A 1,084,436-nucleotide genomic window follows, 5' to 3' on the forward strand; every position below is an offset into this window, starting at 1 on the left:
CGGACACCAGTCCAATGCGTACGAGTAGTTCTATGTCATTTGATCACATATGTAGATTAGTGTGACCCCAACAGCACTCATGATACAGAACCATTTCAGCTCCGCGGGCCTCCTTCCTGCTACCCTTCACAGCCACACCTAGCTGCTGCCCCTCGCTAACCAACCCTGGGAATCACTTATATGTTCTTCACCTAACTGTGTCTTTCTGAGAATGTTATATAAATGGAATCATACAGTATGTAACCTTCTGAGATGGGCTGTTTACTTGACATAATGCCTTTGAGTGGGAGCCATTCGAGAGGCGGCATGTATCAATAGTGTGTTCCTTTTTCCTGCTGAGCACTGTTGCATTGCATGGCTGTGACACGGTTTACCCACTCACTTCTTGATTATTTTCCATTTTTGATGATCACAAACAAGGCTTCTATAAACATTCATGTACAGGGTTTTGGAGGATATACGTTTTTATTTCTTTGGGATACATTTTTGTGAAACTTCAGGTCATTCCAGTGGGAAGCTGGGCTAAGAGCTCTTGGACCAAGGAAAACTGAAGAAGTAGCTACCACATGTCTCAAATATTTGCAAGATACTCTGTGTGACGTTGCGCTGTGCGGTATGGGGTGTAGAGGAGAAATGAGAGCGCAGGTGCTGCAGTCAGACTGCCTGGGCTCAAATCCTGGCTTCACCACTTTATGCCTCAGTAGCTCACCTATAAAATGGGACAGTAAAACCAACTTCGTAGTTTTCAGGTGAGCATGCAGTGAATATTGTTCTGGACTGCATGTTGTGTAACCCCAAGTTCATACTTTGAAGCCCTAACTTTCCATGTGATGCTACCTGGAAGTGGACCTTTAGGAGACAATTAGGTTTAGATGAGGTTGTGAGGGTGGAGCCCCATGATGGTCTCTGCTATAGGAAGAGACCAGGGAACTTGCCCCGCACCCTCCCACCCAGCCTCATGAGGATGCAGCAGGACAGGGTCCCTCTGTAAACCAGGAAGAGTGCTCTTACCAGGAACAGAATTGGTCAGTGCCATGATCTTTGACTTGCCCAGACTTCCTACAGAGCTGTGAAAAATGAATTTCTGTTGTTTAACCTTCTCAGCCTATAGTATTCTGTTAAAACAGCCCAAGTTGAAGATAAATATAATTCATGTAGAGGACACATTAATAACTCAGTGCATGCTAGCACACAATTATTCTGCTGGGAACTGAATTTAGGTCATGTCAGTTCCTGGCTTAAAACTCCTCAAGGGCCTTTTGAACACCTCCCCTCAGGTCCTATGCACAAGCCTTAGTGAACTTTGCAGTGATATCTTGCTGTGGACTGCTGAGAGCTAACATGAGAGAGGGTGCTTCCTCCTGAGAGCCTTCCAAGGTCTGCCCCTTGCTGGGCTCTGCAACGCATTCGCTTTTTTATGACACTTCCTGTCAGACGCTGGAATTGCCTCCACTGTATGTACACCATGGGCTCCTTGGTGGCTCCCTGGCACATGTCCTGCCTACCAATGAATCTCCAGTGCCTGACATGGTGCTTGTCAGTAGGTTGCCATTCAATGTATGTGGAATGAAAGAACAAATAAATGAACCAAGGGTCCTGTTACGGCATGTGGCAGGAAAGGACTGAGCCCCCAGTTTACTCTCTGAGAACGTCCTGCTCCCCTGCTTATTCTGGGTGGTCGAGGTAAAGGCAGCCTGGGCAGAGCCTCTAGTCAGCCACTGACACTTGTGCTGGGAGTGTCAAGGCTGTGACGGTAACTGAGTGAGCCCTGGGAATGAACATGCCAGGCTGGGAGGACGCAGACAGGGGTCCAACACCAGTATCATGATCATGAAGCTGTCAGAGCAGAAAGAGAAGGACAAACTGGGACTTAACGTTACAAGAGGTAAGTTCAAGCTGCATGACTCGGAGTAAATCAAGTAACCTCTAGTGCCTGAGCTTATCTGGAAAATGAGGAAAATAATTGATGTTATACCTTAGGCCTGGAGCCAGACTGCCTGGGTGTGAATCCAGCTCTACCACTTACTGCTGTGTGACCACGGACACTTTACTTAACCTCTCTGTGCCTCATTTTTCTCATCTGTACCAGGGGGATAATAATAGCATCTACCTTATAGGGTTATAGTGACTAAAACAGTTCATAAATGTGAAGGGCTCAGAAAAATGCACAACTTACTGTTAATTAAAAATTTAAATATATATAAATAAATACAATGAGAATAAAGGATTATTGTGAGAATCCAATGAAAGGAAACTGAAGCCATGTTGCCTGTGATTCTGGCCAGGCTTTATGAAAAAGACTTTTGCTATTTTAGTCGACATTCAAAATTCCACATTCTGATAAGTATCCGGAAAATGGCCAAGCTGTAGCAGGGAGCCATTGGACACCGTGGACCCGATCTGCTCAGGAGGGGCCAGAAGTTGCTGCCATCTGATGTCCGTCTTGTGGCTGCATGGAAGGAGTTGGAGCTGTAAGTCCAGTTCCTAGTGGACAGGTGTTTGAAACCCAGAACTGTCCTTACAATCAGCACCTTGTTGAGTTCTCCACAGACAGGCGAGGATTAAGTCGAGAGGAGACCAAATTACCCTTCCACCCAGAGCTGGTGGACCCAGCAGGCAGGGCTGAGGCTCACTGACCCAGAATGGGCAGTCAGAGCTGAATCCTTCGCTGTTGTCTACACTCTGCTTTGCAGAGAAACCTGAAGTTCTGGTCCCCAGAGCAGTCAATCCAACAACGTTCATAGATACTGTCATATTGACATTATACTTCCATCTGGCCATGGAGTTTCAAAGAACTAGATGCATCTCTTATTATCAAAAGAATAGTATAATTAATGCAAAGTTTTAGGCTCTGAATTCTGCTGTCAGAAATGAAGTCAAAAGAGCAGTGCCCTGGACATTAACTTTTCTTTATAAGTTTTTATTTCAGTCAAAATAGATTGCCAGGAAGGAAAGGAGTGTTGAAGTATCTTGTTTTTGTTTTCCTTTAGGAGTTCAATTTTAGTATTGATTTTTATTAATATACCGAGATTTTTCAGAACCTAACTGGAGTGTCGGAGAAGGCAATGGCACCCCACTCCAGTACTCTTGCCTGGAAAATCCCATGGATGGTGGAGCCTGGTGGGCTGCAGTCCATGGGGTCGCTGAGGGTCGGACATGACTCAGCGACTTCACTTTCACTTTTCAGTTTCATGCATTGGAGAAGGAATGGCAACCCACTCCAGTGTTCTTGCCTGGAGAATCCCAGGGACGGGGGAGCCTGGGGGGCTGCTGCCTCTGGCGTCACACAGAGTCGGACACGACTGAAGCGACTTAGCAGCAGCAGCAACAGCAACTGGAGTGTATAGCCAAAATTAGCAATGTAATAAGAAAAGATCTCTCTCTGAAATTTAAATAACCTAAGCATGTATGAGATTATTATACCTTTGGAAATCTCTCAAACGATCAAGAAATTACTTGTGATGAAACCGATGGTTCTTCTTGAACCAGCATTTGAACATGTGACTAACACAGGCTGCTGCTGCTGCTGCTAAGTCATGTCAGTCGTGTCTAACTGTGCGACCCCATAGACGGCAGCCCACCAGGCTCCCCCGTCCCTGGGATTCTCCAGGCAAGAACACTGGAGTGGGTTGCCATTTCCTTCTCCAATGCATGAAAGTGAAAAGTGAAAGTGAAGTCGCTCAGTCGTGTCTGACTCTTCGAGATCCTATGGACTGCAGCCCACCAGGCTCCTCTGTCCATGGGATTTTCCAGGCAAGGGTACTAAAGTGAACACAGGATGAGCAGTATAATTACCGGTGTTTTGCCTGCCCTGAGACAATGTTGTAAGGTCAGAGGTTTATGGTGACATGAATATTGAAGACAATCTTGAAGAATGAAGCATTTGTCTGTCATGAGAAGGTGGTGCTCAGCCAGCCTGAAACAAGCATTCCTGCCTTCCAGGAAAACATATCCAGTGGGGAGAGGATAGCTGATGCCGCTAGTGCACCAGGCCATCTTAACTCCATGCCCTCTCCCTCACGGGGGCCGTGTTTGGAGAGAGTACCTCGGCTCAGTCTCCTGGGTCCCGCTCTCAGAGACTGTGATTGGTGAGCTTGGACTGGAGCTTGGGGCTATGCAAACACTGAGCTTGGCCTGCCATGGTTGTAATGAGGTAGGTCTCGCCAGCACCTTGAGAAACCTGACTACCTTTCCTCTAACCCCTTGACTTCATCCTCCCCGGTCATCTTAAGTTGACCTTCTCAGAATTTGCATAGTAGGTTTTCCTATGGACAATAAACTGGGGGACTTCCCTGGCAGTCCTGTGGTTAAGACCCCAGACTTCCAATGCAGGGGGCACAGGTTTGATTCCTGATCAGGAAACTAAGATCCCACATGTTGTATGGTGTGGCCAAAAAAAAAAAAAAATGGTATCCTGTTTCATAAGTTTGTCTTCTGCAAGATTAGGTAGACAGAGGTTTCAATTTATCTAAAAGCTTAGGAGTTCAGCAGAGGTGCACAAAGGTGTATCGGGTTGGGGAGCTGGAAAAGGAGGAGCTGAGGCCTTCCCTCTGTGTTTCACGGACTTTTGTGGCTTCACAAGAAGGAACAGCTCTTGACCTAAAATATTCTGCAAACTATTGGGTTATATTTTATCAGTCCTTCAGAGCCAGACCCTCCACACATAGACTGATTAAACTGAGCTGAGTTTCCAAGGATATTTTACCCGCTGATAAGTGGTGACCCCACGTATCTCAGACCATTCTCGCAGGTTGCATCCCTATCAGGGGGTAATGGGTAAGAACTGTCTTAAGGTTCTTAAGGTTCCAGTAAGTCCATGCTAATGTTTACTTCCATCAGCAGAGCTTGAGAGTACACATTTCCTATAGTATTCTGACACTGAGAACTTGAAGAAAAAAACTGCCATTCTGAAAGTAAAAATGGTACTTTTTTTGTAATCTCTGTTTTATTCCTAGAGCTTACCCACTTTCCTATAGGTATCAGTTTGTACCTATAGGTGCCAATTTCCTATAGGTATCTTCTTTGTAAACTCCCTGTGCATGGTTTTCTTCATTTCTTTTTTTGGGTGGTGTTTTTTGTTTTCTTAGTAGTTTATGGGAGCTTGCTGTGGATATTGAAAGCAAGACTACAACGTCTTAGTGCATCATAGTAGTAAAGACATATTTGTTGAATGAAAAATGTAAGAATATTAGCCTTTATCATATATGCAACAGATGTTATTTCTAGCTTGCACTGGAATTTTAATATTTAAAAATATTTTTGTTGACAATGATGCACAATATAAAATATTTACCATTTTAACCATTTTAAGAGTTTAATGGCATTAAAAATATTCATATTGTTGTGCAACCATTACTACTATCCACCTCCAGAACTTTGTCATCTTCCCAACTGAAATTCTGCACCCATGAAACAATAACTCCCCATTCTACCAGTGCAGTGGAACTTACTGAATGGTGTCTTTATATGAAGAGGCTTTAACTTTTTATGTAGTCAAACGCATTATTCTTTTTCCTTTAAGTTGCCTTAGATAATACATTTAGAAAGGTCCCCCCTTCCTAAAAACTATGGAAGCATTCATATGTATTTTCTCTTAGATTTTATAGTTTCTTTCTTTCCTTGCATTGAACTCTTTCTTTAATCTACCTAGAATTCTCCTTCAATAAAACACTAATGACTGCTGGGAGATAATTCTGCATGTGTCTCTTGTGTGGCTGCACGTCTTATGAGCTGAGGCACTGACTGCCTTTGTTCTGAATTATCTTTTCAAGGATGTTTGCATAGTGATCAGCCTGAGAAAACATGGACAGTGTTCCCTTAGGAGCAGAGGGTAGGTTAATAGGTTGTCCAATATGGTAAAGATAATGCCTCATTCAAGGCAGAGGTGAAGCAGGCTTATAACCCATTACAAAAAAATAAGAGTTCCTTAAGTTTGGGGTTCCTCTCTGAATATACCCCACAATATGTACAAGTATCATCTGGTCCTCTTTGCTTGGCCCTGTGGGAACTGGGGGTCAGGGAAGCAGTGTAAGTGCTGATCTCTGGCTACTGCTGTTGTACTTTGTCTCTGCCCCAGCACTCTGGGGGTCAGGGAAGCAGTGTAAGTGCTGACCTTCTGGCTACTGCTGTTGTACTTTGTCTCTGCCCCAGCACTCTGGGGGTCAGGGAAGCAGTGTAAGTGCTGACCTTCTGGCTCCTGCTGTTGTACTTTGTCTCTGCCCCAGCACTCTGGGGGTCAGGGAAGCAGTGTAAGTGCTGACCTTCTGGCTCCTGCTGTTGTACTTTGTCTCTGCCCCAGCACTCTGGGGGTCAGGGAAGCAGTGTAAGTGCTGATCTCTGGCTCCTGCTGTTGTACTTTGTCTCTGCCCCAGCACTCTGGGGGTCAGGGAAGCAGTGTAAGTGCTGACCTTCTGGCTCCTGCTGTTGTACTTTGTCTCTGCCCCAGCACTCTGGGGGTCAGGGAAGCAGTGTAAGTGCTGACCTTCTGGCTCCTGCTGTTGTACTTTGTCTCTGCCCCAGCACTCTGGGGGTCAGGGAAGCAGTGTAAGTGCTGATCTCTGGCTCCTGCTGTTGTACTTTGTCTCTGCCCCAGCACTCTGGGGGTCAGGGAAGCAGTGTAAGTGCTGACCTTCTGGCTCCTGCTGTTGTACTTTGTCTCTGCCCCAGCACTCTGGGGGTCAGGGAAGCAGTGTAAGTGCTGACCTTCTGGCTCCTGCTGTTGTACTTTGTCTCTGCCCCAGCACTCTGGGGGTCAGGGAAGCAGTGTAAGTGCTGATCTCTGGCTCCTGCTGTTGTACTTTGTCTCTGCCCCAGCACTCTGGGGGTCAGGGAAGCAGTGTAAGTGCTGACCTTCTGGCTCCTGCTGTTGTACTTTGTCTCTGCCCCAGCACTCTGGGGGTCAGGGAAGCAGTGTAAGTGCTGATCTCTGGCTCCTGCTGTTGTACTTTGTCTCTGCCCCAGCACTCTGGGGGTCAGGGAAGCAGTGTAAGTGCTGACTTCTGGCTCCTGCTGTTGTACTTTGTCTCTGCCCCAGCACTCTGGGGGTCAGGGAAGCAGTGTAAGTGCTGACTTCTGGCTCCTGCTGTTGTACTTTGTCTCTGCCCCAGCACTCTGGGGGTCAGGGAAGCAGTGTAAGTGCTGATCTCTGGCTCCTGCTGTTGTACTTTGTCTCTGCCCCAGCACTCTGGGGGTCAGGGAAGCAGTGTAAGTGCTGATCTCTGGCTCCTGCTGTTGTACTTTGTCTCTGCCCCAGCACTCTGGTGTCTTTGGACAACATCCATGGAGCTATGTGAGGCTAACTTGTTAGTCTGCAAGTGAATACAAATGTGAGACTGTCCCAGTTCTCGACAAAGAACGTTCTTTTCAATTTTTTCCAAAAGTTTAATTTTTCCAGCACTATTAATTGAATCATTTACCTAGTAATTTGAAATTTCAGCTTTATCCTTAAGAAATACATAATATTGGCTCAAATGGTAAAGAATCTGCCTGCAATGCAGGAGACCTGGGTTTGATCCCTGGGTCGGAAATATCCCTTGGAGAAGGAAATGGCACCCCACTCCAGTATTCTTGCCTAGATAACTGCACGGACAGAGGAGCCTGTCAGGCTATGGTCCATGGGGTCGCAGAGTCAGACATGACTGAGTGATTAACACTTTCACACTTTATATACACCTGTGTTTATTTCATGTTTTACTTGCCTATTTCATTTTTAAAAATTTTGTGTAATCGGGTACCAGTAAAATTCTATTATTTTTTGGAAATTTGATAGCATACTTTAATATCTTTTTTCTTCTGTATTTTCCTTTTCCTTGTTTTCTTCTTTTTTCCCTCCCTGTCACCTTCAGTATATTTTTTTTTTTTTAGCTTTTGTATGAAATGAATAGTATCTATTTTGTGTACTGTTCTGTCTGGCACAGAGCAAATATTTAATACATATCTTTTGAATGCTACTAATGAAACAGAACTATTTTGTCAAGTATTCCATCCCTTTTGAGTGTTTGTAATTATATTAATATAGCGATTAAACTAGAAATAATTTAATTTTGCATGAACTTCTAATTTGTTAACTAATTTGATACACTAGTGCTTTATTAAAATTAAAAAAAATTTTTTTTTAATTTTGTATTGGAGTATAACGAGTTAAAACAATGTTGTAAACTAGTCCTTTAAATGTTTAGAGTTTAACTGTTACTGATTATACAATTTAGGAAAAAAAAAATTACCTTCTTAGAAAATGCTTAATATAAACAGAATTCTTGCACTATTTTTTAAAAATTTCACAGTTTCCTGGATATTTGCAGGATTCTGAAATTAATGATGTTTCCTGACAACTCTAAGGAAGTTTATAAGTAAATATTTATTTATTACCTTTAAATGGACTTTATTATTTCATCATGTCTAGCTTTTCATTAGAATAAAATTTTGCTTTTGTTTTTGCTAGGAATGTTACAGTTACCTATCTCAGGAGATTGCTTAGAAAGAAAAATGATGTCATAGAGAGCATTTATTTATGGGAGAGCATTAAAGAAGCAGCATAAATATATGGACTTTGTCTATGACAAGAACTGCTACTTGGGTGTCATGGAGATTATTCCTAGGGTTGCTCCCTTTGCCATGGGTTTCTCTGCTGGTCACTGCTTGGGCCATAGCCACTGCCAGTGACCTCCCTGGCAACTGTGGCAGTGAGCTGGGCTGCCACGGCAGTGAGAGGCAGAGACCACGGCCAAGGCAGCATCCTCTGGATGCTTCCCTTGATGACAGACAGGGATCCTAACTCTGTTAACCGGAAGACATTTAAAATGGTAACTAGTCCCAGATTCTGCATTGTTCACTAATCCTATATCCCCTGTTGATTTGATATTATTCAAAGAAAAATACGGAGAAGGCAATGGCATCCCACTCTAGTACTCTTGCTTGGAAAATCCCATGGATGGAGGAGCCTGGTAGGCTGCAGTCCATGGGGTCGCTGAGTCGGACATGACTGAGCGACTTCACTTTCACCTTTCACTTTCATGCATTGGAGAAGGAAGTGGCAGCCCACTCCGGTGTTCTTGCCTGGAGAATCCCAGGGACGGGGGAGCCTGGTGGGCTGCCGTCTATGGGGTCGCACAGAGTCGGACACGACTGAAGCGACTTAGCAGCAGCAGCAGCAGCAAAGAAAAATAGAAGTATAATACTCTCTAGAGAAACAGAGGAATTCTCCAGCACATTCACGAGGAACATTTCTACATTCTGGAATATCTAGTGAATTGGTATCAGTATTTAAATTGATTTTGATACTTATAAGTGGCTTATAAGACAGAAATAAAGGTATTGAAATTTTTGAAGTAGGGACTGTAATTAAATAATAGAATCTACCCTCCAGTTATGAGATCAACCTGATTTTCAGATGCAGTGTTAATGCTTCTGTTTCTGTAAAGTAAAGCTCCATTTGGGTGTCTCAGCAGTAAGGAACCCACCTGCAATGCAGAAGACATGTGTTTGGTCCCTGGGTTGGGAAGGTCCCTGGAGGAGGGCATGGCGACCCACTCCGGTATTTTCGCCTGGAGAATCCCATGGACAGAGGAGCCTGGAGAGCTACAGTCCATGGGGTCACAAAGAGTTGGCCACCACTGAAGTAACTGAGCATGCATGCACAAAGTTCCATTTAAAATTGTTTTGCCTACTTGTTTACTCTCAATAATTTAGAAAAACACTCTGTGATATATAAGGACAATGCATATAATTTCTGTATGATCATAGTTTAGTGAGGACCTTATGATGTCCATGTGAAACCAGTGATTAGAAAACGAAATAACAGAATGAAAAGCCAGAGGCTTTGCTAAGGCTTGCTAGGAAAAACATGTAATTGCTTCTCCCTCTCTTCCTTAGTGGTTTCTCATTGAAAGTTGAAGCCAAGTTTGTTCTCCCCCACATTTAATTGTCAAACTCATCTGCATCATTTAGATATGTATATATTTTTTTTAGTTGGTGGAGGTCTTTATGTTTATAGCATTTCTCTCCCTCTTTATACAGTGAAGAAGTTATGGGGTTATACCAACTCTAAAAGTGCAGGAATCTTTTCTGCCTTGTTTACCTCAGGGTCTCCAGCTCATAGTAGGTGCTCATTAAAAATGTATTGCTTGAATGGTGATCTGGTGTTACAGACTAGAGACAGTACCTCTAAGGAAGAACTGTAATTTACCTAGGGCATTTCACAAAGCATGATAATTGGGGAATTAGAAATGGTATTCTGTTAATTTGGGTGACTAGCTGGATAAGTGAACTTATCCAAGATGACGGAACTAACTTATTCCAGGTAGAATTATTCATTGTACCTTTCTCCATCACTTACCCCTTGCTAACTGTTTAGAAGCCACACATGATTATTAGTCACGAAAAGAGGCAAATAGGAAACTAAGTAAAAGAGATTTACTAAAATACAATGAATGTTGCATACGGTTTTAGACATCTAAAAATGTGTATCTCATTTCTGCCAATTTAATAAGAATTTATATTTTATTGTTGCAATTTATTTGACATAAACACTCTAGGATTCTGATAAGCCAGTGGACAAAATAAAGCTTTGTCAAATGAAAGTGACTGTTGCTCATCCAGGAATCAGGGAAATTTGCAAAAAGAGTGTGTTTACGGCCAATCAGGGGAGACGCTTTGTAAATAAACTCTCCCATAATCGAGAGTTGCCATTTAGTGGGGAAGACTGCCAATTTTACAAAATATTTTAGGCACAAAAGAAAATCTCTTAGGTCCTGTCCTGAAAATGACATGAACATTGTTCCCGTTCCTAAGGTCTGGAGCTGGGCTCTCTTATTTACAAGACGTGATTAGGAGGAGTCCATGCCGTTTTAGACTAATGACGTAAGTTGGAGGATATTCATTATGACAAAGTATTTACTGCTTATGAGCACTAATTTCTAATAAATGTTTAGTTTGCTTCTTTTTGTAATGCTGTGGATAGTTGCCTTAAGTGTTATTTGTGAATGAGCATTAAACACAATAACCAGGCAGCTCTTTTTTAAAGACCCAAATTAAAATCCCAGATAAAGACACAATCCTAGATAGATACTGATATAAAATACATTTTGCTGGTAGGTAGTCATCTAATTTGGCAGAGAGGAATTTGTTTCTGAACAAATTCCTTAAAAGATACAATGACAATAAGCTAGTTGATTAGATTTTTCCCCTTTAACTTTTCATTTACTACTTGGCAAAGACAATTTGGGACAGATTTCTTTATTTTCTCCTCTGGCCTAAAACAAAAAACCCCCACTTTCCAAACTGTTACCACCAAAGAGTTTATTAAATGGCTGAAAAAGACAGCTGGTCCCACCATCTGTTAAAATTTTTCAGGGGCCAAATAAAACAGGTTACACCTTTAGCCATGCCAAGTCTTGCAATACCCCCTTCCTCTCACAGCCTGGGGAGGGCTAATCTGAATTTCACGCTCTGATTTTGCTATTGCTAATGCTTGAGCTGCTTATGTGAGCTTCTCCTTGTTGCTTCTGTTACCTCTCTTTCTTACTTACAAAGCTATTCTCACATTTCAACGAAGCTTATTTGCCACCATTACCTTACACCTAGAGCTTCTATAGTTATACCCAACAACTAGAAGAGAATGCATAGACACCTAATTTCTGACTTTTCAAGCAAAAGGGGAGAGCCAAAAGTATGTTTCTGTTGTTTTGCAACCATTTTTCTATAAATGCTAATGGAGGTAATTCAGATTTTGGAACAAAGGCTTAGCTCACCACACATTGCAGGTGTGAGAGGGTTGAAACAAAAGAGATGCTAACCCTAATGGTATTTCTTGTCATTAACAATTCTTTGATGTTCACACTGGAGCCTCCCTTTTATCTTTTAGTTTTTCAGCCATCTTTGTTAACACGCAGCTCAATTGAATCTTTTTTTTTCCACCTCCCCCGGCCTTTAAAGACATCTGCAAAATGTTTATGCTAAGTTAGTTTCCACTGCATCTTTTAGTACCAAGGCAAAGTACGATGAGATAAAGCTTGTGAGGTTATTATTAAAACATCAGTAAGTTTCTATCATTAAGCTGAAGGGGAAGATCAATAAAAAGGGAGCACTTAATGTTACTTTAATAAGGATGAGTTTCCTGTAACAGGACTTGGGATTAACTTTAGTATTATAGAAGTTGGCTTTACAATAAGGACATTGCTGTGATGAGAAGAGTTTAATTTGCCTTTACCCAATTAAGCACTTTGCAAATACTCTGGATGTACTTGATCTATTATTTCCTGTTTTATCGAAAGCGTTCCTGATAGAGCATATTTTAAGATTATTTGACTATAGCTTTTCCTTCCTTCAAGATCAGTCCCTGGCAGACTGCCAGACTGTCTAAGGCCGGTTTCCCTCCGTCTGTCCTTCTGTCCATTTAGGATTGGAGGAGGGAGGAGGTGCGATGATAGAGAGTAGAAATGCAGCTCTAAGAAAAGTTTAACTTGCTTTGATGACAGCAAAAAAGTAGGGAACAGTCAACATTACATAATATACCCGTAATATATCATCCTAAGCTATTCAGAGGCGGGATCTGCAGCTACCCAGTGGGTGCAAAGTAGAATCATATGTTTCACACCAAAATTGTTTGGCTGACCTTACTATTCGTTAGTACATTTTGCATTGTTTTGAATAAAGCAGTAATGTTTATTAATTGTGTCTTAATTAACTAAAATAGCTTTTCTTTTAATTGCTGGACGAGACAAAACGTTTAACTAGTTAACTGTTCAACCAGTATAAGTGCTGATCTCTCTGGACAGTTTATTTGTTTTCACCCGAGGACTCATTTTTGGCAGATATTAATTTGGAGCTAGGTTAATACTACTGTTCACAACTATAATAAATGTGGCAGCTCCCTCAGCCTTTTATATATAGTTCAGCCCCAAATGTCAAATGCTAGGGAGCAGATAATAAGAAAAGATAAAATACAAATTAATGTTAACAATGTATCTATTTTATGATTTTCCTCTCATATTATTTAATAATTCTTAGCATTTATATGATGCTTTTCATCTTCAAAGCACTTTACAAATGTTAGCTAATTAACCACGAGGTAATGAGGCCTGGATAATAATGCTGCAGTACATTTTCTCTAGCTCAGACTATAAAGTAGAAATGGAGACGTATGTATTCATACATTAAAAAAACTAACAATAGGTGGTCTTAGAGATTTTTCTGAGTTCGAGACTCAGCCAGTTTATCTTCTATGTACAACTTATGTCTCTCTTTAAAATATCTTGGGCAACTCAGATGCTCATGAATTGTATTTCCCATCTGGCAGATGGTTGGCAAACTTGCTTTCATCTTAGCCTTGTCTGTTCTTATTCCTTGTTATTTTCACCTGGAGCTCTCTCCTCTTATCCAATAACAGAGAAAAGTCCAAAGGGAAGGACATTCACTATTAAGAATTAGGGACAAACAATCATCTGTTCTTCCCCCAATTTTCTATGTTCTTTTCCATGTGTTTCCCATGTAGTTTTCAGCTTGTGGACTACACACTGAAACATTTGTGTTATTTTATACTTTAGTATAAGGCGCTAGTACAGGTATATTTCATTACTTTAGAATGGATGTATATTTGTGCTATGGACAGTCTGACTTTGTATAAGGCCTAAATTATATAGCTTTTCAAATGGTAAGCATACTTTATTCAATATAAAGTACTACTCTCTAATATAAAATGGACTCCAGTAAGGAAAACTGTTCCCAATAAAAGCACTGTAGTTCATAGCTGACTTCCATTAAAAACTAATAAACACAGTTTTATGAGAATGGAGAATGAATGAATTACTGCACTCAGGCTCTGAGGACAGGTCTTATTTTCCTGAATCTTTAATATGGAAAAGCCACTAAAGCAAATAAGACTCTTCTTATTCATGAATAAGATCTTGAGATTTCAGAGGGAATTTTATTTGAACCACATAAAGTCTTATATATTCTAAGTCAGGGAAATTTAATTTAGCAAGCAGTTATCCTATTTGTTAAAGGTTTTCCACTCTTTTTCCTATGAATTACAGTATGGAGCTATGTCTACAGAGCCCAAACCCAAGACTGATAAATTGAGGTTTCAATCTGGGAACTCTGTCCTCCTGAGACTTGGGGAACATGCTGATGCTACTGGAAAAAGCCAAATAATGATGGGTGTGTCACAGACCACAATCGTCCGAAGGACAACTGAATTTTTTCACTTTTCAGTCTATTTCTGAAGTCCTGAAATCCAGTATCAGCCTGTCTGCCTTCACAGTAATAATAGATCACCAAAGAGAAGAATCAATTGCTAAGATTCATTGAATCTGGTTCTATAAATGTCTTAGTGATATGGCCTCTTGACCAAACTAGCACTAGCTGACACAGTACACATAAAATGTACCATTATTGTAGGATTGGTTTCCCCAAAAACAAATGAATTATACATTTAACTTGCCATCACATAATGTGATCAACTGGAGCTTTCAATATGATGGTCATGGGGAAGTGTTTCTATTATGAATCATGACCTTGTCCCCAGCCTTTTATTCCTAAGGATACCCGTAGTGTGGTGTGTTATTTTGATGACTCCAGTCTTCAGATAGGGGTGGGGGAGAGGTCAGGTAGGACAAGAAGTGAAATCAAGACTAGTTTTTCACATCAGTGACAAAACCTACCCCCTTGTCTACTTGCTAGGGGAAAGGAGTGAACCCCAGTGAAAACAAGAACTGAACCAAGTTTTTTTATACTATTTCAATTAAATCTATCAAACATTTCCTTGCTGACTGATTTTGCTTCTGTTGAGAGGATCATCACCACATATAACAAGAAACTAACCTGATCCAAAATGCATAGGCTTGTCTGCAGTAGTTATTAAGTGTATACTGACAGAAATACCCTGTGGAGGCCTTGTAGAACTTCAAACTCTTACAGTATTTAATAAGAATTATTTCTTGTTATATCTAGCTTGTAAGTATAAATAATGGGGAAAGGATGTGAATTTGCTAATAATTTTTTAAAGGTGCTAAGTCACCCAAACATATTAAATACAAACAGAATAAAGATGTTAGAATAGTAGTCAGTAACTGGAGAGACCCAGTGTACTGAATAGGTGCTTCAGTGGTTTGATGGTTGTTGATTGGCAGGATCCAAATCTGGAAGTGAATGTAGGATGCTGGATTTCAGGACATAAAGTCTTGGGATTTCATGCTGGTTCAGGAAAAGCCAAGGAAGCTACTGATTGAGGGTCCTTGGAAACCCAGGCATAGGCCCCATGGAGGAGCCCAATGCCCTCACTGGACAGATGAAAAAACTACAGTTTTAAAGAGATTCTGTCCCAGCTCCTACCCTCTTTGTCCTCTTTGACCATGTTTTCTCCCCTCTTTTCTGAAGTGTGCTTGGTGAGCTGCTAAGCACCCCATAGTGCCTTCCTCCTTCCACAGTCAATGATCAGTTAGTTATCTATTTTATCAACAGTGTTTTTTAGCTTAGGTTCTAGCAGTCAGAACTACTGCCTATGGCTGCCTTTGCATAACACACCCCAGACTTTTTACTGCCTGTCAGTCTCCAAAAAGTTTGTTTTTCTTGGTTCCTTGCTTTAGTACCAGCTCTCAGAAGTTAGCACATCTGAGAAACTAATCACAACAGAAATGTAGATTGTGACAAGAGAGTTTAATGCACCCTTCTTTTGGATAAAAGATGACTTAGGTGGTCTTCAAACAGAAGGCTCACCATCATCTTTCCCATTGTTTTGTTAATTTTCACCAAGAAATCCAGGATATCTCTGCAAATTCCTGCTGAGGCTATTCCACACTGCCTCCAGACATTCAGTAATTTCATATTTCATAAGTTAATAGCTGTCTGAAGCTTCAAGTTTTTTTCAAATACTGCCCCATTGGACTGTGCTGAACATTTCCACACCTCAGTTTCCTGTAAAAATGCTACTAATGATGATGATAACATCTCTCTAACAGATTACTGTGAAGATTAAATGGAGCATTAGGGGGTAAAGCCCAAGATTTGGCATATAACGGGTACTCAATACATGCCAGTTCAATTATTCTCAGATAAAGATTAAATGAAAGCATCGGGATATTATATATTAAACTGCATTTTGGCTATCTGTCCCAGGTGGATCGTCATTTAACTACCAATGTACCTTAAAGGACAGTGAAATGCAGGCTGCATGGCTCCTGGAAAGAACTTGCTTATAGGACTCTGATACATCTGGATTGCCTATTGCTCCTTCCTCCTAGCTCTCTGACCAGGGTCAGGTAACCTTTCTGAGCTTTCGGTTTATACTTTTCACCTACTTAACATAGCTGGTGTGAAGATTTGATAGGAGAACGCCAGTGAAATTGTGTTAAATAAATGCACTAAATATTTAAATTTCAAAAATGGCTTTAGATGTCCTCGATTATATCTGTAAATATCTGTGAAGTTGTTGCCAGGCACTAGGTCTGGTATCAACATCTTATACATTTGGAGAGTTAGAGAAATATTTTTGGAAAGAAGAACATCTCTTTTCTAAGAGGTATCTGTTCCGTGTACAAGTGAGGCAGATCTTAGACAGTATGACATAACCAGGAAGCCTGACAGTTTGGTACAAAGAGCCTAGAACACAGAATAAATTGACTTAGATTCTTTCCTCTACTCTGTCACTGCCTCCCTGTGTGACCCCAGGGTAAGTCCCTGGACCTCTGCTCTGTCATCTGTGAAAAGAGTAGATTGGCCTAGAGATTTTCTAAGTCTTAATAACTATCCCAAAATAGAACCTTTGTGCGTACAGGGCAGTGACATGTCATTTTTATGTCCCGAAGTCTAGCAAGTGACATTCAACTATCCGGTGATGTCAAGGAAGGTTAATTTGTAGAAATATTTTCTTGGCAAATCAAACCTCTTGTTGTTTTATTTTGTTCCCTTCCTTTTGTTTTGAACTGTATGTGGCTCAGTAAATCTACAAGAGTGTGTGAATGAAGAAAACATTCTGTGTGACTCAAAAGACTAGCATTCTTTGCTGGCTGGTTTGGAGAACAGTAAACAGTAGAGGTTTACGTAAGTGGGAAACATTATGCAACTAAATAAATAAACACAGGCTCTCCCCAGGTTGTCACTGGTTCATGTAATGTCGTGTGTAAATGCACAAAATCCTTCTCTACCTTAACATAAGTTTATTACAATGAAAGCCTGATTTGACTGGGCACTTCAATAAAAATAGCCAAACTGGTGTTTACGCATAGCTGGGTCAGTCTTTCAACCAATTAGCCTGATCAATAACTAGTCTGACTTTATTGAGAGGTCCTCAATGGATCAAATGATTTAAACCACTGGGTCTTATTAGACACAGTACTGTGAGCAAGTCATGGATACAAATAAGAAAATATTTAAGAGGAAATATCTCAACATCCCTTTAAAATTTCTACTTCACACAAGGAAACCCTCCTGCGCTGTTGGTGGGAATGTAAACTGATACAACCACTATGGAGAACAGTCAGGAGGTTCCTTATAAAACTAAAAACATAGCTACTATATGACCCTGCAGTCCCACTCCTGGGCATATATCCAGAGAAAAACATGATCTGAAAGGATATATGCACCCCAGTATTCATTGCAGCACTATTTACAATAGCCAAGACACGGAAGCAACCTAAATGTCCACCGACAGAGGAATGGATAAGGAAAATGTGGCACATATATACAATGGAATATTTCTGCTAAGTGACTTCAGTCGTGTCCGACTCTATGCGACCCCATAGACGGCAGCCCATCAGGCTCTGCCGTCCCTGGGATTCTCCAGGCAAGAACACTGGAGTGGGTTGCCATTTCCTTCTCCAATGCATGAAAGTGAAAAGTGAAAGGGAAGTCGCTCAGTCGTGTCCGACTCTTAGCGACCCCATGGACTGCAGCCTACCAGGCTCCTCCGTCCATGGGGTTTTCCAGGCAAGAGTACTGGAGTGGGGTGCCATTGCCTTCTCCGAATGGAATATTACTCATCCATTGAAAATAATGAAATAATGCTATTTGCAGCAACATGGATGGACGTAGAGAGTGTCATACTGAGTGAAGTAAGTCAGACAGGGAAGGAAAAATATGATATGACATCACTTATATGGAATCTAAAAAGAAATGATACAAGTGAACTTACTTACAAAACAGAAAGAGACTCCCAGACTTAGAAAACCAACTTATTGTTGCTGGGGGAAAGGAATAGTTAGGGAGTCTGGAAACGTCATGTACATATTGCTATATTAAAAATGGATAACCAACAAGGACGTATTGTATAGCACATGAAACTCTACTCAATGTTATGTGCCAGGCTGGATGGAAGGGAGTTTTGTGGGGAAATGGATACATTTATATGCACGGCTGAGTCCCTTTGCTGTTCACCTGAAACTACCACAACATTGTCAATCAGCTATACCTCAATACAAAATAAAACATTTAAAGTCTGAAAAAAAAGCTTCTACTTCACACAAATTTGACTTAGGATGAAGACTATCGTAATTCAATAATAGCTACATAGAAAAGGGGTCCCGTATGTAAATAAAAAAGAAATCCCCCAAAATTTATTTTAGGAAATTGTCTCTGAACTTTGAAAAAGATTTTATATATATATATATATATATATATACATATATATATATATACACACACATATACATATATATATACACACGCACACATATATATACATATATATATACACACACACATATATATGTGATACATGATATAATATGATATATATGATATAATATATATGATATAATAATCTCTTCCTCTTGAAGGTTATGTTACTTGTTATCAGGGAACTGGCATTAAATAACTTATGAAATCCCACAAAGCAACATTAACAGTATGAAAAACCAACACTCACAGCCCTGAACAAACCACTTTTCAATGACTGCTTTGATGTCTAGGGCAGTCTAGTTATTACAATGATTTTTCACTTTTGAACCTCACCTATTTCATTAATAAAAAACTAAATCTCTCCCATTTTCACTCTAAATCTCAATTCTACTCCTTCTCTGCAGTCTCTGACTGCTTCCATCCTAAAAATCTGGATAATCCTACAACCTTCCTGAATTAACTTTCTATCCTTTTCCTTCTTTTTCCTACTAAGCTTCTGGAGAAGTGGTCAGCTGCCACAGGAAACTAAAGTGACTGTCCCAGACATCCAGTAATAAATTACAGAGCAGATCCAGACCTTAGCCTGTTTCTTCTGCATGGGGTCATCTTTAATTTATCCCTCCCTATCCGTTCCTTCCCTATCCCCTACCACTCAACACATAAATGACGTTTTTGCAGGAGGTATTGGTTTCATACCCTTTCTACTCTCCTTCCATACTCTCACTCAGGTGCATGCTCGTGTGCTAAGTCGCTTCAGTTGTGTCTGACTTTGTGCAACCCTATAGACTGTAGCCCTCCAGGCTCCTCTGTCCATGGGATTCTCCAGGCAAGAATACTAGAGTGGGGTGCTATGCCTCTAATATTACTACTCTGGCATTTCCTAATAAATATTTATCCATGTGTCACATTTTCCTTTCTATATTGTAAGCTCCTAGATCAGCTCAATAATAGTGTCTTGAAACAGTAATATCTGGAGGTTAGTCATGAGGTATAGAACAATCATTTATTTTTAATAATAGTTCAACTTTATTGAACTGTACACTTTAAAAGGGTGAATTATATGGTATGTGAAACTTATCTCAATAAAGCTGTCATAAAAATGGAAGTTCAAATACTAATATTTGTAAATAATTTAAAATCATTTACATAATTTTAAGCAGAGCACTGGGTTTCCCTATTGCTCAGATAGTAAAGAATCTGCCTGCAATGCAGGAAACCTGGATTCAATCCCTGGGTCAGGAAGATCCCCTGGAGAAGGCAATGGCAACCCAGTCCAGTATTCCAGCCTGGAGAATTCCATGGACAGAGAAGCCTGGTGGGTTATGGTCCATGGGGTTGCAAAGTGTCAGACACTCTTGAGTGACTAACACTTAAGTAGGAAAAGTTACAACAAAGCAAATAAAGCATTCACACATTTGTTCTATTTCTTGAGATCTCATTTGAAGTGAAGTGAAGTGAAGTGAAGTGAAAGTCTCTCAGTTGTGTCCGACTGTCTTCGACCCCATGGACTCATCCACAGAATTCTCCAGGCCAGAATACTGGAGTGGGTAGCCTTTTCCTTCTCCAGGGGATCTTCCCAACCCAGGGATCGAACCCAGGTCTCCTGCATTGCAGGTGGATTCTTTACCAGCTGAGCCACAAGGGAAGCCCGAGATCTCATTTAAATGGCAGTAAAGAAGAACTGAAAAGAATAAATGCAAATTTGTCATGGGAATAAACTCAAAGATGGAATTGTCAAGGGAAATGATTTTAACATATTTCTGGAAGATGAACAGTGGAAAAAGAAAGTATCTGCTTCCAGTCATTAAGAAATAGGTAATTCAAACTGCCTTTCTTTGAGGTCAAATAGTAAATTAAGAAAAAAATTTAAAAATACCTAACTAAAGGCACTGGAAAGCTAGCAAGAGAGTAAAGAAATACTGAACCAAGGTCTACGAGAAGACAGCAGTTCTAAGAGGATAGCTCAGCACTGGGGGAACTTTTCTTCTGGGAGACATTTGCCAATTCCAGAACAGACAACTAAGAAGAAGAAGCTGTTAGGTTGAGCAGTGTGGGGCCAATGGGACAAAAGTTGGACTCTTAAACATCTAACCTCCAACACATGCACACATACTCTGACTTGGATTGCAAAGAGCTCCCCTCTAGCAGATAGGGAACCAGATGCAGCTGCTCTCACAGGGACTGCAGGTCCATTTCCAACCGTCCCAGACTCTGAAGTTGGATTAAAGTTGTCCTGATTTATTCATGCCCCAGCAAATATTACTGCCTTATGGACGAAGAGAATACTATTCTGAGCCTCCAATTACCTTTACAAACAACTTTGTACATATAATTTCCATCATGAAATAAATAATAACTAAGACAGGAAGAAAATATGAATGAGAACCATATCTAGTAAAACTGTTGGAAACCAAAGAGAGGGGAAACCGTAAAAGCAGCCATGGAAAAAGACCGATTACCTTCAAAAGAACAATTTGGCTAAAGCTGACCTTTCAACAGATACAATGAGAACCAGAAGATAAAGTGTTGTCTTTAAAGTTCTAAGAGAGAAAAAAAAAATAAAGTTCTAAGAGAAAATAACTACCAATATAGCATTATACACTAATCAAAAATATCCTTCAAGAACTAAGGTCAAATAACGATATTTTCAGTTGAACAAAACCTTATAGCAGCAGACTCACACTAAAGGAAACTCTAGGCAGAAGGAATCAGATTCTAGAACAGAAGGTCAGAGATGTGGGAAAAAATGAACAGACATGAAAACAATAATAATGTCTTGTGGGATATAAAATACGTGTTAAATTAAGATACCTCATAACAGTGGGAATATAGTCAAGGAATATGATCAAAAGATAGATAGATACTGTGAATAGTGTTTTAAGGTCCTTGGATTCTTGCATTATCTAAGAAGAGGGTATAAGTAGCATAAGTAATATTAGATTTTGATAAGTCAAGGGTACACACTGTAATTTCTTGGGTAACTATAAGAGAATGATAAAAGTGTGTGTGTATATGCCTAATAACATAGCCTCAGAATGTAAAAAGAAAAAAATTGACAAAAATAAAAAGGAATAGGCAAATTCACAATCACAGAGGGAGATTGTAACATATTTCTCTTAACAACTAACAACTAACAGAAGCAGTCAAAAAATCAGTAAGAGTGGGAAGATGACAACTGTCAAACTTGAACTGCTACTGCTGCTGCTGCTAAGTCACTTCAGTCACGTCCGACTCTGTGACCCCATAGACGGCAGCCACCAGGCTCCCCCATCCCTGGGATTCTCCAGGCAAGAACACTGGAGTGGGTTGCCATTTTCTTCTCCAATGCAGGAAAGTGAAAAGTGAAAGTGAAGTCGCTCAGTCGTGTCCGACTCTTAGGGACCCCATGGACTACAGCCCACCAGACTCCTCCTTCCATGGGATTTTCCAGGCAAGAGTACTGGAGTGGGGTGCCATTGCCTTCTCCGAAATTTGAACTACTGTGTATAAATTAGAGGCTGTAGAACACACCTAATTTTAAAGTATATATGGACTATTTATAAAAGTTTTATTCCAAAAATCATATGCTAAGCCATGGGCAGGAGGAGAAGGGGATGACAGAGGATGATGGTTGGATGGCATCACCGACTCAATGGACATGGGTTTGGGTAGACTCTGGGAGTTGGTGATAGATAGGGAGGCCTGGCGTGCTGTGGTTCGTGGGGTCACAAAGAGTTGGACACGACTGAGTGACTGAACTGAAAGTCTCAACAAATCATAGTAAATTAATTCTTTGGCCATAACACAATTAAGCTAGGTTCAAAAACAAAAAGAAGAGAAAATGCCTGTATGTTTAGAAATTAATAAATAAAATTCCAAAAATCTTATTTAAAAAAGATTATAAAAGGAATGAAAATGTTTTGAGCCCAACAGAAAAAAATGGGCTTCCTTGGTAGTTCAGCTGGTAAAGAATCTGCCTGCAATGCAGGAGACCCCAGTTCAATTCCTGGGACGGTAAAGAATCCAGTGCAATGTGGGAGACCTGGGTTTGATTCCTGGGTTGAATCCCTGGGTTGGGAAGATCCCAGAAGGGAATGGCTATCCACTCCAGTATTCTTGTCTGGACAATTCCATGGAAAGAGGAGCCTGGGAGGCTATAGTCCATGAGGTCGTAAAGAGCTGGACATGACTGAACAACTTTCACTTTCAATAATAAAAAATACTTGTATGTTGCTGCTAATTTTATACTTAGAGGGAAGTGATAGCTTAAATGAATATATTAGAAAGGAAGTCATAAAATTCTAAAAAGTTAGGAAAAATAACAGCAAATTATATCAAAGAAAAGATATAATAACTATAGCAGGAAAAGTTTGTAAAATAGAAATCAAATAGATACTAAAAAGGATGAACAAAATCAAAAGTTGTGTTCCTTAAAAGACTAATAAAATTGACAAACCTGAAAAGACTAGTCAAGGAAAAAGAGAGAGAACACAAGTTATCACAAATGAAAAAGTAGACCTTTACTGTAGATTCTACAATATAAAAAATATCTTAAGATAGTTTTTGAACAATTCTAAACAAATCTGAAAAATGTAGAAGAAATGGACAAATTCCTTGAAAAAGGAAACCTACCAAAACTGACAGAGAAAGAAATAGAAAATATGAATAGTCATTTAATAAAGAAATTTATTCTATAATTAATATTTTCCCTTATAAAAAATTGTAGGCACAAACAGCTCCCTTAGTAAATTAAAAAAAATTTTAAGAAGGGATTATTGTCATGCTTATACGAACTATTCCAAAGAAAGACAGATTGGATATTATGAGAATTAAAATTTTACATGCCAATTTTATCATGAGCAGAGCTATAAAAATTTTTTTAAAAAATGAACAAATCAAATGCAGCAATATGTAAAAGGATAATACAACCTGATAGAGTTGTATATAAGAATGCAGATTTATTCACATTAGAAAATCAGCATAACTCACTATTTATCAAAATAGAGAAAATTCATAGGTAATTTAAATACACACAAAAACCAAGTATTTGATAAAATCAAACATCTCCTTATAAAGAAAAAACTCTCCTACATATAGAAGAGATAGCAATCATTTGGTAAAATACTGAAAGTTTTCCCTTTGAGATTGGGGAAAAAATAAGAGTCTTACTGTTAACCCTCCTAATTACTATTGTATTGGAAATCTTAGCCAGGTCAGTATGGCAGATTGATTATAAACATGATTCCATTTTCTGTCTCTCCGTGTACATGCCTTTTGTGACATATCTGACTTTGAAGCATATCTCCCATCAAGAGATAGATTCTATTTATCCACCTCAAATCTGGGCTAGCCTTGTATTTTGCTTTGGTTTAAAGAATGTGGTGGAATTGACAATGTGCCAGTCCTTAAGAGGCATCTCTCTCTTTTGGAGACAGACACTGCCACTGGGGATAACAGCAAACTGAAGGATGAGACCACAGTGAATAGAACTAAGTTAGCCCACCTGTCCCTGCTGTGGCTCTAGATATGTAAGGAACCCAGCCAACATCAGTAAAGCTGCTTAGCTGACCTGCAGCTAATTTCAGATGCACAAGTGGGCCCTGGCAAGAACAGCTCAAATAACAGAAACATTCAGCTAACCCATAGACTTGTGAGAAATATGTGGTTGATTTGGGGGTTTACGGTGCAGCAATAACTAATTGAAACAGGCAGTGAGTCAAGAAAAAACAAAGTATAAATATTGAAAAGGAAGAAAAAGTCTATAATTATTTGCAGAGGGTCTAACTGTATATGCAGAAAATCCAAAAATATCCATAGACTTGTGAGAAATATATGGTTGATTTGGGTGGTTTACAGTGCAGCAATAACTAATTGAAACAGGCAGTGAGTCAAGAAAAAACAAAGTACAAATATTGAAAAGGAAGAAAAAATCTATAGTATTTGCAGAGTGTCTAACTTTATATGTAGAAAATCCAAAAATATCTACAGATACATTATTGGAATTAATGAGTAAATTTAGCCATGTTGATAGATCTCAAGTGCAAAATATCAACTGCATTTCCATATAAGGACAATGTCTTAGTCTGTTCAGTCTGCTATGGCAGAATACCATAGACTGGGTAGCTTAAACAACAGAAATTTCTCTCTCACAGTTCTGGAGGCTAGGAAGTCCAAGATTAGGGTGCTGACAGATTTGGTGTCTGGTGAGAGCCTGCTTCCTGATTCATAGGCAGCTACCTTTTCACTGTATCCTTACATGCAGAAGAGGCAAGCAAGCTCTCTGGGATATGTTTTATAAGGGCATTAATTCCATTTATGAGGGCTCTGTTCTCATGAAAGTGAAAGTGAAGGTCGCTCAGCCATGTCCAACTCTTTGACCCCATGGACTATACAGTCCAGGGAATTCTCCAGGTCAGAATACTGGAGTGGATAGCCTATCCCTTCTCCAGAGGATTTTCCTGACCCAGGAATCAAACTGGGGTCTCCTGCTTTGCAGGCGGATTCTTTACCAGCTGAGCTACCAGGGAAGCCATGACCTAATCACTTCTTAAAGGTCATGCCATCAAATAAATTGGGGATTAAGGTTTCAGCATACAAATTTTGTGGGGACATAAACATTTAGTCCATAGCAATCAACTAGTAGAAATTTTTAAATAAAAATTACATATGGTACAAATTACATATGGTACATAGGAATACAACTGACAAAATATGTATAAGATTTCTCACATAAAACTCTAAACCATTATTGAGAGAAGAAATAAATAAGTAGAAGGATATATCATGTTCATGGATTAAAAAATCCAATATTGTATACATGATAATTCCTTCTAAACTGACTTATAGACTCAAGATAATTCCAAAGAAATCCCAACAGGTTTTATTTCCTCTAGAAGTTGACTAATTCTACAATATACAAAGGGACCAAACTAATCACAGGTGTTTTGGAGAAGAAAAACAATGTTGGAAGATTTGCTCTGCTATATACTAAGACCTATTATCAAAGTATGGCATTTAAGGTAAGGATAACAGATAGATCAATGGAACAGAATAGAGTATCTAGAAACAGGCTCATGAACACTTGGTTTATGTAAATAGTAGTAATTTAGAACAGCAGGAAAAGGATAGCCTTTTCCTTAAATGGGGCTGAGACAACTATCTATTACAGAAAACCTGAAAATTGACCCTTACTTTCCACCATCCACAAAGTCAATTCTGTGTGGGTTGAAGATCTAAATGTGAGAGGCAAAGCAATTAATGCTTCCTGAAGATACTAAAGATATCTTTATGACCTTGTTAAGTAAAAGATTCTTAACAGGCTATAAAAGAGCACTAATCAAAAAGGAAAAGATTGATATGTTGTACTATGTTAAAGTGACAAACTTTTTTTCAATCAAAAGGCTTTTTAAGAAGAAGAAAGGGCAAGCCACCTAGTTGAGGAATTATTTGCAACACGTATAACTAACAATGTGTAATACATTCTTCAAATTAAAGGAAAAATAGTCAATGAATAAAAAACAGACACGTAGCAAAAGGAGATATCTAAAGTGGCCATTAAACACATATAAATATTCTCCATATCATTATTAGTCAGCAATGTGTGAGCTATAATCACAGTAAGACCCTACTATATACTTGTCAGAGTGCTCATATGAAGAAGACTGATCACAGCAAGAGCTGGTGAGAATGCAGAACAATGGGAGTTTTCTTATACTACCAGCATGGCTAAATTGGTACATCACTTAGGAAAAAAGTTAGGCATCATCTCCTGAAGTGAGGGTATGTGTACCTTAGGATCCTGTAATTCTAATCCTAGGTATATAGCCAGTAGAAAGGCATGCAAATATAAATAAGAGACATATACAATAATGCTGTGGTAGCAATTTGCAAAACAGACCCAGATTGGAAACAATTCATATTTGTCTATCAAAAGTAGAATGGCTAAATAAATTATGGCATAATTATATCCTGGAATACTATACAGTCATAAAAACGAATGAACTACATTTACATCCCATAACACAGATGAACTTCACAAATATAACATTGAATAAAAAGAACAAGGCCCTCTCAAATTACATACTACATGATTCCATTTATATACAGTTTCTCAAATCTATCTATAAAAGATAAAACCTAACTGTAGTGTTTAGGGATACATGTAAATGGTAAAACTATGACGAAGATCAAGAAGTATTTACCATAATGTCATGAGAGTGCTTCTCTTTGGGGAGGTAGGTGGGGGTGGTAGTGATTAGGAAGGAGGCTTCTAGGGTGCTGACAGTGCTCTGTTCCTGACTGTAGGAGTGGTTACATAGATACTCGCTTTCTGATAACTTATTGAGCTAAGCCTTCTGATTTGTGCCTATTTCTGTATATGTACTATATTTAAAAATTAAGTTTAGAAAGGAGATGGAGGCATATCTGCAGATGAACCAAAATGGAGGAAGAAACAGTAGCTCAGAACATGAACACCAATGGTTTCCATGAAGTTTTAAAACTACTGTTCTACTATTCTTGGAATTATTTCTATTTTGCCCAAGGATCATTATTCTATCTGTTTTGATATTATCCTTCAGTCTTCTGGTTTTCTTCATGCCAGGCATTCTCACAGAGCTACTATCTGAAGTCAATGGCACAAAAAATAGGTATTTAATTATATAATTTAAAGTTTAAAAGGTAATCAACAACAATTTAAACACAAAATTGTAAGCACTGGAAGAAGAGAGGGGTGAAGAAATTGACATAAATGCACATCTTTCATAGAGGGGAGAGTAGATATTGTCTAAAATGACAAATCAACATCAAAGCAAATTATTCAGAGACATGATGGAAACCATTAAAAGAATTAGAAATAATTTTTAAAAACGACTGCTTCTGGGAGAGGGACTAAGTTTGGGGCATCGAGAAGAAGAATGCTCTGGACTGTTTGACTTTTGCTTTGGTTTTGCTATATGCACATTACCTTCATAAATCTAGTAAGACATCTATGAGATTCCAGTTTGCATCATTCTCATCTAAAGATTTAAGAATGCTCTTTGAGTTTGTGGCATTATAACTAGTCAAAGAGTAACATCTGTAGTCTGTCTTCTCTATGCAGTGACTGATAATGAGCAGCATTTCTAAAGTACTGTCAGGAGCTATGATATTACCGAAGCAGTTATTCTGTGTGACCAGATATTTTAGAGCTTCTGAATTATGATTTTATAATTACTTCTATTTCCTTTTAAACTTTATTTATGGATATATTTTAATTAGAAACAAGCCTGTGTATACAATTGTACACAGACAAGTGGGAGATTACGATCATTTATATTCAACAGTTTGAACAGCTAACATTATCAAACCAAAAGTAGATGAATCAATGATGAAAGTGAAATTGCCAAAACTACTCATATTAATAATAATGTTAAAATCTATATATTCTATATACTATATTTTAAACAATAAAATAAAATGCATTTGTGTTTCTGCTCTATTTGCATACCTTATGAACATACATTTAGGGAGAAGATCTGGAAAAAAGATCAAGACTCATTTTTTAAACAGTAAAGTTTAACTATTGAATAATTGGCTCTATTTCTTTTTCTTGTAACATTATAATTTCTGAGATCTTTAAATACCTCATTTCATCATTTGTGTTTGTAAAATGCTTATTAGAACTCTCCCCTTTAAAACTTTGGTAACAATTATTTTTTCTATTTCCTTAAGTATATTTTTGTCAAAATTTAGGTACTCCCATGTGTACTATCTGCCAAATATGTTTAAAGTAGAAAGAATATAAAGAACATCTTTTCTAGAGAAAGGGTCTTATTGGATTTTCATATCACACAGCAGTCTCACATATTGTTTTGCACAGAGTAGTTACTCAAAAGAGTTTGTTGCATTGGATCACACTGAGTCATATATGGTATAATATGATTAAATAGGACTAGTCCAAGCTTCAGTGAAAAATCAGAGCTTATGGTATAAGAAAAGTGATCAATCCTATATCACATATAATTGAAAGTAACTTCAGATATGTTTGTGTAACTAAGTCTCTCCACTCACTCAAGGTGGGCATGTCCTCCCTGTGCTGGGCACTGTGCTAGACTCTGTGGCCACAAAGATGGACGAGACAAGATACTTCCTCTGCAGCTACTCATGGCCCCATGGAGACAGTCAACCAGGGAATGGACAGCTACAAAATGATGTGACACGAATTCTGATGAGTCCAAATTTTCTTTCCAGTTCATTCCTTTCTTTTTACCGTCAAGGTGATGAAGGTGTCTTAGTAAGGTGGAATAAAGAAGCAAAGCTTTATCAGAATAACAACTAGCAGCAGAGGGGTTCATTTGCCTTAAAGGAAGAACCTGAAAGGTTCAGGCTTCTTCCCCTAAGCATGAAACATTATCCTGGCCTCAGAGACCTTGACTGTATCCTTCTGGGATGGGGGCACTCAGCAATGGAGCCCCAACACGGTGGTGAGGCGGGAAGGACAGAAAAGACCAGCAAAAGGAAAGAGGATGCAGTGCAGAGGTGAGGAGGAAAGGGACTCCTGGCTTTTCACAGGGGCAGATTCTGCATGGAACGATGTGGTAGGAAAAATAAAGAAATATCATCAGTGTTCTCAGGTGAGACTGTTACTCTCGTAGATGTTGGGGCATGAATTATGGGTATTGCTGTAGTGGAGGTGTGCTCATGTCCTACAGGGACTCAAGAGATAAGAAAAGGAGGGGTTGCCCAGCTCAGGCTACAGAGCAGATGTTACAGGGGGAGGGGAGAAGGTGATGGAGGTAGGAGAAAATGGTTTGGAATCTGAAAATTGTTCAGTAAGGCTCCAGCACAGACCACATCAAGATCAACCAAAGAAGTTGGTCCCATTGCACCTTTCTTATTAAATGACAGTCAGTGAATTACCATGATTGTTCTTACCCTCAACAGACTTGGGAGGCAGAAAGTATAGCTCAGTGCTGAGCAAAAGATGCCCCTTTTGAAGATGAAGAAAAAAAGAAAGGGTGGACTGAGTTGTCTTCCTCAGGGATAGAGTCCACAGGCGACAGAGATTTGTAATATTCATCTTCTCCATCAAGCACTTTGATTTGGCTGCAACAAAGGAAAGAGTTTCAGCAGAAAAAGAAAACAAGTGCAGCAGTCATCAATGGGGCAGCTAAAATTGTGTGAGTACCTGGAACAGGGCTGGGCCCTCACACTGGGTGGTGGGGCAGAGCTTAGTGTAGCTCAGGGCCTCCCAGCATGGAAACTGGGGTCTGATTCACAAAGCCTTTCACATCTAGGTCACACACTAATAACGGGCCCGATTTAGTGGTGTCTGGAAGTTGTGATCATATTGCAGTTTGATTTTTGTGAATTAACTTGTCTGGCTCCCTCTAGATGAGAAAGTTCCCCTCCTGACCATCTTTAGCTCTCAAACTACTACCAATTACCTATCTCATTGCTATTCTCAATAGAGACGCTAACAGTCACATCAGCCACAAACTCTGTAGTGGCTAATCATTGGGAGAAAATTTCCTCTGTGTACCTTTAAGGCTCAGGAGTAGAGGAATGTGGAGGAAGGAGTATTTGCACAACTGGGGTGCTCTGATTGTGGGAGAGTTTTATATAGCCCAATACATGTCTTGAATTATAAAGACAGTATAATTCCCTGGGATAATTATGAGAAATAACATTTACCTTTTGGTGGCAATTTCAGTCTTTTCAGACAGAATAGATTCAAGTTTTGTATACTTGCTACTGTGAAAAGTAGTTTCCAATGTCAATAATTGTGATGATATCCCCACTGTATATTTTTAGAAGCCTCTCTAGAAAGTTTTGCATTTTCTGAATATCACAAAGGACCCCGTCTGTTTACAGTTGCTTAGAACTAAGAAGACAGATATTTACCCAAGTTTTCTTGGCTTCCTCTTGCTCCCTTGATATTCTAGAGTTCCCTGTGGAGAGGGCCAAGAACACACAGTCAAAGCAAAGCAGCAAGTCGTTAATTTTTAATTCAAAGTGATTTTGTGTTGAATGCAAGCAGATGCTGATAATATCAGAAGTCACAGCATAATTTTTTTGATCAAAGGGCTCAAGTGAGCCTGATGAAGCATGCATCTTGCTCGTCTTTGATAAACCACATCAATTATTCACCGTGAAGGCAGACATCCTGACATGAAAGCAACAGATAAAGAGCCTAAGCACATGTTCAAGACGAGAGTATAAGAGAGTGGGGGTGGGGCTGGAGGGGCTGGAACAGGTATTAATAACAGAATTATTAACTGGAAACAAAGCCAGTGAAACCGCTTTATGGCCACTTTGAACTCACATTTAACTGGTTATAGTACATGGTGTCCTCAGGGCTACTCAACATTTTGGGCTCCTGACATCTTCGGCGAGGTGTTCGCTGCTTCTGTGCAAGACCATTTTCTGAATCTGCAACAGGATAGCAGAACTTTTCTGTCAACTATCTGAGGTATTGGGAAAATTAAGTGTAAAATTGCTCATCACATAAATGCATTTAGCAGAAACCCTGTCCTATTTTAACAGGCAAGTTAGAGCTTTGCTAATATCAGGAGAAATACGCCACACACACACACACACACACACACACACGGACTGCTAAGTGTAAACAAGGGCAGCTATCAGGGACTTTGCCTTCATCTTTCTTATCTGAGTCAGCAGTCAACAGTGACAGAAGGCAAATTGGTTTGTCCATGCTGGTGAAGTAGAGGTTGGTGGTCAGCCTTTGTAGAGTAGAGAATGCCCTCTTGGTGAGATAGTTAAGGCAACGAAGGCAATCTGGGGCAGTTTGTACCACGTCCTACAGTGAGAGTTCAAAGACATCTGGAGAACACACATTGCTGGGTAGATGAGAAACAAACCTTTTGGTGGGATACATTTTGGAGGCAAAGTGGCTTCAGCTAGTATTTTCTGAAATGCTTTGAACAATGCCACTGATCCATGCAGTCCCTGGAGGTAGTGTAAAGGAGAAGGGGAAAGGATGATTGCTTGATTTCACAGAGCAGCCTCTCTGTCTTAGTCCTGATTTCAGAACCCTGGACCAAGGGTGCACTGGAGATTAAGAAGCCACGTGTACAACGAAGTCATGACTTATTTCTCTTCCAAGCAGGTGCTTTCTGTGAAACCTGCTATCCTTTTGCACTATATCTGAATCAGAATTCAGCAGTTCTAACTTCTTGCCAACACACACACAGACACAAACACACACACACACACACACACACACAGCTGCCATAAAATACTGCTCATGAGTGTCATGGTCTGGAGAAGAGATATCACTTTCCTCAACCAAGGATATGTATACCATAAACTAATTATGAGAATGATTTGCACTTGGAATCACAGTTTGATTTTATTAGAGATTCTTACTCTACAGGGAAATTCTAGGGGAATTTTCTAAGTGAAGAATGACTCAGCAAAGACCATTATGAAGAGCAAATTATCAGTTTCCTAAATATGAAGTTTTGCATTTTTTTTAACTGGAACACATCTATGTTTGAACATGACTATTAGAACCATACAGGGCTTTAGGAACTGTCTGTTCTAAATACCCATTTTTTCACAAAAGGAAACCGAGGCCCATAAATGCGGAATGACTCACTCCAGTTTAAGTGGCAGAGTAGAGACCCAACCCTAGATCTCCTACCTCCTATTCTAGCAGTTAAAAAACTATATCATATTGTCTTAATACAAAATTCTTTTAAAAAGTCAAAGGTCTGCATAAAAGTAAGCTCCATGAAAAAATATTAATTAGCACAGCAGAATGATGGTGCTTGCAGAGGATTCCAGTAGCCTGGACAGACATCCCCATCCACTTCTTCAGGAGCTGTGCAGAGAACAGGACTCCAGCCTCTTGTACTAGCAGCAACCTCAGACTATAAGGAATCCAGAACTGAAATGGGTACTTTCTGATAGTTCCAACACACCTACCTCCATATGCTTTGCAAAGTCCATATTTTGTAATATGGTAGAACCTGAGGTTGTGAGGCTTTTACATTATACCTTCAGATTTATAGATTAATGAACAGAAGTGTTTAGAGTTAAGGTTGCTTGTTTTAAGCATGTACTGAAGATCTGACATCTATTCTCTTTTAGACTTTCTACTATTACAGAAATTCCAACCCTAGCACCTCAAAAGACTGATCTTAAATAGTTTTGAGATTCAGCTGAAGTTCAGCCCAGTTCAGGTGTTCTTTATGTAAAGATTACAATTGATCAGAAGCCTTTATTTATATTCTCCACTAGAAATGCTTAATACAAGATGTGGTTCTCAACTTTTGCTCCTGATGAACTTGCTGTACCATGGGTGGGTGTTCTTTTCCCGATCCTTATAAAGAATCAGTTATTGCACTGAATTTTCTCTTTTTAAAATTTCCCATAAATTAAAACAAAATATTAATATCTGATACCATACTAGAATCTAGCATAAGTTGGTGTCTGATTTAGCATCAAATTTTAATTTTTATTATTTTAACTTTAATACCTCCATATTTTATGATGTTTTTCAAAACACTGGAACAGGTATTTTGCTATTGGAACAAAATTGAGTATTAGTGATATATGGTCAATCACAAGCAGCCAACTAAATTGAGAAACAGATTCAATTACTGCTGTTACAACAACTGGACAGCAGTGTGCAAAAATATCACTTAAATACAGAGCTTACAAATCATATTCAATATGTGAGGTAGTTTGCTTGATAACGTGGGGAAGACAAAGAGAAATAAGACAAGGTCCTTGCCTTCAGTCTAGTAGAGGACACCGTGCCTTAAGAGGTTAGTGACCTGCCTAAGGCCATAGCTATTGCTGCTGATCTCAAATTAGTTCTTTTTAAATTCTATATCTTTTACTTTTCTCAATACAGTTCTTGATTCTCACAGGCCACAATAAATTCCAGATGTTATATAGTTAAACATTTTAAATAGCCCCATGAAAACTGTGGAAGGAAATGAAATAGACTACCTATCTTAACTGTGGAAGAAGATAATAGGGACAAGGATGGGTTCAATTATATTAAAGTAAAATATTCTATATGATGAACATTAACAAAACCTTAAGATGAAAGAAAGCGCAACAGAAAGATTAAAAACAAATTAAAATATAGAGACACGATATTATACATAATGCGGAAAGGCTGAGGAAGGACAAAGATGGTGGTGGTGGTTTAGGCACTCAGTCATGTCTGACGCTTGTGACCCCATAGACTGTAGTCCGCCAGGATCCTCTGTCCATGGAATTCTCCAGGCAAGAATACTGGAGTGGGTTGCCATTTCTTTCTCCAGGGTATCTTCCTGACCCAGGAGTTGAACCTGGGTTCCTGCATTGCAGGCAGATTCTGTACCAACTGAGCTAACATATATTTATATATGTTGAAATACAATTATGAAATGAGATACTGAAAAAATATTCAGCCACCTTGACAAAGAGCTTCAGTTAAAACAATTACTACTGACTTTCTATTAGAATAAATTGAAAGGTCAAAAGACAATGTGGCAGTGGCCCTGGATACACAGATGAGTCTATAGGCTTCCCCTCTCCTGAAGTGACTTGACAATAGATAACAAAAGCTAAGCAACTTGTTTCAAGGACCATGTTCCAACAAAGTAAACTGAAAGAGAACAAAAAGACCACTTGTATGAAGATGGATGTAACACTTGCTTCAACAGAAAAAAGCTAGAATCATAATAAATATTTAATAATTGGGGAGAAATTACCGCTGAGATATAAATATGATGTCATGTCATGAAAACACCAATGAGGATAAAAATGGCTATGATACTGATACATGAAAATTCAAAATTAAGAAAAAGACACAAAACACAAAATAGCATATGGTACACTGATTAAATCTATGTATGTATGCACTTTGAGAAGTTTGTCAAGATTTTTTTCCTTAAAAATTAAAAAAAAAATAATGGGGCATGTAGAACAAAAATTATTGTTTCTTTCAGTATATAAAGAAATTACAAGTGAGAAAGACTAAGTCTGTAAGTGGCAGAGTGGATGCACGAATCCCTGTCTTTTAGCCTTTGAGCCAATCAATTTGCCCATAAGAGATACAAAGCAACAGGATTATCTGGCAATTTCCTAGTTCATTTGACTAGTTTATGTAGATAAACTTGGCAATTTGAGTTTGAAGACATATATTAGAATAGGAGTTATTTACTTTGGAGACAATGAAGTTCATATTCTGTAAGTAGCCAACTTCTGCCTCACATAAATACTTGTAAGCCAAGCCAAACTTCAGTTTGTAATACTTTGGTTTTGTTTGTGTGTACATGCTCAGTCATGTCCTGTGCTTTGTGGCCCCATGGACTTTAGCCAGCCCGGCTACTCTGTATAGAATTTTCCAGGCAAGAATACGGGAGTGGGTTGCCATGCCCTCCTCCAGGGGACACCTCCCTGACCCAGAGATTGAACCCGTGTCTCTTGCAGCTCCTACACTGGCATGTGGGTTCTTTACCACTAGCACCACCCGGGAAGCCCGTACTCTGGGTGCCACCTATCTACTGTGCTTTTTAAAAGTATATTATATCATGAATACCGGTTTGCATTTAACATAGGTCTCTTTCCTTTTCAAGAATCTCTGTACATTTTTTCCCCCTGCACCTTTTCGATTTCATTTTTGAGATCTTGAACACACCCTTCTCTTCTGAGTTGTCACAGAACTCTATAATAAACTGGATATAAATCTGTCAGAAAATGCAAGAAATATGGAGGGAGTTTCAATAGCACCAGGAAATGCTAAGTCATGTCTGATTTAGGGAATACTCCTTATTGTACGTGAACCATGGACTTCCAGATGTTCAAGCTGGTTTTAGAAAGGGCAGAGGAACCAGAGATCAAATTGCCAACATCCTTTGGATCATTGAAAAAGCAAGAGAGTTCCAGAAAAACATCTACTTCTGCGTTATTGACTATGCCAAAGCCTTTGACTGTGTGAATCACCACAAACTGGAAAATTCTGAAAGAGATGGGAACACCAGACCACCTGACCTGACTCTTGAGAAATGTGTATGCAGGTCAAGAAGCAACAGTTAGAACTGGACATGGAACAACAGATTGGTTCCAAATAGGGAAAGAAGTACATCAAGGCTGTATATTGTCACCTTGCTTATTTAACTTATATGCAGAGTACATCATGAGAAATGCTGGGCTGGATGAAGCACAAGCTGGAATCAAGATTGCCGGGAGAAATATCAATAACCTCAGATATGCAGATGACACCACCCTTATGGCAGAAAGTGAAGAGGAACTGAAAAGCCTCTTGATGAAAGTGAAAGAGGAGAGTGAAAAAGTTGGCTTCAAACTCAACATTCAGAAAAGTAAGATCATGGCATCTGGTCCCATCTCTTCATGGCAAACAGATGGGGAAACAGTGGCAAACTATTTTTTGGGTCTCCAAAATCACGGCAGATGTTGACTGCAGCCATGAAACTAAAAGATGCTTGCTCCTTGGAGGAAAAGTTATGACCAACCTAGACAGCATATTAAAAAGCAGAGACATTACTTTGCCGACAAAGGTCCATCTAGTCAAAGCTATGGTTTTCCAGTAGTCATGTATGGATGCAGAGAAGGTAGCAACCCACTCCAGTACTCTTGCCTGGAAAATCCCATGGATGGAGGAACCTGTTAGGCTGAAGTCCATGGGGTCGTGAAGAGTCGGACATGACTGAGCAACTTCACTTTCACTTTTCACTTTCATGCACTGGAGAAGGAAATGGCAACCTACTCCAGTGTTCTTGCCTGGAGAATCCCAGGGACAGCAGAGCCTGGTGGGCTGCAGTCTACGGGTCACACAGAGTTGGACATGACTGAATCAATTTGGCAGCAGCGGCAGCAGCATATATAGATGTGAGAGTTGGACTATAAAGAAAGCTGAGTGCAGAAGAACTGATGCTTTTGAACTGTGGTGCTGGAGAAGACTCTTGAGAGTCCCTTGGACTGCAAGATCTAACCAGTCCATCCTAAGGGAAATCAGTCCTGACTATTCACTGGAAGGACTGATGTTGAAGCTGAAACTCCAATACTTTGGCCACCTGATGCAAAGAACTGACTCATTTGAAAAGACCCTGATGCTGGGAAAGATCGAAGGCAGGAGGGGAAGGGGGCAACTGGGGATGAGATGGTTGAATGGCATCACCGACTCAATGGACATGAGTTTGAGTAAACTCCAGGAGTTGGTGATGGAGAGGGAGGCCTGGAGTCCATGGGGTCATAGTCCATGCTGCAGTTCATGGGGTCACAAAGAGTTAGACACGACTGAGTGGCTGAACTGAACTGAACTCCTTATTCCTTAATTCCAAGTCATTACATGGCATGACTGCACAATTGTTCAAGCCTGTGGTGAGAAACAAATGGCTGAATTCAGTTGATGGCTTTGTTCTGTAACTTTAAATGACTTGCTTGGGAATTTAATATTTCAATTTTCTTTACTGAACATGCAGGTATATTCTAACTAGAGTGGCTAGATCAAATACAGGGTACCTGCTTACATTTGAATTTCAGATAAGCAACTGATACCTTTTGAGTGTAAGTACAGTTCAGTCACTCAGTCGTGTCCGACTCTGTGCGACCCCATAGACGGCAGCCCACCAGGCTCCTCCGTCCCTGGGATTCTCCAGGCAAGAACACTGGAGTGGGTTACCATTTCCTTCTCCAGTGCATGAAAGTGAAAAGTGAAAGTGAAGTCGCTCAGTCGTAAACTCTTAGCGACCCCGTGGACTGCAGCCTACCAGGCTCCTCCGTCCATGGGATTTTCCAGGCAAGAGTACTGGAGTGGGGTGCCATTGTGAGTGTAAGTATATCCTGTGCAATATTCAGGACATATACTAAAAAGTGATTGATTATTTATCTGAAATTCAAATCTAGCCAGGTGTCCTATTTTCTCCTCTAAATCTGGCAACCCTAATTCAAACACAATTTTAAGTCACAAATGAGGCTTTTTGTTTTTCTCCTAGCATCTCAGAGATAAACAAGGACTTCCTCTGTTCTATTTGACTTGCTGAGCTAGAGCTGTTTTGGCTACAAATGCTCTTCCCAAACATTGACCCTAAGACTGTCTCCCTTTTTATCACCTAATCTGGATGTCCCAGTTCTGGTAAATTTCCTAGCATGGTTACAGCAAGGGAAAGACAACCACAGGGATGGCAGGATGGGTCATGCAGCCTGAATATTCTCTGGCTTGGTGGGACAGTATGGATTCCAAGTCTTGAGGAGTGGGCAGGCAGGGAGCAGGGTTCCAGGGAAAGCCAGACTTTTGCACCCTCCTTGAGGGCCTCAGCAGACATGGATACTTTCAGAGCAGTAGGACTGCTGGTTTGATTGCCATTTTGTGGATGAGGCATTTCCAGGCTTGCTTGCCAAGTAAAACATCCTCTTGAAGCAAACAGAATTTGGATTTACAGATGGCAAATCCTATATGAGGTTATGAGATACATTCTATTTAGGGTCATTTTCTTCACACTAAAGCAGATGTTCAGCTTTTAAAAGTACCAGTGTCCATATATAATGCAGAGAGCCCAGCTTGGTGTTCTGTGGTGACCTAGAGGGGTGGGATGGAAGGAGGGGAGGGAGGCTCAAGAGGAAGGGGATATATGTATAATGACGGCTGATTTGAGTTGTTGTACAGCAGAAACAAACACAACATTGTAAAGCAATTTTCCTCCAATTAAAAAATAAATTAAAAAATTACCAATGCCCAGATCAGGACCTACTACACATTCATGGACTATAGCCCACCAGGCTCCTCTGTCCATGAATTCTCCAGGCAAGAATACTGGAGTGGGTTGCCATGCCCTCCTCCAAGGGATGTTCACAACCCAGGCATCAAACCTGGGTCTCCTGCGTTGCAGGCAGATTGTTCACCGAGCCACCAGTCAAGCCCCATATCTGTATATAGATACGTATAGATACAGGTAGATAGACAGACAGACAGACAGACAGACAGATAGATGGTGCTGGTGGTAGTTTAGTCACTAAGTTGAGTTTGACTCTTGGGACCCCATGGACTGTAGCCTACCAGGCTCCTCTGTCCATGAGATTTCCCAGGTGAAAATACTGAAGTGAAGTGAAGTGAAGTCGCTCAGTTGTGTCAGACTCTTTGTGAACCCATGGACTGTAGCCTCCCAGGCTCCTCTGTCCATGGGATTTTCCAGGCAAGAATACTGGAGTGGGTTGCCATTTCCCTCTCCAGGAGCTCTTCCCAACCTGGGGATTGAACCCGGGTCTCCAGTTTTGTAGGCAGATGCTTTACTGTCTGAGCCAATACTGAAGTGGGTTGCCATTTTCTTCTCTAGGGGAAATCTTCCTGACCCAGGGATAGAACCTGTCTCTCCTGCATTGCAGATGGATTCTTTGCTGCTGAGTCACCAGGGAAGACCAGATGGATAGATAGACAGATTTAATTTCCTTAGATGGTTCTAATGTGCAGCATGGTTGACAGCCATGGTACTAGACCAATAGGAACCACATTGGCATAACGTGTTCAATGATTTGTACTACTTTAAAAACACAGTCTGTGGGGACTTCTCTGGTGGTGATTCAGTGGTTAAGATTCCTCACTCCCACTGCAGGGGGCATGGGTTCGATCCCTGCTTGGGGAACTAGGATTTCTCGTGCTGCTCGGGCACAGCCAAAAAAAAAAAAAAGAATGCAGTCTATAGAGAATTGTATAGTTATGAAGTCTGTGGAATTAGGGTTGCCAGACTTAGGAAAAGAAAAAAAAATATTTGTCTAGATTTGAATTTCAGGTAAACAACCAGTGTGTTGTAAACCACTGGCTCCTGATATGCTGTTGGACATGGGCTATGTCAGAGAAGCTCAGAGTCTTATAAGGAGTTGTTGTTCAGTTGCTCAGTCATGTCTGACTCTTTGCAACCCCATAGACTGCAGCATGCCAGGCTTCCCTGTCCTTCACCATCTCCTGGAGCTTGCTCAAACTCATCACTGAGTCGCTGATGCCATACAACCATCTCGTCCTCTGTCACTCCCTTCTCCTCCGGCCTTCAATCTTTCCCAGCATCAAGGTCTCTTCCAATGAGTTGGCTCTTCACATCAGGTGGCCAGAGTATTGGAGTTTCAGCTTCAGCATCAGTCCTTCCAATGAATATTCAGGACTGATTTCCTTTAGGATTGACAGGTTGGATCTCCGTGCAGCCCAAGGGACTCTCAAGAGTCTTCTCCACGTGGGAGAAGGCGAGGGTGGAATGATTTGAGAGAACAGCATTGAAATATGTATATTATCATATGTGAAATAGATCATCGGTCCAAGTTCGATGCATGAGACAGGGTGCTCAGGGCCGGTGCACTAGGATGACCCTGAGGGATGGGATGGGGAGGGAGGTGGGAGGGGGTTTCAGGATGGGGGACATGTACACCATGGCTGATTCATGTCAATGTATGGCAAAAACCACTACAATATTGTAAAGTAATTAGCCTCCAATTAAAATAAATACATGAATAAATAAATAAAAAAGAGAGTCTTCTCCAACACCACAGGTCAAAAGCTTCAATTCTTTGGGACTCAGCCTTCTTTATGGTCCAACTCTCACATCCATACATACTGAATACAGTAAGTATGTATGTACAGTAAGTATCCAGTATGTATGTACTGGCTACATACGTACTGGATACTTCTTTATGGGTCAACTCTCATATCCATACATACTGGATAGGGAGTCAAAGGGGAGAAATCATGCCTTGGAAGTTCAAATGTTCCATTTTAAGTCATGATATGGAGGATGATAATCTCTGTGGTTCAGCTCCCTGCTCTTATGTCTAGGGGTTCTGAAGGTCAGGGAGCTTGGGCCCCTCTGCTGGCCTCTGCTCAGAACCTGGGCTTGGACTCAGGTCTTTTGATTCGAACCCCATGGCCTAGGTCATGGCCTGTATTTTGATGCTTGTTCTTTAACTGAGACATTCTGACAAGTTTTCAGCTTACTACATCTAACTTCAGGGAAGACTAAGGAATTCAGTAGGTTTTTGTAAAACACACACACACACAACCAGAAAGAGAGATTTTCTCCTGGGGTGCATGTAATTCAGATCTTCCTTTCTAAGATGAAAGGAAAGCTACAAATTTTCCCAGTTGCCATGTTATGTCATGAACAATCTTCTTCAAAATTGCAAAATTGCTACAAAGAAAACACCCCTGAGTTACATTAGTGCCTGTGGAAGATGGTGCAGTTTTAAATTGTCTGTGTGGAATTTTCTCCTTATTAGTTAGGGAAGTGGTAATAACTTCTCCTGAAACTATTTCATAGCTCAGGGCTTGGCATACACTCACCAAATAATGAATGAATGGTGACTATTCATTATTCTTGTTAAGGCCTGTTCCATTTCTGTGGTCCACTCTTTGTTTCTGTCAATTGGGATATTGCCAAGGACTTTCTTATCCTAGGATACCTCTAGGGAACCTTAGTCTGCCAACAAGGAAGATGAAAATGGCCTTTAACAAACAAGATTCATGTGTAATTTTTTCTTAAAATCATTTCAATATTTTTTCTAGGAATATATATTCACTTTTTAAAAAAAAAATTAGTCATTCATATACTTTGTTACTACTTTTCCTCATACTTAACAGTAAAGTCATAAATATTTTTCCATTATTTAGCCTAATTTAAAAATAGTATCATACTTTGAGTTACATTTTTAAAGTAATGAATGAACATGATGTTCAAAGAAGTTAAGCAATGAAAACAAAACAAAACAACAAAAAACCCTGATCCCGTTGCCATAATAGCAGTAAATGTTGGAACATATTTCTTATCTGTCTTCCAGATTTATCTAAATGGCATCAATTCTAAAGTTGCATGCTATTTCTTTTTATGAATGAACTATAATTAACTTATACAATTTCTTGTTTTGGGCACAGAAGTTGCTTGCAATGTTTTTCAATAATAAGCAATGCTGCGGGGAACATACTCATAGTTTGAGCTTTGACAATTCACATTATTTTCTTAGGATAAGTCCCTAGAAGTGGAATTATTGGCCACAGATTATATATATTTTTAAAATTTACAAATTTTATTTCCAATTGCCTTCTAGGAAGTACGTAGCAAAATACACTTCTGTCACCTGTACCTGAGATGACTTGTTTCTGAAGGCTTTCAGTATCATGGACCAGCATCTTGAAGAAAAAGCCTGACAATTCAATAGGTGAAAAAAATGGCGTATCATTTGTTTTGATCTGCATTTCATTAACTACTTGAGAGGGTGAATGCCTGCCCTTTCCTGCTGTCCATGGTTATCAGTCACCTGTGTTTCAGGATTCCTCTTGAGCTGGTAGCAGCAACAAAGTTCAAAGGTCCTGGCTGGACCTTTGAGGAACCAGTTGGACTTTGGAACCATGGACCCTGAGAAACCAGTTGCCTGTCTGGTGTAATCAAATGGTAGATGAAAGTTCCCATTGGCTAACAGGTGCGGAGATGCCTATTTTTAAAATTGCCATGTTGCAGGAAAGTATTTTTCAAACTTCCGTCATTGAGCTGCCACATAAACTTTTTTTTTTGCTATATTCAAGACACCTGTACTGTTCTTCAATATTTTAAAAATCAACTTAATTTCTTTTTTTAACTTAAATACACTTCTTTTAAAACGAAGCTTTACTCACTATTGTAAGTGGAAACTCACTATTGTAAGTGTTATTTGCCATAAATAGAAGAAAATCACAAAGTAAATTCAGTGAGAATAAAACAACATTATTACACCTGAGCTAGATTCTATTTCCCACAGAATGTTCTGGGCTTCTTAAAGTTTTGTTAAAAAGACAGGTGAGAAGAATTTAAGACATACTAATACCACTAAGACTTTCTCCTTAATCTGAAGAACTTAAAGTGAGAATTGTAAAAGGAATAACTTTCTTTTACACAATTCAATGTTATTTAAGGTCATAGCCACACACCATCTAAAATCAACGTGCAAACTATCAGAGATCTACATCCCACGCTTTAAGAAACATGAATGTTGCAGAAGAAAAAAGGCAGGGGAGTCAGAAAAACCTAAGTACGAATCCCAGCTCTAGGACTTGTTACAGGTCTGAACTTGCTGATGATGATCATGCAGGTAAGGCTGCAGTGAGGATGGCATATAACACGGAAAGAGAAAGCATGGCAGCGGAGGCGGAGCGGGTACGCTTAAGGGGCTGCCATAATTTTTGGTACATGAAAGTGGTTCTCTGCCTTGTTTATACATTAGTATCACCTAAAGACCTTTTGAAAAGCACTAATGCCTCAGCCTCACCCCTGGAAATCCTAATTCAGTTGGTTAGGATTAGGTCTCTGGAATTGTTACTATTTTTAAAATGCCCCTCCCCCTTTCAGATGATTTTAATTTGTAGCCAGGATTGGAAAAGACCAGAGATTTAACTCTTTCCTAAGAGCTTAGGTTGATTTTGTGGACTTGTTAGCTGCCATCTTGAAAGTCAGCCCAGGATGAGAGGTTTTGCAAGGATAGAAGAAATTCTGGGAAGGGGAAGCATCTCCAATAGGGCCCTCAACATGACCAAGCATTTTCTTTGCCCTGGAAGCTGCATCAAATGGCTTGAGCCCAAAGCAGACATTGATTTCCCTGGACACTGGGAAAATCACTTCTCTTATTCCAAAAGAAAAGTTTTGCTGATCATGGAAACATTATATCTGGTTTCCAGAAGTACAATGCTGCTCAGTACTCTTCTGGAAGTTTCTATATGAATGTGTGACAAAGCTGAAAAGCCATTTGAACCTAGTAAGACTTCCTTTAAAGCAAAACAAATGCAAGGCAAAAATCTCTGAGGTGTTAGGAGGCTTGAAACTGGTCAAAAATGTTTAAAAGGTACAAGCTTAGAATCAATTATACAGATTCCAGTGGGTTGTGTTACTTTTCCTTCTTTTTCTTTTACTTTGCATAGTGGTCAGAATGCTTATAACATGTCCCATCTCTCTGCTTTTAGGAGTTTTTAAACTGCTTATTTTGAGGTCTCACAGCATTCCTTTCCAGCCAGGTGTCTTCATGTGGGGATGACCCACTTCTTCTGTTCTATAACTTTGGTCCTGTAGGGGGACAGGAATTAAGGCGAAAATGGCCACCCAAACTGTGTCCAGTGGGTAAACAGCATTAATTCAGCTTTTTCAAAAATGTCAACATGAAAAAAATCCACAACCTGGATCTGCTGCTTAGCAGACCCACAGTGCCAGGCAGCAGGCTGGGAGATGTCATTTCTGGAGCTCCTAATGAGATGCAAATCACCTAGTGAACTACTCGGGTGCTGGGAAACAATGTCCTGGGTAAAAGCAGATAAAAATGGAACGAAGAATGTCTTTGAAGATTGGAACGACATTTTAAATGCTTGAGGATATGGGACACCAGATAGTGCTGGTTGTACTAAACTAATTGTGACGGGGTCTTTGATTCCTCATGGCAGGGGATTCTGGGCTGTTCCTCCCCAGCTCTGCCTGGCTCTCTAAATTGGGCACCTGGTTCCGGTTTCTGTTGTGAGTGTGCAAAGGGCCAGTCAGCTGTACTGACACCAGCACTGGACTTGGGGTCAGAAGGCCTGGGCATAGTTCAAGTTCTGGGTGAATTGTCTACCTCCTCGGGCCGCCACGTTTTATCTGTAAAATGGAGTTGGACTAATACAGTGATTTTTTTTTTTTTCAACAGAGGATGGTGATGTGGGCTTGCCTGGAGATTCTGAGCTGTTCTCCCTGGGGTCACGCTCCTTCCCAGTGTGTGAGCATCTGTGTACAGTGAAAGATGCACCTGATGGAGGTTTGTTGCATGAAACCAGTGTGAGAGCAGGTAAAGGCTGAGAACCATTAGCTGAGATGCTCTGTAAGGTCCTTGCCAACTTTAAGATGCTGTAACTACAGACTTCCTGCCATTTGGCCTCTTAGTACCTCATCTGAAAAATGGACATAAATGCTGTTGACCCTACTGGCTTGATGGAATTTAAAGATGATCAATCAAAATACATTCGGGGGGTTAAATTCTCCATAACTACACCAGAACTTCATTCTAACACAATTCAGTCATTTAAAATGCAATGCTGCACAAGGTGGCCTCATCTGAACACCTTTCTGGGTCATTTGGTTACTGATGGACTAAAAGACCACATTTTAAGCTCACTTAGTCTTTCCCCAGACATGAGCAAAACCTGCAATTTACAGATTAATGTCATACAGCTGTACAAACACTCACCCAGGTTCATAAATTCTACATTATTTTTACAAATAGAGAGAGCAGTCATTAGTATGACTGAGTTGGTCTGAGGGAGATTATACACACAAATGACTGACAGGTATGTGTGTACCTGTGGGAAACAGAGAGAATGTGAATAACAGAGGAAAAGAAATCACAGGTATGATTTTTGTTTGCATTAAACTAATGAGATGCAAAAGTGAAATCAATGTAGTATTAGTGGTGAAAAAATAGATTCCTCTCGTTCTCTCAGTTTTAATCTCCAAAAACCCAATAAAATAGGACGTATCTGGGGGAGACAAGGTTAAATAGAAAATAATTACATTTGGGTTATTTTCCTATTTTGTGCTTCATGTTGGAAAAAAAATTCTTTGGTACACTGTAAATGAAATCTGATTCAACTATCCAGTAAACATATAAAGATTTATAAAAATAGTGAGACTCAAAGCTCTCAGTTCTCTGCTCAGATTAAGAGTTCAGACTTCAGTTCTGTAGGGTCATACAGAATTACTTAATTTCTTTTGCTTGTTTTCTTACAGTTTGATATGAGGTTAACAAAAACCTCATATGGTTCCTAGTGGTATGAATTCATAAACAAAATACTGATCTCTCATGCTCTCTACTTCCCTTTATTTTTATAGAAGGTTATTTTGTCATAAGCAGGTCATACAAGACCTGAGTTTGAGTTTCTCCACTGGACTCAAGATCTCTCAACAAATGAATATCATCAACTTTCTTCCCCTTTAAACCCCCCTTTTCTGAATCACCTGACCAGTATAGCTACAAGCATGTTCCAACATGTTGCAGAAAAAAACAAGCCAAGTTTAACCAAAGTAAATACTTACAGCTATTATCAGCATACCTGAAATGGGTATCTCCTGGGTTATACAGTGATTTAGGCCTTAAGAAGGAAATTATCACCTTCCCTCAGGCTTCTTTTGGAGTGATTTTGTATACTGACACATATGAGTAGTTGTGATTACTAAATTTGACCAAAAGACACGTTCTGGTGTAATTTTAAGTTTCCAAACTAACATATTTCAGGGGATTCATATCAGGAGTCTTCAACTCTTGAACCTACAGGAAACACTCTTTCAGTGTTTCCTGGCTTATTCAAATGAAATTTTAGCAATCAGAAGCCTGGTAGCATTGATGTGACAATGTAGGGAGAACCATGTTAACAGGAGCTCTCCACTGGAGCGATCTTGGACGTGTGTGATGGTGAGAGGAAACGCGCCACTAGCTCTGGAAGGGCCGGAGCTCCTGGATGACTTGGCACCTTCCCACCTCCAGCTCTCACTGCCTCTCACCCTGCATGAGCCGGGGACCCAGCAGGGAGGGGTTAAATGGGTTGAGGAGCCAGTCCAGCTGGGGGTCATTAGCAATCAAGGACCAGCATTAAAAGGCAGCAGGAGACTAAGGGTCTCTGACAGGCTTGGCTCCGTGCACCATCTGGAAGAAAAGAGGCTGTCGAAGCTGGATTTAAAAAAAAAAAAAGACTGTGTGGCGATCCCCTTCTTGAAGATACATGAACAGTGATATTATTTTCCAAGTGGGTCCTTCCTTTTTGAGAGCGAGGCCAAACAGCCACATTTCCAGGTCAATCCCTGGCCATAATGGACCAGTGGCTGGCACCTGGGGCTGGGCCAGCCCAGGACTATCTAATGGCTTGATAGTGGGTAGTGATCAGAACATCCGTGCTGGATAATGAGGTACTGGCATTGCGAAGCCTGAGTGAGGGGCAGACTTCATAGCAAATAACACATTTAACTGTATGTCTGTGCATTATAAACCAATCTGTGACAAAAAAGAGAAAACCTGACAGCTTTACTTAGGATATTCCAAGTTGATCATTCAAGTTATAATTTTTGACACTATGAAAATTTAAAAACAAGCCAAGCTCACTTCTTAAGGTCATTCTTAGGCAATCTGTACAAAGAGGTAGCAAATACAGGCAGTCATAGATGTCATAATTGCATCTACCTGGTCACTGACAGTCACATTATTCATTAAGTTGCTTTTCTCTCTTTTTTTCACTTTGGGTCCCTCCTCCCACTTCACCTTATCTATAAATAAGAAAGAATCAAATGTTTACAATACAGAATTGTATTTCTTTTGGTCACAGATTGTTGTAGGTTTACAGATAGATAAGCCTTATAACGTGATCCCTAAGATATATTACAAGACTAATTTAGAACAAGCTGCTAATCTCTTTGTAAGAATCATTAATATTATAGTTGAATTTCAAGAGGAATTTGCATCCCAAGTTCATTATTGTGTGATTCTAACACTGGTCTTCAGTATACCTTTAACCCTGATAACAAAGAAGCCAGTGCAATCAAGCAGACTCAGGGTTGTATTTGTTTTTACACGGTTGGATGTACTCTTCTGGAATTGTTAAGAATGAATAGTAGGTAAAATCATCCTCAAGAAGTTTTTGGCAAGTTTATAGATGCCTGGGAAAGGGAAAAGAAACAAGGAAGATCTAGGACACAGTAGTCTCTCAGATTTAGGGTCACCAGAGTGGAGTGGAGGGTCAGAGGGCACTGGCTGCTGATCCAGGCAATATACATAATTTGGAGAAGAAATCAAGGTGGTTGGCAGGCCAATAGAAACACAAGATTCTGAGAGTTGGGATTTGGATAATTTTTAGTCATCCTATCCTAAACTTTGGACAAATTTATATCCATTATTGGCTATCCTGTCAGAAGTACAAAGGTCCAGTCACACAGGACAGAGCTTATTTAAAAGGAGATATACAAATCTGCAGAGACAGAACATTGTAGATTCAAGGCATGGAGGAATTCTACGCTTAAAGTTCTATAGCTGGGCTCATGCTGATTTGGACAGTTCCCATGGGAAGTTTTCTTAGGTATATAAGTGTGACTACGTGAACGTGACTTCTAAACAATGGAAACTGAGCACTGATTAGGGTTATGGGTTCCTGGGAATGGATATGAGAAAGTTCTTTCAAATAAATTGTTTGGTAAAAACATCCAAACTTGATACAAACTTACTGCCAATCTCATACTAAAACTCCACAAAAGATCTGTCTACAGATTACTATTGTCTCTTTAGCGTGACATCTTTTATTTTATTGAAGGCAATAGAAGAAGACTTCTGCGCTCTTCGGCCTTGTCCTCTCCCATCCCTAGGAAGGAAGTCCTCAGAGAGGAAATACTGAACAACTGATTCCATTTCCAATCTGCAGAGTTCCCTTAGGCTCCCCTGTGCTTAATGCTCCCATTTTGTGCAACTGGTGAAGTTTTGCCACAATAGGTATTATTCCAAGAGCTAGTTGTTGGATATTCCATTTTGCCAAGTGACTCTGGCCCTTGCTCTTTAAAAGGATAAAACAAACAAAGAAACAAAAACATAATTGTTTAACACATACGACTTGTTGATAGAATCTTTATTTAGACAAGTTTTCCCAATCTTGGGTTAAATGTCCTGCTTCTGTGTGATGTTACATAGGTTACTTTGAAACACAGCAGCCAAATTTCTGCTCCATAAAGATTAGGTGATATATCATCTAACTGCCAACAGAGCTAAGCTTCTAATTCTATTCATTCCAGAACATAGTTGGTTTGCAGTGCTGATGAATTTACTGTGCTATTAACTGTGGTTGATCTGTAAATCCTCATGAAGGTTAGTAAAATCACAAACAATAAAATAGACTCTGAATTTTTCTGACCTCCAAGGTCTATAACTACTTGCTCCAGAGACTTTAGTCCCTATTCTGTGATAACAAAGCTTTAAAGAGTATATTTCCAGCTTTGTCTCTACATACTGAGAATTACATGTTTGAGGCTCACAATATATAAATTGCTTAATAATTGGAACAAGCATCTCACATCAAAATATGCAATTCAGATTCTATCTACTACCTAAATACAAAATCCTTGAGAGGGCTGAGTTACGAAATTATTCAAACAAATATTTCTAAAAAGTTTTCAACTGATAAAAAATACTATACCCTGTTTCTTTTTCCTGGGTATGATTTAGTAATAATTAAGTATCAGGATATTTAGTGTAAATATCAATATGTTCTATGAAATAGAATAATATTTACACATGTATAGGCAAAGCAATTTTAATTTATTTGTGAGAACTACCATAGCTGGAAAAGGAATATCCAAAGGTACTTCACTTCTGCTCTTCAAGACCCACTGGGAGTTTTGTTTAAAACTTATAGAACAGTACTGACCACCTGATAGAGGACAGTCAATTTCATCAACAGAACCTAGACATGTGTAATCAGAGATCTCTGCGTCAGCCTCCCCTTTTGAAAATTTGCTACATTCAGCCACAGAGCATGATGAATATATTGGAAATAAAAATTTCTAAGTGGATACTGGTTGTTCGCCTTAATATCTCCTCCCCTCTGCTCTGGTAAAAGAGCTTTATCTTTCCTGTGGGCAACATATTCCAGGAATGTGGATGTGGCTGCCTGCCCGTCCTCTGCCTCTTCCCCAGACCAGGCTGAACACACGGTCCAGGTCTGGTTCCAGGCCTGGGAGCCTGGAAGAGTGTCTCCTACAGAAACGAGTTCATGGGTGGGCACACAGGCCACAGGGCTGGAGCTCCTCTAGGAGATCTGAGATAGGGCACTGGAGGAGAAAGAGCCCTTTGCTCTTTGAGATCTCAAGTTCTACCTAGTAGATATTGGCTCAGGGCTGGCAGTGGCCATTTTACTAACGTTGAAAGTGACATCCCGAAAGGCTGAGCAGCACCGAGAGAGGGAAACATAGACAGAGGCCTAATGACATTGTTTAAACCCTAATAAAGTGCTTTGTGGCGTAAGCTAGTTTGAGATGGGTTTCTGGTTCTTGGATCTATATGAGTCCTTGCATAGTTCTTACAAACAAGTAACCTAAATAGTTATTGTCCTTCCTGCTAATTACCAGCATTGACACTCCAAACTGCACCCAATATGGAGCTCACTGGGTCCCTTTTTCAGGAACGCCTAAGTTTCTCAGATGGGTGTAGTCCATCACAGATTAGGTCATTAGGTCCTTCTGAGCCTCTAAAAAGTTAATACATGGAGGTTCCCAAAGAAATATCATGTATGGTGTGTGTGTGTGTATAGCATTTCATAATTTTAATATTAGCTAGGGGTGGAACAAGCTAAATGTGCCAGTGTAATTTGTGAGGCATCCATTTCTTATTAATGAAGTAAACAGAGGCATTTATGAGGAAACATGAGCAAGGAACTCAGCAAGCACGTGGGCAATTTCCCACCTACATCAGACAAAACATGAAAGAGTAACTCTTAATTACAACCAAATATTAGCTGGCCCCAGGGAACTCATCATCCCATCTCAAGGTCTATATTTATGAAAATTTAAGCAATGTCTTAAAACATGTTAATTTGTTCTTTGTTTATTTCTTTCCCTGACAGATTAATTTATTCCAAGGGACTTTGGTTCTCAAGCGCTAATGTATCGATCGGGCCCATGTACGACATAACTAACAGCCTGGGGAGGAGATTTTGGTGGAAAACAAAAGTCTTTCTTGTAGTTTTCCTTAGGTAATTAACTTTGTATTTGTGGGCCCTGGAATGCTTCCAGTTTTCTTGGGATTTGCATCTCTGACTTTCAGATCAATGGTTAATTTCACAAGAGAGGCTAGGAGCATGGGGAGGGGAGGATGATAGAGAAAGGACTTCAGGCTCGAATAAGATGCTCAGAGTACATGGAGGCTATAAGAAAAGTTATGGTTTTTTTTTCTTCCCTTTACTGGGTGATGTCTTTCCAAGAGCTTCTATGTAAAGGGCATTTAGACATTAATAAGAACCTGCAGTACTGGCTCTGGAGAAGAGAAGGTGAGGAGCCTGTGAGGAATGCTATTTATCACTTATGGAAACATTTGTGAATTTTGGATCTTTCCATCTTATTTAATCTCACTGGGAAGTCTGAGCAATGCTTACCAAGTGCCATCGTTTTACCTTCTGTTAGTTGCTTACCAGTTACTTTGAGGCCCGTGAACTGTACTGAGAAGTCTGTGGAACTTACACACTATAAATATTTATATCTTGTATAAAGAGAAAGTACATAGCAAGTAAGACAAAAGATTAACCCTACACTCTGTTCCCTCACCAACATCATGCTTATAACTATATCACAAGACTAACTTAGCAGAATAGAAAGCCTCCAAAAATGAACCAGTCCCCAAATTTCAGGCAACTTCTTAAACATCCCTGGATTTTGTCTATAGGTTGTTTTAATGGTATACAAGTTTTTAAAAGTACATAAAAATCAGTGACCCCTAATCATTATTTCCCTTTCACTAATCTTTCAAATCAGCAAGCAGAGAGATTTCTGTCACTCTCTGAAATTCCTGATTTCTACGAGCTTTGTGCCTTTACCTAGAGCTTGCCATATACAACAAGCCTACATTATTACTTATAAAATGCTAAATACAAGTCAGAACTCTAAGGTACATATTCTGAGTAATATTGCTTTCACAAATGGGTTAAATGGCATAAACCTAGTCCTATGTACTACTAGGACACAGACCTGAAATTCAGGTACCTACTACTTAAAGCAGCTTCCTGGTGGCTCAGCAGTAAAGAACCCGCCTGCCAATGCAGAAGACTCAGGAGATCCAGGTTTCGATCCCTGAGTTGGGAAGATCCCCTGGGAAAGGAAATGGCAACTCGCTCCAGTGTTCTTGCCTGGAAAATCCCAAGGACAGAGGAACCTGGCGGGTTGCAGTACACGGAGTCGCAGAGTCAGACACGACTGAGCACACGTGCGTGCACATCAAGTGAAAGCAGTAGCTGCTCAGGATTACTGTCATAGGGTGTTACTTTTATCCCAAATATTCCTATTGCTACCCCTCAAGTGCTTCTCCCAGCAGAAAGATTCACATCCCTGCCCTGTTGAACTCAGGAATGGTTATGTGAGTTTTTTAGGCCCATGAAACACAAAAGGATGTGTGTATTTCTAGGTACAAGCTAGAAAGTGGTTCATTCAATTTCTGCCACCATCTCTACCAGCAATGATCTGGATGAAAACTGTTACAGTAGCCTGGGCCCCGGAGTGAAGATGACACAAAGCAAAGCCACAGCCAAGCCACAGTGGTACAGCATGAGTGAGAAATGAGCCTTTGTGGTTGTAAACCACTAAGATGTGCAGGGTGTTTGTTTCTGCAGCATAATCGAATCTATCCTGACACAACATCTTAAACTAGAGATAGACACTTCATTTAACTATTTGTTAGCTGGCATCTTATGAAATTGCCATTGGTTGTAATAAATGATCTAATAGAGCAATCTCATGTGATTCAGCTTATTATAATTGAGAAAAATTGTAATATAAATTTGTATTCATGACTGCTTTCCTTCTAAGCTGTAATTGCTTATTAAGAGCACAATTATTACTTTTATTTTCTTTTTATGAGGAATATCATAGCAAAGTCAGAAAATGGTGGGAATTTAAATATGCATTCCTAAATCCACAGCAATATCACTGATCAACTGAGCGTCTTCCATGTGTCAGGTCCTAGGGATGCATTGGTGAGCAAGACAGACATGATCCCCGTCTTCACGGACAGTCCATTCATTCTAGTGGTGGAGTTCAACTCTAAACAGGTAGATTATTGCAAATGATCTCAAATGAAACAAATCATCCAAGGCTTTGATGTCCGTGGAGGGAATCTGAATTTGAAGCCAATGGGAAGCTACTGAAGGAGAATGGGAAGAAAAAAGATATGCAACAGTTTACTTCTTTAATGAAAATCATTTTCTCTGGCTGGAGTAAGTGTGGAAGTAAGAAGACCAGTGAGGAGGTCAGAGGTGATGGCTATTTGGACGAGGCTGTGGTGGTGAAGAAGAGGTTGAGACAAAATCAAGAAACGTTGAAGTCAAAACAAAAACAGAACTTGCTAAAGGACTGGATGTAGAAGGTGAGGGAAAGGGCACAATCAAGAGAGGCTTCCCGATTGCTGGCTTGGGTCCTTGAATGGACGGTATGCCATGTACTGAAATAGGGAACACCCAGGGAAGACAGAGGCTTCCGAGGCTATGAGGAAATCAGGGGTTCGGTTTTGGATACGTGAAGCATGGGATGTCTACGAAACATCTGAGTGGACATGCTGAATGGGAAGCATGTGTGGAACGCAGAGAAACAATCTGGGCTGGACATAGGAACTGAAGAGTCATCAACACCTCAGCGGGATTTTAGGTTTGGGGAATAAATATAGATGAAGAAGAAAGATGATTATTGGATGCCTGAGGAACCCCAGCATTTAGAGGTTTTAGTAGGAAATCAAAGAGTAATCATGAGGCTGGGGGAAAGCCAGGAGAGTAACCTTCACAGACACTAAGAAAGGGGCTGGTTTATGAAGGCCGAGAGAAGAGAAATAGGAAAAGGACAGAGAAGCTCCCCTGGACCTAGCAAATCGGAGGTGTTCCAATGACTTGGGAGTGTGTTTCAGGGGAGTGATGAACCCAAGAAGTTCTGTAAGGGAGGAGATAAAGGCAATAGGTACCAAAGATGTTTTAATATTTGGGATTGACATATACACACTGCTGCTGCTGCTGCTAAGTTGCTTCAGTCGTGTCCGACTCTGTGCAACCCCACAGACGGCAGCCCATCAGGCTCCTCCGTCCCTGGGATTCTCCAGGCAAGAACACTGAAGTGGGTTGCCATTTCCTTCTCCAATGCATGAAAGTGGAAAGTGAAAGGGAAGTCGCTCAGTCGTGTCCGACTCTTTGCAACCCCATGGACTGCAGCCTACCAGGCTCCTCTGTCCATGGGAGTTTCCAGGCAAGAGTACTGGAGTGGGTTGCCAGTGCATATACACGCTGGTATATATAAAATAGATAAACAACGAGGACCTACTGTATAGCACAGGGAACTCTACTCAGTACTCTGTATGACCTACATGGGAAAATAAAAAGGAGTGGATCTATGTATGCATATAACCGATTCAGTTTGCTATATAGCAAAAACTAACACAACACTGTAAATCAACTATACTCCAGTAAAAAGGTTAAAAAAAAAAAAGTACATTTGCAAAATCTGAAACAGCAAAAACAATTGGCTAAGAAGTGGAACAGAGAAGAAGGGTGAGGGAAGAGAGTTCAGAATTAACTGTATTTGTTTTAAAAAGACTGTGGAAAACCCTGGAAATGATTGAGCTTATACCTAGAAGCTACCAGATTGTTTTCTACCATTAGCAGAAATGTAGGCTTGAGAACTAGCTAGCCAGTTATAACCCTGCACATCTGCAATACACGGCCACTCTCTGAAATACCATGTTCCTCAAGCACAGTCTCCTCCTCCACTTTCTTTTCCTATATTTATGGAAAATGCTGACCTAGCTGGATTCTGTATCTCTTGGTACAGTTCAGTTTCCTCTTAGCTTAAGGGTTATTAGATGAGAGTAGAATTTCATTATACATTTTAGTCAAAACAATGTTTAATTAATATTTTTAATTGAAAAATTTACACACTTTAGGTATAGGACCAGACAAGCACAAAAGAGGACAGAATGACTAATTCCTCTCCAGACCCCTACCCCTTGCTCCAGAGGAATCACTGGCATTACAGTATTGTGTGAAATAGCCTATGTAGATACAATTAGAAAGCAGTCACTTCTGCTGTTAGAGCAAAACCCAAACCCCCAAGCCCCTCAAATGTAGCATATTTCTACACTCTGTGCCTTGACTTTTCTCATATTTCAATATAATATGGAGACTGTTCTATAAGAATACATATGGATACAACTCACTTTTTGTGGCTTCCTAATATTACATTTTTTATGGTTGCACCATCATTTGTTAAGTTTCTATTGATGAAGATATAGGTTATTAGCATTTTAAAACCAGAAAAAAAAAAGTCAAGTGATTACAGAAAACTTTGCCCCAGATTAATTAAATAGCTGTTATCCCTAATCCCAAAGAAGATTAGACTGGGAATAACTGATATTTCATATTTTGTGATAAGAAAGATAGTTGGTGTCCTCGTGACTTTTTCATTTATGATGTTTGGAGATGTCAGCAGCTTTAGCCTTTAAAAATAATAAGCATAAGTCATAGGAATACTAAGGAAAGAATGAATATGGAAGTTTTAAATCATTTAGGAAAAACACTCCTTTAGAGTAAAGAAACAGTATATGGGCTATCAAATGGCTTATGTAACAAGTACATGGTGTTTTATTTTCTTGAATAATAAACATGCTACTAGATTTTTTCAACTTGGCAAGGTTTTCTAAAGATACTTTCTTTCACACTTTATGTTACATGAACAATTAGTATTTTCAACTTCAAACAATAATGCTGCTTTTGGTTGAGGGGGAGGAGCAGTCTGAGAGTTCGGGATTGACACGTATACACTTCTATATTTCTAATAGATAACCAACAAGGACCTACTGTATAGCACAGGGAACTCTGCTCAATATTCTATAATAATCTAAATGGAAAAGAATTTGAAAAAGAATATATGCATGTATATGTATAACTGAATCACTTTGCTGTACACCTAAAACTAACACAACATTGTTAATCGACTATGAACTGAAGTGAAGTCGCTCAGTCATGTCCGACTCTGTGCGACCCCATGAACTTAGCCCACCAGGCTCCTCCGTCCATGGGATTCTCCAGGCAAGAATACTGGAGTGGGTTGCCATTTCCTTCTCCAGGGGAATCTTCCCGACCCAGGGATCGAACCCAGGTCTCCTGCATTGCAGGCAGACACTTTAACCTCTGAGCCAGTGACCCCATGGACTGTAGCCTACCAGTCTCCTCCATCCATGGGATTTTCCAGGCAAGAGTACTGGAGTGGATTGCCATTTCCTTCTCCAGGGGAATCTTCCCAACCCAGGGATCGAACCCAGGTCTCCTGCATTGCAGGCAGACGCTTTACCATCTGAGCCACCAGGGAAACCCTAATCAACTATGGTCTGATGCAAAATAAAAATTTTAAAAAATAAAAAAATTTAGACTCCGTCTGCCAGTGTAGGAGATGAGGGGTCAATCCCTGGGTCAGGGAGATCCTCTGGAGAAGGAAATGGCAACCCACTCCAGTATTCTTGCTCCTCCAGTAACCCCATGGACAGAAGAGCCTGGCAGGCTATTGTCCATGGGGTTGCAAAAGAGTGGGAAACAGACATAGCACCTAAACAACAAAATTAATGTATTATGGAAGTAAAGGGCTCAAATGCCCTCTCCTAGTATCATCACTGATTAGGAAGGTGTGTTTCAGGGGTTAGGGAGCTGGACATTTGTTTGAAAACACATAAAATAAGGTTTAGTTGTGAAGGTTTGGAAGTCATCTTAAAGATTTTGTCTTTTATCCTGTGAGCCTTGGAGAGGCACTGAGGTTTCTGATCAGGAACACGACACAGTACAGCTGTCCCTCAGCATCTGAGGGTGATCGGTTCTGGGATACCCCAAGAACACCAAAATCCATGCATGCTCAAGTCCCTTATATAAAATGGCCCCTTGTATCTGTGGGTCCAACCAGTCCTCAGATACAGAGGGGAGGGCTGACTGTAATTGGTAGTAGTGTAATAGAATGAATTAGAGGAGAGGGAAAAGGGAAAATGGAAAAGGACACAGCAGGAGTCCAAGCTGAGGTGATGAAAACCTTGGCTAGAGTGAGAACAGACGAAACAAAATGTGAAAAGGACCTAAGAGTGAATCTTAACCTTTTTCTCTGTCCCAGCACCCCTGAGAAGTGAGACAAATCCCATTAATTAACATTGACTCACTCTACATTCAAAATTTTGCTATAAATGCAGCAGAAAACTCAATTAAAAGGCTAAACCATTAAAGCATGTCACAACAAATCATTAAAATATATAAACAAGGAAGTGAGTGTCTTTAGAGTTTTCTGTTGCTTACATTGAATGGGCTGCTTTTGCTTTTTTTTTCTGGTGCCTTTCATGAGCCATTGCTGTTATAAGGCAGGAAGGCAAGACCTCCAGGAAGAGAAGATAGCAATGATGGTTGATTCATGAACCTAATCATTTGTGCTAGGTAAATTCCAGATGGTTTAAGAATAAACACTTTAAGGATATTTATATTAAATCTAAATGTTAATGAAGTCTTTAAAATGATAAAAGATATGGGTGAATATATAATTGGGGTGGGAAAGAACTCTATAAGTATTATACCAAAGGCAGATACTCTAAGGAAAATATAGAGTTGACTACATTAAAATGAGAAAAAAAATCATAAAAAACTTTTAACAGTGAAAGAGCAAACAAAAAAGAGAAAATATATAAAACACAAACAATAAAGTGGAAAATATTCACAACTTTTATATTTAACAACAGATCACTATGCATAACGTATAAACGTCTATCATAAATGTTTGCAAGGAAGGTATTTCCTACTCAGAGCTCTCTTCAGGGAATACAGCCCACTGGATAAACCTGAAATGCCTCTCCTTTGATGGAAAGGCAGTCATAGTTACCCAGAGTATGGCCAAAGGATGCTCCCAGTGTTAACAGAATTATATACCTTAGCTTGATATAGTCCATTCTGCTGATTGGTGAGGAGACAGGATAAATAAGGACACGATGGAGACGGGGTAGGTCTTATAAAAATGAAGAAAGGATGTGTGCAAACATCCTTTCTGGGTCATGTTCCTGATCAGAAAAAAATAGCAGAGAAATAGTAAATCTATTTTTCAAGCAACACAACACACTAAGAATGTGAAAGCATCTAAAACACAGAACCCAGCCTGCAGTAAGACACTTTACTAAAAGTGTACTGAATTTAAGCAAAGGCTTGACAAACTAGAGGCAGAGAGGAAGCTGCTGCTGCTGCTGCTTCTAAGTCGCTTCAGTCGTGTCCAACTCTGTGCGACTCCATAGATGGCAGCCCACCAGGCTCCCCCATCCCTGGGATTCTCCAGGCAAGAACACTGGAGTGGGTTGCCATTTCCTTCTCCAATGCAAAAAAGTAAAAGTGAAGTCGCTCAGTCGTGTCCGACTCTTAGCGACCCCATGGACTGCAGCCCACCAGGCTTCTCCGTCCATGGATTTTCCAGGCAAGAGTACTGGAGTTGGTTGCCATTTCCTTCATCAATGTATGAAAGTGAAAAGTGAAAGGAAGCAGGCCCTCCCTTTAATAATAATTACAATAATAGCTAATTATATGATTATGACTTACTAGGTACCAGAGGCTTAGCTTAGGTCTGACATAGGTAATTTCATTTAATTCTCATAGCAACTCCTGAAAATTGGTACTATTACCCCCATTTTACAGATTGGGAAACCGAGACTCGGGAAACTGAAATGCCTTGCGTGGGTTCACGTAACTAGAAAATGGCCAGGGGATTAAAATTTGACACCAGAGCCCATGTTCTTACTACTACACTCTGGTCATTTCCTCACTGGCCATCTCTTATTACCAGGGATACCACATGTGGTCTGAATGGATCCAGGTTCTCAGCCTGCAGCCACAAACACGACTCTTGGTAGAAGGGCTGTAGTTCTGAATTTCCACATAGGATGGCTGAACTCCCCAAGTGCCATGAAGTATCAGGCTAGGCTAGGAGGCTGAGAGACTAAAAAAGGAAAAGCCACCACAAAAGAAATGGTCTCTCTAGGCCTTCTAGTTTTCAGTGACCAAGCTGCACCCTGTTTATTCAGATGGAGGCAGGCCCTGGTGCCAAGTGCTGGACGTTGCCGGGGAAGTTGTCCGTGTGGTCCTTTGATGTCCCATGCACCCCAGGAACATCCAGCGAAAACAGGGAGAGCTGCTTCGTGTTTATGCCTCTAAATAGAACCATTTGAGTATACAGACCAAAGACCTGGTCCAGGAGCACTGCGTTTTCTCCAATAGGGTGATTCATTACTAATGTCTTCGTTTTGGACACTGCACTTGAATGTGAAGCCATATGCTTTAAATTAAAAGCACACTAAGCAAATCACAAGTTTCTCAAGATGGTGCTTAAAGTCTGTTTTGGCATCTGTTGGTTGCCAAAAGACCCATATGATCCTGTAATTAAACAACAAATATTTTCTGCAAAATCAATCACTTTAGCTGTCCCCAAATGCTATGATTACGTTTAGATGCTATGTTGAGAAATAAGTTGCACAACTAGACCTTTTTAGAATTGTTTGTTCTCTACTCCAGTACTGTGCTGATCTTTCTCTTAGCCATTTTATTCCAATTCATTATACCAAAATACAAAGCTTTTTAGTTCCAATAAACATCAGAGCCACAGAGCCAGAAATATTGGCAGCAGAACCACCACTAATAGATACTGCTGTATCTACTTGGTCGGAAGAGTCCTTCACAATGCGGTTGGTACCAGAATGAGCTATGCATCTTGGCTGCAGTCATCAGAAACCAATTGAGATCATCTTAAGTAAAAAGGGGAATTCACTGGAAGGAAGTCAGGGACTCACAGAATGGATGGGCAGGTAGTGAACCCAGCCTGGTAGGATCTAGAGGCACTCTGGAGAGCCCGGGAGTGGAAAGAAGCATGACCACTGCTGTGTTGATGCCTCCGCCTCCTCTTTCCCATGTCCTTGCCTGGTTGGCTGGTATCCTGGGGGGCACCACCTTGGCAGGACCTCTTTTAAGGGTTGCTCCATGGCTGTTCTATAATAGAAGGCAGGATTGCTCATACTTTCCACCTAGATGGTAAGGAAATTACCCCCAAAAGATGGGGTTGCTGAGAGTCAACAATAGGCAGCCAAAAATTCTGGTACCACACTTCTAAAATGGAGGCCATTTTTAGGCCATGTTTTCCTACCTAAGCAGGAAAATGTGTGGATAGAAAACCAACTCTATGAGGTTCACAGACAATATAAAGGTAGGGTGAAACTTGAAAGTTATATCTCTCTGTCGTGTACAACTCTTTGCGACCCCATGGACTGTAGCCTACCAGGATCCTCCGTCCATGGGATCTTCCAGGCAAGAGTACTGGAGTGGGTTGCCATCTCCTTCTCCACGGGATCCTCCCCATTCAGGAATCAAACCCGGGTTTCCCGCATTGTAGGCAGATGCTTTACTGTCTGAGCCACCAAGGAAGACACAACACCTAATCAGCAGACACTGGCAAGCGAAAAAGATTCCTTCCGGAAAGAATTGAAGCTTTTTTCACAGGCTTATGACTGGTATCCTAGGGGGCATTTAGAGCCATTTAGAGCAATGGCTTCCTAGGCCTACTTCAGCTGGGAGGTTGCCTTCTACCACATGCTTCGTTTCTTATCCTCTTACAGGGCCTTCTCCATTCCAGAAGCAGTGAGGCAGGCGGGTAGCGGTAGTTGAAGGCAGAAGTGGAAAAAAGAACAGAGGAACGGATGCTTATTTAAAATGGCTTCTTCCCCCCTTGAATGTTATGGGTAGGAAGAAAACACATAATCAGAATTAAGGAATTTCATGGCCAAATTAAGGCCAATTAGGAATGTGCAGTAATGCTTAGGTATGTGGAACAGCTAGAAGCAGCGTTCTGCACGATTTACATTGTACTCTGAGGCCCAGCTAAACTTAGGTAAGATCTAGCTCAGATGAGGAGGGGCAGATGGAGAGCCCCAGGCTGGAACCAGTCAACAGAAGGCCCACCTAGGAGGTGAGACATGAGGGGCTGACGGGCCCACTCTCTCTCGGGGCTGGTACCAGAAGCAACAGCTTCTTGGGTGGGGGGCAGGGGTTAAGGGAGGGATACCTCTCAGAATGGTTGTGATGAAGCTTCTTAGACTATTTTCAGTATTTGAGAAAACCCAGCCGCATCAAAGACGGGCTAATTACAAACTCAAATTTCTTTCCTTTTGGCCTGAAATGAACTTCCTCAATGCAGTGCCATTGACTGTATCATGGTGGGTTAAGCCCGAATGGCAACCATTCCCATAATTAATAAAGTGGTGAAATTAATTTTACTAAATAAACTATATGCTTGGGAGAAGATAAAATTTCAAAATATATTATCCACAAGAGAAATAATAGTAGGTATTGTAAGTGACCAGACATGTTGGGAACACCTGCACTTGTGCATTTTGACTGCAAGGGTTTAGTTGCTCTGTTGTATCCAACTCTTTGCAGCCCCAAGGACTCCAGCCTGCCAGGCTCCTCTGTCCAGGGGGATTCTCCAGGCACAAAAACTGGAGTGGTTTGCCATGCCCTCCTCCAGGTGTGACTGGAAAGGTCTCCACTAAAATGCAGCCAGGTTCAGGAAGCGTGATTTCATTAGGTATAGGGACCACAGGAGCCTCATTCATTCATTAGACTAGCTGAGAAAGGGGCAAGAATTGGTTGGGGTTACTAGTGAGAAGGGAGGCCTATGAAGGCCCAGATGGTATGTCCTTTGGAGCTGGGAGACCCTGGAACACCCTTGAGGCACTTAGAAAGCAACAGAAAACAAGGAGAAGTGGGCTGTGTTGGGTGGGGGCAGAGGTATAGGACTAATAACAGCTTCTACCTCATCATCTAGTCTTGCCTGTCTCAAGCTGTACTGGACAGCTCACCTCTCCAGCGGCTATAAGCTTTCCACCTACCATCTGCCCATCTTTAGTTAAGGCAGCAGTGCAAGAACTACTGCCATTTTTTGAACACCTCCTATCCCCATGAGGGCTGGGCTGCCTGATTAGAATATATTATCTTTTGTCCTCCCCACAACTCTGTAAAATGGTGGTCATGGTTCCTACTTTACAGATGAAACTTGGGAGGGTAAGTGACTTGCCCAAGATCCCAAGGGCTGGTGAATATGGGAGCAGACAGCTCCAGAGCCCATGTCATTCTCTTGCACAGGTGTTCTGTAGATGGGGAATGGGGGGGGGGGTTGGCGGGGTACTTCCCTGACCTTGGGCTCCACACAACCCTCACAGCTGAGTCCACTGGGGCCAGTGAGGCTTTAATGATCATCTTCTGTGCCTGGTACTGGGCTGCCTTTGGCAAAATAGATAGAAAAGTAACAGATGAAGATGTGTAAGTGCAGTTTGGCCCTAAGGGTGTGTGTGCTGGGAGAGGGTGCATGGCCACGGGGTGGCCAAGAGCAACAGGGAAAAGCAAGGGGAAAGCTGCAAGAAGGAGGGGGTTGGAACATGGGTGGGGTTGGGTTTGCATATGAGGGGCTGGTCTTGGGGCACAGTTTACCTCAACACATCTGCCACTGGCTGGGGCATCAGGAGATGCTCGGGACCTGCCACCCACAGGGAAATAATCTTGTAGCACAAGTTAGCCATTTTGTTGTTTACTTCTGTGGTAAAGTCCCATTTGCTGTTAGATAATGTGTTCAATGTTTGTTAGCTGAGGTGATAGGAGCCACTTCAAGTCTGTTTACCCAGCACAGAAAACATTGGTTTACTTGACAGAATAGTCTGTGAGGAAGGGTTGGCTTTAGATGTTCTGGGGGGCTCGCATCATCTAACCTGGATTTTCTCTCTCCTACTGTCTCCTGTATACCCAGTGACCCCGCTTTTCTCTGTCTCTAAACTCTGCTCCTCCCTAGGCGTTGACCACACTCTTTTGTACAGCCTTTCTCTCCCTGGCAGGGATGGGGGAGTGACAATGCCAGAGGATGTGATCTGGGGGAGGGAGGCAGCCATATGTAAAAAATTACAAGTGGGCCTAACTTAGGGCATTTCTCCCACCCTGCGCCAGTCACAGTGGCTGAGGGGATACCTGAGATACCAGGCCTGGGTCACACAGTCCAAGTTTAGACCAGGAATTGGCATAATTTGCCTGAGAGCCTCATCAGAACCACATGAAGTGTATGTGTTGGGGAGCAATTTCCCAAAGGAAGGAAAGTGACAAGATCAGAAGAAGTGGAGGAGAAGGAATGCTGACACTAACCATTGCTGGTTACAGTGTCATGAATATCACAGTGTACAAATTCAGAGAGCTCCATGAAATAATATGGATTCTCTAGGAAAAATGGGCTAACATCTCATGACACAGGAAAACCTCACAGATGCTCCTGACTAATGACTACCAGGGTGCACATCAGAGAGAACTGGGAAAAAAAATAACAGTGGAAAGCCAAGGCTGCATCGTGTTCAAGTATATGGAGCTCATTATTTTAAGATGTGCAGTTCTCTTTTAATTATTTATGATACCTCACAGCATACTGTAAGTGGATCTCAGTATGTTTTGTGAGACTAATGACGTCGTCGAAGTCACAGACCTCACTTGGGTCTGTGTTCTCAGCTCTTGCTAAGAATTGGGAGAGAAGCAGGAAAGTTGATATTCAGATCTATTTATCTGCTTGGAGATGTACATTTTCTATGCTGGTGTGTGCAAGAGGCCATGGGCTTTGGAGTCAGTGGACTTAGAGAAACTCTCTGAACCTGGCTGAGGTACGTCAGGTCACCGAACCTCAGTTTTCTTCTTTGTAAAACAGAAATGTTAAGACTCTCATTAAAATTGGTGAGAGAGTCATTCATTACTATGTTCAAACAGTGATGAGCATCTAGCATGGCTGTGTGAAGGGCTCCAAGGATACAGCACTAAACAGCATGGACAGGATCCCTGACATCAGCGAAGGAGACCAATGAAAGGAAATAATATTCAAAAGACACCTGGCCCAGAGCCTGGTACACAGTAAGTGCTTAATAACTATGAATTATTTTCCCGCCAACCAACTCACGCATCTTGTCTTAATCCCCAAATGGTTGCAAATCTCTTAATTTCTCTGAGCCTCAGTTTTCTCATGGGTTTTTTGAGGGGTTTAGAGATATTCTAATATTTCATCTTGCTTTAAAATTCTGCAGATCTTTGGTTCTCTTTCCTTTTCACCCAGGGCACAGAAAATGGGCTTATTTAAGGGAACCTCCCTGGGGACTGTCACTTAAATCCTGCTTTAAAGGGCAGCTTTATTATTGTTGCCAAGCTGGCACCCACGCTATCAACCTGACCCCAATGCGAAGCTTGCAGAGGTTTACACCCACCCATCTGAATCAGCCTCAATAAGCACCTCTATCAACATAAAGGCACATATGAGAGTGATTTTATAAGACATGTAAGAGAGTGTGGTTATGACGGGGGCTTTCATTCAGATAGATTTGGCTGAAATCTCAGCACTAATAAGGAATTTTTGGACAAATGATTTAACCTCTTCATGCCTCATTTTCCATACGTGTAAATGAGAGGAGAAAAAAATCCACTTCAACAGGGTTATTGTGAGGATTGAATAAGATAATGTATGGGGGTGGTGCCTGGTGTGGAGTGTATTAGTAAATGGCATATACTACTTTGAGTTGAGAAGTGACTGGCTGTTAACTGCAAAATGGTAAATGTAAGGAACTTCTGCTGGAAAGTAAAGCACCTGCAGCTGGTTCTAAATTTGAACTATTAATCTTATTATGTTTTAAATGAGTGTAGTACATAATATTTGTGCATTCTGTTAATACATTTTTCTTTTAGCAGAAGGTTGGGGGAAGAGATATCATGAAAGTTAATTAGGAAGTGCAATGCTCACCTATGAAACAAGAGGGCTGGATTAGGTGACCTTGAAGATTCTTTTAAACTCTAAAGTTCTCGAATTCCAGGCTTTGCTAAAAAAAGTCTGTGGGGGAATTTGCCAAAAGGGGAAAAAAAATTCTTTGGTCCTGCTCTGCTTCACCCTCTCTTTCCATACTGGACTTGTCAAATAATGGCCACCAACCTGTCTTGTCATAACCTTATGTTTTCATAGAAAATCTGTTTTGTTCAGTGAAATGTGAAAGTATGGTTTACAACCATACTTTGATTTTTAATTTTTTATCTTAGAGAAAGTGGTTGGAACTCACTTAGCATAATCATGAGAAACAACAGAGGCCCTGTGTGCCTTTCACACAGAGATGAGAGTTCCCCTCCTGGGAATGAGGGTGAAGGTCTCAAATTGCAGGTGCATATTGACATTGAACAAGCCCCTAAATCCCCAGGAATCCTCTGGTGCTCAAAGGACAGCAATCAAAACCTAAACTAGTTATTGTGTCAATAAATTTTGCTAAGGCAAGGAAAAAATTATCGTGCCTGAGGCTATTGGAAAAAAAAGTTCCAAGTAAGGAGGAGAGGTAGTAAAATATCCAAAGGTTCAGCTTGGTGATGTTCACTTTTAAATGTTGAGAGCAAATGTGGTATTATGACAGTTTTCTTCTCTCGGCCCATTGTGACAGGACTCTGTGGCCTCTGAATATCGGGACATACTCTTTCAAGTTAATTTACTCAAAGATTCCACTACAAAATCGAAAGCCTGAGGGATGGCGAGCGTGAAGAGAGTGGTTCAGCCGAGTGTTTTCCCCAGCAGCACCCTAGAGGTCCTAATGGAGAGAAGCCAGGTGAATACTCCAGCCCACATCCCAGGAAATTCTAAATTTGGCATCAAAGTGCAGCACCTCCTCCCACTCTTCCGTTGTACATTTAAAAGAGAGCAGTGGATCATTTTTGTTCCCTCCAAATTCAGACAGATTTTCTTGGCTCGGTTCTATGTCTGTCCTTCACAGAGGTAAATATGCAGATGAAGAAAGATCTCTCAGGAAACGATTTTGTAGATTCAGAGAGATTTGAGGCAAACAAAACAAAAAGAAAGAAAGAAACAAACAACCATATGGTGCATGACTTCTGATAATGGAAATGAAAATGTTTGAAAAAAAAGTTTGAAGACAGTAGTCTTAGCTGGTGCAAGGAGTGGAGCATTTGGGTCCTGGCCTTCTTGGACCTGGCTCCCTCATTACAGATGTATTAAAAATAAAATAAGTTAAAGTGGGGGTGGGCCAACTCTTATTCTCAAAGTAGATAAGTTAGGATAGAACTTTACAGGGAGAAAAAAAAAACCACCTTTTAATTTTTGAATCTTTGTCCTTTTATTCATAGGAAACATTCACTCTCCTATGGCTTTTGGTTGTTTTCAGAGAAAGTAACTGTACCAAGTATTCTGTTCTTGAAAGTAATTTCTTATCATGTATACACATATTTGGGCTTCCCTGGTGGCTCAGATGGTAAAGAATCTGCCTACAATGTAGGAGACCCAGGTTTGACCCCTGGCTTGGAAAGATCCCCTGCAGAAGGGAACGGCTACCCATTCTTGCCTGGAGAATTCCATGGACGGGGGCCTGGTGGGGTATGGTCCATGGGGTTGCAAAGAGTCAGACATGACTGAGCGACTTTGAGACAGAGAGAGATACATATAATTATATATATTTGTATATATGTATACTTCTATATTTATGTGTATGTTGTTTATATATGTATATATGTCTATGATGTAAAAATATATAATATATACATATGTGTATATATAGTATGTCTCTGTATATATATACACAGAGATGTGTGCATGTATGTGTGTGCATATGTATGTGTGTATATCTATCTATCTATCTATATATATAAAATACTTTTCCAATGGATACTGGCAATTTGATCTCTGCCAAAAGTGTTACATATATATAACCAGGAACCAGAGATCAAATTGCCAACATCTGTTGGATCATAGAAAAACCAACAGAGTTCCAGAAAAACATCTACTTCTGCTTTATTGATTATGCCAAAGACTTTGACTGTGTGGATCACAACAAACTGTGGAAAATTCTTTAAAAGATCAAATACCAGACCATTTTACCTGCCTCCTGAGAAATCTGTATGCAGGTCAAGAAGCAACAGTTAGAACCAGACATGGAATAACAGGCTGGTTCCAAATTGGGAAAGGAGTACGTCAAGGCTGTATATTGTCACCCTGCTTATTTAACTTATATGCAGAGTGTATCATGTGAAATGCCGAGTGGAATAAAGCACAAGCTGGAATCAAGATTGCTGGGAGAAATATCAATAACCTCAGATATGCAGATGACACCACCCTTATGGCAGAAAGCAAAGAAGAACTAAAGAGCCTCTTGATGAAAGTGAAAGAGAGTGAAAAAGCTGACTTAAAACTCAACATTCAAAAAACTAAGATCATGGCATCTGGCCCCATCACTTCACGGCAAATAGGTGGGGAAACAATGAAAACAGTGACAGACTATATTTTTTTGAGCTCCAAAATCAACTGCAGATGGTGACTGCAACCATGAAATTAAAAGATGCTTGCTCCTTGGAAGAAAAGCTATGACCAACCTAGAAAGCATATTAAAAAGCAGAGACGTTACTTTGCCAACAAAGGTCCATCTAGTTGAAGCTATGGTTTTTCCAGTAGTCACGTATGGATATGAGAGTTGAAGTATAAAGAAAGCTGAGCGCCAAAGAATTGATGCTTTTGAACTGTGGTGTTGGAGAAGACTCTTGAGAGTCCCTTGGACTGCAAGGAGATCCAACCAGTCCATCCTAAAGGAGACCAGTCCTGAATATTCATTGGAAGGACTGATGCTGAAGCTGAACTCCAATACTTTGGCCACCTGATGCGAAGAACTGACTCATTGTAAAAGACCCTGATGCTGGGAAAGATTGAAGGCAGGAGGAGAAGTGGACAACAGAGGTTGAGATGGTTGGATGGCATCACTGACTCAATGGACATGAGTTTGAGCAAGCTCTGGGAGTTGGTGATGGACAGGAAAGCCTGGCATGCTGCAGTCTGTGGGTTGCAAAGAGTCAGACACGACTGAGCGACTGAACTGATAATAATTTTGCCTCTGAGATCACATAATTTAGACAGTGCTTGTGATAAGAATATTAACTATAGGAAGCAATAAGTTTGAGGCATATTTTGACCAAGATAATACAGACATAAGTCCTCTATGGTTTTGTGTTTGGGAACAGTCGTTTTCTTTCCTTTACCTGTCTTGTGATTTCAACAAAAAAACAAAAACCCATACCATGCACTGTTGCAAAAGCAGGTGTGAAAAGTTATCCAAGTGTTCTCTGCTACAGTGGTTGATTTTTCTTTATCACAAAGTGTCCCTTCAGTAAAGGTGCTGCATTTCTTACTTTGCTGGCACTGGGAAGAGTTGGCAAGACAGAAAACTAACATATCCATTTATTAAAAATGAATTGAGTTCCAGAGATTTTACTTAAGTGTTGTTTACCCAAACTGTTAAATATTTGGATAATCAAGTGTCAAAGTAGCGGTTCCTGAAAGAATCATTTTTCATGAAGCTGCCAAAATATCTGATTTCAACATCAAAATTAATTTCTCAAAATTTTAGATTTAGTTTAAATCAAATTTAGGTTTGATTTGGAGCCATTGATAATTAAACTTTACGAGCACACAGCAGAGTCTCTGGTGCCTGGCAAAGTCTTCCTGGCCACTGAAACCAAAGCTTCCACCATGTGACCTTTATTTAGGGGCAGGTCTACTTTTCAATTAAGAACTTTTCATCTCACAGAAAATGAAAAATAATGAGCAATTTCTTTGAGTCACATATCTCTGTTGCCAGAAAAATAAAAGGCATCGAATTTTTCAGTTACACACATAACCAGGCACCATTTTTGCTTTTATGTAAAGTATCAATTCCACATGTAATTGCTGAATATTTTCTAAATTAAGAGCCCATGTGGTGAGCGGGTGCACACAAAAAAAGATAATCAGAAAAATCTCGGCATTAAAATATAGCCTGCAAGTAAAAACACATAAATCACTTTGGTGAGGCCCAGCCTGCTGTGAAAATGACAGCTCTCAGCCTCATATTTCTGTTGAGTCTAGTGCGGAGGAACCAAAAATCCACTGGGCCTGTGAACTTTAGGTCATAAGGTAAAGGCAACTGAAACAAATAGTACAGAGCACCAAGTCAAAGACCAAACCTGAGCTTATGATACAGTCTTATGATAGAGTCTGTGCCAGAAGGAGACCTGCATTCTAGTTTCTACTATTCATTCCACTGCTCACTAAATTCACTTCGCCAAAGGTGCCACTTTCCCAACTGAGGATAATAAAACCTCTTCTCCCTGCACCTACACCGTGTGATTTCTTAAAGTGATTTCCAACTCCAAGAGTTGTGACTTTACTTATTTCTTTGTTCAGCTGCTTGTTCAGAGGCTGTTGCTAATGAAGTCACAGCTGTAGGTTATCTGGGTCTGTTCCGTTGGTCACAAATGGTACCGCACCGGGTTATTGTTACCATCACAATAACCCAGTGTACGAGACAGCAAAAGAGACACTGATGTATAGAACAGTCTTATGGACTCTGTGGGAGAGGGAGAGGGTGGGAAGATTTGGGAGAATGACATTGAAACATGTAAAATATCATGTGAGAAACGAGTTGCCAGTCCAGGTTCGATACACGATACTGGATGCTTGGGGCTAGTGCACTGGGACGACCCAGAGGGATGGTATGGGGAGGGAGGAGGGAGGAGGGTTCAGGATGGGGAACACATGTATACCTGTGGCGGATTCATTTTGACATTTGGCAAAACTAATACAATTATGTAAAGTTTAAAAATAAAATAAAATAAAAAAAAACAAAAAACAAATGGTACCGCAGTGCTGGCTGGTCATCTCACAAATGTCACCAGAGGCAAGTCTGAGATCACAGCTGTGCCTGATGTGCCCCTGTGTCTACTCCTGGAAAATCATGAAAGCGTTTGCAAAAGTGGAGGCGGCTTTACAAGAGCTCAAGGCCCTACAGTGTGGGGTGGGAGGGATGGGGGAAGAAGAGGGTAGTGGGGTTGAGAAGGTGAGCAGACTGCACAACCGCACTACTTCTTTCCACCCTGAGACGCCTTCAAAGGTGACTGAGGTATAAGAACAGATACTCTTTTGGTCCCTCTTAGAAGAAAGATATGCTCAAGTGACTCCTGAAACTCTTTTTGACTCAGGACACAAAGAATCACTAGGAGTAACACATTATTCACCTGGGATGCATTATTCAGGCTAGTAGAAACATTTGTAACTTGAGGACATGCTGGAATTTATGTGCAAGACTTAGTTGTCAGGTTTCCTCTCTCTGCATGTCCCCAGAGCTATAGTCTTCAGCCTTGGCTGCACGTTAGAGTCACCTGGGGAACTTTCAAACAATCTTGATGGCCAGGCCACACCCCAGAACAATCATATCAGAATCTCTGCAGGTGAGATCCAGGCAGGTCAATATTTTTTTAAGTTCCCCTGGTGATTCCAACATGCAGCCAAGGTTGAGAAGTGCTGTATCAGAGGAATGACAGTCTGAAGCACAGACCCCGACTCAGGAGCTGAGAAGGACGGAAATGCTGTCAGTTACGCTGACTAGTACTACCTAGCGTCTATTGGAAAGTTATTTCAGTTTTCCTATTAAAGGCCAGAATCAAAGGCACACAACCGAAAAATAACTCATCAACAACTTGTTTGGTTGATGAAAATTTTGGAAGTTCTAAGTTGTTTTTTAACTTAAGCTTATTGTCTTCTCCCTTCGAAATATTTTAAGTATTAAGAATCACCTTACAGATCAATAAAAAGTCTTGTTCACTGTGTTAACAAATATGAAAGCTCCAAAACAAACCCTGAGTATACCCCAGTGCCGACATAACCTTCTACCTAAAATTCAAGAGACACTTAAAGGAGAAAAAACCAGCAAAGATATTTGAAGAGAACTGTATTTCCTTAAAGGAATGGCAAGTGATACATTTTCCACATTAATTTATATCTGCCCTTCATCTCCACAGGCTCAATTAATAAAAGCTATGCATAAGTCATAGGAGAGATCATTAAATCAACCAGTTCACAGTGCTGACTAATTGGTAAATAAATACTTCATGAAAATGGTGATGGGTCTACAGATTCTGTTTTTCTTTTAAAAAGAAAAAATAACCATAAAAACCTTTTAACTATGGCTTCGGTAGAGATAACCACACCTCATACACTTTGATTTTATAATACTGCTGAGTTTGTTGGAGGGAGTTATACCACAAAGATAAAGCCCCACAGGGTGGGCCACAATTCTGGGTGAAAAGTTTATAATTAAGTGACAAATTCAGATTTGTTTAATTAGCCAGATGCCCGGTAGCATGTACACGAGACACCCTAAATCTGGGTGTTACCACACTTTTGTTTTGGTCCAGTTGTTTGTCACTGCATGAACGTAACTAGAGACAGAGGAAGAGGAAACAAGGCAGGCACAGGAGAGGATGAAAACACATCTTTGCCAGGATCCCCTGAACACGAAGAGACACTTTGTAAATTAGCTTGCTATCTGAGGTTTTATTTATTTTTAAATCTTATAAGGTTCTGCTATATATGAAAATTCCTGGGTTGGGAAGATCCCCTGGAGGGGATCATGGCAACCCACTCCAGTATTCTTGCCTGGAGAATCCCTATGGACAGAGGAGCCTTGGTGGGCTGCAGAGAGTTGCAAAGAGTCAGAAACGACTGAGCAACTCAGCACAGCATAGCACATATGTGAAAATAACATCTTCAGAGAGAAACATTTTTCCCCTCACCATGAGACCTGGGCTTCCCTGATAGCTCAGTTGGTAAAGAATCTGCCTGTGATGCAGGAGACCCCGGTTTGATTCCTGGGTCGGGAAGATCCGCTGGAGAAGGGATGGGCTGCCCACCCCAGTATTCTTGGGCTTCCCTTGTGACTCAACTGGTAAGGAATCCGCCTGCAATGTGGGACATCTAGGTTCGATCCCTGGATTGGGAAGATCCCCTGGAGAAGGGAAAGGCTGCCCACTCCAGTATTCTTGCCTGGAGAATTCCATGGACTATATAATCCATGGGGTTGCAAAGAGTCAGATACGACTGAGCAACTTTCACTTATGAGACTTCAGTCTGAGGCCAGGCTGTACTACTTGATCACTGTGTGATTTTGGGCAAGATGCTAAACATCTTTCCCCATCTGGGGAGAATAATGGTACCTACTTATAGAGACATTATCTTATTTAAGATACTGTGTGAAAAACATTTTAACCAGGTATGGGCAGAGAAGAAAATGCTCATGAAACACTTATTATTGCTTTTATTTACTACCGGCTTACTACCTGTCTTGATTTTTCCTAGAGAAATTCAATTCTTACAGAAATAGATCCAACAGAGCAAAGACCCAGATTCAGATGTAAATACAGATCAATGATCCTTCATAAAATAAATGAAAATTCAGGAAATTGATGCCTTGAGCTCTGACCTGTCATCCTCATCTCTCATGGAGATCTTGGATGTGGCCAAGGGAATGGTGAAAGCAAGCTTAGAAGGGATGCAGTGTTGCCACGGCCTGTGGAAAAATGCTCAGGGAGAATGAACCTGACTGTTCACTGGGGGCCTCTGACTCAGGGGGACAGCAAGGCTGAGCTTCCCTCCATTGAGTCAGGATGCAGCGGGGCCCAGAGGTGGACCAGCGGGGACCTGTTCTCAAGAATCTATCAAGCTATTAGTGGAGACCAGAGTTAGCGAAACACAAATATGCTTAAACACCAAAATCAGAGCCCCTTGAGTTCCATCAGGACCTGGGGGTGGACTCTGCAGTGTGGCAGCAGTCCAGGGGCAGTGGGGTGACAGGAGTGGCCAGAGGGCCCGAGGCAAGGTTGGGCTCCTGGTGCTCTGGCCAAGGCTACTTTTGCATTTGTGCAGAGGGGTTATGTCTCCTTGCAAGCTGTGACTTTCACAGCCTTTGAAGTGAGCGTTTGCAGAAAAGGACCTGTCAACCTCTAGAGAGTAAGCTCAGGAGGGCATTCTGTGGGAGAGCGAAAGAAATAGTCCCATTTCCTCTTCCCTGGACCCCAAGAGAGAAAAGCCACAACTATGAAAGGTTTAAATATTGAATGTTTGAACATTGCTGAGCACTTATTTCAGTCTTCTGGGGGACCTCAAAGTCACAACTCTAGGTGGGATTTGTATTTTCTTAAAGAAAAAGATGAGAGAGAAAGAAATAAGTAGAGGAAGGAAAGAGAGGCAAAGAAGAAGGAGGAGAACTGGGAGTAAAAGCAAGAGGGTGAGGAAAACTGGAGAGTTCTCACCAGGCGCCGGTTAGAGACTAGACAGTGATGTGTGTTGGAGACTAGCCAGGGATGTGTATTTAAAGGCAGCAATCCCAAGCGGGAGGGGAGGAGGGAGAAGTAGAAGAGGGATGGACTAGGAATTTGGGGTTGGTAAACTATTGCATTTAGAATGGATAGACAAGGTCCTACTGTATAGCACAGGGAACGATATTCAATATCCTGTGGTAAACCATAAAGCAAAGACTATAAAAAAGAATGTATATAAGTGTATATCACTTTGTTGTATAGCAGAGGTTGGCACAACATTGAAAATCAACTATATTTCAATAATAAGTAAATAAGTAAATAAACGCAGTGACCCCAGCAATGGGCCCAGAATTAAAGAAAAGAGTGGTGAAGTCATCCTTCCCCCAAAACAGTGCTTTTCCCCCAAGACTTCATTCTGTCCTGCACACATTTGTCTCCAAGCCTATATTGTTTTGTTTTCTTCCAAAGTCTAAGACAAAAAGTAGCAGTTGTCCACCAAACTTCCTATCTCCACCTGCAACCCTTCCCAAACTGTTTTCTCTGAGTAACATCAAACCCAGGAGCTCAGGTTCCTTGCTTCCTGGGAATTTTCCAGACCTACTTACTAGTAGTGTGTCTCTCCAGATATCACCAACTTCAATCTGCTTACAGTCCTAGAACCTCTTCCTCACAAAGTTATGTAACATGAAAGAGCCTTTCCTTTGCCCCTGCAAAAGTTAAGTGGTTAGAAGGTAGTTTACAAATCAACTGGGTGTCTTACAACTGTACCCTATCCAACTTGAGGTTATCTTACATTGTGTGTGTGCCTGACTCTTTGTGACCCTGTGCACTGCAGCCCTCCAGGCTCCTCTGTCCACAGGATTCTCCAGGCAAGAATACTGCAGTGGGTTGCCATGCCCTCCTCTCGGGGATCTTCCCAACCCAGAGATTAAATTCATGTCTCTTATGTCTCCTGAACTGGCAGCTTCTTTACCAACAGTGTCACCTGGGAAGCCCGTATCTTAACGTTAGATTAAGATAAGTCTTGGCTTTCTGGGTTGTTTTCACTTGTTAATAATGACACATACCTTTCAGCTGCTTTCCAACACATATTTTTTAAGTTTTATTAAAATTGCCACAAAAGATTCTTACCTGAAAAGATAGCTTATTAACATATACCATCATCAAGAGCATAATGGTATTGTTGTATCTAAAGTAAACATTAGCTTTTGTAATAAATTAGATAGAAATTAAATTGCTTAGCCAAAATTGTGAGGGTTCAGCAAGACCCAAGCTTGCAGAGGAGGCTGTAGCCATCAGAAGGCCAAATGAGAGTTGGGCACAGCTGGGGATTCCTCCTTATAATCTGACCAGCAGCCCTTCCACAGCAGCCTCAATAAGCACACAGTATCGGTAGAAGCTGGGGGACTACAGTGTAAACACAGCTTCAAGGCCAGTCTCCTAGCTGTTCTCCAAACAGCTTACAGTCCCTAATATCTGCCCATGTGGGGATTCCAGAGCCAGCACTGGCTATAGGTATCTGAGAAGCAGTGTTTGGAGTTTCCCATTTACTGAGGAGATGCAAAGAAGGAAGGAAATCCAACTGATTTTGTATTAAATCATTTAACAAACATTAATTAATATCTACCAGTGAGCAAGGAGCCCTACTAAGATGTCACAGAAAATGTCCAGAGTATAACATCCCAAATCCTTAGCCTGTTGACACAACCAGCCCTTTGCAGGTGGACTGAACTTCTTCCAGTCCTTCAAGTTTTGTGAATGTTCCCTGCTTTCCTTTTTCTCCCAGTTTTTTCATCACTTTTTTGCCTGAAACATACTTTCTGCTATATTGTATGAAACTAATTTCTTCTCATCCTTTAAATATAAGCTTAATTATAAGTTTTCTAGGGTAGTCTTCTCTGATCCTTGGGACAAGGCTATGTTAATTTTCTATTTGCTCCCATAGCCTCCTGAACTTCCCTTTTCACATAATCCCTTTCATGTTTTTCGCTGCTTAAATGTCTTTCTTCCTGTCTGTAAATTTCATGAGGTGGGAGCTCTCTGTCTTCTTTATAACTATGTGCCAATATCTTAAAACTTCATGCCTAGTACATAATTTGCTTCATGTTTATTATAAGAATTATTTAATTGAATATAATGTCCCCTGCCTAGAAGAAGTCCTCTCACAAGAGAGGGGGGAAAAGTACAGATAAATGCCAAAGTATATGTGTGCGTGTATATATTTAAAGTATACAAAATTAAAACCGGACAATAGCACAAAGAAAAAATTCCGAACCAAGGGTTGCCAGTTTCTGATTCTCCTAATATTGAGTAATATCACATGGATTTCAATTCCTCCCTATGGTCATTGTTACTGTTGTAGATATTTAGCCACTGCTCATGAGAATGAGTAAAAGGAACTCAGTCTCAATTTTGTTCCTCTATAGATTAAGTTTTAAAAAGTGTGTGTGTGTGTGTATTTCAGGGGCACAGTGTTCAGTCTTAGCTTTCTCTAAATAGGCAAGTTGTCTGCAGTATTACGACTATCAGTGAAGTGACATCACAGGAGCTTTGGCTGACCAAAAGCTCAACAGTAAGAAAGCACCCAAGAGCACTGTCAGGATTCTGCATATAAACCTCTGCAAGACATTTACATAAGTCACTGACTCCACAGAACTATGCTAAGCTCTGAGGAAAAACTACAAAACTATACTTAATGCTATAAAGCATTAGCAAGCAGAGGTCAGTGTATAAAAAATACATTATGATCAAATAGAATACCAAGATTTCAAGGATGGTTCAGTGTTTTTATAGTCTTAGAAATGTGTAATGCTAATATACCACACTACCTAGAAAGTTAAAGAAAAGCTTTAGTTCTGTGATTCATCTAAATTGATGAAGAAATAGATTTTGACAAAATATGGTACTCTTACATGTTATCAAACTAGGAATAGAAGATAATTTCATAAAATTAATTTATTAAAAATTTACAGTAAATATCAAACTTAGCGGTGAAACTTTAGAGGCATTTTCATTAAGGTCAGGAAATACATAGTCATACTCATTAGTTCTGCTAATATCCAATCCTGTATTGAAGCTTCCAGAGAACATGATGGGGCAAGAAAAAAAAAAGAAAGCTATCAATGGAAACGAAGAGATAATTTTCCTCTTATATGTAGCATTGTTATAGGCTATATAGGAAGCCTGAGACAATCCATAAACTATTGAAACTAATAAGTGTCTGCTACTGCTAAGTCACTTCAGTCGTGTCCGACTCTGTGCACCCCATAGACGGAAGCCCACCAGGCTTTGGGATTCTCCAGGCAAGAACACTGGAGTGGGTAATAAGTATCTAGCAAGTTGATATTCAAAATCAACATACAAAAATCAACAGTGTTTCAGTTCCACTTATAATAATAACAACAGAAAATATAAGTGTGGCGGGCCATCTCCAAGATGATCCCAATGAACCCCCGCCCACAAACCCTGCCTTCCTGGTATTCCTGTGTAAGCAATAGGAGAACACATAAATAACAATGTATGACTTCCAAGGTTGGGCCATTTAAGATACTGTGGGTTCATCTTTTCCCTCTTGGATCACTTGTGGGTGGAAGCCAGTCACCGTGTCATGAGGACACTAGAACAGCCCTCAAAAGAGACCTATGTGATGAAGAAGTAAAGCCTCTTGACAACAGCCAGGAACTGAGGCTTCCTTCCAACAGCTGTCTTGGAAGCAGACCCTCTAGCCGTAATTAAGCCTTCATATGACTGCAGCCCTGGCTGATATCTTGACTTAAATCTCATAAATAAAAAATGCTAAGCTAGAATCACAGTTAAACTTCTGAACTCCTGGCCCTCAGAAACTGTTAGATAGTAAATGTTTGCTGTTCTAAGTAACTAAGTTTTAGGCTAATTAGGCAACAATAGATAAAGAAGTTTCAGAAAAATTTCAAAAATTAATATAAGAAAAGATATGAAGACATAGAAAATTATTTTTTTTTAATTATTAAATGACATAAAAGACATTAAATAACTACAATATTCTTTACTAAAGGGGAGAAATTCTTTCCAATTTAAGCTACATATTCAGGGCAATGGAGAAGGCAATGGCACCCAACTCCAGTACTCTTGCCTGGAAAATCCCATGGACAGAGGAGCCTGGTAGGCTGCAGTCCATGGGGTCGCTAAGAGTCAGACATGACTAAGCGACTTCACTTTCACTTTTCACTTTCATGCATTGGAGAAGGAAATGGCAACCCACTCCAGTGTTCTTGCCTGGAGAATCCCAGGGACGGGGCAGCCTGGTGGGCTGTCATCTCTGGGGTCGCACAGAATCAGATATGACTGAAGCGACTTAGCAGCAGCATTCAGGGCAAAATCCCAAATCTATGTCCTTTGCAACTTGCTGCTGCTGCTGCTGCTGCTAAGTCGCTTCAGTCGTGTCCGACTCTGTGCGACCCCAGAGACGGCAGGGCAGCAGGCTCCCCCGTCCCTGGGATTCTCAAGGCAAGAACACTGGAGTGGGGTTGCCATTTCCTTCTCCAATGCATGAAAGTGAAAAGTGAAAGTGAAGTCGTTCAGTCGTGTCCAACTCCTAGCGACCCCATGGACTGCAGCCTACCAGGCTCTTCCATCCATGGGATTTTCCAGGCAAGAGTACTGGAGTGGGGTGCCATTGCCTTCTCCCCTGCAACTTGCTAAGCTAATCCTAAAATTTACATGGAAGATCAGAAGAGCAAGAATAAGAAAAATTTGAAGAATAACTCCAGGTGTGTGGAGCGGGATAGATAAGGCTTGTATCCCAGATATCAAAATTTATTACAAAGCTGTTCTAGCTTAACTAGAACATGGCATGGTATTGGCATAAGAATAGACAAACAAATCAATGGAACAGAATAGAAAGCCCAGAAAGAGAGCTGGAATCTTGATTGATGTGATAGGCAGAATAATGCCCAATCCCCACCTCCAAAAGATACCTATATTCTAGTTTTTAGAATTTGTGAATATGCGGATTACATAGTAAAGGCGAATTAAGGGTACAGATGGAATTAAGATTGCTAATCAACTGACTTGACTTTAAAATAGGGAAAGTATCTTACATTAACTGAGTGAGCACAGTATAATCACAAGAGTCTTTAAAAATGGAAGTGAGAAGCAGAAGAGTCAGTGTCAGACAGATGGCATTGTGAGAAGGGCTTGGTCTGGCATTGCTGGTTTTTAAGATGGAGGAAAGAGGTAATGAGCCAGGGAATGCAGAAGGCATGCTTAAAATGGAAAAGCGAGGAAATGAATCTTCCCCCAGGACCTTCAGAAGGAATGAAGCTCTGCCTAGACTTTGATCTTAGCCTCCTAGGACCCATTTTGGACTTCTGACCTCAAGAATTTTAAGATAATAAATTTGTGTTGTTTTACACTACCAAATAGTGGTAATTTGTTACAGGAGTCATAGGAAATGAATATAATCTATGTTACAAGCCAGCAGGTAAAGAACGTACTAGTCTACCAGTGGAGTGAGACCAACTGGTTACCTATGTAAAAAAAAGAAAATCAGTTCCCTCTCTCATGTTATATACAAAAACAAATTTGAGGTAGAGTGAGTACCTACATGTGAAAAGCAAAATAGTAAAACTTTTAAGAGACATAAAGTTTAATATTTTTATGAGCTTGGAGAGGAAACATTTCTTAAACAAGGCACAAAAAGCATGAGCCATAAAGAAAAGAAATTGGCAGAACTATATTTAAATTAAAATCATCTGTTCAGGAAAAGATACTATACATAAATACCGAAAACAAGACACAGACTAGGAGAATATATGTGCAATGCATCTAAGACACAAGAAATTAATATTCACAATATAGAAAAAAATTTTCCAAATCAATGAAAAAAAGGCAACCCATTGGAAAAACAAATGAAGGATATGAATAATTAGTTCATAAGAAAGAAATTCTAATGCCCATTAACATATGAGAAAGTGCTGATCTTTATTATCAGTCAGAGATGAGCAAAGAAAGCCATGCATTGTTGTATATCTGACTGGAGAGTTTTTTTAAAAAATCTGAAAATTCTAAGGATTGGTGAGGATATGGGAAAAAGGAAGAGTCATAGTCTTCTGGAATGAATACAAATCTGTAATTTGTTTTTGGAGAGAAATTTGGCAGTATTCTGAACATTATATGTGCATCCTGTGTGACCCAGATTCCTATTTAGGCAGGGATGCGCCCTTGTATATAAGGTGACGTGCACAAGAACATCTGTCATAGCATCCTTTGGAACAGTGAAAACTCATGAACAATCTAAATGCCAATGAAAAATAAAATAGATGCTGTATTGCTTCCATGAATTAATAAAAGAGTGCCACATGTGTCAACATGGATAAACACTGGAAACATTTTAAGGAAAAAACTAAACTTGCAGCGTGATGAATACATTCTGCACTTGTAAGGCTTCAAAGACACACTATTTATAGCCAAGACATGGAAGCAACCTAAATGTCATCGACAGATGAATGGATAAAGAAGATGTGGTACATTTATACAATGGAATATTGTTCAGCCATTAGAAAGAATAAAAGAATGCCATTTGCAGCAACATGGATGAACCTAGACACTGTCATGCAGAGTGAAGGAAGTCAGAGCAGGAGAAATATTGTATGATACCCCTTACATGTGGAATCTAAAAAGAAATGACATACATGAACTTACAAAACAGAAAGAGACTCACAGACTTAGAGAACGAACTTTTGGTTGCCTGCACACACTGCTGTATTTAAAATCACATGGAATACATGGAATACTTGTAATGCCTTTCACACATGGAATACTTTTCAACATTATGTGGCAACCTAGATGGGAGGGGAGCTTGGGGGAGAATGTATATGTACTGCTGGGTCTCTTTGCTGTTCACCTGATACTATCAAAACATTGTTAATCAGCTATACCCCGATACAGAATAAAAAGCTTAAAAAATATATACACTTTTTATGCTTTTGTATAGAGAAGCTTGTATAGGATCTGAAGCTTATACAATTGCAGGCGGTATCCTCACTAAGAAAAAGATTATAAATAAAAATTTTAAATATAAAATAGAATATAAAATTAGGTACAGAATTGAATATTAATTTTGAATAAGGAAAACACAACAAATCACACATTTTAAAAAGCTGACAAATATCTGGAATAATAAAATCCAGAAAAAACAACATAGTATGATTACTAGCTATTCAACACATCTTTATATAATACAACGTTTTCTTATATTTGTTAGCTTCATTCTCCTTGACTGCAATTAAAAATTTTTTTTAACTTTTAATTTTATGTTGGAGTTTAATAAACAAACAATGTTGTGGCAGTTTCAGGTGGACAGCAAAGGGACTCAGCCATACAAACACATGAATTGATTCTCCCCCAAGCTCCCCTCCCATTCAGGCTGCCAGAGAACACTGAGCAGAGTTGCCTGTGCTATACAATGGAATCTTGCTGGTTACCCACTTTAAATACAGCAGGGTAGACATATCAATCCTACACTCCCTATCTCTTCTCCACAGTCTTCACCACTTCCCACAACCTTAAGTTCATTCTCTAAATCTGTGAGTTTCTGTTTTACAAATAAGTTATTTGGATCACTTCTTTTTAGATTCTGCATATAAGGGATGTTATATGATATTTCTCGTCTGTGTGACTTATTTCACTCAGTATGACAACTTCTAGGTCCATCCAAGTTGATTGCAATTTTGTAACAGGTTTTTTTTTTTATAGTGAGCGTTCAAAGACAATTCCATTTTTTTCTGGCATGGCTGATCAACGAATAAAAGACAAAAAAGGATCCTTTAGAGAAGATTCTTTAAGCATCACAACTCTAACTTCTGTCCTTGCACAGCAGAATGGCAATTTGACCTTTCTGGGCAGGGCTCCCAGGGCGGCCTGGAGCCTGGCCTCTGAGCAAGGAGCAGATTCTTCTCTGAGGTTGAGGGAAATCAACCGGGGGCAATCTATCAGGGGCAGAACATTTCTGGCTTCTGGGAGCTGGAAGGCTACAGAGGTAGTCTTGGCAGCCCCAGGGGTTTGAAAATTAGACTGACAAAGACAAATAGATAGGATGAAAACAAATTTATTTAATATAAATTGTATATGATACAGGAGCCTTCATTAGGAAATGAAGACCCAAAGAAATGATTAAGACTCAAAGAAATGGTTGACCCAAAGAAATGGTTATGCTAGGTGTGTTGAAGAGTAGAAAGATGTTCTAGGACAAAGGGACAAAGGTGAACTAAGTGTAGTAAACTAGGGGAAACTTAGCAAGGTGTGTTTAATCAGGTTGTTCTATGCATCCCTTCTCTTGGGATATAAGGATGCTCCTTTCCTCTGGGCATAGGTAGGAGGAAAATCTCATATGAGCGCTTTATGATGTGCTCTCATCACAAAAGGCAGGAAGTCCTTGCTGCACATGACGTTTCTGAAATTCCTTCAGCTTGAAATAGTCAGTTTGCCAGCATGTCATAGTTTGGAGTAGTGTGTCCTGAACCGAGTCACTACACGTTCAACAGAAGATTAATAACTTGTTAGGGTATGAAATGAAAATTCAGGATAGTGATGACTGTGGGGATAAGAGACAAACAGTAGGATTGGGATAGGGTGAGGGAGGTTTCAACAGTATTTCAAATTAAAAAAAAAAAACTTGAAGCAAATAGGGTGAGATATTAAGACCACTTATGGGGCTATTTTCATGCTATTTTTCTTCTTTTCTGGATGTTTGAAAATATTTTATTACTTTATACATCTATAAAAATCAAAGCACCGACTGCTGGGGTTGTAACTGGCAGTGCCCCCTCCATGCTCAAATGACTTGAAAAGGTCTTGTCCAAAGAAAGGATATCGTTTAAAAAATGACAGATCTTTAAATTTGGTGATGCTTATTCTCCAGTCCTTTGCTGGTCATAGTTTCTCCGTTGTATTATACAACCAAGAAGCACATTTCATAGCCTTAATATGAATAGTTACTTCTATAGTGACATGCTGAGTAATTACATTCAATCCACAAACTTTTTGTTGCCTAGGATTTATGGACTAATTAGAATATGAATTTCTTAAAAAGAATAACTTGTTCCCCATAACATATAGAATTTCTGTAATAAAGTCATTTCTCTAAGAAAGCGATAAGCTCTTTGGAGCTACTGCTAAAGACCCAAGGCTTCAGTAAGCTTTCCAGGCCCTCCCTGTAATGCTGCCAGCAGTCGGGGGAAAACACAATCCTGGGGGCTCTGTTCGCTGAGACCATAGTATCTACTCTTTAAAGCAAGTTTCACAGGTGAACAATGTAAATATTTTAACAGTTAGTTCAGAGAATATGTGCAGATTGTGGATAATACAGCAAATATATTAATAGCCTAAGATATTTAATACATTTCAAACAAAGTATAAATTATGTAAAATGCAAATTTTAAGAGTAATTAAGAGTGTTCACTGTATTTACCTTAGGATGCTTTTGAGATCCTTTAACAGGAAATGTTTATTAAGTTTCCAATACTCTCTCACAGGGAATTACTTTTGATATTATTTGTTTAAAACAAAGTACTTCATAGCAACTCAGGAGAGGGTGAAACTTCAAATACAGAACAGCTGTTCTGTATTTAAAGTCCAGGCCAGCCTTTAATATTGTGTTTTTATAAAACAGATCTAATTAACATTAAGTTGCTTGGTCACCTTTTTGCCCATTCCTGCCTCTTCCCCTGAAACAAACCATGTTGAGTCACTAGAGGTTATAGCCCTAAGAGGGCACAGCAACCTTGTGTGTGGGAACCCACTTTCTCGCAGGCTGACAGCGTGGTTGTATTTGGGGGAGGGCACATGTACCTCCTGCTTCTTCATAACGAACCCTGGAGACTACCCCAAACAAGTATTGTTTATGCAACCTTGTTTACAGAGGATTTGGGCATAACATTAAATTTATCTCAAGTATTAAATGAGAAACACATATGGCATGCATGCACGTGCACACGCACAGAGACATTCTCACATACCCTGCAGTTGTGGAACACTTTGCAGTTAGAGCAAAATCTTTCCTCTTCACATTCAATATCTGGAAATGCTTGAGGTTTGAGGAAAACATTTTCATTAAGTGTTTGATGTTGTGAAGGAGCTCCAGGCAGTGGAAGACTGCTTTGCTTCACATTTCAGAAGCTCCTCAGAATTTGGGAAGAGGAGCTAATGAAATATTTCCCTGTTTAAAGTCACAGGAAAATGAATCTTCTAAAAATTTAAGATATTCCATTTTAAAGTGCATAGTAATATAAACCACTACCTGAAAGCCATGATACTCCAAAGGGAAATAGGGACCCATCATCTCCTTGAAGAAATTCACATCCTAGTAATCTTCAACCCAATACTGATAAATGGGGTGCTGAGTCACAGATTACTAGAATTTATTCTTAAATCCAGAGACTGAAGAAACCTAGTTTTTATGTGTGAGCTAGCAATATTAAAGTGAAAACAAAAAAAAAATATTTACTCTTCTGATACAAACCAATTAGCCCATATCTAGCTATCTATTTACCAATACATTCAACCAGCATTTATTGACTGCCTCTCAGGTTACAGATGTTATAAAAAAGGCCCCATTAGGCATCCAAACAAGAATGAGCTGTAAACTTTGCCCTCCAGGAGATTAAAGTCTAAAGGCAAAAACATTTTTCCCAGTGGATAATAAATCAGATAACAGGCCCATTCTATAATTTTTTATTACTTCCTAAATAAAATAGTTAGATATGAAATTTTTGCTTCTTATCCCCACAACTTCTACCTCTCCTAATCTGAAGGCCTTGGTCCCCAAGAGAGGAGTGTTTCCACCTGGAGATATAACAGTGGTTCCACTGAATTGGAAGATGAGGCTGCCACTTGGCCCTTGCAGCTCTATATTTCACTGAACCAACGGGTTACCGAAAGGGATTACTGGATGGATTGATCTTGATTGTCAGCGAGGACTCGGGATGTTCTCCAGATACTTCTCAGTATTTCCATGTCCAACAGTAAAAGTTAATGGAAAACTACAGCAAGCAGAAATATGTAGAACTAGTGAAGATTCAGACCCTTTAAGAATGCGGTAAGCAAGCTGAAATCTTGTCTGAGAGATCACAGGGTAAGTAATAAGGATATTATAAGCATCAACTAAGGCATTATGAGGGCTTCCCCACCTGGTAAAGAATCCACCTGCCTTTTGGGAGACCTGGGTTCCACCCCTGGGTTGGGAAGATCCCCTGGATGAGGGCATGGCAACCCCACTCCAGTATTCTTTCCTGGAGAATCTCCATGGACAGAGGAGCCTCGCGGGCTATAGTCCACAGGGTCCCAAAGAGTCAGACATGACTGAGCACAGCACAGCACAACACGTAGCTTTATGGTTTTCTCAGTTATAATACAAGGACTATAGCAGTTCTATGTATTTTCTTTTAGCCTTTCTTATGCACAAGTGTGTATACACAAGTACACTAATTTCTTTTTCCTTTTCTTCTTGTTCTCATACTATTAACCAATACCCTCAGTTTCACACAGTTTGTGATGGTGGGATGGGACCTGACAAAAATCACATTTCCTTTGCTATATGACTTCCTATTAGGCTCTGCCAACAGGAGGTGCTAGAGGGAGGCTGTGAGGCTGGAGGGGGGAAGGTGAGGTTTGATTCCTCCTGTTTGCTCCTGTTCCAAACAACATGACCACAGCCAGGAATCTTCATCCTGGCAGCAATGCTTAATTCCAGCAGTCACAGTTGGTCCCAGCATGCAGTGTCCACACACTGCCAGAGCCAGCCTCACTGCCTCCCCTCAGATACCAGCACTGGCTGGACAGTGACCCTTCCCAGAGGTCTGGACTGCAGCTCTGGGAGGCTCCTCATCCAAGTCTAAATTCTAACAATATCAACATCTTTTGCTCCTCAAGCTTTAAGAGTGATAGCTGCTTCCTAAAGCTATTATCTCCAGGAAACTACAGGGTCTCTTTTGCCTTTTCAGTTCTCTATTACTGGTTACCAACCAAAGAGCTAAATTTTCCCAGTTAAAGTAACTGGTGTGGTTTCTGTCTCCTGACTGATACACACTGTTATTTCTCCAATATCCTTTCCACCCCTTCAACTATACAGAGCAGTCCTGTCTGGGAAAGATTGACCCTGCTCCTGACCCAGGGATAGGCCCTAATTGGTCTAAATCAGAGCAGCTTCATTCCCTTCTTTAGATGATTGGTGTATACAACCCAGGCCTCAGCCAATTAGCTCACAGCCATGGGGACTGGTTAGGCTAGTCCACTAAAATTGTGGGAGGTGGAGGGTCTATCTCCATGGGAACAGGGCCTTGTTTAAATGTAAAATCTACAACTGCTGAAGCCATTTTGCCATCTTAAAAGAAACCAAAGAGAGAATGAAGCTAAACCAGGCAGGATGACAGAGTCAAGGGAATTTCAAAGAACAGAGCCTGAAGTCCTGAGCATGTCATGCCTCATGTACTCAGGACATTTCAATTAAGTGAGCCAATAAATCCTCTTTACTGTTTCAGCTATTTTGAGTTAGGTGTGCAATTACTTGACAGCAAAAGCCTTACAATGAAGTCATCTTATAATTAAACATATGTGTGACTATAAAGTAATGCTCAAAATTCTCCAAGCCAGGCTTCAGCAATACTTGAACCATGAACTTCCAGATGTTCAAGCTGGTTTTGGAAAAGGCAGAGGAACCAGAGATCAAATTGCCAACATCCTCTGGATCATTGAAAAAGCAAGAGAGTTCCAGAAAAACATCTACTTCTGCTTTATTGACTATGCCAAAGCCTTTGACGGTGTGGATCACAATAAACTGTGGGAAATTCTTCAAGAGGTGGGAATACCAGACCACCTGACCTGCCTCTTGAGAAACCTATATGCAGGTCAGGAAGCAACAGTTAGAACTGGACATGGAACAACAGACTGGTTCCAAATAGGAAAAGGAGTATGTCAAGGCTGTATATTGTGACCCTGATTATTTAACTTCTATGCTGAGTACATCATGAGAAATGCTGGGCTGGAAGAAGCACAAGCTGGAATCAAGATTGCCGGGAGAATATCAATAACCTCAGATATGCAGATGACACCACCCTTATGGCAGAAAGTGAAGAGGAACTGAAAAGCCTCTTGATGAAAATGAAAGAGGAGAGTGAAAAAGTTGGCTTAAAGCTCAACATTCAGAAAATGAAGATCATGGTATCTGGTCCCATCGCTTCATGGAAAATAGATGGGAAAACAGTAGAAATAGTGTCAGACTTTATTTTTTTGGGCTCCAAAATCACTGCAGATGGTGATTGCAGCCATTAAATTAAAAGACGCTTACTCCTTGGAAGGAAAGTTATGACCAACCTGGATAGCATATTAAAAAGCAGAGATATTACTTTGCCAACAAAGGTCCGTCTAGTCAAGGCTATGGTTTTTCCTGTGGTCATGTATGGATGTGAGAGTTGGACTGTGAAGAAAGCTGAGCGCCGAAGAATTGATGCTTTTGAACTGTGGTGTTGGAGAAGTCTTTTGAGAGTCCCTTGGACTGCAAGGAGATCCAGTCAGTCCATTCTAAAGGAGATCAGTCCTGGGTGTTCATTGGAAGGACTGATGCTAAAGCTGAAACCAATACTTTGGCCACCTCATGCGAAGAGTTGACTCATTGGAAAAGACTCTGATTCTGGGAGGGATTGGGAGCAGGAGGAGAAGGGGACGACAGAGGATGAGATGGCTAGATGGCATCACCGACTTGCTGGACATGAGTTTGAGTGAACTCCGGGAGTTGGTGATGGACAGGGTGGCCTGGCGTGCTGCGATTCATGGGGTCGCAAAGAGTCGGACACGACTGAGCGACTGAACTGAAATGAACTGAACTGAAATGAAAGGACCATACGGACTTACATTATGATACCGTTTTATATACATGCTTTGCATTAAGCACTCACAGAGCACGTAACCCAAATGGGAAGAATACAGTAAATACTGAAGAATGGCAAGTCCTTCACCTTTGTTTGGGTCCTGCAACTAGAGTTATCTTTTATAACCTGTCTTCTTCCCTCTGTACCTTAAACATTTTTTAAAAAAAATCTTTTTTTATCTGAGTAGGAAAAGTTTTTCTGAGTCTGTTTTTCATATTCATCAGGACATGGAAATGTGTTTATTTTTAAATTTTTTTGGTTGGTATTTCTAATATTCTGGGGATAGGAATTCAGATCAATTAGAATACATACAAGTTCAAATGAATCAAAACCTGGAAACTAATTTCCATCAGCTTCGCCTTCAGCTTCTTATGGTAGCATGTTGACAGGCCAATCGGGAGGAAACGACCAGTGGCAGCCTGCTCTTATTTCTAGAAACCTGAGATCTTGAGGCTCCTTCAGGGCCCGCCTCTGCCTCCGACCTCCTATTTTTTTGGCCATTGAACCCATGCCCTCTGCAGTTCAAAATCAGAGTCCTAACCACTGAACTGCCAGGGAATTCCCTGTTCTCCTTCTTATACATTCTTAAACACTGTCAAAGCCTCAACCCTGGGCCTTTGACACTTTCGTGAGGAGAAAAGGCACCAGTAATAAAAATCACCCCTCATATTTGCATAGTGCTCTAATTTTCAAAATACTTTAGACAGATAATTTAAATTGGATACCAAACTTCCCAGAAGGTGAACGGGGGAGGTATTGCCACTTTACTGACATGGAAGACCAGGGCCATGACTGACTTATCCTGATTGACTTCTTTCCCCAGGCCAACCTAGCACGGTGACCTTGATGTAACTAGAGGTGATCAGGAAATACAGGCTAGTGAATGAAAATGAAAGACAAAGGAGCTTTGGCACAGTGACTCTCCCTACAACATTCTTAGGACTGCAGAGTTCAGTGGTGGAACTGGGACAGGAACAGAGAAGCTCGTCTGGAGGGGGCCGGCTTGGACATATTTGCATAGGGTAGGGCTGACGGTTAACCACCAAACCGAGCCTTCATCAACTGACTCATTTTCTGACAAAGCTGACTCCACAAACCTCCTTCCACATGTGGGACTCTCTCACGGAGAATTAGTAGGCCACCAGGCCTCTGGTGTTTTTGCACAATGGCCTACAGAATTGGCTATGGGATTAAAAACAAAAAGAAAGGAACCTCAAAGAAAAGGGAACTATACAAAATAAAAGTGACTTGGAGATTCGCTCCCCCCGCCTCAAAAGAACAGATGTTCCCCCACCCACCCATGCCTCTATCTAATGGTGCCTAGGGAGGAAGTAGAAAGAGCACTGCTCCTGGGCTGGGGCCTGGAGCTGCTGACTGCCATGTATCTTGAGTGAGCTGTTACGTTTTGGGAGTCTTCACTTCCTTTTGTAAAATAAAAGGCTGGACTCTTCACACATCTCTAAGGACTCTTCCAGTCATGTGATTCTAGAGGGCACTGGGTATGGCAGAAAGGGTTTCTCTGTTTAAAACCTGCCCTTGCCACTTACCATTTGTCAAACTTGGACAAAGTCTCTCTTTAAAAAGAAATAATGCTTATTTTTTTCTTCCTATTGTTAAAGTATAATATATGTACTATAGAAAATGTAAAACATACAAGCAAGTATGTTAAGGAAGAAAATAAGGATCTCTCATAGTTCTGTTACCCAGAGGTAATCAGCTGTTTTAGGGTGTTTCTTTCAGTGACGTAAATTAGGGGTTGGCAAACTCTGACCCTCAGGCCAAATCTTGTCCACTGCTATTTTTTTAATGGTTGTGACCAAAGAGTGGTTTTTACATTTTCAAATGGTTGAAAAATTATCAAAAGAGTAATAAAATTTTGTGGCTAGTGAAAATTATATGAAATTCAAATATAGGTGTCTATAAAAAAATTTTATTGGAATATAATAATGCTGGTTAGCTTATGTACTGTCTTTTACTCAACAACAGCAGATCTTGTGCCCTGCCAAACCTAAAATATCTGGTTCATCACAGAAAATAGTTGCTAACCTTTGATGTAGATAAAATAAATATAAATATGTGGGTTTATGTATTACATTATGTATCTTATATCCTACTTTTTTCTCTTAACACTTAAATACAGACACTTACTGGTCACTGTAAATATTCATTGTAAACATGACTTGCTGCTGCTGCTACTGCTGCTAAGTCACGTCAGTCGTGTCCGACTCTGTGCGACCACATAGGTGGCAGCCCACCAGGCTCCCCCGTCCCTGGGATTCTCCAGGCAAGAACACTGGAGTGGGTTGCCATTTCCTTCTCCAATGCATGACTTAATAGCTTCCTAGTATTACATCATCATTTAAGATGTTGTTGGATATTTGGTTTATTAAAAATGTTCACTTATAATTTTCAGAAACATCCTTAGGCATAAATATTTGACCATATCTCTTATTATTTCCTAAAATTAGATTCCTAGAAGGGAGATGACTAGCATAAATTATATGGATAGTTATAGATACTCTAAAGAAATGCGGTATCAATTTGTACATCCATTATTCTCAGTGAGTGGGAGTGATCGTCTCTTAGTACCCTCCGAGTACCCATCATTAAAGGAGAGAGAGGGGAGATAAAAGGAGAGGAGGAAGGGGAGACAAAGAGAAAGGGGGAAGTTAACATTGAGATTAGGTGCAGGTCTACAAGCATAGCTCCTCTTCAGTGATATGCTGGTGAGAGCTCTGGAACTACAAGGTTTGCTTTAAGGGTCAAAAAAGATGTGAAAGCATTTTGTAAATTGTTAAAGAAGGACCACTGTCTCATAATTACTATCATGAAAGCTACCTATCTGAAACAGCCAGCAGTTCACCGCAAGGGTGGAAAAGCCACTCACCATAACTGTCCTTGTTATGAGAGAATTGGGTCTTCACTTTACAAACAGTATTTCATCCCTGTGTTACATTCTTAAAATTAGATCCATGTGTTTCTTTTAATTAGTATTTGATACAGTATTAATATTCTTATTTATCTTCTGCATGCCATATGGATTAAATTCTCATTACCTTTGATCTTAATACTTTTAAAATATGTAAATCAGCAGACACTCTCTTTAAAGCAGTGTTTGCATCCCTGTCTATTATTGCCTTGGGCAAAAGGAAAATATCTGCATTGCAAAAAATCCCCAAATTGTGTTGAAATCTTGAAAACTATATATTACACGGGTCAATCTCAATAGATTAAATAATGGCCAACTGAAAATGAAGCCAATTAGAATTAAATATCTTAAACCTGATGAAGGTTAATGAGAGCCCCCCCATGCATGCACATCATCAAGATGGTCACGTTTCAGGGTGAAACTGGTTAAGGCTTTGTGATTTACTTAACTTCAATAAACAGAACACAATAAAGATTTTCTGATTAACAAAGATCAGCATGCTATATTAAGTGCTTCAGTGTTCTGGGTGAAAGTCTTTTCATTTGTTTTGAGCTATGGCAACTCACTTTACTTTCTTGGTCCTTAGTTTCTTTCACCATAAAATGGGGGTGATTAGGCTGTTGAATTCTAAGGCATATTCCAGCTCTAAGCACTAATTGGAAGTAATAACAGGGCTGTTATGTAACATATGTTAAAGGAACTTTAAACTTAACGGGGACTGTAGTTACTAATTAATTTAAGAACTGGAGAAGAAAAAGTGCACCTATGGTTGATTGATGGAAATTATCCTAAACAAGACCATTTATATATCCTTTTTAAGGCCATCCAGTCTTTTAGGAAGCTTTTTATTTAAAAATGTATTGTGAAATATATATTGGCACTATCTTTTCACCTCTTAACTTGAAGTATTCTCCTAGCTATTGCTGGGATAGTTTTTCCTTCCCCTTCGAGCTTATTCAATTAATAGTATAAAATATTTTTAGGGAAACTTTGTGTCAATCAAAGGTCCATAATCTGCATGCCACAATTTATTCTTCTTATTTTATAAGGTTAATTTCCTTTTGTCAGCTGTTCATTTTACTTTGGAAAATAAAGTCTCCCAGGCTCATAATGGAGGTAAGAACCCTCTTTGGTCTGTAGGAGGACTAGAGTTCTTAGGTCCAGATGCAGTTCCTTCTGGAAGAGTGTAATCATGTGTACATTGTGAATTAATTACCAAAATAGCCACTCCCTAATTTCTTGGACTTTGATCAACAAACATCCTATATCCTACTAGTTATTATATAACTCAGTTTGATTCTCAGTTCAGTAAAACTTTGCTGATACAACAGTCTACATACATATCTCCTAGAAGAAGTCGAATCTCTAGAATAACAAATATCTTCTATAGAGAGGGGGTTTTGCTTTAGAATTTACAATCCTTTAGAATTTACAATTTACAATATACAATCCAAACACACACACACCTTTTGTTTGAGCCCTATTCCTGACTAGTAGCACACTGAGACCAACTTCAAGGTATAGCTGAATATCAAGTATGGAAGATTGGAGTTTATATGACAAATTACTGAAGGGATGAGGAATACCTAGAAGAAAATCAGTCATGACACAGATTAATTCTCATAACAGACTGACCTGGAAAAATGAGAACAGGCAGAGCTTCACAATTTTGTGAATTTGTTTCCCCACTTTACACTGTGAATTACACTGCGAATTTGTTTCCCAAATTTAGCCAAACATGCTTATGGATATTTATGCTTATCAAAATCTGCCATGTTGCACCAGGGGGTGTCTTACATAAGTGGGTGCCAACCTTGGCCATGAGGCAGGGCCTGTTCCATTGCCAGGTGGAGAAAATGCCTTTGACAGCCTCCTCTACTTTTCCACCACCTGACCACCAAGTTTCATTTGTGCATTAAAGACAAACCATTGTTTCAGACTTATTTCTCTAGCTTCAACTTATCATAACCTTAACAGCTGCCATTGAGACTCATTGCCTTAAAAAGTTATTGGAAAGGCATCACTTTTCTACAATGTGTTGAGGAAGAGCACAAGCCAGAATCTCTCTCCAGTAGTTTCTACCATGAATCAATCACCAGGCCCTTTTAGCTTCTCTATGGGAATCATTCTGTCTGTCATCACTTCAGAAGATGGCACTCTACAGCTCAGCACACAAGGCCCTTTCTGATCTGACAACTACTTCCCTCTATAGCTCATTTCCTACTGCTCCTCAGAGCTTGGCCTAGGCTCCAGCACAACACTCCATCTGTTAGCCCTGAAGAATCATCTCTAGGTTGCTCTTCTCCTGGAACCTTTCCTGAGTCCTAAATGCAAGTTGAATGCCCTAACTCTGGGTTCCCATTTCAACCTGTACAGAACAACATAATAACAGTTATCCCACCTGACAAGTATAAAACCATATTCATCCTTCTCTTTCTGCGGCTTATATCAAAGTAAATAATAAATGAGTGTTTATTTAAGAACTGAATAAATCTTTTAGTTGCTCTTGCTTAAAAATATCCACCAACATCTCCAATTCCTTTAGAAATTCGGTTTGGTTCGGTTCGGTTCAGTTCAGTCGCTCAGTAGTGTCCGACTGTTTGCAACACCAGGCCTCCCTGTCCATCACCAACTCCCAGAGCTCACCCAAACTCATGTGCATCGAGTCGGTGATGCCGTCCAGCCATCTCATCCTCTGTCGTCCCCTTCTCCTCCTGCCCCCAATCCCTCCCAGCATCAGGGTCTTTTCCAATGAGTCAACTCTTCATACGAGGTGGCCAAAGTATTGGAGTTTCAGCCTCAGCATCAGCCCTTTCAATGAACACCCAGGACTAGTCTCCTTTAGGATGGACTCGTTGGACCTCCTTGCAGTCCAAGGGACTCGCAAGAGTCTTCTCCAGCACCACACTCACTGCTAATGAAAGCCAGTTAGCCTGATAAATATAAGTGTTAACTATCTTGATAAATACAAGGTTATGTGAACAGCAGGCTTTTAGAAGGTAATCCTAAATTAGCAAGGGAGATGTTATTGGTGAGTCTTCCAGGATGATCAGATAGACTCATTTATTTCACAAAGATGAAGTCCCAACTGTGTTCCAAGTACCACGTTAGGGAACAACAATAGCAAAAGGCTGAAGGAGAAGGCTGTGAGAACTTCAGATTCCTGCCTATCATTCACAGATGGGTTGCTGGGGTGCTGATAATTTGTGAAATAAATGTTTATACAGATATCTGTGTGATAACTGAGAAACTGTCTGGGGCGCTGCAAAACTACAAAGAAAAAATTGCAAATAATCTAAAAACTAGCCCAGAATAAAACACAAATGGTTATTTCTTCAAGGACCAATAATCAGAATGGCCATTTGCTAAATAGAATCAGCCCTGCCAGTCATACAAGAATGATTAAGGAAAACCACCAAAAAGCAGGGTTAGGTATCCGCTACATTAGAAGTTTGTGTCCCCCCACCCTGATTCAACTGTTCATACACTGAAATCCTAATCCCTAGTGTGGTAGTATTTGGAGGTGGGGCCTTTGGGAGGTGATTAGGAGCCTTCAATGGGCCTTGTGCCCTTATCAGACCCAGGAGAGGTCCCTTACCACTTCTGCCACGCGAGGACACTCAAAAGACCCCTGTCTATGAACCAGGAAGCAGGCCCTCACCAGACACTGAATCTGCTGGCACCTTGATCGTGGACTTCTCAGCCTCCAAAACTGTAAGAAAGAGATGTCTTCTGTTTAAGCCACCCAGCCTGTGGTATTTTTGTTATAGCAGCTGGAAGAGATGGAGGCAATGTGTAATGACACCAAGTGGAGAAATGTATTTGCTGTGGAAGATGATAGAGCGGTCCAGAGCCCAGGTTTTTCAGTGAGAAAAACCCATGTGGAATCTTGGCTCCTGGCTGTAGAGTGTGGGCAAGGCACCTAACCTTTTGGAACAGCAGTTTCCTTATCTGTGAAATGGAGATATTTTGCTATTTTGTTCACAAAGATCCAATTTAAAAAAGATTAATTTTAATTCAGAGTAACCCAAGGCTACCAAGCATAAAGGAAAGAGCTAAATAAAAAGGAAGACAGAAAATTAACTCAACTCCAATCCTTTAAACCAATTTTTTACATGCAATTTCTTTCCTTCAAACACCATTTTCATGCTCCTGTTACAGCAGCTGGGAGAAGTTGGTTTTCACTCCAAACTGGAAAACTCTTTTTCTTCAGCCAAGAACTTGTGTATGAGATCTAAATTTGATTTCACAATGTTTGAAACAATAGTTCTGGCAGCTCAGTACGTTAATCTTGGCTCTTCTCCCTGGATCATACCCGTGTCTGAGTCTCCTTAATCCTCTTCCAAATTAGTTAAATTAGGTTTAGGTGGATGAAGTATTTACCAAATACTCTCATCTTCAAATAATCCACATTACCTTATAATGAAAACATTGTTAAAAGAGCCAGATCCTGCAGGAAAAAAAAATTAGCAAAATAGCCTGAATTCTAGAATTTAGGGATTAAAAGAGCAAAATATTTTCCATGACTTTCAGTTTTCTATCATTCACAATTCAAAACTTGAAGTTTGAGAAGATAACCCGGTTTGGTTTTATAGAGTCTCTCTCTTTCAAGGTCCTAGGAAGGAAATGACTCCTCTGCTTATAAGTTAATACACAATTCAAGTGCAGCTTCATAACTTCCAGTGAAATATCCTTCAGAGGCTATTGGTGATGAAATGTGTATCTTCTTATACAACCATTTTTACCTAAGACATCAACCACATTAGTAAAGAGAAGAACATATTACTTGAACATTACTGGAAGTTGCATTTTTTTGTGGGGAATGTAAAAGAAAGACACTGACTTTAGCTAACTTTTGGAAAGATGGGTGAACAGCCATCAGAGAAAGCTAAATACAGACAAAAGGAAACAAAACTGGCATGCCAATATTCCTTGCAATAATATTCAGGTCCCAGCTAATGGGAAAATACAGGTATGATGATTAACAAACAAAACAGTGACATTCACAATTTTATGAATCACTAGTATTTTAAGCTTTTTTTTTTTCCCCCTCTCCTCCAACCTCCCTTACCACCAAGGTTGAAAGAGAAAATGACAGACTGGATGTCTAAAAATATCTATGGATATTACACACCAACTTATCTAACAGGACACACATGCCACTGACTTCATTTTTTAGGCCTTGTCCCTGGCAATCCAACTTTTCAAAGAAACAGTTGGCTTCGTCGGCTCTAGTATCATGACCATATTCCTACTATAGTAACTGCATTCTGGAATCAAAATATCAAAGTTTTTTGGTCCGTGGAATTTTCACAGCCTCCATTTATTGCCTTAACCTTAATACTCCAAGATCCAACTGAAACCCACTGTTGAGAGTCACTGAAATCTCACTGACAAGTAAAGGTATCTTAGGGAGAAAAGCCTATACCTTTGCAAATGTGGGGAGGCAGATCACACAATCAAACCTGGGAGCTGGATGTTTCAAAGAGCTATGGTTCTCATCTCTTTATTGAGCACAAAAAGATCCAAACAAAGTCACACAACCGCTAAACCAATGCCATCTGTGTGGAAATCATATTTCAAACACAAACAAAATCAAACACTCCATATGCCACCACTCCTGAACATTTGCTAGAATGTTTCTGAGTATTTATTGTTAGAGTGTCAGTGTGGTCAAGTGAAGCAAGCAAAAAAAAAAAACAAAACAAACCCAACAGGAAGTCCCCTGAACTCCTCCAGGGCCTTCTTCCACACTCTGCCCTTATATACCAAGGATGCTGTCTTGTTTAACTATCACCATAAGCTGAAGATAACTTAGAATTAGGTGAGATGGTGGAGAAGGCAATGGCACCCCACTCCAGTACTCTTGCCTGGAAAATCCCATGGATGGAGGAGCCTGGTGGGCTGCAGTCCATGGGGTCGCTACGAGTCTGACACGACTGAGCGACTTCACTTTCACTTTTCACTTTCATGCATTGGAGAAGGAAATGGCAACCCAGTCCAGTGTTCTTGCGTGGAGAATCCCAGGGATGGTGGAGCCTTGTGTGCTGCCGTCTATGGGGTCGCACAGAGTCGGACACAACTGAAGCAATTTAGCACCAAAAATGTGCATGACTCTTCATCATTCCATTCCTAAATCTCATTCAGCTTTTCACAGTTTAGATCTGTGTAAGGACAGAAATGGTATGGACCTAACAGAAGCAGAAGATATTAAGAAGAGGTGGCAAGAATACATAGAAGAACTGTATAAAAAGATCTACATGACCAAGATAATCACGATGGTGTGATCACTCTCTTAGAGCCAGACATCCTGGAATGTGAAGTCCAGTGGGCCTTAGAAAGCATCACTATGAACAAAGCTAGTGGAGGTAATGGAATTCCAGTTGAGCTATTTCAAATCCTGAAAGATGATGCTGTGAAAGTGCTGCACTCAATATGCCAGCAAATTTGGAAAACTCAGCAGTGGCCACAGGACTGGAAAAGGTCAGTTTTCATTCCAATCCCAAAGAAAGGCAATGCCAAAGAATGCTCAGACTACTGCACAATTGCACTCATCTCACATGCTAGCAAAGTGATGCTCAAAATTCTCCAAGCCAGGCTTCAGCAATACGTGAACCGTGAACTTCCAGATGTTCAAGCTGGTTTTAGAAAAGGCAGAGGAACCAGAGATCAAATTGCCAACATCTGCTGGATCATGGAAAAAGCAAGAGAGTTCCAGAAAAACATCTATTTCTGCTTTATTGACTATGCCAAAGCCTTTGACGGTGTGGATCACAATAAACTGTAGAAAATTCTTCAAGAGATGGGAATACCAGACCACCTGACCTGCTTCTTGAGAAATTTGTATGCAGGTCAGGAAGCAACAGTTAGAACTGGACATGGAACAACAGACTGGTTCCAAATAGGAAAAGGAGTACATCAAAGCTATATATTGCTACTCTGCTTATTTAACTTCTATGCAAAGTACATCATGAGAAATGCTGGGCTGGAAGAAGCACAAGCTGGAATCAAGATTGCTGGGAGAAATATCAATAGCCTCAGATATGCAGATGACACCACCCTCATGGCAGAAAGTGAAGAGGAACTCAAAAGCCTCTTGATGAAAGTGAAAGAGGAGAGTGAAAAAGTTGGCTTAAAGCTCAACATTCAGAAAACGAAGATCATGGCATCTGGTCCCATCACTTCATGGGAAATAGATGGGGAAACAGTGTCAGATTTTATTTTGGGGGGCTCCAAAATCACTGCAGATGGTGATTGCAGCCATTAAATTAAAAGACGCTTACTCCTTGGAAGGAAAGTTATGACCAACCTAGATAGCATATTCAAAAGCAGAGACATTACTTTGCCAACAAAGGTCTGTCTAGTCAAGGCTATGGTTTTTCCAGTTGTCATGTATGGATGTGAGAGTTTGACTGTGAAGAAAGCTGAGCGCCAAAGAATTGATGCTTTTGAACTGTGGTGTTGGAGAAGACTCCTGAGAGTCCCTTGGACTGCAAGCAGATCCAACCAGTCCCTCCTAAAGGAGATCAGTCCTGGGTGTTCATTGGAAGGGGTGATGGTGAAGGTGAAACTCCAGTACTTTGGCCACCTCATGCGAAGAGTTGACTCATTGGAAAAGACTCTAATGCTGGGAGGGATTGGGGGCAGGAGGAGAAGGGGATGACAGAGGATGAGATGGCTGGATGGCATCACCAACACAATGCATATGAGTTTGAGTGAATTCCGGGAGTTGGTGATGGACAGGGAGGCCTGGCGTGCTGGGATTCATGGGGTCACAAAGAGTCGGACACGACAGAGCGACTGAACTGAACTGAAGACTACTTAAGACCCTAATTTCCAAACACTTGTAATTATTTCTGTTCCACATAAGAAGCAGTAAAAGGTATGGCTTTCTTCACAGTGGCATTCACTTTGTGACTCTGGCTCTGTGTTGTTCTTTTCCATTGGACTTTCTGCCTGGAGGCATCTCAGCATCCACTCAGCAAGTCAAATCATTCCTTTCCAACTTCAGCCAAAGGCCCCAAACAAAACATCTTATGCTGATCAGAAGTGAAGCTCAGTGGTTTAAAACTTCTTCAGTCTCTGATTGGATCTGTATCCTGTTAACTTTCTTAAACCTTTCATTACATGACTTTATATGAACAAAGCAATGTCACACTTTCAGGTCCAAAGAGTTTCAAATATTTCTATAAGTCCCATTCTTTGAATCTCCCACAATCTTCACTAGCATCACCTAAAATTCATTGGTAGGGGAGAAATTTAATATTTTCAGTTGCGAAACTTAGAGAAATTTACAAAGATCTTATTGAAATTCTTATTAAATTCATTAACACTCATCTAGTTTTGATTTTGGCATCAGAATGACAGTTTCAGTAGAAATATATTATAATTATTATTGTTGTTGTTCAGTTGTTAAGTCATGTCCAACTCTTTGTGACCCCATGAACTGTGGCCCACCGTCCTCTATCCTCCACTACCTCCGGGTATTTGCTCCCATTCATGTCCATTGAGTTGGTGATGCTCTCTAACCATCTTGTATGCTATCTAACCATATAAATATATAATCGTATTATAATAATAAGCTTATAACTAAACATTAGGTTAATAACTGAAATCATTCCCTCTTCATCCTGCATTGCATCATTTTATTTTTGCTCTTAGAGTCTCTGGAAAGACAACATTCTCTTCATGACAATGAATGCAGTTCAAATTTTTGTTTTAACTAAAGGTTGCTTGCAAAAATTCTATAATCTGTTTCCTACAGGCCACTGGGTTGAGTTCTCATTTAAAAATATGACAATATTAAAGGTTAGATGGCTGACGAATATCTGTGCTAAAGTTCTAGGGCTCTAAGTGTGTGACTCAGGCAGAGAAGGCTGTATTTCTTCATCAGGTCACTGCCCTCCTCTCAAACCTGGACTCAATCATGCTGAGATGTGAGGACTGCATGCACTCTACTAATCTTCCTGACTTCTAGGAGGTACCAGTGAGACAGCAGGACACTAATCAGAAACATCTGAGCTTCAGAATGATACAGAGAGGATTTACGTACTGAGAATGAGACCCTTTTCAAAATGCCAAACCCATTCACACTTGGTGTATAATTTTTTAAAAATTGAGCTTTCTTTTGCTGGCATGATCTGATAATACCATAGATTCCCATACTTTGAATAAGTTTGGTGCAGATAATGTTAATGCTGTGGAAAAAATTAAGATTTTTCTCACCAGCCACTCATAGCTTTCCCCATAAAATGGGTAATGATATTTAGTTTCTGGGGTAAGCAGAACTTAGAAAAATTCAAATGATGGAATTCTAGCCATAATGCATATTCAAAATGAACCTAAAATGTAAGCTTTATTTTCTTTAGTTGTCTATACAATTTATATGGTAAAAATTCTCAAGTATTACAATCAGTAAAATAATAATGCCATAGCCATTTTCTAAAGCTCATTTTTTCTTAGATACCATGTTATGCACATAAACTGAATTTTCTAGTCAAAGTCCTTCTAACTCAGCAGCATTACTTCATCCTTCCCTTTGTAGCTTAAACAGTGAAGAACAAGTCTCTTAACCTATTTTAGATACTTTCTTACATTAAGTGATTTAAGCATATTCTTTTGGGAATTTCTGAGAAAATAATGCAACCTGCAGAAGTTTCTATTTCAACATATTTTCATCATTAAAATCCAAGAGTATTTTAATGTGCTATAACCTGCTGATATGAAGTCCAATATTTCAAACTGTCTTCACTGATTACTCTAGTCAAATTCTTTTGCAACAAAGGTTAGGGGATTTTTCAGGTGTGTTATGGGAAAAGTGTTTGAGGAAAGGAGGAGAAAAGACTTTAAAGTAAGCTACACCCTCCTTTCAGCAGGGCCTGAGATCATCTCTCCAGACTATGCAAATTTTTCTAAAATGATTATGCTTGTCAATCAGATGACCCAGTTTAGTTTTTCTCTCAGTCAAAGCACTGCATAAGCTAAATAAACCACCGAGCAACCTGATTTGGTCTACCTTGCTCCCTACAGATTTTTCCAAGGCTCACTACTAATCTCTTTCTCCAGCCTTGTTTGGAGACCACATTCATTTTCATAGCTGATTTGTACAAGAAAGAAAAGAAAGGAAAGACAGACAAACAGAAAGAAATCTCATCCCTAAAGTCTCCCACTGTTCTTGACAGATGGCTGTGTCCTGTTTCCTAAGCTCTAGTCCACGGTTACCAATGTTGACCAGAAATATTTACAACATGAGACTAAAATGCAAGATGCTCTTTTAGACAAAATTCATTTTCCCCTAAAGTGTCTACCCATCTGAATCAATTTATCATTTAATAAACACTTATTCAGCACCTACTGTGTGCTAGGTACCATGTCAAGCACTTTCTTATTTCTCATCTATCAAAATTCTCAGAGTGACCAAGAATTAACATCATTGGGTTCTTTTTTATACTTCAATACAACTAGCCACAGAATAGTATAAATTGCTTCCAATGCGCTTGTCCAATTACATACAGAGAATAAGTTTATGGTGCAGGTGTTTCTGAGTCAACTGATATATTGGCAGATTTGTCCTCAAAGAGGGTGTTGCCCTGACACAAACAATTCTATGAGTGCCCTTGTTTCCTTGCTTTCCTGACAGCCCAGGTATTATCTTTTTTTTTAAAAAAATCATAGCTTGGGGCTCCCCTGCTGGCTCAGATGTTAAAGAATCTGCCTGCAATGTGGGGGCCTGGGTTCAATCCCTGGGTCAAGAAGATCTGATGGAGAAGGGAAGGGCAACCCACTCCAGTATTCTTGCCTGGAGAATTGCATGGACAGAGGAGCCTGGCAGGCTACAGTCCATGGGATTGTAGAGTCAGATACAGATGAGTGACTAACACTTTCATTTTCATTTGTAAAGCAAAAAAGAAATTTTCATTTTTTTGTGTTAAATTTGAAGCTGAACATTTGCATAGAGTCCTAGGTCATTTGTATTTTTTTTTCCTTTTATGAACTTCCCTTTAAAGCTCTTGATCAATTCTTTCTAAAGAGGTGTTTGTTTTTTCCTTCAGTTTGAGGTGCTGATGGGCAGTTTGAGGGTATAAATCCTATTATTAATACTAGAATACTAATAATCCTACTATTAATACTAGGCTCTGGTCATTTCAGTGGATATTAAAGCAAAAGGAGACCTAGAGAATTAAAATACTCAAGAAAAACTGCAGCAGAATCTTGGCTAATGTGATAATGAAATCAATTCTCTCATGCTATCATAAATGCTTTGTAATATAATTTTAATAGTTATATATTATTCCATAATATATGGGTTTCACTAGTGCCTGTAATGCAGGAGACCTGGGTTTGATCCCTGGGTCGGGAAGATCCCTTGGAGAAGGGAATGGCTACCCACTCCAGTATTCTTGTCTGGAGAATTCTATGGACAGAGGAGCCTGGTGGGCTATAGTCCATAGGGTACAGTAGTATCAAATTTAATTGTTCTCATAACTTTTTCTAGACTTTAAAAAGGCAGATTATGAGTAAATTATTGGGATAAAGGATCTGACCATTTTTAGAAGTCCCTCAATATACACTGAAAAATATTTCTGTGTAAAAATTGTTCCTTTATACTTCTACCAGCATTCTAAAAGTGTGTCTTTTCCATTGCTCTCATTTCTCGACTCTACCATAAGAAGTAGCTTCACTTTGTTTGAACAAACTGTTTCCACAAAACATACTTGAATATCTGTCTTAGAATTTTATTTGTTGTTATTGTTCAGTCTCTAAGTTGTGTCCAGCTCTTTGCAACCCCATGGACTGCAGCATGCCAGGCTCCCCTGTCCTTCACTATCTCCCAGAGCTTGCTCAGATTCATGTCCATTGAGTTGGTTGTGCTATCAAACCATCTTGTCCTCTTCCACCCTCTTCTCCATTTGCCTTCAATCTTTCCCAGCATCAGAGTCTTTTTCAATGAGTTGGCTCTTTGCATCAAGTGGCCAAAGTATTGGAGCTTCAGCTTTAGCATCAGCCCTTCCGATGAATAATCAGGGTTGATTTCTTTAAGGATTGACTGGTTTGATCTTCTTGCAGTTCAAGGAACTCTCAAGAGTCTTCTCCTATACCACAGTTAATTCTTCGGCACTCAGCCTTCTAAAGGTCCAACTCTCACATCCATACATGACTAATGGAAAAACTATAGCTTTGACTAGATGGACCTTTGTTAGCAAAGTGATATCTCTGCTTTTTAATATGCTGTCTAGGTTTGTTATAGCTTTCCTTCCAAGGAGCAAGCTGGATTTTATAACCATCTCTTATAAGTGGCCTCTTTCCTGCAGGCCTTGGTATTCCATGAAGAGAGCTCCAAGGCTAAATCTGATCATTAAGGAGGGACTATTTTATTCATATGACTTGAAAATTCCCCAGTTCAGAAACCAGCAAGAAACTCTGTCCTTAGCATATGTGCCTGAGATGATTAAAGTCTATATTGGGTAGGCACTACTGGTTGTCTACTCAACATTCATTCTTGCTTGCTTCTTTCCCAACAGAATGCTTTCTCATAGGGGCAACAAACTGATTAACTCAAATTTCTTTTATGTTCTCCTGCAGATAAAGGAGGGCCCTGAGAAGTAAACAAAAGGCATTTCATAGGGCCTCCAGGAAAATCCTTTTTGTCCTTTCACAAAGAATGCAGCTGTGATGGCTGTAGCTCCAGCAGCCATCTTGAGATCATAAAAAGCCAAGAGAATTGCAGAGGCATGGCCTTGCCTGACATTCTTGATCTCTTCAGTCAATATAAAAAACTGCATACCCCCAGAGTTCTGGTGGCATGAAGAAAATGAACATTTATCTGTTGAAGTCACTGTATTGCAGTCTGTTTATTTAAATACAGAACAATTCCTAACTAAGGCACTGTTTTAAAAAATATATTTCAGAGAAGTGTTTTCATCTTTCATCTGTCAAAGGGAGTGAACTTATTAGGAATGTGAATTTATTAGTAACTGAAGTTATATTGGGTACTTTTAAGTGGTGCAGCATTTCTTCCCAGCATATCCATTCTCCATCTATGTCTACCACAGTTTCTGACCCAGAAACTGACCTGTATGGAGTACTTTGTCTTCCCAGTGGCTTGGCCAATAAGGGGTCCTAACAGGACATAAAGGAAGGAAGAAAGTGAGCAAAGAGAGATAAAATACTTTCTCTTATTCCACAGCTCCCTTCCTGTCAGGTTGTTGTGTGTTGACAACATTCTTTTTTTTTTATTTTTAATTGAAGGATAATTATAATATTGTGTTGGTTTCTGCCATAAATGAACACAGAGCAGTCATAGGTATATATATATATATATATATATATATATATGTCCCCTCCCTCTTGAGCCTTCCTCCCACCTCCCATCCCATCCTACCCCTCTAGGTGGTCACAGAGCCCTGGTTTGAGTTCTCTGAGTCATATAGCAAATTCCAACTGGCTATGGGCTTCCCAGGTGGCGCAAGTGGTAAAGAACCACCTGCCAATGCAAGAGACTTAAGAGATGTGGGTTCAATCTCTAGGTCGGGAAGATCTCCTGGAGAAGGGAATAGCAACCCATTCCAGTATTCTTGCCTGGAGAATCCCATGGACAGAGGAGCCTGGTGAGCTATAGTCCATGGAGTCACAAAGAGTTGGACTCAGGTGACTTAGCATGCATCTGTTTTACATGTTAGTGTATGTTTCCATGCTACTCTCCATTAGTCCTACCCTATTCTTCCTACCTGCCGCCCCCACCCCCGTGTCCATAAGTCTACTCTCTATGTCTGCATCTCCATTGCTGTCCTGCAAACAGTACCTTCAGTACCATCTTTCTAGATTCCATATATATGTATTAATATACGATATTTGTTTTCCTCTTTCTGTCTTACTTCACTCTGTATAATAGGCTCTAGGTTTATCCACCTCATTAGCACTGACTCAAATGCATTCCTTTTTATGGCTGAATTAGTATTCTATTGTATATATACGCCACAGCTTCTTTATCCTTTCATCTGTCAATGGACATCTAGGTTGCTTCCATGTCCTAGCTATTGTATATAGTGCTGTAATGAACCTTGGCATACACGTGACTTTTTCAGTCTTGGTCTTCTTGGGGTATATGCCCAGTAGTAGGAATGTTGGGTCATATGGTAGTTTTATTCCTAGTTTTTAAAGAAATTTCGATGCTGTCTTCCATAGCGGCTGTATCAATTTACATTCCCACCAAAAGTGCAAGAGGGTTCCCTTTTCTCCACACCATCTCCAGCATTTATTGTTTGTAAAATTTTTTGATGATGGCCATTCTGACTGGTGTGAGGTGATATCTCATTGCAGTTTTGATTTGCATTTCTCTAATAATGAGTGATGTCCTTTCATGTGTTTATTAGCCAACTGTATGTCTTCTTTGGAGAAATGTCTGTTTAAGTCTTTTGCCCACTTTTTAATTGGGTTGTTTGTTTTTCTGGTATTGAGTTGCATAAGCTGCTTGTATATTTTGGAAATTAATCCTTTGTCAGTTGTTTCATTTGCTATTATTTTCTCCCATTCTGAGGGTTGTCTTTTCACCTTGTTTATAGTTTCCTTTGCTGTATGAAAGCTTTTAAGTTTAATTAGGTCCCACTTGTTTATTTTTGTTTTTATTTCCATTACTCAAGGAGGTGGGTCATAGAGGACCTTGTTGTGATTTATGTCATAGAGTGTTCTGCCTATATTCTCCTCTAAGAGTTTTATGGTTTCCAGTCTTACATTTTGGTCTTTAACCCATTTTGAGTTTACTTTTGTATATGGTAATTAGGAAGTGTTCTAATTTCATTCTTTTACATGTAGCTGACCAGTTTCCCTAGCACCACTTATTAAAGAGACTATCTTTGCCCTATTGTATATTTTGCCTCATTTGTCAAAGATACGGTGCCCATAGGTGTGTGAGTTAATCTCTGGGCTTTCTATCTTATTCCATTGGTCTATATTTCTGTTTTGGTGCCAGTACCATACTGTGCTGACTGTGTTCTTGACTGAAGGTCATCTGTCTTCTCAAGACCCCTCTACTCACATGGTTCTTTCCTTCTGGGTTCCAGATGCCATGTCCTTTCCTTACCTTTTAGGTATATATGCTAACAGCGCCACTCGCACTAGCCCCCAGGGTACGATAGTATCCTATATAGTTTCCTTACATTCTATCCATAACCTTTTACTATAAAATAATCCCTTAACAATTCTCAATCTATCCTAATTTGACTGTACAATCTATTTCCTGCAGGGATGCTGTCTGATATGTTTCTTATTATACACATACATGCATGTATCTATCTATCTATACACACACACACACACACACACACACTCATATATACACACACATGTATAGACTCACACCTTCAGGCCTCCATGTCAAGGTAAAGAGCACTAACTGTAATAGGATAGGCAAGAAAACACTGTTAGGTGGTGAGTAGACTCAAAGGAAGTATGTAAAATGTTACAATAGTGAATCACAATCATTTTCTGAAAAATATTTTCTAAAATGCAGACATTGCAATCATTTTACTACCTGGGGGGAAGATGTCAAGACTCTGTCAACACACATACCTCGTTACCAACTCAGATATCTTCTCTTTACAGAATTATATAACTTTTAGGGAATTCTGGCATGACTTGATCAAACCTATTCACTTTTTAGTGAGGGCTAACCGACTGCCTAAAATCAAGTCAAACACCTCGTCTCTAGACATTTGATCAGGTTTGTTGTTATAATTGGGGGATTTTATGAGGTTTTGTTTTGTTTTATCTGTATCTTGATTTTTTTCTAAATTCTATCTAGTTATAATTCAGCCTTCGATGAAAGAGAAAAACCAACAGCAGTTTTAAAACTCTAAAATACAACATATGAGATTCCTGGGACCATTAATATTTTTACAAAATTAGTGGCCTAAGAAGTCAAAGCAGGGTAGCATCTAAGTTCAGACTGATATTAATGAGAACCAAGAAGAAACTGCTTTCAAGGAGAGCATAAATACTAATATATGTTGTGTATAAATTATCTGAGCATTTACAAGTGGCTCAGAAAATATTAATCCCATTTTGTAGGGAGTTCAAAGTAAAAAGCAAAATAATTTTTTCTCAATCTTTAAGTTCCAACTTCCAGTCTAAAATTCTAAGAATTTTCCTTCTCTATGAAGCATGGAAAATTGAACAATAGCTAAGTAATATTTTTTAATTAAAAAAAGAGTTAAGGTGATGGAGAAATAAATGAGGTTCAATATTTTAGTCTTTTCAAGAATTCTGAGGTTTAAAAAAAATTTTTTTAAAGGGATCAATGTTTTTTTATTTTAATGAAGAAGGAAAATACTATAGCAACCTGCCTTGGCATTTTTGAGAACTAGGTAGCTCTATCTTTTTTGGATTGCATGTGTGTCTTCTAGTCCCAAGACCTTAGATCTTGGCATTAATAATGTCTTGGATGTGGTCATAGCTTTTAAAGGTTATTTGATGAATTACAGAATGAACGGCCCCAAAGAGAAAGCTATAACAATCTACAAATAGTTGAAGAACTAAACCCGGAAAAAGAAGTACCTTTTTTTTTTTTCTTGTTCAGTTATTGGGAAACAGGAAGAGAAGTCCTTCTATCAAGCTTTCTAACTATAAAATTGATAGTCTTCAAAGTTTGTCAGCTACTTTCACCAGTACAGATTCTTAACCTGGGATGAAGACCCCGATGGGACTATGAAGATGTCTGGGGAGAGCCTGGCATTATGCACAAAATAGTATAGCTGTGCATTTGCCCATTTTTCTGGAATTAGGGGATGTGGATTACATTAGTTTCTCAGAGGGGCTCTGGATATAAAAAGGTCTGCAAAAGAATGTGTGAAATCAGCCTGCATGACCATGTGTCAGGAGTGCTACAGAGAAGATAATCACTCTAAGCTCAATGTTTATAATTCAATGGTTACAGATAATGTAAGCAGAACTTTAATGCAGTGTGTGTTCAATCCTCTAATCACTCAGTCATTATTTATAGGTTGTCCTTCAGATGGGTTAATTTGCTCAGAGTGGTGGGTTGGAGGGAACATCTATTTTAACTTCCCCTTTATGGGGCAAGATAATGTGATGTACTTTTTCCCAACGCTTTCCCACAGAATTTGTTTGGTAGAAGCTGCAACATGAAGTGGGTTCACCATTAATAAACTGAATGAGAGGATGCAGTCTAGAACAAAGAATGGCAGCCCACAGCAGATGAGAAGAACCTGGTCCCCAGATGGCAACCGAAGTTGAAAATCAGAGCGCAGAGTGCAAGTGTGAGGCTGGGAGCTGAACTGCTCTGGGCATGGATAAATATAGCAGTGAAGGACAAACAGAATGGACACTTTGTAATTTGACCCTTGGAGATCTGGAGAGGATCCTAGGATGCTCTGTCCCCGGCTCATACCCCAAACATTCAGACCCTGGGTAATGAACTAGCATGCGAACTGTCCTTTTGGAGGACAAATCAGTTAAGAGCTGAAACAAGCCTCGAGCTCTTTGCACTTATCTGATTTCTACACAAAGGCAGAATTTGGCATTTAAAGCCCACTGGGAGAGCCCAGCCATTGTATCCTGGCATCAAAACTTCTCCTTTGAAATTAGGATAGTGTGTAACTCATCCCTCAAGAGCTTTGCAGATCTCTTGCATTTGTTTCTGGGGCCTGTTTGAATTTGTTCTTTTAAAGAGGCTGCTTAGAGAAATTCCCGGCACCAATGTAATGAAAAGGGATATCATTAATTTCTTCCTTTAAAAAGGAAGGGTCCCTTTGGGACCACTGATCGCCATGTATATTAGGTTAGACAAATCCAGCCTAATATCTGGGTAGACTGGCTGTTCTAATTGCTGACTGCCAAGCAGCCTAACGGACCTTCTGCATAGTGGAGAACGAAAACGGGGTTTTGAGACAGAGGGAGCTCTCAGAATCCCTTATACCATTTAGGTGGATTAATGAAACATAACTCTTTCCCAATACACAAATTGCCAGACAAAGAAAATATCAACAAATTAGTCCAACTCGTTTTAAATGTGGTAAAGTTTCAAGGTGATAAACTCTTCAGACTTGTGGTGGCAATGGGAAAAAACCAAGTGCAGTTTTAGAAACCAGCACACTCTGTAAGACTTGGCAATTTGAGCAGAAGAAAGGAAGGAAGGAGTTGTTAACTTGAAATTAAGTACTCAGAAGGATTATCTGAGGAGTGGGGAAAACGCAGTGGCAACAGCTAAACATTTATTAGGTGCTTTACACATGTCAGGCTCTGTCTTCATGCATTAAGCCCATAATCTGGAGTCAAACTATGGTATTTAGGATGCACACTTAGGGGGTGACCTCTAGGGAGGAGGAGAATCATAATCAGGAAAGGGTATCAGAAGGCTTCTGAGATGCTGGCAAGTTCTGTTTTCTGACCTCAGGTGTAATTGTATAGAGACTTCATAATAATTCATTACACTGTCCATCTCTTTTATAAACCTTTTTTCTTTTTTTTCTGTCAGCATGTTACATTTCAGAATTTTAAAAGGTATCTGATGTCTCAGTGGGTAAAGAATCTGTCTGCATTGCAGGAGACACAGGTTTGATCCCTGGTTCAGGAAGATGCCCTGGAAGAAGAAATGGCAACCCATTCCAGTATTCCTGCCTGAAAAACCCCATGGACAGAGGAGCCTGGCAGGCTCCAGTCCAAGGGGTTGCAAAGAGTCAGACATGACTGAGCAACTAAGCATTCACGCACATTAAAACAACCTCAATGTTACATCTCTCATGTGAGAGCCTTTCCTGGTGTGAAAAGGGAACAGGCAGAGAGGCGGTCCTAAGATGGCAGAGGAATAGGACGGGGAGACCACTTTCTCCCCCACATATTCATCAAAAGAACATTTAAACGCCAAGTAAATTCCACAAAACAACTTCTGAATGCTGGCAGAGGACATCAGGCACCCAGAAAAGCAGCCCATTGTCTTCGAAAGGAGGTAGGAAAAATATAAAAGACAAAAAAAGGAACAGGCAGAGGGCCAGAGATATCCTTCTCCATTCTATCTGGTCAGTTCCTGATCCCCTTCAGTTCTCAGCTTTGGTGTCAGCCCACTGACCCTTCTCTGCTCCCACAAGATCACAAGGGTACCCCTGTCAGAGCATAGCTCCAGGGGCCACTCTTATTAATATCCTGTCCAGAGATCTGCTTTCAGGTTTACTTGTCTATTTCTCCCTTAGAATGTAAACCCACGAGACAATCTTGGCTGTTGCTCCATTATATACCACTGGCACCCAACACAGCACCCACCACCACCACTTAATAACTGCTCAGTAAACACCAGCTGACTGAATACTTGAATCAATGAGTAGTAAAGGTGCACTTCATGCTCCCCCACCCCTCTTTGAACTTAAACCAACAATTTCTCCCTTGCTAAATTCAGTTTTTACTGAAAGAAGACAGCCCCAGAGTCTTCCTCCGGCAAGTTTAAGTAACTAGGAGTTCTAGTTACTTTAAAGAGTCAGATAAAAATGAAAAGAGAGAAAAACCTTACCATGGTTCTGCACACAGTCATATAACCACAGATTCCACCCCCCACCCCCCGCCCCACTTACGTAATTTTGGACTATGTCTTTCTTGCCTCCCTGTAACACTTAGAATTGATTACATTTAATTTAAGGAACACATTTGTGTCATGGTCCTTACACGCTCAACTACTGAACAACCAATCACCTTGTTCCTCTTAGGCTGTTTCATTTTGAACAACCAATCACCTTGTTCCTCTTAGGCTGTTTCATTTTCTTAGGGAGTAGGTACTATGCCGAGAGTCAGGTTTATTTAAAAAATTTTTTCTCCTTGATTACGTGCATAAAAAAATTCATTACTGCTCCACAAAACACACTGCTGAGAGAATGAAAAGACAAGCTCCAGACCGGGAGGAATATTTGCAGAACACATTATCTCACAAAGGACTGGTACTGAAATATACAAAGAACTGGTACACCCTCAAATAAGAAAGCAAACAGCACAATTTAAAAACGGGCAAAAGATCTGAACGGACACTTCACCAAAGAAGTTATACAGATAGCAAATGAGCATATGAAAAGATGTTCCACATCAGGGAAACAAAAATTAAAACAACAATGAGATACCACTACATACCTATTTAAACAGCAAAAAGCCAGAACACTGACAACACCGAATGCTGGTAAGGATGAAGAACAACAGGAACTCTCATTCACTGCTGGTAGGAATGCAAAACGGTGCAGCACTTTGGAAGAGAGTTTGGCAGTTTCTTATAAAAGTAAACATACACACTTACCATATAATCTAGCAACCACACATTTTGGTATTAACACAAAGGACTTGAAAAACTTATGTCTACACAAAAACCTGTACAAAAATGTTTATAACAGCTTTCTTCATAATTGCCAAAACCTGGAAGCAACCAAGACATCCATCAGTAGGTGAATGGATGAACAAACTGTGATACATCCATATAACAGATTATTTTCAGCAATAAAAAGAAATACACTGTCAAGCCACATAAAGACATGGAGGAACCTTAAATACATATTGCTAATGGAAAGAAGTCAATACGGAAAGGCTAAATACTGTCTGATTCCAACTATACGACATTCTGGAAATGGTAAAACTATGTGAAAGTGAAAGTCGCTTCCAGTTCTTTGGACTGGAAAATACAGTCCTTGGACTTCTCTAGGCCAGAATACTGGAGTGGGTAGCCTTTCCCTTCTCCAGGGGATCTTCCTGACCCAGGAATTGAACTGGGGTCTCCTGCATTGCAGGCAGATTCTTTACCAACTGAGCTATCAGGGAAGCCAAAATTAACAGTTGCCAGGAGCTTAAGGTAAGAGAGAGAGGGATGAATAGATGGAGCGCAGGGGATTATTAGGCAAATAAAACTATTCTGTTTGATATTGCAATGGTGGATACATGTCATTATATATTTTTCAAAACTCACAGACTGTACAATGCAAAGACTGAACTGTCATGTAAATTATGGACTTTGTTAATAATAATATATCAATACTGGCTCATCACTGTAGCAAGCAAGTCACTCTAATGCAAGATGTTAATAATAGGGGAAAATGGGGAGAGAGGGAAAGGTGAGGAGAGTAAATGGGAACTTGCTACTTCGTACTCAATTTTTCTAAAAACCCAAAACTACTAGAGAAAGCTATTAATTTAAAAAAACTAATAAAATTTATTACTCCCAATCTTGGAAAACAAACAAAAGTAAATAGAAGAAAAATCATTCCATTCCTACTACACAACTGTGTGTTTCACTTTAAAGTTGAAAAGAATCCTTTAAAATGAAACAAAGGAGCCAGCCAAGGTTAACAATGAGTTTATGCAGTTTCAAATACATAAAGTAAGAAAAGAATGTAAAAATTAAATTCCTCTTGGCACATTTTACAGCCACGCCATCAACATCAAATTCTGGAAGCCAAGCACCCTAACTTGACTCACTCCCTCCACCCCTCCCCACCCTGCTTGTTTGGCAGCTGTGCTCCTGATGTCCTGGGTCAATGCCAGAATCTAACTTGGCATTGGCAAAGAGTGCATCCTGACCTAATGCACTCAGGAAAGCACCAGAAAAGTTCCTACTGATCTTCCTCAGATACATTTACATTAACAATCTAAGCAGAAATAATGTCCCAAAACTATGCAACTTTGTAACATGCTTTAATGAGCTGCAGGAATGAGAACATGCTGTCACAGGGCTTTCCCTGAGGTACATGACCATAAGAACTGTGGCTGACAAATGACCTCCATATCTTCTACCCACCAGCCCTCAAAGGGCAGCCACTTTTCCCTCTAGCCTCAACTCCTGCAATGGAGACAGGATCTCACCAATTCAGCTGGCTGAGGGGTGGATGGTGCCAACCTATGTGGACTGCATCCTTTCTTCCTTATCATCATCACCTCCAAATTTCCGGGAAAATGGTCTGTCAAGGAATCTTTGCCTCTTGCTAGGTATTCTGCACAGTTCCTATAGAAAGCCACAATTTTGCACAGAGGCCTCAGTCGGCGTAAACTGCCATGAACAGCAACTGATGACCCAAGCACTCTGCATTCTCCAAAATTATGAAATTAAGCAAGACAAAACCAAACAACAGCCAGACAAGATCTAGTAAGAATGAGGAAAGTCTTTTAAAGGAAAGGTGTGTGATTAACATAAATGGCACTAGGTTAGAAATCAAATTTGGGATTAAGAGAACTATAATTTCTCCCCTTTTTACTTCTATTTATCTGCCCATTTATCTGTCCTCATGCTTTCAATTCTTTTGCAAAAAGCCAGGTAACAAACTTTATGGCAATGACATATGTATTAGAGATACATGCACATATTCAGATCTGGTAGAGTTTGGAGCAGTTTTGCCTTGTGGGAGGCTGGCAGAGGTAGTAGAGTTTATAAAAGACAAAAATCTTTTAAAGGCAGTAATTCCTAATAATTTTATAAATTGAGACACTTTTAAAAGTCTGGGACACTCCCTTCATCCTCCTCTACAGCAAAGTGACAAGTAACTGTAACTTTGTTCCGGACAATTTCCTGACAATTCAATGAGACCACTTGAGATAAATATGGACACTCAATATGTTACCAAACTTGCTTTGGAAAATGACAGCTGCAAAGACCAAGCTGTTATAATTGCATTTGTCTCTTAAGTGTCTTATTTCACTGCCTGGCCTGTGTTTGGTATACAGTAAGTGTTCAATAAGTGTTTGTTAAGTGAAAGAATAAAAAAGCATCTATATAAAGTTTACTTTTTCTGATTCAATGTAATATCATAGAGATAGGGGATGTGGTTCTCAAAAGGTAGCATTGTATAACCCGGGAATGTGATAAAAATGCAAATCCCTCCTCTCCTGTACCCCACACAAAACTGGAAACTATGGAATGGACCAGTAATTTGTATTTTAACAATCACTCGGGTGATACTAACACTTACTGAAGTCTGAGAATCACCAATTTAAAAAGGATCCTTTAAGAAAGATTACCTCCCACACTGCTGCTACTGCTGCTGCTAAGTCACTTCAGCGTGTCTGACTCTGTGCGACCCCACAGACGGCAGCCCACCAGGCTCCGCCTTCCCTGGGATTCTCCAGGCAAGAACACTGGAGTGGGTTGCCATTTCCTTCTCCAATGCATGAAAGTGAAAAGTGAAAGGGAAATTGCTCAGTCGTGTCCGACTCTTCACGGACTCATGGACTGCAGCCCACCAGCCTCCCCCATCCATGGGATTTTCCAGGCAAGAGTACTGGAGTGGGGTGCCATCGCCTTCTCTGAACCTCCCACACTAAAGGTTAAGAATTCCACACCAATAGTACCTTCACTATTGCACTGAGAAAAGTCCTGAGACCGAGGCATCATGATGAGAGTTTATGGTGAATTCTGTGACACCCAGGCAAGAAGAAAAGATGGCTCAGCATTATGGGAGTCAAAAAGAGCAGGGATTCGAGGCTTGAGAGATTATTAGTGGTCTCCAAGTCTTGTATGTGGCTTTCTGTCGTGGCCCTGGGTGTGGGAACGGGGAGGCCCAGTAGCCTTGCCTCCATAGGGTCTGGCTCCCACGTGCTTTCCCAACAGGGATTATGTTGCCTTTGAGTCTCTGTTGTAGGAACATGCTCTCCCTGTCAAATGGGTGACATCTGAGCCCTTTACGATCACAGTGGTTGTGGTTTGGCAAGCTGCTTGCATCCCCTTCCAAACACAGGCAGCAGTGTGAGCTGTAGCAGAGTGTAGCATAAATCTAAGGCTCAGTTTTGCCCGATACAATGATCTAATTAAAAGTTAGTTTTCACCAGTCAAGTTCAACTTCCAATATTATTATAGGGTGACCAACTTGTCCTAGTTTGCTTGGGAAAATTCCAAAAAATCCACATCTTGGAAAACCTTCAGTCCCAAGAAAATTGAGATGTTTGGTCACCCTAATGATTTGGGGTTCCAAGGATAAAAACACAGCCCAAGTTTGCTTTCTGATAGCTGAACTTCTGCCAAGACCAATAAAATTTAGTAATAAGTAGTGAGAAAGGCAGGAAAATAAGAGTAGATGGCATTAGAGAAGTAGTGGGTGAAAGAAAATGTGTATGACTTGCTCAGCAAATCTGAAGACAATATGGAACCAGATCACTGAATTCTAAAGCCACTTTGATGGGGACTCTACCATACCCCGACACTGCAAGCTACCAGAGGCACCCCCCTGGGGAGGCTAGTATAATACCACCTCTCCCTGGCTCCCTGAAAATGTACTAGACTCCATTTTAAAAAGCCATATAGCTAAAGTTACTCTTAGCAAATGCAATGACTTTTTTTACCTTCCAAAAGAAGTATGAATAATTTATACCACTCGTAGACAAGAAGATAACCAAGGGCAGGACTACCTAATGTCAGTGAGGTATCACAGGCCCTGACAATGAAGGCCCTTGAATAAGTAGGTCACAAACTTAGTAGCGTACACTTTACACTAAGAAAATACGGGTAAAATACTTAGTATGTGCCCAAAGTCGATAGTACATCTGTGGCAGTTCCCTTTCTTTCTTTCACTGGGATTTCCTCACACCCTCAACTCAGATTCCCTTTGTTAAAATATAGAAAAAACAATTAAAGTTTGGTTTTTATACCATCACAAGGAGAAAAAGAGAGAAGGCAAAAGGAAGGTATGTTATAAAAAATGAGCACATTAGCAATAGCAGGAAATAACAGCTTTGTGTTGAGAGAGAAGAAAGTTAAAATAAACAGGTGCATTAACTAAAAATCATAACAGTTGAGAGTCATCTATTTTAAGGGTAGATGACTCGGTGGTAAAGAATCTATCCACCAATGCAGGAGACATAGGAGACTAAGATTTGATCTCTAGGTCAGGAAGATCCCCTGGAGAAGGAAATGGCAACCCACTCCAGTATGCTTGCCTGAAATTCCATGGACAGAGGAGCCTGGTGGGCTATAGTCCATGGGGTCGCAGAGAGTTGGACATGACTGAGTGACTGAGCACACGAGGTGGTCCCATTTCACAATGATCTCCAAGGAGCTCTGCATTAGCACCAGTGTGAACTGTTACTAATAATCATGTCCCAAGACATTGTGAGTAAGGAGAACTGTGTCCAATACACTCAATATGAAAGGGGAGTCATAGTTTTAGAAAGTTCCAGCTGTCTGGAATATGTAACTTAATAGAATATCTCATTTCATTGATGATGTCTATCGTCTCTCCTCAAACCAGTGGTTTCCATTTCACCCTTGCTACTCAAAATGTGGACCCTGGGTCAACACCATGGCACCACCTAGAAGCTCTTTAACACTGCAGAATCTCAGGAGCCACCCCGACCTGCTGAATCAGAACACTCTTTTTAACCAGATTCTCAGGGTTTGGTAGGACATGCATCACCTGGCTCCTTACCTTCTATGGTTCTCTTTCTTGCTCTCTCAGGTCCAGTCACCCAGGTTTCCTTCTACTCCTCCTGTACTCCACACTGTCTCCTCAGGGCATTTGCCTCAGCGGTTCCCTCTGCTTGTAATGTTCTCCTCACGCCCTCTCTGTGCAGTGCTCTCTGACCACCCCGTTTAAAAGTTAACCATCCTCCATCCTCGTCCTCCATGCTTACCACCCCCGATCTCCCTTGCTGTACTTTTTCCCCTATAATACTTCACCTTTCTAACATCCCACACAACTGATTTAGGATTACGCTTATTGCTTATTGTCCCTTTGATGAATGGAGAAGGCGATGGCATCCCACTCCAGTACTCTTGCCTGGAAAATCCCATGGATGGAGGAGCCTGGTGGGCTGCAGTCCATGGGGTCTCGAAGAGTCGGACACGACTGAGCAACTTCCTTTCACTTTTCACTTTCATGCATTGGAGAAGGAAATGGCAACCCACTCCAGTGTTCTTGCCTGGAGAATCCCAGGGATGGGGGAGCCTGGTGGGCTGCCGTCTCTGGGGTCACACAGAGTCGGACACGACTGAAGTGACTTAGCAGCAGCAGCAGCATGAAACTGGGACTTTTTGACTGTGTTGTTCCTTGATGTCACACGTGACCAGAACAGTGCCCATGAAGTGTAGTCTACAGGCTGACTCTCGCCTCTGGTCTCAACTGGATCACTGAAGAAACTTAGAGTAGTTTAAGTTAGAGTAAGAAATTTAGAAAATTATAAATCAATTTGATATTGACACAACACCTAAATGGGTGATTATTTACCTAGTAATTCATTTCACTGTATTTTACAAAAATATCAGACTGTGCAGTTTGAAAATGAAAACATCCAATTCCAATTTGTTTTTTTTTTTTTTTTTTTTCCCAATTTGGTCTTTTTAAAAATAGTTTGAGAAGCACTGGCCCAGGAAAGTTCCTGGCACTTAGTGTTAATAATTGTTTGCTGAAGAAATAAAGAGAAGAACAAATGCCTGAAGAATAAACTTTTACATAGTAAAGGACTGCTGCAGTCCACGGTGTCGCAAAGAGTTGGATACAACTGAGCAACTGAACTGAGTAAAGGCAAATCAGGTTTGTATCTATGCCTGGCAGTCCAATTAAATAATTTCTGCCTGGATTAGTGGCAACGTGATTCATGTTTTGCACTTCCTCGATATACTGTGCTTTCTTGTCCCATGTGAAAAATATAAGGCTCAAATGATCAATGAAGGAAATTTCTGAGACTCCCTGAATAACTGACTGAAGATAGCCTTTGTCCAAGCCCCACATCTGGACACTTTTTTGCCTGGCTGTTCTGAGCAAAGCTGGCCTGATTAAGTAACTTTAGATTTATTCCCTGCTTTCCCCTACCCTCACCTCCCTCACATCTCTTTATAAAACAATGCAGTTAGCACTCACTGAAAGTTAGAAGGCAAGCTTGTTGGATGTTAGTGTTTTCTTAAAACTGAAAAGGTCATAATATTCTCAGGCTTCTATAGAATCATGGATTGCAATAATGGATCATTTAAGGCAATGAATTGAACACAAAGGTATAACCGGCTAAAATGTCTCTTACAGAGTAAATACACTCATTTCTGCAGCTTATCACTGTGAACATATAAATAAAACTGGAAATCTTTTGTTCTTCAGCCATCTTTGTTGGCTTCTAAGGTCAAGAGGAATCTGGTTTATAAAATGCTTTTTCCTGCCCAAACCTTCCTTCCCTCTCCCCCTGTTCAAAACAATAACAACAAAATGAAATGGCTTGGATTTTTTAAACTTGTCCCACTGGTATGCTATACCTCTTTGGGGGTGTTAAGAGACCATGGACAGAGGAGTCTGGCGGGGCACTGTCCATGGGGTCACAAAGAGTCAGACATGACTGAGCGACCAAGCACAGCACAAGAGACCTTTATTTTGTTCCGGGATTGTTAGAAGTACAGTTTAAAACTTCTCTGACTCATTTACTTGAGCTTTATTTCATTCTTGCTTCCACTATATCCTATCACAGTTGTGAATGCTTAAGAATTCAGTTTGGGGACCCAGGCTAGTTTGCAAGGACAGAATTCGGAAATGAAAAGACATGGTTCTAGAGGGTTTAAAATCTAGTAGATGCATGTAAATAACTGTAATACAAGGAAGGACGTGATAAGTACTAAAGGAAAGTCAAAGCACTCAGAGGGAGCCATGGTGGACTCTGAAGAATGGAGGGGACCTTGAGAATGAACAGTGAGGCAGAGGCAACAGCATGAACAAAATCACAGAGGAGAGAAAGGACACACTTGGCATGCATGGAGGACAGAGAGTAGTTTGGTATGCCAAAGCACAAAATGAGGAAGAGACACCAGTGAAGACAGAGCTAGAAAGGAAGACAGGAAGAGTTAGAACAGAGACAGCCTTGTATGTTGTGCCAAGAAGCTTAAAGTTGATGCTAGAACAACAGGGAGCCACTGGAGATTATGGTGGAAGAGAAAGTTATGATTAGGGAATGCTTTAGAAGAGCTCCTCAGATACCCATGCATGAGGCAAGTTGAGAGAAGAAAAGAAGCAGGAAGACCACTTAGGATACAGTTTACAAGAGTTTAAGGAGAACTCATAGTGATGGTGGCAAACCAAACAGAGAAACCTCTAGATGGGAAGGAAGGAGCAATAGTGACAGGAAATACATATGAACATTTGCAGCAACTTATTAATAAGTTTGACTTTTGCGGACACTTATCTAAAGGCAGGGAAAGATGATTATAATCCAACATGTCTCTTCGGTAGTTAATTCAAAATGCAATATATTTTTACTCCTCCTAAACGATACCACCAAAACTTGATGCCTCAAAATAAGAACTTTATTTCTCGACCCGTTTTTCATATTTAACTTTGCATTTGTATAATGTCAATAGCATAAGTACCATTGCAACACCCGACATAATAGTGTACCGTTATGATGAGCCAGACACCACACTGTGCCCTTTACTTCTACTAGCTTATTTAATCCTCAATACAACCTTTTGGCTATGAATTACCATTTCCCTCATCTTACATGTGTAAGTCCTGAGGTAAGGAATTGTTACATAAAGCTATGTAACAGGAAAGCAGAGATTTGCATCCAGGCAGATCTGACTCCATAGGCAGAATCTGTGCCTTTGGCTATTCAATCATGCTTTAAAATTTTCTTTTTACACGTATTTTAAAGTAGAATGCTAGAAGAGAACAAAGACCAGATGGAACAAAGAAAACAAATAACAAGATGACTGCTATAAACCAAAGTATGTCAACAGTCACATTAGATGTAAATGGTCTAAACATCCAAATTAAAAGGTAGAGATTATCTGTTTGGATAGTGAAAAATGCCAACCAAATTCTTGCATAATAGATTCTATTCCACCATGTGATCTTTTTCCTCAATTTCCATTTTTGCACCACTCTTCCCCTTACCTCAGTGTGGCCTTATTCCTGAATATTACCTGGCTGTGAGGAAATTAGTCCATTGGACATATTTATCATTTTCTGCATGTTCATTTAAAAGGTTCTGCCATAATACACGAATCCTCTCTCATCTCTCTTGAAGAGTTAAATTTCATATGGACTGAAGGTCCTAACACATATATCACACATTCTCTACTTCATATTTTACCACTTTATCACTGAAACAGACTAAGAAGAAACTTTGAGAAGTCTAAGAAACTACTATATATTGCAGAAAAATAAATGAGGTCAACAGTAAAGGCACAGTAGTTTCTTAGTATTCGTATTTTAAGTTGAAAAGATTTCTTCCTTGGGAATGATCCAAAATGTGTTTAGTATTTTCTGGTTCATAAATATTTCTTATGATCTTGCTTCTAGTTTATCTTCCAGAAGTATTGATTATAGCTACTCATAACACCCCAAACTGACTTTTACCATATTCTGTAGCAAGAATTTAGAAAGGGGGCAAAAAATATCATTTTCCATGAGTGTGGCAAGATGTCTGTATTCTTGCTAAAAGAATAGCCATGTTGCCAAAAGGGCAGAACTACTCTCTAAATCCATATTCTTTACCAAGCCCTAGATTTTGACTCTGAACTATTTGCTTCGGTCAGTTGTCTATCTTCCCTGTTGTTGTTGTTTTTAATATGGAATGCTTTGCAAATTTGCATGCCGTCCTTGTGCAGGGGCCGTGCTAATCTTTGTACCTTTCCAAACTTAGTATACATGCTGTTGAAGTGAGCACAAGAAAGTTTTAAAGGAGTTTCTTAATTTAGGCTTCTTACAAGTAAAGGGAAAAGTATGATCTTTGATATTCATTTTTTTTTTCCTTCAGAAAAAGTAAACTTAAGTGGCACAGATAGGTAGTAAACTGCTACTTTTAATGAAAGTTTTGTTTCCAGTCTTTAAGGCTTTCTATATCTGAATGTTCTGCTAACATTAGCCCATACTAGCATCAGAGTACTGCCTTCTACACAGCCTGTCTAAACAACTCATTAAAAAGTACACAAGCATGCAAATACTAGAAATAGCTTACAATTCAAAATGTTCTTCTTACCAGATTTTGCAGGGGCTCCCCTCGAAGGACTCAGTCCTGGGCAATCTGGAGCAGCATGGCATGTCTGAAAAGACAGAATCAGTCCCAGAAACTGAGTGCTTCAGAAAGACCCAGTAAAATAATTATTACTTTTATCCTCTGATGAGTCAGCCTTTAGAACTTGGCTTCCATTTAACTAAGGGACCCTGAACTTCAATCATACTAGGGAAAAATTTAAGTATATTGGGGTCATGTGGTGAGTTGCTCATGCCTTACAGTAGAATTGAGTGGAGGTCCTCTCCTTGGGGGCAATTAGCTGCAAAGTCTCAACACCTTTGCCTCATCCATTTATTTATTCCTCTGAACAAGCCAACCTAGCCCCCTTGTAAATTAATTATAGTCCGTATAAAAAACAGCTTGTGCCGATTTTCTCTTATACTTAATTTTTATCCCTGAGAAAGAAAAAAGAAAACCTATAGGAAGGTATTAATCTACTTAACATTTCTAAGTACATCATCCAAAGGATTTTGTTTTTTTAATCTTACATATGCTCAGCAGAGTTACTGGCAAAAACTGTACATTTTCTTCATTTCATCCTTTCAACATCAAATAGTAGGCAGCAAAAATTGGATCAGACTTCAAAGCCTGCTGTGGGCTCCAAGTCACAGAGAGACGCCTCCATTTCACATATTGAATTCGAGCAGGATATCAAAGTGCTACCAAAGAACCTCAGGTCCTTACTCAAAAAGAGGCTCTAACATCTGTAGAGAGTGGAGTGTACAGACAAACCACCTCAGGGATCAGCTAGCATTTATTCTCAGCAGCAAATTTCCAGGCTTTTGATTCTCTCTTCGCTGTACCTCCCTGCCTCTCTGCTGAACCAAAATTCTTAAGCAAGCTGGGCTTTTGTCTCAAAGCCTTCAAAATATCACTAACAGTTCATGTCTGGATGGCTTGACCAAGCAGCCACAGACAGGCACCATGACCACAGACTAGGACGAGTGTGTAATAAGGATAGACAGTTACTTCAGAGTCAAGGATGTCCAGCTACCTTATTTGAGTGTCCTGCGAAGACATCACACCCTTTGGAAGAACTCTGGGCTTGTGAATGCCTAAAAATAAAAATATAATAATAATTATTATAATAATATTTTTAGAAGGCTTGAAAAAAAAAAACTTACAGAGGATTGCTTTCCTCCAAAGATGGATCAGAACAAACTCTCATTCAGCATCTGTTGCTTTCCATTCCAATCCTTGGTTAGGAGGACATGGTCAGCTTAAGGAAATGTATCCTATCAGGTGCTGCTCAAGTCAGCCTGAGATCCTAAGACCCAAGACCCTGCCCGTTTAAAGTTGTGTGATCTAATCTACTTTACTGCTGGGTGTTCACAAACATTACCAAGTAGCCAACCATGATGCTAAGGCTGAACCTCCAATCCAGCACCTTAATCACATTGTTAAATAATTCAAAATAGATCCTGTAGTCAAATAAGTCTGGGGAATGCTAAGCTGTGTGTAGTTTAAGAGGTTTCCTTATTGCAGAATGATCTTTGACAATATGCATTTAAGGATTTCTAAAATGGGGTGTGTGAGGGAGGGGGAGAATTCAGTTCCCTAAACTACTTTGAGCAAGAAATTTAAAAAGTGATAAATAACATCTGTTTAAATACTATTGTTTCATGGAGCAAAGTTTGGAAAAATCAACTTATATAAAAAATCCAGAAATTGGAACACATGGTATAAAAGTGTGATGAGGGACTTCCTTGGCAGTCCAGTGATTGAGACTGCACTTCCACTGCAGGGGGCATGGGTTAGATTCCTAATTGGGGAATGAAGATCTCGTATGCTGCACATTATAGCCAAAAAATGGTAGAAATTATTTTTTTAAAAATGTTTTAAGAGTGTGATGATTATAACTCACTCACTGCTAAAACCGGCTCTTACAATTCCTTTCAGATGGAAGCCAGGAGTATGGAAAGCACTGACTAGGCGAAGGGAAGTCTGGGTATCTAAGTCCTGCTTCAAAATCCATCCTCTCTCTCTGGGTGTCTCTGTCTCTCTTACACATACACACAGGCATGCACATTTACACACATTCAATTGGGTAAATTTCTATGGTATTCTGGGTTCTAGTTTTCCTCATCTATAAAATGAGGGGATTGAAATAAACTATTCCTAAAAGTTGACTCATTGGAAAAGACTCTGACGCTCAGAGGGATTGGGGGCAGGAGGAGAAGTGGACGACAGAGGATGAGATGGCTGGATGGCATCACTGACTCGAAGGACGTGAGTCTGAGTGAACTCCGGGAGTTGGTGATGGACAGGGAGGCCTGGCGTGCTGCGATTCACGGGGTCGCAAAGAACGAATGAACTGAACTGAACTGAAGAACTCTCCTAGTTCTACATTAAAAAACTGTTTATTTAAGCTGAGCATTTCATTTTCTGAATTTCTGTGAATGGTTCATTAGTATTACCTTCAAAATGCATCTATATATAGATTATAAGCAATGTATGTAAGAGCTCAGTCATATCCAACTCTTTGCCACCATATGGGCTGTAGCCTGCCAGGCTTTTCTGTTCATGGAATTTTTCAGGTAAGAATACAGGAGTAGGTGGCGATTTCCTACTCCAGGTTATAAGCAATATACCCATCTAAAAATATCACATCAATATCTGTGGAGAGGAGACTCTGCTGATATATTTATTTGTATATATACTTGTTTGTCATATGTCTCCCACTATGGAATGTTAGCTTCCAAGCAGGTAGGGACACAGTCTGCTTTATTATATACTCTGTATCAACACTTAACCCTGTACCTAGTACACTATAAGTGCTCAATAAATATTTCACAAGTTGAATGAATAAAATGATGACTAGTGGACTCCCAAAATATGGACCATGAAGAATACCCTTTACATTAAAATTGAATTAACTAGCAATTATATAGTTTTCATATTTTAAAAATGTGTTTATATATCTAATAAGGATTTCACAATCATTTGAGCTAAGTGCTTTAATTGCCTATATTATACAGATGAAGAAACTATAGATCAGAGAGGTTAAGAGGTCTGCCCAGGGATTATGGCACATACCTGGCAGAGCTAAGACACTGAGCCCTGTTAGTCTGATCCCAAATACTCTGCTCTCCCTCTGAAGAATGACCCCCATGCCCTTGGGCCCATGGAACGCATTCCTGTCAGCTTAGGCAGGTCCTAGTGGCAGTGGGACACCTACAGAGAGGTGGATTCAGGTCTTCCAGGAGTCCTGGTGGGCTCTGGAGAAAATCTAAGGAAGATAATTTGGCTGTTGAATTACCAAGGGGTCTCTAATTTCTGCCTTTCCTGCCCCAACAAAAGAATGAAACCTTTTAACTCCTCTAGTTTGCAAGGATTTTCAGGACCCAAAGGTCAGTGCACATACCTTCCAACAATACACTGAGGGTTGGCTCATCAGTTTGACTACTTTGTCATTCAAATCTTTGGGAGGATCTAACGCATCTCAATATAATTTTTACATGTGTTACTTGGTTTTAAAAGGCAAAGGTAGAATGAGTAATGTCCAAAGGCAAACAGATTAGAAAATACTTGATTAAACAAAGTTAAGCAGGTTTCTTTCCTAAGAAGATTTCCAGAATCTTTAACTTAATAATATGCACAATGAAACCTCAACAGTAGGAGAGAACAGGCAGCATTTCCCAGACATTATCTTGACAGTGGAAGCCTCCCTTCACTGGGGCATGTTGAGGCCCTGGTTCTTACAACACATCTTAGAAAACACTAATCTGAGCAGCCCTTATGTGAAACAACTTTTGCCTTAAAAGAAAAAAAAAGGGGTATAAGTCACTTTTCTTCAAAAGTCTATAACTGCTTCAACTCTTTTGTAGCAATTTTATCAGATATCTTGTCATTTGCCTCAGAGACTTGAGCCTGGCAGCAAATGGATAACACTTTGCAAGTTGTCATCACCAAAACAAAGTCAATACTTATTACCTGCGTATGTGCCACCAGACCATGGTCAAACATGGATACATGGTTATCCCACCTAATACTTCCAACAACCATGTGGATTAGTTCTATTTTTATACCCATTTTACAGATGAGGGAATTAAGGATCCAGAAGCTAGTGACTCCCTGGTGGCTCAGCTGGTAAAGAATCCACCTGCAATTCGAGAAACCTGGCCTAAATCCCTGGGTTGGGAAGATCCCCTGGAGAAGGGAAAGGCTACCCACTCCAGCATTCTGGCCTGGAGTATAGTCCATGGGGTTGCAAAGGGTCGGACACAACTGAGCAATTTTCACTTTCAAGCTAATGACTTGTTTAAATGTCATAACTAGTAAACAGTGCAGCATTAAACCTGCCTACATAAAAAGGAGACTCCAAAGGGAAATCACTGATTCAGATACAAACGATCAATTGCTGATAAAATGTTAGACAAATGGTTGATGGTGAATAGGACGTGCAATATGGTGCCAAAGCACCACCATACAGATTCCTTCTTTAGGTCACAAGGAGAGTAAGGGAACTGCGTACTGGATATTTATACCACCTCAATTCAGTGCCAATCTTAGCACCACTGATGCCCACACAACACTGTCTTGTGACGTGAGACAATATGAAATATTCAACATCACCCAGGATACTTATATTTTTTCATTTAGTTAAAAACTTAACTTTAATCAAAGCTTTTAGATCTAATGTATAGTTTATCTAAAACACATAGTATAGAGGGGGAAAACTAGGACTGCAAAAAATCAAGCAGGCAAATATAGAAGATGAGTTATTTTATGGGATGACTGGTTCATTCTTCTAACAAATCAGTGTCATGAAAAAGGGGAGTCTTGTATGTGAATAGAGATTTAGGGGACATAACAACTTGATATAATGTAATGTCCTACATTAGATCCTGACTTGGACAAACAGGTATAAAGGACCATTCTTCAAACATCTAGGAAATTTTTATTGGTATTAGATGATAATAACAAATTATTTATTTTAAAGCATGGTATTATTTTGAACCTGTAGGAGAAATTTTTTGAAATAACATATTGTTCTCAGCCTCTGTTAGAAATCTGATGCTAAATGACAGAAGCAGTCCATTTGGTTATCAAAGGGCGGTGAATAGGAGGTAGTTGTCTCTCTGGAAATGATCCACTGCATATTTCCAGGGCTCCTGTAGCCTCTCAGAAGCCATGACTGAGGTCTCAAGCAGATTGCCTCAAGGGCTTGGCCACTCCGCTGCTTTATTGCAGTCAATTCATTGAATTGTGGGTTCTCGGGGAGATGAAAACTCTGTCACCATTGAAAACCCTTCTGCTCGGTCTCTCCCTTGAATAAGCCCCCAAATAAACTCAAATCTAATTCTCTTTTCTTAAACCAATCCCAGTGCAACAGGATGAGGGGCAGGGTGAAGGCTGGCTCTCGAGCACATGGCTACTGAGAATGCCATAGCATCTCTGCTGTGCAGCAAAGATCCATGAGGCCAGCTGGCTTTGTCATGCTGGGCTGGCAGCACTAGGGGAAGTCACCTTGGTCCAAAACTGGGTCTCAGCTTTGCAGCCTCCAAAAATTAGTCTGCCAGTTCTTTGAGGGGTAATGTATTTTCAGGAGCTGAGTTGTACTAACCAAACTCAAAACAGTCATATTTGAAAAGTAGAATGCTATTGTGTGACTTTACAGTGAGTACAATAATCTGGACCAAACTTTCCCCCTAACTAATTCGTTGTTATACTCTGCAGACCAAATTACACATTAGAAGGAAAACAGAGGAAGCAGGGTGCTCTTTGAGGATCTGACCAATCAGGCTGGTCTTATAACTGGACTTTTTTAACTTTAGGGTTAGAATCAGTCACTTTTTTTCTTAGACAGGAATAGAGACATGCTGGCTATCCTTTGATTTGCCATTTTCTAGATTTCATTTAAATTTCTTTGTGCAGTTTTTATTAATTTTGATAAAACTTGCAAGATTGTATCTTATCTTTTATCAATTATAATGTAGAATGGTTTCTAGAACTGAGAAACCCACTAGTTGTTCACTAATGAGACAATTAGTCATTCACTTACATGCACATTCTATTTTAAAGCAGCTTATTTTGAAATTAAGGTTACTCAACCTTAATTTCTGCAATCTCTAAATAAGATGGCAGTTATTCATTGTGGGTAGATTTTTCTTAGCTTCCTACTGTCTTCAGATTTGGGAATAGTTCCTGGAAACTCTTGTCTTACTTGGTAGCCCTGGGAGAAAGGCTAATCAGAATAACCAAGCAAATTTGTTCCTGCCTCTTTGACAACTCTGAAAAAAAACCTTTTGTACATGGAGTTTTTAATATGAAGAGGTCAATTTCTTTTTTCTAAGAAGCAGCAATCAATCCACCCTGCCAAAGTTATGCTCAGACTAAGATATTTTAACTAAGATATTTTAACATGGAGACCCATGAATCTTGAGGGAGGCACGCTTCAGGCAAATAAGTCAAACAATTTTCCTTCTGGAAGTTATTACTATGAAAGATAATAGAAAACATAAACACCTTGAGAAATGGTTTCAGTAAGTTCAAGTTCTAAAGATAAATTAAGACGTTTAAGGGATAGTATCAGAGAAGAGGACACTGCCCTTTGTAAAAGATCCCATGCTAACCTGAGTGCTAACAAGGCTTCTTTGTGAGCTGGCCATAGGCTGAACCCAAATGGCAACTCAAGAATTATTGTTTAGTTCTTATATGGAATGTGAACATTCAAAGGGCTGAGGGTATAAATGTGAAACAATATCCAGATCTGAATCTACCAGCATTGTATCAACTATGCATTAACTCTTTCCTGAATTATATCAGCTCGGTGTCATTGCATATTCTTACTACTTGCTGTTGCTAAGTCGCTTCAGTCGTGTCCAACTCTGTGCGACCCCATAGACGGCAGCCCACCAGGCTCCCCCGTCCCTGGGATTCTCCAGGCAAGAACACTGGAGTGGGTTGACATTTCCTTCTCCAATGCATGAAAGTGAAAAGTGAAAGTGAAGTCGCTCAGTCGTGTCCGACTCTCAGCGACCCGATGGACTGCAGCCTTCCGGCCTCCTCCATCCATGGGATTTTCCAGGCAAGAGTATTGGAGTGGGGTGCCACTGCCTTCTCCGATTCTTACTGCTTACATTTATTTAAATAGCTTTGAAAGCACAGAAGATTGGAGGATAATGTTTTAAGAACACAAATTATTAAGTTGGAAGACACCCAGAGTGTATAAGTTAATGCATGTTTATTACAAAAACTGGGAAGTTAATATTTCTAGAATGCTATGTTGTTTTCTATTCACCACCACCACCACAATAAATATTTGCCAAGCACATGCTAAATCTCCCCAGGGTTGTATTCATATTTCTGTGCTTTTATCTGCAATGTCATCTTCTCCCTTGACCACCTGGCCATTGCATCCTTACCCTTTAGCTCTGGCGTTGGCTCCTCTGAAGAGTCTTTCCTGCCCCATCCCCACCCCGGCTACCTCTCCCACTTGGGGCAGAGTTGGAGGTCCTTGGTGTATTTCCACAGTCTACTGAGCATAACCATACTGAAAACTTGGTTCTGCAACTGACTTATCTGGTACTACATCCTGACCAATTAAAAATGTCTGAAAATCATCTACTGAAGGTGAGCTTTATCAAATTTTGATCAAGGGAGAGAAAGCAAAGAGCAAGCACCATAATATTCTTGGCTTTTGAGATATCAGAGCTGTTCCTATTGCTGTGCTCATCAGTTTTATCTTTTCTTCTCTAGTTTTTATTTGATGAAAATGCTCTCAACTCCCAAGTGGTCTGAATATTCACCAATCACTAATCAATGAAAATGAAGCAATATCTGACTTTCTCCCCAAAGTAAATGACTAAACGAACTGGTGGCAAAATGTTTCCTTTTTTCCCTCTTTCTGATTAAAAATATATATTCACTGTTGTACTGTATAAAATATAGATATTCAAGGAGAAGAAAATAAAGAAATGGAAGAATATCCACACCCAGATATAATATCTTGCTTCACATATTTTCAGATGCTTTTCTATGTATATAATATACATTAAAAAATAATGGCTCATGATATATTTGCCATTATAACTTACTTTTTGTATTATGAGCATCTTCCCACATATGTACGTGGAATACAATATAACATTTATGTAATATACACCTATGTCATATTTATGGCTGTACAATACTACATAATTGGTTGGTATCACAAGTGATGTAAGTAATCTCTTATTTTTGGATATTTGTTTCCAGTTTTATGACATTATAAATGTGCTCAGTTAGTCATGTCTGACTTTTTGTGATCTCATGGACTGTAGCCTACCAGGCTCCTCTGTCCATGGGTCCTCCCAGGCAAGAATACTGGAGTGGGTTGCCATTTCCTACTCCAGGGAATCTTCCCAATCTAGTTATTGACCCTGCATCTCTTTTGTCTCTGGCATTGGCAGATGGATTCTTTACCACTAGAACCACCTGGTAAATAATGGGTCATTAAGGATATGTGCATATAGTTATGAGTATATCCAATTTAATTTCCAAAATTTTTCCAATTTTTCATTAGGATAAATTTAATTTAAAGCTATTAGCTTAAATGATGAACAAATTTTCTATTTTAAAGCTTTTGAATTGTATCATCAAATTCTCCTTTAAAAAGTAACAAAAATTAACATTCATAACTATAAAAGTATGAAAGGCCCCACTTGTCATATCATCAACACTGGGTATTATCAGTATTTTTCATCTTTGCTTACCTCTTAAGTAAAAAAAAAAATTTAACCCATTTTTATTTTAATTGACATTTCTTGATTCTGAAAAGGGAAAACATTATTCCTGGGGTTTAATATATGATATGAAGGAAATATAAAAAGCATAGGAGAAATGAAAAGAGTAATCATACAAAATAAGATCACCACTATAGTAGGAAAAAAGGAAACATAAAGGAATGATCACAGCTTTTGTATTTTTTTTTTCCATTGGGTTTGCTACTTGGTAACTTTTCTGTTTTGAATGCATGCACTGTATCTTACCCCAAGTAAGTATCATTACTCAATAAGTTGAATATGCAAATTATGCTTAAGTATATGGATATTTGTTTGCTCTTGGACACATTCTAAATTTTAGAACATGGCTCAAGGAGAAATTCATAAAAGGGCTCAAAAAGGCTGACAAATGTTTCATGATGCCGTTGCTTCAAGTTAGCACTACTAGTTTATGTACTTATGCTAATTTCCCAAATCCCACTGAGCCCTTTAAATTTGATCATATTTGTCTGCCTCATTGCTTTTCCCCAACCATGAGTCCATACAACCTTAATTTGCCACTTCTGTAACCTCATTTCTTTAATTTTTTTCTCCTTTACTATTTTATTACAGGCAGCTATCACTGTGTAAAGTCAAATGTAAGAGCAGAAGATTTTCTTCATTCTGCTGAGAATTCTTGTCTTATTGGGGGAAAAAAAAAGGACACTCAACACTCAACATAAAACTGACTTCAGTTCTTTGTTAGCAACCACGGGAGCCATGAGAAAATCTGACCTCAGGCTTGGGGATGGAGTTAAGACAGAGTAGTGAGGAAGAACACATGACCCAGAGGGCTGTACTGCCACGGGCTGAGGGCCCCAGCACAGCCAGAAGAGCTGACCATTCAGTCACCACATCTACATGAGCAATATAGAGCCTACCAGGGTCTCTACTTCACAGCTCAAGCTTAGGTTTTTTGAGGAGCCCGCTCTGGAGGCACCTAGATCTGCATATACAAACCCAGATCCCATGGACACAGAGTCTGTGCTCTCAGCCTGCAGTGCCATTTTGTTACTGGACTATTCCAGATATTCACTCAATCATATCTGGGATCTTAATAAATGACACCTGGGGTGACAAACATCTAACTATAAAAAACATGCTGCTGCTGCTAAGTTGCTTCAGTCATGTCTGACTCCTAGCGACCCCATGGACTGCAGCCCACCAGACTCCTCCATCCATGAGATTTTCCAGGCAAGAGTACTGGAGTGGGGTGCCATTGCCTTCTCCAAAACAAAACATGCTGGGGGCAGATTAAATTAAACTAGGTCTGGAGATAACTCTTAAACCCTGACCTGCTGACATTTTACTCACCTTACGTCTGTGGGCTAATATTAAGATTATAAACATTTATGCCACACTCAAGGCTCCAATTTGGTGGCAAGCTTTGAGATTCTGTATGATTGCAAGAACAATAGATACTACATTGACAATATAAGGTCCTGAATAGCCTCTCAGGCGTCACTCATTTGTTCCACAAATATTTATTGAGCCCCTTTATCTCCTACTGTTTTGGGGGATACAAAAGTGAACAGGAAATCTAAGATGCCTCTGCTCCTAAGAACCTATATTTCTAGCAGGGAAAGTATACAATAAATGAAAAAATAAGTAAATATGTTAGTATGTTAAACAGAAGAGCCAAAGAAGAAAATTAAAGCAAAGAAGGGGTAAAAGAAGTGTTGGAGGCAGGGTCTGCAATTTTAGATTAAGTGGGTACAGAAGGTGATATATAAGTAAAAGATTTTAGTAAATAAATATATTTCCCTTGTAGTTCAAACAGTAAAGAGTCTGCCTGCAGTGTGGAAGACCTGGGTTCGATCCCTGGGTCAGGAAGATCTCCTAAAGAAGGGAATGGCAACCCACTCCAGTATTCTTGCCTGGAGAATTTCATGGATAGAGGAGTCTGGCGGGCTACAGTCCATGGGGTCACAAATAATCAGACATGACTGAGTGCCTAACACTAGTAAATAAAAGAGAATTCACATCTTTGAAAGTGTTATCAATAAAAAAACTCCTAATGGGTAAAAAAACTATATGTTATGGTACCTTGGGGCTGGAGGACTGATGTAAACACTTGGTAAAAGTTTAGCAACACACTTTATGATGTGTGTGTGTGTATATATATATATATATATTCATGATATATATACACATATTCATGACACATTAGTTCCAAAACACTTAGGCTAGTGTTGTTATATAAAATATAGGACACCCAGTTAAATTTGAATTCCAGGTACAAGATGAATAGTTCTTTTACTATAAAAATTTTCAAATACTTCATGGGACATACTTATGTTAAAAAGCAATCTGTTTTTTACATAAAATTAAAATATCAGTGGGTATCCTATATCTTTATCTGCCAAATATGGCAAGTCTAACTTGGGCAAATCAGCCACTCAGCTTCTTCATCAGCAAAACATAAATAAAAAGTCTTGCCAAACTGGGGCAAAAGGATTAACTTGTCCTTTCTGGCAGAATAAAATAAAAATATAACAGGGTTTAAAAAGGGTTAAACTGAGACGTGTATATGGTTAGAATTTAGAAATAAAACACACACTCAGTAACGTGTTATACTTATTGCAGTTCTGCAAGACAAGTCCCTGAACATGGACACTTCAGGCTGCACAGGATAGAGAATGACAGTGACGAGTATCTGGCATGGCTTTCATCCTGTCACCTTCCTCTCTCCTTTGGGTGGGGTCATAGGTAACTTGTGGGTTAAGTTACAGGCTTAGCACTTTAAAGACTTGTAGAGGCAAAGCAAACTTCAGAGACCATTCACTACACTTTTTTTCACATTGCAAGTGGGGAAACTGAGGCCCAGGGGCTGATATAACATGTTCAAGTGAGTTAAAGGGAGAACGGGTCTAACAGCCACATTCGTTGGATGATGACTCTTGTCAGCAGTGCAGCCCTCAAAGATAATATTCAGTCCCGTTTTCCTCCCTTAGTTCTGAAAGCAGTGCTCCGTTTGCGGAAAGAAAAGCAAGAAGCACTGAAACGCAGAGCAGGATGAGCATGGCTTGAAGGGATGGGACCCACAGACAGATGAGGAGGGGGCATAAGAAACGCTATTTAGGAAGTGTTGAAAAATGAGGTGAAAAAGTCCAAGATTGTGTGTGGTGGGTGCTGACTGGTCAGTGAGGTCACAGCGGAGCTCAAGGACAGATACCTGGCGGTGCCATGCTGATGTGGTCAGAGATGCAGGTGTGGATGGAGAGGGATCAGTTTCTAAAGAGAAAGTGGCTGATAGACTGCCCTGTCTAGAAGAGGGATGTAGTACTGCCTTTTTTTTTTTTCATTTTAGCATTTTAATTTAACTCAACTTCATATTTATAAAGAAGACACAAGAATAGTGTATGGAGTTCTGTATATTCCTCAGCAGATTCTCCAGATATTAGAACGTGCACATTTGCTTTATCCTCTCTTTGTGTCTCTGACTTTCTTTTGGTACATGTATACTGATAATACACACATACAAATACATAAACTTTTTTCTGAATCATCTAAGAGTCAGTTGTACCTGATACTCCTTTACCCCTAAATACTTAAGTGTGTATTTCTTAAAAGCAAGGGTATTCTCCTATATGACTATAGCACAACGCTCAAAGTCAGGAAATTAATATTACTACAATGCTATTACCCAATGTATAGATTACGTTCAGATTTTGCCAATTGTCTCAATGTCTTCCATAGAAAAAGAAAATTTTGGATGGGACATTGTATTCATTTGTCATGTTCCTTAATCTCCTTTCACCTGGAACACTTCCTCAGCCACACTTGGCATTTGATTTTGAAGCCCACGGGTCAGTCATTTTGGAAGAAGGCCTTTTGTTTGGTTTGTCTGCTGTTTCTTCATGATTAAATTCAAGTTATGCACATTTTGCTGGAAATCCACTGAAGTGATGCTGTTTTTGGTGCATCCTATCAGGAGGCACGTGCTGTCAATTGTCTGATTATTGGTGATACTAACTTGCATCACTTGGTTAAGGTGGTGTCCACCAGGTTTCTCCCACTGTTCTTTTGAAACTAATAAACATCTTATGAAGATTTTTTCTAAAACACTGTTACCCCTTAAGCTTTCACCTATTTGTTTTAGCATCTGTGGAAGATTCCTGCCTGAAACAATGATTATTTTGATAGCTGCCAATGGTGATTTTCTGTCTTCATCATTCTTTTTACATGTGTTTCACATTTGACTGTTTCTTTCTTCCTTCCCCACCTCCCTCACTTCCTCCCCTACCTCCCTTCCTTCCTCTGCCTCCTTTGTTCCTTCATTTCCTCCTTCCTTCTATCAATGTGGATTCATGAATTCTTACTTTATCCAATGTATTATATTCTTTTACCATTATTTACTTTGATAGTGAAGTTGTCCTCCATTTGGCTTAATTTTAATGGGTTGGGAGTAACAGACTTCAAAACAAGGACTTCAGAAAGGAATGTATAATACTAAGGAGTACATAAAGAAAGGTGAATTCCTCCAAAAAAACAATAACTCTCCTTATTACTACTATTTATGAGTGCTTTTGTGCATCAGATGAGATGCCGCGTGATTTGTGTAAGTTGTCTCATTTAACTTTCATGACCCTGTAAGGTTGTCATTATGTCAATTTTACATTCCATTTAAAGATAAGGAGACAGACTCTGAGAAAATAAGTAAGTTCATCAAGATCTTACCCTTAGTAGTAGCAAGTCTAGTGGACTCCAGGGTCCCTGCTCTCAACCACTAGGCAACCCTACAAATAGGGGTGGAAACCTTCAGGAAAGGAAAAGGTCTTAGAAGCAAGGCTGCACTGTTCCTGTGGGCAGCTGGACATTAGTACCAGGATTTGCAGAGTCATCTAAGCTTTTTGTATTTTTACAAATGGGGCAATAATTGCCTACAATTCTGTCATTAGTGTAGAAACTTCCCTAACCTGCATTGTGAAAAGCATCTAACCCTGCCTAAAATCCAGGGAGGAAAGCATAAAGGACTCATTTGTGCCAATGTCAGCTGACACAGATCCAGAAAGACATGAGTTGGCCAAGTCACCAAAGGAAGCATTCCCATGGGTCGAGACAAGTGAAACCCGAATTTAGGCAGAGAAGAGACAACTGAGGGAACAGTAGGGTAGGGATTCTGAAGAAATTCAGTATCTATTCATCTCTTGAGATCCCAAGTGAAGACAGGGCTGTGTAGCTCTCCCACCAAGGCTAACATACAAGATCCTTCTTCCTGCAACAGTATTAGCATCTCTATCACCATCACACCACTTTTATTATTATATTTCAGATCCTATGAAAATAAGTTTGGGTGAAATAAACATATTACCTGCTAGTGAAACTAATTCAAACAACCATTTTGCCCTAGAGGGAAAAGCACAATTGAATCTGAGAATAGCATCCTTACCCTCCCAGGAGGAAGAAACTAAAAATAAAAGACAACAAGGTGCTTCCTGCCAGTTGGTAAATCCAATAAGCAAAGAAGATGCCTCAACCTGGCACTGGGCAGTTAACAGTCAGCCTGACTCCCTCCATTGGAGAATGGCCATGTGGTTCTCAGAGCTAACAGCTGCCAAGCAGAACCTCTCAGATTAACCCATAGGTGGTGTTGAACCACTTCCCATTAAGATATTTGCAAAGCAAACAAAAATGATAGCCCCATTCTGAGTGCTGGGAGCCGGCCAGGAGCTCTAGCTGTTCTTGTTGACACAAAGAGCTCTCCAGGGAGGGTCTGGGCCAGAGTGTGGAAGGCCACTCCTGCCTGCCTCTCCAGACTGTGTTGATCTTAAGCCATTAGAATCTCGGTATCAGGGGCTGTTTATTATCTAATTTCCCAATCACAGCAGTTGCTGGAGCTTTGTTTCACCAGAACTCTCTACTTCTCTATCTCCCTGACCTACACCATTCATGAGGGAAAGAAAAAATTCAACTCTCCTCCTGTTATGTCTACTCATTAAGGAGACAAGTCTGAGAAGTTACTAAGATGCATACGGAGAGTGTGGCATCGCCACTGTCAACAGCTTCTGTGGCAAACACTTGTTAGGGTTCCTTCTGAATTTAAAGTAACCATAGCAATGCTAATGGGAAATATGCTTGCATATTTGTGTCCTACAGGTAGGAGCAAGCTGCTGTTTAATTCACAAAATACACTTACAGCTGAAACACTAATATTTTTTCCTTCTAATCCAGAGGGTAAAATGAAATAAGGTTTAAAAGGCTGTGGACACATGCAAAATTAATCTTCTTTCAACCTGGAGGATTATAGTCTCAGTTTTTTTAACTGTTCATAAAGAATTGCTTTCACATAGAATTCATTTTTACACAAATATTGTTTCCTACAATATTTTCAACTTTAGCAAGTTTTCTTTTCTCAAGTTTCTTTTCCTTCAAAATAGCCTCCATATGCAAAGGTGAAAGTGAAACGAAAGTTGCTCAGTTGTGTCTGACTCTTTGCGACCCCAATTCTCCAGGCCAGAACACTGGAGTGGGTAGCCTATCCCTTCTCCAGCAGATCTTCCCAACCATGGAATTGAACTGGGGTCTCCTGCATTGCAAGTGAATTCTTTACCAACCGAGCTATCAGGGAAGCCCCATATGCAAACGTATTTTTTTTTGTCAAAAACTCATTCTGAGCTTGAATTGAACAAAGGTCTTGATGAGGACACAAGCAAAAGTTGACACCAGAAATGTGCTGAATTTCTAGAATTTCCTAAACTCATGGAATGAGTAATGCAGGAAGGGAACAAGGGATGGCAAAATGGTCAGAAGAATTTGTCAGATTTTGTCATTACTGGAAATTGTCCTGAAGTTGTCCTTTAGGTTAGAAATCAGAATGTTAGAGGTATTAATTCTATAGCGAGAGAGACAAAGAAAGAGAGATTGAGAGAGAAAGAAGGAAAGGGAGACAGATAGAGGTTGAGATTTCTTTAGAAAAAGTACAGGCATTATCATACTAAAAAAAAAAAAAAAAAGGCTTTTTTAAAAAAAAGAAGAGAACTGCTTGACATTTACAGTATACAGTTAGAAAGCAGCTTTTTAGACTTTTGAAAATATCTTTTAGTTTTAGATGATGTTTCTCCAACTGTTGCTGGACCCAAGCTCTCTGTAAATGTGCAAGTTTTCCAGACAGAGAGTGAATCTAACACTACAGGCCAACTTTGCTGAACTCAAGACATTGTTTGCTAATGTTCTTATCATTTGCTGATGGCAAATATGTTTAGGGACAGATTAAGTCTGTCCACGGGTGATCACGTTAAAGATGTTGCTGGGGTGGTAGAGTAACGTCGTCTATCTGTAAGATGTGTTGGACATATCGGAAACTAGCTCTCATGCCAAACTGTCTAAATTGTTTCTGGACACGCTTTTGTCTTTGTCTGAGGTACCAGACACAAAAACATTGCCTTGAAGTGTGGGTCTCACACAGGGGTAGAGGTGGCCAGAGAACCCAAGTCAGACATGCATTCTAACATCATTTCTGCTTAACTTTATTACATGCTGGTTCCTGGCAACTGATATCTTTAAGATATCAACCATAGATGGCTACCTGCCAATAACAAAGCTTCTAAAGAAAACACACAATTAAGCATCTTTCCAAACTCAGGGCTTATTTTTGAGCTAGGGAAGTATATCCACTACAGAATAATTACATAGTGTTAACAGCATCTCCCTTTATTTATATCGTTAGCACTGTTGACTTTTGAGAAAGTCAGCTTCCTACCTTATCAAAAATTAGTTATTGTGTTCAAGCTAAACTCAAGATAAATAGGAAACATTTCTTAAGTAAAAGTAATGAAAGTTAGCTTTAGATCTAACAGAAATAAAAATTCAAGGAGCGTATATTCATTCGTCCATTCATCCATTCATTTTATTTTATGCGTATAATAGCTGAAGATTTTAGATTCTAGATTCAGTGAGTCGTACAGAAATAAATGACAGTTTCAGTGCTGGAGTTTATTATCTCATGTAGAATATAGTAATAATGGCTAACATTTCTGTGTACTTACTACATTCTAGGTAGTCTTTTAAAAATTTCCTATGGCTCATTCTCACAATAGCCATATGAGATAGGTACCATTATCAGAAATTTGTTTAACTTGCCCAAGTGACAAGTGTGTAACTTGTCACTGAACTACTTGGACACAGACCCAGGTGAGAAGAGAAAACAATCTGTCTCCAGAATCTGTAGCCTAAGTTGTTTCCTCTACCTTCACAGAGCCCCTAATACACATGGGCAGGAATCAGACTCAGATGCTGGTGGGGCCAGGCCATGAACTAAGCAGGACTGTGAGTTACTCTCAATGGAACATAGCCTCTACTCAGTTCTAAGTGGTTGCTGCTAGATACTCCAGCTTTCAGGAGCTATCAGAATTCTGAGTTGTGATATGAAATATTTCTATTTTTATATATTAGAAACATTGAGAATTTCAAAGATATTGTTCAGGTTAAAGAAAATATGTCTGCAGACCATATTCTATCCAATGACTGTGGGTGTGCATCTTTTAGCTTATAGAATAATGTCCATAATATCATGCAGCTTTTAAGGTCTCCCATATCCAGTTCCCATCTGCCTGATTCCGTATCATAGTTCTCCCTGCATCACAGCACTTCTACCCACACTCAGTCCTTATCCCACTGGACATCTCTCCCCAGAGCCATACCCGCCCCAACACCCCCCGTACATCCTGCCTCTGGGCCAGGGCCCACTCTATTCTGCCACCTAGGCTACTTTTCTCCTGGCTCTAGTCTGCTTCAAAGCACTGCACCATGAGACGCCTCATGGGTGAGACCTTGAAGGATGGTTAAATACCAATAGGTAAAGAAAGAACTGGCAAGGGAATTCTATTCAGAAGGAACAGCATGAAAAACTACACAGAAATAGGAAAACAAAAGATTTTGAAAACCATCAAACAATTCCAAATATTTTAAAAGGTTTTTGGCCCTGAGAATCTGATCCTATAAACAGAACTCTGATTACTGACATCCTGGACATCCACAGTCCTTCTAAAAGAGTTCTTTGCATAAGGATCACTGATGATTTAAGGTTTGCTGAAACAGTTCCGATAAATATTTATGTACAGCCATAAGCAAATCCACAAGGAAAAATATAATTCAAAACAGACTTTTTGTTGAAGATCCTTGCAGCTGGTGATAAGGTTTCTGGCTTCAAAAAGGTTTTGAAAATACACGTGATCAATTACTATTTTAAACATCTAGAAACTCTAAGAAGGCGCTAACAATCACGGAAACTCTGAAAGTTATCATTTGAGGGTGTTGCCAATGAAACCTAGCTATATTGACAAGGGTGAGTCTTGGGCCCAAAATCAACCTCAGATTTATTCCTGAGGTAAGAACCAGGAACACAGAAAAGAAAATTTGGCTCTCAGTGTCAAGCTGAGAGTGAGCATTGTTCTAAAGTACTGGAATCCTCAGTGCTTATTTTAGATCACAGCGCTAGAGCTAAACCAGAGGTCTTAACTTTTCATATAATGGTAGCTTTGCAGGAAACTTTTACACACTACTATTACTACTATTATTGCTACTACGTCTATCACCACGATCAACAACAGCTTGCCATCATCTTTTATCAGGCATTTATTATGTCTACAACTGTGCTAATGCCTTTGTATAGATTACATCTAATCTTGTATAGATCTAATCTCAGATAACTGATTTTTAATTTTTTATTAATTGATATTGGAGTATAGTTGCTTTACAATGTTGTGTTAGTTTCTGCTGTACAGCAAAGTGATTTAGTTATACATACACATATATCCACTTTTTCTTAGATTCCCTTCCCATCTAGGTCACGAAAGAGCATTGAGTAGAGTTCCCTGTGATATATAGTAGGTTCTCATCAGTTGCTGCTGCTGCTGCTGCTAAGTCACTTCAGTCGTGTCCAACTCTGTGTGACCCCATAGACGGCAGCCCACCAGGCTCCCCCGTCCCTGGGACTCTCCAGGCAAGAACACTGGAGTGGGTTGCCATTTCCTTCTCCAATGCATGAAAGTGAAAAGTGAAAGTGAAGTCGCTCAGTCATGTCCGACTCCTAGAGACCCCATGGACTGCAGCCTACCAGGCTCCTCTGTCCATGGGATTTTCCAGGCAGGAGTACTGGAGTGGGGTGCCATTGCCTTCTCCGTCTCATCAGTTACCTATTTTATATACAGTAGTGTATGTATGTCAATCCCAATTTATCCCACTCTCTTCCCCCTTGCTAATGATGTTTGTTTTCTACATCTGTGACTCTGTTTATGCTTTACAAATAAGGTCATCTATACCATTTTTCTAGATTCCATATATAAGTGATGTTATACAATTATTTGTCTTTCTCTTTTTGACTTACTTCTGTATGACAATCTCTAGGTCCATCCATGTCTTATTTCATTCCTTTTTGGCTGAGTAATATTTCATTGTATATATGTACCACATTTTCTTTATCCATTTCTGTGTTGATGGACATTTAGGTTGCTTCCATGGCCTGGCTATTATAAATAGTGCTGCAGTGAATATCAGTCTGAATGCATCCTTTTGAATTATGGTTTTCTCCAGATACATGTCCAGGAGTAGAGTTGCTGGATCATATGGTAGCTCTTTTTAGTTTTTAAAGGAACCTCTATACTGTTCTCCATAGTGGCTGTACCAATTTATATGTCCACCAACAGTGTAGGCAGGTTTCCTTTTTGCCACACCCTCTCCAGAACTTACTGCTTGTAGATTTTTTTGATTATGGCCATTCTGACTGGTGTGAGGTCATATCTTGTAGTTTTGATTTTAATTTCTCTAATACTTAGTGATGTTGAGCATCTTTTTCTGTGTTTTTGGCCATTTGTCTATCTTCTTTGGAGAAATGTCTATTGAGATCTTTGGCCCATTTTTTGATCGGATTGTTTGTTTTTTTGATATTGAGCTGCATGAGCCATTTGTATATTTTGGAGATTAATCCCTTGTCAGTTGCTTTGTTTGCAAATATTCTCTCCCATTCCAAGGGTTGTCTTGTTTTATTATGGTTTCTTTAGCTGTACAAAAGCTTTTAAGTTTAATTAGGTCCCATTTGTTTATTTTTGTTTTTATTTTCATTACTCTAGGCAGTGGATTGAAAAGTATCTTGCTTCAATTTATGTCCACAAGAGTTCTGTTTAGATTTTCCTGTAAGAGTTTTGTCATAGTATCCAGCCTTAGATTTAGGACTTTAATCCATTTTGAGTTTATTTTTGTGTATGATGTTGGGGAGTATTCTAATTCCATTCTTTTACATGTAGCTGTTCAGTTTTCCCAGCATCACTTCTTGAAAAGATTGTGTTTTCTTTTGTTTTGTCCCCTCTGTTGTGCACTAGGTGGCCATAGCTATGTGGGTTTATCTCTGGGCTTTCTATCCTGTTCTGTTGATCTATATTTCTGTTTTTGTGCCAGTACCATACTGTCTCGATTACTGTAGCTTTGTAGTAATCAAGATTGCTTTGATTATTTGGAGTCTTTCGTTTTTCCATACAAGTTGTAAAAGTTTTTGTTCTAGTTCTATGAAAAATGCCATTGGTAATTTGATAGGTATTACACTGAATTGTAGATTGTTTTAGATGGTATAGTCATTTTGACAATGTTGATTCCTTCTGTCCAAGAACATGGCAAGTCTCTCCATCTGCTTGTTTTATCTTTGATTTCTGTCATCAGTATCATAGTTTTCTGAGTACAGGTCCTTTGCCTCCTTGCTGCTACTGCTGCTGCTAAGTCGCTTCAGTCGTGTCCGACTCTGTGCGACCCCAGAGACGGCAGCCCACCAGGCTCCCCCGTCCCTGGGATTCTCCAGGCAAGAACACTGGAGTGGCTTGCCATTTCCTTAGGTAAGTTTATTCACAGGTATTTTATTCTTTTTAATGTGATGTTAAATGGGATTGTTTCCTTAACTTCTCTTTCTGATCTTTCATTGTTAATGTATAGAAATACAAGAGATTTCTGTGTATCAATTTTGTATCCTACATTTTTTACCAAATATATAGAAGAGCTCTAGTAGTTTTCTGGTAGCATCATTATATGTATAGTATCATGTCCTCTGCAAACAATAACAGTTTTACTTGTTTTCCAATTTGGATTCTTTTATTTCTTTTTCTACTCTAATAGCTGTGACTAAGATTTCTAAAACTATGTTGAGTCTGCTGCTGCTGCTAAGTCACTTCAGTCGTGTCCGACTCTATGTGACCCCATAGACGGCAGCCCACCAGGCTCCCCCATCCCTAGGATTCTCCAGGCAAGAACACTGGAGTGGGTTGCCATTTCCTTCTCCAATGCATGAGAGTAAAAAGTAAAAGTGAAGTCGTTCAGTCATGTCCGACCCTCAGTGACCCCATGGATTGCAGCCTACCAGGCTCCTCTGTCCATGGGATTTTCCAGGCAGGAGTACTGGAGTGGGGTGCCATTGCCTTCTCTTGAGTCTAACATGTCTAAAACTATGTTGAATAAAAGTGGCAAGAGTGGACATCCTTGTCTAGTTCCTGATCTTCGAGAAAATGCTTTCAGCTTTTCACCATTGAGTATGATGTTAGCTATAGGTTTGCCATATACGATCCCTATTATGTTGAGGTAGTCAGTCAGTCAGTTCAGTTGCTCAGTCATGTCTGACCTTTGCAACCCCATGAACCGCAGCACGCCAGGCCTCCCTGTCCATCACCAACTCCCGAAGTTCACTCAAACTCATGTCCATTGAGTCGGTGATGCCATCCAACCATCTCATCCTCTGTCGTCCCCTTCTCCTCCTGCCCTCAATCTTTTCCAGCATCAGGGTTTTTTCAAATGAGTCAGCTCTCTGCATCAGGGTTTTTTCAAATGAGTCAACTCCTGCCCAAAGTATTGGAGTTTCAGCTTCAACATCAGTCCTTCCAGTGAACACCCAGGACTGGTCTCCCTCTAAGCCCAGTTTCTGGAGCGGTTTTTTTTTTTTGTCGTTGTTGTTCATAAATGGGTGTTGGATTTTGTCAAAAGCTTTTTCTGAATCTGTTGAGATAATCATGTGGTTTTTACTTTTCAATTTGTTAATGTGGTATAGGGGAAGGGGACAACAGAGGATGAGATAGTTGGATGGTATCACCAACTCAATGGACATGAGTTTGAGTAAACTATGGGAGTTGGTGATGGACAGGGAGGCCTGGTGTGCTGCAGTCCATGGGGTCACAGAGAGTCGGACACAACTGAACAACTGAACTGAACTGAACTGAACTGAATGTGGTTTATCATATTGATTGACTGTGTATACTGAAGAATCCTTGCATCCCTGGGATAAGTCCCACTTGATCAGAGTGCATGAAAAGTATTATAAACTTATTACAGGACAGACCTATCTACTCGATTGTGTCAGTGGGGCATGTGTGTGTATGCTCAGTTGTGTCCAATTCTTTGTGACCCCATGGATTGCAGCTCGCCAGGCTCCTCTGTCCTTGGAATTTTCCTGGTAAGAATACTGAAGTGGGTTGCCATTTCCTACTCCAGGGGATCTTTCCATCCCAGGGATCAAACCTGTATCCCCTGCTCTGGTACGCAGATTCTTTATCGCTGACCCACCAGGGAAGCCCTCCCTGTCAAACCGTGTTTGACTTAATGAACAAATTTGACTTATGAATGTGCTCTCAGAATGGAACTCGTTTGTATGCAGGGGACCTACTGTAGCTAAACTAAGATTCAATCCCAGGTCTGTTACTTGATTTTCTACTGGAAGAAGGTAACCCATAGCATCATAAGCATGTCATAAAAGAAGGCCACCACCCCTAGCTCCTCTCACACCTGCTGATATTTCTCCCCTGGTGTCATGGGGAGGTGGGGGTGTCTCTTAATATGTTAGTGCAATAACTTGGCCACAGGGGCAGGAAATGTGCACTAGCCCCCTGCGTGAGTGAAATGAAAGTGGAAGGAAAATTAGCATGGGAATTGAAGGGTGGGAGAGGAAAGGTGGGAAAGGGGACCTCCTCCAGATACTGACATGGAAAGAAAAGTTTTGTTTTGTTGAATCTTCTTAGCACTGCCACATATTTCTACAAGGACCCCCCACACAGTCTGTCAAGATATGTGGCAATCTGTACTTCACAGCCCACAGGAAAATCTGGCCCACAGTCAGCCCTGATGGGAAGGCTGTTGCTCTGGCTCATCAATTCTGAGGTCAGCCCAATTGGCTTCAAGCCCCGGGCCGTAAGGATGACAAACGGGAGAAATATGAGTCCATTTTCCCCTCTTGCAAAGTGCCAGCTCCCCTCGGGCTGTCTGAGTCATGAAGTTTCAGTCTCTCTTGAGCCTGAAGTGGCCAACAACGAAGCAGCTTCTCTGGGGGTGTGTTACAAGCTGCTGGGTAAAAACATCTGCACCAGCATGGTCAATCTGCTGCCTCCCTCATAGGGGCTTCTTTTTACACAACAACAGGCTAGCTGTGCTAAAGAATGTCAAATAAAAGCCTTGTGAGAGCTTTGCCATACGCAGGCCAAATTAAATTAAGGGGCATAATCCTCGCTATTGTACTTATCAGCATTAAAATGGAGGATTACCATCATGGGAACAAAGCCCCATGGCATAAAAGACTACTTCCATTCTGTCATTCACTGTACACAGTTACAGGCTTACACAGGAAGTGGAACAGAGGAGCACCGGGCCAACCACTGACTTGGACTTGCAACATGAGGTTTCTTTCTCCCCAGCCAAGTGAGCCCCGCCCCACCACATACCCATGGGAACACCTTTCCCATGAGGCCAGAAGCTTTCTCCCAAGGTTGAGACCTGGAATTTTCTCCACCAATCACAGGCTGAGAGTTTGTTGCCCATCAGAATTTACTCCTTAGCTGGTTGTGATTCAAGATTTGTTGCAATGACAAATAGAGAATATAGAATTAAAAAAAAAAATACAAAAAACCCTGGGCTAGGCATTTGGAGCTGGGAGAGGCAGCAGAATGTACTGGCTAAAAACATGGGCTCTGGAGTTAGAGCTGAGTTCAAATCTTGACTCTGTCACTTTGCTGACAAGGTAACATCAACAGCAAGTCCCTTGTACTCTCTAAATGTCAGAATTTCTATAATATGCGCCTCTCCCACAGGATTAATATGAGGATTAAAAAGAATCATTCATGCGAAATCCTTAACACAGTGCCTAGGAAGTTGTTGCTGCTAAATCACTTCAGTCGTGTCCGACTCTGTGTGACCCCATAGACGGCAACCCACCAGGCTCCCCCATCCCCGGGATTCTCCAGGCAAGAACACTGGAGGGGTTGCCATTTCTTTCTCCAATGCATGAAAGTGAAAAGTGAAAGTGAAGTCGCTTAGTCGTGTCCAACTCCTAGAGACCCCATGGACTGCAGCCTACCAGGCTCCTCTGTCCATGGGATTTTCCAGGCAAGAGTACTGGAGTGGGGTGCCATTGCCTTCTCTGAGGAAGTTGTTAATGAATATCAAATATTAGTTGTTACTATTATTGTTAGAGACAGAAAATCCAGACTCAAACCCTAGACCTGCCATTTATTCTCTGTGACAGTGAGGGAACCCCATGCTAGCCGACTGGGGCAGGAGCAGGTAAATCTGATGCCTCCAACCCAGTAGTGGCCTCCAGTCCAGCATTTGAGAGCTGATTGAGTAGCCATCCCTGTATTCATCTGACTCATAGAGAACATCATGCAAAAGACTGGTGTGTGCATTCTGTGAGATAACTGTGAGGAAGACTCGCCACTGCCATAAATGTTGGGTGAATCAGGACAATGTCCTCAACATGTCCTTGTCATTCTAGTCTCACAGTGTTTCTTGTTATGTCTGGGTCTTCCTTATAAACTCTTCCTTCTGATTTTGCCTTCCCTCCATCATTCCCTGTACGTATCTGTTCTGTCGCTACCTCTTTAGGATTCTTCTAGAACACTTTATGGGTTGCTTCTCTAACCCCTTTATTCTTTGCTTACTTTCTTCTGCAGAAGCTGAAAATGCTCACCTTTGCTTACTTTCTTCTGCAGAAGCTGAAAATGCTCACCTTTCCAGCTTCCCTCACTGGACTCCTCTCCCCTGCAGAGCCACCTCTGCAAATTTCATCTGATAAGATGTGAGAGGAGTGTCCTGGGGACTTCTAGGAAAGGTCTCCCTCATGACCAACAGGGAGAGACTCCTGACGATAGGCCTTCTCCATCCATCTCTTCCTTCCTTCTTTGGACAATGCCATGTGAACAAGGGATCCTTAGCATGCTGCTTCAGCTAACTTGTGCTTCTAAGTTCTGATGTGCTGGGATAGAGCGGCAAAGTAATGGAAGGAGTCTGTGTCAACATATCTGAGTGGCCAGCCAAGCACTGGAACTTCTGATTTCAGACCTGTTACCCTGAGGGGTCCTTGAATCTGCTGAGTTTTGTTACTTGCTGCTGGGAGAGTCACCACTGGCATGACCCAGCTCTCTCCTCATTATGCCCCACCTGACTGCCTCAAGACTTCCTTCCTTTCAATCCCTGGGTTGATCCACAGGGCATTGAGGTAAACATCAAATACAGAGAGAAAGATGGGCTCCCACCTTCCCTAGGGCACGGATGACCTGAAACACTATCTGACGAATTATTCTGAATCCTGTTGTTGCCACCACCACTTAAAGATTGAGGGAGAACATTCCTTTCATAAAAATATGAGTTCTGAGGAGTGGTCTTGGAAGTCAGCCTGACAAATTTATTGAGACCCATTGCATGTACTAGAAATAAGAAGGAAAATTTGGCCCTTGCCCTTGAGAAGCTGAACTGCTGGCACATGGTCAACCACAACACCAGACAAAACATGGGGAGCCACAGAGAGTAATATACCAAAGTGGTCCGAGGACCCAGTCTGTCAATGTTACCACTCACAATGTCATAAAGAGTTTGTGTCAGAATACAAATCAGTTCAATTAGTTACCAAGTATCTTGTTTCGTTTGGCTGAGACTATACATGGGGGAGGGGGAGCAAGACTTCCTTGAAGAAACAGTAGCTTGATGTACATTAGGACACAACCTCATTTTCTTATGAACCAGCCCTTTGAGTAGTACAGTCATAAATGGACCATGATGGTTCAAGGAGTGTTAAAGAGAATTAAGGACTCTGTAGAGAAGAGAGATATGATGTTGTATCTTGATGAAATAGGTAAGAGCTGAATTGAAAGGAGAGGGCAGACAGAACAGAAGGAGATGCACTTGTAGGAACAATATGAAGTCTGACTCCAGGAAGCCAGAGGGTGCATAAAGGGTCATGCAGGAGCTGAGTCTAGAGGACAAACTGGAGTGAGATAGAGAGAGGCTTGCAAAAGCAGACTGAGGAGTCTGAACCTCTTTTGGTCTGAAATAGGAAGCCACTAAAGTTCTTTGAGAAGTCAGAATATGCTTTAAGACAATTGATAAGGTGTTAGAAATGAAAGCTGATATATACAGAGGAGAGAGTGGAGAGAAACAGATAATGGTAGGTCTGGGCTAGGGAAGGATGCTAAACAAGTGATTGGAGGTGGGGTTAAGTGAGATGTAGGGATCAAAAATGAGCACCAGGTTTGAAGACCAGGTCACAGGAGAATGTGTGTAGCACTCATGGAAGTGGCGAGGTCTGGTGAGCTGGTGGAGGTCCTTTAGTGGGCTTTTCTGTTGAGGCTCTGGTGTATAGATCAGGAAATCTACGGGCAGCAGGAGGTGGGTGTAGTAGGGTGGAGCTCAGAACAGAGACCTGAGAATCATGCTGTCTCAGCTGAGAGTTGGTACCAGAATACACTAGTGAGAGAGGCTATCACCCAGGGAGAAGTGAAGAAAGAAGAGAGTCAAGGACTTGGAGAACTGTCTGTATTTCAAGGTGTGTGGAAGAGGAGCAGGATAAAGACGGAGGACATCTGGGAGAAAGAAGCTGAAGACCATGGTGCTGCCGAAACCATGGACGAGCACAATTCATAGAAACCATGGTCCATGGCACCAAGTGTTGCACAAACTGATGAATACAAGGCTCTCTTAGCTGGGAGCTAAGCTTCCCAAGACTGTTTGAGGGATGTGGTGAGGGCACAGATGATTTCGGGTTTAGAGAGGCAGGGGTTGGTGAGGGAACGAGGCAACCAAGCTGGAAGTCAGTCTGAGGAAGTCTGAGGTATAAAAGTAAGAAGAGGGAGGGACAGGGCCCAGGGAAGACTTTTGTTAGATGGAAGAGGAATCAGAAAATGGGGAAGAGGCAGCAGAGGGAGAAAGATGTGAAAGCCAAGCCTTGTCTGCCTGATGGTGGCAGGACCTGGAGAGCAGGAACATCACAGAGGTGAGCCGGGGAGAGCTCACCTGGGTGAGCAAAGGAAGAATGGACAGCTGAATAGAAGGAGCAGTTCTAAGGTAGAGGGAAGGGAAGTGGGCATTGCTCACAGCACAGCCCTGATATTCTGAGTAAAGCTGGTCATCAGTGGAGGTTGATGGGAGTCAGGCTGGGGCTGGAGCCATTTCCCAAACTATATTCATTGACTTGCCCAAGATCACAGGGCTGGAAAATGCTAGCTTTAGGATCAGAACCCAAGTCTTCCACCTGCCAAGTTCACTGGTCTTTCTGCTGAAAGAAATTTTGAACTTTGTTCAAAATATGAGAGCATCTCTAATATGAGATACTAGGCCTACAATATTTCATCAAGTACCCTTATATGAGCTATTCTGACTATTAAGTACAATCTGCCCTCCATTTCTATGGGTTTTGTGCAAATCCAAGGTTGGTTGAATTTGTGGTTGTGAAACCCATGGATGTGGAGGGCAAACTGTACCACAACATTCTGTATGTAAAGGACTTGAGCAACAGCAAAGTTTGGTATCTGTGGGGGCTCCTGGAACCATTCCCTGTGGTTACTGAGAGACAACCACAAATTACTTTAAAAGCAGCTCAAGCAATTTGAGACTGCTAGAGAAGTACTGAGGATTTAATTTGTCAAGTTTCAAATAAGATGTCTCAAAAAATTAAGAATTATTTTTAGAAGTTACAAATTAAGACCACCTCTTTTTCCAAAAAGATGCAATGAATTTTCTAATGGCCTGCTTACTTCCTCAAAATCCTGGAGTAAACTTTTAATGAAAATGATATACCCTTTTTGCATTAGCTTAAGCCCACAGTTTTTTGTCCTTTTAGGCTAGTCAGTTCTTTGGTGGGCGGGAGCTGTCTTGCGCACTGTAGACTGGGCAACAGCATCCCTGGCCTCGATCCACTAGACATCCTTCACACAAACCCCCTGTGAAGAGTTGTGACAACCACACATGTCCTCAGAAGGAGAGCGGGAGGGGGCAAAAGTGCCCCCAGTTGAGAATCACTGTTTTAACCTACTGAGGCCAAATACAGGTTTCACTACGAGGAGAACCCACAAGAAGGTTGTAACCAGATTGCCCTGTAGATCAAAGACTTTTGCCCACAGACTAATGAACTTCTGACATGGGGGAATCTGGTGGGCAACACTTTTTGGCTCCACTCTCTCCAACTCACCAAAATAACACAGAGTAAGAAATACTTTTGCTTCATTGTCTGTTGGAATAAAATCTTACAGATAAGACTCACCAATTTTTCTCAGTGACAGGAGAGGTGCTTGAAGCCTCTGCATGGCCATTGCTGGATTCTGCTTGTGGGCTGCTTTTATGATTGCCAGAGCCCCTCAGAACTAAGAGAAAACAAACAAGTGCTTAGAGACTGAGGATAAATTCAGAGGTAGGCAGGGTTTGATTTCAGTAGCCATCTATTCTCTCTGCAGCACCTTGCTGCCTGTCATGCTACTCCCTGACTTTCTGTAACCTTTGTCTAGGACACATCATCAAAAGTGACTTCTTCCATGATGACAGGCTTGCTTTGTCCTCAGTCCCAGCTGACAAACTGGATAAAATAACTCATCTTGTAGGAAAACAAGCCACCTGTCTATGACAATAGATATAAAGAGTAGACAGGTTGGAGGCCCCAAGGTGAGGAAGTTGGTGAGCAGAACACATGAGCTGGAGTGGTGTGGTGCTGGACAGTCTTAGGAGTCCAGCTTCCAGTCCTGGCTGGGCTGGGCAGAGCTGCCTGTGGGTGAGGATGGTGGTCAAGAAATACCTTCACAATGTGTGTAAGCAAGTGAAAGTGTTAGTCACTCAGCCATGTCTGATCCTTTGCAACGCTATGGACTGTAGCCTGCCAGGCTCCTCTGTCCATGGGATTCTCCAGGCAAGAATACTGGAGTGGGTATCCATTCCCTTCTCCAGGGGATCTTCCCAACCCAGGGACTAAACCCAAGTCTCCTGCACTGCAGGCAGATTCTCTACCGTCTGAGACAATGTGGGTAGGATTACTACAACTAGTGATTCATTTCAGGAGGAACTCAGTTCTGTACTGTGATTGAAGACAGCTCACTGAAGAGTTTCTCAAGAGTGAGAGTGACAAGTACAATTCCTCCTTTTATGACCAGGGCAGCTGTGACTAACTAACCATTGCCTTCTTCTCTTGAACTTTCATTCAGCTTCAAGTTCCTTTCTAACACAATGTTTCATGTCAGTGGTTCTCAAGGTGTTGGCCCCACATTATCACAGCTAATCAAAAACACATCACAGAAAATGTCAACATCACCTAAAAACTTGTTAGAAAATAAAATTCTTGGGCCTCACCCTGACCTAAATGAATCAGAAAGTCTGGGGGTGGAGGCTGGCAATCTGTGTTTTTAACAAGCTCTTGAGGTAATCAGGATTGATGTTGAGGTCTGGAAGACACTGCTCCAGATCAACAATTCTTAATCTTGACTGTACATTAGAATCACCCAGTAAGATTTTAAATATGCCTGAACCCAACTCCCAGAGATTCTGATACTGGTCTGTTGTGGGGTTGGCATCATTTTTAAAAAGCTCCCTAGATAATTTTAAGGTGTGGCCAGGGTTGAGAACCATAGTTACACATCATTACCACCAATCCATTAGGGTCAGAAGGAGACTCTGTACCTATTTACTCTCCTTATTTTAGATCATCTAGAAAGAGCCAAACCAAAATACAACCAATGAAGATAATCTACACATTTTTCAATTGTGACATAGTGTGGAAGGTGCATACAATAGTGAAGGTTTCTGTTATAATGATGGAAAATATAACATGATAAAAATGGAGTGCATTAAAAGAAATATGGGGGAGGCGGTCCTAAGATGGCAGAGGAATAGGATGGGGAGACCACTTTCTCCCCCACAAATTCATCAAAAGAACATTTAAACGCTGAGTAAATTCCACAAAACAACTTCTGAATGCCAGCAGAGGACATCAGGCACCCAGAAAAGCAGCCCATTGTCTTCGAAAAGAGATGTTTTATCAATGGTGCTGTATAGAAGGAGAAGTCTTGAGACTACTGTAAAAATAAGACTGAATACCAGAAGCAGGAGGCTTAAGTCCAAATCCTGAGAACATCAGAGAACTCCTGACTCCATGGAACATTAATCGATAGGAGGTCATCAAATGCCTCCATACCTACACTGAAACCAAGCACCACCCAAGGGCCAACAAGTTCCAGAGCAAGACATACCACGCAAATTCTCCAGCAACACAGGAACACAGCCCTGAGCTTCAATATACAGGCTGCCCAAAGTTACTCCAAAACCATTGACATCTCATAACTCATTACTGGACACATCATTGCACTCCAGAGAGAAGAAATCCAGCTCCACCCACCAGAACACCGACACAAGCTTCCCTAACCAAGAAACCTTAACAAGCCACCGATACAACCCCACCCACAGCAAGGAAACTCCACAATAAAGAGAACTCCACAAACCGCCAGAATATAGAAAGGCCACCCCAAACACAGCAATATAAACAAGATGAAGAGACAGAGGAATACCCAGCAGGTAAAGGAACAGGATAAATGCCCAGCAAACCAAACAAAAGAGGAAGAGATAGGGAATCTACCTGATAAAGAATTCCAAATAATGATAGTGAAAATGATCCAAAATCTTGAAATAAAAATGGAATCACAGATAAATAGCCTGGAGACAAGGATTGAGAAGATGCAAGAAAGGTTTAACATTGACCTAGAAGAAATAAAAAAGAGTCAATATATAATGAATAATGCAATAAATGAGATCAAAAACACTCTGGAGGCAACTAATAGTAGAATAACAGAGGCAGAAGATAGGATTAGTGAAGTAGAAGATAGAATGATAGAAATAAATGATTCAGAGGGGAAAAAAGAAAAATGAATTAAAAGAAATGAGGACAATCTCAGAGACCTCCAGGACAATGTTAAACGCCTGAACATTTGAATCATAGGAGTCCCAGAAGAAGAAGACAAAAAGAAAGACCATGAGAAAATATTTGAGGAGATAATAGTTGAAAACTTCCCTAAAATGGGGAAGGAAATAATCACCCAAGTCCAAGAAACCCAGAGTCCCAAACAGGATAAATCCAAGGCAAAACACCCCAAGACACATATTAATCAAATTAACAAAGATCAAACACAAAGAACAAATATTAAAAGCAGCAAGGGAAAAACAACAAATAACACACAAGGGGACTCCCATAAGGACAGCAGCTGATCTTTCAATAGAAACTCTTCAGACCAGGAGGGAATGGCAAGACATACTTAAAGTGATGAAAGAAAATAACCTACAGCCCAGATTACTGTACCAAGCAAGGATCTCATTCAAATATGAAGGAGAAATCAAAAGCTTTTCAGACAAGCAAAAGCTGAGAGAATTCAGCACCACCAAACCAGCTCTCCAACAAATGCTAAAGGATATTCTCTAGACAGGAAACACAAAAAGTGTATAAACCTGGACCCGAAACAATAAAGTAAATGGCAACGGGATCATACTTATCAATAATTACCTTAAATGTAAATGGGTCGAATGCCCCAACCAAAAGACAAAGACTGGCTGAATGGATACAAAAACAAGACCCCTATATATGTTGTCTACAAGAGACCCACCTTAAAACAAGGGACACATACACACTGAAAGTGAAGAGGTGGAAAAAGATATTGCATGCAAATAGAGACCAAAAGAAAGCAGGAGTAGCAATACTCATATCAGATAAAATAGACTATAAAACAAAGACTGTGAAAAGAGACAAAGAAGGACACTACATAATGATCAAAGGATCAATCCAAGAAGATATAACAATTATAAATATATATGTACCCAACATAGGATCACTGCAATATGTAAGACCAATGCTAACAAGTATGAAAGGGGAAATTAACAATAACACAATAATAGTGGGAGACTTTAATACCCCACTCACACCTATGGATAGATCAACTAAACAGAAAATTAACAAATAAACACAAACTTTAAATGATACAATAGACCAGTTAGACCTAATTGATATCTATAGGACATTTCACCCCAAAACAATGAATTTCACCTTTTTCTCAAGCACACATGGAACCTTCTCCAGGATAGATCACATCCTGGGCCATAAATCTAGCCTTGGTAAATTCAAAAAAATTGAAATCATTCCAAGCATCTTTTCTGACCATAATGCAGTAAGATTAGATCTCAATTACAGGAGAAAAACTATTAAAAATTCCAACATATGGAGGCTGAACAACACGCTGCTGAATAACCAACAAATCACAGAAGAAATCAAAAAAGAAATAAACATATGCATAGAAACGAATGAAAATGAAAACACAACAACCCAAAATCTGTGGGACACTGTAAAAGCAGTGCTAAGGGGAAAGTTCATAGCAATTCAGGCATACCTCAAGAAACAAGAAAGAAGTCAAATAAGTAACCTAATTCTACACCTAAAGCAACTAGAAAAGGAAGAAATGAAGAACCCCAGGGTTAGTAGCAGGAAAGAAATCTTAAAAATTAGAGCAGAAATAAATGCAAAAGAAACAAAAGAGACCATAGCAAAAATCAACAAAGCCAAAAGCTGGTTCTTTGAAAGGATAAATAAAATTGACAAACCATTAGCCAGACTCATCAAGAAACAAAGGAAGAAAAATCAAATCAATAAAATTAGAAATGAAAATGGAGAGATCACAACAGAAAACACAGAAATACAAAGGATCATAAGAGACTACTATCAGCAATTATATGCCAATAAAATGGACAACGTGGAAGAAATGGACAAATTCTTGGAAAAGAACAACTTTCCAAAACTGAACGAGGAAGAAATAGAAAATCTTAACAGACCCACCACAAGCACGGAAATTGAAACTGTAATCAAAAATCTTCCAGCAAACAAAAGGCCAGGTAGACGGCTTCACAGCTGATTTCTACCAAAAATTTAGAGAAGAGCTAACACCTATCCTACTTAAACTCTTCCAGAAAATTGCAGAGGAAGGTAAACTTCCAAACTCATTCTATGAGGCCACCATCACCTTAATACCAAAACCTGACAAAGATGCCACAAAAAAAGAAAACTACAGGCCAATATCACTGATGAACATAGATGCAAAAATCCTTAACAAGATTCTAGCAATCAGAATCCAACAACACATTAAAAAGATCATACACCGTGACCAAGTGGGCTTTATCCCAGGGATGCAAGGATTCTTCAGTATCCGCAAATCAATCAATGTAATTCACCACATTAACAAATTGAAAAATAAAAGCCATATGATTATCTCAATAGATGCAGAGAAAGCCTTTGACAAAATTCAACATCCATTTATGATAAAAACTCTCCAGAAAGCAGGAATAGAAAGAACATACCTCAACATAATAAAAGCTATATATGACAAACCCACAGCAAACATTATCCTCAATGGTGAAAAATTGAAAGCATTTCCTCTAAAGTCAGGAACAAGACAAGGGTGCCCAATTTCACCACTACTATTCAACATAGTTCTGGAAGTTTTGGCCACAGCAATCAGAGCAGAAAAAGAAATAAAAGGAATCCAAATTGGAAAAGAAGAAGTAAAAACTGTTTGCAGATGACATGATCCTCTATATAGAAAACCCTAAAGACTTCACCAGAAAATAACTAGAGCTAATCAATGAATATAGTAAAGTTTCAGGATATAAAATCAACACACAGAAATCCCTTGCATTCCTATACACTAATAATGAGAAAATAGAGAAATTAAGGAAACAATTCCATTCACCATTGCAATAAAAAGAATAAAATACTTAGGAATACATCTACCTGAAGAAACAAAAGACCTGTCTATAGAAAACTATAGAACACTGATGAAAGAAATCAAAGAGGACACTAATAGATGGAGAAATATACCATGTTCATGGATCGGAAGAATCAATATAGTGAAAATGAGTATACTACCCAAAGCAATCTATAGATTCAATGCAATCCCTATCAAGCTACCAATGGTATTTCTCACAGAACTAGAACAAATGATTTCACAATTTGTATGGAAATACAAAAAACCTCGAATAGCCAAAGTAATCTTGAGGAAGAAGAATGGAACTGGAGAAATCAACCTGCCTGACTTCAGGCTCTACTACAAAGCCACAATCATCAAGACAGTATGGTACTGGCACAAAGACAGAAATATAGATCAATGGAACAAATAGAAAGCCCAGAGATAAACCCACGCACCTATGGACACCTTATCTTTGACAAAGGAGGCAAGAATATACAATGGAGAAAAGACAAACTCTTTAACAAGTGGTACTGGGAAAATTGGTCGATCACTTGTAAAAGAATGAAAGTAGAACACTTTCTAACACCATACACAAAAATAAACTCAAAATGGACTAAAGATCTAAACCTAAGACCAGAAACTATAAAACTCCCTTAGAGGAGAACATAGGCAAAACACTTTCCAACATAAATCACAGCAGGATCCTCTATGACCCACCTCCCAGAATATTGGAAATAAAAGCAAAAATAAACAAATGGGACCTAATTAAAATTAAAAGCTTCTGCACAACAAAAGAAACTACAAGCAAGGTGAAAAGACAGCCTTCAGAATGGGAGAAAATAATAGCAAATGAAGCAACTGACAAACAACTAATCTCAAAAATATATAAGCAACTCCTGCAGCTCAATTCCAGAAAAATAAATGACCCAATCAAAAAAAGGGCCAAAGAACTAAATAGACATTTCTCCAAAGAAGACATACAGATGGATAACAAACACATGAAAAGATGTTCAACATCACTCATTATCAGAGAAATGCAAATTAAAACCACAAAGGTTCATTTCACGCCATTTCACACCAGTCAGAATGGCTGAGATCCAAAAGTCTATAAGCAATAAATGCTGGAGAGGGTGTGGAGAAAAGGGAACCCTCTTACACTGTTGATGGTAATGCAAACTAGTACAGCCACTATGGAGAACAGTGTGGAGATTCCTTAAAAAACTGGAAATAGAACTGCCTTATGACCCAGCAATCCCACTGCTGGGCATACACACTGAGGAAACTAGAATTGAAAGAGACACGTGTACCCCAATGTTCATCGCAGCACTGTTTATAATAGCCAGAACATGGAAGCAACCTAGATGTCCATCAGCAGATGAATGGATAAGAAAGCTGTGGTATATATTACACAATGGAGTATTACTCAGCCATTAAAAAGAATACATTTGAATCAGTTCTAATGAAGTGGATGAAACTGGAGCCTATTATACAGAGTGAAGTAAGCCAGAAAGAAAAACACCAATACAGTATACTAACACATATATATGGAATTTAGAAAGATGGTAACGATAACCCTGTACGTGAGAGAGAAAAACAGACACAGATGTATAGAATACTCTTTTAGACTCTGTGGGAGAGGGAGAGGGTGGGATGATTTGGGAGAATGGCATTGAAACATGTATAATATCATATGAGAAATGAATCACCAGTCCAGGTTCGATGCAGGACACACGATGCTTGGGGCTGGTGCACTGGGATGATCCAGAGCGATGGTATGGGGAGGAAGGTGGGAGGGGGGTTCAGGATTGGGAACACGTGTACACCCGTGGAGGATTCATGTTGATGTATGGCAAAACCAATACAATATTGTAAAGTAATTAGCCTCCAATTAAAATAAATAAATTTAAATTAAAAAAAATAAATAAAAGACATATGGAAATCAATTGTTTTTGTTTTGTCTATTCTGTGAAGAGAATGCTCTAATTTTATATTATTTGTTTGGTTCCTTAGGCATATTTATCTCTTGTGTAGCAGTAATGTGATTTTTTTTCACTATCAGTGGTAGATAAGACCATCTGTTGTTATTATTATTGCTATAAACACCAAAAGGATAAAAAGAAAATTTTATATGGAACATTATTACATTTTTATTATTATATACATACACTCACATGCAAACACACATTATGACCAAACCATGAAACAACAATATTAAAAGAAGTGGGAAGCAGAAATCAAGAAAAATAGCTGCAGCCTTTTAGAATTTCACGAACTGATCCCCTCTCCTCCCTTCCCTGCCTTCTCTTGATTGATCAACTCCTCAGGTTAGAGGACCAGGCAGGCTTCCCCCTCCTGGAGATATTAAACATTGTTTGACCCAAGCTCACTTGTAATACCATGAGAAGCAATATAAAAGTGAGAAATGATATGAAAAGAAAAAAAGAGAAGCCCACTTTAGGGACAAAAATATCTATTTCCTTGTTAAGAAGGAAAATCAACAGAAATCATTTTTAATCTTGTTCTCTGGCCCAATTCAGCAGCACCAAGGGCTACCACTCCCTGACCAAAGCACAGATGGTCTTGTCCACATAGGAGGTTGACGTTGTTGCTGTCTGCATCTATTTTGAGATCCTCAGTATGAAAATGAGAGATAGCAGTTTAATAGCAATTCAGAGAGAAAGAAGCACAAGCAAAGCGAGGACGACCATTAACCCCATTTGGTTTGGGCTCTCCTTATGAAGGTGCTGTGTCCACGGCCAGGGAGAGGGGAGGCAGTGACGCCTTTGTCTGACACTTAGCAAACGCCCCCAGTTACTCTGCCCAGGCTTCCAGTAAAAACCCATAGAATTTCTGATCATGTAATTAAAGGGAAAACTCATTCCTGCTTCTTATTCACTTGCACTTCAGTCATCAAAATATTGATTTCTGAGAGTTATTTGAAGTTTAAAAGCCAAATAGAAAGGTACAGAATATTCTTATTAAAGATTAGACGAAGTCTGCTCCTCTGTCCTGCAGCTTTGTCAGAAGAGCAGCGACAAGGATTTGAGTCGAAGAGATGAACTTAAATCAGAAATGTTGTACACCTGACACAAATATAATGTTGTAGGTCAATTATACCTCAACTTTTAAAGTTTTTGAAAAAGTTGGCTTAAAGCTCAACATTCAGAAAACTAGGATCATGGTATCTGGTCCTATCACTTCATGGGAAATAGATGGGGAAACAGTGGAAACAGTGTCAGACTTTGTTTTTTGGGGCTCCAAAATCACTGAAGATGGTGATTGCAGCCATGAAATTAAAAGACGCTTATACTTCTTGGAAGGAAAGTTATGACCAACCTAGATAGCATATTAAAAAGCAGAGATATTACTTTGCCAACAAGGGTCTGTCTAGTCAAGGCTATGGTTTTTCCAGTGGTCATGTATGGATGTGAGAGTTGGACTGTGAAAAAAGCTGAGCGCCGAAGAATTGATGCTTTTGAACTGTGGTGTTGGAGAAGACTCTTGAGAGTCCCTTGGACTGCAAGGAGAGCCAACCAGTCCATCCTAAAGGAGATTAGTCCTGAGTATTCACTGGAAGGACTGATGTTGAAGCTGAAACTCCAATACTTTGGCCACCTGATGTGAAGAACTGACTCATTTGAAAAGACCCTGATGCTGGGAAAGATTGAAGGTGGGAGGAGAAGGGGATGACAGAGGATGAGATGGTTGGATGGCATTACCGACTCAATGGACATGAGTTTGAGTAAACTCCGGGAGTTGGTGATGGACAGGGAGGCCTGGCGTGCTGCAGTCCATGGGACGCAAAGAGTTGGACATGACTAAGCAACTGAACTGAACTGAATGTTCATAGCAGCACTACTCACAAAGCCATAACATAAAAACACTGAAATAAAATGAAAGAGCATTTGATCATCAGGAGAAAAAAAAAAAAGAAAACAACATAGCAGGTGTTGTAAAAATGCCTTTGGGGTCACTCAGGCAACAAATGAGGTTTGTGGAGAACCAGAAGATGCACACCCAATTTGAAAACATTTGGGTTCAATGTTTTCTGTTAAAAAAAAAAAAAAGTTGGTCTGGCCAAACAAACCATACCTGTGTGTTGATTACAACAGGAAGACCTCCTGTTTCTGACATCTGCTAGGGAGAACGGATCTAGACTGTAGGTCTGTAACATCTAGACAGCCTTCTTTTGAAACTGAAGTGTCTCCCTGTCTCACCTCCAAGCCTCCTCAAGTTCAAGAAATACTGCTGCTCCAGGGGCTCCCGCTCTTCTCTTTTTTCCCTCTCCCTAACCTCCTTGCCCCGAGGTGAGGCTTCACTGTGCATTTTCTTGAAACTTAGGCTGCGTTGCAGATTCCAAAGAAGCAGGAAGCACCTGGACCTCACTGCTGGGCCTGGAGTTACACTGTACCTCCAAGCTCTATGGTGAGATTCAGGGCAACTCAGCCTCACATTTCATACATGTGAGCATCAGCATTAAAGGTCGTATTTTTAAAATCATAGCTGCTTCTTCAAGCAGAAGTTCAGGGACCTTCAAACTGAAAAAAAAATGGAAGATTCTAATATCTTTTAAATGTTTGAAAACCATTGATCTAGTCCAATTCTCTCATTATACAATGATGGTAATTAATGGAAAGCTTAGACTAGATACTCAAGTCTTAACTTCTTGTCCACAGTGTTCCTTCCCCATATGGATGTGCTCAATGTATCAGTGTCAGGATCATAGAAAGATAGTCCTGAGAAGCTAAACTTTCAAAAGGTCTTAAGGTAAATAAGATAGAAACATGTCAGTGTCTGCTCCAAGATGAACTGAAGGGAGGCAGTTGGCAAGAGCTGCCACTGGCCCATCTTCCCCAGTGAACAGGTAACTGGGCACCCAGACAGCTGCAGAGGTGTTGAGCACCAGAGATAAGGGGCTCCCCTGCAAGACTGCCCCTGAACCTAATCAGCTGTCACCTGTAGGAAAAAAAAAAAAAAAAAAGCGTGCCAGACAGAGGGATCACATCAGGTGATCATTTCCAGCTCTGGAATCTTCTCTGGAGAGTCCATAAATAAAGGACACCCATCCCAAACTTCTAATGACCTCACCTTTGTGGTCGCCAGGCTCGCTGGAGAACTGACCCTGTGCAGTTCCACTGCGACCCCCTGTGATGGTGGGCTGTGGATCACTGCTTTGGTCTGAAGGGCACCCTGTGGAATGAAACAAAACAGCATCTTTTCAAGGTTATGCCCTCCACCTGGATGAATTACCAAAGTGGAGGATACAGCATGGCTAGGGACATCCACATTTTTCTTATGGTTTGAGGCTCTGAGGTGATGAATCTCAGCCATGGATTTGGAGCTTATTTTGAAGAGTTAACACAGGGTGGTTGTGAAAGGGCACCAGTATAGGGAACAGGAGACTTAGTAACTCTCCTGGCCGGACTCTCTACCAGCTTGGTGACATGGGGGAGGTTGGGTAACCTGTCTCATTGATTGCATTGGTCAAATAGGGAGTTGGGTGACCGAGGTCATGAGTGCAGCAGGTGGGGGTTCCAGATGTGACAGCTGGACAGCATTCCCATTACCTTTCAGCAGTGCCACCTGAAGAGAAAAAGAGGGATGAGGCCTCCTCTGTCTCTCCACATGTCTACCCTGGGGCAGGCCTCTCTCTATTCCTTTTGTCTTTCAGTCCTGTTCACTGACCTTTGTGGGTCCATGGTCAATTATGCTGTCATGGAAAAGACAGACTACACACTATCTTTAGTGGCGGAACATCACCAGTGCAGTTTTTCATAGTCCAGTTAGCATACTTCAGTAACTACAGTTAACTTACAGCAAGGAGATCCAACCAGTCCATCCTAAAGGAGATGAGTCCTAAAAGAGATCAGTCCTGGGTGTTCATTAGAAGGACTGATGTTGAAGCTGAAACTCCAATACTGTGGCCACCTGATGCGAAGAGCTGGCTCATTTGAAAAGACCCTGATGCTGGGAAAGATGGAGGGTTAGGGTAGGAGGAGAAGGGGATGACAGAGGATGAGATGGTTGGATGGCATCACTGACTCAATGGACATGAGTTTGGGTGAACTCTGGGAGTTGGTGATGGACAGGGAGGCCTGGTATGCTGTAGTTCATGCGGTCGCAAAGAGTCGGACACAACTGAGCAACTGAACTGAACTGAACTAGCTTACTTCACAGTGATAAACATCTAAAGACTTCTCTACCAAGACCACTAATGGCTTGGGTGAGAAAGTGCTGCAGGGATGTTCCTGGATGTCCCAGGTCTTCTTCCATGCTCCATGACCCACAAGGTCACAATGGGTTGAAAATGTTCCTACATCTCAGACCACCTCAGGTATCTAGAGAAGCCAGGTTCTTTCCAAATAGACCCCTTGGCTTTAGAAGCAACTGTCCTGCCAGCGGGGCCCTCCTCTCCACAGCAGGCTCCTCCCTGAGGTTTCAACCCTAACTCTGTCCTGTCTCCTTCCTCCCTGGCCTGTGATCCACAGGCTGTTTGCTTTCATCTTGCACTGCTTCCTAACTCAGGCTGTTTCTAATTCTGCCAAAACTGCTTCTAGACATATCATACTAGAATATTTGGGACTTTCTCCTTTTTTATTTCCTCAGATGTGTTTCTTTCTATCCTGTCTCTCTCCCTCCTCCTGGATGGCTCCCCTCCCTCAAGCATGGCCCTCCTGGTGGCACCATGTCTCTCCATTCCTTGCAGGCAGCCCATAAGTATTCTGTGATAAGTAATGCAGGCTGCCTTGGACCACATTTAAACAGGCACACAGAGTCCCTGTCCTCATGGAGCTTGCGTTCTGACACAGAGACTGAGCATACAAAGAGATGTTTACCCTGCACCTCAGAATGTAACCTTCTTTGGAAATAGGGTGTATACATATATAATTGGTTTAAAATAAGGTCCTGTTGGATTAAGGCGGGTCTTAAACCCAATCATCAGTATTCTTATAAGATGGCCATGTTACGACACAGGACATGTTAAGGCCATGTTAGGATACACTCTCGGGGGAGACCTGGGTTCAGTCCCTGGGTCTGGAAGATCCCCTGGAGAAGGGATAGGCTACCCACTCCAGTATTCTTGGGCTTCCCTGGTGGTTCAGATGGTAAAGAATCCTCCTGCAATGTGGGAGACCTGGGTTCAGTCCCTGGGTTGGGAAGATCCCCTGGAGAAGGGAACGGCTGCCTATTGTCCTAAGCTCTTTACAAAAATTAATTCATTTACTCCTACAGGAACTCTCAAAGATAGAGACCACTATCATTCCCATTTTACAACTAAGGAGAGGCACAGGGAGCTTAAACGGTTTTCCCAAGAAAATCACACACAGCTGGAGGCTGGCAGAGTCAGAATTCAAACTCATGCAGTTTTGCCCTGAAGTCTGAATTCCTAAATATTACAGGGTGTAGCCCATTTATTTAAACATTTAAAAATCATTAACCCTCACTGTCTTAGTAATGGAAATAAAAATTCAGACTTTATTTCATTCACGTGCCTGGGCCTTTTAGAGTCCCACAGCTCAGCTGCTGCAGGAGGTGGCTCTGGCGTTGCCTGGTGTTTGATGACCCACCTAGAGGACAGACCCAGGCACTGCTTCCAGCAGGGACACTGTCTGGGTAGGTCTCCTGGCTGGTGATCTTCACCTGCTGAGCCTTCCTCACCATGGACCTGGCACAGAGGGTGCTCACAGACGAGGTGCAGAGACCCAGGCTTCCCCTCCTCACTGCTGCTGGCCAGTGGAACGAGAAGCCCGTGTGGTTTCTGGCTGGAGTTACAGCTGGTCAGTAGCCGTTTTACTGGAATTTAAAGAGGCCAACTTGTGGGAGGTCCAACAAGCAAATGCCACCAAAAGCAGCCCAAAGTCGAATTCTTTTCTTAAAGGGCAGAATCTCATTGACACAATTTTTCCCCCCCTACAGCTGTATCACAAAGCCTGGCCTCCGCCTCTACCACACAAAACAAATCTAGTAATTTTAGGCCTATGAGCATTTTCCACTCTGATTCTTCACTACTTAATTTCAAATTAATCAAACTTTGACAGAGTTCAAAGAAAGTCTCGTCTGGTAACCACTTTCTCTAACTTGGAGGCTAAGGAGGGAGGCCTTCCTCTCCCCTGGAGATGAGCTTCCTGCCTGTCCTGGAGCATCACTGAGGAATTCCTCTTCCCTTCAGGCATCTAGGGACAGTAGCTCTCCTGTCTCCTGACTCCCAGCAGCCTTAGGTTGGATTCACTTCTTATAATTTATGCCCTGCTTGCTTCCAAAAAGGATTGAGGCAGGGACGCGTCACAGATCATTCTCTCCTTGTGACTGTGTTAGTTGGACCTGGCTTAGTCCTCTTTTCAAGCCTGTAGTAGGCCAGGTTTCATCTGAGACTGTCCCCCTCCCTTGTTAAAATCTATATTTTTAGAGCAATTTTAGGTTCACAGCAAAATGAGGGGAAGGTACAGAGATGTCCCATATACCCTTTGCCCCCACACATACTCAGACTCCCCAGTTATCAACATCCCTCATCAACTGTACATTTGTTATAACTGATGAACCCACACTGACACATCATCCTTACCCCAGATCCATAGTTTACATTACAGTTCGCTCTTGATGCTATAAATTTTATGAGTTTGGACTTTATAATGACACATATCCATCATTATGGCGCCACACAGAGTGTTGTCAATGGCCCTAAAAATCCTCTGTGTTCTACCTATTTGTCCTTCCTCACAGCCCCTTACCCCTTGACAACTATTGATCTTTTTACTGTCTCCATAATTTTGCCTTCTCCAGAATGTCATATAGTTGGGATCACATAGTGTGTATTCTTTTCAGATTGGCTTCATTCACTTAGTAAAATGCATTTGAGATTCCTTCATGTCCTTGTGTGTTAGTCACTCGGTCGTGTCTGGCTCTTCGTGACCCCACGGGGTGTAGCCCACCAGGCTCCTCTGTCCATGGAATTCTCCAGGCAAGAGTACTGGAGTGGGTTTGCATTTCCTTCTCCAGCTTCATGTCTTTCGTGGCTTGATAGCTCACTTCTTTTTAGCACTGAAGACTATTCCATTGTGTGGACATGTCATGGCTTACCCATTTACCTACAGAAGGACATCTTTTTTGCTTCCAAGACTGGTAATTATAAATAAAGTTGTCTTAAACAAACATTCCTGTACAGGTTTTTGTGTGGACATACATTTTCAGCTCCTTTGGGTAAATACTAAGGAGAATGACTACTGGAGTACATAGTATGTTTAGTTTTATAAAAAATTGCCACATTCTCTTCCAAAGTAACCGCATCATTTTGCATTCTCACCAGCAGTGAGAGTTCGTATTGCTCCACATTCTCACCAGCATTTGGTGCTGTTTGTGTTCCAGATTTTGGCTATTCTAATATGTGAACAGTGGTATCTTGTTGATGTCTTAATTTTATTTCCCTGATGATATATGATGTAGAGCATCCAACTGTCTTTCCATCTTTTGAAGGAAAAAAATCAGTATTTTTATGTAGTTTATATGAGCACTCAAAAAGCATCCAGCAGAGTGTTCTGAATGACAGGATGTTCAAAATACATTTTGAGGGAAGGGCAGGAGATCAGGAGTTATGCAGTCTGAATTGCAGGGAGGTTTCTTAGCCACAATCTGTAAAATGAGGTAAAATCTCTAACCTCCTTCTCAGCGTTACTATGATATTATAGAAATAAGGAGATTGGAAGTCCTTTGTGTGAATGTATGAATTTTAAAACTGCTGTGCAAAAAGTATAAGATGTTGTAAAAATAAGTATTTCTATTGGTTAGTCAAGAAAGAAGCAACTCCTACCTCCAGTATCATTCTGTCTTCTTATAAAACAAAGTTATTTACTTTGCTCTAAATTTTTCTTAAAATGACAAAGCTCTGAATGTTTATAGTAGCTTTATTCATCATCACAGGAACTGGAAACAAATGTCCTTCAGCTGGTAAATGGACATAATTGTGGCACATCCGCAGACCAGGATTCTGCTCAGCAATGAAAAAGAACAAACTGCTGATAATGGAGCAACACTGACGACTCTCCAAAGCGTGAGGCTAAGTGAAAGAAGTCAGAGCCAAATATCTACATACTATATGCTTTACTTACATGGTGTTTTAGAAAACATAAAATGACAGGGACAGGAAAACCAGTATGGTCACCAGAAGCTGGGGGTGCGGAAGGGATGGACAACAGTAAGGGCATGAATGAACTCTTTGGAAATGTCTTTTTCTTGATTGTGTTGGGGGTTACCTGACTATCTGTGATCATCCAATTTTATCAAACTGAGTTTCACTATATGTAAATTATACCTCAATAAATCTGACTTTAAAAAATTTACCAAATTAAAAAACAAAAAGGGTAAAGCCTCCTTCTCCCCAAACTGGATTGTTTCTGGACAGGAGGATGCAATTGCTTCTAACCCACTAGGAGGAGAGTCTGGGGGAAGAGCCTTGCTGTCAACGAGGGACACTTCACAAAACGTTTGCATCACTGACCATAGCTGGTTTTGACACTAAGCAGTTGGCTCAAAGTCTATGAAATTAGCAGGCTGTGGTTGCTTATACATCTCACCCATCACAACTTTATTGACGAGAATGGCTACCAGCTGTCACCTCTGCCTCCGCCTCTGTGCTTGGTGATTCAGACTGCGTGGCCACAGCAAATCAAGCCATGATCCTGCTATGGCTCTTCGTGTTGGGGTTTGAACTCCTGGCCAAATGGCTGTTGCTCAGCTGTTATGCTGCCAATCACCTGTCACTGAGGGTTAAATGTGATAGGCTTACCCATATCTTCCAACTCTTCAGACATCTCAAAGGCAACTTGCCTTCCACAGCAGGAGGCAGCAGTCTTAGTGATATTCAACTCCTGGATTTTAGAATTCCTGACTTCTGGGGGGCAGGGTACAGAGGAAACTTGCTATTTTACAGAACAAGCTGCAGAAGGGCCTCAAACCCATGAGTGGGAAAAATGATGTCAGGAGCATATCACCTAAGTCATAACAATTTTGAGATCACTGGAAAATGTATCCACACAAATGAACCATACTCTTGGCATAATGGATCATAGCTCATTACAAAAAGAAAGCTGCCTGAAATCTTTCACATACTATTGCTGTGTTTTAATTTTTCCCTGTCAGATAGGCAAAGACATAAGATTCAGAAAATTCTCTCTTTTATAAAGGTTTTATTATAACTGTATTTGAGATCTGACATGCACTATCTTTTTTTACTTCCGTATAAATTTTATTTATTTTTTTTATTTTTTTAAATTTTATTTTATTTTTAAACTTTACATAATTGTATTAGTTTTGCCAAATATCAAAATGAATCCGCCACAGGTATACATGTGTTCCCCATCCTGAACCCTCCTCCCTCCTCCCTCCCCATACCATCCCTCTGGGTCGTCCCAGTGCACTAGCCCCAAGCATCCAGTATCGTGCGTGCATCGAACCTGGACTGGCATCTTGCTTCATACATGATATTTTACATGTTTCAATGCCATTTTCCCAAATCTTCCCACCCTCTCCCTCTCCCATAGAGTCCATAAGACTGTTCTATACATCAGTGTCTCTTTTGCTGTCTTTCCTCCAAAAGTGAGAGAAATAGTTTCATCTTTCTGAAGTTACAAAATTATTATTCTAATCATAGAAGAGTATTTCACAGACTCATTTTTTTTCCCCCTCAAGTAACTTCATACTTAGGAAGTGGGGACAGAGAGGAAATTGACACTTACTGAATAGCTGCCATGTGCCAGGTCCCATGCGGGATACTTTGTGTAAATTACCTGCTATGATCTTCACAACAGTCCTGAGAATTAGACCTTAATGAGTCCCATTTTGTAGCTAAGGAAACCAAGGTTCAGAAGTTAAGCAATTTCCCCTAAACCATATGACAAACCTGGTGGTACAGCCAGGATTTAAAGTAATTTTGACTCCCAAGTCCACGTGCTCAGGATGGTATATAAAACTCTCCCCAAAGCTTTGACTGGTGCCATATCCAAGATGGAAATCAATGTTAGAGCTGGTCTACTAAAAAGAGCATTGGGTGAAGACTCAGAACAGGGCTCTGATATTTGTCATTAAGCTTATGTAACACATAAGGGGAGACAACTTATGTAGACTCTCTGTGCTTCTGTTTGATCTGTTTGGGGAGAAAACAAAATCTGCTTTTCTACACACAGAAGTCTTTTGAGGGAAAAAGTTCAATAATTCTTGTCACAGCACAGTTAATTTTCCTATAAGGTTTCTTTACTATTACTTGGACAGAGTCCCCAAACTAATAAGGGTTTCATAAAATGTGACATCACATTTTATGATTCTATGTGAAAACAATGAAATACATAAATGCAATTCAAGAGTGTTGTTGACATCATTATTAATCAATTATTGACTACAATGCTGCTTCACTCAATGGTGAGGTGGTAAAGATACCATCTGAAGAACTGCCTTTTTGCAGCCAGATTCTGGAGCTCCACATGAAGTCCGTAAGGGAGGAAATGATTCCCACCCAAAGAGGTTCTATCCATGGGTTTACTCTGAAATTTAATCTTGAGTCCTGTGATGCCAACCACTGCACCAAAGTTTCATCTTCAGCATTTCCATGCCGTGTCAGTATATCAGGAAAAAGCAGACCTCAGTTCCACACTGGCTTTGCAGCTTCTTCTCTAACTGTTAATTAGGTTAACAGTACTTTACCTGCTGGGTGTTTAATTCTAACATGGGCAATAATTTGATTTCAGAACAAAGGACATTCCTTTGCATCACAAGTTACTTTATGGTAAGAATTTTACTGCTTGTGCCCAGTGAGGTTTGGCAGAGCCCATTTCTTGACAGAAATCTCGAGGCTAAGGCCAGACTCTGTCTCTGCTATACACCACTTCCCTGAAGCCATGTTTCTGGAGCTCTCTGTATGTCCTGACCCAGCTCACAGACAAGGCACATTTTCCCAAAGTAAATCACAATCCTTAACAATCACCCCCCAAAACATTCTCCTTCTCTAAGAAGTTATACCTGTGGTTATCAGAAACCAGTTGCAGACCTTTACCTAAGAGAGTCAGAGAAGGTCAGACAGTGCAAGTAGACTCTGCAGGACCCTCACATTGCCTGAAAGGCACCTTCCTTCAGTTAATCAGAGCTTGGAAGACAGTGGAGCTAGCGTGAGCTCTCCATTCACCTCAAGCTCAGGTGCACCAGTTAATTCCTTCCCCTAGATGTTGTTTTACTCTTGTGTGGAAATGGCCTGAAATACCAGGAATGGAGAGGCAGCTGGCTCCTGCCAAGAAGAGTTTGGAACTTTTCTTCCCTCACATTTTGAGAAATCACATGTTTTGTGCAAAACAACCAGGAATATTTCCAAAAGACAGAAACAGAACGAGTGAAGAAACAATGGAATAGGGTGGAATGATAGAGATGCATAGAGGAGCATGCTTGTTTTCCTCCTATCTGTCCAAAGTGGATATTTTCCCTCACTGGGTACATTCATTTGACTTTCCTCTACTGTTTGACTCGTGATCAACAATGTGCTTATGCACAGATTCATCAAACTGAAAAACATCTGCCTAATCATTTTTACCTTCAAGAAGCTTGGGCCATTTCAATGTATTATGGTTGGTTGTTTAGTCACTAAGTCATGTCTGACTCTTTTGCAATCCCATGGACTGTAGCCCACCAGGATCCTCTGTCCATGGGATTTCCCAGGCAAGAATACTGGAGTGGGTTGGCATTTCCTTCTCTGGGGGATTTTCCTGACCCAGGGATTGAACCCATATATCCTGCATTGGCAGGCAGATTCTTTACTACTGAGGCACCAGGGGAAGCCATTTCAAAGTATATCCTCAGCTATATATTACAATGATTTTGACTCTTTGGTGTTTAATAGAATTCCCTTCCAAGGAGTGCTGACATAATATAGAGTACTTGATTATACAAACAGCATCCATTTGAGGGAAGCATGTTTTTTAATCCTCTGTGTTGAAGATGAAAAATCTGAAGCCCCAAACTAAATCCCATTGTTCACCTTGAGAGTAGCTCCAGCATAAAGCAGTTACTTAAACAGTAGTTGAATAAGTGAATGAAATAAAGACATTTCCTAATTTGAAATATAGTTGTTCTGTGCACCTAGGGATATTTCTGGGAATCTAGTTCTAGGAAATTATTGCAACAACCCAGTCATTGCCAACCCACCAACAATGCTAAAGGAATCAACCTTTCAAAATTAGAAAAGACTAGGAGGAAGGCTTACCCTGAGAGAGGTTTAAAAGTTCAGGCGTTTTAAGTATTAAAACTTGGTTCTGCCATGATGTGGGGTCAGACTTTTAAAAGAAGTTAACCTGGAGAAGGGGGAGAGCCTGTCTGGATTCTATGCTTGCTTTCCTCTTTGGAAACTACATTTAAAGCAATTCCCATTGGCTGGCATCACATGATGTGCCCAGGGGTTCCAGCTGCAGCTGGTTTAAAATGCCTGCTCACAGGCTCAAGCAAGAGGGCCTCTCAGCCTTGGCAGGACTGAGGATGCCGTTCCAAAAACCACTCCCCTCAGAAGGCATTAGAAGGAGAAATGGCAATAGATTTTAGCGCTGTTATCCCCTGTAGGACCAAGGAGGGGAGTAAGTAGGAAGCTAATCAGATAACAGAGAGAAAGAGAAAACAATTTCCAAAGCACTGAAGCAATTAGATGAGAAAGTGCTATAAACCAATGGGCTCTTCCTGCTCCTGGAGGGCTAGGGGAAGAGAGGCTGCAAGAGCCAGCTCCTCCTGGAGACACCCTTTGAAGTTCCTTCCCAGTCCCTCAGGCTCCGCTGTCACTGAGGGCTTCTCCCCTGTGAGATGAGGAGCCTGGCACTTTGCTCTTGCTTAAAAAACAGATCTTGAGTTAGAGGGGTAATTTTTAAAAATTGTGCTTTCAAAAACTTAGAGAATGAGACATTGTAGACCTTTAAAAAAAACTCCCTGCAGGTTGTTTGTTTTGATAGTATTTACTGAGGAACGTATGCAATTTTAGTTGACAAAATCTAGTTATATCCATTCTCTGAAAGTTAAGAATTCATTAAGAAAAAACAACAATAATACATTAGTGATGGGTGACAACTATTGGTTTTTACTTCTACTATCCCATCTATCCAAACAGGAATATGTTTGCAATTATTTTTCTGATTAAAAAAGTACATATTTTTAATTGTTTTGTTATGTTTTCCCATAGCAAGAGCCTATTATCAGCATTAATCAAAAATAAAAACACACACACACAAAAATAATAATAAAAACACAATAAAGCATGCCACTTCTCACCAAGGTGACACTTGAAGTCGTTTCCCTCTCCTTGAAAAAAGAAACTGAGGAAGGCCATTTTTGCCCAGATCCTCAGCAGGCTCTCTGCCTGTGAACCCACATCTCACAAAGGCCCTTTCTTGCCGGCACAATGTTCCGCACACAGGAAATGTGTGTGCATGTGCCTAGCATGTTCCCCCGTTTGTTTTCTTTTCCAGCATTGCTCACTGGCTGGTGAACAGTTCAGGCCCACAGAGAGCTTGAGACCACCAGCTCATGTATTTGAAAGGCATCTGTTTATTTTGAAAATGCAAATGTGGCCTACCTCAAAGACTGACAGGCAGGAAAATACCAGGGAGCAAAGGGAGAGGTATCCAGTCTGGAGCCCTGTCCCTCCCTCGATCACGCCCGCTGAGATCACTCGCCATCAGAACCACTTGAACAGCTCCGGGAGTCTGAGCGAACGGCCCACATTTCAAACGAGCAGGCTCATCTCTCCCAAGTCTAGGCCGGCGGATCATAGCTCACCTGATTTAAAGTACTGATTGAGTCATTTCCAAAAGTACCCTGGGACTTGGAGATGGTGGTGCCCAGGCCAAGAACTGCCTGGAGGAGGGCCCCTAACACTGACACCAGTCTCCTAACAGCCAAAGCCCTGTCCTGGGGACAGATTCCTGGAGAAAGCCCGGGAAGGTTAATACCCTGACTTTGATCTCTGTCAAGGCATACCAGCAAGAATTAATTTACATTTCAGATGAAAAAGGTTGACAGCATGAAAAGGCATCTTGTTTCTGGTATGTGAATGTGCCGTAATAGATCGGGAATTCTGAAAGGAAGTTCTGAGGAAGCTAAAGGGATAAGCCGAGCGGCTGCTTTTATTGGGAAGAAGATGAAAGGAAAACAAATTTCAATATGCGCCGCTCTGTAGCAACATGTAGGCCAAATGCTTCCTAAATTTCAAGGGCTATTCTTTCAAAAACTATGTAACATAGCGTTGCAGCATGATTTAAACAAGCAAAAAAAAAAAAAACAAAAAAAAGACAATAGGCCAGAACTTGAAATATAAACTAAACACATTGAAGAGTCTACATTTCAAATGAAATGATCTGTTGAAAAAATAATACATTAGAGAATAACCGTAGAAAATACCCAGAAAAGGTTATGTTGTGATAGCATCCCTAAGCCACTTCTGCAGGCTTCAAAAGTAAGAGTACCCCTATATTTGGAGTTTGTTCTACTTGAAATGTCCCCGGGACATGAAGAGCTTGTAAGGAGAGGATTATACTTTAGGAAGAACACACCCCAAAACAGAGACATTGGAATGAGCTGTCTTGCTTTTAGATCAACACTGCCTTTGAATCGAAAGATAAGGAGAACATTTTCAAGTAAAAGTAATCTGCCCATAAAATTGCAAATGTCATTACCCTATCTGAGTATCTTTACCACTTACACAAAACCAGCCCCTCAACTCCTGTCCATGATGTTGGCTGAAGGGCAATGAGACATTGCCCGCCCTTGCTCTGGCTGTCACACTCTCCTGCCAAGAGGGTGAGGTGGTGTCAGTACCACCCTCAATAACTACATGCCCACCCAAGCCCATGGGGACTCAGAAGCTCCCAATACCACTTGATATGCAGGACACTGGCTGCCAGGCTAAGAAGGAGGGTGTTTCCAAGGTTTAAAAAAAAAGAAGCTACTTAAAGAAATGTGTTCTCTCCAGTCCCATGAAACAAAAGGACCCTTTCATAGTGTACCCACCCCACAGGTGCTGCGCTGAAAAGATGCAGCCGAGCGTCCTGATATAATGAAGCCACTCACCTGTCTGTTCTTATGCATTTTCTTATGTCTGTTCTTATGCATGTGGCAATAACAGAGTCCAAAAGGGAGCCATCTAAAGATGATTTTCAGAGAGGGAAAATTTGATTTATGATCCTACACACTTTATGATAAGGGAATCAACAATAGATAAGCTCAAAGTTTATATCTGAAAATACATGTTAGGTTTTGAGCCAAACAGTGTGATCAGTCCAGTATCTTCTCTTGGTGTGGGTGAGGGTAAGGGGAACTGTGTGTGTGTGTGTGTGTGTGTGTGTGTGTGTGTGTGTGTGTGTGTGTGTGTGTGTGTGTGTGTGTGTGTTGGACAGTGGGGAGGAAGAGAGAAAATGCATTTTGAGTTGTTTTACTTGTTGCAACTAGGGCTGGATCCTTCTTCCTGATGCTTTGACGCTGTGGAGCTTAGAATTCCTAGGGGATGGTGTTAAAAGTTGCACTCTGGGGTTGAAATGACACTCTTTCCTCCCAAACATTTTGTTTTTGAATAAAGTTGTCTGGCCTTACAGGGCCAGAGAGTTCTGAGAAGTGCCTCAAGAAGCCAGGCTCTGAGTAGAGATCTCCTCGAAAGGGGTGCAGTTGTTTCCCTTAAAAGTTTGTTCCAAGTGTGGCAGTATCTGAAATCCTCTCTCTCTGCTGCAAGTCCGCTGGCCTGGTCACGTCTCTCTCGTTCTGTCTCTGATATCTTGTGCTCTCAGACCCCGGGTGTGTCTGCTCTGGGGCCTGTCTCTTCCAAAGCCTCAATTAGGCACATGCAGCTTCAAAAGACAGAGGGAGCTGAGCCCCACAGCCCCTGGGGATACTGCCCTTTGCAGAAGAACAGAGTGACCTGGGAGCCAGAGCTTGAGGTGCTCAGGCAGCTACAAGCTGAGCCACAGCATGCTAACCCCAGGGGGCCCAGAGGACCACTGCAGTCACACACAGGCCTGGGTGTGGGAAACACAGTTTGCCAGGCAAGTACCTGAGTTAGTCCTATCTCTGTGCTATGAAGAGATAGGCTGAGCATATAGTTAGAGAATTCCAAGGTTGGAAGACCTTTCAGACCTTTCTAGCCAATGTTCTTGTTTGCAGACAAGGGACGGGTGACTCCAGGAGAGGAAGGGAATTGCTCAGTTGGCAGTATGTAAAATGGACTCTATCCAAACTGGCTGTGAATAAATGCTGACTCGACTTCTGACTGGCTGTGTGACTATGGACAAGTTATTTCACTTCTCTGTGCCTTGTTTCCCCCTGTATAAAATTGGGAATACAAGAGAACCGACTTGGAGCATCCTTAGCCAAGGTCTGGCATGCAGCCAGTGCTCTCAATCATCACATGGACGGGGGTGAATCAGAACAAGCGCTAGACCCACTAGAACTCTTGACTCCTCTTCCAGTGCTCCTGAATTATTAACCTTTCAGCTTTTTGAAACTCATATGAACTTAATCACAGAAGATTTCCAAGTGGATGCTATGAAAATGATGTTTTAATTACCTGCGTGAATATGAACAGCAGACTCACTCCTTCTGTTGCTTATTTTCTTAAATTTCCTCCGAGCATCATATCCTCTCCAGGCTAAAAATATAAAACCATGTGCTAGGAATGAGATTAATTTAAGAATGTGCCAGAGAATTGATATAAGCTGTTTCCCTCCGATCCTCTACCCCTCTCCTCCTCCCCACTGCTTTCTCACTGAACAAAATAAGCAGAGCTACGTGAGTGATGGTGGGGAAGAGGGGCCTCTCTGTACTCTCAGCTCGGCCTCCAAGATGCTTTTGAGAAGGAGTCATTTTGGTTCAGGCAGTGAATTTCTGCAACCTCTGGATTCCACTTAGGAATCACTTGGAGCCCTGTGCAGGTGAGGTGGGTCCCTGTCATTCCAACCCATGGAGGAAGCTCTGCCTTCAGGACTTGAGGGGTAGGAGAGGACTGGAATGGCCTGACTCACTCTGTATTTTTTATTGGGAGAAAGGTATAAAACATGAAAGTTGAAGGAGAGAAAAATAAATAATAATGATTAGTAGCATCACATTTGCGTTTGGTGAGGGGAGACTATGTAAAGAACTGTGTTCAGGGAGGGAATGCGTGACGGAAAGGGAAAATGCGTGGGAAATGAATGAAGAGAAGAGAAAGGGAGCCTGGGGCAAGGGGCAGGGTGTTGAGTCCTTCAGAGCGCTAGGCACTGAGCTGCCACCAGCAGCATGACCAGCTCTCCTTTTCACTTCCTCCCTGAGCGCTACAGCTCTCCATGGGACTGAATGAGGTCATGGAGTCCATGTGGACGTTATGATTCTGGGTTATGAGAACACAAAGGAAATCATCTGCTGTGCTCAAGACCTGGGACAACTGCCTGCAGTAGCACAGGAGCTCAGACGCTGTTTGTGACACAAATGACACATGTGTGTGCAAAGAGGCACTGACAGGGCTGGGTGTAGGACAGAGCCTAGTGATAAGCTGCCTTGGTTTACAAGCTCTGTCTGAGCCAGAAAAGCCTCCTAGATGTGACAGTAGCAGTTCTGAGGCTGAAACCTGGTAATGGACATGAAGTGTGCATGAGGTGGGTCATCTGGGAGCTGGGGCACATGTCTGTGTGATTGGGGTTTTACATCCACCCACTGCTACTGCCTCTATCTTGCCGTGGGTAAGGATGGCTCGTTTGCTTATCTGGAGGTCAGAGACTGTGGCAGTCTTGCTCACAGCTATACCCCCAGCACCAAGCACAAGGCCTGGCCTGCAGTAGATACTTGATAAATATTTGCTGAAGGCAAGAGGGAGGTAAGAAAAGGCACCACTGAGAAGAACAAAAGGTGAGTGGCCTCAAGCACTTAATGAAATGCCAAGATTCAGGGATGTTTACCTGACTGGATGGCAACAGCCCCCTTCTCTCTCTTCTCTCTGACTCTTCTGTATCTCCTGGCTCCCAGCCACCCCTTGGCATAGGCCTGCAGCACAACCACTCTGCCTATGACTTCCCGCAGCAGCAAATTTAACTGCTCAACATGATAATACTTGAGAAAAACCTGAAATAAGACATCAGTTTTAGCATTACATATAGGCTCCCAAGGGCTCCTCTGGTGCTCAGGGGTAAAGAAGTGTGTTAGTCTCTTAGCTGTGTCTGACTCTTTGCTACCCCATGGACTGTAGCCCACCAGACTCCTCTGTCCGTGGGATTCTCCAGTCAAGAACACTGGAGTGGGTAGCCATTCCTTTCTCCAGGAGATCTTCCTGACTCAAGGATCAAAACTGGGTTTCCTACATTGCAGGTGGATTCTTTACTGTCTGAGCCACCAGGTTCAGATAAACCCTGCCAGTGATTCTTCAGTGGTAAAGAAACCACCTCCCCATACAGGAGATGTGGGTTCTCCCCTGGAGAAGGAAACAGCAACCCACTCCAGTATTCTTGCCTGGGAAGTCCCATGGACAGAGGAGTGTGGCGGACTACAGTTCATGGGGTTGCAAAAGAGTCAGACACGACTGAGCGACTAAAAAACAAGAATAATGGACTCCCACAAAGAAATTCACTCTGCTCCAACAAATTAACATAAATATTAAAACATCATCTAAATAAAGTTTACAGTGACTTGATTTATGCTAACATTACTGATTTCTTAGAAGCAAATACGATTAATTCCCCTTGTAGGGTCGAGCCAATATGGGACTATTAATATACACAGATGATGAAGTTAACAGCGTTTTAGGAGATCCTAAATGTTCTCTAGGCCTCAGTTCTGCCATGAGTTCCATTTTCTCAGCTTCATCTTTTCCCCCTCAGCTCTGATGGAGGTGTTAAACCAGAAAAACTGACCAGGGCCGACAGAAGTTCTGAGGGAGGGGGGCTTGAATGGGCCACAGTGATCTGATTTCTGCTGAAGAGCAGCAGCATTGCCATCCACACTCAGGCTGAGGCTGGCATTGTAGGGCAATTCAGAAGGGACCACAAAAACCTGAAATCTTGTAGGAATATGATGTTCCCCCAAATGAAAAGCTAGACATGATGAGACTACTAATCAGAGTGGGCAGTAAACAACATGAATCTAAGGAAAAAAGGACAAAAGTATAAAAGATACTCATTTTTGTCATTAACATGATTTGTGTATTTGCCTGCAGTGCTGGAATAAGCAGCACTGAAAAAAAGGACATTTAAAAATGAGCTCAAAGATCTCATTCTAGAAATGTTAAATGGTTCTCAAACTACACGCAGAACAGGAAAGAAACTCTCCTCTTTTGGCCTCTGAGATCCTGGGACTCCGGACCCAAGACCAGCAAAGATCACTGTTAGGATGGGGTCTTGTCTGGTAAGTTGCAAAACTTACAGAGCTATTCAAATCACTGATAAGAGACCGAGGTACACAGCAGAGCATCTCAAGTGACAATCTAAACAACAAAGAAAGAACTACCTTTGTTTTTCCCAGCAGCCAGTGATCTAATCTGGACTTCTCCAAGATAGCGATGCAACTCTCTTTGCTAGCAAGAGGTGTTTGATGTGCTCTGAATGCCAAGTAATAATACCTACAAAACAGAACAGTGAAATAAAGCATTTTTAGTCACCATTTGATTCAGCATCATAGAGTTGCTCTGGGCCCATTGACATGCCTTGTTTTTCAATATCAAATATTTGTTGAGCATCAATAATAGTGTACTAGGTAGTGGAAGACACACAATTCATGCTTATTAGCACTTATCTACTTTCATATTTTCTGCTACATGTATTTTCCTTTTAGTATTGCTTGTAATTCACATTCAAAGCATACTTGGCATCTTTTACATGCAAAATCAAAGTATGTAATCCTTTAAAAAACTGAAGTTTAGACAGCTCTCCCAGCAAAAGTTACCATTTTAAATGTATTACTCTTTTAAAAATAATTTGTCATCTCACTGTATGAATTTGGCTCTACTTTGAAAATTCCATCTGAAGCAATGTGTAGAGAGCAAAAATGATCACAGCCTGACACTACTGATTTTGTCTGTTAAGCTCTGTGTCTCTTTCAAGGTAAAAAGTGGGTATGTTTTCTTGAGACAATTACCAAAACCACATTTGTCTTCCTAAATTACTCATTTTAATAAACTTCTGTACTTTCAGATGAAAGAGTTTCTGGGTAGATTCAAAGAACATGACCAGATTATATATATATATGTAAGTTTGTATATGTATATGTGTGTATGTCCATATGTATGTCTATATACATGTATATGCATATGTATGTACATGATGTTGAATATATTATCTTTTTAGAAAACTTTATCTTAGCTTTTCTTTTAAAAACTTTCAAGCATCTTTCCTCTGCTCCTTGTTGCCATCTGTAATTAAATTCAACCACTTGGAAGTATTTCCTTGTCAGAGGATTTTCCTGTCATTGCTCAGACAAGGGTGATCTGTTATTTTAGAATTGCTTTAAAATGTAGAGCCATTTATACTTTTTAGGAAAATCACCAAAATATAAAATATGTCCTTTCCTCTCACCAAATATTCCCATGCTTTCTGTTTATGGAAAGATAAACACACTTGATTAGCACTTGAGCCATTTAACTTTATCTTTGTGCTACAAGATTGTTTTACAAGTTAGGATCGAATGCTGATTTTGCCGAAAACATTTGCATTCAGAGATTCTGAGAATGTTTCTAAGACTCTGAGTCTCTGTTTCCACCTGTGAGGAAGAGAAGCAGTTTTCTCTCAGAACCCCTGAATGGTGGCCAGGACCATGCTAGGTCATCTGGCCAAGCCCAGGAACCTGTTCAGAGTAAATGTTCCTGGAGCTAGGTGGGAGGAGGGACAGCCAGGAGTCAGGCTGAGGTCTGGGCAGTTCATGGCATCAGCACAGATTCTTTAGCCCTAGTTTCTCAAGGACTGTAATTCCAATCATAGGCTCTTGGATTTGGCTTGGGCTAAAGCAAGAAGATTGTGTACTAGAGTGCATGGGGGTGGTAGAAATAGATGGCAAATCTCTGTGGAGTGAACATCTTGGGAAAGGTAAAGTACAGATAGCGTAAGATGTAAAAGTCATTGATAAAAGCAGGACTTCCCTACTCTCTTTTCCTTTAGTCCCGGCCATTTATAAAATGGGCTATATATTATAAATAACATATGGCATGATTATATGTTTATAATATGATTAAGGGCTTACTTCCCTGGTGGCTCAGATGGTAAAGCATCTGCCTACAATGCGGGAGACCCGGGTTCAATCCCTGGGTCGGGAAGATCTCCTGGAGAAGGAAATGGCAACCCACTCCAGTATTCTTGCCTGGAAAATACCATGGATGGAGAAGCCTAGTAGGCTACAGTCCATAGGGTCGCAAAGAGTCGAACATGACTGAGCGACTTCACTTTCACTTTGGCCTTAATCAGACAGGCTTGCTCAGGCTGATTGCTCAATACTGTTAGTGATGAAATATTTAAAGATAATCTAATGAATGACCAGAACTATGCAGTATATGAGATTACAAGATATGTTCTAACTATCCGTTCAAGGATTTATCCTTGTTTTGGGGGCATCCATGGATGCTTCTTAGCCATTTCTAAATAGACAGAATATATCTTGAATTAATATAAATATTATAAATTAACTTTGATTTTTAGCCCTTCAATTCAAATCTCTTATTATGATAATAACATTCATATATAGCTTTTAGTTCAGAAAGAGATGGATAACAGTATGGTCAAGATGTGAAGATTTCAAAAAACATTAAGGGAGCATTCAAGTGATATGTCTGCAGTAGTCAGGTCAGAGAGGTATCAGTGCAGTGTGTTTTCTCCACAGAGTATTCTAATAGATAATACGGTTAAAAACAAAACAAGACAAATAAGCACTTTGGCTGAGTTTCTGTATGCTTAAACGCTTCAATATAAGGGCAAAAATGAAATGAAAGGCACGAAGATAAAAGGCCTGCCACCAAGGGGACATCTTTTTGAGAAGATCCATTCCACCCCCTTCTTGAAGCAGCTTGATGAGATAAATAAGCAGGAGACAATGCAATAGCAAAATAATACATGTAAAGATTTGTCTTGAGGGTCTGAGTACTTGAGAACATTGTAAAGACCAGTTCTATCTCTCTATTCAAGAGTTCTGCCCTGAGCTGTTCACCAGTTCTGCCCTGAGCTGTCTCTGATAGGTAGAATTCATCTCTCAGATTGGAGTTTGAGCCCTGAGTTAAGAGTGAGAAGGTCTTTCATCTCTAACCATAGGTAAGTCACTTGTATCTGAATTTTCAAAGGGAGCAATGGGAACCAGATAAGTGGTTCTTAGCTCTTAGGTGAGGGGGAGCGTGGTGGAAGACTCTATGAAAATCTGGTAAAAGCTATAAACATTTTTTCTTAGGAAAATGCTCTTGATATAACATATTGCACATAGTATCAAGGGTTCCACATAGTTCGTGTTGGCCCTCCAACGACCTAAGAGCCCTTCCCTATTTCAGAGCTCTACGGAAAGTGATAAATTTTATAATACTTTATCTTATTAAAACATATAAGTTATTAAAAGAGTAAATATCCAGTTGAAAAATCTCTATCCAAAAATGTTCTTTAGTTTTCTGCCTAAAATGTTTTATTGTATGAAATACAAATTTTTCAAGGAAGAGTTTGTAAACTAGTTAAACTAGAGGTACCAGTTACTACATAACAAAAAACTTCAAAACTTAATGGGTTAAAGAGTAGACATTTATTGTCTAACAGTTTGTGAGGGTCAGGAATTTAGGAGCAGCTTATCTGGGGATTTCTGGCTCAGGGTCTTACATGAGATTACAGTCAAGATGTTGGCCAGGGCTTCAGTCATCTAAAGGCTTGAGGATCTATTTTCAAGATGGTGCCACCACAAGGCTAATGGTAAAAAGCCTTAGTTTCTTTCTGGCTATTGACAGGATGCTTCTCAGTTCCATGCTACATGGGCCTCTTCAGAGGACTATTTCAGTATCTTCATAACAGAAGATGGTCTCTACCAGAACAACGGATCCCAGAGAAAAAGCAAGAAGGAATCTGTAATGCCTTTTATGACTGAGGCTTAGAAGTGATACACCATCACTTCTTCCATATTCTTCTATTCATTAGAAGCAAGTCTCAAAGTCCAGACTACATTTAATGAGAGAATTTAAGTTTTACCTCTTAAAGGGATTTAAGTATCAAGTAATTTGTGGCCATATCTTTAAACCACTGCAAAGAATCTCTCTGAATCATCAACTCTTATCAAAAAATGCACAAATACAATAAAATAAGTTAAAAGTAAAAGTAAAAGACATACCATATTAATACTAGTCAAATTAAAACTGGACTGGTTATATTAATATAAACAAAGTAGATTTCAGAGCAAATAAATATTATGAGGGATAAAGAAGTTTATTTCATAGTGATAAAGAGGTCAATCCATTAAAAAAATTAAACATTCTAAGCATTTTTTCACTTAATAACACAGCTTGAAAATACATGAGCCTAAAAGTATTAATGCTGCAGGTGCTAATACTGTTAATTGTGTCTTGTTAATAATACACAATTATAGTCAGAGAATTCAGTACCCTCTTCCAATAATTGATAGGACAAGTAGACCAAAGAAAAAGAATCATCAAGGATATGCAAGGTTTGAATAACCAACCTAACCTAACTGACATTTATAGAAAATTCCAGCTAAAAATAATAGAACACATTTTCTTTTCAATTACATATGAAACATCTACCACAATAGGCTATATTCTGGGCAAAAAACCCCATGACTTAGTCATACAAGGTACATTCTCTGACCATAGCAGAATTAAATTAGAAGTCAACAAGATACCTGGAAAATTCCCAAATATTTATGAACAGACTTCCATGGAAAAATAACCCATGTATCAAAGAAGAAATCAAAAGAGAAATCAGATTGATCAAATGAACATGAAAACACAACCTGTCAAAAATTTGTCGGATACTGCAAAAGTAGTAGTATTTAGACATGTACACCATTAAACACCTATAACAAAAAAGAATGGTCTCAAATACATGAGTTCAACCTCTAACATACATTAGGAAAAGAACAAATAAAACCCAAGATCAGCAGAAGAAAGGAAATAAAGATCATGGTGAAAAATTATTGAAATAAAGAAGAGACACTGAATGAAATTGAAAAGTGTTATTTGAGAAGGTTAATGAAACTGGTAAACCTTTAGCCATATAGGTTAGGAAAAGGAAAGCAAACAAAGGTATGAGATTAGTGATATTCTATAGATTCTACAAATATTAAAAATACAATAAGGGAATATTAGAAACAACTTTGGGGGCCTCCCAGGTGGGCCTAGTGGTAAAGAATCTGCTGCCAATGCAGTAGATATAAGAGACGTGGGTTTGATCCTTGGGTCAGGAAGATCCCCTGGAGGAGAGCACAGCAACCCACTCCAGTATTCTTGCCTGGACAATCCCATGGAAGGAGGTGTCTGGTGGACTATAGTCCATAGGGTCACAAAGAGTCAGGGTCACGACTGGAGTGACTTAGCATACACGCACAAACTTTATGTCATGCTAACGAGATAAAAGTGAAAAAACATATGATCTTACTAAATGAGGAAAAGGATTTGACAAAATCCAATATCCAACACTAATTTAAAAAAAAAAAAAAGAAACTTTTCAACAAGCTCAATTCAAGGGAATTTCCTCAATCTGAAAAAATAAAGTATCTATGAAGACCCTACAGCTAACACCACATTTAATGGTGGAAGACTGAATACTATTCCCCTAAGCTTAGGAAAAAATAAAGGATATCCATCATTACCACTTCAATTCAGCATTGTAAAAGTTCCAGCCATTGCAAACAAGAGAAAGAAATAAAAGGTATCTCTATAAGAATGGAATAAGTAGAACTGTCTTAATTTGAAGATGACACATTATCTATGTAGAAAATCCAATGGAATGTATGAAACAAACAAACAAAAATCCTACCAGAGCTAATAAGTGAATTTAGTAAAGTTGTAGGCTACAGATCAAAACCAAGATCATGGCATCCGGCCCCATCACTTCATGGCAAATAGATGGGGGAAAAATGGTAACAGTGACAGACTTTATTTTCTTGGGCTCCAAAATCACTGCAGATGGTGACTGCAGCCATGAAATTAAAAGACACATGCTCTTTAGAAGAAAAGTTATGACAAATCCAGACAGCATATTAAAAAGCAGACACATCACTTTGCCAACAATTGTCCGTATGGTCAAAGCTATGGTTTTCCAGTAGTCATGTACAGATGTGAGAGTTGGACCATAAAGAAGGCTGAGTGCTGAAGAATTGATGCTTTACAACGGAGGTGCTGGAGAAGACTCTTGAGAGTCTCTTGGACAGCAAGGAGATCAAACCAGTCAATCCTAAAGGAAATCAACCCTGAATACTCATTGGAAGGACTAGTGTTGAAGCTGAAGCTCCACTACTTTGGCCACCTGATGAGCCAACTCATTGGAAAAGATCCTCATGCTGGGAAAGATTGAAAGCAGGAAGAAAAGTGGGGAGCAGAAGAAGAGATGGTTCAATAGCATCACTGACTCAGTCAACATGAGTTTGTGCAAACTGGGAGATAGTGAGGGACAGGGAAGCCCGTCATGCTGCAATCCATGACGTAGCAAAGAGTCAGATGAGACTGAGCAAGAGAACAACAACAACAAAAGGCCACAGATCAATATACAAAAATTATTGTACTTCTATATACTAAAAACAAAAAATAAAACTGAAAAACGATATCATTTATAACATTTACAAATGTGAAATACAATAGTGATAAATCTGACAATAAGTGCCATTTCTTCAGTCTTTGAAGACAACAGCCAGAGTTCTACACAGTAGAGGGCCAGGGTAGATCTGAAAGGAACAGTGTATAGCATCTTTGTGTTTCTGTTGTATACAGGTGATTTGGAGATTCAGCTTTTTTTTTTTTAACTTTGGTCTTTTTTTCAAATATTGTTTAATAAAGTTTAATTAGCTTCAGAAAAAAAAAATAAAAAGACCTGTTCACGGAAAATCATAAAACATCAGCTAAGAAAAATTAAAGAAGACCTAAATAGATGGAGAGAGATATTATATTTCTGAGTCAGAAGATTTAATATTGTTAATATTCAAGTAAAGCACATTGGAGAAGGAAATGGCAACCCACTCCAGTGTTCTTGCCTGGAGAATCCCAGGGATGGGGGAGCCTGGTGGGCTGCCGTCTATGGGATCGCACAGAGTCGGACATGACTGAAGCGACTTAGCAGCAGCAGCAGCGGCAGCAAAGCACATTACCCTTCATAATGCAGTGAGCTTCATCCAATCAGTTGAAAGCCTTAAAAGTCTGTGGTCCCCTGAGAAGGAATTTTATCACCATGCTGCCTTTGGACACAAGACTACATCAACTCCCGCTGGAATTTCTAGCCTGCAGATTTCTAACTTGCCAGCCCCCACAACTACCTGAGCTGATTACGTAAATCAATTTCTCCTTGAGAGAGAGACAAATCTGTATCTGTATGTATAAATACACACACATCCTATTGGTCGGGTTCTCTAGTGAAATCTAATATAGTCCCAGTTCCTTTTTGCTGTTATTTAAACATGGAGTGGAGATGGAGCCAACTGTGGTGGTAAACTTCCTACTAATGGTAGAGGCAAGTAATGAGTTTGGTAGGTTGTTTTTTAGTAACTTCCTTTCCTCTCTCTCATTTCTTCCCCCTTTGTCACTGAACTCCCCAAGTTTCCCACAGATGTTGGGTTTGTGTACCACACACTGGGGGTCCAGGACATTCAAATCCAGCTGTTCCTCCACATGTTCACATACAGATCTTCCCTGTCCTGTGTCAAAACTCTCCGTGCCTGGGCATTGTTGCAGGGCCATCTGTGCAGGGGATTAGCTGGCTCATCTAATAAACATTTAGATCCTGAAGGGAATTTAGACTCGTCAATAAAAATTCTTACTTTGTTTAGAGGAGAAAGCCTGGGAGAAAGCCAGAGAGCCAGAGCAACTGGCTTCAAGGCCACAAACCTAGAATAAGAGCTGAGGCTTTGCCTGGTCTTCTAATCCCAAGTTCAGGCTTCTTTATACTCATCTAACCTGTGTTTACTCTTAGCTATTATAATATACACAGGTAGTATCATTGTCTCTCTAACAGGGACCTTTGATCCTTCAGCACTTTCCAGCTAACTGGAGTGTCTACAGTGATCTGGAATATTGGGACTTGACTTAGAAGTGTTTATTACCTACATCTGAACATCAGCTGTCAGGCACTCCTTGATACATGATCCAAATAATACTCTATTTGCACTAGTGTATCAGTAAGGTGTTGCTGTTTCAATGGAAAACTACATTGTCTTTAGCGTATTCTCCAGGGTTATCAGATTCTAGCCCTGGTTCATCTTCTTTGAGCTATTTTGCAACTCTTTCTAAATTGTAGGTAACTGATAGATACATAAATTCGGTCCATTCTGGTGATAATTTTAATTGACTTCTTCTCTGCTGTGGAAAAACCACTGGTGTTTCTATTCATGATTCATCTTAACATTCCTTTACTTTATATAAGCCTGTGCTGGTTTGACTTTTCCTTTGAACTGATTATAGCATCTGTCTGGTTCCCTCATATCATATAAATAAAATAAATTCTTTAAACACATTCACTTTTATATCTGTATGTAAGTCATGATTTTATTTTATGAAAATTATCTTTAAACAAGAGGAAGAAAGAAGTCGAGAAATTCAGGCTATGGAGTTTTGACCCAAAGGAGCACAAACACATGAGCAAGTGGAGGCAGGAAGTCCTCATACCTTGGCAGACCCAGTGCTACCAAGCAGTCCTAAAAGGTCTCGTGTGCTCAGAAATACTGCCACTCTTCCACCTCTGAAATGCAAATACTGGTTAGTGCAATAGGTTCATTTGGGGACTTACTGAAAAAAATAGTTATTTTCCAAAGTGATCACAGCAATTTATAGCCTCACCAGTGGAGTACAAGAGTCCAGCTGCCGTCTATCCATGGCAACCCTGGAGATTGTCAGACTTACTGATTACTGCCAAAATAGGTATGAAGTGGTATTTCATTGTGGTTTTAATTTGTATTTCCTTAATTACTCATGTGGTTGAAATTTTCCTCTTGTTTTCAACAGTCTTCTGACAATGACATCTTCTAACAATATATATAATGAATTTAATTCTTCTAGTTTTTCCTAATGATTATCCATATGGCTAGAATGGGAAAGGAAAAGAGGAGGAAAAAACCCCCCAAAACACTAAGAGTATCTAATTTAGGTAAAAATTATATTAGCATTGGCGATCACTTACTTTTTGTTATGCCTGACATTTTTAATCTGTACCTCTTACCTTAATCATTCTCCTCCTGCATCTTTATGTTGTTTGGGAAGGATGTGCCTCCTTTAAAGATGCTTTTGAAATCCCAACCTATACTGAATGAGCTCTGCTTTTCATCCCTCTGGTTTGAATTTTGCTCTCAAAGGCAAGCAAAACATCTATATTCTAAATGAAGATGTGCACTAAGTCAATAGTGAGTCATTTTAAAAACGGTTAATTATACAAACAATTTTATTTTCCTTTTTAAAGAAAAAAAAAAAACTTTAAACAAGTAACTTCCTTTACGAAGAGTCATTCATTCTGTATAGTGTCAGAGCTCTGATACAACCGTGTTATTACTGTTCATCACTTTCTAAATTTCACTGACTCTTCATCCCCTCTCTACTCATTTGTTTGGGCTTCCCAGGTGGCTCTAGTGGTAAAGAACCCCCCTGCAATGCAGGAGTTGTAAGAGATGCAGGTTTGATCCCTGGGTTGGGAAGATCCCCTGGAGGAGGGCATGGCAACCCACTCTAGTATTCTTGCCTGGAGAATCCCCATGGACAGAGGAGCCTGGCGGGTTACAGTCCATAGGGTCGCAAAGAGTCGGACATGACTGAAGTGACTGAGCACGCACTACTCATTTGTTCATTAAATAAAACTTCATTTAGGACCTATTAATGTACCAGATACTGATGGAAGAGCTGGAATGACATGAGCGAGCAAAGCAGACAATTTCCCCACCCTCACAAAGCTTCCATTCTAGTGGGGGAGACAAACATTAACAAGTACACAAAGGACATCATTTTGAGTAGGGACAAGGACTGTGAAGAATAGCAAAACAGGGCAGAGGGGTTCATTAGTATATTGGGGGATATTTTGGGCAGGCAGCCTTTAGCAACCAGGATGGGGAGGGAACTCAAACCATGTTATCTGAGGAAATGGTGAAGACTTTGGGGGCTTCAAACTTAGAAACAAAAAATTTAACAGGGTCTTACATGGGAGGAAAAAGTTTTCTTTGACTCTCTTAGGGTCCCTCCCTGTTGGGGTCTGAGAATTAGACTTTCACAGACAGATTCACAGAAGAAAAGCATTCAAATCTATTCACACAAGTTTTATGTAACACAGGAGCCTTCATAAGGAAGACATGAAGAAATGATTAGATGTGAGTGTTTTTATGCTGGGTGTGATGAAAGAGTGGAGAGGTGTGGAAATGTGTAATAAGACAGGGGATGAGCTAAGTATAGTAAACTGGGAGAAACTTAGCAAGGCCTGTCCAGATTCTGCTCTGTGTCCCTTTGTCTTCATTGATAAGGATGTTTATTTCCTCTGGGTCTAACAAGGGCACCTTTCACAAGACAGTTTTTTTGGTAAGGTACTCAAATATGTTTCAAATTTTAATAAGATTCTCTATCAGTGTGTTAGTTGCTCAGTGGTGACCAGCTCTTTCTCTATAAATTTATTTACTATAAATATCCATTTACATATAATAATATACATTTATTTACTAATGAAAATTGAAATAGCACATCAAAATTTTTATTACAGTTCAAATTTTTGAAAACCAGATAATTTAGTTAATATACCTTTCTCTAATTATGCTCTGGCCACACTACCCAATGTTTTCTTTACATTCCTTCCATATAAGTTAATCTGTTTCAGATTCTTGATATTGGGTTTCATCTTACCGACTTCAGACTTTTAAAACAATGTGCATGCTTAGTCATTCAGTCATGCTCAACTTTTGCCATCCCATGGTCTATAGCCCCCCAGGCTCCTCTGTCCATGGGTTTCTCCAGGCAAAAATACTGGAGTGGATTGCCATTTCTTTCTCCAGGGGATCTTCCTGACTCAGGGACTGAACCTGCATTTACTGCATCTTTTGCACTGGCAAGCAAATTCTTTACCACTAAGCCATCCGGGAAGCCCCAAAACAGGTGATCAGTTCAGCTCAATTCAGTCGCTCAGTGATACTTGAGACCTATTAGTGCTTCTTTGTGTCAAATCAAGAAGTGGAACTAAAATATATTCAAGTCACCCAAATGCAAGTTTCTGTATCAATGTAGAAAAGAGATGTAAGAAGAAAAGACATCACAGACCTTCTATCACAGGTATTACAATATTGGTACCCAGTCTGTCCTAGTGTAGAGCAGCTTTCCCAGGCTGCTTAATAATGATCCTAAAATTACTAGCAAGAAAAAAACAGTACAAGAACAAAGTTTCTGGCTCAACTGACTCTATGTCATAATTATTCTCTGTGAGCATATGCTCAGAAGGATCTCTATGTACAGGCAAAAATGACAGCTACATTTAAATCTTTCCAGAGATTCAGTCTCAACTACCTTCTGCCAAAGTTCTCTCTGAGTTAGAGGAGATTGGTTCCCATAGTACTATTTCATGATCTGAATCATCCTTTCTATCCTTTCTTTCTGAGCAGTTAACAATGTCCTCATTCTTCTCCTCCTATAGAGTATGCCTTTACTAAGTCTCTGTCCATCCTACTGAGGTGGATATTTTGGTAGAAGAGAAGAGAATTTGGTACTAGAGTTGAGAGGCGAGTTACTAAGTTTCTTTATAAACATTTCAGAGACAGGTTAAGAGGCAGCTGAAACTTCTTGGAAATTTTCTTTGACGGACATGTGAGGAGGCTCCAGGGTCCAGGTGGGGTTGAGCACCGATGAGTCCATTGGAAGTCTAGTCACAGCTTGAAGATTCTCCTAGATTTTTGAGGTCCAGTAGAAGGTGATGCTTCAGTTTAGTTCAGTTGAGCCACTCAGTCACATCTAACTCTTTGCAACCCCATGGACCACAGCATGCCAGGCTTCCCTGTCCATCACCAACTCCCAGAGTTTGCTCAAACTCATGTCCATTGAGTCGGTGATGCCATCCAACTATCTCATCCTCTGTCATCCTATTCTCCTCCTGCCTTCAATCTTTCCCAGCATCAGGTTCTTTTACAATAAGTAAGTTCTTCACATCAAGTGATCAATGTATTGGAGCTTCAGCTTCAGCATCAGTTCTTGCAATGAATATTCAAGACTGATTTCCTTTATGATTGACTAGTTTGATCTCCTTACAGTCTAAGGGATCTCAAGAGTCTTCTCCAACACCACCATTCAAAAGCATAAATTCTTATGTGTTCAGCCTTCTTTATGGTCCAACTCTCACATCCATACATGACTACTGGAAAAACCATAGCTTTGACTAGATAGATGGACCTTTGTGAGCAAAGTAATGTCTCTGCTCTTTAGTATGCTGTCTAGGTTGTTCATAGCTTTTCTTTAAAGGAGCACATGTCTTTTAATTTCATGGCTGTAGTCACGATCTGCAGTGATTTTGGAGCCCCCCCCCCCCAAAAAAAAAAGAAAATCTGTCATCATTTCCACTGTTTCTCCATCTATTTGCCATGAAGTGATGGGACCGGATACCATGATCTTAGTTTTCTGAATGCTGAGTTTTAAGCCAACTTTTTCACTCTCCTCTTTCACTTTCATCAAGAGACTCTTTAGTTCTTCTTCGCTTTCTTCCAGAAGGGTCATGTCATCTGCATATCTGAGGTTATTGATATTTCTCCTGGCAATCTTGATTCCAGTTTGTGCTTCATCCAGCCCAGCATTTCTCATGATATACTTTGCATAGAAGTTAAATAAGCAGGGTGACAATATACAGCCTTGTTGTATATTCCCGATTTGGAACCAGTCTGTTTTTCCATGTCTGGTTCTAACTATTGCTTCTTGACCTGCATACAGATTTCTCAGGAGGCAGGTAAGGTGGTCTGGTATTCCCATCTCTTTAAAAGCTTTCCACAGTTTGTTGTGATCCACACAGTCAAAGGCTTTGGCATAGTCAATAAAGCAGAAGTAAATATTTTTCTGGAACTCTCTTGCTTTTTTGATGATCCAACAGATGTTGGCAATTTGATCTCTGGTTCCTCTGCCTTTTCTAAATCCAGCTTGAACATCTGGAAGTTCTTGGTTTACATACTGTTGAAGCCTCGCATAGAGAATTTTGAGCATTACTTTGCTAGTGTGTGAGATGAGTGCAAAACATTCTTTGGCATTGCCTTTCTTAGGGATTGGAATGAAAACTAACCTTTTTCAGTCCTGTGGCCACTGCTGAGTCTTTCCTTTCCTGGCATATTGAGTGCAACTGTTTCATAGCATCGTCTTTTAAGATTTGAAATAGCTCAGCTGGAATTCCATCATCTCCACTAGCGATGTTTGTCGTGATGCTTCCTAAGGCCCACTTGACTTCACACTCCAAGATGTCTGGCTCTAGGTGAGAGATCACACCATTGTGGTTATGCGGGTCATTAAGATCTTTTCTGCATTGTTCTTCTGCGTATTTTGCCACCTTTTCTTAATATCTTCTGCTTCAGTTAGGTGATGCTTGCTGCTGCTGCTGCTACTAAGTCTCTTCAGTCATGTCCAACTCTGTGCAACCCCATGGATGGCAGCCCACCAGGCTCTGCCGTCCCTGGGATTCTCCAGGCAAGAACACTGGAGTGAGTTGCCATTTCCTTCTCCAGTGCATGAAAGTGAAAAGTGAAAGTGAATTCGCTCAGTTGTGTCCGACTCTTCGCAACCCCATGTACTGCAGCCCACCAGGCTCCTCCATCCATGGGATTTTCCAGGCCAGAGTACTGGAGTGGGTTGCATTGCCTTCTCTGAGGCGATACTTAGGACTCTCAAATTGCTACAAACTAGCAAGGAAGAACTATAGACCTGGAAAGAGCAAGAAAAATCTAAACTCTTAATTGTGGTAAGAGAAAAATCTCACACAAGACAGTTCTGTGGCTTACTTCATGGAAGGTCAGGAAGTCCTTTCTACAGACACCATTTCTCAAATTCTTTCAGTTGAAAATATTCAGTATGCCATGTGTCATAGTTTGGGGTAGTATGGCCTGAACTCAGGCCCTTAAATTGTCAGACCACCTTCACCAGATCCATGTGGAGATTTCATAAAAGATGTGGATTCCTGGGCCAGACTCCAGATACAAAATCAGAATCTCTGGGTCAGGGCTCAAGATCTCTATTTTAACAAGCTAGACGCTTACTCCTTGGAAGGAAAGTTATGACCAACCTAGATAGCATATTCAAAAGCAGAGACATTACTTTGCCAACAAAGGTTCGTCTAGTCAAGGCTATGGTTTTTCCTGTGGTCAAGTATGGATGTGAGAGTTGGACTGTGAAGAAGGCTGAGCACCGAAGAATTGATGCTTTTGAACTGTGGTGTTGGAGAAGATTCTTGAGAGTCCCTTGGACTGCAAGGAGATCCAACCAGTCCATTCTGTAGGAGATCAGCCCTGGAATTTCTTTGGAAGGAATGATGCTAAAGCTGAAACTCCAGTACTTTGGCCACATTATGCGAAGAGTTGACTCACTGGAAAAGACTGTGTGCTGGGAGGGACTAGGGGCAAGAGGAGAAGGGGACGATAGAGGATGAGATGGCTGGATGGCATCACTGACTCGATGGTGTGAGTCTGAGTGAACTCTGGGAGTTGGTGATGGACAGGGAGGCCTGGAGTGCTGCAATTCATGGGGTCGCAAAGAGTCAGACATGACTGAGCGACTGATCTGATCTGATCTGATCTGATGGAGATTTTGATACATGGTAGAGTTTGAGAGGAGAAGGCAATGGCACCCCACTCCAGTACTCTTGCCTGGAAAATCCCATGGACGGAGAAGCCTGGTAGGCTGCAGTCCATGGGGTCGCTAAGAATCGGACACGACTGAGCGACTTCACTTTCACTTTTCACTCTCATGCATTGGAGAAGGAAATGGCAGCCCACTCCAGTGTTCTTGCCTGGAGAATCCCAGGGACGGGGGAGCCTGGTGGGCTGCCATCTATGGGGTCGCACAGAGTCGGACACAGCTGAAGCGACTTAGCAGCAGCAGCAGAGTTTGAGAATTCAGGGGACCATAATAGCTGACTTAAGTTTAAGTGGAGAACACAGCTGATTTGTTGTCTTACATCCAGAGAGAAGAACTTGGATGGCTGCATAGGAGTCTCCTGAAGGCTAATTGTGGTCAAGGTTAGGAAGGACATGGTTGTGATCAAACATCTGAAAACATTTACCCTCAGGAGCTAGAGAGTAAATTCTCAGACCCAGAGTTATTCAGGAGGAAGCAGAATGACAAGGCCAAGCACATTGCCAAAGAAATTCTAGTTTTAAGGTATGTACTTGAATTGAATGACCCTTTAAGAATCCTTCCAATAGAGTCTATGTTGAATTGTCACCTAGCCTATAGAGCTACTTCTGGGATTTTAGAACTGATGTCTACCCTTAACCCAGTACTGCTACTGTCACAAATCCTGGGTTATTGTTATTACCTTTGGTAAGTTGGAAGTCTCCTACAGTAGCAGCATCACCTGGAAACTTGCACATACACCTCCCCACTGAAGCAGAGACTCTAGGGCTCAGCAATCTGTGTTTGAACAGATTAGCCCTCCAGGGTAGTCTCATGTGGGAGAAAGTTGAAATATCACTGATTTGGAGAAACAGAATCCTATGGAAGTCAGGTGGCTTGCCTAAGGTGATCCAGTCTAGCTGAGGAAAGAAACCTGGCTCCTATAACTGTCATCTTTTTTCTTTTTTAGGCTCAAATGACCTTCTGGAGCACATTGTTTTTTCCTGGAAAGGGCAACCGTTTAAAATCTACCCTAAAGACATACTCACACATGTTTAACATTTAGGATTATTTATGGAGCCTTGCTGGCAAACACGGAGAAGGCAATGGCACCCCACTCCAGTACTTTTGCCTGGAAAATCCCATGGATGGAGGAACCTGGTAGGCTGTAGTCCATGGGGTCGCTAGAGTCGGACACGACTGAGCGACTTCACTTTCACTTTTCACTTTCATGCATTGGAGAAGGAAATGGCAACCCACTCCAGTGTTCTTGCTTGGAGAATCCCAGGGACAGGGAAGCCTGGTGGGCTGCCGTCTATGGGGTCGCACAGAGTCGGACATGACTGATGCAACTTAGCAGCAGCAGCAGCAGTTGTCAAACAATTGGACACAATGTCAATATCCACAAGGAGAGGAATGGCTAAATAAATGTCATAGATTTCAATGATAAAGTTAAAAGGAATCTGTCCGAGCTATAGAACACCATGGATTTATCTCTAATACCTATTGTTAAATAGGAAAGCAAGTTGCCAAATGGTATAAAGTGTGATTCAAGTTAAGCTGAAAATTTAGGGGTTTTTCTTTTCTCAGTTCGTTTTTCTCCTGGTATTTGTGTGTGGGAGGGGGGTGGGTGTATTCTGAAAGGATAAAACTACCCTGAAAATAGTAATGGCTACTCTAGAGAGGGGACATAATGTGGATACTGGGAAATGGAATTAGAGATGCAGGAAGAAAGACTTTATCCTAACATACAATATTTTAAACTTTTAAAGAAAAAGGTATTCATATACTATTTTTACAATTTGAAAATTAAATTTCAAATATTAAGTAAAAATTGTTATGATTTCATTACAATGGGCCCAAATCCTGGTCAAATATTGATTTGACCAGGTTTGATTAATATCTCCTCTATCTAAGTAGAAACATTCTTAATCATATGGCAAAAGAGTATCAATTCTTTTCATATTTTAAAATATCCCCTGAGGAACCCTAAATTTCTATCAGTGACCACCCAGATCGTCTACTCAGACACCCAAAATACAGGACAATTATCTAAACAATTCAATCCATAAAAATAATTTTCTATATTGTCTAATAATATAGATAATAGAGGAAACTGAGCTATTTTGGCCTGGATAATTTGGTAATTATCCCCAATTGCCCATTTCCCTTTAGTGTGTATAAAAATCCAGATTTAGTTTATTAACTTCTTTCCCATATTTACCATAAGTCCCTTTTATTTTAATTTTTTTCCCTTCATGTTTTGCCTTTAATAAAGAGAGAACAGCTGGCCACCATCTGCTACCAAAAAAAAAGTCATTATACCCATTATATCCTTAGGAAGACTCTTCAAATTTGGCCTTGCGATAAAAGTCACATTGATCTGTGTTACTAGACTGTGGAAGTCCTGAGATTGTAAATTCTAATTCAGTATTACTATAGCACTTGGTGCACACAATAGGTGCTTAATAAATGTTTCTGATGCTGTTGCTGTCTCCTAATCCAGCTCTAAATGGGAGGCTTTCTAAAGAAAAAAGAACAGAATTAGAGATTGTGTCCGAGTTTATTCACAAATTAATTTGTAATAGAAAGTTAAAATTTAAACTGATCATTCTATTTCACCACTAGTAAAATTATTAATTTTTTTTTCTGCCTGAATTCTACTGACTTTGCAATGATTATTTGGATGTGTTCAACTGTGTCATTTATGTATTTTAAGGATGGGCTTTGAAACCAGACTGATTCTCATTTCACGTCCTGACTGTACCATACACTATCTGTGTGATGACTTTAACCAGTTTCCTCATCTGTAAAACTGGAATAATTTCATCTATTTGGGGGCTAGTGGTAAATGTAGGATGCATATGTAAAGCACTGACAGGAAGCCTGGCTTAAGCAAGTGGTCAATAAATGCCCCTCTCTCCTTTCTTCTCTTCCTTTCTTTGACAAAAATGCATTTTTCTCCTCTTCAACTCAAATGTCTATGACAAAGCAGCTAGCAATCTTTCCTCTGAGTCATCCCTAAAACAAGGTTTTTAGGGTTGGGCTGATACGTACCATAAAGTGAACAGAACACACTAGAACAAGAATGACTGAGAGGTCAGTTGACGGACTGGGCAGTGGTTTGCAAGAGCACCGTATGAAAGGGAACTACAAAGCCCCATCTGGGCTCTGGAGGAAATGTGCCTTGACTGAGAAGCCAGGTCTGCAGCTGGGGCTGGAGAGTCAGTGGCGCTCATTTGCCGTCTCTGTGCCAGGAGGTTTCCTTTCATACTCCTCCTCTTCTTCCCTTTGTTCATTATTTTCTTCATTATTTTTTCTTTCTGCTACTTCATCATTATCATCCAACAGAAGCCAGTTCACTGGAAATTTGTTTTAAGGAATCTCCAAGCAGGAACATAGAGTTTTAATTTAGCCTCTGATTTTCATAGAATAAGCTGGGCAGCCAATCTAGAAGTCTAGGGTGGCAGTCTTTTCAACTGCAGTGATACTGTCTAACATCTTTATAGCATCTTTCTTCTGGTTTTCCTTTATTATTTCTTTATATACTGTTTACATAGCTGTTCCCAGTGTTTCTTTTTCTACTTGGGTTCCTCCCTATCACTGAAATAGCTCATGAGGCTGCACACAGAGCAGACACTAAGGGAAGCAAGAAAGATAGCCTGGGCTTATTACTGCTGCTACTCAGTATCTTTGGAGACCAGTGAGACTGATATTACTTCTTGTATCCACTTTTTAAATCACTACTATAGATTTTAGGCTGAATTTTGCAGCGCTTTCAGCTATAGAGATGATTTTTCTGACTAGATAAGAGACAGCTGTCAGCAGTGTGGGCTTTATGAGAAAGGCAGGACCTTACAGGAATGAATTTTGGGATTCTAAATCATCTACAGGCAAGTTGGGAAGGATCGTCAGGCCAAGCAAGGCAAATTTGAATCCATACTGCATGCTAAGAATGCAGAGGTGGTCACAGAAATCCTCTTCGGTCTAGAGTAACCTGGAGAGTTATTGATATTGCCACTTTCTTGAGATGGGACCTTGGGAAAGCTACTTCATCTTTCTGGCCTCAACCTTCTCATCTGTGAAATGGAAGAGTTGGACCAGGCCATCACTTAGAGTCTTTTAATGATATTATAAAAGGGACTTTTAGAATGCTTTTTGTTGATTGTATTAATCAAAGTTGTAACAATGGTAATATAAGAGTTAAGAGAGAAAAAAAGTCATCCAAAGTCTCACCTACATAAAACACATCAACACACCCAGTTAGGGACCAGTAAGCAACTCACTCTCTCAAACAAAAAACAAGGGTGGGAATGACAGGACACAAGAACAGCAGTATTCTAGATCCTGCCCAGAGAATGCTACCATGCAGCTGCTGCCCCAGAAGGTGTTATAAATGCAGAGACTGTTCACGTAAGCATGTAGTATGTTTTACTCACAATGCTGAAGCAGTCCATTATCCTCCTTAAGCATTATCTCTTAACATGTCCCTCACAACTATGTAAATCATTTGCATTGACTGATGCACTGAGAATTCTGTTCACTGAGTTGTAGATATATTAGCTCACCTAAATGGCACATTTCAATCTATTTCATGTCAGGTTCTCACCTGTGTGATTGCAAGTGAAAAGAAAAAATTAAAAACCCAGTGAATCACCATCCTAGCTCCTGGAGGATTTGTGTTTTCTTATTCACTGCCAACTACCCAGAGAAGAAAGTAGCAGCTTTATTCTTTGAAAACTGAAAATTTGGATTTCAGTCTTTCTTGAGATGTCTGGATTCTTCTGTGATCCTGATTTCTCTCTCAACTCCTGTCCTGTGAGCTAGAACTAACCCTGGGGCTCTATAAGGAAATGTCAAGGACCTTGTCCTCATAGGTGAAGTTTTCACAGGGTAACTGATAATAGTTCAGTTCAAGAGCTAAAAGAATTTGCTGCAGGCTTAAAACTGCAAACATCCCTCTCCATGACAATGGAATTAAACGGTCCTCAATATCTTGCCACTTTCTACTCAGGCACTTCTGAATTTTTAATTCTAAAACTACAATCCTGAGGAAGAACCTAGGTAGCAAGAAGTAAGAAATGAGTGGGTTGTGAAGACCTGAAATTATTTATTCAAATTCATCCAGCCACTTAGTCATTCATCCACTCCTTTATTTAATTAATAAACATTAGATTTCTTTTCTGTGACAAGCATTATTAGTGGCTCACCCATTTCCATTCCCACTTCTTCCTAGCTCACAGAGAACCAATTTTTCTTTGGGTCATGATGCGCCCAGCCCCAGTCCTGGTCCTCACTTTCTAAGCCCATCTTTGTAGCTAGAAAGGGTCATTTGACTCAGTTCAGGCCAATGAGAGGTTATGTGAAGTGGTTTCTGGGGAAATGTTTTCTTTCCCAATAAAAGCTGGACAAATGTGACTGACTTAGCCATTCATCCTGCCCCTTCCCTTTCTTCCAGCCTTGAATGCAGACGTAATGCCTGGAGAGGAAGTAGCCACACTGTGGCCATGAGACACTAAGCCAATCCATGCACTAAAGATGGTAAAAAGGAATTAAAGGAGGTCAGAAGATATTCAGGGCCCTGATGACATCACTGAACAGCTAATCTAACATTAAAAATACCTTACCTATCAATTTCTTTTTGTGAGAAACCAATAAACAAACAAATCTCTTTGGCAATAGTTCTCAATATGGGCAATTTTGCTCCCCAGGGGACATTTGCCAATATTTGGAGACAAGTTTTATTGTCACTACTTGGAATGCAAGCTATTGGTATCTTAATAGGTAGAAGCCAGGGATGCTGCTATACATCTTATAAGGCACAGGGATACCTTCTGCAACAAAGAATTACCTGGTCCAAAATGTCAGCAGTGCTGAGACTGAGAAACTCTGGGTTAAGCCACCAAAAATAGTTGCTTGCTTGTTATTCATAGTCAAATGCATTGCTGACTGATAAGAGTCCTTTAACTGGGAAATATTAAATATACACCATGGGCCAGTCATCATATAATACAAGACACTAGAGATTTAAGAAATGAGTACAGTCAAGGATCAAAGTTCAAATATGAAAGACTTGAAAACCAAGGTTAATTCCAAATATGTATGGATGCCTAGAGTTGCTCCAGACCATCCACTGGAAAAAATATCTGGATCTCAAAGGATTGCTCTAGAATCTGAGAAAGTCAATTGGTCAACTCTGGAGATGTCCACAGTGTAGACTTTTATGGCTCTTCTCTCTCAGAGTAAAAACTGAAATAGAACGAAGGCTTTGTTAAGGAAATATTAAATCATAGCAATAATTTTGCAGTATAAAAGGGAAGAAGCAGCTTTCTTGAGCAAACTAATTACTAAAGACTATTCTTAGAGCACAAAGAGAGGCCAGGAGAGAGACTCTGACAAAGAAAAGTGACATCCAACATAGTCCCACATGGGACAAGACTATCATGACCTATACTGATGAGGATCAGAGAAAAGTGTCCAAAATGCTAGAAGATGAACTCAAACTAGGCCAGAACAGATTGAGTTTTTTTTAATCCCTTGGTTAAGTAGAGCTGGAAACTGTTATCAGAAACCTGCTGTATGGTAGAGCTGTGGTTCAAAAAACAAATACCTTCCCAAACAAAAAGCAGACTATACTTAGCTTAACTTAGTAAACTGTATATAGTTCTCATTCCAGTGTTAACATTGTTATTATCAACAAAAGTTATATTCGTCTTAGAAAATTTCTAAACTAAAGACATCCTCCAGGGACTTCCCTGATGGATCTAGTGGCTAAGACTCCATGCTTCCAATGAAGGGGGCCTGAGTCTGAACTCTGGTCAGGGAGCTAGATCCCACATGCCACAACATGCTCCAACTAAGACCAGGTGCAGTTAAATACATAAATAATAAGTAAAACAAACAAACAAACGAACAAAAACTCCTCTAGCTATCCATGTTGGGGTGAGCTTTTCTGTACTGTTACAGTTGATTCCAAGATATGGCATGGTCAAACAAGGGGTAATGAATGCTTATTCTTTTAGCCTATCCATCTTTCTCCTCTCCTTCCTTTAACAGAGCCCCTCAGACCATGGTTCACATAGGGCAGACCTCCATCCCCTGGCACTTGGCTGAAGACTCTACCAATTAAACACCAGCAGGTGACCCAAGGTGGGACAACAAGAGTGTTCCTTGAATGGGAAGTCTCAGGAACTTGCTTGCGGCTGACGTTGCTAAACCTTTAGGATGCTTCCTACAGAAGCTTCCAGGGACCATCTTTGTGAACACATGGCAAAGAACTGCCTACCTGACAAAAAACTCAAAAGAGGGACAGCAAAGTTGGTGAAAAGAAAAGACAATGGCTTGGTAAAATTGCTGGATGACCTGGATCCAGACATATCTTTGAACTTTCTAGTTATGTAGCCACTATATCATCCCCTTTTAAATTTTGCTTCAACTCATTTGCGCTTCAGTCACTTGTTATTAAAAGATTCCTGACGAATACACCGGGTAAGCAGCCTTCTTTAACAGGCTATTGCCTTAATAGGGCATATGCTGTGCTGGTTAGGGAGCTCTAACTGATTCTTTCTTTTCTGGAATGTGAGCCAAGAGGTGAGAAGATGAGAAAAGAGGCTAGAAATCCAGGCAGAAGCCAGACAGAGAATCTTCCTTGTCCTGTGAAGTTTGTCTTTTCTTTGGGGGTGGTGCAGGGAGGGTGGGAGGCGGGGAAGATCAGTGTTTATTGTAGAGAGAAGTAAGACAAATTAGTTTAAATGCTACTTTTTTTAGTGTATTAAACTCTAATAATTCAAGCTGGGTTAGAGACTTTTTATTAACTTATTACAGTTTCTTATCTTTTCTTGACAAAGAGCTACTTAGCACTTACCTAAACTCTTATGCTCTAACAATCTAGATGCTACTTTTTACAATGCAAGCCAAACTTAACCTCAACAAAGCCAGCTCCTGTCATGCATTTTAAAACTGCGAGGGCCAGAGTCAACCAAGAGGTGATAAAAGAAGGTAGTAATGAAGAGGAAGGAATAAGAGTTTGCTTCAATTCAGTAAATATTTATTAAACACCTAATGTGTATCAGGCACAGTGCTGGCCAGTACAGATACGAAGTGAGCTGGAAAACACCCCTGGCTCCCAGGTGGTGAATGTCAAGGCAAGATCCCAGCAGCCAGTTTCCACCTCACTGTAGTAAGCGCTACTAGTGAAGCTCATCACAGTCTCCAAACCTAGCCTGGTGGGAGCAAGGAGGCGATAGTGCCTGTTCAAAGTCTGAAGGAGTAAGCAGAGGTTAGACGGGTTAACCTTTCAGGTTAACCTGAAAACAGCAATCACAGAAAACCAACCAGGCTGATCACGTGGACCACAGTCTTGTCTAACTCAAGGAAACTATGAGCCAGGCCACGTACAGCCACCCAAGACGGACGGGTCACAGTGGAGAGTTATGACAAAATGTGGTCCGCTGGAGAAGGGAATGGTAAACCACTTCAGTATTCTTGCCTTGAGAACCCCATGAACAGTATGCAAAGGCAAAATGATAGGATACTGAAAGAGAAACTCCCCAAGTCAGTAGGTGCCCAATATGCTACTGGATATTAGTGGAGAAATAACTCCAGAAAGAGTGAAGGGATGGACCAAAGCAAAACCAAAACCCAGTTGTGGATGTGACTGGTGATGAAAGTAAAGTCCAATGCTGTAAAGAGCAATATTTCATAGGAACCTGGAATGTTAGGTCCATGAGATAAGGCAAATTGGAAATGGTCAAATGAGTGATAGCAAGAGTGAACATCGACATTTTAGGAATCAGCGAACTAAAATGGACTGGAATGGGTGAATTTAATGGTCAGATGACCATTATATCTACTACTGTGGGCAAGAATCCCTTAGAAGAAATGGAGTAGCCATCATAGTAAAAAAAAAAGAGTCTGAAATGCAGTACTTGGATGCAATCTCAAAAATGACAGAATGATCTCTGTTCGTTTCCAAGGCAAACCATTCAATGTCACAGTAATCCAAGTCTATGCCTCAACCAGTAATGCTGAAGAAGCTGAGGTTCAATGGCTCTATGAAGATCTACAAGACCTTTTAGAACTAACACCCAAAAAGATGTCCTTTTCATTATAGGGGACTGGAATGCAAAAGTAGGAAGTCAAAAGACAGCTGGAGTAACAGGCAAATTTGGTCTTGGAATACAGAATGAAGCAGGGCAAAGGCTAATAGAGTTTTGCCAAGAAAATGCACTGGTCATAGCAAACACCATCTTCCAACAACACAAGAGAAGATTCTACACATGGACATCACCAGATGGTCAATACCAAAATCAGACTGATTATATTCTTTGCAGCCAAAGATGGAGAAGTTATATACAGGCAGCAAAAACAAGACTGGGAGCTGACTGTGGCACAGACCATGAACTCCTTTTTCCAAATTCAGACTTAAGTTGAAGAAAGTAGGGAAAACCAATAAACTATTCAGGTATGACTTAAATCAAATCTCTTACAATTATACAGTGGAAGTGAGAAATATAGATTCAAGGGATTAGATCTAATAGAGTGCCTGAAGAACTACACATGGAGATTCCTGACATTGTACAGGAGGCAGGGATCAAGACCATCCCCAAGGAAAAGAAATGCAAAAAGGCAAAATGGGTCTGAGGAGGCCTTACAAATAGCTGTGAAAAGAAGAGAAGCAAAATGCGAAGGAGGAAAAGAAAGATATTCCCATTTGAATGCAGAGTTCCAAAGATTAGCAAGGAGAGATAAGAAAGGCTTCCGGTGATCAATGCAAAGAAATACAAGAAAACGATAAAATGGGAAGGACTAGAGATCTCTTCAAGAAAAATAAGATACCAAGGGAATATTTCATGCAAAGATGAGCACAATAAAGGACAGAAATGGTATGGACCTAACAGAAGCAGAGGAGAAGGCAATGGCACCCCACTCCAGTACTCTTGCCTGGAAAATCCCATGGATGGAGGAGCCTGATGGGCTGCAGTCCATGGGATTGCTAAAGAATCAGACACGACTGAGCAACTTCACTTTCACTTTTCACTTTCATGCGTTGGAGAAGGAAATGGCAACCCACTCCAGTGTTCTTGCCTGGAGAATCCCAGGGACAGCAGAGCCTGGTGGGCTGCCATCTATGGGGTCACACAGAGTCGGACACGACTGAAGCGACTTAGCAGCAGCAGCAACAGAAGCAGAAGATATTAAGAAGAGGTGGCAAGAATATACAGAACTATACAAAAAAGATCTTAATGACCCAGATAATCATGATGGTGTGATCACTCACCTAGAGCCAGACATCTTGGAGGATGAAATCAAGTGGGCCTTAGGAAGCATCACTATGAACTCAGCTAGTGGAGGTGATGGAATTCCAGTTGAGCTATTTCAAATCCTAAAAGATGATGCTGTGAAAGTGCTGCACTCAATATGCTAGCAAATACGGAGAACTCAGCAGCAGCCACAGGACTGGAAAATGTCAGTTTTCATTCCAATCCCAAAGAAACGCAATGCCAAAGAATGCTCAAACTATTGCACAATTGCATTCATCTCACACGCTAGTAAAGTAATGCTCAAAATTCTCCAAGCCAGGCTTCAACAGTACGTGAACCGTGAACTTCCAGATAGTCAAGCTGGATTTAGAAAAGGCCAAAGGAAGCAGAGATCAAATTTCCAACATCTGTTGGATCATCGAAAAAGCAAGAGAGTTCCAGAAAAACATCTACTTCTGCTTTATTGACTACGCCAAACCTTTGAGTGTGTGGATCACAACAAACTTTGGAAAACTCCTAAAGAGATGGGAATACCAGACCACCTTATGTGCCTCCTGCCTCCTGAGAAATCTGTATGCAGGTCAAGAAGCAATAGTTAGAACCGGACATGGAAAAACAGATTGGTTCCAAATCAGGAAAGGAGTATGTCAAGGCTATATATTGTCACCCTGCTTATTTAAATTATATGCAGAGTACATCATGCGAAAAATACATCATGAAAATAGTATATCTGATTCTAGTATCCAGAATATATAAAAATCAACAATTAAATGGGTAAAGGATCTGAATAAACATTTCTTTGGACGAAATATTATAAATGATCAGTAAGCATATGAAAAGATGCTCAGATTAGATAGCAGTGAGTTGCACAACTCATGAATATACTAAAACCATAGAATTGTGCACTTTAAAAGGTGATTTTATCATATATGAATTATATCTCAAGCTGTTGCTATTATTATTAAAAGACCTTGGGAGAAAGGATGGGAGATTAATAAAGCCTTGGGAGAAGGGATCAGGAAATTCCCAAAGGAATCTTTTTGATAAACCTTAGCTGGTAAAGTTGACAGGACTTTTGATGGACTGTTTGAAGAGAATGAGAAGATAGAGGTTACACCTAGCTTTCTGAAGGACAGGAAGTAGAGGAATAGAAGGAAGAAGGAGAAGATACCAGGGCACCATGGGTTTCTCATGCAATCATGAGAAAATTGGAAGTTGCTAATGAAAGAGAATGCTCAAACTACCGCACAATTGCACTCATTTCACATGCCAGTAAAGTAATGCTCAAAATTCTCCAAGCCAGGCTTCAGCAATATGTGAACCATGAACTTCCAGATGTTCAAGCTGGTTTTAGAAAAGGTAGAGGAGCCAGAGATCAAATTGCCAACATCCGCTGGATCATGGAAAAAGCAAGAGAGTTCCAGAAAAACATCTATTTCTGCTTTATTGACCATACCAAAGCCTTTGACAGTGTGGATCACAATAAACTGTGGAAAATTCTGAAAGAGATGGGAATACAAGACCACCTGACCTGCCTCTTGAGAAACCTGTATGTAGGTCAGGAAGCAACAGTTAGAACTGGACATGGAACAACAGACTGGTTCCAAATAGGAAAAGGAGTACGTCAAGGCTGTATATTGTCACCCTGCTTATTTAACTTCTATGCAGAGTACATCATGAGAAACGCTGGGCTGGAAGAAGCACAAGCTGGAATCAAGACTGCCAGGAGAAATATCAATAACCTCAGGTATGCAGATGACACCACCCTTATGGCAGAAAGTAAAGAGGAACTAAAAAGCCTCTTGGTGAAAGTGAAAGAGGAGAGTGAAAAAGTTGGCTTAAAACTGAACATTCAGAAAACGAAGATCATGGCATCTGGTCCCATCACTTCATGGGAAATATATGGGGAAACAGTGGAAACAGTGTCAGACTTTATTTTTGGGGGCTCCAGAATCACTGCAGATGGTGACTGCAGCCATGAAATTAAAAGACACTTACTCCTTGGAAGGAAAGTTATGACCAAACTAGATAGCATATTCAAAAGCAGAGACATTACTTTGCCAACAAAGGTCCATCTAGTCATGGCTATGGTTTTTCCATTAGTCATGTATGGATGTGAGAGTTGGACTGTGAAGAAAGCTGAGCGCTGAAGAATTGATGCTTTTGAACTGGGGTGTTGGAGAAGACTCTTGAGAGTCCCTTGGACTGCAAGGAGGCCCAACCTGTCCATTCTGAAGGAGATCAGCTCTGGGATTTCTTTGGAAGGAATGATGCTAAAGCTGAAACTCCAGTACTTTGGCCACCTCATGCGAAGAGTTGACTCATCGGAAAAGACTCTGATGCTGGGAGGGATTGGGGGCAGGAGGAGACAGGTACGACAGAGGATGAAATGGCTGAATGGCATCACCGACTTGATGGACGTGAGTTTGAGTGAACTCCGGGAGTTGGTGTTGGACAGGGAGGCCTGGCGTGCTGCAATTCATGGGGTCGCAAAGAGTCGGACATGACTGAGCGACTAAACTGAACTGAACTGAATGACCAAGAAGATGGCAAAAGTTTCACTTTGTTCAACAGACACTGATTTAACAATTATTATGAACTGAGTCCTGGGAGATGCAGTTCTCCGTCCTGTGAGCTAAACCAGGAGAGGTGGGCCTTTCTGGAAAACTTAGAGGCTAAGGCCCAGGAATCCACATGTAATCTCTGAAAATCTTTAGGATGTGGACTCTGTGTATTCCTGATTTCTTATCATGCAGATGATGAAACATCCTCTATGGAAATATTAGGTTACTTGCCAAATACTCTATCTAAGAGGAGACTAGAACTTCAATCTTATCACTAAATTATACTATTTTCTACAATAGTTTAGTAAACAAACTATAAGACTTTGAACTGAATATGCTGTACTATCCTTTAGACATTTGCCAGAACACATCCAAGTATGTGCATCATACACGTGTGTCTCAGAGCAGACCTTCTGCTGGACCATGCTTCAGAGTCCACTGACCATGAAGCCAACAAGCATTCACAGATCTTTCCTGTGATAGCTCAACAGTAGGACTTCCAGGAGGTCTCAGCTGCCTGCCCAGTACTGTCAGGCAGCCTTCTTCAAGCCTGCCTGAGAATAGATGAATGCTTCCGACCCACCTGGCCCCACTCTTGAGAGGGTGTTGAAAATAGCCCTTTTCTTGAAGGTGCCACGAGTAGAAAACTGGAAGGGCATTTCTAAGTCATTTTGCCAGGAAATTCAAGGATGAGGAGGCAAGGAAACATTTTAGCTTTGGCCAAGTCTGCAGACATGGGTGACTTGGGAAAGTCCTTCCTCATTTTCGAACCAGACAACATAATCCTCAAAACACTGCCTTTCAGGTGTGTGCAAGTCAGGATTTCAGTCCCGAGTGCCAGAAAACACAAAAGGTAAAGAGTAACACTAAACAAGTCTTTATCTTTTATTTACTGCCACCTGATAAGCCCTGCCTTTGATTGTTTTGTCTGCATATTTCCTGCTAAGAGTTTACAAAACAGCACTCCTGAACAGGAAGATAAGAGGCGCCCCTATTTGTTGAATAACATCAAGGGGGGAAACTGCTAACTCATCCATTTTGTTGTTAAGTTGCTCAAAAGGATCAAAATACCAATTAACTTGCTGGCTCAGAAATCTCTGATACCCTCAGATTTACTGACATTTTGAAACTCCTGTTCATACTTGCCTACTGGCTTTCTGATTATGAACAAAGAAGTGCCAATCTGTTTAGCATTTGACCTGTTTTCTTAAATATTTTTTATGTATTCAACTCTTGGTAGCTAAAAATACTTGACTAGTCACATTCATGAGCTAAAATCATCTTTTTTTTTGTTTGTTCCACCTCCAAATTTAAGATGAAAAAAGAGGCTCAAAGATACTTCCTTTTAAAAAGCCATTTCATTCTTATTTTTAATTTAACAGCTCTCATTGCCAAAAGCTCTTTTTGCTCTTTCATCTGCATGGAATTTAGTGGCATTGGGAAGATCCAATGAAGTGACCTGCCGTATTAGGATCCATTCTTCCCTGAGGAAAAGTTGGAAAAATGACCTTGGACAGAAGTTTCAGCATGGTGGTGAAAAGAAACTAAAGATGGTTGGTGGGGTACAGCAGATTTTATAATAATTTTAATTTTCCTCTCTGGATATTCTCAGATAATAATGCTTCTCAAAGATTCTCTGTTGTTATTCTTATTTCTTCACAGAAAGTTTTGTGAAAATTCTACCTATAATCACATGTATATGTAAGACATACCTATGGCAGCTGTTCAGAAAAGAGCAACATTTCACTCTTAGGTAAAGGCAGTTTCTGGGTTTAGGAAGCTCTACAGCAATTTCTGCAGCAAACTTTTATTGAATGGAGTAGACTGAAGAGATTAAAACTGTGGCTGATGTAGCCAGACTCCTTGGGTTCAAATTTTGGTCCTATCATTTATTAGCATTGGACTTTGGTAAAATCACTTACTTTCCTTCTGTGCTTCAATTTCCTCATCTGTAAAATGGGGATAATAATAAAGCCTAGCTTATGGGGCTGCTGTATGGATCAAAAGGAGATTACACATTTGGGACATTTTCAGTGCTATGTAGATGTTAGCTATCCTATTAAATCGTGCCAGATCCTGACAAAGGAGTGGGTGTTGTGTGCATTTACATTTGCCAGAATCTTGAGCCATTCATGGAAGAATACTTCCATTACAGCAAAAAAAAAAAAAAAAAATCTGGAGATTTTGAAACCTAAGGTTTATATATATGTTTATATATAACACATATTATATATATGTTTATCTATAACACAAAAATACCTAAAGACATTTGTATTTTTCAGATGTGATAAGAAGAGGGGCTTCCCTAGTGGCTCAGACAGTAAAGAATTTGCCTGGAATGCACGTGAACCAGATTCGATCCCTGGGTCAGGAAGATCCTGTGGAAGAGGGCATGGCACCCAACTAAAGTATTCTTGCCTGGAAAATCCAATGGACAGAAGAGCCTGGCAGACTACAGTCCACCAGCTCGCAACGAGCCAGGCAGACCACTTTACCAGCATCCTGAGAAATCTGTATGCAGGTCAAGAAGCAACAGTTAGAGCCGGACATGGAACAACAGACTGGTTCCAAATTGGGACAGGAGTACATCAAAGCTGTGTATTGTCACCCTGCTTATTTAACTTATATGCAGAGTACATCATGGAAAATGTCAGGCTGGATAAAGCACAAGATGGAATCAAGATTGCCAGGAGAAATATCAATAACCTCAGATATATAGATGACATCACTCTTATGGCAGAAAGTGAAGAGGAACTGAAGGTCCTCTTGATGAAAGTGAAAGAGGAAAGTGAAAGAACTGGCGTAAAGCTCAACATTCAGACTAAGATCATGGCATCTGGTCCCATCAGTTCATGGCAAATAAATGGGGAAACAATGGAAACAATGACAGACTTTAAATCAAAATTGTGGGCTCCAAAATCACTGCAGATGGTGACTGCAGCCATGAAATCAAAAGGCGCTTGCTCCTTGGGAGAAAAGCTATGACAAACCTAGACAGCATATTAAAAAGCAGAGACATTACTTTGTCCACAAAGGTCCATCTAGTCAAAGCTATGGTTTTTCCAGGAGTCATGTATGGATGTGAGAGTTGGACCATAAAGAAATCTGAGTGCCAAAAAAAAAAGAAAGCTGAGTGCCAAAGAATTGATGCTTTTGAACTGTGGCATTGGAGAAGACTCTTGGGAGTCCCTTGGACTGCAAGGAGATCAAACCAGTCAGTCCTAAAGGAAATCAGTCCTGAATATTCATTGGAAAGACTGATGATGAAGTAGAAGCTCCCATACTTTGGCCATTTGATGCAAAGAACTGACCATTGTAAAAGACCCTGATGCTGGGAAAGATGGAAGGCAGGAGGAGAAGGGGATGACAGAAGATGAGATGGTTGGATGGCATCACTGACTTCATGGACATAAGTTTGAGCAAGCTCCAGGAGTTGGTGTTGGACAAGGAAGCCTGGCGTGCTGCAGTCCATGGGGTGGCAAAGAGTTGGACACAACTGAGTGACTGAATTGAACTGATCAGAAGGGAGCTTAATTTGTCTTCCAGACGACTGTAATTCAGTTGGAGTACAACAGAAACAACATTTAAGCAAGTAAATGGCAGCTGGAAAGTCTTCCCTGGTGGTTCAGTGGTAAAGAATCCACCTGCCAATGCAGGAGACGATGGCTCCACCACTGGGTTGGGAAAATCTCCTGGACTAGGAAATGGCAACCCACTCTAGTATTCTCGCATGGGAAATCCCATGGACAGAGGAGCCTGGCAGAGTCCACGGGGTTCCAAAAGAGTCGAACACAACTTAACGACTAAAGAACAAACTAGCCAATCACGTGTTTGGAGGCAAGAGGGCTGGGGATGATCCCAGGGGACAGAATAGCTTTGGCACAGTTATGTTTAATATAATGTATTTCCCAAAATACCAGCCTGACCTTTTCACAAACTCCTCGAAGAGGATGCGGTGAGAATACCCCTGCTGGCGGATGCTGACTGTCTCTAGGATGCCCGTGGAGCGGAGCTGGGCCCGCACTTTGTCTGTGGAGAACTTCAGGGCCTCTCGGTCATCATTGGGCTTGATGCAGCGTACAAAGTGGGGCTGTCCCACCACCATTTTAGAGAGCAGATCCATCAGAGAATACTACCAGGGGAAAAAATGCACAAGAAGTGAGGTTACCAAAATCATAATGGATAATTACAACAGTGGCTGGCCCAGGCTTCCAGGGCAGTTTGTCACCTTGTAAACAACTCATGGAACCTTTGAGGCTAAACAAGAATTCAGCAAAAAGAAATAACAATATAAGTTCTGACTTATATTGTTCTGTACTTATAGCTGCCTGTGGATTTTCTTTAAACATTACCTAGGGCCAAGCAATATCCCACTTGGCAGAAACTCAGCCATCTAAGAATTTGCTTAGATTATCCCATAACTCTGTTGCCAGAACTAGCTTGTCTCTGATATTTCACGGTGATGCTCCATCAACTGTATCTGTAATTTCACAGGTCCAGCTTTCAGGGAAGGGGTCAGTTGCCTCCTTAACCTAACAATCACCAGAAAGTCTAAAGCAAAATGAGAAGAATAAAGAGGGCAAAGAAAACAAGAAAACTGGACGGTAAAAGGAGATTCTAATGAAGATAAATTAACATACACCAAATGGCTGTGCAGAGAGCAGAAAGAGCACATGGAAAACTAGGCGTGCTCTCTGTTTCTCACAGACATTCACAGCAGCAGTTCTTTTGGACATGTCTTTGGGGCAATTACAAGCCACACATAAAATCAGTCCCATTATTTCATAATTTTACCTGCTACTGATCCAAAATGGTGTTAACCTAGCTTGGCAATGCGCCATTTTTTTTAGCATTTGGGGACTAGTATTTTGAGGACACCCAATTGTTTGTTATGGATATACTTCTGAAAAGTGCATGCCAATGGCTTCTTCTGCTGAAAGAGGGACTCTAGGATCTTGAGGATAACCTTATAGTTAGAGCCTTCAAATCCCATACATGCAGAAACTAGGAGAGTATAATCAAACCACTAAGGGGATCAGGATAAGAAATAAATGGCAATTAGAAATGTCCAACCATAAGTGATGAAACAGGGGCTGAAAACCTACCTGTTGGAGAAGCTGTAGCAGGCATCACTACATCGATGGAACGCTGGACCCAAAGACCTCTAGGTCCCTACAATCCATACACTGAGGCCCATTCTAGTCTACCTCTAAAGCACAGGTCAGACTTCTTGGCTCTAGGTCCTTCTTGAACCCACTAGCTTTGGGTGGAACCTTCTTTCCATGATGCTGGCTCCCAGGCCCACCCTCCAGCCTGCCTGGCAACTCCAGCTCATGATCCACTTGACTTACTATCCCTGCCAAGTCCCTTACTTTGGCAACCCCACCTTACAACCTTATGTTGTTGTCCCTGGTTTCAGTACTTCTGTCTTTGGACTAACAGCATCTCCATCGTGAAGTTGCCTGGACCTCAGTTCCCCATGGTGAGTGATCTCTAATGGGTTCCCAATCCCAGTGCTTCATAATTTGAAAATAAACAAATCTGTGCAAATCAGTACAAAGTGACAGTCTCTTATCTTTCCTCTCTAATGCGCATTTGACAGAGTCCTTATGGAGACAACATTTTCACTCAAAAGAGTCATTCACCAGGTAAAAATATCAGGAATTGGGGTAACAGAGATGGGAAATAATTGTGCTCAGGCAAATGGCTCTTGCAATGGGTCAATTCAGTCTAGGAAAATAAAGTTGAAGCTAAGACATATTTTCTCATGAACTTGATAAGCCTCCTTCTGGAATTTTATTAACTACTTTACTTCTCAGTAAATATACTGGGAAAGTGGCTGACTCCAGTAGCTTTAAGGCCAAGAAGCAGCTGAAACACTAACAGAATCAGCACATTCAGTGGACTATGTGCCAGTGGCAGAGGGCCCTCTGTAGACACTTGTGGTCTCACGCTGTACTCAAGGGTGGGTTCCCTGTTATAATTCTCCTTTCCCTACACCTCCATCTTTCCTAACTGACTCTGAGCTTTGCTCTTGTTTCAGTGACTCTGTGGTATCTAGGCCTCTTGTGCGAAGGGCTGACTCATCTTTTCTGAAAACAGGCAGAGAAGAGATCAAGAAGACTCCTTACCCGAAAGTAAGAAGCCATGGTTTGCCCCTTCATGTTGGTGGTTTCTTCCGGATGCCGTATCACCTCCAGAGTGTCCACCTGGAACATAAGCAGAGACAGTGGTTTGGGTATAGAGACAGCTTATTTTCTGACATTTCCCAAAATGTGAAAGGCTATTTGATCAAATACCTGAGGGGCCTTGATGTTTATGATGTAATAGTACACACTATAGTACATACTCATTTAAAGACATCTTAAAGAAAAACAGAATTTACACCGTTCTACTTATTTGACAACGACCACACTCTGTGATATACTATATGGTCTCAGTACAAACCCCAACCATGTTCTTTCTGTATTTCTCCACATTCTGCTGGGCCCTTATTTAGTTCTCCAAAAATGTCATATGAGACCATGCTATTTTTAAAAAGAAAACTGGGTAATAACATATGAAGCTGGGCAATTTCAAAGTGAAAGTGAAGCCACTCAGTCGTGTCCGACTCTTTGTGACCCCATGGACTGTAGCCTACCAGGCTCCTCAGTCCATGGAATTTTCCAGACATGAATACTGGAGTGGGTTGCCATTTCCTTCTCCAGTGGATCTTCCCGACCCAGGGATCAAACCCGGGTCTCCCACATTGCAGGCAGACACTTTACTGTCTGAGCTGTGAAAGTCTCTCAGGCATGTCTGACTCTTTGCGACCCCCATGGACAATACAGTCCATGGAATTCTCTAGGCCAGAATACTAGAGTGGGTAGCCTTTCCCTTCTGCAGGGGATCTTCCCAACCTGGAGAATTTTGGCCTGGAGGATTCAATGGACTGCATCATCCATGGGGTCGCAAAGAGTTGGACAAGACTGAGTGGCTTTCACTTGCACTGTAATTACAAAAACACAGACCCAAAGCCCAGGTTGCACCACAAGAGAATTAGTGAAATCCTAACTGCCTTCCTGCTATCAGACTCTGACCCTGCAACATCCCTCCTGCTGCCCACAGTTCCCACGTGTTCACTGTGGACCAGAGCTTAGAGTACACCTGTTCCCAAGCATCTGCCCCAAATACCTGGGCTGACTGGAAGAATTTATGAATGAAAACCACGGTAGCAAACAATTGCAGGCACCCTGTATTCCATCATTTTATCTCAATGATAAAATGCCTGCTTCTGTACACACAGAGCTGTTTGGTTTGCAGAGCATATGAGCAGCGTCTCAGTACCAGCCTCCGTGGTAGCCTCCCATCTGCTTGGAACAGGTGGCAGGGGTATGAAGCAGGAACATTTGAACTGGAAGACGCTGCTGTCAGCACGCATGTTCCACTCAGTGGACTGCTGCCCGGGCAGCTACCTCCCCGCAGGGTGAGGATGTCTGCAGCCTTGTTCAACAACAGTGAGAAGAGGCTACTTAGAAGGGACAGGGCCATGGGAGGTGGCTGAATAACGAGACTTATTCGAGGGGCATTTAGGAAACTGTTTGCAAAACTGAAGAAAACGCTTCAACTGGCTTGTATAAAGAAAACAGGTATGTTTAAGAAGGGGAATAAACAAGGAACTAAGTTTTCAAACTAGAAAAACAACCTAAATAGTGAGCAGGAATCTGAGGGTGTCTCTGAGCAAAGTGCCATGAGCGGGGGGCAGTGCAGCTTTCTTTTTCTAGGCTGCAGACTGGATCTGTTCCCAGAGCCATCGTTTCATCTGGATGTAGCTGAGCAACAGTATAACTGCCTGTAGCTGTTTTTGTTTTTTTAATGAGAAAGGAGGAAATGACAGCTCTGTGTTGAAAAGGAAGGTTGCTCTCACATAGAAAAGAAAAAACACAACATACCCACCCCACCTGCATAGGTCCGATGGCGCTACCTGCAGGGACCACACGGAAGCTTCCTTCCCTATCTCACCCTCACTAGGAGGACACAGCTCAGCATTGGTGAGATTTGGGGAAAGCTAATTTGGACTGAAGCAAGGAGGATCTTGGCTACGGTCTGCCTTTGGCCAAACTGTAAATTCTGACAGTTTTCCTAAACATTCTTTCTCCTTATTTTCTTTCTCCCCACCTGACTTTCATACACACACACAACTTTTGAGAATTTTTCCACTATTTCTTTTTATTCAGAGATCCTCCCTGAAGAACCACAGCTTGCTTTGAACTCTGCTTTTCCTCCTTCATTTCCCTCCCTTTTTATTCAAATTAGCCGGCTAGTGCCAGCCCCCCAGGCTCTAATCCACTGTGAAAGGGCATCTGGGAAACTCATCCATATTTCTCTTATTAGTAGAATTTACCTGTTACCCTTCTTCAGAACATACAGCAGACCCTTGGCATTTGAGAATTTTAACTGTTTAGTGATTAGGAAAATCTTTGATGTATATTAATTCTGCTAAGATATAACTTTAAAAGTGTGATATATACTGTTTTCAAGATCAGTACCCATTCCCTGTAGCAAGTTGGAAAAATATAGAATGAAGCACCAGTTTGCAATCCAAGATACAGGGCTGGAAGTATTATTAACTTCCCAAAGCCTGTTATTTAAAAACCACTGCTGTGCGAACACACACACATGAGGTCAGTCAGTTCCCTTTCCTTTATTGCCATGTTTGATTCAGTTTTAGTAATCACCCAGCATGACTTCAAGTTCTGCTCTTTTACTCACATACAGAGTAACTCTTGGTTAGTAAAAACCTATTCTCCTACATATAACTTGGAAATGTTAATGCATGTCTATAGTTCACCATCTACATATCTAGTACTATATTTTAAAGAACAAATAACATACGATTGCGTTCCTTCTGATTTTAGAATTTGGAAAGGTCTTGGGTTGGTCAAGGGTCTCTTGGATTGGCAAAGGGTATTTGCATAGTTATGAAGTTCCCCTGTACATGGAATGGATCTAAAAGAGGGACTTGCACTTCGGACAAGGGACATACCAGAAGTTGCCTCTCTTGAACTTTTAAAGTAGGAGGACTTTGTCTGCATTGGGCCTGCCATGAACTCTGTGCTGTGCTGTGCTAAGTTGCGTCCAACTTTGTGACCCTATGGACTGGCTCCTCTGTCCATGGGATTTTCCAGGCAAGAATACTGGAGTGTGTTCCATGCCTTCCCTCCAGGGGATCTTCCTGAGGGATAGAACCTGCATCTCCAGCGGCTCCTGCATTGCAGGCAGTTTCTTTACTGCCGAGTCACCAGGGAAGCCCACCATGAACTCTGCTGCTGCTGCTAAGTCACTTCAGTCGTGTCCGACTATGTGCAACCCCCTAGACGGCAGCCTACCAGGCTCCCCCGTCCCTTGGATTCTCCAGGCAAGAACACCGGAGTGGGTTGCCATTTCCTTCTCCAATGCATGACAGTGAAAAGTGAAAATGAAGTCGCTCAGTCGTGTCTGACTCCTAGCAACCCCATGGACTGCAGCCTACCAGGCTCCTCCGTCCATGGGATTTTCCAAGCAAGAGTACTGGAGTGGGGTGCCATTGCCTTCTCCGACCATGAACTCTAGAGAACAGCAAAAAACTCAAAGCCAAAAGAAATGCAAAGGTTATTGTCTAAATTAAGAGCTTGTCTTTCTGAACTGATTTCATTAATAGTTAAAGCTAAGTGTTAGTCGTTCAGTCATGTCAACTCTTTCGGACCTCATGGACTGTAGCCCACCAGGCTCCTCTGTCCATAGGATTCTCCAGGCAAGAATACTGGAATGGGTTGCCATTCCCTTCTCCAGGGGATCTCATCCACCCAGAAATAGAAACTAAGTATCCTGCATTGCAGGTTGATTCTTTACCATCTGAGCTACCCAGGAAGCCCCCAAGCAATGGTTTTAATTTAAAAAATAAAGTTTCTTAGAAATGATCCAGAAAGTAGATTCTATTGAAGCCATCATCTAGCAAACTGTTCTTTCCAAAAGCAGGGATTTCACAACAACAACAGTCTTTTCTGTAGATTCTTATAAATTTTTACCTCAGATAGGAGGAAAAAAGGTTGGGAGAGCTTCCAAGCCTCAGGGGGTTTGTGCTATAGGGCCCAGGGCTTGGAATTGGACACACTTGGTTCAAATTCTGGCTCCTGTGCTTAATAGCTATGTGGACTTTGACTTATTACCTTTCCAAAGTCTGTGTTACTTAAAAACCACTGTCTTGCACATGCGCACACACAGAAAAGGTCAGTCAGTTCCCCTTCCTTTATTACCATGTTTGATTCGGTTTTAGTTTAGTAATGCATGGGGTTGCAAAGAGTCAGACATGACTTAGCAACTGAACAACAATAATCAATATTAAGGATGCTGGGTTTTTATTTCACGGAATAAGGTGAGTACTGAGCAACTTCACTTTCACTTTTCACTTTTATGCACTGGAGAAGGAAATGGCAACCCACTCCAGTGTTCTTGCCTGGAGAATCCCAGGGACAGGGGAGCCTGGTAGGCTGCTGTCTATGGGGTTGCACAGAGTCGGACACGACTGAGCGACTTCACTTTCACTTTTCACTCTCATGCATTGGAGAAGGAAATGGCAACCCACTCCAGTGTTCTTGCCTGGAGAATCCCAGGGACAAGGGAGCCTGGTGGACTGCCGTCTATGGGGTCGCACAGAGTCAGACACGACTAAAGTGACTTAGCAGCAAGGTGAGTACTAGCTCCCATGCAACATAGCAAGGAAATCTTTTTATTTATTGGCAGAGAAAATACTTCCAATGAAACCAATTTCAAAATGATCAGTATAACCAATATTCTGGATAAAAACATCGTCTGTCTAACCCAGTATACCCTTCTTCTACACCACCAATTGATATAACCATATAAGCCAACTGGAGCTAATCAAGCTTGCTTTGTCAAGAAAGCCCACATGACAAATGTCCTGCCTGATTCCTTGTGAGTAGTGCTAGTTAGCCTTCAAAATAGTCATGAATAAGCTTTACAGTTTGTGGTACAGACTCCAGGCCCATAGGAAATGAGCAAGCTTCCGTATACATATGCACTACACACATGGAATTTTAGATGGTTATCTAAACATGAGTAATAAAACATTTATTGTTTCCAATGTGAAATCACTATACTAAACACTTTGCCTACATTATGTCAATGAATTCTCAAAAGGCCACTATGAGGTAAACATCATTGTTACTACTATTCTACATATAAGGAAGTTAACGCTCAAAGATTTTAGGTAAATTTTCCAGAGTCTTGCAGCCAGTAACTGGCCACGCCTAAGTCTGAACCCAGTTCTGATTCCAAAACCTACTCCTTAAACATAATATAATGCCTTTATATGTGATTTGTTATAAGTTATAAAAATCAGTCTGAAAGCATGGTATTATTAAAAAGATCTGCCTCATCTGTCAACTAAATTTACTCTAGGATAAAGACACAGCTTCCAAAAAGCCTTGAAAACCATCTACATCTCAGTAATAAATGAAAAACTGGAGGAATTTTTTCCTTTGGTCTCAGCAAGTACCTACGATTTGCATCTCCAAACCTCAGAAGTGTTTATACTTAGCCTCCTGACAAAGCCTTTGGTCAAGAATTTTTACTGCTATCAAGTGACGCATCCATCTCTTAAGGAAAAAGCCCCTGCAGCATCACTCCCCTCAAAAGTCTCCATGGCGCTGAATGAGGAAGCAAGACTGGTGCGGACACCAGCCCAGGGTTGGGGTGCTGAATGTGGTGGAGGCTAGCTTCCGGCAGGGCCACCTCTTCTACTTTTTCTTGGATAAGGCAGAGAGGAATTGGTGGAGCTTTTTATTGCTGTTGTTACCCTCATATTTTCTGATGCCTTAATTAGAATTTTCAACTCATCTTCTCTCCAAGGGAAAATAAATCTCTAGTCATTTTCATCTCACCTATATATATATATTGTAGTGATGTAAATACACGCCACACACTGGAGGGCACACTTCTCACACAGGCAGTTCAGGGAAGGAGATAACAACGTGTGGATAGGGAGTGTGGAAGGCAGAGGAATAGGTCCTAGCAGAATCCAGAGGTCAAAACATCAAACTGAGCAAAGGAGGGCAATATGGGCTGACATCGAATAGTACACAGGAGACTCTCTCTCATTTTTTTTTTGGTCATGATCCTTTTTAGAAGGAGTCTCAGTTAATCAGTTCAGTGGCTCAGTCATGTCCGACTCTTTGCGACCCCAATGACTGCAGCTCGCCAGGCCTCCCTGTCCATCACCAACTCCTGGAGCTTATTCAAACTCATGTCCATTGAGTCAGTGATGCCATCCAACCATCTCATCCTCTGTCATCCCCTTCTCTCGCCTTCCATCTTTCCCAGCATCAGGGTCTTTTACAATGAGTCAGTTCTTCACATCAGGTGGCCAAAGTATTGGAGAAGGAGTCTGGTGGAAGCCAATGACTCAAAAAAAAAAAACAAAAAACCACACATATGGTTGATCCTCATCATTTGTGGATCTACATTGGTGAATTTGCCTACTTGCTGAAATGTACTTTTTTTTTTTTTTGAAATGTACTTTTAATCTCCAAATCAATCAATGCTCACATGCTTTCATGGTCACTTACAGACATGCAGAGTGGTAGAAACTGATACCCGGATGTGCATGCTCCCAGCTGAGGTTGAACAAAGTGACACTCTCTGTCTTCCTGTTCCAGCTCTCACACCATAAACAAGTATCTTTTTCAAGGTGTACTTAAGTGCCAGAATTTTTCCTTTTTTTGTGCTTTAGACTGGTGATTATACTGTTCAAAATAGCACCTAATCACAGGACTGAAGTCCTATTGAGAGTTCCTAAGAGTAAGAAGGCTCTGATGTGCCTGTTGGAACATATTTGTGTGTTAGTTTAGCTTCACTCAGGCATGAGTCACAGTGCTGCTGGCCTTGAGTTCAATGACACAAATACTGTATTTGAAATAATGTTTATACAAAGAAATACGGCATATAGTTAATTATTTGTAAGAAGTATCTACAGTGGACCCTTCAGCCACAGAGGTTTGAACTACATGGATCCACTTACATGCAGATTTTTTTCAATAGTAAATACATCACTACTACACAATCTATGGCCTATTGAATCTGCATCTGTAAGACTGTGGATACAGAGAGCCCACTGTAAAGTTATTAGTGGATTTTTGACTGTATGGAGGGTTGGTGTCCCTAACCTCCGTGTTCTTCAAGGGTCACCTGCATTAAATATAATGTTTTTAAAGAGAAACACACACAATACAGGTTATATATTAATCAGTTGACAACAGTATTGTGACCAGAGGCTTGCAGGAGCCTAACCGTGTATTTCTAGGAGCACTGCTTCAAGATTTGCTGATTCAGCATTCACAGAAGCCGCATAGAACATAACTTTTGTGAATAATGAGGATCAAGTGCACTGAACACAAACAACATTTACATATAATGTCTCATTATATGTACATACATTTACTCTCAGAACCACTGAAACCCCTCTGTAAACCTGACCTAGGGTCCCACATAACTCATGTTAAATAGCCCTAATATCCTGCCACAAATGCACATGGTTGAAAAGTGGAATATTCTATAGGATTGTGCTAACAATGTGGATGTAAGAATTACTGCTAACAAAGATGATCTGAATCCTTACTATGTGCAGGTCTTTTATTCTCAGAGGAAGTGAGTATAGATATGTATGTCTGTATCAATTTGGGGGTAATATTCATGAATTATATGTGGTTGTATTGATTATTCTTTATCAAATGAATCATTTAATATTCAGTATAAACAAAGGGTAAGAAAATTGAGAGACATGACCCCTGTTTATTATCCCCTCAACTTTCAGATCATTATTTCTTGCTGCTAGTGTACACAATGAATATTAAGCAGCCATTCCTTGAGATTTGGGCTAAACATTAGCAGGAAGAATGCAACAGTTAAAAATATTTTACAACCGGACATTTAGCAACTTGTCTAACACCCTCTTTGCATGGATAAGTGCATCACTCGTTTTTCAGAGAGCAAAGCGGAGTAATAGGAGGGGGCTTGGTTTCTTTCTTCCCTGCTGACTCCTTTCATTATCCTACTCTACATTGGTGATAGCTTCAAGAAAAAGTGGAATGTGTGCACTTCTTCCTGTGGCTGTGGATGTGCACGTGTGCTAAGTTGCTTTAGTCGTGTTCGACTCTGCAACGCCATGGATCAAAGCCCACCAGGCTTCTCTATCCATGGGATTCTCAAGGCAAGAATCCTGGAGTGGGTTGCCATGCCCTCCTGCAGGGGATCTTCCTAACCCAGGGATTGAACCTGCTTTTCTTACATCTCCTGCACTGGGAGGTGGGTTCTTTCCCACTCGCATCACCTGGGAAGCCCTTATATCTTCCCAGATGGACTTTGTTTTCAAGTGTCATTGTTCTATAAACTTAAGTAGTATTTCTGAGAATCAGGTAAAGGGGTCTGCATATGCCATGTGGCATGAGGATTATTTTGAACTGAAGACATATAAGTAACAACAGTTGCAAGAAGAAGCTTTTATGAACTCCCCTTATCTGCCTAAAAGCAAAGCCTCCAAAAATAATTCAACTGTCATAAATCCCCTCCCTGGGAGCTTTGCAATCAAAGAAGACTGATTCCTATCACCAGAGATGAGAGGTCAGCACTGGGATAAGAAATTACCGAAATAGATAGTGTCATATAAAACTGTTATACTTTCCATTTATTTTCCTAAGGACCATTTATTTTTCCCAAAAGTCACTGATTGTCCCAGAAGTGTCCTTCTTCCTCTCTTCATCTCCTATTAAGATGGTATAGAAACCTCAAAATCTAACGGGCCCTTAGAGTCACTATTTTGGTGAACCTCTGTATGTATATCATTAAAATATGTTTTTTTTTCTCTTGCTAATCTGTCCGTTCAAGTTGAATTCAGTCATCAAACACTGAACTTAAGAGGGTAGAGGAAAAAAATTTTTCCCCTGACACAGGATTGTAAAGGATTCCATGATGATGTTTCAAATCTCTTAACCCCAAATTCCTAAATGCCTCAGTCTCTATTCTAGACTTCCTGGGTAGTGGGTCAGATAAAGGAAACTAATCCTGCCCACCTAGGATGATCCCTAGGGTGAGAACGTCTTGTGGTCCACAGTACTTTGGGTATAAACCTACAACTCACCTTGAGTCTCCCAGAACTGAAATGCGGAGGCAAAGATCTTGAGGCTGCTGTTATCCTGGCTCTTGTCTGGGCCAAGTTACCTGTGCAAAGAAGACAAAAAATTAAGGCAAAGGAAAAGTTAAAGAATAGTATGATAAGTAATTTTTCCCTTTGTGTCCCTGTATTTTTCAGAATGTTCTAAATGATCTGCCCTGAACTTGAAACATTTGGAAAAATTTTGAAATTCAATTATATAAATTATAAGTAAAATATAATATTTATAAGCTATAATTTGTAATATAAATTAAATTTATGTTAGTTTAATAAGCAAATAAGAAAGCACAAAGTCTCCCATTCACTTAACAAGCTAGTGCTTAGTCGCTCAGTCGTGTCTGCTTCTTTGCGACCCATGGACTGTAGACTGCCTGGTTCCTCTGCCCGTGGGATTCTCCAGGCTGGAATATCAGAGTGGGTTGCCATGTCCCCCTCCAGGGGATCTTCCCAACCCAGGGATCAAACTAGAGATTGAAGGAAATTACTATAACATAAGAGAACCATATATGAAAATCCCATAACTCATGCACTCAACAGTGAAAAATTGGAAGTTTTTCCTCTAAGATTAGGAACAAGACAAGAATGTCCACTCTCACCACTTCTATTCAACATAATACTGGCAGCCCTAGCTAGGTCAGTTAGGCAAGAAATAGAAATTAAAGGCATCCAAATTGTAAAGTAAGAAGTAAAATTATCTCCATTCACAGATGACATCATCTTACATATAGAAAACCCTAAAGATCATACACATGCACTAGCAAATGAATTCAAAGTTGTAGGATATAAAATCAATATATAAAAAGTTAGTGGCATTTATATACACTAACAATGAAAATCTGAAAAGGTAGTTAAGAAAACAGTTCCATTTACAATGGCATCAATAGGAATAAAATACTTAGGAGTAAACTTAACCAAGGAGGTGAAAATTTATACACTGAAAACTATACAACACTCCTCAAAGAAACCAACAAAGGCACAAATAAATGGAAAGCTATTCCATTGTGAGGGAGAAAAAAATATACTTTTTCCTCTACCTGTTAGGGGAAGCACACTGATTGAAACCGCCCACCCTGGCCAGGCACCATAGTAACCATTTGCAAGAGTTGTTTTATCACAGGAGGTCCTGGTAAGGAACAGGAAACTAATAAGCCTCCACCAACCAGAAAAGTTTGAGAAAGGTCAAAAAGAGACACCACCTGTCCGCCCACCTCCCAGAATCCTTCTCTCTGGCATCCATCTTGGCTGAACAAGGCGTGTACCACCAGGAAGAACTCTGAGTCAGAACAATTGGCTAAGGACAACCCAGAAACTAAACCCATTACCATAAAACCCGAGACTGCAAGCCATGTGGCAGAGCTGTTCTCCTGGGTTCCCTTACCCTACTCCTCTCCACCCAGGTGCCCTTTCCCAATAAAATCTCTTGCTTTGTCAGCAGATGTGTCTCCTCGGACAATTCATTTCCGAGTGTTAACAAGAGCCCAGTTTCGGGCCCTGGAAGGGGTCCCCTTTCCTACAAAATACCCAGCTTAGGTTCATTGGCTGGGGCCCTACAAATTAGACTGACAGAGGATAGAGTAGCAAGAGAAAAACAATCAGAAGTTTACTAATGCATGCATTGCACATATATATAGGATTACTCAGTGATGAGTAATTCTAAGGGGTGGTTAGAACTTGGATTTATATAGATATTAACAAAAGAACAATAAATTGATAAAGAAGTGAAAGACAAAGAAAAAGAACTTTGAGTTTCCAGGGGTGGGAAATTATGGTAAGGGTAGATATATAAGGAAGGGCTTCCCTGGTGGCTCAGTGGTAAAGAACCCACCTGCCAATGCAGGAGATGTGGGTTCTATCTTTGGGTCGAGAAGATACTCTGGAGAAGGAAATGGCAACCCACTCCATTCTTGCCTGGAAAATCCCATGGATTTTCCATGGACTGTGGTGGGTTACAGTCCATGAAGTCGCAAAACAGCTGGACACAATTTAGCCATTAAACAACAAAAAATACATAGGGAAGCTATTATAAGATAAAGGCTAATTTATTATATAGATTCCTCTAATGGTGCTGTCTCTGAGTTGATAGGGTCTAGAGTTGTCTCTGGTGATTAACTTCTGCCTTTTTTGGTAGAGAGGAAAGGGGGCACATTTTTACAAATTTATGCCCTGCTTTTGGACAAATGCAGGGAAAGCAGAGAACTTTTCTTATATCTGCTCCTTTTCAATTGCTTTCAGCTTAAAATAATCCTTATGGCAAACTGGCATATTTTGGGGTGGCATATTCTGTTACCCTGGATTGTGTTCATGGATTAGAAGGCTTAATATTGTTACAATGTCCACACCACCCAAAGAGAGCTACAAATTCAGTGCAATCCCCATCAAAATCTCAATGACATTTGGACAAATAGAAAAAATCCTAAAATTCATATGGAACCCCAAAGGACTCCAAAACAATCTTCAGAAGGAAAAGAAAAAACTGAAGGCCTTCTATGTCCTAATTTCAAAATACATTACAAAGCTATAGTAGTTGAAATAGTCTGGCAAAACAATACTGACATGAAGATAAACATATAGACCAATGGAACAGAACAGAGAGCCCAGAAATAGACCCATGCACATATAGTCAAATAATCTTTGATATGGGTATTAAGACTACACAGTGGGGAAAGGATTATCTCTTCAACAAATGGTGCTGTGAATACTGGGCATTTACATGCAAAAGAATGAAACTGAAACCCTATCTTATACTATACTCGAAGATCAACTCATAATAAAGACTTAAACGTAAGACCAGAAACTATATAAGCATAGGGGAAAGCCAATAATTGGTCTGGACAATTATTTCTCAGGTACGACACCAAAAGCACAGGCAAAAAAAGCAAAAATAGACAATTGGGACTGTATATCAACAGGGGAAAAAAGATGGGAGAAAACCATCTATCTCATAAGAGGTTACTTTCCAAAATGTATAAAGAACTCCTACAACTCAACTCTTTGCGACCCCATGGACTATATAGTCCATGGAATTCTCTAGGCCAGAATACTAGAGTGGGCAGCCTTTCCCTTCTCCAGGGGATCTTCCCAGCCCAGGGATCGAACCCAGGTGTCCCACATTGCAGGTAGATTCTTTACCAGCTGAGCGACAAGGGAAGCCCTATAACTCAGCAGCAAAAAATAAAATAAGCTGATTTAAAAATGGGCAAAGAACTTGAATATACATGCCTGCAAAGATGACATACAAATGGCCTGAAGGTATATGAAAAGATTCTTAGTATCACTAACAAGGTAATGTAAATCAAAGCCACAATGAGATATCACCTCATACTTATTCGAGTGGAGATTATAAATGAAGAGGAATAAAATATCTCCCTTTGGCATACTGATTATTTTAAGTTGTTATTTTTGAGAAACGTAGACACACATGAGGCTCTGAAAACTGAGCCGAAATTACCCTTTTGTAAGAAAACTTTACAAGAGGAATGAATCTCCATATGTAAAGGCGTCTCCCTCTCCCTACTGGAAAGAGAAGGATGACTACATGATTTTCAGGGCTGTTATGGGCACTGGATGAAATAATTCATGAAAAGCATTATAAACACAGCTCTGGTACAAGGAAAGTGCTCACTTCGTGTTACTAGCATTGATGATGATGATTTGCTGTGAACAGTTCACACGGTCTCAGTAGAGGGCAAGAGAACAGGGACTTGTACTAATTTGCTACTGTGAACCCTGGTTTGTAAAAAAAAAATTAATGAAAGACGAGAAAAAATGATAAGGCAACTCCACTTTGAACGTCCATCTCTTAGCCTCTCTGATTTCTGCTGCTTTTTGCCTTTGAAGGGTCTGAGTGGCCTGCTGGAATTCTCTTCTCCCTTCCTCTCCACCCACCCTTCATCTCCTCTCTCATACTTAGCCCCCCAAACCAAGAGATCTGTTTTACCTAAAATGTCATTTGATTGTGTAGCAAAATAAAAAGTTGTCAGTGGAAGGAGAAGCTGCAATTTGTGCATTTGCAAGACACTAAAGATTTCAAAGTTTTTAGCAAGTCTAGCACAAAGATGTCCAAATGTTTTCTCTGGCGATATCTTCAGAGGCTAAACTGTGATTAATAGCCCAGAAAGAATCCTTTGAAGCAGGATTGGTGACATCAAAGTCGTAATCCAGGGGTGGCAGGAGCTTTATAATGAGTGGGAAGCATTTTAACACATTTCAAAGGATTTACAGCATGAATAAACAATAGACCTCAGCAGATGTGCCACACACACCTTTCAGAAACATAACCTATAAGAAGTTTCCATTTTAATTTAAATGTAAATACAGTGTTCACACTTCTTTCAAATGTTAAGCATCCTCAGTGCTTCACCCCCCAGTCTCTTTGGCTAAGGATGCCTCACTGCTCCAGAGCACCCTCCTGTGACTCACTGACATATCGGAGAGGGAAAAAATGGAAGTCAGAGGCATTGGATGGAATTTGTATCCTATGTGGGAACTGGGTTAGGAAAGAATCTAAAATGGAGCTTGCAATGATCCCAGATAATTTCTCTGCTTCCAACTTAAAGCAAAAGAGACAAGTGATCTGAAGACAGGGCTGAAACTTTTAAAAGATGGCAATTTCCTGCCTGCTTCAGAGGATTTTCAGCTCTTGGAAAGCAACCAGCACCCAGGATTTCAGCTGCCTCTTAAGAGTTGCCCGAGATGATGGGTTGCGGTTTTAAATAATCAGGCTTGAAATTTGACTTCCCTCTGCTGCCCCCTCTGGGTTTAAAGGATTGGTTGCAGGGTTCAGGTGGTGACTGCTGGTGGGCATTTGTTTAGGAAATTTTCCTGTTTCAATTTTGCATAACACAAGAAATAGGCTAATAAGCTAATAAATGATTGCAAAGAAATGCTGAAAAGTAAAAGGCTGGTGTCAATTGCTGCCCGAAAAGGAGTTGCAAAGAAAACATCAGCTCTTTTTTTTGCCAGATTAAGTTATGTGAGTATACCTGAGAACTACTATGTGTACCCCGCAGTCAGTGTGGGTGAAAAGTGAAAGTTGCTCAGTCGTGTCCAACTCTTTGCGACCTCAAGGACTGCAAGCCTGCCAGGTTTCTCTGTCCATGGAATTCTCCAGGCAAGAATACTGGAGTGGGTGGCCGTTTCCTTCTCCAGAGGATCTTCCTAACCCAGGGATTGAACCCAGGTCTACTACATTGCAGGTGGATTCTTTACTGTCAAGCTACCAGGGAAGCCAAGTTTGAATACTGAAAACCAAAATCACACCTTTCTGTCTAAATGAGAATGACCTTGTGCTATTCCTGTCCCCATTAACATGAATTTCTTTTCCAGGAGTCTCCTGTCCAGACAAATGGTTTGATTGTTCATTACAAGAATTTCCCCAAAGACCCAAGACCCATCAACTCTTTATGAAAAATGTCCATTGTTTAAACTCCATGGTTCTGTGAATTCCTTGTTTCAAATTCACACATTGCTGTTTCCATCAATCATGGGCTGGTTACATTGTATGTGATCCTTGTTATTGCTGTTCAATACCTTAGTCGTGTCCAACTGTTTGTGACTCCATGGACTGCAGCACACTAAGCCTCCCTGTCCCTCACCATCTCCCAAAGTTTGCCTAAGTTCCTGTTCATTGCATCAGTGATGCCATCCAGCCCTTTCATCCTCTGACACCCTCTTCTTCTGCCCTCAATCTGTCCCAGCATCAGGGACTTTTCCAATGAGTCAGCTGTTCATATCAGATGACCAAAATACTGGAGCTTCAGCATCAGTCTTTCCAATGAATATTCAGGGTTGATTTCCCTTAAGATTGATTAGTTTGATCTCCTCGCTTTCCAAGAGACCTTCAGGAGTCTTCTCCAGCACCACAGTTTGAAGGTGCTCTGCCTTCTTTATGGTCTGGCTCTCACAACTGTACATGATTACATGGAAAGACCATAGCCTTGACTGTACAGACCTTTGTCAGCAGAGTAATGTCTCTGCTTTTCAACATACTGTCTAGGTTTATCATAGCGTTCCTGCCTAGAAGCAATCACCTTCTGATTTCATGACTGCAGTCACCATCTGCAGTGATTTTAGAGCCCAAGAAGAAGAAATTTGTCACTACTTTCACTTTTTCCCCTTCTATTTGCCATGAAGTAATGGGGCCAGATGCCATGATCTTAGTTTTTTTAATATTTAGTTTTAAGCCAGCTCTTTCACTCTCCCCCTTCACTCCTCATCAAGAATTTCTTTCATTCCTCTCCACTTACTCGTGTGATCCTTATGCAGTTCTAATTAAGCCCTCTCACTCCGACTCATCTTAAATCAAACTTGACCTCTCAACAAATTCTGACCCAGCCTTTCCTTCTCCAAGACACTGTCAAAGCTTTGAGAGATGGTGGTCTCCCTTCCTGTGGGGAGCAACGAACTCTACTTTGTCTAATTATAACAGGCAGGGTGAGTAATGTTTAGGGGGTCAGCTTGGGACAGACTTATGCAGGGGTGATGCTTGGAGTAAATGAAATGTTCTCATTTTAGTTAATAACACTGTAATCAATAAAAATGCAAGGGGTTAAATTCAGTAGTTGTATAAAACATACTAGAGTATTTTGTATGTTTTTTAAAAAACCACTTAGATAATGATCTATCCTATAAGTCTATATAACAAGAACTTGTTTCAGATTTGATACACTGAGATAACTTAAAATAGTGACAAGAAAATGACACAGTTGTAGGAGGAGGAGAGAGAAAGGGTAATGTTAGATTTTGTTCTGCAGATTTCACTCTCTCCTGGCCTTTATCTATGGCTTTGAGTGTTAATATCAATAAATGGACAAGGGGGAGGTGGAAGAGTTCCCAGTCTACTTAATCTCTCAAGAAAAGAACACAGGTAATTTATGTATATATGGAAGTGGCTGTAGTTTTGTGGAGGGAAGAAATAAAGAGATCAGCCTGTACTCTAAGCTGTTCTAATGAAGAAAGATACGCACATACAGCAAATGTTCTCTTCTGAATGCACAACCTAGACTTTATCATGTATGTGGGAAATTTCATGCCCAAAGGGAACCTTTCCCCGTTTCTGCATTCACTGGCATTTGTCTGGAAATTTAAGGAATTTCTGCACAATGAACACCTTTACACTATCTGCTTGAAGGAAGCCAAACCAAGGTTTCCACTGATTTTTTTTTTTTCCATTTAAAATGAGAACTACAGCTTTAAAGATTTGTGGCCCAGAGATTCTAAAACTGTATAGCTGAGGAAAAACTAATAACTCCTTTCCTCTTTAAGTTTGAAAACTCATAAACAGGATGTCATCTCAGCAAACAACTGCATCAAATCATCAGAACGTGTCGAGGAGGCAACCAGACTTCCCTTCAACTCAGTCTATAGTGGAGCTGAGGCTTCCTGCTTCCTGCAGTTTACTGCCACATGGGTGGAAACTGCCAGTTCAGCCTATCTTAATAAAGACAGAGCTAGTTAAGAAAAGCCCTGGGTATTGTCTGCCTTCCCCACATGTTTCACTTGGAGTTTGCTTGGAAATACCATGACTGCCAAGTGGCATGACATGTGTTCACAGAAGTGCTGGAACCTAGACAGTTGATACCTATCCATGAAGACTTAAGCCACTGAGAAAAGCATGACATTCACAGACGCATACCTGCCAGTACTCACACACATAAGCATCATTTATTTCCGTCTCAGAGCAACATCCATATGCAGCAGAGTGGTTTTGAGTCCAATGAAGCCTAGTCTTGGACAAAACTGTAATTTAGCCAAAGGGTATATTCGAAGTCCCATACACGGCTTTTCACATCCCTATTCCCACTTCTGAAGGTCAAAATGGCTTTAATGCTGTGTCTCTTCCCTATCCCAACAACCAGTTTTCCTATTTCCTTGCCCCACCCTGGAAATCTCCCTAGCAGACCTTCTCCATACTCCCATTGAAGCTCCCCTGTCTATGTTCTAAACCTTCATGTTACTATTCTTCCCTGACAACTAATCCAGGTCCACTTTCCTCATGGTTGGATAAATGTGTTATTTCACATAGGTGAGATGTTTGCATATGAAGGGGAGCAGAATTTGTCATCCCAAAATATGCCTCTCTAGCATAAGTATTATTTCAGGCTAATTATTTTTAAGAAATAGTCATCATAGGAGAGGCTCTGAAAACTGAGTAGAAATGACCCTTTTGTAAAGAATTTTGGAGGGAGAAAACATGGAAAAGGAAGACTTTATTAAGACATCATAAGTTACTGGTGGGACCACAGACAAAAGCTTAGCTAATTTTGCTCTTCCAGTGGCCTTATGTAGCTACTCATCCAACCATGTGGCCAAAGGTGAATGGTTTGGATACAAGCCACTATGGGACTTACATTTGTTAGGTACTACAGGGGGCAGAGTCTTGAGTAAAATCCCTTGTGGGTCAGGTTGTTGCAATACAGGGAACCCACATTTCACAGTCTAAGGCTAAATGACAAGGCAAGAGAGAATAAACTGGTTACTAAATAATAAAAAATATTTTACATAATATAAAATAGGGATATAATTATATTTTTATATAATATAAAATAGGATAAAAAATCCCTCCCTAGAAGCTCTGCTCAACACAACTTATCTATTGATGGTGGGTCAGTTCTAGATTTCTCTATGTAAAGTATAACATTATGTTTTCAATTAAGTCTGAAAAAGCCACCCAGTGTTTCAGAAAACAAGAGGCTGGTAACTTCACATGTTGCAGGATGATGACTGAGTGCTTGAAATTATAAGTGCTTATTTAGTTCTCCCTCTTTAGCCTGGAAGCAATGAAAAGAATGCTAGACTCATAACTGAGAAACCTGAATTCTTATCCCAAGCCTATCTCTGACTTTAGATGACTTCTAGTCTCTATGACTCAACAGTATGACACCTCAAATGAGAAGTCTGAGTAGATGAGCAGTCCTCCACTTGTGTGTGCTGCAGCATTTTGCCATGGCACTCATGGAACAAATCCTCTGTGCTATGCAGCTGAATCTAGATCACTGTCTGCTAATGTGCTATAAGAGGGGTAGACTCTTGAGAGATGGGACTACAAGGGATAGTGTAATGTTTACCTGGTACCAAAAAAAGATTGCATGACATCTGGGGCCAGGGCATGTGAAAACTTTACCTAGGCTGTAAATCAGAGAGCTGGTCGGTCAGGGCAGTAAACAATATTGATCAAAGGCAACATCAAGGGGAAAATTCACAAATGATACATCTGATAATGGACTATTATCCAAAATATACAAAGAACTCTTGAAATTCTACAATGAGAAAACAAACAACCTGATTTTAAAATGGGCCAAATACTTTAACAGAAACCTCACTAAAGAAGATACACAGATGGCAAATAAGCATATGAAAAGATGCTCCACATTATAGATCATCAGGGAAATGCAAATTAAAATGAGATACCATTATACACCTACTAAAATAGCCAAAATCCAGAACACTGACATCATTAAATGCTGCCAAGGATGTAGAGCAACAGAAACTCTCATTCATTCCTTATGGGAATACAAAATGGGGCAGCTACTTTGGAAGACAGATTGGTGGCTTCTTATAAAAATAAACATACTCTTACATATGATCAGCAATTATGTTCCTTAGTATTTACCCAAAGGAGTTGAAAACATGTTCACACAGAAATTTGTTGCCAAAAATTGGAAGTAACCAAGATGTCAGTAGGTGAATGGAAAAACAAACTGAGTTATATCTAAGACAATGGATTATTTCGTTCTTAAAAAAGAGCTATGAAATCATGAAACGACTTGGAAGAACTTTAAATCTGTATTACTAAGTGAAAAAAGTCATCTGAAAAGGCTAGATATTATATTATTCCAAATGGAAAATGTATTATGCCAAATAAGAAAGGCAAAACTATGCAGACAATAAAAAGATCATGGGTTCAGGGAAGAAATTAATATAGTAAATGAACTGGAGTAAAAAAGGTTAAGGAGTGTTGGGTTTGCATTCAGGTCTGAAAGTCTACTGATGGTTGTGAAATAAATTTTAAGAGACTGCTGAGTTAGGGAAAACAAGAGAGAACAAAATAAAGGGGATAAAGCTAAAGTCTACGTGATGTATTATTTCCTAGCAATCTGGCAAGCAACAGGAGAGGGGAGGATGGCGATGATAGTGCACGTGTCTGTGCTCAGCAGACTCTCTGTGACCCCACGGACTGTAGCCTGCCAGGCTTCTCTGTCCATCGGATTTTCCAGGCAAGAACACTGGAGTGGGTTGTCATTTCCTTCTCCAGGGGATCTTCCCAACCCAGGGATCAAAACTGTGTCTCTGCATTGGCAGGCAGATTCTTTACTGAGCTCCTGGGAAGCCCAGCTTAGATAAACTGAGGAAGCTTAAGTAATGATTTGACAGAGGCGAGGATATTTAATTTGCTAACTCTCTCTTCACAGCTGATCACCATGAGAAACAAACCCTGGCTCTGTTTCTGGGGTCTCTTTCCAGTTACTCCTCCACTTCCTTTGCTTTTTTGGCGAAAGTGAGCTTATTCAGATCTCTAACTTGCATATCACTCTTCTACATAATACATGAGAGAGGGGATAGAGGTATAATATTTTGCTCCCCCCAACGATGTTTTAAAGATTAAGTAATTCAAGGTGATAGGGACAGAGTAAAGGAAGAAAGTAGGTGATTAAACTGAAAAAGTACAGGAGACCCCTGTAAATTAAAGATCATCCCAGAAAGCAGGTTTGCTTAGCAATAAAACCATGTGACAGAAACATGAGACACACCCCCAAAACAGTGAAACAATGGTGGAATGAGATGTGCATCCTGCCCAGTGAGCTCAGCAAGTGAATGATTCCTCGCACATGCTTCTCCTCATTCACTAAAAACAAAAATACAGGAAAAGGTAGTATTATATTAAAACCTGAAATGATTTATCATAGTTTAGTATGTTACTGCCTTTTGGTCTATTTCTGTAGCAGCATGACAGTTTCCGTTTGACCATATAGGGACAAAAAAACTCCCTTTCCCAATGTGGAGGAGTGGTTTATGACAGAAACTTGATGTCTACTCAAGAAAGATACAGAATACGGTCTTTCCAACCCTCCCCATTTTTCCTTTGATTATAAAAATGTAGCCACTAAGTTCTCAGGGAAGCACTGCCTTGCCTGCCTGCTTGCATCTCTTACAAGTGTCCTACACTAATATACTCCTTCCTTGCCTGTCACTCTAACTCTCACTGAATTATTTCTACACCAAGACAGAAAATCCTTTGTTTCACTAAGCCCTGAAACACATTCTGTGATTTCAAAGGTGCTTATCTTCAGCATCGTCATAATATGTATTCTCCAAATGAAAAATTATGCTTCTTTCAGTTTGGATATTAGCAAATACCAGTCATTTTGAAAAGCTGATTGCTAATATGAATGCAACCATCATTTATATAAGTCATTTTTTTTTTTTTTTTTGATTGAGACTCTGAAAGCATTCAAGGTTAACTTTTGGTCTATAGGTATTCAAGTCCAGTTTTCTCACTTACCAATTATTTTGCTTTCTTTCAAGGATTGACTATTATCACCTAACACCTTTTCAAAGACCTACTCTAAACATTCAGGTGCAGAACTTGGAGAAAAACTGTAGCTGCTTAAAATTCCAGAAAATAAGGAGAGGCAAACTGAGAAAGACACACTCTATAGGCAACAAAGCTTATAACAGGCCTACCTGGCCAGTGTGACTTGTGTCTAAGCTACAGTGCCACAGGTTTTCTAGACACCAACACATACATATTTCTCACTCTCTTCTTTTGCTCTCCTTCCTCTCTCTTTCAATTTTTTGTTCGTTTTTACGATTCATAAAATGGCACTGACCAAAAAGATTCTTCTACTGAATCTGATATGTGTCATAGTGCTGAAGGATGAAGTTTATGTAAGTTTTATTTTTTAAGTACAGGCATTGTTTGTTTGTTTGTTTGTTTGTTTTATTGACTATGCCAAAGCCTTTGACTGTGTGGACCACAACAAACTCTGGTAAATTCTTAATGAGATGGGAATACCAGACCACCTGACCTGCCTCTTGAGAAATCTGTATGCAGGTCAGGAAGCAACAGTTAGAACTGGACATGGAACAACAGACTGGTTCCAAATAGGAAAAGGAGTACATCAAGGCTGTATATTGTCACCCTGCTTATTTAACTTCTATGCAGAGTACATCATGAGAAATGCTGGGCTGGATGAAGCACAAACTGGAATCAAGATTGCTAGGAGAAATATCAATAACCTCAGATATGCAGATGACACCACCCTTATGGCAGAAAGTGAAGAGGAACTAATTAAGCCTCTTGATGAAAGTGAAAGTGGAGAGTGAAAAAGTTGGCTTAAAGCTCAACATTCAGAAAACGAAGATCATGGCATCTGGTCTCATCACTTCATGGGAAATAGATGGAGAAACAGTGGAAACAGTGTCAGACTTTATTTTTTGGGGCTCCAAAATCACTGCAGATGGTGATTGCAGCCATGAAATTAAAAGACACTTACTCCTTGGAAGGAAAGTTATGACCAACCTAGATAGCATATTCAAAAGCAGAGACATTACTTTGCCAACAAAGGTCCATCTAGTCAAGGCTATGGTTTTTCCTGTGGTCATGTATGGATGTGAGAGTTGGATTGTGAAGAAGGCTGAGCACCGAAGAATTGATGCTTTTGAACTGTGGTGTTGGAGAAGACTCTTGAGAGTCCCTTGGACTGCAAGAAGGCCCAACCTGTCCATTCTGAAGGAGATCAGCTCTGGGATTTCTTTGGAAGGAATGATGCTAAAGCTTAAACTCCAGTACTTTGGCCACCTCATGCGAAGAGTTGACTCATTGGAAAAGACTCTGATGCTGGGAGGGACTGGGGGCAGGAGGAGAAGGGGACGACAGAGGATGAGATGGCTGGATGGCATCACTGACTCGATGGACATGAGTCTGAGTGAACTCCAGGAGTTGGTGATGGACAGGGAGGCCTGGTGTGCTGCGATTCATGGGGCCGCAAAGAGTCAGACACAACTGAGCGACTGAACTGAACTGAACTGAAAATCACTGCAGATGGTGACTGAAGCCATGAAATTAAAAGACGCTTGCTCCTTGGAAGAAAAGTTATGATCAACCTAGACAGCATATTAAAAAGCAGAGACATTACTTTGCCAACAAAGGTCCGTCTAGTCAAAGCTACAGTTTTTCCAGTAGTCGTGTATGGATGTGAGACTATAAAGAAAGCTGAGCACCAAAGAAGTGATGCTTTTGAACTGTGGTGTTGGAGAAAACTCTTGAGAGTCCCCTGGACTGCAAGGAGATCCAATGAGTCCATTCTAAAGGAAATCAGTCCTGAATATTCTTTGGAGGTACTGATGCTGAAGCTGAGACTCCAATACTCTGGCCACCTGATGCAAAGAGCTGACTCATTTGAAAAGACCCTGATGCTGGGAAAGATTGAAGGCAGGAGGAGAAGGGGATGACAGAGGATGAGATGGTTGCATTGCATCACCGACCCAATGGACATAAGTTTGAGTAAACTCCAGGAGTTGGTGATGGACAGGGAGGCTTGGCATGCTGCAATCCATGGGGTCGCAAAGAGTTGGACACAACTGAGGGACTGAACTGAACTGAACTGATTGCTGTTTCTGAGAACTTGGCTTTATGAAACTGTGACACAGCATTCAGAATAACTGTTGATGTCCAAATCTCCCTTAATTAAAATCTTATCCTATTCTCTGATAAAGGAACTCTACAAGCATCACAATTCTGTACTAATTCTAAAGGCTTCAGGTAGTCAGTGGATATGTGTCTGAGTCCTTTTAAGTCAATGCAAATATTTTACCTTATATTGGTATTTGTCTTTAGAAATGGCTTTTTTCCTTATACCAGTTACAAGATCTCTGAAGCCAGGCACTAAATATTTCTATTCTCATTCATTAATTCAAAAATTATTTCTTCAGCACCTTCTACAAGACTTGTGAAGAGCTCTACAAATGTGTGTGTGTGGTTAGTTGCTCAGTTGTATCCTCTGCAACCCTATGGACTGTAGCTCGCCAGGTTCCTCTGTCCATGGAATTCTCCAGGCAAGAATACTGGAATGGGTTGCCATTCTCTTCTCCAGGGGAGCTTCCCGACCAGGGATCAAACTGAGGTCTCCCACATTGTGGGCAGATTCTTTACTGTCTGAGCCACCAGGGAAGCCCACTCTACAAATAGTAGGTGCTAAAAAAAAAAAGTTTATTGAACATGGTATAATTCACTGGAACTACATTTCAAATGATTCCTACCCTTGCCTTATAGGTGGATCATATCTACTACCTCTTGGCAAACTTCAGTATCACAGATTCTTCTTTCAGTCATCCAAAAAGAAACACTCATTATTCCAAAGAAATAGCAATTGACTGTGAACCATTTTACACAGTTAGTAGAGCACCATAGATGAGCAGAAAATGTCTCATCAAAGCCAAAAATGTTCCTTGATGTGACACTGAAAGCTACCCATGAATCTAATTATAACACTGTCTGTGACTCCTCACTGGAGTCTAAGCTCCCTTAGGGCAGGCACTAAGTCCATTCTATTTACTACTCTAGACCTGGTACTTAGCACAATTTACCTAGCATGTAGTAGACACTCAGTTAATATATGTGAATGAATGAGTGAATATGTGTGGCCTTACATTTATTTAACATGACATCCAATGCCCTTTTAGGAGTAGGCCGCAGCTCACCTCACTTCCCTCCACCGTACCCTGAATTTTATGCTGCTCTCTGGCCATGGCACACTCCCTTCATATTTCAGAATCTTTGCTCAAGCTATTGGAGCCCCAGATTGCAGAGGTGAAGTGGTTAAGACCGTGAGTGCTAGGGTCGGACCACCTGGGATTTTTCTCAGCTCTGTCACTTACTTGGTAGGAAGGCTTGAATGAGTTACTTACCTTCTTAATATTTGGATTTCATCATCCAGAAGGCTGGATGAACATTTATTGAGTTTTGGGAATAAAGCGTTTCTGTTAAATTTACAGTGAATAGAGTTTCAGTGGTGAGTGGAGATGCAGATGTTGCTGGTATAGGGGATTTGATTAGAGCCACATGGAACCCCTAGAAGCCCTACTCGGCCAAGAGTTTTAGTTTAAGCTAAATCACTTGACTCAGTGGTCATCTCTTCAGCATATATTTTGAGATTTACAAAATGTTATTAACTAGAGGTTTTGGCTAATCAGAGTTTTATAGACTATACAATTTTCTATTGCCTAGAACCTTATTAAATGTTGGATTGGATGACTAGAAAAGAAAATAAACTGAGGATGTAAGATTTGAGGGTTTATTTTATTCTTTCCTGTTTATATTCTTAAGATACTATTTTCAAAACAGAGAAATCACAAACACTCAACAGAAAGAAAGAGAAAAAGGAAGGAAGGAGGAAAGGAAGGAAAGAAGGAAGGAGGACTCATAGTACTATATAATTTTATTTACTGTCTTTTTAAAAAACCGATCAGAGATAAGGAAATATATGTAGAAATCCACCTATTTTGCTCTATATTCGCCTCTCTACTCTGGATCAGAAAAGAGTTAATAATATTTAAATACTAACATTTATTGCATGCTAAATCGCTTCAGTCATGTCCAGCTCTTTGTGATCCTATAGACTGTAACCTGCTAGGCTCTTCTGTTCCTGGGATGCTCCAGGCAAGAACACTGGAGTGGGTTGCTGTGCCCTCCTCCAGGGGATCTTTCCAACCCAGGGATAGAAACTGCATCTCTTACATCTCCTGTATTGGCAGGTGGGTTCTATACTACAAGCTTCACCTGGGAAAATACTACTAACATTTATTAAATGCTTACAATGTAGTGGGCACTATGGTAAATGTGTAGAATGAAGTATTTAATACAACATTGTGAGCCATGTCCCCAGTTCACTAAGAAAGAAAATGGTGGCAGAGTATACAGGCCTATGGCCAAAGGTCAGATGCCCACCGTGCAAAGCATCGAGCAGTGATGCTGAGAGCCCATCAACTAGGATGGCCTAATTATAGATTTTGTGGTTATTTCAGGGTTTCTGGTCATATTCAAGGAAGACCACTGAGTAACTGAGGGGCCTGCTCCCTGGCCAAACTGATTGAACCCAATTGATTTTAGATGATGTCTGAATTTTTTAGTCATTTACACACCAAACCAGGTCAACTGCACACAGTTTCCATTGATTACCCAGCAATCATTATCCTTGTGACTAAGCCAAATCTATTCATCTGGAAAACAGTTGATCTGGGTTTTATGTAACTTGAACTGTCCTTATGAAATGTAAAGAATGGAACCACTCTACTAAATGCTCCTTCCCCACTTCCAACTCTCCAGTAAAGTTAAGTGACATTTTATTTAGTTTACTGACATCTCACATGTGCAAGCCAGTAAAGTTCACAATTGTTTCTCCACACAGCTGTGGTTTACAGCTTCTCTTCGCACACAACATGCTGGCACCAGAGCAAAATGATTAACTTTTATATGCTTCTAACATATGGACCAGACTGTTAGAAGCTGGTATTGTGTTCTAAAGAGAAAAATACAGTTTTTATTAACATGACCCAAATTCCTGGGAAAAAAGCATTAAGTTGTGATCCATTTCTAAGCAGGGAGATTATAATTATGATGGCTTTGTTTTCTAACTCACTTGATTTCGAGTGCCTCGAGTTATCTTCCAGTAAGTTGAGGGGTGAGGGAAGATGACCTGAAAGCCCCATTATAAAGAGATTTTGAATTAATAAACTATAAATGGCCTTGAGACTTTTCCTCAATATGAGCTATGAAATAAATGCAAAGAACCTTTCATCTTAAATGGGAACATATTTCTTCTCTATGAATGAGAAGGAATGCTGGTGAGAGAAGCAGAATTCGTTTTTCTTGCATTTTTGACCATTTGAAAAATCAAAGCTGCCATATTTGCTGTACTTCCCAAGATCATTAAAGAAATAAAATGGCCCTAAATTGTACTTCCACTTAAAACTAAAATGTGCATTCACTGTCACAAGTGAGAGCTATGAGAGAAGTAGTATATTAAAATAGACTGAGGAAAGATAGTGGATCTGATTCACAACAGATACTTTCCCAATATTAGAGCCATTATATTATAACTCATCAGAGAAGGTTATTTTAGTTTTTGTTTTTCAAGGACATAGTAGGAACAGGGTCCCTAGAGCTAGGAAAGTATGAGAAACTTTTGGAAATGGATTTAAGAGCCACACTGGAAGATTGCCCTGGAAAAGAAAGACTCAGGGAGAAAATTTTCCGAACAGCATTGCCTCATTGAGTGCCACTTGACTCTTGATCCTCAAGATGCTTTTTGAAGCATCTTACTGGTTTCAGAAGATCTATACATGCGAGCCATCTCTCGGTATTTCTGCAATAAAGACACTTATTGGAATTTCATACTTAGTATTCCCCACACTTTCTACCATGGAAATTTCTTCACATCACACCTCATCACATCTCACAAACCTAAGTTTTATGAAACACATGTTGGAAAACATCGCTCTTGATGCTGATAATATGGGACCTTTCTATCTCGGCAAAGAGAGCCACGGGAACTTTTAACAGGCTTGTGCTGGAGCTCTGCAAATCCAGAACAATGACTTTTCTCACACACTGGGAAATAGGCTGAAGTATGAATGTAATAAAATATTACTTTATGAAGAAAGAAGTATTTATTTTCTTTGGAAGGACGAGCAAGAAGAAGGGCTCTTTGGCATTTCTTCAGTTCTCTTTGAGGGCAGAAATGAGGCGCATCTGTGGCCAGGGCAGCAGCTCTCTGAAGCCATGTTATTCAATGTAGTGGCTGCACTACATGTGAACTGTGTGGCTTGTCCGAAATGAGATGCACCATGAGCAAAAAATACACACCAGACTTCAAAGACTTAGTAAAACAGAAAAAGTAAGGCATCTCAATAATTTTATATTGATTACAATGTTGAATGATAATATTTTGATATCATGAGTAAAGATATATTAGTAAAATTAATGTTTTCTGTGCTGTAGACTAAATGTTTGTGTCCCCCGTCCCCTACACACACAGATTCATACACTAAGTCCGGGCCTCTAATGTGATGATATTTGGCGGTAGGGCCTTTGGGAGTTAATTAGGTGATTCGCAGAAGCAGAGCCCGCATCAATAAGATCTGTTTTCTCATAAAAGAGGCCCTAGAGAGTTCCTTCACCTCTTCGGCCATCTGAAGACACAGTGAGAAGACAGCCAACTATGAACCAGGACATGGTCCCTCGTCAATCATAAACTCTGTTGGTGGCTTGATCTTAGACTTTTCACCCTCTGGAACTGTGAGAACTAAATTTCTGCTGTTTATTAGCCACCCAGTCTCTAATATTTTGTTATAGCAGCCCAAATGGACTAAGGCATGTTTCTTTTTACTTTTTAAAATGTGGCTCCTGTAACATTTTCTTTCCCACTGGACAGCATGGTGCAATAGACCAAAGAACAGAAGAGAGCCCAGTGAGAGCTTTCAAACCACAGTGAAAAAAAGGGAAGTTGCTCAGTCGTGTCCAACTCTTTGCAACCCCATGGACTATAGCCCACCAGGCTCCTCCGTCCATGGGATTTTCCAGGCAAGAATACTGGAGTGGGTTGCCATTTCCTTCTCCAGGAGATCTACCTGACCCAGGACTGAACCCAGGTCTCCCTCCTTGTAGGCAGACTCTTTACCGCCTGAGCCACCAGGGAAGTCAAACCACAGTAACTGCAGACAAAATCTGGCCACGGAGTCACTAGAGGTTGGTCTGTTTGATCTTAAGCTTCCTTCTAATAGAGAGGTTCTTGTTCATGCAAAGCTTTCACTTTGCAGATGGGAAGCTTGTTCAGAGAACTGAATTAAACCCAGTGGATGCAAAGTACCAACTCAGGTGGAGCTCAGCTTGTCTACTGACTTACAATCCATGGCTTGTTACTCCATCACAGCTGCCGCTGCTGCAGCTGCTGCTGCTAAGTCGCTTCAGTTGTGTTTGACTCTGTGTGACCCCAGAGATGGCACCCCACCAGGCTCCGCCGTCCCTGGGATTCTCCAGGCAAGAACACTGGAGTGGGTTGCCATTTCCTTCTCCAAAGCATGAAAGTGAAAAGTGAAAGTGAAGTCGCTCAGTCGTGTCCAACTCTTCGTGACCCATGGACTGCAGCCTACCAGGCTCCTCCATCCATGGGATTTTTCCAGGCAACATTACTGGAGTGGGGTGCCATTGCCTTCTCCACACAGCTGATAGGGTAGAACAAACTGCAGGTAGACTTTTTAAAAGGAAAGAAAATTTTAAGCTGCTTACATGTGAACAAAGAGACAAATGAATAAACAAGCAAAAAGAAAAACAGTACTTGGAGAATACAACTCAAAACCTGAAGGCATTCAGGGAAAAGGAAAACAAAAGAATTTCAAGAGATGCTCTCTTCCTCCCACAACCATACCACACACCCATTTTGTCCTCAACAAGTCTAACAAAGACAACCAGTGATTCTTCTAGACGAGGGCTGAAAACCATTAACAAAGGGAGACGTAGGAAGGTGTCAGGTCTCTCCTGGGATGGTTCAGCTGCTGCCAGGACCCTCTGTAAAGGGTAGAAGGGGACACTGTTCCTCATGGAAACTGACAGCAGAAGCCTTCTGTCCTCCAGCCGGCTGCGGCAGCAATAGAAGGGAGTGTGACTTCACACGCACCCAGAGTCCCCAGGGCAGCGAGGTTTCTAAGAGAAAACATGGATCTCGTGCTTCCCAGCAAAGTACACTCTGTGCTTTAAGCATGAGTGTGCTGCTTGCTTCTGAGAAAGCCCTACCCTGCCCACTCCACATAAGGAAAGGGGCTGGCAATCAATCTCAGCTGGATGTAACTACAAGTCTATCTGCACTTCTCTAGAACCTGAGTCCTAACAGGGCATCACATTTGTCTCTCCAGATTCCAAATCCAGAGCTCTAGATGGAGCTCTGAATTTCACAACTTGTTAAAACAAATCTCTCACGTTGGTGGGCTCCCTGTCAGCACCATAAATCAGGACGACTCACACACATTTCTGATGTGTTTCAAGTGCTCTCAAGACCATGAGGGAAATCCGTTCTCAAAGTACACTCCCTGCCTGAACAGACAGACTCTCCTGAGCATCTCCCATGTGCCCAGCACCTCTCTAGGAGCTAGAAAGAGGAGTCTACTAAATGGACAAAATCCTATCCTCATGAAACTTACACCCAGGGATTTCAGTGTATTGGGGATAAACAAGAAACAGCTCCACTTTTCCCTGTTACGTCCCCATCCATGCTGTTACCTCTCCTTTCTTTGAGGATGGCAGCTCCCTTAACTATATTTTAGCTCCACGTCACAGATTTTCTGTTATTAGAGATTACTTTTGGACTTGAAGATTCCTTCTTATTTGTTTTTGACCTTTAAAATCACCTCAAGTCAAAGCTTTTTTTCCCACTGCCCCTTTCCCTCCAGGCTGGATACCTCCAGGACTTGAAGGAGGCCTGTCTCCCTTAAGTCTGCTCTGAACTGGCTGCTCTGGTGTGGGAGGAGGGATGAAGGAAAGGAGAACGGGCAGAGATCTCTTTGACTGGGTGAGGCTGTAAACTCTCTCTGGGTAAACAGAATAGTCCCTGGGCTTTGTAGGAAAAAGTGGTGGCCTCACATGCCCCCTGGTAAGGGGGCTAATATGAAACAGCTCCTGCAACAATTAGTGATTCTACTGCTGCTGCTGCTGCTAAGTCGCTTCAGTCGTGTCTGACTCTGTGCGACCCCATAGACGGCAGCCCACCAGGTTCCCCTGTCCATGCGATTTTCCAGGCAAGAGTACTGGAGTGGGTTGCCATTGCCTTCTCCAATTAGTGATCTGCTATGGGCTAAATTGCTGGCACCCCACTCCAGTACTCTTGCCTGGAAAACCCCATGGATGGAGGAGCCTGATGGGCTGCAGTCCATGGCGTCGCTAAGAGTCAAAACATCACTGAGTGACTTCACTTTCACTTTTCACTTTCATGCATTGGAGAAGGACATGGCAACCCACTCCAGTGTTCTTGCCTGGAGAATCCCAGGGACGGGGGAGCCTGGTGGGCTGCCGTCTATGGGTCGCACAGGGTCGGACACGACTGAAGCAACTTAGCAGCAGCGGCATGGGCTAAATTGTAGCCCCCCTCCTGCACACTGAGTTCATATGTTCAAGTCCTAACGCTCAGTCCCTCGGAAGGTGACCACCTTTGGACATAGAACCTTTAAAAGGTGATTCAGGGCAAATGAAGTCATACAGGTGGGTCTCAATCCAAGATGACCGGCATCCTTATAAGAGGACACAGACAGTGTACACACAGACCAAGGCGTGACCATGTGAGAGCCCTGAGAAGGCAGAAAACTACAAGCCAAAGAGAGAGGTCTCAGAAGAAACCAAACCTGCACACATCTTGATCGTGAACATCTACCCTCCATAATTGTGAGACAGTACCTTTAAGTTATGTTTTGTCTGTGGTGCCCCGTTATGTCAGCCCTAGGAAACTAACACAGATTAGAAGTCAAGAATTGGATTTTACCTTTAGATTTTCTACCGTGCAGGAGTTAGTGAGTTATTTGACAAATATTTACTAGGACTCACTATGCATTAGGAAAGGAGGGTAGGGGGCAGGTCATAGAAGAGAGACAGACAAGATTATGTCAGCTCCTGATGGAGACAATTAAACAGGGTGTCATGACAGAGTGGGTGGGGAAGCAGGGGGCTCTCATCCATTGGGTAGACAGAGGAGGCCTCTCTTTGGTAGTGACGTTTAAGCTAAATTCTGGATCACAAGGATAGATCTGTAAAGATCTGGGCAAAGAATGTCCCAGGCAGAGTGAGCAGCGGGTGCTGAGTCAGGAAAAGGCTTGGACTGTCTGAGGAACAGAATGAAGGCAGAGAGGGAGGGAAAGAGTTCAAGAAGATGGGGACTTTACGTTAAGAGTTTCAGGTAAGCAAAGGAGTCTGGATTTTATTTTAGGTGTGATGAGGAGCCATGGGAGGCTTTAAGCAGGGCGGTGACATCATCACATTTCTATTCCTAGGAAGACGACTGTTTAGCTGTCAGGCTGGGTGAGGAGAGAGCAGAAGCAGAGTTTGGTTAGGAGATGCAGGAGAGAGGGGCTGTAGAGGCACCGCCTTGCTCTCTGACTTCATCTTCACCTGACATTCTCTGTGTGACTCTGTCCAAATTTTCCTTTTTAATAAGGACACCAGTCATACTGGCATAGGGCCCATCTTGGTGACTCCATTTTACCTCAATTGCTTCTGCAAGGGCCCTATTTCCAAACAGAGTCACATCCTGATGAACTAGGAGTTTGGATTTCAACATACATATTTTTGGGGAGGGAGACACAATTCAACCCATAACAAGCAGTCAAAAAGACAGAAGATACTATGTTGATGAGGATGACCACATTAAGAGGAATAAATAGCTGATGCAGAAGAGAGGAGAAATAATTGCGGGATGAAAGCCCTTGTGAAGGTGAGGAAGGGAATGAAGAGGCAAACAGAGAGTCGCTTGTAATGACAGTAAGGATGGTTCAGTCATTTAGATTAGCAGGAAAACAAAATGGGAACAGACGCAGGAAGATGGGTAGATTTGGTTCAACCATCCATTCATTTACTCAGCAAATACATAGAGAGTGGCTACCATATACTAGGTATTGCTAAAACTTTGAAGAGACAGTAATGGACAAACCAGACAAAATTCCTGCTATCTAGATACTTACTTTATACTGGAGGAAGACAGACAATAAACAAGTAAATTATATCTAGTAAGTTAGGTCGTGATAAGTGCTAAGGAAAAAGATAAAACAGGAAATGGATTTATAAGTATTCAGTAGGTTGAAATTTTTTACCAAGGTAGCCAGGGAAAGTAGATTTTGAGAAAAGACCTGAAGAAAGTGCAATGGGTATGGGTATGTCTTGGGGGAAATATCCACACAGAGGGGATAGCAAGTGAAAGGGCACCTACATAATAACCACAGCCAGCACCATACTTAACAGTGAAAGAGTGGATGCTCTACCCCAAGATCCAGAACAAAGCAAGACGTTTCCTCTCACCCCTTCCATCCAGCTATATACTGAAAGTCATAGCCAAACAAGGCAAGAAAAAGAAATGAATGGTGTAAGATTGGAAAGAAAAATAAAGAAGGGTTCTCATTAACAGATAACATGACTGTCTATGTAGAAACCCCAAGAAATCTGCAAAAACAAAATCAAACAGAACTCCTAGAACTAACAAGTGAGTTTAGCAAGGTCCTTTAAGACAAGGTCAATCCACAAAATCCTATGGTAGAATAGAACAATGCTGCTGCTGCTGCTGCTAAGTCGCTTCAGTCGTGTCCGACTCTGTGCGACCCCATAGATGACAGCCCACCAGGCTCCCCCGTCCCTGGGATTCTCCAGGCAAGAACACTGGAGTGGGTTGCCATTTCCTTCTCCAATGCATGAAAGTGAAAAGTGAAAGTAAAGTCTCTCAGTCGTGTCTGACTCTTAGTGACCCCATGGACTGCAGCCTACCAGGCTCCTCCATCCATGGGATTTTCCAGGCAAGAGTACTGGAGTGGGGTGCCGTTGCCTTCTCCGAATAGAACAATACTAGTTCCCAAAACTGAAATACTGAGATATAAATCTAACAAAACATGTACAAGATCTGCATGTGAAAACAAAATACTAATTAAAGAAATCAAAGAGAATCCAAATAAACAGACATGGTGTGTTCATAGACTGAAAGACTCATTGTAGTAAACATAAAAATTCTTCCTGAATTGACCCATAGATTTCATGCAACAGCAATCAGAATCCCAGTAGGCCTTTCTATAGATATAGATAAGCTGTTTTTAAAGTTTACATGTAAAGACAAACAAACTGGAATAGCCAAAAAGTTTTTGAAAAAGAAGAATAAATCCGAGGCAATCACACTATGTGCTCCTAAGATTTACTGTAAAGCTATGAGTGAAGACATTGTGGCATCCATGAGTTAGACACATACCAATGAAACAGACCCACACACATAACCAATTGGTTTTCGACAAATGTAAAAGCAAGCAGTGGAGAAGACAGTCATTTCAATAAAAATGGTTTTGGAATAACTAGACATATTTATGAAAAAAAAAAAAACAAGTCTCTATCTCACACCTTATATAAAAAATAACTCATGCTAGATCTAAACGTAGAATGTGAAAGTATTTATTGAGCATCTCTTCACACAGAGCTCCACATAGACTCCTTGGGGCACCCTGGTTCTCTCTAATTAGTCTTTAACACCCTATTTAAGTTTTCCTTTCTCACCCTAAAGCTGTCCCTGCAGAAGTCCACCTTGCCCCCCACCCTGAGCATTTCGGATCAGCATCAGGAGACCACTATTGTTCTTCCATTTGCTTCCCCTTCCCTGTTGGCTCAGCTGGTAAAGAATCCACCTGCAATGCGGGAGACCTGGGTTCAATCCCAGGGTTGGGAAGATCCCCCGGAGAAGGGAACAGCTACCCACTCCGGTATTCTGGCCTGGACACAACTGAGCAACTTTCGCTTCATTTCACTTCTCTCTCTGCCCCGAGTCCTTTCCTCTTTGTCCTGTTCACTTATTCACCCCCCGCCACCTCCCCTCACTTCTAGGGCTGTACACCCTGGTGCAGAATGCCTCATTACACCAGACTGTTCAATTTTCTCTAGTCTATTAGGGGGGGCGGGAAATCTCTTCCAAGAAGCCTTTCTTAGTTAAGAGAACCCTTTCCCTACTCTGACTCATGATATTTCCATGACTTTTCCTTCTATTTTTACCTGTATAGATAAGTGCCTATATGCACCCCCCATATATTGCTGCACACAGGATGTTGTGCATCCTTTATACATTTTAGGACTTAGCACTCTTTCTCTGTCAGCCTATTCTGGCTGGGATTTTCTTTTATTCCTTCTAAAAAGCACCTATGCATAGCACCATATCTATTAATAGAAAGATGGTAAATATATATTATCGGTTGACTGAGATGCACTCCCAAATTAGAAGAAAAAGGCAGGTCTCTGTTCGAGGAGGAAATGAGTCAGCAGGGCTCCCGAACAGGGTTGGCTTATTCGGGCCTTCCTCCATTTCAGGAAGGGCCAAGCACTGTCCACGTCTGTGACTTGGAACTTTGTCACCTAGAGTCAGTTCATCTTGCCAGACTCATACGCTGAACTGCCAGAATGGAAAAAGAGCCAGAAGTGGAAAATGAGAACTCTGAGAGATGGTTACAAAAAGGCGTCCCCTTACGACCTTAATGCTGTTAATTTGGGGAGTTACAGAATCAGGATCAGGCAATTCACAGCAAGGATTTCAGCAGGGTATTACAAAGCTCTGCAGATACAATGGGGGGGCTCGTCTTGTCCCCTCTCCAAATTATAAGGGGAGCCAATGAAGTCAAGATAGAATTTACCATTGATTTTTACTTGCATATTCCAAGAGAGGAAACCTCAGAACCCTCAGAGAGAAGGCAACAGTATAAAAAAACTCAGTTCCAGATTTTGAAGCAAAACCAGACTCTGAGGCTCAGAGAATAACTCTCTAGTTTTACTCTTGTTTTTTTTTTTTCCCCTAGCTTCTCCAAAGTTCCTAATTCTTTTAAAACCCCAAACTCCCATTTGAAAATCAAAATTCATGATTCAAAGACAGAAATGGATTTTTCAAGTTCTTTTTGAAACCTCCTCTTCTCTTTCCTCCCCTGAGCCTTTTGAACTTTTCTCTAGTTTATTTGTAGCAAGTGGAATATTCCCCAAACAGGAAAATAGGCCATGAAACCATGTTATAACATCTTTCCTTTTAATGTTTTTCTACCTGGATCATTAGTTTGAAAAGTCCCAGCTGAAGGGTTGGAAAGCAGTGTTGCTGCCACAACAAATTTTCACATATAAAGTCTTCAGAGAATTTCTTATCAAAAGGAAGGATTACAAAGAAAATTTTATCACGTCTGAAGTGGCCAAAGAGTGGTTGCAAAAGCAAAGAGGGGAAGAGAGAGGATCCTTACTGACTATAGCTGCCTGTTTATCTGATGGTCACTGGGCATCTCAGAACAAGAAGGCACCCATCAGGCAGAGGTGATTCCACACCAGGCACAGCTGGGTGCCCACAGAAACAGCTGCTGGGAAGGGCACTGCAGCAACCTGGGAGGAGCTGAGGACCCTGAACCTCATGATCTCATGCTCCATGTTTTATAACCTTTTCAGTGAACAGGAAGGTGGGTGCAGGAGAAAGGAAAATGCCAACTGGAGTACTCTCTCTGATTTTATATTATAGTTTTACACAAACACACCCAGAGGTTAATCCTCTTAACCTTGATAAGAGATTAAACCAAGTGCTGATACTTCTGTTTGAAATACACTAATGAAGGGATTGTCACCCGCCCAGCAGTCCTGGGAGAGGAGGCATTTTAAGATACCATCTCTTGGCTCAGAGGTTAAAGCATCTGCCTACAATGCGGGAAACCCAGGTTGGATCTCTGGGTCGGGAAGATCCCCTGGAGAAGGAAATGGTAACCCACTCCAGTATTCTTGCCTGGAGAATCCCATGGACGGAGAAGCCTGGTAGGCTATAGTCCACGGGGTCCCAAAGAGTTGGACACGACTGAGCGACTTCACTTTCACTTTCTCTATCCTTTGGGGGAAACAAGTATTATTATGAAATTGATTGCATGTGTAAAAAAGTATCTAAAATATAAACGTACAGCATAATGAATATTATAAAGCCAATATCCATGTAGTCACCACCAAGACCAGGAACCAGAGTATTGCCAAACTCCCCTTGGCAGTCTCTCTTCTTGAAACTGAGGAGCCAAACGCTGGACCTCTTTTTAAAGTGTGGGGTTAATAGCCTCCAAGGCTTCCAATCTTTGACCTTTCTCCTTCCTCTCTGTAGTTCATCCCCTAAAAGAAATTCGTAAAGTAATTGCCCATAATATCTATGCTCATTGAACTAATGCCCCCTTTAAGTGTTTCAAGAAGGATAAATAAAAATTTAAATGACCAAGAAAATAGTTTCTCACGCACTGAAAATACTAGCATATTTTCTTGCAAGGGAAGCTCCCTGGTAGCTCCATCAGTAAAGAATCTGCCTACAATGTAAGGGACCCAGGTTTGATTCCTGGGTCAGGAAGATCCTCTGGAGAAGGGAATAGCAAACCACTCTAGTATTCTTGCCTGGAAAATTCCATGAATAGAGGAGCCTGGTGAGCTACAGTCCATGGGGTTCAAAGAGTCGGACACGACTGAACGACTAACACATATATATTCTCTTGCAAAATGCTAGGATGTGTGGGATCTCGCTTCCAGCCCCAATGCTGAGATGGACAGCCACACTGCCCTTCCTAAAGGGTATGTGCTGGAAATAAGCGTTTGTATTTTTAGCAAACACAATACAACCTTTTCTGTCCAGTTGGGTTTTTCTACTTTCAAGGGATGTAATATAGTAAAACCAAAAAGTATAGAATGTGACACTTTTAAACTTTAGAAGCTTAATTAACGTTCAGACTTTCAACAGAGAATATACAATCTCTTTAAAACTGAGATTTGAAGGCAAATATTGTCATAATGAGATAAATTAGTGCTCAATTCTAGGTAGAAAGTGAAGGTAAAAGAAAGTTCCAGTTGCCTTTAGGACAAAGCCACATTATATTCCAATTTACTGCCTATACAGTGCCTTATTTATTAGCAACTCTTCAATGAATGTTTGTTGATTGAAGGTATTTTTTCCATGAATAATTTCAGAAAAAGAAAACAGAATCGTGCTTACTAAAGTTTTCATAATTATACTCAAAATGTGGAGAAAAGCAAAGCTAAGGATTTCAAAAGAAATTATTATGCATAATATACAACTCAAGAATACAAGGAAGCTTGTCAGGAAAACATGTTTGTTCTCGTCTCAGTTCTCTCTTTTGTTTCCTCCAGGTGGTGTAGGGTGCAGTTTCAAGGCAAGATTCAGAAGGTTATAAGACAGGAGGAAAGTTGTTTCAGAGAAAAGCAAAAAGAAGCAGAGGATATCTCTTTGTTTTTGTTCCTCCCCAGCTTTTAGGAGATCACGGGCAGCAGTGGCTGCTGCAGAGCATGACTTCTGGCACAGCGCCACCCAGTGGCCAAGACTTGAACTTGTTTTTATTTTGCCAAAGATTGAAAAATTTGAAATTCCAAAATTGTCAATGGATTTGACAAGTCATTACTCTTATATACAGGAGGGTATAAATGCTAGCTAACAAGTCACTTGATATATTTTATTTCAAAGAGGATGTCTCCTATTAAAAAATGGCTGCCTCTTTGACTCTGCAGAGTCACCTAGTGAGCATACCCCTCAGTCTCTGGTGAGGGAGCCCCAGCTCAGCCCACAGCTGCCCACTCTCCCAGGAGTTGATAATAAAACCAAATCCTGGCTGTTTCCAAGGGAGGTCTGGAGAAGAAGCTGGAGGGCAGCCTTCGGGGGGGCACTCTACTATTCTTAAGGGAGCATGTTTAAAAAAAGTTAAAAGCTGGTTTCAAAGTAAAGATGAAGCAAAGGTTGTAGACTGTGACTTTTTTCTTAAGTAAGCTTTTCTTTCTTGCGCACGTTGCTAAAATTCAGACCTGGCAACCACTCTCTTTTAGCTTGCATAGGCTCCGAGCTAGACACAATGCCAATGATCAGACAAGGGACACGAAAAGAAAAAGAAATTATGAACAATGATAAAGAGGTTCTCTGCCTCCTTTTTTAAAAGTAGCTGTTTCCAGACATAGCCTCAAAAACATAAGGCCCTTGAGAGGAGAGCTATGGGAAGCTCAAGTCTGTTGCCCAGCCAACAGCAGCAGAATCCCAGATAAATCAAAGGCGCGTGACCCAGTTAGAACCTATTGGGTAAAACAGTAAAGACTAGGATGGTCCATCTTTTGGCCTCCTAATCCTGAATGAGGCCCGACTTAACAACTACACAGAAGCTGACTCTAAGGAGACAAAGGCTGTGAATATAGGCCAGTGACACATCTGTTCCAAGTTGGTTAGAAACAGTGGTGGGCTTAGTCGATGACTAAGTGGGAAGTTGGACCAGGTAACTTTTCAGGACTGCCTGACTGGATGACTCTGATTGACCCCAGTCCCATTACTTGAAATCATACATAAATAGAAATAATCTTCTCAATAATTCTAGGTAAACCAAGACCATCCTAAAGCATTTAGCATGAACCAATGGCACCCCACTCCAGTACTCTTGCCTGGAAAATCCCATGGACAGAGGAGCCTGGTAGGCTGCAGTCCGTGGGGTTGCTAGGAATCAGATACGACTGAACGACTTCACTTTCACTTTTCACTTCCATGCATTGGAGAAGGAAATGGCAACCTACTCCAGTATTCTTGCCTGGAGGATCCCAGGGATAGGGGAGCCTGGTGGGCTGCCATTTGTGGGGTCACACATAGTCGGACACGACTGAAGTGACTTAGCAGCAGCATGGGCTTCCCTTGTAGCTCAGTCGGTTAAGAATCTGCCTGCAGTGCAGGAGACCTGGGTTCGATCCCTGGGTTGGGAAGATCCCCTGGAGAAGTAAATGGCAACCCACTCCAATATCCTTGCCTGGAAAATCTCATGGACAGAGGAGCCTGGTGGGCTGCAGTCCATGGGGTCACAAAGAGTCGGGCATGACTGAGCGACTAACACTTACTTACTTATGATAATATAAACTATGGGCTTCCCTGGTGGCGCTAGTGGTAAAGAATCCACCTGCCAATGCAGGAGACATAAGAGACATAGGTTCAAATCCTGTGTCAGGAAGATCCCTTGGAGGAGGGCATGGCAACCCACTCCAGTATTCTTGCCTGGAGAAGTCCATGGATAAGGGAGCCTAGAGGGCTATGGTCCATGGGGTCGCAAAGAGTTGGACATGACTGAGTGACTGAGTGCATAATAATACATGTTTTTATTTTTATTTTTTTTATTGGCCACACAATGTGGCTTGCAGGATTATAGTTCCCTACCCAGGGATCAAACCCGTGCCCACTGCAGGAGAAGCATGGAGCCCTGACCACTGCACCGCCAGGAAAGTCCCAACAAGCACTTCTATAAATGGAAGAATGAAAGGAATCATGCAGAGAAAATGAGAAGTCTAAAAACTGATGCTATGGAAAGTGCGTGTGTACACACATGTATATATAGGCTGATGCTGTGCAGTTAAATGCAAAAGAAATAATCACTTTCTTTTTCTTGAACTCAGGTGAATAGACTTTTACCCCTGCTCAAATTTCAAAATGTTAGTAGCACTGCCATGGTGGTATTTAGACATGAGCGAGAAAACCCCAGCAAGGCTTGTAGAAGCATGAGGCAGGCCTAGGGCTGTCAGAGACGTTACAAGTACCCAGTTTTTTGTTGTTGTTGTTGATTGTTGTCTTTTTAAAATTTTTAATTTATTCTTTGTGGTCATGCCACATTGCATGAAGGATCTTAGTTCCCTGACCAGTGGCATCATGGTGTCCCAACCACTGGACCACCAGGGAAGTCCCTCCAGTACCTGTTTTAGTCAAAGGGATTGAGAAGAGTTGCTGGAGAAGCTGGTTTTCTGATGCCCTCAGTATGACCACCACATCAGCAGGGAGAGTGTCTCTGTTTTTCTCAAGAACCCCAGAAGCATCATATAATACCTGCAACATAAAGAGCAAATCACAAGTGAGCCAATACTGTCCCCATCACAGTGTTGCCAGGCAACACTGGCATTGCCTGAGGTCAGTCATTAATCGATCTCTGTATAGAATTCATCTTTACATAGCCATGCTTTTAAACCTAGGCCACCAGATAAGGGGGACAATTGAAATTTTTGAGAGGCCAGTTTATCTTAACTCCTTGTTCAACTATTCTTTGATGAAGAGAGTCCTATCAAAGATAAATCACTTCAGAATAATTATATTGGCCACTCACAATATGAGAAGCATCCATCTGATGAGGTTAACACTGCTATTGCCTCCATTTCACTGTGGGCAAACAGAAGCTTAGAGAGAGGCTGAATCATGTGGCCACGGCCACACATGTCACCAGGGTGGGCAGGCATCCCAGCCCGGGCAGATTGGCTCCATGCCTATACACATTTCACCCTCGCTGCTTCCCAAGGTGCTTGTGGCACCTGAGTGGTGGCTCAGGGGCTCTGAGCATTCTTGGTTCTCAGGGCAAAGGACATTTAGATCAGAGACTTTTTAAGGGATGCTCCAAAGAAATGAATTCAAGAAAGGACACAGAGCCCAGAAGGAAAAAGATCTTTTCTTTTTCCTTTTAAAATTAAGAAAGAACAAGAGGGAAGAAGAGTGGTAGTTAGAAAATAGGTGTAAAAGGACAGAGATGGGAAGAGAGGTGCAAAGAAGGGGACGAGAATGGAAGGCAGGAGAGAGGAGAAGAATGGGGACCGGGGATCAGGGTGGATGTCTTGTGCAGTCAGCCTCCAACACTAGGGTAAATGAAGTTTTTAGGAGGGAAAACTGGATTGCAATTTCTAGCCAAGATCCAAGATAGATGCTGTCATGTATTATGTGAAGACAAAAACAATCTCTTCACTTATATTAAATTGCCTTTCAAACAACATTCAGGCAAAATTAATTTCCATGCCATAATATGAATGTGAAAAATAATTTCAACAAATCTTAAATCAACAATATAACCCAGAATGCCTTTTATTGAACTCCTACCCATTTTCTGGGCCCAGGGCCTCAGCAGACCCTGCCGGAACCAATTAGCCATAATTCACATGGCTCCTTAGAGAGTAACATGAGCAATGAATTGTTGGCTACAGGAGGAGGGGATTTCCTGAATCACTCACTAACCTCGTTCAGGAACTTGAAACTGAGACTGAAGAATAATGGATGAAAAGTGAAAATTTCAGTTAATGTTGTAAAACCTTAACATCTGGATGATGAAGTGAATTTCCCCCCCTTTTTATCTAGACACTTTTGGTGCCCTGTAGACATATGCTTGTGCTACAAAGTGCTAAAAATTGAGCCCCACTGTGATATTAACCCTCCTTCGTTGCCTACACATCTCCAAATTACTTTTGAATGTGAGCATTCACCACTAAACGCTGCAAAAGCCATCATGTTTTCTCCCTGGAGAGCTGTCACTTCTAGGCCAAACCTCAGGTGAGAAGCAGATGGCAGCTCTGTGGGCCACCCCAGTGAGAAATTGCTTTTTTGCCAGGGGCTACTTTCCATGAGCAATACCACTGAGAAGATTTAAGAATTATGATTAGGTATTCAAGAAGAATTAAAAGGAGAAAGAAATCTGCAAGCAATTTCATGAATGCCACAGAGTACTGTGGACCCTTGTTCCTTGTCAAAATTCAGATTTAATAACTCACCTTTCCAGCATAGTGCTGAATGCCAAAGCACAGCTCCATTCCTTTGGGCCTCCAGAAGTATTTGCATCGAAGATTATCTTCAAATTTATCTGTGTGGATTTTCATGTTTAAAAGTTACAATGGGAACTCTTTGGTCCTTTAGACAAAAATACGCTCCTCAAATCATGACGACTCAGAATAAGGAACTTCAGAGTAGCCTGAAATTATTCTTATTTGTACAGTGATGGAGAAAGGTCCCCTCCCCACCCCCCTACATGATGGGCATTTACATTCAAGTTCTCATCTAGCTGTTTCATGTTGTCTTTTGTGTCAAGCTGATCTCGATGATACCATGTTCTTCTCTGAGAACTCCAAGAATAAACACTGATGACACCAGAAAACCAACCAATTAGCTTTAGAACCATGAAGATACTCCATGGAAGGCAAATAATCCTGGTTTATATTCCTCTTGACAACTTGCGACAATTTTATAGCTAAAAGGAAGTCAAAGGTGGCACTCTCAACTCCTAGAAGCGAATCTCTTCCACAAATCAATTTTCCATCTGGGAAAAAGGCTCGAAACTTCCTCTCCATCCCTCTCCAGATAATGTTGCTGCTGTGGTCAAGGATGGCCTACTCTGTGTGAGGAACCGTGCTAAGCAGTAAAGGGATGCAGCGGTCGGACTTTGTTGCCCAAGGATCTCACAGAGTGAGAGATGGGTCACACGCAACGCTGAAGACTGATGAGCAGGAGGAGATGGAGAGGTATGGGGGTAAGTACAGAGGACTCCAAATGCTAGAAGGAGATGTTTTACCATCACTCCACAGACAGTGGTAATTTAATGAAAAGGTAGCTTTACAAAAACTGTATTAGGTGGGATGTCCAGCATAAAATATGAGCCAGGAAGCCAGAACATCAGCAGGGCTTCTATACAAGGTTGTACTAAAAATGGCTGGAGGTCCAGATAGAGATATGAGAGAAGGGCATGAAAAAGGAGGGGTATCAAGTGTTGGTCATGGAAAATAAGGGGAACAGAATGTGTAAAATGATACTGACATAGGGTAAAGGTAATTTGCTTTACAGGAACAGGAAAGTGAGGAGAGTTTGAGAAATGGTGACGGGTTTGCTTTAACACACAAATCCTACCAGGATGTGTTCTGAATATTTCAATTTATTAAAAGCAGAGTCTCTATTTTCACAATCGCCAGGTAGCCAAAATACACAGGAAGGATTCCATAAACCATTTGATGATATGAGCCAAATAGCCAAGTTCTCTTCTGCACATAAGTATGCCTTTTCTAAAAGGTACCTACCAACCAGGGTCTGGTCCGTTGCCTGAGGAAACCGGCTTTCCTCATCCAGAAGTGCAAGCAGTCCCAGGGGTTTCTGGAGGAACATATCCAGGAGGGGGCGATTGTCCTCGTACTCCACGGGGGTAGCGTCAATGCCCTCGTTCTGATACTCCATCTGGAAGGAAATGGATCGTGAATCACTCCAGCCCAGTACTGGCCTAGGTACCACCAGGCTGCATGCACTTTCTCTGTCTGGCAACACTGAACAGGGTCTGTTTTATGTGAGTAGGACAAGGCTTTTCTGCATCCAGCACTGTTGAAGCTCAGGATTTAAGACTGACCTATAGGGAGCCTATGGCAGGTGGTAAGGTTGGCAACAGAACCTTGGCTCTCTGTCTCTCTCTGTCTCTCAGACATGTACTTGGTAACTTAAATTGAGAAGCTGATGTAGAAAGGAAGGGAAGCTGAAAATTTTTTATTCTGGTGACAAGTTTGGTTGAAACCAGGAGGAAAGCAGATTTCTGTCTTCTGCAAAGGAATCATCTTGAACTAAAAAAAAACTAAAAAGAACTCCAGATTTCCTGGGAAAATAAATGGAAGTAAACTGGATTGAAACAAGGTCTGTTTTGTACAAGATGGGTGGGGGAGGAGTGCATTGTGGATTTGTCCAGTTTCCATGATAAAACCAATATCGGTGTTTTTAGTCCATGACTTTGTCTTTATCTAACCTAGCAGTTTAATGGGTTCCTTGCTCTTGCATTAAAACAAGGAGTTTAGTCAGAATGTTTAGTTTTTACAACTATATACTCTCTCCTCATACAGGAGAGTCTTGGGGTTGGGTTCAGGTCGAGGTGGAGGATAAGGGCCCCAGACCTTGGGTCCGCTAGCTTTACATCCTGTTTTATTTGCCATTAGACTCATGGGGGGGAAGATTTCCATGTTGAGAAAACCAAGAACGTATCTTACTCCTTGCTGAAGATACCAATCCACTTCTGGTGGGGTCTAATATGCAGGAGACAGGGGATTCATATGGTCAGTGAGAGAGTTGGAAACCAAGAACCTTATCCTGAGTTCCAGATCATCCGGTATCATTTGGGACGTGATCACAAATATTTTTAGTTAAATAAAGCAGAAGAGAATGCAGCATTTTGGGCAATGCATATGAATCAGTTTGGAAACAGCATTTAAATAATTGGCTTGTCATCAGCTTCACTCAAGGGAGGAAATGTACCTTTCCACAGAAATCAAGACCTCTTTTTATCAAACTACATTTAGATTGTCGAGTTATTTTGACAGGACTGCCTCATCAGTGGTTTTTCTTTGGAGTCTTTGACCTGTTAACCTCACTAACAAGGTTTCTGCTTCAAACTCTGGGCAGCCTGCAGGCACGTTCCCCACCAGGTCCAGGGCCTTCAGAGTTCACTGTTACCTGCTCGAGAGCAAAAACATGCTGATTGAAATAGTACTGAATTTGCTCATTGGCGATGTTTATGCAGAGCTGCTCAAATGAATTTCTCTGAAAGTTTTCGAATCCAAAAATGTCCAAGATCCCCACATTCATACCATCGTCTGCAGTACTGCATGAGAGAGAAGAATAAAACCTTTTAGAGAAGGAAACAGCAGTCTCAGGGCAGTGAGACTGACTACATTTTTATCTACACATGTAGCTACTCAGGGCAAGCGGCATCCTGCCGCCTTTCAGAAAGGAACAGTCTCTGTGTTAAACAGTTGGTTTCCTAAGCCTTTCAACAGTACCTCCAACTTCTCTTATTTTAAGCAGCAAAATTTCAAATTTTCCTCAGAAACTCCATCTATAGAGAGATTAAAGAGGAGCCACCCTATTTGAAGGGGTTGGAACTGCTGCTCATTTATTCTTCTACTTTCTCACCCACAAGGCTTAGTTAGAAGAAGACTCTAGAATTTGATACTGTCAGTTCCTCCACAGTCTAGAAAACACTAATGCTTAGCACAGATAAAGCTGTAGAAGTAGCAATACTGTGAGATTTCTGTGCTTTAACACTTCTCATGAAATGTCTCAGTTGATTCTAAAAACAGCAGCAGCAGGAGGATATTATTCTCATTTTACAGATGAGGAAACTATGACTTAGGATGTGCACAGATGAAGCTATGGAGTCCGGATGCAAACCCAGTTTGCCCAGCTCCCAGCTAAGCTTGTTCTTTTAAACACCATAATGCAGTGGCTCTGTAATCATGAGCCTCTCCAGTGTAAATACACCATCTTTTAAAGGAGATGCCCTGAGATCTTCATTAAAGAAAACCCAAGAGAAGACCAAATGCTTCCTCTTGGAAATTCTAGGAGACACTGGGGTCAATGACAGCCCTCCTCAAGGTCTCTGCCCGTCGGGGAACTTGCCATATGTTTTTGTCTGGCTGCAGGAGCGTGTTGATGCGATTTACAATCCAGCTGAAAAGCCTCCCGTACAGGCCTTTCGACATGGCGTCTCTGACGTCCGAGGCCCTGTCCACAGTGTTGGCGCGGATGATGGTCTCACCCCGAGTGACCACACAGTGTGAGGTGAGAGCCTCCTGGAGCTCTTCAGGGCTGATGCAGAGAACCGAGGCAGCTAGAAGAGAGGGTGAGGATAATGCTGGAGGAGGTAGACATCCACTGTCCAGCCAGCCAGCCAGCCAGCCAGTTAGCCAGCATTCATTCAACATCAGCCATGTGCCAGGCTGTATCTGCAGAACTTCAGAGCCAAGGATAAACATGTGGGGCCCTGAACCCCAAGAAGAACCTAGACTAACGCAGTGCCTCCCAAACAGTTTTGAAAGCTCTTTACATGTGTTAGATGAAAAAAATGTGGAAGGAGATGGTCTTTGACCAAATTAGTTGGAGCAACTGTTGAAGACTATAGTCTGCTCTCAGAAAATCACAAAGCACATTAGCATAGTTAAGTGCTACAGTTTAACACAAGAGCTGTTATTTAAATAAATTTTTTTTTCTAACTCAGGAATCTTATTCTTTGTGCCGCTATTATTACTTGTGGAAATTTTAAAATAAATAGGTGCATGTGTTATCCCCTCCAGATAATGATTCAGTGAATTCAGAGTGAGGTCCAACCTCTCATATCTTTTCCAAAAATTTGTAGATGATTTTTAAAAGCAGCCACTGGTGAGAATCACTGCCCAAAGTTACCTGCCATGGACTTTTCAGAAGAGTGTCTACGTACTTGCCACTTATGAGATGAACGCTGATGTTCTACAAGATATTCTCTGGGAAATACTGGTTAGTGAAAACACCCAGAGACAGTTAAGGACCAGCACATTATATCTTCGAGTCTTGAAAAACTACCCAAGTAAAAGTATTTGGCAACACAATGCACACGAATCAAATAATTACCATTTTCCAAGGCTTCTGCATTGGGCACCTCACTTTTGTCAGTTTGATGCTGAGAGGAAATAGCTGCAAACTCAATGTTTCCAATATTCAAAATCCCAGATAATATACTGTACACTGAGTGCACCTCCTGAAAAGGACATCAAGAATCATGTTTGGTCATTGCCAATCAAACCAATAAACTTACCAGCACTGTGGTAGAAACCACTAGTCCACCCACATCCATCTCCACCCCACTGTCCTGGGCATACAAACAATGTCCAAGCCTTTCTTGCACTTAGGCCATGTAACTAAATTCTTAACAAAGGAACAGGCAGAATGAGGTGGGCCATTTCTGGGCTTTCCTTATAGAAGGGAGCATGCCTCCTTCAAGACTTTTTTTCCCTTACTGCTGGATGGAACTCCCAACAACCCACCTTAAATCATGCCATTGATTAGAATGCTGAGACCAACGACTCGATGGAACAGAGATGTTCTACAGTCTGAACCTCTTGCCTTGGAATGCTTACATTAGAGGGAACTGTTCTTTGTTCTTTAAGACACTTTTAGCCTTTCAGTTCAGTTCAGTTCAGTCGCTCAGTCGTGTCGGACTCTTTGTGACCCCATGAATCGCAGCACACCAGGCCTCCCTGTCCATCACCAACTCCCGGAGTTCACTCAGACTCATGTCCATCGAGTCAGTGATGCCATCCAGCTATCTCATCCTCTGTCATCCCCTTCTCCTCCTGATCCCAATCCCTCCCAGCATCAGAGTCTTTTCCAATGAGTCAACTCTTCCCATGAGGTGGCCAAAGTACTGGAGTTTCAGCTTTAGCATCATTCCTTCCAAAGAACACCCAGGGCTGATCTCCTTCAGAATGGACTGGTTGGATCTCCTTGCAGTCCAAGGGACTCTCAAGAGTCTTCTCCAACACCACAGTTCAAAAACATCAATTCTTCGGTGCTCAGCCTTCTTCACAGTCCAACTCTCACATCCATACATGACCACAGGAAAAACCATAGCCACCCTAGCTAATACCAGCTCCCAAATTCAAGTATGGGTCTTTCTTCAAGACAAGAGTAGAGATGTTTCCTTATCATCTTGAATATAGCTTATATGAAATAGTTGGAGGGCATTCACTGATGTTTCATTAGAACATCGGAAGTTAAATTATAGAGTATATAGTTATGAATGAGGTCAAAGCATTTTGAAAGACTCACTAGAAATTACCTGTCATGTTTTACTACAATAAGAAATAAACGTCTGGTCTTCATACCCATTTCTGACACAAGAGTTTCTACAACTCTAGGACTTTTTGAGTGATAGATAGAGCCAAGAAGGGTGTCCTTTGTTCATCACAATAAGCCCCTTTCATCCACATCTGAGTTTGTGCTAAGGAGGAGACTCTTGGGGGATGGGTGTGCTGGTTGTCAGAGGAACCAACAATGTGATTAAAGGGTTGGAAATCTTAGCTGGACTCCAGACTTCAAGGAGGGCACAGGGCTTGAGATCGAATCAATCATCAATAGGCAATGACTTGATCAGGCATGCCTAGGTAACAGAGCCTCCACTAAACCCCCTAACAGACCAGGTTTGGAGAACTTCTGGGTTGGCAAACGCATGAAGGTGAAAAGAGGAGGTGGTGCCTCCTCTTCTAAGACCTTGCCCTATAAATCTCTTCCACTTGTCTGTTCCTCGGTTGCATCCTTTATAATAAACCAGGAATATTAAGTGAACTGCTTTCCTGAGTTCTATGAATCCTTCTAGCAAATTATTGAACTTGAAGAGGAGGGTCTTGGGAACTCTCTATTTACAGGCTGTTCATTAGAAATAGGAAAACTTGGGAGTTGTAACTGGTATCTGAGGTTGGGGCAGTCCTGTGGGAGTAGGCCCCTAACTTGTATAATTTGAAGCTAACTTGAGGTAGACAAGTGTCAGAATTGAACTGAACTGTAGGAGAACTGGTTAGTATGGGGAAGAAAACTCTACACATTTGGTAAGAATAGAAATGATGTGTGATGATCTAAGTCCTATTTTTATATTGAAGGTGGAATACATAAGAATAATTAATGGTTAAAAAAAAAAGTACAATTATTTGTTTAAATATTTGCATTTCCTATAGGTGAGAAATGAAATATATAGCCAGGAAATCCCTGTATCTTATGCTTATAGATAAAGTACTTTGACTAAAAATACTCAGGCTGGGCACTTGATTGAGTACTATACATAGCAGCAAACCAATAACAACTGTCATTAGGCCATTGATAAAGCATTGCCTCTGAATTGCGCCTTTTCTGCAAACACTGCTCAGTAAAGCCAAAAAACTGAACATGGACCATAATAGTGACATCTGCTGGATACCTGATAATGCTACAAAGACAAATGAGGATTTTAAACTAGGCTTCCACGATAGAAAAATACTGTTCTTCAAACTCCTAAATCAAAGGCAAGATGTCATGTTTCTGACTTCAAGAATCACTGTTTTAATCACACAACTTAAGAGTGGCTAAGGAGAACACCTACGAAATGGGTTTTCTGGGACTAGCGTGGATTTAACATGACAGAACCTCATTACTTTGATCAATACAGCGTTAGGCTTGTAGAATGCATCCAGAGACTCCCCACAGAAGCAGATCCCAGAGAGTAAAACAGAGACTCCACAGCAGTGAGTTCTATATCTATTATTTCTATACATAGTTATCTCAAGAGCTTATGTAAAACTCTCAATATTTCCTCTAATTATAACACACATACACACACCATGTATAAGCATACAAGCTATGAAACCTCCCAAAATAAGGCATCCAGACATTTCACCACTAGGATGACCATCCACAAAGGAAATGACAAGGACCACACCCTCGAGACCAGCATCTAACCCTGTGTGTCTTTGACAATATTCTTTCCAGCATGCCGCTCAGAGATTTCCTCTTTCAAAGAGAAAAACTATCTATATATTTCAGCTTTGAACTTTGGGTTCAAGCACTGAGCAAAAGACTGAAGTTAAAAGCAGATTGGGTCTCCTTCCTTGGTTCAGAGAAGGGGACTTGAGAAAGGGTGCCCAATGCTCCCCTCGTTATGGAGGTATTAGCCTTACAGTGCTGCCTGTGCAGTTTCCAGCCTATTCCCTTTGACTCTTCAGTCCCACTGTTGGGCCAATTAGTTCTTCCTTTCTGGCCTAGGAACCTACATCCATTCCTGTATTTAGGTCAAAACATTATTCATCTAATGGTAGAATTCAATCAGTGATATGTCCACCTGTGTGATTACTCCTCTCCCCCCAATATGCAATCCAATGCCTCTTCTGTTCTCTTCATAGCCAGCCTAGGAAGGACTTTTCACCTTCCTCACCTTGCTCATTTCCTCTTGCCTGGTATTCCTGCCTTTCCTGAAGAATCTTGCTATCTGCTTGCCATTGATGGTTGTTCAGTTGCTAAGTCGTGTCCAACTGTTTGTGACTCCGTGGACTGCAGCATGCCAGGCTTCCTTCCGGTCCTGCACTACCTCCCGGAGTTTGAGCTAACTCATGTCCATTGAGTCAGTGATGCAATCTAACCATCTCATCCTCTGCTGCCCCCTTCTCCTTTTGCCTTCAATCTTTCCCGGCATCAGGGTCTTTTCCAATAAGTCAGCTCTTCACATCAGGTGGCCAAAGTATTGGAGATTTAGCTTCAGCATCAGTCCTTCCAATGAGTACTCAGGGTTGATTTCCTTTAGGATTGATTAGCTACCTACTCTATCTTTTTATTTCTTACCAATTTCCAACGTTCTATATCATAAAATGGAGTCAGCTCACTCAGGATAGGAACAGTTAGCAAGAAGATGAACAATTCCTACAACTGGGTTTCCCAGTTCACTGCTGATGAGTATGAATTTGGTTTCACCACCAATCAGCACAAGTGGGAAAGTATTTATCTACCAAAGCCCCATGCAGGATGTATGACCTTGGCTTCTTTTTCTCTTTTTCTCAAAAGACACTTCTTCCACTGAGGCAGATATTCTGTCTGTAAAGAAGAGGCTACGTGGAAAGTTGAGAAGAATCCTGGTTTCCCCGTTCAGTTCAGTTCAGTTGCTCAGTCATGTCTGACTCTTTGCAGCTCCATGGATAGCAGCACTCCAGTCATCCCAGTCCATCACCAACTCCTGGAGCCCGCTCAAACTCACGTCCATCGTGCCGGTGCTGCCTTCCAAATAGCTCATCCTCTGTCATGCCCTTCTCATCCCACCTTCAATCTTTCCCAGCATCAGGGTCTTTCCCAAAAAGTTGGTTCTTTGCATCAGGTGGCCAAAAGATTGGAGTTTCAGCTTCAGCATTGCATCAGTCCTTCCAATGAATATTCAGGACTGATTTCCTTTAGGATGGACCCCTTGGATCTCCTTGCTGTCCAGGGGACTCTCAAAAGTCTACTCCAACACTGCAGTTCAAAAGCATCAATTCTTCAGTGCTCAGCTTTCTTCACAGTCCAACTCTCACATCCATACATGACCACTGGAAAAACCATATCCTTGACGAGATGGATCTTTGTTGGCAAAGTAATGTCTCTGCTTTTTACTATGCTGTCTAGGTTGGTCATAGCTTTTCTTCCAAGGAGCAAGCATCTTTTAATTTAAGACAGCAGTCACCATCTGCAGTGATTTTGGAGCCCCCAAAAATAAATTCTGACACTGTTTGCACTGTTTCCCCATCTATTTGCCATGAAGTGATGGGACTGGATGCCATGATTTTAGTTTTCTGAATGCTGAGTTTTAAGCCAACTTTTTCACTCTTGTCTTTCACTTTCATCAAGAGACTCTTTAGTTCTTCTTTGCTTTCTGCAAGAAGGGTCGTATCATCTGCATATCTGAGGTTATTGATATTTCTCCCAGCAATCTTGATTCCAGCTTGTGCTTCATCCAGCCCAGCATTTCTCATGATGTACTCTGCATAGAAGTTAAATAAGCAGGGTGACAATATACAGCCTTGTCATACTCCTTTCCATATTTGGAACCAGTCTGTTGTTCCATGTCCAGTTCTAACAATTGCTTCTTAACTTGCATACAGATTTCTCAAGAGGCAGGTCAGGTGGTCTGGTATTCCCATCTCTTTCAGAATTTTCCACAGTTTGTTGTGATCCACATAGTCAAAGGCTTTGGCATAGTCAATAAAGCAGAAATAGATATTTCTCTGTAACTCTCTTGCTTTTTTGATGATCCAGAGGATGTTGGCAACTGATCTCTGGTTCCTCTCTGCCTTTTCTAAATGCAGCTTGAACATCTAGAAGTTCACGGTTCATGTACTGTTGAAGTCTGGCTTGGAGAATTATGAGCATTACTTTGCTAGAGTGTGAGATGAATGCAATTGTGTGGTAGTTTGGGCATTCTTTGGCATTGCCTTTCTTTGGGATTGGAATGAAAACTGACCTTTCCCAGTCCTGTGGCCACTGCTGAATTTTCCAGATTTGCTGGCCTATTGAGTGCAGCACTTTCACAGCATCATCTTTTAGGATTTGAAATAGCTCATGTCTTTAGTTTTTCACCAGTTGTGAGTTTTTTTGCCCAAAGCTCTGCATTAGGCCCAGCTGACAAGCATTCTTCCTTACAGGCTCTTTATTCAGTTTCCTTTTCAGAGGCTCCCAACATTCATAACTTTAAAGTCAATGGTTGGTTTAAAAAAAAATTTTGTTTTGCATGTCAATCATACATGAAAAAAGAATTTTTTTTTAAGTCAATGATAAGTCCTATTGTCTGTCATTAAGGCACTGGAAATCTCAACACCCTCAATTAACACTTTAATATGTACCCCTCCAGTCTATCCTCAGCAGTATTCTCCCAATTTATGATCTGTTTTGAAGAAAGGGAAAAAAATATTCCCTAATCTCAAAGGCTTCTCCATAACCTCTTCATCAAGGGATCTGCAATAAATGTCCAATTTTGACCTTCACAAATAACCTGCCAGAAAAGCCTTCATGTACTTTTAAATATAAACATACCTAAAACTCAATTTATTTAATATGTTACGGTAGTTCATATACCATTGAAGCCAGGCTTCAGGAATATGTGAACAGTGAACTTTCAGATGTTCAAGCTGGTTTTAGAAAAGGCAGAGGAACCAGAGATCAAATTGCCAACATTCGCTAGATCATCAAAAAAGCAAGAGAGTTCCAGAAAAACATCTATTTCTGCTTTATTGACTATGCCAAAGCCTTTGACTGTGTGGATCACAATAAACTGTGGAAAATTCTGAAAGAGATGGGAATACTAGACCACCTGACCTGCCTCTTGAGAAATTTGTATGCAGGTCAGGAAGCAACAGTTAGAACTGGACATGGAACAACAGACTGGTTCCAAATAGGAAAAGGAGTATGTCAAGGCTGTATATTGTGACCCTGCTTATTTAACTTATATGCAGAGTACATCATGAGAAACGCTGGGCTGGAGGAAGCACAAGCTGGAATCAAGATTGCTGGAAAAAATATCAATAACCTCAGATATGCAGATACCACCATTACCACCATTATGGCAGAAAGTGAAGAAAAACTAAAGAGCCTCTTGATGAAAGTGAAAGAGGAGAGTGAAAAAGTTGGGTTAAAGCTCAAGATTAAGAAAACGAAGATCATGGCATCTGGTCCCATCACTTCATGGGAAATAGGTGGGGAAGCAGTGGAAACAGTGTTCAGACTTTATTTTTTGGGGCTCCAAAATCACTGCAGATGGTGATTGCAGCCATGAAATTAAAAGACGCTTAACTCCTTGGAAGGAAAGTTATGACCAACCTAGACAGCATATTAAAAAGCAGGGATATTACTTTGCCAACAAAGGTCCGTCTCGTCAAGGCTATGGTTTTTCCAGTGGTCATGTATGGATGTGAGAGTTTGACTGTGAAGAAAGCTGAGAGCTGAAGAATTGATGCTCTTGAACTGTAGTGTTGGAGAAGACTCTTGAGAGTCCCTTGGACTGCAAGAAGATCCAACCTGTCCATCCTAAAGCAGACCAGTCCTGGGTGTTCATTGGAAGGAATGATGCTGAGTCTGAAACTCCAATACTTTGGCCACCTCATGCGAAGAGTTGACTCATTGGGAAGAGACCCTGATGCTGGGAGGGATTAGGGGCAGGAGGAGAAGGGGATGACAGAGGATGAGATGGTTGGATGGCAACACCGACTCAATGGACGTGAGTTTGGGTGAACTCCGAGTGTTGGTGATGGACAGGGAGGCCTGGTGTGCTGCGATTCATGGAGTCGCAAAGAGTCGGACACGACTGAGCAACTGAACTGAACTGAACTGGATTCATATACCAGTAAGACAAGCATAATATTAAACAAAAATAGTATGGTTTAATCCAAAAATAAGACTAGAAAAGCACAGTTCATTACAGGGTTTTAGGTATAACCCCGCCCCAGCTGCCCGCAGGGATTTCATTGTTACTGGAAGACTCTCTACCAGTGAAGTTTCTTTACAATAAACCTAGGTTCAAGGGTTCTTTCAGATATTTTTGGCTCTAAGGGTTTGGGAAAAATTGAAGGGCTTCCTGCAGGGAATTAGTGACACTGTAAGAAAGGACAGCGACCATAATTTTTATTTAATTGACCAGTTCATTCAAGCTCTGTCTAGAAATATCCCTAAGAAAAACTTAAGAGAAAGTTTTGTTACATCAGTTGTTTAGCATCTGCTTCCTGACTACAGTCAATTAAGTCTTTCTGAATTTAGTCAAACTACTTTTGGAAAACTCAGCAGTGGCCACAGGACTGGAAAAGTCAGTTTTCATTCCAATCACAAAGAAAGACGATGCCAAAGAATGCTCAACTACCACGCAAATGCATTCATCTCACATGCTAGTAAAGTAATGCTCAAAATTCTCCAAGCCAGGCTTCAGCAATACGTGAACCATGAACTTCCAGATGTTCAAGCTGGTTTTAGAAAAGGCAGAGGAACCAGAGACCAAATTGCCAACATCCACTGGATCATCGAAAAAGCAAGAGAGTTCCACAAAAACATCTATTTCTGCTTTATTGATTATGCCAAAGCCTTTGACTGTGTGGATCACAATAAACTGTGGAAAATTCTTCAAGAGAGGGGAATACCAGACCACCTGACCTGCCTCTTGACAAACCTATATGCAGGTCAGGAAACAACAGTTAGAACTGGACATGGAACAACAGACTGGTTCCAATAGGAAAAGGAGTACGGCAGGGCTGTATATTGTCACCCTGCTTATTTAACTTCTATGCAGAGTACATCATGAGAAACGCTGGGCTGGAGGAAGCACAAGCTGGAATCAAGATTGCTGGGAGAAATATCAATAACCTCTGATATGCAGATGACACCACCCTTATGGCAGAAAATGAAGAGGAACTGAAAAGCCTCTTGATGAAAGTGAAAGAGGAGAGTGAAAAAGTTGGCTTAAAGCTCAACATTTCAGAAAACTAATATCATGGCATCTGGTCCCTCTACTTCATGGGAAATACATGGGGAAACAGTGGAAACAGTGTCAGACTTTATTTTTTGGGGCTCCAAAATCACTGCAGATGGTGATTGCAGCCATGAAATTAAAAGACGCTTACTCCTTGGAAGGAAAGTTATGAGCAACCTAGATAGCATATTCAAAAGCAGAGACATTATTTTGCCAACAAAGGTCTGTCTAGTCAAGGCTATGGTTTTTCCAGTGGTCATGCATGGATGTGAGAGTTGGACTGTGAAGAAGGCTGAGCACCGAAGAATTGATGCTTTTGAACTGTGGTGTTGGAGAAGACTCTTGAGAGTCCCTTGGACTGCAAGGAGATCCAACCAGTCCATTCTGAAGGAGATCAGCCCTGGGAGTTCTTTGGAAGGAATGATGCTAAAGCTGAAACTCCAGTACTTTGGCCACCTCATGCGAAGAGCTGACTCATTGGAAAAGACTCTGATGCTGGGAGGGATTGGGGGCAGGAGGAGAAGGGGATGACAGAGGATGAGATGGCTGGATGGCATCACTGACTCGATGGACATGAGTTTGAGTGAACTCTGGGAGTTGGTGATGGACAGGGAGGCCTGGTGTGTTGTAATTCATGGGGTCACAAAGGGTCGGACATGACTGAGTGACTGAACTGAACTGAACTGAACTGAACTTTGAGTTTACAAACATAAAGCAAACTAAGTTAATTCAGCAAAATAGGTTGTCTATAGAGATACAGACAAAGATACAACAAAAGAAATCAGGATAAGAAAGATCCAGCCTCTTCCTCCCATTTCCAAGACTGCTGACATAAACTGTGTTTATTTCCAGCATGAATTAACATAGAACATAATGAATATACACACATATACATATAATCACAGTCTGATTATTCATTTAACAGTCCAGACCAGACATAAACTAAAAATATTTACTACCTTTTGTGTTTATTTTCATAGCTGTTCATGCAATCATTCATTCATTTCTACTAAACTTTATTCCCATAGGAGTTAGGGATGGCTTACTTCAAGGATATATACTTAGCATATTTAGTTTCTTTTGTTTTTAATATTCTTATCTTAAAACATCATCTGTTTTATTATTATGTCTACCATTAAGACAGGGCTGATATAATAGCCTTTCCTTTAGAATTGGCATCAATCTTTCCACAGTATTCTACAACCATTGTTGTACTTATTAGAAGCAAAATATTATGAACCCTATGAATGACTTTTCTGTTGTTCCTGTGCCCTTTTAAGAAAGTATGCCCTTAACACTTCAGCATGAGCCAGGTGACCTTAAATGGCTCTACTGTCAAGCTTTGACTCTTCTGGTGATGCATCTTTGATAACAACCAGCTCTATAAATTAACAACCATAAAGGTCCTTTAATAATACTGGAACCTGTTTAATTGCTCTCCTCTACGAAGCCAAGGGAAATATATTTCTATTTGTATCTGACCTTTGGGATTTTCTGCTGTCAGTTTAAAGTCTGTGGGAGGCTGACAGAAAAATTTAACAGCTAGCTAGAAAGAAGAAATGTATTATTATAACTAAAATCAACCAAGCTGGGGAGGAAAGGGCTGGCCAAACTCCTAGGATTACAAAAGCAATATTTTATCCAGAGTGGCTGTCCCAAGCTAACTCAAGTGTCTTGTAATCTAATCCCTGAAGATTTAAACATTTTCACTTATCTCCTAATCATTCACCTCCTTTGTTGGAAAGGCAAAAGAATCTGTATATTTTACAAATTTGATGGCAAAAAGCCCAGAAACTATGACACAAATGTATCACAGAGTATTATTTGAGCCTAGGGTAATAAATATTTTCTGTCACCCCTGGTATATATTTAATAGAGACAGCCTGTATCTAGTATGATAAAGGCAATATAATACTTAGAACTATAGCTAATAATTGCAATTCTGCACCATGAAGAAGAAAGTGACTGCAAGAAAATTGAAAAGGTTTAATTTGTCTGAGGTACAAGCAACTACTTACACAAATATATTCCTGTGGCTTGGGGGTAACCTCCACATTCTTATTCTCCTACTAGACAATTCACTCTAATGTTTGGAACAACCCCAGCTCAGAAAAGGGCAGTGTTGTTTTGGTGTTTGTTATCAAGGCTGGAGTGAATTGATGACAGAGGTAACAGTTCACAGGTATTTGGCATTTATAAAAGTACTTCTACATCATTTTTTTGTTTTTATTTTTAATACTTCTACTTCAATGTTCCCCTTGGGTTTTACTAAAATGCAGATTTTGATTTATCTGTTCTTGGTTAGACCTGAGGATCTGCATTTCTAACAAGCTCTTAGGTGATGACAATGTTTCTGGTCCTTGGGTCACACTTTTAAGTAGCAAGACCTTATAACATGACCAGCATGGCATTTGAAAAGCATGGGTACTGCCCCAAGTTGGAACTTTCAGGTCTTCATTCTCATTGACCCAAGAATATGAACACTTGAGTTTCTTTTTGTCCTGGCAATCACTTACCTTGTCAGTGAATCCTATAATCCTGAAGCAATGCTGAATTGCTTCAAACTGTCTTCTGTAAGACTCCTTGGAAGTTATGTCATGCATCACCCTTCCAGTTTCATCAGCTAGGTACCTACATGGAGTACGACCACACAGAATGAGTACTGACTTGGCAAATGGCATCCCAAATACCAGAGTATCATTGGGCTCCCTCTTTGCAAGATTATTTCCTTACAGTCTAATACTGTGATGAAATAATGGTGTGCATGGCTAAGTGAAATGGCTGCAATTGAGTTTTTACGCTTTCTAGAAAATGCAAAGGGAAATAAAGTTCCTGCCATCTCATGTGGGCATTTTGGCTAAAGAGACTGTGTGTCCAGTTAGGAGAACAGCTCCATTTCCAAGTTTTGTCAATTGCTAATTGTATATTCATTACAAATTAATAACTAAAACCCCTGACACTTACCTAGGAGGCTTTTCCTCAGGAAGTCGGAACTCAGAAAGTTTCTTCTGGTGATAAAGACCAGCATAAATATAGTAAAATATGTGAAAATTTTTCTCTCCTCTGGAAAAAAGTAGGGACAGGACACGGTTAATAATGTATTCTGGGCTTCTCTACTCGATGGCTTTTCCCTTCCATGCAAAATATTATACTGTAGCCAATTTGCGTTCATAGGCAATTAATATGCTACATTTCTGGAGAAGAAAATGGCAGAATACTCCAGTATTCTTGCCTGGAAAATCCCATAGACGGAGGAGCTTTGCAGGCTACAGTCCATAGGGTTGCAAAGAGTCAGACACCACTGAGCACACAGTACAATATGATACATCCCAAATACAGAATAGCAATAGGGATAGGATTAGGATAGCAATTTCCACAGTGTCACACTATAAAGCACATTTATGTTTATACAGAAGACTTTAGAGAATGGAATATTTATAGGAGGTAACAGCTCAGGTTACTTACGTTTAGAGATCTTTCTATTCCAGACCACATAACTGTGCATCTGGGTCACACATCTTGTTTGAAGCCCATGTTGCATCAGAGACAGTGATATCCAACTTACAAAGATCACCCAAACTCCCTACTTCACTGAAGCCCAAGACAAGAAGCAGCTCACCAGTAGTACAGCAAGTTAGGGAAGGGAACTGGTCCTAGAACTAAGGTCTCCACTGTCTCAAACTTGTATTCTTTCAAATACAATCCAAAAATGGCATGCACCGGTCTACCTAGTCTTGTGGAAGGTACCTGTTTTTAGGCCACTCTGGCCAGGGTGGGTGCTGCTGGACTGTGGTCTGTGTGGTCTGTGGAGTGCAGTCAGCTTATGATGAGACAAGAAACTGGAAAGTCTGTGTCCAGACATTTCATAGTAAGTGGTATTTCTATGATATCTGAGAGTATGATAATTTTTCTGGTAATACACTTCAATTACATTTTACAAAAATAAAATCACAATTTATCATGAACTATTAAAAAAAACAAACTAGTCTTTGAATAAAGGTAGTTTGAAAAGTCCTTCTCTCTATCCTTACTTTCCTTTGGAGGTCAGAATCTTCTGTTGATGCCCTAGGATTTTCACAAATCCTCACCTTGGCCAATGTAGCTCTGTGGAAAGAAATCTTATCTTCCTTTTACTCCTTGTCCCTGTCTGTGACATGGGCCCCACTCTTTTCTTCAGTTTCTCCTGGATATTATCCTGGATATTCTGGCCTTCCTCTACTTGATTATTCTATCCAAGCTCACCTGGTACATTCTTATCTCTACCCGCCATTCCTCAGCTATTTGTTCACTCAACTAATAAACTTTCTGAGTGCCAAGTATGGCAGGCACTGCACCAGATGCCAGGGATACAGGACAGAGGATTCCTGCTCTCTGGAGCTTCCTTCTAGTGATGGACAGAGATGAATCAGTATGAAAACTGGTGATAAGGACTTTGAAAGAAACAATCAAAGGGCTGAAACAAACAACATTCGCGGATGAGGGTCACTTGTGCCCAGTGAAGGGAAGGACTCTCAAAGGAAATACCATGAAAATCAAACTTTAAAGTGTGAGAAAGGAGTGGAAGGAGCTACAGGGAGAAGAGGGAAAGCATTTCAAGGAGGCGGAGCAGCACGTACATGAAGCCTCTGAGCATGATATCCATGTAGGGACCAAAAGTCTGCTGGTTGAGAAGCCGGTAGACAGGTGGGCAGGGCCAGCCCACACAGGCCTTATCAGGCTATAATGAAGATTTTGTTGATTATGCAAATAGAATTCTTTGAAGTGTTTGAAACTGTAAATGTGAGACTAGATTGTAAGAAGTTAACATGGATGCAAGGAGACCAATTAGGAGGACTTGGTGAGAGAACCCTACTACGTGCCAGAGAAGAGCAGAACCAGAAAGATCAGATGACCAGGACTTACACAAGTCCCACCTTCTTCTCATCCAATGTCTTCGGTTTGTTTTACCCACCAGTGGGCTGCGGTTCATGGGGTCGCCAAGAGTCGGACACGACTGAGCGACTTTACTTTCACTTTTCACTTTCACGCATTGGAGAAGGAAATGGCAGCCCACTCCAGTGTTCTTGCCTGGAGAATCCCAGGGATGGGGGAGCCTGGTGGGCTGCCATCTATGGGGTTGCATAGAGTCGGACACCACTGAAGTGACTTAGCAGCAGCAGCAGCTATCATATTGACTAAAATTAACAGCAATAATAAGTTATGGGTTGCTGCTGCTGTTGCTAAGTCGCTTCAGTCGTGTCCGACTCTATGCAACCCCATAGATGGCAGCCCACCAGGCTCCCCCATCCCTGGGATTCTCCAGGCAAGAACACTGGAGTGGGCTGCCATTTCCTTCTCCAATGCGTGAAAGTGAAAAGTGAAAGTGAAGTCGCTCAGTCTTGTCCGACTCTGAGCGACCCCATGGACTGCAGCCTACCGGGCTCCTCCGTCCATGGGATTTTCCAGACAAGAGTACTGGAGTGGGGTGCCATCGCCTTCTCCGAGTTATGGGTTATTAGGTGCCAATTATTCTATATTTGGCAAAAATCACATACAATCGAATTCTCATAACAGCCCTGTGAGGTTGGCTTTGAAAGTGAAAGTATTAGCCGCTCAGTCACGTCTGACTCTTTGCAACCCAATGGACTATAGCCCACCAGGTTCCTCTGTCTATGGAATTTTCCAGACAAGAATACTGGGGTGGGTAGCCATTCCCTTCTCCAGGGGATCTTCCAGACCCAGAGACTGAACCTGGGTCTCCTATATTGAAGGTGGATTCTTAACCATCTGAACCACAAGGAAAGTAAGGTATAAGGGTAGTTCTATTAATAAGTGACAGAGCTGTGTTTCAGAACTCTCCTTACATTTTCCTTGTAAAAGACCACTTTACATGTGAACACAGAAAACTACAATTTCCATTCTGTCAGAGGTAGTTTCCTGAACTTTAAAATAACCCTAATTTAGAAAGAAAGAAGCAGGGCACCTCATAAAAATTAATCAAGACACCACAGGGAAGCTAAAAATGACTGATTCTATCCTTTCATGCATTTGTTTAATTTTCAAGTCATTCCCTATTTTGTGAGGGAACTGCAGGTATCTGATAAAAGAAGATGCTGGGGTTCTGAACCTAAAACAAGTCCTGTGGGTTCTACTTGCACAACCTCTCTCAGATTCATCAGCTCCCCTGCTTCCCCATCTCCACTGCTACCCCCTCAGTTCAGGCTAACAGTCTCTCTCAGGTTGATTTGAAAACAGCCTCCTAGTGGTCTCAGTGTAACAGTACTTCTTGTATCGTCTCCAATCCATTTGCTCCACTGAAGCCAGAGCCATCATCTCATCATAACAAAATGCAAGTTGGGTTTTGTGACTCCCCTTCTTCAAAACATTAAATGGCTTCTTTTTACCTTTAGAATAAGGTTCAGAAGAACTGTCTTTAGAATAAGGTTCCTCAACCTGGCTCCAAAGCCCTGCATGATCCGGCCTCAGTCTTGTCTTTGCTCCTCTCTTCCCCCACCCCTCCACTCCTGTCCCCATCTCATCTCCTTGGCTGACCTCTAGTGATCCTCAGGGCTCAGATTAAATGTCTCTCACACAGGAAACCCTCTCCTCCTAGGCTAGGCTATTGCCCTTTCACCTGTTCTACTTTCAGAGTGCCTTACATTGCTTGCTGGTACCTACCACAATTGTTATGCATTAAGCTTATTTTTTTTTTTGCTTAATGCCTGTGACCCTTCCCACACCTATCCCTCTCTCATCCCCGATCTACTCCAAGCTCCAAGAATACTAGGACCTTGTCTATTTTGTTTACTCTTGCAAACCCAACAGAGAATATAACACTGGCATGCAGCAGGAATTCAATAGATAGTAAATGCATAAATGGAGCCATGCTCCTGAGGAAGTCTGATGTCCTCTAATAGTAATAATAATAGGAAGAGAGGCTAACTCTCTGATAACATGTACCAACCCAGGCACTTTTAAAAGTTCTTTTACATAAACAAACTCACTAATTTTCATGGCAAACTCATGAGGTAGGCTCTAGGAGCATTTTCATTTCACAGATGAGGCTCAGAGAGGTTAGGTGATGAGAGCGTTAATTCTTAGGTAGCTTGATAAGGAGTCAGGGGCCCTTGAGGTGGAGAAAGGGATAAACCTTTTTTCTGTATTGTTTTGTCTTAATCACATAAGACGTTTTTTCTTAAACTCTGAGTTATTATAACAACAATCTTTAAGACTTTCTTTAAGCCCAGAGCTAATGATTACACATTAAAACAACTCATCTTGCTCAAAGTTATGTTTTTCCTTAAGCTCTGTACTAATGATTATATTGGAGAAGGCAATGGCACCCCACTCCAGTACTCTTGCCTGGAAAATCCCATGGATGGAGGAGCCTGGTAGGCAGCAGTCCATGGGGTCGCACAGAGTCGGACAAGACTGAGCGACTTCACTTTCACTTTTCCCTTTCATGCATTGCAGAAGGAAATGGCAACCCACTCCAGTGTTCTTGTCTGGAGAATCCCAGGGACGGGGAAGCCTGGTGGGCTGCTGTCTATGGGGTCGCACAGAGTCGGACACGACTGAAGTGACTTAGCAGCGATGATTATATAAGAACAATGTATCTTGCTCAAGGACATGTTTCTCCTTCTTAACAAGAATCTTCTGACTAATCTTGTTATCTTAAGATGTATGTTGTGGGAGTAGGTCTGGTAAAAGTATATAAGGACTTGATAAGACTAGTGGGTCACTCTCTGTCCCCCTTCTGATGTCTATGTCAGAAGCTTTCTTTGTCCTTTTTCACTGTAATAAAACTTCTGCCACACAAAAGCTCTGCGTGATCAAGACTGGTCCCTGAAAGTGAAAATGAAAGTGGCTTAGTCATGTCTGACTCTTTGCGACCCCATAGACTGTATAGTCCCTGGAATTGTCCAGGCCAGAATACTGGAGTGGGTAGCCTTTCCCTTCTCCAGGGGATCTTCCCAACCCAGGGATCAAACCCAGGTCTCCCACATTGTGGGCAGATTCTTTACCAGCTGAGCCACAAGGGAAGCCTGAGAATACTGGAGTGGGTAGCCTATCCCTTCTCCAGCAGATCTTCCCGACCCAGGAATCGAAGTGGGGTCTCCTGCATTGCAGGCAGATTCTTTACCAACTGAGCTGCTGCTGCTGCTAAGTCGCTTCAGTGGTGTCCAAGTCTGTGCAACCCCATAGACAGCAGCCCACCAGGCTCCCCTGTCCCTGGGATTCCCCAGGCAAGAACACTGGAGTGGGTTGCCATTTCCTTCTCCAATGCATGAAAGGGAAAAGTGAAAGTGAAGTCACTCAGTCGTGCCCGACTCTTTGCGACCGCATGGACTGCAGCCCACCAGGCTCCTCCGTCCATGGGATATTCCAGGCAACAGTACTGGAGTGGGTTGCCATTGCCTTCTCCGACCAACTGAGCTATGAGGGCTAAATCTTCTTTGGAGATCATGAATCTGACATCGTTCTCCATAAGCTATCAGTGACATACCCAAGGTCACACAGTAAATGTCAGAGACAGCCTTGAACCAAGAACAGTCCATGCTATTGACCACTACTGCTATGCTGCTATTTTTTTTTTTTTCTTTTTTGCCACACCATGCAGCTTGTGGGATCTCAGTTCCCCAACCAGGGATTGAACCCTCAGCAGTGAGAGCCAGAATCCTAACCACCAGACTGCCAGGCAAGTTCCTATACTGCTCTTCTTAAAACAAAATAACTTTTTCCTCTCTCAAACTAGGGGAAACTTAATATATGGAATATTCTCAGTGCTTTTTTTTTTTTAATAGACAAGCTCAATTTTAAGGGAACTAGTAATTTATAAAAGTAACTGCATATTGTTAAATTCTACCTGGTATAACCAACTCCAGGGAATGGGCATATCTATCCCAAAGTAATCCCAATCCAGCCCTTTCTATTGTGCTTGTAAATATCTTTTAGGTTAGAAATCACCATGTATCCTTTCCTTAAATAGTTTCTTGCCTTAGGGGAGGCTGAGGGTAGGAATGGGGCAGGGATACTAAGAACAAAGAATGGAATGTAGCCATAAAAATTCCCAGAGCCTCCTGTCTATGCTGCAGCATAAAACCAGAGTGAGAAAATAGGGCACGTACACTGCCTGTTTTATAACTCTGGATTTTTCAAGGAGATATTCAGAGATTCTTGCTCCCATCACAGCTCCAGTTGGTGTAAACATCATTTCCAGATATTTTCCAAAACGGCTGGAATTGTCATTGATGGCAGTGCATGCATTTCCAAAGGCTTCCACCAGAGAGTTGACTTGCAGAATTTTTTCTCTCAAGGTCTGATTATCTGCCTGTGCCAAACAGAGAACAGTCCAGTGGAGTCTCCAGAAACATTACTCCAGTAGAGTTGCCACACACCCCTTCCCGTCCATAAAAATCACATTTATCTTTTTGGGAAAAAACTCCATTAGGGAAATTAGCATCAACCACCAGCACTGTTTTCTCAGATAAGCATCTCCCCAGGTGCATGTGTCAGATGAGGCTAGATTAGGTCAGTTTTTATGACCAGCCACACTTCTCTAAGTCCTTGACAGATAAAATGCCTAGAGTTTAGAAAGAATTTTAGAGAGATTCCATCACTTTTCTCAGTTATTCATTATAATATTCAATAAACCTCCTCTGTAAAAAAAATACTTAAATTTGTTCTTAGTCTCATAATACACTGCTTATAAGTAATTGCTAGGCTATTTTTACAGCCATATCTTCAATGTCCATTTCACCAAGCTAAAAATTTCTATTTCCCTCAACTTTTGCTCAAAGATTTCTACTTTCCAATCCTTTAATCATCTTAGTGACTCCCCTGCTCCTGCTTCTGGTGTTTAACCACTTTTACTACTTAATGGCTAACTGTTTGTATTATACTGAGAACAAGAAAAACTAATTGCCAAATCTAGTAAATTCGTGCTGGCATTATTTTCTTCACTACATGAAAGGAGGAGGACATGCTGACATCTTACAAGGCCTAGCAATCAGGAGGCGAGCATAATAAAGATGGAATGTTTCTATGTACCCCTAATAAAATCCAGTATTTCCATCATTTTAGAAATATGCAGTAACTCTGAAGGGACTTCAAGCCACAATACAGAAAGCAGGTCATCATTACCTTTCCCAAGAAAGTCAAATGCTGAACGATCAGGTGGGCACTTTCCGTCTTCCCAGAGCCACTTTCTCCGCTGATGACAATGCACTGATACAGAAAATGAAGTGTCGGTGAAGAATTCATAGCACAGTAACCATCCTGTGTGTTCAGCTATGGTTTTCATATAACATCCACCACTGTTCACCTTAACTCTTCACTGAGCAATACATCTTAGGGATCTTTCCATTTCAGTACACTGAGAGCTTCTTTAACCTTTTTAGTCATTTGTGGCTCCTTTGTACAGATGTACCATAGTCTACTTAACCAGTCAGAATGGATACTTGAGTTTTTCCCTATGTCACTACAAACAATACTGCAATGAACAGCCCTATGGATAGGTCATTATATTTATGCAGGTTCATTTGTAGAATAAATTCCCAGAAATGGGATTATTGGACCGAAAGGTAAACACATTCATAAGTTTGACAGATTATACCAAATGGCTTTCCTAAGGACTGTATGACAGTGCCTATTCTCCTGCAGCATCACCACCTGGGTATGTTGGATTTCTGCTATTCTGATAGGCAAAACACTGTATCTCGGTAGAGTTTTAATTTGCACTTTTATTATGAGTGAGATTGGCCATCTTTTCATAAGTTTAATGTCATTCATATTTTCCTTTTTTGTGCCCAGTCTATATATCCTTTGCCTTCTTTTAAAAATATTATTGGTCTTTCTATCAGTTTTTTCTAGGAGCTCTTTATGTATAAAGGAGATTAGTGGGTGTGGTATAATAAAAAACGTATATTGGGTCTTTGCCTCTGGTTCCTGACTCTGAGCTCCTAAACTTTTGGAATGTCCCGAATGATAGAACTGGTGGAGCATCCTTTGTTATTCACAAACAAGTCCCTTTCAAGCAAATATAACTGCTAACCAAGTGGTTCAAGGTGGAGCCCAAGATAGCTTCAAGATGGGGGCTGATCACCAAAAAAGACCAAAAAAGATTTAGGGGGAGGGAACTTTCAGCTTTACCATTCCAGCTTCTGGAGAGGAGAAAAGGGCTAGAGACTGACTGAGTCATAAAATCTCTTGAACAACGAGATTCAGAGAGCTTCCAGTATGAATATGTTGCAGGCCTGGGAGGGGCCTGTGCCTAGAGAATGCATAGAACCTTTGCACCATTTTCTCTCCTATATCTTGCCCTAAGCATCTCTTCCATTTGGCTGTTTCTGAGTTGTGTCCTTTATAAAAACCCAGTAAACACAAGTATTTTTCTGAGTTCTGTGAGTCATTCTAGTGAATTATCAAACCTCAGGGGGATTCTGGGAATCCCTAAATTTGTAGTCAGCCAGGCAGAAGAGTGGGTAGCCTAGGCACCCCATTCACAACTGGCGTTGAAGTACAGGTGGTCTTGTGGACTGAGCCCCGAACCTGTGAGGTCTGTGCTAAATCTGGATAGCTAGTATCAGAATTGAATGGAACTGAATTGTTAGACATCCGGTTGGCATTAGGGAATTGCAGAATTGGCTAGTGTTGGTAGAGACACAACATTTGGTGTCAGAAGTGGTGTCAGAAAAAAGATAACACAGTGGGATAACTTTGTAACTTGAAAAACATATATATCTCCCTTCATTTACTCCTGTCTATGAATTCTGTGGACATTTCACAAATCTCTGGGAAAGGTAATAATTTGGAGAAGCCAAGTTTCTAACCCATAGTTAATCCATGTATTCCATTTTATAATTTGCACTATTTCAAGTGTTCCTCAACAAATCCAAAACTGGATTTCACAGGTCTCAGGGAATTTATACATTGTGCTTCTCTCATAAAAATTTCTCATGAAATTAGACTGTTTCTATTTCAAATAGAATAAACACACCAGGGAAAAAATACATATTACAAGTAAAGGAAGGGCCAAAGGTTGGATATGCCACCACTGTGAACTGGAGGTCCAGACAGTTACAATTTATGGGTGAGCTTTGTGTTAATAGCATTGAGTTTAAGATTTGTGCAGTTTTTACCCAATTCATCACAATTTCTTAGCAGCTAAACAGTGCGGTACGTGACCATTATCAGCCTGTGTGCAGTATTTCATACAAAAAGGACTGGACCATGAACTTTCTGAAACCTTCCTAGGAAAGAACTTAATTTCTGTCATTCTCCATCTTGTTTTTATTATAGTCATTACCATGTCATCAGTTTTGTGTTAGCTCTATGTTCTCATATTAGAATTATCTTATTATATTTTAGGGATTCCCTGATAGCTCAGTTGGAAAAGAACATGCCTGCAATGCAGGAGACCCCAGTTCAATACCTGGGTCAGGAGGATCTGCTGGAGAAGGGATAGGCTACCCACACCAGTATTCTTGGGCTTCCCTTGTGGCTCAGCTGGTAAAGAAACTGCCTGCAATGTGGGAGACCTGAGTTCGATCCTTGGGTTGGGAAAATCCCCTGGAAAATGGAAAGGCTACCTACTCCAGTATTCTGGCCTAGATAATTCCATGGACTCTACAGTCCATGGGGTGGCAAAGAGTTGGACATGACTGAGCGAATTTCACCTTCTATTATATTTTACCAGGGAAAATGAGTGTATTTGAGGAGGATGTCTCACATTTCTTGAAAAGGGTTTCTACATTCACTTGTTCCTCTAGTTTATCACTACTCCTGTCCCACTGAGCTACTATTTCATTGCCTATTTCCTTGAGTCAGTATCAGCAACCAGAATGGCAAGTTTTTAGGAAAACTCAAGAGCTGCAAAGGAGGACAGAAAACATCCTACTGTGGGACTTGGTGGGAAAGGACAGTTAAGTTCTTACCTGATCTTTGCTGAAAGTAACCATGCATTGATAAGCAGCATCTGCTGATGCAAATATGTGGGGGGGATTTGAGGCACGTTTCACTCCATGATACAGTCTGGAAAACTGAAAAACATTAATTTAAAGAACTCTTCTAATGTCCCAATACCCTTTGCCCATAAAACCAAAGCTGTGTCACTTTTCAGGGGAACTGTGGCATCAGAGAGGCTGTAGAGCAGAGTCTCCGGAGTCTACAGGCCTGACTTCAAATCCCAGTTCTTCACTTACTGGCTCCATAGCTTGTTCAAGGACACTAACTTCACTATGTGAAGTCTCCTCATCTGTCAAATAGGCTTACTAACAGTACCCATCATGCAGGGTCATGAGAAATATCCAAGGCAACTCAAAGCCCGGTATACAGTAAACGCTAATTTAATGTTAGCTGTTATCGTTACATCTTAACTTAAAAGTCACCCCCAAAGTGTACGAATTTTGTTGCACTATTATTTTCAGTTTGGGGTATGTCCACCCATGGTATTTTATTCTCACTTTTTCTCCCTTTTCATTTTTCCTTGAGATTTCAAATTTCCTGTTAAGGAGCCACATGCTCAAAAACATTCCTTACCTGTGGAGAGTATATGCTTAGATTCTGGAAGGGGTTTAAGGCAATTAAGATATCTCCAACATATGTGTAAATAAGTAAGTCCACATAACGCTTCTGCAGCTGATGAATAATTGTATCCTAAGAAGAGGATAAATAGTACCGAGAGTAAGCATTATTTCTAGTCAAGGGAGAGATATTAAAAATAACAACAAGTGTATTCTTACAAGAATAATTTTCTCCAAAAGATTAAAATAGTCCATTTAAATTATACCCTATTGATTAGGACCCTAATGATCCTAAATGCAGATATTTGCCTTGAAAGAAGAAAAAAATTAGGAATATATACTATTTAAAAGAATTCAGCCCATTTAGGACTTGCTAAAAAACACTGACATATCTGACAAGAGTTTTGTTATTATTAAAAAACTGTTTGACCCCATCCAAATGTTCTATTCAGAATGCGATTTAATAGGCCATTCCTATTAATAAAGTACAGATAAATTGTAACTTCATTTTTCAAAGCATTACACTTAAAATTTATGTGGTGGGAATGTAGAATTGAACACTTTTATATCACACTTTAGTGATTCATACATTGCATTTAAGGGTCCCCAGAGTTAGAAACAGCAGAAGCAGGCCCAATGCAATTAACAGCTCTATTAAACATGCATATTTTAAATGGGGATTATCACAATTTTCAAATTTGGAATTCAAGCTATATTAGCTTCACTATTTCCCTAAATGAAGCTCTTCTTTATGAAGAACAAACAACTGTCTTAATTTAAGGGTTAAATTGCACTGTTCTATAAACAGAAAATAATTTCAGCTGATATAAAAACATCTTTTAAGCCTGGAATATAAAAGCCTTCAAGGGAAAACTCCAAATCCTTTTCTCTTCACCATTTAGGGGACTATAAATGAACACAGAACAACAAGGGATCATAGTCACAGCAGCCAAACATCCTTGAGTTTCATCCCAGGGCTACACAAACCAAGTCTCAAGTGACCTTAGGAGAACATGGTCTACGACAGAAAGATCAGACCAGTCGTGTGAAACAAATGTCCTTGGTGAAAATTGCCTATTAAATATTTAGTACCTCATCCAGGACCTCCATATTGACCAAGTCATCCTCAAGGCAGTATTTTTCAGCATCTTCCACATGATAGGGTCTTTTGGTGTGCATCCTTTCATGCCTAGAGTTTATCCAGAGAATATTAGTACTAAGGCAGTAAAAAATATATCAGAAACTAGGCCACAAGAACAATTCAGCCACTGTCTTATCACACAACACGTTCAGAGACTTCAGAGAAGGGATAGGAAGAGCAAGCCTAGTCCAAGCCCTCAGCCCTCTCTCATCACTGCAGAAATTCCAGAGGAAAGGGGTGCTCCAGCATTCAAGCCTTCTGCTGCGGTGAGGAGCACTGCCAAATGGGCCCATATAATACTCATATCTGCTTTTCTTAAATGCCAACCACAGTACTTCCTCACATTATTTTCTGTTCAGCATCAGACACATAATTCTCATTAAGGTACTTCCCTTGAGGTCCCCTCTTGCTTCCACCAGCACCACTCCCCATTTTCTGGGGAATTTTTAAAGCTACAGAAAACTTTAGAGAATAATATAGCAAATACCAATGAATCAAGAAACGCTCATATTTTATCTTGTTTGTTTTAAATCCCTTTGTGACCCACTCCACTTTATTCAGTTCAGTTCAGTCACTCAGTCGTGTTTGACTCTTTGCGACCCCATGAATCGTACCATGCCAGGCCTCCCTGTCCATCACCATCTCCTGGAGTTCACTCAAACTCATGTCCATCGAGTCAATGATGCCATCCAGCCATCTCATCCTCTGTCACCCCATTCTCCTCCTGCCCCCAATCCCTCTCAGCATCAGAGTCTTTTTCAATGAGTCAACTCTTCGCATGATGTGGCCAAAGTATTGGAGTTTCAGCTTTAGCATCATTCCTTCCAAAGAACACCCAAGGCTGATATCCTTTAGAATGGATTGGTTGGATCTCCTAGCAGACCAAGGGACTCTCAAGAGTCTTCTCCAACACCACAGTTCAAAAGCATCAATTCTTCAGCACTCAGCTTTCTTCACAGTCCAACTCTCACATCCATACATGACCACTGGAGAAACCATAGCCTTGACTAAACAGACTTTTGTTGGCAAAGTAATCTCTCTGCTCTTGAATATGCTATCTAGGTTGGTCATAACTTTCCTTCCAAGGAGTAAGTGTCTTTTAATTTCATGGCTGCAATCACCATCTGCAGTGATTTTGGAACCGAAAAAGATAAAGTCTGACACTGTTTCCACTGTTTCCCCATCCATTTCCCATGAAGTGATGGGACCAGATGCCATGATCTTTGTTTTCTGACTGTTGAGCTTTAAGCCAACTTTTTCACTCTCCTCTTTCACTTTCATCAAGAGGCTTTTTAGTTCCTCTTCACTTTCTGCCATAAGGGTGGTGTCATCTGCATATCTGAGGTTATTGATGTTTCTCCCGGCAATCTTGATTCCAGTTTGTCCTTCTTCCACCCAGCGTTTCTCATGATGTACTCTGCATAGAAGTTAAATAAGCAGGGTGACAATACACAGCCTTGACGTACTCCCTTTCCTATTTGGAAAATAGGAAATTTGGAACCAGTCTGTTGTTCCATGTCCAGTTCTAACTGTTGCTTCCTGACCTGCATACACGTTTCTCAAGAGGCAGGTCAGGTGGTCTGGTATTCCCATCTCTTTCAGAATTTTCCAGAGTTTGTTGTGCTCTTCACAATCAAAGGCTTTGGCATAGTCAATAAAGCAGAAGTAGATGTTTTTGTGGAACTCTCTTGCTTTTTCCATGATCCAGCGGATGTTGGTAATTTGATCTCTGGTTCCTCTGCCTTTTCTAAATCCAGCTTGAACATCTGGAAGTTCATAATTCACATACTGTTGAAGCCTGACTTAAGAGAATTTTGAGCATTACTTTACTAGTGTGTGAGATGAATGCAATTGTGTGGTAGTTTGGGCATTCTTTGGCATTGCCTTTCTTTGGGATTGGAATGAAAACTGACCTTGTCCAGTCCTGTGGCCACTGCCGAGTTTTCCAAATTGTTGGCATATTGAGTACAGCACTTTCACAGCATCATCTTTTAGGATTTGAAATAGCTCAACTGGAATTCCATCACCTCCACTAACTTTGTTTGTGGTGATGCTTCCTAAGACCCACTTGACTTCACATTCCAGGATGTCTGACTCTAGGTTGGTGATCACACCATTGTGATTATCTTGGTCATGAAGATCTTTTTTGTACAGTTCTTCTGTGTATTCTTGCCACCTCTTCTTAATATCTTCTGCTACTGTTAGGTCCATACCTTTCTGTCCTTTATTGAGCCCATCTTTGCATGAAATGTTCCCTTGGTATCTCTAATTTTCTTGAAGAGATCTCTAGTCTTTCCCATTCTATTGTTTTCCTCTATTTCTTTGCATTGACCGCTGAGGAAGGCTTTCTTATCTCTTCTTGCTAGTCTTTGGAACTCTACATTCAGATGCTTATATCTTTCCTTTTGTCCTTGCTTTTCGCGTCTCTTCTTTTCACAGCTATTTGTAAGGCCTCCCCAGACAGCCATTTTGCTTTTTTTGCATTTCTTTTCCATGGGGATGGTCTTGATCCCTGTCTCCTGTACAATGTCACGAACCTCCGTCCATAGTTCATCAGGCATTCTATCAGATCTAGTCCCTTAAATCTATTTCTCACTTCCACTGTATAAACATAAGGGATTTAATTTAGGTCCTACCTGAATGGTCTAGTGGTTTTCCCTACTTTCTTCAATTTAAGTCTGAATTTGGCAATAAGGAGCTCCTGATCTGAGCCACAGTCAGCTCCCAGTCTTTTTTTGCTGACTGTATAGAGCTTCTCCATCTTGGCTGCAAAGAATATAATCAATCTGATTTTGATGTTGACCATCTGGTGATGTCCATGTGTAGAGTCTTCTCTTGTGTTGTTGGAAGAGGGTGTTTGCTATGACCAGTGTGTTCTCTTAGCAAAGCTCTATTAGCCTTTGCCCTGCTTCATTCCGCATTCCAAGGCCAAATTTGCCTGTTACTCCAGGTGTTTCTTGACTTCCTACTTTCGCATTCCAGTCCCCTATAATGAAAAGGACATCTTTTTGGGTGTTAGTTCTAAAAGGTCTTGTAGGTCTTCATAGAACTGTTCAACTTCAGCTTCTTCAGTGTTACTGGTTGGGGCATAGACTTGGATTACTGTGATATTGAATGGTTTGCCTTGGAAACGAACAGAGATCATTCTGTCATTTTTGAGATTGCATCCAAGTACTGCATTTTGGACTCTCTTGTTGACCATGATGGCTATTCCATTTCTTCTGAGGGATTCCTGTCCACAGTAGTAGATATAATGGTCATCTGAGTTAATTCACCCATTCCAGTCCATTTTAGTTCGCTGATTCCTAGAATGTCGACATTCATTCTTGCCATCTCCTGTTTGACCACTTCCAATTTGCCTTGATTCATGGACCTAACATTCCAGGTTCCTATGCAATATTGCTCTTTACAGCGTCGGACCTTGCTTCTATCACCAGTCACATCCACAACTGGGTATTGTTTTTGCTTTGGCTCCACCCTTCATTCTTTCTGGAGTTATTTCTCCACTGATCTCCAGTAGCATATTGGGCACCTACTGACCTGGGGAGTTCCTCTTTCAGTATCCTATCATTTTGCCTTTTCATGCTGTTCATGGGGTTCTCAAGGCAAGAATACTGAAGTGGTTTGCCATTCCCTTCTCCAGTGGACCACATTCTGTCAGACCTCTCCACCATGCCTGCCCATCTTGGGTGGCCCCACAGGGCATGGCTTAGTTTCATTGAGTTAGACAAGGCTGTGGTCCTAGTGTGATTAGATTGACTAGTTTTCTGTGAGTATGGTTTCAGTGTGTCTGCCCTCTGATGCCCTCTGTACCAATTTCTTTACCCAGTCTTATATTGATCCTCATTTAGGCTGATTCCAGCTTTTTACTATTATAAACAAAACAGCACTCAGTATCTTTATCTGCATCCCCTTGCATATATTTGTGAGATTTTCTCTAGGGGCTGTTGCTCCCCAGGAATTTAAAAACTTCCTGCCTATTAAATTAGAAGTTACTTCCTGATCCCTATTAGTGATAGATTTGAAGAAGGAATATTTTAAGCAGGTATTAGTCATCTCTAGTACTAGAATCAACTTTTCTGCTAATTCATATAAAGCTCCAAAGTGGATGAAACTTAATTTTACTTAGTAAAATCAAATTTATAACCTAAGCATTTAAAAATTGTTATTAAACAGAACAGTTTATTCATCTCTATTCTATCATATTAGTGATATGAAAGAAAATAGGTTTGGAAAACAGCTTTTTATAAAAACTCAGAGCTGTTTCTATCTAGCCACTTTGCTAAATAAAAAAGCAAGAAGGTCCATATTTCTGGCCAAATCCTCTTCACATAAAACCCAACCAGTTTATTCCCTTAAAGTTCATCATAAAACCAAATACTGTAACATATTTTTAGTAAACTAATTAAATTCTCATCATTTGAAATTCAGCTAGTTTATATCCTTCCTAAACTTATAGCTTGCAATCATATGAAATAGGTTATGTTAGAGTTTATTTCAAGCATCTTTTAACAAAGAAAGTCAGGAATTTAATAACAAAGAAAGTCAGCCCTGGTTCCAGAATAAGGACTCTCCATTCTCTCCCAGTACTGAATGCAAGTAAATATGTTGGACACAATGCATGATATTCTCAAAGGTACGTGGTAACAGGCTGACTGAGGGAATCAGAATTCAAAATATCATTGAATAAAATGGCAAGTTTCCTAGGAATTATTTTTCTTCCAGTAACTCCTGACCTGAACTTGAAGTCAGCCTGATCTGCATACAGGGATGTCAATCTTCACACTGTGTGGCATTTTTATAACCAACTAAAAATGGAAGCACTGACAAACCTCAGTTGCAGTATCACAAATAAATAAACTCTACTACAAAGTCCTGACTTTAACTATGAACATGTACAACGCAATATTGAAGGACTGAAACTATTATCTTCTGAACTCGTAGAGTTAATCTATATACCAATCTATCTGTCTCACAGATTTAACCTCCAGGAATTATGCAGATGTTGTCTGCAAATATGAGCTTGATTCTCATAAAATCTCCAGTAATATTTTATAAACAAGAAAAACCTTTTAAAAGATTTAACCTGCTGTCCTTAGCAATGTATGACCTTTTCTCATGTGTATAAGCAATTAACTTTGGGAGCAATTATTTGCTCCCAAAATTGAAACTAGCAATCTAGAAGTTGATGTAGATGTAAGGTATTTCCACTCTGATAAAGGCCACTTCATTTTCTCAACCAGGGGAAAAAAAATATGCCAGCCATATCTCTATCTTCCTCAACTAGTGTTCCTCTGAAACTGCTACCTGCTTCATTTTCCTGCTTTGGATACTGGAAAGGTTTGGAGAGAATAAAGAGAAAAAATTATTTACTCCAATTTTTATATTTTAAAATTGACATTACCCTAGATTACATGTTTATTCAAAGTGTTACACGGTTTTATATTTATGCATTTTTAGTTGAAATTATTCAAAATAAATTTGGTTTAATTTTTTTACAGTTTTCTAGAGTTAAATAATTTGTTGTCACTGGTTAACAGATGACACCACCCTTATGGCAGAAAACAAAGAAAACTAAAGAGCCTCTTGATGAAAGTGAAAGATGAGAGTGAAAAAGTTGGCTTAAAACTCAACATTCAGAAAACTAAGATCATGGCATCCGGTCCCATAACTTCACGGCAAACAGATGGGAAAACGGTGGAAACAGAGACAGACTATTTTTGGGGGCTCCAAAATGACTGCAGATGGTGACCACAGCCATGAAATTAAAAGATGCTTGCTCCTTGGAAGAAAAGCTATGACCAACCTAGACAGCATACTAAAAAGCAGAAACATTACTTGGCCAACAAAGGTCTGTCTAGTCAAAGTCATGGTTTTTCCAGTAGTCATGTATGGATGTGAGATTTGGACTATAAAGAAAGCTCAGTGCTGAAGAATTGATGCTTTTGAACTGTGGTGTTGGAGAAGACTCTTGAGAGTCCCTTACACTGCAAGGAGACCCAACCAGTCCATCCTAAAGGAAATCAATCCTGGATATTCATTGGAAGGACTAATGCTGAAGCTGAAACTCCAATACTTTGGCTACTTGACGCATAGAACTGACTCATTTGAAAAGACCCTGATGCTGGGAAAGATTGAAGGTGGGAGGAGGAGACTACAGAGGATGAGATGGCTGGATGGCATCACTGACTCAATGGACATGAGTTTGAATAAACTCCAGGAGTTGGCAATGGACAGGGAAGCCTGGCGTGCTGCAGTCCATGGGGTCACAAAGGGTCGGACACAACTGAGCAACTGAACTGAACTGTCAACTTAAAATTTCCTTTAAATTCACATGCTCCACCTAGTGCCTTATTTGAGAATAGCATCTATTATCAGTTGTTGAACACTTCCTTATTTAATGTGAACATTACAGATTTCCAACTGTATCCAACTCTGGATCTAGTATTCCAAAGCTTAGAGGGATGGAGAGATAGATAAATGGTGGATAAAGTAAACAAAGGGCTTCCCTGGTGGCTCAGACAGTAAAGCATCTGCCTGCAATGCAGGAGGCCTGGGTTCAATCCCTGGGTCGGGAAGATCCCCTGGAGAAGGAAATGGCAACCCACTCCAGTACTTTTGCCTGGAAAATTCCACAGATGGAGGAGCCTGGTAGGCCACAGTCCATGGGATTGCAAAGAGTCAAACACGACTGAGCAACTTCACTAAAGTAAGCAAAAAGTATTCTATTAAACTAAGGGTTATGGTAAGGAATTACAGTTTTGATGATTTAGAAGACATTTTCAAAATTCAGTTTTTTGCCAGATTTTCTATTAGTTTTTATGAAGCCCTAAGCACATTGTCTGCCACGCCTGGATTTCCAGATAAATGGAGTTTGGGGGTTAAAGCTTACAGAAGATGAGACTCAAAGCTCTGGTTTAGGCTGGTTCTCAGAGTTTGGGTTTTGTGTGGTAGTGGGGGAGGTAGTGGTGAGTAGGGTTGACCTAAGGATTCAGGGTTCAAGAAAAGAGGAAACTGGTATCTGAGTCCCCAACTCAAGTAAGGTGGGAATGAGTGAAAGTCTGAAACATCAAGTCTAAGGAAATAATCACTGGATCTGAAGAGTGGGTGAGACAGAGCCAGAGGTGGAGCCTAGGAGCTCCTCTAAAACAAGAGTGGGCACAGATGGGACACAGGATAGAGGGATTTTTTGGAATGCCTTGCTGCTGCTGGTGCTAAGTCACTTCAGCCGTGTCCGACTCTGTGTGACCCCATAGACGGCAGCCCACCAGGCTCCCCCGTCCCTGGGATTCTCCAGGCAAGAACACTGGAGTGGGTTGCCATTTCCTTCTCCAGTGCATGAAAGTGATAAGTGAAAGTGAAGTCGCTCAGTCGTGTCCGACTCCTCGCGACCCCATGGACTGCAGCCCACCAGGCTCCTCCGTTCATGGGATTTTCCAGGCAAGGGTACTGGAGTGGGGTGCCATTGGAATGCCTTAGGTCCAGTTTATGAGGAGGAAAGGAGCTGTAGAGGGTATGAAGCTGACTCAGACACTGAGAGAATAAACCCTGGAGTGCTGTTGCCATCACTATAGCTTAATCTCTATATCTGTATTAGGTTAAAACCATTTCTGTGAGTTCTTTTTAATGTCTCATCACTGACCTGTGGACTTCTTTATTTGAGCTGTTGGCCCTATGAATAATATTGATCATATAAGATATATTATGTCCCAAAGTGACTATTTAAACCCTTAGCCTGTTCCTGTCCATCAGCTCTGCCTGTGGAAGCAGTAACTTCAATGTAGGTAGGTCTAACAGGGCAGCAAGAGCTTCACATAGGTGTGGCAGGATACATTCTTCCCTCCACCCCGACTATGTAAAAGAACAAAGAGATAGAAGGAAGGCCTCTAAACTATAACTGAAGAGTAGGAAGGAAACAAAATCTTTTAGCCTAATAATGACAAGGGAATGTGCTAATTAGAGGCTAAACTCTGCATTGAAAAATGCCTGATTGTCTTTTAGACAGCTGCCCTGTGACAGGAGGACCACTGGGAAGGCCACCTCTACCTCCACCCCTCCACACTTAGGATCAGAGCCCTACCCTCCACCTGAGAGAGGAGCCAGTAGAAGCGAAAAATGACTAACCCGCTTATCAGATTCCAGATAAGTAAGTAAAATCTGTTGGGCATGGAGAAGAAAATGAGTAAGGGAGAGGCTTGGAATCACAGGTGGTGGTCCTCAAGAGTCTAAGACAAAGATTCTGTGGCTATATACAAAGCTTAGAGACATGCTGACAATTTGGATACATTTAGAGAAACCTTTCCTTTATCATCACATTCAGTGGCTCTCATATAGTAAGGAAAATGTTACTCAAAGTGGGGATAGAGTACTATTACTCCAACAAAGACAGTGATGTTGAATATTTCTTCCAAGTCATTATTTCCATTTCAGTATATCTCCTGATAACAGGACAGATGAAAGAAACTTTTGACTATAATTATTTAATCATGGACCTAGCATGAGAAAAATAATGGCAGACCATCTAGGTGTACCATTATTTTTTGGTACACCTGGAGGGCATGGTAACCCACTCCAGTACTCTTGCCTGGAGAATCCCCACAGAGAGAGGAACCTGGCGGGCTACAGTCCATGGGGTCACAAAGAGTCGAAAACGACTGAGTGACTAAGCACATCTAGGTGTAACTTCATCCTGTTGTTTAGTTGCTAAGTTGTGTCTGACTCTTTCGTGACTCAACAGGAAACAGGAGATGGCAAGAGTGAGCATCGACATTTTAGAAATCGGTGAACTAAAATGGACTGGAATGGGTGAATTTAACTCAGATGACCATTATATCTACTACTGTGGGCAAGAATCCCTTAGACGAAATGGAGTAGCTATCATAGTAAAAAAAAAAAAAAAAAAGAGTCTGATGCAGTACTTGGATGCAATCTCAAAAACAACAGAATGATCTCTGTTTGTTTCCAAGGCAAATCATTCAATATCACAGTAATCCAAGTCTATGCTCCGACCAGTAATGATGAAGAAGCTGAAGTTGAACAGTTCTATGAAGGCTGACAATCTAAAACTAACCCAAAAGAGATGTCTTTATCATTATAGGGGACTGGAATGCAAAAGTAGGAAGTCAAGAGACAAGCTGGAGTAACGGGCAAATTTGGCCTTGGAGTACAGAATGAAGCAGGGCAAAGGCTAATAGAGTTTTGCCAAGAGAAAGCACTCGTCATAGCAAACACCCTCTTCCAAAAACACAAGAGAAGACTCTACACATGGACATCACCAAATGGTCAATACCAAAATCAGATTGACTGTATTCTTTACAGCCAAAGATGGAGAAGTTCTATACAGGCAGCAAAAACAAGACCAGGAGCTGACTATAGCACAGACCATGAGTTCCGTATTGCCAAATTCAGACTTAAATGGAAGAAAGTAGGGAAAACCACTAGATCATTCAGGTATGACCTAAATCAAATCCCTTACGATTATACAGTGGAAGTGACAAATAGATTCAAGGGATTAGATTTGATAGACAGAGTGCCTGAAGAAATATGAACAGAGGTTCATGACATTGTACAGGAGGCAGGGATCAAGACCATCCCCAAGAAAAAGAAATGCAAAATGGTAAAATGGTTGTCTGAGGAGGCCTTACAAATAGCTGTGAATAGAAGTAAAAGGCAAAGGAGAAAAGGAAAGATATACCCACTTGAAAGCAGAGTTCCAAAGAATAGCAAGGAGAGATAAGAAAACCTTCCTCAGCAATCAATGCAAAGAAATAGAGGAAAACAATAGAATGGGAAAGTCTAGAGATCTCTTCAAGAAAATTAGAGATACCAAGGGAACATTTCATGTAAAGAGGGCACAATAAAGGACAGAAATGGTATGAACCTAACAGAAGCAGAAGATATTAAGAAGAGATGGCAAGAATACACAGAAGAACTGTACAAAAAAGATCTTCACGACCCAGATAATCACAATGGTGTGATCACCAACCTTGAGTCAGACATCCTGGAATGTAAAGTCAAGTGGGTCTTAGGAAGCATCACCACAAACAAAGTTAGTGGAGGTGATGGAATTCCAGTTGAGCTATTTCAAATCCTAAAAGATGATGCTGTGAAAGTGCTGTACTCAATATGCCAGCAAATTTGGAAAACTCGGCAGTGGCCACAGGACTGGACAAGGTCAGTTTTCATTCCAATCCCAAAGAAAGGCAATGCCAAAGAATGCCCAAACTACCACACAATTGCATTCATCTCACACACTAGTAAAGTAATGCTCAAAATTCTCTAAGTCAGGCTTCAACAGTATGTGAACTGTGAACTTCCAGATGTTCAAGCTGGATTTAGAAAAGGCAGAGGAACCAGAGATCAAATTGCCAACATCCGCTGGATCATGGAAAAAGCAAGAGAGTTCCAGAAAAACATCTACTTCTGCTTTATTGACTATGCCAAAGCCTTTGATTGTGAAGAGCATAACAAACTCTGGAAAATTCTGAAAGAGATGGAAATACCAGACCACCTGACCTGCCTCTTGAGAAACGTGTATGCAGGTCAGGAAGCAACAGTTAGAACTGGACATGGAACAACAGATTGGTTCCAAATAGGAAAAGGAGTACGTCAAGGCTGTATATTGTCACCCTGCTTATTTAACTTATATGCAGAGTACATCATGAGAAACACTGGGCTGGAGGAAGCACAAGCTGGAATCAAGATTGCCAGGAGAAATATCAATAACCTCAGATATGCAGATGACACCACCCTTATGGCAGAAAGTGCAGAAGAACTAAGAGTCTCTTAATGAAAGTGAAAGACGAGAGTGAAAAAGTTGGCTTAAAACTGAACATTCAGAAAACTAAGATAATGGTATCCAATCCCAACACTTCATGGCAAATAGATGGGGAAACAGTGGAAGCAGTGAGAGAATTTATTTTGGCTGAAGGAGATCAGCCCTGGGATTTCTTTGGAAGGAATGATGCTAAAGCTGAAACTCCAATCCTTTGGCCACCTGATGGGAAGAACTGACTCATTTGAAAAGACCCTGATGCTAGAAAAGATTAAAGGCAGGAGGAGAATGGGATGACAGAGAATGCGATGGCTGAATGGCATCACCAACTCAATGGACATGAGTCTGAATAAACTCCAGGAGTTGGTGATGGACAGGGAGGCCTGGCGTGCTGCAGTCCATGGGATAGCAAAGAGTTGGACATGACTGAGCAAGTGAACTGAGCTGAACTGGACTACAGCCCACCATGATCCTCTGTCCACCTGATTTCCCAGGCAACAGTACTGGAGTGGGTTGTCATTTCCTTCTCCAGGGGATATTCCTGGCCCAGGGATGGAAGCCGAGTCTCCTGCCTGGCAGGCGGATTCTTTATCACTGAGTCATCTGGGAAGCCTAATACCATCCTACTGAGAGCCAAATATGAATGAAGTTACCACCTAGATAACTTTAAGTACATTAGTCTATCTTGATCTGAAATTTAAGCTTATATGTATCAAATAAACATTATAATACAAAGATTAAAAAATACAAGAATTAGTTGGGGGGAAATCTCTAAAGTATCACCCTATTTTTTCATTTAAACATAGTTTTGACCATAATTCCAATAAATCAGCATCTTATCAATTATATTAAATTAATTTGACATAGCTACCTTCTCCAGGCAGTAAGAATCAGTGACAGCAGCAGAAAATTAAACATCAATTCACTTAGTTATAGACAGACAGAGACAGATACGCTGTTCAGTCATGTCCGACTCTTTGCGACCCCATGGACTGCAGCCTGGCAGGCTTCTCTGTCCTTCACCATCTCCCAAAGCTTGCTCAAACTCATGTCCATTGAGTTGGTGATGCCATCCAACCATCTCATCCTCCTTCCCCTCCTGCCTTCAATCTTTTCCACCATTAGGGTCTTTTCTAATAAGTTGGCTTTTCAAGTCAGGTGGAAAAGTATTGGAGCTTCAGCATCAGTCCTTCCAATGAATATTCAGGACTGATTTCCTTTAGGATTGACTTGTTTGATCTCCTTGCAGTCCAAGGGAGTCTCAAGAGTCACAGTTCAAAAGCATCAATTCTTTGGCGCTCAGCCTTCTTTATGGTATGGATTTGTTTCTTGTCTGTTAGGAAAATCCTTAACCTTCTATATGTCAATCATCTTCAGCACTTGATGAAGTAATCATTCAAAATTCGTCATTTACACAGGAGTTCAAGAAACCAACAGTGTGTGTGTGTGTGTGTGTGTGTGTGTGTGTGTGTGTGTGTATTGGGGCGTTACATGTTTACAGGTAATAAAGGAAGCAAGTGAGCAAGACTTACTGGAAAAAGCTCAGCAGTTAAGCAGTGAAGTAAATATCTGTTTTTAAAGGTCATTGCTGCTGTTTGAAAAGAAATCAGAAAAGCTGAGGTCATTGTTTTAATCATTGTTTTAAAGCCTTAGGCAAATTGCAAGAGTATAATCAAAATCCATTAAACAGAGCAGGAAACAACCAGCAACTTAATTGCTCTACCAAGTAATACTTGGTAGTAGACCCTTGGCATTTGAGGGTTTAACATTTGTGGTTTCAGCTAATCCCAAACCACCCACTGGGGAAGGAACAACAGGCTGGATTTTGCAATTTTCCTGAGGCCAGAAGCTGAATCCACAATGGGAGGCTGAGAGGTGGGAGAGGGTCAGGTCACAGCACAGCCAACCATTGGTTTCCCTGCCTCCACGGCCACTGTAGACAGTGGTTTTTACTCTTCTCCCACTAACCCTTGTGAAGTGCTTTTTTAAAAATTCATATCTTCTCTAACTTTGATAGTGATAGGACACACCAGATGATATTGATGAATTCAGGGATTTCCAAAAGTGATTTGGGGAAAAAGTCCTTTTGAAAGTCAAAGAAATGGGAGCTGATGTAAGGGAAATGGCCAAATTGTTTCACAGTATCCCTGACAGGTTAAGTAAAAATGTAACTCTAAACTGTTGTTCATGGAATATCAAGGTTATTTAACCTCCTTCAAGAGAGAGTCAGCTTTGGGTACATAACCTCTCTACTGTTCCTGAATTCAACATATGCTACAGCAAAATTATAAATTACTGGAAAAACTTAAATTCCAACAGTTTCACTCATTTAATCAGCATCAAAAATTGGTATCAAATCTCAGATAGTACAACATAATGTGAAAAGGGAATGGATCAGTCTAGCTGTCCCCCCAAACTGTACCATTCAGAAGAGAATGCTTAGACCAGGAGACAGCACCTGGGACCTCACCATTTAAGCCCTTTTTTTATTCTGTGAATGAAAAATACTGCCTGCCTTATCCATGAACAAAGGATGTTGCAGCCATCAGGCCATCACATTACAACCTCACTGATGGTGAGCTCTGAGGGAATTCAGGATGGAAACTGGATGCCTGATGCCCACCATTGAGCAGTCAACTGCTCCACCCACCCTGAATGGTGCACCCCGAGGAGACAGGAGACGCAGGATGGGAAAGCACAGGATGCTGGCCCCAGATAGCTAAGGTGCATATCAAAGGAATGATTCCAGGGAGCCCACAATCTTGTATCTTCCCATACAAAGAGAGGCACTAAATTCCTTAACTTGAGATATCTGGTTTTCTTTAATTAACTGTAATCTTTGGATGTTCTGACCATTTGGTCTTCATTGCAAAAAAAAAAAAAAGAAAAAAAAACTTCTACGTATCCTGGATCCCCACCTTGCCTCTTTGGAGCAGTTCTCCAGAGTTATCTGAGATGTTGTATCCCAGGCTTAAGTTCTCAGTTGTGTCCACCAAGTAAAGCATAACTCTCAATTTTTAGGTTGTACATTTTTTTTCAGTTGACAATATATAGTACAGCTTCTGCTCTATTGTGAATAAGCCCCCCATGATTCCTAACCTCACTCCTGAATACTCATCTATTTCCTCATCACAGCTGAAATGGACCATTTCCCTATAACATTCCTGTTCGCCCCTACCCCACCTTCCATCCACTTACAGTGAGGGAATAGGGGAAAGGAGCTTCCTCCTTGCTCCCCTCTGCCTTTTCCCATCCATTGTTCTCCCTGACCAGTCTCTCTCCTTGAAAAAGTTCACATCACACTCTTAAGTCATCTTCTCCAGCACCTGGCCCCCATTTGCCTTTCTCTCTCACTCCTTCTCCTGATACCAGGCTTTGGTTTTCCCATACCCTACCAATCACTCCTTGTTCTACTCTTTCCCTTCTTCTCACTACTGCACTTGACTAGTCTTTTGCAGACCTGCCCCCCTTCTAGGTATTAAACACATTGTTCTTGCCTTGATTTGAATTTTAAAAATTCGGAAGTCAACACTTTCTTATCACTGAGACAAGAGCTGGGACTTTATTTGGTGGGGGGGCTCCAAAATCACTGCAGATGGTGACTGCAGCCTTGAAATTAAAAGATGCTTGCTCTTTGGAAGAAAAGTTATGACCAACCTAGACCGCTTATTAAAAAGCAGAGACATTACTTTGCCAACAAAGGTCTGTTTAGTCAAAGCTATGGTTTTTCCAGTGGTCATGTATGGATATGAGAGTTGGACTATAAAGAAAGCTGAGTGCTGAAGAACTGATGCTTTTGAACTGCTTTTTGAACTGTTGGAGAAGACTCTTGAGAGTCCCTTGGACAGCAAAGAAATCCAACCAGTCTGTCCTAAGGAAATCAGTCCTGAATATTAATTGGAAGGACCAATGCTGAAGCTAAAACTCCAATACTTTGGCCACTTGACGCATAGAACTGACTCATTTGAAAAGACTCTGATGCTGGGAAAGATTGAAGGCAGGAGGAGAAGGGGATGACAGAGGATGAGATGGTTGGATGGCATCACCGACTCAATGGACACGAGTTTGAGTGAACTCCGGGAGTTGGTGATGGTCAGGGAGGCCTGGCGTGCTGCAGTCCATGGGGTTGCAAAGAGTCAGACACGACTGAGTGGCCAAACTGAACCAATCACTTTGTTAATTCTTTTCACATTGTGATTTCAAGAGTCTTCTTTGTTGATTCTTTAAAAATTTTTATTTCTCCTCTACTGAAGCTGTCCACAATTGTGCTGTGACTAGTTCCCAGTAATCTCTCAAAGGTTCCTGAGAACTCAGTTCTACAATCTCTTTTCTCACCATCCTTTCACTGCATCTGCTCTTTGTCTTCATTGTAACCGCCAGTCCCCTGACCCAGACGCATGTTCAAAGTCAATAAACCGCTCTGGCTTCACTTTTCTTCCACACTCCCAAAAGACCTCGGGGATACACTCCTACTCAGATTCTTTTGCCCCCATGTCCACCCATAATGTCCATCCAACCCAGTCTCCAACCTGAAGACCACAGTATCTTCTTTGTCTCCTCCGGCTCCTGTGGCTAAGAATTGCGAGAGATGATAGATGGAAAAGGTGACAGTGTTAATGGTACAATTTTACGGAGGTTCTAATGCCAAATGGTCTCCTGAATGCTCTGCATGCATTATCTTAGACACTGATTAATTCCACTAAAATACATTGCTATTTGATGAAGTTCCACCTGGGTTTTCTGTGCTATTGAGTAATAGTTACATCCATCTTTAATAAACTCTTTATCATATTTGTCATATTGGCTATTTCAAAGATTTAACACTTCCCTGGAGTCCACAGCCCATTCCCAACTTTGAGACCACTTTGCTTACTTTTTTGGAAAGCTAAAGGCCATACAACATCAATGTCCTCATAGCATCTCCTCTTCCCCCTGCCCTTCATATTTTCTGGGTATCACAACCTTTCTGTGTCTTTCCCAACCTAGATGTGTTTTCTAAGGTCAGTCTTTCTCTTAGATGCTTAATTCTCCTCCCTTGTGCTTCCTCTGTTACCTTCTCTGTTTTCAGTGCCTCCTTCCTTAGACGATCCTTCCCTCACCTATCCAAGTTCTTCCCCATTCTGCCTTCTGCCTTCTCTGCCTTCTGCTCCACAGCCCCCTGAAAATACCAACTTTTCTCTCCTCTCGGGAAAGTACTAAAGTGGATAGAACATTCCCTGCCTTTGCAGGAACAGTAAAACATGTCCACCCTATAGGCTATAGTTCTCATTTCTCTACATTAACTCTCAAAACTAAACAAGTCTGTGCCGCTGAGGGGCCCAGTACTGTCTGGACTATTGAAGAACACTTCTTTGGGCAGAAAGCTAGAACCTTTGTGTGAATCTGTAAGTACACAGCATAGCATGGGCTGTGTAGGGCATCTGATAGGATATGAAGAGGAAGCAAAGCCTTTTCACTGGTCTTTGTTTCTCAGTGTCTTGCAGTTTCTATTTGATTGAAGTCTGAAGCAGGGTAAGGAGCCCAATTCAGGCAGACACTGTAACACTTCTCTCTTCCCTAATCTCTCTCCAATTCACCACTAAGTCCTGATGATACTATCATCATACTATAAGGTTGGGGCAAAATTAATTGCGGCTTTGCATTGCTGAAGTTTGCCATTTTATGTTCAAATACATTCTTAAAGAAATGTGGTTAGGTTATACATCATTTAAACGCATATTTCTTACTTTTTTTTTCTTTGCTAATGACATTACTTGCTATCTATATTTATTTTAGACTGGGGAAATGATGTTAGACAAAAAGAAAATTCAAGTGATTTTCTTATTCAAGTTCAAAATGGGTCGTAAAGCAGCAAAGACAACTTGCAACATCAACAATGCATTTAGCCCAGGAACTGTTGATGAACATATACTGCAGTGGTGGGTTAAGAAGTTTTGCAAAGGAGACGAGAGCCTTGAAGATGAGGAGCGCAGTGGTCAGCCACAGGAAGTTCGCAATGACCAACTGAGAGCAATCATCAAAGCTAATCCTCTTACAACTACGTGAGAAGTTGCTGAAGAACTTCAACATCGACCACTGTATGGTCATTGTGCATTTGAAGCAAATTGGAAAGGTGAGAAAGCTTGACAAGTGGGTGCCTCATGAGCTGACCAGGAATCAAAAAAATCATCATTTTGAAGTGTCGTCTTCACTTATTCTACACAACATCAACAAACCATTTCTCTATTGGATTGTGATATGTGACAGAAAGAGGATTTCATGATGACCAGCTTAGTGACAGGACTGAGAAGCTCCAAAGTACTTCCCAAAGCTAAACTTGTACCCCCCAAAAAAGGTCATGGTCACTGTTTGGTGGTCTGCTGCTGGTCTGATCCCCTACAGCTTCCTGAATCCTGACAAAACCATTACATCTGAGAAGTATACTCAGCAAATCAAGGAGATGCACTGAAAACTGCAATGCCTGCAGCCGGCACTGGTCACCAGAACGAGGCCAATTCTGCACAACATCTGACCACACATCGCACAACCAACGCTTCGCAAGTTGAATAAATTGGGCTACGAAGTTTTTCATCATCCACCATTTCACCTGACCTCTCACCAACCCACTACCACTTCTTTAAGCATCTGGACAACTTTTTTTGCAGGGAAAATGCTTCTACAACCATCAGGACTCAGAAAATAGCTTTCTAAGAGTTCATCAAATCCCAAAGCAGATTTTTATGCTCCAGGAATATAAAACTTATTTTTCATTGGTAAAAGTGTGTTGACTATAATGGTTCCTGTTTTGATTAATAAAGATGTGTTTGAGCCTAGTTATAATGATTTAAAATTCATGGTCCAAAATTTCAATTATGTTTGCACCAAACTAATATCTTCTGTTATTTACAATTGCCACAATCTGCTCTCATTTGCCCTCCTAGTTCCAACTCTGTCCAACTCCATTCCATCACTGCCATCAGAATGGTCTTCCTCAAGCACATCCCTTCTTGAAATCCTTCTGCTGCTCCCCAGTGCCTAAGAACACATCCAGGCTCCTTAGCCCATCTTGCCCTGGCCCCTGTCTCCTTGCACCCCCTTCCCCCAAGTTCCAGCGATACCAACCAACTGTTCACCAAATCCCGTAAGCTCTCTTCAGCCTCTGTGTCTTTGCCCTCTGCTCATCCTTCTCCTCCATGTGGAATAACGGTGTTCTGTTTGTTCTTCAGGATGGTTCAAGGATCACCTTCCCAACAGTTTCTAGGTTGTTCCTTTCCCAAGTACTCTGGGAAGTACCCCAGGAAACCTTCTATCCAGGTACTTTTCATGCTGAGCTGTTCTCATCTGATTCTTGTCTATTTCACACACTGGACTATTAGCTCTTTATCAGGAACTGTATCTGATTTCCCTTGTAGTTCCTCTGTTTGGCAGAGGGCTTGACACATATACACACATAAATGTCTCTGGAATGAATAAATTAGATTTTAAATAAGAGACAGAAATTTGTATTTGTAACATTTAATATCTCTGTACTGTTTATTCTCATGATGTGGTTTGGTAAGTACATAGAGATGAATTTCCACAGATTAAGGCCAAAAGAAATGGAGGACTCTGAATTAAACAAATCTCAAATGTATTCAACTACAACTACTGCTAACAATGACTGAGTTATCAACTATCATCGTTATCAGAGTTATTTAACTCCGTTATCAACATTAACTATTTTTTAATGTATTGACTCAACTCTCAAAATAATCTCCATTTCACAGATAAAGAAATTTTGGAACAGAAAGATTTAATAACTTGTCTGTAAGTGGTTGAGCTGGGATTCAAACCTGGCAGAGTCAGGTTTTTTTTTAAACCACTGCATTGTACCACCTGCTGTGTGACCAAAACTGTGCAGAAAAAAAAGTAAATTGGGTATTTGCCTCACTCATCTATGCACTTACCCCACTTATTCTTTGCTTTTTCCACCTTAACTTGGAAACTCACAACTTTAAATATATTGAATTAACAGCATCAAACATTATCTAAGAATTTTTCTGGACTTAACAAACACCTATGTAGCCAGCTCCCTGCCGATTGCTAAGAGGAAGTAATAATATAGGCTAGGTCGTAAGATGTGTCAATTACATGCATTATGTTTCCTTTAGAATTAGTTTTACTTTCTCCTAAAGAAGTGCCTGCTTAAAGTTTTGACACCTATTTGTGAGGTTGTATTTTTTTAGTGACTTTTTCAAAGAAACATACACTTCTGAGTGAAACTTTAGATTACAAAGACCCTGAGAGAAGGGTCTTTGACCCTATGAGGCCTTTGACATCAAAAGAATTAACACACATAAAGAGAAATTAGAGGGGGAGGGGAGAGAGCCTGGAGCCCTGGCTTTCTATGGCAAATGGAGGAAAATTTTAAAAAAGAGGACACACATCTGGACATGCAAAATCAGACAAAAGTACAAAGCTGAATCATTTTGCAACTAAGTTTCAGAAACTGTTCTGGAGCAAATCAGAAGAAACAAGAAGACACCTGACTCAATGTAAAGTATTTAAATGCGGGGTTTGTTTCTCCCTTGGTTTGTACTTTATTTTCATCTTCATTTCTCATGGCGGTTTTGTGTGTGTGTGTGTGTGTGTGTGTGTGTAAAGGTGAGTGGTAGAGGAGTGGTGGCTGGCATAGGAACAAAAGCAGAAGAAGAAAAGAAGATTTCAGTTCCCTGAGGCTTAAACACAAATTCTACTGCTTCAAAAGGTACCAAGTGACAAGAATTTCTCTACACTGTAGGCAAGCCATAGAAACAGAAATTGCAGTGGAAAAAGGAAAAGAGTAGGAAAAAATTTGTTTTGAGCTATCAAAAAGGGAACCTGGTGGTGGTGGGGAAAAAATCAGCAAGATATAGTCACCTTGAAACTATGCCTCTAGCTTCCAGAGTTCTGATGCTTTTTGATTTGTAAACAGTTTTCTGCAGAATACATGAATATTTCCAGAACTTGTGACTTGTGATATTTTAGTTTCTTCACCTCCAGTCCTGTGAATGTTCTTTTAATAATAATGGATTAGAGCTTATCTGCATCCTGGCTAGTTTTATAAAACCAAGTAATTGCTGAGCTGGGGAAGTAGCTTTATTCGCATTTAATATTTTAAAAGAGAAATTCTGCCACCCTCTGGACAGAAACCAAACATCTATTTCTTAGAGACTACCACAGAATACTGTCTTAAGGAACTGCCTTTAAAAATAAACATTTTTTTAAAAAATCTACGCTACAAAAGTAGAGGAGGGAGGAATCACAGGCACTTTAGATAGCATAGACAATATCTGGATGAAAAACTCATATAAAAATACTAAATTGCTCCTAAGGAATTTTTAACAAAAGGAAATGGGCTCAAAGCACTTTAGAGAAAAAATCTTCAGTGTTGAACTCATAATCTTTCCAAAACCACTTTATAGCCTACACTTCTGCTTTCCAGCCTGCAACAGCCAAGTACAGATTTCTCACACAATCTCAGCCATGGCTGGTTTCACCCAGTTTCCATTATTGGTGGAATTTTTAAAAATCTACATTTATATTAAATATATATGTGTGTTGGGTTTTAACTAGAATACTAGGACAGAGTGAGATTTCAGCCACTCTGAGACAAATTAGCCATAACAGCACAAATGGGCAGCTAGTTTCTGAAGCTTTGCTGTTGTCATCTACTGCACATGGAGTACTTAATGTCATGTAAATGAACTCAGAAATGCAGGGGTGTGATAATTACCAGTAATAATGCTGGGTAAATCAAAACACATGACATGCCATTTTTTATAAACAACCAGAGAGAGAGAAAGCAGAAAAATGCTGAGGACCATACCTGGTTTTAACAACAGGATTTAGATGCTTCTGGTCTTGGAGGACCTTAGCCAGCTGCTTCTGCAGAAACAAAAGCTTTCCGTGGACTCCTTTAATAAATGGGTGGTCGAGGAGATGCGTGACCGAAGGTCGCTTTTCAAAATCTTTAATGAGACACCTGTTCACAAAAATCAACAAATAGTCCAAGTATTATCTTAGACACCTGGCTTCTCTGTAAATATGGGAGAGAGGAGAAAAAGCTCATTTATAAAACCTGATCACTAACCTTACATAGCTGTTTATTCATAGGTAGCAGAACATAGAGAAAAATATTCTCTACTAGTCAAATTAATCAAAATATCAGAAATATATTTTGTATGCTTTAAATATGTATTGAAAACACAACCAATTTAATTTGAAATATTCAAAATACTGAAAAGATAGATTGGTCAGACTACAATTTCATTACAAAAAAATGTTTACAATGGAGTCAAGTTGATTAGTCTACCTACTTTATTTTAGAAGCATATAAAATTATACATTATCATTTAAATGAAATCCTAGTATATGAAATGTCCAGTATTTGGTGGTTGGGGAAATGCATTTCGGAGTTTGCAAGGACAGAAATGAATCATAAAGAAATCTTCACAGAGAAGATTCAATCCCTTGATTTCTAATATCTTCTGAAGAAGCAGAAAAACCTCAGAACAGGAAGTGACTACAATATAATTCAGATGAATTGGAATGGAATTATTCAAACAGGGAACAAAAAGTCCATTCAAAATGGTAAAAACTGGGTTGCATTTAAACTCCTCTGCGGTTAATTGGTTAAAACTGCATGGTTGTAACCACTTTCTGCTTCAGATTCAATGCCCTTTTCAAAGAAAACAATGATTCAGTACATTTTGCTGTGTGCTTTATGTTATTAAAGATGATTCTGACACAGGAAATTTCTAGTGAAATTGAATCTGATGAATACCCCTCCAATTACCATCGTATTTCCATTCTGAGTAGCTGCCCTTGACAGGAGAAAGAAATTTCAACATCCACACTTTTAAGTTATCAGTCCTTAGCTCACACTGGAGACTTAGGGTAAACAGTGGATGTCTTTCTGCCCACTCCATAAAATAAACGTTTTCAGTTTCCCCAACAGTGACATGCTAGCAACATGTGAAACACAACATACTTAAAATAATGAAATGCACTGACAAATGGTAAAATGTTCAGCCTCACCTTGAGCATCTTTTCAAAACATTTAAGAAGACACACTCCTCAACTGTTGGTTTTATTAAAAGGCCTTAATCTTTGTACTTCAAACCACTTTTGTATCCCTTGACTTCAGGTCCTGAAAGATACTTGGTAAATTTCCCAGTTATTTGGTTTTAGACTTGATTCAGGGGATTTCCTATCTATTGGTACTGGAGCTTTCAACTAGAAAAGCCAAAAGAACCCAGACTATCTCCATTCTGCTGCCTGCACAACTATAAATACCACCTCTGTCTTGCTATGGGAAGAAATCAATCATTTGACTTTTATAGGTCCAGGAGCCTTTTGTATTTATTATTTTTCTTATAAAATAAAAAATCAGTGCCCAAGCCTGAAAAATACTCTGTTCATATTTTTAAATCAACAGTCTTCCTGGGATTCCACGTATATTCATTTATATATAATTATGTGACTACCAAAGGAAAATAAATGCTAATAATTCCCTAAGCACCTGGGAAGAAGGAATTTCTGGATAGTTTATTTGGTCAGTAATACAGGTGTATGGCTTCATCATCTTGGCTTGAGGGATGGTGTATGAAAACTCCCAAAATAAGAACAGTCTGTGTTCTCTGAGAGTTCCTAATGAAGACGGACATGGTGGCTTCATACCACCACCCCTACCCAACCTGGATGGGAAACCAGACACTGCTGGGACCCCTAGCTAAGCCGGCCCAAGGATATTGTGAGGGTGCATTACATCTGTCTCCCATCACCGAACAGCCATACCTCCTGTACTCAAGTATATGCCCAAACACGGGGAATGCAATTCCTTAATAGATTTTCCCACCATATTAATTCATTTTGCTTTCTGAGCAACTCTCAACTGCTTGTTGACTAGCCAGTACTTAAATAGAAAACTCAAGGAGGCAAAAAGTGAGAGGCACACAATTAGTAGAAAATTTACAGCAGGCGAATGGAAAAATGAGCAGGAGCTGCTTCTGTCTCCTCCTTCGGATAGGTGCCTTGGAACAGTGTTCCAGGTACTCAAAGCTTCTTGGACAGGGCTTGAGACAGACCAGGAAATCCATACTCCACCCTTATGAAAATAGGTATCTACTGGATTCTGGAGATGCAATTAAAGGTGCTATAATATCTTTCAGAATTTTAGCATCCACTGGAAGAGCAAGGTTGCAAACAAGGTTACAAGATCCTTTGGCATTTTGGAGAGGATTTCTCTCTAGATCACAGGGGGAGTAAGAGGAATGAGGATAAATAATTTAGTGAGATAATCAGACAAGGGAGAAATTAACAAGTGGATCTGTGGTCTCTTGGGAGATTCAAAAAATATAAAGATGGTAGGCATTCTACACTTTGAGGGAAAGACCAAGAGGATCTATTTGTTAGTTCTCTCAGGAAGGCCCAAGTGGGCTGAATGTCATACCACTGGGTCAGCAAAACTGAAACTGAGTGTGTATGGGAAGAATGCTAAGCAGAGGTGCGACATTCCAACTGCATCGGAGGGTTTTTAGGAGAAGGACAGTAAGACCTTGAGGGTAGGGCCTTATTCTAAAACACTCTTGCATACTCTTTTCTCATGGGGAGCAAATAGCCAGGATGAAATGGACTTATTATTTTACTGATAAATAAAAGAAAGTTCTGTCTTAGGAACAGATATGGCTGGAAGTCAAACATTACTAGATATCAATCAGGTCGTTGAAATCATATCATTTCATTTGTTCAGCAAACATTTATTACACAACCAGAATTAGTCAAAATAGATTAATTCATAAAAAAATGATGACCCTTTTCCTCGAAGATCTACAATGTGATTTTAAAGATGGAAGGACAAGAGGAACATAGAAAACAGGAGAAACCAGCGTTTGATTATTTAGAATGAAAAGGTCACAAAAAAGCATAGGGTTTTGGAGCTAAAGGACCAAGATTTTCTATTCTAACCCCTCTTTTACAAGGTAAGGAAGTTGAGGTCAAGTCCTGATAGTGATGAGACCAATTCCCTGGCTCCCACAAGAGAACCCCTCCTACTTTGCAGTGTGTTGTTAAAACGGCACAGGCACAATGTGCAGACCAATGCTAAGTTATGGCAGGTGGGGGGAGCAGTCAGGTAAGCCTAGTGGAGAGAATGAGAATTGAGCTGAATTTGGGGAGAAGTTTTGGAACTAAATTGAACTCAATTCAGGGAGAAGATATAGAAGACATTTCCAGTTTGGGAAACTGGATCAGCAATGCAAGAAGCCAGATTAGGCAAGCTGTGTAGCTAGGAACTCAGGAGGCCACCAGAATGTTGACATTCACCTCCTAAGCTGCCTTTTTCAAATATCTAAGAACAATTCTTTGCTTTAGTCCTTTTTCCAACTTTAACTTGGGAATATTCTTTATTGTTTAAGACGTTGCAATTTTGTGCCCCAAACCCATAACACTATGCTTGTCAGCTTATCATTCTGTCTTATTCTCCTTTCAGGCAGGGATTTAGTGGATTGATATAGAGTTGACAGTCAAGACCCATAAGAACTCCTGACAGCTTCCATGACCTTTTTTACAGCATGATTAAATCCTCTAACGATGTGGAGAACAAACATGGAAAACTAAGGAAGTTATAATATGTTTATTCATTTCAGGATTTCTTATTAAATCAGGAATTGCAAATTCCAGATGCAGAATATTTTCTCCCAGCCTGGGATTCAACAGTTTTTATAAGAACATGCATAAAACATTGACATCTGTGTGGGAATATAGGGGCTGACCAATGTGAGGTAAGTTGAGTGAAACACTAGATTCATGAGACATTCCACTGAAAAATGAAACTAGTCTTCTGGTCAAAAGGTTGGGAAACACTGGTGATTCCCTAAATCAAGTAAATCTGGAGTTTCATAGTGCATATGAGCATATTAAATGTTCTTAGAAGTATGGAGGTAAAGAAAATTCAATTTTGTTTAGGTTCATGTTTCCAAACTTACTCGACCACAGATCCTTTTTTGTATCATGGAACTAGGGCCCTGTAAATGACATCCTTGAAAGCTCCATTGTGAGAAATCAGTACCAAACTTTTGCAAATAACAGCTGAGTCTTCATCTCAGCTGACTGAGGGGAGACACTCAGAGCCCCTAATTTTCACCAGCATGTTTGAGATACATGTAGGCTGCATTTCTGCAGAAGACAGGGTCTTCTGGGGACCTGGGGAAATACATTCTCTAAAATAACTTCTTCCCAGAATCTTTGACTCTGGAAAAAAGAAATTGAACAAGGACTAGATTTAGAAAATATTGCTTTTTTCCCCCAAAATCGTAAGTAATTTTTTCTTTCAGTTCCAGATGTTTTAAAACTCTTTTTTAAAAATCTGGACTTATGTGTGGTTATCTCTGTGCTAAGATACAAAACAAAAGAATAAAAAATTAAAACTACCACGAGATGTATTAGCTGGATTTACAAAGCCATGGAAGGTGGTTTAGAATATGATAGAAAAGTCTACCAGAAGAAAAAGGAAGCAAACTTCAGCCCTGAAAGAAATTAATCCATTACCTAATTTGAAATTCTAGTACCTTCCATCATGCATTCTTGGCTGAAGATTAATTCTCAGAATTCATTAGTGTCACCACATTAAACACAGGTTGTTGCAGCCATTTGCTGCAATCTCCCAGCCTGGCTTCTGCCAGAATCAGGGGGAAAATAAAGAGCCATTTCTTAACAAGAAACAAGGTCAGACTTGTGTGTCGGGCTCTGGAGCTGGCAGTGCTTGTGTTCCTTTTGCTCCCAAACGATCACACTGTTGAGATGCACCTGCCTGGCCACTGTAAACTGGCATTTCATAACCAAAGAATCAGACGCCTTCAAGAGGGAGCTATTTATTAAGAGTTACTAATGGATGTTTACTGATAACTAAACTATGCTTGATAAAAGCAGCTGAAAAGTCAAAAACTAAAAATACTGGTGAACTTGGAGAGAAAAGCAGGAGAGGGAGCAACTGTATTCTACATGTTGGGACAACAGTAGACGAAAACTTGAGATTCATGTCTCTTTTCATTTCTTTTTAGTATGCTGTCTTTTATACTTTCTGCTGTTTTCTTGTGGGTTTGCTACTTAGGTTGTTAAGTGTTTCCGTTGTTACCGAGTAGCTGAACCTTCTTGATCTGAGCAAGCATTTCCCTGCCCCGTGATGCACTGCATCTGCAGTTTGTATCATTGGCAGACAGAAGCCTGAGTGAAAAAGAGGCCTCTGCATGAAAAGAAGAAATCCTCCAGAGGGTATACTAATTATAGGTTAAATATCAGAGCCCATGGTGCTGTCCTGGAAGGAAATTTCCATTTTGGAAGACAAGATTATGACAATCACAGGCATTTCCCCAATATGACTAATGCCTCAAAAGAAGGCAGGCTGAGAAACTTGACATTGTATATGTAGCAAAACCAAATCTCATTTGGTGAAAGACTTAGCTCCATTTCAGTTTTCATGTTCAGTCTGCAAATATTGCACATGGTAGTGAATTGAAATCATACACTAAGTTCACACATTGGGTAGGGAAGTAGGGTCCTAACCTGAAACAGAGAAGAGAGGACCAGAAGTCTGTTTCTCAGCGAGGCTGATCTAGGGTTATCAATCAGAGAAATCAGTCAGTATTTGCCAAAAAAAAAAAAAAAAAAAAAGCCCTCAGATGGTAGGTTGGAGGGTTTTAAAACAGGAAGCTCAGTCCTTATTATGAGATGGGTAATGGGGTAATTTTGTTTAGGTTCATGTTTCCAAACTTACTCGGCCACAGATCCTTTTTTGTATCAATGGAACCAGGACCCTGTAAATGACATCCTTGAAAGCTCCATTGTGAGAAATCAGTACCAAACTTTTGCAAATAACAGCTGAGTCTTCATCTCAGCTGACTGAGGGGAGACACTCAAAGCCCCTAATTTTGGCAAAGTAAGAGAGAAGTTGCAGAGTGGCAGGACCACAGGGCAGCTGGCATCTTGCCTGAGGTCACTAGGGTGAGAAGGCAGGAACAGAGTTAGAAAGATGAGTAAGTCAGCGCCACCTTTAGACAAAGTCATCAGCACCAAAGGTCCAGAGTAAGTTCAAGGGAACACAGGAAGGAAAGAGAAATGGAAGAACATGACATGTGCATCATGGCAGCTGGAGAGAGTCCTAAAGCAAAAGGAGGGTCCAGGATAGGAGGGTGGCCTGAGGGCAGAGAGCCACCATGTGTAACCTGGAATGACCCAGGATTGTGCCCTGCATGACACCTGTGAACACAACTACCTCTTCATGTTACCTTTATGTTTCTGATCCCAGAATCAATAGTAAATAGTTAGAAAAGTCCAGACGGACTCATTGTATTCTTAGGGAAGGTAATTAGTAACAGAAATTCTAGATCCTCAAGCATAGCTTGTCTGGCAGACAAGTTGAGGGCCACAGCCAGGAAGGACTGAGGGAAGAAGAATTTACTACACCACAAAAGAATGAGTAAAAGTGCAAGAGGCAAAGTGAGGAGAAGAACCAAAAGGAACCAGGCCAGAGCAGAGGAACAAGACAAGATGGGGCTCAGGGGACACCGAAGCTGAGGAGAAGCCAAAGGAGAGGATGGCAGAGGTGCAGTCTTATTACCATTGTTATCGCCACTCTTTCTTCTGTCTCAGTTGTGCTTTCCACATTGCAAAGACTGGGGATGAGCACACCCTCTAATGCTGTCACCAAAAAGGACCCCCGTGTCCATGTCTTAGAACTAAGGCTGTCTTAAGGACTGAAACCAGAGGGCCCAAGTCACCACCTTCTCACTCCTCTTTTTCTTTCTTTCTTTCTTCCTTGATTGGGAAAAGTACTGATACTTTGCAATTAAACAGCTATTTCTCCAGGTAACTCTGGCCATGTGGTTTAGTCAGGGTGCTGGAAAAAAATGAACCATTACTCCATCGCACAGCTCCAGCAAGTTTATTGGACAATTAATCCATATTCAGATCCCACCATCTGGTTCAAAGGGTTGGGGAAGGGGTAGTCCCTGGAGATGGGAGTCCTCTGATGGCTCCATCTCTCAGGCCGTGGCTTCCCAAGGATCTGGGAGTTGGCTGTTGCTGCAAGTGCTGCTGAACTTCCCCTGCAGCAGCCAAGCCACTGCCTTTGGGACCTCTGTGAGGGGCTGAGGTTGGCCACAGGTCAGTCCTAGACTCAGCCAGGAAACCAGATGTGGGCCTTGGCTTCTGTGAAGAGGTCTTTGCTTCAGGTGGAAATTAAGGTAATGCTTAAGGCAGGTCAGGAAGATGAGGAACAAAGAGGGAAGTGATGGCTGAGCCCAGAAGGAAGTGTGGTTATGTAATTGTGGGTGAGTCAGAGCAAAAAGTTCATTTTAAAATGATATTAACCTTTAATTATTAATATAACTAGATTCATATAACACATTTATTATTATATCGAAACTATTATTAATCTTAAAATATTTAAAATAGTCTGTTGATTTATTTAAATGACAGTATACTTAATCATTCTTACTCAAGCATGACACATGTACTCACTCATTTAAAAAAATTGGGGTGCCAATCATTGGAGCAGTAATATATAAAGGTTAAAAGTCAGGGGTTAGGATCAAACCTAACTACTTCATATAAGTACATGATGATACACAAGTTAATTCAACTCTCTGGGCCACAATTTCTTCATCTGTAAAATTGCAATAAAGTCATTGTAGGGAGTGAATGAGATGATCAATGTTCAGTGCCTAGTACATAGTAAGCACTCAATAAATGCCAGCTCTGTGGGCCAGCCACTGTACTAGGTGGTGGGGATACAGTCAGTCGGTTCATTGGAGGAAGATAGCATGGCATATGCATGGATAAAAAGGCATATCCAGTTCCAAGTAGGATGAGTGCTATAAAAAAGAAAGGTTAAAGTGCAACGGCTCCTTGAGTCAGATTTGAATAACACGTGCCCATTAATTACCTACTTTTTCTCAATGTGATTCCCACCACTCAGGATAAAATTACTATTTGATAGATGTCCTGATCAGAACTTTCAAAGTTCTGGGAGAACAAAGAATTTTAGGCCCTGACAATTCAGCAAAAGCAAAGAACTTTGGCATTTTCAAGTTCAAGCCTTTGGGCACTCCTATTTTTGAATGTCTGGCTAATTTCTTTGATTCAAAAATCAATTTCCATTTTGACAAACCGTTATGGTCTGCTTCTTAGTCCAGGTTTAAGTGCCAGGGCATATATGAATTCTAATCTTTCCCTTGATCCTACTTGCCATGTTGACTGGAATTAAATCCATAATTCTTATTTGTATGCATTTTTTCCTAGGAAGGGGAGGCAATGGACAGTACCCAGCCATTCCCTATGAGAAAAGGATAACCAGTTTCACAGTACATGACCATTACAGGTAGGACTACTCCAGGACTGGAGTGGGGAGGCTAGGAGAGTGCAGAATAAATAGAAGATATATGCCTCCCCCCAAAATTTATTTTCTGGGATAACTCCAAACTTACACATATGAAACATTTAGAGATCCAAGTGGGATTAAATTCATTGATTAATTCAAACACTTACTAGGTATTTAGTGTGAATGGCACTACACCAAGTATTTCGAAGAAAAGATCCCTGGAGTGAGATGTCAACTTTTACGGAACTTAAAAACAAGCAATAGGATATAGACATCAATAACAAGAATTCAAGGCTAAAAAGTGTAACCACTAGAGTGGTTCAGATGAAGTAAACAATTCTAGTTAGGTAAACAGTGTTTCACTGGAGAGGTGGTATTTAGGTCTTAAATTAGGAAAGCAATATTGACCAGAAATACAAGAGAGGAGCATTCTAGTGCAGAACACAGTAGGAATGGAAGCCCATCCGCTCATATGGGGAACAGAGTAGAATAGGACAATACAATTGTAATATAGATGGGGTGAGACCAGGAACATCTTATGCAGATCCTAGAAGATCATACCATTGAGCTTGAGTTTTCTTTCTTAGTCACATTGAAGTGGCTTTTTTGAACAGCAAGATAACACAATTACTTTAAAAAACAAACTGGAACTATACTAGAAAGTAAATTAGAGGGAGGGAAGTAGGCAGGGAAGGGATCCATTTAGGAAACATACAGTCTGAATTAAAGAAATGAGAAGGGAAAAATGATGACTGTAGCTGTGGAACTTGAAGGCAAGTCAAGAGTATGGAAAGAAAAAACAAAGAACCATCAATGGAATCTTAGACCAAGTTAAATCTAAGGACAAACCTGTAGCTAAATCTTTGTGAACATAACAATCTACTTTTTACCTTCACTATCCAATTACAATCTCTCTTGATGAAAACCAAAGATCTAAATTACCAATTCAATGGTCTCTCCCCATTCTATTCTCTATTCACTGATGATCACCACTGACTTGCTCCTCCTTCTTGAAATATTCTCTTTCCTTGCCTGCAATGATGCCACATTTTTTAGTTATTCTCTTGCTTCTCCCTGACCACTTTTGCTCATTTATTTTCACTACCAGGTGGAATAAAATGACAAGGTAGAGGAGAGAGGGTCTACAAAGACAAGCCCAAAATGAGGAAGAATGGAAGTAGAATATCAGCCTTTATGCCCACAGGCTTGGAACTTGCTGCTAAACAAACTCTGGCTTTACCTGGTGGATAAAATGACCCAAATAGAGTATTTATTTGCATCCTATGGAGAAGGCCATTTCTACTCTCACAATCCCAAATAAGTCTACAGATTCCACTGCAAATAAGTGAATTTAACTACAGTGCACCTGTCTGGCACAAAGTGAAAATTAAAAGTGTAAGAAAAGCAGCAAATACTACTCCATAAAATTTACAGTTAATTGCTGCAAATGACTTTTATAATAGCCATAATGAGACATAATTTACATACCATAGAGTTCACTCATTTAAAGTATACAATTCAAATAGTTTTAGCATATTCACAGTTTTGTAACCACTAATAATCAATTTTTAGAACATTTTCATTGTCCCCAAAAGAAGCTCTATATCCTTTAGCAGTCACTCCCAATTTCCCTTCAACCTCCTTAGTCCCAGGTGACTACTAACCTACTTCCTGTTTATATGGATTGCCTAGTCTGGACATTTCATATAATATGTGTGGTCTTTTGTAACTGGCTTCATTCATTCAGCAAAATATTTTCAAAGTTCATCCATGTTGTAGCATGTATCAACACAATATTCCTTTTTATTGATAAATAATGCTCCATATAAGGATATATCATAACTTGTCTATCCATTCATCATCTGAAGGACATTTGGGTTGCTTCTACTTTTTTACTACTATGAATAATGCTTCTATGAACATTTGGGTACAAGTTTTTATGTGGACATATGTTTTCATTCCTCCTAGGTGTGTATACCTAGGAGTGGAATTGCTGGGTCATATGATAACTTACTTTGCCAACAAAGGTCCATCTAGTCAAGGCTATGGTTTTTCCAGTGGTCATGTATGGATGTGAGAGTTGGACTATAAAGAAAGCTGAGCCCTGAAGATTGATGCTTTTGAACTGTGGTGTTGGAGAAGACTCTTGAGAGTCCCTTGGACTGCAAAGAGATCCAACCAGTCCATTTTAAAGGAGATCAGTCCTGAGTGTTCACTGGAAGGACTGATGCTAAAGCTGAAACTCCAATACTTTGGCCACCTCATATAAAGATTTGACTCATTGGAAAAGACTCTGATGCTGGGAGGGATTGGGGGCAGGAGGAGAAGGGGACGACAGAGGATGAGATGGCATCACTGCCTCAATGGACATGAGTTTGAGTGAACTCTGGGAGTTGGTGATGGACAGGGAGGCCTGGTGTGCTGCAATTCATGGGGTCGCAAAGAGTCGGACACGACTGAGCGACTGAACTGAACTGAAATGATGATAACTTTATGTTTAAGCTTCTGAGGAACACAAGACTATTTTCCAAAGGGACTGCATCATTTTAAATTCCCACAATCAGATACAATTTATTTTGAATATTTCATCTTGCTCTAGAAATAATTTAAGGCATCTCACAACAGCATGTGTTTAAATAAATAAAGGTACTTGCAATAAGGCAAGATAAAAATAATTAAAAGCAGAAGAGAAAAACAAAACAAAGGGGAAATTAGGGAATGAAAATAGGAATTAGAATACCAAATAAACTACTTTGTTAGAGGTGGCCACAGATTTGGTTCCAGGCTCTCAAGCAGTCAATGTGAAAGGGAAATGCAGTCTGTTCTCTATTCTTAAAATCCATTATATAAAAACAGACCAGCTGCTTGAAGAAGGATGATGAAGATGATGTTGCTGTTGACTGGTAAGGAGACTATAGAGATTTACAACTTTACTGGGTTTTCACAGAAATGACTTCATATAACATAATGAATATTATTTCCCTTTAGTAAACATGGCCATGGGTTTCATAGGGCTGTTTCATATATCAATAACATGTTTAATCCCAACTGATACCTTGTATCAAAGAACCATCAAGTAAAAACATTCTCCCTGGGTGGCCAAGGAAACACAGAGTTCTCTGATCTTAATCTAGGCTTTATATCTACTAGCAACTAGGTGAATTTTTGTACAGTTAAGTCCCTTGATTCAGCACATGCTGAACGCAGCATCCAGATGCTGACATCCATCAAGGAAAAGAAAGGCAAGGTGCCAAGCTACCATGTGCTGTTCATTGCAAAGAATGGAAAGAAGATGGCTTAAAAAGTTTAGCCTATGAATCAAAAGCAACTCAAAAGTCAGGAGGGGAGATTGGGAGAGGTGGGAAAAGGACTGGAACATCACATCAGTTCAGTTCAATTGCTCAGTCGTGTTTGACTCTTCGCGAGCCCAGGAACTGCAGCACGCCAGGCTTCCCTGTCCATCACCAACTCCCAGAGCTTGCTCAAACTCATGTCCATTGAGTCAGTGACGCCATCCAACCATCTCATCCTCTGTGATCCTTTTCTCTTCCTGCCTTCAATCTTTGGCAGCATCAGGGTCTTTTCCAATGAATCAGCTCTTTGCATCAAGTGGCCAAAGGATTGGAGTTTCAGCTTCAGCATCAGTCCTTCCAAAGAATATTCAGGACTGTTTTCCTTTAGTATTGATTGGTTTGATCTCCTTGCAATCCAAGAGACTCTCAAGAGTCTTTTCCAACACCACAGTTCAAAATCATCAATTCTTCGGCACTCAGCTTTCTTTTAGTCCAACTCTCACATCCATACATGACTACTGGAAAAACCATAGCTTTGACTATAAGGACCTTTGTAGGCAAAGTAATGTCTCTGCTTTTTAGTATACTGTCTAGGTAAGTCATAGCTTTTCTTCCAAGGAACAAGCGTCTTTTAATTTCAAGACTGCAGTCACCATCTGCAATCATTTTGGAGCTCAAGAAAATAGTCTCTCACTGTTTCCATTGTTTCCCCATCTATTTGTCATGAAGAGATGGGACCAGATGCCATGATCTTAGTTTTCTGAATGTTGAGCTTTAAGCCAGCTTTTTCACTCTCCTCTTTCACTTTCATCAAGAGGCTCTTTCATTTCTCTTTGCTTTCTGCCATAAGGGTGGTGTCATCTGCATATCTGAGGTTTTGATATTTCTCCTGGCAATCTTGATTCCAGCTTGTGCTTCATCCAGGCTAGCATTTCGCATGAGGTACTCTGCATAAGTTAAATCAGCAGGGTGACAATATACAGCCTTGACGTACTCCTTTCCCACTTTGGAGCCAGTTTGTTGTTCCATGTCCGGTTCTAACTGTTGCTTCTTTACCTGCATACAGATTTCTCAGGAAGCAGGTAAGGTATTCCCATCTCTTTAAGAATTTTCCACAGTTTGCTGTGATCCACACAGTCAAAGGCTTTATTTCATAAAGCAGGTAAGGTATTCCCATCTCTTTAAGAATTTTCCACAGTTTGCTGTGATCCACACAGTCAAAGACTTTATTTCATAAGTGACATGAAAACAATAGGAAAGTCACATTTGCCTCTTAAATGATGGCAATAATGATTCCAACTAAAATTTCAGGCCATAGTATATAGTGGAAGTGGGAGGAGGATTAGATTAAGAAGAAAGATAATGGCCTAGTTCAGTCATCTCGCTGGCATTGTGTCTACCCATATTTAGTGCCCTTTCTTTTACATGGTAAAATTTTGGTAATTTGGTTCTTTTGGTAAATATTTAAACTGACTAAATACTTCTCTGGCTGATTGCCAATTGTATGAATATTATTGATGATATTCAGTCAATTTGGGGGAAAAAAGCTAAATCAGGTTTTCATTAACAACCTAAAGTGAAAGTGAAAGTTGCGCAGTCGTGTCCGACTTTTTGCAACCCCCATGGAATTCTCCAAGCCAGAATACTGGAGTGGGTAGCTTTTCACTTCTCCAGGGGATGTTCCCAACCCAGGGATTGAACCCAGGTCTCCCTCATTGCAGGCGGATTCTTTACCAGCTGAGCCACAAGGGAAAGCCCAACCTAATTGCTACTGAAAAATCTGGAGAAAATACTGTCAGATAAAAAGTAGTTGTATGAGATTTCCCTGGCAGTCCAATGGTTAAGACCTCTGTGCTGGCACTGCAGGGGGCAGGGCTGATCCCTGGCTGGGGAACCACAATCCCGCATGCCTTGCAGCAAGGCCAAAAAAAAAAAAGTAGTTGTAAATGTCACGCAAATGAGGATTTTGCACAGCTACTGGCTGCCTGGGTTCCTGTTTGTGAGGATACAAACAACTAGCAACCCTGTCTTCTGCCATCCCTCTGCCCAGCTTCTGACAAAAAAGAACCTTCCAAGGCGATGAACTACAAAGCCAAAGAGATGGCTCCTTTTGCTTTTGGGAGAGACAGTTCTTCCTGAGGAAGTGGTCACCCAAGGAAGCCAGTTAGTGTTGTGCCTCTGTGTTTAGACCAAAAAATGAACACCAGGGAGGCCAGTACAGAGTCTTGTTCAAGCACTAAATTTTTGTATGATAAAATAGTTTTATTTTTTAGGCAAGTGAAATCAACTGTCAAGGAGAGCCTGGGGAGTCCTTAAGGCCCCTGCGTTAACATGAAGGAGCAGAACAGCTCCATCTATTACATCAAAGCCTCATCAGAGACCCTAATCCTTTCTGAAAGGAACTCTCAGGCAGCCAAGCCTTTAATTTGATGCATAATGGGCCCTCTAATTAACCCTTGCAAAGCAAAGCATAGACACACAGACACTGCAGGGAACAAATGTTCTTGGGGGTTGATAAAGAAAGTGGGGGTGGGTAGTGTGGATAGCTTCTGCTCCCACTGTTAGTGATCTAAGTCCATGCATATGTTTCTAAATGGTTAGCTTTCTGTTTTCCTTTTTAATTTTCCTTCTTCTCTCTACAGGGAATGTGTCACTTGCCTGCTCTGTACTGGTGTGTCCTGAGCTTCAAGCCACTCTAACTCAGTGACAGGCATAGACAGGTGATGCAGAATGACTGTGTCGCTAAATATATTCATAGCAGCAAATCAGTGACATGATAGGCTATTTCAGGCCATTTACTCACCCACCCTGCTCTAGGACAAACTACTTGTGCTCAAAAAAGAAAAAAAAAAAAGTAAAAAGAGTAGGAACATATGCCTGAGGGGAAGAGAGAAGGAAGAGAGAGTAACAGCTCTAGTATTTCTCTGATGTGTTCTAATTCAACAGAAGATGTCTAGATTTAAAACGCCGTTGATCCTCCTCGTGGAATCCTATTACTGGATGGAGACAACTGTATACTATGTTGCCAAGGACAGGTAACAGGTTAGATGGGTCATGGGTTTCACACTAGTGTGCATTAATAAATCACATACATATTAGACTTCCGGCTCATTTTATCAGATAATGAAATGAATGATTGAATGTATGACACAGTGGTCAATTATCATGTGGATAATATAAATTCTATTGTGCTGAAGACATTTATCTGTGAATCGATCTGGCTTTTCCAGCAAGGATCATAAATTACTAGCCTTCCATAACCATATGATAAATACTCTAATAACAGAATGCCACCAACTCCTGGTTTCCCAATAAATTTCTACGTGGTTTCGGTTAGAGAAGTAATGCAGAGAATCTGGGTTTTCTAAATCTTTATTCTGTTGTCAAAATTATATATAGTATGAAGACCATGGAGAAAAGCCTGTCTTTCCCAAACAAACAGCAGTATGCTAAAGTCAGCAAGCGGAAGCTCCCTACGTATTACTGTTGTATTTTCAAGGATTTTGTGAACTGACTGATGTTATATTGGTATCTTGAAATTGGTCATGGTAGGAGTCCTTTTTACCATGGAAATCAGTAAAATCAATGAATACAAATCAACCCCCTACCCCCACTCACTCAGTTGTTAAGTATCACTGCTTGTGGACTAGAGATCCTGGGGAAAGCTATCTGATACTTCAACAGCACAATTCAATAATTTACATAGGTAGAAATCTCTTTTTAGCACCTTTTCCCTCTAATTCTTTTTTTCTCATTTCCTGTCCTGTTGAATTAATAAAATTTTCTATAAACCTCTTTTTTCCTTCTGTTGATTTAGAAACTAGACAACTTTATTAACATTATCGTGCATGTTTAACATATTTGCTTAACTATAAATTTTCCAGTAGTTTTATCCTCACTTTGAGCACAAGAACATATGCATGCCATAACCATGCTTTAAACACTGCCTGCCAGTTTTGTGACTGTTTAGTTTTTACATGTTTTAGCCCAAATAGTTCTCCTTCTTAGAGTTAATAGTTACTTATATCACTCCTTCAGATTGTTCCATGAAGTCAATTTCATTTCAACTGAATTTGTTTCATTTGTTGTTTTGGTGGGTTGTCTTCTTAGCCTTAGGTTTCTTTACATGTTTTGAAATATCAGTTGGCAGGCTCACTTTGAGGAGGAGAAGGGTTTTGTTTTCCTTCTCATTTCCTCTGTGTCCACCCCCATAGGCTAATAACTGTAGGGCTGTGTCTTTTCTGGGTTTCTAGCCCCAGTCTACATTGTAGAATGGCATTTTGTGCTCCTGTTCCGTGATTGCATTAGGTATACAGAAGAGCCCATCCCTGTGGCAGCAGAAGATATAGATCCAGCTGCCTACATATCCTTCTACCTCCTTGAGTCAGAAGCTGGCTAACAGCCAGCATCCCAGGGAACAGTCAGCACCACCTCAGGTGATGGAGAACAACAAGGAAGAAACTGCCACAAAATACAGAATCATATGGCCCCTCCCCTGCCCCATTCTTTTCCCAGACTCTTTTTATCAGTCCTGGAGAACCATCCAAACACTGCTTCAAGCAGAAGTCCAAATGAATTGCTTGAAGCCCTCTTAGTCCCTTTATTCACAGGAACCAAACTCCCAGACACCACTACTTGCTTTTGATCCTAGGAGACTGTGACTTCAGCCCAGCAGAGCACTTCTTGGTTTTATCCATTCCAATCTGTCACAATATTTAGAGTCCTTCCTTTCCTCCCTACTACTATGTTTTTGGCCTTTTCTTTTTTCATGTGGCCTGTCATTGTTACCTGTTTGGAAAAGCACAAACTTGAAAAGCCCCCTTGACAGAAAATCTCTTGCATCTTAAGGCAAAAAATCCTTAAATATCAAAATTGAATAATTTCTTAACACTATCCTAAATTATCTTCTTAGTTACACCTATAGATAAGAAGAATGTATTAAGCTATTAACATATGTGGCCAAGATTAACATCTATCTGTGAGATGTGCCCCTGGTTTTATTTTATGTGGAGGAAGCAAAGCTTAGGTCATAGGCCACAAACTCCCCCACTTCCATTTTCATCCATCACACGTTTGTATTCCCCTAAGCAGCCTTAGTGAGGCAATGTTTATATTAAAAGGAAAATTTCTGAATCTGTGGGACACAGTGAAAGCTATTCTAGTGGGAAGAGGGAAGTTTATAGCAAGACAGGCCTATTTCAATAAACAAGAAAAATCTTGAATAAAAAACCAAACCTACCATCTAATGGAATTAGAAAAAGAACAAGCAAAGACCAAAGTCAGCAGAAGGAAAGAATAATAAAGATCAGAGAGGAAATAAAGGGGGATTCTACCAAAAGGGCAAAGTTTCAAAGGGGAATTCTACCAAAAAAAAAAGAAGAGCTAATCCTATATGCAGATGACACCACCCTTATGGCAGAAAGTGAAGAGGAACTAAAAAGCCTCTTGATGAAAGTGAAAGTGGAGAGTGAAAAAGTTGGCTTAAAGCTCAACATTCAGAAAACGAAGATCATGGCATCTGGTCCCATCACTTCATGGGAAATAGATGGGGAAACAGTGGAAACAGTGTCAGACTTTATTTTTTTGGGCTCCAAAATCACTACAGATGGTGACTGCAGCCATGAAATTAAAAGACGCTTACTCCTTGGAAGGAAAGTTATGGCCAAACTAGATAGCATATTCAAAAGCAGAGACATTACTTTGCCAACAAAGGTTCGTCCAATCAAGGCTATGGTTTTTCCTGTGGTCATGTATGGATGTGAGAGTTGGACTGTGAAGAAGGCTGAGCGCCAAAGAATTGATGCTTTTGAACTGTGGTGTTGGAGAAGACTCTTGAGAGTCCCTTGGACTGCAAGGAGATCCAACCAGTCCATTCTGAAGGAGATCAGCCCTGGGATTTCTTTGGAAGGAATGATGCTAAAGCTGAAACTCTAGTACTTTGGCCACCTCATGTGAAGAGTTGACTCATTGGAAAAGACTCTGATGCTGGGAGGGATTGGGGGCAGGAGGAGAAGGGGATGACAGAGGATGAGATGGCTGGATGGCATCACTGACTCGATGGACGTGAGTCTGGGTGAACTCCAGGAGTTTGTGATGGACAAGGAGGCCTGGCGTGCTGCGATTCATGGGGTCACAAAGAGTCGGACACGACTGAGTAACTGAACTGAACTGAGCTGAATCCTGTATTTCTCAAACAATTCCAGAAAACTGAAGAAGATGGAACAAAAACTCCGAATTTATTCTATGAGGCCACCATTACCCTGATACCGAAACCAGACAAAGATACTACAAAAAAGAGAAAATTGCAGTTCAATATCTCTAATTAGAAATCTTCAACAAAATCTTATGAATCAAATTCAACAGTATATAAAAAGAACCCTGCATCATGATTAAGTGATTTATTCCAGGGATTCAATGTTCACAAATTAATGTGATACACCACATTAACAAAAGAAAGTATAAAAATCACATGGTTATCTCAATAGACACAGAAAAAGCATTTGACAAAACCCAACATTCATTCATGATAAAAAAAAAAAAAAACACAAAAAGCCCTCAGCAAAGCTGGTATAGTAGGAAAACATACGTCAACACAAGAAAGGTCATTTAAAACAAACCCACAGGTAACATCATACCTAATGTGAAAAGCTGAAAGCCATTCCTTTCAGGAACAAGACAAGGATACCCGTTCTCACCACCACTATTTGACACAGTATTGGAAGTCCTAGCCACAACAATCAGACAAAAATAAATAAATAAAAGACATCCAAACTGGAAGGGAAAAAGTAGAAATGTCACTACTTGCAGATGACATGATATTATATATAGAAAATTCCCAAAATAAAATTAGTTCTCTTGTAGCTCAGTTGGTAAAGAACCTGCTGCAATGCAGGAAACCTGGGTTTGATCCCTGGGTCAGGAAGATTCCCTGGAGAAGGAAAAGACAACCCAATCCAGTATTCTTGCTTGGAGAATCCCATGGACAGAGGGGCCTGGCAGGCTACAGTTCATGGGGTTGTGAGAGCTGGACCTGACTTAGCAACTAAACCACCACCACACAAATAATAAAGAACCAGAAAGAGAAAGCAAGGAAACAGATTTAAAAATCACATCAAAGAGAATAAAATGCCCTGGAATAAAATTAATTGAGGAGGTGAAAGACCTGTACTCTGAAAACTACAAAGCGGTGATGAGGTAAACTGAAGGTGACACAAAGATATCCCATGTTCTTGGGCTGAAGAATTACTATTGTTAAAATATCCATACTACCCAAAGAAACCTACAGATTTAATGCAATCCCTATCAAAAAACCCAAGGCATTTTTCACTAGAACTAGAATAAACAATCCTAAAATTAATAGAGTACCCAAAGACCCTGTATTGAGAAAGCAATCTTGAGAAAAAAAGGACAAAGCTGAAGCCATCAGATTCCTTGACATAAGAAAAGGTATGGTAATCAAAACAGCATGGTACTGGCACAAAAACAGACACATCGATCAATAGAGCAAAATAGAGAGGCCAGGAATAAACTCATGCATATATGGTCAACTAATCTAAGGCAAAGAATATACAATGGTGGAGACAGTCTTTCCAATTAGTGGTGCTGGGAAGACTGGCCAGTTAAAAATGAAGAAATAGATACTAGAACATTTTCTCATATCATATATAAAAATAAATTAAAATTTACTTTAATTTATTTAAAATAAATAAAACTAAAATTAAAGAGCTAAATGTAAGACCAGAAATCATAAGACTCCTAGAAGAGAATATAGGCAGAACACTCTTTGATGTAAATTGTAGCAATATTTTTTTTGGATCTGTCTCTTAAGGCAAAAATAAAGAAAAGAGACCTAATTAAACTTAAAACATTTTGCACAGCAAAGGAAATATTCAACAAAATGAAAGAACAATCTATGGAATGGTAGAAAGTGTTTGCAAATGATATGACCAACAAGGGGTTAATATTTGAAACATATAAACAGCTCATACAACTCAGTTTTTTAAAAAGGCCTCAATAAAAATGGGCAGAAGATCTGAATAGATATTTGGCCAAAGATACATACAGATGGCCAATAGGCACAGAAAATGATGCTCTACATTGCCAATCACCAGAGAAATGCAAATAAGTACAATGAGATATCACTTCACACCTGTCAAAATGTCTATCATCAAAAAGTCTACAAACAACAAATGGTGAAGATGGAAAGGGAACTCCAGTACACTACTGATGGGAAAGGAAGTTGGTGCAGCCATGGTGGAGAACAATATGGTCGTTCTTCGAACACCAAAAAATAGAACTACCGTTTGATAGGATCCAGCAATTCCGCTCCTGGATACACATCTGAAGAAAATGAAAACATTAATTCAAAAAGGTCTATGCACTCCAAAGTTCAGAGCAGTATAATTTACAATAGCTAATATAAGAAATCAACCTACATGTCCATCAACTGATGTGTGGATAAAGAAGATGTGGTATATAGAGATATACAATGAAATATTACTAAGCCGTAAAAAATAATTAATTTCTGCCTTTCACAACAATGTGGATGGATCTAGTGGGAATTATGCTTAGTGAAATAAGTCAGACTGGGAAAGACAAATACTCTATGTTATCACTTACATGTGGAATCTAATTAAAAAAAATGTCTGCATATTAAAAAGAAACAGACTCACAGATACAGAGAACAAAGTAGAGGTTACCAGTGGGAAGAGGAAAGGGGGAAGGTGGCAAGATAGGGGTGTGGAATTAAGAAATACAAACTCTCATATATAAAATAAATAACCAACAAGGACATATTGTACAGCACAGGGAAATAGAGCCATTATTTTGTAATAACTTTAAATGAAGTGCAGTCTATAAAAAACTGAATCACTGTTATATATCTGAAACCTATATAATACTGTAAATCAACGACATGGTGGCAGAGGCGGTGGTGGTCGCGCTCTGTCATGTCTGACTCTTTGTGACCCTATGGACTGTAGCCTGCCGGGCTCCTCTGTCCATGGCACTTTCCAGGCAATACTGGAGAGGGTTGCCATTTCCTACTTCAGGGGGTCCTCCCAAACCAGGAATTGAACCCAAGTGTCTTGCATCTCCAACACTAGCAAGCAGATTCTTTACCACTGTACCACCTAGGGAGCCCATACATCAATTTAAAATAACAGAAAAGAAAGGAAATTGCCAGCTCTGTAGAATGTCATGTCACTGATCATGGTCCTGAAACATCACGTGCTATGAGAACATAGCTTTTTCTCTTAATCCTGGGTTCAGAAATGGCTCCTCTTCAACGTCTCCTGGACTTCTGAACCAAGTGATGAAGGATGTATGGTGGGAATAGCAGCAGTGGATTGGGGTCAGGGGAAAGAGAATAGGCGAAATGGAGAGGAGTGGGCAGAAGTTGTTGGAGGGTAATAACCACTAAGAGTGCTGGGGAAGGGATTTGTTTTGATGTTATTTCCATATATTCAAAGCAACCAAAACAAACAAAAAATAATCCACAGGCAACTATGTAGTTGTCATCATTCACTTTTACCAATCCTATCATGTTTCTGACTGTTGCAATTTTATTTTTGCTCTGGGAAAGTATATGTATGTTGTTTGTTGCTGTTAGTCATTCAGTTGTGTCCAACTCTTTGCGACCCCATGGACTGTAGCCTACCAGGCTCCTCTGTCCATGGGATTTTCCAGGGAGAATACTGGAGTGGGCTGTCATTTCCTTCTCCAGGGAATCTTTCTGACTCAGGGATCCAGACCATGTTTCCTGCATTGCAGGTGGATTCTTTACCACCGAGCCACCAGGGAAGCCCATATGTATGTTAGGAGAGTGAATCTGACTACCTTTTACACCTCTCATAATCTTCCTAATGTTATATTTTTGGCTAGAAGAGACTGTTCAAAGATTATGAGTCATAACATCCAACTTCTAACTAGGTCCATCATATGCTGTGCATAATTTTGAAGATAGCACCTCCTCTCTAGGGTTCTTGTTTCTTCAGAAGGAACTGATGTTTATGAGTTCCTGCCATGTGCTAGAAACTGAGCCAGATATTGAGGATAAAAAACAGAAAGACATTCTCTGCTCCCAAGGTACTCAAAATGTGAGTGGGGAGATAGACACACAAACCAATAATTTCCGAATGGCTTGACCTGCTGCTCTCCCTTCCTTATTATGAAGATCTGTCAAAGGTACCATGCTGACATGAAAGCATGAAGGAAAGGGGACCTAATTCAAGTTAAGGAGGCAGGGGATGGCCCACTTATTCAACTTTGCTAGAAAATGCAAAGAGTATGGAAGAGAAGATGCTATTGCATAGACAGTCTATTCTGAATGGCTCAGTGTACTGAAGAGCCTTGGTGTATTCTTTCAGTAATGCAAAGCCACAGTATGATTGTGAGGAGGGCATGACTTGAGCAGTTTAGGGGTTTGGAAAGATGCTGACTTATGAGGGATGGTTTCCAATGACTGCAGTTGTAGAACCAAGGAGAGTAGCATGGAGGCTCTTGCCCTATTATAGCACAAAGCTGAGTCATCACCTAGGAACACCAGAGACCTGTATGATGGAATATTCTGGGCACCCATAAGAAGCCAGATAGCAAAACTACCAGCCTAAGTTGGGAGGAGATAGGGGAAACCACATATCCTATACTATAGTTAGTGCTCTCACCTCCAGAGGCTCTGGGTGCTTTGGCCATGGATATGAGGTGGACAAAAGACCATGTCCAAACACTCCTAACTTATATGGGTACAGGGGAAGAAGAAGCATGATTTTGACAGGTATTCAACAGTCTGGTCACCCTTGGTACCATGTATGGAATGACAAGGGAAAGTACAGGAGAAATCTGAGCAGCCAGACATGGGTCCTCTTCATATCTCCACATGGAAAAAGGTGTGTGTTGGGGCGGTGGAGTGGCTGTTGACATTCTGCCTCAAAAACATACATACAGTATCATTCAGCCATAAAAAAGTAATGAAATACTGATATATGCTACAACATGAACGAATCTCAAAAACACACAGAAGGTCACCTGTAGTATGATTTCATTTATATGAAATATCCAGACTAGGTAAATTCATCAAGAAAGCAGAAGTAGAAAGTAGATTAGTATCAGCCAGGGGCTAGAGGGGAGGAGGAAATAGAGAGTAACTTCTTGGTGGGTACAGGGCTTCCTTTGTAATAATTAAAATGTTTTGGAACTAGGTGTAAGTGGTGGTTGCACAACATTGTGTATGTACCAAATGCCACTGAATTATTCACTCTAAAGTGGTTAATATTATGTTATGTGAATTTCACATCCATTAAACACACACACACGCTGCAGCATCATGAGACTCAGAAGAGATATTGTACTATGATGCAGACCTGGGTTTGAATTTTAGTTCTGCCAGTTTCTAGTAGATCCAGCTGCGAGAGCACAGGCTGGTCACTGAATCCCTAAGGTGCTCAGCCCTGGGTCTGAGTAGTGACCTGCCTCATATGGCAGCAGTGAGGAGTCACAGAAACAGCGCATGTAAAATCCACTTCACTGTGACACATGACAAGCTTTAAATAATTCCTCATGATTAATGTCTGTACTTCTCACATACACAATTCCAAATTTATTCAACTAATTTTATTTTAACTCTCAAGTATCTTTTATGCTATATCTTATTTAGTTGAGTGTAAACTTTCTTTGCTTTGGAATGAGTTTTGCCAAGAACAAAGATTTTCACATAGCAGAGACCCTGGTCATAATTAAAAAGATCTACAGTGGTACAAGTTACCCAGTTCAGGTTCACAGCAAATATCACTAAGCGATCATGATCCTCTATCCTGGATGTAGCCTCTGAATCCTTCTAACACAGCATTCTAAAAAGGTGATCTGGTGGTTAGTGCTGGGATGCAGGATGACACCAACTGGTCATCTCTTTCTATTGTAAGTTGTTCCTCTCAGAGAAGCACATGTGACTATGAAATCTTAGAGCAAAAAGTATATTTGGTTCTTGAAGTTCTTAATAAAGGCCAGCAAATCATTGACAAGTACAAAAACATCCCTCTTTTACTATTGGTCAATAGGCTTGGGAAGAGGAATTTAACACAAACCCTTAACATTTGAGACATTTTTTTAAAAAAAGGAAAGGGAAAAAAGGGAGGAAGGAAAGTAAAGGAAGAAAATACACTATGACTCTGTGGTGTAATACTAATACTTGAGGTTGTGCTGAGGTTGTGGGTACTAAAGGATTTTACACTATCCTCACTGGTAGATGGGTAGACATTGCTATCCTCATCCACAACTTAGGAAGCAGAGGCCTGGAGAGAACAAATGACTTGAAGACATTGAACCACAAAGCCAAGCTTCCCTGGTGGCTCAGATGGTAAAGAATCTGCCTGCAATGCAGGAGACCCGGGTTCCATCCCTGGGTCAGGAAGACACCCTGGAGAAGGGCATAGCAACCCACTCCAGTATTCTTGCCTGGAGAATTCCATGGACAGAGGAGCCTGGTGGGCTACAGTCCGTGGGGTCACAAAGAGTTGGACACGACTGAGTGACTAACACTTTCACTTGACTTTCAACCACCAAGTCATGGGCTATATTGGTTTCCTAGGGCTGCCGTAACAAAGTACCACAAACTGATATTTATTCTCTCACAGTTCTGGAGCCTAGAAGTCTGAGATCAAGATTTAAGATAGGTAGAGCCATGCTGCCTCTGAAGGTGCTAGAGAAGGATCTACTCAAGCCTCATTTGTAGCTGACGGTGGTTCCTTGCTTTGTGGCAACATAGCTCCAATCTTCACACGGCATTTTCTCTGGCTGTGTCTGAATTCAAATTCCCCCTTTTAAAGGTCACTCTTTGTGACCCATGGACTGTAGCCTGCCAGGCTCTTCTGTCCATGGAATTCTCCAGGCAAGAATACTGGAGTGGGTTGCCATGCCCTCCTCCAGGGGATCTTCCCGACCCTGGGATGGAACCCAGGTCTCCCACATTTCAGGCAGATTCTTTACCATCTGAGCCACCAGGGAATTTTACTAGTTACACCAAATTAGGCATCCACCCTACTCTAATATGATTTCATCTCAACTAATTACAGGTACAATGTCCCTATTTCCAAATAAGGTCACATTCTGAAATATGGAGAGTTGGGACTTCAACATATGAAATTTTAGGGGCACAATTCAACCCATATCACGGGATGATCAAGGCCACGTTTACTGCACCTGTGTGAGGAAGACTGCCTGAGTCTAAGAGTTTAAGTTTTGGGCCTCCACTGAAAGCAAGAATTCTCACTATTCACTAAAATATCAGTTCAGTTCAGTTTAGTCGCTCAGTTGTGTCTGACTCTTTGTGACTCCATGAATTGCAGCATGCCAGGGGTCCCTGGTCCATCACCAACTCCCAGAGTTCACTCAAACTCATGTCCATCGAGTCGGTGATGCCATCCAGCCATCTCATCCTCTGTCGTCCCCTTTTCCTCCTGCCCCCAAGCCCTCCCAGCATCAGAGTCTTTTTCAATGAGTCAACTCTTCGCGTGAGGTGGCCAAAGTACTGGAGTTTCAGCTTTAGCATCAGTCCTTCCAAAGAACACCCAAGACTGATCTCCTTTAGAATGGACTGGTTGGATCTCCTTGCAGTCCAAGGGACTCTCAAGAGTCTTCTCCAACACCATAGTTCAAAAGCATCAATTCTTTAGCACTCAGCTTTCTTCACAGTCCAACTCTCACATCCATACATAACCACTGGAAAAACCATAGCCTTGATTAGACAGACCTTTGTTAGCAAAGTAATGTCTCTGCTTTTGAATATGCTATCTAGGTTGGTCATAACTTTCCTTCCAAGGAGTAAGCATCTTTTAATTTCATGACTGCAATCACCATCTGCAGTGATTTTCGAGCCCCCAAAAATAAAGTCTGACACTGTTTCCCCTGTTTCCCCATCTATTTCCCATGAAGTGATGGGACCAGATGCCATGATCTTAGTTTTCTGAATGTTGAGTTTTAAGCCAACTTTTTCATTCTCCACTTTCACTTTCATCAAGAGGCTTTTTAGTTCCTCTTCACTTTCTGCCACAAGGGTGGTATCATCTGTATATCTGAGGTTATTGATATTTCTCCCGGCAATCTTGATTCCACCTTGTGCTTCTTCCAGCCCAGTGTTTCTCATGATGTACTCAGCATAGAAGTTAAATAAGCAGGGTGACAATATACAGCCTTGACATACTCCTTTTCCTATTTGGAACCAGTCTGTTGTTCCATGTCCAGTTCTAACTGTTGCTTCCTAACCTGCATATAGGTTTCTCAAGAGGCAGGTCAGGTGGTCTGGTATTCCCATCTCTTTATGAATTTTCCACAGTTTATTGGGATCCACACAGCCAAAGGCTTTGGCATAGTCAATAAAGCAGAAATAGATGTTTTTCTGGAACTCTCTGGCTTTTTCCATGATCCAGCGGATGTTGGCAATTTGATCTCTGGTTCCTCTGCCTTTTCTAAAACCAGCTTGAACATCTGGAAGTTCAGGTATTGCTGGAGCCTGGCTTGGAGAATTTTGAGCATTACTTTACTAGCGTGTGAGATGAGTGTAATTGTGCAGTAGTTTGAGCATTCTTTGGCATTGCTTTCTTTAGGATTGGAATGAAAACTGACCTTTTCCAGTCCTGTGGCCACTGCTGAGTTTTCCAAATTTGCTGGCATATTGAGTGTAGCACTTTCACAGCATCATCTTTCAGGATTTGAAATAGCTCAACTGGAATTCCATCACTAAAATATAGAACACTTTAAATAAAATTCTTCTTTCAAAAAGCCAATCAATAGTCCTTCACATAAAAAATCAATTATGGGATATTTCCCCCCACTCATTAACCTAGTATGATAGCTATATCACACACTTGATCAAGTTTCAAATAAAAATACTGAGGGGTCACCAGAAGTCACACACATACCTAGAAGGAGATGAAAGATCAAAAGTATCTATGATGACTTACCGTATTTAAAATCACTGTTATAAATTTTGAATCCACTTAAAAACAAACAACAACAAAAACCAGCCCTTTCTTCATCACCCTCAAAGGGTGATATCTGCTATTTTTAACCCTGCCAGAAATTATCAGTAGGCTGGAAGAATGTAGTACTACGACATGAGCCTTCATTTCCATTTCTAATTAAAACACTTACTGATCCCAACCCAGATGTGTTTTTTTCACCATAGCCAGTGGAAACTTCACAATGGAAACTATAGTGTCCTCAGAATGGAGGAGCAAGCAGGCAAGAATCTGGGGCTTAGCATCAAACTGTAAGACCTTCACAGCCCTTGGGAGAAGACCCAGGAAGGGTATCAACCAGGCCACTCCATTTTCCCATCTTATCCTTACAATCTCATCTCTCCTAGCCCACAGGTCAGCCTTGGTGGGGGTCACGATTGGCTTTCCTCAACATCCACCACCTGGATCTACTTCCTGACTCTCTCATCTGTTGGCATCATTGTTGTTGTGAGTTACAAAATTCATTGTGACCACTTACATTTGCTGAACTTTCAGTCTGTACCTCACTTCTTTCAACACTCCATAAAGAACCTAATTGTGGATTACTACCTGTCTACATGCTCTTCACGAGCCATAAGGATAGCACCTTGGTACCAACCTGAGCCTGTGGCTGCCCTGTTCAAGGACTGCATTTCTTATCTTCCTTTGTAGCTATATGTGGCTACATGATAAATTGCAGTTAACAATATATCGTATGGATTTGCCAGAAAGTCTTCTTCAAGAAAGGAAGCTTTCATTTTTATCTCCTTCCATCTGCCCATAAATGTTGGAGCTACAGCAGCTATCTTGGTCCATGAGGGAATGGAAACAACACTTACTGGGCAGCACGGGGGCAGGAGTCTGGGTGGGTGCCACGTGCCCTGCCAGACCAGCAGTACATGCAAGTTTTAACACCCAGCTTACTTTATGTGAAAAGAAATAAAAATCTACCTTATTTAAGCCACTGTTATTTGGGATTTTCTTTCACAGCAGTCTTAATCTCAAGTGGTTAAGTGCTAACTAGAACTCCCATTTTACAGATAAAGAAACTGAGGCTCAGAGAGGTTAAGTAACCTGTTCAAGGTGAAAATTCTCAGTGGCAATGCTAGACTACAACCTGATTTCAGACGCTAAACTGTTAATCTCTCCAACATATATTCTCTAAAAAGACCCTTCCCCATGCTAAAAATAGTGGCATCCTGTTTAACTCTTCCCTGTCTGTAGCGTTTGTCTCCTCCCATGGCTTCCCTGATAGCTCAGTTGGTAAAGAATCTGCCTGCGATGCAGGAGACCCTGGTTTGATTCCTGGGTTGGGAAGATCTGCTGGAGATGGGATAGGCTACCCACTCCAGTATTCTTGGGCTTCCCTTGTGGCTCAGCTGGTAAAGGATCTGCCTGCAATGCAGGAGACCTGGCTTCGATCCCTGGGTTGGGAAGATCCCCTGAAGAAGGGAAAGTCTACCCATTCCAGTATTCAGTCCTGGAGAATTCCAAGGACTGTATAGTTCATGGGGTGGCAAAGAGTCAGCCATGACTGAGCAACTTTCACTTCACTTCACAGACAGGTGCCATGCACTGTGGGTTCTGCCTTCCAGGGTCCTGGCAACAGTTTCCTGTCCCACTGCTCCCTACTTATGTAGAAACACATGGCCGGCTGCAGCAGAGACAGAAGTGCTCAGCCTGTACGAGGTATGCCCTGGGATGTGGGGGGAGCTAAGATTGTCTGCACTTCAAGCACTGTGACTCCTGCTAGGGCTGGTTCCCCCAGGCTGAGCTTGAAGGGCCTGCACCCTTGAGAAGGGAGCTGAGGAGTGTGTGTGTGTGTGTCCTGAGCTGTGGAAGTCGGCAAGCTGAAGTCTAAATAAACAGAAATTGGACAACAGATTCCAGAGGTGTCAAAAATGAGGTCATTGACACTCTCTTTTTTCCTAAACTAGAGGTTTCACACATATATTACTGAACCTACTAGTACAGAGGCAAAGAAACAAAAAGAAAAATAATATCCCTCCCCGCTTCTCACAAATGCCCAACTCTCCAGAGAGTGGTGATGTCTTCATCTTGATGTGGTAAGAAGTATATGCAAGTGCATACAGACCCAGCTTGGTTCTTCTCCACTGTCTCCTCTTAGAGTTGTACCTGATTTTAAGACTAGTTTTCCTATTAGAATCCACTGGGGGATTGGACAGTTCTGCTTTTGTTTCTTGGCCAGGAATTACTTGATCCTGAAAGTCTTGTGAGAAGAACAGAATCAACCACACATCCCACGATGGCAGGGAAAAGGAAGGAGCCAGTGACACTTTCAAAAGTCAGTTTCAGAACGGTGATATGGCCAATTACGAAACATAAAAATAATAGCCACTGTTGGCTGGGCACAAATGCACATGAAGCAAGTCTTCTTGGGGTTGAAATTCCAGCTCTACTCCTTAACAGCTGTGGTCTTGGGACATGGCCTCTTTTGACCTCACTTTCTATTAAATAGGGATAATATTAGAACTACTTTATAGAACTGTGAGGATTAAGCAAAGTATATGACATGTAGGTCATATCTGAATGGTCTAGTGGTTTTCCCTACTTTCTTCAATTTAAGTCTGAATCAAATCCCTTATGATTATATAGTGGAAGTGACAAATAGATTCAAGGAATTAGATATGATAGAGTGCCTGAAGAACTATGGACGGAAGTTCATGACATTGTACAGAAGGCAGTGATCAAGACCATCCCCATGGAAAAGAAATGCAAAAAAGCAAAATGGTTGTCTGAGGAGGCCTTACACATAGCTGTGAATAGGAGAGAAGCAAAAGGCAAAGGAGAAAAGGAAAGATATACCCATTTGAATGCAGAGTTCCAAAGAATAGCAAGGAGAGATAAGAAGGTTTCCTCAGCGATCAATGTAAAGAAATAGAGGAAAACAATAGAATGGGAAAGTCTAGAGATCTCTTCAAGGAACTTAGAGATACCAAGGGAACATTTCATGCAAAGATGGGCACAATAAAGGACAGAAAGGTATGGACCTAACAGAAGCAGAAGATATTAAGAAGAGGTGGCAAGAATACACAGAAGAACTATACAAAAAAGATCTTCATGACCCAGATAAGCACGATAGTGTGATCACAACCTAGAGCCAGACATCCTGGAATGTGAAATCAAGTGGGCCTTGGAAAGCATCAGTACGAACAAAGCTAGTGGAGGTGATGGAATTCCAGTTGACCTATTTCAAATCCTAAAAGATGATGCTGTGAAAGTGTTGCACTCAATATGCCAGCAAATTTGGAAAAGTCAGTAGTGGCCATAGACTGGAAAAGGTCAGTTTTCATTCCAATCCCAAAGAAAGGTAATGCCAAAGAATACTCAAACTACTGCACAATTGCACTCATCTTACACATTAGCAAAGTAATGCTCAAAATTCTCCAAGCCAGGCTTCAACAGTACATGAACCGTGAACTTCCAGATGTTCAAGCTGGATTTAGGAACCAGAGATCAAATTACCACCATCCGTTAGATCATCGAAAAAGCAAGAGAGTTCCAGAAAAATATCTACTTCTGTTTTATTGACTATGCCAAAGCCTTTGATTGTGTGGGCCACAACAAATTCTGGAAAATTCTGAAAGAGATGGGAATACCAGACCACCTGACCTGCCTCTTGAGAAATCTGTATACAGGTCAGGAAGCAACAGTTAGAACTGGACATAGAACAACAGACTGGTTCCAAATAGAGAAAGAAGTATGTCAAGGCTGTATATTGTCATCCTGCTTATTTAACGAATATACAGAGTACGTCATGAGAAACGCCGGGCTGGATGAAGCACAAGCTGGAATCAAGACTGCTGGGAGAAATATCAATAACCTCAGATATGCAGATGACATCACCCTTATGGCAGAAAATGAAGAACTAAAAATTCTCTTGATGAAAGTGAAAGAGGAGAATGAAAAAGTTGGCTTAAAGCTCAAAGTTCAGAAAACTAAGATCTAGCATCTGGTCCCATCACTTCTTGGCAAATAGATGGGGAAACAGTGGAAATAGTGAGAGACTTTATTTTTGGGGGCTCCAGAATCACTGCAGATGGTGATTGCAGCCATGAAATTAAAAGATGCTTGCTCCTTGGAAGAAAAGTTATGACCAACCCAGACAGCATATTAAAAAGCAGAGACATTATTTTACCAACAAAGGTCTGCCTAGTCAAAGCTATTGTTTTTCCAGTAGTTATGTATGGATGTGAGAGTTGGACTATAAAGAAAGCTGAGCACCGTGAACAAATGATGCTTTTCAACTGTGGTGTTGGAGAAGACTCTTGAGAGTCCCTTGCACTGCAAGGAGATCTAACCAGTCCATTCTAAAGGAAATCAGTCCTGAATATTCAGTGGAAGAACTGATGCTGAAGCTGAAACTCCAATACTTTGGCCACCTGAAGCATAGAACTGACTCATTGGAAAAGACCCTGATGGTGGGAAAGACTGAAGACAGGAGAGAAGGGGACGAGAGAGGATGCAATGGCTAGATGGCGTCACCAACTCAATGGACATGAGTTTGAATAAACTCTGGGAGTTGGCAATGGGAGGCCTGGTGTGCTGCAGTCCATGGGGTTGCAAAGAGTCAGACACGACTGATTGACTGCACTGAGTGAACTGATGATGTGTAGGGAACAGAGCCTGGCATGAGTAAGAGCTATATATGTTAGTTATTATTATAATTATCTTCCAGGTTCTACATATACATTATATAATGTCACCCTTACAGTAACCTTCTGAGACAGGTATTCTCAGCCCCAATTTGACAACTGAATACCAAGGATCAGAGAGGTTAAATACTTTCCCCAGGGTTACAGAGCTATTAAGTGACACTGCTGGATAGCACACACTGCTCTCCCATGGCTGCCTCGTCTTGATGATGAGCCCAGCTGCACTTGGGGAAGGGCTGAGAATGAAAGGACATGGACAGATGTGTGAGCCATGCCACCATCTCTCCACCCCTAGCCCATGCACACAGCTCACTGCCGACTATCACTTGTCTATTTCAACTGCAGATTCTTTTTGATGTACGTTATGAAACTCAAGCATGTGTTTTCTTTTTTTGAATAAATGGTATAGATGGTAAATTCAGACTAACCTTATCTAAAAGTCATCTAACAAAAAAAAATCTACAAACAATAAATGCTGGAGACAGCGTGGACAAAAGGGAATCCTCTTACACTGTTGGTGGGAATGTAAATTAGCATAATCACTATGGAGAACAGTATGGAGTTTCCTTAAGAAACTAAAAATATTGCTGGATCAATCCCACACCTGGACATATATCTGAAGAAAGCCATAATTTGAAAGGATGCATGTACCTGGATGTTCACTGTGGCACTATTTACAATAGCCAGGACATGGAAACAACCTAAATATCCATCAGCAGGGGAACGGATAAAAGAGATGTAGTGTGTGTGTGTGTGTGTGTGTGTGTGTGTGTGTGTGTGTGTGTCTATACACACACACACACACACATACTCAGCCACAAAAAGGAATGAAATAATGCCATTTGCAGCAACACGTATGGACCTAGAGATTGTCATATAGAGTGAAGTAAGTCAGAAAGAGAAAGACAAATATTGCATAGTATCGCTTACATGTGGATCTAGAAAAATAGTGCAGATGAACTTATTCGCAAAGCAGAAATAGAGTCACAGATGTAGAAAACAAACTTATGGTTACCAAGAGAGAAGGTAAGGGGTGGGATGGATTCGGAGACTGAAATTGATACATATACACTACCTTACATAAAATGGACAATGGATGAGAACATACTGCCTAGCACGGGGACCTCTCCTCAGTGCTCTGTGGGGACATAAATGGGAAGGGAATCTGAGAAAGAGTATATGCACTCTTTCATATATATATATATATATATATAAAAACTGAATCACTGGCATGAGTAAGAGCTATATATGATATATATATAAAACTGAATCACTTTGGTGTACAGCAGAAACTAACACAACATTACAAAGAAACTATACTCCAAAAAAATTAATAAAAAAATTAAAATAAAAGTCACTTAACATAATATGGTACAAGCACTAATATGAAATCTATGACATATGCTACAGACTTGGTCTCTTACAAGTTCCAAGTGCATTTGTTGGGAAATAAACAGAATATTCTGACAAGAGTCTGGGGCACCTACTTTACCATGCCATTTGCTTATTTTGGATTAGGCTGAACTCCTCGTTGCCACAGTTCTCAGGACAACAGTATATTTCAGGTATGTGCAGATATTACACTGTGTTTCAAACTTCAAGTCACACTAAGGTTTGTACCATGAGAAAAGCAGATTTTATCAGCTGAGTTTACAGGTGGAGTATAAGTGAGATTGAATCGGGCCCTTGGTGTTTTTAGATGATCTATTAGGTAATCAAAATTAGATGCTCTTCAGGGAGATATAACCTTGAAACACACAGCTTTATTCTTCTCATGAAGGGGAAAAAAAAATCTCAGTTTTTCAAAATGAGAAAGAAGTTGGGTTGCATTTATAAATATATTGATCAATATGTTTAGAGAGGACAGGAGAATTGGGAGTTTTTTAAATTAGAATTTTTTTAACTTCTCCATCAGTTTTTATTAATTCACTAATTCCCTATAGCTCAAGAGATGCTAATTAATTCAAGAAACCATAATGCTAATCATTGGCTAAATAAATCTAAAATGGAAAGAGTCTGTCACCAGAGATACCACTGCTCATTTTAATTAGAATTACCAATTCGTGAAGTAATATAAATAAAGGTTATTGTATCCTTCTACTCAGGCGATATTAACCCTGTGCATAGCCACCTGAGAATCCATCAGGACTTAAAAAGCCAAGAATATTTGTGGAACCTTATCAGTCTCTGAGTTAGGATATTTATCATTCCAAGAGTGCTGTTCACTGATACTATAAAGCCATGTGGAATTAAGCTGCCTTGAAATGCAAAATGGAGAATGGCGAAGGGCTGAGAATTGTTGCCTTGGAGGGAGTACAATCGATGTCAAGAAATTAACCATTCCAAAATGATTACCTTTACAAACATTCAGGCCTAGAGAAAAGCAGATGTTCCAGGTCTGAGTTTCAATTTTTAAGGAATAAATTTATGTAAATGCCCATTTGTTTTAGTAGTTTTGTAGCTCAGAGTGATCTCACCTTGTTAACATTCAGTGCAACTGTTTATAGCCATCTGAATGTCATTTGCAGGGATAGGAAAGGTTGCCTCAGCATTTCATAACTACATGGCAGGCATGACCACGATGCTCACTCCGGGAAACCACCTGCACGCTTAGCTACTTAAGCCAGCCAGCCCTGGAAAGAGGTGTGTGCATGGGCAATCATGTGGTTCAAGTCATCAATGAGTCTGATGCTGAATAGTCATAGTATTCTTGGCGGATTTGCCCTTGACTAAGAGAAATCCATCTTTATTGTCTCACTAATCGGCTCAAAAGACATTGATGATGAAGTCCTAAATCTAATTTCTAATAAAACCCCAAAAGTTTCAGAGGCAAATGAAAAAGCACAGCTCACAGATACCTTTTGACCAAAGGTTGGTAAAGAATTTTTGTAGATTAGTCCAAAGACCTGATATTGGTTTGAACTAAAAAGAGAAGTGACGTCCTTCAGAACCAAAGAGAACTTGGTAAAGGAAAATTATTGTCATCTTATCAAAAGGCTACTTCTGAATGGAGCTTCCAGACAAAATAGAAATCTGTCTGGGACTTCAACCAGATAACCTTGTTATGCAAATAGCTTTAGCCAAAGGGTAAAGGGCTGATAATGAAATCGCTACAAAGCCAGCTGCACATTACAAAGGTGACAAAAAACATCAGGCAGGGTCCTAGCATCTGGATAAAAAGCAGTGCAGAATTCATGTGAGCATCATGTTTAATTTATCATAACTAAGCTGTCAGGAGTCATGCTTTGGCAAATGCTTAGCTAACACACGTAAATGAGTCAATTATCACTAACGACCAAAGGTTCAAAACCAAACAGGCTGATGTTTCTTTTTTTTTAACCCTCAAAATAGGTTTACTAATAGGATTTCAGAATTTAAAATCTCTTCTGCTGTCTCCAAATTAAGAAGAATGCTGGAAACATATCTAAAAACATTAAGCTACTTCCTGACACTTATAGCCTGCCTCTGCTCCCACCCCAGCACTTATTGCACTTGCTCTTGCTCTTTCTCTCTCTCTCTCTCTCTCTCTCTCTCACACACACACACACACACACACACACACACACACACACACAGAGTCCCCTGTCTACATAGCTGTGATCACTGGGCTGCAGCCTGACCAATTCCTTCAGATCCCTGCAGCAACAATGAGAAGCCATGAGGTCCTTTGATGAATGGTGACCATCATGGACCAAGAAAGACTTAAATTATTGAATTGACGCTGATATGGCTCAGCAGTTACATGAGAACCAGGTATTAAAGATTTTAAAACTTAAATTTTTCTAGTCCTATTTATTCTTTAGAAAGAACTAGTTTAGTTTACTTTAAATCAAGGCACCGTGGCTCCATCCACAATGGAAGTTGAAGAAATTATCTAGATAATTCAGGCTAAAAAAATTTACCAGATAACCCTCTTCCCACCTCAGTTTCAGCAATAACGAAAAGTTTATGATCTGAAGATCTTAATCCTTCATAGTTTTCCCTTTTCCTTCCCAAGATGAGTAAGGTAAGGCTCTCTCTTTAAATAGACATTTCTAACCCAGTGAGTATATTTGTTTACATTTAATTAGAGATTTGAATAAATAGAACGAAATAGAAAATTAAAATCGCATTTGGTAGGCTGGTTCCTAATAACCAAAGGGTAATACTTTGGAATAGTAAATAGTTTTCTACCTAAAGATATAAAATACAATAATTGTTCCTAATCTTGACAGTAATATTCCTAAAAATTTTGTAAAAGGAAAATTCATGGTTAAAAAAATCTCAGATGTTATGGGGAAAATAGAATTGAGGGACTGAGGTCAGGAAAGAATCTATGAACACCTATAACATATAATATTTTCACTAATAAAACCAGTAAGGACAAGTCATTAAATAAAGATAATACTGGTGACATTTTTCTATATCTTAAATTAGTAATAAAGCACACTATCACTTAATTTCTCTTTACCTTCACTGGTTCTTTAGAACCTTTTCAGACTCTCTCTCCTCTGCCATTTCAATAAGATGCTTTTGCTATGTAGCTGACGTATGCATACTAAAGGCATTGTTTTCTGTGTTGAGTCCTCCCTTCTAGTACCAACATTTTTCTAAGTCTAAAGCAACTCAGAATGAGCACATATAGAATTCTCAGAGTTGGGGAAAACTTAACCAGATTTAAATGGGAATATAATGGGATCTGCCATAAAGAAAAATCAATAGTAGAGGGGGACTTCTATACTATATTTAATCCTGAAAGCCACAACCCTATCATCAATTACGTACCTTTATTCCCACATCTATCCATTAAATACTGTGCTTACTTTAAGAACACAAACATACTCTTGAAGCCAAAACTTTGGTGAGTAAGTCAAGTCACATTTTAGAGGCATGCTGCCGTCTATGGGGTCGCACAAAGTTGGACACTACTGCAGTGACTTAGCAGTAGCAGTGTTTGGTATAGGAAAGCGTATTTGTGAGTATGTGATGTGGTTTTCTAGGTCAACAGCTTTGAGAAGGTCAGTCAAGGGCATCTGTGTGAAGCAATGGAATGAAAAGAAAAACTCTGGAGTCAGCTTTGCCAGCAAAATCATGAGAACCCTAACCCCTGGGTTTCTTTCTCTGGGGTCATCTGAAATGTGTTTCCAGCCACCAGGATGTCTGTAGCTCTCCAGTGCCTTCCACCTCTTCGATTGGCTTCCAAATATCAGGAAGTGGCTCTTCCTCTGCTCCTCTGAGAGCATCATCCCTCCTGCTATATCTGTTGTTCCTCTCAACACTGCCCACTATCACCACCCTTGACTTGCGGCTGCTTTTGCATTCTACAGTCACTGCAGAAACATCAGAGTGGGGACCAGAGGGACAAGAAAATGTCCTCCATCCCTGGCCCTGAATTTCATGGTCACATTCCAACACAGCCATCCTTAGAGTTGTGGACCTCTTTACCCCTCCTTCCTTCTGAGGATGATAGCAAAAAGCTAGCAGGGATTGACTGGACAAACAATTTCAGGGGCCTTGAATTACTCTGTATTTGAAATGAAAATGAAATACAGGTTCACAGCTCTTTATACAAAACCCTTGGGGCCAAATATGTTTCAGAATTCAGAATTTTATCAAATTGTAGAAAAGTAAATCAGTGCATTTACTGTATGTTATATAACATCCCAGCAGGATCTGGGGCAGCACACTATAATCAAACACATTAATATATCTGCAGCAATTCACATGAATATTCACACTGAGTAGGACAAATAATGGCTATAAATAGCCTCACTTCAGTTTAGATCATGTGTTGCCACCAAATCAGTTCACATAAGGTCAGGGCTTGCAGCTAAATGACTCAAATACAAAAAAAAACTATTTTTCCGAGTTCTTTGGGTTTTGGAATTGTGAACAAGGGATTGTACTGTGCTTAAGTAAGGCGATCAAGAGACCCAGCTTGCTTCCTTGCACTGTCTTTGTGGAAGCTAAGTCTGCACATAGGCATAAGTTAGAGAAATTTGTATTGACCCTTTCCTTCTTCCTGTTTATCAGCTATTTTGGTCACATCTTTTCTCCCTCCATTACCCTTGAGCCCCTTGTTTGATACACTAGATGCTGAGGGCACCGCTATAGCTTATAATCACCTTGTCTAGATTCCTGCCCCCCACAGTTCACCAGGCCCCTTTACATAGACCGCTCCAACACTGAGCACCTTCCCCAGATTCAGGACTAGTGTGGTTTCTCCGTCAGGCGACAGCACTCAGTCCCCATCCTATTGGTGCTACTGTTGGTTCTGCTCCTGTCTTCAGTCAGTTCAGTTCAGTTCAGTTGCTCAGTCGTGTCCGACTCTTCGCAACCCCATGAATCGCAGCACGCCAGGCCTCCCTGTCCATCACCAACTCCCAGAGTTCACTCAAACTCATGTCCATCAAGTCAGTGATGCCATCCAGCCATCTCATCCTCTGTCGTCCCCTTCTCCTCCTGCCCCCAATTCCTCCCAGCATCAGAGTCTTTTTCAATGAGTCAATTCTTCTCATGAGGTAGCAAAAGTACTGCAGTTTCAGCTTTAGCATCATTCCTTCCAAAGAAATCCCAGGGCTGATCTCCTTTAGAATGGACTGGTTGGATCTCCTTGCGGTCCAAGGGACTCTCAAGAGTCTTCTCCAACACCACAGTTCAAAAGCATCAATTCTTTGGCACTCAGCTTTCTTCACAGTCCAACTCTCACATCCATACATGACCACTGGAAAAACCATAGCCTTAACTAGATGGACCTTTGTTGGTAAAGTAATGTCTCTGCTTTTGAATATGCTATCTAGGTTGGTCATAACCTTTCTTCCAAGGAGTAAGCGTCTTTTAATTTCATGGCTGCAGTCACCATCTGCAGTGATTTTCGAGCCCAAAAAAATAAAGTCTGACACTGTTTCCACTGTTTCTCCATCTATTTCCCATGAAGCGATGGGACCAGATGCCATGATCTTCGTTTTCTGAATGTTGAGCTTTAAGCCAGCTTTTTCACTCTCCTCTTTCACTCTCATCAAGAGGCTTTATAGTTCCTCTTCACTTTCTGCCATAAGGGTGGTGTCATCTGCATATCTGAGGTTATTGATATTTCTCCTGGCAATCTTGATTCCAGCTTGTGCTTCTTCCAGCCCAGTGTTTCTCATGATGTACTCTGCGTATAAGTTAAATAAGCAGGGTGACAATATACAGCCTTGACGTACTCCTTCTCCTATTTGGAACCAGTCTGTTGTTCCTTGTCCAGTTCTAACTGTTGCTTCCTGACCTGCATACAGGTTTCTCAAGAGGCAGGTCAGGTGGTCTGGTATTCCCATCCCATGCAATACTGCCTAGTTCCTGGTAACACAGTTCCCACCAGGCACATTATCCATCAATTGGGTTTTCATCTTGTGCTCCACACTCTGAGCCCTGGCTGGGGCTTCTCACCTTGGTGCCTCAGGCCCCAGATCTCACTTTGCCTCTCAATCATCTTGGAAGCTGGAGCCCTGCTCCTAGACCACAGATCCTAAAGCAAAGCCTAAATTCCAAGCTGCAAAACCTCTGCTGAAGGCTGCCATCTTCTGTCTCCCCTCTGGCTCAAGTGTGAGTGTCAGATGTTTATATGGAGTCCCCTCTCTTATTAAACAAGACACTTTGGCAATATTTTCCCCAGGACAGAGTAGTCAGAAAATGTGACACATATGATCAGGAGGTCTGATTATAACCAAGAGTCAAATGGAATTCCGTATTTTTCAAATCTGCAGAAGCACTGTCTATCATTTACCAGAACAAATTCTGTGCCATGATGCGCTAGAGGCATAACAACATCTAGCGCCAAATCAATCCCACAGCTTGGATTCCTCCAATCACTGCCCAAGGCCTTGCTGGATGAACACTTTTTCGTGGAAGAAATACTCACTGTGAAATGAAGTGGTTGAATTCTTCACACCATTTTTCCGGATGAAGTAAAGTAGGTGGAGGATTTCTGAAAAACAAAAACATTTTTCTTACAAAAAAATTGTTTTGTTAAAAGCAAAATATCAACTTATCTTTACTGATATTGTTCTAAATAGCTCTGATAAAATCTAGGCTTATTTATTTCTGGGTAGGAGTCATTTATCAGTGGTAAATTATAAAGTACCAATCCCTATTTGTTTAGTGGCTCATTTCCATTGACTGAAGGCCTACTATGTCACAGCTTTCTGCAGGACCTCTGAAGGTTACACAGATCAGGAATATCCCTCAGGGAGTGGACACTATTGAACGGTGAGGCAAGCACATAGCCACTATAACTGAGAGCTGAGTATTATTGGTGCCATAAGAAAGTTATAAGCCAAGTGCTATGAGCTTGAGAGAAGACTTTTAATTTTACAGGATTTTCAGATTATTATGATCCACTTGAATTAATTACATGATACATTTAAAGTATACTTATAAATTCACTGGTCACATTTTTAAAAATTTTTCCTATATGTCAACCTTGACAATAGGCACCGGAGAAAGCAAAACAGCTAAGACAAGGTTCCAGACCCTGAGAAGTTCCCGGGTAGTGAAGAGGACAGACACCTAATGCAACTGGAGTTAGGTGTACACCTAAGTACTGGAGGTCCCAAGAGAACTAGAGAACTGCAGAAAGACTCCGGGAACCAGACCACTTCCTGGTGAGAAGGCAGGAAAAGGAAAATGTCAAAACCCTGCATTTGGCTGAATATTTACCCAAAGAGGATCAATTTTAAAACAGAAGTGACATTACCTTTAACTGATAAGAATGTTTTTTTTCTAGCAATAAATGCTGGAGAGTGTGTGGAGAAAAGGGAACCCTCTTACATTCTTGGTGGGAATGCAAACTAATACAGCCACTATGGAGAACAGTGTGGAGATTCCTTAAAAAACTGGAAATAGAACTGCCATATGACCCAGCAATCCCACTGTTGGGCATACACACCGAGGAAACCAGAATGGAAAGAGACACGTGTACCCCAATGTTCATCGCAGCACTGTTTACAATAGCCAGGACATGGAGGCAACCTAGATGTCCATCAGCAGACGAATGGATAAGAAAGCTGTGGTACATATACACAATGGAGTATTACTCAGCCATTAAAAAGAATACATGTGAATCAGTTCTAATGAGGTAGATGAAACTGGAGCCTATTATACAGAGTGAAGTAAGCCAGAAAGAAAAGCACCAATACAGTATACTAACGCATATATATGGAATTTAGAAAGATGGTAACGATAACCCTGTATGCAAGATAGCAAAAGAGACACAGATGTATAAAACAGTCTTTTGGACTCTGGGAGAGGGCAAGGGTGGGATGATTTGGGAGAATGGCATTGAAACATGTATAATATCACATGTGAAATGAATCACCAGTCCAGGTTTGATGCATGATACAGGATGCTCGGGGCTGGTGCACTGGGATGACCCAGAGGGATGATATGGGGAGGGAGGTGGGAGGGGGGTTCAGGATGGAGAACACGTATACACCCGTGGCGGATTCATGTTGATGTATGGAGAAACCAATACAATATTGTAAAGTAATTAGCCTCCAGTTAAAATAAATAAATTTATATATTTTTTAAAAAGAATGTTTTTTCTAGTGGTAAATGGAAATAGGGGCTTATGGGCAAGTCAAGTTCAGAAAATGAAGAAAGTTACAGTTCTGCACACCTGCACTATGACTATAAATCTTAAACCCATTATACACCTTTGTTTTCACATGGGTTCTAATTGCTCCCTAAAGCCATAGTTTGCTCAGCTTCCATCGGCAAAGAAGGGGGAGCAGCATGAATGATCAGAAATAAAAAATGTATCTGATAATGTGATAGTAAGCTGCCTCTCAATACCCTTCCTTTTCTCACCTCTTCTAATACAATTTTTATTCTGATACAATGTTGCCATATATATTTTTCCTGAGTTTTGTGCAGCTAGATATGGCCACGTGGCTGAGTTCTGGCCAAATTATATACTACTGAAATTGTTCTATGATATTTCTAGAAAGTCCTCTTTAAAAAGGATAGACATGCTATCTATTTTCTTCCTCCTTTCTGCTTCTTGGAACATGGATGTTATGACTGCACCATGAGCAGCCATTTTGTATGTGAAATGAAAATGTGAGCTATGAGCTGAGTATGGCAAAGAAGAGGGATTCCCTGGTGGCTCAGATGGTAAAGAGTCTGCTTGCAATGCAGGAGACCCTAGTTCAACCCCTGGGTTAGGAAGATCCCCTGGAGAAGGAAATGGCAACCCACTCCAGTATTCTTGCCTGGAAAGTCCCATGGATGGAGGAGACTGGGGGGCTATAGTCCATGGGGTCACAAAGAGTCAGACATGACTGAGCGACTTCACTTCCATGGCAAAGAAGACAGACAGGACGTTGGATTCGTGATGACATTTTAAAGCTGCCATACAAGCTCTAGATTGCTTCTGCCTAGTCTTCCTTAACAGGACAGAGAAATAAACTTCCATGTTCTTTAAGCCACTATTTTATGTAATTAATTCTAATTGAGCTGATCATATTTCAGAGGATTGCTCCATTATATGATTATAACAATTTTATAAGTATATCACAAGCACAAAAATATGTGGAAGCATAATAAAGCAGCAGCTTATCCAATCTGGGGAGTTCCAGAAGACTTTAAAGTGAAAATGAACTTCAGCTAACCCTTGAAAATTGGTTGGAGTTTTTTAAGATAGAGGACAGGAAAGCTATCTCAGTTTTAGGAAATAAGATGTACCAAGTTCCAGAACTGTAAAAAGTCTGGTAAGTTCAAAGAACATGAGTAATCTTTTGAGGCTAGACCATATGATTCTTTCAGATCTGGAGAGAGAGTAGGCGGGAAGGATAAGGTGGGAAAGGAAGAATGATGAAAGAAACTATACGATTTCCCTGTTCTGCATAAGAATTTAATTATTCTTCAGATCTTCTGATTCAGAAACCCAAAGGAAAATTACCTGTGTACCCAGCTAGAAAGAGTAGCCGTTGAAAAGCTGCCCTTCAGTTATTTTGGAGACTGCCTCTATCTCATTCATTTAACAATATTTGCCTTCAACTTTCCCTGGGCTTCTTTACATAACAAACATACCATCATATAACTTCTGCTTTAATACCAGCTTGGCTGAACTATTCTTACTGACTCTAGCTATTTGAGATTATATGTCCACATGTCCTTCCAGTTCACCTCAGGGTAGCAGCTCTTGGTGAGCAGTTTACTCTAGATCATCTCTACAGCCCTTTCCACAGCTCAGACTTCCCTAATTCTGCTCAGGTTTCCTGCTTATTCTGCTCTCAGGGAGGTCAGTTCCACAGAGAAGAGCTGCTCAAGCAATTTACTGTCTAACAGACTTCATCCACCTCCAAAACCATTAACTGTGACCAGTAAGTCACTTGTAGGCACACTTGATTAAACCCTAGCAGGTTTGACCTTGGCCAGTCAAGCGTGGAGGGACAAACCTCTGTCACAATTAGAGAGTGACCTCGCAAGAGACAACTGGATAAATGGATGGAAGTGTCCGTGCTCGTGTGAGGAACACTGTCCCTTCCTGTTTCCAGTCTGTCCCTCAGCAGGAACTATAAGCAGGGGTTACTGTTTATGTGTCGGCCTGAACCTCTGCAGCAGGACACAGAGGAAAACAGCAGATCACCATTCACCCAGGCTACCACCAACCCCTCATAGCTCAGTTGGTAAAGAATCTGTCTGCAATACAGGAGACCCGGGTTCAATTCCTGGGTCAGAAAGATCCCCTGGAGAAGGAAATAGCAACTCACTCCAGTATTCTTGCCTGGAGAATCCCATGGTCAGAAAAGCCTGGCAGGCTACAGTCCATGAGGTCACAAGAGTTGGACACGACTTAGTAACTAAACCACCACTACCACCACCAACAACCTATGACGGCCTCACATGAACCCTACACAAGGAAACGCTTTCTCTGAGCTTGACATCATAGGAATTTAGTTTTAGAAAAGCTCATTTGACCTTGTAGATGCCCCACCTTTCCTGGAGTCCATCCATCATACTTAGGTTCAGTAAATTGAGGTTTTGTGAAAGATTACTCTCTGAGCATAATGAAAACTAAAAGGAATTTGAAGGCTTTACAGTACTTTGTTTGCATTGGCAATATAAATTTTCTTTCTCCTGATACGCAGGAAGAGCACAAATAATAATAGTTGTGCCTTTTTGGCTCCTCTAAACACTACAGATGAAAGCTGCAACCCTGCCCAAAAAGGTCTCTCAACACAAGGAGAAATGCTTCATGTTCCTTGTGATAAAGAGTGTCAGAGCATAGCTGAGATCAGCAGGCATCACTCACATATGTGTATGGATGCTGAGAGCCTGTAGGATGTTTGAATGCTGAGTGGTTGAAAGGCCCATGAATCTGAATAACAAGTTCTCATTTGGATAATATTTATAAATATACCAAGGCAATGTAGAAAAGAGATTAGTCAGTAAAGGAAAATGACTATATTTGATTTGAGGTTTCCCTGCCTGGATTTTATTCCTGTGATTTGGACTCCAAATTCAATTTCTACAAAATGATCCCTGCATATAGACAGCATTAGAGCTACGTGAGGCTAGCAGCAAGGGGTGATGCCCATTTTTGACATCATAATCTTAGATCTAGCAAATACGATGGAGATAGAGTTAACCTTCTTCCCTGAAAGCCTCTGTGGAACAAAATGATTTGCTGAACAGTCAGACTGAATTCATTTTAGTTCCTGAAATAGAGAAGCAGCTGATTGGATGAAGGGGGGCACCCAATCTCAGGATAACCAATCCAAATTTCATCTAGTGACCTGTGCCAAAGCATGACTCAAAATTATAAGCTGGGTCAGTTTGATTTTCTTTAGAAGGTTTCCTCCCCCCCCTCCTTTTTTTCCCACCTTGAACAGAAACAGAACAAAAACAAACAACAGGCAGTTTAGTAATGGGATCTGAAGCGGAAAGATCCATGATGACAGGAGAGTACAATATACAAACTGGTTTTGGGAAGCAGATACTAGGAATAGGCAGGAAACTAGGGAATGAGGAGCAAGCAGCCCAGGTAAGGAGAAAAAAAGAAATAAGCTACAAACATCCCAGACCCCATGATGGGACGTAGGTTTTCCTTCAGTTCCTTTTGTGAGTCCTTCTCCCTTTGGTGCAACTACAATATATTGGTCCCAGCATTCTGTTCTGAGCTCTCTTCTCCTCCTATTCTAAACATTCACTGAGGGCTCACTATACATTAGCAGCTTTCTCATCTTTATCTCTTGCCTTGGTTTTTCCTCCACCTTTTCACTGGTGCATCCAACTATTTATTAGATTTTCCATTTTGATTTCATAGGGTCACCTTAGAGTCAGCATGTTCAAAATTAAACCCATCATCTTCTCCTAAATCTGCATTCTACCTGGTAGTTGAAGTCAGAAACTTGAGTTCAGTGCTCCCCACTGGCCCCACGTCCAATCTAAAAAAACAGAATAAGGGCTCCCCTTATTAAAGAAGTCCACATTCTAGCACCTGGTGCCTATGAACATGTCACCTTCTATGGCAAAAGGGACTTTGCTGATGATTACAGTTAAGGACCTGGAGATGGAAGATTACCTTGGATTATCTGGATGAACTTAATTTAATCTCAGCTCCCTTAAAGCATAAAAGAGAGGTAGAAAGAAAGAAGAGGTAGGAAAGAATCGAAATGTGAAAGGTACTCTACTTGCCACTGTTGGCTTTGAAGATTAGGAAAGAGAGCCACAAGCCAAGGACTGCACGTGGCCTCTGGAAGATGGGAATGGGACTCAGCTGCTACCCAGCAAATAAATGGGGATCTCAATTCTGCAAATACAAGAAGCTGAATTCTGCTAATGACCTGAACGAACAAGGAAATCAATTCTCCCCTGGGGCCTCCAGAAAGGGATGCAGCCCTGCTGACACCCTGATTTTAGCGCAGTGAGATCCATGTTAGATTTCTAACAAATTTGTTATGACAGTAGTAGAAAACTAATACATCAATCAAACACCAACATCTATCAATTCTGCTTCCTAAATTCCTTTCTCATCACCCCATTCCCTCTTTCATGGCCTAGTTCAGTCCACTTATCTCCATCAGCCTACTCCATAGTCTCCTTATTTTCCTCTCTCCCTCTGTATTAATCTCCCTCTAATCCATCTTGTACTTGGAAGCTAGAACTTCTTTATAATATACAAATATGACCTTGTTATTTTCTTCTTCAAAATTCTGTGGTAGGCCTACATTGCCAGCATGATAAAACGTCAACTCTTTGCCATGATATACAGATGGCCACACCTGCCTATCTACTCAATCCCATCTCAAACCACCTACCTCTCTCACCCAGAGCTGCAGTACTATACTGTGCAGAACTTGAACTCCTAAAGTAAGTCCTGTTCTTTCATGCCCTGGGGCCTTTGCACATGCTATACCTTCAGTTTAGAATGCTCTCCCCAATTTGTCGACCTAGTAGGCTCCTACTCAAGTTTCATGTGTATCTTTAGTACCTAGCACAGCAGCACTCAGTAAATTTTTAATAAATGAACGACTACATGAATGAATGCACATAAACACAGATATGTTGTAAGTAACCCAAGAAATGATGCCAGGACAAAGTATGACCGTGATCCCCAAGGTAGCAAAAACAAAACAAAAAAATCAAAGTAGCAGGAAAAAAAAAAACTAGACAAATATGGAACAGTTCCTTTGGATGTGAGCAAATTCACAGTAAGCAGAGTTTGAGGAACAAAGGAGTCCCCTTAGGTAGTAACTTGAGTATTGGGCTATCTTTGTAGTACCCAGGACCCTGAACATATTTGACTAAAGCTAGCAAATAAATCATCTGACATCAGATAATGTCATTGGTTTAAATCATGATTTATTCCAGTTTTACATGTGGGGAAAAAGTAGCTTAAAAGAAGGAATTTTCTTTAAAATGTCCAACTAAAAAGTAGAAAGCTGCAGCAGCTGCTGCTGCTAAGTCGCATCAGTCGTGTCCGACTCTGTGCGACCCCATAGACGGCAGCCCACAAGGCTCCCCCATCCCTGGGATTCTCCAGGCAAGAACACTGGAGTGGGTTGACATTTCCTTCTCCAAAAGTGGAAGGATCAGGTTTCAAATAGGTGTTTCTGTCTCCAATGTCCATATCCCTCACTGTTCCCTGTATTTCATCTCATAAAGAGTCCATTACTTTAAAAGATGAATTAAGAGAACATATATGCAAAAAATGACAGAAAAACAATTAGCAAACAATACCTCTAGAAGGTGTAAAAGGAAGTTGTCAAATATTAAAGCACATTCATCAAGAACATACTGAGTAAAGGATTTATCAATAAGACTAAGTTAATTAAGAAAGACTACCTGGAATTTGTCAATTTTGTGGCAGATCCTATACAGGATATATCAACCAGATGGTAAGAGGGGAAAGATATAAGCTAAGGAGAGAGAGAATAAGCGGAAGAAGATACAAAGATTGAAGTATAATAGTTAAGAATCCTTAATATACAGTTAAATAAACACAGGAGTGTGCTAAAAAGCTATTCTATTTCCTTACTGATAAAAGCAATAAAGCGAGACATTCGAGAACAATGAACTATTCTGAGAGTATTAACCACAGGGACAGAGCTGCCACTCTGACGCCTACTGCTAGATTCTCTAATGAGGGGGAATGGTTGGGTCTGTGTCCATGTCTCCCCTCAGGATCACCACCTAGCTCCAACCAAAGTGGTTGCTTTTTGTCCTAAGTCATATCTTCCCTGTTCAGAATTATGTTAAAGTTTTTATATTTAATTGTAATACATGATTCCATCTCAATATTAAAAAATTCCCCAGGGATAGAGAAAGCAAAGAGTATAATACCTCTTCACTGATGCTGCTGCTAAGTTGCTTCAGTCGTGTCCGACTCTGTGTGACCCCAAAGATGGTAGCCCACCAGGCTCCCCCATCCATGGGATTCTCCAGGCAAGAACACTGGAGTGGGTTGCCATTTCCTTCTCCAATGCATGAAAGTGAAAAGTGAAAGTGAAGTCGCTCAGTCGTATCTGACTCTCAGCAACCCCATGGACTGCAGCCCACCAGTCTCCTCCATCCATGGGATTTTCCAGGCAGGAGTACTGGAGTGGGGTGCCATTGCCTTCTCTGACTACCACCCCTAATCCCAGTCTCCTCCTTGTGTCAGTATGGCTTGTATTCTCTCAGTTTTTTTTTCACTTTTAAATATTTGCTAAAATATATAATATATATAGTTTTGCTGTACTATAAATTATAATAAATATAAATTTATATTATTATTTACAATATATTTATAGTTGAGGACTACAGAAATGGAATCATATGCTACACGTTAAGTGTCCTGGTCCCTACATTCCCATTCAGTAACACAACTTAAATCCCAGACCAACTTTATACTCAAATAGTATTCCCCAACATGTGCATACAATAGTTTAGCCATTCATTCACTGATGGATATTCAGGCTGTTTTTATTTTTTCCACTGATAGAAGAAGGCTGAAATGGTTTACATATGCCATCATGTGATTTCTAACTTTTAGAAAGTTTCTTAGGTGGTGGACACCTCTTGTCAGTGGACATTTAGGATCCTGCCATATATTTCAAATGCAGAGAGAACAGGTGCTGGCTGCCTCATTTTCTCAAAGTGACCAGTGAGCAATTGTAGAGCAGAGGAGAAAGTGACAACCCAAAGGCCTATAGGGTTGTGAAGAATTGTGAAGGTTGTGAAGCACCCCTGGGTTATCGCCTCCTAGAATATGCTGTCAATGGGAACTTTGAGTTATTCAACTCCATCAATGTCAGACCAAGAACGCTACTCCTGAGGTCCCCTCTGCCACTTGCAGGCATCTGCACCCTGGTTTGGACAGTGGATATCTCTGGGTAATTATCTTGACACACAGGACATAGACCAAGATATATCAAAAATATACATGCAATTCTGCTAAAGAGGAATCATTTGAAAAAATTAATAGCTATAGCTATATCTTTAAAACCAGAAAAGAGATACATGAAAATGACATAGAAATCAGAAATACAATGCTGTGTGCTACACCCTCAGTAAATGTGAAAGCCTGGTTCAGGCTGGAATGGACTCCACTCATGCAGAATGCTAACTCCACAGTGAGGGCAGCTCCATTAGGGTCAGTCCTTTGAAGGAGGGAGGAGGAGGAGGGAAGAGGTTTTCAAGGACAACACTAGATGGATGGGAAGGTATCTGGAAAGAAGTAAATGTACAAAAGGAAAAGTACCAGTACTCCACCCTTTAAGTTCTCAACTGGGGCCCCCGTAGCAAAGGACAGACAACAAGAGAAAAACAGATAAATATGTTTTAATATAAGTTTTACATGCATGGGAGCCTTCATAAGGAAATGAAGATCCAAAGAAACAGTTAAATCTGAGCATGTGGAAGAGTAGAGAATCTTGGAAAGACACGATGGGACAAAGAGTTTGAGTAAGTGTGGTGAACTGGGGAAATTTAGCAAGGCCTGTTCACTCAGGTCCTCTCTGTGTCCACTGTCTTGGTCTTTTGCAGTAAGGATGCTTTTTTCTTTTGGGTATAGGAAGGGCATCTCTCACAAGAGGATTTTATAAACTGCTTCTAAGGATGGTCAGAAAGTCCTTCCTGCACATGCCATTTCTCAAATTCCTTCAACTTGAAATATTCAATATGCCAAGGTCCCGTATTCAAGGGTAGCGTGTCTTGAATTATGTCATAAAAACTAAATGAGTCTAAGTCACATCTCAGCCTTGTATCACCATTGTCTAAGAAAGTAGAGATTTTATGATTAACACCTATGATAATTTTTTCTACACTAATTGACAAAGTTACTAAAAGCAGTGAGGAGAAAAGCGAAAATTTGTAACTAAACCTCAAGCTTGTTTATTCCTTTTTTTTTCTGCTTCTTAATAACCTAATTTGATTTTGTCCCTTAAATAACACTGCTGGCAATGTTAAGCTAAAATATTTAAAATGTAAAGTTACCACATCAAATCACATGGCCCATAATAAACCCATTTTCAACCATTTACCATCAGTAAGTGACAAGATGGTCATTTCCTCTGGCTTTAAGCTCAGCAAGAATCTGTTTCAAAGATCATCTCAGAATCTCAAAATTGCATTATGTTTCTCATGTCAAGCCTAAGCCTGAGATGGAAAGTTTTATTGAACTTTATTAATCTTTAACTGCTACACTACACTTCAAATGTTCACAGAATGTATTTTCTCATTCTCTCTAAAGCACACTGGGGTACCTTTCCCTCATTTGTACTTTCACTATGTAAACACACAGGATACACAGGCAACTCAGTCACGCATGCAGAGTGCCAGAGAAAGTCAAGGACAAGAGAAAGTGCTATGTCAAGCGCTGTGTGGCTCACTGTCTGAACCACTATGGTCACTTGCTGACATCCTTTCTTCAGTTTGCTCCTTCAACAATAACTCAGCAACCCCATCACATTCAACTGTTAAAGTCCAATGTGTAGAGAATTTGACCTTGCCCAACAGCTGGCTAATGACCCATTTCCTCTGTGATCCTTTATGCAGAGAGTGAGCCACAAGTCTTTTTTTTTTTAAGTACAGTTTTAAGTACATGATACATTAATTCATGATTTTAAAGAGATGTGTTTCAAACAGATGACACTGTCTTCTAAATGTTTTCCTTATCCTCAAATTCTGGACTGTTTATATGGGTTCTGTGGGATTGTACTCATTGAAGGGGATCACTAATGATGTGTCAAAGCATTTTGGAGATACAGAATCACTCTCCAATTAGGTTAGTATTTTAAGGAAAAACAACGTGTGGTCAGATGAAAGTCATAGTGATGAGCTAGTAGGTCAGGGGACAGGCAAAGCTAAACGTGTGCTACACATGCTATGCTTTCCTGCTGCATCCATTTTTCTGGCAGTAAGTTATTTTAAATTGTTTTATGCAACAACAAAAAAAATCATTGGTGCAGACAATAAAAAGTAGGACTTCTCCCTGCCTGCATTCTGAACTAATTGAGAAACAAGAAAAAGTCAGCAGATTGAGTCCAAAATGATACCTGTAGTACTGATAAAGCTGATCTCAGAGAACGTGGCTTTTACCTGCAGAAACTAGTTTCTAAGACTGAAAGACAGAGTTAGACAGACTTAACCAGCTGGTCTTGGGCCCAGGGCTGGGCCACCACAGGCCTCTCACTCAGAGGCAGAGCTTTGGCTGAGTGCAGGCTGGAGAACAATCCTCTAGTGCAGGCTGACTCACAAAAGGAAGAGGAGGGACAGAGCTGGGGTCTGTACGTCCAGTGCCTCCGCACACTCCTCATCTGCATACAGCACTTCTGACCCTCTAGGCTCTATCAATTTGGGTCCAATCAGAAGACAAGCAAAACACTAGTAATTTGAATGGGGAAAATTTAATATAAAGAATTAATATGTGAATCAAGAATTTCCAGATGTTCAAGCTGGATTTAGAAAAGTCAGAGGAACCAGAGATCAAATTGCCAACATCCACTGGATCATAGAAAAAGCAAGAGAATTCTATTAAAAACACCTACTTCTGCTTCATTAATGCCTTTGACTGTGTGGATCACAACAAACTGTGGAAAATTCTTAAAGATATGGGAACACCACACCACCTCACCTGCCTCCTGATTAGTGTAGAGATCAAGAAGCAACAGTTAGAACCAGACATGTAATAACGGATTGGTTTCAAATTAGAAAAGAAGTATGTCAAGGCTGTATATTGTCATCCTGCTTATTTAACTTACATGCAGAGTACATCATGTGAAATGCTGGGCTGGATGAAACACAAGCTGGAATCAAGATTGCCAGGAGAAACATCAATAACCTCAGATATGCATATGACACCACCTTTATGGCAGAAAGCAAAGAAGAACCAAAGAGCCTCTTGATAAAAGTGAAAAGAAGAGAGTTTAAAATTCAACATTCAGAAAACTAAGATCATGGCATCCAGTCCCATTACTTCATTGCAAACAGATGGGGAAACAGTGGAAACAGTGGGAGACTTTATTTTTGGGGGCTCCAAAATGACTGCAGATGGTCACTGCAGCCATGAAATTAAAAGACACTTGTTCCTTGGAAGAAAAGCTATTACCAACCTAGACAGCATATTAAAAAGCAGAGACATTACTTTGCCAACAAAGGTCCATATAGTCAAAGCTATGGTTTTTCCAGTAGTCATGCAGGATGTGAGAGCTGGACCATAAAGAAAAACTGAAAGCAGAAGAATTGATGCTTTTGAACTGTGGTGTTGGAGAAGACTCTTGGAGTCCATTGGACTGCAAGGAGATCGAACCAATCAATCCGAAAGGAGATCAGTCCCAAATATTCATTGGAAAGACTGATGCTGAAGCTGAAACTCCAATCCTTTGGCCACCTGATGCGAAGAACTGACTTATTTGAAAAGACTCTGATGCTGGGAAAGATGGAAGGCTGGAGAAGGGGACGACACAGGATGAGATCATTGGTTGGCATCACCAACTCAATGGACATTGGTTTGCTCAAGCTCTGGGTGTTGGTGATGGACAGGAAAGCCTGGTGTGCTGCAGTCCATGGGGTTGCAAAGAGTCGGACACGACTGAGTGACTAAACTGTACTGAATAGTGGATTAGATACTATGGGGTGAAGAGAACTCTAGCAGAGCAGATATGGGAGCAGCTACTATGTCTAGATGAAACAGAACCTCCAAAGAAGAAACTAGTTTTTAAGAGCCCTTGCCCCCAAGGCTGAGATTCTGATCTCATTGGAAAAGATGTGATTGCGGTCCATGGTGGGTGAAGTTCTCAGAGGTGAGACAAGCCAGGGCTGGCAAACAGGAAACCACCTGCCTGGTGCCTGAGACTCATCAGGAAGCTGCCTAGTGAGTTCTGGTAAAAACATACTGGAGGGTGAACACCACTGGGTGTCCCAAACGCCACTGAGAGTCAAGGGCCACAGAAGCAAGAAGGAAAAGCTACCCTGAAACCAAGAAGAGGGCCCTTTCCTCTGGCAGTGGCCTTCTGGTGCCCTCTACTGACAAAGCTTTACTTCTGCTGCTGCTGCTGCTGCTAAGTCACTTCAGTCGTGTTCGACTCTGTGTGACCCCACAGACGGCAGCCCACCAGGCTCCCCCATCCCTGGGATTCTCCAAGCAAGAACACTGGAGTGGGTTGCCATTTCCTTCTCCAATGCAGGAAAGTGAAAGGGAAGTCGCTCAGTCATGTCCGACTCTTAGCGACCCCATGGACTGCAGCCTACCAGGCTCCTCTGTCCATGGGATTTTCCAGGCAAGAGTACTGGAGTGGGGTGCCATTGCCTTCTTCTACCATACGGCAAAGGAAAAATGCTTGAGTCCACTCCAGTATCACAAAGCAGGGGAAAGAAGGGGAAATTTGGAGCTGAAAGGCACTAAATTAATAACTGGCATAGGAAAGAAGTGAATGAGAGAAACAGAGAGAGGCTAGGAGTTTTACAGTGTTTTTGGTTTTTTTTAAGATGAAACACCAGATTTTAAGAAATTTCTATTTCACGGTGGGGAGAGAAGGATTAGGAGTTTGGGGTTAGCAGATGCAAACTGGTATATATAGAATGGATAAACAACAAAGCCCTACTGTATAGCACAGGAAACTATATTCAAAATTCTGTTATAAACCATAATGGAAAAGAATATGAAAAAATATATCTATCTACAGAGCTATATACCTGAGTCACTTTGCTATATAGCAGAAATTAACACAATATTGTAAATCAACTATACTTCAATAAAATACTTTTTTAAAAAGAAATTTCTATTTCAGGCTTGGCATAGGTAACTTCCAACCATGAACAACTGAATGAGTCCAGCCTTCTCTGCCTTAAGAGCACTTGCTGAATATATTTAAGAGGTAATGAAGAGATAATGGAAAACTTCTTCATCGCCCACTTAAAAATTTTGTTTTGTCACGGTGCATCAAATTTCCTCATTAAGACTCATTGCTCTCTATCCCAGAAGTTCCTTATTGAAACAGGAATATTCTGGGGAGCATCCTATTGTAAACATTTATTGGCCAAAACTTTTCTTGGGATAAAAGGCAGACAAGAATAAAAACTTAGAAAAAGGGACTCAGCAACGATCAGTGAGGGGACAGAACCACAGACACAGATTTAATCTCTTTTGTGATTTTTCCATTTCTATGATTCCAACTTCGTGTGAGCTGAAAAGTGAAGAGTCAGGTGGCATGACACCTCTTGCTACTCCTTCCTGTCTCTCTGCCTCTAAAATGCCTCCCAGCACAGAAAAGAAAAGGCATCAGTGAAAGTCAGGGTGGTTCACAATGCACAGGATCATGGTCATAGAGATGAACTCCTTTTCCTTCTGGGACTTCTTTCCAGCTTAACAGTCACCAGCACTCTGTATGGAATGGGCGGAGGGGAGCTGATACTTGTTCTTTCCTCACCCCCTTCCCATTCTCTCAAGCCCATTCAGGAGCCCAGGACTTTGCCTTGAGCTGGATCACTTTTTCTGCACTGTTTAATATTATTTCTGGGGAATCCTTAATTTCTTGAGAGCTTATTATGTATTATAAGCACTGTGCTAAGAATTCACTAATTTAATCCTCACATAAACTCTCTGAAGCAGGTTATACAATGCTCTGTTTTAGAGAGGGAAAAACCAAGCGTGAGAGCAGCTTAGAAGCTGGTAATGGTGTGGCCGGGCTTCCTGTGCAGGCAGCCTGATCCTGAAGAACACAATTACAACCACTGCTTCCCCACTTGGGAATTCCTTTTGGTTAATCAGGCACCACAGTATCTTTAGATTTTGCCAGAGCAAATTATGTCCTATTAATACAGGAATATGGGTCTGATTTAAGAAGCCAGTTGTCTTTCTGACATCCCATCAACTTAAACACAGTACTCTTCAGATAACCAAGACATTAAGAAGCAAACCCAAAGAACATTTTGTTTAGGATACAAAATAATCAGTAACAGAGAGCATGAGCAAAGAATGTCTTCATCTGTTGAGTTTTATGCGTCCTCTGTCATTCAGCTCCCTCCAAAGTCACAGCTGGTAAAACCAAATGGGTCATTTTACCACAATCAGACTAACGTCACAGTTCAAGAAGCACCATTTGTCCTCCAAGGCAAAGCCATGCACCTAATTACAACACACTGTTAATAAATTTATAATAGACAAAAAGAAATTGACTGCTATGGATTTTTTCCCCCTAGTAAAGCAAAACCATTTAAAGGGCATTTTGTGCAGCTATTTCTTCTTTTATTGTTTCAATAAAGTTAGTAATATATTCCAGACAGGAAAAAGCAGGGCAGGCCTCAGATGAACAGATTGTATCATCTGATCCTACCACATTGTCTCTAATGGGGGAAATTAGCAGCTGAACGTCAACACCTGTCACCATGAGCAGACCCTGGCACACACACCAGGTAGGAAGACTGTGCTGTTCCTTAGAGCAAGCAGAGCCTGGGCCACCAGACCCCGTGCACATGCCAGAGCCGACAGAAGCAGGCTCCATTTAAAATCAACTGGATATACTAAATGCCAGGGGTGATGCAGCTGCAGTTCCTAAGGAAGACTGGGTGTTTACAACCGTGAGCTCTAAAAAGGTTTTATGAAGATTGTGCTAACTGCAAGTGGAACCACACAGACTTAAGCAGAGAGACTGGTCCCAGAAGCAACCACTGAACATTCATCCCCTTGCAAGGGCAAATGTACCACCAGAACAGCAACCCCCTCTCACACCTAGATGGCTCGAGTCATGTCTCCACTGGCAGATTACAGCCAAGTGTTTTACTAACCTCAAGATCAACTGCAGTTATTGAAACTGAATGAATTATGTTGCAAGTCCAGGCAGTCTGTGAGCATGCCCAAGTGAACAAGCCCACATTTATTTTTCTGACTTTATAAGCATGTCTTCTCTTTATAAGGGCTTTGGCCATTTTTCTATCTGGTTGCCTAGCAACATTTTGAAAGGACAGAAATAAGGGAGAGGGATGCTGGAGTCATACCAGTGAGTGAATTTGTACTTATTTCACAGATTCCTTTTCAAAATTCCTTGGGTGGTGGTGGGTTGGGGGAGAAGGGCTGTGTTATGTTATCAATAGCGCTGCTACTCTTATGGCAGGAACATACAATGCCAGCAAGTATATTTATACAAGGATACTCAGCAAACAAAGGGTGGAAGGAGGTATCACTGGTTACTGCATGTTAATAAAGATGAATAAATATATTAACATCAAATCAAAAGAAACATATTGAGTAAACATAATGCTTATTTCATTGTTCTCTCTCAGGAAGGTCTCAGACCATTCCTGAGGAAAATCTGTAATCTCTATCATTTTATCCAAATGGTGAATGGCTAATGAACAATACAGTGTTCTTGTCTGCCTTTTTGTATCCTTTCTTTTGCTAAATGATATTTCCCGACAGAAAGTACCAATTCCAATCAGATGCTCAATTTTATTTTAAAGGAATTGAATAAAGTAGGCTCCCATGATTCTTCTAATTTCCTCTGCATCTGTGGTAATTAGCCTCTAATTAAAATAAATAAATTAAAAAAAATTTCATGTGCTAAAACTTCCTTTTTTCATGCTTAGGTAATAATTCATCTATTTTATTATTTTTATCCAAAAAAGCTTATGATTTATTTATTGGTTCTATTGTTTCATATGTTTTTGCTTCATTACTTATCACTTCTATTTTATTAAATTCCTTTTTCTTCTACCTGGATTTAAACATTTTTAAAAATTTCTGTTAGAAGTTTAATTCATTTACTTTAATTCTTTCTTGATTATTAATATAAGTATTTGGGGCTATGAATTTGCCTCTAATCCCTGCTTTAACTATTTTCCTGTTAATTCTGATATGTACTATTTTGATAATAATTACTTTCTACATATTCTTCAGCTTTCATTTAGATTTTCTTTTAAACTTGAATTGTTAAAGATGATTTTGCTTTTTTCTCACCTAGGTGGCAGGAGATTTATGTTTTCTGTGTTTATTTCTAATTATATTGTGGACAATTAATGTTGTCTGTACTGTTTATATTTTTGGAATCTGAGAATGTCTTTGTAGTCTTTGTAACAAGCACAACAGTAGTATTGATGTTGTTGTTCAGTCACTCAGTCACGTTTGACTCTTTGCAACCTGTTGGACTGCAGCAAGCCAGACCTCTCTGTCCCTCACCATCTCCCAAAGTTTGCCCAAGTTCATGTTCATTGCATCAGTGATGCTGTCCAGCCATCTCATCCTTTAATGCCCTCTTCTCCTTCTGCCCTCAATCTTTCCCAGCATCAATCTTTCCAATGAGTCAGCTGTTTGCATTAGATGACCAAAATACTGGAGTTTCAGCTTTGGCATCAGTCCTTCCAATGAGTATTCAGGGTTGATTTCCCTTAAGATTGACTGGTTTGTTCTCTCTGCTGTCCAAGGGAATCTCAGGAGTCTTCTACAGCACCGTATTTATATTTATAAAACATATGCAATATAATATCATATACATGTATATTAATATATAAAACCTTGTCCCTCAAGAATAGAGAATGCTCCTCTTTTCAAGCACTCCTGAAACATTCACAAAAATTTATACTATTGCTTATTATTTTTTAATGTACTACAACTGCCATGGGATGAAAGAGGTTCAATAATAACTTCTGCAACTAATGTGTATCTCCTTGCACTTTCTGTAGTTTCTGCTTTATGAATGTGATGCTATAAATGGATATATTTCTTGTATCTTCATTTTAAAAATAGCACCTGTTTAAAAGTACGCTTTTTGAACTAATTAAATATTTTCGGTCCTGAATTCAATATTATCTAATATTAAGAACACGGTGTTAGACCCTGCTGATCTAGTGGCCTGTGTGCCATACTACTGAGCCTGTGCTTAAGAGCCCGGGAGCTACACATACTGACCTGGAATGCCACAACTACTGAAGCCCGTGCACCCTACAGCCTGTGCTCTGCAACAAGAGAAGCCACCACATGGAGAAGACTTGTGCCTCAGCTAGACAGCAGAGCCTGCTCACTGCAGCGAGAGAAAGCCCACACCCAGCACCCACCCTGCAAAAACTAAAGAAAGCCCACACACAGCAATGAAGACTCAGCACCGCCAAAAGAAAAATGGTGTGCTTATAACTATTGCTTTACAAAACCATGTATCCTTTAAAGAAATTAGGAACAAAACTGAAAAATTATATTTAAAGAATTTTTCGCACTAACCCACATATTTACCATTCCCTGTGCTCTTTATTTATTCCTGTGGACTTCAGTTACAATCTGTTATCATTTCCTTTCTGTATGAAAGACATCCTTGGGGCTTCCCTGTAGCTCAGTGGTAAGGAATCCACCTGTCGGTACAGGAGACAGTTTTGATCCCTGGTCTGGGAAGATCCCACACACTCTGGAGCAACTAAGCCCATGCACCACAACTACTGAGCCCATGCTCTAGAGCTCAGAAACTGCAACTACTAACTCCTTGCCCTGCAACTACTAAAGCCCGCGCACCCGACAGCCCATCTATGCTCAGCAACGAGAAGCCGTTGAAATGAGAAGCCTGTACACTGCAGCTAGAGAGTAGCCTCTGCTCACCACAACTAGAGATAAGCCCATGCAGCAACAAAGACCCAGCATAGCCAATAAATAAATAAGTAAATAAAGTTATATTAAAAAGACATCCTTTAGTATTTCTTACAAGGCAATCAGCTAACAACAAATTCTGTTAGTTTTTGTTCATCTGAGACTGCCTTTATTTTCATTTCTGAAGGATAGTTTTGTTACATATAAAACCTTTGACAGTATTCCCCAGCACTTTGAATATGTCATCCCGCTGCCTCTGACTACCATTTTTCACGTGATAAATCAGCCACTAATCACACTGCCACTCTTCTACACATTATCAGTTGTTTTTCCCCTGATGATTTCAAGATTTTCTCCTTGCCTTGCAACAAACTGACCATGATGTGGACAGATGTTTAACTTTGGATTTGTTGAGATTTTTGTTTGTGTAGACCAATGTTTTTCAACAAATTTGGGATGTTTTTACCTTTTACCTCTCCAAATACTTTTTCTGGACCTTTATCTCTCTTACTTCCTTTCTGCACTCCCTTTACATGCATGTTGAAATTTATGATGGTGTCCCACAAGTCTCTGTGTCTTTATTTATTTTCTTTTTTCAATTGTCATACTTTAAAATGCCATTATAGCAGAACAGAAGCAGCCTAGCATAGAGGGAAAGAGCTTGACTGGGATCAAACTTTGTGAATTCAAGTCTACATACCACCATTTACTGACTGTGTGACCTTAGGCAATTTACTTGGTTTCTCTTTACCTCAAATTCCTCATCTATAAATTGGAAATACAAATAGTACTTACTCTATAGCATAGTTTGAGAATTAATTGAGATCATATGTATGAAGTGACTAGAACATAATCCGTCATAAAGGAAGCACTCAGTAACTCTTCGCTATTATTATCTCTGCTGAAGTAGGATTTTGTTTATCACCAACAGGTATAGTCAGGAATTAGTTTTGTGTCTGAAGCCTGAAATCTGGTGTAAAAGGGATAAGCCCCTTGTACATGACCCTTTCAGCAATCCTTTCTAATTTTTCCTCTGCTCCCTCAGTACCTCTGGGTTTCTCTATTGTTTTTTCCAATTTACATTATAGTCACATTATATTATACATTATACATTAATGCTCAGCTCACTTGGTAAAAACTTTAACATATGACACAGATTTTCCCGGCCCCCTGCTCTCTGGAAGGCCTGGACCTTGATTCTCATGCCTACAGGTGCTAGTTGTCATTGGGCTCCAACCCACACTAACAACTCATAATCATATCACTCTATGTATTAAATAACAAGCATTGTTTCTGTAGTAAAGGACCCACTCCTCTACCTTTCCAGCCCACTATACTGGACTGCTTGTATACGACTCTTAACATATTTGAACTCAAGTTTGTTCAAACTCCTTGAGACAGTGGATTTGGTCTGGGGTCACCCATCTCATGGAGTACAGACCAATAAACACACCAGCAGTCCAGGCTCCAGTTCTTCCTAGTCCTGGCCCTCTTCATCCTATTGGCTCATAGTCTTGAACATCTCCTTTACCATGAGTCACCACTTCCCAGTCGTGTTTCTGCGCTGACTGCGAAGTAGTTATGGCTATAATATTTGGTCAAATCAGAGTGTCAGTGGAATGATCTAGAAAGAAGTATTCTGAGAATTTCTAGTTAACTACTAACGTGGCATTGAGACAAACTCAGGTGAACTAAACAAATCGAATTTTCTAGTCCATTTGGTCAGTCTAGGCTAAGTCTGGGCAAAGATGAAGACAAAATTTTCCAGTGCTCTCTCTCCACTCTCCAAACCTGTATGCAACTCATATGTTTCCCAAAGAATGTGACTCTCAGAAGTTTTCCAATGACAACTAACGGCTCTTTGCACTTTACAAAGCACTTACACAAATATATTTCATCCAATCATCATAATAACCTTGTGATCTAGGTGAAGTCACATGATTATTCCCATTATACAGATAACGAAACAAATTTGGAGTGCATAAAATTATTGAACTATTTTGGGTGCAGAACTGAGGTTACGAACTAATTTCTCTTGCTTTCAACTCAGTGAGCTTTTCAGAGTGTGTTTCATGAATCGGTAGTCCCATACGAATGCCGTAATTAATAAGTTTAGGAAATGGTGAAGATTTTGTCACAATAAAAATCTCCAGGAAACCCTAAAGTAAATAAATCTTGTTAAGTTTATTTTCCATAGTATTTCTCACACTTATCTAACCACAGAACCCTCTTCTTTTCTAATAACTATTTACATGCCATAGAATTTTAGGAAATGCTGCTCTACACCAAGCTGCCTTACCAGAAAGTCACAGAAGGCCAAATTGAGTGAGCCTAGGGGATTCTTGGAGGGGCATACTGCTCTGAGCAACCTCCAGCCTTTTACCAAACACTTCCTCTATCAAACATGATCCCTGTCTGCAAGTGAAAAGGGACTCTGGTGACAGGAAAAGTGGACTTTTAAGATGAGGACAAGGAGCAAAAATCTAAATGCATACATGTATTTACTACAAGATCAGGATACTTCCTAAAGTGGCCCTAACTCAGTGTTTTTCAGAATGGAGTTTAAGGTAGCACATATGCATCAGAATAATCTAGGAAATCTTGTGACCATAAAGATTCCCAGACAACACTCAGAGCTGTTGAAACAGAATATCTGGGACTAGGGCCCAGGAATCTGCATTTTAATAAGCCTACAAGGTGATTTTGCCATGATTAGAATCTGAGAAGCACAGCCTAAGGTAGTCAACAACAGATGTGAGATACTTTTCCAATTAAATCAAAGTCACGAACCAAAGTGAAAATGACCTGAGATGTATCCAGTAGGGGACTATTTGGTTCCATGGTAAATAACCACATCTCAGTAAGACCAGCCTTCCTGGGGAAGACTATTCCATGGTCTATCAGATCTCTTCATTAGGGAACTTCCCTGGTATTCCATCTAAGTAGCTTTTCTTAATTTGATCCTATTACTCCCATGTTTTATACAAACCAAGTGCAGCAGTTATACTCAATAAACAAAAATGCAATATAAAGGCCATTTCAGGCTCATTTTTCCATCCAATTACTCTCAAGTGGCCATGTCTCTCAACAAAGTGAGGGTCAACCTAACTGCCCAAGGCAAGCTGAAGTCTCAAATCTTGATTTGGATGAGTAGTGCCATATTCAGAGTCAAGTGTGCAGCCATCAATGGCCCCATTCTTACAAACAGATGGCATTCTCACAGCTTCTCGGCCACATTAAAAAAATTGGGACTCAGAGGGCTGTTCAAGATGGAAGCGCTTAAGGAAATTGGAATGTGACCATAACTACTGACTCAGTTATAAATGCTGTGATTTCTTGGCTTTGGGAAAGGAACCACAAACAGGATAACATCAGTACCATGACAATCAAATGGAATAAGCCAAAGCAGCAGGAGAGATTTGGATAGCACATCAGGAAATACCTGCTGACTATCTAGATTATTAGGAATGGCAACAAGCTGCCAAGATAGGCTGTATGGTATCTTTGAGGTCATTAAAAATAGAAATACAATCTTCCAAGATTTCCTGCCCAGGCACAATGGGGTAAACAAGATGGCTTTTTCAGATTAGAATAAAGATTTTAATGAGTATTCAGAAGATGTATTTAGAGAAGCGTTTTCTGTAGAACAGAAAAAGAGCTCTTTGGAAGAATAAATAATGCATTTAGAGATCATCTGAAAAATTTCATCAGATTTTCCTGGGAATACCTTGGTTTCAGAGTAACTGGGAAAGACTTCAGCAGATTGGTACACCTAAAATAATTAAAATAACTGTCTAAATCCGATACACTCCATCATCTCTACATGCACATACACATATTATATACATATGTATATACATGTGTGTGTATGGTTGGAGTTTGAAGGCTGCAACACTAGGAAGTTTCAGTCTGGAATACTTGGCAAGTTATTTGACCTAAAATTGCAATAATAATCAATAGTAATCCTGCCTAAATAATAATTCTTCGGAATCATCTCTGAAATAGCCCAGACGTCTGTTATTTTGAGGTCACATTTGTGTTGACCTGCTTAGATCCTGGGTGATAAAGAATGTGATCATTTCATATACCGTCAGGCTCACAGTTTCAGTCACAGAGAGAAGCTATGACTGGGAGAACCTGCAAAACATAGGCTCTCGATTTGGACTGCCTGCGTTCAAATTCCAGTTCCACTGCTTATTATCTGCATAAGCCTGAACAATTTCTCAACCCTCCGAAGTCTCAGTTTTATCATATATGAAGTGAGAGAAATGCAATGATAAATACAACACTGGGATCAAATGAAGCCAGTAAAAATATTCATGTGAAACATTAAATGCACCAAATAAACATTCAATAGGTGATGTTAAAGTTGATCTTATTGTTAAGAACTATAAGTAAATCATGAGTCTCTTCACTCTAATTCTCCAGATAATCCCTGACATTGTATGATAAATTTGTGAGGAATCAGTCTGCAAAATAAAGCAGACCTTCAGGAATCATAAGAGAAATGCTTCTTTCATTTTCTGAAACTTCAGGCTTTCAAGAAACAAAAGAGATGAGGAATTATGTGCTGCTTATAGATTGTGGGAACCAAAAAACAGCAAAATAAAAGAGTAAGAACAGTAAGATGTTTGTGATCTGAAACAAAATTTGTCCAGTCAGGGCTTTAACCATCCAATACAAACTCCATACAGTTAATAAACCCTTATAAGGGAAGGCTGATGTTTTGTGAAATACATGGCTATTGGTGGCCCAGCCTCGAGGAACATAAGGGAGGACAAAGTGAATAACATTGAGTAATATAGCGTAGTGTGTTCAATTTATATATTCTAATACCAGAGATTCACCCCCAGCACAAGGTGCTTTTCTTTCAACACCTCCCATTCCAGGACTTCTTAACTCTATCAACTAACCCAAATCTGACACTTCCATTAGGGTTTACCTCTCCCCATAGCCATCCCAAGACATTTAGCTTAAAATACATTGGTCCTTACATGAACATTCACACATTCATTCATTCAATACTGCTTGAGTGCCTACAAGCAAAATATAAAGCTATACTTAGAGCTGAGGTTGATGTATGTATGTATATGTGTGTGTGTGTGTGTGTGTGTGTGTGTGTGTGTGTTATATTCCCCCTTTCTTAGCTATATTTTCTGTTCCTAACAAGATAAAGATCCAGTGAAAGCTTTTAAGACAGAGCAACACAACCAAGTTAATTTAGGGGAAGGAAAGAATGCAATGACTGGGTTGAGCGAGTACATGGCACACTAGCCTGTCTGCAAGAGATGTCTGTCTCTAGACAGGGTTAAAGTAGGGAGGAAAGCACACTTCATAGGGAGGAATGCAACTTCAACTTTCTCCTCAGAATCTCTTTGTGATGAGATCATGATAAATTCAGTTGGATGAACACATGAATTAATTAAATAGAGCCTATTTAACCCTCATTCAGGAAAATGGGCATACCAGGTCCTGGCTCAAGGTTACTGAGGCCTTCCAGGATGAAGTACTTGACAGAATCCAGTCACAGTACCAATTCTAAACTGCACGTTAAATAAGCATAATAAAGATGTGAGTTTGGAGGCAAATGGCCAGCAGGAGGTTACTTTTCTGGAATGGCATGTGAGGTGGGGAGGAGGGGAAAGGAGGAGAAGCAGTAGGGAGGGAAAACAGCCCCCTCCTTCCCCTCTTACCCATCAGGCTTCTGGTTTACTAAAACTCAAACAGACCCTTGTTTTCTTTCCTGGGCCAGTATGAATGGCAGTAATTATCCACTCGAGTCACGAGGCAGTGCTGGCTCCCATCTCCTTTGCAATTTTGAGCAGCGTGTGTGCATGTGTTTACCCACTACTACTGAGGGGTAGAAAATAGATTACAATTACATTCTGGCTGGCTTTTGAAGACTTGATAGACAGCTGGAAAGAAACCTTTCCTGCAGCTGGCAGGATGAGAGGGTGGCCAAGAGGCGGGCATGGAGAGAGGAAGAGAGGCCTTGTCAGGAGAGGAGGAAACAATGGACTCAGTACATTCTCAGAGGAGTATTTTTTAAAAGATTAGGGTTGCTAATATTAAAAATGAGTCTGGGGTCCAGGTGGCTAGTTGCACGTATGTGGGAAGTAGGTCCCTTTCAGGAACATTCTGAGTGTTCATTTCCAAAGATGCTGTCACTGGATCACACAGCAGGAAGACCAGACTTGGACAAGGCTGGTCCTGAGGGTGGGTGCAGCCCACACTCTGAGCCAAAGGGCTCAGCTGGACATTTCTCCCTCTGCATCCAGAATCACTTTTCTAGGTTACAACTGATACGATTCTCCAAGAGGTTAGGTGAGATGATTTTTATTCCCTTCCACTCCAAACCAAGTTGTTTGTTTGTTTGTTTGTTTGTTTGTTTTTAGTATTGGGGTGGGAGGAAGAGAGTGGGGAAGCCTCAGTTACTTCCTGAGCACTAAATGCCCAGATACTGGAGAACAGGGAAGCCTGGCATGCTGTATGCAGTCCATGGAGTAGAAAAGAGTCAGACATGGCTTAGTGACTGAACAACAACAAAGGCTATATGTGTTATCTACCCAGCCCATGTAATCCCAACCACTCCACTGAGAGTGAAAGGTCAGAACTCTTATTCTATAGGGGAGGAAAGTGAAGTTCAGAGAGGTGAAGCACAAGGATGTTCAGGGACAGAGTGGGCAGCCCCATCAGGGTCATTTCAAAGTTAGTCTCCCAGCTCAGGGCAATACTGAGCCTTTATCTGGTTGGTCACAGGGCCCACAGTGCTCTGTGGTTTTTCTGAAACATTATCTCCCAGGCTATAGAACCTATTAAAGGTTGATAGGGTGAACTTCCAGAGACAACAATGGCACCCCATTCCAGTACTCTTGCCTGGAAAATCTCATGGACGGAGGAGCCTGGTAGGGTGCAGTCCATGGGGTCGCTAAGGGTCGGGCACGACTGAGCGACTTCACTTTCACTTTTCACTTTCATGCATTGGAGAAGGAAATGGCAGCCCACTCCAGTGTTCTTGCCTGGAGAATCCCAGGGACGGGGGAGCCTGGTGGGCTGCCATCTATGGGGTCGCACAGAGTCGGACACGACTGAAGCGACTTAGCAGCAGGGTGAACTTCTCACACTGTTATTGAGGAATTGTTGGTCAGAGTGTGGGACACAGGAACAGGCAGGTACAGACCAGAAGAGAATAAGGTTCCATACCCCAGGTCTGGTTCTGAGAAAAGAGCTTATGGCTGGGGCGTGGAAAGACAAGGATGGGAACTGCAGGAGGAAGAGTACAGGGGACAGTCCTGAGTAGGGCAGGTCTCTGGAAAGAATGGCAAGGCTGAACTGCAAAGACAAACTCAGCCCACTTTCTAGCCTGCCTTGGCCAGGGTCTTGTCTGTGGTCCCACACACATCCACCCTAGACCACACGAGCAATCCTGTCCCTACAACTTGGAGAACTTTCATGTAAGTGGCCACTATGACCTCACTCTCAAAAGGTCATCACAAGGGAGGTCTTTTAAATATATGAAGACCACAGATATATCTTAGTTGGAGCTGGTTCAATGAGTCAGAGAGCCTCAAACAAACCCGAGTCTCCAGAAATAAAGGTATAAGAATTGTCATACATTCCTTAGATTACAGGAGACCTTGTTAGTCTTCCTTAATCTGCCTGGAGTATCTCCTAATAGAATTGCACCTTAAGCCTCCTACTTATAAAAATAAGTGATTAAAATGAAAATTTAAAATATCCTGCTTTGGCACAGCTGGCCCATGCCTGACCTTTCTCCTGACACACTGTAGGGTGTGCTGGATGCACTTTATAGATCAAATGAGCAAGATGTGAGGTTTCATTTAGGGCCTGAATGAGAACTATTTATTCTTGTTTCCAGCTTCCTTTGGATAAGAACAGATAGATTTGAATCACTGAAGAGTGTGGCTAAGGGGAATGAAGGGGAAGGACACATACCTCTTCACTTACTAGTGGTTATCCTCTAGGCTAAATGCAATGTATCTATGGTATTTTATCTAATCATTTCTATGACTGAAATGCATGTCAAAGCAAGAGAGGCAGATCAAATTAGGCATCAAGGATGCAGCAGAAGTATAGTAGAGGTTTCATTTTTAATTTATAAAAATTAAAATATTATGCAATATTTTGTTTTTATTATAACTTAAAAACTACCTATGTGGGAAATAAGAATGTCAATTAGTGGGAACAGTGGAGGGGGCAATGCTAATATATTTGTTACTCTTTTTAATTGTGCTTTTAGATACTCAGTAGTCTAGGTTCTGCAATTCCATAGTTGGTTAAGAAAATAAATACAATGGTTACATCAAAAATGAAATATGGATAGCACTTCAATGTATAGTTTACATACATTTGCCGATATGTGGGTATAAAATCCCCACTCCACGTAAGGTACTGGGGAACTCACCAGCTTTAAGGGTAACTAGAATTCAGACAATAATTGTAGGTGAAAATGGACCCCAAATTTCAGGTAGACATGATTTCCCTGGCTGACAGATGGAAGTGATTTTGGCAGGCCTCTAATCTCCAGGGAAGGTGGTTAGCACAGTGGTCTGCATAGACCACCTGGAGCTGCCAAGTAAATATTCAGAAAACCTGCTTTATCCTTAGCTAATGGCAAAAATAAACATTTCCACATTTTCCCATCAGCCTTCTATGCAGCGTTTGCCTTGATAGCATTTTGCTTATTGGTTTAGATCAAAATTAGATCACACTTTAAAAACTGGTTTACTAACCACCTCCTTTGTCAATGGGATTGGAACTCTTCCCTAAATGTGAGACAACACTTATCCACATTTGGTCAGGGATTTCTTTGTTCAGTAACACACTTACCAGGCATGGTAAGCTCCTACTGAAGGCAAAGTGAAAGAAGAAAGTGAAGTCGCTCAGTCGTGTCTGACTCTTTGCAACCCCATGGACTACAGCCTGCACCAAGTTCCTCCGTCCATGGGATTTTCAAGGCAAGAGTGCTGGAGTGGATTGCCATTTCCTTCTCCAGGGGATCTTCCCGACCCCGGAATTGAACCCAGGTCTCCCGCATTGCAGGTAGACGCTTTACCATCTGAGCCACCAGGGGCAAGTGGTCATTAAATAATAGAGGTGCCACCCTTGCACTCCAACTGCCTACAGATTAACCACAGGTAAGTAAATAAGCCATTACAAAATGCTGTCCAGGGGTCCCAGCTGGATGAGTCAGAGAAGGATGCTGTGTCAAATTTTGACTCCCTGCTATCACTTCATCCTATCTCAGACTGGTTTCAAAGGTAATTAGCATCATGAAATCACAGCAAACCCTAACTACTCCCAGAAACACTTGTGACTGTGAAAAAAAAATGAAAACATTAAAAAAAAATGTGCATCTTAAGACACTTGTTATGTGAGTGATAGAAAGGATAGAGAAGAAGGTATGCAAAGGAATGAAACACCCTTAGCTGAAAGAAAAAGATAATTATGTGCCAGAAGAATATTGAAAAATAAGAACAAAGTTAGGAGACTCATACTTTCAGGTTTCAAAACTTACTACAAAGCAATGATAAAACAGTGTGGTACTGGCATAAGTACAGATACACAGGCAAAAGAAATAGAATAATAAACCCATAGATCTATGGCTGATTGATTTTCAACAAGGGTGCCAAGACCATTCAATGGGGAAAGAACAGTCTCTTCCTCAAATAAGGCTGGGACAAATATCCACATGCAAAAATAATGAAGTTAGACCCATACGTCACAACATATACAAAAATTAACAAATGAATGCACAGTCTAAATTTAAGAACTAAAACCATAAAGCTCTTAGAAGGAAACAAAGAAGTAAATATTCATGACCTTGGAATTGGCAATGGATTCTTAGATATGACACTACAAGCACAATCAACAAAAGGCAAGAATAGATGAATTGTGCTTTGAAGGACATCATCAACAAAGTAAAAACACAACCTACAGAATGGGAAGAAATATTTCCAACTTATATATCACATAAGGACCTAGTATCCAGAATATATATAATTTTAAAATCTCTTACAACTCAACAATAAAAAGATAAACAGGTAAAAGATGGGAAAAGGTTTTTTTTTTAATTTTATTTTATTTTTAAATTTTACATAATTGTATTAGTTTTGCCAAATATCAAAATGAATCCGTCACAGGTATATTGAATAGACATTTTCCCAAAGAAAATATACAAACGGCCAGCAACCACATGAAAATAAGTTCATCATTCAGTTCAGTTCAGTCGCTCAGTCGTGTCCAACTCTTTGTGACCGCATGAATTGCAGCACGCCAGGCCTCCATGTCCATCACCAACTCCCGGAGTTCACTCAAACTTATATCCATCGAGTTGGTGATGCCATCCAGCCATCTCATCCTCTGTCGTCCCCTTCTCCTCCTGCCCCCAATCCCTCCCAGCATCAGAGTCTTTTCCAATGAGTCAACTCTTCATATGAGGTGGCCAAAGTACTGGAGTTTCAGCTTCAGCATCATTCCTTCCAAAGAACACCCAGGGCTGATCTCCTTCAGAATGGACTGGTTGGATCTCCTTGCAGTCCAAGGGACTCTCAAGAGTCTTCTCCAACACCACAGTTCAAAAGCATCGATTCTTCAGCACTCAGCTTTCTTCACAGTCCAATTCTCACATCCATACATGACCGCTGGAAAAACCACAGCCTTGACTAGACGAACCTTTGTTGGCAAAGTAATGTCTCTGCTTTTGAATATGCTATCTAGGTTGCTCATAACTTTCCTTCCAAGGAGTAAGCATCTTTTAATTTCATGGCTGCAGTCACCATCTGCAGTGATTTTGGAGCCCCCAAAAATAAAGTCTGACACTGTTTCCACTGTTTCCCCATGTATTTCCCATGAAGTGATGGGACTGGATGTCATGATCTTCGTTTTCTGAATGTTGAGCTTTAAGCCAACTTTTTTACTCTCCACTTTCACTTTCATCAAGAGGCTTTTGAGTTCCTCTTCACTTTCTGCCATAAGGGTGGTGTCATCTGCATATCTGAGGTGATTGATATTTCTCCTGGCAATCTTGATTCCAGCTTGTGCTTCTTCCAGTCCAGCATTTCTCATGATGTACTCTGCATATAAGTTAAATAAGCAGGGTGACACTATACAGCCTTGACGTACTCCTTTTCCTATTTGGAACCAGTCTGTTGTTTCATGTCCAGTTCTAACTGTTGCTTCCTGACCTGCATACAAATTTCTCAAGAGGCAGATCAGGTGATCTGGTATTCCCATCTCTTTCAGAATTTTCCACAGTTTATGAAAATGCAAGTCATAACCCCATTAGGTACCACTTCAGACCCACTGCTGCTACTGCTGCTAAGTCGCTTCAGTCGTGTCCGACTCTGTGCGACCCCATAGACGGCAGCCCACCAGGCTCCCCCGTCCCTGGGATTCTCCAGGCAAGAACACTGGAGTGGGTTGCCATTTCCTTCTCCAATGCACGAAAGTGAAAAGTGAAAGCGAAGTCGCTCAGTCATGTCCGACTCTTCGCGACCCCATGGACTGCAGCCTACCAGGCTCCTCTGTCCATGGGATTTTATAAGCAAGAGTGCTGGAGTGGGGTGCCAGATGGTTATAATACTTTTAAAATACTAAGTAACAAGTATTAGAGGGGATGTTGGGAAACTACAGGCATGTTGTTGTGTTGTGCTAAGTCGCTTCACTTGTATCCAACTCTTCATGACCTCATGGATTACAGCCTGCCTGGCTCCTCTGTCCATGGGATTCTCCAGGCAAGAACACTGGAGTGAGTTGCCATTTTCTCCTCGAGGGCATCTTCCCGACCCAGGGATCAAACCTGTGTCTTTTATGTCTCCTGCTTTGGCAGGTGGGTTCTTTACCACTAGCGCCACCTGGGAAGCCTTATTTTTTTTTCACTTTGCAGATTTTTTTTTTAAACAAATTGAAAGTTTGTGGCAACCCTGCACTTTTCCAATGATATTTGCTCAATTTGCGTCTCTGTGTCACATTTTGGTAATTTTCACAATATTTCAAAGTTTCTCATTATTACTGTTATGGTGAACTGCCATCCGTGGTCTTTGATGCTATTATACAACTGCAATTGTTTTAAGGCATGATAAAGCACGTCCACATAAAATGATGAACTTAATCCATAACTGGTGTGTGTGTTCTGACTACTCTATCAACTAGCCATTCTCTCCCTCTCCTTGGCCCCCTCTATTCCCTGAAACACAACAATATTGAGATTAGGTCAATTAATAACCCTACAATGGCCTCTGAGTGTTCAAGTGAAAGGAACTGTTGTATGTCTCTCATTTGAAATCAAAAGCTAGAAATGTTTAAGCCTAGTGAGGAAGGTACGTGGAAAGCTGAGCTAGGCCAAAGGCTAGGCCTCATATGCCAAATGGTTACCCAGGTTATGAATGCAAAGGAAAAGTTCTTGAAGAAAGTTAAACGTGCTACTCCAGTGAGCATTTGAACGATAAGAAAGTGAAATAGCCTTATTGCTGATATGGAGAGTTTGACTGGTCTGGTTAAAAGATCAAACCAACTACAACATTTCCTTAAGCCCAAGCCTGATTCAGAGCAAGGACAAATCTCTTCAATTCTATGAAGGCTGAGAGAGGTAAGGAAACTGCAGAAGAAAAGCTTGAAGCTAGCAGATGTTGGTTCATAAGGTTTAAGGAAGAGCCATCTCCATAACCACACGTGCAGGGTAAAGCAGCAAGTGCAAATAGACGTAGAAGCTGCAGCGAGTTATCCACAGGATCTCGCTGAGATAATCACTGAAGGTGGCTACACTAAACAATAGATTTTCAATGTAGATGAATCAGCCTTCTAGTGGAAGAAGATGCCCTCCAGGACTTTCATAGCTAGAGAAGGCTTTCATGGCTGGATGTTGCCTCTAACACATTTGAATTTGTGTTCCCGTCTAAAAGAACTAGTTTATTTGGTTGGCTTTTGGTGTTGTCTTTCTTGGAGGTTGTGGAAAAGAGGAGTGTGATAACCTAATCGAGAAAGGTCTAAAGGAAAGTGAGAAGGGATCATTAACCATAATACAGAATTAAGCTGGTATTTTTAATGCCTCAAAGAATAAAAGGATTCTCGAGAGAAAGGTGAGAACTGAAATCAAGTTGAGTGTCTAAACCCAGACTCTTGGATTCTAAAGCCCAGAGACTCATACCCACAACTAGAGGATGTCCTGCACTAAAGACCCTATTTGAGATCAAGAAGAAGGAAGCATGATCTTACACAAGTCAACATTGTTGTGGGAGCAGTGATTTTTACACTTCCACTGATGCAAGTCTTGGCATGGAGAGTGTGCTCTATTCCCACCAGGCCCAGGGAGACGCCTTTGTGCCGATACAGAGAAGAGAGGTAGTCATGTCTCACCCTCAGCAACACGGCTACAAAAATAATTACAGGAGGCAATGGCTTCTTTGATTTCTGCTTTCAGGTTTCTGAATGCCAGAAAGGCCTCCAAAGGGCACTGCCTACAGCAATTACAGCATCCCCTTGCAATGTTGCTGGAATAGAACATTCACGCTTTCTCAGAAACGGAGAATAGTCTATTATTACTGAGTGTTCTGAGACAATGGGGTTCAACAGGGCAAACAAAAGACTGGAAATAGGAAGCCAGTACATTCAAAGCATTGCCTTAGCCATTTGCTCAATAAATATCTATTGAGTACTTACTATGAGCCAGAACAAGCACATAAGAGAATGACTTCCCACATTTAGCTGAGACAAACCATTCCCTCCACCTGTGACGCAAAGTGTCTTGCCCTAACACTTAAAGGCTGTATGGGGGGATGGGAAGCCTAAATTCAAAGACTTGAATCTGACAGCTTTAGAGAGTCATACATACCACTGATATGCAATGAATTCTCTATCATATTGATAATAGGAAGAAAGGTACCTTGGGAAGAACAACAACCCACTGAACAGATCATTTTCATTTTCTCACATTAAAGGCATAATTCACCATCTGTTTCTGAGCAGCCTATTCTATAGTGAAAGTATATATGCCTTTTCAAGTCAGTGGTCAAGAAGAAAGCAATGTCATGATCAACCTAAAGTAAAAGACCTGGTAAATCACAGGGACTTTGAAATGGAAAAAAAATTCTGTGAATGAATGAGTATAAAATAAATGTTTTCCCATTTCCTTTTGCCTGAGAACACACAGAGCTACTTGCAAAAAATAAAATACGTAATAATTAAAAAAAAACAGTATTTTAAAATAGGTTATTCAAATGTACAAAATGTACGTGGGTACCTAATGACTCTTCATGTAGTAAGACGACATCACAGACCCAACCTGAGAAAAACCTGGATTATTCGTTTTCCCCCAAATGATCACCACACTGTCACTTGGTATCCAGACATGCAACGGCAGGTGGGCTAATGTGGGGTCAGAACTACAGAAGTCCTCTCTTCTCAAATGAGGACCAAATCCCTGGCCCTGGGGTCATGAATGTAATGCTCCAGCCAACTTGATAAGGATATTTGGAAAATAACAAGCCAAACTAATGGCCAGTAACTAGTCACTGTGTGATAACCTGTATTTCCAAGGTTAGACTGTTTGAATTTAAACTTCTCCACAACACTACACCCACACACACACACTTAAACCATGAATGTATATCCATGGAGTTCATAAAATAATGAAGAAAACCTTCACATAGCTCTGACTTGAAGTTCTAACTACTGTGGAAGCATGCCCAAAACAGTCATGTGAAACCACAAAATAAAAACATTCTGTGATACTTTTCCTATTGAGGGTGAGATCTATGCTCCTATTAAGCAGTGGGATCAGTACCCTAACCCCTTGAATCTGGGCCAGTTCTATGACTGCTCTGATCAACAAACTCTCGCAAAAGTGATGTAGTACCAGTTTCGGAAACCAGACCTTAAAAGAATGGCAGCCTTCACTTCCTGTAGAGACTTGAACAGCCATGCAATCTAACAACCCTGATGGAGAGATCATGTTCCTAAGGAGAGGGGTTCAGTTGAGCCCAGGCTTCCAGACATTTCCACCAAGGCACAAGCCATGCAAGTGAAGCCATCTTGGACCTACAGACGGGACCAAAAACCAGCAGAATACCACTGGGTGACCTCAGGTTGTGTCAGAGTGAAATGAAAGAATCACTCATCTGAACTCTGCCCACAATTCTAACCCCAAATCTTGAAAAGTAATAAAATGTTTGGGTTTTTTAACCCATGAAGGTTTGGGGTAATTTGTCACACAGCAACAAATATGTAAAACAAAAGCTTACAGGATCTTGGAGCTGTGACTACTTGAGTGAAGGGCATAGGGAAAAGTTTCCTAGGAAGGTATTAATTAGTAGACAGAGGGTAGCCTGTATCTCTTTCCCTCCATTATTACTGAAGACTTGATATAACGCTTGGTGACAAGGTTAGGAAACTAGAAGTACAAGGGTTGGATAAGGACTAAATAAAGGAAACCACTTCTTACAGTAACACTGCTGCAGCCTAACGTGAATAGTTTCTGGAAGAGTATAAGTGGAAAAATAGCAAGAAATATTTTGGGGGAAAAAGTGAGGATTCATACTGCCAGCTAAAAAAAATATACCTTCAAGTAATGAAAACAGTATGGTACTGTTTTAAACACAGAATAGAAAGGGCAGAAACAGACCCATGTATATGTGCTTTTGAGTGTGGGATAAATAGGATGAACCATCCTTCATAGTGGTAAAGAATGGAGGCTGTGTCCTACAGTATTAAGACCACAGGTTATTTGTATTTAATAAATCTAATTACATTCCTACTTGAATTAATCATAAGTTCCAGATGGACTAAAAATCTAAATAGTTCTATTATTTAAAGTATTGTTGCTTTGTTGTTGTTCAGTCGCTAAGTCATGTCCAATTCTTTGGGACTCCCTGGACTGTAGCATGCCATGCTCCTCTGTCCTCCACTATCTCCTGGAGTTTGCTCAAATTCATGTCCATCAAGTCAGTGATGCTATCTAACCATCTCATCCTCCGGGGTCCTCTTCTCTTGTCTTCAATCTTTCCCAGCATCAGGGTCTTTCCCAATAAGTCAGCTCTTTGCATCAGGTGGCCAAAGTATTAGAGCTTCAGCTTCAGCATCCCTCCTTCCAATGAATATTTCTTTAGGATTGATTAGTTTGATCTTCTTGCTGTTCAAGAGACTCTCAAGAGTCTTCTCCAGCATCACAATTCGAAAGCATCAATTCTTCAGCCCTCTGTCTTCTTTATAGTTCAACTCTCACATCTATACATGACTACTGGAAAAACCATAGCTTTGACTAGACGGACTTCTGTTGGTAAAGTAATGTCTCTGCTTTTTAATATGCTGTCTAAAAGTTTGGCATACCTTTCCTTCCAAGGAGCAGGCATCTTTTAATTTCATGGCTGCAGTCACCATCTGCAGTGATTTTGAAGCCCAAGAAAATAAAATGTCACTGTTTCCACTTTTCCCCCTTTTATCTGCCATGAATTAGTGGGTGGGATCAGATGCCATGATCTTAGTTTTTCAAATGTTGAGCTTCAAGCCAGTTTTTTCACTCTCCTCTTTCACCCTCATCAAGAGGCTCTCAGTTCCTCTTCACTTTCTGCCATTAGACTGGTATCATCTGTATGAAGATCATGGCATCCGGTCCCACCACTTCATGGGAAATAGATGGGGAAACAGTGGAAACAGTGTCAGACTTTATTTTTCTGGGCTCCAAAATCACTACAGATGGTGACTGCAGCCATGAAATTAAAAGACGCTTACTCCTTGGAAGGAAAGTTATGAGCAACCTAGATAGCATATTCAAAAGCAGAGACATTACTTTGCCAACAAAGGTTTGTCTAGTCAAGGCTATGGTTTTTCCTGTGGTCATGTATGGATGTGAGAGTTGGACTGTGAAGAAGGCTGAGCACCGAAGAATTGATGCTTTTGAACTGTGGTGTTGGAGAAGACTCTTGAGAGTCCCTTGGACTGCAAGGAGATCCAACCAGTCCATTCTGAAGGAGATCAGCCCTGGGTGTTCTTTGGAAGGAATGATGCTGAAGCTGAAACTCCAGTACTTTGGCCACCTCATGCGAAGAGTTGACTCATTGGAAAAGACTCTGATGCTGGGAGGGATTGGGGGCAGGAGGAGAAGGGGACGACAGAGGATGAGATGGTTGGATGGTATCACTGACTCGATGGACGTGAGTCTCAGTGAACTCCGGGAGTTGGTGATGGACAGGGAGGCCTGGTGTGCTGCGATTCATGGGGTCGCAAAGAGTTGGACACGACTGAGCAACTGATCTGATCTGATCTGATCTGACCTGTACACCTGAGGTTGCCGATATTTCTCCTGTAAATCTTGATTCCAACTTGTGATCCATCTAGCCTGGCATTTCCATGACGTACTCTGCATATAAGTTAAAAGGCAAGGTGACAATATACAGCCTCGTCACACTCCTTTCCTCGTTTTGAACCAGTCCATTGCTCCACGTCCCGTTCTAACTGTTGCTTCTTGACTTGCATACAGGTTTTTCAGGAGACAGGTAAGGTGGTCTGGTATTTCCATCTCTTTAAGAAGTGTCCACAGTTTATTGTGATCCACACAGACAAAGGGTTTATTGTAGCCAATGAAGCAGAAGTAGGTGTTTTTCTGGAACCCCCTTGCTTTCTCCATGATTCAGTGAGTGCTGGCAATTTCATCTCTGGTTCCTCTGCCTCTTTGAAACCCAACTTATACAACTGGAAGTTCTTGGTTCACATATTACTGAAGCCTAACTTCAAGGATTTTGAACATAACCTTACTAGCATGTAAATGAATGTAATTGTACAGTAGTCTGAACATTCTTTGAAATTGTCCTTCTTTAGACTTGGAATGAAAACATTCTTTGAAATTGCCCTTCTTTAGGCTTGGAATGAAAACTCTCTTCCAGTCCTATGGCTATTGGTGAGTTTTCCAAATTTTCTAACATATTGATTGTAGCACTTTAATCCTAAATCTTTTAGGATTTGAAATAGTTCAGCTGGAATACCATCACTTCCACTAGGTTTGTTTGCAGTAATGCTTCCTAAAGCCACTTGACTTCACACTCTAAGATGTCTGGCTCTAGGTGAGTGACCACACCATCATGGTTATCTGGGTCATTAAGACCTTTCTTGTATGGTTCTTCTCTGTATTCTTGCCACCTCTTCTTAATCTCTTCTGTGTCTGTTAGTTCCTTGACAATTCTGTCCTTTTTCATGCCCATCCTTGCATGAAATGTTCCCTTGATATTTCCAATTTTCTTGAAGAGATCTCTAGTCTTTCCCATTCTACTGTTTTCTTCTATTTCTTTGCATTGTTCATTTAAGAAAGCCTTCTAATCTCTCCTTGCTATTCTCTGGAATTCTGCATTCAGTTGAGTATATCTTTCCCTTTCTCTTTTGCCTTTCACTTCTCTTTTTTTCCTCAGATTTTTGTAAAGCCTCCTCAGACAACAACTTTGTCTTCTTGCACTTCTTTTTTGGGGGGGATGGTTTTGGTAACTGCCTCCTGTACAATGTCATGAACCTTCATCCATAGTTCTTAAGACACTCTGTCTACCAGATCTAATCTCCTGAATCTATTCATCACTTCCACTGTATAATCATAAGGTATTTGATTTACATCATACCTGAATGGCCAGGGCTTCCCAGGTGGCTCAGTAGTAAAGAATCCATCTGCCAATGAAGGAGACACAGGTCCAATCCCTGGGTTGGGAAGATCTCCTGGAGAAGGAAATGGCAACCCACTCCAGTATTATTGTCTGAGGAATCCCATAGATAGAGAAGCCTGGCAGGCTCTAGTCCATGGGGTTGCAAGAGTCAGAAATGACTTAGCAACTAAACCACCATGGCCATACTTGAATGGTCTGATGGTTTTCCCTACTTTCTCCATTTTAAGCCTGAATTTTGCAATTAAGGAGATCACAATCCGAGCTACACAGTAAGCTCCAGGTCTTGTTCTTGCTGACTGTATAGAGCTTCCCCATCTTTGGCTGCAAAGAACATAATCAATCTGATTTCAGTATTAACCATCTGGTGATGTCCATGTGTAGAGTCATCTCTTGGATTGTTGAAAAGGGTGTATGCTATGACCAGTGTGTTCTCTTGACAAAACTCCACCCTCTACCTGCTTCATTTTGTATTTCAAGGCCAAACTTGCCTGGTATGCTGCGTATCTCCTTATTTCCTACTCTTGCATTCCAATCTCCTATGATGAAAAGAACATCTTTTTTTGATGTTAGTTCTAGGTGTTGTAGGTCTTCAAAGAACCGGTCAGCCTCAGCTTCTTCAGTACCAGTGGTTGGGGCATAGACTTGGATTACTGTGATGTTGAAAGGTTTGCCTTGGAAATGAACCAGGATCATTCTGTTGTTTTTGAGGTTGCACCCAAGTACTGCATTTCAAACTCTTCTGTTGACTATAAGGCTACTCCATTTCTTCTAAAGGATTGTTTCCAACAGTAGTAGATATAATGGTCATCTGAATTAAATTCGCCCACACCCATCCATTTTAGTTCACTGATTCCTAACAAGATGTCGATGTTCAATCTTGCCATCTCCCACTTGACCACATCCAATTTACCTTGATTCATGGACCTAACATTCCAGGTTCCTACGCAACATTGTTCTTTACAGCATCGGACTTTACTTTCGCCACCAGACACATCTAACTGAGTGTTGTTTCCACTTGGGCCCAGCTGCTTCATTCTTTCTGAGTTATTAGTAATTGCCCTCCACTCTTTCCCAGTAGGATATTGGATACCTTCTAACCTGGGGGGATTCATCTCCCAGCATCATATCCTTTTGCCTTTTCATACTGTTTACGAGGTGCTCACCACAAGAACACTGGAGCGGGTTGCCACTTCCTCCTTCAAGGGACTACATTTTGTCAGAATTCTTCACTATGACCCGTCATCTTGGGTGGCTCTGAACAGCATGGCTCATAGCTTCATTTAGTTACACAAGCCCCTTTACCACAACAAGGCTGTAACCCATGAAGAAGATTATCTAAATACAAGACCCTACATTTTAAAAGTAAAGAATACTTTTAAAATCTTGAGATAGGAAAGAGCTTCAGGAGCATGATATAAAATTTAAAGCCATCAATGAAAAACTTGACAGATTAAACTAAAAGTAAAACTAAAGTAAAACTAAAAGTAAAATTTCAAATTCTATACAGAAAAAGATACATTAAGCAAAATTAGAAATACAAAAGAAACCTTGGGGAAAAAATACCTGTGATATATGAGTCAAAGGGTTAAGACCCATAATATATTATAAATATATACAAATTTCTAAGAAAATATAAAAATCCCAGTACAAAACTGGATGAAAAACATCAACAAGCAATTCACTTCAATGGAGTGCAAGTGGCCAAAATCATCCAGAAATATGTTCAAACCTACCAATAATCAGAGTAGTGAAAATGAAGAAATAATTTTACCCACCATGTCGATAAGAATTTTGATGATTAACAATATCCAGTATTAATAAAATGTAGGGAGACGGGTATACTCACACTGTCAGAGGAAAATATAAATGGACATAGCCATCTTTTAAAACAACGTGACAATATGTGTTAATATTAAAAATAAATATATCTTTTGAGTCACAGGCTCCACTTTCTATTATCTATCTCACAGAAATACAGTTACACAAATATACACATGATGATATTCACAGAGACCTGGTCTATAAGAGCAACAAAAAAGAGAAACATCCAAAATGCTCATCTATAAAGGAAGTGTTAAATACTTCTATACTACAGAATACAACATAGTCATTTTAAAAGAATAGGTCGATCTATGCAAGACCTAACAAGGAAAGTTATCCCTGAGGAAATTGCTAAGTGAAAAAAACAGTAAAATACAAATGGTATGATCACATTTTGATAAAAAAGCAAATTGACAAGAGTGTGTTTGTGTATAAATATATGTTAGTATGTGCACAATAAAAATCTAGTGGTGCACAAACACACACATATATACATATATACACCAGAAAAGATAATGTCTGAGATTATATAAAACAAGCTACCTCTAATAGATTTAAATATTTTGTATATCACAATCTTTTTTAAAAAAAAGGACCTAAATCACAGCCCTTTTATGATAGAAAAACCAAATAATACAGTGACCAAAAAAGGTTTAGTATTGGGTCAAACCATCTTCTCTTTGTAATTGCATTGTGACACCAAAACTACCTTCATCCTTGTCTCATAGTCAATACCTCCACATTTCAGCTCTTTCTCAGAAAATATGTTCAACATCTGAGAGATTAGCATTTAACTGTTGTGTTTGTAGGACCCATTCTCTAAAGCAGTGATCTCAATGAGGAAAAGTGAAAAATTTAACATGACACATGCCTCATGCACTCCTGATAATTCCCTTCCCCCACCATGGGCTTTTACTAGTATGAACTTCACTACTACAGACAGTACCTTCTTTTAATAGTAGTGTATGTTATGCCTCTCAGGAGTTTGGAGGCAGGAAGAAGTTTGGGATCAACTGCTCAAAGAACTAGTTATTTAGTCTCCTTGAAATCACATGCTGAAATTGGGGCTGATAGATGGACTTCCCTGATAGCTCAATTGGTAAAGAATCCACCTGTAATGCAGGAGACCCCAGTTCAATTCCTGGATTGGGAAGATCCACTGGAGAAGGGATAGGCTACTCACTCCAATATTGCTGGGCTTCCCTTGTGGCTCAGTCAGTAAAGAATCTGTCTGCAACATGGGAGAAGTGGGTTTGATTCTTGGGTTGGGAAGATCCCCTGGAGAAGCGAAAGGCTATCCACTCCAGTATTCTTGCCTGGAGCCATTGACAAAGGAGCCTGGCAGGCTTCAGTTGATGGGGTCGCAAGAGTCAGACACGACTTAGCAACTAAACCACCACCACCACCCATACTATAGGAAGTACTCTTTATTTAGATTATACAGTCCCAAATACAGTTAACATTTAAATTGTGGAAAACAGATAACTAATTCCACCTTTATTTAAGATAAGTACCTTCCTTTCCATATAATGGTTATTTTTCCTCTTAAAACTCTTCCTAACATTAACTAACATTCATATATTAACTCTAAGAGAAAATACCATGTGAATTAAGAGCAAAAGAAATACAAAACCACATACAAAACAAGAACACTATTCACACAATTTCAACTTCAACTGTTATTACTCATTGTGCCTATTCCTTTTTTAAAGTCAGAAGTCTCACTGATCTCATGGTCTGTGGCAGCATTGTCGGTTAGAAGGACTCCAAGAGCTGCTGAAGGATACATCCAGCTTGGTGGGAAGGCTTGCCAATGCTTCCTCCCACACTGCAGTCTTGCTTCAGGGCTTCAGAGAAGTATCCAAAGCTCACAAACACCTATCTACTTAGAAGTTCCCAGTAAGGCTTTAATTTGCCTCCTGCTGCTGGCTCTAATTATCTAGCCAGTGCCTGAGAGGGAAAATCCAGGCTCCTGCTTCTACTCAGCCCAAGTGGTGGCTCTCTTGCTTGTTTCCCATAGACTTTCTCCTCTCACACAGACCCTGACACATAAAAAGACCCTAAAATACTGTGGTGGTGTGTCCCCACCGTCACCTGCCGCATGACTGTGTCCCACACAGGAAACATTTGCTCATGATAACTATCATTAGTTACTGCGAGTAGACTACTGAAGATGAGCCATTAAACCACTCCAGCAACTCCCAACTATTGTTTTGTTTCCTGATGGAAGCCAGGATTCTGATGAAGAGCATTTTCCTTAAAGGATTCTGCCTCTTCTCTCTTCCGATCATTTTAAGCATAAATTGAATTTAGCAGAAGAGTTTGAAGGCAGAAAGATTTCTTAGTAACGTTACACCTTAACTGGACTGTGCTTTGTACCCATAAGTATACAAAATTAGGATAACCTATGCCCATTATTGGGGTCTCCCTGGTGGCTCAGACAGTAAAGAATCTGCCTGCAATGCAGGAGACCTGGGTTCGATCCCTGGGTCAGGAGGATCCCCTGGAGAAGGGCATCTCAATTCACTCCAGTATTCCTGCCTGCAGAATTCCATTGACAGAGGAGCCTGCCTGGCTACAGTCCCTGGTGTTGCAAAGAATCGGACACAACTGAGCAACTAACACACACACATGTACATACCCATTATCAATTCAGTTGGAGGGACTATAATTCCCTCAAGCTTCAGATAAATCATCTGATGTATAAAGTTACCCTACAATATCAACATCCCCAAATTTTACACCCTAATATGTTTTTAGGACTAAATTATTTATTCAAGTCTAGGATATCTTCATTAGTCAGCTAGGATGCTTTTTCCTAGGACTTCAGTCCCTAAAATAAAACCTGGTTGAGCAGTTGGTACAGATAATTAAGGGTCCTGTAGTCTTTCCCATTCAGCTGAGGAAGGGATGATCACACTGACAAGAAGATTGGTTTAACATTCGGGGAAATTACTCTCGTTGTCATCCAGTTGACTCCCACTCCCCCAACTGAGGGAGCCTCTTTCCTAAACTGAGATGTCTTCTCCACAGGTTGCCAGCACAGATGTGGCCTGAAAAAGTCTAATGAGCCTGCATGCCGGCACCCACCATGGTATGTCAACTAACTGAAGAAACCCTCTCTTTGAAATTCAGCACCTCTTCTCCAGGTTTTTTTTGAATCTCCGAAAGATCTCATGTGTGGAAACCTGGTTCATCTTCACTCTTTGCTAGTTTTGAAACGGAAGACTATAAAAACAAAAACAAACCCTCACTCTCAAGTCTTACTGAGTAAGTCATTTAAGATATAAGGTGGTAAATTTCAAAAGGTAGAAGAGCACTCTGGTGTCTACCTAATTTTTATTTTGTGAGCACTAGCTTCTGGAAGTTTGTTGCAGACTAGATGTGCCAGGATAAAAACAGCAAGGATGGTTTCAGTCTTGTCACTCTTACTGTTTCCTATGATGCCTGATCCTCTACTTTTTAAACCACAAAGGTGACTAGAAGAGAAGAAACAGGTATTCTCACATCTGCAGCACTAAGTCCCTTATACTGCACTCTGGCCCAGCCACCAAGTACCCTTATTACCAGCAGGGCTTTCTGTATTACTATTCCCCAGAGGGACATAGTTGGGGGCAGGGGTTAGCATAAGCTATGCCATGTGGTAAAGATTTAGAAAATGGTATATCCTTAGATTGAGGGTTGGAAATGAGTCTTCTTTTGTGGTCCTAAGCCCTGGTATAGCAGAAAGTAAGGGAAGAGCTTACATGCTGATTAGGACTTCATTCTTTTAATATACAGTGTACTCACACTGGTCCTCTAGCAGACAAGGCACTTTATCAAGCACGTTGTCCATCGGAGTGGCAAGAGAAAGAGAACATGAAACTCGCTTTTCAAAGGCTTCCACCAGAAATGTCACATGTTAGCTCTGCTCACATTTCCTTGGCCAAAGAAACTCATGTGATCAGACCCAATTTCAAAGAGGCATGTGAATGCAATCTAACCTTGTTCCCAAACAAAGGAAACTGGAATAATGACCTCTATGCACTGCATACTTCAGAGGTGATTGAGGATCAAATGCAACAAGATACGAAATTGTTTTTAAAAACTGCAAACCCAATACTACAGCGAGTCCCCTTATTAGTGAGTGCCATACCATTGAGAGTATTCAAGACCTTTGCCACACTGAGACTGTATAATCTCACCCTAACAATGCAAGCACAAATGTTTTTGATATTCAGGAGACGCTTCCTAGGCTTTTATTAATAGATCTCATCAAAGACCCAAGATAATTCTTCCTGTGATCTAGGGATGGACCTTTTTCCTCACTATCCTCTCCCACACTAAAAAGCTTTTTATCCTTATTTTTGGGATCCCAGAATTGAGTTCATTTCCATATGTATTCAGTGTCCAGGAACAAAGGAAAGGGAATGGAAGTTAAGCAACTTGGTTGCAAATTCTGGCCCTAATACTTGTTAGTTACAAAATCTCAGCTAATCTTTCTAAGCCTCAGTTTCCTTCTCTAAAAAAATGGGCATATTAATAGCATTTATCTTCCAAAGGTTTTGAAGATTAAATATACACATTAATATGTAAAGTGTTCAGCCCAATGGCTGGCTCATCATAAGCATTCAGAGAATATTTTCCCTTTTTCTTTCAAGAAAAAGAAACTTACTAGAAAATTATTTTAAATGTCATGGTAGCAGTGAAGGTAATTTGTCCGCCAAGCCATTGGCAATGTCCAGGGAGCAAGGATGGTCCTAGAAAATGGGAGATGAGTCTGCTTCAGTTGATTCATTCATTTAGTAAGTTAATCATTCAGGCATTTATTTCCTGTTCTCTCTATTCCAGGCACTGTGTTAGGCCTATGACTTCAAAGATAATTAAGACACTATCTTTCTTTCCATGAGCTCATAATCAAGTAGGGAAAGATACATAGATGTACTGTTCCAGAACATAAGAAACATGTTCAGTTCAGTTCAGTTCAGTTGCTCAGTCGTGTCGGACTCTTTATGACCTCATGAATCTCAGCACCAGGCCTCCCTGTCCATCACAAACTCCCAGAGTTCACTCAGACTCATGTCCATCAAGTCAGGGATGCCATCCAGCCATCTCATCCTCTGTCTTCCCCTTCTCCTCCTGCCCTCAATCCCTTCCAGCATCAGACTCTTTTCCAATGAGTCAACTCTTCACATGAGGTGGCCAAAGTACTGGAGTTTCAGCTTCAGCATCATTCCCTCCAAAGAAAGATAGAAATCCTAAGTAGAGCTAGAGGAAGCTCCTGGTCACCACCCGTCCTGAATGTTACCTTGCTTGAGATTCTTTCCTAGAGTACTACTAGTCCTTTGGTGAAAGAATTTCTCTCTCTTGTTAAGAAGAAAATAGCACCAAGGAAAGATCCACATTATTCTCACTTCCTCCCATCCAAGACCAAGCATATCAGGAATGTCATCTGGCTGGTCTTTGGGGAGGGCTGTAGCCTCAAACTCCCCTTCCCATTCCCATCATAGGGACCCATATTTCACTGTCTGAGATTCATTCATTTAGATCACTTTTCAGCCACCTGCAATTTGATTTGGAAATAAAACAAATTATCTTTGGAATAAAATTCCCAGAGAACAAGCCCTGAAATATATATGGCATATATTTATATCAACACATATACAAATATATTTATAAGCCTTTATCAATATTCTATCAAATCTCCAAACAGTATTTCTAGACCATTATTGTCGTAATGATTATTTGCTCGCCTAATCATTTTCCTTTATATATTTGTGTCTTTGGTCTCATGACAGCACCTGTGAAAGGCTAGAGTTCCTTGTTAAAAGTACACTCACAAGCTATTCCTATAGGATAGCTGCAGTGCTAATCAAGAAGAGCGATTAAATATCTCAAGCAATTTTAACATTCATCAAACTGATAATGGCAAGAAACAAATTGGAGCCTTTCAGTGTTTTACCAAATGTGCTCTCTAATTCCTTATTACGCTATATATTTCTGGAAACTATTTCTATACACAAACCAAGCTGAAAAGAAATGTGCTATTTGCTGCAAAAATAAAAGAACGAGTGTAAGCTGCTTGCCACCCTGGGGATAATCACAATCACATTAAAATGCAGCTCCATGGCTCATCTTTCATCTTTCCCCTCTATCAGTCAGTAAATTAATTCCTCTATAGATATGAACATCAATATTCTATTTCTGTAAAAAGTGCCCTTTTTCAATTACTTCCTGAGAAAAGCAGAGTTACTATGGCAATCTCTGAATTTTGCACTCTGCAGCTTTAGACTACCACTGTTTTATAAATGGAAAGCTATAATTTAGCTCAATTCCTTTTGCAAGGTGTAAGGAGAACACCCACATGTTCTTAACTGTCTGTGGCAACAACACGGGAGGGGGAGAAGAGAATGCATCTTTTCTTAAGGGGGAATTTTATATCCCAGCACCCAGTGAGGGCCTCGGTAATGATGGGTGCCAGATAAGTTTGTGGAAGATAAAAATGAAGAAGTAGTTTTGTATTCCCCTGGGACTCCCTCCTATTAATAATCAAATGTTCAACATGTGAAGGAGACCAATTTGTGCAAAGGTTTTGCATTCCTCTGGGCTATGAAAAGTAGTCTCATGGCCCGCAAAGACCCCTATACCTCCCCATTACAGGGCTCTGCTCAGTTCTGTAGCCTTTTTTTAATCCTACTCAATGCTATGCTGCAGCTTCCCAATATCTGGATCACAAGAATCTTCTATAATAGGTCTGCTTTGATGTGGAGACATCTAAGTAATTCATTGGAAAGCCCGTTCAAACACCCTTCTTACTGTATACCATGTGGGTGTAGATGTACCGTTAGCCACCAGTAGTTACACAGATGGATTAGTAACATCTTAGGCAACTTATATTTCCACTTCAGTTTCTACATGGATTGTCTTTCAGACCAAGTTCTTTTAGGCACTCCTTTCAATTTCAGTCAGGCCTTTGACTGGAAGGACAAAAGAAGCACTCAACCCACACACAGGTCAGCACTCTGCTTATCAGAGTAGGAGCTTAGAAATGGAATGGAAGTAAGGCTGAAGTCCTTCATAGAAAGATTAGGGTCTACCTCTCACATGGAAAGACCTCCCATCTTTGGAGAGCCTATAACAAATCTTCTTAACCTGGGGCCATGGATGTGCTTCTGAGCATCCATAAATCCTCTAATAGGCAACATTTTATACATTTTCTAGGAAGAAGGCTGTATGATTTTCAGCAGTGCCGTATGAGCTCAGGACCCACAAAATGGGTGAAGCCCATAGGCTTAGCAGAGTTGGGCTTCAGATAGAGACTTGGAGCAGATAGCCAGTATTCTTTGGAATAACATCTTCAACAAATGGAAAAAAAAGAGCTATCAACATGGAATTCTATTCCCAGCTATTTTTCAAAAGTGAAGATGTCCTGTAATAAAGAAAGAAAAATACAAGCCACAGACTTAGAAGATATTTATAACACATAAAACATATTATGGATTAGTATCCATAATCTATAAGATGTTCCCACAAACTAATAAAGACCAAAAAACCCTTGATATACAAGCTGCTAATATCTGATTAAACTGAAGATATTCATATCCAGTATTACAGCTGTTCTATTTCTAGGCATGTCCTCCAGAGAAAGCCTCGTTATACATGTCCACAAGAAGACAACTACACTATTATTCATATAACAATTTAGACACCCATCAAGAAGAATATGGATAAAGTATGATATAGTCTAATAATGGAATACTATGCAGCAGATAAAATTAACAGATTAGATCTACTGCATCAACATGAATAAACCACAAAAACATGGTGTTTAGCAAGCTACAAGTGAATACTTATAGTATGAGACAATTTATGTAACATTTTAAAAGAATCAAACAGTGTCTTATATTACTAATAAATACATATGCAATAAAAGTTTTCAAAAACTCATGGCAAAGAAACACACCAATTTTAGTGGGATGGTTACCTACCTCTAGGAAAGGAGACTGAGGAATGAGATGGATAAAGTCTCTTTACCCCTATTTATTACATTTTATTCATCAAGGAAAAGGAATTCAAATGGATGTGGGAGGTTCATAGGTGTCATATTTTCTAAACTTTTTTGTATGTTTTAACCATTTAACACAAAAATGAAATCAAAATTTAAAAACCTAGACCACACTTTTCGGGCATAAATCTTTTTATCATAAACATCTTTCCCAAAGCTTCCTTTCTCTTTTTTCTCCCCATCATTCACCAAAATTCTATACAGGCCTCAGAAAAAATTCCCTGCTCTGCCTGCCTCTCCCACTTCCTGCTCTGCACTCCCTCTAGACACCGCATTAGACTCAAATGCTCCCTGTTATCAAAACTACTACACTGACATATATTGGGCTGATCCACAAGAGACTGCTGCTGTTTGCAGGTCAAAGATATTTAAGTATTGGGAATGTCATACAGTTCCACCAATCATTATATTTACATAACTGCCTTTCCTAACTAGACTCTGGATCCCTTGGATGTTCACGAGAGATTCACCGCTTTAAGCGTGACACGCAGAGGGTGCTTAGTGAACTGATCCCATAATGACAGGCATTTGCTCTCAGCCTCTCCTTCAGTCTTTTGCCCCTGGATTTAAGAGGATAGATGAGTGGTACATTTTTTCACTGTATATCAGCAAGGAGTTATGGAGTGGTCATTGATGTGTGGTCTTTGTTTCACGGAGTTCTCTGCTTATGGAAAGAACTAAAAACAGAATATGTGAGTGAAGAATTCACAAGAACTGCTCAGCTGCCAGACAGAAGGGATTCTTGGGAAACTGAAGGGCAAGTACACTGTAGCAATAATGCATAAAGATGCACATCCGTGCATTTTTCATTCACTCTTTCAGTTATTCATTTGTTCAGTATCAGTATGCAATTTATCCAAACTTATTAGGAACAACCCAATAATCCAAACATGCTGGGCCTCTTCAACTGCCATTTCCAGCTAGAGGCACCATTGCCCACCGACAGCCTTCTGACAGCTGCTCAGAGAACTGACTAGAACCTTTTACCCAAGAATAGACAATTACAATTGCTGTTACTAGTAACAGTACTGTTAGTTTCAGGAATGAGCCAGTTTATGCCTGCTTTATGACCGATGGATGGTCCGTGTCTCCTTTCTTCTGCTTCTGTGAAAAGGGTGTGTCCCATAATTGCTGTTCAAAGCTGGAGAAAATACTCTAACAGGGAAGAACATCATAAAATTTACACATTATAACGAATTCATTTTAGTATTAAGGATATTTGGGCTCTTATTTAATAGCTTCAAAAGCATTCTGCTGTTGCTAAAAATAGATGTGTGCTATTTGAATTCCAAAGAGCTGTTTTATAAGGGAAATAGAATGAATTGTAGAAGAGATTCTGTGTATAATCCTTTCCTATGCGCTTGCTGTATATAGGACTATGACATTCTTAAAATTTCAAGCAGGGAAACCTGCTCTGGTTACCTTGGTGATAAACTGGGGATAAAAATTACACATAATTGCTGCTGATGTCACTACTGCCTTATTGTTTCCAAGGCTACAGATTGTCTCCAAATAATTGTAATGCTTTGTGCATTGGAAGGCCACCATGTAGGAAAAAGCTTAGTACTGCAGTTATTCTTTCTAAATCTAATAAACCATCCATGGCCTCTCAGGGACTTTGGATAATTACAGAGATAAATAGGCATTGAAAAGGCTTCTATCTTAACCTATCCCAGGAACACAAACATCATTGAAATATCTAATATATAGAAAAGTTAGTTTCTATTATGATACATCAGGAAATTTCCTTCTAAAATATATTTTCTCTAAATGCTAGTCAGGAAAGCAAACTGCAGAAGGGTGTGTGTGTGTGTATTCTGCATGAAATATACTGACAAATGTGCAGCAAACTGTTGACAGTGCTACTTTCTGAGGGGTAGGATTAAGGCAGGCTTTCATTTTCCATAAGACATATATTTGGGTAACATCTGAATTTTTGTGGTTAACATATATTATTTTTTTAATCCGATAAAATAGTTAAAATTCGAAGTCCTTAGCAGAGCTATTTTTAAACTACCAGTCAAAATGAAATGGCCTCCTAAGTTGCATGAATAAATGAAGCCATTTATAAAGGACACATTTCCCTCTATCCAGCTTTCATTTGTAAAAGCAGTTGCCAGTGAGTTCCTCATAGAGTCACACTCAGCCACAATACAGTTATGTTACACTAGTCACAAATCAAGAATCTCTTTGAAAACCAGCAACTGATGCGTGCTGATTTAATAACTTTCTTTTTCTTTTTTTGCATCAGCCATAGATGTTGACTGCCCAAGAAATCACCATAAAGCAGTAATGGTCAGTGAAAAACACCATTAAATTTACCTTCTTGGGAAATCCTATTTAAAGCATAAGATGCTTGAAAAACAGTGTGGTAATGATGTGATTAACCCTAACAATCATTAGAATAGCATGTGCTTTCCAAAGTCACCAAACCTACTGCTAAACTTGGGCTTCTAGGTGCAACCAAAGCCCCGCATTTCAAATGCTTACTTGACCAACAGCAAACAGGGCAAGAGCCTTCCGTCCAGCCCTCTCCCAGGGCTACAAGGGCCTCATGCTGCTTGGTGACATTGGGCTTCAGCAGTGACCTTGTCAGCAGGACATTTTCCACCAAACCAAACTAAAGCGGCTGTATCTTAGCTGCCTTGCCTTGCTGAGGGGCAGGTTTTACATGGTAACAATTTACCTTTGGAGCCCGTTTACCACATGACACATGACATGGCTCACATCTGGGGTTGGGAGGGGGCTCCCAGAACAAGCTTCATCTTTTAGACTAAAATATATAGAAACATGAGACAGAATTATGATCCAGATAAATAAATTATAAAGCAAAAGCACAGCCCTTTTGTATCAGAGTCCTGATTCTTTTTCTGCTGGTGAAATTTACATCAGAAATTGCTACTATAAAAGAAATTAGAGATCAAAGAATGATGTTTACAAGAAAGGCAATTGGTTATTCTGGCCAGGTATTATATATCTACCTGTGAAGAACTGAATACTAACTACTCCTCTTTCTTTTTTTATGGTCATCATTTTAGGCTCTAATAATGCTTTAATGATTTATCTCTGTGCCTCCTGTAATTGGCTAGGTATGTACCTACCCACACATTTACAACCTAATGACAGCTGCAAACTGTACTATTAAGATGGCAGGACTGTTTAAGCTACAGGGTTTATATATTACATAATATGTTTCCTCATTTTACCAAAGTGGATTTTGTAAGCTCTTAGATAACCATAAGCATATGAGTTCTACTCTAGAAAGCTCTTTAGGGCATCATGAGACCAGAATTAATAGAGCTTGGAATTTATGAATAAGTAGTCTATAAATAACAGGGGACCCATTCATATCACTCCCAGTTTCTCTACATGACCCATTTATTTGCCATTTCAAAGGACCATACTAGGAATAGTTCATTTACAACTTGAACTAACATCAGTTTCCACATCACTCACTCCTGACCTCATCAAAAGTCTCTTTCTAAGGCAGTGGGTATAGATGGGAAATCTAACTCTTTGTATCACTTCATTTGTGTAGAGTGACAATCACCATTTCAGGAATAAAATTTACAAGTGATCTATGAATAATCCCTCCTAGGAGATGAGACTGGCTAGCATGGAAAAGTACAGAACTGTACCTCTAAGTCCTCACTCATTGCAGAGAGGAAAGCAGCCTGGATTTAGTAAAGGTTACAAAATTCTGCTGTTAAAAAAATGTAACTGAAAAAACCTCGAATAGCCAAAGCAATCTTGAGAAAGAAGAATGGACCTGGAGGAATCAACCTGTCTGACTTCAGGCTATACTACAAAGCCACAGTCATCAAGACAGTATGGTACTGGCACAAAGACAGAAATATAGATCAGTGGAACAAAATAGAAAGCCCAGAGATAAATCCACACACTTGGATTTATGGACAACTTATCTTTGACAAAGGAGGCAAGAATATACAATGGATTAAAGACAATCTCTTTAACAAGTGGTGCTGGGAAAACTGACCAAGAACTTGTGAAAGAATGAAACTAGAACACTTTCTAACACCATACACAAAAATAAACTCAAAATGGATTAAAGATCTAAACGTAAGACCAGAAACTATACAACTCCTAGAGGAGAACATAAGCAAAACACTCTCTGACATAAATCACAGCAGGATCCTCTATGACCCACCTCCCAGAATAATGGAAATAAAAGCAAAAATAAACAAATGGGACCTATTTAAAATTAAAGGCTTTTGCACAATGAAGGAAACTATAAGAAAGGTGAAAAGACAGCCTTCAGAATGGGAGAAAGTAATAGCAAACGAAGCAACTGACAAAGAATTAATCTCAAAAATATACAAGCAGCTCCTGCAGCTCAATTCCAGAAAAATCAGCGACCCAATCAAAAAATGGGCCAAAGAACTAAATAGACATTTCTCCAAAGAAGACATACAGATGGCTAACAAACACATGAAAAGATGCTCAACATCACTCATTATCAGAGAAATGCAAACCAAAACCACAATGAGGTATCATCTCACACCAGTCAGAATGGCTGCTATCCAAAAGTCTACAAGCAATAAATGCTGGAGAGGGTGTGGAGAAAAGGGAACCCTCTTACACTGTTGGTGGGAATGTAAACTAGTACAGCCACCATGGAGAACAGTGTGGAGATTCCTTAAAAAACTGGAAATAGAACTGCCATACGACTCAGCAATCCCACTGTTGGGCATACACACTGAGGAAACCAGAATTGAAAGAGACACATGTACCTCAATGTTCATTGCAGCACTGTTTATAATAGCCAGGACATGGAAGTAACCTAGATGTCCATCAGCAGTCGAATGGATAAGAAAGCTGTGGTACATATACATAATGGAGTATTACTCAGCCATTAAAAAGAATACATTTGAATCAGTTCTAATGAGGTGGATGAAACTGGAGCCTATTATACAGAGTGAAGTAAGTCAGAAAGAAAAACACCAATATAGTATACTAATGCATATATATGGAATTTAGAAAGATGGCAATGATGACCCTATATGTGAGACAGCAAAAGAGATACAGATGTATAGAACAGTCTTTTGGACTCTCTGGGAGAAGGCAAGGGTGGGATGATTTGAGAGAATAGCATTGAAACATGTATATTATCATATGTGAAACAGATAGCCAGTCCAGGTTCGATGCATGAGACAGGATGCTCAGGGCTGGTACACTGGGATGACCCTGAGGGATGGGATGGGGAAGGAGGTGGGAGGGGGGTTCAGGATGGGGAACACATGTACACCCATGGCTGATTCATGTCAATGTATGGCAAAAAACCACTACAATATTGTAAAGTAACTAGCCTCCAATTAAAATAAATAAATTTTAAAAAATAAAAAATAAAATAAAAGCCATGACCACCATAACTATATGCAGAATCACTCAGAGGTGCTGATTTTTACTTTTCCCTGCATGAACAAAATATAAGCATTGTTATTTAAGATAAAAATTTCTACCGTTTCTTCCTTTACCCCTCTAGAATGCTAGATAACTGGTTTAACCCATGCATTGTGTGTTTTTGTTTTCTGCACAGATTTTACTGGTTTTATACTGTTTTCTGAAAAGTATGAAACAATTCCTTAATTAAGACTACATGCCTCAGAAGTCAAAAAAAGTGCAGGAAAACTATTCATGCCCTGACAATGAGCTTTTCTTACAAGCACCAGAGACTTATTTTTAAAATAAGCTAGTACTGAGCTAATGTATGTGTTATGTGGTATAAACATGAAAAGTTCAAGAAACCCTTACTCTATGCCTTTCTAAAGCAAAACAAAATAAAATTAAGACACCAACACAGTATTTAAAGACATAGCATATATGAAATACTCTGGAGGAGGGAATGACAACCCACTCCAGTATTCTTGCCTGGAGAATCCCCAAGGACAGAGGAGCCTGGTGGGCTACAGTCCATAGGCTCACACAGAGTAGGACATGACGGAGCAACTAAGCACAGCATATATGAAATAAGTCATAGTAACAGTAATGATTCAATCACATCAAGTTCCAAAGCAAAACTGTGGAAGGGGATGGCAATGTCTGGTAATTTTGGATGAAAGAGGTTGACAGTAATCAAACATGTGCAAATCTCAGTATCTCTCTTCACAGACTCTATTCTAAGACATTAGGAAGTCCTGAAACAAGAAAACCTCTTTACTACATCTGATAAGGGGTTAATACCCAAAATACAAAAAGAACTCAAGTCAATAGAAAAACATCTTTTTTGCTGCCAATTAAAAAGTGGGCAGACAATCTGAATAGACATTTTTCTAAAGAAGATGCAGAAACAGCCAACAGGTACATGAAAAGATGCTCAATATCACTAATCATCAAAGAAATACAAATCAAAACCACCTGTCATAATGGCTATTATCAAAAAAGACAATGAACAACAAGCATTAGAGAGGATATGGAGAAAAGGGAACCGTTATGCACTGGTAGTGAAAGTGTAAACTGGAGCAGCCACGATGGAAAACAGTATGGAGGTCGTTCAAAAACTTAAAAATCGAACTATCATATGATCCAGAAATCCTACTTCTGGGAATTTATCCAAAGACAATGAAAACACTAACTTGAAAAGATATCTGACCCCATGTTCATTGCAGCATCATCTACAATCTACAGCCAAGATATGGAAACAAGCTCACAGATACAGAAAACAGATTGGTAGTGGCCAGAGGCAGGTATCAGAAGGGGGTTTTTGCCAAAGTGCATAAAGGGCATCAAAAGGCGCTAACTGCCAATTGTAAAATATATAAGGCATGAGGCTGTAATGTGAGCGCTGTAACTATAGTTAACAATACTGTATTTCATACTTGAAAAATATGAGTAAGTAAATCTTAAAAGTTCTCATAAGAAAAAAATCTGTAACTACGTATACAGGGAGATGGATGTCAAGCAGACTCAAGGGAGTGATCACTTCCCAATATGTTAAATTATCAAACTATGTTGAACACCTGAAACTAATATAATGTTATATGTCAGTAGTTGCTGCTGCTGCTGCTGCTGTTAAGTCACTTCAGTCGTGTCCGATTCTGTGCGACTCCATAGACGGCAGCCCACCAGGCTCCCCTGTCCCTGGGATTCTCCAGGCAAGAACACTGGAGTGGGTTGCCATTTCCTTCTCCAATGCAGGAAAGTAAAAAGTGAAAGTGAAGTCGCTCAGTCATGTCCGACTCTCAGCGACCCCATGGACTGCACCCTACCAGGCTCCTCCGTCCATGGGATTTTCCAGGCAAGAGTACTGGAGTGGGGTGCCATTGCGTTCTCCGATGTCAGTAGTACCTCAGTTGAAAAACAGAAAAAGATCTGTTTACTTTGTTTAAGCCAGGATTTCCCAAATGCATTTGACCCTAGCAACCCTCATAAGCTGTAATTGTTGTTGTTTTCAATTACCCTGTTTAAACATCCTATGAACCAGTGTTTAAGTCTGGGAAGTGCTGACTTAGGTCATCTAATCAATATTGTTTCAAGATCTTAAATCAAATGGTTAACAGGCAAAATGTTAGATGAGGGTCCAGTAGCAGCTAGAGCTCTGATAAGTGGACGTATTTCTCTTTAAACACAATCTTCTAACACTACTCAGAACTATAAAGTGGAAAAACAGTAACCTTCCATTTTGACACATTTTGAATAATGTCAAATCTGCCAAAAAAGCCAAATCACGTTCCAAATCCCTATTATCTAAAGCCTAAGGTCACAGGAAAAAAGGAAAAAGAGGACTGGATGAGCTAAATGTTTAAAAGTTTTGAGATTCTTTATTAGGAAATTAATATGTTGTGCAGAAAATCTTATTTTTGCTTTCTTTTTTCTTTCTAATTAATTCATTTTTTAAGGTCAAGTTTATTGAGTTATAATTTACTTTCAACAAAACTCTTCCTCTCGAGCTACACAAGTCCGGGCATTTGAACAAACATACACTGACATGTCATCACCAGCGGAACTAAGCTATAAAACATTTCCATCACTCTAAAGAGCTGCCTGGTGCTTCTTTGCAGTCCACCTCTCCCAGCTTCCCCTATGCCTTTCAGTTTTGATTCTACAGAATAATTTCCTGAATGCTGTGCAGCATCCTTAGTGCCTAATGCTAGTTCATTCGTTATTTACTAATACCAGGATACAAAGAATACAAAAGGGAGAACCCTTAGCTTCCCTCAGAAACCCCCCAGAGATGCACTCGTTAAAGCTCTTCTGTTTGCACTGAAAAAAATGTTTCAAATAGCTCGAGGAGTTTTATGTAAGGCCATGCTGCTGCTGCTAAGTCGCTTCAGACGTGTCCGACTCTGTGCGACCCCATAGATGGCAGCCCACCAGGCTCCCCTGTCTCTGGGATTCTCCAGGCAAGAACTCTGGAGTGGGTTGCCATTTCCTTCTCCAATGCATGGAAGTGAAAACTGAAAGTGAAGTCGCTCAGTTGTGTCCGACTCTTGGCGACCCCATGGATTGTGCAGTCCGTGGGATTTTCCAGGCAAGAGTACTGGAGTGGGGTGCCATTGCCTTCTCCAATGTAAGGCCATAGTACTCCAATAAACCTGAGAACACAAAATTACATTCAGACAGGCCAGGCTCTCCCATCCTGTGCCATTGCCTTCTCTACATGTTGCCTCACCAGCTCCTAAAGTCAGCCCAGTTCTCTTCTCTATCTCACGCATGCACCCTCCACCCGCACCCCACCTTTCCTCCAGCTGGTTCTACTAATTCATCTTGAAATACGACCATTCTGGTCATCCCAGTCATCCCAGTCCCAACTCTTTCCCACTTCTCAGCTCATATACTGCTATAGTCTGAATGAGTACTTCCCCTCAAAATTCGTATGTTGAAACCTAGTCCCTAATGTGTTGCTATTTAGATGTGGGGCCTGTGGAAGATGATTAAGTCATGAGAGCAGAATTCTGACGAACGGGACTAGTGCCCTTTTGAAAAGGATCCCAGAGAGCTCTCTCACCCCTTCTTCCATGTAGGGACACAATTCCTTGTTCCTATCTATGAACAAGGAAATGGATTCTCACCAGACACCATTGTCATTCATAAGCCAACCAGCCTATATGGATTATACCACCAAATGGAATGTCTCCATGTCTCAGTTAAACTTTCTAAGAGAGGAAATCTGATTGGCCCAGCACCACACTATGCCTTCCACAGCCACTTTCCTCATTCAATCAAAGTGGAGTCTACAGGCCTCTTATTATCAACTATGGTTCATGAAATTGGGGTCATTTCAAGCTTGCGAATGCCTTACTCTGGGAATAGGCAATTGTCACAAAAAGTATTTCTAGCATTATGTGATAAAAATACATGAGTCCAATCTTTTATATGTTGAAGAAGTTTTCACAAAGGAGGTGATATATGAGCTGGGTTTTAAAGCCCACGTAGTTGGGCTTCCCTGGTAGCTCAGATGGTATAGAATCTGCCTGCAATGCAGGAGACCCAAGTTTAATTGAGTAGCTCCCCTAGAGGAGGGGATGGCAACCCGCTCCAGTACTCTTTTCTGGAGAATTCCATGGACAGAGGAGCCTAGTGGGCTACAGTCTATGGGATGGCAGAGTCAGACACAAGTGAGCAACTAACACTTTCACCATGTAATTAGGGGTAGAGCCCAAGGGGAATGTGGAGTATGTGAGAACAAATGGGCAATGAGCATTCTAGGCTAAGGATACAGTATGTGAAAAACATAAAGAACTAGGAAAGCACATGTCTTCCATAGGAAGCTTAATTTGATATTATTGGAGAGCAAGGTGCATTTGGGCAGTGTCAGGAAAAAAGTTGGAACCAGAATATGAAGGGCCTTACAGGCTATAGCAAGAGATCTGGATTTCATCCTATGGGCAATCATGGGTCATTCAGAGATTTGAGGCAAAATGAAGATCCTAAGTTTGTTAGGATATCATACAGCAAGGACCCAGAGTTTCAGAATTTTCAGATCCCTGTATCTGCCTCTAGTTCTCAAGAAAGAAATGCAGGAGGACTGCTCTGGGCTTCTCTGTTAATTATCAGGCTTTCACCCCAAGGCCCTGGATGATCAGTACATCAGACAGGTGAGACTTCAGAGAGCTGAGTAGATCCCTTTTGCTTTGGGTCCAGACAGCCCTCAGGCTTACACCAAAAGCAGACTGAATACCCTCTCTGGATCTTTCTTAGAGACCAACTTTTGAATCTTGACCCTCCTGATTCTAAGTTTTATGTGGCCAATAAAGTTGATCCTGGGGAAAACACATATACCACCCCCCCCCCAAAAAAAAAAAAAAATTCACCATCTAAAAGAAAAGGAAGAAAGATCAGTTAATCAGGATTCCTTCCCATAATGGCTAACACACACACACACATACACACACACCCACTACCAAAGTCTTACTGCATCCACAGCCTGGGGCTGTTCTTCATAGGTGAGTGGAGTAAAGGGAGGAAACCTGGGGTCCCTCTAGTGTTAAGCCCTCCACTGGTGACAAGATGAAATCGGCTTTTCATTAAGAAGGCAGTAATGTGGAGAAAGGATTGGAGAGGTTGACTTGAAGGTAGGAAGACCAGTTGGGAGGGGCTGCTCCAGCTCAAGTCAGGGTCCATGAGGGCCTGTCCCAGGGCAGTAGAGGGCTTGGAAAGCAGTCAAGGAGCAATGGCCCATCCAGGTGTTTTCAAACCTTTGGGAGCATCAGAATAGGCCACAGTATTTGTAAAAACACACATTGGGGGTCTACTTTCAGTTTCTGATTCAGTAGGTCTGGGGTAGGGCCTGTGAATTTGTATTTCAGACAGGCTCCCAAGTGATGCTGATGCTATTGGTTCAGGGGCCAAGTTTTAAGAACCATTGGAAAAGAACCATTCTGTGTGCTAAATCAAAAATGCACTGTTCTCTCATTTTAGAAAAATAAGTCACTTGTGCTAGTGGCATTAAGATAAAATGCAGAAAAATAACAGTCCCTTACCAGTTATCCAGCATCTGCAAGATGCCTAGACACAAAGAGCTATTTTCATTGTTATGTACAGAAACCCAGGTGCACACAACCACCCAAATCTACCAGTTCTCACTCCAGACTCAGAGGCTACATTCAAAACAACTTGAAAATGCAAAAGCCATTTTTAAGCAAGGTTTCCAAATCACATTGTAGGTAGTAATAGAATAAGTACTGGTTTTAAAGTAAGAACTCCTTAAATTTGGTTTCTTTGTGGTAGAAATTCTCATCAGTGTAGTTCAGTTGCTCAGTTGTGTCCGACTCTTTGCGATATCATGGACTGTAGCACGCCAGACTTCCCTGTCCATCACCAACTCCCGGAGCTTGCTCAAAGTCAAGTTCATCAAGTCTGCGATGTCATTCAACCATCTCATCCTCTGTCATCCCCTCCTCCTCCTGCCTTCAAACTTTCCCAGCATCAGGGTCTTTTCAAATGAGTCAGTTCTTCGCATCAGGTGGCCAAAGGATTGGAGTTTCAGCTTCAGCATCACTCCTTCCAATCAACATTCAGGACTGATTTCCTTTGGATGGACTGGTTGGATCTCCTTGCAGTCCAAGGGACTCTTAAGAGTCTTCTCCAACACCACACTTCAAAAGCATCAATTCTTTGGTGGTCAGCCTTCTTTATGGTCCAACTCTCACATCCATACATGACTATCGGAAAAACCATAGTTTTGACTAGATGGACCTCTGTTGTTAAATTTGTTGGTTGTTGTTAAATTTGGTTTCTTTGTAGTAAAAATTCTCATTATGACTGTTAGCAATTTTTGAGACCAGACTAGTAGCATTATTACATCACTTTTCATAACATTGCTTAAGGAATTTCTGGGTTCACTGAAAGTTAAAATGGTTATTACTTTCAGTGATTCTCAGCATTAGGACATGTTGTACTCCATCTACTGGGCCACACCTCACACAAGCAGAAGCTGCAGATGGAGGAGGTTAAAAGAATCAAATAACAAAGCATCAACTTTGCTAGGCCACCTCCCTTCATAATTTAGACCCTTCTGTTGGAGATTTGAAAATATATTCTAGACAGATGACATGTTAAGAGAATCATTTCATGGTTCAGTGTCCTCTCAGTGTGATTTATCTCTATCTGCAGACACCAGAGGCCCCCATTTAAGAGATTTATGAGCTACCTGTACAATTCTATTTCGTTGAAAGGAAATGTATGCATTATTGAAAAACAAAATGAAACTATTTAAGATTATGCCACTTTCCAATTAGAGGGTTTAGAAACAAAACCTTTATATTCCCTGTTGCCTACTCATTTCTTTATCCCATTAACAAATCCTAAAATAATACCTTGAGGAAAACGGCAAAGTCCTCATTTCTGAATTCTTGGACCTGGACTTGAAGTTTCGAAACCTGGATGTGAATTACAAATCACTACTTAGTAGCAATCTTTATGGGCTTCAGTTTCCATATTTAGAAAATAAGTATAACACTTCCTTCCAGGGTCTGAGAATTAAGGAGAGAATACATGCCGGGGTCCTGCCCCGGCTGATCCAGGGTATTCGAAGAGGGGACGGCGTCGGCGACCTATTTATTTAAATATTTTATCAAAGATATAAAGAGTAATAGGATGAGGATAGCTCAGTAGGAAAATTCAGTGGAGAAAAGAGGCTGAGTAGCTTGGTTTACGCAGGAGACCAATAAAACTTCAAGACAAGAAGTTTGCACCACTTACGTAGGCCGCAGGCGTCCTTCCGTTCTCCCGAAGGAGAGGAGACACTGAGGCCTCCCCGGTCGGATCTTAGAAGCCCAGGCATAATTAGTAAGCATGGTGGGTTCCGCGCTCCAGATGGAGACTCAGCCAGAGTGAGAGAGAGAGCGACATGGGGAGACCAGTATTTCGAGAAACTGATCCCAATTCTTTATTTTCCAGAGTCTGTTTTTATACACTGAGATGTTATACAAAAGTCATGCGGGGTCAGCAGTCCTGACTTTTATCAAAGTCAGGTGCTTCATACAAATGTATACAGAGGTCTTAGGGGTGTTACATCATCTTCTGGCCAGGGGGGCCTGCTGACAATTTACGACCCTCTCCTTGTGACAGCGGTCAGTCAATCAGGACACTTATTTCTCCAGGGCTGATTATTCTCAAAACAGACGCCACCCAAATAAAGTTACATTCCTACAGGGTGAGGGTGTAGTGGGTTTTAGTTAAGGAAAGAATTTACTTAGCCTAAGGTCTAACGTGATTAATATCAAAGGTTAATTCTATATATTCATTAATGTGTATAAGGGCAGGGGATATGGAGACTTAGCAACAAACATTGGCTCAACAAATGAAAAACCCTTCACCAACACAATTTCTAATTAGCCCATTATACTTATAGTTTTCTAACTTCTCTAAAGAACCTGTTTTTAGAGGGTTTAAAGCATCTTGTGCCTCTCACGGTTGGGAGGCTGTGAGCAATCACATGTGGCCGGACGAGCCTGTCAGGCAGGCTAGAGAACCTTCAGAGGAGTTTGTAGGTTAAAACACTTATCACGCCCAGGAATTATTATAAACTGGAGCTCTAAGTTAACTCCTTCTCCAAAAGAGGTGGTGGGGGACAGCCCCCCGTAAAGTCAGAGGTGTAGGTGAGAGCACAAAGTAGTAAAGTAGGCAGGCTCTGGTTATGGGGGCAGATGCTCGAGGAGTTCCAGGGGGACTCCTGAGGCTCGATCCCGCCTTTGCGTATGTCGAGCCTCCTTCCTCATGACCTTTGTCACGGGCGGAGTACCTCACTCTGGCCCCCAACAAATACATATGGATACAGTGTGTATAGGGAGAAGTGTTAAACAACTCCATGGTTGTAGAACTAGTCTTAGCCCCTGCCTTGGAAAGATCCCCTGGAAAGGGAATGGCTACCCAACTCCAGTATTCTTGCCTGGAGACCCCCATGGACAAAGAGCCTGGCAGGCTACAATCCATGGGGTCACAAAGAGTCAGACTCGACTAAGCAACAACACTTTCACTTTTCAAAGCAGGACCAATAGCTGTGAAGGTCCTAATCTTCAGTACTTTAGACCCCAAACCTGCAGCAGCATCACTATCACATGAGATTTGCTAAGAAATGCAAATTCTTCCTGCTCAGACCTCCTGAATCAGAAATCTGGCAACGGAGCTCAGCAATGTTTTAACAAGTGCTGCAGGTGATTCTAAAGCTGTGAGAATTCAAGTGCCAAAGTGTATTTTTATTCTGATCTTGATAGATATTAATAAACTGCCCTCCAAAAGGTTTTACCAATATTCCCATCAAAAACGGTGATGACTGTTTCCCCACATTCTCACCAAGGTTTGTTATTGCCTGTCTTTCCCAGTTTTACAAACCTGATGAGTGAAAAAAAAAGTTATAGTATAATCACACATTACATGTAAGGGGCAAGGGGTGGTGAAACACAAGTTCTAAAGTGGTGAGAAGAAAACCATGGATAGACAAAATTACCTTCAAAGATCTTTTAGGAAAAATGCTAGTTTGATGACCTACACACCCACTCCAACTACAGACAACTCAGCCAGCTTTTTCCCTAGGTTATCTCTGGGGCTCTGGATGAAATCTGGGGGAACTTGTCATATGAAAAGTACACATAATACCAGACTCACACTGTATAAAGGAATCTCTCACATTAAGAAGCATTAATGAGATATGTGACTACCTGAGCAAACGCAGGTTTTTCTCCCCCTACCCCCAGTCCCCCACAGCTCGCATCTTACTTTCAGAGCAGAGCCGGATGCAGGTAACTTTCATGCCCTATGAAGCAGTTCAAGTGTGTGCTGCTGCTGCTGCTGCTAAGTCGCTTCAGCCGTGTCCGACTCTGTGCGACCCCATAGACGGCAGCCCACCAGGTTCTGCCGTCCCTGGGATTCTCCAGGCAAGAACACTGGAGTGGGTTGCCATATTTTCTTGATTTTGCTACCAAAATGCAAGTCCGTGTCCCCAGTACACAGCGAGGCCAAACAATGTCAAAACATCAGAGTTTGGAACAGAGAAAGGTTTGTTGCAGGGTCATGCCAGGAGATGGGTGGTTCGTGCCCTAAAAAAAACCCCAAACTCCTTGAAAGCTGTTAGCAAAGATGTTTTCTAGGAAAGGTGAGGGAGGGCATGGTTAGTTGTTGCAACTTCCTGATGTCAGATGTTTGGGCTTGAAGGTCAGGTCATGGTCATGACCATAAATCTCCAAACAAATACTATTCTCTGTTCTGACAAGAAAGGGTGAGGTCCCAGGGCACAACTTTCTCCTTCAAGGTCCAGGTCCTGGCTAAGAGCAAGCTGATCTCAGTTGGTGGCTCCCTGAGGGCCAGGTCCCCAGATCCTGCCCAGCTGTCATTGCTGAGGAAGCCAGGAGCCCAGAATCTAGCTGGCTCTCAGGTTCTTCGGGCTGCCTGATGGGCCCCACAGACTGCGTCCCTTGCAAACGGCCACTGCCATTAGGTCTCAGTGGCAGGGATGGGGAGAGGTTCACCTCTGCCTCAATGCCCCAGTGATGGCTCCAGAGCCCTACAGGACACAGCCCCCAGACTGTTCCCTGGGACCCCCAGGCTCACCCAAGGCTGGGTGAGCTGGAGGGTGGTGGGAGAAGTCCTGTATGTTCCTCTTATCTCATTCTCTGACGACCACCAGTCCACTGACTGTTGGCTGAATAGGCCACTAACGGTCACTTACTGACCGTTGCTCGCTTAGGGGAGGGACCTATTGCAGCACTGACCAATGGCTGAGCAGGACCACTAACGGTTGCTAATTGACAGTTGCCCACTTGGGGGTGGGGCCCCCTGAGGGGCCTAGCTGAGTGTGGCGGTGCTGTATTACAATTTGGACAGTTTGAGCACATTTCCATGTTTCAGTGGCCATTTGTATTTCTTCTGTGGAATGCCAATGTCTATTCTTCAACGTTTCTTCAATTGAACTGTCTCTTATTTGAAGGGGTTCTTTATATATTTTGCTATGTGTAATCAGTCACTAACTTGTGTCTGACACTTTTCCAACCTCATGGACTGTAGCCTGCCAAGGTCCTCTGTCCATGAGGATTTTCCTGTCAATAATACTAGAGTGGTTTGCCATGTCCTTCTCCAGGGGATCTTCCTGACCCAGGAACTGAACGCCCGTCTCTTGCATCTCCTGCATTGGCAGGCAGATTCTTCACCATTGTGCCACCTGGGAAGCCCCTTTATAGATTATAGATATTAATTTTTTATGTTATATATGTTACAAAAATTTTCCTTCCACCTCAGTATTGCTCATTGGTACTCCTTTATACACTATATTATTTACCTGTTTCATATGTCTTCCTAACTAGATGATTGTATGAGTGAAGAACAGTGAATATGTCTTACATTTTAAAATGTATCTCATCCCCTCCAGCCATCAATTTTATAATAGAGTTACCAACAGCAAAATATTCAATAAAGGGACTCTCCTGGTGGTCCAGTGGCTAAGACTCCAAACACCCAATGCAGGGGGCGTGGATTCAATCCCTGGTCAGGGAACTAGATCCCACATGCCACAAAGATCCTGTGAGCAACTTAGACCTGGTGTAGCAAATAAATATTTTAAAATATTCAATATATTGAATGAATTACTATAGAGAAAAGCCAAGTTTTAAGCATAAACCCCGGATTACTCAAAATTCAATTTAATATTTAAATTAACTATTCACTTAAATATTTCAATTAACAGTTCCTGTTATGATTCCTTCTTTTAAACACCTTGTCAACCATTTAACACTATTACCATCAGAAGAAACCTGTTAAGAACAATATACAGCTATTCAAAGTTCTTATCGACCTTCCTTGAATTTCTGACTCTGTGGATGAGAATCTGTTATGAACTAAGAAGTATGAATTCACTATAGATTCCTAGTTATTATGACCTTTACATAGAATTTAGAACTTTCTTCTCTCACTTGTGTCAGTTCTTCTACTCTCCCGTATGACAGAGAAAAAGATGATGAACATGTTACTACATACAGAAAACTGACTTTTTCTTGAAACAAAATTGTTAAGAAATAGATGAGACATATGCAAGCCATAGAAAGGATTACTTTAAAACATTCTAAAACAAGTCATAATTTCTGGTAAGTCATCCTACAAAAATATAATTAGCTTATAACAATAAACCAACTTGATTGGTTATCTGGAAATCCATTTGTTTAACTCAGGGAGTATACCAAGAAATAACATGAATTAAAGTTAGCTTAAAAAATTAAAATGAGATGCCTTATTGACTTCAGTTGTGCTCCTGTTTTATAGCCAGGTGGGGGTTTAATCTATCAGTCTAGAAAATCCAAAAATTAATCTCCTATTAGGCTAAACCACTAGAGAGCTATACATGTGAACTGTACTGTTTTATTAATTTTGACCTAATTTTCCTTTATAGTCATAATGTCAATTTACATTGAAAAATTGTTGTTGGATTTACCATGAATATGATAGTGAAAACATTGTTTACTATGCTACCTGTCTTGAGCACACTGCATTTGTTTTTAATTTTTTAAACATTGCAAATCATGTAGCTGATTGTATTTTGCTGTTTGCCTTGAGAGTTAGGAAACTCAGAAACAAATGTACGGGCCAAAGGTAAATAAGAAAGCATGGTACACAGTTTGTTTATCAGCCTCCCCTTGGCTTAATCTTTTTCCTAGCTTTGTTTTCCATCCATACTAAATTCCTTCCCTCATGTGTTTTCATCTTGTTACAAAGTCTGCGTTTTCTTAAATACTTTTTGGAATAGCCACGTGATGAAGAGATGGGTATCTAACTAGAGAGAAGAGAGAGATCAAGGTACAAGGGTGGACGCTAAAAGTAAGCCCTCAGCAGAGTCACAGATTTTCTTCAAGCCGAAATCTGGCATTACCTGGGCCATAATTCAGAAGACTAAAGTACTTTAACTCCCTGGTTATCTCTTTACCCTGAAACCCCTTGTTGGGAGATCTCTGACCTTGCAGCTCCTTCACTTTGTGTCCTGGCTCCTGCTTGGCCTGCCCTTGCCTGCCTCCTGCTTGTGACTACCCCACACCTTGGCCTGGGGACCTGGGGGCTCTGGCTCTGTTCCTAATGACTCTAATTTGCTGATTTTGGCTCAACTACACTATAATTACTCCAAATTCACCTATGATGTAGGGCTTTTTTTTTTTTTTTTAATCACATTTACCTTCCAAATTATGCAGGAAAGTGCTTTCTTTTAGAATCTTTTTGGAATGCATGAATCTTTTCAGAGCTTTGGAAACTCCAGTGGTGTGATTTATAGGCAAAATTTCATAGTACTCTGAAATTAAGGCCAAGCCTTAAAAATCTAGAAGAGCTTCAAATTCTTTAAGTGTTTGTCTCCAACCAGAGAGACACTTTGAAAGGTGAGAGGACAAGAGACCTCTGTATCAGGAGGCAAGAAAAGTTAAAGAGATGGAGTCCTGTTATGAAAGCCAACCTCAACAGCTTTCTGGTTCATAATCACAGCATTCTAAATATGAATCTGTAAAATGTTAAGAAGCCTTTTAAAAGCCCTGCCCTCATCAATTATCTCCTCTCACATGGCATCATCCACCTCTCTTCCTGCCCTTCTGTTTAACCTGATTTTCCCACATGACAGTCCCTTTCACTTTATTTCCCCCTTCACTGCCAAGCTGTGCTCACTGCCCTCAAATTCACTTACAGCTTAACTTCTGCCACTGGCTTTTGCTAATCACCTTGCTTCTGCTCTCTCCCAAAGTCAGGCAGTCATCAAAAGTTTCTTAAATGTCAAATTCAACAGACATCCTCTTCTCTATTTTCATTGTATTTATCCTCTAAGTGCATGTGACAGTAGTAATAATAATAGCTATTATTTATTGAGCACTTACCACAACCCACTCCAGTATTCTTGCCTGGAGAATCCCATGGACGGAGGAACCTGGTGGGCTACAGTCCACGGGGTCGCAAAGATTCGGACATGACTAAGCGACTTCACTTTCACTTACCACATGCCAGGGCACTTTGCCATATCATCTCTCCCTTAGCTCTTCCAATGTTAGCATCCAATAACACTGATATTATCTCAGCTAAGGGAATTCACATAACTTACCCCAAAGCACACTACCATCAGTGGAGGATCCAGGATTCAAATTCAGGAATGTCTGTGTGGTGGATTAGAGATGGCTGCAAACTCTCTGCCAGTCCTCTCTCAGGTAGAGTCTATTTTCCTCCCCTTGAATCTGGGTTGGTGCTGTGATTTGTTCTGACCCATAGAATGTGGCAGAAGGGATGTGTGCAACTTCCATGGCAGGGCCTTATAAGATCTGCAGGTATCCTTTCATGCACTGGGAACTTGGTCACCACTCGGGAAGTCTGACAACCCCAAGACGAGACTGCCACACTGTGAGGCAGCTGGTGGATAGAGGAGGCCATGTAGGAGCCCAGGGCATGTAAGTGAAGAAAGACTCCTCTGATCCTTCTGGCCTAGTCAACTGCTAGCTGAATGCAGCAGTTGAGCCAATGCTCCAGCTGACTCTCACTATGTGGAGCAAAAAACCTACCTACCCAAGTCCCACCTGAATTCCTGACCCACAGAATCATGATACATCATCAACTGTTATTCAAGCCACTAGGCATTCAGCCAACTAAGTATTAGAGTTGATTGTTACATAGCAATAAATAACCAAAGAAGTCTGATATAAAAGCCTCTGCCACTTGGCCTCTCTAATATTCACTTTCTCCTACTTTCCTTGAACAAATTTCTATTTTCAGACTTATTTGATGATACATCTACACACTCAGTTACCTCAAAGTTATGTTATTTAAAAAAAAGCCTGAACACATAGCATATAATTTGGTCCCAGGTGCTATGACAGATATAAAGATTTAGAAAGTTGTAGTCCTATCCCTCAAATAGCCAATCAGAGAGAGAATCAAATACACAACTTGACGCTAATACACAAAGGAGTAAGTAAAGATGGATGCAACTGCGAGAACTTGACATGGGAAAAGCCTGGGTTCAGGCTTCTGACAGGAACCCTCAGATTAATAGGGAGGCGTCAGCGCATGACTGAGGGAAGCATGCCTGGGGAAGGATCAGCCTTGATTTCTACCTGCCGACAATGCGCCACAAGCATCAGCAAGTTCTGACACCTGCCCTTGCCCCCTCGCCTCTCTCCTTGTCTTGTGCTGACTTGCTTGGCCCTGGCACAGCCTCTGCATGCCCTCCTTACCCCTATTTTCTCCAGTTCATCCTTACTCTGTCTCTAGAGGTATCTTTCTAAAACAGGGGACATACTTGTCACTGTTCTCCTAAAGGCAATGGCTTCCCAGTTCTCTGCAGTCCCAAGAAACCACTCAAAATAGCCATCAAGACCCTGAGCACAGGGTTCTCCAGTCACTTTCGAGTCCCATCTTTCATGCTCACAACGCTCGACCTGGACCCACTTTTGCACTGTGTTTCCTCTGCTCATGCTCTCACTTCACTTCTGAAGTAGCACTTCATCCATCCATCACAGATGTACAAATCCAGCCCTCCCTAGGTCTCCTCAGTCAAAATCATCTCCATACCCTTTACACCCTCCCTCCATCTGCCTTAGGTGTACTCTTCCTTACATGTGTGTGTGTGTGCATGCACTCAGTTGTGGCTGACTCTCGGCGACCCCATAGACTGTAGCCCACCAGGTTCCTCTGTCTATGGAATTTCCCACACAAGAAAACTAGATGGGTTGCAATTTCCTTCTCCAGGGGACCTTCCCTACCAGTCTCTTGTGTTTCCTGCATTGGCAGGCAGGTTCTTTACCAGCTGAGCCACCAAGGAAGTCTTTCCTAACATGAAAGTGAAGTCACTCAGTCGTGTCCAACTCTTAGCGACCTCATGGACTGAAGCCTACCAGGCTTCTCTGTCCATGGGATTTTCCAGGCAATAGTACTGGAGTGGGTTGCCATTGCCTTCTCCAATTCCTAACATGAGGGAGTTTTAAATAGATTGTGAGCTCCCGAGGGCCATGTCAAGGCTGTATATTGTCACCCTGCTTATTAAACTTATATGCAGAGAATATCATGAGAAATGCTGGGCTGGATGTAGCACAAACTGGAATCAAGGTTGCTGGGAGAAATATCAATAACGTCAGATATTCAGATGACACCACCCTTATGGCAGAAAGTGAAGAAGAACTAAAGAGCCTCTTGATGAAAGTGTAAGAGGAGACTGAAAAAGTTGGCTTGAAACTCAACATTCAGAAAACTAAGATCATGGCATCTGGTCCCATCACTTTATGGCAAATAGATGGGGAAACAATGGAAACAGTGACAGACTTTATTTTTTTGGGCTCCAAAATGACTGCAGATGGTGACTGCAGCCATGAAATTAAAAGATGCTTGCTCCTTGGAAGAAAAGTTATGACCAACCTAGACAGCATATTAAAAAGCAGAGACATTACTTTGCCAACAAAGGTCTGTCTAGTTAAAGCTATGGTTTTTCTAGTAGTCATGTATGCATGTGAGAGTTGGACTATAAATAAAGCTGAGCACCAAAGAATTGATACTTTTGAACTGTGGTATTGGAGAAGACTCTTGAGAGTCCCTTGGACTGCAAGGAGATCAAACCAATCAATCCTAAAGGAAATCGGTCCTGAATGTTGATTGGAAGGACTGATGCTGAAGCTGAAACTCCAATCCTTTGGCCACCTGATGTGAAGAACTGACTCATTTGAAAAGACCCTGATGCTGGGAAAGATTGAAGGCAGGTGGAGAAGGGGACAACAGAGGATGAGATGGTTGGATGGCATCACCAACTTGATGGACATGAGTTTGAGTAAACTCCAGGAGTTGGTGATAAACAGGGAAGCCTGGCATGCTGCAGTTCATGGGGTTGCAAAGAGTTGGACATGACTGAACTACTGAACTGAACTGAACTGAAGGCAAATGCTCTTCCTGGCTGATCAATTCATTTCCACAGGTTTGAGCAATCCTTCACACATTGTAGGTGCTTATATACTTATAGTTAATTGATGGTATCCCAAACACTTTTGTCTTTAATTTCAAGCTTTGATTAAACCTGCCAAATCTATTTTATTCTTACATTTTTATTCTCAACCCCAAAGATACAGATTAACAACCAAGATTATCAAATCATCCCAGGTGGGATGCAACAATGCTATATGTAATAGCACCAGCCGCCACCAGGCATGCTTCTCTAGAAAGTATTTTTCATACTGCATACACTTTGTAATGAAAGACCACATTGTGCACATACTGCACACCACAGTCTCATGTGTGCATACTGGAATGCCCTATTTATAACACTCACAGATACAAACGACTACTGAAATTTAGAAAACGTATCCTTTATCTCCTTCTTCAGTTACCAGCTCATTTTTCCTGCTCCATTTAGAGCTAACTTATCAAAAGAGTTGTCTATAATCACTATCTCAACTTCCCTTCCGTTTATGAAACGTTTTATTATGTAATATATCATGTATAATCTAACACTAGTATAACCACTACCCAGCTCAAGAAACAGAATATTGATATCATCTGAGACTCTACTCCACTTTGGTTTTTATCCCCATAACTCCATCGAAACAGGTCTTGACCGGGTCACAGTTTCCTCCAGGTCATCAGATTCAATAGGCAGTTCTCAACCAGTATCTTACTTGACTCATGAGCACTTTATACATCTTGATCATCCTCTCCCCTAACCCTTCCTTCTCTGGTTTCTGGAAATCACCCTCTTTTAGTCCCCCTCTTGTCTCAGTGCCATTCCTTGTCAAACTCCTTTCCTGGTTTCTCTGCGTCTTTCCCATCTCTAAGTGTTGGAATCACCTTCAGGACCTCATACCTTCTTTATCTACACCCACTGGTAAAGAATCCACCTGCAATGCAGAAAACACAGGAGACATGGGTTTGATTCCTGGGTCAGGAAGATCCCCTGGAAGAGGAAATGGCAACCCACCTCAATATTCTTGTCTGGAAAATCCCATGGAGTGAGGAGCCTGGCAGGCTATAATTCAAAGGGTCACAAAGAGTTGGACATCAACACAAGCATGGAGGGACTGCCCAGGTAATGTCTACAAGACCTGTGATATTAAAAATCAAATGACTCCCATCTGATGACATCAGACCAGATGTCTCCACGGAGCTCCAGAGTCCTGCTTCTCACTGCTTGCTCAATAGCTCTACTTGGATGACAAATCTGCGTTTCAAACAGTGTCTGAAACAGAACTCTTAATTCTTGACTCCTCACCCCTGCTCACCAAATCAGCTCTTCCCACAACCATCTGCACCTCAGGAAATAACCTGTTTTCCAGTTTCTCCAGCCAGCTACTTTGAGGTTTTCACTATCTCCTCATTTTTTCTCATGTCTTACATCTAATCCATCAGCAATCCTTACAACTCCACCTTCCAATTACATCCATAATCCACCTACTTCTCACCACCTGCACTTTGGTCCCAGGTACCATTCTCCCTTACCTGAGTTATTACAGGTAAGACACCCTTACCTTCCTTGTTTCTCTACCTGAACTCCTACCTCCTTCCTTCCCTAACATTCCATTCTCCATATACTATCCAGAAGATTTCTTTAAACAAAAGTCATTTCATGTATCTTCTCTACCTCAAACTCTAATGGCTTTCCATCTCATTCATAAAAGAATTCAAAACCACTGCAGTAGCCTACAAGGCTCCGCATGATCTGTCCCCAACTCTCTCCCTCTCTACATCATCTCCTCCCTTCCCGCCTCCCTCTCACTCTCATTGTGCTCAGTTGGCTTCCTTCCTACGCAAAATGCATCTCCGGCTTCCCACCTCAGGAACTTCGCCTTTACTTTTTCCCTAGGCATGACTTGCGCCCTCACTCCTTTTAAACTCTTCCCTCTACCTTATCAGAGAGGCCATTTTTCAGCACTTTATCAGTACAGTTCAGTTTAGTAGCTCAGTCGTGTCTGACTCTGCAACCCCATGGACTGCAGCACACTAGGCCTTCCTGTGCATAGCCAACTCCTAGAATTACTCAAACTCATGTCCATTGAGTCGGAGATGCCATCCAACTATCTCATCCTCTGTTGTCTCCTATTTCTCCTGCCTTCAATCTTTCCCAGCATCAGGGTCTTTTCAAATGAGTCAGTTCTTCACATCAGGTGGCCAAAGGATTGGAGTTTCAGCTTCAGCATCAGTCCTTCCAATCAACATTCAGGACTGATTTCCTTTAAGAAGGATGGTTGGATTGCCTTGCAGTCCAAAGGACTCTCAAGTCTTCTCCAACACCACAGTTCAAAAGCATCAATTCTTTGGTGGTCAGCTTTCTTTATATCCAACTCTCACATGCATACATGACTACTAGAAAAACCATAGCTTTAACTGGACAGATTTTGTTGGCAAAGTAATGTCTCTGCTTTTTAATATGCTGTCTAGGTTGGTCATAACTTTTCTTCCAAGGAGCAAGCATCTTTTAATTTCATGGCTGCAGTCACCATCTGCAGTCATTTTGGAGCCCCAAAAAATAAAGTCTGTCACTGTTTCCACTGTTTCCTTATCTATTTGCCATGAAGTGATGGGACCAGATGCCATGATCTTAGTTTTCTGAATGTTGAGTTTCAAGCCAACTTTTTCAGTCTCCTCTTTCACTTTCATCAAGAGGCTTTTGAGTTCCTCTTCACTTTCTGCCATAAGGGTGGTGTCATCTGCATTTCTGAGGTTATTGATATTTCTTCCAGCAATCTTGATTCCAGCTTGTGCTTCTTCCAGCCCAGCGTTTCTCATGATATACTCTGCATATAAGTTAAATAAGCAGGGTGACAATATACAGCCTTGACATACTCCTTTCCTGATTTGGAACCAATCTGTTATTCTATGTCCAGTTCTAATTGTTGCTTCTTGACCTGCATACAGATTTCTCAGGAGGCAGGTCGAGTGGTCTGGTATTCCCATCTCTTTCAGAATTTTCCACAGTTTATTGTGATCCACACAGTCAAAGGCTTTGGCATAGTCAATAAAGCAGAAATAGATGTTTTTCTGGAACTCTCTGGCTTTTTCGATGATCCAGCAGATGTTGGCAATTTGATCTCTGGTTTCTCTGCCTTTTCTAAATCCAGCTTGAACATCTGGAAGTTCACAGTTCATGTATTGCTGAAGCCTGGCTTGGAGAATTTTGAGCATTACTTTATTAGCGTGTGAGATGAGTGCAATTGTGCGGTAGTTTGAGCATTCTTTGGCATTGCCTTTCTTTGGGATTGGAATGAAAACTGACCTTTTCCAGTCCTGTGGCCATTGCTGAGTTTTCCAAATTTGCTGGCATATTGAGTGCAGCACTTTCACAGCATCATCTTCCAGGATTTGAAATAGCTCAACTGGAATTCCATCACCTCCACTAGCTTTGTTCGTAGTGATGCTTTCTGAGGCCCACTTGACTTCACATTCCAGGATGTCTGGCTCTAGGTGAGTGATCACACCATCGTGATTATTTTGGGCATGAAGATCTTTTTTGTACAGCTCTTCTGTATATTCTTGCCACCTCTTCTTAATATCTTCTGCTTCTGTTAGTTCCATACCATTTCTGTCCTTTATTGAGCCCATCTTTGCATGAAATGTTCCCTTGGTATCTCTAAGTTCCTTGAGGAGATCTCTAGACTTTCCCATTCTATTGTTTTCCTCCATTTCTTTGCATTGATCAGCACCTTATGTATAATAGCAAATCCCACCCCAGCTGTCGCTCTCTCCTCCCCTTGTCCCAGTTTGTTTTCTTCAGTCAGGCCCCTGTCACCACCCAGTATATTATATATTTCTTTACTGTTTCTCCCCCCGCCTAAAATAAAAACTCCATGAGGACAGGAAATTAGTTTTGTTCACTGCTGTGCCTGACACAGTGCCTGATTACAGTGTATGCCTGATGAATATTGATCAGATGATTCAAGAAATTAATTGCAAGCATCAATTTACAGTCCATTTGTAAGTAGGTCACTATTGACATACAGGCTCCTAGTTTTAACTGGGAAACTCTTAAATTTTGCTAAGTTCATTTGGCAAACATTTTTTTACCCAGGTGTCATTCTTTTCTTACTTGTAAATTTGTTCCAGATGCACTGATTTTTTTTCCCACCCCTTTCCAGTTAGAGAGCTAAGCCAATGAACCATGTCCCTGATGATATACAAATTTAGTTATAGTTGGGGTTATTTTCTTTCTGATAGACTTGGAAGCACCAAATGTGAAGTGTTGGAAGGAAGTAAAGGCAGGGGCTTCTCTGATAGCTCAGTTGGTAAAGAACCTGCCTGCAATGCGGGAGACCTGGGTTTGATCCCTGGGTTGGGAAGATCCCCTGGAGAAGGGAAAGGCTACCCACTCCAGTATTCTGGCCTGGAGAATTCCATGGACTGTGTAGTCCATGGGTTTTCAAAGAGTCAGACACAACTGAGCAACTTTCACAAAGTGGGGTAGTAGAAGGAAGACTATGAGCTCCAGAAAAGAAGATCATCATCAAGGCAAAAACAAAACACACTTTCGACCTGTTGCTTTAAAGTCACTGACAGAATAGTGAGCCGTGGCAGGTAGAGGCAGACCACCAAGGCAGGACCAACAGCAATTCTAGTGATGAAGGAGACAGGCCAATTTCTCTACATTCACCCCTCGTGACCTTGACCTTGAACTGAAGAGTCCGAATGTGTGAGACTCAGCCATATCACCTAGGAAAAGTCACTCTCAGCCTCTGGGCTGCTCATGGTTGCACTGAATTATATCAGTGATTGTAAATATTTTAGGGTCCTGTACCATTTTCAGAGCTATGGACCATTGTATTAGTTTTCTAGGGTTGCCATAACACAGTACTACCAACTGGATTGCTTATATTTTAACTCAGATACCTCTGTTAAGACCATATTTCCAAATAAGGTCACATTCTGAGGCATGGAAGGTTAGGACCTCAATATAAGTTTTGAGGAACACAATTCCACTCATGACAACCATTTTTCTAAAACTGGCCCATTTTGCATTCAATCTTGGCTCATTTACAGACCCCTTGAAGCTCATCCCCTGCTACATATTAGCTTCTATTAACTGTGTGTCTTGAAGCAAACCATAACTCTTTTGAGCTGTGAATCCTCAACTCTAAAATGGCAAAAACCCTACCTATCAGAATTACAGTGGCAATTCAAAGAAATTACATATAAGACAGTAGATGTAAACTGTGAATGACAAACAATTGCAGAAGCACTATTTACAATGGTTGAACTACAGCCCAAAGCTACTGGTTTAAGAGTGGTCTCTAAGTATTTTTGAATGTATATTTTATCAGTAAGAAATTTTTGAGTGCACCCTCTAATAAAAACTTTCCTTTCTTATAAACTTTATGCAAGTGTTACTAAATTTTAAAAATGAAGATGATGAAATAATGCTTTTTAACAGTATCCCCAGAACATTCAGCAATTAAACTAGAAAGATTTGATTGTGTCATATTAATAACTTCTTGCTCAATATACACTGAGGAGATTTATCCTAACAGTAGTGGATATAAATCGATAGTTCAAATACTCTTCATAGTAATATTGAATTTCAAAAAATGATTTCTTGGCACAGCTGATTAGCTTATCATTGCTCTTAACTTCACGTGGCTGATGAAGACTGTCATCATCTTGATGAAGAAGGTCATCATCTCAGCAATTTTTCTGATGCTCAGATGTGCTTGCACTAGTAGAATCAGACACAATCCACAGTTCCTTTGCAGAACCCTTTTAAAACCACTTGTCCATTTTGTGAAGAATTCATTAGTTGACATTTGATGGTATTTGCCATATTACCACTTAATGAGGCACCCTTTAACTTCAGTGCTTCCTGCTGCTGCTGCTGCTAAGTTGCTTCAGTCGTGTCCAATTCTGTGAGACCCCATAGATGGAAGCCCACCAGGCTCCGCCATCCCTGGGCTTCTCTAGGCAATAACACTGGAGTGGGTTGCCATTTCTTTCTCCAATGCATGAAAGTGAAAAGTCAAAGTGAAGTCACTTAGTCGTGTCCGACTCTTCGAGACCCAATGGACTGCACCCTACCAGGCTCCTCCATCCATGGGATTTTCCAGGCAAGAGTACTAGAGTGGATTGCCATTGCCTTCTCCATCAGTGCTTCCTAGGACTCTACAACTGAACCTCCAAGTAGGCCCTTCTCACCCTCTTGGCTATGGAGCTCCCTTATGATTCATCTGCAGATCAAACCAGAAATGACTATCCAGCATTTGGACTGAGTGAAGGCATTAGTGTCAATCTTCAGAGTCAGTAATAGGAAAGCATAATTCGTCTCTTGGTTTCTAGATTTAAAATGCATAGGTATAGAAGTTTTACTATTTCTTCTCTGCACCCAAATAGGTTGTTCTGTATACTTCCCACACTAGAGACCACTGGACAGTCAGTACATTCCTGTATTCCTCTTCTCCCTTAAGTGTATGTTTACATAAATGAGAGTGTCTATTGAGTAACTGATGCAGCCAGAAGGATTAAATTTGGGGCAGGAGAATAGTGCAGGAAATCGGAGCAGGTGGGAAGGAGGATTTGTTTCATTTCTGTCTCCTTGGATTTTTTAAAAGAATGATGATCAAAACAGAAGAATCTGTTACTCTTGGGATTTGATGCTACTCTGTCAAGAGAGGAGGGCCAGAAACTGACCAAAATAATGAGGCCAAGGCATTGACCTTGATCAGGCTTTTCTGGCTTTGAAGATGGAGAAGGAAGGGACCAAAGAGTACAGGTAGTCTCTAGAAGCTGGAAAAGGCAAATAAATAATGAATTTTCCCCTACAGCCTCCAGAATGGAACTCAACTCTGATGACTCCTTGATTTTAGTCCAATGAGACCCATTTCAGACACCTGACTTTCAGAACTGTAAGATAAGACATTTGCATTGTTTTAAGCTACTTACATCAGTGTCAATTTGTTATAGCAGGAAAAGGAAATTAACACAGGGGGTGTGCACCCCAGATCTTGTTATTATGGGGTTGAGCCTGAAGACATTAGAAACAAATATAAATTAGTATTATCCTACACATGCTGAATGACTTCCAGAAACTTCCAAATCAGGCAGAATCCCTGTAATTTGGTAGCCTAGAGATGACTAATTTCAAACCCCTTCTCAGTCCTTCAAACACCGGTTTCCCATCCCCTCATTTTTCCAGAAGGAAGGCATCTATTAATAGAAAGTGATATTTTCATCAGAGCTAGAGGTGGACTGCAGGGTAAAGGTAGAGGAGAGGCCACACCCATCAAGACTGACAAATAATACATCATGGTGGAGCTTCCAACCCAAGGGACAGATGGCACAGAAAGAGGGGTAGGAGGGGACCAAGACTCGAGAGAACAGAGCCAGGGTTCACACAAAGAATACGAGGCCAAAATAAGCAGCTGAGAGTTTGTATGCAGAGGGAGCAATAAGGCCATTGGTCCAGGAGGAGACCCTCGCCTCCTCACCATTCTCTGAATTGGCCACAAGCTACAGGTGGAGTTAAGAACCAAACGTGGGTGAAGCCTGGAAGTCAATGTCCATATCCCCCAGCCAGGACCTGCCATCATGCTTGGGATGCCCATCTGCCCTCTGTGCAGCGGGGAGGCCCTTTGGGAAATGGGAAGCAGACGATGCTGCTCATTGGATCATGCTCCACTGTGCTTGGCCCAGCCAAGGTAGACATGTGGGTCTTCTGGGACGTGTTCACCAACCTCACAATACCTGTCCCAGATAGGTGATGGGCCTGCCGCAGCTACTTCACAGTGCCTCTAGTTTGAATTGTACCATGCAGTTCCCTTTATGCAAAGATGGAAATATCAAAGGTCAAGAGCCATCCCCTTCTATTCTGCACTCCATCCAGAAATCCTGAGTCTGGAAGGAACTCAGAGAAAAAATGCAGAGGTCTGTTCTCCATGCTGAGCATTATGGAAGAGAGCAGCTCTTCCCTGCCCAGGTAGGGCTGGATGGGGAAGGAAGTCTCGGCTCACTGGTCCAGAACAAGGGAGAGGAGGAACTCTCATGCACCCACTTCCTATCTAAGTCCTGTTAGGCATGATTTGTACAGAAATCCCACCTGGGGGTTGATGGAATGGAAGCCTGGCCAATCTAATCCCTGGGACCCCCAACCCCAGGACTTTTCTATGCTACCATTTCCCTCCTACCCCAATCCCCTCATCCATAATCATGCCGTACACAGCCTTCCAGGAGCAACAGGCTCCAAAGGAGATAAAATCACTGGATTATTTCCCAGGGCTGCCATAACAGAGTACCACAGACTACATGGATTAAAACAACAGAAATTCATTCCCTCACAGTTCTGGAGACCAGGAGTCCAAAATCAAAGTGTCATCTGGGGCAGGCTCCCTGGAAAGGCTCCTTTCCTTCCTGTGGAAAGATTCTCCCTGGGCTCTCCAGCTTCTAGTGGCCTAGGTGCCCCATGACCTATGGCAGTGCAGCAGTCTTCCCGTCTTCACGTGCCTGTGTGTGTCTAGGTCCAAAACTCTTTTCTCTTCTAAGGACACCAGTCATAGTGGATTAAGGACCCACTCCGCTCCACTACGACCTCATCTTAATCCAGCTAACTACCCCTGCAGTGACCTGATGTCCAAATAGTGTCAGTTCTGCGGTATAGTGGGGTTAGGTCTTCAACATACCTTTTTAACAGGAGACATACCACAATTCAACCCAGACAGGCATTCCTGACTATTCTGCTGAAATCCTTTTTATTGTTCCTGATTTTACATTCTTCATAATGTACAACACCACACTCCCATCTGTATCATCTCTAATTTCTCAATTCTCAACCATGAGGTGGGGATGGGGAAGGTAGGAACCAGAATTACCAGGAGAGACACTGTAGTTTCGAAATATAAATAGACAACTGTCTGATTGCTGTTTCAGGGCCAGGTTTTTCTCAACTGTGGGTGCATTTTAGAGTCATCTGGGGGAACTTTAAACTGCAAACAGTATGCATGTTATTACAAATGTATAGACTTGTAAAATTCATTATATATTAATATAAATGCTGAGCTTGACTCCAGACTGATTACATTGGCATCTCTGGTGGTGGTGCCCAGGCACTGGTGTTTTTCAAAGCTCCCAGGGGATTCTAAGCTGTATTTAGGACCAAGGATCTCTGTGCTGGGTGAGACTTGCTGCTTAGGGAATGGCTCCAGCCCTGCAGTTGTTGACGACGTACATTCCTCTCTACTGGTACCCAAGGAGCGTAGGGAGGGTGCTGAAGGAAACAGTTTACACGGGCCTTGTTATCTGAGTGCAAAACATTCTGCTTAAGTTTGGTGCCATTGGTGTGCCCCACCCCCAGAGGTGAAAGGATGGACTGGTGACAGAGCCGGAGCAGAACCAAGTGTCTGAATCCCACTTTGAAACGCCAGCTTCAGCTCTGCTAGAGTTCTGCCAGGGTAGGAAATGCCAGACTCTCTTGTGGCAATTTGAGTGTGGTACCCATCCTTCCAAAGGAGTTCTGATTGGGATGGAGCCAGTGTGGGGGTGGTGTTTGTTCTGACTTTCAAGCCTCATGTTAATCATGAAAGACTGTCCTACTGTTTGACCTACTGAACTTATGCCCCAACTAAGGTCATTTTCCACCCGCGCATTCTCAAGCCATGGCTCTCTCAGTCTATATAGCTCATCAGAGTTTCCAAGTTTACTTATTTGTTAGAGAATCCCATTGTTCTTGGTGACAGAGGTCTTTGGGGAATTTCAAGTCTGGCATTCGGCATACCAGCTACCCTTCCGTGAATGTGATCAATAGGCTAATGACCTCCAACTCGTTACACACTTTAAAACATTCAGCAGACAGGAAGGTCAGCAGAGAACCCTACCCAAGGCCTCCAGGACTTCCCACCATGGTGACACAGACAGCATCACCCCATGCTCCTCGATATATACATCCTTCCTTGGCTGTGATCCATCACCACTACCATCCTCCAGCCTGTGTTTCTCCATCTTGGCCACAAAAACATCACAATAGATTTTAACCTAAGGGCAATATTCCAAATATATTCTGTCTGAAATAGTCCCTATTTGCATTTGTCTTGCAGTAATACCAAACCACAACATTAGCTGGACATGGCTCATTTTTAGTGAACCCAGCCAATTCATAATGATCACAGATTTCTCTTCTAAGAATTCATATTTAAAATTTTAAAATTAAAATTCATATTTAAAAGAAAAAAGAAGAACCTTAGTAATTAGCCCAGCATAAAATCAAGCTCACGAGGTAGTAGTCTGCAGGTCCTGCTTTCTTTACTTTTTTGAAGAAGTGAAGTACATTCTCCCTTTCCACTCTTCGAACACTGTTCCGGTTCTCCAGAATTCTTCCAAGATCACTGTGAGTAGGTGGGCAGTCTCATTTGCTCAGTCCCTGGGGTATCACTCCTCTGAGCTGAGAAATCTGAACTCGTCTGGAGCAACGAAGTGCTCTCCTTACAATCCCTTCACATGGCTTGGGTTTCAGTCTCCCATTGCCAATGTTTTTAGGCTTTCCAGTCTGGACTGGAAAAAAAAATCATTCCCAGTCTTGACAGAGCTCTCATTATCGTCCCTTTACCTAGGGACATGAAATTACTAGAACATGGGGGGAGGGTGTACCTACCAAGAGGGTTAAAGGGACCTGCAGAGGGAGGCAGCCAAGCCCCCATGACACAACTCAGCCAAGTACAAAGCTGCCACCAAGATGAAACTGAGAGGAAGCGAAAGCCCTGCAGCCTCAGTCCTCAGAGGATGACAGTATCGCCACTCATTGTAGACATAATGAGAGAGGGGACCAAGGCCTGCTCTGCTCCCAAGGGGCATTCATCGCATTCATGGGTATATATGGGGACGGGGTGGGGGTGGGGGCGTCCACATCTCTTAGAAGCATGGGTGTCAACTAAGGAATTGTGATAATGGATACTCTGCCTGAGGCAGAGTCCCTCAGGCAGAGGCAGTAGAAGTATTGATAGTAAGGATTTATTGAGAAATCCGTCTTCATTCTCAATTTCCCATATAATCATCAATAAATCAATTAGCTAAACTTTCAAATGATTGATCTCATAGGTAGCCCTTTTGAAGAGAAGGTTTCAACTCCTGAGCTACAAGAGAAAGCAAATTTCTCACAATATAAATACTCTTTTGAGGTTTTGTTCTTTGATAGCATCCAGCAAAAATCGAATGCTTTCTATATACTGTCCTGAGCAATTTACATTCATTAACTGCTCACAACAACTCTATGAGGCTAATACAGCCTCAGCCATACCTCCATTTTATAGAGGAAGAAACCGAGGTGCAGAGACAAGTGACTTGGTCAAGTCCACACAGTTTGAAAGCAGTAGAGCTGGTATTTGAACTCATGCAGGCTGACTACAGAACACTGGGGTAAATGAATTGTAAAAACAGCTCAATTTTCTACCCGTCCCTGTATCTATGTCGGGAACCCTATCACCAGTGTGAGAAGAGTCCTGGCCAGCTTGCTAGATGATGAGAAAACACACACAGCAGAGCCAAGTCATCCTAGACAAGGCCATCCTAGACCAGCCAGCCCCCAATCAAATCCCCAGCTGACCACAGGAAGGAAGCATGAGGAAGCCCAGCCAGCAGCCACTCAAGAACCCAGACTTATGAGAGCTAATAAGTGATTGTACAATTAAGCTTGGGGGTGATTTTTTACCTACCAGCAGATAACTGACACAAACATCAATGCCTGACCACTACCCTATATTTTCTTTCTTATGATCCTGGCTCCACCTGATTTCAGGACTTTTCAGGAAAGGACAGCTGCAGCTGTAATGAGCCTTCATTTTACCACCTTATCACTGCTCATCCTTGTGCTGTCCCTGCCCTACTACTATGCTAACCTGTAAAGACAGTCTATCTAACTATTCTTCACATTTACTCCTGTCCCCCGCACCCGGCCCTGCCTCCCAGAATCAAGAGGAAATGAGGGTGCCGCAAACCCTTCAGTACTATTTCAAGTTCTGTTGCCTTGCCTACCCTCTTTGCCCATCTCTCCACCATTTAGGAGCTAAGTGGAAATTAGCCAAAGTGACTGGGGCCGAAATAATGAGATCAGAGTCAGGAGGGAGAGAGCTTGGATAGAGCTCGAAGTCAACACCTCTTATTCTCCAGCCTTTTCCTCCTCTCCAGGTGGGCTTCCTCTCCACAGGGATGGGGACCAGCACTCCCTGGAGGCACGCTCCTGCTTTGCCACCTGATCTCCAGATGAAACCCTGCAAAGATGAAATTTCCCTGCCTGCCAGGAGTCAGGAGGGGCAGCAAGCTGCACCTCCACAGGAACTAAGAGCCCCAACTGCTCAACTCAAATTAAAAAAAGAGTTTGGAAACATGTTCCACAGAGTGGAAGCCTTCTTGGGGCATTTCTGCCAGCTGCCTCCAGCTACTCTGTTCTCAAGGTAATGGAGAGGATACAGGAAGGAGGGCACCCCCAAGACATCCTGAGAGGTAGGGGCCACAAGCCACTAAAACGGGACTAAATCTCCCAAGAAAGAAAAAGAGGCATAAAAGATTATTGTTTTTCTATTGGAGTATTTTTAAACTTATTTTTGCTCTTAGGCACTTAATAAATGCTAAATGATGCTAATTCTCCTAGCTCTTCTTGCTTTATGAGTGAAGCCTGGATTGTGAGGGTTCGTTGCTCAGAGAGCCAATAGCTAAGTGACTTGGGTTGATGAAGAGAAACCAAAGTTCCCCCGGGGTAAACCCAGCCTTACTGTGCCGTTAAACACCCACCCCCCTAAGTCATTACATTCCAACAATAGTTTAGTTTTAATTTCTTTTCCTTATATTTCACAGCCCTAAGGGAAAATGTCCTGTGACAATTCTACAATACTGAGACAATTACTGGTGACTCAGGACTCCCTGCTGCCTCTACAGCATCTCACAGCTGAGGAGCCGGGTTGCCGCCCATTGGGAACAATCTGGCCTGTGAATTAGGAAAGTCAGAATAAAAGGAATCTTTACCTTTTAAAAATGATGGAAATTCGATGAAGTTAGATGAAAATTCAGCCCAAGAAATGTATTTCAGAACAGGAGTCAACTGTAGGCGTTGAGACCCTGAGGAAATCTGTCACATAGACTCCTGCTTTCTCAGTCCCTTCTCTTTGCCTTTTTTTTTTTTTTTCCGCTGTTTGACTTCTGCCCATTTTACCTCTGCCAGTGAATGGAGCAGTGAATGGAATGTAAAACCACGTTCTTCTCAGGCAAAAAAAAAAAAAATCCTATCTTATTCATCTTGCACTTCTAGCACTCAGCCCAAGCCTGACTTAGCAAGAACCAAGTTAGAGAAGTCCTGGGTTGGAGGGCATGGTCCATCCCTAATTTCCAGCAGACTGTGTTCCTAAGCACTCTTGTGAATGGATAGTTTAGAGCATGGAAAGCATTTTTTCCCATAAGCATGAAGTTTAAGACACAGGCTGTCCTCGGACTCAATTATAAAACTCGAACTGGCCACGAGTCTAATAATACTCCAAGAGTGAGAACTTCCGTTGTTTTATTGCCTCCTCCCAAATAACCACTTAAAAGTTTCCATGAGAAAATACATTCCAAAGCAGGATGCCAGGAACAGATTTCTGTTTCCTCCACAACCAAAGTGAGGCTTTCCTACTGAAAAAACAAGAGGAAAATGAAGGGGAGGAGATGCTACCAGAAGCAGCCGTCATGGCCACGGCAGGCACAGGCTTTACAAGGAGCACGGAATGGGATGGGAACGACCGGGCACCAACAATGACAACCTGAAATGCTGCTCTGCTTTTATGTAATACATGTTCTTCAATTCATTAGTTCAAACACTGTCCTTAAGTGTTCTAAATCAGAAACTAAAAGGCAGTTGCCTGAAGGGGAGTTGGAGAGGGGAGGGATTTCTGGTTTGGGAGTCATTAATCACTGAACCAAGGAGGGCTGTGCTCCCCTGTGATGACACTTGATTTCTGTTCTTCAGTTCCTTGACTGACACATTGATGCTAATAAAATTCTAACTCTCAGGTTTCCTCTGTCAGTTTGAAACGGGAGCATGGAGAAGGAAGGTAGACTATAAGCTTCTTAAAGACTGGGATATCATTTTCATTTTTTTTTCCTGTGGATAATTTTATTCAAATTAAATATATATAACCCAGGAACAGCCCTCTCAGAAAGCTCTGAGAACAGTTCCCTCCCATTCATTTCTTTATACTCCAGCCCCCTCAGTGCTGAAATCACAGTCCATTAATAAATAAATACAACTGAAGAAAGGGCTTTAACTTTTCAAAGCAGTTGCAAAATGGGAGGTCTTCGGAGTCAAACTTTACAGATTCAAATCATTTTCCCTCCACTGGTGCGGGAACAGGGCTTTCTCCCTGGAATTCCAGTTTTCTCCTCTAGAATAAAGGGGTGATAGCATCTACCTCAAGGGTCACTGTGGGAACGGAACACATCTGCTTTTTGTGAATTGCATAGCTCTGTGCCTGCCACATAGATGGCACTCAATTAATCTAAGCTAGGGCTTTCCAGGTGGCTCAGTGGTAAAAAATCTGCCTGCCAATGCAGAAGCCACAGGAGCTGTGGGTTTGATCCCTGAATCAGGAAGATGCCCTGGAGGAGGAAATGGCTACCCACTCCAGCATTCTTGCCCGGATAATCCCATGGACAGAGAAGCCTGGTGGGCTGCAGTCCATGGGGTCACAAAGAGTTGGACACGACTGAGTGACGCACGCATGCGAATATAATTCAGACAAGGATCCTGAGATGAAATCACCCTAAATTAGGATGAGGCCTAAATTCAATGATGAGTGTCCTCACCAGTCAGACAGAAAAGAAAAGTACACAGAGAGTCAGTGAAGAAAGCCGTGTGAAAATGGAGGCAGAGATTGCAGTGACGCTGCCACAAACTAAGGAACCCCAGGAGCCGCAGAATCTGGAAGTGGCAGAAAGGATTCTCCTCTAGGGCCTGCAGAGGGAGCAGGGTCCTGCTGACATCCTGATTTTGGACGTCTGGCTTCTAGAACTGGGAGAGAATACATTTCTCTCGTGTTAAGATACCAGGTTTGCAAAAATTTGTTGTGGCAGCCCTCAGAAACTAATATATTTGGGGACAATTTGGAACAATCTAAATTTGGTGAGGAAAACAAGCCTGAATGTAAATTGGAATTATCATGAGTTCTTTTCCCAAATTGTGTACTAGAGGAAAACTCCTCTTTAGGAAGGAAAAGTCACTGGCTTCAGGGACTGGAATGTTCAAGCCATTCTGTCCCACCCACTCTCAGACAAGCACATTTCTGCTGGGAATCTTAAAAGCACTCTGCATTTTCCCACAGGAATGCAAGGAAGCTCTCAATGTGCAGTAAGACTCCGCATAGATTCAGCTGCTGCTGCTGCTGCTGCTGCTGCTGAGTCGCTTCAGTCATGTCTGACTCTGTATGACCCCATAGATGGCAGCCCACCAGGCTCCCCCATCCATGGGATTCTCCAGGCAAGAACACTGGAGTGGCTTGCCATTTCCTTCTCCAATGCATGAAAGTGAAAAGTGAAGTGAAGTCACTCAGTTGTGTCTGACTCCTAGCGACCCTATGGACTGCAGCCTACAGGGCTCTTCCATCCTTGGGATTTTCCAGGCAAGAGTACTGGACTGGGTTGCCATTGCCTTCTTCAAGATTCAGCTGCTATCTGGCCCCAGTAAACTGGCCAGTGACAGGGCTCTTAGTCCTCATCCAGTAAACCCACCCACGCTGGTCCCCACTGCCTCCCTGACCCCATCTGTGGAGGTCAAAGAGGTCATTAGCCAAAGACTCCCAGCTAAGGAAAGATACCTGGTTGCCAAGAAAGGAACGTAATTGTATATTTCTCCTAACTCCATGGGTTCTTGCAAATGCATCTATGAAGTAGAGCTCATTCTAAGTGAAAAATCTATCCAGGTCATCTGCAAGATCCTTCTAAGCCTTTGGAATTCTACAGGAGCCCTCAGGAGAGAATCGTGAGAGAGAGGTTGTTGAATCCACTGATGCCTAGAGAAACAGTTTTCCTTCTTTTTCTCTCCTCTAACTCCTGGAGAAAAATAGCAGCAGACAGCAGTGGCTGTCAGAGAGGGGTGACTTTTTTGGAGCAAAGGCATTAGACAAGATGACACATGCTGACAAGTTCAGCAAACAGTGGCTGCTCTGCCAATCAGCAGATAATTTCTGTGTGTTTGCAGTGAAGGAAAGATTGCGAGTCATGTCGTGATCAGAGACAGGTCACGAATACCCCACGTGTCACCTTCTAAAGTGAAGGTCACAAGAAAGGGAGAGATGAGTGGAGGCAGGGAGCGGAAAGCAGGAAACCCCTGTTCAGGCAAATCAAGCACAGCTAGGCAGATCTCGCCTGTTTTCTGACAAAGCCTAGGGAACCCCGATAATCACCTGTTCTGTTGACATCTGAGGCTCCCTCCTCACATGTAACTAGCACTGTGTTAAGTCCCAAGTCCTCTATCACTCACGAAAGTCACTCCTTCCCTGACTAGGGGCAGGTTTTCTTTTCTTCCCTTACTTGGTAATTTACTCAATTTATTTCCAATCAGAGAAAGGTGTAGGCAAGAGGCAGGTAAGAAAGGCCACATACAGCAGCCTGGCCCCCAAGGGCACTCTGCAATGGACTTCACTGTTTAATTAAAGAGAGCTCCAGAACACCGACAACACTCATAACCAACGAGGAAGAAAAACATTCTGAAACCAAATAGATTCAAAGGGTTTTTGTCATTACTTGCCATTAGCTTTAGGAAAGGAAATGCTGAGGTAGAATGAGAGAGAGCCCCATGAAACACACAGGTAGATAACCTGAGTGCCTATCTAAAATGTGTAAATATTAAATTTCTCCATCAAAGAAGTTTTCTGAGGAAAGGATACTGTTTTTACCACCCAAGATTAAGAGGATAAACACATGAGCATACACACTTACACAAACACACTTGGCAATCTACAACCCTTCCTAAGAAAATTGTGTACTTCCAATTAACAAGATACTTTTTAAGTAAAAAACTTGGTGAGTATGCAGTAATTATAAACATGCTACATTAAAAAAATAAAATAAAACCTCCATCCTTCCTGTCCAAAAATGTCAAGCTGGCCATTACGGTTGTGATAAAGGCAAGTGCCGAGCACACGTCATCACATTGAGGGCCGGCTAACCAGCTAGCGTTCACGTTCCCTAGTTCAACCTGATTCGTCAGCTGCACAGGAACCAAGAGATGGTGAGAGGGCCAGTGGTTACAGCAGGAGGAGAGAAAGCTTCAACCTACTTTGGGATAAGGATCCGTGTCACTCCTAAGATCCTTTTTTAGCAATTCACCTGTTCCTGAAGTCTGCCCTGTCCTGAGGCAAGCAATGGGAGGCTTGGTTATTTGTGTTTCAGATCTGGAAGCTTCTCCCAAGCCAGAAGACGGAGGGGAGTGAGAGTATAAAAGTTATTAGAGAGCGGAGGTTTGGCTGGGCACAGACGCAAACTAAGGAGTCGCTGGAGATAAAGGGTCTGTTGGACACAGGCACATTCGCGTGTGTGTGTACCCATGCACACGCACACACACTTCAAAGCTGCCTCATATTTATCACCCTATGAAATTGTTGAACATTTGGTGTGTATACAAATGCACATCAAAAAAAGACAGAAAACATACCCAAGTAGATGATAGCCTATTAAAAGTACATACGTCTTGCTAATCAGAAAAGTGAAAGTGTTTGTCGCTCAGTTGTGTCTGACTCTGCGACCCCATGGACTGTAGCCCGCCAGGCTCCTCTGTCCGTAGGATTCTCCAGGCAAGAATACTGGAGTGGGTTGCCATTTCCCTCTCCAAGCTAATCAGAAACCACACCTTAATTCTGGTAATTGAGAAATTATGTGGCTACAGTAAATAAAGAGTAAGCCATTTGTAAAAAATCAAAACACACATATAAATTATTCCAGATACCATCTATCATTTTCTGACATATTACTTTACACAATACTGTTTTGGGGTCCTGCATTCTTACATTATTTTGAACATTCATCAGACTACTCATTTAAAAAGCCAGGAGTTTTGTCCTAATCATCTGGACTTGTTTTTATACTTTGGAAAAGTAAAAAAGACCAACTCTGACTTGGTTGGGAATCATTTTGGAAATAATGGTGGGTGGTTGTTCACATCTGGACTAGGTATAAAACCATAACATTACGGTGATGAATGCCACAGAGCCTCATCTGCATATAAATAGGCCTAATCAGAAATGCAAATTGCAATCAGGAGAAATTTTTAAAGGCTGTGATAGCTGTGTGATTGTGCAGATAAGGAAAGGTTAACACTTGTATTGTTAAAGCAGTTAAATGGCTCCCAGCCGGCCAGAGGCTTCCTTTGCAAGAGAAATATGAAAGGGACAAAGCTTTCAAGCTGCAACATGCCTGCATGGAGCTCCCAGATAGCTTCATTTTCTGTTAACTAGTGCCTCGCCAAACATGAGCCCTATTCTGATGAAAGACAACCAACAAGCCTCTTGTACAAAACCTTAATGAATATAGACAATAAAAAATATATTGGCATTTAAATACCCTTCAAACAGACCTCTTTCAGCACCATTTCCCACTGAGACAGAAATAAAGGGTTAGAGAGAAAATCATGACTGATGTAACATTTTTCTAAAATTTTTTAGTGCTGGTACACATTTTTTTTTCATCCCTAAATTTTTCAGCATACTGGAGAAATATTCAAACCGAAAAAAAAAAGACCAGATATGATTATATAATTTAAAAAGAAAACACTAGTATTTAGACAGAGTACTTAAGCCAAAGCTGTATTTTTAGTCTTGCCGTGCAAAGCCTAAAAAATCAACATCTCAGAAAAATTGGAGTACTGAAAATATGCGATTGTTACAACATACTCCTATTATTTTTGGAATATGTTGTCTTTCAGGAAACCCTCGATTCCCCCATCCCCCGTGCCAACCCCCTCCCCCGCCCCCCCGGCCCCCTTAAAAGAGAAATACATTTTACAATCAGGCTTTCACAGGTTTGGAGAGAAACTGTTTACCAACTATTTATTATCCTAACGAGCCTCGTTCACAAAGCACTAATGAGCCAAGAGCGCCATCTTGTGTCCTACCTTGGAATCTTAAAGAGCGTTTTCACAGGATGCATGTCAAAGAGGGGAGGATCTCCGTCCCCCAGTTCAATAGCTGTGATCCCCAAGGACCAGACGTCACAGCGAGCGTCATAGGAAGAGTCATACTGCTGCTCACAAGCAATGACCTACCAGACAAAAGCAGGACATAACACATCAACCCCACTGACACCTCAGACGCCCCAAAAGGCCCTTGGCCAGTCTTAGCCCCCTTCTCAGTTTCCTGGCTACACTGATACTGAATTTCAGTAATAACAAAAGGTCCGTTTTCTAGGCCTTATTTGTGTGATTGACTTATCATCGGATATGTTCATTCATTTTTAAAATGTATGAATTCAGTTCAATAAACATGCACTGAACCCTGTGGATACCAAGGACAGTGCAAGGGGAGGCACAAGGGTGAACACCTCACCACACCCACCCTGACACCCTTTAAGTGTTAGGCTTTGTCTGCCTGTGGATACCAAGGTCAGTGCAAGGGGAGGCGCAAGGGTGAACACCTCTCCACACCCACCCTGACGCCCTTTAAGTGTTAGGCTTTGTCGGTGTCCTTCACCTCGTTATCAGCTGCTGGTTCAACAGTGAGGAACAGCTGTTCTCGAAGATGCCTCTCTTGTATCTCCTGTGCAAAGTCCCTAGGAGTGTGGCACTGGGGCAGAAAGCTTTCGGAAGACTGATGTGGTCAACTTAAAATAGGAACCACTCCCTCGCATTCTCTTTTTCCAAGAAAATCTGCCCCCCTCCTCAAGCCCCAACTGGTTTATGTTTCCGCCCAGCTGCTGCTTCAGGGATTAGCCCAACTGGATACTGGAGAAGGGGAACCAGAAAATGCCCTTGGGCTTGTCATTGGTTTGAAGAGTTTGGAACCTTGTGGGAAAGTATTTTCCTATCAGCTTCTTGAGTTAGCAGGGAAAGCTCTACACTTAGACTCTGGTGGGTATCATAATGGGACTGGGAGAAGGCAGGGGTGGCCCGGAGCATGTGCAGGGACCGAAAGCTCCTGTTTGACCTGACATCTGCCTCCTTGACCTACGATAACCCATGATTACGAGAAGACGGGAGACTTTTACAGTGTGAAGCTGTGTTGGTCCAAACAGCCTATGAGGTAGGCATACAGCACCACTGGCCAAAGGGGTGGGCTTCCCTGCCCTCTTCGGCCATTAGAAGGTCTTTGAGTAAGATGGACCACCTGGTGGGGAGGAGAAGAGTAACAAATCTGGCTTACACATTAGCAGGAGCATTCTGGCTACTGTGCTGAGGATACATTAATAAGACACACGAGTAGAAGAAGCAAAAGCAGTTAAAGATGCTACTGCAGGAATCCAAACTAGAGACAGTGAGAAATAATCAGATTTTGATAATATAATTTTGAAGGTAGAGTCAATTGGATTTGCTGAATGGGGCTTATAAGAAAGAGGAGTCCAGAATTTTTAACCTGGGCAATTCCAGAATAGAACTGAATGGTATCTAATGAGACGGGGAAGACAGTAGTAGAAGCAGGTTTGGGTTGAACACCATGCGCTCCACTGGGGACATTCTAAGTCTGAGATTACTGTGAGACTTCCAAATGGAGAATTTAATTTTAGCTAGGTAAGACTCAGATTTCTGACCTAGAGAATAAACATGTCTTGTTTAAAGCCACTAAATGTGTGATAATATTATGACAGTGACAGAAACCTAATACACCTTTTCTCTGCCAGACCCAGCTCACTGGTCTCACAACGCCAGGTGAACGTGCCCATCTTACCCAAGACCTGGTCTCCTACTTTTATAATTGTCCTCTACCCTTTTCTTCTGATTTCTGAACTAAAGAACCCTTTTCCATGTACCTGCATCCTTGGCCTGGGATGGATCCCAGCCCCATGCTCTGAACAGACTCGCCTGCCACAGAAGGATACATTTAACACATTAAAAGGATACTTTTAACACATTATTTCCAAATGTGCATTCAAACTCAGGTTCAAATAATTCCAATTTTGGAAGCAGAGGCCGTTCCATTGTCCCGCAAGACCTCACTTTCATCACCTCAATCAGGTGAGAAACTACATTATTTTAAAAGATCTCCAGAGAAGGCTATTTAACACCTTCCCTTTCAGAAATGACATTTCCAAATGTGTGAGACAAACATAATTTTAGACCTATCAATCAGCAAGTAGTTCACCATCCTTATACATTCCTGTGAAGAAAAGAGAAATAAGACTGTATCCTTCTCCAACAAGAGCTATGGCCGAGTGAAATTTAAAGTGACACCAAGTGAAATTTAAACTATACAGTATACTAACACATATATATGGAATTTAGAAAGATGGTAATGATAACCCTGTATGCGAGACAGCAGAAAAGACACACGTATATAGAACAGTCTTTTGGACTCTGCGGGAGAGGGTGAGGGTGGGATGATTTGGGAGAATGACATTGAGGCATGTATAATATCATATGTGAAATGAATCGCCAGTCCAGGTTCGATGCATGATACTGGATGCTTGGGGCTGGTGCACTGGGATGGCCCGGAGGGATGGTATGGGGAGGGAGGTGGGAGGGGGGTTCAGGATGGGGAACATGTGTACGCCCGTGGTGGATTCATGTTGATGTATGGCAAAACCAATACAATATTGTAAAGTAATTAGCCTCCAATTAAGATAAATATATATTTTTAAAAAAAGAAATTTAAAGTGAACCTGTAAGAAATTAAATAACAATCTATGACACTTATAAATGTTCTAAGCCAGTACATACTAGCATGTCTAATAAAGGATGCAGGCTTCAAAAGCTTGGGATATTGGAGGGAGACCAATTCAGGCCAACCAAGATAATGAAAAGTAGCTAGTGCCCCTAGTCTGCAACTTCCAGGAAGAAATTCTAATTGACTTCTAGCCATCTCGAATGGGATACAGAAGGCAATTCCAAGAACCTGTCTAAAGGTGGGAATGGAGATATCCTATCGTTTCTCAAGTGCTGTTATAAAATATTCAAAACGTGTATCTGGTTTTCACTTCTCTTCACAGACAGACACATATGATCTTCAGCTCAGTTTGATTAATAGAAGAGTATCCTTCGGCCAAATACTCTTCCCTAAACTCAGCTAGCAATGTGACAAAGGAATTATTTAAGCTTAGCTTTCTAAAGAAGTCTATAGAAAATTTCTGTAGTAAAATAACTCACAAATAATTATTAAGTACTGATGAGCCAGCATGGTCCTAGGTAGGCACACAATCACTCTATGAGACAGGTACATTACTACCTGTAGTAGGCATGGAAATTGAGAGACAACACAGTTAAATAGCTTCCCCAGGACCCATAGCTAGTCATGGTCAGGGACAGAATTTGATCCCAGGCAGAGGAGAGACGTCTAAACATCATAATATGATAAGTTCTCTAAATAATAAAGGTTATCAAGGAACCTGAATTATCAGCATCCGTACTCATATGTTGACCAAACCAACCACATTTTTGAGATTTGTTTCATCTAAAGTCCATGTCTTCAGAGACAGTGTCTCTTTCCCTTTCTCTTTACTGAGTTATGTGTGATGGGATTCAAAGAAGAGGTTACATTGCTGATGGCCGGTCAACACATCCTGGAACTGTATTCCTATCAATCCAACAACAAAGTCTGCAACTGTTTCTTTAGAAGAAAAAGCAATTGCATTCTCCTTAGCTCAGCATTCTCCTTGTCTCTAGGTAGAACAAAACTGAGTTAAGAATGCTTAGATGGTCAATTGGTCTTGCCCCCAGGAGAACGTGACCTCTCAAAGAGCTCTCTGGATCGCTCGTTACAATGCCCCACAAAGAAAAGGTGAATGGCAGCGGCAATCAAGGGCACTGCCCTGGGACCAGGTTTCCCAGGTTCTGTAAGTCATATTAAAGGGGTGAAGACAGGGGAGTTTGAAATGGCATTGCCACAGGCCCATGACCCCAAACGCCTCATCCTCTTCCATCCTTCCACCTCAGCTCTGCTGCCCCCAGGAGGAGACATACTTGAGACAAGTGTATACTCTCCCTTACGTCAAGCCTTTGCTTCAATCACAGGAGTATAAATGATGTTGGTGGCAGCGGAATGAGGAATATGGAACAGGTGAGAGAGAGAGAGTTCAAGGGAAGACTTGCAGGACTTGGGAGGCTAGGGAAAGGGGCACACCAAGGAAGACTAACATAAGACCTGGGTGACCAGGAGAATGATGGTACCATTCACAAAACAGGGAAGTCAGGAAGAAGACATCAGTTTGGTAGGCAGTATAGCACTGGAAAAGACTCTGATGCTGGGAGGGATTGGGGGCAGGAGGAGAAGGGGATGACAGAGGATGAGATGGCTGGATGGCATCACCGACTCAATGGACATGAGTCTGAGTGAACTCCGGGAGTTGGTGATGGACAGGGAGGCCTGACATGCTGCAATTCATGGGGTCGCAAAGAGTCGGACACGACTGAGCGACTAAACTGAACTGAACTGAACTGATTGATAGCAAGTTCAAATTGAGTCTAAGCTCTATGCCTAACTAGGTACAGAAAAGTCATGTGTGCTCTTGGAAATTTTTTTTCCCATATGTAGATTCAATAAGAAAAACAAAATTCCATCAGGATCAGGAACAGAATATACTAAACGGTAACAATGAAACACCGATGTGCTTTTAGTGACTATATGGAATTTTATGTTACAGTAAATATATCTTACATTTCACAACTCTGTAGAGTTTAATCTTTCTATTGTTGGTTGCCAACACAACTAGTCAAAGTTTGTAGTTTGAATACACAGTTATAAGTACCAGAAGCAGATGCAAGGTTGTATATCATGAACTTTAACAAACTGGGATATTTCTCTTAATCTAGTATCGTGAATAGAAAAACTGCTAATGAATGTAAATTCTAAAAAGTAAGAATTCTCCATAGTTGATTCTAGAGTCTCACAAGCATGTTCACATGAAGAAGATATGTCTTCTGGAATGTTTCACATGATGTGTATGTAAGTACATCTGGCAAAAGCTAAGAGCATAGAATTAACTGAATTAAAGAGAGTTCTACAGCAATATTTGCTGATGACCTATCGGCTCCAAGATTAAAATGCTGATTCATTGAGTCTCTGAGTTTCAGGATGTATAAATTCCTACAAACGTCTGCATAGTCACCTTTAACAACCTTCTACTCTTCCGCATGATATCAGTGAGTGTTTATACTGCTTCTGAGTTTTAATGAGTAGTTTTATCCACTTGGTGTTAATCTATCCTTAGCCTCATCACTTCTTCTAGGTTTTAAAGGGGCCAGTCTTACGATCTCATCGAAGTGACCCCTGAAGTAAACAGAAGTAACACAGGGTGAGGATTATGTCTTATCTTTCTTCCTTCCCCATCCATATCAATTTGTGGCACTCATCAGAGAAGCTATGCTGAAAAACTTCTGGATTGGAATCAGAAAGTCTGAACTCCATTATTCACTAGCTGGGTCCCTCTGATCAAGTCCCCTGAAAATTTTGAGCTGAGGGTTCTTTACTTATAATGCTCTCACTTTCTAGATCTATAAAATGGCAAGGTAGGGATGAATGATCTCTAGTATCCCTTCAGCTCTAATATACTGACTTCATGATTTCAAAATAAGTGGTTTTGGGGTATCTCAAAATGAGAGGCTAACTTCTCTATGCAAATTACTTAGCAAACAGTAGATTATTCTGGGGTATGAACCGGATGACTAGAATTTTGAGTGGATTGTATTGCTAATATTTGGTAGAAGGTGTTAAGGTCTATGAAAAGATGCTGGTTGCTGTGATAATGCCTCTGTTAAGGAAGCTAAGCTTCAGCAACACAGCAGTTGTTTGGATGCTGGTTAATGGAGCATGTCCACGTTCCTACCTTGAAATGCAAACTTATGACTTTTCTGATACACTTAGACTACATTGATGCTTATTTTAGGAAGGGGAAAGACACTAATGCTTGGATTTCTGGCAATATCTATGCACCAACCGTCTCAGTGCTCAATATCAATACCTATTCTACCCAGAGATGGGCTGCTGCTGCTGCTGCTAAGTCACTTCAGTCGTGTCTGACTCTGTGCGACCCCATAGATGGCAGCCCATTAGGCTCCTCTGTCCCTGGGATTTTCCAGGCAATAGTACTGGAGTGGGTTGCCATTGCCTTCTCCGAGAGATGGGCTAGAGCCTCTAAAATGTTAGTCATTACCACCTGAGCTACCCCAAAACTTCTTTCTGGAGGGAGCTGAGGACAAGAAATACGTTTTCACTATAGTTTAGCTTGACTGGTCTTTGTAGTCACTTTTCTTTGTTAGGGCAGTTCTCGCTAGACTTCTATAAGCTAACGATTTCCAAAGTTCAAGACTCTAAATCCACCCCAGTCACTCCCTCCTCCCCTCTCTTAAAGGAGTTTACAGGCTGAAGCTGTAGCTACAATTTGATAACACAACTGCTTTGACACATACCATTTCTTTATCTGTCCTTGGGCATGGTCCACTGAGTTCTGTTGAGGAGGCTGGCCCTTTCTTTAGCCATGAGCTGGAGAAAACTAATTGTGAAAAGCTCTGGGACTGTGAAAAGACTCGGCCCTCTGGCGGTTGCAAAAAGGTCCCAGACCCAGGCATCTTCATTTTGGTTTTGCCACCCTCTCACTGGATAACTTTAGCAAATTATTTAATCTCCCTGTATCTCTTCTTCCATGGAAAAGAAATGCAAAAAAGCAAAATGGCTGTCTGGGGAGGCCTTACAAATAGCTGTGAAAAGAAGAGACGCGAAAAGCAAAGGAGAAAAGGAAAGATATAAGCATCTGAATGCAGAGTTCCAAAGAATAGCAAGGAGAGATAAGAAAGCTTTCCTCAGAGATCAATGCAAAGAAATAGAGGAAAACAACAGAATGGGAAAGACTAGAGATCTCTTCAAGAAAATTAGAGATACCAAGGGAAAATTTCATGCAAAGATGGGCTCTATAAAGGACAGAAATGGTATGGATCTAACAGAAGCAGAAGATATTAAGAAGAGGTGGCAAGAATACACAGAAGAACTGTACAAAAAAGATCTTCATGACCCAGATAATCACGATGATGTGATCACTGACCTAGAGTCAGACATCCTGGAATGTGAAGTCAAGTGGGCCTTAGAAAGCATCACTACGAACAAAGCTAGTGGAGGTGATGGAATTCCAGTTGAGCTATTCCAAATCCTGAAAGATGATGCTGTGAAAGTGCTGCACTCAATATACCTGCAAATTTGGAAAACTCGGCAGTGGCCACAGGACTGGAAAAGGTCAGTTTTCATTCCAATCCCAAAGAAAGGCAATGCCAAAGAATGCTCAAACTACCGCACAATTGCACTCATCTCACATGCTAGTAAAGTAATGTTCAAAATTCTCCATGACAGGCTTCAGCAATACATGAACCATGAACTTCCAGATGTTCAAGCTGGTTTTAGAAGAGGCAGAGGAACCAGAGATCAAATTGCCAACATCCACTGGATCATCGAAAAAGCCAGAGAGTTCCAGAAAAACATCTATTTCTGCTTTATTGACTATGCCAAAGCCTTTGACTGTGTGGATCACAATAAACTCTGGAAAATTCTGAAAGAGATGGGAATACCAGACCACCTGACCTGCCTCTTGAGAAATCTGTATGCAGGTCAGGAAGCAACAGTTAGAACTGGACATGGAACAACAGACTGGTTCCAAATAGGGAAAGGAGTATGTCAAGGCTGTATATTGTCACCCTGCTTATTTAACTTATATGCAGAGTACATCATGAGAAACGCTGGGCTAGAGGAAGCACAAGCTGGAATCAAGATTGCCAGGAGAAATATCAATAACCTCAGATATGCAGATGACACCACCTTTATGGCAGAAAGTGAAGAGGAACTAAAGAGCCTCTTGATGAAAGTGGAAGTGGAAAGTGAAAAAGTTGGCTTAAAGCTCAACATTCAGAAAACGAAGATCATGGCATCTGGTCCCATCACTTCATGGGAAATAGATGGGGAAACAGTGGAAACAGTGTCAGACTTTATTTTTTGGGGCTCCAAAATCACTACAGATGGTGACTGCAGCCATGAAATTAAAAGACGCTTACTCCTTGGAAGGAAAGTTATGACCAATCTAGATAGCATATTCAAAAGCAGAGACATTACTTTGCCAACAAAGGTTCATCTAGTCAAGGCTATGGTTTTTCCTGTGGTCATGTATGGATGTAAGAGTTGGACTGTGAAGAAGGCTGAGCGCCGAAGAATTGATGTTTCTGAACTGTGGTGTTGGAGAAGGCTCTGAGAGTCCCTTGGACTGCAAGGAGATCCAACCAGTCCATTCTGAAGGAGGTCAGCGAATGATGCTAAAGCTGAAACTCCAGTACTTTGGCCACCTCATGCGAAGAGTTGACTCATTGGAAAAGACTCTGATGCTGGGAGGGATTGGGGGCAGGAGGAGAAGGGGACGACAGAGGATGAGATGGCTGGATGGCATCACTGACTCAATGAACGTGAGTCTCAGTGAACTCCGGGAGTTGGTGATGGATAGGGAGGCCTGGAGTGCTGCGATTCATGGGGTCGCAAAGAGTCGGACACGACTGAGCGACTGAACTGAACTGAACTGATCTCTTCTTCCTGTGTAAACCAAGCAACCCCTTCTGCCTGGGTGTTGTCTGAAGCACTGCTTAGGGAAATGCTGATTACCCAGCTTTTTCTATGGTACCAGAATGTTAGTAGTGGATATCACTGGGTCATAGATGCATGGGTAATATATATTTTATTGATTTACTTCTATCAGACTGTTTACATTTTCTAAAATGTCTACAAGGAACACAAATTATTTCTATAACCAAAAAAACAAATTTTGTCTGTTTTTCTGTCTTGAAATGTAAATAAGTACCAGAAAGTTTGCCTTGATCTTCGAAAGGGTGTGGTTACTTCCTCGGGGGTATGTATGGGCTGTGGGGATTCTTCATCAGCAAGTTGACAGGTTAAAGGTGATGTCTTGGTTGTAAAACCAGGGTCGCACAAGTTTATAAAGAATTCTCTTCTCAACCATACCCCATTCCATTGTAAGCACAAGACTGGGCATAGTACTTTTACTTTCTCAGGCCACCGGAGTCCCATGGAATGCCCCATGATTACAGTTTCATTTCAACCTAGACCAAGAGTAGGGCTTACTCGTAAAGGTGCCAAAACAGGGGTGAGGTCTACCCTCTATCTTTGCAGAAAGACTTGAGCTATAATAACCTGAGAGAACAGTCTCTCCTCATCTCAAGGTCTTCATTATCTGGGAAGAGTATCTGTATTGGACTGGATATAAGGGGAATAAAAAGTAGTTAACATATGAACTCCTGCATTCAGAAAACCTAGATTTCTCCAAACTATTTAACTTAAACCATTTATCAAATGACAAATCAAAGAGCTGCTGGGCTGAAATCTCTTTCAATAATGTGATTTTTAACCAATATTTTCAAGCAAATAATATTACAGTAGCACCATCCACCATAAGGAAAAATGTTTTGCTCTTTTAAAAAATGATTTACAAAACTTAAAAGACAACAGCTGTTATTCAGACTATTTTATTTTTCCACTAATTTTTAAAATGTCATTAAAAATGCAATTAAGTTTGCTTTATATGTTCTGATTTTTCATCTTACTAGAAGTGATTGTGTGATCCAAAATTATAACCAAAGGTCAAGATTAAAATTTCAGTCAAGTACACAGGCAAAATGCTGTTATCTCAAGAGCTAAATTCAGCTTAAAAAGAGGCAAAGCAAATAGACCTAAAGCTATTAATCCTTGGCTGACCTTGAGCCCAAAAATACAGTCAACAGACTGGCAAATAAGATGGGCTGAGAAGTAGGTAGGCAAATAGGATTCTTAATTTTGCTTACATAATTCACACAGCATAATTAATAAATGTTATTGATCATAAAAATTTCTAGAATAGAATTTCCCTAGAATTGTAAATTGCAGCTATAAATATTCCAGTGGCAAATATTATTCATCAGTTTTACATACAAACATCTTAAAGTGTTACAAGCTGAGATACTGCATAAGCACATGAAATCTCTTCCCTTGGATGAAATAGAACTTCAAGGGAGAATACATTTGAGATTTGAGGGGTTTTTTCCAAAAGGGATGTGGACTAGAAGAACTGAAATTGATGGGGTGGTGCTTTTTTTGGTTCATTCATAAAACTCAAGGCTAGAACTGAATCTATATTCTGTATACTGAGAAACTTCCAGTAATAATTTAAATTATGCTGTTCACATAAAATTGAGAAAGGTCTCTAATTAAAATATGATGTTCTGCAAGCCTTTTGTCAGGATTGTAACACTCAGCTTATGACTTGAGAAAAATAAAACAAGGTTCAACTTAAACAGACACAGAGCACACGTACACAACACCGCTTCCCACCATGGCCGGCGGAGGAAAGACACAGAGCGCATGTACACAGCGCCGCTTTCCACCACGGCTGGCGGAGGGCAGAGGGGGCTGTTCTGGGTTTGAGGCCAGCACACAACACCAATTTTTGTGCTGAAATCCCCCAAAGCCCTGGAAACATATCACTTTTGTGGTTGTTTTTTTGTTATGGACTGTAGCCTACCAGACTTCCCTGTTCATGGGATTTCCCAGGCAAGGATACTGGAGTGGGTTGTCATTTCCTTCTCCAGGACATCTTTCTGACCCAGGAGTCAAACGTGTATCTCCTGCACTGGCAGGTGAATTCATTACCAATGAGCCACTAGGGAAGCCCAACATATTACTTACACTTAACTGGCAAGCCCTGCTCTCAGACTCAGGACCAGTATCACAGAATTCCCCTGTGAAAGCAAAATCAGTGAGCCCAAATTTGTGTATATGTCCTTAGCACTCAAAGACTCTAAAGAAATACATGTGCTTGGAGACCCAGGAGAATCCCACCGCCCTCCCCTAGCAGCTTTCCCCAAATTGGAGATGGATGCTGGAAGGGATCCTAGGATTCATTAACACAATCCCCGTATTTGACAGATGAGGAAACTGAGGTCTTGGGGAATAACTGAGTCACAGAGCTGGTTTGTAGCCAAACCAGGAGCAAAGTCCATGTCTTCTCCATGAGTGAGGCATCTCCCAGGGATTCTTATAATACACAGAATGCTGAGACACTACCAAAGGGATTTCGTGTTCCATCGTAAGCCACAGCCACAGTAACTGCCATACTCCGAGCATGCAGCACTCCCTCCACTTAAGCAGGTTATTTCTACTGCCTCTCACCGCCCCATGCCCTCACTCTTCCTTCCACTGTGCCTTTCCTTTGTCAGCTAGTGATCTAATTCTACCAGAGTAGTTCTACAGTTTCATTCTTTTTATAGCTGTTAGGTCAGGTAGTCTTACCTTAGGGGAGGAAACAGATTCAGAAGGGTTAAGAAACTCTCCCCAAGTTATATAGCCAGTAGGTAACACAACTGAAGCATGAGCCACAATAAGAAACTAATAGGGGGAAGGGTTGCGGGTAGTTTTTCTCCTCTACAGTACATCTGAAAAACAGGAAGGGAAGCAAATTGAACAAAACATCTGAATGTTCCCGCATGGGCACACCCCTTTATCTGCACGTGGTCTCTGGGTGATGTCCTCTCCCAGACTGACATCGCCATGCAAACCAGGGCACCCTTGGGAACATCACACAGTCCTAGCAAAGAGTGATTTCCTTTACCTTTTTAAAACCATAAAAGGTATGGAAAAAACCTGGGACATAATAGAGCACCATGAATACAAGTCCCACCTACTCGGGCTTCATGCCCAGCCCAGGCTCCCCTGGGTCCCATTCCTAATGCTGACTGCCCGCCTCCCTCTGCTTTCCTGCCACAGCTCAGGGTCCATCGTTCAGAGGAGCCAGGGCAGCACTGGCCTAGCTGTGAACTCCCTTCCCCTTCCATGGGCCTGAGTCCCTGTTCCCGGGGCAGGGCAGTGGAGGCACTAACCAGAGGGTAGCCGCCGGGTGATTCGACTTGGAGCCTAGGAGGAGCAGAGGCGGGCTCTGACATTTCTTCAGCAAACACTTCTGCCCCCGAGGGAACAGTTCTTCATCTTTGGTGGGTGAAGAAGGGGAAACAACAGGTGCCTTGACCTTCCTCACCTCCCCAGAGAGGGGTGGGAGGACAGTCTGGGAATTCGACATGCTCACAGAGGCTATGACTCTGATACGTCTTACTCAGCCCTGAGCAGGAGGCAGATTGGGGTCCCCACGTGCTTCTGCACATCTGGAAGCTGAGGCCTCAAATGGGGTTCTATATTTAGATCTGCCAGGAGGAGGGTATGGACAAGTCACCACCACCTCCGGGGCCAGCCCCCCACCTCCACAGTGACAGAAGATATATGGTTCTGCAGAGCTCCAGCTGAGAGGGGAGCTGGGGCTGAAGCTGAGGGTGAAACCTGGGGCTGCATTAGTCACTGTGACCCTTCACCCACCGCAGCCCCAAGTGTTTGGGTTGTGCTCCAGAACCCTCAAAGACAGGACCACTCTGGGAATGCAGGTAGGGTCTGCCCCAGAAGGAGAAGGGAGGGAATCCTTGCTTCTCATAGGCTGACCCAGGAACTTGGAGGGAATCAGGGAACACAAATGGCTGCAGAATCTCAGAGATGAATGTTGTGGGGGAAGACACACAGGTCTTTCAGTCAATGATCCAAGGTTCTAAATCCCTCACTTGAATCTCCTGAGCAACCAAAGCCTATATTCCTCACAGTGAAGTGATTGGCATGTGGGGGTCCCAAGAATCTCCAGCCTTTTAAAACAGAGTCAGGTAAAATCGGACCCTGAAAGTCTCACCATTGTCATCACTTCACCCTTACTGAGAGCCTGGAGAAATCCCCTCTTCATTATTCCAGGAACTCCAGGGGCTCGGAATGTGAGAGTGGGAAGAGTCTCTTTCCCCCAGAAACCATCAATGTTCTCTGAAACACAGAATGGACCTCAGAGGCAGAGACTACCCAGGCCAGTCCTCTCTGAGCTGAGAACAGGGCAGGAAAGGTAGGGTTCAGGCAACAGGCCCCACCATTTTTACAGCACACACTATGATGCGTATGGCAGTAAGCACTTTCAGGACATCATTTCAATTTGTCCTCTGAGGCTGCTTAATTTCCCTTCTCACTTTACCTCTTTTAACTTCTCCCATCTTTCTAATCAGAATATTCAGTAACTCGCCTGAGGTCCATAATTAGGTGTGTAAGTAGGGTACCTACTATTTGCTCGCAGGTCTATGACTCCAAAATTTGTACTCTTATCTTTTCTACCAAAAATCAAGCCATATTAAAGTAATTGAACCACATTCACTTTTTAAAAATGAGTGGCAGGGCTACACCTAAAATTTGCTGCTGCTGCTGCTGCTGCTAAGTCACTTTAGTCATGTCCAACTCTGTGCGACCCCATAGACAGCAGCCCACCAGGCTCCCCCGTCCCTAGGATTCTCCAGGCAAGAACACTGGAGTGGGTTGCCCTTCCCTTCTCCGATGCATGAAAGTGAAAAGTGAAAGTCAAGTCGCTCAGTCATGTCCGACTCTTAGCGACCTCATGGACTGCAGCCCACCAGGCTCCTCCGTCCATAGGATTTTCCAGGCAAGAGTACTGGAGTGGGGTGCCATTGCTCTATTCTGAAGAACTTTGCTGTTTTACTTTTCCAGATCCTTCTCTGAGGCATTAATTATACTGATTTCTAGTGTCATGTTGAAATATTGTATTTTCCTCAACATATTAGGAAGTATGATTCTTATCTAAAATAATTTTTAACTTGGAAAAAAAGATATTCATCTTATCTGGTATACTGGTAGTCATAAACAGTTTGCTCTAGTATAGGGGTTAAGAGCAGGGATTTTGGAGCTAAATATCTGAGTTTAAATCCTGGTGTCATCACCTAACAGCTGTCCAAGGACAAGAACTTTCTGTGACTTATTTACTTTCTCTAAAACACTGAGCCAGTAATAGCAGTAATTTCATGGGGTTGCTGTAAGGATTACAAATGAATTAATTCATACAAAGCATTTAGTGCCTGGCTCATAGTAAGCACTCAACAAATGCTATTAATTCTTATTGGGTACCAAACCCATTAGCTAGAGCTTAGGGAACAAAATGGTAATAATGACAACAATAATATTTCAGCTCTGTAGTGGTTTATGACTTTCTCAGCCCATCAGCACAAACCATCTCATTCGTCATCTCTATTCCTGGCAGTGCCAAAGGAAATAGCATTATTGTATCGTTTAGCTAAGAATGGCATAATTAATGAAGGCAAGAGTGGTTGCAAAAAGCCTGTGATATTTCTGCATTGGTGTAAGCTGGTTGTTATGGCAACCATCCCCTGTCAACGACCCTTTGCCAAGCAGAGAGAGATCCATTTTTGGAGCCGTCACAGCACATCTGTTTCTCTGCTCAGCTGATTAGCTCTTGTTTGCAACAACCAGCAGATGGAAGTAAAAATGAAAAAAAATTTTCTAAAAAGAAGCAAATGTTTATTTCATCCACAATTCTGCTTTCTAATACAGAAACAGACTTTTGGCTGTTTTAGGAAGACGCCACGTAAACTGGATGCTTAATCTATAGGCTGCTTCTCTCATTGGTGAGAGGGAAAAGTGTACTCAACCTATAAATTACAGGTGATAGGTCCTTCGTGTAAGTCTTTTAAAATGATGTGGCTCATACTCCAGTTTCAGAATGTTCTTCTACCACCCCTCCGTCTCTGCACGGGTTTGACAGAGGAGCCAGCTCAGCACACACGTTCCTCACCATACGTCCCATATGAAAACACTGAAGCTGAAGAACGCAAGGCCAGTGGACTAGGAGACCTGAATTCTGGGGTCGAATATGGTCTGAACTAGCTCAAAGAGTATCTTCTCTCTGCCTTCGTTTCCTCACCTGTAAAATGGCACTTGGATTCCCATGCTCTCTGAAAAGTCAAAGAGCTCCAGTACTTACCAGATATGGGAATCTGGACACAATATCTCCTACACCTCTTTGAGCCTCACTTTCCTTAGTGGTAAAATGAAGAAAATAGTATCTACTCCAGAGGGCCATTGTGAGAATGAAATAAAACAACATATTAAAAAAGCACCCATCCTAGTCCCAGTGCATTCACGGGTAGAGCCTCAGTAACTGCAAGTGTTCTTCCCGCTGTATGCTTGCTGAGCAGGTGAAATATTCAAACTATCGGCCAATCAGCTACACATGGCCCTGAAGCTGGTTCTTAAGACACCCTTCTTCCTAGACATTATCCCCTGGATATGCTGGGCTGTTAGGAAATCTGGGTGTCCAGGGAAAGAGACAGGCACTTCTGGTGGCCAAAGAGTACTCTAGAGGTTCTGGATGGCAGCCACCTACCATCTAGGACAAAAGTATTTCAATATTTTAACAATCAGCATGGTCCCACCCGTGCTTCCCAGCTAACTGTAAGGCATTATTTTAACAGAGTCTACAAATATCCTCAATAAAAACAATAATGATGATCTTGGTCACATTCTTTGGTTTTCAATCATTTATAAATACTCAGTTTAATTCTTCAGTACCTGTGATGGTAGGAAAGGTAGATTAAGGATCAACTAGTCCTATACCCCTGCCATCACCATAAACATAAATCAGGCTTGTGTGCCTTTCTGCTATGAACCAGGATATTATCTGGCAGATGTTCAACGCAAACACTGGCCGAGCAATCCAATACTGACAGTGGGCATGGGCTGTATTGGAAGTGCCTGAGTTCACTGAGTCACAACCCAAAGATTCCAGTTACTGTTACCCACCTGCCTAGTCACTTCAGTCATGTCCTACTCTGTGCGACCCCATAGACGGCAGCCCACCAGGCTCCCCCGTCCCTGCGATTTTCCAGGCAAGAACACTGGAGTGGGTTGCCATTTCCTTCTCCAATGCATGAAAGTGAAAAGTGAAAGTGAAGTTGCTCAGTCATGTCCTACTCTTCACGACCCCATGGACTACAGCCTACCAGGCTCCTCCGTCCATGGGATTTTCCAGGCAAGAGTACTGGACTGGGGTGTCACTGCCTTCTCAAGTTACCCACCTACCCACCCAGTGTTCCTGAGCACTTAGCCTGGCAGAGCCTTAGATTCCTTCTCTATAAAAGCAATTTCATCATGCCTAACTGGCATCTTCACAGGTAGCAAGCACTTAAAAACAATATTTGTAAAAGTTCTATGCATATGTGAGATGTTACTATTCATATTATTATAAGAAACTGGCTGTCAGGAGACAGTGATGGAGAAAAGAGGCAATAAACATGGGTAAAGGGAGGATCGTGTGAGTTAACGCAGTTCTCCCTTTACCGGTGTTTTATATATACATATATATATATACATATATATATAAGAGACAAGCCACAGTCACAGGCAAGGAGGGAGATCAGAGGCTCACTGTTAATTAGGTTGAGGGAAGTGACCTACACCAAGCATCTCGGAAATAATCCCAAAATACCTGACCAGAGAGCAGGTAGAATAGCACAGAATCCTCAAGGTGTTGAGGCTCCATGTGAGAAGGCAGTACATCCAGAAGAACATTGGTACATTCTAGCACATACACAAAGAACTGTGTTTGCCTCAAAGACCTAAGGCTGAGCAAGAGGGGTGTGTGTGTGTGTGTGTGTGTGTGTGTGTGTGTGTGTGTGTGCATGTGTGCAGACAGGCAAAGCTGAGCTAACTAACCTAGCACCTGTAACATGAGGATCTGTAGATTCAAAATGACTGGCTGATTACCTTAGAAATCTGAATTATTTACTACAGAGGAGGAGTGCTAAGTATTCTGGAGAGTTGTTACAGGTTGAATTGTGTCCTCCAAGAAAGATACGTTAAGGTGTTAGCTCCCAGGACCTCAGAATGCGAAATTACTTGAAAATAGGGTTGCTGCAGATATAATTGATTAAAGTGAGGTCATACTGGAGCAGAATGGGTCCCTAATCCAGTATTACTGGTGTCCTTATAACATGATGGCCACGTGAAAGCGAATACACAGGGAGAATGCAATATGATTCAGTTCAGTTCAGTCGCTGAGTCGTGTCCGACTCTTGGTTTCTAATGTTGAGCATCTTTCTTTCCCATTTAAAATCATCTTGCTGAGTCACAGTATGCTACTGACATGCTCAGTTTGTTTAAAAAAAAAAAAAGAAAAAAACTCTATTGATATTGACTTCTAGAATAACTCTTACTATGCCAGCCAATAATTCCCCAGTAGCACTGTTGCAAAGTACTATAATATTAAGGGCACCCCCTGGGATTTTTCTTCTCCTACATGGCTGAGTTGATACCACGTTCACTCAGCATCTTTCAGCCTTCCTAGTGTCTACATGAGGTGGCAAGAGAAAGTAAGTGGAGAGTGTTGTGAATATGATAATTCATGGTGCAGCTTCGAGCTGCCCTGGGAAACTGCTGTTTGGACTGAAAGTCAACCCTTGACGGTGGTCTGGTCACATTTCATCAGCTACCTGGTTTGAAGCTTATAGCCTATTTGAATTATTATAGATGTTGGAGTTACTCAGGCTGGTGAAATCAAAATGCAAATGCAACAGGGAAAAAAATAATTTGGTTCAATTTCTCAGAAATAAAATAGAGGCTTCCCTGGTGACCTGCTGGTAAAGAATCTGCCTGCCAATGCTGGAGATACAAGTTCAATCCTTGAACCGGGAAGATCCCACGTATTGAGCAGCAGCTAAGCCAATGCATCACAACTACTCTAGAGCCCAGAAGCCACAACTGCTAAGCTCACGTGCTGCAACTACTGAAGCCCACATGACCTGGAACCAGTGCTTCACAACAAGAGAAGCCACCACAGGAGAAGCCTGCATAATACAGCTAGAGAGTAACTCCTGCTCACTGCAACTAGAGAAAAGCCCAAGCAGCAATGAAGGCCCAGCACAGCCAAAAATTAAATAAATTATACAAAATAAAATACGGTCAAGGATCTTTCAACTGTGTTTTCAAAGTAAAGGCACTGTGGCATGCAATCGTTTTATTCCACTGGCACCGGCATTACATGCATTGCTGTCATATTTAATCTGCTGCTGCTGCTAAGTCGCTTCTAACTTAGTGCAACCTCATAAACGGCAGGCTCCCGTCCCTGGGATTCTCCAGGCAAGAACACTGGAGTGGGTTGCCATTTCCTTCTCCAATGCATGAAAGTGAAAAGTGAAAGTGAAGTTGCTCAGTCGTGTCTCTTAGCGACCCCATGGACTGCAGCCTACCAGGCTCCTCCGCCCATAAGATTTTCCAGGCAAGAGTACTGGAGTGGGTTGCCATTGCCTTCTCCCATATTTAATCTAAATATCACTTATTCACATAAGCAGAAATGAAAGCATGTTAAGGTCAATATACTATGCAGGCCACCATATAAAGACAATATCCATTTGAACCATTACTGATTATCCTTTCAAGGACTCCTCTTGACCCAAACCCTGACCTCACAGAAGGACAGTATAAGTTTGTTGAAAGGCACACTAGTGAAAGTTGCTCAGTCCTGTCTGACTCTTTGCGACCCCATGGACTATACAGTCCATGGAATTCTCCAGGCTAGAATACTAGAGAGGGTAGCCTTTCCCTTCTCCAGGGGATCTTCCCAACCCAGGGATCAAACCCAGATCTCCCGTATTGCAGGCAGATTCTTTACAGCTGAGCTACAAGGGAAGCCTAAGAATACTGGAGTACCTATCCCTTCTCCAGTGGATCTTCCCAACCCAGGAATTGAATTGGGGTCTCCTGCATTGCAAGTGGATTCTTTACAACTGAACAATCAGAGAAGCCCAAAAGGGAAACTACTCAGCCATAAAAAAAGAATGAAATAATGTCATTTGCAGCAACACAGATGAAACTAGAGATTATCATATTAAGTGAAGTAAGTCAGAAGGAGAAAGACTAATACCATATGATATCACTTATATGTGGAATCTAAAATATGATATTAATGAACTTATCACCCAAACAGAAACAGACTCACAGATAAAGAGAACAGTCTTAGGGTTGCCAAGGGGGTGAGTGGGTAGGGGAGGATGGACTGGGAGTTTGGGGTTAACATGCAAACCATTATATATAGAATAGACAAAAAACAAGGACCTACTGTATAGCACAGAAAGCTATAATCAGTATCCTGTAATAAACCATAATAGAAAAGAATATGAAAAAGAATATAAAAATGTATAACTGAATCACTATTGAAATTAATACAACATTGTTAGTCAACTATACTTCAATAAAATAATTTTTTTTAAGTTTCTTGAATGGAACTGACAAATGTAAGATTCTTCCTATGGACATTCTTGTAGCGGGTCATGGAGCAGAAAGACTCTGGGGAATAAAAACGTGAGGACAGTGTAGGACTGAGTCCCAGGAGCTGCAGCCTGGTCCCAAAGTGTCTTGGATGCAACACACATTCTGAGAGAACCTCTGAGTCATACTCAGGAACTGGGCACTTGGCTCCTGAGAGGCACTCTCAAGGTCTCCATACCATAATCTGCCTGCTCCTCAATTTATCCACTACAGCAGGCAAGATGCAACACTAGCCTTTCCCTGATAAGAAGGGAACCAGTTCCAGGCAATCTGGGCAACAGAAGCTCACCATGGGCCACTAAACTGCCCCTAGTAGAAACATTCCACATATTTTCTTCAACCCAGCTGAAACCTAAAAGTCACAAATACTTCATGAGAAATGTATAAAGCCAAGAGCAGCCTTCCCTTTTCTGTGTTCTGTGGTTCTGAGAACACCAACTTGCTGAAGGCTGGAATGGGAATACCATCTTCTGACTTATGCCACCCTAAATAAGAATTGAGTGGCCTCAGTTATGCTTTCCTTTAATAATAAATCGACCAAAATCAACAAAGGAATGTGTGAATATCAATAGTAATAAAGCCCTCCTCAATCTACCCTCCAAACTCATCTTCTCCTTGATTTTTCCTTTTTAACCAATATATTCGTTCATTCAACAGATGCACATTGAGCTCCTACTCTATACCAAGCACTACACTGAGAACCTAGCATCCCAAGTCCCTGCTAGAGTTTGGAGTTCAGTTAGAAGACCTGCTTGTCAATAACTATAGTACAATGGTCATATCTTGCTAATGGAGAGCATAAAGGCTGCAGTGGACACTCAGGGAAAAGAGACTCATTGTTGGCCAAGGATAAGGACAGTTTCCTAGGGGAATAGCATTTGAGAGAGACTTGAAGATTGAGGCAGAGACATTACTTTGCCAACAAAGGTCTGTCTAGTCAAGGCTATGGTTTTTCCAGTGGTCATGTATAGATATGAGAGTTGGACTGTGAAGAAAGCTGAGCCCTGAAGAATTGATGCTTTTGAACTGTAGTGTTGGAAAAGACTCTTGAGAGTCCCTTGGACTGCAAGGAGATCCAACCAGTCCATCCTAAAGGAGATCAGTCCTGGGTGTTCATTGGAAGGACTGATGCTAAAGCTGAAACTCCAATACTTTGGCCACCTCACGCAAAGAGTTGACTCATTTAAAAAGATCCTGATGCTGGGAAAGATTGAGGGCAGGAGGAGAAGGGGACGGCAGAGGATGAGATGGCTGGATGGCATCACCGACTCGATGGACATGAGTTTGGGTGAACTCTGGGAGTTGCTGATGGACAGGGAGGCCTGGTGTGCTGCAACTCATGGGGTCGCAAAGAGTCGGACACAGCTGAGTGACTGAACTGAACTGAACTGAAGATTGAGGAAAGTTGCAGAGCTCTGAAGTCCACTCCAGATGATGTAACAATATATAGAAAGGTTTAAAGAAATGATATATAAGGACAGATTTGGGGAATTACTTGTTTTTCCACTACTGCTGAGGCATTAAAAAAAAAGTAAATTGGGGAAAAGTAACCTGAGATGAGGTTGGACAGCAGAGAGGCTTGAATGTGAATGGCTTCATTCCTCATCCAAAGGAATGTTGACTTTGTCCTACAGTGTTTCTCAAAGTAGAGTTCATGAGATCCCTATGAAAATTTTTATGGTTTGCCTTTGTTTCAGTTGGAGAAGGCGATGGCACCCCACTCCAGTACTCTAGCCTGGAAAATCACATGGATGGAGGAGCCTGGTGGGCTGCAGTCCATGGGGTCACGAAGAGTCGGACACGACTGAGCTTCATTTTCACTTTTGTTTCAATGATAATTTTATATGTAATAACGAAATGGGAGAAGTTGCAGTAAAAAAAAACGTGTTCCAGATTATCTGGATGGTCATTTGCCACATAACTTCAATGCCCATATTTATTTTTATTATGAAGTTGTCATCAAGTCAACAGAGATGTACCAGTTAGAGGCCAAAGGAGACGCTATTTAAACAAGGAGATCACACAGCTGAGACAGAGTAAAGCGGTGGGAGAACCGGATCACCACACGGTATGCGGTAATAAGAATGACAAAGTAACTCAAAGTAATCCATGCTGTCATGCTCTGAAATGGATTCACACTGCAAAGGACAACTGAGTTTCACAAAACAATGTCATTTGTCTCATTAAATTAAAACTGTTAATTTTAATGTTGCTGGCTTTGTAGTTTTTCATAATACATTTCCCCCCATCTCTAAGGAGATGACTACACAAGTCCTCTTATTAACAGAGGGCATTTGCTTGATCCCAGGCTGGAGTGCTGTGGAATTCAATGCTGATCTGACAAGCAAAGCTGTAGCTATGCTTCAGGGTCTGTTGGTATCTAGCCTGGAAATTCTGCAAACTTTTATATGTGTCATTTCACAGAGGATTTTGTGGTGATGCCAGAACTAAAAATTAGACCCAAATCCCAGGTTTCACTAGAGATAGAAAAAAGCACACAAGAGAAGTTGTTATGTATCCAGTATTAAAAAAAAAAAAAAGCTAGGACTATGGCATATTGTTCTGAAGGCCACCTGGAACTGAAATCTGTCTCTTCATTGAGCCATGTGTCACTGGGTCTGCCTCTATCCAGGGAAGGTGACCTCTGCTAATTTACACAATGGTGGGATGAACTTGCCAAGCCATGACCCTTGGAGAACATGGCGTCTTCTGGAGGAGGCCTTTTTTCTAACTGCCTGAAGGTATTCTATGGGCCTCTGTCACTTAGTCCTGAGATTAAGTGTCATCACTCTCACCCACCAAATCAGAACTCCCACAGTTCAATGAGGATAAAGGATTTCCTTCTTGCTGAAAGTTTTGTGAAGTGTGTGACTTTCCCATAAAAAAGGCATAGTACCAAGGCTTTCAACAAATACACAGAAATAGATGCCCTCTGCTCACCTCAGGGGCCATCCAGAATGGGGTGCCAACAGATGTGTTTCTCCGTAGACGTGTACTGGTGAGTTGAGCTGAGACACCTACAAGAAAAGCGTGTCATAATTCAGCAGCGAGCAGACGATGCTAGACCAGGGCTTGCAAACTTCTTCCATAGAGGGTCAGACAGCAAATATCTTAGGCTTCGTGAGCTTAAGGCTCTGTTGCAACTACTCAACTCTGCAAAAGCAGCTCAGATAACACAAAAGCAAATGAGAGTGGTTGTGTTTTCGCAAAAATTTATTTAGGGATGCATATCATTTTCACGTATCATACTCTTTTTTGATTTTTTCCCCAACTGTTAAAAAATATAAAAATCCTTCTTAGTTCATAGGGTGAACAAAAATGGGACACAGGTCAGACTTGGCTCACAGGCTGTAGTTATGAGCACTGTAGGTATGAGCATTTATCACTCTGTCTAAATCACTAGGATATTTTTTTTTCTAGTGAATATTTCTATCCGTACTGCTGCAAAATTGGAATCAAAAGAAAGCATCGAGAACTAGGATTAACCCCAAATACCTTCCTACTATATTTCCAAAATATTTCAGGTGATATCTAAAAATGGTGCTTCATTTGATGGAGGAAGAAAATTGGCATGTATTATCTATAATTGAACATCAGTGTAGACGTAAAAAATTTTCAGTGCTTTATCTTACCTAGAAGGCTGGAAACCTGTCAAGAAAAATACACTTGTCAAATGGAAAAAGAAATAGACCAAGACTATTATTATCTAGGGCTCAATGTTGAGGACTTGAATTTTAATATAATTCCCATGTACTTTGTTTTAGTCTTTGGTCAGTTCTCTTTTTCATGCCACAACAGATATAAAGGTGAATTGGATTAGCAGTCAGAAGCCCTGTTTCCCATAGCAATTATGCCTTTTCCTATTAGACCTCAAGCAGACAACCTCACAATGAGTCTCAGTTTTCTCACCTTTAAACTGGGGACAATACTGCTCATTACACCTAACACAAAGAGCTCTTAAACCTCAAGTAAGGGAACAACTGTGAAAATGACATAAATTTTGAAAATGAAAAGCATTTGTAAAATGGAAAGCATTTTACAAATATAAGGTACTGTTTTATACCAAGCAGAAATCTACCACAGCCCTTAAGACAATGACAATAGTTGCCACTAATGTTGTCAATAAGAACTAAAAAACTTGGATACATGTGCTCATCAGGAAAGAACATATCTTTAAGAACATTAGGCATAGATTTGCCAACTACCATGGGTTGTTTTTTGAGGGTAGTTTCACTAACTGCTTACATTCTTTACTCTTTATTAGGAAGCCAGAGAGGGTTCTTTAAACTCTATTTAAACACCCTAAAATTTTTCTTTGCTTTTTTAAAAAACAGACCAATTACTTAGTGCAATTTCATTTATCTTTGAGTAATTTCTTCTGAGCAAATGATTCACTGATACATTTTAACACTAAATTCTTTCTTACCAATAAAGCAATGAACATACAAAATCATCTTTTCTCCTCCTATGCTGACACTGAAAAAGAACATTTTAAAAAGTGCTTCTGTAAATGTTTTCTCATTATTTATAGCAGTCATGCTGAAGGACTAACTGTTGTTAAATTCATTTAGAAGATTAAACCATTTGATAAACTTAAAAAGGAAAATCAAATGGTTTGTTGGATTCAATACAAGGAGTGTTGTAAGGAGATATTAATAGTTCTCTGGCCTTAGGTGATATAACTCTGTTTCCTCTCACCCTTCCATTTCTTGTTAATGTTTCCAGTTCAACCAGCCTCACATGTAGCAGCAATAATCACAATTTAAAGGATGTTAGTTTCCAGACCCAAAGGAGTATTTTACCTTCTGCTCACAGGGAATTAGTATGCCTGAGGCTAGAGAAAGTCATTTAAAAGACCAAACGGTTTTCTCTTTTCATATGCAAAAGAATAATAGACAAAATGTAAATTATAGACAATTGCCCTGAGTTGTGAAATCCTTCGCAACAAACCAAAGTTTTTCCCATCAAATTTTTCTTTTGAAACACTTTCATATTCTCTCTTTAATAAAATTGCTTCTAAAGCTGAAAATAGATTAACAAACAGCATCTCCTAGGGTGATCCATCTGGTGAACCCCGCTCCCCACCCCGACTCTCCAGCCTGTGCGTCACTGGAAAGGCCCTCAGCCTTTGGTGTAGAAGAGAGGCCCCAGTCTTCTGAGATCACAATAAATGGCTGCCTTTGGCTAAACTGCACACATCAAGAAAACAAACGACAAGCCGTCATTACCAAAGTCAACGAGCTTAACTCCTCCTTCTGTTGTCAGAAGAATGTTATTCCCCTTGACATCACGGTGGATGATTCGGTTATTGTGCAAATGCTGAAGGCCCTTCATGGAGTCCCATCGCCACCAAACAACAGGAAAGAGAAAAGGAAAATTTGCAACGGTTAGTTTTAAACAATTACCCTACTATTAAAATCTAATCAAAGTCCATATTAGGCTACACCTCCCTGCTGTTAATACACCTGGCATATTATAGAGCAGTTTCCCCTTGTTAGTATGCTGTGGGGAGCCAACCAATGACAAACTGCCCCCTCGACCCCACCTTGAAGGACGTCCTTACCAAGAGGGCCCCATATAAGATGTATGAGATCACTGCTTCGTCCAACCGCTGGTTGCACCTAAGTAGACTTTTGACAAGCTCGGTGACTGAGCCCCCATTACACAGCTGCAAGAGGAGGTGCCGGGGAGAGAGACAGCAGGAGCATACATACAAAAAGAAAAGAAAAAAGACATTAGGAAAAGCCCACCAATTACCGACCTCAAGTAGTAAATTTGCAAATCACAAAACTCTAGGTTGGAACAATGAAACTTCACATTTCCATTGCACAAATCTAGTTCTCTGTGTGTATGTGTTTGTGTATATTTATTCAAGGTGATGACTTATGATTGAAAATACAAGTCCAAAAAAGTTGACTTCTTTCTCAAGTTAAATAGCAAAGCACAAGACATTATTTAGACATTAAAAAGAGAATGCATATAATAATCATGGTGAGTTGTTATTGGAAATTTTACATGAATACTGTCTGTTTAAACACACACACACACACACATGCAGTTTGAAGGAAAGACAAAGTCAAGATGAATGCCCTTGATTCTTGGGAGGGGATAAATTTTATTTCAAATCTTGTCTCCAGTGCTGGCACTGCAGACACCAGACGCCCAACCAGCAGCTCTTTCTAGAGTTGCTACTGCATGTCAGATTTATGGAATGGAGCCGCATCATATGTTCATTTAACCTTTTCATATTCAACTTTAGAAGCTCAGCAACTTTATGCTCTTTTTTTCCCCTATAATTAAAAACATTCTAAAAGTACAGCTTTCATATTTGCTCTCTGTTATAGAATATACCGAGATTTTAGATACATAAACTAGGCATATTATTTTTTCACAGCAACTTAAGGGTTTTCAAGGATAATTTTGACTAAATGCAGAAGGCAATGTGTAGGTTTGGGTGTGCTATATGCCATTTTAAATCAAGGGTTCTTAAGTGGTTTGAGCAGGGCTTGTATATACCTTGAAACTGTAGGCAGCATGTTGTATATTCATCTTGTACTTTCCTGCTGAGAAAATTCACAGCTTTTGTCAGATGTGCAGAGCCATCCTTGTCCATATAAAGTCAAGACCCTGATTTAGAGACCTAGGTTTCCTCCTGGCACTTTGTGTGTAATTTGAGAAAGAGTTAACTAGTGAACAGTGGGCGTCCCCTGGTTGTGGCTGCTTGAGTCAACTGGCTTTTTGTAAGCAAGGCAATCTGAGGGAGCACAGATTAGCACCTTTCCTAAAAGAAGACACTCTTTATCAAGGGAATAGTACATTAAGATCTATTTGACTCTAATTACAAACATTTGCAAGGTTTTAATAAATGGTGAGGAAATGTTTTTGTTTGATGAATGTATCTCTTCTTGCTACATACATGGCAGATACCTTGCCCACACATTAAGAATCAAGATAAGCTGAAACTTATCTGAATCTGCCCATGTTTTAAAAAACTTAAGCTGAATCTGCCCATGTTTTTACCATGTAAGTTGCTCACAAACACTATTCAACTAAAAATCCAATATAGAATTGTTTGTGGGGGCTGAGTCGCTTCTGACTCTTTACGACTCCATGGACTGCAGCCCGCCAGGCTCCTCTGTCCATGGGATTCTGAAGGCAAGAACACTGGAGTCAGTTGCCATGCCTCCTCTATGTGATCTTCCCAACCCAGGGACCAAAACCTCATCTCCTGCATCTTCTGCAGTGGCAGGCAGTTTCTTTACCACTAGTGCCACCTGGGAAGCCCCAGTATAGAATTAGGAATCTTTAATAAAACTATGATAAATCACTATCTCTCAGAAAGGATTCCCTCCTGAATCCTTGAACACTGAATCCTGAACAGTGAAATGCACTGAAGGCTATAGTGGTCTGGGATTTTATAAGTGTCCTCAGAATCCTCTCTCCACCAATGTTTGGTGTAACTTGCTAAATCAACACCAACATTTCTCATGACCATAATATTGAGTACCAGCGTAATTTCTTCCAAAGGATTCCACATTCTTTTTATTTCAACTATGTCTTAACATAACCCTGAAGGGCACATAACATTCAATGTTCAATCTAATATTCTCTTGAAAAGTGAATGCATTTTCAGTGTCATGATTCATAGAAGAATCTTAAAAGCTAAACTTTCAATAAACATAAAACAATTTTCTCAGGACTCCTCCAATTAGATTTTACATTTCAAGGGAACAAAAACAGGAAAACTGAACATAGAGTCAAATGATGATCATGTAAGAATGCAGAACATGACAGAAGGGATGTTTTGGACCCACAAAAAAAAGTCCTTCCGAGGCTGATGGCATAGAGCTTGGAGAGCTTGAGAGAGTAAGATTAGGGTGGGGATGCTCCCTTTTGGAAGTGGGAGTTGTATAAAGGAATAATGATGATGAAACTACTTCATATGAACCTCTTTTATTCAGAAATGTGCAGGGAGACCTCCTCACAGGAGCCTCATGCCAACAAAGCAGTGTCCACGCTGTACAAGATCCACCAAGCCTGGGATTCTAACTGTCCCTACACCTGACCTGCCTCCTGAGAAGGCTGTATGCAGGACAAAAAGCAACAGTTAGAACCAGACATGGAACAACGGACTGGTTCCAAATTGAGAAAGGAGTACATCAAGGCTGTATATTGTCACCTGCTTATTTAACTTCTATGCAGAATACATCATGCGAATGTCAGGCTGGATGAAGCACAAGCTGGAATCAAGATTGCTGGGAGAAATATCAACAACTTCGGATATGCAGATGATACCACTTTAATGGCTGAAAGCGAAGAGGAATTTAAGAGCCTCTTGATAAAGGTTAAAGAGGAGAGTGAAAAAGCTGGCTTAAAACTCAGCATTCAAAAAACTAAGATCATGGCATCTGGTCCCATCATGTCATGGCAAATAGGTGGGGAAACAATGGAAACCGTGACATTTTCTTGGGCTCCAAAATCACTGTGGATGGTGATTGCAGCCATGAAATTAAAATATGTTTGTTCCTTGGAAGAAAAGCAATGACAAACCTAGACAGTGTATTAAAAAGCAGAGACATTACTTTGCCAACAAAGGTCAGTATAGTCAAAGCCATGGATTTTCCAGTAGTCATGTATGGATGTGAGAGTTGGACCATAAAAAAGGCTGAGCACCAAAGAATCGATGCCTTTGAACTGTGGTGTTGGAGAAGACTCTTGAGAGTCCCTTGGACATCAAGGAGACCAAACCAGTCAATCCTAAAGAAAATCAACCCTGAATATTCATCAGGAGGACTAATGCTGAAACTCCAATACTTTGGCCACCTGATGTGAAGAGCCTACTCATTGCAAAAGATCCTGATGTTGGGAAAGATTGAGGGCAAGAGGAGAAGGGAGTGACAGAGGATGAGATGTTTGGATGGCACCACTGACTCAATGGACATGAGTTTGAACAAATTCCAAAAGACAGTGAAGGACAGGGAAGCCTGGCGTGCTGCAGTTCATGGGGCTGCAAATAGTCGAACATGACTTAGGGACTGAACAATAACAACAGCCTGCTCATGACTTGCAAGAGATTTAGAACTTGATGCTGCACTGGCAACAAGGTCAAGGCTAGAGTTTGAATGAAAAGGAGAGACAGGGAAGACCCCATGATAAGGAGTATCAGGGACCTAAGACACAGGGAGATACCAAAGGCAGACAGTAGGAGGACTCAGGGTCATCACACGGTTGGAGTGTGGTCTCATTGCCATACATGTCAGATGCCATGAGCATCTGCTGTATTCAGATTGAAATGTCACCCCAGAGAAGGACAGGAACAGGGAAAAAGAAAACCATTTAAAAGCTAAGTCCTTATCCAAGTGACTAAGCTTTGAGCTGGATTGTGAAAATGGGAAACAAATTCCCCAAACTTGTCCCTTTCCAAAGAAGTACTCAGCTGACTACGTTTAACAGGATGAGTTCAAATCAACTATTTCCTCTAGGCAGGCTGGGGGCTCAAGAACAATGTTAGGTTTAGCTATTGAAAAGAAAGTGACCTTTTGGTTCTCAGTCATTTGTAACTGTCCAGTTTGTGTCACTCAATCATGAACACTGTCCCTGCACTCAAAGAGCTCAACACCAGAAATGGACACGTGAGTAATGAGTGGCAGGTGGAAGTGGAGTATGCCCAGGGGTATGGTGGCACTGAAGAGGGAAGGGTGACCTCTGCCATGCCAGGGTAGAGAGGGAACAGTCTGCTCTTCCTGGAGGATGTAACACATACAATGAATCTGAAGGACAAACGAGCTTATGGCAGGTGAACAAGAAGAGAGTCCTTGGAAAAGGGACACCGTGTGCAAGGAAGGGAGCACAAAAGAATGAGATGGGTGGGAGTGTTTCTATTTGCCGGTCCATCTACGTGCGTGTGTGTGTCTCTGTCTGTGTGTCTGAATTCTACGTACTCTGCCTCTGTTGGGACAAAGGGACAGAACCTAGCACAGAGAGATGGAGAAGTAGAAAGGGGGACAGGGGATGCAGGCGTGCCCTGCCAAAGTGTGTGGACTTAATGCACACGAATTACGATACCATAGTATACCATTGGATAGGAGTGGTAAGCTAGCAACAGGTTTTAGACAGGAAGTCTGTTCAGATTTCTAGAAAGACCTTGGTAGCAGATTGGAGGGTGGACAGAACAGGAAGACAAAGGGAGCTAGACACCTGTCAGGAATATTGAAGCAATCAAGAGAAGCAAGGTCAATAAGTCAAGAGTCCTGAGGACAAAGAATCAGGGACAGATACAGAGTGGGTGTTGGGGGGTGGTGCTTTTATAAGATAGCATTGACACGAATTTTTGACCAGTTGGATAGAGAAAGTTAAGAGACAGAGTCTAGGGATCTTGTGAGCATATCAATAAAGTTCTTTGATCCTCTAAAGCCAAAGCAGTAATAGACACGCAAAGCACTGCCACACCTTCATCAGAACCACTTCTCAGTCTGGCTTCCATCTCAGGGAGGCACACGCTTTATTGAATTGCAAGTGCACTATTAAAATTCTACCCAGAGAACATTTAAATTAAATACTGGGTGATGATCCAAGCTAACTCAACCCTGGAATTTTCCCCTGAAACCTCATTTTAGTCTCTCTCCTGCCCTACTTTCAATCTGGCCATTTCTGGAACAAGAGCCTATTTGGTGGCATTTTAGATGGGTAGCCAACTTACAAACTTTCTTTATAGCTCTAGAACCTACGGATGGATTAAAAGCAGCCATTTTGTCAGCAGGATCAAAACTCAGCTGTAGATTTAAGAACAACAATAGAATCTGACTCAGTTGGTGCCTTTTGTTCGCTAAATGTCAGAGTTTAAGAGCTGTCTGATTTCTTGTGGCTCAAAGAAACATATAATTAAACGGCTCAGGGTACCTTTAGAGGAAGCAGTCCTGTGAAGCTGATAAGCCCACTAGCAAGGTTTTAAAGGGCAGCCTGTGGGTTACAGGGAAAGGACTTAGGGTACTTGGATATAAAAAAGGAAAGCAGGTACACACTGACAATTGTCTAATCAGAGTAAATATTCAGTGAAATGGACTGAACACTTTAAAAGCATGACAAGGGAACTATATTTAAATGCATCAAATAATATAATCCTCTTAAAGCTGTAAGGAGGCAGCCAAGCTTCCTACTTCACCCACCCCTGAGGGTTGGCACCTGCAGCCTTTTATTCCCGCCCACGCTGCCAGCCATCAGACTCAAATACAGAGGTAGGTCTGCATCCCTGCGTTCCTCCCTATGCCCTCAGCATTCAGGAAATGTGGCAGCTGGATGCATGTTGAATTTAATGAGCGTTTCGCTCCAAACCAAGAAAAACAGAAAAATCATTTACATTCCACATCTATTTTCCAAAACATCGTTGAATATTGATTCAATCACAGTATGTGCGTTTGCTAAGATGGTCGTAATTTCAAGCAATAAAATGTTCCTTGCTCCATAAGCCATCAACTTTCCTCTACATTATTAAAGAATGACCCATGCAACACAATCACCAGACCTTTATTCTAGTTGAAACTCTAACCTTCAAGTAGATCCTGTACTGGCATGTTGATTTGCCCTAAGAGGACAGAAATAGGAGGAATTTATTTTCAGTGCTTTTTGGTTCAGTGGATTTGATCTTTCAAGGGTGTTAGGTTCTACAGAGGGCATAAAGCAAAAGGCGAGGATTATCAAAATTACTCTTGAAGATGCCTTAGGGAGCACCATGTTAGACAATGTCCACCTCTCAGGAAGGCCAAGCAACATAGTTTTCCTCCACAGCATTGGGAGACATGTGTTTTTTACTGATACAAAGTGAAGTCACTGTCTTGCCCCTACAAGAATGAAAACAATGTCACTTGAAACCATGGAGTTCCAGTCAGGGTGGGCTGGGAGGAAGATGCTCACACCGCGAGAGGCAGGAGGGCCCCAAGACCCCCACCTCCTATTTCAGCCTCTCTCCAGAGCACATCGTAGATTCGTTGGGTAGGCAGAATCACTCCAACACTTCAGCTTCTTAGGCCCTCTTGTTTTTGCTGAATAAAGATAGCACATGAATATAGGGTGCAACTCAGCTGCATTTCCAAGTTCTTGCCTTCTCCACTCCCAAATGTTCTGTACTTTCCTTCTGACCCCCAGGCACTCCAATGACTCTCATTCTAGAATCCAGCCAGAAACTGTCATTGGAGTCAGTGTTCTGTGCTCCAGGGCTTTCTAACCATCTCTGGCCAATCAAAACATGGTTCAGACCATTAGGGTTCCACTATGACCCTGACTTATTAACATGATAACCTTGACTCATGCCACTCATTCCAATGGGTGGAAATGCTTTAAGGTGGTAACTTGCAATATAATGGGGCTTAGACTGGACTTTCTAGGGCCTTAAATAAATAAATGCAAAATCTGAACAGAGGTATCATTTCCCCCCACTTTGGCTTAGATACTGAACTTACACATAGATCTTTGAGAGGAAAAACAGGTTTAAAATAATTCTTTTATTTGGTTTTAAAATATAAGGAGTATTTTTTTAGTTTACATTGTCACTAGCACTCTAAACGCTCAACTATTTCTTTTAAGTTGAACATATTATTTGAGCATAAATAGTATTTACCAGTGGAAAGTTTTATACCAAAGGAAAACAGAAAAAAATATATTTCATGTCTTAGCAAATACTAGGCATTTTGTCTGAATATGGAGCTTTTCTTAAAGGTCTAATTTCTTATTATGTTTCATTTAGGTGAGAGATAATACAACTTGTAGATTTTCTGAATTTAACATTAACTAGGATAAAACTTATTCACAAATTATCCAAAAGATTATTATGTATGTTTGTCTCCATATCTTTCTCCTATAGTAGTTGTCTGTCACTGAGGAAAGCTTTGGTTTGCTTTCTGGTAACAATTAGTACTTAATTTCAGAAATGACATTTTTATTTGCTCTTGTTTTCAGAGTTGTGGTGATTTAGGAGGGTTATTAATAACAGTTTTCTATCCTCAAGAATTGCTTTGCGGAATAGCTTCTCACGGTTCCTTTCATCATATTCAGCAAGGAAAGAGCAAAGGCAATATAAATTTAATCTCAATATACAGGATGAAGGGAGCAATATTAAACAGACCATAATTTTATTATGCAAGTTTCCTAAAGCACTCATTAAAAAGCTATAGGCGGCGCAGCATGGTCAAGGCACTGTGTGGACTGTCATTATCTTCCAGCGGAGGGGGGGTGTGTGTGTGTGTGTGTGTGTGTGTGTGTGTGTATAATCAGGAACTGCTGCCATTTCAACCAGAGATCCAAAGTCTATTTCCCGGACCTGACAGACAGCATCATGGGCAGCAGCAACACAGAATGGGAGAAAAGCGAAGTGCAATCCTTCTCTAGTTCTGCCGTATAACTGGTTATGGGACGGTAGGCATGCCACTCCTTCTCTGGGTCTCTATTCCTCAAGTGAACACTAGGAGAGTGACCTGAAGGAAGACCAAGGTCCCTGCCAGCTCTAGGAGTCCAGGAATCTGTGTCTATAAGCGTACTGGAGGCACTGGACACAGCTAACCCAGGAGCCTGGCGTGGATGGCCCATTCCTAGACAGAAAAGACTGAGGATGTCTGGTTCCCCGTGCCATCAGCTTGGGCATGGACCAACAGAACCCGCAAAAGGTATAATATCTGCATACTGTATTGCCGAGGCATGAATAATTCAGTGTGCCAGGGCAACCTCATTATCTGTGCTTAGTCACCCAGAAAAAGCAAGCGACAGTCCGCGGGGGAGTATTTGCACAAGATCCAGTTCACAGTTCTGAGCTCCTTCTCATCTTTCAAGGCCAGGTGCAGCCCCTTCGGGCTGCCTCAGCTGTGCCTGAGGGGCTAACATTCAGTCACTCCTCATGGGGAAGAGCACTTATTCTCCAGGTGGTGGCAGGTCTGAGCAGCCTACCTACCCACTCGTCAAATGGAGGGGGGGACAGTCCCTTTTCAGGCTCTGGAAAACCCCTGGAAGGTCCAGTTTTCTATATCTGAATGCAGAGTCTTTTTAAGTTGGGGTAAAATGAAAAGAAACTAGAACTTCTTGGTCACTGTACTTATATTATTAAATGATAATCAAGTTTAAAACATTGAGATCTTACAGAGTTTAAGAAGAATATAACCCTAGAGACATTAGAAATTATTATTTCAGAGATCCTAGAAGTATTACTTTCCATATTGCACGAGAATAAGCATTTAAAAATTAATGTTATGAATATTCTAGAGCTTTGTACACAGGATAAAATCTGTAATATTCCCAGGGAAGGAGTGGGGGATAATAAAATCCAAAAGATGATACTATGAGAACATGCTATGTGACGTAACCAATCAACTAAACAGAAAAAGATGATTTCTAAAAACCAAAATCCCTTACATCTTTATATTCTGAAGAGCGCAACTAGTGTGATAGAAATGTTCCTTGCAGATTATCCCATCTAAATACAACAAATGAATTTCTCATACATGGTTGCTACGGCATCCAGTATATATTGTCTCATGACCAGGCCCTCCCAGAGCCAGATGGGAGGTTTTCAACAAAAGACCCCAGACGGTGAATCCAGGACTGACCTCCCCTTTGTTGCTTCTCTCTTAAAGCTTTCACACCTGTCCCCACACTCCTGGATCACACGTGTGACCTCAGGCACGGAGGCTGGTTCAGAGGGGTGGAGTCTAGGACAGATGAGGGTGGGCCTCGTGAGCACGAGGCAATACAACAGACCTGTCCTAATATACTGACTTCACATGCTGTCACTGCGTTGTTGCCATGTTAGTCCCACGGACGAACTGTATTTGCAGGGAATGGACTCTTTTGCACCCAGTTACACACATTCATTAACAAGGGAGAAAGAAGGGCAAGACTATAGAGGATACAGTGATGCTGGCTTCAGACTGTCTCTTCAAAGCAGATGTGGCCAGGAATATCAGCTGCTCCCTGCTCCCAAGTCTCAGAGGCAACTCTCACCAGGAATTGTGCCTAGCTACAGGAAACTTCCTCCCCCAAGGCCACATGCCCACCCAGGGTGGCATGCACCCAGTGATTGGTTGATGCAAAGATAAAATACAGGACGACCCTATAAGAGCATCCCAGGTCTTCTTCTCCCTGAGGATGGGCTGAGGCCTCTGTTGCACCTACACTGATGTTTCCTATCTCTCTTGTCCAATCCCACCTTCCGTCCAGGTCTAGCCCCCAAAAGAGGAACTCTCCAATAACCTTCCATACACAACTGTCAGAGTTTATTTTCAGGAAATCCAACCTGAGATGAGGATTAATGGCCATGAATGGGCTGATTCAAATTTGGCAAGCAAGTAAACCTTGGGTTAACAACTTTTGAAAATGAGCTGCAATCAGTTGGAACATGTTTTCTGTGAAATTTTCCCAGCCTGGAGTAGAAAATAACCTTTTCCAACTGTATTTTTATATTCATTGTATTAGAAAAAAAGATTGTTAAAACCTCAGAAGCAGAGAAACATGCACATTTTCAGCACACAGCCTACCTGTAAGAATGTAGAGAATACCACATCTGGTAAGGTACCTGTGTATGCAGGAGAGATCATTTCCCCTAAATGTGCATCTTATACTATTTAAGCAATAACGAGTCTGCTCACCCCTGCTCTGTCTGAATCGATGGTCACCCAGCGGGAGCCTCTTACCTCCAGGACCAGCCACAGCTGTCCTCCCACACAGTGATCCGCTTTGTAAAACATTCCGTAAAACTTTACAACATTGGGATGATTCGGGAGAAACTGCAAAATGTTGTATTCTGCCTCAATCTCTTCATCCATATCCTATATAGGGGAAAAAATGCATGCTGAATTCAGTATAATGTGTGAGGTAGGGTACAGAACTGATGCCATGATCAGGCAACCCCTTAATAAAGCATATTTAGTCTGCATTTTTTATGTCATCATTACCATATCCTGAAATACCAACTAAAGCCTCCTAGTTGTTAATCAGTAAAATGTCTTCATTATATATCTTTAATAATAATATCATAAATATCTTTTTAAAATTTAAAAATGTCTGAATTTTCAAAGCAATTAAAGAGAAGTAGTGCAAAGGGATCCAACCAGGATACAACACTTATAACCTCACTGTACTAAACAGTGGACAGCATTGTAAGCTCAGTGTTCAGTGCTCTGAATTATGATGCCAGGCTAAGATGACTGAACACCACAAGTCTGGGCCACTTTGTAACTTACAGAGAGACCAGACTGTGTAAACCTAAAACATCACTCTTAACAAGAGAATAACTGTTGAAGAGCCCTGGGGACTAAAACCAAAACAATAGTAAAATGGACAAAAGAGAAAAGCAAAGGAACTTTTGACCCCAGATGAAGTCCCTTCATTCAGATGGGCTGGACTTCCCTGGTGGCTCAGACAGTAAAGTGTCTGCCTATAATGCGGGAGACCCAGGTTCAATCCCTGGGTTGGGAAGATTCCCTGGAGAAGGAAATGGCAACCCATTCCAGTATTCTTGCCTAGAAAATCCCATGAACGGAGAATCCTGGTAGGCTACAGTCCCTGGGGTTGCAAAGAGTCAGACACGACTGAGCAACTTCACCTCACGTCACTTCATTCAGGAGGGCCAGGGAGTCGTAACTCATTTTGGGATATCATGCCAGGTTTCAGTATCTCTAGAAAATCACCCCCAGAATCAAGAAGGAAGTTGAAAACTCAGTGTGCATGAAACCCTATATTGTGGGTACTTACACTGATTGGATCTAGAATTTTTACTGCGGCCAGGCTCCCATCTCTCTTATTAGTCACCTTGTAGACCTTGCCATAGGTGCCTTTACCTATGGTCTCTATAATTTCCCAGGTATCTGTGGGATCTGGAAGCGATTCAAGTCCAAGCATTGTGGCGTTATAATGAAACAATCCATACAGATGTCTCCTAGTGGGAAGAAAAGCTTGTTATGAGCAACAGATCACAGGAGTAGTGTCAGTGGGCTTTTGAAACAAGAATATTTTTATTTCTTAACCAGCAATCTTGTGGTACTTTCCTTTTTTTAAATGACCCCTTGTACTTTAAGAAGTTTTTTTTTTTTTTTTAAAGAGATTTGAAGCATCTTTAAGAAATGCAGGTAGAAGATAGAGGGTGGGCAGCATGGCTCTGGAACATCTTCAGAAACACAATCCTAAAAGGGGAGATTATATCCACACAGAAGGAGGGAGTAAAAGGGCCAAAGAGGATGTCCAGTCATGACCAGACAAGCTTATTCTAGGTTGCTAGTAGTGGCTGCTGATGCCAGGAAAAAATCTGAAAGTCTCAGGTCTGAGATCTTTACAGCCAAATCATGTAACCTTGACCAGGTCTCTCCAATGGTCACTAGAAACTAGCACCCAGCCTCTGTGTGCAAAGTCTGGGCTGTTAGGAAGGAGGATCTGGTGCCTGTACAAACCCCTATGTCCCTGTCCTTTCAGAAAGCTTATGTTAAATCTTCCAGGACTCCCCTGAGTCTTGAAGGCTGGCTCAAGAGTTAATGATTAGGAAATGTGAAGATGCAGAAACAAAGAATAGCTATTGGGCCAAGAAACTGGTAACAACTTAGACTATAAATTCACCACATAGCAGAAACACTAAACTCCCAGTTCGCTGAAAGATATGGATAAAAGCCTGACACACATTTCTGAATTGTTTCTACAGGAAGAAGACCGCAACCAGATGAAAACTGCTGACCATAAGAACAGAGATTCTAGACTGGTTGAAACTAGAAAGCTGATGATGTTTGCAACTTAACCTTGATGCCAACCAATCTGAGATGCCTCTGCACAAGTTGATCACACATCCTCCCTCACACTCCCTTTAAAAGTCCTTCCCCAAAGCCATCAGGGAGTTCAGGTCTTTGGGGCATCGGCTGTCTATTCTCTTTGGTTGATGCCCTGCAGAAAACATTGAACTTTGTTTCACCACACCCCGCTGTTGGTGGATTGGCTTTGGTGTGAGCAGGTAAGAGAACCTAAATCAGGTCTGGTAATAGCATCAGTCAGTGCAGAGTATCCATTGTCATCCAGGTCGTAGGTCCTACAAGGATTAGCCAAGCCCAGAGCCCATCCACACAGCAACAGCCTACTGTGGGAATCACACTGAATGGCTAACCAGAAGCTGCAAGCTCACCCCACCTTCAGTTCAGTTCAGTTCAGTTGCTCAGTCGTGTCCAACTCTTTGTGACCCCATGAATTGTAACACACCAGGCCTCCCTGTCCATCACCAGCTCCCGGAGTTCACTCAGACTCACATCCATCGAGTCAGTGATGCCACCCAGCCATCTCATCCTCTGTCGTCCCCTTCTCCTCCTGCCCCCAATCCTTCCCAGCATCAGTCTTTTCCAACGAGTCAACTCTTCGCATGAGGTGGCCAAAGTACTGGAGTTTCAGCTTTAGCATCATTCCTTCCAAGGAAATCCCAGGGCTGATCTCCTTCAGAATGGACTGGTTGGATCTCCTTGCAATCCAAGGGACTCTCAAGAGTCGTCTCCAACACCACACTTTAAAAGCATCAATTCTTCCTCGCTCAGCCTTTTTCACAGTCCAACTCTCACATCCATATATGACCACAGGAAAAACCATAGCCTTGACTAGACGGACCTTTGTTGGCAAAGTAATGTCTCTGCTTTTGAATATGCTATCTAGGTTGGTCATAACTTTCCTTCCAAGGAGTAAGCGTCTTTTAATTTCATGGCTGCAGTCACCATCTGCAGTGATTTTGGAGCCCAAAAACTTAAAGTCTGACACTGTTTCCACTGTTTCCCCAACTATTTCCCATGAAGTGATGGGAGCGGATGCCCTGATCTTTGTTTTCTGAATGTTGAGCTTTAAGCCAACTTTTTCAGTCTCCTCTTTCACTTTCATCAAGAGGCTTTTTAGTTCCTCTTCACTTTCTGCCATAAGGGTGGTGTCATCTGCATATCTGAGGTTATTGACATTTCTCCCCACCTTAGCAGTAGTCTATTTAATAAGGACTTGGCCCTGTAAAGTTTAAGTACTTTAAAGTACCAGCAGCAAGCTTGGCAGGCAAACAAAGTCACCCTAGACTGGTCCCATGAAAAAGCCCCTTCAAGTATAGTTACTCCAAGGCTGGAAGATGGGTCTCAACCCCAGGCTGCTTCTAACCTCAGGAAAGGGGCCATTAGACTCCAACAGGAACAACCACAGCATCCAGTCCCCAGGGGTCCACCTAGAGTGAGCCCTTTTGCCTTATGCTGGGCAATCCAATTTCCACTTCTAATTATCTTCCTGACTGCATTCACTCAAGACACAGCCTTTTGACTTGGAACAAAAATTCACTTTTCATCCTTACCCTTTCTGATGGGGGCATTTCAAAGATATTGAAAATCATTACCAAAACCAAACAAAATCCCAATATCTGTGGTATTGATACTGGGAGGGAATCTGTCTTTCCAGAGTCCACCTGGCAGGAATTTCATGCTCTGAAGGGGTCTCCAACCAGCAGCTTGAGAGCCCAGGCCAGGCTCATCCTGGGCTGAGACAATGACCCTAAAAGGTCAGATGGTCAAACAATTCTGGTTTCAAGATTCTAATGAACTCTAAGCTTTCCCCTTGGCCAGTGTTTCCCCAAATCCACCTTTCTCAGCACATGTTTCACAATTCTTGCCATATATGTATGTTACCTGTGCTATTAGTTACTAATTTAAATTACTTGCTTTTTTACATAAATAAATGTCTTGTGTTTTTTTAAATTTTTTTGTTGCCATAGATTGCTGGGAGAAATATCAACAACCTCAGATATACAGATAACACCACCCTAATGGCAAAGAATGAAGAGGAACTAAAGAGCCTCTTGATCAAAGTGAAAGAGGAACAGGAAAAAGCTGGCTTAAAACTCAACATTCAAAAAACTAAGATCATAGCATCTTGTCCCATCACTTCATGGCAAATAGATGAGGAAACAAAGGAAACAGTGACAGATTTTTATTTCTTGGGCTCCAAAATCATAGTGGGTGGTAACTGCAGCCATGAAATTAAAAGACGATTGCTCCTCGGAAGAAAAGCTATGACAAACTTAGGCAGTATGCTAGAAAGAAGAGAGATCACTTTGCCAACAAAGATCCGTGTAGTCAAAGCTATGGTTTTTCCAGTAGGTGTGTATGGATGTGAGAGTTGGACCATAAAGAAGGCTGAGCATCAAAGAATTGATGCTTTTGAACTGTGGTGTTGGAGAAGACTCTTGAGAGTCCCTTGGACAGCAAGGAGATCAAACCAGTCAATCCTAAAGGAAATCAACCCTGAATATTCATTGGAAGAACTGATGCTGAAGCCGAAGCTCCAATACTTTGGCCAGCTGATGAGAAAATCTGACTCAATGGAAAAGACCCTGATGCTGGGAAAGATTGAAAGCAGGAGGAGAAGGGGACAATAGAGGATGAGATGGTTGAATGGCATCACCAATTCAATGGACATGAGCTTGTGCAAACTCCAGGGAAGCCTGGTGTGCTGCAGTCCATGGTGTCACAAAGAGTTGGACGTGACTGAGCAACTGAACAACAATAACAACATGGCATGTAGGATCTTAGTTCCTCGATCAGGGATCAACCCCACACCCCTGGCAATGGAAGTTTGGAGTCTTAATCACTGGGAAGTCCCATATGTATCTTTTAAAGGCACTTCATATCCCTACCCTAAATCATTTGCCGTGTATCAAAATTAACTGTGAAAAGATGATTATACTAAAAGCAACAGTTGTTCAAGCACAGCCAGGGACTGCTGCCCCTGTTCTTTTGGGGAAAAGAAGGAGATCATGGAGTGATGGGGTAGAGTTAAAGACTAGCACAAACTTTCCCCTTAATCTCATCAGAAGACATGAAAAAGAATTAGCAAGTGAACAATTTTGTCACTATATAATTCACTGTCCTTTATTGCAAGATCCTCAAAACCTCTGAACACCTTGGGAACGGCTCTTCAGCTCAGCTTCTACAAAAGCGAAAGGCGGGATCAACTGGGGATGTTGATTAAGGCCAGACAAGTGGGGATGGGGAGGGTAATGAGATGTGCTTCCTGAAGAGAAGAATCTGGCCCATCGATGTGGGTAGAATTACTTTATACTCACCAGGACAGGCCCTGTTTCTCCACTTGCATCTGGGCTCAGCGCCACTGACACAGAGGTTCTGAGCCAAAACGCCTGCACGATCCAGGCCCTGCCCTGCTCAGCCCCAAGATCTGCCTAGCAACGCATCTCTCTGGGCCTCAGTTTCCTCACTGGCATGGTGGGGCTGCTTCTGCCACCCACTCTGCATTGTGCCTATGAGTCTAAGAGGATGAAGACAGAATGAAGTGAACGTGGTGAGTGCCAACCAGTGACAGTCGCCGTCACAAAGGCTCAACACCATGTTCTGCCTCAGCAGAGGCAGCACAGCTTCTTGCTCTGTTCTATTTTACCCTCAGCCACAAACCAAATGAGAACCAAATTTGCTCTGCTCCAAAATGGCAACCCACTCCAGTATTCTTGCCTGGAGAATCCCAGGGATGGGGGATCCTGGTGGGCTGCCATCTATGGGGTCGCACAGAGTCGGACACGACTGAGGCAACTTAGCAGCAGCAGTAGCAATCAGTTATCAGTTTCCAACACATGGCAAGAATTCGGTGTGCGCAAGTGAAATGAAATCATAGCCCGTGGAAGTGGGAGAGGACCCTGGAAGCCCTCGAATCAAGTGGTTTCCTAATGATTTGGGGCCATGACACCCTTTTGTTAAATTAAATCTTACTTAGGATGCTGATGGATAAGCTGAGAGAAGTGGTGTCCTTCTGGCTGAGCGAGGCTGGGGAAGCGGGTGCCTGCACTGTGCCTCCCATGGGGGACCAGAGGGAGCACCAATGCCCTGGTCTGCTTGCAGCTGCTGGGTTCAGCACTGAGAGTCCTGTAGCCCGGGAAACCTCAGAACTAGGCAAACCAGGACAGTCTGTCACCTTAGACTCTGGGACCTTCTCTGAGCACTATTAGAAAATCCCTGATTAAGTAGCCTCCACCACCACCATCTCATCCCCTGCTATGGTTAAATTGCAACTTCCCCACACCCCAATTCATATGACTGTGTGTGTGTGTGTTAGTGTGTGTGTGTTAGTCTCAATCGTGTCCGACTCTTTGCAACCCCACGGACTGTAGACCACCAGGCTCCTCTGTTCATGAGATTTCCCAGGCAAGAATACTGATGTGAGTTGCCATTTCCTTCTCAGAGGATCTTCCCAACCCAGAGATCGAACCTGGGTCTCCTGCATTGCAGATGGATTATTTACTGTCTGAGCCACCAGGGAAGCCTGCCCCAATTCATATATGGTGAAGTCCTAATCTCCAGTACCTCAGAATATATTTGGAGATAGAGCCTTTAAAGAGGTAATCAAGGTAAAATGAGGTTATGGGGCGGAGGGGTGGGAGGAAGTTAATCCATATGACCAGTGTCCTTTAAAAAAGAGATTAGGGCACAGACACACGGAAGAAAGACTCTGTAACAGAGGGAAGATGGTCATCCTCAAGCCATGGAGAAAGCCCTCAGAAGGAACCAACTTTGCTGACATCTTAGTTTGACTACTAGTCTCCCGAACTTTGAAGAAATAAATTTCTGTTGTTTAAGCCACCCGGTCTGTGGTACTTTGGTACAGGAGTCCTACCTAGCTAACTAATGGGTTTCCCTGGTGGCTCAGTTGGTAAAGAATCTGCCTGCAATGCAGGAGACCTGGGTTCGATCCCTGGGTTGGAAAGATCCCTTGGAAGAGGAAATGGCAACTCACTCCAGTATTCTTGCCTGGAAAATTCGATGGACAGAGGAACCTGGCAGGCTACAGTCCATGGGGTTGCAAAGAGTCAGACTTGACTGAGCAACTAAGCGTGTGCACACGCGCACGCGCGCGTGTGCGCGCGCACACACACACACACACACTAATTTACAGATGAAACTGAAGTCCAGGTTGGTGACAGGACTGTGTCGGGGTAGTACAGGAATGGGAATCCAGGCTTTCCTAAGCCTACATAATAGAATTAAGGGAATCCTCTGCTTAGCAATGGTTCTCTCTGACCAACTGCACCAAATACTGAACAGTTCTGTGAGGGAGATGCTTCCCACATGGAAGCCAAACGCATCACAGACCTAATAGACAGCGCTCTCTGCACTCTGCAAAACAAGAAAAACTCACCAGAGGGGATCATCTACAGTCGACACCAGTAATGGGTGAGCGGGAGGCAGACCCCCGAGGTTCCACTGCCATGCCCATCATGTTGACCTGGACATTCGTTCACAGACAAGGTTAAATAAAGGTGCGGCAGAACAGGCACACATTAATAGGCTTGCCAGTCTGCTCTCTTTAAAATCAATACCCGACTCTATAAACTCTCTGATGATTGATTAAACAGCCAGCCCAAACAGTGGCTGCTTATACAGCCCCATAAAGGTGGTGATAATCTGCTCGGGGAGGCAGCCCCACAGACAGCTGAAAAGCTGCTCCTGGCCAGAATGTTAACCTTGGTGGGTAGATGGTGCTTCTGCCTATGTCTGTGCCCAGAGCCTCACGTAATTAGCCAGGAGTGAACAAAGAAGGGTCAGGAGCAGTTTGGAGTAAGAGGGATGAACGTGGGACTGCAGTTTCCTGAGTCCCCACCATGAGGTCTCCATCATTTTATTCAAACACAGAATTAAAGAGTGACCTCAGGAGATTTGGCTTCCCTGGGAACTCAGCTGGTAAAGAATCTGCCTGCAATGTAGGAGACCCCAGTTCAATTCCTGGGTCAGGAAGATCCCCTGGAGAAGCGATAGGCTACACACTCCAGTATTCTTGGACTTCCCTGGTGGCTCAGCTGGTAAAGAATCTGCCTGCAATGCTGGAGACCTGGGTTTGATCCCTGGGCTGGAAAGATCCCCTGGAGAAGGGAACACCTATGCACTCCAGTATTCTGGCCTGGAGAATTCCATGGACTGTGTAGGTCATGGGGTTGCAAAGAGTTGGACATGACTGAAGACTTTCACTTCACTCAGGAGACTTGAAGTCTCAAGTTACATGGGTTGCTCTCAATGCAAAACAAATAGAAGGACAAATCTACCTGGGAAGATGTGAGTGATGGCATTTTTCAGCATGAGATGGGTTCATTCAGTTTACACCCCAATTCATATTTCTTATGGACCTGGACATGTCTGGAGTGTGGCTGTTCTAGAGTGAAGACTTGGTGAATACTCTTTGATTTTTTTATGTAGTAATACTACAGAAGTTGATACCACAAACAGATTTCTGATCAAAGTCACTACTCTCTCAGAGCAAGGTTCGCTGTCCCCTCTCTTCCTGTGGCATCCAAACCCTTCCACTATGGGGAAAAGCTATCAGCAAGGCAAGGAGGACATCACTTACGAAAGAAATCTCCATCTAGTACATAAGGGTAGCCTAGGTATTAAAGGAATGTTTCCCTACCTTTGCCCACACATCACAATTAACAAAATATCTAGGATATATCCAACTTCTCATTACTTAAGCCACCAGATAGATAGATAGAAAAGCAGACAGATATTTAATAAGAGACTTTGAACAACGGGGCTTCCCTGTGGCTCAGATGGTGAAGCATCTGCCTGCAATTCAGGAGACCCAGGTTCAATCCCTGGGTCGGGAAGATTCCCCTGGAGAAGGAAATGGCTACCCACTCCAGTACTCTTGCTTGAAAAACTCCATGGACTGTTGCCTGAGGAGCCTGGTAGGTGACAGTCCATGGAATCGCAAAGAGTCGGACACAACTGAGAGACTTCACTTTAAACAACAAGGTCCTACTGTATCTCACAGGGAACTATATTCAGTATCTTGTAATAACCTATAATGAAAAAAAATCTGAAAAGAACTCACGTAAATATTTATATGTATATATAACTAAGTCACTTTGCTGTACTCCAGAAACCAAGACAACATTGTAAACCAACCATGCTTCAATAGAAAGAAAAAAGAGACTTTATCTTTGTGGTAACAGAATCCCTTAGAAGTTAAGAACAATAGTCTTTGTTTTGTTTTGTTTTTAGAAGGCAGTCTCCTAGAGTCATAGGCCGTGCCTCTTTGCAGCAGTTGGGAAAGCAGGCTGTCAATAATATTCTTTCTGTTGATAAGTACAAATGGACTGAACACGACCTCTGTTTGCAACTAAGAGCAGGGGCAGGTCTTGCCCCACCAGAGAACAGCTCAGCTCCAGGACCTTCTACCACAAGAGAGGGGCACCCTGACCAGGTTACACGTCACACTGCAGTGAGGAGTTCCCATGTGGCTGTAAAGTAGTAGCACATCTGCTGCTTTATCTTAGCAGGACTGAATGTCTAAAGACTTCCTGAGGAGTTCTGGTTACAATTATCAGCAGAGGACACACTTTAAAAAATAAGCCAACATATTCCAAGCTTAGGTTGCGGCAAACATTTCACCATAGAGATTTAAATTCCACACATTTTTAGCAATCACAAAGGAAAGTCAGGCATCCTGATGGAAGAACACCCTAAGAAAGAGTGTTGCCAAAAAAATTAAAGCTGAATCGGATCAGACTTCTAGATTACCAATTTACAGGAATAACACAGGTCAGGGCAACATGCTAGACAACACCGTGGGTGTGCAATAAGCAAAATCCAGACTCGGTAAGAAATGCTCCAAGACAAATGACCCAACTTCTTCAAAAAATAAACTGCAAATAAAAATAAATAAACTGAAAGGGAAAACCTCAGGATTAAAAGGTGGTTATGACTTATGATACATACCAAATATAAAATAAACTGGATTCACACACACAAAAAAAACTTTAAAAAAATAACAGTTATGAGATTATTAGGACACTGACTAGTTATTTGATGATATTAAAGACATATTGCTAATTATTTGAATTATGATAACTATATTTGTGGCTGTAATTTTAGCCCTTTTCTCTTATCAATACATCCTGAAATATTTACAGGTACAACAATAAGCTGTCTGGAAAAATATGAGTGGAAAAAATACAGGGCGTACACGACACAGATTGACCATGGGAGATTATTATTGAAGCTGCGTACATGAGGGTTCATAATCATGTTCTGTTTGTATTTGTATGTTTTTCAATTCCCTATTTTGGAGATTATAAAAAGTTTTAAAACTTCTGTGTAATTAATGTACGTCAGCATACATTCTGATATTCATACACCAGGTCAATCCCACCTCTCCCTGAATCACTTCCTCATAGTGGATGATATTCTATAAAAATGTCTCCTGACAGCTACATGTAAAAGAATGAAGTTAGAATATTCTCTAACACCACAGGGGCTTCCCAGTTGGTGCTTAGTGGTAAAGAAGTCTCCTGCCACTGCAGGAGACATAAGAGATGCTGGTTCGACCCCTGGGTCAGGAAGATCCCCTCGGTAAAGAAATGGCAACTCACTAACACCACACACAAAAAATAAACTCAAAACGTGTTAAAGACCTAAATGTTAGACCAGATATTATAAAACTCCTAGAGGAGAACATAAGTAAAACACTATATGACATAAATCACGATATTCTTTTGGATCCATCTCCTAGAATAATGGAAATGAAAACAAAAATCAATAATTGGGACCTAATTAAACTTTAAAAACTTTTGCACAGCAAAGAAAATCATAAACAAAATGAAAAGACAACCTACAGAGTGGGGGAAAATATTTGCAAATGATGCAACTGACAATGGATTAATCTCCAAAATATACAAACAGTCATGTAACTCAATTAAAACAAAAACAAAAACAAATAACCCAATCAAACATGGGCAGAAGATCTAAATAAACATTTCTTCAAAGAAGACATACAGATGGCTAAAAGGTACATGACAAGATTCTCAACGCAACTAATTATTAGGGAAATGCAAAGCAAAACTACAATGAGGTATCACCTCACACTGGTCAGAATGGCCATTGTCAAAAAGTCTACAAATAAGAAATGCTGGAGAGTGGGTGAAGAAAAAGAAACTCTCCTACACTATTGGTGAGATTGAAAAACTGGTGTAGCTGTTATGGAAAACAGTATGGCGGTTCCCTAAAAAAACAAAAAAGTGGAATTACCATATGATCCAGTAACCCCACTCCTGGACAGAGAAAAACCATAATTTGAAAAGATACAGGCACTCCATATTCATTATAGTACTATTTACAATAGCCAAGACATGGAAGCAACCTAAATATCCATTGACAGATGAATGAATAAAGAAAATGTGGTATATTTATACAATGGAATATTACTCAGCCATAAAAAAATGAAATAATGCCATTTGCAGCATGGATGCACCTAGAGATAATCATACTAAGTGAAATAAGCCAGACAGAGAAAAACAAATATCATATGATATCACTTATATGTGGAATCTAAAAAAATGATGCAGATGAACTTACATACAAAATAGAAACAGACCCATAGACACAGAAAAAAAAATTATGGTTACCAAAGGCAAAAAGGAGGGAGGGATAAATTCAGGAGTTTGGGATTAACATATACACACTGTACACATAAAATAGATAACCAAAAAAACCTACTATATAGCATAGGGTACTATACTCAATATTATGTAATAACCTATATGGGAAAAGTATCTGAAAAAGAATAGATATATGTTTATGTATAACTGAATCACTTCACTGTATACCTGCAACTAACACAACATTATAAATCTATATTTCAACAAAAATAAATTAATTTTTTTAAGTCTCAAAGTCTTATGTGGGCTAGCACTGGAGTCATTAAGAAATAGTAAACCACCAATATAAGATCAACAATAAAACACTCTGATTCTAAAGCACCCACACTCGTATTGTCCAAAAGTCACCTTTCCAGTCTACCTCTAGGTGACCGAGGCACAGTCAGTCCCCCACAGTGGCTGATGTCCCAGCCCAAACTGCCACTAAATGCAGAACTGTAGTTACGAGAAACTAATGAACCGCTGAATGGCACAGGAAAATCAATAGGCAGAAGAAGGCAAGTGACCTTCTTCTGCCCGTCCAACTCCTGTTCTTTTTTCCTGAAGGAGGAAGAGAGAAAGAACACCAATACACAGACACTGAAATAAAAAGGCTCATCACCAAAAAGATCTGTGATCTTTTTCCTCTGGTCTCTGAAAGAGGACTGCCCAATGGCCTGAAGCTGAATCTGCCCAAGGCTAAATGCAGAGTCACTACCTAGCTGGATGAGTGGCCCCTAAGCAGCCGGTGAAAGGCCTAGAGGGAAAATGAAGGATAGTCCAAGGTGAGCCTTGGCTTTGGCAATAAAAGGAATCCACAAAACAAATTTCACAGGGTGCCCTTAAAACTGATGTGTTTAGTGAAAAAGAAGGAAACAAACTAGTCCAAAGAAAAACGGTCCTCCTGATAAATTCCCTACTCATTCACCTGTGTCTTTTCAGAGGCCCTATGAGCTGATACACCACAAGGGGTCAAAAGCAAATAGATGAGCTCAATTCTTCCAGGGCTGAAGAGAGCACTAAATATCCTCACTGTGAAGTGGGGCCATTTCTTCCATGTCCTACTGCTCTTGCCTTGTGCTTTTGCCCATCACCTCTGTGGATTAATAAAAAATTAGACTTGGGGTTTCAAGGTGCCTGTACATCAACAATAGGTCATAGATTAGCCCGTGTGTGCTCAGTCACTAAATCGCATCCAACTCTTTGCTCCTCTGTTCATGGGGTTGTCCAGGCAAGAATACTGGAGTGGGGTGCCATTTCCTCCTCTAGGGGATCTTCCTGACTCAGGGATCAAACCCACATCTCCTGTGTCTCTTGCATTAGCAGGTGTAATTCTTTACCACTGAGCCACCTAAGAAGCCCATTGGATTAGCCCAAGTTATTATAAAATTTATCATTTATATACTTCCCATCACTTCATGGGAAATAGATGGGGAAACAGTGGAAACAGTGTCAGACTTTATTTTTGGGGGGCTCCAAAATCACTGCAGATGGTGACTGCAGCCATGAAATTAAAAGACGCTTACTCCTTGGAAGGAAAGTTATGACCAATCTAGATAGCATATTCAAAAGCAGAGACATTACTTTGCCAACAAAGTTTCGTCTAGTCAAGGCTATGGTTTTTCCTGTGGTCATGTATGGATGTGAGAGTTGGACTGTGAAGAAAGCTGAGCGCCAAAGGATTGATGCTTTTGAACTGTGGTGTTGGAGAAGACTCTTGAGAGTCCCTTGGACTGCAAGGAGATCCAACCAGTACATTCTGAAGGAGATCAGCCCTGGGATTTCTTTGGAAGGAATGATGCTAAAGCTGAAACTCCAGTACTTTGGCCACCTCATGCGAAGAGTTGACTCATTGGAAAAGACTCTGATGCTGGGAAGGATTGGGGGCAGGAGGAGAAGGGGACGACAGAGGATGAGATGGCTGGATGGCATCACTGACTCGATGGACGTGGGTTTGAGTGAACATCGGGAGTTGGTGATGGACAGGGAGGCCTGGCGTGCTGTGATTCATGGGGTTGCAAAGAGTCGGACACGACTGAGCGACTGAACTGAACTGAACTGAAAAGTAAAAGAAATGATCAGACTGTGTTCTAAAACAAGTTACATTTCCAAAGATACGCAGGAAAAGATGCCTCCTGCCAAGTAGAGTAATGCTAGCACAGCACTTTTAAACAATATTTCGGAAAGAAAAGCAAAGTCAATATCAATCGAGCATGTCTGCCCCAATGTCCAATACCCATACATCAGAGGGCAAAATGAACAGTCCAGACAGACAGATGTTTCCTGGTAAAATTAACTGAATATCAAGGCAGAGAGAGAATTTTTCAGGTACAGAGGACAGATACACACACACACACACACACACACACACACACACACACAAATCCATACCCCAAAACAAAACGAAAAACAAACAGAACAGAACAGAAGCTCAGGTTTCTCTCCATACCAACACTTAGTACTCATTAGAGGAAAATCTGTAATCTATGTGTACAATAGTCTGAGGGAGAAAAAAGTGTGAACATTTTTATATTTAGCCAAAGTGTTATTCAAGAATAGAGACAATAAACATTTTCAGACATGGAAGAGCTCAGTGATTTTGCGACTCCTACTTGAAAAAAAAAAATTACTTGAGTTCAAAGCTGAGCAAGCAAAGAGATAAAGGTGGAGGAAAAAGTCTGATAGGGATATCTGAAATTATATTTTGAAATGATACAAAGCAGCAGTAGGAAGTACATTTACAGAGGGAACTGTTATACATTTTAATAATAAAAAAATAGTAAACCAAATTAACAAGAGAAGGAAAGTTTCTCTACTTTCTAAAGATGATAAATCAAGAAATTGACATTTAAATATACTATTTAAAATTATAAAGTTAACCAAGTGAAATAATATTAATTAAAAAAAGGAGAAAGCATATGTGTTAATTTTCTCACTCATTTCACTAGTGAGTCACTAGTAATTGATATATTGATACACAGAAGTTAAAATCACTATACAAAGTTATAAAAAGAATCTCAAAAAGACAAAAAAATCGACTATAAATCCTTGACATTATCATTAAAACATACACTTACTCATACAGACACATGTATATGTATCACATGAAGAAAAGACAAACCATGCGGTAAGAAACAGGGGAGAGGCGGGCAGCATTAAAGACAGAAAATATAATAAAAGTTAAGAAGCATTAAAAATGTTCAGATGAAATTAAAAGATGCTTGCTGCTTGGAAGAGAAGCTATGACAAACATAGACAGCATTGAAAAGCAGAGATGTCACTTTGCCAACAAAGGTCTGTGTAGTCAAAGCTATGTTTTTTCCAGTAGTCATGTATGGATGTGAGAGTTGGACCATAAAGCAGGATGAGCGCCAAAGAATTGATGCTTTTAAACTGTGGTCCTGGAGAAGACTCTTGAGAGTCCCTTAGATTGCAAAGAGATCCAACCAGTCAATCCCAAAGGAAATCAACCCTAAATATTCATTGGAAGGATTGATGCTGAAGATGAAGCTCCAATACTTTGGCCACGTTATGTGAAAAGCCCAACTCCTTAGAAATGACCCTGATGCTGGGAAAGATTGCAGGCAGGAGAAGGGGACGACAGAGGATGAGATGGTTGAATGGCATCACCGACTCAATGGACATGAGTTTAAGCAAGCTTTGGGAGATGGTGAAGGACAGGGAAGCCTGGTGTGCTGCAGTCCATCAGGTCGCAAAGAGTTGGACATGACTGAGCAATAAAAAGCAAAAATATTATATCAATAAATATAGGATTCTTTAATAAGAACAAACCAAATCTACAGAGATCCACACTAAAATAAACTATCTAAGAGTCTTTGTGACTCAGAAAGTTTAAAAGTAAAAGGAGGTTAAAGAATAGCCAGTCAAATGGTAACAACAACAAAAATCACAGTATTAATACTAGAAAAGAGTACGTTCAAGGCAAAAACTACTAAAGAACATGAAGTGTTATTAGTATGTTCAATAATAATAATTGAGCAATTACTATGCATCAGGTACAATTCTGGAGAAGGAAATGGCAACCCCTCCAGTATTCTTGCCTGGAGAATCCCATGGACAGAGGAGCCTGGAGGCCTACAGTCAATAGGGTCTCAAGAGTCGGACACGACTTAGCGACTAAACCACCACCACCAGGTACAATTCTACATACTATTAGAATAACCAAAGTTTAAATCAGTAATGAATTTATAAGTATTATAAATCTTTCAGCACCAGAGACAGTGTTAAAATTTATAAAAACAGAAACCTCTAGAAGAAATCAGCAAAACACAATAATAGGTAACAGATATTGTAGGTCATGACAGAACAAGGAGACAAAATAAGAAATCTGAATCATACAGTCAAACTGGTTAACCCAGTTGATATATATCTAAGTGCATAATCTAACATAAAACCTCTTTTCTAGTACTGATGGGATATTTAACTTTAAAAAGATAGAATACATTAGTCCACAAAACAAAGTCTCAATGTATTCCAGGAAAGTGCAATTAGAACACTCTTCCCTGACCACACTGCAATAAAACTAAATGTTAATAATAAAAACAAGAAAAATCCTTGTCACCTGAAAATCTTAAAGCCCTCTCAGATCTTGACACAGTGGAAAAAGTTAAAACTGAAATTATAGTATATAAAAAAATCACAATATTAAAGATAGTACCTAGCAAAAAAAAAAAAACTTTAGAAGCTGGACTCAGTGTAGGAGCTGGGAAAAAACAAAATAAAATCGATAATAATAAACCAGTTTAGTCAAGAAAAGGAGATTGTTTCTAATAGGAAACAAGATATAACCTCAAGGTCCATCACTATGGAGAGATTGTATGATAAATCATAATAATCACATAAAACAAAATATCATCTATCCACATGTAATCACTTAACAGAAAGTAAGTTTTGCTTCAGCTAATATAGAAGAATGTCAAAATGGACAATTACAGTTTTTTAAAAGTATTGAACAATGTGTAAAGATAACTTTTGTGTAAATAGAAATCAAATGTACATTTACAGCCATTTTATGTGTGTGTGTGTGTGTATCTATGCATTTTCCAGAAGGCTATAAAACTCAGACTTTAGGGAAAATTACCAGGAGAAGCACCAGAGAGGTTGGAAAATAGAGAAACTAATTTTGAAATTAATATAATTTTTCAAAACTTCATACCTATCTACACAATACTTTTTTGCTGGGACATAGATTATTTTATTTTACAAGATAAAATTTGTTTTAACAAATAAGAGATCTCTAGAGAGATTATTCTCACCCAGATGCACGCTGGAGTCATGTAAAAGCAAAAACCACATGAAGCTGTAGAACCCCATCTTTAGAGGAAGAAAGAAGAAAAACCCAAAGGACCATATGCTTGAGAGAGGGCTGGTGACTGGGTTCACTATGAGCACTGTACCAGGGCCCTCTCAGGCCTGCTGAACTTTGCTGTCTGTCCTGGAATATCCATGAAACTTCCTATTACATTCTCCTAAGACGCCCCCCAACACAGGTCCCCTTCTCACAATGTGTGTCTCTCACAGGCTGACTTGAGTTCCTAACAACCCCAAAGGAGCCTTGGCCTGTACCTTGCTGAATACCCTGCGTCATTCCATAGTGTGGGTGCAGCCTTACCTTGCTGAAAATAAAGCAAACTGAAGCTTAAACCCCGTGAACTCCTAGTCAATCATGCCTAGCGAGCATGATTTAAATAGAAACTTGTCCAGCAACATTCCAGAATGAGAATATTCATAATGACGATATCCATGTCTGAGTATCTTACTAAGAAGATTTTGTCTATATGTTATAGTATGTTCTACATGAATCATAAATCATAGGACAATGCTTTTAAAGCTGGAAGCATAGCTTTTAAAAAGAAATCAGAAGAGTGAACAGTGAAAGTTCAGAGTAAATTTGTCCAAATATTAAATATAATAAACATGCAGGGACAGACAAAATTTAAAAACCACATACCATACAAGCGTGAACAAATCAGAACAATTCCAAACTAATGCATAAGCAAGTGCATGATGTAACGGCCAAGGCTGGTAAGACAGCGACAAGGCCCCTTCATAAGAACTGGCTTCTTCACAAACAACCCACCTGCACATGGTTAGATAGGACCCACTCAAGTACAGCACAGATCTCATCTCTTCTGGGAGGCTCCCCTACTCTTGCCAGGAGAGGTGCCCTTTCTCAGTGGTCTCAGGTATTAGGCACTCTTAGTGTATTACATACTTTTTTCCAGCAGTAATCACATTGCCTGACATTTATTGTTCACATGTTGGTTTTCTCCTCCAGTGAGCTCCTAAGAACAGAGGCCATGCCTTAAAATTTTTCTCTGACTCATCAGTAAATACGCAATGTATAATCAGTGTTCAATAAATACTTATTTAATATAGGATTAAAAATCAAAACTTTAGAAACCAGTGAGGTTTCCTTAATTAAAAAATAATACAATTCTAGCTTCATAAAACACTAAGACAATACAGAAAAATAAAGAAATAAAAATATCACAATGCTCATAAAATTCCACCATCCAAACATAATGACTCTGAACTATAAATATCATTGCAGATACTAATACATACACTCACATATACTCACATAAAGATGAATGGCTATGCTTGTTTGTTTCACAAGGCAGAGGATCTGGTTTCCAGCCCCATCTCCCTACTGAATCTCTATTTCAAAGGTTTCAGTCATGAAATTCAAGACACTTAATCCTCATCCTTACCCTCCAGGAAATCAGCCATCAGCGAACCCTCCAGGGCTGTTGTCTTTTTTACAAAACCCTCCCTTCCCTTTGTTTTCTTTATACCTTACTTTGCTGGTTCCTAATCTGCCTCTTCATTCTCCCATTAATGTGGACATTTAAACCCAAATCCTCCCTTCAGTCCTTCACTTGTCTTACAAATGGCTCATCTCCACTGATGGCTTTAATAATCATGTCATAGCAGGTGGCGCCATCTTTCCAGCCCTATTCCTCTGAGCCCCAGACCAGGATTACTAACTGCTTGCCACACATCTCCACTAACATGCAACCCTTAATTTGCAAAACCCTCAGACATTGCACATATAAGATTAACCAACCACCTTTGGCTTCTCAAAGCCACTACTCAATTCCCAATGTCCATTAGGGGCTCCATCATTTTTTTCTGGTAGCCAAAGCTACGGCCTCACTCTTACATTAGTCAGCCACTAAGCTGTGGCCATTCTTTGTTCATTTTTGTCTCTCCCTTTTCATCCTCACTGCTGCTACCTCTGTGCATCTTACAAGGGATGGCTACAAGAAGAGCCTTCTTGTCTCCCTTCCTCTAGTCTCCTTTTATTACAACTCCTAATATACCTCACAACCACATACAACATCCAAAATCATCAAGTAATTCATGTCACAATCTTGCTTAAACAAATAATCTGTGATGGCTCCCTACTGCTAAAGGCAAAATTTAAAGACAACATTCTTTAAATATTTAAGACCTCAATAACCTAAATACAGCTTTCCATTCCTTTCCCAAAACTCCTTCCATTTCCTTGTGTCAAGCTTGTGATGAATTTCAACCTAAACCCTTGCCATTTTCTGAACCATCCTTGGATGTTTGCACCTCTGTCATTTTGGATTTCTGCCAAGAAGAGTGCTCATTCCACCATATCCGTTAATCAAGAATCCTGCCAGTCCGTCAAGAGCCAGCTCATGTTCCCTATCCCTCCACAGATAGGCAGCACCTCCTCCTCTGAACTCAACTCCCCTTCAGGATCTGTCTTCTTATAGACAGGGACCATCTAATTCATATGAGTCCCCTCTGCCCTTGCATCAGCTGTCACTCAACAAATATTTATGAAACCAAAGAGAAGAAAAGATGGAATGCAATTAAACAGGGAGGACTGAATTTTGGAGTCCCAAAGTAATAACTTAAGCTGACCCTTGAAGAAAGTATATGCCTTTAATTAGTAGGGATTGTGGAAAAGATATGCAAGAAAAAAATTAATGAAGGCATATTGAACATTTTCAACAAGAAAGCCTTTCACTATGGAGGGCTGTCCTGGATATTTCAGAATTGTGTGCCAGCCCCCTTTCCCTTGTGACAACCACAGGCAGTCCCCAGCCCTCTTCCAGGTGAGGATAAATTAAGGTGAGCCGTGGGCACTGGAGAAGAAACTGGTGAACCCTGACAAGATTTGACTGGAGCAAAAGAATTACTTCCACCAAAGAGATGAGAAGAAGTACACCCAGCACCATTTATCTCTCACACCCTCATGCTGCTGTGGAGGAAATAAAGCAACTGACAGCCACTCCTTTTTCCATCAGCTTCCTCATGTACACACTGAGAAGCAGTGAAAATATAAGATGAAAAGCATGGTCACTAACTCTGGGTTCAAATCTCAGCTTTTATACTTACTAGCTTCATTGGAGAAGGCAATGGCACCCCACTCCAGTACTCTTGCCTGGAAAATCCCATGGACAGAGGAGCCTGGTAGGCTGCAGTCCATGGGGTCCTTAAGAGTCAGACACAACTGAGCCACTTCACTTTCATGCATTGGAGAAGGCAATGGCACCCCACTCCAGTGTTCTTGCCTGGAGAATCCCAGGGACGGGGGAGCCTGGTGGGCTGCCGTCTATGGGGTGGCACAGAGTCGGACATGACTGAAGCGACTTAGCAGCAGCAGCTTCATTGGAAAGGAGAGAATTGCTTAACCCTCTGTGCCTCTGCTTCTCATCCATTAAACAGAAATAATGAGTCACCTTTCAGAGTTGTGTGGTAGTCCCAGCCAGCAGAAGGCACAAAACACATTGTTTATTAGTACATCCTGGAAAAAATCCACTAGCTAGAAAAGAGAGAATATCACCACTGGATACACTTTCAATACCAGGAAAACCCCTTCTATCATAGAGAGCGTTTTCTGAGTAAATATTAGATGCTGGACACTACGCCAGCTGCCATGCTTCCATGAGACAGTAGCTGTTACTATTTCTACTTTATAGATAAGAAAACTGAGGCACCGAAAGGTTAAGTGAGTTAAGCTGGGAACCGGGATTAATTCTTTTTGTTTACCCAACTCTGACTCGTTGAGTCAGCTAATATTTAACGAGCATCTACTAACTGTCTGGCAGGGCTTCCCAGCTGATGCTAATGGTAAAGAATCTGACTCCCAATGCTAGAGACACGGGTTTGATCCCTGGATCGGGAAGATCCCTGGAGTAGAAAATGGCAACCCACTCCGGTATTCTTGCCTGGAAAATTCCATGGGCAGAGGACGCTGGTGGGCTACAGTCCTTGGGGCCATAAAGAGTTAGAACCGACCGAGTGACTGAACACACATGCACACTGCCTGGGGGTGTTCTGGGTGCTGAGGATATAGCCAACACCTCAACTGGTGATCAACACAGGCTAAAACCATACCTTCATAGAGCTTATATTCTAGCAGGGGGAGAGAGAGAATCAACAAAATAAATAAACATAATAAACAGATGATGGGTGGTGATCAGCTGCTGGGAGAAAATAAAGTAGGAAAGGTGGATAGAAAGAGTGGTGAAAGGTAGGGGAACTGCAATTTTAAAATGCATGGCCAGAGAAGTATCACTGACCAAGAGGCCTTTGAGAAATGAAAGGAAAGAGATGAAAGAGTAAAAATCTTAGCCAGGGATTTGGAGTGGGAGCCATTCCTAATAGAGGGTATAGGAAGTACAAAGGCCATGAGGCAGGCGTTTGCCTGGCTTATTCAGGAAACAGCAAGAAGCCAGTGCAGCTTCAGTGGAATAAGCGAAGGAGAGAAGCCAGAAGTGGGGTCAGAGAGAATGGGGTGGGGAAAGAGAAGAGATCATGTAGGTCTTCGTTAGCTTCGTAAGGTAAGGACTTGGATTTTACTTAGAAAGCTGTTGGTGGGATTTGAGCAGGAGGGACATGATCTGACTTATGTTCTAACAAGTTACTCTGGTGGCTGCGTAGAGAGTGGGCTGAAGGAGATGTCACTTGCAGGTACCTTAAGAACAGCCAAAGTTATTGGCAAGAGCACAGGAGTACCAATGCCGTCCTCAGTTCTAGCAGGTGTAATCCAAATGGACTTTTTTCAGAGTAAAGTGCTTGGGAAGCCTCTTTCCACTCTATCTAGGATGTCTTGTTGACTACATAGGTCATAGGGAACCCGCCTTCAACTATTCAGTACTAGGACCCTTTCTAAAGCAGACTGTCAGGATGAAATCCACAGCGGCTGGATGGAAATTGCCACATTCACGCTCATTACTCCTTAGTGTTTCCCTCATTTTTGGTGGTGAAGCTGAGTACAGAACTGGTTGTCCAGTCTTAGTACATGGTAGACCTTCTATGATGGGAACATTTAGAAGATGGTCAAGCAGGAGGATAAAGTCCAAAGAGAGCTAGGATTAAGCTTAGCCAGATATTCCACAAAATGCATATTGACACCTACTCTGAGCAAATCAGCTACCAGGACTTCCTGGTAGCTCAGACGGTAAAGTGTCTGCTTACAATGTGGGAGACCGGGCTTCAATCCCTGGGTTGGGAAGATCTCCTGGAGAAGTAAATGGCAACCTGCTCGAGTATTCTTGCTTGGAAAATCCCATAGATAGAGGAGCCTGGTAGGCTGCAGTCCATGGGGTTGCAAAGAGTCGGACACGACTGAGCGACTTCACTTTCACTTTTCTGAGCAAATCATTGAAAGACTAAAATGAATCAAATTCATTCTGACCTAAGCAGGCATACCATCCATTACGTGAAAGGATATGACTGGAATATAAGTTACTATACAGGAATAAGTCAGCACACCACACATGATACACTATATAGTACAGTTACTTGAATACAGTTGTATAGTTACTTGAATATGATTATTTAATTACTTGAATACAAGCAACTATACTGCAAAATAGAAAGTGACAAATGTCTTATAGGGAGGGAGATAGCCCATTCAGAGGATCTGGGGGTGGCCTCTGACTTGGTCTTAGAGAGGAAACTGGAGCTAGAGACACAGAGATGGGCAGAAGAAGGTGGGCCAGGCAAAGGGAGAGACTGGAAAATGGGGGACTCAGGATGGGAGCTCAGTTGGTAAAGAATCTGCCTGCAATGCAGGAGACCCCAGTTCGATTCCTGGGTCGAGAAGATCCACTGGAGAAGGGATAGGCTACCCATTCCAGTATTCCTGGGCTTCCCTTGTGGCTCAGTTGATAAAGAATCCACCTGCAATGTGGGAGACCTGGGTTTGATCCTTGGGATGGGAAGGGAAAGGCTACCCACTCCAGCATTCTGGCCTGGAGAATTCCATGGACTATATAGACCATGGAGTAGCAAAGAGTTGGACACAACTGAGTGACTTTCACTTTCAGGATGGGAACCAAGGTTGAGAGAGTTTAGAGATACTCGGGAATGCTCAGGAAAATCTCTCAGCAACACATTTAAAACGAAGATTCTGGGCCCACATCCAGCAATTCTGAGTTGATGGGTGGAGAAATCTCTATTTTTAGCAAGGACCTTCAAGTAATTCTGAAGCAGTTATGTCCCACTCAATTCTACCTCCACTTTGAGAAATACCAGTAGAGATGAGTTAAAACCACCCATGTAAATTTTTCCTTATTATTTTCTCTCATATAATCCTGTTGATTTCCTCTGCAGGACTAATTGTTATAGATACTGTTTATACATCTTTTATTTACTATTGTTTCATGCCACAGGATATGAGCTCTATTAAGTCACCAACATACAGCAAATATTGTACTTAATACTGGCAGAATGTTAAATGGGAGAGCTAAGTCTGAGTGCTGGAGGCCTTGAATATCTCACTGGGTATAAAAACCTTATTCTAAAGGCAAGTCACTCAACCTCTCTGTTCCTCAGCTCCTTCTTCTGTAGAACATGGAAAATAAGAATATTTTCTCTATGGGTTTGTTCTATGAATTAAGATAAACATGCCAACATATGTAAACTTTAGATCTATTCCTGATCCTGGTCCATAGCAAGCACTCAGTAAATTATTAGCCAGTGGGAAGCTATGGAAGTTGCCAAACAAAAAAGTAACCTAATGGTCAGTTTAGGAAGATTCGCCTGGCAGGAGTATGTAAAGGTGGATGAAAGGAGTTGACTCTAATTGGGAAGATGAACCAGAAGGCTACTAGTGGATTCTGGTTAGAGTTATAAGGGTTTGTACTAAGGCAGAAGTCTCAGGAAAACAAAAGGGCTTTCTAAGAGAAGATTAGCAGTAGCAGAATCAACAGATTTGGGGTAAAACATAGGCTGTAGAAATTAAAAGGAAAAGCAGAATTAAAAAAATAGCTAGGGTTTTGAGCCTGGAGAACTAAGAGACAGTCGACCAAAATGGGGAGCCCCAGAAAAGGCACAGTTCTGGGGAGAAATTCCAAGTTTTTCTGGAGATTGGCTGGTTTAAGGATGAGTGACAAGAAGGCAGAACTGGAGCTCAGGAAAGAGGCTGTGCTGGGAGAACTTGCTGGAGAACAGTCTGCAGAGAGGCATGACCTGTGGCCTGGTGGGGTTCCTGAGGCAGAGGTGGGTGTGGGGGAAGGAGCAAAGGCAGAACCTCATACAATCTGTTCACTGAGTAGAGGTGCAACACGTGGAAGAGGAGCCCGAGGAGGCGCTAACAAGGAAGTTCTGGAGAGAATGGAGATCAGAGTTTCCTGAAGAAGTGGGGTTAAATGCCCTGAGTGGATGAAGAAGAGGAGGCGGGTTAAGGAAAGGTCTGGAATTTTTTCTTCAAAAAGATGCTCTTAGGAGGCACCAGGTGAGAATATGGAGAGAATGGCCAGGATTTAAACACCTCGTTTGGGAGCTAAAGGCAAGTGTTCCTAATGGCATCCAGGCAGCATGCCCACCCCTGTCCACAGAATGGCACCCCAGGGGTCAGCCGGACCTAGCACGTGGCCACTCAGGCTGCAGGGCCCCGGTGCTCACAGAGCAGCGGGAAAGACAATGAGTATGGGCCATAAGAAAGTCAGACCAAAGTCATAGTTTCATGAGCTCATGATAAAGCCATTTGTCAGGGTGGGATGCGGGGTGGGAGGGAGACCCAAGAGGGAGGAGATACATTGGCTGATTCACTTTGTTGTATAGCAGAAACTAACACAACATTGTAAAGCAACTATACTCCAATAATAAAATTTTTAAAAAAAAGAAAAAAAAAGCCATTTATCACTTAGGCCTCTACTGTTGCAGGCTAGCTCCTGTAGATGAGAAAGTCTCATTTAGCTACCTAAAAATATATTTCACTTGTGGAAGTGACCATACTTTACAAAAACCATGAGTAACTGAAAAAGCATTAACAAACAGAACACATTCTGTAAAATCCTTGCTTTTACTTGGAGAAATAATTCTATTTTTCTGTGGCAGAATCTATTGCTCTGAGGCAAAAAGTCACTGCTATGGACTATATGTTTGTGCCCCTACCCCACACCACGAATTCATTTGTAAAAGCCCTAATCCCCAATTCAATGGTATTTGGAGGTGGAGCCTTTAAGAGGTGATTAGGTCATGGAGTCTTCACAAATAGGCTTAGTGCCCTTAGAAGAAGAGACAGAGAGGATGGCCCTTTGCCAGTGAAGACGCAGCAAGAAGGTGACAGTCTGCAAATCAAGAAGTGGGCTCTCAATAGAAGCCAACAATGCTGGTAGCCTGATCTTGGACTTACCAGCCTCTAGCAACTGTGGAAAATAAAATACAAACAGAACAGAACAAAGCAGTCACCCAGCTATACCACAGATCAAACCAGAAAACTATCTGAGTTCATCACGGAGGGCCTTATGTAGATTTGAGAAGGAAATCTTCCAAATTTACAAGATTTCTTATTCTAATGAGTTCTAAGTTACTTCACAAATATGTAACTAAATAATGAGCACTTTTTAAGTACTATCAATAAGTCTGATTCAGTCAGTCAGTCAGTTCAGTCTCTCAGTCATTTCCGACTCTTTGCCACCCCATGAATCGCAGCACACCAGGCCTCCCCGTCCATCACCACCTCTCGGAGTCCACCCAAACTCATGTCCATTGAGTCGGTGATGCCATCCAACCATCTCATCCTCTGTCGTCCCCTTCTCCTCCAGCCCTCAATCTTTCCCAGCATCAGGGTCTTTTCCAATGAGTCAGCTCTTCGCATCAGCTGGCCAAAGTATTGGAGTTTCAGTCTCAACATCAGTCCTTCCAGTGAACACCCAGGACCGATCTCCTTTAGGATGGACTGCTTGGATCTCCTTAAAGTCCAAGGGACTCTCAAGAGTCTTCTCCAACACCACAGTTCAAAAGCATCAATTCTTCGGTGCTCAGCTTTCTTCACAGTCCAACTCTCACATCCATACATGACTACTGGAAAACCATAGCCTTGACTAGACAGACCTTTGTTGACAAAGTAATGTCTCTGCTTTTTAATATGCTGTCTAGGTTGGTCATAACTTTCCTTTCAAGGAGTAAGCATCTTTTAATTTCATGGCTGCAGTCACCATCTGCAGTCATTTTGGAGCGCCCCCCAAAAAAGTCAGCCACTGTTTCCCCATCTAATTGCCATGAAGTGATGGGACCAGATGCCATGATCTTAGTTTTCTGAATGTTGAGCTTTAAGCCAACTTTTTCACTCTCCTCTTTCACTTTCATCAAAAGGCTCTTTATTTCTTCGTTTTCTGCCATAAGGGTGGTGTCATCTGCATAAGCCTGATTAGCTGTATTCTAAAAATACATCCCTGAATCCAAATACCTGCTGCCACCACCACCACAAACCCCCAAGGAGCCTTTTGGGCAAATTAGAAAAAAGACCCCTTATCACATCTGCCAGCATCTCCATCAGGGCCCTGCATTCAGCCCTGCTACTTTCTCCAGGGGCTCAAGTCACCCAGGTCCCCCACCAGGACCACAGTTACAGTCTCCCTTCCTCCTGTCTCCAGCTCCTCTCCTTGCCCCTCATCCCTAGCAGTAAGTTCCCCACACAGTTACAAGCAAGATCTGTTTTAAAGTTATGCAAAAGGCTACCACATTTAGAACTGGATCCCACCTTGTCCCACCAAGACCCTGCATCACCTGGAGCTTTTCCCCTCTCTGAACTCGAACTCGTATCACTGGTCTGGAGCACCAAGCTTGTATTTTTATGATCCTACCAAATTTCTCAATTGTCTGCACCTTTTTGTGCCTCAGTTTCCTCATCTGAAAGATGAAATGGTTGAACTAATCATGTTTTTGTGATTGCTCCAGGCACTGCTTACCGAACTTGCTCAAACCCAGAGCTGCTGACACTGAATCTTCATGGGGAGAGACCAGGAATGGGCATTTGACCATGCTCCCTGGGTGAGTCCAGAGATCTCTAGGTTTACCTCTAAGTTCCCTTCCCTAGTGTTGTATGATTTTTAAACCTTAAGCCTATACAAATACTGAGAGGGAAAAAAGGAATCATGGTATAATTGAATTTATCTCATATTGTTCAAATCGTCATTTCCAAATCAGAAAGCAGTCACAATGTTGCAGGTACTAAGGAACAATTCACACCCACAGCTATGACAAATGATTAACTAAGTGATCAGATTTTTTCACTTCCTTACCAAAGTATAGAGAAATTTATCTTGGCTTTAACAGCCTTAGACCTGAGTGAAGTACATTAAAAACAACTCAAATTACTGATGACTAATGCCCTTCAATTTGGCATCAAGCTGAGAAATTCTGTGCAGAAATAAAGTGGTTTATAATCCCACAGGTCTGTTCTATTATAAACTGCAGGTGGCAAATCAAGTAGCTATGAACTATGATGTATGTGTATGTGTGTGTGTGTGTGTGTAAAAAATCTATACTCAAGGAGGGCATTTCTGCACTCTTTTAATGGGAATTTAACAGCCCAGACAAAAGGCAGATGTTAGTCTTGAGGACTCAGGGATCTAGATGGTGCCTGAAAAGGGTTTGAGGCCGGAGTGGCTATCAATCCCCTCACCTGCGCACCAGACAGGGCAGCTGTGCCTGCCCTTTGCAAGAAAAGCAATTGAAACTAAGCTCAGAAGAAAGCTGGAAGGAAAATAACTGCAACTCACATTGATGACCTATTTTCTGAATCCGGCTTATCTGAGATTGGATTGTCATTCCTCCAAAAACCCGTCGAACCCTTCAGGCCCAGGAAATGACATCTTTGAGAAGTGCAGGGACCAGAATGTGCAACACATCATCACCAGAGAGCTTTCTTCTGACACAGGTTCCAAGTGGCACAGCTTCACAGGGCTATTGTGGGAGTGGCTGACACATCTACCAAATCCTTAGAGGCGCTTCATTATTAGCCAAGATTAACTTGATGCTAATTGGTAGTGAACCTGATCTCTTTAGTGTCTCTTATCAGCGTAACTGGCAGAATCAAAACCATCCAACCTCCCAGTCTCCAAGTGCATGTCATGTAATATTTCCAATGTATTCCTCCACTTCAGTCTGCAGTGCCCCTTCATTCCAGACATCCTACAAACTAATCATCTTTTTTCTGACTCAAGGGCTCAGTCAAGGCCTGCAGGCAGGTTCACTTTTCTGATCTGCAGTTGCACCTTGGGTAAATGCCATGAGTTTCTGATCTGAATTCCTAAATAAAAGAGAAGTGACTCTTCAACCACATTCAGAAGCATACTCTGAGCCAAGAGGAGAGAGGGGAAGCTGGGAATAGGAAGGCAGGGCCTTCCAACCTGCCTGCACTGAGCTGTTTTCTGGCCAGCCTAGGTGGCATGCAGGCCCTTGTAAAAGACTGCAAAGCAGCAGGCAGCAAGAGCCAATAACCTTGGATTAGCTGGATCCATAAATTGTAAAGAAGAGTCTGTTTAACCCAGGACCAAGAGCCCAGGGGGAATGCTTCCTGGAGCAGATAAATTTAGGTACAGTTTTGAAGGAAAAAGTAAACAGGATTCATGTACATGAGGCAGGAAGGAAATACAGAGCCAAGAAACAGCTCTCAGAGGATGCAGATGTAAGAGTGTCATTTAGAGAACGCTCACATTATAGCTTGTAGAATCATAACACAGCTGGATGGAACTGATTGATCATGCCATCTATTTGCTGAATGAGTAAATGGATGAATGAATGAACAGGATACAAAAAAGAACAGAGTCCAACAGAAGGGTCATAGACATAATCAAGAGATGAGTCAACATACAAAAATCCATTGATGGCAGAGTTCTCAGGCAGCCTGAAGGGTTAAAATTTGAATCCAGAGCAGATAGGGAGTCACACCAGGTTCTTAAGCAGTGGGGTGAAGTTGGAAATTTTCTTTGAGAGATTCCTGGCAGTTTTCACAGGAAAAAGAACAGGGAGGCCAATAGGATAGTTTCAAAGAGGATTGGAGGCCAATAGGATAGAGCAAAGGAGGATCAGCTAAAACATCTTTAACCAGAGATTTTCCCTGGGCACCCCGGCAACTTATCCTGTTTTCCTTCCCCACTTCTCCACCCTCTACCTCAGCCCTGACAATACTCGTTAGCTCAGAATGGACCATCTGAAGGAAGAGATGTGCTCCTGCAAATGGCTGAGAGTCTGATCACCTCCAGATAAGTTTTTTCATCTGAATAACGAGTTAGAGCTCATTCCCAGTGTACGCACAGAAGTGACAACCTGACAGCCAATTGCATGATTTTTCTTCTGTAACAGCCTTCAAAATAATAATAGGCAAACTAGATAGAATTTATTCATCTCAAATTTGCTTGAGCTGCTGGCATTAATGAAGGTAACTACTAAAGGACCATAAACATGTCAAATTCACAAATCATGTAGTGTATCACTTGTTCTCTCTGAGGAGATATTTGAGGGAATTTGTGTTACTACAATTATCAACTGACTTGATTCTGGCATTTTGATGGCCTCTTGTTTTTGGATGTACTGATATTGGAAGGTAGCTTTCTTAGAAAGTTCATCTAAGAATGGCCGAAAAAAATGATATACAAAATAATACAATGGTATCAAGATAATGACAATGATGTAATAATATGATATCATGAATAAGAGACACATCATGTCAGCAATGACTCAAGAATCCAAGAATCCAAAAGCAAAAGAATGTCATAAATGACTTTTGCAGGTGCTAACATCACTCTTGAGAAATTTGTATGCAGGTCAGGAAGCAACAGTTAGAACTGGACATGGAACAACAGACTGGTTCCAAATAGGAAAAGGAGTTCTTCAAGGCTGTATATTGTCACCCTGCTTATTTAACTTATGTGCAGAGTACATCATGAGAAACGCTGGACTGGAAGAAACACAAGCTGGAATCAAGATTGCCAGGAGAAATATCAATAACCTCAGATATGCAGATGACACCACCCTTATGGCAGAAAGTGAAGAGGAACTAAAAAGCCTCTTGATGAAAGTGAAAGTGGAGAGTAAAAAAGTTGGCTTAAAGCTCAACATTCAGAAAATGAAGATCATGGCATCCGGTCCCATCACTTCATGGGAAATAGATGGGGAAACAGTGGAAACAGTGTCAGACTTTATTTTTGGGGGCTCCAAAATCACTACAGATGGTGACTGCAGCCATGAAATTAAAAGACGCTTACTCCTTGGAAGGAAAGTTATGACCAACCTAGATAGCATATTCAAAAGCAGAGACATTACTTTGCCAACAAAGGCCCATCTAGTCAAGGCTATGGTTTTTCCTGTGGTCATGTATGGATGTGAGAGTTGGACTGTGAAGAAGGCTGAGTGCCGAAGAATTGATGCTTTTGAACTGTGGTGTTGGATAAGACTCTTGAGAGTCCCTTGGACTGCAAGGAGATCCAACCAGTACATTCTGAAGCAGATCAGTCCTGGGATTTCTTTGGAGGGAATGATGCTAAAGCTGAAGCTCCAGTACTTTGGCCACCTCATGCGAAGAGTTGACTCATTGGAAAAGACTCTGATGCTGGGAGGGATTGGGGGCAAAAGGAGAAGAGGACAACAGAGGATGAGATGGATGGCATCACTGACTCGATGGATGTGAGTCTGGGTGAACTCCGGGAGTTGGTGATGGACAGGGAGGCCTGGCGTGCTGCGATTCATGGGGTTTGCAAAGAGTCGGACACGACTGAGTGACTGATCTGATCTGATCTGATCTGAACATCACTACACAGTCTGCAACACTGTGACAGTGTCTGTGATTGTCATTACATATCCCTGTCTTAACATAGCACCTGGTAACATGGGGCAATGGTGAAGGACATGACCAACTGGATGAATGAATGAATGAATGAATGAATAAATGAGTGCAGAATGAATATGATTTCTTTACATAGTAAAGGCAATTAAGATACCTAAGGAATTTATGCATCAGATCAGATCAGATCAGTTGCTCAGTCGTGTCCGACTCTTGGTGACCCCATGAAGCTCAGCACGCCAGGCCTCCCTGTCCATCACCAACTCCCGGAGTTCACTCAGACTCACGTCCATCAAGTCAGTGATGCCATCCAGCCATCTCATCCTCTGTCGTCCCCTTCTCCTCCTGCCCCCAATCCCTCCCAGCATCAGAGTCTTTTCCAATGAGTCAACTCTTCGCATGAGGTGGCCAAAGTATTGGAGTTTCAGCTTTAGCATCATTCCTTCCAAAGAAATCCCAGGGCTGATCTGCTTCAGAATGGACTGGTTGGATCTCCTTGCAGTCCAAGGGACTCTCCAGAGTCTTCTCCAACACAGGGTTACTTTTTAAAATAGATGGAAATAGCAATTGTTTCAACATTTATTCATAAGCCTATGTGCCCCATGTTTGCACAACTGCACACACACATCTCAAATAAAAATACCTTCAGAAGGTATGGACATCAAACAGAAAAACTTAAGTTTTAAAATTCTTTATACAGCCAAACATTTTTAAATGAATTACCATCAATTAACCTTTCAGTCTCCCTCAATCATCTATGAAGTGCCAGGTACCACATTTGGTGGTGGAAGAATTGCCAAGGCAAAAAAAGAGCTAACTTGGAGGTTTCTCCCCATGGATAATTTTTCCAAAGAATATCCTATTACTTTTTATCCTAAACATATGCATTTTTTGGCAGGACCAAAATAATCCATTTTCTGCTCTATTTTAATACCCACATTTTCAATTCATGGGTATTATCCCTCAATTCCAAATGACATTCTAAGTCAAATGAGAACTTTGCCAAAGTCATCAGCTGGTACTTAAAAAAGGAAAACAGATCTTAATGGTAAAAGGAGAGAAGATCTCTGGATATTAAGTCTGTCCTGAATGGCACAGTCATTGAAATACAAGGCAAACAGTATGTTCAATTTAAGAATTCTTTAATTTGGGGGTCTCAAGTTCTGTTTTAATACACACACACACACACACACACACACACACACACACACACCAGGCATACACAGATCTCACTTTTGTCTGTAAGGACAAAAGAGAAAGAATGGCTAAAGAAAGAGCAGACTGAGGACTGTGGTTTTGATGTGGGTCATGTTCCCAGATGGCTGTTCCTATACTTTTATGCTTCTTTCTGTGTAAAGGACCATCCTTCTTCATCCTGAATGCCATAGAATTTACTATGATGTTCCCATTCTACTGCCCCAGTCGTATTTTGGATACCACTGTGTTGAAATCATTTAGTATTCATATTGTTAAATAAATCCTTCTAACATCCCTCTAATCAAAGCACGGTTGGACCCAGCCTATCAGTGTGCTGTGGTGTGAAGGTCCTATTGCTGTAAAGCAGACCCCTCGTGCTTAGGAGTGGCACAGGAGATGTGCTGTGGGAGCCCAAGACAAACAGAGCTAATCCAGCCCAGGAAGTGCCTCTCCGACTTGGTTGCACACTGGAATCACCTGGGCAGACTTAAAAATACTAATTCTTGGTCCCAGCCCTAGAGATTCTGATTTAATTGTTCTAGAGTATGGCTCTGAGCATCAGCAGTTTTCAGACTTCCCAGATGAGTCTAGTGTTCCACAAAGTTGAGAGTCTTCGCTGCAGGGAAGCGGTTTCAAATTTAAGAGGGTGTCAGAATCCCCTTGAGGGCTTGTAAAACCCAGATTGCTGGGCCCCAAACCATGAGCTTCAGACACTAGTTGCAAGGAAGAGTCCCAGAAGGTGCATTTCTATCAACTTCCCAAATGATGCCACTGCCGCTGTCCAGGGACCACACTGTTCTGGGGGTCAGAGGAGGCGGGCAGCTGAAGGGACAGGGAAGAACGGAGTGTTCCAGGCAGAACAAAGACTCAGAGACGTGCCCAAGGGCAAACACACATTCCAGGAACTGAAAGGTTTGTTCTATGGTCAGAGTTTAGCAAGCAAGAAGGTAATGCAGATCAAGGCTGAGAAGTAGGTGGCAGAACAGACAGGGTGGAACACACACCCTGTTCCTGCCCTCCCTGGTTTTGCCTCAGGAGAAACTGACTCCAGGAGGCAAAAGAGAGTGTGCACTTCTTCACAGGGACTGGCCCCAACAGAGCTACAATCAATAACCCCCTTAAATCTCAGGTTATTGAAAGTCCGGGCTAGATTGTCATTAAAAAGCATTAATACCCTCTGCAGATACAACATTCTGTAGCTTTCATGACACTTTTGCAAGCATATCATTCAGTTCTTACAGATGTTCTGGAAGGCAAGAAGGCCTGGAACTCCTGTCTTCATTTCACTGACAAGGGAAAATGAATCAATGGGTGGAGAGGGGGCGGCCAGGTCTCGGACCCAAGCATTCAGCCTCCTGGTCTGGTGAGCTTTTACAATTCATTACCGTGCAACTTTTAATTCTACCTCCAAATGGAAAAGCCCAATCTCCTAGGAAAATTGTCCTCATACCCAGCTCTTCACAGAGATTAGGTGACACATACACCTGGTTATACAGTCTGTACGTGTGTCACCACAGAATGTTCCAGAGAGCCCTGGCTATGTTTGGACAACTATATGACTCCATAAATTCAGTCAGATGTAAAACTGATTTGAAAGAGAACCAAAGTGTTTGCCATCACATTCTAGATGACTTCCTGAGGCAATGGCCCTGAAATCTGAGTAGCAACTGTGAGGGGGCTATAATGCTTAAGTGTGTTATACTGTAAGCCAAAAAAGCTGGGTTTTCCTCCACCATGGATAGCTAAGAGCCTGCATGAATGTAATGCACAATTCAGGAACTTACTGTTTTATTGCTTTTTTCTGTCCAAATTAATACTCTTTTGAAAAGATTGACTCCTACTCTAGCTTTTGCATCTTTTTTAAATTTCAAGAGTGTATTATTCCCTTTACTCTGGTTATAAAGTAGTATATATTTGTGGGCAAAACATTGGAAAATACAGGAAAGAATTTAAGTGAAAATAAAATCACCCATAATTTTGCCCCCAAAACTCATCAGAATCAATGTTTTAGTATCCTTCCTTCAGTCATTTTTTAAATGCTTGTATGTGTGTTTACAAATATTGATGATCTATTGTTTGACATCTGATTTTTAAAAAATATTATAGTAGTATGTTTCTATATTATTTAACTATAATTGTGATTCTTAGAAGGGAATACACCCACTAACAAAGTATCAGAATCACCTAGGAAGGCTCTTTTCAAATCACACTTTCTTTCCCAACCTATGTCCCAACCAGCCCCTCCCTCAAGCTAAGACTTGCTAGTGGATAAATGTTGTTCAGATGAACAAGAACATCACATGCCTCTTGTATGAGAACTGCCAGTCTAATATATCACCGACAATTTCTCTTTCTATTATGTGGCTCCACCAAAATGTATATAACCAATCTACTATGAATATTTTGCTGTGTCCAATTTTTCCACATTTAAGAACTATTACAATAACATTTTCAGGGTTTCCCAGGGGGCACGAGTGGTAAAGAACCTGCCTGCCAATGCAAGAGACTTAAGAAACGCAGGTGATCCCTGGGTCAGGAAGATCCCCTGGAGAAGGTCATAGCAACCCAATCCTCTATTCTTGCTTTGAGAATTCCATGGACAGAGGATCCTGACAGGCTACAGTCCATAGGGTCACAAAGAGTTGGACATGACTGAAGGGACTTAGCATACACAATAACATCTTCACATTCTTGAATGAATTCTTGTATACATACCTGATGATATTAGGCTAAAGTCTTGGACTAAAGTAGTTGAATATTTCTAAGGTTTATGCATAGCTTTGAGGGCAAAGATATGGCCTACATTTGAGAATGATCCCCCCCAAAATAGAAATATTTAAATACATAAAGAATAGTTCTCACACTGAATGAGTTGTTTTCAGTCACTGGTTCTTCTAAGTAAAAGGCATCTATAGACTTTTACTTAGGTGTCCGAACACTCTAGATTTCATGCATGCACAAAGCTCCCAGGGAAGCTCCCACATCTGCCTCCACTGTGACTTCAGAGATGCTTTGGCCTCTGAAGTCCTAACTACCTGCATATACCTTCTTGGAAAGACTCATTAGTCAGCCTTCTTAATTCTCCTAAGAATGAATTTTTTCTGGCACTAACTGCCTATCCAGTCTCTTCACTGGGAAACCTTCAGCTTCCTTTTCTTTCAAAGTCAGAATGGAAAGGCTAACTATGATGATACGCATGTCTGCATACACACAGCCCCACACGTGTTGTTTCTTCTCAACCGGAAAAGGTTTCCTTGGCAACCATCTACATCACTGCCTGAATGCCTCCTGCTCAGTATGTCCCTGATATTAGCAAAGAACAAGACTCTTCCTCTATAGATTTTACTACTTTGTCCCCTGAGAGCATTTCTCCACATGGGCAGAAATGGTAGCTGTCGTGTTTATCATCAACCACTGATCTCCCAGAGCTTGGCAATAGATCTCAAAACATATTTGCTAAATGAATAGATGAGATTTAGCAACCTCCGTTTTATATGTAAGACTTGTGAAACTCACAAGCATTTTGAATATTTAGAAACAAAACCAACTTGACAAAACAGTTTGCAAACAGCCATATGGTGGTTTCCTCACAAGAGATGTTAAGAATGAAAATACCCTACTTCCTCTAATTTGATCTGAACTGAATCTGCAGTGTACTCATTAGAGCCAACTTATAAGACCTGAATACACAGTAGATGTACTATTACCCCAACCAGATTACAAAGTGAGAACTGTTCTTATCATAGTTGCTGAATATGGCTGGGGAGGTTGTACACTGCTCAAAGTTGACCAGCCAAGGAAATGAGTGGAGCCAAAATCTAGCTTAGGCTCTACTCATTAATACATGTGCCATGGCGTGGTGCTGCATATACTCAGAGAAAAAGGCAACTTTTTCCAATGATCACAAAGGCACCATCACTCACCAAGCTGTACAGTATTTTGTAACTCACACAACAGCACTAGATGGGTTCTTTGTTTCTTACATTTATTCATATTCCTCAACCGCATGTAGCAAAGTTGTTAAACATGGCAGGCACTCCATCAACATACACTACTAGATTCAGTGAGTATGGTGTTCATTGATGATTAATTCATAATTTTATTAAGACAATTCTGAAGAAGGAAACATCCCAGCAGAATAGTGGTTCACTCAATTTGGGATCAAATACCATTTTAGCAATTGAAGAAAATTCAGAAAATATGTCCTTCTCACTTAATAGGAAAAAAGGAGGCTGCAAGAGTCATCTAGATTACTGGACTCAGCATAGCACTGTCAGGGCAGCCCAGATACATATTAAATTCTCCACAAATCTAAACAGTAAAAAACCCCTCCAGCAGGACCAACCCTCAGTTCCCAGCTAAGCAAGTCTCATGATAAGTGAGCAGCTTTGCAATTCGACTGGGACTTTGAATTTTGGCTGAGTTGTTATATTGCAGGAATTATTTTTTCATAACATCAAGATATTCTCCTAACTTTCAAAATGAACTCTGATAGAAAAGAAATAAATCAAACTTTTATAAGATCTAATAGATGTCAGAGTGTTCATTCCTTGGCAGAAATTCTAATTCTTTTTTTGAAAAAAAAAAAAAAGATTAATCATCAAAGCAACTTAGTATAAAATTGAAGTTCCTCATTTATATTATATTAAATTTATATTACTTGCCTCTTCTATCAACTTGAAAGGAGTAATTTTCTATATTGAATTATTTATATTCTCTTGTAATCAGATATCTGATAAACTTTTAAACATTTATACACCTACCTAATTCAAAGATGATAAGTGAACTAATATTGAAAATGAAAATCCACCTGTCAGAATTCAGAGCAGTACAGAATTTCTGCATGTCTCTTATCTACTTACCTGTATCCCTAGACACACGCCTGCATAAAAGGTACCCAGTCATCATTAAATGAATGATGAATAAACATAATAAATATTGTGACTTAAGATGGCAAGTCAGATAATGTCCACAGTAGTAGATAAGATAATATATTATCACATTATTTCAGCACTCTATGAATTTTAATGCACACTACCTTGTTTGTTATTGTCATTTCTATAGAAAAGTCTTTTTTTTTAACTGGAGGAAAATTGCTTTACAATGTTGTTTGTTTCTGTCATAAAATGCAAATCAGTCATAATTTTATACACATATATACAAATATATATATATATATATATATATATATATATATATAATATACCTCCTCACTCTTGAGCCTCCCTACTCTCCCCCCATCCCAACCCTCTAGGTCATCCCAGAGCCTCAGACTGGGCCCCCTGTGTTACATAGCGGCTTCCCTCGAGCCATCTCTCTCACTCAGGGTAGTGTGCATATGTCAACACTACTTTCTCAATTTGCCCCACCCTCTCACTCCTTTGCTGTGTCCACAAGCCCATTCTCTACATGTGTGTCTCCATTCCTTCCCTGCAGTTCATCAGTACTGTTTTTCTAGGTCCCACATATATGTGTTAATATACAACATCTCATTTTTATGGCTAAGTAATGCTCCATTATACATGTACCATATCTTTATCCCTTCATCTATCGATGGACACATAGGTTTCTTCCATTGTAAATAGTGCTGCAATGAACTTTAGGGTACATGAAAGTCTTGATATTGGATTTCTCATACAGCAGGGGCCAACCATACTGTATCCCTGGACCATGAACCAGTACTGTACAGCAGGGGGTGAGCAAATCTTCATCTGCTGCTCCCCATCCCTTCCATCACTCACATTACCTCTTGAATCATGTGCCACCCTGTCCTGTCTGTGGAAAAATTGTCTTCCATGAATCTAGTCCCTGGTGCCAAAAAGGTTTGGACTGCTACTGCTAAGTCACTTCAGTCGTGTCCGACTCTGTGTGACCCCAGAGATGGCAGCCCACCAGGCTTTCCCGTCCCTGGTTCTCCAGGCAAGAACACTGGAGTGGGTTGCCATTTCCTTCTCCAATGCGTGAAAGTGAAGTCGCTCAATCGTGTCCAACTCTCAGCGACCCCATGGACTGCAGCCTACCAGGCTCCTCCATCCATGGGATTTTCCAGACAAGAGTACTGGAGTGGGGTGCCATCGCCTTCTCCATTGGACTACTATCCTATAATACTAAGACTCTCATAATACAAGCATATTTTAATTTGGTATTAGCCATAAGAACTCCTAATCAAGATGTATGTGTGTTAGTCACTCAGTGGTGTCCCACTCTTTGCAACCCCATAGACTGTAGCCCACCAGGCTCCTCTGGTCATGGGATTCTCGAGGCAGAAATACTGGAGTGGGTTGCCATTGTTTTTTCCACCTAATCAAGACATGAACTTTTAAAAGAGAGAATTAAATTTGCTCCTTTAAAGTGTCAAAAGAAGACAGTTTACACATTGCTTATCTGTTCTGACTTTCTGTATTAGTTTCCTCAGTTCAGTCGCTCAGTCGTGTCCAACTCTTTGCTATCCGGTGGACTGCAGCACGCCAGGCCTCCCTGTCCATCACCAACTCCCAGAGTTTACCCAAACTCATGTCCATTGAGTCGGTGATGCCATCCAACCATCTCATCCTCTATCATCCCCTTCTCCTCCTGCCCTCAATCTTTCCCAGCATCAGGGTCTTTTAAATGAGTCAGTTCTTCACATCAGGTGGCCAAAGTACTGGAGTTTCAGCTTCAGCATCAGTCCTTTCAATGAACATTCAGGACTGATTTCCCTCCAGATGGACTGTTTGGATCTCCTTGCAGTGCAAGGGACTCTCAAGAGTCTTCTCCAACACTAAAGTTCAAAAGCATCAATTCTTCAGTGCTCAGCTTTCTTTATAGTCCAATTCTCACATCCATACATGGCCACTGGAAAAACCATAGCTTTGACTAGATGGACCTTTGTTGGCAAAGTAATGTCTCTGCTTTTTAATATGCTGTCTAGGTTGGCCATAACTTTTCTTCCAAGGAGAAAGCTTTTTTTTAGTTTCATGGCTGCAGTCACCATCTGCAGTTATTTTGGAGCCGAAAAAATAAAGTCTCTCACTGGTTCCACTGTTTTCCCATCTATTTTCCATGAAGTGATGAGACCAGATGCCATGGTCTTAGTTTTCTGAATGTTGAGTTTAAAGCCAACTTTTTCATTCTCATCTTTCACTTTCATCAAGAGGCTCTTTAGTTCTTCTTTGTTTTCTGCCATAAGGGTGGTGTCATCTGCATATCTGAAGTTATTGATATTTCTCCCAGCAATCTTGATTTCAGCTTGTGCTTCCTATTGTTGCTATAAATTAACACAAACCTAGTAGCTTAAAATAACATACATTATTACCTTATAGTTCTGGAGGTCAGAAGCCTGAAATAGGTGGTTGTTGTTTAGTGCTACGGAGAAGGCAATGGCACCCCACTCCAGTACTTTTGCCTGGAAAATCCCGTGGATGGAGGAGCCTGGTGGGCTACAGTCCATGGGGTCGCTAAGAGTCAGACACGACTGAGCAACTTCACTTTCACTTTTCACTTTCATGCATTGGAGAAGGAAATGGCAACCCACTCCAGTGTTCTTGCCTGGAGAATCCCAGGGACGGGGAAGCCTGATGGGCTGCCGTCTCTGAGGTCACACAGAGTCGGACACGACTGAAGCGACTTAGCAGCAGCAGCAGCAGTTTAGTGTTAAGTCATGTCAAACTATTTGCAACCCTATGGACTGTAACCCACCAGACTCCTCTGTCCATGGGATTTCCCAGGCAAGAATAATGGAGTGGGCTTCCATTTCCTTCTCTAAAGGATCTTCCTGACCTGGGGATCGAACTCACATCTCCTACATTGCAGGCAGATTCTTTACTGCTGGTCATGTGGGAAGCAGTATTAGTGGGCTAAATTCAATGGGATAGTAGGGCTATATTCCTCCTAAAAGCTCTGTAGTAGCAGAGCTGATGCTGGGAAAGATTGAAGGCAGGAGGAGAAGGGGACAACAGAGGATGAGACGGTTGTATGGCATCACTGATTCGATGGATATGAGTTTGAGCAAGCTCCAGGAGTTGGTGATGGACAAAGAAGCCTGGTATGCTGCAGTCCACAGGGTCGAAAAGAGTCAGACACAATTCAGGGATTGAACTGGGCAGAGAATCTATTTCTTGATCTTTTCAGCTTCTAGAGGCCACTTGCCTTCCTCAGCTCGTGGTCTCTTCTTCATCTTCAAAGCTAGAAAAATAGCATCTTCAAGTTTCTCTTGGACTCTGACCCCTGACTATCCCGCCTCCCTCTTTCACTCACAACGATCTTTGTGTTTATATCAGACTCACAGGTAATCCAGGTAATACTCCTATCTCAAAATTCTTCATTTAATCAGACTGCAAAGTTTCTTTTGCCATGTAAGGTAATATAGTCACAGGTTCTGGGGATTAGGGTATGCACATATTTGGGGTGGGTGGGGAGGCAGATTATTCTGGCTACCCCCGTCCCAAAATCATGGCTGGCGTTTAGCATTGAGCAGTGTCCTAGGGAGGCAACACAGAAGTAATGAATAAGACACACTTTGGCAGTGAAGACCAGGGTTTGGATTCTGGCTTTGACCACTTACTAGGATTCCTGAGTAGCTCAAATGGTAAAGAATCTGCCTGCAATGTGGGAGAACTGGGTCTGATCTCTGGGTCAGAAAGATCCCTGGAGAAGGTCATGGCAACCCACTGCAGTATTCTTGCCTGGAGAATTTCATGGACAGAGGAGCCCGGCAGGCTACAGTCCATGGGGTCACAAAGAGTCGGACACGACTGAGCAACTTTCAGTTTTGACCGTTTACTAGCTATACTGGAGGAGGAAATAGCAACCTGCTACAGTCTTCTTTGCCTGGAAAATCCCACGGACAGAGGAGTCTGGCGGGCTACAGTCCATGGGGTCCCAAGAATCAGACACGACTTAAGAGACTAAACCACCACCACCACTAGCTATATAGCCTTGGCCAATATCTTCAAATCATATGAGCCTCAGTTTTTTCACTTGAAAAATGGGGCCACAGTACCTACTTTGTTTTGTTGCTATAAGGATTAAGGAGAAAACAAATGTAAACCAGCTGGCTCCCCATCCACAGTGGGTGTTGAATAAATTTGAGTCAACTTCTCTTGCTTCCACACTGAAAGGGCACAGCAACATTAGGCCAACTAATGACTAGTGACTGTAGCCATGAAATTAAAAGACGTTTGCTCCTTGGAAGAAAAGCTATGACAAACCTAGACACGGTATTAAAAAGCAGAGACATTACTTTGCTGACAAAGGTCCATATGGTCAAAGCTATGATTTTTCCAGTAGTCAAGTATGGGTATGAGAGTTGGGCCATAACGAAGGCTGAGCACCGAAGAATTGATGTTTTTGAACTGTGATGTTCGAAGAAGACTCTTGAGAGTTCCTTGGACAGCAAAGAGATCAAACCAGTCAATCCTAAAGGAAATTAACCCTGAATATTCATTGGAAGGACTGATGCTGAAGCTCCAATACTTTGGCCACCTGATGTGAAGAGCTGACTTATTTGAAAAAACCCTGATGCTGGGAAAGATTGAAGGCAGGAGGAGAAGTGGACGACAGAGGATGAGATGGCTGGATGGCATCACCGACTTGATGGATATGAGTTTGAGCAAGTTCTGGGTGATGGTGATGGACAGGGAAGCCTGGCTTGCTACAGTCCATGGGGTCACAAACAGTCAGACACAACTGAGTGACTGAACAACAACAACAGCAGCATGCTGATCTATATTATATTGACATGAAGTTAATTACTATTAAATTCAGTGTAGAGAGGATTTCTCTGGCCCAGAAAGTTGAGGATAAACAGTCAGTTACAGGCGTTTCTTTGTTAGCAAACAGTGTTAAATATCAGCAGGGCCTCCTGAAAACTTGTTCTACTCAGTAACTTAAATGTCAACCTGATTTAAGGCAATGGAAAGGATTTCTCTTTATCTCCAATTCTCAATTACCTCCTAGAGAAGATATTTATAGCCAGGAGTTACCAAATCATGTTTTAAATCTATAGAAAATGATAATATTATGGTGGAGTTCATATTAGAGGGCATTTTAAAACACCAAGTTTCTAAATAATTTTTATTATATTTTTAAAATTCAGAAGTTATATATGCATAATATATGTTGAGTTGACAAACCTGACCAAAGAAAAAAAATGCAATACTATTTGAATGTCATCATTTGGGATGTTATAGATAAAGTATTAGATTTCAGGTTAGATATTGTTATTCTTCATTCATTCCATAAACATTTATCTTATCTTTATACTGTGGTAGATACTAAAATGAAAAGAAAATGAAAAATCAGTAAGATTCTGGTGCCTGCCCTCCAGGCTCTCTCAAGCTAACAGGAAAAGGGACAGAACCGTGTTATTTTCTATAAAATTTCTCCTTTAATGTTATTTTTGAGTTTATATATAATTTACTTAGAGTGAAATGCTCAGATCTTATGTGCACTATTCAGTCTAATTTTGTCAAGTACATATCAAGAGACAATATATTTCCATCACCCTAGAAAGTTCCCTTGGGCACGTTCCTGGTCAATCCACACTCCTTTCTTAAGCAACAACTGATCAGACTTCTATCATCATAGTTTAGTTTTCCCAGTTCCAAAATTTCATAAACTGGAATCATACAGTATGTATTTTTGTGTGTTAGGCTTCTTTCATTCAGCATATATTTTTATATTGACCCATACTGTCACACTTATTGGTAGTTCATTTGTTTTCTATTGGTTGGTTTGTTAGTGTGCTTTGCTCTATACTATTCCTTTTCAAAGTGAAAGTGGAGAGTGAAAAAGTTGGCTTAAAGCTCAACATTCAGAAAACGAAGATCATGGCATCCGGTCCCATCACTTCATGGCAAATAGATGGGGAAACAGTGGAAATAGTGTCAGACTTTATTTTTTTGAGCTCCAAAATCACTGCAGATGGTGACTGCAGCCATGAAATTAAAAGACGCTTACTCCTTGGAAGGAAAGACCAACCTAGATAGCATATACAAAAGCAGAGACATTACTTTGCCAACAAAGGTTCGTCTAGTCAAGGCTATGGTTTTTCCTGTGGTCATGTATGGAAGTGAAAGTTGGACTGTGAAGAAGGCTGAACGCCAAAGAATTGATGCTTTTAAAGTGTGGTGTTGGATAAGACTCTTGAGAGTCCCTTGGACTGCAAGGAGATCCAACCAGTTCATTCTGGAGCAGATCAGCCCTGGAATTTCTTTCGAAGGAATGATGCTAAAGCTGAAACTCCAGTACTTCGGCCACCTCATGCGAAGAGTTGACTCACTGGAAAAGACTCTGATGCTGGGAAGGATTGGGGGCAGGAGGAGAAGGGGTCGACAGAGGATGAGATGGCTGGATGGCATCACTGACTTGATGGACGTGAGTCTGGCTGAACTCCGGGAGTTGGTGATGGACAGGGAGGCCTGGCGTGCTGCGATTCATGGGGTCGCAAAGAGTCGGACACAACAGAGAGACTAAACTGAACTGAACTGAACTGATTCCTTTTCTGGATAAATCACATTGTCCATAGTTCAAAATGGAGTTGCTAATGTTTTGTTTTTGTTTGATATCTACCTTTATAATCTCTTTGCTTAATATAATATCTGGCACATGAGAGGAACTTGGTAAAACTCTGGTAAATAAATGAAGGAACGAATAGTGGGCTGGACCAAAAGAGAAGCTGGAACTAAACAGCACCTAAACTGTTCTACCATCTTTGATCCTGCCATCAAGGAGCAACTACCCCTTCAACTCACAAATCACTTTCCCCAACCATCTTAGCAAGAATAGAGACTTGGGGATCATGATCATAGCTCTTTTCAAGTCACATATGCCCACTTTTCAAGTCCACTGTCTTCCCACCCACCCCTAGGTCGCACACTGAGCTTTTCAAAAACATAAGACCTGACTTTAGCATTAGCAAGTTTTATTTAATTGGGCCAGAGTGGAGCCCAGGCACCTGTCCACAACTGCTGATGTGATTAATAACAACAGTATCATGATTATACAGAAATGATCTTATTCAAGTAGTTCATTAAGACCTACACCATGTTTACTATTATTTACTATGCAGTTAGCAAGCCAGATGCTTAGAGCTGGGAGCTAATATTATGTAGGAAAAGATTAGAGAAAAAAGAGCAGAATTGTGCATTTTATACTCTTGGTGTAACTCAAAAGAGAGCATATAATTGATGGCACATTAAAAATCCTGTACAATGTAGTCGCTGCTCCCACCCAGATGCCAGGGTGGGAGATGATGGCAGTACAGACCCAGTGCAACTGATGTGCTTTTGTAACCAGTGTAGAATTAAGGGGCCCCTGAACCTTTTCCAAGTCAAAATCATTGTGGGGTCAAAAGAGAGCACCAGACTGGCAGTCAGGAGACTTGAGTTCTATTTCCGGCTATCTGCCTTATCATCTTGAATTCAAGTTAAGTACTAAGCCCCTTCAGGGAAGAGGGTGGTGACTAGGTTGATTCCTTTATTGGATTTATTTTGAAGGACAAATAATGTCTCAAAGTTTGCATAGGACATAAAGAGCATTCCAGGCAGAGGGAATTTTGGTGGCAAAAGAAGGAAACATAAAATGCCATGACATGCTTGGGAAACTACAAGTACCTCAGCTTAGCCAGAGCATAAAAATCAAGGAGAGGCAGGATGTGGGGACTCAGGCAGACCTGTTCCTGAGTGTGCCATGTGTACCACTGTATGTCATGCCAGGAAGCTTCAGCCGCATTCAGCACAGGTAACTAGAGAATCACCAAAGAGTTAACATAAAGAGCACAATAACACTATCACAATAATAGTGTGTTTAGAAAAATCACTCTGGCACCAGAAAGAAAGAGTGGAGGAAAGGGAGCAATCCAAACCCAATGGCAAGAATTCAAATTAAAAGACGCCTGCAATCACTTCGCCTCTCTGCTCTCAGGTTCTCGTGTATAAAATGGGCAGTGTATTAGGATGTTGATTACAAACGACAGAAATGTAACTTCATCTAGCCTTTTTTCAAACTAGCTTTTTTTAAAAAGGTAGTTTCTTGGCTCACAGTCCAGAAATGTCCAGGAATTAATGGATTTCAGTCATCAAAGGTTTAATCAGAGTTCTCTCCATCCTTCTAACAGGATCTCTCTACATGAGAAACCAGATGGCCACCAGCCACCCATCAGTTCAGTTCAGTTGCTCAGTCGTGTCCAACTCTTTGTGACCCCATGGACTGCAGCACACCAGGCTTCCCTGTCCATCACCAACTCCTAGAGCTTGCTCAAACTGATATCCGTCTAATTGGTGATGCCATCCAACCATCTTATCTTCTGTTGTTCCCTTCTCCTCCTGCCTTCAATCTTTCCCAGGATCAGGATCTTTTCCAGTGAGTGAATTCTTTGCATCAGGTGGCCAAAGTATTGGAGCTTCAGCTTCAGCATCAGTCCTTCCAATGAATATTGAAGACTGATTTCCTTTAGGATGGATTGGTTTGATCTCCTTGCAGTCCGAGGGACTCTCAAGAGTCTTCTCCAACACCACAGTTTAAAAGCATCAATTCTTTGGTGCTCAGCTTTTTTTATAGTCCAACTCTCACATCCATACATGACCACTGGAAAAACCATAGCTTTGAGTAGACGGACCCATGTTGGCAAAGTAATGTCTCTGCTTTTTAATATGTTGTTCAGGTTTGTCAGCGCTTTTCTTCCAAGGAGCAAGCTTTTTTTATTATTATTATTATTATTTTTTTTTTTTTTTTACTTTACGGCTGAAGTCACCATCGGCAGTGATTTTCGACTCCCCAAAATAAAGTCGGTCACTGTTTCCATTGTTTCCCCATCTATTTGCCCTGAAGTGATGGAACTGGATGCCATGATCTTAGTTTTTTGAATGCTGAGTTTTAAGCCAACTTTTTCACTCTTCTCCTTCACTTTCATCAAGAGGCTCTTCACTCAGTGTGTAATTTATAGCCCCTCCAGTAGACTAGAGGCAATGGCACCCCACTCCAGTCCTCTTGCCTGGAAAATCCCATGGATGGAGGAGCCTGGTAGGTTGCAGTCCATGGGGTAGCTAAGACTGAAGTGACTTAGCAGTAGCAGCAGCCAGTAGACTAACAGCTCCAAAAAAAAAAAAAAAGTCCCAGGAAGGGCTCTGATTGGTCTGGCTTGGGTCATGTGTCCAACCCTGAACCAATCACTATGAATCAGGAAATGGAGTGCCCTGATTGGCCAGGCCTGAGTCAATACCCCATCTCACTTCACTAAGATGGGGACAGGTCTACTCCATTCAAGCCACATGGAATGAGTTCCCCATAGAAAAAGGGAATGCTACTCTCAGATGAAAAAAGAATAGATATTGAGTTGGCAAAAATGACAGATGTCCTCTAGAAGAGATTATACCAAATAGTCTACAGTCCCCACACTCTAAGCCATGTTTTCAGTATATCATTTCCCTTCTCCATCCCACCAGGCTCTCAGAGCCATGCCTCCGTCCAGGAGGAAGTTTAGACATCTGTTACTGATATTGGTGAAAGTTTGGTCTTTTGAGATTACACATACACACAGACATGTGCTAATGGCAAATAATGAGCAGAAACTGATGTTCTTTAGTTCTCATACAATTCATCTTCACACTAAAAGAAAAGGAAGTAGAACAGATTTCAGTGAAGCAAGTTCCCTTTAAGAAACACCAAATAAGAAATTCAATTTAATAATCTTCATTGTGGGAATTTTCCCAGTGGTCCAGTGGCTAAGACTCTGTGCTCCTGACAGAGGAAGGGCCTGGTTCCATTCCTGGTCAGGGAACTAGATCCCACATGCTGTAACTAAGGCCCAATGGAACCAAAGAAAATATATATTAAAAAAAAATAATGTTCATTGTGAAACTAGAGAGGAGTTAAAAGACAGCCACAGAATTAAGTCATAGAAAATAAGCTCCTGAAAAAGACTTAAGGATCTAGGATTTTTTTCAGCACGAAGAAAAGATTAAGAATATTAAATAAATGTACCAGCAAGGTGATGTGGTTCCTATCTCCAATATTATAGAATTGTACTAGACATAGAAATAACTAATTATTTCTTCCTCCTCTTTTCCCACTCTCCCTTTTGATATGAAGAATTTGGGATATCTTAAAATGATAGATATATTTTTATATAGTGAAAAGGTACTGGAAATTAGAATAGTTACTAAAGTAAGCTGAGAATGAAGGAAGGAAAGAAGCTCATAGACTGTATGGACAGTTTGAGATGGCTGGTTCTTTCCAAAGGCAATGAGAACTAAAAGATGCTGAAGTTTCTTGATCTTCTATCTGGACTTAAAATTAAATTAGGTGATAATTTATATTCTTTTCACTTGACTTTGGGCTATGTTTCAAAAAAGTGTTTAAACCCTCCCTATAAAAATATCCTGAAGAAGGAAATAGCAACCCACTCCAGTACTCTTGCCTGGAGAATCCCATGGACAGAGGAGCCTGGCAGGCTACAATCCATGGAGTCGCAAAGAGTCGGACACGACTGAGCAACTAACACACACACACACAAAAATATCCAAGTGTAAATAAATAATTTGGTCAAACAATATTCTATTTATACATCACTTAACACTTCAAGGAAACAATAAAGTGATGTAACCCTAATACCTCTTGTTTCCAAGTACCAAATAAATGCACTGTTAACTCAGGTCTTTCAAACTTTAAAAATGAAACAAAAATTTCATTAGGAAACTATATAACCCTTAGTCTTGTTATATTTAACCCCACATTAGTTATTTAGGTTTAAAGTGGTTTATGATTCAATCAACTAATGTTTACAAGACATCTCTGATGTGCAAAGTATTATCCCAGACGTGGTAGGGAACACAGAAACAAGAGGCAGGGTTTCTACCTTCATGAAACAGTAATCAAGTTGTGTGGACAAAGCACAGATATTGTGAAAAGTTAAACAAAAAATGCAGAAGAATGCAGGATATGAATTATCATATGGCAGGTTATGATTTAGTACAAACTGAGGGGGACAAACCCTAAGTCCCAGGCAGGGGAAACTGCTGGAAGCTTGGGGTTTGCAAGGAGATGGGAAATCCTGAAGAGCACCAGAGATACCAGTAAGAAGAGGAGAGAGAGGATGGGATTTGGAAAGCACAAGGTACACTTGACCAGATGAGAACCGGCATAGGGTTTCTCTCGGGGAGGAGTGGGTAAATATTTGCTGGGTAAATATTTGAGGATAACTTTGGCCTTAAATACTTTGGAGTTAAGAAGATTCTTAAGGGAATTCCTAAATAAGCATTTTAGGACCATTGTTCTGTTCATAATTTATTTTTACACACTGCTTATTATGTTGCAGATACAGCTGAAGTGCTTGAAAAATAAGGACTCAGTTACTCCTCATGACGACCCATTATGGTAAATACTAGGATGCTAAAGCACAGAGAGGTCACCGTCACTTGCCTGTGGCCACCCAGCTATCAGGAGTTGGGGGCAGTGTTCACAGCAGTGGTCTGGCTCCAGAGTCCATCCTGCCCATCATTGTGCTATGTACACCCTGCAGAGGACAACCAGGAAGGAGTGGGCCTCCCAGAAACAAATCAGGAATCTCCACCCAGGATCTAAGTGTTGGGTCAGGCCACAGTGAGAGGAGAGGAAAAAGGACTCTGTGGAGGAACCAGACAAAATAATGATTGGTTGAATATGGGCAGGTGTGGGGGGTCAGGGGACAGGTTTAAAAATGGTAAGAGAGGAAAAGTCAAAGAGAACTTGGAATTTTTTATTTTTACGCTTCCCCAAGAGAGGCAGTTCTGGTCAGGGAAAATGGGTCCCAATGTAGGCATGAAACGTATGAGCTTCTTGATGTTAAACAAACCTGGCTTTGAAACTAACTGTGTGACTCTGGGCAAGTTACATAATCTTTCTGTGCTTCTTTTTCTTCATCTGTAATAGGAACAATTTCAGCAACTGAGATCATGTAAATCAGGGGGCATAGCATAGCCTTTGACAAGGAGAAAGCCTTTTGTTTGATGCCCTTGAGACACCAGAGGCAGGGGACTCAGTGGGGATGAGTTCATGGCTGTAGAATGTGGATTTGGGGATAGAGGAGAGGAAGGGCTTAAAATAATCAAGGACCAGAAATGAGACTGCCTCTGTTCTAGGTCCGTTCTTTAAACACCTTATTATATGTAATTCTCACAACAATCCAATGAGGTCATTTACAATGTAGATTAGGAAGATGAAGATGGAGGAAACTTCCCTAGTTTGGGTCTGTCAAATCTCCAAAGCCCTCAATCCTCACAGCCTATTGCCTCCCCAACAACTGTGGAGCTCTGGAGAGCTATCACCAAGCCGGACAATATCATAGATGAGGAAGAGGGATGAGGACTGAACACTGGGGGAAAGGGGATCAAGAGGGAGCACCAGCATCTTATAGTCATAACTGCCATCTGCAAACCATTGTTATAAGCTGTCAAGCACAGTTGTTCTTCAAACATCTAAAAGTCAGAAAAAGAGTCCCTAGGCAGCTGTGACCTTGTCCACACAGCCTGCCTGTGAAATAACAGAAGAAAATATATATATTGGTCTCTGCCTTGTTCCTGGTCCATGCCTCTTGTAATTTCCTAAATGTTAAGAGCACTGGGAGCATCTTTTGTTCTAATATTTGGTCTTTGGCGTTGCCGTTTGTTCCTGACACAGAGCTGTTAAATTCCTTGGAATTTACTGGGTGATAGGAATGTCTTTAGTTCTAATGAAGCAACTGTTGGTGGGCTCCTGGGTGGAGGCTGGTCACCAGAAATATTGAATCATGTTTAGAAATGTGGAATTCTAAGCCCCAGTCTATATTCCCTGAAAAGGGGAAAAGGAACTGGAGACTGAATTAATGATTGATCATGTCTATGTGATGAAGCCTTCATGAAAACACCAAAAGTATGGGCTTTGGAGTGCTTCCAAGGTTGATGAAGACATCTACATGCTGGGAGGGTGGTGTATTCCAACTCTACAGGGATAGGAGCTTGGCATTTGGGACCCTTCCAGATCTCACACTGTTTCTCTCCACCTGGTTGTTCATCTATATCCTTTATTATATTTTTTATTAGCCAATAAACAGTAAACATAAGTAAGTGTTACCCTAGCCTCTGTGAGCTGTTCTAACAAGTGATCTAATCCAAGAAGAAGGTCATGGAATCTCTGATTCATAGCCACATCAGAGAGAAACTGTGGGTAACCTGGGGATCTACTACTTGTGACTGGCATCTGAACTGAGGCTGAAAGGCAGTCTTGTGAGACTGAACCCTTAAGCTGTGAGGTCAGCATTTACTCTAGGCAGTGAGTGTCAGAACTTCTTGGTGTGGAAAACTCACACATCTGGCACCAGAAATGTTGTGAGTGTGGTAATAGTATAAGAGTAAAGGAGAATCAAGGAGTTTGTCCAAGTAACTATCCCAAGTGAGGACTCAACAGTCAACGGTATATGTTGGACCTATCCCAGGAAAAGCCCAGTACAATACCCCAGTCAGTCACCTGGGGGCCTGCTTTCCCATCTTCCTACTAATCCTATTTCCAAGACTAAGTGTGGTTTCTGTGTCTCTTTCTCTTCAAAGGATTCCATCAAACACAGCATTGTTTTGCATTAAAAACCCTGTATCTGTACATTACTTCACACTACTCTCTCAGAGACATACTCCCATCCTACCCTCTTAATTGAGATAGCCCTGGAATTGGACTGGAATTTTCCATGCCTTTTGGTCTGGGTATTCTAACATGCTAGCTATTGGTTTTTATCTGGGAAAGAGCCACCACTTCTGCCCAGGGTTTCTCTTACCCTCTTAAGCCCACACTCATATTCCTTACATGTTTTGTAGGCTATGTTAATCCCTTTCTGGAAAATATTTGCGGCAGAGAGGTTAGTTGGGATCCAGTCAAAGAGAGCAGAGTTTCAAGAAAAGAGTAATCAGGAGTCTTACAGGCCACCAGAAGACTGAGGACTAGGAAAAGCCATTTGACTTAGCTAGTGAGAGCTAATGGCAGCCCCCTCCAGAACTCTTGCCTGGGAAATCCTATGGATGGAGGAGCCTGGTAGGCTACAGTCCATAGGGTCACGAAGAGTCAGACACGACTGAGCGACTTCACTTTCACTTTTCACTTTCTTTCACTGGAGAAGGAAATGGCAACCCACTCCAGTGTTCTTGCCTGGAGAATCCCAGGGACGGGGAAGCCTGGTGGGCTGCCATCTCTGGGGTCGCACAGAGTCGGACACGACTGATGTGCCTTAGCAGCAGCAGTGAGAGCTAAAGGTAATTTCCAAAGATGCTAAGCAACAGAGGCAGAAGCTACATTGCAGGAGTGAAGAACAGACGAGCTGTAAACCACTTCCCCCCACCAAAACTCTAGAAGGGAAAAACAGGGTAAAGAGAAAGGGGGTGCGATATGGCCAACTGAAACTTTTTCTCAAGATAGGAAAAAAACCTAGGGCTATTTTCCAGCAGAGAATAAAGAAATATAATATGAAACCAAAGTCTAAGGTGCAATAAAACTTCCTTCTTGTTGATGAAATATTTCTATTTGTCATCAGGAATTAACTTCACTTTCCAAAAGCTTTAATGAGCAAGTAAAGTGTATATAAATATAGATACTCTTTCACTTGGATTTTTGCATTTAAAAATGATGCACATAAAAACTAATATATGCAAATCCTTTTAAAATTATAAGCCTTGTAGGACTCTCTGACCCCTTTTGATTAAATTCGACTGGCATGAAAAGCAGTAATTGAAGTATTAAGAATCAATTAACAGTGATCTGGCTGATTGTCATTACACCTTTAATTAGCAATACTGGTTTCAGTATCACAGTGCAATAGTTAGCGGCTATAAATGAATTGATTGCCCAGCCACCAGCTGACATTTTGAGAACCTTGATACATCATTACTTTTTCCTGCTACTAATTAAGATTTATATCTTCCACTGAATTAATATTGCAAAAGCCTTTGTGATGGAGGCGGCATTTTTCCACTGCCTTTGTGTCTGTGGGTCTCACTAGTTATAGTGTAGACACTCTGGGACCACAGACTTGTAAACTCCATCCCAGGACTCATTTCAAACTGGATCCTCTGCTGATTCATCCAAGAAATGTTTATGAAAGGACAACCACATGCAAATCACTGAGCTAAATGCCAGGGTGAGGGTGGAGGAGAGAAAGGAATACCAAGGTGAAAAAGGCACTCACCCTGAATTCAAGAAGCTCATCATTTCTGGAGGATACACACACTGGGTACTCACCATAACAAAGCAGAATGCAAATTACAATAGGCTAGAAATAATGTGAAAACCCAACATTCAAAAAATGAAGATCATGACATGTGGTCCCATCACTTCATGGCAAATAGATGGGGAAACAATGGAAACAGTGACAGACTTTATTTTCTTGGGCTCCAAAATCACTGCAGATGGTGACTGCAGCCATTAAATTAAAAGATGCTTGCTCCATGGAAGAAAAGCTATGGCCAACCTAGACAGCATATTAAAAAGCAGAGATATTACTTTACCAACACAGGTCCATGTAGTCAATGCTATGGTTTTTCCAGTAGTCATTTATGGATGTGACAGTTGGACTATAAAGAAAGCTGAGCACCAAAGAATTAATGCTTTTGAACTGTGGTGGTGGAGAAGACTCTTGAGAGTCCCTTGGACAGCAAAGGGATAAAAAAAAGTCAATCCTAAAGGAAATCAGTTCTGAATATTCATTGGAAAGACTGATGCTGAAGCTCCAATACTTTGGCCACCTGATGCGAAGAACTGACTCATTGGAAAAGACCCTGATGCTGGGAAAGACTGAAGACAGGAGGAGAAGGGGGTGAAAGAGGATGAGATGGTTGGATGGCATCATCAACTTGATGGACATGAATTTGAGCAAGCTCCGGGAGTTGGTGATGGACAGGGAAGCCTGGTGTGCTGCAGTCCATGGGGTCACAAGAATTGGACATGACTGAGCGACTGAACTGAACTGAATGTGAATAGGAGCACAGAAAATGGAGCACTTAGTTCTGATTTCCAACAAGTGACTTTTTAAAACGCTTATTGTCACAAAGGTTCAAAAGCTCACCCTCAAGTCATACAACAAGGAAAGGAATTTTTATTGGTTAATTACATGGCCAGACTGGGGTTTCATGAAGAAGCAGCCCCATCCATCTCCAGCCACAGATCCCCCTCTGCAGGGAGCAGAGACCAGCATAGCCTGTATGTGACGCTGGCTTGGTTTTCCCCTCATTGGTCAGGTGGTCAATGCCTGTACCTTGTAGGACATAATTTCTTCCTTCCTCCCAAAGTAGCTCAATGCCAACTGTTGCTCATTTAATTATATATGTACTGCTATAATTGGGGCTTCCCAAGTAGTGCAGTGGTAAAGAATCCATCTGCCAATGCAGGAGATGCAGCAGGAGCCTCAGGTTCGACCCCTGGGTTAGGAAGATCCCCTGGAGGAGGAAATGGCAACACACTCCAGCATGCTTGTCTAGAAAATCCTATGGACAGAGAAGCCTGGTGGGCTACAGTCCACGGGGTCACAAAAGAGTCAGACATAACTGAGTGTGCACGTTCGCACACACATGCACACACACACACGCGCGTGCATGTGCACGCACACATACAACTCTGCTATAATTAAATCAGTATGTGTAAATCACTTTGGAAGCATTTTTAAAGGCCCTCCTTCAGACTCCACTGTAAGAGATTTTAATTAAACTGATAGCCTAGATTATTTTGATGCTAGAAGTCATCAAACCAAATTTTGAGAAATATAGCCTAACCCAGCTTTCTAGCTTTATAATCAAGGACACTGAAACCAGAGAGGTAATTGACCCAAGTAGCATATAAAAACAGCGAAGACTTACACAGCACTCCATATGAACAGGTGTGGTTCCAGATGTTTTACACATGCAGAAACATTTCCTTCAATCCTCACAAATCTCTAAGGTAAATGTAAGTTTCATTTTTTTTTTTTTAACAAATAAGGCACAGAAAAGTGAACTAAGTTTCACACAGCAAGAAAATATCAAATCTAGCCTTTGAACCCCAGACTGCTTGACTCCAGAGCCCACCATAACCGCTACCCCAATGGGCAACTGTCGGAACCGAGGTTGTCCAACTTGCAGCCATGAAATTAAAAGAAGCTTGCTCCTTGGAAGAAAAGCTATGACCAACCTAGACAGCATATTAAAAAGCAGAGACATTACTTTGCCAGCAAAGGTCTGCCTAGTCAAAGCTATGATTTTTCCAGTAGGCATGTAGGAATGTGAAGGTTGGACCATAAAGAAAGCTGAGCACCAAAGAACTGATGCTTTTGAACTGTGGTGTTGGAGAAGACTCTTGAGAGTCCCTTGGACAGCAAAGGGATCAAAAAAAGTCAATCCCAAAGGAAATCAGTCCTGAATATTTATTGGAAGGACTGTTGCTGAAGCTGAAGCTCCAACACTTTGGCCACCTGATGCAAAGAACTGACTCATTGGAAAAGACCCTGATGCTGGGAAAGATTGGAGGCAGGAGAAGAAGGGGATGACAGAGGATGAGATGGTCGAATGGCATCACCAACTCAATGGACATGAGTCTGAGCAAGTTCTGGGAGTTGGTGATAGACAGGGAAGCTTGGCGTGCTGCAGTCCATGGAGTTGCAAAGAGTCAGACACAACTGAGCAGCTGAACTTACTTACTCAGGTTGTCCAACTCCCAGGCTGTTTCAGCCTCCACCATACCACACTACCTCAAAGGCTGTGATTCTCAAGTAAGGACTTGGGAGTTCTTATGGTGGCCACTGAGAGCTTCAGGCATTCTTCCTTCTGGGAAGAGCTGGCTTATTTTGGAGACTTGCCCATATCACTCCTCTTCCTCTGCAACATTCTACACTTTTCTTTGCTTAGAGGATCTTGAGAGTTAGAGGAGCTCAACTTTAGAGCATCAGGTAGGCTTCAATTTAACTGATACATTCTTTGGGCAATTAAATTGCTGCATACATTAGCAGTTCCATTAGGGCTAGAAGGAAAAAGATATCACACACCCACTGCTGAATGTGCTGAATACGAGAATTATACTTCCAACTTTGCTTCAACGTTGAACTTTCCATTTTTTTCTGCTTGAAATGATTGAGAGAACCAAACTTCTCGTGGAAGAGTTTGAAAACGAAGTTCCAGGTCATTAAGAAGAAAGGATGGGAAATTGGGTTGACAGAAATAAGCTCCAAAGCACAAGGGCCTGCCTACAGATTCAAGCATGACCATCTACACAAGAGAATAACCTTCATGAGACATTTCTCTTTATGACTCTGCTGTTTGGAATCTCTAGCAGGCTGTAACATCAATTAAGCAAAGCTCTTTGTGAGTCCCTTCATTAAAAAAAAAAAATTCTCTGTGGTCTCCTTAGTGAGCTCTTTCTTGCTGCTTTGCTGCTTGGTGCCGATAGCTAAAGGTTCTCATTCCAGCTTGGTCTGACTCAACTGCCGACTACTTTCTGACTTTCAGAAATCTCATCTCCAGGTCCCTGCTGTTTTCCTGCATGAGACTGATTGCCACTTCTGGTTCCCAGGAGGCACACCAGCTCAGACGAACTGCCAGCTTCCCACCACACAGCTTTGTTCTCAGAGCTTCTGTCCTTGATCAGCAAACTGTGTCTCCACCAAGCTCAGGGTGTTTGCACCATGCTGGACCCACACAATGTGATTGTCATGGTAAGACAGCCAGCATGTGTTTCTCATGCTATGGTGACACCATACAAGATGCAGAACTCACTTTGATTGGACTTCTGCTTTCACCAACTGCTGGCCTCTGGATTGTCAGAACTAACAAGTGTCATTGTGGGAACGGTGTTGCCTGGGATTTTACTGCAGGACCAACCTACAGCAAAGAAAGCAGTTGTCAAGCAATGTGACCTGGGATCTAAGCAGTCTTCAGTGGTTTTAACACATTCAAGGCTTTTGTAGATGCTATCAGGTGGAGGAAAGTTCCCCTCTATTCCGAATCTGTTGCAAGCTTTTAATCATGAATCAATGTTCAATTTTGTTTTAGAAACCTTTTTCTGCATCAATTGATATGATCACATACTTTTTCTTTCTAGACTGTTAATATGGTTGGGTTATGTTGACTGATTTTCAAACACTGAATGCCTTGCATTTCCAGAACAAACCCCTCTTGGTCATGATGTAGCATTTTTTTTTTTTTTTTAATGCATTGGATTTGATGTGCTGATATTCTGTTGGGGATTTTTGTGTCAATGAGGATACAGATCTGGAATATTCTCATATTGCATAAATCTAATTTTGGTATCAGGGTAGTACTGGCTTCATAAAATTGGTTAGGAAGTATTTACTCTTATTTTCTGAAATATTATGTTGGAATGATTTCTTCGTTAAATATTTGGTAGACTTAGCTAGTGAAATTATCTGGTTTTTGGAAGGCTTTTGATTATGAAATCAATTACTTTTGATAGTTATAAGACTACTCAGGTTATCCATTTCATCTTGGGTTAGTCTGGGTAGTTTTTGGTTTTTTGAGAAATTGGTCCATTTCATCTAAGCTGACAAATTTATGTGTATAAGAAACTGAAGCCCCAGTCCTACAGCCTCAAGGAAACAAAATATGCCAGACAACCTAAGCAAGTTCTTCCCTCGTGAGCCTCTGATGAGGCGATAGAAGCAGCCTGGTGACTCCCAAAGTAGGAAATCCAGCTAAGTCATGCCCAGACTTCTGACCTACAGAAACTGTGAGATAATAGGTGTGTGTTGTCTTAAACAGAGGAGTGCCCTGTGTGCAGCCATAGAGAGAACTTCTCACAGGACTCACCTTGGCCAGACACAGGCAGCACCTGGAGAGCACCTTGTGGGTTATTTTAAAGTCCTGTGATGAGGGAGACCTTAAGTCCATTTAGATATATTTGGAAGGTGGGAGGGGGAGGCACAGGTACCCTTTCTCACTGTTTTGTGAACCTCTGATGACACTGAGCCTCAATGCTTAGGAAGGTTGTGTTACAGTTGCTCTTATCTTGTTTCTTCCTCAGTCTTTTCCATTGACTTTAATTCTCTTCCCCTTAGGTCTACAAACACCAAAGAGGACATGAGTACAATTCTGGCATATTATTTACAGAATCCAAGGGACATAAATAATTACTTAGACTGAAAAGATTAAGCTCAGATGGGGAAGCACAATCCTTTATATTTTTTTCTGTCTGTAAATGGGCAGGCATACACATGGTTGGCATTTCTTGTCCTTCCTTCCTTCCCTCCTTCCATCCTTTCTTTTTCCATCCTGCCTTCCTTCAATAAATATTTATCACATATTCACGCCATACATGGTTCTATGTTAGGCACTGGGACATTTGCAGTATAAGAATCATGCTGTAAGAGTTAAAGAACACTACTGTCCATCTTTTCTTTGCATATGCATGTGATTGTAGCTGGCTACATAATGTCCACATTATCCCCAATGGAAAATAGTAGTAATGTGTGATACTTACGACAAAACTTTTAAGGAGTACATGTGTCTGTTGGTGGGAATGTAAATTGGTGTAGCCACTATAAAGAACACTAAAGAGGCTCCTTAAGAAACTGGTATCTCAAAGTGGGGAGCTACTGTTTAAAACTGTGTTTATGAGAATTGGCTTGGTGGTTTAGTGCCAGATAGAAAAGAAATAGATATAGCAGCTCAGAAAGTTGGAAATTCCTCTTATCCCATGGGTAAAATATTTGATAAAACCGTCCCCTGCGTTAACTGATAAGGTTAATCCAGTAAGGCCCATAAGGCCTGGAGCTTCACGGCAGAAGTTAGCAAACTACGGCTCATGGGCCTGCTGTCTGGTTTTGTGAATAAAGTTTTATTGGAACATAGTCATATGTATTTTTTCACATATTGCCTATAGTTGCCTTTGCACTATAAGGGAAGTGTTGAGTATTTGTAAGAGAGCTCCTGTGGACCCAAGTTTAAAATACCTGGTCCTTATTTGTCAACCTCCGATATCCTGAGGTTGACAGCGACAGTGATGGGACTTGGGTGATGATGGAGCTAGAGAGTGGAAAATGCCTGGGATCCTGAATCAGCCCCTGCAAACCAGGTCATATACTGTTAAATGAATGAGAAATGCATTTCTACTGTACTTGAGCCATTATATGCTTTGGAAATGTGTTCAGCAGTTTATCTTACCCTATCTGAGGCAGACTGGTAGCAAAAATGGTCCCAAATCCTCACTCCTCCCTGGATCTCTTTTTTAAAATATAACTTTGCAGTACCTGCCCATTTTGGCTGGGGTTTTCTGTCCCATCCCCTGACTCTGGGTTCAGCCATGGAACTAATTATGGTCATTAGATATTAGCTAATATAGCACAAGCAAATGCTTGAAAAAGTACCTGCACATTTTCACCTTCTGTCTCTTATTCCTCTGGCTCTGCCATAAGGATGAGCTCAGGCTAGCCTGCTAGAGGATGAGACACACGGAAAGGGCTGAGTTGGCATAGCTGTCTCAACCAAGATCAACAGAGCCATCCACCCAGCTTATTAACTCATAAGCAAAGATAAGGCTTTATTGCTACAGGTCACCGAGACCATTGTGGTTGTTTGCTACATATCATTGTGGTAATGAAACTGAGCAAGACCCTGTAGGGTCTTCTCAAGTACAAAAGCCCCTCCGTGTCCCCCATTGTTTGTTTGTAGAAAAAAGGCTTTAGTCTCCTCGGCCTTCCCCAAGTTCTAATCTGGACTTCGGGTTTCTGTTCCATCAGATGCACATGATAGTTGAAAGGTTTCCCGTATGAGGGACAGAAGAGACTCCATTATTTCAAGGCATGGTCTTCTCAAATCTCCAATGCTCTGTGCTGTGGGCAGATCTTTGTTTAAATTAGGGAACTGATTATAGTCACTCCCCCAAAGAGTTTACTTTCTCTGATTATTTTCTTCTTTTTTCTCTGTAAGTGAACCTTATCCTTCTTTAAATTATAAAACTCTGCCTGCCCATCAAATAGCCTTAGGCTATAAAAACCAGGAAAATTCATAATTAAGGTATATAGCATTTTAAAACCTACCAGAAATAATGATAAAAAAAGATATAGGCATCCAACCTATGAATTCAGCATAAAATTACATTAAGAAATGATCTCCTCCTAGTATCCAATCAAGGTGGCTTAGCAGACTGCAAAGATAATATCCCATACTGCAAAGCAGTGAATAAATAAATGGCCCTCCTCAAAACAACCATGTAATTTCTTCACAGGAAGCAGTACTGTTTTTAATTATTCACTCTTTAATTATTTTAGCAATATTTATATTTGAGAGACAGGGAGCGTATGGGAGGCAGGGAAGATGAAGAGATGTTTCTCACAGTTCACAGCTGGCCAGGAATGGCCACAGAGGCTTGAGAAGGTCAGGGCATACCTGGAGTTATCTGTCTCTGGTTTTTCAAATGGGCCTGAAAGGTTGAAGCAAAGGATAGGGTAAGCACAGGGAGATGGCAGCAGGGATGCATAAGGACAGCCATGCATACCAGGCTGGCATCAAGCTTCAGGAGACAGACCATTCACAAACAGTCTTGTTTTCACAAGTGCTAATGAGACCTTAGACACACCAGTTTCTGGACTTAACAGCAGTCCACAGTCTGCCCAGAAAAGCAAACACAGTTTAGTGGAGCAGAAAATGTGCTTGAGAAATCCACTTGTTTAATTTCAGTCTTTTTCTTATTATTTAATATGGAAAAATACATTTTATTTGGCCTCACTCTGAAAAAAAAAAACACCGATCCTTTTACGGGAGCGAAATAAATGAAGATTCCTCTCTCAACCAGCCAAGCAGATGAAGTGACTACTCAATAAGCAGAAATGATACCTCAAGCCCTTAAATAACCATTTCCAATGCAAGCTCTGTTAGTTACTCTTGATTGCCTCTTTTTTTCCTAAGCAGCTCACTCTGCAGAAAATATTCCAAAAACATCAGAGTGCTAGAACTGAGTCCTGAGAGACATGACAACTAGATACGTGATTTGAGGAGAAAGACTAGGATTGTGGGTTCTCCACAATGGGAGTCCCAGAGTGGTCTTAGAGTTGAAGTTTCTGGAAAAATCCTTCTGCCATCAAAGCTACAGCTGGGGTGAATCTACCATTTGCAGTGGGCAAGCGTTTCTAAACTCGCTAGACTTTTGTAGTCTTCAGACCGTATGCTTGTAGGCGGTTGCTTCGAGAGAGTTTGGAAGCTGCCTACAAGGGCACTTTGCTGAGGCTGGCAGACGCCTCTAGTCCCGGCTGGCTGAGCACCCAGATTACGTGCAGTGTGGAGACCGTAAGGTCAACTTCCTCCCTCCACCAGCAGGTTTGGCACCAGATAAATCCATTAATATTTCCCCTTGAAAGAAACAGGCTGGTCAAACACAGAGAGGACAGAGCTTCCACCACATTCTGTAACTGCTGTTGTAGACATTTTTAGCAAGTGGCCAAATACCAGTATTTAGGATTCCCGCAATGGAGTCTCTATGTTAAAATATATATGCCAGATTCATTTTTCCATTCAGACAACCCCTTCTGGGTTCTTGTTTACAATATTCTAATGAAAGATTACTGGTGTTTAAAATGAGAGTTTTATTAGATCCCAATTCAGTCATATCCAATCAGAGCACTTTAGTTCCAATCCGTTGTCCTTTTTACTTAGTCAAATAGACTGAATCTTAGATAGCAGCATTTGAACACCGAACAGTCACCTCTTCCAAAGTCATCTTCTTTTCACCACAGATTCTTCTCTGATTATTCACTCCACGAACACTTGGCAAAGGTTAGTCTGGGGAAGCTGCTGTGCCAGGCCTGGGGCTGTGACAGTAAACAAACACTGTTCCCACCCCCACAGATATTACAGTCAAGCTGGGGAGACCCTGTACAAACCGCTTTTTTGCATTCCAAAGAAAGTGGCCTTCTCCCTCCATCTTATGTGAAACTGAGTACCCTACTTCTCTTTCTTATTAAAACCTTTTGATTAGGAAAGGCAAACATACTCACCAAAAATGTTGAAAAATATTAACATGTAGGAAAGAGAAAAGTAAAATCATACATAATGCTCTCGGAGATAACTGGTAAAACATTAGGGAGGCAATGTTCATAGCAGTACTATGCACAATAGCCAAGATATGGAAACAACCTAAATGACCATCGAAAGATGAATGGATAAAGAAAATGTATACACACACACAATGGAATACTACTCAGCTATAAAAAAATTAAACACTGCCATTTGCAGCAACAGGGATAGACCTAGAAATCTTCATACTAAGTGAAGTCAGAAAGAGAAAGACAAATACCACGTGATACCACTTATATGTGGAATCTAAAAATATGACACAAATGAATTTATCCACCAAACAAAAAGAGACTCACAGACATAGAGACTTGTGGTTGCCCAGGGGGATGGGTGGGGAGGGATGGGTTGGGAGCTGGGGACTATCAGATACGAACTACTTTATAGAAAATGGTTAAACAACAAGGTCCTACTTTCTAGCATAGTGAACTATATTCAATATCCTGTGATAAGCCATAATGGAAAAGAATATGAGAAAGAATATACACATATGTGTAACAATCACTTTGCTATAGAGTAGAAATTCACACAACACTGTAAATCAACTATCCTTCAATAAAATTTTTTAAAATTTAAAACATCAGAGAGGAATATATTTCCAGGCCTTTTTCAGTGCATTTGTGTGTGCCTGCGTGTTTCTGCAATTATGTACACTATTTTGTTAGGCTTACGGATTTGCAAAAAAGGTACAAGAGAATAAAGAAGAGAGAGAGAAACAGAAAGAAGCAGAGACAGATTTATATATTTTTATTTTATATTGGCGTAAACTTGGTCTACAGCATTGTGTTAGTTTTAGGTGTACAGTAAAGTGATTCAGTTATACATATACATGTATCAATTCTTTTCCAGATTCTTTTCCCACATATTATAACAGAGTATTGAGTAATTTCCTGTGCTATACAGTAGGAATATTGATTATCTTGTTGATTATCTATTTTATATACAGTAATATGCATATGTTAATTCCAGCTTCTTAGTTTATCTTCCTTCCCATCACCGCCCGCCCCCCCCACCTTATCCCTTTTGGTAACCATACGTTTATTTTCTAAATTGAAACAAAGACAGTCTGACACAAAGAAACAGAGGCAGAGAAAGGGGGAGAGACACAAGGAAGGAAAGGCCCTTTTCCTTTAAATAATTTAGGTCTCCTTCCTCACCGGAAGACTAACCAGTCTCAGGGTCTGCAGCCAGCCAAACTAATGAGCAAAAAAGCCTTTACGCTACTTCTCTTTCCATGCATGCTGTATCTATAAACTAACCCAATTCTGCTATATTAGTTCAAGTATAGCCACCCTGCCCTATGTTCAAGGTCACTGAAAATTTACACAGGACATATTAATAATAAAAAAGGATAAATTGGGAGCCCAGAAATAATAGATACAAACTACACATAAAATAGATAAACCGCAAGGACTTACTGTATAGAACAGGGAACAATATTCAATATTTTGTAATAACCTATATGGGAAAATAATCTGAAAAAAATGCACATATTACATGTAAATGAATCACTTTGCTGTACACCTGGAATAACACAATATTGTATGAAAATTATATGTCAATTAAAAACCGTAAAAAGCATCACTATTTCCTGACTACTGGTTTAAGAAATATTTTTTAATATTTAAAGAACACAGGTTAAGCAGTACATAAAATACTGGGGAAATATTAATAATTTCTATCATGTATTTTTGATACCACTTTTTCCTGCCTTCTTTATGCTTATATTTGGTGTCTGATTAAATTGTCACACCATCTCTTTCGACATTAAAAGAGTTTATTTGGCAAAAAGGCAAATTCAGTTCAGTTCAGTGGCTTAGTTGTGTCCGACTCTTTGTGACCCCATGGACTACAACATGCCAGGCCTCCCTGTCCATCACCAACTCCCAGAGCTTGCTCAAACTCAAGTCCATTGAGTTGATGATGCCATTCAACCATCTCATCCCATGTCCTCCCCTTCTTCTCCCACCTTCAATCTTTCCCAGCATCAGGGTCTTTTCCAGTGAGTCAGTTCTTTGTATGAGGTAGCCAAAGTACTCAACTTTCAGCTTCAGCATCAGTCCTTCCAATGAATATTCAGGACTGATTTCCTTTAGGATGGATTGGTTGGATCTCCTTGCAGTCCAAGGGACTCTCAAGAGTCTTATCCAACACTACAGTTCAAAAGCATCAATTCTTCGGTGCTCAGCTTTCTTTATAGTCCAACTCTCACATGCATACATGACTACTGGAAAAACCATAGCTTTGACCATACAGACCTGTGTCAGTAAAGTAATCTCTCTGCTTCTTAATATCCTGTCTAGGTTGGTCATAGCTTCCAAAGAGCAAGCATCTTTTAATTTCATGGCTGCAGTCACTATCTGCAGTTATTTTGGAGCCCCCCAAAATTAAGTCTCTCACTGTTTCCATTGTCTCCCCATCTATGTGCCATTAAGTAATGGGACTGGATGCCAAGATCTTAGTTTTCTGAACGTTGAGTTTTAAGCCAACTTTTTCATGCTCTTTTACTTTCATCAAGAGGCTCTTTAGTTCTTCTTCACTTTCTGCCGTAAGGGTGGTATCATCTGCATATCTGAGGTTATTGATATTTCTCTTGGCAATCTTGATTCCAGCTTGTGCTACATCCAACCTGGCATTTCTTATGATGTACTCTGCTGCTGCTTCTGCTTCTGCTGCTGCTGCTGCTGCTGCTAAGTTGCTTCAGTCGTGTCCAACTCTGTGCGACCCCATAGACTGTAGCCCAACAGGCTCCCCGTCCCTGGGATTCTCCAGGCAAGAACACTGGAGTGGGTTGCCATTTCCTTCACCAATGCATGAAAGTAAAAAGTGAAAGTGAAGTCTCTCAGTCGTGTCCGACTCTTAGCAACCCCATGAACTGCAGCCTACCAGGCTCCTCCATTCATGGGATTCTCCAGGCAAGAGTACTGGAGTGGGTTGCCATTACCTTCTCCAATGTACTCTGCAGATAAGTTAAATAACCAGGGTGACAATAGACAGCTTTGATGTACTCCTTTCCTGATTTGGAACAAGTCTGTTGTTCCATGTCCAGTTCTAACTGTTGCTTCTTGACCTGCATACAGATTTCTCAGAAGGCAGGTCAGGAGGTCTGGTATTCCCATCTCTTTCAGAATTTTCCAGTTTGTTGTGATCCTCATAGTCTAAGGCTTTGGTGTCATCCATAAAGCAGAAGCAGATATTTTTCTGGAACTCTCTTGCTTTTTTGATGATCCAAGGAACGTCAGACACGACTGAGCAACTTCACTTTTTTTCACTTGCATGCATTGGAGAAGGAAATGGCAACCCACTACAGTGTTCTTGCCTGGAGAATCCCAGGGATGGAGGAGCCTGGTGGGCTGCCATCTATGGGGTCGCAGAGAGTCAGACACAACTGAAGCAACTTAGCAGCAGCAACAGATGTTGGCAATATGATCTCTGGTTCCTCTGCCTTTTCTAAATCCAGCTTGAAGCCTGGCTTGGAGAATTTTGAGCACTACTTTACTAGAGTGTGAGATGAGTGCAACTGTGTGGTAGTTTGAGCATTCTTTGGCATTGCCTTTCTTTGGGATTGGAATGAAATCTGACATTTTCCAGTCCTGTGGCCACTGCTGAGTTTTCCAAATTTGCTAGCATATTGAGTGCAGCACTTTCACAGCATCATCTTTTAGGATTTGAAATAGCTCAACTGGATTCCATCACCTCTACTAACTTTCTTCGTAGTGATGCTTCCTAAGGCCCACTTGACTTCACATTCCAGGATGTCTGGCTCTAGGTGACTGATCACACCATCGTGGTTATCTGGGTCATGAAGATCTTTTTTATATAGTTCTTCTGTGTATTCTTGCCACCTCTTCTTAATGTCTTCTGCTTCTGTTAAGTCTGTACCATTTCTGTCCTTTATTGTGCACATCTTTGCATGAAATGTTCCCCTGGTATCTCTAATTTTCTTGAAGAGATCTCTAGTGTTTCCCATTCTATTGTTTTCCTCTATTTCTTTACATTGATCACTGAGGAAGACTTTCTTATCTCTCCTTGCTATTCTTTGGAACTCTGCATTCAAATGGGTATATCTTTCCTTTTCTCCTTTGCCTTTAGCTTCTCTTCTTTTCTCAGTTATTTATACAGCCTCCTCAGACAACCATTTTGCCTTTTTACATTTCTTTTTCTTGGCGATGGTCTTGATTACTGCCTCCTGTATAATGTCACAAACCTCCATCCATAGTTCTTCAGGCACTCTGTCTATCAGATCTAATCCTTTGAATCTATTTGTCACTTCCACTGTATATTTTCTTTGCAAAAAGGCAAAGAAAATGCCTATTAACAATCCAACCAAAGATTCTGGTCTAGTCCAAGGTCATCACTGAAAAAAAACAGATACTTATTCAAAAGTTCTAGAGCAAATGGTTTTTGATTAAAAATGCACCCAAGCCACGTGTCAGAACCAAGATATCAAAATACATGGGTCCTGTTTAAAACCATCTATGGTAACTGAATTTGTTTCTCTTTACATGGGGTTTTAATGTCATATGGAGAATGACGTTTTCATTCTCATTAGAAAAAGGGAACAAAGTCTTTGATGATCCCCATCAAGGGGTCCTCTGCCCCCCAGGATATCCTCCCAGAAAGCATTTCCTGTGTTTCCAGCAGAGGGTCTGACAACACCAGATTACTCTCGAAGCACAAGCAACCACCATCAGGGGTCTGGGCACCATCTGGGATCAGTGGGGCTGAGACGACGGAAGCATGTGGGTGACACTGCAGTCCAGTTCCCAGCAGTCACAAAGCCCATCGCTTCTGCAGAAAATGTGCTCACCCAACTGATTTCTGCCTCGTCATGGGGAAGGGAGAGCAGTCCAGTTACTAGTTTTTTGGTTAAACATTACCCAAGGTGAACACACTGAACCTCTGACGCATTTGCAGTCGCACACCGTGCTCTATGATCACGTAAAAATCCTAATACAGCTCTCAAAAGGCAATGTCTGCTGATGGGCTGTATAAGACTTAAAACATGGCACTGAGAGGGCAGACAATTTTTTTAATGGTTCCTGGTGACTGGCTTTCGGATCCCCCTTATCTCTACCATCTGAAGACAGAGTGCCAGGGAAGGTGCTCCAGGCCCAGCTTCTTGGCCAATGAGCTGCATAAATCAACTAAAGAGCAGTGATTATAACAAGGGGAGGAAAGCCACTTGCCTCTCTGGTCCCCCTGCACCACCCTCAGCCCCATAACCTTGTCTTCATCTCAGGATAACACCAACTGGCCTTCCATCAGCCTCCCTGGAGGCCGGCCCTGGGAGGCTGGGAAGAAGGGAGGGTGGCTCAGCTTCTGATGGAGAGAAAGGGGGATAAGACTATTCCTCCCACCATCTACCTGTGCTCAGAAACCCAGAGCTTTCCCAGAATGTCAGGGTCTAATGGCAGGCTAACATTTTTGAACTATAGATACAAAATCTGATAGATCATTTCTGCTAAGTCCGAAAAAAGAGCAAGAAGGTCTGAGCAATTCAGCAGCCTCTTGCCTCCAAAGTTCGCACTTAGCAGGGTATAGTCTGCATCTGCACTGTGGCTGCCTGCGTGGACTGGATCCTCTAAGCCCAGGAAGGTCTCCCACAGCCCAGGGCAGAGGAGGCCGGACAGCAGAAGAGGCATGTGGAAAGAACAGTCTTACCAAAAGACCTCATTAGAAGGCAACATTTTCATATTTACTCCGCACACAGTTTTGCTAAAATTCACAGCTGCTGCTTAACATTTTTCTGACAAGAACGCATTAAACAAAAATATATGCTGGGAGGGCAGGGTGCATAGCAAATGGCTTTTAATCATATTTAAATCAAATTTACCTAAACCTTGCAAATTTTAACTCTTCTTGTACTACAGCTGACAAGCATCATCACATGATTCACAGATGCAGCTGTTTTATTTTTTAAAAAGGAAAGTCTTCTTTGGCATGGAAACAGCACATGCTGGAAAGATTAAGCTCAGCTTCTGCACATCAGTCAAGCCCACAGACCAGTCTGAGGTGAAGGATGCAGCTTTGGGAAGTCATTCTCTTACCGGGATTTGTTTCCTTCGGCGCTTTCACTGCTCACCTCCGACGCTGCTGTAACGAACAAGCAAAAAAGCAGAATCGTGACAGCCACCTGACACCTGCGGCCCTCGGTGGCCACCAGGAACACTGGGGTCCAGGCAGTATTTTGCACTCACTCAGCTCCTGGCCAGAGGAGAATGGGCCTTACCTGCCATTATTTGACCTGACCAAAGGCGAGACTAGCCCTGAGGAAGTCCTGCTCCCGAGCTATAGAACTAGACGAGATGAATGATTAATAATTCACTGGAACCCGAAGCGGATGGTAAGTGTGAGGTCAGAGTGAATAAAAGAAAGAAACGCTAAACAAAAAGGCCACGTTTCATTCATCAGAAAGCTCAGAGATGGGATGTTTTGTTCCACTGTTAAGAACCAGAGCCTCTGTTTCCACTCACGAGTTTTGGATGAAAAGAAACCAGGCTTGGATGTGAAAAAATTCCCAGGGGATGCTTGCAGAGAAAAGGCCCTCTGGATCCCGGTCACCCTGGTTCCTGCATGAGGCTGGAGAGGCCAGTTGATTCTGAGGAACCCATCAACACATTCTTCTCTGTCATATTAGTTCCATTCCTAGGAAATTTCCTTGTTGTTTTCAAAACAGTTTACTATTACAGGTGTGATGACCCAACTAATGCCATTCGCTGATTCTTCTACCCATGTGTCCTTCATTCATCAAACACTTAGGAAGCTACTCTCTGTGCCGAGCTCTGTACTGAAACCTGGAGCATCTCGGGACAGGCTTGTGTCTGTTGCTTTAAATGCCTGTGTGCGTTGGTGAACTCCACACAGTCATTTCCAGCCCAGACTTCTCCCCAGAACTCAGAATTCACAGAGCCAAGACCACACTTAGCATCTCTCCTAGAAATCTCTTGCCATCCAAGAGGCATCTGATTGGACCTTGTCCAGATCCAGACTTCAAACCCATTCCCCCCACAGCCTTGTCCATCCCCACTGAGGCACCTCCATTCTTTCTGTTACCTGCATTTTCCTTGGAGTCATCCATGCTTTCAGCGTGGATCAGTTAGAGTCCATTTGGGAACTAAAAACCAGAGCCGTGTTCTTGTTCTTGTTTTCACAGGGCTATGTGGCATGAGGGATCTTAGTTCCCAGACCAGGGATAGAACCCATTCCCCCTTGCAGTGGAAGCACAATCCTAACCACTGGACCACCCTGGAAGTCCCATCAGTTATTTTAACAGAGTTTAATATAAATCACTGTTAACCAGGTACTGGGGAACTGAAAAGGCAGAAGGTAGAAGAGGTCAGTGTAGGAAGCAGCCACCCACCCTCAACTGAGGGCACAGACAGAAGTGTTGGGTTCATCTGAACCCACAGTCTGTGAGGAGGGGCACACAGCTGGACCTCTGAGGCGGGAGCCATAGCCAGCAGATTCAGTGACCTCTGAGGGGCCCAGTGAAGTTGGCTCTGGGAGCATGAAGAAAAGTGAGAAACTGGAACCAGCTACCACTGTGGTGTCATTGACTCGAATGGACTCCGCCCCGCACCAGCCTTCTAGCGTCCTCTGGCACCCCTTGTTAGCAGAGCTTAACATGGACCGTGCTGGCAAAAGCTGAAGGGCAGTCTGCAGGGAAACACGAACTTAATCAGCACAGACCACCTCTTTGGCTACTTAGCCTCTGTTACCTTAACACAAAGCTTCTTTCTCTCATACCCCACCCCCAACCTGCCACCAAATCCTCCCAGCTCTACCTGTCAAAAATCTCCATGACTTCACAGCTTCTCACTGCACTGCCACTGTTCTGGTCTGAGCACCTCTGGGTCTCACCTGGATCATCACAATAGCCTCCCAAGTGGATTCTTTCACTTTCTCCAGAGTTAATTCTCCACACAGAAGCCATCGTGATTGTATTAGTTAGCTGCTGCTGCTGCTGCTAAGTCACTTCAGTGGTGTCCAACTCCGTGCGACCCCAGAGACGGCAGCCCACCAGGCTCCCCCGTCCCTGGGATTCTCCAGGCAAGAACACTGCTAGGGCTGCTGAAACAAACTGCCACAAGCTTGGCATGTTGAAACAATAGAAATTTATTGTCTCAACAGTTTGGGAGGCCAGAACTCTGAAATCAAGGTGTCAGCGGGGTCCCTTACTTCGATAGACTCTTGAGGGAGAACGTGGATACCACATACCTCTCTCCTAGATCCTGGTGGTTGCTGGCCATCCTCGGTATCCTTTGGTCTAATAGACGTATCACCCCAATCTCTGCTTCTGTCTTCTCACTGCCTTCTTCTCTATGTCTCTGGATCCCTGTGTCTAATCCTCCTCTTGTAAGGACACCAGCAATGGATTTGGGGCCCGTCTTTCCATCCTTCCCTGAGTAAGAGCTCCATTCCTACACGACCTGGACGCCCCACCGCTCTATTTCCCCTCTGACTGCTCTCACCTTCTTCCCCCCATAGAAGCTACTCTGTTCCTCAGCCTTCAATACTTTTCATCTATTTCATCTAGAGATTTAATTTGTATTTTTTAACTTGCAAGCTCCTATTTACCTTAAACATGTGTAATACAGTTATAATAGCTGTTCTTATGCCCTTGCCTAAAAATTCCAACATCTGTGTGAGTTCTAGTTGGATTCTGATTGTTGTTTCTCCTTATTACGGTCATATTTTCCTGCTTATTTGCATACCTGGTGATTTTTTTTATTGGATGCCAGTCATTATGCATTTTTCTTGTTGGCTTTTGGGTATTTTTGTGTTGTAAATATTTTCAACTTCTTTCCCGGGATCAAAGAAAAAAGCTTTAATTTACTAGGAAATAGTTTGATTCTTTCTCACCTTTTTTTAAGGGTTTTTTTGTTTTTGTTTTTGTTTTATTTGGTGGGAGCAAACCAGTCTTTAGTCTAAAGCTAATTATTTCTTACGCTGAGGCAATATACTTCTGAGTATTCTACCCTATGTTTCAAGAATTGTGGAGGTTTCCAGTCTGAGAGGTGGGAAGCAGCATTATTCTTGACCTTGTACAAACAATAGGTATAGTTCCTCACACACATGCATTGATGAGTGCTCTGTGAAATATTTACATGGAAGCCTTCACAGATCTCTGGAATTCTCTCTCTGCAGCTCTTTCTTCTCTAGTACTCTGTTTAATGAACTCTAGCTATCTTTTCCTCAGACTCTCAGCTCAACATCCCAATTCAGGTAGTCCAACAAGTTACACATGAATTTCCTTCTTTACACTGCTGCTGCTGCTGCTGCTAAGTCGCTTCAGTCGTGTCCCACTCTGTGCCACCCCATAGACGGCAGCCCACCAGGCTCCCCTGTCCCTGGGATTCTCCAGGCAAGAACACTGGAGTGGCTTGCCATTTCCTTCTCCAATGCGTGAAAGTGAAAGTGAAAGGGAAGTCGCTCAGTCGTGTCCCACTCCTAGCAACCCCATGGACTGCTCCAGGCTCCTCCATCCATGGGATTTTCCAGGCAAGAGTACTGGAGTGGGGTGCCATTGCCTTCTCCGCTTCTTTACACTACAGCCCATAAATGAAGTAAGGGAGATTGTAAGGTGTATTTCATTTGTTTCGCATTCCTTAGGAATCATTGTTCTTTGCTGCTTGACATTCAGTGTCTTGAAAATCACTGTTTCATATATTTGCCCACTTTTTTTGGTGGTGGTGTTGGTTGTATCAGTAAATATGGTTCCTGTTACTCCATCTTAGCCAAAAGTGGAAGCTTCTGTCATATCTTTAAGATTTTCAACTGCTGTGATTTCTTTTCTCATTCTCAATAAATATTCACTTTCCTACTTTATTTTTTAAATTGGCATTTTGTATTCTTTTTCTTAAAGAGGGCCCCCCATACTCAGGTTCTTGAGGTAAACCACTTGGGGTGGAATTCTGCCTCCACCACTGACTACCACTGTGACCTTGACAAGCCTGTGTACTTGAGTTTCTTCACCTATAAAACTAGGATGATAAAAAGTTTCTTCATCTATAAAACCAGGATGTTAATAGGACCTGCTTCAGAGTGTTGAGTACTACAAAAGTTATCACATACAACACTTAGAAAGTAACCTAGAACACAGAAGCCACTCTATACATGTTAGTTATTACACTTATTTTTATTTAAATATTATCAATATATTGGAGAAGGAAATGGCAACCCCCTCCAGTGTTCTTGCCTGGAGAATCCCAGGGACGGGGGAGCCTGGTGGGCTGCCATCTATGGGGTCACACAGAGTCGGACACGACTGAAGCAACTTAGCAGCAGTATCAATATATAGGTGGTGCTATAATTTACGGACTAGCTATAGAGAGTGTGATGGCTTAGGATGGAATATAATATAATAGATGAGACTAGAGGAAGAGTAGGTCACAAAAGAAATAGCGTAACGGCCAGAGTGTGAGATAACCAAAATAATACACTGTAGTGTCCGAGGGGAAAAAGTAGGGCAACGTTCAAAAAGAGGAAGAGGTAAATATGGTCTAAGCCACTAGAAATCAAGATAAGGACTTAAACATGACCCCTGGTTTGGCAACATAGCAGTCATGCCTAATGGTGTAAAATGAGGATATGAACAGGACCCGCCATTTATGGTGGGCTTTCCTGGTGGCTCAGATGGTAAAGAATTTGCCCACAATGCAGAAGACCTGGGTTTGGAAGGGTTCTCATCCCCTGGAGAAGGGAATGGCTACCCACTCCAATATTTTGGCCTAGACAATTCCATGCCTAAGGAGCCTGGTAGGCTACCGTCCATGGGATCACAGAGAGTCAGACACGACTGAGCGACTTTCACTTTGCCATATATGGTAACAATCAGCATTAAATGAGAATTTATCTAACGCCTTAGCACAGTACTTACAATATATTAAGTATTCAAAAAATTTAAGTTATTTAACACAACATTGTATAGCAACTACAACAAAAGATTTTTTAAAATATAAACTGATATAGAAAACCAAATACAAGATTTTTATATAAGAAACCAAAATGCAGAATTCTCTGTGTTTATATACAGGTGACCCTCGAGCAACATGGATTTGATCTCTGAAATACTTTTTTAAAGTTATTTTATTACTATAATTAGCAATATTATGTTTACTTTTTGCATCACTGGATCCAGGCCATGTCTGTCTCACTCTAGTTTATAAATGTCAGGGCAGTTTCAGATTCTGTTTCCACTCTCCTTGGTTCATTATCACCCATACCTCAAAGTATGACACTAGGGTACTTCCCTTTCTCTCTCTCTCTCTCTCTCTCTCACACACACACACACACACAGACTATCCTACAAAAAAGCCTTGCTTTTGTCCAGGGGCAGTCATTCCACCCTACCCTGATACTTCTGCCTATCTTTAAAATAGTGTAAACATCATCAATGGTTAGCACTCTCTGGATTCAAAAGCCAAGGCCAATTCTGGTTCAATCCTGAGTCTCATGCCCACACCCTGTTGGAGCTAGAAAAGATACCTGGGCCTCTCTGACTTTTTATATGAGAAGTAGAGCTCATTCTCCATCAAGATTCCCTCCACATAAGGAGAATGTATTCTCAGCATCCAAAAACCAGTGGCCACAGTGCCTACACCCAGCCAGTTCCAGGGGTCCAGAAAATACCCACCAAATCACAAAATTACATGGTTCTAGCAGATCAAACATGGTGAATTACATTTCTAAACCTTTTTTTTTTTTTTTTTTAATTTGGGGAGGCAACACATCTGTTCAGTCCTTTGTTTGTAATCTCATGGATTCCAAGTGAAAAATTGGTCCTGTGGTTCTGATTCACCGCTGTATGAGTCACATTAGTGCCATTTGTAAAGGTCTGTGTGAAGTCCCAAATTACATCTTTCAAGATGAGAAGTATAACTTGTATCAAAAGGCAACTGATTTAAACCCTAAACACACCTGTGTTTAAAGATGCAACTGTGCTACCTGGGCTTCTCTGAACCTCCCACCATGAGTCATTCAAGATGACTAAGTGCTCCAATACTTGAAAGTTTAATTATTTGATCAAAAAATTTTAGAATTTTAGTAATATGAGACAAGAATCTTCTTATGAAATATATTCCAACTTCCTAAACAAGATGTAGTTGTCACCAAATTGCAAGTCTGTGCCCAAGACACAGTGAGGCCAAACAATACCAAAACATCAGAGTATGGAACAAAGAAAGATTTGTTGCAGGGCCATGCAAGGATACAGGTGGCTCATGACGAAAACCCCTGAACTTCCCAAAAGCTGCCAGCAAAGACCTTTTGTAGGAAAGGTGAGGTAGGGTTGTGCCATGGTTAGTTGTTGCAAACTTCTTGGTGTCAGGTCATGGTCAGGTCACAATCTTCCTGTAAATCTCTACCAAATGAATGCTATTCTCTGCTCTGACAAGAAAGGGCAAGGTCCCAAGGCACAACTTTCCCCCTCTAAGTCCAGGTCCTGACTAAGAAGAGGCAGATCTCAATTGACAGTTCCCTCAGGGCCAGATCCCCAGACCCTGCCCAGCTGTCATTGCTGAGGCAGCCAGGCACCCAGGACCTAACTGGCCCTGAGACTCCTCAGGCTGCCCAAACGGTGGTGCAGGGTGGGTAGCAGGTCCCACAGACTGACCCAGGCAGATGGTCCAATATGTTGCAGAGACAGGGATGGGGAAGAGGTTCACCGCTGCCTCACCACTCGGACCTGGCCAGTGCGTGGCCCTGAGGAGGCCTCCTGAGCCCTGCGGGGCACAGCCCCCAGCCTGTTCCCTGGGCCCCTCCAGCTCACCTGCTGGCCCAAGGCCCGGTGAGCTGGAGGCCCCAGGGAGAAGGCCAGGATCTGCCTCATAACTCATTCTCCACCGGACGACCACCACTCCCCCAACCATTGACTGCATCCCGCACTAATGTCACTCAGTGACGGCTGGGAGCTTGTGGGAGGGGCCCACTGCACTGCCAGCCAATGGCTGAGTGGGACCTGTTGCTTAATACTAGAGGGCGGAGTAATGGCACACAGCAATAGCTATGTGCTCTGTTACATAACGAACATAATTTTACCTTTAGAGTCACTCATAAAAACATCAATAAATGGTCCAGTCTAAAGTAGATTTAAGATTCTAAGGGTTCTTTAACTTTACGCTAAGTGGATCTAGATAGATAGTTTTGAATTATTTGGATTCTTATAGTAGTTTTTCTGGCTCCTCTATTGTTGACACTCATTTCCTGTTCTTATCATTTTACCTATCTATAGTAGTTTCTTCCACATTTAACTATCTGTTGCTTTTTATACCTGACAGCTAAGACAACTTATGAGAATTACTTTATAAAGTTCATGTAAGTGGATTCAGAATGGGGCCCTGAGAGATTTCACATATGAGTAATCTACACTTGCTCTGAGGCACTTTTTTGAAAATAGGTACAGTATAAATAAATCAATGGAACATCTTGCGACATCAACTTTGGAACCTCAGATGTTTTATTGGCTTGCTTTGTTCTTCTTACTTTGTGATTCTTGGCCAAGTCCTATATTGGTGAAGGTGACCTGTGGTAGATTTCCACCATGGAGACTAGGCTTCAGGTATGCTTCCTTCTGTCTAGTCTTGGGCATCAGCTTGGTTAGAAATATAACCAGTCACTTGGATAAGCAAATAATTGAAATATCTCCCAGAAAAGCTTGTCAGTTGTTATGATCAGAGACAGAAAGGCCAGACACAGTCAAAAGGTTATTTCACAATGATTTCCTCATTCCTTACAAAGAATTATAAAAGCACATGGTCTTGCCCCAGCCTTAGGTTTCAACTGGAAGAAGAACCTTTGTCCTCCTAGGTTTGTCTTCAAGTGAGCCAATTCCCCACTGGGAACATGCAGCTGTCACACACCACACTCTCATCCTGCAGAAATGGCTCCTAAGGGGGCTTCTTTCATGGCACCTCTCCCTGCTGCATACCACCCAGCCTCGGAATTTCTCTGTGCCCAGAGAAACCCCTACCCAACCCTTCAGTATCATCCTAGGGAGCATTTTCAATGGGTGAGTGAGTTTCCAATCATTTCATTCCTTAAACAGCAGAAATCTCAACTGTTCCCAGGAGTCTGTGCAATGGCTCAGAGAAGGGCCCTACTGCTTCCATTCCCCCCAGATATTCAGTCACAAGATAGCCGTTCATCCCTCAGCACCCTCTCTAGTCTATGGGGGATTCCCCAGGGTGGCTGGGATTTCTGTCCCTGTAACCCGCATCTCAAGTTCCCACTCTCTGCTCCCTAGAGAGATTGGCTTATGAGCTTTTTTCCAGGCTTTTCTCTCCGGGCAGCTTCTGGCTCACTTGACCTATTTTCCAAAAGCTCAAGACAGAGGGCATAGAAAGGCATTGAAACACTCTGGGTGCTGTGATGTTTCCCAGTTACAAAACCTGCCTGCAAAGCAAATTACCACCTTTTAGCAGCCCCACACCTCACAGACTTAATGGTTGATTCAAATGAATGATCAGCTTGTGTTTCTTTCCTTTCTCTGGAGTAAGAGGAAAAAAATTATTTTCTTTCAGTAGATTCTGTATTTATAAATATCATTAGAGGTTAAACATTTTCTTAATGACAGGAAAAGTCAAGATTTCCTCTATTCACCCAACCAGGACAGAGCTACTTCTCCTTTCATTGTTAAAGAGTTTCCTCCCCTCTCCAACTCCAGCTCAGTGCCCTGGATCTCTAGGTATATGGTAGTCACTCAGGAACTATTCATTAAGAGAATGAATGGATGGATTAATGGACAGATGGAAAAGTGTCTTTGCATCATCATCCACCTGGGTGCCTCCCCAGCTGGAGGGAGAACCTTCACACTGCTTCCTGGCAGCTCTTCTTCAGGGACCCACTAATCAAACGGGCCCCTCTTAAGCGTGTTTGGAGATCACACAATAGAATTTAATAATGAAGACTATTATTTACTTCTTTGTTTTGCAGAGAGCTGAATGAAAACCTGACCTCCCTGGGCCCTGGTAGAATTTCTCCATGAATGGTTAGACGGTTTTGCGTTTCCAGCACGTTGGCATCCACTTGGTCCTGGAATGGCTGTGCATAGCTGGGGGCCAAATGAGTTCAAATGACTCCTCCAGGGCTCTTCTTTGTTATGAGGCTGTTGGATTTGTGGTCTTTTTAGAAGCCTTGGCAGCTGCTAGCCGGCTCTAGAAGCCATCTTTCCTCAGATGGTCCAGGATGCCACTCCCAACTGTGAACTCCACAAAAACAGGATCCTGGGCTACTGACCCCAGAGTGTGGGAGGACAGGGGCTCAGTTTTACAAAACCAGGCCAAACTTCACTATTATGGCTCAGTGATTGTAACTTCCCTGATCTCCCAGCCCCTCCAGTCCATTTTTCCTTTTCCTAGTTCTGGAGGCAGTTTTCCCCTCGCCACAGATTCCCTAATTAACAATTCTTTCCTTTTTTTCTCTGCTGCAGTTCTATCCACAGCTTCCTACTCACAGCATTAAAGGCCACAGATTTGATCCCGCTTCTGATACGGTGTGCCTAAGAGGGCTTTGAGCCAAGAGAAGATGGGTTTATGGTCACAAGAGGCAGGAGGAGCATCCCTGGGATGAAAAGGGGTCACGCCTGTAACTCACAGAGAAGTCCCCTCACAATAGCTGCTGTTGGAATATTAATTACATAGTCTTAAAGTGACTCCCCACACATTGCTTATTAGTGGCAAGGGGAAAAAGACCCAGAAAGCAGCCAGGATAAAGAAACTGTACAACACCTTGACCAGGTCCAACTTAATATCATCTGTGTGGGGAAGATCACATCTTCATGCGGCTCCAAATACCTGGACAGGACTCCCATCGCTGGGCAGTAATTGGGCTGAGGTTGCAAAACCTCAGTCTAACCAGCATGAAACACATACAAGCATGCATACAATGAGAAACATGCCCTCGAAACAAAATGGTGTGGGGTGCTCACTTTGGCAGCAAATACACTAAAATTGAAACAATATGAAAAAAGATCAACACTGCCCCTGCACAAAGATGACACACAGATACCTGAAGGAAAAAAAAAATGTGCATGTGATGGGAAAGTGGGGATTGACATCATAAAAGCCAAATTAAAGGAGGTAAAAGGCAGGACAACAAAATCCAAGACCTGACTTTGCACTGGATCCTGTACTGGAAGGGGGGATTCTTGGAAAGACACTGATAAGTCACCTAACAAAATTGATATATGGGAGGGAAATTAGATAAATGTACTTTGCCAAGTATTATTGTTATGTTGTAGAACACTGTCATTCTTAGGAAATTCACACTCAGGGGTAAAGGGCCATGAAGCTGGTAACTTATTTTCAAACTGCTAAGAAAAAAATATATTATTATAATAGATATAGAGATGCATATTATCTACATGTTATATATAATTTTTTTTCTTAACCATTATACATGTATATATGTGTGTGTGCACATACATATGAGCTTCCCTTGTGGCTCAGCTGGTAAAGAATCCACCTACAATGCAGGAGCCCTGGGTTCGATCCCTGGGTTGGGAAGATCCCTTGGAGAAAGGAAAGACTACCCACTCCAGTATTCTCGCCTGGAGAATTCCATAGACTGTATAGTCCATGGAGTCACAGAGTTGGACACGACTGAGCAACTTTCACTTTCTTTCATATACATATATATATGGAATGGGGAGAAACACGCAAATAATAAAGTAAGTGGAGTACAATGATGACAATACAGGTGCTCTTGTATTATTTTTCTATTTTTGCATCCTTTTTTGTAAGTTTGAAATTATTCCCAAACAAAAAGCTCAAAAATACAGCTGCTGTACTTCTGATTCTTAATATTCTTAGGGTCTGAACCCTGTGAATGAGAAAAAATAGGACATGAGGTAACTCTGTGTGAAGCCATTTAGGCTTATAGATAGAGGCTCCTGAGCTGGGAAGCATTTGAATTTACCTATAATTCTGAAGCAAGTGTTTGATGATGGCTACCACTTTGAAGGACAGGGGGCCACCATGAGGAAAAGCATCAAAACCAACACAGGAAGACACAACCTCATCCCAGTCCAGTTCAGAAAATAAACAATGTCCTGCAGTCATGATCAGCGAAAACACAGATTAATTTTAAATTCCGTTTGGGGAGCCAAAAAGTAGAGATGAGCATAGCACAGAGACTGAGTGTGGCTTGGGCACCTAGGGGACTACCAGCTGTGATTCCCGAGGCACGTTCCTCTGCCCCGCGCCCCCCACCCCCACCACTCAGGCTCAGTTTTCTTCTCTGTAGAGCAAGAGTCCTCAAAGGCTTGTTACATGGTACAAGTGAGGCTGCTGCTGCTGCTAAGTCGCTTCAGTCGTGTCTGACTCTGTGCGACCCCATAGACGGCAGCCCACCAGGCTCCCCCGTCTCTGGCAGTACAGGCCAAATGCTAGGCATGTGGAAGCTCAAGTGCAGTCAGAGAGCAGCAACCACGAGGTAGTAGTGTTATAAGGACGGTTTTCTCCCCTGACTCTGTAACGCTGCCAGCTGCAGTTATTAATACAAAGGCTCCACTGAGTCAGAGCACAGGGCCGGGGTGGGCGGTTGGGGGCAGGGTGTTGCTGTGGTCCTAGAGACATGGGTTCTGCAGGGTGGGAAGTGTCCCTCAGCGGGAGAAAGCTCATCAAGAGAGCTCCTAAACCCATGGCATTTGCTCCGAGGGGCTTCCAGGACTAAAGCCACAGTCTGCTCAGGGCTTTGTCCATTGTTTGATGAGGACGTGACCCACATGTGCTTTATTTGATCAAAGTGCTGTGCAGGGTAGACGATTTTACCATCAAAACCTAATCTCTACTCAGAGAAATAACCAATTCCTCCATTTAGGTCAAACTTTTTGGCCTCCAAAAATCCTTCAAAAAGTAAAACACGCCTTTAAGGAATTGACTTCCCTCTAAGAAATCTGGAAGGTATGAAGAAAGCAGAGTCGGGGTGGGAGAGAGGGCAACACCTCTGTCCTTGCATCCTGGTCATCACCCAGCCTGGCTCTGTCACCCACCTTTCTGGAGGTGCCTGATAGCCTCTATGTTACCATTTCAGAGACATTCACCTGAGCCACATGTGGATTCTGATTTGGGACCTAAATTCTTGGTGCCCGGCCATCATTTGCCTGTTGGGAGTTGGTTCTTTAACTTGATAAAGCAAAGTCCACTCACACAGCACCTCCAACTCTTTCATGCCCCAGCTATCTACTGACTTTGTACTGTGTGCCAGGCCCTGGATTCAACACTACAGTGTGGATGTGAATGAGCCACCATCCCTGCCCAGCAGAGCTTGGCATCCAGCCAGTCAGGTGAACGTGATGACCAAGGCAGGGGAGCACCATGGTTCCAATACCACTTTTTCTCAACCCCACTCCAATGCAGAATCCATGAGTAGTAGATTGAAGACACAGCATCCAGGCCCCAAACTCCAGACCTACCAAATCAGTCTCCAGGGTAAGGCCTTGAAATCAGCACTTTAATAATGGAATATTAGACACTCCAATTCTGAGGGGTTGATGAAAGGCACAGGCCCAGCGGGGTTCCAAAAAGGAGCCCACAGGACTGAAGGAGGATCAATAAACTAGCACAGTCTCTGAAAGTTCTTTAAGAAACAGGCAGCCTGGAGATCTGGGAACATAAGAGAGGGCGAGGGGGATTCACCCCACCCCAGCACTGTGACTGCTAGGAGACCCCTGGGTAGAAGTGACAGAGGCCATCACACACAGGAATGGAGGGGCGGGAGCAGAAGTCTGGGCGATCTGGGGCCAATGGCACCGCCCTCCAGCATCAGGAGAGGAAGAAGCAGCCTAGGTCAGTGCTCTGTGTGCGGCATGACAGTACTGCGAGTGGGAGCCCTCTGAACACATCTGAAGGAAACTGCAAGGAGTGGGAGTCAGGTGAGCTGTCTGCACCGAAGCTGCCAATGTCTCTGAGAGTTGTCTACTCTCACAGAGAGGAACCTTTCTGGCATTTCTGAAGTGTTAGGCACCAAGGCTGCTGCAGACTTCCTGACCTAGAGTTTGATTGTAGCCTCTTCCCCCAAGGACTCTGTTACAGGGTCACATGCTGTGTGCTTCTATATATGGGTCTCAGAAGCACCACTAGTGAGACAAGTCCAAATGCCTAGGTGAGTACATATTTAGACTCAAGCCAAGCCATCTACACCAGCTTCAACATTGGCCTCATAGTGTACACTTGATTAATGGATTCTATCCCTAAGATATCACATGGTTACAACTACATCATCCTGGCTCTTCACAGTCAACCTCCAACAATCCCAATTCAATGCTGCTTTTCTTTTTTTTCTAACCTCTGGACTGGCTTATGAAAACTGCTGCTGCTGCTGCTGCTGCTAAGTTGTGTCAGTTGTGTCCGACTCTGTGCAACCCCATAGACGGCAGCCCACCAGCCTCCTCTGTCCCTGGGATTCTCCAGGCAAGAACACTAGAGTGGGTTGCATTTCCTTCTCCAATGCATGAAAGAGAAGTGAAAGTGAAGTCGCTCAGTCATGTCCGACTCTTCACGGCGCCATGGACTGCAGCCTACCAGGCTCCTCCATCCATGGAATTTCCCAAGCAAGAGTACTGGAGTGGGGTGCCATTGCCTTCTCCACTTATGGAAACTACATTCATTTAATCCATGGGATCCCAGCTCTGCCACCAACTCACTGTGTGACTTTGGGAAAGTTACCTACCTGCTTTGAGTTCCGGCTGCTTCTTCTATTAAACTTGGATAACAACATGTGTATCATAGTGTTGCTTAATCACTTTCACTCCCTTTCCACTTCTCCAGAGTTGTGTGTCATCAGTAATAGACCCATGATTTGCCATTTGAAAAGACACATTTATAATCAGTCATTTTGTTCATATTTTCATATATTGATCTCAGTTTGAACATTTAGTTAATAGAAAAGACACAGCAGGAAATCCTCCAGAGATAAATGGGTGGTAGGTTTTAAAGTGACTCTAGGCCTTCTGGAATGGATGGCAGACAATTAGCCTGCCTCTTGCCTGAAAAATCAAAATAATTACTGGTGAGGCTTGCTTAATGGGGTCTTTTGTGAACTCCCTCCCTAAATGAGAAATCTTTAACTTTTCACAAAAACTCAATCTCATTTGTGCTGCTGATTCCTAATATTTCTAAATAAATACTTGGCCTCTGGGCTTTTGTAATCAAATAACCCAAATCAAACCAAGCTGCTCTGCCAGGGGGAATAATTAATTTTGTGTGAATCTACTGGAAGAAATGTCTACTATCAGTTTGGAATCACCACAGGCACTCTGAGGCAAGTTTTGCGGACCTGGGCTAAGAAGTGAGTTTATTCCATTTGGGCTGAAATGGCTTGTTGAGATGTTCAAACAGTGAACACTGACATGTTTCAGAACCCACAGTGTGCAAGAAGCTGGCTGTCCCCCTGACCCCAAGTCGATCATCACACACAGACAGGTTCGGGGCTCTGTGTCTAAGGCAGAGGAGACAAAGTCTATGAAAGCCAGTTACCTGCCCTGCATCAACCTAGAAAGTGAGAGTGAAGTCCCTCATTCGTGTCCTACTCTGCGACCCCATGGACTATAGCCCACCAGGCTCCTCCATCCATGGAATTTTCTAGGCAAGAGTAGTGGAGTGGGTTGCCATTTCCTTCTCCAGGTTCATCAACCTAGAAAGGAGGCCAAAGAGCCTCAGAAGGTAGAGGAGTTGGAAGTGTGGGGCACTTTTGCAATAACAGGGTCATCAACCAGCTGGAGGTGATCTGAAGACAGAAGAACTTGACATAGAGATACATAGAAACGTTGAGGGGGAGATGAAAGTCAGAGCTTGGCAGAAGTCTGGAGAGGACCCCAAAAGTGCCCCAGAGCTGAGATGTGACCTACACAAAGACTGGAGGGCCCCACTCCAGGAGAATCTCCAGTGACCTTGGCAGGGATAGCAGAGTCTGCTATCCTCTGGGTCCACCCTTCATAGTTCTTCCCTGTCAAGGATTCTTACCCAACAACTCTTGAAATACAAGGTCAGAGTGGAACTTCGGAATTCTGGGCAGCTTCAGATTCCGTTTATAATATTAAATTACTTAGCTGACCCCAAGCTCTTGCTCTATTTTTACCAGCTTCATTGGTTCTTTTCAGAAACTTCAAGTAGGATGGTTGTCCGCCCATAGCTGCTTGGGATATTCTGGATCCTCAATCTATCCCCTGGGATGGAAAACATCCTTCTTTTTGGTTTAATAAAGGTGTCATCCCATTTTTTTAAAAAAAGAAAAAAAAAAATGGTAGATTTCAGGAAGATAAAACAAAGAGGGACAGAATGGTTTCAAGACATAGGTTTTCACTGTAATGCAAGTGTTTGGCAAGAGGGTCCAGTAAATCCCAGTTTCTTTCCCTCTCCTCTACTCCTTCGCTTGGTCTAGAATAACCTGACCAAAACCATCTTTCAATTCTTTAGCATCTCCATTCTCCAGTTTCACTCTTAGCACATATATCTCCCCTCCAGGAAATAAGCTTGGACAAGGACCCCAGTCACCAGTGTAAGATTATATAAGTCATTAAAGGTCTGCCTCTAGACAGAGCAAGGAAGACTCTCATTCCCCAGTGGCCATGGTTCTCCAGCTATGGTATGCATATGGACCACTTGGGGAACTCGTTAAAAATGCATCTTCCAAGGCCTTTCTTTCAGGTTAGGTAGGTCTTGGGTGGGTCTCAGGAATATGTATTTTTTAAATTCTAGAATTAAATCACTCTGGATAATTCTGATTCAGGTATAAAGAAGACATGTTTGAAAGCCTGTTTTAAGGCTGCTGCTGCTGCTAAGTCACTTCAGTCGTGTCCGACTCTATGCGATCCCATAGACGGCAGCCCACCAGGCTTCCCCATCCCTGGGATTCTCCAGGCAAGAACACTGGAGTGGGTTGCCATTTCCTTCTCCAATGCATGAAAGTGAAAAGTGAAAGGGAAGTCACTCAGTCTCGTCCGACTCTTTGTGACCCCAGGGACTGCAGCCCACCAGGTTCCTCCGTCCATGGGATTTTCCAGGCAAGAGTACTGGAGTGGGTTGCCATTGCCTTCTCCACTTTTAAGACCACTTCAGCATAATGTCAGTGAACTTAGAGAAGAGGTACCAACTACTAAGAGGAGTAAAGGATCATTTCCCTCCACTTCTTTGGGCCAAAAAGCAGCGATTCCCAGGATCTAGACCCTCAAGAGTCCACCTGGTCCAATCCTCCCTCTCCAAGACGGCCCTCTGTGACCTCTGTTACCCACAACAGCTGTTGTCTCCCTTTAAGGATCACAAAAAAGCAAGATTCCACGGCCTCCCAGGCAGACATTCCAGTGTTTAATCGCCCTTCAGTTCCATTCTTTACATTTAATCAATTCTGTCATTGCAAGACTCATCAACTCTTGCTCTATTCTCTGTGGAGAACAAGTTAGTGTACAACTTCCAACCCTTCATTGAATCACAGAGTTTTGAAGCTCAAGAAACTGCAGATATTATCTGGCACCACCCTTTTATGCTACCTATGAGAATGCTTGTTCAAAAACATGAATACATTCAATGGGTTTTAGTTTTCAGTCCCTCAAACATTGAAAGGAAGTAGATAGCTTTACTAGTCCCCAGTACTCTGCATTTTCTATCCTATTGAATTGCCTTAATTTGGGGATAGAAGCATCCTTTTTGCCTTTTCTGTTTCTGACACACAAATTCCTTCATTATTTAAAAAAAAATGTATTTTCCATTCTTCTGATCATTTTAGCCATTTGTCTTCAGATTTTTCTTTGTTGCAAGTAGGGTTACCTGATATAGCAAATAAAACAGGATAACTAGTTAAATTTGAATTTCAGATAAATAACTAATTATTGTTGTTCAGTCACTCAGTCATGTCTGATTCTGCGACCCCATGGACAGCAGCACACCAGACTTCCCTGTCCTTCACCATGTCCCAGAGTTTGCTCAAACTCATGTCCATCGAGTCAGTGATGCCATCCAACCATCTTGTCCTCTGTTGTCCCCTTCTCCTCCTGCCTTCAATCTTTCCCAGCTCTAAAATCACTTGAGCTCTAAACAGCTAATAATTTTTTAGTAAACATACTCCATGCACTACTTGAGATATGTTTACACTAAAAAGGTTGTTTATCTAATATTCAGTTTTTACAGAGATTCCAGTATCTGGCAACTCTCATTCAAACATCCTAGACATATATGAATTAAAACCAGACACAGAACTCTTCCTATCTTTAGCAATTCACCATAGTCACTAAGGACACTCCCACCTCCTGGTGTTTCCATTTGAAGTTCCCCCTGCTAGAGTGGCCCTGATGGTTGTATCCAAATTCTGTGACCCCATGGACTGTGGAGCCTGCCTGACTCCTCTGTCCATGGGATTCTCCAGGCAAGAATACTGGAGTGGGTGCCATTTCCTTCTCCAGCCTGCTAGAGTGTTCTTTTCCAAATATCTGTGTGGTTTGATCCCCCACTTCAGAACACTGTTCAAATTTCTACTTTTCAAAGAAGTGTGTTATCTGGCCATCTTACAGAAACCTCAGCGTCACTTTTCAACCTTCTTCTGATTCACTTTTATCCCCTGACAAAGTATATGTTTATACTTTGTTAAATGCATCTACTTATATAGTTTTCATCTCCTCCCTTAAAGTAGAATATGAACTCCATGACAGCAGGCACTTGGTTTTATTCACTGTTATTCCCTTAACAGGTTTCCCTGGTGGCTCAGACAGTAAAGAACCTGCTTGCAATGCCCGAGACCTGGGTTTGATCCTTGGGTCAGGAAGACCCCTGGAGAAGGGAAGGGCTACCCACTCCAGGATTCTTGGCTGGAGAACTCTATGAGGAGAGGAGCCTGTCACTCTACAGTGCATGGGGTCATAAAGAGTCAGACACGGTTGAGTGACTAACACACACACACACACACACACTCTTAACAGGTAGAACAGTGCCTCACACACAAAAGGTCTATGTATTAGCTATTTAACGCTGCATTTAAAAGTGCCCCAAAGTTTACTGGCTTAAACAATAATCATTTATTATCTCTTACTGTTCCTGAGGTCAGGAACTTGGGAGTTGCTTGGCTAAGTGGTTCTGGCCAAGAGTCTCTCATGAAGTTATGATCAGATGTTGGCTAAAGCTAAAGATATCTGAAGACTTGTTTGGGGCTAGTGAATCCACTGCCAATGTGGCTCATTCATGTAGCTGGAAGATCATGCTGGCTCTTGGCAGGAGGGTTCTATTCCTATCCCTGCCACCCTCTTCACAGGGTTACTATGGTGCCTGTGTGAGGAGGTTGTCACACACTTCCTTCGTATTCTATTAGTCAACATAGGAAGAGACCTATATTTGTTTTCTATTGCTGCATAACAGATCACCACAAAAGTAGCAGCTTCAAATCACACAAATCTGTTATCTCACAGTTTTATAAGTCTTAGAGTCTCACAAGATTGAAAACAGAAACATATATGCACAAAGAGAAAACAAATTCTAAAATTACAGACATAAATCTAAATATAATAATTAAATGTAAATGGTCTGAATATGCCAGTTAAAAAATATGTTATCCAAATGAATTTTTAGATGCCCCAACTATATACAGTACCCAAGAAAGTAACTTCAAACTAAAAGGATGAAACAAGATCTACCATGCACACATTTTCAAAAAAGAAAAAAAAAACTGAGTGGGTTATATTAATTGTAGACAAGGTAAACTTCAGAACAAATAAAATGACTAGGCACAAAGAGGTACATTGTGTAGTGATACAATGATCATTCACCAAGAAGACAATTCTAAGCGTGTTTGCACCAGGCAATAGAGCTTCAAACATGAAGCAAAACCTAAAGAACTGAAAAAAGAAATGTATAAATCCACAATTGTAGCTGGAGACTTGACCATCCTCAGTTTTTGACTGAAGTAGTACACAGAAAATCAACAAGATCATGGAATCGCTGGTTTGACCAATTACCAGTGGTGATTGAAAAGCACCACTGGCCACTGACATCTAACTGACGTTCACAGAATTCTCCCACAACAACAGCAGAATGTGTAGTTTTTTCAAGTACATACAGATCATTTACCTGATAGACCATATACTGGGTCATTAAGGAAATCTTAACAAATTTAAAAGAATTGATACAATATATGCTGTTTGACAATAATGTCATTAAACTAGAAGTCAATAACAGAAAGAAAGATCAGGAAAATCTCCAAACATTAAGTATTTACATTAGAGAAAAAGTCAAGTCAATAATCTAAATAAAGCTTCCACTTTAATAAACTAGAAAAAGAGGAGGAAAATAAACCAAAAGAAACAGAAGGAAGAAAATAATAAAAAATAGAAATTAATAAAATGGAAATCAGGAAAAGAATAGGGGGGAAAAAATCACAAAACCAAAATCTAGTTCTTTGAAAATAACAATAAAATTTCTGCACATCTTGAAAGACTGAAAAAAAGACAAAAGACACAAATTCCCAATATCAGGAATGAGGGTATATCACTATAGAGTCAATAATGCATGGATAGGATAATGAGTGAATACTATGAAAATCTCAGTGCTCAAAAATTTTAAAAATTAGATAAAATGAACCAATTAAAAAAAAAACTATCAAAACTCACCCCAAATGAAATAAATAACATATGTAATCTTAAAACAAATAAATTCAATCCATGGTTAAAATGTTCTGAAAAAGAAATTCCCAGGCCCAGACTGTTTCGCTGGTAAATTCCACCAAATACTTAAAGAATATACACAAACGCTACACAATGTTATTCCAGAAAACAGAAGAGGAAGGAATACTTTCCAACTTACTTTATGACACGAGAGCTACCTGATACCAAAACCCAACAACAGTACAAGAAGAGTGGAGACTAACACATCTCATAAACATACATGCAAAATCTTCAGTGAAATATTAGATAATCAAATTCAGCAATATAAAAAAATAATAATGTTAATACACCATCACCAAATGGGATTTATCCTAGAAATAAAAGACTGGCATTAATAATCAAAAATCAATCACTGCAATCCACTCTATCAACATTCATAAAGCAGTACCATTTGAGGCAGAAAAGGAATGTAACAAAATTTTACATCTATTCACTATTAAAACTTTTAGCAGACTAGAAAGAGAAAGGAACTTCTAAAGGATCTCTACAAAAAAAGACCTCTGCCTAACATCATACCTAGTGGTGAAGGCTGAATTCTCTCCCCTTAGATCAAGAACAAGGGAAGGTTAAGGATGTCTGCTCTTATCATTCCTTTTTTTTAAAATATAAATTTATTTATTTTAATTGTAGGCTAATTACTTTACAATATTGTATTGGTTTTGCCATACATTGACATGAATCAGCCATGGGTGTACATGTGTTCCCCATCCTGAACCCCCCTCCCACCTCCCTTCCCATCCCATCCCTCTGGGTCATCCCAGTGTACCAGCCCCGAGCACCCTGTATCATGCATCAAACCTAGACTGGCGATTCGTTTCACATATGATAATATACATGTGTCAATGCCATTCTCCCAAATCATCCCACCCTCTCCCTCTCCCACAGAGTCCAAAAGACTGTTCTATACATCTGTGTCTCTTTTGCTGTCTCGCATACAGGGTTATCATTACCATCTTTCTAAATTCCATATATATGCGTTAGTATACTGTATTGGTGTTTTTCTTTCTGGCTTACTTCACTCTGTATAATAGGCTCCAATTTCACCCACCTCATTAGAACTGATTCAAATGTATTCTTTTTAATGACTGAGTAATACTCCATTGTGTATATGTACCACAGCTTTCTTATCCATTCGTCTGCTGATGGACATCTAGGTTGCTTCCATGTCCTGGCTATTATAAACAGTGCTGCAATGAAGATAGGGGTACACGTGTCTCTTTCAATTCTGGTTTCCTCAGTGTGTATTCCCAGCAGTGGGATTCCTGGGTCATATGGCAGTTCTATTTCCAGTTTTTTAAGGAATCTCCACACTGTTCTTCATAGTGGCTGTACTAGTTTGCATTCCCACCAAGAGTGTAAGAGGATTCCCTTTTCTCCACATCCTCTCCAGCATTTATTGCTTGTAGACTTTTGGATTGCAGCCATTCTGACTGGCATGAAATGGTACCTCATTGTGGTTTTGATTTGCATTTCTCTGATAATGAGTGATGTTGAGCATCTTTTCATGTGTTTGTTAGCCATCTGTATGTCTTCTTTGGAGATACGTCTATTTAGTTCTTTGGCCCATTTTTTGATTGAGTCATTTATTTTTCTGGAATTGAGCTGCAGGAGTTGCTTGTATATTTTTGAGATTAGTTGTTTGTCAGTTGCTTCATTTGCTATTATTTTCTCCCATTCTGAAGGCTGTCTTTTCACCTTGCTTATAGTTTCCTTTGTTGTGAAGAAGCTTTTAATTTTAATTAGGTCCCATTTGTTTGTTTTTGCTTTTATTTCCAATAACATCAATTTTTAATAGTAATAATAAACATAAAGAGAAAATACAGAGGACTAGCAGTTGTTGAGACATTTGTAAAACTGCATTTTGAAACTACAGTTTGCATCTGGCATTAACTAGGAATGATCTGAGAAATATGTTGATTTAATTTAACCTTACCTAATTTACAAAGATCACTATATCTCCATAAAATCTTTTTGCTTCATGAAATTTTCCTCACTCTCACCCATATTTCCCTCACCTTATTACCCATCAATGACATCACCTGTCACTAATCATTTCACAATGTATACTTATATCAAAACACCACATTGTACACCATAAATATATACATAATTTTTAATATATGTCAATCATGCCTGAATAAAGCTGGAAAAGTTGTATATTTTGAAGTGTATATATTTTTAAATTATACAAATGATTGTATCAGAAATTTATTTTTTTACCCAACACCATGGTTTTGAACAAGGCTCTCCCTAACGGTGTACACTTATAATTATTTCTGGCTGCTACAGAGCTTTCTCACTTTGTATCTACTACTTCTGTGATGGATTACAACAACAAAATCCACACTGAAAACCTTATACCTATGTCCTTTGCAAAATGATTCTCCGTAATAAACATCCAGGGTTGGTATAGTTGGGTTATAAATTATGCATACTGCTCTTTGCTAGGCTTCCCTGATGGCTCTATGGTAAAGAATCCGCCTGCAAATGCAGGAGATGTAGGTTCCATTCCTGGTTTGGGACGATCCCCTGGAGAAGGAAAAGGCAACCCGGTCCACTGTCCTTGCCTGGGAACTCCCATGGACAGAGGAGCCTGATGGGCTACAGTCCACCTAGTCGCAAAAGCAAAGGATACGACTTATTGACTAAATAACAAGGTACTGCCAGAACATCTGTCTAGAAAAAATATCTCATCATGCTGTTAGTTTGTAGTTACTTGATTGTCAGTGAGGTTATTTCTTTCATAGAGATGTTACTCACTTAGGTCAATTGGTTTTGTGAATTGCCTATGCATATCTTTTTTCCATTTTCCTATTAGGCTTTTAAATACCTTCAACTGATTTAAATAAGTCCTCCACAAAGCACAAAGTAAACAGTTGATAATTTTGACATTAAAATTAAGTATTTCTCTTCCATAAGTAACACTATGGGCAGAATTCAAAGGAAACGAACAGATAACCAAATATAGGAAAATATTTGCAGCATCTAAAACATCAAGAGTGTCTCCATTCTAACTTATTTAATCCTCCCTTTGAGCCCAGAAGTCCGTGCTCTTAAAACACTCATTTTATAGACTACAAAACTGAAACCAGAGACTCTGTATAACTCACCCATGATGAAATAGCTAATTAGAAGATTCTTCCATTCAAAAATCTATCCTCTGGGACTTCTGGTTTCCGTTTCCACAATTAAGGAGTTTGAAGCAGTCACTCAGTCCTAAGAAGTAAAAAGCTAACAGACCGAAAAACCAACTCTCTTGGATCCATAAGAGAGGGGAGGACATAAGGCAAACTGCTGTCTCCAAGACTGAAGAGAGGAGCAAAGATGGAGAGCTGCAGTTTACTGAAACTGAGACTCACCATTGGAAACATCTGCGGGCGCCAGAGCCGGAGCAGGAAAACCTGAATGCAATCGACAAGTGCTGGAGGCTCAGCGTGCAAGACAACGCTGAGAGTTAAAACTCCAGTGCGACCTTGTTATGGGTGGCCCACAATACTGTGAGACTTACCTCCAGAAGTTTGACCTGGTTCCCACCGGAACTACAGGAGAAAAATCCCTCATACGATTGGCAGGGGGAGGAAGAGGAACTATTTTGAAATGCGCCAGAGTACTGTACCCTCTTTAACAAGTCCTTTGTGTGCTGCTTAGGTGTTCAGTCCTCTCCGAATCTTTGTGACTCTTTGGGTTGTAGCCTGCTAGGGTCCTCAGCCCATGGGATTCTCCAGGCAAGAATACTGGAGTAGGTTGTCATTTCCTCCACCAAGGGATCTTCCTCACTCAGGGATCGAACCTGCGTCTCCTGTGTCTCCTGCATTGCAGGCGGTTCTTTACCTGCCGAGCCACTGGGAAAGCCCCAGCAAGTGAGACTAGTTACCAGAGCCTCATCTGCTGGGGTATTTTCACAGTCTAAGACCAGGGGAAGGGAAATACCCAACTCCAGCCAGCTCTATGCCGTCATGTCCTACCTGACGGGGGAGGGGGAAAAAAAAAAAACCCTAAAGAAACACTTGTGAAGTCCATAGCTGAAAGGCACAGGCTCGCTGAAAGACCGAAACCCAATCACAGGAGTAGAGTGTTTCCCCTCCCCCAATATCTCACCGCCGCATTACTTACACCTGTTTACATTACTTCTTTTAAACAATTAAGTCTGGCTATCAAGAAAAAAATAAGATATACCAAAAGATGAAAACACACACACAACATGAAAGCACCAAAAAGAAATGCTAGAGATTAAAAAAAAAAATAACAACAACAGCAATGAAGTAGGCTTTTGATAGGCATTTAGTAGACTGGATACAGTTGGGGAAAGAAACTCTGAGCTAGAGGATATAGCAATAGAATCCTCAAAAGCCAGAAAGCAAAGAGAATAAAGACCGAGGAAAAAGACAGGACCATCCAAGGACTGTGGGACAGTTTACAAAAGGTGAAACACACAAATGGGGTACAAGAGGGAGAAGGAGAGAAAGGAAGGGAGGAAATATCTCAAACAGTAATGACTGAGGATTTCTTCAAATTAGCATCAGACTCCAAACCACAAATCCAATAAGCTTAAGAACACCAACCACGATAAATGCCAAATGCAAACAAACAAAACAAAGAAACTACACTGCATGTCGTCTTCAGAAATTACAGAAAATTAAACATAAAGGAAAAATCCTGAAAGAAGCCAGAAGGGAAAAAACCCTTACCTATAGAGGAGCAAAGGTAAGAATTAACCTCTGACTCCTCCTCAGAAACCATTCAAGCAAGAAGAGAATGGAGTGAAATGTTTAGTGTTGAAAGGAAGACACAAAAACAAACCATCAGCCTAGAACTCTGTATCTTGTCAAATTATTTTTCAACAGTGAAGGAGAAATACTTTCTCAAACAAACAAAAAGAAATTTGTTGTCTAGTAAACCTGCCTTGCCAGAAATGTTAAAAGTTCTTTAGAAAAATAACACAGGTCAGAAACTTAGACCTACATAAAGAAAGGATGAACTTCAAAGAAGGGATAAGTGAAGATAAAATTAAAATTTTTATGCTTCTTCTTAATTGAGCTAACAGAACAGTGTTTGAAATAATAATAGCAACAATGTGTATTAGATTTTACACACACACAGGCTTTTGTATACTTACATAGAAGTGAAGAATGACAGCAGTGGTACAAAGGGGGGAGGAAGGAATTAGGATTATTTTGTTAATATACGGTACCATACCACCCATAAAATGGTAAGTGTTATTTGAGAATGCATTTGGATTAATTGTAAGTGTATACTGCAAACTCTAGGGCAATCGTTTTTTAAAGAATTTTTTTAAAAAGGATAACTGATACACTAAGAAAGGAAAAAAAATAGAATCATAGCAAATGCTCAATTAAAACCACAAAAAGCAGGAAGGATGGAAGACAAAAATAGGAATAAAGAACAAGGTCAACAAATAGAAATAGTAACAAATATGGTAAATATTAATCCAGTTATATCAATAATCATTTTGAATGCCAATGGTCTAAATGAACCAATTAAAAGGGATTGTCAGACTGGATCAGAAAACACAACCCATCTACCTATATATTGTCTACAAGATACTCACCTTAAATATAAGGATGTGTAGATGAAAGGTAAATGGATGGAGAAGATTCCATGCTAACACTAATGAAAAGAAAGCAGGAGTAGCTATACTACTTTCAGACAGAGCAGTTTTAAAACTAAGGAAAGAGACCAGGGATAAAGAAGAGCATTATATGATGGTAAAGGGGTTAATGCTTTAAGAAGATGTAACAATTTTTAATGTGTCATGCCTAACAGTAGATAAACAAAAAAAAACTAGTAGAACTGCAAGGAGAAATGTTCAAACACACTATCGCAGCTGGAAACTTCAACTCCCCTCTCTCAGATATAGACAGGACCAGCCGGCAGAAAGTCAGGACACAGCTGAACTCAACCACACCATTGATCAACTGGCTATAACTGACATCTCAGACTGCTGCACCCAACCACAGCAGAAGAGACAATCTTCTCAAGCTCCTATGGAACATTTACCAGACAGACCACATTCTGGGCCATAAAACACACTTTAACAATTGTGAAAGACCAGAAATCATACAAGGTTTCCCTCAGACCCCAGGGAATTAAACTAGAAAGCAGTAACAGAAAGACAATCAGAAAATCCCCAAATATGTGGAAATTAAACAACACAGTTCTAAGTAACACATTATTCAGAGAAGTCTCAAGAGAAATTTTAAAGTATTTTGAACTAAAGAAAATGGAAACACAACTTATCAAAACTTCTGGGACACAGCAAAAGCAGTGCTTAGAGAGAAATTTATAGCATTGACTCTTTATTAGAAAAGAAGAAAGATCTAAAATTGATAATTTAAGTTTCCATCCTAGGAAACTAAAAAAAGAAGAGTAAATTAACTCCAAAGTAAGCAGAAGAAACATCTGTGCTTTTAACAATTACTTTCTCTTTCCTCCCAGGAGATTGAGAACATTAGTCTTCCACTTTCCTCTCCTCTCTTGTATTAAATATCTCTTGTTCCCTTTCTCCTTCAAGGTCCATATTCCTCAACATCAGTGTCTCCAATCTCAGGAAGTTTTTAAAGATTATTTTTTACTATACTACATTTATAGTTGTCTGTTTTTACTATACTAGCCATTTGTAATTCATACTATAATTGCATTGCTAAGTACTGTTTATAGGAAAATTAATGTTTCACCAACCACACTATAACCTCCATGAGAACATGGACATTTTACTTCTTTGTTTTCCCAGGAACAGCTAACACAGGGTCTTGAATTTAAGGCCCTCAATAAATACACGTTGCTTTAATGTAAATAAATACATGAAACACCTCTATAATACTCTATCCTACTTCCTATCATCAGTCCCCACAGAGAATATAGAAATGTCTGATACTTCTTTCAGGCGCACTGTCTGGTTTTCACTTGGTCCTTATCATAAGTATTGGTAAGCTCTTTTTTTTTAAGTGACTAATTTAGTAAACAGTTACAGTTGAAAGACCTGAAAAATTTAATTTAGCCTTTGGCCTAATTCACTGGTTGAATCATCTTGAGGCAGTTATTTCTGTTACTGTTCTATTTTCTTACAGTAAAAGGTGGAAGATTGTCTGAGTAAGGATCTTTTGGACAGAATACAAGAACATAGAACATATATAAACATGGTGGACGGGTGAGTTAAAAAAAAAAAAAGCCCATCTAGCCATTGTTAAACCCCTTAACTGGTGAACCGTTGTCCTATAAACTTATATATGTGGACACATGCAAGTATACCTTTTTGATAGTATATTTTTCTTTTTCAAAATAGTAAAATAAGTATAATGGTGGGAGATAGACTATCATTAGAGTTGGAGGCTAGCCAGTCAGATCTGGAAGCAGAAGGAACTGAATCCAAGGAATTAAAAAAAAAAAACTTCAAGGTTGATGCTTAAACACAATTAAAGGGTATTGAGAAGGGCCTCAAATTTGTTGTCAATAGGTCTAAAACAAAGATATCAAAGAGAGATGGACTGAACAGAATCACTTGCCTTAAAAATTAGAGATTTACAAGAAGTTGCAAAGCTAGTACAGAGACAACCCAATATCCTCACCCCAAACAATAGTATGATATCAATACTAGGAAAAAAACATTGGTAAATGTGTGGGTGTCACTTTATCTCATGTGGATTTGTATAACTGCTACTACAAATACAGAACTATTCCATCACCACAAAGATCTACCTCTTGCTACCCTTTGTAGTCAGAGATTGCTTTTAAGAAAGAAAACAGTAAATAAAGGGTGAATTAAAAGCCTTGTCTGGGAGCACACCCAGGGAGGTGGGTGTGAAGAAAGTGGAAGAAGACTTAATTGTCAATAAGCCAAAATTTCCAGTGTGTCAGAGAATCTTGGTTGGGGACCTCCCACATTTGCTGGTAGCTCCCATGAGAGGCAGAGCTCTTAAGCAGGAAGAGATTTTAATTTCCTGCTCCATTGCCCCCAGAACTCCTGCACAATCTTCCTCACCTTCTACTCTGCATCTCCCGCACTCTGTCCCAGACACTTATCTCTGGCCTCCTATTCACTAAGAGACAAGTTGCAATCCTCAAGCTCCTTAGTCCCTTAGTCAGTGATATCGACCTGCCTAATCTAACAAGTACTACCACGTACCCCTCAGTAACCAGACCCACATTTCCCTGTAAATGGAAGTATTCCCAATACTCAGCCCTTGTCCACTGTGTCCTCTCCTCATGGCCTCACAGAACTCATTCCAGGTTTGCATCACAAGCTGCAGACAATTAACCGTAAGATAACTCCATGGTACCCCAGAACTGGCCTGAACTCAACTCTGCGTGCCAACAAAAAGTGTCCCCCACCATGCTCCCCATTGTTGTGCCTAGAATCATTACCCACTCAGTAATTTAATAACTTTAAAAAATAAGTAATTAAAGTAATTTTTAAAATGTAAGAGTTTACAACCCTCAGTAACTCAATTCCCATGTCCTTCACTCCAGTATCCAATAGATTGGGCTTTTGAGCACCTTTTGGCAGTTTCTTAGTTTTCTTTCCATTTCCCTCAGATCCTGATTATTTCTCAGATGAACCACTAAATCAATGATTTAATCCCTCCTCCACAGTGCCACAGCACTCTTTCCCTCAAACCTCCGAATGAAACAAATCACTCCCCTAATCAGACACCTACTCCACTTCTAATGGGACACTCCTTTTGGCATTTAAAGGACTTCACCCCCCAGATACAGCGTGTGCCCTACAGCTAACCTGCCTTTGCTTCTGCTGTGCCTTATCAGCCTGGAAGGCCCCAATCCCTTTTACCTGTTTAATAAAAAACCTATGCATCCTTCAGGGCCACTTTCAAAGCCATCTTCTTAGTTGAGCCTTCTTTGATCTCTCAGATGGAATGAATCCTTCTTGGCATTCTCATGGCACTTCGTTTTAACAATTATTTAAGTCTGCCTAGAAATATGGTTCATGCACATTTCTAACACTGTGGCCAGTGGCCACCTTAATCATTTTTGATATTGCAAAATACTACAGAGTTTTAAACTAGCATTTGAATTCCAGTACCTTTACTGACTGTATGATAGTGCATAAATCAGCCTTTCAGCCTAATTTCTTCATCAGTAAAATGGGGATATAATGTCTGTCCAAAAGGGTTGCTGTAAGAACTAATATAATGTGGACAAAATGCCAAGCACAACGTCCTCTCACAGTCATTAGCTGAATTCACCACTCTGTATCAATCCTAATATCTAAGGTGAAGCTTTATGAACATCAGGCTGTTAAAATGTTTCTTGGATAAAATGGATAATATCGATGGGAGAAAAGTATATTAAAAGAGCCCAAGGGATTATAACTAGAGCCACAAACTGGCTGAAAACCGACATCGCTTAGAAAGTATTTTCAGAGAGAGAGGAAAAAAAGGAAGTAGACTGATCAACAAGGATTCCTGTCAGGGGAGGAGGGCAGTGTGTGTGTGTGTGTGTGTGTGTGTGTGTGTGTGTGTGTGTGAGGGCAGTGTGTGTGTGTGTGTGTGTGTGTGTAACTTGCTAATGAACATGAATAGTAGTAACACAATCAACTTCACCTTAGAGACATTTGTTCAAATTGCACTCACATTTTCAAATGTTCTCCCATCTTTCTATTTTGTCAAAAATTCTGACCAGTGGGGACACTCCCACTCAACTCTATTCATCCATTTCAGATTATATGCAACAGGAGCAAATACTTTTCACAAATGCTTTCTCCATCACAAGGATAATTGGTTCACAGGCTTTGCTTCCTTTTCCAGCAACTCATGGTTTTGATCTAGCGCCCGCTCAACTGTGCCCTCTAGTGGAGTTGGTAAAAAAAAAAACTATGGGATTGTTGAAACTCCAGTGTTAAAATATCTTTGTGCTGTAAAAATTTCCCCAACCTCCCAGACTAAATATCAGTGAGCCTACAAAAGAGGGTTGGGAAAATGCTTAAAAACATGTGTAACAGGAGACAGACCTGCTAGCTACCATGCAGTCTTATTTTCCTCTAAAAAATAAGATCAGTGTCCCCAGCTACAAGTAGGAGAAAAGACACTGAGCCAAGAGTTTAATTTCCCCACAAATCTGAGAGAACCCTACTGTTTAATCATCTTACAAAGAAATAAATTATGTGATAAATTTTTTTAACAGCAGTTATTGTATGGTAATAATATCATAGATGAGGATTATAGGTTTGCATCTTTACAGAGCTTAATTGGATTAACAGTGGAAAACTAGAAAGTAATTTCTTTGAAGCAACTATTCCTTTAAAGCAGCAAGAACATTTAGGAGAAATTGCTTAAATTGCATTTTAGGCAAGCAACAAATATGTATAGAGAAGCTTGGAGAGAAGGTTACATAATTTTGATTCCTTTAGAGTATCCATATGATGCAAGCCTCGGATGTACTGCTTCCCTGGCTGACACCTCAACTGCAACCCTAAGACACTCTGAGCCAGAACTACTCAGCGAAGCTTCTCCTGGGTGTCCGATTCACAGAACTGTGATGTAACGAGCACTGTTTTACTGCATTTATCTTTTGGGTAATTTGTTACACAGCGATAGACAACTAATATAGTCTGAATCATTTAACCTGCCACTACTAGAATCTATTAAGTGTCTGTGTTCATTTACTCATAGTATTAGCTACTGTCTTCCTTGCACAGATGAGAAACCAAAGTGTGGCAGGCACTCAGCTAGCTATCAAAAAGCCACGCACAATCTGTTTTTCCCCGTTGCATTCCTCTAGCATAGCGGATCAAAAGCTAAAACATTTCCCTTCCCAGATCTCTTTGCACTTGGTTGTGGCCATCTGATAGTACTGACTAATGAGATATATGTAAAAGTGTGTTGGGAAAAACTTTTCTTGCTAAACAAAGGACAAAACTTCAGGAGAAGCTTTCAGCCTTTTTTCCTGCCTGGAAAACAAAATTAGCAGTTATCTTGCTTTCAACCTCACAGTAGCAATGAGGTTGAATAACACACTCTTAACAGTGTAGAAAAGAAAAACAGGAGGGGCCTAGATCCATAGCAATTTCCTTGTGCAGATGCCCCTTCCTGGTCTGCTACCTTCAGAGTTCCTTTTACTTGAAACTAATAAACCTTTTCCTTCCTCAAACCATTGCTTAGCCAGGGTTTTTTGTTGTTAGAAAAAAGGCACATTCCTAACAAATATATTGAGATAAAGAGAGGTAATTCAAACCCAGGTCTGCTGATTTTATGCTTTAAGCTCAGATAGTAACACACCATCTGAATTAAAACAGAAACCAACTGGAAGTAAATGTTGATGCAAACACGACCAGGTATCCTGTAGACACAGGTAGGTCGCAGACGTGCTGGGGAGTCAGAAATGGTGTCCTAGTCCTTCACCTCATTGTCAGTTTTCTATTTCTTCACCTCCAGAAGCCACACCTTGACTTCTGCAGCCACCAGTTCATCAAAGCTATACTCATCAAAGATACCAGTTAGTCCAAAATATGAGTTCTTTTGTAGCTTGTATGTCACTTAATGTCTCCACAGCACTTAATGTTTATTAGTTTCTCTTAAAATATCCTTCCTTCTAGGATTTCACATTTTTTTCCTTCCTTCCGATTGGCCTCTTTTCTCCTTTTCAATCTGGTCCTATCATCTTGCAGATGATAATTCATTCTTCACATGTATACCAAAAACCTCATTGTATTTTTTTTTTTTTTTAAATAAGAGGCCTTTTAACCTCTGCGATGCAGGAGAACCGGGTTGGATCCCTGGGTTGGGAAGATTCTCTGGAGAAGGGTATGGCAACCCACTCCAGTATTCGTGGCTGGAGAATCCCATGGATGGAGGAGCCTGGCGGGCTACACTCCACGGCGTCACGGAGTTGGACACGATGTTTATTTTTCCACCTCTTTGTAAAATACACACACACATACAAGTGTATGATGTACATTTTAGTTCTTGATGCTTTTTTATGGTTTCTAGTATGTATGACGAATGTAGCTGTTGCCTTAAAATGTACTATATAAACAGATCATGAGACGAAAGCCCTATTGATCTCAGGAGCCACTATAAAGTCAAAGAACCTTTCTAACTGCCTCCATTTGAATGTTATGGCTTCGACTGACTGAACCTCAGTATGATTTCTGTGGTGCCTCTATCTCTAGCCCATTCTCCCCTACCATATGTCTAAACATTTATCATTTACCTCAAGACCCCAAATACACTAGACCTGTTCAATACCAACTCTTATTCTGCTCCTGTGCATTGATGAGAGGTAATCTGATCAGACTCCTCTTTGCTCTGGACTTTTTCCTTTCTCTTGTCCTTTTTCCTTCCCCTTGAGCCTTTATTTGTGTTCTTGACCCCTTCTCTAGCCCGATCTTGGGCTCAGCTGCATCACTTTTGGTATGGCTGCATCTTACATTGATTTAACCCACACAAAGGCTAAACAATGTCCGATGATGACTTCTCATTGTGTTGCATCAGTTGAAGTCACTTTCATTCTGCTGCTGGTTGAGCACTGCCAACTACGATGGTAAACACAGTTCTTCCCCAGTTAATATACCTTACTATTAAGAGCCTTAAGTGCCACGAATAGAGAAGTGATCATGCTGCCATTCAGCTCACCCCTGAGGACCGAAGTAGTACTTGGTATCATCCAGCCACATCATAAAGTTAAAGGAAAGAATTATGTGCTGTACATGGGGCTGAGGCAGTCACAAGTCTAGTGATGACTCCCACTAACCATCAAGTGTCAGGCATAACCACCAGTGAATATCTTTGTATTTTGATTCTAATGGTTAATACTGTATTTGTTGTTGTTAACATGACCTCAACTACAAGCCAACAACAGGAATTTGACAGCAGTTACTATCCTGGAGTTGTTACAGAAACCCTTGGGCCACATCTCCTCTAACACTATTGTAACCTCCAAGCCTTTGGTGGTTTCAGTCAGCATCTAAGTCACAGAAATCAATAAATATCAAAATACATAAAACAGAAAAAAGGTTTGTGAACACAAATGGATTCCTAGCTGATAACTGACAGGTGAGCTACAGGATGGAGGTGCAGGGGCAAGGACTGTCAATTCAAACAAGGTACAGCTCAATCAATGTCACGAACCTCCGTCCATAGTTCATCAGGCACTCTGTCTATCAGATCTGGTCCCTTAAATCTATTTCTCACTTCCACTGTATAATCACAAGGGATTTGATTTAGGTCATACCTGAATGGTCTAGTGGTTTCCCCACTTTCAATTTAAGTCTGAATTTGGCAATAAGGAGTTCACGATCTGAGCCACAGTCAGCTCCCGGTCTTGTTTTTGCTGACTGTATAGAACTTCTCCATCTTTGGCTGCAAAGAATATAATCGATCTGATTTTGGTGTTGACCATCTGGTGATGTCCATGTGTAGAGTCTTCTCTTGTGTTGTTGGAAGAGGGTGTTTGCTATGACCAGTGCATTCTCTTGGCAAAACTCGATTAGTCTTTGCCCTGCTTCATTCTGTACTCCACGGCCAAACTTGCCTGTTACTCCAAGTGTTTCTTGACTTCCTACTTTTGCATTCCAGTCCCCTACAACGAAAAGGACATCTTTTTGGGGTGTTAGTTCTAAAAGGTCTTGTAGGTCTTCATAGAACTGTTCAACTTCAGCTTCTTCAGCGTTACTGGTCGGGTAACAGACTTGGATTACCCTGACATTGAATGGTTTGCCTTGGAAATGAACAGAAATCATTCTGTCATTTTTGAGAGTGCATCCAAGTACTGCATTTTGGACTCTTTTGTTGACTATGAGGGATACTCCATTTCTTCTAAGGGATTCCGGCCCACAGTAGTTGATATAATGGTCATCTGAATTAAATTCACCCATTCCAGTCCATCTTAGTTTGCTGATTCCTAGAATGTTGATGTTCACTCTTGCCATCTCCTGTTTGACCACTCCCAATTTGCCTTGATTCATGGACCTAACATTCCAGGTTCCTATGCAATAGTGCTCTTTACAGGATCGGACGTTGCTTCTATCACCAGTCACATTCACAACTGGGTGTTGTTTTTGCCTTGGCTCCATCCCTTCATTCTTTCTGGAGTTATTTCTCCACTCATCTCCAGTAGCATATTGGGCACCTACTGACCTGGGAAGTTCATCTTTCAGTGTCCTATCTTTTTGCCTTTTCATACTGTTCATGGGGTTCTCAAGGCAAGAATACTGGTTTGCCATTCCCTTCTCCAGTGGACCACAAAATGCAAAAAAGCAAAATGGATGTCTGAGGAAGCCTTACAAGTAGCTGTGAAAAGAAGAGAAGACAAAAGCAAAGGAAAAAGGAAAGATATACCCATTTGAATGCAGAGTTCCAAAGAATAGCAAGGAGAGATAAGAAAGCCTTCCTCAGCGATCAGTGCAAAGAAACAGAGGAAAACAATAGAAAAGGAAAGACTGAGATCTCTTCAAGAAAATTAGAGATACCAAGGGGACATTTCATGCAAAGATGGGCTCAATAAAGGACAGAAATGGTATGGACCTAACAGAAGCAGAAGATATTAAGAAGAGGTGGCAAGAATACACAGAAGAATTATACAAAACAGATCTTCATGACCCAGATAATCACGATGGTGTGATCACTCACCTAGAGCCAGATATCCTGGAATGTGAAGTCAAGTGGGCCTTAGAAAGCATCACTATGAACAAAGCTAGTGGAGGTGATGGAATTCCAGGTGAACTATTTCAAATCCTAAAAGATGATGCTGGAAGGTGCTGCAGTCAATATGCCAGCAAATTTGGAAAACTCAGCAGTGGCCACAGGACTGGAAAAGGTCAGTTTTCATTCCAAACCCTAAGAAAGGCAATGCCAAAGAATGCTCAAACTACTGCACAATTAAACTCATCTCACACGCTAGCAAAGTAATTCTCAAAATTCTCCAAGCCAGGCTTCAGCAATACGTGAACCAAGAACTTCCAGGTGTTATAGCTGGATTTAGAAAAGGCAGAGGAACCAGAGATCAAATTGCCAATATCCGCTGGATCATAGAAAAAGCAAGAGAGTTCCAGAAAAACATCTACTTCTGCTTTATTGACTATGCCAAAGCCTTTGACTGTGTGGATCACAACAAACTCTGGAAAATTCTGAAGGAGATGGGAATAGCAGACCACCTGACCTGCCTCTTGAGAAACCTGTATGCAGGTCAGGAAGCAACAGTTAGAACTGGACATGGAACGACAGACTGGTTGCAAATAGGGAAAGGAGTACGTCAAGGCTGTATATTGTCACCCTGCTTATATATCTTATATGAAGAGTACATCATGAGAAATGCTGTGCTGGATGAAGTACAAGCTGGAATCAAGATTGCCAAGAGAAATATCAATCACCTCAGATATGCAGATGACACCACCCTTATGGCAGAAGGAGAAGAACTAAAAAGCCTCTTGATGAAAGTGAAAGAGGAGAGTGAAAAAGTTAGCTGAAAACTCAATATTCAGAAAACTAAGATCATGACATCTGGTCCCATCATTTCATGGCAAATAGACTGGGAAACAGTGCAAACAGAGACTTTATTTTGGGGGGCTCCAAAATGACTGCAGATGGTGACTGCAGCCATGAAATTAAAAGATGTTTACTCCTTGGAAGAAAAGCTATGACCAACCTAGAAAGCATATTAAAAAGCAGAGATATTACTTTGCCAACAAAGGTCTGTCTAGCCAAAGCTATGGTTTTTCCAGTAGTCATGTATGCATGTGAGAGTTGGACTATAAATAAAGCTGAGTGCCGAAGAATTGATGCTTTTGAACTGTGGTGTTGGAGAAGACTCTTGAGAGTCCCTTGGACTGCTGGGAGATCAAACCAGTTCTTCCTAAAGGAAATCAGTCCTGAGTACTCATTGGAAGGACTGATGTTGAAGCTGAAACTCCAATCCTTTGGCTACTTGATGATAAGAGCTGACTCATTGGAAAAGACCCTGATGCTGGGAAAGATTGAGGGCTGGAGGAGAAGGGGACGACAGAGGATGAGATGGTTGGATGGCATCACAGACTCAAGGAGATGAGTTTGAGTAAACTCTGGGAGACAGTGATGGACAGGGAGGCCTTGCATGTTGCCGTCAATGGGGTCGCAAAGAGACGGACATGCCTGAGCGACTAAACTGAACTAAAGCACTTGAGATTCCTAAAGTCTAGTTGGGAATTATCAGGGAGCAAAAGGGACCACAGCAGTGTTCTTCAGATCAGCACATCCATTTGCTTCTCCAAAAATCCATTTCCTTTTCTTTCACCCATTTCCTGCTTCTAAAAACACATACTGCACCTAGCAAAGGTTTTATATTAGTTATGAGACAAAGAAGGAACAGGAACTAGCTCTGTAAATAAAAGGTTAATGGAAAAGCAAACGCTTTATATTAACTCCACCTTACAGCAACTATTAGTTATGTTATGCTTTGATCTTTTCATTTATGCTCACTCACATATATTATTGTCAATATCTTTGAAAAAATAAAAACATGTAAGAATAAGCATGTTAAGGACCTTTCACAAACCAAGTGACAGTAGGTTTTTATTAACATATCTTACAATGTTGATTATTCCTAGTTTTGTAATTTCTGCTTAATTATAAAGATTGATTTAGCTTCTACAGTAATGTACTGTATTTAAATGATCATTCATACAAGATATCACACCAGGACATTTTCTTGAATAATATACACACATCACTCTACCTTGGACCTGTTATTTTTAAAAGTAGGTTTATAAATGGGACTTATAAAAGTTATGGGGGAAAAATTAAAGTTCTAGTTTAGCAGCATGCATGTATGTAATTCAAGTACAATTTTCAACCAAGTGCTTTTTAAAATTTTACTGGTGACTAATTCACCAATATCAAAATAAACACTATCAAATACCCAAAATTTAATGTTAAGGCTAATATTTTCACTTCACATCCATATGCACAACCATAAAACATTCCATTTTAAATATGTAGTAATCAAAGTCTGAATACATTATACCATGTATATATAGCATCAGAGTTTCAAACTGTAGAATTATCCAAGTTCATGAATCCTGTAACAGTATTTCCTAGAGATGTAAATTAGCATTTTGCTCTTCAATCACACTTACAAATGGTCTGGTATCCATAATGACCAATGCAAAAAATATGACAGGCTGAACTTATGATACAGTATTTTAAAAAGTAGCAATGTGTTGGAAAGGACAGCTACTTAATTAAACAGAATCATTCTAGTCTTTCAGAAAGTTATCTTAATATTTTGGAAATGTATATAAAAATAGCAAGCTATTTCCATGTGTTTTATTGTAGGTTCATAGGTAATCTTTTGATTTTTTGAACATACTTGAATATTTACTGTTCTATTTTAATGCAAGGCCATCATTTAAAGTCCATTTTTATATCCTGTAATATCATGTCATTCAACAATTTTTAGAACACAGATCTGTGATTTTATTTTACCATTAGATGTTTTTTAGTTTATTTTTACACATAAAAATGTAATTTTATATAACAAGCCATGGAAGTCCAAAGTACCAGGAATTGCTTGATAGTACTATATATATTAAATAATCATCAAATTATTGAATCATTTGGAAGAAAAATTGTGGCAGCAATATATAACATGCTTTTCTGTAATCTTCCTTCTGTAAGTACAGAGTGGGTTTTAGCTCAATCATTTCCATTCTTACTGACTTAAAAATCCTACAAACATAAACTGCTTTTCCCAGCAGCCTCAAACAAGAATGCAGGTGTACAGCTCACTCATGAGGATCATCACCATTGAGCCTTTTTTTTTTTTCCCTTTTAGGAATCCAAGCAGAAATAACAATGATTACACTGCACAAATACAATACAGATGAACCTCTTGAGCTGAGAAGGAAAGTTCCAAAACTATGCTCCATTTGTGGGGAAGTCAGAGCTTTTTTCCAATCCAATCATTTAAACAAAAACTTGGTTGGTAATAAAAGGTGGGCATGCACAGAATCAAAATCTGCCATGTGTATGTTCTTAAAACTTCTGATTTTATAATAAAATCTATTTGCTATTACCGCAAGTAATTTATCCAAGTGAAATGGCAAATTTTGATTTTTAGGGACTCCCCCAACCACACAAATGCCCCCCTAAATGTACTGTATTATATTAACAGCAGCTATCTACTTATTTTACAACTATTTCAATTATTTACCTGGGGAGAATATTTATGAAATTCCTGAGAATGAATTAAGTTTTCAGCAAAGCCTTAAACTTTTAACAGATTCCTCACAATAAGAAAAAATTGTAAAGTTCTACTATTAGACCAACTTTTACTATACAATATTTCACATAAATCATGTTTTACATTTTTTTCTAATTACATACAGCAAAAATCTCAAATCAACACAAGAATGGCAGAGGGAAAGGATGCATTATGTTTAGCAGATGCAAATTAAAACACACAGATATAAAGAAGCAGTAAAACTTTAAATAAATCACACCCACTCTAAATATCAATGAAAAGCAGATATGCACTGTTGGGAGAATCATTTTAAAATGATTTTGTCAACAAGTTGTGCTTCTTATCAATTGTGGACTTAAACAAAAAAAGGACCACTAAAGAATGGTTTAACTTGTTACTTGTTATGCTCTCCAGATATTAAAAAAAAAATTATTATACCATTAATGTGATTACCAAGCACCTAATTTTGGAAAGGCTTTATAATGTATGTTTTCTTTTTTCCCTCAGCAAAAGCGTTAATCCCCCAAATTAAGTTAAAGCTTATTGTTGATAAATTCTTAATGAAAATGATATAATGCAATGCCAAGGTGGTGAGTCACAGCCCATTGTAATGTGGACCCCATCTTTTATTGATGTGATCAAAAGTATGAGAAATCCACTGTTGTTCAAGAACTTTGTATCTTTCTTTACAAATGTAGAGAGGCTTGCCTCGCCTAGAATGAAAAGAAAAAAAAAAAGCATTAAAATAATATAATACAATGAAGCTTTCCCACACAGTTTAAAAACTCTATGGCAAAAATCTCACCTAGGAAATTGGTTTATTTGTATTTCCTTAACATCATATGGGGAAAATATCCCCCCAATTAGAAACAGCTCTAAATTAATGACTGCCAGAATTTCTTAAAATAAAGAATAATTATTATTATCAACACAATTACAAAGCCAGGAATGGCACATTATTCTTACTGGCCAAAGCTGAATAAAACACGAGAATATATCCATGAACATCTAACCTAAGATCTCGGTCTTCCTCTCCATGAGCATCCAAATACACAGAACCCCAGAGGCAGAAGCGGTGGCCTCGAATGATGATAATCACTGATGCATTGATCAAAAGGAAAATCCCTGTTCCAGCACCACAGTTCTGAGAATGCTAAAAAATAAAAAAAATGTAAATAGACTTCACAAGAAAAGAAAATGAATAATGCCCTAATTGTCTTCTAAATAATACAGAAATATTTAAATTTTTTAAAATCAGATTTCATCTAAGTTAAACTTATAATCTCATTCTTAATCCTTTATTAACAATACATTGGAAGAATTTGGATAAGGATTATCTAGGAAATCAATTAAGAGCTAACCTAAATCTAATTCAGAAGCTAGTGTCTAGAACAGCATATCTAACGGTTGTTCCACAGCATAACATCTAAACATATATTTCATTAAAGGGCAGGACAGGGGGGTAGGGAGAGGAACTGGAGCTGCACTTATGAAAGGTTTTACTCATAAAAAACCTTAAGTGGGTTTTTTTGTTGTTGTTTTGTTTTTTACCCTTCTACTGGATGTAAAACAACAACAAAATCAAGATCCTTATATGTATCATGTATTTAACCCAAAGAATAGTTAAATCTGAAGTTGGTTTGACCATATTTTTGTATGTAATACACACTGCATTGTATGTAAAACAAACCACATTTCCATGTGATATGAGATTTGAGTTTCCATAAATTTTAGACTATTTACTCTTGCTTACCAATACACATTCACAGTAACTTTGTTGCTTGCAGCAAAGTCCTTTCAGGCATACAAAAGTACCACAAACAAGGCAAACGGCAGGGTCTTTAGGAACCTTGGTGCAGACACTACAGGTTTTTCTGTGGTAGTACTGGAAAATGGTGTTATAATTTTCAGGCAACTGTAGAAGGTGTGGCAATTTCCATTTTGACTCTTGGATAAGCAACGCCTAAAACATTATTCAAAAATATTCATCAGTCCTATGCATTTAAGTTACTTATACAAAATATTTGTTTTTTAAAGGCTGTTTTCTTTCTTTTTTTTTTTTTTTAAGAAATCTGTCTCCAAGAATGTGGCTTTTTCTTTCTTTATAAACACTCTTGCCATTTCCATTTTACAAAAGACTAAAATAGTCCTTCAAGAATTACCATTCTCAAAAAAAAAAAAAAAAATTATCATTCTCTATTTTAATATATTCTATTTTAATTTAAGTCCCTTTGTGGCACCAGGGGTAAAGAACCCGTCTGCCAATGCAGGAGACATAAAGAGATGTGGGTTTGATCCCTGGGTCGGAAAGATACCCTGGAGAAGAGAGTGAATGGCTACCCACTCCAATATTCTTGCCTGGAGAATCCCATGGACAGAGGAGCCTGGCGGGCTACAGTCCATGGGTCGCAAAGAGTGAGACACGACTGAGCAACTAAAACTTTCACGCTTTTTCAATTACTACATGATGTAAATTTTAGATTAAGCACCCTCAAACATTTAAATTTCTTATTACTTTAAAAGAAAAATATGAAATATAACTAAGGATGCAAGGAAAATATATGCAGATGTATTTTTTTTTAATATTCTTGATGCATAATTTTAAACAGTTACACGTTTTTCAAAACTAAGTTTTGGACCTTTCTTAGATAAGCAAAAGGACACTTGGTGGCTCAAATGGTAAAGAATCCGCCTGCCGTGCAGGAGACCCGAGTGTGATCAAACAATTCATTGGCTTTTTCTTTTGGGGAAGATCATGGTTATAATTTACATTTCTATTTCAGTACTTTATCATCTGGAGTTTCTTTTCTAGAAGATGAAAAATCTTACACCTCAAGCTGTTGAGAGCTTTTGTATCTGTCAGTGCTAGGGCTACAATTCTTTTCATAAATGTTGTCAGGAAGTATGAAAAAAAAAATCAGTTAAATTTCCCTATAGGATATTTTGTTCTTGTACTTATACAAAAATACTGGAAATAGCATTTATGTTTTCTCTAAATGCTACTTCCTTAACACTTAAAACACATAAAATGTAGTATGAATCTATATTTTAAGAAACTGTATACAGGTTGGCAGTTTACCTGGTGATCTTCTCACAGTACTAACAGCCACAATACATCTTAATCAATGCAATAACCAATTATCCAGCTTGGTGTTTATCAGTAAGTTCATGGATAAAGTGGCCATGGAAGCAAGGATAAGGACAACATATGTGTTTACAATATGCATTTGTCATACTCAGTGCCCAGCTCTTGACTCCAAAGACTGCATATTCTGTGATGAGCTGATTAAATATGGAACCCTTGCATCAGTGGAAAGAACAGCAGTTTGTCCTCACTGACCTTGATACTTACCTAGATTAGGTTGTAAACTGCCCAGCAGCATACACCACATGGTCTCTAGTCAAAGGATTTTCTTCATACAGAAAGATGTAAGGCAAGAGGTGGATGTCTATGAATTAATTGATCTTAACTGGTAGTCAATCATCTGAAAAACTCACTGGTCTTTTAAATAATCAACTTCTTTGCTGATGAATTTTTAGATGGTACCAACTAGAAGAAAACACCTATAGAATGAGGTATATGGTCCTACAGAATGAGGTATATGAGCTAAACAAGCACCAGTACATAAGGGTGACTGCTCCCTTATAGATGGAATACACAGATTTGGGAACCAGGGAGTGCCATCTCTCATAATTAGACCTAAGATTTTGGTCTTTAATTTTTGTTTCCCTGATATTCTGGATTCTTCTGTGGTTTTAGTACTGTCATAAGGAAACCGTGTCCTATCCTCCATCAAGGGACATCTTAACAGTTCTACTGAATTAAAAACTAAATGTCTTTGACCATTCTAGGTTCCCTAGACCATTAGGAAGTATGAATTAAGTATTCTCTTACCTATTGGCATATCACCACTATAGCGAGTGTATCTCTTTTTACATACCTTTCCTTGTTCAGCATGTCTTTCAGTAAATGAATTTATCTCAAAACACCACTGAGATATAATATCAAATGCCGGAACTGGCCAATCCAGACAGGAGGCACTGATGAATGGATGTTCTGTTTGGTAGAATGTTGGCAGAAGTCCCAGGCAGCTGGAAAGAACTGAAAATTCTTCTTCTTCCTTTTAGATATAAAACAGAAAATTCTCAAGACATTTCTCATAAGCATTTCCCACTACAGATACTCTGTCATTCTCATCAATTACTTTTGGATAGTATGAAAACTTTCTTAACTGATTCAACTAAATAAAGGGAGTAAGAGGAGCAAAGAAAGAAAAAGGCTCCAAGCTGTTATAGCCAATATTCCCATAATATTTCTCTTTGAAATTTAATTCCTAAGTACCATAGCATCTGCTTCATTTATATATTTACATATTTTAAAAATAGCACTGTCAGTTATCTATAGACTCTCTGGTAGTCTATAGAATCTAGCTACACTAGGAAGTCAAATGTTAATACGGAGCAAAAGGACAGTGACTTTTGGTTAAAAAGACATAGACTGTCAGTGTGGATAAAGAAGAACAGTGAAAACACGGAATTCACAATACATAGTGCTCTGCAGTCTCTGAAGGGATGTGCAGGCATGGTCTCAGGCCCCCCGTGAGTCATGCTCTTTCACATAGTTACATTCCTAGCCCTGGTGCCTTTATTCCTAGGCTTCTTTATCTGAGGCCTCGGGCAGGGGTCACTTTGACACTTCTGCCAAGGGCACCTTATGAAGGGAAAAAGGTGAAACCCTGACTCTGACTCAGTACACCAGTTCCCCACTCTGACTCAGTACCCAGCACTTTTCCACTCCTGTCCCAACCCCCTCACCCACTCTCCACCTCAGAGTACATAACACTGAAAGAGCCTTCTGTTTGAGACTCCCTTAACATCTGTGCTGATCCATTTGACCCTCAACTGGTACACCATTTCATTCTATGAGGTGATGAATGAGGAATCAGCATTTTCCCTGGTTTTAGCCTCTTGCATATACTATCAATGGTAACTGATTTAAAGGCTTAACTCTTTCATCTGTGGCTTGCAGCTTTAATCATCCCGTCCAGTACCTAACAACTCAGTTCTCTCTCCCAGCTTAGCTGAGCTCCTGACATTTACGTGTATCCATTTTATTGATTTTTGCAAAGAACCAGATTTTGAACTCATGGATGGTCTACGGCCATATCACCCTGAACGTGCCTGATCTTGTCTGAACTCACTGATTTTCTCTACTGTTTCACTACTATGTCATTGATTTCTGCTTTGATTTTTGTAATTTTTTTAAACTTGCTTTGGATTTAATTTGCTCTATCCCTTTTTTCATGAAGTAAAAATTTAGATAAATGATTTTAGACCTTTCTTCTTTTCAAATATAAGCATTTGAAGCTGTATCTCTCCAAGAAATATTTTAGTGGCATTTCACAATTTTTCTATGCTGCATTTTCATTTTCACTCAGTTTAAATGTTCTCTGGTTTCCATGTGATTTCTACTTTGATACTTAAGTTATTTAGAACTATACTACTTAATTCTCACATACTTGGGGATTTGTGTATTTCTTTGTTATTGATTTTCTAATTTAATTCTGTGTGGTAAGAAAACTGTTTTGTGATTTCAATTCTTTTAAATTTATTGTTACTTGCTTTATGGGTTGGCATATGGTATATTCTAGGTGAATGGGCCATGTGCATTTTTAAAAATATGCATTCTGTTATTACTGTCTGGTGAAATATCCTATAGATGTCAGTTATATCAAGTTGAATAATAGTATAGTTCAAGTCTCATTTATCCCAGTTGATTTTCTATTTGTTATTGATTACTAAGAAAGAACATTGAAGCTTGCAGCTGTAATTGTGGATTGTCTATTTCTTCTTTCAATTCTGTCAATTTTTATGTAATTTGAGGTTCTGTTGTTTCATGCATATATATTTATAACTGTTATATCTTCCTGCTCTATTGATAAAAAAAAATGAATCTAAACTATTTAATGCAATAGTCAATTATTTAAGAGAGAAGGAATAATCAACGGCTTAATTCTGCTATACTGCATGCAGGCTTCAAAGACCATAAATATGATAAGTAATTTAACTCTCACAGAAAATTCCCTGAAAATGAATGACAAATAATGACAGGGTCATAATCCTATAAACACAGCTTGATTTACTTACCTTCTGGTTTCCTACTTTCTTTTCCACTTTTTTGCCTACTCATACTGACCCACAGTTTTATAAACTAGATTAAATCAGTGATCATTCATTCAAGTTTTAATTGGCTACAAATTGAATATTTTTAAATTCTAAAATTATATAAATGCCATCAGATCTTTAAACAACCAGCTTGCTGATCAACATAATATCCTTCAAAAAGGATATTAAAAGCCAGTGATGATTAGTAATAAATATATCAATATGAAAAATATATCAATATGAAAAATATATCAATATGAATACTATCATTTGTTCAAGTACTGGGATTTATTATCACAGATCTAATCAAAAACTCCTCTAACATAAAATATTAGTAATATTACCATAAAAATGGTGGATACTAACAAATAAAAAAGTAACAATAATAGTAAATATTCTAAATATCTACTCCTTTGAGTTGGAGTAACATATTCTTGTATGGGGGGTTTCCCTGGTGGCTCGACAGTAAAGAAATCTGCCTGGAATGCAAGAGACCTGGGTTTGATCCCTGAGTGGGGAAGATCCCCTGGAGAAGGGAATGGTTACCCACTACAGTTTTCTTGACTGGAGAATTCCATGGACAGAGGAGCCTGCAGGCTACAGATCACAGGGTCACAAAGAGTTAGACACAGCTGAGCGACCTAACGCTTTCACCTTCATCTTTGTATGGCAGTTCTGGATATTGATATAAGCATAATATTGTATCGGTATATTTTTTTAAATTAGTTAATTATTTTAAAAAAAAGGTTCCCTACTCTCTATCCAAACTTATACCTGGCAGCTAGGTAAATCTTCCCCAAAAAGGTGGTGCTGAAGAAGGCTGGTGATTCTGAGAAATGGTAAGCAGAAGTCCTGTAAGTATTTTTCCATGGATTCAGGAGACCAAGCAACAGGGATAATCTAAAGTTAAAAAAGAAAATCAGAACAATTCATTCTATTAATGTAATAGACATAGCTTAAAAAGTCATGTTCATAATGTCAAGAAAATCTAAATTTTTAAATAACCACTACATCTGGTCTTAGAGCATACCGTTGCACACTCCTGAGTTCCTTCTTCATGGTATAACTTTCCTTTAGACAGTTCACTTATCACAAAGCTCAATAACACTTCATAAGACTTTTCTGCATCACAAGTATTCTGGAAAAATTAAAAAGTAATTTCATTAGTCACTGAAAATTACAAAAACATTTACATTAGAAAGAATACTTTTTCTCAAGCATGTAAAGTTCACTTTCTCAAAATCTGTGTACAACAGCACACCTCTGGATGCACGACGAAATCAGGAAGGGTATTAAAGCTATTCCAATACTTCCTTGGAATATAAGTTACATAATATATGTGTAAATGAACATATCTAAGTCATATCTTTTGTCCCAGTAATTCTCATTCCTGGAAATTCTTTCCTAAGGAAATAATCTCAAAGGAAAAAAATAACTTTATGCCCATGACAATCACCAAAGCATTGTAACAGTAGAAAATTAGAAATGACTAACAAAAGGAAGCAGTTACCTAAATTATGACATATCAGACTATTTTATAGGCAGCAAATATAACAAATTTGAGCTACATAAAAAAGTGTTTATGGTGTGATATGAAAAAAGCTAACAGAAGTTATCATTATAATGATACAATTGTTATAATTATACAAATCATATATGCACGAAATATAATATGGACCCCAAATTATTTTCTTTTACAAGTTCTCTCAAATTCCTCGAGTAGAACTTGTTAAAACAATTTAATATAAAAATAAACAGGACCATATGTTTATTACAAAATTACAAATGACATTAAATAACAGTCTACAAATTAAATAAGCTTAATGACTATACTTTTTATAAGAAAGGAAAAATAATGGCTATTAATAAATTTAAGTTTATTTCAATAATGCTTTTCACATAAAGAAATGTACTTTTTACATTCACTGAAGTATTAAAAGGTGTTGCAAATTACTGTAAAGTATAAATTACAATAAAAGTAATAACTTGGTTGTGATGTTGTTTATTCTGTTCATTAACTACATTTTAAAAATAGTAAAATATAAGAACTCAGCAAGCACTGTGGGATACACGTTTAACCTGAATTTTTAAGGCGCTGATAGGACCACAGAATTTATCATTTGACGATACATCCTTTCTCACATGTTACTGTGCTCTCTTCAATTAGACTGTAAATTCCAAAATGTCAGAAACTATACTTTATATCTTCTATGTCACCGTTTACATAACAAAAATCTGAGTAATAAACACTTGCTGGCTAACTGATAGGATTTATTTTGGATTTTGGTAGTGGAGTTTTTGACCTTGGAACTTGACTGGATGTCTCTCTTTTTTTAATCAATTATTTGCATTATCTTTAATTACCCCTCTGCTTTCTGCCATGTTGCAGCCATGTAGTATGATCATGTCTTGATAAACTATAAAGTCTCTGATGCAGCAACTGCTATCCTGATATCATGTGACCTACTTCACCCTTGCCTAATTAATCAGCAGGATTATTGATCACTTGCCAAATATGTGATTTGTAGTTTACATATAATTTGCAAGAATCCATATCCCACTGGATATCAAAACAGCAACATATTATGTTTTTAGAATTGATTTAATAAGAGTAGCTCTTGAATAAGCAACTAAAAAAAAAATATTACCACAATTTTGCGTTTTGTTAATTAATGTGACATATTTAATGTTGTGAATATATACAAGACAGCCTAAAAGTCTAATTCAAAACACACTCCTTTGAGTAAAAGATTTATAGAGCCTAACAACAGAAATGTTTTTCAAGTAAAATACTTTCCTACTTAGGGGGAAAATATTCCCCCACAATGATACTCATATCACCCAAGCAAGTTATTGAGTGATAACTAGCTTTTAAATTATTATCAAAATCATTTTAAGTATTTTTTTTACAAACAAGAAATACTATATCAGATCAGAAAGTCAAATATAATGTAGTAGTCATTGTTTTGTATTGAAAACTCTCTCACTAGAAGAGTATTAGGTAAGAAAATAACTTTATTTCATGCATAAGAAGTCTTAGGAAATCATATTTTACGTCAGCAATATCTGAATAAAGCAAAGAGTAGGCTCTTTGGTAAAGCTAAGAAGATAAGCTTTAATAAGTAAAGCTTTAATTTTTTAAGAAGTAAAGCTTAAGAAGAAGATTTCTGAGACCATGAATAAAAGACCTAGGATCATGATAAGAAGAATCCTGTGGGAGAAGTGGCAAATGTATGTGACTTAAGAAGAGAATTTAAGGGTTGAGAGATGCAACAGATGCTTTTCTGGGTAGATGCTTTGTCTAAATTACAGTGCTTCTTAACTTTTGGGGGTGACAGGCCCTTTGAATATATGCTAGATGCTATGGTCCTAAAGTGAAGTTAAGTCGCTCAGTCGTGTCCGACTCTTTGCGATCCCATGGACTGTAGCCCACCAGGCTCCTCCGTCCATGGGATTCTCCAGGCAAGAATACTGGAGTGGGTTGCCATTTCCTTCTCCAGGGGCTCTTCCTGATCCAGGGATTGAACCCAAGTCTCCCGCATTGTGGGCAAACACGTTAACCTCTGAGCCACCAGGGAAGCCATGGTCCCAAACCCAAAAGCAAATCAAAGGGAAAGAAGCCCAGACTAAGAAATCCTGGTATAAATACTCTTAACAGAAATTCCACTAACCAAAACAACACAATTTATACTGATTTTAATAATCATTTTTTCCCCAACTAAACCTCATTATCAAATTAACTCTAAAATCTCTTTGAAAAATACATAGGAGCTATGTATTTTATTTACCAAATTAGGTCTGTTTTTCATTGGAATTATCACACCTGACGATAAGGAATTACAAGGATGAGATGAATAAATGAGATTCAATGAAGAAAGGAAAGAAGAGACTAAAAGAGGAAAGAAGAGCTAAAGAAAGAAGGAAATTTTTTAAAGGAGGAATGAACAATACAAAATAATTACAGAAATCACAGTGATATCTCATTATTCATAAATATTACTGCTGCTGTAATTTACAATCCTGTAGATATACAGGATTATTGGCTTTTCCTACCATTGATCTAAGCATAAATGCATAAATGTACATTTTTTTAAAATAGTAAAATATAAGAACTGAGCAAGCACTGTGGGATATATGTTTATGTACCTAAAAAGTACATTTATGCTTAGATCTATGGTAGGAAAAGCCAATAATGTGGCAAACCAAAAGCAATTTATATAGCTATAAATTTCTAATTTATGTTCTGATAAGAATCTGCTTCATATTAAATGTTTTATTAAGCATTTTTAAAAACAGTTAACAATGATCAAAGTGAGAAAACTGACAGAACAGTTACCTAAATTACTTCATGTTCCTTTCATCATAGATTTACAATTGTCTAATTTTCTGTCAGTACGTCCCATTTTTGGAGAAGGCAATGGCATCCCACTCCAGTACTCTTGCCTGGAAAATCCCATGGATGGAGGAGCCTGGTAGGCTGCAGTCCATTGGGTCGCTAAGAGTCGGACATGACTGAGCGACTTCACTTTGACTTTTCACTTTCATGCATTGGAGAAGGAAATGGCAACCCGCTCCAGTGTTCTTGCCTGGAGAATCCCAGGGACAGGGGAGCCTGGTGGGCTGCCGTCTCTGGGGTCGCACAGAATTGGACACGACTGAAGCGACTTAGCAGCAGCAGCAGGTCTCATTTTAGAGAAAAGTCAGATGAACAGATTTAGAACCAAATTATATGAGAAAATGTTTAAATTTATACTTTTTCATGATTAGAAAACTTACTGAAAAAAATTTCAACAATGGCACAGCATAGAAACCAGTTATATCTGATTTGAATATAAATAATCCAAAATATCAGGTTAGAGTACATTTAGGGAAACAAAAATATTTAGAAGAAAGAAAGAACTGTAGGAGGCAAATTATCCAAGAATCAGCTAGAAGCAAGAAGGAAAAACCACTGAAGGACAAGACAAAAACTCATTTTGTTATTTAGGAATTTTAAAGAGAATTTTAGAAACAGAGGGGCCCTTATATAGCATATGTTATAAACTTCTCATTTACCTATGAGAAGGTTGAGGTTCTCAGAGTTTTATGTCTTGAACAAAAAAGTAGTATCTCTATTCAGTGGCAGAAGCTTAGCCTCATACTCAGGTTCAATGTCCAACAACCAGTATTTCTAAATTAAGATATAACAAACTTCATGATGATACTACAGTAAATTTCTGGATATATCATCATGATTTAGGAAGACTAGTGATAAAAGTGAAGGTTATACTGAATATATTTCATGTATCTATAACTGGTTTTCTCTTCTTTAATACCAGTAGATATGATTTTAACAGAAACTTTTCAATGTGATTTAAAACTTCTCTAAAAAGTCTATAAACCAACCAAAAATACTTCTTTTTAAAAAAAGAGTCTACAGAACAAAGAAAAGTTTCAATTTTCACGACACTTATTATTTTTTCCTGCCAACTTTCCCAAATAAACAAGGAAGTAGGTTGCAGGAGTGAGACAGAACTTAGTGACTGAGCATGCATTCTTCTTATTTCACCTGTGTCTAAGTCAAACTACTCACTCAGTTTTTTGGTTCAACAGTACACATCTCATTTGTCTTCAAGCCATTGAAAATACTTACATTTAACTAAACTTGCACAATTTTTCTAAATTGTTCACATAATTCTTAAACATGGGGAAAAAGTAGTTTTTAAAAAGGTATAACTCCAGGAGAGGGATCCCAAACAAAAGCAATGCCAAAGAATGCTCAAACTACTGCACAACTGCATTCATCTCACACACTAGTAAACTAATGCTCAAAATTCCTCAAGCCAGGCTTCAACAGTACGTGAACCATGAACTTCCAGATATTCAAGCTGGATTTAGAAAAGGCAAAGGAGCCAGAGTTCAAATTGCCAACATCCGCTGGATCATCGAAAAAGCAAGAGAGTTCCAGAAAAACATCTACTTCTGCTTTATTGACTATGCCAAAGCCTTTGACTATGTGGATCACAATAAACTGTGGAAATTCTTAAAGAGATGGGAATACCAGACCACCTGACCTGCCTCCTGAGAAATCTGTATGCAAGTAAGGAAGCAATGGTTAGAACTGGACATAGAACAACAGACTGGTTCTAAATCAGCAAAGGAGTACATCAAGGCTGTATATTGTCACCCTGCTCATTTAACTTATATGCAGAGTTCAAAATGAGAAATGCCAGGTTGGATGTAGCACAAGCTGGAATCAAGATTGCCAAGAGAAATATCAATCACCTCAGATATGCAGATGATACCACCCTTATGACAGCAAGTGAAGAGGAACTAAAAAGCCCCTTGATGAAAGTGAAAGTGGAGAGTGAAAAAGTTGGCTTAAAGCTCAACATTCAAAAAACTAAGATCATGGCATCCAGTCCCATCACTTCATGGGAAATAGATGGGAAAACAGTACAAACAGTAAGAGACTTTATTTTGGGAGGCTCCAAAATGATTGCAGGTGGTCACTGCAGCCATGAAATTAAAAGATGCTTGCTCCTTGGAACAAAAGTTATGACCAACCTAGACAGCATTTAAAAAGCAGAGACATTACTTTGCCAACAAAGGTCCATCTAGTCAAAGCTATGGTTTTTCTAGTAGTCATGTATGGATGTGAGAGTTGGACTAAAAGAAAGCTGAGTGCCGAAGAATTGATCCTTCTGAACTGTGGTGTTGGAGAAGACTCTTGAAAGTCCTCAGACTGCAAGGAGATCCAACCAGTACATCCTAAAGGAAATCAGTCCTGAATATTCATTGAAAGGACTGATGCTAAAGCTGAAACTGAAACTCCAATCCTTTGGCTACCTGATGCGAAGAACTGACTCAGTGGAAAAGACCCAGATGCTGGGAAAGACTGAAGGCAGGAGGAGAAGGGGATGCCAGAGGATAAGATGGTTGGATGGTATCACTGACTCAATGGACATGAGTTTGAGTAAACTCTGGGAGCTGGCGATGGACAGGGAGGCCTGGCGTGCAAGAATCCATGGGGTCGCAAAGAGTGGGACACGACTGAGTGACTGGACTGAACTGAACTCCAGAGGATCTTCCAGACCCAGGGATAGAACTTGCATCTCCTGTGTCTCCTGCATTGCAGGTGGATTCTTTACCCTCTGAGCCCGAGGGGAAGCCCCAAGAAAAGGGAAGGATTTTTAAATCTACAAGTAGTGAGTCAAAAGTGATCTTTGGATTGTGACTGGGAATGAGGCAAGGAGAAGAAAAGATGACAGATAAGTAAAACAGTTAAGCCTACATACATTTTATTACTTGCCAACTATGATGATGTACGTTTTATAACTTCTGGAAGTTTAAGGCTGGCAGCAAAAGCAAAACAAAACTGTCCAGATACAAAAAGGGAAAGGCCAAGGTTTATAGATAGACAAAAAAGACCTCACTCTGCAAGGAAAACATTTTAAACTTTTTTAACCTGACGGTGCTCCATCTCCAATTAAAATACTGTTAACAATTCACTTTGCTTTTCAAACACCTAATCTCATTCATTCATACCACCAATTTAAATGAGTTCACCAAACTACTAAATGATAAATTTAGACATGACACTAACCTTTTTGAGGGCTCCTGTGTGTTTCCAGGCTGACCTATCTTCCTCATTGCATTTAACTGAAAGTGCCACAAGACCTTGTGTATACAGTAGGGTAAAAAGCACCTTCACAATGCAGGTGAAGTGGTCTATGAGAGAAAGAGAAGATCATTATTTCTTTGAAATCTAGACATCTTATACTCAAGATAACCTCACAAATACATGCCTTTCCTTGCATGTGTAACTGGCTGTTGTTCAACAATAAAATGTGGTATTGTATTTGTGACCCAACAGACCTGAAATTATGGAATCAAATTTCCTTTATTCATCTACATAATATACAAATAAGAGGCTTTTAGCACAGTGGGAAGTGTGCTCTGTCTCAACCTCAGAATAATGCTGTAATCTTGGCAAATCTCCTTACTGCACATCGTGTGCTTAATAACCAGGCCTGGGAGTCTAAAAACCAACAATTTACCTGCTTCCAATATCATATGATGAGTAGTACAATACAGACCTTCTAAAGTAAAAAAGAAAAGAATAAAATCCCAATATTTTAACTACTCTGAATTTTAAAACAATGAAAACTGTTATAATGCAAAAATAGTGGTAACAATACACAAAATGCCTGGCACACATTAGGTACTTAAAAAAATGGTAACTTAACCATCATAACGAACATTTATATACACCTAATAACATAAAAAATTTTTTCAAATGTCTCCTTTCAATCTTCGTAACAGTCTCAGCTGGATAACTGAGCTTCAAAAGATGTGCTTGTGATAACAAAGCTAATAACCACTCACATCTGAACTTGAATCCTTCAGTTATTCCTATTATATTATGCTACTACCCTAGTAAACGGCTACTACCACTTAATCAGTTGTTAAATTAAGAAACTTGTAGACATCCTTGATACTTTCCTATGTCTTTCTCCCCACAGTAAAACAATCACCAAATCCCATCAATTCTTTTTAAATATCTTTCAAATGAGTCCCAACACCGTGGACCATGCGTCCATCATTTCTTGCCCACACCTATTAATTTCAGCCTAAATAGTTGTGTCAGGGGTTCCTAAGACCACTTTGAGACTTGACGATTCACTAGGAAGACTCACAAGACAGCAGATAGTCTTATGATTTATTACAGCAAAAAATACAAAGGAAAAGAAAAAGGCATATTGGGTGAAGTTCAGAGGAAACTTTCAGGAGTCCTCTTCCTGCAGAGTAACACAGGATGTGTCCATCAAGGTGCTGGGACAGTATGTCTGAAATACAAACCCGCGAATTCATTAAGAGGCTCTGCCCAAGGTTTTTATTGGGAGCTGATCACACAGAGGTACCCACGGCCTGGCACATACCTCCCAGGAAGAAAACAAGTACATTCATCATAAACTACACTGTCTGTACAGTTTGGGCATAGAGAGCCAGTTTTATCAGTGGGATGATGGAAACCCTCCTGAAATCAAAGATCCCAGATACCAGTCAAGGGCTGACCTTGGAAGCAGGTCTTTCAAAGGATAGCAGTCAGGCCTTCTCCTTTCTGAACTCTTTTCTGCACAGCAGTTTATCTGCATGACCTGCCCCCTGCAATCTTTTTTGTTTGTTTATTATAGCAAGACGGATCTTTTAAAAAGAAGTATTCAGCATCCTTCCACTGGGTCTCTGTACAAATGAAAACATTTCCTCTTTGGAGCCTTCAGTTAGTCAGATGACACCTTAAAATCATGCCCTAAGGAAGAATCTTGCCTGATTTGAAATTTGTGTGTGTTTCTGTGTATGTGTGCAGTGTGCCTGCAAACATATGCATACATACACACACATGCTGTCTCTTACCAATACTAATGGGTTGGGGTGGGAACTTGATGTAAGCTGAGCCAGAGTACTTATTTGGGATTTTTAAACTGGAGGTAAAGGGAAGGTGTAAAGATGTGAGTCTGGAAATATCAGGCGTCATGTTCCTAGTCTACGGCAGAGACTGTCTAAGGCCAAAGTGAATGAAGCAGAGCCACAGAGTTAGAAGGGTAGATCCAAGATGGCAAGAACTCTGCCAGCATCTGAAGCCCTGGTTCTGATCATCCTTAGGACTCCAATTCCTATAGTATGGTTATGTGAGTCCATTCATGCTCTTTGTGCTTATAAGCTACCTCTAAATAGATTTCTAAACATCCCAATGCCTAGGTAGCTAACACATGCCAGGTTACAGACAATGAGAACTTAGGGTCTGGATAGTGAGAGAAACAGATGGCTATATGTATGTTCAGCGTGTGATGTGAGCAATAGGAAGAGTACTGTAAACTGCCCAGTGTAACTAGACTGTAAGTAGTGATCCATGAGAGATGAAGCTAGAAATGTAACCTGTATGCTGAAGACCAAAGGTTGTAAACTGAAGGCTACTTGTCTGAATGCAACCTGGAGAGATGTTTATCTTGCTTTGTTTTTAGTTACTGACATTTAAAAATTGGACACATTGGACACTTCTTGTAAAAGTCCAGATTTCCACTTATAGGAAGATCTGACAGTATTGGGCCCACATTCTTACATGCTGACAATTATCTGGAGCTAAATAGTAACTGCCCTCTTGGGCCAAGCATACTTGCCACAGTCCCCAATCCCCAATTATATCAAACCAAAGACATCATTGTTAACAATGGATTTCGGCTATGAAGCCTAAATTGTTTAGGTTTAAATTCTGACTCTTCTGATCTTAGGCAAGTTAGTTAAACACTCTGCTTTTTCATCTGTTAAAGTAGGTGGATAATAACACCTACTTTAAAGGGGTTAAGTGAAATGATGGTTCAGCTTAAAACAGTGGATTGGCAGTGGCAATAAGTAAATATCTGTTATTATTATTACTATCTATGTTACTTGTTTCGTATCTGTAAGTTTTTTATTTACAGAACTTAGACTGGGCAATGAGAAGTAATTTTAAGCAGTACAATGATAATATTAGATTTGAATTTTAAAATACTGCTGCTTCTTAGGAGAAAGGCACTAAAACAAGACTAGAGGCAAGAATACCTATTAGCAGATAGCAAAAGCACTCTAGCACATGTCAAATTAGAGGCGCTGTTGAAAAGAATGGGCTGAATTAGAGAAATATTTAAATGACAGAAATTATAGAATTCAGTACAGCTTTCAAGGTAGAAAATAATGATAGTCTCTCATTCTACAAAGGGTAAATATCAACAGTAGTAGTATTGACTAAAATAGAAAATGGAGGAAGAGAGCAAGCATGGATGGGAAGAAGATGAATTAATATATATGTTGAGTTTGAGGAATATGTAACATTATGTGTACAAGTGTATAATATGTACACATTCCTCAAACATATAATATGTTTGAGGAATATGTAACATGTGTAATATGTGTAACATGTGTAATACGTAACATGAGGAATGTGTACACATGTAACATACATGTGTAATATGTATACAAGTGTATAATATGTACACATTCCTCAAACATATGTTTGAGGAATATGTAACATTATGTGTACAAGTGCAGCTCACCAGGGAGCTGTAGACTGGCAGGAGATATTTGGAATCATCAAAGAATAGGAAAGGATGGTATCATCAAAATTTTAAAAATTCATAATGATTAAATGTTTAATAACAGAATTTGTCTACTAAGCACAAACAAAATGATTTTAACCAGGAAGTCAAGTATACTGCCTAGAAACACTACTCACATATAGTTTTTTCTCATTATAAACTACAGAAATTAATTTTTAATTTAAAAGAAATGATGTACTTAAACAACAGCCACTTTCAGCATAATTTTAGCTTCTTGTTATAGGAAAGTCCCATTTTTATATTTTGTCTACCTTGATTATCATCATATCTAAAATATTTAAACTGGCAGTTTAAAGTTACAGATTAAACTTAAGTTCTCATGTTCACTCATTCATTTAAGAAATATTTATTTACTGAATACTTGCCATGTGTGAAATCAACGTCTTTTAGAAACTTAGGGAAAAAACAAAGGAATCGCTCATTTGAGGTGTATATTAAGTCAACAGGTTATTATCTTCCAAAGTTAAAATAGAGAGCTGCTGCTGCTGCTACTAAGTCACTTCAGTCGTGTCCGACTCTGTGCGATGCCATAGACGGCAGCCCACCAGGCTCCGCCGTCCCTGGGATTCTCCAGGCAAGAATACTGGAGTGGGTTGCCATTTCCTTCTCCAATGTAGGAAAGTGAAAAGTGAACATGAAGTCGCTCAGTCGTGTCCAACCCTTCGCGACCCCATGGACTGCAGCCCACCAGGCTCCTCCGTCCATGGGATTCTCCAGGCAAGAGTACTGGAGTGGGGTGCCACTGCCCTCTCTGAAAATAAGAGAGCAAAGCCCTTCAAATATAATAACCAAAATTTAAAATGGAGGAAAAAAGAACTGGACATCCATTCTCAATTTTTTTTTAGAAAAACAAAAATCCACTATCAAACCACCTGAGAGTAAACAAAGGAAGATTGATATTAATTTAAAATGTGTTAGATGCAAACAGACTTTAAACAACGGTACATATTTTAAGTTTTATAGTGCATGACAGGAAAAAGGGAAGGGGTTGGGGAGACAAGGCACTTTCAAGGGTTCAATAATTAAAGTTGCCCGTACTGATCACATTGAGATAAGTTTGGTAAGGTAGAAATGTAAGCCTGAAACTCTTTAAAAAGTGAATTTTTCCTTAGAATCACAAATGAAAATGAATTCTTTATTTAAATTGGTGTGAGAACTGAACTACTAAGTAGCTGCCACATCTATTTCATCACACTATTTCAGAAGATGAAGCCATCATTTTGTTATCAGAATGCAATTCATCATTGTTAAAAAAAAAAAAAAAAAAACAACTGAAACATACAATTTTATTTTTTTCTTTTGGCTACACCGTGTGGCATGTGGGGTCCTAGTGCCCCGGCCAGGAATCAAACCCATGCCTCCTGCATGGAAGCACGAGTCCCCTAACCATTGTGCCGTCAGGGAAGGCAATGAAGCAACTTTTTAAATAGACATCACATGTAAATCTTTATTCATATTTCTGATTGTTTTCATCAAGATAAAGATCCTGAAACAGTAATATAGTTCAAAGAATATGGACATTAGGCTGAAATGACAGCTTGACTCTGGAATGATACAACAAAATATGAGTACATCAGATTTTCTTCAGTGGGTAAGGCAAAAATACACAAGAAATTTTTAAAAATCTGACAACTAAGTACTTAGTGAGTATGCACTCTATCCAACGGTATTTGTGCTGTGTTTTGCAAAAGTAATCCAGGGAAACTATACTCTCCTGGAAAGGTACAGTTATTCACCTAACACCCATTTATTTACTGGCTTGACTACAAGTACCAGGCTTAGGGTAGATGATAAACAAGAAGACAAAGAGGACTGCAGTGTTTGCAAAAGTTTCTTTCCATAAACTGTTTTAGAGTTAAGGTGATACCAAATGCTCCAAGTTTCTTTAAGGACAAGATAGAGTATATATAAAATAATAAAACCCAAATGTGAAAAACCATAGAATAAACATGATGTAATGAAGACAGTATCAGACACTTAGTCTTTTCCTAAAATTATCATGAATATTTTTGGTAAAAAAATTATACTCTTCCATAAAGCATTTTGCACATATCCATGAAAATATCAAATCTTCTTAGTCTTCCATTTTATGATCTGAGTTACTATTGTGCTCTGATCCTCTTCAAATGTCTAGTCTACAACAAAAAACAATTTGTGATGTGGTTTTCCGTGTGATAAGCTTCAGCCTATTTTGCCTCTGACGAGTAATGAACACAAACAGCTTAATAAGACTTTCTTTGCCTTAATCAACACAGAACTGGGAAAAGATCCCACATCCATCTAACAATGAATAAGGTAGTTAATGCTGTTCCCTTGGGTATACTTCAGGGCAATTGAGGTTTAGGTTTAATAAACTGCCAACATTACTAAAGAACATTATACAGAAGTGATCACAATTTAAGATACAAAGATTTCAAGTAAAGTAACCGCTTTCTTGAATTTCAAGAGAAAATAAGCAATTTACCAGAAAATAAGATAACTGGAGGTTTAGCACCTTCACTGCATATTACTGAGTACCTTACGTACCAGGCAGGCACAAGGGACACACAAAACGGTGCAAGTCCTGGAGGAATCGATAGTCTCAAGAGAGTAATATTAAAGAAAATCTACTATTATGACAAAGAGACAAGTATTGAAATAGAACTATGAACAAGCTACTTGAGAAAGGGGAAAAGAGACAGCCAAGAAAATGGCTTCCCAGTAAAGGAGCACCAGGTGTTATCAAGTGAATAAGGGAGAAATGGCAAACATTTAAACATGCTCAAAACCTGCTCAAAAGAAAAAAGAAAAAAAACTCTGAATTATATCCACATACAGCCTCTATTTTCTCCCTACATTCACTCTTGATCACTCTCTGCTCACTATGTCTGTTCTCTCATCTCCCTCTCATTTCTCACCCCATTAAAATCTGTATCTGATTCTACAACTACTCAAAAGTAATTTTCTTACTGCCATTCCTTATTACAGAACTATTTATTTGCTTTATGACCAAGTGTTCTCAGGAGAATTTATAAATAGCTCAGTTTTAGAGGTCAAGATTCATTTGAAAATATGGTAGGAGCTATGGAACTTCTCATAAAAAATGTACATATACATAGAAATTTTTTACATCATTCAGAGATTCATGAATTCCTTGAAGGCCACTGTGCTGTGCTTAGTCACTCAGTCGTGTCTGACTCTTTGCAACCCCATGGACTGTAACCCACCAGGCTCCTCTGCCCATGGGGATTCTCCAGGCAAGAATACTGGAGAGGGTTGCCATTTCCTCCTCCAGGGGATCTTCTCAACCCAGGGATCAACCCAGGTCTCCCACATCGCAGGCGGATTCTTTACCATCTGAGCTACCAGGAAAGCCCACTAGGCAGCAGGGAGTTCCAAATTAAGCTCTTTTAATAATGTAAGGAAGGATGTGGAGAAACGAATAAAAGCTCCAACAGTCTTCGTCTTGAATCCATTCAAAAAACACTTCTTAAACATTTTAGGCCACCAAAGCTATTTTGAGACTTTTGAAATGAGGAAAAGGGACATTTCAAAAACAGTGAAATTACCTGAAAGAAATCTTTATTTCTGTGTGCAAACTATAGATTAACTGCTTAAAGACAATGTCAAGTATGTTTTTAAGGTATGTGTAGCAATGATAAAGTTGCCTCTTCAGTATGGTATGTTCAAGGAATAACAGAAGTAGAAAGATCATGTGAATGTAATATTCTGAGTCACTATGGAAGTCTATGATCAAAACAAAAGGCTACCTTAATAATCTTTACTAGAATGGTTTCCAGGAAGTCTAGGAACACAACTAATTTCAGCACTTCAATAAACATTCTCCAATACTCTGGAGCTCAAAATACTTTCCTAATATGAGATAGAATTAATTTTCAATCAAGTATAGAGATTCTATTTAATCAAATATTAGCCTATTTTAATAAAAATTAAATTTCAACTCTACTTGTCTAGGATAAAAGCATTCTGAACTTACAAGGAGTTTTTTCATACTTTCAGTAATTGTGCACATCACCTAATGGTGTGAGTGTTTTATTTAAATATGTGTTTTTTCCAATGAACACCTAAACCACAGATTAAAATGCCTTAGTTTGAAGAAGCTACCAAAGATTGCTTGGGTCATATTATCAGGACACAAGCCAACTAAAACCAAACACAAGTGTTTAAACAGTTATTAGTCTACACAAGAACTAAAAGACATCTCATTTGCTAAAATTCATTAGTTCATAATAATTATAAAAAACAGAAAAGCAATCACCTTTGGAGGATGCTAAGAAAGAAAAAAAAAAACCTACTTATTTTTCTGAAAACTGGTAAACAAACTGACTTCCCTGCCCAGAAATAAACCCACATGTATATGGTTAATTAACTTATGACAAAGGAGGCAAGAATATAAGATTGGGGAAAAGACAGCTTCTTTTAACAAACAGTGCTGGGAAAACTGAAAATAAGCTACATGCCAAAGTATTAAAGTGGACCACCTTCTCTGACCATATACAAAAATAAACTTGAAAATGGATTAAAGATTTAAATGTAAGACCTGAAACCATAAAACTTCTAGAAGAAAACAAAGGCAAGTACATTCTTTGATATTACTCTTAGCAATATTTTTTTGGATATGTCTCCTCGGGCAAGGGAAACAAAAGCAAAAATAAATGGGACTCCATCAAACTAAAAAGCTTTTGCACAGCAAAGAAATTACCAATAAAACAAAAAAGGTAGCCTACTGAATGAAAGAAGATAATATATCCAGACAGGTTTAATATCCAAAAAATATTAAAAACTCTTAAAACTCATACAACTAGGGAGCAATAATTATGAATGCTATCAATATCATACTAGTAAAAATTAGTACGTAAAAATTAATAGTATGATATTAACACTAATTAAAAATAATGGGTCATCACATTTTTAATAACTCTATGATACTCCTATATGAAAATATCTATGCATGTAGATAGGTAAAGGCATTAAAGCTGACAGTTTGCTCTATTTTTCACAAACCCCCATATCTTTACCTAAATATTGACTAAAGAGCTAAAAACAGACCCACAAGGAAGAAAAATTCTTTATTTCACTCATCTTTAGAAATACATGATTACAATGTTATTTATCTCAGAATATTTCCATCAGACTGAATGTTATATTTATGCCTGTAATTTTTAGAATATTCATTATATATACAATATAATCTAAGATTAAATTGTAAAGACATACCTTTGTGTAAGGGTTGAGGCATCATTAAGATCTGGATGAGCAAAAGGGATGTAACATCATGATAGAGAATTGGAACCTCAGGCTGTTGTTCCTCATTTCCCAGTCTAAAAGAAAAATGCATAATCACTTTAGACAGTATTGTATTTTCTTTCTAACTCACTTTATATTTCACATATATGTGAAACACAAATCAAACTTTCGTAAGCAACTAAAAAATCTCAAAAAGAAAAGTTAGGACCACATTTTTGCCTAAAAATATAATATTCTAGGCACATATTTCTTTGATTCTGCCTAATAGGAAAAAATTACCTAGAAAATTTACTAGGTCTTACTAACTTAAACAATTGGGACATATTAACTTGATTGTGAATCTTCCTGATCTCTCAAATTACAGAAATCAAACAAAATATTAAATGGAATTTAAGAGAATTAGCTTCACTACAAATGGGGTGGCACTTAGGATACTCGCTATCACAAACTTCATATTAAAGAATAAATATTCGTGTTATAAAAAAATCAATTCACAAACAAGTTAAATTGAAAAGGCATGGTTAATATCTCTTGTTAAAAGTTGTTTCAACTTTGCTGCTGCTGCTGCTAAGTCGCTTCAGTCGTGTCCGACTCTGTGCGACCCCATAGACGGCAGCCCACCAGGCTCCCCAGTCCCTGGGATTCTCCAGGCAAGAACACTGGAGTGGGTTGCCATTTTCTTCTCCAATGCATGAAAGTGAAAAGTGAAAGTGAAGTCACTCAGTCGTGTCTGACCCTCAGCGACCCCATGGACTGCAGCCTTCCAAGTTCCTCCGTCCATGGGATTTTCCAGGCAAGAGTACTGGAGTGGGGTGCCATTGCCTTCTCTCTCCAGTTTCAACTTTAGGACTAATATAAAATTCAAAGAAAAGCTTTAACATTTTCAAAGTTTAAAAAAAAAGATATAATAACCAAAGCAGAACTTAAAATATACTATAAAAGACAAAACAGTAAACCTAAGTGTTGGAGAAGACTCTTGAGAGTCCCTTGGACTGCAAGGAGGTCCAACCAGTCCATTCTAAAGAAGATCAGTCCAGGGTGTTCTTTGGAAGGACTGATGCTAAAGCTGAAACTCCAATACTTTGGCCACCTCATGTGAAGAACTGACTCATTGGAAAAGACTCTGATGCTGGGAGGGATTGGAGGCAGGAGGAGAAGGGGATGACAGAGGATGAGATGGCTGGATGGCATCACTGACTTGATGGACGTGAGTCTGGGTGAACTCCGGGAGTTGGTGATGGACAGGGTGGCCTGGCATGCTGCAATTCATGGGGTTGCAAAGAGTCGGACACTACTGAGCGACTGAACTGAACTGAAGGTATGTATAATACAATAAAATACACAGAATATATTATAGAGTAGCTCTTTTCATTCTAAAAGAATTAAAACTCCTTTAGAAACTTAAATTTTTTGATCACAGGTTTAATTTTTCATGTCAGAGAACAAAAGTAAATCTTAAGCATTCAGAATCAGCTAAATTCTGAAGCTACATGTCAGACTAGATTTGGGATAAATAAAAACTGCTGAAATCTTTTATAAGGCTTCGTCATTCAGCAAAATGGCGATTACTTAACTGTTGGCTAGGCATTGGATACATGTGAGTAAACAATCCCTGCTTCTATGATGCTTATGGGACTGCCAAAGGAAGACAGCTCTTTGAATATCTCCATTCTCTACAAGTATCTCTTTAATACTTGTCTTTCTCTCCAAAGATAAACTTCCATTAATGCTATGAATCCTATTATTGCCTCTTAAGTCTCCCTGGCATCTCTTCTTTACAAGCTCAAAGTTCTTAAGAAGAAAAAAATTTAGGGGTCACCACTTCCTCACCTATTATTCAAATTCCCTCAGAAATGGTTTACCACTGATTACACAAGTGGTAGCATAAAGTACAGATTCTGTATTTCTGTAAATAAGGAGTAAATAAATTAGGTGTATCATTTCAAAAATTTTAATGATGTGGGAATTTGGTTGTCATGTGTTATTTTTAAAAAGCAGATTCTAAAACTAGTGTGTTTCTAGCTAATAAATCATAAAGCAGGTTTTTGTGTCTTTTTTTAAACCACTATTCTGTAGTACCTAATGAAGGCAAGACTGATCATAGGTTTCAAACATCGTAAGGCGAAAGGCTGTGGGGAACTTTACAATGAAGGAATAAGTCTAAGGTTACTTGAACCCTTTGATCAATTATGACATGAAAAGAACAACCGGCCATCATGTGCCTCTGAATGTTTTGTCTATATAAAAACCAATGAAATTCTTTAAAAGATTTTCTCACTTAGTAGGAATTTTTATGAAAATTTAACATAAAGTATAATAGTATAAATAGTAATAATAATAATTAGTACATAAATGGTATAAAAATATAATAAACTGTTTTCAATTTTTATCATGTATTTTTGTCTCATAAGGAAAATTCACATATTAAAATGAACTTCAATCTTATTTTTATACTTAATCATTTTCAAAAAAGTTTTAACTGAATTTAATCTTTCAATAATACTTACTGCGAACTCATCTCTTCTAGTAACTGTGTGAGCTTTCTCCAAGGATTATACTCAGAATCAATGCTATAAAGTCGCATGTGCAAGGCTAATACATGGAACAGCTGATCTAAATAAATTGAAGGAAAAGTAATTAGAAAGTTCACACAATTTGTCCAGAACAATATTCAGGCAAATTTTCTAGTAATTTTTAAAAAAATGTTTCCTTTCCTTATAATTCACCAAGTGTAAGTACCAACAACTTCATGCTTTCTTTTAAGGTAAACTCTGAGGGCTTCCCTGATTGCTCAGTTGGTAAAAAATCCACCTGCAATGCAGGAGACCCTGGTTCAATTTCTGGGTCAGGAAGATCCCCTGGAGAGGGGATACGCTACCCACTCCAGTATTCTTGGGCTTCCCTTGTGGCTCAGCTGGCAAAGAATCCTGCAATGCAGGGGAATTGGGTTCGATCCCTGGGTTGGGAAGACCCTGGAGAAAGGAAAGGCTACCCATTCCAGTATTCTGGCCTGGAGAATTCCATGGGCTGTATAGAGTCACAAAGAGTCAGACACAACTTTCACTTTCACTGAGATACATATCCAAATAAATTCAGAACTTGGACTGTTCTTTTATGTTCAGTCTTAATACAAAAGTGGTTTGTTTTCCTCATCTTCTGTCAGAGATCTACCTTTCCTTGGCTTTATGCCTTGATCTTGGTAACCTGTAGTTTTCTCTGCTGTGATCTCCTAACCAAAATTCACTATCTTCAATACCCTACTCTGAGTAATATGGAGAATAACATCCATATAAACCACTGTTAGGTGAAGTTCTTCCTTTACCTAATTTTTTTCTCCTAAATATTTTTTAGATTTAATTGTGATTTCATCTTTAGACTCAACATGAAGAAAAAAATAATGGAAATGAGAATAATATTTAGAAAAATTATTCTGCTATTTTCATTTCTTCTGACAATAATCTATGACAGATACCATGACAATAATCTATCAGTCTCAACTTTTGACAAAATTCTGCTACAACATTTAGAAAAAGAATTGTTTACAATTTTTTAATTATTTGGGAAAAAATTTTTAAATTTTGCTTTCATATCACATGTCCTTTTTCTGGTATAAATGACAAGGACTGGAACTAAATTACTCTCTTAAATACTCAAAATATTTGAATTAAAATAAATCAACAGTCCCTTTCTAGAAAGTCAGATAATACTTTTTGACATGTGATTAGAATTAATTCCTAAAGAGAGAAAGAAAAAAGCCAAATGGCATAAACATACTGTTGTCACTGACTCTCTAAATTAAAATACTCAAAACTAAACAACATTTTGTATCTCTGAGCAAGTGACTTAGAAATTAGCTATACTTTAGAATAACTTGAGATCCATCCATGTAAGTATTAGTAATATTAGTGGGGGTAGTAGTTTGAAGAAATCATCTGTAAGACATGAAGCTATAAGACGAACAAAATAAACGTTCCACTCTGTGGGGCACTGCAGAAGAAATGGGAGGCTGGGGAGGAGCTGAACACTGTACCTACAACTGTTTCAATCTAATCTCTGTATAACAAACAAGAATTTAAACACCTTATTCTTATTCATCTTCTGCCTATAAGTCAATGTGTAGTCTAAATCTTCTCTTAAAATTTCTTCATCCTATTAATGGTTAAGATTAGCTGAGTATTTATTAGTGCCAAGCACTATTTAAATCACCTACATAGATTTATCCCAATTTATTTTCATAAAAACTGTAAGGTAGATAATATAGTTATCCACTGTTTTGAGACAAGTTTCCCAAATTTTCAGTTTTTCTAGTAACCTGGTTCCATTGATAACAATAAGAACTAGAGACATTTTTAGCAGTGAAATAATATGATAACGATATACTGGTTATTCTTATTTTATTTCAACTCGATTTTACATAAGATTTTTATGAAGTATATATATAATTCATCATTTTTTTAAAAAGTGTCTAAAACCAAGAAGTGTTTAAAAAAACAATCCTCTAGCAGAAATATTAACTCAAGCTGCCAAGTGGGGAATTTTGCATTCTTATCTAAGTTTTTAAGTGAATAAAAGGTCTCTTTTTACTATCTCTTTTCAAGACAAAAGTCAATTAACTTGAAGCTTTGATTTAATCAAAAGCATAGACATGGCAATTTTACTAACCTGCTTTACACTGAAACCATGGCCAGCATAAAAGTAATGTTGCAAATGTCTAATTTCCTAGACTTTATCATAATTCAAGAAACACAAACGTTAGAAGAAAACTTTTCATTTTCTCATAGTCCCTTATTCTACAGATGAGGAAGTAGGCCCAGAAAAGGAAGTACCTTGCCAGGTCACCCTAAATATTTATTAGCAAAGCTAAGAACAGAATTCAAGATTCCTGATGACACTGACAGTCACTCAGTCGTGTGACTTTGCCACACGTCTTTGCCACCCCATGGAGTAGCCCTCCTCTATCCAGGGGATTTGTAGCCTGATAGGCTCTTCTGTCCATGGGATTCCCCAGGCAAGAATACTGGAGTGGGTTGCCATTCTCTTCTTCAGGGGATCTTCCCAACCCAGGGATCAAACCTGGGTTTCCCACAACGCCGGCAGATTCTTTACCATATGAGCCACCAGGGAATCCAACTTCAAAATTTCCTACTTCTTAGTTTTTTCTACCACTTCAGTTCTCCTTGAGGTTTTAATGATTAAAAGAAAAGTATAAAATTCCTTTTGTAACACAAATCCCTTTTCCATTCCTATGAAGAACTGAGATTATAACCCTGTTGCATCTTCTAAAGGTATTAATATATGACAAGAGTCTTTGGTATTAGCTTTAATGAGAACTAAAGGATGATAACATATCTAAGGAGGTGCATCTATCTTTCAGAAACAATCCTGGAAATTGCAGATAACTTCAATAGGAAGCAGAACAAGCCAATACCAATCAATACTTTTCACTATGTTTATTTAATTCACTGTGTTTGCAAAATTCAGTCTGAGATATATCAATAAGAGTAAACTCTAAAATTTATTTAGCAATAAAAATATCTTTGAGAATTCCCTGGTGGTCCACTGGTTAGGAGACCATGCTCTTCACTGCCAAGGGAGCAAATATTGACATTAGTAGATGTAGGATGAGGAGAACTTTTGATCATATCAAAAAGTTAAAAACCAAAAAATAATGGAAAAATGTAATAAACACCAAATATGCTCATGACAGGCTTCCCTGGTAGCCAAGTGGTAAAGAATCCACCTGCGATGCAGGAGATGCAGGAGACAAGCATCTGATCCCTGGGTCAGGAAGATCCCTGGAGAAGGGCATGACAACCACTCCAGTAATCTTGCCTGGAAAATCCCATAGACAGAGGAGCCTGGCGGGTTACCTCTGGGGTCACAGAGTCAGACACGACTGAAGTGACTGAGCACGCACACACATGTGCATGAGATTTTAAAAGTTGAAAAGCAATTATACCAAGAAAGAATATTATTAAAATTTTGAATAACAACAGCAAAAGGAATAGACAATTTTTTCTGGAATGACACATTTTAAAGTTCTAAAGTTATACCTACATTTATAAAAGGGTGGAGAAATGAGAAAATCACTCATTTATAGGTGTGCTGACCACTGGAAAAACCATAGCCTTGACTAGACGGACCTTTGTTGGCAAAGTAATATCTCTGCTTTTTAATATGTTATCTAGGTTGGTCATAACTTTCCTTCCAAGGAGTAAGCGTCTTTTAATTTCATGGCTGAAATCACCATCTGCAGTCATTTTGGAGCCCAGAAAAATAAAGTCTGACACTATTTCCACTGTTTCCCCATCTATTTCCCATGATGTGATGGACCAGATGCCATGATCTCCGTTTTCTGAATGTTGAGCTTTAAGTCAACTTTTTCACTTTCCTCTTTCATCAAGAGGCTTTTTAGTTCCTCTTCACTTTCTGCCATAAGGGTGGTGTTATCTGCATATCTGAGGTTACTGACATTTCTCCCGACAATCTTGATTCCAGCTTGTGCTTCTTCCAGCCTACTCAAGGCTATGGTTTTCCCAGTGGTCATGTATGGATGTGAGAGTTGGACTGTGAAGAAAGCTGAGTGCCAAAGAATTGATGCTTTTGAACTGTGGTGCTGGAGAAGACTCTTGCGAGTCCCTTGGACTGCAAGGAGATCCAACCAGTCCATCCTAAAGGAGACCAGTCCTGCATGTTCATTGGAAGGACTGATGCTGAGGCCAAAACTCCAATACTTTGGCCACCTCATGCAAAGAGTTGACTCATTGGAAAAGACCCTGATGCTGGGAGGGACTGAGGACAGGAGGAGAAGGGGACAAAAGAGGATAAGATGGCTGGATGGCATCACCGACTCGATGCACAGGAGTTTGGGTGAACTCCGGGAGTTGGTGATGGACAGGGAGGCCTGGTGTGCTGTGATTCATGGGGTCGCAAAGAGTCAGACATGACTGAGCGACTGAACTGAACTGAAGTGAACTGTGATTTCAATAAACAGGCAACACTGTCCAGTAGGACTAAGGAAGTCCTAGATTTGAATTCAAGCTCTGTACTGGCCATGTGTCCTTGGGCAAATTATCCTAGTTTTATTATCTGTAAACTGAGGATAATTCCAACTCTCTGGGCTGTTTTACGTGATGAGTAGTTATAGTAGGAACACATATCTGTAGTGTGCAGATAGTGTGCTTAAATACACGTACATACACATATGGTTTCTATGGATGAATTCCAAATAATAAATTTAATATTTATAAACGAGATAATACAGCCAAAATTAGAGATTACAACTACATAAGAAACATTAGGTCTCCACATAAACCACCACTCTACACAAATATTAACATATATTTGTAACCTTCATCTCTCTCCTCCCCTGAGCTTTTGGTACTATGCTTCCTTGGTTCTCGCCCAGCTTCTTCTCAGTCACCTGTAAGTGTTCTCCCTCTGCTGAGCCCTAAAAGGGGGCATTCTCCATAAGAAAGGAAAAGGATCTCTTCTTAGCCTTCTTTCCCTCTCATTCTCCATACACTACTTCATTTAAGCTCAACTTCCACTTCTACCTGCAAGTTTACAATTCACAGATTTCTCTAGCACTTCCAGTGTTTGACAGGCACCACAAAAATCTATACATGCAAAACTAAACTGATTATATAGCCCAGCCTAGCTCTGATATTCATTTCCTCTTACAATTCCATTTGAGTGAATGACATTACTGCCCATGCAAACATCCAAGGAAAAACTTGGCCTATTGGTTTAATTGATAAACCAATTAATCCTATTGTTTCTGCCTCCTATGACCCATCCTCTTTTACTCCACTCTACCCCCTGTATCATTTCTCAAGTAGATAACTCAACAAAGTCTTCATTTAGCTTCAAGTCTTTTGTTTCAACCACTTCCAATTCCTGTAAACAATAAATCTATTCATATTGTCTCGTAATTGGTTGGTGAACCACTGAAAGAAGAGTCATAGAAAGCCCTTAAAAGTCACTGCAAGAGAGAGAACCCCTATCTTCTTTTTCAGGTTTATTAAACTTCCTTCCTCCCTTCCTTTAGCAAGTATTCCCCCACGTGTCTTCACAAGGTGTCCTCTCAGCCTAGAATGGCATCTTCCTGTTCTCCAAGCAAACCTGATTCATCTTTCCAGGTTCAAGGGCTCCTCTGCAAAGTCTTCTCTAATACATACCTGAGACAGATGTGATCATCCCTTGCTTTAAGCATTCTCTACACTTGAGTTACCTCTATTTTAGCACTTCTAATACAGCCTTGTAATTATTTTTTCACATTTTCCTCTCCTATTAGACAGTAAAATCTCCCTAAAAAGATAACTACTTTTTTTCCTCTTTGTACTTCCCACGCTAGCACAGTGTTTGACATTTAACAGGATTTTTTAAGTACACTGAATATTTCATGATATGTCAATAATCTTTGTTTTTAAAAATCATACAATATAAGCATAATATTCATGATGGACTTACGCCCTTTTCTGCTGTAATGACACACTGGCTTACTAAGCAAGAAGGAGGCCAATTCATCAGCCCTAATTTCACTTCCCCAAAGAAGTGACCTCTCAACTCTGACTACTAAAGCAGTGGTTGACTTACTTGTTCCCACTATTTCCTTCACAATGCTGGTTGCTGTGACAACTCATCTGGGAAAATGAACTCTATTTTCTGCAACACCTAATCAAATTCTTTACAACTGAGACAAGTCTAAGGTATTGAAATGTGTTTAATCACAAGAGAAACATATCATTACTAAAACAGGAAACACCACTGAAAGACTAGTTTGTCCTTGGAAAAAACCAAAGATTTAATTATAAGAACTCTCAGCTGGAACAAAAGATAAGATTTAGCAATCTATTCTATCTTTAACAATATTAAAAGTAAGATTATAATACCAAAAAAATCTACAAATTAAAAATATAACTCCACTTTATTGTAAAATTAGAGCTTCACATGTATGGCTAAGAATACCATACATATACACAAGACACCATAAACAATTTTTATGACTTGAGAAGTATCCAGTTAAGGAAACTGAACACAAAGAGCTCAGCACCAGCTTGGAAATTCTGTGTCTCTGTGAGTTATTTCTAAACACCTAAGAATTCTAAACTGGAAGATTATTTCTTAGTATAACTCATACTAGTCATTAAGACAGTTAACTTCAGTTCAGTCGCTCAGTCCTGTCCAACTCTTTGCAACCCCATGGACTGCAGCACACCAGGCCTCCCAGTCCATGACCAACTGACAGAGTTTACTCAAACTCATGTCCATTAGGTTGGTGATGCCATCCAACCATCTCATCCTCTGTCGTCCCCTTCTCCTCCCATTTCAATCTTTCCAAGCATGAGGTTCTTTTCAAATGAGTCAGCTCTTTGCATCAGGTGGCCAAAGCATTGGAGTTTCAGCTTCAGCATCAGTCCTTCCAATGAATATTCAAGACTGATTTCCTTTAGGATTAACTGGTTGGCTCTCCTTGCAGTCCGAGGGACTCTCAAGAGTCTTCTCCAACACCACAGTTCAAAAGCATCAATTCTTCGGCACTCAGCTTTCTTCACAGTCCAACTCTCACATCCATACATGACCACTGGAAAAACCACAGCCTTGACTAGACGGACCTTTGTTGGCAAAGTAATGTCTCTGCTTTTTAATATGCTGTCTAAGTTGGTCATAAATTTTCTTCCAAGGAGCAAGCATCTTTTAATTTCATGGCTGCAGTCACCATCTGCAGTCATTTTGGAGCCCCCAAAAATAAAGTCTCTCACTGTTTTCCACTGTTTCTCCATCTATTTGCCATGAAGTGATGGGACTGGATGCCATCATCTTTGTTTTCTAAATGTTGAGCTTTAAGCCAACTTTTCATTCTCCTCTTTCACTTTCATCAAGAGGCTCTTTAGTTCTCCACTTTCTGCCATAAGAATGGTGTCGTCTGCATATCTGAGGTTATTGATATTTCTCTCGGCAATCTTGATTCTAGCTTGTGCTTCCTCCAGCCCAGCGTTTCTCATGATGTACTCTGCATATAAGTTAAATAAGCAGGGTCACAATATACAGCCTTGACATACTCCTTTTCCTATTTGGAACCAGTCTGTTGTTCCATGTCCAGTTCTAACTGTTGCTTCCTGACCTGCATACAGATTTCTCAAGAGGCACGTCAGGTAGTCTGGTATTCCCATCTCTTTCAGAATTCCACAGTTTATTCTGATCCACATAGTCAAAGGCTTTGGCATAGTTAATAAAGCAGAAGTAGATGTTTTTCTGGAACTCTCTTGCTTTTTCGATGATCCAGCATTTGCTGACAATTTGATCTCTGGTTCCTCTGCCTTTTCTAAAGCCAGCTGTAACATCTGGAAGTTCATGGTTCACGTATTGCTGAAGCCTGGCTTGGAGAATATTGAGCATTACTTTACTAGCGTGTGAGATGAGTGCAATTGTGCAGTAGTTTGAACATTCTTTGGCATTGCCTTTCTTAGGGATTAGAATGAAAACTGATCTTTTCTCATCCTGTGGCCACTGCTGAGTTTTCCAAATTTGCTGGCATATTGAGTGCAGTACTTTCACAGCATCATCTTTTAGGATTTAAAATAGCTCAATTAGAATTCCTTCACCTACACTAGCTTTATTCGTAGTGATGCTTTCTAAGGCCTACTTGACTTCACTTTCCAGGATGTCTGGCTCTAGATGAGTGATCACACCATTGTGATTATCTGGGTCATGAAGTTCTTTTTTGTACAGTTCTTCTGTGTATTTTTGCCACCTCTCTTTAATCTCTTCTGCTTCTGTTGGGTCCATACTTTTTCTGTCCTTTACTGAGCCCATTTTGCATGAAATGTTCCTTTGGTATCTCTAATTTTCTAGAAGAGATCTCAGTGTTCCCCATTCTGTTGTTTCCTCTATTTCTCTGCATTGATCACCGAGGAAGGCTTTCTTATCTCTCCTTGCTATTCTTTGGAACTCTGCATTCAAATGGGTATATCTTTCCTTTTCGCCTCTCTTCTTTTCACAGCTATTTGTAAGGCCTCCTCCGACAGCCATTTTGCTCTTTTGCATTTCTTTTTCTTGAGAATGGTCTTGCTCCCTGACTCCTGTACAATGTCATGAACCTCCATCCATAGTTCACCAGGTACTCTATCTATCAGATCTAGTTCCTTAAATATATTTCTCACTTCCACTGTATTAGTGATTGATTTAGGTCATATCTGAATGGTCTAGTGGATTTCCCTACTTTCTTCAATTTAAGTCTGAATTAAGATGGAAATACATATTAAAGGGAAGAGTTATCCTAATGACTTTTATAAACTGCTTCTGTTTAAAATTGTACCACTGATAAAATTTACTTAAGGTAAACTTAACTGCCTGCATTTCTAGATCATTCAAGATTTTCATTCTATCACTGCAGTTATCACTGTTTAAATACTTGTCAAGAAAAAAAAAGCATCTATTTCTGCTTTATTCACTATGCCAAAGCCTTTGACTGTGTGGATCACAATAAACTGGAAAATTCTGAAAGAGATGGGAATACCAGACCACCTGACCTGCCTCTTGAGAAATTTGTATGCAGGTCAGGAAGCAACAGTTAGAACTGGACATGGAACAACAGACTGGTTCCAAATAGGAAAAGGAGTACGTCAAGGCTGTGTATTGTGTCCCTACTTATTTAACTTCTATGCAGAGTACATCATGAGAAACGCTGGGCTGGAGGAAGCACAGGCTGGAATAAAGATTGCCGAGAGAAATATCAATAACCTCAGATATGTAGATGACACCACCCTTATGGCAGAAACTGAAGAAGAACTAAAGAGCCTCTTGATGAAGGTTAGAGAGGAGAGTGAAAAAGTTGGCTTAAAGCTCAACATTCAGAAAACGAAGATCATGGCATCCAGTCCCATCATTTCATGGCAAATAGATGGGGAAACAGTGGAAACAGTGGCTGACTTTATTTTTCTGGGCTCCAAAATCACTGTGGATGGTGACTGCAACCATGAAATTAAAAGACACTTACTCCTTGGAAGGAAAGTTATGACCAACCTTGACAGCATATTAAAAAGCAGAGACATTAATTACTTTGTGAACAAAGGTCTGTCTAGTTAAGGCTATGGTTTTCCAGTAGTCATGTATGGATATGAGAGTTGGACTATAAAGAACACTGAGCATCAAAGAATTGATGCTTTTGAACTATGGTGTTGGAGAAGACTCTTGAGAGTCCCTTGGACTGCAAGGAGATCCAACCAGTCCATCCTAAAGGAAATCAGTCCTGAATATTCACTGGAAGTACTGATGCTGTAGCTGAAACTCCAATCCTTTGGCCACCTGATGCGAAGAGCTGACTCATTTGAAAAGACCCTGATGCTGGGAAAGATTGAGGGTGGGAGGAGAAGGGGACGACAGAGGACGAGATGGTTGGATGGCATCACCGACTCAACGGACATGGGTTTGGGTGAACTCCAGGAGTTTGTGATGGACAGGGAGGCCTGCCACGCTGCAGTTCATGGGACACAAAGAGTCAGACACGACTGAGCAACTGAACTGAACTGAATGAAAAAAATTTTAACTAGCCAAATGACTCTATATTACCATGAAAAATAAATCTCAGTTTCTCTGTAACTGAATAATCAAAGTGAGGAAATGGTTCTGACCCATTTATCCTGGGATGAATGTAATTGGTGTGGGTATATGTTTCAAACAAGAATCAGATTCCCCTGGTTCCTTTACACAGGCCTGAGAAATTACCCATGAAAATTTGAGAGAACTTGCAGGTGAGGTCTGGGAACAACTTGAAGATGAAGATCTGTAGCTCTGATTCCTTAGAAACAGGCAATTCATGCCATTGAGTAACAGGAGCTGACTCAGCTTTTCCTGCCCCACCGCTCAGCAATTCAGCCAAGGCAGACAGGGAATAAAGTGGCAGTTATGTTAGGAATTTTAAAGGATTGAGAAAAAAATCAATAATAATAAAATTATATATATGTGTGTATGTATTATACACAAACACATATATAAAATACTTTAGCTCACGTATCTAATAACATTTGGCATTTAATATCATCTGTCATTAATCATGACAGATATGGTAGATGGTCGGCACAGGTGTCATAATCCCCATTTCTACTGCAAGGTAAAAAGTCAGGCAAGTTTCCTGTAGTCCAACAGATAACAAACAGGACTAGAATTCAGATCTTCTAATTCCAACCCAGTGTTTCTTCCAACACTGTATTCTATGTTGCTCCTTTCCACCCCCACCTCTTTATTTCTATCTCTATTGCTCCTAGTTAATAAAGGGATATACAATTACAAGTTAAAGTAGATGAGCTTTGCTTTAATTATCCCTTGTGAAAATTCAAAAATACCAAAAGAAAAGGCTGTGTTTAGTACTTCGACTTTTCATGCTGGGTTCTTCTCCTGCAGTTACTATGCCTCCACTCCCAGGCATATTATGCCATTGTTCTCTGGTTACCTCAAGCATCATAGCATTAGTTTCATGGAATTTTCTTCTCCTACTTTCAGGTTTAGGTGACCAGCCTCCCCCTTCACCTCTACAGCATGGCATAGGACAATATGAAGAGGTGCACAATTCTGCCTCCACACATAGGTAGTCCTATGAAGGGTAAAGAAAAAGGTCAGTTCTTAGGACTCCTAATCTCTTCCTTACCAAAGAAGACATACTCCATGAATCCACATCTAATTTAAGCATCCCATTTAAGATGAGGGACAGGGGTTGCTGCCAAGTTGCTTCAGTCGTGTCCAACTCTGTGCGACCCCATGGACTGCAGCCTACCAGGCTTCTCTGTCCATGGGATTCTCCAGGCAAGAACCCTGGAGTGGGTTGCCATTTCCTTCTCCAATGCATGAAAGTGGAAAGTGAAAGTGAAGTCACTCAGTCGTGTCTGACTCTTAGCGACCCCATGACTGCAGCCTACCAGGCTCCTCCATCCATGGGATTTTCCGGGCAACAGTACTGGAGTGGGGTGCCATTGTCTTCTCCCGAGGGACAGGGGAGAGGGTTCTAATTGCACTGCTGAAGAGGAACTGCCCTGCCCTAAGCCAAGCAAGATCTTAGGACTCCTATGGCCTGATAGTGGAAATGATTATCTGCGGTACTTAGTTCCTGAAATAACCATACCATTAACACAGAAAGGCCTAGTACCTGCACCACAAAGTACAGGACCTGCAGAAAGACTTTAAAGAACAGCTGAAATCACTCTAAGGCTCTTAGCTCAAAATCTTAAACCACATCTCTAACCAGGCCTCCCCACATTAATAATGTATTTAGTTTTCAATAAAGAAGTTGTATCAATCTTTGGGAATAAATCCCATTTTCTCCTTCTAACCCCACCTTTTAACAGGCCAAGAGAATAAATTAGGTGCTTAAAAAAGAAAAGACTAGGCTGAAAATTAACTTTTATCTTGCTTCCGGTCTCCTTAACCACCCCCATCCCCAATTTGATAATGGTAGTATTGAAGTAGTAGAAACAGTAGTGTTGAGATTTATAGTCTATGGTAAAACTAAGTTCTTACAACAATTCTCTGGTTGGATACTATGAGGAACAGAATCCATGAGATTAAATGAGGCTGCCATTAAACTATCTGCCTACTCATGAAGAATGGATTCTGAAGGCAATTTCTACATTTTTACATTCATTTATGCATTTTGACCATTATAATAATCTGGTGGCCAAATTTTTCTTCTTGTTACGAGGTAACAAACAAGAATAGAACAAAAGTTGTGATTCAACCTATTTGTAGAATTCATAGTTTTTCAATCTGAAAAAGACCTTACTAAGCCATAGATATCAAGGTTTTACCACTGTTAAAAAATAAGATGAGACTACTGAATAGCAATTTTGTGATAGTATTTAAAAATATCCTTATGGAGTATTACTGCAGGGTGAAATTAACATCAAAATAATTTTAACTCTGAATTCACCAAAAATTTATCTTTGAGCAACTATTTTGAGCTGCATGCTGCATGCACACCGTCAAGCTGGATTCCTTCCTAGGAATAACAAACACAGGGGGCAGTCCCCCACAGTATGCATCATTTCTTGAAAAGATTATATATTATGTCAAAATTAATTTAAAGCTCCTCAAATGAAAATGTCAAAGCAAGGGTTTGTCTTAAGCTTTCTTGACTGAAGTTTAATTTTTATTTCTATTAAATCATGAAATCCATTTGTGATATGAACTGTAGCTTCAACTACAGTAATAAGCAGAAAGCTAAAACCCAAAGATATGGAAAATGTTGATCTAACTAAAGATAATTTTAAAAAATTATCCAATATTAACAATTTATCAATGATGTCGCTTCCTCCCACCCCCCACCACAGTCACTGTTCTAACAATTTCTACTTGAGAAATACACTAAGAATATCATGGCACAAAAGTATTGAAAGCCTGTGAACTTCACTGGAATCTATGGAGTTTCATGTCTCTTTTCCAATCACCTGAATGAATAAATTAACCTCGTAATTTTAATAAAACATTATTCTTAATAAGAAAGTTATGCCTTCAATTTTACATCTGCTTTGTCCTACATCTACTGCTAACCAAATTGGTGGTACTTATCTGTAGATACACTAATTTGTAACAAAAACTCCAAATTCACTTATTTTTCAAAATCTTGTTCAGAAACATCAAAAGCTTCACTAATTTTTACAAGCTAGATACGATCCCAAACTTCCAAATTTTCTAGAACTTTTTCCATACTCTACTTTAGAACTTAACACTTTATATCTTACATTATCTAGAACCAGTTTTATCTGTTGAATACAAGGTCCTTAATGCCTGAGCTTCCAGTGGATAAAGAGGCGGTCCAGAGTTCTGACCTAAGAATCAGGAGCAGAGCTGTATGTGCGAGGTGATCCACACGGATCAAGGGGGAAGGAGTAAGAGGGAACCAGCCAGCAAACTGGTGAAAAATAAAGGAGAACCCATGGTATCCAAAGAAGGAATAAGGATTTGAGAAAATGTCTAAAGGAGTGGTCCAACACAAAATAAGATTCAGAGTGAAAGGCTGGCAAAGATAAGCAAGATAGCAGGACAGATGGCATGGCAGAGCCTGAAAAGATCCCAAGGCAACAGTGTGCAGTAACAGTGTGCAGTGACTAAGCCCATGGATGAATGTTTGTAAAGGTACTGCATCCTTTGGGACACTTAAGGGTAAGAGATATGTCTTACATAATTGAATTTAATGTCAGAGAGCTGAGTTCAACTGCAAGCTTTGACATTTTCCGCTGTATGACTTGGCAATGCAATCACTCTGAAGTTCAGTTTCCTTTTCTATGAAAAAGAGATAACATCTATTTCACATTATTATTCTAAAGACAATAATTTATGTGAAAGTACTTTATAAACTTTAAAAGTACAAATGTAAAGTATTATTAAAATACCATAGTACATTGCTATGTGAATTAATAATGCTCATTTTTTACTGTGGAAAATTTCCCAGATACGTATTTAGGAACCTTTACTCTGATTGGGTACTGGTCATTTTAGCTCAATACTAAAAAACTTATTTGAATATGAAAGTGCTGAAAGCATTATTCCAAGAAAATTTGATTTTTCAGTATAAATTTTGCTGATAATATTTTCTGCTTTCATTGTGGTTAACAGAACAATCTCCTTCTCCACCTACCCTCACTGTGTGGTGTGTGTGTGTGTGTCTCCATTCATATTTATCTCTCACTGTGTTAGTTGCTTTCTTGTGTCCAACTCTGCAACCCCATGGACTGTAATCTGCCGGGCTCCTCTGTCCATGGGTTTCTCCAGCAAGAATACTGGAATGGGTAGCCATTCCCTTCTCCAGGGGATTGTCCTGACCCACGAATTGAACCCCGGTCTCTCATATTGCAGGCAAGATTCTTTACCATCTGAGTCACCAGGGAAGCCCAATTATATATCAGGCATTACACAAACCATTCCACATAATATTTATTAAATATTTTTTTGACTAAACTAAACTTCAATTTCATCAGGAATTTGTGATGGAACATTATTCCAAAAGTGTAACTTTCTTTATCATTTGCTTAATTAGTAGAGCATTTTCTCTTTCACCAGAATATTATGAAAAAAAGACAAGACTTTTTTAAATGATATATTTAAGAGGGAAACTAATGAATGGGATAGAAACTAATGAATGGGAAAAGGAAAATATCGACTTATGAGCAGACTCCAGAGAAATGAGAATTTTTATTTACTAATACCATTAGAGAACTACTAGAAGAAGAAAAAATGAGATATTTGATCTACTATTTCATAGGAATCTATGAAATACCATCAGTATGTTCTTGTGTTAAATTAGGTATGAGTAAGGCTTGAGTAAATAATAAATACATTAAGTTTATATACTTGCAATATAGTGTGATTTTATAGAACATATAACTTTCTGCACACATGATTCACAGAGCTGCTTTTACAAATAAATAGGATAAGTAATGCATAAGTAGCTGCACAATAATAAGTCATATGAAAACTAAAATCAAAACCATCATGTTGTACAACCTAAATACATAAATTGTTTTATTTGTCAATCATATCTTAATAAAGTTGGGAGGGAAGCTAACACAATTGATAAGGAAAAGAAGAAAACTAAAAACAGTATTAACTTGTATTTAGGGTAAGCTTCATCATGACCGCTTCTATACGGTCACATTGAAATTTCATATTCACTAAATTAGAAAATAAAAAGAACAGAAGCCTGGAAGTAACTATCAACTTAATAATTCAAAACAAAATTGACAGTGATTACTGAAGTGGATGCTGTTAGACTTTTACTACTAATTTTAGTAGTAATTTTACTACTAATTTTAGTAGTGCTAATTTTAGCACTCTGGATAAATTCACCATTTACAAGCCTCTGTATAAATTTAAGTACCTCAGGGGAAAAAAAGTAGATTTTGAACATAAAACTAAAATTCCTTTACTAAACACTTTCTAATATAACAGTTTCTGAACTATTAAGTCAACCACTACCAAACAACAAATTAACAAGAAAGAATAAAAGCGAAATTATAGTTTCTACAAATTCAAATAGACTAGAAGCTAGTACTCAGATTTATCAACAGCTTCCCCTATAAAACATATTAAATCACTGGGTATAAGTAGTGTTTAAGTGCCTATGTCAAGGGGTTAATAAAGATTAAATACTTAGTAAACAATAATTTTTAAAACCTTAAACTTCTAAGTACAAAGTGATAACACAAAAATCTAATACAACTAGTAAGAATTTCAAAATTAACTTGGTTTAAATTTCACACAAGTTAGTATCTTTTTATTAGAAATTGCAAGGTATTTTTGATCAGTACTTTGCTTTGAAATAATTCCAAAATTACATATGTATCTTTCTAAAATAATATACATATTTTTTAAAACTTATATTGGTTTTTAAATAATTACTAGTATTTTAACATATTCATAAATAAGAGCAAACATCTACCATTTTAATATATTTGTATACATCAAAATACAGTACAAATCTGTTTACTGATTAATAGCAGCTACAATCCATAGGCGACACAAATTGTCTATAAAAAGTTTTTCTTAAGTCCACACAACATAAAAATTCTTTAAAAGAATTTAAGTTTGAGGACAATTTATAGTTGAGAATAATGTATTTTTAATTTTGAACCAATGTAATTCTGATTAATTACATTTACTTACTGAGTAATCACAGTATATAAAGAACTAAATATTCATGATTCTTCTAAGTACAAGATTAATGATTTAAAGCATAGAATCACTATTAAAAGTGATTATACAAAACATAAAAAGAATCTGAAAATACACTAAAAGACCACTTTGCCTGCATGTGCTTTCATGACATAATTAGAATTTTTTTTAAAGTTAGCACTGCTTAATACTTACTTAAACACGACCTTTTACCAGCTGTACTTGCACCACCTGAACATAAATTCCCTCCTCGATGAATTAATTCAAGTTCCAAGTTGGTTCTGTAAGCAAAGCATTAAAATGCATCTCGGTCATTAGGTTAAAGCAATACTTTTGTCTTATTGACATGTCTGAATTAACCTAAATAAAGTTGTTCAACTTTATTTGCAAAATTATGGTTTATGCAATATCAGTAACAATCATATTTTATCTGATTCTTAGAAATAAAAAAGGGGAACAATTTATCTACCCTTACTCATATGTTCATATTTATACCTGCAAAATTGCACACGTCAGAGTGTAACTGTTGCAAAATCCCAGCTGCTGGCAAATACTAAAAACTATGCCTTAAGGAAAAAAACTGCAACACATTTCAAAAACCTGCATATGAATCTGAAGAATCTGTACTCTGTCAGCCTCTGATTAGGTGGTTACTGGCATATAAAACACAAGGGCATACCAATTTTTTCTATCAGAGAAATGGTTATCACTCATTGGAGCTTAGATGGCATATAGAAACCAATATTAAGAAACAAAATCACTAACATCAAAGTGGATATGAACAACACATATAATTAACAGCAGTTTCTTTTATAGACTTCTAAAATTATAGTTTTATTAAAATATATAACTACTGACACTGCTAAACAATAGTATTGTTCATATAGATCTGGAATTACAATATATTTAGCAACTATTAGCTTAAAGAATACCAATAATTAGTAGATTGACATTTCAAAAATCAAACTGATGCAGAATCTAAAGATTTACTCAAAAGCAGTAACAGTAAAATAGCCAATTAATTTTGATAATAAATGAAAATTGAGTGATTGTGTGTATTTTTACTTCTACATTATTAACAAACTTAAACACACCTTTACTTGCCACAACTAAAACTGAATAAACCAAGTTTATATTCAAGATATGTATATGACACTAATAGTGAGATATCCTTTATCTTAAAAAAAAAAAAAAAAAAAGGCAACATTTCAAGCTTACTCTTTACAAGTGAATTCAGGAAAGAATAGTACCCTGTTTTATTTAAAACAAAACACTTTGAGATGGTTGGCTGTATCTTGAACATAGCGTGTTTTGAAACATTATTTTCATGTATTAACTTATAAATGCAAACTGTTAAAAATATTAATATTTCTAAATCTGTATATTTGCCACCCATTTCTAAAGAAATGCTTTAATCCTTTCTACTCAGGGGGGAGAAAAAGCAATTTAACATTGATAATGTTCCTGCTCAGAGCTCCATCTGGTTGCTGCTGATAAGGGCATCTGTGTGACAAGGGAATTTTCCACCCTTCAGGCGATTTGCATTGCTCACTGAACTTCTAAAAACCTACCAGCAAGGAAGCAGGGACAAGGATTTCATATTAGTGGACAGAAAGCGAGCGGAGACCAGCATGTGTTCCTTCATCAAGGGAATATAAATGAGATCAATACATTTTGTTTTCACAAATCTTCAGTTGCCTAATCTGTAGAAAAAAATTAATGGCTATATTCTCTTATAAAAACTAAGATTTCCTAGTTAGTACTTTTAACAGAGCTAACCAGAAACACAATTAATTCTTACAAATGAAAGTCAGAACCAGAATGTCAACTTTTATTTCAGCATAATTTGCAAAAGTATTCATTAAAAAATAAGTACAAGAACAAGTCTATTTATTCTATCATCAAATAAGATATTTTAAAGGATGATAAACATGTTACCAGAAATTTTATTTTTAAAGGATACTTGAAAGAAAACTGCCAAATGTAATTAGTTAACTTCAGATTATGGTTGTAAGATCTCCTGTACAACATTTCTTCTGAGTTAAAAAACAAAAAATACCTATCCAAAGTGTTAGAATAGTATGTAGAATTTTAAAAAATCACTATGTCAGAAGTCCTAGCAATCAGCTTTTCCTTATCTAATTTATAACAAAACTGGCCCCTTAAGTCTTGCTAGACAAAAGAATACACAAATGTGTCACATGCCCCACGTCTGCCCTTCCCTCACTGCTGAAAATCAAAATAGTATTGTTTCTGCCATCCTGAATGGATGATATAAAAATAAAGATGTATTGGATGCAGAAGTTTTTCAAGCCTTTTTGCTCCTGGAGAGAAGCAGACACAACTTTCTATATCTCCTAACACAAACACATTCAAATTAGTTTGGAAGGGAGGAAAAAAAAAAGAGAAAATCTCTGTATTTAAAAGAAAAATGAGCAAGACTGCTTAAAGCCTATCATGGTGGCCACCTAGACATACCCGTACAAAAACTCCAACTATGCTCCAGTTTTTTTTGCTTCTCCAAGTATGCTTTCCCTTTTACCCCGTTTTTGGCACTAACATATTTTTGGAGCTATAATTTGAAAAATAAATGTGTGTATGAACACATACACACAGAGGGACACTGAAATACATACTCATATAATGTGGGTTCAAGGCCTGGGCCTGCCCCTACTAGTTGACCAGGTAATTTTGTTTCTCAGAGAAGAAAACATCTTCATCCATACCATGGCATGGCCTATATTATCAAATACTCAGCTCAAGCTCTAACTTATGCAGGAGTTAGGGAGAACTACTCCCTTTTCTTGGAACAGGAAGGAAGCATTTCTACACACTTTATATTTCAGTCAGCTCATCTTCCCTTTTGAAGTTTTGTAGCACTTTCTCAATATGATATATATTTTTAAACAAAATATATTCCATTTTAAACAGTTGTCTCTCCAACTAAACTGTAAATTCCTGAAGAGCAGGAGCCATTTCAAATACAGCTTCTAAATCCCTGATGGTACCTAGGAAAGTGTTCAAAAAATTCCCAGGAACTGACCCTCACTTTGTTTTGATATGTAACCAATGATAATATTCTCTAGTCTCTGTAATTTATTCTCTATCTTGTTGATCCTTCCTTTTGTTTTAAAAGGATTTATATGTAAACATATAGCTGATTCACTTTGCTACATAGCAGAAACTAACAACACTGTAAAGCAACTATACTCCAAGAAAAATAAAAATTTTTAAATACTTCCAATTAAAAACAAACTAATTAAAAATAAAAAGCATTCACAATTTGCGTTTTAGTAATCTTTCTTTTTATTTCAAATATAATTAGTTTATAAAGTTTAAACTTACAACACAACCAATGTATAAAGCAAGGTGCATTCACTCTACTGAACAGTTCATCCACTCAGATCTTATAGATACCTCTCCATCTACATTCAGTTACTCATATATCACCTTCTTTCCATGTTTCTCACTATATACAGGCTAAGTACTACTCACTAATAATTCTAAGCTAAATATAACTTTGGGTCCAAAATCTTTAGAAAAATCAATTACTCGAATTAGTGTGATTCATTATTTCAATAATGAAATAATAAATTGACATTGAAATGGAGAAAGCTTTGTTCCCCAAAATTAACTTTCCATAATCCATCTGAATGACTGATAACTGCAACAAAATGCTTCTTAGAAATACATTAAAATTTGAATACAGTAATTTTGACTAATTTCAATGTGACAAAAAGAGACCATTCCAACAATTTCTTCTCTTGCTGCCCTCAGAAAATCCTCCAAGGCTTTAACCATACAAATAAAATTTAAAACAAAGAGAAACATATTGTCCTACCAAAAAAAAAACCTTGAAAACAATTATTAAAAGAAAAAGCTTTACATGCTAGTTACCTACTAGAAATATTTTGTTTCTAAACATCAAAAACTTTAAGCTCACCAAAGAGCAAACAAAATTACTTATATAGATAGAAGAAATTGAGTTCTGGGAAACTAGGGCTGTATCTCATTCAAATTACAAATGTCAAAAACAAATACATTCACACTAGACACTATAGAGGAGAAGGCAATGGCACCCCACTCCAGTACTCTTGCCTGGAAAATCCCATGGACGGAGGAGCCTGGTGGGCTGCAGTCCATGGGGTCGCTAAGAGTCGGATACGACTGAGCGACTTCACTTTCACTTTTCACTTTCATGCATTGGAGAAGGAAATGGCAACCCGCTCCAGTGTTCTTGCCTGGAGAATCACAGGGATGGGGGAGCCTGGTGGGCTGCCATCTATGGGGTCGCACAGAGTCGGACACGACTGAAGCGATTTAGCAGCAGCAGCAGTAGCAGACACTATAGAATGACTATACATTTAAGAATCACAACATTTAATTCAAAAGTTAAATAACTGAAATTAATTTTATTTCTAAACATTTTTTTAAACTATTTTAAATCTGCTAAATATTTCAATGCTTACCTTTTACGCATAAAAATGATCATAATCTATAATCATAAGTATTTAATGAACCAAGATTATACAGTAGGCAGAAGATAACTGTAAAGATCTGGTTTACTACCTTGAAAAAGTTACATCTTATTCAAATAGAATACAACATGCTTTGTTCCTTCATGTATTTGTTAATTTTTCAGTCACTTCGTTTTATGTGTTTCTTTTTAATGATTAAGTAAAACTTAGAGAAGGCATGCAATCTCACTGTAAGAACACTACAACGGCCTGGGTAATTTTAACCAAAGGATAAAGTTTTTAAAGGTTATATACTTTCACTTTTGGAATCACTATATTGTTGCTTTAGAGTTTATCACTAAGGATCAGAGAAGGAAGGGAAGATAGGAGAGTATATTTTCTACATTTCTCTACATGCAGCCTTAGGAAACATTTGCTATCTGTCCCTGCTTCTATATAAAAAAGAAAAACAAAAATATGTTGATTCCAAAAGTCTCCCATTATCACAGTAAGCTTTCTAAATATTTCTATTACAAATTATATAAATATATTCTATAAATACTTTATATATTTAAAACCAAGAAATAGGAATTCCAAAATTTCTACCAAATTAATTTAAATCAAATTATTTGATTTATCATAATATGGCAAAATTCCACATACAGATCATTCCCACTGAACCAGGATTTTCTTTTAAGATCAGTCCTAATAAAATCAAAGGCATGAATATACAAGTAACATAAATGTGTGTGTATGTTTATATGTATACATATATAGATATAGAGAGAGCATAAAGTCTACATCCATCCCAGTCTTCTACAACATTATTACCACAATATCATACAGAAGTTTTATAAAACCTTGAAACAGGCAAAATTAAATTACATTCAATTTAGTTTTCACATAAAGTATACTTTACTGCAAGTATGCAATTGGTAACCCTTCAGAGACAAAATGTTAGATTAACTGTTATATCTCTCCTGAAAGCATTCAGGATAAATATCAACAACAGCTTAAGAATGGCAGACTAGAAAGTTACTTTCCCAACCATCAGATCCCTTTATATCAATCTCTGTCCAATATTTGCATTCTTAGACCAAAAACTAGTGTTTTCTTATCTTGAGGTCTAACTCGTTGCAATTTTCTTAAATCTGGTTCCATTTTTCCTAGGTTCAAAAGAGTACAGAGACCATTCACTCTTTCCTTACCCTCTACTCAGGAGTGGAGCAGAGAATTGCCATGATGAACAGCATGTATATATGACTTATAGAAGCTGAACAAAGAACGCTATCCCTGAGTTCTAGTCCTACTCTACCACTAATTTGTTGCATGACTCAAGTCATATTACTTCTCTAAATTTACCTATTACAATATTACTTCGGCAAAATACCAAGTATGCTTCTAGAGATATTCAAGGGTCGACGATATCAGATCCAGCAGAATATGCTTACAAGTTCTTAACTGTACTTGCAGCTCTCCTATTTATTTTTTTAATGTGTCTCTATTTTCATTCAACTAAGTTTTCTAAAGTTCCTATTTAGAATTACTTTTTAGGTACTGAACACCTACTCAGTCAATTAGACTATTTCTACCTAATCTGAAAGATAAGTATTTGCCTCCATTTCCTTGAGTCTCTGGTAGCTACTCATAAAGGTTTAAAACATGCCTGATCAAGAGATCAGGAAACAAGAGTTTCTTCTCCTTTATCTGACTTTCTAAACAACCTATAGTCTTCCAGAATATTACTAGATCTTTCACAAGCTTAAAACAAACCAAATAAGTTTTTCTTACTGTTCTTACTTCTTTTTTTAGAAATTAAAAGTACTTAACATATTATAATTCTTCAGTTATTAGTATTATTGCTTTTTGACAGGACTTGAACAGTGATTTCTTAACAACATATTTCATATATAATAGTCACATGCTTTGAGGTATGTATCTGTCCCCAGATGTGAATAATATACTTTTCCTCACATACCCTATGATGATTAATAACACTTAAACCAATATATTATTAAAATAAAAACACCTAAGGAAATGAAAACTGTACTTTTATAGACTTCCTCGGAGGTTCTAAAACTAGTCATAATGCCAACCACATTAAAAATATGCAATCTTTCTTCATATAAATATGAATGACAAAACAATAAAATCAACTATTATTACTAAGTAAATATAAAAGTATATACTATATATACCTACCTAGCAACAGAATACATAAAGAGAAAATCATTATCTGGTGAGCCTGGAGTCTTGCTATAATCTCTGTATTTCTTCTGAGTGGTATTTTTTATATCTTTCATTACAGATTCCATTTCTTTACTTAAGTTGGTTTCTGACTGTAAAAAAAACACAAACATATATAAAAAGTTTATGTATATTCATTTTCTCTAATAATAGTCTAACACTACAGTGTTTATCGTTTAAGCACACTATGAAATTAAGGTTTAAAAATCAAAACAGATAAATATAGGCTATCAGCTAAAAATATATTTAGTATACCAAAATAAAACAGATCAAGAAATATTTTCTCTTATCTTAGAGACATTTTAAAGAGCCTCTTGATGAAAGTGAAAGAGGAGAGTGAAAAAGTTGGCTTAAAGCTCAACATTCAGAAAACTAAGATCATGTCATCTGGTCCCATCACTTCATGGCAAACAGATGGGGAAACAGTGACTGACTTTATTTTGGGGGGCTCCAAAATCACTGCAGATGGTGACCACACCCATGAAATTAAAAGATGCTTACTCGTTGAGAGAAAAGTTATGACCAATTAGCTAGCTTAATAAAAAGCAGAGACATTACTTTGCCAACAAAGGTCCATCTAGTCAAGGCTATGGTTTTTCCAGTAGTCATGTATGGATATGAGAGTTGACTATAAAGAAAGCTGAGCGCCAAAGAATTGATGCTTTTGAACTGTGGTGTTGGAGAAGACTCTTGAGAGTCCCTTGGACTGCAAGGAGATTCAACCAACACATCCTAAAGGAAATCAGTCCTGAATATTCATTGGAAGGACTGATGCTGAAATTCCAATCCTTTGGCCACCTGATGTGAAGAACTGACTCACTTGAAAAGACGCTGATGCTGGGAAAGACTGAAGGTGGGAGGAGAAGGGGACAACAGAAGATGAGATGATTGGATAGCATCACCAACTCAATGGACATAAGTTTGAGTAAACTCTGGGAGTTGGTGAAGGACAGGAGGCCTGGTGTGCTGCAGTCCATGGGGTTGCAAAGAGTCGGACATGACTGAGCGACTGAACTGAACCATAGAAGTTTCCATGCTTATAAAAAATCTTTCATTTAAGCACATTTTTTTCAGGACTAATACTAATGTGCCTTACTTTAAGCATATTTTAAACACATAAAAATTTGGATTTGCAAAAGAAAAAACCACAGAGACGCAAATCTTAGTCTTCAATTGAGAAAAGGGAGTAGCTTTGAAATATGAATTTGTTTAAAAAGTCAGATATGCACAGGTTTCACAAATTTACTGCATTTACTGTGCATACCTCTCACTTCTCTCAGGTATCACAACATAAATCTGTGATAAAAATGAAATAGTCAAGAATTTAAATCAAAAAAATAAATCCTACTGAAAGAGATAAAAGATGGGCTCACTCATATCAAATTTCACAGTAAAACAGACTGACTTATGGTAGATGCTTCGATCATATACACAATATTTGACCTCTCTAATGCACAGAAATATGTGTGTAAATCTATACTTACAAAGTGTGTGTGTGTGTATAAATATATCACCTTAATTCTAATATACCTAATGGACATATTTTTAAAAGATTAGACTGTGCTTTACATTGCAAGATATAGATAACGTTTAATTTCATTTTTAAATATTTCAACATAACCATATCTAAGCTTATAGAATTTCATGATTTGGAAGGCATATACTAAAATTATAACAACTGATATTAAGGAAAAGTATAGCCTTTAGCAATAATTTGTTCTATTACTCTGATTTTTGTTTTTAATAACCACCAACGGAAAAGAAACACTCTAAAAGCAATTTCTACTAAATGTATGAAGGTCCAGAGTAACAGAAATGGAACAAAAATTACAGCTGAAAAGCAGAGCTAAGTTAAGCAGGATATTTCTGCCTTACACTGATGCTTACTGGGAAAGCTCCCGGACGTCCTTGCAGCTCCTCCACTTCCTTTATGAGATCTTGTATGCTTTTGTTACTAGGACGCTGCCAAAGGTGGTTTTCAACATTGCTTCCAGGATAACAAGGAAGAACACTGTTAGCAAACTGCCTACAGAGAGGACATGTGAATTCTCCTTTGTCCACTGAGAAGCCCTGAAGAACCTGGTCATTCTAAAAGATGAAACAAACATACAGTTATATGATGCATACTTTTACAGAAAACAAAATTAACATCTCTACATTTTAGAGTAAATAAATAAACCATACAAAAAAGATCTCTACTGCATGTCATAAAAACAAAGTCACTTAACTCTTGAGCTTATCAAATCACTTCTTTACAGTCATAGCAATCATGCAACACTTGCCATCACCAATGAACTGCTCAAGTATCCTACTTTTCTCTCAGGAGGAAACATTCAAATAATGATCCAATCAATGTGAAATGTGAATTTAAGATAAAGGATAACTCAAAAGCAGGTCACATTAGAGTGAATCACCTTCCACTTACACCATGCCCTGTTTTCATCATCTATAAGTGACTATTGGAAAGATTAGCCAGTGCTCATGTCACTGGAGCAGAACAGACAAGCTTCTGAGAGTATATAAGCCCAAAAAGAAAAAAAAAAAAAGAGGAGCTATCCCACATTGAAGGTCAGGAAGGGCGGCAGTGAGGAGATACCCCTGGTCCAAGGTAAGGAGCAATGGCTGTGCTTTGCTGGAGCAGCCGTGAAGAGATACCCCACGCCCAAGGTAAGAGAAACCCAAGGAAGACGGTAGGTGTTGCAAGAGGGCATCAGAGGGCAGACACACTGAAACCATACTCACAGAAAACTAGTCAATCTAATCACACTAGGACCACAGCCTTGTCTAACTCAATGAAACTAAGCCATGCCCGTGGGGCAACCCAAGACGGGCAGGTCATGGTGGAGAGATCTGACAGAATGTGGTCCACTGGAGAAGGGAATGGCAAACCACTTCAGTATTCTTGCCTTGAGAACCCCATGAACAGTATGAAAAGGCAAAATGATAGGATACTGAAAGAGAAACTCCCCAGGTCAGTAGGTGCCCAATATGCTACTGGAGATCAGTGCAGAAATAACTCCAGAAAGAATGAAGGGATGGAGCCAAAGCAAAAACAATACCCAGCTGTGGATGTGACTGGTGATAGAAGCAAGGTCTGATGCTGTAAAGAGCAATATTGCATAGGAACCTGGAATGTCAGGTCCATGAATCAAGGCAAATTGGAAGTGGTCAAACAAGAGATGGCAAGAGTGAATGTCGATATTCTAGGAATCAGCTAACTGAAATGGACTGGAATGGGTGAATTAACTCAGATGACCATTATATCTACTACTGCGGGCAGGAATCCCTCAGAAGAAATGGAGTGGCCATCATGGCCAACAAAAGAGTCCGAAATGCAGTACTTGGATGCAATCTCAAAAACGACAGAATGATCTCTGTTCGTTTCCATGGCAAATCATTCAATACCACAGTAATCCAAGTCTATGCCCCAACCAGTAACGCTGAAGAAGCTGAAGTTGAACAGTTCTATGAAGACCTACAAGACCTTTTAGAACTAACACCCCAAAAAGATGTCCTTTTCATTATAGGGGACTGGAATGCAAAAGTAGGAAGTCAAGAAACACCTGGCTGCTGCTGCTGCTGCTAAGTCGCTTCAGTCGTGTCCGACTCTGTGCGACCCCATAGACGGCAGTCCACCAGGCTCCTCCTTCCCTGGGATTCTCCAGGCAAGAACACTGGAGTGGGTTGCCATTTCCTTCTCCAATGCATGAAAGTGAAAAGTGAAAGTGAAGTCGCTCAGTCGTGTCCGACTCTTAGCGACCCCATGGACCACAGCCCACCAGTTCCCCCGTCCATGGGATTTTCCAGGCAAGAGTACTGGAGTGGGACACCTGGAGTAACACGCAAATTTGGCCTTGGAGTACGGAATGAAGCAGGGCAAAGACTAATAGTCTTGCCAAGAAAATGCACTGGTCATAACAAACACCCTCTTCCAACAACACGAGAGAAGACTCTACACATGGACATCACCAGATGGTCAACACCGAAATCAGACTGATTATATTCTTTGCAGCCAAAGATGGAGAAGCTCTATACAGTCAGCAAAAACAAGACCAGGAGCTGACTGTGGCTCAGACCATGAACTCTTTATTGCCAAATTCAGACTTACATTGAAGAAAGTAGGGAAAACCACTAGACCATTCAGGTATGATCTAAATCAAATCCCTTATGATTATACAGTGGAAGTGAGAAATAGATTTAAGGGCCTAGATCTGATAGATAAGAGTGCCTTTTGAACTATAGAGTGAGGTTCGTGACATTGTACAGGAAGACAGGGATCAAGACCATTCCCATGGAAAAGAAATGCAAAAAAGCAAAATGGCTGTCTGGGGAGGCCTTACAAATAGCTGTGAAAAGAAGAGAAGCAAAAAGCAAAGGAGAAAAGGAAAGATATAAACATCTGAATGCAGAGTTCCAAAGAAAATCAAGAAGAGATAAGAAAGCCTTCTTCAGCGATCAATGCAAAGAAATAGAGGAAAACAACAGAATGGGAAAGACTAGGGATCTCTTCAAAAAAATCAGAGATACCAAAGGAACATTTCATGCAAAGATGGGCTCGACAAAGGACAGAAATGGTATGGACCTAACAGAAGCAGAAGATATTAAGAAGAGGTGGCAAGAATACACAGAAGAACTGTACAAAAAAGATCTTCATGACCCAGATAATCACGATGGTGTGATCACTGACCTAGAGCCAGATATCCTGGAATGTGAAGTCAAGTGGGCCTTGGAAAGCATCACTACAAACAAAGCTAGTGGAGGTGATGGAATTCCAGTTGAGCTATTCCAAATCCTGAAAGATGATGCTGTGAAAGTGCTGCACTCAATATGCCAGCAAATTTGGAAAACTCAGCAGTGGCCACAAGACTGGAAAAGGTCAGTTTTCATCCCAATCCCAAAGAAAGGCAATGCCAGAGAATGGTCAAACTACCACACAATTGCACTCATCCCACACGCTAGTAAAGTGATGCTCAAAATTCTCCAAGCCAGGCTTCAGCAATACGTGAACCATGAACTTCCTGATGTTCAAGCTGGTTTTAGAAAAGGCAGAGGAACCAGAGATAAAATTGTCAACATTTGCTGGATCATGGAAAAAGCAAGAGAGTTCCAAAAAAGCATCTATTTCTGCTTTATTGTGCCAAAGCTTGTGACTGTGTGGATCACAATAAACTGTGGAAAATTCTGAAAGAGATGGGAATACCAGACCACCTGATCCCCTTCTTGAGAAATCTGCATGCAGGTCAGGAAGTAACAGTTAGAACTGAACATGGAACAACAGACTGGTTCCAAATAGGAAAAGGAGTACGTCAAGGCTGTATATTGTCACCCTGTTTATTTAACTTACATGCAGAGTACATCATGAAAAACGCTGGACTGGAAGAAGCACAAGGTGGAATCAAGATTGCCGGGAGAAATCTTAATAACCTCAGATATGCAGATGACACCACCCTTATGGCAGAAAGTGAAGAGGAACTAAAAAGCCTCTTGATGAAAGTGAAAGTGGAGAGTGAAAAAGTTGGCTTAAAGCTCAACATTCAGAAAACGAAGATCATGGCATCCGGTCCCATCACTTCATGGGAAATAGATGGGGAAACAGTGTCAGACTTTATTTTTCTGGGCTCCAAAATCACTACAGATGGTGACTGCAGCCATGAAATTAAAAGACGCTTACTCCTTTGAAGGAAAGTTATGACCAACCTAGATAGCATATTCAAAAGCAGGGACATTACTTTGCCAACAAAGGTCCGTCTAGTCAAGGCTACGGTTTTTCCTGTGGTCATGTATGGATGTGAGAGTTGGGCTGTGAAGAAGGCTGAGCGCTGAACAATTGATGCTTTTGAACTGTGGTGTTGGAGAAGACTCTTCAGAGTCCCTTGGACTGCAAGGAGATCCAACCAGTCCATTCTGAAGGAGATCAGCCCTGGGTGTTCTTTGGAAGGAATGATGCTAAAGCTGAAACTCCAGTACTTTGGCCACCTCATGCGAAGAGTTGACTCACTGGAAAAGACTCTGATGCTGGGAGGGATTGGGGGCATGAGGAGAAGGGGAAGACAGAGGATGAGATGGCTGGATGGCATCACTGACTCGATGGACGTGAGTCTGAGTGAACTCCGGGAGTTGGTGATGGACAGGGAGGCCTGGCATGCTGCGATTCATGGGGTCGCAAAGAGTCGGACACGACTGAGCAACTGATCTGATCTGATCTGATCTGAAGCCTAAAAATGCCAGGTTGGATGAAGCACAAGCTGGAATCAAGACTGCCAGGAGAAATATCAATAACCTCAGATATGCAGACGACACCACCCTTATTGCAGAAAGTGAAGAAGAACTAAAGAGCCTCTTGATGAAAGTGAAAGAGGAGAGTGAAAAAGTTGGCGTAAAGCTCAACATTCAGAAAACGAAGATCATGGAATCTGGTCCTATCACTTCATGGCAAATAGATGGGGAAATAATGGAAACAGTGACAGACTTTATTTTTTGGGCTGCAAAATCACTGCAGATGGTGACCGCAGCCATGAAATTAAAAGACGCCTGCTCCTTTGAAGAAAAGCTATGATCAACCTTAACAGCATATTAAAAAGCAGAGATATTACTTTGCCAACAAAGGTCCATCTAGTCAAACCTATGGTTTTCCCAGCAGTCATTTATGGATGTGAGAGTTGGACCATAAAGAAGACTGAGTGCCAAAAAATTGATGCTTTTGAACTGTGGTGTTGAAGAAGACTCTTGAGAGTCCCTTGAACTGCAAGGAGATCAAACCAGTCAATCCTAAAGGAAATCAGTCCTGAATATTCATTGGAAGGACTGATGCTGAAGCTGAACCTCCAGAACTTGGGCTACCTGATGCAAAGAACTGACTCATTAGAAAAGACCCTGATGCTGGGAAAGACTGAAGTTGGGAGGAGAAGGGGACCACAGAGGATGAGATGGTTGGATGGCATCACCGACTTGATAGACATGAGCTTGAGCAGGCTTCAGGAGTTGGTGATGGGCAGGGAAGCCAGGTGTGCTGCAATCCATGGGGTTGCAAAGAGTTGGATACGACTGAGAGACTGAACTGACTCAAGTCTAAAAAAAAATGTGATACACCTTCTAACGTGTCTAACAGTTGAACAAAACTGACTGGTCTTGATGCATTAGGTTTATTTAGGTTTAACAGGTAGGGAAAAGATTTAGTTAGACTACTCAGAAAAGTGATAAGAAGGGGAATTAATTCAGCATCCTTCAGATGTTTCTGATAGGAGGGGGAAGAAAAATTAGTTGAAACAAACATACATAATGCAAATATGCCTTGGAGGAAACTCTTGCTCATGAGAGATTACAACATATGCTAGCCAACCAGAATTTAAGGAAGGAATCCAGGCTGCTACATTTGTTTCCTTCTTTTGACTGATACCACCCTCATCTATTCTGCTCTTTTAGGCGTTGCTATCCTGTAGTTCTAACCACTATCTTACTCTTTTTTCCAGTAGTCTCTCTTGTTTTGCCACTAACCTAATGATTTAATCTTAAAATGTTTTTAACGTACTAAAGTAAATGCATGAATGCTACAATATAAACATTATTACTAACAAGACAAAAATAATGAGAAAAAAGGATACAAAAAAGAAAAAAATGAATTTATTTGCCCACGGTTACAAAGATATTTGGGCTTCCCTGGTAGCTCAGCTGGTAAAAGAATCTGCCTGCAATGCAAGAGACCCCAGTTTGATTCCTGGGTCGGGAAGAACACCTGGAGAAGGGATAGGCTACCCACTCCAATATTCTGGCCTGGAGAATTCCATGACTGTATAGTCCACGGGGTTGCAATGAATTGGACACAACTGAAAGACTTTCACAAAGATAGTTAATGACAATGTCCAAATGAACTTAGGTTTCCCAACTGTTTAACGTATTATTCATTTCACTGTATCTTGGATCTCAAATACTTAGGCCAAAAAACTGAATTCCACCTTTTTTACTTTGTGACATTCATTTCTTCAAGACCTTAAAAATCTAACACTATGTCTTCTTAAATCCAATTCTAGAAACACATATTAAACTGCTATCATGTGTCAAATGCTATACCATGTTACTGCAAAAAGAGTTAAGAGACATCTTCATTTAAGGTACTGACAACGTAAAAGCAAATAGAAACAACAACAGTGTGATAAATCCAACAAACAAGGCTTCCCAGAGAAGGAGACTTGTGAGGTGAGTTTTAAAGATATACAAGAAGAGTGTACTAAAAGGTTTGGGACAAGGTACTAGTAATTGAAGGACATTCTTTGATAAGCTTTTCTGTCGCTATAATTTTTTAAACTGCTAGGTCTTCATCCTAGTCTTGACTGAAACTAGGTTCCTTCCTAAAGCACCCCCAGAAGACCTCTCAAAAAGGCACTGCTCATTTTCTCACATCCCTCAAACATCAGTACCCTTCTCACCTCCAGTGCTGGCTCAAGATCATTATTCTTGCATTCCCTGTGTGGTTCAGGTCATTTAAAGAAATCACCCCTTTTCCTTCCTTTTTACTGCCATTCATTGCCCTTAATATCCGAAGACTTCAGTAACTAGATTCGTGTTCTTCCTCACTCCAACTTTTGCCATCCTCTTATACAATTTCAATGTGCATGTAGACAGCCAATCTTACATAATTCAATGACCTCATCAGCTACTTGACGTCAGCAACTCCAATGGCTCTGACCTCTACTCTATCCTAGCACCTGTTACCATGACACACCCTTATCTTATAAGGACAAACAACTGTCCATATCAGAAAACAGTAAATTCAAACACCTTACATTTTGACTGTCAACTCCTATCTCTTTTAGTCCCTCCCTTTTCCCTCAGTTTATATGGCCTTTCCTATCCTACCACACACCATGAGCTATCATTTAAAAAATTCTCAAGTCAGGAAGAAACAGACTCTGATGAGGGGAAAGGCATCCTGGGATTTAGGCAAAGAGTCTGGGATAGAGGAGGCAAAGATTTGGAATAGTTGCTAAGGAGACTAGGAGAGGGAACTGATCAAAGACAGGTAAATTAGTTGATTAGTAATATCCACAGTCCATGACCCTAACTGAGCCACTATTTTAAGAAATCACAGATGTGTATATGTACTAGTCTGCTTAGTTTTACAATTTTTCTAACAGTGCCAGCTACCTGGGTATGAAGTCAAAGGAGGTGGATTAAATGACTAGTATTAAGAGCACAATGGACATAGTACAAGAAAATGAGGTGAGGAAAGCGCTAGTGTACTAGGCAAATGCAAGGGGCGGAAAGAATAGATGCTTTCAAATTGTGGTACTGGAGAAGACTCTTGCGAGTCCCTTGGACTGCAAAGAGATCAAACCAAGTCAATCCTAAAGGAAATCAACTCTGAATATTCATGGGAAGGACTGATGCTGAAGCTGAAGCTCCAGTATTTTGGCCATCTGATGTGAAGAGACCCCCTCACTGGAAAAGACCCTGATGCTGGGAAAGACTGAAAGCATAAAGAAGAGGGCAGCAGAGGATGAGGTGGTTAAATAGTATCACCAACTCAGTGGACATGAATCTGAGCAAACTCTGGGAGATAGTGAAGGGCAGGGAAGGAGAGAAGGACAAACTCCAGGAGACAGTGAAGGACAGGGAAGGAAAGAAGGACAAACTCCAGGAGATAGTGAAGGACAGGGAAGGACTAGGTAGGCTGCAGTACATGGGGTCGCAAAGAGTTGGACACAGCTTAGCAACAGAACAACAAAGGACTAGAGATGTTGAGGTCAGAAGCAAAACACACCAGTAAGAGTAAAGATAGAGACTTTGACAAGTGCTATACCATAATGGTATGGTAGGATATTAAAGCTTACTACTTTAGAGCTAAAGTAGCAAAATCTAAAATTACAGTTATGGAAGTCAGTTGCCAATGTGAAGTAAAAAAATGAAATCCCTAAAGTTGAAGAGGTCAAGGAACTGTGAAGCTGAATAGTTCAAATGGCAATCATAATCACCCAAGATGAATTAGGATGTATACGCTGTAAAAAAATATTTAATACCTTGAAAGACACAAACATCTTTATTTAACATGTTTCAATCAACTTACCCGTAATGATTCCATGTAAGATTTATGGCAATCGATATGTAATGTGTGGCCACAGGTTTGTACATAAACACCTCCTTCCCAGCCAATTGATACTGCCAAGAGACAAGAACTCTTAAAAAAAAAAAGACAAAATATAATTAATTTTAAAGAAGCAGAAACATACCTAAACAAATCTACATAAACCTCTCAATCATTTCATTTTGTTATACCTATGTGGGCTTTGTATTTCTGTGATATAAAGAAACACCTGACTTGATAACCCCGAGGCAATATCTTTAAATCTGGAAGATAGTTTTAGCTTCCAAATAATTATACTTGTAATAAAAGAGAAAAACTGTGAATTAGCCTTTCTCTACCTCATAAAATATAATAAAGTATACTGCTACTGATTATTTTACCTGTTCTACATGGTATTGGATTTCTCTGTGACATCTAACCTTAACATCTGCCTTCTTCAAATGCCTATTTCCCTCTTCCCTCCTAATGCCACTCTCTTTTGGTTTCTCTCCTGTCTCTTTAACCATTTGGTTTAAGCCTCCTTTTAAGACTTTTTTTTCCCCTTCGTCTGCCCCTTCAATATTTAAATTCCTCAAGGTTCAATTCTTAAAGCTTTTCTCTTATTAAAACTATTCTCCCTGAGTGAACTTAATCAGTATATTCAATGATTCTTCAAGTTGGGTCTCTTGCCTGAATGCCAGATACAAATACTCAGTTGACAACCAGAAATCTCCAATTTGAGGTCCTTCAGATAAAATAAAACCAATGTGTCAAAAATGTTCATTTTCTCTATGAATCTTTCTCTTCCTCTTGGCTTAAAAACTCTACATCTGTTTAGTCACCAAATCAGAAAGCTAAAAGTTATTTACATCACACCCTTTCCTTCACACCACAGAATTAGTTCCCAAACTATATGAAATCTATCTCCTGTATAATTCATGATTTTGGCCTCTCTCTCTTTATTCCCACTGTAACAGTCAAGCCTATGTGATCTGTTGTGGGGAAGAGAGTTCTTAAATAAATTTTAACTGGTCTCCATGATGCATCTTGCACACATCTTTCTAAAGTACAAATCTGCTCATGAGAATTTTAAAAGTGCCTAAACATTTATATGGGTCTAATATAATAAACAACACAAAAAGGAACCCAGATTATATAAACAAACTACATACACTTTGGAAATGCATTTTCAAAGTTAATTCCTTTCATCTTCTCTTTCTCTTTAAACTTCTCTGCTAATTCCTTCTTTTCAACCTATAAACAGTCTAGACTTTTCCTCCTAAAGCAAGTTTCTTTAAATTTTCATTTGGCCTCTGCCAAACAGCATTTCAGCCTGACCCTGAGTTTACCCTCTAGTGAAAGTGAAAGTCATTCAGTTGTGTCCAACTTTTTGCGACCCCGTGGACTGCAGACTGCCAGGCTCCTCTGTCCAGGGAATTCTCCAGGCCAGAAGACTGGAGTGGGTAGCCATTCCCTTTTCCAGGAGATTTTCCTGACCCAGGGATTGCAGGTGGATTTTTTACCATCTGAGCCACCAGGGAAACCCTCTAGAGTCTACAGCAAATACATGGCCAAGTCAGGGCAATACTGGTACGAGGTCTAACGTGAGTGACAGCACATGATGAAAAATTTGAGAGCCATCAAAACAAAGCAAACTACTAAATTTTACTTTTATGTTGGAAAATAGCCTATTAGATGACCAAACCATCTTAAATAACAGTAAACAGAATTCCAATATTAAATCAAGACTCTTCACGAGCATCTGAAAGTTTAAAGCATCACACAGTATGAAATGCCTTTCTAGCCGATTTGAAGATGTGCAACAGCACAAATCAAATTCTCACAGCAGGTGAGCTGGTTTCTACTGTTACACATCAGAAAAACAACAGGAGACCTGCTCATCTCTGTTTTATGTTTTGGAGCCACTTTAAGTAGAAGCAGATTTGGGTATTAGATCATTTTAGAATGGCTGGTAGGCAGCTAATAAGCTATTCTCTTTGACAATGTACTATAAAATGTAATTAATCTTTCCTTTTAATATATAAGCTGTTAGTTTTAAAACTGAAAATAGTATGTCATTTGTCTATGTAACTGTTAGATGTCTTTTTAATTTGCTAGAGTCAAAAAAAGCAAGAGATCATTTACTAATATGAGACCTACATTTCAGAAAGACCTACATTCAACAATGTGCCCACCTCTGTACTGTTTAACATTGAACCTTCACCTCAATATTTATTAAAACTTTATGCAGTAAGCAGTCTTATTTCTTTTAATAAAAAGGGACTGCAAGCTGACCAAGAGCACTCAGTTAAAAGTGGTAAAGCCCAAGTTCAACCCAGATCTATCTGACTCCAAAGCTCAGGTTCCCTCCTTCTCTATTTATATATGAGTGTCATAGCTCTCATATATAACACTTCCAACTTCACTAGTAAACACACTATCTTGTATGACTGAAATTCTACAGGTCAACTTTATAAAAAGCATGCATTTGATATGAAGAGAGAAGAATCTATGCAGTTTAATTCTATAATCACTAACAGTGTCTACTGATAACAACTCTTCTTCTTTACATGGTCTGGCTACAAAACTGAAATCCAGTAAGCATCCACAATACCCAAGCATGTGTTAGATGCCCTGGAGAAGGGAATGGCAACCCACTCCAGTATTCCTGCCTGGAGAATTCCATGGACAGAGGAGCCTGGCGGGCTACACAGTCCATGGGGTCACAAAGCGTTGGACACGACTGAGCAACTTCCACACCTTCACACCTGTTGTTGTTTAGTCACTAAATCACATATGATTCTCTTACGACCCCATGGACTGTAGCCCTTCAGGCTCCTCTGTCTGTGGGATTTCCCAGGCAAGAATACTGGAGTGGGTTGCCATTTCTTTCTCCAGGGGATCTTTCTGATCCAGGGATCAAACCTACATCTCCTGCATTGACAGGAGGATTCTTTATCACTGAGCCATCTGGGAAGCCCTGAAGGGACTATAAAACCAAAAGGAAAAATGGCCCTAGACCTCCAGAGGTCCAGGAAACACACTATTTATAAGTAAAATAGCCATTATGAAGTATATAAAAGTACTTATGTAGAAATAAAACCTCACAATCACTCACAAAAACAAAACAGATTCAGGCCAGTTCAAGTATCAGTTCAGAGCTTTTTTTAAAAAAAAGTTTTTTGTTTTCTTTCTTAGAAATGAATAGCTATTCTGACTGCAAGAAGAGATACTCTACTTTTTCTCTCCTTTATTAGATCTCCTCTTCCCTCAAATTATTATGTCCTCAGGTCTGAGTTGTATTTTGACTAAGTTATTTTTATTTTCTATTTGGCCTTAGGATTCATCTTTACTCATTTACTCTAAAGTGATTCAAAATGCTGACATTAAAACCAGGATTACATCAGGAAAAAAAAAAACTAAAAAAAGTTGGCAGTAAATTTCTGCAAAAGTAGAATTCAGCACAATTTTCTCCAAAATGAAGATATTAATTGGTCTCCAATTAGTAAAACTATATACATATATACACATGCTGCAGAAAACCTGAAGAAACAATAAAGAAAAAGTATGAAAGTGTGTCTGTGTATACATATATGTATGCATGTACATATACAAACATAAAGACGTCTTATTTCCAAATAATGATTTCATTTTAAAGTCTCTGAAAATATATGGAAGCATTATCCTCATTACCTAACCCAAACTGCTTAATAAGGCCTAACGAGCCCTCCTAAATAGGTAACTTGAAAATTAAAAATACCACTTTACATTTATACTGACCTTTATAACATGTAAAATGATCTTTTGGGTTACTGCATGAAAGACCATTACGAGCCCTATTTTACAGATGAGGTAACTGAGACTTAGAGTGTTTGGTCACGCTCACATTGCTAAGAAACAGCAGAATCAGAACCAAACCCCAGTTTTCCTCATCTGAAATTCTTTCTACTCCACATAACACCTCCCTATCTAGGGTTTCCATCTCCTCCAGAATCCACTGGAAACATCCTTATCCAGACTACTGAATCACACTCTACTCTGACTCTTACCACGTTAGATCAGTTACTGTTTATTCTGTCTGCCACATATCCTACTAGCTGCTTCCATTTAACTTAGTACATTATGTACATGAAGGAATTATATTTGGAAATCTACTAATATACATTTTTATATGTGTGTGTGTGTGTTTATATATATATAACTAAAAATAATGCTTCATTTTATATTTTAAGTATTTTAAGTTATTAACAGATGTTACTTAACTCAAAATACAGCAGAGTCAAATAACAACAGGTGAAAGGAATCCCCATTTGATAACCCCTCTGCTGCTAAGTTACCTCAGTCGTGTCCGACTCTGTGTGACCCCATAGACGGCAGCCCACTAGGCTGCCCCGTCCCTGGGATTCTCCAGGCAAGAACACTGGAGTGGGTTGCCATTTCCTTCTCCAGTGCATGAAAGTAAAAAGTGAAAGTGAAGTCGCTCAGTCGTGTCCTACTCTTAGCGGCCCCATGGACTGCAGCCTACCAGGCTCCTCCGTCCATGGGATTTTCCAGGCAAGAGTACTGGAGTGGGGTGTCATTGCCTTCTCCATGATAACCCCTCAGGAAACTTAAAAAACGGTATCAAAATTTTACAAAGAAGTTAACAATGTTGCCGCTACTAAATAAACTGAGTTGATCTAAGTCTTATGAATACCTGAGAGTTAGAGCCACAAAGTACGAAGAGCCAGGGAAAAAATCTACCAAGTTCACAACAAGAAATCATAGAAGCCATGATAAATCTGCCCCTACTTTACATATCAAAGCATCATGAGACTTTTTTGTGTATCTTTAAATGAAAAAGACAGAAGCAAAAATCTTCATAAAACATAAGTGCCACATCTAAAAGTTTTTATAATGTATATAAAATAATATATAAAAGTGTTTAAAATGATAATATAAACTTATCATTCCACTGAACTGAATTTGTATATCTTATAATAAACAACATTTAAAACAAAGGCATAATATTTGAAACCTGAAATTTTTATGTGTTAACTGACTTCTATTTATTACTATCCACATACTAATTTTTTTCTAATAAAGTTCCAAATTCCAAGTCAGAAAGATATTTGGTTGAAGAAAAATATAAAACTCTGGAGAGAAATATCTATCAATTTTACAGACAAAAATAACATTTAATAAAAAGAACACTTACATCCTTAAAATAACGTTGTAATAATGAAAGCCTCACGTCATGAACTGCTGCACATGTATCCCAGGGGTATATCTGCTCCTCTTCAGAGATAGGCAACTTTTTTGGCTCAATGTTGTCACGGCACTGCCCCAAAACTATATTAACAACAGAGATAAGAGCCTGTTAAAAAAAACTAACATGTGGACTTTATTCACCAAGAAAAGCAGAGTTATTTACCATAAGCTTCTTAATTTTTTCACTATTACAATATTTTTAAAGACCTACAAAAAGTGATATCCTAATTTTCTTCTACAGAGTAAATAAACTTTTAATATGTGAATGTTTATTTTTTAAAATAACATCAGGGTTGGCGAGACGGGCAAAGTAAGCCTGGAATTGTGTGTAAAGAGGAAAGAGGTATTCAAGCACTGAGCGGGGACCTAAAGGAATTCTGACTAGCCAAATTCAAGAATAATGACAATAACAGGTAACATGTTCATTGATTCAGGCAGGGAACATGAAGTAAAAGGGTATAATGTTAGACTGTCAGAATACCAACCAAGTGATTAAACTTGGTTAACATCACCAATAATGGAACAAACTATCACTATGAGTCTCTTGATGTGATGCAACGGGAAGGAACAGCATCATAATACTACCATTGCCAAAAATGTTTAACTTTAATCTATTAACAGGGAAAGCAAAAGTGAAAGTCGTTCAGTCATGTCTGACTCTTTGCAACCACATGGACTATACAATCCATGGAATTCTCCAGGCAAGAAATACTGGAGTGGATGATAGCCATTCCCTTCTCCAGGGGATCTCTCCAACCCAGGGATCAAACCCAGGTCTCCCGCACTGCAGGCAGATTCTTTACCAGTTAAGCCACAAGGGAAGCCCAATAACAGGGAAACAATCACATAAATCCAGAAAAAGAGACAGTCTACAGAATAAACTTGAACTCTTCAAAATTTTTTAAAATGCCTGGAGAAACTGTTTCGGATTAAAGGAGACTAACAAGAAATGACAACTAACTGCAACACATGATCTTCACTTGTCTCTTGGAACAAGAAAAATATATATCTGGTATATAAAATATTATTGGGAGACTCTGAACACAGAATATTTGATTTTATTCTTATTAAATTTATTCAGTATGATTGGTACTAAGCTTGTATAAAAGAATATCTTTATTCTTAGGTGATATATCCTGAAGTATTTAGGGATAAAAATGTCCAAGATGTCTACCTCTGACAAGTGTGTGTGTGTCTGTGTATAGATAAGTATGGGAAAGAAAACATAAACATGGAAATATGCTAGCCATCAGCGAGTATAGGTGAAGGCTTTTCAACTTTTCTGTAGATGTAAAAGTCAGTCGAAATGAAAAGGTGGGAAAAGAGGTATTTTTATAATTGTAAAACACATACCACACAAAAAGGAAGTGGGGGTATAGGCATAAAGTGCCACACATTAAGACTCAATAAGTCATTCTTAGAGAAGGAAATATCAGACACAGAGCTGTGGGCCCCAAGTTCTGGGGAGATTTGTAACAGCAGCAGCAGCAGCAGAAAGAATAGACAAAAGCAAGTAGATGCTAGAAACTAAAATATAATTAGCCATGATGTATAATCCTTTTAATAAACTGCCAAACTTGGTTAGCTAGGATTTTGTTAAGGACTTTTACATCTCTATTCATAAGGGATACACGTCTATCATTTTCTTTTCTTTTGAAATCCTTATCTGGCTTTGGTATCAAGGTAGTGCTGACCTCAGAGAATGAGCTAAGAAGTGTTCCCTTCTCTCTTTTCATTTTTTTTTTCTTTTGGACAAATCTAAGGAGGAAGAGTCTTAATTCTTTAAATGGCAGAAGACCAAAACAGACATTTATTCAAAGACAGGCCAACAGGCACATGAAAAGATGCTCAAGATCCCTAACTATTAGAGAAATCCAAATCAAAATTGCAGTGAGGTACCATCTCAAACCAGTCAGAATGGCCATCATTAAAAAGTCTACAAATAACAAATGCTGGAAAGGGTGTGGAGAAAAGGATCTCTCCTACAAGGTGGTGATATAGTGCTATATACAGTTACTGGTATACTGCTATACATAGTATAGTTATACTGCTATAACCACTGTGGAAAACATTATGAAGGTCCTCAGAAAACTAAAAGTAGAATTACAATATGACCCAGCAATCCCACTTCTGGGCATACACCCAGACGAAACTATCATTCAAAAAGATACATGCACCCCTGTGTTCACAGCAGCAGTGTTCACAACAGCCAAGATGTGGGAGCAACCTACATGCTCATCGCCAGAGGAATGGATAATAAGATGCGGTACATATATACAAAGGAATACTACTCAGTCATAGAAAAGAACAAAATAATGCCATTTACAGCACTATGGATGCAATCAGAGATTATTGTGCTAAGTAAAGCACGTCAGAAAGACAAAGACAAAACCATATATTACTTATATGTGGAATCTAAAGTATGACACAAATGAACCTATCTATGAAAGAGAAACAGAACAGACTGGTGGTTGCCAACGGAGAGAGCTGAGGAGGGTTGCAGTGGGAGGCTGGGGTTAGCAGATACGAGCTTTCATATATAGAATGGATAAACAACAAGGTCCTACTGTATAGCACAAAGAACTATATATTCAATATCCCATGATAAAGCATAACAGAAAGAATATTTTTTAAAAAAGAATGTGTGTGTGTATATATATATGTGTGTGTGCGTGTATAACTGAACCATTTTGCTGTACAACAGAGATTAACATAACATTGTAAATCAACTATACTTTAATTAAAGATACTAATAAAAAAATGTTCATTGACCCAATTTCTTCAAATAGCAAAGTGCATTTGGGGTGGGCGGCGGGGTGGAAATGACAGGCACAGGAAAAGATAAGATGGGACTCTATTAAATAAAAGACTATAAGGAGTCTCTACAACTATAAATAAATAAATAAAATAAAATAAATAAGAAACAATTGGGGAATTTTGAACTCTGACTAGATAGTTGATGATATTGAGGAATTAAGTTATTCAGGAGTGACTGTGGTTTTAAAAAATAAGTCTTTAAAAAAATAAGTCTTTTCTATTCAGCAGATATGGTGAAATACTTATAGATGAAATAAAATGATGCCTGGAATCTGCTTCCAAATAATTCTAGGAGAAAAAATTAGTCACAAGTTAATCACTGTTAGAGATTGACGGAGACATTAGAAATTGATGGGGACATGGAGGTACATTTTACTAGTCTCTTTACATCACCACATAGTTAAAATTTTCCATATTCAAAGACAAAAGAAAGAGAGAAGAGAAAAAATAAATAAAGAATTCAGAAGAAAAAAGTAAAGAGGGGTAAAAGGTGAGAGGATGTCAGAGGGTGGTGAGGCTCAGAAAGAAAGGAAACAGCCAGAGATTTTCCCTGCTACAATTCCTAATTAAAATCACTCTTGAGATTTAATAGCTTTTAATACTAGTTTCTTATATTTTTCCTCCTATCTTGAAATCACAAAAGAGCTCTGGAACAGTGGGATTATCTAATATTAACTAGTTTAGTGTAAAAAATTGCTATAAGGGAATTAAATGAAGTAACAAGTCAAAGCAACTTTAAAAATATAAAACAACGAACAAATAACAGTCCAAAATAATAACATAAGCTTCACTGGGGCAGAGATATTATTTTGTTTGGCTCTTATTGTAATAGCGATGATCAATAAATACATGTGAAATGAATACATGAATAAAATAAAACATTAAGTTGATGATTATACAGTACTTGGTGAAGAAGTTATAGAGGGACAAGTAAGAGGCAAAAATCTAATAAACTGAATTCCTTAAAAGAGCAGAAAAAGATACGCAGCTGTGAAATTGGGTCAGTACTCCAACACATTTCCTTTTAATTATAGTAGTTACTTCTCATCTAGACGGCTCTATTGTCTTATTCAGTGAGGGTTTCACAGATCAATTTCAAATTTTAACAAGAGTAATAAGACAAAAAAACTAATGTACCAGGCACCATATTAGATCCTTTTACCTATATTACATTACTTAACCAACATGACAATCCTCAAAAGTCACTATTATCTCTATATTTAAAAGAAAGCAACAAACTTGGCCAGATTAAGTCAAGCAGTAGATGTTTTTCTGGAACTCTCTTGCTTTTTCGATGATCCAGTGGATGTTGGCAATTTGATCTCTGGTTCCTCTGCCTTTTCTAAAACCAGCTTGAACATCAGGAAGTTCACAGTTCACCTATTGCTGAAGCCTGGCTTGGAGAATTTTGAGCATTACTTTGCTAGCCTGTGAGATGAGTGCAATTGTGCGGTAGTTTGAGCATTCTTTGGTATTGCCTTTCTTTGGGATTAGAATGAATACTGACCTTTTCCAGTCCTGTGGCCACTGCTGAGTTTTCCAAATTTGCTGGCGTATTGAGTGCAGCACTTTCACAGCATCATCTTTCAGGATCTGAAATAGCTCAACTGGAATTCACTAGCTTTGTTTGTAGTGATGCTTCCTAAGTCCCACTTGACTTCACATTCCAGGATGTCTGGCTCTAGGTGAGTGATCACACCATTGTGACTATTTGGGTCGTGAAGATCTGTTTTGTACAGTTCTTCTGCATATTCTTGCCACCTCTTCTTAATATCTTCTGCTTCTGTTAGGTCCATATCATTTCTGTCCTTTATTGAGCCCATCTTTGCATGAAATGTTCCCTTGGTATCTAATTTTCTTGAAGAGATCTCTAGTCTTTCCCATTCTATTGTTTTCCTCTATTTCTTTGCACTGATCACTGAGGAAGGCCTTCTTATCTCTCCTTGCTGTTTTTTGGAACTCTGCATTCAAATGGGTATATCTTTCCTTTTCTCCTTTGCTTTTGGCTTCTCTTCTCTTCACAGCTATTTGTAAGGCCTCCTCAGACAGCCACTTTGCTTTTTTGCATTTCTTTTTCTTGGGGATGGTCTTGATCCCTGTCTCCTGTACAATGTCATGAACCTCCGTCCATAGTTCATCAGGCACTCTGTCTATCACATCTAGTCCCTTAAATCTATTTCTTATTTCCACTGTATAATTGTAAGGGATTTGATTTAGGTCATACCTGAATGGTCTAGAAAAACATCTATTTCTGCTTTATTGACTATGCCAAAGGCTTTGACTGTGTGGATCACAATAAACTCTGGAAAATTCTGAAAAAGATGGGAATACCAGACTACCTGACCTGCCTCTTGAGAAATCTGTATGCAGGTCAGGAAGCACCAGTTAGAACTGGACATTGAGCAACAGACTGGTTCCAAATAGGAAAAGGAGTACGTCAAGGCTGTGTACTGTCACCATGCTTATTTAACTTCTATGCAGAGGACATCATGAGAAATGCTCAGCTGGATGAAGCACAAGCTAGAATCAAGACTGCCGGGAGAAATATCAATAACCTCAGATATGCAGATACCACCACCCTTATGGCAGAAAGTGAAGAAGAACTAAAGAGCCTCCTGATGAAATTGAAAGGGGAGAGTGAAAAAGTTGGCTTAAAGCTCAACATTCAGAAAACCAAGATCATGGCATCCGGTCCCATCACTTCATGTCAAACAGATGGGGAAACAGTGACAGACTTTATATTTTTGGGCTCCAAGATCATTGCAGATGGTGACTGCAGCCATGAAATTAAAAGACGCTTCCTCCTTGAGAGAAAAGTTATGACCAACTTAGACAGCTTATTAAAAAGCAGAGATATTACTTTGCCAACAAAAGGTCCATCTAGTCAAACCTATGGTTTTTCCAGTAGTCATGTAGGGATGTAAGAGTTGGACCATAAAGAAAGCTGAGCACCAAAGAATTGATGCTTTTGAACTGTGGTGTTGGAGAAGACTCTTGAGAGTCCCTTGGACTGCAAGGAGATCCAACCAGTCCATCCTAAAGGAAATCAGTCCTGAGTGTTCATTGGAAGGACTGATGTTGAAACTGAAACTCTAATCCTTTAGCTACCTGATGTGAAGAGGTGACTGATTTGAAAAGACCCTGATGCTGGGAAAGACTGAAGCAGATGACAGAGGATTAGATGGTTGGATGGCATCACTGACTCAATGGACATGAAGTTTGGGTAAACTCTGGGAGTTGGTGATGGACAAGGAGGCCTGGCGTGCTCTGGTCCACAGGGTTGCAAAGAGCCGGACATGACTGAGCGACTGGACTGAACTGAACTGAACTGAACCTGTATCTGAATTCTGAGGAATTTCTTATATCTAACTCTTTCTACTCTACTAATTCAGAGTAAACACCCTAGAAAAAAAATGCCCTGGAGAAATATGTAAGTCTTTTATTTACTTCACTTCACACATATTCTTATTGAAAAAGGATACATTCATTGGAACTGGAGTGTAATATTTATCACTACCTCAAAATACTTCAGTATGGCAGAGAATAGAGAATATTCAGACAAATCCTTCAAATTTTTAAAAACATTATTTTAACTCTAAGATTTGCAAACGTCAATTGGCAGGCTGTTACAAGAGTGACTGCTTCTATGCTCAAGAAACAAGGGCAAAACAACCTGAATATGTCTTATATAATTAAAATATTTAAACTGACTATTTTTGGACTTAAATGTTTCTAGATATTAGAACAATCAAGTTGCCAACAAAGATGAACTCAGTTTTTGGCCACCCAGCATTGGTAAGATTCCATCACACTCTAAAGAAAAAGACTATGTAACATACAGAGAGATCTCTCTTAAATGTTTCTTTCAACACTCCAAGAAAGTGAGATAAACCAGATTAAGAATCTTTGCTAAAAAAAAACCTATAAAGATCCTTGCTATACAGATCTGCAGTTATACCTAAACAAAAATCTAGCTTTTATTTGAGGGATTTACTAATCTGCTGCAAATACTTCATCTCTAAAAATGTTCCCACTAAAAATTACTTTGATTTTTACCTGAGGATGCTTGTAACAGGACAACCAATCCCGTAGGTCTGTCTTCAGAGGAGGGCCCACTCTGTCCACAAATAACACAATCATATACTGCCTCAGAAACTTGAGGTTCTGCTGTGGTGATCTCCATAGGAATATCACTCTCTGGAGAATCTGAGGAGAAAAAGTTGCAATCTTAATTCCTGAAAAGAAAATCTCTCTTTAATAAAATTATGAAAAAAAATCAAGCTCAAATAATTTGGAACTTTAGTATCAATAAATTATATAGTAATAAAACTATGGGAAAATTATCTCACCAAAATAAAATGTTTTCTCATAAAAGACAAAATTACAAAGAATGGATGTTATGAAAGACTTCCGATTCCTGGGTTGGGAAGACCTCCTTGAAGAGGAAATAGTAACCTACTCCAGTATTCTTGACTGGGAAATCCCATGGATAGAGAAGCCTGGTGTGCTACAGTCCATGGGGTCACAAAGAGTTGGATGTGACTTAGCGACTAAAACAACTCTTCTAATGTTGTATCATACGTAAAATTAAAACAAAAAACACAGATGCAAAGGTATTTGTATCTAAAAATATTGTTTTAATATTATAATTTAAGGAAATAAGGGGGAGGTCATTTGCTTTAGTTTTCTTTGAAGCACTTCAGAGGGAAAATTTATAATAACATGGCAGCTCTTGTAAAGAAATGGCAATATTTACTAGGAGATAAAAGGGTAAAAAATTTTTTCTTTTTTCTTTTAATTGTAGTGATTATATTTTAGTGATAATAATTATCAATATGTATTTATGTAGGATAAACATTTCTATATGACCATACATATAATAAAACAAAACTATAATAGAAAATAACAGCAATCCTTTGGTGATATGTCATTAACAGCAAGAAATAAAATACTGAGTCAATAACCATTTCAGATAAAAATTCATAGAGGCATCCATAGTGGCAAAGGAAAGGAGTAGAGGAGATTGGGAAGATCAAAGAAGCAGAAATGATTTACGGCATGTTTAAGAGATGGAGGCATATCTAAATAAATATGTAAAAAAAAAAGACAAAAATAGAAAAAGAAAGGTGTCAAGTTTATATATGTTTTAATAAGATTCATGCAGATAAACATATATCAGATATTTATTAAGACTGAGAGGAAAAGGGGTGAAACCTAAAATAGAACTTTGGATAATGCTCAAAATTAATGGAAATTTTAAATAAGCCAATGAAGAGATCTAAAGCTTAAAGTGGTCTTGTATATTCTCCCTCAGTAGCTCTCCCCTAGTATCTATCTCTCCCTCTCAATCATACCACTTATTTGAGAATAAGTCTGGGATTGCCTACTGGAGAAGGAGACAGCCCACCTGGAACAGAGCCCAGTTGTCCTACCAGCTCAGGCCAGTCCCAACCAACCATCAGATCATTCTTGGAACATGCTTTGTTTTTGTGTTTATGGAGTTTTGTGGATGAAAGGAGAAAAGAATGGGAAAATGATGTAGGGATGATATATTTAGTGCCCTCAGAACCATGGGAAATATGTTTTTGCTTGGAAACATTATGCCTACGCTGGGAACAGACAACTGCAAAACACAAGTATCTGGAGGAAAGGGAAATCTCTTGCACTGTTGGTGGGAATGTAAACTGATGCAGCCACTATGAAGAACAGTATGGAGATTCTTTAAAAAACTAAAAATAAAACTACCAAATACCCCAACAATCCCACTACAGGGCACAGACATTGAGAAAACCATAACTGAAAGAGACACATGTTCCCTGTAGCTAGGACATGGAAACAATCCATGTTCATGCATAAAGAAGCTATCGTACATATATACGATGGAATATTACTCAGCCATAAAAAGACCATATTTGAGTCAGTCCTAATGAAGTTGATGAACCTAGGACCTGTTAGACAGAGTGAAGTAAGTCAGAAAGAGAAAAACAAATATTGTACATTAACGCATATATGCGGAATCTATTTGCAGGACAGCAATGGAGATGCAGACAGAGAGAACAGACTTGCGGACACAGTGGGTGAAGGAGAGGCTGGGATGAACTGAGAGCAGCATTACCATATGGTAATATGGTGATGAACTGAGAGCACCATTTTACATATGGTACCATATATAAAATAGCTAGCCAGTGGAAATTTGCTGTATGACGCAGGGAACTCCAACCAGGTGCTCTGTGACAACACAGAGGGGTAGGATGGGATGGGAAGTGGGAGGGAGATTCAAGAGGGAGGGAGACGTATGTATACCTATGGCTGATTCATGTTGATGTACAGTAGAGACAAACACAATATTGTAAAGCAATTATCTTCCAATTAAAAAAAAAAGTATCACAGGGCAAAGTGTGGTCTGCAGCCTAGGAGTAGGCACAGAGAACCTTCTTTACTGCATAAATTGATCCTTGGTTTTAGGAACATATAACACACTTTAATTTTTAACTACAACTGAGTATTTGCTCGGATCCTACTAGGTGAATTACTACTCATAAACTAAACACGCTACTGGCCCTACTGCTTTCCGCTAAGAAGCCTGTGACAATGGCCACAACTGCAAAACTCCTGCAGAGCAATATCATTAATTCTGGTAAAGATGCACAGTACTGTCCTGATCTGGTCATCATTTTTACTACTAACATTCTTGCTTTCCTCTGGTTTTTTTTTTTTTAACTTGGTATAGAGAGGGACTTTTCATTCCTTTTAAAAAATACATCATTTAAATATAATTTTAGTTTTGCAGAAAAGTTTTGAAGCCACTACAAAGAGTTTTCATAAACCTCACACCCAGTTTCCCCTTAAATCTTACATTAGCATGATATGACTGTCACAATGAACTAATATTGATATATTATTGAGCAATTTTATTGATATAATACTGATAAATTAAAGTCCATATTTTCTTCAGATTTCCTTAGTTTCTACCTAATGCCCTTTTTTTTTTTGAGGATCCCATCCAGAACAGCATATTACATTTAGTTGTCATGTCTCCTTAGTCTACTCTTAGTTGTGGCAGTTTCTCAAGAAACTGTTGTTTTTGATGAACTTAAAAGTTTTGAGGAGTACTGATCAGGTATTCTGTATAACATTCCTCAACTGTAACTTGCCTGATACGTTTCTCAAGATTAGTCTGAGGTTATGGTTGTAAGTGAGGAGGACCACTAAGGTAGAGTACCCTTCTCATCAACATCGTATCAATGGTATATAATATTAATATGATCAATTACTGCTTATATGGACGCTGATTGTCTCATTTGGGTAGCATTATGATCATTTCATAATGTATGCAAATACCAAATTACTAAGTAGTACACCTGAAACTGAGCTTCCCAGGTGGCTCAGTGGTAAAGAATCTCCCTGCTAATACAGGAGACACAGGAGATGTGGGTTCAATCTCTGGGCCAGAAAGATCCCCTGGCAGAGGAAACGGCAACCCACTCCGGTATTCTTGTCTGGAAAATCCCATTGACAAAGGAAGCTGGCGGGCTACAGTCCATTGGGTCACAAAGAGCCGGACATGACTGAGCGACTGAGCATGCACACATATACACAGACGTGAAACTAATATGCTTCTGTACACCAACTATATTTCAATTATTTTAAAAAGGAAACATGGGACTTCCTTGGTGATCCAGTGGTTAAAACTCCTTGCTTCTGATGCAGGTGGCAGTTCAATCTGTGGTTAGGGAACTAAGATCCCACAAGCTCTGCCTCTTGGAGAAAAAAAGAAGGAGGGGGCTGGGGAGAGCAAACTGCATAGCATTATATATAGTAAAATTTTATTTCAGGAAAGACAAATAGAAACAAAATCCATTTCTATAATTTTTATATGTATTCATATGAAGCAAGAAAGCCTATTTATAATGGTTTATCCCAAACGGTTGAGGTTTAAAAGAGAAGGTAGGAAGAAATGATCAGCTTTGCTTTCATACAGCTTTGTATATGTTAAGCATATACATTTTTAAATGTTTTGGCTTGATATCAGTGCGTGTTTTATTTATGGAACAAATAACCAAAACATAATTTATATTTGTGGGTTGTATTTTTTAATACACCACATCACAGATGACTGACTTAAAATGACAGATACAGCACTATCCCTTAAAAGTGAACAAATTTATGATCAGAATAACCAACATACAAAAGTATTCTATTCAACAAGATCCGCTTTCTAATTTAAGTGAAAATAAATTCAATTCATTTCTATTCAGTTGAGAGAATAAGAACTTCACAAGGTGACATGGCAAAGTTTATAGTAATTTATAAAATAATAACATAGATGCAACAGCAATAGATACACAGGACTAGTGCACTATACGCATTCCAACGCCACAAGCAGATTGGTCTTACCTAAAAGAAAGCAAGTCTACAACCGTGCCTGATTCCAAGAAAATATAAGAATATAAAAGAGGCTAGTTTATGATACAACCAAACTCTAAAGTAGAAAAAAAAAAAGTGTCAGGGAAAAAGAAGCAGTTAAAGATGTAAAGAGCATCCTTTTTCATAATAAGAGAAATGCTAATTAAAACTAGACCAGATACCACTTCTTTTCACCAACAAGATTAGCAAAAATACAAAAGTTTGACAACATATTCGAATGACAAGGATGTAGGTAAATTGCTGTTCTGACACACTGTTGATGGGAATACTAAATGGTACAACCCTTAAAAGGGTAATTTGGCAATATGTAGCAAGGCAATGGCACCCCACTCCAGCACTCTTGCCTGAAAAATCCCATGGATGGAGGAGCCTGGTAGGCTGCAGTCAATGGGGTCGCTAAGAGTCGGACACGACTGAGCGACTTCACTTTCACTTTTCACTTTCATGCACCCACTCCAGTGTTCTTGCCTGGAGAATCCCAGGGACGGGGGAGCCTGGTGGGCTGCCGTCTATGGGGTTGCACAGAGTCGGACACGACTGAAGCGACGCAGCAGCAAAATTACATGTGTGTTTACCCTGACCCAGCAATCCCATATATAGAAATGTATCTTACATATATATTACCAAAATATATAAAGATACATGCCACAAGATATTTACTGCAGTACAACTTATATTGCAAAAAACTGGAAATAACCCAAATGTCCAATAATAGAAGACCATTTGCATAAACTATTGATGGGGGAGGTGGGGGTGGGAATCTACCATACAGGTAGAAAAAAGAATAAAGAATATCTCTATACGCTACATGATAGGATCTCCAGGATATAACGTTGAGTGAAGAAAGCAAGGCTGAAGAAGTGTACATAGTATGTTATCATCTACCTAAGAAGGGGACACTAGGGATGCAAATATTTTTATATTTCGATATATATATTTATATCCCCAACCCTCTCTTTTTCTTATGTAAATTGTTAAAAAAAATGAAAGGATAAACCTCAAATTAAACTGTATTATTAAATAATGAAACAAACAGCTCCTTCCATAACTAACAACAATAAAAGTCAACCAAATCCTGACACATGCCAGCTCAAGCTTGGACTACCCCACTTTCCAAATGAAATCTTAAAGGATGGGTACTGTAGACAGTTATTATTTCTATCTGAAGTGAAAGTGTTAGTCACTCAGCCATGTGGGACTCCTTGTGACTCCCCCAAGGATTCTAACCTGCCAGGCTCCTCTGTCCATGTGATTTCCCAGGCAAGAATATTGGAGTGGGTAGCCACTCTCTTCTCCAGGGTATCTTCCCAACCCAGGGATTGAATGGATAGAACCTGGGTCTCCTGCACTGCAGGCAGATTCTTTACCATCTGAGCCACCAGGGAAGCCTATCTACTTGGTATTTATTATCTCATCTGTTAACAGCAGGACTAAATTTTTGCTTAGAGAATCATACCATCACCACTTTTGATTCATATGATTGGAGTGGAACTAACCTTATAATCAGGCTAGACTAATAGAGTCACACCAAGGATTTTTGTTTCAGTTATTTGAAAAGAAGTATTCTTTTCATTCTAATTTAAAAATAAATAAAACTTGCTAAACACAATGACTATCCTTCTATCTTATACCTTAAGCCTCAATCAATCAATCATCAGTCTATTAATTCTCACTTTGCAATTATTTTCATAACTGTCCCTTTCTGTCCCCAGGCTACCAACCTGGGGGAGTAAGTAGGGGAGAGACTTCACTCTCCTCAGTTTGCTTCACATATGAGAAATAGTAAAGAGTAGGCAAAGCTTGTTGATCAATAGCCCAGACTCCACCATTTACTACTGTATAACCTCAGACAAATTTCTTAACTTAAATTTAGGTATGGAATACTGCCATCTATCTCATGTGTCTATCAAGACAAATAAGTCAATAAACAGAATGTGTTTAGCACAGCGCTGGTTACATAGTTAACATATATATATATATATATATATATCATCATCATCCCCCCAAATTCATACTATTTAGACCCAGACTCAAATACAGAAAAGGTTTTGTTTACACAATGTTTATAATAATTACATTTTTTAAAAAACTAAAGTTCAATTATGATGGAATGATTAAATAAATTATAGAATAAAAGTAATAATAGTAATAACCAATGCTTAAAAACACTTATGCACCAAGCACTCTGTTTTAAATGTTTGAAATGTATACCATTACATTCAATCTTCACCACAACCCTATGAGGTAGGTAGTATAATGATCTCTTTTTAACTATGTGGAAACCAATGCAGAGAGTAAATTACTCCAGATAATGGAATGGCTGTGATATGAACTTGGCAGTAATGCTCCAGAGTCCATGATCATAACCACTACATGCTACCTCTCCAATGAAGTAAAACCACAAGTTACTAGGAATTTTAATAATAATATAGGAACATGTTTATGCTAAAATGTTGAGCAAAAAGACATGATAAAAAATTGTATTACACAGTATCATCTGTAATACATATGTCTTCCAGATGGTGAGATTAGGGATAAAATTCATCCTTATTCATGTTTTTCTGTACCATATAACTTGTACGATTAAATGCTGTATGTTTAAGATCCCTCACAGCTCAGCTGGTAAAGAAACTGCTTGCTATGCAGGGGACGCTAGTTCGATTCCTGGGTCGGGAAGATCTCCTGGAGAAAGGAAAGGCTACCCACTCCGGTGTTCTGGCCTGGAGAATTCCATGGACTGTATAGTCCATGGGGTTGCAAAGAGTCAGACATGACTGACCAACTTTCACTTCAAGATCAGAAAATAACTTCCAAAATACATTCTTACTCTATATTAAGCATCTAAACTCTCCCTTGAACAACTATGTTGGATTTCAGCCGTATCTGTCTGATAAACCTTAATGAATCAAGGTCTAACGTCCTGACTTCTACACATGTGGTGGTAATGGTGCTCAGGTCATGTCCGACTCTTTGTGATTCCATGACTATAGACCACCTCCCAGGTTCCTCTGTCCATGGAATTTTCAAGGCACAAATACTGGAGTGGTTTGCCACTTCATGCTCCAGAGGATCCTCCCAACTCAGGGACTGAACCCATGTCTCTTGCACCTCCTGCACTGCCAGGTAGATTCTTTACTACTGTGCCACCTGGGAAGCCCATGACGTCTATACCTAGATGTCGAGTAAAAATAAACAATGGGGGACAGTGATCAGGAGAGAAGGAACTGCAGAGGTTGAGTCTTTTCATATAGGAAACTTGATAACTGCAAAAAGGAATTATCAACAGAGAAGTAAGAATACTAATCACAAAGTAGAAATCTGTTGCATTCAGAGAGAAAAGTGTCCTTAAATTTTTTACCTACTAATGTACAATACCGATTTGAGGATTTATAAAGTACTGCATGTTATAAGTTTGAAATACTTTAAATACTAAGTTACAAGACTAGAAATCTTAGGAGAAGATCTCTCACACACAAAAATAAAGCCAAAATAAGAAAGAAACAACTACAGAATGCTTACATGAGTAACACAGATGGGAAATAAGGCAAAAGACAAAAGGCATCTGACAAAGCAGAGGACTGGACTGAGATTAAATTGTGTCTATATTAAAGATAAATATTATCTCAGGTGTGGACCCTGCTTCATGTGTTAATAACAATATATATGTCACATGTAAACGGGGAGAGTAATCAGAGGCAGTGAGACGTATAACTGCAATTTTTATCTTGAGCAAAGTATGAAAATGAGATCTCAAACAGGTTTTAGAGGGTCAAATAGATCTCTCTGGGAAGGGAATGAGTTATAAATAAAAGGAATATACAAATCTGAATGGTCCAGAATCCCACTGGCATGGCCATAATCAACATAAATAAACCAAATGCTCATGAATCTCTATTACCTCACCTGTCACCACTGCAGCATGCAAGAACCGGGACTAGGAGAGAGCGGAGCCCTTTATCCTGATGGCTTCTGTGAATTGCCTCTGTTTGCTAGCAATCATGTCTGCCTGATCCCTCAATTGTTGTTCCTGTGCCCTGGCTACTGCCAAAAAAAGATCAAACCTTCCAAAAAGTAGTAAGATTTAGGACAGAAAGTCAATAACTTTGCAGACTAATGACATTTGAATTTATGATCTTGAACATAACTGGACCCTAAGTATTGCTTATCAATTTTTATACTCAGCCTGGATGAGCAACATCTCCCACTTTCATTAGCAACTTCTCCAAACTTCAGATGGTATTCTTTTCACTCAGCAAGACTCACCTTTTACTTGGCCCTGTGAACTGAAGCAACTGAGTGATCACCTGAAGTTCCCACTTTCCCTACCCCTAAAGGAACTTACCTCTATCTCCATCCACGCTTTCCCTCTCCTCTCGAGTCTGCTCAGGGAATGAGGTGGCCATTCTCCTATTCAAGACAATACTACCTAACCTCTTCTGGATACTTTGCTTAATCAATTCCTCAGAAAATTGTTTTTATCTCATTTGGGAGTGGGAGGCAACAGATAAAAACAATTTCTAAAAACAGTATTCACTAAGCTTTTTTTCTTAGCTCCTAAGGTTGCAAAGAAACAAATCAAACTGTTTATCAAACCGTTATATTAACTCCCCCAAAAATGCTGCTCTCAAGTGACTTCAGAACACAGAGCTTTTGACTATTACCCTTAGTAGAATTACCAAAGGATAAAATGGTCTGTAAACAATTTTAAATTTTTTAAATTTTAATTCAACGATTTCATTGTTTAATATAATACCCAGGTTGGTATTTTGAAGCTATTTTCTTTACTTGGAAAGAAAAAGTAATTTGCTTACATATGGTGTATTGTGCTTGAGTAGGAGAATATTCTAAATCCTAGGACATGTATGTTGAAGTATTTAGGAGTAAAGTATCATGATGTCTATAACTTACTTCATCTAGTAGAGGAAGAGAGTGAGTGAAAGAACAAATTAAGAAAAGTGTTAACTAGGTGACATGGTACATGGTAATTTGTAATACTATTCCTTCAGTTTTTCTGTATATTTGAAATTTTTCATAAGAATAAACAGCATGTATGAAATTAATTCATTTTGGCTAAAAAATACCTTTACACACAAATATACTCAGAAAAAGATTTGTAAGGATATAGCCTAGATTAGGAAATCTGATAGTAAAAATATAGTATTATTTTATTTTTGATTATATGTGTTTTCTAAGTTTCCATAATAAAAATTTAATGCTTTTATAATAACAGAAATTTTAACTTTATACATTATAATAGCAAATATTAGTGAGTGGCTAATCAAGACTGAAGACTGAGCACATACTTTTATCTCCACTCCTTTTAAAAAAAATCACTGAAATAAAAGCAAAGATATACATAAAGAAATATTCCCATAAGAATACAGAAAAACGATGGTGTCATGAAAGAGTTTCACCAACCAACAAATAAGAGATGTCAGTAAAATTTCTAAAAGATTAGAGGAGATGGAGACACGCTGACAATGCAAGAAAATCATAATAGCTACAACCACGTATGTATTATGAGAAAGTTATAGAAAGGAAGAACTGATAGGTCCGTTAGAAGAATGTCAAATCTGGGCTCAGAATCAGTCAGTGAGGCAGAGGATAGGAGTCTTAAGTTAAGTATTAAGTGATTCTGAAAGCAGAATAATCAGAAGTCTATGTACAAAACTTCACTACTCAGCACCCCATTCCCTCCCCAACTTTGACTGATAGAGCACTCAGGTAATTTGGCATTTACCCTAAGGAGACAAAAAAATGACTGTCTTTCTCCAAAGGAACTGAACATGCTGCTTGGAGAGTAAGAGGGTTTTCTAACTGAGTGTTAATGTCTGAGGGCCCAAACAGAGTAGGTGGCAATCCTCCCACCCAGATCTAAGTCTGAGAGTCAACCCGCCTCATCCATACATTGGCTAAAAAGGATTACTAGGATCAAACCTATTTAGGCCTCAGCAGGGTAACAGACGATCTTTCCAGAGGAATCAAGAATTATCAGGCAAACGAAGGAAACTAACAACATAAAAGAGTAACTTAAATTTCTAAGCAGTTCAGAAGGATAAAGGATAATTGAGAGAGCGCTAACACATTCAGAAAGATTTTAGAACAAATTCTTCTGACAAAGACCAAGATACTAAAGAGAAGAAACCTCTAAGCATGTAAAGCAAAAAGATATAAAAAAGACAGTGAAGATTAAAACATCAATCTAAGAGATCCAATATCCAAATAATCAGAGTCCCATCAAAGAGAATAAAGAAAATATATGGAGAAAAGTATTGTAATAGTTTTCTACTGCTGTTTAACAAATTACCCAAAATTCAGTGGCCTAAAACAATAGTTTTCTGAGGGTCAGGAATCTGCAAGCAATTTAGCTTGATGGTTCTGGCTCAGGATTTCTCCTGAGACTGCTATTAAACAAACAGCTGGACAGTACCATCTAAAAATTTGAATGGGGCTAGCAGATTCACATCCAGGCTCATTTATAGGACTGTTGGCCAGAGGCCTCAGTCCCTACCCACATAGGCTTCTCCACTGGACTGCTAACAACATGGCAGCTGGCTTTCCCCAGAATACGTAATTTGAGAGACAGAAAAGCAGTCAAGATAGAAGGCACCATATCTTTCATAACCTAATCTCAGAAATGACTTCTGCCATGCCCCAGTGATCATGAATACCAATTTTGACACAACATCAGAGGAGAGCACGCAGGGCATAAAAACTAGGCAGTATGGATCATGGAGGGTCATCTTGGAAGGTGGCTATACTAGTTGTCAAGAAAATCATAGGAAATATTTTTCTCAGAGCTTCTGATACACGAGTTTTCAGCCTGAAAAGGTCCATTAAGTACTAAGGAGAATGAAAAAGATCCACCTAGATACATATCATAAAACTTCGTATCTCTGAGAATCAAACAGTTATAAAAGTGTCACAGGAAAGGGAAAAAAATGTTAACTCACAAAGAAATAAGAATCAAATTACCGCCACTGCTACTGCTGCTGCCGCTAAGTCACTTCAGTCATGTCCGACTCTGTGAGACCCCATAGACAGCAGCCCACCAAGATCCGCCATCCCTGGGATTCTCCAGACAAGAACACTGGAGTGGGTTGCCATTTCCTTCTCCAATGCATGAAAGTGAAAAGTGAAAGTCAAGTTGCTCAGTCGTGTCCGACTCTTAGCAACCCCATGGACTGCAGCCTACCAGACTCCTCCATCTATGGGATTTTCCAGGCAAGAGTACTGGAGTGGGTTGCCGTTGCCTTCTCCGAATTACCATCACACTTCTTATCAAATTAATGGTAAAAGACAAGGGAGTAGTCCTTTATCAGGTGTAAAAAAAAATGTGTATTAACAGGTGTATTGCATTCATCCAAACGAACAATCAAGCATGACAGCAAACCAGGGTCCCATCTGGAAATAAAAAGAATCAGAAAGTTTAACTTCCAGCACAAGCATTTCTGGCAATATACTTGCACTCCAATAAAACAAGACCTCCAAAAAGAGATAAGATGCAGGAAACACCAGATGAACCCTGTAAGAGGAAAATTCCAAGGTAATAGCTGTACAGCATGCCTACGGAGCAAATGGACCAGACTGGAACAGAATTCTATGCAAAGGACAGTATGATTAAGTGGGCAGAATAACAGGGATATCATAAAGGCATATCAGTTAGAAAAAAAGGTAGTTGGAAACTTCAGGAAAAACAAAAGACAATATAACAAATAGAAATGAGTAAACGGTGATATAGTTTAAGCAATTCCAAGACTGTAAGAAAAGAGGCTATTTACTAAATACAATCTCCTTAATGCGGTCTAGGAGTCAGGTCACTGGAGTCAAAAAAAATAAATGAATACTAGGCTATTATTTATTCGAAGGCAATGGCACCCCACTCCAGTACTCATGCCTGGGAAATCCCACGGATGGAGAAGCCTGGTAGACTACAGTCCATAGGGTCGTGAAGAGTCAGACACGACTGAGAGACTTCACTTTCACTTTTCATTTTCATGCACTGGAGAAGGAAATGGCACCCCACTCCAGTACTCATGCCTGGGAAATGCCATGGACGGAGGAGCCTGGTAGGCTACAGTCCATAGGGTCGTGAAGAGTCAGACACAACTGAGTGACTTTACTTTCATTTTTCACTTTCATGCACTGGAGAAGAAAATGGCAACCCACTCCAGTGTTCTTGCCTGGAGAATCCAAGGGATGGGAGCCTGGTGGGCTGCCGTCTATGGGGTCACACAGAGTCGGACACGACTGATGTAACTTAGCAGCAGCAGGCTATTATTTAGCCCTGAAGTCAACAGCATTCAAAAAGTTATCTTGAATGTTTTTCAACATTTAGAATAAATCTTTGAATGGAAGATTTGACTGCAACTGCAAAATAAAATGTTGGCAATGTTAATTTAAAAGAAAACAAGTTGACTTCCCTGGTGGTAGAGTGGATAAGAATCCACCCGCTAATGCAGGGCACTTAGGTTTGATCCCTGGTCCAGGAAGATTCCACATGCCGCAGAGCAACCAAGTCTGTGAACGGAACTACGGAATCCACGCTCTGGAGCCTGCCAGGTCGCAACTGCTGAGGCTGCCTGCGGAAGTCCATGTGCCTACAGCCCACGCTTCACAAGATAAGCCACCACACCGAAAAGCCTAGGCATCATAATGCAGACCCCACTCACTGCAACTAGAGAAAAGCCAGCACACAGCAACAAAGCCCCAGCACAAGGAAAATAATAAATAAATAAAAAGATATGTTGAAAAAGAAAACATGTAACTTCTAAAAAGCAGAAGGTAGTGATGATGAAAAGAAAAATGAGAGATAGGGGTGCTTATTAGTTAATTTTATATGAAGAGATATGAAGAAACTGGCTATAGATAGAACACTTAATAGACATTATCTTTAATGTGTAAAAACCAAAAAATTTTAAGTATCCATTTTTGGAAAGAAGGAGGAAGAGAAAACATAGAAAAAGGAAAAGCAGTATCATGAACTAAACTGTCATCTTTCATACAAGAAAGTCAACCGATTTGCTATTGGTTAATCCAACAAACAGAATTTAGTATACTTTACATCAAAGTACATAAACTCCACTGTTGATGGTTTATAACACATTATGCTTAATCTGGACTGACCCTCCTCTTCTGAACATCAGTTATGTGTGCTTATGTGCATGAGAATGTATTTGCATGTTTGAACATACATTCTTGTATTTTATTTCAGCATTTTTGTCTAAAATTGAAAAAAAGAGAGAGGGAAATCACTGAAATGCAAGAAGTAATCAGGGAAAGGAGTATACTGTTAACTGAAGACAGATTAATTGAGAGTTAATCTATATCTCCTACGTCTGTAAAAGATTACTCATAGCAATCTACTATCACACAGGAAAATGGCATCCTCTCTCATTGTAAAAGGCTAATACTAATCCTAATGGAAATGAGAGGTGCACCTGATTTTAAGAAACAGTGAACGTATAAACAGCAAGAGAAACTCAAAGTATCTGAAAACTATTTTAAGGATCTTAGAAGAATTTCATAGGAAAAAATCAGAATAAGTAAGTTCGTATTGATGAACCTTATAAATCTAAAAGGCAGTTTAAGAGAAGAGAGCAGCAGAATACTACTGTATTACTACCATCAAGAACTTTCTAACAACTGCAGCTAACTCAACAACAGAATGGACCACCTTGGTCTGATCTTCCATTACTCCATTGTTTAAATAAAGACCAGAAATCATCTGTCTATAATGTTAAAAACTGATGGATGATTGGACTGGATAAGTACTATGGTAATAACTGTAAGTATGAGTGTTCTAAACGAATAAATTTTGACTTACCAACATCCATGGCAGTTTCCATGAAGCTTTTCTGTCGTGATGCAAACTCTGCAAGCAATTTCTGCTGTCTTTCTCTAGCTTTTTGTCGCCTAGATTAAACAGAAATAAAGTATTAAGTACCAGACACACTTAAGACGTATCTACTATCTTTCAGGAGTATATAATGTATGAAAGGGTCCCTGACACACAGTTAAGAACAACCAAATTTTTGTACCATGTTTTAAATTTCATGTGAAGTTTTATTGTCCTTTAAGGATTCTGCTGCTTTAAAATGGTCTGAAAACCACTAGGTGTAAACAGGTAAAAATTAAAGAAAAAATTTACTTTAAAATGTGAAATAATAATTTAAGTAGAAAAAAAATTTTCCAACTACACAATTTCCTAAGTATATGTCAGTTCATTGCAAGACCAAGAAGAGCTTTAGCTAAAACTCATAATTTAACCCCAGGTACAAATAATAGCAAGCTCATTGCTAGAAGAAACTTTTATGTTAAGCTATGAATAGAATCTAAAAGGTAAAAATAGTCAGATTTACTGTTACCTTAAGAAAAGGTCTCTCCTAAAAGAGGATTAACAAAAAGCCAGGAAGTTTTCTAGTTTCTACTACACAATAGTACAAATTTGGCTTATTTTGTTTGAAGTAAAAGAAAATCAATAAATTTTTATTCTATTTATTAATTATCCCTTATCTACTTCCAAAGAGCATTTTAATCTGAGGTTAACTGCAAAAAAAAAAAAAAGAGTGTAACCTAGGTATAAAAAAAAAAAAAGTAAACTAATAAAGACAGGAGATAGGCTTCCCCAGGAAGCCTGTGGCCTAGGACAGGGTGTCAAGACCCAACAGCCTGGCAAAGGAGGGCATTCATGCAGGGAAAAGTTATAAGAAATTGGTTACATATGAGGGAACTAATAAAAAAATTAATACTATTAAAGGATTATAGTGGTCAGGTTTCTCACTGTGGGATTAGAGATTGTAATTATGAAAAGAGAGAAAAGATGAATAAATCCTATGGTGTTGGATTAGAATTGGGATTATCAGGTAGAACTCACAGTCATAGTTTTTAATACCTCTCTCTCCCCTCACTATATCCCACTCTTGTGCACACACTTTTTGCCCACTAAGAGAGTCTGTGAATGAGCTCATTAGAATGAGTGCATAGACGGGTTTCTAAGTAACATTCTCTACTACAAGTAACCAAGACTCTTTGGACAAATGTCTAATATAAAATGCAAGATGAACCTGGGCTATCTTCTTAGACCAGAAAATAAGAAAATGCTCAAAGAATGATGGGGAGAGAAATACAAAGAATACAGAAACCAGCTTGAAGGGACTCCCACTGGTCAAATCTAAAACAATCTGAGCATCAAAATGAGTAATGAGCAGATTATAGCTCATAAAGTAAAATAGAAATCTGTAACTCTAAACTGATACAAGCAGATAAATGAATGAACTGAAATGATGAAGAATAGAATACTGCAGCATCTCAAAGTATCTCTCCACAAATTAACACACACACTAATTACAAAGGTGAGGAAGGGAAGGATATTTACAAAGAGTAACTTGACAGTGACGTCTAATAGATACCCCCATAATCAAGTGATCAAAGTTAATCAGTAGTCATGAAACAAATTAAAATCATGTGACAACTTGATGGGATACAGTCAAAACAAAACAGCAACATTCCCCCTCTGCCTTTTTTTTTTTTCCGCTGGGCCACATGGGCTGTGTTATCTTAGTTCCCTAACCAGGAACTGAACCTGGGCCACAGCAATGAAAGCCGAGAATCCTAACCACTAAACCACCAGGGAACTCCCCAGCAACACTTTTTTGATATTGTTCTCAAAGATGTATCATCCAAATCCAAGCATAATGGAAAAGTAGACAAGCCCAAATTGAGGGATATTCTACAGTGCTTACTGCTCTGTAACTTTCAAAAGTGCCAAGGTCAAGAAAATAAAGGAAAAGGGGAAGACTATTCCATACTGAAGGAAATCAAAGAGATACAACAACAAAATATGATGAGTGATTCTGGACAGAATCTTTCTGCTATAACCAACATTACTGGAACAACTGTCAAAACTTGGGATCTAAGGATTTTATCATACTAAGTAAAATGCTAATTCCTTTATTTTGAAAGGTATATTGTGACTATATAAGAAAATGCCCTTATTTCTAAAAACTATGCACTAAAGTATTACACTAAAACATTCCACTGTAAAACAACTTACTCTGAAATGATCCAGAAAGTTCTTTGTATTATCCTTGAAACATTGCTTAAGTTTAAGATTTCTTCAAAATAAAAAGGTTTTAAAAATTAAACCCATTATCAAAGGACTAAAATTTGTCACTAAGGAAAAAACAGAAACAAACAAAAATGTACTATAGATGCTCAAAGACCTAGGAGACCTCCAAAAACATTTAAATAATAATAGCAGTGATAGAAGGCAGTGGCACCCCACTCCAGTGCTCTTTGCCTGGAAAATCCCATGGACAAAGGAGCCTGGTAGGCTGCAGTCCATGGGGTCGCTAGGAGTCGGACACTTACTGAGTGACTTCACTTTCACTTTCATGCATTGGAGAAGGAAATGGCAACCCACTCCAGTGTTCTTGCCTGGAGAATCCCAGAGACGGTGGAGCCTGGTGGGCTGCCATCTATGGGGTCGCACAGAGTCGGACACGACTGAAGTGACTTAGCAGCAGCAGCAGCAGTGATAGAATGTGTTTGGTCTTCATACTACTCCTTTATAAACTAGTAAGTTTCACCGTTTCTTTAATTAAAACAATGAGTTATGCACTCTACAGTTGACCTTTAAATATGTACATGTACATTTACATTTAGAATATACAAGTTCACAAAATACTGTTTCAAGTAACAAATCTGAATACCAAACTCATCTCACCTGCACTGGCAAGCAGAATCTTATCCACTGTGACACCACGGAAGTCCTAGAAATAAATTTTAATACCAGTGCCAATCAATTATATTTGAGGTTTTCCTAAGAAAATTGATTGGCACTGGTATTAAAATTCATTTCGAGGATATCCTTGGTGGCACAGTGGATAAGATTCTGCCTGCCAATGCAGGTGACACGAGTTTGATCCCTGGTCCTGGAAGAGTACACATGCCGCAGAGCAACTAACCCCTGTGCCACAGCCACTGAGCCCTCGCTCCAGGGCCTGCGAGTCACAGCTATTAAAGCCCACGCACCAGATCCTGTGCTCCAGAACGAGAGGAGCCGCCACAATGTGAAGTCCATGACCCACAACTAGAGAGCAGCCCCTACCCTCTGGACTAGAAAAGCAATGAAAGACCCAGCACAACCAAAAATAAATAAATAAATAAATTTTTTTAATAAAATTCATTTCTGTTCTGGAATTACTGTAAATTATAGATACTTATGTCTGTCACTTTAGTCTGTGAGACTCTGAGCAGAGACTCAGACACACCAGGTGACTTCAACAGAAATAAGAAAATTAAATGGGTATCGTTTTAAATTGTTTTTTTTTTTTAATTTTTTTAAACTTTACAATATTGTATTGGTTCTGCCATATATCGAAATGAATCCACCACAGGCATACACATGTTCCCCATCCTGAACCCTCCTCCCTCCTCCCTCCCCATACAATCCCTCTGGGTCGTCCCAGTGCACCAGCCCCCAGCATCCAGTATCATGCATCGAACCTGGACTGGCGACTCGTTTCATGTATGATATTATACATGTTTCAATGCCATTCTCCCAAATCATCTCACCCTCTCCCTCTCCCACAGAGTCCAAAAGACTGTTTTATACATCAGTGTCTCTTTTGCTGTCTTGTATACAGGGTTATTGTTACCATCTTTCTAAATTCCATATATATGCGTTAGTATACTGTATTGGTGTTTTTCTTTCTGGCTTACTTCACTCTGTATAATAGGCTCCAGTTTCATCCACCTCATTAGAACTGATTCAAATGTATTCTTTTTAATGGCTGAGTAATACTCCATTGTGTATATGTACCACAGCTTTCTTATCCATTCATCTGCTGATGGACATCTAGGTTGCTTCCATGTCCTGGCTATTATAAACAGTGCTGTGATGAACATTGGGGTACATGTGTCTCTTTCCCTTCTGGTTTCCTCAGTGTGTATGCCCAGAAGGGGGATTGCTGGGTCATATGGCAGTTCTATTTCCAGTTTTTTAAGGAATCTCCACACTGTTCTCCATAGTGGCTGTACTAGTTTGCATTCCCACCAAGAGTATAAGAGGGTTCCCTTTTCTCCACATCCTCTCCAGCATTTATTACTTGTAGACTTTTGGATCGCAGCCATTCTAACTGGCTAAATTGTGTTCCTTTTTTTTTTTTTTAATTTTATTTTATTTTTAAACTTTACATAATTGTATTAGTTTTGCCAAATATCAAAATGAATCCATCACAGGTATACATGTACTGCCCATCCTGAACCCTCCTCCCTCCTCCCTCCCCATACCATCCCTCTGGGTCGTCCCAGTGCACTAGCCCCAAGCATCCAGTATCGTGCATTGAACCTGGACTGGCATCTCGTTTCTTACATGATATTTTACATGTTTCAATGCCGTTCTCCCAAATCTTCCCACCCTCTCCCTCTCCCACAGAGTCCATAAGACTGTTCCATACATCAGCATCACTTTTGCTGTCTCATACACAGGGTTATTGTTATCATCTTTCTAAATTTCATATATATGCGTTAGTATACTGTATTGGTGTTTTTCCTTCTGGCTTACTTCACTCTGTATAATAGGCTCCAGTTTCATCCACCTCATTAGAACTGATTCAAATGTATTCTTTTTAATGGCTGAGTAATACTCCATTGTATATATGTACCACAGCTTTCTTATCCATTCATCTGCTGATGGACATCTAGGTTGCTTCCATGTCCTGGCTATTATAAACAGTGCTGTGATGAACACTGGGGTACACGTGTCTCTTTCCCTTCTGGTTTCCTCAGTGTGTATGCCCAGAAGGGGGATTGCTGGATCATAAGGCAGTTCTATTTCCAGTTTTTTAAGGAATCTCCACACTGTTCTCCATAGTGGCTGTACTAGTTTGCATTCCCACCAAGAGTTTAAGAGGGTTCCCTTTTCTCCACATCCTCACCAGCATTTATTACTTGTAGACTTTTGGATCGCAGCCATTCTAACTGGCTAAATTGTGTTCTTAACAATGCATTTCTGTAGTAGTTGTCTATGATTTCTAGAAAAGGAGTGTTGTTATTTTTCCCTTGTGAATTTTTTCATAATTTAGGTTATTCCTTTCTAAACTTGGACATAAATGTGCATAAAGACCATTAACAAAAAGACACAAGTTCTAGCACATTCATACAACTCAGCAATTTTCCATTATGACCTAAGAAGTGGACATACTAAGGTTGCATACGGTTACAACCTTCTAGAGTTTTCTATCTGTACCTAGTTTTCTATGGAGTTAATCGGTTATGAGGGCTTCCCAGGCAGTGCAGTGGTAAAGAATCCGTTTGCCAGTGCAAGAGATGGAAGAGACTCGAGTTCGATCCCTGGGTTGGGAAGATCCCCTGGAGGAGGAAATGGCAACCCATTCCAGTATTCTTGCCTGGGAAATCCCACGGGCAGAGAAGCCTGGTGGGCTATAGTCCATGGGACATGACTTAGGGATTAAACTACCATCAATCTATTATGAAAGTGATGTCAAGTTTGTCTACAGCTGAGGTACCTGGGAATAGATCATTATGTGTACATAAACTATTCTGCCTTTATTGTGACATTTAACCCCAAACCCAAAATAAATTGAGAAAAAAATGTGAGCCACATAGCGAGATTCAAACTGATTCATTTTAATCGTTACCTGTCTGCTACAGAATTAGTTTCAAGTCCTTGTCAATACTACCATCGCTCAAAGATAACAAGCCCATAACAAAAAAAGCCTTAAATTTTTAGGTCACTATTTATTACAAAAGCATTAGAGCCTTTGTAAAAAAAAAAAATAGCATCTGAACTATGTCCTCTAGTATCTATATGTTATGAATAATAATTACAAAATGCCTTTAACCAAATAGAATAAGTTTTGATTCACTGAATGTTTTTATCTTCCTGAAAAAATAGATAGACATTATTCTATAACCAAAACAAAAGGTGACCAATTTAGAAGAGGACTAATCTTAGTTAACAACAAAAAAAATGTGCCTCATTTTTAACTTTCCAATTTTATCTATTAAATTCTAGGTGTCTACCAATTCAAAGTTAATGGACTTTCACCTAAATTATGTTATTATATAACAACTTCTATTTATAAAGTACTGTGAGAAATAAGAACTCTCCTAAATTTTTAATGTAATAAAAGTTTTGTGTATACTTTTATTGTAAATTATCTGTAACAAAATAACGGCAAAAATGAAGAACAGCTATGTATGATTAAATCTGCTTCTGTTACAGTTACCAAAGGATGACCTCCTAACTAATCAAATGGGACTGCCAATCTTAACTAAACTTTTGTAACATATAACAATCTTTCTTCCTTTCTGAATCTCCTCCTCTTATGCCTCTCTAATGCCATTCTCTGCAATTTTCCTCTTATTTCACTCTAACCATCCCGTTTTGAGTCACCTTTATAGGTGCTCCTTCGTCAGTTAATCTCTTTTATGTTTTTCCCTTGAGTTTTATACCAAGTGTTCTCATCTTTTTATTGTCCATATTCTTCCATATACAAGGCTCTATTACCTATATGCCTAAATCTGTAGCTCTAACTCAGAATTCTCACCTAAGTCTCTAACCCTGTATCCAACTGAACATCTTCACCTGGATGCCTTCCTTAAACTCAGTAACATACAAAACTGAGCAAGTCAATTTTACCGCTAATCCTGAGCCACCTATCCTCCTTTATCTTGGTAAACAGAACACTGTCTAAAGAAAAATGGAGAGGTTTTATAAATATGATTCAACAACAAATTAAAAGCAACTTAAATCTTCAAAAGCTAAAACCATCAAAGTTTTAAAACACTGCTTGTTTAACAATTTGTGATCATATATAGGAAAGACTGGAAAGCACTAGAAGAAACTAAAACAAATTTTTTGTGTGTGTGTGTAATACAGTTTTATTAAAGTATAAAGGAGACAGAGAAAGCTTCTGACATAGGCATCAGAAGGGAGCAAAAAGAGTACCCGCTTGCTAGTGTTAACAATGAAGTTATATAATCCAAAGAATATCTGGAGGTTGTAAAGACCTCATCAGACCTACTCCCATAATTTACATTTTAAGATAACACTGTCCTCAGGCAAGATACATCCTTGTAAAGACCAGGTCTACTCCCATAATTAACATTTTAAGATAACAGAAGGTTGAATCCAAAGACTGTCCTTAGGCAGGATACATTATTGGTATATAATCCTAAGGAATGTGGAGAAAGAAAAAAAGTTTGTCCTTTCTTCCTCCTTGAGAATTCTAGACCCCTCTCTCCTTGGGGACCCCTAGACTCCCTATCAACCTGCCTAGGAACTGACACTCTCATTCCCCCCTTTTCTTTTAGGAGAATTATGTTGCCTAGGGAAAAGGGGCGTCATTCTCATTCCATAACTACTTTCGAGCTGACAAGGGGCGTTGTCCCTAAATTGATGAGGCAACATATTCTCCTAATCCTCATATTGAGGATATATGATCCAGGGGCCCCAAATAGTAGCTGGAGGAAGCTACAACAGTAGCAGGAGTTTGAGCAACCATTTGTAACTTAAAAGCTTTCATGCGGCTAGAAACAAATCCAGTTATACAATTACAGATGCAGGGAGCAAAAACAAAACAATCAGAATCAAAATTAAAAATCACATTATGTCCATAGTTAAAGTAGGATTATTAAAATTTTTCTTTTATTTTCTACTATCATTTAAAGTTGAATTAATATTTTTTTAAAATAACAAGAGAATTATTAGATTTCCCACAGTAGTAACAGACAGCAATTTTTCCAAAGGGGTCTACAGGTTTGCGCATGCATGCTTAGTTGCTCACTTGTACCTGACTTTTCGTGACCCCATGAACTATAGCCCGCCAGGCTCCTCTGTCCATGGGATTCTCCAAGCAAGAATACTGGAGTGGGTTGCTATTCCCTTCTCCAGGGGATCTTCCCAACCCAGAGATCGAACCTGGGTCTCCTGCACTGCAGGCAGATACTTTACTGTCTGAGCTACCAGGGAAGATCTTAAAGTTGAATTAATACTTAAAAAAAAAAAAAAAAAACAGCAAGAGAATTATTAGGTTCCCCACAGAAATAACAGCAACTTTTCCAAAGGGGTCTACAGGTTTAGAGTAGTAATTTAATGTCAGGGTCAGTCCCAGGCTGGATGAAGCACAAGCTGGAATCAAGATTGTCAGGAGAAATATCAATAACCTCAGATACCCAGATGACACCACCCTTATGGCAGAAAGTGAAGAAGAACTAAAGAGCCTCTTGAAGAAAGTAAAAGAGGAGAGTGAAAAAGTTGGTTTAAAACTCAACATTCAGAAAACTAAGATCATGGCATCTGGTCCCATCACTTCATGGCAAATAGATGGGGAAATAATGGAAACAGTGAGAGATATTATTTGGGAGGGCTCCAAAATGACTGCAGATGGTGACTGCAGCCATGAAATACAAAGATGCTTGCTTCTTGGAAGAAAAGTTATGACCAACCTAGACAGCATATTAAAAAGCAGAGACATTACTTTGCTGACAAAGGTCCATCTAGTCAAAGCTATGGTTTTTCCAGTAGTCATGTATGGATGTGAGAGATGGGATTATAAAGAAAGCTGAGAGCTGAAGAATTGATGCTTTTGAACTGTGAAGTTGGAGAAGACTCCTGAGATTCCCTTGGACTGCAAGGAGATCAAACCAGTCAATCCTAAAGGAAATCAGTCCTCTTCTAAATTTTTTTATTTCCTAAATATTTTTTAAAGGAAATATTCATTGGAAGGGCTGATGCTGAAGTTGAAACTTCAATATTTTGGCCACCTGATGTGAAGAACTGACTCATTGGAAAAGACCCTGATGCTGGGAAAGATTGAGGGCAGGAGGAGAAGGGGACAAGAGGATGAGATGGTTGGATGGCATCACCGACTGAATGGACCTGAGTCTGAGCAAGCTCCGGGAGCTGACAATGAATAGGGAGGCCTGGCGCGCTGCTGCAGTCCATGGGGTCACAAAGAGTCGGACACAACTGAGCCACTGAACAGAAACTCAACCAATTCAAGCATGCTAAACGTACAAGCACTGACTATCTTTGATTCCCCTCTTCTTACAAACTATTCAGTTATGATTACAGCTAGCCTCAGATGACCAAAAGTGGGGGTGGGGGTGGTAATATAAAATCTTCAACTGCATCATACTTTAGTTTAAAGCACTAAAAATAAAAATTACCTTTCTTCTTTGTCCAGTGTTTTCTTCTCTGCTGCAGTAATCTTTTTGGGTGGTACAGGAGGGGTCACTTTTCTACATATCTCTTCAATGATGCGTTTGTTCATTCTGCTTTGCAATGCAGCTTTTAGTAAAATTCTTTCTACTGCAGTTATACCATCTCCATGACTATATTTAGGAATTTCTGGTTGGATTAAAATTTCTATGTCATCAAGCCAAGGAGGATAGTAGGAATTTTGTTTTCCTGAGAGTTTGTGGTGAAGTTTAATTAACAAAGACAATATACTTTCTTTAATTTCCAAAATGGCTGTAGTTAACTGTGGAGCTGAACCAGGTGCAGACCATTTACTTGAAGTTTTAGGACGAACCACTTGATTTGCTTCACTGTTACTGCGATTGATGATCTCTTGAAACTTCTTTCTGCGCTCTGCTACTAAGCTGAAAACCTGAGCTGTACCAGAATTCTACCATTCAAATGAGAAAGAAAGAAAAATCAAGAGAAGGTTATTCAGGGTCAGTTTTAAAATATATTAGCATTAATTACATTTTCCAAAGGATATGTTCAAAGTTTCATCCAAAGACTTATTTAATAGATTTGTTAAGTAAATTTGTCCCTTAACTTCTCTCAAATATACTTAGTCCCACTCAATCTGGAAACAACAATGAGGAAAAAGGAGATTATCCACAGTAACACTTCTTTTGCAAGCCCCCTAAGCCTATCAGGGAAAATAGACAAAGCTTCAGTAGTATCTACAGCCATATTCAAAAGGAATCATAAACTAAGTCTTTCATCAGTTTAAAGGAATCAAAGCTATCCGACATTCATCAAGAATACTACACTCCTGACTAAATTCTAGAAGACCACGATATCATCCACTTAAGAAAATTATAAATTAATTTTTTCCAAGTTAATGAATCTCAACTGCTAATTAATTTCATTTTTAAAGAACTTTAAAAGTTTGAAAATTACTTCTAACATAAATGCTTTAAGTTACTAAAGTGAAATAAAAGATGAAAAATTAATCTTTCATATTTAATATAACTATATTTATTTGAACAGATTTTTTAAAACTATTTTTCTCAATAATTTATCTTCAAAATAACCTTTTTGCTAAAGCAGTCAAACTACATTAGGGCTCTTAGAAATCATCTTTTAATTAAGATACAAGTCAGTTTAATAGATTTCACTAAATTTTTTAAAGCAAGCATAGAAACAATGTTTCAATCAGCTGAGCTTTTATGAGCTTAATGTACTTTTTTTTTTTAAATGTCCAAGCTGTTTGTCAAGTTCCCTCTACCAGCACTACAGGCAAAAGCTGCCTCTTACAGACTGCAATATTTTATTCAAAATTCTTTATGGTGTTCACAGAAAAAGCATACTGTCAAAGATAAAGTTCCTACAAATGAACTCGTTTCAATAAGAAATGTACGATTCAATGTTCTTTACTTGCAAAAATCTAGATTGTAGGAATTAGAAGTATTTAGGTTTAGTTGTTTGCCATGTCATTTCAAGACTTTTAATTTCTGCTTTTTATAAATTAATTAAGCTACATGCAATAAGAGAGCTTATTTTTAAAATGAGTCCAAATACACAACATAAGAAGTTTAAGCTTTTTGTGGGCTTATTTTATCAGTTAATTAACTATCATATAAGCAAAAAAAAAAGAGGGGGGTTGTGAATGGCATGCCACCAGCAACTAAAGATAAAATTTATTTTGATTTCAGAAACATTCATTTTTAAGATGTTAGTAACAATGCTAAATGTAAACAGAACAAAATGTGTGTCTTATAATTGGCCCAAAATACCAACACTACTAAGAAAAGCTCACTATTAAATATGCAGTATTATTTTTTAAGTTCAATAATGTGGATTTTCTTTAAAAATAAAGCCTAAATTACTGCATTTTAAAAAGAATGCACACATACATTAAATGTTTTTTTTTATTGTAACCATATTAATTAAACACACACATATACACACAATACTTCAGCATTTGTCCCCATTTCCAGTTAAAGCCACATTGCTAGTTAATGCAAGTATCACATACATCTACCTCTCTTTGAAGAACTTTAGGCCGACGTGAACTCTGGCAGATTAAAGGAAAAAGATGCGTGAGGAAGAAGTTGCTTAGATAAATCAGAGTTGCTTAGATATAAAGGACAATTTAAAGTTATCTATAATCACATTTATGTTTCTTTTGGATATGACTGTTTTTGTTGTTGTTTTGTTGCTAAATCATGTTCAACTCTTTTCAACCCTATAGGCCACAGCCTGCCAGGCTCCTCTGTCCATGGGATTTCCCAGGCAAGCATACTGGAGTGGTTGCCATTTCCTTTTTCAGGGGATCTTCCCAACCCAGGGATTAAACCCACGTCTCCTGCATTGCAGGCAGATTCTTTACCACTGAGCCACCAGGGAAGTCCTAGGATATGATAAGATGATCTAAATGACACATCCTAATATAATGAAGTCTTTCCCTTTTTTGTTCTCACTTTTACACTTACTTGTAAAGATCCCAAGCTATCAGAGCTGGTACTTGCAAGTGAGTCTCTCTTCACTTCTGGAGCAGTCTCTGGAACTCTCACTCTAACATAATTTATAAAGTGTCGCATATTCGATACTAAGTTACTACCAGGAAACCAACTGTCATGACAACGTTCAGGTCCACATGCTGATGCCTGAAACATAAACATAATGAATACAAATCTTGTCAGTGAGGTCCAAGATACAATGGAGATGTAACAAGCCCAAATAGTGGTTCACTGCCTGTTATATCCTTTAATCCCTTAAAGTCACATTTACCAACTACGAAGTGCGAATAAAACCAAATGCAAACACAAAATTTAAAAACAAACTGCTTGATGCTAATATGGAAGTCAGCTAAACTTCTCCAGAAGAAAATACATTTTTCAATTTGGAAATATGCAGTACAGGATACTTTTCATCACCCATTAAAAATAACTCATAATACAGTCAAATAACACTAATTTGGACTAACTGTGGAAGGAAGTCTGAAAAATCTATAAAAAGTCTGACTTATTCTTAGAGGAATATTAATGATCTTTTTAATATCTATGAAAGAATATAGGTTGACTCAGCTTAAGACTACCAAGTACTGCCTAGCCTTTTCACTTGTCTGTCTATTGCTGTTATCTTTTTGTATGGAGGGAATGAGAAAAATATCAATTAACTGTAAAATCAATTTGTAGTAACTAACAATTACTTTCAAGGAAATGATACTTATACAGTCCTGAAACACATTAACAACTTATATTCTCAAGTAAACATTCTTCTTTACAACAAATCTTACTCCATTAACTTAAAATCTTTACAGAAAGAATTTGCTATTCAAAAATAAAATCCCTAATGAAATTATTAGAATTTCTAGACTGAAGTCCTAACATAATTATTTACCAGTGTCTGTGTGTGTAGTTCAATTGCTCAGTCATGTCCCACTCTTTCTGACCTCATGGACTGTAGTCCGCCAGACTCCTCTGTTCATGTGATTTTCCAGGAAAGCATACTGGAATGGGTTTCCATTTCCTTCTTCAGGGGATCTTCCTGACCAGTAACTACAAAAATGGCACTAGTGGTAAAGAACCTGCCTGCCAACACAGGATATGCAGGTTCGATCTCTGGGTTGGGAAGATCACCTAGAGGAGGAAATGCCATGCCAGTATTCTTGCTGGGAGAATCCCAAGCAGAGAGGAGCCTGGCACACTACAGCCCATAGGGTCACAAAGAGTTGGACATAATTGAGCATCTGAGCACAGCACAAAAATGCACTAACAACTTTTCTTAGATCTACATATTACGAATTACAAATTTCAAATTCAATAATTCTCTAAATGGGAGTTTTATATATTAGTGAAATCTCTAAAAGAACATATGTAGTTGAAGATTTAAAAGGGCCTTTCCAAGTTCCTAAGAAGATTTTTTTCTAAGTATGATACTCAGACAAAATAAATACCTTCAAGATGACATGCAACCTTTTATTAAGGCATAACACAACTTTAACATTTAAAAATATAATAAACTACTTACCTCTTCATCTGATTCCTCTTCAGCTGAATTTTCAAGTCCTAATTCAATCAGATATAAAACCATACAGAGTACATGTTCTGAAAGATTTTGATGATCCATCAAAATCTTTAAAAAGGGAAAAAAATGCCCCATATTACTTTTTTCCATAAAACATATTTCACTTAAATATCAAAAAGTATTTTAACCTTATAGACCAATGTAACATAATATATATGTGTTATTTATACATATATGTTATAATATATATATGTTATACATATCATATATACATATGTATGTTATACATATCATAATCAGATATGTAAGTAAGTAAACATATACCTTGGTGAAAAGACAAACTAAAACCAAAAGAACAGGTTCCCCTCCCAGGATTACACAGTATTTTAGGCAATATTCAGAATCATTAGTTCACTGATCACCTAAAGTTTAACACATTAAATAATCCACTAAAACAATTATTATAAAAATACCAGTATCTAATAAAGTAATTTAACAGGAATATTTTACATCCTAAGTTATTGACACTTTTCTCCTGATTACAAGGATATCAGATAAATGTTTGTTAAATAGGATAGTTCATGCAAATGTGTTTAGCACAGCACCTGGTATATAATTGGGAGCAAAATAATTGTTTATGGAACATTAATATTATTAAAATCTGTCTCTAAAATTATAGTCCTGAGCTTGAGTGCTCTGCACTCAGTGTTCAGTGTTCAGTTCTGTGCACACACTGTGTACATGTGTATGCACTGTGTGGTTTATACAAGAAAGGAAAAAAGAATAAAGTGGTTAGGAGACAGGTTGCGCTGAGGAAACACTGACAAATCTGACCTTATAAATGGATTATGCAAGCCTTACACATTTTATGCAGGACTCGGTGGGCTAACCTATACCAATCACTCATTCAGTATAATGCAACAAACTATTAACCAGAAGACACATAAAATACCGTAAGGAAAAAACAGCCTAGTAGCCATCTTGTTGTCTTCATTATTAAAAAGAAAAAAAAAAAGCCAGCCAGCAAACGAGAGATTCTGTGGGGAGTGGCACTGTCCGCTGCAGGGGAGACTAGGGAGAACAAAGAGAGGCCAGTCTAGGCTGAGCCTCCTAGAAACTGCCCAAACAGCAGAGAGGGCTTGGAAAAGCCTTAGTCACTTAGGAGCTAATCTACTGTGACTAAAAAATTAAGACTTCCAGTTCACTGATTTTCTAATGTTCCATCTGACTACTGAGAAGACTTTTCCATTCATATTTTGTGTGGCACAATGGTGAGGAGAACAGACTTTCAGAACCTTTTAAAAACCTGATTTTTTATACACATTTTGTATATACTGAAGTTATTTGATCTTGAACAACATCTGGTCTTAAGTTTCCTCATCTTTAAAACTGGAATAATAGCCCAGAATTATTGTGAGGATTATACAATTAACATCTTTAATCTGCTTCAAATAATATCTAGCACTGGTGTTCAACAAATAGTAGGGAGGTGGCGTAGACGGGTGGTGGGAAGAACAGGAGAGCAGTAAGGCGGGACTGAAGGTTGACAGGCAACAGAGGTAATCCTTCTAACCCAAGACTCTACAGGGAGGAAACCAAGGTTCAGCCACACACTCAGCTAGCGTAAGCAACACTAGAACACAGATTTCAGACTTCCAATGACTGCATACCGTTACAACTCTGCCTCCTTTTAATAAATAGAGCATTATTAGCTAAAATCAAATAAATTCTAGCTTGAAAACCTGTGGTATTACATCTTACAGCTTCAAATGTATAACTTTAAGGTTAAGGAAGCAAAAAAAACTTTTTTAGGTACTACAATAAAAGAGAGGATGGTTTCAGGAGAGTTTTATTAACATGTTCTATATTAAAGATTTTTAATATTAAACATGGCAGGAGATGAAATGGTTTACTGACACTGATTTTTAGAAAGCTGACCTGCCAATGCAGTGTCAATTAAAGGTTCTTCTATTATCATAAAGTCAGGAATGATATTACAAAATTGAGATTTTTAAAAACTCGGTCATAGTAATCTTGTAACAACTAAATACTGCCTTTCTATTTTTGAGGAAATATTATTCTTATAGTAAGCAAATGAAAATGTTGAAAAAATATAACTTGAAAGGACACAAATCATTTGCAGTAGTCTTCTTTAATTTTTAAATCAAGATTTACTGACTTATTCACTTATTTAACCTTATTCAGTTATTTAACCTCTAAAACTCAAAAAACATATCTGAGGTCTTCCCTGGTAGTATAGAGGATGGGAATCCGCCTGCCAATGCAGGGAGCACAGGTTCGATCCCTGGTCCAGGAGGATTCCACATGCTGTGGAGCAGCTAGGCCCATGAGCCACAACTACTGAGCCTGTGCTCTGCAACAAGAGAAGCCCCCACAATGAGAAGCCCCCACACCACAATCAACAGTCCCCACTTGCCCCAACTAGAGAGAGCCCACATGCAGCAATGAAGACCCAGTGCAACCAAAACTACATAATAAAATGTTTAAAAAAACATATCTGAGAGATGAGAATAAAAATAGAACTGTCACTCATAGGGATTTCTACTAGAATTAAAATAATGTATATATGTGTACACAAAGCATCTGAAACAAAATCTGGCACTAAGTAAACATTGAAAAATGTCTATAAAAGATCAAAACTATAAATATCCTTTTAATAAGAAAAATATTCTATTTTAATTAAAAAAAAGAACATTTTAAATTATTTTACTGAATAATTTTCTTAGAAATGAATGAAAATAAACCATTCAATTGGTTTTTTTTTTGAGGCCCATGTCTAAAATTTTAACAGGAGTAATTTTTGCAAGTAAAATGAAAAACTGATCATGGGGTAGAGTTAAAAAGAATAGAAGGTATAGAAATCTAAAAGCTGTATTTGTTTGTATCTCAAACATTAAGAAAAAAACAAAAATGTCTGCTAACTAAATTTAATATATTAATTTTCTTAAATAATTTAAATAATATATATGTAGTGGTTGGAAATTTGTTAACAGATAGGCATACTTTTTACTTTTAAGTTAATTTTTAATTTTTCAAATTCTAATTAGAAGAAACAATAGTTTTTTTTTCTTTATATCTAATTGTATAATAATTCCTGTCTGAAACTGATAGGATGAATAGTTTCCCATAACAAATGGTGTAGCTCTGTTATTTTCCAACTTAGATTTGAAATTACAAGAATACAACTCACATACATGTGATTATGACATATCCTCATACATCTTAAATATATAAATACACTTTGCTTTATAAATGGTACTTTTATGTTCATATTATCTTTTGGCATTTTTATTTAAGAATTATGGTAATAAACTCTAATCTAGTCTTCTTAGTCAAATTACTACTGTACCTTGTAAAGCAGAGTGAATAGCACAATGTGTAAAGTTTTACAGTGCAAAAGTCTCATGAGACCTTTATAGCTGGGATGGAGTGGTGTCCTTTTCTTATAGGGTGGCCAAGGATTTCCAGGGAATTTTCCACTCTGTTTTAAACTATAAAAATAAAATAAAACCAAAATTAGATGATAGACACAAGATTAAACTGTGATTTAAATGGTGATTCCATAGCTTCAATCACATATGATACATGCTACTTTAGCACTTTTTGTAATAACTTTATGTACAGACCAGTAAATTTCCTCTACCTTTTTCTGGATATACCATACTATTGATTCATTACTATTGAACTCACAGCCAAGAGCACTGTAACAGCCTGAACAAAGCTTATCTAACAACAAATCTTCTCTGTAAGGCACATCAAAGCCTTCTTGCCCTCAGCAACACTACATGGTGCTCTGGTACTCCATGTGGGAGACATTCTAAACAGCAAAATCAGTAAAATCACCAAAGGACAAAAATTCAAAAACACAGCACTGAACTGACCATGAAGAGGACCCTTGTCTATAGTATGAGCTGAAACAAGAGGGCAGAGTTTTGCTTTTTCCCACTTGAATCTAGGTGCCCTCTGCACATCCACACAAATCTGTAAATAACCAGTAAGGTGCTCTGAGTATTGATTCAAGGTTTACAAATAAATTTACCAAGTAGTCAAATTAGAAAATATAGAATTTGAAAATAATGAGGTTCAATTGTATATGACAGAATTAGCATTACAAATCAGTGAGAAAAGCATGGATTCTTCAGTAAATAGTCTTGGAGGTGGTTTTCTGCAGGGGGAAAAAAATAAATAAATCACTACTTCACTCTATAAAAATCAACTCCAGGTGGATTAGAGATCCAAATATAAAAAAATAAAACTTGAGAACTAATAAAATTTAGACAATCTAACCAAAAAGCCATCAAAGATAATCCATACACCACTTTCAATGCAAGAATCATGAAGGGAAATTAAGTTTTTTTTTAAAGGTTCAATTTCACCCAGTAATCCAGAGAATGTAAGTCATACATTCAGCATTCAAAGTTAAAATGACATAATGAACATAAATATTTAATTTTACTTTCACTCAAAACTCCAATGACAATAATAGTAACAGTATTTTTTTTTTAATGAAAAGCACAGGATGAGGAAAATCCAAAAAGGGAAAGAGAACGAAAATTTTGTTAATCGGAAAGCAAATGGCAATGTGGATGATTCTAGTAAACCTAAGAAAGCCAAATCACAAGAAGGCAAGGGGGAAGGCTGAAAATCAACCCCAATTACTCTGCAGAATCCTTAAAAAGCTCAGAAACTGGAAGCACCTGGTACCTCAATAATTGGGAGGTGAGCGTGTGCTTGCGTGCTCAGTCACGTCTGACTCTTTGCGACCCCACGGATTGTATGTAGCCCGACAGGCTTCTCTGTCCATGGGATTATCCCAGCAAGAATACTGGAGGGGGTTGCTGTTTCCTCCTCCAGGGGATATTCCCAACACAGGGATCAAACCCGCATCTCCTCTGTCTCCTGCTCTGGCAGGTGGATTCTTTACCACTGAGCCCTTAGGAAGCTGGAGTTGAGGAGATAGGAGGCTAAAATGAGGACTGGATGAAACTGCTTCATTCCATCCCAATAGAATTCTAGCTGGAGAATTCATCTCTGAAGAAGGTAAAACACAAGCACGGTTTAGGGTAGGAGGACATGCGGTTAAAGTCATCAAATGCATTTTGATTCAGAATACTTAGGCTTTGACTCCATTTCATTTACAGAATAACGGCAGTCAGACCACTATATTCTGGGCAATATTTGAAAATACTTCTTTGAGAAATCTTACAAACCAAAAAAGTTTCAAAGAGACTAACATAGGGGCTTCGCAACAAACCTGCTTGCTCAAATCACCCCAGAGTAAAGCTCAGGATCCACAACATCCACCAAGGCACTGAGAGCTAGCTCTTCATCACAAGCAGCCAGAATTATAGATATCCTAAGAATGCCTCTAACATGAAAGCTAGAGACTTAACAGTAGAAGACTCATCTAAAGGGAAAAGGATATTATGTAAGTAGGGGAAAGAAAATCTTAAAAATAAAAATAAAAAATTACAAGAAGAGGCAAAATGGTTTCCTGTTAAACCTATATAATGTAGGTTTCGAAGGGCAAAATTGGTGCAGCCCACATACCCATATTAGCAGAATTTCCTGACATCTGAATGAGACAAGAACACTATAAAAAGGAAAGAACTAATTCATAGTCTGGTCTCCATATAGGAGTTGATTTTTCCTGAATATCTTCTGAGACAAGGATAGGCTAAGCTGGCGCTTTAGGCATTTCAAGATCCTTCTGTCTATGGGTATGTTGAGAGCAAAGGGACACTCTTAAGATGCTGATGTGATTCCTCAACATAACATTGATGAGAAAAAACAATACAGACAAGAGAAAGAAGAGGAAATGGCAGCTTCTCGGGAAACTGCTGAAATTCCAGGATGTAGCCATAGAATTTACTCAGGATGAGTGGGAATTTATGGACATCACGCAACGGGAACTATACTTGGTCTCCCTGGGTCCTGTCTGTAAGCCAGACATGGTTACATGGTTCTTTTGCTTTATGGAGCAAAAGAAGGATCCCTGGGACGTGAAGGAAATGGAGACAACAGCCATACATCCAGGAACTGGGGCCACCACCCAAGTGGAGAATGGTGACTTTGGGATGAGCTCAAGATTTCTGGGGCACCACCCTATTACCTTACCACCAACCAATCAGAAAAAAGTCACATACCCTGTAGCCCTCTCCCCAAATTTTGCCTATAAAACCTTCTCCCTAAAAACCATACAGGGATTTGGGGTTTTTTAGAGTAGAAGCCTCTTGTTCTTTTTGCTTGGTCCTGCAATAAACCCTTCTCTGCTTAAAAAAAAAAATTACCATTAACATACCAGAGAAATAAGTTGCATCTATGATTCAAGAAGAGGGTGTCATTACATTGCTTAAAAAAAAAGGAAAAAAACTGGTTTCTATATAATACTATAGTGGCTACATATAAGCATAATTTTTAAAATAATTCCAATAGTATATAATAAAATGTTTTAATTATTATATTTCACTTAGCATAGAAAAGCAATTTTTAGCTTTTGTTTGCTTTAAGCACTAGGCCCCTAAATATGCAATGTTTAGATTAATAAAGTGTTCTGACATAAAGGTTATATATTTGTTTAAGGCAGCAGGTAACATCATTTGACTGCTCTTTTCAAAATCATTAATGGAATAATGTAAACAAAAAGCTACATGACAGAAAAAAAATTTTAAGTGACTCAAACCAACACCTAATTACTGACTGCTGTTGCTGCTAAGTCGCTTCAGTCATGTCCGACTCTGTGCGACCCCACAGACGGCAGCCCACCAGGCTCCCCCATCCCTGGGATTCTCCAGGCAAGAATACTGGAGTGGGTCGCCATTTCCTTCTCCAAATTACTGACTAGTTTGAGACAAAAATGACACATATAAACTCATACAATGTACTTTAAAACATAGGCCAACAACCATTAACCTTCAAGGTGGGAAGCAACATAAGTATCAGAAATTAAGAGTTCAAAAAAATTTGCTTTCCAGCTGAATTTAAAATAACCACTATATAAAAACCACATTTGTCTTTTGGAAATGGCCTAGATAATAGTTTCAACACTGCCATTAACAAACATATTTCACTGAACTTCTCTGGATCACAATGTCCTCGTATATAAAATATAATACTAAATTGAATAAATGGTTTTCCAACTGTTGGTTTGTTCTTATTGGGTTTTATTTTTCACTTTAAAAGCTGAATTGTCCATTAAAGGGTATTTTGGAAGGGAGTAAGGAAAGCGACCGGCGCACTAAGCGCAGCCAAGAGGAGCTACCCCACGTCCGAGGTCAGGGGCAGAAGCCGGGAGGACCCCGTAACCAAAGGGCGGTGGCCAAGAGGAGTTACCCCACGTCCGAGGTCAGGGGCAGCGGCCGAGAGTGCCAGGCTGCAAGGGCACAGGAACGGCCAAGAAGAGCTACCCAAGTCTGAGGTCAGGGGTGGCGGCCGGGAGGAGCTACCCCACGTCCGAGGTCAGGGGCGGCAGCCGGGAAGAGCTACCCCATGCCTCCACGCCCAAGGCCAGGGACGGCGGCCTAGAGAAGCTACCCACCCCCTGAGCCCAGGGGCGGCGGCCAAGAGGAGATACCCCGCGTCTGAGGTCAGGGGTGGCGGCCAGGAGGACCAACCCCACGACCGAGGCCAGGGGGTGGCAGCCGGGAGGACCAACCCCACGTCCAAGGAGCAGTGGCTGCGCGGGTGCAAGAGGGCCTAGAGGAGCTATTCCACGTTCAAGGTCAGAAGGGGCGGCAGTGAGGAGATACCCCTTGTCCAAGGTAAGGAGCAGCGGCTGCACTTTGCTGGAGCAGCCAAGAAGAGATATCCCAGGCCCAAGGTAAGAGAATCCCAAGTAAGATAGTAGGTGTTGCAAGAGGGCATCAGAGGGCAGACACACTGAAACCATACTCACAGAAAACTAGTCAATCTAATCACACTAGGACCACAGCCTTGTCTAACTCAATGAAACTAAGCCACGCCCTTGGGGCAACCCAAGACGGGGAGGTCATGGTGGAGAGATCTGACAGAATGTGGTCTATTGGAGAAGGGAATGGCAAACCACTTCAGTATTCTTGTCTTGAGAACCCCATGAACAGTATGAAAAGACAAAATGATAGGATACTGAAAGAGGAACTCCTCAGGTCAGTAGGTGCCCAATATGCTATTGGAGATCAGTGCAGAAATAACTCCAGAAAGAATGAAGGGATGGAGCCAAAGCAAAAACAACACCCAGCTGTGGATGTGACTGGTGATAGAAGCAAGGTCCGATGCTGTAAAGAGCAATATTGCATAGGAACTGGGATGTCAGGTCCATGAATCAAGGCAAATTGGAAGTGGTCAAACAAGAGATGGCAAGAGTGAATGTCAACATTCTAGAAATCAGTGAACTAAAATGCACGAGAATGGGTGAATTTAACTCAGATGACCATTATATCTACTACTGCGGGCAGGAATCCCTCAGAAGAAATGGAGTAGCCATCATGGTCAACAAAAGAGTTCGAAATGCAGTACTTGGATGCAATTTCAAAAACAACACAATGATCTCTGTTCATTTCCAAGGCAAACCATTCAATATCACAGTAATCCAAGTCTATGCCCCAACCAGTAATGCTGAAGAAGCTGAAGTTGAACGGTTCTATGAAGACCTACAAGACCTTTTAGAACACCCAAAAAAGATGTCCTTTGCATTATAGGGGACTGGAATGCAAAAGTAGGAAGTCAAGAAACACCTGGAGTAACAGGCAAGTTTGGCCTTGGAGTACGGAATGAAGCAGGGCAAAGACTAATAGAGTTTTGCCAAGAAAATGCACTGGTCATAGCAAACACCCTCTTCCAACAACATAAGAGAAGACTCTACACATGGACATCACCAGATGGTCAACACTGAAATCAGATTGATTATATTCTTTGCAGCCAAAGATGGAGCAGCTCTACACAGTCAACAAAAACAAGACCAGGAGCTGACTGTGGCTCAGATCATGAACTCCTTATTACCAAATTCAGACTTAAATTGAAGAAAGTAGGGAAAACCACTAGACCATTCAGGTATGACCTAAATCAAATCCCTTATGATTACACAGTGGAAGTGAGAAATAGATTTAAGGGACTAGATCTGATAGATACAATGCCTAATGAACTATGGAATGAGGTTTGTGACATTGTACAGGAGACAGGGATCAAGACCATTCCCATGGAAAAGAAATGCAAAAAAGCAAAATGGCTGTCTGGGGAGGCTTTACAAATAGCTATGAAAAGAAGACAAGCGAAAAGCAAAGGACAAAAGGAAAGATATAAGCATCTGAATGCAGAGTTCCAAAGAATAGCAAGAAGAGATAAGAAAGCCTTCCTCAGCGATCAATGCAAAGATACAGAGGAAAACAACAGAATGGGAAAGACTAGAGATCTCTTCAAGAAAATTAGAGATACCAAGGGAACATTTCATGCAAAGATGGGCTCAATAAAGGACAGAAATGGTATGGACCTAACAGAAGCAGAAGATATTAAGAAGAGGTGGCAAGAATCACTGTACAAAAAAGATCTTCATAACCCAGATAATCACGATGATGTGATCACTCATCTAGAGCCAGACATCCTGGAATGTGAAGTCAAGTGGGCCTTAGAAAGCATCACTACAAACAAAGCTAGTGAATTCCAGTTGAGCTATTTCAAATCCTGAAAGATGATGCTGTGAAAGTGCTGCACTCAATATGCTAGCAAATTTGGAAAACTCAGCAGTGGCCACAGGACTGGAAAAGGTCAGTTTTCATTCCAATCCCAAAGAAAGACAATGCCAAAGAATGCTCAAACTACCACACAATTGCACTCATCTCACAAGCTAGTAAAGTCATGCTCAAAATTCTCCAAGCCAGGCTTCAGCAATACGTGAACCATGAACTTCCTGATGTTCAAGCTGGTTTTAGAAAAGGCAGAGGAACCAGAGATCAAATTGCCAACATCGGCTGGATCATGGAAAAAGCAAGAGAATTCCAGAAAAACATCTATTTCTGCTTTATTGACTATGCCAAAGCCTTTGACTGTGTGGATCACAATAAACTCTGGAAAATTCTGAAAGAGATGGGAATACCAGATCACCTGACCTGCCTCTTGAGAAATCTGTATGTCAGGAAATATGTAGGTCAGGAAGCAACAGTTAGAACTGGACATGGAACAAGGAAAAGGAGTACGTCAAGGCTATATATTGTCACCCTGCTTATTTAACTTATATGCAGAGTACATCATGAGAAACGCTGGGCTGGAAGAAACACAAGCTGGAATCAAGATTGCCTGGAGAAATATCAATAACCTCAGATATGCAGATGACACCACCCTTATGGCAGAAAGTGAAGAGGAACTCAAAAGCCTCTTGATGAAAGTGAAAGAGGAGAGTGAAAAAGTTGGCTTAAAGCTCAACATTCAGAAAACTGTGATCATGGCATCCAGTCCCATCACTTCATGGGAAATAGATGGGGAAAGAGTGGAAACAGTGTCAGACTTTATTTTTCTGGGCTCCAAAATCACTGCAGATGGTGACTGCAGCCATGAAATTAAAAGACACTTACTCTTTGGAAGGAAAGTTATGACCAATCTAGATAGCATATTCAAAAGCAGAGACATTACTTTGCCAACAAAGGTCTGTCTAGTCAAGGCTATGGTTTTTCCTGTGGTCATGTATGGATGTGAGAGTTGGACTGAAGAAAGCTGAGTGCCGAAGAATTGATGCTTTTGAACTGTGGTGTTGGAGAAGACTCTTGAGAGTCCCTTGGACTGCAAGGAGATCTAACCAGTCCATTCTGAACGAGATCAGCCCTGGGATTTCTTTGGAAGGAATGATGCTAAAGCTGAAACTCCAGTACTTTGGCCACCTCATGCGAAGAGTTGACTCACTGGAAAAGACTCTGATGCTGGGAGGGATTGGGGGCAGGAGGAGAAGGGGACAACAGAGGATGAGATGGCTTGATGGCATCACTGACTCGATGGACGTTGAGTCTGAGTGAACTCTGGGAGTTGGTGATAGACAGGGAGGCCTGGCGTGCTGCGATTCATGGGGTCGCAAAGAGTCGGACACGACTGAGAGACTGAACTAAACTGAAGGAAAGTGAGATGAGCCACCTTCACTTTTTTAGCCCTCCTCTTGCTATTGCCCAGCTCCCTCCTTTAGTGATGGCCCCCAAGACATTTCTACAGAAGCTGGAGAGAAGATCTTAAAGGGCTTTTCCAGCAATTTTTCAGCAAAGATCTAAGCATCACACAAAGAAAATGGCTTATTTTCACTTAAAACTCTCTGCACAAAAAAATTTAAGAAACTTACTTTTCATTCATTTAGCAATTACTGATTGTCTACAAAGTGCCTAGTATCCAGATAGATTCTGGAGACACAGCAGCCTTAATTTACCTACTCATTTTCTCCACAATTCTTCAAAACACCTTTCTATTACCTTCTTGAAATAAAAAAAGATCACACTAAGTAAAATCAGTTTCACCACTTTTGTTCCTTAAAACTAAAAGAAGATGAAAATGACCAATAGCCAATAAGCCCCACACTTTTCCCAGTTGTGTTATAATAAGAAGTGAACCAGTCAATTATGCCATCATATAAGACATATCAATAAAAGAAAGAGATGTTATATTTCATATACAAAATAAATTTCAAAACAATTAAGTTTTACATAGAAACAAACATATTCTTCATATCCATACTTATTTTAAATATACAAAATATTATTGGGTTACTATAGTTTGTGCATAAAATTTCACAGATTTACATGAAAATGATTTTAATATGAAGCTAACGTGTATTTCTCTGTTATTATTCTTTCATTTTAAATGAAAGAATACTTCTTTAATACTTCTTTAAGACAAACTTCTTTAAAACAAAGATTTTCAAACTGTCAAGAAACATCACAACATTTCAGAAGTATTTCTAAGAAACTATAAAGGCATTGTACAGGAATTCAAAAGCAAAATGAGGAGAATGAGAGAATGAGAAAAAATATAAAGCAAAATAGGAGAGAGGAAATTTAATAAAAACAGTTCTAAGAATATGGTTTTCTCTATGCAAAGCAGTTGTAAGTCAAAATATGACATGGTTCTAAACAACTAATAACACAAAATAAGTCAAAAATACAAGGTACCTACAAACAGAAAAGGTTACTTGTATGTCAGTATAGGTTTAAACCAGCTTTCTCAACCTTGACACTAATGACATTCGAGGCCAGAAATTCTTAGTTGTGGGGACCAGACTTAGCCTATGCTACATGTCAGTTTTAACCCTCTGAAGTCTGTAGACAATGGCAAATGTCCCCTGAAGGACAAAATTCATTGACTGGGAACCACTGGTCTAAATGAAGGAAATTAACTTCTCAAAGCTCAAGTAAAAATCTTCTATTTGAAAAATAAAAGACCACAGTTCTCTTTGCTTTACAGAGTACCTGGTATATAATAATGCACTCAGTAAATGCATGTGTGTGCGTTCAGTCACGTCTGACTCTTTGTGACCCCATGGCTGTAGCCTGCCAGGATCCTGTGTCCATGGAATTTTCTAGGCAAGAGTACTGGAATAGGTAGCCATTTCTTCCTTCACGGGATCTTCCCAACCCCAGATTCAAATGCACATGCCCTGCGTCTCCTGCACTGGTATATGAATTCCTTACCACAAAGCCACCTGGGAAGCCCTTACTCAATAAATGTGCATTGTCAAATTGAATTTCACTTTTAAAACTGATTACATTAAGTATTTAATGACTCTTTCAAGGCCTGGAAAGCTTCAGGCCAATCCTAGTCCAAATTGCTATGTATTATAAAGTAAAGCAGAATAATAAAATTAACTATATATTTAATTCTTATATATTCAATGACAAGCTACCATGCACTCCCCCTGAAAAAAGGCAGACCCACTTAAGACAACAAACAGTATTTATGAAGGCCAGACTAGGTTTTCCATGGAAATGCTTCCTCCCACCCATCTTTCATTTTCAGCATGAACAATTTCAAATTTATTTACTCAATGAACAATACTGTGAATGTCTATTATGTGCCAGCACTGAGATACATTCTGAAGATATAAAAGAGAGAGAGACAAAAGTAACTTCCTTCAAGTAATAACAAAAAAAGCAAAAAAAAAATAGTTGTAAAAAGCAAACAAATAGTTACACAACTATACAAAAACTATATAAAGAGGTTGCTAAGAAAGGAGAATCTAAGGCTATCTCCCCAAGAGTTTTAGAGAAAAGTAGAGAGAAATGCCAAACTAAGTTTTGTTTTTTGTTTTTGTCTTTCTTGGGGTGGGGGTAGGGGAGTGAAGAGCATGCTAAAATTCTACACTATAAACTTTCTTCAGATGTATCTATGATGGTTCTTAAATTCAACATATATCTATTACTGCAAAGTCTTGGCAAAGAGAAGTTTCAATTATACCCAATATCTATATTTACACTTTAATAGTTATATGAACAAATATTTTCTCAAGTTCAAATACATTTAAATCATTTTAAACTTGTTTTCAAAACGTTTGCGCACAAATGAACTTAGCACAAATAAAAGATGATATTCTATAATGCTCAACAATACATTAACCATTTAATGTTTAAAAACAGGAGGAAAAATAAAAAATAAAAACAGGAGGAAATACTGGGTTGGCCAAAACACTGATTCGGGTCTTTCTGTAAACTCTTATGGAAGAACCTGCACAAACTTTTTGTTGTTGCTGTTGTTTAGTTGTTCAGTCGTGTCCAACTCTGCCAACCCATGCACCGTAGCCTACCAGGCTCCTCTGTCCATGGGATTACCCAGGCAAGAATACTATAGGGGGATGCCATTTCCTCCTCCAGGGGATCTTCCTGACTTAGGGATCGAACCTACATCTCCACATCTCCTGCACTGGAGACAGATTCTCAACTAGTGACCAGCAGCAAAGCCCTCGTATGAACTTTTTGGCCAATACAATAATACATTAAAAAGCAATCTACAACAATAATATATAAAACTGAATTGTCCATTAAAAAGATATCCTCAAAACTTTTCTGCAATTATCAACATTTTAACTATTTTGTTAAACATTTACATAGAAAATTCTTTTTACTGTGGCTATTTTCCCAGTTGTTAAGAACACAGCAATGTTACCACACTTTTTGTAGTTACCCATCATCTCTGATATGAGACCATTTTATTCTTTTAACTTGTGCCTCCTCTACTGGTTTAAAAGTAGAACAACACAAAATCAAGCTTTGCAATCCACTGGTCAAATAGCAAGTAAATAAGTTTCTTATTTTTCATGCTTATTAATATTTTCTATAATTTATTTTTATCAGATTAATGTCAGATTTTGGATCAAGATCTAGAGAACATAAATCTCAGCCATATTCTTTTTTAATCTTAAAATATTTCTTTCCTCTAAAGATTTTAAGTATACTTTAATGAGAGCTTTATCACATTTGTGCTATAACTGAATTTTTTTTATAAACAGAAGACATTCATTATTATACTAATCAATATAACAGACTTACAATGCTGTGTATCTGTCCATTGCAGACTGCACGTCTCTACGGTAAACTGTTCGAAGAATGACCATGACGGGGTCAAATTCATGATCCCAGACTTCAGCTATCATTCACAAGAGAGAAGAAAGAAAACACTGATGACTTCTTAGGAATCAAGTCAATCTCTAATGACTAACTGCGTGCATGTTCAGTCGCTCAGTCGTATCTGACTTTTCTGCAGCCCCATGGACTGTAGCCCGCCAGGCTTCTTTGTCCGTGGAATTTTCCAGGCAAGAATACTGGAGTGGGTTGCCACTTCTTCCTCTAGGGGATCTCCCCAGAGATCGAACCCATGTCTCCTGAATCTCCTACATGGCAGGTGATTCTTTACCATTGAGTCTCTAATAACTAATTACATTTCAGTATATCTTAAATTTAAAAGATGGTAAAGTTTAATTTGACTGAACTTCCCTGGTGGCTCAAGGGTGAAGAATCTGCCTGCCAATGCAGGAGACACAGGTTCAATCCCTGGATTGAGAAGATCTCTTACAGAAGGAAACTGCAACCCACTCCAGTATTCTTGCCTTGGAAATCCCATGAACAGAGGAGTTTGGCAGGCTACAGTTCATGGGATCATAATGGAGTAGGACACAACTTAGCAACCAAACAACAACTTTTGGAGCAAGGAAATGGTAAAACAAATGAGAAGCTATGTCCACTATCCACACTCATTTTAACAAGAGTAGGTCTGCTTTTATTGCTTTTGTATAATAAATTCATTTAAGGCTTAATTCCCCAAAACTACAAATTTATTTTAAACACTTTTTTTAAAAAAAGGTTAAAAACAACTCATCCATTCCAACTCTTATTTTACAAAGAAGAAGTCAAATCCAAAGATAAAAAACTGACTTTCTCAACATCACACAACTAGCTGATACAATTCAGTATTATATGAATGTGACACTCAATTTCTTGATTCTAATTTCAAATGTCCAGTGCTCTGCCTCAGAGTCTCAAAATGTACTGTATGTAACAATCATCCTATAGAGATTGGTTAAAAAGCAGATTTCCAGAATCTATTCCCAGAAATCTAGACGAGAGCAGATTGGGGTTTAGGCATAGAAAATTACATTTTAATAAGGACCCCAACATGAATAAGTCTGACAAAGGCAACGCTCACATCACACGTTATTAATAAGCATAGCACTATACAAGAACATCATTATACTTCTAAGCTCATCTAAATTTTAGATACAAAGTGTTCTCTACAATAAAGAAATATTGTGCTTTTCCAATGGAATACATTCCAACCAGAGATTCTGGATTGTTCTTGCTACCTTTGTGAACTCTCTGAAAATTCCCACATGATAAGGCTTATTTTGGTGCCTTGTATCAAACACAGTACATGTTATTTACAACTTCAAAGTAGACATTATTTTTTCACTTAGACAACAAGCGTTAGGGGTCAGGGGTGCAAGAAACCTGTAACCTCTACTTTCTCCAAAATTTTAATTTAATGAATATGTGAAAGTGAAGAAGAAAAGATCATGGATCAAAATTTCACCTGCTTCTGGCTTTTGTCAAGCATGTCTCTACAAATCCAGGGGGAAAACCTTAGAAAACCAATCATTTAAGGAAAAGGTTTCTATGTATTTACAAAGGTTTAAAACATATGAGAACATTATCAGTATTCCATATAGATTTTTAACTGTTTCAAATTAAACTTAGGGTAGTGACAACTATTTCAAAATCAAATTTAAAGGGCAAATACACTCAGAGTGTTTTTAAGTATATATTTTACGTCATAATTTCAAGTTCATTCACTTACAAACATAAACTGGTGTTCATAGATAAAGTTCCTTTATAATTTGGACTCATCTCAGAAGTCTTACTATAACATAAATCATAGATTTTTAAATAAAAGGAACCAGTATCACAGTATACTGAAAAAGACAAACATACATGTTTAAGAAAGTTGAAGGGGAAAACCAAAGCTAAGGAAATAAAAGGCAAACATTTTGTTTCAGTATACACAACAAACCTTCAAAAAAACCTGATATTTGAAAAAATACATTCATAGATATAAACGTACCTTTAGGAGTATACATGCCTTGTTGCATAGAACCTCCAGGTTCAAAAACAGGAGCCTTAAAATCAGCTACCGCTGATAAAACTGATTCAAAGCTATAACTTCCAGGAATAATACCACTTTTAGGATTTGGATTTTCTGGAATATGATGCATGTGTCAAGAAAAAAAATTAATAACTAAGATTTATAATCTTATTAAGGTATTAGTTTCCAACTTTCTTTGCTAAAATATTCTTGTCTTGAGAACCCCAAGAACAGTATGAAAAGGCAAAAAGATAGGACACTGAAAGATGAACGCCCCAGGTCAGAAGGTGCCCAATATGCTACTGGAGATCAGTGGAGAAAGAATGAAGAGACGGAGCCAAAGCAAAAACAACACTCAACTGTGGACGTGATTGGTGATGAAAGTAAAGTCCAATGCTGTAAAGAATAGTATTGCCTACGAACCTGGAATGTTAAGTCCATGAATCAAGGTAAATTACAAGTGGTCAAACAGGAGATGGCAAGAGTGAATGTGGACATCTCAGGAATCAATGAACTTAAAAGGACTGGAATGGGTGAATTTAACTCAGATGACCATTATATCTACTACTGCGGGCAAGAATCCCTTAGAAGAAGTGGAGTAGCCCTCATAGTCAACAAAAGAGTCTGTAATGCAGTACTTGGGTGCAATCTCAAAAATGACAGAATGATCCCTGTTCGTTGCCAAGGCAAACCATTCAATATCACAGTAATCCAAGTCTATGCCCCAACCAGTAATGCTGAAGAAGCTGAAGTTGAACGGTTCTATGAAGACCTACAAGACCTTTTAGAACTAACACCCAAAAAAGATGTCCTTTGCATTATAGGGGACTGGAATGCAAAAGTAGGAAGTCAAGAGATAACTGGAGTAACAGGCAAGTTTGGCCTTGGAGTACAAAATGAAGCAGGGCAAGGGCTAACAGAGTTTTGCCCAAAGAATACACTGGTCACAGCAAACACCCTCTTCCTACAACACAAGAGAAAACTCTATAGATGGACATCACCAGATGGTCAATACCAAAATCAGATTGACTATATCCTTTGCAGCCAAAGATGGAGAAGTTCTATACAGCCAGCAAAAACAAGACCAGGAGCTGACTGTGACTCAGATCATGAACTCCTTATTGCCAAATTCAGACTTAAATTGAAGAAAGAGGGGGAAACTACTAGACCATTCAGGTATGACCTAAATCAAATCCCTTACGATTATACAGTGGAAGTGACAAATAGATTCAAGGGATTAGATCTGATAGAGTGCCTGAAGAACAAGGGATGGAGGTTCGTGACACTGTAGAGGAGGCAGTGATCAAAACCATCTCCAAGAAAAAGAAATGCAAAAAGGCAAAATGGTTGTCTGAGGAGGCCTTACAAATTGCTGTGAAACGAAGAGAAGCGAAAGGCAAAGGAGAAAAGGAAAGATATACTCATTTGAACACAGAGTTCCAAATAGCAAGGAGAGATAAGAAAGCCTTCCTCAGCAATCGATGCAAAGAAATAGAGGAAAACAACAGAATAGGAAAGACTAGAGATCTCTTCAAGAAAATTAGAGATACCAAGGGAACATTTCATGCAAAGATGGGCTCGATAAAGGACAGAAATGGGATGGACCTAACAGAAGCAGAAGAGATTAGGAAGAGGTGGCAAGAATACACAGAAGAACTATATAAAAAAGATCTTCATGACCCAGATAACCACGATGGTGTGATCACTGGACTAGAACCAGACATCCTGGAAAGCAAAGTCAAGTGGGCCTTAGGAAGCATCACTACGAACAAAGCTAGTGGAGGTGATGGAATTCCAGGTGAACTATTTCAAATCCTAAATGATGATGCTGTGAAAGTGCTGCACTCAATATGCCAGCAAATTTGGAAAACTCAGCAGTGGCCACAGGACTGGAAAAGCTCAGTTTTCTTTCCAAACAACCCCCAAGAAAGGCAATGCCAAAGAACGTTCAAACTACCACACAATTGCATTCATCTCACAAGCTAGCAAAGTAATGCTCAAAATTCTCCAAGCCAGGCTTCAACAGTATGTGAACAGTGAACTTCCAGAGGGTCAAGCTGGATTTAGAAAAGGCAGTGGAGCCAGAGATCAAACTGCCAACATCCGCTGGCTCATGGAAAAAGCAAGAGAGTTCCAGAAAAACATCTATTTCTGTTTTACTGACTACACCAAAGCCTTTGACTGTGTGGATCACAATAAACTGTGGAAAATTCTTAAAGAGACGGGAATACCAGACCACCTTACTGCCTCCTGAGAAATCCGTATGCAGGTCAAGAAGCAAAAGTCAGAACAGTACAGGGAACAACAGACTGGTTCCAAATAGGGAAAGGAGTACGTCAAGGCTGTATATTGTCACCCTGCTTATTTAACTTATATGTAGAGAATATCATGCAACATGCCAGGCTGGATGAAGCACAAGCTGGAATCAAGATTGGTGGGAGAAATATCAATAACCTCAGATATGCAGATGACACCATCCTTATGGCAGAAAGCAAAGAAGAACTAAAGAACCTCTTGATGAAAGTGAAAGAGGAGAGTGAAAAAGTTGGCTTAAAGCTCAACATTCAGAAAACTGTGATCATGGCATCCAGTCCCATTACTTCATGGCAAACAGACAGGGAAACAATGGAAACAGTGACAGACTTTATTTTTGGGGGGCTCCAAAATAACTGCAGATAGTGACTGCAGCCATGAAATTAAAAGATGCTTACTCCTTGGAAGGAAAGCCATGACCAACCTAGACAGTATATTAAAAAAAAGAGACATTACTTTGCCAACAAAGGTCCATCTAGTCAAAGATATGATTTTCCCAGTAGTCATGTATGGATATGAGAGTTGGACCATAAAGAAAGCTGAGCATGGAAAAATTGATGCTTTTGAACTGTGGAGTTGGAGAAGACTCTTGAGAGTCCCTTGGACTGCAAGGAGATCTAAAAAGTCAATCCTAAAAGAAATCAGTCCTAAGTATTCACTGGAAGAACTGATGCTGAAGCTGAAGCTCCAATACTTTGGCCACCTGATGCTAAGAACTGACTCAATGGAAAAGACCCTGATGCCAGGAAAGATGGAAGGCAGGAGGAGAAGGGGATGACAGAGGATGAGATGGTAGGATGGCATCATTGACTCAATTGACATGAGTTTGAGCAATCTCTGTGAGTTGGTGATGGACAGGGAAGCCTGGTGTGCTGCAGTCCATGGGGTCGCAGAATCTGACACGACTGAGACTGAACTCAACTGAACTGAATCGGCTGTAATATATAAAGCTGGCCACAAGAGGGCTACATAACACAACAGTTCAATAATAACTTCAATAATTAATTTTTTAAAATAGCTTAAGGCAGCTTAATTTTTAAAATAGCTTATTTTTAAGATAGCTTAATTAATAGCCTACTAATAAATTATATGCTGAAGAAGTTCTGATGTATATTTCCCCCCAAAAATGAATACGGTTTCAGGAAATGAAAAAAAAAAAACCTTTTAAAATTAATCTCCATTTTCAACAATTTGCAAATAATGTTATACACTTCGTCTTCGAAAATCAAAGACAGTATACTAAATATCAGCCCAGATTTTTATGAGCAAAGATTATTTCATAAAAGACGCAAAATGTTCTCCTCAAAATAAGAATGAAAAAATACTAAGCAAATGTTTCAAAAAGAAGAAAACCAGAAAATCCTAGATTCTTTCCTATTGGTTTCACATTAAAGCTATATAATATTTTCTAAATTCAAAGTTACGGAGAATTCTTTTGCTCTTTTACAGCACTGATACACAGTACATAAAGGCTGAATGAAATCATCAAACAGTATCAAGTTGTTGTCTGCTTAAGAAAATCTTCAAGGTTATCAAACAGACTTTCTAACAGGAGCCAGTTCATAGAAGTTTAGTCAATTATTTCAAACAAAATCATAATGTACAAAGTAAATTTAGTCAAAAATTCACAAAGCAAATTTTACCACTCAATAACATGATAACCTTTGTCTAAAAGTTTATTAATACCTTAAAAAAATAATAAAGTGTTCACTGAATCCTCAGTCCTATACAGAGAACCTTAAGGTTTTAAAGTCTGTAGACAATAGCCTTTGCCCTTCAAAGCCTCTTGGTTTAAAACTGAATTCTCAGGAAAAAATACTCAGAATGTTTAAAACTCTGATAATTATAAGACATAACTCTAAATTTTAATGATGAATTCCAGCCTGGTTATACAAATACAGTAGATCTAGCTGCCTTTTACCAAGTGTCCAGCTCCCTTTTACTACTGCTATCCTAGAAGGTCAGGTTCCGGGGTGCCCAGAGCAAACAGTCCTGATGCTTAAGCAAAGTCTAACAAGAGCACCCTGAGAGATGATGATTAGAGGCAAATCCGCCACTGGTCTTGAACACAGAATTGAACAAAAAATTGGGAGTTTTTTTCCGTATTATTTTCCAACCTCAAAAAAAAAAAGTTTTAATCAGAAAGTGATATATCTTTAATCCATAAATATTACTTGTAATTTAGATCCTGCAACTAAAAGAAAATTAAACTCTTGAAAGGATATGAGGTCCAGCAAAGAACTGTGTGTTCTGTCATTCATACACAGCTGGGCTACCATCTCTGCTCTCAGAATCTCATCATCAGACATTCCTAAAATTAAAAACAGAATTAATATATCTGAATATTTATATATTATAAAGAAACAACTTACCACACAATTAAGTTATTTTACCAAAATGAGATGCTTCAAAAATCATAGGGCAAAGAAAACAATGCCCCAATATAACTGCAGTTTAACTACCCTGGTATTTGCAGTTCCCTTAAGTAAGGGTTCAAAGAATATTCTAAAAGGAGTATTAATGGTAAAACATATCGTGTCAAGAGTTTGAAATGCATCCTTTCCTTTTTTTCCATAAACCAGTTACTACCACAGGGTAAGGGGAGGAAAGGGAGGTACCCAAGTATTTGTATTAGTGCTTTTTACCTAAATGTAAACGAAGACTCAAAAGAATCACAAGAAATGTAAGAGCGCCTTCTAACATGGATCTCTCATGCTCTGCATCAAGTACTGTGTTTTGATGTTGTGAAGCCATTGTCAACAAATCCACTACCTTAAATCTATTAAAAAAATATTTGAGACAGATTTTTTTAAAGTTAAGACAAAATTAACTTAAATTCCAAATACTTCCTAATACCTGTATTAATAAAACTATGCTTACCTTTCAAAGACAGATGAAATAAAATAATCCGGATCAAGTCTAGATGCACAAACCTTTAAAAGATCAATAAATAAATAAATAAAAAATAAAACCCACAAAGTTTATTTCTCAGTAGTCAGTATTTATTTATTCAGTATTCTTTTTCTTTTTTTCTTCCTTTTTTCCCCCTCTGGGTATGCACATGGCTTGCAGGATCTTAGGTCCCCAACTAGGGATTGAGCCTGGGCCCTTGACAGTGAAAGCACCAAGTCCTAAGCACTGGACCATGAGGGAATTCCCCAGTTTTATTTCTTGTGTTTATCATTCCTCTTATTTTCTGTATCGAATTTGTTCAACAGCTTACCTGGAAGCAAGTCTTTTATATGCAAGTCACGCTTGCCCTTTATTTAACTCACAGACCAAGCCAATATACCCCCAGGCCCCTTGGCCAGGGCAGGTACCAGATAGCTGGGGATAGCCTTTATGCCCTAAAGCTCACCAAGATGATTCAAACCAGCCAATGCTAAACTACTTCCATAGCCCTGCCTTGCCTTTCCTATGGAAACCCCAGTAAAGCTTCTGATCTAGGATTGCCCCTCATTCCTTCTGTCTCCTGACAAAAATCTAATGCTTCCCCTTTGGTCCTGCGTGGCATGGCATGCCTCTCTTCCTTTGGGAAATGTTAAGTAATAAAATTCTTCTTTCAATACCACTGACCTCTGTGTCCTCATTTAGTCACCTCTATAAATTAAAATCCCACAGGTACAAATGAGATACTTCTTAAGTTCAATATCTGCATCACTAGATTGGCTTACCTGTAACAGGTAAATGTCAGGATCAATCATGGAATTACAGAAATGAGACTGGACATAGGTCATGGCTTGTCCTTTGATCTGCAGACCATTTCTTACCCACATATTGCTATGGATTTCAGCAAGACTTGCCTAGTAAAACAAAAATTAATTGAACAAAGAAGTCATCTAAAGTCAACCTTTATAAAATCATGTTATGATAAACAATCATTTCAAAATATTTTACAGCTTAATCATAGCATAAGCCTGATCTTCTGTCCAGTATTTAGGATATTCAGCTCAAATATATAATTTTAAAATAATCACTATATTTTATATATTTCTTCTTTTGGAGCTTATATATGAGCTAAGTTTCCATGATGACTCCTGGGTACATTTATAATAATATTCACTGAACCCTTAAATGAAATCTCCTGCATTGCAGACAGATTCTTTACCATCTGAGCCACTAGGGACTCCAGCCAGCCCAAAAGCCTAAATACATACCTGAATTTGGAGTGGGTGAATCATTAGTTTCATTAACATTTCCTGATCTGGTAAAACAGAATCCAAATCTAGTTCTTGACATTTCACAGCCTAAAAATTGTTATAAAAAAAGTTACTAATTGAATACATATTTCCCAATGTTCAAAAACAGATGAACAGAGTATTTAATGAACACTTTTACCTTACTCAAAAACATAGCATAATAACGATGTAGTGGCAGATGAAAAGTAACTTGGTTAGGTGCTGGCTGGAAAGAAAGAAAATGCAAAGTCAAATAATACTTTATCAAATTCAAAGAAGGTTTTGAAATGCTAAAACAACACTTTCACCTTGATTTACTGGCCCTACACTTTTTTTTATCAAAAAGTAAGATTTTAGAAGTTACAGTTTCTTTTTTTTTTTCCCTCCTCCCTCCTCCCTCCCCATACCATCCCTCTGGGTCGTCCCAGTGCACTATCCCCAAGCATCCAGTATCGTGCATCGAACCTGGACTGGCATCTCGTTTCATACATGATATTTTACGTGTTTCAATGTCATTCTCCCAAATCTTCCCACCCTCTCCCTCTCCCACAGAGTCCAAAAGACTGTTCTATACATCAGTGTCTCTTTTGCTGTCTTGTACACCGGGTTATTGTTACCATCTTTCTAAATTCCATATATATGCGTTAGTATACTGTATTGATGTTTTTCCTTCTGGCTTACTTCACTCTGTATAATAGGCTCCAGTTTCATCCACCTCATTAGAACTGATTCAAATGTATTCTTTTTAATGGCTGAGTAATACTCCATTGTGTATATGTACCACAGCTTTCTTATCCATTCATCTGCTAATGGACATCTAGGTTGCTTCCATGTCCTGGCTATTATAAACAGTGCTGCGATGAACATTGGGGTACACGTGTCTCTTTCCCTTCTGGTTTCCTCAGTGTGTATGCCCAGCAGTGGGATTGCTGGATCCCACTAGAAGTTATAGTTTAAAAACCCACTGTAGAAAAAATTATTCCAATTTAAAGACCCAAATGCAAGTTCCTTAAAGACAGAAACTATATACTCAAACTACATACTCAATCCTCTGACACATCTCGTACAGAACAAGGGATGGAAGATGTTTCCCTTTACAGTCGGCCATTTCAGAATCTTTAAATGCATGCACAACAAATGTGATGATAATAACAAAAACAATAATCACAGCTAACATTCACTGAGTGTGCCGGTCACTGTGCTGATAAGCACTTTATTCATATTTAATTTAATCCTAGGAGACCTCTATGGGGTCTGAATATTTCAATTTTATGAATAGGGAAATTCAATTTTAAAAAACTTAAATAACTTCCTAAAGCTAACAGGTAGTGAACTGAGAAGCTAGTCTGCTATATTCAGAATTATCTGAGGGTCTGACTACAGCCCTATCCTGAAGTGCAGTTAAACGGCTTACCTAGCTGGATGAGATGCTCCCCGTATCAGTGGTGAACACACAGTCTCTATAGGAAAGCTTAGTACAGTACATGTCAAAGATCTTTGATATCCTTGTGGATATTATAAAAAGTATATTTTAAATCTATGACTCCCATGGGTCACACTATTGCTCAAGGGCAAACACAAATAGTTGTCTTTCTTAAACAAGAAAAATGAAACATTAAAAGGTATCATTTGTTTTTAATGCTTCTATAAATTTTTAGTAAAGTTTTCTCCTGTTAAAAAAAATCTAGCCAAAACATTCTCATAATTATGCTAATATAGTATCATATTGAGTCATAAAGATTTGAAATATGTCACCATCTATGAAAGAGTTTTTTCCAAAACCAGTATGAGAATAAAATCCTCTTTAACATGTGAATAAACATCTACAGAAAGTTGTTCTAATAAATGTTTGACTTCCAGAAAAAGGAAGGAATTTCTGACACATGCTGCAATGTGGATGAACCTTCGAGACATTATGCTAAGTGAAATAAACCAGTCACAAAAATTCATGTACTGTATGATTTCACTTAGGTATGCTGAGCAGTCAATATCATAGAGACACAAAGTACAATGATGGCTGCCAGAGGCTGGGGGTAAGGGAAAATGAGATTATTGGGTTTCTTAGGAACAGAGTTTCAGTTTTACTAAACAAAGTTCTGGAGGTTGGTTGCACAACAATGTGAATAACTGTATACTTTAAAAAAGGTTTAAAAGGTGGTAAATTTTATGTGCATTTCACCATAATCAAAAATAAAAATCAAACAAGTTTGCCCTATATTACTATCATCTTTTGAGTAACATAACATATACCAACTAGCTAAATCAGAATCTCCTTCAATTTTCTTTGAAGGCATCAAGAACAGTGGTGAAGAGCAGGCTCTTAAAAGCTGGGTTTGCATGCATTCAAATCCTGACTCTGCCACCTATAGCTATAAAACTGAGAACAAGTTACTTCACTATGCCTAAGCTGCCTCATCCATAAAGTGAAGATAATAAGCAGATGGACAACTGTGAGGATCAAGTAAAAGAACACAGTACCCAACACACATTTCTATTAACTGCTAAGCCATAGGCTCTATCTTGTCTTTTAAGGCTTGAGCATATGCTAAACACACATTCTTCTGCAGTTCTACACTCCATAATCTCCCTTTGTCCAATGTCACAAATAAGCTACTTGAAAAACTCTTTTAACACTCCTTCCAAATATACTGAGGTGTTCCTCAGATTCCATTCTCAGCTTTCTACTCTTCTCATTTGAGACACTTTGTTCAGTTTATAGCTTTGGCTGCCAACACAAGATGACTACTAAATCTCAGCAGAAATCTCACTCCTGAACTCCAAACCCTACATTCAAGTATCTACTGAACACCAACACTTAATTAACAACCCGTGGGGACCACAAATACACTGTGTCCAGACCAAACTCAGCATCTTTGCCCTATAACTCAATCTTTCTCAGTGTTTCTTCTGCAAATTCCCAGGAATACAAATCTGAAATGTAGATTCTCTCGAATCTCCTCCACTTGATAAGGCGTCAAAGTGTGTTTGATTTTCTAAGTACCTCTTAACTCTACTTTTTCCTCTCTTTCCACATTGCCTCTAACCAACCTTAGCTCAGGCTCTCAACATTTAGTGCCCAGATTTCAGTGCTAACCTTTGCTTCTATCCTTACCCTCTATAAGAAGCTTTTTGTGGTATCTGCCTAGCTCACAAACCTCCCTCTTATTCCCAGAATGTCCCTTCCTCCCCAGTTTCTAAATACATACACACAGGAATTGGAGCCTGACAGTCAAGTTTAGAGTAGTCACATCTGATTAGATCAGGGCAGGGGATCCCTATCCCATCATGGACAATGAGGTTCTCTCCCACTTGAAAACCGAACTGGGATTTAAAGACATCTGTGGAGATTCTTGGAGTATGGCTGAAACTGTAATATAAGGCAATTATAGGAAGATAATGTTCAACACAGGCAAAAAAAAGCACAGAAAAACCAATCTACAGAAAGAGAAGAAAAGAATGAGGGAGAAAGAGCAAGGAAAAGCAAGAGACAAGAGCTCTTGTTCAGCTTTCCACTCAGTTCCTGAAGTCCAGAATGCCATAAGATCCCTGAACGATCTCTCCGTACTCATAATAAAGTATCCCTCCTTTAAATCAGACTGCCTTAAAAGTGTTTTGAAAAGAAGCTTAATTAATACATCTACTTAAATCTGTTTTTAAATGCATATTAAATCTTCATACTGCCAGGAGGCAGTCTTATTGAAACATTACTTTAACCCTATTTATCATTTATCCATTTATCATCTTTTAATGGCTCCCTATAGTTTTAACCTCCTTTAACTGTCCAACTCTTGATAGGACTCTTTGGCTTTATCTATTGTCATATAAACTCATACACTGTAGGTAGAGCCTCTGTGTATGCTTTTCCCTTTGCCTCAAATGCTATATATACTTGCTCCCACTGGATTAACGTACCATAAGACTTTGCTGAAATGACATTTCTACTAGGAAGTTTTTCCTGAGTCCCTCAGGGTAAATGAGATGCTCCACTCTATTCTCCCCTATAGCACCCTGGTCAGAATTTTATACAGAAGCATTCTGATCAAATTAGCCATTTACTTGTCTTCTATTTCCTCAAATTAGGAACCCTTTCATCACTGTATCCCCAGTGTTTAGAACATAGTAAACATTCAATAAATATTTGCTGGGTCAACACATGTTCTACTTTCCTCTCATGAGAGAAGACTCTAACTACTCTGCTATATACTCATAAATGTTCCTCTGCTATACACTCATAAATGATATTTAGAATTTCAGGATTCTTAAATGGCCTACACTTTTGGAAAAATTTATTCCATCCTGTGTTCTAAGTGATTGTTTGATTTGTCTTAATTCAGTTCAAAAATTATTATTTACTTCATCTGTGCTGGATTATTGCAATAACTTCTGACCTCCATTCTCAGGCTGACAGAACAAATATTTATCACATATGAAATCCATGCCTCTTAGTCAATCCTCATTGGCTAATAGTATTATCTTAAAAAAATGAGTAGAGAGACTCGGTAATGCTTTAAAACAAACAAAAACACTGTCAGAAGACACAGCTATTTGATTTGTGACAGAGCAACAATTTTTACTCAGGTATGCCTAACTCTAAAGCTCTTTCCATTGCCAACAGCTAGTATAGCTGAAATACTACCAGACAAGCAGTTGAGAGATGTAGGCTCTGGACCCAGAATTATTAGTAGTTTGCCATACAACTACAGGCAAGTCATTTAATATCTCTGTATCTCCATTTTACATCTATGAAAAAGGAAAGGATAATAACATCTTCCCTACTTAACCAGGGTTGTTTTCAGAAACAAGTATGTCAAAGCACTTTAAGAAACAAGAAACTTTTAAACATCGTAAAAGACGTATTGTTTGATTCCCAAATTCTATTTAATCTTTTATTCTTTTTTCTTTAATTCTTAATTCTTCTCAGTTCATTATCAATAACAATTACTTTTATTCATGCCCACAGAACACTGACCAATTAATAAAGTTGTGGTACCTTTCCCATCAATCTCCTCTATTCTATTCACATTTGCACTGTCACTTTTTCCTCCCTGAAAGAAACTGATATTCACTCCTGAGAAATATACATTTAATAACATTAAAAATATATCCTTCTCTAGGAAATAAGCAAATAGTTAATGTACTGTAGAATCCCCTAAATAACAAATGATTGGTCTCTTACTTCCCACTTTTGTAAAGCCTAGTGATTTTATGCTTATTCTGACATCTTTCCCTTATCCCATGAAAAGACATTCATTATTTTCAAGGTTAAATGAGATCTAACACTTTTCTTAAATGCTTTTACATAATCAAAAATATACATACCTCATCTACGAAGTTAATAGCATCAAACCAGTCTTGAAGAGCTTCAAGGCAATATCTAACAACATTTCGGGTATATTCTTGAGTTTCCTAAAATAATAAGCTTTATAAATTTACAGTATATAAATATATATATGCTCAACTTCAAAGTATATGCAATGTATAAAAATGGTTATGTGTATTATATATATGTAAAATAATAAAATATACATATTTTCAAAATAACCACCTTTGCCATTTCAAGAAATCATCATTTCACAAACTAATAGTAACAATTAGTGATAGTCATAAAAATTAAAGAACACAATATATCACTCTCTATATAATATATTCCTGAAAATGAATCAAAGCTGAAATAAATTTATGTGATGTAAATTGGATTCCATTTCAAGAGATCCTAAAAATGTAAGTTCCCTACTGTTATTATTGGGTGGAGTTTCTTTTGGAATGATAAAAATAAAAGTTCCAGAAATAGATGGTTGCACAACACTAAGAATGTATGTATTTAATGTCACTGAATTGCATACCTAAAAATGGGTTAAAGCAGTAAAAAAGAAAAATTATGTTATGCATATTTTGCCACAATAAAAAAAAGAGGGCAGAACATATGAGTTCTATAAACAGCCTGTGAATATCTTAGCTTGCAAACGACTATGTTCCCCTTAAAATAAGGGTACTGTGGAAGAATATTGTGGGCTTCCTGGGTGGAGCTAGTGGTAAAGAACCTGCCTGCCAGTGCAAGAAATGTAAAGACTCAAGTTCGACTCAGGGTCGGGAAAATCCCTTGGGGGAGGGCATGGCAACCCGTTCCAGTATTCTTCCCTACAGAATCCCTAGGACAAAGGAGCCTGGCGGGCTACAGTTCATAGGGTCGCAAAGAGTCGGACATGACTGAAGTGACTTAGCACACACACACGAAAGAATATTGTAATGTTTTATGGAGAAATTGATTCAGTGAAATGGGAAATATTAAGTTACACAGAAAATTAAATCATGATAGCCTCTCTTTAAAAAAGTAGGCAAAGGATTTGAATAGACATTTCTCCAAAGAGGATCTACAAATGACGAATAAGCACAAGAAAAGATGCCAACACTATCAGTCATTAGCAAAATGCAAATCAAAGTTACAATGAGATACCACTTTATACCTACTTGGATGGTTATAATTTTTTAAATGTAAAATAAGTGTTGGCAAGAATATAGAGCAACAAACTCTCATACATAGCTGGTAGAAATATAAAATGGTGCAGCCGTTTTTAAGTTAAACAGAGTTACCATGAAAGTGAAAATGAAAGGTGCTCAGTCATGTCCGACTCTTTGCGACCCCATGGACTATATGGTCCATGGAATTCCCCAGGCCAGAATACTGGAGTGGGGAGCCATTCCCTTCTCCAGCGCATCTTCCCAACCCAGGGATAGAACCCAGGTCTCTCACACTGCAGGTGGATTCTTTACCAGCTGAGTCACCAGGGAAGCCCACAGAGTTACCACATGACCAAGCAAGCCTACTCTCATATACCCAAGAGAGTTGAAAACATGTATTTACACAAAAACCTATACAAATGTTCACAGCAACATTACTGACAGCAGCCAAAACCTGAAATCAACCCATGAATGGACAAATTAGTGTGATATACCTATGCTATGGAATACTATTTAGGAGATTAGTGGCTTCCAGGAAATGAGACAAGGTTGGAACTGAGAGGCTGAGTTTTCTTTTTTGGCAGGGGGTAGGGGCACAGGGTTAAAAATGTTCTGGAATTAGTGGTGACAGCAGCACAACTTTGTGAATATACTATAAACTACTTAACTGTATAGTTTAAGAAGATTAAAATGGGGAACTTCATGTTATGAGAATTTTATCTCAATAAAAAGTTTTTTAGAAAAACATTTTAGGGCATCAATGTCAACAAAAGGTACCATCACTGTCAAACAGGTCACTGTTGTGAAGAAGCAAATGAAAACAATGTGCTTACAACGCTCTACGTCACGCTCTAGCACTGTATCTGACAAGTGCTGGTTAAGTGCTCCAAAGAGTCATGGCCAGACTCAACTTGTGTCTAGCTTGCAGTAATCTAAAGCTTGCCACTAGATGGAAATTTCACAGCTTATTTGTTCCTGTTTAGAAAGCAAAAACTAGTGACATTCTAGAAATGTGCCATCCCTTTATCCAAGCTATCTATTATTAATTTAGTATAACTTGTTCAATGATCCCTTAGCACTTTTAAGAACCGAATAGCATACAAGGCAATCATACAAAGAAAGTAAGCTATCAGGTGAAGTTCCCTTTTTTATTGCTAATCCTTTAGTTTTACATTTTATAATTAAAAAATACAAAGAAACAGCTTTTCAAATACTTTTTTTTCTAGTTTACAGTTCTAAAACCTCACAACACTGCTGCTAAAAACTCTAGACATTCCTCTTTAAGAGACAATTATAGCAAAGTGATAAAAAGCACTGGTTCTGAAATCAGATGGATTTGTTTTCAAACTCAAGCTTCTACTTGTAGTTGTGTAAATGTGGACGAGTTGCTCAACCTCTGAAAAAAAAGGGATGATACTACCTACTTTTAACAGATGCTATGAAGATTAGATAAGAACATAACATAAGGAATATAGTATAAGAATAAAGTCTGGCATAGTATAGGCTTTCAACAAGAGAACATCTTATCTAAGACCCAGATGTCCCTTTAGCTGACAAACTCCTCTCTTAAGTATTACAAGATAACATGAGCTCATTTTTCTCTCTGTCATCTTCACTTCTTAGATTAAGGGACCCAAAATACAATGAAATCCTGGCCTTCAAAAATGAAAAATTACTACTGCCTGAAAATAATGATTTCTCTTCATCACAGAAACATAGCTTCAGTCTTATAATCCAAATGCATCCTAAACAGTTGTCAGAATAATCTTCCTAAAATACTGATCTTTTCATATCAACATCAGATCAATCCTCTCTCCAAAGGCGGCATCTTTTCTGTTGGCTTATATGATGCTGCACTCTTCTGTTTTTTTCTCCTTTCCCTTCCTGACATTTAAATGTTAACTTTTTCTTCAAAGTCCATTTCCCTTTTCTCCCAACTTGACTGCATTCCATCCCCTGGCAGTAAATGCCATTTTTATTCCCAAGGGTCTAAAAGTTATACCCCAGCCCAGACTTCTTTGAGTACAAAACTCATATATCCAACTGCTTATTTACTATTTCCACTTGGATGTTTCAGAGGCATCTCAAACTTAACATATCTAACTCTGAAAACTTTAAACCTACTTTTCTATTATCTTTTTCATCTCTGTAAAATTATCTCCATATATAGCTACTCAAAAATTTATCTAACTCATCAATAACATACACTCCATCACCAGCCCTTTTAGTTCTACCTTGAAAGTACATCTTTAACATTCAAAATGCACCTTTAATACATCTTGAATTTCAAACCTGAAATTTCTAGAATATTACCACAGCATCTTAACTGGTCTATTTGCTACTAGTCTTGATGCTCCCCATACTCTCCTCAATCCAGTCTTTCCAAACAAACAGAAGGAACTTTTAAATACAAGTCTGATCACATCAAACCCCTACTTTAAAATATTCACTGGCTTCTCCTTAAAATTAAAGCCAAGGCTTATTAACATGATCTATAAGAACCTGCATTAATAATCTACTCTCTGCCTATCTCTCCAATCCCATCTTATTCTCTGGCTCCAGCCACAAACTCCTTAAAAAGACCAATTACTTTCTTATTAGGGGTAGGTTATTTCATACCATCTCCCCTACTACCAGCCCTAATCCCACTTTTATTCATATAGCTGGCTTCTTCATATTTTTTCTTCAAAAAGGCCTTCCCTGATCCTCAAATCCATCAGTCTCCACACTCGTCATTCTCACAGTAACCTGATATTTTCCTGTAGAATATTTACAAACGCTTACAAAACAAGTCTACGTGCTTACTTACTTAATGTCTATCTCCACTACTAGACTGCTCCATAGAGCAAGAACCACATCTATTTGATTTGTCTGACACCCAAAACCCAAACATCTAGATAGCATCTGGCATAGAACAGCGTTCAACAGACTTTTTTTTTTTTCAAATAAATGAACAAACAAATCTCATATTAGATGACAGGGTTTTTTTTTTTTAATAAATGCTACAATGGAGATTAAAGGAGGTACTATAAAAACAGAGACTAGAATCATAAATCTGAAAGAAGTTAAAATGAGCAGATTACATGTCAGCTGAGTCTTTGAATACAACCTCTGAAAAGCTAATACTAATGGCTTTTCATTCCAGTTAGAACTGCTGCCAAGATCCTGCTGTACACCAAACAAGTCAAAATCTGTAGCAGTGACACTTAAGCACATATATTTTTTAAGCTTCCCAGATGATTCTCATGTAAGAGAAGCACTGGACTAAGCAGAAAGAATGAGCGCATATGTCAAAAAAAAAAGGACTAATTTGAACAAAAGCACTGAAATCAAGAAAGGAACTGCATGCTGAGGAATAGTAATCAAGCCAATGAAGGCATGGAGGTAGATGGGGTATAGGAAGGCAAATTATGACAAATACATTGAAGACAAATTGTTGAAGTTCTTAAATCCCTCTACAGGAAATATGGACACTATCCTGTAGACAGAAAGGAATGTGAATGATTTTTAAGCAAAGGAGAAATAAGCACAGAGCTCAGAAGTAACTTAGATATTAGGAAAGACTGGAGTAGGAAGACTCTAGAGGCAGAAAAATCAGTTAAGAAGTTACCTTAACAACCCAGATTTTTTAAATACTGACATAAATAAAACAGAGGAAAGAAGTGGTAGAGAGAGACATTTCTGGACAAAAGAGAGAATTCACGGTATCTGATTATAGTTTGAACACAGCTGGGGAGGTTTCTATATTGGAAAGCTGCATCATTTATAACACCATACATAAAATGACATAAAGGACACAGTATAGACACATGTTTTTAAAAAGTTAGTTAGGAACCTGAGAAAACTCATGTACCTATAAGGAGAATACCAGAATATTCTGACATTCTACACTGAATAACCAGAGCTATTGGAAATTTGAACCTGGCTAGCCTGTAACAAAGTTGTGAGTCATCTGTATTAAGAGAAAGCTGGAGTCATGAGAGAAAATAGAAAGCCACTTAAAGAAACACATACATTTAAAGAATATATGTAGAAGAGTCTCATAATAACCCTGTGAGTAAGAGCAGGCTTTGCTGTCCCATTTCTGTTTTGTTCCCTTTAGGTTTTTAAAAGAAAAAGTCTGAGAAGTTCAAATAGTTTTAAATGAGTTGACCAAGTCACCTAAGTTGAAAGAGGCAGAACCAAAAGCACTATACAATCTTTTGCAGCATGCTTACTGGTACAGGCTAGCAGGTAGGACTTCATGCGATCCATACAGCAAAATCTTAAGTCCTTAGTTTCATAGGGCCAGGAGATAACATTTTTCTGAACTATTCAAGGATTCTGGAGACCCATCAAACCAATACTTTAAAATGCAAAGGTAAATATATGTATTTTTATAGAAAGACAAAAACACATGCAATTATAAGTGAGCCGGGCTTCTCTGGTGGCTCAGACGGTAAAGCGCCTGCCTGCAGTGCGGGATACCGGGGTTTGATCCCTAGGTTGGGAAGATCCCCTGGAGAAGGAAATGGCAACCCACTCCGGTACTCTTGCCTGGAAAATTCCATGGACTGAGAAGCCTAGTAGGCTATAGTCTATGGGGTCTCAAAGAGTCAGATGGGACTTCACGTTTCTTAATCAATTATAAGAATTTATGTTGTTGTTATATACTCTTAGGTTCTTTTCACAAACAAACAGGAATTGCATGAAATGTATATTGATTTTGTTCTTGGAATCTTAAAAGTGTAAACTTTATTGCAGTTTATCCTCATCCCCTGAAAGATAAGAAACATTAGGTAACTAACTGATAATGGATAAAATGAAACAATAAAGATGAATGTGAAGCTACAAAGACTATTTACAGTAAGGGAAGGCTAGAAAGATCTGATAATTCATTTACATAAATCAAGTCCAACCTACCTAAGAATAATAATTACTGTCTTAGGTCAACTTTCACAGAGCTGAATTCAAAATTAAACACTGCATATTATTACATACAAGTAAACAAGTCAATGTTTCCACAAATCTTCTTCTTAAAATTATTTTAAAGGTAAATACAGAAATTAACAAAAATATTTTCAACATACCCTAACTTTACAGTGTGATAAGAGTCCCCACATTGGCTGTGCACAGGCTTCAAGTTCAGCAGCAAAGGCAGCATAGTAGGTCTGAGATTCAAACTCCACATGCTCATTTAGTTCTCGCTTATTTAAGTTCATACCTTACAAAAATTAAAACAGATATAAACCATGCCGAATGGAAACAAACACCTACACTCAAAATTAAGTAAAATACTTCCTCATACCAAACAGATTTTAATGTTCACAAATGGCATAAATGACAAAATATGTACAGAAATTAATAAATTATTAAAAATAAAATAGTCTGGTCCTTTCAGAATTCTTTATAAACTAGACTTTCTTAAAAACATTTTGTGAATTATCTCTTTCTTATATAATATAATTGAATATATTAAATAAACTCAAAACTATTTTAATTGGCACTGGTTGAACTTTTTATGGAAGTGTTAACAATCTTTCTTATAAGAAAATTTCTAGATTAATGCTTTAAAATGCTTTTTAAAATTACACTGCTATTTCCTATATAATAGTTTGACTTTTTTCATAACTCTGATATGTTTCATGAGCACTTTATTAATACTTACAAATATCAATTAAAATGAGACATTTCACATGTAACTGAATGATGTGCTATTTATTATCTTTTAATTAGTGTCTGATAGTTTACTATTAGTAATTTTGCAAACTAAAAATAAATAAATAAGAAAAAAACTGAAATTCATACCTTGAAAGAAAGATACAAAGTTCATCCATGTCACTAACAAACCATGGTCCTCCAAAAATCTCTTAGCCACACTTTGATGAGAAAGGATATTAATAAAATCACTGACAAGAGGCCAATAAGTGTTATTCTTCAGCAATGCTTCTCCACAATTCACTACAACGTGTAAACTATTTTCTTCATCTAAAACAGACACAAACACATACACCCAAAAAAAATCAGCTTAAAAAAAATAGCCTGATTATCAATGATAAAGATTATATATTTTAGAATCAGAGTCACCTAAAGTCAAACCCCAACCTGACATTTAATACCTATATGGCTTCAGGTATATTACATAACTCTGAATCAATTTCCTCACCTATAAAAATGGGGAAAAAACACATATATTAAGGCAATTAAATGAAACATTAACATAACACTTAGCACATCATTACAATTATTATTAATACCTGTCAAACATATTACACAATATTGAGTTATGAAACTATAAAATACATACATAAACTTCTTAAGCCTTAAAAAAAAAAAAAAGCCTCAAAGTTTAAACACATCATTGGAAGGAAGCGATGGGGAGGATTAGGCTTGTATAAAATCTTTACTATTAGAAGTTATAGCATGTATGTATTAGCTCTCTTGACCTATTTCCCTATTCCACCTTAACTGATTCACTGGACAAACAAGCCCCCCGTTCCTACTGTAAAACACATTAATACCCATAATACAAAGAATGCTCAAAGTTGAGCCTATTCCAGACTACACAAGACCCAAGGTATATGCTTATCCAGAGTCTGTTTTGTTTCTGTTCATACTAATTGTTCTTTGTATTATAATCATAAAATTTAAATCACAAGTATATAATCTGATAAAACGCAAATGCATAAATAGAGCTATTATAAAAGCTGGATCATAAGCTTTTGAAAGACAATAAAAGTTCTTAAGAAAATCTTGGAGGAGAAAAATCATAAGAGTACAGAAGACTTTCAAAACTCAGACTGTTTCATAAAAATGTTTATGTTCTTATTCTACTTTAAAGAAACTGAAAATGGAAATCACAGGTCCTGCTTTACAAATGTAGTATATACAAGAAGGATAAAAGAGAATTCCAGTAAAGAATACAATAACTTACAAATGCTTTGCCCAAAATGAAAAAACTGGAGAACAAACAACCATTCTTATGATTTAAGTTAAAATCCTCTGTTTCAGATATCTATGTATCATTTTTAAACAATTCCTCACTCTAATCAACTTTCTAACTAACCACCCTATTGTCAAACTCATCAGTGAAGAGGGCTTCTACTGGACTCCATATTTCTATAAATTAAATTTAGGTTTCATTCCATGAAATTATTTTACCGAACTCAAACTTAACAACATATGAAACAGGACCCACAATAGAATGAGAGAGGGTATAGCTGAATGAGGAAATGGAGATAAGGGAGGTTTTACAAATTACCTACACCTAAGATTTGGAAACAGTGACAGACTTTATTTTGGGGGGCTCCAAAATCACTGCAGATGGTGATTGCAGCCATGAAATTAAAAGACGCTTACTCCTTGGAAGGAAAGTTATAACCAACCTAGACAGCATATTAAAAAGCAGAGACATTACTTTGCCAACAAAGGTCCGTCTAGTCAAGGCTATGGTTTTTCCAGTGGTCATGTATAGATATGAGAGTTGGACTATAAAGAAAGCTGAGCGCCAAAGAATTGATGCTTTTGAACTGTGGTGATGGAGAAGACTCTTGAGAGTCCCTTGGACTGCAAGGAGATCCAACTCATCCATCCTAAAGGAGATCAGTCCTGGGTGTTCTTTGGAAGGACTAATGTTGAAGCTGAAACTCCAGTACTTTGGCCACCTCATGCGAAGAGCTAACTCATTTGAAAAGACCCTGATGCTGGAAAAGATTGAGGGCTGAAAGAGAAGGGGACGATGGAGGATGAGACGGCTGGAGGGCACCACCGACTCAATGGACATGAGTTTGAGTAAACTCCAGGAGTTGGTGATGGACAGGGAGGCCTGGCATGCTGCAGTTCATGGGATCACAAAGAGTCGGACACGACTGAGCGACTGAACTGAAGATTTGGAAATGTTCTCTGACAGCTACAGCCATTATGAGTGAGTGAGCAGTTGATTTTGATGGGACAGAGCTTAGGGATGCCGAGATTTTTTTAACTTTTATAAACATTGAGAATCACTGTTTAATTGAAATCAGAGGATGAACAAGCAAAATACAATTAATCAAAATCACTATTTTCCTGACACTGCTTTAAATACACTACTGTCCTTGTGAAAAATACCTTGGAATCTATAATGAAACAAAATGACTAGAACTTCTATTTTTATCCAACTGATACTTTTCCAAATATAGATACAGGGACAGCAGTGATTCGGTGTTAGATGATTATTCAGTTCAGTCGCTCAGTCGTGTCTGACTCTTTGCGACCCCATGAATTGCAGCACACCAGGCCTCCCTGTCCATCACCAACTCCCGGAGTTCACTCAAACTCACGTCCATCGAGTCAGTGATGCCATCCAGCCATCTCATCCTCTGTCATCCCCTTCTCCTCCTGCCCCCAATCCCTCCCAGCATCAGAGTGTCAATTCTTCGCATGAGGTGGCCAAAGGACTGGAGTTTCAGCTTCAGCATCATTCCTTCCAAAGAACACCCAGGACTGATCTCCTTTAGAATGGACTGGTTGGATCTCCTTGCAGTCACTCAGCAACAAATACTTACTGAGTTCCTACCGAGAGTCCAGCATTCTAGTAAGCTCTGAAAATAAAGTGGAAAGTAAATCAAGATTTTATACAGTCTCTTTCTCTGCTGAGATTAATATAAGAAGATACAGCATGGTAGGGCTGTAAGAGAAAGAGTACAAGAAGTCCTAAGAACAAATAAAGCTGGTCTACAATTTAGGAAAAAGAGTTTCCTGATGAAATGATGTTTATACTGAGATTATACATCATTCTACAGAATGATGTAGAAATTGTGATTAGCCAAACAAACTAGACATGAGGAGGAAAAGGTATTCTAGGTAGAGGAAGCTGTATAAAAAAGATTGGAACTACTGGACAAAGAATGCAGAGGTTAAGTGGCACCAGTGAGTCTAGATGGCCTTATAAATCAGCCTTAGCAGTTTGCAGTTCATGAGACGAGAATGGCAAGCCACAGAGGGGGTTTTAAGCAAGAGAGGACATGAATAGATGTTTAGTGTGGAGAGTGATTATAGAAGAGTGCTGATGACTAGTAATATAAGGCCTAGAGATGGCAATGGCTTGAACTACGGTACTGGCATAAAGAGCAGAAATGAAAAGAACTGGTTATTCTAATATATTTAAAGGATTTAAATGACAGACCTGGTGATGGTCACTATATCTATAAAGAGTAAGAAGTCAAAACTGACTCCTAGGTTTTAGGTTGGGCAGCTCTGTAGATGGTTAGTGTGGTGCCAAAACAGCAACCTGAGCACTAACACACACAAACTTATAGACACACACACACAGGTAATAGGAAAGAAGCAGAACTTCATAGACAGAGAATGAGTTTTTGGTGTTGACATTGTGTGTGTGAGGTGCCTGCGGACATCCAAAGAATATAGTTCAATAAATAATATAATATTCAGGAAGGATGATCAATCTGGCATTATGAGCAACTACAGACATTACTACAGTTATGCAACACACGGTTTAAAGTTCCATTCTACACAGACAATTTCACAGGACAAACTGTAAAATTTCAGGGATATGGAAAAGTATAAGAAAGTAAAAGTATAAGGAAGGGGTCAAGTACTACTAGAGGCTTTTTCCTTTTAATCTTCAGTTATTGCTGTGGCCATGTGAATACTCATTGTATCAGCTCCTACATTTACTAACAGTATAGACAAAATTTTCAAACACTGTCTAATGACAATGCATACAAAAGCTAGACAGAGGCTGTTACAAACTAAAAAGCATAGAGAACTTGGGTAATATCTCTAGCTAATTCAATATATTTAAAGCTCATTCCAATACTCTTCATGTAAAAACAAGAAAAACATATGGTGTTCTTAGAAAACCAGTAAATATGTACCATGAAATGTTACATACTTTAGAAAGAGGAAACAAAAACAGCATTGGAGCTAAAGATAGTGTTAGACTTGGCTTAGAAATTATGTAGTTTGTTGCTAGAAAAAATACATTTATATTTAAAGACCTTAGCAATGCTACTTGTAGCTATTTAGCTTTTGGAATATTCAATCTGCATAAGAATTTTCAGGACAGACTAATAGAAGAAAGTATACATAGAAAGCAATGAAGACTATGTAATACAATTTCAGAAAATACGGGAAAAGTAAAAAACACAGAGATAGCAAGACCAAGTGCCAAGAAACACCAACATTGACAGAATAAGCAGAAAATAATTTCACACCACACAAACAACAGAGAATCAACAGTGTGAAATGCTAATGAAAATCAAGCAAGATAAGGTCCAGCATTTTATCACTAGCTGCCTTATCATGTAGTCATAGAAAGGGTGACCATATAATTAATTTTATAAACTGGAACACTTTTGAGAGTAAAAAAGACTGTATTAAAATTAATGTCAAAATAATAGGCATAACCTGGAGCAGTTCTAGGAAAAGTAGGACATGTAGCTAATGGAGTCCTGGACAATTCTGGAGAAGCAACAGAACAGAAACAAACACTAATGGAGGTGGGTTAACGAGTGACTAAAAGTTAAGGAAACAAATACAAAAGCTCTCTCAGGAAAGCTGGCTAGAAAAAGAAATGGAGGCAGACTCATATACATCCTCTTCCCAAACATTCTTCTCTAAGACGCAAGCCGTACATAATAAGCATAGCTAAACCACTTAGTCAAGAAAAAAGGTTCAATTCTTTCGAAAAGAGTAGATACTTTTCATTTTTCCAAGTTTGTCAGTTTATAAATTAAAAATGCTATATTTGTGAAAAGTCCTTTTCTAATTATATAATTCTATGTATAAAAATATCATTGATACAGTTCAATGATGACAGATACTACTTCAAAAAAGAAAAAGAGTAATATACACAGCTGATGGACAGGGAGCTGGCGTGCTGCAGTCCATGGGGTTGCAAAGAGTTGGACACAACTGAGCGACCGAACTGAACTGAATATACACAGCTAAGTATCTAATAAAGAAAAGGGCATCCTACACAAAGATAGAAAAATAATGCAAAGCAGTTTTTAATATTTCCATTAAAAAGGTAAGCAAGTATACTGCTTTATGTAAATAATATATTATTCTCCCATTATACTTACAACGGGAAGTCAGAGTTATTGTACATAGTGAGGCAGAGTATGAGTTTTGAAGTCAGACACCTAGACTTACACTCACAGCTAAACCATAGATCACTGACTTCTCAACTCGTAAGCCACAGTTGCCTCATCGTTGCCTCACCTATAAAATGGAAAAAACAGTATCTACTCCCCAGAATTGCTGATGGTTAAATTAGATAAAACATATTAAAGCACTGGGAAAGAAACCATGGTATACAGTGAGTGCTCAAAAGATGGGAGCTATCATTATTAGTAGTAGTTATTATTACATAGAAGGCACCATGCCTGCACTGATCCCTATACAAATTTTCAGGCTATGGTACTGCACCTGAGAATAGGCAGACTTTCAGTATAAAGAGAAAACAGGAGTTGGTATGCAAAAGGAGACAACAGTAGAAGGCAGGTTTCAAGCGTAAGATCTCCCATTCACAGAGAATGGAAAGGTCCTAAGATTAAATTTGATGCATTGTTTGTTATTATTTTTTAAATTTAGCTCCAAGTGCCGACAAGTGAAGACAAAGTCCTATTAAAATTGGCCAGGCTATACTGTGACTAAGAACAAAGATTCTGAAATCAGGAGATACAAAGTCCTTCTTGGTTCTGTCATCTACTAACTATATATTCTACAACAAATGACTCAATTTCTCTAAGCCTCAATTTACTCATCTTTCAAGTGGAAAAAATAATAACACCAATCTAGAGAGCTGTTCCTGGAATAGGAAATGGCAACCCACTCCAGTATATTGCCTGGAAAATCCCATGGACAGAGGAACCTGGCAGAATGCAGTCCGTGGGGTCACAGAGTTGGACACGACTGAAAGACTGAGCATACACAGAGAGTTGTTCAGAAATTTAATTGAAACAATGTATAAATAATATTAACACAGTGCCTAGTACATAGCAAATACTCAAATAATATAAATTATTATGAGAAGGTAAAGTCAAGATGAAAGACCACAAAGAAATAAGAATGGGAGGAATTCCTAGAAATGTTATGGCAATATGAAAAGGCATAAAGGAAGAAAATTACAGATCACACTAAAGGAACATATAAAAGGCAAGATTTACTTCAACTTTTAAATTATAAAAGTATATACATATAAAATGTCTAAAGCTGACAATAATAAATTCATGACTGCAAAAATAGAAATATACCTAATAAGAAAATGGTTAAATAAGTTACAGTAAAGTCATATGATATTACTATCTGCAATCATTAAAAATCATGTTCTTAACGTGTATACTTGACAGAATATTTTAAAGCACATATTCTTATCTATAAAAATACTCAGCTCACAAAAAGAAATGAAACATCTCAAGATGTTAACAAGTTATTTGTGAATAACAGAACTGTATTTAAAGTTTTTTCTTTAAATTTTGCTAAAATTTTTCAAGCTTTAACAAATATGTATTATTTTATAATATTTTTAAAAACTACTTTTAAGCATAAAAAGAGTTTTTAAGGCTAGTTATGCAAAGTGTACTTATAAAACCAGTGAAAATAATTCTGAGTTTACCTTGTAGCTCACTTTTAATAAGGCAACTTTCCATCATGTATAACAGCACAGTGACCATAATATCCAGCAGCTGACATTCTTCTGTTACCTGTCTGGCTAGCTCTTCATTGCTGAACAACTGAACACTAATATGCACAATTCTGTTAGACATAGTGTCCGATTCATGACTTTTCTTCAGTGTCTTCATAATGAAAGCATAATGCTGAACAAAAGTTTTTGTAAAAGCAACCTGTAAAATGTTTTAAACAGGAAGAAAAAAACACAGTTTAATTTTGCTGGCACATTTTCAACGTATTATATTATTAGCATTTTAAAGTATAAAATGGTATAAAGTAAAAAGTATAAATTATAAAGTATAAAATTTATAAAACTAAGCTATGATTAGCTTATGACAATGTCCAAGACAATTGGAAAAGTAATTTCAATGACGGTAGTCACTGTACAAATGTAAATTTGTCCCTTTTTTGAAAATTTGCAAAATAGTTTGATAGCTAAAAAAATATTCAATATGCATTTTAAATTATTAATGTTTTAAAGCAATTACAAAGATGGTTTAAAAACACAAATCTTCACTTTGCACAAAGGTATCAATTCACTAATGTCAAAGTATGTCTTTGTCCTGTGCTAACTACTTTAGCAATAAAATCTAAAGTCTCATTTGAAAATCATCAAGTTGTTTACACAACTAAACAATAAGTGAGTCAATGTGACTACTCCAAAAGTAATGATATTTTTTCCTATTTGATCTGAAAGCCAACCAATATTTAAGTTTTCTTTTTTGTGTACCATATACACTTCATCTATTATTTTCTTAAGGAGACATAAACACACAAAACAGCATTATTAAAGTGTCACTCCTAAAGAGGCTTTACTTTTTAAACCATAAGAAGAGCTAACCCATGATTCACTGTCTTTTCAGATACAAGGCTGTATAACTTTGCCATAACCATACAAGAGTAACTGGTGGGTCCACACCCTCTGAGACTAGAGACTTCACTCATCTACATGTGTACATGAGTCAATACTATTGTGTCTTAACAGTTATGGCCAGAAGCTACTAACTCTGAGCTTTTCCCATGCTGAATCTCACAATCTAAATTCAGTTGTCCCCATTAAACATTTTCTCAAAGCATGTTGCATCTTTCTCCTTTAGAGAATTTACTATAATTTTTAACTACATATTTATTTGTGTAATTGTGCTTTTGTTTGTTCCCCAGCAATTTCTCTGGACCAAGTCTCATGCAGAACGGTAACCCTAAGGATCCCACTCTGTAAAAGTGCTTTGATTCAGATCTAAAATACTGTGCTTTATGTAGGCCCTCTTTTGGCAACTGAGCTGAGAAATACATCAAAAAGATTTAATGTTGACAAGGCAAAGAAAGGTGACCAAAGTTCAGGAAAGAAGGAAAAAATGTAAATACCTTATACTCTTGATCTGGAAGCATGTTGAGTAAGAAAGTCACCATCTTCTGCGGAAATTCATACTTTATTGTCCAAAACAATAGCTCTTCTAAGAAACTTTTATGTTTCAAAACATCCATTATGGATTGATCTACATAAGAAAAATAAAATTTATCACCCTAATGATTTAAGTTGCTCATCTCATTTAAACCTTACTATAACAACCCAGCAACCTCAAACATCTGAATATGCCTAAAAATCAAGGCTATCCTTTCAATAATTGAAATGATAATACTAACAATATCAAGTTGTTTCTATAATATCCACAGTACAATAAAATACTTACTTAGTCCTTATAATTCAACATAAAGTAGTTACTAGAAAAATAATTACTTGTCCTTAAACATAAGAACCAGACATGAAACAATGAACTGGTTCCAAATTGCGAAAGGAGTATGTCAAAGCTGTATATTGTCACCCTGCTATTTTAACTTATATGCAGAGTACATCATGCAAAATGCCAGGCTGGATGAAGCACAAGCTGGAAACAAATATGCCAGGCTGGATGAAGCACAAGCTGGCAGAAATATCAATAACCTCAGATATGCAGATGACACCACCTTTATGGCAGAAAATGAACAGGAACAAGAGCCTCTTGATGAAAGTGAAAGAGAAGAAAGTGAAAAAGCTGGGTTAAAAATCAACATTCAAAAACTAAGATCATGGCATCCGGTCCCATCACTTAATGGCAAATAGATGGGGAAACAATGGAAACAGTGACAGACTTTTTTTTCTTGGGCTCCAAAATGACTGCAGATGGTGACTGCAGCCATGAAATTAAAAGACACTTACTCCTTGGAAGAAAAGCTAAGACCAACTTAGACAGCATATTAAAAAGCAGAGATATTACTTTGCCAACAAAGGTCCATCTAGTCAAAGCTACGGTTTTTCCAGTAGTCATGTATGGATATGAGAGTTGGACCATAAAGAAAGCTGAGAGCCGAAGAATTGATGCTTTTGAACTGTGGTGTTGGAGAAGACTCTTGAGAGTCCCTTGGACTGCAAGGAGATCCAACCAGTCAATCCTAAAGGAAATCAGTCCTTTAGAATATTCATTGGAAGAACTGATGCTGAAGCTGAAGCTCCAATACTTTGGCCACCTGATGCGAAGAGCTGACTCATTTGAAAAGACCCTGATACTGGGAAAGATTGAAGGCAGGAGGAGAAGGGGATGACAGAGGATGAGAAAGTTGGATGGCATCACCGACTCGATGGACATGAGTTTGAGCAAGGTCCAGGAGTTGGTGATGGACAGGGACGCCTGGAGTGCTGCAGTCCATGGGGTCACAAAGAGTCAGACACGACTGAGTGACTGAACTGAAGCATAAGCCCTTTATCTAAAACTTCTACTATGATTTAAAATAATTATCTTACAAGAACAATATTCATGGCACATAATTTAAATAGTAGTAATTTTAAACTAAAAACATACTACTAAGGACTAACTCCAATTTTGTTTTGAAAAATCTTTATAGGATAATTTATCTATTTCTTTAAAATTATCCTTCATAAATGAAATGTTAACTTCACTAGAGAAAATAATCATTAGTGCACTGCTTACTCTAATATACAAAAGCATCTACTCTCTTCTGGTAGGAACATACCAGAAAACATATAGAATGTTAGCTATGTTTACTTGCACTGGACTCAAGATGCCCTCTTCATACATAGAGGAAACAGGAAATGGATGCCTGTTTTGAATTAAAAGGTATTCGAAGGGGGAATGAATTATCTCCTGGAAAGCCTATTTCTAAAGCCAAGTGCCACTTCTTGAGGGTTAGGCTCTTTCCCGCTTATCTCTGCCTCCTTGCCTTGCTGAATCAACAGAAAGGTCTCAACTGGTACATGAGGAACTGAATTTTTTTAAATTTTACACTGGAGTATATTTGATTACCAATGCTGTGTTAGTTTCAAGGTGTACAGCAAAGTTGAATTGAATGTTTTTAATACTTTAGTTCTCTTTTACCCCTCAAAATGAACTAGAAAATTCTATTAATCTTTACTAGAGCAAACTATCCTGTGATACTGCTCTGAATCATCAACTCTATATAAGGGCATTAAGTGTCAACTATGGACTGGTTCAGTGCTTAAGCAAGAACTAGAGTTAGAGGAGAGATCTGAAAAACCAGTATCACATGAATCAAAATACTCAGGTATAGCCCTAACTAATTACATGTCAAGTAGTCTTCCAGGGTAATCTTGCAGAATTTTTAATTAACCCTATCCCAATCCTATCCCCGTGCTACAGTTCTTCTATTATTGAGTAATACGTTCATATCATAGGTGGCTCAGTGGTAAAGAACCTCCTGCCAATGCAGGAGACTCAAGAGAGGCAAGTTTGATCCCAGGGTCAGGAAGATCCTCTGGAGGAGGAAATGGCAACCCACTCCAGTACTCTTACCTGGAAAACCCCATAGACAGAGGAGCCTGATGGGCTACAGTCCAGGGAGTGGCAAAAAAGCCAGACACAACTTAGTGACTAAACAGTAACATCATTATCTCCTCAGGTAATGAGTCTAAAAGAGTAACCTCAGTATTTAATCACTCTCTTGATTTTTTCATAAAACACTGAGTTTAATAAGACTTAAATCAGATATAACCTTAATCCAATTTTCCATTAATAATTAACAACCACTATTTTCAGAATAACAACTTCATTAATCTAGAAACACTATAATTTAAACTATACAGAGACAAAAATATCTGCTAATCCCCCCCATCTAACTCCCTTTCAGTGGAGCCTTCAGTATAAGCCATATGCAGAAGGACTAAAAATAGAAATACAATTATAATATACAGCTCTTATTTGGAAATAAAAATTCTTTATTTTTCAAATCACACAATTTTCTACTTGTAAAACAGAAATCTCTTCCTCCTGCCACTTCCAGGATATAGCAATGATTTAAAAGAGAAATGACCAGTTTTGCAAGAAATGAGGTAAAATATATTCAAAGGTCACACTGACAGATTCAAAGTCAAAAAGTAACAAAATTAGGGGCCAAATGAATTAGGTGACAGGAATAAAAGGATTATAATTAAAAATCAGAATATAACTTACAGCACAGATTGCCGAAGCCAATTTAATTCTCAAAATTCACTTGGTACCAACATGACTGAGAATTTCACGGACTACCAAAAAAATACCCCTGCCAGGTAAGTGCTTCTGAAAATAATTACAAAGCTGAACAAAACTAGTAGTATTTATTCTTTTTTTTAAACTAGTAGTATTTATTCTTAAATTCATACTTATAACTCTCTGCAAGTTTGTATTAGCCAAAGAAAAGCCTGAAGCTACCATAATTGTATATCAAGCATTAAAAATTGAAGATATATTAACTTTGTTTTAATAAATAAAATAATCAAATACCCCAGAAAAGCTGTGCCTTCTATTAAAATGAAAATAGCTGCTGTTAAGTACAATCCAATTTTTCTATCTTCAGACATAAAAGTGGGGGTGGGGGGTGAACCACAATGTCTTCACTGTTATTCTTAAAAGACACCAGTTTCCCAAGATATTTAAAGCATGTGCTATGTGTTTTATATGTTATGTTATAGAAATCTGGTTAGAAACGCTTTCATTAGTTATGTATGATTATTACCTTTAAAATCTTGATTAAACTATCATGAGCTTCACAACACCTAAAACCACTTCAAGCAAAATTGTAAAACAAAATTTCTGAATTAGTATGTGGTATAAATGAATGACAGCTTTTAATTTAGGCAGCAGAGTCCAGGCTCTGCAACTCACCAGCTCATCTTGGCCATGTTAGCTGAAGTCCTCTAGGCCTGAGCTTTTTCATCCTTAAAACTGAACTTTTGAAATAGGCAGTGATGTGTTAGCACAGTGCCTCTCCTCTTGTCCATCACTACATATTTTATTTTCAGCTCGCTTTCAAACTGTTGAATCAAATTCTTACAAAAACTAAACCACTCTGGACTTCAGACATTTTCAAAAGCAACAATCACTTCTTGAAAAGAGTTTCTACTAACTGAAAAAGCCATTTCTTCAATGTACATACTCAAACCAAACATGATAACTAATCAAGTCTTAAATCTCTTTACTACTTCTTACCAGTAAAGGAAGGAAGAGACAACAATCTATCTCAAATGCAAAAAAATTCAGGTATAAAAGAAACTTCAACATGAAGTCTGCATAAAAAATGTCTTAAGCCAGAGTCTGACCAGGCTGAAGGAAAACAATGACCTCTTAACATTGTTTTCTGAGGTATTTTCTGAACATCCCTGAAGCTTAAACTCAAGTATATGCCTAACAATCTCCTCCAACTCAGATGTATCTCAAGGACTCAGGTAAGCACATGCATAATTCTGGTTAAGTCAAAGAGCCAGGTAGCCAAATGGGTTTCTAATTTCTTTCAGGCATTACAGATTTTCTGCAGGGCTAAGAAAAAGGGGAACATGTTGCAGGCGTGAGTCCTGGACAGCAAATCAAATTTCATGCCCTCTGCTAACAGTCCATAAGTTGAATGCAGCAACGTGAGTAACTAAGAACAGACTTACAAAATGAGCCTCAACGAAAACTGTCTGCTTGCTCCACCTTTCCAAGCAGTCTTAAACTTTCCAAAAGACACACTTGGCAGTAGAAAAAAGAATCTTTTCATGAAAATATTTTAACCTCTGAAGACTTTCTAACAGATCATACTAACCCAGAAAATAAGACTATGCTAAGATTTAGAAATCCATTTCAAAAATGGAGCACAGGCTACCAACTAATAACAAGTACTCTTGAAAAGCTTTTAGGGAGGGTCAAGAAAATATAGTGATAAAGCATTTAAACTCTGGAATTTGAATTAAAGACCTACCTCTCATTAGCTGTTATGCCTAACATGCCTTCATTCCTCATTCATAAAACAGTAGTAACAATAAAACCTACTACATATGGTTACTGTGAGAATTAAATGACAGAATGCACATGCTGTGATTAGCACTATGTCTAGCATATACAAAAGTTCGATAAATATTACTAATCTATTCCCTCACTACAGGCATATCTACTTCTCCTTTGCATCAATATATATTGAGTCCTTACTGAGCCCTTAATATTTGTTAAGTGCCATTCATTCTCATTTTCCTTCACTCTTGTTACTTTTTCTGATACATATCCACACCACTTCCATGCTGCTCATCCTTTTTCATTCTAGAAATTGCATACCCCGGATTACAAAAAGATACAAATCAAATTTAAGCTTTATACCAAAAACGCTGGATCCAAATTAAAAGATTCAATGAAAAGACTATTTTTCTGGCTCAAATATAATATCGCTCATTTTATGAAGAAAACTATGAATAAAAATTCCAACAGTAAGGGTTTCGCTTGCTATTGAGGTCTCCCACAATCATCCCCTAACAACTCTTTCTCCATATTGAACACATCTAATAACATAACTCTCTCTTCAAAGAGCTTTGATGGCCACCCAACCAAGTGCTCTTAGTAATTAAGCATTTTTTAACACAAGAAAAAAAAACAAAATATAAATACCTTTGGTGTTACTGCTTAGTTTGACCCTCTTTCTCTTGCCCAGACCTTGACTCCCATCCTGATCCTCCTGGAGAAAAACAAAATTAGCATTATCTGTAGTCCTAGTCATGAATTTATATGTTTTATGTAAATTTAAATATGCTTATAAATTATATTAAATATAAAATACAGGTGTGCTTACATATTATTAATCAATAATTTTACTCATGTATTTGCTATAATAAAATGTATTTTAATACTGATAACTTTTAATTGAAAATTAAATTTAAAATTAGCATTATAATTAAATATATCATGAAAATTCTTAGGATTAAAATGCAAAAGTTCTTAAACTTAATCTGTGCCTCTAATGAAAGACTCTCAAATGCCCCAAAACCCCAAAATAAAAGTCTTCCTAACTTATAAACAAAATATTAAATGCACAAAGAAGCTAAAGGGGAGGAGGGAAAAGATTAGCACAGGAAGGAAGAGGAGAAGGAGAAGGGGGTTAAAGCAATGAATAGCAGAAAAGTTTTGAAGAGTCTAATACAAACAAATGAGTTCAAGAGATCAAGTTCTGAAAAATAAGCACAGCATGTTAGAAGCTGGAGTTGATGGTCAAAAAAATGTTAATAAAACAAATTATTATGTGGCTCAGATGGTAAAGCATCTGCCCGCAATGCGGGAGACTGGGGTTCGATCTCTGGGTTGGGAAGATCCCTGGAGAAGGAAATCGCAACCCACTCTAGTACTCTTGCCTGGAAAATTCCATGGACTGAGGAGCCTGGTAGGCTACAGTCCATGGGGTCACAAAGAGTCGGACATGACTGAGTGACTTCACTTTCACTTTCACTAGGAAAAAAAATCCAAGAAGAAAATATATGTATTTCTGCTCACATGTGATATATCCATTCCTGAAAAAAAATCCTCACATTAAAAATAACAAGGCTTATAGGGAATAGAAGAGTGAGGGACAGACCATTCACAACCTATTCTGTAACCAAGAAAGTGTATACCCAAAGAAATAACAAAAGCAATAATTGGTACCTGGGGAGATCATTTGGATGCCCAGGCAAACATCTTGGAGTGATCTGAGCATGTCTCATGGGATGTTAACAACATACCACCACAACAGAGTGGGAAGCTAGCTGACTGAGACAACATAAAGGGAAGAGGAGCAAAGGAAGCAGCCTGCTAGTAGTGAAGCCAACAGTGAAGCTAGGAATGTGCCTCTAAAGCAGGAAGCCATGGGTGCAGGTGCTCAGTTCTAATTTTCTTCAAATGTTGCTGAAAAGGTTCCTGTTCCCTTTGCAGATGAGGGTGTGTTTCTCTCCAGAAAAAGGACATGACTGTACCCCATTATCCCAGATCTCCTGAACTATTGCATAGTTCAGGAAAAATTGCATAGGAAACCAAAACTTCCATGTTATACTGACATCTTTTTCCTATTTTCCAAACATGTATGAGCCAACTAGTATTATAAAGCTATGTGTGGTAGTATTTGGCATACTGTCTGTTATGCTAACCAATTATGCTGATGGCAGGATAGAACCATGGTACAAATTCCCAGACACTTTCTCAATTAAATCAAACCTCCAAAGCAGAAAAGCCTCAGCTTTATACTATGGCTCAACCCACTGGTTGTAGTATTCTTGGCCTACATACCAAGACTTAACTGCAAGTTTCTGACAAGTCCAGCATCAGCCCTAAAGACCAGTCTGGAGGTTCTGAAAGATACTTCATAGCTCAGTCATTCAGCATTTACTAAGCACTTCTATATGCCCTCTGTTAACCCCCACCAAAGCCAGGCCTCTATGGTCATCTACTCGGCAGCAATAGTGACAGTCAAACAAACTATACTCCCTCTTTCTTTGCCACCCTCACCTTGTCCAAAGAGAAACTCAGCCAGTATGAAATTTGGAGCCATAAAAGACAGATATACGAATGTAAACCATGCCACAAGACCCAGAAGATTGTAAAATTTGAGATTTTAGCTAATAGTCATTTATGAAACTGTTCTCCTGGCAGAAGACAAAAAAAAAAAAAACTTAATATTATATTCCAGGTTAGGATTATTTCATAATTTCAAATAAAAACTTCCTATGAAAAGTGTATCCTTGGTCAAGCAGTGGCCATGACAATACAAAGTTTTAAAAATTTTCCAAACTTACACTTTAAAGGACAAGTAAAATTAGTCAAGCTAGGGAGAGGAAAGTCATTCCAAGAAGGCACAAAGACAAAAGTCTAGAAACAAAGATTAGCCTGACATCATCATAGATAGCAAACTCAGCTAGGAAGGGAGTCCACCTCCATTTAAACAGGTGGGATAACGGGTAGTCTTGTACTACACTTGAGAGAGTACATAACAGAACAATTTTCCTGAATGGCAATTTGTCAATACATATATGGAAAGTCGTTAAAGTGTATCTATCACTGGAACAGAAATTCCAGTTCTAAGAATTTATCTTAAAGAAATAATCAGACAAGTGAATAGGGACCATCTGCGTAACACTCATCACAATGTTATTTATAATGGCAAAAAAAAAAAAAAAAAAAACCTTTGGTTTCCAACAGCAGAGCAGGGAATTAGGGAAATAAATTATAGCACAAATATACTCTTTAAAGAAAAGCAAGACTAGAGTTCCATATTCATTATGACCAGGTAAATGTTCAAAAACTATTACTATAAATTAGAAAAAAAAAAGCATGTTATGAAGGATAGCATATGGAGTATGAAACCATTTAAGTAGTGATACCACACACAAATAAAATATGTTAAAATATACTCTTTGTTACAGATGTTTAAAACTACCATTAGTAAGGAAAGCAGGTTACAGAATAGCATATATAGCATGGAGTCTCTAAAATATACCATATATAAAATCTGTTAGAATATATATGATTAGAGTAAGTCACCTCTAAGTGATAGAGTAATAGGTAATTTCATCATCTTTTTGCTAATATTAATTTTCTATTTATTCAATGATGACAATGAATTATAGCTTTAAGCTAATGAATGTTTTTAATACTAATTATGATTTTCAATCCTAAATACAACAATCTACTCAAGATAATGGATGAATGTGTTATCTATTTCATGTTCTATTTTTTTGGGCCGCTCCTCGAAGCATGTAGGATCTTAGTTCGCCAACCAGCGATGGAATACCTGCCCGTGCTGTGGAAGCATGGCGTCTTAACTACTGGACCACCAGGCAAATACCAAGAACAAAAGTTTCAACAAACAGGAATAACTTCCAGTGCTGGGATATTCAGGCATTAAGGAAAATGAAAACAATTTAGTTATCATGACAACAAGACCCCACCCCAAACTCAAGATGGAGAGTTAGAGTTCTTCGCCTTTTATCCACGAGAAAACAGTATAGAACCCTGGGGGAAAATAATGGGTCCAGTGAACAAGAGAGGAAATAAACAACCTCAACTGAGACAGCATTCATACAGCTCTCAGAAACACTCTCAGAAACTGTTAACTAGGTTCCTGAGTAGAGAAGTAGACAACACTGCATGTGTGTTTCCCACACAGGGAGACTCCCTTCCTAGCTGAGTTTGATATCTATGTCCAATATCAGAGAAGACCCTTACCCCACCTTGCCCCCTGCCAACTCCCCAGAAAACAGATTCAAACTCCTAGCCTGTAAAATTTACAGGTAGTTTTTCAACCCAAATTAACCTTTCTTTCTTTGATGGATTTACTGGACAGATGAAAAAATATGAGCTCCATAAAAAGAAGTCAAGTTTAAATTCACAGTTGGTTAAAAAAATATTCAATGTTAATACAAAATACACAAGGCTAAAACATTTAACACAGCAGATTATAAAAATAAAATCCAAAGGAGATCTTGCGAAACTAAAATAAAATGAAAACATTTATGTAAGCCACTGTAACATGATACTGTTTGCTTTAAATCAATTTTACAAATACAAAGCAGAGAGGGAGCTCTCAAACTTGTCAGCTGTAAATCTGAAGGGGTAAGTGAGTGAGGGACCTGAGTGTTTCATTTGACCACTGGAGCTTCTACCGCAGTTTAGCACTGCTGCTAAAATGCTAACAAAAAACCTTAGGCCTAAAGGAAGCCATAACATGCTTCACGATAAGCTATCCTTGTGACTCTGTACCAAAATCAGATCATAATTTTAAAAAGGAATGAACAGGTGAAAGAGCTATGAATACCAGAGAATACTGTGTAACTAAAGCTAAAAAGTTAAAGGGGTACCTAATGAAGTAAAATTAAAATGTTTCCATAGGGAGAAACAAGAAGAAAGGTGGGAAAATTATAATATTTAACATGGTATTAAGAAGAGATTCCTAATAATTAGAGCTATCAAACAAAGTACATAGTAACTTATTTTGTTAAGTGATCATTTCTCTTATGTAAGAGTATGAAATACAGAAGACTAGAGGCAAACAAACAAATTAACAAATAGTGGTAATCTCTGGAGAGCACAGCTGGAGGTAAGTGTTTTCTTTTTTCTATTTGTCAATTTTTCAACAATGGACATTCAAATTTTATGGTTACACAGGGGGAAAAATGTGTTTATGTATTTATTATATTTGTATTAACAGCTAGAATGTATCAAAGTCACAAAGATTAATGATCTGGTCAATACACATAGATAAATGGACACTGCTTATGGTAATAGCCTCAGTGAAAATAATCTTTCCTTGAAAAGTTATCTTGATTTAAACAGTCCTAGTTTCTCTAAGAAACTCTCTATTACATCCATGTACATATAATACTGGAGATAATTTTCTTTTGAACTGAATTATCTGATGACTGAACAAATCTAAACAAAAAATGAATAAACATAAATTCACATTTTAAAGTACTTCATAAAGTTAAAATGTGTTTCTATTTTATTTCAGCTTCATTCAAGACAAAGAACATTTTAAACTCCTATTACATTTTAGCTACACACACCAAAAAAAAAAAAAAGTAAGAAGTAGTAGTATGAAGAATGTCATGTGTATAAATAGCCCTGCTGAGTACATAATGTTCTGTTACTCTAGGGACAGCAGGGACAAATATCTGACACAACTTGTATGAATAAAATTAAGTAGACAGCAGTATGCTCATCAAGTAAATCTTTAAACAGGAAAAATCTTGCTGCTGTTAAAGAGTTTCAAACTTGTTTCTTCATTTTTCAAATTGGCAGAATTAGACTACACCTAGGATCTCTTCCAATTCTAACTTACAACATTTTCTTAATTGTTATAATTCCCTCTCTATAGCAGTTTTTGAGATGTCATTGCCCTCTTCTCATCCTGTCTCCTTTTTCATATACTTCACTAAATTGTAAGAATGAAATCACAAAAGGGGTTTGTTCAATAACCCTATGGGCCTGTAGAGTAAGGGTGCAGAAATTCCAATCCTTAAGCCATATTCAGCTCTTCACTAAATTTCAAATATAAATGCTAAAAGCAAACATATAATTTGTGACTGCAGTTGCAAAATAAAATGCAATATGGCTTTAAAAGCTTTAACGAAATTTTTAAATGGCATAAAATAGATATTTGTTCAAGAACATCTGTATCTCAGTTCAGTTCAGTGACTCAGTCATGTCTGACTCTATGACCCCATGGACTGCAGCACACCAGGCTTCCCTTTCCATCAGCAACTCCCAGAACTTGCTCAAACTCATGTCCATTGATTTGGTGATGCCATCTAACCATCTTATCCTCCATCGTCCCCTTTTCCTCCAGCCTTCAATCTTTCCCAGAATCAGGGACTTTTCTAATGAGTCAGTTCTTCGGAATATCAGGTGGCCAAAGTATTGGAGTTTCAGCTTCAGCAACAGTTCTTCCAATGAATATTCAGGACTGATCTCCTTTAGAATGGACTGGTTGGATCTCATTGCAGTCCAAGAGACTCTCAAGAGTCTTCTCTAACACCACAGTTAAAAAGCATCAATTCTGGTACACTTCTATTAACATTTTCCATCTCCTTATCCTTTCATCTACTTTCTCCTTTATTTATTCCATCCTTATTAAATTACTGCTTGCATTTTCATCATTTATATATGTAAAAATGCTTTGAAAAGAACTATAACACAAATTTAAAATAGTTTTAAATCAGTTTTTTCAAACATCATTAGGCTTCGCAGGTGGCACAATAGACAAACAATCTGCCTACAATGCAAGAGACATGGATTTGATCTCTAGGTCGGGAAGATCCCCTGGAGTAGGAAATGGGAACCCACTCCAGTATTCTTGCCTGGAGAATTTCATGGCCTGGAAATTTCCAAAAGCCTGGAAAGCTGCATTCCATGGGGTTGCAAAGAGTCAGACATGACTGAGCAACTGAGCACACGTTGTACAGCACAGGGAACTCTACTTAACGCTCTGTGGTGCCTTAAATGGGAAGTAAATCCCCAAAAGAGGGGATAACATATACACATGGCTGACTCACTTTGCTGTACAGCAGAAAATAATATAAAATTGTAAAGCAATATACTACAATAAAGTTTTTAAGAAAGAGGGTGGAAAAAAAAAAAAGAAAGAGGTGGAAATTCTTATATTTTCCCTCTAAATATATCACATTAAAACTCAATTAACTTACTTATTATTTATAATTACCTAGGCACAAAAGGAAGCTTTTTCCATCCAAATCACTGGTCCTAATAAAATAATGTTTATCATTAAGAAATAAAAGCACAATAGAGATCCCAAGTAGAGATTAGCAGAAAAGTTATGATAATGTTAGCTTCCATTTTAATCAGATTCAAAACTATATTCTGTTCCTTAAGCTGCAATGAATCCTAGTAAAATTTTAATATGTCCCTTTTCATTCTACCAAGGTAAAGATCAATTCTTTTAAAACTCTCTTATAACTTTAAATATAAGCTTTCATTCTCTTGAGATGTAGTAATATAACTATTATACTAAAGAAAACTTTGATCTTCTTTAAAACACTACAGTTGCCATTTCTGGCTAAAGTGGTATTTCATTATCATGTTATAGTTTTTCCCAACAGACAAGTACTACTTAAATAGACAGGAAAATACATAATCAATTACTGTACTGTATTTAGCTATAATCACCAGTCATTTCTAGGCTACCAAGAGAATCCAGGAAAAAGAATGGCAAATTTCACATCCTGGTTGTGGAAATTTTGAAACATGTTTATAAATTCTTTGACATCCCTACCTTCTGAGAGGTGGAATTTACCTCCTTCTGCATTGAACCCACCTTAGCAACTCATAAGGAACAGAATGCAGTAGAAGTAATAGTATGTAAAATTCCAAGACTAACACAGAAAAGGCTCCGCAGCTGCTGCTCTTGAGTTACTCACATTGGGAAAAGCCACAACTATATGAGAAGCCCAACAACTTGAGACCACCCTGCTGGATGGTCTCCAGCAGGGTGAGCTCCCTGTGCAGAGCCAGCATCAACTGGTAGCCCCGTCCAAGCATCTTATATCTCCAATTCAGCTGACCCTTCAGATGACTGCAGTTTCTCAGCCAACAAATAACAGGAATCTCGTGAGATAACCTAAGTGAGAACCGCCCAGCTGCCATTCCCAAATTTCTGAGTCATAAAATTGTTAGCAAAACAAAAAATGGTAATTGTAAGCAACAAAGTTTAAGACAAATTTGCTGCACAGAAATAGTAAGAACGGTTGGGTTTATCCACCTTACACTAAAAACTCGAAACCAGCAGAGAGGAGACCTAGCATCCATTTGCAACTCTACTACTGACAAGATGGAATTCACTTGTCCAGTGGATCAGTTTATTATTTGAAATTTAGCTTCCTCATCTATAAGAAAGTTAGGCAAGAGGAATGCTCCAGAATTCATAATTTTTTAAACCTTCAAATTGCCTCCTTCTGATTCTCATTTTTGTCTTGTTATATTACACAACTTTTCTATTTCTAGCTCAAGATTTGACTTTGTTAGTATGTAAGTCAATAAAACATATATGAAATTTTTTGATTAAAAAAATTATGATTGCAGTCTTAAAATAGAAAATTTCCTATCACTAAAACCTTTCTATGTCTGGCCCTGGGTAATGGTCTTATCTTTGTAGTTTTCCATACTTGTCATCTTAAATAAGTGTGTGTGCCTTTTTTTAACAAAAAAATATAACCTAATACAATTTAAGATATGCCTACCCTATAGTCTGGAGAAGGTAATGGCACCCCACTCCAGTACTCTTGCCTGGAAAATCCCATGGATTTCACTTTCACTTTTCACTTTCATGCACTGGAGAAGGAAATGGCAACCCACTCCAGTGTTCTTGTCTGGAAAATCCCAGGGACGGTGGACCCTGATGGGCTGCTGTCTATGGGGTCGCACAGAGTTGGACACGACTGAAGTGACTTAACAGCAGCAGCAACCCTATAGTCTGGAGCTTTCCAGATGCCACTAGTGGTAAAGAATCTGCCTCCCAATGCAGGAGATGGAAGAGACCCAGGTTTGATCCCCAGGTCAGGAAGATCCCTGGAAAAAGCAATACACTCCAGTATTCTTGCCTGGAAAATCCCACGGACAGAGGAACCTGGCAGACTACAGTCCATGGAGTCCCAAAGAGTCAGACACAACTGAACAACTAACACTTTTACTTTTCACCCTGTAGTCAAGCAATTCCGTATCTTAGAGAGTTAACTGTTCGAAAAGAAATACAAGCACTGTATCTTATAATAAAAAATTGGAAATTATAAAAATTACTGGATAAACTGTAGCTTATTCATATTTCAGAATACTGGTAAAACAACCACAGTGTATAATATTTGAGTAAACTTTCAATTTAAAAGTTTAAAGATAAACTTCATTACTCTTAATCCATGCTTTAATAAACTTATTTTCTCTGGAAAGACAAGCAAAAATGTCTATCATATGACCCATGGTAGCTGAAAATTTCAGTATTTCAATACCTTCTACATACAAAGCACTAGGACAAAAAACATTTATCAAGAGTGTAATTTGTATCTGGTTCATGAGCGGTAATACATATGTTATTCCCTTTAATCCTAACACTAGAATAATCACCATTTTTTCATGAGAAAATTCATATTAAGAAGCTTAAAACCTGGCAGAAAGCATTGCGATACTATGAGGCAATATTCAAACTCAGATCTGTCTAACAAAAGCTCAAGTTCCTTTTAAAGAAAAACCAAAGTGGGTATCCCTTCAACTTATATCCAGCTGAAAAACTCTACTTCAAATTCTTAAGTTTTCAGATGTCCAAATGACCCCATTTTCATCCCATTTAAAGAATATGATAAATACATAAAGTATAAAAAGTACTGTTTTTTTAATTGGAGGGTAACTGTTTTACAATGTTGTGTTGGTTTCTGCCACACAGTGAATCAGCCGTAAGTGTATATACACACATATATATACCCCTCCCACCCCAGTCACATGCCACCCCACTAGGTGATCGCAGAGCCCCGGGCTGGGCTCCCTGTGTCATACAGCAGCTTTTCTGTTTTACTAAATGGTAGTATATATATGTCAGTGCTACTCTCTCCATTCATCCCTCCCTCTCCTTCCCCTGCTGCGTCCACAAGTCCATTCTCTCTGTCTGCATCTCTATTCCTGCCCTACAAACAGGATCATCAGTACCATTTTTCTAAATTCCATATACGTGTTCATATACTATATTTGTTTTCCCTCTTTCTGACTTACTCCATTTTGTATAACAGGATCTATGTTCATCCCCCTCAGTTCAACTGACTCACACTCATCCCTTTTATGGCTAAGTAATAGTCCATTGTATACATGTACCACAACTTCTTTATCCATTGATGAGTCGATGGGCATCTAGGTCATTTCCATGTCCTGGCAATTGCAAATAGCGCTGCTGTGAATATTGAGATGCATGTGTCTTTCTGAATTATGGTTTTCTCAGGGTATATGCCCAGTAGCGGGACTGCTGGGTCATAGGTTTTATTGCTAGTTAAAAAGTACTTTTAAATAAACTAAAAGTTTAATTATAAAATACAATTTAAAGATCAAAAAAATCTTACTGTCTTTAAATATAAATATTAAGTATACTTCACAAACTCTAGGTGGTCTCAGCTACTATCACAAAAATAGCATTTTATGAGAATGCAAATTAAAATGAAGTATTTTGAAGTTGTCACCATCAACAAGTATTTACTGAAATATAATCATAATTAAGGAGTAAATGATTATATAAATTATATTACACATAGAAGTTGCTGAAACAAAGAATCCAAGAGAAATGAACAGAAGGAACACAGAGAGGGCCTAAAGAAGAACAGAGTAAAAGCAATGGTAATGAACAAAGAAAGGCCCTATTTCAAATCCTCTCATACCCCTCACAAAGTTACTTCTAGAAGAAATTCAAAAGCACCACCCCCCAACCCTGGGTGCACACTCACACAGAAGGATCTCCTTCCAGCACCCTACCATAAAATGCGGTGTTGCTACAATGTACTTATGTACAATTAAGGCACCTCTGGCTATTCCAATTTGTTGAAAATTAACAAGTTCCTGTTAATTGTTAATTAAATGAGATTCCACAAAATACTACATTTTGTGGAAGCCTTCTTACAGGGGAAATATGCTACTAAAAACTAAATTATAAGGCATCAGATCAATTGTAACATATCCATAAAAGAAATCGTGCTTTCAAACGAAAGATATTTGGCTTAGTTCATATGACATTACCACATCAAAATGGGTTTTTTCAAAGGAAAAAAATGTAAATGCTTAAAAACAATTTAGTTTTTAAAATGTCCAACATTAAATGTATAAATTAATAAACATGAAAATTAAGTTTTATAAAAATCAAGATTATAAACAAATATAGATCAAAAAGGAATTTTTCCTTATAAATCACATACTAACAAACTACAGGAATGTTATATGTAATTTATTAGAAATATTATTAATAAACTATAAAAATTGACATTTCAAACTGACAGTCTATTTCTCAGTACTTTGCTTTTTTTAATAACTCTTGGGATAGAAGATATAACTTTATTATGAGATTAGAAAAGAAGCACATTTCATATTCTTCTAGCAAATTATTCTAGACTTAGCTAATTTTTGGATAAATCTGAGGATATTTTCATAGGAGAAATATCTATGCCTTTCTAGCTCTCATTTCTAAACTATAAAAACAGAAATGAATTTACAAATAAGAAGTAAAAATCTAGCTGCAGTCCTCATCCTGTCACTAAGTAATTCTGTGACCTTGACTAAGTTATTCCACTCTGGGCTTCAGTGTCCATACCTACAAAATGAAGAATTTCAACTACAAAATATCCACAAATTTGTATGGTAGTTCTAAAACTTTTAAATACTACTTTTTAAATGTTTCAAATGTTAACTCACCTCATCTGAAGAATCTAGTTGTCCCAATGTTCCTGCTGCACTTGCAAAACCTTTGGAAAGGAGAAAAAAGTTTCCCTTCATAACTGTTACATATTGCTTTAACCTTAAAATTACTTTAAAACATAACAATATCAAAAGCTAAAGTTTTGTTAAGACAACTCATTCTAATAGTTATCTTGGCGGAATTTAACATTTATCTTTAAATCTGGGCCCAATCAGTTTATATTTCAATAGGAAACCTCCAGTGAAAACACAGATTTAATATTGACAAATAATGTTTCAGAAGGATTGCTTTCTTTTCTTTTTAAACCATGGTTTACTAAAATATTGAACTACTAAAGTTTTGGGGTACTCCTAAATAGCAAGTGCTATATTTTTCATGAGTTCAAACTAGAACCTTTGATAAACTAACTGAATCCCTTTGAAGAAAAACAAAGTATCTTCTTTGACTAATCTATCCTTTCTTGCTTACAAATTTTTACTACTTTTATTACTTTCCTTACAAAAAATGACACAGCGCTTAAATTTTTTCAATGAGTAAAGCTTGAGGGATTTCTTGTTTTAATACAGAAAAGTTACCATTGTTCAAATTAAATATTTAAACAAACCTTGAACTGCCAGAGTGCTAGCGCCAGCAGATGGCTCTTGTATACCGTATACAAGTTTATCCTCAGGATATGTAAGTCCAGAGCTCTTCAAAGCTATAAGGTATTTTTCATGACTCTTCCTTGCACAAGCATTTTCTCCAAGACCTAATATTTAAAGTACATTTAAAAGTCAGAAAAAAAAAATATTCCATTCAAAACATAAATACAGCCACCTCAATAAATAATGTATACACATATAAAATAGATGACTATTCTTTTTTTTTTTTTTTTTAGATGACTATTCTAATTGGAGGGGAAACCCTAGAATGAATAATATAAAATAGCTATCAGACATTTCTGTGCTCATGTTTGGCATTAATTATGTACAGCATGTTTATGGCAAATAATGAAATCCAGTAAGCAGTTGAGCATCTTAAAGATGCCAGAGATTATATACAAAACACAGGGGGTTCAAAGATTGATAAAACATGATTCCTATCTTCAAGGAACTTTTATTGTACAGAAAGGCAGATAATATGGTTAAGTGACAAATCTGCAGCAGACTTCACCATTTGGTTTCACAATCTGTGCTCTTATAATACCATGCAACCAGACCCAAAGCAAAGTTTTTGGAAAGGCTTCCTAGGGAAAAAGAGTGGAATTTTCAAATATTATAACTGAGACTATTCTTAATTTCTGTTTTGCCAAGCATAAAATGTTTTTATAATGACACTGAAGTAATTAAAAGCATAACTTGTACAGAAGTATCACTTAAAACAAATTTATTCCAAAATTTTGAGAAGTTTAGGTTCTAGAATTAACAATCCTAGACATTTCATTTAGCATTTGATCATATTAATGCCAAGTTTGTCTTCTACTTTGATTCCTAATATATTATGGAGAATAGAAGAATAATAAAAGAAAAATACTGACATTTAAAAGTTCTTTAAAAGAAAAAATTATTTTCTGAAAGCCAAGTTACCATGTCATTTGCCACCTCTTAATCTGAGAAGCCTGGCGGGCTACTGTCTATAGGGTGACAAAGAGTCAAGACACAATTGAGTGACTAAGCAAACAGACACACACACACACACACACACACACACACACACACACACACGGAGACTATACATCTTTAATTAAGGTTTCAATCTCTCTGATTATAAAAATATATAGTAAATGAGTTTGTTTAATATTTGCTGAGCTTTCCTCAATTTCCTCTCTCTGCTACTCTCAACACTTAGAATAGCTTTGTTTATTTAAATCTCTGCCCAATCTCTGGTCTAATTTTAAAAAAAACAAAAATGAAAATAAAACTTTCAGCACAGATTAGACACGAATACATCTATCCTTCAAGTCCAAAATTAAAAACAACCACAGTTTATAAAAAATAAAGGACTTCAAGGGTCCTACATAAGAAATGACTAAATATCTTCTGAATAATAAAAATCATGTGTTTATCTCGGTAACAATAAATGAAATTTTTGCAATACTTTTAATTAACAAAATATATTTCAGAGACTTCCCTAGTGGTCCGGTGGTTACGAATCCCTGCTTCCACTGCAGGGGGTGCAGGTTCACTCTCTGGTCATGGAACTAAGATTCCGCATCCCATGCAGTGTGGCCAAAAGCACACAAACTTTCCTTTAATTATTTCTTAATTAAGTTGAACATATTTTCCTTTAACTTCTTGAACATATATGTAATAGTTTTTTAATCTCTTTATCTACTAAATCCAACATCTAGGCCATTTCAAGGTCAATTTCTATTAGTGTCCTTTTTCTTAGTTACACTGCACAATTTCTTATTTTTTTGTATGTCTAACAGTTTTTATTGTATATTGGACATTCTGATGACACATTATCAAAGATTCTGGGTTCTGCTATCTTCCTTTGAAGAGTGTTAATTTTAATTCTGCAAGACTTACAGCTTGATCACATAGAATTTCTGAAGACTCAGTTTTAGTTTGTAAGGGGCAAATCTCTTACTATTATACAGTGGAAGTAACAAACAGATTCAACAGATTAGATCTGAGAGACAGAGTGCCTGAAGAACTATGGATGGAGGTTCGTGACACTGTACAGGAGGCAGCAATCAAGACCATCCCCAAGAAAAAGAAATGCAAAAAGGCAAAATGGTTGTCTGATGAGGCTTTACAAAGAGCTGATAAGAGAAGAGAAAGCCAAAGGAGAAAAGGAAAGATATACCCATTTGAATGCAGAGTTCCAAACAACAGCAAGGAGAGATAAGAAAGCCTTCCTCAGTGATCAATGCAAAGAAATAGAGGAAAACAATAGAATGGAGAAAAACTAGAGATCTCTTCAAGAAAATTAGAGATAACCTATGGAACATTTCATGCAAAGATGAGCACAATAAAGGACAGAAATGGCATGGACCTAACAGAAGCAGAAGATATTAAGAAGAGGTGGCAAGAATACACAGAAGAACTATACAAAAAAGATTTTCATGACCCAGATAACCACAATGGTGTGATCACTCCCCTAGAGCCAGACATCCTGGAATGTGAAGTCAAGTGGGCCTTAGGAAGCATCACTTTGAACAAAGCTAGTGGAGGTGATGGAATTCCAGTTGAGCTATTTCAAACCCTTAAAGATGATGCTGTGAAAGTGCTACACTCAGTATGCTAGCAAATTTGGAAAACTCAGCAGTGGCCACAGGACTGGAAAAGGTCAGTTTTCATTCCAATCCTTAAGAAAGGCAATGTCAAAGAATGCTCAAACTACTGCACAATTACACTCATCTCACACGCTAGCAAAGTAATGCTCAAAACTCGCAAAGCCAGGCTTCAACAGTACGTGAACCGAGAACTTCCAGATAGTCAAGCTGGATTTAGAAAAGGCAGAGGAACCAGAGATCAAATTGCCAAGATCATTAAAAAAGCAAAAGAGTTCCAGAAAAACATCTACTTTTGTTTTACTGATTACGCCAAAGCCTTTGGCTGTGTGGATCAAAACAAACTGTGGAAAATTCTTAAAGAGATGGGAATACCAGACCACCTTACTTGCCTCCTGAGAAATCTGCATGCAGGTCAAGAAGCAACAGTTAGAACTGGACATGGAACAACAGATTGGTTCCAAATCAGGAAACGAGTACGTCAAGGCTATATACTGTCATCCCGCTTATTTAACTTATATGCAGAGAATATCATGCAAAATGCCAGCCTGGATGAAGCACAAGCTGAAATCAAGATTGCCAGGAGAAATATCAATAACCTCAGATATGCAGATGAAACCACCCTTATGGCAGAAAGTGAAGAAGAACTAAAGAGCCTCTCAATGAAAGTGAAAGAGAAGAGAGTGGAAAAGTTGGCTTAAAGCTCAACATTCAGAAAACTAAGATCGTGGCATCCAGTCCCATCAATTCATGGCAAATAGATGGAGAAACAGTGGAAACAGTGACAGACTTTATTTTGGAGGGCTCCAAAATCACTGCAGATGGTGATTGCAGCCATGAAATTAAAAGATGCTTTGCTCCTTGGAAGAAAAGCTATGACCAACCTAGACAGCATATTAAAAAGCAGAGACATTACTTTACCAACAAAGGCCCATCTAGTCAAAGCTATGGTTCTTCCAGTAGTCATGTACGGAATGAGAGTTGGACTATAAAGAATACTGAGCACCGGAGAACTAATGCTTTTGAAATGTGGTGTTGGAGAAGATTCTTGAAAATCCCTTGGACTGCAAAAAGATCAAACCAGTCCATCCTAAAGGAAATCAGTCCTGAATATTTACTGGAAGAACTAATGTTGAAGTTGAAACTCCAATACTTTGGCCACCTGATGAGAAGAACTGACTCACTGGAAAAGACTCTGATGCTGGGAAAGACTGAAGATAGGAGGAGAACGGGACGACAGAGGATGAGATGGTTGGATGGCAAAACCGAAGTGATGGACATGAGTTTGAGTAGGATCCAGGAGTTGGTGATGGACAGGGAAGCCTGAAGTGCTGCAGTCCATAGGGTCGCAAAGAATCGGACATGACTGAGTGACTAGACTGAACTGAACTGAAGGGGCAAATTTATGGAAAGCCCAAGATTCTTTGGGCTTCCCTCGTAGCTCAGATGGTAAAAAAATCTGCCTATAATGCAGGAGACCCGGGTTTGATCCCTGGGTTGAGAAGATTCTCTGGAGAAGGGAATGGCAACCCAATCCCTTTCTTTCCCAAGTATTCTTGCCTGGAAAATTCCATAGACAGAGTAGTCTGGCAGACTACAGTCCATGAGGTCGCAAAGAGTCGGACACAACAGAACAACTCACACTTTCACTTTCAAGATTCTTTAAAAGCCCTGTAAATTGGCAGGAATAATCTCCAAACTCTGTCAGGGTTCTAGGCTTCATTAAGACTGACCTGGAGTAGAACTTACTCTAAGGTATATGGCCTTCTGGTGTGTCAACTTGATGCCTAGCTTATTAATAAGGTCTCTCCAGTTCGGTTGAGCTGATACTCCAGTGTCTCCCAACACTGCCTAATTTCCATTATCTCTATTATATTTATCTTCACTATCTGCCATTAACCCCACAGCCCTCTTTAGTAAGTCTTAGGTAGTCTCATCCTGTATGTGTGTATCTCAGTTCTCAGCCAAGCACTTTCAGGTTCCTCATACATCTGACCCACAAATTCTTGCTATTCTGCACCAAAGATTCCACAGGCTCCAACTGCTTCAGCTGCCCTAAACTGTGACCTCTGCCCCCTTAACTCAGCTGGACCACCACACTCTGCTTCAATGCCAGCCCTCCCCGTTAGTCAGAAAGTTTTCCCCAGAGAGAGATTCAGAGAATTGTGAGGCCCACCTCTTGCTTTTTGTTTCTCTCAAAGGTTTACAGTCTTGTGTTTCCTGTTGTCTAATGTCTGAAAACAACTGCCTCACATTTTTTTTCCAGTTTTATGTTATGACATAAGGGCTAGCAATTTTTTGGTATGGAGGTTTTGTTAATGTCACCTCCCCTCACTAGACCATAAGTTTTGTAAGGGCAGGGATAGGAATATTTGGTTTACTATGTACCTTCCCCACCCAAGCTCTAATATATAGCCCAAAGCCAATCAGATGAGACTATCTATAAATAACATGTAATTAACAATACACATAAAAACTTCACCACTCTAAAGAAGGAAGATAAATTTCAATTTTCAAAACATGCTGTTCATAAAGAACATTATTTAAAAGCACAAAGAACATTATTTAAAATATTCATAAGATTTTAAAATAATTGATATATTTACCAAACGACAAATTTGAGCTAAGTTACCAAGATGTAAAAACTATTTTATATTACAGTACAAACATATTTAACAACTTTAAGTTTCATAATTTAAATTCTACATCACTATAAACTCCGGGGTTTTTCTACATCACTATAAAATCCCACACAAAAGTTTAGGGATACCAAACATGAAGACACAAGAATGATGGCTGTTATTGTTTGGAGAAAGGGAGGTAAAGTATAATTACAAATATGTCACACCAAACTTGGGAAGTCTGGGTTCTAGTCCCAACTCCAAAATCAGTTAATTGTGATGTCTTGAATTGGTCATTTAATTTTTCTGGGGTTCAGTTTCTTTATCCATAATATAAGAAGTATTCTCAATAACTTTTAGCTTTAGCATTCTACTAAAATAATCTACATTTTAAGTTTTAAAATACATAATTTTTCATTATTATAATAATGTAAGTAAATTTTAACTTTCTTCCCTTTGAAATTTTACTCACCAGAAGTCAGATCTTTGTAGTTTTGTTGGTTTGTTAAAACCTGAGTAAGAACAGATCGCATTGCTCCTCCCATTTTAGTTAGATCTTCTAAAAAGGAAATTTGAGGTTCCAAAAGCTGAAGGACTTTATTAAGGTCTTTCTCTGATGGAACATCAGCTGCTAAAAAAAAAAAAAAAAAAAGCAATCAATTTTCTTTAAAATATTTTGCTAAGAATAATATTTTATTCCCTTAAAAACACAGTAACTCAGATAACAGCATTTTATAATCAAAAAGTTAATTTAAGAACTCTTCAGAAAGCAGGCACCTACTCAGCACCTAGCTAGGGCAGACTTGTTTAGGAATTCAGTCCTCTAAGAAAAGACTGATGGAGAAAAGAGATGACTTCATAAGGTACTAGATGTCCCAAGTAGCTCAGACAGTAGAGAATCTGTCTACAATGCAGGAGACATGGGTTCAATCCCTGGGTCAGGAAGATCCCCTAGAGAAGGAAATGGCAACCTACTCCAGTATTCTTGCCTAAAGAATTCCATGGAGAGAGGAGCCTGGTGGGCCACAGTCCATGGGGTCACAAAGAGTTAGAAATGACTAAGAGACTTTCTCACTCACTCACTCACTCACTCACAAAGTATTAATCACTTAATCTGTGTAAAATGCATTCAACTTAGGGTTCTATACTTAACAGATATATACATGTAATCAAAAGATCATCTCAAAATTAGATGAACAGAGTTCAAGAAAAAGTTAAGATTACTCTCTAAAACAAAACAAGACAGAAATCAAATATATTCAGATAGTATAAGAATATTAGGACAAAAATATGTCAGTTCTAAATTAAAATCTGTGTAGCAAATAACCCATCCTTTATCATATTCCAAAAATACAGACTCATGTTAGCTAAAGGTCAAAGCAACTAATTAGAAAAATATGAATGTTTTTACTAAAACAATTTTAAAATACCAGGCAAGATACGCTGGTAAGAGGGGAAGAGAAGAAATCTAGAAATCTAGCAACTTAAAAAGAATAGTTAAGAGGAAAAGAAAAAAAAGATGTCTTAGAAAAACTGAGGTCTAAAAGAAAGACATGAAGAGAGAGATTTAGAGCTTAATCATAACTGGTTAAAAGAAGAATGCATATAAGGGAGCTAACAGGGGGCTTCTGTGCCCAAAAAAGGAGATATCAAGTTCTTTAAACATTTATTGAGTATCTACTTTATGACCAGCACTGAGAAGCAAAACTAAGTAAGACGTAGTTCCTAACCCCAAGGAACCCTCAACCTAGTTAAAAGATAATCTGTGAATAAAATTCCAGATAACTCTGAGTCATGGAATCCAAGCCAAAAACCTTACTTTCTCAGTGGAAAACCATACTGTGTATTATTCTTCTTTCTGTTCTCCCCAATGACTTATTAGTAGAAATTTAATTAACATTTGTTTTTTATTTCCAGGGGCTCTAACACAGGCTCTGACAGAAAGGATGGTAGGGTGAAATGGAAAATAGAACTCCAGGTAACTGTCCAACCATGAAATTATCTCAGCTTCCATTATCTCACATTAGATGATTTCAAGTACTCTCTTTTATCTTTTTTTTTTCTCTTTAATTTCAAACAGTGATCTATACACAAATGAATGCAGTAGTTTACTTTTGCACAGACATAAGAAATTAATGCTGAGTACAAGCAGTAATACAGAGAGGAAAACTTCATGAACCTAAGTTCACAAAATTCATCTTAAAACAAAAAAAGTGCTTCCATTCATTCCTTTATGTTTTCGGGTAATGGTAACATAATTATCAAAGCTATGTACCCATGTCATCCACCTCTTGTAACTGCTAAGTGTCACCAAGGAAAATATAAATATAATATATACTCTTATATTAATTATTCTTTGATTAAACTAATGGTAAGCTTTAAGATTTGCATAATGTGATTTCTACCTATTATTTTTCTAAAATAGGACACTTGCAGCATAAAATGTGAATATCCAAAAAAATCTGTTAACTAACATATGTGAAATAAAATGGTAAGAAATTTCAATAACCCTGCTGGTCTCCAGTTCCTTCATTCCAAAGAGAAAGCAGTTTGGGACTAAATCAAAACAATATTCCTTTCTCTATTTTAATGCATACCAGAAGTATTTGACAAAAGACTGTATATTCTGCTTAAAATGTAGAAGTGAGGAACTATAAGCATTTGCTCACAATGCAAATAACATAATAGTTTTAGAAATGCTGACGATACTATAATTCTTCACACTTCTAGATGCAAGAGAGAAGATAAACATGTGTGCCATAGTTTCAAATTGGATTTAAGATTACTTACAGTATTAAATAATCTAAAAGCTCTAAAAGTAATGCAAATGGAGTCCTTTAAATGATAAAAATGCAAGTATCTCTAGAAAGGCAAAAGACATCATAAAAAGTTAATGTTTGGTTCATACCACTAATTGATACCTGTAATTCACAATGTCAGATTAAGAACTTTAATAAATGATATCTAAATCGAGACATTTAACTAAAGCATATTAATCAAGATTGTGACTACATCTTAAAAAGTAAGAATAATATTGGTAATTTGCATGTTTCTTTTCTCTTTTCAATACAATCAGGATGCTCACAGATATACATTCTACCAACAATATGGGAATAAGCAATTTGTTCCCTAAGTTGTTATACACAGAAGGGAATAAATATATATACCTCTACAAAAAAGGAGGAGGGAAAGAGATTGGTGAAATAGTTTATCTCCTAAAAATCTAAGTTAAAGTCAAACACTTTCAGGACTTCTTAATTCTGCTCTATCACAATATAATCACAAATTAAATCACTTCAATCCCATAAAATAATTATTTCCTCTTCTCCAGAAGGCCAAATAAGTTTGATCAGAGACATTTACAACCGAGCAAAAGAGATTGCCACATTCTGCCTACTACAAGGTATCTATGAAGTCATATAATTGATATTTAGTGTGCCTTTATTTAGTATATCATAGTTATCACATAAAAAACATTAAGCCAAAAAAAAAAGGTATCTGAAAAAATTCACCTCATTGTTAGTGCTAAACTTTATTAATTGAGAACTTAAAAAGAGTACTAACAAAAAGTGGATTAAACATACCTGGTTCATTATAGCCTTCTCTTAAATACTGAATAAGACAAAAAATAAATCTTGGAAGAACAAATTCAGACATCATCAGTAAGTCTTTGGGGACACAAGGAATATTTGAACTTGATTTAATTTGATGCCTTTTGCAAAACCTGTAATAGGAAAAAGAAAAAAAAATTAATGGTGCTGTCAAATCTGCTAAGAATATATTAATTCTATTTACAATATCCATAAAAAGAATGTGGGCCAATATCAAAAGGAACGTATTACTCTTTTTATGATTTTAAGGCACCAAGTTAAAAGAATATAGTTTTAACTGGTCTTTAAATAAAAATTGGCACTGAGGAAGATTTCTTCCTAATAAGACATCATACCAGTTACATTTCAACTAGAATACAAAAAGTAAATCTTGTTACTGACTTTATACATTTTAACTGCAATTTATTAGTTTCAAGGATTAATTTATTACTTTCACTCTTTATAAATCATTAAATACAAACTGATTATTTCCCAAACTTGGGAATTATAAACTTGGAATTATTTTAAAAACTTGCATTTTTCATTCCTTAACTATTTTGAACTTATTGCATTAATGAGTAGATAAGTGATACAAATACTTAAAGTTTATTTGAAAAGTATATACACTTAAGTATGCACATTTCTTCTGATCTTATACTAATTTTAAAGTATGACTGGTATATTTGAGCAAAACTGAAGTAAACTATATTTATAATCTGGGTAGTCATAAATAAGCTATTTTGTGACCAAACACAAAATAAACACACTAAACATAAAACATACCTAGAAAGAAACTTATTACAACAGATGGAGAAACTATTTTAGCTGAAAAACATAAAAAATCTGAACAGAGAAAAACCACATTCCCTTAAAAAAAAAAAAAAGTCTCTCCCACCAAACGCAATGACATTAGATTTAAATTTCAATGGGACTAATCACAAACTAATTCTAAAGTTCAAATGGAAAATCATATGTGTGAAAGAAAATAAGTAAAACGTCTTACAAAATGATTAATGACAGTGACCTACACTTTAAAACATAGGACAAATCCAATATAATTTAAAATATGTGTAATGTCTCTATATTGACCCATATGAGAAAAGAATCAAAAAGAGTGGATATATGCATATATATATAACTGATTCACTTTGCTGTTAACTATACTCCAATAAAAGAATTTTTTAATAAAAACAAAATAAAATCTGTGATATTATGTTATCAATAAACCACAATGGATTCCAGAAACAGACTATGTAATGCCTAAGTCAATTAATGTGGGGGGGTAGAAGATTTTCAATAAATTGCTAAAGGACTAATTGATTACACGCAGGAAATAAATTTGATCCTTATCTTATACCATATACAAACTATATTCCACACAGATGAAAAATCAAGCAGGAAAAAATTTACCAGAAAGAAAATAAACTATTACTTATATTATCTCAAAGAACAAAAGTCAAAGTAAGATTTAAAAACAAAAGTCATAGAAGAAAGATAAAAATTGGCTACACAAATTAAAAGTTTCTATGCAGAAAACAATTACAAACTGGAAAAAACATTTATAACATATACAAGATTAATATCTATGATCTTTAAACTCTTGAAAAATGGGTTAAAAAGAAAGTAATTCATAAAAAAATCATCCAAGGTCATGGGCAATTCACAAAAGTGAATGACCAACAAACATATGAAAAGATGTTCAAGTTCTGCAGTAATCAAATGAATTAAGTTTATTAAAACAAAAAATGAGCAATTAGAAAATCTCCATTTTGTGATACCTATAAAATAACTGACCCATGGAATGGAGTCATTAAAGAAAGGCTTAAAGAAAAATTTACCACTTAGAGAACAGACTGTTACATCCATATCAATCTTAGTATCACCACAGGAGAGGAAAAAAAAAATCAGATGCTGTGATGCTTCTGAAGTACACAGTGCCATTTACAAAGAGTTTTTACCAAACAAGTTGAACCTAAATGACACTAGAGCTAAGTAGTGAAGTCTCTAGAGCTAAGAGATAAAGAAATAAGTTAAATGACACCGTAAGAAAGCAAATAGAAAAATCATGAAAGTAGAACATTATATAGGACAACTGACTCCACTGCAACTGATCACAGCAACCTGTCAGTGGCTGAGAGGAAAAGGAGGTAGAAGGAGCACCAGTTAAAGAGCTTGAAAGGCCCAGTAGCCAAATGTAACATGTGAACGGATTCTAACCTAAACCAACTTGAAAAAGGCATTTTTTAGAAAACAGAAGTCCAATTAAGAACTGAGTACTAGTTTGTTAAACAATTTTATTAGGTAACATAAATGGCATTGTGGTTATGTAAGTAAATGTTGATGGATATTTAACAGTAATAAGGAATTAACTTTGTTTAGGTATGACAACAGCATTGTGGTTATCACTGAATAGAACAGTCCTATCTTTTACATACCTCTATATAAATGTTTATGAATAAAATGCTACAATGTATGAGATTAGCTTCAAAATAATTTGATTGTGTAAAGGAAAATAAGTAGGAGTATACAAAGCCCAGCTTGAGCTGTTAACTGTAGAAACTGGGAGACTGATAAGGGGTTTTGTTATATTATACTTATTAAGCAGAATGTGGGCCAGTGTCAAAGCCAATAAAGTACCACCACTTTCAGATTTTTAAGACATCAAGAAAAAAGAATGTAGTTTTAATTGGTCCTTAACAAAACATCACCAAAGGAGTTTTTTCCTAATAAAATATTGTTATCAATTAAGTGACACTCACTGCTTTTAGACCTGTATGAAATTTTCTCCACTAAAAGGCTAAAAAAATTTTTTAAGAAAGAAAATGCATTTTTTAAAAGATGAATACTGAAGCATACTGGGGGGTGATCAAATATGTTTGGGATTTGTTTCAAAACACTTTGGCAAAACAGAAAAAAGGCAAAGGAGGCAAACGAGTCAAAAATCTTGATAAACATTGAGTCCAATGATGGGTTGCTGCTGCTGCTGCTGCTAAGTCGCTTCAGTCGTGTCCGACTCTGTGCCACCCCATAAACAGCAGCCCATCAGGCTCCTCCGTCCCTGGGATTCTCCAGGCAAGAACACTGGAGTGGGGTGCCATTGCCTTCTCCAATGATGGGTTATGGAGGTTCAAAGTTCTATCTTTAACTTTGTGTATGGTTGAAATTTTTGATAACATAAAAATGTTTTTTCATCTTGCAGATTAGGGAAAATTCACTTTATTAACTCGTTGGAAAGCATGTTCAGAAATTTGTTATCATACACGTGGAAGGGTAAATAGATCCAGTTTTGGATGACATTTTAACAATAGAAGGCAATGGCATCCCACTCCAGTACTCTTGCCTGGAAAATCCCATGGACAGAAGAGCCTGGAAGGCTGCAGTCCATGGGGTCGTTGAGGGACAGACACGACTGAGCAACTTCACTTTCACTTTTCACTTTCATGCACTGGAGAAGGAAATGGCAACCCACTCCAGTGTTCTTGCCTGGAGAATCCCAGGGACCGGGGAGCCTGGTGGGCTGCCGTCTATGGGGTCGCACAGAGTCAGACACGACTGAAGTGACTTAGCAATAGCAATAGCAATTAATACTTGAGGCTTCCCTGGTGGCTCAGACGGTAAAGAATCTGCCTGCAATGCAGGAGACCTGGGTTCAAGCCCTGGGTTGGGATGGTCCCCTGGAGGAGAGCATGTCAACCCACTCCAGTAATCTTGCCTGGAGAATCCCATGGACAGAGGAGACTGGCAAACTACATTCTATGGGTGGCAAAGAGACACAAATGAGCAACAAATGAGTAACAAATAAGCACAGCACAGCATTAACACTTTAGGTATTCATAACTTTAGCTGAGCATCTCTCTTTCTTGTAATTAGATAGAAATAATTCTAAATTTGCAAAAATATATCTACAGATATATTCACTGTACCACAGTTTGCAATGCAAAAAAGTTAGGAATTACTCATGTAATAGAATAAAGATTAACCAAAATTTTGTAGATCAATAAAAAACACTGAATTTGTTATAAAGAATGAGGCAGATCAACAAGTACTGAAGTGGAATTATATCTAAAATAAGTGAGAAAATAATTGCATACCATACATATATATGTACATATATATATAATAACCTCTTTTATAAATAAAATTTTGGAAAAAGAAGAGAAAAGAAAATGACATCTGTAGGAAGAAAAATACTTAGAGAAATGTACACCAAACTTGGTAGAAATTAACTGAAAATGGGATACAGCATACTTTTACTGTCTACATTAATTGTACCTACAATGTTTAAATTCTGTAAGATAAATATATGTATAACTGTATAATCAAAAGGAAAAAACCTACCCCGAAAATGAACAATAAGTTATGTCATTCATTTGGCTTTAGTTCCACAATTTGAACATTCATTCTTAACCTTTTTTGGCTAATAGACCCTTTTCAGAATCTAATGAAAGTTATAACTCTTTCTTAAGAAAAAAAATATACAAACATACAAAAATAAAACAGAGTGTTCACATACTACTTAAGTTTATCTACCCTTAAAGCAGAGCTTAAAAACATCAGGCCAACAGATTATAGTGTAGAGACAGGTAGACTACCTCAGTCCTCACACAGATAGGTAGGCAGGGTCTGAACAGCCTCCTCGGCTGCTTTTGTTTCCCATCCAAATATCATTTCCATATTAATCATAGAATGAAAAAAGTTGGAAAAAAAAAATTAAGTTACACCCTAAGGGCTTCCCTGGTAGCACAGCTGGTAAAGAATCCTCCTGCAATATGGAAGACCTGGGTTCAATCCCTGGGTTGGGAAGATCCCTGGAGAAGGGAATGGCTACTTGGTCCAGTACTCTGGCCTGGAGAATTTCATGGACCGGATAGTCCATGGGGTCGCAGAGTCAGACAGGGCTGAGCAACTTTCACTTTTCACTTTCACTGTTCATTACACCTAAAAGTCTAAATCTTTATTTAAAGGGAAATAGGAACTTAAGATGGGGAAAGCAATGGCACCCCACTCCAGTACTCTTGCCTGGAAAATCCCATGGACGGAGGAGCCTGGTAGGCTGCAGTCCATGGGGTCGCTAAGGGTCAGACACGACTGAGCAACTTCACTTTCACTTTTCACTTTCATCCATTGGAGAAGGAAATGGAAACCCACTCCAGTGTTCTTGCCTGGAGAATCCCAGGGACAGAGCAGCCTGGTGGGCTGCCGTCTATGGGGTCGCACGGAGTCGGACACGACTTAAGTGACTTAGCAGCAGCAGGAACTTAAGAACTTCTTTCAGATGGGGTACACAAAATCTAAGTAAAATCAAAGAAACTTAAAATTCTCCCCTAAACCTAATATAATTTAACTGAAGTGCTTATAAGCATGAATGTAGAAACAGAAAGCTTTCTGTTTACAAAAGAAAGTAATTCAAAAGAGCTACTGAACAGACAGTGAAGAACACTTCAGTTCAGTTCAGTCCCTCAGTCGTGTCCGACTCTTTGCGAACCCATGAATCGCAGCACGCCAGGCCTCCCTGTACATCACCAACTCCAAGAGTTCCCCCAAACCCATGTCCATTGAGTCGGTAATGCCAGCCAACCATCTCATCCTCTGTCGTCCCCTTCTCCTCCTGCCCCCAATCCCTCCCAGCATCAGGGTCTTTTCAAATGAGTCAGCTCTTTGCATCTGGTGGCCCAAGAATTGCAGTTTCAGCTTCAACATCAGTCCTTCCAAAGAATACCCAGGACTGATCTCCTTTAGAATGGACTGGTTGGATCTCCTTGCAGTCCAACGGACTCTCAAGAGTCTTCTCCAACACCACAGCTCAAAAGCATCAATTCTTTGGCGCTCAGCTTTCTTCACAGTCCAACTCTCACATCCATACATGACCACTGGAAAAACCACAGCCTTGACTGGATGGACCTTTGTTGGCAAAGTAATGTCTCTGCTTTTTAATATGCTGTCTAGGTTGGCCATAACTTTCCTTCCAAGGAGTAAGCATCTTTTAATTTCATTGCTACAATCACCATCTGCAGTGATTTTGGAGCCCAGGAAAATAAAGTCAGCCACTGTTTCCACTGTTTCCCCATCTATCTGCTATGAAGTTATGGGACCAGATGCCATGATCTTCGTTTTCTGAATGTTGAGCTTTAAGCCAACTTTTTCACTTTCCTCTTTCACTTTCATCAAGAGGCTCTTTAGTTCTTCTTCGCTTTCTGCCATAAGGGTGGTGTCATCTATGTATCTGAGGTTATTGATATTTCTCCCGGCAATCTTGATTCCAGCTTGTGCTTCTTCCAGCCCAATGTTTCTCATGATGCACTCTGCATAGAAGTTAAATAAGCAAGGTGACAATATACAGCCTTGACGTACTCCTTTTCCTATTTGGAACCAGTCTGTTGTTCCATGTCCAGTTCTAACTGTTGCTTCCTGACCTGCATACAGGTTTCTCAAGAGGCAGGTCAGGTCAGTGTCAATTGAGGAATAACATTTCAACCTGGAACAAAGGTGAAGGAACAGCAAGAATGGTCTAAGCAACTTGGAAACTGAGGTTACAAAAATAACTATAAGATACTATGAGTGTGTGCTAAGTCACTTCAGTCGTGTCCGACTTTGCAACCCCATGGACTGTAGCCCACCAGGCTCCTCTGTCCACGGAATTCTCCAGGCAAGAATACTGGAGTGGGTTGCCATTTCCTTCTCCAATAAGAAACTATGAGATTGACAAACAAAACTGGTTTTTGCATTTTAGTCTGAGAAATAATATGGGGAACTAAAGCATCTTACATATTATACAGCAAGTGCTCAATAAAGGTTTGGTGAAACAAAGATTTAATCTAATAGTAGAATTCCAAAAATGATTTCAAGGGCATCCAATTAAAGAAAAAACAGAATTCATTTAATAATTCCAGTTTTCAAACATCTTTTTAAGAACCACTATATGCCTGGCACTTACGCCTTAGGAATAGAGGCCTTGCTCTCATGCAGCTAACTTTCTTTCGAGGGGAGAAGCGGGTTGAGGCAGAGGATAGAAAAACAAATTAATATGAAAAATAAGCTCTACAAAATAATACCACAGCCTGATTTATAGAACGGATCCATTAGGCACCTTTAAATTGGGTTTGTCAGGGAAGGCCTTTCTGAAGACTTGACATCTGGGCTACAGACCAAATGAAACGAAGGAGCTAGGCTAGGCATACAAAGCTCTGTGGGTTGGGCGTATTGTCAAGAGGTATGACAAATGAGACTACATACAATCAGGTTCTAAAGATCTCTCCCCAGGTGAATAGAAAGAGGGCTCTTAGACCATCGGTATGGCTCCAAAGGAAAAATGGCAGGAAGTAATGTGTTTGCATTTGCAATTCACAGGTCACAGATTTTTTTCTTCAAGGAACCCAACAGTTCTGAATGAGTAAAAAGGTTAAATATTTCTTAGTGAAGCAGGATGTTATGGCAATAAATAGGATAGTCAAATAGAACTGTGGAAACAGTTGATAAAATAGCATCTCCAAATTTTATTTTACCTCAACTTTTTAAAAAATCTTCATTGAACTGACAGAAAATTGCCCAAAAGCAAAGTGTTCAGCTCAATGAAGTATCACAAACTGAACACATCCATGCTAGCAGCAATCAGATCAAGCAACAAAATATTATCAGCATCCCAGAAACCCTCCGTCTGATTCCCCTAATACCAAATTTAAATGACTGAAAACAGAGTTCCTATACGCTGAAAAAAAGAGAGGGGGCAGAACAGGACAAGAGGGAAAGGGATAGGATGGCAAGAAAGGAAAAGGACCAGAGGATTTTGGTCATCCATTTGCAAATTACTAAGATTTGGCTGGGGGGAAGAAGGCCAAGGAGAAGCCAGCTCAAATAACTCAACCACATATTTCAAAAATTAGAAAAGCATCTGAGATAAGCTCCCTAAAAATTAGACTGTGGCATGTACATTACGTTCCTAACTCAGCACAAATCACATACAAAGAATAATTTCACATATAATCTAAGGTAATTCATAGAGAGGGCTTTCTTGGTAGCTCAGTGGTAAAGAATCCGCCTGACAATGCAGGAGATGCCGGGCTGAATTCCTGGACCGGGAATATCTCCTAGAGAAGGAGGGAATATCTCCTAGAGAAGGAAACAGCAACCCACTCCAGTATTCTTGCCTGGAAAATCACAGAGACAGAGTAGCCTGGCAGGCTACAATAAATGGGGTCACAAAATAGAGACACGACTTAGCAACTAAACTTAGCAACTAAACAACGACAATTTATAGAGATCCCTAGAAAGACATGCATCCCAAATTAAAAGCCCCTGAAATAATCTCTTCACTTTACAGATAGGGAAGTAACAGAAACACTAAATGACCTATCTAATAAAACTGCTAAAAGATTCCTGAAGATCACAAAAGTCATATCATAAAGATATATATGGTATGCAACAAATCTACATACATAATATGACCTCAGTAAAAATATCAATAAAGAATAAACAAGGTGATTCTAAAGTTCCAATGGAAAATTAAAAGCTAAGAATCTTCTGTAAAACAAATGTAATGAGAGTAGAGTAGTTTTATCAGGTACTAATTTATTTTAAGGTTAGAATAATCAAAACAGTGTTGCTGTCCAGCCTTTAGGCAGTTTACATTCTAGAGAGTAGACATTAATGATAAATGCAATTAAGTAAACTATAAAATAAACAAAGAGAGAGTTGGGACAGAAATTCACCTATATGCGTTCGTATCTTGTATCTCTATATTTCTACATCTTTCACAGGCGTGGCTTCAGTAAAGAACAGATTAACCTCATGTCTAAAACTGTTATATTACATGAATAGTTAAGAAATAAAAGGAAACATTTTAAATTCCATCTAGATAGGTTTAATATTATTTACTGGGGCCTAAAGTACTAAAAAAGCAAAAGATTAATGAAAATTATAAGTTCTAATTGGGAAAGAAATACATCAAGGTTGTATATTGTCACCCTGCTTATTTAATTTATAAATAAGCAGAGTACATCATATGAAATGCTTGGCTGGATGAAGCATAAGCCAGAATCAAGATTACTGGTATCAGTAAAGCAATTATCCTTCAATAAAAAATAAACTTTAAAAAAATTAAAAATTAAATTAAAAAAAAAATTATCGGGAAAAATATCAATAACCTCAGATATGCAGATGACACCACCCTTATGGCAGAAAGCAAAGAAGAACTAAAGAGCCTCTTGATGAAAGTGAAAGAGGAGAGTGAAAAAGTTGACTTAAAGCTCAACATTCAGAAAACTAAGATCATGGCATCTGGTCCCATAACTTCACGGCAAATAGATGGGGAAACAATGGAAAACAGTGAGAGACTTTATTTTGTTGGACTCCATTGTGGACAGTGACTGAAGGCATGCAACTAAAAGACACTCCTTTAAAGAAAAGTTATGACCAACCTAGACAGCTATTAAAAAGCAGAGACATTACTTTGCCAACAAAGGTCCATCTAGTCAAGGCTATGGTTTTTCGGGGAGTCATGTACAGATGTGAGAGCTGGACAATAAAAAACGCTGAGCACCAAAGAATTGATGCTAGAGAAGACTCTTGACAGCCCCTTGTACTGAAAGGAGATCAAATCAGTCAATCCTAAACGAAATCAACCCTAAATATTCATTGGAAGGACTGATGCAAGCTGAAGCTCCAATACTCTGGCCACCTGATGTGAAGAGCTGACTCAGTGGAAAAGACCCTGAGACTGGGAAAGAGTGAAGGCAGGAGGAGAAGGGGACGACAGAGGATGAGATGGTTGGATGGCATCACCGACTCAATGGACATGAGTTTGAACAAGCTCCAGGAGATAGTGAAGGACAGGGAAGCCTGGCATGCTGCATTCCATGGGGTCACAGAATCGGACAGGACTGAGTGCCTGAGCAACAAAAAAGTTCTAATTTACTTAAAGAAGGCATATAAGATTAGAAGATTTGAAGGTAAAATTAAAGATGTACACATATTTAACTTTTAAGATAGCAAATAAATTATAAATTGAATGCCTGAAGGCAGAAAGAAAACAATGCAGCACTGGCACATGAAAAGATATTATCAATGGGCATATTAATTACTGTGACTCCCAAAATGGATCAAATATGCTGCTGCTGCTAAGTTGCTTCAATCGTGTCCAACTCTGTGCGACCCCATAGACAGCAGCCCACCAGGCTCTCCCGTCCCTGGGATTCTCCAGGCAAGAACACTGGAGTGGGTTGCCATTTCCTTCTCCAATGCATGAAAGTGAAAAGTGAAAGTGAAGTCGCTCAGTCGTGTCCGACCCTCAGCAACCCCATGTACTGCAGCCTACCAGGCTCCTCCGTCCATGGGATTTTCCAGGCAAGAGTACTGGAGTGGGTTGCCACTGCCTTCTCCGGAATCAAATATATGTGGAATTTAATTCATGACATAGGTAGATTTCAAATCTATGAGAAAAACTTGGCTCACTCAGAGAAATGGTATTGAGATAATTGAATAACCAGACAGTTTAGGGGCAGGAAACAGCATCTCCTAAAATCTTACACCATGATAATAAATAAGACCCATATCAAACTTCTACAGATGAAAAATAATGTTAGTAGCAAAGAAATACACCTGATGGGATAATAGTATATTAGACACTAGAAAGAGAAGATTAATAATTTACTGGCAAAGCAATAAGAAATTATGCAAAATAATTCATGAAGACTGAGAAAAAAGAGCATCTCAGTGAGGAGTGGGATTAAAAACAAGCAATATTGCCTTACACTGGAATCCCAAAAAGAGGAGAAAGAGAAACAGAACAAATATGTGAAGAATGGTCAAATTTTTTCCAAATGTATTGAAAATCATAATATTACAGATCTAAGAACTCACAAAGCAACCAGTATATAAAAGCAGACTTTTCATCAGAAATCACAGAATCTAGAACACAATGGACAAACACATTTAAAGTGCTAAAACAAAATAGCCCTGCAAATCCAGAATTCTTAACATAAAATAACTTTCAAAACTTAGAAATAAAAACTTTTCAGACAAAGTCTAGGAGAATTCATTGTCATTATAAAATTAATTAAATTTTACAAGCAGTCCTATGATAAGCCCATATTTTGAAAAACTTACCCTCCCATCAACAGGCATGTGAGTGACTCATCTTGGAAGTAGACCCTTCAGTCCCAAGAAGCCTTCAGAAGACTATAACCCTAGTCACAATCTTAACTACAACCTCTTGAGAGATACTATACACACAATGCCATAACCACACACCTAGGCCACTTCAGAATCCTCAGTACACAAAAAGTATAAGATAATAAATGTTTGTCATTTTAAACTGCTCAGTTTATAAGTGATTTGTTACAGAGCAGTAGATAACTATTAAAATACTATCAATCAATTACACCTAACAGAACACTACACCCTACAGCAGCTGGACATTCATCTCACCGCTCATAAAATGTGTCTCAAAAATTTCTTTTTAGATTTTTAAGAAGCAAATGGATATTATTAACTCACAGAATTATATAACCAACTTCAGTTCATTTCAGGCACTCAGTCGTGTCCGACTCTTTGCGACCCCATAGACTGCAGCACACCAGGCTTCCCTGTCCTTCACCAACTCCCAGAACTTGCTCAACTCATGTCCGTTGAGTCGGTGATACCATCCAACCATTTCATCCTCTGTTGTCCCCTTTTCCTCCTGCCTTCAATCTTTCCCAGCATCAGAGTCTTTTCCAATGAGTCGGCTGCTTGCAACAGGTGGCCCAAGTACTGGAGTTTCAGCTTCAGCACCAGTCCTTTCAATGAATATTCAGGACTGATTTCCTTTAGGATTGTCTGACTTAATCTCCTTGCAGTCCAAGGGACTCTCAAGAGTCTTCTCCAATACCACAGTTCAAAAGCATCAATTCTTCAGTGCTCAGCGTTCTTTGAGGTTTAACTCTCATATTTATATATGAATGACTACTGGAAAAACCATAGCTTTGACTAAACGGACCTTTCTCGGCAAAGTAATGTCTCTGCTTTTTAATATGCTGTCTAAGTTGGTCATAACTTTTCTTCCAAGGAGCAAGTGTCTTTTAATTTCATGCCTTCAGTCACTGTCCACAGTGATTTTGGAGCCCAAGGACATAAAGTCTCCCACTGTTTCCACTGCTTCCCCATCTATTTGCCAAGAAGTGATGGGACTGGATGCCATGATCTTACTTTTTTGAATGTTGAGTTTTAAGCCAGTCTTTTCACTCTCCTCTTTCACTTTCATCAAGACACTTTTTAGTTCTTCTTTGCTTTCTGCCATAAGGGTGGTTTCATCTGCATATCTGAGGTTATTGATATTTCTCCCGGCAGTCTTGATTCCAGCTTATGCTTCATCCAGCCCAGCATTTCTCATGATGTACTCTGCATAGAAGTTAAATAAACAGGGTGACAATAGACAGCCCTGACGTACTCCTTTCCCAATTTGGAACCAGTCCATTGTTCCATGTCCGGTTCTAACTGTTGTTTCTTGACTTATATACAGATTTTTCAGGAGGCAGGTAAGGTGGTCTGGTATCCCCATCTCTTTCAGAATTTTCCAGTTTGTTGTGATCCACACAGTCAAAGGCTTTGGCATAGTCAATAAAGCAGAAATAGATGTTTTTCTGGAACTCTCTTGCTTTTCCTATGATCCAACAGATCCCAGAAACCAACTTAAACATCAGACAGTATTTTTAAATAATCATGTATATTTATCAACATATACATTGACTACATTGCACAGAATTAGCACAAGACATATATTTCTAATGCATATACCCACTCTCCATGCCCCTTCTGTTATGAACTGAAATGAGGTCACCTAACATTCATACATTGAAGGCTTAATTTCCAGTGTGACTGTATTTGGAAATAGGACCTTTGGCTAGGTAATTAAAGTTAAATGAAGTCATAGGGTGGGGCCCTAGTCCAATAAGACTGGTGTCCTTATAAGAAGAAAAAGAGACACCAGTAATACAGGTACACAGAAGAAAAACCATATGAAGACACAGAGAGAAAGCGGGCATCTGCAAGCCAAAGAGAGAGGCTTCAGGTGAAATCAAACCCAAACCTGCCAGCATCTTGATCCAGCCTCAAGAAATAAATTTCTGTTATCTAAGCCCCCTAGTCTGTGGTAACATGTTACAGCAGTGAGACTACTACACACCCTCATTAAGACATGATTCCCTGAACACACGATGGAGCCAGGCTTACTGCCAGCACTGAAATTAGTCCAGACCAAAGACTCATGGCAATACTGACAAGCAGAAAATATCAAAAAAGAATATATGGGTCCTACCAACTATGTGGAATTGAAGCATTTTAAACTTATACCATGTAAAGTATGCTCTCGGGCCACACATTAAACTAGAAATCAGTAACAGACATATCTAAAAAAGTCCCCCAAATCTGGAAATTAAATAACACACCTGTAAATAACACATGGACCAAAAAAGAAATAAAACTACACTGGGACAATTTTTTCAAACTTATAGTATTTGCAAAGACCAAATATTTGATAATATACTGCCCTGGTCAGGTGGTAAAGCGACAGACATCCTCACTGTACTGTTGGGAAAGGTGTGAAGTAACACACCAAATATGAGGACTATTAAAGGTATAAACACACAACCATTTGACCCAGTAATCCACAGGTTAGAATCAGGACAGTCTAATTTCTAATCTGGAGCTCTTATCCACCATACCTGTGAAGACATTTTCTCAAACCACAGTTAAAAGAAAGAATTCTCATATGCTGTCCAAGTAAAAGAGATAAACTGGAAGATGTAAGCCAGCCAAAATAATAAAATATTGTAATTCCCTTAGCTTTCAATGGTTTTAAGAAACAAAGAGAATATCAAAAGCAGGGCTAATTCAAAAAGTCTGATCCAACAGTAAGTCTAGACTGGCAACTGGCCAGGGAGCACAGCCTTGGGACCCACTTAATCAGGGGTGATTAACAATCCAGCCTGTGACCCTACCTAATCAGTGACCAAACAGTTGCACCTTCCAGCCAGGGAACAGTCTGTGACCCTGCCTAACTAGAAGCAATTATGGAGCCCAGACAGTGATCCTGCTAGACCGTGAATCCCAGCCAGTAGCCCCACCCACCCAGGGAGCCTAGCTAGTAAATTCATCCAACCACAGGACCGAGCCAGCAGGCCCCTCCCAACCTCAAAGTAAGGACTGCGGTCCTACCTCACTAGACATGCTGAAAGCAAATGCTGCCTGCTAGTATACACTACCAATCGGCCCATCCAGAATCCCAAACTGGGTTGACTAGAGGCGGAGACCACCTCCTCAAATGCACAGATGCCAACACAAGGACAGAAGGATCACGAAGAAATCAAATAAATCTGATACCACTGAAGGAAATTAATAAAGCTCCAATAATGGACCCTGAAGAAACGGAGATCTATGAACTGAATGATAAGAAATTCAAAATAATACTCTTAAAGAAGTTTTGTGAACTATAGAAAATACAAATAAACAATTACGTGAAAACAGAGGAGAAATACATGAATAAAATGAGTTCAAAAAGATACGGAAGGCATCCCTGTGGACCAAACGTAAAGAATCTACCTGCAGGGGTCATGGGTTCAATCCCTGGTCCAGGAAGATCCCACATGCCACAGGACAACTAAGCCTGTGCACCACAACTACTGAGCCAGCATGCAGGAGCCCATGAGCCACAACTACTGAAGCCCACATGCCCAGAGCCCACGTTCCGCCACAAGAGAAGCCATGGCAATGAGGAGCCGGTGCACCCCAAGAAAGAGTAGCCCCTACTCACTACAACTAGAGAAAGTCTGTGCACAACAAACTCAGGGCAACCAAAAATAAAAAGAAAGAAAGAAAGAATTCTTAAAAAAAAAAGATATGGAAACCATAACTGATGGTCCAATGGTGAAGAATCTTCTTTGCAATGCAGATAACATAAGTTTGATCCCTGGTCCAGAAACCAAGATCCCACATGCCACAGAGCAACTAAGCCTGTGTGCTATAACTACTAAACCCACATTCTCCACTGCCCATGCCCCACAGACAGAGAGCCCACACATGTGACACCTACTGAGCCCACGTGCCACAACTACAGAGTCTGTGTGCTGCAATGAAAGATCCTGCATGATGCAACGAAGATCCCATGTGCTGCAACTAACACCTGACACAACCAAATAAATAAACACATGGAAACCACTTTTTAAAATAAACAGAAATCCTAGAGCTGAACAATATGGCTGAACTAAAAAAAATTAAGACAAAACTTCAACAGAAGACTTCAATGAAGCAAAAGAAATCAGTGAACTTGAAGAAAAGTCACCTGAAATTACCCAGTCAGAAGTGCAAAAAGAAATGAGAACTAATGAAGAAAGTCAAAAGGAGGAATGGGACAACATTCAAAGAACAAATATGTGGATTATGGGAATCACAAAAAGAGAGAGAGAAGGGGATCAAAAGTTTAAAGATACAATGGCTGAAAACTTTCCAAGCTGGGGAAATAGATGGACATTCAGATTCATGAGACCCTAAAGCTCCTAAATAGGTTAAGCCCAAAAAGGGCTACATTGAGACACATTATAATTAAGGTACCCAAAGACAAAGAGAGAAATCTGAAAGCTGCAACAGAAAAGTGAATCATCACATAAAGGAGTTCCCATTTCTGCAAGGGGATTTCTCAACAGAAATCTCACAAGCCAGGAAAAAGTAGAGTGAGATATTCAAAATACTGAGAGAAAAAACTGCCAACCAAGAAACTATGCCCAGCAAAACTGCCTTCAGAATTTAAAGAGAGATAAAGATATTCCCAAACACACAGACAAAACCTGAAGGAGATCATCAGTAGATGTAACTTACAAAAAAAATGCTAAAAGGAATTCTTAAACTGGAATGAAAAGATGCTAATAACCTAAAAAACCTATAAATGTGTAAAATTCACCAGTTAAGGTAAATATATAGTCAAAGTCATATTCTCTAATATTGCAAAAGTGGTGTGTAAATCACTTTCAACTCATATGAAAGTTCAAAAAATGAGTGGATTAAAAATAACCATAATTTTAGTAACTGTTAACCAGATGGAAAATATCAAAATCAGATTGATTATATTCTTTGCAGGGAAGATCTATATAGTCAGCAAAAACAAGACCTGGAGCTGACTGTGGCTCAGATCATAAGCTCCTTATTGCAAACTTCAGGCTTAAATTGAAGAAAGTAGAGAAAACCACTAGATCATTCGGGTATGATCTAAATTGAATCCCTTATGATTATACAGAGGAGGTTATGAATAGATTCAAGGGATTAGATCTGGTAAACAGAGTGCCTGAATAACTATGGATGCAGGTTTGTAACACTGTACAGGAGGCAGTGACCAAAACTATCCCAAAGAAAAAGACATGCAAGAAGGCAAAACGGTTGTCTGAGGAGGCTTTACACATAGCTGAGAATAGAAGAGAAGAAAAAGGCAAGGAAAAAAGAGAAAGATATGCCCAACTGAATGCAGAGTTCCAGAGAATAGAAAGGAGAGATAAGAAAGCATTAAGTGAACAAGACAAAGAAATAGAGGAAAACAATAAAATGAGAAAGACAAGATCTCTTCAAGTAAACTGGAGATACCAAGGAACATTTCAAGCAAAGACGAGCACAACGAAGGACAGAAATGGTAAGGACCTAACAAAAGCAGAAGAGATTAAGATTCTCTTACCAAATTCTACCAAACAGTTAAAGAAGAATTAATATCAATCCTTCTCAAATTCTTACAAGTATTTAAGGAAAGAATGCTTCCAAATTCATTTTATGAGGCATTACCCTAATAGCAATGCAAAAATTCTCAAAAAAATGCTAGCAAACCAAGTTCAACAGTACACCACAAGATTAGACACCAGAATCAAGTGAGATTTATCCTTGGGATGTACGGATGATTCAATATACACAAAACAGTCAATGTGATATACCACATTAACAAATGAAGGATTAAATTCATGATAATCTCAACAGATGCAAAAACAGCGTCTGACGAAATTCAGTAAACATTGATAAAAGTTCTCAACAAACTGGGTACAGTTGGAATGCACCTCAACATAAATAAGGCCATAAATGACAAGTCCAGAAACATAATATTGAATAGTGAAAAGCTGAAAGTTCCTCCTCTGAGACCAAGAACAAGAATACTCAGTCTCATTACTTCTATTCAACATGCACTGGAAGTCTTAACGAGAGCAACTGCACAACAGGAAGAAATGAAAGGTGTCCAAATCAGAAAGATATAAAACAAACTCTGTACACAGATGACATGCCATTATATTTAGAAAACTCTAAAGACTACACCAAAATAAAACTGTTAAAACTACTACTACTAGTTACTGGATACAAATCGACATACAAAAATCAACTGCATTTTTATCCACTAACAGTAAACTACCTGAAAGAGAAATGAAGAAAGAAATCTCATTTACAATAGCATCAAAAACAATAAAAAAATAGACAGGAATAAATTTAACAAAGGACATGAAAGAGTTGTGTGCTAAAAGCTACAAAATACTAATGAAAGAAACTGAAGAAAATTCAAATAAATAGATATTCCAAGTTCATGGATGAAAATTAATAGTAAAACATCCATACTACCCAAAGCAATCTACAGATTCAATGCAATCCTCATCAAAATTCCAAAGGCATTTTTCACAGAAATACAATCCTAAAATTCATTCAGAACAACAAAAGATTCCAAATAGCCAAAGTAATCTTGAGAAAAAAAGGCAGGTGGAGGCATCTCACTTCCTGATTTCAAACTGTGCTATACAGTTATAGTAATCAAAACAGAATGATACTGACATAGAAACAGACACATGGATCAATAAAACAGAACAGAAACTCCAGAAACAAACTCACGCATATTGGTCAACTAAAATCTGACACAGGAGCCAAGAACACAAAGGGGTAAAGGATAATTTCTTCAATAAATGGTGCTGGGAAAACTGGATATTCACATGCAAAGGAATAAAACTGGATGCCTAACGCAGACACTCACAAAAATTAACTCAAAATAAATTATATACCCTTAAATGTAGGCCATCATAAACTTTGAGGGGGGGGGACTTCTTGACATTGGCTTTGGAAATGATTTTTTTTTTATATGAAACCAAAAATATAGCAACAAAAACAAACAAGTGGAACTATCTCAAAGTAAAAAGTTTCTTCTGCACAGCAAAGAAAGTAATCAACAAAACGAAAAGGCAACATAAGGAATGGAAGAAAATACTTGCAAACCAAATTAAAGGTTAATATTCAAAATATATAAAGAACTCATACAATTAAATAGCAAAAAAACAGATAATAATTCTGACTTTAAAATGAGCAGAGGACTTGAATACATGTTTTTCCAAAGATGGCATACAAACAGGTACATTAAAAGGTGCTAAACATCATTAATTACTCAGTTCCGTCGCTCAGTCGTGTCCAACTCTTTGCAACCCCATGGACTGCAGCACACCAGGCTTCCCTGTCCATCACCAATGCCCAGAACTTGTTCAAACTCATGTCCATCGAGTCAGTGATGCCATCCAACAATCTCATCCTCTGTCATCCCTTTCTCCTCCTGCCTTCAATCTTTCCCAGCATCAAGGTCTTTTCCAGTGAGTCAGTTCTTCGCATCAGGTGGCCAAAGGATTGGAGCTTCAGCATCAGTCCTTCCAATGTGAATATTCAGGACTGATTTCCCTTAGGACTAACTGGTTTGACACTAATCATGAGGGAACTGTAAATCAAAACCAGAATGAGATTATCACCTCACATCTGTTAGGATGACTTTTATCAAAAAGACAAGAGAGAAGTAGCGTTAAAACAGATGTGAAGAAAAGAGGACTCATTCACTGGCAGAAATGTAAACTGTTACAGCATTATGGAAAACAGTATGAGGTTTCTCAAAAATTAAAAACAGAACTAGCATATGATCGGAGAAGGCAATGGCACCCCACTCCAGTACTCTTGCCTGGAAAATCCCATGGACAGAGGAGCCTGGTAGGCTGCAGTCCATGGGGTCGCTAAGAGTCGGACACGACTGAGCAACTTCACTTTCACTTTTCACTTTCATGCACTGGAGAAAGAAATGGCAACCCACTCCAGTGTTCTTGCCTGGAGAATCCCAGGGACGGGGAAGCCTGATGGGTTACCGTCTATGGGGTCGCACAGAGTCAGACACGACTGAAGCGACTTAGCAGCAGCAGCATATGATCCAGCAATCCTCACTTCTGGATATATCTGAAGGAAATTAAGTCACTATCTCAGAGAGATATCTGCACCCCATGTTTACCGTAGCATTATCACAACAGCAAAGACATGGAAACAAGTGTCAGCCAACAGATGACGGACAAAAACAATGTGAGACAGATATATATACACACATATATATACATATACATTTATATATAATGGGAAAAGTTATTCTGCCATAAAAAGAGGGAAGTCCTGCCATTTGTGAAAATATGGATGAACTTAGAGGGCTTTATGCTAAGGAAGATAAGTCAGAGAAAGACAAATACTGTGTGATCTCACTTGTAAGTGGAATCTAAAAAAGCTGAACTCAGAAACAGAGAGTAGAATGGTAGTTGTCAGGGGTTTGGTATGGGGGAAACGGATTGTTGGTCACGGGGTACAAACTTCCACTTATAAGATAAATAAGTTCTGGGGATCTAATGCATAGCATGGTGACTACAGTTAACATTACTGTATTATATACTTGAAATGTTCTAAGAAAGTAGTTCTTAAAAGTTCTTAACACACGAAAAAAGGTTATGAGGTGATGAATGTGTTAACTAACCTTATTGTGATAATCATTTTGTAATATATACATGTATCAAATTGTCATGTTATATACTTTAAATTTATATAATTTTGTGAATTATACCTCAATAAAGCTAGAGAGGAAAAACCAGGCTTCATGGTCCTTCTAATCAAATGACAATAAGAAATTATATTGGTTTAAGAATCTATTATATATAGTATTTTAATATCAGGATTAAGGCTAATCCTCTCTAACCTGTTCCTAATCTCAATGCCTAATATCCTAATAACTCTCTATAGCCTTTTTTAGTCTTAAAAAAAAAAATTCATCACCTTAATTTCATACTAACTTGAATTCATTTTCTATTAAAATTACAGTAATATAAAATATTTATCAATACTTAAAGATCTATATCTTAATGAAGATAGTGCCACATGAATGTTCCCATTAAAATTATTTATATTATATATATACACTTTACATATAAGTTCCTGTGTATGCAAATTTGATAACATAAAAAAATCTAAGACTTACTGATACAGATACTCATAATACTGAGTAATACTCAGTATTACTTCAAATAAATCTAAGCCATGGCATCACTTCCTTCTTTCTAACCTTAACTGTCAGTGTTAAATTTCAGTTTTATACAAACCAAAATAAACTTTTCTCTCAGAGTACCAAATTGCAAGATGGATAATTGAATACCTGATGAGAAATATAATTAACAAAACTATAACACGTTAAGTTAATAATTTCAGAGATAAAGAACACCTATCTTATAGGTTTTCTATTATTGTTTAAAAAATAAACTATATCTCAGGGGATCTTCTGACCACATTTAATAGATTTCTCTTTTTCTTTCTTCCTTACTCTCTCCTCCACGAACACACACACACACACACACACACACACACATATATATGTGTGCATATATATATACACAAATAACACACACAAATTCATGCAGATTTCAAAGAAACTAAGTCCCTTTATAAAGGGGGAAAAGTCCACTTAGGAGACTCATAAATATAGATATGAGAGTCAGACATGACTTAGTGACTAAACAACAAAGCCACAAACCAGGAAAAAATATTTTTAAATCATGTATCTGATAAAGGGTTTATATCCACAATAGATAAGGAACTACCAGAACTTAGTTCAGTCGCTCAGTCGTGTCCAACTCTTCACGACACCATGAATCGCAGCACGCCAGGCTTCTCTGTCCATCACCAACTCCTGGAGTTCACTCAAATTCACGCCCATCAAGTCGGTGATGCCACTCAGCCATCTCATCCTTTGTCGTCCCCTTCTCCTCCTGCCCCCAATCCCTTCCAGCATCCGAGTCTTTTCCAATGAGTCAACTCTTCCCATGAGGTGGCCCAAGTATTAGAGTTTCAGCTTTAGCATCATTCCTTCCAAAGAAATCCCAGGGCTGATCTCCTTCAGAATAGACTGGTTGGATCTCCTTGCAGTCCAAGGGACTCTCAAGAGTCTTCTCCAACACCACACTTCAAAAGCATCAATTCTTCGGCGCTCAGCTTTCTTCACAGTCCAACTCTCACATCCATACATGACCACTGGAAAAACCATAGCCTTGACTAGACAGACCTTTCTTGGCAAACTAATGTCTCTGCTTTTGAATATGCTATCTAGGTTGGTCATAACTTTCCTTCCAAAGAGTAAGTGTCTTTTAATTTCATGGCAGCAATCACCATCTGCAGTGATTTTGGAGCCCCCCAAAATAAAGTCTGACACTGTTTCCACTGTTTCCCCATCTATTTGCCATGAAGTGATGGGACCAGATGCCATGATCTTAGTTTTCTGAATGTTGAGCTTTAGGCCAACTTTTTCACTCTCCTCTTTCACTTTCATCAAGAGGCTTTTTAGTTCCTCTTCACTTTCTGCCATAAGGGTGGTGTCATCTGCATATCTGAGGTTACTGATATTTCTCCCAGCAATCTTGATTCCAGCTTGTGTTTCTTCCAGCCCAGCGTTTCTCATGATGTACTCTGCATATAAGTTAAATAAGCAGGGTGACAATATACAGCCTTGACATACTCCTTTCCATATTTGGAACCAGTCTGTTGTTCCATGTCCAGTTCTAACTGTTGCTTCCTGACCTGCATATAAGTTTCTCAAGAGGCAGGTCAGGTAGTCTGGTATTCCCATCTCTTGAAGAATTTTCCACAGTTTATTGTGATCCACACAGTCAAAGGCTTTGGCATAGTCAATGAAGCAGAAATAGATGTTTTTCTGGAACTCTCTTGCTTTTTTGATGATCCAGCGGATGTTGGCAATTTGATCTCTGGTTCCTCTGCCTTTTCTAAAACCAGCTTGAACATCAGGAAGTTCATGGTTCACGTAGTGCTGTAGCCTGGCTTGAAGAAGAGCATTACTTTACTAGCATGTGAGATGAGTGCAATTGTACAGTAGTCTGAGCATTCTTTGGCATTGCCTTTCTTTGGGACTGGAATGAAAACTGACCTTTTCCAGTCCTGTGGCCACTGCTGAGTTTTGCAAATTTGCTGACATATTGACTACAGCACTTTCACAACATCATCTTTTAGGATGTGAAATAACTCAACTGGAATTCCATCACCTCCACTAGCTTTGTTCATAGTGATGCACAACTATTAGAACAGCTAAAATTAAAAAGACTAACCGCAGCAATCATTTGCAAGGATGCAGAAGAATTGGAACTCACATACTGCTGGTAGGAATGCAGAATGGAATACCCACATAGGAAAACATTTTGAAAGTTTCTTTAAAAGCTACACATCATGTAATTAATGCCACTGAATTATACACTTTAAATAATTGAAATGTCAAAGTTTATTTTATATATATACATAAAAAACCACAATAAAAATGTTTAAAAAAATTTTTAAGTTAAACACACATCTATCATATGATTCACTCATAACACACCTAGGTATTTACCAAAGGGAAGTATCCATATAAAAACTGGTTAATATTCACATAAAGACTTGAATATGAATATTTCATAACAGCTATATTTGTAATAGTCAAAAACTGGAAACTACTCAAATGTTCATTGACAGATTAACAGATAGACAAATTGTGTCATACCCTGATGGTCAAATACTACTGAGCAATAAAAGAATGAACTAGTGACATACAACAAGATGAATGAACCTAAAATGGTTATGCTGAGTGTAGAACACCAGATCAAATATATGTATATACATATTTCCATGCCAGGATGACTTAATCTACCCTGTCTTTGAGGATGCCTTATAAGCTGAATTAACAATAGAGAGAATGAGTGTTTTGGATGCTCTGATAAACATGAAATCAAAGTAAGAAAATAATGAAAAGGGGGAAAGAATAGCTGTTTTTCTCCTATAACTGAAGCAATAATGTATCAGCTTTTGAATAATTCAAGGGTAAAAGGTAAAAATAAAATGGTGAAGTTATCAATGAGAAAGGCTACCAATTTCTATGCATTGCTGTTTTCCTAATGGCCATCTAAAAATGGTGCCCTGCTGAGGCTTTGTAAATTAAATGATGTTTGTATGAATAAAGTTATTTGAAGGGGTCCAAAAAATGAAATAACTTTTTTTTAATTTTTTCATTTTTAAATAAAAATGGTGCCCTGAATTAGGTTTTGGGAAAAAATTTTTTAAAGCCACCATATGAGTATTATTGGTGAATGATTTTTTATACTTATAAATATGGTTTAACATCACAAGATACACACACACACACACACACACATTCCACTTATATAAAGCTCTAGAAAAGGAAATAAATCTATAGCAACAGAATGTTGCTAGATCAGTGGTTGCTGAGGGAAGGGGCACAGAAAAAGGCAGAAGGAAGGCATTACCTTGCAGGCAGTTGCTATGTTTACTATCCTGATTGAGATCACAGTTTTACAGGTATGTGTGTGTGTACACATAAAAAAATTGATGTGAAAACTTATTGTACTTTAAATTGTGCAACTTATTGCTATCGTTGTTGTTTAGTCACTAAGTCGAGTCTGACTTTTTGGGACCCCATAGACTGTAGCCTGCCAGGCTCCTCTTTGTCCCCAGGATTTCCCAGACAAGAATACTGGAGAGGGTTGCCATTTTCTTCTCCAGGGAATCTTACCAACGCAGGGATAGAACCCATCCATGGCTCTTGAGTCTCCGGCATTGGTAGGCAGACTCTTTACCACTGAGCCAATTATTCTTTATTCAAGCTATTCCAAAAACATGCCCTCAAAATCATATGCAACTGCCTTGGTCAAGCATTCCAATCCAACAGTTTGATAAAAGGGTATGCTTAACAGTTCTATCTATAAGAGCACTAACATAATAGAGTATTATTACAGCACGCCAATGTTTCATAGTCCTGGGCAATCAATTGGAATAATACCATTCTATTTTATGTGTTTAGTGTTACATTTAGTTTAAAAGAAAAAAATTGAAGTAGGCAGGTTTTGATCTGTCTACCATCCCTATTTTACATGTGATAAAAACTACAGCCTAGGAAAATTAAATGATTTACCAAAGGCCAAAAAGACAAAAAACGTTGGGAAGAGCAACCAAAACACATCCTTACAGTCTGGTATGTTCTCACAAATTCTAAAGTGAAAATTAGCAAGACCAACATCAAAGGTCCCCTGTCAAAATATGAGGGTTCTTCAGAGATGACTGATAAGCTAACTGGAGTTTTGTGATAATGAAAATATCGTAGTGAATAAATCAGAAATATAGTAATATATTCATGCCAACCAGCATTCCAGGAATTCTTTCCATTATCATAGGTTAGATGTTCCCGAGATTCTTTAAAGAATATATTCCATTAAATTGTCCCCACTCTCCCAATAAAATCACCTACAAGCAGAATTATCTCTACCTGAGCAATGGGTAAGATTTAAAATTCCCTTAAGAAGTCAAAACCACAAATCTAGGCTTCATGCCAAGTCTGGGATTTATATTATTCTTGCGGCTTTGGAACCCCCAAACTAAAAATTAATTTTTAAAATCGACACTGGACGAATGATAAAACTCAAATTCTCTGTAAAATTTTCCTTAAAGATTTTTCTAGAAATGAAATTTCCATTCATTCAAATTAAAAACTTAATAGACACACTGGACAGCAGATCACATAGAACTGAAGAAGGGATTACCAAGAAGATAGATCTGAGGAAATTACCCTCAATTCAGGGGGAAAAAAAAAAGATTACTGGATAGAAAGTGAGTGAGCTCTCTTTAGGAGACAGAATGAGAAGATCCAACAAATACCATAACATGGTGTCCAAAGCAGAAAATAAAGATAGTAGAGACTCAAAATTCAAGGAGGTGATGGTCGAGAATTTTCAGAACTGATGAGGCACAAATCGTCATCTAGAACCAGCCCGACAAATAGACACATCACAGTGAAACTACAGATTACCAAAAAATAAACCTTAAAAGCAACCAATTAAAAAGGCAGATTGATTACAAAAGAACAACCAGATGGAATATAACCTCTCAGCAACGGAGACCAGAAGACAACAGAAAAGTATATTCAAAGTGTAAGGGAAAACAAATGTCAACTAAAAGTCTCAACGCAGTTAAAATATTATTCGAGGGGCTTCCCTGGTGGTCCAGTGGTTAAGAATCCGTTTTACAATGCAAAGGACACCTGTTCAACCCCTGGTCTGGGAAGATCCCACGTGCCACGGAGCAACTAAGCCTGTGTGCCACCACCACTGATCCCACTCCAGAGTCCAGGAGCTGCAACTACTGAAACCTGTGCGCACCTAGAGCCGGTGCTCGGCCAGAGGAGCCCTGCAGTAAGGAGCCCACCACTGCAGGGAAGCCCCACTCACCACAGCTAGAGAAAGCCCATGTGCAGCAACGAAGACCCACCACACCCAAAAAATAAAGAAATCTTAAATACATTTTATATATATACACACAGATTATTGTAATACACAGATTAGCTATTAGAAGAGACTTCAAAGATGGTTTGATCAATATTTAAAAATTAATAGCATTTGAATACTTTTATAATACAAAATATTAGGAAAAAGCATTAAAAAAGAAATTGGAAAAAGCAATTTTTAAAATGATATTATCTATAGTAGAAACAAAAATAAATTATCCAGGAATAAATATAACAAAAGCTACACAATTTATGGAGGAATACTTTACTTACAGAAACAACAATTTGGATTACTCTCATGGTTAGGCAGATTTAATACTACTTTTAACAAAGTGTGTTTTCTACTGAAAAGAATTCCACTGCATGATTAAACCACAGTTTACTAATCTCATTGTGTCTATTTTTTTCCTATTACAAATAGTATAATGAATATCCTTGTAAGAGCCTCCTTCTGCAGTGCCCTAAAATGTAATGTGATTCCAATAAATAACTAACAGAATTTTCCACAGAACTTGACAAGATGACCCTGATATTGAAATGAAAAAGTTGAGACCAAGTAGAGCCAAAATTCTTTTGAAGAACAATAAGGGAAATCTTACCATATTGAGATTTATTCTAATGTTGTAATAATTAAAACATATGATATTGTTACAAGAGACATATCAATACAAGAGTTTAAGACATATACAGGAAACTGATACAAGAGCTGTCATATAGTGGCAGTAAGATCAATGAAGAAAAAAATGATTGTTTAATAAATGGTGCCAGATATTTACAGTGGTCAAGACATGAAAGTAACCTAAATGTCCATTGACAAACGAATAGATAAAGAAGATGTGGCACACACAATGGAGTATTACTCAGCCACTGAAAACAGTGAAATAATGCCATCAGCAGCAACGCAGATGGACCTGGACATTATCATACTAAGTGACGTCAGTCAGACAGAGACAGACAAATATCATATGATATCACTTATCTGTGCAAACTGAAAACGAAAAATAATACAGATGAACTTGTTAACAAAAGGAAAATAAATTCACAGACTTAGAGAATGAACCTGTGGTTACCAGAGTGGGGGACAGGGTGGGGGGGGGAACATTTTGGGAGTTTGGGACTAACAGGAACACACTGTTATATTTAAAATAGAAAACCACACAAATGTCCACTCTAGTCTGTATTATTTGTGTATTTTAAAGCAATCCTCTTTACCTTTGTTTTAAAAAATGCCTATAGATTTTCTTTTCTTTTTTAATCTAATTGATAGTAACTGTATTTTATTTTATTTATTTATTTATTTTCAGCTGTGCTGGGTCCTTGCTGCTGTGCGGGCCCATCCGTGCTCAGTAACAAGAGAAGCCACCACGATGAGAAGTTCACACACCGTAACTAGGCCCCTGCTCTCCACAGCTAGAGAAAAGCCTGCAGTTCACAAAAGAAGAAATTAAATGACCTAAAAACATGTGAAAACATGCTTGCTTATAACCAACAGATTGGCAAAATTTTTCAAATATATTCTTTATTTTTTTAATATATCAGCAACTCCTGATAAACAGAAAAACGGGAACTCAATTTCCTGGTGGAAGAGTAATTGGAAGTAAATTGGATAAAACAATGGAAATCAATTCTCAGCTATCTAGTAAGGTGTGCTGAAGAATGCACACCCTATGATCCAGCAATCCCTCTTCTCAGACTCTGGCCTAAAAAAAATTCTGGTATATCTACACAAGGAGATACATACAAAGATGTTCACTGAAGCCCTTTTGGAAACAATGAAAAATGTAAAGCATCTAACTGTCCCCTCAGCAAAGAAATAGATAAGCAAACCATGGTTTAAGCATACTATAGAATGTATAATAGTAATTAGAAATTAATGAACTAGTCTATTTTAGCAACATGGTAAATGAAAAAGGCAAGATGCAGAAGGATTAATATAAAATAATTCATGTAAATTTTCCATACTAAAAGAATTATAAACATATATATAGTTTAAATGTAGTACATTTAAGCAAATGTAAAACATATTGAATAAATATAAAAGTAAAACATGCATGCATATGACACAGGAATTTCAGGATAATGGTAATTCTTAGGGAGGAAAAGATATAGGGAGAAGAGCATGACCTTCAGTTTTTTGACTGAAAAAAGGCAACTATAACAAAGTTGACCTCTATTAATCTAAATGGTGAGTACAAAAGTACTTGTTATATTTTTATACTTTGATGTATATTGAAAATGTTTCATAGTTGAAAATAGTTTTAGACTTTAACATGAAATACAAATTAGAAAAAATTTACAATTTAACCAGACTTCCACACTACTGTTGTAGTTAAACTCATAACAATAAAGATGACTAGAAATTACACTCAGCTCAAGTAGAATCTTCTCCACTAAGCAGTTATTTCTAGTAAATTAGCAATGACAAAAAGTACAATGAACACAGAACAGAGAACAAAGATTTCTTTAACTCTTCTTCCTTCAAGCTCTCAGTACAGGAGGAATGTTGTGCTCCTTTGTTTGAATTTGTGACTTGAGTTAGATGGATACTGCTATGGAGAAAATTCCAGATTCACAGGGAAGAAAATTTCACAAGAAATCCATGTAAATACATAAATAAAACTCTGAATATGAGCAAAGAAAACACAAATAAAAGAGATATATATGGCAAGGTCCTCATTATAAAATTTTTATTGAAAGTTTGCTATCTGTAGGGATAGAAACTAAAAATGAAAAAAAAAAAACAAAAACCTGTAATTCAGAAAATCAAATCCTGCAGTATGGTTTCACACTGTACATATGCTATAGGAGTGCTGCCCTTACACATGAGCTTGACAGTAAAAATAAAACTTGCAACCGGACTTTGCAGCACAGGATACAACTGAGACTTCAAGGACAGGAATACAAACAGTGAACTAAAATTTTTAAAAAAGTAACAGAGAGGATCCTACTGCAATGGAGACGTACAGTTGGCAATGTACGTAGAGGCCATGTTGTGGAAAACACTGATGCCAGGCTAAAGGCTTCAGACATTAGCCTATAAAATATGAGAAGTTATTTTAAGCAAAGTTGTGACATATGTGAAGCAGAATTTTATATGAGTGAAGGTCAGACTGAACTGTGAAATTATTACAGGCAGGAAAATAGTAATTATCATGGAATAGATTATTACGTCATGAAGGCTTGGCCTAAGGTAACAGCAGAGAATGAAAAGAACAAATCTAAGAGAAAACAAAAGAACAGGTCTTAGTATCAAGCATGTGAGGAGAAGAAAAGGAAAGAATCAATAATGATACAAGCAGACACTGTTAGATATCTACCCAAAATCCATTCCTCTGTTTTTCCCCAGCCATGAGACAACAAAGACAAAATATAAACAAACTGAGTGATGAAACAAAAGTTTATAAAAAGCCTGTGTCCCTGTAACACTGAACTAGTCCCAAGATGCAAAACAATAAATGCTTCAAAGTTTAAGCCACTAATAGCTAGGATTTCTGACGAGGAGGGGAAATTAAACTAATTTAAACAGAAAGAAAGAAAAGGAAAATCTTTTTTGGAGAGATATATACAGCTGATTCAGTTTTAGACATGGAAGGGTAGTCAAGTGGACAAAATTTTCCAAACTGGTATGACTCAAAAATAATAGCTTCCTAGATTTAATCAATGAAACTGTGATTGTTCAAATTTACAGATTTCTTTACTACAGGATTTTTTTTTAATGTTATACATTGCAGATAGCCAAGAATATACAACATGTAGTATTTCCCAAGTTTGTTTGACCACAGTACACCCCTCAGTAGAAGATCTCTGTAAAACATGTCTAGAGATACAGATGTAAGTAAGTATAGCTGATCCTTGAAACTTTGAGTATTCTAGAAAGAACTCAGTAATATATGAAAGGATAATACAATTAGAGTATCACCATTTTGCAGCCTGTAATGAAATAATGGGTCTAGACAGTGATAGTCAATAGCTGCAAAAATCTTTGACATGATATGGAACTTGACGACGTATGGACTGGGCTGACAAACCTGAACGCACTGATCAACCTAGCATTTACTAAAGAAGGGACAAGGAGATATTCTGTGACTCCTGCTACAATTCAACAGGAAGTATAAGACACCATTATTAAGTTTTCTTGCACCACCTCCCCAAAAACAGAACCTAAAATTTGATCAAGACTCTAGATCCAACTACCAGTTTACAGGAAATAGTGGGCAGAGGAACAAGTTAAATATCACAGAGCTGCAATCATTAAATCCCAGAACGTTGATTTCTTCAACTAATACATTGAAAGAAGGAAAAAAGAGGAGGAGTGGAGAAAAGTATAAATTAAGATTCTTCAGAGAAATGAAAACCAAGTACAATAGTAGAACTCTGCATCCTAATCCTAAATCAACCCTAAGAAATCATTTATGAGACAAGTGGGAAAATCTGAACACTCACTGGATAGTTGAAGATATCAAAAAATAACTATGAATATTTTAGGTACTATAATTGTGGTAACAGTACTACAATCCTTTGTGATAAAATACACATAAAATTTATCATTTTAACCATTTTAAGTGGTATTAAGGATATTCACATTGTTATGCAACCATTACCACCATACAACTCAAGAACATTTTTATCTTCCCAAACTGAAACTCTACCCATTAAACAAGTCCTCACTTCCATCTTGCCAAGCCCCTGGCAACCACCATTCTACTTTCTCTCTTGGTAATTAAACGATTGCGAGAACTTCATATAAATAGGATCATACAATATTTGTGTTTTTACATCAGGTTTATTCATTTAGCGTTAAGATTTTCAAGGTTCATCCATATTGTAGCTCATGTCTGAATGTCATTCCTTGTAAAGGCTGAATATACCACATTTTGTTTATCCATTCATCTGTCAATGGACATTTGGGTTCTATTTCATTTTTAAGGGTTCATATCTCTTTACTGAAATACATAAATATTTATAAGTTGAATTATAAGATACCTGAGATTTGCTTCAAAATACTCCAGTCTGGGAGGAAAGGGGAGTGGGGGAAGGGATAACTAACAGATGAAAAAGATATCATTTCTCACTTATCAGATTAACAAAGATCAGAAAAACTGCTAACACTATATACACTGGCCAAGATGTTGGGAAACATGCTCTTTTGTACATTATTGGTAAGAGTGTAAATTAATTTCTTTGGAGGGCGCTATCAAAAGTTTAAAATGCACATTTCCATTAACCGAGATATTACTTCAGGGAGTTTATCTTCACACATATACTCACACACACACACAAAGACGTGTATACAAGAATACTGACTTCAGTTACGCTTATATTAAGCCTAAGACTTAATTTACATGTCTATCAGTAGTGAACTGACTGAATAAATTACAGTAAAATACAAAAATATCAAAATGCAATAGAATACAATTTAAAAAGAAAATCAAATTGTTCTCCATGTACTAATAAGAGACAGTCTCAATAAGTATGTTCAGGGGGAAAAGAAAGGTACAGAGAGTGTAACACTATTCAACCAGACATCTACGGCTTCAATTTCTAGCACTCAGTTCAGTTCAGTTACTCGGTCATGTCCGACTCTTTGCGACCCCATGAACCACACACCAGGCCTCCCTGTCCATCATCAACTGCCGGAGTCTAACCAAATCCATGTCCACTGAGTTGGTCATGCCATCCTACCATCTCATCCGCTGTCGCCCCTTCTCCTCTGCCCTCAATCTTTCCCAGCATCACGGTCTTTTCAAATGAGTCAGCTCTTTGCATCAGGTGGCCAAAGTATTTCTAGCACTGCCACACACCAAATAACCTAAAAACTTCCCACAACAAAACATCTAGAAACGCTGAATAAATTATAACTAAAATCTTTTTAGTTATAAGTTAAATTATAATTTAAGTTATAATTTAGTTAAAATTAAGCTCAAAAGAAAGGGAAATCTCTCACTGAGAAGTGGGATGGAGGAAAGAGGAAACTTTACTTTTTACTTTATCCACCTATTTTTATGTTATAACCAGTAAGTATTACTTTTGAAATTGAAAAATAATAACAATTCCTGAAGTACACCGAAAAAAGATGCTTTGGTTGGTATGTCATATTTTTGAATGAAAATCGTAGGAAGTTGTTCCTTTAACAGAGTCTGTTAGGGGTAGAAGAATGGAGATAGTAGTACTGCCTCAGATTTAAACTGGCACACCATAAACCCTGTATGCCAGGGTAGAATGAAGTCAGCTTTTTATAGCTGAAATAAAATATTTTATTCACCACTGTTGCACGAATCCTTGAAAATAAAATTTCTTCTCCTAAAAAAAAAAAAAAAGATGCTTTGGATTTAATAATCCATGCCACCTCCTGAATAACTAAAGCAATGTGACTTCAGGGTAAATTTTAAGGTAAAACAGTCACTAGTTTATCCAGTTTAATTCAACACATACTATCTACCTAATAAGCAAGCACAAGAGCCTTTGATTAATAATAGCAAGACGAATTTTCTAATTTTTAAAGAGTTTAGAATCTGTGAGGGAAAATAAGGAAGGTAGCAAAAAAAAATCTGTAATGCAGAATAGAATATGAAAACGGTCATCCTCTGCATCAAAATTTGAAAACTAAATGTTTAAAATTCCAATTTCTGGTTTGTAACATCAGAACCCCAAACCAGTCAAACATTATTTTATATTTTCCATTACTATTCTTAAAATTTATCTTTTAAATTTTTACTTAAATTTATTTTTATTTATTTATTTTTGGACATGCTGCAAAGCTCGGAATCTTAGTTCCCTGACCAGGGATTAAACTCACACCTCTAGCATTTGGAAGCATTGAGTCTTAACCACTGGACCACCAGGGAAGTCCAAACACACAATGACTAATACACAGTTTCTATAGGCTTTGTAATCTCTTACTACAAATGAGTTCTCAGCTGTTTTCTTCCTTTGATTTGTATACCTGTTAATACGCCACATTTATTACTACTAATCAAAGAAAACTGAATCCTCCTTGCATATTTCTGTAATTATAAATCTGAAAATTAAACAGTAATACAGGTTGTGATGGACCAAATATTTGATTCTTCCCATCTCCAATCATACAACATCCTACCCAAAACAGTCAGACACTTGGGGAAAGGATTAAGGCACAGCAGGGTTTCTTCTCTTTTATTAAGAACAAGATACAGAGAACAATAGAATCCTTCCTTTAAAATTTGCTGAATAGGATATACAAACTTCTATGACAATTAAAATAACAAACAACACTAAAATCAACACATCTTCGATCTTTAGCAACCAAAAAGGTTTTAAGAAACATCAAAAGCTTGAGAAAAGTTATATTCCACCCATGTGAGGGTAGTCCAGCTTTGCCCACCAGGGATTTTTTAATGATTCCCAGTTCTAAAAAGATTCCAGAGGCAGCCTTTCAACCTGCACCACTGGCTAACATCCTGTGTCTCTCAAAGCAGTAATTAGGTACGTAGCCCAGAAGAATTATCCTGTCCAACCCAAAGAGTTGTAAAAATTTCAGAATAATCACATGGCCATAATATTGTTTATTGTTCACTCTTGCCCATCGTGAAACAGCATGGCAACGGCTGGCATGTACAGACAATAGCTATGCATTTTAGACAGACAATAATTATTTAAGTACTATAGACGTCCTGGAGAAGAAGAGGACAACCCAATCCAATATTCTTGCCTGGAGAACCCCATGGACAGAGGAGCCTGGTGGGCTACAGTCCATAGGGTCACAAAGAGTCAGACACAACTGAAGCGACTGAGCACGCAGGCATGTATCATCTGATAAAGGGAGGCTTGCCTGATTAGGGGAAAAATAAGAATCTGCAAGATGTCAGTGAAGGCAAATGCTATGAGATTAAGATATGGACCGGCTACAGCCCAGATGCCCTAAAACTGTACAAGTACCTTGAAAGAAACTCACTGAGATATTTCTGTTCCCACAATGAAGCATCACAATGAGATATCAGATATGCATCTCATCCAAATGAACCTGATAATTAATTATGCCATTTGGTTCTAAAATTCAGGAAAGAATATTATCTCCTACTTTCACGTACTCTGCGGGTTTCTTAAATGTTAACATTGACTAAGAAGTAAAAATGTCTAAGGATCAATAAGGCACTGTTCCAATTCCTCTGTTTTGAAATCCCTCTTAAATGTTTTTAACAGGTAAGATTTTAAAAAGAAAAAGAAAAAAAGGCCTAACTAAGAATGGCATATTAAAAAAAAAAGGAACATAGTAACAAATGGAAGTACCAATAAGAATGTTATTTGTAAAGGCAATAGAGAGAATGGTGAAGCTGTCAGGCTCTGGCATCAAGATGCATAGCCAACTACTTGTATAATCCTGAGCAAGTGTCTTAAACCCTGCGCCCCACTTTCCTCTTCTGTACAATGGGGATAATGAGTAACAGTCTTGGAGTTATTGATTAAATGAGCTAATCACGTAAAGCAGGTTTTAATATTTGATCATTATTTTCCAAACAGGTGGATAAAAATTCAAAATTTTAATAGCACTCTGTTGATGAGGCTGTTGTAGAACAGTCACGTGCTCTGCTTACTACTAAGTCTTATGGGGGGGCAATCTGGAAATTTCACTTTATTTATCCCATTGATATTCTTGCACAGGTGTGAAAAGAAGGTATATCAGCTTGTAATTTCATATTGGAACCAATATGTCCATCAAAAGTTATGACTAAGAATGGCAAATTTATGACATGAAACACTATGCAGATTTTTTTAACAGAGTACACTGATTTACTGACAGACCTCTTAAGTGAAAAATGCAAATGCATAGACTAATGTATATGATATAAAGAGACTGAAAAATCAAAATACATATTCACTCTTGTTTTCACACTAAGAGAAACTAAAAACAGTGGAAAGAAACTGGACAGACAGGAGACAGGATGAGAGGGAAACTTTAAACTGTGTATATTTTTATTTTTTTGCTTTTTAGCTAAAAAAATTTTACCTATTTAATTATCAATCTTGAAAGTATTTTTAAGTGTCAGGCATACACTCTAAAGTTAGCAAATGTTAGCTGCAATTATTACTATTGTCGTCAGCAGCAGCAGAATTACAAGTATTATCATTATTAGCAAGCTCCTTTCTGAAGCTTTTTCTTACTCCCTCTGCACAGAAGCCTCCTCTAACTCCCAGACTATTTAAGGAACTTACCATTTTCTACTCTTGCATAAGCTGCTTAAGACATAGGTCATGTATGTACCTAATAGATACAAACATTTTGCAGTAACAGTAACCTACAGGTAACAGTAACCTACTCCAAGGAAAACAGAGACCATTTCTAATACTCTATCATTAATTATAAGACCTGAAAATCGAAAAACTTGAATAACTGGATTTGCTAACATTCTTTCAGATACTACCCAACCAAAAAGCTCTCTTTGACTAAGCTTTTTTCTTCTCACAGGACTTCCCTAGACATCATATCCCAAGCCAAGACACAACATGTACCAACTCTTTAACTCCCTGCAATCTCTGAAATGTCTTTTGGCAAATCCCAACATCCTGGTACAACATTCCTATCGAAAAAGCATCTGTTGAGTGTTTCCTTTTAGATAGAGGTTCGCGTATTAGTCCATGAATAAAGTGCCCTTTTAACTAGAGAAGACCTAGGACTTGATTCCTAATTCGCTCAGTGTTTTGCTTGTTCTGGTATGGAGGGTATTCTATAACTGACTGCTCGCTCAGTAGCTCAATTCTAGCTGTCATTCCAGCACACCAAATACTCCACTGACAGCTCAACAGTCACTTTTCATTCAGGCCCCTCCCCTTCCCTCCTCCCTCAACCCCCATCAGCTCAGGAGCTCCTTCCCTCACACTGACACACTGACAGTTCAGAAGTCCCTTTCCACAAGCTGTCCTCCTCTGCAGCTGCAAGACCACTTCCCCCACTCTCATCATCCCGCGACCCAATTTAGTCCCCATTATCATCGCTCTCCCAAATAATCCAAATCACATCATCAGTTTCTTCCCAAGAAACGAGAGGCTTTAAAGCCTTCCCCAGCAAGTACACAATTGACAGCTCGACACCAGATTTCCCAAGTATCCTTTCCTCTTCTCTCCGCTCCTACTCTAGGCACTGGCTCTTTTCTCGCAATCACTCGTTCGCCCCGGCTTCCCCGAAATTCCCAGCCTCGTTCTCTAAATACGCTCTCCGCTCTCCCCTCCTCTCCATCCCCTTTTCACCGCTGACAGCTCAGTCACTTCCATCCCCATGTGGCTGCACCTTCCCCCACTTCTTTCTCCTGACAGCTCGGAGTCGGCTCCGAGCTTCCCCTCCCCGAGGCCTCTTCAGACTCGGCCTGGACAATCCCGCGGTGTCCCCCGCCCCCGGGAAAGACTCCACTCACCCACTCTCCCGCATCACGTTGCTGTCTCCGCAGTCGCAGGCACCCCCGGCCTGGCTACGGAACATGTTGAAGTCGTGTCCGGTGTGGTCACCCTGGTGGAAGCACTCGGCGCAAAGCGACATGCAGGGGGAGATGCCGCACGTCCGGCAGCGGTAGGCCACGAAGTTGGCAGTCCAGACCAGGCCGCATAGCGCCGCGGGGTCGTAGGCCCGCACCGCCGCGCAGAACTCGTCGTAGCCTCCGCCGCCCGCCAGAAGGCACTTACACCACTCCAGAGCCTCCTCCTCGGCCGCCCCCGGACCGCCCCCGCCGCCGGCCGCCGCCGCCTCCTCGCCGTCCGCAGCCGCTGCCAGCGGCCGCTCGGCGCTCAGCACCCGCTCCAGCAGCGCCTGCAGCTCCTCAGCACCTGCCCGGTTGTCCGGCCGGCTGAGGGCCGCTTTCAGGTGCGCGGCGGTGGCTGCTTTGTCCAGGGCCAGCCCGGGAGCAGGCACCTCGGCTTGGGGTGGCTGCGGCCCCCCGACGGCCGCAGCGGCCGCCGCCGCCATGATGAGAGCTCAGAATTTGGAGAGTCCAGGGCCGGCGGCTCCTCCCGGGAGGGTGGGGGAATTGACTGCTGCGATTGCTCGTCCGCCCAACTCTCGCGATACCCCGGGGCTGCCGCGCACCTCCGCCTGCATCCCCGCCCATGCACACGCCCCCTCCCGTTAGGGTGCTGGCTTCCCGACCCTCTAGTCTGGGACAGTCCTCTTGTTTCTTTCTTCAACCTTTTGGCTCTCTTGTAGTTGAAAGCCACTCAAAGAAGGGACACGACTTTTTTAAAAATTTGATATGAGTAATATGGAAAACCTTTCATATGGACCTTTTTCCCCTTTATTTACGACAGCATCTTACAGGTGTATTTTAGGCATCTTTATTTCGTTTTGAGATACAGATTTCCACTGTTATCAAACCCTTAATTACTATTGACTTACTATTATTACTGAAAAAAAAAAAACTAACTCCCCTCCTCCCCGAATCAATTCCTACCTTCACACTATTATCAGTTTAAACTTCTAATACATTTTTTAGAGGACTAGGGTATATTCTTACTATCTCTCCTGTTCAAAATCTTTAGTGGAAGCAAAAGTCAAACACTACTTGAATCTTCTGTTAAAGTCCACCTCCAACCTGTCTTTCTATCATTATTTCCTGGTGCTACTCTAATTTTGCTCTTTGAAAGAAACCAATGGGACTCTTCAGTGTTTTCTGAAAGATGCTTTCTTATTTCCTGCCCCTGCCCTGGATTGCTCCTAGTGCCACCCATGCTCCACCCCATAAAATCACCCTACACTCCTAGCAGTGTCTGCCTGTTTCATTTCCCTTCTTCCAAAGAAAATGGTTTTGAACTTATTTGATGATATAACATTGCTTTTCACTGTAAAAAAAACCTCATCCCCACCGCACTACTAATTGGTAAGTTTTTTGAGGGCAAAGAATGAGTCTTCATCATTGTCCATAAGTGTTCAAATATTTAGCTGGTGAGAGTTGGACTGTGAAGAAGGCTGAGCGCCGAAGAATTGATGCTTTTGAAGTGTGGTATTGGAGAAGACTCTTGAGAGTCCCTTGGACTGCAAGGAGATCCAACCAGTCCATTCTGAAGGAGATCAGCCCTGGGATTTCTTTGGAAGGAATGATGCTAAAGCTGAAACTCCAGTACTTTGGCCACCTCATGCGAAGTTGACTCATTGGAAAAGACTCTGATGCTGGGAGGGATTGGGGGCAAGAGGAGGAGACAACAGAGGATGAGATGGCTGGATGGCATCACCGACTTGATGGACGTGAGTCTGAGTGAACTCCGGGAGTTGGTGATGGACAGGGAGGCCTGGCGTGCTGCGATTCATGGGGTTGCAAAGAGTCGGACACGACTGAGCGACTGATCTGATCTGATCTGATTGTCATTAAACAGAATATAATTAGAATAGATAACTTGTTGCATAATTATTGTGCCCCATTCTTTATGTATGTTATTTATTTTAACTAACTCAATAATCCTATAAAGAAATTAAACTTACAGAGGTAGTTTATGTGTCCCAAAAACACACAACCGGCGATTAAATATGACTAGAAACCAAGTTCATCTGAATCCAAAGTCGTACTTTATCTATCATATCAATGCTTCCCAAACTTTCCTGATCCTAAGACTCACCTGAAGTTCTTACCCACAAAATATATTCCCAGGCTCTACCCCAGACCCAAGGTATCAAAATCTCCAGAAACTACACTGTCCTATCAAGCAAAATCTGAATCTTAAAAGAGATTGTCATTAACAGTCCTTCCAGAACAAAAAACTACAGCTTATTAAGTTTCCATAGCTCATCTCCAGAGGACTGGATGTATTATTAAAAGTAATTTAGGAATATATAACAAAGGACAACCAAGAGTGAATAAAACTCGAGGAGAAGCAATCCAAAGAAGTAGAATGAGTATTTCCAATTCATAAACAGAGATATAAATGAATCTCACATAACAAAAACATACTATTTCACACATCTGGACCAGACTCTACATTACTAAAGCAGTTTTACAATCATTTAACAGTGACAAATAATTCAATAATTCCCTTTATGAACCACCAAATTGTAAACCAAATAAAATCCAAAAACATTTCAAATGAAGGTAGAACTAGTGTCTATTCACTAATCAGTGTTTTTGGTTTCTGGCAGTAGAGGAAGTGTGCTGGTATTTCTCCAGGATGGCTTGCCTGTGGGGAATAACAAAGGTGCCTGTTCTGCTTGACCATGATGATGCATGCTGGCAAATGAAGCCTTTTATGCCTCAGTGGTCTCCACATGCTCTGCGAAATTTCTACAAAATTCCAGAACTTGTCATCAGTGCCTCCTTTTTTTCTGTAACAAAAACAAATGAAAAAAAGTTTAAACATCACCCCCTATTTTAGTTATATAGACATTGCCATGCATATACAGAAAGCTGGACATTTGCCAGATTTCCCACCTACTTTGTGAGGATAGCAGATATGTTCAACATCAAAGAACCATTAAGAATAACTAGTAATAACAAAAATAGAAATAACCCAAGTGAAAAATGGGCTAAAAAGGTGAATAGACATTTTACCAAAGAAAATATATACGTGGACAATCAGATCTAATCCCTTGAATTTATTTGTTATGGGATTACAGACACATAAAAATATATGTAACATATAAAAAATATAGACATTAAAAATAGACATATAAAAGATTCTAAGCATCATTATTCATTAAGAAAATGCAAGTCAAAATTATGAGATATTACTACACACACTCACTAATTGGCAATAATCAGAAAGAGAGACAATAACAAATGTTGACAAGGATATAGAAAAATAGGACTCCTCATACAACACTGATGGGAATGTAAAATGGTACACCTTCTTGGGAAAACAGTTTGGCAGTTATGTACTTACAGTGTTAAACATAACTTTACCACAGAACTCTACAGTTCCACTTCTAGGAATCTACCCAAGAGAATTTAAAATATATCCAAACAAAAACTTGTAGATGAATACTCACAGCAGTATTATTCACAGTTGGAAAGAAAGAAAAAAAAAACCCTGAAAGAGATCCAAGGCTCTATCAATTTGTAAATGGATAAACCAAATGTGATGTTTTCGTATAATGGTTACTATTTAACGATACAAAGAAACGAAATGCATGCTACAATACTGGATGAATTTCAAAAATCTTATGTCAATGAAAGAAATCAGACACACAAAAAATATGTACTGTATTGTCCCATTTATTTGAACTGTCCAGAAATGTACATTTATAGAGACACAAGATAGACTAACAGTTGTCTTAAGCTGGGAGTTAAGAAAACGGAGTGATTACAAGTTAACATAAGATAACTTTGTAGGATGACAGGAATGTTTTAAAGATGGATTATGTTGATGGTTGCACAGCTATGTGAATTTCCTAAAAATCATTTATTTCTACTCTAAAAGTAGGTAGATTTTATGGTATGAAATCATACGTCAATAAAAGTTCATAATATAATTAATATTACTTCTTATTTGAGATGAATAATAAAATTTCTGTCCAGGTGGAAACTATATTACTGCTTTAGCTTTCAAAATCAATGTGACAGGCTCTCAAATCTTTGCCTCTCCTAGGATGTCTGGGGTTTGGATTGTTTGGATCCAGAAAGTTTGCCATTTTTCTCTTTCAACTCATTTAGTTCAGTTCAGTTCAGTCGCTCAGTCGTGTCCAACTCTTTGCGACCCCATGAATCACAGCACGCCAGGCCTCCCTGTCCATCACCAACTCCCGGAGTTCACTCAGACTCACGTCCATCGAGTCGGTGATGCCATCCAGCATTCTCTGTCGTCCCCTTCTCCTCCTGCCGCCAATCCCTCCCAGCATCAGAGTCTTTTCCAATGAGTCAACTCTTTGCATGAGGTGGCCAAAGTACTGGAGTTTCAGCTTCAGCATCATTCTTTCCAAAGAAATCCCAGGGCTGATCTCCTTCAGAATGGACTGGTTGGATCTCCTTGCAGTCCAAGGGACTCTCAAGAGTCTTCTCCAACACCACACTTCAAAAGCATCAATTCTTCGGTGCTCAGCTTTCTTCACAGTCCAACTCTCACATCCATACATGACCACTGGAAAAACCATAGCCTTGACTTGATGGACCTTTGTTGGCAAAGTAATGTCTCTGCTTTTCAATATGCTATCTAGGTTGGTCATAACTTTTCTTCCAAGGAGCAAGTGTCTTTTAATTTCATTGCTGCAGTCACCATCTGCAGTCATTTTGGAGCCCCCCAAAATAGTATCTCTCACTGTTTCCATTATTTCCTCATCTATTTCCCATGAAGTGATGGGACCAGATGCCATGATCTTAGTTTTCTGAATGTTGAGCTTTAAGCCAACTTTTTCACTCTCCTCTTTCACTTTCATCAAAAGGCTCTTTAGCTCCTCTTCACTTTCTGCCATAAAGGTGGTGTCATCTGCATATCTGAGGTTATTGATATTTCTCCCGGCAATCTTGATTCCAACTTGTGCTTCTTCCAGTCCAGGTTTCTCATGATGCACTCTGCATAGAAGTTAAATAAGCAGGGTGACAATATACAACCTTGATGTAATCCTTTTCCTATTTGGAACCAGTCTGTTGTTCCATGTCCAATTCTAACTGTTGCTTCCTGACCTGCATATAGGCTTCTCAAGAGGCAGGTCAGGTGGTCTGGTATTCCCATCTCTTTCAGGATTTTCCACAGTTTATTGTGATCCACACAGTCAAAGGCTTTGGCATAGTCAATAAAGCAGAAATAGATGTTCTGGAACTCTCTTGCTTTTTCCATGATCCAGTGGATGTTGGCAATTTCATCTCTGGTTCCTCTGCCTTTTCTAAAACCAGCTTGAACATCTGGAAGTTCACAGTTCACGTATTGCTGAAGCCTGGCTTGGAGAATTTTGACCATTACTTTACTAGCATGTGAGATGAGTGCAATTGTGCGGTAGTTTGAGCATTCTTTGGCATTTCCTTTCTTTGGGATTGAAATGAAAACTGAACTTTTCCAGTCCTGTGGCCACTGCTAAGTTTTCCAAATTTGCTGGCATATTGAGTGCAGCACTTTCACAGCATCATCTTTCAGGATTTGAAATAGCTCAAATGGAATTCCATCACCTCCACTAGCTTTGTTCGTAGTGATGCTTTCTAAGGCCCACTTGACTTCACATTCCAGGATGTCTGGCTCTAGGTCAGTGATCATACCATCATGATTATCTTGGTCATGAAGATCTTTTTTGTACAGTTCCTCTGTGTATTCTTGCCACCTCTTCTTAATATCTTCTGCTTCTGTTAGGTCCATACCATTTCTGTCCTTTATTGAGCCCATCTTTGCATGAAATGTTCCCTTGGTATCTCTAATTTTCTTGAAGAGATCTCTAGTCTTTCCCATTCTGTTGTTTTCCTCCATTTTTTTGCATTGATCACTGAGGAAGGCTTTCTTATCTCTTCTTGCTATTCTTTGCTATTCAACTCATTAGTGTAAAATAAAAACTCTTCTAAATTACCTCTCAAGTCACTGTGCTGTGTCATGAGAAATTCCTACAACTATCATATTTCCTTGAGGGAAAGCCAATTGAAATTCAGCTGAAAACTCTGTGCTCATTTAAATACATTTAAAGGCTATACCTTATGAGATTACATTGAATCATGCTGTTACTCTACAGAAGACATTGAATAAAAATGCAACATACTGCATTACAAAAAGCCACAAAATAATATCTTAAAAACTACGTGTATTTATATATCCCATCTTAATTTGTGCAAATAAGAATCTTATGATATTTCTAAACTGGCTTTTCAAATCAAAATAAACCACACACACATAAGGTAAAGGCTATAAATAACAAATAACAGTTGCTTCCAAAATTAGGGACCCTTGAAAGAGAATTTAAATCAATGTAGGCTCTCAAAGTTGGTTTTTGTTCTTGGTGTTGTTGTTTGTTTGTTGGCCTCACTACATGCGAGATATTAGTTCCCTGATCAGGGGTAGAACCCATACTGCCTGCAGTAGAAGCACAGACTCCTAACCACAGGCCTGCCAGGGAATGCCCTCCAAAGTTATTTGCATATTTGTCCAGACTCTCTTGGTTTCAAGAGACAAAAACTTGAATTAGCTTAAGCCAAAAAAAGCATCATATTAGATCATATAAACAATGGAGGGAAGGGAAAAGTGAATTTGGATGCATCTCCACATTTGTTTTCAGTGAGCATTAGCTCCATTGTCCCCAGCTCTAGGTCACATCTCCACAACCTCACAACAGAGAAAAAGGGTCTCTTCTTTGCCAGATCCACTTAAAACCCTGGGAAAGAACTCATGGCCCACTCAAGGCTGAAGCCACCCTTATCACCAGAAGTAAGAGGAGGAGATACCTGCTGGGAAATTAAAACATACAAGATACCTACAACTGTATTAACTGCTAAATTTCTGCCTAGCATCTTAATACACACCAAACTTTCTCTATATATGCACAGCAAGTTCACCAGCTTTAATGACAATTATTGAAATTCACACCATAAGAAACACTGTGCCAACTATGTACGAGGAATTCTGCCAGCTGATCACATTTAAGATTCATGACAACCCTGAGAAGTAATTATCATTATCCCCATTTTATAAATAGCAATGATACTCTTCATTTCATAGCTTTCAAGACATAAAAAAGAACCCTGGGAGAGCATCCATTCATTGTTCCTACATGTGCCTGTCTCTCCCTTCTCCTCTTTCACCCACTCTACCCCCTTCCCCTCCTCTCTCCCTCCCTCCCTTCCTTCCTTCAAAACTGAGTCCTTGAAGACTTTGCAACTGTAGGTAACTGTGATTCTCTCATTTGCTTAGTATTGAAATAAGGCCATTTTTAACAAGTTTCTCAACTCATCCTTTAGAAATATTTTGGGGAAAAAAGAATGACAGTACATAAAGGGTTTGACCTATATTAGCTCCTCTACAGACAGGTCTTTCCAAGGTTATAAATGCTTATCAACTCTCTGTGATCTTTTTTATTATCATTTACTACCATTACAGACCTGGGTTCAATCCCTGGGTCGGGAGGATCTCCTGGAGAAGGAAATGGCAACTCACTCCAGCATTCTTGCCTGGAAAATCCCATGGACGGAGAAACCTGGTAGGCTACAGTCCACGGGGTCACAAAGAATCAGACAAGACTGAGCAACTTCACTTCACTTACTACCTTTACAAGTTGTCCTAATTCCCTCCTCCTCTTTTTTTAAACAAAGAAAAGTTTCCTTCCATGCACCTCTACTAAAGACTGTAAGATTTTCACCCATGCAACAAATTCATTGCATTATTCATGCAACAAAATATTCAACACATATCTGTTGAGACACTACCAGTTGCTCTCTGCAAGAGTTGAGGACAGTACTGTGAACAAAACAGACATGGTCCATGGCATGGCCTGGCATGACACAACTCCAGGGGGCACCATTCACACAGAACACAGTGCTCCTGCCACAGAGTTTATAGACCGATGGAAGCGTATTATGAACTGTTATCTAATCTACAAATACATTATTACTGTTGCTATAATTATTATTTCTGATCTTGACATGAGAAAACATTTGTAATGGACACAAAAAGTATTAACAGCAAAAGAGAAGACTGAAAAAAATGAGTTACAAAATTTTAACTTTCTGTTCTTTAAAGATACTGTTAAGAGTTAGAATTTTCTGTTTGGGATGATTAAAAAAAAATTGGAAATGGATGGTTAAAGAACATCATGAACATAATTATTACCACTGATTTTTACCCTAAAAAATGGTTAAAATGGCAAATTGTTATATGTATCTTAGCATAATTTTTAAAAAGTAATAGCATAATATAACAAAAACCACAGAACTGTACACTTGAAATTGGTGAATTATATGGCATGTGAATTACATCTCAAGAAAGCTGTTAATAAAATGAGACTACTAAGAGTAATAAGGCAAGCTAAAGAGTAGGAGACAATATTTGCAACATGTCTGACCCAAAAAGGATGTGCCTCTAGGCTATATACTGAATTCCTACCAATCAAAAAGGAAATGAATCATCCCAATAGAAAATTGAACGAGAGACTTCAATACACATTTCATAAAGGAAGATACCCAAATGGCAAATAAACTTGTGAAATTAATAATCAGAGAACTGCTAATTAAAACCATATTAAGTGTACTACTATACATTCAACAGGATGGCTACAATTTAAAAGACTAAGAAGGGTGAGGATGTGGAGCACCCAGAACTATCAACTAGCATCAGCAGGAGTACAAAATGCTTCAGTGACTTTGGGAAAAAAGTTCCACAGTTTCTTATAAAGTTAAACAAACATCTACTCTATGATCCAAAAATTACACTTAAGAGAAACAAAAACATACATATCCAGAAGAAACCTATGCAAGAATACTCATAGTAATGTTATTCATTCAAATGCACATCAACAATGAATGTATAAATACTGGACTTCCCTGGTGGTTCACTCCCAATACAGGGATGTGAGTATGAACCCTGGTCAGGGAACTAAGATCCTGTATGCTACAGAGAGTGGCTAAAATAAATAAGTAAATGCATAAACAAATTGTAGTATATTTCATGCAGTACAATACTACTCAATGATGAAATGATTGATGTACATCAGGTATGAAGCTCAAAAACTTAATGCTAAGTGAAACAAAACAAAAGAAAGTATGTTTGCATGATTCAATTTATATGAAGTCTTACAACGGGCAAAAGTAACCTATGATGATCAAAATCAAAACAGTGGTTGCCTGTGGGCTGGCAGTAATTGGTAGGATCAGAAGGGAAATTACTGGGATGAGTGGAACTATATCTTAATTGGGGTATTGTTTACATTGTATATTATTCACATTTCATCAAACTATACACAAGATTTGCACATTTTGTGTGAACTATATCTTAATTCTAAAAATGGAAACAAACTAAATGCTCTTTAAAGTAAAATAAATATAATATATTCATATAATGGCTTCCCAGATGGCTCAGCAGTAAAGAATCTGCCTGCCAATGCAGGAGACTTGGATTGGATGCAGGATCAGGAAGATTCCCTGGAGAAGGAAATGGCAACCTACACCAGTATTCTTGCCTGGGAAATCCCATGGACAGAGGAGACTGGTGGGCTACAGTTCATGGGGTCACGAAGAGTCAAACACGACTGAAGGGACTTAGCACTCAGCCTGCATGCAATAATGAAAATGAGCAGACATGGATGAAACTTGCATATACGCTGTTGAGCAAAATAAATATGACATAGTGGATATGATTATACTTGTATAAAGTAAAAGAAAAATAGTAAAATTAATCTATGGATTTAAAAGTCAGGAGAATTATTACTTTTGGACAGGAGGGCAGGGGATTGATTGGAGGAGAGCCTAAGCAGGATGCTTTCCAGGTGTTGATAGTATTCTATCTCTTCCTTTCTAATCTTGATGGTGGTTAAACAGATTTGTTCACTGTATTCACTTGTTCAGTGAGCTGTTCATTTATAATTTGTGCCTATATATGTTCGGTTCAGTCACTCAGTTGTGTCCAACTCTTTGTGACCCAATGAATCACAGCACGCCAGGCCTCCCTGTCTATCACCAACTCCATGAGTTCACCCAAACTCATGTGCATCGAGCTGGTGATGCCATCCAGCCATCTCATCCTCTGTCGTCCCCTTCTCCTCCTGCCCCCAATCCCTCCCAATATGAGGGTCTTTTCCAATGAATCAACTCTTTGCATGAGGTGGCCAAAATATTGGAGTTTCAGCCTCAGCATCAGTCCTTCCAATGAACACCCAGGACTGATCTCCTTTAGGATGGACTGGTTGGATCTCCTTGCAGTCCAAGGGACTCTCAAGTCTTTTCCAACACCACAGTTCAAAAGCATCAATTCTTCGGCACTCAGCTTTCTTCACAGTCCAACTCTCACATCCATACATGACTACTGGAAAAACCAAAGCCTTGACTAGACAGATTTTTCCTGGCAAACTAATGTCTCTGCTTTTTAATATGCTGTCTAGGTTGGTCATAACTTTCCTTCCAAGGAGTAAGTGTCTTTCAACTATATATGTTACATGTCAACAATTTTTTTTAAATTAGTACCACTTGTAAGGGAGACATATATTCTGCACTTAATAATTTATGAATAAGTAAATGGATCTTCAAATTTGGAAAACTCAGCAGTGGCCACAGGACTGGAAAAGGTCAGTTTTCATTCCAATCCCAAAGAAAGGCAATGCCAAAGAATGCTCAAACTACCGCACAACTGCACTCATCTCACACGCTAGCAAAGCAATGCTCAAAATTCTCCAAGCCAGGCTTTAGCAATACGTGAACGATGAACTTCCAGATGTTCAAGCTGGTTTTAGAAAAGTCAAAGGAACCAGAGATCAAATTGCCAACATCCGCTGGATCATGGAAAAAGCAAGAGAGTTCCAGAAAAACATCTATTTCTGCTTCATTGACTATGCCAAAGCCTTTGACTGTGTGGATCACAATAAACTGTGGAAAATTCTTCAAGAGATGGGAATACCAGACCACCTGACCTGCCTCTTGAGAAACCTATACGCAGGTCAGGAAGCAACAGTTAGAACGGGACATGGAACAACAGACTGGCTCCAAATACGAAAAGGATTACGTCAAGGTTGTATATTGTCACCCTGCTTATTTAACTTCTATGCAGAGTGCATCATGAGAAACGCTGGACTGGAAGAAGCACAAGTTGGAATCAAGATTGCCAGGAGAAATATCAATAACCTCAGATATGCAGATGACACCACCCTTATAGCAGAAAGTGAAGAGGAACTAAAGAACCTCTTGTGAAAGTGAAAGAGGAGAGTGACAAAGTTGGCTTAAACCTCAACATTCAGAAAACTAAGATCATAGCATCTGGTCCCATCACTTCATGGGATAGATGGGCTAACAGTGGAAACAGTGTCAGACTTTATCTTTGGGACTCCAAAATCACTGCAGATGGTGATTGGAGCCATGAAATTAAAAGACGCTTACTCCCTGGAAGGAAAGTTATGACCAACCTAGACAGCATATTCAAAACCAGAGACATTACTTTGCCAACAAAGGTCCATCTAGTCAAGACTATGGTTTTTCCAGTAGTCACGTATGGATGTGAGAGTTGGACTGTGAAGAAAGCTGAGTGCCAAAGAATTGATGCTTTTGAACTGTGGTGTTGGAGAAGACTCTTGAGAGTCCCTTGGACTGCAAGGAGATCCAACCAGTCCATCCTAAAGGAGATCAGTCCTGGGTGTTCATTGGAAGGACTGAAGTTGAAGCTGAAACTCCAATACTTTGGCCACCTCATGCAAAGAGTTGACTCATGGAAAAGACCCTATGCTGGGAAAGATTGAGGGTGGGAGGAGAAGGGGACGACAGAGGATGAGATGGCTGGATGGCATCACTGACTCGATGGACGTGAGTTTGGGTAAAGTCCGGGAGTTGGTGATGGACAGGGAGGCCTGGCATGCTGTGATTCATAGGGTCGCAAAGTGTTGGACACACCTGAGCGACTGAACTGAAATGGATCCTCAGCACTGAAAAAGGAACATTCCAGATTTGAAGGTTAAATGTGATTATGAATTCACTTAAATTGAAATATTAGGAAATATACTTTCTAATATTAGAAATATTGGAAGCAGTTCAGTTCAGTTGCTCAGTCGTATCCGACTCTTTGCGACCCCATGAATCGCAGCACACCAGGCCTCCCTGTCCGTCACCAACTCCCGGAGTTCACTCAGACTCAAGTCCATCGAGTCGGTGATGCCATCCAACCATCTCATCCTCTGTTATCCCCTTCTCCTCCCACCTTCAATCTTTCCCAGCATCAGGGTCTTTTCAAATGAAGCTCTTTGCATCACCTATAGATTGTTATATAATATTGAGTATAATTCCCTGTGCTATACAGTCCTTGTTGGTTATCTATTTCATACATAGTAGTATATATATATATATATTAATCCCAATCAGGTGGCCAAAGTATTGGAGTTTCAGCTTCAACTTCAGTCCTTCCAATGAACACCCAGGACTGACCTCCTTCAGAGTGGACTGGTTGGATCTCCTTGCAGTCCAAGGGACTCTCAAGAGTCTTCTTCAACACCACAGTTCAAAAGCATCAATTCTTCGGTGCTCAGCTTTCTTCACAGTGCAACTCTCACATCCATACATGACTACGGGAAAAACAATCACCTCAATTCCCTCTAAAATGGTCTCAATGAAGCAGCAAAAAAACATTAATTTTATTACATTTTGATCCATGAGGATACACCTTAAAATTCTCAATGACTTAGTGATTTCACATAAAGTACTTTTATTGTATACTGAAATATTTGTAGTCTCAAGGAAAGAGCATATATGCAATGTCATAAGCTGAACTAGCAGCTGTAAAAAAAAAAAAATTGTGACAAACTTTGTTGATACATAACAACAAATGAACTTATTTCCAAAACAGAAAGACACCCCCAGACACAGAAAACAAAGTTACGGTTACCAAAGAGGAAAGGGGGAAGGAGGAGAGATAAATTAGAAGGTTGGGATTAACATATATATATACTACTATGTATGAAATAGATAACCAACAAGGACCTACTGTAGAGCACAGGGAATTATACTCAATATTATATAACAATCTATAGGGAAAAGAATATACATAGCTAATATTATGCTTAATAGCCAACATTTTCTGTAATATAGACAATATTACTCTAAAATCTATATGAAATGGCAAAGGAAATAGAATAGCTAAAATAATTTATAAAAAGAATAAAGTGGGAGGAACTGGCCTACCCAATTTCAAGGTGCATTGTACAGCTTCAGTAATCAGGACTGCATGGTACTAGAGGATGTATGGACACATAAAACAATGGAACAGATGAGGAAAATCCAGAAATTGACCCACACAAATACATTCAATTGAATTTTCATAAAGGTGCAAAAATAATACCAGAGAAAGTACAGGCTTTTAAACAAATGGTGCAGAAGCAAATGGACATTCCTAGGGAAGGGGTTAAGCTTCTTACTAAACACAAGATGTGTGTGTTCAGTACCTTCAGTCACATCCAACTCTTTGCAATGCTATGGACTGTAGCCCACCAAGCTCCTCTGTTCATGAGATTCTGTACACAAGTTTCTACAATTTTACTTGTAATAAATGAAAACTTGAGGCAACTGAGATGTTCTCCAATGAACGAACATTTAAACAAATTGGTACATCCATACCATAGCAGCAAAAAGGTACAAACTACTGATACACACAACTTAGAAAGATTTCCAGAAAATTATGCTAAATTCTAAAAAGCCATTCTCAAAATTCTGTATATCTATACCTCCATTTACATAAAATTCTTGAAATGACAAGATTCTAAAAATGGAAAACAGATTAATAGTTGCTAAGGGTTAAAAACTAGTGGGGACTGGAATGAAGTGGGTATGGCTACAAAAGAGTAACAGGAAGGACTTTGGAAATCATGGAAATGCTGTCTTGACTGTATCTGTCAATCCTGGTTGTGATACTGTACTCAGTTCAGTTCAGTTCAGTCCCTCAGTCATGTCCGACTCTTTGGGACCCCACGAACCACAGCACACCAGGCCTCCCTGTCCATCACCAACTCCCGGAATTCACTCAAACTCACGTCCATCCAGTCAGTGATGCCATCCAGCCATCTCATCCTCTGTCGCCCCCTTCTCCTCCCGCCCTCAATCCCTCTCAGCATCAGAGTCTTTTCCAATGAGTCAACTCTTCATATGAGGTGGCCAAAGTATTGGAGTTTCAGCTTTAGCATCATTCCTTCAAATGAACACCCAGGACTGATCTTCTTTAGAATGGACTAGTTGGATCTCCTTGCAGCCCAAGGGACTCTAAAGAGTCTTCTCCAACACCACACTTCAAAAGCATCAATTCTTCGGCGCTCAGCCTTCTTCACAGTCCAACTCTCACATCCATACATGACCACTGGAAAAACCATAGCCTTGACTAGATGGACCTTTGTTGGCAAACTAACGTCTCTGCTTTTGAATATGCTATCTAGGCTGGTCATAACTTTCCTTCCAAGGAGTAAGCGTCTTTTAACTTCATGGCTGCAATCACCATCTGCAGTGATTTTGGAGCCCAAAAAAATAAAGTCTGACACTGTTTCCACTGTTTCCCCATCTATTTGCCATGAAGTGATGGGACCGGATGCCATGATCTTAGTTTTCTGAATGTTAAGCTTTAAGCCAACTTTTTCACTCTCCACTTTCACTTTCATCAAGAGGCTTTTTAGTTCCTCTTCACTTTCTGCCATAAGGGTGGTGTCATCTGTATGTCTGAGGTTATTGATATTTCTCCCGGCAATCTTGATTCCAACTTGTGCTTCTTTCAGTCCAGCGTTTCTCATAATGTGCTCTGCATAGAAGTTAAATAAGCAGGGTGACAGTATACAGCCTTGAAGCACTCCTTTTCTAATTTGGAACCAGTCTATTGTTCCACGTCCAGTTCTAACTATTGCTTCCTGACAGGTTTCTCAAGAGGCAGGTCAGGTGGTCTGGTATTCCCATCTCTTGAAGAATTTTCCACAGTTTATTGTGATCCACACAGTCAAAGGCTTTGGCATAGTCAATGAAGCAGAAATAGATGTTTTTCTGGAACTCTCTTGCTTTTTCCATGATCCAGTGGATGTTGGCAATTTCATCTCTGGTTCCTCTGCCTTTTCTAAAACCAGCTTGAACATCTGGAAGTTCATCGTTCACATATTGCTGAAGCCTGGCTTGGAGAATTTTGACCATTACTTTACTAGCATGTGAGATGAGTGCAATTGTGCAGTAGTTTGAGCATTCTTTGGCATTGCCTTTCCGTGGGATTGGAATGAAAACTGACCTTTTCCAGTCCTGTGGCCACTGCTAAGTTTTCCAAATTTGCTGGCATATTGAGTGCAGCACTTTAACAGCATCATCTTTCAGGATTTGAAACAGCTCAAATGGAATTCCATCACCTCCACTAGCTTTGTTCGTAGTGATGCTTTCTAAGGCCCACTTGACTTCACATTCCAGGATGTCTGGCTCTAGGTCAGTGATCATACCATCATGATTATCTTGGTCATTAAGATCTTTTTTGTACAGTTCTTCTGTGTATTCCTGCCACCTCTTAATATCTTCTGCTTCTGTTAGGTCCATACCATTTCTGTCCTTTATTGAGCCCATCTTTGCATGAAATGTTCCCTTGGTATCTCTAATTTTCTGGAAGAGATCTCTAGTCTTTCCCAGTCTGTTGTTTTCCTCTATTTCTTTGCATTGATCACTGAGGAAGGCTTTCTTATCTCTTCTTGCTATTCTTTGGAACTCTGCATTCAGATGCTTGTATCTTTCCTTTTCTCCTTTCCTTTTCACTTCTCTTCTTTTCACAGCTATTTGTAAGGCCTCCCCAGACAGCCATTTTGCTTTTTTGCATTTCTTTTCCATGGGGATGGCCTTGATCCCTGTCTCCTGTACAATGTCACAAATCTCCGTCCATAGTTCATCAGGCACTCTATCTATCAGATCTAGTCCCTTAAATCTATTTCTCACTTCTACTGTACAATCATAAGGGATTTGATTTAGGTCATACCTGAATGGTCTAGTGGTTTTCCCTACTTTCTTCAATTTAAGTCTGAATTTGGCAATAAGGAGTTCATGATCTGAGCCACAGTCAGCTCCCGGTCTTGTTTTTGTTGACTATATAGAGCTTCTCCATCTTTGGTTGCAAAGAATATAATCAATCTGATTTTGGTGTTGACCATCTGGTGATGGCATGTGTAGAGTCTTCTCTTGTGTTGTTGGAAGAGGGTGTTTGCTATGACCAGTCCGTTCTCTTGGCAAAACTCTATTAGCCTTTGCCCTGCTTCATTCCGTATTCCAAGGCCAAATTTGCCTGTTACTCCAGGTGTTTCCTGACTACCTACTTTTGCAGTTTTGCAAACTGTTACTGTAAGGGGAAACAGTAAAAGATACACAGTATCTCCATGTGCTGTTTTTCATGATTATATATGAATCTACAATTACCTCAAAATAAAATTTTAAATTCAGTTTTTAAAAATAGAACAACAACAACAAGTATCTCAGCTGGCACTAGAGGTAAAAAACCCTCCTGCCAATGAAGGAAACAAGAGACTCTGGTTCAATCCCTAGGTCCAGAAGATCTCCTGGAGAAGAAAATGGCAACCCACTCCAGTATTCTTGCCTGGAGAATCTCATGGACAGAGAAGCCTGGCGGGCTACCGTCCATAGGGTCGTAAAAGAGTAGGACACGACTGTTCTTCCTGGTTTCTGGCTAGTCTGGATCATCTATTTAGCTCAAACTGCTTACTCTATCTCCTCTCTCTCAACAGATACCACCATCAACAAATATTTATTAGGCCTTTGTTATGTGACAGGAACTTTATGCACTACCTTTACCGCTAAGAACTTTATTCATTTAATCCTCATAACAGATAATTTCAAATTCTATTTTTCATATTAAGTAGCAACCTCAGACACCACTCTCTCTACTTCATCTGCATGCCTCCACGACCTTTTTTTTTCTTCCATTGAAAATAAAAAGAAGGGTCCACTCCCCAAACTAAGGGCAAACTTTTCACTTAAGCACTGTATGCTTCCCTCTCAGGATCCTGACTCCATCCAATATCCTTGTTCTTGCATTTTGAACCCCTGGCTTTCAACTACTCCTACTCTGAATTTAGCTATGTTCACGAATACTCCCATCAATTAAAAAATAAAAAGCTTCCCGCAACCTAACTAAACATCAACCATTCTCACTCTTCTTGCAGCCACTTTTCTTAAAAACTGTTCCTATGTATTCTTCCTACTTCCTTAACTTTAGTCCCTAATCCACTATAAACTGGCTTCTGCTCCTACCCCATGAAAGCCTAATTTCTTTCCAGCAGTTGACACCACTTCCCATTCCTTAATCTAAATCCTCTCTTGTTTGGACTTCTCTGACATCACCACGCTGTGAGACCTGAAGTAAGTGACACAGTTGACCTAAAAAGAGGGAAACAAAGGAGGGCAAGAGACTGGCAAAGAAAGAAAAGGTGAGTGGAAGTTGCTACTTTTTGAGCGGGGGCTTGGGACACAGGAAGCAGAAAGGGCCACCGTGGGCGCTATAACAAAGTGAGAGACTTTCACCATCACCTTCATCCTCTTTCTCCCCTCCTCCTTTAAGGGCCTGACGGTACTCAAGGAAAAACTACAGGGTAATGACCACTCGAGAGACAGCTGGGGCCGGCCCCTAGGCTGCGAGAAGGAGCCGGGCACTCCTTGTGGCGCGGCCTCCGCCGACTTGGCGGCGGCGGTGGCGCTCGGGTGAAGGCGGAACCCGTGCGCGAGGCCGCTGTTGCAGCTCGGCGCGGGGCCGCAGGAGGGGCGGACGCGTGTGCGCGTGCGTGGCGGCCCTTCCGGCCCGGGCAGAGGCAGGAGCAGCTTCTGGAAGTGCAGGAACGTGGCGTGTGCATCCCTTGGCGACTCCAGTCGAGTAACCGTGCGGGATACCTTGTAGGCGGGTTGAAGCCTGGCCCCGGACTCCACCCGCCGCTGGCGCTAGGAGAAGAGCGGGAACCTCCTGGGCTGGATGTCCTCAGCTTGGCCCTCAGCCAGCGGCGCTGAAAAAGATACGGGGGATAGGGGTTGGTGAGATGCAGGTGAAGTAGGTTTCTTTACAGATCCAGCGCCTTTAAACCCTGCGCACACTTTTTTAAAAATGAAGAAATTAAAGCTTAAGGAACTAGAGAGTCGCCTGCAACAAGTGGATGGATTCGAAAAGCCCAAGGTCCTTCTAGAACAGTATCCTACCAGGCCGCACATTGCAGGTAGGGCGGCTGCTGATCCCGCCCTTGTTTTGCGGGTTAGTCCTGTCTACTCTTTCTTATAACGAAAATGACAGTTATTTGGATACAAGAATGTCTAGAGAAATTTCGCTCTAAGATTTCACGTTGCGTGGGAGAGGACTTCCTTGACACTGCAGCTGAAAACATCCCACACACAGGACACACTGTTTTACCGTGTGGTTTTCTGCATACCGCTTAATACTGTTAGACATCTTTTTAAAGTGTTTGTTAATCTCATTACACAGTTAACTCCCTGAAGGCAAAAATGTGCTGGTTTTGTTCACACAAGTCCCAGTGTCTAGAGTTCCTTATACTACTTAGGAGCTCAGTAAATATTTGCTAAATTAGGATCAATTTCCTAGTGCAACAAATTTGCCAGTGCAAGGAGTCCTATGCGCTATACTCTGCCCTATAAATGAATACTAAAGTTGGTAGTAGAAAGACTTGAGTTTTAACAAATTCAGCATAGGTGCAATATTAAAAATGCAGATGCATTTCAGTTTTAACAAATGATCTGAGAATCAGCACTGTTGCTTAAGAAGAAGGATTGGTACTGGAAATAAAAGAACACAGGAAAAACCATTATATTTAATAAACATATTACCAAAGTCATTGAGCGAGTCTTTGGAAGATTAAGTTGCTGGGAACACCAGCAGGGAGGAATCCCCTTAACTTCGACATAGTTCTGTTTCTAAGCTGCTAAAGAAAGTCAGGGGAAAAAACGTGTGTACCCGCACTTCACTCCAGCATATTGTCATAATTCCAATAAAAAGTTGCACAAAATTGTGTCTGGGGTAAGACCAGTTTTCCCATTGTAGATAATGATTTTTTTAATGTCTTCTGGCTGTAGTGGAATCGTTGTGGGTTTTTTTTCCCCCCGATAACAATCAGTTGTTTCAAACCCAGTGTGTAACACACACATAGATGTGCTAGTTCTTTGAGATACTATCTCCAAAGACATTAACACCTGCAGCAGTCATCAACAGCACAGTTGATATCCCTGTAATTGTGTGTTCTGATAAAACCTCTGGATCTTGGGGCATCAGTGATGGCCAGCAACCTTTGGTAGGTTCAGAGATAGGCAGGGAGGTATCAGTGGATATTATTCATGCTTAACCTCCATATATTCCCCACTTTCATGTATTTAAAAGATCCCTTTCCCATCCTAGCAGCCTCTGTTCTGCTCCTCAATAGTTCTCTTATCAGGTTTCATTAGTAGATATTGTTTCTGTAGATCATAAGTATATGTGTGTGAATATTTGTGTCTAAAGGCTATATTGTGGATGTAGGTCTTTTCCTTTCCTATTCTAGCTTAATAACACAGAATATTATGACGACTTGAACTTTCTTCTCCAGTTGAGGATTTGTGTAAAGGAAATTTAATTATACGTTATTATTTTTAAACCTGGAACACGAATTTGGGAGAGAGCTTAATAATGCAAGAGGAGAAATTGTTTTACAAAGGGTCATTTGCACAAATTGGATTTTGGTCATCCACTTGCCTACTTTTTAATATATTTTTTGATCTTTCAGCATGTATGCTCTATACAATCCATAATACATATGGTGACATTGAAAATAAAGTGGTTGCAGATCTAGGATGTGGCTGTGGAGTGCTTAGCATTGGAACTGCAATGCTAGGAGCAGGGTATGTGATCCACTATATTTCTATTTTAGTATGGGGTAGTTTTAATAAGAGTAAAGAAAATCAACTGAATTATATTTATGAGACTCTACAGTACATGATGAGAAGAATCCAATACTGAGTACATTTTGAATGGGCAGAACGTCAAAACAAACTTAAAAAAAAAAATGGTAACAGCAGCAATTAGAAGCCTATATTTTATATGAACCTGAGTTTCCAACCCCTGACAGTTGGGGAAATCATGCTGTTGAAAGGCATCACTCACTGTCACTTGGCCAGTTGGGTTAAAATGGTGCATGGTTTTGGTTTTGTTGTTTTGATTTAGGAGCTATAAGTATTTACTTTGTGTTTTATATTTATAGGTTGTGTGTTGGATTTGACATAGATGAAGATGCATTGGAAATATTTAATAGGAATGTAGAAGAGTTTGAGTTAACCAATGTAGACGTGGTTCAATGTGATGTATGCTCATTATCTAACAGAATGTCCAAATCATTTGATACAGTAATTATGAATCCTCCCTTTGGGACCAAAAATAATAAAGGTTAGTAATAAGAATCAGCTGTGCTGGTATCTTTGTAAGAAAGCGTTTTAAAAACCATTTTCTCTTTGGATTGTTTGGGTAAGTGACTTTGTCACTGTTCATTAAATAAACCAGTCTCTTACCTGTATAATTATTATAATTTCAATCTCAGTTTGTTTAATGCATGATTAGAGAATTTTTCAATCTTTGTTTTCATAAATTTGTGCTAAGTGAACAAATTTATTCACTTATTATTTATTCTTCATCTGATTTCTAGAATGATTTACCCAACTCTTTTGAAGATTTCCTATAAAGTGTTTTATACTTTTAAAACCTCTTTTTAGTGCCTCAACATTCAAAGATTTCAGTAACAATGACTTACTGTGGCTATTTATTTTATCTGTTTTGTGGGCAAGGAGGGTAGGGAGTGAGTAACAAGAGGAAAAGATATACATAGTTTTAAAAGCCCTCCCTCCACCTGCCCCCACCATTCTGATTACTACTTTACCTGTTCTCTTCTGCCCTCTTTGAAAATTGTTAATTTGGAATATATTAAAATTTTTACTTTAGCCTCATTTAAATGAGACAGTATAATTCTGATTTTATTCCATCAACCTTAAAAGATATTTAGACATCTTAGATATTTGTACCCTGTCTTGTTACAGAAAGAATTTGAAACAGCTATTTTTTTTTAAATTTTATTTTATTTTTAAACTTTACAGTATTGTATTAGTTTTGCCAAATATCGAAATGAATCCGCCACAGGTATACCTGAAACAGCTGTTTTGGAGTTCAAAAAAAAATGTTTCCAAATCCCTAGTATTCCTTTAATCTTCTATTTTGATAACAATTTTTTCTACTTTTAACAGGGACAGATATGGCATTTCTGAAGACTGCTTTGGAAATGGCAAGAACCGCAGTATATTCTTTACACAAATCCTCAACTAGAGAAGTAAGTTCAAATCATCAAAATATTCTGTGTCATTATTTTTAAATTCATGACAGTGTTTGAAGGATTTACTATCAGTACTAAATACCAAGATATCTAATTCTCCTGAAATTTTTAAACATCTGGCACTTAGAAACTGAATTTTCTCCTTAACTAGCATTTATGAGTAGCTTTATTTGTCAAAGATTTGTCCAGGCAGGAATTAACAGGAAAGAGATTATATAATTCAGGAATAGAGAAGTATGGTGTAACTGTGGTTACAATATCTCCTGGTTTGCTTGGGTAAGTCCTGGTTGATGCCTGTAATCCCAGTGTCTCTGTATGGCCTAGTGTACTTAAGAGAGGCAAGGACAGCCTGGTTTTTAAGAACACTGAGACTGGGAAGCTAAACTAAGCTGAGTTCAGAACCCATTTCTTCCATTATTTTTTATTGTCAACACATGACACATGAAGGTGCATAAGACATATTCTACAAAACTGGGGATGGGGTGGCACAGTTTTTTAGTGTTAGTTTAACACAGTGATCAAGAACACAGACTGTAGAGCCAGACTACCTAGGTAGGTTCAAATCTGCTGCTTCACAGCTGTCTTCTCTTGGTCAAGGTTCATTTTGAGTTCATTCGAGTTCACTTTCATCACTTACACTGTACTCACCTATACTCTTACAGCATAAGGAACTAAGAGTACTTTATACTTTGTAGGGTTGATGTGAGGATTAAATGAGTTAATGTTTACAAAGCACTTAGAATAGTGTATGGCAATTGCTATGTTAGTGGTTATTTTTAAGTGATATATGTATTAAGAGATTTTAAGATTTTGTAGGAAAAATATTTGTATAAATACAGTGTACTGGAATTCAGTTGGAAACAAATTATGACTATATGGTAATCTAATAATCTTTAAAATACATAAAATCGCATAGCTAAAAGGGAGAAGGCAATGGCACCCCACTCCAGTACTCTTGCCTGGAAAATCCCATGGATGGAGGAGCCTGGTAGGCTGCAGTCCATGGGGTCGCTGAGGGTCGGACACGACTGAGTGACTTCACTTTCACTTTTCACTTTCATGCATTGGAGAAGGAAATGGCAACCCACTCCAGTGTTCTTGTCTGGAGAATGCCAGGGACAGGGGAGCCTGGTGGGCTGCCATCTATGGGGTTGCACAGAGTCTGACACGACTGAAGCAATTTAGCAGCAGCACATAGCTAAAAATATATATAGGCATACCTCGTTTTACTGCCCTTTATTGTGTGGGGCTCGGAGAAGGCAATGGCACCCCACTCCAGTACTCTTGCCTGGAGAATCCCAGGGACGGGGGAGCCTGGTGGGCTGCCGTCTATGGGGTCGCACAGAGTCGGACACGACTGAAGCGACTTAGCAGCAGCAGCAGCAGTAGCAGCATTGTGTGGGGCTTCCCCTGATGGCTCAGATGGTAAAGAATCCACCTGCAATGCAGGAGACCTAGGTTCGATCCCTGGGTTGGGAAGATCCCCTGGAGGAGGGCATGGCAACCCACCCCAGTATTCTTGCCTGGAGAATCTCCATGGACAGAGGAGCTTGGTGGGCTACAGTCCCTGGGGTCACAAAGAGTCAGACAAAACTGAGCCACTAAGCATAGCATAGGATTGCACTGTACAGATAATGCATTTTTGCAGGTTTAAGGTTTGTGACAACCTTACTTGAAGCAAGTCTGTCAGCACCATTTTCCCAACAGCATTTACTCACTTTGTGTCTCTGCTCATTTTGGTCATTCTTGCAATATTTCAAACTTTTTTATTGTATTTGTTGGGTGTTGGTGCTCTTTGATATTACTGTTATAGTTGTTTTTGGCATTGTTTAGCAATAACTACTACTACTACTAAGTCGCTTCAGTCGTGTCCGACTCTGCGACCCCATAGACTGCAGCCCACCAGGCTCCGCCGTCCCTGGGATTCTCCAGGCAAGAACACTGGAGTGGGTTGCCATTTCCTTCTCCAATGCATGAAAGTGAAAAGTGAAAGTGAAGTCGCTCAGTCGTGTCCAACTCTTCACAACCCCATGGACTGCAGCCTACCAGGCTCCTCTGTCCATGGGATTTTCCAGGCAAGAGTACTGGAGTGGGGTGCCATTGCCTTCTCTGGTTTAGCAATAAAGTAGTTTTTAATTAAAATATATACTTTTGGGGGACTTCCCTGGTGGTCCAGTGGTTAAGAATCTGTGCTTCCACTTCAGGGGGCATAGTTTGATCCATGGTTGGGTAACTAAGGTCCCACATGCTGTGAGTTCCAGCCCCCAAAAAAGTACTTTTTAAAGACATAATGCTATTGCACACTTAAAAGCCTACAGTATAGTGGAAACAGAACTTTTATATGCATGGGAAACAAGCATTCAGGTTACTTAGTCTTGTGATATTCACTTTATTATTTTGGTCTGTTACCAAGCCTGTAATATCTCTGAGGTACGCCTGAATACTGCTAAACAATTAGTAGTGATACATTTAGGTAAGCAGCAGAACACAATATAACTTTCAGTTCAGTTCAGTTCAGTCGCTCAGTCATGTCCAACTCTGCGACCCCATGAATCGCAGCACGCCAGGCCTCTCTGTCCATCACCATCTCCTGGAGTTCACTCAGACTCACGTCCATCAAGTTGGTGATGCCATCCAGCCATCTCATCCTCTGTCATCCCCTTTTCCTCCTGCCCCCAATCCCTCCCAGCATCAGAGTCTTTTCCAATGAGTCAGCTCTTCGCATGAGGTGGCCAAAGTACTGGAGTTTGAGCTTTAGCATTATTCCTTCCAAAGAACACCCAGGGCTGATCTCCTTCAGAATGGACTGGTTGGATCTCCTTGTAGTCCAAGGGACTCTCAAGTCTTCTCCAACACCACACTTCAAAAGCATCAATTCTTCGGCACTCAGCTTTCTTCACAGTCCAACTCTCATCCATACATGACCACTGGAAAAACTTTACTGGTAAATAAATCCCCATTCAGTGAGACCAAACAGCAGTAATTATTGATATCTAAAAAGCCTGTATTGAGGAGGTCCCCAAGACCATCCTCAGGTTTGATGATTCACAGGGAAGTCTAACAGGACTGAGCATATAGTCATACTCATGACTGTGATTTATTACAGCTAAAAGTTACAGAGCAAAATCAGCAAAAAGGGGTGGCTCAGATGGTAAAGCATCTGTCTACAATGCGGGAGATGCAGGTTCGATCCCTGGGTCGGGAAGATCCCTTGGAGAAGGAAATGGCAACCCACTCCAGTACTATTGCCTGGAAAATCCCATGGACGGCGGAGCCTGGTAGGCTACAGTCCATGGGGTTGCAAAGAATCAGACATGACTGAGCAACTTGGTTGGTTGGTTGGTATAGGTCACAGTCCAGGAGAAACTAGGTGCAAGCTTCCAGAGTTCTCTCGAAGTGGAGTCATATGGGATGCACTTAATTTTTCCGGCAAAGAATTTTTGTGACAAGGCACGTGAAATGTTGTTAACCAGGGAAAGGTCACTGGAGACCTGGTGCCAAGGGTTTTTACTGGGGACTGATCACATATGCTCCCCCTTGCCTGGCATATACCCAAATCCCAGACTCCCAGAAGCAAAACAGGTATTCAGCATAAAGAGTTTAAGTACAGTAAGCCGCTGTTATTAAGGAATGGGCAGTGAAAACTCTCAAAAATCTAAGTTCCCATACTCCAACCAAAGGTGACTAATATGTAGATCTTCCAAGGATAAGCAGTCAGGCCTGCTGTGGATTCTTCTGCACAGCCTGGCATAGGTCTTATATTACTCATACATAGTTCATGAAAACCAAGTAAAATATGCCAATAAAGAGTGCAACTAAGCAGCAAAGTCTAATAACTTGAATAAATTCCTAGTCACATTACCAGGGAATGCCTGTCTTCATTGTTTGGTATTGCCATGTTCCACCACCAGGAGGCAGCAGTATCAGCATTGTCTTGGCTGCTTTAATAGAATTTTAAGCAAGTATCTCTGGGACATGTGAACATGTGGACAGGGAACCCTGGCGTGCTGCAGTCCATCAGGTCATGAAGAGTTGGACATGACTGAGTGAACTGAACTGAGGCAAATATTTACTTAAATACAGTTTTATATTTTGGCAATGCAGAAGTATTTCCATTAGCAGAGTAACTAGTTTGAGAAATTAATCTGGTGTGTGTTGTGCATATTGTGAAGGAGGTGTGATGATGAACTTCTAGTATTAAACATCCTTAGATTATGCTGTAGATATATCTGCTATAAGCCTTGTGATAATTTTGCTTAAGTATTCTATTGTAACTAGTATCATTATCATTGAAGCTTATTTCAGACAGACCCCTTAACTATAGACCCTTGTCTCTCTTAAGTACTTGGCCCTCTTCATAATATAGGTGCATTTGATACAACTTTTTGATAGAAAATTTGATAGAAAAGCCATGTCCTGGCAGACTTATACAATTTACTGAAAACTTCCACTGGAAGCCAAGTATTTGTTCTTTGCAGGCTCAGACAGAACCTTATATATCATCACAGTGACTCCAATAAGCTAGATGACTCTAAAAGTTGTTGCCTTATCTTTCATTAGGCATTATAAGAACTTAAGTTCTTGGCTCATAGTTAAATATGTGAACCTTAAATTTAGGGAAATTTAAATAGCTAAAACCAGCATTTAGTACTTGTTTTGTGTGCCACCACAGTTCAAAGCACTTTTCAGTCTACAACCATCTGATGAGATACCATTACTATCTTCATTTAACAGATGAGGGACCTGAGGCACAGAAAGTATAATTTTCTCAGAGTTACACAGCTAACAGAGCTTTAGTTCAAATGCAGGGTGTCTGATTCCAGAAACTGTCCTTAACCTCTATACCATACTGCCACTGAATTGCCCATGGACAGATCTCTGCTGGTTTCTGGGAGAGCTGTGTATTTATCTTTAATATTTTTATGCACATCAAAGTCCATCAAAGGACTCTGAAGTAACAGCTTTATTACTTGAATTATATAGTTAAGATTATTAAACGGCTTGGCTTCTTACTAAAATATTATCCATCCAGTTGAAAAAAATTTTAAAGGTCTAAATTCTAATGAAACTTTAAAAGTTTGAAAACTTACAATCAAGTATTAGTAAGAAGCAATTTTTTGAAAACTGTTTTAAGACCAACTCACATTAACATGTTTATGTTCAGCATATTCAAAAGAAAGCTGCAGAGTGGAAGGTCAAGATAGATATTATTGCAGGTAAGACGATTTTTAAGTTTCTCACAAAACAAATCTCAACCATAATTATCTATGTTTGGTAATGGGTTGTAAATGGAGTAAAGGGAGGGTATCAGTGTTTGCTCAAGATTATCCCAATGTATGCATTTTACTGAGAACTTTTAAGTGATCTAAGAGCTTGGGCTTAAAAGTTTGTCAAGTCTTCGTTTGAAGTCCATTCCTGAAACATACCACCAGACTATGCTTGAATTACTTTTCTATTTCAATTTTCTAATTGTTCCTGGAGTCAAATAACATGAAGCTTTTTCTTTTAGTGGGGAACAGAATATAATCATCCACACTATGTAAATCATGTTCGATACATTTTTATTAGTAAATTGCATAATAATACTCACAGACATCAAAATGGGAAAAGCATATAACTAGAAGCTGACTCTAACCCAATTAATTCTGAAAAGTCTGAAATAAGAGTATACAATAAGGGGGAATTTTTTTTTTTGGATTGGATTTAACAACATAACTAGAACTGTCACCTTCTGTATTCCTATTCAGTACTGCCATTCCTTATTAGTTTAAGATATAATATGCAACATGGAGACCTTAGAAGAGTTCCAATAGTAGTATACCAAGCCAGGGCCTTGCTACTCCAAGTGTGGTTGTCAAGTATGGACCATCGGCCTTGACATCCCTTGGGAGCTTGTCAGACTTGCAGGATTCAGGCTCCACCCAGACAAACTGAATTACAATCTGCATTTGAACAGGATTAGATTTGAAGGTGATTTGTTTGCACATTAAAATTTGAGAGCTGTGATTTAGAGAGTGCTTAGTAGGAAGATAATTAGCTACTTACTACCGTTACTAAAATCCAAACCTGAAAGATAATCATGATTATTACGAAATTGGTAGCTATAGATTATTTAGGAAATTACAAATAGGAAGGTACTACCATATTTAAGTCAAGGGTGGTAAATGTGTGGAAGTACAATTTTCATCCTTAGGTGGCTTTTGTTTTATAGAGCTGCGATACGACCTGCCAGCATCATACAAGTTTCATAAAAAAAAATCAGTAAGTCTCTTGATTCTGGTTTATCCACATTCAGTACTGAAAAACTTCACAATAATTATTTCTAATGTTATCAAGTTGCTTGAGTAAATACAGAAAGCCAGCATAGAAGATAAATATTTAACTAAAACAGAATGGGCCTATAATCACAACAGCCAATATGCTGGTAAATTAAAAAAAAATAAACTTAGTTTATTTTTATGCAGTATACATTTTATTACTTTGTACTAATACATTCTCATATTACAAAGGCAACTTAATGGAAGAATGTTTCTTTTGATAGTTGAATAATCCGAAAGAACACAAACAGAACTGCACATTAAAAAACGTATTTCGATAACAAAAGACAAATTCAACAACAACAACAAAAAAATCTTCTTTTCTTACAGGTAGACATCGAAGTGGATCTAATTCGGTTTTCTTTTTAACAGCCTCCAAAGACAAAAGCAGCTTAAAATCTAATTTAAATGAATAAAAAATTTGTTTATTAAACTACTGGTCTCCGGCACCATTTTCTGTTTTCTGTTGTTTTGATGGAGGTTCTTTGTCTGTTTCTTCTCTTGCTCTTTTTACTGCTCCTATACAATAAAAATTTTCATTAAGGGCACTGAAAGCATTAATCTTGAGCATAATTATCAAAAATAATTTTGTTTAAAAAGATTAGCAATAACTTCCCTACACTAATGAGGAAAGGCTTTTCCTTTAGTACAGACCTGCTCTCTAAATTTAGCTTCCAAGTATTTTTGTTTTCCATATGTAACAACATCATAACCAGGATCAATCACAATCTGAGAATATCACTTAAACAAAACCACACTGCTGTTCTCGCCCAAATAATTTTTCATCAGAGTACCAAAGGATTAGAAAAACTTACGAGATGCACCATTTTCATCACGTTCATCATCACTATCAAATTTCGTTTTCTTGCCCTGAAACTGTACTTTTCCTTTAGCAGACCCAGCCTGGGCAGCTTTATTTCCCTTTCCTTTTCCTTTAAATCTTCGACCTGTAGAGACATAATTAAGAAATCATCAATCTTTTAAATCTCTTGTCAATGTCTTTTTTTTTTTTTTAAATATGGAACGCTTCACGAATTTGCGTGTCATCCTTGCGCAGGGGCCATGCTAATCTTCTCTGTATCGTTCCAATTTTAGTATATGTGCTGCCGAAGCGAGCACTTGTCAATGTCTTTTAACAGCAATTATAAATTTTTAACCAAGTAAATGAGTTAAATTATAAAAGAAAATCAGAACTAATGACCTTTTGACTTCCATTTGTTTAGAGATTCTTGTTGATCTTCTATTATTTTTTTCAGTGCTTCTTTTTCCACATCTCCTTCTAGTACTTCCCAGGTGACTTCTTTGTTCCTTAGTTGTAGGTTACCATTATTGGCCTCTTTTGCTTTATCCAGTGCTTCCTCAGCTTTTTCTTTAAATAGAATTATTCCCTACACCAAAGACAGAAAACAAAAGCCAGGGAATTCTACTGAACATTGGACATCAGGAAGGAAGTTATTAAAAAACTTGCCGTCAGTAATTTCCAATAGTTATTCACAGCACAATCTCAAAAATATCAATCAGACATTATGTCCAGTTACAACAGTAATAAAACAATTGCTTTCTTCTTTAATGTCATCTTAAGATAAAAGTTTCTACGGGTTTTTTAAATTGATTGGTAAAAAACATATGAATATTTCCAAACCTCTTTGGCGCCTCTGACAAAGTGTATCCATTTTATTTCACCATGATTTGAGAAAAGGGTGTGCAAATCTTCTCTACACGTCTGATCATCTAAGTCTCCTGAAAATTTCAGCAAGCAGCCAATCTTTTCTTCTAGAGATTTCTGTAAAAATATACAAGGCAATATAAAGTTTCTTAAAAACAAGCTGGAATCAAGATTGCAGGGAGAAATATCAATAACCTCAGATATGCAGATGACACCACCCTTATCGCAGAAAGTGAAGAGGAACTAAAAGGCCTCTTGATGGAAGTGAAAGAGAAGAGTGAAAAAGTTGGCTTAAAGCTCAACATTCAGAAAACAAAGACCATGGCATCTGGTCCCATCACTTCATGGGAAATAGATGGGAAAACAGTGGAAACAGTGTCAGACTTTATTTTGGGGGGCTCCAAAATCACTGCAGATGGTGACTGCAGCCATGAAATTAAAAGATGCTTACTCCTTGGAAGAAAAGTGATGACCAACCTAGGTAGCATATTGAAAAGACATTACTTTGCCAAAAAGGTCCGTCTAGTCAAGGCTATGGTTTTTCCAGCAGTCATGTATGGATGTGAGAGTTGGACTGTGAAGAAAGCTGAGCGCCGAAGAATTGATGCTTTTGAACTGTGGTGTTGGAAAAGACTCTTGAGAGTCCCTTGGACTGCAAGGAGATCCAACCAGTCCATTCTAAAGGAGATTAGCCCTGGGTGTTCTTTGGAAGGACTCATGCTAAAGCTGAAACTCTAGTACTTTGGCCACCTCATATGAAGAGCTGACTCATTGGAAAAGACTGATGCTGGGAGGGATTGAGGGCAGGAGAAGGGGACGACAGAGGATGAGATGGCTGGATGGCATCACCAACTCGATGGACGTGAGTCTGAGTGAACTCCAGAAGTTGGTGATGGACAGGGAGGCCTGGCGTGCTGTGATTCATGGGGTCGTAAAGAGTCGGACACGACTGAGCGACTGAACTGAAAAGCAACCACAAACCAGAAATGGCATGTACCACTCTCTACATATATAAGGAACAACCAGAAGCTAAAATGCTGTTTTGAAGTAGTTTAAGTAGTTGGTGTGTTTTCTTTTATCATCCTTTATTCTACATGGCTTCTGATTTTAACTTATTTTAACTTCTCCAGCAAGTAATCACTAGTTATTATGTAAATCTTATTGCTCTGGATAAGTAGTAATATTAGGCAATATTTGGCTAGTACTTCAGTGCATTGACAACTGCAGACTCGCTTACATTATTTTCTTTAAAAAGTCTCCAGAGCTTTTTATTCTAACTTTGAATTACAGATTTCTTAAGAGACTAGTAATATATACTTACCATTTCAGCATTTTCTGCTAGCTTTTGTTTTTCTTCTTGCTCTCTACAAATAAAAATATCATTAGACCATTTCCATCTACTTTATGCATAAGAAAATTAAACCCTGATAAAGTTAACCTTAATCATGATTACTAATCATGTTACTACTTAGTAACAAAAGCCAGTCCTTGGGTTTTCTGACTGTCTGATGCTAGAGTGCAACAGAATGTGGCCCTAGGTTTATCAAGGCAGCTTAGGACCTCAATATTTCATTAGCAGAAGAAAGGTCTATTGCTACTCATATTTCAGAGCTCATCATCAGCTTCACATCCCAGAACCAATAACCTTTGTCAAAGCTTTAAGGAACTAAAATGTGATTAGCTCAACATACTTACTGTTTAGCTCGTAATTTAGCTTCCATTTTATTTTGCTTTCTTTCTTCATTTTTTTTGGTGAAATAATCTTCCCTAAGGACAAAAAATGTAAAGGCTAAGTTCATGAGAACTTTCAAAGACTGACAGTTAAAGTGAATAAGATATCCCATAAGAATAAATGTTACATTTTCTACCAACACAATTACCTATAAATTCAAAATACAATAAGGAAGTTACTCTTATTTTTAAAATAACAGCGTGACTAACAAATAATTCACATGCCATAAAATTCACCCTTTTAAAGTAAATAATTCAATGCTTTCAGTATAACACTGAGAGCATGATTTATCACTATGCATCTCTAGGTCCGTCAGGTTTATTCTATTTAGAAGACTGTACAATGCAGAAGTAGATTATGGGCCTGCAATTCACTTTATCATGAAAATGTCCAGTCTGTGCTAGTTTTTAGACACAAAGAGAGATACACAAGAATGTGATTCAAATCTCTATTTATTAATCCTCTGTACTGTATGAACACACAGGCATATAGACTATGAGAAATATAAATAGATAATAATTGTATGGTGATCTATTCTCTAACCACACCAAAAGCTCAGATTTTACCATCAAGCCTAATTATAAGTTTCACATACAAAACAAGTACTGAAACTTAACCTTGTTTATTCACTGCTAGCAGTGAAAAGCTCCTAATAAACCCTTCCTTACAGTCAAAGGACTAATAGTACCACTGAAAGAACTTAAGTATTTCTCAAAGAATGCCTAAAGATACTAAAAATACTGGTCTGTCTTATCCCAGTGTTTCAATTCTAGATAACTAAGTGCCCTCCCCTCAAAAAAGTCAGCAAACAGACTTACTTGAAAAGTATTAACAGGTCTGTGTCTTTGTACTTCTGGCCAGGGGTCTCAACAAACTTTTTAGCTGATTCAATACTATCAAATACAGCAAATATTGAACCCTTTGAAAAAAGGAAGAAAAAGAATTTTTTAAAGTTACATCCCAGTTATTTTCAACCAGAAAAAGTAACAACATACAAGCATACCTTAAATGCTTTGTGCAAGGTTCTTCTCATCTGAATATTTAGTACTTGACCTTTATCTTCTAACCATTCTTTTATGTCATCAAGAGCTGCATCTGTCGGGAAGCCTTTCTACCAAAAGAAGAAACACACAAATGGCAGCTCAAGGAAACAATGTCTCAGAAATTCTGATTTACTGTGTCTTGAAATGAAGCCAGGATATACATATTATCTTTCTGTCTCTTAAATGTTTAATAGCTCTAGTTAAAAGCTGTATTGACCAGTGCAATAGAAGTGACCCGTTTATCTGGGATCCACTTCAAAATAATCTAGGTAGGGCAAAGATAAAGCAATATTAATCACGTTAATAACTGTTGGATAATGGTACATTATATATTCAGTCTACTTTTGTATGTCTTAATTTTTGCAGTATAAAAAAATCTACTTAAAAATTAATGTTAAAATAGCTATCAAGTTTAACTGTTGATAAATAACAGCTGATATGCACTGGGTGCTTACAGTACGTCAAAGATTTTGTCCAATGTTATATGTTTTGTTTTTTTTTTCATTTAATTCTAACAACAGTTCTATAAGGTAAAAAATATTATCCCCACGTAGGAAGATAAGGCTTAGAAAGGTTAAGAACATTGCCCAGGAATATACAGCAAGTGGTGAAGCTATGATTCCTGAGTCCTTATTCTTATCCAATAAGAATCTATGTTATTTCTAAATAACTTTTAAGACACAATTAAAGGCCCACTTACAATATAAACAGATCTGTTTTTTACGTCATTTTTATACTCATCAGTCACTTCAGGGAGAGGTTTGCTTGGAGATCTTCTAATTTTAGTTTTATCTTCACTTATTTCCATGAGTTCTGCCTTTGATTTGCTCAGGGCCTCTACTATTACATTAAAGTCTGTCGTTAAACGGTTTAACCTGAACGAATACATATAAAAGCATTGTAAGATTTAGGAAAAGCCCTTGCTGTTAACAGAAAATCTAATAACTTAAAAATGTTTTTACCTATTAAACTTTATCATTATCTCCAAAGGTACCCAGCCTTCATCCAGTTTGATCTGTTCCTTTAAAAATTTGTCCCGTGGCAAATTGAAGTCTCCAAAATAATACTGCAAGATAATTACAATATACTGCAGAGCACTGTAGAGTATCGACTCTAATCGTGGAGTTTTAAAAATTACCATTACATCACCAAATTCTAGTCTTTAAAAGTAGCAATATGTGTCAAAAGTTAACTGGCAATAAACATTTTCCCTTAAATACACTTTAATAAAATACTTATAGTACAAATTAAAACTAAAAATGACTATTGAAACAATGTAATTAGCAGATATAATAGAAAGCCTTAAAACAAATTTAAGGATTTAATAGATGAAAAGCCTCATTTCAGTGTGGAAAGAAGAGATTGTTATAAAAAATGGAATAAACTTGTTAATCACTTTAATTTAATTGTTTTTAAATTAGAAAAATCTAAAAGTTTATTAAATTTCCAGTGTTATTTTAAATTCCCTGTTACAACTTTACTAGTTTCTTTACAATTGTGAAGAAAAATTACAAATTATTCTGTGTTCAATATTTAGATACAAAAAGTTTATCAAAATGTATAATTGAAAGCAATGAAAAACATTTTCACCTAACAAGTTTGCCAAAAATTCTAAAAATAAGAATACCTAGTATTGGCTTGAACACAGAAAAATGGTCATGCAGGTAGAGATATTAACCAGATATTAATTTGATATTAAATATCAAGTTATTAAGAAAAATCGTGCATACCCTTGAGGCAGAAATCAGTAAACATGTTTAATAGTATTTATTTATAAAGATACTCATCACAGAACTATTACAGTTAAAAAATTGGAAATGTCCTACATATCAAATAGTAAATGGTATAAATTATTGATGATATGAAACTACTACCCCAAAATGCATCCTATTTTTGGTGGGAGGGAAAGGGAAAAAAAATTATGTTATCGTGAGTACTGACCAATGTGTCAAAGGGTCATCAGTCTTTTAACCTTGACTACCTCAACAGCATGAGATTTGAGAAGGGGTAGGTTGTTGGAAGGGACATTATTGACCTTTTCCACATACATTTTTGTATTATTCCAAATACTGAACATGGAATAATTTATAATTTTTCTTCACAATTATAAAGAAATTAGTAAAAAAAAGTTGTAACACAGGAAATTTAAAATAACAGAGAAGTGCAACTTTTTACAATACCTAAATTAAAAAAAAGTTTAAGAGAACTTTGAGAACAGACACTTAAAAGTTACGATGACTGAGAAGACCTAATTGAGCAGAAAAACTATCAGGACCTTCAAGAATACAGTGCTTTTTAACAGGGAAGGTATTTCACAAAGAATTTTTTAATTATCCTTCTATGTGCTATGCATTATTCCAAAATGTTTAACATTTTATGAACTACTGTAAACCTCACAACCATCTTATGAGGGTACTAATTCTATCCTCATTTTATAGACCAGGAAACAAAAGCAGTAAAGAAGTTAAGTTATGCTGGTCTATAGTGTTACCTTTTGAAATGTCTTTGTCCTTGGGTTTTAGAAACTGGCTCCACCAATATAACTGTACACTACTGTACATCTACCTTAACACCAGAATCAAAAACAAACCAAAATGTTCGATAGGTCAGTATATCAAAATTAAATGCTTTTTGTTTTAAGGTCCTAAATGTCCTCTTAAAGAATCTGTTTTCACACTGTAATACCACAAGAATCATACCTCAATTTGATGACAGATTTTGGCCTCCAGAGCAGCCATTTTTTCATTATCACCATTTTCAGCCATTTTGGCTCTCTGCAAAAATTTACAAATTGGCATAAAAGTTATTTACCTTTTACACAGAACTCAAGACATTTAAAAGAATGTTTTAATTATCAATATCCCTCTATTTTCCTAAATAAAAACCAATTTCACAGGTTCAATTTCTCTACTCAATTTTCTAATTTCAACAAAAAAATTTTGAAATAAGTGACGAAAAACTATCAACGATCCTCACTTCTTTCAGCCATTGTTCTATCCTCTATAACAAAGTGAGTGGGTCATCTTCATTTAGCTGATCCAGAAAGCTGAGGGAAAAAACTCCATGTATAGCGTATCAGTTGTCAATATCATGGATCTCAGTCTTGTTTGGTGTGAGCTGAATTTCTTAAAATCAGCCACAGTTGATTTACCAAAAACAAGATTATGTTATAGAAACTTTTGGGTGAAACAAAATTTTAAAAATGTTACACAGCGTTAAATAAATGCTAATATTAATATATGAAAACGATCATTTGAGAACCTGAGAACACTAAAAGAACATTAAACTGGAGTATGCCTACTATTTGGGCTTCTCAGGCAGCACTAGTGGTAAAGAACCCGCCAACCAATGCAGAAGACAGAGATGGGTTCCATCCCTGGGTGGGGAAGAAACCCTGGAGGGCATGGCAACCCACTGCAATATTCTTGCCTAGAGAATCCCATGGACAGAACAGCTTTCTGGGCTACTGTCCATAGGGTCGCAGAGTCGGACATGACTGAAGCTGACTGAGCATGCACATACACATGCCTACTAACACTGGTTAACCTAACAGCCACATTCCCGTTTCACATCCTTCACAATAACATTGCAAGAAAATCATAAGTCTGTGAAGTTGGTTTGCTAGGACCAACAGTCTCCTGACTTCAAATTATTTGCTTCTAGTACTCCATTAAGCCATCAAAACACACTGTATAAAAGTATATTTATAAGAATTCATCAAGGCTATCTGCCATTGGTTAACTCTAGTGATCCACTTCTTGGAGGCAACCCTTCATAACTTGTAATTACTATGCAATAACATGGATGCACACTGGAAGCTCTCCTATGGTGCAACACCTTACTGACAAAATTTGGTCAATCTTACCCAGTGGTTTTTCCACCACAATTCCTAAGTTATTACCGTGATCTGTTGTTGATTAGTCGCTTAGTCGTGTCCGACTCTTTTGCGATCCCATGGACTGCAGCCTACCAGGCTCCTCTGTCCACGGAAATTCCCAGGCAAGAATACTGGAGTGGGTTTCTATTTCCTTGTCCAGGGGATCTTCCAGACTCAGGGATCGAACCAGCGTCTCCTGCACTGGCAGGCGAGTTCTTTACCACTGAGACACCAGGGAAGCCCTACTGTACTCCAGAGCCTTCTATAAAAAAAAAGGTGAAATAAAAGAACTATTTAGTCCCTGTAACACTTCTTTGGGCTACTCAAAACTGGAACTTCGTTTCATGAGATACACTCTTAGAATGTACAACTGAAATATTACCCACGTTTTTCAATTTCGTTCAGAAGCCCTAATGTGAGTGAATAATGACCGTTAAAACCCAAGAGAGTGACGCCAGGAGAGCATCTGCGGCCCCGATTCCCTGACCCCAGTCTGTCTCGTATGATCCAAGAAACCCTTCTGCGTTTAACCCACATCAACCTCCCCAGAATCTTATACAGCCCAACCAAACATTAGCTTTCGGCGACAGAAGATACGAAACCTTAAAGACGCAGTGGGGAATGCAGGGAGCCTGCGTCCAAATAATCCGCCACAGTCCATCCCAAAGCAACCAATTGGTCGCCTGGGCCCCAGCCACGTGCGAGGATATCCTAGCTCCCGCGAAGAACGCAGGATCGGCTCCCCACCTCGCAGCGGCCCGCGTCCCTTAGCCCCCAGCGCAGCTTGCCACGACCGGCTGCGGCCCACGCGGCGCTCGCCCGGAACGCGAGGAAGGCGAGGAGCGGACGCACCCAGCGTGAGGCAGCAATGAAAGGGACGCGCCGTCGCGCAACACGCAAAACAGACCCTTTTGTACTTTCTTCTCCTTAGCCACCTAGAGTTGCTCACCTTTCAGTTCCTGGCCCCACAGAGACGCGCCACAGGGTCACCAGCAGCGTCTGCACTCCTCTGAGACGCCGGCTTGCCCACGGCGCGTAAAGAAGATGGGGGCCGTCCCGGCAACCCTTGCGGTCAAAGTGGGCGGGGCTTCCGGCGCACCCGAGCCGGCTCCGCCCTGTGAGCATGCGCCTCGGCTGCAAGCGCCCAAGGTCTGAGAAGTCCTGCGCCTTGTTTCGGTGAGATTGGGTTACAATGTTCAGTAGCACTTTGGAAGGGCTAGGATAAATATTTATTTTTAAGTATTTCTGGACAGCATTTGTATTTCCAGCCCTTCCTTGGGCTCTCCATTCACATGAAGTGGTTGACTTTTTTCTGTACTTAAAAAAAAAAATTGTTTTGATTATCCGTAATAGTTAACCCATTTTTTAAAAATGACAAGTAAAACATTTCACTTTTTAAGTGAAAAATTCATGGAATCTTAAAGTTGAGAAAAAAAATACAGTAGAGAGTTAGGAGCTGGAACTCTTGAAATCAGACTGCCTGCGGTCAAATAGTAACTCTCCAGTTTACAGGTTGTGTGACTTTGGGAAAGTTACTCAACCTCTCTATCCTTCATATATAAAATGGGGCCAGTGATAACTATCTTACACTTTATATAGCTGTCGTGAGTATAAAACATGGTACAACATACACCTTCTGTCGGGAACTGTGCCTGGCATATAATAATAGGAGCAGCATATATTAATCTAAAACAAAAAACGTCTTTTTACGAGACCGAAATGCCATCGATAATAGTGCAGAAACCTACTGCTCTATTGAATGAAGTCATTCAGTCGTGTCCGACTCTTTGCGACCCCATGGACTGTAGCCTAACCAGGTTCTTTCATCCATGGGATTTTCCAGGCAAGAATCCTGGAGTGGGTTGCCATTTCCTTCTCCAGGATATCTTCCTGCCCCAGGGATTGAACCCAGGTCTCCTGCATTGTAGGCAGACGCTTTACCGTCTAAACCACCAGGGAAGATCTATTAGAGCGCCTTTTTTTGGAACCAGCTGCAAAGACTGTGGGACCTTAGTTCCCCAACCAGGGATTGAACTTGGTTCCTCAGTAGTGAAAGTCCAGCACCCTAACCACTGGACTGCCAGGGAATTCCCAAGAGCCCCTTTCTATTAGTATATTTTTTGCACAATAATTTTAGTCACTTAAAGGATTTTTTTCTTGTGGTAAAGCACATCTTTCCAGCGTTTTCTTGAAAATTTAAAACGTCTGGTGAAATAGTCTGTTAAGTGAGTTCAGAGTTTTTTGGCAGTTCCAAAATAGATCAAATTAATTTATCTGGGAAAAAAAAAATTTCAGTTATAGATTGAATCCAGACATTACATCAAGCCAACGGAAAAAAATTGAGTTATGCTGAGGTAATTTAAATTCAGATTAATCATGTTCACTTTTATACACTCAACAAATATTTATCAAGTCTCTACTTTGTGCCAGACAAAATAAAAACAATTCACTTTTTGATCAAGTTAGAATATAAGTATTTAATAGGACAAATCATATGCATGTCAGGGTAGCCCCACTCAGTGGTTCTGAATATTGTTTACTCCATGCCTACTAATGTCCTGGTATGGAGCTTGGCAATGGGAATAAAAAGAAGACCCAGACTCTGCCTAGAGACAGTGACACCTGAACAAATGTCCCTGCTCCTTTATGCCCCCACAATGTCTGGGTAAACTACAGATACAGCCTACTACCAGAAACCACACTCATTGCAGAAGATATATTTATTATTCCCATCAGGCCCCTGGTCCTTTACGCTCCCTTTCTTCTTCCTTGTCTCTCTCTTCTAGGGGCCAAGCTCTATGCAGCTACCACCCTTCAGGGAAAATGGATTCCCGGCTGCACACGAGGAAAGTTGTTTTTTTAGATGAAGAACCAAAAAGACTCTCTCATGCTGATATCCATTTCTCTCATACCATAACTGTGTAGGATAGTATATTAAAGACCATCTTTTTGAGTGTCGACTTAGTAAAAATATTCTAGAGAGTAACTTGGTAATGATATGTGCTAAAGTTTATGATATGCATAGTTGATGCCCCCAAAGTCTACTCCTAAAAGTGTATTCTAGGGAAATTTTTACATATGTGCTTAAGAAGGTATGGTCAAGAATATTCATAGGTGTATGATATATAAATGCAAAGAACTGGAAATACACTAAAGATCCACCAAAAAAAGAATGGGCAACTAAATTGTGGTGTAATTAAACAATGAACTAATAAACTACACAGTAATGAAAACACATAAACCAAACTGCATGCATTAACACTGATGAAATTCACAAACATGCTAAGTAGAAAAAAAATTTTTAGAAGAAATATAAGTAGCACCCCTAGCCATTGTGGCAATGAAAAATCCCTCTACATTTCTAAACACTAAGAGATGGTTATTGCTTTTCCCCTTCCTTTTCTCCAATACTGAGAACAATTAGTCTAGGATAATGGCATTATTCTAGCTTAGTTAGGCATTTAGTTTGAAATATTTGTTAGCCATCCAGGTAGAGGTGTCAAGTGGAAAGCTGATAGATGAGTTTGAAACTTAGGAGAGAAGGCAAGGTTGGAGATACAAATTTTGGAGTTATTAACATAAAGAAAACATTTAAAGTCATGACATTAGATGAGTTCTCCTAGAGAGAGTATTGACAGTGAACATAAGAGCCCAAGACTGAACCTTCTAGCATTCCAACTTTTGGGATATTGGATAAAGTAAGAGAAGCATGCACATGAACTAGAATAAGCACAGCATTCAGAAAACTCAGATCATGGCATCTGGTCCCATCACTTCATGGCAAATAGATGGGGAAACAGTGTCAGACTTTATTTTGGGGGGGCTCCAAAATCACTGCAGATGGTGACTGCAGCCATGAAATTAAAAGATGCTTACTCCTTGGAAGGAAAGTTATGACCAACCTAGACAGCATATTAAAAAGCAGAGACATTACTTTGTCCACAAAGGTCTGTCTAGTCAAGGCTATTGTTTTTCCAGTAGTCATGTATGGATGTGGGAGTTGGACTATAAAGAAAGCTGAGCACCAAAGAATTGATGCTTTTGAACTGTGGTGTTGGAGAAGACTCGTGAGAGTCCCTAGGACTGCAAGGAGATCCAACCAGTCCACCCTAAAGGAGATCAGTCCTGGGTGTTCATTGGAAGGACTGATGTTGAAGCTGAAACTCCAATACTTTGGCCACCTGATACGAAGAGCTGACTCATTTGAAAAGACCCTGATGCTGGCAAAGATTGAGGGTGGGAGGAAAAGGGGACGACAGAGGATGAGATGGTTGGATGGCATCACTGACTCAATGGACATAAGTTTGGGTAACTCTGGGAGCTCATAATGGACAGGGAGGCCTGGCGTGCTGTGGTTCATGGGGTCGCAAAGTCAGACACGACTGAGCGACTGAACTGAACTGAAGTCCCTAAGAGCATAGAGTGCGAAACCAACCCTGGTGGCCTCCTAGAATGGATTTACCATTTAATCAAAAATTTTTAAAAGGCAGATATATCTTTGCTAGATTGACACAAAAATGTAGATTGCTAGATTTTAGATCTGAGTTAGGCAACAGATCTGTCACTACGTGGCAGAATACTCTAATAAATCAAAGCTCCAGGCCAAGAGCCCCACTCTGAGACTGCTTGGCTTGTGCTAGACCTTTATGTTTTTTTGTGTGTGTAAGATGTATGTCAGAATGCCTAAAAGCCAGAAATCCAGTGTGTCTCTGAGCTTTGGGAATAGGTTGTAGGACTGTTTTTTTTGTCTTCCTGCTAATAGATTTTTTAATATATGACTTGTCTGAGACCTGCCATTATATAACAGATATATAAGAGATCACCTGAGCATGAGATTCTTGGAGGGAGACTTAGAGCCTGACCCTATGTCTGATAATTGGAGGCCTCTAATATCCCCTCAATTATCTACTAATTGTGAGTAACCAAGTTTTCTTGAGTCATTTGTTACATTTGACCCAATGCACAGGTTGATATATACGTAAATTGTAAGTAGACCTTATATAAGCCACAGAGAGAGACATACAGAGATTTGTTCAGTTCTGTCCAACTCTTTGCAACCCTATGTACTATATCTGACCAGGCTCCTCTGTCCATGGGATTTCCCAGGCAAGAATACTGGAGTAGGTTGCCATGCTCTCCTCCAGGGGAATCTTCCTGACCCAGGGATTGAACATTTGGAAGTTCATAAAACAGCACAGGTTCTGTACTAAGATTTCGTTTAAAATAAAATATTTGTCACACATAAAGGGAAAAGAAGGAGCTTTTGTGAGTGGGGGGCAGGTAGCTGTAAAAAAATTTTTTAACTTTAAAAACAAAAATTATACAAACAGTGAAGTGCATGAATTTCAAGGGTATGAGTTGATGAAGTTTCACAAATGAACACTACCTTGTAAACACTACCCGAACCAAGAGAACAGTTTCAGCACTCCAGAAAGTTCCCTCTTCCAGTCAATACCTCCTTAAAAGTAACCAGCACAGATAAGCTTTCCCTGTTCCAGAAAGTCATGTAACTGGAATCGTGTAGTAAATATATATGTGTTATATGAATGTACCACAATTGATTTACCTATTCTTCTGTTGGTGGATATTTGGGTGTTATGAATAAGCTGATCTGAACAGTGTTGTGCATGTCTTTGGGTAGATGTGTGTGCTCATTTCTGTGATTTATAGCTAAGAGTGAAATTACTGAGTCACCGGGAAGGCATAAGTTTAGCTTCACCATGCACTGCCAAATGGCTTACTAAAGTGCTCAGATCATTTTCCACTTGTACCAGCAATATATCTGCTAAGTATCCTGGACAACACCCTATCATTCTTTTAAATTTTGGCCATTCTAATGATGGTGGTTTCTCATTGTGCCTTTAATTTGTGTTTCCTTGATGATTTCTGACTGTAGCCTGCCAGGCTCCTCTGTCCATGGGATTTGCCAGGCAAGAATATTGGAGTGGGTTACCATTTCCTTCTCCAGAGGATCTTCCCAACTCAGGTATCAAACTCATGTCTCCTGCATTGACAGGTGGATTCTTTACCACTGAGCTACCAGGGAAGCCCCACATAGGCAAGTACATTGTATTTAAACTATTTACATAGTATCTACATTGAATTATGTATTATAATTAATCTAGACATGACTTAAAGTATATAAAAGGATGTGTGTAGATTATATACAAATACTATGACATTTTATAACAGACTTGAGCATCTGTAGATTTTGGTATCCAAGGGGGTTCTGGAACCAATTTCCCCTGCAGATACCAAGGGACAACTGTATACACACACTCACACACACAGATGGAATATTACTCAGCCACACACAATAAAAGAAATCTTCACATTGGTGAGAACATGGATGGACCTTGAGAATATTATACCAAGTGAAATATGTCAGATAGAGATAGACAAATATGTATTATCTCACTTAATAATGTGGAATCTAAAAAAAAACAAATAAGTTTTTAAAAACCCAGTTCATGGTACAGAGAACAGACTGATGGTTGCCAGAGGCAGGGTGCAAGATAGGTAAAATGGGTGGAAGGAGTCAAAGGTACAAATTTTCAATTATAAAATAAATAAATCATGGGAATACAACATACAGCATAGTGACTATACTGAATAATGAAACTAAGGACAATCATCAGTTAGATCTCTTACACTATAATTTACGTAATAAATAGTATCCTGTAACCTGCCTTCACTGATTAAACTTGCCTTGACTGTTTCTACAAATTGTGTACTTTCCAAGCCTCACCATGGTTATATAACATTTTTCAAGATTCCTTTAACCATCCCCTATGTTATCTAACATCTCTGACATAGATGGTTTCTCTGGTGTCTCAGTTGGTAAAGAAGCTGCCTGCAATGTGGGAGACCTGGGCTCGATCCCTGGGTTGGGAAGATCCCTTGGAGAAGGAAATGGCAACCCACTCCTGTATTCTTGCCTGGAGAATCTCATGGACAGAGGAGCTTAATGGGCTACAGTCCAAAGGGTCACAAGAGTCAGACACAACTTAGCGACTAAACCACCACCACTGACGTATAGGTTGCTATAGTAATGGCTGCGTAAGTTGTTTCTCAGGTGAAATGGACCTATATTGCCCAGTTCAAGCTGGTTTAGACTACTGACCATTTAACTAGTCCTGCATAAGTGTCCAGTGGATGACATTTTGATGTCCAAGGGTTAAAACTCCACCTTCGGATCATGCTACCATCCCTATTTTCTGAATGTACATCCTCTGAAGAAGGTTGTCTTCCAGATACACCTACACAGAACATTGATTACTTCTCTTCTTTCTTGACTCTGATGGTCTTTCTTATACCCCAGACCACCCTGCTTCTTTATCCCATAAATATCTCGAGTCTCTTGCCTTGGAATAGGTGAATTTTAGGTTTGTTCTCCCACCTCCTCCTTGCTTGCCTGCTTTGTGACTAAACCCTTTCTCTGCTGCAAACCTTGGAGCCCCCACGTTTGGCTTGCTGCCGTCTGACAAATGAACCTGGTTGGATAGCACTAATACTGTATTGCACGTTGAAAGTTACTGAGAAAGCAAATCTTAAAAGTTCTCATCACAAGGGAAAAGTTGTAACTATGTATGGTGACTAATGATAACCAGATTTATTGTGGTAAACATTTTGCAATATATATATATATATATATATATATATATCTCAACACCTGAAACAAATACAATGTTACATATCAAGTATAACTCAATTTTAAAAAGAGTAAAGAAAATGGTTAAGATGGTAGTCATATGTATATTTCCACATTATAAATTTTTAAAGAAACCAGGTAATCAGCTAAAAAGAAGATAAATTTCCTTGAGACTGGTCTAACAAAAGGCTCATTTCCATGAGACCCCTCCTACCACATCTAGGCCATGGGGACAGCTTAGGCTGCTGCCAGAGAAAGAGAGAACCCACCCTAATAAGGTGGCAGATGAGCCACTGCAGGTGCCCTGGCAAGCTTAGGTACTTGTGGCCCTCTGTCCTGACCCCAAAGAAAGATTGCATCAGAGGCAGAAGGGTGTCGTACTGTGGTATACTCATTCAGAAGGTCTGGTTCGGACAGATTCAATAATTCTATACTGGATAATCTTTTATGTTTTAAAATTCTATTTAAAAATAAGTAACTTGAAAAGGCAGGTTTATATACTGTTACATTCAGTGGAGTGAATGCCTTCTGATTCATCATATGGGTTCTCAGTTCCCATAGATTTGACATGGCTTTCAATAGTAAAGCTTTCTATACTTTTTGTCTCTCTCACTAGAAAGTCAGCTCTTTGAGGACACAAGCATATTCCTCAATCTTCTATTAAAGTAATACTCACTGTGCATAAATTGTCTTCTTTTATTAAATATATTTTCCAGTATTCTTGCCCAGAAAATCCCACAGACAGAGGAGCCTGGTGGGTTACAGTCCAGGGGATCGCAAAGAGTCAGACTTGACTGAGCACACACACACACACCACACACACATTAAATATGTTTACTGTAAAAACAGCGGTGGATGATATAATTTGGTAAGCTGAAAACTGGACCATTGAATCTGGCCTGGGTTCAGGGAATAGAGACTAAAGACTTGGCCTCCACTCAAGTTGCTATTACTTTGATTTTGTTCTGAATAAGCTAACAAGCAGAGTGAAAGATACAAACAAGATGTACATGCCAGAGAGTGAATGTGTCTTCCCATAGCTTCTCTTTCAGAAGGCACCCAAAGTTCGCATTTCTTAGCAATTCTGCAGGTGGGATATCCCTCAAGTCAAAGCCTCAGGAACAGCTTAGATGATCATAGAAGGTGATTACCTTGAGACTCAGCGAGCCATGTGGCCAGGCCTAACTGCCATGTTCTGAGCCTTGAAATTCTTATGCCCACAGTCAGGCAGTCTCCCATTTCCTCTGAGTACAAGGGAGGGCCTGGGAGTGCTCCATTGCATCTTTTTGGGGTTTTCGTGGGCAGGCCTTTTGAAAAACAATAGGAAACCCATACATGAAATTGAACCCAAGTATCGTCAAGCAAGGGCTTCCCTGATGGCTCAGATGGTAAAGCATCTGTCTGCAGTGCAGGAGACCCGAGTTCAATCCCTGGGTTGGGACAATCCCCTGGAGAAGGAAATGGCAGCCCACTCCAGTACTCTTGCCTGGAAAATCCCATGGATGGAGGAGCCTAGTAGGCTATAGTCCATGGGGTTGCAAAGAGTCAGACATGACTGAGCAACTTCACTTTCACTTTCATCATCAAGTAGTGTATTATATAGAAAATTATGGTTGCTATTGCTTAGGTTTAACATGAATTGTTAATTCCACAAATATACATGGCCTGCCTACCATGTGTTTGAAGATACAAAAGTAAATGAAACAGCCCCTTCCTCCTGCATTAGGAAAGCTTGGAGTCTTGTTAAATCCATCGTGCCTTTCTCTAAGACCCTTACTTTACTGAGGGTGGACAGGAAAAAAACAGGATACACTAGTTTGAAACTTTTTTTCAAGTTTATTTTCATTAATTCCAGGTTGTTTAATAACCTTTTGATCTCTTTTGGTTTTCCCCTATCCCTCTGTCCTCTGCTATTTCCCCTGAAATAATACTCAGTGTCTGTTTTCATTAACTCGATATGTTTACTCTGAAAACAAGGCTGTGTGCATGCTCAGTTGCTAAGTCGTGTCCAACTCTTTGAGACCCAGTGGACTATAGCTCGCCAGGCTCCTCTGTCCAAGGAATTCCCAAGCAAGAATATTGGAGTGTGTTGCCGTTTTCTTCTCCAGGAGATCTTCCTGACCCAGGGATCAAACCTGAGGCTCCTGTACTAGCAGGCAGATTCTTTACCACCAAACCACCTGGGAAGCCCTGAAAACAGAGCTGAGGGTTATCAACTTGAAAGATTCTTCCTCTTTTGTCTCTGGCTAAAGCAAACTTTGGGAGACTCAAAAGAACATGCAGAGGTTTATTCTAGTTCCTAGAGTGCTAGAAAGGACCACTGACAGAGACAGACAGAACTTCATCATTTTAGGATTTCAGGAGCGTATTGTGGAAGATCAAATGTGGACATGTGAGTCAGCCAGTAGTAGGCTTTGTACGATCTCAAATTCCAGATTAATCTGAAGAAAATGAACTTGTTCTCATGAAAATTCACCCTTTGTATTTCTTATGAATTTATTGCTTAATGAGTGCATATACTTCTTTCTATAATTGTTCCTGGATTTTGTAGATGCAAAATATTCTAAAAGAATTAACTAAGCCTAGGGAAAATCCTTTTACATAGTAAGTATACAAAAGATCTCTGAGTATACATACCTCAGGGCCTGTGAACTATTTGTTTTCAAAGTTCTAGTCTTTCTTCCTTCAGGCCTGAGCACAAATGTCATATCAGAGAGAACTTTGCTGACCACCATATATAAATAGAACCTCTCTCACAACTTTGCCATTCCATCTTCTTCATCCAGATTTAATTTTTTCATAACATTTATCACCAACTTCTTTTTCAGTTTTACTGAGATATAATTGACATACAGCACTGTATAAGTTTAAGGTATACTGCATAATGATTTGACTTACATATATCATGAAATGATTACCACAATACACTTTTTAAACTTTATCTTGGAGCTTGCTCAGGTATTATGGCTGTATAATATTCCATTGTGCAGTAGTGTCTTAATTTAAATAATTTTACATGGACATGTAGATTGTTCTCAGTCTTCTCCTGCTCCAAAAAATCTTGCAATGGATAAACTTGTATACGTGTTACTTCACACATACGTAAATACACCTGTAAGATAAATCCCTAGATATGCCTTTAGATATTAGAGTGATAAATAACTCTTCATCTTCACCCAGGTTTCTGAGCCAATTGAGACATAAATCAAAAGCATTAGGCAGATAGGTGATCAAAAGTATGACCTTTATTTCTGATAAGATCTGATGCTAAAGAATGTGACTTACATTTACTTACAAAAGAGGGCTTCCTAATTCTGAATCTCTCCATTTAATCATAGGTAATGTTGGTCACCTACAGGCCTCTCAGAACAGGTTTTGGAGAGAGAAAGGGCTTAGTGGAGGCTTCCCTGTTTATTCTTTACAAATGTAATAATTATAATAGAAAAGTCATCCCTGGTGCAGTCATTATGGAAAACAGTATGGAGATACTTCAGGAAATTAAAAACAGAATGACCATAAGACCTAGAAATTTCACTTGCAGGTATTTATCTGAAGAAAATTAAAACATCAATTAGAAAGGACACAAGCATTATTTACAACAGCCAAAATATGGAAGCAATCTAAATGCCAATCAATAGATAAATGGATAAAGAAGATTTTGTATATATTAATATAACGGAATATCACTCAGCCCAAAGAATGAAATCTTGCCATTTGTGACAACATGAATGGACCTTGAGGGTATTATGCTAAGTGAAATAAATCATGAAAAGACAAATACTGTATGATTTCACTTATATGTGGAATCTAAGAAACAAATGAATAAATGTAGCAAAACAGAAATGGTTGTAAATATAGAGAACAAACAGGTGGTTGCCAGAGGGTGGGGAAGTGAGAGGAGGAAAGAAATAGATGAAGGATATTAAGAGGTACAAACTTCCAGTTGCAAAATAAATGAGTCATGGATATAAAAAATACAGTGTGGGGAATATAGTCAATAAATGTAATACTTTGTATGATGATATAACTAGACTTACTGTGATTATTTTGAAATGTGGAATCACTATGTTGTCTATCAGGAAGTAATAAAGTGTGGTGGGTCAATTTACTTCAAAAACAAACTCATAGAAAAAGAGGTCAAATTTGTAATTACTAGAGAGAGGAGGTGGGGTGGGGGAATTGGATGAAGACAGTTAAAAGATACAAACTTCAATTTACAAGGTAAGTAAGTACTAGGAAATGTGCAATGTGCAACATGATAAATATAATTAACACTGCTGTATGTTAGATATAAAAGTTTTTAGGAGAGTAAATTCTAAGAGTTCTCATCACAAAGAAAAGGTCTTATATATTTCTCTAAATTTTTATCTATATAAGATGATGGATGGTCACTAAACTTACTGTGATGATCATTCTGTGATGTATGTCAAATCTTTGTGTTGTAGATCTTAATGTTACACAGTGCTGTATGTGACATGTCACATATCTCAAAAAAAAACAGGAAGTAAAAAACGAACAACAGCAACATGATAGCCATTCCTCCTTCTCCAGGAAGAAGCACGGCGGGGGTGTTAAGCTAGTAGAGCTACTTCCACGTGGAAGGGCCATCGGGAGAGGGGAAGACATGTTCCCCCGTAACAAGGAATTCTTCTGACCTTTTTTAAAAGTCTACAAATAATAAATGCTGAAGAGGGTATGGAGAAAAAGGAGCCCTCCTACACTGTTGGTGGGAATGTAAATTGGTACAGCCACTATGGAAAACGGTATGGAGGTTTCTTGAACAACTACAGAAAGAGTTACCATGTGACCCTGCAAACTGTGGTGTTGGAGAAGACTCTTGAGAGTCCCTTGGACTGCAAGGAGACCCAAACAGTCAATCCTAAAGGAAATCAACTCTGAATATTCATTGGAAGGACTGATGCTGAAGCTGAAACTCCAATACTTTGGCCACCTGATGTGAAGAGATGACTCACTGGAAAAGACCCTGATGCTGGGAAAAACTGAAGGCAGGAGAAGGGGACAAAAGAGGACAAGATGGTTGGATGGCATCACCAACTCAATGGACATAGGTGTGAGCAAACTCTGGGAAGTAGTGAAGGACCGGGAAGCCTGGTGTGCTGCAGTCCACAGCACTGCAGAATTGGACACGACTGAGAGACTGAACAACGACACAACTCCTTCCGGGTGAGCACCAGTATAGGCCCAGACACATACAAAAATGTAATATAAAAGTTTTCCAATTATCTGTTTTTCCATTCACATTTCAGTACCTGAGGTTTTAACCTTGCTTCTTTATCTTGAAATATAGCACACCAGATTTTAATTATAGTAGCTTATAATAGCTTTATAGCATTTTAATATCTGGCAGAGACTGTTAATGGTTCCAGTATCTGTTACCCCCTTCTTTCTGTCTATAACAAGACTGTAAGCTTTTACCTGAGCATGTGACTCTCCATCTTTGTGTCCACCTATAACAGCACACGTGCATACTACTGGAAGGACATAGACATTATCTCCAAATAAAATGGAGAGTCATCACAGGGATTTGCACAGAGGAGTGACATGATCAGGGTATTTCTGTTGTCAGCAGGGATTTATTTGCTCATCAGCAAAACCTGGTGAGTACAAGGCAAGGCATTTCTCAAATAGAACCAGAGCAGAACTAAAGCTGCTCTGCAGGTTGAGACTAGGATGACAGAGAACTGAGTGGGTGGCTCTCCCTTCACTTCACTACAGTTCTTCTAAATGTTTGGGTTTTATAGAAAGGGAAGGAGTCTGATGAGAGTTTCAGATCTTAGATTTATGAGACAGGATGCTATGCTGCTTCCAGAGATGTCTTTTTTTACTTTCTGGCAGTTGTTTTCTCATAAAACTTTGAGCTTCCTCATTGAAAAAGATTTCAAAGCTTCAGCTCATCCACGGCAATGGCCAGGAACATCTTTATTTATAACTTATGGAGTAAAAACACAGGTTCAAAAATAAATAAATCTTTTAAAAAGTAGGTTCACAGAAGGCGGATGTCATTATGGAAAGATGCCCAGTTAGAACTACTTTTAAAACATTACAGGTGCACTGATGAAAAACACAAATAGGAAATATAAAGCCACAAAATGCACTGGAAGAGTGAAGTTGTGTCCAGCCAAGAGAATAATAATTTATATTGGGCACAATTTTAATTTAAACTTTCTAACAATTCTGTGAACTAAGTGTGTGCTGTGATTTAGGTGGAGCTGAGGAAATGTTTGGACACAGTGGGGCTTCTAAACAGTGGGCAATTTCAGCCCCAAACCTTCTAAGAGAACTTCCTTCTTGTTTAAAAGACCAAGGTTATGGACTCTATCATGTTGCCTTCCTAACTTTTTTTTTTTTTCCTAACTTCTTTTAAAAGCAAAGATTAAAAAAACAAAAACAGATGCATTGTTAAACCAGTAACTTTGGGTTTCCATTCAAACTTAAGGACCACTGGAAAATAATTGTATGTCCTTTGTGGTGTTGGAGAAGACTCTTGAGAGTGCCTTGGACTGCAAGCAGATCCAACCAGTCAATTCTAAAGGAAATCAATCCTGAATATTCATTGGAAGCGCTGAAGCTGAAGCTCCAATACTTTGGCCACCTGATGCAAAGAACTGACTCATTGGAAAAGACCCTGATGCTGGGAAAGATTGAAGGTGGGAGGAGAAGGGGATGACAGAGGATGGTATGGTTGGATGACATCACCAACTTAATGGACATGAGTTTGAGTAAGCTCTGGGAGTTGGTGATGGACAGGGAAGCCTGGCATGCTACAGTCCATGGGGTCACAGAGAGTTGGACACAACTGAGCGACTGAACTGAATTTTGTGTTCTCTGGACCTGCAGTTAGGCTGAGTGGGAAACGTTATCCGAAAAAGTCTTATAAGCTCCTGGCTGAGCCTCCAAAAATAAATGTCTTTTGCTAGAAACTAGAGGATATAAAAGCAGAAATAAGCTCTAATAAGGACTGTATTTCAGAAACTTTTAAAAATTATGAAGAACAAAGTGCTCTAAAACTTCACTTTCAATGTACGTTTAGAGTTCCTGACTGGGATTAGTTACCATTCTTTTCTTCTGTCTGATGTAAAGTCTCAGGTGGTAGTTAGTCAGTTTCAACCTCACCTCCCCATTTACTTTCTATTTGGAATTTTGAAGAGGTCCAAAATTATTGAAAATTTATACCCAAAATGCTTGTTGGTATTATTATTCTGAGAATGATGTGTATGCATGTGTGTGTGTGTGTGAGAGAGAGAGAGAGAGAGAGAAGTGGAATAAAATGAATTATAAAGTGATTTTTAAATTCTGTTCTGCCAGGTGACTTTGAGAACCAGGATACTTTCTGTGAAAAAACAGATATAGATATTGGGCTAGAAAAGACTAGGTAAATACCCTGTGGAGCTTTTACCACTTCCTGATGATGCTGGGACCTTAGAAATTTTTAACTGTAATTATTTCTCTCCTGTATTTAGTATTTTTATTATTATGCATTTTAATTTTAGGCCTAGAAACATGGGACAATCTAGTAGCAATAAGCATCCGTAGCATCCAGACTATGGTCTTGAAATACCAGTTTTCACTGCAAGAAATCAGGGCTGCTTGGAGAAATGGCTGATTATAGGTTTGAGGTGGGAAATGTTCAGGATGAGCCAGGAGAATCTTGTCACACCAGATAGCAAAGGAACTGTCAAAAACTACTGGGGCTGTGCCAAAAGGAACTGGGAAGCAATCTGCAGAGCCTTTCACTGGCTCATGATGATAAACAGAGCATCAATAAGAGTAACTGCAATGGACTGAAAGATGCTAAGTGTATTTAAATCCATGAGTTCATAATGATTTAAAAAAACAATAAATCTAATAAATCACCTTTGAAGGATGCTAACAACTATTCATTTTGCAAACTGATACACAAAGTTAGGAATCAAGCCATTTCTTCTACCTTTCCCATACAAACTATACCTTCAGGTAAACAACTAGTAAGTGAAGGAAGGTTTCTCTTTATAGAAATATTTCAACAAATACACCAAGAAGAGAGAGCACTGGAAATCACCATTTTGCAACCCCTAATGAATTAAGGATTGGGTGTTGAGCATCTATGGCTGCTAACATCTGAAAGAGACAATTCTGTCATTTGATGAAGGAACACACCACCACCTGTGAAGCAGTTTTGACCAAAAAAAAAAGAAAAGAAAAATGAAATCTGAATCTGATTAAGCTTCTGGATCTAACTACAAACTTACAGGAAACTTGGAGGACAGAGGAACATGCTAAACTACACAATAGGAACACAATCAGTACAATGTCAACCCTGGAAAAACAGAATAAATGACCTAGCTTCTTCAACAAATAAATTGCAAGGAGTTAAAGAAAGAAGAGCTGGATGGGGAACTTATAGATTAAGAGACCTTAAAAAGTTTTTCATGCATGTGAAAATAAAGGTTAATGTGCCCTTAAGGAAATATCCTAGATCTTGATCCTATTTCACTTGCAGTTTAAAAATAAGATTTGTGAGAAACAGCAACTTTCAAAATTTTGATATTTAGAGTCTTAATTAAGTTATACTTAAAATCGTCTCCACAACTTTAATTATTTTGTAAAATAGTGTTTGCCCCCCCCCCCCCCAAGCAATGGCTTACATTTAATTACAATAAAATATTTCTCAGTCATACAACAGTGATTTGGAACTTGGAACAATTCTAACTGAGATGTTTATCTTTCTTAATCCTTTCTTGGTACATATATCAAGAGCAAAAAAAAAAAAAAAGAAATTTTGCAGAAAACAGAAGCTGGAAATAAAACACCTCAGATCACAAACTATTTTTCAAGATCCTTCACGCACCTCCAGATACTTTTCTGTAAAACTGATACCATCATCCTTCAGAAAAAAAGTGCAGAATATACAGATGAAATGTTAGACCCTGAGAAGACTAAGATGGGCTTCATGATCTCAAAATTAGCCAAGAGACATAATATGCACATATAAATGTTAAATTCCTTAAATGTGACAATGAGAGTTGTACTGTGGCTGAAACAGTTAGGAAAGAATTTCCAGTGGCTAGGCTGGGGTCAGGATTTTATAAGATCTGGACAAGCTGAAAAGGCGGTGAAGACGATTCTAACTGTTCTTATCTGTTCATAAAAGAGCTCTCTAAAGTACTACTGGATAAAAAAAATATTGGTTCAGCATTAAATGCAGATATTCTTAAAGGCAATAAAATTGTCTATAATTCAGTTACAGGGTGAAATAGTCTATAATTCAGTTGTTTCATTAATTCAGAAGCTTAACTGTTCTTCAATTCAACTGGCCCCAATTCAAGCAGTTTTACTACATATACAGTGATTTATTTATTTTTATTGAAAATACAAAGTAATATTAAAGTATTTAAATAATTTAAAAATCATTCCGTATCCCCTACACTAACACAGTGAATTTCAGTTCTGCATATTACTTTCCACATGCATGAAGATTTTATAGTCATAATGATAGTGTGCATATCATTTTATATTGTGCTTACTTTACTTATCATATCACAGACATGTCCACGTTTCTACACAGTATTCTGAACAATTATTTTAATGGCAGTATAAGACTTCACTTTTTATTAACCCACTTTCTTCTTTGACATTTAGATTATTTCCAATTTCTTGTTATTGAAAATAATGCAGACATAAGCAACCTCATGCTTTTATCTTTCTGTTTGTTATGCTTTAGGTTACAGTATCAAGGAGTAAAATTTATGAGGAAAAGATATGGTCATTATTATGGCCCTTGCTATGTAGTACCATATTTATTCCCAAAGGGTTATATCTACTTAAAATGCCTTTTGAAACGAGTTCATTAAACAGGTTCCTTCTAAAATGTAAAAATAAGTCAGAAGAATTAGGTAGTTTTACACTTACATATTTAAGGTTAAAAATAATTATTGCCTCTTAAAAAATGATGAGTGTGGGTAGATGATCTAACAGATTTTACTAAGTTTAGATGAATTAAGCAAAGCTTCCAAACTTTTCTCAAGTTACAGCACACTTGGAAAGTGATATGGTAGGTACGATGGAGAAAATGGACAAAGATGTTTCTGGCCCAGAAGCTGCAGCCACCCAGACCACCTCAGGCAACCCCAAGAGATGCTGGATCCATGTCTAGGCGCCTCTGTCACCCACAGTACCAGTGTGCCTGGGGAGGGAAGCTCCAACCAACAGTGGGTCAAGTGACTCAGTCCAAGTCACAACATCTAGTTAGTGGAAAGTGAATTCAAATTTCTTTTCATCAATGCATTTTCTACTATATTACAATGTTCTACATGCTTTCCAGCTCAAAGTTCAATTTCATATGCAGACACATATCTATACTTATGAACAAAGAGCATTTTCTAACATGCTTAAAGATACCTAAACTAGCAATTTACATCAAAGCTGAAAATTAAAAATAGCTCTTAGGATCAGCAGATATTCAACTACTTTCTCTGCAGTTTTTCATATTTTCCATTCTTTTAGTTTGTAAACTCTATGAATAGTAATAATCTTCTGCACAGTATCTTGTATATCTCTGTTGTCAGTAAATAATCATAACAATAAATAATACACACTACGAAGGAAAAACACTAAACTTAAGTCCATTCTAAATAATTCTAAAGGTGAAAAAAAAAGCTTAAGTGTTGATTTTGTAGAGGTAGAGAATATTCCTCCTTATATTTCAAATTCCTTGCTAGCTAAGTGGAAACAATGTACACTATTACATTACAGGATCATAAGAGACATCTCATTCCACAGAATGATTTTGACCTACACCCAGTGTTGCTGCTACCAGGAGAAAAAATTTGCTACAAAGGCATTCCACCTTTTACCAAGTGTCCAGCATTCCAAATCACCTTTGATGAGCAAAGATTATAGGTGTTGACTCCATTGATTTATTCAACTATAAATAGACAAAAGATTTTTCTTGACCATTAATCACTAGGTTGAGGTGTAGAGTGGGGGTTAAGAATAATAATTTACCTGTTATGTGCCAGGCCACAGTAGCAAGTAAGAGACTCTAAACCCTACATTCTTTTCTTACTACACCACGAAACAGTGATTACTTGGTCATTTCTTTGGACTTGATCAGACGTTATACACACAAACACACCCATGGGACCTCATGGCACTTGGAAGATTACCCACAATTTCCCACTTATTAAGATCTGGATCGTATTTCTCAATGCTCTGAAGATACGTCCCCTTCGAGTAGGAATAGCCCCCAGTGACATAAATGCATCCATTCATGATGACGGCACCACACTCCATCCTCCTTTCCATCATGGGAGCGATCTCTCTCCATTCATTCTGTTCAGGGTCATAGCATTCTGCGATTGTAGTTTGTCCACCAACTAGATAGAGCTTATTTTCAAATGGAACTGAACACAATCCATATTCTATTAAAAAGAAAAAAGAAAGCACATTTTTATTAGAGTCAACAAACAGAAGAGAAACCTTAGGTAGTGATGTAATAATGCTTTACAATTTGGCTTACAAAAATAGAGTAGTTGTGACATTTTGATTCCAGCACACACTACTGCAACACAGACCCTTAAAATCCACTTCCAGTCATCAAGTTCAGATGACTGCCACTGTCTTTCAGATTATCCTTAAACTGACTTCTCAGGGTGCTGGGAAGAACTCATCCTCAGACCACTACCCTTCTGGGAACTTCCCAGCACAGGCACCTTTTCTCTACGCCTGTGTGTAAAAGGTGTAGCAGCAGAGTCCCTCTGCCATGAACACGTCCTAGGTAACTGGTGTAGGATCCTTCAGGTCTTAGCAGCTAACCCTGAGCTGGTACGTGCTGCCACAGATGCTTGCCTCTCTCATACTGCTGGTTAAGTTAAAGACACAAGAAGTTAGAGAAACACAAGCCAGTTTACTGGGGGAACTACAGTCTGTGACCTTTAGAAGCTGTGGAAGGTGCTCAAAGGCAGAGGGCTGCTGTATGAGGTCTGTGTCCTGGAGCTGGGAGTCCACTTCTTGGGGTTCAGCCTTCCAGGCTGTTTTAATTTCTTCCATTTTATCTCCCCCCTCCACATCCAAACCTGCTGGCTGTTCAAGGCACTGGGATCTCTGGCAACTTCACTTCCTCTCCCTTCTTCCCAGGGCTGTGACTAGGATGAGGCAAGTGATGTGCCTAGAGCACAAACCATGATGAGGTGCTTCCTCTCCAAGTTTCTCCTTCCGTTTTGTGCCTCAGGTGTCTCGCTTGCCTGACGCTAGTCCCAGCCCTGTTTCTAACATCCCAGGTCGTAGTGCTCACATCACTCCCAGCCTGGGAGTTCATTCTATGGAATATCAACTACAGACCTGAGGAAGAGCAGGAGTTGTCAGTGGGATGACTATTACAGCAAATAAATGAAGAGTTAGCTTTCCATTGCTGAGCTGTTCCTTCCGTCTGGAAGTCTTTTCTTTTCCCAGGTCTTTGCATAGCTGCCTGCTTCTCGTCATTCAGTTCTCATCTGTCAACTCCTCACTGGGCCTTCTCCTGTCATCCAACCTGCAGGAACCAGTCAGCTGTCTCTACCACACCACCCTACTTTAATTCTCTCTGTAGCGCGTCTTACGATCTGATGTGCTTCCTGTTTATAGTCTCTCTCTTCCTTCCAGCAGTGCAGGACCTGTGTCCTGCCCAATACTCCATCCTATTTGGAGGATGGCAAATGTCTGGCACCTTGTAAGGACTCCGTAAACGCTTGTTGGATCAATGAATGAATTGTACCTTGTACCCTCTGTGCCCAAATATGCACTCCCAATACTTGATGGAAAAAAAACTTAAAGGCTTTCTTTAGAAAGAATGCACAATCATTCTTTGATTTCCCTGTAAGTAGGGAAGACAGGTTCTTCTCAGTAAAGCTGTTGCTATTTAGGCTTCAAAGCATAAGGAAAATTCTGAGAAGATTGGTATTTCTGCTTTGAGTCCACATGCTGATGTTCTCCAGTTTCTGACATCCAAGAGTTATCCCACCTCTGAAAACCCATTTATTCCTTTTCAGTTAAATAAATCTATAATTTTTATAGGATTTCATTGTTTTTTGAGTACTTGTGACATGTTATTTATATAAATTATGAGTCATTCTGTTAAATGGTTACTGTGAAAATTAATGATGATACAAAAATTTTATCAGTTGGTATAAATGATTCAACAGTGAGGTTTGTAGGCTATTTTTTAATTATTCAAATCTTACCAAAAAAATCATCATTTTGTGACTCATGTTAAAGAAGAATCTCAATCTTTCCATAGCAACAAAAATGTCCAAAATAAAGTGACTCCTGGCTCTCTATTCTGATTCATTGATGTATGTATCTGTTTTGTGCCAGTACTATACTCTTTTGATTAATGCAGTTTTGTAGTATAGACCAAAGTCACTGATTCCTCCAACTCTGTTCTTTTTCAAAAGTGTTTTGACTATTCAGGGTTTTCTGTCTTTCCATGCAAATTTTAAAGTTATTTGTTCTAGTTCTATGAAAAATACCCTTGGTGTTTTGATAGGGATTGCACTGAATCTGTAGATTGCCTCAGGATGATGTGGTCATTTTAACAATATTAATTCTTCCAATCCATGAACACAGTATATCTTTCCATCTGTTTGCGTCATCTTCAATTGCTTTCATCAGTGCTTTAGTTTTCTGAGTACAGGTCTTTACCTCCTTAGGCAGGTTTATTCCCAGCCATTTTATTTTTTGATGCTATGGTAAATGAGATTGTTTGTTTATTTTCTCTTTCATTGTTCGTGTATAGAAATGCAATAGATTTCTGTATGTTAATCCTGTATCCTTATAATCAATTATTCTACAAGAAAGGAGCCAAGAATATACAATGGAGAAAAAAAAGTCTCTTCAATAAGTGTTGTGCTGGGAAAACTGGACAGCTACATGGAAAAGAATGAAATCAGAACACTGCCTCACACCATATACAAAAATAAACTCAAAATACAGTAAAGACTTAAATGTAAGGCTATTTACTATAAAACTCTTAAAACATAAGCAGAACACTCTTTAACATAAATTGCATCAAGATCTTTTTCAATCCACCACTTAGAGATCAGTTCAGTCGCTCAGTCGTGTCCGACTCTTTGCAACCACTTAGAGTAATGAAAATAAAAACAAAAATAAACAAATGGGACCTAACTAAACTTAAAAGCTTTTGCACAGCAAAGGAAGCATAAACAAAATGCAAAGACAACCCTCAGAATGGGAGAAAGTATATGCAAATGAAGCAACTTACCAAAGATTAATCTCCAAAATACATAAAGAGCTTGTGTGACTCAATATCAAATAAACAAACAACCTAATCAAAAAATGGGCAGAAGATCTAAACAGACATTTCTCCAAAGAAGACATATGGCTAAAAAGCATATAAAAAGATGTTCATTATCACCAATTATTCAGCTCAGTTCAGTCGCTCAGTCGTGTCCAACTCTTTGTGACCCCATGAATCGCAGCACGCCAGGCCTGTCCATCACCATCTCCTGTCCATCACCATCTCCCGGAGTTCACTCAAACCCTGTCCATCACCATCTCCCGGAGTTCACTCAAACCCTGTCCATCGAGGCGGTGATGCCATCCAGCCATCTCATCCTCTGTCGTCCCCTTCTCCTCCTGCCCCCAATCCCTCCCAGCATCAGGGTCTTTTCCAATGAGTCAACTCTTCGCATGAGGTGGCCAATTATTAGAGAAATGCAAATCAAAACCACAATGCAGTATTACCTCACACTGGTCAGAATAGCTATCATCAAAAAATCTACAAACAATAAATGCTGACAAAGATGTGGAAAAAATAGAACCTTCCTATATTGTTGGTGAGAATGCAAATTGGTATAGCAACTACAGAAAACAGTATGGAGGTCCTTAAAAAACTAATCATAGAACTATCCTATCTTCCAGAAATCCCATTCCTAAGCATACATCTGGAGAAAACCATGATTTGAAAAGATACATGCACCCCAATGTTCATTGTAGCACTATTTACAATAGCCAAGACATAGAAGCAATGTAATGTCTATGGAGACATGAATGAATAAAGATGTGATATATTTATACAATAGAATATTAGCCATAAAAAGGAATAAAATAATGCAACATAGATCTAGAGATAATCATATTAAGTGAAGGAAAGTAGACAAAGACAAATACCATGTGATATCACTTACATGTAGAATCTTAAAAAATGATAGAAACGAACTTATTTACAAAATAGAAATAGACTCACAGACAGAAAACACACTATGGTTACCAAAGTGGGTAGTGTGGTAGGGAGATAATTAGGAGTTTGGGGATTAACATAAACATACTACCGTATATAAAACAGGTGAACAATGGACTTATTGTATAGCACAGGGAACTCTACTCAATACTCTATAAATGGTCTATATGGGGAAAGAATCTAAATGAGACTGGAGACATACATGTATATAACTGGTTCACTTTGCTGTATACCTGAAACTAACACAATATTGTAAATCAATTAAACTTCAATAAAAATGAACAAATAAACTTTTTTTAAATGACAAAGCAAAAAAACACAATGGATGAACAGATAAAAAAGATATGGTGTGTATATATATGTGTGTGTGTGTGTGTGTGTGTATATATATATATAAATAAAAAGGAATACTATTCCACAATAAAAAGAATGAAACTTTGCCATTGGCAACAATGGATGGATTTGGAAAGTATTAGGGCTTCCCAGGTAGCACTAATGGTAAAGAACTCTCCCACCAATGCAGGTAAACATAAGAGATGCAGGTTCGATCCCTGAGTTGGGACGATCCCCTGGAGGCGGGCATGGCAACTCACACCAGTATTCTTGCCTGGAGAATCCCATGGACAGAGGAGCCTGGTGGGCCATGGTCCATAGGGTCTCAAAGAGTCAGATAGGACTGAAGCAATTTAGCACACATGGAGAATATTGTGCTAAGTGAAACAAGGCAGACAGAGAAAGACAAATATTGCATGAATCACTTATATGTGGAATCTAAAATATAAAACAAGCTAGTGAATACAACAAAAAAGAACCAGACTCACAGATCTAGAGAACAAACTGGTGGCTACCAGTGGGGAGAGGGAATGGGCGGGGGGGGGGGGGGGGGGGGGGCGGGCAAGATGGGGTAGGAGATTAAGAAAGTACCAACTATTATGTATAAAATAAATAGGCTAGAAGGATATATTGTAAAACACAGGGAATACAGCCAATATTTTATAATAACTATAGAGTATAAAAAATTTTTAATTGTAAATCACTATATTATACATCTAGAACTTATATTGTACATAAACTACATCTCAGTTTTTAAAAAGTATAAAAATAAAATGATTCCTGGTATTTTTTCCCATTACCCAAATGCAACATAATGTTCTGTTTTAGTTGGTGGAAACCTGCTCAGCTGTAACTGACTTTTTTCTTATTGGTCACTCTATGAAGCTACTGAGGCTAAGGTACTGTATCTTGTTTATCGAGTTCCTAGCACTGTACACAGCATTAGAAAGCACTCAGCAAATATCTGTTGGACAAATGAATGAATGAGCAATTTCAAACCCAGTATGAAAACAGCTCAGAGTTTACACACAAATGTTCACTATAAAAACATGGCAGTCGATATTCAGTTTTACAAGAGTGATCGGAACAAAGCCATGCAGGCATTCAGAAACAACCATAATATTTTCATGTATTCAATATCCACTTTTTAAAAAATGCTTTAAAAATTTTACTTAAGATTTTTTTTCTCACTGAAAAGAACTGTAAAGCTTATCTAATCTAACATCCTTATTTTGCTCGAAAGTAAGACCCAAGAGCTTAAGCTGCTGCCCAAGATTAGATAAGTAAATAAAGGGCAGAGCCAAGAGAGAACATTCTCCCCACTGGACACAGCTCTCCACGGATTTTTCTTCCCTATCACTTACTGCTTCTCCTGGGTTCTTCACACATTCTTCTTTCTTTCTCAGCTCCTCCTTTAACTAATGCTGTTTCTCAAGATTCTGCTCATTTATGTGTTGTTAGTCCCAACCTCCCAAGGCATCTTATTCACCTCCACACCTGGCCATCATCTCTAAGCAAACAATGCCCAGGTCTCTGTATTTACCCACGTTCTTCCTCCTACTGCAGAACCACACTTCCCATTGCTTTATGGACAGCTCTTCTAAGTTGTGTTAGTTGTCCTGCTGCTGCTGCTGCTACGTCGCTTCAGTCGTGTCCGATTCTGTGCGACCCCATAGACGGCAGCCTACCAGGCTCCCCTGTCCCTGGGATTCTCCAGGCAAGAACCCTGGAGTGGGTTGCCATTTCCTTCTCCAATGCATGAAAGTGAGAAAATAAAGGGAAGTCGCTCAGTCGTGTCCGACTTCTAGCGACCCCATGGACTGCAGCCTACCAGGCCCCTCTGTCCGTGGGATTTTCCAGGCAAGAGTACTGGAGTGGGGTGCCATTGCCTTCTCTGGTTAGTTGTCTAGTCATGCCCAACTCTTTGCAACCCCATGGGCTCTAGCCCAGCAGGCTCCTCTGTCCATGGAATTCTCCAGGCAAGAGTACTGAAACAGGTTACCATTCCCTTCTCCAGGGGATCTTCCCAACCCAGGGATTGAACCCTGATCTCCTGCATTGCAGGCAGATTCTTTACTGTCTGAGTAACTAGTTCTTGACATTTCACTCAAAACTGAGCTTATCATCCCTCCACTTCTCCCCTCCCATTGGTTGCTACTTCAATGCTGCCAGTCAATAAGCCAGAGAGTCTTGCCCTTATCCCCAATGTCCAATCACGCAAGGGGGTGATCACTACCATTCAATCAATGATGAACCTACACTATTCCTCACACCTGCCTGTTTTCTACTCCTGCCACTGCAGGCTTTTAGTATTTCTTACCTGGCATATTATAGCTTGAGTAGGCCTCCCTGCCATCTTTCTCCCAGTCTACTCTCAAAGGAACTCTTTTCTTAAAACTAAAACTGACAATGCAGCATTCTCTTGCTCTGAAAACTTTGGTACTTCTCTATTTTTAAAATTTATGGAGGCCATTCAAAGCCCTCCGTGACATGATTTTCAAATAAACTTTGTCATTTGGTCTCTCATTCTTCCCTCTTGCATCTCACTCACACTTCTACTCCCAAGAACTGGAGTAAACCTGGAATTTTCCCATTAGCATTCCTTCATTGGCTAACTTTCTGCCAGAAAGCCTAAATCGTAACAACCTACTCCTGGAAGCCTCCTAAGATTGTCAGATCCCCTTAATCAGACTGATGCTCTCTCTGCCCTCAATTTCAATAGCACCTATTTGTAAGATTGTGTTCCTGTTATGTATGTGTATTTACTACTATATTCTGACTTCCTGTGGCAGTAAAATTAATCATCTTTAATGTCTCATGTAATAACTATCAATACAATGGTATCTTTCCCAAGGTAAGGTCTCAATAAATGTTATCTTGAATTTGATGGAATTATACTCCCCTGTCTTTCAACTATACAAAGCAATCACCCTTAAAAGCATTAAGAAAAAAGATAACATTTATATTACCTTTAAAAAATAATAATAGTCATTTATTTGCAGTCTAAGCTACATATCTATAAGGTAGACTCACGACTGGCATTTTACGCTTCTCAGGAGGTGCTCCTAAAACATATAGGAAGCATGTTGTTGTTCAGTTACTAAGTCACGTCTGACTCTTCTGCGACCCCAGTAGTCCTCCTCTGTCCATGAGATTTCCCAGTCAAGAATACTGGGGTGGGTTGCCATTTCCTTCTCCTGGAGATCTTCCCAACCCAGGGATCGAACTGCATCTCCTACATTGGCAGGCGGATTCTTTACCACTGAGTCACCTGGGAAGCCCCATAGGAAGCCTAAGTTGCCATAATTCAGAGGATGTAGATCCAAACGCTTCCCAGGGCCAAGGAGATAACAGATTAGCCGAATGAAGCAGGCTGCTGCTGCTGTTAAGTTGCTTCAGTCGTGTCCGACTCTGCAACCCCATAGACAGCAGCCTATCAGGCTCCTCTGTCCCTGGGATTCTCCAGGCAGGGGTAAGAAATACAGCAGCCCCCCTCAAGCTCTATGATGTGAGAAGCATGGAATAGTCTGTGGTGAAATGGAAGCCTCATCTGAAGGGAATAGCCACTACCTGGCCCCAGTGATTGTTGCCAGGAAGGAATATGATGACAGATCTTGCAATTTTCCTAAAGGCCAGAAATAATGATTTTTATTTGAAATCTCCTGAATTTTAAATATTGATAACAAGCCAGTTAAAAAATATTTTGAACACTGTGAGAGCCAAACAGAAGATATACAACATAGGTGATAATATATCTTCATTTCTCATTTTATGTTCAACATGAATCAAAATGCTCCATGTGGAATTCTATGTTCCCAGGGATTGATAATGTAATTTAATATTCATTTCTGACTGATTTTTCAATTTGCCATGGCTTTACATCCTTTGGCTTAAGTCTTACTAAGCCACCTGCAGTGGCTCTCCATCAGTCAACAAGCCATATCCAGTTTAAGTGTGTTATGGAAGATTTATTTTTAAAGCAATCCCTTTATGAAATATAAATTAAGCTTCTAGTGTGGACAACTGCCCTCTGATTTGTTGATCTGACTTTTCATATATTGGATCTTCTTTGTAAAGATAAGTCAGAATAATATCTAACTTAGGTTAACATGAGGATCAAATGAAGTAACAACGTAGTTGTTCAGAGCGTGGGCTTCCAGCCAGGCTGCCTGGATCTGAAACTCACAACAGCCTGAGCTAGCTGACCACGGGCAACCTCTTCACTGTCTGTGTGCATCAGTGACCTATAAAACAGTAGCAGTATCTAGTTCACAGGACTGCTGTGGCTCAGATGGTAAAGAATCTGCCTGCAATGCAGGAGACCTGGGTTTGAGCCCTGGGTTGGGAAGATCCCCTGGAGAGGGCATGGCAACCCACTCCAGTATTCTTGCCTGGAGAATCCCATGGATAGAGGAGCTTGATGGGCTACAGTCCGTGGGTTTGCAAAGAGTCGCACATGACTCAGTGATTAACACTTTCACTGGATTAATACATGTGAAAGTACTGGAAAAGTTAGTGCCTGGCACATACTTAGGCTTCCCTGGTGGCTCAGAGGGTAAAGCGTCTAATCTTAGCTATTACAGGCATACCTTGAAGAAACTGAAGTTCGGTCAGAACATAGTAATAAAGTGAGCATCACAATAAAGGGTCCACACAAATTTTCTGGTTTCCCAGGGCATAAAAAGTTATGGTTACACTATACTGTAGTCTATTGGAGAAGGCAATGGCACCCCACTCCAGTACTCTTGCTTGGAAAATCCCATGGATGGAGGAGCCTGGTAGACTGCAGTCCATGGGGTCACTAAGAGTCGGATACGACTGAGCAACTTCACTTTCACTTTTCACTTTCATGCACTGGAGAAGGAAATGGCAACACACTCCAGTGTTCTTGCCTGGAGAATCCCAGGGATGGGGGAGCCTGGTGGGCTGCTGTCTATGGGGTCGCACAGAGTCGGACACAACTGAAGTGACAGCAGCAGCAGCAGCAGCAGCAGCAGCAGCAGCAGCAGCATAATGTTTTATGTCTAGAAAAACAATAGATATATGTTAATTTTTAAATATTTTATTGCTAAAAATGCCAGTTCAATTAGAATAGAATATCAAAGACTGCTGATCAAAGATCACCAGAACAAATATAACAATTATGAAAAAGTTTGAAAACATTGTGAGAATTACCAAAATGGGACAGGACACAGTGAGCAAAGGCTGTTGGGAAAATGGCACTGACAGAATTCTCAAGGCAGGGTTGCCACAAACCTTCAGTGTGTACAAAATGCAATGTCTACAAAGCACAAAACAACAAGGCATGCCTGCATTCAATATGACTGTTACTGTTTTTCTCTACCATAATTTCACTAGTTATAACAGAACGTTGTGGGGATTCTAGGATAATACATCTGAACTACTAGAAGACAGATGACTGCCTCCGTGATGTCTTCAAGAGCCAGGACAGCATCTGGCTGATTGTTGTGGAAGTCCTGTACATGGAGACACAGACCCAGCTTCAGGTGTGCTCGCCCTGAACTGTGAGATGACACAACACACATGACGCACGGGCAAACTAGCTGCATTGGTTAAAAGCAGCAGAGCCTGCTCCCTTCCAGAGAGGAAGACTACTTGCTGGTTATGCCACAGGTTAATGCACTCAAACTTCCTGACTTTGAATCCTGACCACCACTTCCAAACCGTGACCTTGGCACAGCTACTTACCCTTTCTAAGCCTCCATTTTCAAATATGGGGTAAAAGAGGGGTAAACAATACCAACTCACAGGGCTGTAGTTAGAATTTAAGGTAGTATTTCATGCCAAGTGCTTAGGCAGTACTTGACCTATAGAAAGTGCTCAAGAAGGTTAGCTATTATTCTTCTTCTCAGATGGGTCAAGCTTGTGAATTTTGATTATGCTCTCCAGTGACTGACATATGGACATATGGACTGACATATGGCCTGATGCCATATGGAAAATGATTCAAAGTAGTATAGTGATACGGTGACATGAAACTTTCCTAATGAAAAGAATCTTAACCAGATGGCATAACTGTAAGAGGTTTATGCTTTCCCCTGAGCCTTACCCAAAGAGACAAGCCAAAGAACAAAGGACACCACAGAAGGCAGGCCACCCTTTGTGGGCAGACAAGCTCCTGTGATGACTGTTAAGGCCGACAAAGAGCCCTGCAATCACAGGAGTAAGTGCTTCACACCTATTGAAACCCACAAAGAACATGCTTCTTTAAAAAAAAAAAATCACCTCCTAAAAGGAATTAACAGATATCCTTCCCACCTACTTGACAGACTAATGTTTTTACCTGTCCATAAAAATTCTGTTTTCTGTAACACAGGTAGTAAATGAAAAAAAGCATACAACTAAGGAATAGGAAACGGAAGAACAGAATCTTTGTAAAAAAAATTTTAAAAGAACTAATACTTTTAACCACACAGGCTTAAAATATTTGTCATGTAAAGACATCAGGGAAAGTATCTGTAGATGTCCTCGAATTGGAATAAGTTAATTGTGATTGTTGTCAGATGAACATGTGACTATTTGGGGCCTTTTAATTATATCCAAGTGTAGTGTACTATAAATTTAGTACTGTCTACTTCCAGCATATTCTTAGCCATCTTTTATGTTGATAAGTGGCATCACAACACGTACTATTTGAGACAGTAATTTGTTACCTGGATGTGGACTGGAGGTGATGAGACTCCATTCATTGATATCTGAATTGTAGCTCTGGACCTTGTCATAGGTGCAGCTGCCTCTGTATCCGCAGTGGCCGCCAATGACGTAGATAACTTCATGTAAGACACAGGCAGTAGCATTTCCTACGCCTGTGTGTTAAATTAAAATCACATCTTCAGATTGGTCTTTTGGTTTTGCAGTGAATATTGGACTGTTTATTATTGCTTTTGTTAAAATGGACGTTAGACACAAGGCATTGTCCCAGGAGTTACAAAGGATAGGAAAAAAAATTTTTAAGGCTTCCTCAGTTTTTTTTTTAAGGGAGGGGTGAGACATTAATACAAATAATTAGAATGCAGGGTAGAGAACTCCTGTGAGTGTTCAGAGCAAGGAGACATTGCTTGGTCTAGGGGAATCACAGAATTTGGCAGGCAGAATTTGACCTGGGCCTTGGTAGGTGGCCTTCGGCAGGTAGAGATAAGAGAAAGCCATCTGAAGCGGAGGGAAAGGGGAACACAAAGACTCACTGGACAATGTCATGCAGCCCGGATTGATCCCCAGCACTTGAGCAGGCAGGTGGCACTCCTGGGGCTGTCGTGTGGGAATTAAAGCTGATGTGGTAAATTGAAGCCACACAGCAAAAGATCCTCATGCCCGACTAAGAAACATACAATTAATTCAGCAGGACATTTTAAACAGAGGAAGAGAGGGACTACAGAAATAGAAGGGCAAGAGTCAGAAAGAGAGAGGTACTGGCCCAGGTGCAAAGTACCGAGGTCTGACTTAGACTGGGCCTTGAGTGTGGGGGAAGGATACCGAGGTAAGAGACACAGAAGAACAGATGGGCTTCAAAGACTGACGCGTCTAAGACTCATTCTGAGGTCCTGAGCGCAGAAAACTGGGAAACACCAATGCCACAGAAAAATAAAGAGGAAGTGGATTCATCAGGGGAAGAAGACATGAGGAAGAAAAAAGTGAAAAGAAAGTGCTCAGTCATGTCCGACTCTTTTGCGACCCCACGGATTGTAGCCCACCAGGCTCCTCCATCCATGGGATTTTCCAGGCAAGAGTACTGGAGTGGGTTGCCATTTCCTTCTCCAAGGAAGAAAGATGAGGAGACTCATTTTAGTTGAAAACGTCAGGTTAGTCTTTCAAGCAACATTTTACTTAGCCCATTCTGTGCAAGGTGCAGTTCAATCTCCCTGTACATTTCTACTCCAAAACAAAAGCGAGTTTGTAAGCAGTGCAGCTATGATGAAAGAGAAAAAAGTTAGGATTTTCTAAACAGCCAAGTATTTGTTTTTAATGTATCTTTCTGGTTGTACCGAGTCCAACATGGGATCTTAGTTCCCCCACCAGGTACTGAACCTGCCTCCCATGCACTGGAAGCTTGGAGTCTTAACCACTGGACCGCCAGGGAAGTCCTGAACAGTCAAGTATTTATTTCTTCTCTGTACATGACTAAACTAAAAAAGGAAATGAATTTGAAATTTGACTCTGCCCAATTTCGGTGCTCATGACCAGGGAAAGCTGCTAGTTCACTTCATGACTACAAAATAAAACAAATTGGGGAACATAGTGCTATTCTTTCTAGAGACAAACGGGAAACAAAGCTCATCATGAGTCTACCCGTCAGAACCAGCACTTGCGGAAAGTGCAATTGACTGACAGAAGTGTTACCCTTCCCAGGGATGGTCAGATATAATCAAGAATCGAAATTTAAGTTAAAAAATATAAAACTCTGGAATTTCAGACCCAGCTAGGAGGTAGGGGAGGACTTCAGTGTAAGAGGGTCTTCCATTCCACTCAAGGCTAATGTGAGAACACTTGCGGCTTTCTTGACAGTGTAGACACCCTTGCTGCATTTCTCTTTCCAGAAACATTGTTTCAAATATGATTTAACAACATTTCATAAAGTAATACATTTCAGCCCTCAAAGAAATATACTCTAAACTACAAAACCACCGAAACTGTGATCTTATCATTAAGAAGCAGAGGCAGAAATATAGCCAGGTTTACAACAGCTGCTAAAATATTTGAACTTTCTTTGTTTCTTTCCTAGGAAAGGAGTTAGGATATTTAGAGCCACTCTAGGGAGGGGAATTAGTAAATGGGGGAGTCAAGCTCAGGCAGAGTGAAAACCAGAGCAGCAACAGCACTGAGCTTGAAGCCACTTCTCCCATCCTGCCAACTACTGCGGAAACTTTAGGCATGCAGGAGAGAGGTTGTAATGGAATATGAAAGATATTTCTGCCCTATCAAAGCTGACACGTCCTTCCATAAGGATGGTCATGACCAGGACTTCCCTAGTGGTCTGGTGGTTAAGACTCTGCGTTCCCAGTGCAGGGACACAGGTTCAATCCTTGGTCAGAGAACTAGATCCCAATGCTGCAATAAAGGTCAAAGATTCCACGTGCCACAGCTAAGACCCAGCACAGCCAAATAAATAAACATTTTAGTGTTCATGACCATAATGCCTAACCCTTACTGAGTGCTTACTCTATGCCTGTCACTGTTCTAAGTGATTCACAAGCATAAATTAAATTAATCCCCTCAAACCCTAAACCATGTAATGTTGTCACCCCCATTGTACAGATGGCAAAACTGGGGCACAGGGAGATTAAACGATTTGCCTAAGCTCACCAGCAAGTAAGTGAGAGGTTTAGATATAGACCCAGGCAGCTTGGCCTCAGAAGCAGTGTGCCTGGTCACAAGACCATTTTGTGTCTCAGGCTTCCTGTTCTCATCCAAGGATCACACACGGTCAGATTCCCAGGCCAGGTCAGATTCCCACACCCTTGCTAGCATTAAAAAAGAAACAGAAAGGCCTGGGAAGAAACATCTGGGATAAAATGACTCAAATTTAGTAACAACCTACCAGTTTGTGTGCAACTCCCCAGCACCAATGAATATATGTAATGAAATAAATGAGATTACAGCTTAACTTTTCTTCCAGTAGGAGGGAACAACAACAAGGCTAATCTGGTACCAAACAGCAGAAAAAAAACAGTGTTTATCAGACAAATACTGAGACCCAATTGTGTACATGGCTGTGTGGGCTGCGTGCAGGAGACAGGGGATCTGCCCCTCTCCTCTACCCTCTAAGATATGACTGGAATCACAAAGAGCAGAGGCTATATGTCCTCTAGTTTTTGAAAGAATGTAATTTGTTACACCCTACAGGGACCAAACCTTTCAAGGTTTTAATGAAAGACCTTTTAAAAGACAGATGATCAGATGATGAGAAAAAAAAAAGTGAATATTTAAAAGCAAGACTCAAAAGCTTTGATTTCAAGAGCAAGCAAAAAATAATAATAATAATAAATAAACATGAATAAAACCACCCAGCTTTTTCTCTTCATTTAGCCTTTGATTTAAATATAAATTCTTGACTGAAAGCAAGATATAGATTCAAAACAGGCTCTAGAGTAGGTACAATGAATTAGACTGTTTTCTTATATAAATAACATTATTTTTCCAGCCTGGGTAGCATACTCTGACCAAATAACTCTCAGTCAAGTTGAGGACTGCTATATTACATTTTTACTTCGAACATTCTAGGTAGCATTATTTGATTTGTATAATCCAACTATAGCTCCAAGGTAGCATTCCAAAGTGATAAATTTTTTATAACGTTATCTGTGAGAGACCCTTTGTCTAATCTCAAACACCTAAAAAGTACAGAATAAACACAGTCTGCACTTACCTTTAATCATGTTTGCAATAGGAATCCACTTCTCTTTCAACGGATCATAGAACTCAGCCTCTTCTGCCGGAGCCCCTTTTCTGTAGCCACCTAAAGCATACACACAGCCACCCAAGGTGACTGCACAGTGGTAATACCTGGCATTGAGCATTGGCAAGCCTTCTGTCCATTCATCACCTTCACTGTTATAGATCCACACTGTGTCAAGAGCTTCAATGTTATCAGTTCTGTAACCCCCGGTTACATAAATATTGGGTCCCAAACATGTAACACCATAGCTCTCCCTAGTGTAATCTGGTATTTCTGCCCCTTGGATCCAAACATTTGTCAAAGGATCCCATATGTGTACCTCTGATAAAGGGTGCCAGTAATAGCCTCCAATGATATACATTGTGGCTGTGGATCGCTGAGAAATCTCTTTATGCATGGGATTCAAAGCATTGTATATTAGAGATCGGATCTTATTTTCAGTTAATAGGCAGCTTCTTTGAAGGCCTAAAGCTGTTTTTAAATACACTGGATCTACATCTATGTTGATATAGCTTAATAGATTATATAGGCATTCAATTCGATTTTCTACATCATGAGCAGTCCACTTAATAACTGGCTCTATGACAGCTTCTTCTTTCCAAACACTGAGATTCTTTCTGGACAAGATAAAGAGAAACTTTTCAAGGCTGATTTCCAGAAATTCTTCTTGTTGCCATACTTCCTTAAACCTTGAGCACAGAATTCTTCGAGATTCCTTCTCTAGTTCTGGACACACGTGAAATTCTGCAAAGGAGTGCATTCCAATACAATTATCAATATCCAAGTGCCTTACCAAAAACTGCTCACATGCTTTCTTCACTGAAAGGAACTGTAGCAGATCAGCTGCTTCAAGCAGGCTTTGAACATTTCTTTTAGTTATCTCAATTTGGGAAGTGTACGCGTAATTTACAAGGCCTTCCAAGATATCATGGTGGATGCCAGAGATCTTTATTTTATTTTTAAATTTTTCTTTCATGTCAGCCGTGAACATTGCCTTAAAATAATTGCTGCAAGCAGCTAAAACAGCTCGGTGACAATGGAAGATTATGCCTGAAGGACACTGAAGGGTAATATCAGTAAATAATCCATCCAAGTAAAATGTTCTGAATGCATCCAGAAAATCCACTGGATGCGTGGTATCCTTGAAAAGGTAAATATAATCTTCTTGTCCTTTTAGAGCCATGGCTGCAATAAACATGAAACAAACGTGTTTTCAATTTTGCATATTATCCCAGATAATCAGTGCCCAATATTCCTGTCATTGCAATGATTGATTAACATCGCATATGCAAAACTAGATAGACTAAGTTTAGCAGTCTAAGTCACAAATGCAAAACGTGGATAGACTATTTCATAATTTATTTGATGGTCAATTTAATTTCAGGGTAGCTCGTAGTCTGATATGAGGCCCCCGGATTATTCAGTGGGTCCTCTCAAAAAGAGATACTTATTTGCTACCTCATTTACCCAATCTCTTCAATCTGCCCCGAGTTAGGGTCCTAGAGAGACCTCACATTTGACAATCCAAGCGTCCAAGAGGTCACCTCACTCGAGGCTGGACCTTGGCCGGCCCCAATTCAACCTTTTTCCCGAGCTCCGTCTTCCTTTCAAGTCGCATCGATTGCCAGGAAACGGATGACAGAAATATAACTGATTAGAAGAAATCTCGGAAAAGGGAAACCCTGTGCCTTTCTGCTCAAGGAAGGACAGAAAGTAAAGCGGCCGGACGGCGGCCCCTCTATCCCCGCGCCACCACCGCGGACTGCCGCAGGGGTTTCCGTGCGCCGCGCGCCTGGGCCCGGAGCCGGCGTTCCCGCCCGGGGACCGCCCCGCCCGGAGGCCGGCGCGGGGACTCGCTTCGAGGGCGCCGCGTGCCGTCCACTGGGCCGGGTGCCGCGTCCCTCTGTCCCGGGCCGCGGCACAGGTGTGGGGACGGCGTCGCGGACGGCCCCGCGCTCGGCCCGGCCCGCCGCCCGCGCGGCCATTGTCTCCGCGCCTCTGCCGCAGGCGGGCTCGGAAGGCGGCGTGGCCTCGCTTCCCGCGTCTGGCCCCGCTCGCTCCCCGCCGGCTGGCCTCGGGCGGCGGGTCCGTTCCGCACCTACCTCCGGCAGTGGCTCCGGGACGCGGTGCGGACCTGCGGGCTAGCGGCGAGCGGGGGCGGGGGCGGGGGCGCCTCCGGACCCTCTGACCATCTTTGGAAGAGGCGCGGCGGAGGCTGCCTGCTAGCGCAGCTCCAGCCCACAAGCGGCTCCTATTTTGGTGCCCCGGCTGCTCCCCGCCTCCAACCGAACAGCCCCCCACGCTGCTGGGGCGCGGGGCCACTCGCGGGAACTCACGGATGGCGGGGCCGCGCTGCGGGCAGGAGCGGGGTGGGCGCGCGGGCGCGCGGCTGCACTCCTACCCGAGGCTCCCCCTGCAGCAGGTGGGAAGGCTTCTCCGAGGAGACCGCCCGGGCCACTTTTCCCTCTTTCCTTAGACCTGTCTCCCTAGCCCCACCCCCAACACAGACACTCCCGAGAGTTTTCTCTCTAGACAAACTCCATAAGTCCTGATTTAGAACCAGATATAGGGATTGGGGGCCTCCTTTCTCCCTCTTTCAGTAGCTCTCCCCAGCCCAGGACCTAATTGTGGAGTGGAATTGCGGGTGGATGTTGGAGAGAATACAACAAAGCTATAGGTCTGGGGTTGAGGTTACCTTCAAAATGCCAGAAGTAGGGGCTACTTTCCCATGAACTCCATTCTACCCCTTAGGAGAGCACTCTGGAGCCCCAGGGACTAATTGGTACAGTTTGGGTTAACCTGGAGCTTTGAGAAAAACTGAAAGTAGCCAGGGCCAAGGATTCAGGTTCCAGTATTTAGAGTAGCTGGAAGGAGCAGTCTCCAGTCTTTCTTCTGGTGGCAGCCAGTCCAATCACATAAAGGTGTCTATATGCTACACCAGAAAGTTCACTTTGTTGGAACTTTTTTGTTCCAACAAAACCTAATATCAAACATTTTCATTCATTCATTTGCAAGACTGTATTGAGTGCCTGCTTAGGCATAGGCACTGGAAACGATGTAGTGAAAGATGGTCCATAACTTTCATGGAGTTTACAGTGTAGCCCATTGCTTCAAGGCAAATAGATGGAGAAACAATAGAAACGGTGACAGACCATTTTCTTGGGCTCCAAAATCACTGTGGACGGTGACTGCAGCCATGAAATTAAGACAGTTGCTTCTTGGAAGAAAAGCTATAACAAACCTAGACAGTGTGTTAAAAAGCAGAGACATCACTTTGCCAATGAAGGTCCATCTAGTCAAAGCTATGGTTTTCCAGTAGTCATGTACAGATGTGAGAGTTGGACCGTAAAGAAGGTTGACCGCAGAATTGATGCCTTTAAACTGCGGTGCTGGAGAAGACTCTTGAGAGTCCCTTGGACTTTGAGGAGATCAAATCAGTCAGTCCTAAAGGAAATCAGTCCTGAATATTCACTGGAAGGACTGATGCTGAAGCTGAAGCTCCAGCCACCTGATGCAAGCAGCCAACTCATTGGGAAAAGACTTTGATGCTGGGAAAGATTGAAGGCAGGAGGAAAAGGGGATGACAGAGGATGAGATGGCTCAATAGCATCATCAACTCAATGGACACGAGCTTGAACAAACTCTGGGAGATGGTGAAGGACAGAGAAGCCTGGCGTGCTGCAGTCCGTGGGGTTGCAAAGAGTCGGACATGACTTAGCAATTGAACAACAATAACTACAGTATATGTTTTTCTGGAACTCTCTTGCTTTTTCGATGATCCAACAGATGTTGGCAATTTGGTCTCTGGTTCCGTTGCTTTTTCTAAATCCAACATCTGGAATTTCACGGTTCACATACTGCTGAAGCCTGGCTTGGAGAATTTTGACTATAGTGATGGGTAAATGCCTAAGTACTGTTAATTTCCCACTAGCCTTGAGGATTCTGAAGCTAAAGCCCTCTAGTATACTTAATGGGCTTCCCTAGTGGCTCAGGTAGGAGAAGGCAATGGCAACCCACTCCAGTACTCTTGCCTGGAAAATCCCATGGACGGAGGAGCCTGGTAGGCTGCAGTTCATGGGGTTGCTATGAGTCAGACACGACTGAGCGACTTCACTTTCACTTTTCACTTTCCTGCCTTGGAGAAGGAAATGGCAACCCACTCCAGTGTTCTTGCCTGGAGAATCCCAGGGATGGGGGAGCCTGGTGGGCTGCCGTCTATGGGGTTGCACAGAGTCGGACACAACTGAAGCGACTTAGCAGCAGCAGTAGCAGTGGCTCAGGTGGAGAAGGTAATGGCGACCCACTCCAGTACTCTTACCTGGACACTTCCATGGACAGAGGAGCCTGGTAGGCTGCAGTCCATGGGGTCACTAGGAGTCGGGTACGACTGAGTGATTTCACTTTCACTTGTCACTTTCATGCATTGGAGAAGGAAATGGCAACCCACTCCAGTATCCTTGCCTGGAGAATCCCAGGGACAGAGGACCCTAGTGGGCTGCCATCTATGGGGTCGCACAGAGTCGGACACGACTGAAGCGACTTAGCAGCAGCATTGGCAACAACAGTGTAGCCAGCTTAAGGGAGGAAGGAGACCAGGATGAAAGAACACCAGAGCCCCAGTGTGTTTCTCAGAATATGGTCTGAGAGACAATATACAAACAATGACCAGACTGTATATGACAACAGAACTCTGAACCACACAAAAAGCCCAAGAAGCCAAACCACAACTTCTGCAGCAATTAGAGTAGACCAATTAGACCAGCAATTAGACCAGAATACTGGAGTGGGTTGCCATTTCCTTCTCCAGGGGATCTTTCTGACCCAGGAAGTGGTCAGTGACAGCCAACTTACTGATTTTTACCCCTACTTCCAACTCAGGACCAACCAGAGAAAGCCAATTTGTTCCCCATACCAATCGCATAAAATATTCCTTGATTCTAATAGTTGGCCTGGAGCTTTATTTACCAGGCCAACAACCTCAAATAAAGCAAACTGGAGACCTTCCTCTTCTTCCTCTTTTACAAAGCTTGTCCACTCCCCTACCTGCCTTTGAGCTTCTATCAAAGGCAAATAATGTTCTGACTCTCTGGCTATAGCAAGATCTGAATAAATGGCCTCTGTTCTCATTTGGGTGATTTTAGTTTAATTCCACAAGTCAGACCATCTCAATTGAATTATGTGGGATGCTAGAATCTGCATTTTAATCAAGGGCATCAGATGATTCTTTTGCACAATTAGAATGTCAGACCTAAAATGGGAGAAAAATGAAAGATTTACTATCTCAACATTTGGTAAACAGTTTAGTAGAGAAGAAATGTATATGAGATCTTTTTCAGGCTTAATATTCTCCTGTGTCACTTATCTATCATGTAGCTTAACTGAGCTTCTCAGATCCTTAATTTTCTGACTCGTAAAAGAAAATATCAGTACTTTCTCAACTAACATAAGGTTACTGGAAAGATAAAGCAAAATTATGACTGATGCTGAAACTGAAGCTCCAATACTTCGGCTGCCTAATGCGAAGAGCCAACTGATTGGAGAAGACCCTGATGCTGGGCAAGATTGAGGGCAGGAGGAAAAGGGGAAGACCAAGGATGAGATGGTTGGATAGCATCACCGATTCAATGAACATGAGTTTGAGCAAACTATGGGAAATGGTGAAGGACAGGGAAGTCTGGCGCACTGCAGTCTACGGGGTGCAAAGCATCAGACATGACTTAGCAACTAATCAAATGACCATGAAAATACTTAGGATGTGGTATATAAATATTAACTATTATAATGAAAAAGTGTGAGTGTATATGTTAGTTGCTCAGTCGTGTCCAACTCTTTGCAACTCCATGAACTGTAGCCCGCCAGACTCCTTTGACCGTAGAATTCTCCAGCCAAGAATACTGGAGTGGGTTGCCATTCCCTTCTCCAGAGGATCTTCCCAATCCAGTGATCGAACATGGGTCTCCTGCATGGCAGGCAGATTCTTTACCATCTGAGCCACCAGAGAAGCCCATAATGAAAGGATATTTGCACTCCTCTATCACAACCTCAATTTGAAAATTAGTATCTGATTAACATTTCTTCCAAAATTACAAACTTTGTAGTTAATTGTAATTAAAGTTTGTCCTTCATAATGAGGAGTGATGTCACTGTTGGTGTTGTCATTCGAGGACACAATTGTGACTGATTGAAGATGGAAGTGTGGCTGTTTGTGGCATGATGCTCTTTGTTATACAGTAAGTACAGGCTCTATCTAACTCAAAGGAGGGCTTCTAGAATCATAATAGCTTGTAAACATGTAACAAATGATTCTCGAATAACAGAATTCACTACTATATTGTCATTTGTGTAGTTATTTCAGATTGCTGCAGAGCCCAGCTAATACTTTTGCTTTCACTGCCTGACATTCGTTGGTTTTGAATTACTGCTTAAAAGTATATATCAGCTACATGTCTACTATAACTAAAAGAAAAGAGCCCAAAAAAGTGCATATCAGCATAGAGTAGACTGCTTCAACCTGCCAGAAGAAGAGCAGCCTGCCAACAGAACGGTATGAGCAAGAGCAGTTCCTCTTTACTACACGCTTTATCAGAAATCCACTGCAAATTCTAATAGATGCGATGCACTCAGAAATATATAATTAGCATTCATAAATCAAATAAATTAATGACACTGTTCAAGAAAACAACCATGCCATCTGTGAATCCAAGTCTTAGGGAAATAAAGAGCCACCATAAGATGAGACATGAAAGACTCGTGGCAGATACTGAGATTGGCATGGAGTTGGAATCCTTTGGACATCACACTGTACTTTTCAAAAGACAGTTTATAAAAATAACAACTTTGTTGTTTTTAACCTTATTAGTACATCTTTCCACTAAATGTTGCTACATTGTTAAATGTTTGGTATGCTAATTGTGATAGCATTATCAATACATATAAATGTGCCAGTATATACAGAAAATTTTGTGTACTTCATTTAAGCTACTCATTAAGATGAGTTGATGTTAAGTAAAAAAAAAATAGGTATAATTTATAAAGCCACTGAATACAGCTGTATAAGTTGTGCACTGCACAATTCCAGCTCATTCCACTCAGATTGCTATGTGGACAGTCTCAGGAATTGTATGGTATAAAATCAGCACAGGTACATGGGGCTCCCCTGGAGTTGCTACATCTTGGCAAAGCCTTCTGGGTATGCTTCCTGGAAAATAAACATTCTGATGACTGGGCAACAAGTGCTTTCACAAGTCAGAAGGTTTCCAGTTCCTTGTTTTCAACAAAAGTCAAAGAGCATTTTTGACAAATAACTTGGAAAGAATCCATGAAATGAATAGCACTGCTATAATAAAATTCCTCTCATTCCTATCTTGTTGTCTGTGTGAACACATTTTCTCAGGAACTGTATCTATAGAAATGAAAAACAGGAATATCACTGATCCTAAAGTCTGTCTCATGCCAGCAGGAAGCAATAGTTAGCCAAGATACATGGTCTAAATGAAAGGAAAATAGCCCAATTCATCAGACTGAAATAATTTTTGATAAATTTTTACTTTTGATTTAATTTAAGCGTCTTTATGTTGTTTGGTTAATTATAATAATCAGTTCAGTTCAGTCGCTCAGTCGTGTCTGACTTTTAATCAGCCTAGAAATTTTTTTACTACTTGAGAATCAAGAACATAAAATAGTTAAAATTCTAATTTATGTACATATTTGTTCAGAGAAGTTTAAAAGGTAGTAAGATTTTCAAGTATAAAAACATATAGATGATACTTTCTTTGAATGTTTCCAATATGCATGAATTTCAGTTACCACCATTTTGTTAAATAACACCAATCCATCAAACAGGGTTCAAGTTTTAATTACTCTTGTGTATTTTTAATAACTTTAATTGCATAAAATAGAAATTTTGTCCTCTAGCTCTTCAGTCCACAAATCACTGCATAAGTAACAGGTGAGCATCATGGTTAGCGACCAATCACGTCTCTTCTTTCAAAGTCCATTGTGATTGGTCAGCGTGCATCTGTTATTCAGTTCACAGACAGACAACAAAGCTTCTAGTTGTCTTGCCTCCTGTCTGTGATAAATCTGCACAGTATTTTACAAAAATAGATGATTGAAAGAGGGCACTGGACAACGAAAATGAAAACGTAGCAAAGAAGTAAGAGTGATATTGCCAAAAGCAGAGCTTGAATTTAGCATAATGAAGTTCCAGGAGAGAGGGCTGAGCGTGGGAATGTTGACCGTGCCACCAGTGAAAAGACCAGATTGCAGCCAGCTGAACTCGGTGCAGGTGAACTTTCTGACTTAAAGAGGAAAGTGGTTGTTGTTGAAAAAAAAGGATAACAGTGTCCTAGAAGAAGTAACGCTGGTAAAAATTTTCACTTTCAAAAGAACTCTTGGAGATATGTCACAACATTGCAAGTGCAAAGGATAAAATGTTGGAAGCTGATCCAACTTTAGAAATAAGACAATTCACTAAGGCATAGAAACATGATCACTCTCTATTGTAAGTTATAGGACAAAAAGAAGGCGGTGAAAACTCTTTATTCTTAATAAATGTTTTACAAAAAAACTTATACTTTTATTTCCAATGTTTCTAATTGCAGTGTGTGTGTGTGTCAGTTGCTCAGTCGTGTCCGATTCTTTCTACCCCATGGACTGTAGCCCACCAGGCTTCTCTGTCCATGGAATTCTCCAGGCAAGAATACTGGAGTGGGTTGCCATTTTCTTCAGGGGATCCTTCCAGGAGAAGGAACTGAACCCGGGTCTCCTGCATTGCAGGCAGATTCTTTACAGCCTGAGATACCAGGGAAGTACACCAAGTAAATATTGGTCCTACTGTTTTTCATTTTCCGATACATTTATAGGAAACATATAGAAACTGTCTTCTGATACCAGTCAGTTTTTAATATCTTGACAAAAAAAACTTGAAGGTCACAGGACAATCACAGTTGTTCTTACTGATTACAAAGATTATTTTGCATGATAATTTTGCAAATTTTCCTATGAGGACTGCCTATATTTTCAGTAGGACAACATTCTCTGGGAGAATGGAAACATGAGCTCGAGAGAAAAAAAAAAAAGAGGGCTTCTCTGATGGTCCATTGGTTAAGAATCCACCTGGCAATGCAAGGGATACCAGTTCGAATTTTGGTCTGGGAAGACCCCATATGCCTTGGAGCAGCTAAGCCTGTGCACCATGATTACTCAGCACTCGAGAGCCTGCAAGCTGCAGCTACTGAAGACCGCTCCGAAAAAAGAGAAGCCACTGCGGTGAAAAGCCCGCACAGTACAATGAAAAATAGCCCCCCTGGCCGCAACTAGAGAAAGCCTGCATGCAGCAACCAAGGTCCACACAGCCAACAATAAATAATAAATCTTTAAAAAAGAATAAGATAAAAATCCCTCACTGTTAAAGAACAACTTGTCTATGTATTTTTAAAGGAATCATGGTAGGTTTCAAATAATTATAGTTACCTTTCACTAAATAGATTTTAAAGTGTTATTTTAAAGCCTACTAAAAAGTCATTATTTATAATATTCTAGAAGTTATAACCTTGGAAAATGTTTAAACTTACAATGAAAAGTTTTCAATATCAATCTAAAAATGTAGAAGTGAGTCCATATGTTACTTTTGGGGTACTTGTTCAAAAAACATATGAAAGACCACTGGTTCATTCTCAAAATAGGAACTAGCTTACTACACTTGGAGGGAGGGTCATTTAAAAGACAGTGCTTCACTGAGGATATGTTTTTGGGTGCCATAGTTCAGTTCAGTCGATCAGTCATGTCCGACTGTTTGCGACCCCATGAATCACAGAACACAGGCCTCCCTGTCCATCAGCAGGTCCCAGAGTTCACCCAGACTCACATCCATCGAGTCAGTGATGCCATCCAGCCATCTCCTCCTCTGTCGTCCCCTTCTCCTCCTGCCCCCAATCCCTCCCAGCATCAGAGTCTTTTCCAGTGAGTCAACTCTTCGCACGAGGTGGCCAAAGTACTGGAGTTTCAGCTTTAGCATCATTCCTTCCAAAGAAATCCCAAGGTTGATCTCCTTCAGAATGGACTGGTTGGATCTCCTTGCAGTCCAAGGGACTCTCAAGTCTTCTCCAACACCACACTTCAAAAGCATCAATTCTTCGGCACTCAGCTTTCTTCACAGTCCAACTCTCACATCCATACATGACCACTGGAAAAACCATAGCCTTGACTAGATGGACCTTTTTGGCAAAGTAATGTCTCTGCTTTTCAATATGCTATCTAGGCTGGTCATAACTTTCCTTCCAAGGAGTAAGCGTCTTTTAATTTCATGGCTGCAGTTACCATCTGCAGTGACTTTGGACCCCCCAAAAATAAAGTCTGACACTGTTTCCCCATCTATTTCCCATGAAGTGATGGGACCAGATGCCATGATCTTCGTTTTCTGAATCTTGAGCTTTAAGCCAACTTTTTCACTCCCCTCTTCCACTTTCATCAAGAGGTTCTTTAGTTCCTCTTCACTTTCTGCCATAAGGGTGGTGTCATCTCCATATCTGAGGTTATTGATATTTCTCCCGGCAATCTTGATACCAGCTTGTGTTTCTTCCAGTCCAGCGTTTCTCATGATGTACTCTGCATATAAGTTAAATAAGCAAGGTGACAATACACAGCCTTGATGTACTCCTTTTCCTATTTGGAATCAGTCTGTTGTTCCATGCCCAGTTCTAACTCTTGCTTCCTGACCTGCATACAGGTTTCTCAAGAGGCAGGTCAGGTAGTCTGGTATTCCCATCTCTTTCAGAACTTTTCACAGTTTATTGTGATCCACACAGTCAAAGGCTTTGGCATAGTCAATAAAGCAGAAATAGATGTTTTTCTGGAACTCTCTTGCTTTTTCCATGATCCAGTGGATGTTGGCAATTTCATCTCTGGTTCCTCTGCCTTTTCTAGAACCAGCTTGAACATCTGGAAGTTCACGGTTCACATATTGCTAAAGCCTGGCTTGGAGAATTTTGAGCATTACTTTACTAGCGTGTGAGATGAGTGCAATTGTGCGGTAGTTTGAGCATTCTTTGGCATTGCCTTTCTTTGGGATTGGAATGAAAACTGAGCTTTTCCAGTCCTGTGGCCACTGCTGAGTTTTCCAAATTTGCTGGCATATTGAGTGCAGCACTTTCACAGCATCATCTTCCAGGATTTGAAATAGCTCAACTGGAATTCCATCACCTCCACTAGCTTTATTCATAGTGATGCTTTCTAAGGCCCACTTGATTTCACATTCCAGGATATCTGGCTCTAGGTTTGTGATCACACCATCATGATTATCTTGGTCATGAAGATCTTTTTTTGTATAGTTCTTCCATGTATTCTTGCCACCTCTTCTTAATATCTTCTGCTTCTGTTAGGTCCATACCATTTCTGTTCTTTATTGAGCCCATCTTTGCATGAAATGTTTCCTTGGTATCTTTAATTTTCTTGAAGAGATCTCTGTCTTTCCCATTCTGTTGTTTTCCTCTATTTCTTTGCATTGATTGCTGAGGAAGGCTTTCTTATCTCTCCTTGCTGTTCTTTGGAACTCTGCATTCAGATGCTTATATCTTTCCTTTTCTCCTTTCCTCTTCACTTTTCTTCTTTTCACAGCTATTTGTAAGGCCTCCCCAGACAGCCATTTTGCTTTTCTGCATTTCTTTTCTATGGGGATAGTCTTGATCCCTGTCTCCTGTACAATGTCATGAACCTCCATCCATAGTTCATCAGGCACGCTATCTATCAGATCTAGGCCCGGTACCACAGTTAAAGCTAAATTTCAGATAAAATTAATACATGGAAGAAGATAATAAACTAGGATCTTTTTCAATTAGAAAAAAAAAAAAGAAACCCAATTCTTCTGGCTAGAGAAAGTACCATGGGATTCTCCAGGGAAGACTACTTGAGTGGGTTGCCATTCCCTTCTCCAGGGGAACTTCTTGATCCAGGAATTGAACTCAGGTCTCCTACCACAGGCGGAACTTTACAGTCTGAGCCACCAGGGAAGCTATTCTTCTGGCTGAAAGTGTTAGTCACACAGTCGTGTCTGTCTCTTTGGGACCCCATGGACTACATAGCCCGTCAGGCTCCTCTGTCCTTAGAATTCTCCAGGCAAGAATACTGGAGTGGGTAGCCGTTCCCTTATCCAGGCGATGTTCCCTACCCAGGGATCAAACCTGGGTCTCCCACACTGCAGCAGATTCTTTGCCATCTGAGCCAGCAGGGACCCAGAAAAAGTAAGAGCACTGGCTCAAATCAACCAAAACAGACTGATACTCTCCTCAGTCACAGATTAAAACTGTCCAATGATTCTCTATTTCATTCAGTAAAAATCAAAGTACTTACAAGGATCTCCAGCACCCCCTTACCCAGGCCAGCTTCTCCCCTCACCAGGAATGGGTTGCCTCAGGGTCTCACTGCTAGCTATTCCTTTTGCCTGCCCAGCTCTTTTCCCAAAAATACTATATGATCTGGTCACTCACCTCTACTGGATTTTTTGCTCAAATATCAACTTCCCAACAAGGCCTTTTTTTTTTTTACCAACCTATTTAAAATTATCTCCACATCCTACCTGTTATTCCCTATTCCCCTTCCCAGCTTTAATGCATAATCCTTATTACCATCTATGATATCATATATTTTGCATATTTTTTAGTTCATTGTGAGATTTCTCCCACTAGAACATAAACTCCATGAAAGCAGTGATTTTATGTTTTGTTTATTGTATATCCCCCATTCATTCTAGTATTCCTAAAACAGTGTCTGCCACATAACAGGCACTCAATAAAGATTTTTTATACCAGTGAAAATATGAGCAGATTATAAGTAAGACTTTCAGAATTTGCTTTAAAAATTTGCTCAGGGCTCAGAGTTCTTCAAGAAATTATATAAATGACAATCCACAGACACTGCCTTCCTGCAGAACATGATCTAAAAGTTTTGTGCTTTTTTTCATTTTCAAATTCAAAGCATCAGGCTTATTTTTTTATTAATGAATTCATTTATTTATTGTTGGCTGTGCTGGCTCTTCACTGCTGCACATGGGCTCTTCTCTAGTTACGGAGAGCAGAGGCTACCCTCTGGCTGCAGTGCTCTGGCTTCTCAGTACAATGGCTTCTCTTGTTGTAGAGCGCAGGCTCGAAACATACGGGTTTCAATGGTTGTGCCTTCTGGGCTCTAAAGCTCAGTAGTTGTGGTGTGTGGGCTTAGTTGCTTCACAGCATGTGGGCTCTTCACAGATCAGGGATTAAACCCATGTCTACTGCCTTGGCAGGCGGATTCTTTACCATGAGCCACCAGGGAAGCCTGCATCTGATTGACATATCTCTTCATTTTCCTTCTCACTCACAGCATGCTTAGGAGGTCTTTATCACTTCTACCTTGACTTACTGCAAGACTTTTCTGTGTCATCTCTTCCTTTTCCTCCGAAGCTGTACATTACCTTTCATACCACCTGAACACAACTTTCTTGACATCACTTCCCTTTACTTGCTCCTAAGAGGTACCTGGAACAAATTCAAACTCCATTGATTAGCTTACAAATCTGTCCATAAATTGGCCAAATCCTACTTACAAAGCTTTATTCCACTACTCCCCAGTGTAAACATTTAACTTCAGTAGGCCAGATATTAATAGATTATCACTACCTAAAGAATATGCTGTACCCACCCCTATCTTGGCTCACATTATTCCCTTCATCTGGGAAGCTCTATCAAGTCCTTTCCATTTTTCCAGGTCCTTTCCATGCTTAATGTATAGATCACAGTCTACCTCTTTCATAAAGCTTCTATCACAGTTAATCAATTGAGCGAATACAAAACACAATACTGTATGGTCATCTAGTCCTTCCTTGACTTAAACACTTTTTATGCTGATTACTAAGATGCTTTATGAAGCATACTTGGGAATTATGAATTACATATATATGTATCTCACCCTTCAATCAACTGTAAACGCTTTGAAGGACATCATTCTTTGTAAGACATAGTCCTACACTTCTTAAACGTCCACAGGTTTTTGTTTTATTTAGGTTTGCTTTCTTGCACATAGTAGACTCTCAAAATATTTGCTTACTGTAGTCTTTTTCTCCCCTCAAAAATTGTGCAACAGGATATTTTTCTGGATTTAAATCTGAAAAAGGTTAACTTGTTAATAAATCCCTAAAAGAACATATTCTCATATTGAACTGAGGAAAGTAGAACATTGCATAGACCAAGTTGTGAAAAGAGTTGAGATTTTTGGTATGTAACAAAATCCAGAATATGACTGTAGAGGGGTAGAAAAAAATGTGAATGAGCAAGTTTTCCAGTTTGTACAGTTTTAAAATCCCATGTGACAAATGTTAGTTTAATTGTAATCATATTTTACTAGTTGTTTAAACATAAATCTGAAAATTTATTATTTGAATATAAAAGACAAACTAATTTTTTACTAAGTAATGTCTTGAATAAGCAATGAGTGTTTCTAAGAATGTCTGTGTTAGGAACATTTATGTTGTTTTGTTTCAATATGAACCATCATCACATAGATATCAGTTTGTATGACATAAGTCAGATAGATTTAGCTTTTGGCCAGAAATATATTATTCCATAAGCCCTAGTAGAGCACATCAAAAAAATCTCTCTTCAACAGAACCATCACACTGTCCACCTGAAAAAGAAACCCATCAGAAGGTACAAAAATGATAGGGTTTTAGGTAAGAGTCAAGGCAATTAATTACTATTAATATATTCCCTACAGCCGGTCTCATCTAAAGATGTGCTGTGGGATTGTTAAGTCAGCAAAGGGCTCTCCCTCTCATCTTCTGAAAGAAAAAAGCATATCTCATAATAAGGGTAGGAAGCGGCTATAAATTCCAGTCCCATTATCACACTATTAGCAGAGCTCAGTCTGGGGCCTGCCTGTGACATACCAGCTGTCCCCTGGAAGGAGCTTATGAGACTATAAGTGATGATCTTTTCTAACTCTCCTTCAGGACTAGCACAAACTAGGAGCTAAAAAAAATTCAAATGCTATGACAGTAAATGAATATGTGGGTATATCAGAGATAACATTTTTTAAAAAGTAGAATAAAGATGTAATTATAACTCATATTATAAAAGACTGTACTTGTACTACAAAAGCAGATTGAAACTAATAGATTTGTTGTGCCACAGTACATATAATATATAGGAATTTCCAGGTGGTGCTAGTGGTAAAGAACCCTCCTGCCAATGCAGGAGATGTGAGATACACAGGTTTGATCCCTGGGTTGGGAAGATCCCCTGGAGGATCTTGCACAGCAACCCACTCCAGTATTCTTGCCTGGAGAATCCCATGCACAGAGGAGCCTGGTGGGCTACTCCATAGGATCACACAGAGCCAGACAGGACTGAAGCAACTTAGCCCAGCACAGCACATATAATACATGGGTAGGAAAAGAAGCCTCGTATGTATCTAATGCATGAAGGAAGTGACTGAGTTAGGCATCAAAAATATTAAACACTCAGGTGGTGATTGCTATGATGTGACAAGGCTGTGGACTTGGTCATAAGGAAATTATTACACAGAGGAAAATATTTTGGATCCGTCGCTGTAAGAGTAGCAGTATTCTGTCTGTACAATTGCTGTATCTTCACTTCATCCAGGGATAAAGCATACAGACTTTTAGTCATTAAGTGGTTCTCAAACAGGGATTATTGGCAATGTCTAGGGATGCTTTTGGTTGTCACAACTTGCCAGTGAAGTGAAAGTCGCTCAGTCATGTCCAACTCTCGGTGACTCCATGGACTATACAATACAGTCCATGGAATTCTCCAGGCCAGAATACTGGAGCTGTTCCCTTCTCCAGGGGATCTTTCCAACCCAGGGATCAAACCCAGGTCTCCCACATTGCAGGTGGATTCTTTACCAGCTGAGCCACAAGGGAAGCCCAAGAATACTGGAGTGAGTAGCCTATCCCTTTTCCACCAGGTCTTCCCAACCCAGAAATCAAACTGGGATCTCCTGGATTGTAGGCAGATTCTTTACCAATTGAGCTGTCATGGAAGCCCAAAAATGAAAGTTGCTCAGTAGTGTCTGACTCTTTGTGACCCCATGGACTACACAGTCCATGTAATTCTCCAGGCCAGAATACTGGAGTGGGTAACTTTTCCCTTCTCCAGGAGATCTTCCCAAACCAAGGATTGAACCCAGGTCTCCCACATTGCAGTGGCTTCTTTACCAGCTGAGCCACAAGTGAAGCCCAAGAATGCTGGAGTAGGTAGCCTATCCCTTCTCCAGTGGATCTTCCTGACCCAGGAATCAAACCAGGGTGGTCTCCTGCATTGCAGGCGGATTCTTTACCAACTGAATTATGAGGGAAACCCTAACTTGGCAGGAGGAGTGCTAGTGGCATCTAGTGAGTAGAGGTCGGGAATGCTGCTATTCTACAATGTACAAGAAACACATACTCCCCGCCGGCCCCCAGAAAGAAATCATCCAGCCCCGAAAGTCTATACAGTGCCAAAGTGGAGAAAGCCCGTACCAGTTCCCACTCTAGCAGTTAATTTCTGTCTAGGAGCTTTTCTTCGATGATCAAGTTCATATGAGCTATGGTAGGCTATTCTGTGGCAGGTAAGCCTGAGCATAACCACATTTTGGCTGCTCATTTAGAGAGACAGGTTGGACTCACCTGTAGGAACTAAACTGATTTTCAGGTTATTTCTATGGCACCTGGACTTGGCCTATAAGCCAGTCGAGACTGCTTTCTGGGTTTTATTGTCTTTATAGGAAGTGCCGCTAGATTCAGCACCTTAGGCAGTCAAGTGGCAACCAAGTATTAAGAAGTATTTCGTCTATGAGTGTGTCAGAAAAGCAGAAGCTCAAGTCCCACCCCAGAACTATTGAAAACAATTTGTATTTTAACATGATCCCCAGCAAAGCATTGTTCTAATACACACTGAGGAAAAAAGGAAAAGAGAAGAAAGACAGTGCTTGTAAGAGCAAAATGAGATAACCAGTGACTTGATCCTGAATACAGTCCTGTGTCCAGTTCAAGGACAGTCTTAAAGGTCAGAGAGGATTTTGAGTAGGTCAGAGAAGAGTCATGAAAATAAAAACTGCTTTCTGATAATCAGATAAAGAAGTCATAGTTATTTAGCTCAAAGACAAGAAAACTAAGCAACATGAAGAGTTCAAACCTGTGACCTATTAATATGCTAAAAAATTAAAAGCAAGATTGATCCCAAAATGGTTTTGCAGTAAAAGGAAAACCTCCTTCTAAAGGCCTTAAAAATAGGGTGACTTAACTTTAGAGGATAGCTAGTTAGTTCAGTCGTGTCTGACTCTGCAATCCCATGGACTGCAGCACACCATAGACAGAAGATAGCTCCCTGTAGCCAACACTAGAGAACACTTAGATTCATAATGACATTAGAATTACAGAATTTTAGAACTGGAAGGCAGTTAGGGATAAAATTTGCTCAGTCTAGTCATTTTACAGAAAGTAAAATGAATTCCAGAGAAGCAAAATAATTCAGCAAAATCACAGAGCTATTTACCAGTTAGAACTGGGACTAGTGTTCATGTTTCTTGTTTCAACATCACCTAGTTTTGAAGAATTCTTTTATTACTTGGTTCTGTGACCTTACCAAGCTTGTTTTCTTATATAAAAATATTGGAGCAATATTCCTATTTTAAAAGATAGTTGAAAATAAAATAAGTTTATACTTAAATTACATATGTAGCTTGAAGTGAAGTGAAAGTCATTCAGTCATGTCAGACTCTGTGACTCCATGGACTATACACTCCATGGAATTCTCCAGGCCAGAACACTGGAGTAGGTAGCCTTTTCCTTCTCCAGGGGATCTTCCCAACCCAGGTCTCCCGTATTGCAGGCAGATTCTTTACCAGCTGAGCCACATGGGAAGCCCAAGAATACTGGAGTGGGTAGCCTATCACTTCTCCAGTGGATCTTTCCCACTCAGGAATCAAATGGGGGTCTCCTGCATTGCAGGCAGATTCTTTACCAACTGAGCTAATAGGGAAGCCCTGTTATATACTTTCCTAATACAGTAGTTTATAGCGTATACTTTCCTAATAGCTTGTAGCTTATACCTTCCTAATACAGTAACCATGTCAGACTTCAATACTGTTCTTTTATTATATGGATTCCTTAAAGGACAAGGATCTTTCCTGTTTTCCTTCCTCCCAACTTCCCTCCCTCCCTCTTTTCTTTTCTTCCTTCCTCTTTACCATTCTTTCTTTTTTAATCTCTTCATTCCATTTAAAGTGCAAAAATGTACATTTAAATTAAAAATTTTAACCTTAAAGAATATTAATACAGGTAAATACTTAGGCTATAATTTTAAGTGATAAAAGCAATATGACAATTATAAGAATAATCCATCTATATCAAAGAGCACATATATATATACACATATATAATAGACACACACACACATACATATATACAAACACATTTGGGGAAAATTCTGAAAGGATCTGGTGTATAGTGACATTATAAGCAATTACTTTGCAAATGTCACCCAAGCAGTGAAGCAGCACTGGGGCGTCTGGACAGTAGTAAGCAGTGCTTGGCAAAGTTTTTATCTGGAAGTTGCTGGAGAAGGTCTGGGCACAGATTTGGCTGCATGTGTGACCTGTGCAGTCAGTAGGATCCCACTCTTGGTTTAATGCTTTGCTGTCTTGGAATCCGTAATAATCTTTGAACAAGAGGTTTCATATTTTCACTGTGTTCTGGGTCTCACAAATTACGTGCAGCCAGTCCTGTGTGAACAGCTTAGGGTTATAGGGTGTGCTCTGTCTCAGGAGGTCTTGATTTCTTTAAATTTATTTTTCTTTTTAAAGAAGTAAAGTCACATTATAAAAAATTAGAAAACACATTAGCAGGAAAAATTAAGTCCCTGTTAAACTCTCAAAGGCAGAGACATTTTTAGGAGCATCTCTCCATAGGTCACAATGATGTTCAGTGTCTGGTCAGAAGAATAAAAAGTAATTTGTTACTTTATAGTTTAAATTGCCAAACACATAATTACAAAAGAGCTATGTGTATGAAAATCAGACTTTTCCTTGAGATTAGCTATTGTGTTAGTTTTTACTGCTATGTAACAAATTAAGACAAATTTAGCAGTTTAAAACAACACAAAAACATTGTCACAAGTATCTGTAGGTCAAAAATCTGGGCAGTGTGGCTGGGTTCTCAGCTCAGGGTCTCAGCAGGCTGAAATCAAGGTGCCAGCCTGGGCTGTGTTTCTCATCTGGGGCTCACAGTCCTCTTCCAGACTCGCATGACTGGTGGCAGAATTCATTTCCTTGCAGTTTATTGTAGGATTGTAGTCCCTGTTTCTTTGTTGGCTGTCAGCCAGAGGCTGCTCTCAGCTCTACAGGCTGTCCACATTCCTCATTATATGCCTTCTTCCATCTTTAAACCAGCCAGGGCATGTTGAATCTTTCTTGTGGTTTGAATCACTGACTTCCTTTTCCGCTACCAGCCAGGAAAACTCTCTGCTTTTAAAGGGCTCGTGTGTTTAGGTCAGGTCCAACCCAGACATTCTACTTTAAAGTCAATTTGCCATAAACCATAACCTAATCATAGTGGTAAAATACATCAAATTCACAGTACTAAGGATTATGTTTAGCATGTACACCAGGGCATGGGACATCTCAGGGACCATTTTAGAATTCTGCCTACCACGGCTATCCTAGAGTCTCCTTTGAAGAACAGGAAGTTCCTCTACTTCTCTGCCCAATCCTATTATGATATTAATAGTCTTTCTTAATTTCTATTTTTAATTCTAGCATCTCTATAAGCTCACAGTTTAGTATAATAAAATTGGCCATGGAAAATCTGCTTAGCTTTGAGGGAAACAGAGATTCTTTTGCTTTCAAAGGAAAATTTTTAGAGAACAAGAATACTACCTTTAAAAAATCCTAATTAGTGTGTATCAATATATTTGTTTCATTAAATCTAACATAATCTAATGGATAATAAGGCACATACTAAATTTAGACGTTTATATTTTTAAATAAAGATTAAGAACAAATTATCTAGAAATAATAAAACAAGTTTAGAAAAGATGAACACAATATTAATATAATACAAACAATATTTATCACAGATATAACAATATTAGTATCTTCCATATACAAAGTGCTCAGAAAAACAGATAAGCAGAACACAGATCTTATACATAAATGAGCAAAGGACATGTCCAGACATTTAAAAAATAGGAAATAGAACTAACTTAATAAAGTTGGACCTCAGTGAACTAACATTGAGTATATACTACGTGTGTGAGGTGCTGGCATAAATGACAAGTGCAACACTTCTATTCAGATCCAGACACTGTTATGGTTGTGGCCAGCATCCATTCTTGTTTGGCACTTCTGTTTTTATTAGCTGGTTCCTGTGCTGTAGTAGTTGCTAAATATATTGACTATTAGCACTGATTGATTGTGTGCAAAATGCTTTATTACCCGTAATAGGCTGAATAATGGCCACCAAAAGATATCAAGTCCTAATCCCTGGAACCCATAAATGTTCCCTGGAGCCCATAAATGTTCCCTGGAACCCACAAATGGTCGCAAAGAGTTGGACACGACCGAGCGAGTGAACAGTAAGGAAAATGGGTCTTTAGAGATGGAAGTTAAGGATTCTGACTTGGGGAGATTGTCCTGGATTATCTAGTTAGGCTCTGAATGCAATTAAAAGTGTCCTTATAAGAACAGGGCAGAGGGAGACTTGACATAGACAGAAGAGGAGACAGCAATGTGGTCATGAAGGTAAAGACTGGGAAGATGATGCAGCCACAGCCAAAGAGAGCAGGCAGCCACTAGAAGCTGGAAGAAACAACAGATTCTCCCCTCAAGTCTTCAATGGAGGGTTGCCCTGCTGACACCCAGTTTCAGCCCAGTGAAACTGTCTGCGTTTTTAGCCTCTGGAACTGTGAGTGTTTTAAGCTACCCAGGTTGTGTTACTTTGTTAAGAGCAGCCATAATAAGCTACTAGCATGTCCAATTCAGTATATCTTTACAACAATCTTAGGGGTGGCAGGTACCATTATCATCTCCACATAAAGGATAAGAAAATTGAGATGTTTGGAGGCCAGGATTAGCCCAATCCAGGGCTAGATTTCAAATTGGTCTAACCTAGAGCAGAGCTTTTAATCACGTTAAATTAGGAATTAAAAATGAGATACTACAATTTCTGTTTCTGGAGGAACTGGGACTGGTCTAACCACCCCACTATAAACAGTAAGAAAACTTGACAAAATATATGAAATAGGAGTTTCCAGGCACTGAACAACAGGCAGCACAGGAATGTGATCCATAAGAGAAGAGAAAACAAATGAGGTAAGTCCTATAATTGCCTGCATTTCTGCCTGGAGACATTTTCCAGCCTGAGGTGCAGGCAAGGGGAATCCCAAGCAGACCACAGTAGTTTCACTGAGTCGAGGAGTTGGAGGTAAGTTTGGGGAGGTTGAACTGGCTGCAATTTGTAGGACAGAGTACCAGACAGGAAGGAGCTAAATGGAGAAAGAGTTTCAGAAATGTGTAGGAGGAACTGTCCCCTTGACTCTATGGTGTGACTAAGACACACATGCGTAGGGTGAAACACTGTAAGTCTGGCAAAGAATGATCCCAAGACCATCACAAATTAGGTTATTCCCAGAGGTCACACAGAGCTGGAAAAGATCTAAGTTCCAATTGAAGCCAGAGAAGCACACAGTTTTTTTACACTGGGAAACAAAGGAAAGGGGACAAAAAATGCTTATGTTAAAAGAGGAAGAAGAAAAACATTAAAAAGATGGCTAGATAGAGGAATGGACAGGAATGTGATAAAATAAGCAGAGTAAAATGTTAATGTAAAATCTAGACAGCAGGTATCCATGTGTTCACTGCAAAATTAAAGGACTGATAGGGCAGTATTACGAAAAACTTTATGCCCATAAATTTCACATGAAACGGACAAAGTCCTTGAGAGACACTTTACTGGCTTAAAAGCATATCCAACACCCTTCAACTCCTCCCTCAAAAGTAGAGTTTAATTCCCCTCCCTTTGACTGTGGGCCTGACTTTGTACTGGTTTAACAAATAAAACATGGTGGAATTGATGACGTTTGATTTCTGAGACTACGTCACAAAGGCACTGTGGTTTCCTCTTTGCCCTCTTTCTTGGATTGGTCACATGGCAGGAAACTATGCCTTTAGGACATTCAAGCAACACTTTGAAGACACCCACGTGGTTGGAAATTGAGACCTTCTGCCAACAGTCAGCAAAAAGTTGAGATTCCTAAAAACAATCAGTGAGAAACTGAGGCTTCCTGCCAAAAACTGTGTAAGCCAGCCACCTTGCAAGCAGATCCTTCAGCTCTAGTCAAGCTTTCATATGACTAGAGCTGGAGGGGACATCCTGACCTGAGATCCTGAGCCAGAATAACCCAGTTAAGTGCCCCTGTGCCAAAGAAACTGTGAGATAACTAATGCTGAGTTGTAACCTGTCAAATTCTGAGGTAATTTACTATTCAGCAAAAGATAACAAACACTGTCACACACTGCCAAAGCTTACTCAAGAAATACTATACAACCTGAATCTACAAACAATTAAGGAAATTGAACGAGTAGTTAAAAATCTTCCAATAAAGAGAACTCCAGGTCTAGATGTCTTCACTCTTCTACTTTATCAAACATTTAAGGAAAAAAAGAAAATATCAGCTGTTATAAATTACTCCTTTCAAAGTCATCTTTTTCCCCCCTCTAGTTGCTTTATGCTTTTTCCATCATAGATTATTGGTAGTTTTAAAAGGATGTGATTTCATGTGGTTTTCATTTTCCTGTTTGGGGTTCATAAGAACTCTTGAACGTGTGGTTTGATGTCTTTCATCAGCTTTATAAGGTTCTCAGTCATTATCTTCAAATATACTGCTTGTTTCATTTTCTTCTTTCTTCCCAAGACACCAATTTCCTATGTTAGATCTTGCTATATCTTCTACCTCTTAATTTCTCTTCTGCATTTTCATTGTTTTGTCTTTCTCTACCGTATTCGTGTATTTTCTAACTTGTGTTTATTCACTAGTTCTCTCTTGAGCTATGCCTGTTCTATTATCAAATCCATCCACCAAGATTCTAATTTTAGTCATGGTAATTTTAGTTCTAGTATTTCCAAATTATGTAATTTTCAGCTGTGCCAAAATTCTCATAAGATTAGTGTCTGAAAACTCCAATTCCTGAAGCTCATGCAGATACGTTTAAGTAAAAGCCTCTGCTGGTGTTCATTTTTATCTATTGGTGTGGCTACTTTTTGGAGAAGGCAATGGCACCCCACTCCAGTACTCTTGCCTGGAAAATCCCATGGATGGAGGAGTCTGGTAGGCTGCAGTCCATGGGGTCGCTAAGAGTCAGACCCGACTGAGCGACTTCACTTTCACTTTTCACTTCCATGCATCGGAGAAGGAAATGGCAACCCACTCCAGTGTTCTTGCCTGGAGAATCCCAGGGACGGGGGAGCCTGGTGGGCTGCCGTCTATGGGGTCGCACAGAGTCAGAGACGACTAAAACAACTTAGTAGTAGTAGTAGTAGTAGTGGCTACTTTTTACCATGTGCCCTACAATATACTTAGAAAACTGTTTAGATTTTGCAACCTACTGCATTAATTTGGCATTGCTACAAACAGTATTACCACAAACTTAGCATATTCAAACAATGTACATTATCTCATATGTTCTATAATGACCGGGATAAACACAAAGGTATGGTCACTCACCTAGGGAATGAGACATCCTAGAGTGTGAAACCATGCGGGTCTTACTACAAACAAAGCTAGCGGAGGCGATGGAATTCTAGTTAAGCTATTTCAAATCCTAAAAGATGATGCTGTTAAAGTGCTGCACTCAATATGTCAGAAAATTTGGAAAACTCAGCAGTGGCCACAGGACTGGAAGGTCAGTTTTCATTCCATTTCCAAAGAAGGGCAGTGCCAAAGAATGTTCCAACTACTGGATAAGTGCACTCATTTCACATGCTAGCACGTTTATGCTGAAAATCCTTCAAGCTAGGTTTCGGGAGTATGTGAACTGAAAAATTCCAGATGTACAAGTTGGGTTTAGAAAAGGCAAAGGTACCAGAGGCCAAACTGCCAACATTCGTTGGATCATAGAGAAAGCAAGGGAATTCCAGATAAACATCTATTTCTGCTTCATTGACTACACTAAAGCCTTTGACTGTGTGGATCACAACAAACTGTGGCAAATTATCAGAGATGGGAATACCAGATTACCTTCCATCTCCTGAGAAACCTGTATGTAGGTCAAGAAGCAACAGAACGTTACATGGAACAACCTGACAATTTGATTGATTCAAAATTGGGCTGTATATTGTCACCCTGTTTATTGAACTCATATGCAGAGTACATCATGCAAAATGCCAGGCTGGGTAAGTCACAAGCTGCAATCAAAATTGCCAGGAGAAATATCAATAACCTCAGATATGCAGATGATACCACTCTAATGGCAGAAAGTGAAGAGGAACTAGAGAGCCTCTTGATGATGGTGAAAGAAGAGTGAAAAAGCTGGCTTAAACATTCAAAAAACTAAGATCATGGCACCTAATCCCATCATTTCACAGCAAACAGAAGGGGAAAAAGCAGCAGTGACAGATTTTATTTTCTTGGACTCCAAAGTCACTGCAGATGGTGAATGCAGCCACAAAATTAAAAGATGCCTGCTCCTTGAAAGGAAGGCTATGACAAACCTAGACAGTGTATTAAAAAGCAAAGACAACAGTCATGTATTGATGTGAGAGTCAGACCATAAAGAAGGCTGAGCACTAAAGAGTTGATGCTTTTGAATTGTAGTGCTAGAGAAGACTCTTGAGAGTCCCTCGGACAGCAAGGGGATCAAACCTGTCAATCCTAAAGGAAATTAACCCTGCATATTCATTGGAAGGACTGATGCTGAAGTTGAAGCTCCAATACTTTCGCCACCTGATGTGAAGAGCTGACTCATTGGAAAAGACCCTGATGCTGGGAAAAATCAAAGGCAGGAGATGGGGATGACAGAGGATAAGATGTTTGGATGGCATCATCAACTCAATGGACACAAGCCTAAGCAAACTCTGGGAGATGGTGGACAGGGAAGTCTGGCATGCTGTGGTCCATGGGGTCACAAAGAGTCAGACACAACTTAGCAACTGAACAATATTCTGTAGATCAGGAGTCCAGGCATAGCTCAAAAGGGCCTGTTTCAGGGTCTTTCTTACAAGGCTAAATCAAGCTGTTAGCCTGAGCTGTGATCTCAGCTAAGGTTCCACTATTCAGACTCACATGGTTGCAGTACTCAGTTCTCTGCAGACTTTTGGACCCAGGACCTACTTCTTGTTATTAGCTAGAGGCCACCCTCAGTTGTTTGCCACGTGGCCCTCTCGGAAGGCCAGTTCACAACATGGCAGCTTGCTTCTTCAAAATCACCAAGGGAGAGAGTTTCTTAAGAAGATCAGCGTAAGAATCTGATACAATGATAGACACATTAATAATATATCCCATCATCTTTGTGGTAATGCATTGATTAGAAGGTGATAGACCTTCTCCACACACACAGAGCCAAGACCAGCTTACAGAGATTATGGGGGGTTACCTGATAAGACTGCTCACCATACTAAGGATAGTAACTTCCTCATAAGACAGTTCAAATTTGCTTTAGCCAAGCATCTGGGAACTCTAAAAATGGTAGATAACTTCAGGCCAATTTCAGGGATTGAGAGTATTCAGAAGTGAGCTGCCTACCCTTTGAAGCCCTGCTTACTTCTGTTAAGTAAGAAGCAAGCAGGTCACTGTTACACATCATGCGCAGCCTTTTGGGATCATTATTCAAAGAGCAAGGGTTTATCAGTGCAGTCCTCATACTTCAATACCTCTTGCCCCAGGTCCCATTAAGACTGTCAAGACAGCCACTCAGTATCTCAGATGCCATTCAGAGAATGCCCAGCCCTTTCAGGTAAAAGCAGCTCACTACCTAAGTTTTTGGGGTTCCTTAGTAATTGTTTATTATCATCAGCTCTCTCTTGTCTTTAAGCAGATATTTAAAAAATCTGTTCAGCTATCAGCTTTCCAGATGCAATCTGTAGAAGATCTGGTCCAAATTACTTGATCTACAACAACTATAGAAGAAAGTCTTTTTTTTTTTTAACATCTATAATTTATCATGTGTTACTGGCTTCAACTTGTAGAGAAATCCCAATTTATAACAGTGTTTCAACATAATCTAACCTATTAATTTAAAGCAAGACAAAGTTTACTTTCTCAACTTGGAAAAAAATAAGAGTACCAATTTTTTCCCATAAAAGTACATTGAACATTTTTATTTCTAGAGCTTTCCATATGGAAAAGAAAATCCTAATATTATTATATAATGAATATTTATGCCTATAACATGTGAACCTAGAATTAACATGGTACTACAAAACTTTCTAGGTCAGTTGACATTTTGCTAATATCCCTAAATAAAAAAAGTTTCTTAAATGCTAAATATTCCTACAAATTATGTATTGCATCACTCAATACTTAACTGCCAAACAGTAATAACATACTGATTAAATCAGCATTCTGGAGTTATAGTCTGTGATGATGATTTAAATTTAAAATATCTGGCCTTTCAAAGATTTAGAAAGTTAAGTATCATTTGAACTTATAATGTTCAGCAACAGTTTTAGCATGAGTGATTTTGTTTCAGAGGTCTTATCCTTTACATAAACTGTTCGTTCTCCATTTTGGTAATCATTTTATTTGTAGTAATTTTTTTCTTTTTATAAAATGCATTGTTCAAAGTTTTCTGAGAAGTGGGATTTGCAGTTATCTCCTACACCCAAAGCATCTTACTTATCATTTATCAATTGTGTGAATTTCCCTTGTTCATTTGTATTCCAAATATATGAAGTTAAAGTTAAAAAAAAAAATATTTGAAGAACGTTCATATGTATTTCATTTCAAAAGGAAATTGTGAAATTGATCTGGGGCAAGATACTGAATTCTTATCTCTAAAATGAATTGATTTGGAACTAGTGAATTCTTATGTGAATTAAGAATTAGGTTATATTTTTAAGATCTGTAACTGCTAAGATATGCTTTGGAAATAAATACCTAAGTGAAACTCAGACTATTCTCTCTGGGAATAAATTTAAGAATACAATCTATCTATTAACCATCTTTGGTAGAAACCACTAGCTGCACTTACCTCAATTTTGTACTCCATTTTCCCCCAATTTTTCCTAGGCATATGACCATCTTGAATAAAAGCTACATTTTTCATCCTTCCTTGTAGTTAGGTATTGTAAGTTTTGGCCAATGAAATTTAAATGAGGTTGCAACTTTCTCTCTCACTATCCTCCTTGCTGGCCAGAATGTTGATGTGACAGATGGAGTTTGAACAGCAATCTTGGATCATGAGTTGGAAGCCAAGTGCTGAGGTTGGTAGAGCAAACAGACTTTGAGATACTAAATTCTGAAATTCTTTTAAGTGAGAGGAAAAACTTCTTCTCTTTTTTTAAAGCCTTATTTGGAGTTTTATGCTGCTGTATCTAATCTTAACTGATACACATTTCAATTGTTGGCTAATTATTCCTTTATTAGAAATTGTAAATAAGAAATTATTTCAACACCTGAAGACCAAGATACAACAGAAGATTCCATAGGCTCAAGGTTTTGACACATCCTATAAAGAGTTTTCTGTAAAGCATATCCCTTCCGTGGCATGGCAATATCGTTCTTCTTTAAAAAAGTTACTGGACAGACATCATTTCCTCCGTCACCTATATAAACAATTCGTGTATAATTCACTCCTTGTTGTAACTGCTCACCTACAAATTCTACCAAAACTACATTTTTGCAAAGATTTTGGGGGCACCGAGTGCAAGAATGAGTGTGATGTTTTTCCACAGTGAGATGACCATTGCTATCAAATGCTGCTGGATTTGTAAACACTTTATCAAACACATCATGAAAATTGGTAGCTTCTAAAACCCAATCTATGAAGACTGAATTTGAATCTGAAATAATGATGCAGTCAAATTTATTCTTGTTCTTTCTTATAAAGTTTAACAGTTCCACCATCCCTGGAGTGAAAGGCATTGATATCATTGCTCTCTTCATTTCATCTTCTCTTACACCTTCATCTCCCAAATACTTAAAGACTCTGCCCATAAATTCTGTCCAAAATCCCTTTTTGTAAGAATCTTTCAGTTCAAGGGGAAGCTTTTTCTCTGGAGCACATTGTACAATCCAGGTGTCACTATTATCATCTATGATTGTATTGTCAAAGTCAAAAACCAACAAAATTTTCATGGTTCCAGAAACAGATTTGGGTTACCCTGGAAAAGAAGAAATATTATTTCCTAAACATATGTTGTTTTATGTATCTAGCTATGAGATGAAGTGTGAGAGTATTAGTGACTCAGTCGTGTATGACTCTTTGCAACTTCATGGACTGTAGCCCGCCAGGCTCCTCTGTCCATGGAATTCTCCAGGCAAGAACCCTGGAGTGGGTAGCCATGCCCTCCTCCAGGGGATCTTCCCGCCTGGGATGGAACCTGGGTCTCTCACTTTGCAGGCAGATTCCTTACCATCTGAGCCACCAAGGAAGCCCAACCTAGCTATAGTTACCTATTTAACAACTCTTGATCTGCTAAAAAACAAAGGATGAATATAAACAAATTAAAAAGACCAAGCACTGTTAAGACCCACTATTTAAGCACTTTTTCCTAAGAAACAAAGTTTATATCTGAGTATGTTAAATGAATGGAAAACAGAATATCTAAAAAGGATATTCATATTATTGTGTTCCTGAGGAAGTGATTCTTTGAGCACTCAGAACTAAACTATAGAGCAATTCAATGAGAGAAGAAATTAAACAATTATTCCCTTAAAGTTTAATTCAGAAAAGTTGTAAAATTAGACAAGAAAAATGTAGGCCAATCATTCTTATTGTCTTTAAATTATCGATCACAAACTTATTAGTTTAAAATATTTACAGTAATCTTCATACTAAATAATAGGTCATGTACAATACAGATTCTCTGTGAACTAACCAAAATTCTGACCACATTTAACATAATGTGAAATCTTATAAACCTTAAATAAATTTTCTAAAAAGGTTTTTAGCTTTAAATCATTGCCAATGTTAATCAAATGGTTGCTTGATGCTGTACGTGAAATTCTCAAATTACGTGAACTGGAAGTGGATTAAATTCTCCCAGACTAGAAATAACATGTGTTAACAAAACCACATTTATTTATATTTCCTCTAGATAGTTTAACTCTGGAGTGCCAAATAATCTGGATATACATGAGCAATCACACTGCTTTTGATATGACAATTACTCAAGTCTCTGTTTTCATTAAAAGATAATGAAGATCATTAGCTGTAAATTTCAAGATAAAAGGAAAGAATAAACTGGTCATAGATGGTATGAATGAATACCATCATGTAAAAAAGGTAATTATACAGAATTCTCAGGAAAAGCTGCAATTAATGTCTGTAAACAAAAAAAAAATTTTTTTCTAAAGAGTGATATTTTTTGAGCTATCTGGACTAAGACATTGGACTAAAAACCTCACAATTTCATCATCTCATTTAACTGTCAGAAGCTCATTTAGTAGGAATTATTATCTTCATCTTAAAGATATGTAAGGGCTTCCCTGGTGGCTCAAAGACAGTAAAGAATCAGCCTGCAATGTGGGAGACCTGGGTTCGATTCCTGGGTTGAGAAGAACCACTCCTGGAGGAGGGCATGGCAACCCACACCAGTATTCTTGCCTCGAGAATCCCCATGGACAGAAGAGCCTGGTGGGCTACAGTCGATGGGGTTACAAAGAGTCAGACGTGACTGAGCTTCTAAGCACACCAAAAGATATGTAAACAGGAGCTCAAGTATTAAGTTGGTTAAGTATTAGTTAAATGGCAGAGCTAGAATTTGGATTCAAGTTTGCCTGATTCCAAAGTTCATGCTTTAGTAACACATTCTAGTGCCTAAGAAATAGAATAAAGACTATCAATCAGTTTAAAAATAAAATACTAGGTAAGCCAATTTGATGAAAAGATGTTAAATATAAAAACACTGATTAATTTCAATGTACACACTAACCATGATATTGTATCTGATCTACTTTACAACCTTTATGAGGTTTTAGTAAGAAGTTTCAAAATGAAAAATGAAGAAACTCATCAAAAAGAAAAAAGAAGAGATCAATTAAAAATAGAAAACATGATATTTATCTACATGTGAGTGAAGTAAAGTTGCTCAGTTGTGTCTGACTCTTTGCAACCCCATGGGCTGTAGCCTGCCAGGCTCCTCAGGCCAAGGGATTTTCCAGGCAAGAATACTGGACTGGTTTGCCATTTCCTTCTCCAGGGGATCTTCCCAACCCAGGGATCAAACCCTGGTCTCCCACACTGCAGGCACATTCTTTACCATCTGAGCCACACATAATCATATCTATATGTTTTCTCTGGTTTATAATGATAGATATCCAGTAGTTGAAACTGAGACTAGAGCTCATGACTCATACACAAGTAAGCATTTTTGGTCTCTCAATTTAGAATATCTGGAGAATAACTAACCTAGAGGTTGTATCTCCTGGTGTATGCCTTTAGATGGCATAAAATATTCTGATAGTCTGGATCCTTGAATCTCTAAATGTCTATCCAGGGGTCTCTGATTGGCTTTCAGAGATTTAAGTGCAGAATTCACTTTCCCTAGAAACAATATAATAAATAACAATAAAGCACAGTTGACAATCCCATTAGAACTGCACCTAATCACATTTTAAATTAAAATGCTTTTTAGACATTCTGAATTTATACATAATTTAAAAAATTTTTGCAAATGTAACTCACCGTGGGTTGAAAAGTGTTTCAAGCCTAGATTTAATCAGCCACAAGTTACTAAAATCCCTGCAATATTAACCTCCAAGTAAGATGTATCATAAACCTGAAGTTAACGAAGTTCCAACTGTGTTAACTCAGTTTCACTACTATTAATTTTTATCAACGGTACTTTTCCTAATTTCAGATCTTTTTCTATTAGTTTTCTTCCCCACCACTCAACACAAACCTTTTTTTAAAAAAATACTTACCCAATTTAGTATTTCCAAGACAATCTTCCTTCAGCATACAGCTTAGGTTAAATAGTCATGACTATCTTCAGCTTTAAACACCAGCCAGTTTCTAACCAACATTACTCCTACGCTACATGCAGGGGGAAAAGTCTTCTGGTTTGGAGCAAAGGAATGAAGACTTCTTAAATTCTAAAATAAAAGTATTTAAGACATTTTAAAATTTATGTTTTCTAATATGCTTTCTTTTACATCAGAAAATTACCCACTGGCAATGGGAGAAATAAAATTTTGTTTAAACAAAAAGTTTAAATACAAAACAGGGAATATTATGTGAATATAAGTTCCAATAATGAAAACTAGAAACTACATACAAGAATAGGAAACTGCTTAAATAAGACGTGCACATGATAGTCACATAACAGAACATTTATTTCAGTAGGAAAAGGTTAAGATGTTCAAATTAAGTCACAAAAGAGTCTTTACAGTATAATCTCATTTTTGTTTTTAAAAAAGAAATATCTGTATACAGTGGTAGCATCAACTGCAGTTTCTACACTTGTTTTGTAATAAGGTGTCTGCCCCCCCCCCACCCCCCGGAATAATTTAAGCTCTGTTTCAAAGTGCAAATGCTACCTTCTTAATTTCACAACAAAGGGGAAAAAAAAGGAGTGGAGGTCATAGGGGGTAAATAATTTTAGATACACTTGGCTGTAAAGATCCATGGACCAGTTAGAACCAAGTGCTATTAAGTCAAATCATAACTGAACATTATGCCAAACTGGCAAATTACTGACACCAAATCTTGTAAGATTCAATACTTTTTGTAACCAATTTAGTTAAAATTCCACAGAATTTTGTTGAGAGGTAATCTCCTTGGGTCTCTAGTGGTTCTGCATATCTTGTAAGCAAGGTACTCACTGCCCTTTGCTCTGGACTGTTGTCTCAAAAATGTTATGTAGAGCGAACAGTTTTGAAAGGCATGCATCCTATGGCAACTGGGGCAAAATTACTGATATTCTGGCTACTGCTGTAATTCATCACCTATCCAGGGGGCTGCATCTTCTACAAAACTGTGGCAGGCTAAGTTTTTAGCATGCAAGCAGAGTAAAATCTCTCTCTTGCCAGTTTCTGACTTTTTTAAAACTATGCTTCCAAAAACCCACCAATGTTATATGTGCAAAACTATATTTCTGTCAACAAGTATTTTTATTAATCCTTTCATACTTACCAGCATTATTACGATGGATCATCTGATAGAAAACCTGATGAAAAATAGTAGAACTATGTGTTAGAACTTCAGTGACTAAAAATCTTACCTCCCTTACCAAATTGAGCAGCTCCAATTTGATGCCTAATGTGTATGTGTCCTAACCAGCTAGCTTGTAATCATTTGTACCTCGATTTGTTAGGAAAGGATCTTTTGAAATCAAGTCTGTATCCACTCTTAACAGTTTCTGTATCCTTAGAGGTCTGACTAGTCCTCCAAATACATTCAATTTAGTATACTGTATTTACCGAGCGATTAAAGATTTCTTAAAGGTCCTAACATGAATATTTCAATCCAAGTTTTAACATTCCGATTAAAAAAAGCAATTACGCCCCATCTAGCCCGGACCATGCCTTAGAAACCAAAGTATTTAAAAATAGATTTTCTGTCAATTAATTCTTGAGTATCCACAGTTAATGGAGCGGGGCTTTGCCCTTACTCCCGTGAGAAGATCCGGGGGCCACACATGTCAAGCCCAGGCCTCGTTCTCCCACACACCTGCCCGGTACATCCCGAAAACGGGCTGGAACCTAGTTTGGTGTCGTTTCCCGCGGGGTAGGATGACGATGGGAGCACCAGGCCGAGCGCGGCCGGGTCCCTAGGACTCCTCACTGACCCAGGCCAGGGATCCGCAGCCATACTAGACTCGGCGCCGCTCCCGCGTACTCTGTCCTCCTGCCTCGTCCGGGTGCCTGAAAAAGAGGGCCACTCGTACACCCGGCCTCGACTTTCCGCGCAGGCGCAATCTCCCTTCTCCAGACCTATAGTCTACAGCTGCGCGTTCTTCGTTCCTCGGGGACGATTACCGTCACTTCCTGTGGCGTTGCTAAGCAACTGCGTGGTTTGGCGAAAACTCTGCCGCCTGGAGGCCGTGGAGCTTTCGCTTCAAATCGCCTTTCCAAGCCTGAGAACGCCGCGGGCACCCTAGAGATGCTGGTGCGATTCGGAAGGCGCAGTGGACAGGCGAAGGAAAGCGCGGGTGAGCTAAACTGGCCCATCCCGGCACAGGGACTGTTTCTGGTTCCCAAGCACGCGGGGAGAGGCGAGGGTACATTACCTTCTGAAACGGGCTGCACCAAATAAAAACAGCACTGTGGGCATCTTTGGGCTCCGTGTAAATTAGACAGTTTTGACCATGGATGGGTGGGTAGGTGGGAAGTTTACAGAAATAAGGGTAGAGAAAAGAAGTCAGAAACTTAACAGTTGACTGGTCTAGCTGGTCTGGACCTCAAGCTGCGCCGTTGCAGCTCCAAAAGTCTGGTGTTTGCTGAATTCTCTCGCACTTAAGCTTTGTTATTCGTTGAATGACTTGGAATGTATTTTGGAAATATAAGTGATCTCATTAGAATGTTGTGAACCTACTGAGTGCTCTTAGGAAAGTGTCTTAAGGAAAGTCTCATTTTATTCAAATCTAGAATGAAGGTAATGTCTCACCCTACGGCATATACTTTGATGTATCAGTGTAAAAATAATGCTGTTTAAGGTGGATTAACTCACATGACCTTTTATAAAAATTTGATTTTGTAATAGAAGTAGCTAGAACATTTAAAGAACTCTTTATTACTTTGAGTGATTTTGGTTTCTTAAGTCTGTAAATTCCCAATTAATGTTCTCATGGTAACATTAGAACCTTGGGAACTTAGACTATCTTCATGTCATTGCTGCTGCTGCTGCTGCTGCTAAGTTGCTTCAGTCATGTCCGACTCTGCGACCCCATAGACGGCAGCCCACCAGGCTCCCCTGTCCCTGGGATTCTCCAGGCAAGAACACTGGAGTGGGTTGCCATTTCCTTCTCCAATGCATGAAGGTGAAAAGTGAAAGTGAAGTCGCTCAGTCCTGTCCGACTCTGAGCGACCCCATGGACTGCAGCCTACCGGGCTCCTCCGTCCATGGGGTTTTCCAGGCAAGAGTACTGGAGTGCGGTGCCATCGCCTTCTCCGTGTCATTGCTTCAGTAGCAATCAAATCCCTTGTGCCAAGTGAGAGCCAGCCATTCTCCCACCCAGTGGGCACTAGTGCATATATATGCTGTGGAAAACTTAAGAAGTACCAGCAGAGGATCATGACATGTAGGAGACAGTACTCAAGGGGCACGTATTGAAAAAACACAATTGTTCTCACATATTCACTTTCTTGTATATAAAGTACTGCACTGGGAGTTCCCTGGTGCTGCAGTGGTTAGGACTGGATGCTTTCACTGCCTGGACTGTTTGCAATCCCTGGTGGAGGAACTAAGATCCCACAAACCTCAGGGAGCAAAAAGGAAAAAAAAAGTGCCGTGCTAAAATATTTACCTGATAGATTTAACTCTGGCAGTTGGTCCAGAAGTTTGCATCTGAGCCTCACTGCTAAATTATATCTTCATTTGGAAGATGTTGATACTGAGATTCCAAGAAGTTAAATAACTTGCCCAAGTTTACATAGTAAGGAATTGACTGAGCAAGGACTCAAATTTATGTCTTCTGATTTTAAAATCTTGTATATTTTCCACTTAATCCCAGCTGTTCTTAAGATAACAAGAATAAAATTATTCTTTGAAACAACTTCCAGATAGTATGCCAATATAGAAATGTCTATGAAAAATCACTTAAACTCTTCTTGAAAGCTTTTAACTCATTTTTAAAAATTTATTAGAAATGAAGAACTGTGAAGAAGATCCAGTTCTCTATCCACCTCTTCTGCCTACCAAAGTAGATCTCCGGCAGGTCACCATAATTCCACACAATGAGTGGGAAAGGATTCGAGATAGCCTAGACAGTTTGACAAGAGAAGCAGCATGCCTTCGTGCAGAAAGAAAAGCAAAGAAAGAAATGCATTTACGATCCCAAGAAGTGGTAAAACACTGGACTAATACATATGCAGTAAGTATTAACCATCTCGGAGTACACATGCACTGAAGACTTACTCTTCTTAGTACTCTTTTATAAATATTTTAAAGATGCAAAATAGCATTACAGTGCATTGAAACACATTTTCAACAGCTTTATTTAGGTATAAGTGGCATACAGTAAACTGGATATATTTAAAGTGTACAATTTAAGATTGGATGTGCTTATTTACTCCTGAAACCATTATTATAATCAAGATAATGAACATATAATTGCCCCCCAGAAAGTTTTATTGTACCCCATTTTACTTCCTCTCATTCCTCCCCATGCTTCCTCCAGTGTCTCCAGGCAACCACTGATCTGCTGTCTATTATAAATTTAACTCACACTATTATTTGGAAATTCTTTCATGTTTTGTATCAATTATTAATTCATTTTATTGCTGAGCAGTATTCCATTGTATGGATATAACACAGTTTGTTATTATGCTCAGTTGTTGATGGATGAACATCAAGCAGATATTGACATTTGACCTGCAACAGAAAGTAAAGACAGTTTTATGAATTTTACTTCTTTTCCAATCTGGGTGTGTCTTTTAGTTCTTTCTTTCTCTTTCTTTTTGCCTTATTGTACAGGAATGGATGTTTGATTTTTAAAGTGCTTTTTTTTTTTTTTTTTTGCTTGTCTCTGTTGATGTAATCATGAAGTTGTAATTCTTAATTTTGTTATATGGTGAATTGATCAGTATTCAAACATTGAAGCAAGATTGCATTCCTGGGATAAATGTCTGCTGGTTATATGTTATCTTTTTGATGGTTTCAGTTTGTTAAAATGTTAATTTTTGCATATGTATTGATGAGGGATATTGAACTGATGAGGGATATTGAACTGATTGAACTTCTTGAAATGATATTGGTTTTCTTGAAATGTCTTTGTCTGGTTTGGATATCAGGGTAATGCTGGTTATTGTTACGATGGAGGATTGTGCAGAAACACAGGTCTTGAAACTGAGGAGCCAAGGAGCTTCTTGAGGTATCCAGGCAGCTTCATCTGCCGTTGATTTGTCTGCCATTCCATCTTTTTCTAAAATGATACATCTCTTTGCTGTGCCGTTCTCTGTACATCTGTAAGATTCTCTACCTAAGAGGTACAGTAACCTGCGTTTTAGTGCCATGTACATGAGTGGGAATCTACTTCAAAGTGGGGAGGTATCCTCTGACTCCTTTTATTATTTCACCTGGGGAGAAATGCTGGGAAAAGATATTCTCATCCCCCTACAACACTTGCCTGGATCATTGAGGAACTGAGAGGCAGGAATTTTTCCTGTTTTCTAGTAGAATTTTTAAAACTCTGTGCAAGCATAATATCTGCTTAGAGAGTTCTCACTTTTCCCTACCCCCCCCAACTTTGCATATTTCCTCACTATATTGCAAGGTACATTATCTATCTTTGGGAGGGGACACAGAAAGCTTGTCTTTTCTTGCTTTAGGAACAGTGTTCATAATTTATGAATTCTCTTTTTTCTAAAAGAGGGAAGAGTTACATCATGACTGATATCATATATGTAATATAATATGTGACATTCTGAAAAAGGCAAAACTTACAAGGAAAGAAAACAGATCAGTGATTCCCAGGGGGTACAGGTGGGGGGAATAGTTGACTCTAACAGGACATGAGGGAATTTTAGGGGAGGATGGAACTGTTCTATAAATGACTATGCATTTGTAAAACTGTATGTTAAAAGAGCATATATAACATATACTGTAAAAAATTTGATTTTAGAAAAGCCCTTGGTCCATAAATAGATGGGGGTGTGAAATATACTCCCTGTTTTTTTTTTTTTCCCAGAAGTACCACACTACACCTAATACTTTACACTTTCATGGGTGTTAAAGAAGAAAAAAAATGTAGTGAGTGTAATAGAAACATAATAATAAAAACTGCAGTATAGGCACAGGGATTGGCAAAATGATTCATCAGTAGAGAGAGCCTAGAAGCAATCCTGTGTTATACATGGGAGCCTGCCATGTGCTAGAAATGTCATTGCAAATTAAATGGAAAAAGATGGAAATTCCATAACAGATACTGAAATAATTGGCATATGGAAAAAATGAAATTATATCCCTATGGCACAGAATATACAAAAATGAATTTCAGCTGGATTTAAGACCTAAATGTGGAAAATGGAACATTTAAAAATAAATCATAGGATAGCTTCAAGGTTTCAGGGTAGGTGAGATTTTCTTAAGATGTAGAAAGTATGACCCATAAAGGAGAAAATGACTTCATGGATATGAGACATTGACTACCTCCTCAGGGGTGTAGAAGAACATGTGAAATATGCTGTTGTTGATTTTTTAAAGGGCTTCCCTGGTGGCTCAGTGGTAAAGAATCCGCCTGCCAATGCAGGAGACACGGTTCCATCCCTGATCCAGGAGGATCCCTCGTACTGTGGAGCAATCGAGTCTGTGCTCCACGACTATTATTGAGCCTGTGCTCTAGAGCCCGGGAGCCACAACTACGGAAGCCCGCACGCCCTAGAGCCTGTGGTCCCCAGCAAGGGAAGCCACCGCAATGAGAAGCTCGCACACCACGAGAGAGCAGTCCTAGCTCACCGCAAAGAGCCCTCGCAGCAACAAAGACCAAGCACAGCCAGAAATAAATAAATAAATAAAGGGACAAAAGTAGCAATATTATTTATATAGAATGGAATTATGGAAGTAAGTGTGAGAAACTAAGGTAAGTGTTTATCTTAGAGATTCCAGGTACAAATGAGGATTGGAGGGAGAGTTCCATTATATACTTTTGTAATATTTTGGGTTTTGAACCATGTAAATGTATTACCTAAAAAATTCAATTAAAGATTAGCTCATAAGTATAACCTCTTATTTATTAATGGTATGTGCAAATACTCAGGGAAAGCTCTAATTATAATGTTAAATTTTGTAAGGTTAAATTACAAAATGAAAACAGACTACTGCTTTTATCTTTTTGTAGGGGATGAAAGAACAGAAACTTGAAGCCAAAAAGAAGCGTGATGAAGAAATAGAAGCAGAAAGACAAATTCTTGATATAGAAGAAGCAATATACAAACAAGGAGAAAGGAAAAAGGCCATTGAACTTGCAAAGCAATACCAATTTTACCAGACAGAACGAGTGAAAAACTTTCATGTACTACTTGGGTTTTCTTACATTTTATATATATTTAACACCACTGTATATAACTAGACTTCATTTTCTTAAAATATTGCAATTTTTTTTTTGTAGTCAGGACTACTTCTTAGTAGAGTTATGAAAGAACGGGATGCACAGATTGAATTCCAAAAGAGTAAAATAAAATCAGATAAAAAATGGGAGGAACAAGTGAAACTCAATGTTGAAAAAGCTTTTAAAGAAGAACGAGAAAAAGCAGAAAAACAACGCAGAGAAAGAGTGGCTCTTGCTAAAGATCATTTAAAACAGTATGTATATATAAATTACCTTTTTTTTGTACCTTCTTCTTTTTCTTGTAATGGATATAGCTTTTTTTTCTGATTATAAAAGTAACGTATGCTGATATACTTAATAAATAGAAAAAAATACAAAGAAAGAGGTTAAGAATCACTATTACTCCTTTGGTGGCTTAGTCGCTAAGTCATGTCTGACTCTGCAACCCCATTTACTTTAGCCTACCACGCTCCTCTGTCCATGGGGTTTTTCAGGCAAGAATACTGGAGTGGGTTGCCATTTCCTTCTCCAAGGGATCATCCCAGCCCAGGGATCGAACTTTGGTCTCCTGCATTGCAGGTGGATTACTTCCTTATCTAAAAATAATATATTAGTTACAATTGTTATAATAATGCCACAAAATCTGGTGGCATTCAACAGTAAACATTTATTTCTCATGTGTGTGTGGGTTGTTTGGGCTTGGCTGGGCAGCTTCTCTTCAAACTGTAGGACAGCTGGGTTTGCTTGTTACTGCAGTAAAGGCTCTGATCCTATTCCATGTGGATCTCATTTTGAGGTCCAGGATGAAGGGACAGCAAGCACCAGGGGAAAATTGTTTTTACGGTATTGACAGATGCAAAAGAATGAACCCAAGCTTGCAAGCACATGGCTAAACCCAAAGAAAGTCAAAGGGTAAGGAAATACACTTGGCCTACCATGAGTCTCAAGTCACATCACCATGCTGACTTCAGTGGGACAGAGCCATAGACCTACATGCAAGTGAGGAGTGAGGGAGTCCATCTTTTTGAACAATAATCTAATCTAACACAATAATTTGTTATTGTCTTGGTATGTAGCCATATAGATTTTTTTGATGTTAGTGGTAGAGAGGGTCTCATTCACTGAAGTATAATTTGTATTTAATAAAATCCACTTTTTAAAAGCATATTGCTGGGAATTCCCTGGTGGTCCATTAATTAGGACTCTGTACTTTCACTGCCGAGGTACTAGGGTTCAATCCCTGGTTGGGGAACTAAGATCCCGTAAGTCATGCCCTATGCCCCCGCAAAGCATAGTGCTGTATAATCACCTCCAAATCAAGATGTAGAACACTTGACTGCCCCCCAAAATTCCCTCATGCTCCTTTGCATTAAGTTCTGTCCCCCACCCTTGGCCCTTGGTAATCATTGATCCACTGATACAGACTTTTTTTCTGAGCATGTATACTCACATTTTATAAAATAAAACTAGACCTACAGTATTGTTTTATGAAATGTTTTTTTCACTTACCAGTAGTCTCTGTGCTCAGTCTTGTTTGACTCTTTGTGGCCCAATGGACTGTAGCCCACCAGTCTCCTCCGTCTGTGGAATTTTTCAGGCAAGTATACTGGAGTGGGTTGCCATTTCCTACTCTGGGGGATCTTTCCGACCCAGGGATCAAACCCGTGTCTCTTGTGTCTCTTGCATTGGCAGGCAGTTCTTTACCACTAGCACCACCTGGGAAGTCCCTAGTATGTCATGAAATCTTGCCATGTTGGTAAATGGAAATCAAAGCTGATTTTTTTTAAAGTAGCTATTATTGTACATATGGAGAGGAGAATATTTGGGTGTTATTTTACTTACTTTTCTAAATAACTGATGCATGCACATAGGAAGAGGCACAAAGGGGATTTAGTGAAAAGCCTCTTCCTTGTCCATCAGCCACCTTGTGTGAGATCATTTTCTTCATACTATAGTTTAAATGTATCAATATATACATTGTATTAATGTATACAAAAAAATAATACTGTTTGTGGACATTTTTACCATTTTTAAAGAAAAAATATTTTTATACTTAAGTATTACATCATTAATTCATTCATCATTATTTTTAAATATAATTAAATAAAATAGGCTATAAATTAAAAATCACCAGAAATGCTGTGATCCAGATTAAGCACTATTAACATATGAGTGTATATTCATCTGCTCTTCAAAATTTTCTTTTAAATTTCACAAACTATAAACGAATAATCAGAGAAGGCAATGGCACCCCACTCCAGTACTCTTGGCTGGAAAATCCCATGGATGGAGGAGCCTGGTAGACTGCAGTCCATGGGGTCTCGAAGAGTCAGACACGACTGAGTGACTTCACTTTCACTTTTCCCTTTCATGTGGTCACACAGAGTTGGACACGACTGAATCGACAGCAGCATAAATGAATAATATGCCTGTTGTTTCCAATTCAAGCAATATAACAAAATTTGGAGTAAAATTTAGAATTTCTTCTTTATTTCCACTCTATTCAATGTCTTTAACTTTCATTTCGCTCTTCAAAAATAGCCATTATTAGGCTTCCCTGGTGCCTTAGTGGTAAAGAATCCACCTGCCAGTGCAGGAGACACAGGTTTGGTCCCTGATCCAGGAAGATCCCACGTGCGGCAGAGATAGTAAGCCCGTGTGCAACAACTATTGAGCCTGTGCTGTAGAGCTCAGGAGCCAGTAGTGAGCCCTTGCACTGCAGCTACTGAAGACTGAGTGCCCTAGAGAATGTGCTCTGCAACAAGCGAAGCCACCTCAATGAGAAGCCCACACACTGCAGCTAGAGCGTAGCCCCTACTCCCTGCAACTAGAGAAAAGCCCACGCAACAGCGAAGACCCAACACAGCCAAAAATAAATGAATAAAAAAATTTTAAGTATCCATTATTAAGAGTTTTATAGCTGTCACCTCAGAATGTTTTATTGTAGTTACTAATATTTATGTTCAGGACAATCTCTGTCCATGGGATTTTCCAGGCAAGAATACTGGAGTGGGTTGCCATTTCCTCCTCCAGGGGATCTTCCTGACACAGGGATTGAACCCACACCTCTTATGTCTCCTGCATTAGCAGGCAGATTCTTTGCCACTGAGCTACCTGGAATGTGGAAGTATATGTTAATCATTGATTAATTGATTAAAAGGTGATGATGAGTGTATTTATATATATTAGATATTAATTTATTAGACATATTGCAGATTTTTGTCATCAGTATTTGGAAAATATGGCCTATTTTATTGTCTTTGATCAGTATGAGAATCTGCCTGTGACTCACAGTGGGCATGATGTTCAGTTCAGTTCAGTCGCTCAGTCATGTCCAACTCTTTGCGACCCCATGACTCACAGCACGCCAGGCCTCCCTGTCCATCACCATCTCCCGGAGTTCACTCAAACTCATGTCCATCGAGTCAGTGATGCCATCCAGCCATCTCATCCTCTGTCGTCCCCTTCTCCTCCTGCCCCCAATCCCTCCCAGCATCAGAGTCTTTTCCAATGAGTCAACTCTTTGCATGAGGTGGCCAAAGAACTGGAGTTTCAGCTTCAGCATCATTCCTTCCAAAGAACACCCAGGTCTGATCTCCTTTGGAATGGACTGGTTGGATCTTGCAGTCCAAGGGACTCTCAAGAGTCTTCTCCAACACCACAGTTCAAAAGCATCAATTCTTCGGTGCTCAGCTTTCTTCACAGTCCAACTCTCACATCCATACATGACCACTGGAAAAACCATAGCCTTGACTAGATGGACCTTTGTTGGCAAAGTAATGTCTCTGCTTTTGAATATGCTCTCTAGGTTGGTCATAACTTTCCTTCCAAGGAGTAAGTGAGGACAGGGCAAATAAGGGACTCTGTGATGCCAAAATCTCCCCAAAGAAGATTTTTGATCGACACCTTTAAAAAAATTATTGTAAAGACACTTAAAAAGTAAGATGAGGTTGATTACATCAGGGAAGTCCCAAATGTAAGCTTCGTGAGGGCAGGAACATATGTTGATTGGCTGGGCGGGATGCGTGGATGCATAGACACAGGCAGCTCAGGCTGGAGTGGTCTTGCCAGTATGCTGAGGATCAACTACCAAACGTGGGCAGAACCTGTGATAAGCCACTGATGGTGCATGCTCCTGGTGGTGATGGTAGTGGGCCTGAGGGTGTGGGTTGAACAGAGCTGGTGCTAAATCCAGATCGGAGCTCTGCAGTGAGGAGGCTGCTCAGGCGTCTCTGAGGAACTCACACGCAAGCCCTGTGAGAGAACCTGCGCTGGATGACTCACCAGTCAGAGGCATCAATAGTTGGTGTTAGCCAGGGGGAAGATAACAAGCAAAATGGCCAGCAGGGTAAGGAAATCGTCGCCTTTCTTCTGTCAAACCCCATTTTCTGAGGGGCCAGGTCCATAGCTTAGATAGTGTCTTGTAGTGCTGAAATCGAAAAGCAGACGGGATTAGGGACTCTTCTATAAAACAGTGTCACCATTTCAGCATACTGTCTATTGTTCAGTTAACCGGTTCTTTCTAAAGGAAAGAAACATTTGAATCTGGTGAAAGACTTAATTTTGGTGAGTAATGAAACATATTTGAAGAAAGAAAAATAATTGGCAATCCTGGGATAACCAAGTTTGGATTTGGTTTTTATCACTGCTCTTTACCTATCTGTTCTTGTCCCCAAAGAAATCCTGAAGTTTTCCTTTACAGCTTCAAATCATCCCAGTAAGAATCTAATTCATTTCTATTTCTTTATATTCTATTTTTCTGCTTCACTCTTTGTTTTTTTTTTTTCTTCAGAATAAAAGAACATGAAGAGGAAGAAGAAAGAAGGAGAAAAGAGGAAGAAAAGGATGCTGAGGAAATAAAGCGACAGAACTCATTATATGAAATAGAAATGAAAAAAAAACAAGGAAAGAAAAAAGAAGAGATCAATGAAAGCAGGAGACTATTTTTTGTAAGTAGATAATACTCAGAAATGTATCTCTTCAAGAAATGTACAAAGTCCAATGCCTAATTTTCAGTATATTTTTTATAAACAATAGTGGAGTAGAAAACAAGTTTACTATTAAGTTGGATTTCTAGGTATACTTTGAGGGGAACTATATTTGCTGTTGTTTCACATGTATGTGCTTTTACTCATGAACAAGAATTAAGAGAATGAGACTTTTTGTCAAATGAATTTTCTTATCCTTAAAATGAGAGCTGTTACAAGCAACGAACGGGGTGATATATATTCAGTATCTGCTGCACTATTAATTTGTGCTCAATAAATGGTAATAATTGTTTTATGGTTTTTATAATTTATTTTGTAATTTTTAACATCCTTTTCTTTATAAAGTTAATTTTTTATTCTTAAGTAACATATTCATTGTTGTTGTGTCTGACTTTCACGAAGTTACATACATCCAGATTTAAAACATCAAGCATCACAAAACGCTTAGAGTAGCAGTCCTTGCTCCACTTCTTCTGCTTCTTGGAAAATTATATTCTAAATAATCTACATATTTTTAAAAATATATGAAGCTTTCAAGATATGTATCTTGATTTATCAGTTTTAAATGTTTTCTGTCTCTCTGCCCCAAAGAGGATTTAGCTCTTTTCCAATACTACCCTCTTCTCATTCTCCTCCCTAAATAATCAGGGTATAATTTTAGTTTAATCATTATTATGATTAAATGAATATTGTTCATCAAAGAGTTAATATACTATGACTGTATTTTTTGCTTCCGTAAATATGTTTGTGATTAAAATAATTGTCATTGTTTTCATTTGCTTTAAAGTTGTATACCTCAATTTTTTCCATATGTTCCATGTTCTGTCAAATGGATGATACTAGTTTTCAAGTGTTCAGCTAAGTAATATTAAATTATCTATGTTATTGGTTTTTTGGTGCTCCCACGTTCAGAGTCCCCGTCCTCTGCCTTCTGGACTGTTCGCTCTCTGGGCCTGCTGCTCAGCTGCCTTCTGGGCCTTCCCTGTGCCGTTTCCTGGGTCACACAGCTCCTATTTCCTCAATCTTAAGCCTTCCTCTTTCTTGGTTTATTCCTTCATCTTGCTGAAATACATCCTTGAGTAGCTTCTGAAGAAAGGCTACAGAGGTGAGATTTTTGACTTCTCACCTGGAAAGCTTATCCTCTAAGGTAATGCTTGCTTTATAGTTTGGATGTAGGATTCCGGGTTCAGAATTCAGAGTTGTGTATTTACAGTTTCTTAATCACCTAGCTTTCAGTGTTGCTATTGAGAAGTTTTATTCCATTTATGGTCTTCATCTTATGTGTGTAAGCTCCTGTGTTTGGCTTTTTCTTTCCTTCTGTTTCTCTGGAAGCTCTCAGAGTCTAAGATTTCACAGGGACATACCTTGTGTAGGTCTTTTTCATTTTGCTAAGCACTCAGTTGATGCTTTAACCCATAAATGTGTCAAGTTTTTATTTCTTCTATAATTTTGTCCCTTTCTATTTTGTTTTCTCTGTTCTAGAACCCCTCTGGACTTTCTGAAGTGATGCTCTAATTTTTAAAAAAATGGTTTCTCATATTATTAGTTAGGGTACAAGCATATAACAGAAAACTCGAAAAATGTAAAAACTTACAAAATAAATTGCAACAGTACCTTAAAAATTAAACCTTTATTTGAAGAGCAGAGCTAATCATTCCAAGGCTGATATGATTCCTCCAGAATCAACAAGGAATGAGACAGCTTTTCTTTTTTTGTCTTCCTGTACTCAGAACAGAGGTGGCTTCTGTTCTCAGGATTGCCTCATGGCCTTGAATAGCTGCTGGAGCTCCCACCCTCCTGACCAGACTCCAGGCAGCAAGAAGAAGAAAGGATGAAGGACAGAAAAGAGTGTTCTATCTTTTCTCCTTTTAAGGAACTTTTTCAGAACTCCCACTTAACCATTTCCATTAAATCTCATTGGTTGTAATTTAGTGACACCTCGCTGAAAAGAAAGCTTGGAAATATAGTCTTCTAGCTGAGAATATTGCCACTCTGAACAAAATCTGAGTTCTGCTACTTATGCAGAAGGGAAGAAAGACTCTTTGGTAGGCAGTTAATTATTCCTGCCATTCTTGTTTTGTTTTTTTTTACTTTGAGAGTTATCCTCAACTTTGTCTTCTAAATCTTCTACTGAATTTTTAATTTTAGTGATGAAAGTTTTAATTTCTAAGTATTATAGAATACTAGTAATATCATTATTCCTTTTGCATGAAGTCTTATTCTTGGTTCATGAATATAATATTTCTGTCTCTCCAAGTCACTTTGGAATAGGACAGACCTGTTTTGAATGCTAACTTGGCTACTTACTAGCTATGTGACCTTGAGCTGAGGCTTCCAACTTTTAAAAAATCAGAATTAACTTTGTGTTAATTCTACTCTTTGCTTATTATAAAAATCCTTATGAACATTACAATAACTTAGAAAAAACAGTAAAATAAAGCTTTTAAGAAATAATTCGAAAAAATCACTTTTAAGAGTTTGATATTTTCACTACCTTTTCATGTCAACTAATCTATCTCCTAACCAGACTACAGGCTTTTAAAAGTAATATCCCATAAAATAGAAGAGTACTTAAGCATAGTAGGTACATAGTAACCTTGAGTTATAAATATGTTGTAATAATAAATAATTGCACCTAGTAACTTTTACCTTGAATTCACTTCTACTTTTGGTAACAGAAGCACTCATCTATCTGTATATCCTGGCTGTTGTGTTTAAAGGCACCTATTATTGTGATGGCTAACTGAGGTCAGGTAGTAGAATATATTCTGATATGAACAGATTTTAAATTTTTGTTTAAAAAATGACCTAGTTTAAAATTTTTTATTAGAATATACATCTGTATAATTTTTTGTGTATGTGTAAAAAGAAAGCCTAGACAAGAAATTAGTTTCAGAGTAATTGAGCCTGGTGGGTGGAATTAGGCACAGGAAGATAGTAGTGTGGTAGGAAAAATTTTACACTATGTGTTTTTAAAATATTTTAAATTTGTATAGCATATGACTATATTAACTATTCAAACATTGAATGAGATTACAATATATTTACTGTATTTTTAATTATATTAATAGTATTGTTTTAAATTACATAGTTGTAAAAAAGAGATATTTGAAAAGAAATACAGAAAATTAAGAAGATGTAAAAGTCATCTATAATCTCATACCCTAGAGCCAACTACTGTTAACATTTGATGCATTTCTTCCAGGTATATATTCAATATAAACTTATATGTGCATGAAAAACTAAAATACACTATGGTAATGCTTTATATTCTGCTTTTTCCTCCTACTTACTGATTGTTATTTATATCTTTCAATGTCCTTGAGAGCATAATTTAACTGTTTCTCCATCATTGAATATTTAGAAGTTGTTTTCAGTTTTTCAATATTATAAATAACTCTGAGATGAATTACATGGTACATGAAATTTAATGCCCAGCTATGATTATCTCCTTGAGATAAATTTCCGAGAGAAATAATTATATTAGAAGCTGACCATTTGACAGATTCCTATTAGATATCTATATGTTGAGACTTTGCTTTGTGATAACACAATTTCCCCCCTACACCCAGGAACATTTGAATGATAAACATATCATCAAAGCTGTAGAACAGCAGCAGCAAGAGGAAGAAGATGAAAAGATTAGAAAATTTATCAAAGCAAAAAAGCGTCTTACACAAATGGGGAAAGAGAAAGAAGCTGAAACACACAGGTCAGTGTCTAAAATAATTTTTGTGCTTAATAAAGTACTATCTGAAATTATTTTAAATCAGAAGTTGTGATATGAGAGTGCAGTCTTTAGGAATAAAGATCTTATTATTTTATGTATATCAGGGCATTTAGTGACTTGGTGATTTCAGCTTGGAGCATGCGAATTGGGGTTCCCTTGGAATATTGATGTCATCTATGTGGTTCAGTTCAGTTCAGTCACTCAGTCATGTCCGACTCTTTGCGACCCCATGAATCACAGCACACCAGGCCTCCCTGTCCATCACCAACTCCCGGAGTTCACCCAAACTCATGACCATTGAGTTGGTGATGCCATCCAGCCATTCATCCTCTGTCGTCCCCTTCTCCTCCTGTCCCCAATCCCTCCCAGCATCAGTCTTTTCCAATGAGTCAACTCTTCGCATAAGGTGGCCAAAGTATTGGAGTTTCAGCTTCAGCATCTGTCCTTCCAATGAACACCCAGGACTGATCTTTAGGATGGACTGGTTGGCTCTCCTTGCAGTCCAAGGGACTCTCAAGAGTCTTCTCCAACACCACAGTTCAAAAGCATCAATTCTTTGTCGCTCAGCTTTCTTCACAGTCCAACTCTCACATCCATATGTGACCACTGGAAAAACCATAGCCTTGACCAGACAGACCTTTATTGGCAAACTAATGTCTCTGCATCTATATGGCAGATGACTGGAAATACTGAACATCTCTGCTTTAGGAGATGGGTATGAGAGCTGTATAAAAGCTGGAGATGGCTTTATGAGCCATTGATATACAAGTGGCAGCTGGAACTGTGGGTACAGGTGAGCTCACCTAGGGGGAGTAGATAAGAAATGAAGGTGACATAGTCCCTATGGAAATCCATAGTTAAAGGTCAAATGGAGAACAAAGATAATATGAAGACCAAGGAATAGTTTCCAGACAATGGAGGAAAAGCAAAGAAACTGCAAAGGGGGTGTGTGTGTGTGTGTGTGTGTGTGAGAATTTAGTAAGGAGAGAGCAGTCATCAGTGTTAGATGACTAGAGGGAGAGAGTTTTAAAATACAGCACTCGTCAGATGTAGAGGTCATTGCTTACCTTAGTGAGCAATTTGGGATGAGATGAGTGAAGATACAGTATATCATCTTTCTGTCTAGATTATGCTTTTCACTTGTGCAAAACCCTCTGGTGGCTTCACACCACACTTAGAGTGTTGATTATGGCCCATAAGGCCCTGTACCCATCCTAATTCCCAGTGACCCTAACTCCCTCTCCCAAACCTCATCTCTTCCTGTTCTCTTTCTTTCCCTCTTCATCACTTAAACTGAATTTCTCCTGTACCCTCTTTGGGAAATGCTCACCTCCCTTGACTTTTTCAGATCTTTACTCAACTATTGCCTTCTCATTCAGGACATCCCTGTGTTATTTAAAATTATAACCCCACACTCCACATTGCTTATCACTTTACCTGCTTTCTTTTTTTCACTGGTGCTCCAATACTATTTTAATTATTTAGTTTGCTGTGTCTCTACCCCAACTATTGTGAAAGCTCCACAAAGGCAGAGATTTTTAATGTTTTTGTTTACTTCTATGTCCCAATAGCTGCAATAGTCCCTGGCACATAGTAGATAATCAATAAAAGTCTTTAGAAAAACACTTGTTTTTGAAAGCCTAGGTGAAATGTGACTTTTTCCATGAAGGCTTCCTTTTTTCATTTGCTCACATCACTGTCTAGGTTTATTGTGGCATTTATCACCTTTTGCCTGCATAGTTATTTACATAACTGCCTTTTCTGCACTTTTTTTATTCATTAATTTTTGGCTGTTCTGGGTCTTTGGTGCTGTGTGGGCTTTTCTCTAGTTGCAGGGAGCAGAGGCTGCTCTCTAGTCATACTGCATGGGCTTCTCGTCGCAGTGGCTTCTCTTGCTGTGGAGCACAGGCTCTAGGGCATGTGGACTTCAGTAGTTGTGGTTGGGCTTAGCTGCTCCATGGCACGTGGGGTTTTCCCGGACTGGGATCAAACCTGCGTCTCCTGCACTGGCAGGCGGATTCTTCACCACTGAGACAGCAAGGAAGCCCTTTTCCCACTTTAGATCGTCACTTCCTTGGTGCGCGCATTGTGTCCTTTCTCTTCGTTTCTCCAGTGTTGCTTTGCAAATTCACTCAGTGATCAGTGAATATGTCACAACTCAAGTTAAGTTTTTGCCCAATTTCCTAAACCAAAACGCCCCCACTCCTTTAACAGACAGGTAGTTATTGTTGATGACGTGCCAGGCACTTTGCTTGGCCCTGAACTAGAGAGAGGACTTAACCCAGTGCAAAAGGAAAGTTAAATTTATCTTCATTTAAAGTATATTGGCTCCATAACAAAACCATTCTTGAAGACTTGACTAGTAAATGGTTATTTTGTTACAGGCTAATGGAGGAACGGAGAGAAAGGATAAATAACTTCCTGAGTAAGCTAATGAAAGAGAAATTTGACAATGAAGATTTGATTATTGCTAGAGATATTGCAGAAGCTGAGGCTGAGTGGGAAAAAAGAGAAAGAGAAAAGTATGAAAAAAACAAAGCAGAATTAAAAGCAATCGCAGAACATAGAGCTCTTGTGGTAAGCAATTCACTAATGACAAGTAAAAATCAAACAAAATTGAGCCCTTTGCTGTACTTTTCCCTAACTTACTCCCTCTGCTTCTCTAACAAAAAACTAAGAGATTTGAAAAACAATATATAAAATTACCTTCCAATATTCTTGAAATCAGACCGTTTACTTTCTAACAGAAAATGACATGATAATTACAAATAAGATCTTTATAGATGCAAAGTAATAGTCTCTTCTGTTTCAGAACCGTCTGAAATGTAAAAAAGTTATTAACTTTCATTTGAATGGTTTTAAGATAAACCAAGTAAAAATTACCCCATTGTGTTTCTGTGTATCTTAATACTTCAGAATTTACCCCTTACATGACTGACTTTCATAAGATTTAGATAGTTTTTAAGCATTATAGTAGTTATATAATGCTATAAATGTTTCCCTATTTTGAGATGGTCTTGCTTTTCTGTTCCTGTATTTTTTTAAACCAATATCATTCTACTTATGTTTTCATTGTTTCTTGATATTACTAGAACAAAAAGTAAACTGGCCATGTGTGAGTCACCCCAATTTTTGGCTCTTTCATTGCGCCTGGCTGACTTTGCCCTTGGAACTTTCTAACTTCAAGGCCGTTGATTGCTAAAAATGGTTTTTTTTTTTTTCCTTTTGCCTTCTATCATCTAGATGAAGAATAAAGAGGAAGAAGAAAGACAAAGGAAAATAGAAGCTACAGAACAAATGCTAGCTATCTTAAAAGCAGACCAGATTTTCTGGGAGCATGAAAAGGAAAAAAAGCGGAAAGCTGATAAAGAACGTCGAGAAGTTCAAGATGCCCATATTCAGCAAATGGTAGTTATTCCTAAATGTTTATACTTATAAATATGTAATATAGATTTAATGAGTTTTGTTTCCCAGAACAGTTTTATAAAGTAAGATTAGACAGTTGCTATGGTTATGACACAATAAAATGTACTACAAATGTGAAGTTTCTTTTTATCAGTATTGAAGTTTCCATACTAGGTTTATGTCTTTCGACAGATATTTATCTTTCTTTAGTTTCAATTGGGTTTTAGTAAATGTGAAAGAAAATACAAATGCACATGGCAGGCCATGATGCTTCTTTTACTTTTTCCCCTTTTATAACTATTATCCAGAGAATATGTTGATTGGGATCTCATAGGTTTCGTATTTGAGGTGAGTGGTGGTCCCAGAGATTTTAGAACATGTATGCAGGACTGGGCATGTAATCATTTGTTTCTGAAAACTGTTTTCCAGAATAGCTCTACCATTTTCCATTCCTCCCAGCAATGTATGCAAAGACAAGTTACTCCACATCCTTGCTAACACTTGTTATTGCCATCTTTTAACAATTCTAGTATAGTGTTATCTCATGGTGTCGTTTTGCATTTCCTAACAACTAAAGATGTTGAACATCTTTTCATGTTCTTTTTAGTTGTTGTGTGCCTTACTTTGTGTTTACTTAAACCTTTTGCCAGTTATTTAGTTGGGTCGTTAATGTGGTGAAATATGCATAAAATTTACTATTTTTAATCATACAATCCAAGGGCATTAAGCACATTTATACTGAGGTGCAGTTGTCAACACTGTCCATCACCATAACTTTTTCATCATCCTCCTCTGAAACTCTGTGCGCTTTAAAGAGCAACTGTCTTGTTCTACCTTCCTCCCAGTTCCTAGTAACCACTGTTCAACTTTTTGTCTCTGTGAATTTGCTATTCTAAGTACCTCATATTAGTGAAATCATACAGTATTTGTCCTTTTTTCTCTGTCTTATTTCACTGATCGTAGTATCTTCAAGGTTCATTCATATTGCAGCATGTGTCAGTTTCATTCCTTCTTGATAATATTCCATTGTACATATACATCAGATTTTGTTTATCCACACATCCATCAATGGATATTTGCATGGTTCCCATATTTTGGCTATTGCAAATAATGATTCTATGCACACTGCTATATAGACACACACCTGTTTGAGTTCCTGTTTTCCATTCTTTTGCTTATATACCTACAAGCGGAATTGCTAGATCATATAGTAATTCTGTCTAGTTGTTTTTCAGAAACACCATAGTTTTCTACAGCAGTTGCATCATTTAACGGAGCCACCAGCAATGTTCGAGAGTTCTACCTCCTCCAAATTCTCAACACTCGTTTTCTGTTTGTTGTTGCTTATCATAATGGATCTGAAGTGGTATCTCATGGTTTTCACATGCATTTCCCTCATGATTAGTGATATTGAGCATCTTTTCATATACTTATTGGCCATTTCCATTCAGGCTCAAGACTTCCTTTAGCACATTTTATGGCACAGGTAGCCTAGTAATAAATGTTTTTATGGAGAAGTCTTTTATCTTGCTTTCATATTACTGGATACAAAATTAACTGGATGTCATTATTTTTTCAGCCTTTTGACTGTTTGTTCCAGTGTCTTCTGGCGTTCACCATTTGACTGGAATCTGTTAATATTGTTTGTCCCCTGTATGTGATGTGTCATTTTTCTCTCGCTCTCTTGCTCATTACAAGCTTTTTTATTGTGGCTTCCTGTAGATTGACTGTGATGTTTTGAGTTTTTCCTATTTGAGATTTGTGGTGGGTCTTGGATGTGCTACTTAATATCACGAAATGTGAGTTGTTTTTTTTTTTTTTTTTACTATTTCAAGTATTTTTTCCTGCCTCTTTATCCTTTTTTTCTTCAGGGACCCAGTTTGCACATGCATAGACATCTGATATTGTACCAGGAATCTGACATTCTGTTCATTTTAGTCAATAATTTTCTTTTTCTTCAGATGGGATACTTTCTATTGACCTACTTTCAACACTGATTCTGATGCTGAGCTCCCCCGAGTTTTTCATTTCAGTTATTGAACTTTCAACTCTACAGGTTTTTTTTTAATAGTTTCTAATTCTGTGATTCCCAATTCACTTGTTCTGAGCATATTTCTTTTAATTTACTGGATATTTTCATAACTGCTTTGAAATCTAATTGCCAAAGTCAATATGTAGTCTCATTAATAGTTGTAACTTTTTAAACTATTAAAGTTACAATTGTTTCTATTGAACTTTCTTTCCTGAAAATAATATAACATTTTCCTATTTCTTTGCAGTGATTTTTGGTTGAAAATCAAACACTTTATATAGAATATGTTGCAGATTCTGTTTTATTCTGAGGGTTGTTGCTTTTTTAGTAGGCAGTTGTTTTCCCTGGATGCAAACTATGAAATCTGCCTTCACCACAGTACCTCTGATGTCTTTGGTCACTTTCACGTTTTAAAGCCTGGATCCCTAGGGTTCTTTCCTCACTGTACTGGTTTTGTTTGACAGTCATCCAGTAATATGGGTAGAGGTTTATGTTCAGACACCTTTAGCCAGTAAAGCTTTTACTCCCGTGCCTGCTATGAAAGCTGTGTGCAGGTTGAGATTGGTAGTCCAAAAATTCTCCTGTGTGGATGTATTCTTATCAGTCAGGAATGTGTGTAGATTTACCATTACAGCTTTTCTCTCATTCCAGAATCTCCTCCTCAAATTTCTAGCTATTTTGTCACTTGGCCCAAATAGAATCTGCCATCATTGTCCAGTAATCTGCATGTTTTCACCACCTGAGCTAGAGGGATAGCAATGCCCTCCAGACAAGAAAGTTATGAACTTGTACTTCTTACCTTCTGATCTAGTTTTTCATGAAAAAACACTTCTCAAGCAGTAGCCTGTGCATAGTCATTTACCAATGCTCTGAAATGGCTGACTTTAATAATCAACTTTTCTGTGGAGTTTTGCCCAACCTCATGTGGCCATTATCAGAAGTAGGATCTGCCATATTATTTTGAAGCAAATACCAAATATCATTTTATCAATGTATATTTCAATGTATATATCAGTATCTATCTCTAAAACCCAGGGACTCCTTCAGTTCAATTCAGTCGCTCAGTCGTATCCAACTCTTTGCGACCCCATGACTCACAGCACGCCAGGCCTCCCTGTCCATCACCAACTCCCAGAGTTCACTCAGACTCATGTCCATCTAGTCAGTGATGCCATCCAGCCATCTCATCCTGTCGCCCCCTTCTCCTCCTGCCCCCAATCCCTCTCAGCATCAGAGTCTTTTCCAATGAGTCAACTCTTTGCATGAGGTGGCCAAAGTACTGGAGTTTCACCTTTAACATCATTCCTTCCAAAGAAATCCCAGGGCCCATCTTCAGAATGGACTGGTTGGATCTCCTTGCAGTCCAAGGGACTCTCAAGTCTTCTCCAACACCACAGTTCAAAAGCATCAATTCTTCGGCGCTCAGCTTCCTTCACAGTCCAACTCTCACATCCATACATGACCACAGGAAAAACCATAGCCTTGACTAGACGAACCTTTGTTGGCAAAGTAATGTCTCTGCTTTTGAATATGCTATCTAGGTTGGTCATAACTTTCCTTCCAAGGAGTAAGCGTCTTTTAATTTCATGGCTGCAGTCACCATCTGCAGTGACTTTGGACCCCCCCAAAAATAAAGTCTGACACTGTTTCCACTCTTTCCCCATCTATTTCGCATGAAATGATGGGACCAGATGCCATGATCTTAGTTTTCTGAATCTTGAGCTTTAAGCCAACTTTTTCACTCTCCTCTTCCACTTTCATCAAGAGGTTCTTTAGTTCCTCTTCACTTTCTGCCATAAGGGTGGTGTCATCTGCATATCTGAGTTTATTGAGATTTCTCCCAGCAATCTTGATTCCAGCTTGTACTTCTTCCAGCCCAGCATTTCTCATGATGTACTCTGCATAGAAGTTAAATAAGCAGGGTGACAATATACAGCCTTGACGAACTCCTTTTCCTATTTGGAACCAGTCTGTTGTTCCATGTCCAGTTCTAACTGTTGCTTCCTGACCTGCATATAGGTTTCTCAAGAGGCAGGTCAGGTGGTCTGGTATTCCCATCTCTTGAAGAATTTCCCACAGTTTATTGGGATCCACACAGTCAAAGGCTTTGGCATAGTCAATAAAGCAGAAATAGATGTTTTTCTGGAACTCTCTTGCTTTTTTGATGATCCAGCGGATGTTGGCAATTTGGTCTCTGGTTCCTCTGCCTTTGCTAAAACCAGCTTGAACATCTGGAAGTTCACGGTTCACCTATTGGTGAAACCTGGCTTGGAGAATTTTGAGCATTACTTTACTAGCGTGTGAGATGGGTGCAATTGTGCGGTAGTTTGAGCATTCTTTGGCATTGCCTTTCTTTGGGATTAGAATGAAAACTGACCTTTCCCAGTCCCGTGGCCACTGCTGAGTTTTCCAAATATGCTGGCATATTGAGTGCAGCACTTTCACAGCATCATCTTTCAGGATTTGAAATAGCTCAACTGGAATTCCATCACCTCCACTAGCTTTGTCTGTAATGATGCTAAGGCCCACTTGACTTCACATTCCAGGATGTCTGGCTCTAAGTGAGTGGTCACAGGATTGTGATTATCTTGGTTGTGAAGATCTTTTTTGTACAGTTCTTGTGTGTATTCCTGCCACCTCTTCTTAATATCTTCTGCTTCTGTTAGGTCCATACCATTTCTGTCCTTTATTGAGCCCATCTTTGCATGAAAAGGCTCTTCAGAATTAACATAATCACAATTGTTATCACATCTAAAACATTCAAAAAAATGTAACATTTAACATTCAGTGTTTTCTCAATTTCCACCAGATTGTCTCATCAATTATTTAGTTTTTTGAGGATGAAACAGGGTCCATATATTCTATTAGGCTGATTGATATATCTTTCAAATTTCTTGTAACCTGTAACTCTTCCTTCATCCCCATCCTTCTTGTTCTTATTCTCCTTGTCTTGTTTATCTTGCAATTTGTTGAAGGAACTGGGTTTCTCGTCTTTTATTATAGTCTGGATTTTGTGGGCAGCCATGCAGGGTAGTATAGTTCCTTACATTTCATGCGAAATCCAAGGTAAGTCAGATTCAGGCTGTTTTTTGCTGAAAATCCCTCATAATTGGTGTGTATTTCCACTAGGAGGCATGTGATGACTGTCATCTTACTTTCTGTGATACAAGCAGACTTTGGTGATTGTTACCTAGATTTAATTCATAGGTGGCAAAATGTATTTTCTCCTTCCTTCTCATTGATTGCTTAAGTTTTCAAATAAATTTTCATGATCGGCAATTGGTTTCCCTTAAATATAATTTTAAAAGACAGGATAAATATTTGATTTTCACTTGAGTTTTCAAATAATTAGCTCTCTAACATCTCCTAAGGTATTTGTTACTTTACCTGCCATGTGATGATTTTTAGGATTTTAAACCAATCAATATTTTACAAATCTGTATTTGATGTATATAAAGTTTGAGGTACCAGTCATATGATCATTATGGTTATCCTTTCCTTCCACTCTCATTTCCTTTCTGTACTTAAAATACGTTTATCCCTGTTCCCTCAATGTTTCTACAAAACTGCTACCCAGTCAGTTTATCCCAGTTGCTCCTTGTCAAGATCCCAAATTTCAGCATTTTACCATTGCTAAGACAGCTTTTAGCCTTTTTAAAAAATTCCTAATGTTATTTAATGTCATTTTCTATTTTTTCAAACTCCTGGTGTCTGTCCCTATTCAACAAATAGCATAAAAGTCCTAGTGTTGAAATACAGCATTCTAATAAAAATTTGGTATTTTATATTGAATACAAAATAGTTGTTCTATTTCATCACAAATTTCAGTTTATGATTTTAAGCTGAAGTGTCTGGTTACTGATTTTGAAAAATATTTGCATGAATGTTATAATAATATATTCACAAGTGATTTTTTTTATAAACTCAGCACTTCTTAAAATGCATACAATGAAAAGCTGTCAACCAAAATATAGAAATCTTTAAAAAGCCATTAGTCACTTCGTGTAATATAAACAGTTTTTGTAAATTATAAAAAGAAAAAAATGAAATGCTAGTAAACTAGTTTTTGATAGGTTGCTTATTCTACCTAGTTTCTGATCAACCTACATTGATAAATGTCACCTGTCCAACTTGAGATTCTTAGGAAACAGAGAATGTAACTAGTTTACCTTAATTCAGATCTTCATTGGAGATTGAATCTTACGTGGCTGGGCCACATGGTGCACGTGGCTGGTTTGGGATAGAAGGTTTGGATGCATCCTTTCAGGACAGCGGATGGACTGGGACAGTGATTGGTATGCCTTCTATACTTGTGAAGAAACACACCTTATAATTGGTAGAAACGGGCTTTTAAACTTGGTTATTTTAATCTTAATTTCATGCTATATTATTTGAAGATGTACAATCACATAGTAAGATAAGCTTCACTGAGCCACTGCTTTGAACATATTGTGAGAAGCATGGGAGAATTTCTGAAATAAATTATGTAGTTAAGTCAGGACTTGTCAAATGTCAATGAATTTAAAAGCTCTATCTACAACTTCATATGCTATGTGTGTTTAGAAAATTGACCAATTTTCTAAACACATCAGTATGTAATTATATTTTCTCTTTCCCAAACAGGCCAAACATAAGTTTAATGCACTGCAAGCAAAACAAGCAGAATCAGAGTACTGCAGACTTACTGAAGCACTTGTGGCTGAAAAGGAGAAGGAATTTCAGGATTATGCCAGAGAAGTAATCGAATCTGAATCTGAATCGACAAAGAAATATATTTATCCTCTTGTAAAAGCTGTACAGGAAGGACCTGGAGGTGGCCGTGGACCAGTTTTAGTGGACAGAGGTGGATTAAGACCCAGCTATCAGGCAAATGATACCACTGGAGTCCAGCTCCCTTTTTATAACTCTCGGGGATCGAAATATAATAATTTTCAAAAGTCTAAGGGAAGGCTAGGTTTTACATGGTAGAAAAAAGTTTATTTTTAAGATTAAGAAGACTAATTTGTAGCTAATCTGAGCTACACACTCAAGTCAATTATATGGTTATAATTTGTTAATAAAGCTGCTTTTCATCTAAGTACAATTATGTCTGACCTAATTGATTCTTCCCCACTCAAGATTAACTCCGATTCTCTTTTTTATTCTGATAAAAGATATATACAACAAAATGTATAATTATAGCTATTTAAGAATATTCAGTGGCATTAAGTATATCCATAATATTTTACAACCATTACCATTTATCTAGTTCCACAAGTTTTTCATTGTTCCAAATGGAAACCTGTTATCTGTACCTGTTAGTACACAACTGTTCTAATCCACTAATTTGATAAAGCACAGCTAAAACCTGTGGCAAAGATGTAAACTAGAACTAAAACATTTCGGGTTACTGAGAGGTCTTGGGGGTGGGGGAGGTGTAAAAATTATGAATCAGCACTACTTAAAAAGAAATACAGTATTACATTAGGAAATATGTTTAGGAAAGAAACCTAGAAAGCAATGAAAATAGAAAACACAAAGTGAAACTAAAAGTATTTTAATACATAAATCTGTACAGTCCATATGACACACTCACATTTTACATATTCTCCTGGCTTAATAAAACATTTAAAAACACTCCAGAATTTGAAAATTTAATAATATTCACCTACTAACACATATAAATCACTGAATGGTCAAAATGTTTTTATTTAAGCATGTATATGTTCAGTGACTCTCAAGTTAACTAGGTTCATTTTCCCTAAAGATGTCTAATTTAAATTAAAAAAAAAAAAAGAAACCAAAAACTAGACAGTATGTTTTATAAAACTTAGTTAACGTTTATATGGCTTTATAATGGTGTTATATTAAAACTAGCAGGCACAGAATATAATACAATGTTCCCACTGCTGAGAAATTTGGAGGAATTAAAAAGCAAATGTAGCATTCCAGTAGATAGTAATTCCATGTATAACCTTAAAAGTTTGCTGAGGCAAAAGACACCTTGCAACATGAAGCATTATGATTAAACAATTACACTAAAACTTATCCCTAAACCTGGAAATTGTCACTGCTGGCTAAATTCTTAAAAGAAGTTCACTACTGTTAAAACTCTGCTCAGTTTTTTCCCAGTACAATTTCTGTATCCTTATGGGTAAAATAAAAGTATTAAATGATTTATTTCATTATTAGCTTTTAATAAAAATAAAGTCCAAATAAACTAATACAATCAATAATTTAAAAAATACAAAACAAACCATTTGATAGTATAGTTTATTTAATACAATGTTTTAACTATAAAAGTTGATACAGTTTCAGAGTTTAAATTCTGTAAAATGCAGTTTGCATAAAACAGTTTAACAGTTACTAGACTAATGATAAGAGAAGCAGCATTTTGAAACTAATTATACAACTGCAACAAGTTTTATTCCTAAATTTCATTAAAAAAATATACATCACAGTGACTTTTGAGCTAGGAAAAGAAGTACATTTTAACCTCATTTGTTTTTCCCTTCCACAAAGAGAGCAGCCACAACTTTTAACATCCTCACATACAAATACCCAATTAATTTATCCTTCAAAATACTATAAACACACAAAGGGGGAAACAAAATATACAGCATGTGCTTTTGGTAAACATAGGTATTTGCTTGAAAAAGGTGGTGGGGAAACACACCAATCAATTCCACCATTCCCCCTGTACATGAAAACAAACAAATCCCCTAACAACTCCCTTCTTCAACCTTCCTGGTGGAATTTTAAAAAAGTTGTGATTTTTCTTTTCCTTTCATATTTACTTGTTGTGTCACAACACAGGCCAGAATTTACATTTGCCTCAATCCTTTAATGGCAGCTGGGAACTCACTATTAGCCAATGTTCCACTGCTGGAGTTCAGTTTTTAAACAAGAATTTGTAGCAAAACAGATCTTTTCACAATAGAACGGGTTAAAACCTACTACCCTTGGGGAGTCTATTCAACAGTAAATGTTGGAATACCAAACTGAACGATTACAGCAAATACAACCAAAGAGAGACAGAAAACAGCCCATTTCATGTTTCTTTGTAACAATGATATGGTGTATATTTAAAGTACCTTCTACTGAAGGTAAAGGAAACAAATTTCTATAGACATCTACTATAAAAGTTCAAAGTGTGATTACCAAAAAAAAAAACATCAACTGCCACCTAGAGTAGAGCAAAATCAACTACTAAAAAATATACTGATTTGTTCCACTCACGAACTTGAAAACAAATTAGAACTGCCAATTAATATTACTACTCAAAATACCAGAACACCAATGTGTTCCTATCCCCAATATTAAAGAAAATTTTACTTTTCAGTTTCATATTTTCTACTGGGCACAAGAATCAAAGGCCATTAGGCAAAGCTGAGATGAGTTAATATTACATTTGTGCAAAGATAGATTTTTATAAGACAAATTCTTTGAAATTTCTGTGAGGGATCTGATTAAGACAACTTAGAAACTATCATGCTCTATGAACTCTCTTAACTATAGTTTTTAAATGTTTTAAAGCAACCTGGTATCTTCCCTACAAGCTCATTAACATTAATCTCTCTGCAGTGTCAATTCTGTGGTAGATGATTTACACAGAAAAAGAATTCACAGGAAATAATCATAAAAATTTTTTCATTTCTCAGGTATTGCCAACCAGGCAATAAAAACAAACTAAAAATCTTTAAATGGATTTAAATCCGCTTAAAGATGTTTGAGTTTACAGTTTACCTCAAAGTAACTATGATACCAATTTGGCAGGAAACAAATAGTTGACTTTTAGGAAAAGAGTTGTTCAAAGTAAAAAGTAAGGATTGCACAACTATTAAAAAGGTAATGAAAGAATTACTTGATTAGTGCAGTATTCAGATGCAAAGGCAGATGTATGGTTAATGCTGTTTGATCATTTTCTAAATGTTATTTACATTCTGAAAATAAAATCTAGCTGATTGTCATCTTTCACTTCAACTCCTTCACCATACCTCACTGTAAAAACAGCTAACAGTTTTTATAGGTCTAGAAATAATGCTTAGCATGGAATTGCTTCTTTGATAACCAAAATAGAATATTACTTAAAGCAATTACTAGCTTCCCCGCCCTGTGGTTACTTATCTGTAATTCTTGGTAGATAAAAGTTCTGGGATCAGACAACATACAAGTATTTTTTAATTAGCATGGGTTTTCTTTTTTTGTTCTTATTAGAAATCCTTTCTTAAACAGCACCTTTCTTGAAGCTCAAATAGTTTATAACAAAAACTTTTTAAATGCAGTTCACTGAATTTAAGACAAGCAAAAACTAATTTAAAATATATAACACATTATACAGCTTGGGGACTCAGGACTCAATTATCTCTAAGGTTTGTGATAAAAATCTCTAAGCAATCAATCACCCTGGATTATCATAAACATCTATTACTTTTATCATTAGGAAAAAGATTCAGTAAGACCCTGATATGGATATTTGTTTCAGGAAATCCAAACAATCTTATAATCATCACCCTATTCATTACATAAGTATCATTACTGTATTAATCAATAATGGGAAGTATTATATTAATAAGCATTGCTTTGCTCAGTACAAATAGCATGAGTAGCTACTGGATTTACCAAGGAGCTACCTGGTAATAAGTAGCTATAAGTATCAAATAAGGGATAAGTAAGTAGCTATTTGACACTACTGACAAATATTAAAGTACAAAACACTCTAAAGGCAACTACTAATTGGAATTCTGAAATTTCTTTTCAAATGAGGCAGGTTTTGTGTTTACTGGATGTTCAGTATTCTATTTAGAAGAGAAATTACAGAATAAAAGGCCACACATCACTAAAATAGCAATATACAACACACAAACTTCTAAATGGACTTTGGATATCTTTAGTGTTTAACTCTGTAAGCTATCAAATTTTGCCACTTTCTACTCTAATCTATGTGGCAATGTTATACATGCCAAGTTAAAATGATTAATAGTAATGATACAAAGCCACCTGAAGAAAAAGAAATCAGAGTCATAAACATGCTACAGCCTGTGATACATATATAAAAGAGATGCATTTTCTTGCCAGTTGAAACTCAGTTATGAGACTTAGAGAGGTCAGTTCAAGTTAAAAAAAAAAAAACAAACCAACAACCATGCAAGGTTAACACTGAACTCTAGGTTAGTGGCCAAAAAGAGAACTCTCATAAGTTAATGTGTCAGTACCAACAATTTTTAGAATTTGTCTAACAAAGACCTGCACGAGTGGTACGTTTTAGTGAGGAAAATATTTTTTCATTTTAGAGAAGGGCAGTGACAATAACAATTACAGAACATTCGCCAAAAGCAAGGTTCATCTCTTCAGACCAAAAGCAACACAAAATTGAGAATTACAACCTGATCGTCAAGGTATAGTTCTTGTTAGATGCTGTATAACAGCAACTCAAGCCCAATCAGTACATCAACTGAAAAAAATACTCAACTATATCTATAGACAGTTGATAAAACAGGAAAAATAAGAAACAAGCTACTGGTAGCGCTATAAAGAATAACATATGAAGTGCAATATAAATATTTTAAAGCACAAATTACTATAAAATCAAAAGTGATGACTTATATCTCAAGTTATTAGGGGCCCACTTCTGTATAATTAAAAGCTGCTGTTGCAAGCCTCTATTATAAATGCAATCAAAAAATCTATATATAAGATTTCTTCTACCAAGTGGCTTTTCTAAGGTTACTTTAATCATGAAAAACACAAGCTTCTATAATAATGTATTCCAACAATCAGTTATCCTTCTTTCCAATTGGCTGATCACACAAATTAGGGTATAGAAGAGCATGTTTGCTACTGGCTGATTGTTGCAACACAAAAATGCATACATGAAATAGTTAAACATAGCACACAGCATTACACCAAAGTGTTTTTATCATTTCAAGTTTATTAAAACTTTAGCAGTACAAATTATCCAGGCTGCAGATTATCAAAAGATCAACTCAAAAAGTCCACATTGGAAAAAAAAAAGACAAACAACCCCAAAACAATGAAAAGAAAAAAACAACATAAGGAAGATCATCACCAAGTCTCTAAAACTTAAAATCTGAGACAGAATGGACATAAGAAGTTTATATAACTCACTCATCCACTTTTGTCTTCATCTGTTCCAGGGCTTGATTCATGATCAAATTTTTTATTTTTATCATGTGTGTGGTCATTTTCTTGACCCTTTGATTTTTGGTTTTCTTTTTCCACTGAGGATCTGGTCTTCTCATCCTCCTTATTTTTCAAAGTGGAGAACTTTAATTCATTGTCCTGACTACTTTGTTTCACTTTTGAGAATGGACTTTGATCTCTATCTGCCTTTTTTTCCCTATTACTATTTGAACTACTATGATCACGATTTTTAGAGTACATTCTCTTCTCACCCTCAGAATTCTCTTTTCTGTGTGAACTTCTACTTTCTTGGTTTCTGTATTTTTCCTTGTTTCTGCTTTGACTTTCTTCTCTCTCCGAGCTCCGTGAATCTCTCCTCCTCCTCCTCCTATCTTTACTTCTTGATCTTCCTGGCGTCGCTCTTCTCTCTCGGCTCCGTGACCTTCCTCTTCTCCTGTACTCCTGTTCTCTGTATCTATGATGCTCCTTGCTTCTGCTGCGGTCTCGGTCATGGCTTCTGGAGCGCACTCTTCTGCTCCTGTCCCTACTTCTGCTTCGCTCCTTTGTTCTACTGTTGTAACTGTGTTTGCTTTTAGTCATATCACGTTCTCTACTCCTAGACTGTGCACGTCTGTCTTTGTCCTTACTTTTATTATGATCATGCTCATTGTTTTTGGATTCTAACTGTTTAGATTTCTCTTTACTTCTACTCCTTTCCTGTTCTTTTCCTTTAGAATCAGGTTTTTCTTTTTCTTTAACATTCTCATGATCCCTTTCTTTACTCCTTGACTTCATCCTCTTTTCTTCATGTCTATTATGCTTTGTGTCTCTTTCCTTACTTTTGGATTTTTCTTTGCTCTTACTCCTACTTTTTGATTTGGCCCTTTTCTTTACCTTGTTCTTATATTTATCATCTTTTTCTGAATTTCTTCTGATTTCTCTTTCTTTGCTGTTAGATTTATGGTCTTTAACTTTCTTTTCCTTTTCACTTTTCCTGTTTGGACTCTCAGACACATGCCTATGATCAGTTATTTTTTTCTCTTTTACTCTAACTGGGCTTCTTTGATTTTCTTTTATTTCATTTAACTCACTCCTAAAAAATGAAGAAAAAAAGTTTTTGGGAGACTTTATTAGCTGAAATGATATTCTATTTTCCTTAAGATTTTCAGAAACAACTGAAATGACTCTAAATAAAATAATTTAAAATAGTTAAAAAAATACTTATTACCACATTTGTAATAAGAGTTAAATCTTACTTATCCCCTTTAATCCATCTTTCACCACTTGATACTCTCATTCTTTGAGCTCTCTGCATCTCCTGCCTCCAATGTGGAGGAGTCTCACTACGTCTGAAACGATCCCTTGATCTGGATCTAGAAGGAGTTCGATAACGCTTTAAAAAAATAGAGGGGAAAAAAATTAACATATTAAAACATGAAAGTATTACAACAGTTGCTAAAGTGTATGTGCTTTTAGGTTTCAAAAAATGTCTGATATTTCCATGCCCTCTAAAATAACTAAACTCTCCCAATTTTCAGGTAGGAAATCAATGAGGCATGACATGGTTTGATATCTGTTTCCACTGCTAATGAAACGTGTGCTTATCTATTCTTGTTTTAAATAATTCTTGGGTTTAAGTTCTAAAAGAGTAAATATTGACAGCTATAACCCACATCAACAAAAGCTCTTTTAAATCTTCCATCATTTTTAAGAGTGTAAAGAGGTCCTAAGACAAAAAAGTTTAAGAACTGCCATGAGACCAGTTAGGAAGCCATTTATAGTTCAGAGAATATATAATGGTGAATTGAACAAAGACAGTAGGAGTGGAACCTGAGGGAAGTAGATGGATTTCAACATATCTGAGAGGTTGAACTAACAGGATTTGGCAACAGATAAGTTATAAATGGTAGAAAAGAAAGATGAGAAATAAAATGATTCTTGGGCTTCAGGTTTAAGTAACTGCACAAGTGGAGGTGTTGATCACTGAGACCAGGAACGTAAAGGAGGGTCAGGCCTGAAGAAGAAGAGTGCTTATGCTCAACACTGTAAATGCTGAGTTTGAAGTGTCCACTAGGCATCTAAACGGTCATCAAAGAAGGCTCTGGTACCAGAAAAGCAGATGAAAAACTGAGTTTTCAGTGCATAGGTACCCAGTGAAATTACGAGAGTGATGAGATTGCCCAAGAAGCAAATACAGAGTGAGAAGAGTTAGCACTCTAAGGTACTACAATATTTAAAGATCAGGCAGAGGAGTATGAACTGGCATTGGAAATTTAAGATAGACTAGCCAGAGACAGGAACAAAAGACAATGGAAGTAAAGGAGAAAGAGTATTACAAGGAGGGAGATTAACAAAGACAAAGACTGAGGGATCCACTGGATTTTGTGACATGGAACTGACCATAAAGCAAGTGCTGTTTTCAGGAGAAGGGCAGAAGACAACCTGAAATGACTAAGGAACAAGTAGGAAGTGAAGAAATAATATACTAAGTATAGCCTCATTTGTTAAAAGGTTGCAAACACAAGAAGATATTTAAATTCTGAAGAGGAGAATCCAGTGAAGAAAAAGGGTATGAGATGTTAAGAATAGGATTTTTAATAAGAGTAGACACACAGTGGTCAGGAAGTAACAAAGAGGCACAAGAAAAACCTCAATCTCATTTTATACCATGTACATGTAAAATCCATTAACATCTCGTAGACTTTCAGCATAGAAGAACCAACACAAAGAAGTACTATAAAAAGAGAACATACAATTCAATATCCACATCTACTCTAAATTTTAACTACTTATGTGAAAAAAAAAAATTAAACACTCCAAGATTTAAGATAAATGCAATATTATCAGGATTTCTGGGAAAACAAGCACCTACCCTTGGTCCTCTTCCTTTAATTTTCCTGCCAGACCTAGTAACTAAAAGTCGTCTCTGGTATGAAGGAGGCTGGGAGTTAGGTAGATTACTAGAAGGAAGCAAAAGGAAAATTAAAACACATTATATAATAAAAATAAATCTGGAGAACATAGCTCTATTAATCTAAATGAATAAACTTAAAATAGTGGTTCTCAATGAGAAATATTATCAGTTTTAGTAGGTATTTGATAAAGTAGGGGAGCATTTTAACAACTTTCAATGATGAGAGGGTGCTACTGGCACTGAGTGACCACAAGTCAGGAATGCGAGAATCCTGTAATGCATGAGGATGAACAACTATTCTGTTCCCAAATGCCAACTGTGTTCTGTTGAGACATACTGTTACATAATCTTTTTGAAGATCAAGTCAACTTGATAGTGCTAAGCAACATGAAAAAACGTGGAGTAGGCTGTATGCTGTTAAGAGAACAATTTTAAAGCTCTCTGATTCTAAAGTACCTCATTATCCTACCAGCAGTTATTCACTGGTGATAAAACTATGGATAAGTGCAACTGATGTGAATTAAACAGAGAACACTTGGTCTGAATTAGAAAAATATTTAATATCATGCTTTATATAAAAAAGGGAAACTACTTATTTTCAAATAATAATACGAATATTAGCACTAACAACATTCATGTATGCTATATTTGAAAATGCATTTTAAAGTAGTTCAAATATTTTCTCCTTAATATTTATTTCCTTATAAACATCCTTTCCTAACAGTTGAGTAAACTCAATTCAATCCATCAAAATTAACACAATTCAAGTAACCAAGATTTATTTTTATATTTTTACTGTATTGTGAAAATACAGGGGGAATGAGCAGATTTTTATCACTTTTATGTTATTTCTGATCATAAATAAGAGAAAGATATCCATCTTTTTTTCCTATTTTTGGACATAATTATTAAAATGATACATAAAGAACCAACAGAACTACTAATTCTAATAATGTGAATTATGTAGAAAAATTTTCAAAGTACTTGAATATACTATCAATTTTCAATACCACAATATTGTAAATCAGGCAAGGAAAACAGCATTTTCTCCCACCAGACAAAATGAAACATAAGGGTTCTTATTTGCTTAAAAATTTAAGGTATATAAATAACAGAGTAAAACATTTGTTTTACATGGAATTCGTCTGGAAATGCCATTTAACATACCTTTTTGCTATTTGTAGTGCTTTTTTTAAAAGTTACTTTTATTTAAAAATCTGTCTAAATTAAGTCAATTTTATCTTTTCAGCTGTGTGACTGGCAAAAAGGAGCTTTGCTAACACTATCCAATTAAAAAATTTCAATCTTAGGACAAGGTCACCAATTAAATCTTATCTAAAATTTTTAAAACTGTTGCTTTTTTTTTTTTTAAAGAAAGGGTCTGTGGTAGAGAATGAAGGGTCTTTGTAAAATAAACATATTGACATACCATTCTCTCTCTCTCTCTCTCTCCCTGTTCTTCCTTTCCTTTTCATCAGCTTTAGGAGGACTTTTTCTCATTAGGAATCTGTTTTCAGGTATTGGAGGGATTTCTTCTGGACGGACAGTAGACTGGGGTTGTGCTTCAAGATTTTCAGCCTCACTTTCACTAGATGCACTTAAAAGAAATACACAAACAAGTTCCATTTGGTTATTATGTACCCACCTCAATTTCCCAATTGTTGGTCTTTCTTTCCTTTGTAAATATTCCATCTATCTATCATCCGGTCCCCTACTGCTGACCAAAGATGCAGTTACATGGGGAAAATACTCGTTCCTCTGACAAACCAACCTAAAACCCAAACCAAATGTATCTATTATCACATTCTCAAAAAATACTTTCCTTTAAAATGGAACCCAAATATTCCATATGCACTGCACTGATAAATTTAAAATACTTTAAAATACAGGTAAAGAAACTGCTTTAGAGGCAACGGGTTTATGAAGATGAGCTTTAGTACAAAGACAGATTTTTTTCAGACACAACAGAAAAGAAAGTAAATATGCTGACATAATCTGCTTTATGCTATCACAGGAGAAAAGAAAAGGAAAACACTCATTGGTTTCCTACAGTTCTTACTAATTTTAAATTCCCTCCATAAAATACAAATGTATCTAATCAAAAAAGTCATTGAGTTCCTACAAAATGAACTGAATGATTTTGTTGAAAATTGAAATGTACCCAAATTTAATCTATAGACTATAGAATATCAGAATGGTCTTATATGTCATCCGATGAAGTATTTCTATTTTCATGTACCATATAATTGATTCAATATCCCAATAGGTTTATATATAAACAGAAGGTAATTAGAATACAAAGACAGTACTATAAAAGTAAATTAAGACCTTTTCTTGCTTTTCTTTCGCTTCTTCTTCTCTTTCTTGTGTTTACGAGAATTTTTCCTATGTTTCTTCTTTCTTTTTTTTGACTTCTCTTCAGAAGCACTTTCAGAATCAGAAGAATCAGAAGAGGACTGAGAATCGCTTGAGCTGTCTGAGTCACTGGATGATGAGGAGGAGGAAGAAGATGACTTATGCCTTTTCTTTTCTTCTTTCTTAGCTTTAATAAAAAGCAAAATGGTTCGATCAACACTTTTTAGACAAACTTTGTCAGAGGAAATTTAGATTTTTTTTTTGGCAGATTCTCCAAGTCCAGTATTTAACACTTAGTTCATCCAGCTATTTGAACTGAGCAGAACAGGAAAGGAGTTAAGACTCAAGATTAGAATCCAGACCTTCAGATTCATGGGATTCCCAGATGGCTCAGTGATAAAGAATCCACCTGTCAATGTAGGAGACGTCAGAGACATGGGTTCGATCCCTGGGTCAGGAAGATCCCCTAGAGAAGGAAATGGCAACCCACTCCAGTATTCTTGCCAGGAAAATCCCATGAACAGAGCAGCCTGGTGGGCTACAGTCCATGGGGTCACACAGAGTCGGGCATCACATGCGCATACGCACACACCCACCAGATTCATGGGTCTGAGTTATATCTATAAAGAATTTTGGAAAAGTTAACAGGTAAAAACACTAAACCAAGTCAATTTCAGAATTAGCTGAATAACATTTTAAGCACAGAAGTAACACTCAAGAATCTCAGATTCAAATATTTGTATAGTTTTCAACTTTTTCTCTTATTATCAATATTGGAAGCAGAACTGTAGGAGAGAAGAAGTAACAGAAAAAATACTTTGCATGAATGTGGAAAGGTAAGAAACATGATTCCATTGGAATGGGCTTATTCAATGCCTGAGCATCCCTCTAATGATTAGAGCCTGTGCTCACCAACAAGAGAAGCCCCCACATGCTGTATTATATACAGAAAGCCCAATGAAGACCCAGGGAAGCCCCCCAAAAAGTTAAATTTCAAACTGAAATTTTATTTTGGGTTAAACAAAGTTTTAATTTTTAAAAGGGGTCACCAAACTCAAATGATTTAAGGACTAGGAAACTGACACAAATAAGTGAAGTTAATCAGGAATTGGGGAAAGACATGATAGACTGGATTGAGCCTGGGCCACCTAAAAGTATTCTAATTCAAACCATGGTGGATTTAAAGAAGTGAATTCAACTATCCAATTAAAACAGGGGCAGGGGGGGTTTCTCTGATGATCCAGTGGTTGAGAATACTTCTGCCAAAGCAGGGGACATGGGTTTGATCCCTACTCTGGGAAGATCCTACATGCGACGTGGCAACTAAGCCCATGAAGCCAGCACTTCAGGGCCCATGAGTCGCAACTACTGAGCATGCGTGCTGCAACTACGGATCTCCACGCGCCGCGAGCTTGTGCTCCCCAACAAGAGAAGCCACCACGACGATAATCCTGCACACCACGACGGAGTAGCCCCACTCACAACGAGAGAAAGTCCTTGCGCAGCAATGAACACTCAAACAGCCAAAACAAAACAAAACAGCATCTGATCAATTTTCTAGGTCTAACTACAAAGTTATATGAAATAGAAGCACAGAAGAAACACATTACATAATACAATGATGCAAGTAGTAAAATTCAGCGTGTGCAACAGTAGGAAAGAAACCCTACAGGTAAAATGACCTAGCTTGTTCAACAAATAAATCTCAAGAAAACATAAAAAGAAATGGTGGGAGAATCTATGAAAAACAAACCAAAAAATTACAAGACCAATCCAAATGCTTGAACCTGATTTGGATTCAAACCCAAACATCAAAAAAGTTAACATTTATAAACTTAGAAATGTGAACACTGTAAAGATTTTTTACATTTAGGAATATATGTGTATATGCCTGCATATGCTTACTTTTTTTAGAAGAGTCACCTTTTAGAGATAAATAGTGAAAAACTTATCAATAAAAACATTATGCTTAGAATTTGCTCCAAACAGGAAATGGAAAAGTGGCCAAGGATAGGAAACATGAAATTGGTCATAAATTAATTGGTAAAGCTGGGTAATGAACATGGTGATTTGTTATACTATTTCAACCACTCTAGTAAATGTTAATATTTTCCATAATTTAAAAAATCAAAGAGGACAAAAAATCTACCTTTGGGACTGACTACTGGCTGTCTGTTTACTGACCTTAACTGAAAGGGTTCACAGTTGCTTTGCAACCTTTCTGTGTTCCCCTCTCAGGAACACCTGAGGATTTGGCACTGGACCAAATGATTCTTGAAACTTTTTTTAATGAATTTAGTGGCTTAAAACAACAACTATTTATTATTTCTCACAAATCTAAAGGTCAGCTGAGTGGCTCTGCTGAACAGGGCTGAGACCTACTGATTTATTGTTGTTGTTGTTGTTGTTGCCACTTTGTGTGGCATGTGGGATCTTAGTTCCCTGACCAGGATCAAACCCACCCTCCCTGCGTTGGGAGCATGGAGTCTTAACCACTGGACCACCAGGGAAGTTCTAGGGCTCTGGGGATCTTGCTGGGGATTCTTGAAACTCTTAACTCAGAATTTATAGGAGTGCACTGATTTGTAGAGATAAACAAGAATCTACCTAAGTTACTGTACACTTGACCAACGGTTTGTGATTCACCATCAAGATTTAGTAATGATGAGATGCTGCTGCACTGGAGAATGGCAACTAGGTATAAATGCTGAAGGGATACCAGAGATAAAAGCTTCATTAAACTAAGGCAGTCTTTTCTCACCCAATCATGCTTCTCAGGACCATGAACCTATTAATACTAAGCATGAGATGCCCAGGACATATGCAAGCTCTACCTAGAACCAGAGATCTCCACTATGACACTGCTGTTCAAGCTGTGCTGTTTCTTGTCCTGTATCCTTTCATAATGATAAATAAGCTTAATGCTGAGTGAAGCCTGTCTTGTCTCATGAATCCAACTGTTACTCTCATCCCAAGACCACTGTTGCTGGTGAGGCAGAGTGGGTATGTGAAATGAAAAACCTGCTTGCATACACTAAAAACCTGAGGTATGGGATTAGGAGGGAGAATAAAAGTTAAAGAAACCCAAGGAAGGAAATAAATTCATAATGATTATGAGAAACTCTAAATAAAAATATCTTGGACTATATAATATGCAGGCAAAATACAAATATTTCACATAAGCAGAGAAGGGGCTTCCCTGGTACTCAGTGTAAGGAACCTGCCTGCCAATGCAGGAGACATGGGTTCAATCTCTGGGTCAGAAGGATCCCTAGGAGAAGGAAATGGCAACCCACTACAGTATTCTTGCCTGGGAAATCTCAATGGACAGAGAAGCCTGGCAGGCTGAAGGCCATGGGGTCGCAAAGAGCTGAACACAACTTAGTGACTAAACAAGAAGCACAGAATACAGCTGTTAAAATTACTTGACAAAACACAGTCATGCTTTATCCCATGATTAACAAAGCTTTATTCACCAGCTCCAATTCATATTTATTTTACATTGTGATTCTTTCCAGAGAAATACACTGCATGCAGTTGGTTTCTTAAAAAGCAAGCCCAGTCTCCCTATTAAATGATTGAGAATGCAAGTGTTAGTTGCTCACTCGCATCCACCTCTTTGCGACCCCATGGACTATAGCCTGCCAGTCTCCTCTGCCCATAGAGTTCTCCAGGCAAGAATATTGGAGTGGGTTGCCATCCCCTTCTCTAGGGGATCTTCCCGACCCAGGGATCAAACCCCGATCTCCTGCACTGCAGGCAGATTCTTTACTGTCTGAGCCACCAGGAAAGCCCTCTAAATGTATTAAAAACATTTAAGAAACCATTATTTAGTTTTCACATCACTTTTCACGTAAGCATTTGAGAGAAGCAAAATATCACAACAGTACAGAAGATCAGAAGGAGATTCATAACTATTTTTAGGGCAATATAATCTGCCTGAGATATGGACAGAGATGAGGAAAGGCTTTTCAATGACTACTGTTTTATGCTTTCTAAATTTTGAACAAAACGTATTAACTTTTAAAATTAAAGAAAATTTAAAACTCTCAAGTCTGATAACAGCTGTCACCACATTCTCCAAAAAAACCCAAAACCTACTGTCTAACCACTTAAATAAAATCTATTTCAAAGCATCATTTATAAGCATATAACTATCCTTAAAATAAAATGAAATAGCACTGAAAGCAAAACACAATGCAAGTTAAGAATCATTACTCATCCATTACTGGATAAATGATTTAATGGATAAAAAGGAATTACAAAGAGCAACACTTTTAAACTCTTGGTAGGGTGTGGTATATAATATTACCAGATACTGACTTTACTAGTATGATGTTAAGGTGAAAAGACAAGTTTCCAGAACATTTTACTTATAAAAATGTAAGGTAAGAAAATGCTGCTTTACTAGTTTTTTGAGAGCTATAAATTTTATACCAATTAATTTCACATGAAACCTTTATATTAAAGAAAATTTCCAGGCCATCATCAAAATAAGGTTTGAAGTAAAGAATGGAATTATACCTAAAATAACCCTCTTTTCATTTCAAAATTACTGGGTCTCCCCTCTAAACAGTTTCTTAGTTTAATATCCCACTATTTTCCATGAAAAGTGCCATTACCATGGCTCTTAATTTAAGAATAAGGACACTGAAATGGGATCCTGTCACCATACAAATGAGTCTCTGATCTTTTCCACCGTGGAAAGGTTTACAAGAACAAGGTTTACCAGCTGCTTCCTCTATTGTGCTCTTCTTTTTGTATTGCCAGGTAATCTGTTTTCTATTACATATATGCAAGATTTCTGCTCATTTAACTGTTTACTGCCATTTGCCATAACTCAGCACTTGTGTTTCTATGTACTCTGTAATATATCACTGGTCCCATCTCACACTGCAAGGTAAAGGTGTACAGATATCTCTTTAACAACTGCAGTGAACTCTGAAGAGACCAGCATGATCTGAGTTCATGGTAACTTCTAAAGAACCAGGAAGTGTTCTTATCAAAGCAGTGGTCCGTGTTCTATCCTCCACTCGGCCCGCCCCTTGATAGCCTCTATACGGATGCAGTTTTGGTTAGTCTCCAGTGTTTCCCCTCTGCACCTGTTAGAAGGATGCTCCCCTTGACTATGAACCTTCTCAGGCACATTCAAATAGCCAGAAAGAGTAGAATTTCCAATCTCACAACAGCAAAGGGACAAAGGCACAAGATGATTGCCCAGACTCACCAAGACCACATATAGGTGGGCCCAGACAGATTTCCTCAGAAGTCTTTTTGTTTTCTTTAAGGAAGTTAGAAAAAGAAAAGAAAAAAAATTCTATATTTATTTTTTAAAATTGGGGTGTGTATCCCTCAAACAAGGTTTTGAATATGATGACAATGAACACCATTGTGCTACCCAAAGCTTTTTGACTATTTCCAATTTAAGACTGTAAGAAGGCCATCAAACATAAACTGGATGTAAGACATAGCTACACCTAAAAAAAAAAGATCATACAGATGCATGGCAAAATTCATTCTGACCAGTGTTCTGAATGATAACTGAAGGGCTGTAGGGTAATAGGTGCCAAACTGTTTTCTTCTCCTCCTTCCATAGTGTGATCCAGAACAGAGCAGGCATGGACAGTATGCTTGAAACAAACCTGAACTTTTCAATAACTCCTGCGAAGACACTAACAAAGGGACAAATTTTCCTCAACTGATGAAACTGATAAGGCAAGAAATGCTTCCTTAGCATGAGTCTGGGGAACACACACTAGAATACTACATCAACTTTCAGCACAACTTCCTGGCCACAATGGCACAGGCAAAATTAGTATTTATCACTTCAGGTGAAAATATATGATAAAAACATAATAACATATAAACAGTGACATTCATTCACCTTCTCATCCATTCAGCAAATATTCAAACACTAACCAGTTAATACCAAGAAGAATTTTTACACCAGATGTATTAGAGAGTCTATGATAACTTTTATGGTTTAAGATGTAAGCTTTTTAATTACCTCAGTCTCTTTCTAAATATGTAACCACACAGCATTCTTAACTGTTATAAGCAGAGAATAGATCCTAACACAAAATCCTTAAAAATTATAAAACACAAGAAAAAAGCCAAAGAACAATTGCTGAGTACAAAATAAAATATGAACCCTAAGTACCCCTTCTCTCCATCCTTCCTCCAGCAACTGTAAGTTTGTTCTCTGTGAGACTGCTTCTGTTTTGTAAATAAGTTCAACTGTATCATTTAAGGGATGTCATATGATATTTCTTGTTCTGTACAATTTACTTCACTCAGTATGACAATAATACCATTATATTATATACTATATTAAATATAAATTTCATTATATATATATGTCATATCTTCTTTGTCTACTCCTTCGTTGATGGACACATAGGTTTCTTCATGAATACTTTTTTTATATTGTGATTTGTAATTCAGTACTTAATTATCTTGATGTTCAAATTGCACCAATTTTACCTATTGGCATTTCCTTCAAATTAGCTGTTGCAAGATTGTTGCAATTTACTAGATGAGCATAAAAACTATTTATACATTAGGAAATTTAAGAAATAAATGAAAGTTTTAAGACAAATGATAAAAATTGTTCAACAAAAATGAAAAAAATAATAACTTCAGTGTAAGTGTTCTCACAAATAAAATGATAATTGGAACCAATAAATTGTACAAAACACTCAAAATAAAAAAGTATCCAAAATTTAACATGTCATATTAAAAAAAATAAAAATAAAAAAAAATAAAATATGAAGACTTTTCTACATGATATGGGAAGAAATGTCTTAAACCAAAATATTCTAATTGTACCAAGAACACTTTGAAGAATAAAATGGCAAGATTCAGGGTCTAAAATTTTCAAAGTTTAATATAGATTGCTTTTTAGTTTTTATTAAAAATAAGTCTTCTCCAGGGATTTCTCTGGCAGTCCAGTGGTTAGGACTTGATACTTTCACTGCCATGGGCCTAGATTTGATCCCTGGTTGGGGAACTAAGATCTCACAAACCCTGTCTGTGTGTGTCTGCGGATTCTCCTCCAGAAATATTGTGGGTCTTTTTATATTAAAGCAAAATGAAATGTACATATTACAGAGCACATCAGTATACTTAAAACTTGAGAACAGAATGTTCTATTTAGGGCAATTCTGAAAAGAATATTAAAGACTTTAATGAGTTAGCAACACCTAACAAACAAAGCTTTAGATCTGGAGCCAGCAAACTTGGGTCCAGTTCCCTGATGTGGTAAAGAACAATTTCCTTGACTGTATCTGTAAAATGAGAGAAATAGTATTATATAGTTCTCATGAAAATGAGAGAAGAAAGGTTATAGATGATTCCCACATTTGTTAAACATGAAACACTAAGTACTGATATTATTTATTATTTCTTAGACAACTAAGAATAGGTCAATTCAGTATTTTATTGCTTTCCATACAGATTTGAAGGTAAACTCACCTCATTACTTTGAGATTGTCAGACTCAATATGTGTAATGCTGCTAAGTCGCTTCAGGCGTGTCCGACTCTGTGCGACCCCATAGACGCAGCCCATCAGGCTTCCCCATCCCTGGGATTCTCCAGGCAAGAATACTGGAGTGGGTTGCCATTTCCTTCTCCAATGTGTGAAAGTGAAAAGTGAAAGTGAAGTCGCTCAGTCGTGTCCGACCCCACGGACTGCAGCCTACCAGGCTCTGCCGTCCATGGGATTTCCAGGCAAGAGTACTGGAGTGGGTGCCATTGCCTTCTCCGCCGGGGTGTAGAGGTGGTCACAAAAAGGGAGGTAGGGAGAGAAAGGGAGGTGGCAAGCCCACGCGGGCGGTAGGACCAAGTCGTGTGCGACGGGGGAGTGTTTAGGCAGGTGAAGTAGAACCACTGAGGCAGAGCCTCACTTGCGTGATGAATTTAGCTATTCTTTAAGAAAATCATAAAATCAAAACAAACCAATGGTCTCTTTCAAGTTCCCACTCTGGCCAGTTATTTCCCTGCTGCTGCTGCTGCTGCTGCTGCTAAGTTGCTTTAGTCGTGTCCGACTCCTAGCGACCCATGGACTGCAGCCCACCAGGCTCCTCTGTCCATGGGATTTGCCAGGCAAGAGTACTGGAGTGGGTTGCCATTGCCTTCTCCCAATATGTGTAATAAACAATAGAAATTACATATTTAATATAAAGACTTTAAATACTTAAAACCAAATTCTTACCATTTCAGATAGTATCATAGCAAACTACCAGTTGTGTTAACTTGACGTGTTCTTGTTTAAGTAAAACAAGTGTCTCAAACGTGCCAGATGGTTATGAATCTAAGCAGTGCATGAAGGGGAAATAATTTATTCCCATAAAGTTTGTTAGCCTATGTTAATCTTGTCAATTGTCATCCTCCCCACACTCTTTTCCTAGAAGAGTACTTACCATACTATTTAGACAACTACACTTTTCAAAAAATCTAAAAAACAATATGGAAGCAGAAGGATGAATTACTGTAAATTAATGACAAGGAAAGTTAATCAGTTTCACAGTAAATGAGCAAAATATGGAGTAAGGTAAAACAGATTTAAAAAACACAAAAATACATTAAAAATACACAAAAATGTCATACTTATGTTCACTCTAGTATAAAGTTCATGCCAACTAATTAAGACTGTTTTGTGCACATAAAAGTTAGCAGAAATATATACTTGTATTTACCTTTAGCTTTTGGAACTAGCTCTCCACAACTGAGTATCCGTACCTCAGCAAATGGTTTGCTAGCTGCATCTGTTTTCTGGTTTTCTATTTCTCTCACAACTTCTTGACCAGAAATCACTTGCCCAAAAACCACATGATGCCTAAAGAGTCAAGTAAAGATGATTAAATAAAAGTTTCTTATTTTAATATATTAATTTAAAATAGGTTGTAAAATACATGAAAATAATCTTTACCCATCTAAATGAGGAGTTGGTTTTGTTGTTCTTTTGGAAGTCATCAAATAGAAGAATAAAAACAAAGTCAGAGAAAAACAAAGTTAGCATCTCTAAAAAGGAAAAGAAAATAACTGCATTGGAAACAATGTAGAAAACAAGAATTCATACATACGTTAACATAATAGAATCTTATTTACCTTAACCTTAAATAGAATCGAATGCAAGATGCTTTGACATAATGCATTTTCAAAATTTTGTTCTGAAACACCTATACATTATTGAAAACATACATGAAATTAAAGTTGATGTTTTGTTGTTACGTCTATCCATCCATGTTTCTTGCATGTAACTGGGTTCTTACTGAATATCCATAATTGTACAACGTTCTACTATCTGGGTATACCGTAACTTACCAAAACATCGCACTAGTTTAACAACAGTGCTTTTCAGCCTTAGCATTTTAAACAGTTAGAGCCCAGGTCACATTCTGACGCACTCACATGTGTTCCATGGGGCCTGAACAGAAGTGGTCCATCCTGTATATTATAAATTTTTAAACTAGCTGCCAAGATTTACAAATTTAGATACTTCTATATAAAAATCCATATTCTAGACCTTTTTTAAAACCTGGAAGATGTGGCACTTGGCATGTGGCAATTATTGGTCAAGCTGAGTATCCCTGTCTTCTCTAATAGAAAGATTAATAATTAAGTTTCTCATCCCAGCAGTCTTTATTCCCTTATGTTACCTGCCTAAGACCTATAGGTCTTAGAGTTTGTTATCCCTAACATAAAGTAAATCTCATGTTGAAGAAAGAGATCTGCATTAAAATTTAGACAAAATCTAAAATAAGCAAAAAGTCATTTTAAAAAATCCTTTTTTTCTTCTCATCAACCTTAAAACTTTGTAGTTAAGAAAGCTGCTATCTGAGTAGCTATGAAGACATACTGATACAACGGACTAAAGATGGGTACTGTATAAGATTCATTATCTAAAAAAATCTTTAAAAAAGCATTAGAAATTTGAAAGAAGGAACACAATTTAAGCTAACCTTTGGTTAAAACACAAACAATACTACTAAAAAAATTCTAACGTATACATGTATTTCATGTACATGTTAGAACTTTAAAATAAGCTCACCTTATTTTAAAAAGTGATAACCTGTTATTGTTTTCTCACTGTAACAGCTGTAATCACCTCAACTTGATAAAAGCACCTAGAAATGTAAAAACCTAGGTGTATACTATATATGTATTTGTGTTACATTCAGTATATACAATTTGCATCAAGATATAGTAAATCCTCACTTCACAGATTTCATATTTGCCCACGGGCTTGCTCACTATAATGTATTTATAATCCCTAAATCAACACTTGCAGTGCTTCACAGTCATTCTCAGATTGGTGAAAAAGTGATGAGAATGTCAAAACTAGAACAAATAATGCTAAAAACTAGCATAATTTGTATAATGCTTGTAGGAATGTAAAATGATGTGGCCATTCTGGAAAAGTTTGATGGTTCCTTAAGGAGCTAACCATACAATTACCATATAATCCAGCAATTCTACTCCTAGGTATATATCCAAAAGAACTGAAAACAGGGACTCAAACAAATACACATATGTGCCAATGTTCACTGCAACACTATTCACAACAGACAAAAAGTGGAAACAACCCAAATGTCCACTAACAAATAAATATGGATAAACAAAATGTGGTATGTATATACATTGGAAAGATACTCAACCACAAAAAAGAAGGAAGTTCTGATACATGCTATAAAACATGGATAAACCTTCAAAACATGCTAAGTGAAATACATTAGACACAAAAGGACAAATATTGTATGATTCCACTTCTATATATAGAATAGGTAAATGCTCAGAGACAGAAAGTAGAATAAAGGTTACCAAGTGGCTGAGTGGAAGGGGAAATGGCTACTCTATGGAATGATGAAATAGTTTTGGAAATAGTGGTGGTAGCTGCACAATTCTGTGAATATAAATAATATCATTGACTTAGTTACAAATGGTTAAAGCAGCAAATTTTATATGTTACCACGATATTTTTTTTTAAAGATTAAAAAACTGAAGTTGTTTCTGTAAAAAAAAAAAAAACAAAACACAACAAAGAAGTAAAGATGAGTTAACCAGAACTGGAAAGAGGTCAGGAGAAACCAACAGGAGGAAAATTCTGAGAATATACATGTGAATTTAACACAGGGGTTTTGGTTAGCATGGGGAGAATTTTATCTTAAAAAGTGAAAATAAATGATAACAGTGTTGCTGAGGATCTGGTAAAATTAGCACTTCCTTTTGGAAGTCAACGCAACAATATATATGTAAACCCTTAAACATGTATAAACATTTGACTAAGTAAACTTCCAGTCACTTACATAGAAGAATTTAAAAATGCATCAAACAATAGGTACAACAGTGTTCACTGGAGCAGTTTGAAAACAAGAAGCAACTAAACGTTCAAAACTGAGATGAAATAAATAAAACCATAGTACATTCAAACAATGGATTAACATGTAGTATTAAAATGTTACTAATTCATATTTAGTAACATACAAAGAAGTTTATATTACATGCAAATGTTGATTACAGAGTATATGCAACTCTATATTTTTATTCCATGAAAAGATGCACTTGGGGAGAGGATTGTTTTTCTTCTTTTTATCTGTGTATTCTAAACAACAAATGTGATATAAGTTCTTTCTGTTTAAACAATCAAGAACATCCATACATAGGTAATTGGCTGAATAAATTATAGTATATAAACACACAATAGAGTATTATGCATTTATGAAAAAAGGAAAAAGATTTCTATGAACTGATATGAAATGATTTCTAGGATATATCATTAAGTGAAGAGAGAAAAACATTATGTACAGTATGCTATCTATTGTATAAGAAAAAATGGAAAATAAGAAAAAAGTGTGTATCTGTGCTTATGTTTGTAAAAAGAAATATAGAAAAATAAGCCAGAAACTAATGAGGTTGGTTACTAATATGGACAGGTGGTGTAAAAAGGGGTGAAAAAATGGGGGAATGGAAATGGAGTGAAGAGTTATGTGGGAGTGATAATTCCATGGTATTCTCTCTGCTTTGATTCTTAGAATCATATTAATGTTTTAAAAGCTTAAAAAAAAGGACAAAAAACAAATCAATCTGGCAGGAAAAACAAATGAAATATAATCAGAAACGAATATAACATATTTTGAGTCATAAAATCATACAAACTTTATACTAGAAAGTACTAACAAAAGTCACTTTTAAATGCGGTAACTACATATCCTCACTTTAAAAACAAAAATTGCTAAAAACAGTGAACTCTAGTTAGTATGTTACTTTTCCCAGTGTTACAGGGTGGCAATTTTTAAACCTAGGATTCAACAAATGAGAATTTTGAGCATTACTTTACTAGCGTGTGAGATGAGTGCAATTGTGCGGTAGTTGGAGCATTCTTTGGCATTGCCTTTCTTTGGTTTTTCCTGTGGTCATGTATGGATGTGAGAGTTGGACTGTGAAAAAGCTGATTGCCGAAGAATTGATGCTTTTGAACTGTGGTGTTGGAGAAGACTCTTGAGAGTCCCTTGGACTGCAAGGAGATCCAGCCAGTCCATCCTAAAGGAGATCAGTCCTGGGTGTTCATTGGAAGGAATGATGCTAAAGCTGAAACTCCAGTGCTTCGGCCACATGCTAAGAGTTGACTCATTGGAAAAGACTGATGCTGGGAGGGATTGGGGGCAGGAGGAGAAGGGGCCGACAGAGGATAAGATGGCTGGATGGTATCACCGACTCGATGCACATGAGTTTGAGTAACCTCTGGGAGTTGGTGATGGACAGAGAGGCCTGGCGTGCTGCGATTCATGGGGTCGCAAAGAGTCAGACACAACCGAGTGACTGAACTGAACTGAACTGAGTTTGTATTTCTCAATCCTGTATTCCCTATCCTGTACACCTCTACCCTTATCTATTCCCATTGGTAACCACTACTTTGTTCTTTGTATTAGTGAGTCTGTTTTGTTATATTCATTTATTTGTTTTATTTTTTAGATTCCACCTATAAGTGATAATGTACAGTGTGGTCTTTCTCTGGCTGACATATTTCACCATGCAAAATACGTTTCAGGTCTATCCATGCTGTTGCAAATAACATAATTACATTTTTTATGACTGAGTAATATTCTGTTATATTTCTAACATTTTTATCCATTCCTCTGTTGATGAACACAGCTGACTTCTATATCTTGACAACTGTAAATAATGCTGCTATGAGCACTGGAATGCATGTTTTTTTGAATTAGTATTTTCATTTCCTTGGTATACAAACCCAGGATGTAATTGTTGGATCATATAACACTTCTATTTTTGGTTTTATTGGTGCTAAAACTTGGGGTTAGTGATTTTTTACTGAATAAAATACTTTTGAATCTAAAAAAAAAAAAAAGCTTAAAAAAAAGGACAAAAAACAAATCAATCTGGCAGGAAAAACAAATGAAATATAATCAGAAACAAATGAATATAACATATTTTGAGTCATAAAACCATACAAACTTTATACTAGAAAGTACTAACAAAAGTCACTTTTAAATGCGATAACTACGTAGCCTCACTTTAAAAACAAAAATTGCTAAAAACAGTGAACTCTAGTTAGTACGTTACTTTTCCCAGTGTTACAGGGTGGCAATTTTTAAACCTAGGATTCAACAAATGAGTAGAATTTTTTTAACATAATGGAAGAGAGATTTCTCATGGTTGAAGAAGGGAGTTACAAATATGAAATAGAAAACACAGAAATAATCCATATGGTGCTGACAGATTAACTTCTTCTGAGCCCAAAAGAGTTTATGTTACTGAAGAGCAGAGCAAATTTTTACCCATAGAAAAAACGTGAACTGCTGACATGAGCCCTGGTAACAATTTTTTAATGGTCAGAATTGGAAAACATTAGTAGTATTGACTTTGGATTACAAATAAACTTAGTGAGTTGGCAAATTCACAAATACAGAATCTTTGAAAAATGAGGAACAACCCGTATTTTACTCTCTTTTAAGTAAGTAATTTATAAAGAGATACTCACTGCAAATATTCTGTTCCTTAATTTATCCTCCACAGATAATTTTTTCCTGGATCAATTACTACTGAGATGATTGGAAAATAGGGACATCTCTAATGCTACAATTTCTTTTACATGTGTTAGTTGCATTCTACTAAGGAAGTTTTTCTTTCTCCCTCCTTATTCATTTATTATTTATTTCCGAATGGATGCCTGGATTTCTATTTTATTTGATAATATGATATCATCACTACTTATTTTCAAAATAATCAATGCTCAACTTGTCCTCATTTGGCCAGTGGAAACTCTACCCCTTCAAGCTGGCTCCTGTGTCCTCTTGACAAAAGTTTTCATCATTAGAAAACTTTAGCAGTACAGCTGACCTCCCCTTTCAGCAAAAGGGGAGGTCAGCTGTACTGCTAAATTCTTTGTTCTTCCACCTTTAAAAATTCTCCCCCTTATACCTTATAAGTCCCTTTCTTATTAGTGATCAGTAGCGGGAGTCCAGAAAAATGACATACCAAAAAAGGGATATTTTAAATCAGATCATAAATTCTTACATGAAGAACTGTGAGCCATTTGTATCCTTCCCTCTGTTGGCCATTGACAAGAGAAATTCTTTATTGTGTTTAACAGCAAAACTCTCATCTATAAAGAAGCAAAGTTTTCAGTTACATTATAGGCATAATTTCCCCCTCAAAATTCATTTTCACTCCTCTATATATCTTGGGTTCCTATCATATGATCTTTAGCGCCAACCAAAATTTAGATTAAAAAGTCAGGGTAAGAGAAATCTAAAATTAATGAATTCCCTCCCCTATCTTTTCATATAAAAATATTTTAAATTTTCAATCGTTTACTATAAAATCCAAATACTATACCAATCTCTCTTCAATATTATTTTTAGCACACAGAAGCACTCATTAACTTAATTTCTGCTATTGATAAAGAAAACAGCTTATTGCAAAGAACGCAGATTGTCTTCCAATCTTGTATTAGAACAAGAAAAAAGCAGGTAGAACGTGAAATTTCACTGACTCCCAAAAGTTAAAGATGGGTAATATGAAATTAATTCCACAACCACATTTTTAGAGTCTTTCAAATGATCTTCACATTAATAGAAATTTCAGAGAAAACTTAAATTTGGGGAAAACTTTACAGCCAAATTTAGAATATCAAAGATTTTTAAAAAACCTTCAGAGAAAAATGGACACACAAAAAAGTTGGTATTATCACTAAGAAATACAGCTGAATCTCTCTTTTAATAAAGATTAAGATCAAGCTTTTAATTTAAAAGTAAGCACTAAATGTTTAATTTAAACATAAGTATTTGTACCTTCAAAAAATCCTCCATAAATGGATTCCCCTCCTCGTCCATTTCCTAAGAATGAAAAGCATGAACTCTTAGAACTGTTAGGTCAGTAGTTTCCTTGAAGCATTCCTAAACAAAATGCTTCTTACAAAGTAGGTACCTGAATGACTTTACACCAACAATACTCAAAGGTTCACAGCAAATCATAAAAGATAATACTGACAAGATCCCAAATTACTTTTTCTCCTCTCTGATCCAACAATATGAGTGTGACAAAGCCTATTAATATCTGTAGAAAAAAGACTGTTCAGATTCTAATGATTGTGTAGGTCCTTTAACAGAAATTACTAGTAGCTTTCAAAGTGTTTTTAAAAACAGTTTCAGTATTTTTACAAAAAGAAAGGAGGTAAAAACTATACTGTAGTAAAAGATAACTGGATGTGACAAAATCAAACATGAACACAGACAGGCTACTAAGAGACATATAGTGGGTTTTTTGTTGTTGTTTAGTTGCTAAGTCATGTCTGACTCTTGTGTGATCCCATAGACTGTAGTCTGCCAGGCTCCTCTGGCCATGGGATTCTCCAGGCAAGAATACTGGAGTGGGGTGCCACATCCATCGCTAGGGGATCTTCCTGACCTAGGAATCGAACCTGCATCCCTCTCTTTGGCAGGTGATTCTTTACCACTGAGCCACCAGGGAAGCCAACGGTTTTTTATCCAAAAGCAAATTTCTGAAATTAATTCATGCATCAAAGATGAATTTTTTTCCTACGTTTTTCCTCCTTTATGTCTATTTCTATGAGTTGTTCTAATTTTTATTTTTGGCCATGTCAGGCAGCTTGCGGAATCTCAGTTCCCCAACCAGGACCTGAACCTGGGCCCTCAGCAGTGAAAGCTCCATACCCCAGCTACTGGACCACCAAGGAATTTCCAGTTCTTTTTGTTTGACCAAAAGATTAAGTGGGCTGAGAAGAAAATTGGACCAGTACTTCCAGAGACTTGTCTAACTTTCAGATCCATGTACATAAGAATAAGAGAATATAAATTTATAAACAAAGAATATTTGATTTTGTTTGGTATGAATTAAAGTCTTACCTTCACTGAAGTCACCACCTTGAACCATAAAGTCTTTGACAACTCGATGAAAGAGACAACTTTTATAATGTAATGGCTTCTGAGTTGATTTCCCTGTCCCCTTTTCACCTAAAGAGAAGAAAAATTAGTAGGCTATTAAGTAGAAAAGAAATTAAGGAAATAGTATTAAAGCAATATTAACGATGAAATCACAGGAAAAATATTTTTTCCATACTTCTTTAATTTTGTATCTATATGAGATGATGAATGTTAACTAAATTTATTGGGATAACCACTTTATGATGTATGTAAATCAAATCATTAAGCTGCACACCTGAACTCATACAGTGATATGTCAATCACATCTCAATAAAACTGAAAGAAAAATTTAAATAAAATGAATAAATAAAAAATTATTTCTCTTGATCTATAAAGACTTCTTTAAGCTATAGAATTTTCACTCCTCTCAGGAATTCTTTTAAAAATTAATTTAAAAAGCACCCATGCTTTTCTAGTGAGTGGAAAAATCAATCTCTGATAAATCCTATTACAATTAATATGTCTTAAGAATTACTTTCATGTCTAGTCAATGTTGCAAATGAGCATGCTGAGAAAGAAAAATACAATGCATGAAAAAACCTAAAATGTGTTAAATTGAAACTATTAGGGTGAGTGAAAATGTCAACAAACCTGTACAAAGACACCGAAAGTTCTCGCATGTTTTGGGGCACACATCAGAAAATAATTCAAAGACAACTCTTCCAGCTGAAAAAGAAGGTAGCTGGTTTATATTTCTTCATGTAAAGATAATTTAAAATATTAAATATTCATATATAAATGTTAAATAGAGACATTAATTTCCTTACCAGGTTGATTATTAATGGCGATGTCAAAAAAACATCTAGGACGCTGAACCTTTATTCCCATGGCGTCAATACTTCAATCTGAGTAAAATAGTTTCAGGCAAACACATTAAAACAGCAAAGATTTTTCATAAATTTCTGAAGAGAAAACAAAACAAAACTCTGTGGAGCATAAACAAGAAATGTAGTCTGAATTTATTTTAATATTTACTTCTATGACATAAATTACATGATTATTTTCTTTGAAAGATTAGACTGCATCTTGTAGAAAAGACATAAAGGTTTAGCCATTATATAATACAGTATTTTAAAAACCAAATATAGACTGCCACCTCAAACAGAGAATTGTATTAAGTCTGCATGATTAGTGAACTAGAGACAGGTTACCTTTAAATAGGGAAAAATCAAGGACAATCTTTTTGCTCCTAGAAAACAAAAATAAATTTTGATTAAAATAGTGAAGTTTTAAAAAGAAAAACATTCAAATTCCTAAAAATAATTCCTCAAGGAAAAAAGAAAGTTGACTACTTTAACAATAGTTATATATAGGGCAGATTACATTACGAGTAAAAATACATTACATTTTACATATGTAGTTATTTTTTGATCATGAACAACAGCCTATATTGATCTATCTAATGTAGACAAAAACATCAATAAGTGAGATACTCTATGGAAGTTTTATCTACAGAGCAGACAGCTACTAGTTAAGACATTGTTTTCATAAGCACTTAAGGACTTCCTCCAAATTTAATACCTGGTGGAGAATGACAGGGTAAAGTGAAAAGCAGAGGAAACAAAGGTACTTAGTATAAACATTTTTCAAAACAATGAACTACAAAAATCTGTTTATCTGTTCAAAACAGAGACTAACTGAAATGTTTATGCTTTTGCGAAAATTATATCTTAAGCTAGTAGCTCAGTAAGCTCAGTAAGCAATGAATGATATTTTAAATCTAGTGAAATTTTTATAGATTCACAGAGTTATAGGAAATAATACACAGAGATACATGTTTCTCCCACGGTAACATTTTACAAAATGTAATAGCACAGCTGTAGGGTAAAAAGCATAAACAATGCTGACACAGTCCACATTTCCCCAGTTCTAGCCGTACTCATTTGTGTGTATTTATTTAGTTTTACAAAATTTTATTAAACATATAGGTACATATTATCTACCACCATTCCTTATCAATTTTACACACACCACAACCACAGGTAAGAACAGTCAACAATAAAAGCATGGAAGACTGCCCAAATCACCAACAATTTGAAAAATACAAATCCTATGTATTTATTCATTATTGTATGGGAAAGGGGGGTTACAAACTACTTTTTCTGCAACCTCCTCCATTTTTTATTTCCAAAAGATACTATATACTAACTAAACAAACTAAAATTTGTTTCATATGAAACAAAAAGAGGCCTTTCAATCCTCCAGGAAGATTACAGATACAGACTTCCGGAAAACAATAAAACAAAACAAAACTTACTAATTTTAATAGCTGGCTAAGTTTGTTGCATTTTTATTTGTATAAAATTTCAATGTATGCACATCTGAAGTTGAGAATAAACTGGATCCATAAATTTGAGGAAACTATCTTATCTTAAAGAAAAAAATTATTATTGATACTTAGTACCTGATTATCTTTTATCTTCTAAATAACTTGTGCAGGCCTTCTTAAATTCTCTACATTTGGAGGCAGAAAAAAAAGAGGAAATTTAGAGATTTAATTATTTTCCTCCATAAAAAACTTCTAAAGTTAGCTGTTTAGCCACAATATCCCAAAGATTTCCATTCTCAGAAAAAGAGTATAGTATAGATAGCACTGCCTAAAACACACCAAATTGTTTACAATTACAGTTGATTTCCTGTTTACCGTGTTTTTAAAAACTCCTTATTTGAAAAACAGGTAAATATTATGAAAGCTTATAAAGTAGTTCCTAATACCCTTAATCTTTTAGATAAAATCTTTGATGATTTTCCAAGTTTCTCAATTCTAAGGCATACTGTAAACAATCCTATAATTCTGAGACTTTGCAATCACAATAAATGCTATCACTAATTTATGGAGCTAGGAATATAAGTGGAAGCTACTAGGATAGCTGTTTGCTCTGTTTTTTTTTTTTTTTTTTTTTTGCTGTTGTTTAAGTGCTGCTTACATGGGTAAGTTTACTTTGGGAAAACATTAAACTTCACTTAGAATTTGTGTAGTTTCTGGTATGTTATGTTACACTAAATTTACTTTTGTTAAAACAAAGTAAAACTTTGTTAAAACTTTATCTAAAACAAAATTCTTGGGGTTCCTGGTGTCTCCTCCAAGCAGGAGACACGGGTTCGATCCCTAATCCAGAAAGATCCTACATGCTGCAGAGCACTAAGCCCATGCACCACGACTGCTGAGCCTGTGCTCTCCAGGGAGCTGCACCTGCTGAGCTCACATGCCCTGGAGCCAGTGCTCCACAGTAAGAGGAGCCCCTGCAAGAAGCCCACGCACCACAACCAAGAGCAGCCCCACATCTGCCACAACCAGAGAAAAGCCCGAGCAGCAGGGAAGACCCAGCACAGCCAAAAATAAAGAAAGAAATATTATTTTAAAAATAAAATTCTTATTTCTCTACCCCTGATTCTCTCAAAGAGTAAACACCATTGTCCAACCCGGCTGCCACCACTGAAGAAAACATAAATTTTATTGAACTCAGTATGTCCAAAATATTATTTCAACATATAATCAACATTCAGTTCAATTCAGTCGCTAAGTCGTATCTGACTCTTTGCGACTACATGAATCACAGCACACCAGGCCTCCCTATCCATCACCAACTCCCGGAGTTCACTCAAACTCACATCCATGGAGTTGGTGATGCCATCCAGCCATCTCATCCCCTGTCGCCCTTCTCCTCCTGCCCCCAATTCCTCTCAGCATCAGAGTCTTTTCCAATGAGTCAACTCTTCGCATGAGGTGGCCAAAGTACTGGAGTTTCAGCTTTAGCATCAGTCCTTCCAATGAACACCTAGGACTGATCTCCTTTAGGATGGACTGGCTGGATCTCCTTGCAGTTCAAGCGACTCTCAAGAGTCTTCTCCAACACCACAGTTCAAAAGCATCAATTCTTCGGCGCTCAGCTTTATGGTCCAACTCTCACATCCATACATGACCACTGGAAAAACCATAGCTTTGACTAGACGGACCTTTGTTGGCAAAGTAATATCTCTGCTTTTCAATATGCTATCTAGGTTGGTCATAACTTTCCTTCCAAGGAGTAAGCGTCTTTTAACTTCATGGCTGCAATCACCATCTGCAGTGATTTTGGAGCCCCCTAAAATAAAGTCTGACACTGTTTCCACTGCTTCCCCATCTATTTCCCATGAAGTGATGGGACCAGATGCCCTGATCTTAGTTTTCTGAATGTTGAGCTTTACATGCTATTAATGATAATTCACATTCTCTTTCTGTTACTATCCTGTGCTAGGTTGCTTCAGTCATATCTGACTCTGTGCGACCCCTATGGACTGGATGTAGCCTGCCAGGCTCCTCTGCCCATAGGATTTTCCAGGCAAGAATAACAGAATGATTTGCCATGTTAGCAAGTTTTACAAGTCTTGGATATCAAGTGGGTTTTTTTTTTTTTTTGGCCTTACTGCAAGGCTTGTGGGATCTTTGTTCCCTGGCCAGGAATCAAACCTGGGCCACTGCAGCAGAGGAGTCAGGTTCTAACCATTGGACCGCCAGGGAATTTCCAGAAATCAGTGTTTATGCCGCATTTCAAATGTTCTATAACCACACGTGGCTGGTAGCTGGTGGCTGCTGTACTGGACAGCATGGTTCTAACTACCTCAGCTCATGTTGATCTCTACAACTTTATGGAACATTCCCAAGTTGGCTCAGCCACACTGGAGATCCTGCTGTTCTTCAAAAGTCTGTGCATGCATGCTCAGTCATGCTCTTTGCAATCCCATAGACAGTAGCCCACCAGGCTCCTCTGTCCATGGGATTTCCCAAGCAAGAATACTGGCCACTCCAGTAGCCATTCCCTTCTCCAGGGGATCTTCCCGACCTAGGGATCGAATCCACATCTCCTGAATCGGCAGGTCGAATCTTTACCACTGTGCCACCTGGGAAGCCCAAAGAGCCAAGGCCTATCCTCTGTCACGTCGTTCACATTCACTATGCCCTCTGAGGAATGCTCCTACCCCAGATCTTCACATGGTTCACGTCTCCACTTAAGTCAGTGCTCAAGCATCACCTCCTCACGGAAATCATTCTTTGCCAGTATATTCACAGAAGCAGGCCCTATCCTCCAGCACTTTATATTCCCTAATTCTGCTCTACTTTTCCTCCTAGCATTTATTGCTACTTGATATTTTAAGTTTTATGTATTTTCCTCTTACCAGAATATAAGCTTCATGATGTGAGAGACCTGTTCAGTTTTGCTCCCCTCTTAATTCCAAAGTGCCTCAAACAGTACTTGATTATGGCAGGAAACCAATATTTAATAAATCAATAAACATACAAGGAAGAATAGGCATGTGTGAGAATGCTTTTCTGCAACACTGCAATAACAATAATTAAAAGGAAACACCCAAAATGTCCCCAAATGAGATAATGTCTGAGTAAACTGTGGTATATACATGCGATTTAATACTATAAAACAGTTTAAAAAGTCTTTACGCACACTATCCAAAACACCTGTTTAGGTGAAAAGAAAAAACAAAGTTGCATTCAAGTATTTTTTTTTAATACCCTAAAATAATAGTCTGCTTCCACAGACAGAAAGGTCTTGAGATAAATACCAAAACCTCAAAGAGTAAGTACTCTGTAGCAGTACAGGAGTAAGGATGGAAAGTCAATGAGGGTCTTTAACTATAATGTTTGAATTTTTGCAACAAGAATATGTTCACATATTAGTTTCTAATTTAAAGAAAGATATATCTTCAAAGTAAAATAAAATAGCAGAAAATATGTGAAAATATTTAGAGCCTATTTCTAAGTGAGAGTCATAGATGATTTTTGTTTTAGTTTTCTCATTCTCCAAGTTTTCTATGACAAATTCAGACTGGTAAAAGTAACTCTTCAAAAGAACATTCAAGACAACGTATTTTTTTAAGTGTTTTACTTTCAGGCTTACTACTGTTGTTTCATATTTAAATCTAGAAGATCTCAGGAAATTATTTTTCTTTTCACAAAACTGTGTACCCCTCCAAAAGGAAGGGTACGTTTGCTCCAAAGGAAGTAAGGAGAAATACTTGAGTATTTACCTAAATAAACTTTGGGTGTTAAATAACTTTTCAGGTTCTCTAACAATGAAATAAATAATGGAGACAAACTTGAGAGTCCTTTGGACTACAAAGATATGAAACCAGTCCATCCTAAAGGAAATCAACCCTGAATATTCACTGGAAGGACTGTTGCTCAAACTGAAGCTCCAATACTTTGGCCACCTGATGTGAAGAGCTGACTCACTGGAAAAGATCTGATTCTGGGAAAAACTGAAGGCAAAAGGAGGAGGAGGTGGGTAGAAGATGAGACAATCAGATAGCATTACCAACTCAGTGGACATGAACTTGAGCAAACTCCAGGAGATAGTGGAGGATAGGGCAGCCTGGTATGCTGCAGTCCTTGGGATTGCATGACTTAGTGATTGAACAACAAATAATAAAGAAATAAATAACAGAGACAAACAGATTTGATCTCATGAAAAAATGTATTATTTCTATTTTTCAAAGGGAAATTAGAAAGTAAAAAATTGGGGGAAATATTTCCAAACATGATGTGCTAGTTTCCTTACTGCAAAACACTGGCAAGGCCCATCCTACTCACTGGAGAACATGAAGCACCTTTAGTCCCGATATGTAAATATCAGTCCACGTGACAACCAAAAGAAGCCCTCTCACTGTCCCTCTTCCCCTCCTTGAGGACTGTAGGGTCCATGCAGGAAACAATTAAAAGCACAAAGGCTACCCAAGGGAATATAAACAAACAAGTCATAAAAAAATAAAATAAAATATATAAACAGTATGAAAACTTTTGCTAAGCAACTTGGCACTGTAGACCAAGAATATATTCATAATCATTCTAACCTTTAACATTTTAGTAATTCAAACTCTTTGAATGTCTCTGCTGCTGCTAAATCACTTCAGTCGTGTCCGACTCTGTGTGATCCCACAGACAGCAGCCCACTAGGCTCCCCCGTCCCTGGGATTCTCCAAGCAAGAACACTGGAGTGGGTTGCCATTTCCTTCTCCAATGCATGAAAGTGTAAAGTGAAAGTGAAGTCGCTCAGTCGTGTCCAACTCTTCACAACCCCATGGACTGCAGCCTACCAGGCTCCTCCGCCCATGGGATTTTCCAGGCAAGAGTACTGGAGCGGGGTGCCATTGCCTTCCCCGTTGAATGTCTCTAAAGGCAGCCATTTAAAATAAAATCGTCTTTAAAGAAAGTGAAAGTGAAGTCGCTCAGTCGTGTCCGACTCTTTGGGACCCCATGGACTGTAGCCCACCAGGCTCCTCCATCCATGGAAATTTCTAGGCAAGAGTACTGGAGTGGGTTGCCATTTCCTTCTCCAGGGGATCTTCCCGACCTGGGGATCGAACCCTAGTCTCCTGCATTGTGGGCAGACGCTTTACCGTCTGAGCCACCAGGGAATAGTAATTAGGAACAATCTAACAGTTCATACAAAAAAAAAAAAAAAAAAGACAGAAGACCTAAATAGACATTTCTCCAAAGAAGACATACAGATGTTCCAAAACACACATGAAAAGGTGCTGAATATCGCTAATTATTAAAAGAATTGCAAATCCAAACTACAACGAGGTATCACCTCACACCAGTCAGAATGGCCATAATCAAAAAATCAGGGCTTCCCTGGTGGCTCAGTGGTAAAGAATCTGCCTGCCAATGCAGGAGACACCCATTTGATTCCTGATCTGGGAAAATCCCACCTTCCTTGGAGCAATTAAGCCCAAGTGCCCCAGCTACTGAGAGTATGCTCTAGAGCCCAGGAACTTCAACAAGAGAAGCCACTGCAATGAGAAGCCAGTGTATCACAGACCCAGCATGGCCAAAAATAAATAAAATTATTTTGAAAACATTTACAAACAACAAATACTGGAGAGGCTGCGAGAATGTAAACTGGTGTAGCTACTATGGAAAATAGTATACAGGTTCCTTAAAAAAACTAAAAACTGAATTACCATATGATTCAGCAATCCCACTCCCAGGCATAAAACCAGAGAAAAACACCGTTCAAAAAGATACATGCTCATTTCAGCAGTGTTTACAACAGTCAAGACATGAAAGCAACTTAAATATTGGTCGATAGATGAATGGATAAAGAAGATGTGGTATATATACAAGATGGAATATTACTCAGTCATAAAAAGAATGAAATCCCAAGTGCTGCCACGTGGATGGTCTTAGAAATTATCATATTAACTGAAGTAAGTCAGAGAAAGACAAATAACATGGCATCACTTATATGTGGAATCTTAAAAAATGATACAAATGAACTTATTTACAAAACAGAAATAAACTCATAGAAAATAAACTTATGGTTACTAAAGGGGACGCGGCAGGAGGGAGTTAGAAGTTGGGAATTATATACACAAAGACACACTGCTGCTGCTGCTGCTAAGTCGCTTCAGTCGTGTCTGACTCTGTGTGACCCCATAGACGGCAGCCCACCAGGCTCCCCCATCCCTGGGATTCTCCAGGCAAGAACACTGGAGTGGGTTGCCATTTCCTTCTGCAATGCATGAAAGTGAAGAGTGAAAGTGAAGTCGCTCAGTCACGTCCGACCCTCAGTGACTCCGTGGACTGCAGCATTCCAGGCTCCTCCGTCCATGGGATTTTCCAGGCAATGTGTCTTTACATCAAATAGCTAAACAACAAGGACCTGCTGTATAGCACAGGGAACTGTACTCAGTATCTTGTAATAATCTATAATGGAAAATTATAGAATCTGAAAAAGAATACACACACACACTGAATACACACACACACAAATGAATCACTCTGCTGTACACTTTCAACTAACACAACATTGTAAATTAACTATACTTCTATAAAAAATAAACAAAACAAAAAAAAACCCTAAATGTCTAACATGACAAGTAAATTAAGAAATATTCATATGATGGACTGCTATGCTGCTTATGAAAATATAATTTTTAATATAACATGGAAAAAATGTTTAAGTGAAAAAAATAGCAAAATTATGCAGTGAAAAGGACTTCAAGGGTAAAAAATTTCATATATACTGTCACTGTAGTGCTTTTTATAATAGTAAAAAAAGAAGGTGTATAGTAATAGAAATTGGTTAAATAAACGATATCGTCATGAAATGGATGGTATTCATCTAGCCATTGGAAATCATATTCTTACATGTTAAAATAACAAAGGTAACATTTTCACCAACTGGATTGAAGGAAATAAAAAATGCTGACCTCATATATTACCGACGCTAGCAAAGGGGTAAATCTGATAATCCTCTGCCACTGTGACAACACACATTACAAATGCATTCACGACCCTTTGACTCAATAGCCCTATTCCGAGGAATTTATATGTCATTCACGAAATAAGGTATGTACAAGGTCATACAAGGCACCATCACTTGTAATAGTTAAAAGGCCATAAAGCTAACTGTACATAAAGGAGGAAGAGGTTACATAAATCATATGACCTCCGTACAAGTTACTGGCTATAAAAAGGAATGAGGAAGCTGGTTATCTGCTATCCCCCAGCCCTTTTAAGTAAAAACAACAACAACAACAACAAACCACAGAAATGTATATGGTATATTTTCTTTGTATTTTTTCAAAATAACTTTTAAAAAACGTGTTTTGTCTAATACAGACGCATATGGTGGGAGAGGAAATGGGTAGCTGGGGAAGATGGGTAAGATTTTTTTTACTGTATTAACTTTTCAATTTTTTGCCACTACTAATACTAAAGCACACTAATACTACCATTAAAAGTTCTTTAAAAATAAAACTGAAAAAGAAAAATTATCAAAGACCACTCATAGATGAGAAGATATTCATATTAGGCGAAAGAAAGCAAGTTAGCAAGCAGTATTATCTGTAAGATTCCAATTTTACACATATCAAATGCACATAAAAAAGATATCATTCAATAAAAAAAGGAAATTCTGCCATTTGCAACAACATGGTTGGACCTTAAAGACAATAAGCTAAGTGAAATTAAGTCAGACAGAGAAATACTGTATGATCTTACTTGTATGTGGAATCTGAAAGTAAATTTAAAAATATATTCACGCAAACATGCATTCACACATGCACAAACACACCGAACTCAGAAAGATATCAGATTTACGGTTACCAGAGGCAGGGGCTAGGCTTGAGGGAACTGGATAAAACGGTTACAAGGTACAAACTTTCAGTTATAAGATAAGTAACTCCTAAGGATGTAATATACAACACTGTTAACACAGTTAGCACTGCTGTGTGGCAATTTGAAAGTTGCTAAGAGAATAAAATTCTAAAAGTTCTCATCACAAGGAAAAAGCATCATTTTTTTCCCTTGTATCTGTATGAGATGGTGGATGTTAAACTGAACTTATTGTGACAATCATTCCTCAATGTGTAAGTCAATTCATTATGTTATGCACTTTAAACTTGCACAGTGCTGTACTTCAATAAAACTAAAAGGAAAAACAGGATTTACATCAAAATATTAATGAATCATGAATTATGCAGCATTACCTACAGACATGGAAACAACTTAAGTGTCCCTGATAAGTGGATAATGAAAATGTGTCACACACACACTTTGAGGAGCATTATTTAGTCACAAAAAAGGAAGAAAATCCTTCCACTTGTGACAACATGGATGGGCCTCAGGGGCATTGTGTTAAGTGAAAAGAGGCAGGCAGAGAAAAACAAATACTGTACAATCTCATACATGGAATCATAAAACAAAAAGAACCCCCCCCCAAATCTGAACTTATAAAGTCCCAAGAAAATAGTGTGCATGCGTGCATGCTAAGTCTCTTCAGCTGGTCTGACTCTTTGTGAGCCTGTGGACTGTAGCCCACCAAGCTCCTCTGCCACGGGATTCTCCAGGCAAGAATACTGGAGAGGGTTGCCATGCCCTCCTCCAGGGGATCCTCCCGACCCAGGGATCAAACCCATGTCTCTTACATCTCCTGCACTGCACGACTAGCGCCACCTGGGAAGCTCCAAAAATACAGGGTACGGCATGGTGAGTAATATGTGCTCTGTATTTGAAAGTTGTTAAACAGATGATCTTGTCACAACGAAAAAAACATCTGTATGTGAGGTGAAGGTTAACTAGACTTACTATGGTGATCATTCTGTAATATATACACTTAATCACATACACATGGGCTTCGGTCATAACTCAGTAGGTAAAGACCTGCCTGCAATGTAGAAGACCAGGGTTTGATTCCTAGGGCAGGAAGATCCCCTGAAGAAGGGAATGGCTACCCACTCCAGTATTCTTGCCCGGAGAATCCCATGGATAGAGGAGCATGGCAGGCTACAGTCCATGGGGTCGCAAGAGTTGGACATGACTAAGCAACTAGACCATCACTGCCATCAATCACATACACAGTGAATTACACACACATAATCATATACACAGTGATCATGTTGTACAGCTGAAACAAATTTAAAGTTATATGTCAATTACACTTAAAAGGATTTACAGCAAAATATTAACACTGATAATATCTTGGTCATGAATTTAAAGGTAACTGTTATGTATTTCTGTTTTCCAAATTTTCTTCAACAGGTATAATTTTATAATCAAGAAAATATTTTTAAAGAAAAACCAAATGAGATAATTTTCTGCTTATTAAACTAGCAAAGATCTTTTAAAGGAATAATTCCCAATACAGTAAGCAAATCCTCTGGAAATGTATGTAAAAACTGTTTATACCTCAAACTGGTTTATACCTTAAAAACCAATTGCTAGGAATCTACTGTAAGGAACTATTTTAGAAAGCCTTCATGTATAAAGTTGGCCATGTTAGTGCTTCTTTTATACTATCCGAAGTAACCTTTTCAGTATTATGAAAAATGATAGTTGAACAAAATATCACAGTTGTTGAAGCAATGCTTACAGTGATCAATAACTTGGAAAATGTTCATAATTGTTAAAAATAGTCAAGATATAAAACAGTAATGTAATATTATTATAATCACATAAACTACTCCTTCAAATTCAAAGATTTACAAAAGAGAAAAAAAGACTCAAAGGAAATAATCACTACAGTATTTGGTTTTAAGACTGGAGAGTGGGGATATATGTATGTATACGTATAGCTGATTCACTATATGTGAATCACAGAAACTAACACAACATTGTAAGCCAACTATATTCCAATTACAAAAAAAAAAAATGAAGAGTGTTTTTGCCTCACTGTACTTCTTTCTACTTCTTTAATAAACATAACTGCTATTATAAATAAAAAATTCATAATATAATTTTAAAAATGTACATACACTCTAAGATTATAATGTGCATGTCTCTGTGTGGTTATAATACGCATTTAGGTAACACCACACAGGGATACTTTTCTTAGAAACAGATTTAAATGGTATCTTGAAACAACAAATCAAATATGCTTTAAATTTAAGAAACATGAAAGATAGCAAATTATTATTAAAAGCACTATATAAATATCTTAAGTATGTGAATGTTCTAACATTAGTAGCTAATGAAGAACAATGATGACACAAAAGATGGCTCAATGCTATGTCTCTAACATTACTGATATCAGATTTTATCTAATCAAAAATAGGATATAGTACTCCCTCTTTAATTATGATTTCCTGTTATTACACTATCTAAAAAATGCAACACAAACATCTAGTCAATTTTTTTTTTCTTTTTGAGGAGTAAAGAGGTGGCGCTAGTGGTAAAGAACTTGCCTGCCAATGCAGGATATGCAAGAGATGCGGTTCCTTGAGTTGGGAGGAACCCTGGAGGAGGGCATGGCAATCCACTCCAGCATTCTTGCCTGGAGAACCCTCTGGACAGAGGAGCCTGGCGGGCTACAGTCCATAGGGTTGCACAGAGTCAAACATACCTGAAGCAACTCAGCATGTATGCAAAGAGAAAACAGTACTGACGGATAACAAAAACACAGTTCAGGACAAAAATCAAGTCTACACAATTTCAATACAATAAGTCATGAATTTCCTAAGAATAGTTCACAAAGAAAGCTTTCAGAGCAATAATCTGCAGGTGAACTGTTCACTGCATAGTTGTTTAATCTAAATGAGTTGCAGCTATTCCTGTAAAATGTAGCTATAATTTAAAAAAAAAAAATCATCGTTTCGAGCAACATGCCCCATTCCTGTACAGCAATCAGCATTGTATACCCCATCAGATGAGGTACATATGTTCCAGTCTGACCTAGTTTCCACTACTGCATGTTAGCTGTTACCATTTATCATTTGAGTTTTTGCATTCACCTCACCTGCCCGACTTCCTCAGAAATCTGAGTATTTGATACTTACTTCCATCTACTTTATTTATAAAGAAAATACTTTTAAAGATAATCAGTAAAGCTAACAAGCTCATGAAAAAAGTTGAGTAAAATTAAGCCATAACTTTTAACATTTTAATGTATATTAAGTTTCTTCTAAGCAGATAGAATTACAAATATTTTATCAAGAGTATCATAGTCACTTTAACATGTCAATAATATATAATGCAATAACATTTCAAAATATTAAATGCTGGGAAATAGATGGGGAAACAGTGGAAACAGTGTCCGACTTTATTTTTTTGGGCTCCAAAATCATTGCAGATGGTGACTGCAGCCATGAAATTAAGACGCTTACTCCTTGGAAGAAAAGTTATGACCAACCTAGAGAGCATATTCAAAAGCAGAGACATTACTTTGCCAATAAAGGTCCGTCTAGTCAAGGCTATGGTTTTTCCTGTGGTCATGTATGGATATGAGAGTTGGACTGTGAAGAAAGCTGAGCGCCGAAGAATTGATGCTTTTGACTGTGGTGTTGGAGAAGACTCTTGAGAGTCCCTTGGACTATAAGGAGATCCAACCAGTCCATTCTGAAGGAGATCAGACCTGGGTGTTCTTTGGAAGGAATGATGCTAAAGCTGAAACTCCAGTACTTTGGCCACCTCATGCGAAGAGTTGACTCATTGGAAAAGACTCTGATGCTGGGAGGGATTGGGGGCAGGAGGAGAAGGGGACGACAGAGGATGAGATGGCTGGATGGCATCACCGACTCGATGCACATGAATTTGGGTGAACTCCGGGAGTTGGTGATGGACAGGGAGGCCTGGCATGCTGCGATTCATGGGGTCGCAAAGCGTCGGACACGACTGAGCGACTGAACTGAACTGAACTGAGGATGTATGATATGCCATGTGCTCCTGAGCTCAGTTGTGTCCACCTCTTTGTGACCCCATGTACTGCAGCCTGCCAGGCTCCTCTGTCCATGGAATTTTGCAGGCAAGAACACAGGAGTGGCTTAGCATTTTCTACCCTAAGGGATCTTCATGACCCAGGGGTCGAATCTGTGTCTCTTATGCGTCCTGCATTGGCAGGTGGATTCTTTACCACTGCTCTACCTGAAACTTCTGCAACAAATATATTTCATAAAAATATCAGAGATGAAACAAATTCATAAGTAAAAAGTTTAATCTTGTAGCTTCAGACATGAAATAATTTCCATATTCACTTAAAGTAACATGAAGGTTGGAGATGGGGGGCAGAAGGACACAGACAACTAATTATTAAAACATATAGTAAAAAAACATGGTATTTGTAATCGTGCTTTGTTGCTGAGTCATGTCCAACTCTTTGCAACCCTGTGGACTGTAGCCCACCAGGCTCCTCTGTCCATGGGGATTCTTCAGGCAAGAATACTGGAGTGGGTTGCCACACCTTCGTCTGAGGGATCTTCCCAACCCACGAATTGAACCCAGGTCTTCCGCATTGCAGGAAGATTCTTTACCAGCTGAGCCACCAGGGAAGCCCCAAAGTGAAAGTGAAATTTGTAATTAGGCAATAAATAATGCAGTGACTTTATTACAATCTTTATTACATGGAATTACATTCATAATTCCAAGAATTACTTGGAAGTTTAACACAGTCTGAGGGAGTCTGCAGAGTACTAAGTCTTGAAAATGGAGATATTAAATACTCTTAACTATTACGATGACAAGCAGGTCTTTGCCCTTTCTGATTCCCTTGGTTAATTCTTAATTGTCCTTAAAGATTGAACACAGCCAAAGTACACTCTAGGAATTTCACCCTGATTCTCTGAAGTTAAAATGACTGTTTGTTGAATTTTATTTTCATTATCATAAATTTGTCTGGAGAAGGAAATGGCAACCTACTCCAGTATTCTTGCCTGGAGAATCCCATGGACAGAGGCGCTGGTGGGTTACAGTCCATAGGGTCGCAAAAGAGTCAGACGAAACTTAACAACTAAACAATAACAAACTCCTTGAACTCAGAACCTATCTTCAACACCAAGCACAATGCCTGGTCCAGCACTACACTGCCAAACAGAATGCTAGTTAAGGCTTGAGCAGAGGACTTGCCCAGCACCTTTTCTCCCACATGTACTGCTTCCCACAGGAGTATTGCTAATATGTATCTATAGTGAGTAAATCCTCTCAGCCTATTCCACAACTGAAAGGAGCTTATTCTTTAGATATGCCTGCTGGGGCTGCATTCTGTTAACAAAGTGTCTATTTTCTTTTCTTTAAACAGAATCCACTATAAGAGAGCATTTTCAGTTCAAGTCCAAGAAATAAAGATGGGAAGTTCTCATCTGTTTAAGTTTAATAAAACAGGTAGCAATTTTCATAGAAGACTTGCACCTCTAAGTGCAATCATATTAAGTTAAACTAATTAAAAGTATAGCAGATATTGAAAACTTTCAAAGATAGCAATCTAACATCACATTTTATATTACTCTCTACCTTAATGTAGTTCACAGAAATCAAATGAGAAATAAAAACGGACTGGTTAAAAGATATCTAAATACATTTATGAATGCCAGGTTGTTAGTGAACTAAGTACAAATAAGTTGACATTCTGGGGCGTCAGAAAAGGCAACTCTGATCTTCCATATAGTTCCTTTTCCCGTAGTGTCTCTGACAGTCACAAACCTCTGTACTGGTAAAAACATGATTAACAGTGTACAGGCAGTTAGTAGGGCTTCCCTGGTGGCTCAGATGGTAAAGAATCTGCCTGCAGTGCAGGAGACCTGGGTTTGCCCTGAGTCAGGAAGATCCCCTGGAGAAGAGAATGGCCATCCACTCCAGTATTCTTGCCTGGAGAATTCCAAGGACAGAGAAGACTGGTGGGCTGCACTCCCTGGGTCACGAACAGCCAGGCTCAACTGAGCAACTAACTCACTTCACTTTCAGGCACTTACTAAATTTCTAAATCCTCCAGAAAACTTAAAAAGAGAAAAGTTGGTATGATGCCAAGTTTGGTGTTAAATAACTTACTGCACGTACAATCTGAGAGACAAAAATCTAGTACAACTATGCTAGTGCAAACTAAAAAGCATATACCAACTGGGGAATCTCTGCTAATATTCTTAATATTGTACCTGCAATTATCTAAGCTCTTATAACAATAAACTTATCCCACTGTCTCAAGAGATAGAACCAAACCATCCTAGCACTGTGTTATTTAATCCAGTAACTCCTAAATAAAAAATTACAGATTTTTGAAGTTTGAAGGAAATAGGTAATCTGGTCCAATCTTCTAAGTGTATAGACTTGGGAACAAGAAGACTAGAGAGTTGAAGTGACTGGCTGAAAGTCACAAGTGGAAAAAAAAAAAGCAAGAGTTTTCTGGTTAAGATTATAGCTTCACTGTTAAAAGTAGCTTATAACCTGTGCCTGATTCATATTGATGTAAGGCCAAAACCATCACAATATTGTAAAGTAATCATCCTCCAATTAAAGAAAGAAAGTAGCTTATTCATAAATATTCCAAATAATGGTTACATAATTTTACTTTTTATCAAGTGACCACGATGCAAAGATTTAATTATGAATAAACCTTAAGCTAAAGTTTATACACAATTAACAGTAGCTTATTAATATATACAATCAGGCTTCATGCAATTTAAAAATAAGTAGGTTAAGGAATCATTCATGCTTTAAAAATAACCATTTTAATATCAAAAATTGATAACCACAAGTATGACATAATTAAATTCCAAGAACAAGTTGGTAATCATTTTAAGCCACTACTCAAACTAAAACGAAGTGTAAAACATTTCCTGTCTGGTACTAAAAGTACAAAGTCCCAGTTACAGCATACAGAGAATTTATAACACTGCCTGTAGTATATTTCAAGATGCAAGATTTGCCTTACAGAAATAAAAATATACGGAGTTCTTATGGAGACCATATATTCATTAAACCAGGTCAAAACCACTGACACTTAAATGAAAACTAAAAACTGGTACTAATATTAAAGAAAAAAAAAAGTGCAGCAGATAGATTTGCAATAAACTCTTCAAATAACCTCAAATAATTATCTATGGATTCCAACTACATATAACAAGTAAGACACATTAGTACTTGAGGATACAGAGAATAAATAATACATTCTAATCCTGTTGAAATATCCTATAAATAAAACAATAAGGGAAAACATCAACATATATTTCTCAAAAGAGCAACACTTGAAGAACTGTAGATGGTGTCCTGACAACTAGTAGAACTAGCTCATCCTACTATAACTATTACCAATTTCCTGATGTTTGGGAGAATGGATGCTGCCTGACAGGAAATCTAATTTAAAATATGCAAAATATCAAAAGAATAAAGACTTTACCAAAAGAACACCGATACTGCAAGACCACAGTATCAAGCACCAAAAATCAAAGACTTGTGTAAGTCACAATAAACGTAATGTGCGCTTTTCACTCCTAGGGGAGCCACTGAGCTCTTACTCAAAGCTAATTTCACACAGAATTTTAACAAACCTGAATATTTACTTTTGAAGCCCACAGCTTGATAATAGCCTGAAATTAGAATATAATTTAGAATATAATTTTATAGATGATAAAAAAAACCTGAGGTTCAGAAAGATGGTCGGATCAGAAAAGAACTCAAAATTTCGAACCTTGTCAGTTTTCTTACTTGTACACTCCTGACAACAGGGAAAGGCAACCCTGACAAAAGTTCGCAAAAGCAAAAACCTTAAAAAGTAAACAAAATTTTTAAAAAGGCACAGAATCCTACTACAAGACGCCATTAGGATCTCAGGACACCAATACTCTTGAACCATAAAGAAAACGTTAAGGTAAAGGGAGCTCTGTTTAAACCAAATGTATGTAATATGTAATCCCTTATAGAGAAGATCCCATCTTAAATGATTAAACTAAAAAAAAAGGAGTGATAAAACGGGTAAATTGTCGCATATATAAAAAACATGAATCAGAGAAACAGCCATTCTAGATGTCGGTGCCTTTTATGGATTTTAAACCGCGATTTCAAAACTGTTTACACACCCCCTCTCCATCATCTGTACAAACCGGCCATTCTTTGCCAAACGGTAGTCCACAGACTCACTTTTTCTATCTGGTTTTGACTACTGAAAATTAACCGTACTCCCTAATTTCCACAACATTTAATTGTTTTTGGACGCATTTCTGACCACTACTGCAAACACTTGGTCCTGCATAAAGTACTATTGTGGGAAGAAATGAAAATCAATGCACAAAATGGTGCTTTTATAACATTTTAAAAACGACAAAGTTTCCCATTCCTGCAGATCTCGATTCAGCACCTTAAAAGACTAAAGACTAGCCAAATTCGCACACTTCCCCCAAAGCATTTGGAATTCCGAAGCCATCACCTTCCTACAAGAGTAATTCCTCCTAAAAGGCCTGCGCTGCACACAGTTCTTCAGAAACGTGGGAGAACTTGGAGTCAGTTCTGGGTAAGAAGGAAGAGCCTGGATTGGAGTTTGGGGAGAACTAAGTGGCCTGTGCCACTACACTACGCAAGATAGTCGCTATGAGAGGAAAAGGTCGGAGCAGGGGAAAGCCTGTCTTCGTTCTAATCTTAACCCCTAAGATCCAGGCTCCTCGCCTGCCACTCTCCACCCCTAATCTGACAGGATGGCAGGTAACGCGTCCCGTTTCCCCACCTATCCTCCCACCTACCCCGCACTCGTGCTCGGTCTTACGATTTTGAAGCATCAAAATCACCCCGGCTCCCTGAAGTTCAGGCCACCGTCGCTGCCGCCATATTACAGCTTGTGCGGCAAAATGCGTCAGGGAGGGAGGTGTGCGCCCGAGAAGGGAGGGCGGGGGCTGGCAGGGGGAGGGCCATTTTCCAGGTCCGGAAGGCACGGCTGGAAGCCCTCTCCAGCAGCACCTGCTGCAAAGCTAGCGCCACGATCCTCGGGGGCCCCTCTGGGATCGGGCAGCCCCAATATCTTGAGAGGAAGACGGTTAAGTCGGTCTGGGCCTATCGCGCCGGCTCCGCCCCTCTTCTAGGGCCCTTCCCGCTCTCGCACCCCGGCAGTGCTGCAAAGGACGGTACCGAAACAACACAGGCTCTGCGCCACCTACTTGCACCAGTCCAGTCTCCTCTTCCCGGGGTCCGGTCCTTTAAAGCGCTTCAAATCTACCGCCGCCAGAAAAGGCGCTAAAGACCACTAACCGACTCCCTCCCCCCACAACCCAGGCCCGGCGTGGAGGGGAAACGTCGCGCCGGAAATACGTCACTGCTCGGTGGCCCGCGTCTTCTGGTGATCCCTTGCTTCGGTACCTCACCCTCCCTGGAGTTCTAGGATTTGGGAGCGAGTTAAATGCCTGGCCCATAGGTAGCTTAATGGTTTCTGTGTAAGTTGATTGACAGCGTTTGTAACCGTTAGAATGCCAAGTCATTCGTGAAATGAAGTGCTTCACTTAATAAACATTGATTGAGCCTCTGCCAGGGTGTTGGGAAGGAGACCCTACTTTCAAAGAGCTTCCCAGGTCAGCTTCTAGTTAATGCTATGACACACATTAAAAAAAAAAAGAAAAGAAAAGAAATGAACAAAGTGCTATTTGAGAAAAGGAGGAAATTATGAGGACATTGACGCCCTTTGTTGTCTTTTAAAAATATTCGCATAGCAACCCCATGATATGTTATCCTTGTTTCACGGATAAATTGAGGCTCAAGGAAGATAAGTGCCTTCCCAAATACATTGTTCCTAAATACCAAAGTAAGGCTTTGACTCCAAATCCAGTGCTTTCTGGGGAGAACACTATTTAGGACATATGTTGCTATTTAATTGTTTCAAGAGATTAAGAGTTCCTAGATTGTTAGAATTGTAATAATTCCCCCTGATATTCAGGGGAGTTGAGGGCAGTCATTGTGAAGATATGCCATGTGTTTTAAAGAAAACAGCCCCCTTGTGATGATTAGTGATATGTGTCAACTTGGCTAGGATATAGTGCCCAGTTATTTGGTCAAAGAATAGTCTAGATGTGTTTCCCAGGGTATATTTTAGATGTGATAAACTTTTACAATTCGAAGACTTAAAACAGGGTGGGACTCATCCAATCAGCTCAAGGCCTTGAGATCAGAGGCTGAGATTTCCTAAGGAAGAAAGCATTATGCCTCAAGATGGCATTATAGAAACTTTGCCTGGGTTTCCAACATGCTTGGCCTGCTGTGTTGATTTCAAACTCAAGACTGCAATATCAACTCTTATGTGCACTTACAGCCTGCTCACCCACCCTACAGATTTCAGACTTTCCAGCCCCCACAACTGTAAGCCAATTCCTTACAATAAATCTGTTTTTCTGTAAAAACAAACAAAAGGAAACAGAGGACTTAGATTTTATTATTGTATGAAAAGAAAGTTACAATTATTTAAAATTTTCACTTCTTTATCTTTGGTAAATTAGTAATTATCAACAACATGTGAGCATGTGGCAGGTACACTTAAGGGTCTTCACCGGTTTTATTAGCTGTAAAACTGAGAGGACAATCCTGGCCTCTTTAAGCCATTTTGCTTTCATTGCAGGAAAGTAGCGTCATACTCATCCTCAAACAACTTAGAGGTTATGTGAGTTCACACTTTGCAGTGAGGAGGGCAATTCTTTAGTACCTTTAAAATTCTAATTTACAGTGAGCACGATATTGAGACAGATTTTTGTTAGCATGGGTTTGATTTTTGCTAATTCAGATTCCTTAGAATATACTTTTATTTAGCTGTGATATACAGATTTATTTCTTAGATTTCTACTTGTAGAGGTAATGTGTAGTTTCCCTCTTTATCATCCATTTAGTTAGACACAATCTTTGAGGATATAGTACAGATTATACCATAGTTAACATTTTGAGATGCGCAAAGGTAGTATTACTAATTTGTTCCAGGATATACTTTTTTCTTAGAGAGATAGACCTTTATATGAAGTGACTGAAGAATTATTTAATAGTAAGGTATTAACAAGTACTTAGATATAGTATACATTATAAATGGTCACATTTTAGAGGATTCCTGAAAGAAGTCTTGAAGCAGCTTTACAAATGTTAATTCAAAGACTGGTGGCTGGTGGTGAACTATGACAAAGTTTTCACTATTCTTAAGAACAGTTGTTTTGGGGGGAAATTCCCTTGTGATCCAGTGGTTAGGACTCTAGCGCTGTCACTACTGGGACCCTGGGTTCAATCCCTGGTCAGGGAACTAAAATCCCATAAGCCATATCTTTTCTTAGACTGTGGTAGTTGCTTTCTTTATCCAGATGTCCTTACTTGAATGAATGAAAAACTGGTGTGCTTTGCTGGGTCCCAAACATGTTGAAAGTTCAATGGTCTTTGAAATCCAAAACTTTCCCAAATAAATTTGACATAATTTATTGTTCCAAGAAGGAAGCTCTTGCAAGTAAAAGGAAGTATTACCTCCAACAATATGGTGGCTTAAGGAACAAAGGACTTATTTCTCTCTTAAATAATAGGTCTGGTGAGTGGACCAGATCAAAGGGCAACTCTCCTCCATATAGTCAGTCAGGACCTTACGTTCCTTATATGTAATTCCAACATACTCCAGGGCCTTGACATTGCATGATTAGATTAGAGTGCATTGCCTGGAGTTTCAGCCATCAGGAAAACATTACAAAAACTAAGATTCTGGCATCAGTACCATCACTTCATGACAAACTGAGAAGTGGAAACAGTGACAGATTTTATTTTCTTGGGCTCCAAAATCACTGCAGACAGTGACTGCAGCCACAAAATTAAAAGATGCTTGCTCCTTGGAAGAAAAGCTATGACAAACCTAAACAGTGTATTAGAAAGCAGAGACATCACTTTGTCAACAAAGGTTCATATAATCAAAGCTATGGTTTTTCCAGTAGTCACGTATGGATGTGAGAGTTGGACCATAAAGAAGACTGTCACTATCATTTAGGCCTATTGTTGCAGGGAGCTGGTCTGGCACTCATAGCTCAGCCTTGGTATTTCTGCTGAACATAACAATTGCACAGAATAACAACATGAAACAAGGCCACTTTCTGACTGATGTGTCAAGACCAAAACAAGACATAATCATACCTGAACTTAGACAAAAAACAGTATTGTTCAAACCACAAAAAATGACCAAACATCCACCTATTGTGGCTAGTAGGAGTGACAGCTGCTTCTTTACCAATCCCAGCTTTAACTTAGCTTCATTCTTTCTGCCTTCTAAATAAAATTTATTAAGATGCCCAGTAAATTCCTCATAGTAGCCAATCTAGAGCAAAATCCCTGTTAAACTTCCTGAAGATAACACAAGGCCAAAAATTGATTGTGGTGATGTTCCACAACTCTGAATTACAAAAAGTCACTGAATTTTACACTGTGAATGGGTGAATTGTATGGTGTGTAAATAATTTCTCAATAAAGCTGTTACAAAATTTGTCATCTAGAACTGGTACCTGTCTGCCATGACACAGTGCAGAAATGGAGAGAAGTTTTGATGCTTTTATAGCCATTCCATAGCTATTCCATACACGTTGAATATAATAAATAAAAATCTGCACATGTCTTTTCCACATTTAAGTTTTCAGATTTCACTTTTCTAAATATTCATTTATATTGTGTGTTATAAAAATATCAGTGTTTCATGGACTGGGAGAAAACCTCTTATAGTTGAGAAACAAGTACCCTAAAGGCTTCCCTGGTGGCTCCGAGGTAAAGAATCCACCTGCCAATGCAGGGCACGCGGGTTCCATCCCTCGGTCAGAAAGAGCCCCTGAGGAAATGGCATCCCAGTCCAGTATTTTTGCCTGGAAAATCCACCCCATGGACATAGGAGCCTGGTGGACTATAGTCCATGCAGTCACAAAAGAGCCCTACACGACTTAGCGACTAAACAACAAGGACCTATAATTACAATGGTTTAAGACATGCTTTGGAGAAGGTAATGGCACCCCACTCCAGTACTCTTGCCTGGAAAATCCCATGGACGGAGGAGCCTGGTAGGCTGCAGTCCATGGGGTCGCTAGGAGTCCGACACGACTGAAGGCCTTCACTTTCACTTTTCACTTGCATGCATTGGGGGAGGAAATGGCAACCCACTCCAGTGTTCTTGCCTGGAGAATCCCAGGGACGGGGGAGCCTGGTGGGCTGCCGTCTATGGGGTCGCACAGAGTCGGACACGACTGAAGCGACTTAGCAGCAGCAGTAGCAGCAGCAGCAGTAGCAGCAGCAGCAAGACATGCTTTTTGAACTGTGGTGCTGGAGAAGACTCTTGCGAGTCCCTTGGACTGCAAGAAGATCCAACCAGTCCATCCTAAAGGAGACCAGTCCTGGGTGTTCATTGGAAGGACTGATGCTGAGGCTGAAACGCCAATATTTTGGCCACTTAATGCGAAGAGTTGACTCATTGGAAAAGACCCTGATGCTGGGAGGGATTGGGGGCCGGAGGAAAAGGGGACGACAGAGGATGAGATGGCTGGATGGCATCACCGACTCGATGCACATGAATTTGGGTGAACTCCGGGAGTTGGTGATGGACAGGGAGGCCTGGCGTGCTGCGATTCATGGAGTCGCAAAGCGTCGGACACGACTGAGCGACTGAACTGAACTGAACTAAACTGAGGACGTGCTACCAAAGTCTCTCTCAATGAGGAACTACAATACCCAGAATTCCCCCCAAATGCGTATGCCACGTCTATTCCACGACCCTCGCCGCGAGGTCCCCTGGGGCATGTAGTGCTTGCTTTTGGCCGTGCACGCTGGGCTCCCTCGGCCTTTTTTCCGGGTTTTGGAAAGGACACCACCAGAAGAAAGGTCTGGGATAGAAGGGAGGTTTGAGTGACATAACCAAGCCTGTTGCGTCCCATACTAGGGGACCAGGAATAGCCATGAGTTCTGAGCCCTCCTAACCAGCATTCCCCGCGATTCTCCAGAAAAGTTCCCTGGCGTTGAGGAATTTGTCCGCGAATCAGGATCGGTGACGGCGATAGGTTTTCTTCTTGTACCCAGCACGTTTCGGTTCCGGGGTACAGAGTTCGGAGGCTTCTTTCCAGGTATTGTATTTCCCGGAGCGCGGAGGACTAGGGCAGGGCTGAGCTCTCTCCCAGCGGGACCGGGAGACCACATTCGTTCAGCGCCACTGTGTGCCAAGAGCCGAGGATGCCTGCCATTTTCAAAGGGTGCTGCTGCACTATATACCCTGCACCATACCTGTTCCCGGCGGGTATCTATCTCTATAGTCCCGAGATCCCTCCTTTGGTAGAGTCAGTTTCCCAAGGTCGGTTAGACTTGACACTGGTATTCTGAGCCGTGAGCTGCTTTCCTCTATCAGCTGTAGACAGGCAGGAGATTCTTGAAGATATCTTTTCTTTGTGGGGATTTTTGTGTATGTGTGTGTCGCAAGTCAGTCTGGGTCAGGATTCAGTGCAGATTGCCACAGAGTAGCGTGCAGACAGCTTGGCATAGCGATAGAGAGGATTTTGAGGCATACTTTTAACATTGGTTTGTTCATGTAATGAGGATGTTCAGGTTGAAAGAGTGAAAGAACTATGTGGTTGTCCCAGCTTCATTAGTACTAGAGTAGATTTTTAATCTTTATGAGAGTAGCTTTTATCTGTAAAATTCAAATGATAGTATCTCTCTGGCAGGTTGAGAGAATTTATTGGGATAATACTTTAAAAGTCCGTTGTAAACTGTTGTAGACGTGTTAGATAATATGGTTTTAGTCCCAGCTTTTCTAACCATTGTTTCTCAACTAGAAATTTAGACATACTTTAAAAACAAATTATTCTTTTTCATAATAATCTTTGGTTTCCATGTTGCTTCACCACACCCTGATACATTACTTGATTTCTTAATATTTCCTGATTGGGCTCGAATCATCTCGTTTATTGCTTAAAACCTACTTAAGGCCAATATAGTGATTAAATTGTTTGGGTGCTTTTAGAATACAAGGAGAAAGGAGCAAGAAATTATCTTGGAATTAAATATACCAGAGACTATCCTTCTGGGAAAAAAACATTTGAAAAATTGTGGCTATGAATTAATGGCTACTCTTTGTAAAAACTATAAAGGCAGTATATTTATTTATTGCAAAGAGTTTGGTTTGGGTCCCCCAACCCCATCTGGTTTTATAGTCAAATTTGAAAACTTCGTGTGTCAGATTTAACATTATTTATTTACTTTTGGCTGTGTTGGGCCTTTCTTGCTGTGCATGGGCTTTCTCTAGTTGCAGCAAGCAGGGGCTTCTCTTGCTGAGGAGCACAGGCTCTAGGTTTTAGTAGCTGTGGTGCAAGGGCTTAGTTGCTCCGCAGCATATAGAATCGTACCTGACCAGGGATCAAACCTGTGTCCCCTGTATTGGCAGGCAGACTCTTAAGCACTGGACCACCAGGGAAGTCCACACCTAACATTTTTTTAGATGAAATGCAGAAAGAAACCCCTTTTCCTGGACATTTCGCTTTGGATCAAATCCTGCTCTCTGGTTCAGGCTAAGAACAAAGTCTATAGTTATTTCAGGAAAAAAGTTGTTCCTGTAATGAGAATTTTGGAATTAATTTGGTATTAATAACATAAGTATGACCATGTTAAATCAATTTCTTTACAGAAGCTGCATATTGAGATGGGATTTGGAGTCATCATAATGGAAGCAAAATACATGAAGGAAAACCAGTTATTTTTATACCAGCATATTGCACCTGACTACTAGTTGCAAATGGTTTTCTTTACCTAAGAAAATTTGTGATGTAAATGAAAAGATAGTTTTTGTCCCCTAGATTCATTATTTACAATATGCTTTGCCTAAGGGCTATTCGTCCATTCTCCTCGAGAGTGTTTCACTTTCGACCCTTTAGTTTTGAACCATTAATTAGTCAGATGAATAATTGTACAGATGAAGAGCAAATATTTGGTCTTATTGAAAAAAACAAATCCCTACTCTCAGAAAAGCAAGTGGGATGTGCACTTAGTATGCTTTGGCAGTTTCAAAAGCAGAAGACCAGCTCAGTAAAAAATGTGGACTGTATCAGAAACCATCCCCAATTTCTTACTCTGTGTAATTTAGCCACAACTAAAATGGGATTCATGAGCGACAGTACCTTGGTGAATGTGTTATACATCATACAACAGTAAGTAATGTGCTTTTAGGTTTTATAGAATGATTATAGTTTATTTTTATATTTTAACTTTGTAAAAATCTCTTTGAAATGAAAAGCAATGTGTTTTTTTTCCTTAAAATAGTTTTCCTGATCATCTAATATTTTAAAGATACTTGGTGGATATTCTTTGATTACAGTAATCATTCCACTGTGTATATGTATATCAAAACGTAATACTGAAGGTGACTTTTTATATGCCCTCTATCCCGAGACTATGGCCAGAGGGATATTAAGGTCACCAAGAATAATTTGGAGGTTGCCAAAGACTTGTTTTTGAAGTGTTTTCAAGTCTGACCGAGAACTCTGACATTTCGAAATGAATAAGATATGAATGTTTAAAATCATGTTTTCTTTAAAAAAAAAACAATAAAATATTATGCTGTACAACCTAAATATATACAATATTTGTTAATCATACATCAATAAAGCTGGGAAAAAATTTAAAACGAAAATAAATTTTACATTATTTGGAGAGGAATTCAGCAGCTGTACAAAGGAAAAAAGAGCAAAAAAGTTAAAATTAATCTGTTTATTAGTCTCATTGGTGGAAATTATTGAGGTTAAATAGTTGTCTAAATAGCTATAGATGTCAGCACTGCACAGAGCAGAGATACAGTTGTTTTTATTAGGGATCAGTGTATACAGAAAGGGGCTTAATTAAGGCTTTTCTTATTTTGGGGGGTAGGGTTAGACTAAAAAAGAATGATAAACCTTTTATATCAGTGATAATACTGTTTATAGTGATATACCTATAAACAAAATAATTTTGTTTCTAAGATTTATCCTAAGAACATAATCTAAGATACATGTTAAAATTCCTGTACATGGTTATTCATTCCAGCATTGTTTATAATATCGAAAAACTAAGATCCTAGTAAGTAGGTAAATGTTTAAATGATATTTTATTCACATAATTAATAGTATACCACCATTAAAAATTATGTTTTGAAGTATATGTAAAGATAATGGGCAAATGTCCACAATATAGTGTTAACTTACTAAAAGAGGCAAGATACAAACATGTGAAAGAAATACAGATATTTCATTAAGTGTGTAGAAAAAGAACTGAAAAGAAATGCCCCAAATTAATGATGGTGAGTATTTATGAGTAGCAGAGTTATAAATTCTTTTTATTACCCAATTGAAGTTTTTCTTTATGTTACAAACTTTCTCTTTTAAAAATATTTTTGTAATCAGAGCAAAGTAGTACATGTTAGATGTACTTTTAAGATTAAAAAAAAAAAAGATAAAATATATCATTGAACATTTTCATTGTTTGGTGGATGGCATTGAAATGTTACAGATAAAAGGATGAGGGCATGGGATAAAGTATAGGTGTTTATTAGGTAGTACTGAGAAATCAGAATACTGAAATGGGACCAGACCAGAAATAAGGGCTGACTGTGTAAGAATATAGTAACTTGAGGTTCACTTTTGCATTATAATTCTTGCTGCATATGTGCTTTTAATAATTTTAAAATGTTTCTATGTGGAAAATTATTTTCTCTTGATTTTCTTGAGGTTTGGTATTGAGGCCCATGACTCACTAGTTGAAGCACTCGTTACAGAAGCATGGAGAAGACTGGAAAGGCAAGTACTCTGGGTTCTTCAGCTAAGATCAGGGTTATTCTGTTCAGGATTAGCACAGTGAAATCTTGTAGGGGAGGAATAGGGAGCTGCTGCCTAACTATCAAGCTTTATTGAAACGTATTTAGGAATTTCTCCTGTGGTCCCGTGGTTAAGACTGCGCTTCCACTGCAGGGAGCACGGATTTGATCCCTTTTCGGGGAACTAAGATCCTGCATGATGCGTGATGTGGCCAAAAAATTTTTTTAAATAAAAAAATATATTTAAGTTCAGTTAGGTTTTAGGGTTTTTTGATTGTGTTAAGGTGTGTTTTTCTAGCACAGTGAAATCTTGTAGGAAAAGAATGGGGAATGTGTTTTTTTCCTTAAGAGAAAGAAAAGTATTTCAAATATTCCTTAAGGCTGCGGAATGTAGGTGCTTTTAAACATATATAATTAATCAAAATATAATTAAGCTAAAGTCACTGCTATTCTTGGACTGTGCTTTTTAAACTTGCTTTTCTGAAAGAATTTTGCTTCAGAAGGAAAAAATTCTTAGTGATAGGCTCTCAGTAAAATCCCTAGATGTTCATAAAAAGAGAAAGAAGAACGAGTTTATGACAAAGGAAAGACTTTACTGTTTAACAACGTCTATAGGTACTTGCCTATCACTTCATTTTTATGAAGATGCAATGAACAGAGCTCATAGGTATCTTAGAATATTTCAGGTCCACTATGAATAGTATCAATTTAGATATCTTTCCTACTCTACACATAGCTATATCTTTAGCATACTTCCATAATCAATGATCATCTAAAACAGAACGACCAGAAAGGTGGCTGCCTCCTCGCCCCTTTGTGGGGAACCTGGTGCTAAAGCATTCATAGACAATTTGCTTCTGGGTCGGGGTTTCCTACATAGCAGAGCAGCTCCCTGCTGCGAGTCTGCCCTCGACACAGGGTTTGTAAAAAAATTAAAATAGAAAAAAAAGAGAGAAAGAAAAATAAATTTAAAAATATCTAGAAAAATATGAAATTTATTCAGAGTATTATGAGTTCAGTTCAGTTCAGTTGCTGAGTCCTGTCTGACTCTTTACGACCCCATGGATTGCAGCACGGCAGGCTTCCCTGTCCATCACCAACTCCCGAAGTTTGCTCAACTCTTGCCCATCAAGTTGGTGATACCATCCAACCATCTCATCCTCTCTCATCCCCTTCTCCTCCCGCCTTCAATCTTTCCCAGCATCAGGGTCTTTTGCAGTGAGTCAGTTCTTTGCATCAGGTGGCCAGAGTACTGGAGTTTCAGTTTCAGCATCAGTCCTTCCAATGAATATTCAGGACTGACTTCCTTAGGATGGACTGGTTGGATCTCCTTGCAGCCCAAGGGCCTCTCAAGAGTCTTCTCCAACACCACAGTTCAAAAGCATCAATTCTTTGGTGCTCAGCTTTCTTTATAGTCCAGCTCTCACATCCATACATGATTACTGGAAAAACCATAGCTTTGACTAGATGGATCTTAGTTGGCAAAGTAATGTCTCTGCTTTTTAATTTGCCAGAAAATTTAGAAAATTTGGAGTACAGAGAAGCCTATTGTATTCTGTACTATACTATTTATATTTAATAAGAATATGTAAAAAATAATAAAAGAATACATGAAAAGCTCTCCATTTATAAAACAGCTGAGGGCTCTTAGCTGTACCAGAGGGCCATTTTGATGATTTCTGAAAACTTAGAATTTTTAAACTTAAGGGTTCTGGGTAGCCATGGTCCATTATTAGTGGGATAAAACAAGTATTAGTGAGTGAAAGAAAAATCAAGGTGGGAAAGAGACAGGAGCTTTTGGAAACCACAGAACAACACTCCCTCTGAACCAAATAGTAACCTAGGGCAGAAGAGAAAGGAGTGCCTAAGATAAGAAACAGTAACTATTTGTAGATGAGAGGACCAGTCACCCTCATTATTCTTTTTTAGCATATTGCTTTTTGAAGCACAAACAATGATAAATTCTTTTTTTTTTTTTTTTCTATAATGATAAATTCTTACAATTGTAGTCATGCATGACTGCAGGGTGAGCTTTGTAGGCTTTTGTTGTGTAAGCTGAGTTAAATTAAACAAGGTACCCAACAGATTGCAAGGTACCCAAAGCAAAATGGCTGTCTGAGGAGGCCTTACAAATAGCTGTGAAAAGAAGAGAAGCGAAAAGCAAAGGAGAAAAGGAAAGATATACCCATTTGAATGCAGAGTTCCAAAGAATAGCAAGGAGAGATAAGAAAGCCTTCCTCAGTGATCGGTGCAAGAAATAGAGGAAAGGAATAGAATGGGAAAGATTAGAGATCTCTTCAAGAAAATTAGAGATACCAAGGGAACATTTCATGCCAAGGTGGACACAAGAAAAGACAGAAATGGAATGGAACTAACAGAAGCAGAAGAGATTAAGAAGAGGTGGCAAGAATACACAGAAGAACTGTACAAAAAAAGATCTTCATGACCCAGATAATCATGATGGTATAGTCACTCACCTAGAGCCAGACATCTTGGAATGTGAAGTCAAGTGGGCCTTAGGAAGCATCACTACAAACAAAGCTAGTGGAGGTGATGGAATTCCAGTTGAGCTATTTCAGATCCTAAAAGATGATGCTATGAAAGTGCTGCACTCAATATGCCAGCAAATTTGGAAAACTCAGCATGGCCACAGGACTGGAAATGGTCAGTTTTCATTCTAATCCCAAAGAAAGGCAATGCCAAAGAATGCTCAAACTACCTCTCAATTGCCCTCATCTCACATATTAGTAAATTAATGCTCAAAATTCTCCAAGCCAGGCTTCAACAGTACGTGAACCATGAACTTCCAGATGTTCAAGCTGGTTTTAGAAAAGGCAGAGGAACCAGAGATCAAATTGCCAACATACACTGGATCATCGACAACGTGAGAAAGTTACAGAAAAACATCTACTTCTGCTTTGTTGACTATGCCAAAGCTGACTGTGTGGATCATAACAAACTGAAAAATTCTGAAAGAGATGGTTATAACCAGACCACCTGACCTGCCTCTTGAGAAATCTGTATGCAGGACAGGAAGCAACAGTTAGAACTGGACGTGGAACAACAGACTGGTTCCAAATCAGGAAAGGAGTACGTCAAGGCTATATATTGTCGCCCTGCTTATTTAACTTCTATGCAGAGTACATCATGAGAAACGCTGGGCTTGGTGAACCACAAGCTGGAATAAAGATTGCCAGGAGAAATATCAATAACCACAGATATGCAGATGACACCACCCTTATCGCAGAAAGTGAAGAGGAACTAAAAAGCCTCTTGATGAAAGTGAAAGTGGAGAGTGAAAAAGTTGTCTTAAAGCTCAACATTCAGAAAATGAAGATCATGGCATCCGGTCCCATCACTTCATGGGAAATAGATGGGGAAACAGTGGAAACAGTGTCAAACTTTATTTTTCTGAGCTCCAAAATCACTGCGGATGGTGACTGCAGCCATGAAATTAAAAGATGCTTACTCCTTGGAAGGAAAGTTATGACCAACCTAGATAGCATATTCAAAAGCAGAGACATTACTTTGCCAACAAAGGTTCGTCTAGTCAAGGCTATGGTTTTTCCTGTGGTCATGTATGGATGTGAGAGTTGGACTGTGAAGAAGGCTGAGTGCCTTAGAATTGATGCTTTTGAAGTGTGGTGTTGGAGAAGACTCTTGAGGGTCCCTTGGACTGCCAGGAGATCCAACCAGTCCATTCTGAAGGAGATCAGCCCTGGGATTTCTTTGGAAGGAATGATGCTAAAGCTGAAACTCCAATACTTTGGCCACCTCATGCGAAGAGTTGACTCATTGGAAAAGACTCTGATGCTGGGAGGGATTGGGGGCAGGAGGAGAAGGGGACAACAGAGGATGAGATGGCTGGATGGCATCACTGACTCGATGGACGTGAGTCTGAGTGAACTCTGGGAGTTGGTGATGGACAGGGAGGCCTGGCGTGCTGCGATTCATGGGGTCGCAAAGAGTTGGACACGACTGAGCGACTGATCTGATCTGATCTGATCTGATGCAGATGACACCACCCTTATCGCAGAAAGTGAAGAAGAACTAGAGCCTCTTGATGAAAGTGAAAGAGAAGAGTGAAAAAGTTGGCTTAAAGCTCAACATTCAGAAAACGAAGATCATGGCATCCAGTCCCATCACTTCAGGGCAAATAGATAGGGTAACAGTGGAAACAGTGGCTGACTTAATTTTCTGGGCTCCAAAATCACTGCAGATGGTGATTGTAGCCATGAAATTAAAAGATGCTTACTCCTTGGAAGGAGAGTTACGACCAACCTAGACAGCATATTCAAAAGCAGAGACATTACTTTGTCAACAAAGGTCCGTCTAGTCAAGGCTATGGTTTTTCCAGTGGTCATGTATGGATGTGAGAGTTGGACTGTGAAGAAAGCTGAGTGACGAAGAATTGATGCTTTTATTTATTTATTTATTTATTTTTGGACACCCAAATCTTTTATTGAGGGGACAGTTGGGGGAGGCCTCTCACTGCACAGCCTGTTCGTTGGCGCTGCTTCCTGAGTCCTGTGGCTTCATCACGTCCGGCAGCTCAGGTGGGCTAGAGAAAGGCTTGATGCGCAGGGCCTTGAATGCCTCATCTGCCCTGAAGGCTAGCCCCACAGTGGAGGGGGCCTGAGGCCGTGCTGTCTGGCTGGTGAAGCCACACTTGCCCAACGTCTTGCCATCGTCCAGAAGCTGGTCGTCCTTGTACAGCCACTGCTCATCCAGCGGCCGCTTGAGGGTACCCTCGACGATGCGCTTCAGCTCAAACACGGTGCTCGACTCCTTGGCGTCCGTGAAGATGGTGGTCTTGTGGCGCCGGATCATGAGGAACACGTCCTGGGGGCGGCGCGGGCCGGCGTGATCGCAGAGTCGGCCCCCCCCCCCCCCCCCCCCCCGCCCCGCCCCGCCCCGCCCTTTCCCCCACGTAGCCCCGCGGCCCTGGCCCCAGCTCCGGCCCCGACCCGGGCCCCGGCCCGGCCGAATTGATGCTTTTAAACTGTGGTGTTGGAGAAGACTCTTGAGAGTCCCTTGGACTGCAAGGAGATCCAACCAGTCCATCCTAAAGGAGATCAGTCCTGGGTGTTCATTGAAAGGACTAATACTGAAGCTCAAACTCCAATCCTTTGGACACCTGATGCGAAGAACTGACCTAGTTGAAAAGACCCTGATGCTGGGAAAGATTGAAGGTGGAAGGAGAAGGGGACAACAGAGGATGAGATGGTTGGACGGCATCACCGACTCAATGGACATGAATTTGAGTAAACTCCAGGAGTTGGTGCTGGACAGGGAGGCCTGCCGTGTTGCTGTCCATGGGATTGCAAATAGTTGGACACGACTGAGCGACTGAACTGAACTGGACTGACCCAACAAATCTCTGGGGATAGAAATTTCACATCCACTTACTCAGTGGTGATTATAGTTAATCTCATTATCTAAACTGATCGGTCTTCTCATCTCCAGGTTTGCGACCTCTCTACCTGTAACTGTCTTTTTGTTGAGGGTAAGGAGAACAATCTTTGTCCTTTGGTGAGGTAGAGAGATCAATATAATGAACTCCTATGTACCCATCATCCAGGTTCAATAATTACCAACATATAGCAGTCTTGTTTTGACTGGATATTCTCCAGTTCCCTCCCTACCCTTCAGTATAGTTAAAATTGTAGTATAATTTTACCAGTAAATACCTTAGTATGTATTTCTGAGAGACAAAAAGCACTCTTTTAAAAGTATGTATAATCACCATGCTATTATTATACCTAATAAAAATGATTAATTATTCCTTATTATCACCTAATAACTGTCTGAGTTCAGATTTCTTTGCCTGCTCTATAAAGGTCTTTTTAAAGGCAGTTTGTTTAAATAACTATCCAAACATGGTATACACATTGTATTTCGTTGCCATGTCTCAAGTTTTTCTCTGCTTTTGTTTTTTCTGGTAAGTACTCATTAAAGAATATCGTAAAAATATACCAATTTTTATAGTTACACCAGTCATAAGTATACATCTTGATAAATTTTCACATACTGAAAATACTCATATACTTCTGTGTAATAGCACCAAGATCAAAACACAGAATATCACTAGTTTCCCCAAAGTTCCTTTCATGCTCTCTTCCAGTTACTTCCCACTTCTCTGTCCCAAAAGTGAGCACTATCTTGACTTCTAACACCAGAAATTAGTTTTCTTTCTATAAAAATGAAATCCTATAGTAAGAACTCTCATACCTAGTTTTTTCACTCAATATATTTTAAAGATTCTTCTGTGATATTGTACTATTCTTTTTTATTGCTGTATGGAATTCTAGGAATATGTGCAGTTATTCATTAAACTCTTGATGGACATTGAGATTGTTGCTGTTTTGCTTTTTTCTTTTTTGCCAGTACATATCGTGCTGCTGTGAAATTCCTTATGTTTGTCTTTAAGTGAATTCAAAGTCTTTAAAAATCTATAACAATTTTCCTTTCTGCTCTTTTGTCTTGCCATTTTTGTTGAAGAAATTGGGTCATTTGTCCTATAGAAAAAAATCAAGTTTTTCAAGCATGATTATAGTAGAGATTGTTTTATTTATTTTAAAAATATTTTTGGTTTTATGTGTTAATATGGGCTTTCCTGGTGGCTCAGATGGTAAAGAATCCACCTGTAATATAGGAGACCTGGATTCCGTTGCTGGGTTGGGAAGATCCCCTGAAGAAGGGAACGGCTACCCACTCCAGTATCCTTTTGTGTGTGTGTGCTAGAAAGCAATGTCTTTTATTTAAAGTTGTTTATTTCTTTTTTGTTTTTTGCAGAAAACTTTTAATGGGTGATTTTTTATTTATTTATTTATTTTTAATTGAAGGATAATTGCTTTACAGAATTTTGTTGTTTTCTGTTTTCTTGCCTGGAGAATCCCCATGGACAGAGGACCCTGGCAGGGGTGGCAAAGAGTCAGACATGACTGAGTGACTTTCACTTTCACATACAACCTTGAGTTGAAATTGTTCTGTCATCTGAAAAAATTAATAAGTAAAATGATTCAAATAACTTTGAGTGTTTTTTCCCCCCTTTTTAAAATCTTCAAGAAGAATGTGGTTTTTTAACTCTTATCTTAGGTTACTTTTAAGAATAGATAATCAACATTTTAGAAAATTCATTTTATGTTAGTAATATATTAGTTTTTTTATTTTTGGCTATTTTATAACTGTGTATTATGTTTTAAAAGTGAAAATAAATAGTAAGGATCCTCTTTGTGTATTTCCCTTAATAGGTTTGATATCAGTGTGCTGTCAAAATTTTCCTCTTGCCTGGCAGATCAACATTTATATTATAGTCCATTAATGGGAAAAATAGCTGATATCGTAAATAGGAACTTGGAAAACACACAGGACTTAAGGTAAGTTTATTTAGGGGCTTTGTGTCGTGGTGGAAAGAGTCTGGGCTTTGAGTGCACACACACTTAGACTTGCTAGTTCCTAACTATGTGACTATTCTCTTGCAAGTTCACGGTCCTCACCTACAAAACAGGAATAGTAAGTAGTATCTACTGTGCAATGTTGCTATGGGAATTAGACATAAAATATGTAAACTATGACACAACGTTGTTGAGCTCTGTGATTTTTCCTTACTTGCAAGCTGACATGTTTCTGGCCATCTTTACAACCTCATTTAACCTTAAGTTACCTCCCTATCTCTAAATATAGTCACATTGCCAGTGGGGCTTTAACGTATATATTTGTGGGGAGAGGGCATAGTTTGGTTTGTAGCCTACATCAGTGTTCATAGTAACATTAGTCACATTAGCTGAAGGGAGGAAACAACCTAAATGTCCATCAGCAAATGAATGGACAATCAAAATTTTGTATATACCCACAATGGAGTATCATTCAACCTTAAAAAAGGAAGGAAATCCTGATATGTCCTACAACATGTATAAACCCTGAAGACATTATGCCAAGTGAAATAAGCCAGACACAGAAGGACAGATACTGTATGAATCCCCTTCATATGAGGTACCTCGAGTAGTCAAATTCATAGAAACAAAGTAGAATGGTAGTTGCCGGCTGTTGAAGGAGGGGAGAATGGGGAGCTACTATTAACAGTCAAGAAGTTTTAGTTTGAGAAGATGAAGAAGCCCTGCAGTGGATGATGGTGATGGTTGTACAGCAATGTGAATGTACTTAACAACACTGAACTGTATACTTAAAAGTGTTTAAAATGGTGAATTTTACTTTATATATATTTTCACATACACATGAAAGTAGCTCATAAAAGCAGAGATAATAAAAATCACTGTAAATTTTTTTAACTTTAAAAAATTCTTATAGACCCATTTGAGAATCTAATGAAATCTTTGGGTACTTCCCCACTCCAAATTGTGATTATAAATACAATTTAAAAAATCACATCCAAGTTTAAATAGCAGCACTAGGTTACTAATTTACGTTAATTGATGTTAACATTAAACATTTGGATTAGAGAAGCTGTAGTATTATACAACTGAGTTTTTAAAAAATAATTTGTTTTATTGGAAAGAGTGAAGAAATTTTGAAACAAAAAACCTCAAATAGTTCCACTAATTGAGATAGTGGAATGGTTGAGATAGTATTAGATTCACATTTTCATGTCTTTTTTGTAGATGTTTTCTAATTATCATCCCCACATGTTTGTTACATCATACCTTTTACATTTTACATTCCTTATTCATTATTAGGTGTATTCTTGTATGTAGAGTTTTGTGATTTTTGTATCATGTAAGAACTGTCTCCTTTTGAAAGGAGAGATCTCACCTTCGTAATTTTGGTGTCTTCCACAGTGCCAGAAGATTGATTTATGTTTCTTAAAAGTGTTTATTGAGTGAAGAAATATGTTTATTGAACATATTCATATTCAATATTGCCCTACTGTTATATATCAATATCAATATAGCATAAAACATTAACAATATGAAATCATTTATTAGTGAGAAATATTTTGCCAATATTTTTACTGGTAGATTATAAATACAGAGGAAGGAGTAATAAAGCAAAGTCTACTTCTGAAAATATAGAATGAGACCTTCTGTGTTGCATTCAATTGGCTGTTGGCACAGAGTGATTTCTGAGTAAACTTCATTAAAATATTTCCCTTCAAAGTATTTATCTATAGAACAAGATATTATACACATTCAACAAAAATTATTATTCAATCCTTTTTTTGTCTACAGGCTTTTGATTACTAGGAGATCAGAATTCAAGTTCCACTAGTATTTAAAAGAAAAATTTTGTTGTATAAAGCCTGTAGTATTTTTATCAATTCCTTTCTGTTTCTAAGCATTTAGTCTTAGAATTTTTCATTATTCTTAGATAATGTAAACCTTTTGCATCTTCTTCCTCTTTCAGGTCCTTGTCTGTTTTGATGGTCAGCATATCTTCTTTAATATCACGGCGTTTTCAAGAGAAATTAGTGAACAAAGCAGAATTACTTTTTGACACTATGGATTCTTCCCAGGTCAACACTGCAAGAAGAATAGTACAATTTCTTCGAAATATTAAATATAGATATTACCCACTATTAGAAAGGTGTAATAAAGTATTTTTGAGCAATATGAACCATCTTGATTTGGACTCCATCAGTAAAATACTTAGTCTATACTACTCTCTACAGTTTCATAGTTTTGAATTTATTTTAATGACTAAGAAGAGGCTAACAGAAATGATTCCTCTGTTTGACCACCCTGCTAGCTGTGTAAAATTGTTTGTAGCATTGGGACCCATGGCAGGACCTGAAGAAAAGAAACAGTAAGTTCAGCTAAAAGCGCTTTACTTTTCCTGTTGAGAATATATGGAGTCTTCAGGCATAGATCTTGCATTTCTAGAAGTCAGAAAAGTCACTCCACTCAAAAGTAGAAGGGAGTTGAGTACTCTGCTCCTTGATCTTTCTCTGGTTATTCTAACTTATATCTCAAACTCAGTATCCTAAGGTGTTTTGAATGGGGGCCAGTAATCCTCTGGGGGTCAACTTAGCACTGATGAAGGAGAACATCGTATCAGTGCTATTCTTCTCCCTTCTTAGGCCACGTGACTGGCTTTGGTGGTTGTGGTGGTTTAGTTACTAAGTAGTGTCCCACTCTTTTGTGACCCCATGGTCTGTAGCCCCCCAGGCTTCTCTGTCCATGGGATTTCCCCAGCAAGAATACTGGAGTGGGTTGCCATTTCTTTCTCCAGGGGATCTTTCTGACCCAGGGATTCAACCTGTGTCTCCTGCATTGGCGGGTGGATTTTTTACCACTGAGCTACCAAGGAAGCCCCTGTAAAGACGAGCAAATATTAAATTAATATACGATTACTAGGTATGAGCAGACAGATTAAGTGTGATTAGTAGATTCAGTTAAGCAGGGGTTCCAGGAATTGCATATTGGGTATATGTAGCTGTCCTTGTTTCTGTTAGCAAAGACTTCATAGAGAGTTTTTGGGAGTCTTCTAAATTACATGAAGAAATTTAAGGGTACATTTTAGGAGACTGGATCAAGATGGAAATAAGATGATTATTAAAAAAACTTTTATTGGAAGTTTTTTCTTGTCACCAAGTACTGTTAAAATCTCTTATGCCAGGGTAGTACAAATTTTTGAGTCTCTGACTTCAGGAAATTTTTATTCCACTTGGAAGGATAGAAATATGTAAATACCATGACAACGTCAATATAGTTTATGAGTATACTAAAAAATAGATATAGATAGTAATTGCTGTGGGCAGACAGAAAAGTGAGAGAAAAATGTGGATTAAAATGGTTGCAGAAAAGCTATGGGAAGAAGCTGGGTTTGAAATACTTGATAAGGTTAGTGAAAAGGATGGTGTGGGACTATCCAGGATGAATAGAGAATTAGTTTGCCAGGCTTTCTTCAAATTTCATATTTTGGACTAGCCTTCTAAATTATTCTAAGAGACACTTATATACTTATCACTGCACTACTTTGGATGATTTCAAAATGGACCATCTTTGTAAATATTCAGTTTATAGTGTTATAAGAAGTACTTAGTGTTAAGGTTTCTATTAATATGTAGGTATGGTGACTTCCTGGTCAGATCTTCCTAAGTTTTAAAAAATTGGGACAGTATTGAAATATCAATTGTTTGTTCTATAGCTCTCTCCTACTGAATAATTTCATTGAATTATTGTATTTTATAGCCAATGAAACCATACTTTATTTGAAAATCATTAATTAAAAACATGTTACTTATATTTTTTAAGAGACAGTTTAAGATTATGCTGAGGCCTTAGTTTCTTTGAAGAAAATACATTTTTCTTTATTTAATAATATTTTGTGTTATCCCCAATTAGGTGGGGAGAAAATTAGAATTATATATTTAATGTATTTTTTAAATTTAGTTTTTGTTTATATCATTTCTATTTATTGCCTAAGAACTGTTATTTATAAAAATTTAATAAACTAGTCATTAATTTTCTAACATATTTTTCTTTCCTTCTAGACTTAAATCAACTATATTATTGATGTCAGAGGAGCTGACTGGCCAGCAGGCCCTGGCAGTGATGGGAGCAATGGAAGAGATGGAAAGCAGAAATTTACGTCTGATTAAAAAGTATACTTCCCTGAAATTTTTGGTGTTAAGTTTAGTTGACATTCATAAGTTGCTTTTTTTTTTTTTTTTTTTTGAGAAAAAAAAATTTTTTCCCTATAATCTTGGTTTTGAAGAAATAAGGAATTAACATTTAAGTCATTGTTTATTTTCTAAATAATTTTTCAGAACAGGTTTTTAATTGTTTACAACATCTTTCATTTCATTTGCTGCTATTTTTATTCTCGGGCAGAGGATCATAATCTAGGAAAGTGAAGAGCATAAAGCACAAGTGACTTTTTAAAAGGACAGTTTCTGCAGAACGGTTAACATCTATCTACATGAACTTGAATTGTTTCATATTATAGTTGTTACCTTGAAATCATACTGCAACGTATTGGCTTTTTAAACTTGAGATTTAAGAAAAAACAAACATGTGGTTCAGACTGTGTATATTTATTATTTCATTGTGTATTATATATTCTTTTAAAAAATATTCCTACTGCCCTAGTTCCTCCAATTTATTGACTGTTTGCATTTTTCATTGCTTTTAAGCATCTCCATTAGAGGACCATCCTGGATTTAAGGAAGAAAAATCATTTTACATTTGTGTCATCATCTTGAGACAGTTCTTCAAGAACAGAAAACCTTGGGTCATTCATTGCTATTTCTTTAGCATAGAGCATGTCTAGCATGAAACAGCTCCTCAGTAAAAGTTTAATAATAGTACATGAGTGAACTGGTTATAATACATGTTTTATCATTCTTTTTAGGATTACTTCAATTCTGCATAAACATTTGGATAACTATAAACCAGTAGAGTTGTTGAGAATAACTCAAGCGTTGATTTTTCTACATTTTCAAAGTAAAGAGCTTTTTGTGAAACTCAGAGAATTACTGCTTAGGTAAGATTAAAATAGATGTGTTTAAGTCTTTCATTGTATAATCTAGCCTGTTTTGTTTAGTTATGTACAAGTTTAGTTTAGTTATATAAAAGTTGTTGGAACTTTTGAAAACAGAAATGGGTAGATTATTATTAAAGTTATGAAGACGCTTATCTTGCTGCCTTGCCATTCTGCCAGTGCTTGTGCTTGATATATTTTCAAATGGAAGTGAGGTCAGTGGGGTGATGAGAGCTCTAGGGCGTGAACACATAAAACCAAGCCATTCTCCTTCCCTGCAGGAATGGAATGACCATCCATGAAAAGATTAGAGCTGCTGAAGAAGGCAAAGCTCCATTTAGGAGTACTCACATTTGTAGGTTTTTAGTCTGCTTACTTACCTGTTTTAAGGAATAATTAAAATGTAATTAATTTATTTTAAAATTTATGTATTTATTTTTGGCTGTGTTGGGTCTTCATTGCTGCCTGGGCTTTTCTCTAATTGAAGTGAATGGGGCTACTCTAGTTGTGGGGCACGGGCTTCATTGCGATGGCTTCTCTTGTTGCTGAGCACAGGTTCTAGACTCACAGACTTCAGTAGCTGTGGCGTGTGGGCTCAGTAGTTGCGGCTCTTGGGCTCTAGAGCACAGGTTCAGTAGTTGTGGCGCATGGGCTCAAGTTGCTCCATAGCATGTGGGATCTTCCTGGATCGGGAATCTGACCTGTGTCTCCTGCATTGGCAGGTGGACTCTCTATCATTGAGCTACCCAGGAGGTCGAAGGCATATTAAAATTTAAAATTTTAAAACGAAAATATGTGGTGGCAATATTAGTAAAGTATTTTCGTATGATTTCCCTTTTATAATTAAAAAATTTTTGCATTTCTATGAATATAGCATTCCTGTTTCAACAAAGAAGTTATTCAGTTTTCCATTGATTTTTATTTTACTTTAAGATGGAGTGTTCCAATTAAAAATTTTGACTTTAAAGATCAAAATAATGACTTGAATGAAGTTAAAACCAGATTAATCTTTTTCCCCCTCTGTTTTTCCCATACTAGTTTGATTTCTTACTGTGATTTTTGAAAGACCAGGCATGTGACTTTATGCTGTAATCAAGACTGATATATAATTGAAAATGATTTTTGCTGTAATAAAATGATATGCTATTATGGTTAAGGATTTGAACTGAGGAATAAGAGGTAGCACTTTATCAGGTGAGAATTTAGCATATTAGATATGTTACAAGAAGGTTCACTGTTTTCTTAAATAGGTTTCTTATCAAGGTGATTAAATACAGGATTGTTTCTTCACTCCATATTTATTAATAACATCCACTTTCATATAGCCTCTGAATTAAGAATTTAACATAATTATGCTCTAAATTAGGTATCATAAACTGGCCCAGAGACATGATTTATTTGGTCAGTACAGTGTTTCTTAAAATAGTAAATTATACAATACTATTGGCCTACAGGTATGCTAACAGAAAAGTAAGACAGGAGTGGGAGCATCACAGGAGATTTCACTTTACCGGTAATGTTTTGTTTACTTTATTAAAAAATTTGAAGCAGATATGGCGGTGTTGAAGTTTAGTAATTCCGCATAGCAAGAGCCCTTACATACCTCTGTGCTGCTACTGCTGCTGCTAAGTCACTTCAGTCATGTCCGACTCTGTGCGACCCCATAGACGGCAGCCCACCAGGCTCCCCTGTCCCTGGGACTCTCCAGGCAAGAACACTGGAGTGGGTTGCCATTTCCTTCTCCAATGCATGAAAATGAAAAGTGAAAGTGAAGTCGCTCAGTCGTGTCTGATTCTTAGCTACCCCATGGACTGCGGGCCACCAGGGTCCTCCGTCCATGGGATTTTCCAGGCAAGAGTACTGGAGTGGGGTGCCATTGCCTACTCCGACATACCTCTGTATGTACCTCTATTTTAAATGTAACCCTTCCCCCGCTTCAGAGCAGGTTGGTGCGAAGGAATACAATCTAGTTAAAGTAGTTCACATAAATGTTTGTGTGAGTATCTCCTGAAACTATCTGGGGAACCCAGGGAATTCATGTACTGGAATAATGTGTTCTTTAAAAAAAAAAAAAGATGATATATTGAACTATCTACATAAAATAGACATATCCCCTCCTCATGACCCTACTCCCTCCTCTTTACCCCTACCTACCCCCTTCCCCAGGCTAACTGTTGTCCCTGCTTCTAACTGCATGGACTAGTTTTGCCTGTTTAGTGCCTTGCTTCTTTTGTTTAACATTTTATTTATGAGATTTACCCATGTGTTTGCTATATAGTCTTGTAAGAACGTAACAGGTTTTTTTAAGTCTATTTTAATGTTGATATTTGATTTATTTCCAGTTTTGGCTATTATAAATGCTGCTGTGGTGAACAACCTCATTCGTATCTCTTAGTGAACATATGTGTACATCTCCGTGGGTATTTACTGAGGAGTGTGATTCTTGATTATACATATGTTACTATATGTTCACCTTCAGCAGATCCTGCTCAATAGTTTTCTCTTTTGTCTCTTTTTCTTTAACAGTTTCCCAACTAGGGATTGCACCCGGGCTACAGCAGTGAAACCCGGAATCCTAATCACTAATCCACCAGGGAACTCTAAATAGTTTTCTAAAGTGACTGTACCAGTTTATTTACCACTAGCAAAATGTGAGCATTCCTGTTTCTTGAGATCTTCACCAACTCTTGGTACATTTTTATTTTAGCCATGCTGGTAGATTTGTGGTAGAATGTAAATAAACGCAATTGCATCTGTTGTAAGTTTTGGAATTTTAGGGAACACCATAAGGAAAGCATCAGGTGGAGTCTGGCATGTTTGTGTCTCTTGGAGGTTTATTTTCAGATTAGTATCACAAGATTGGCAAATAATGAGAGTTCCTACCCCCTGGGTCAATTCTGTAAACAAATGCAACTCTTTAGGTCTTTCTTTTCTTTATATAAAATAGCATATTAATTTTTTGTGGTTATAAGAATAAAATACTTATTTAGTACTTATTGAGTACCTACTTTGTGTCAGGCAGTGGGCCAGATATTAAGTGAAAATCATTTTGATTGTAGTTCATAAGCATAGTAATTGGGTGTTCACACTATTGTGTGAGATGTGCTTCCCTCATATCTGTTATGAGGTCAACACGGGACCCATCTCATGTGAAAAAAAAATCATTTTGAAAACAGAAAAAAGTATAAAGAAGAAAATAATCATTTGTAAGCCCTTTCATTTATGGTGAACAGTTTGGTTTATTTGGTTGGTTTATTTGCTTGTGGTATATATCATCTATATGTTTTTTTCATAGCTGAGAATCAGGAACGTACAGTTTTGTGTTCCTCCTCCCACATGCTTAACATTAACGGCATTTTCCTACATCATTTAAAGCTATTTGTAAATATTTTTAGTGATTGGATATTGCCCATTATATGACTGTATCATAATTACCTTAACTATCCCCCTTCCTGGGTATGTAGACTGTTTTCAAATTTTAGCCACATAAAAAAATGTGATGAATAACGTAACATAAAATCTTTGCCTTCATTTTAGATTATTTTCTTAGGCTAGTTTACTAGACAAAGATTGATCATGTCAAATGATGTAATTACTTTTAAAGTTCTTAAGCTATACTGCTAAATTACTTTCCAAAAAGGTTGCACCAACTTTTTAAATTTACTATTAGTGAATGAGAAAATCTGCATCAATATACCCTTGCTAGCCTTGAATATCATCATTATTTTAATATGCTAACTTAATATGTTTAAAAGTAAATCTGTTTTCTTTTAATTTATATTTGATTATCTCTTCCAGTACTTCTAAACTTAAAAGATGGTTTAAAAGCTCCCAGTTTTTAATTTGTATTTTAACAACTGCTGTCCTGGTGGTGGGTGTCTAAGCATAGGGATTTGGGAAAGGAGAAGAGAAGGGACTGTATGCTCTGTGTTTGTCTTTTTTGTCTGTTTTTTTTTTTAAGGTTGGGCTTCTTATGTTGCAGAAGAAGGGGATCACTGTTATTGAGTGGTTACTCTTTGCCTGTTCTAGATCATACCAGCTTCTGACAGGTCATATCCAGAAATTCAGTCCAAATTCTGTCTCTCGCAACAACCCTGCAGACATTTTTCTAATGTTGACCTTTTGTTTGTCAGGGACTATGGTTTTATTTTTGCATAAAAAAATGAGGATATGCTTTAGAACATCTTAAGGCTTCCCTTAGTAAGCCTTTATAAAACTTGTCATCTTTGAATTTATCTAACCCTTTTTATTGATTTTATTTTCATTTAGTTTTAGCTGTTCTGGGTCTTTGTTGCTGTGCAGGCTTTTCTCTAGTTGTGGCAAGCAGGGGCTACTCTAGTTGTGGTACCTGGGCTTCTCATTGCTGTGGCTTCTCTTGTGGAGCATGGGCTTTAAGGGTGCAAGGGCTTTCGTATTTGCGGCATGTAGGCTCAGCAGTTGAGGCTCCCAGGCTCTAGAGCACAGGGTCAGTAGTCGTAGCATGCAGGCTTAGTTGATCCAGGCATGTGGGATCTTCTGGACTAGGGATCGAACTCATGTCCTTCATTGGCAGGCGGATTCTTTACCACTGAGCACCAGGGAAGCCCCTAACCCTTTTCAAATTATATTTTAAAACTGTCACACCTATTAAGTGTAATAATAATTATATATTCACGTTTTAATTCTTACAACTAAGTTTTGTTGCTGATAGATTCATTCTGTTCTTTTTATTTTTCCTTCTTTCTTTGTAGTTATTTGAAAGTCAGTGTCATACCTAGTGAGATTTCCATCCTGGTCTATGCTCTTTCGATGCTTCCTTCTGCTCACCTGGACGAAGTGAGGATGTCTCAGATTGAAGCAGTTTTGCCACAGTGTGACCTATATGACCTGAATATTTTTGCAACATCTGTTTTAAGATGTATTCAGTATGATCACGTGTATCTGAATAATATTCCTGCGAAACAGTTGAAAGTACTTCAAAAATTAGATCACTATGGTCATCAGAGACTACAAGAATGTAAAAGTTTGAATCTGTTATGGGAAGAAGTTAAATCTTTAAAAGGAGACTGGTTTGCTGATTCACTTCTTGAAGAAACAGTTGTTACCTTACAGCGTCTGATGGATGAAATGAATTACATCAATGTTGCAGGGATTGCATCTTTCATTTCTAGAACCAACTACCTCAGTACTTCACTACTTGATAAGATAGCCTCAGTGGTCCTTCAACAGATTGAAAAGGTGAAATTGAAATGTTGCATATTATTGTCTACTTCTAGAACCATAAATGTTTATAATAAGTGCTTGAAGAACTTGATTGGAATTTGAAGTTTAAAAATTAAGCTCTAGTTTCTGGTAAATAATAATAGTTGTGTTAGGATAATGGAGATGTATGATTTTTGCTTTCTTTTTCTTATTTTCTATAATCCTATGATACTTTTACTATTTAAAACTATTCAAAAGAGTAAGATAAATGTGAAAATTGAGAAAATTGTAGGTCTTCACTGACTTTCAGTTCAGTTCAGTTCAGTCACTCAGTCATGTCCAACTCTTTGCAACCCCATGAGTCGCAGCACGCCAGACCTCCCTGTCCATCACCAACTCCCAGAGTTCACTCAGACTCATGTCCATCAAGTCAGTGTTGCCATCCAGCCATCTCATCCTCTGTCATCCCCTTCTCCTCCTGCCCCGACTCCCTCCCAGCATCAGAGTCTAGAATAATTGAATTGTCACTGTGTGTCTTCTTACAGTTTTATTTCTGGAACTTGTAAAATGCTGTTTGTTTGTTTTTTATTTAGTTAATTTATTTATTTTTGGCTGTGCTGGGTCTTAGTTGCTCCATGGGCTTTTCTCTAGTTAGGGACTACTCTCTAGTTGCGAGGTATGGGCTTCTCATTGCAGTGGCTTCTCTTGTTGCTTGGAGCCCAAGCTCTGGAGCACAGGCTCAGTAGTTGTGGCACATGGGCTTAGTTTTCCCATGGCATGTGGGATCTTCCCAGGCCAGGGATGGAACCCGTGTCTCCTGCTTTGGCAGACGAATTCTTTACCGCTGAGCCACCAGGGAAGCCCTAGTGATGCTTTTTGAACTATATGAGAAAATCAATTATATATATCAGAATATGTTTTTACTTAGAAGACAGTGTTTCTAATAAGTAAAAATAAAAGTCTATCTTTTTGCCTAGCATAGTGCCTGCTGTTTATTAAGTATTGGATGAATGAACTTAAAAAAAAGAATGAAAGAAAAATGAAGTCTGATTATTATTATAAATTAGGAAGCTTTCTTATTATATGATGAGTCTATAAAATGCACTTATATCATGGAAATTAGTGATACTATCTTTTTGTCATTTCAATGACTAAGGAATTCTGGAACAGAATTTTATACTTATAAAATCAATTTGTAACTTATCTGATTTATTTTTTTCTACATTAATATTTAGAGTTACTAGAGATTAGTGATGGAATTAAATAGATTATAGCCAGGTAGAGAACTTATTAACAGTGATACATGTGTCATTTAACTGTGGGCATGTTCATTTAACTATAGGCTTGTTTGATAAAGAGTTCTACTTAGGATAATAATTAGGCTAAATTTTGTTTTGTTTTGCTGAGGTTTTTTAAACAGTAATTTTTTTGTTCTATTTTTTACAGATTCATCCTTTTGCAATTCTTGCTATTATTCTTCCATTCAGCACCCTGAACTATGATCCACCTCAAAGGGATGAATTTTTTGGAACTTGCATTCAACACCTTAATTCTTACTTAAGTAGGTATATTGTTTAGTACTACCTGGATGAGGAGGTTGGAGAATACTGTTGCTACTACTCTTAAGACATACCGCTCTTTTAAAGGATAACAAAAATATCCATGAGTTTTATACCTTCAAAAAAATGTTTTGGATCCATTTTTTAAAACTTTTTTATTATGATAAATGTCAAGCTTGCATTAGAAAGTAGAGAATTGAACAAGTAGCACTTATGAACTCACTAGGTAGATTCAGTAATTGTTCACATTTTATCATATTTGCTTTATTGTTTCTCTTGCTCTCATTTTTTCTATGCCATTTCAAAGTAAGTTGTAGGCAATGTGAATCTTTACATCTAATTGCTTAATTGCTTAGACCTCCTAAGAATAATGATCTCCTAAGTCACCACAATACTGTTATCACATAGAGAAAATTAGTTGTCCCTGATATATAATATACGGCTTCCCTGGTAGCTCAGTCAGTAAAGAATCTGCCTGCAATGCAGGAGACAGGGTTGGAAGATCCTTGGATTGGAAGATCCTCTGGAGAAGGAAATGGCAATCTACCCCAATATTCTTGCCTGGGAAATCCCATGGACAGAGGAGCCTGGAGGGCTACTATCTATAGGGTTGCAAAAGAGTCAGACATGACTTAGAGACTAAACAACAACAATATGTAGTATACAATCTATTTTTAAGTCTCCCTCATTATTCCCAAAAAACTTTATTTACAGTGATTATTTTGGACACAGGATCCAGTCAAGGTTCACTCATTCCAGTAGGTTATCTCTCTAACATTTTGCCAGATTTGCTCTGTGTGTTTGTGTGTGTGTGTGTTTGTCTGTGTATATGATGAACCATTTGAAGTGCCAGCCCTAAATACTTCAGGTTATAAGGACATTCTCCTAGGCAAACACAATGCCAGTATCACACTTAAGAAAACGAACAAGTACCACTTACTACCTAGTATTAGTCACTCAGCCATGTCCAACTCTTGGTGACCCCATAGCCTGCTGTCCATGGAATTCTCCAGGCCAGAATACTGGAGTGGGTAGCCATTCCCTTCTCCAGGGGATCTTCCCAACCCAGAGATCAAACCCGCGTCTCCTGCGTCTACTGCATTGTGGGCAGGTTCTTTACCTTCTAAGCCAACTGGGAAGCTACTGCCTACTCAATCCATAATAAAAATTTCCCAACTGTCACCAAATTTTCTTTGATAAATTTTTTAAAGAAACTAATGTTGGGCTACATCACTTTCTCCCTATCTTTTTTTCTCTTGATATTTTTTTTGTAAAAGGGGTTGGCCATTTATTATGGGTTGTGCCCCATTCTGGATTTGTTTGAGTGCTTTCTTTTAACTTGCTCCTCCATCATCTGTATCCCTAGTAAACTGGAAGTTAGTTGTAGATGCTTGGTTAGATTCAGAGTGAACATTTTCAGCAAAAAATGTTTTGTATGTGGAGCTGTATATCTGATATTTTTATCATTTCTGGAGACATATAACATGTGATTGTTTTTGTCAATTTTAATAGTTTTGTTTTTTTTTAATAGAAAACAAATATTTCTTAAGATCCTTTATAGATATTTATTAATTGTCAGAAAGGTTGTTGCTTTGGGACTGATTATTATGTCTCTTTAAAAAGCCTAAATAGTGTTTTAGTACCAGAAAAAAAGTGGAATAGAAATATTCCTTCCTACTACTGGCCTTAGCAGAAGCAGTATGTGAGGACAGCAAAGACAGGAAATTATTTTTTTCTTTTCATTTATTTTGGTCCTGAATTATGTTTGTTTCTATTTGGCCTTAAAGAAAAAGGCTTTATGGGGCTTCTCTTCTCAGACTCATTCTTCTTGCATGTCAGGATAATGTGAGAGTTTAGAGGTGAAATGTCTGGCTCAGTAGTTACTGCTCTTTCAGTCAGTATTCACCAAGTTCTTACTGTCAGGTGGTCGTTAGTCACTGGAGATGTAGGAGGGAGTAAAAACCAGATAGACTTTACTGTCATTGAGTTTACTTTCTGGCGGGGTGAAATTGGTGTACATAATAAGCAAGTTCATAAGGTCCACTGGTGATAAGACTCTAAGAGCACTAGAGCAGGGTAGGCGTGGAGGGTGGAGGATAGTGAGGCGGGCCAGATGGAGTAAGGAGACGTCATTGACCATGGATTGAATGAAGTGAGAGAGTGACCCATGCCCAGAGTTGGAGAGGAGCATCCCAGGATAAAGAAAAGCAAGTGCAAAGGGCCGTGAGGTGAGAACATGCTTGGTTTCTTTTTAGGAACAGCAGATTCAGTGTGGCAGGAATGGAATGAGGGAGACCAAGTTGATAGGAGAAGAAACTGGCTTTCCTCAGAACTTTTTGCTGTGCCTGGAGAGTAAGAAATAGTCATTCTGTTATCCAAGCAACAAATACTTAACTGAGAGCTTCTGTGTCCAGCATAAGATGTTAGGCTCTATTTTATGGTATGTTTCTCTAGGCATATAGACCTCTAGTCAGGCTGTGTGAGACAGTATAAATATATTAATGATGTCAGTATGATGTTCGTGGACATTGGTATATTTTTTGTAGGATCTTTGTGCCAGATAGTATCTGACCTATTTTTGTGTCTTTAATAGACAAGTAAAGTGCGACTGTGACATGTGTGTGTTTATTCATGTACAGATGTATGCATGTGTGGCATTCATATATACTCCCCTTTTAGTCATAGAACTATGTATAGCAAGATGAGACTTGAAATTGAAAGATGAGACTTTGCATATGCTTTCTTGGTTGTTCAGTTGTGTGTCAACAACCAGAGGGAAATGAAAATACATTCTTTTTTTTGTTTTTCTTCAAATAAGGGATATAAGAGATGAGAGTCTGAGAAGTACAGCTTTGATTTTTGAAGACTTTACTGTGAAAATGATTGCAAAATTCTTGGAGACCTAAAGCAGAATTTTAAGTAATTTATGGAATGATACTTTTCTTTATTTTAAAGAAACATTCGTTTTGACAGATCAGTTTTGCTGGTAGATCATCACGTAACCTTGTTTGTGACTTGATCTTGCTTTATTAAATAGCCTCAGGAAAACAATTGGAAGATTTAACATCTTTTTTTTGTCCTTTGTAAGAACATTTGCTGCTAAAGGTGCATTTTAGGTGATCCCTTCCCTCTCATCAGAAATGTCTTTTGGCAGAGAAAGACAAATATCAATATCAAAGACAAATATCACCTGTGATATCACTTATATGGGTAATCTAAAGTATCATACAAATGAACATATTGACAAAACAGGAACAGACTCGTGACATAGAAAACAAACTTACGGTTGGTTACCAAAGGGGAAAGAGGTGGGAGGGATAAATTAGGAATTTAGGATTAGTGGATAAAAACTACTATATATAAAGTATATAAACAAATTCCTACCATATAGCACAGGGAACTGTATTCAGTGTATTGTAATGAACTATAATGGAAAAGGGTATGAAAGAAGAGAATATATGTATATAATCTCTTTTTTTAATATATATATATATAACAATCCCTGTGCTGTACCTCAGAAACTAACACAACATTGTAAATGAACTATACTCCAATAAAAAATTTAAAAAAAAGAGAGAAAGGAAATTCCTCTTGGATAAAGCAAATCAGGTAAATAACTGCAAGCCTTGTCCTCTGGGATACACAGTGTGGTGCTGGCTGACCGGTCATGGAGGAGGTACTAGATGAGACTGATCTTCATACATGTCTGTCCTCAGCCTGGGGGTCTGAGAGCCCTAGAAAGCAGCATAGCCCAGTGGTTCAGACTCCAGAGATGGACTCTCCTAAGTTAAATCTCACCCTCCACTAGTCAATCATGCTGAGGCACATCATTAAACTTCTCTGTGCTTCAGTACAGTTGGTTTATAAAGTGGAGATAATAAGCATTCCTGTTATACACTAAAGTGAGGTTTTAAATGAGGTAGTATTTATAAAGTGCTTAGAATGATTCTCCACACAGTCTGAGCAATATTATCAGTATATAGAGAATGGTGGCCTTTCTTATTTTTACATACTTTACTGACCTTTTGTTTCTTTTTTTTTTCCCCATTATATATAGGAGTTTTTATTGAAAAACAAAACCAAAAACAAACACGTGTACTTGAACATCAAAAGTTACTGTTAATCACAGAAACAGACATCTCAAGTTAGTGATTTTAGTGCTTTTCTATGTGTGATAAAATACAAGAGTCTGGGCTCACTGAAATTTTTCCTCTGATGTGAATCTTAGCTACCTAGGGCCAGTGTCCGGTTTTTCTTCATCCTGAATTCCCCTCCGGGTGCACCGTTGTAGGTGGTTGCAGTGGCTGATGCCTTGGTAGTATGACCTTTTGTTTCCAGTCTTTCTCTTTTCAAGGCAATTTAAAGACTTTTATTGGAAGTATAATAATAATGAAGACATGTTCATACATCAGTTATATATATATATACGCACACATATATACACAGTATATGTGGATTTATAGAAATTGAATCATGTAAGAAATCAGTACCCAGATCAAAAAAATAGAATATTATCAAGAGCATGGTAACCTTCCTGGCTTTCGTTTTTGTTCTTCCCCCACCCAAAGGTAACCACTTTACTACCATCCTTACTTGTGACAGTATAGATTAATTTTGTCAAGGCTGTGTTCGTATCATTTTTTAAAAACCTGGTTTTACTGAATAAAGTATGTATTTACATGTATGTGAAGCAGCTGTACATTAAAAATTTTTTTTGTAATTTTGTTTTAGGTGTATTGGATCCTCTCGTGTTAGTGTTTCTTGGTTACTCTTTGGCCACGCTTCAGTATTTTCCCGAAGACCTATTGAAGGCAATTTTTAACATCAAATTCTTAGCTAGATTAGATTCTCAACTTGAACGTATGTATCAACAATTTAATTTAATACATTATCACTTATATTTAAATCCAAGTTTCAGCTCTGCCTACCTACTTAAGCATTTAAATGTTCATACTGATTTTTTTTTATTATTGTAGAATATAGAACAGTATAAAATAGAAAATGAAAGATTATTCATAATCTTACCACCAAGTGAAACTGCCATTTTTAATATTTTAGAATGTTTCTTTTATGTCTCCTGACTTCATATATATATGTTGATATATCTATATGTTTTAAGACAAAATTTGAATTATATATATATTGACTTTTGTCTGTTGCCTTTTATCATTGAACTATATTTTGAAAGATTTTCCATGCCATTACATTTTTTTTTTGATGTCATTAGTTTGTTTTTTGTTTATAGAATCTGACATTGTCCTCATCTTTGTTTCCTTAGGATAAGTTGCTAAACGTGGAATATTAGGTCAATGAATATTCTTTGGCAGTATTTTTAAAAATATGGTTTTAACATTCATAATTAGGGAGAACAGCATAGATGTTGGTCCTAATGATCACATTGAGTGTAATAATTTAAAAATATAGAACATGTATATACAAATGAAATGAGTTTATAATATGAAAATAAAAGTTACAGTCATTAATGGGATAAATGAGTGTGAAAAATGAATTGTCTTTGCTGAGTTCAAAGTCTATTAATGTATTTTTTAAATTTCAGTTATATATTCGTCTCTAAATATGAAGATCCAATTTCGTCTTATGGAATTAAATAGAGCAGTCTGCTTGGAATGTCCTGAATATCAGATTCCGTGGTTTCATGACCGCTTCTGTCAACAACACTATAATAAAGGTTTGAGTTTTCTTTGGGTCAGAAAGTAAAGTTTAATTCTAAAGCACATTATTAGGTAGTGCACGGTTTTTATTGTTGAACCTATCATGACACCAGAATTCCAAGAGTGCCATAACTTGTTTAATGGAAACATTTTGTAGATGAAATTTGTGTTATAAAAATTTCTTAATATTTAGGACACTAAACCTCTTTTGGGAGAGAGCCAAAGAACTTGTATTGAATTTAATGTCATTGCATATGGTATTATTAGTACAGCAAGGCTCTTGTTGGAAATATTAATCTTTATTTTTTAGTTTGTAGATGTGGAATGATTTTCGTTCAAAAACTGATTATTTTAAGTGAACTAACTGTTTTTATTTCATGAAGATTTTGGCAGCATGAATGGAGCACAACAGCAGATTTATAAAATGTTAGCAGAGGTACTGGGAGGAATCAATTTTGTGAAAGCCTCCGTTCTTACACCTTATTACTACACAGTAGGTAAGTCTTTGGTAGGTTATTAACAACTTTCAGAAAATCAGACTAAATAGAATCATCTCATCAGCTGGAATTTTAAAAATTTAAAAAAGTTATTTCATTATCTTGAAGATTTTCAGAGAATTCCCTGGTAGTCCAGTGGTTAGGACTTTGTGCTTCCACTTGTAGGGAGCATAGGTTTGATCTGGGCTGGAGGAAGCAGAAGCTGGAATCAGGACTGCCAGGAGAAATACCAGTAACCTCATATATGCAGATGACACCACCCTTAATGGCAGGAAGTGAAGAAGAACTAAAGAGCCCCTTGATGAAAGTGACGGAGGAGAGTGAAAAAGTTGGCTTAAAGCTCAACATTCAGAAAACTAAGATCATAGCATCCAGTCTCATCACTTTATGGCAAATAGATGGGGAAACAGTGGAAACAGTGGCTGACTTTATTTTTCTGGGCTCCAGAATCACTGCGGATGGTGATTGCAGCCATGAAATTAAAAGACGCTTACTCCTTGGAAGGAAAGTTATGACCAGCCTAGATAGCATATTAAAAAGCAGAGACATTACTTTTCCAACTAAGGTCCATCTAGTCAAGGCTATGGTTTTTCCTGTGGTCATGTATGGATGTGAGAGTTGGACTGTGAAGAAAGCTGAGCGCCGAACAATTAATGCTTTTAAACTGTGGTGTTGGAGAAGACTCTTGAGTCCCTTAGACTGCAAGGAGATCCAACCAGTCCATTCTGAAGGAGATCAGTCCTGGGTGTTCGTTGGAAGGACTGATGCTAAAGCTGAACTCCAATACTTTGGCCACCTGTTGCAGAGAGCTGACTCATTTGAAAAGACCCTGATGCTGGGCAAGATTGAGGGCAGAAGGAGAAGGGGATGACAGAGGATGAGAATGTTGGATGGCATCACCGACACAATGGACATGGGTTTGGGTGGACTCCGGGAGTTGGGGACGGACAGGGAGGCCTGGCGTGCTGCGATTCATGGGGTCGCAAAGAGTCAGACACGACTGAGCGACTGAACTGAACTGAACAGGAAACTGGGATTATTATGTCCCAAGCCCATTGTATTGCCAGTTCATATTTGTATTAATACCTTATGTTGTCAAGTAGCTTATTTTTATGTGAAAATATATGTGTCATTAAAAATAAGATTTAATTGGTAATATTTGTGAAGATATGGTATAATTAACACAATTGTATGATTACCATTTAGTACCGTTTAATACAATGGTATGATTATCATTTAGTACCACTTAGTACAATGGTACTAAGATTGGGAAGAAAACACTTACTTATATGATACATAACACATGCTTATAGAGAAGGGACAGATAACCTAAAAAAGGAAAACCACCCATGATACAACCACTGTTTGCTTCTGGTGTCTGTTTTTCTCTTTTTGGCTTTTTTTTTTTTTTTCATTTTTAATGACATTTGTTTTCTTTCTAAATTTTACAAGGAGTACTTTTTCATGTGTACAAGCAATATGTATCTTAAAAAATTCTGATTTTTTAAAACCAAAATGACTTTTTATAGTATGTGACTTTAAAAGTGAAGTGAAAGTGAAAGTCGCTCAGTCGTGCCTGACTGTGACCCCATGGACTGTAGTAGTAGTCCGTGGAATTCTCCAGGTCAGAATACTGGAGTGGGTAGCCTTTCCCTTCTCCAGGGGATCTTCCCAACCCGGGGATCGAGCCCAGGTCTCCTTCATTGCAGGCAGATTCTTTACCAGCTGAGCCACAGGGAAGCCCAACTTTGTTTATATATTGTGAATATTTTTTCTATGTCAACAAATACACAACATTCTTTTTAGTAACTGTATATATTTCATTGAATGAGTATGCTATAGTTTACTAAGGTTTTTTGCTGCTATGTGCATCTCTCAAACAATGCTGTAATTTCATATAACAACAATAGTAATTAATACACTCACATATTGATTATTATGTTAGACATTATTTATTTTAAAATTTTATTTATTTATTTTTGGCTGTGCTGGGTCTTTGTTGCTGCACGGGCTTTTCTCTAACAGTGGTGAGTGTGACTACTCTCTAGTTGCGGTGTGTGCGCTTCTTATTGCAGTGGCTTCTCTCGTTGTGAGCACAGGCTCTAGGAACACATGGGCTTGGTAATTGTGGTGCATGGCTTTAGTTGCTCTGTTGCATGTGGGATCTTCCCACACCAGGGATCAAACCAATGTCTCCTGCATTGGCAGGCAGATTCTTTACCACTAAGCTACCAGGCAAGCCCTTAAGTGCTTTATATATAATAAGCTTATTATATCCCCTTAAGTTTTGCAAATACTCTTTTTTATAGATGAGGAAACTGAGGCCCAGAGACATTGTTGTTTGCCCAAGGTTATATAGCTGACAAATGGCAAAGCCAGAATGACTTATGCATTCTAGCTCCAGAATTCATTCTCTTAAAAATGAGAAAAGTATATTTCATGTTTCATAATTAACTTGAAGATGCTTCAGTGCCTCAGTTTCCCTTAAGAATAGGTAATTAAATCCACTCTTCCTTTTCATTCCTTGTTTCTTTTTTTCTTGGTTTAAATACTTTTATCATTGTTTTTATTATGGGAAAAATTAAAATACTTATACATAAAATACATATACAAAAATAGAATAGTATACGTATACAAAAATAGAGAGAATAGTATAATGAACCCTCATCCAGCATTAAAAATGATCAATACTCACTAACCAGAATCCCACCTGATCCTTTCCAAACAAATCACAGATAATATATCATTTCAAAAGGTATATCTAAAAGGATATATAACCATAGTGCCATCATTTTCATCTCTACAACTACTCATAATAATTTCTTAATATTATATTGCTTATCAACATTCAACTATCTCCATTATCTTATCTCCATTATCTTGTATATGTTGTATTTTACTGTTTGTTAAAATTGGAATCCAAATTTTACCTTTGGGTAATCTGTCTTTTTAAGTTCTACCTTTCTTTTTTCCTTCTACAGTTTATTTATTGAAAATAAGTTTTTTGTTTTTTCATATTTTGAACTTTTCCAGTTGCAGTTCTGTGATGTCATTCAACATGCTCCTGCATCCCCCATTTTTCCTGTAAACCAATAGTTAGATCTAGAGGTTTGACTAGATTATTCAACCAGGTTAGTTTGGGGACAGTAGGGATGGTTTTTTTTGCCAGCTCTTTCATAAGTGGTATGTGCTTATTGCATCTTATCATAAGACATACAATTCTAGTTGTCTTACTATTATTATATTAAGATTCATCAGTGTGTTTGTAGGTCATCAGTGCCTCCATTAGGAAGTTTGCTCCATAGCTTGTCACCTAATGATTTTAGCAGCCATTTAAATTATTATCTAAATGCATCATTCGTCAGGGGTAGCAAAGTAATGATACTGTGCATCTATCATTTCTTCTGCATTTATTAGCTGGACTTTGTCTAAAAAGAACTTTCCTATGTCAGCTGTTTAGTTACCCGATGTACAGTTCATACAGGAAAGACAGGATGCTTGCCTGAATCTTTGTCTCTGCTAATTTTCTGATGAGTTGGTTTAGCTTCTCAGACTGTGAACAAGAGATTTAAAAGGATTGAGATAAAACTTCTTAATGTGATTTGGCTTGAAGTGAAGTGAAGTTGCTCAGTCGTGTCCAACTCTTTGTGACCCCATGGACTGTAGCCTACGAGGCTCCTCCATCCATGGGATTTTCCAGGCAAGAGTACTAGAGTGGGTTGCCATTTCCTTCTCCAGGAGATCTTCCCAACCCAGGGGTCAAACCTGGGTTGCATTGCAGGCAGATGCTTTACTGTTTGAGCTACCAAGGAAGCTGTGATTTGGTTTAGTGCAGTGCTAATTATAGCCCTCATGTTAACCAGTAGTTTGGTAATACTTACTGGTTGATTTTTATTGATCAATTTTCAACGAGGTGCTCTTGGATCATATAATAAGTTGGATAGGGACTTCCCCTGGCAGTCCAGTGGTTAAGACTCTGCACTTCCACAGCAGGGAACATGGATTCTATGCCTGGAGGGGGAACTAAGATCCTGCATGCCACATGGTGTGGCCTAAATAAATAAATAAATGAAAGAAGTTGGATAATTAGAGAGGTACCTCATCATGTTTGTGAGGGTGTGTCTTTATATACATGTGTAAATATTTAAGATATATCTTAAAATTTTACCTATAAGAATTTACCTGATTCATATTGTTGATTCCTGTGCTTCCTTATAGACTTTGAGTGTATCTTGGATAAAAGGAGAAACCCTCTTCCTTATGGAAGCCATAATACAACTTTGGAAAAACTGCCAAAAATACACTTGGAATCAAATACTCAAATAGCTGGATCAAGACTGCCACCAGGAGCTGAAAAGTAACTTTCTTTTAGCTTCAGATTTTATTATCTAAATGTTAAATTGGACACAATTTAATGAGTTCAACTATCAAGGATTGTTTATAGTAGAATATACTCCTCATATATGTCACAAATTCTACCTACATACCTTTGCTTTTGTTGTGCTTTCTGCCTGAATCTCCATCCTTCATGTCCAAAGCTGCTGCTGCTGCTGCTAAGTCACTTCAGTCGTGTCCGACTCTGTGCGAGCCCATAGACTGCAGCCCACCAGGCTCCCCCATCCCTGGGATTCTCCAGGCAAGAACACTGGAGTGGGTGGCCATTTCCTTCTCCAATGCATGAAAGTGGAAAGTGAAAGTGAAGTCGCTCAGTCCTGTCCTACTCTTAGGGACCCCATGGACTGCAGCCTACAAGGCTCCTCCATCCATGGGATTTTCCAGGCAAGAGTACTGGAGTGGGATGCCATTGCCTTCTCCGGTCCAAAGCTGAGCAGTCTCTAAAGCACTAACCTTCCCACTGTCCTCATTGGAAATAAATAGTATCTTCTTCTTTGGACCTCCCGTGCCTCTATACTTTTCTGAAAACCACACAGCTGCTTTGTACACTGAATTACAGTTATGTGCTGTATATCTTATGTTCTTTGTTTGACTATTTGTTGTTATTCAGTTGCTCAGTTGTGTCTAACTCTTTGCAACCCCATGGACTGCAGCATGGCAGGCTTCCCTTTCCTACACTATCTCCTGGAGTTTGCTCAAATTCATGTCCATTGAGTCGATGATACCATCCAACCATCTGTCTCATCCTCTGTCACCCTCTTCTCCTGCCCTCAATCTTTCCCTGTATCAGGGTCTTTTCCAGTGGGTCAGCTCTTCACATCAAGTGGCCAAAATACTGGGGCTTCAGCTTCAGCATCAGTCCTTCCAGTGAATATTCAGGACTGATCTCCTTTAGGATGGACTGGTTGGATCTCCTTGCAGTTCAAAGGACTCTCAAGAGTCTTCTTCAGCATCACAGATCAAAAGCATCAATTCTTCAGCACTTAGCCTTCTTTGTGGTCCAACTCTCACATCTGTACATGACTGCTGGAAAGATCTTAGCTTTGACTAGATGGACTTTTGTCAGCGAAGTGATGTCTCTGCTTTTTAATACATTTGACTATAAGCTGTGTCTTTTTATGTCTCTCACAGTACCTTACATATGGTAGGTGGATAATAAATATATGCAGGACAGAGAAACACAGATGAAAGCATGTAGATACTATAATTTGGTTTAATCTAATGAACAGGATTACCTGTCATTGATAGCACCCCACTCCAGTACTCTTGCCTGGAAAATCCCATGGACGGAGGAGCCTGGTAGGCTGCAGTCCATGGAGTCTTGAAGTCGGACACGACTAAGCGACTTCACTTTCACTTTTCACTTTAATGCATTGGAGAAGGAAATGGCAACCCACTCCACTGTTCTTGCCTGGAGAATCCCAGAGATGGCGGAGCCTGGTGGGCTGCCATCTATGGGGTCGCACAGAGTCGGACACGACTGAAGCGACTTAGCAGCAGCAGCAGCAGCAGCATACTCAGTTGGCTTATTTAGTTTATAAGGATACACCTTGTTTCTGAAATGTTTGTAATTACTCAGTTTCTCACTTTAATTTCAGAAGTAAATATTTATTTTTCTTATATAGGATCGCTTTGGAATTTTTGGATTCAAGAGCATTTTGTAGAAACATCCCTCATTTAAAAGGAAAATCTGCTATGAAAAAACGACATTTGGAAATTTTGGGCTATCATGTGATTCAGGTATGAAATACTTATATAATTCAGCCTCTAAAAACCCCAGAGACTTTGGTTTTACATGTATCCTCTTTTAAGGTGAAAGTTATAGATTTACCTTTTTTTTAATATTAAGAAAAGCTATATTAAAATATCTCTGAAATAGAATACTCTCCATTTTTTTTGAAGAATAGCAAATAAAAATCAGTTTTTAAATTGTCTCTAGACAATCTCTTGATTTTTATATTTATCTTACAATGAAGAGAGGCTCTATGGAGATGGATGGAGTTATAAGAGAAAAAGGCTAGTGTATAAATATAGGACAGTCACATAGGAAAAAGCGTCCATTCTTGCTATTGTAGAACTAGGAGCATGAAAGCTTTGAGGCAGAAAAGGGTCTTCCAGCTGTTGTCATGAAGGACAACCTTCCAAAAAGTGTTCAAAGGCTATGCTTATGTAAACTAATGTCTTAGGGTCTTACAGCTCTTTTCAGTATTCTTAGAAGCCTTCGCTGATCTTTTTTGTTGTTGCTTTCGAGCTTTCGTTTAGACTACGTTACTTCTTTTACAGATCCCTCATTTCGAATGGAACTCCATGGCACTGTCAACAAGGGATGCTCGGATGGACTATCTGAGAGAACGGATATTTGGAGAAGGCAAATCATGATTGTAGCTTTTACTGAAAATTAGTTGTTATCATGTTGTGTCACATTTGGAGTTAATTTAATTAAGTGGCTTGACTCAATTAAAAAGTAATAATGTAGAACTGACTGATTTCTAGGTCAATTGAATATTAAAATTAACAGACATTTTACAATTGAGTATTTTCTCTACTGTCTAGTTTGGAAACTTTAAAATTCTTAATATAAAAGACATGTAGCTTTTAGGAAACTTAAATAGTTCACTGTTCATTCCTTGAGTGCATACTATGTGCCAAGAACTATTTTATTTTTTATTTTAATTATTTTTTGTTCCAAGAACTATTTTAGATACTGGGTATACTGGAGTTAGTACAGTATATCTTTCATGGGTTGAGTTAAACACAATAAATTAATATAGTTCATTATATCAATATCTTAGATGATATTGAAAACTGTAGAGAAAAATTTGAACCTTGGTGGGGGAGTGATAGGAATATTGTGGGTGGGTATAATTTACATAGGGTAATCTGGGAAAGACTCACTGAGGTGATAATGAGTCAAGACACAAGGAATTATCTGGGAGTGGAGAACTCTAGGCAGAAGGACCAGTAAGTGCAAGTATTCCTGGCATGTTTGAAAATAACAAGGAATCTACCGTGGCTGGAGCACAAGTGGGAGGTGGAGGTTAGAAGTATATGAAAGGGTGAGATTGATAACAGTGTCAAATATATACTACCTCCTGGCTACCCTGAGATAAGAGGCCATTGGAGAGTTCCTAGTAAAGAAATAAAAACTCGTATTTTCACTGGATCACTTTTGCTACTCTGTTTAGCTGATGAGAAAAAAAACTGCAGTGGGGCAACTGTATAAGCAGGGAAATCCATTAAAAGGTGATTGCAATAATCCAGACAAGAAGTGACTTGAAGAGAGTAGTAGCAGTGGAGGTAACGAGAAATTGTCAGTTTTTTAATGTATTTTGAGGGCACAAGCAACATCACTAGCTCACTGATTGGATAATGAGGTATGAGAGAAAGGAGTCAAAGATAATTCTAAGTTCTTGTCCTGAGGAACTAAAAGCATGCCATTGCCATTGACTGAGATTGGAAGTCTATGAAAAGAGGAAGGAGGGGGTGGGTAGGAGAAGATCATGGGTTTGGTTTTAGACATACAGAGTTTGTGATACCTTTTAAACATCTAAGAGGAGATATCAAGCAGGCAGTTCAATAAATGAATTTGGAGGTCATGGGAGTGGTCCAGGCCTTAGTTATAAATTTGTAAGGTGACAGCAGTTTTTAATGTGATGAGAGATGATGGAGTCGCTAAAATGTGATTAGAAGAGAGTGTGAATAGAGGAGAGGTCTGAGGATTGAAGTCCTGACTCCCCAACATGAAGTCAAGAAGAGAAAGAGCCAGATGCTGCTGATGGTTCAGGTAAGATGAGGACTGGGCAGTGTCTATTAAATTTAGTAACATGCAAATCATTGTTAGCCTTGAAAAGAGTAGATTTGGTGACGTGGCGGCTATGAAAGCTTGACTGCTTCAAGAAAAAGTGGGAGGAGATAGTTTTCTTACAAATGGAAGCAAAGAAAGGGAGTCGTAGCTAAGGTGAAAGTAGACCCATCTTTTAAAAACTTTTATTTCATTTATTTAAGAACTTTTTATTTATTTATTTTGGGGTCTTCATTGCTGTGAGGGCTTTTCTCTAGTTGCAGTGAGCAGGGGAATACTCTCTAGTTGCAGTGCCTGGGCTTCTTATTGCTGTGGCTCCTCTTGTTGTGGAGCACTAGGGCTCCAGGGCACGCAGGCTTCAGTAGTTCTGGCGTACAGGCTTAGTTGCTCTGTGGCATGTGGGATCTTCCCAAACCAGGGATTGAACCTGTGTCTACTGCAGTGGTGGGTGGATTCTTTACCACTGAGCCACCAGGAGGCCCCCAAAGTAGGCCAATCTTGACCTGGTCTGATCCCATACATTTTGAAGGAATAATGATTTTCTGTCTTATATTTATTTCTTTTTTTTAAATTATTATTTTTTTTTTATATTTATTTCATAACACAGTTACTAAGAGCCTACTGTGTGATAAACTCCCTAACCCTTATTCCAAATATGTGTGCTTAGCAGAAAGCCATATTGTAACTACCCACAGGCTACTTGGTGGGGGTGCAAGTCATTGGCCATCTGAAACTTCATCTTTCAACTCTGTGACCCTCTAAATTCATTCTGTCCCAAAACAAGTTGTTAGCCAGAGTGCCTTGAATCTTAAGCATAGCTTTAGAACATGTGACCTGCGCGTGTTTTGGTCCATTGATATTTAATTTAGGCTTAGTTGAAGTACTTGTTTAAAATATCCAATTACTGTGCATGATTTGAGCTCCAAAATGTGAACTTCACAGGACCTTCTTTGAAAAACAGAATCAGAATTGGAAGCAAATGAAAAATGTCTCCTTGTAACCCATCTCCCTCATTTTGAATTTCCTCATGATGTTCATTTGTGTTTGCTGAAATCCTGTTCTAAGTGCTTGTTATCCACATTCATGAGTGTGTCTTATTTCCCAAGCAAATGATTACAGGAACTAAACCCCCAAGTAGGTTGAAATATCTTTCTGTCCAACTTTTAGAATTAAATGATTAAGCTGATGAGGGTTATAAGTGGTTTCCTTTGGATATAAATTAAAACCCAGTTTTTGTATAATTAATATATTCATACATGGAAATCTTGATTAAATGACCCTTAAGGTACCTTTTACTTACTGTTACACATAATCTGACTTTTCGTGTACATCTCTTACTTCCCTTTCCCTAGGCTGCCTGATGCAAATGGTTTTATGTCCTTATATTTCTGTTTGATGATTTTTCTATCTAAATAACTTTGGTTGTTATAAATAAAAGTGTCCCTTTTTTTTTGATTGAGATATATATTCCATAAAATCCAACTTTTTAAAGTATATAGTCAGTTTTTAGTGTACTCAGAAGATTATGCCAACACCACTACCTAATTCTAGAACAGTTATTTATTCTAGAACATCATCCCAAAGCATTGTTTTTACAACTTAATCTCATGTCTACATAGATCAGCACTCTCCCCCACAAAGTAACCACTATCATGCTTTTATAGTAGACTTCCCCTTAGTAATTCTATCAGCACCAGTCATGTTCTTATAGTAAAGACTTTTCATGTTCTTATAGTAAAGACTTCCCCTTAGTAATTCTATCAGCACCAGTCATGTTCTTATAGTAAAGACTTTTCATGTTCTTATAGTAAAGACTTCCCTTAGTAATTCTATCAGCACCAGTCATGTTCTTAAAGACTTCCCTTAGTAATTCTATCAGCACCAGTCATGTTCTTATAGTAAAGACTTCCCTTAGTAATTCTATCAGCACCATCATGTTCTTATAGTAAAGACTTCCCCTTAATAATTCTGTCACCCAAGTTTGCATCTCTAGACATCATAATTCCCCACCCCTACCTTATTTTTCTCTACCTAATCTTTAAAAACATTCTTTTTTTGCATTTTAATTTTTTTGACCACACCATGTAGCATTCAGGAAGATCCTCAACCATGGATCAAACCCCAGACTCCTGCATTGGAAGTGCAGAGTCCTAACCACTGGACTGCCAGGGAAGTCTCTCCTACCCCTGCTTCTAAGTCTGTCTTAATCTATTAGCATCTCTCCTTCTTAACAATTTATCTGCTAAATAACCTGTAATTTCCCACCTTTGGGATTTGCTGATTGTATACTCAGGGTGCAGTTCAATATAGAAAAGTACTCAAGATTATACTTCAGAGATCCATAGTAAGACTGAATTTTATTGAATGTTTCCATATTTATGATGCAGAAAATAAAGCTATAGCTGTATTTTATGAATATGAACATTCATATTTTTATGCAGTTGCTTAACAAGTAATGGAATACTCCAAGTCAGTTCCAAGTCAGACCTCTCAGAAAATAACACATGTAAGGCTAGAAGTCAAACATGTCTGTGAAAGCACATGAGACCCATAAGCGATGATTAGTTCATGACTTGCAGACAGTAGAATGTAATGGTTTGGGACAGACTGAGATGTCATCTTACTGTGTATGCTAAGAACAAACAACTTGAATGTAGGGTTTTACATCCCAGAAAATAGAATAATAGTCATCCTTCTTTCTATCAGAAATTTGCAAATAGGTAGCTCTTTAAAGTATAGATAAAACTCAAAGCAATGAATACACACCTTTCTCCATATGACCTGCTGGCCCCAAATTCTGCCCCAGCAGTTAAGGAATCAATCCTTTTCCTAAGATTGCCTCCCAACCCTTCTACTACAGATACTACACTTAAGGACTTGAAGACTGTGATTTACTGGTTTTAAATTTAAAATTCAAATGAAATCCATTTATTCCATTTCCAAAGTTTTCTCACAGCATATAATCTTTAATATATTGCACAGGGTTCTTATTATATCTTGAAGCATGAAGAAAGGTTTTTGCTATTAAAAAAATTTTTTTAATGTAAATGTACATATTTCATTCTCCAGTTTCATTTGTAATAGAAAAAGGAGTGTAAAGGCACTTTAACAATGCAAATGAAAGGATTAATAAACTCAAATTTAGGAAGCTCCTTTATAATTGATTGAGACAGATTAACAAGAGAAATAATCTGTTCAATTTAATATTTATTATTTTTTTAAGCTCTGATTGTTACATTGAAGATTCAATAACTTTGAGGTTTTGATGCCCACTGCTAATCTCTTGGACAATAACACAGTAATTTCTACATGGAATCTCTGTATAGGCTTTTTAAAAACAATAAATTAAGGCCCTATTATCCAAACAGACCACCTCCCTATCTATTATGTTTTTCACCTTCTTATTTATAGCTTAGACAGTTTGAAGAGATTTAACCGTGTTGCTAGGCAACTAGCTCCTGAAGCATAACGTATTTCCTTCAGCATCCCAGCCCATTCTTTTTTATCGTCTTCATACCTGATGGAGAAAAAGAACGTAATAAGTTGTTTTAAAGTAGACAGTTCTATAGATCTCCTGGTATTAAATATTTCTCTGAGAAAACCCTATCTGATCTTACCCAGAGGAGGATGCACCTGACTCACAGACTAACACTTGAATTCCTCCAAAAATGTGCATTCTCTGAGCATATACCCAGATTATTGCCATGGTATTTAATCTGGATGCTTAGGCAGTTAAACCTTCTCTGGGAATCAAAGACTGTCCAGTGATGATGAGTAAAAGCAATTAATCCTTCACCTTTGGACTGCTAAAGATGGCTGGTCCCCATGAATCAAGGTCAGCAAAGGGTAAGAACTGGGAAGAGCAGAAACAATTAAGTCACCTTGATTCTGATTTCAGCCGTACCCATACACCAGTGTGATGCGTGGCACTGGACACTAGGGGTCACTCTAAGAAACCATTGTTCTTCCCCTTTTCTGTCCTGTGTGAGTGCTGCTCTTAGACTTTCACTTGACCTTAGGTAAGAACTGGTCACCCTCTCTGAATATTCATGAAGACACAGACAGCTTGAGTCCCTTTGAGACCTGTGTGCTTTTCCTTTCCTGGTGCCTGAAATGCCATCTCTGCATGAGAAATTCCACAACACTGCCTTCTCTCTGAAGCCTTTCTCGCCTTCCTGAAGCAGAGTTTGGTTTGTCTTTCATTTCTCACGGTGTTCTTTGTATGGTATCCATTGATGGTAACAATTATCATCCTATTTTAATGTTTTTATATTTATGTCCTCAACAAGCTCAAAGTTACATGTATTTTATTCACTTTAGTATCTTCCCTTCTCCAGAAGCTATCAATACTTGCTTGGCACATAGGAAATACCCCCAAATCATTCTATGATGAGTGAATGAGATTCAAAATAATTTAAAAATTAGCTGATGCCTATGTTAGAGTTGAGAATCACTGCCTATTCTTGTTTTCCAAGCAAGAATTATTATCCCTGTTTTTCAAAAACCCTAACCTTTCCAGCCTTCCATTATTTCATCACGATGGTGTGATCACTGACCTAGAGCCAGACATCCTGGAATGTGAAGTCAAGTGGGCCTTAGAAAGCATCACTACGAACAAAGCTAGTGGAGGTGATGGAATTCCAGTTGAGCTATTCCAAATCCTGAAAGATGATGCTGTGAAAGTGCTGCACTCAATATGCCAGCAAATTTGGAAAACTCAGCAGTGACCACAGGACTGGAAAATGTCAGTTTTCATTCCAATCCCAAAGAAAGGCAATGCCAAAGAATGCTCAAACTACCGCACAATTGCACTCATCTCACACGCTAGTAAAGTAATGCTCAAAATTCTCCAAGCCAGGCTTCAGCAATATGTGAACCATGAACTTCCTGATGTTCAAGCTGGTTTTAGAAAAGGCAGAGGAACCAGAGATCAAATTGCCAACATCCGCTGGATCATAGAAAAAGCAAGACAGTTCCAGAAAAACATCTATTTCTGCTTCATTGACTACGCCAAAGCCTTTGACTGTGTGGATCACAATAAACTGGAAAATTCTGAAAGAGATGGGAATACCAGACCACCTGATCTGCCTCTTGAGAAATTTGTATGCAGGTCAGGAAGCAACAGTTAGAACTGGACATGGAACAACAGACTGGTTCCAAGTAGGAAAAGGAGTTTGTCAAGGCTGTATATTGTCACCCTGTTTATTTAACTTATATGCAGAGTACATCATGAGAAACGCTGGACTGGAAGAAACACAAACTGGAATCAAGACTGCCAGGAGAAATATCAATAACCTCAGACATGCAGATGACACCACCCTTATGGCAGAAAGTGAAGAGGAACTCAAAGGCCTCTTGATGAAAGTGAAAGTGGAGAGTGAAAAAGTTGGCTTAAAGCTCAACATTCAGAAAACGAAGATCATGGCATCCGGTCCCACCACTTCATGGGAAATAGATGGGGAAAGAGTGGAAACAGTGTCAGACTTTATTTTTCTGGGCTCCAAAATCACTGCGGATGGTGACTGCAGCCATGAAATTAAAAGACGCTTACTCCTTGGAAGGAAAGTTATGACCAACCTAGAGAGCATATTCAAAAGCAGAGACATTACTTTGCCAACAAAGGTCCGTCTAGTCAAGGCTATGGTTTTTCCTGTGATCATGTATGGATGTGAGAGTTGGACTGTGAAGAAGGCTGAGCGCCAAAGAATTGATGCTTTTGAAGTGTGGTGTTGGAGAAGACTCTTGAGAGTCCCTTGGACTGCCAGGAGATCCAACCAGTCCATTCTGAAGGAGATCAGCCCTGGGATTTCTTTGGAAGGAATGATGCTAAAGCTGAAACTCCAGTACTTTGGCCACCTCATGCGAAGAGGTGGCAATACTCTTTGGAAAAGACTCTGATGCTGGGAGGGATTGGGGGCAGGAGGAGAAGGGGACGACAGAGGATGAGATGGCTGGATGGCATCACTGACTCGATGGACGTGAGTTTGAGTGAACTCTGGGAGATGGTGCTGTACAGGGAGGCCTGGCGTGCTGTGATTCATGGGGTCGCAAAGAGTTGGACATGACTGAGCGACTGATCTGATCTGATCTGATTATTTCATCCTTTTTTCCTGCCGCTTCCAGTGTTTACCCATCTCACCCTTTTGCTGAGTCTTTCCTCCCTGGGGATCTCCAGTTTCTTTATCTTCTTCCCTCTTTTTTGAAGGGAAAGTGATAATAGTTAACTTCCTTTTATAGCCACTTTCTCTTGCCTTCTACACAGCTAGTTACTGTTACAATAACATAGGGAAATGATGTCTGATGTACAAAATAATTGTTTGGTTAAGCTGCCAGCCTTTGAGCCTTCCAGTTCACCAGCTGGGAATAAGGCATGTACTAGTTCAGGTATAGAACAAATATTATCCATTTTTCTCTCTTAGGCTCAGTGGTATGCCTCCGTTGATCACTCCTCCAAAGCTGTACTTATAAATTTAAATCTGCAAGCAAATCTAAAGCATAAATTTGGCAGTTTCTGGATGAGTATAGCCAAAGCTATGGTTTTTCCAGTAGTCATGTATGGACATGAGAGTTGGGTCATAAAGAAGGCTCAGTGCCAAAAAATTGATGCTTTCGAACTGTGGTGTTGGAGAAGACTCTTGAGAGTCCCTTGGACTGCAAGGTGATCAAACCAGTCAACCCTAAAGGAAATCAACCCTGAATATTCTTTGGAAGGACTGATGCTGAAGCTGAAGCTCCAATACTTTGACCACCTGATGCGAAGAGATGATTCATTTGAAAAGACCCTGATGTTGGGAAACTGCCAGGAGCCGGCATATTGCATACTGAGTGCATATTGCATATTGAGTGCAGCACTTTCCACAGCATCATCTTTCAGGATCTGGAATAGCTCAACTGGAATTCTATCACTGCCGGGAGCCAGCGTGAGGAGCTCCACCCATGACAAAGGTCATGAGGAAGGAGGCTCGGCATATTCAAAAGCGGGATCGAGCCCCAGGAGTCCCCGTGGAAATTCTCAAGCATCTACCCCCAGAACCAGAGTCTGCCTACTTTCTGCTTTGTGCTTTCACCTACACCTCTGACTTTACGGGGGGCTGTCCCCCACTACCTCTCTCTCTGAAAAAAGAGTTAGCTTACAGCTCCAGTTAATAATTCCTGGGTGTGACAGTGTTTCAACCTACAAACTCCTTTGGAAATCCTCTAGCCTGCCTGAATAGGTTTTTCCGGCCACATGTGATCGTTCAGAGCCTCCCAACTGTGAGAGGTGGGAGATGTTCTAAACTGTCTAAACACAGATTCCTTTGAGTAGTTAAAAGATTGATTAGAAATTGTATTGGTGAAGGGTTTTTCACTTATTGGGCCAGTGTTTGATGCTAAGTCTCCATACTCCTTACCTACTGTGTCCTTGGCAGTGTATTGGTTGATATAATGGGTGTATAGAAATGTAAGTAGTAACCTCAATGTTTGTAACCTTGGACCCTTGAGTTAATTCTTTTCTTGATTGAGCCCACCTCACTTTTGCCCTATAGGAATGCAGCTTTGTCCAATGCTTTTTGGAGGCTGGCGCCTGACTTTAGAATAATCACCTTTAGAGAAAAATAAGTTTCTTAAAATGTTAACAGGCCTCCTGGCCAGAAGATGATGTAAATCACCTGGACTTTTGCATATGATAAGTTTGAAAGCCTGGCTTCGATTAGGAAACGGGAGGAGGAGAAAAGGATGGCAGAGGATGAGATGGTTAGTTAGAATAACCAACTCAATGGACATGAATTTGAGCAAACTCTGGAAGATAGTGGTGGACAGGGAAGCCTGGAGTGCTGCAGTCCATGGAGTCACAAAGAGTTGGATGCGACTTAGAGACTGAACAACCACAAAATATGTCATGAACTCATGCTCACCTCAGGCAACTGAGATCTACCTCCTATAAACTTAGATCAACAAGCATTATACCTAGGCTGAAGACCACACATGGCGGGGACCTGACAGTGACCAGACATCTACATACTGTATGCCGTGCCTCAACTGTGTTACCATGTGACTCTCTATTATGATACAAGTTACACTTCTGCTCCTAAGACCTCTGGATACACTAGTCTCTATATGCTATTCACTGCATTAGAAACTATGGTAAAATACACACACCCCTTCTTTATAAATACATTTATTTTAAGTTTAACTGTAAAATAGTTCAATTGGGTAACAACTGTAAGTGTCATACTTGGGAGACCTGCCCAGCACCTATCTTAGAGGTCAAGTGGATTGGTACTTTTCACTTCTCTTTTAAAAAGCTTTTATAACTGAACACTCTGAAAATTGGAAACATTTTAAAATTAGATTCAAAATAGAATTAATGAATCATGGAAAACTCAAGAGGTTAAATGTTTCTTCAGAACCCTGTTCTCTTAGGAAATAAAGTACCCTGTGGGAGGAAGGTAAGTGGTTTGGAAGCCTTTACTCTACAGGATGCTTAGAGCATTCATTACACTTTTAAAACTGGAAGGGAGCGTAAATGATGAGTTGTTCAACTCTTAATTACTGATTAAGATATAGGCCCCAGTAAGTTCTTTCCCAAGCTCACAGCTAATTAGAAGCAGTACTTGATTAAGTAAGTGGCAATGTGAAAAAGTTCAATAGATTCAAAGAGTGTTTACCACCAAAAAGGTAGTGTATATTTTGGGAAAGTCTGGCTTCCTATGTACTTCAAAACTGTTTTGTCTTACTTGACTTAATATTTAGTTTGGAAAATTGGAGTGAAGAAAACTTACTTCCATATGTCATTGACTTCAGTGGGTGCAAATTCTTTAGATTCCAGCTGAATCATGGCAAAACCACCGATAGCATACAGGGATCCAGCCAAGCTGACCAAACTGATGGAACTTCTTTCTTGGGGAAATTCAGTCATTACTTCCCACCTGGGAATCATTGAAGATACAGTTAATGTAAAACTTAAAAAAATGCCAAATGTATTTACTGAATAACTATAAAAAATAATGAAAAATTTTGAGTAGCATAGGCACCCAAATTAGAAGATTAAATTTGCTACTGGAAAGTATCTAAATATCCCTTTATTTGAAAGATCAAACCAGATGAGATTTTAAGGCCGTCAATGTATCAATCCAAAAATACTTCACCTTCATCAGTTAGCACCTTTAGCAGTGGTTATCAAACTGTGTGCCATAAACAGTGGAGTAGTGGGGGGCAATTCTAGGGTTCCTTGGCCCTACTGTGTTGGGTTTCATTTGAATGCTAATACAAATTTTAAAAATCTTTGCGCTCTGTAGTGTCTCAAGAAATCTCCAGCCCTTTTTAATAAAGCATGTGAAAATGATAGTTTCGGGCTCCCCAAGTTACACTAGTGGTAAAGAATCCGCCTGCCAACGCAGGAGACACAAGAGACATAAGTTCTGTCCCTGGGTCAGGAAGAGTCCCTTGGAGGAGGAAATGGCAACCCGTTGCAGTATTCTTCCCTGGAAAATTCAATGGACAGAGGAGCATGGTGAGCTACAGTCCATGGGGTCACAAAGAGTTGGACACGACTGAGCACATATGAGGACAGTTAACAAACTAGGGTTGGAAATTTTCTTTTTAATAATTTATCCTTCATCCTTTTAAATAAAGGATATATGGGAACTTTTTAATGTTAATGGCTGTATGAAATAGGACCACTGAAGATAAAAATCAATCAAATTAGTTGGAAGTATCAAGAGTCTAGAATGAGTTAGTCATTTTGGTAGCTCTCTTCCAGTACTCTGGCATTACAAGTGGACCTCATAGTTTTTCTCTAAATATATCATCTGTTTAACTATAAAAAATAATATACGTACATTGTAGAAAATCTGGAGAAACAAGTTATAGAAGAAAACAACTATCACCCATGATCCTATCCTTCAAATATAATCATAAGCAAAACTTTGCTATATTTGTCATTTAAAAATGCAAATAAATTTAAAAATATCCATCTATACATATGTACTGGAGAAGACAATGGCACCCCACTCCAGTACTCTTGTCTGGAAAATCCCATGGACGGAGGAACCTGGTAGTCTGCAGTCCTTGGGGTCACTAAGGGTTAGACACGACTGAGCGACTTCACTTTCACTTTTCACTTTCATGCATAGGAGAAGGAAATAGGAATCCACTCCAGTGTTCTTGCCTGAAGAATCCAGGGACAGAGGAGCCTGGTGGGCTGCCGTCTATGGGGTCACACAGAGTTGGACACGACTGAAGTGACTTAGCAGCAGCAGCATACATATGTACAAAACTAATAATATGGAGTATTTACAGTTTTGTGTGTTGCTGCATTAAAAACATGATTTTTAATGATCATAAAAATCCATTTCCATAAAACTTCCTTGTAATTTTCAGATTAACTAAAGTCTATTTTGAACTGTGGTGTAGGCAAAGACTCTTGAGAGTCCCTTGGACTGCAAGGAGATCCAACCAGTCCATCCTAAAGGAGATCAGTCCTGAGTATTCACTGGAAGGACTGATGATGATGCTGAAACTCCAATACTTTGGCCACCTGGTATGAAGAGCTGACTTTTGAAAAGACCCTGATGCTGGGAAAGATTGAAGGTGTGGGGAGAAGGGGACGACAGAGGATGAGATGGTTGGATGGCATCACCGACTCAATGGACATGAGGTTGAGTAGACTGGGAGTTGGTGATGGATGGGGAGGCCTGGCATGCTGCAGTCCATATTGTCACAAAGAGTCAGACATGACTGAGTGACTGAACTGAAATGAACTGAACTGAACTAAAAGTCTATTTTGTAATCAGGCATACTTGGTTCCTTAAAAAAGTAATAATAGTGTTCTAATTTTTTCTTTATTGCTAAACTAGGAACATAAAAACTATATACTCATCTAGATATATGAGCTCAAAAACTTGAAAAGGACTAATTCTATATAAAGAATATCTGTCCTATATCTTCACATTAACTTTAAGCCAATACAATCTTAAAAGTGAAAAAAAAAAAGAGAAAATTATAAAGAACACAAAAGAATCAAACATCTGAAGCATTCATCCTTTACAAATATCACAAACTAAGTGGAGGTCTTTTAATATTTAAAGAAACTACACATTTCAAATCAAATAACCTTATAGAGAGATGTATATCCACTATTGTGTATATAATTATTCAGAAGTATTACCTTTGCAAAGCTAAATTCACAAAATTAACAAGTGAGGGCAAACTGATTACTCCAACATTAACTTGAGGGTCATGTATTCCAAATTACAGACACACATAATGCATTGAAATGGTGGGTGTTTCATACCTATAACACCGAAAGAAACAGAGAAAGACACTTCCTCTTCAGTCCTTGCCTCCCTGCCCTCCTCTCCCCTTGTCCAAATTAGAAATTGAAGCATACAGTGATTCATATTCCATAGTAAGAGATAACAGCTTACTTATTGGTGTTGAGGTCAAAAGCTTCAACTGAAGCTGAAAGACCGTCTTCAGTGACACCTCCAGCAATCACAATTTTGCCTTTATGGACTGCCACTCCAAACATGGAACGAGGGATTTTCATTGGAGCCAGATCTTTCCAATCTCCTTTTTTGGGGTTGTAGATAAACACTCTGTTTGTACATTTTCTGTAAACAAAACACAACAAAATGGTCCTTTAAGAATTTTCCTTTTTTGAAAGAAACAACTTGACTAATCACTTAGCCACAGTTCTCATTTGAAATATGAGATATAATGAGGATCAGAAAAATTCTTAATCTGAACATATGTCACCGAGCAAAGGACAATAATAAATATGAGAACCAAAACTATTTTATAACAATTATACTACTGGAAGGTAGCATTCTTTACTTTTGGCAATTGTCTAGAGGCCCAGGAAGCAGATTTTAATCCTATCTGCTACTAAGTTAAATGGAAAACATGAATAGAGTTAACAAAATTCATAAATTCTTTATTGTGCCTCTGTTACAAAAATGTTTATTCATTTCGTTATCTGAATATCCTAAGAATGAATCAGTTAACTTAAAAAATACTTAGGTGTGAATGTACCTATTTTCAATGTAACTATAATTTGATGATTCATTACATTTTAGTCTATCACTAATATACCAATGCATTTTAAGAAATCTGGGACTAAAGATTGGACAACTAGTCATCTGAGCTGATGAGTAATGAGAACAATTTTACATGCTAAATGCTACCAGAAAAACCTGGACTCATCTGAATTATCTTTCTGAGATTCTTATGATTCCATAATTTACTGATGGGAGTTTGAATTTCAAATAACAATTAACTGGATATATCTGGTTAAGCCAAAAAGCAACAAAACAAAACCTCAACTTTTTTTTTCACTAGTTTTATAAAAGATCAGATTTCTGGAGTAGAAACATTTCCTGTAATACATGACTATGAGTATTATCTTAAAACTCCATAAGATCATGTTCTTCAAATTCAGTGGCAAAAACTAGTATAATTCAGTGCTTGCTTTTAGATAATGACTCATTTCAAAGTTCTTGACTCTGGCATTTGTCAAGCAATGTTGTCTTAGTTAATCATATTCTCAAGATGAATATATTCTTACTGACAAGACCATATGCTTCTTACTGACATATCAATTTCCTAGTTACTAATACTACTTGAAGGAAACAATTTAAATTATTTGGCAGGGTCACTATGTTTCCAAAGTCAAAACACTGCTCAACACAGATTTTCCATTCCATTTACTGAGGAAAAATGCCCCAAATAAGATTTAGCACTGAGTGTGTTTATAATATGGCCTTCCTTTAAATGTTTATTTAATGGGAATATCTGGCATTAAGGAGGATATCAAGATTTCAGAATATGTTATCATTGAATATAGATTATATAAAAGCTCACTGCTTTTTAAAATCACATATTCTATAATATATGTCATTTTAATTGAATAATAACCATTAATTTTTAACTCCAGAATATAGAGTTCTTTAATTCTAGCACATTTCCATCTTTTACTCTCCTTTCCTGCTTTGTCCTTAAATTCTTTCTTTTTTGCCACTTTATTTATTTTTTAATTAAAGGATAACTGCTTTACTGAATTTTGTTGTTTTCTGTCAAATACCAACAAGAATCAGCCATAGGTACACCTATGTCCCCTTCCTCCTAGACCTCCTTCCCATCTCCCTCCCCATCCCACCCTTCTAGATTGTCACAGAACCCCTGTTTGAGTTCCCTGAGTCATACAGCAAATTCTTGTTGACTATCTATTTTACATATGGTAATGTAAGTTTCCATGTTACTCTCTCCATACATCTCATGCTCTTCCTCCTCCCCTCCGCCCAACCCCCCCCCCACCCCCGCCGCCCTGCCCTGTGTCCACAGGTCTGTTCTTTATGTCTGTTTATCCATTGCTGCCCTGCAAAACCTAGAACCTATTATACAGAGTGAAGTAAGTCAGAAAGAGAAATATAAATATCATATTCTGATGCATATATATGGAATCTAGAAAGATGGTATTTGCAGGGCAGCACAGGAAAAACAGACATAGAGAATAGTTCTTAAATTCTTTAATTCTGGCTTCCTTTCCAGGACTGGACAACTCTTAACCTAAGCAAGTGATACAAGCCAAATTAGGTGGCGTTTTCAGGGGCAGGAAATTTGTTATCATTATTGAAATCGAAAATCATCATTTTACCAAACAGGCTACTGGCTTAACAGACTTCTGGAACACTCTGAACTCACTTCTTCCATAAAATCTCTTTCCTAATTACCTATCCCTTGAGAAGTACCTAAAAATCAAGTTATATGAAGCTTCATCCTCTTTTTCTCCTAAAAGACTGGGTGCTACTGAGTATTCCAGGTATATTTCTTTTGTTTGATCAGTGTCTGTTTGTGACCAGTTGTTAAATATTTTGAATATCATCTGTCCAGGAATAAATATGTGAAACATTGCTGAGGAAAGAGCTGCCTGCTTTTCAGTCAAATGTTTTTCAGTTTCAAACTCAACTATCTAAATTCTCTCTTATGAATGTAAAGTACAAAATCCATGATTTTTTTATACACTATTGTTTTAGTAGCTATATTTTAAATGCTATATTAAAGATATATGCTTAATTTTTATCTATCAGTACTTACGGCTAAATCCATGAAAAGTCCACTGGTTTTAATGTAGTAAAATATAATTTTAAATTAGCCAAATAAAAGACTTGATTATGCTCCTAAACGCTGCTTTTCCATTGTAAGAATGCTTATGATGGAGCTATTACGCTCATCCCTAGCAATATATTGGGCATATACAAACTGACTTCAGCAGTTTAATAATTTTATACAGTTTTCCTTCATAAGTCATTATTAATATCCTCCAATAACATTTCAAAATTTATTTTTAAATTTTATTTCAAAAATGTTATAGGGGAGAACCAAGTATCATTCCAGTATAAACAGAAAGGAACCCTTGTAATAAAAAATCACCTGGATATAAACCATAAGATTTTAGGATACTTACTTATCATCTGTCTTTCCTCCAAGACAATATATCATCCCCTTATGTGAAATCACACTATGGCCATAGACTTTGATAGGAAGCTTTTTAACTTCATTCCATTTGGCTGCCCTAAAATCAGAAGATGATAGGATTTATATGCTTTCAGTAAACTTCAGGTTCTAAAACTATGATTTTGTTATAGACACTCATATACCTGAATGCTTAGGAAATGAAAATATCATGCCAACTTACGCAGGATCATAGCATAATACTGTATCCAGAGAAGCCTCTGTTTGAAGGTCTTTGCCTGCAACTACGTAGATTTTGTCATCTATCTCTCCCAGACCGAAGAGACACCTAGCTGAAGGCAGAGGTGGGAGTCCAACCCACTCAGATGCTACATTATCAAGCTGAAAGAAAAAAATATAGGAGGAATTGTGAAGCTTGTTATAGGTGTACCAAAAAATATGCTATACTTTGTTGTTTAGAATTGATTGAGATAGTAGAAGATCTCATAAGTTTAAAACTATAACTCAGAAAGGATCATATTTTACCTTTGAATTACCAGGAAAAATGAGAAAATCCACACAGCCTACCAAAATAGCTAAAAATACTCAAACCTGGAGAACTTGGGAAAAGGAAAGCGAGAATAAAATAGTCGTCAGAGATTAGTTAGAACTGTGAGATTTCTTGTCAAACTTTCTTCCCACATTACCTTGTTCAGGTTTGAACAAGGAATCAATACTTCGAGGACATTGGGGAAATAGATTGCCGCTGTAGGGAGGGTCGTAGTGTGTGAGTGGCCCCCGCAAGCTTATTTAACATGCCCCAAGCTGGCGCCCAGGACAGCTGGACCTGTCGCTCAGTTCAGACAACTGGGACATTAGATATTATCTTTTTTTCTTTCCTTAAACATTTTTAAGTTCTCCATGCTTCACTTTATTACTTTAGATACAGGCAGGTGTTACAGCCTATAACCTCCCAGGTTTTGGTGGGAGTCATTTAAAATATTCTTTTCCTTCCCTCGCACTCTTTCTCTCTTTCTGATTTAAATTAGAAAGGAATTCTGCTTGTTTTTGCTATTGCCAATTCTGGGAGCCTAAGACAGCCTCCAAGAGCCCACGCTCTGGGATATGTGATTGATTCTAATATGGCTGGCATCAGCTTTAGGACTAACTATTGGTAATTTTAAGATTTTCCACTTTGCATTTTAGGACACCAAGACATAAGAAAGCTCCTTTCTGAGGGAGTGCAGTCAGAGATTTGTTGTTCTCTCTAGTGCTATTTCTATGTAGCATAAGAAAAAAGGAAAAAAAAAAAAAACAACAACAGAATAACTGGTTACCAAGAACAGATGCAGATATTCAAGTCTGTGGTATATCCAGATGGTGATCACTAATGCATTCATTTTTTTAAAAAAGTCCTTTATCAAGAAACCAGTAGGTAGTATAGAAGCAAAAATAATGACAATTATCAACTTTTGGGGATTCCCTGGTGGCTCACTGGCAAAGAATCCATCTGCCAATGTAGGAGATGCGGGTTCAATTCCTGGTCAGGAAGATCCCTTGGAGAAGGAAATGGCAACCCACTCCAGTATTCTTACCTGAGAAATCCCATGGACAGAGGAGCCTGGTGGGCTACAGTTCACGGGGCCACAAAGGAATCGGACATGACTGACTAAACAACAACAAAGGAACGCTTACTCTGTGACAGGCTTCATGCCAGGTGCTTTATACAGGTAATCTAATTTAGTCCTCTCGTTTGTTAGCTCTGATTTAGAGATGAGAAAACAGGCACAGAAAGGTTAAACAATTTGCTCAGGCTCACAGAGCTTTTAAGTGATACTTGATGCAAACTATATAAATTCATAGGTTTTCTTTTTTCTTTTTTTAAATGGGAGCAGCAGCCATCATAATCCCAAATCAGAGGGTTTACTGCCCACACTGCCCAGTGCCGTCTACCTTCCCATACTACCCCCGATAGGGCGCTTCCTACAGCAGACTGCCTGCCAGCTGTTTTTACAGATGAGCTGTCAAGCCATTTAACCTCTCTGGCTTCAGTTTTCTCATCCCTAAAATTAGAGTTTGAACTCAGAATACTTAAGATGTGGCGCTGTTCAAAGATTTGATGAAACTGTTAATTCTATGGGAAAAAACCCTCTCTTATCTAAGTAAAAAAAATTATCATAATCCAATTCTAGTATACAATCAAAGGTCATATGAATCCTGACTTAATACATTTTAAACAGAGGTGACAACGCAGAAAATACAAAACCTGAAATTCTCACACACTTTCTTATGAGTCATAATCCTCTTTCACAGGTGTTTTTATCCTGGCTCACTATTTTATCCTTGTCTCACTATTTGTGCCTTTTGAAGGAGCAAGGCATAGGAAATGATAGGGAGTTGACTTTTTCAACTTTGAGTAACTGTTTTTGTAGCTATAAGGAAAATCAAGCATGCTTCCAGAACCAGAAATGTGAGGTGATGTCAATAAAAGCAAGGGTAGCGATAGGATAGAAGGGACTAAAGATAAGGCTAGAAGTATTCTTTGGATCTGATTTCCAGGTTACTTGTATTTTGATGTCATTTTTACTTCCTAAATATATTATTGTCTTTTCAATTGAATTTACCCTTTCTGAAATTTATCTGAATTTAAAACTAGCCTTTAGGAAGTTTTCTGGCCCACATTCAAATACTTATTACAACTTCTACTGTTATTTTTATATTTCATAGTTAACATCCTTTAATAGAATTTGGAAAATTAAGAAGCATGATTGACATGTATTATTACATTTTTTTGAGATTAGTAGAAGCTGGTTAAAGAGTGTGTTTTATAAATGTGCGGTATGTCACACAATTTGAAATCACTCAGTGACTGTGGTGTGACATTCTATACTTACTTATCTTTGCCCTTTCGAATTCAAGGCCCATAAACTACAGGCCATGAGTAGCCATGACCTAAACAAACCCTTTTGAACTATCTGTAAGCTACAAAGTACTGGTATTGGTATTAAAGATAAAGTCACTGATTCCTTCATAAACTGGTAAAGTATAATGTGTTGGTAACATGAAACTAAGTCCTTTCAAACTACAGAGAGTTTGTTTAGGAGGATCTCTCTTCTTGGAAACTTCTATGGTTTCATAAAAGATTAAGTTGCAATAATGTCTAAGTACAACTCTGATCCAAAGAAATTTGATCACTTACCACAAATAAAAATTTCTAAATACAATTAATCAATTCAAACTAGTGACGTTTGTATAGATAGTATTTCCTCAAAGGCAATCCAAAGCATGTAAAATACTTATACAAGTTCTTTTCACTTTCAATAAAATTGTATTTTAGGCAGTAAACCATAAATAAGAGATGAAATGCTACCTCTGAGAATTTCAAATCAAGCAAACTTGGAAAAAGGTAGAAAATCTGATCAATTAGAACTTTTTGTAAAGTGTAGAGTACTTTGATTTTTGGAAAAAACCTATTTTTCAGAAAGAGGATACAAGATTAAATTTTGTTTTTACTAAAATACTGGACTTTAAAGGATTACAGTCACAACTATCAACTATGAACATGACATTTTAGGTAAAAGAGCATAAAGAAAATCATGAGCCATCACTTGTACATGAATTAGAACCTCATTCTTCATGAAAATGTTTATTAAATATTAACAAGCAGTTAACTGATCTAGATATTTGTCAGTACTCTAATGAAAATGCAAGGGACTGGCATAGGACGTCAAGTATTGATGAATACAGTACAAGCAGCCTAAGTAGTTCACAATCAGCTAACTAGATGGTGACTAACATCCTTTCCTCTATGTCTCTGCATATGTGAGGACAGCCTTTCTTACCTGGAAGAAGTAGGACTGTAGGGGCTGATCTTTATTTTCTTCATCCACATACAGCCCTCCTACCACATACACCTGATTTTGTTGGGTAACGATGCTGGAATGATTTCTGGGGATCTGCTCAGCCAGCGCAGTAAGGTAGCATTCATTTTCCGTGGGATCGTAAGCCACAGCAGCTGTGTCATTAACCAAGAGGATGAGGTCCTTGACAAACATTCCATGCCTGGGAATATCATTCAGGTAACCAGGAAGCAAATCTTCATCACCAACATCACCGTTCACCTCAGCAGCCCCAGCCTTCTCTGTGTTTTTGCTAGGTTCTGGGAGTTTGCCTGCAAAGGCATCTTTGAGAACTTTGATTTTTTTCTGGAGTTCTGGGTTGCTTTTAATTATATCATCTTTTTCAACATGATCTTTAAAATATTTTTCTGTCATAAGGCGAAAACGAATACAATCAAACACTTCGCTAAGGTTTTTAACCCTATTTTCTTTGTCTGTTCGCACCCATTTCATCACTGCCTCAAATACTGCTTCTTCCTTTTCTACATTTAGGCTGTCATTGGAAATGACTGAGATCAGCTCCTGCGGAGACAGTTGCATGAAGTCCTCTTCCTTACAAATCTGTACAAAGCGATCAGACACAAATTCACGGGCAGAGATGGCAAGTCTCGGGCAGTCAAGAAGAAGTCCTAATCTTAGAATAGCTAGACAGTTACCAGGAGCAAGTCTTTTCTGAAGATAAGAAACGCAGACAGTGAACACGGAGGGGATCTGAAAGCGGCTGGCCAATGCAAAAATTTCTTGCACGTTTCCATCGTTGAGATCAATACTGGCAGAGTATAGGTACTTAATGATTAAATCCAGTACAGCAGGATCCACATTATCTAGTACTACCTCCTTTTTTTTCGCCTCATCAATTTCAGATAAAAAATACTCACGGAAGTAAGGACTACAAGCTGACAAAATCAATCTGTGGCAAGGAAGACTTTTGTCACCTGCTTTTAGGGTGCAATCGATGAATTTTTTCTCATCCAGGAGATCTTTTAGACCATCCTGAAGAAGGGTGGATTGGTAAAGCCGCAGTTCCTCTGCGAGTTCCCGCTGGGAATCCATTTTGTGAGCAACCTGGGTAAGGAAGGGGACACTAAGGCCTTAGCTCCTCACAGCACACAGGTCTAGCAGTAAAAAGGCAGATCAGTGTGCTCTGCCCAGCTCGAAGCCTTTGCAATTTAATCCCACCAGCTAAATATAGACACCAATGCTAACAACGGGAATGCAGGAGAGCTAGTTTGGAAGAAGAGTGGCTCTTGCAGCTGTCAGAGATTGAAAGGAACAACTGGAACTTTTAATCACTAAGGAAACAGCTAAGAAATGAGAGATTTAAATGAAGTGGAAAGCTTTAAAATACATAAAGCATTAGAAGATAGGCTAATAAAGGATACCACAAGAAAATGTTCATTGAACTAACAGAAAACTGAATCATAAAAATGAGTCAGTCTGCTAAAACTGGTCTAGTGGCAAGCTACTTGGCTATCTTAACTAATGATGCAAAGGTCAAGAATATGAGGTGAGTTCATTTGAATACTCATAAGCAAGATCCTCTTTCCAGTAACTGTTATAAATGTTTATTTTCTACTTAAAACAGCAGGATATATAATATTCTTTGAGAAGTAAGAAACTTAAAGACTGCTACTTAGGTAGATTATTGTTTTGGAAAAAACCTTTAAAATAATAATACCCCCCCCCACATCATGACTAAATTAAATGGAAAGAAACTGCTAACTTATAAGACATCCTAAGTTATCATTATTTTTAAGTGGAAAAACTACAATCAGTATTGAATTAAATTATATTATTATTCGTTCACACTTTGCCTTGCTCTGCAAAGGATTTGATGTGGCAAACAACAATAATAAAACCAGGAAAAAAAGTTAAAAGTTGACACTAGGGAGAGAAAAATCCCACAACATATACAGTATGATTAATAAAGATATTCTGTAGTTTTAAGTGTTGATCTTTCATTAAATAAAAATTTTAAAAATGGAACAGATGTAACCCTATCCGAACAATGTAATCAACAGAACTCAGCAAAATCACGACGAAGGGCTACATCCCTGGTATTATTTGAAAAACAGGCTTTATACATGGAAAAAAAAAAAAAAAGAATATACAACTAGAATATAATTTAAGTTGTTGACTATAATAGAACACACCATATTAAGTATTGGATGCAGAAGGCATGACTTGAAAAAAACTGATCCTTTGTTTATATACAAATAGCATCATATACTTCTTCATGAAATATTTTATTATAAAATTATGTTATCACATTATAAAAAACTCAGTCGGGCTTTAAATATACTGTACTTTCAAAGATTGGTATTCTTAAACATGCTCCAAAGAACATAAGCCTCCATAAACACAGGGATTTGGGGAGGTTTGTTTTGTTCAATGCTATAGCCACACGACCTCATGAGTGCTCCATAAACATTTGTTGAAGGAATGAATGAATGTCCTTAGATCAGGGAAATATGTATTTTTAAATTTCAAGGTCTCCATCCATGAGTAACAGTTTTTTCCTCTTATTTTACATCATGGTGAAGTCAATGGTACTGTCAGCTGCTAAAACAACAGCTGAGAGAAGAGTTCGTTGACTCTTTTTCCATTTATAGATGCCACTAAAGGTTTTAACACGTGAAAAAAAACTAACAGCTGCTCTCTTGTTTAAACAATAAATGACTCATTTCTCTCTACATGTAACACCTAATATTTGAAAAGATTAATGAGTCAGATGCAAGCACCATGATATTGACATTTGAGATTATTACTTACTAATCAGCAACTTTATAGTCTGTTTTGCTTGAAAAACTATTGAAATAATATTCCGAACTGCATTTTGTGATCTGTATACATTTTTCAAGCACACTTTCCCCCTAATATAGGTTATTATATCTCCATCCCTTAAAAATCCCTTCCTATTTAAATATAGAACCAATTAATAGCTTTTGTTTATTGATTTTTGTTAAACTCAGGTTGTGTATGTGTGTTGCTCAGTCGTGTCCGACTCTTTGCGACCCCACGAACCGTAACCCGCCGGGCTTCTTTGTCATGGAATTCTCCAGGCAAGAATACTGGAGTGGATTGCCATTCCCTTCTCCAGAGACACTCAGGTTAGCACTTGATTATTATGTGTCTATGGTTGTGCATACAGTTGCATTATCTTAAATGATTTTACACACTCAGAGAAACAGGACTCCTTTGTTTAATTTTAATGTTTTGACAAAAGTTCCTTACAACGTTTCTTTATACTGAAGCAATAGCAAAAAAAAAAAAAAAGTGATGCCAGAGAAGTCACCAAATCTTACCTGACCAAGAAATCAGAAAATATTGAATTTTTGAACACTTCAAAGAAGTTTCAATGAATACAAAGAGAAAGTCAATAAATGAACTATTTATTTACAAACTATTTAAAGTTGTTTCCTTATAAATGTATTCTTGCCAAAATGATATTGAAATTATTTACAAAACAGTGCCCAAAACTTTACATAGGGAATTGATATCCTCCAAAGTTAGCTATAATTTTTGGTTTCTACATAAATGATTACCTAAAAAATGGTAAGCTTAAGGTTTGTAATTTATATTACAGTTGGCTTACATTTAGAACTATGTGATAAATATATTTAAACCAGAATTTTATAATTAAGAAAGCAGTATTTGATTACTCCATAAGAGTCTTATACTTTAAAATAATATTTTCAGAACATTTAATGGTGCTACATAAACTCTTTATTAAGCTCAATATAATACAGTCTTTTAATATCCACAGAATAATAATTTATAAGTACTAGGTACAAAATAAACATATTTACAACAAACCAGGAAGATTTCAATTACAATTTCAAATACAATTTTTTTAGAAGACTGGCAGTAAAATCTTAAAGGAGCTTTTCCTTAATCATTAGAAAACTCTCTTAAAAACTTTTTCTGTAAATGTAAAAACTATTCCATGCCTTATAGTAGGCGACTAGTATCTTTAATCTTGAGATATCTGTAAATAGAAATTCAGCTCAACTCAAGATCAATTCATTACTTCCCAAAGTCCCTGTAGGGTGAATCCATCCTTCAATTTCTCTATTGCAAGCCCCAGTTCTTCTGAAAACACAGGTTCACGATCTTGTTGCTTTTGGGGAGATAAGAGGATGAGATGGGAATAGAGAAGATGAGCAAGGAAGAGGAAAAAAACAAAAAATAGGTTTCACATAAATGTGTGAATACTGAACACTGGAATATAGAAAGTTTCTTCATACATTATAGGTAAAATATCCTTACCTTGTTGCCATCAGCAAAATAAGCCTATAAGACGAAGAAAATTATATTTCACATACTTGACACAATAGGTTAAGAGGTTAAGGAACAGGTAATTAACTTACAGAAAAATTCTGAAACTAACTGTATTTTATATTCTGTTACTGTGTTTCTAATGGTTTTCTCACCTATCTTTACAAAGCTGGTAGCAGAATTCACTTTTGTCAATATTAATGTCTTCAAGAGTTATGCTAAACTTAAGTGCTAAAACTGTGCTTTGTAATTGGTGAATAGCATTGTTAACTTGAAAGTGGATAAGAGAATGATTTAGCAGATATAAAATTTTACCCCTACTTTTGGTTTAAAAGAAGATGCTGGCAAAACAAAGCAAAGCAATAAGGGCTTCAATGTGTCAGCAAATGCACACACACTGAGGTTGTAGTAGTTTATAATTAACTATCTTATACTTAGCTTAAAATTTGTCATTCCCAGAGCAGTATTCTAGTCAGATTCATAGACCACAGTACATAGAAAGCATTATTATTATTTTGGCTATTAATTAAATAATACAGATTTGCAAACAAGAAATTTTACTGTTCAAATAGAAATCCATTTTAAAATAATACACCTATAAAATTAAAAGGAGGGAGGTCTTTCTCATAAAGATTACTTACGGCAAGTGTAGATTTTAAATTAATTAACTATATTTAGCATATTCTATTATCTTAAAGTATGGAAAAAACTTTTCACATATCTGAAATCCTCCAAATAAGTTATGGTCTCAAATTATTTCCCAGTTTGGTAATTTAAAAGTATTTTCTCACACAAAAAATTCCCTACCTTGGAAAAAAAAATTCTCCAACTCATGTTTGAAACACTCTAGCTTTATGATATTTTATACACTTAGACCATTATTTAATTGAACATGACTCAGATTAAAAAAAAAAAAATTTAGTGATGCTCCTGTTCATAATGCTCACCACAAAAGCATCCGTGTGATCATCAGAGTCGATCTCTACATCGTCTTGAATTTGTTTTACGGTCAGAGCTTCAAGGGGCTGCGGCTGAAAATCAGTAGATGTTAAAAAGAATCAGTAGATGTTAAACTCCATCAATAAGACCATATTAAACAAATAAATAATTTTAGTAGAATGTGCTATAAGAATTGTAAATACCTGTAAAAGGATATCACAATTACCAACTACTCAAGTCTTACAAAAATCACTGCATAATTTATATTCTATTAAAACTTATATGAATAATAAAATGAGTCAGTTAAATCTAAGCTTTTAAATCTGAAGTTAGTATCATCAAAAGAGTTAAAATGAAAAAGGTACACAAACTTGATATGATACTTAGAAATATTCATAAAGAAAAAAAAAAACTCTCATTGAGCTTTATCTGATTTTCTGATAGTTAAAATCTCTCTGGTAGTTTAAAAACCTAACTTGTATAATAGCATATTTTAAAATTTCCTCGAAGTAGTCATTGAATAGAATTTGTGAAAAAAGAAATTCGTGAAAAAAAAGAACTAAGATTTGTATGGAATATTCTAAAAGTAAAGCAAAATACATATAGTACTGATATCTATTAATTCATTTTTCAAATATTTGAATATCTTTAGTGTATGAGGTACTATGCTGGCTACCTCCTCTGTCCATGAGACTCTCCACGCAAGAATATTGGAGTGGGTTGCCATGCCCTCCTCCAGGGGATCTTCCCGACCCAAGGACTGAACCCACATCTTTTACATCTCCTGCATTGGCAGGCGGATTCTTTACCACTAGCACCACCTGGGAACCCCCACGCTGGTACTACCAAAAGTATAAAGTTTTCACCCTTACCACAGAAGGTGTGTAATATAGTTGGAGTGGAGTGAAGGATAAAATACAATTATAAAAAACTAAATATCAGGTTGAACTATAAGAAATTGCCACTTTAATTTAAAAAATGGTCAAATATTAATAATATCATATGGCAACCTACAGAAAATAGCTGTAACAAATGCAGTATCTATTGTAACAGGAGAGTTTGGTGACAGTACAACTTCTGGCTTGTGCATACCAGAAACTTTCATGAAGAAAAGGTTGGCATGTGACTGAGGGCTTTTAGGACAAGGATGATTTTCACAGATAGGATTAGGGGAAAGGGTATTCCTGGCAGAGGGGATCAGCATCAGCAAAGGTGAGAAACCACAGGATCGGGCTGAAGAGGAATAATACAATATGGTCAGAACATGAGAGTCCCACAAGGCAGAGGAGCTAAGCAGGGATATTGTACTGAACAATGCCGAGGAGTATCACTCACACTGTGGTTGTGCAGATAAGGTGGGGAAGGTAGCCTGGAGTCTACTGAAATTTTTAAATACCAGCTCAGACAATGTGGACTATTTATGGGTAATTTGTGGGGGAGAGTTGATGTAGGAGTGTACTGCTGACAAGAGATTGACCAGATTCCCTAGTCCGAGAACAGCTGGTATTTCAACCATGTTTAGAACTGTGTGACTGTATATAAGTGAATTAACCTATCTAAGCCTCGGTCTCCTTAACTGTGAGATAGAGATTATAATAACGATGATGACACAGTTCATAGTGTTTTTGGCAGGATTAAATGAGATGAGGCATATAAAATTCTTAGATCAGTGAACAACAAAGAGTAGGCACTCAACACAGTCATTCAATCATGACTATTCATTAAGAGTCTATTATGTGCTACTTTTGATTGCTGGAGACAGAGTGGTTAAAGAAAATAGACAGAAATCCCTGACTTCATGAACATTATTTATAATGGAGGAGACTGATTAGTGTTACCAAAAATAAAACAAGCAAGCGAGAGAGCAAATAAACAAGCAAAATAAGGGATAAAAAAGTGACAGGGGTTGTTGTTGTAGATGGACAGTCAGGGAAGACCTCCCTCAACAGGTGTCTTTGGAGAAAGGACTTACATGTAGTGATAAAGCGAGTTACTATGGCTAACTGTTATTACACACTGAGGGCCAAAGAAGGGGAAAAAAGGAGAAATGAAAGGTAGCAAGAGAATGGGCAGCAGTGTCTCCCAGGTGCTGGCCACTTTATGGACACAATCAATAACTTTGTGAAAGAGATTATTTTATAATGTGAAAACTGAGGTCAAATCTGCCTAGAATCACAAATAAATGGTGAAATTAGGATCGAAGTCAGAATTGTCAGGTTCCAAGGACCATGCTTGTTCTACAGCATTATTCTACCAGCAAAAGTAGCAAAGGAAACTGCAGTTTGAATGGAAAGAAAGGGATAGGAACAGGGGAAAGGATGGTATAATTGGCTGAATGTTTAAATTCAGATAATGGGAAAAATAAAAAACAGTAAATCCCAGGGTTTTGAGCACATCTGACTTTGACAATAAGGTAGTAAATAACTAGATAAATTGGTAGGATTTTGATTTTGAGAAAAAATGACAAGATTTTAGGTATGCCAGGTTTGAGATACTCAACCATGTCCTACTGTACCTTACTGATTTGGAAAGTTATTGATTAAATTACTAAGATAAAATTGTAAAGGAGAAATTCAATTCATTTTATTTGGAATGCTCATCTATGTGAAAATATTCAATAATACTTGGAACCATGATAGGCTGAGAGAGTATGCCAAGGTCAGAAAGATCTGGGAGTCATCTACGTAAGTACCAGCTGAAGAAACTGGAGGAGCAAGTGACATTGCTGAGGAATATACAGGGGAGGCAGAGCGAGAGGGAGAATGCTAAAAGCTGTGCAGGTTGGGAAGAAAGCAGAAAGGATGGTTAAGGAGATAAAATACCGAAGAGTGTATAATATTGTGTCAATAACCCAAAGGCAAACTTCAGTTGGAAGGGAAGGGGATATATATGGAATTTGACAGGGAGAGAAAAAAGCAGCACAACGAAGTTGAAGTCAGAGGGTACGAGTTAGTACTTAGCTGTCCAATCCAACTTTTTGATCTTCCCTGGCCACCTGCTGTAGTAGTCCAAGAGCAGGAGAAGAGACAGATAATATATGTGATATATGATATAGCTCGACATGCATAGTACTGTTTGGGACACTGATGAAAGAGTGGGTGGACACCAGCAATAGACCAGACAGTGAGGGCTTTAACAAAAGAACAGACAGCAAGGGAGCCTGTGACAGAGCATCCCTGGCAAGGCTACTTGCTGTCAGAGCCGATGGTGAGGAGTCTCTAATGGAGTGGCTGGGAGGACACCAGCGAACCACCAGATGATGAGGGGCCCATGTGCAGAGACTGAAGAGTAAAGCCAAAAGACAGCTGATGGACCTGGAGAGCAGTGACTGGGGCAGAAACTAGAAGTCATGAAGAAGACAAAGAGCAGACAAGCAAGCATGATATTCAAAGTATTTCATAACTGACTTGGAAGAGGCTCTGATAAATATGAACTGACACAGGCCATATTGATGGAGCAGTCTCCAGCAGTTGGTATATTGTGGGTCACTAGAGGAAGAAAATGGAGAAGGCAATGGCACCCCAATCCAGTACTCTTGCCTGGAAAATCCCATGGACAGAGGAGCCTGGTAGGCTGCAGACCACGGGGTCGTGAAGAGTCGGACACGACTGAGCGACTTCACTTTCACTTTTCCCTTTCATGCATTGGAGAAGGAAATGGCAACCCACTCCAGTGTTCTTGCCTGGAGAATCCCAGGGATGGGGGAGCCTGGTGGGCCGCCGTCTATGGGGTCGCACAGAGTCGGACACGACTGAAGCGACTTAGCAGCAGCAGAGAAAGAAAATAGTGTTTGTGAGGCCTGTAAGGTTTGACCAAATGTTAATGGGTGGCTGAAGTAGAATAAAAATAAAGTTGTCAGAGCGAGAGATTTAAGTCTCTCTACATCAGAAGAGCCTTGCATATGGGGACATCTTTGGATAGACTGCTACATAGATGGGCAGGAATGAATGGTGAAGCAGCCAGGGAGAAGACAGGTGGTAGGCACAAATAAGAGTCAGCCATACTGACTAAGCAGAGTCTGTCTATTCATCATTTTAAACATGGTTTAAAATTAAATTGTGCATAAAGCTAACTGAGGTTTATAGATTACATAAAGACAATTCAGCAAATTCTATACATCACACACTGAACAAAATACCTTTTCTTCCATCTCATAATCCACTCCAAATATAGGATTGGCAGAATAGACTTTGTGAAGTGAGTTGATCTCCTTAACTGATTCTTGTAGTTTTTCCACAGGATCTATTTTAAAGCCAAGAACATATCCTCCACTCTACAGGAAGAAATAATGAAAAAACAGAAAACAAGCCTGAGGAATCATATTTACAACATATGATAAATTATAGTTCTAACTGTTCTTATTTCATAACACAATATGTAAGCTGATTTTTTTAATTAAATTTTTTATTATAAAAACTTCCAGCATACACAAAAACAGAAGAGTACAATAACTGTCCATGTAGCTATCATCCAGCTTCAAAAAGTAACAACATATGGCCAACTCTGTTCCATCTTTAACTTTCCCATCCCCCAAATCTCCTCCCCTTACCCACTCAGAATTATTTTGAAGTATCCAGATATCACATAAATTCATCTGTAAATATAAAAGGTAATATTTCAAGATTAAAAAAATACACTACTGTAGATTATGAAGGTCAAGGGAATTAAGTTTTTCCTGAGCTTGACCTTGAAAATGAATAGACTATATATTAAAAGACAAAAGGGAATGGCATACCTGTTGTTGGAGGAAAAGTGTTAAAAAAATTAAGTACCCATATGGTGATGGTTGAGAGCAATTTGCTCTGGGGTGAGAGTATATGTTTTGGAGCTCAAATCCTGGTTTTACAACAAACTTACTAGCTGTGTGATGTTGGGAGATTCTAAGCTGTTTTTGTGTGTGTTTTTTTGGCTGTGCCACGAGGCTTGCAGGCTCTTAGTTCCCTGACCAGAGACTGAACCCAGGTCATGGCAGTATAAGAGTGCTGACTCTTAACCACCAAACTGCCAGGGAATTCCCATTTAAGCTTTAATTTTCTAACCATAAAATGGTTATCATGTTGTTGTGAACATAGTAAACACTCAGTAAATGGCAGCTACCAATCTATAGGCCAGGGGAAAGGAGTAGACATTCCTGTTTAAATTTAGAATTCAGAAGAGAAACACCTCTTTAAAAAATTTATAAGAATAAATTACGCCTGGCATAATGGGGCAGAGCAGTTTCTAACTAGATACAGTATAACCTATGTTTGGTAGCATAAAATCTCAAATAGGGTGTGTGTATGTGTATACCTGTGCTGCTCAGTCTTGTGAATCAGTCAGACCTAGAAGCAAAAGCTAGCTCTACCACTTATTACTTATGAGACCACGGTCAAGGCTCCTAACTTCTCCGAGCCTCAGTCTCCTTGACTGTAAAATGGGGAAAAATAGTAACTGTATCATAGGGTTATATAAAGACTGAGATAATGTCATGACCATAGTAATAATTAATATGTCTGCCCAACAGAGAGACATAAGCAGGATTCTTTCCATGGGAACAATTAACCTCATGTTACAGCTAATATTCTTCTTGGATATAAACTGGTTACTATATAAATAAAACTAAAAATATAGACTGTCATACAGTTTTAAAAATCTATTGAAGATTAATAAAAATATAAAACATCTTACCTGCTGAGAGCTTTCTATGACAAGAGCTAAACCAAATTTTGAATCTCTAATCTTTATTGACCGCTAGATGTAAAATGAAAAAGAAAAAAAAGTTTGTTTTTATCTGACAGTAGTGACATTTTAACAGTAGTTTTCCAACTTTTACATAGTAACTACTTTTCATAGTCTGAAAAACAGAATTCTTCCTTTTACTTTATCCTCACACTCCCATGGAGATCAAGTAAATAAAAATTCTCATACTGGAAATAGGTAACAAATTTGTAAGGTAATACAAAGACAATGCCTCTGAAATATGCACAAAATTCTGACTTAAATGTTCCCTGCTTCAAGGAGTCCAAAACTTCTCTGAATATTTTAAACCAAAGACCAACAATCTTTTAGTTATGGAGAGCCAGTGTCTTAGGTGGTTCCTAAGGCTAGGTTAGTTTTTAAAAGTCACATGTGCCTTCTGTTTCTTACATCATAGATGGCTAAATTCTGAAAGAACCCCCATGCCATTTACTGAAGAAAAAAAAGAAAGTATGGGTATTCATCACTGGGCATCAAGGAAGCCTGGGATAGGTCAAATGGAATTAACTCAACTGGTAAGTGTGACATGAGGATGAAACTTGGCTAGCAGATGAGCAGTGACACCAGTGACCTGGAAGAAGGGTAGAGGGATAGAAGCATAATGACATGCAGGACCTGTAGAAAGTGACACAAAATGTACTCACTGGTACGGTTAGAGAGAACCATGGAGAATCTAACGTTATGACCAGCAGACCAAAGGCCCTAGAAGGATAGTGTTTGTGGTAGGTGATGGTGTATCATATACCCAGAAAGATGGGTATTGTAAGGTGAGAAAGAAAAAGAGAGAGACAGACAGACTAAATGGTAATTGTAATGAAAACCTCGCCTTCCATTTAGATTACTTCATACCCTGCCAGGAGTATACATAGTCCTGGTTAAGAACCATAGAACAGTGGCATCCTGGTTGTGAACAGCTAATCTAACCAGGTGACTGAGGTTGACAGAGGCTGTCAAGAAAGAAACTGGCAAGAAGATATGTATATATATATACATCTATAGGAGTGGAAAAATCATAGCTTTGACTAGATGGACCTTTGTTGGCAAAGTAACATCTCTGCTTTTTAATATGCTGTCTAGGTTGGTTATAGCATAAAGAAAGCTCAGCACTGAAGAATTGATGCTTTTGAACTGTGGGGCTGGAGAATACTCTTGAGAGTCTCTTGGACTGCAAGATCCAACCAGTTAATCCTAAAGGAAATCAGTCCTGAATATTCACTGGAAGGACTGATGCTGAAGCTGAAACTCCAATCCTTTGGCCAGCTAATGTGAAGAACTGACTCAATGGAAAAGACCCTGATGCTGGGAATGATTGAGGGCAGGAGGAGAAGGGGATGACAGAGGATGAGATGGTTGGATGCCATCACCAACTTGATGGACATGAGTTTGAGTAAGCTCCGGGAGTTGGTGATGGACAGGGAAGCCTGGCGTGCTGCGGTCCATGGGGTCGCAAAGGGTTGGACACGACTGAGCAATTGAACTGATAGGCGTGGAGTCAGGGCAACGGCTGAGGCATGGAGCTGAAGTTAGGAAATGATTGCCCCAGTGACAGACAAGCAGTATCAGATTGCAAGTTGTTTAGGCCAGGTTGAATTTATTCCAGAGTCCATATTTGGCAACTGTATTCTTAAAAAACAAAAAGTATACTACTTGAAGAACAGAAAGCACATGGTTATTTACTACTCAGGAATTAATTTTTCAGCATAATAGAGGCTGAGCAAGCTATAGCATATGTAAATACAATATAAAACAGCAATGAACAATACTAACATCAATTATATCAAATGCCTGTGTAGACTCTCACATTTTCCTAGCTATGATATAAATTCTTATGTTTCTTTAGATGACCAGAAATAATTTTCGTCCTGTCAGATTCTAGATTTTTTTGTTTAATGTATTGCTTTTCTCCACCAGACTGGAAGCTCCTTAAAGGCAGAAACTGCGTACTGGTTCATGACTTTCATTACTGAGCACAGGGTAAGTGCTCACTATTTGGCAAATGAATGATCAGATATTTTAAAGTAATTCACATACCAAACAACTTAGCAAAAGATAGGCTTGGGAATATTTTGCAAATAATTATCTTTCTCATAGGTCAAGAAATCTTTCTTAAAAATAAGACTTTCCAGGTATCTCATACATTGCATCTAATACTCAATAAACATTTATTAATGAAACTGTTTAGTCTTAAGACTACTTATATTCTACAATAAGGGTGACCATCATAGGATAACCTCACAAGATTTTGATTAACTATTTTTATGTTTCATCTAATTTGCACTAGGATCTGATGAGCAGTTTTTTAAATACATAAAATGAAATCCTTCAGCTTATTGGAGTTTACAATTTGTTTCACTGAATCACACACTTACCATTAAAGCAGTGCAAAGTGAAAAGAATCATTTTTATCTACTCCCAAAACAAACTGGTCTCAGATGTAATTAGTTCTTATTCTAAATTCTAACAGCTTTAATTTAATTTAAGCTAAAATCATTATCAATAAAAGTCATCTTGATTCCTTTCACCAAACCTGTGGTATGAATCCAACTTATACTACAGGCTGTATCTAAATACAATAAAAACACTTCATTCACAGAATCAATGAATCTATCCTGGCTTTAAAAGGTTTTGAGCAGAAAATAGCAAGCCATAAAGTATGTGAGTCAGTGAGCCATGCCAAAGAACAGTATATATTGGGTTGGCCAAAAAGGTTGTTCAAGTTTTTCCATAAGCTGCCCTGGAAAGTGCTTTGAATAAAATCTAAGAAAAATCACCTTAATCTGTGTGATAATTATTTAAAATTAAAAATTTACTGAGGTATACTTAATTTACAAGGTTGTGCCAATTTCAGATACACAGCAAAGTGAATCTGCCATACAAATACATATATCCACTCTTCTCCAGATTTCCTTCCCATACAGACCATTACAGAGTACTGAGTAGAGTTCTCTGTACTATACAGTAGATCCTTATTTATTTTATATACATTAGGGGCTTCCCTGATAGCTCAGCTGGTAAAAGAATCTGCCTGCAATGCAGGAGACCATGGTTCAATTTCTGGGTTGGGAAGATCCGCTGGAGAAGGAATAGGCTACTCACTCCAGTATTCTTGGGCTTCCTTTGTGACTCAGCCGGTAAAGAATCCACCTGCAATGTGGGGGACCTGGGTTCGATCCCTGGATTGGGAAAATCACCTGGAGCAGGGCAAAGCTACCCACTCCAGTATTCTGGCCTGGAGAATTTCATGACTATATAGTCAATGGGGTCACAGAACTGGACACGACTGAGCGACTTTCACTTCATTTCACTTCATATACATTAGTGTGTATATGTCAATCCCAATTTTCCAATTTATCCTTCCCCCTTACCTTCCAATAACCATAAGTTTATCCTCTGCATCTGTGCTATTTAAATTTTTAGAATCCAGTATGTGTGCATGCATGCTCAGTTGCTAAGTCGTGTCCAACTCTCTTACAACCCTGTGGATTGTAGTATACTAGGCTCCTCTGTCCATGGGATTTTCCAGGCAAGAATATTGGAGTGAGTAGCCTTCTCCAGGGGATCTTCCCGACTCAGGGGTTGAACCTACGCCTCCTGCATTGGCAGGTGGATTCTTTACCACTGAACCACCTGGGAAGCCCAGACTCCAGTATATTTTTCTCGTAATGAAATAAGAAATGTAAGCTGATAATGGTGCTGTTTCCCTTGATTGTAAATACAATTGGGTCTTTTCTGATTATCAACATTTAAAAAGTATGCTCTCAGCTAAACTGCTGTCACTTAAAAAGGGGAAGAAAGAACTCATCTAATCCCCAATGTCCTATTAACTGTTGAATAGAAATTATTTATTCTACATTAAAATAAGGTCATCGAAATACATGCACTTACAATTTGCAGATATGGTATACTGACATTAAAACTGTCATTCATATTTGCATGCCACACGATTCTCACATTGGTAATAAAAAAGGTTCCTAAATTTCCCTGTAAAGGAGAATGATGAGAGGGACATCAGTGATCATGTCTGGATACTTACTCTTTATTTTCTAAACATGAGAATAATTCTGATTATCATAGCAGCATAAAATACCAGAATTGAGCATTATATGGAGTTACTCAGATGTGGAGCTGTCTATATCCTATAACATATTTATCATAGTCCACAACTAGAATTTTTCAAGTGAGCAAAGTTTATTCACAATTTAATCTTATGATTCCATGTTTAGCAAGAGCTCTTCAAGCACAACGTTTTACCAAGGTGGTTATCAGTCGAAACTAGGCTGTAACACCCATGAAGGCTGGAAATTATTCTTAGTAAAAGACAATTTTTTTCTAGAAATTGATTTGTTTCTTGTTCCAACTATTAGTTGCTTATATGTTTCATCTAGAAATGGCAACCCACTCCAGTGTTCTTGCCTGGAGAATCCCAGGGATGGGGGAGTCTGGTGGGCTGCTGTCTATGGGGTCGCACAGAGTCGGATATGACTGAAGCAACTTAGCAGCAGCAGCAGCAGTTATAATTTCAAGAGGAAAAGTTACAATAATGGATGTAGGAGTCACCAAGTGAGTTAACATGTTTAATTCCATAAAGACTGGATTGAAAGGCTTCCATGACAGTCCACCCTATGACTCTCCTCAATTAGCCTAAGTTATCATGCTGTGGAGGGTAGTGCAGTAAGCAAGGAAGAGCGAGACTGTGGGATAAACTAGGTGTGGAAGTCACCTAAGTCTTTAGGGCCTAAGTTTTTCATCTGTAAGTGAATAATAAGAGACTGGACTAGATGATCCTCTAAGGTCCATTTAAGCTCTAAAGTTTACATAAAACAACTGTTGCTAAAAAGAGTATAAGAATATGAAAATCAGAGTATTATTTATATCAAGAGCTATAATGCTAATATTAAGAGTTAAATAAATATACAAACCCAATCAAAAATGGAAAAATGATTACCAAAGAAAGCACTGCCCCAAAAGGTTTGTTAGTTCTTTGCATGGTACCTGATCACTTGATAAATTCCATACTCCATTGATTTTATTATATACATTTTCTTGTGGTAATAATCTTAGTTGCTTATTTTGAATTAGAGCACTTCTCAATTTAAAATCACGATACATTTTAGAAGTTTCATATGCCCTAAAAAAAAGAATAAAAGATTAATTCAAACTGAAAATGTGGTTTTCTTAGATTATGTCTACTTATCTACAAAAATACACAGTTGTACATCACTCAAATAGCTATTAAGGTAAGTTAAAAAAATTGTTTTTGGTTGATAAGTTTTGGTGATTATAGTCTTTTTACTGTATTTGTCATTTCAGTGTAGTATTTACAAATTTTATCTCAGTAAGCTAAATTTGAGATGTCTAATATATACAGTATGGCACAAATGAGAAGAAGCAAATTTTTTCTTTAAGCTGAAAAACAATGCTTGTAAAAATAGACATGAATATTAATTTTTCTATTAAAAAGCTTCCCTCACTTCTCTGTTTTAGGTAAAAGCACAATTATTATCTTAACATAAATAGAAATACAATTACTTTTCCACTGAAACCTGAATATTTATGCCCACATCTACCTATATACAGAAAATTAGAATGAATCTGTACCAACCAACTCCAAAAGGAACTCTAAGACAGAGTATGTATCTCTGTGTGTTTGCATAATAAATTCCTAGACTTTTTCTTTCTGTGTTTCCCTACTGATAAATAATAAAAACAGAAGAAAATTCTGATTAACTTTTAGTTAATTCTAATTTTAACTCCACAAAAATACAGGCTAATTTACCCTTTTATCAAAGCTAAAGTGTTTTCCTGGCCTGAACAACTTTAGATGTCACTTATATAAGTACTCTTGCCTAGAAAATCCCATGGACAGAGGAGCCTGGTGGGCTGCAGTCCATGCAGTCGTGAAGAGTCAGACACGACTGAGCGACTTCACTTTCACTTTTCACTTTCATGCACTGGAGAAGGAAATGGCAACCCACTCCAGTGTTCTTGCCTGGAGAATCCCAGGGATGGGGGAGCCTGGTAGGCTGTCGTCTCTGGGGTTGCACAGAGTCAGACACGACTGAAACGACTTAGCAGCAGCAGCAGCAGCAGCATATGTTATAATATGTATTGTTAAACTAATGAGTTTTATTTTAATCTTCTAATATATGAATTATGAAAGAGCAGAATTTTAGCATTTGCCCATAAATCTTAATTTCCTTTAGGACTGTAATCATCAATATTTAACCAGTGGGAAAAATGGAAATTATTTATCTATAAATTGTTTCGGGGGAACACCCAACATTTTTATACTATTAAGAAAAAGGAGCTTCCTGGCTCCCTTCATACTCCATTTCATATTACTTCTCTAAGTGAAATAAAGAGATATGAATCAGGTATGTGCTTAAGAGAACTAAAAAAAACATGCTTTCACACAAAAACTTGTATATGCATGTTCATAGAAGCATTATTCCTAATAGCTAAGAAGTGGAAACAACCCAAATGTCCATCAGCTAATGAGTGGATAAACAAAACATGTGTCCGTAGAATGGAATCTTATTCCGCTATAAAAAGGAGAATGTACTGATACATGACACAACATGCAGCATGTCTGAAGACATCACATAAGTGAAAGGAGTCAGACACAGAACGCCACTATGTTATGTGATTCCATTTACGTGAAGTGCCCAGAATAGGCAAGTCCATAGAGACAGAAAGTAAACCAGTGGTTGCCAAGAGCCATAGGGAGGAGGGAATGGGGAGTGACTACTATGAGGGTTTCTTTTTGGGGCACTGAAAATATTCTGGAATTGAGTAGTGGTGAATATACTAACTTTACCAAATTGTAAACTTTAAAATGGTAAATTTCATGTTATGTGAATTATATCTCCAAGAAAATCAAACCATTATATAGATTAAAAATCATTAACAAAATTTAAAAAAATAACTAGGAAACTAATAAATCTGCAATACACATAACAGTAAAATTAAGAAATTTACAACAGAAAACTATATACATAGCCAAAGAGTATGAAAAATTTCAACATCACTTGTAATAAAAGGAATTCAAATTAAAACAACAGTATATATATGTGTGTGTGTGTGGGTGTGTATATATATATGTATACATACTATATATCTGCATGTAAAAAAAAATCTTGTGTGTGTATACTTTTTTTCTGCTGGCCTGGCACGTAAGCCAAACTTTTAAGAAAACCACACTAATTAGGGCTGGTTTAAAAAAAAAAGCTGAGGTAGTAAAGAAGAGAATAGCTAAACAAAAACCCAAAACTCTTTAGAGAAATCACCCAATCATGTCTTCTACTGTTAGAAAAATAATCTTAATTCCTTAATTGAATTATTCCACTTGGTTATCTACCAAGTTGAATGAATTCTCTGTTTCATTTTTTAAATATCTTGGTAGCTAATTTAACAGACTCTTCAGCAGTTTTATGTGTTTTATAAATAACTTCAAAGTGAAAGTCAAAGTTGCTCAGTCATGTCTGACTCTTTGCGATCCCATGGACTTTACAGTCCATGGAATTCTCCAGGCCAGAATACTAGAGTGGGTAACCTGTTCCCTTCTCCAGGGGACCTTCCCAACCCAGGGATTGAACCCAGGTCTCCCACATTGCAGGCAGATTCTTTACCAGCTGAGCTACCAGGAAATACCTTCAAAGTGTTTATTAAACAGTAATGCAACATGTTCTATATATCTTTGGGAAGTCTGCAACAGACCTTGGAGGAAGGCAGCACCACATGTCAAAATTTTATCCTCTAAACCTTTGTATCATAAAATTACCTTAAAAATATTCAATAATCTATCAAGTATTACCATACCTGTGTACTGCAATCAGAGAAGTATAAAGTCTAGGACTTCCAGGAACCAAATTCGTAAATATAAACTCAAAACGAGTACTGTTACATTTTGTTAGTACATAAAGAGCTTCAGTTTGGCCTCGTAATTTCTGTAAGGACAAATTTTAAGAGCAATTTTTCATTTACAGTGAAAACTAACATCAACCTCAGATATCTATTGTTTCCTCACTATATATATTTCAATAAGATTTTTCTGACTTACAGAATTAGCAGTCCTTGTTGTAATATTCAATATGCAGTTGTAACCAATAGCTAGAATTCAAAAGTAAAGAATTTAAAGAACATGATACAATGAACTAAGGGGAAAAAACATATATATACAGAACTCTAAGCTTAAAAAATCAAATATATGGGGATGGAGGAGGAAGGAGGGTTCAGGATGGGGAACACATGTATACCTGTGGCGGATTCAATTTGATATATGGCAAAACCAATACAATATTGTAAAGTTAAAAAATAAAATAAAATAAAAAAAAATCAAATATATATATAAAAACAACTTTAAAAAATTTTAAGAAATATCTACAAATTTAAGTTAAATATAAAGCTAATTCTGCCTCTTTTGAACAAACAAAAATAAAGTCTAGCTGGATAATCTACAATAGTTTAAAAAACAAGTGAAACAATTTAACACAATGAAACACTGTTAACACTAAACACAATTTAACACAATGTTTAAAAAACAAGTGAAACAATTTAACACAATGAAACATTGTTAATACAATTAAACACAACTTAACACAATGTTTCATTTAACACAATGAAAGGTTGTAGTTTTTATTAAAATTTAGATCTCCCTTGAAACAGGTTATACAAAATTTCAAAGTAAAGGAAAAAACAAAACCAAAAATCAATGTAAAAGCATTAATCTTATAAGCATCCAAGAGATAAAACGGATAGAAAAAACATTTCTTTTGCATTATCATGCAGTCTGTGGTTAGTCTAGGATTTCTTTAGTTTTTATCAATCAAAACTTCTCACATATTTCATGGTATAGCTTTTTTTTTCGTTTCAAGAGCCACTGTGCAAGCTGATGTGACAAATTACTTTTTCTTGCATGCTTTCTAACAAAGATACTTACAAAGATTGACTCTGGGTAATGCCAAAGAGTGCCAGACAATTCTTAAATTTGTTACTAAGAGTCTGCCTAAAAGCAAACAAACAGAACATCACGTTACCTTACCTAAGGACCCACTTTTGCAGTACCAAATGAGAAGGACATGAAACTTCTCGCCCAGCATCAACAGCAACACTCGTAGATGTTTTTCACACATTTATTAATTGAAAATACTGATCGAACATACAGATTCTAGGTAAGGTATACAATGTGTAATTTAGAATCCCAGAGAAACAAAATCCAACAGTTGACAGAAAAAATACAGGTATTCACTGCCAACAGCTTGGTTTGACTCAACTGATAAAGGAGAAAAGTTTGTACTTTTTTTTTTTTTCCTCAATAGAAGCTGTTCTGGGGTTCCTAGGAGGTCATACGCGTCCAACTGAGTGTGAGAGAGAGTATAATTACTAAGCCATTCAGTGAAATTACATTTCTCAAAGAACTCTCATATACATATGAATCCCTGCCATATGAGTGCTCTCTTAGCAGTTCTCATTTAAATGAGCTTTTTTTTTTTTTGCTATGAACAAATTTTTTCCTCATATGAAGTTATAGCTAGGCTGAAGTCTGCGGATTCATTTTGATATTTGGCAAAACTAATACAATTATGTAAAGTTTAAAAATAAAAAAAAATAAAAAAAATAAGTTATAGCTAGGCTGAAGTCTGTTAAAGGCTTATGCTTTTCATCCTTAGCCTCAAACTGATGTTCTTACACTGAAATATGCACAAAGTTAGATACGCTTCATTTCTCAAAGTATATCCTATAGAACAGTAGTCCCTATAGATGCCCCAAGGCAAAAAAAAAAAAAAATCAAGTAAATCTATGCATGGTAAACTGTATGTCTTAGAAATATATAATACCATTGTGTGTGTATTATGTTGCTTCAGTTGTGTCTGACTCTTTGCAACCCTATGGACTATAGCCCACCAGGCTCCTCTGTCCATGGGATTCTCTAGGCAAGAATACTGGAGTGGGTTACCATGCCCTCCTCCAGGGGATCTTCCCAACCCAGGGATCGAACCCACACCTCTTAGGTCTCCTGCACTGGCAGGCAGGTTCACCGCAACAGAGGATGCGATGGTTAGATGTCATCAGCAACTCAACGGACGTGAGTTTGAGCAAACTCCGGGAGATAGTGAAGGACAGGGAAGTCTGCCAGGCTGCAGTCCATGGGGACGCAAAGAGTCTGATATGACTTAGTGACTGAACAATAACTTTGTTTAACACAGCATTTATCCACCAAATTATAACCATGGAATTCTTTTGATGAGTAATCTATAGCCATAACATACTCCTTCCTCCATGAAAAAACCCCTAGAATATCTAAAATCAGAGAAACTAAGCCTGTGTGAATGCCAGAGTGAGATGCAATAGGAGATTCTAAAAACAAAGGAAGGCATCTCAAGGGAAACTGGAGCATTACATGATATGTTTGACAAATAGTAAGTCCACCCAGCATGGCTAGAGTGTAAAGTTCCCACAAGACCACAGAAGACTGGTCTTCTGGACTGCATGCATCAACTAGGGTCAAACAGAAATGAGATGGATCACAAAATTAGGTTAACTGATGTTTGTTTACAGAAGAACTTATTACAATAATATCAGGAACCATAAGCAACATAATGCTGTTTCATATCTTATTCTCCAGCTAATATAACTTAACATTTTCAGTTTAAACCAGAAACATAAAATATATTAGAAATATACTCACCTCTATCCCCATTATTTCCTTTGGTGTCTTCAACTGAATCTAAACAATCAATAAGGACTTCTCCAGGTCTTGTTTTCATTTGTCTAAAATAAATATAAAGGCTTTAATATTTTAGCTACAACATCCGCTTACAATCGTGGGAGGGAAAAGACATCTATATATAAAACAGACAGAAGTATAAATGATACAGTACCCAATGTTCAGCCATTGGAAAATAAGGTTTGCAAGAACTTTAAGAACCTGGCGATCAAGTGGGGCCTGGAGTGACCAGGGACATGCAGAGAAGCCAGAAATAAAGAGAAAGAAAGCATTTAGAGAAATAAGAGAGAGAGAAGAGAATCCATGATTAAAGATCTTAGAAGTAAGAAATGATAAGAGAATGTGGGGAGACTGGCCTGGCTGGGGAAGAAGGTCCATGTTGAGAGAGTGAAAAATACAATAGGATAAGTGAGAACAAACCAGATTATGGAGAACTAGAATGACAGTCAGACAGATATGGGTTTTATCTGGTGTACAGTGGAGAAGCCCCAGAGGTTTCTGTATAGACCAAAGAAGTCATGCAGTTATAGAAGGAAAGGTTAAAGCAAAGCAACATTGCTGCTGCTGCTAAGTCACGTCAGTCGTGTCCGACTCTGTGCGACCCCAAAGACGGCAGCCCACCAAGCTCCCCTGTCCCAGGGATTCTCCAGGCAAGAACACTGGAGTGGGTTGCCATTTCCTCCTCCAATGCATGAAAGTGAAAAGTGAAAGTGAAGGTGCTCAGTCGTGTCCGACTCTTCACGACGCCATGGACTGCAACCTACCAGGCTCCTCTGTCCATGGGATTTTCCAGGCAAGAGTAGGACTTGGTAAAAAATCAGATAAAGGAGACAAAAGAAAATAAAGAGTGAAGAATAGGTTGCTGACTGACAGAATGCAATCTAGTGTGTCCATAAAAAAGAAAAAAAAAAAAACCCCAGCAGAATATGTGGTGGGGCTTTCTAACACATTCTCAATAAAGCTAACTCAATTATCTATTGGAAATACAGACATGATCATATCACTTTCCTGCTTCAAAAGCCAAGTAACTTATCCCAATGCCTAGAAGAAGGAAGCCCCAAATCCTCAACTGAATATTTCATAATCTGGCTAATTTTCCTTTCTATTTGCACCTCTTCCCTCTACTTGCCAGATCCTGCCTTCTAGCCAATGAGATTTATACCTCTAAGACTCTGTATCTAATTTATTTTTCCTTCCTTTTTTCTGGAATACTCTCCTCCCGTCTCCTCTACCAAGGCTCTGCTCATTCATCAATTATGATATTGATGAATCTCAATATCTCAATTCAGATATTATTTTTTCTTTGAGGCCTTTCCTAGGAATAATGGACTTTTTTGTTTCTATGATCTTCCAGCTTTTTGTTCGTTTTTTTCAATGATGGTATTTACCACATTTTAAATAGTTGTCTGTACGTATCCCTGCACTAGAATGGTGGGGTAGGGTGGTGTCATTTCCTATTATTTTGTATCTTTACTTATTTTTAAAATTTTTTGCATCTCCAACCATGGGATTCTCCAGGCAAGAATACTGGAGTGGGTTGCCATTTCCACCTCCAGGGGTTCTTCCGCACCCAGGGATCCAACCTGCTTCTCTTACATCTGCATTGGGAGGCGAGTTCTTTACCACTAGCGCCACCTGGGAAGCCCCAGTTACCAGCACAGTAACCAGCACACACCAAGGATTTGATAAATGTTTAATAAACTGAAAATGTTCATGAAATGGACCTTTGCTTGATTAAGAACTTTCCAGGGATAATAGAAAAAGTAAAAGAATGTGTGCAACATATTACTGTCACATAACTATAAATTCCCTTCTCTCACAACTGTCTTAAACGATCCAAGACCATCTTAGTAATAGATATCTAGCCACAACTAAGTCTGGGAAATTAATATTTCATTTTTTCCACCGACGAAAATTCTGTTCATAGTAAAGAATCATGCTGCTGCTGCTGCTAAGTCGCTTCAGTCGTGTCCGACTCTATGCGACCCCATAGACGGCAGTCCACCAGGCTCCCCTGTCCCTGGGATTCTCCAGGCAAGAACACTGGAGTGGGTGAGAAGTGGCTAAAAAGCAGCAAACCATTACTAAGAACCTGTAACTTTACTATTTTTCAATACTTAATACTCAATGTTGGATGACATCACCAACGCAATGGACATGAGTTTGAGTAGGCTGCGGGTGATGGACAGGGAAGCCTGGGGTGCTGCAGTCCATGAGGTGGCAAACAGTCGGACTAAACTGAATACCCAACGGGCATTTATTCCTGGACTGCTGGCAGGAAGTTCCTAACTATTCTTTAAAACATTAAATTTCCTAAAACAGGATTTCTGTTTGAGAGACTTCAAAAGGAGGTTCCTTCTTACTGTTGGTGATTTAGTTGAATAACCAGATGGAAGCTTACCATGGGAATAAAGTCCGCATGATGGGGGATTCTGGAAAATGCTTACTCCCACTTCCTTCGGAGACTCAAGCTTTAGAATGAAGTCATTTTTCTAAGGGCCCACAATGTATGTCCTTGTTCTAGAGCTAGTTTCAGAATCCTCGTTTCCTGAATCGCTGCCCCAGGTTCCTTCCACCATAAGAAACTGGCACGGCAAGTTCACTGGGGTATACTAGACGCCCAAGCCCTCGGCGGTCCCGGCCGTGTTTGGGTTCAGCTTCCTGATAGACTACAGCCAAGACAAGGCCTAGGATTTTACGGGACCAAAACGGCGTACAACCTAGACGAGCCCCGGCTGTGGGGCCTCGGGAGTGCCACAGGGCCCCGGCCAGTCTGGGGTTTCTTGAGGCGAGCACAGCAGCGCCAACCTCCTCCCACCCTCGAGAGGCCCGTGAGCCGCGGGGTCGTAGACTCCGCCCGCGGGCCGGGAAATCGCGCTGCGACGCCTTCTACAGGCTCCAGGCCCCTGGGGAATCTTGGCGACTCACTGTGAGGACACGTCGAAGCGGACATCCCGGTCCTCCCAAAGCGCGTCCAGCACCGACATGGTGACCACAGCGGTGGAGGCCGGGTGGCGTCCCGCCGGCTCCAGGGCAACCAGTCACCTCTGTCACGACGTCTACGGAAGGCGCCGAGGATCAAACTTCCTCGAGGTAACGTCGCGCTTTCCCAGCCCTGTCGGATTTGAGGATTTGCGGCTCCAGGCAGGATTCTGCGGCTCAAAGAAGCCGAGCTGGCCCCTGGCCAGGAGCTGGTGCTTGACTTCTCAGTGACCTTCCATTTCTCTACCCTGTCAAAAAATTCAGACTTAAGAAATTTCCCTGGCCGTCTGCTGGTTAAGACTTTGCACTTCCAGTACTGAGGGCCCCGGGTCTGATCCCTGATCAGAGAACTATTAATAAGATGTTGCAAGCTACAGGGTGTGGCAAAAAAAAAAAAAACAACTTTTTTTTTTTTACTCACCTAAGAAGGCAATGGCACCCCACTCCGGTACTCTTGCCTGGAAAATCCATGGACAGAGGAGACTTTTAGGCTGCAGTCCATGGAGTCGCTAAGAGTCGGGCACGACTGAGCGACTTCACTTTGACTTTTCACTTTCATGCATTGGAAAAGGAAATGGCAACCCACTCCAGTGTACTTGCCTGGAGAATCCCAGGGGCGGGGAAGTCTGGTGGGCTGCCGTCTATGGGGTCGCACAGAGTCGGACACGACTGAAACGACTTAGCAGCAGCAGCAGCAAACGTGCTACATTTAATGAAAAAGCAAGGATAAGGTAGAAAGTCTGAGAGCCCTGGCAGATTATTCCCAGATCTTAAAACTTAAGCAATAAAACCCCAACATCTGCACAGATGGATGGCAGAATTGTTATATGTCAGTCCTTCATTTGTACCTTCCCTCTACCCCCCTGCTGAAATGGAATGTCTCTGTTCTCCTCTGACTGTCCCACCATTGTATGATGGGAGTCTTGGGAGCACTAGTCTTTAGTTTCCCAGGTCACCAATGGGATTGTGCTGCAAGGAAATGCACTTAATGGCTTATAGCCAGGAGCTTCATTTATTGTTATTGTCGTTCAGTCGCTAAGTCGTGTCTGTTTCTTTTCTTTTTTTTTTTTAAATTATTTTATTTTATTTAACTTTACAATATTGTATTGGTTTTGCCATATATCAAAATGAATCTGCCGCAGGTATACATGTGTTCCCCATCCTGAACCCTCCTCACTCCTCCCTCTCCATACCATCCCTCTGGGTCGTCCCAGTGCACCAGCCCCAAGCGTCCAGTATCGTGCATCGAACCTGGACTGGCGACTCGTTTCATACATGATATTACACATGTTTCAATGTCATTCTCCCAAATCTTCCCACTTTCTCCCTCTCCCACAGAGTCCATAAGACTGTTCTATACATCAGTGTCTCTTATGCTGTCTCATATACAGCGTTATTGTTACCATCTTTCTAAATTCCATATATATGTGTTAGTATACTGTATTGGTATTTTTCTTTTTTTTTTTTTTTTTAGGTATGTTTCTTTCTGGCTTACTTCACTCTGTATAATAGGCTCCAGTTTCATCCACCTCATTAAAACTGATTCAAATGTATTCTTTTTAATGGCTGAGTGATACTCCATTGTGTATATGTACCACAGCTTTCTTATCCATTCATCTGCTGATGGACATCTAGGTTGCTTCCATGTCCTGGCTATTATAAACAGTGCTGCAATGAACATTGGGGTACATGTGTCTCTTTCCCTTCTGGTTTCCTCAGTGTGTATGCCCAGCAGTGGGATTGCTGGATCATAAGGCAGTGTCTGTTTCTTTGTGACCCCATGGACTGCAGCACTCCAGGCTTCACTGTCCTTCATTATCTCCCTTAGTTTGCGCAAACATGTGTCCATTGAGTTGGTGATGCTATCCAACCATCTTTGTTCTGTCACCCTCTTCTCCTTTTGTCTTCAATTTTTCCCAGCATCAGGGTCTTTTCCAATGAGTCGGCTCTTCACGTCGGGTGGCCAAAGTATTGGAGCTTCAGCTTCAGCATCAGTCCTTCCTGTGAATATTCAGCAGCTTCATTTGCTCAGATGTAAATGATTTCGACGATGAGATCCTGGATTTTGAACTGATGCTGTAATGTGATGAGAGAGAAACCCTGGGAAGGAAAGAACATTTTTTGTTGTTGTTGTCTTTTGTTTTCCTTTGGGAGAGGCATGAATTGTTGAGGGCCGTAGGCATAGTCCCAAGTGGCCTCTAAGATTCCCACTCCTGGTATACATACCTTATGTAATCCCTCCCCCTTGAGTGTGGAAGAACCTATGAATATGAAAGGATATCAGTTCTATGGTTAGACTGTGTGGTGTAGCAAAGATGAAGGCGTTTTGCAGATGCAATTAATGCCCTTTGAATTAGGAAAAAGGGAGACTATCCTTGGTGGGCCTGAACTTATCAGGTGAGCCCTGAAACTAGATTTTCTTGATGGCTTTAATGAAATAGTCTCCAAGTTGTGGATAGATCTACATAGCTAGGAACTGAGGGCAACCTTTAAGAGCTAAGAGCCAGCAAGACAACAGTAACTCCTGTCATCCACCCACAAGGAACCAATTCTGCCAAGGAACCTGAATAAGCCCAGAAGAGGTCCCCAAACCTCAGATGAGATCACATCCCTGCTAACATCTTGATTTCAGGTAAGACTCTGAGAAATAACTCTGCCAAGACTCTTGACTCACAGAAAACACTGTGAAACATTAAGTTTGTATTGTTTTAAACATCTAAGGTGGTGACAGTTTATTATAGCACTATTAAATTAATACACTGACATCTCAGTAGGACCTTTGAAATGAAGGTTGAAATGACTATTTTTTGGCCCTTTTAACTGGACCTTCATATTCTTTGTTTCCCAGACTCTTTTTTTCTCCTGCCTTCATAAGTAAAGTATTTTTGTGTGTGTGTTTTTACTTTTTAAATCAATTTTATTGAGATATGATTTACATATAATAAAATCTACCTATTTTAAGTGTACTCTTTGATGAATTTTGACAAGTGTATGCATCCGTGTAACCATTTCCATTATGAAGCTACAGACCATTTCCATCACCCCAAAAAGTTTTTTCTTGCCCTTTTGAAATCAACTTCAAGTCCTGGAAACAAGTTGTTTGCTTTCTATCACAGCAGATTTTTTTTTCATTATTTTTGTTTTGGTTAAAAAATATATAGATATAGATAGACATAGATATAGATAGATATAGATATAGATAGATATAGATATTAACTTCTTATTGGTTATATCTCTGAAAATATTTTCTCCCATTTCATATGTTGTCTTTTTGTTTTTTTGATGGTTTCCTTTACTGTGCATGAGCTTTTAAGTCTAATTAGGTCCCATTTGTTTATTTTTGCTTTAGGAGACAGATTCACAGAAATATTGCTATGATTTATGTCAATCAGTATACTGTCTTTTTCTCTAGGAGTTTTATTGTTTTTGGTCTTAAATTTAGATCTTTAATCCATTTTGAGTTTATTTTTGTATATGGTGTTAGAGAATGTTCTAGTTTCATTCTTTTACATGCAGCTGTCCAGTTTTCCCAGTGCTACTTATTGAAGAGACTTCTGTTTCTCCATTGTATAGTCTTGCTTCTTTGTTATAGATTAATTGGCCACAGTGTGAGTTTACTTTGGGCTCTCTATTCTGTTCCATTGATCTATGTGTCTGTTTTTTATGATAGTACCATACTGTTTTGATAACTGTAGCTTTGTAGTATAGTCTGAAGTCAGGGAGTGTGATTTTTCCAACTCTGTTGTTCTTTCTCAAGATTGTTTTGGTTATTCAGTGTCTTTCATGTTTCCATACAAATTTTAAAATTATTTGTTCTAGTTCTGTGTAAAATGTCATTGTTATTTTGATATGGATTGCACTGAATCTGTAGATTGCCTTGGGTAGTATCTAGCACCATTTGTTGGACTACTCTTGCCTCCCTACTTCTTTTAAAAACACCTATTAAAAAAAAAACAAAAACACCTATTTATTCTTAACCTAGAAACAAAATTAAGGCCTTAGGAGGGAAATATGTAACATTAGAGCCTAGTGAAACAATGAATAGTCTAGATAGCAAAGGAGCACAGAAGAGTCAAAACAAGAATAAAAAACTAGTTGTTATCCTTATGTCAGTGAGTCATCTCTTCTCCCTACTCCACCCATCTCCTTTTAAAAATGATTGCCTTTATTAATGTTGAAAGTTCACGGGTAATAAAAAGAAATTTTCCTCTAAGGCAGGGATACCCAACCTTCAGGATCTAAAGTCTGATGATCTGAGGTAGAACTGAAGTAACAGTGATAGAAATAAAGTGCACGATAAATGCAATGTGGTTGAATCATCCTGAAACCTTCCCGCACTCCTGATCCATGGAAAAATTGTTTTCCACAAAACTGGTCCCTGGGGCCAAATAGGATGGGCACTGCTGCTCTAAGGTGTCAGCTTTCATCTTCATTGAATATCTACAGTATTTTAGATGCCCTGAGATGTTGTCTTTTCTTTTGTAAAGAAGACACAACTTATTAGGAAGATATTCACTAAGCCAAAATATATTTTATAATCTTAAGATTAAAAAAATCTAAAATCTAGATTTTATATAGCATAAAGATATGCTTCAGTGCAAATATTTTACTCTTTGTTCAGTTAAATAGCAATCGATGTTATTGAAATATATTCCTATCTTGAAACAAAATTATTGCACTTAGCAACAACTTTCCAAGTACAGCTACTAGAAAATTGATCTTAAGCAAATAACCTTTAAGGAGAGGAATAATTATATTGGTCCTAATTCAAGTGTTTGATTTATTCCTTAACTCTGACTTATTCTTTAACTTCTGTGTGAAGACAGTTATTAGATACATGTCACAAGTTCCTGAGCAGTGTTTATTATAATTTACTTTAAAATATAGAGGACCTATAAGAGAGTTTTAATGTTACTGTATAACATTTTATTTTAAAATATTTAATCTGTATACTGAAATGTTGAGTTTATGGACTCCTTTGTTCTTTGTTGAGCAAGGATTTTCTTATCATAAAGAAGTTATGGAGTCCACTTTAGATTTCAAGCTTATGCAAAATAAAGTGAAACATTATGGCTTATATACAAGATGTTCTGTAGGATGTTTTCCTAGGCATCATAAAGAATGCATTATTAAATGATGTTTTCTTCTGTCACTGTAAAGGTTAATGCTGCTCATGTAACTGAATGAAACACAAAAATTCTCAATTTGTGACTAGGCTCATGAGCAATTAATCTATGCCATTAGGAATAGTATGCTATCCTCAAACAAAGTTCATTTTCTTAAGGTATCACATCCAAAATATAAGCATTCTTGCTCGATTGGATTGAGTTGATATTTTATATATGAGTTTGGCAGTGGATTATGTGAAGTAGGTGAATCCCAGTTTTGGGGGGGACAGCAAAGGGTAGTGGGGCGTAAGAGGAAGGCTATGTACCCATCACCTCATGTCTTCCTACTAAGATGCCTAGATGTCTTTGTAATAGCTTTGGCCCCTGTATTTTGATGGTAGTCATGGGAGGAATCAGATCACTTTTCTTCTCAAAGACAACAGCTCCGCTGGTCTCCAATCTGGTCAAATTAGAAACAAACCGATGACTCCTAAGTGAATCACTCTGGTTACATTTACCTTACTTCAGTGTCTCTTCCCTAACCTTTAAAAGACTTCAGTATCATTATTGCTATAATGCCAGATTACCCCAGAACTCTAATGTTATATTGTGTTATTTGCCAATGGTTAGGAATTCTGAACTATTGAATTCTTGATTCCCAATATGTGTTCACGCTTTTCTTTTTTTTTCCATGATTTTCTTTATGCTGTTCTCTGCATGGATAGACCCACCTCCCTAAGCTAAATCTATTAGACTATCAAGTTATACTCCTGAATTCGTATATATATTACTTCAAACCTCCACTAAAAAATGTGCAAGCTTTTGCATGTTGAGCATCATTGACAAAATGATTGACATTTCTGTGACAAAAACCGTACCAACAGTAAGTCAGTCATTTATATGTATATTATATTATCATAATATCCACTACACTCAACACATTGTATGGCCTTGATCTAAGTTGATCTACATCATGCCTCCTGTGTATCTTCTGTATAAAAAAGGACAAAGAAAATGTAATTATTTATATTTCATTATTAGTCATTTTTATAAAACATTTTACAAACAATTTAAACTCATACCTACAAAGTAAATCTACTATGATGCCCAAAATTATTTTAATAACATGTCATTAATAGTACATAGCAACACATTTAGAAGGGTATTATTTTGTTTTACAGTATGATTTATATACTCAAATTGAGGTTCAGTGCTCAATGGGCTGATAAAATTGCAACTCCTCACAGCATTAAACATAAACATTATGAATGGAATGGATTTAATCATTATTGTTCTTTCATGCAAATCCAAAATACCAAAACAATCTGATGATATTGAACTATTTACAGTACATTAACCACTGGGTTAAATTTTAAAGATTAAAGAGGTTATAGAAAGAAGAAAATAGTTATTGCCTATTTCTTAGAATTTCTATTATCTACTGATTGTAACATAACTAGTAAAGTTTAGAAAATCCATTTTAACAGCTATAATATTATCTGTACTAATAAAAAAGCAAATAGTACTAAAAATATTTTCCAGAGGCTGTCAGGTTATATACTTTTAGAATGCTCATAATGTGAGGGGAGGAGGAAAATGAGGGCGAGAAGGAGTGAGGCCTGGAGGTAGGCTGAAGTGGAAGTGGCAATTTTAGTATAATGGCAGAAGGTCATTTGAATGTTATGGACATCTAACTCTGTATTTTAAGTTACCTGTAGAATAACACCATTCATCTCCGAAAACTTTAAGGAAAAGCTATTAAAACACAAAGCCTTTGTGGGAATGTTTTCTCCCTTGTAGAAATTAGAAAGTGGTGCTAAATTTCATGGTTCAGAACAGGGACAGGGAGTTGTTCAGATACAACAATGCATAATCTGAACCACTTAGTTCAAGGAAAGCCAAAGCTTGGAGCTGTTGGTAACTGTGAGAAGATATCCCTCTGGGATATCAGACATCTTGGGTACACGGTTGGATATTGCAGAAAATCTGGAGTAATGTTTTAGCCACTCTTATCTCAATGTTATAGGCAAGGTGATACGGCTGACATCTGAGGTTCATATAGATTAATACCTATTTTCATATATGAATATAATGATATCTTGGAGATTCAATGAAGAGGTAGAATGTTCTTTCCCCTTATAGTTATTCTCATAGGTTTCATATTCTAGCTGCAGTGATTCTTTGGTCTGTAAGACGTTTGCTTGTTTTTTTCCCTTACTTGGCTGCCCCACATGGCTTGCAGGGTCTCAGTTCCATGACCAGGGATTGAATCTGGGCCATGGCAGTAGAAGTGCCAAGTCCTAACCACTAGACCACCAGGGAACTCCCCTGGTCTGTAAGGCATGTATTCTCTTATTCACATACTTGCTGCTTGCATCAGCTGGGGATGGGCAAAGATTAGGACTTGGACAACTTGCGAGTGCCCTGGGAGTTTGTATTTATCTTTTCCAATAACATTTGCCATATAACACTATCTTGCATTCAGTGCAGTATTATTTTTCAGTTAATTAACATATTTATTCAGCTTGTGAAAAAAGATAGCCAAAAATTCTATCTATATGACACTGCTAAGTCGCTTCAGTCGTATCCGACTCTGTGCGACCCCATAGATGGCAGCCCACCAGGCTCCCCCATCTCTGGGATTCTCCAGGCAAGAACACTGGAGTGGGTTGCCATTTCCTTCTCCAATGCATGAAAGTGAAAAGTGAAAGTGAAGTCTCTCAGTCGTGTTCGACTTGTAGCAACCCCATGGACTGCAGCCCACCAGGCTCCTCTGTCCATGGGATTTTCCAGGCAAGAGTACTGGAGTGGGGTGCCATTGCCTTCTCCACTATATGTCATTAGAGGGAAATATAAATTCACACTTTACCATCTTGACATCGAGAGACTTTGATGTTATATAATCACATATAACAATGTGTCATTTATAGTTCATTTTTCTTTCATTTGACATTATTTAGATCTTAGGTACTTCAACATCTGATATATATCAATGCCTCATCCTGGATTTGCCAAAAGAGGCCTGTGGAATAGTTTAGACATAGGCACTTGCTGCCTAACTAAGCCTTAATATCCCTGGTAGAAAAAACATTAAAATTTATACTTGTGAAATGAACACTCAGATTTAAAAGTACCATTAAAGTGTGTTGGTGGGAGTCAGGTGTTTTGAAAATAACTGAAAGTAAAGAATGACTAACCAGGAAAGATCTTCAAAAGATCCTTTATGAGAGAATTTCTTCATACTTAGTGGGAAACAGGAGATAATAGAGTAAAAAGTTACAAACTCCTCCACAGAACTCACACTCTTTCTTTGAGAACATTCTATTTCTTTTAATTAGTAAAAATGACAAAAATGATTGCTGCAAAATCATAAAACAATACAGAAAGGTATAGAATGAAGAGTAAAAATACTCCTTCATCTGTCCCTTTTCTTCCAATAGCACTTTTCGTTCCCAAAGAAACCATTGTTAATAGTTTGGTCTATTTCCTCCCAAAACTCTTCTATATGTTCCTGAATATTCTTACACATACATATCCCTAAACTGAGGCAAGTATATAGATAAAGAGAAGGGGTCATACTGCATATATTGTTCTGTGTGTAGGTATCAAATCAGAGGTAATACAGATATCAACCTGACTTATTACTGGTAATATCAACCTTGATCACTAGTTAAGGTGGTGTCTGCCCCAGGTTTCTCCACAGCAAAGTTACTATTTTTCCACACTGTCTTCTTTAGAAGTGAGTTGCTAAGTCCAGCCTACACTTAAGGGAAAGAGAAGTAAGGTCCATATCCTGGAGGAAAGCGTTGTTAGTTGCTCAGTCATGTCTGACTCTTTATGATCCCATGGGCTGTAGCCTGCCAAGCTTCTCTGTCCATGGAATTCTCCAGCCAAGAATACTGGAGTGGGTTGCCATTTCCTTCTCCAGAGGATCTTCCCAACCCAGGGATCGAACCTCGGTCTCCAGCATTGCAGGCAGATTCTTTACTGACTGAGCCACCAGGGAAGCTCCTATCCTGGAAGAGGAAGTATCTAAATATATTATTTGGAATTCTGTAAGAAAGACTTCCCTTCTATTCCATTTATTTGTTTAGTCAATAATTTATATGTGTCAATATGGACACATGGCTATTTAATTTATTCTTTGGAGTATAACTCAATCCTGTAGAGATTTATTTTGTTGCTCAAATTCACATGTATTTAAATTCATTCACTGTCTCACTCACTCTCTTCAAAGATATATTTAAAAGAGGAGCAGTCATAATAGGATTCTATTTATGGTTTTAGCTCCTTACTCATTCCTTTCTCTGTGAGTCACTGGTTTTTAATGTCTGCCTTCTAATGGAGTGAGAGTCAGGTGGATGATGAGCTGTGTATGAGGCCACAATCTAAGCTGAGTGGAAACAGCTTAGTGAGGGAGGGATTGGAGCTCTGTGTTCCTTACCAGCTCACACCAAACACTTATTATTGACAATATTAATGACTTTTGACTCTTCAGCACTGTCCATTCCTAATCAAAAGTCAGAAATAACCAGGTTCCCAGAATAAACTGGGATTAATTTATAAAAAATTCCTCTCTCACTGTCTAGTTGGTTTACAGTGTTGTGTTAGTTGGGCTTCCCTTGTGGCTCAGCTGGTAAAGAATCCACCTGCAATGCAGGAGACCTGGGTTCAATCCCTGCTTTGGGAAGATTCCCTGGAGAATGGAAAGGCTTCCCACTCCAGTATTCTTGCCTGGAGAATTCCATGGACTGTAAAGTCCATGGGGTCACAAAGAGTCAGACACAACCGAGCAACTTTCACTTTCATAGTTGATATACAATGTTGTGTTAGTTTTAGGTATTCAGCTCATGAGATTCTTTCCCATTATAGGTTATTATAAGATATTTAGTATAGTTTCTTGTGCTACACAGTACATCCTTGGTTATCTTTTCAAAACTGTATTTTAATTGAATCCATGTTTGGGAATGTATTTCAGAGAACTATTTAATTCATAATAGGAAGATTTGAATGTAGTGACCACAGCAGCTGCTATTTCATCATGCCATTGAGCAATGTTTATTTATTTTTGGCTGTGCTAAATCTTCATTGCTGCATATGGGCCTTCTCCAGTTGTGGTGATGGGGGCTACTCGTTGTTACTGTATGGGGGCTTCTCATTGTGGTGGCTTCTCTTGTTGTGGCTCTCAGGCTCCAGAGCATAGGCTCAGTAGTTGTGGCAGAGGGGCTTAGTTATTCCACGGCGTGTGGGATCCTCCCTGGCCAGGGATTGAACCTAAGTCTCCTGCTGTTTTCTAAGTTTATCGTCAACCTCTTTCTTCAGATTATCTCTGAACTTGGATAACTATCAGGTTCCTTTCAGTTGAGATTATAAGAAAGTTAACAGTCACTATTTCATGCCCACTTAGGAGACCTACCTTGGAGGTTTGAGTTGGGATCGTCTAGTGTAATACACAGAGAAGGCAATGGCACCCCACTCCAGTTCTCTTGCCTGGAAAATCCCATGGACAGAGGACCCTGGTAGGCTGCAGTCCATGGGGTCGCTACAAGTCAGACACGACTGAGCGACTTCACTTTCACTTTTCATTTTCATGCACTGGAGAAGGAAATGGCAACCCACTCCAGTGTTCTTGCCTGGAGAATCCCAGGGATGGGGGAGCCTGGTGGGCTGCCGTCTCTGGGGTCGAACAGAGTCGGACACAACTGAAGCGATTTAGCAGCAGCAGCAGCAGCAGCGTAATACACGGAGAAGGCGATGGCACCCCACTCCAGTACTCTTGCCTGGCAAATCCCATGGACGGAGGAGCCTGGTAGGCTGCAGTCCATGGGGTCACTAAGAGTCGGACACGACTGGAGCGACTTCACTTTCAGGCATTGGAGAAGGAAATGGCAACCCACTCCAATGTTCTTGCCTGGAGGATCCCAGAGACGGTGGAGCCTGGTGGGCTGCCGTCTATGGGGTCACACACAGTCGGACACGACTGAAGTGCCTTAGCAGCAGCAGCAGCAGTAGCAGCGTAATACATGGATCATGGGGTGTGTAGAAAATGAAAATTCACTTGGTCATGGAGGGATCTCTGAGAAAATCTGAAAAAATGTTCCACAACAGCTGAAACTAAGGCACGACCAGAGGTTGTGTGACTGCCAACTGAACATTGGCTCTCAAACTCGGCTATCTATAACTCTGGAGTCTTTAAAATTCCTAAGATCCAAGCTGGACCCTGGACAAATGGAGTGAGAATCTCTGGGGACACAGCTCAGGCATCAGTGGCTTTTAAAGCTCCTCATGTGATTCTGATGTATAACCAAGGTTGGGAATTCCTGCAACAGAGGGATGCCCTAGGTAGTTGCAGAATAGCTGGGTACTTGGATAATAACGAAACAGAGGGTTCAAATGCATAGTCACAGTGGCGGGTGTTCAAAATTGTAGGTAGTCCATTGTTAAAATGAGCTTCTATTTAAATGATCAATCCCGAACAGCAGCACTCATGTTACAAACAGCAGCGATTTATTTACTTATCACTATTAATTCTCCAGAATGATCATGTGGAGGCAAGCAGGATTATACAGATAAAGAGATAATACATGTTACTAAGAAAACTTAAAATTCAAGTTTCAGATGTTGTCTGGCATGTGAACAGGGTGGCACCACCAATGTGCTCACTGTACCAGGCCAGGACCGACTGAGATTCCACATCCTGCAGCACTACCAGATCAGCTCAGGCTACAGGCCTCCTCAGCCACCTTTTAAACTTGCAAGAATAGAGGGTAAGCATGATCAAGGTCAAGGACTTTAAATCCAGGCAAATCTGGATTCTAATAACAGTTAATACTTATATAAGGTTTTCCATATGCCAGACACTGTACTAAGTGCTTTAGGTATTAACTTATTTGAATCTTACAATCTCTCTAGAAGGCAGGTATTAGCATCCATTCCTTACAGAGGTGACCTGAAGCACAGAAACTTTAAGGAACTTGTCTGAGGTCTTACAGGTAGTGTGTTACAGAATTCAGGATTTGAACCCAGAAAGGGTGGCTCTTGATTCTGTACTTTTATCTGTTACTCAACACTTCTGCATACCAGGGAGGCAACCAGCCTTCGGTATGTTATTGAGTCTCACTGTCTCATTTTAATAATACTTATGTTACAGGATGGGAGAAGGCAATGGCACCCCACTCCAGTATTCTTGCCTGGAAAATCCCATGGATGGAGGAGCCTGGTGGGCTGCAGTCCATGGGGTCCCTAAGAGTCGGACACGACTGAGCGACTTCACTTTCACTTTTCACTTTCATGCATTAGAGAAGGAAATGGCAACCCATGCTGGTGTTCTTGCCTGGAGAATCCCAGGGACGGGGGAGCCTGGTGGGCTGCCGTCTCTGCGGTCGCACAGAGTCGGACACGACTGAAGCAATTCAGCAGCAGCAAAAACAGCATCATGTTACAGGATTATTGGGAGGGAAACAGCTGGTATAATGCTTGGCACAGTTTTCGTTATGTTGATGTTATTCACCACTGCCAGGCAGGTTATTGTCAGATCCTTCTGCCCTGTGGGCCTGGGTGGAGGACTTGTATATTTACTTAATGATCAACTAAGAGAGACTAGCAGAGCTTTGCAGTTAATTTTTCTTGTCTCTACTTCAGAATATAAGATAATAGATACTAGTATTGTACCCAAACAAATTCCACATTCTCGCAGACCACACTTAAGGAGTAATGATTTCATTTTTGCACCTTATTTTATGTTCCTGGGTATATTTCAGTGTCTCCTAGTTTACAGTCTGTGGGAACTTGAATCGAATTTGTATCCTACCATTGTGTGAATCATGGTGCTTTTCAGGCCTACTTTTTTTTTCAGGTCTCCTTTTGCTTTTCTGTGTATTCATTCTATTGATTTTTGAGAGTTTGTTATTGAAACCCCAACTAAAAATCTTAATTTCTCTGCTTAAAAAATCATTATAATACATAGTGAAATTATATGCAACTTTGTTCTGTATTTTCCAAGTCTCCTGTAAATGTGTTATCATACTTTTATAATTTAAAAAAAAATAAAGAGAAAACAAAAAACTAATGATTTCAGAAGATGATTAATTTCAGCCACTTTTGTCCTGAGTAAAATCAGCTTCACTACAACTTGGCTGTACTTAGCTAAGTTAAGAAATCCACCCCACCTTCTCCTGCCACCAAGGGAGTAATTATGTATTGGGCACTACTCTTTAAACACTTTTCTGGAAGCAGAAATCCAAAAATCCAGTCTTGGTAGTTGAAGTGGAGACGAAAGAATTGCTTTCCTTTGCCATTTAAAAAGTTTACATGTTATGGCTCCATTTACATGAAATTTCCAGAATAAGGGAATCCACAGAGACAGAAAGGAGAAAGAGTGAGAATGGGGAGTGACTGCTAGTGGGTGTGGGTTTCTTTTTGATATGACAACAATGTTCTGAAATTAGATAGTGATAATGATGGCACAATTCTCTGAACATACAGACAAAGAAACTGACTTGTACAGTTTAAATGAGTGAATTTCACAGCATGTAAGTGTCTTAAAAATGCTGTTATAAAACAAAATCATTCATGTGAATGTTGTTGGCTTTGTCTTGTATGCCTTCAGTGGTGCCAAAAAGGAGGAAGGCACCAGCTAGATGGATGTTTTACAGATGACTGCTGCTCACCTTAGCAGTGATAAATGGATAGCACTGCTACAGAATGTAGGATTTTGATGACAGTTTTCAGGTTGAGTAACTGAGAGGCTATTTGGGGTGACCAAGTTCTCCGCAGGGATTCTAAGCCAAGTTCCTAATCTATTGCTATCCTAAGCAAAGCCTGATTATCCAGAGCTATGATGAGAGTGATTAGGTATGTCCAAAGCTCTTGGCATATTGTGATTTGCATGGTGCCTATCACATGGTCATTAAATCTGTGATAAATGAGTAACTGAGACTCCCTAAAATCTGGCTTAAAACTCAACATTTAAAAAACGAAGATCATGGCATCTGGGGAAACAATGGAAACAGTGACAGATTTTATTTTCTTGGGCTCCAAAATCACTGCAGATGGTGACTGCAGCCATGAAATTAAAAGACACTTGCTCCTTGGAAGAAAAGCTATGACCAACTTAGACAGCATATTAAAAAGCAGAGACATTACTTTGCTGACAAAGGTCCGTCTAGTCAAAGCTATGGTTTTTCCAGTAGTCATGTATGGATGTGAGAGTTGGACCATAAAGAAAGCTGAGCGCCAAAGAATTGATGCGTTTGAACTGTGGTGTTGGAGAAGGCTCTTGAGAGTCCCTTGGACTGCAAGGAGATCAAACCTCTCAATACTAAATGAAATCAGTCCTGAATATTTATTGGAAGGACTGATACTGAAGCTGAAGCTCCAATACTTTGGCCACCTGATGCGAAGAACTGACTCATTGGAAAAGACCCTGATGCTGGGTAAGAATGGAGGCAGGAGGAGAATAGGATGACAGAAGATGAGATGGTTGGATGGCATCACCGACTTAATAGGCATGAGTTTGAGTAAACTCTGAGAGTTGGTAATGGACAGGGAAGCCTGGTGTGCTTCAGTCCATGAGGCCGAAAAGAGCTGGACACGACTGAGTGACTGAACTACTGAACTGATGGATCCTCCGGGTTGAAATAAAGCCTCTGAACATAAATAGTTCTTTTTTTTGTTTGTTTTTTAACACCTGGGACAACTGCAGTGTGCTCTGAATTATTGATACAGTATTTAGAACATCCATACACAATGAATTATATTAATATATTTACTTTTTGAAAGACTTCAGGATACAAAAATAATGCCCTCTCTCTCTCTGTCCTCAGTACTTAGGCATTACTTAGTCTTAAAAAAAATTTTTTTAATTGAAATATAGTTGATTTACAATGTTGTGTTACAATGGTTGTGTTTCAGGTGTACAGCAAAGTGATTCAGCTATACATATACATACAGATATATATGTATGTGTATACACACACACGCACACAGAGTCTTTTTCAGATTCTTTTCCATTATAGGTTATAATAAGATAAAGAATATAGTTCCATGTGCTATACAATAGAGCCTTGATTATTTATTTTTATGTATAGTTGTGTATATCTGTTAATCCCAAGCCCCTAATTTATCCCTTCCCTCCTTTCCCTTTGGTACTCATATGTTTTTTGAGTCTGTGAGTCTGTTTATGCTTTGTAGCCAGGTTCATTTGTATTTTTTAGATTCCACATATAAGTAATATCATATGATTAAGAGGTGAGGGTGTGGGTGCGGGTGGATGGGTTGCGGGGGAATGATTCTATTTAAACTCTTCCTTAGAACAATAGTGACACCCTGTGGTAAATTCTTATTATAGGCTATAGTACACAGTGGATGGGTGTGGGTTCCCTACTTGTCTACTTAAAGGCAGAAAGTACTGTCAACCAAATTAATCAGACTTCAAATTAAATGAGAATGTACTGAGTGCCTCCTATGTACAGGAACTATGCCAGTGCCTTCATAGATATTATTTCTTTCTAGTATTCATCCAGATGACCAGATGCTAAACTAATTTTATATGTATCTGTGTCTCACTGTGGGGTTTCCTAGCTGGCTAAGTGGTAAAGAATCTGCCTGCCAATGCTGGAGACGTGAGTTTGATCCCTGGGTTGAGAAGATCCCCTGGTGAAGGAAATGGAAACCCACTCCAGTATTCTTGCCTGGGAAATCCCATGGACAGAGGAGCCTGGTAGGTTATTGCCCATGGATGGCAGAAGAGTTGGATATAATTTAGCAATCCAGAACTCCTAAAATTGTATGGAAAATATGTGTATATGTGTTTCTAGGGAAATGGACTCTTAGCTTTAGTAATATACTCCCATGGGTTCCTTGCTCCCATAACACTTGACATTGCTCTCTTAGAGCATGTCTCTAACAATGCCATTATGATATATTTGAACTAGCTTCATCAATCTCTTTTTCTTTGTAAGCTGCCATTTCTTCCAGCAAACCATGCTCACCCTAGGCTTAAAAGCAAACTTAAAAAAAACTTCAAAGAAAAAAGGAAAGAGAGGCAGAAAGAAAAAAGCCAAGAAGAATAAGGCTAGATAGCAGCACAACAGCGTAGAGTGAAAAGAGCATTGGAATCTGTCAGTTTCAAATCTATCACTTCTGCCCATTTGAGCTTAGTCAAGTTAGTTATTCTTTGAGTCTTAATTTCTTCATCTGCAAAATGGAGATAATAATGTCAGAGAATTAGTCTAAGAATCAATAGATGGCAACAAGGTTTTAGATACAATTAAATGTATAATACATGAGAGAAAAAAGTGATAAAATGAACTTTATTAAAATTTAAAACTTCTGTTGTGCAAAAGAGACTAAGATAATGAAAAGACTCCGGGGGTCCAGAGGTTAGGAGTCAGCGCTTTCACTGCCATGGCCCCAAGTTTTTATCCCTAGTTAGGGAACTAAGATCCCGCAAGCTGCGTGGAGTGGTCAAAAAACAAAAAGCCCCAGACTGAGAGAAAATATTTGCAAACAGATATCTAGTAAAGGATTTGTATTCAAAATATATAGAGAATCCACTGAGAAAACTTATGCTTTTAAATTTGAAAGTGATAATCTATTATACAAACATACATTTTTATTTATAACACAAATTTTTCTGATTATTAAATAGTGCGACCAGCATAGAAAACATAAAAATGAGTGAAAAGGATAAAGAAACAAAGTTAGTGTACCCCATAGCTCAGCAATAACAATTGTTAACATTATCAAGATGTTTTTCTTTCCTTTTTTGCTAAGCATTCATGCATATATTCATGTGGTATCATTAGTTAACTGATGTTTAAAGTTACCCTGTTTGTTCTACCTGTGGGCGGCGGGCAGGGGGCGGGGGCGGTGGTCTGGATTTCTACAGAGAGGAGGAGGAGTGCCTTTCCAACACAGAGGTATAGAGTGTCCAATCCTGGTCTATTGGATGACAGGTGAGCTCTGGAGCTGCACCCAGGTCAGAGTTGAGAAGAGAAGGTAGATGTTCTCCTCAGGTATGTGCTTGCTGCCTCTTCTGTCTCTGAACAGATCCAGTCTGTGTTTGAGTGTGCATTTGTGAGCACGCACACACAGGGAAAGAAAGAAGGTAGAGAGGCCAGGGCTGACCCTGAGTGTTTGCACTGCTGGCTGCACACGGGCTAGGATGGTTTTAGGAAGCCCCTTCTCAAGGACTTTTTCCTTGAGAACATTTCTGTTGAGGGATAACATAAATACAAAATGTGCAAGTCATAAGTATACAACTAGAATTTTAAAAAATGTTGATGCACCTAGATCTAGAAATACAACCAGCACCCCAGAACTCCTCCTAGTATGCTCCCTTCCAGGGATTATCTGCCACATAATTGACCTGACTTCTAATACTATAGGTCATTTTTGTCTGCCAACAGATTTTTTTGATTCTCTAATGAATTCATAAAGGGCACTATTGTATCTTCATAAACACTCTGAAAAGAGTAAAGTTGCATTGATGTAAATAATTCAGAACCAGAGTTTCACTAAGGCAAGGAAGCCAATCAGATAGGCTGGTGGCCTCTGATGTAGGAAGATATTACAGCCTTGTTTACTAGGCTATCACGGAACCTGTCTAACCTGTGCCTGATCTACCACTTTAAATCTTTCTCTTCCAATTTCAGATGGTACCAATACTATCCAGCTGCCCTGACTCATGCCCAGACAAAACTAACCCCCATAGCTTTCCCCTTTTCCTAATCCTCGGCAGCTTAATATCTGCTAAGCCTGCTATATTGCCCACTATGACTTTAACCAGGCATTCTTGCTCCTCATTTTAGGAGAATTTGGAAAGATCTAGGCCTAGATACGGAGAAGGCAATGGCACCCCACTCCAGTACTCTTGCCTGGAAAATTCCATGGAAGGAGGAACCTGGTAGGCTGGCGTCTATGGGGTTGCATAAAGTCAGACACGACTGAAGCGACTTAGCAGCAGCACCAGCAGCAGGCCTAGATAATACAGACTGAGAAAACTAAAGAGTAAAATACAAAGAGTAAATTCAAAGAATTGAAAAGAACAGGAAAGAATAGAGGCATTTTTTTTCTTTTGTTAAACTTTATGACATGAAACTTCCCAGTTTCTTTTCTAGACTAGAGCAAAGGAAGTCAAAACAAGTCTCAAAGCTCACATTAGTCCATTTTCAGGAATACAGTAACTCTTCAAACATACATACAGCAGTGTCCAACATTCCCTGTATATTTTTGTTAGCAGTCCCCTGTTAGTTCTCTGTGCAGGTTTGGTTTTTGTTTGTTTGTTTGCTTGTTTTCACATGTTCTGCACATCTTCCCTGTTCCTGGTTGGAAATCATTACAACATCCCGGAAGTCTGTTTGGGGACAGTTGGTGTGAGCAGGAGACCACAGAGATTTTATGAGCACTCTGGATATAATGTACAATGTAAAGAGTTGTACAGAGTTGGAGATACAAACTGGGTGACGGTGAGTCACAATATCCGTTATAATTTAGAATAAAGGAGGTGGGTTTGGGGAGACCTTAGAGATTAAAGAGATTAATCCTCTACTCAGTGAGTAGTCCCTTTGACAATAACATTCATAGATGATTATTTAACATCTGCTTAAACATTTTCAATGATTTCCAGTGATAAGAAGCTCACTGTTTTTCTGGGCAAGTCATTTTATTTATTCCCATCTTGAACTATCATAAAGCTTCTCTGTATAATGATTTGAGGTCTGCCTTCTTGCAACTGCGTCCTAGGGAACCCAGTTATTTCCTCAGGAGTAATAAAGAATAAGACTTAGTAATCTAGTGGGCAGTTTTGCTATGGTGAGAGAGTTACCATGTTATTCCTTCAGGTCTTCAAGTTAAATATCTCAATTCTTTCCACCATCCTGTAGCCATCTTGGTCTCCTTCCTCAAGATGGTGTTAGTTTTATCAATGTCCAACTAGAACAGAATACCACAGATGTGGTCAGATCAGTTTAGGGTCTAATGGGTCTATAAATTTCTCTGATTTGTGTTTAATTCTCCCATTAATGTAGCCAAAGCTGGGTTTTTTGTTTGTTGGTTGGTTGGTTTTTGGTCATCAAGTCACACTTTTGGCATATATTGAGCTGTAATCAATAAAAATGGTCATATCTTATTTTTTAAATTTATATAGTTAAAAAATTAACATACAGTGAAACTAACATTTTCTGTGAACAGCTCTGTGACTCTTACACATGTATAGATTTGTGTAAGCACCACCACACTCAAGATACAGAACAATTCCACCTCCACCCCACCCCTAATTTCCTCCTATTATACTGTTCTAATCACACCCTCCTCTGACTCCTAAGCCCTGGAAAGTACTAGTCTGTTTTCCATCAGTTATAGTTTTGTCTTTTCAAGAATGTAGTATAAGCAGAGTCATTCAGTATATAATTTTTAGACTGGCTTTTCTCACTCATTATAATGCCTTTGTGACTCATTCAGTTTGTTGCATGTATCATTAATTCATTCCTTGGTGCTGAATAGTATTACATTGTATGACTGTACCATTGTTTGTTTGTATTCACCGGTATAAAGATATTTAGTTCTTTCCAGTTTTGGACAATTTTTATAGAGTTACTATAACCAATCATGTACTAGTTTCTGTCATAGGTAGTTTTCATTTCTCCTAAATACTGAGATGTGGGATTGTTGAGAAACACCTAAAAAAGAACAAAACAAAAAAAACCTTCAAATGGCTTTCCAGATTAGTTGTACCATTTTGCTTTTCCATCAGTGATATTTGACAGTTGCAATCGTTCTGCATACATGCCAGCACCTGGTATTGTCAGTATTTAAAATTTTTTAGCCATTCTAATATATGTTTACTGATACTTCATTCTAGTGTTAATTTACATTTCCCTAATGGCTAAAGATATTGGACTATACTAATTTGCCTTCTGTATATCCTTTCTAGTGAAATGTCAGCTCAAGTTTTTTTTTTTTTTCAATTTTTAATTAAGTTGTTTTATTATTGAATTTTGAGAGTTAAAAGTATCTATATCTGTCTATCTATATATGTATATATAAATATATGGACTTCCCTGGTGGCACAGTAGATAAGAATCTGCCCAATGCAGGGGACACGGGTTTGATCCCTGGTCTGGGAAGATCCCACATGCTGCAGAGCAACTAAACCCATGTGCCACAATTACTGGGCCTGGGCTCTAGAGCCTGAGAGCCGCAATTACTGAGCCCCAGAACCTAGAGCCTGTGCTCCCCAAGAGAAGCCAGTGCAATGAGAAGCCTCCGCACCAAATCTAGAGAGTATCCCCTGCTCTCTGCAACCTGAGAAAGCCCGTGTGCAGCAACAAATAAATACAACCCAACCCAGCCAAAAATAAATAAATACAGCAATGTGTACATGTCAATGAATAAATAAATATAGCAGTATGTACATGTCAATCTCAGGCAAGGGTTTAAAAAATTTAAAAATATATATATATATTCTGGACACAAGTTCTTTATCAAACGTATGACTTGCAAGTAATTTCCCCCAGTCTGTAGGTTGTTTTTCATTCTCTTCACAGTGAATATCTTTTATAGAGTAAAAGTTTTTAACTTGGATGAAGTTCAATTTATCAGATTTTTTCCTTCTAGAGATTGTGTTTTTGGTGTCATTCATGTCCAAGAACTCTGCCTACATCCAGGTTATGAATCTCTTTATTTTTCTCCTTCTAACTATTGTATTGGAGAAGGCAATGGCATCCCACTCCAGTACTCTTGCCTGGAAAATCCCATGGACGGAGAAGCCTGGTAGGCTCCAGTCCATGGGGTCGCTAGGCTCGGACACGACTGAGCGACTTCACTTTCACTTTCCACTTTCATGCATTGGAGAAGGAAATGGCAACCCACTCCAGTGTTCTTGCCTGGAGAATCCCAGGGATGGGGGAGCCTGGTGGGCTGCCGTCTATCGGGTCGCACAGAGTCGGACACGACTGAAGCGACTTAGCAGCAGCAGCAACTGTTGTATAGTTTTGTGTTTTACAGTTAGGTCTATGACACACTTTGATTAATTTTTGTATATGATTTAAGATATGGGTTGTTGTATTTTTTTGGATGCCCAATTGTTCAAACACCGTTTATTGAAAAACATCATCCTTTCTCCATTGAAATGTCTTTCCATCTTTGTCAAAGTTAATATATGTGTGATTTTATTTCTGGACTTTATTCTATTCTGTTAATTTGTGTCTGTTCCTTTGCTAATAATACACTCTCTTGATTATTGTAGCTTTGTAGTAAAACATAAAATAGAGTAGTATGATTCCTCCAAGTTTATTTCTCTTTTTAAAAAGTACTATGGCTATTCTACTTTCTTGGCTTTCCCATATATTTCCTATATTTATCAAAAAATCCTGCCAGTGGAATTCCCTGGATGCCTAGTGGTTAGGACTGCAGCGGGTACAGGCTGGATCTCTGGTAGAGAAACGAAGATCCCATTGCTATGTGATGCGGGCCAAAAAAAAAAAAATCCTGCTAGAATTATGATTGGGATTGCATTAAACCTATAGATCAGTTGACATCTTTATTGTGTCAAGTCTCCCAATCCTTGAATGTAATATGTCTCTCCATTTATTTATCTATTTTAAACCAGTGTTTTGCGGTTTACATCATATAGTTCTTACAAACATTTTGTAAGATTTATACATAGATACTTCATGTTTTGGAGCTACTGTAAGTAGTAATGTGTTTTAAATGTCAGTACTCAATTGTTTATTGCTCCCAAATGAAAATATGATTGGTGTTTTTCTTTTGGTTTTGTAGCCTGTGATCTCGCTAATCTAGGAGGTTTTTTGTCGACTCCCTTGGGATTTTCTACACATTGTCTGTGAAACAGTTCTATTTTTTCCTTCAAATCTGTATTCATTTTATAGTTTTTCTTGCTTTATGTTACTTGTTAAGTGTTCTACTATGATGTTGAATTGGTGTGGTGAGAATGAATATCCTTGTCACGTTTCAGACCTTAGAGGGAACACATTCAGTATTTTACCGTTTGTTTGTTTTGAGGGTGCCTTTCTCAATAGATTGAGAAAGAACTCATCTATTTCTAATTTGTGGAAACTTTTTATCTGGGATGGAAGTTGAATTTATCAAATGTTTTTTCTACGTCAATTGAGATGATCATGTGGCTTAAAAAAAATTTTTTTTAGGCTATTGATATGGTGGATACATTTCTTTTTTCCTAATATAAATCATTATATAATTACTTATAAACACTGCTTCCACCATATCCCACAATTTTTTGTATGTTAGTATTTTGTTTTTATTCAATTAAAAATATTGTCTATTTTCATTTTCTTTGAATATATACCCAAAGAGTGGAACTGCTAGATCATAGGGTAGTTTTATTTTCAGTCTTTTGAGGAACCTCCATGCTGTTCTCCATAGTGGCTGCACCAATTTACATTCCTACTAACAGGGTATAGGGTTCCCTTTTCTCCACATCTTTGCCAACATTTGTTATTTGTGGTCTTTTTGATGAGAGCTGTCATATCTTTTTGCAAAGTAAAGTACTTCATGTTGGGAAGTAATAGTAACCTCCTCTCCTTTTGTGCATTGTTTGAATTCACTGGTGGCTCAGCTGATAAAGAATCCACCTGCAATGTGGGAGACCTGGGTTCGATCCCTGGGTTGGCAAGATCCCCTGGAGAAGGGAAAGGCTACCCACTCCAGCATTCTTGCCTGGAGAATTCCATGGACTGTATAGTCCTTGGGGTCCCAAAGAGTTGGACACCACTGAGCAACTTTCACTTTCAAACTTTGTCATATAGGTATTGAGCCATGTCCTTTTTGTCCATTGTATTTCATGGATGTGTCATGCTCCGTTGCTTCAGTCGTGTCCGACTCTTTGCGACCCCATGGACTGGAGCTGCCAGGCTCCTCTGTCCATGGAATTTTTCAGGCTAGAATACTGAAATGGGTTGTCATTTCCTTCTCCAGAGGATCTTCCCTACCCAGGGATTGAACTGATGTCTCCTGAGTCTCCAGCACTGCAGGTGGATTCTCTACCACCTGAGCCACTGGGGAAGCCTCTTTGTTATTTTAATGTGTACAGTTGTAATTAATCCCTTATTTTGTTGTATCTTCAACCAATTTATTGTTTAAAATATTGACTAGGTTAAGACTAAGAAAAGAACTTTGTAAGAATATTATAAAAGGCCTATAGGTTTATTCATTTATCTATCTCATTTTATTAAATGCCTACTACCATATGCCAGGTGCTTTCTAATGCCCTGGGTACATGGAGAAAAATAAAATAAAATCTGTTGACAGAGATTCAGAAAACAATGTGCTCTGATACATCAGTGGATAAACTTAACTAAATCGATGCAGATTTTTTGAACCTGAGTCAGGTTTTTGGTGCATAGAGAAGACATCAGTTCAGTTCAGTCACTCAGTCGTGTCTGACTCTTTGCGACCCCATGAATGACAGCACGCCAGGTCTCCCTGTCCATCACCAACTCCCGGAGTTCACTCAGACTCACATCTATCGAGTCAGTGATGCCATCCAGCCATCTCATCCTCTGTCGTCCCCTTCTTCTCCTGCCCCCAATCCCTCCCAGCATCAGAGTCTTTTCCAATGAGTCAACTCTTTGCACGAGGTGGCCAAAGTACTGGAGTTTCAGCTTTTGCATCATTCCTTCCAAAGAAATCCCAGGGCTGATCTCCTTCAGAGAAGACATAGCAGTAAACAAATGACAATCCCTTCCATCTTAAAGCTGTCAATCTTATCTATCCTATCACATTGCTTTGATTTTTCCATTTTGCCTGCCAGACTATCATGAAAACCCTTTGACACACGACTTTCTGAAATCCCTAACTTACATCACTTATCTATCTCTGATCTACCAATATAGACATCTTATCAGAAAAAAAAAAAGGTAAATTTGTGAGCCTTGCTCCAGTTTCTTTTCTAAATGCTAATCAACTCCTTTAATCCACTTTATATTTTCTGGAGCTTGACATCAGCTAATGGACAGAATCTAGAGCCCAGTTTTTCCCTTTCAAAAAGCAAGCTGACTACTTCCCTGGTGGTCCAGTCAATGCAGAGGGCCTGGGTCCGATCCCTTGTCAGAGAACTAGATCCTATATGCTGCAACTAAGAGTTTGCGTGCCACAACTGAAGATCCCGTGTGCCACAACTAAGACCTGGTAAAGCCAAATAAATAAATAAATAAAAATTTAAAAAAAGCCAAGCTGTTTGTTTATATTAATTCCCCTCTACCAACCTAAACGTCATCCAACGTCGTCCAACGATGGACCATCCTCTGTTTTCTATGATCAGACTCTAACTCCTTTTCCTGTGGTTATATTTTCACTTACCTCTCTTAGAAGCTTTCTGGAGGGAGGAGGTGGGTAATCACCATCAGAACAATTGATCTTTAGAGAGAGTGGAGCGGAGAGAACCAGAAGATGATGAATCCTGGTGCTGTTGTCTGTGCTTAGGCCTTAATTTGGAAGGCACCTTTGCTCATCGCTGTATCACCGATGCTAGGCCTTATTTTGAATGTCGATGTTTGGAATTAGAGTGATATTCACTGGTGGTATATTCATTACTATAAAGCAGTGATATTCTTTAGTGGTTAGTGATATTCATTCACACTGTTGATTTGACAGTATTTCAAGGGTAGGAAAAGTGGATGCATATGGAACTATTAGCAGAAAGGATTTATTTCAAGACACAGAGTGATTTAACAGACACTATTTACATTTTCAAAATATGATTGTGCCTGTTCCTATTATGGGCACTTTCTCAGCACCCCTGAAATCCAGGTAAAACTCTAATTTTGCAAAAGTAGTTACTGTTAAAGCCAAAAGCTCTTCTTTTCGCCTCTCATAATGATAGCATGATAATTTGTATACAGGAGACCTGATTAATACATTCTCCTGTTGGAGTCCAGTAAATCTTGTGATCCAGTCTCTTTTCCATGACAGATATAACTATTGCCTTACTACCAGATATTTTAAAACAACACAAACAACAGCAATAAGAGCAAGAGAAGCAGCAACAAAACTGCTCCTGCAAAATCCTGATTCCATGTCTAAGTTGCACGGATTCAATACTTCCAAATAATTGCCTTATGCTGCCCCCCTCCCCTTGCTCTCTCATTTCCCAATACAGAACTTTCCCACTAAAATCAATCATTCTTTGTCTCGGCTCTTATTTTCCTATGTACGGGAGTTAGAATGATTCTAGACAGTTAATTAGCCATAAATTGTTCTCTAAAACATAGAATATGTCAGCTGCTTTTGTAAACCTCCTATGTTCCATTTTCCTTCAGTGCTTTTTAAAAAAATAAACCTAATTGTATTAATGCACTGGCATATTTATTACTCACCTTTTCACTCTTTATGCTGATCCCTGGCTGCCCATGGGGTCCTTTGAATTGATCAAAACCACAATCCCCTTTGTAAGAAACCACAATCCCACATTTACTCTAACAATGGGAAACCCATAGCCATGTGTTGCTTCAACGTAGGTCACCAGGAGCACATCAAAGCAAAAGCTGTGACTTGCTTGGGTCCCTCTTGAGTTTTTAACTTTCCCAGCTTCAGAGGCACAGGAGTGATTAAAAAAAAAAAAAAAAGACTGCCCCCTCATTCTCATTATGTGTTTTAGGAGGGAAAATGGAAAATCTTATTAAAAAGAAAAAATATCTCTTTTCTCCACTCAGACCAGAATTTTTCTGAACGTGTCCCAGGACAAGAAAAGAATAGAGAAGGAGAATGACTAGGTATGAGAATTGAGCTGTCAAGCTCCCTGGAAAGCAGGAGTTATGTGAAAGATGTGAATTTTGCCACATGTTAGGTTAAAGTGAAAGTCTCTCAGTTATGTCCAACTCTTTGCGTCCCCATGGAATTTTCCAGACCAGAATACTGGAGTGGGTAGCCGTTCCCTTCTCCAGGGGATCTTCCCAAGCCAGGAATCAAACCCAGGCAGATTCTTTACCAGCAGAGACACCAGTGAAGCCCAAGAATACTGGAGTGGGTAGCCTATCCCTTTTCCAGTGGATCTTCCCAACCCAGGAATTGAACCGGGGTCTCCTGCATGGCAGGCAGATTCTTTTTAGGTAGTTTGTTCATTTATCCTTCCATCCATCCCTCCCTCCATCCATCCATTCGTCATCCACCCATCCATTCATCCATCCATCTGTCTCTTACTCTGTAGAGATGTTAGAATCAGAGACCACGATCTCAAACGCCTTCAGAGTATGAACAAGGTTTAAAGACTGAAAGATGGGAATGTGGGTGAACTGAAGAACACACGTCTCATCTTAAAGAAGGACTTAAAAACCTTAGCATTTAGGAAGAATACAACTGCAGTGTGAACTGAATTCAGTCCTGTGTGAATTGAATTTTCAAGAGAAGCAGGAAATCCAAGTTTTTATAAAAAAATCTTCCAACTTCTTTCCTTGATTTGTACATCTTTTTAAAATAACTCTTTTGAACTTTTTTTTTTTGAACTTTTTATTTTACGCTGGAGTATAGTTGATTAACAATGTTGTGATAATTTCAGGTAAACAGCAAAGGGACTTGGCCATACATATACATGTATCCATTAAAAGTCTTCCAGCTTTTAAATGTTGAAATCAGCTATCTGATAATTTTAAAATCACTGTGCAAAATGTATCTGTATTCTGAATTTAACTAGCACTTCAAGACATCCAAAGCTCCACTGTCCTTTTGATGTTTAGAGACGAAAGAGGTCAAAAGTGATTATGCTACAAAACATATATATTAAATATTTTGTAATAACCTATAATAGAAAATCTGAAAAATAATATATATCTATATCTCGTTCTGAATCACTTTGCTGTACACCTGAAACTAGCCCAGAATTATAAGTCATTTATAGTTCAGTTTAAAAAAGAACAGAAAGTTAATATTGTAGCTATAATAAAGAAAAATATCCTGAATTAAAAAAAAAAGTTTTTACTCTGTCTTTGATTCTAATTTCCCAGTCGTTCCCTCATCAGGAGCAATTTCTATGACCAGTTTTTCTTTTTTTTTTTAATACTTATTTGTTTATTATTTGGGCTTCCCAGGTGGCTCAGTGGTAAAGAATCCACCTGCCAATGCAGGAAACGCAGGTTCAATCCCTGGATAAGGAAGATCCTTGGAGAAGGAAATGTTAACCCACTCCAATATTCTTGCTTGGGAATCCCATGGACAGAGAAACCTGGTGGGCTGCAGTTCATGAGATTGCAAAAGAATTGGACATGACTCAGCAACTAAACAACAACAATATTTGTTATTTATTTGGCTTTGCTGGATCTTAGTTGCAGCAAGTGGGATCTACTTCCCCTACCAGGGATGGAACTCAGGCCTCTTCCATTGGGAATGTGGAGTCTTAGCCCCTGAACCACCAGGGAAGTCTCACCAGTTTCCTATGTATGTTCCAAGATATATCCTATATGCATATATATATTCTTTAAAAGCAACCACAACAATAAAGGGATAAACATTGATTTGCATTTTATTTTCCCACTTATGACTTTTGGATATTACTTTTAATCAATGTGTATTGGTTAAATATATATTAATATTTTACAAATATGATTAAATGTTTTATATGTATCATATATAAAAATGCATTATTTCATTGCTATGTAGTACTTTATTATATGGTAGTACCATAATTTATTTAATTCTCCTGTGTGATTTTAGAGTTTTTTTCTATTCAAGAAAAATCATGAATGTCCTTGTCTATGAGCCTTTGAATATAAATAAAAGTGTAACAGTAGAATAAAAGTTTAGATGTGAACTCGCCAGGTGAAAGGGTATATGCATTTAAATTTTGACATATTTTGCTTATTTCAAAGAGATTGCCGACCTACAACACTCCCCACGTGGGCTACCTGTCACAGTGTACTCTTGCTGACAACACAGTATATTATCAGATTTTTGAACTTTTCATTTGATAATTCCATTGATGTTTTCACTTTTATTTCTTTATCTATGAGCAAGGGTGAACATCTTTTGAAAATCATTTACTTTCCTTTTTTCAGTTATTCATTAAACATTTATTGACCACGTACAATATGCTATGCATTGTGCGAGGTACTGAAAATCCGAACCAAACGCACACAACTTGGGATTCATGGAATACATTGTCTGCTAGGGGTGACAGACATGAAACAATTAATTACAGAAATAATTATTTGAGTACTGTTGCGATGTGGGTATGGTGTTCAAAGCATGTGTAACAGGGCGCCTATCCTAGTCTAGGAGGATAAGGGGAACTTCTGGGAGAATTAAATTGAGACTGGAAGAAGGACAAGAGTTAACAGGATGCTAACAGTAACATCACAATGCCTTGGTCTCCCTCTCCTGACCCTCCCAGGCACTGGGGAGTGACTACACTTCCTTTTTACTTCAGACTCAGGCCCGCCTGACTAAGAGGTAATCAGAGAACAGAACAGGAAAACAAATCTGAATTAGTTTATTTTCATTATTCTGGTGAAAAGTGTGGTGGCTAAAATCACTGACCAAATTTTATTATTTTGAAATAAATGTTAATTTTTTTTTTTTTTTCCTGCTGTGCCATTTGGGATCTTAGTTCTCTAACCAGAGATCAAACCTGTGCTCCCTGCATTGGGATTGCAGTCTTAACCACTGAACAGCGAGGAAAGTCCCTGAAAGACAGGTTAATTTTAATATCCTATTTGTTAGTCAAAAATCAAGAGATAAAATAATTGAGATTGTTTGGGGTATTTGACAGAATGACAAGTTTTGCACCCCCTCCAAAACATTTTTATTTTCTTTGACTACCAAAAATTGGGTTCCTTTACCTAAACTTAATGCTGTCTAACAATTGTTAAATCATGAAAGTTTGCTGAAAAGATGTTTTCTCAATTACAGCCATTTATAATATTGAGGACTTGACAATAAATTTCATATTAAAAAAAAGAAATTAGTAGTCAGCAAATAACTTGGGGAAAGACTCCTGGGAATTCATGTGACCTCAGCCTAGACCCCATTGTGTCACCTTGTTATCATAATATCGTCTTATTTTAATCCTGTCTGAAACTATCTGAGGTTGGTATTATTGGGAATCCCCTCATGGTTCGGTAGTTAGGTCTCTGCGCTTCCACTGCTGGGGGCACAGTTCTGATCCCTGTTGAGGGAACTAAGATCCCCTATCCCACATACTGTGTGGCTTGGACAAAAAAAAAAAATGAGAATGGCATTATGCTGTTAAGATTCAGGTTGCTTTCTATATTTGAGCTGTTGGTACCCTCATACTGTAAAATCTGTATGGTTGTGGTAATTCCACAGACATAATTCAAAGACATTGTAGGTTTGGCTCCAGACTACCACAGTAATGCAAATATCACAATAAAATGAGTCACACAAAGTTTTTGGTTCCCCAGTGCATCTAAAAATTATGTTTACTTTTATATAAAATCTAGTCTACTAGTGTGCAATAGTATTATGCCTTAAAAAAAAAAAAATGTATATACCTTAATTAAAAGATAGCATTGTGAAAAAATGCTAACCATCATATAGGCTTCCAGCAAGTCTTTATCTGCTGCTGGAGGGCCTTATCTCAGTGTTGATGGCTACTGACTGGTCAGGGTGGTGGCTGAAGATTGGGGCAGCGTGGTAATTTCTTAAAACAGCAACGACATTTGCCACATTGCCTGACTCTTCCTTTTAGGACCGATTCCTCTGTAGCATGCAGTGCTGACAGCATTTTACCACAGTAGAACTTTAAAAATTGGGAGTCAATCCCCTCAAACTCTGCTGCTGTTTATCAACTAAGTTTATGTATATTCTAGATCCTTCGTTGTTATTTCAATAGTCCTCACAGCCTCTTTGCCAGGGGTAGATTCCATTTTCAGAAACCACTTTGCTCATCCGTAAGAAGCAATTCCCCATCCTTTAAACTTTTATTATGAGGTTGCAGCAATACAGCCACATCTTCAGGCTTCATTTCTAATTCTAGTTTTCTTCTTTTCCCCACCATATCTGCAATTACTTCCTTCACTGTAGTCTTGAACCCCTCAAAGTCATCTATGAGGGTTGGAATCAACTTCTTCCAAATTCTTGCGTATGTTAATATTTTGACCTCTTGGTACAAATTATGGATGTTCTTAATGGTGCCTAGAATGGTGAATACTTTCTAGAAGGTTTTCAGTTTACTTTGCCCAGGTCAATCAGAAAAATTTCTTATCTATCACAGCTTATAGCCTTATGAAATATATTTCTTAAATAGTAAGACTTGAAAGTCAAAACTACTTGATTCATGGGCTCCAGAATGGGTGGTTTTTTTGTTTTTTTTGTTTTTTTTATGTGCAGTAGGACCCAACTGTAGGCTTAAAATATTCAGTAAACCCACAGTAAAGCTGTCATCCACGCTTTGTTGTTCCATTTATAGAGCATAGGCAGAGTAGATTTAGCATAGCTCTTTTTTAAACAATTTTAATTTATTTTATTTATATATATATTTTTGTTGTGCCACGCTGCATGTGGGATCTTAGCTTCCTGACCAGGGATTGAACCCATGCCTTCTGCACTAGAACTTGAAGTCTTAACCACTGGACCACTTGGGAAGTCCCTAGCATAGTTCTTAAGGGCCCTAGAATTTTCTGAAAAGTGAATGAATGTTGACTTCAGCTTAAAGTCACCAGTTGCATTAGCCCCTAACTAGGGAGCCTGTCCTTGAGGCTTTGAAGCTAGACATTGTCTTTTCTCTGGCTGTGGAAGTCCTAGATGACCTCTTCCAATATGAGGCTGTTTCTTCCACACAGAAAATTCCTGCTTAAGAGTAGCCACCATCAATAATTATCTCAGCTAGATCTTCTGGATAACTTGCTGCATAACTTGATAACTTCTATATCAGCACTTGCTGCTTCACCTTGTACTCTTATGTCAAGGAGATGGCATCTTTCCTTAAACCTCATGAACCAACTCTGCTAGTTTCAAACTTTTCTTCTGCAGCTTCTTCAACTCCCTGTCTTCACTGAATTGAAGTAAGTTAGGGCCTTGATCTGGATTAGGCTTTGCCTTAAAGGAATGTCGTGGTTGGTTTGATCTTCTGTCCAAACCACTAAAACTTTCTCCATATCAGCAATAAGGCTGTTTCACTCTCTCATCATTCATGTGTTTACTGAAGTAGCCCTTATAAGTAACTTCAAGAACTTTTCCTTTGCAGTCTCAACCTAGCTAACTGGTACAAGAGAGCTAGCTTTTGGCCTTTTCTTTTTTCTTTTGACATGCCTTCCTCTTTTAAGTGTAATTATTTCTAGCTTTTGATTAAAGTGAAAGACTCTCCCTTTCATTTGAATACTTAGAAACCATTGTAGGGTTATTGGCCTAAACTTTAATATTGCGTCTCAGGGAACAGAGAGGCCTGAGGGGAGACAGAGAGACAGAGAGACAGAGAGAGAACGGCCAGTTGGTGGAGCAGTCAGCACACACACAACATATTGATTAAGTTTGCTGTCGTACATGGGCGTGCCTTGTAGCACCCTCGAAACAATTGTAATAGTAATGTCACAGATCACTGTAACAAATATAATAATAATGAAAAATTTTGAAATATTGTGAAAATTACCAAAATGTGACACAAAGACATGAAGTGAGCAAATGCCGATGGAAAAATAGCTCTGTTTGACTTGCTGGAGGCAGAATTGCCACAAACCTTCAATTTGTAAAAAATAAAATCTTTGAAGCACAATAAAATGAGGTAAGCCTGTTAGTAGCTTCTGGAAGAGTAGTTGGTGAGTTTTGTAGGGCCATAAAGTCAATAGCTTTATGATAACCACATGGGGGAGCTCAACCTTTCTTAACAGTTACCTTAGAAAATCACATTCTTTGTTTTTGTTTGCATATTTATTTATTGCAATTACTTTTTATTTTTATCAATCACCCACAAGATTAAAAATATTCAGTTGGTGTTACCTCCCCCCTCGGCAACTCTTAGTCTTATTCCCTAGAACCACTCACTATTTTTTTAGCTGTTTTCACAAGTATTTGGCTCTCTGTTTCTAAATGTGGGATTTAGACTGTTCTGTCTTGATTTAACAACTTTAGATAATATATTATATACGTTCTGTTATGGTAGATGTGGATTTACAGTTAAGCACTCTAACCACCAGGCTACATCAAGCTCCCCCTGCCATCTCCCATCCCATCCCCCTTCCAACCCTGCCCTTGCCACACAGACACACATACCAGTTGTGTAATTAGAATGCTTTCAAGTGAGAATTACAGAAAGCCTTGATTCTACTGGCTTGATAAGGGAATTTGTTATCTCCACTTAAGTCTGAAAATCGTGTTTTTCAAGGTTGCACAAAAGGTTGCACAATTCAGTGAAGTATTGAAACCTGAGAGCTTTTGTTCTTTGCTCTGCTGTCCTTGAAGTGTTGACTTTATCTTCAGGTTGACTGCCCTCATGATTGATAGATGGTAGAAGCATATTTATTTGTCTTTTCCACATGTCCAGAGGAACATGGACAGTGCAGTGTTTTTGCACTTCTGTTTAAGAAGCCTCTCAACAGAATTGGATCTATATTTCTTCCTAAAACTATCACAATTAAAGGGATTGGGACTAACTAGATTTACCCTTTAGGACTGGTGTTGGGATCAACACATTGCCAAACAGAAAATGGTAGATACTTGAACAAAATCTAGGTGGAGGAAGGTGGGAGATGGAGGGAAGGGATATTGGAGAGGTAGTAACACTCTGCCATAATAATAAAATTACGTCATAATTTTTGGTTCAATTGATAGTCATGCATAGATCATATATTGTTCACTTCTGGGCCAAATAATGTTTTATGGTTTAATTTATTTGCTTTTATTGTTGTCATGCTTGCTTTTCCTGAAGTTGATGATTATAATATTCATTTTACTTATATACTTTTCAGTACTCCTCCTTATTTTTTTCCTATGAGATTTGTCAAACTCCCCTCAATACTTTCCCAAATGCTGAGCAAGTCAGATAGTTTATTAACTTCATACCTTTTTCTGGGAGCTTACCTCCAAGAAGCTCCCTGGGGAGCACTCTGGACTGGTTGTTCTCTAGGTCAGTTGTCAAACTGTGGTTATTCTGTAACTCATTCTTAAATTTTACACTCCGTTTTGGAGACCCACAAATTTTCTTTTTCTTGATTCATTTGGTTATTTTTCTGGACTCTTATTAGCTTTCTAAGGAAGGAAGTTTGTATAACTTTTGTGTGTCTGCAAATGCTTTTAGTTTACTCTAAAGCTTGACCAGGTATAAAATTCTAACTTGAATTTCTTGCCTGGGGCACAGATCATGACCCCTTATTGCAAAATTCAGACTTAAATTGAAGAAAGTGGGGAACACTACTAGGCCATTCAGGTCTAACCTAAATCAAATCCCTTAGCATTATACAGTGGAAGTGACAAATAGACTCGAGATTAGATCTGATAGACAGAGTGCCTGAAGAACTGTGGACAGAGGTTTGTGACATTGTGCACGAGGAGGTGATCCAAACCATTCCCAAGAAAAAGAAATGAGAAAAGGAAAAGTGGTTGTCTGAGAAGGCCTTACAAATAGCTGAGAAAAGAAGAGAAGCAAAAGGCATTGGAGAAAAGGAAAGATATACCCATGTGAATGCAGAGTTCTAAAGAATAGCAAGGAGAGATAAGAAAGGCTTCCTAAGTGAACAATGCAAAGAAATAGAGGAAAACAGTAGAATGGGAAAGACTAGAAATCTCTTCAAGAAAATTAGAGATATCAATGCAATATTTCATGCAAAGATGAGCACAATAAAGGACAGAAATTGTATGGACCTAACAGAAGCAGAAGATATGAAGAAGAGGTGGTAAGAATACACAGAAGAATTATGTAAAAAAGATCTTAATGACCCAGATAACCACAATAGTATGATCACTTACTTATAGCCAGACATCTTGGAGTGCAAAATCAAGTGGGCCTTAGGAAGCAACACTAGGAACAAAGCTAGTGGAGGTGATGGAATTCCAGCTGAGCTATTTCAAATCCTAAAAGATGATACTGTGAAAGTGCTGCACTCAATATGCCAGCAAATTTGGAAAATTCAACAGTGGCCACAGGACTAGAAAAGGTCAAAATTTATTCCAATCCCAAAGAAGGGCAATGTCAAAGAATGTTCAAACTATCACACAATTGCATTCATTTCACATGCTAGCAAAGTAATGCTCAAAATCCTCCAAGCTAGGCTTCAACAGTATGTGAATCGAGAACTTCCAAATGTTCAAGCTGGGTTTAGAAAAGGCAGGGGAACCAGAGATCAAACTGCCAACATCCATTGGATCATAGAAAAAGCAAGAGAATTCCAGCAAACTGTGGAAAATTCTTAAAGAGATGGAAATACCAGATCATGTTACCTGCCTCCTGAGCAATCTGTATGCAGGTCAAGAAGCAAGAATTAGAACTGGACATGGAACAACACACTGGTTCAGTATTGAGAAAGGAGTACATCAAGGCTGTATATTGTCACCTTGCTTATTTAACTTATACACAGAGTATATCATGTGAAATGCTGGGATGGGTGCAACACAAGCTGGAATCACGATTTCTCCAACACAAGCTGGAGAAATATCAATAACCTCAGATATGCAGATGACACCACCCTTATGGCAGAAAGTGAAGAGGAACTAGAGAGCCTCTTGATGAAGGTGAAAGAGGAGAGTGAAAAAGCTGGCCTAAAACAACATTCAAAAAATGAAGATCATAGCATCCAGTCTCATCACTTCATGGCAAATAGATGAGGAAATAATGGAAACAGTGACAGACTTTATTTTTTTGGGCTCCAAAATCACTGTGGGCAGGGACTGCAGCCTTGAATTTAAAATGCTTGCTCTTGAAATTAACTTGCTCCTTGGAAGAGAAGATATGACCAACCTAGATGCATATTAAAAAGCAGAGACATTACTTTGCTGACAAAGGTCCATCTAGTCAAAACTACGTTTTTTCCAGTAGTCATGCATGGATGTGAGAGTTGAACCATAAAGAAAGCCGAACATCAAAGAATTGATGCTTTTGAACTGTGATGTTAGAGAAGACTCTTGAGAGTCCCTTGGATTGCAAGGAGATGAAACCAGTCAATCCTAAAGGAAATCAGTCATGAATATTCACTGGAAGGACTGATGCTCAAGCTGAAGTTCTAATACTTGGGCCACCTGATGGGAAGAGCTGACTCATTAGAAAAGACCCTGAAAGACTGAAGGTAGGAGGAGAAGGGGACGACAGAGGATGAGATGGTTAGATGGCATCACCGACTCAATGGACGTGAGTTTGAGCAAGCTCTGGGAGATGGTGAAGGAATGGGAAGCTTGGCTTGCTGCAGTCCATGGGGTCGCAAAGAGTCGGACAGGACTGAGTGACTGAACAACAGCGACAACAATAACAACTACAAAAACAACAAGGTCATTACTGAGAAGTTCAAGCCATTCTCATTCCTGTTCACGTGTGTGTGATCTTTTATTCTCTCTTCTGAAGACTAAAGGATTTTCACGTTAGTCCCAATGATCAGTAATTGTAGGATGCTGTCCTTGGAGTGAGACATCTGAAATTAATAGTGCTAATCATTTGGTGAGTCTTTTAAAGCTATAGATTTGGGTCCTTCAGCTCCACTGAAGTGAAGTGAAAGTTGCTCAGTCATGTCCAACTCTTTGTGACCCCATGGACTGTGGCTCACCAGGCTCATCTGTCTGTGGAATTCTCCAGGCCAGAATATTGGAGTTGGTAGCCTTTCCCTTCTCCAGGGGATCTTCCTAACCCGAGGGATCAAAATCAGATCTCTTGCATTGCAGGCTGATTCTTTACCAGCTAGCCACCAGGGAAGCCCTGAGCTCCACTAGTTATCTTGAATTATTTCTTAGATTATCACTCTTTAATTTTTTATTTTTCTTCTCTTTCTGGCACTTAGAATGATCAGATTCCATAATCTGGACTAATATCCTGATTTTCTTATCTTTTGTATTTTTCATCTTTCCCTTGTTCCCCTGATCTCTTTTTTTCATACTTTCTGGGAAGACTATTTTCCAACCCTTCTATTTAATTAAAACTTTTTCAATGTATAGATTTTAAGAGCTGTTTCTTGTTCCTGGATTATCTGTTTTTGAAGCATTGTTTTTAAGGATACACCTTCTAGCTAAGGTTATTCTCTTTGTAAATTTTTATCTCTTCCCTGTATTGTTTATCCCCTTTTCCCTTTCCACTCCTTGAATTTTTCTGTTGTTTCTCCCTTTCTTTTCATGTTTGCTTGTTGTGAATTCTCTCTTCCATGTTGTTGTCTTCCAGAAATAGCTGTTGAAAGTCTGATAATGCATTCATTTATATTTAAGGGTGGAATCCCAAGCAGTTGGTTGGAAGTTTGTTTGTAGCCACTTCTCCTATGCAATCTTTCATGATTCCTCTAACCTCTGGGGTTTTAGTCTTTTAATCCCCAAAGCACTCTGAATCTCTCTTATGGCATTCACATTCTGCTTTATATCAGTTACCTCTAACCTAGTCTTATACATGTAAACTCTTCTATGAGATATGGATTCATTCTCCTGGGATAAGTTGCATTAAACCAGCCTGGATAACTTTGGAACATTTTCTTTCTTCTATTTCACTGTCAATGCTATTTATCATTGTCAATTCTTGTTAATCAGGAACATGGTTGAAATTCCTGGATTAACTTTGCACAATCTGGGAAAAACAACCATAGAATTGTTTGACAAATTCACTAAATAAAAATTATCTATCAGTATTTTATTTTTATATTTTCACTGATTTGTGGGCAGCATAGTTATCCTTCAAGGTGTTGGGTCTATCAGTCATCAGGGAGATGATACCCCAAGAACTCACAAAAAATAGCTTGTTAAAAACTGGAGTGATTTGTAAACATCTACTGAATCAAAGAGTGATGTGTAATAAATGGCTCTCAACTCTAAAGTATGATTAGAAAAGGAATATTTCTTTTAAAGATGGTGAAGGGCTTCTAAGAAGTACAGTGCTTCAAAGTGAATACATTTTTGTCAACTTCCTTAGCAATAGTCATTGTTTAATTAACTATCAAGAATATATAGTTTTTAAGAAGATAAGAATTATTTTAGTGCTACTAGATTATGTATTTTACTTCTCTGTTATGAACTAGAAAGAACATTTACCTTGAAACATTGCCATATAATTATATATCATGAAACAATTGCTAGTGTGCAAAATGATGATTTAAAAACAAAATCAAGTCAACTGATGTAAAAGAGTTGATGCAAAGCTTACTAAAATTTTCTGAAAGGTGTAAAAATTGAAAGCTTAATCTATGTTGATGGTGAACAAGTCACAATTTGTTTCCCTTTGCAAACTAAACAAAAAAAAAAAGTTGACTCTGACAATTTTCCTGAATCTTAAGTGTAACAGAGATTTGTTTGCTTAGTTAACTCCCTGAAGGGCTTCCCAGGTGGCACTTGCTTAGTTACTCAGTCGTGTCCAACTCTGTGACCCCATGAACTATACTCTGTTCAAGGGGTTTTCCAGGCAAGAATACTGGAGTGGGTTGCCATTCCCTTCTCTGGGGGATCTTCCCAAACCAGGGGTTGAACCCGGGTCTCCTGCATTGAAGGCAGATTCTTTACTATCTGAGACACCAAGAACCTGCCTGCCAACGCATGAGACATAATAGACTCGAGTTCAATCCCTGAGTTGGGAAGATCCCCTGGAGGAGAGCATGGCAACCCACTCCAGTATTCTTGAGAAGATGAATTCTCCTTATTCTGGAGAATCCCACAGATAGAGGAGCCGACAGATAGAGGATGTGGCAGGCGACATCTATAGGTCATACGGGTTGGACACAGCTGAAACGACTTCGCATGCAAACACGGACAATTCCCTGAAATCTGTGGTGTGTGAGTATGTATGTTTCTGTGCTTGTGTGTGTACTTGGCTTGGTGAAGTGGTAGAAGGGGAAGAAAGCAGGGTGCTTGATCTCAGAGAAGCCTTACCTTTGCCTGATAACCCCAAATGGGAAAATAATGGCAAAAAGTAGAGGCGTACTTAGAACATCATTGTGGGTACTAAAAGAATGGTGAAAAAAGGTATGGTAGTGTTAAGAATTGGCTGCTGTTTCTTTGACATGCCTCCCATCAAGGAGTATATACCCTCTCCCTTTGAATCTCGGCTGGCTTCTGACCCCGTCAATAACCAATAGATGGAGCAGAAGTGATGCTGTGTGCCTCCTGAGGCAAGGCGAGAAAGGTGATATAGATTCAGCTTTTGGAACCCTGAGCCACCATGTAAGTTCCCGTACTGCCATACTGAGAGAAAATCCATATCACACAAGAGGCCACGTGTAGGTGCTCAGAACCAGTAAGGGTCTCAGCTGATAGGCAGCGTCACCTATTAGACATTTGAGTGAATATACCTCCAGATGATTCCAGCACATCTTTTCCTCCCATGCCATAATCAATGCCAACTGTTGAATCTTCCCGACTGAAGCCTCAAGTGTCACGGAGCAGAGACAAGTCATATTTGCTGTGCCCTGTTAAAATTTCTGATCCACAAAATTCACAAGCATAATGAAATGGTTGTTTTAAGCCTCTAAGTTTTGGATAATTTGCTGCATGGCAATAGTGATAAAATAGAAGGGACGGAAGGGAGTAGATTAGTCAGGTTCTAGGGGAAGAAAGCTGGGTTGTGAGATGACTATGCTGAACAGAAGCAAATTTTCTAAACATACAGGTAGATCATGAGTGAGCCTCAGGTGACAGCCCTTAATTGTTCTGATATCACCCTAGGAATTCTTCAGATATATTAACAAACACAAGAATGTAAAAGAATTAAAATACTAATGTTCTCTTATTATTTTTTTTCCTAAGAGGTAAGAAATGGATTTATTCAGATACAGAGAGATGCACACTCCACAGTGTGGACCATCGTAGATGGCAAATGCAGCCATTCTCTTATTCTGTAGTCTTTCATGAGCTCCTCCAGTTTCCATGGAATATTGCTGGGTGGCACAGTTCCCTTTCCTAGTACTCTTGGTGACACCTGAAGTATGTTGTTAATAATACTGACATGAAGTTATGTTAAGAAGATTAGTAAAAGTAACTACATCAAACATTAGAAGTTAACTTCACATAGAACGTGCGTGACTACAAACTCTACAACATTGATCTGATTTGCAAATATTCAATAATACCACTTAACTCTTCTTGTAGGGGGTATATAAGCCCCTGAGCACATTTAGTCTGTGCTCAGTCATCTTGCATTTCCTGAAATGTGCAACAAATCTTCAAGTTCAAACCCAGGTGAACTATTGTCTCTCTTCACCATTGCCCCTGACTCCACTGTCTGTTTTTTGGCTGTGAACATTTTTATCTCTTGCTTCCGATCATCTTCAGTAATACAGACCAAGCAGTAGCCATCAACTGTTGAAATTATTCTCTGTATAACTCTCTGAGGCTGCAGAGCTATGGGTACACAAACTTCTTTAAATATATTTATTTGGCTGCGGTGGGCCTCAGTTGCGGCACACAAGACCTTTGATCTTCTTTCAGCATGCACATCTTTTAATTGCAGCGTGTGAGCTCCAAGCTGCAGCATATGGGAACTACTTCCCTGACTAGGGTTCTAACCCGGGGCCCCTGTATTGGGAGCTGAGTCTTAGTCACTGGATCACCAGGGAAGTCCCTACACAAACGTTTTTTGATATTGATGGGGGAGAGGAAACTTGAAGTTTTTGCAGATGGTTGCCAACTTGTTTATCCCTTCACTGTATTGCTTTCCTTTCTTGGCCAAAGAGTTGCTCTTGTTTCCATTGGATTCTTTGGAGGAAGAAAAACAGGAGTCCTGTTTTTCAGGACTCTCTTATGACACACATGTATTGTACCGAGGGTAAATAAGAATCAAGCTGGACCAACATTTAATGATAACTTAAATAAGTTAAAATTGAACTTTCTTTTATTCTTCATAACTGAACCTATGTTATTGATGAGTCCTTATTCTCTCTGATAGTACAAAACACTTGTAACGGGATCTATAAATGAAAATTTAAGCTAAGATCCTAAGATGACAAATGACAGATGTCAGAGTGGATTGTGAGGATTTGTAAAATTTCAAGGGAAATTTCTAAATCTTTTTCATATCCAAGTTCTAAAGGGTAGGGTTGGAAATGGGAAGAGAGGATTGGATGGAGGATGTCTTTGAAGAGAGCTCTGTTGTGAGCCCTTCCTTCTTCCTTACTGTTCAACTAAATCTGGAGGGAAGAGTTCTCAGGAATCTTGCTATGAGATTCATGTAGTTGAGGGTGGGGTGGGGCTGAGTGTAGCCCTGTGAACTGATGTCTGACTTTTGAGGGAAAAATGTAAAAGACAGGAATGTGGACTATCCAGCTGATCCAAGGTGGGAGCAAAGGATGTGTTTGTGTGTTTTCTCAATCAGATGTGATCATTGGGAGAAAAGACAGGCCTGAGGCTCTCTGAGCCCTGAGGCCAGGGAGGCCTGGTGCGCTGCAGTCCATGGGGTCGAAAAGAGTCACGACTGAGTGACTGAACTGAACTGAGGCTCTTTGAAATCCCAAGCCTGGACTGAATGATGGGAACCCAAGGGAAATAATGGACTGTGGAATGTCAAGGGGGAGCAACTAGCAGGGTGGGGGGTGGGAGAGATGCATCCACGGGACCAGAAACAAAATAGAATGTTCCCAGTGAGGATTTCTAGAGTCCTAAAAGGGACCATACATTTAAAGCCAGCTTTAAACATCTTCCCTGGTGGCTCAGACAGTAAAGCGTCTGCCTATGATGCAGGAGACCTGGGTTCAATTCCTGGGTGGGGAAAATAGCCTGGAGAAGGAAATGGCAACCCACTTAATCCCATGGACAGAGGAGCCTGGTGGGCTACAGTCCACGGGGTTGCTGAGGGTCAGACATGACTGAGCGACTTCAGTTTCACTTTTCACTTTCATGCACTGGAGAAGGAAATGGCAACCCACTCCAGTGTTCTTGCCTGGAGAATCCCAGGGACGGGGGAGCCTGGTGGGCTGCTGTCTATGGGGTTGCACAGAGTCGGACATGACAGAAGCAACTTAGCAGCAGCAGGAGCAGCAGGAAACCAAAATTGCATTTGTTTACGATTTTAAAAAATGTTATCCTGCCTCACACCAATATTAGTCAGACCCATGGCATGTAGTTCCACTGGTCTCCATTTGGCTTATAACGTACTAAGGTAGGGGCTTCCCAGGTGGGCTCAGCAGTAGAGAATCTGCCTGCAAAAGAGGAGAGGCGAGTTTGATCCCTGGGTCAGGAAGATTTTCTGGAGTAGGAAATGGCAACCCATTTCAGTATTCTTGCCTGGAAAAATCCCATGAACAGAGGAGCCTTGTGAGCTACAGTCCATGGGGTCACAAAGAGTCAGACTATACAGACCTCTGTTGGCAAGTGATGTTTTTGCTTTTTAATATTCTGTCTAGGTTTGTCATAGCTTTTCTTCCAAGGAGCAAGCATCTTAATTTCGTGGCTGCAGTCACCATCTGCAGCAATTTTGGAGCCCTAGAAAATAAAGTCTGTCACTGTTTCCACTTTTTCTCCACCTATTTGCCATGAAGTGATGGGACCGGAAGGTCGGCGGTATCATTTGTGATGTTTCTGAGTTATACGAGCAGGTGTAGAAATATCAGTTGAAATATCAGCTGTAGGAATACCATTTCAGCAATTATGGTGACTCAGTTCAGTTCAGTTCAGTTGCTCAGTCGTGTCCAGCTCCTCATGACCCCATGAACCACCACATGCCAGGCCTCCCTGTCCATCACCAAATCTCGGAGTTTACCCAAATTCATGTCCATTGAGTCAGTGATGCCATCCAACCATCTCATCCTCTGTCATCCCCTTCTCCTCCTGCCCTCAATCTTTCCCAGTATCAGGGTCTTTTCCAATGAGTCAGCTCTCCGCATCTGGTGGCCAAAGTATTGGAGTTTCAGCTTCAACATCAGTCCTTCCAATGAACACCCAGGGCTGATTTCCTTTAGGATGGACTGGTTGGATCTCCTTGCAGTCCAAGGGACTCTCAAGAGTCTTCTCCAACACCACAGTTCAAAAGCATCAACTGGTTGGCACTCAGCTTTCTTTATAGTCCAACTCTCACATCCATACATGACCACTGGAAAAACCATAGCCTTGACTAGACGGACCTTTGTAGACAAATTAATGAGCTTTAAACCAACTTTTTCACTCTCTTCTTTCACTTTCAGGAATTATTGCTTCCTTCAATTTGTGCATTTGTGAGATCTCAGCTGGTGAAGCAAAAAAGTAAAACCAAAGTCAAATGGTACTAGAGGACGTGCTAGGGAAAGACCTTTATTATTGGTCAATGTGATATGGCAGTTTTAAATCTCACCTCAACTTGCCACATTGTATGTTAGAGTCATCATTATCTGAGTTATGGGGCCAGAAGCTCTTTTTATATTCAGTTCCACAAATCTTACACTTGTGGTTAAAAAAAGAAAAAGAATGAAGTTTAGGAACAGATGGAATAATAGCTCAAATAAAGTTTTGGACTGCAGTTCCTCAAGGAACATGGAATAACATGATTCAATCAGTATTCTGGAATCAACTATATGCTCCACATAGTATAGTATTTGCTTTTATTCTTGAAGATGGGGTAAGATTTTAATGACTAGAAACTGGGAAAATCTTATTGACCACACCCCTTGAAAGATCTTTGATAATTTGTACCATTCTTCCAGGCTATTCATTTACAGTTGCTTATTGGTTGATTCCTTAAACTCAATTTGTTATAAATACAGATACTGTATTTATATCTTTGTGCTTCAGTGAAAAACAATGCATTCTCTAGGGGATACCCTTCCATGTTTTCTAGTTTTGATTTTTTATGAGCTTTTCACAATTCTATAAATTATTAAAAATTGACTGCAGTGTGAAACAGTTCTGGTCTATAGATGTGCACATTCCATCCTGTCTAGTAGAGGTGCAATTGACTACTCTCCCTGACTATGGAAAAGGCTAGTTTTGCTGCTGTTTGTATGTTCATTTCACCATTTCTTTACTCCATGGAAATTTGTGCTTTTTGACTTCCCCTTTGAATTGGTTGTAACACGTCCTCACTTTCCTCACTGAGTTAAATAAAATCTTTAACACATTCATTTTCATAACTGTATGAGATGATTTTACCTTAAAAATTATCTTTTTACAATGTATTGTCAAAAATATTAGTGTCTGGCAATCCATGTATTGCTCACCAGTGTCGTGAAGTGGTGATTATTGCAGCAGAGATTTGATATGGCACAATGAGTTTGAAATCAGAGTTTCTTGCTCATTTATCTTGGAAAATCAGTGGCTTTGGTGATTATGCTGTGTAGCCTGTTATTTATGGGCAACAGATAAAAAGGCAAGGAATGTGCATGTTTGGGGCAAGAGAATTCTGATGACTGTGAAACTGTTATGGAATCCCTTAGAAACTCCCTCTGGTCACCTTTCCATTACTGAACCAGAATGAAGGCACCAAAAAATCAACACCAAATTACAGCAGGCAGGGCCGCCCATACCTCTCTCTACTTCAGGGCATCCAGAAGGAGTTCTTTTCTGATAATATCAGCAGAGATCATCTCCTAGAAGCTTAGAAAAATGTAAAGGCTGGTTTCTATATTTAACTAGGAGACTGCTGATGTTTTCTGATGGCAAATTAAAAAAAATCAGAGTGGTTCCTTGGCATGAAAATCTTCTCCAAACACAGAATATTATTATAGCAGCAAGTCATGAAAAAGGTCTGACATAGGTTGACATCCATGACCTTGTCAACATTGATGGGAACTTGTGTGGAAACCAACTGTTGTCCTCTTTGAAGTCTGAAGGTTGGAGTAGACTCTAGCTGCTTTGCTAGGGCGCTGACACTGATTTGTTCTGATCTCTCCCCTTTAAGATTCTCTTACCAATTTGGCTGCTGCACAAGTGCTTCCAGGGGCATGTGCTACCTACCATTCCTCACAAATGCGGTCACATACTTGGCTTTATAGTTTTTGACACAGAAGAAAACAATACCAACGAAAGTGTAGCATAGTCACTTGTTGAACTATAAACACATTCTAAGGAGGTGTGTTTTCCCCATCTATTGGCCTCATCTATCAACTCCACTTTTGATACTACTTGGTCAGTCCTCTGACAGGAAGGGAGAAAGTGTCATGTGTGGTCACCTTAAAGTCTAATTAGAGCACAGATGTCATATAAGCCTGGCACATTTCTCTGAACACTTTCCTGGTGATGAGAAGAGAGTTACCCCCATCTAACCTTGATAATAATTATTCAAATAATTGTTGGAGTCCATGGGGTTGCTAAGAGTCAGATACGACTGAGCAACTTCACTTTCACTTTTTACTTTCATGCATTGGAGGAGGAAATGGCAACCCACTCCAGTGTTCTTGCCTGGAGAATCCCAAGGACCGGGGAGCCTGGTGGGCTGCCGTCTATGGGGTCGCACAGAGTCAGACATGATTGAAGTGACTTAGCAGCAGCAGCAGCAGCAGCACAGTGGCTTCATATGAAATACATTCATGTTTCATTTTTTAATCTAGAAGTTGAAGCCACTTTGTAAGAGCCTTGTGCCTATCTTCTGCTATGGCTCCAAATTTTGATAAAATGATTCCTAAATTTACATGATTGGGATCATCATTAAAGTTCCTATGTTGGCGGTAGCTTTGTTTACCACCTCAGTTTCCATAACTGTAAAGTGGAATAGTAATCACCACTTCATAGATTGTTTTAAGTATTTAAAATACTGTATGTAAACTACGCAGCACAGTGGTAGGCCCATAATATGGCATCTACTCTAAACTGGTTAAGACGTAAGTCCCAGTAAAGGACAAGAGCTCCAGCCATGTGAGCCAAGACAGATGCTGTCTGAAGGACTCCCATGACTTGGGTCAGGGAGAGGTCAGGTAGATCCTGGCTACTTGAAATTCCAGGGCTCATGCCTGGCAGAGTACACCTGGTCTACAGGCTGAAGGGCCTGGGGCTGCTGATAAGGACTGGCTCAGAACAGGCCTAGGACTGAGGCTACCTCCTATAGAGGTCAGAGGACAAAAAGGGCATTCAGAGAAGGCAGAAAATGTCGGTACTCTTTGTTGGTAAGGTTCACCTGTGATCTAGTGGAGTGGTCTTTGATCTTTTCTCTAAGGAGACCGGATCTTTGGGGAGGATACTGAATTCTCAAATGTGTCTATGGGGTTACATGTCTTGCAGTTTTACTGTTGCAGGAGGAGAGGACATTAGCAATCATGACATTTATTCATAGAATCCTTCCACTAACCTGTATTATTACATGCGATTCTGCCACAAATGTGAATATTATCCTTTTTGCTTAGTACATGAGGAAAAGAATGTAGAGAGTAATCAGATGACTGGGCCGTGTTACATTTGGGACTAGAATTTAGGTAGCCTTTCTCCTAGGCCAGAGCATTTCCCATTTGTATAGGTTTAAAAATAAAATGTATTGAAGAGATTTTTGCTACTGATAGTAGGGCTTATTTTCCTCTGTGACTTGTGGGATATTTTTAAATTTTGTTTTTAAATGGAGGGTAATTGCTTTACAATGTTGTATTGGTTTCTCCCATATATAAACATGAAACAGCCATAAGTATGCATATATCCCCCACCTCTTGAACCTCCTTCCCAACCCCCACCCCACCCCATCCCTCCAGGTTGTCACAAAGCACCTGGTTGAGCATCTTGAGCTATATAGCAATTTCCCACGAGTTTCACTAATAGCTTAGTTGGTAAAGAATCCGCCTGCAATGTAGGAGACCCTGATTCAATTCCTGGGTCAGGAAGATCTCCTGGAGAAGGGATAGGCTACCCACTCCAGTATTCTTGGGCTTCTCTTGTGGTTCAGCTGGTAAAGAATCTGCCTGCAAATGCGGGAGACCTGGGTTCGATCCCTGGGTTGGGAAGATCCCCTGGAGAAGAGAAAGCCTACCACTCCAGGATTCTGGCCTGGAGAATTTCACGGACTGTAAAGTCCATGGGGACAAAGAGTCGGACATGACTGGGCAACTTTCACTTTCATCTGTCTTACATATGGTAATGTATATGTTTCAGTGCTGCTCTCTCAATTCCTTCCACCCTTTTCTTACCCACGCTGTGCCCCACAAGTCTGTTCTCTGTGTCTGTGTCTCTATTTCTGCCCTGTAAATAGACTTGTGGGATTTTTAAAGCTGTACAACAGCATATGGGTAACTTTTAATTGTACCTCTATGTAGATTACACACGGAATAAAATTTTATGGCAGAATTTACGTACCCAGTCCCAGGGAAACCTTGCCCAACTGTGCACTTTTTGACGTAGCAAACAGTTCAATAAATGGGATGGTTCTGGATTTGTCTGAAGCTAGCTGTGTGGCTTTAGGCAAGTTTCCTAGTCTTTAAAAAGACTGTCATTCTGTGGGCTTCCCTGGTGGCTCAGACTGATTTATTGCAAAGAATCCATCTGCAATGCAGGAGGTCTGGTTTGATCCCTGGGTCGGGAAGATCCTTTGGAGGAGGAAATGGCAATCCACTCCAGTATTTTTGCCTGGGAAATTCCATGGACAGAGTCCACGGGGTTGCAAAGAATCAGATACAACTGAGCAATTAACACACACACACAGTCATTTTAGCTTTAGTGTCTTAAGTGATCTGTGAGGACTTCCTTCAGCTCTGAGTAATAATGATCCTGTGCTCCAAACACTATATGTTACAGACAGTATCATTTGTGGGTATCACCCTCCTTTGATAGCAGACGACCCTGAAGCTCAAAGAGATGAACAGATTTGCCAAGGTCGCAAATGGAAGAGCAGTTTTCAGTGCAGGATGGGAACCTCAAAGTCCTTGCTGTTCTCCTGTGCCAGGTCACCCATCAGTCTGTCTCTCTTCCTTTACTGGTGAGAAGTCAAAGAATTGTCAGGGTAGCAGCCTCTAGCTTGGAGGTTCCCCCTCAGGCATGCGCAGGATACCTATTGAGGAACATGGAAGAATGTCTCCACTTTGATTTATATTTTTCTCATCAGATCAGATCAGTCGCTCAGTCGTGTCCACTTGAAGCTTTTCTATTTTGGGGGTATATTTTTTAAATGTATATGATGTATAAATACATTGATTTACACACATCATACATGGAGGTTTGTGGGGTAGTCAGTAAACTTGTTTTTTACTGAAAGAAAAAAGTTTTAGAGAGCCCTGATTGTCAATCTAATTTTAATTTTTTATTAAAAAGTTATTGTGAAAATAAATAGGCTATAAAAATATTGTATAATAGAAACACAGTTGCAAATAGTTCTATTTGGATTATTTGACCTTTTAGATTATCTATACTTTTAGATTATCTGTGGCCCCTATTTTACATTAGAGCAGATTCCAGAAGGTTGATTGAAGAAGAGATGTCTGCTTTGTGTGCTTTGTGTGGGGATTATTTGACTTCCTATTTTTTTTTTTTTTTTTTTTCTTTTGGCCTCACTGCTCAGCATGTGGGATCTTAGCTCTCTAACTGTGGACTGAACCTGTGACCCCTGCAGTGGAGTCTTACCCACTGGATCACTGGGGAAGCCCCTACTTGACTTTCATAATCTTGCTTTTATTATGGTAGTAATAATAGCTGCTGTTTATATATCTGTGCCAGGTATAGTCATAAGCATTTAAAGTTGTATCTCATTTAATCCTCACCATGGCTCTGTCAGTCAGGAAAAATAGCTCCATTTTATAGAAAAGGAAATTGAAATTTAGTAAAGTGCTGAGACTTGCTCCAGATTACCCATTTAGAAATTGGACTTTGATTTTTCTGACTCCATAATTCACTTCTTTCTTGTTTAGTAATCTCTGTTAAACATGTTAGATATATTTGCTAAAACATTAATTTTATAAAAATCAAGATTTTTTTGTTTCTCCTTTAGAGTTAATAAAATGGATCCTACAATACACATCTCATCTAAACCTTAACACAAAATCTCCAAAGTACTCATATAAGAGATCATTCTAAAAAATTATATATTTTACTTCTTTTTCTACTCCTTAAATAGAGATAAAACTAACTCTGAAAGGGTTATCTAATTAGCATATTTTATGAACAACTGTATCACTCTCAAGATTCTAAAAAGTATAAATATTAAATTATTAGAAATAAAATAGGTAATTTTTCTATTTGATATAGGAAGAGTTAAGGCTGTAAATTATTTTATTGTCTATTTAGGTTTGCTACATAATTTCAATTTGTCCCATTAGTTTCTATCAGAAATTGAATACATTGTTTTGTCAACAGAAGGCAAATTACTTACTAATGTTAGGTTAACAAAAAGCAAAGATACGGAAAAAAATCTTCTATTAATTATGTGTGAAGTAATATTTACTAATTTAATCTGGCTTTGTAAGATATAATTCACTTTCAGTGAACAAGTCATAGACTTAAGTAATACTCAGTGGAGATTTTGGAAAATGGCAAATCACATAGAGAAGAATTTCAGGGATAAAAGAAATTAAATTTGGCCACTGGGTGTCCATCTTGATCCATATTCACTAGTAGTTAGGGCAAGAGAAATAAATCTTTTAAGTGACTTCAGCTTTTCTTTGTAGTTCTCTTTCCAGAGAGTTAAGGGAATGCTTTTATTTAATAACTAACACAGTAACACATTTTCGCTTTCAAAGTCCTTGTGATTTCTTTCACCACCATGAAGAATCTTCAGAAAATCCGAAGAGGAAAAAAAAGACTTAAAAAAAGCAGCAAAAGAACCCCTTTAACAAAAATGGAATCTTTTGGGGCTAAGCTGTGCTCTTGACTGACTGTGTAAGACAGCCCTGGTCACTTTATTTCTGCACACTACTCTCACTATATAAAATTTCTAAGTCTTATAGGTCATATATTGGTCTGGAAAATATAGCTTTCTTAGTGAAATGGTGCATTTTTTTTTCATTATTACTTTTTCAAACTTGGATAAAAGTAGAACTACAAAAGGTACATAGTGTGAGGGAGACATGTACCCCCACGAATGCCTTATATTTACCTCTTTCTAATGTATCCTAGGAGTACATCAAGGTTGTATATTGTCACTCTGCTTATTTAACTTCTATGCATCATGAGAAATACTGGGCTGGATGAAGCACAGGCTGGAATCAAGATTGCCTGGAGAAATATTAATAAATTCAGATACGCAGATGACACCACCCTCATGGCAGAAAACGAAGAGGAACTAAAGAGCCTCTTGACGACAGTGAAAGAGGAGAGTGAAAAAACTGACTTAAAACTCAACATTCAGGAAACTAAGATCATGGCATCCAGTTCCATCGCTTCATGGGAAATAGGTGGGGAAACAGTGGAAACAGTGAAAGACTTTATTTTCACTGCAGATGGTGACTGCAGCCATGAAATTAAAAGACACTTGCTCCTTGGAAGAAAAGCTATGACCAACCTAGACAGCATATTAAAAAACAGAGACATTACTTTGCTGACAAAGAACCGTCTAGTCAAAGCTATGGTTTTTCCAATAGTCATGTATGGATGTGAGAGTTGGACCATAAAGAAGGTTGAACACTGAAGAATTGATGCTTTGAACTGTGGTTTTAGAGAAGACTCTTGAGAGTCCCTTGGACTGCAAGGAGATGGATAGAAATCAGTCCTGAATATTCATTAGAAGGACTAACACTGAAGCTGAAGCTCCACTACTCTGGCCACCTGATGAGAAGAACTGACAGATTGAAAAAGACCAAATTGAAAGCAGGGGGAGAAGGGGATAACAGAGGATGAGATGGTTGGATGGCATCACCGACTTGATAGACATCAGTTTGAGCAAGATCCGGGAGTTGGTGATGGACAGGGAGGCCTGGCATGCTTCAGTCCATGGGGTTGCAAAGAGTCGGACATGACTGAATGACTGAACTGAACTGACTTGAATGTATCCTAGAATGTGGATATACTCTATGCATACATAAACACTTTCTGTATATATCTCCTTCCATTTGTGGGTACACATGTGGCACAATATACATGCCATTCTGAAACTTAAAAAAAAAGTTATTAGTGTATCTTAGAAGTTGCTTCATGTTAGTTAATATAGATCTGCCTCATTCTGAATTGAGATCATCCTTTTTTAAAGATGGGGCTTCCCTGGTGGCTCAGACGGTAGGAAATTCACTTGCAATGCAGGAGACCAGAGTTTGATCCTTGGATTGGGAAGATTCCCTGGAGAAGGGAATAGCTACCCACTCCAGTATTCTTATCTGGAGAATTATGGGCAGAGGAGCCTGGCGGGTTACAGTCCATGAGGTTGCAGAGTCAGACATGACTGAGCGATTAACACTTTCACTTTTCAAAAAAAAAATAGTAACCAGTGCTCTGATGTTCTCATCTCTTAGGATTTAAAAGTGGCACTGAAGGCAAGAATCTGGTTGGACGTGCCAATCCAGATTAGAGGAAATGGAACACAGAAAAGTTCGAAACCCTTACCTCGGATGATCTGCAAGTCTTTGATGCCCTTTTTCCTCCTCCTCCTTCCAAACCCCTCCAACAATCCTGAACAGAACTCTGACTTCTGTTATTTTATACTCCCTGATAAGTCTTTTTAGAAGCTGATGGTCTACTTATGCCAAGCCACATCCATATGATGGTCCCCAAGACACACCATAGCAGAAGAAAAGATACCATAAAATTAGATAAAGCTAGATATTTGCAAATAACATTTTTAAAAAGCCCTCTCATTTGCATTAAAACAATGGAGCTTGATTTCATTCATTTCTGAACTGCTGAACTGGATTGAGCATTTTCATTTTCTCAAATTTAGTAGTTTGACTTAAGTCTGTTATCCTGTAAACAGGGTTACCCAAAATGAGTCTCTATAATTATGGTGGGTTGCTGTGGCCCAGATTTACCCTTTCATTATGTTAAACTGACATTGAAACCATTCTGGACAGTGTCAGTAATATTTCCAAAACCAGTGGAATCATGATGTGTTGAGATAGAGTCTTAACAGGTAGCCAATGATTCCTGACTTTCTGGCCTTGCTCTACTCAGTTCTTGAATTTCAATATCCCCTCCCATCCCAAGCCCCTTGGGAGACTATCTCTAGATTTTGAATTCATTTGGTTTTGAGCACTTTAAGTCTTGTTCCGTATCCCTTGGGATCAGTAGAGTACTCTGGGAGTTAAATACTGGGGCGTACTTTTTTTACCAAGCTGTGTTCTCTTTCTCAGTACAGGTCCCTTGGTTGGTAAAAGGACCTTTGAAAAGACTCAGGGCTCCCATAAATGGTATAAAACTGGCCTATTTGGAGCAACTCTGTTGCTTTGCCCTCTAAGAATTAGGACACATGGTTGGCTCTTGTGTCCAGAGGGGAATGTTGGATGTTTAAAGCCCTGTTAGCATGTTCAGAGGCTGCCCTTGATTTGCAGCTAGTGGCCTCCGAAGCATCCATAACACCTTGACTGGGAATAACTTTAAGTCAAGGCAGCCCAGTAGGTTGATATGCAGGCTTCCGGAGCAGTGTTTCAATGCATCTTTAAACTTTGCTGCTGTTTAACTTATCAGGCCTTGAAAGCATTAATACAGCTTCTGAAAGAGTCCAGCATAAATGAGGAGGGCCAGAGGTGCCAGCAGCAGAATGGCTCTCAGGTCCCCACCACCAGTGATGCAGAAGAATGAGTTCTCTTTCTGGATTGTTCAGGGGAACTTTGGCCTCTAGCTTCTACTTCTGCCTTTAGCTGGTAACTGCTGCCAAAACCAGGGTCAGATTAGCCTTTTGGAAAGACAAGTATAAGAATTAGTGTCATTTCTTACATGCTTTTGGCCTAGGTAGTAACAGTTTGTTCATCTGTGAAATAAAAAATTATAATAATTGCACTGTCTATGGAAGCAATGAGATGTTTGTAAAGAATTTGGCACAACTCTCAATAAATAGAGGTCACTGGCATTAAGAAGGTTGCTGTAGTAGTTACCTGAACAGAGTAATTTTAATTGTTCCTTGTCTAAAAGAGGACCTACCCTCCTGATATGATGCATGATGTTTTATAACTAAACATTCACTTTTGGGGCTTCCCTGGTGGCTCAGGATCTCTGGTGGTGAGCAGGGCCCTAGGCAAATGGGTCCTGGGCAAACCAGCCCTTTTTGGAGGGAGTAAGGGAGGGAAGAGAGGCCTGAAGAGGGCATTGTTGTGAGGGAAAGAGGTCCTCACAGCCCGTGGGAGGATCCCTGGGGACAGATGCCTCCCCCACCTTTGAATGGCCTTGTTCTTTCAGCTTTTGGTGGAAAGATCTCTGGCCTGGAGACCATCTCTAGTCCTCATTTGCTTTATGACCTTGGGTGAGTCACTACTTCTCTCAGGACCCCCAATATCCCTAAAACTTCCACCAACGCTAAAACTCTTTAATTTTGCAGAAAAGCTTGTGCAGTTACAAGACTGGTTGATCTACTCAGGCCACTTAGCTGAAGAGACCCGGACTTGAGTGAACCTTTCTTCAGTCATGGGTGGAATGAAGCAACCTATTTATTGAGTCACTTTTATTCCTTTATCATCAGTTGCAAATTACATGACTCAGGCTATTAATATTTTTCTAAAATTATCATGGGATTCCTGTCCTAATTCCTGGCTGTCTTTAAAAATTAGAGATGGGGTGAATGCTGAGCTTGTAGGATCGTCTCCAGTCTCGTTACTACTGAGGCTCTCTTTCCTTTGATCCAGATGGTGTGGTGGCTCAATTCTCCCAGTGTCTGGCTGAGTTTCAGACGTGGTTAAGAACCAACTGGTTGAGGTTCAAAGCAGACAAGATGGATGTGATGCTGGTAGGCAGGGGCGTACTTGGAGATTAAGGGAGGGAAAGTCCAAACTCACTCAAGTATATAAATGTTATATTATTCTTCCAGTGTTTGAGAACTGTTGATGGGCCAATAATTTCTAGAGTTTGGATGAGATTAAAAAAGCATGTCAACAATATAAAAACTATCAAAATAACAATTTGTGATAATTTGATAAAATGGAGCCACTGGATAAAACTATATGTAAAAAATTACAAACAGGAAAACCAGAACTGTTCTTTGCAGAACCAAAAGGCTATATACATGTTATGGGGTAGTGTTAATAAAAATCAAACTGAGAAAAAGATGACCCAAATTGTCGCATAGATGTGAGACTTCCACCTGTAATGCATTACTGCTTTGTAATTTACATGCTGCCTGCTACAGTAAAGGTAAAACTCAATTTATCTAAAATGTCATTTTTAAAAATAGGTGAAGTTTTTTGACATTTGGGTATTCTCAGTCTAATTAGTAGTTACCCATACATTTTTACCTGCACATCATGTGCAGGCTGTCACTTTTAAATAAAAATTTAAGGAAATAGTCTCAAAGGGGACTCTGAAAATTGTTAGATACAGAATTTGGTTTTAGGGTTTTGAATGTACTATATTAATCTATTTCATTCAAACAGCCCCAGAGTCTAAATTGTTGCAAATATTTTCTTGATGCATTTTGAGAGGTACTTTTTTGAATTTCATAACATGTGTATATAGTATTCCTTATATCTGAATCAGGTATTGGTCCTGAAAGGTTATATTTCTTAGGTACATGTAAATTGCCAGGTTTATTTATTGGTTAGTTTGGGGTACTGGTTGAAGAAAAATTGAGACCTTAAAATGCTTTTGTTAAAGGTAAAATTGTTAAATAAATTTTTTAATGGAATATGAAGTAAATTGCTTAAAAATAGTTTCCCAATATAATAGCAATTTTGAATAACTTAATATGGTAAACGTTAATGTAAGTTTGCCTGAAAATAAGGAAGCCCTTAGGTGGGGAATGGGAGCTAAAGAGGCATTTATTCAGGCTTTGTAGTGATTTTTTTTTGTTTTGTTTTGGGACATTAGTCACAAATCTCACATATAATTAGAATTAACCACACCTTTTTGCTTAACTGTAAACATTTTACAGAACTACCTAACAGAATTCTAACAGAACTACCACTTTGGATATCACAATAATAAGGACTATAAACCATAATAATTTTAAACAGCTCATATGTAATGGTGAATTTTCTCATGCCTTCAACTCTGTAATGTTCCCTTTTCTGCTCCTCTAGTATCAGTTCAGTCAGTTCAGTCGCTCAGTCATGTCCGACTCTTTGCGACCCCATGAACCTCAGCATGCCAGGCCTCCCTGTCCATCACCAACTCCCGGAGTTCACTCAAACTCACGTCCATCGAGTTGGTGATGCCATCCAGCCATCTCATCCTCTGTCGTCCCCTTCTCCTCCTGCCCCCAATCCCTCCCAGCATCAGAGTCTTTTCCAATGAGTCAACTCTTCACATGAGGTGGCCAAAGTACTGGAGTTTCAGCTTTAGCATCATTCCTTCCAAAGAACACCCAGGACTAATCTCCTTATCAGCAGTCTTTAAAGATTTATTTTTTGGTAACCCAAGTATAAATATTGAGTGTTTGTATTTAGATACAAGGAAGACATCTGTTGAATTAATCCAAAGTGCTGAAGAACTCAGGGTAAGGGGTGACTATAACAAGGAGGTAGATTCTGATAAAAAGAAGAATGTTCCAAACATTAGAGGTTTTTTGGAGAAGAACAGCCTTTTTTGAGACGCTGAGTACATTGGAGGTGTTTAAGCATAGGCAGGAAAGCCTGGTAGTGGGGAACCAGAATGAGGGATTCCTGCCTAGACAATTTAGAAACTGACTGAAGACCTCTACGGTCCCATCCAACATTAAAATTCTGTGACTAATGAATAGTTAATTTACACATATTTGATACTGAAGAGGTATACAAGAGTTTTGAAAAAGACTTTGCATTCTTTAAGACCCAGGTTTGATCCCTGGGTTGGGAAGATCCCCTAGAGAAGGAAATGCCAGCCCACTCCAATACTTTTGCCTGCAGAATCCCATGGACAGAGGAGCCTGGCGGCTACAGTCCAGGGGTTGCAAAGAGTTGGACACGGCTGAGCGACTAACACATGACACATGACTGGTGGCTCAGTGGCTCAGAATCCACCTGCAAGTGCAGGAGACATGGGTTTGATCCCTGATCCAGGAAGATCTCACGTGCCACAGAGCAATTAAGCTTGTGCACCACAACTATTGAACCTGTGCTCTAGAGCCTGGCGGCCGCAACTACTGAGCCCACATGCTGCAAGTACTGAAGCCCGTGCACCCTAGAGTCCAAGTGTTCAGCAACAAGAGAAGCCACTGCAACGAGAAGCCTGAACATCACAACTGGAGAGTGGCTCCAACTCACTGCAACTAGTGACGAGCCTGTGCAGCAACAAAGACCCAGTACAGCCAAAAAATTACTTTTAAAAATCAAAATGTCTTGGTAAGTGGAAACACTTCCATGAGAGAGAACACTGAAAACTGGCAGCCATTTACACATTAGTCAGAGTAAACTAATATTTTGATAGGGACTGATAGGGGCACTGGGTCCTTTGGAGAAGAGAAAAGATTTCCCACTGAGTAGAGGAAAAGCAAAGATTATTAAGGCTCTGGTCCCTACAAATAAACTTCTTTGACTTTAGAGTTATATACAGAGTTCCTCTATTTCCCTGATGTCTGTGCCCCTTTGAAAAGAAATGTCATCTAGTGATCTATGTGTATTTAGTCTCATGGTTCCCTCGCTCCATTATTAATCACTCATTAACTTATTTGCTTAACTTAGAGCAAGACTGGAAACAGTGTGGGAGAGGGACCCCAGATCTGCTCTTATTAGCACATGTATAATGCCATAATTAATATTTGTCTTTGAAGAAATATAATAGGCATTATGTATATATACACACACACACACATATACATATATGTACACAAACTCTCTCCCTCTCTATATATATATGTGTTAGTCACTCAGTTTTGTCTGACTCTTTGCAACCCTATAGACTGTAGCCCAACCAGGCTTCTCTGTCCATGGAATTCTCCAAGCAAGAATACTGGAGTGGGTTGCCTTGCCCTTCCCGATCCAGGAATCAAACCCGGGTCTCCTACATTGCAGGCAGATTCTTTACTGCCTGAGCCACAGGAGGGCCCCCTTTTGTTCCAATATGGTGCTTATTGAATAATATTCAACATAGCTGAGTTGTCAAACAATAAATGCCTGGGATAGCAGCTAGGTAAGACCAATACTTATCTGCAGATTTTATCTGGAGCTAATTACTCAGAAAAGACACAGTTCAATTGCACAAATATTTATACTTCCTAAAATGAACCTATCTGATTAGAAGTCAGAATAGGGGATTACCCTTGGGGGAAGTGACCGAAAGGGTTAAAGGGGAGCTTTCTGTGATGTTGATAATGTTATATTTCTTGGTCTGGTGCTGACTACATGAATTAATGTATGAAAAAATTCATCTAACTGTATACTTAATGATTTTTGTGTGTTTTTTTATTCTTTAATTTAAAAAGTTTACTTAGAAGAATATAGATTGTCTAGTTACCATCTATAAGAAAGACCTTTAGGTGCTATATTTTATACTTTCATTAAAGTAAAAATTGAAGCAAGTAGTGGGAAGGCAGAGGCACAATGATTGTATTTAATTCTCCACTGTTGTTCTTTTCTTGTCTCCTGGAAGTCCATGCCTGCTTGCTCAGTCGTGTCTGACTCTTTGCAATCCCATGGACTGCAGCCCACCAGGTTCCTCTGTCCATGGGGTTTTCCAGGCAAGAATACTGGAATGGGTTGCCATTTCCTCCTCCAGAGGATCTTCCCAACCCAGGGATCAAACCCAAGCCTCCTGAGTCTCCTATGTGGGCCGGTGAATTCTTTCACCGCTGAGCTACCTAAGAAGCCAAAAGAACTAAATTTATTTAAGAAATGTAACAGATAAAAATCTACCTCTTGGGCATCTTTTGACTAAATTGTATTGGAAGATATACAGGTTTGTAGGTTTATGATTATTACCATGAGCCACAGGTTAGAAATGTTTATCATCTATTTGGCCGTCTTTTTAAGTGCACTTATCTCATTGTCTTTCCACCCCCTCAGCAAAGGAGATGATAATTCCTCATCTGATCCTTGCAAGGACATGGTTTATGGATAGAGGAGGGGCAGAGGTGCTAGATGTAAAGCCATGAGTTGAGCAGAGCCCTTTTAGATGTTCAGCATGTTTCTCTGCTTCTGCTCCTCACAGTGTGAAGGCTTGTACAGGGCAGGTCCAAGCATATTTTTCTTGAAATGAATGTTAGCATAGAAGGGAGTGGGAATTAATGGGTTTTTATCAAGAAATAGGAGGAGGAGGCG

The 1,084,436-nt window shown here is 39.3% G+C and overlaps 11 protein-coding genes, 2 long non-coding RNA genes, 5 other non-coding genes and 1 pseudogene across 51 annotated transcripts; 7 read left to right on the plus strand and 12 right to left on the minus strand.

The window, feature by feature from the left end:
- Positions 1-967: 967 nt before the first annotated feature.
- MYO3B (myosin IIIB) lies at positions 968-487,778 on the minus strand. 11 transcript variants are annotated; one of them, XM_070803483.1, is made up of 36 exons: positions 487,757-487,778; positions 461,033-461,216; positions 459,973-460,107; positions 449,865-449,969; positions 449,530-449,629; positions 447,242-447,318; positions 425,056-425,201; positions 336,930-336,995; positions 297,542-297,697; positions 276,893-276,989; positions 275,817-275,933; positions 275,213-275,317; positions 272,421-272,504; positions 271,406-271,608; positions 265,263-265,361; positions 264,815-264,929; positions 253,934-254,060; positions 252,947-253,157; positions 252,002-252,149; positions 250,594-250,747; positions 249,301-249,389; positions 247,474-247,603; positions 216,963-217,042; positions 207,922-207,999; positions 205,717-205,922; positions 174,489-174,600; positions 172,949-173,111; positions 171,586-171,666; positions 158,109-158,210; positions 147,524-147,623; positions 120,285-120,345; positions 119,255-119,318; positions 30,893-30,999; positions 30,472-30,518; positions 29,503-29,673; positions 968-2,449 (listed from the first exon to the last, which is right to left on the minus strand). In XM_070803483.1, coding segments are annotated over exons 1-35 (3,990 nt in total). In that variant the 5' UTR covers positions 487,759-487,778; the 3' UTR covers positions 968-2,449; positions 29,503-29,534. The 11 variants fall into 11 exon arrangements, 10 of the variants coding, with proteins under 10 accessions (XP_070659584.1, XP_070659617.1, XP_070659577.1 ...); XM_070803480.1 differs by lacking the exon at positions 968-2,449 and adding an exon at positions 23,239-28,857; XM_070803476.1 differs by lacking the exon at positions 968-2,449 and having other exon boundaries at positions 23,238-29,673.
- Positions 118,839-118,942, minus strand: LOC139179081 (U6 spliceosomal RNA). Its single transcript, XR_011563488.1, has one exon. It is a non-coding gene; the product is annotated as a U6 spliceosomal RNA (small nuclear RNA).
- A 49,175-nt stretch (positions 487,779-536,953) lies between the features above and the next one.
- On the plus strand, positions 536,954-537,061 carry LOC139179085 (U6 spliceosomal RNA). Its single transcript, XR_011563494.1, has one exon. It is a non-coding gene; the product is annotated as a U6 spliceosomal RNA (small nuclear RNA).
- Positions 537,062-563,168: 26,107 nt separating this feature from the next.
- On the minus strand, positions 563,169-769,018 carry UBR3 (ubiquitin protein ligase E3 component n-recognin 3). The gene is made up of 39 exons (XM_070803519.1): positions 768,425-769,018; positions 732,389-732,528; positions 729,277-729,435; positions 723,571-723,714; positions 722,963-723,012; positions 711,665-711,731; positions 706,128-706,258; positions 704,707-704,935; positions 697,896-698,075; positions 697,178-697,311; positions 690,969-691,055; positions 685,810-685,875; positions 685,629-685,718; positions 685,146-685,274; positions 684,352-684,404; positions 684,117-684,250; positions 683,698-683,782; positions 679,138-679,280; positions 677,073-677,169; positions 665,939-666,080; positions 662,572-662,676; positions 661,032-661,205; positions 658,530-658,990; positions 649,156-649,244; positions 634,959-635,108; positions 628,033-628,166; positions 622,839-622,949; positions 614,666-614,866; positions 612,734-612,870; positions 606,270-606,355; positions 589,919-590,024; positions 587,382-587,485; positions 578,615-578,739; positions 572,060-572,167; positions 571,804-571,929; positions 568,806-568,985; positions 566,618-566,827; positions 565,878-566,017; positions 563,169-565,577 (listed from the first exon to the last, which is right to left on the minus strand). The coding sequence occupies exons 1-39, from the start codon at positions 768,967-768,969 to the stop codon at positions 565,460-565,462; spliced, it is 5,670 nt and encodes a 1,889-aa protein (XP_070659620.1). The 5' UTR covers positions 768,970-769,018; the 3' UTR covers positions 563,169-565,459.
- Positions 769,019-786,353: 17,335 nt separating this feature from the next.
- On the plus strand, positions 786,354-796,677 carry METTL5 (methyltransferase 5, N6-adenosine). Of its 4 annotated transcripts, XM_070803634.1 has the most exons (7): positions 786,355-786,786; positions 788,338-788,452; positions 788,812-788,993; positions 789,842-789,924; positions 795,092-795,143; positions 796,139-796,188; positions 796,575-796,677. In XM_070803634.1, the coding sequence occupies exons 1-7, from the start codon at positions 786,678-786,680 to the stop codon at positions 796,611-796,613; spliced, it is 630 nt and encodes a 209-aa protein (XP_070659735.1). In that variant the 5' UTR covers positions 786,355-786,677; the 3' UTR covers positions 796,614-796,677. The 4 variants fall into 4 exon arrangements, with proteins under 4 accessions (XP_070659729.1, XP_070659742.1, XP_070659735.1 ...); XM_070803628.1 differs by having other exon boundaries at positions 786,354-786,786; positions 796,139-796,677; XM_070803641.1 differs by lacking the exon at positions 795,092-795,143 and having other exon boundaries at positions 786,354-786,786.
- Positions 795,472-805,634, minus strand: SSB (small RNA binding exonuclease protection factor La). 2 transcript variants are annotated; one of them, XM_070803600.1, is made up of 13 exons: positions 805,512-805,626; positions 804,587-804,824; positions 803,385-803,459; positions 801,648-801,751; positions 801,386-801,560; positions 800,646-800,753; positions 800,461-800,561; positions 799,606-799,677; positions 799,232-799,274; positions 797,887-798,027; positions 797,446-797,632; positions 797,060-797,191; positions 795,472-796,763 (listed from the first exon to the last, which is right to left on the minus strand). In XM_070803600.1, exons 3-13 carry the CDS (start codon positions 803,448-803,450, stop codon positions 796,678-796,680), a joined length of 1,215 nt encoding a protein of 404 aa, XP_070659701.1. In that variant the 5' UTR covers positions 803,451-803,459; positions 804,587-804,824; positions 805,512-805,626; the 3' UTR covers positions 795,472-796,677. The 2 variants fall into 2 exon arrangements, with proteins under 2 accessions (XP_070659701.1, XP_070659693.1); XM_070803592.1 differs by lacking the exon at positions 804,587-804,824 and having other exon boundaries at positions 805,512-805,634.
- LOC139179319 (U6 spliceosomal RNA) lies at positions 797,257-797,363 on the minus strand. The gene has a single exon (XR_011563678.1). It is a non-coding gene; the product is annotated as a U6 spliceosomal RNA (small nuclear RNA).
- On the plus strand, positions 805,616-821,414 carry LOC109566637 (uncharacterized). The gene is made up of 3 exons (XR_002181863.2): positions 805,616-805,738; positions 807,349-817,397; positions 818,671-821,414. It is a non-coding gene; the product is annotated as an uncharacterized lncRNA (long non-coding RNA).
- A 140-nt stretch (positions 821,415-821,554) lies between these two features.
- On the minus strand, positions 821,555-869,438 carry KLHL23 (kelch like family member 23). Of its 2 annotated transcripts, none has more exons than XM_019971299.2 (4): positions 869,302-869,438; positions 838,166-839,380; positions 834,456-834,608; positions 821,555-823,633 (listed from the first exon to the last, which is right to left on the minus strand). In XM_019971299.2, exons 1-4 carry the CDS (start codon positions 869,336-869,338, stop codon positions 823,323-823,325), a joined length of 1,716 nt encoding a protein of 571 aa, XP_019826858.1. In that variant the 5' UTR covers positions 869,339-869,438; the 3' UTR covers positions 821,555-823,322. The 2 variants fall into 2 exon arrangements, with proteins under 2 accessions (XP_019826858.1, XP_019826868.1); XM_019971309.2 differs by lacking the exon at positions 869,302-869,438 and adding an exon at positions 840,298-840,621.
- Positions 865,775-869,468, minus strand: PHOSPHO2 (phosphatase, orphan 2). 2 transcript variants are annotated; one of them, XM_019971352.2, is made up of 3 exons: positions 869,302-869,450; positions 868,787-868,921; positions 865,775-866,537 (listed from the first exon to the last, which is right to left on the minus strand). In XM_019971352.2, exon 3 carries the CDS (start codon positions 866,509-866,511, stop codon positions 865,786-865,788), a length of 726 nt encoding a protein of 241 aa, XP_019826911.1. In that variant the 5' UTR covers positions 866,512-866,537; positions 868,787-868,921; positions 869,302-869,450; the 3' UTR covers positions 865,775-865,785. The 2 variants fall into 2 exon arrangements, with proteins under 2 accessions (XP_019826911.1, XP_019826901.1); XM_019971342.2 differs by lacking the exon at positions 868,787-868,921 and having other exon boundaries at positions 869,302-869,468.
- Positions 869,469-871,377: 1,909 nt separating this feature from the next.
- Positions 871,378-895,822, plus strand: CFAP210 (cilia and flagella associated protein 210). 3 transcript variants are annotated; one of them, XM_019971319.2, is made up of 9 exons: positions 871,378-871,529; positions 873,184-873,410; positions 876,375-876,548; positions 876,645-876,838; positions 881,377-881,533; positions 885,145-885,284; positions 887,687-887,879; positions 888,546-888,710; positions 895,363-895,822. In XM_019971319.2, the coding sequence occupies exons 1-9, from the start codon at positions 871,481-871,483 to the stop codon at positions 895,705-895,707; spliced, it is 1,644 nt and encodes a 547-aa protein (XP_019826878.2). In that variant the 5' UTR covers positions 871,378-871,480; the 3' UTR covers positions 895,708-895,822. The 3 variants fall into 3 exon arrangements, with proteins under 3 accessions (XP_019826878.2, XP_070659681.1, XP_070659685.1); XM_070803584.1 differs by lacking the exon at positions 871,378-871,529 and adding an exon at positions 874,330-874,409 and having other exon boundaries at positions 873,344-873,410; XM_070803580.1 differs by lacking the exon at positions 873,184-873,410 and having other exon boundaries at positions 871,405-871,529.
- On the minus strand, positions 885,145-942,089 carry PPIG (peptidylprolyl isomerase G). Of its 11 annotated transcripts, none has more exons than XM_019971201.2 (15): positions 941,942-942,089; positions 924,999-925,048; positions 923,746-923,783; positions 923,362-923,439; positions 923,186-923,260; positions 922,517-922,624; positions 921,443-921,487; positions 920,667-920,754; positions 915,061-915,090; positions 914,828-914,967; positions 906,104-906,317; positions 905,205-905,372; positions 903,734-903,821; positions 902,118-902,254; positions 885,145-901,954 (listed from the first exon to the last, which is right to left on the minus strand). In XM_019971201.2, exons 4-15 carry the CDS (start codon positions 923,420-923,422, stop codon positions 900,847-900,849), a joined length of 2,262 nt encoding a protein of 753 aa, XP_019826760.2. In that variant the 5' UTR covers positions 923,423-923,439; positions 923,746-923,783; positions 924,999-925,048; positions 941,942-942,089; the 3' UTR covers positions 885,145-900,846. The 11 variants fall into 11 exon arrangements, with proteins under 11 accessions (XP_019826760.2, XP_019826771.2, XP_070659644.1 ...); XM_019971212.2 differs by lacking the exon at positions 941,942-942,089 and adding an exon at positions 941,554-941,840; XM_070803543.1 differs by lacking the exon at positions 941,942-942,089 and adding an exon at positions 941,554-941,840 and having other exon boundaries at positions 923,362-923,496.
- Positions 942,090-946,564: 4,475 nt separating this feature from the next.
- Positions 946,565-985,592, plus strand: FASTKD1 (FAST kinase domains 1). Of its 5 annotated transcripts, XM_070803663.1 has the most exons (16): positions 946,585-946,637; positions 946,757-946,876; positions 948,430-948,949; positions 950,501-950,569; positions 957,840-957,965; positions 959,950-960,348; positions 962,039-962,149; positions 962,899-963,030; positions 967,758-968,244; positions 969,655-969,769; positions 974,499-974,627; positions 975,325-975,456; positions 975,823-975,936; positions 980,155-980,293; positions 981,957-982,071; positions 982,615-985,592. In XM_070803663.1, exons 3-16 carry the CDS (start codon positions 948,615-948,617, stop codon positions 982,708-982,710), a joined length of 2,499 nt encoding a protein of 832 aa, XP_070659764.1. In that variant the 5' UTR covers positions 946,585-946,637; positions 946,757-946,876; positions 948,430-948,614; the 3' UTR covers positions 982,711-985,592. The 5 variants fall into 5 exon arrangements, with proteins under 5 accessions (XP_019826744.2, XP_070659764.1, XP_019826748.2 ...); XM_019971185.2 differs by having other exon boundaries at positions 946,565-946,876; XM_019971189.2 differs by lacking the exons at positions 946,585-946,637; positions 946,757-946,876 and adding an exon at positions 946,884-947,100.
- On the minus strand, positions 954,906-955,459 carry LOC109566762 (elongin-B pseudogene; annotated as a pseudogene).
- Positions 966,071-966,177, plus strand: LOC139179290 (small nucleolar RNA U13). The gene has a single exon (XR_011563657.1). It is a non-coding gene; the product is annotated as a small nucleolar RNA U13 (small nucleolar RNA).
- A 1,728-nt stretch (positions 985,593-987,320) lies between the features above and the next one.
- Positions 987,321-1,003,612, minus strand: KLHL41 (kelch like family member 41). Its single transcript, XM_019971286.2, has 6 exons — positions 1,002,409-1,003,612; positions 998,811-998,968; positions 998,580-998,687; positions 995,542-995,727; positions 992,896-993,042; positions 987,321-987,650 (listed from the first exon to the last, which is right to left on the minus strand). Exons 1-6 carry the CDS (start codon positions 1,003,516-1,003,518, stop codon positions 987,539-987,541), a joined length of 1,821 nt encoding a protein of 606 aa, XP_019826845.2. The 5' UTR covers positions 1,003,519-1,003,612; the 3' UTR covers positions 987,321-987,538.
- A 151-nt stretch (positions 1,003,613-1,003,763) lies between these two features.
- Positions 1,003,764-1,016,188, plus strand: LOC109566767 (uncharacterized). Its single transcript, XR_002181894.2, has 4 exons — positions 1,003,764-1,003,972; positions 1,005,438-1,005,575; positions 1,013,816-1,013,933; positions 1,014,496-1,016,188. It is a non-coding gene; the product is annotated as an uncharacterized lncRNA (long non-coding RNA).
- On the minus strand, positions 1,005,837-1,027,220 carry BBS5 (Bardet-Biedl syndrome 5). 2 transcript variants are annotated; one of them, XM_019971329.2, is made up of 12 exons: positions 1,027,073-1,027,220; positions 1,024,106-1,024,188; positions 1,022,357-1,022,422; positions 1,021,478-1,021,527; positions 1,021,237-1,021,364; positions 1,018,411-1,018,546; positions 1,017,304-1,017,399; positions 1,013,350-1,013,412; positions 1,011,821-1,011,955; positions 1,007,691-1,007,774; positions 1,006,735-1,006,758; positions 1,005,837-1,006,585 (listed from the first exon to the last, which is right to left on the minus strand). In XM_019971329.2, the coding sequence occupies exons 1-12, from the start codon at positions 1,027,129-1,027,131 to the stop codon at positions 1,006,484-1,006,486; spliced, it is 1,026 nt and encodes a 341-aa protein (XP_019826888.1). In that variant the 5' UTR covers positions 1,027,132-1,027,220; the 3' UTR covers positions 1,005,837-1,006,483. The 2 variants fall into 2 exon arrangements, with proteins under 2 accessions (XP_019826888.1, XP_070659794.1); XM_070803693.1 differs by lacking the exon at positions 1,006,735-1,006,758.
- A 7,264-nt stretch (positions 1,027,221-1,034,484) lies between these two features.
- TRNAR-UCU (transfer RNA arginine (anticodon UCU)) lies at positions 1,034,485-1,034,556 on the minus strand. The gene has a single exon. It is a non-coding gene; the product is annotated as a tRNA-Arg (tRNA).
- Positions 1,034,557-1,084,436: the final 49,880 nt, after the last annotated feature.

This window comes from Bos indicus, chromosome 2, assembly GCF_029378745.1.
Source record: "Bos indicus isolate NIAB-ARS_2022 breed Sahiwal x Tharparkar chromosome 2, NIAB-ARS_B.indTharparkar_mat_pri_1.0, whole genome shotgun sequence".
Lineage (NCBI taxonomy): Eukaryota > Metazoa > Chordata > Mammalia > Artiodactyla > Bovidae > Bos > Bos indicus.

What these genes read in the sequence shown, in the direction of transcription:
- SSB (XM_070803592.1), bottom strand. Translation starts at nt 803,450, where the DNA reads ATGGCTGAAAATGGTGATAATGAAAAAATGGCTGCTCTGGAGGCCAAA. An exon ending in AAAACAGATCTGTTTATATT is followed by an intron (nt 800,754 to 801,385) that starts GTAAGTGGGCCT and finishes TTCTTTTGGTAG; the next exon opens with AAAGGCTTCCCGACAGATGC. An exon ending in TGATGAAAATGGTGCATCTC is followed by an intron (nt 796,764 to 797,059) that starts GTAAGTTTTTCT and finishes TTTATTGTATAG; the next exon opens with GAGCAGTAAAAAGAGCAAGA.
- BBS5 (XM_019971329.2), bottom strand. Translation starts at nt 1,027,131, where the DNA reads ATGTCGGTGCTGGACGCGCTTTGGGAGGACCGGGATGTCCGCTTCGAC. An exon ending in TCTCTGATTGCAGTACACAG is followed by an intron (nt 1,018,547 to 1,021,236) that starts GTATGGTAATAC and finishes TCTTTTTTTTAG; the next exon opens with GGCATATGAAACTTCTAAAA. An exon ending in GGAATTTATCAAGTGATCAG is followed by an intron (nt 1,017,400 to 1,018,410) that starts GTACCATGCAAA and finishes TCTCCTTTACAG; the next exon opens with GGAAATTTAGGAACCTTTTT.
- CFAP210 (XM_019971319.2), top strand. Translation starts at nt 871,481, where the DNA reads ATGCTGGTGCGATTCGGAAGGCGCAGTGGACAGGCGAAGGAAAGCGCG. An exon ending in CAGAACATAGAGCTCTTGTG is followed by an intron (nt 887,880 to 888,545) that starts GTAAGCAATTCA and finishes TCTATCATCTAG; the next exon opens with ATGAAGAATAAAGAGGAAGA. An exon ending in ATGCCCATATTCAGCAAATG is followed by an intron (nt 888,711 to 895,362) that starts GTAGTTATTCCT and finishes TTTCCCAAACAG; the next exon opens with GCCAAACATAAGTTTAATGC.
- PPIG (XM_019971201.2), bottom strand. Translation starts at nt 923,422, where the DNA reads ATGGGAATAAAGGTTCAGCGTCCTAGATGTTTTTTTGACATCGCCATT. An exon ending in GCTAGTTCCAAAAGCTAAAG is followed by an intron (nt 906,318 to 914,827) that starts GTAAATACAAGT and finishes TTTTTATTAAAG; the next exon opens with CTAAGAAAGAAGAAAAGAAA. An exon ending in CGAAAGAAAAGCAAGAAAAG is followed by an intron (nt 905,373 to 906,103) that starts GTCTTAATTTAC and finishes ATTTCTTTTAAG; the next exon opens with TGCATCTAGTGAAAGTGAGG.
- PHOSPHO2 (XM_019971342.2), bottom strand. Translation starts at nt 866,511, where the DNA reads ATGAAAATTTTGTTGGTTTTTGACTTTGACAATACAATCATAGATGAT.
- METTL5 (XM_070803628.1), top strand. Translation starts at nt 786,678, where the DNA reads ATGAAGAAATTAAAGCTTAAGGAACTAGAGAGTCGCCTGCAACAAGTG. An exon ending in TACCAGGCCGCACATTGCAG is followed by an intron (nt 786,787 to 788,337) that starts GTAGGGCGGCTG and finishes TTGATCTTTCAG; the next exon opens with CATGTATGCTCTATACAATC. An exon ending in CAAGATAGATATTATTGCAG is followed by an intron (nt 795,144 to 796,138) that starts GTAAGACGATTT and finishes TTTGTTTTATAG; the next exon opens with AGCTGCGATACGACCTGCCA.
- KLHL41 (XM_019971286.2), bottom strand. Translation starts at nt 1,003,518, where the DNA reads ATGGATTCCCAGCGGGAACTCGCAGAGGAACTGCGGCTTTACCAATCC. An exon ending in TACAGTCCTACTTCTTCCAG is followed by an intron (nt 998,969 to 1,002,408) that starts GTAAGAAAGGCT and finishes TTTTTCTTTCAG; the next exon opens with CTTGATAATGTAGCATCTGA. An exon ending in GAAGTCAATGACATATGGAA is followed by an intron (nt 987,651 to 992,895) that starts GTAAGTTTTCTT and finishes TTTCTCCATCAG; the next exon opens with GTATGAAGACGATAAAAAAG.
- UBR3 (XM_070803519.1), bottom strand. Translation starts at nt 768,969, where the DNA reads ATGGCGGCGGCGGCCGCTGCGGCCGTCGGGGGGCCGCAGCCACCCCAA. An exon ending in CACAGTTCTTTGCTGGACCT is followed by an intron (nt 679,281 to 683,697) that starts CATATCCTTTCA and finishes ACACATGCATCA; the next exon opens with TATTCCAGAAAATCCAAATC. An exon ending in AAGAGGAATCAGATGAAGAG is followed by an intron (nt 661,206 to 662,571) that starts GTAAGTAGTTTA and finishes TTTATGTTTCAG; the next exon opens with GCATCAGCATGTGGACCTGA.
- KLHL23 (XM_019971299.2), bottom strand. Translation starts at nt 869,338, where the DNA reads ATGCTGAAGGAAGATTGTCTTGGAAATACTAAATTGG. An exon ending in TCTTGGAAATACTAAATTGG is followed by an intron (nt 839,381 to 869,301) that starts GTAAGTATTTTT and finishes TGTTTATTGCAG; the next exon opens with CCATGGCTCTAAAAGGACAA. An exon ending in TATTGCAAACATGATTAAAG is followed by an intron (nt 834,609 to 838,165) that starts GTAAGTGCAGAC and finishes TTTAACACACAG; the next exon opens with GCGTAGGAAATGCTACTGCC.
- MYO3B (XM_070803483.1), bottom strand. An exon ending in ATGTTTTTGCTCTCGAGCAG is followed by an intron (nt 250,748 to 252,001) that starts GTAACAGTGAAC and finishes ATTTCCTTCCAG; the next exon opens with ATGGAGTATCAGAACGAGGG. An exon ending in TGTACTATAACCAGTTAAAT is followed by an intron (nt 30,519 to 30,892) that starts GTGAGTTCAAAG and finishes CCCTCTCCACAG; the next exon opens with GGAACTCTAGAATATCAAGG.
- FASTKD1 (XM_019971185.2), top strand. Translation starts at nt 948,615, where the DNA reads ATGCTTTGCCTAAGGGCTATTCGTCCATTCTCCTCGAGAGTGTTTCAC. An exon ending in TCCTTCAACAGATTGAAAAG is followed by an intron (nt 968,245 to 969,654) that starts GTGAAATTGAAA and finishes TATTTTTTACAG; the next exon opens with ATTCATCCTTTTGCAATTCT. An exon ending in TGGGCTATCATGTGATTCAG is followed by an intron (nt 982,072 to 982,614) that starts GTATGAAATACT and finishes CTTCTTTTACAG; the next exon opens with ATCCCTCATTTCGAATGGAA.